We start from the raw sequence: 1040794 nt of genomic DNA, 5'->3' as shown, positions 1-1040794 counted from the left end.
GTTCAAAGTTGATACTCTGCTGGAAGAAAAGATAACCTGCTTTTGCAGATGTGTCAAGAATATGATTCAACAAAACTGTGTAAGGTACCATGTAAATTAAATTGACTCTGGTGAAGTAATATTTGATTATCCATGCACTAGTTTATGCCCAAATACTGTACTTGTATTCTAATATTAAGCTATGGATCTTGCAATGTAGTTGTTCCATCTTTGTTTTTAAAATGTAATAAATAATGTCTCCCAAATTGCCATGGGGATATGGCATTCTATTTCATATCACAGCCCAAAGCTTTCTTCCTGACATAACTTCCTGACAAAATTATTTGATATGTGCAATCACTTTGAGAATGTGCGTGGAGTTCAGTTCATTTGAGTGCATGTGAACACATATACATAGTTTTTTCAGTCCAAATAGGTGTGTTGCTTTATTTTCAAACATTGGAATTATATTTCCTGTTGCTTTTGTTTCTTTTTTGTTTCATATTTCCAAAAGCACATGAAAGGGGGAATATAGATACAGGTGTGTGTGTGTCTGTGTGTGTAATATAGCTTCATCATACAGAAATCATTATATATATTTATAAAGCATTTTGTCAAAATAGAATGTCCTGAATTTCATGGGGAAAGTATTGGTTTAGCATAGTTAAAAATCAAGGCACCCATCTTATAGGGGTAAAAAAAAAGGTGTTGGTAATGGCTCTAATTTGGTTTAAATGAAAGGAGAAAAGAAAAGAAGTAGTACATTTAATCTATACCTTTAAACTGAAATGCTCTAAAGAAGATTTACCTTCAGGTTAGGCTCTTGCAGCTGGAAATCAGGGAAATGGTCCAACCAATACATTGTTCCAAATATACCTGGCATCTTGTCTACTTTGATGACTTAAATGCTGTTTACCCTATAACCCTCACGCAGGTAGATTGCAGTATAGCTCTCCAGAGGAAGGGAGCTGTGGAATTTTTGCATTCTGCACAATGTTATGGGTTGGCAGCCGCTCCTTTGTGCTACACAGATAGACTCCATCCCTTGTGTTTATCCTATAAACAAGAAAGTGCTCCACACTGTTATCCTGAAAAAAATACTGAAACCTGAAGCAGACCAGTCCTGTTCAAACCATCCCAAGACATGCTGCCTACCACGCGCGTTTGTTTTTCATCGTAATTGTTAGTACAAGCTGGCAGCAGATGCTATATCTTCATGGATATCATTCAGCATGAAAGAAAAAGAAGACATTCCATTAATTCACACCCGAATGTTGTTCTTTTTGCTGTTTCCCCATCATATATAACTCTCAAACCAATGAATTTCAAAAAGTAATAAAATAATAGCAACACTTCTTGCAGCATTAAAAAATGTAAGTGGAGCTCTAGGTGCTTGTGCAATATGGAGATTTGTAATTGAGTTTAAACTATCTCACGAAATCCTTAGGGGCTCCTTATATCCTAAGAAATTGAGGTATGGAATATTTTGCCATATTGAAGAAGGATTTGTCATTTCTCCTCTATTTAAACAGGAGAATGTCAAGCAATTGGTTGGTTTTTAATTGATTAAATTTAAATATGTTTCCATATCTCCCAAACCTCTTTTTGAGGTCTTGAAGGAAATGTAAGAGAAATTATACAAAACTAATTTAATAAGGAAAGGCTACAATGTATTGTTAGATTGAAAGACCATGGGGGAAGGGAATTAATCTATTTCATTTTCTAATAGAGTAAAACAGCAGAACCTGACCTCAGGGAAAACAACAACCACCGAGGGCCTTCTCGGTAGTGGCACCTGCACTGTGGAACACCCTCCTATCAGATATCAAGGAAATAAGCAGCTATCCTACTTTTAAAAGACACCTGAAGGCAGCCCTATTTAGGGAAGTTTTTAATGTTTAATGCCATATTGTGTTTTTAATATTTGATTGGGAGCCTCCCAGAGTGGCTGGGGAAACCCAGCCAGATGGGCAGGGTATAAATAAGTTGTTATTTTTATTATTATGATTATTATTCGGTTCCACCACCAGAAAAGCAGCATTAATAGCAGAGTAAATGTGATCCTCAGCTATGGAATGCAGCTAGGTTTATCTAGATTCAGTGACTTAAAGCCGTATTTTGGATCAGGGCAGCCCACCACTGATTCAGATCTATCAGAAGAAGAAGATGGCCCAAGTGCGGTGTCCAAGCACACCAGACTTGTGATAGATGGAGCTGCTAAATGAAAAGACTGAGCAACTAAAGCAGCTGCCCTAAGAACTAGCAACAGAATGCCCCACGGCAATCAAACCATTGCAGAACAAAATATCCAGTGTAACCATGAACTTGACAGATCTCACTGAAACAGCCAACAGAATTCTGGACCTCATTATTAAGCAGAACAAGAAACAGCAAACCCTCTATAAAACTTCACTGGAGAAGCAACCTGAACAGAAGTACCTAGAAAACCGATCCAACTTAGCCAATTCTTGAATTTTAGGGCATTGTGGAGTTGGTAAAAAGACACAACATGGTCACATTTTTTGCTCAGTACTTTGCAAAAAGCTTACCTGATTTATCAGCTACATAATTTTGACACAGTTACAGATAGGTAGCCGTGTTGGTCTGCCATAGTCAAAATAAAAAAATTCCTTCCAGTAGCACCTTAAAGACCAACTAAGTTAGTTCTTGGTATGAGCTTTCGTGTGCATGCACACTTCTTCAGATCTGTGTATCTGTGTATCTGAAGAAGTGTGCATGCACACGAAAGCTCATACCAAGAACTAACTTAGTTGGTCTTTAAGGTGCTACTGGAAGGAATTTTTATAATTTTGACAGTGTGCTCAAGACCCTGTCACCTAAACCTCTCGAGTGCTGCCATACCTCATATTGAAGGTATGTGTTTTTCCCAGTCTCCAGCAAAAAAGGCCACCTGGAAAGGACTATGATAGTTTCCCTCAGTTTCATGTGAAGGGGAGTCTGTCATGATTCTTCCAGACCTGCGTCCAGAGATGATGCAATTAAGGGATAACACACAGAGATATCATTATGCTTTCCAGCTAAGGCAGCTGCTCTCCTTGATGCAAAATGAAGTTTTCAAAGAGTTTTAACAGAGCCCCTGTATGAGAAAATGCCATTTACCCCAGCTGCACTGAGCTATCTTAAGTTGGTATTTCCTTCCTCTGAGTCAGTCCAGAAATGCTGCCTCCAAAACCTTGTGTTTCCATACTTGAAATTAGTAGAATAAAGAATTGTAAGTGTGATTGTTGCATGCTTTTCTCTCTCTTTTTCCCCATGAGCTGAAATGTGTTTGAGCTGCTCCCTACTTTAAATCAACCATGATCGTTTTTCAAGCTTCTTACTCTAATGGTGTTTCTATTGGATCAGGGCTGGGCTGATATTGGAAAGTGTGAAGGGCCCACCTGCTTCTTTGCCTCTCATGCTCCCCTCTCTCTGTTGCTTATTGACTTCAATTGCACAAAACAGGTTTTCTCTAGCAACCAAGGATTTGGCTCTGGCTGGTGTTAACACGACATTGCATGCATTATAATATATTATTTGTGATCGTCAGTTTGTCTTTTTGCTTCCTGTAACTGTGTATGCTTATTGTGTACTGAGTAAAAAAGTTTTTAACAGCTGCACCTGTTAGAACATTGGCATCTTTCCATGCAGTTCGCTCTTTCTCCACGATCGTTTTGTAGGCCCCAAACAAATTATCCATGGTTCACGTTCCAGCAGTGGAGGTGATGAAATACAAGGCTTTCAAAATTAATTTCTTTCATAATCTTTCGGACCTAAGAAAATTGTATTTTGTAAAGCAACCATTTGCCAAGTGTGAAATTATCCTAGCTTCATTTTTCACTTATATCAAATTGTCTTTCACTTAGTGGTCTGACCCTTGTAAAGACATTTCTTTGTAGCACAAAATGCTGCTCACTGCTATGCTATTTGTTACAAATGAAACAGCTTCAAGTTGAGTACAGTAGTACTCAACTTAATTCGTTCCGGAGGTCCATACTTAACCTGAAACTGTTCTTAACCTGAAGCACCACTTTAGCTAATGGGGCCTCCTGCTGCAGCTGTGCCACCACTGTGCAATTTCTGTTCTCATCTTGAAGCAAAGTTCTTAACCTGAAGCAATATTTCTGGGTTAGCGGAGTCTGTAACCTGAAGCATATGTAACCTGAAGCAACTGTAACCCGAGGTACCACTGTATCTACAATATCTTACCACCCTGATAACCCCAGATACATGAAAACACTGAAGTCTAGTATCTTTTTGAAAGTTCGGTGTGGTTGCTTAGAACATTCTTTACCTGTGGGGATTAACCTTCTGCCAGTATCTTTTCTTTTCTTGTGCTTTCCAGAAGCACTATCAAGGTGTAGCTACACTGATGAACCTGGTCTGGCTGTCCATGTACACCATTGTCACTCTAAGCATTTCTGTGCTGTTGCAGCAGGCCTTTCCATGACACCATAAATGGACCAAAGCTGTCTGCTTGTATAAGTTCATTGCTGCTATTAAATAATCAAATCAGGCATATAATTTCTCAGATTTGCAGACACTAAAGCACTGAACACAAACCCTCCCAGAACATTCCTATGCAAGCTCCGTTGAGGCAAAAGGCAGGTGTGTGTGTGCACCTTCATCTGTTGCAAAGCTTCTCTCTATGAGGCTTAACACGGGAGAAATTTCCAACAGGCTATGCTCCTTGACTTTGTGCATGATGACAATCTTCCAGAAAACACTGTAGCATAGTTGCCACAAGAAAGAGGTGACCAACCCATGTCTGGGCTACACCACTTCAGAATTCAGTTGCAGGCTTGTTCCGATGATTCAATTTTCCTCTTATAAATATTTCTTTACCATAGAAGACCAGTCCTATCCCTGGCATCCAGTTTATGTGCAGGTTTTTATTGTTCTGGTTATTTTTTGCAAAAAGGAGCAAGTGGGCAAGTTAGTAGTCTCAAGTGGTAGAGCCCAGACACAGGTTTACCATCTCATTGAGAACAGATTGAGAACTGTAATGTATAGGAAGCCCCCAGATCATGCATTTGCCCTGAACCTAGTAACTTTCTTGATCACAGCTTAGGCAAAACTCAGCCTCTCAGCCTCAGTGCTATTCCCATAACACCCCTATCTGCAATATGAGAATTATATGGAACTAGTGACAGAATTTCTGTAGAGAGTAACATAAATGAAGTTCTTTGAACACCATAAATCACTATATAAATGCTCAGGAATGTTATTTATTAAATATCCAGATGAGGTGCATGAGTTTTTGTGGTGTTTAAAGCACAATATAGATTATTAGTTATGCTAGGATGCCATACATTCAATAACAATTGTTATTCAATAACCTTATTATATAAAGCTTTATTAAATGAGCCTGAAGGATTATAATGACTATGAATATGAACCCCAGAATCATTGCGCAATATTTCCTATGAGTTTCTAAGCATTCGTTTAAAAGACAGGCTATTCTTTTAAATAAACTGTGTGGCAAGACACAAATCTGGACATGCTTTCCTAACAAAATATCGTCTTCTTCACTAAACTCTAGTTCTGAGGAATTATTTATGATTCAATTATCTGAAATGAGGTTGCAATGGGAAGTTGTATTTACATAGGTTTAGGGACAAAGGTAGCTGTCTCATACTTTTCTTTTTTCTTTTTATTGGGTTTTATAAATAGGAATAATGTTGTCTCATACTGAGTGAGTCTATGGCTCTATCTAGCTCAGTATTGTCTTCAGTCACTCTCTGGGATTTCAAAAAAGAGAAATCCCCAGCCTTACTGGTCTGTTCAATGTGGAATGCTTTTACCTGTTTTATCCTTGTTAACATGTTTATAATTGTATATTTTCTTGTTGTAACCCGCCTTAGGACAATGTGGTGAAGGCCATGTAAGATCTCTTATAAATAAATAAAAGCATGGAGATATTGATTATTGAACCTGGAGCCTTAAAAATGGAAATCATGTGGTCTATCACGGAGTTAAAGCCCCTCTCCACTGAGATGATATATGGTGTCAACTCCGAGAGGCTCACGTACCCTTTTGAGCTTGTGGTAGAAGAGATCTGAAAAATATAAACTAATAGGAAAACCATTGGCAACCTGTAAATGTACGAGAACAGATACACCTTTTCAATAATCTCTGAAGTGTTCCTGTTTCAACAAAGAACAGAACCTATTGTACTTAAATGCCAAAACCATACATTATATTGAAAGGCATCTGTCATGGAAGTGCAGCAACAAATGGCTTACTCTTCAACTAATGCAATCTTGAGGAGACAAGCAATGAGGTTTTGGTCTGTCATTTAGTGTTAACTGCAGATAAGAAACAACCTCTATATTTTAAGAAACCTTTGTGCACTCAATATTTAGAATTTCACCTGAAATACTTACTTAAGTTTCATAGTCTCATGAAAGTGAGTCATTTTTATGGATCACTAACTAGTTAAATAACAGGAAGCAGAAGGAATAAATAAATTGGGAGTTTCAGAATGGAGGGACATAAGAAATAGGATCCCCACAAGGGTCTACACTGGGACTAGTGTGTCTTAACTTGTTCATAAATTATCTGGAGTTAAGGTTGATCAGTGAAATTATCAAGTTTGCTGATGCCACCAAATTATTCAAGTGGTAAAAACAAAAAGAGTTAATGAAAAGCTCCAAAAGGATCTCTCAAAAAAATGAGTGAATGGGCTATGAAATGGCAAACCGTTCAATATAGGTAATATGATATGCTTTGGGACAAAGAGAGAGAGAGAGTTAACTTCACATATACACTGATGGCCTGGTATTTAGGGTCCTTCAATGAAAATGTCAAATCAGTGTGCGATAGCTGTGTAAAATGTGACTACCATTCTAGGGGGTCATCTGGAAAGGAAATAAGAGGTCAAGCAACAGGATTGAGAGAAGCTCAAAATTTAAAATTTGTATACCTGAGGGCCCCTTTAAATGTTGCCTTATGTGTGTAATGCTTAAATAACCCATCTAAAAGATCTATAATAACCCTTACTTGGCCTACAACACAATAAGGGCCTATGAATCAGCAACCCTGACCGTGTGGGGCTTATGCAACACATAGTCACTCAACATTCATCATTCTTGAATTAGGATGGGTCACAGCTCAATGAAAGAGCACAAGTTTTGCATGCAGCTGGTCCCAGGTTCAATTCCCAGCATCTCCAGCTGAAAGGATCAGGTAACCAGCCCATAGGAAATGACTTTGCCTGAAACAGACAAAGCTGTTGCCAGTCAGAGTATACAATAATGAGCTAGGAGGACTTGTTATTTGTTGCCCCAGAAAGTGGGATGAGATCAGGTGTGGGGAACCTTTGGCTCTCCAGATATTGCTGAACTGCAACTCCCATCAGCCCTGGCAAGCATGGCTGATGGCTAGGGATGATGGGATTCAGCAACATCTGCAGGGCCACACAGGACTAGATATAATTTGCTAAAGTTGCAGGAAGGTAGATTTCAGTGGAGCTTCTTAGTGGTAAGAACAAAATCTGAGCAACGGAATCAGTTACCCTGGTGTATTTTCCCTCATTTGAGGTCTTCAAGCATAGGCCGAAGAGCCATCTTCTGGAGCTCCAGATTTCCTGCCTCAAGGAAGGGGTTTGGACTAGATGGTCTACAAGGGCCCCTCCAACTCTTTGATTTTGTGACTTTGTAGATGAACCTTCACCTAAATGTTCTTCTGCTAAGCGCATGCAACTATTACATATTTGTGTACTTATGGCTTTAAAGTGCTGAGTCAATCAATCTGCCTTTTATAATAAAATGAACAACCTGTAAAACACCTTGACAGTTTTTTACTGTATAGTGACATGGCTAAACAAACAGCAGACAAAGATCTTACAATTTCATTAAAATAATTTACATCTCACTAGACCAGAATGCTAAGGTGTGAATTGTCCTTTGTGGGTTATTCATTCACAGTCCTGTCATTAATCATAAAGGATGCAGATCTCATGACTACCTCTATTATGTAAGGCTCTATCTCTTATCAATCACCCCCCCAATTCCAGTTACTTTGCTCCACCTGTCTTTCCCTTTGTGTCTTGCTGATGCTAAACTTTTTTTGGCAATAGAAGCCGAAGCTGTGTTTGAGGAAAGAAGGAGGAGCTGAGGCTGCATCTAGTTTAATCCAGTGTTTCCATTTTCTTAAAAAAATAAAATTCCCCGTGCTGCACAAGCAGTTGCATTGTTTAAAATGGGGATGGAGAATCTCTGGCTCCCCAACCCCCAGCAGCCCCAATCAGCATGGCCAGTGGCCAGAGATGTCGGCAGCTGTAGTCCAGCAACACCTGGATTTCCACAGGCTCCCCAACCCTGGTTTAAAGAATGTTAAAGAATTTATTTTGAAATGTAGAGTCAGATTCTTTTATACTTGTTGAACATAAAAGCATTTTAAGTCACAGCTATGAAACCTGGGCAACCATTTAAAAAATTTGCAGGAAATGATTCTACATCATCGTTATATTTGAACTAGGTTTTCACTATTGTCATCCAAATAATAAGATATCAGCTCACTACATGACGTTCCAAGCTCAGCTACTGCTGAGCCAGAATGGAACGGCCTCTTTCATGAAATCTTTGCTTCTATGGAAAAGGGCCCAACATTATTTTGATTAGTTACATGAACAGAGCAAAAATGTTCTTCACAGTGATCAGTTGACTGTTGCACAGTGTGAGTCCTCCTCTCCTCTTCACAAAAGAGGAGGAGGAATTCCATTGGCCATCCTATGGTATATGCACCACTTTTAAAAAATGATGTGATCCATAACATGCCCTGTGGTGAAATCTCAGCGCAGCACAGGGAAGAGAGATCTCAATGCAGACCATGCTGTGGATATTCTTCAACGTAGCAGTTACCACATTGAAGGAGGTGACGCTCCTCACGCTGCAGAGAAGGGCTGAAATCACACCCTTGATCGTGCTCTAGAATAGATTGTGCTCTGCACTGCCTCCTTAAAAATTGCATGCATCAATCACTTTAAAGGAGATGATCTGCTGGACCGCACACACTGTGGCATTGAAGGTACCTGAAGTATGAAAGAGCACATTCCCCCTAAGCTTCCCCTTTAAAGGTAAAGGGACCCCTGACTGTTAGGTCCAGTCATGACCAACTCTGGGGTTACAGCGTTCATCTCGCTTTATTGGCCAAGGAAGCCAGCGTACAGCTTCCAGGTCATGTGGGCAGCATGACTAAGCCGCTTCTGGCGAACCAGAGCAGCACACAGAAACGCCGTTTACCTTCCCGCCGGAGTGGTACCTATTTATCTACTTGCACTTTGACGTGCTTTTGAACTGCTAGGTTGGCAGGAGCAGGGACCGAGCAACGAGAGCTCACCCCGTCGCAGGGATTCGAACCGCCGACCTTCTGATTGGCAAGTCCTAGGCTCTGTGGTTTAACCCACAGCACCACCCGCATCCTCAAGCTTCCCCTTTAAGAGGCATTTTATAATTTGCATGATACAATGGGCATCATATGAGAAGGGAAAAATCATTTAGCCTAGAATTGTGCCCAAAACAAGAGGCAAGTGCCATCACCTCTGTGCGTTTGCTGAATAACAACATGAAATGGGGTTATTCTGGGGAGTCTTTCATGTTACGGAACCAGATTGTGCCTTTAACCAAGCAACAAAACCACACTAAGGCTGTGAATGGCAGTATGTCTCTGAATACCAGCTCATATCTTATTTTTAGGCTTCCTATCTTCATCTGGTCAGTTACTGTAGAACAGAATGCTGGATTAATGGGACTTTAGTCTGGGCCAACAGGGCTCTTATGATATTGTGCAGCTGCAAGTGGCAGAAGCAACAAAATGGCCTTTTTCTGGGGTCTGGCAGACTGATATGAAAAATAGCAGAAATTTTCTCAGAAAAATGTCATCTGAGAAATTTCAGCTCAGTGTTAGTTAGACCACATACAGTGGCAATTTATTATGGTCAGGAGGTTCTTTAAATGCTTTTCTTTCAGATAGAAAAGAAAAATGCGAGCCCAAGAGCAAAATGAATCACTCTTGCTGTTCTGCTAATAACCATGTAGGTTAAAGAAATCTTTGACATAAAGAAACTATGCATTAAGTGCTTGTCTTCAAAAACAGAAGTTGTAATGCATGTGATTCCCCCACCACCACCTCAAAACAGGAGGGGAAAAAAGATTTCTAATATGCCAAAGCCTAGAGCAAACTGAATCATCTCCCCAGTGCTTTATGGCAATTCAATCTTTATGAAACACTCATCATCCAATTTCATGGCTTCTTCATTCCCAACAAAACGTCTCCTCTGAAACCAAAGGCTCAGCAGCCACCAAGTGCTGGGAAATCTGTGATGAGCTCACTAAACTGACTGTAACATTCACTCTATCTAATTAGGTTCTGCTGGCAATGCTCAATATTCTTTTCTTTAAAAGGAGACATGGAAATAGATGAAGACAAGACTATGAAAAAACTTGCATTTGGTGGAACACCCCAGGACTCCCACAGTGGCAATTATTAATGGAAAAAGTTTCGCCTTTGAAGAGAAGATTTGCTGAACGGCTCTGTGAAGAGCACTATCATTAAGGACAGACAAAAGGCCTTTAAATGACAGTCCCTGTCTACCACAATCAACCTTCCATAATGACAACAGCATGTGAAATGGAGGACCATTCCCAAGTCAGGCTACCCTGTTTCCCCATTTCCTGTCGTTCTATCATTACAGTGCTGCTGTTTTGTTGTTCAGCTTGTGATTAAGTATTGGAGCAGGGAGGCAGGGAGAAAGAACATTTTGCTATGAACTTAGCATTTTTACCAAAGCAAAAAAGAAGATTTTAAATAGGTGGCTTAAAAAAACACCCACGCATTTTAACAGTAGTTCAGATAGAAGCTTTTTGTCTAGAACATCAATGTGCTAGTGTGACTTCAATGGACTGTGCTGCTGAATAGTGTAGTGGAAGGGGAGGGCGATACTGGATTTTCTCAGAGCAGGAGCAAGATCACCTTCAAGAGCAGGAGGGAAAATTGATGGACCTTGCATCCTCTGCCAAGTGAAGGCGACGATAATGAGACTTTCAGGCTTGTTTGCAACAGATTAGCATGGAGGAAGGGTAGGAAACCTCAGGTCTGGCAGAGGGGGGAATGAAGTGTAGCCCTCCAGTACTCTCTTTCCAGCTATCAGGACTCTCTGTCCAAGCAGCCCCCTCACCAGTCCTGCTCTGCATGTTCCTCACATGTTTATACCTGATGAGTGTGTCCTTCAACTACAATAATGGCTTTTGCTTGCTTTGATGGGAGATGCAGCCCACTGTACATTTATTGCTGCACCCACTTTTGCCTCTGACCCCACCCATCACTGACATGTGAGTCCCCTCCTTCCAAAGAAGGTTTCTCATGGGGGAGTGTGGACCTCAGACCTTGGCACAGAGGAAGAGAAACAATGAGGAAAACCGTGTCTGGATGCTTCTTTCACTTTCTGTAATGGGTTCCTACTTTGTGCTAGCAGCTTAACTTATAACAGTTCATTGCAATATTGTTTGCATCCCTATTTAAAAGTTAAGGTTGCATTTCAGCTGGTTGGAGGTCTTTTGTAAAATCACACCATGTTTTACAAATTGAAACTTTGCAGTCAGAAGAAAGGACCACCACAGTCAATAGACTTTACTCCCAAGTAATGCTGATCGTAATAAATTAGATATGCCATACACTGCTGGTCTTTGTGTGCTATGTGTATGTGTATTATTACTATTTATTATTTATTTGATTTATATCCCCCCTCCTCCTCCTGAAAATCAATAATGCGGGAGACAGACACACCTCACTAGGGAGGGCATTCCACAAATGGGCAACTGCCACTGAAAAGGCCCTGCCATGGGTCACTGCCAACTGGGCAGCCCCCAGTGTCAGCACTGTTAACAAGGCCTCACCTGCCAATCATAGGGCCAAAGATGGTTGATAGAGGAAGGCATTGTTTTAGGTACTTGAGTCCCAAGTCATTTAGGGCTTTATATGCTACTACTAACACCTTGAGCCCAGTAGCTCACCCTTAAGATGCTAAATTAGGCAAGGATAAAAATTACTGTTGTCACCTAGGAATCAACAAAGCTGTCAGTTTTGGTTTCTCATTTTTTTCAGTCTTAAATTCAGTTCGCCACACTTTCACCTGTTTGTGATTATTTTTATGCATATATGCATTGTTATGCACACTTTATCTAGAATACCCATTTTGTACACATTTTTGTTTTTGGTTGGAGAACTGTGCCACAAAATCTGGATAGGTGTGGATTTCAACAGATAGGACGTGTGAATTAAGTAGGCTCACAATAAAATGTGAAGCAAGCCAAATTCCTCCTCAGCCCTATTATTACTCTGTCCTTGGTTTATAAGTGTCTTGGTAGGCTTTCAGATGCCACAGAATTCCTTGCTGGAAAACACTGTAGCTTGTCAGTGGGCCCAGTAGCTGCTGCCTTCAAGATCAGTCTTTGATATGCAACTGCAAAGACTCCTAGCCTCCTTCAGACTAACAAGAATTTGCCTTTAGAATCCTCTGAAGATCAAAGCCTATGCACGAGGAGGGGCTTATGCCAGTGTTTTGATAGACTACATTATTATCAGTGCATTTGTTCATTAGCATCCTAATCACTGGGCTGAGCAAGTTTAGCATCGTAATCACTGGAGCATGCATCTTCTCTCTGGTTGTCTGCCCTGCACCAGCTGTTGTTGATTTCAAATCTGCCTTGAAGATTACTTGGGTGCATAGTGAAGTCGTTCAAGCATGCAATCACACATGATCTCGCCCCTCCCTATGTAAATACCACATTATGCGTAAATCGGATGTCAGCTAATTCCGTTACAAATTCTATCCAAGGGCATAATGGCATCCATTTTGTGAGTAACTTAACTTTAAATCTCCATAATGCCTTAGGCAATATCATTACCATCACCCCCCCACACCCAACCTTTGAAGAAAACATGTTAAGACTTGATATTAGAAATTTAAATCAGAGAGCTGTCATGATCATACAATATCACATCCAGCTAGTCATTAAACATAGATCTTCCTTTTCTTTCTCTTTTTAGCCAAGTACTTGAACTTGCTAAGTTTTATTCAATTCGCTAATAGAGAGCCTAAGGGGAATTCTGAAGAAATTTCAGAATGACAAAGACATTACGTATAAAGCACTATGCCTGATACTTGCTGTACATGCAGTTAAGAAGAATTCATATACATGGCATGTAATTGTATAAAAGATTTAGGGTTGATTTAGTTGTAATGCAAAACTCTGGTTTGGTTTTATGTGAATGAGCTCTCTGCTCAAATGCTCCATCTTCCACTCTCCCTCAATCCTGACCTTGCATGTTTCAATTTCCTTCCAGTTTAGCAGGGTACCCTAATTTAACCACAACCCAGGACTGCAAACTATGGCTGATTTGCTGCCACTACACTACTTCCTCTGAATTATGGGAAGAACTGGAGGTGCATGTAGTGGGAAGCTCCAGAATGTCAGAAAAAGGATTGGGGAAGGAAAGAGTTTAAAGCAAAGAGGAAGATAAGCTCAGGATCTTAGAGGTTAGAGGGGAGAGGGGAGCAGAAAATAGGTATAAAGAAGGTATAATAAAGCCACCTTCTCTGTTTCCATTCTGGCCACAGGGAGCTGGCAGGGCAAGGGAGGTGGTGTTTGCTCTGCCCTAGATTCTCCCCACCCCTTGCCTCCAGTAAGATGGGTCTGTTAACTACAGACTTGAACCAAAACTCCATATAATTCAACCACAGGAGAATCCCATTTGATCATTCCTCTACTGATAACCAAGCACAATACAGACACCAGCATGCTACACACAGAGAACTGTTGCTCTGCAGAAATGTACCTGCAGAACTAGATGAGTAACAGGACTAATGATTTAAGCACCAAGCTGTCCCCCCACCCAGATAATGACCTTAAACATGTTCCCACAATAAATGCCAATCTTTTCTTCAGCTAATAAACCCTCTTACATTTTCATGGGTAAAACAGGGGTCATTTCTCCATCTACAGTTAGCTCATGGGTGTAACTCTCATCGTGCGTGTTTTGAACTAATTAAATGAAAACTGCTGATTCAGAAGGTGAGGAAGCCCAAGTTCAGGAAATTTGTTTCACATTGTTTTGATCACATTAGAGGGTAAAATTTGTTGTCGGGAAAGAGGTGCAACTATATTGTTGTTGCCATCCATCTGTCTCAAGAGATAATGGAGTGTGCCTCTGGGGATGAAGTCAAACCATGGCATTAGCAGCACTCCTGGGCTGCCCAGATGGCAAGAACCTCCCGCTAGGCCTCACTGATATGGTCCAAAGAAAAGCAGAGCAATAAGTTTGGCACCAGCTTGGCTACAGGAGTTGCTGGAAGGAGGTGTACAAGATGCCATCCCACCATTTTAGCGACTCCACTCTGGATTTCTGTAGGGTTTACTCCTTAGCCTTTTCTTCTACCGAAGATATTCCATATAGCAGTGGAGGTTTAGGATCAGCGTTTTCCTTCTCCTAGATGGGCTACCTTCCCAGGTTGATAAGTCTCATCTGCCCCTCACTTCCCTCTACAGCATGTGCAGAAACTACCTTCTTGACTGTTGGACCAGCTATTGGTCTCATCTGCTCACTGAGGGTTTGAGACCTATCAGTTATCTTCACCTGGCTTATGTGGCCAGTTGAAGCCTTTCCTGGTGTGTGGCTGCTGTCATGCTGACAGCTTCTAGGAGCCACAGGTGAGAGCTGAGTGCAGGATGGGGAACAAAGGTGGATAAACTACCCCAGAAGGAGCATGGTGTGTCCCCCACCAGAGGTACTACCCTCCCCTATACACTCCATACTATGTATACATTCTTAAATGCAGTGGCTTTAAAAAAATGGGAATAAATTCCCAACTTATCTCATAGATGCAATAAAAGATTTAGAATGCTGCCAAGATTTTCATCTGTAATTTTAGCAATAGGGTATTGAATAATGGAAGAGGCAACCAGGTACCACTGCCTAATCTAGGATATTCAGACTTACGGTAGAAGTCTTAAAAGTGTCCATTCAAAAGTGGTCACTGCTCTTTTAGAAGAGCATGCCGAAGGAAACCTGCTGCCAGGAACAAATTAACATAGAAAGTTTGTCTCCTAGGCTATATGTCAGGCAAGCTGTTTTGCCTGCCAAAAGATATACACAATGGGATTTATTCGGGAGGGGTGGGATAAGAACTTGAAATCCAGCCCAAGCGTAAGCCCATGAAAAGAATTGTTTGTAGTCATTTATGTTTGACCGTTAAACTGGTTATACCTGTACTGCTGATACCATTCCTAAACTGGCACCAAAGCTTGTGGGTTTGGAAATGCTGCATTTCTAGCTGAAGCTATCTTTTGGTGTATGTTTTTTTCCTTTTCTTTTAATGATGCTGAGTTATTGCCATATTTAATTTATTGTCCTGTGTTACGTCTCTTCACAAAGACTTGTAAAAGACTTACGGTAATTCTTAAGAACAGGATGTTGCAATCCATGCCTTGCAGGGAACTGCATACCCCTGCAGGAAAATAAGCAGGGTACATTGCCACAATCTTCCAAGGTCCCATTCAGATGGATTTGACATGCACAGCAAGGTCAAATTGTGGTATTCCTGATCTAGGGCTCTCAGATCCTAGAAGGAAAATGGATGCAGTATTGTTTAATAGACAATACTACTATTTAAAATACTAGAAGCAAATTATGGGATAAACCTGGTTTTCAAACTTATGACTCTGAAAATATCAGAATTTCAGGGCTCACCTTTAAAAATATTAAGAGCATAAGAGCATAAGAGCATATTGTTTTGTCCCAATCACTTATTAGATTTTTATCCCAATCTTCGTCAGAGTCAACATGCTTAGGATGATCCTCACAAAATTCTGTGAGAGACAGTAATTAGATGTCATTCATCTGACAATGTGGGCTCCAGCACATAAAAGCTAATGTCACAAGAAACATTTTAGTCTTTAAGGTAACACCAGACTCTCTGTTATTTTTGTCACAACAGAGTTACATGGATACCACCTGAGTGCTGTGATGCTCACATCCTGCTTGTGGGTTTTCCATAGGCACCTGGTTGGCAACTGTGGGAACAGCATGCTGGACTAGGTGGGCCATTGGCCGGTTCCAGCAGGCTCTTATGTTCTTATTCTAGAATATATTAATTAACCATTTCCCTTACTTCATCACCATCAGGCAAGACTGTGGACTATGATCCTGGTCACTTGGTGAGCCACCCTAGCAGGCCATAAAGTAGAAGCCATTAAATAATTTCTACCATTCTTCCGTTATTTCATGTGCTCCAACTTTCGTTAAGAGGTAGCCAAGGACAGTTATGGATGAGCAAGCAATGACCACAACTGTCAATTAAAACCACCAAATATAACCCTCCAACTTTTACCAACTTCCTCCCTCATTGGCAGGTTTTTGCATGTGTGTTTTTGGCCACTGTTTTATCAGATTCCTGAGGCTAAATATTCCTAACCCAGTGGTGTTAATTCATTATGTCATAAACCCAGAAGTGGATAAATGGGAGAGATTAAGAATAGCCTGCCGTTTTAACAGTATGAAGGTTGGCTGTGCTGTAAAGTGAAAGTTCCCTCAGCTTCCAGTCCAAGATGTTGTGTTATCACCTCCATAACACCGTAGGAAAGTCTAGGCACTAATTACAATGTTACACCTTCTCAACATGCTGAAGCCAGGAGAAGCCAAGAGAGTTTTACTGCCATAAAGTGCTACAGAAAAAGGAGATAGTATGACCACAATAAGCGCTAAGGACACCACACCTTCCACTTGCTCCTCCCAATCCCAAACTGACAGAAAAAGCCAGACACCCATGGTCTTTGCATGGGTGAAAGTCAGATCCAGTGGAATGAAAATGTATTTTCCTGAATTTGTGTGATTTTGCACAGGATTTTAAAAAACCAAAAAACATTGTCAAATTAAAACGTACAGTACACTTGTAGGCTGTATAGTAGAAGTTCCAGATCCAGTGCTTGCCAGCTTTACAAAAAAAATAAAATTGCATACATTTGGTGCCTAGTACATTTCTTTTGCAATTATTTTAAAGTTTGAACTTATTCTTACTGGACTATGAGGTCTCCTCTGACTCAAGGAAATGATGGGTCTAAACTAGCTGACTCTATGGGAACTGTTCATCCTTTTTGTGGCACTGGGGGATTTAATAAAAACTGGTCGTTGCTTCCTCCCAGGCCTCTGAGCCCCACACTTCAGAGACATACACTCTTTGGCAGATGAATCAAATAACTTACTAGAGGGCACAAAGTGCCACTTCTGCAGCAAAAGGGAAGAAGCTGTGACTGTCTACCATGACTATTTTGCTTGCTGCATGGGAGGGGATGGAAGAACAGTAGATGCAGGAGCCAGGCACACTGCCAGTGTTTGCAGTAAACACTGGACAGAAGGTGGTCCTGCCTCAGGGAGTGGACTACAAGCAGCAACAGCAGCAGGACAGGCAACAGGTGCTGCTTGCAAACAGAGCAGTAGGCGAGCCAGGGTCAAATGAGGAAGCAGGCAAGATACAGAGTTTCCTAGAGTATACCGCACCCACCTAGCTGCAATGAGTGGTAGCTGGTTGAACATGCACTCAACCCAGCGGTCTCACATTGCAATAACTAGACACCTGATCTTTCAAGAACTAAAGGCTGCAGTCCTAATCTTATACCATACACACTTGGGAGCACAGGGAGCTCCCTTGTGCTTTATAGTAAGTCAAGACATAATTAAGTGGTAGGTAAAAACAATAGAATAAAATATCCAGCACTGACTGTCAGTCACTTTCCGGGGTTTTAGGCAGGGGATATTTCCAGTCCTACCTGGGGATCCACGAATTGAAGCTTCACCTTTTCCGAGTGGAAAATTTATTCTCCACCACTGAGCCATAACCCTTCTCTGCTGGGTGAACATAGAATGTGTTTCTTTTTTCAGGCGTGTAAAATAAAAACAGACTGTTGTTCCGCATATGATACCATGTAAATTAATTTGATCCTGTTGAAGGGATACTTGGTGACCCAGGCACTGGTTTACATATGCTTAGGAACATAGGTAGCTGCCTCAGGCCTTTGATCCATCTAGTCAAGCACCACCTGCACTGACTGGCAGCAGTGCTCCAGGCTTTCAGACATGGAACCTTCCCAGCCAGGTATTGAGATGCCGGGGTTTGAACCTGCCATTTCCAGCACACAAAACAAATAAATGCTCTGTTACTGAGCTACAGTATGTTCCTAACCTATTGAATATAATGACCTACTTCAGTGTAGAAATGTATAGCATTACACAGTAAATACAAGGTGGGGTTTTTTAAGGGCCAGATGGAATAAATAAGAAAGGGTCAGGGATAGAGTTGTGTGTGCAAGAAGAAAAAGTTAAGAGCAACTTAAAGCCATTTTTGTGAGTCCACAGCTATACCTCTCTAGGACCCCAAAACAATCCCTGGCTTCATTTCTAACATCAAGGTAATCCCACTGTGTTATGCTTAATTGTTTGATGAACAACAACAATATATTCTCACACCTTTATTAGGCTAAGACAACATAGTGAACCTTTATGGTCAGAGGCAATCAATCTACATCTAAATCCAAAATGTTAGGAAAGAGATTCATGAACTGCTTGTGAGCTTCCCATCTGGATGGCCCAATCTAGAAACAGCATGGAAGTTACATGGACTCTCATTTGGATGCAAAATGGGTTTTCTTATATTCTTACCATATAATTCTAGAGTTGGAAGGGACCCTGGGGATTATCTAGTCCAACCCCCTGCATGTAAGTGCGTTCCTTGTTACATGGTCATGTCAGAGATTCCAAATCCTTCCCTTTAAAAGACCTGGTACAAAATCTCACCTAGGGGTTAAGAAGGAGAAATAAGACTCATATGCTGATCTTGAGAACTTCATGTTCAGCAATCACATTGTGCCTGAATAATGTTGCAGAGATCTAGATATTCAGAGCTCCGTTTAGTTCAGTAACACATTTATGTACTTGTCCTTCTGAACAATGGTGCAATCATCCTTTAACACTGGAGATGGCTAGAAATGATTGCTTGTTTTATGGTCATTTTATTCTGTGGCATTTCCCCTACATTTTCCTTACCGAGTACATTACCAAATCTCTTGGAAGATGTATGCAACTGTGGAATTTGCCCTTTCAGAATCTTAAAAGAGTTAATAAATCAAAGTGAGGCTGAAATAGCTACTTTAACCTACTGCCCTATAGCTTGCACCCCAGGTGACCTCTGAAATTGAGTGGGATTTAAAACACAGTTTGTTATGAAATGCAGGGGGCAACTCTAAAATCATCAGCTGATGTCCCTTCATTGGCATCAGTAGGACCAAAACAAGTTCTGTGTGGGGTCATTGTATTCTGATCCACATCAGGGTCCTGTCCCTACCTTCTTAACCTGCTATTGAAAAATGCAGTGATATTTTAAGTAGCATGTGTAGTTTGGCCCAGGGTCTCACTTTCAATTAATCCTATGCAAGTAAGACATGTGACCCATGATGTTTGACACCCGAAAGCCATAAGCTCTCTAGTAAATGCCTTGGTGCTCTGAATTTGAGTATAACAATCAGAATAGGCTGGTAGCGTACATATATTTTACTTGCAGAAAATGCTCAGGAATGAGTCAGTTTGTCCAGGGGGAATTTAATTAAAGGTGAACTCTCAAGAAACTGCTGCCTGTCCTTAAGCAATAATTGCTTTGTCAGATGATGACAGGAGTGAGACCTTAAGGTCAGTTTTCACTCTCCCAAAGTAGTCATTACATATGTTAACAGCTGCTGTTATGTTAAAGGCATCGTGGCCACACTGCACAAGGTGGTTATTAATGGTCTAATAAAGGCAGTGCTTAGTTGCAGAATGAATCTGTGTTCTAATGGGAGGAAAGCAGGTTTTTCTGATACAGTAGCCATTATATCCGTCTGCCTATCCTGCAGTGCTTATAGCTCAGACACACTGTGGCATTATTTTAACCTGTGCAAGCAAGGGGCACATTATGCCATCTATTGGGGCTGAAATAACAATTGAAAAAACCATCCAGTGCCATTGGACAAATGTGGTTGTTTACTTATAAACTATCAAGCCCTTTGTCACAGACTCTAGGGAGGTGTTCAAACAACCCACACGTGCACACTTTTATTTAATGTACGAGAGGGGAATGGCATGCCAGTACTTGCGCCAGCCATGCCCTTTACCAGCATGTCTTTGACAGTAGCGTGAAGGGCTCTAAATCTGTACAGATGCACTTTGGCCTCCTCCATCTGCATGGGAGCCCTGATTGTCTCTTCTCATGAGGAGAAGCCCTACATGGATACACCTGTACATGTGAAAGACACCCCCCCACACACACACACTTCTGCTGCATTCCTGGCAGGAGGCATGGTTGGTAGGCATTTGCAGGCATGGTGAATGAGCAAAATCCCAATCTCCCAGTGTGATCCTGGGGAGTATCTTGCAGTTTCTCCTTTGGTACCTCGGGTTAAGAACTTAATTCATTCTGGAGGTCTGTTCTTAACCTGAAACTGTTCTTAACTTGAAGCACCACTTTAGTTAATGGGGCCTCCTGCTGCTGCTGTGCTCCTGCTGCATGATTTCTGTTCTCATTCTGAAGCAAAGTTCTTAACCTGAGGTAATATTTCTGGGTTAGCGGAGTCTGTAACCTGAAGTGTATGTAACCCGAGGTACCACTGTACTGACATCTCATTGCAGTGATTATGCAGTTGACAAAGGCATGGCTCTAAACCTGAAAATAAATGCAGTATGATAGTTTGCAAAGTTTGGCTGTTGTTGTTGTTGTTTAGTCATTTAGTCGTGTCCGACTCTTCGTGACCCCATGGACCAGAGCACGCCTGGCACTCCTGTCTTCCACTGCCTCCCACAGTTTGGTCAGACTCATGTTTGCAGCTTCGAAGACGCTGTGCAACCAACTCGTCCTCTGTCATCCCCTTCTCCTTGTGCCCTCCATCTTTCCCAACATCAGGGTCTTTTCCAGGGAGTCTTCTCTTCTCATGAGGTGGCCAAAGTATTGGAGCCTCAGCTTCACGATCTGTCCTTCCAGTGAGCACTCAGGGCTGATTTCCTTAAGAATGGATATGTTTGATCTTCTTGCAGTCCATGGGACTCTCAAGAGTCTCCTCCAGCACCATAATTCAAAAGCATCAATTCTTCAGCGATCAGCCTTCTTTATGGTCCAGCTCTCACTTCCATACATCACTACTGGGAAAACCATAGCTTTTACTATATGGACCTTTGTTGGGAAGGTGATGTCTCTACTTTTTAAGATGCTGTCTAGGTTTGTCATTGCTTTCCTCCCAAGAAGCAGGCGTCTCTTAATTTCATGGCTGCTGTCACCATCTGCAGTGATCATGGAGCCCAAGAAAGTAAAATCTCTCACTGCCTCCATTTCTTCCCCTTCTATTTGCCAGGAGGCGATGGGACCAGTGGCCATGATCTTTGTTTTTTTGATGTTGAGCTTCAGACCATATTTTGCGCTCTCCTCTTTCACCCTCAATAAAAGGTTCTTTAATTCCTCCTCATTTTCTGCCATCAAGGTTGTGTCATCTGAATATCTGAGGTTGTTGATATTTCTTCCAGCAATCTTAATTCCGGCTTGGGATTCATCCAACCCAAAGCTTAAATATGCGATGAATCAATACTTTATCACACTTAACTCCGGGTGTTGAAAATTGTTACATTTGTTCTGAGAGTACAGACATGGGGATGGGGTAATATATGTGGAGAGTATTTGCAGATTAATTCTATCATCAGGTATGGGCTTCAGATGGTGGTGAGATCATACATTACGTGTGTATGTAGGTGTGTGTGTGTATGAGATCCACCTCTACAAATACCCCAGTAGTCATAACTTGTGAAGGACAGTCTGAAAGTCTGCTTTAAATCTTGCTGTATTAATTTTGTAACTACTAATTGAGTGAATACATGACCATAGTAGAAAATAGTTTTTCATCTCAACATTTAAACAAAAGTCATAACTCTTAAGATGGGCAAGAACAGATGAATTGGATTCCTAAGCTCTGATATCCCTTAGATGACTGAATCTGCTAGACAAACTCAATCTGTATATCTGATTCAAGATATATAAAAAAGTATTTGGCACAGGTACGACACTTACACTCCACAACCTTTAAATTCTCATGCCCGCCTGAAGGGAAATGCCTTGGATGTATGCCCACTTTTAATTGCTAGTGAAAATGAATTGTTAAGCAATCACGAAATGATCAGCAGTTATCCAGCTGCAGTCTAAGGACATGTACACGTGACGACTTCCAGTAGTGGCTCTGAAAGATTTCAGAGAGCTGGTCACAAGGCTTTGGGGAAGTAAATTTATCAGTGTAGAAATCTGGAGTGAACCAGACCCAGCCAGGACAAGCCATATTGTGTGAAATTCCAGCTCTCCACTTTTATAGTAGCTCTAGCTGCCAGATGTTGTTGTTGTTCTTACTGTAGTACTGTAAAGTTGACCACTAATATTCCCAGCTAAAAATGGAGGGGCAGTTTATTTTCTAGCCCCCTCAGTTAGTGGCTGACTGAAAGAGCGACAAGGCCTTAATTTTATTTTATCCTATTTATTGTAGATTATTAGCTCTATAAAATAAGATTATCTTGTCTTTGTGGGCAGACAGGCATCCTATATATTAGTCATTCAATTTTATACTAGACCAAAGTTATTTATAATTCTCATGCCTTACACTAGGCCAGGGGTCAGCAACCTTTTTCAGCAGTGGGCTGGTCCACTGTCCTTCAGACCATGTGGTGGGCCGGACTATATTTTGAAAAATATAATGAATGAATTCCTATGCCCCACAAATAACCCAGAGATGCATTTTAAATAAAAAGACACATTCTACTCATGTAAAAACATGCTGATTCCCAGACCATCCATGGGCCAGATTGAGAAGGCAATTGGGCCGGATCCAGCCCCAGGGCCTTAGATTGCCTACCCCTGCACTAGGCAAAAAGATTTCACGGTAACAATTATGGTAGGAGAATGCATTACTGCTTTGCTTAAAGGAGGATGCAATGATCTAATCTACACATCATTAGAAGTACATTGTGTCACAGGTCTTATATATTATGAATGAGTGATTTGGGGGGAATGATTTTTGGTTTGTTTGGTACAGAAAAACATTATTTCACATAACCCCCCTACCGCTAGTCTGAAGTGGTACAGGAACAGGTTTACCATTTCAGTGACAGCTCAGCAATAGTTTCAGTACAAGTCAGTATGATTTACCTCGTCAGGTCTGACTTGCTAAATGGGCAACCTGTACATTCTCTGTTGCAGCAGGATAACCTCACCCCCTTTGGGGGGATTTGTCTTCCACTACAAATGAAATAGATACAGAATGTACAGGGAAGGGAGTGAGTCCTGCTTGACAGAATGATAAATAATGCAATCTCATTGCAAGTCGCCACAACCCAGAACTTCCACACCCTCCATGGTTCTTTCTTGTCTTTCTTCAACTCTTAGGAGACTCAGCTAGAAAAGCAATCCTAATCATACTTACTTGGAAGTAAATGCCACTGAAACAAATGAGACTTATATTATGTGAAAATGTTTAAAGTCAGGATGAAAGTCATAAATGCACAGTTACCAATAAAATATACAATGTTCTTATGCTCCATTAAAAGTTGAAAGCACATTGTTAAAAGCCTTCTTGCTAACTGGTATCGCAACACCATGAAGTGTATGCATAGCTTTGGAGGGCTGCTTCATTTCATCCTCTGCTCTCAGGATTTACAGTGGTAATATAAATTTAAATATATGTTTCACAATGATTGCTCATACCTGGCAGTAAAGCCATCGTTGTCAGATTACCGCCGCAGAATTTTTTTAAAAGCATATCTGATCATACCACTATTTGTAAAGGAAAAACTGAATTAAATTGACCCCCCCTCCCTTCTGTTACTGGTCATGGAATATAACTAGTTTACATTGGTTATTTTAAAGACTGCACACTGAACAGGACAAATTCCAGAACAACCACAATAACAGACCCCACACTATTTCTAAGGTGACCAGAGATTAATTCAAAGGACAGATGCTTGTGATAAAAAATAGATTTTACAAAGGGGGATTTAAGCTAACAGAATTCAATTGTCCTTCTAGAGTATGACAATCAGGCATATTTCCTAGGTGGACTAGAGATACAGCTATACTTCATGTTTTAAATGTGTAATCTGTTTCAGAGTGATGATCTCCTTCAAAATTCTCTGAAAATTATGGTTTTATTAAGGTGCTGAGAATACCATGTCACTGTCATATTTAATGGTTCCTTCGTACTTCTAATTGTTTGAAACTGATCTAAGTATGCAGTGTAAATTAATGCCCTTGGGGAGGGGAGTGCCTCTTCCTTTCTGTATTTCTTGTTTATAACCATCCTTCTACTCTCACACCAGTAAGAGCCACATGTAAAAAGCTTTGCTGGAAAGATAAAAGGAGATCTTATGAAAATTAGAGCCTAAAGAAAGGACATCATGAGGCAGGTAAAATAAGCAGAAATCTTGAGAGAGCAGCTATTTAAGCTATTGTATATCATAGAGTGTGGAGAAGATTTATGGAAAGGACAATGATGTGATGACTTCACTGCAAATTTGTTAGGTACAAAACAAACTATTCTGCCTGTACGTCAGTTTGTGTTCAGAGTTGCAATAAACACTTGTGCTATGCCAGGGTGGGAATCCTCAGGTCCAGGGGACCAATTGTGACCTTCCAACCTGCTCTGTCCTTCCCACAAACTCTCTCAAGGACCCATTCCTTCAAGCCACATCCTCTCTGCCCAGCACAGCATCCTCACCAACCCTGCTATGTGACCTCCTCAAGTGCTTTTGACCAGCTAGAATGCATTCTTGATCTGTGAGAATGCCTCTTGCTTGCCTGGGTAGATGTGTGTGTCTGTGTGTGTGTGTGCAAACATAGCTGGAAGGCACCTTACTCTACAAAGGGAAGAGCTGTGTCTATTGCCTTGCCCACTTTTCCAAATCACCAAATTAGTATTTGACAACATGGACTGTTTATGCAATTGCTCATAAAACACAAGTCTATTGGGGTTTTTTTTTTACCGTAATTGCTTGTATCGCTATTCTGCTTAGCAAAGCCCTATGGGAACATCGTTTGCTATACACACAAAATTAAGGAGGATAATCTCCAGACAACTCAAATCTGATAAAACAGACAAATATGGAGTTATTAATTAACCTCAAATGGCCACTCCAACTAAAGGCCCCAAGGGCTCCTCTTTTCAGAATAGACAAGACTGGGCTAGGTAAACAAATTGTATAAGTTAATATAAGTTAGTTTTCGTCTATCATATGTATCAGTTATGTTTAGATCCCAAGCCCTATTCCCCATTACTTCTCTGAATCCTGTCCGGTTTGTCAACATCTTCATTCAAATTGGTTCGTGCAAGACTGCACAGAGCTCTTTGGCTTGAGATACTTGGGGGCATACTATATGTTGATAATGAACTCACTCTATATGTTGTTCATGAACTGTAGGCAATAATTCTCTACAAACACGTTTCTCTGACTCTTTTCTCCCCTACTTGATTTATCCTATTCTTGTATAAACAAGAGAAACAACAGCTAGGATTACTTCACTTATAGCAATAGCACTTGCTCGGCAACAGCTGTTCAAACATTTGTTAAATCACTTCACAGCAAATAACATCATAGTGCCGCATGGCTGTTCCTCTCTTAATCTTAACCATAACACTATTATCATAACCCAGGGAACACATATGCTGCACACAAGCTGCAGGGAAGAATGTCTCACCTTTCCTGTGACACCATTATGGAGCTCCTCAAGGTGACTGGCATGCCTGAACCTCTTAAGTGAGCCCCATTTTCAGCCTGCTCCAGACCAAGGGGGACTGGGGGATATGAAATTTGGCTGATCTTCAAAACCAAGGAAGCCATATCTATGAAGCAATCGCAAAGCAAACTGTTTTCCTTCACTCGTGAGAATCATTGCTACTTCGTTCACTGGGAGTAGATTTGTCCTTGTGAGTGTACATCTGGAGACAATTAGGATGGTTTTGCATGGAAAACAGTGATGTGTTAACTGTGATTCCATACTAAAGTAATTTTTGACTTCCATACTGGCATGACAAACCATTGTCTGTTTCTCAGTTAACATAGGTTTTACTTATTTGTGAAATTAACAGAAGGATGTTATCTAAACCACACCATTATAAATCAATTTTCATCAATGAATGATTGCAAGGAATCACATTGTGTGAATGTTGTTTCTTTACCATTGTGGCAATAGAACTATAAAATAATGTTATGAGCATAAAATATCACTTCATGCTAAGGCTCATTTGTTTTCTTGTTTATCCTTTCAAGCTTAGTAACTGAAATAGCCATAGCACCTTTTACAAGGCATTTATCAGTGAGACTAATATCTGGTAACTTGCATAGCTATTTATGGAGGCAGAGACAAAGAAATTGAGCACTCACTGCAGATGCTTACATCTTTCTAGGTCTGTTTTGGTTGCCTGTAGAACAAGGCATTGCTTTTCCCAGCCAGATGGGTGGGATAGAAATAAAATTATTATTATTATTATTATTATTATTATTATTATTATTATTATTATTATTCCATCAGTTCCAGAATTGAAGGCTAGAGGATCCTAACTATTGGATTAACCAAAGTTGGCAAGGACTTGATCTAAATCAGACCTCCTACTGCATGGTAGGAACCTTTGCACCACAGGTAAATCTATTCTACAGATTAAACGTATAGGTAACACCTTTGGCAACAGCAATTAGTTCAGGAGCATGGCTTAGTGTCAAGCATGTGAAACTTCTATAAGTTCACAAATTCAGTTCTTGGCAGAGACTTCTTACCATTTCAGCGGTGGCAGCAGTTGCAGCCCGGCATAGTCATGGGAGAGCCAAGAGAGGAGCCAAAAAGCTTCCAGTGTTACTGGCTGGCATTGTCATTGGCCTCAGCCAGTCAAGGGGAGTATCAAGGGGAGCCAGTGTGGTGTAGTGGTTAAGAGCGGTAGTTTTGTAATCTGGTGAACCGGGTTCGCGTCTCCACTCCTCCACATGCAGCTGCTGGGTGACCTTGGGCTAGTCACACTTCTCTGAAGTCTCTCAGCCTCACTCACCCCACAGAGTGTTAGTTGTGGGGGAGGAAGGGAAAGGAGAATGTTAGCCGCTTTGAGACACCTTAGGGTACTGATAAAGTGGGATATCAAATCCAAACTCTTCTTCTTCAAGATGTTTCTGTCAATCAAATTTGAACCGGCCAGTTGTGGCCAAGCTAAGTGAGGCAGACCTGACTGAAGCCTGGCTTCACTCAGGTCCATCTCCAATGCATTTAAACCAGCTGCAGTTGCTTCTATCAGTGCAGTCAGCACAGACGTCGCAACCCCACACACCTCACATGTTTTGACCCTGCCAGTGGTAAGTGGGCAGTGCATGTGTATGACCTTGCTGCGGAATTACTTGGTCACCATATTTTAAGCCAGGGAAGAATTTGCCTGCAAGCAAATTGGGCTGGTTTGGAGGTTTTGCAAAAGTACTCTTTGTGTACCACATTATATGCAGCAGAAGATCCCATGAAAACTGAGATTCTAGAAGTACACCTGTATTCACAGGTCTCCTCTCCAAGCATACTGTCATCCTTATACATCACCAACGTGTATGTTCATGTCAGACAGCAAAGCACAATACTACATCAATGTCTTTAAAATGTAGCATGGCAGGCAACTCCAGGTGACATCTATGTCTATTCAGGAAAGGTTGCTTTTCCTTTTCCCTTACAGGCTAGCAGTGCTGAACAACCTCAGGCACATTCAAACATAGAATACGGTTATTTTGTTATTTATTAGCTTTAGCCTTCGTCCAAGCAGACCCCAGGTGGTTTACACAACCCATAAAATACAACTCCTCATAAAGTACAACAGTAAATTCTAAAACCAACATTAGAACATTATATACAGCAGACGGCTTCAGCAACTCCACAGCATTCTAGTGTCCAAACATAGCTCCTATTATTAGTTCTGCCCAAAAGCCTGGGTGAATAAAAATGCTTGAAGCTGGCATCAAGAGATCTTCAATGAATGGAAGGCTTAAATTGCTGAAGGGAGGGAATTCCATAGGGTGCCATTGCAGAGAAGGGCCCCTTCTGTACTACCAAGGAACATACCTCACCTAGATAGAGGCAGCACTGAATTCCATTACTGCAGTAGCTGGAGAGGATGCAGCTGCAATCATGAAAATCACTGCTATCTCTAACATATTAGCTTTGTACATGCATGTGTGGGTATAATTGTTTCTTGTCCACTTTTGCCTGTTGGTATGTGGCTCCCCAGAAGGTTACCCAGAAGGGAATGTAGTTCTAAAAAAGGTTCCATATGATAGCTCAGTTGGCAGAGCATGAGACTCTTAATCTCAAGGTCATGGGTTTGAGCTCCATTTTGGGCAAAAGATTCCTGCACTGAAGGGTGCTGGCCTAGATGACCCTCATTCAAATTTATAAAAACCCTGGTATAAAAACCCTGTTTACCTCACAATTACTTAATATCAGAAATATATAAGAATGTGAGTTTAAAGTATTGAGGGATACTGTGTAGTTTGAGAACATTACCAATCAAATCAAATCCACTGTTGGAAGAAATAAACCCTAAGAAATAAACTTAAGAAACATGCAAATTCATTTTCTTTGTCAGCCCAAAGGAGACACAAGACTCTCTGACTGCTGTATTTATTAGTTTTTATCTTGTATTTTAAGATGCCTATCTGGAAAAGGAACATTCTCTTTTGGCTTCTAGTTTGCATGGCTCTGGCAATCGTCATTCAAAACATATGCAAATATGAAATAGGTTACTGTTAGGGTTTTTGAAGAAACATCATCTGAATACATTTACTCAAATGAATCTGTTAAAAGTGAGTTTGAATTATATCTATATTTGAATTAGAGGGGGAGAGAAAGAAGAGAAAGGACACTCCTTGTTCTTTACCTTCAGGGCTAGGGTTCTTCAAGGATGATTTATGTATAATTGCAGCCTACATTTGAATCTTTCTCCCAAGCTTAATTCACAGTCAAAAACAGGATAACGAAGTGCCAACACTTCTCCACCCAGAGTCTCAAAGTTGTTTCAACAAGAATCGCACAAAGAAAAACAATTAAACTTAATGTAAAGCTACCCATCGACCTGATTCCAATCTAAGCCATAGTTTAGCAGCATTATGTGCACAAGTCTGCTGTCTCCTTTTCCTCTTGAGTGAGTGCAGGAGAAGCATAATTTCATAAAATTTCAAAAGTATCTCTCTTATATTTTCAAACCCCTCACATCTGTGAAAGTCCATCTGTTAATTAATACTGCAATATCAAAGACAGAAGTGGTTCCCAGTTGGTATAGTTTCCCTGCTTAGAGGTAGCAGGGACATATGGTTAAATGCGACTTCCGATCCACCTGCCCCCACCCCTACCATGGAAGAACAGAAGCAACCGCATGCGGGTCCATGAAGTCCAGATATGATCATCAGAATGTGGCCATATTTTATAATGTCAGTACAAATACCAACAGGGACGTGGGTGGCACTGTGGTCTAAACCACAGAGCCTAGGGCTTGCCAATCAGAAGGTCAGCAGTTCGAATCCCTGCGACGGGGTGAGCTCCTGTTGCATGGTCCCTGCTCCTGCCAACCTAGCAGTTCAAAAGCACATCAAAGTGCAAGTAGATAAATAGGTACCACTCCGGCGGGAAGTTAAACAGCGTTTCCGTGCGCTGCTGTGGTTCGCCAGAAGTGGCTTAGCCACATGACCTGGAAGCCGTACACCGGCTCCCTTGGCCAATAAAGCGAGATGAGCGCCGCAACCTCAGAGTTGGTCACGACTAGACCTATTGGCCAGGGGTCCCTTTACCTTTACCTTACAAATACCAATGTCATGAACCTACTCTATCAGTAAGGCCAAAATGTTTGATTTATATAAATATGAGTTATGCTTTTTATATTAAGTTCTGAGTTGCTTCTTTTTGCATAGGTCAGCCTGGCAAATAGTCCTGTACAAACATCTCCCTTTGAGGGCAAGTATTCCAGTCTTTATAGACTGGCTACTTTAGCTAAGAAGGTCTCCGTAATGTAGGGTTGCCATATTTTGAAGAGCAAAAAAGAGGAGACATTTGCAGACGTCTGCTTTTAACGATGGATCACTATGATGACTCTACCCATGAAAAAGAGGACACATGGCAACCTTAAAAATGCAGCACTTCATTTGTGACCCTGGATGATGTGATGCATCCATTGATGAGAGTTGCTTTTTTTTTTTTACAAACATAAACTATCTTTATATAGCTGATTGAAAACAAAATTACACAACTAACCCTTGAAACATTCAATTTGGGGAAGTGAACAAAGTCTTTCCACAAAGTATATTGGTCTCAGCAGAGGTTTATTTTTTTTAAAAAAAACTTTAATCAACTTCTTTTTAATAATGTCTTTTGTATTCCAAAGTCTTTGAGAAATGTCAAGAATGCTATTCACCAGGGTGCCCATCCCAGTAATTAAAAGTGGAGCCCAACTCTGAGAGGATTTCAAAGCACTTTAGAGGAAATGACCAAAGTTTGCTTTCAAAAAAATCTCAAGCATTTGTCCCTCATCCTTTCACTGTCTGATTCAAGAGTAGCTGACCTGTTATTTATTTAAATACTGAGGTTGTTTTCTTAGTGATATTTTCTTTCATAACCTGTACACTCCAATTCGGGGTTTTAAAGAGATGATTACAGAGACTTATAAAAACTGTACGCTGCCCACTCATCTTCTTTTGTAAAGTTGGCAGATCTATAAGATATATATATATATATATATATATATGCAGGTTTTGGTGTCTTCGGGTGTCTTCCCGTGTAAGAGTTGGGGTGTCTAGGCGACGTTTCGACGAGGTCTCACTCGTCATCTTCAGGCTGGTGCTTTCGGCTTCTTGTTACTGGAACAGAGCAGGATCTCAGTGTTTGAGTTCCTATAAATACTGTTGAGGGGGTGTGGTGTATAGCCTCCAACGTTCTGGGCAGAGAGGAAGTTCCCAGGTTAGTGTGCCTTTTCTTCTTTTGTTCTTTAATTACTTGAGGGATATCTTAAGGAACAAAAGAAGAAAAGGCACACTAACCTTTTCCCAGGTTAGTGTGCCTTTTCTTCTTTTGTTCCTTAATTACTTGAGGGATATCTTAAGGAACAAAAGAAGAAAAGGCACACTAACCTGGGAACTTCCTCTCTGCCCAGAACGTTGGAGGCTATACACCACACCCCCTCAACAGTATTTATAGGAACTCAAACACTGAGATCCTGCTCTGTTCCAGTAACAAGAAGCCGAAAGCACCAGCCTGAAGATGACGAGTGAGACCTCGTCGAAACGTCGCCTAGACACCCCAACTCTTACATGGGAAGACACCCGAAGACACCAAAACCTGCATTCCTGTACCCGTGAAAATCTACGAAAGCAAATATATATATATATATATATATATGCAGGTTTTGGTGTCTTCGGGTGTCTTCCCGTGTAAAAGTTGGGGTGTCTAGGCGACGTTTCGACGAGGTCTCACTCGTCATCTTCAGGCTGGTGCTTTCGGCTTCTTGTTACTGGAACAGAGCAGGATCTCAGTGTTTGAGTTCCTATAAATACTGTTGAGGGGGTGTGGTGTATAGCCTCCAACGTTCTGGGCAGAGAGGAAGTTCCCAGGTTAGTGTGCCTTTTCTTCTTTTGTTCCTTAATTACTTGAGGGATATCTTGAGTGATTTCTTGAGTGATATTCTGAGTACCACTTAGGTGGGTCATTAGGTGTGGATTAGTTGCTAAAGCTTTCGTGTCTTGACCTCTTGAGCTTGTGAAGAGTTTTTCTGAGAAGATGGCTGTACTGCACTTAGTTGTGCTCTGGCTTGGCTTCGTGTATAGGGGCGAGCTGTGGTTTTGTGCCCTGTGCCAGCCAGATCTGTGTAGGGATTGCAGGGGGGTGCAGCATCCGGAGGTGCCACTATGGTTTGGCTACTGGATGGTGTCTGTAATTTATCTGTGGAGAGGGTCTGGGTTTGGGTCTGGTGTGGTTGATTGGTGATGGCGTTCTGTGTGCCTCTGGTTCTGGTGTCGGTTTTTGTGGGGAGGGCTAATTTCCAGATGTCTGGCAGGCGGGACGTGTCGTCACGCTTGTTCATGTTGTGAGGGTGTTTCTCTATCTCGATGGCTTCCATGATTATTCTCTTGTGGTGATGTTCCATGTTAAAGAGCAATTTGGAATCTGCAAAATTAATTTCGTGTCCTGTTTCTTTCATGTGTTGGAAAAGAGAGGAAGTTTTTTCTTCTTTTTTGACGGCATTCTTGTGTTCTGCGATACGTGCATTTATTCGTCTGTTTGTTTGTCCAATGTACGTGGCTGGGCAGACTTTGCAGGGTATTTCATAGACCCCTTGGTTTTCAAACTGGATTTTATCTTTGGGGTTTCTGAGGATATTGGCTATTCTTTGGTTGGTGCAAAAGGCTGTTTTGATATTGTGTTTATGGAGGATTTTGCTAATTTTATCTGTAGTGCCCTTGATATAAGGAAGGAGGGCCATGCCATTGTTTTCTTCTGTGTCTTGGTTTTTGGGGGGTGTTTCTTTTTGGATTAGCTTCGTAACCCTGTTTTGCTGGTATCCATTGGCGATTAACACATTAGAGAGATTCTGTAACTCAGTTGTCAAGTGGTCTTTGTCAGCCAGGCGTTTGGTTCTGGAGATGAGAGTCTTGGCTACGGAGTTTATTTGTGCAGGGTGGTGGTGTGATTGTGCATGTAAGTAGCGGTTGGTGTGTGTTTTTTTCCGGTAGATAGTGTGTCCTAGTGAGCCATCAGGTTTTTTGTAGATTAGGACGTCAAGGAAGGGAAGTTGGTTGTTGGCTTCTATTTCCATAGTGAATTGTATTTTGGGGTGTAGGCTGTTGAGATGTGTGAGGAAGCTATCTAGTTTTTCTTTCCCGTGTGGCCAAATTACAAAGGTGTCGTCAACATATCTGAGCCAAAGTTTGGGTTTGTGTTCTGACTTGTCTAAAGCATTGGTTTCAAAGTGTTCCATGTACAAATTTGCGATGACCGGTGAGAGGGGTGATCCCATAGGTGCTCCTTCTATCTGTTTGTATCTTTGTCCATTGTGGATGAAGTACGTGTTGGTTAGGCAGTGGTTGGTCAGGTCCAGGATGTATTCGGGGGGATTGTATTTGTTTTGAATGGCTGTCAAGGCTTCATTAATGGGCACTTGTGTGAAGAGAGATACAACATCGAAGCTCACAAGTAGGTCATCGGGATGTAGGTTTTGCTTCTTTATTGTTTCTATGAACTGGAAGGAGTTTGTAACGTGTGAAGCGATGGATTCTGCATAGGGCTGAAGTTGCTTAGCGAGAAATTTAGCGAGATTTTGTAGAGGTGAGCCTATGGAGCTGACTATTGGTCTGAGTGGTGTTCCTTCTTTGTGTATCTTGGGGAGACCGTAGAGTTTGGGGCATCTGGATGATTTTTCTCTGGGGATGATTCTTAGCTGGATTTCTTCACTGATAGGAGAGGCTTTTATTTTGGATTTGGTGGTTTTTTCCAGATAGGTGGTGGGATCTGTTTTTATAGGTTGGTAGGTAGGGTCTTGGAGTAGATTTGATAGTTTTGCTTGGTAGTCCGATGTGTTCATCACAACAGTGGCATTACCTTTGTCTGCTGGGAGAATGATTATGTTGTTGTCTTTCCTCAGGTTGGTGAGTGCTTTCTGTTCTTCTTTGTGTAAATTGCTTCTGGGTGGTTTGCTGGAGCAGAGGATGTTGGTGACTTCAAGTCTGATTTTATTGGCTTCATCTGGGTTGATTTTGGTTAGGCTAGCTTCGACTCCGCATATCATGTTTTCCGTGGGGATGCGTCTCGGGGCGACTGCAAAGTTGAAACCTTTGGAGAGTACTTTGGTTTCAGTTGAGGTGAGGATCCTGTCTGATATGTTATGTACTGTTTGTTTCATGGGTTGTTGTGGAGGGTGGCTGGGCTTCTGGCGTTTCTCTAGTTTGTGGAGTTTGTTGGTGTGTCTGTCTGTTTTATGTGAGGTCTCAGTTTCAGCTCTCCAGACGGCTAGTTGTTTGCATTTGTCCCAAATTGCATTTGACAATTGCATTTTACTTCACATTTCTGCAAAAATACAAAAGATGTCCACACAAAATTGACACAGACACAATTGACATGTTGCCTAAGAATTAATGCTAAATTTTACAAAAACAAGATTCAATGTGAATTTGGAGGTGCTTACTCAGCCAAATGATCTGGGGAATACTGAGGCAAACCAAAAGAATCTTGAGTACTAGTGGCATTACGTGGGAGAGAGGTGCAGAACTGCAGTTTTGCCTATAACCTCCTTTCCACTGCTTTTCATTGTCAATGCCATCAGTATACCTATGCTGCTGCCTCCAGCTATATATTTTATGGTTATCCTATGTCTAGCTGCAGGCATTTCCACTTCAGTCCCAAAGCCTGATTTTATAAGGTTAAAATTCCTTCTGCCAGAATCAAGTGCTTACTGGTAACTAAGGGTTTATTCACACTTACCTTTGCTCCAGTGGCGTAGCGTGGGGGGTGCAGGGGGGGCCGGCCGCACCGGGTGCAACATCTGGGGGTTAGGGTTAGGGGGCGCAAATCCACAGGTGCTGACAACCCACGCTACGCCACTGCTTTGCTCCGCTCTTGCCAGGCACAGTCCGCGATATAAAGCTTCAGGTCTGAGTGCCCCCCCCTTTTTTTTAGCTCTGGAGCTTTCCCCATGGAAATCCTCTCTTTAAAGCTCAATCAGAGCAAATGTCAATCCAAAACCTGTGCCTAGAAATAGTGGAAAGGACTTTAAAAAGGAGTGTCATTCAGATGGATTACATTCTATCTTAGCCTTTACAGTGGTACCTCGGGTTACAGACGCTTCAGGTTACAGACGCTTCAGGTTACAGACTCCACTAACCCAGAAATAGTACCTCGGGTTAAGAACTTTGCTTCAGGATGAGAACAGAAATTGTGCGGCGGCAGCGGAAGGCCCCATTAGCTAAAGTGGTACCTCAGGTTAAGAACAGTTTCAGGTTAAGAACGGACCTCCAGAACGAATTAAGTTCTTAATCCAAGGTACCACTGTATTAATATCTACCAAATACTATTTTCAATAATATTCATGGACATATACAGTACTGACTTTGCTCTGTCTCACACCAGGAAGGAAATCAAAAATAGTACAGATAAAGGTGATTTTCATTTACAGTATCTTTAAAGCCCTAGTCTTAAACTGTATGTCTTCCATGAGCACAGTGCCCACATACAAAGGGATCTCCCCAAACTGTGCCTGAGGCAACACCCCCCAGCCCTCCCCTGCTATATCTCTGGATCCTCATAGGGCCTAACCATATGTGCAATGCATCTTCATGGCAATGCATCTTCCCACATCATCTACCTGCTTCTTGACCAAGCTGAGTGACATGACTGGAAGGGAATACACCCTTCATGCAGCATATCCATGTACCCGAGTGCTGCAGGGAAGGAAGGCTCTGTTATGCCACATGGAGATTGCTCTGTTCATGACCTCTGCTCCCATGGTGGACTGGATTGAGCCTTTTGTAGTTAAAAATAGAGGCGGCTGCGCAAGAGCAATGCTAAATGGATTTGGACTGGAATCTAGGTATTTGCTTCATCTTTTTCTCCCCTTTGTTATTTTTGGAAGCACAAGCGCTCTCAGCTGCCCAAACTGGAAGCTTTTATGCAACAGATGGACAGGTTGCCTGGGAAAAAGCCTTCCTTCATGGGTAAACACTCACCCTCCACAAATGTCACAGGGAGACAGCAGCAGCTTCAGGACATTTCATAACAATTGTGCCAGTGTTTGTACCTTTGGCTATGGAGCCCTCAGAGACTGATGGAACCGGATGTGTTCCTGAATGCTCTGGGGGATTTTCCAATTGAGAAAGCTGGCGATCCCGTCGAAGCCCCAGACTCGCTACAGAATGGCGAAATGAAATGGGCGGTTGGCACAATAGCTTCCGAGCGCCCTGTCTGGCACTTTGGAGCCCAGGTTGTTCCTTGGTTCTCTGAGGAGCTCTGGACTATGAAGCAAGCCAGATGAAGACTGCAGCACAAGTGGCACAAGTCTGTCTCGCTCTGAGAACACGTAATTGTGCTTACCATGTGGCAGTGGGGGCTCGCATTGCATCCTCTAGTAGCTGGCCAGCGGAGTTATCTCGGACAGTCTGGAGGTTACTGACCCCCAGTGTGGGGAAGGGACCTCTGAAGCCTTCAAAGACCTGCTGTGACCAACTGGCTACACATTTTGAGGATAAAGTTGCTCGACTTCACAGTGATCTTAGCTCTTCACTTGTTGCAGCTCCGGTTGAAGTACCAAGGATGCTCTCTGGGATCAATGTCACCTTATGCAATCAGCGGATGTGAACAGGATGCTGGAGGCAATGCATCTTGTGCCCCCTCTATGTGAGGCTTCCCTCGTGCTTTATCCATAAGCTGAAGTTTGTGCAGAATGTTGCGACACGTTTGCTGACAGGAGTGAGGCCTTGTCAGCATACCACACTTGTGCTCAGAGATATGCACTGGTTGCTGATTTGCTGCCAGTCAAAGTTCGAGGCTTTACTATTAGCATATAGAGCCCTTAACAACTTGGGACCATTTTACCTACAAGATTGCCTTGCCCCACATATGCCCACTCAGCCGCTTCAATCAGCAGAATTGTCACCACTACAGGTGCCACATACCCACTCCACATTTTTAAGAACTTGTTTCACATGGCAGCACCTGCACATTGGAACTCCCTGCCTATTGAGATCAAGCAGACTCTTCTACTGTACTCTTTTTGGCTCCTGCTAAAAACATTATTGCTTGGAAACGCCTAGCTACATACATAAAAACCGGAGGCAATTTTAATCTGTTTAAAAAAACAACAACTTTTGTATGTCTTAGGGTTCTGATTTTTTCTTGATTTTAATCTTTCATCTTTTTGTAAATCTCATTGAGGGTTTTTTTCTTTCAAGCAAGCAGTGTATAAATTTTATGAAATAAATAGATACATTTAGAGGGGGGGCAGTACATCTCTCTTCAGCTTTGGCCAAATACACTTTCAAACCCTAATCATTTTTGAGTTCGGAACTGTATGTAAATGAATGAGAGTGTGGACTCAGTAGAAATCTTGTTTAGCCATGGTAAATTTTAAAAACTGGAAGAGAAACCACTGTGGTAACAATGATGGTACCAGGTTCAATCCCTGGTATCTTCAGGTAAGGCTGGAAAAGACGCCTCTCTGAAACCCTGGAGAGACATTGCCTGTCAATGTCAACAACAGTACTGAGCTAGACAGACCAACAATCTGACTTGGTATCAGGCAGTTCCTATGTTCCTGTGTAAGTAATTAATTACACATGCCAACATTTGAAAAGCTGGGGAAGTCTTCACAGCTAAATTCCCATAATGTCGTCTGGTAGAAAAACGGCACCACCTCCTCTACTTGCCTACTCCAGATCACCACTGAGCTCCTAGGAGGATAAATCCTTCTGACAGTCACAATGATACATTACAAAAATTAGTATTGTGATATATATAAAAAAACAAAGGCAGCTATGTTGGTCCATAAGAAAATAAACAAACTCTGAAATCCAGTTGTGCAATAGTTTTATGAGGACTACTGAACATAACGTTCTGGTTTCCAACTTCTCCTGAACACTTTGCCAGCTAAGATTATGCACCAAGTAGGAGGTGGGTGGGTGGCTGGGGATGTGATATTGGTTGGTCCTAATAAAGGTATTAGCAGGGGGCACAGTCTTTCTGGACCTAAATGCCTGTATTTGCTTTTTATGTCTCCATTGTTTATTTATACATTGTTGTATACATTTTCATTGTTCATCTTACAATTCTTAATCACTTCAAGGGAGGTGATAAATAAATGGAATTAAATGATACAATAAATAAATATGCCTTGGAGAATACCGCATCAGCCATTCACAGTAGAATCTTCAACCAAAGGAAAATGATTTTTATACTGCCTGAAGAGAAAGACCTTGTATTCTGAGGCTTACATGTCCCTTGACCAGTACACAATTTACCTTCAATTGACTCTTTCACCAAGTGCACCACTGATAATTTATCCTCAACATTTTTAGTATAAAGGCAGGCATACCTCTCTTTGCAAGACTTTTTTTTTTGGCCAAGTGATAAAGATTTTGTCATATTAAAGATCAGACCATGATGAATATTTTCTTTTTGATCAGCTGATTAAACAGGCAAACCGTATACTGTACTCATTTTTGGTTCCTTATTTTCCTCTGTCACCTTTTTTATTACTTTTATTATGACTAGGGGTCTGAAAAGCTAGAAGTGGGCAGCCTGGGCCTCTCTGGACCCCTGAGTCATTTCCTTAATCTCCATCTTAAGACTGGGTCTAAATGCAAGCTTTGACACTTCAAGATCCTCCCTGTTTCTGCTTTTTAGTTTGGGTTTTCCCCTCCCCAACTCCTGCTTGGTGTAACATTCCATATGGTGAGAGTTCAGGAGAATTCAAAACTGTGTGCACCATTATGTGACAGTTTGGTTGGTTCAAATAAAGGTATTGCCCAACTGTGGATTTTGAATATTTAGTTTTAATCTTAAGATTGGTACCATGATAGCTTCCTGTATACTTGCAAAAAGATAGGGAAACCTGTGGCCTTCCAGGTGCTGTTAGGCTGCAGTTCACAGCCTCTGCATTGCAGGGGGTTGGACAAGATGACCTTTGGGGGTCCCTTGCAACAATTCTATGATTGTATGGTCAGCGGTCAAAGAAGATAGAAACTGAAGCCCAGAAACTTCTGGAAAGCCACATCCCTGACCTGAACCTATGCAGAGTTTTAAATGATGTTTTAAAAAATAAGTTGTCTTAGATAATGACATGGTATCATTGCCAAATGAGCATGTACAGTAAATGCCTTCTCTGTTTCCAAATGTGCTGTGAGTGAACTACATCTATGTTAGAGAGAGAGAAAGAGAACCACAATGAAATTTCCCAGAGATCGCCCACCACTTGTATAAAAAAGGTAAAGGTAAAGGTACCCCTGCCCCTACGGGCCAGTCTTGACAGACTGTAGGGTTGTGCGCTCATCTCACTCTAGAGGCCGGGAGCCAGCGCTGTCCGCAGACACTTCTGGGTCACGTGACCAGCGTGACAAAGCTGCTCTGGCGAGCCAGCGCAGCACACACGGAAACGCCATTTACCTTCCCGCTAGTAAGCGGTCCCTATTTATCTACTTGCACCCGGGAGTGCTTTCGAACTGCTAGGGGTTTCGAACCGCCGACCATGCAATCGGCAAGTCCTAGGCGCTGAGGTTTTACCCACAGCACCACCCGCGTCCCTCACCACTTGTATACTTTACATTAATTCAGGTTGTGCCACATTTGAGGCCAGAGCTCATTGCCATTTCTCATATCCATGAAGAGCCCAAGGGAGATGCAGATGAGGTGAGATATGTAAGGAGCATATGCAGATGAGATGCCGCAAACAGTATCCTAATGATGATGAAATGGTAGCTCCCTGGAATGACCAAGGACACAAGAGTAAGGTGAATAAGATTTATACCTTCTGCTAGGGAAAGGCTTTGTGCAAGATAAATGGAAAGAGCTGAAAGCCAGCAGAAGTTTAATTGTCTTGGCAGCAGGCGAAAGGTGCCAATATATGGCACACATTAGCATGAGATATAAACCAGACATGGTAATGCACTGAAAGAGTGTCATTCTGAATGGAGAATGATGGCCCAGTTGAACTCACCAACGGCAGTAGTTATGATGATGAAGAACGCTGATGTTAAAGAGATTGCAGGCATTCAATATTTGCAAACAAACAAACATACACAGAAGACAAAAGTCTGAAATGACTACATTCTAATATAATAAAAGTCCTTGAGGTCATATAAATATATGAAGTAGCCTGAAATCATTGGCTCATCTAAATATATGAAGTAGCCTGAAATCATTGGCTCATCTAGGCCAGAACTGACTGCTCTGACCAGCAATGACTCCTCAAGGTCTCAAGCAGAGGCCTTTCCCAGTCTTGCTACAGGAGAAGTGTTTAACTGGAGTCTTTGGGACTGAAGCTGAGACCTTCAGTGTGGATGCAATGCATCTGTTCTGCTACTGAGTTACACATTTGACGCCAGGTATAGAACAGGACTGGGAAACATCAAGCCTGGGGGCTAAATGTGGCAAGAAACAATGGTAAAGGGCACCTTCCAATCTCCTTGTGCTGTGCCAAAGGAGCAGAAGGGCTTGTGCTTGCAATGCTCAACTATAATCGAGCATTACTGGCAAGCAGACTATTAAACATGCAATTAAGCCATGCTTCATTAAGCTCTTTCTTATCAAACAGCAGTTGTGGCACAGTTCAATACTGTGGTGCAGGAAAAGTGGGATTTAATGCACATCTTGCATCATTTTCGCTCTGAAAATTGCCCCCAAAGATGCTGTTTCTAGTACCTACCACCTTTGGAAGCACATCAATTTTTGTATGCTGGGAGGGGGGTAGGGGTGGTAATTTTTATTGGGAAAGTTGTACCTGGAGGAAGGTTAACTCCCTGTCTCCTCTGCTGCTGTCCTGTTCCAGCTCCCACTCCCTGCAGCCTTCTTAAAAATGAGATTATGGCAGATTGTAATCGTTTCTTCAAATAGTATGCTTAAAGTAATATGTAGTTTCACCATAAAATCTTCTGCTTAGGTGGCTGTCATGGCATAAATAGCAACCACAAAAGTGATACCTGGACACTGCTAACACACCATTTTACATACATATACATGCACTATATTTAGCATTGCAGTGCTCAACAGTAATCAGGTTTTCTTTAAAAGCAACAATGGATTACACACACACACACACACACACACACACACACACACACACACAGACACACACACAAACCCTAGCATGAATCCATTTTTGTATCAATATTCTTAAGTAGCAGCCTTAGTCTAAGTAACATCAAGAGTTTGTTATGTCTGCATATAGTGGCTACGTGAAATAGTTAGCAGACTGGGAGAATTTCTGTGTTTAATAAACACAGAGCAGCATTGCTGAAGTCGGTAGCTTTCAAAGCATCTCACTCAACCATCTAGGCATAACACACATTTTCTACAAACACAGTTGTTTTACCAGTTGAACTACTTACTTGCAGAGTCTAAATGCTAGCCTGGTCGTGTGGGGATGAAAAGGAAGTAATCAAAATTCACTGACAGAAATCTAAATAATACGAGCCTCCTAACAATGTAGTAGCCAGAGAGCTCCCTAGGTAAGCCACCCAGGTACTATTAACATGAACTCACAGAGCAGTTCTAAGTGGGGTTGAGGAAGAGTGAGTTGGTGGGTCGACCACTGCATTCCAAGCCCCGCTGTGGGGGCAATACTGTAATTGGGCCATACACAAGAGCGGGCTAATACTTTGGGGGCAGGGTTTGGTTTTCTTCTTATTTGTTATACAAGCTCCAGTCTGGCATAGCTTAGGGACTCTAAGATGGGGTTTTTGATCTAGTAGGTGTCCTTTTGGGGTCTTTCTGCCTCCCTGGGCATACCTGGAACCTCCACTGCAAAGGCCAGCAGAGAAGCATCAACACATAATTCTAATCTCCCACCATCAACCTTGCGGGGAGGAATTTTGCTCTCATACCTCTGGTTTTGCCCCATGCAGGACTGTACCAGAACTGTTTTCTTCCACTCTTGTGAGAACAGGAAAGTAAGAAACCAAATGCAGTTTGCAATCTTTTGAATGCCTATGTATAGAAAACCTTGACTGAACACATCTTTTATTCTCTACTAGCATACAGCCATTGAATAACAAAGCCCCTAATCATTTGGTATGACAAGTTTTTATCATGTGCCAAAACTGCATCACCATTGACACCTGCCTTATTTCTGGAAGGAGGCTATTCCAAAGAGTGGTGTCAGGGACTGGGCACTGGAGGAGAAGTGTTGGAGTCTGCCTCCCCATCCTGACCCTTCTAGGCAGAAGGAAAAGGAAGACAGTATCGATTTACAACAGTGGTTTGCTGGAGATCACAGCTCAGAGGCAGATGAGGGGGAAAGTTGGGAAATAATGGGAGAGGAGGAGCAGGCAGAGCTGGAGCAGAAGCTGGCTGACACGTTGTCACTAGAAAGCATTCCAGACCCACCATCTCCCAGAACCCGGCAAGCCTTGAAAGTAGGAGAGCAAAGAGCTCAAAGACAGAGGGCACTTAGTGGCACCTGTAGAGGAGATGAAGATGATGGTGAATAAGGAAGTGGGAGAGAAGGGGGGGTAGAGATTCACTTAGGACAACACCATTATCCAGGAGGCTGGGTTCTATAGCTACTCTCTGTAAAGTATGAAATAAAAAAGGACTGTAATAAACCTTTCCTTGTCTTTATACTTTCCTGGGCAACCAGCCTCTGACAGCACCTTGACAGGTGGACACCACAGCAGAAAAGCCTTTTTTTCCTGGTCACCATAAGATGAGCTTCAGCAGAACCAGGAAGGCCTCAATAGATGACTTCAATAACTGAGCAGGTCTGAACAGGATAAGGTGTTCCCTCATATAACCTGGTCTCACATTGTTTAGGACATTGTATGTCAAATCAAATCCTTAAACTTGGCCCTGTAGCAAATTGGCAGTCCGTGCAGTTCTTTTAATAGTGATGTTATATGCTGTGCCAGGAACTCCACTCAGTTGCTACTAACCTAGGACTGCATTCTGCACTTGCTGCTTTCTGGACCAACCTTCTGGGCAGCCCCATATAAAGTGCATTATAGTAAATGAGTAATGACTGTGGCAAAGTCAACATTTTCCAGAAGGGACATTGCTAGCATTCCAGCTCAGAAGGTAAAATAAGGTGCTGTGGCCACTTAGACCTCCAGTAACAAAGGTGGACCCAAAAGTGGTTTTGAAAAGATTCACCACAGTTGACATGAATTAGCTTTCATCCCCTTTATTGAGTTCTACATTAATAAAAACAATGCTAATGCCAATTAAATGGGAACATTGTAAGAGTTAGGACTCAGCTATACAGCTGCAAATAAAATGTTTTAAGTGTGTTTTAAGTGCAATATACAGTGTGACACGAGCCTTATGGAAAATTCGATGTATTTTTAAAAACACTTTTTTTAAAAAAAGCATTTTCAGAACCTTTTTAAATATGTGTGTAGATTCTACCTTGGTGTGTTAGCATTTAGTAATCACATTGTTAAGTATTTGTTTAGTATGTTAGCATTTGGTCATCATGTGATGATGAAATAAATAAATTAGATGAAATGGATAGACATAGATAAAAGACGATGATCCTGCATTAGAAAAAATAATGTCCTTTACATTGAAAGTTATGAACAAAAATGAATTGAGCATTCATTCAAACAAACTGAGCTAAAAGTAAACACATTTTGTTTAATGAAGAGATACGGTTATTTAAAATGAGTGAACTGTTATTTTAAGAGGCTGGATGAGTGTTGCAAAGGTCTCTACTGTAGGAACCCCATTGGGTTGAATGTGTGAAGCTTTCATGCACTCCCATTAGCAATTACAAACACTTTATTTTCTCCAATGTGTATAAATAACCCCTAGCCAGCAGGGGGTTGCATTCCAAGGACATCTGGGGACGCAAGGTTAGGGAATGCTGCTCTCAAAGTCAGTGGGAGCCAATGGTGGTGCAGTGGTTAGAGTGTTGTACTATGGGCTGGAAGAACAGGATTTGATTCTCTACTTGCCATGAAGCTGATTGGATGACCTTGGGCCAGTCTCTACCTCTCAGCCTAACCTACCTCACAGGGTTGTTGTGTGGATTAAATGAGGAGCAGGGGAAACTACCTTGAGCTCTATGGAGAAAAAGGTGGGATATAAATGCAACATAAATAAATAAATAATCCATAATACACAGGGAGGACACCAAAATCAGTTCTTCAATATTCAAAGGACAGGGCAAAGAGGTACATTTTAAGCAACCAATGGAACCTATAAAGAGAGGGTGCCAGATATTCTCTGCATGCAGAGAGTTCCATATTCTTGAGGCCATCACTGAGAAGGCCATTTTGCAAGCCACCACTATCCCAGAACCCCTGAGAATGGTACAGGACCTCCTTTGTTGATTCTAATCCCCAGGCAGGCCTATAGGAGAACAGGTGCTCTTTCAGACAATCAATCGTAACCACAAAATGTTTAGACTTTTCACCTCATGCTATGAAAAATGCTGGTCATGCATATGAATGTAGAATGTTTGCTATTCTCAAAATAATTCCATTATTATTAACATGGTCCTTGCTTTTAGTTAGTTTGTTTATGTGTGGTTTTGACACCAGTAGGTGCAACAAGGAAGCAATAATAACCGTTGGGAAAACACTACAAAATGCTGCAGGAAAGTTTTCACCTCAGACACATGAGACTGTACGGCAGACCCAAATCAAAAGTTGACCAAACCCTCTTGCACCTTCCACCCCTCACTGTAGGGTGTTCCCTTTTAAGATCGTTATCAGAGCATATTTGTATTTTTTGGTCAGGGAGAGAGACTCCTCTTTGACCTTTTCAGGTTTTCTTTCATTTGTCTTGCATAACCCTCAAAGGCAGCCTTGGGGAGGGTTCCTTTTGGACTTGGCTTTTTCTTAAACAGAGTTTCAGTGAAACCCAACCCTCCCTTTTCTACAGCACAATTACTCACATAAAAAGCTATCAAAATGGCAGTGAACCTTTTGACCAGTGCCTAATTGTAACACTGAGAGCTGAACAGGCTCTTGAGCGCCAAAAATCCAACCCTCAGACCTGGAGGATGTTAGCTTCTGGCCTTATTCCTCAAAATGTGTGTGGGATAATTTTAGTTATTAAGTCAAAAAGAGCTGCTCTGAACACAATTAGTTACTTTCTGCTTCACATGCCCTAGAGTAAGTTATGCTATTGAAAATACATTCTGGCACTGGTCCGTGGCTCAAATAAGCTGGTGACTGGAAAACCTTTTTTCAGCATGAAGACCACAATCTCCTGAAGACAACTTTCTAGGGCCAAATACGCACTGGGTGTTGCCACTCTTGATCGGCAGGAGCTATGAATTGAACACAAGACCTTCTGCATGCAGTACATATGCTTTACCACTGATCTATGGCCCTTCCCTACCCATTCATGGGGATGTTTCAAAGTCTTTCCAGTTGAACTCACTCCTTTGGTGAAACTTTAACAACACTTTGCAAATGCACATTTCACACTGAGGTCTTTGCCTTTATGGGCAATGTTTGACCTTAGGTGCAAGTTTTGTCCCATCTCTTCTCCTATCTTTTGCATTTCTACAGTTTCATTTAAGGTCCAGGTCAAATCTTTGAAATAAAATGTTTATTCTGTTTGTTTGTTTAAATATTCATAAACTGCACTTTCATAAAACACAAGAAAAAAGATAATATTTCAGTACAGTGGTACCTCAGGTTAAGTACTTAATTCGTTCTGGAGGTCTGTTCTTAACCTGAAACTGTTCTTAACCTGAGGTACCACTTTAGCTAATGGGGCCTCCTGCTGCCGCTGCGCCGCCTGAGCACGATTTCTGTTCTCATCCTGAAGCAAAGTTCTTAACCTGAAGCACTATTTCTGGGTTAGCGGAGTCTGTAACCTGAAGAGTATGTAAACTGAAGCGTATGTAACCTGAGGTACCACTGTACTATCAATAAATACTGTTGTTGTTGTCGTCATTATTTCAAAAAGTATCATGTTCCAAAGGCCTGTTTGTAAAAGTTGTCTAAAAGAAGGGGTGACTCCTGCTGGACCTCTACTGGGGAAGAGCTTCATAGGACCGGGCCTGCCATGCTAATAGGTTGGCTTCTGGTAAAGGCTGGCTGAAGCTCAGGAATGTGGACTACCACCAGAAGTTCCCTGTTAGAAGATGTAAGCGACTGAGGTGAAGCATAAGGAACCAGGCAATCCCTAAGGTACTTTGGGCCCAAGTTGCTTAGGGCATTGAGAATTAACACAAGAAACTTGAACCTGGAAAACCAGTAACCAGTTCTGCTCTCTCAGCTGTGGCAGTGCCATATTAAACCCTCTGAAGTCCCCATGGCAGTCAAAATCTCGGGGCCAGCCTTGCAAATCATCTAAGATGTTTTTGTAATTTTCTTTCTCGATCAAATCAATATTGTTTCAATCCGTTGTTGCGTGGAGCCCATAGGTCGGTCAGTGCCTACTCTGCCTTTTTGGTAAACTGGCACTGAGTCGTATAGTAACATGTTGTCAGTAATCAGTTCCAGGATGTTTTAACAGGAATCAAGTCTTGAGGTTACCAATTCATGGACTGCTGTGGTCAAACTATCCTGGTCCAGGAATCCAGGAATCACGACAGTTGGCATACCAGTTGAAACTGAAGGCACTCCTAAGTCACAGTTGTTACCTGGGCCTGAAGTAACAAAGATGGCTCACGGAGTATCCTGAAATTGCAAACTTTCTCTTTCACAGGGAGTGCAGCCCCATCCAGAACATGCAACTGAACACCTCTTGGACATGGGAAACAACCACCCACAAGGTCTCCTGCTTTGCTGGATTCAAGCTCAGCTTATCGACCCTCATCCAGTGCACCATGGTATTCAGGCACCAGGCCAGGGCTTGCACTGCCTCTCCTGACTCAGACATAGCATCTGCCTAGAATCTGGCACTTTGGTATTGGTATATAGGTACCTTAGTTTTAATGGTGTGGTATTAAGTGTGTAGGGACGCGGGGGGCACTGTGGGTTAAAGCCTCAGCGCCTAGGACTTGCCGAAAAGGTCCGTCGCTCGGTCCCAGCGCCTGCCAACCTAGCAGTTCGAAAGCACCCCCGGGTGCAAGTAGATAAATAGGGACCGTTTACCAGCGGGAAGGTAAATGGCATTCCGTGTGCTGCGCTGGCTCGCCAGATGCAGCTTGTCACCCTGGCCATGTGACCCGGAAGTGTCTGTGGACAGCGCTGGCTCCCGGCCTAGAGTGAGATGGGCGCACAATCCTAGAGTCTGGCAAGGCTGGCCTGAACGGGCAGGGATACCTTTACCTTTACCTATTAAGTGTGTATTATGTGAAACTAGTTTTGTTTGAGCACCACAGTATTTGAAAGAAATTGTCACTACCCTTTCCTTCAGTCTATTAATTATATAAAACCAAGTCTGCCAGGTCACATACTGCTAAGACTTATGAAGAACCAATATTGGTGCTTTGAACTTCAGGAGCTTTGAGCATCTGAAAAAGCACATTGTGGTGTGTGTGTGTGTGTGTGTGTGTGTGTGTGTGTGTGTGTGTGTGAGAGAGAGAGAGAGAGAGAGAGAGAGAGAGAGAGAGAGAGTGTCTGTGTCTGTCCCATGTTTAGAAATCCAGGCCGTGTTTTCTTGGCAGTTCTAGTACACTTCAATCTGAAGCAGTTCCAGCCCAGGTTTTATTTAAGATTCAACTTCTCTCAGCCAAACTCTTGCCCCACAAAAGCTAGAAGTAGTGCTAGGCCTTGGTTTGGATACAAGCCCAATACTATTGTAATAAAACCATCTTTTGCAGTGCCCTGCATTTTCCTGGGTCCCTGAAGAAGATCACTGTCTTTTCCTGGATTGGAAAAAGGACTGCATTTTTCTCTTAAAAGGTAAGGATGCAGCATAAGGACAGAGGGCTGTGCTTCTGAAATGGAGAGCAATCAATCCCATATATCCAAGGGAAACACCTGGATTTAACTCTCCTAGTTTCAACCTCAAGACGTGGTGACTCACTCAGGACCATGTTACCACAACACAAAGATCTGCTCAACCTGTAGCTTAGGCAAGCTCACATTTTCTGCTTCCATTGTTCATCCACCCATGTGTCTGTGCCAAGGCAACACCTTAGTCTCCTCAGTATCCTGCACCTTGGCCGGTTCTGCCTAGGCCTTCCTGAACCTGCAGATGGCCAGGACAAATTACCTTTGCCTGAGGTGACTGGTTTCTTCCTAAAACTAACCGCTTCTCCCTTCCACCCTTTATGGCAATTGCCTGAAGGCTGGATTAGGCCACTTGTTTATATGTAAACAGATGGCACGCTCCACCTGTATGAGTGTTTGTTTTCAGTTTAGCTCACAGATAACAAGGCTGTAAATTTTATGGCTAAGTATTGCATGCACAGCGGCACACCATGTTTCACCTGATAGCTAGAGCCCAATTCAGACCTAATCTGAACTGCATGTCACTATTCGGTGCTTAAAATGGTGTCACCCACCCTAGCCCCTTGGCATATGGTGGCATGAAGGTCTGCAGACAATGTGTTGGTTGAACACACACCCTCTGGAGAACAGAGTATAGCTCTGGGTTCTGTCACTGAGGTATTCTGCCTATTTCTCCCCTCTTGCCTCTTGGTAGTCTGCACCGTGGTTCACGGGTTACTGTATATACAATCAGACACCGGCACTATACAAAGGTATGGTTCACACATAACAATAAGCTCTGGTTTAGCACTGTGTGCCTGAGGTAAGGGTCATGTCCCTGCTCTCCCTCACCCTCTCATAAGAATATAAGAGCCCCCTTGGTTCAGACCAAAGGTCTATCTTTATCTAAGTTGGTGGTGATCCCCACATCTTGTTATGGAGGTTTCAAAGGTCAAACTAACTAATGAGAACTTGTTATGAGCCAGGATTCATTGTCTGGTCCCAACAACAGGCTGGCATTTGTGAAAGTTAAGCTAATCTTTGACAAAGTCCTCTTCCTGGCTGGGTGGGAGAAGGAGAGAGTGAGTCCATATGCAGGGGTCAGCAAACTTTTTCAGCAGGGGACCAGTCCACTGTCCCTCAGACCTTGTTGGGGGCCGGACTATATATATATATATTTTGGGGGGGGAATGAACGAATTCCTATGCCCCACAAAATAACCCAGAGATGCATTTTAAATAAAAACATACATTCTATTCATGTAAAAACATGCTGATTCCCGGCCTGTCCGTGGGCTGGATGTAGAAGGCTTCGCTCGCTCGCTTAAGTTCATGCAAGCAGCACTAAACCATGGGTTAGTGTCTATACATATATACCCAAAGATAGACAAAAAAGTGGGAAGGAAGCTCTTCAGTATGCAAAAAGTATTGCATGACATGAATGTTTGTGGTGTGGTGGTGAGAATAGAACTAGGACCCAGGTTCAAATCCCCTTTTAGGCATAAAGTTTGCTTGCTTTCATAAAGCTTTCAGCCTTAAGCTATTTGAGAGAGTTGCTGTGAGAACAAATGGGGGGGGGGACGTGTATACCTTCCTAAGCACCTTGAAAGAAGAGTGGTATAAAAATGAGATAGATTAATGAAGGAAAGAATGATAAGGCAACATACACTGCAAGGGCAAATAACAATTCTACAGTAACACAATCCATAAAAAAGTCTAGTTACAGATAGGTAGCCGTGTTGGTCTGCCATAGTCAAAATAAAAAAATTCCTTCCAGTAGCACCTTAAAGACCAACTAAGTTAGTTCTTGGTGTATCTGAAGAAGTGTGCATGCACACGAAAGTTCATACCAAGAACTAACTTAGTTGGTCTTTAAGGTGCTACTGGAAGGAATTTTTTTATCATAAAAAAGTCTGTTTGTACCATTTTCCTAAGACGTTTTAAAGAATGGTAATGATGAGTTAAAAACTGATAACTTCAGGCTGTAAATCCACAATAAATTGGTTACAGTTGTGGCAGGTAGTTTTAAGAGAGGCAAGCCCATTTACCATTGATATATCAACTAGTCAAGTTCAGTTCCAGTAGTTGAAACAGAGCAGAGAAAAACACCTTCATTCCTGTGATACAATATATTCAGGTTACCCATCTCCTCGATCATTCCAACTCCATGCTCTTCCTCATTAGCTTCTCACAGTTCCACAAGCCTCTAAAAAGAATGAATGAATGAAAGAGGCAGAATTACAACATACGACTGCCATTCTGCCAATGGAAATCTGAGAAATGGCTCTCTTGCTTCATAGATATTTACAAAGTTTAATTAAAATGTACATGACCTTTCAATATAGAGAAACTCAAATATACAAATATGTCATTCATAATGCCAGTTCTCCATAAATGGAGTGCTCTGGTTTATAACACCAGACCTTCAAAAAAGTAGTTTTTGTAAACTTGCTCGAACAAACCTGAATAAAAAAGACCCTTTATTTCATTGAAGCTCCCATTCTCCACACAGTAAAGACTGTCAAAATGCTACACTTACATGGTATCAAACTACTGTAAGTGGCTTAAATGCCGAATCCATATTTAATACTCTCTAATAATATAAAGGATATATTATAAATAATTATAATATAATATAAGGAAATCTTTTATAACCTTTTATGAAACCAAACTTTTATAAGCTTAGTCACGACAATGCCAAGTAATCCTGCTTTGTCATTTTTTTAAAATGCCACTCTCAAAAGTAAAAGTCATAAAGACTACACACCCTTTAGGTCTGCATGTTCAAAGTATAAAGTGGTCTGACAGACAGGAGTGCATGATCCCATTTCCCCTTCTGTGCACATTCATTGTATGCCTAAGTAACATGTATACAGTCCTAATGGTGAATAAGAACATAGGAAGCTTCCTTATACTGAATCAGGCTGCTGGTCCATCTTCTTCAGCTTTTTCCAACGTGACTGAGAGAAGCTGTTGAGGATTTCAGACAGGAGGCTCTTCCTGCCCTATCTGGCGATGTCAGGGATTGAATCTAAGAAACTTTGTGTTAAAAGCACTAGCTATAACATTGAGCTAAAGCCTCCCACCACCCTGTCTCTCAAATACGGTGGTGATGTTTGTGATAGAATGAGGCCCTGTAAATTGTGGAGATTCTGCAGAGAAACACATAGATATTCTCTGCTTTAGACCTAGTCTGAAGTGGGTTTAAAAACTGCATGCTGGTGGATTTTATTAGAATATATTACTGAAGTCCTATCAATGACGGCTGATCATGCACAGGCCTGTTATGCAATCTATCTTACTTAAGGAGAATAATTTCACCAGTGGGAAGGCAGAGAACAGGGATCTCCCAGCTTTGACTTCTGTCAGGATTTTAATCAAATCTTATTCTCTCTTGCCTCCTCACTTCTCTCCCCACCCCATCCTACTTAATGCATGTGGTATTTCTGGAAAGCACAGTACAAGATAATTATACTATAATAAACAATTCTAGGTTAAACATAAAGCATCAAAAAAAGTTAAATAAGCTCGTTACAAACTCCTGGCAGCAAAAGACTACATAATAATCTAATTAGAGCAATCACCACTAGCCACACACACAATCCTCTCGCATCCACACAAAAAGTGCTAATGAGCTTGCAAGGTTGCTACTGCACAGTTAAGAAGCAGATCCTAGTTCTAAAACTGAGACCGTTTGCCCAGTGAACTAGCCCTGAGCCTTTTGAGTAGCTAATTGATTGCTTATGGGTGTTTAAGTAGGGAGAATTCAGCAGAGAAAGAGTGTTGTTTTATGGTTTGTGGAAACTACGGTACAGAAATCTGTGAGGCTGCATTTCATCCAATATGCAAAATGCTGTTGAAATTATGCATCAGATCATATGACATAGCAATTTCCTATTTATAGGATTTTCCTATGAGCGTTGACAAAGACGATAGTCACTTTGGAAGCGCAGCAACAACCAAACTTTGTCCATGATAAAACTAGGGAATTGGCCAACTTTTGAGCAGCACAACACTGAGCAGGCCACAACATGTTGAAGAACATGCGGTACTCCTTTAACATTCCTAACATTCCTACCATAAGCCTTACAGCATAGATAGAAAACAAGCCAGTGTTTGGTCCCTTTCCTTCCTGTTAAGAGGCAAATGGAGTGAATTTGCCCTGAATTTGCATGGCATTTTGCATATTGAGAGCTTGGAATGTGGCAGCAAATGATAAGCTGTTTTAAGTTCAAAGAAAGGCATCAAACACCCTTTTGGTATGTAAGATACTGTGCATCCAAATTACCCTGCAGTACCTCAGGAGGAGGCTTAATCCCATTGCTGTCTTATTTGTGACTGTCCCAATGCATGACATTCTGTTAGGGAGAAGTCTCTCTCAAATGCTTTGAAGAGAAACAGGCAGACACTGTGTTGCTTCCCATTGGGTCTGGGATTAATTGCTAAGTATAGGGCTTCTGCTGTTTCTGCATCAATACAGCAGAAATAGTTATCCACTGAAACTAAGAAACAGGCAGTTCCAAAGGATATATGTCCCTCAAGTACATAAGAAGAGCCCTGCTGGTTCAGACCAAAGGTCCATCTACGGCAGCATCCTGTTTTCCCACAGAAACTAACCAGGTACCTCAAGAATGCAATGAGAGCCCAAGGGCACTAGCCTTCTCACTATAGTAACTGTAATTTAGTGCCCTGCTGCATCTGAACTATTTAGCCACCATGCCTAATGTCCAATGATAGATCTATCCTCCATGTATTTGTCTAATCCCTTTGCAGACCATCTAAGCAAGTGGCTTATCACCACATCTTGTAGCAGCAAGTTCCATAGTTTGTGAGAAATGGACCTCCTGATAAGATGGTACCTGCACGGGGTCCTCAACTACAGAGCATAGCGATTTGATTGGGAATATAATGGGTGTGGTGATATTTGGGGTATCCTAGTCCCAAGCTGTATATACACCAAAACCAGCCCCTTGAGCTAATGGGCAGTCAGTGCATCTTGCACCAGTTGCAGCTTCCAGAGCAAGATCAAGGTTATTAAATGTTTCATGTTTGCCTCTGTGAACAGGAGAGAGCACTGGAGCCCTTACGGGTCCCAATATTCTCAGCAGATAAATGATCATGTATTCTAGTAAATCCTTTGGAGCAATCATAATTTTAAAAGAAACACAAGCTTGAGAGCTAGCAATATACAGCCTATGCCATAATAATTATGTTTAAAATGAAAAAGTTCCAGATTTGTTTAGAAGCATATTAGCAGGCTACCAAGAAGGGCAGACATGAGCTGTAATAGCACACACCTGGGACGGGAAACCTGTGGCCCTCCAGTTGTTGCTGGACTCCAGCTCCCATCAGCCGCAGCTAGCATGGCCAATGAAATGATGGAACTTGAGAGTCCAACAGGGAGATTCACAGCCCTGATTTAAGTCTTCAGGTGTTGTATATCAACCTGAGCATTTCAAAACAATATACCAAACCCAAATGAAAGCTGTCCAAGTCCTAAACTGTTGGCATGGAAATCACTTGTTCTGAATATTCCATGAGAGCTCATTTGAACATGTACCTTCTGTACATTTGCTTGACGTGACAGGTTCTTGCAGGGAGGAGGATATTGTGCCAATTAGTTTGTGCACAGATTCAAGTGGAAAAGATTTCTTCACCTGACAACCTTCCTTGACATAATGCTTCCTGGTGATCTTTCCTACTTGCTTAGAGACATCCTCCTCCTCAGACTAAAAAAGAGAGGTGAAAGGGTACATAGACCTTGACTGCTCAACACCTGCCAATACTCAACACCTGTGTGTGTCGGATTAGTTGAAGCTGGAAGGTCATGACGTACAAGTCAAACAAAAACTAGGGATTAGCACTGGTCTGGGTCAGTAACAAAGTAGGTCTGCATATGCTTTATAACCCTCTAAGTAAGAATTTGTTGAATAAGCACTATCTGAGGCTGCATTCACACAGCAGTTTACAGTGGTACCCCGCAAGACGAATGCCTCGCAAGACGGAAAACCCGCAAGACGAAAGGGTTTTCTGTTTTGGAGGCGCTTCGCAAGACGAATTTCCCTATGGGCTTGCATCGCAAGACGAAAGCCCATAGGGAAATGCTGGCGGTCGGGAACAAAGACTTTCGCCCACAGCCGACCTTCAGAAGAGGACCTCTTCTGAAGGACGGCGGGGGGGGGGCAAAAGTCTTTGCTCCCCCCCGCCTGCCTCCCCCCCCCCGCCTGCCCCGGGTGATCTTAAAATGCTGGCGGGCGGGAGCGAAGCGTTCGCTGCCGACCCCCAGCATTTTAAAATCTCCAAGGGACAGCAGAGAAGTCTCTGTCCCGGGGAGATTTTAAAATGCTGGGGGTCGGGAGCGAAGCGCTGCCGACCCACAGCATTTTAAAACGCTGTTCCGAATCGGGGGGCGGGAACAGCTGCCCCATCCGCCCCACTTCGGAACGATGTTCCGAAGGGGGGAGGGGGGCGGGGACACCTGCCCCAGCCGCCCCACTTCGGAACGATGTTCCGAAGGGGGGAGGTGGGGCGGGAACAGCTGCCCCATCCGCCCCACTTCGGAACGATGTTCCGAAGGGGGGAGGGGGGGCGGGAACAGCTGCCCCAGCCGCCCCACTTCGGAACGATGTTCCGAAGGGGGGAGGGGGGGCGGGGACACCTGCCCCAGCCGCCCCACTTCGGAACGATGTTCCGAAGGGGGGAGGGGGGCGGGAACAGCTGCCCCATCCGCCCCACTTCGGAACGATGTTCCGAAGGGGGGAGGGGGGGCGGGAACAGCTGCCCCATCCGCCCCACTTCAGAACGATGTTCCGAAGGGGGGAGGGGGGGCGGGAACAGCTGCCCCAGCCGCCCCACTTCGGAACGATGTTCCGAAGGGGGGAGGGGGGGCGGGAACAGCTGCCCCAGCCGCCCCACTTCGGAACGATGTTCCGAAGGGGGGAGGGGGGGCGGGAACAGCTGCCCCAGCCGCCCCACTTCGGAACGATGTTCCGAAGTGGGGAGGGGGGGCGGGAACAGCTGCCCCAGCCGCCCCACTTCGGAACGATGTTCCGAAGGGGGGAGGGGGGGCGGGAACAGCTGCCCCAGCCGCCCCACTTCGGAACGATGTTCCGAAGGGGGGAGGGGGGCGGGAACAGCTGCCCCAGCCGCCCCACTTCGGAACGATGTTCCGAAGGGGGGAGGTGGGGCGGGAACAGCTGCCCCAGCCGCCCCCCTTCGGAACGATGTTCCGAAGGGGGGAGGTGGGCGGGAACAGCTGCCCCAGCCGCCCCACTTCGGAACGATGTTCCGAAGGGGGGAGGTGGGGCGGGAACAGCTGCCCCAGCCGCCCCACTTCGGAACGATGTTCCGAAGTGGGGAGGGGGGGCGGGAACAGCTGCCCCATCCGCCCCACTTCGGAACGATGTTCCGAAGTGGGGAGGTGGGGCGGGAACAGCTGCCGCCGCCGCCCCACTTCGGAAAGCTGTTCCGAAGTGGGGCGGGGGGGGCGGGGACACCTGCCGCCGCCGCCCCACTTCGGAACAGCTTTCCGAAGTGGGGCGGGGGGCCGGGGACACCTGCCGCCGCCGCCCCACTTCGGAAAGCTTTTCCGAAGTGGGGCGGGGGGCGGGAACACCTTCTGAAGGCGGGCAGGGGGCGAAAGTCTTTGTCCCCCCTGCCTGCCTTCCCAGGGGCTTTTAAATCGCCCCGGACAGCGGAGAAGTCCTCCGCTGTCCGGGGCGATTTAAAATGCCGCCCGCCAGCATTTTAAGATAGCCCCGCACAGCGGAGAAGTCCTCCGCTGTCCCAGGGTTTTTTAAAATGCTGGGGGTGGGAAGAAAAGCCCTTGTCCCCCCCCCCCAGCCTTCAGAAGAGGTCCGGGGACAGACTGTCCACGGACCTGGCCTGAAGGTGGTTTCCCTAGGAACGCATTAATTGATTTTCAATGCATTCCTATGGGAAACCGTGCATCGCAAGACGAAAAACCCGCAAGACGAAGAGAATTGCGGAACGAATTAATTTCGTCTTGCGAGGCACCACTGTATTCCATTTCCCTTATGTTTCCCTAAATGTTAATTTCCGCATTATATTTCAGGCTTCATATGACGTAAAAGCCAGTTCTCTCTAAGGGCTCACTTCCATGTTATTCAATTCCCTTAACCCAGAAAATTTGCGGCCACGTACAGTTCTTTCCTACTGCTTTCAGAAGGAAAGAAAGGATGGGGTAGTAACAACATCATCCAACAACATTTGTTGTATCATACCATACCCACTGGTGTGAATGAAATTTAGTACAACTTGCTGGTATAGCAATCAAATAGCCACAGTTCCATAATGTCACAGGTACTGTAGTGGGAAACGAACATTAGCAAACAGGAGAGAAGCACTAATATTCTAATCAGGGAAACTAACACAATATTCCCTGTGTCAGAGTGCACCCTGAATCTTTGGCCACACTGCATGAAGGACTGGCATGTTTGTTATGAAGCCTTTGGACTGAGAGCTTGCCTTTCTAAAACTTGTTAGACTTGGGAAAAGAGATGTTTCCCAGTAGATCAAAAGTAGGATTTGCGTTTGAATGAATTCAAGTTCCAGAGCTGCTTTGACAAGTTAGCACTGACGTCTTAGTTCATAAGGTGGCTTGATGAGTCAGTGCATCTGGCTATTAACGTTGGTGGTTTGAGCCCACCTAAGGGTGACTGTGGGCTGGATTCCTGCATTGCAGGGGGTTGGACTAGATGACCCTCAGGATCCCTCCCAGCTGTACAATTCTAAGGCCGAGCAGAATTTGTTTTAAAAATGTAAATTAGAAGTGCTATGTAGAAAGTAAATCTAGAGATTTATACCTTATTCCATTAGCTACAATGTACCTTCACCCTACCCACCTTGGGTTACCCTTTACCATCTATGAATACATGTATCAAAACTCACTCATGCACAATTTGAGCATGTTATTTTGATGGTATGTAAAAAAATGTTTAGGAATACTTGACTGAGGCAATATGAACTATTACCTAGATCATCTTTCTCAGAGGTGCTTCTGTGCCCCTGAGGGCAGCAGAACTGATGCCACCATATTCCTCTCCTTTCCAGAATCATAGAATTATAGAGTTGGAAGTGACCCAGAGGGTTATCTAGTCCAACCCCCTGCAACACAGGAATCTTAACTAAAGCACCCATGACAAATGGCTATCCAACCTCCGCTTAAAATGAAGGGGAGCCCACAGCGTGCTGAGGGAGACTATTCCACTGCCGAACAGCTCTTTCTGTCAGAAAGTTCTTCCTGTTGTTTAGAGCAGTAGTGATGGTTGATTTCATGGACCATTCGGGCACACATTATTTACTGTGCCCCTCAAGGTGGGATTCATGGCAATACTTTTCACATTGCCTAGACGGGCAGCAGGAAAAGGGCACTGCAGATTGGTGAGCTCTCCAGAGCATTTGTTCATCTTCTAGGTTGTTCTCTTTTTTATGCTTCACCCCACTACTCACATCCTTTCACAAGCAGATTGGCAGAGAAAGCAAACTACTGCAGAAGACCATGGAACTCCATGCAGGCCCATTTCACCGCCCCCTGCCCTGGCTTTGGTAGGCCTGGACCACTGGTGGCTTTCTCACTAGGCTCTGAGCTGAGCATGAGCATGAGCATGATCAAGGCCAGCTCCAGCACATGGCTGGGTCAGTTACCCACCAGACCCTCCCAGACCAGCAAAGGCTTGCTGCCAATCTTAATTTCCACAAAGCACGCAGGAAAATCTGAGGCCACATGAGAGAGTTCTCAGCTGGCATTCCCTGTACACCCACTACATTAAAAGCAGATCCCCCTGTCTTCCCAGAGCTACAATTGCCAGCCTCCCTAACAAATTGCAGTTCCCAGGATTCTTTGAGGGGGGAGAATGTGCTTTAAATGTAGATTGCATATGCAGCCTTAAGAGAGACCATTGGAGCTAACACTCAGCAGGATATCAGTGTACCAGTGACATGGGGGTAAAGTGATGCAGGATAGCCATTCTGTCCCCAGATCACTCCATACCCAAACACAGGAGTCATGTAAGTGCTTTGCTTTGGCAGATGGGAATCTTAGGAGGAGATTTCAAGTGGGAAAAGCATTTAGTCTTAAGCAGTACGGCAGGGATTTTTTTTACTGCTTCTGTTGCATAAAACATTCACGTTTCCTTTCTGCATGCTTTCATTTTTCAGACATGTGGATTAATGCACGTTCACACTTTACACTTTATGTAAATAGTCGACTAAAGTTATTGTTCCCCACCCACCCAAGCACTCTCAGGCTGGACTGTAATAAACCCCCAGCTTCTCACACTGTTCAAGGCAACTTACAGTAGACCAACTCATTTACATAATGGACGGGATTCAGACTTTGCTCCCAGTGGCTGAGGGAGTGGAGGCTGTCTTTTGATAATTCCCCTTCCTTCTGTAGCCTCAAGCAACACTCTGCCATTGTTCCAGAGGGCTGAGGAACCTTCTGGACTAGGGGTGGGAGCTTGTGCTTGGGGGCTGCAGGGGGAAGGAGATTGCCAACAGTCTTGTCAGCCTCTCCTTTCTTCTCCAGTGGGATCCCTCTGCTGGATCAAAAAGCTTTCTGTGGCTGGGAAGGAGTCTTTATGTCTGCAGCAAGTTAAGTCAGTATTCCACCAGACAGGCAGTGCTCAGCTAAATAAGTCAGCAAGCAGAATGGCTTCTCCTTGTGCACAAAGTGGAAGTTCCGCTTGTGCAAAACACTCCCAGATGTCTGGGAGAAGACATCTGAAGGCAGCCCTGTTTAGGGAAGCTTGCAATGTTTAATGGACTATTGTATTTTAATATTTTGTTGGAAGCTGCCCAGAGTAGCTGGGGAAACCCAGCCATATGGGCGGGGTATAAATTATTATTATTATTATTATTATTATTATTACTACTACTACTACTACTACTACTACTACTACTACTATATTGCATAAAACACATATATACTCATAAACAGACATGACAACATCCTTCGCCCAGAGACAGATTTTGAGCATGGTGCAGTCAAATCTTACTCCAGTGGAAGGCCATGTGGTTGGCTCTGTTCCATTGTAATCGGGACTAATTTAATTTAGCTGGATCATTATTACGTATTTCCCTCTTTCACTAGTTAGGCAATTTGTGTCACTCTTTTGTATGCAACTTAATACTGCCCTTTTAAGTTTGGGAAGTGGTATGCGATAACTATAGCTGGCCCATTTGACAATTGTGTCCTGCTTTGTAGGTGTTATTTTGTGATCAGGGCATGTAGCTCACTGATATTAAAGAGCTGGCAAGCAAATGTTGCCCTGTTTGCCCCTTTGAATGAGAATTTGTTGTGCTAGTTCCCCACCAGCCTGCAAGTTAAGTACAAGTTAAATCTCCAGATCTTGAGCTGTTGTCAGAAGAACATCACAATAATCCATTTTCATCTTATTTGTTTTGGCACTTACTGTCAACTTCAAGTACAATACATACACAGTTTTTACAAACAAATATTTTATTAAAAAATACTTCCCTGCATGTGCCCTTAATGAAACTGTAACCAAAATATGCAGAATAAAAATATCAAGCGACAGTGTTTTCTTTGTCATCATAATACATAAAGGTCCCCTTGGCAACCTTGCCAGAGAGCATTTGTTAGGGCTGCAATCCTTTACCCACTTATCTCGGAGTAAAGCCCATTGAACTTAATGTGACTTACGTCTGAGTAGACATGTATAGGATTGCACTGCAAAACTGCCCCAAGTTTATGCTTTACAGTATTGTATAAGAAAGGTGTACATAAATTAACCTTCATGTTAAAAAAAAAAAGAAATAAAAGAATGCCCCATTTGTGTTAATACCGTGGACAGAGATTGTTTAAGAACTGTAAAATAAAAAGGCTTCCCCCCTTGGAAAATGCACTAGCAACCAACATGAAAGATTCTTAGGTTCTCATAAAATAGCAGTGTTGAAACTTGGCGAGTACATAGAAATTTTACCTTTCCACCCAAACACCATGCTAACAAAATTAGTGACAACTTCTATGTCAGGTTGGCTACCTGGACTAGCATGACTGCAAACTGAGTTTTAGATTTATTTATTTTTAAATACCAGTAGTAGTAATGGGTTTTGAAACAGACCCAAACTATCAATTCCTGTTCCGAAATCTTTTTACCCTCACATCTGTAAACATAAAAGATTAAAGGCCAGGCTTTTAAATATGGATTTTATTAAGAAGGAACAGAAGTTTCTAGTACTTCCTACCCTTTGTTACACTTTCCCCCGTTAAGTGTTGTTATATCATGTTTCACAGAACCATCAGAATGCACGTGCATATTCTGAAGAAAGTAGCAGATCTCATGGACATGATCCGATCAATGTTATGTTCTTTTAAATCCCATTGGTTTCAGCTGAAGAGAAGAATCAACTCTCCAATTGAAAATCAGTGAGATTTAAAAGTACTTGCCAATGACCAAATCATGCCTTAAGCAAGAAAGCAGAATCAAGACCATTTCATGAAGTTTTAGTCATTCCCGCCCCCCTTTGTATGGTGAGCAAGCAATAGAAGAGTCACTTTTCCAAGGCAGTCTTAGGTGTAAAGTGATGATTCCATTCTGTTTTAATGGCAGAAAGTATTGAAGCAGTGATTACTATGGAGTTAAAAATGATATGCTGTCCTGTACAGATCCTAAGACAAGTGGAAGTTTGCTGTCAGTCATGGCTGTACAGTGCAGCTTGAAGCCTCTGTGGCCTATGAATACCACTACCTGAAAACATTGGCCATGAATACCACTACCTTGGCCATGACAGAGATACCTTTCTGGTGTATCTTAACATAAATTGAAAGAAGTGAGGGGGCTAACGTGAAGCACCTTTCCCGACAATATTTTCTCTCCCTGTATCCTTACACTTTCCCCTCTTTTCACAAGACCTCCCTCTGTTTACACCTCAGTTCCCTCTCTGGAATATAGAGTATTATTTGCAGCGAGGCTGTTGTAAAAGCTGCTGTTGAACTGGTTGAGAACTGAGCTGCCATAGCCAAGATGACCAGAGGACATGGAATTGGACCATGGCTCTCCACTGCCATGGCTGGAGATGTTGGCAAGAGGGGTGTATGAGTTGAAGCCTACCACGTTCTGTCCCATTTTGTCACCAGCATCGGTGCCAAGTCCTAGGGCCACTGAGCGGCTGACTGAATTGGACCCATTCACATAAGCTGTCATGCTTGACAGGAAGTTGTTGAGGCAGGGAGTGGTGGAAGATGGTGGTGGAGATCTCTTTTCAGGGGAGCTCTCTGCTCCAGAAGATGAGTTCTCCAGCAGGTCTTGGTGCTCTGCTGCCACCTTGGGGCTGCCAGTTAGGGCGCTGTCCTCCGATTTGTCAGAAGCAAGAGACGCTGTGCTGGCACTGCAGTCAGACTTCTTCTTCCTCTTCCGCCGAAAGTTTCCATTGTCAAACATCTTCTCACAGTTCGGATCCAGAGTCCAGTAATTGCCCTTCCCTGTTAGAACAAGAGCAGCAGAATGTAAATATAAATCACAGCCAACAAAGAGATGGTTCTCAGGGCTTATTCTGGCTTGGATTCAGAAAAAGCAACACATTGGGAAACACCCTTTAAGAAAGACAGAGACTCTCTGCTTGTATTCAAATCTGTCCAGATCCTTATAGCCAGCCCCTGTTCAGGCTTTAGGTAAACTGAAGCTGAACTTTTACTTCAATGCAACTTGGTATTTCAGTCCTAATAGCCCACTCCACTCCCCGCCCCCACCGCCAAAAACACTTTACAAACCCTTCATTAACATCAGCAGATTTTACTGAGACAAGGCACTATTTGCCCTCCGGCAAGACAGCAAGCAGGCAGAGTGATTGTGTCCCCCAGTAACACCCAACAAGAAATCAGCCCTGAAAGTGAGTTCCTTAAAAAAACAGCTCAAGTGTTTTTATAATCAAGACAAAGGAACTAATGAATTCTAGGCCACCTATGGACCAGACACCCCCACCCCAAAAAACAGCCCTGGTTGCTTGTGTGATCTTTAATCAACAAGGAAAGAATTTCACAGCATGGAAAAGATTATCAATTGCCAATGTCTTTGAATCAACCTACTATTAAAGTCATAGGATCAAGGGTTAATGAAGAAGTTGACAAATTTACTAAGGGTATTCATTTGCTGCTAGGGAGCCTATAGAAAATAGGGATTGTAGAATCTTACAAAAAATATTTTAGACACATCACCAGATTTAAAAAGCAAACAATTTTTCTCCCACACCCTGGCACCCCAATAACTTTATTTCCCTGGTGGTAACCAAACAAACAGGTATTAGGGAGTAATTTAGGAAGGAGAGGACAAATAGCATAGCTACCATTCAAGGTTTCATAGGACTCTGCCTTTACTTTGCTGGAAACTGGATCAGAATCACATTTAGCCTACTAGATACCCTGGGGAACTTATGGGCGATTGTCCTCTTAAGGGAGCCTGAGGGGTGCAATTATTATTAAAAAGTCTTCTTACCTGGGTCATCTTCATCCCGGGGCACCTTCTTGAAGCAGTCATTGAGAGACAAGTTGTGCCGTATGGAATTCTGCCAACCAGCTTTGCTTTTGTTGTAGAATGGGAAGTTGTCAGCGACATACTGGTAGATTTGGCTGAGGGTCAGTCTCTTGTCCGGGGCTCCGTGGATGGCCATTGCAATGAGCGCAGAATAGGAATAAGGTGGTCTGACCAGCTTCATCAGCTCTTCTTGAGAAGGCATTGGGAGCCAGCCCATTTCATTCCCTGCCAAGCCGTGCATGTTAGGCAAGAGCTGCCTTTGCATCCCATAGGCTGGTGGGATGTATGGGCTGCCATTGGTTCCCGGTAGGTAAGGTGGACTGTTAATGGAAGGTCCATTTAACCACAAGTAAGGGTTGGGTGTAGCATTGTAGTCCCCTGTTTCAAAGTTTGTAGGCCTCTGTGGACTAGGAATATTCTGTGGATGAAAGAAATTTTCATAGTAGATGTTCATTTCAGGAGGTTCCTGCCCAATGTTAGGAAATTGCGGGCTGCAGCGGTGTGGTGAGTGTATCTGTGGATCAAATGAGCTCATAATCTAGCTCTGGCAGTTGACCAAGTTTCAACACACCTGTGTTACTCCTTTCCCTGAGACAGGTGCATCATCTGTGCTGGCTAGCTCTGGTACTTATACACCTGTAATGTTTAGGTTTCCCTTCCAAGGCTCAGCCTAGTGCATCCTGATAGGCTGGAGATCAGGGTGATATCCCTTTTTTGGAATGCTGACAGCCCAAGCCAGTAATAGATGTCGCATTAACCAAATTTGAAAGTTACAACTGTTTATCTTTTTAAATGAATGGAGGAATTTTCCACTAGTATGACTGACATGAAGAAACCTGAAAATCATTTGCACGTAAGTTGATGCAATGAGAGAGATAGTCTTCCTCAAATGCAAGTAGAACACAGTAGTGAATGCAGAGACAAGCAAATGTGTATATTCTGTTGTTAATACTCTTAAACCACCAAAGAGATCTGCAGTTTAGGAATATTTGTGATTTCCCTGTTTAGGAATATCCATATTTTAAACTATGAGGGCTTCTGTCCTGCACACACACTATGGACTACATAAGCAAATGCTCTTAGAATCACACTGCAAGCCTTTCACATTTCTTATGGAAACAGTGTATTTGATAAGGAAAATGTATCTTGCTAACAGCACAATCCTGTGTTGCTCAACTCAGAAGTGATTCCCACTGGCTTCAGTGGGGTTTACTCCAAGGTAAGCCAGGGGTTAGAGACAGAAAATATTTTACCAGCGTGCTGCTAATGAGCTGTCTTTAGGCAGAAGGAAATAAAGGATTTTAAAAAATCCATTGCTAAATATCTTGGGAACCCAAGAATAGGCTTTCTACAGTTTTATCTCTCAGACAGGATTCTTGTACCTTTAAAAACTCTGTTAAACAGAAATTCAAGGGGTGAAGTTTTCCCTTTTATTTTGTCTACTCCTGGGTTAGGCATAAGGGATTTGAGGATAGATTTCTGGGTAATTTACAGTAGATAAGCTGTGTATCACACTACTTTATTTAATAAAGTTTTGGATAGCCAGTACTGGATTTTGTGTGTTGAAGGACTGTGGACTCTGTTCATTTCTGGTAATCAAGACAAACTATTGGGCTTGGAATTCTTGACTCCTAAGAATACGTCTTTTGTACCTCACTCCTGGCAGATCTGAAGGTTATAGTAGAAAACAAAGTGGACTCTGAAAGCCTGAAGTCTGCCTACCCCCTGTTCTTTACATGCTGGGGAAAGCACTACCAGTTGAATTTCTGCTTGACATACAAGAACTACCTCACTCCCAAACAGAAGTAACAACCCTTTCACTTTAAAATTAAATTAAATATGTTTGTAAGGAATTATAGAAGCTAGAGGTAAACAAATGGGGTACCAGGGAGTTTGGAGTGTAACTTGACTAATTATGGAAAGAAATTGTACATTGTTCTTTGTTATATTAAAAACCAACCAGAACATTGCGCTCTCTCTCTCTCTCTCTCTCTCTCTCTCTGTGTGTGTGTGTGTGTGTGTATGCACACACATACTTATTTCTGCCTGTAAAATTTCATGCCTCATTTTTGTGATTGTGGTAGAAATTGTTGCCTCAATGTTAAAACTGCATCATTATATTGCAAATAATTTACCACAATGCAAATCATTTATTTAGTATAACCAAGTCTCTTCTTTCCTCATCTGAATCCTGGGGAATTTACAGTCATTGGAACATTGGTTTAAAATACTTCAATAAACCTTGATTTTTAAAAACATATTGCCATGTCATCAGCAACGCCAAAGGTCACCTGCAGCTTCTTCCATGTTTCCCTAGAAAAGTTTGTATGCAGGAACTACATGGGTGGAGCTATGATGCAGTTCCTTCCCACTTGAGGGTTGCCAAGCTTTAAGAAGGTGGGCAAAGTTTCCATCCCAATGCAGAAAATATATAAGTTGTCCTAGAAATTCAACAATACAAGACAAACCAGAGGTGTGAAATGCCCATGATAGAAGCAACCAGATAAGAACAAAACTCTTTCCAGCTAGACTTAATTCTTTCATTACCCATACACATATTTTAAAGCCATCTCATAATTTAATCCAGGAAATAATTCAAGTATCTTAAATGTTACATGCCATATCAGAGCACAAAACAGCACAGGTTCCCCCACAAAGAAAACAGTTGTTTCACAGAAAAGCATACCTGCTGGACTGGAAAACATAGTTTGTACCAATGAACATTATTCTGAATTCAGTAGGTGCTTCCTGATTATGTATGTGGCTATACCTGCTGAGCTTCTCAACGCTATTCAGCTGTTAAAGGTGCAGGAACCTCTGTTAGGAAGGGAGGTGGCAACCTTGAGCGCAGATATTAATAAACTGGCCAGTGGGTATTTTTCTAATAGTCATTTTGGAAATGCCACATAAATATGAACAATGCTCTTCCCAGCTATCATCCTGAAAAGTCCTTGCTCTGCAACTCTCTTCCATAGCAATATACAGATCCAGAGGAATCACTTAGCACAGCTCTCTTGGCACTGCATATGTTTGGAATGCATGTGGCGAGTGCATGATTGAAATCTTCCCCATGGTCAAAGCCAGCATGAGGGAGAAGACCGCATGAAAAGGAAGAGCTATTTCTTCATGTACATATTGATACAGGCGGAACATTCAGCCATGCAGCTCCTCACCTCTGTTCAAAAGTGGTCCAGTCCAGTACTGTGTGAATCTTTTGATTAGGCAGATCAGCTAGTTGCTTAGGATTCTAGCACCTTTTAAAAGGTACTGAGCAAACCTCCAGTTAATCTGGCCATTTGCTTTATTTGCATTTACCATCAGGAATAATATGAATGCAATCCTTTCTCGGCTCAGTGTTTGCATAAAAACTGTTCAGGAGAATCAGATTCACAAGTTACTAATCTTTTCTGTCTATAACAAGAGAAGCCACTATGGTTGGAAGGAAGGGACTTTGCTGATTTGAAAACGCAGCTAGAAAATACCCGGAGAAGGTTGCTAGTTCATTAAAAGTGCACTTGAAATACAGACAGGTGAAAGCCTTTTAAAGTCTCTTTTTCATGTAAGTGAAAGTTCAGCCACAAGTAGGCTTTGATGATTAGCTTCTAAATGGGTTGTTCCCTGGGGCAGCGTGTCCTTATTTATACCTAAAATATACTGACATAGGTGTTTTCCATATGCAGGCTTTGTAAAGAATCCACAGCTGGGGCAAAGGAAGAAAAGAATTGAACTCACCTCCAAGGTATTATTAAACCTACTATTCTAAAGTTTTAGATATCAAAGCAGAGTCCAAGTGGTCTGTGCTGCTGGCAGTTTGTTCAATAATTTAAGGCTACAATGTACAAAGGCAAGCGGCGTGCGCTGCACCAAGGAGAACTTGGGTAGGAATCCTAGATGCATTTATCTGAGAGAAAGTCCCATTGAAGTTAATGGGGCTTACATTCAAGGAGGTGTATATAGGATTGTGATGTTGCAGAAAGATGCTAGGCCTCCTCTACTCCCCAAAATTAGAGGGAAGTCTGCATAGCAGATTTGTATTAAGCAAATAGTAAAGAAGTTGAGCTCATCATGGGCAGCTCAGTATGTGAGCTGTTCATGCTGTTTCAGCCAGACAAGGAGAAAAGAAAGCCTTGCAGAGCAAGCAGAAGCCTGCCTACACAAGCATTTCATTGTGTGTTGTAACTTGCAAATTTCATTGGACTTTATGAGAATTGGATGTATTGGTTTGGCTTCAGCATATTGACAATGCATCTTGATAGAATACCATTTATTTACAAAGCCTTTGCTTTGCTTTAACAAATGAATGGAACGCCTGGATGGAAATCACTGCCCTCCTTCCATAGACAGTACCTTAAACTCAGCAGCAGCAGCAACAACAAATACCATCAGTTAATTTTGCTATCACTTTAATTCTCTATCTCTCTCTCTTTTTCCTGATTTAACGTTTTCAGTCACCAGTAATAGCAATCCATTTAGTTGTCTGATTGCATGCTGGCAATTGTAGACATAGTTCTAGGCCAAATGCTGTCTCTGGACGTATCCAAGGTGCAACCCTATACTCCAGGGGTGGGGGACCCTTTTCAGCCTGAGGGCCGCATTCTGTCACAAGCAAGCTTTGCGGGGCCCACATGCTAAAGGTGGCCAAAGCCAGAGGCGAAAAGTGGGTAGAGCAACAGGTGTGATTCTTTTCTTTGTACAGCAGGCTGCATAACAATTCAAAGATTTCTATACACACACACACACACACACACACACACACACACACACCCTCCATTCAAGCAAGCAAGAGGCATTATCACAGTTCAAAGACACATTCCAGCCAGGCAAAAGCACCTGAGGTGGTTGCAGAACAGGGCCAGTGAAGGGCGTGCCCTGAGGAGAAAGAGTGTCAGCTGGGGAGAGTCCTAAGGGCTGAATAGAGAGACTGCATTTGCCCCCTCAGTGTGGAGGCTCCTCACAAACCTTCTAAGCCTGGAATGAATCCCCATTGAACATTTGAGTTGTGCAGACAGCTGGGCCCCTTCCAACTGCTGATTCAGTGGGACCTTCTGAATAGATGTTCAGGAATGCCCTATGCTTCAACTTTCCTGCTTCTTAAGAGCTGTGTAGAAATATTACACCCAAGTCAAATTTGCTAAGCTCTCCTACAGCATAAGGCTGTAACTGCCTACACAGAATTAGGTCCCTCTGAGTTCAGTTGGGCTTACACATAGGTAAGTGGGTGTAGGGTAGCAGCCCTCATCTCTTTTGCAGCTTGACATTTAATTAAATCTTTGCTGTTTGCATTTAAGAAACACTAAAATATTCTCCAGAGAAGTAACCATCTTAAATTGTCTTGCAAGAAAGTATATTTTGACATGTTAAACACTTCACAAATTTATTGTGCCATAAGCTTTTGTAGACTACAGTCTACTTAGTCAGATTCATACAGTACAACCTTTGTTGCAGGTATATGGTCAGTAGAGGGACTGTAAACAGAAATGAGAGGGAAATAAAATGCAGAAAGTACAGAGAAAGTGACAGTTATGTAGGTAACTGGTAATTCACATAGGTAAAAGGTAAAGGACCCCTGGACGGTTAAGTCCAGTCAAATTCAACTATGGGATGTGGTGCTCATCTCTGCTTTCAGGTCGAGGGAGCTGGTGTTTGTCTACAGACAGCTTTTCCGGTTCATGTGGCCAGCATGACTAAACTGCTTCTGGTGCACGGAACATCATGATGAGTGTCAGAGCGCATGGAAACGCTGTTTACCTTCCCGCTGCAGCAGTGCCTGTTTATCTTCTTGTGCTGGTATGCTTTTGTTGAACTGCAAGGTTGGCAGGGGCTGGAACAAAGCAACAGGAGCTCACCCCGCTGCACGGATTCGAATTACCAACCTTATGATTGGCAAGCCCAAGAGGCTTGGTGGTTTAGACCACAGCGCCACCCGACAAAAACAAAATAATGTTGATAACACAGACATCCTGGCATTGATAAACCAATTAACACACATAGGCTGCAATCCTAGCCCAATTTACCTGAGAGCATTCAGAGAGAGTTCTACTTCTGAGTAAACATGGTTAAGATTGTGGCTGAAGAGTGACTGATAATAATGATTACCACCCATACTTTTCTACATTGTTTTTCCTTCTGCTTACCCACACACCAGCAACGTATATATGTTCCTGCATTTCAGGCTACTTTATGCATCTGATGAAGTGGACTGTAGCCCCCAAAAAGCTTAGGCTTTAATAAATTTGTTAGTGTTTAATGTGCTATAAAGCTCTTTGTTGCTTTTACTCAAATATTTACTTCTAATGAAGTTATAAAATGATTTAAAACAAGGGTGAAAAACAAGGTACTGGTTTTATGTTTTGCCATAGTTTTCAAGTATTTATTTATTCAACTGACTCAGTATGTTTTGACTACTGTAGGTGAGTAGCTCCCTCTTGTGAAAACTGTTAGAACCGCACTGGAAAAAATATGGTTGGTCTATTCAGAGCTGCAAAACCTTGTGCAGGTAAGTACACAAGCCAACTGGCTGCTTCTCCTATTATATGTTTTAGAGTGTGGGAAGGCTCCCACCATGTTTCCACACATTTGCACAAGTACACCAATATCTGTTTCTAAATCAGCACTATATAAAACTTCAAACGCTTTTTTAAGTGATGCTGAAACAAAGCGCATCTCCGTACTAACGTTCAGTGCAAATGGAGTTAAAAGCCATTATGTGCATTCCAGCCAATGCAGGTTTTATTTTTAAATTACAGATATGGGGAACGTGAGAAGCAATTTCAGGATCACTTGTGAAAAGTCTGCAGAATTGCTCCTAAAGCATTGCTGTTGATGATGAGTCCATTAGCAAGTAGATACATGTACTATTCATCCAGACAATTCCCTTGCAAGTAAAAAATGAAATATATGTAAGGTTGCTACATAATGTATGAAAATTGTAACAGCTTTTGAGGCTGAACCTAAAATTGCATTTTGGAGAAAAGAACATACATACCCGTGTCTAAGGCTGTACGGAAATATAATGTCGGAAAAATATCCTCTACGAAAGCTCATACCAGTAACTAACTTAGTTGGTCTCTAAGGTACTACCGGAAGGAATTTTTTAATTATTTTTTATTTTATTTATTTTATTATATTTCATTTGTTCTTTTTTCAAAGCTCTTTGGCCAGAACAACTCTCAGAGTGGCTTATTTTAAAATATTTTTAAAACAGTCCCTGCCCTTAGGCTTACAACTTTAGGAAAGGAAAATCTGACATGGAGGGGAAAGGGGAACAAGTGAACATGTTACAGGGTTCTTATTACGACCAGCTTGGATGGAAATGGGCTGCTCACAGTTCATAAAATAGGCCTTGGCAACCCCTAAGGAATAGCCTAGTAACTCAGACTTCCTTGGAACAAAGACCACTTCAAAACAACAAAAAACAAATTTGTTGGTAAACTGCTTCTTGAGATTCCTGCATTGCAGGGGGTTTAGATGACCTTTGGGAGCCCTTCCAACTCCACAAGTTCTATGATTCTGTGATTCAGTAGCAGCTCATTTACTGGGGCTTCATATAAGAGGAACACTTGTGAATTTTAATCTCTCAGAATATTTGGAAACACAAAAGTTCCCTCCCTTAAAAAAAATGGGGGGTTTTGTGTTACAAAGCAAAAAGCTAAACAGGGAACGGTACATCTATTGTCTCCACTTTCAATTCATAGTCTTTTTCACAGTTCGATTATGTTTGGTGAGAGACATTTTTGTCATAGACACCTTGCAGTTTCTTAATGTGGGGGGGGGGGTTGTGTCAGCATCACACGGGCATCTCCTTTGTGTATTTATTTATTTTTATTGATATTGCGAGAGGTTAGGGGTTCCCGAGCTTGGTTGGTTGTGTTTAGTTGATAGTGGTGTGGCTTATTTGTGTGAGGGAAGCGGGATAAGCTGTTGGGTCAGGTTAGGCATATTGATTTGTATGCTGTTGGGGCGGATAGGTCATTGTCGTGTCGTGCTGAGTATGTAATAAAGGGGAACCACACTGGGGTGAAGGCATCCTCCGTAGCTTTTCCCCATGCTAGTTTGAGTTTGTTGGTTAGCTTTTCTAGTGTTGTGGTTTCCCATATATTTTGGTACCAGTGGTCTATGTTCATTCCTGATAGGTCCTTCCAGTGTCTAGTTATGATATTTCTAGCCGCATGAGAGTAACTGACTTATGAATTTCTTGTAGTGTGAGTGTGTGTTGTTGTCCTGGAAGATATTTAATAGGGCGTGTTCTGGAGTTGCTTCTATTACCTGTTTTGTTATTTTGGAAATTTCCTGCAGCACTGATATCCAGAAGGATTGCCACCACATGTGGAGATTTGTGCCTATTGTGGTGCAGCCTCTCCAACATTTAGATGAAGTTCCTGGGTATATCTGTGCTAGCGTCTGTGGTGTTAGGTACCATCTGTATATATGTTTTAGGGTAACTTCTCGTCTTTTGGCTGAGATAGATTTGAATGGTGGTTTAGACCATAGTCTAGACCATTTGGTATGGTTTAATTCCTGCTCCCATTGGTTTTTAATTGTGGTAAAGGGGTCTGTAGTGTCTTGGAGTAGTATTTTATATATTGTAGAGACCACCCCTTTACTGTGTCCTTCTGTTGTTGGGAGGAGTTTCTCAAAGCTAGTCAGTGGCCTGCTAGCTGCTGTTTTTGTTGCTGGGTTGTTTAGTAAGGCTTGTAGTTGGTGGTGGGTTAGCCACCATTGGAGTGTCCCCTAGTTTATCTTGTGTTTCCTGTATTGTTATGGGCTTGTCATTTCCGTAAAAGTTGGTTGTGTATGTGTGTGTCACGTGGGTTGGACCCAGAGTATCCTTTCTGTGCAAGGAAGGGCTCAATAACTGGAGGACACTCACAATATTTGTCTATTTCTCCTTCATCTCCAACACCATTCCAAAGTGTCACCAATCCTCCAGAACAGGTTTTGAAGGAGCTGCAGTGGGGAAGAGGAATTGGCAAAACTTGCTTCACCCTTCTTCTTCTTCCAGCAGAACTCCACTCATGGGAATTCTGAATCCAAGCCTCTGCCTTTAATTTGATTGTTTAAAACCACCACTCCATGGGTTCACTATTCTTCAACATAGTAAATATAGCTCCCCAATCATGCAGGCCATTCTCTGAAAGGGTAAGGAAAATCTATTACTTTGCCTGGGCTAACAGATCTACATTACAGCTGCATTTAGACAGCACTTTATTCTACCTTGCCAACATTTTCTTACTTGTTGGTATTCACATTTTATGTGATCTTTCAAGTAATGTAAAAATCACTTCTGGAAAGCAAGAGAGAAGCACTAGTATAAGTAAAACTAACACAATAAATGTAGCCATAGGTGCAATCAGATGACAGTTTATTGTTTTCACAGCTTTCCCCTGTAAGTTCCATATTATACAATAACTTATTGTAAAAGCCACTTCTGGAACTATAGTGGATTTTTGTGCAAATATAGTGCTCTTTTCCATTTCATGGAAAGGAAAAGGATAGAAAAATCCAGAAAAAAATCTCTTTGCAAATAATATGGAAAAGTGGCTTTTACATTGTGTGAAAGCTCAAATAAACTGTGGAAATTAACAGATAGGGAAATGGAACAAACCACAATGTAAATGCAGCCTAGGTGATACAGTGCATGCAGTGGACATATTTTCCTATCAGTCTTGTGGAGGGCAAAGCCATACCTTTTGGGTCACCTTAGAATTGACTTTAGAAAGTGAGGCCTTTCTTGTAACATCCTAGCCTACAGGCTAGGAAGGCTAGCAGGCCAGTAAGTTGAAGAAAGGTTGCAATTCAGCTGCATCATGGAGAGACTTTGGGTAATATTCAACAGGCTGTTGATGGAGGTTTCTCTTCCATCTCTGTTCCCCCAGGCCTCAAAGGCATCCCTGTTTCTGTCGTCTCCATTCCCTGGAGAAGAATGCTGTAGGATGTTTATAAGCAAGTTCCTCGCCCTCTGCTGATACACTATTGCTTGTTTGGTGTATCAACTTGTATTCTGCTCCTTTAAAACAAAAACCTACGGTTTCTTGATCTTCAAAAGACACCTTGGAAAACAGGTTAAATTAGCATGCAGGGATAATGGGCAGGGACGAGTACACATGCTCATCTCCCCTCCCCACTTTTACTGCTCTCCACAAGTCAGGATGATGTTACATCCGACAAGTGTACATTTTTTCTTCCTGTGTGCACAAGTAGCTGACCAGTGTACATGCAGTTATTCACATGTAGCGTTGAATGAGTGTGTAGTTTGTAACTGTGTAGACAATACTTGAGCTGTACGAAGAAGTGCACATACACTTGCACAAGCACTTGTATCGTTTTTGCAGAGGCCGCTTGTACCTGTGTTTGGCGGAAGGTGTGAACCACCTCCTGAGCCGACTCTATGGGCCTGTATATTCCCCAGCTCTTTGCCTCTGGTACAACCCATGTTACAGTTCTTTAGGAAGTTGTCAGCTGGGTCACAGAAATGGAATTTAACAAGTTTTGATTAGGATGGAAGGGCAGTTTGATGCCTTAAGCTTATACAAAGATAAAGCTTTATGAGGAGACTGGCGATAAAGCAGAGTTTATTGATATATCAATTTCATTTTTTGGAGTCCTGGATTTGCCTACCACCAGGAGTCTTTTACTTCCCAACTTTAGTGATTCTAACAAATTGGTCAATAATTGCTGGCTTGGTGTTAAGTTTCATATCTCATTTTTAATTTTCATATATTGTGGTCACGGGCAAAGTTTACACTCTAATTAAGTAGGCATAAAAATGTTTCAACTGGAAAACAGATTACATTTTATCATTTGTAACACAACAGTCCTACAAAAAGTAGTCCCTGTAAACATTTAATTCAGCACTGTGTTCTACTGATTTCAGTGGCATTTAGCTGCATCTAACTGAAACTTTTGCTAGCTATTTCTTGTGAGTTTGCACTGGCAGTGCTACTTTACTCTGTCATTTTCACCCATAGGAAGTGTGAGCCCAAGATTTAAAAAAAGCAATACATTCACTGAACGAAGTCCAAACATTTGACAAAACTTCAAAGGTTTTCTCAGGATGGTCTCTGTAATTGAGCATTTTCCGTGCATTAAGCCATTGCTGTTTGGTGATAAAACGTCTATTAAATGTCATGGATACATAATTTAGGATGGGTTTTTGAAAGAAAAAAATCATCCAGACTGACTGTTGGGCCAAACCTAGCTAGGAAACTGGTCTCACAGGGCTCAAGGCACTGTGATCAGTAGAAAAGTCTGGAGGAGAGACTTTTGTTCATCTTTTCCTCAACGCAGGGGGCTGGCTGATAGAACAACCACAATTTCCCAGGTTGAAGGAGTGCTGGCACACTGCACAGTTACTAACTACACTAGTAGCCAAAATTGTGGAAACCTTTCGGATAAAGTGTATTTGTAAGTGTATTTGTATAGTGGCATAGAACCTATCTGCTGCTGTTGCTGCCAATCCTGCTAATGGTGGTTCATGGCGGGCAGCAGCTGTAGAAACTCAGGCTCAGTGACCTGGGTCTGCCCTAAGAGACAACCAAGACAGTGTATAACATTATATTTTAGCTTGTTCAGACACTTGAAAAGCTTGTATATTAAACAATTAAGCAATGACTAGGGCTTACCAAATTTGATTGATGGAAAAGGATTAACTTATTCATTCTCCACTTCATAGTGTTAGAATGATTCACCCTTGGTGTCAAAACTGTCTCTGTGTTATTTTCTGTAACGAACGGTGAGCATGAGATCATAATTCACATGCAAATGAGAAATGTGATGTCAGCAGCAAAGGCTGTAGAACTGTTTTTCTGTATTGATACTTAATGGACACAAATACTTTAATATATTCCAGGATCATTGATTCCTAGTAAGTGTACGGATGCTGTATAAAAATAAGCATCATCATTATTATTATTAATAACTCATAGTTGAGTTTTTATATTGTTGTTTTTAAGACCAGCATTAGAAGAGTTGGGTATGTCAGCACAAATAATTTTGATTTGCTTAGTTCCTCTGGCTTATATATAGCAGCACACACATATATTTCAGAATAGTCACCAGCAGATCAGCCAAGGAATTATTGTTTTTAAAATTGTTTTTATTAAAAAAAATGGATATTTTTTTTTTACAAAAGTACATACATCATCTCTGTTTTCAGATCATACTTTCTACAGATCAGTTATATTCAATGTGAGACATTAACGTTGTAGTTGGTATAAGGTTGGGGGAGAAGAGAGGTGGAGAGGGACAGCGTGGGGAAGAGGGGGGGTAGTAAACTTTCATTCTCTTACATAGTGTCTGTGTAAGGTTTTTGTATCAGCGTTGCATGGGTAGGTTCTATTTCTATTCATTTATTAGTTTTCATTGGCAGTGAGAGGGATTGGAGGCCAAGGGTTGCCTTAAGTTGACTGCAGTGAGTTTTGTTTGCATGTGTGAGGCGGAGGGGTTGTTGGGTCAAGATAGCCCTATCAATTTGTATGCTGACAGTGGTTTCTTGTTAGGCTGTGTGTGTAATAAAGGGGAGCCACACCAGGGTGAAGGTGTCCTCTTTTATTTGTCCCTGTGCTACTTTCAGTTTGTGGGTTAGATTTTCTATCTAGTAGGGCTGTTTCCCATACAGTTTGGTATCAATAGTGCATATTCACTCCTGATGGGTCCCTTCAGTGTCTATATGATGCTCCTGGCTGCTGAAAGTAGGTAGCTTATGAGCTCTTCCTAGTGTGAGTATGTATTATTGTCTTGGAAAATATTCAATATGGCTAGTTCTGGGGTGGCTTCTAATACCCGTTTAGTTATTTTGCATATTTCAGGTAGGGCTGATGTCCAAAAGGGTTGGATCTTGGGCAATCCCACTACACGTGGCGGTATGTGCCTGTAGAGATGCAACCTCTCCAGCATTTTGGTGAGGTTCATGGGTGTATCGTCGCCAGCTTTCGTGGTGTTAGGTACCAGTTCCCTTCTTTTGGCTGTGATGAATTTAAAGGGAGGTTTAGACCACACTTTAGTCCATTGGGTAGGGTACATTTCATAACCTATGTCGTGGACCCACTGTTTTTTGATTGAGATGAGGGGTGTTGTGGGATTCTGGAGTAATATTTTGCATATTGCGGATACCTTCCCCTTGCCATGTCCCTCTCCTGTCGGGAGAAGGTTTTCGAAGATGGTCAAAGGCCTAGTGGCTGCTGCTTTTACTGCTGGGTTGCTTAAGAAGGTGTGCAGCTGGTAGCATGTTAGCCAGGTGTCCCCTAGTTTGTCTTACATTGTGTCAGTATGGGTTTGTTATTTTTGTAGATGTTTGTTAGGCGGTGTAAGCCTTTGGCTTGCCAAGTTTTTATTTAGACGTTTCGGGCTGTGTAATGGCAGGGGGGTTAGTGGGGATAGTTTTCCTACTTTTTCGTTCCATGCTATGGACTTTGTGAACCTGTTTAGTGTTGTGGGGATTTTCCTTTGTTTTGAAGGAATGAGTATGCTGTGGCCGAGGTGTTTTCAATTGTGTCTATCTCTGTGTATTCTCATTGTTTCATTTCGTCTTCTAGTATGTATGGGATTACGGTATGGGGTGCACTTGGCTGACAATGTAGTATACTTATACATTGGGCATTCCTCTTCCTGAGGAGGGGAGGTGCAGGTATTTGGGGCTTATTCTTGGCTTTTTTGTGTGAGAAAATAAACAAGTGTAGTTTTGTCTGTCATTTATAGAGTTGGGTTGAGGGAATCCAAATTGGTAGGGCTTGGAATATGTAGGTTAATTTTTTTTTGGGGGGGGGTGATCATGGCTATTTTGTCTGAGAGGGTGAAGTTGGTATTGTTCCATTTCCTCAGGTCTTATTTTCTCACCACGTGATGTTGTAGTTGTGGAGGTATAGTTTGTTAAGGTTTCCGGTTATTTGTACCCCATAGTATCTGAATTTGGTGCTGCAGAGTTTCATTTTTGTGATTCTTGTCTTTTATAGCAAAATATGAAAGGGAAATACCACAGTCAGCATTTCAGCGAGACAGTACATAATGAGGATGAAACAAGAGCCCAGGGTGGGGAACCTTTGACCTTCCAGCTCCCAGTGGAGGCCTGACAGCATTGCAAATGTGTTGAATTCTTTGGTAGGGTGATTGCTGTGTTTGTGGGGCCTAGTGTTGTGATCATCTGTGATCAGCCAAGGAATTATGAGTGACAATGTGTACAGTAGTAACTCGGGTTACAGACGCTTCAGGTTACAGACTCTTCTAACCCAGAAATAGTACCTCGGGTTAAGAACTTTGCTTCAGGATGAGAACAGAAATTGTGCGGCGGCGGTGCGGTAGCAGCAGGAGGCCCCATTAGCTAAAGTGGCGCCTCAGGTTAAGAACAGTTTCAGGTTAAGAACAGACCTCCAGAACAAATTAAGTTCTTAACCCGAGGTACCACTGTAGTCCAAATGGCAAGTTGGAGTTCCTTTGCTCCAGTGAATTTACTCAAAGGAAGGCCACCAACCATCTACTTAAAATTAATCCATGGGCAGCATACTGGTTTGCCTTTTCTAGTGGTTGGCTTGTTACTTGCAATGCCAGTCAAAACAATATGAAGATCAATGCACAGAATTAGTATTTCATCAATAAAATACAAACTTTCTCAGTTAACTTTTCTGGGGGGAAATGCTCATCAACAGTGCCACTTGGGATGAGTAGACTGTACCAGCTGTTTGGAATATGTCCCATAATATCTCTTGTGAAATCAATCTTTTTGATAAGATTTCAGAAACTTGGGAACAAATCTGACTTTCCTAGAAATGACCTAATTAGCTGATAGCATTCTGCCAGAGGCATATGGCTCAGTTGTTTTAGAAAGCTCTGTAGTTTCTTCCAAATTTCCTTCCCATTATATAATCATGGCATTATTATAGTTGCTGTAGGCTCTAAGCAGGAGACCTTTATCACTGACTGCTGCTGCTTCTGGTGCTGGTCAAATGCTCCAGGGAACAGTGATCGATCCTGAACTCTACCCCATCTCAGTTCCAATTGCAGCAGAATATAATTTACCAGGAGGAAGTGGGCTTTTAGACATTCATATTTTCCAGAACACACAAATCAAACTTTACATTTTCCTGTTATAACAAGCAATTAAAACTTTACCTTGAAGCCCCAAAACTGGGCACAGTTTATTAAATCAGTGCAGTTTTTACACAGTAGCCAGGAGATACATAGGCAAATGAATATGTCGAAATTTCTGAGTAATCCCAAATCAAGATGATACATTTATTGACTTCTTTAAAATAAATGGGTATGTTATGCAATAATAGTACTAAAACCATGTAGCTGTACTTTTGTCTCGGAACAATGAAACAAGCAAAAAGGTATAGCATAAGCATGTCGGAAAGGTGAGAAAATCAATTATATTGGCACAGTAGCAATACAGGATTGTAGAGTTCTCTTGTCAGTAAGACGAGATGAATTATGCAATATACTGAGGAATTTGGAGAAATTCCATGAAGGATGATTCAGAGCAAATGAGAGAACACATATAACATTTGATTACTAAATTGCAGGAAGTATATAGTCTATAGAAAGGGTGTAAGAGGTTCTTTCATACAGAAACTTTTCCTTGCATGTTTGCGGAGTGTGTATGTGAAATTAAAACACAAAAGAGCTATCATTCTTGGGGGTGCGGTAATATATGACAAGACAATTTCATGACAACAGTTCAAGGTTGTAAGTTAAGTGGGGCCTGTACTTTAATAAAAACAGAATTTCAGTCAACCTTTAAACTTCATTGGGAATTTAAAATAGTTAGCTCATTGAACTGGTAATTCCTAACACCTGATTTACAAGATCAGTCTTTTAGGTATCCTATAAGTGCAGTGGAATACAGAAGCCAGCACATACACTTAATAAAAAGTGCAAATAAAATGCAAAAGGACTGCAAAAATCAGGTTAAGTGCATATTATCTGTCACATTATGTCCTGTGCACAGTGGCAGGTGGAGGCTTGTTCTAGTGAGCCACCATGTTCCTAGAATGCTGAGTCTGGGAACTGGCCTAAAGATTACTAAAAATGCCTTGACTTTATAATCTTGTTAGAAATGGAAAAGCAAATATTTTAATTACTATTGTGCATTGATTAAAACAGCAGATGTATAGATTGTGCAAGTGAGTTATACGAGTTAGTAACGTTCTTTTATGCCAGCCTTCCTCTCCGGTTTGAAATCTTGTTTTCCACACTTGCTGGGAAATCTCTTCTCTTTCAAACATGGTAATTTATTCACTGGTCTGGGAAGAAATCAGATTGTCGCTCACTGGTATGCCTCCCATCTTCAAGTTGTTTGGTCCTGTACTGGATACATAAAAAAGAAGGTTGCCTGTCAACATTTTTCTTCCTCTAGTGATCTTGTTGTAAGCCAGGGATGGCCAACGTGGCACTCCTCCAGATGGGTTCCAACTCCCATCAGGCCCAGCTAGCATGGCCAGTGGTCAAGAATGGTGCAAGTCATAACTGAGCAACTTCTGGATGGCACCACATTGGCTGTGAGCACACCAAATAAGGCACTGTCCAACAGCTAACCCAGCAGTTTTTCTTATCACCTGGACTCTCTGTCAGAATGGTCCAGTGCTTTCCGCCCACTTAAATCAGCCTGTAGTGCTTATATGAATGCATGTCATGAAGGAATTCCAATCCACTCCAACTCCAAGCAGTGATGTTTATTTTTATGTTAAATATTTAACTTGCCTTTCTGTATAAAACCCCAAAGTGGCTTAGGTGGCATGGGATTCCTTAAAAAACTAGCTACTAAGGCTTGCTGAGTCCCACTGCGACACCTTCTTCTCTGCTACAACACTAGAGCAGGATGTGTGGCCACAGCCAAGATGATGGTGCTCCTACATCCTTGGAGGTAGGCAGCAGATGTATATATTCAGTATGACAGCTGCAAGGCATGTCTTTGGTTTTTTGCTTTTCATTGAGAGATTCCCTTTCAGGCTTGTCTCAAAGGAGTTTAAACCCGCAAGATTCCACACTCGCATCTAAGCTCTTAGGAGTATCCTTTCTATATTCTCTATCCTGTATTACTGCAAGTGCAAACCTGATACTTAAAACCAGACTTTAAAGTGCAGGGAGATTTCAGAAAACAAACAGTGAATCAAATCTGAAGGTTGTTACAAAGGTTGCTGTCCCTTTGAAGGGGAAAACTTCCTTGTTCTAAGGAACTCTAATGAAGTCAAAATATAGGTTGGCTGACTGATGAATTAAAGCCTAGCTTTTGCTTGGCTCTTATTAGTGAAAGAAGTGGCTTTTAAAAATATGTTCCCTCTTGTCCTGCAAGCTGTTCACTTTTGATGTGATTTGATTTACTACTTCAAGGCTGCAATATTGTGCACACTTAGTTGGAACTATTCCTATTTGCTCAAAAGCAAATCACACTGAGTTTTAAACATGTACATGATCAAAGTGCAAGTAAGATACTCCTGAACTCTACACTTGTGAGGTCAACATAAAAGCTAGATTACCTGTAAGAGCTTTTTTTGTAAAGTATTTTTAAAAAACAGGAGTTAAAGAAAATCTTAGTGGCAGATACTAGGTGTGAGCTGATGCTGGGAACACATGCAAGATAATAAAACCAGTGGCGGCTACTACTGCTGCATTGGGGAACCTATAGCTCTCCAGGTGCTGTTGGACTACAACTCCCTTCATCCCTCACCATCAGTCATGGGCTGACAATACTGATTTACCTTACAGTATTGTAGCAAGAAGTACTGAAATATTCTATATGGCATCCTTTGAATACTTTAATGTTAGTGATCATAGTCAGCTAAAACAAAACACGATGCTTGTCTTTTATAGCAACTTATGAAAGGGAAATACCAGTTAGAAATCTTCCAGCATTTCAGCGAGACAGTACATATAAAATGGCAGAATTTGCTATCCTTTCATGCACCACAAGAAATACTAGCACCCTCTGCATTTCTAGGTTGCATATTTTGTTTTGCTATCGGAATTTAGAAAATAATAACATCTCCAGTCAGGCTTTTGAAAAACCCTGAAACTTATCAACTTTAAATAGATGTCAGCTGTGATCCAACACTTGCCTGAACTGTATGTTGCTTTGCAGGCAAGATGTGATTTCATTGAAAGAAGAAAGTTTTGCCTAGAGTACATGAAATGCAGCATTGTTAACACCTTCTATACAAATGTGTATGGAAGCACCACAGTGTAATGTGTGTACCAAGTTGCCTACTATGATCTAAACAGAAATGTGCTCTGTAGTGCTGCTACTGTGTGGTTGAGTTGTTCAGCTCACATGGCTTTTGTTTTTTTGAAATCTTAACGAAGCATTAAATTTTTGCTGGGTTGGCAAATAAATCAGGCCAGGAGTACAAGTGAAGGTCAAATGAGACTTCTTGTGTTAACCTAATATTAAAATTGCTGTGCTGGAGCATGCTGTGCATACAGAATAGGTAAATATTAAAAATAATGCAATGAGCAGATCAATTTCCTCAGTAGGGCTTTTCGGGTTGTGCGTCTTCAGTTCCTCACATTTTCAATGCAAGTTACAAGATCTGATTTGAAAACTCAGGGAAAAGGTGGAGCTCATCAGCAGCTAGAAGCTGATCAGACACCACTATTCAGTTGAGCCCCAACTTGAAAATTTTCACTTACTATTGTTTTGAAGAGCTGGTTCACTTTCTTCTTTTTTAGAGTTTTCCTGTCTACCTCCAAGATGGGAGGAGGGATGCTTGCCTGGCTCATCCTCTGTGGTGCATTTGGTTCCTCAGGTGGGGGGCAGCACACGGACATAGTTACCCCTTAAAAATAAGCAAACACTGGTACTTAATGAAGTAACAAGAGAGAGCCCAAATTAATTAATTCTTTAAAAATCGGCATGCAGAAAATGTAACTCCCTGTCTTCCCATGGTTGGACAATGGCAACAATTAAACAGCTTGACACAAACTGTGAAAGCAAAAAGACTTTTTGCCTCTTAGGGCTTCCATTCCAACTGCATGCACAAGGATCAAGATGACTGGTAACTGTTGCTACCCAAGGATCTCTGCAGAAGCACCTGTTCCAGAATAAATGACCTGTCTTATAGGATTCGCCCTACTCCAGATCCAGTGCAATGGAAGGGTTTGGCCTTCTCCCCATCTGTCAGGTAGCTCCCAAGATTCCAGCAAGATTAATAATTTCACTCCTTTTCTAATATGCTTGTTTGGATGCTGTGCATCTGGGAATTCACTGACAATTGTCCACAAGAGCTTTAGTTAATCAAATGAAGAGTAAGAACTGCTAATCAAGAAAAGAGCAAGGCAGAGGAGTAGGATACCGGCCTCCATTATTGCATTTATCAGGGGTGGGTTTTTGTCTTGCTAAATATATGTCCAAACACTCTTCCTTCTTTTCTGTGCTGCACAAAATACCTGTCCCGCCACTTCACAAGTTCTTAACTGCAACAGCAATGAAATATTTATGTTCCTTTGATTTTGCTGTTACTCTTTATTACTCTGATGCTGGCACAAAAGTGTCTATACTTGTGAGTTTCTAAATGGCTCTGATGACTGTGAGGACTATCTGAGCACATAGCTTGTGTTTGCGTCTGCGCACTCTATACACACAGTGATAGTTAAAGGACTCGAGTGATAGTAATCTTAACTGATTGTAACTGTTATAATGATTAGGCAACATTGAATAAAATATTAGTTGATGCTTGGCCTGTATCAAAATGTCTGCTTCAGGCACTAAAACATTAATATAATACTTAATATTCAACACATTTTGAATTTTAAAAGATTGAAGTTCTTTTTTAAAACAACAGTGAACTGAAGCAGCCTATTTTATTTTATTTTATTTTATTTTAATTACTAGCAGCCCCAAAGTACAGAGTTCTCATTCTCTAATCCCAATTGCCTTACCTGGAATAGTTGGCATAGAACGGCTGGCAAAGCTCATTTGCTTGAGAACAGATGTTTTGTGAGGTACACCCAGATGTTCAGAAAGATTCGTGTCACTCATAAATGCATGTTTTCTTGACAGCTGTGCAGTAACACACAAATCATTCAGTACTCAGGAGGGGGAATTAACCGATTTTAACAGTTGCATATAGGGTAAAATTATTCGTGCGAGTTTTACTTGTGTTGGCAAACATAATTTTTTTTCAATTATTTGAAGAGACTACTGCTTCCTCACAAGTGAAGCTGCCCCTGGCTAAGCCAGAAGAATGCAAAATGCTTCATTTAATAACTAAAGATCAGTAAAGCCAAGCAGTCATTTTATTGACTCAGGTATGATGCCTAAGACCATTAAAATCAATGGGAGTTTTTTCCTCTGTAATTCAGTAGAATATGAACTGTGCTCTAAAAATACAGTCCACTGGGAGGTTTTGTACAAGTTATCTTGAAGCTAATGAGACTTGCCCAAGGGCACAAAAGAGGTTATAGCATCCTTGAAATCTTACTTAGTCAAGCAAGGGGAGCCACTTCCATTTCTTTACTTATAGACACTGAATGCAGAGGAAAGATCACCCAAGCACACTTCTATTTTCTTACAATGGCCTCATTTGCATGTCACAGTAAACATACTTTCTCTATATGAGCAAAACATACCCACTTCACTCTTTTCCACTGTTGCAAGGAGTGGGGAGGGAATCCACAACTCTTAATATAGCATTAGGTCTTAACCAGGGACTGTAGTTTCACTCCCAACACACAGTTCTGTACACAGAAGCCAAATAGACTGGATCTTTCTACAACACTGGTGAAGTATTGACCACCATACCTGGAGCAGTAGGCTGGTTTGGGGCGGATGGGGGGAGGAAGAGGTTATTTGGCAACAGAGGAGAATGGTTGGGGTCTCAGGGGGAACAGCCAGCAGCTGTTTCGGCTGTCCCTGAGCTTCTGCTTAACTCTAATGGTTTTTACCCTGTCACAAAACTGAAATGAGGCAGAAGCTTTGATCTATAGGATACCACCAACAGAAAGCTAGAAAAATCCCACAGAGTCATAGTAATTAGACATACATGCTCAAGGACACATGCTAAATTTCTGAAGGTTAAATAACTGGTGTCATATTCACTTCTCTACCCCGTCTTTCTTTATTTGGCAAAGGTGTGGCCAACACTCTAAATCTGTTCAGCATCTGCTTGGCAGGCACAAATTAAGTTTTAGTCATTTATGCCATGATAGTCTTTAAAAACTGAATTTTATACTGATCTCAGCAAGCATATGAAACATATTTAGAATTATTGAATTTATATGTTATCTATGTTTACATTTTATGTGATCACAAAAGGGAGTTAATTTACTCCTGGGGTGAACAGTAAATGAAGCGGATGACCATTTAATAAGGTCTTAAACAGATTATATTGGGATAGAACTTTATGTCCTTTGTAACAATTCTTCCAAAGGATTTATGATTCAAAGTGATTTTTAGTTCGCTTTGCTTTGGGATAGTAAACTAAATTAGATGAGGCTTCTTTACTGAACTGTTTCTGATTTTTGCTTTAATGACGTTGCTTTTTTAATACTCAAAAACATTTGGTTCTTAGGGGTGATGTTATAAAATTGTGCAATGCAAGTCAGGCTGATGATATATTAGCGTGATCAAAGTGCTCAAATGATAGATCGCACAAAAAGGTGCCAATGGTGTAGTCTGCAGCTTGGCACTGTTTATAGAGCACAGTTTGCAAACTTGCAATGCCCTAACGATATTTAATTTCCTTAAGAAGACTCAAGAGGGATAGGTGGTCATTATGAAAGTATCCAACAGCAATCAGGACCACAAAAGTGCAGCCAACTTCTTTCTTCTGGATCACTGCTACAACCTCCCACCAAACAAGCCATCTGACTGTCACCAACAGTAAAAAAATGAATAATCTAGTTTAGGTCAGGATATATTCCCAGCCTCCTTGATTGCTAAGCGTACTGTAACTATACAGGTTCACTTATACCAGATGTGGGGAGCCTTTGGCCCTCCAGATGTTGCTGAACTACAACTCCCAACATCCTTGGCCTTGCCTGCTAGGGCTGATGCTAGGAGTTAGCGTTCAGCAACACCTGACATGTTCCATTAAGCAAATGTATCTTCCACCATTTTCCAAGATGAGTGTCACATCTTGCAAGAAAACCACATTTTTTTCTTTCATGGACATTGATACTTTAAGGGACACATACTGTCCAGAAAACATACGTCTAATATGAAATTGACAGTTTGTACTTCAGAATTATAATGAGACTACTCATCTATAACAACGTACACTTTTCATATCAAGAAGTTCAGGTGATGCTTTTTCATCTGCAAAGACCACACTGCTTCTCTTTGCTCTCTTCTTGCACTTTCTCAGCTTAACTTCAGGCAGGGGGCTTGCCAGGCGTACATTCTCATCTGACACTGACTTGGTAGCCTTGGGAGACAGGACTTCCAGTTCAAAGCTGCGGATAGAAATTGAGGCAAAGCACTTTTAATTATTATGCCCATATCACTGCTCCTATACTGAAAGATGATTCTACTCAGCATTGCAGGCCCATTATGCAAGACAGCTCGGGATTTCCTCAGGTGGGTATATGCATGAAGCTGATGGAGGAGAATAGAAGATGAGGGTCAGAGCAGGTTTATTGGGGAAAGTACCTTTATGTAGTCTTTTTTTTGTAGTGGCACAAATGCAGCTGAAAGGAAATGGATGGAACAAGAAGTGACAACAAAGCAATAAACAGCAGATGACCTCAGAAGATTCTCGCAGAGGTAAGGTGCTGGAAGTTGTGGCGAAGAGTTCAGGGCATGGCTAAAATAAGCCTGCTAGGGCAGGCTTCCCCAAACTCGGGCCCCCAGCTGTTTTGGGACTACAACTCCCATCATCCCTAGCTAACAGGACCAGTGGACAGGGATGATGGGAATTGTAGTCCCAAAACAGCTGGAGGGCCGAGTCTAGGGATACCTGTGCTAGGGTGAGAGAGGGGAGCTTGGGACCAGAAACAAAACACTTGAAATGTCTGCTCTAAATACTTCTGTGGTTAAGAAAAACAAACTGCATATAAATAAGTAACAATGGTACAGCAATTCTTTGTTATGATTTGCAATTTATTTATATACTGATTGTATGCCCAAATGGCTTCTAAGCAGTTTACAACTATAAAACCAATCCATGGTTAAAATGCATGCAAAATTAAAATATCCTTAGTTAAAATATCCAAGAAAACAATAAGAATAACAGTTAAAAGAAAATTTGAAATACAGTTAAAACAATAAAATCAATAGTTTTTTTATAATTCTAGGCTTTATTTCTTCACTGTCTATTGGTGATGTAGCAACTCCAGGATAGTTCATTAGCTGACTGTATTAATTAACAGAACATCTTTGGCATCATCATAATTAGAGGACCTTCTTTTGTTACTTTGGAGGACAATGGTGCCCAATTAGAAGTTACCAAATTATCTTAAAATACATGGACAGAATCCAGGAAGGCAACACTCATGTTTTAAAAACGGCGTGTTTTCAAGCTCTCATGTTTTCTCTGTGAATAAAGCACACATATTTTCATTTGCCCAATGCATATTTTTGTGGCTATGACTCCTGAAAACACTGTAAGTAGCAAGTTGTGCTGGAATGAGAATTAGTAAGTCTTCAAAGGTTCACCAATGATCTATGTAGTCAGATTGCCATTGCAAATTTCAAAAGTAGCTTTTAGTATTGAAATGGGTTTCCCTAAGAAATATAAAAGATTAAAAAACCTTTCTCAGCTGAGTCATCACATGCTGTATTTCCTCAGGATTCTTACTGTCTCAGCTAAGCCATTGCATGCTAGTTCAGAATTCAGTGGACGGAATCTTAACAGGGACCAGGCAGTCTGAACATATAAAAGCAACTCTGGTCTGGCTGCACTGGTTTCCACTGTGTTTCTGGGCCCAGTTCAAAGTACCGGTTTTGTTCTGTAATAATAATTTTGTTATTTGTACCCTGCCCATTTGACTGGGTTCCCCAAGCCACTCTGGGCGTCTTCCAGCATATGCAAAATCGTAATACAAAAACATAATATGCAGATTTGGAACCGCAGTGCCTTTCAGAGAATTGCTTCCATTCTCTCTTTACTCCTAAGCATTTGTTTGTTAATTTTGTCTCCTGCTACTTGATTTTTTATTGTTTGCTAGCTTGTTGTTTTAGATCATCATCATTATGCTGATGTACTTGGGGAATGGTTGGGAGCTAGTATATGATTACTATTATGCTCTAGTGTAATTTTTTTTAAATTCTCTGTAGTATTATTAAGTTGCTTTGATAACTTCGTTGTATAACGTGAAATTGTAATAGGAAGATGAAGGAGAAGGGAGGAAGAGGAGAAGGAGAAAACTCCTGCCATATCTGTATGGGATGGTCAGTATAAAACTCACCTTTCTGCAGTAGTCTTGCTTGGTGTACCACAGTCTGAATTCATAGAGGACAGGGAAATAATAGACATCTGACGATACGATCGCAGCATAGATGTTGGCCGACCAACTCGCCTATCATCAAAATCCGGCTGAATAGGAAATATAAGGTAGTTAATCTTCCCTGGTGGAAAGGGAGATCGGTATTTACCATGAGGTAGAACAGATAAAACTCAAATACCTCAGCAAGGCATTTAACCCTTGATTTTGTTTTCCTTTGATTTAATCCCATTTGTAAAGTTTGCAAATTAAGTGGAAAATAAACAGCGTGTTGTTGGAAGATAATAGCGGAAAGCATGTATTGAAGACATAAAGGTAGCTCAACTGGGAGCTCAGCAAGGTTCAGTGATGGCATACTAACCTAACACACCCTTTCCCTGCATCTTGTTTCTACTGTAACTGGTTTTGAGAGTTAATGTTTAGACTTCAGTTGTTCAAGGAGAAACTCTGTATACTGGCACTACACCCTGTTTTTGAAAAATGAACCAGACAGCATGCAAGGGTCTCTATTTTTCTTTTTAACCAACCTTGAAAATGTAAAGGAGGCGGCTACAGTAAACTTGCAAGTTGCTCTTGTTTCACTTAAGCAATCACAACCTTATACAAATGATGATGGAGATAAATTAATAAATGGAGAGCAGAAAAAACCCACCATTCCCTGCTCTCCAAATATTTATTTTTCCTCCCACCTGCACACCCAGTGGGGTTTCCTCGCTTACCAGGCTTTGGGAAGGCAGCACAAGGGCTCTGACAGCATCCTAGAGTCCTTGCTGCACTTTCCCAAAGCCCAGTAAGCATGACTGTGCCTTCCTTACTGGCCTCCATGAAGGAAGTGCAAGGGTTCTGGGAGCATCCCAGAGGCAGGCAAGGAAGATGCAGTCATTCTCACTGGGGCCTGGGAAGCTGCTGGGGCCCTTCCACGACCTTCCCAGACCCCAATAAGCAGCCTTAAAGGGAGGGGGCAGTTCCAGGGGTTCCTGACTTTGCATGCTTTTGCCTTTGTACTTAAATAATTCCTGCTGGCTGAGGACTTTCTTCATTCACCCACAGATCAGCCTGAGAAAGGCTGCCTACAGCAGCTCAGTATGTCCAGGAAAGATCAAGTCTCCGGGGTTAGTGCAATCCATGACTAACTGAGCTGTATTTTGAACTTAGACCACCCCCTTGATTTTCAGCTCACATTATCGAAGAAGCAGAAATTTCTTCAGTTACCTAGCATTAAGGCAGAGAAGCTATTCTCAACATGTACATGGTGTAAAAACCTGCCACCTTCCTGAGTTTAATACTTGAAAGTCAGGGCCTTTAAAAAAAAAAACAGATTTCAGAGATATTATGAAGCCTCTATGGAAATTGGTATGTAATCTCATACTTCAGGCTCCATTCTGACGCTGTCTCATTTCACTCAGAGAGCCACCTCCGGCAAGAAACTCAGGAAAGCCATTTAGAGCTCCCAAGTTTATTTTCAAATACATTTTACATTTTATATGCAGTGGGAATTGCTTCTCATCTGGTGAACCCCAGGTTCAGAGAGAAGACACAATCACACAGCTGCATTTCACAGGTAAAGAGAACATACCAGCCAGCCAAAGAGATGATAAAACCAGAAGGGGTCTGCTCTTTGAATTCATTGGCTTTTATATGTATTGGAATATATATTAAATATTGGCATCCCCCAAGCATATTAATTTATGTGGAACGTATTCAGAAGTGATGAAATACTTCATTTTGCAACATATACTTGAAGGAAATTACTTTTCATTTTTGCATTGATATGCATGTGAAATTTCAGCTCAAGTTGGAACCCAGAATAGGCTGGGAGATGTTCAAATCTAAAGGGAGTGAAGAAACCACACTAGTAGTTTGCTTTACATTTAAAACACTAGAGCCAGGCTGCTATCTTATCCATGTGCTTTATATCAGGTCATGCATGTCAGACTCTGGGAAGTTCCCCATCGTTTGCTAAAGCCCAGGTTAAATTAACTGATCTTGCAATGAGACACAAATCAGCAATCGGGATCTATTTATACCAAGCTCCCAGTGAGAACAGCTTAGGCGAAGTGCAAGTGTAGCCGAGAGAACCTGGATGCATTTTAGCTGACCTGAAAGTGACAAGGACTGTTCAACCAAGCTGACACTGGCTCTAGTCATTCATAATGCAAAAATATGCTTCAGTGCTACTATGTGGACAATAGTGAAAAAGCCTGAGCAATGTGTCAGGTTTGTGCACTCCCCTCTCCTCCCCATTTATGGTTGGGAGGAAGACTTTAGCAGATTGTAATTTTGCTATTACTGAATCCCATCTTACTCTGGCTTTCAAACAGGGGTCCAAAGTTTGTTTAAAGGCAACTATGGATTCTGAAGCTAGTTTATTAAGTTAATATAAGGGAAGTTAATAAACTTCCATTCATGCACACAAAGTAGACAAATAGCCATAATTTGCATTATTTGGGACTTAGGCCATGTAATTTCCCCCAAGGAATAAGCTTAAAAATTCACCACCTAGAAAGCCCTTTCTTCAGTAAAACCAAACCAGATCATTACAACCTGCAAGGGCAGTGTGTTCCAGGCAAGAGCAGAAATTCTCTTCCATATACAACAACCCTCTCATTCCTAATGCTATCAAACATTTCATCTAATTATTCGGCTATTTAGTTGGCTGTGCTCCAAGAGCTGTCAGAAACACATAGTGGCTAATTCTATTGCACAGCCTTTTTATACAACCATTTTAGCCTCAGCTAATGCATTTATGTTTTATTATAGAGCTTGCTTCAGAAGCAGATTCAGCAAACAGCTGGAATCTTCCAAGAACCAGGACCCCTGGATATTCAGTCTGGATCAAAGCTCTAAGCTATTAAGGAAAGGAAGCAGGGGCTCTAGTTCTTGGCTGGAAAACTTTCATAAGGTTTTTAATTCAGCTCCCTAACTACGTGGAATAGCTTTCACATAAACAGAAGGATCTTGGCTTTCCGCTAGGGGAAGCCTAGTGCCCCAGAAGTGGATCTGGCTGCTGGATGAAAGCTGTAGTGCCTTCAGATCACAGGCTGCACCTTACAGTCCAAGGGTCATTGATTCCTTCCCCATCCCCCTTCAAGCAGCTAAAATAAAAGTAAAAATAGAGAAGTAAAAGCAGGGGATCTTACCAGTTCTCTGACACCATATTGTTTCTCCACTTTGACCTTCAAGTGCCTGAAACACTCCTCCATACGCTCATGGAAAGGACGAAGGCTATCTGAAACCCTCCTCTCATGGATCTTAATTCCAGCTCCAAGAAATGGAATCTAGGAAGGAACAGCAGGAAGAAGTTTAGCCAGGTTATCTCCCTGATCTACAGAATGTGTAAAAAAAAAAAATCCTGCCGCAATATAGCCAAGAATTGTAATATATTTGCCGACTGACTTTTCTTTACCTCCTTGGAAACATTTAACAGCAGTTTCGCATCTTATTGTAAACTGAAGACAATTCTAAATAATAAGAGGTAGGTGGTGCAGCAGCACAACAACGGTGAGCACATTAACAAAGCTAAGGAGGATCCAGTATGGTTTCAAATTGGATGTTGTGTGTTGAGATTTTTGTATTGCAGGAGGTTGGACTAGATGACCCTTGGGGTCCTTTCCAACTCTGCAGTTCTATGAGTCTGTGTGTTTCCTGAGGAAGATCACAGACAAGTAGAGGTTTAGATAGAGGGAGGCTTTATTACATTTCATGTAGTTTTAATACACATAATGAGAGCAAGAACTCAAAAGCGTTTAGGCTCTGTCCAGATTAGTAACTGGAAAAATACACTGCAGCAGGCCACCATTTCACTTTATCCTGTGCTGCTGCCTTCTAGTGTACTGGGTTAGTTGAATCCAGCCCTATGCAAACAATGTTTAGACATCTAAATGAAGGAAAGACGCCATTCCTTATGCCTGAGATTAAAAATTTTCTTGTATACACTTACAGCACCCACAGAATAAACACTCTGGGTAACTATCACAGCAAAGAGCATTTTTCTTGTTGATTCACAAAGGAAGGAAGAAACTGACAATTATTGGTGCTTACCCGGGAACAGGCTGGCAGCAATAAACATTTAGCTCATGAAAAGGAAACTTTGCCATCATGCTGCATCCCTCATGTAGTTTTTTTGCAACGTTAAATAATTGACAAGAACATAAAAATGAAAGTCATATTTCCAGGCGATCTGATTGCTCTCGGTTTTCCCATGCCCTCATGCTGTAGCTGCTAATAACAAGGGAACCAATGAGGGCTATTTCTCCCCAAAGTCTGAGCAGAAGCTATGCTTTTTCTATGACATTGCCTAGCACCCCTCTCTAAAGTCCTGCAAGGTAAGTTTTAAATTCAATATTTCTCTTTTTCAAAATAACAAAGCATTTTGAGATAAAGGAGAAATATAAGATATTTAACTTTATGCATGGAGGGCCCTTTGATATATGCACATAACAACTGCTTGCATAGTCCTCTTCCTCTATAACCCCATAAAATCAGTGTGGAACCCACACATGCAAAATCATGCGTATATGGCTTTCCTCAGAGTCCCATGTGCACTGGAAGTTTCTGAATTACCGTATTTTTCGTCCCATAGGACGCTCCGTCCCATAGGACGCACCTAGTTTTTTGGGGGGGAATAAAGGAAAAATGTTCTTCCTTTATTTCCCCCCCAAAAAAACCAGGTCGGGGAACAGCGGGATGGCGGCGCTGCGCCTCCCCGCTGTCCCCCGAGCTTGTGGGGCTGGCCGATGTCTGCCCGAGGCGCGGGGCTCTCTGCTTCAGGGCACCCCGCGCTCCGTGCAGCAGGCTGCTATCCGCAGCCTAGGGAGCCCTGCGGGAACTCCCGCAGGGCTCCCCACGCTGCGGATGTCTTCCCGGCGCATGGGGCGATCTGCTTCAGGGCGCTCCGCGCGCCGGGGGGCAGGCTGCTATCCGCAGCCTAGGGAGCCCTGCGGGAACTCCCGCGGGCTCCCCAGGCTTGCTGATAGCTTCCTGAAGCCTGGAGAGTGAGAGGGTCAGTGCGCACTGACCCCTCTTGCTCTCCAGGCTTCAGCGAAAGCCTGTATTCGCCCCATAGGACGCACACAGATTTCCCCTTCATTTTTGGAGGGGAAAAAGTCCGTCCTATAGGGCGAAAAATACGGTAGTTGATCTTTTTTATGACACAAAACCTTCTTTTCTGTGTTTGCCATTAGCAGCTGGTCTCTTCCCTTTATCTTTTATTTCAAGAATATAGACAAAAGTGTAACATCAGCCGTATTAGAATCTACTTTGCCACCTTGCTGAATCAGAGCTATGCTATTGAAAAGTGAAGGATCACTTCAGAGGTCATTTTTAAAATCCTGCTAACTGACTCATAGGAGGTTTGGGATGATTTTAGCTTTTTACCTGCTCTTCTCTGCAATCTACTCAATTGTTTTTGACAAGGGTCAGTGCACCATTCCACATCCCATAAACAATTATTAGGCAACTCCTCAAAATAAAAATTAGTCTATTTTGTATGTAGGACACAAAATGAGACTCTGCTTCTACAAAAGGAAAAATACAAATGTAAAAAACAGACAATCATCAATCAGCCCAGGACATATTTCTGTTGGAAATCAGAATACAGTGGTACCTTGGTTTAAGAACAGCTTAGTTTTTGAACAACTTGGATTAAGAACACTGCAAACCTGGAAGTAGCTGTTTTGGTTTGTGAACTTTGCCTTGGAAGCAGAACATGTTTCACTTCCTGTTGAGTGTGTTCCATTTGTAAATTGAGTCCCCCGCTGCTATGAGAAAGCACGCCTTGGTTTAAGAATGGTTTGGTTTACTAACTATTGGAATTAGGATGCATGAAGGGGAGGTGCGGGGAAGTCAGAGAATGTGGTTATGAAAGTAAGAATTTGAAATTGTACATGTTTGTCTTTGTCTTTGTGTGTTTGTTATGTCTATATAAAATGTGAAAACTCAATAAAAATTTATTAAAAAAAAAGAATGGTTTGGTTTAAGAACAGATTAAGTTCGTAAACCAAGGTACCACTGTAATTTTTAATGGTTCCCACTGAATACTTGCTATGGAAATAGTACAACTATTTACTGTTGCTCGTTCCTCAGCTATAGTCCATTTTCCTACCCTTGCAGAGTCAGTATGGGATTTATATTTCCTTTCTTCTTGTAGGACGTTAACACTCCACTGAGTTTTCTCAAAAGTGTATAATACGTTAAACAGGCAGTAGAATCTTCCATCAGAACCTTAACAAGACTGGCTGCAACAAAGGTTTACAGAATTGCTGCCAAGGCAGGCCATCATACTAGGCAGCTACATGCACAGGCCATGGAAGCACAACCACACAACTGGACGTATTTTGGAAGTTTGAACTGCGCCTGACCGCTTGGCTAAACTGGCATATTGCTATTAAATGGAAAGAGCATTTTATTTGTTCCATTATTTGTATGTGGTTATAGCAAAAACTTCTGAAAGATCTCAAGCTTGGTGCACTTTGATCTCCTACCCACACCTATACCTAAGATTACAGCCTAGCACTTGATCTGTACACACATATTTTAAAACAATAGGATAGTTTCCTTTCCTGTATGTCATAAGGTAGGAGCAAGTTAATGGAACTTCATGGATCCTGAATCTAGATGTTTAACTCCTAAAATGCTTTGAAATTAGCCAGTAAAAGCTAATCAATCTTTGGATGAAAGTGGTCAGTTTTAACTATTTCCATTTCTCCTTGTTTTGTGAGATATTTCACAGCAATAACATATACTTCAGACCAAAGGGAAAGAAAGTTTAAGTTCTATTGAAATCAATGGAACAAGTTAGCAATGACAAATGTAATTTCCATTGATTTAAATGAGATGTAAACAAGAGTAAGATCCTTTGAATTGGGTCCACTGGTTTTTTCCACAATCGTATTACATTCGATCAGGGGTTAGCATATTTTGGGCAAAGAAAGTCCAGAATATGTCAACTCAACTTCATGATGAGGCTGCTCTTTCATCCCAACTAACACTTTTAAAGAATTTTGTATTATTATTAAAAGCCTTTATGAAAAGCTCCTTCTCAGTAATATTAGTTACTTACTGCAGAGCCAGTCACTTTTATTCCCTACTTTGTTACAAAAATATATTAAGAGAAAACATGTGCATATTATACAAGTAAAAATCACATTATGCTGCTCCACTAGAAACAAGATCAATAAATGAAGAGGCAGGGAGGAAAGAAGAAAAAGCTTCAGAGAATTGTGCCCAGCATTGTATTACCTGCCAAGCAATCAAATCTTTAAGTCTGTTTAGTTTCTCTTGATCCTCAGGGTGGTCCCTGATGTACTCATCAGTGAAGAAAGCCTGCAAGCAGAAAACAGATCATTCCGTCTTTCTTCCTCACATTAGAACAAGCAATGATATCTCCAAGGTTGTGTTGTTGATATAATAAATCAAAGCATTATTTTAATTTTAAAAGCAACTATTCCAAAACCTTACCTTCTCATATTTAGCAAACCCTCCCATGACAGCTGGATCAACAATTCCATTCAGAAGCATGGACAGAGGGTTAATTGGAAGGTTCTCATCACTTTGGTACTGATTAACCATGGCCAGAATCTTCTCATTGGTCATAGACATTGTTTCAATAGCATTTTCCAGCGGGCTAATGGTAGTCTGTGGGGAAATAAATAAAGAATATAATTTGTGTAATCTGAAATTGTACTACTTATCTATTAAATAGATGTGCTTCAAAAAATCTTGAGTGAATTCTGCATTCAAAATGCAGGGTCGACTCCAAAACATATTTTAAAATACATCAGATTTGCCAATATCAAGAAGGAGGGAGGGAACCCAACCCTTGTTAAGTACTAAGAATGAATTTCCTGGTAACATAGTGTGTTGTTGTTGTTGTTTAGATTTATATAATGCCCTTCATCACAAGATCTCAGAGTGGTTCACAGGATAAAAGTACAAGGTAAAAACACAAGGAAATAGTTAAAACAAAAACAACAAAGCAATAACTCTCCTCCCATAAATACATTTAAAAGGCTTTAGAATATTAATCAGCTATATAAAGCAAAAATGAAAAATGAAAATACAAAATAAAAATTAACATATAACACTTAAGAACAATTTAAAACCACTCCCCCCAAAAAAATAAACAACCCCCCGCCAAGTTAAAATCCCATCCCCATTAAAACCATATTTTTAGCACAAGGGGGCTGGCCATGCCCTCGTTCCACCCCCAAAGTGCCATCCCCAAAGGGACAACGCCCTTTGGTGTCTCCCCTTTGGCTTTCCATTGAAATAGTGCTGAGTGTATTTACAGTGGTGCCTCGCAAGACAAAAAGAATCCGTTCTGTGATTCTCTTCGTCTAGCGGTTTTTTGGTCTTGCAAAGCAAGCCCATTGACGGATTAAAGGATTAGCGCTATTAGCGCTTTTAGCGGCTTATCTGCTGATCGGATCAGCTGATAAGCGGCTTAGCGGCTTAGAAAAAGGGGGGGGACCAGCAGGAACTCGCAAGACATTGTTGTCTTGCGAAGCAAGCCCATAGGAAATTCGTTTTGCGAAGCACCTCCAAAACGGAAAACTCTTTCATCTAGTGAGTTTTCCGTCTTGCGAGGCATTCGTCTTGCGGGGCACCACTGTAATTTGTATTTTTGTGAGTTAAAGTGTGTATTAACCCTAATCAGAATTCAAATACACACCTGTGACATAGCGATCACTTCAAACCAACGCAGGATTCCAGGGAGCTTGTAAGCAGTAACAAAGGATGTTCTCTCAATCCACATAGACTGTTAAAAGACACACAGAGGGAATAGGGAGCAGTGAAATAATAATGTTAGGACGTTAAGGGTACTGGAACAAAAATGTAAATAATAGCAGGAAGCTGTTCCCCTCCTTGCCCCACATCAGCATTGTAACAGCAATAAAAATGCAAACATAGAAGAGGCGTCTTTCTAAATCCAATTTTAAACTAGGCCACTGTTATGCAAGCTGTAAACATAAAGGGAGAGTCAAGCACCGAAAAAGAAACGGAGGGTAATGGAGTAAATAACATACTGGATTCTGAACCAAGATTATCTGGAGCAAAAGATTCATTGTATGTCATGACCAGCAAATCATTTATTACTTTATCTGCCCTGGATATTACCAGTATACCCACCAGGAATAGTGGGAATATGTTCTCTTTGGCAGCAGCATTCTATGTAGTCAGGAGGAAATGCCTGTTTGTTTCCTTCTCAGGCCCAATCGTGATTAAATTTATCTCCCCAAATAGGAGGTGAGGCTAAGGCCCAAGGAACCAACCATTTTAGAAGACCAGATACACTTGGCTCTAATGGTGCTATTGAGGCACCCTACTCTTGTCCCATTTGTACGCTGATTCCAATTTTTCTGCTGGTAACACAGCCTGCAGTTCAGCTGGGGCCTTCGCCACACATCGCCTCTGCACAACTAATGTATGCAATCTTGATCATTCTGAAAACATAACTGGGGGAAAAAATACTTACAGCAAATTCATTTTCGGGGTCAACAGACCCTTTTCTGACTGGTCTTGAGTAGTGGAATCTTTGCACATGGTTACACTTGTAAAAGCTGAAAGAAAAGAAGTATTACAAAACTCTTCAATTGCATGTTTGCTTTACGTTCCATTGAATGTGCAAGTAAAATAATTAAATGTATTTTTTTTTTAGTTACAGCACAGTTCACTCACTGCAGGCAGCTCTGGTCCATATTGCAAAGGTAACATTTGAGTGAGGACTCAGAGGCTGGCAGTTTTGGGGTGCAGGGAGGAGAGAAGACAGAAAACTGGGGTGGGAAGGGGACTTGCATTAACTAACAGAGTGATTTGGCACAAAGGGGAAAGTGAATGATGACACTTGTTAAAAGTATTATACGAAAACCAAAAAAATGCCAACATTTTCTAAGGTCAAAAAACAAGTCTATCCAATGATTCTGAATGGCAATTTGCTGAAATCTCACTCTGCAGATGCTGCTGTTTCCTGTTGCCAATCTATCAATCCTCTCTCCACCACCTTTTTTTTATGGACAGACATAAAGCACTATGTTTTATGGTGAGCTGTAAATGACCTGGTGAAGCAGATGATATTTTCCTTGTTGATACATGTGATATTTCAAGCACTTTGCAGACATAACAAGATCACCTCTTGTGACAATTCCACTTACAGTGCGGAAATCTAGACACTCAAAAGCATGAAGCCATAAAACAATTCTGGTTTGCAAAGGGTAGGCAAGCCTTGAAGGAAAAAAATCTTACTGAAAGTGATGCCAGAGCACCAGAATCCATGTTATTTAATGATGCTCCGTGCCCTATATAATCACAATTAAATCCAACTGCTTTAAGGGTCAACAAGGAACAGTCATAGCTACATAAAAATGAACAAAATTGTTCTTGTATCTTTAGAATATTGCCTTACCAAAATTAACTTTTTATTTTCTGTTCTAAAAAAAATTTCATATGTAATAATGCTACTCACAATTGGTTTCTGAAAACCTCCCTCTAAGTGACAGCAAATGTATTAGCGTAGGGATATTCCTATTTTTCCCCCCAAAATAGTTACCCGTATTTTTCGCTCTATAACACGCACCCAACCATAACACGCACATAGTTTTTAGAGGAGGAAAATCCGTAGGCATGCCACCCGTAGGCATTTCATCCATAATACGCACAGACATTTCCCCTTACTTTCTAGGAGGAAAAAAGTGAGTGTTATGGTGCAAAAAATACGGTATATTATCTATTTTTAATATTGTCCAAATGTTTCTCTTTCTTTGTGTGTGTGTGTGTTGTGCCTATTATGATTTTAGAATACCATAGTGACTGTAAAATACATGCAAGTTAATGTAATAGGTGCTGTTTCCTACCATTGGACTTAAAGAACAATACATGCAGCTGTTTTCTATTTCTACTGGATATTTTACAACTATTCTTTGACTCCTTGTTGTGTACCCACGTTTCCATTCAACCCTGTCATCAGCAAAACAAAGAGCAGGGGAGAAATGTAGGCTATGATATCTTTTCTACTTTGATTTTCCACAAAGGTTTTCAGAATTAAACATGGATAACTATTAATAAGAAGTGTATGCTTCTTATTAATTTGTTGCCATTCAGTCAGTCAGCCACATAGAAGACAAAAGTAGGGAAGGCGGACACAGTTAAGCACACATGAACCAAACTGAGTAGATAATTGATGCCCTCCGGCCCAGTACTATCTACTTTGACTGTCTTCATGGCAAATATATCTCCAGGGCTCTTTCCTAATACCTAAGATTGGGTTGAACTAGAGAGTCTAAAATTTGAATCTGAGAACTCATGCTCCTTCACTGAGTGAGGACCTTGGGACTGTAAGCTGGCAAACTAGTCTGCCCAGAAGATGTTGGATTGCATGTATCATTTAACAACAACAACAACAACAACAACAACAACAACAACAACAACAATAATAATCCCTTTATTCCCAATGTGTTTCACTCTTTAATCATGATGGCTGGAAAACTCACCTTCTTAAGCATGTTTCTGAAGTCAGGATAGTGATATCTGTTTCAGATCCAGCTGTCTTAGTTTAATTATAAAAGTCTATCTCTAGAAAATAAGGCAATCCTATATATGTCTGCTCAGAAGTAAGCCCCACCAAGATCAAAGGTAAAAACAACCAACAAGTCATGTGGTGCCTTAAAGACTAACCACTTTATTACGATATAATCTTTTTGTGGACTGCGGTCCACTTCATCAGCTACATGAAGCGTTTCCTTGAGTTCCAGTGGAAAACTCACAGGCCAGTTTCCCAGAACGGCACTATCAGTGTATAAGAGGAAGGCTTGGGGGAACTCCAGGGCTCGCAAAAGTACAAATCTAAGGCAGGAGATTGGCTCAAAACTGCTCAAGGAGGACCAAGCAGGATCAGTGTGCATGGAATACAAACTGACTTGGGGGAGGGCGGAAATGGAAAATTGGGGGCAAAGGCATGGCTGGCTAGCATCCTGAACAAGAGTACTCTACTGTGCAACATTTCGTTGCAGGTCCTGAACGTATAACTCCAAACAGTATGAGATGCTGAATATATAATACTGAATTGCCTGAGTCTTTGGCTAGATATGACACAGTGATACAGTCATTGTTTATGAGCTAAGACAGGAAAAGGTAATGGAGCATCAAGAGGAGTGAAAGACATTTAACTGGCAGCAGGAAGTGCACAAAAGCAACATCCATGCAGTCCTAGCAGCAGAGGGGCTTGAAGAATGGGTAACCAGATGGACCATGTCTGTTCCAGACATCATCACCATCATTTATTATTTGTACCCCAACCATCTGGCTGGGTTTCTCCAGCCGCTCTGGGCGGCTTCCAACAGAGATTAAATATACATTAAAACACCAGTCCTTAAAAACTTCTCTAAACTACAGATGTCTTCTAAATGTCAGGTAGTTGTTTATCTCTTTGACATCTGATGGGAGGGCGTTCCACAGGGCAGGCACCACTACCGAGAAGGCCCTCTGCCTGGTTCCTTGTAACCTCACTTCTCGCAGTGAAGGAACTGGCAGAAGGCCCTCGGCGCTGGATCTTGGTGTCCGTGTAGAACAATGGGGATGGAGACGCTCCTTCAGGTATACTGGGCCGAGAATAGGAAGTCAAAGGGACAGACAGTAGAAGTTTCTGAGCCCAGAGTGTGCAAAAGAGGAGAAAGAAGACAAAGAGGCACCTGGGTAAGTCTAGAAAGTGACTCAAATGGGAGCAGAGAGCAATGATCACCATCAGAGCTATTTTCATAGCTATGGAGAAGGAAGATAATGGAAGGGAAAAGAAGGCATCATTGTCCAGATGTTGTTGCCCATGAGGCGCATGCTCATTTGGGTGACTGCTATGATCATAAACAGCAAACTGCGCCTTCTGCTCCCTCCATTCAAATTGTACACAACAGTTTGACCAGAACTCGGAGGCGTACTTAGGCTCCCTTGTACCCTTGGCATGGAGCTGTATCTGTGTCCCCTTGTGCCTTGTGCCCTTGGCAAGGAGATATATTGGCACCCCACCCCCCAAGTTCCTTGCACCTTTGGCTGGGAGCTGTATTGGCACCTCCGAAGCTACCCATGTTGACAAGTAGGGACAAAGAACATCTGAATAAGGGTAAACATTCAATATGACATGTCAAGTAAAAAAAGGAGAAAGAAGTATTAGTAGGGGGAAGTGTGGCTTGAAAGATAAGGAGTTGCAGCTCCCCCAAAGCAGCCAAGAAATTATCCCAGGGTGCTAGGAGAATGCATTAGGGTGGGCAGAGATGGGAAAGTGGGCAGGGATCCTACACCTTTAATAACTGTAGAAGAGGACATTTTAGCAGGTACATTTTGCCTTTTACATCTGGCCACTCTTGAGCACATTCACTGATGTTGGCTTTATTGTTAGCTAATTTCCCTCCCAAGTTAGCACCGTGATATACTTGCCATCCTCCCATTACAGCACAAATGATCAAAAGAAACAAAAGCTCAAAAGGTTCCATCTCATAGATTATGGCTATTGCATTACATTTGAATTATCATTCTCTTCAATCAGCTGCTTTTGGCAGCATTAGCTAGATTGGTGGTTCAGTGTCAGGTTTCCCGCTTAATGACTAGGGTGGGGGTGGGGAAATAAACTTAGCAGTGGCAACATGACAGATGGAAGGACAGATACAAAGACTTATGCAGTGCATCATTTCAAGGTGTCCCTTATTAGGATAGCAATTTGTGTGTCTCATGGTAGCAAAGTCTTTAAATTAGCTAACAGATACAACTGGGAAGTGCCTTATGCTGCCAATTTTAAAAGTTACTTATATAAGGAGGATCTCTTTGGAGTTAACATTTGATGAACTAAACATGTTATTTATTGACTGGTATTTAAGTCTGTATGTGAAGCAAAAAATAAAATAAAATTGGTTCTCTATATGTTGTTGGGCTCCATGGCTGTGACAGGGTAAGGTTCAGACATTTGACCCAAGGGGGGGAAACCTGGTCCAGTAGTCCATATTGTAAGCACTTGCTTACACACATCCCATTCTGAGTCCACGGTATTTTGCATTTTAATCCTTTTAACCCTTCATGCAAGGGCTATAAAAATTAGAACAAAGTGCATTTTGTAGGTCCTATTGATACTCTCTGCTGAAATGGAAAAGAGAGTGCCTCAGACGTCTATATCCTGACTCTCAGTCTGTTATTAGTCAGGGGAAGAGGCTGAGGGTTTTACACAGCAGCGTTAGCTAGTGTGTGGTTGTGGATCTGTACATAAGTATGTTTACTTCAAAGATCAAAAGAACTATATATAGTAGATAGTGTTTAGATTTGTCGTGTGTCTGGAGACAGTAAACACTTTGTTACTGTGAACTGTATGGGAGAGGAATCTGGAACAGGCTGTTCCATTGGGAGCAGGAAATCTCTGAAGACTCTGCTAGGGCTCCGCATACTCTGCTGATACATCACCCTGGTTGAGGTGTGGTGGACTACCAAATGACACCCACAAGTCACCAACACCGTTGTGTGCTGATAATGGGCCCTACCAGCCCCCTTATGCTGCTCACCACCTTCTAGTTCTGCTTAGTAGGTGTCCTTTGCACTCCTTTTTCTGTCCAGTCCTCTCCCTTGCCAGCACCCTCTGAACCTCTCTTGCCAAGGGCACCCAGAGAAGTGCCCTGGATGATTCTCTTGCTGTATGAGTAGGTTCACATTGGAAGAGGCGTTCCAACAAATACTGGGATCCTGAATGGTATAAAGATTAAAGCTCCTCATGTTATGAAAGGCTACATTCCATCTGAAGTTTGGCTTGGCTTTTAGATTTCTAGCTGGTAGGGAAGCCAGACAGAAGATAACCCACTGACTGTGCCACTCTCAAGCATTTTTATACAATCAGTTTCAACAAATACATAAACTCACGTGATAATCTGATCGGGAACTGGCTTATTTTTGAACTGAGGGTGTTCTTCCAAAACTGGTTGAACTGTGAAGCATTGTACATCTAAGATCACACTGGTTAAGGACAAAAACATCACAGCATATCCTGCTAAGCTTTGTAAGCAGATATGAGTAGCTTGGAAACAAAAAACACGGGGTATTGGGGAGTTGACAGTAGTTGCTGTTTTAATAAATAGTTTTATTAAAATTTAGGTTCAAAAATATTACATGACTTTTAAGGTGTCCAAAATATATTGAGCCAACATGTCCTGCTTAAAGCGATTTAACCAACACTTTCAACTTAGCTTGGTAGCTAATTGGCAGCCATTGAGTTTCTTTCAGCAGTAGTGTAACGTGGTGGTGGCAGTCTGCCCTGGTGAGCAGTTCAGCCTCTGCATTTTGCACTAAATTCAGCCTGTGGGCCAACCTCAAGGAACAGTGGTCAGGCTATCCTGGCTGTAGATGCCTTACAAGTTGAAGCTGGTAAGGTCACTGGGGCCTCTGATGACAAAGATAGAATCAGAAGCCTTTCAAAGGGCATATGACCCCAACCCAAGCAGGTAATCAATTAATTATCAAGACTAGGTCCTCTGTTTTGCCAGGGTTAGACCCAATTTATTGGACCTCATTCTAGTCCACCACTAAGTACAGTGGTGCCCCGCAAGACAAATGCCTCGCAAGACGGAAAACCCGCTAGACGAAAGGGTTTTCCATTTTTGAGCTGCTTTGCAAGACGAATTTCCCTATGGGCTTGCTTCGCAAGACGAAAACGTCTTGCGAGTGTTCCGTTTTTCCCCGCTCCCCCCCTTTTCCTAAGCCGCTAATAGCCTTTTAGCCGCTAAGCCTTTAATAGCCGCTAAACCGCTAATAGCGCTAAGCCGCTAATAGGGTTGCTTCGCAAGACGAAAAAACCGCTAGATGAAGAGACTCGCGGAACAGATTATTTTCGTCTTGCGAGGCACCACTGTACAGGCACTGGTCTAGGCCTTGCATGGTCTCCCCTGAAACAGATGTTACAGAGAAAAAGAGGTGGCATCTCACCCAGATCTCATAATGACTACTCTCAATGGCTTCATATAGCTGTTAAACAGCACTAAGGACCAGATGGCATCCTGTGGTATTGCACAGCAAAAGTAACAAGGGCCCCCAAATAATCACCCAGTGCTATTATTTGAAACTGAACTTGGAGATACAATCAAAAGCATTTTAAAACAGTGCTGTCAAAACGTCTCTCACTGACTCAGTTCATAAAGATGATAATGATGACAATTTGTACCCTGCCCATCTGACTGGGTTGCCCCAGCCACTCTGAGCAGCTCAATAGTATCAAAAACCACAGAGACGTCAAATAAAAACATCAAGGTCACACTCTGCTTAACGGTCTCCTTATCCTTATCTTAAATTTATCCATCAGGGAGACCAAGGTTCATAGTAGAACCAGGACTGAAATGAGTCAAGATAATCAGTTTCATCCAAGACTGCTTGCAAGTGTCCTACCATTCAGTCACTTTATGAATGACTAAAAAGGAAGCTTCCTACATCTTACATCTTTGAGTGGAAAGCACTGCAGCATAATATAGAAATCAAACAAGGAACATTTGTTTGGTTACTAAAATTGAGTTTCAAAATTGCGCCCTACAGGTAGGAAATGTCTCTTTTTAAAAGGTGATTGTGTATGTGTGATAGCTTCCTTTCCCAGAATAGGAAGCCAGAAGAAAGGAAAGGTGAAGGGTGAATGGAAAACAGAAAGAGCTTGGTTCTTAAGTGCTTTTAGCTTGAGTGTTGGGCCTGAGAAATGGAGACACATGATATTTTGACAAGCTGTTATAAAACATTCCTATAAAAGACAGGCTTAAGGCTTTTAAAGCTTTCTAAGCCCTCCTTACAGTATGAACATGGTCTTGTCAAATCATGATCCAAAAATACCACCCTATTGAATAAACAGTGTCATGCTTAGAAATAAAATCACCACAACCTTTCACTTCAAAAGAACAAATACAACTAATGCATTCAATGTTGCAACATGCTGAGAAAATAGCTAAAGTGAGTGTATTGTGTTTAAATTTGTTGGAAGCCACCCAGAGTGGCTGGGCGGCATATTATTATTATTATTATTATTATTATTATTATTATTATTATTATTAGCATTAGCATTAGCATTAAGAAAGCTCTGAACCAGGGTTGGGGAACTTGTGGCCCTCCAGATGTTGGCGTAAGGTTAGGGATGATGGGATTTATAGTTCAACAACCTGTAGAGCAGGCTTCCTCAACCTCGGCCCTCCAGATGTTTTTGAGACTACAATTCCCATCATCCCTGACTACTGGTCCTGCTAGCTAGGGATCATGGGAGTTGTAGGCCAAAAACATCTGGAGGGCCAAGGTTGAGGAAGCCTACTGTAGAGGGTGCTAGGTTACCCATCCCTGCTCTAAATGACTGCTTTTCCTTCAATGGGAGGGTGATGCTTTGCTCTACCTCTTGCTGTTCAGGGCATTCAGACAGGCATTTCTGTGAGGCCATTCAGATACTGCCTGATGTGTCCCAGTGACGCTTTTGATATTCCTTCCTGATAGACTTGATGGCAGCTGTTTTATGGCACTTTTTGTTTTAAATGTTTTATATCTTAGTTTACCAACCACTGTTGGAGTTAAGAGTGCCACTGTGGCAGAGGTTTAAAAATAAACAAAAAGGAATTACTGTGGTGCTAAAACTTGCATTGTCAGTATACAGCTTTGTACCTGAGGGTGATGGTGGTCTAATGAAGAAACAAACCGCTCTCTGACTTTGTGAATGATCCTTAAACATTCTATGGACTTAGGTGTGCCACTGTGGTCAAATTTGTATTATTTCTGTGACATATGCATAGAGCGGGATATACTGCTAACAAGAACTATGTGCAAAATTATTTTAAGTAGTTTCGTTGATGCATTTTGCAGTAGTGGACACAGTATTGACATGACGTACACCACTCTCTGCCTGCACAAAGCACAACTGTGATATGACAGCTGTTCCATATATGCCTTTAAACCATAACTGTTTCTCATCCTGTCAACATCTCTTCCCTCTTAGGCTGGAGATGGACAGTAATTTTTCAGCATATTAAAGTTGTATGTGAAAGACATTGTGGTTTGTGGCATCTATGTATGCTCACCTGTGGTAATTATGTTCAAATGAAGGTTCATAGTTCAGTAGCAGAGGTCCCCAGCATCTCCAACTAAAGCAGGGATTGAGCACATTCAATCCTCTAGCTATTGGGCTCCAACTCCCATCAGCCCCAGCCAGTATGGCTAATGATGAGGGATGATGGGAGTTGGAGTCCAATAACTCAAGGGCCAGAAGTTACCCATCCTGGAGTTTAAAGATCAAGAATACCTTTGCTAATCACAGTCGACAATGTTGAGTTAGATGGACCAACTGTCTAAGTCACCATAAGACAACTTCATTTTTCAGGGTTCTATAGTAGGTTTAAAAAGTGTATGTACACTGAGGAAAATAATAGTGTTATTATAGCACTTTCAACTCTTAAATGTAATTTTTTGTCTTCAGCATTGAACTATGCAATCCGGTATAATATAAAGAAGTGAGAAATGAATGCATCCCACATTGTGTTTCATTGAGGATTCTGATATGCACTTAGCACAAATGGCAGATTTATCTTTATGGAGAAAGACCCTATTTCAATTTTAGAATGTGCAATTTGCTTCCTCCTCTCTCCTATCCTCTCATGCAAATATATTTTCTTCTGCCTCCCTTCCCATAGTTTGCTTATATCTATAGTTATAATTATAGATAAACACAAGTATCTGCAACTGTCTCTCAAGTGATGTTGGTTAACTCAAACATTTTCTAAAAAATAAATACATAATTAAAAAGAAAGGTGAAGATCACTGTGGCCAACTGGAAAAGAGCTGCTGAACCCAATAGATGCGTACTTACAAAAGCAAGGATACTCACGTAGCCTACAAGAGAGTACATTAAATACTTCAGAAAACCTAAAATAAATATAGCATTACACATTTAGTAAATTGTGCCAGTTACCGAGTGCTCATAGAGCCACAAGCAAGCAGAGTTTCTTGGAAAATGTGAATGTCTATTTGTATACTCCATATATTTCCAATGTATATGTAAAACACTTTAGGAGTTTATCTTCAAAAAGCATACCTAAAACACTGAGAATTTCGGTATTGCTTTCTCTAGACTTCCATCTAACACTAGGCATCTCTTTCCCCTTTATTAATAACTATAGATTATTAATAAGGATTATAAGGATACATTGGCCTGTGGAGTTTTTGATGTTCTCTCCAGGGGGTGCAGTAGTAGTCATTTTTTCAGCATTTGGAAAGTGGCTGATCAGCTGCGCTTGAAAATCTTCCCTCCGCTCATATTCTTTGCCACGATAGATGAACACTTTGTTCTGCAAGAAAAGTTTAGATGACTTTTGAGACTACAAACTTGTAGATAATATTGCTATGCATTAGAACATTACTTACTCTTTTCCTCTTAGCACTAGTGAATGCAGGCTGCATATGCAACACTGTCTTCTTAACATCAGCAATATTTCAAGGTCATCATTTGCAACACATTATATGTGAGGGCCAATTAAAAAAGGTGAATAATAATAATAATAATAAAATGTTATTTATATCCTGCCCTCCCCAGCCGAAGCCGGGCTCAGAGCGGCTAACAACAATAGAGCCTTGCCATTCTTTAAAGAAGCAAAAAGTCCATTTATTATGGACCACTGCTCCTTACCCACACAATTCTCCTGTAGGTTGATAGGCTGGGTAGGGACATCTAGTATTCTTCAGTGTATCTCAGGCTATGGCTGCGTTGCTAATCAGTTTTTGAAGGGTGAGGAAGCGGAAATTGTCTTTGTGGATTAGCAGCATTTGAAAGTTTAAGCTATTAACAGCAACAGGAATCATAAAAACTGTAGTAAAGGCACAACTGTTTTATGAGATTTCACCTATACAAATTACAAATATAAATGGAAGCGCACTAGATGTAATAGTCATTAGATTTCCTGTTTCATTCTCTGGGCTATTTGTATTACTGTTATTATTGTTCATTAGGAAGTGTTCCAGCTATAAACCATTCCTTAATTATGATTGTCTTGTAAAAATCCAGAACATTCCCTTATCACCACTATAAGCCTCTTCTAACCTTGAAAGCAGCAGGAAAAAGAACAGAATGCAATAAATCACATTTCTTTCTGAAAATGTGACACTCACTATTGTTACAAATGACACTTCAGATGGCTGCAAGAGAAATCCTGTGCATTGCAGAGTCAAATGAAGATAAATCTCTCCTGCAGTAAATAACTCCATTTTCACTGGCAGAATATTGGTGTTCCTTAGGGCTATGTACAAACAGTTATTAAAGATAAAGTACACAAAGCAGATGCATTTACCCTTAGAAAGGTGGGGAACCCTTGGCCGTAATATCCAACAGCAAAGTAGTCTGGTTTAGGCCTCAGAATTTTCATAATATTTTCATAGAACTTTGCTTGCTGCCTCTGAAAGTAAAGACACAGATAGGTTCCTTTAGCATCACAGTAAAAAGAAACTAGTTAACATCACTTTCATTAAGTATGCAATTATGCTTTACATAGCTTCCTTGAGCATTGGTATATTAGTACATTTGCATATTACTATGAAAAGAAAAACAACTATTCACCCCACCCAGCGAATTATTTAAAAAATTCTAGAAGAGAGAAAAAATCTGATGCCTGAAGTGAATAAAATCTGAAGATTTAGAGGACACTTGACCAGAAAGAAATTCATGTGCCTTCCAGCTTGATGAAGATTTCCTGGCTACATCATAGCTACCCTCCTACAACTTACAGAATGTCATAGCAGGCCCACTCCTCTCTCCAATCAACTTACAATAGGAAAAGAAAGCAAAGATCATTTTTATAAGTGTTCTTGATTTACTTTTATTAAGCAGCTTAATACAGATTGACAAACACCACCTAAGTAAGTTTACACATGCACTTTCATCACTCAGCAAATGCAAAACACACTTCAGGATTTGCATATATGGAGCAGCAACGAGGAATCAAATACCACAGACAGCACTTTTATTTCACTTGACATCACATATTAAACTGCAAGTCTTTGAACATTGAGTATTTCAGCAGTATGTATGAATCAACACGATTAATGCCGGCCATCGGATCTACATAAAGGTTTTAAAAAGAAATACAAAATTACAAGTAACTGGATATTTTTGGAGAGTGGCATTCCTACCAGGTTCTGGCTGAGAAGTTCATAATCAAAAATTTCCATTTCATACTGTTCTGCCAGCTCTTTGCACAAGGATATTGCTTCTTCCCACATCTGCAACACAACAGGACATTCAGAAGCATGGTCACAAGATCACAAAAATAAATAATGCTTTCAATCATCACCAAGTATGGCGATCTTAGTGATGCTTCCAGAGAGTAATACTGGGTGACTGTGCTGTTTGTCCACAATGCTATTTCATATCTATATGAAGCTGCTTGGAGTGATCTTTAGTAGATTTGGGCAAGGTGTCACCAGTATGATTCTTGATTTCTTGATTTCTTTGTGAAATCTGAAATGAGAGTTCCTGCATATTCTAAAATGGTGCCAGGATGAAGTCATGGGTTCAATTAGTGCTAATAAGGTTCAATTAGTGCTAATAAGGTTGGATGGTTTTCAGATATGTTGTTGTATATAAGATCATAATAGGGTTGCATTTTCTCTGAAGGAAGAGGTGCATAGTTAGGGGTGCTGCTCTCACAAGAGCCCCAGCTGATCTCAGTGGCTTGGAGAACACATTACCAACTTTAGCTGGTACACCAACTTTGGACTTCTGTGGACAAGAATAGTCTTGCCAAAGTGATTCATACATTGGTAAACTCACTGTTAGGCTACTGTAATGCACTCGGTTCAGAAGCTGCAGCTCATGCAAAATACAGCTGTTGTGGTGCTTGGTGGGGCATCCAGCTTTCCACATATTACCCCAGTGTTGAAAGATCTGCACGCTGCTCAGCTTTTTGTGGTACAATCACATTTTGTTTTCATCTAGTCCTTACAAAATTCTATTGAATATTGAACTACTTAGAGATTTTTATTACATTAAGTTGAATACATTTTTATGAACAAAATAATATATATATCTAAAACGCCACTAATTAAGGATATGTGTAAAATGAAGTATTAGAGGCAAATGTATCTGAAACACAAAAGACTAATGTGCAAAAATAAAAGTGTAAAATTATTAAAAGAAAGGTGCATGGACCATTAAAAGAAGAGCACAAGTAGGGCAGCTTTTATCTTTGAATACCAGAAGAATGCCACTTCTGCTACTAGAGGCATTTGCTTTGAGCCAATATTTTTAAATGTACCTTTCCAAATGTATTATATTTAAGTGCCATAAAGGGCACCTAAATTAATCTTGCCTACTTTATACCATCTGTCTTTTAAGTTATGCATACCTGCTTGCTAAGATGCACAAAAATATAACGCTAGAAATTCAAGACATAGCTCATTTATTTCTGATAGAAGATGTATGATTTTTGGGGCAACGAGTATCAAACAACTACACACACCTTCTGATAAAAACAGGCTAATGTTAATCTTAACATGTGACATTTCATACATACAAATCTCAAAATTTATTATTTTATTATTGTGGGAAGTCTTCCCTAGGTTCTTGCTGTGTCAGTGCAAACTCAATGCAGTAAACCAGGTCTACGCTAAATTAGATCAGGTTCACCTTTGTGCAAACATGCCCTTATATTAAAATCTTCTTTTTAAGACAAGGACACCAGATATTATCCAGATAACATCTACAAATCTCAACTTTTCCTCCACTGTATAATAGTGACTGTTTATGTACACACACTGGCCTTCTCCACATCTTTGCCACATTTCATGTTGCCATGACAAAAAGTAAATGTTCTGGAGAAGAAACCTTCACAATGCTATCACCAAATTCCAAGACCTTTTGAACTATTGCCACGGCTAAATGGAAGATGTCAGTTGCACAGGGTAGAATTTACTACAGCCTAGTGCCTTCCTAGGAGATAAATACGCCTTCTGAAAGAAAGCCTTTAAGTTCTCCAGTGATTTCAATGCAAACATCTGCTCTTTACAGATAAAAACTGCTTTACTATTGACCTCAAAATATGATAGATCAAAGCCTAGATGGCTTTAGCAGTGTCACATAGACCTTAACGTGTTGGCTTGATCTCAATACATAATCTATGTGTTGCCTCAATCATAGCAACACCTTGCTAATGGAAAGGTCACCTTGCTAATGGAAACTTGTATACACTTGTAAAAAATAAATCTATGCACAAACACTATGTTTGTACCACCAGTAAGACTAAAAGCAATATATTTCATGATGTATGCAAAATGGAAAGAATGTTTACAAGTGGATACGTATATTAGCCCATCACACTATTTAAAAAACAACTGGTGAGCTTTATACAGTATTGTAGAACAAAATTAAAAGCCATTGTCTAAAGCTCTTCAGGAAATAATAGTAATAATAATAATAATAATAATAATAATAATAATAATAATAATAATACCTTTCCCTTGTCAAAGTATTCTATTATCATCTCATACAAGTGTTCTTTCAGGTGCCGATGAGTTTGTGAACTCTGAAATTCTGTTTGCATGACTTGGGGAGTGCACTGTTCATCAGACCACTGAGGAGGAGGAGGAGGAGGAGAGAAAAGAAGAAGAAAATACATAATTGCCATCTGTCTATAATTTAGGAGCTGGAGTGATACAAACAAAGCAGTCTTTTGTACTGTAGTTGAGTACAAAATACATGCACTGAACATGGGCCCAGTCCTTGTCCAATCACTCACTGTGTGCATTTCAATGTAAAACAACACCAGTGATATGCATGTTGATTCTGATGGCAAATTTGCACATGCACATTTATATCTCGGTAGAAAAAGTGTTGTATCTCCTTTGGAAAACTTTTTTTAAAACTAATTTTTATTAAAGATTTTCTTCGGTTACAAAAGTATGTGCATTGTCTCTACTTTTGGGTCGTAGAGTCTTTTCTACAAATCAGTTAAGTTCAATGTGAGACATTAATGCTGTATACCAGGGGTCAGCAAACTTTTCTAGCAGGGGCCTGGTCCACTGTCCCTCAGACCTTGTGGGGGGCTGGACTATATTTTGAAGGAAAAAAATGAACAAATTCCTATGCCCCACAAATAACCCAGAGATGCATTTTAAATAAAAGGACACATTCTATTCATGTAAAAACATGCTGATTCACAGACTGTCCGGATTGAGAAGGCGATTGGGCTGGATCTGGCCCCCGGGCCTTAGTTTGCCTACCCATGCTGTATACAGTATAAGGCCGGGGGAAGATGAAAGAGCGCGGGATTTAAATGTGCTTCAGTGCTCTCCCATTTCAAACTTTGTTAGGGGTGCTAGTGGAAAAGGGCCAATGGTTTACAGTTGTCTTGATAGTCCCCTGTTTGTAGGCCCCATGAAATGTATCAAATGTTAGTCTCAGCCACAGTAGACCAACTGAAATTCATAACATTACTTACTTTCAGAAGTGAAGCATGCAGCAGAAGAGTATAGGCTGCCTCAGTGTAGTTCTCACAGTCTAAATGAAGATCCCGAAGTTTATACAAGTACCTGTTAGTGGATGAAGCGAGTGAGTGAGACAGAACAAAAGAAAAGTTAATGAAGAGTTGGCAAGATGAGCAGGACTGCCACCATTCAAATCTGGGACGTATAATAATAAATTAATGTATTAAAACTGAGTTCAGACTAATAGAACTTTAAAAATGCTTAATGTCTGGCCGGATCAAATGTTATATTTCTGACTGCCTTCATTATGAAGCAAAGCTTGACAATGTGAAGGCACGAAAGCTAACATACAAATGAGAACATAATGAGTGCTTTGAAGACCACTCCCACTGACTTTTGCTGCATTACAAAAAAGAGAAATGAGGGAGCCTCACATCCTTAATTATTCTCCTTTCACCACTTTGCTTCTGTCTATACTGAAAACAGGCTTAAAACCAGAGTTGGTGCTGATGCTTTCTTGTAGTCCATGAAAGGAGCTACATATATCTTCTGTCAGTTGCAGCTGACATTATCCAAATTCACAGAGACACAAAAGGCTTGCTAAATATCCATATCCTTATACTGTATTCATATAAGGGAAGAAGCAACATGCCCTGATAAGAAGATAGGCAAGTTTCATGAAGAAGCTGATGTAACATGTTGGAATTCAAAATTTTAAGAGGCGTGCATATTCAAAAGAAGGGTTATTTTTTGTGGGGCAGGGAGGAAACAGTTCTTGCATTGTATTTTTATTGTTCCAAGAGAAAGAAAATGAACATCAGAACTGAAAGCACAGGTAAACTGCATGCACTGCACATCTCCAAGTTCACATTGCAGGTACGATCCATCTTGACAAACTGCCTGTCCTAATATACTAGTTTGAAAGATGCTTGTTGGCCTGCTTTATAAAATCCTAAGTTTGCCTATGAGTTGAAAATAGGGAGTGAGGAAGGGAGAAACAACTTGCATGTTTCTAGCAGGGTTTAAAATGCTGACTGTTGCCTATGGATTTACAGATGCAATTTAATGGCTTTACAAATCTAATGTGCCTATTTATCATCATCACACACATACTCACAATATACATCGTATAAAAAAGCTGTTTCTGCAAAGATATCTTCGACTTCCGATCTAATTCCAAATGTAGTGCTCCATGTGCAAGACACTACAGCAGCAGCACACCCCACAGAGCAGGTCTTTATTTACAGATTTTTGTCTAATGCAAAACAATCAGGATTGATTCCATCTGCCAACTTGGAATGTGTCATCTACTTTGCTTCAAATTTCAGCTCCCGTTACATAACTTTTAGAGAGAGAAAGCCAGGCACCTGATTGGTTCACTCAAATGAAATACCAGGGTGAGGTGGGGAATTAAAGTTATATGTATGGCATGGCTTAGTTGCAGAAGGCTCAAGCAAAATTTATACAGGACTGGATGAGCCTCAGACATTGCAAAGTTGAGGGGGATGGAGTGCTATCAGTTATGTACCACAATTACATATAACTTCCTGTAGATTATGTGAGGAAAAGCAATAGCAGTATCTCCAATAACAACAAAACCAGCCGAATGATCACCATACCTTATATACATCTCTTCACGGTTAATCTCCTTGTAGAAATTCTAGGGAAGGAAAATGAATGAAATCTGATCACCTTTGCACACAGAAATCATGGTTAGTTTCATTCAGGGAATCACTTTGCCTTTATGTCATATTTCATCACTAAAATTTCAAGGCTTTAATTAGCACTAACATGAATATGCATTACTTATGCACTGCCTCTAATTGAAACCAGAATTCATACAATAATCGGTAATGTACTGTCCCAATCTAGGGTCATAACATATTTCCCCACAACAGTTCTGCTGAAATGATATTTTGAAACCATTAGCGTGAAAATCTTTTGAGATCATGACAGCAATTGTTGATGAAAAGTTTTTGCTTGAGAAAAGTAAGAATCAGGCCTTCTATTTGCCCAGTAATGTAACATGAATTCTAATGTACTGTATATGTTCTTGCTGGCACTGACAGTTTTTCATAGGTAGCCAATGGGACTATTTTTGATCAAATACACAAACTGTGACATACATTCGAAGACAGAAAACAGGGTGGATAAGTTAGGCAGCTCAGAATGGCCAGTACCCTTGCAGGTACAGCAAATGTTGCCTTTCTCTGTAAGATGTGGCTTAGTTAAAGTGCTGAGCATTATGATTGCTCAGTTGGTTAGATTGTGGTGCTGATAATGCCAAGGTTGCAAGTTCGATCCCTGTATGGGGCAGCTGCATATTCCTGCATTGCAGGGGGCTGTACTAGATTATCCTCAGGGTCCCTTCCAACTCTACAATTCTATGATTTCTATGCTCTATAACCATATGTTGTTTTCTATGATGTATACAGCAGTAAGAGACAGTAGTAGTGTAGATAAGCTGTGAATCAGAAAGTACCTGGTTCATTCAAGTTTTACCTCAGGCATGAGTACACTAGGTGTGAATCTACCCTCTACGCCTCAGTGTCCCATCAACAGGATAAAGGGAATTGTATTGACCTACCTTACTGGGCTATTGTAAGAATTACCGGTACTGATCTAATATAGTACCCCAAAGGTACTATATAAATGTTGTTGTTGTTGTTGAGCATATTGGCTTGCTGCTCCCTTAGTTAGCAGCCCAATTTTATTTTTTGGGAATACATGGAGTGTTCTCTTAATGCTTTTTGGATAGAAGTTTCTATCTAACATTATAAAATTTAGACTTGATAACTTATTTTTCCCTTCCAGGTCTATGATAATATGAGGATACAGTATAGCTTACATTTCCTTTCTATGGTTACTCCCTTCAGTCATTACTATGGGCCACCTTCAAAACAGATCAAGCATTTGCAGATTTTGTAGATTGCTCACAACTTCAAAACATTTCCCCACCATGCTAGTGTATGGATTTCTTGATTTACTATCTGAAGAACGTCTTCAAACAACCCTTCAGTACACTACATACCAACAAATTCACAGTGCAGCTCATGCGGTTGTTCTTGCTTTCATCATTCATCACAGCACGGTAATCCAACAGCTTTTCCAAAAGGCCTTTGACTAGGCTTACAAACGTTTCAACTGCCTTGGCAATCTTGGCATAACTTGAGGAACACTCGGTGAGACTGAAAATAAAGAAGACAGTATGAGAACCAGCATGTTGGAGAAGACACACTGGTGGATGTTCCTCTTGGCAATAAGAAGGGAGGGGAGATGGGGAGAGAGGGGAGCAGTGAATAAAATCATTTGACTGCAAGTCTGGGATTATACCTCTATAAATATGATACTCTAGGCACTGTTGTCCAGAACCCTACTATTCTACACACACGTGTACATTGCTCCCAGAATGGGTTTTGCAGGTCTGCTATGTTTTTCCAAAGTAAAGCTTCTGGCTGCTAGTTTAAGTTAAAAGCCCAGGAATAAAAGAAATCAAGCAGTTTAGATTTACCCATCTGGGAAATGTGTGCTCACACCACCTCCACAGCCCAACCTGATGGCTATTTCCCTACTTCTGGTATTTGGTTATATGCCCCCTTGCTACCCAATAAGCAAATCTTATTGATAATTCATTCTGATTTACTAGCACAAAGCTTAAGCAGAGGTTAGATTGCATATGGTCTTTATTGATCATTCATTCTGATTTGTTTGAATGCCCTGCAACCATCTTGATTTGCTTGCAGGTGTTTATACATCTTCCCATTAGTGATTTGTTCATTCCACACTTTCTCTATGCATTTCCCTGTCACTTTCCAAACTGCAAAAAGGCCATTTCTTTTTTTAAGAACCGCTCATAGGTCCTTATAATATCAGTGGAAACAGTTGGTCTTGGCGAGTATTAACCGCTTCCAATTTTAACCTGAAGATTGCCACTTGTCCAATTTTAATTTTAATTGTTTGAATTCATTGCGGGATGTATCTTAATTGATTGATCACTTGTATTATGCATATTGTCTTATTTATATGATGTTAGCCGCCCTGAGCCCAACTTTGGCTGGGGAAGGCGGGATACAAATAAAATTTATTATTATTATTATTATTATTATTATTGGATTTGTTGCACTAGCATAACAGAGCCACTTCAACTGCACAAAACCCAACATTCCAGTATGCACTTAAATCCCTCCAGCAAGATAGTGACAGACTGTTTCTCAGGCATGGCAGAGCTGGTCAAATACTGCCATGTTACCCAACTTGTGCACGTCTGTGATTATGTGCTCGAAATACTGTGTGAACTAGAAGTACATGCATACACTACAGTGAACCCATGGTGGCAGCAGTCAGTTATGCCATGGTCATACAAATTGTTGTAATCCTCTGTGCATAAGTACTTCCAGTTCACAAAAGTACTTGCTGTCCTTGATCAGGTGTGCAGAAGGTCTGCGGCAGTTGCAAATGAATTTAATATGATCATTTGGAGGAAATCTCATGGGGGTGTTTTGCCCATCCTGCCAGTCCTATCCTGCCTTTTCACTACCATTTCAGTGAAAAAATGCACTGAAAAGATAGGATAGCTGCTTCTGTACAGCAGGGTAATTTTCAGTCTTGAGTCATTGAATGTGTGACACTACAGTGCTGCCTGAATGTATTTTCTTCATGTCTTCTGGCTTTGCTTTAATGTGAGGCAGGGGATTCATGGGCTCTGACAAAGTGAGAGGCTGGTGATGTTTCTTTTTGCACCATTATAGTCACATCCTGTTAAAGCATCCTGTCTTCCTACATTCTGATCTAGCTTTTAAGTGACTGCAGCAGCAACTAACCAAGTCCATTAAGGATTTTAAATCTGATAAATTATGGAAATTATGAGGGACACTGCATTGGAAAATAATGACAAGAAATTAGCAAATGCTCAGTTTCATTCTTCACCGTCTTAAAATGCAATTATCCTGCATGTCTTGAATTGTTGCTTTGCTGCAGTATGTACAGTTCTTGATTTCCCTGGGCTTCATTAGCAAATTCATTTAAATGCAAAGCTGTGTTGTAATGCACTAGTATATTTTACATATGCAAATTTATTTTGTAATTCATTGGCATTCTTTAGAAAATGCAATCTTGCATTTTCATTAGATATCGTGGCATGTTTTAATAGGTATTTAATGTTACCTCCAAAGAATAATCTAACTTTCAACCTAATATTTGGGCTTTCCATAAGGAATGCGAGGAGTTACTCTGTACACTGGGAATTTATTTATGCTTCCTTTCATAGTTCACTTGCACCTTGCTCTTCCATCAAAGGCAAAGGTGGGAAACCTGTGGTCTTTCAAATGTTGTTGGACTATAGTTCCCAACATCCTTCACCAGTGGCCATGCTGTCAGACTCCAATGACACAGCTACAGATTCAAACTCACTCCATGGTGACAGTGAAAAACAACCATGGTCAAATCCTAATTACCCTTTTGGCTCAATTTAAATTGATTTCTCCCTCCTAAGCATATTGAGTTTTCTTCTCCTTGAGAAAAGTTCCATAGAGGTGTAAACATATTTTTCCTTGCTCTCTGCAATCTAGCACACCAGGGACAGTGGACTATAGCATCTTTTCACTAAAACACTACATGCAGTGCTTTGATTCCTGTACAAAGGGCATATTTGACATGGAGGAACATTCTTCGTACTATCCTCAGCCTGTGTTCTGAAGTGACCCAGTGCCACATTCTTTTTTCCTAAGGTTATTTGATTGCAGTATTACTGTGTAGTGCAATCTATTAAATTTAAAACAGCATTTAACTTAATTTCTATTGTTTCCATCTTCACTGGTATCTCAGTTGAATAACTTCTGACCTCCAGGACAGAATTCATGGTATGGCATATTCTTCCCATATTGGTCTTAAATAGGCTTTGCAGGAGGGAAGTATTTTGAGAAATGCAATTCTCCACATTTTAACTTTGAGAGTTATGAGGAGGAATGTGTTCTGTATACATCAGACCATCTGAAACCATTACTTTAGGACAGAGTAGCTCAGAATAGAGCTACCTGTCCTGCCTTCTGGAAAAGGGCAAAATACAAGCATCAGGCAACAGAATATGAGCCAAAGCAAATTAAATAAATAGATGTTCCAAATCATTGCTTTTACAAACAAACAAACAACTTATTATCCACAGCATGTGAAGCCTTGACTTCAGGTGGCACAATGTTTCTGGGATACTCCAGAACAAAATAGGGGTCATGTCCCCAATTATTCACTCTGGCTATTCCCAATCTGGCAGAAATAATATAGATGGGAATCTATAACAAGGTGAATTTCATTAGATTCTGTCATCTCATGTAACAATTCAATTGAGCAGCACTGAGAAGTGTCAGGATGAAATACTGCAATGCTTTCTGTGGCATTCTCCAGGAATCTCTATAATTTTGAAAGTGCAGATCATCATCATTTTATACGTTCCAAGCTGATATATTTCCACAGACGTATTTAACCTCTTTCCTGAAATTTCTGCCTCCCAAAAGGACCACTGTTGGGGATGTTTGTCTTCTGATTATTGAGGTATTCTGCTTAAACTTATTTTTGACTTAAAAGACTTAATTTACCTGAAGGTTTGTATGTAGTTTGTAATAAATCAAATGTAAGTACAGGGGAATGGTTCTGCCCTTCAGGAAAGAAGAGATTTGCACATTTCAACATGATTGTCCACACTTCTTCTGTGACCTCTATGCACAGACCTCTAGTTGCATATGTATTAATTCTTTTCTGATTCTTAGGCTGCTCTTTGATAAGTTGATTCACAGTTCAACTGTAAAAGAGCATGTTCAGAGTTAAGCATGAAAATTAAGTATTATTTTGTAAAGCAGGAAGTTGTAGGCCACAGCAACAAAGAAGGCAAAGTCAAGAGATGATGCCGTTCATCATATGTTGCTTCTGTGCTGAAACTGTGCCTTTGAGATCAACAGCTCCCTTAGATAATAAGAATATATCTTTACCTTGGGTAGAATATATCATTTCCTAGTATGGCCAGAATTATGGTGGGTGACAAGTTGAGGTAACAAAGCCACTACTATACTTTTGCTCTTATGCTTGTTCAGTTCCATTCTAGAAACAGAACCCATCCACACATGTTAAGAAAAGGAGGGAAGGATTGCATTTATTAAACAGGGTAGTGTCCAATGACCAAGCCAATTTAATTTCTGTAATGCCTCCAAAAGTGTAAATATGTTAGCCAGTGTTCCCCTATGTATCACTATTTACGTAGGGGATCAATCAGCATCTGGATGCAAAGTACCTTTGCAAAAACAAATTGTTTATATATTATGGACACTTCCTTACAACTGATTTGCATGCCAGTATGTCGGATGGTGCTGTGGGTTAAACCACAGAGCCTAGGGCTTGCTGATCAGAAGGTCGGCGGTTCGAATCCCCGCAACGGGGTGAGCTCCCGTTGTTCGGTCCCAGCTCCTGCCCACCTAGCAGTTCGAAAGCACACCTGTGCAAGTAAATAAATAGGTACCATTCCAGCGGGAAGGTAAACGGTGTTTCCGTGTGCTGCTCTGGTTCGCCAGAAGTGGCTTAGTCATGCTGGCCACATGATCCGGAAGCTGTACACCGGCTCTCTCAGCCAATAAAGCGAGATGAGCACCGCAACCCCAGAGTCGGCCATGACTGGACCTAATGGTCAGGGGTCCCCTTTACCTTTACCTTTTTATGTCAGCCACAGAAGTATGTGGGGTACAGCCATGGATCCATTACTGCTGCTTGCCTGGCTGGTGTGGGGGTGGTGGTAAGGTCAGGGCCATGTAAGTGCCCCAGTGAGACCAATCAGGTACTCCCACAGGTGCACCCACATGCCCTGACCCTGCTGTTGCACTGCCCCAGTCTTGTCCAGGTAAGCAGCAATGACTCTGGAGTCAGGAAGGCTGCTCCACCCCAACATACATGCTGCTACAGGTCAGCCATCTGCAAGGCAAGCGTAGACTGCTAACCTCTATGGTGGTCGATGCTAGATTGAACATACTAGCTCTAACAACAACAAACCCAGTAGCTTAGCTCCAATACCACATTCTAACATGTTCCAATTTTATGATGTACTTTCTGTTTTGCTTCTGAGTCAGGTCTCTAGAGAAGTTTGTGTTTTGAGGCACACTAAATTTGAATGGGAATATTTTATGCCTGAAGCATTTTTCACTCCCTGCCTGTATATATATTTGCATGACAGAGCACAGGTGCCCTGGGGGCACAATTGAGTTACAGACTTATGTTTATTTAAGACACACGCACATACACACACACCCCACATTAAAAAAACGCCCATTTAAAGAGATTTTCCAAGGAATACCCTGAAGCTAAGCAGAGGTGGATCTCGTGGCCATATTCTAGGAGACCACTGGAAGCCCCATGTAAGAACAGGGGAGAAGTACAATAAATAAGTTACTATATGGATCGTACTTAAAACAAATGTTAAACTTTAAAATATAACAACCTTAAAAATTGTGGGAGGCATTCATCATCGTGCTAAAGTGATTGTTCTGTCAGGGCAAGCATTTCAACTTACTGGATGGAACAATCTCCATTCTCCTCCCACTGTGTGCTGTTCTGGAGGTTCTCTCACACAACATTCCCCCTGAACCAATTTTGGGATGTGTGTGGAAAGAAGAGTGGAAAGCCCATTTGTACAAATGGAAGTCCTTGTGCAGGGCTTCCACTGATGGGGCTCATTGGCTGAATCCTACCCCAAAACTAAGGATTTGCCCCTTCTTTGTACTTACATTGATTCAAACAAATGCAGATATTGCTCATCTCCACGGCCTCCTTCCACTTCATGGTCCAATTTTAAAATGATTTCGTTTTCAAACTGTTCAGGGAAAGGAGGTAAAACCTTTAACCACTGTGCACATAAAGGAAAATATGTCACCCACACCAACCATTTAAATATTTAAGAACATTGACGGTTACCAACAGCTTGGTGATTATAGAAATTAAGACAACATTACAGACTGAAAACAATATTCCCCCCCCCATAAAGATGACTGTCCCTATTAAAGTATTATTGAGAAGTCAGGTTTTGATATTATTGCTGGGAATAAAGCAACAACACATGCAATAAGTTCCCTTAATTGGGGGTGGGGGAGAGGCATAGATAGAAAGGCAACCTGTCTGTGCCACTCCCTGATTCCTTCCCTTTCAAGTAACTTTCCTTCCTTCCTGCTTCATCTCCAAGTTAGTCAGTCCAAGCATGAACTAGCATCTACTAGTGTTAAGTTCTGGCTCCATCTGGGCCACATATAAAACCTAGACTTAGAATGGCTTTGTTTGCCATGAATAAACCTTACGTTTTATTTACCTTTTAAAGTATCAGCCTTACCAGACTATTTTTTTCTGCACAATTATAATAACTACTTGTTTAATAAGGGTGAAAAATACAGTGATTTACTATGAGGAAAAAAATGTGGCTAATTCTGAGTTACTCTGAAAATAAAGAACTGAGACAAATTTTGAAGGTAGTAAGACTGAATGATGTGTGGAGAAAAAGGTTTTGCCTTAGACTGCTGAAGCTCTAAATAGTAATATCCAGGTAAGTCTTATCTGAGAAAATTTGACTTTGGTGATGAGCCATTGCTTTTATAGTTTGGGTTCTTAAGGCCTGTAACTTTATTTTTAGGTCACTGCTGGGTAATGGCTATTATACATATGCATTGAAGAATCCTATCTGAACAGAAATTGAATTGCTCCTGGGGTTTTTTACAGTGATAGTGTGTGCACATGCATGTGTACATGCACATGCACCCATCCACTTTCTTTATAAGGTGATTTATACCCTTCAGCCTTGATTCCTCAGAGAACTTAGTTTTGACCAGTAGGCTAGGCTTTCTGGAGGTGACAGAGTTGGAGACCAACAACCACCTGGGAACTCGTGGTTGAAAAACTGATTTACAAGTCTAGTCTATCAAGTTACCTTGCATTATTGGTTACCTTGGAAGCAAATGGTTAAAAAGGAAATGGAATGAACTGTTTACTGCTGAAGATTTGCCCTTTCTTGTCAGTGCCATTTGAGGTGACAACGAACCCATACAAGCTGGTTGTGAAGCTATTTTGGTTCAGGCTTTATCCCCCCCCCCCCAGCTGCATGTGAAATCTCACCAGTGCTTGAGTGTTCAAAGTTTGAGCATCACAGATTGGCAAAGAATCATTTTATTCTATGTTTGAAAAATATGCAGATAATAAATACAAGTTGCATGGAATCACATTTCCCTCCCTCCCAAGTAAAGTACTTAGGTCCAAATAGAAGGAAGAAACGCCATGTACACAGAGGTCTGTCCCCCACCTGATATCTGCCATGGACCTAGTATTACTTCACACTTCAAAAAAAATAACAAAAACCAACCTAAGGGAACCTTGAGAACTTGGCGGGGTGACCTGTGCATACACAAAATAGAAAGTGAGCAATTAAGCGGAATGGATAAATGATAATGTGAAAGACGTAAGACAAACATGGGCACAAGTATTTCTAAATAGTAATGGTTAGTTATGTTGCTAGGAACTAATATTTTTGAAAAGGGACTAGTGCTTAAAAGGGGGAGGGGGAATCCAATAGACATTGTGGGCCAGATTCAGCTAGCTGGTTTCAGTAGCAGAAGCCTGCACAAGGACTTCAGCTAGTGCAGTGGAGCTTTCCCCTCTCCTCCCCTCATGCTCCCCTCAAATTGGCTCAGGGTGGTGGAAGAAACCCTAGAACTGTGTGTGGAGAAGAGGGGATATCATTCTGTCAGACAAGCAGAAATGTTCACAATGATGAAATGTTTGTGGCAGCTTGATGTTGAATTCCTCCAAAATGATAAAAGGGGCTGGAGCAACTCCCCTATGAGTAAAGGTTAAAACACTGGGAACTTTTTAGTTCAAGAAAAAAGAGGGATGGGGGGGAGGGGCAGGACAAGATAGAGGTGCAGGAGAAAGTGGATAGAGAGAACACCAGGATAAAAATGAATATTGGGAGGTTCAGGGCAGATATAATGAAATACTTCTTCAAGAAGCAAATAGTTAAACTGTGGGATTCAGTGTTGAAGGATGTAGCATGGCCACCAAATTGACTTTAAAGGGAGTTTAGAAAAATTCATTGAGGATAAAGCTACCAATGGCTACGAATCGTGATGGCTGTGTACTACCTAAAGTATCAGAGGTGGTATGTCTCTGAATAAAAGTTGCTGGGGAGCACAAGTGTGGAGCATGCTGTTGCACCCAAATTCTGCTCAGGGGTTTCCCATGGGCATCCGGTTCACTATTGTGAGAAGAGGATGCTGGACTGGGCCCATCATCTGTTCTTATGGCAGAGGTGGGGCCAGCATAATTAAAGATGATGAAGCTGCAGGCTTTGCACCTGCCATCCGCAGGCCCAGTCAGCACCTGTTCTCTCTCTCACACACACATCCCTGCCAGCTGTCACTCTGGACGGGTAAGCAGGCTGCTGGCTACAGAGGTCAGTGACTGTGTAAGAACAGCAGGCTGTCCCATGGTGCTGAGCCTGACTGTAGCACCAGTGAACCCTCCCTGTTCCGATATACCATGTTCTGATGTGGGCCCTGGTTCTATTAACACAGTACACATCCAGTACAATTAGTATTTATTGCTGAATGGCATCTTTGTTTCCTTGGTAACCTTGGAGAAACACAATCTAGGGACTGAAAAAAACCCATTTAAGTAACAGTCAACAGCAGCAAAAAGGCATCCTTCATGCAGATCTCTTCACCAGTACAAATATAGAATATTTGTCTACTTCAGTATTCCAAATAACTAAATACGTTGTGCATTTTTGGAACAGAAATCACTTGCAAGGTTATTTAACAAGATGGCAATTTTTATAACCACATACTCAAGAAAAGTCCCTGAGGAACCAGTAGCATAAAGGTTGTAACTCGGAAATATATTTGAAAAGCCCCCCTAGAAATATTTTCACAAAACTAGAGAGCAATACTTTATAGAATCAAGGCTTTAGTCATGCAATCAGCACAAATGTCTTCTAAAGTTTTATGCTGACCAGCAGGCCCCTTTTTGGCAGGAATCTTCTTTTGCAGCTTGGCTTGAGTTCAAGCCAGGCTGCAAAACAAGAAAAGAAAGAATTGGCTGTGAGCTTCCTGTTCTTTCCTTTGAAGGTGGGTCAGCTGGTGTCATGGGTGATGCCAGGCGACTGACGGGTGGGCGGCACTGCTTGCCTGTCAAAGTGGCCCATGGGCATAGCTGTCAACCTTCCCTTTTTGCGGGAAATTCCCTTATTCCAGCGCTGCTTCCCGCTGCTATCCCAGATTGTTAGATATCCCGTAGACTGTCCCCGGGACAGGTGAGGCTGCTGATCCCTTATTTTCAAATCTGAAAGTTGACAGCTATGCCCATGAGGGTGGGAGGAACTGAGGACCCCACCTACAGGCTGGACCCTGTTCTCCATCCCCGTTTTATGTAAATTTTGCAGTGTGCTAATTCATAACAAAAATGTTGAAGATCAGAGTTTGACCTGTGATATGCAACCTGCTGAAAAAGGCAAAACTCCAATGGCCGAAGAGTGTAAGGCAAAGCCATGTGTGCTTCTTTAAAGAAAATAAATGCACCACCTATCCCTTGCCACTCATTGTTACTCTTATAGCTGCCTTTGGCACAGGTGGTATAGTATGATTTGTTACCACACCAATACGTATGTTAGCAAAAACATTTCCATCTTCTGCTATTTCAGGAGTCAATATCTGTCCCAACATTTGGTACCTGGATTAGATTTTAACTCGTGTTATGTTTGTGCTGTTGTTTTAAACTGTTTTTATGTATATAATTAGGGTGCTTTTTTCTGAATGCTTTTAAATGCTAGCATTTAAATTCTTTTTCATATTTGCAAGTATTTTATATGCATTTTTATTATACTGTGATTTGCTGCCATGTGGGGAGAAATGTATAAAACAACAACAACAACAACAATGCTGCAAATAGATATTATGGCAAAGATATCATTAACCCCATCAGTGCACCCCAGTCTCTCCCTATTTTTAGTGTGATTGGATTATAATATCTATTATATACCAGCAGACACCCTACCCCACAGAGCTGTGTTTTACCCTTTTCTGCTTTAGAGATTTTGGTTACAACTGAACTGGCTCTTGGTCACTTTCCACTTAGTCTTAATGCTTGCACTAGCGGTATCTTTCCTTCATTTCCCATAATTCTCTTTGTCTTTCATTTTTGTATGCACAATTCTTCCATCAACCACCTGTGTTTCTTGTGACAGCAACCTTGGCCATACAGGACATCAGCAACACTCACGCCTACTTCGGCCCATTTCCACAAAGTTATCATACTTGACCACTGTAAACCACAAGTCAAACATTTAATACTTCTGGCTATTGCTTAAAGCTGCTTTACAAGTACATGCAAATTTCTGATATTCCTCTGTCCCTTTGTCCTCTCCCTTCATCTTTGTCCTATGCTACCTAGATTGTGCTGTAACTAGACAGGAAACATGTCACTTCTATGCTCCGCTCTGCTCTTCAGATATGCTCAGTGTGATTAATTATCCCACTGAGTCTTTCGTCAACACTGTCTACACTAGAAAACACATCTTTTTCTTTGACCTTCCTTTCTATGTGAGGCTAGCTGGATTTGATTACTGATGACTGAGCCTTCAAAATGCTGCTGCTTAAATGTCTCTGAAAACTAAAATTCAATTCAGACATATCTTGCACAACAATGGTAGAGTGCAATGTCCTAATTTAACCATAGAGAGAGTGCTTGCTTTGCCATTTTCACTTCACAGGACACAAAAACAACCTTTTCCAAATCTGCTGGTCCAACAGTGGCCATATATCTATGCATCTCTTTCTCATCTTATTTGTAATTCTCCCTCTCATCCTTTTTTCTGGCTATAGAAAGACACAGTGCTCAGTGGCAGCACCTACATGTCATAGTAAACCATAGTTAATAGTTTACTGAGAATAAGTGGATGCCTCCTGATCCACTTCTCCCCTACTGCAAGTAATAAAACATCATCCCTGGATTAGTATTACATCCAAGCCAAGGGTAGTGGTTTGTTTTGCTGAACCAAACCACAATTGGTAAACCAAAAACAAACCTGATGCACACTGGATCTAAGTGTGATGGAAGTGTTTAAACATACATTTGGTGTATTCTGAAACATTTGTCATCATGGCAGAGAATGTTTATTTAAACCACTTAATCTATGTTCCATCACATTTAAAATGCCCATCTCCCTTTATCCATTAGGTCTAGAAGACCCATCCCTTTTATCACCCCCTCAAAACACTTAATGTTTATGGTGCCCATAATATTCTAGGTGGCTCCTTATGTAGTTTCTCCCTGATGCTACAAGCTTCTATTTGATCTATAAAGTCTCACATCCAAATACAAATCTAACCTCTACTTTTGGATGAAAATCCAAAATAGGCCAGGAGGAACTAAAAGTAGAAGGAAGGAGGTGGGGAAGGAAAGGAAATAGGTACTAAAAAAAGAGCAATCCTCCTCATTCATCTCTTATACATAACAGGTAACAGATATCCTTTCTCTCTCATTCACATGGGTATTAAGTCTAACTTTGATCAACACCAGCCACCCACTCTCTTTGGCGATAACCATTTCATAGACACAGCTTTCCACCCAGTTGATTTGGCTTGTGTCCTCCTTCCCCCGTCCCCCATTTCTGTAGTTTCTTCCTTTATTTTATTTATTTATTTAAATTAAATTATATGCCACCCTTCATTTGAAGATCACAGGGCAGTTTACAACATAAAAACACAAATACATAACATAACAGCAAAACAACCAGCTATACACCCCATTTCCTCTCTTTCCTTGACTCTGAGGCCCATGTCAGACAGTTCCCATGACATCTAAATAGCATTTTGATAATCTTGGCCTGTTGTTCCTTTGCTGGAGTGGCAGCTAAAGAGGAGGCAGCCAAAGGAAAATGCTTATCTACTGCCAGAGGGTACCAGCACATTGCCAGGCATTCAGGAAATAAAGGCCAAAGAAGATCTGTTCCTATAGACACAGTCCAGCCTGTGTCACCGAATCTTGGCAGCAGTCTGTCTGCCATTTGCAACGCATTCTGCTCATTTCCCCAGGCCCTGCGCTTCTTCTCTTTAGGTGACTATAGAAACAGTGCATGTGGATGATGGCTGTTAACTACCGTATTTTTCGTCCTATAGGGCGCACCAGCCTATAGGACGCACCTCGGTTTTTTTGGGGGGGGGAATGAAAAAAAAAATTATTCATCCCCCCACCGCGGCTGCCGCCCCAAGCCTTGTGCACACCTGCCCGAAGCACGGGGCACCCTCCGGAGGGCTCCCCGTGCTTCGGGTGACAGGCTGCCGCCCCAAGCCTCGTGCGCTCGGCGGGACCTCCTGCCGGGCGCGCAAGGCTTGCGGACACTCGCCGGGGCTGCAGGCTGCTGCCCGCAAGCTTTGTGAGCCCACGGGAACTCCCACCGGGCTTGCAAGACTTGCGGATAGCTCCCTGAAGCCTGGAGAGCGAGAGGGGTCGGTACGCACCATGCCTCTCGCTCTCCAGGCTTCAGCGAAAGCCTGCATTCGCCCCATTGGACGCACACACATTTCCCCTTTATTTTTGGAGGGGGAAAAGTGCGTCCTATGGGGCGAAAAATACGGTATGTTGTTCCACTCCTCATTCCCTGCACATTTGGTTTAAGAGGAGGCAGGGAGTCTCCAGTTCATCCAAGAGGGGTTACCAGATCTCTTCCTCACTGGCTTCTCTGTGTATTTTAGAAACACTATCTCTTCCACGGTTTCTCTTATTGTTTGTTCTGATCCATATATGGAGGTTAACGCAGGCACAGAAAGTATAAAATTTAAATTGATGCGCTTTTGTTGCAACAGTGAGAAAACTGCAAGAACTAGGTGCACCACCTCATTGGAAAAATGTGATTCCTTTCTCCCGCAGAGACTATTGCACGGAATGCAAGAAAATGAAATTAAACCGAGCACCCTCACAATACGAGGCTGTGAAGCATTGTACTGCAGAAAGGCATCCAAGACAGCAAGATGAAGATATCCACCTCCTACGCACAGGGAGGAAAGTGGAAAAGGGAGTTTAAGCCTCTCTCTCTAGATTATCAGTGAAAGCATACAGTACATTAAATGAACCACAGTAAGAGGTAGAAGTAATGTAGGAACATAGGAAGCTGCCTTGTACATAATCAGATTAAGGTTTTGGTAGTGTTGGTGCTGCCTGGCAGTAGCTGTTCAGGGTTATAGGCAGGGGATATTCCCAGCCCTATCTGGATTGAACCACTGAGCTCCCACTGAGCTGTGGCTTGTCCCCTGAGCAACATAGAACTATCTCAACAGTACTAAGTTCTTAAAGGGGAGGGGGGTATACACTGAAAACATCTGTTAAGAACATAAGAATCCTGTTGGATCAATCAATCAATCTTTGTGGTCAAAGACCAGACATATCCTGTTGGATCAGGCCAAAGTTCTGTCTAGCCCAGCCTCCTGTTCTCCCAGTAGCCAAACAGAGGCCTATGGGAAGATCACAAGCAGAACCTGAATGCAGAAGTGCTCTCCGTACTGATACAAGAATGTAAGAACGTAAGAAGTGGCTGCTAGATGAGGACAAAGGCCCATCTTGCTCAGTATCCTGTTCTCACAGTAGCCACTCAAATGTTCAGGGGAAGCCCAAAAGTACTCTCCCCATTTGTGATTCCAAGCAACTGGTATTCAGCCTCCAACAGTGGAGGGAAAACATATCCATCACAGCTAGGAGCCATTCATAGCTTTATCCTCCAGAAATTTATCTAACCTTGTTTCAAAGCCATCTAATAGAGGGCATCACTACATCTTGTGAGAATGAATTCCACAGTTACCTATGTGCAGTGTGAAGAAGTGCTTTCGTCTTTCCTGTACTACCTTTCATATAAAGGTAAAGGGACCCCTGACCATTAGGTCCAGTCGTCACCGACTCTGGGGTTGTGGCGCTCATCTCACTTTACTGGCCAAGGGAGCCGGTGTACAGCTTCCGAGTCATGTGGCCAGCATGACTAAGCCGCTTCTGGCGAACCAGAGCAGCACACGGAAATGCTGTTTACCTTCCCGCCGGAGAAGTACCTATTTATCTACTTGCACTTTGACGTGCTTTCAAACTGCTAGGTTGGCAGGAACCTTTCATATAATATCATATAAAATGATTCTGGAGTTAAATCACTATTCTCATTATTACTGTTGTTCAGCCTGTGATTAGGCAGCCAAACGGCATCATCCATGCACAAGAGGGAGGTATTAGCAGGAACACCAAGGTTTGCAAGATGGGGACTGAAAAAGAGGAATGGCCATGGAGCATTGACTCTTTTGGGGGGGGGGCGGGAACCAGGTGGAAGGGAAGGCTGAAAGAATAATTGCATTTGGTAAGTGAAAGTGTTGCTCATCTGCAATAGACTGTTAAAGTGTTATTAATTGTTCTCTGTCATTCAACATATATGTTGTTATGGTGCTAAGAAGCTGTTTTATTTTAATGTTTGGCAACTGAAAGTGTTGTTTGGCTGCAGTAGGTGTTAAATTGTATTCTCACCTCTATGCTATTATTATCTTTAGATTGTTTTCTTTCACTGCTACTTTTGCATTTATTTTTAGTGAAATGTACAGGGTGTTGTTGTTGGTTTTTTTACCAGACTTGTCATACTGTCTGGTATGCTGGAGGAGGGCGCTGAACAGAAACTGTTGATGCTGCAACATTTTATTGCAAGGGCTCACTTGTTTGATGCGATTTTGTATCTGTCCTAAGACTGTCCTTCTCATCCTGATAACCCAAGGCACCATGACAGATCAAAGCAGAGGGAACGCACACTGTCATCAGCAGAATGATCACAATGAGTGGATTCTTTGCCCACCTAGCGGAGATGGCTGTGTCACATTGCCATGTAATCTTGCCAATTGGTTAAGATTTGCCTCAGGGATCCTCTGTGAGTGCTCACCATTAAGATCAGCTAGGTTGGCAAGCAGCAGAAATAGGGCCCCCAAAATATGGAACTCCCTAGCTATTGACTTCCATCTTGTCTTGTACAGCTGTTTAGGTGAAAACTGAAGACTTTCCTCTTCAATACTGTGTTTAGCATAATTAGTTTAGGCGTTACCGAGTAGCTTCTTAACGTATATCATAGTCTTCCCAGTATGGCTATTATATCTTTAGATCTTGCCTTGCTCCTGTTTGTGTGTCACCTTGTGGGAGCACAGCACAGCCCTCAGAAGCAACTAAAAGGAATACTTTAAATAAATCATATCCTCCTTCCACCTTGCATGATGCCTGGGAACTGAGCCTGATCCATCAGGGTGGTAATGCTGGTGGCAATTCTGACGCACTCCTTGCCTTGCAGGATTAACTTTCCCTCTAACTTCCAAAAGGTTCAGCAGAAACAGGATGAGTTTATGTGCTTGTACTGCCTCAAGGCTGACAGAAGTGATGGGAGCCAGGGGATTAAAGCTAAAGAGCGTAGGCTACTGGGGGAAGATGTGAACATTTTTCTTTCCTTGAGCCAAAAGTATCTATAAAAGGCTTTGAAAAACACAAGGGTAAGGCAAGTGCCTCTTACAGAACACCTTCTGGTTGCTTACTGTCTAAGAACATGCACCTTCCTTTTCAAGCAGACACCTCTATTATGCCTTCCAACATTATATTACAACCTTGAGAGGTGGATTTTCAAGAGACCACCTGTGTCTTTGAAAAGAACACGGGAATTAGAGCTCACAGTGAATACACAACCTATCAATGAATGCTCAAAGTCAGTACTATTTTTGCTGCCGTCTAATAACTGCCAGGCAAGAAAAGTAATTTAAAAACCTGCTCACAGCTGGTTAAAATATGTGATGGAAATGTTGAGTGAAGGATTTAAACAGGGATCTGCAACATGAATACATGTTGCTTACCAGGATCAAAATAGTATTATGCTTAGGAATTAATCTTTGCTAAGCCAAAGACAAATCTTCTTTTTTAACAATAATCTTAACCAGATATTTATTTCAGTGATGTTTTCATTTATGTTGCATATTATCATTTCATCCCTACAAATAGTTTCGAATACAAACCATTTTATTTTGGGGGCAGATGTTTCATCAGCTCAGCACATAAAACCATTGGCTGCTCATTCAGAAAACTATTCTTCCAAATGGAATATTAGGACAAAATTCCATTTAACTCTGTGTGTGGACCTTTGAGCTAGTAACTACAACTGTCTACGCCTTTGGATTTAATGGAAGGAATCTTAGAGTAGTATTTACCTATGCTTTACTCGGAGTAGACCTATTGAAATGAATGAACATGACTGAGTTAGGCATATTAATTTACTCTGGTCTACTGCTCTGAGTAAAACATATTTGAATACCACCCAGAATTCCTTATGCGTGTGTTATTAATTTCTCTCAGTATCTATTAAAATTGTATGTGAGCAAGAGAGAGAGAAAACACAAAAGGACTTTTTTTCATAAGGGATTGAATGGATAGGATTTTTCATTTTCAAAAAACATAATGAGAAGTAAAATATTTAACATCTCTAAAAGCATGATTTACCTCAAAAATGCCCTCTAAAGGGTTGCTTCCTGGGACTTTATATAATAAACTTTCCCCCTCTTGTATATTAAGGGGCATATTTTGGAAATTGAATAATAAAATTGTATAGTTATAGAGTTTGAAGGTGCTCTGAGGATCATCTAGTCCAGGGGTAGGCAACCTAAGGCCCGGGGGCTGGATCCGGCTCAATCGCCTTCTTAATCTGGTCCACGGACGGTCCAGGACTCAGCATGCTTTTACATGAGTAGAATGTGTCCTTTTATTTAAAATGCATCTCTGGGTTATTTGTGGGGCAAAAGAATTTGTTCATTATTATTTTTTCAAAATATAGTCCGGCCCACCACATGGTCTGAGGGACGGTGGACCGGCCCACGGCTGAGAAAGGTTGCTGACCCCTGATCTAGTCCAACCCCTTGCAGTGCAGGATCTGGCCTGTGTGACTCGAACCTGCAACCTTAGCATTATAAGCACCACACTCTAACCAACTCAGCTGCAAGTTAACAATAAGTTTCTGGCTTTTTTTCTTGAAAGAAACATTATCTACAAATGTCTTTGAGTATTGCAGCAGACTGTAGCACTGTCATGCAGTAAAACATTATCCAGCCTGCTGTGTCAAATGGCAGGCTACACAGTGCACCTTACAAACTGATCTCCTTACGAGAGAGCACACCCAGTTTCTCATTGCAAACAATGAAATAAAGTGCTTCCCTGTGTAGGAATCTACCAACAAGGGCACGCTCCAACCTGACATTTCCCCCATTTCCCTTTTCTTTGTTCCTTTCGATTCTTGCACACAGGCTGGCAATGCTCATACTGCAAACAATGAAAGAGCAGCACGGAAAGAACCAGACAAGTGAAAGAAAAGAAATTAAATGGATTAATTATATAAGGCAGCGATGGGAACCTGTGACTCTCCAGATGTTTCTGGCCTACAACTGCCATTGTCTCTGACAGTTGCGTGTGCTGGCTGGGGCTGATGCTAGTCACACAGAATCACAGAATTGTAAACTGGAAGGGACCAGAGGGTCATCTAGTCCAAACCCCTGCAATGCACGAATGCCCACAGCTATCCCTAGGTGGGCTTGAATCGCCAGCCTTCCAGTTAACAGCCAGACACGCTGACCCACTGGGCCACTTGAGAGTCCCGAGTCCAACAAACTATAGAGGGCCACAGGTTCCTCTTCCTAGTTGGTCAATTTCATCCAGTACTGTGTGTCCTTGGATGGTTTCAGAAAAGGATTAGACAAATCCGTGGAGGATAAGGCTATCAGGGTTGCTAACCCTGATGGCCATGTTCTACTTCCACTGTCAGAGGCAGTACACTTCTGAATACCAGTTGCTGGGAATCACAAGTGGGGAGAGTGCTGATGTGCTCAGGTCCTTGTGGGCAGGCTTCCCACAGGCATCTGGTTAGCTGCTGTGAGAACAGGATGCTGGAGTAGGTGGTGTGGCGATCACACAGGGTCCCCGGACGTTTCACCATCTATTGATCCCTGTGCCACCACTTTATTTCTCGCTGCCACCACCCAGGCCCTACCTGGTAAAATGCTGAGTCCAGTCAGGGTTAAATTGGAACATAAACTTCTGTTTATATAAATAAACTTGCAGTTTAACAAGTGTGTGGTTTCATAAACAGTCTCAATCAATTACAATCATGGGGTGCCTATCCAGACCTATAACTTCCGCTACCTGCTCTCACTCACTAAACCACCTCTCAGATATCTACTTGTCTTCCTAGCTCCTAACTGTTCCTGACTCAGCTTATTTCACTACATTAACTCAACCAACCCACAGACTCTATCCCAATTCACTCCCACTCCAACCAACCACCCAACTCCCAACAAACTCCTCCCTTCGCCCCTCCCAGAGCTGGTTTTATAGTCCCTTTGGCTCCACCCCCTGGGTTCTGATTGGGTAACCTGTTTAACTATTTCACCTCCAGCACTCTCATATGTTAACATCACAGGTGGGCCAGTTGGTTGTTATGTTCTCCAGCATCAACTCACCTGGAGCTCAGGCAGTTGTCTTTTCCAAACTTGATACACAATTTATTTTTATTTTTTAAAAATGGAGACACCAGGGATTGAGTCCTCAACCACCCTATAAATGTCCATTGTTGGTTTTTGTGTATTTTAGGTCTTGGGTTTATTTGTCTGATGATAATGCGATTTTATTATTGTATTTTACTGATGCCTTTTAGTGATTGTTCTGAAAGGTTGTTAATAAACATTTTAAGCAAATAAATAAATACCACTGGGGCACAGCTTTAACCATCCTTTGGTGCAGCTTTAACCATGTGTTTTATGTCCTTATTCTGTAACACCAGACTGTCCACCTGAACCTTAGAAATCTATTTAGCAACTAAATTGTGTGTCAACATTGCAACTATAATTTCCTAGACTCTTTAGATGTTATCCTTGTTAAGCTTATATTACCTTTTTTAGTCTGAGATACACATTTCAGGAGCATTATTATTATTATTATTATTTTGGTCCTACTACCTGCTTGTCTGCATTGATCCCCAAGAGAAACAGTTACAAGCCAAAAATAAGAAGCAGTAATTAAAAACGGAAATAGAGGGCTATTAAGTCAAGGGAAGAGCAGATGCAGAGAAACAAAATGGTTTTCAGACCTGGACTCAGGCCAAAAGCTTTGTGCTGTGCTACCAACAACAATAATCCCACCTGCCAGATTGTTCCAGGCTCAGCTGATATAATCATGATGCCTTAAATGCAGTGCACACATGTGCCCCCATCTACAAACCATGTTGAACTCTTCTTTCTTCTGGGAGAGTAAATACTGAGCACTTAATAACAACCTTTCCAAATGAAATCTAGCAATAGATAGAACCATCATTATTAATTTACCACAACCTGCGTCGCGACTGCTCTTTGAACCCCGAACTGTGATTCACTGCACTAATCGCAAGGCAAAAACTGTTGAATGTCTTAAAAGCTAATGCATAAATAACAAATTTGGTTCATTTGTAACCTAAGCTGCCATGATCTTCCTCTAATAGTTCACCAAATACACAGACTTATCTTCTATCTATCTATCTAAAGGTCAGGAGGAGAAATTAAAGTGTGGATCAATTAAATGACCCCTCCAGAGATCCATAGACAGATATTTGGGAGAGAGACAGTGTTAAGGGGCCAGAAGACCATTATAGAACTGTTGTATCTAAATACAGGTAGCCCAATATGTATGCATTTATTTAACTTCATGAGCAATTTTCCATGCTTCGTTATAACTTTCCCAAGTAAATGTGCTAGAGACTTGTTTTTTAAAACAAAAGCTGAAAACTCACAGAAGGTGCATTCCCACACAACACACACACAACTCATCATTGACCACAGAACTTTCCTCCATGAAGTGTTCTAGTTCTAGATTAATTCATTCAACCACATACTTTGCTTCTCACTTTCATTTAGGTATTTCATATCAATGTAATTCATTTCATCCCACATAACAAACTGCTCAGTGTGTGTGTGTGTGTGTCTGTGTGTGTGTGTGTGTGTATGTATATATATATATATCCACCCACCCACCCACCCACGGCATATTTGTGAGTCTGATTCTGTAAGGATGACTTCTTAGGTTACATGTTTCAGATGAATGATATGTTTATGACAGGAAAAGGCCGCATTAAATCACTGATAAACTCAGTCTTCCATATCTATGCCCACAGTGCTGCAGCTCTTTCCCTTCTTTCTATAGCACTCACCTTTCTATAGAAAAGTGTCAAGAATCACAAGCACCTTTCTGGAGTATTCATATAATATTGCTGCTATTTAAGCATAATGGAAGTACTGACAAACACTATGTAAAGCTAACAATACCTTTCTGAATTCTCCAGTGTTTCTATATTCACACAGCATCATATCAAAGAAGATTGGGATAGTGGCTTTCCGTAACTCAGCTTCAGGAATAAGGGTCATCTCTAAGATGGGTCCAACCATTCCAGGAATAAAGCGGATTTTATTCTGCCCTGGATCAAAGTGTGAAAGAGAATATTAAAAATCGGACACAATGCATGCAGACATTCTGTGTAGCTATTCTATTATTATTATTTTTAAAAAATGTTAACCAGCCTTCATCATACGTGAAATCTGCTCAAAAGAGAGATGTACAAAAGTGTGTATAAAAAGCGATTCACACACAACTTGCAATTTAAAACCAGCAAATTACAAAAGGACAAGGGAAACACAAATTAAAACCTCAAAAAACATAAAAACAATCTAAAAGTATCATATATCTTAATGCTTCAGTTTTAAATAACTGTTTTGCATACATATATCATACACATTTAAGAAGTTGTTGGTTCAATTCAGAAAAATCCTTCCAATGGACTAAGAAATGGCCCATCACATAAGTTCTACGGGTCTTCTGCTTCTTGCCCCAATATAGTGGAATGGAAAAGACTATTCCTTCTATGCTAAAAGTCCAGATTCAGTACTTTTTCGACTATACAGACTAGTATCTAATGCCCCTCACCCACATCATAGTTTGATGAGTTCTGAATATCTTGTGCCTCAAGCTTTCCATAAGCTTCCCATTTCCTCTTCCAATTATTAAGAACTGATGTTGTGTAGTGGTTAAGAAGAACATGGATTATGACCTGTGGTTCAGCTCAGCCATAAATTCACTTGCAAGCCACAACCCACTATGTTTAACCACCCCACTAAAGATGTATAATATTATTAGCCTTCTTTGCACAAATAGGCATTCATGAAATTCTTTGAGCACCCCATTAAAAGAATAACACCAAACTATTACAATGAATAGTATAATGAAGATTATAGAAACAATGCTATCATCATTATTGAGAGCAGAATTATTGATCATCATTATTGGTAGTCGTGGAATTGGCACTACTACAGGTGCCATATAATACCTGTTCTGCATTTGTAAGAACTCAATTGTTTAGTGTGGCAGCATGTATACCGGGGAACTCCCTGCTACTGAGATCAAGCTGGCACCTCCACTATACTCTTTTTGGTTCCTACCCAGATTCACAGAAGATTGAGGTAATTTTAATCTGTTTTAGTATTTTAACTTTTGTATGTTTTAAAGTGTGTTTATAAATGTTTCTGGCTGTATCTTTTTGTAAAACATTTTGAGGGATTTTCTTCTTTTTACCGAACCAAGTAGTGTATACATTTTATGAAATAAATAAAATATATTATTGCGGCAGTCTTACACATGGCTTAACTTTGCAAGACCACAAACTTGCACTGCTGCTATAGCAGATTTGCAATTCGAGATGGAATGCCGACTCTAGAAGCACCGCACAATATCCTAGGTAGTGGCCAACTGAATGTACTTGCACATGGAGTCAGTTTCAAACATCTCATTGCTGAGCGTGCTTGGAAAGGAAAATAATTGGAAACAATAGATTTCTTCACCCCTTCCCATCAAAACCCATCTATCAGACAACATTTTACAGGAGCCATTTGACATGTCCTCTTCTCTCCATCACAATGGACAAAACCTATCTGCCTTCATTCTGGATGACTAATGTCAGCCATTAGAAAGCTCAGAATAGAAATAGTGTCCTGCTAACTCTATTATAGATTCGCTGTACAATGGCTTAAAAGCCATATGAAATAGAGAGTCATCGGAGTCTGCCTTAGGAGACATTTGCAATTATGACAGACAATAAAAAAAATGAAGAAATGAGGTTGCAAATGTCATCTCTAACAGGAAAAAACAGCTTTTTAATATTCTTAAAATATGGCTTTTTGCAGGACAAAATCAAATGCAGAAAGACTCAAACCATTTGTTTGTTAGCTTTAATGCTCTTTTCCTAGAAATCCTTAATGATGCCTAATACTTCAGGGAAGGTAGATTAAAAAAACCCCCAAACACGAACAGTTGTGGTCCGATTTAGGACTGATTTGTAGCAGTACCGCCTGACACAAGGCACCTTGTAAAACCACAAAAGAGCAGCAATCCATTCCCACATTGGAGCTCATTCCTCATGGTCTCATTTCACAACCAGAGCTGCTCACACTTGTATAATAGGGAATAATGCAACTGCTTGGATATATTAGACCTGCCCCGTATCCATTATTAAATCTTGGGGCATTTCCCCCCTTTTTTCCTTTGTACAATGTTCATACCACCCAGTAACAAATGTTCTCCTGGCAGTTTACAGTACTAGTAAGTATTTCTTCTGCAGAGCAAATAGCAATATTTAGGGGAGGCAACTTTGGTTGGGACAATGATACAATGAGATATGGCACAGGGTTTTTGTTTTCTAAAATAAAAATAAAAATAAATCCTCCCACAGCATAGAGATCCTGATCCCCCTTCTCTCCTCCAGCTGCTTTTAACCTTAAAAAAAACACTGGTGAAAGAAAAATATTTTAAGTGAATACATTTTTTCCTAGAGATAAGCATGCACATCATGTATTGAATATGGCCTTTCCCCTCAATAATAATAAAGCTGTTTTCAAGATGTGCTTTAGTGGCTTTAAAAACATGTGTGGAACAACAATCCTGTTCTTTTTCATTTCCACTGGATATTAAGCAGCTGTTTTTACAGTTTCTGTTGTTGTTTTTAATCTCAGCAGAAATAGTAATCTGTACCTAAAGCATCTTTTGTTTTAGTACCCTATTAAAAATCAGCTGAAATAAAAGAAGAGACCCATCTGGATGGAAAAATAGTAATAACTATGAGAAACAATAAAAATCCAAAATAATTTTCATTCTCTACATTACATTTTCAAACACACATCTATACCAAAGGAAGAACATTTGAACATTTGATTTCAGTAAGGCTTTTAACAAAGTCCCCCATGATATTATCGAGACAAAGCTAGTAAAATGTGGGTTGAACGAGCTAACTGTTAGGTGGATTTGTAGCTGGTTGACTGACAAAACCCAAAGAGCTCCTCGTCTCCTGGAAAAAGTTGACAAGCAGGGTGCTGCAGGGTTCTGTCCTGGGCCCCTTGTTCAACATCTTTATAAATGACTTGGATAATGGAATTGAGGGGAAGCTCATCAAATTTGCAGATGATGCAAACCTGGGAGGGGTAGCTAATGCCGCAGAAGACAGAATCAGAATTAAAAATGACCTTAACAGATTGGAGAACTGGGTGCAAGCTAACAAAATGAATATAGGATGGGGGACACCTGGCTTACTAGCAGTACATGTGAAAAGGATCTAGGGGTCTTAGTGGACCACAAGCTTAACATGAGTCAACAGTGTGATGAAGCAGCAAAAAAAGCTAATGCTATTCTAGGTTGCATCAACAGAAGCATAGTGTCCAGATCAAGGGAAGCAATAGTCCCACTCTATTCTGCCTTAGTCAGACCACACCTGGAATACTGTGTCCATTTCTGGGCACCACAAGCTGGAATATGTGCAGAGGAGGGCAACCAAGATGATCAGTTTTCTTTTTTCTTGATGATAAATGAGAAGCTGCAGTGCCAGCCTAGGTATTTGCAATCTGCAGACAAAAGATCGAAACACATGCCACTCTCCTTGGACAGGAGTTCTTTTCTTTAATGACAACCAGACATTGGAGTCCGGAATACAGAGTCCACTCATGCAACTGACACCCCAAGTGGACGAGTTCAGTTTGATCTGCCTGAATGTCAGCTTTCTGAAGCTGTCAAAGACACAAAACCTTCCAGGGTCTCCCAGTGTGTTTCACTGCAAATGGAATTTCTTCTGTTACCCATCTTTGCAATACTTTCCCCCTTTTCCTCTGCATATTCCAATCCCACGACACTTGGTACCTTCACACATTTAGAAGTTATTTTATGCCATACACACACCAGCCAACAAACAAACAAACATATAAATTGCAGGATGGAGCCACTTTAAAACACAAAAATAAACCAATGTAACAACTCATCTGATCTTATTAGAAATGTTCACTCAACACCTATTTGAGGAACATCTGTGTTCCTGACTGCACTTACTTACCAAGTTTGTACCACATGTCACGAATAGCAAACCCAATCAAGCGTCTCATGTCTCCATATCTGTAAGAGAAAATAGAATACACTTAGTCATCATCAAAGCTTTGTTGTGAAAATGAGAAGAAAATATAGCTTTCAAGAATACTTACTTGCTGACAATCTTTATGCACTTTGCATGGGAGAATTGTTCCAGCTGCAAAGAATCCTGGGTGATAAAAGCCACAGCAAGATGGAAATAGTTGTTCCACAGCTGTAAATTAAGCAGAAGACAGACCCCTGAATAGTTGTAATGGGTTTCACCTAAAATGGGAGGTGATATTAAGCTGTGTGAAACCTAAATAATTTATGAAGGCAACCAGCCGAAGCAGTGCGAGGTTGGAATATTATGCAAAGTTGGAAGCTCTTATTACCTTGCAATTAGAATAAAGGCAAGAGTGTGATTTTTATACCCGTTGGCCTGCATTCCCTCAGTAGCATCAGGAGATTCATATGGGGTTCATTAGCTAATAACAATAAACCACAATTTACAGCAGTGCCTGTGAAATGCTGCATATCCCAAGTTAATCGCAACTCCCCAGATCCAAACAACCAATATAATTATAGTGTGTTATGGGGGCATATGTTAACCATAGCTTTGTGAAAACTCCCAGTGTTTCTGATGAACTAAATTTTATCGGAAGAAAAGTAAAATATGACCAAGGATAATTTCTATTCATGTCAAACTTCTATTCATTCCCATCCAGTGAAATCTTTCAAAAAGCTCAGAATTCTGAAGAATAAAAATGGGAGATGAAGATGAATAGATGGGAACTTTTGCCCACTATCTTTCATGAATGAAAAGCAGAAGGATATGTTTTCAAGGAGGTGGTGGAAAAGAATTGTCCGCAGAATTGTCCCTAGTTTATTGTGTCAGTACAGAAATGCCAGTATAAGTTGAGTCTTGGGGCAGTGGAAAAGCATTTATTCTTTTCCACAATTGTGGTGATTTTTGCATCCCACTGCAGCCCCCCACCCCACCCCAATGCCTCATCTCAGGATGTTTCAAAGGGAGTGACTTAGGGCTGCAGTGAGGAGGAAGAGCCAGGGAAACTGAGCCAACTTCAGGGAAAAGCAGCAAGACAAAAGGTTGAAAACTCTTCATAAACCGTGTGACGCATTACGAATAAACCAGAACTCTACTGAATCCATTAATGCATAGCTATGACATCGTCTTTCACTGTGGCATTGAACAACTACCCTAAGTTCACTTTCAACCTGGTCTGCTAGCAACACCCCTATGCCAGCACACTTCTTTCGCACATAATGCTGCAGTAATTACCGGAGGCGAAGGGATCACACTGTTTTTGTACTTTTCCAATCTCTAAAATTAGCATATTTACCTCCCTTGCAATAAATCTCATTTATATTCACATCACAGTTCAATCAGACCCTCAAACAGTATAATCTTTGCAAGTGTCACTCTTCCACCACAATTTATCAAACAAACTTGGAAAAGGAACGAAACATAAACCGAATGGTACTATCAAAAAGTAGGGTCACATAATTTACTACTATAATTTGATAGGAGGCAAACTGATGAAAAACTAATCAGGGTCAGCAACCGAAATATTTATTGAAGAGCAAAGTAGAACTGTTCTTTTTTCACACACTGAAAAATTGTTTCACATACACCTCCCAATCTACCAATTTTATTTTCATTGCTGCAGAGCCCAACTGATGCCTAAATTCATTTTTTGCTATTTCGATTCTAGCAACTGCATCCAGAAGGGGGTCAAAACACTTTTGAGGGAATATTTTGCTGCAAGAGACAAACATGGCTGCAGCTTCTGATACAGCTAGAGTTAACTGTGAGGCAACAAGGAGTGTCTGAGTGGCATCAGTGTTATCCTAATTGCTCCCTTTGTGTAAGTGTCAGAAACTGAACAGGCACAGAAAAGGAATTAGCTTCTGTCTCCTCACATAAACCCTGCTGCTGAGTCAGCAGATGGGCGCACTGAAGAAACAAAGTAAAACAAAACCCCTTGCCCCTTTTCAGTTCCCTGTTCTGCCCCTGCCATGTGACTAAGACAGCAAAATGCCCAGCTTCAGAAGTGTCACTTTGCTTTGACATTTCCACAAGCATTAAATTCACTTGAAGATAAACACTTGCTCACAACAGATACAGTACACTTAAAAAGTCCACAAACTGAAAAGGAACAAAGAAAATATATTGTCACAGTCCCACTGAATATAGTGGAATTCAGTGTTCCTCTTGTAGACAAGGAAAAGTAGTATGGCTGATGAAATGGAATGGAATGGAATGAAAATACAAATAAATTCTGTCATACTTCGAGATTGCATTTCTTCTGTAAGCACTGCTGATGCTATCGGTTTGCAAAAACCAATCTCTAAGAGGGGCATGAGCAGTGGAGGCTGGCCCATTAGGGAAAGGGAGGCGCTTTCCCACAAACCTACAACCCACTCCCTTCTCTGCTTCTTACATTTATATTCAGTACATCACTTCACATTTAGAGACACTCAGGACTCATTTCTGCCCATTGCCTGTGCTGGTCAACTATCTCTATTCAGCACAGTCAATCACAATCATTCCTATGGTTCCACCCCAGTGTCTAGAGATTAAAAAAAAGGGTTTTAAATAATAAATTCTAAAAGGAAGGGATTAGGGCTTAGAAGGGGCAGAGGACCAATATGAATCTCCATTTTTTTTTAAATTTTCCACTTTTCCCAATGGAGTAAATACTAGCCAACCAGCAGTCCCTTAGTAAAAGTGATGGGGGGGGGAGTCCACTTTCTGTGTGTATGTAAGCAAAAGGAGATAGAAAACAATTGGAACTGTTTGTGTACACACACAGAGAGAGAGAGGAACAGAAAGCAGCCACATGTGTTTTTTGTATTCCAACTTGCATCAGCCCTAGCTAGCATAGCCGATATTCTAAGATAATGGGAGTTGTAGTCCAACTGTAGCACCCTGCTTGTGGTTAACGCTTAGCTGGAATGAAATATTCAACGCAGCAATAGAGAAATTAAAATAATTATTTATTTGTCAGACAAATAAATGAGAGGCACAGTGGTATATGGTTACCAAGCTCTGGCCTGGGCTCCTGCCATTATGGCCAGCACTTATATTCCCTTAATCCAGCCCCCTTTGCTCCTCCTTGGGCTGCCTCTGTCCAATCAGCCTGGTTGGATTTCCTATTGGCTGATTGCTATATCCAATCCTAAAAGATACACCCACATCCTCCTGTCCTTATAAGGAACACAAACAGCTATATATTGTTACATCTATAAATGACAAATAAGTAGTAATATATCTTACATGTGTCTCAACAAGGAATCTTAATTACCAGCTCACCTCTTGCCCTCCCTGCCCTATTGCCTTCTAAAACAAATGGTTAATCTTAAATTTTTATCTTAAACATATGTCAAGGATCTTGAGTTTCACATCAACATTGAAAGATATCCTTCATTTGAAGGTTTCTAAACAAATGTCTGACAGCTAATATATCAGGACAGCATTTGATGGCGTCTTCTTGTCTGGCAGGGGGCTGGACTGGTGGCTGACTTAATTCCAGGATAAATACAACTCTTCTAGCATTTGTTAAATCCTTTGCATAATTACATTTAAGCCAATATATTTAAGCTAATATATTTCATACATTATCATAGGTAACCTTTTAAAAGGAATAAGGCTTCTCAAAGTAGAAAGGAAGGAACTCAGTTTAAAACAGTTTAAGAAGAAGGCTCTTCAGTTTACATCCCCCCCCTTCAGCAAGCTGCTTTTCCCATTATCTGTTTAAGGAAGAAACAGCTTTAAAAAGACTTCCCAGCTAGATGCTTTAAAAAGACTTCCCAGCTAGATGCTTTAAAAAGACTTCCCAAAAAGCCTCTCTTTCTCTGTCAGCTAGATGTTTTTTCTCCCATTTGCCTCTGGCCTTAGAAAATACAGCTCAAGGTTTAAAAGAGGCCCATGGTATCATTTTACTATTTGCCCATTCCTAATTATATTTATCTCTGCCTTTGTTATCTTCTGTAACATGTAGGGTCAATGTCCTGCTTTTAGTCTGTAATTTCAGCTTTTACGACTTTGAGAATTGCTTTCTGCTATCAATCAAAAGGGGCCCCTTGTCTAGGAAAACAGTGCCAGTGTTTTCTTAAGCAGCTAGCCTTCTTGCCTGGCATGAATACTTTTGAAAATCTACTTTTGAAAATCTAAGCCCTCTTTAATATACAAGTCCTGATCAAACATTAATAAAATGCAGGCTTATGCCTGATGCCTCATTCCCCCCTTTCAAGCTCAAGGACCTTCGTCCCAAGTGTCCTTGATAGCTTGACCTTCATCATATTCCTGAGGTAAAGCTCTGTATAGGGCCATGATATGAGGTAGAGTTTCATTTGAAACCATCTTGCTAATTGTACTTCTAAAACATGAAATGATACATGGCATCATACATAAAACCATTACCACTACTGTCAAGAAAAACAAGCAAGACAATAGTATCCCTTTGAGTCCTGTGACATTAGGTAACCAATTGGTGAGCCATCCCATATCCCATCCTTCCCATGTTTGTACTGGGACATGTGCTATATTCTCCATTTTTGTGGCCAACACACGGATTGCCTCACCATTATCTGAAATGTTAAAGCAACAGGCATTCCCTGTCAAGTTCAAGACTCCACATAGGCCTCCCTGCTTGGCAAGTACATAATCCATTCCCATTTTCAGCTGCAAAATGGCGGCTCTACTTTCATCCAATTGTTGTGCAATAAGTCTCAAACTCCGGGCCGTTGCATTGGTTACAAGTTCCACTACTGCTTGCAATCGAATTATTCTGTTTAGATTATAAATAGGATCCCGTGCCCCTTGTATGAGCTCACCAGGATTCCAGGAGGCAGGATCATAATAGGCTATAATGCGCTCTGGTGGCCAATCATCAGTACCGCTCCAACTTTGGGTACTTCCTCCTGCTATATGAGAAATATCAGCGTTTCTTCGTGTACGCTTGGCCAAATTAGTAGGCATAATCCACATTGGTGGTAATACCCATCCCAGGAAACAAGTCCCACTCCATTTGGAGGGGAGTTTCTTGTATGCCCATTCTCCACATATCCACCACAACCATCGTGTCTGAGGTCTTTGGTACGTGGAGTACAGAAGGCGAAATAGCAAAAGAGGTAGAGAGTTCACAGTGCAGTATGTTAGATTGCCTTTTTCTGTCACAGTTATGTTCCATACCACTTTCCATGCATGAATAAAAGGAGGTGCACAGGGCAAGGCATCCCGAGTTCGATAGGTAGTATCGTGTGCCCAGGTATTCTTAATATTATCCCAAGTATAGTGACAATGAGAAGAGCCTATCATGGTAGAATCAGCTGCATCTGATGATTTATGTACACAGAATTCCCCTTGTACAGGTATAACTCGTAATGGTTTAGTTGAGTTCCATCCGGGAAAATTCTGTACTTCTGTCTGGTGTGGTATTTCGCTTACCATACCAATGGCATCTAATGGTATCGGTAATAAGGGCATACCTCCCTCTGAATCATCTGGCCCGAGAGAGCAAACAAGGCAATTGGTCCTATTTGCAACATTGGCTACCATTTCAGCTAAACCTACCCACATATTGTGGTCATGGTGGAATCCATATTTAGTCAATTTGGCCAGATTCAAGGACCCTTCCCCTTCCCAAGGGATCAGGATTAATAATAGAATCATGTTGATGTCTAGCATATGCATTCCTTCCACAAAAGATTACCTTATAGTGATAGCAAATAAATATTAGTCCCAATATAATTCCCCCAGTGACAGAAATGGGGAACCACCAAGACCAAAACATATATCCCGAGGATCCCCAATGAGTAATATCTCTGATAATTGTTCCACAAGGGGGTGGGCAGTCAATTAATTGTATAAGAGAATCTTTCCTTTCACAATCGCTGGTTCAGATGCTCCTCAAGCTTCAGGCGTGCGCAGGTCAGCCAGCTTCCAGGTTGTGGCTGCAGCAGGCCGGTCGTCTAATGTTGCCCGTGACCTAGCCCGTTCCCGGTAGGGCTAGATACAGGGGTTTTTGGAGAGAGTCAGTTTAAGAGGATTAGAGGGGTCACCTTTGCACGTCCAACTGCCTTCGGACTTCTTCAAACGGGAGTGATGAATCCAGGGGGTCACCTCAGCTACCTTCACCGCTGTTGGAGTAGAGAGCAAGACGGTGTAAGGTCCACGCCACTTAGGTGCAAGTGGATCACGTTTCCACTCTTTCACCCATACGCTATCGCCAGCCTGGAACTGATGAATCGGCTCGGCAATGCTGCACGGCGTGCGCTCGAGGACCCACCTGTTAAGAGAAACAAAAACACGGGAGAGAGATTGCACTTGTCCCTGTGTCACATGGTCTCCTATTTGTTTAAGATCAGCTGGAATATCCTGAACAAAGGAGGGCGGTCTCCCATACAGGAGCTCAAAAGGTGACAACTTAAGTCTTTTTGTGGGTGCACACCGAACACGAAACAGTGTTATGGGTAACACATCTACCCATCCCAATCCCATTTCCTGGGTTAATTTTGCCAATTGGGTTTTCAGAGTCCGATTCATTCTTTCAGTTTTCCCTGAACTCTGAGGCCTATAGGCTGCATGCAGTCTCCATTTCACTTGTAAGACTCGACATACTTCTTGTACTACTTGATCAATGAACGCTGGCCCATTGTCACTTCCAATGCATCTAGGTAATCCAAACCTCGGGATCAATTCAGTGAGGAGTCTCTTAGTTACTTCTCGTGCCTTTTCAGTTCGGGTGGGAAAAGCTTCAACCCATCCGGTAAGAGTGTCTACAAACACAAGGAGATACTTGAATCCCTTAGAAGGGACCAGCTCTGTGAAGTCCACAATTAGGCTTTCCATGGGGACATATCCCACATGTTGGATTCCAGGAGGTTGTACCGGTCCCTGCCTGGGATTGTTTTTAGCACAAAGAACACATTTCTGTGAAATGCAAGTTGCTAATTGTGATAGGTTAATAATATACAACTTCCGACTGAGACTCTCTCTGGTTGCAGTACCGCCAAGGTGAGTAGATTCATGATAATTTCTTACAATTGTGCCTGCTAGATGATGAGGTACATAAATCCTATTGTCTGGCAGGATCATCCAACCGTCCTTCACAACTGCTCCTTCCTGTTCAGCCCACTTCCTCTCTTCTGGGGTATAGTGAGGTTTAACTTCTTCTGGAGCTACCTCTGGTATGAGGGCTGCTATAAATCCTCCCACAGGCTTTTGGGCTGCCTCTCGAGCTGCTTTGTCAGCAGCATGATTTCCTCTGGTTATTGGATCCCTTCCTCGTCCATGACCTTTGCAGTGCATTACAGCAATCTGTTCTGGAGCCCATACTGCTTCTAACAGGATTTCTACTTCAGGTCCATATTTCAAGGCCTTCCCGTGGGCTCCTATTAGACCTCTTTCTTTCCATAGAGCACCATGTGCATGCAGGGTTAAGAAGGCATATTTAGAATCAGTATAGATGTTTGCCTTACATCCGGCTGCCAATTGCAGAGCTCTAGTTAAACCTATAAGTTCAGCTTTTTGTGCTGAGGTGCCAGCAGGCAAAGCTTCAGCTTCCACAACTTCCTCATTGGTGACCACAGCATATCCTGCTCGTCTGGCACCTTCATGCAGGTAACTGCTACCATCAGTATAATACACAACATCTGGATTTTTCAATGGTTCATCTTTCAGATCGGGTCTACTGGAATAAACTTCATCCATTATTTGGAGACAATCATGTGATTCTTCATCATCTACCTCTGGTAGGGGCAGCAAAGTCGCTGGATTGAGCATATTCACTACTCGTAGATGAATCCTGGGATTTTCACACAATAGGCCTTGGTACCTAGCCATCCTTGGGTTCGTTAGCCAATAACTACCCTTATATTCCATGAGTGTCAGAACAGCATGAGGTACATTCACATACATTGTCTGGCCGAAGGTAAATTTATCAGCTTCTTTGACAAGGCTTGCAGTGGCCGCTACTGCCCTTAGGCATGGAGGCCATCCTTTTGCTACTGAGTCCAATTGTTTTGACAAATAAGCTACTGGACGGTTCCAACTTCCTAATCTCTGGGTCAGGACTGCCGCTGCAATCCCATTCTGTTCATGTACATACAGCTGAAAGGGTTTTTCCGAATTAGGCAGTCCAAGGGCTGGGGCCTCCATAAGTCGTTGTTTGATAACTAAAAAGGCTTGTTGCTGCTCAGGTCCCCATACGAATGGGTCCTTTTCTGCACCTCGAGTGCTTTCATGTAAGGGCTTGGCCAGACTGCTGAAATCAGGTATCCATAGTCTACAAAACCCTGCTGTTCCCAGGAATCCTCTGAGTTGTTTCCTTGTGGTAGGTTCCTTGATAAGGCAAATAGCTTCTTTCCTCTCTGGCCTCAATGCTCGTTGTTGGTGTGAGATGTCAAAGCCCAAATATTTGACCTTTTCTAAACATAACTGTGCCTTTTTCTGGGAAACTCGGTAGCCAGCTTGCCAGAGCAAGTGGAGCAGTTCCTCTGTACCTTCTTTACAGGTATCAAAATCCTTTGCTGCTAGTATAAGGTCATCTACATATTGCAGAACCACCTTTTCTCCAGGTATTGAGGGGTAACTTGTTAGATCCTTCGCCAAGGCAGTGCCAAATAAAGTTGGGGAATTTTTGAATCCCTGGGGCAATCTCGTCCAAGTTAGCTGGCCTTTTGTTCCTGTTAAAGGGTCTTCCCACTGGAAGGCAAATATAGGTTGGCTCTGTGGTGCCAGCCGGCAACAGAAGAATGCATCTTTCAAGTCCAATACAGTAAAAAATGTTGCTTCTGGTGGGATCAAACTCAGCAGGGTGTATGGGTTTGGTACATTTGGGTGCAAGGTCTCGATAGCCTGGTTTACGAGCCTCAAGTCCTGCACTGGCCTGTATTCATCTGTCCCAGGTTTTCGAACAGGCAAAAGGGGTGTGTTCCATTCTGATTGGCAGGGCTTAAGCAGACCATATTTTAATAGGCGGTCCAAATGTTTCTGGATGCCCTCTGCTGCTCGCCGGGGTAAAGGATATTGCTTTACAGATACAGGGGTAGCCATAGGTTTTAAGGTTACTACAATTGGAGCTATATTCTTGGCCATTCCTGGTGGGCTATTTTCGGCCCATACTCCTGGTGGCACCTGTAGAGTTCGGAGGAGCTTGTTTAACTCTGTATCCAATGTGGGTTGGACTTGCAGGGCTGACATTAGGCGCCATGATTGTTCCTTAGGTACGGAGAGGGAAATTATTCCTGCTGCCTTTGATGGCAGTTTCATTTCTGGACCTCGAGGAGTGAAGGTGATTTGGGCCTGCAATTTGGACAGCATATCTCTACCTAAGAGAGGTATTGGACACTCAGGTATATACAAAAACTGATGGGTTAAACGATGTCCCCCAATCTGGCATTCCAAAGGTTGGAGGAAAGACCTCTTAGCTGACTGACCAGTGGCACTTTTAATGACTACACTTTTGGATGCCTTTTTCTGCAATAGTTCTGGGAGTACTGAGTATTCAGCCCCAGTATCAATCATAAAGTCTATTAAATGGCTTCCTAATTGGATCGTGACCGTGGGCTCCTGGAAGCCTAACTTTATGGAGTCCGGTCGTTCCTAGTCTTGGGTAAAATCCTCCTCTGCCAGTCCAATGACATTGTCCCTACTCCGTCCTTGTCCAGGTCTCTGATATCTTCCATCTCGGATCATTCCCCGTCCCCGTCCCTGGTTTCTTGGGCCGGAGCCTGGGCCTGGGCCTGGGCCTGGGCGTACTTCTTCCAACCTCAGGGGTTCAGGACACTCCCGCTTCCAATGACCCTCCTTCTTGCAATTTGCACATTGATTCCTTCCCAGTGGTGGATTCCTTCCCCGCCCTCTTCCTCCATTTAAGGGGCGGTAGTCTTGCTTCACTGCTGTGGCTAGCATTACCATCTTTTCCTTCTGCCGCTTCTTCTTCTCTTGTTTCTCAGCCTCATCCCTATTCCGATAAACTCGGCGTGCAATGGCCATAATTTGGCTCATCAGCATCCCTTCCCATCCTTCTGATTTCTGAATTTTCTTACGAATGTCAGAAGCGCACTGGGCCACAAATGTAGCAGTAATCATTCTGCTGTTTTCAGGGGCTTCAGGGTCAAAAGGAGTCCATATACGATAGGCTTCTTGCAGCCTCTCTAAAAAGTCTCCTGGACTCTCATTTGGTTTCTGTTCTACTTCTGAGACTTTAGACATATTAGTGGGCTTCTGGCATGCCCTGCGGATACCTTGCACAAGCGTCTGGCGATAGGTGGTAAGCCTGGCCAGGTGAATTACATTGTTTGGATCCCAATTAGGATCTTCCAAGGGAAAGTTGTCTTGGAGATGACGGTCAATATTAAAAATATTTCCCACTCTGGCCTGCTCACGCAAATATATCTGTGCCTTTTCAATTATGTCTCTCCTTTCCTCAGTGGTGAACAGAGTATTCAGGAGCTGGCGGCAATCTGTCCAAGTAGGACTATGAGTATTTATTATTGAAGTCACCAAGTCCATCATAGCCTGAGGTTTTTCTGCAAAAGATGGGGTGTGTGTTTTCCAATTCATCAGATCTGTAGTCGTGAATGGAATATATTGCAGGGTCGAAGTTCGAGGTGGCCTTGGTCCAGGTAGCCCGTTAACCAGCACAGGCTCCTCAAGTGCATCAAATACTCTTCTGAGAGGGGCTACTACGTGATCTTTCTCTTCGCTTTGCTCTAGGGGCCTTAAATCATAGGGGATGGTATTTGTCCCAAGGCGTTCTTTTAGCAGCTTTATACGCCTGGCTGTATTGCTTGCTGACCGATTAAGGTCTCCCTGTAACTTCTGTAATAATTCTCTAGGACTTGGATGTACAGGAGTTTGGGGTAGGCAATCAGTTGTTCCACTAAAAGAGACTGTAGATGGAGTTCTACTGGGACTCACAGATGGAATAACCACTTCTGCTTGGGCTTTATTATAGGCCTCCAATGCCTCCTGAAGATATTTATCATAATCTATCAAGGAATCAAGTTCTGTGACTCTACCCCCATTATTCATTCCACTTTCTTGCCTTGGGGTTACAACTGGTGGAGGGTTTGGATTAGGCTCCCTTCGATGTGGAGCATAAGGTGGAGGTGGAAGCAGCTCTTCCTCTGGTCCCTCAAAAATGGGTTTGAGTTTATTTGGCAAGATTCCTTTCCTAGCTTCGGCTTTTACAGCCAATAATTTGCATCGTTGGACTTTGCATTCCCTTATCCATGGAGGATTTTTATTTAATGTGCTCAGCCAAGAATCTATATATGAAAATTGTTCTGGGCACCCTCCAATTTCTTTGGCGATGTTGGACCAAAGTTTGCTTACTAAATTTATATCAAAGGTTCCTTGAGATGGCCATTCAGTATTTTGCTTCGGCCACTCTAATTCACATAACGTTCTCAAGCGCTCTGGCGTCATTTTGACTCCATATGCCCCTGAGAAGGCTTTCTTAAAATTATTTAACATACATTCAAGAGGTGTATTTTCCCCTTTTGAACCCCCAACTCCCATTGTATGGCCCTGTGAAGTATCCACTCAGTCACTCACACACACGCTTCGTGGGGTTTCTTGCCCAGATGGAGTCGCCTCACTGGGAACCGAAGTACTACCCACTCCACACTCAGGTCAGCTACAGATTGCTCTGTACTTTCTCACACATACAATGCGCTGGATACTTCACCACACACTACCTCCCAACTTTCCCTTTTCCCCCACCAGACCACCATCTGATGTATCCAACCACCTAGCGTACTCAGTTCCCACTTACTGAGACGCAGAAGTTTGATCAAGACTTCTCTTCCTCCCAATTAATTGGAGGGCCAAAAATCCCTTTGTGCACTTACCCCTGGTTGGTTCCGTTTCCCCCCGGTCCGTCGCCGCCAGTGAGCAGGGTATCAGACAGACGAGACTTCTGCGTTCCCCCTGGAAAAATTTACCAGTGCGCGCTTGGGTAAGCAGTTTAGAGATCCTCTCTCTTGTACCCTGCTCAGTAGAGCGAAGGGGCTGCGTTCCAGCAGACCACTTATCCGAGTCACAGGGCACCATAAAATGTAGCACCCTGCTTGTGGTTAACGCTTAGCTGGAATGAAATATTCAACGCAGCAATAGAGAAATTAAAATAATTATTTATTTGTCAGACAAATAAATGAGAGGCACAGTGGTATATGGTTACCAAGCTCTGGCCTGGGCTCCTGCCATTATGGCCAGCACTTATATTCCCTTAATCCAGCCCCCTTTGCTCCTCCTTGGGCTGCCTCTGTCCAATCAGCCTGGTTGGATTTCCTATTGGCTGATTGCTATATCCAATCCTAAAAGATACACCCACATCCTCCTGTCCTTATAAGGAACACAAACAGCTATATATTGTTACATCTATAAATGACAAATAAGTAGTAATATATCTTACATGTGTCTCAACAAGGAATCTTAATTACCAGCTCACCTCTTGCCCTCCCTGCCCTATTGCCTTCTAAAACAAATGGTTAATCTTAAATTTTTATCTTAAACATATGTCAAGGATCTTGAGTTTCACATCAACATTGAAAGATATCCTTCATTTGAAGGTTTCTAAACAAATGTCTGACAGCTAATATATCAGGACAGCATTTGATGGCGTCTTCTTGTCTGGCAGGGGGCTGGACTGGTGGCTGACTTAATTCCAGGATAAATACAACTCTTCTAGCATTTGTTAAATCCTTTGCATAATTACATTTAAGCCAATATATTTAAGCTAATATATTTCATACATTATCATAGGTAACCTTTTAAAAGGAATAAGGCTTCTCAAAGTAGAAAGGAAGGAACTCAGTTTAAAACAGTTTAAGAAGAAGGCTCTTCAGTTTACATCCCCCCCCTTCAGCAAGCTGCTTTTCCCATTATCTGTTTAAGGAAGAAACAGCTTTAAAAAGACTTCCCAGCTAGATGCTTTAAAAAGACTTCCCAGCTAGATGCTTTAAAAAGACTTCCCAAAAAGCCTCTCTTTCTCTGTCAGCTAGATGTTTTTTCTCCCATTTGCCTCTGGCCTTAGAAAATACAGCTCAAGGTTTAAAAGAGGCCCATGGTATCATTTTACTATTTGCCCATTCCTAATTATATTTATCTCTGCCTTTGTTATCTTCTGTAACATGTAGGGTCAATGTCCTGCTTTTAGTCTGTAATTTCAGCTTTTACGACTTTGAGAATTGCTTTCTGCTATCAATCAAAAGGGGCCCCTTGTCTAGGAAAACAGTGCCAGTGTTTTCTTAAGCAGCTAGCCTTCTTGCCTGGCATGAATACTTTTGAAAATCTACTTTTGAAAATCTAAGCCCTCTTTAATATACAAGTCCTGATCAAACATTAATAAAATGCAGGCTTATGCCTGATGCCTCACAACAACGACATCTGAAGGATCTCAGTTCCCCTCCACATCTTAGAGGTACCTACAGACAGGGAGAGATTCCTTATTTATATACCGGTATTGACTTAAATTTCTGCCTGTATTTAGCATACATCTCAAGCTGAAAGCATGACTAGTGAGTCTTTGGGGTTGGAGCAAGGAGTTAATCATTAAACGTTTCAGTGAGAATTAGGGAAAGTAGGCAGTTTTATTTATTCCACAATCTGAAGCAAAGTTCCCTGATTTGCACCTACTGGGCCAGAGCTTGGATCAGAACCTAGCTAAATAGATTAGGCCACATTCCTATGGACCTTTCTAAAACAGCACTTGCTAGAAAAATGTCTATAGAAATGCCCTGAAAACAGTCATATGATGGGATGCCTCATTCTTGATATGTCTGTAAGGGGGGGGGATGGCTGTTCGCTTGTTATCTTAAGTGACACCCCCACCCCATATAATGCTCCTGTGAAACTAACAGGGACATTGAATAAAAGAAAGATGGCTGCTGCATGGACAGGTGTTGTGCACCTAGGATTCTGCAAAATGAGTCTGACAATTTTGAGAATATACTCATGTATATTGTTACCCTTATACTATTTTTAATGTAATGTACTACTGTTTTTAATGTAATCAGCTATAACCTGTGTGAATGACAGAAGAAGGAGTGGATATTTGGAAAGGTGGCTCCGCAAGGGTGCTAAAGAAGGATGACAGATTCCAGTGGTTGATGGCTATCTCAAATAAACAGGACTTTGCTTATAGCAAAACATCAGATGAAAGGAAAGCAACATTCCTTAGAAGAGGAAATGGCATGTTCCAGGACAGCTGTGCCCACTTGCCCAGAGGCACCTCAATAAGGCTAGATAGGACAACTTTTGGGTCACATCACCAGAAATGCAAGAGAATGTTTGCAGTTAAATCTTCAGTCTACTTGTCACGTACCAAGAGACTGAGCCAAGTAACTTTGGTGTGGTGATAGAAACATTGAAACACCATTTTCAGCAATACCCAAAGGAACTATGAAAACCTTCCCCCATTGCCCTGCTCCATCTATCCCTCAGTGCTACTAGACTGGTCAACTTGTTAGACAAGGCAACTACTTTTGGTTATTAAATACCTGTAGAGCATTCGTGGATGTGCTGTACTACTGAAAGCACTTGAATAGATGCAATTAATAAATCCTTTTTGAAGAGTAGCGCCGTTGCCTTGGTCTCTGTGCTTTACCCCCTCTGATCCAGGTTTAGGGCTGGCCCACCCAGGTGGCAGGATCCACAGGGGCAGCAGTGGTTGCAGCACACTCCTTGCAGGCCAGATCTGCCACCTCCTTGGCAGCTCACCACCCTGCAATGCTGTCTCTGCAGTGGCCTTTAGCCAAATAGGAAGCGCTGCTGGTCTCCTTCCACCACAAGGAAGGAAATGGTTAGGGACTGCACCTTAGGGTCTCCTGGACTCTGCACCCACCTGGGTCCCTTTCTCCTCTGCAATGACCTTTGATTCCCTTTTCAGTGATTGGGTAAGGTTAATTAGATTCTTCCCTTGTTCCCAATGAAGTGCTTCACTCACCCCTTCTTTCCTGGCAGGGGGAGGGGGCGCTTTTTTGTGGTTTGCCTCAGGTGTCAAAATGCCTTGGTCCTGGGTTGCATTCATGACACATACATAGCACATCATAACATATTACTACTTCCAATGCATTTTAGACACATTTCCCTACAAACATGGCAACCACCATGTTTTCTACTTGCCCCAAGTAGCTTGGAGCAAAGAAAGAAGAAAGGAAGGAGCACTTGGACCACCTCATTAGGTATGGGGGCCACATGCCAATGGTGGATGGGGCCAGAAGCCAAAGTGGAAAAACAACAAAAGTGACTGTTTCCTTTGCAAAGCAAACTACATTCCAGCCAAAACTAGCAGGTGTACACACACACACACACACACACACACACACACTCAAAAGCACCTGGAGAGTGTGAAGCAAGGCTTGTGAGGGGTGTGACCTGCATGTGTGTGGTCAGAAGATAATTCCAAGGGTCAAACTGAGGGGCCTGGAGGGCTGCATTTGGCCCTCAAGTCTGAGGTTCCCTATCCTTGCCTTATATGTTTGGAGTGTTCATGATCATAACTTTCAACATATAAGTGTATCAGACTAAGAACATTACAGGAGCCAAAATATCAGTACCGGCTCACAGAGCAATCATTTCCCGCACTGACTTTTATCAGGAGAATATTTGCTACTGAAATAGAGAATATTTGCTACTGAAATAACTAAGTAATGTAAAAACATACGTTCAGTTCTTGGTTTTGTTAAAGGATAGTATAAAAGAAATAAGACAGGTACTTACTTGTTCTTCAAAATTCATGTTTTCCAAAAACTTCTGGTTCATAGTCTCAGAAAATTTGTTGATAGCTCTCAGAAACACCCTAAAGAAATAATTTAGTTGAAATTTACAATGGAATTTTATCATCTTAGCTAGTATTAAAGCACAACTAAAGTATGAATGATACACCCATAGAATACAAATTGCTTGCAACAGCATATAATTAATAGTATATTATACACAGGGAAAGCATTTCTTTGAATTTCTGGTATGCAATATGTTCTAATTAGTACTTGCCACAGAAGAAAAGACCCTGTCTTTTTGGTCTGCTGCACAATTACGGTTTGTTCTTGTGAATACAGCATAGTAGATTTTTCACATTCAAGTTGCTTCTTCAGACTTAGCTGTACACAATTAAAAGAGGGGAAGGGTTTCTAACTGATCAGCCAGGCAGAAATATTAACTTCTTTAATTATTTAGATTGACTCTTAGCTTATTAGAAATAGCCTCCTACATAATGCCCAGCAATGTGAAATATGAAATTACCCTATTTATTTACCACTTTCTGACTGGCTATACATGATGTCATTTAAATCAACACAACCATTTTTTGGTGCAAAAAACTCATGTAACTACTGCTTTTAGTAATTAAACAGAAAGACAGACTAATATGTCTTTCCTGAAAAAATACATGATGGCTTATTAATACAAAATATTTCAACAACCATTCCCTCTTATTACTAGAGAGACTATGGCTTCTGACACCTCCCCGTTTCTGAAAACAGACCCCCACTTAACACTGCTTAATATGTTACTCCTGGAACTTGGGCGAGGATAATTGGGAGGGCTAGAATTTGTAGAAAGAAAACACTTGGGAGGGCTTGTTGCATGCACAAAATTGTTCTTTGGATCTCAGCAACACTTTAAGTAAAGAGAACACGATTTAATTCATTAACATTTGCAGACATTAGTCACTAAATTATCCTCTCTCTGGTGGTTTTTGTAAAATGTATACACACGCACACAGGGATAGCAACTGGTACACTTATTAGCACCCCATGACAAGCATTCCTTGTAATGCATGCTTTTTATTATGATAAAACTGATCAAATAACTGCACAATATTGTTTTGTGTTAATGCATGTGTATTGCCTTGATCATTCTGTTGTGCTATACAAAGTTGTACCAAACCATTTAACAGTTGATAAGGTTGGCTTTACGTGAATTAATTCTGGGTTTCTAACTGCCATTTAGCAGCACAACAGAAACATCCTATGCTCATGCTTTTACTCATGGTTGAACAAACCAAAAGATTAATTGCGGAACAACATAATGCCAAAAATGTGGGAAAGTGAGAGATAATCAAAAATCTGGCTACAAGTGTGCACCATTTGAGTGTGCCTTGGCAATAATATCTGACTTACATTTAAGGAGATACAATAGAGGGGACAAACTTTTTGTACTTGCAGGTATGCCTACAACCTTTCCAAAGTAAAAAGAGAGTTTTGCAAGTTTCCACACACACTTCTTATGTGAGCTACTTAAGGTATTGTCACTAAGGCTTGTAATATAATGTATGAGCAAGGCCTGTTTTACTTCTGGATCTATCAGTGTTCTCTGCTGCTTATAACATTTCCTTGTGCAACTGCAGTCATACATATGGCTAGTTAGATGTTGCAGCTTCCCATGTGTAATGTAAACCACATTTCTTAGCTAGCTCAATCTCTTTTAAAAGTGGGGAATAATTATACTTGAAAATGTACATGTATACCTGGATAAAATGACCAGTTTGTTTAATGAACTTGTCTTTTCAGAGGTTTTCTACTACTTCAGCATCAGTCCAATCAAAATAGCAATAGGTTGACCCAAATATTCACCCACCAAATGTTCTATTAAAATATCTCTGCACCTCAGTAGAAGGGAAGGTATCTAAGATCTATTGGGGGGTGTATAAAAAATATTTCCCTACCCTAATACTTGTGCTATTTTGAGGGGGACATGGGACACCCCTCAGAGCTTAGATCTGGCCTAACTGAAATCCACCCTAATCATCACATATAGAACCTAAAATGACAACAGTTTGGATTCAGAGTATACAAGACCTACTGCTACAGATCATGTAAGTAACCAGTATGACAGGAAAAGGATTGGTGTGGACATTTTCTTGTTCCTCTGTATGCAAAATACAGTGAAGATGAGATACCTTGAAAAGCACAGAGATAATTGCAAGAATGGAAAATGTCAAATTTGCTATGTGAACGACAGACGCAGTTTGACAATAGTGTGACAATCTACCAATTCACAAAGAGAACACGTTGCAAGATGGAATTGAACACAAGATATGACAACCCATTATGAATGTGAAAATTTTCAGAGGCACAGATGTTTGATGTATGAACTTTGGCAAGACTTGTCATGTAGCCATCAGAGTGATGAAGTGATTTAATTTGAATGGACTGTTTTCTGGTAGGGCAAAATGCTTCCTTGCAAAATTCCTAATGTTGTATCTTCTATGGCAAAGTGAATAGGCTCACACTTCAATATTTCTTTTGAAATAACTGCAGCAGTTTGTTTTTTTACTATTCTATTCTAACTGCACTCTAAATCCATTCTGTCCTGCCTCTCCAATAATTTGCTTCTTCCCATCTCATCTTCTAATGTTTTAGGACTGCTGATGGTCTAATTTTATATTTTCCCTTCTACGAACCAGTAATTGTATTTGAATTTAGAGTATTCCTCAAGTGCCTAGTATTTTTTTATTTCACCTGCAGGAAAACTTAATGCAGATGTAAGTTTAGGCTGCAATCCAAAGAAACATATAAGTATTTCCTTTTCAGGCTTGAGGCATCAATGTTTCCAAAGTCCTCTGTAATCTATTCCAAGTTTTTCTTTTAAAGCAACGGGATTTGGGCAAAATATATTTTCAAAAAAGTAAAGCTCAAAACTTAATGAAAATCATACTAGATTTTTTGCTAGTATATAAGATTCTCAAAGATAGGAAGATTTTGAAACAGGTACTTCAAGAGAAATGATCCTCTACCTGAATCCCAAGAAGGAGCAGTCTCTTGAGGATGCTGTACAAGATGCTCTCTCACGAATGCTTAAATTTGCATTCAGACTAGAGTTACAGTCTTTAGTCATACAATTAGAACTTTAAACCACCTGTCAAAACTTTGGCTGAGTACAGTAAATTTAATATATTTACTTTTGCAACGAAGGAAATGCTCCAATGAGAGCAGCAAGCGCTAAGATAAGGCAGAAGAGAAAGGAAGAATTAGGCTGATCCCTGCAATTCCTACATCAAGGCTCATACATTTACATGAGGACATGGCATTGTGATGTATCATGATTAGGTTTGTTTTTGATGTATTAGCTAGTTACCTGGTTAATTCAACCCATACTCAGGCCCATGTTGAAGGAAACTGATACAGTTCATAATCCTAGCATATGTTTGTTGCCTAGCAGTCTGGATATCAGCTGAATTATTCATATGAGCAATACATTTATTTATTTAACCAAAGTTGTTTAGGAAGTATACAAAGGTTGAAAAGCGAACTGAAAAATTGTTGTGCACTTGTGTTCAGTTACTGATTCTGGATAAAAGTACACAGTCTGAGAGTGCTATAGGGTCTGCACTAGCTCTCTTCAGCAATGGTCTTGCAAAAGAAGACCCTTTTTAGAACCCAAAAGCAAGATATAAATATATTCAGTGCAGTAGATTTTTTAACCTCTTTCTTTGAACTGTTCACCCCCATGGCATATCACAAAACTGATTTGAAACTCCCCTCAATATCAAAAGCCATTTACCATGCTACATGGAGGAGCATGCTGTTTCAAGAAATATAAGCCAAAGCTCCCCTGGACTTGCAGAACTTCTTTCATGATTCTTTGGATCCTGGCCCAGATTTTCAGCATGTAACAAATCAAAGAATTCCCTATAGTACTCCTGGGCTTTACATACTACTTTATAAAAGGAGAACATAACTGATTATATATAAAGAGCAGATGACAAATGCTTTCTGTGAATTGTACTATTTGTCCTCCATTCCTCTCCTGAAATATGAAAGTGTATTACATATTTGTTTTCCTTTGGGCAAAGCATCCACTGTGATAAGAGCATAAAGGATTACAAGCCAATACAAATGCGTTTCACTTTCATCTTCCCTGAGCTTTGTTGAGATACAGCAAATGCAAGAGGATGCTGCCTTTACACTTGACTCTACTATTGAAAAAATATTGAAAGAGATAAAGAAAGTGCTGTGCTTGCAGTGCTAACTTTAATTTTTCACCTTGAGGCAGCGAGAGAGAGAGAGAGAGAGAGAGAGAGAGAGAGAGAGAGAGACTGGCCGCATGAGAGTGCATTGTGCATAGGGAGGCAATAAGCTTACTACCTCAAAGCAACTATTAGACTAGTACGAAACGGGTTTATAGTGAATCAGCAAATTCTCCCTCAAAGTCAGATGCATAATAGCTTTAACTATTGTCTTCCTGATGCTGCGTCTTTGAAAATGAAGGTCTCATTCAGAAATGAAACCAGAATATATATATATATATATATATATATATAGAGAGAGAGAGAGAGAGAGAGAACAGTCTTTGGGGTTTACAGATTATCATATTTTTCGCTCTATAAGACGCACCAGACCATAAGACGAACCTAGTTTTTGGAGGAGGAAAACAAGAAAAAAAATATTCTGAATCCCAGAAGCCAGAACAGGAAGAGGGATCACTACGCAGTGAAAGCAGCAATCCCTTTTGCTGTTCTGGCTTCTGGGATAGCTGCGCAGCCTGCATTTGCTCCACAAGACACACACACACTTCCCCTTACTTTTTAGGAGGGAAGAAGTGAGTCTTATAGAGCAAAAAATACAGTACTTCTAAATAATCTAAGGACTGGGTGTGCAGCTCATATACACGACTGCATTGTGCAGATGGAATAAGAAACTTCAGTCACACATTTATATATTGCTTGAGTTAAAAGAGTTGCTTCATACTTCTCATTTTATTAGTTAGTGGTCATCTACATGCAGAAAGTATGATGTAAACAGTCATGTGGAAAATGCATTGCAAGGCCTCTTTGGAATAACTGTAACTGAATGAGCTGGAAAAGTGTTTATTGAGTAGAAGCTCAAAAGACGTCAAAGACTGAAGTTCCTCACTAATCTCATACTTGTTGAGCAGTTTATAGATGAAGTGAACATTCTCTCTGGTGATAGTCTTGGTGACTCAGCTGGTCAGCTGTGACATTCATATCTCCCCTGAGATGTTCTGCTTGCTGTCTGTGATAATGCATGGCTTTCTATCCAGCTAAGGAGAGGTTCTGATTCTGCAGCAGATTATAAACAAGTCTCTTCTTGGCAAGTGATATAAACTTCCATTGTGATACTATGCACTCTGACAAGCACAATAGTTTTTCTCAGCTTGTGATGCAGAAGGATTTAGTGCCATGTTGCCTGCCCAGAGTCCAAGATACTTGATGCCTTGGATAATTGTATATTATTATTATTATTATTAGTAGTAGTAGTAGTAGTAGTAGTAATAAAAATATGTATACCTGTAAATTTCAGGGTGGTTCACAGCATAGAAGCTATCTGCCAAACCTTACTTCTCCTTGGTATTACGAACCAGGCAGACACATGTTTATACTAACTTGTATCCTGATTATTTCATATGAAAGATTAGTCAAGTTGTATAATTGTATCTGTTATGACCCCACATGGTAGAATATTCTGATAAATATTAAGCTCAGGTCACTTCTGTGAGGGAGTTCTATCTGTATTGTATTTGGAGTCTCCCAGCCAGGGAACATAGCCCTGCTACCACTCTTAGATTCAGAGAATGTGTCCCCTGTAGTGGCATACTGAACATGCTTGCATGTTATTTACTTGCATGCACAACCTGGCACTCTATAAATATTGAACAGCAGCTACATCATTTGGGGGGGGGCACTTTACAGATCACTTAACATTAGCATGATCTAAGTGAGCAACTACAAATAGGTAAAGGGACCCCTGACCATTAGGTCCAGTTGTGGCCGACTCTGGGGTTGCGGCGCTCATCTCGCTTTATTGGCCGAGGGAGCCGGCGTACAGCTTCCGGGTCATGTGGCCAGCATGATTAAGCCGCTTCTGGTGAATCAGAGCAGTGCACGGAAACACCGTTTACCTTCCCACCGGAGTGGTACCTATTTATCTACTTGCACTTTGACGTGCTTTCGAACTGCTAGGATGGCAGGAGCAGGGACCGAGCAACGGGAGCTCACCCTGTCACGGGGATTTGAATATGTAGAGGTCTAATAACTCTTTGCCCCTGAAGGAAGCAGCACATCATATAATAATGATTTTGATACAGTGTCTCTGTTTCTTTGGGTTTTCATGAATTTATACAACACATTTTCATGATGAAATAAATCCAACTAACAATAAGTTTTTTAAGGTATGCATTTTGCTTCACACACACACACACACACACACACACACACACACACACACTTAACTATTGTCAACAAAATTAGCCTTCTTGATAAATCAGTTTTATATTATGCTAAACATGCTCCTTTCTCCAAAACAAATTTACCATCCTCATCATGGAAATGCTGTTCTACTATCAATTTTTATTTAACTTTTATACCTACTTCTCTGCACAGTTTCAAGTATTTTATGAGTGATAAAATTCCAACAAGATCTGCATTCTATGTGCCTGTTTTAAAAAACAGCAACAGAAGTTCTGTGAATGCACAACTAGGTCTGAAGCCTTCTCCAGCTAAAAACAGGGTAAAATTAACTGGAGACTAAATGTAGCATGGTAGACAAAAATATAATGTAGTACGAACATTGCTACAACCATCAATTCTACAGAAAAGCATTGCCATTTATTAACTGCAAAAGTACTTTATCACATAACAGCTTTAAAGTTGGGCTCCCAAAGATCCAACTAAAAGGAGCAGCCTATATGTAGGATGTAAAACATTGGACCCTTTGGAACAGATATTAATACCCTTGACTCTGCCAACTTCTGATGAGTGTTGTCACTGCCTCCAGGCTTAATTAGACGATAGCAGGAAAGACTTTGTAGATTTTGTTACCTGAGGCTGAATAAACTGTTTGCCCCTATGAAATAAGTGCACATATGTTCCTGCACATAGATACTACCCTCCCCCGCTAATCAGTTGTCATGATCATCTCCCATGCTGTGAGTACATGATATTTTCTGATGTTACATTTAGACCTGATCAGGCAAAGCTGTTTTAGCTCCTTTGGTTGCATTTAGTTTAAGATTGCTGCCTCTTGGGGTTTTTTTTTTGCCTGCAATATGGGTCTGACTGCTAAAGATACAGAAATGGCTGATTAAGGGAGATGACTGATAAGTAAAGTGTTTTCCTCTCCCCTTGGAGCCCTCTTCTGCCATCTGACCCCAGGCTTGCATTTGCCTGGGTAAGGGACAAAGGGAGCAAATAGGGGGAAAGACTGAGGAAAGTGGCAGATTCCCCCTGCCCTAGTTCCCTTCTACTTGCCTCTTGCCCCATTCATGACGTGTGTTCACTCTTCTCTTCTTGTAAGAAAATCAGTCAGCCCAATCTTTGGATGAGCTGAGTGACAGCAGAGGAGCAAGAAGTGATGGGGGTAAGAAAGCACTGCCCAAACAAATCCATTTCCTTTCCCATCCATGCCTTTCTTTCTCCACTGAGGGTAGACACAGCTTAAGAGCATAAGCCTTGCTGAAAAGACCACAGAGTCCAGAATTCTGTTTGTAACAGTGGTCAATCAGATGCTTCTGGGAACCTTACAAACAAGACATGAAGACAACAGCCTTCACTGTTGGTTGAGCCTAAGGTCTGGTATATGGAGGTGTACCACCTCTTAACGTGTTTAGCTATCAGTTGATATCCCTATTGTCTATAAGTTTATCTAACCAATGGGTTGGTGTCATAGTGCCTGTGGATGCCAACATGACCAAAAACACCTTCTGCTGATGTCCACAGGGTCCCATCCTGCCTGTTGAAATTAGGCTTGAAAGCATTATTCATCAAATAAAATGTTTATTTAAGCTTAACTGCATTCCCTCTAATACTTTGAAGCCCCAAACCAGGACACCATCGTCCCATTATTTTATTATATTTTTTGCAAGAGTACAGCAGCCAATTTGATTGCTCTGATCTCATGCCATGGTCCCCCTCCCCAAAAGTGTATTTTTCCTAGCGGGAAATCACCCTGTGAAATCGTGAGATCATGGCAACCAAAATGGCCACCATGTTCTTGTGATAAGATACGGGATGTCCCAGTTTTTCCGGGACACTTATGGGGTATGTAATCGCAGTGGGAGCAATTTCAGTGGGGCTGCTGCATGGGAGGACAGAGTGGTGCCATGAGCAGTTTTCTGGTTTGCAAACATGCCCACAGACCCAAAAAGGTTGGCAACCTGTCATTTATCCATTTGGAACACAAGGATAACCTTGCTGGATTGGGTGAATTGCTCATCTAGTCCACCATCCTGTCCTGTGAGAATCATGCAAGGTTATTTTTGTAACTATTGTTTCAATGTTTTGTTTCATGTTACTTTATGGCTGAAAAGAGCAAGCTCAAAATATTTAAAATAAATGATTTTTATTTTATTTCATGCTGGTTCAGATTTTCAAGATACCAAACTATGGTTTGATTTTTACATCTCAGCTGGGCCAAAGTGTGTTTAAACCTCTCCCTTGCGGGGGGGGGGCATGGAGGGAGGGAGTGGTGGATTTTATCAAAAACTGACTGCCAACACTGCGCCATCTTGAAACACATAATGCTGCTCTTAGTTACTGGCACTATCAGGCTGTAAATTCAAACTGTTCCCCATTCCCTACTCAATACACTGCATTTTGTTTTTAGATTTGTGTGCGCTGCAGGAAACTCGTAACATAAACTGCTTACTATTGTCCATACAGCACAAAAATAAAAGCACAAAAACCACAAGGGACATATGGTGAAGCCATTATGCTTTTGCAAACAGCCACCGCTACCCACTGCATTAAAGATTGTTATATACATCGGCATATAGTTTAGAAATGGAGTCTTTCAATTAAAGAAATGAAAAAGGAAACATTCTTGTTAGAACGATGCATCCTACAAAACATCTGCTACTTTTTGGGATCCATATGTGCTGAGTTATTATCCTTACAGGAAATATGTTAGACTGCAGCCTACACATACACACGCCCTAGGTAACTTTGTTAGTCTATAAGAAAATAATAATAATCTAGGACTCAGTCAAAAAATTTTAAAAAAAGAATTGCCCAACACACTGTTGAAAATGTTATTTTTTTAAAAGCATCTCTAGGAGAGCTGGATTTATGTCCTCCCCTAGAGATTAGTCTCCCCAGCTTTGCCATCCATGAATTCTGGGCACCACTGTGAACCATGTTTTAATACTGTTAGTCATATTGTAATGTTTCTGAAGGAAGCAGTAGACTTGGCCCCTGGTCCTTCCAGCTCTCCTTTCTTAGCTCATTGCCCGTTTCATCTATTAATATGTAGTAACAATAGATTTTCATTCAACTAAAATTTCTTGGAACTTTCTGAGGAGTGTTGGAGAATTTCAATCTCTCCCCCTGACCCCTGAGCAAGATCTGCCTGCACCATCCCTAAATAATATGGTGAATAATGGGAGGCCATTTTTATTCATACTGTCACCCCTCCCAACCCCCCAACCCCCCGCTGCACAAAGCCATTAAGGCTAGTACCATATTAGGACCAACAAAACAATCACAAATAGTAAGCAAGTTTTTGAAGACTACAGAATTCATCAGGATGGATTTATATATATCTTAAAAATTGGGGGGGGGGAGGAAGGAAAAGAATAAACACTGGGCAAGTTGTTGAAGCCTCAAAGAGTTGTCTCTAATGTAGCTGTTCTGCTAGCACAGATTTCTGCTTATTTATTTAAATTTCTGCTTCTGCAACGGAACTTTCCCCTACTCTTCCATGCACACACACCCCATATTCTCCATAGGCCTGGAAGACCCTTCAGAGCAGATTTTGAGGCTGTGCAGGAAGACAAAAGGAAGGGGAAGCCCAACAGAATCCTGAACGCACAGTGTTGGAGACAACCCATAGTGTATAGTTTGCAAAAGTTTGAAGATGTAATGTGAAAAGTATCAGAAAGATTAACAGTACAGTCATATACATGTTCACTCAGAATTCCGTTTCATTGACTTTCCATTGAGCATAACTCCACACTCAACTACCTTGAACCTGGTGGGACTCATTTTTGAATATACATATATAAGATTACACCATTAACTAGATTAGACAGATTTTGTGTTCTGCTTAGCACTGCAAGGACAAGAAACAATAACTATTCCACCATTTTTGAAAATATAAAACCTAACACTTACTGAGAGTTAATCTTCTTCCTTCCCCAGTAAGTACAAAACAAAATGTCATTTGATGTGGGGTAGTGTCACCTTTTGAGGGTGAGAAGCTCAACTTGGGCCTCCATCGTAGATATTTAAATGCACAGGGTGGATTACAGCTGCTATCCTTGGGCTCACAGAGGGTCTTCTGATTCAACAGAAGCATCTGCTATTGTAAGGGGGAGGGGATTTTTTTTTTGTCAGTTCACCCTCCCTCTGCAATTCCCAGTCCCCCATCCCCAAATCAGCTCCAGAGAGTCGGAAAGGGACCCTCCACAACAGTGCAGAAGGTAGCTTTGGGGGATTACAGAAAAAAGGGAGAAATTATCTGTCAGGGCTGCCTCAGGTCTCAGCTCACAAAAGACCAACGCCAAGTTCTTCTTATATACAAGGATGTTTATTGCAGTTCATTATTGGTTCCACAACTGAGGCGTGCAGCCCCACGTCTTTTGCCTTAGACCGTTGAAGTCCCTTCTGAGTCGGTCCCTCCCCTACACCAGCTTAAGATGCTTGCTTTGCTCCACCTCCTCCTGTCTTTCCTTTTCCGCAGGGTCTTTCTGCCCGCTGGAGTTCCGCCCCCCTGGATTCCTCTGACGCTGAATCTCCCGATGGCTCCCCCTCCCTCCTGCGGGCTTTGGGACCTGGCTCCTCCCCCGGGCTCTCCGTTTCCCCGCGCGCTTGCACATTTGAACTTGGCGCGCGCGCCCAGCCTCCAACCTTTCTCCTGACGGTTACGTCACTCCTCTCACTGCTCCCCTCCCCTTCCGGAAGAGTCGCTTGTTCTGACCTCTCCTCTGTTCCAGCCAACAGAGCTGCTTCTCCTGACACACTGGAACTCCCCCCCCCCCTCGCTACGCTCTGGAGGGGAAGCCGGCTTTGATCTCCAGCTGCTGCTTCGGGATTCCTTGTTGGCTCTTTCCCCCTGATGAGTCCCCCCTGGGGCTCCTCTCCCCCTGGCTACAGGTGCCCCCTCCTGGGAATCCCCTGATTCGCTGGAAAAGCTCATGGAGTCCCTTGGGCCACAGTCCTCCTCCTCCTCGCTGTCCTCGGACTCTGCCCAATGGTCCTCCCTCTCCTGCCTCCCATGTGCCTCTGCCCCTGAACCCCTGACATTATCAAAATGGCCTCCCCTCCTCTTCTGCTATAGCAGAGATCTCCGGATCCAAAGTCCCTCTACATGCAAAACTGTACCAATTGGATTCCACCCATAAGGACAGCAAAGATTCTGGTGTTGTTGTTTTTTGTTTTGCTGCAAACTTTTAGCAATAAAGGACCTTAGGCATATTGCAATAGGGTGGCAATGCGGACAGAAAGTGTAATCTCACACATGAATTGCTAATGTCAGGAACTGATGCAATGTAAATATAAGGCAATCCCATAGGGGAATGATGCAAGCTGAAATCAATGTGTTGTCATTGCTCTGTAGAATTAAAAATACTGTTGTACTCATGAATAATGCAGATGCTGACATGTTCTTGCTGTGCAGAACAATTTAGATGTGAGAAGTCTTCAGATACAAAGGACTGTGAAAGTTGTGCTAGTATTAAAAAGCCATTATTTAGATTAACAACCTGTACAGTCAAATACTCCAAATGGTGACAAGCATCAAAGTGCAGGAGAAATTTCTACACAAAACTCCTCTTGTTACAGCCAAAACCTCTTCTTCTTTTTTGCAGAATGAGACAAGTGGGTAATACTTGCTGCCTACAGAATTTCTCACGCAAAACTAATTGGGGATTGATTTGTAAACAGGAACATAGCCAATATGCATATAGTCCTGCTTGAATCCCTGATGATTAGACCAGCAGCTTTTTTGAACTTCAGAAGAGATGAATCAGGGATGGGGAATGTTTTCGGCCCAACAAGCAAGATACCTAACTGTCCCCACCCCTTCAGGTCAATATTTACAGGTGTGTTTATCTGCTAAAAATGGGCCATAAGTGGATCAGTTTGAGAATTTCCTTTGGGGGGGGGGTACATTCCCCTACTAGCTATTGTTTATGCATGGGGAAATGGAGTTTGTAATCTATTTATAAAGATCCTGGATTAGCTGTCAGTGTCCAGGTGAGCAGGGCAGAAGAATATAATCAATAGTGCAGACAGGGGGAATCATTAATGACATATGAGGAAGCATCCTCCCCCAATCCCTGGGCATGTAAGCTGGCACATTATTACTCCACAGCCAAGAACTTGCTAAAGTGAGCCTTGGGTAAATTATACCCCAGCTTATGTACCTGGGCCCTGCTGTCCAGAATTTTCCATGATGTGCAGGCCAGTCCCCAAGGAAAGCCTAAGCCTCCAGCTCAGAGATGGCTCACAGATGCAGAGACCACTTTGAGTCTATTTCCCACTAGGAAGGGTAGAGAAAACCTGCCCTGACCAAAGGCAGGAACAGGGTTTTCTGGTACCTGCTGTTATGTACTGAAGTTCTCACCCTGGGCCAGCAGGGGGATACTGTAGATAGTTATGCAAATAAGGGATCGAAAGTGACGTTCAGTGATTGGATAGTTTTAGAAAATTGTTACAGTTACATTGTACTGGAGCAGGCTGACTGAACCCTTCAGTTCAGTTCTGTCCTGGCCTGTGAATAAACAAGAGCTGTTTGAAGAATCGCTATGTCGTCTGATATGTTCACCCACAACTTAACACCTGCCCCCAGTAAAGCAGTGTTTTGCTTTTGGGGGAAATGCTGGATGTCTATTAGGTACATCTCTAACAGGGGGCATATGCATTTTGAATCTCTCTGATGAAGAATGCCAGCTACAAGCTACAAACAACTGCAGGTACAAGTGAGCCATACAGCACTACAAGCAACAAATAAATTCTGGTGGGGGAGATGCTTGCTTGCTTTACTTACAGAGCAATTTGCTACTGTGCTACCAGTGGGTTGCCTCATTTTCAAGGATCTGCTGACAATTCAGCAAGGAAAGGTGCTATCAGATCACCTGCAATTGTGCCCATGAGTGTGGCAACTTGTGCTTGTGCCAAAATAGCAATCCTTCAGATATGTGTGGGGCCAGAGGCCACCTTGTTATGAGATGGTGACAATAGTTTCCCAGTAGAATAAAAAAGCTTGGTCCTATCTCAAATTAAGCAAGAACCAGTTTGAACTCCACTAGCACTGCCTAAAAAATGCAGAACACTTCCACTGAGAGGATACACACACACACAGAGAGAGAGATTTAAAATATGAGCCTGTACTCTTGGGAAAATCAGGTTTGAGACTGATGACAGCAGTCACTCAGAATGAACTGCAAATGAAAAAGGGAAAGAATTCTAAATTTTGCACTGAGACATACATCTGGAGGAGATTCAGCCTGCAAGTAGATTTGAAACTCCAGGAAACTTGGGTGAGGACGGATTGACTCAGGGTGAGTCTGCTAGGTCTGATTAGTAGATGCTGGTTGCTAATTAAAAAAAGCATAGCCAATAACCAAACTGTCAAGTTAGTCTCTAATCTGCTATAGCAAACTTACATAATTCCAACAGCGTGCTAATCTAATTTCCTCCTATGTGTTATGATTACAAGCACTTTTATATTTGCACCAGGCGTCCTATTGGGAAGACCCAGTTTTCTGAGTGCATGTTCTGGAAGTTGGGCAATAGGGGCAGTACAGGATTCCTTTTGGTGTACCGACCTCCCCGCTGCGCCAAGGATTCCCTGCCCGAGCTGCTTCAGGTCGTGGCGGATGTTCTCCTGGAGACACCTAGCTTGGTCGTCCTAGGGGATTTTAACATCCATGCCGACACGACCTTACAAGGGGCCGCTCGGGACTTCGTGGAAAGCATGGCCTCCATGGGGCTGTCCCTGAATAAGTATGGCCCAACCCATAGCCGTGGACATGCCTTGGACCTGGTGTTTACCTCTATGGATGTTGGTGATCTGACACTAAGTAAAAGCGAAACGAAAGAAGTGCCATGGTCAGATCACTTCCTGGTGCAACTGGACTTCTCTGCGACCCATCCCCTCTGCAGGGAGGTGGGACCAATTCGGATGGTCCGCCCCCGCCACTTAATGGATCCGAATGGTTTCCAGAGAGTGGTAGGGGATGCTTTATCCCATGTTGATGGCCTTTCAGCTGATTCCCTGGTGGCCCGCTGGAATGTGGAGTTAACCAGGGCTATTGACTGTTTGGCTCCGAAGCGCCCTCTCCGATTGCATGGAGCCCGGACAGCCCCGTGGTTTTCCACGGATCTGAGGGCAATGAAACAATCGTTGAGACGGCTAGAGCGCCGGTGGCGGATAACTCATTCTGAATCTGACCGGACACAGGTTAGAGCTCAACGTCGAGCCTACCAAGTGGCGATAGCGACGGCGAAGAAGAATTTCTTCACCGCCTCTATTGCATCTGCAGAAAACAGCAGCAGGAGACTTTTTCAGGTGGTTCACAATTTAGCGGAACCACCTGCAACATCGGGGCCCAGTACGGGCCACATGTTCTCCTGCAATGATTTTGCAAAGTTTTTTGCAGATAAAATCGCTCAGATTCGGGAAGAAGTAGACTCCACCGTGGGAGCAGGGCCGGGGCGGGAGAGTGCAAGAGTTCTGTCTGGTCAAGTTGAGTGGGATCAATTCCAATATGTTACCTCCGAGGATGTGGACAGGCTGCTTGGACGAGTGAAACCAACCACCTGTCTCCTGGATCCTTGCCCATCCTGGCTAATAAAAGCAAGCCGGGAAGGGCTGGGCGATGGGCTTCGTGGGGTGGTGAATGCTTCCCTCCGTGAGGGAGCCTTCCCAGACCCGCTGAAAGAGGCGGTTATTAAACCGCTTCTTAAAAAACCATCTTTAGATGCGGCCACGATGGCCAACTATCGCCCAGTCTCAAATCTTCCATTCCTGGGCAAGGTGATTGAGCGAGCGGTTGCCGAACAACTCCAGGCACGCCTGGAAGAAGCGGACCATTTGGATCCCTTCCAGTCGGGATTCAGGCCTCATCATGGGACTGAAACTGCCTTGGTCGCACTGGTTGATGATCTCCGGCGGGCTAGGGACAAAGGTGAGAGCTGTTTCCTAGTTCTGCTGGATCTCTCAGCGGCGTTCGATACCATCGACCATAGCATCCTTCTGGACCGTCTTGAGGGGCTGGGAGCTGGGGGCACTGTTATACAGTGGTTCCGCTCCTTCCTCCTGGGCCGTGTTCAGAAAGTGGTGGTGGGGGATGAGTGTTCAGACCCCTGGGCTCTCACTTGTGGGGTGCCTCAGGGTTCTGTCCTCTCCCCCATGCTTTTCAACATCTACATGCGGCCGCTGGGAGAGATCATCAGGAGGTTTGGGCTGGGTGTTCATCAGTATGCGGATGATACCCAGCTCTACCTCTCTTTTAAATCAGAACCAGTGAAGGCGGTGAAGGTCCTGTGTGAGTGTCTGGAGGCGGTTGGAGGATGGATGGCGGCTAACAGATTGAGGTTGAATCCTGACAAGACAGGAACACCCTTCCAGCAGATGTCAAGGCGATAAACAACTACCTGACATTCAGGAGACATCTTAAGGCAGCCCTGTTCAGGGAAGTTTTTAATGTGTGATATTTTATTGTATTTTTGGTTTTTATGGAAGCCGCCCAGAGTGGCTGGGGAGGCCCAGCCAGATGGGCGGGGTATAAATAATAAATTATTATTATTATTATTATTATTATTATTGCATGCATACATACAGTTGATGCTTAATTAGTTATCTAAATGGTCAATTATCAATTATTTATTTGAAACTCCCTAACCACTTGACAACGCTGTCATAAAGATGGGTGCACAAACCATCACATCAGTGTTTTATGCCTAAGTATTAGATACTGTGTGGATATTTTTGTACAAATGTCTTTCACAAGTACATAGCAGTGGTGTTTCTGTTCCAAATACTGGGGATGATTCAGAGTACTAAAATAAGAATCCATAACATTAACTTCCATCCCCCCACCACACCTGACAATAGCTCCACAACCCAGATCCTTCTGAGCTGAATGTTAAGATCAAGGCTGGATGCCCTGATATTTTAGGTGGGTTTGGATCACATTGCTAGCAAAATCTTAGCCTTGTGTTATCTATTCATGCCTTGCTTCATTTAAAACTTTCAAGATTATGTATGTCCAACATCACCAAGAAGCATGGAAATTCCAGGGCTCGGTTTTCTTTGGAAGGAGGGATCACTTAAAGTGTTTTGTGCTATTTGACTTCATTTACAAATAGGCAAGATGAACATAGGTGGAGGGACAGCTGGATTCCTACAAACAGCAAATTTCATTGCATCACATCAGATCCCTTGAGTAGACACATACCGACACAGATTTACTGTTTTTGGTGTTTGCTAAAAACATTTTTGTTTAGGCAAGCCTACTCAGATATATAAAGTGGACATGTATTTTAATATGTAATTTTATTTTATGATGTATATTTTAAAATACTGGTTTTATTTATATTTTGAATTTTTTTAAGGTCAACTTATTTTTAACTTCTGAGTTTTCTCAATGATTTTAATGTACATTTCATATTTAAAATAAAGAGAGTTAGTGCTGTGTCAAACCCCACTGCCCACTTTAGCAAAAGTCTTTGCATCCTATGAAGGAGGCATCACTTATTCTGCCGCTTTTGCAGATATGAGTGAAACTTCCATGAACATTTGGGACAGAGGTGTGAACAATGTGCCAGCACAGGATGAATTTCGTTTTTTGAAGATGTTAGTAAAAAGAGTACTCAGTCACCTTCCACTTTTAGTATGGTAAGTGGACACCACCACCTCACCCTGCAGTGTTTGCTAAAATTATTTCACTCTCACCTCAGCCTCTTTGAAGGCCACTTTAATCTGCTCACCCTCAACCTCCTAAACTTGTGACCACCAAACAGAAAACAACCTGTCATGTGGCCTGGTGGATGACTGGCACCCCCACGCCCATTTCTTCCCCAGCCAGAGGTTCATTCAGTTCTGGTGGGCTGCCAGAGATTGCTAGCTGGCTATGTTTGGCCTAGTATACTGCAAGTCTTCCCTATGGCTTTTGATTACCTGTTCTGCACCATGCTCATGGCCATCCAGTCCAAGGGATAGACATTTTTTCCAATGAGATCTTTGAACATTATGAAGGTTTCCATCAAAAAGTCCTAGGAGGAGGAAAATGTCACTGTGGATTATACCGTTTACACTAAAACAATAACAAACTTCTGAAAAACAGACAGTGATATCTTGCTCCCACATGCTCAAGTTATCATCAGTTATCCCAAAGGCTCTAAAATGAGGTACCTGTCTAGCAATAAAATGCAGCAATGAACAGACATCATAAAACAAAATCAGTGCTAGTATTCTGCTCTTAAGAGACAATTTTCATGACACTAGTATAGAAGTATAAATACAAATGACTAAAACAGAGAATGTCACAGTTGAACATATTCCTCTCAATTTACACCAAGTTCATAAGCAACCAGTTGAAAATATGTAAACCTACGTTAGCTCATAGTGGTCCATCCACATTATTTCCTATACTTCACCTAAAACATACAGACTGAGACCCTGAAGACATCACATTTGTGTAAACTAATATATACTTCATATCCAAAATAAAAAAAATCCTTCCTGTAGCACCTTCCTGCAGCAGATATCTGAAGAAGTGTGCATGCACACGAAAGCTTATACCAAGAACTAACTTAGTTGGTCTTTAAGGTGGTACAGGAAGGATTTTTTTTATTTTTACTATGGCAGACCAACAAGGCTACCTATCTGTATACTTCATATCCGTTACTGTTATAAATTTTTTTAAAAAAAGCCTGGACATCAATATATTTCTGATCTCCCACCCAAAGATTTAAAATACAGCAGAACCCAGCTGATATTTTAAAGATGAATCTAATTAGGATATAGATTCAAAGATATATGTCTAGCAGCAGCTATCTCTGTCTGGTACTAGCATTCAGAGGCTATGGTCAAGGGAATGAGCAAGAACATGGCAAACCTGAGTCAAGACAAGATGGCAGTAAAACTGGAAAGAAATGGCACTGGAAGGAGTAACTGCCAGTGATTGATGAAGTCTTTGTAATCCTATCTGATTAGAAAGTACTTTGCAACAACAACATGGGACTTTTTAAGATGCAGAATTGTTACAAGTGCTATCTTCAGACTCTGGCTAATATGAATGTCCTTCCCTGTCCTAGATGAGTCAGACTTCAATATATTTAACTGTGCTTCTATAACTGGATTACTGGAAAACTCTTTACATGATGCTGCCCTTGAAGCTAACTTGGAAGCTTTGGCTGATACAGAGAATGCTGCTCTACAATTGCTAACAAGTACTGGGATGCTATTCTCTCAGGTGATGTGAAGTGGTAATAGATTCAGACTCTGAATCTATAAGAAGAGCTTTCTGGATCAGGCCAGTGGCCCATCTAGTCCAGCATCCTAACCTCACAGTGGCCAACCAGATGCCCATGGGAAATCTGCAAGCAGGACCTGAGCCCCAGAGCATTCTCCCCTCCTGCTGTTTCCAGCAGCTGGTATTCAGAAGCATTGCTGCATCTGACTACTGATAGCTTTATCTAATTTGGTAGCCATCACTGCCTCTTGTGTGAGCGAATTCCATAGTTTAATTACCCACTGTGTGAAGAAGTACTTCCAAGAAAGACTGGAAAACAGTGCCCATCCCAGTCTGGCTGTCTAGAAGGCTACAATAGTTGATCATAATATGAGAGGTCCAGCAGGAAATATTTATTGATTCGTTATGTATTCTTACCTTTTTAACCCACATTTCCTTTGTCATGGAACCCAAGGCAGTATACATGTGGTTCCTAGCAGTCACTAATCCAGAAGGTCAAGACGTGCTTCAGCAAAGTATGCCTTCTTAGCCTATTTGTCCCGGCACCGATCATCCACTACGGTGACCAAGTCTCAAACAAAACCTGTAGTTGCATCAATGCTACGTGTTCAAGCAGCTTGCCCAATAATAACAAATTGGAGGCTAGCCAGAAACTATCCAATAAGATTGGGTGTCATGACAGCTTTTCAGTAAAGACCTTACAGAACCCTTAATTTATGTTCCAATGCAATATGAACTCCCACTTCCTTTAAATAAAATGAATTCCCCTTTAATTGCAAGTTGTTGTCTTGATTCTTCCCTTGATCTGCTCAGTCATATGATTTTATACTGATAAAAAGATTGTTTTGGTTTTCCTTTCATAAGGAAATGAAGACTTTTCTGGCAGTAAGTGTGGTGACAGCTATTACTATTTTTTCTTCTTCAGTTTTTTACAAAAATGTTTTTGATAGGAAACTGGTGGAGGTACAAGGTTAAAATGTGCAAAGGGGGAAAACTCACTTGCCCTCCTACCCACGATTACTTACCACTAGCTCTGAGCTTGTTCGAAAAGTTTCAATATATGAGGCATAATGTTGGTCATCCATTTGGTTCAAGATTGCTGTCATGCAAGCCACAAAATGACTCTACAAGGGAAAGAGAAAGAGCTTAGCAATACTGATAAGCACATTTAGGTTGAGCTGCATGAAGAAGCAGAAGAATACATTTATATTATGTGGCGCCAAAATGTACTTAAAATGTTTAGGAAGTTAGACATATAAAATCATAGTTGATCATAAATCTGATGGCAGGCAAGGGAAGAAGTGCTTCTGATTATGCTGCATAAGTGGCAATTTACAAAGATCTCTGCCACTTGGAATGAGTTGTCTTCTTGAAAAACTAGGGGTGTTTGACTACAGACACATATCTATCAGCCAAAACCGATAAATTTAACATTGTCTTAAAATCCCTTAAATAGATTAAAATTATTGAGAATTTTGTAGAGCAATAATTATAGGAAGGAAAGACTATTTCCCCAGAGAAAAATCCCTATTTATGTTATTCCTTTAGATGCATTTTCTTTTTGAATTGTCGATTGGGTAACACGGACGCTAAGTTGGCAGGCAAAAAACCCAGGCAACACCAAAAATAAAAGAAAGTAATTTTAAGTTTTGCTGTGCAGAAAACCTGGTGGAAAACCATTGATAGCCATTTTGGAAAATTAAGTCAGATGTAGTGGGGGCGTGGGACTCTGATAGATTCTATGAATTTTCTGTATGTCAACTATTATGGAGGTATTTTCCAAACTCCCAAAGTATATGGCTTGTATTCCTGATACATCCTGTGTGACATCCTTATTACACTAATTATGCCTCATATGTGTATTTTGGCTTTTTAAAAGAATCCTTTGAACTACAGTCCTAAGCACATTTAACTTTCAGGTTAGCCGAACTGAAATCAAGACTTCTTACTTTTCTAATTAATGCGTTTAGAACTGTCCAAAAGCATTATTAGAAACTCCAGGTTTCTTCCAGCTACATGTGGCTATAGGGATGGAGGGGGAAATCAAATCAGTATGCATTTAAGGCCAAATTTATCTAATTTTCTCTTTCTGAAACTATATGTGAACCAAAATACAGCTATCCTTCAAAATTCACAATTATCTGAATTTTTCAATGCAGTTATCCAACCAATATTCAGAAAAGTGCATATATCATTACCATTATATTAGGCGTAAGAGTGCATAAGAATGAAAATAGCTTACAAAAATGCACCACTTTAGGGTAACTTGCCTGCAAAAGAAGGTGCATGTTACTCATAACAACATATAAAAATGTATTTCTCAGGAGAAAATTGCACTAAAATGCTGATGAATTTTAATGAGGATTTAAAAATAAATAAATCACAAATTGCTGCAAAATGTTGGGAACTGAAATTAAGATTGGGAAAATGAGAAACTTGGAGAACTGAAACTGCCAGCGCTTTTCATCCCTATATGGATACAAAATGCTATGAAAGTTTCTTGCTGCCATAATTTTTTTTTATAAAAAAAAACCAGCAGTTTGTTGATAATTCTGAATTGTTGCTAGGAAGCAATGCTTGTGCATGTGCACACACACAACCCAAAGTTGGATGTGTCAATCAATCAGATCGGATTCATATCAAACTTATTAGATCAGTTTGTTCGTGCTTCCAATGATTGTTCAAGCTTCTCGGTCAGAAGTTCATTTCACATACACAGCCACCCTGAGAAATCTGATTTCACTCTGTGATTTGTTTATGGTGACAAATTCAGCAAGGTCACACATCACTGTAAACTATCTGCAGTTTGACATACTCAACCATTTTGTCTACCACTTAAAGCAAGGAAAGAAGCCTCTTTAACTTCAGGTTACAGCCACTAGAGGTCTTTTTTACTTTCATATGGTAGCTTCTGTTCAGTTGGTGCTGCTTTTTTTTATTTATTCCTACGTGAGCAGACCCAGTACACTTCTGGCATATAAACAGTGAAAATTACAACATAAACGATTACTTATCCCTGCTTTTGGAGTAACATTTGTGCTACTCAGAGTTTTGGCTATCTGTAGGAGTCTAAAAGGAGATATTTCCAGCAGGTAATCACAGATCTTTCAGGTAAGGATTCGTGTGGCTTTTGTTACTGATCCTCTTCCTAATAGTAAATGCTTGTGTTTTGTTTTCTGTCTTGATGCTATGGTAGTTTACTTTTACGGGAGCAAATGTTCTGGAGAGCATGTGTATATGAAAAATGTCAGCTGCCTGCCCAGAACATCGTGCTAAAATTATAATTGCATTGAGACAAGCTTTGCTATCCAAATGTCCTGATTTTGATTTTGGGGGTGGAGGGTGGGGGATCAGAGCTAGTAGAAACCAGAAAGTATTCTATATGCAAGGATGCTGTGCAGTTTTGATCTCTTTAATAACATGTAAAATATGTTCTGAATGTCTCTCTTCATTCCCAAATGATTTTCAGTAACCTCTTGTGGCGTAAGCAGCATCACTAATAGCCTTTAGGCAGAGGTACCTTGCAACTGAATCAAAATGATTTTAGAAATGTTAATCTAACTTTTAAAAATGCAGCTAGCTATGGATTGTAGCATTATATGTTCACTGTAGCCCTGCATGTGTGCATAGACTTATCAACTGCAAATGGGAACAGTGTGAACTAACAGATGACATGCTTTGTTTTATGAAAACATTTCTGCTACCAGTGGGCTAAATTTATGGTTCTGCTACTTGAATCAGTCATCAATGGGTACTACAGATGGGACAGATTCTAGTAAGGTTGCTGCTGAAAAGTCTTACTTTATCATGCCATGCCTGTACAGTAACTTTATAATCAACCGACCCTCAATTTGTTTCCCTGTTTGAGAGATTCTTAATATTACAATTAACCATCTCCCATTTAGTTCTGAAATCTACCCCTAATCATCTGAAAAGCATCCAATCAAGGAACTGCATGAGCCCAGATTTCCAGGTATAAAGGCTTGTTTCCAAGTTACCCAGAATCTCTGAAATATATTTTCCAAAACATCAAAACTTGAGCATGCTTCAGGACTGCACAATTCAAACAGCGAAACTAGGAAGTAGATGTAAGCAAATCTACCTTGTGCAAGAACAACAGACTCAAGATTGGGCTCATTGGATGCTTTTGTACACTATAGTAAACTGCCCCCTCCCTTACCAGAGAACCCTTTTCTTTTTGTCATCAATGCTTATAACTGAAGATAAAGGCACTTTGTGCAAACACAGCCAATAACCAATTGTGATGTGCACCATGTTGTGTTTTTAGACAGAGAAATGAGACTGTTGATACCAATAAGCGTAATGAATAAATAACTAGGAGCCAAGGCAATGAAGTTGTTCAAGTGGAATCCTGACATGTCATTTCAGCTACACTTAGCCTTGTTAAAAATGTGTCTAATGATGAATCACTGCGCTGATATGCATGATTGAAACTAGGTCAAACATGTGTAAAAATAAGTGTAATCACAGCAAACACTTGACTGATGAGGGAGCACTTAACAGAATGTTAAGAGGAATAAGTCTGTTTGGAAGACACAATGCTATTTCCAATAGAAGCAATCAATAATGTGCATAAATTTCATGGCTGCGTGCACAGCAATGTCTCACCATCTGACTGTGACCATAAACTCTAAGCAAAACAACATCCATTAAGGAAATTGGCTGACAATATTTGAAAAAATGAAATACAGACACTTTTTAGCCTGGTGAGGAAATAATGACAAGGTGGGTGTTACTGAATTTATATCTATTAGCACAATAAAAAAGATGAAACTAGATGTCAAAGGAAAATGAGATACTCTCCTAGTAAATGTTGAAAGTCCTCTGACAGCAAAGGAATTATGATAAAATGATTCATTAGACTCTGAAAAAATGTAATAAAGAACTGAGTGGCCTTAATGCATAATACTGTGAAGCGTTGGCTACAGAAATGTAATATTGTACTGTGTAGAATTTAAAATAAAATAAATAGAAGTGACAACTTATCCTTATCAGAAGGAGGAACATACCTTGGTAAACTATACAAATAGATGGCTAAATTAATATATCATGATCCCTAAGAGTTTGACATGTAATTTTGATAGATTGGCAGGGGGGCAGGGAGGGAAAATACCACAGGGCTCCACAAAAAGAGATGGCAAACTTCAGCACCTAGCAACCAAAATCTCATCATACTTTACAACACCAGATGGTGACAGGTTGCCGTAGTAACTTCAAACAACATAGGAAAGCCACATAAATAAAAGAAAAGCTCTAAAAGAAGCAGGAGGAGTCAGGACACTATGACTAATAAAGCTATTTGTCAACACTGCTCTACCATGGTTAACCTTTGGTGCCCTTAGCAGACATTTGTGATCATAGTAGTGTGTGGATGGCTTCCCAAACACCCTCAACACATGACACCCTATTAGCAAAAGGGAGGTGTAAGTGTCCTACTTTCCCAACAGTGGAGTAGCTATGGCGGGGGAGGGGCTGAATAAGCAAAGCAGTAGCTTCAGAGATCAGTGAACCGCAAGTAGAACTGCCTGTGCTGACATAGGAAGTTTCATGTCTGGGATCCCCCACCCCCGGGCATGTGTGTAAGAGATTGACTTGTGCAAAATTGGCAGAAAGTGCACACTAGAACACATCACATATATAATATGAACCAGTAATCGTAAAAGCTTCTTTGTTGAGACAGCAGGAGGTCCACAGTCAGCAACTTTTGGCTTTTGCCGTTGTGCTTAATGAAAACTTCCGTGCAGCCATTAATGTTATTTCTATAGTAAAATCAGCATACACAGTGCTTTATAGAGTAACAATCAAAAGACAGATCCCTGATTCCATAATTTAGAATTTATCATGTATGGTCACTGCAGAACTATAAAAAGGCCACTAAGAATGTCAGGGGGTGGTGCTGTGGGTTAAACCACAGAGCCTAGGGCTTGCTGATCAGAAGGTTGGCGGTTTGAATCCCCTTGATGGGGTGAGCTCCTGTTGCTCAGTCCCTGCTCCTGTCAACCTAGCAGTTCAAAAGCACCTCAAAGTGCAAATAGATAAATAGGTACCGCTCTGGCAGGAAGGTAAACGGTGTTTCCATGCGCAGCTCTGGTTCGCCAGAAGCAGCTTAGTCATGCTAGCCACATGACCCAGAAGATGTCTGCAGACAAACGCCGGCTCCCTTGACCAGTAATGCGAGATGAGCGCCGCAACCCCAGAGTCATCCATGACTGGACTTAATGGTCAAGGGTCCCTTTACCTTTTAAGAATGTCAGAGGTTTGGAGTAAAAAATGAAGAAAAGGAGGCAAGCACATTTCCCCCAACTGATCATATACTTATGCATAAAAGCTTATGTTTGTGTCTGCAGGAAAAATGTGAAATGAATCTGGAATAGCAGTTTTGTTAATTAGACAGCATAGTTTTGAAATAAAAATAATAGGCTTTTTCCACAACTGCAGTGTAATCCTATACACGTATATGAAGAAGTAGCCAGATAAGTAGGTACAGGACTGAAGACTAAGTTAGTTGTACTTAATCAATACAATTATGTTAATCAGTTATTTTGACAGGAACTAAATACAGCTTACGGAATCTGGCTCCAATCCATTGAAAACAATATGATCTCTTCCTTCATGCCAAAAAAGCCAATAATATTTGTGTAATACAAATGTTGGCAATCCGCTATTGTACACCAATTTTGATTGTGTTCACTAAATGTAACTAGAATGTGGAAACTCAGCCATCTTCTTCATGTTTGTCACAGCTTACTGGCGTACATTCCACAATAATCAACTCCATCACCTTCGAGATCTTTTCTTTCATGCGCGTATGCTTCATGTCTTATAGTTCACTAGAGCTGTCTTCTTGTCTTTCATAGGTGACTGGAGTGTAGGCCATGCCGCCCCATCTGCACATCTTACTGACAGCTTCATGTTTTAGATTGAAAAAATGAGGTCTGCTGCCTTGGCCCACTATTTGCTTTACATTCTAGGAACATTAGGCTTAGCAGAATTTAAGAGGATAGATAGAAATCTACCTGCTGGACTTATTTATGGGGAAACCTAAGATATATAATTTTGAATGAACATGAGAAGGGAGTCGTAGCAGCTGGTGTTCTGCAGTTTAAAAAGGCTGCTATGGGTTATAAAATTAGGATGCTTTTCTTCCATGCTGTATCACCCTAGTAACCAAAATATTAATGCAAGCAATTCCCCTAATGTTGTTACACTAATCTGAGCCCAAATCACTGTTGGGGGCATTTTCTCCAGTTTTTAATAATAAACTGTATTCCCCATGATCTTTGCATGCTTACTTCTGTCCCCATGTGCTTTCTTAGATGAAAATTTTTCAGTAAAGAAATATGAGTGTAGCTATTCATTCAGCCATGTTCTTAGTTGCACTGTGCTACATGAAGCTGAATAGATAATTCACTTGTTACATGCTATAGTGTAGCTTGATTTTCATGCATTGTGCAGACAACTGCATACTCACAATTTGCGAGCATTCAGAGGAGTCACTGATGTTACAAAATACAGTGGTACCTTGGTTTGCAAACTTAATCCGTTTCGGAATTCCGTTCCAAAACCAAAGCATTCCAAAACCAAGGCATGCTTTCCCATAGAAAGTAATGCAAAATGGATTAATCTGTTCCAGACTTTTAAAAACAACCCCTTAAATAGCAATTTAACATGAATTTTACTATCTAACAAGACCATTGGTCCATAAAATGAAAGCAATAAACAATGTACTGCAGTCACACAATCAAGCAATCAGTAGCTGAACTGGGTTCCACACAGTCACAAAAACAAAATGAAAAAATCCGCAAAAACAAAAACGCAAAATAAATAGCAAAAACAGGCAGACCTCAGCGTAACACTCAAATCGGAAGCAAACACTCAAAGTGGAGCACGTCCAGCTTCCAAAAAAAGTTTGCAAACCAGAATACTTACTTACAAATTTGCAGTGTTTGGATTCCAATTGTTTGAATACCAAGGTGTTTGAGAACCAAAGTACCACTGTAGTGAAATTTAAGAGGTGTTTTCACATGGAGCCAGTCAGCTAGACTTGGACACGGTGATGTGTTGATCTTAGAGTTAGCATGTGTATCTATGGCATTAGTAGACATGCAAATAAACTTTTTTTAACATTATGATTTGATGGATCTGCAAAGGTACAGCTGCTGTTAAAAATGGGAAGCAGCAATTAGATCAGAAAAGGAACATGTGGCCCTCCAGATGTTATTGGACTCTTAATTTCCTTCAACCCCAGCAAGCATGGCCAATGGTCAGGGATGATGGAAGCTGTAGTCCCAAGAAATCTAGAGTGCCACAGATTCTCCTTCCTTGCAGTAGATCCTCTAGTTGGTCCTATTCAACAGAAGGTTGTCACCCGCAATACCGAATTTATTGCTGTAAGCTGCAAGAATCAAGAGGATCAAGGCAGGAAACTAGTTTTGATTTGATAACTTGAAGGAGGGTTGGCAATTTCTTGGCTTCAGCATGACCTGCACCCTATTTAAACAATGATTATTTTATCTTGTGACACATTGTTTCAAGACACCTAAGGCTGACATAAATTCAACATGTGCTGAAATCAGGTTGTTATTGTAGGGTTTTTTTGTGCTTATTGACTGCCACCCTTCCCATGAGGTGAGGTGAAGTAGCTGGCACTGGTGGAAAAATGGTTCTGGCACCAGCACCCCTTAGAACTCGTTTTTACTGCCAATTTGTGTCGCTGCTGCAAAACCTATGTAAGGGATGTGATGGCAAGGCAGGGCAGCACTTCTCATTTCACCTCAAGCAGCAAAATGGGACATGTTGCCCCTGGTCCATCCTGAGTTCAGCAAGGGATGTCTGGTGATTTTAATCTTTGTAAATTCCTGTACTAAACCTGACCGGCACTTCTAGGGGCAGGTCACAAATTAGCTTTACATATCTGTGACACAGGATAATGTTGTGACAGACTTGTATGCATGACTGTATCATTTTTAGAGACAATCGTCATCTAAATGCATATTAGAACACATATTTATAAAATTTATCACAAAATCAATGCATTATGAATTTAAGGTACAACAAAAAAAAAAAATCTGAGTTTTCCACCATGCTATTAAAAATTACTAGTCACATGGATGGTTTATAGAACTACTGGTACAAAGATTCACTGTTTCCCAGAAGTGAAATAGTACTATTAAGTCATATGCTGCCCAATTCTATCCATATTTATTCAAACGCAAGTCCAGGGTTGCCCCCCCCCCTTGCATGAGGTGAGCCCAGGCAGCCGCCTCAGGTGGTGGAAGCTCATGAGACAGCACCCCTGCCCATCCTGCCCCCTCTGCCCCCAGAAGAAAAGTGATGCTGGAAGTAGTGGTGGTTTCTGATCTCACCGAAATCTCATGCCTTCTGCAAGATCTTGCTGCTGCTGTAGATTCGCACACACTGCCACGCAACCCAGGTAAGGGAGGGTGGGGGTGACATGGCAGTGGCAGCAACACTTTACAGTTTTGCCTCAGGGAGTGAAATGGGATACACTGCCCCTGAGCAAGTCAAATCGATTTCAATGGATTTTACTTCCAACCACTTTTGCACATAATTATAGCCTAGCAGCACAATCTTAATCATGTCTACTTAGAAATAAGTCCTATTGAATTGAGTGGGGTTGCTTCTTAAACAACTAAAATATATATTTTTCTTGCTAGATGCTTGTTGTGTTTATAGTACAATATGTAATTAATCCCATCATTCATTTATTTGAAGTTTTGCTTATGAAGGGCTCTTTCCCTGCTGCAAATCTTCCTGTTTTTATTATAAACTTTCATGAGGCTCCAGAAAGAATCTGCTAGGAGTCATAGGAGAAGTGACTGTTAATAATAGTAAATATAACTTGTGTTTCTAATTCTTGTGCTAAGTGTGAAATAACTTGCTTCTTGGCATACTGCAAAACTCTACCCCAAACTAGATAAACTTTGCTAAAATGTAGTAACAAAATGAAACACAACATGAGCCTTTTTCAGGATCAAAGGTCACAAGAAATCCATAAATTTAAACTTCAATTTCCTGAGTTGTATCCACTCAAACTGGAAGTCATAACCTGTGCAAATGTAAAATCCAACTTGCTTTTTTACACACTTATTTTTGTGTTCACTTGCTATACTATCACTGTGAGTGTCAACAGGTGTAGTTCATTTAACAATGAGGATGAGGGGAAAATTTGGAAGGGGAAATGAAAAAAAAGGTAATGGAAAGCAGAATGGCAAACAGAAGCAGCATATATCCAAATGGAGTTACTTTCTCCCATAAAGAATTCCTTGTCATTCTGAGAAATGTTCAGCCATGTGGTGTGCTTTTCTGCAACATTGCCAGAACTACTGCAGAGTAACTGCTTAAGGTTTCAATCCTATAACCACTTACCTGAGAGAAAGCCCTGTTGAGTTCAGTGGGACTTACTTCTGAATAGGGATGTACTATAATGCTACAAAACTATTCACACTTACTTGGGAGTAAACTTTATTTACTTCAGTAGGATTTACTTTTGAGAAAGCATGCATTTCTTATGATTGCCCACCTTCCAGTTCAGATGTCAGCAGTAGTAGTAATAGTACTACTACTACTACTACTAATAGTTTATTATTTATACCCCACGCATCTGGCTGGGTTTCCCCAGCCACTCTGGGCGGCTCCCAACTGAATGTTAAAAACACAGGACAGCATTAAACATTAAAAACTTTAACTTATACTATAATATTATAGGATAGGCTTATTCAAACTGGCATATTGTGTTTTCACTTTTATGCTACTTTGGGTGTTTTTTGGCCAAATGCCTTTTGCTTAATAGTCATGGCTGCACAATGAGTCTACTCTGCTTGTTGTTTATGGCTGAACAAATGCTGAACTGATTGATGCCTGGGAATGGAAACAAAGTGGATGAGGTCCAATAAAATAAATCTCAGTATTGATAAGATGGAGATACTTTTGGCGGTCCTTGAATCAACACTTCCAGAACATTCATACATGAACTTTGTGAATGCTTCTCTGATTCTGTGGGAAAAGCACTACTGAACTGTTCTGAAGACAGTGTTGAAGTGAGGTAGAACCACGTAAAAGAGGCAACCTACAACACAGACAAAAGAGAGGCTGGTATCAAGGACATGGAGCTTGTTATCACTGCAAAGTGCGAGGTTCTTATGAACTACAAGTGTGCAGCCTCCGAGAAAATACTTGCTGCACTGAGAAAAGCAAGGACCAATGCCCAGAGGATTGCCAGACAATATGCCAATGGCTACTGCCTTAAGCTGTGTCAAAGCATTCAACTTGCTGCTGATAGTGGCAATACTCACAAAATGTATGAATGGATGAAGAAAGCCTTCGGACCAACAGTCAGAAAAACTGCACTGCTGAAAACCTTGTTTGGAGAGACCAACACTGATTGCAGTAAGTAGATTAAGCAACAGTCAATGCACTACCAAGAACTGTACTCGTGGAAAAACATGGTCTTTGACACAGCAATTGACAGCATTCAGACTCTACCTGTCTTGGAAGAACTGGATGTTCCTCCCTCCCTTGACAAGCTAAAGAATGCCAGCAACTTTTAGGCATTTGGTAAACCCAAACATAGGACAAAATGCTTAAAACCGGCCTCAACTCCTCCCTCATGATGCATCTCCATGGCCTTCTCTTGCAGTGCTGGGAAACAGGATCCGTGCCACAAGACATGTGCAACTCCAGCACTGCGACCCTTTACAAGAACTGCTGAGTACTGAGGAGAAAGCCTTCACCCATGTAGTTCTCAAGACACTGTGACTCCCGACTTCCTGCTGACAGTGGCAATATTTGCAAAATGCACAAAGGCATGAATAAAGCCTTTGAACCAATGGTGAGAAAAACTGTTCCCCCTTGTCATTGGACCACCACCTGGTAAAGTTTGGACTAGCAGTGACAGTTTCCCACTGTAAGGGTGGTGAGACTGTTTGAATGGCCCAACATCAAAAACTAATGGAAGCTGAGGGGTTCCTGAACATTCTGGTAATCAGCAAAGAAAGCTGATTACCTTGTCAAAACCCTGGTTTTGCTATAGACCAGCAAGATGAAAAAGGTGGTTGACATGATTGCTCCTGAGAGCAGGGCCGTCTTAAGTATATCCGGTGCCGTGGTGCAAAGATCCCTCTGGGGCGCCCCTCCCCCCCCGGTTTCCCAGAGTTGCTGACCTTTTTACGGCACTGCCGGCAGCTTTATGGGGCTGGAGGAGGCGGGCAGCAGCTGGAGGGCAGCTCCTCCGGTGGGAAAGAGGCGGAGGCTCCAAGTGTGGTGCTGCTTCAGTGAGGTGGGCAAGGGCAGCAAGCTGATGCCAGGAGGCACTGAATCCAGCCTCCGCCTCTTCCCTGGCGCCCTCCAGAACTTGGCGCCCTGGTGCCCTGTGCCACTTGCCTCTATGGGCCAGACACCCCTGCCTGAGAGTGTTCTCTGGCACTGTGGAACCTGAGTGGCTCCTTGGTGCTCTGGGGAGCTTCAGACTATGAAGTAAGCCAGATAAAGACTAGTGTTTGAGTGGCACAAGTCTTGCTTCAAAGCTGACTGAACACTGGTTTGTGCACATAATCCTGCTTATCCTGTGGTAGTGTGGGATGAGAAGGTGGTTCATTTCACAGCTTGCATTGCATCCTCTAGTAGCCAATTATTTTGGACGGTCCAGAGGTTACTGACTCTCCCTGTGTGGGAGTGGCCTCTGAAATATTTGAGGTACAGCTGTCACCAACTGGCTACACATTTTGAGGAGAAAGTTGCTCTACTTTGGAGTGACCTTGATTCTGTAATTATTGGTGTTCCAGATGAAGTATCCAATGCCATAGTTGGTGATGTCTTGTAGGATCAGTTTCAGATTATGCACACAGCTGATTTATACAATATGCTTGCAGCTATATATGCCCATCCACATGCCTGTTTGATCTCTGTCCTTCCAGACTTACTAAATCTTGCAAAGAGGGTTTGGCTAGTTGAGTTCAGAGCATAGATAATGCTTCATTGCACATGTGTGTGAGGATATGCGTGCTTCCTTGAAAGAGGAGGTGGTGTGGTCACTCCTAAAAAAACTAAGCCTGGACCTCTTGGATCAGAATAACCATTGCCTAGTCACAAAGACCCCTTTTGGGGGGGAAGTGCTTGAGAGGGTTGTGGTGGTTTAGAACCATTCCAATTCAGACCCAGTATAGGACTGAGCCAACCTTGGTCACTCTGGATGACCTTTACAGAGTATAGGACAAGGGGAGTATGACATTGCTCCTGTTTCTTGTTATCTCTGTGGCTTTTGATATCACTGACCATGGTATGCTCCTGCACCAGCTTCATGGAATGGTAATTGAGAGAGCTGTATTACAGTGGTTCCTGTCCTACCTATGGGACTGAACCCAGACAGCAGCACTGGCAGTTATGCAATGAGGTGTCAGAGGGCATCACTCTCCCCCCAATGCTATTTAATATCTCTGGGAGCAGTGATTAGGAGTTTTGTGCAAGGTGCCATTGGTACACTAGTAATAAAGGTAAAGGACCCCTGACAGTTAAGTCAAGTCGCGAACGACTCTGGGGTTGCGGCGTTCATCTCGCTTTACTGGCCGAGGGAGCTGACGTTTGTCCGCAGACAATTTTTCCAGGTCTTGTGGCCAGCATTACTAAGCCACTTCTGGCGAACCAGAGCAGCGCATGGAAACGCCATTTACCTTCCCGCCATTTATTTTCTTGCACTTTGACGTGGTTTCGAACTGCTAGGTGGGCAGGAACAGGGACCAAGCAATGGGAGCTCACCCTGTTGTGGGGATTCGAATCGCTGACCTTCCGATCCGCAAGCCCTAGGCTCTGTGGTTTAACCCACAGCGCCACTCGCATCCTCAGCTCTATTTCTCCATATCATCTGAATCTGGAGAGACCATGTGAATCCTAAACTGCTGCTTAGATGCAGCGGTGGAAAAGAATGAGGGAGCTTGAATCCTGACAGGATGAAGACACTGTGGGTGAATGGTTCCAATTTCGTGAATTGCCTGCCTTCCCCTGAAGGTATGCAATTTGGGGGTGCTCCTGGATCCAGCTTTGTCGCTGGAGGCCCAGGTAGCCACAGTGACTAGAAGCACCTTTTAATAAGTGCAATTGGTGCAATCTTAGGAACTGGCACTGTTTCAAGTGCCACATAATATTTGTTCCATACTTGTAAGAAATCATTTTTTTGTGTGTGGGCGCACTTACACTTTGGAACTCCCTGCCTATTGTTATCAGGCAGGCTACCTTGTTGTACTCTTTTTGGCACCCGTCTAACACATATTGGTTTAGACAGCCTACCCAAACACACAGATGTTGATGCATTTTAATCTTTTTTAAGCTAATGTTGATTTTAACAATCTTTTGAATTTTCTCAAAGAAATATAAACCAACTTCAATGACAGTAACTACAGATCCAAAGTAGTGAGTTCCTCTATGGAAGCCAGGAACTGTGCTCATAGGTAATGCCAGTGATGGAAGAATTATGGGAGGGGAATAAAGACAGAAAAGACTAATTTAGCATGCAAGGTTGCAGCTATTTCAAGATGCTTCTGACAAACTAGCATCAACACTTACACAATCATATGAGGGATCTATGACCGAGTTTGACCTTCAAGCCTTAAAATAGTTTTTTTGTGTGTGCTGCAGACAGAGATGGAAGGAGCCAGAGGCTGGGAAGCTTTGAATCAAACCAGACAAACAACAGCAGGAGATTCAAGGGTGTACCTGGCTAGAAGGAAAGGGTTTAGCCTCATCATTAATGACTTCTTTTTCCTGACATACAAACAGTCCCTACAGATTTGTACAATAGCTCCTAGATACCAGGACAAGGCAGAAGTTAGCAAGTGAAGGCATATATCACTTAGGCAATTTGTGCTAAGAAAATGTACACCTCTAGCCAAGGAGAAAAAAATACACAATACTCTTAATGCATAGACTGGGTAACTGTGGCACACAAGCTGCAATACAAATGCCATTCCATTGACTTTGAAAATCGTAGTTCACAATTAGATTTCATTAGTCAGCCAAGTAATTTGCGCAATGCGAGTGCTCATCAGTATATTTCTGTTTGCATCGGGGACAGTTCAAATATTGTATTATGTTTAAAGAATAGTATTTTTCCCTTAAAGGATGAGGCCTCTAATGATGCCAGGCAGCTAATAGTATGATTTTTTATTTTTATTTTTTTAATTTCAGGGATTTTCAAACTGGTACATAATACTCAGTAACACATTTTTTGCTCATGTTCTGTAGAACAACGTTTATTGAATTGCTCTTTATATATTAAGATGTGAACTGGGATGCAAAGTGGTTTTTATATCATTTCACTTCAATAAAGTACACACAACAGTATGGCTTCTAGCTCTGCCAGTTCCGGTTGTCAGAGGGCAATTATGGATTGCCACTGGTGGCCAGGAGATTAGCTAATTACAAGCCTATGATATCTTACCGCATGCATAAATGTCTAAGTATATGGTAACAACCATATTATTGTTTATAAAACTCTAGCGGTATTATTATCACTGAGACCAAACAGATTATTGCTTCTAGGGTACTTCAGTTGACATATAGTGAAATAGAAGAATCATATAATTTGACTGAAGAAAATAAATATTAGGCAAGCAAAGAAGAAACAATAATCTTTAAAGACAATAACGTATATTCTGGCATACAGTATGCATTACACAAATGAACTTGGCAGGGCAACCCTCTGCTTTTAATCTTTTCAAAAGAGCCTGGGCTTTGCAATAGCATTATGCAGGGATCTGAATTAAATTTATTGAGTAGAGTGTCTTTACAACTCTACTGTGATTTAGCAGGATGCCCTTCTCAAAAAGATTATCTTGCAGAATGTTTGACAGAAGGTACAATCAGCTTTTATCACTATCGGAAAGGTTTTCATTTCCCATATTACACTGCACAATGGGCACTCATTTTAGGAATTCTTAATATGGAATGTCAATGAACTCTATTGCTTCCATCATTCTTAGAGGCAGCTCGTGACAATTTGTACCCCAGAATCTGTTTCAATGCCATGGAGAATGCTGCAGTCCAGCCAGAATTTCTGCTACAGCTGCCAAAGCTAGCATCCGCTGCAACATTGCACAGGATGCTGGGATGCATTGCTCACATCACACAGCATTTTGGGTTTCCTTGGCAACCTTACTTAGCCCTATTTATTTATTTATTTAGTCACTTTATCTTGCCCAGGGCAACCCAAAGTGACTTACAACCAGACAATAAACCCCACACAGATACATTAAAACCAAGAGGGAAAAGAAATACACTAAAAACATCCTACCAATTTCTAAAAAGCCACAGATAAAGCCAAAGTCCTGGTTATAAAGTTTTTGCCTGGTGCCTAAAGAAATGTAACAAAGGCACAAGGTGAGTCCCTCTGAGGAGAGCATTCCACAAATGGGGAGCCACTGCAGAAACGGCCCATTCTTTTGCTGTGACCCTCCAGACCTCTTGTGAAGGGGCATATGAAGAAGGGCTTCAAATGATGAGTGCAGGCTATGGGTCAGTTCGTATGGGGAGAGGCAGTCCTTGAGGTACTGCAGTCCTGAACCATTTAAGGCTTTATAAGTCAAAACTAGCACTCTGAATTGGGCCCAGAAACTAATTGGCAGTCAGTTCAGTCAGGCCAGGATTTGTGTTATATGCTCAAACTGTTTCACCTAGTGAGCAGCCTGGCCATTGAATTCTGCACCAGCTAAAGATTCTAAACCATCTTCAGGGGCATCCTCATGTATAACACGTTGCAGTAATATAACCAAGAGGTTACCAGAGCATAGACGACAGAAGTTAGTTTGCTGTGGCTCACTCCAGGATAGCCCAATCTGGGCCAGAGTGTACTGCTCCTAAAAATACGTCATCCATATATTCAACAGGAGATTTGTAATCTGCAAGGTTGTGTAAATCCATGTAGAAACTCATCTCAAAGAGCTTTGCCTGGGGTGCATTTTGTAGCAATTGAAGACCAATTCAAACAAGATGCAGAGTTACAAATAGTCTGTCATTGCATTTAAAGAATTATTAACAAATGCATATCTTACACTGGGCAACAATTTTTTGAATGTTGTCTAGATTTCTACAACTGATTTAGGGTATTTTTGCACTGCTGAATCAGGAAATGGCATCCGTTTCTCTCCATCAGGTCAGGTTTACTGTAAACTGAATGGTGGGCATTGATAAAGGTAAGTACACATAAATTGCATGTTGCTTCACCATTTTTCAAACTTCAGGGCTTGAAATTCCGTTTCTTAAAACTCCAGGAATGCTCAGCGGCAGGGAGGTCTCTCTTCAGAGTCCAACAGTAGTCAGCCATCATGACTGCGTCCCAGCGACCCTGATACCTGGTCTCCATCTCTTTCATGTCCTGATGGAATCTCTCCCCCTGCTTGTCACTCATTGAACCCAGGTTCTCAGGAAACTGGTCCATATGTGAAAATAGGTAGTGCATCTTGACGCTCATGTTGCAGCCCAGGTTTCTGAAAGCAGTCAGCATGTTGTTGACAAGTTCTGCGTAGTTTCTGGCCTTATTGTTGCCAAGAAAGTTCTTCACTACCAGAACAAATGCCTTCCACGCTTCCAGTTCCACTTCGTTCATTGAGTTTCCGAACTCTGGATCTCTGATGAGCTGACGGATCTGAGGACCATCAAAGATGCCAGCTTTCAACTTCTCCATGGTCAATCCTGGAAAAGCCTGGCACAAGTAAGTGAAGCAGTCACCATCCTTGTCCAGAGCCTTGGTGAACTGCTTGTTTAAGCCGAGCCTGATGTGCAGCGGTGGGAAGAGTATTCTGTGTCTGTCCACCAGAGGGTCGTTGATAACGTTCCTTTCTTTGCAAGGCACCAATTCCTCCCGCACAGGCCAGTCCTTCTTCGTGTAATGCTGAGCACGGTCCCTACTATCCCACATGCACAGAAAACATGGGTACTTGGTGAAGCCAGACTGTTGTCCCAACAAAAAGTTCACCATCTTCAGGTCAACACAATTAAACCACTTATGCTGATCATAACCAATTTTCTCCAGCACATACTTCACCACTGTCAGAGCACTGTCAGAGAGGAGGTTTTTTTCCTTCAATCTGGATGCCAACAGTTCGGCAGAGTCCTTTGACAAGCTGAGGTCACGAACTAGATTATTCAACTCCTTTTGGGAAAATGGATGTGGAGCATCATCTTCAAGAACCACTTCTTCTTCATGTCCTTCAACACTGGAGGCATCTTCGTCACTAAGTTCTCCGAACGTCAGGAAGTTCTCCGAAGATAGGCACTGGAATTTCATCACAATGAGCAACAGGACGACGTGCTGATTGAAGATCAGGATACTTCGTGGGGCAGCTGCCCCATTAACTTAGTTTTGATCCCCCAACTTTATGCTTTGCCGCACCAATTTATGGAAGATTTCAAGGTTTTATGACTTCAAACTGATCCCTTTTCGACATAATCACCCAGAACTATCGGACCTGAATACTTCTTGTCATTAAAATAATCATTTCCAATCAAAACAATTATTCGACATGGCATTCTACCCCACCAACTTCTTCTAAAATGCTCCACACAAGCGTACATGTGAACAAAAAGGTAAAAAAATGACATGTGGCCATAGCTCAAAAACTTGACCTGATTGAGCAAAACCAATGTGATTTTTGGATTCAGCGCATCAGATTCATCCTAAATCAACTGAAAAAATGCAGACAACTAATTTGTTGTTGACCAATGTTATCTATTAGTGATCCATGGTCCAGAGGGAAACCATAATGGCAAACAAATGCTGTATGCATAGGAGCTACCCCGCATGTTAAGTCCCCTGTAAAGTTATAACCAGTCCATGTGAAATCTAGCATATGCAACTGGTTTATGCAAATTAAGACAGATCAAATCATCACAGTACAAATACTTAAAACTAACATAAATATTAGTTTGTTCCAACTACATGATCCAGTTTACAGTTGGGTCTTTGGGTTTCAATACCATGCAGGTTTACTAGCGGGATAAGTCTGTTTCTTCCACTGGATAAATGATACACTATTAATTGTCTATGCAGGGGCCAAGCCCTTGATGTGATCATGGATTTTAATTTCATTTTTAATGAACATTTAACTTGAGCGGTGTCCTTATCATCCTGGGTACAGCACAAGGTTATAGTATCACCTTTCCCAAGAGCATGACAGAATGCTTATCTTTGCTTTTTGTGATCTCTTTACTAGATTATTTCAACTCCTCTTCTGGATGGTAGCCAGGGGAGGCAACACATAGACTTCCATTTGATTCCTGAGTGCATCCTCTCCAGCCTTTTCGCACAAAGTAAACTATAGACTCATACTTCACTAATTTTATATTGGCTTCCATTTAGTTATCTTATTGATTTTATAATCTTGTTGTATATGCTTAAGGTACTGTAAAGGATTCGGGACCCCTTATTTTATTAAAACGCTACCATCATTTGGGGACGCGGGTGGCGCGGTGGGTAAAAGCCTCAGCGCCTAGGACTTGCCGATCGAAAGGTCGGCAGTTCGAATCCCCGCGGCGGGGTGCACTCCCGTCGCTCGGTCCCAGCGCCTGCCAACCTAGCAGTTCAAAAGCACCCCCGGGTGCAAGTAGATAAATAGGGACCGCTATTGGCGGGAAGGTAAATGGCGTTTCCGTGTGCTGCTCTGGTGCCGGTTCGCCAGAGCAGCTTCGTCACGCTGGCCACGTGACCCGGAAGTATCTGCGGACAGCGCTGGCTCCCGGCCTCTAGAGTGAGATGAGCGCACAACCCTAGAGTCTGTCAAGAGTGGCCCGTATGGGCAGGGGTACCTTTACCTTTACCTTACCATCATTTGACCTTTGGTTAATCTTGTAATCAGAGCGTTAACTTTAAAAAAAAGGCTATAAGTAGTCACTGATTTTGGAATTCAGGCTCATCACATCACTTTTCATTACATATTAAAAATTAACCTAAGCAGATGCCCAAGATACCTGACCATTAAAATATTGGAACCATCCATTTATTTGCACAAAGATTCCCAGAAGCAGTGTGTCTAGTTATTCTCCGGGCAACTATAAAGACACCATTTTCAAGGCAGGAAGATATAAATCAGATGCTAGATTTGTCCCCCGCCCCCCATTTCCACAACCTTTATCTAACTCACCAGAACAGATAAGAGTTCATTTTTTGTTCCTTTAGTGAAAGGGAAATGTAAAGAAACAGTGCACATCATGACCAAATGCTTTTAACATTTGGCAGTGCAATATAGGCTGACATTTCATAACCACGGTTTGCTGTTAGCAAGACCAGAGCTACTGAATGGATGCAGCAGACATCCAAAAGGAACTTGGAAAACATAATGGGGCTTGGGTCAGATGGCCCACTGCATTTCCTTACAGCCAAAGCCAATAGAACTACAGAATTTTAGAGCTGGGAGGGACTCCAAAGGTTATCTAGTCCAACATCCTGCAATGCAGGAATCTCAACTAAAGTATCCATGACAGGTGGCTATCCAGCCTCTGCTTAAAAACATCCAATGAAAGAGAGCCCACAACCTCCCGAGGTAGTCTGTCCGCTGTGAAACAGCTCTTACTTTCAGAAACTTCTTCCTGATATTTAGTTGGAATCTCTTTTCTTGAACTTGAAGCCATTGGTTTGGGCCCAATCCTTTGGAGTATGAGTAAACAAGCTTGTTCAAGCTTCCATGTGACAGCACTTTAGCTATGGCAATCATATCTCCTCTCAGTCTACTCTTTTCCAGGCTAAACATACCCAGCTCCTTCAACCATTCCTCATAAGGCTTGGTTTACAGACCCTTGATCATCTTGGTCGTCCTCCTCTGCACACTTTCCAGCCTGTCAATATCCTTCCTAAATTATGGCACCCAGAACTGTACTCCAGTTTGGTCTGACTGGGACACTGTACTTCTGTTGATGCAGCCTAGAATAGCACTAGATTTTTTTACTGCTGCATCACACTGTTGACTCATGTTAAGCTTGTGGTCCACTAAGACCCCTAGATCCTTTTCACATGTACTACTGGCAAGGCAGGTGTCCCCCATCTTATATTTGTGCAGCTGCTTATTCCTGCCTAAGTGTAGAACCTGACATTTATCCCTATTGAAATTGAAATAATGCTAGAACTGGATAGCTTAATATCCATTCTAGGACAGTAGCCACGTTTATGGCATATATCAATTTTAAGAATGGGAGGAAAACTTACATTTAAATGTAAGAATAAGCGAGACCCAGGGCTGCACCAATTCTCAAGCTCTTGCTCTGCAATCAGACCCAAGACCTTCCCCCTCATCTGCTTATCCAAAATCATTTTATACATATTTGCTATATGAAGCAATTAGCTTATTATAATTCCCCCATAACTTATTTTAAGTCATTTTATTGTAATGCAGTGCTCCAGTTACCATAATTCAGTTCCTTAGCAAAAAAAAAAAAACAACCCCTTTCAGAGTCAGGATGGATATGAAAGCTGGGTATAATCACCATAGCAATGGCAAGCCCAGCATTCACGCAAAAGTAATTCCCTAAGGAAGAACAAATCATCAGGCGTTAGGCTGAATGGGCACATAAGACAGAATCTTGGATCTAGGCTCTTAAAACACTGTCTTCAAGGACAGAACGGCTGACAGAGATTTTCTTTCAGGCTTTTTGCTGGCCTAAGCCTCCTCTTTCATCAAATGTAAGCCAAACTTTCGTTATTATAGTCATGAAAAGAGATGAGCTAAATACATATCTGGAATAGGTGTAAAGTTGAAAAAGATTTCTTTCTTTCTTTCTATCAGGCATTTCACTGTGCACTGGGCAACAAACCTGGTGCCCTTGTGTTGGCTTGATTTGGAGAATATTGAAGACAGGAACCTTCCTCTCCTTGCTAGATAAAAGGAAACACTCGACAGCAAACAATGGATTTTTAAGGGAAAGAGAGGTTTGGGCTTGTTAAAAACCAAGTGAATGCAATCTGCATGGTTTGAACTAAAGGATGCATCTGCGCAAGCCATACATTTTTCAGTTTTGAAAGCCCCAAGCTAAACAAAGATGCCATCTTCCCTTAAGTATCAAGCTAACCTAATACATTTTGAATTAAGATACAACATGATGCCGTTAATTTACAGCTACGCTCTTCCCACAAAATAATCACCCAGAAGATGAGCAAAATACTTCATATTGGTGCAATCTATCTATCTATCTATCTATCTATCTATCTATCTATCTATTATCTATCTATCTATCTATCTATCTATCTATCTATCTATCTATCATCTATCTATCTACATTTCCTTTTTACAAGTTGAGTCAGTACATGTTATGCATGTTTTCATACCGGGAAGTGAAGCATTCATGCAGAGCAACTGCAAAGATGCCAAAAAGTTATCTCTGCTGAGTTTGATGTGCCTTTTCATGCTGCTTTTCTCAGGGCTCCAAATTTCGAAAGTGTTTTGTAGTTGGTATCTTCCTTAGCACATCAACTCAAAATGAATATATAATGTTCATTGTTTCAATAGCCTTTGCTATGTGCAAAAATAATAATTACACATAGATTCTTACAAAACAGAGAATTGAATTATTATAATACATGCATATAGAGGCAAATATATTTCTGGGGCAGGTATATTTTAGTGGCTGTGTGAGGGAGCAATTGCTACTGAGTAGGGAAGATTCAGTTCACTGATAATTAACCTTCGCTAACCTGTCTACCCACAAATTTTATTGGATCATATTCGAGTCAAATGTTACCTTGCATCTTTTAAAAAATTGTAAGCTCTGTTTCATGACTACTGTACATCACATACTAACTTTAAAAGCTTTCCAAAGTGAGTATGATAATGGCAATGTATGAATGCCCTCACAAGGCATGCTATTCACAGGGCAGGATTATCATCATGTTAAATAAACTCTAGAATGAGGCTTATCAGGGAGTGCGTCATTATGAAGCACATCCTCATCCAAAATGCCTCAGAGCCCTGAGCTGCAGGGCATTTCAAAGGCTATATATGAAAATTTAGAACGCCAGCAGCTTGCTTGGCTAGCAAGAGCCACAGAAGCCTTTATGGTGAGGACAGAAAGGGATTAACAGAAACAATGGATACTGTGCTCATGCAGGTGAACCAGCTGTTTCTATGTTGTTCATGCAAGATCCACAAATTATAGGTTTGTCCAGTTCCTTGTGTTCTTCAAACCTGGTTTAGGCTCTTATCTTCTCAAGGTTTATGTATTCTGAGGTTCTGAATCTTTTACCCTCTTCCAGTAACAAGCAGCATCTATACCCAGAGCTATCTACACCAGACAACTGTCCACAGCACCGTAACCGGCAACTCTTTTGAAGAACACAACTACTGTTCTCTCTTAGCTCTCAAATGGAGGATAAGTTTAGATTTCCAATGGTAGGCTTCATTCTGTGATGAATATCATTTCCTCTCCATCATCTTTCATGTTGCAGCACTGCAAAACAATTAAAAAGTGCCCAAAATACACAGAGACTTGTCATAGCTACTCGTTAAGTGGCATTCAAAGATTCTCCCATCAAACAGCACTGAGAGCTGCAGACCTTTGTGACAGACAACTGAAGATTTGTGAGTTTCTCCACAGAATAATTATACTCAGCACAGCCACAATACTGCATCTATCAATATCTGCAATGGAAATGGGGCCAATGCTTATTAAAAACCTTTCTAAAACCCAGTGTCACTTTTCAAAATATTAAACACTGAAGAATAAATTTAGCATTCCTCTTAACAAGCAGACAGTTTCCAAGCACAGATGGGAAGGCAGACTTCAGAGTCCAAAGACAGGTGATTCTGCAATTCAGTATTCAGTGAAGATTTTTAACGTTCAGTTAGCACATGAGCAGAAGTAAGAACAAAATGATTTTGGGCACCATGTATTAATACATTTTATAAAACAAATACAGTCATTGAAACAGCTGCATATTTTAAAACCCTCTACCTTGATACTGAAATTAATTAGTCTACATTAATCTTGCAGAGCTTATTAAATACATTACGATACTTCAAGATACACAGGAAGCTATGCTTTTGGCAACCCCCTGCAACATTCCCTGCTAGATCTGAAGCAGGCAAACAGAAATGCTGAGCTTTTAAAAGTGTGCAAATGCATATCTCCAATTTAAAGTTTTCTCAACTTACCAGTGTTCATCACACTCAGTGCTGCCGTTTATACAAGCTTACGCTTAGCAGTGACCAATAGGGAACACAGCGTCCCAAAATTCTAATACTATGCACCTATCCCATAATCATAAATGACTTTGATTATATGAGAAGTAACAGAATTTTCAGATCTTGTGAAATTAAAATGTGTGGAAGCTTTTGTGGCAGTAGAATACATGAAGGCTTAGCACCCTGACAAAAAGATTTATTATAGAAGTGACTTTTTTCAACTGTAGGCATTTCCTCCATAAATTTAATTTGGTTGACATCAAAAAAGAAATGTAAGTTCAATAAAATAAGAAAAAAGACATTTCTCTCTCAGTTGCTTGCATACATAAAAGGAACTTAGGTGAAACAATGGAAACCTATTATTTACATTCAGATCCTGTGTATCAATTAGCTGTTGCTATAATGTAAGATTTGGGGAAACGCCAAGATTTGTAGTGGTGCAGAGAAAAACTTTAGAAAGCCCCTAAGGGATGGGGAAAACTCATAAAACTCATAAAACCCATAACAACAACAACAAAAAACAGTCCAGCAAGGACTGAGCATGCTCATTGGCTATGGAATGCTGACTATCTGATGAGGGGGGGGGGAATGGAATGGGAGAGTGGGAGTGAATGGAATGGCTAGAAACCTGAACAGGAGGGGAGCGCGCGCGCACACACACACACACACACACACACACGATGGGGCATGACAGCCCAATGGAATAGCACAGAGCTTTCCAAACTGTGTGTTGCAACACATTAGTGTGTTGGCTGCAGTGTGTAGATATGTCGCGTGAACGTTCCCCGTGCTCCTCCCATATTTTTACTATGGCTAATAATTAACTAAAAAGCTAAAACTGGAAACTGATACAATGTAAATCAAAATCTAGCTAAATAAGTAGGACTGGACTATACTTATGTCATTTATTGAGTTGACTGATGGCTTTTAATTAGGTGGGGTTTTATTTATTTATGTTTAATTGTGTTTTGTTTCATGCCATATCTGTTTTACAGTGTTATGCTCATCATGTCTGCTTTATTTTGTGATGGCCTATGGTAACAAGGACTAAAGTTGAACTGAACTATACTTTCTTATACAGCATGTCATTCCATACTGCTGAAAATTGCAGAGCCATTGTATGAAAAAGCCTTGAGATGTAAACATATATTAGCAGCAAGTAATACAAATGTAATCACATTGTAATTTAATCTGAAAAAGAAGCAAGTGGGATATTACTCATATACTAACAGAAAAATAGATTTTGGGAATTTATACTGCAATATATTACAACATCTCTAAAAATTAAAAACAGCATTTCAAGATTATATTCAACTGCTAGGCAACAATGCACTGATCTATAAAAGCAGTCAATCAATTAAAACTATGCAGGCTCAAACTACCGGTACATGATATGTTTAGTGCTTAGTGTGTAGATATATCTCTCGTTTTTCTTTAAATAATTGCAGAGAGCATTGTTACTGGGATCACAGCACTTGGGCAAGAAAGAGATATATAGGGAGTTTGTCCCTTTCTTCCCCTCCTGTGTCCTTCCCCAAGACATCTCCAACGCCTTTGCACCAATGGGAACTTTTCAAAGGAAACTTCCTAGGTGCAAGTTGTGGGGGAAGCTGGTGAAGTTTGTGACTGGCATTCAGCAGTAGTTGTACTCAAAGTAGACCCATCAAAGTTAGTGGGCATGACCAATTTATGTTCATTAAGCATCTATTCTGCACAGGACTTAACTGAATACCACCCCATGGCTGACGGGAAGAGATAAATCTTTCCTCCCTGCAGATAGCAATCCCTATGGCAATCGCCCCCTCTTGCTGTACGTAATGGAAGAAAGACAAGAAATGTAGCTGCATCCCACACATTAAGTGTAACATGTAGTTTCACCCTATAGCTACATCTGATAGAAATATAGATAATACAAGCGGGTATAATTTCAGGAGACATGAAGATTCTAAAATGGAAGTATCCTTTTCAGTCATCTCCACCTACATCCCCATTACACCTGTAGTTGTAGTTACATATTTGGGGACCATATATCTTATTCTAGTCACACAAATCAACTAGCTCAGAGGAAACACAACCATAATTCATTTGGTAGCTAATTCTCTGCAGCCAGAATGAGTGGGTCTTTCGCCCTACCTTATATATATTTTTTTATCAAGAACTGCTTCCCTCACGATATAAGTGCTTTTAAATACTTATCAACTGGGACAATATGCAACTAATACTGAACAATACAAGGAACATTTGAAAGTGGTTCTATGGATGAATGAACTGTCCCTTAAATGCCTCTCCATTCCTCATATCTAACAAAGGCTCTGCTTCTACTCCAGCTCCAGCCATTGGGATTTTCTTTCATAGTTGGTTTTTCTAATAAAAATAAATAAAATGTCACATCGTAAGGCCCATTCTAAATCCATTAACCATTCAAACATGCCTGATCTAGTAAAGCTTTCAATTTCACTGGAAGAGAGCAACATTTTCTCTCTATTCTCTGCCAATTGTATGACAAGTAGTTTAAGACATAGTTTTATGGAAATAGTTTGGTTTTTTTTTTAAAAAAAATCTATCATGTATTGAAATGTCTTAAAGAAAATTCCTGCAGAAAATTGGTGTTATTACAATATGCAGCAAGCCATGTCTGTCTTTTCACCATTTATTAGTTCTGTTTGGAATAACAGACAGGAACTTATAAAAGAAGACGGCAAACAATCTTCAGCTTTTTAGTTTTGCTGAGCAAATGCCATTCCTAATTGCTGTTTATCTGGAGCACTTTTGAATTTTAATAAAAGCTGCGTGGAAATAACTGCCTTTTGATATTTTTAGAAAAATTGTGTGGCTTTTTGCCTTAAAAATATCAGTAGTATTTTAAGCATGATTTGACAGGCTTTCCAACCAAATTCATTAACTAGAAGTGATAGGCAAAATATACATGAAATGTAAAAGCATTTTACTTGTAGCTTGAATTCTAGGTACGATTTCTGCTTTGGGAGACTTAGGGTTGTATCCAGTGCTGTGTCAGTGAGGTTCCTTCAGGCACAAGAGGATTCCCATTTCCTTTGCTTGCAACCATTTTATTAATGGCTGCAAAAATTGTTTGAACCAGAAAATGGAAAGACTGGAATTCACCTTCTGTTTGGGAGTAGTCAGTAAAATGTGTTGAAATGGAGGTCATTGATATATTGACAACATAGTTCAGGAAAGGTATTAGAGGAAATATATATTCAAAGAAATGGAACTGTTTTGTGGGCTTTGGAAATAGGTTATATGGAAATGAAAGATTAGTGCACAAAATGTATAAACTAATTATCTCAAGTAGATGATATAACCACTTTTTTTTACTGCTTTCCATTCATCCCATTCTTTCTTCTGCCTGTGTAACGTGCAACTGAAGAATATATTATCAGTGTTCATTGTGATCCATATCCACATACTGTATCAGGGACTGCATATCAGTGAAACTATCTTTGAAACTGTGGCAATTGTCGAAGCCCAAATAATGCCAAAAAGTAACTGCAACCCTATAATTAGCAACCTGATCCTCAAGAGGCAAAGAAACTAAGAAGTAGGATTAAAGATTAGACAGCAGGAAATGTTCATATCCTGGAACATTAAACACTTAGGAGGTTCGTGGCTCCATCCTTTATGCAAAATGCATAATTGCTTCCTGTGTACACTTATGTTTCCTGCAACAAATATGTAAAAGTGTGGATGATGCACGTGCAACTTTAAAACTTTGTACGTATGTATTTGGGGAGCTTGATTGGACCAAGGTTCTGAGATATGTTTAGATTGCTGTCTAAAGGCACTCATGTGTTATCCATACGTTGTGCTTTTGCTTCAGAAAACACTGGGTTACAAGCAGCGATCATCTGTGCTATGTAAAGGATGGAACTGCACTTTGATCTACTGACATAAATAAATATAGTAAGCACACTTATATGCAGTCTTAGCATAATTTGTGCTTGAGCTTTTTTATGGCTCTTGAATCTCACCTGCAGGTGAGGTCTATGAAATATGAGGTCCCACTTCTGATGTTGCAGCATCCGGGGAACAGAAAACAAACAATTTCTGTGTAATGTGTGCATTTGCCCTTTGGCAGAGACAAAGTACATTGATTGAGTTTCTAGGCAGCCCAACAGTAGAAAGTCTTGGGGCAGCAAATCATCCTCTGTCTTTTATAGCAGCATGTGCTTTTAGAGAGGTTCAAATACTTCAGAATAGCATTACCATTTGTGTCTTCTCTGTAACCATGGAGATTTATGCTTAATTAAGATGCATGCTGCCCAAAGTTAGCCTTAAAGCGAATATTTATGTAAACTTGCAGACAAGATGAAGCTGTACTAAAAAAAAAAAACACATTAGAAAAACTCACTGATGTCATAAACCATTGCAGTAACATCTCTCCCCATGATAGGTAGAATTTCCCAGTTTTATTCCCCTAGAACTCAGTCTCAGTTTAGAATAATTTATTCTTCAAAAAAGCAAAATAAGTAGTGAACTGCAGAAGGACAGTCCTCCTGGTTCAGGTCAAAGGTCTCTTTACTTCAGTTTCCCACAGTGGACAACCAGATGCCTATGGGAAGCCTGCAAACAGGACATGAGTGCAATAATGGTTTCCCACTTGTTATCTGTAGGTCTCTGATACTGCAAGCAGAATCCACTGATAGCGTTGGCATCCGTGTATTTGCCTAATCCCCTTTCAGCTAATTCCATGGTTTGACCATGTGCTACGTGAAGACATGGGAAAATGTAGTGAGGAGATCCTGGAAAAGAAGTATGGGTTGCTAGCTGGATGTTGAGAGCCTTTCAAGGAACAAGCCAGGTCTGAACAAAAGAAAAGGACTCCACTTGAACCAGGATGGAACCAGACCATTGGCACTCAGAACCAAAAAGACTGCAGAGCAGCTTTTAAACTGTTGGGGAGTGGGAGCTGAAGGATTTGAAAAGGGTCTGGATCACAACAAATCTTCTCCTCAGGATGAAGGTGGAAAAATACAATATTTCAAATGGGGTGGAACTAGGTGCCGAATAGCAAATCAAAGAGGGAAAAACCCTGTAAACTAAAATGCCAAAAATACGTGGAGAGAGATGTTCTATACATGAATGCTAGAAGCCTCTGAGCCAAAATGGGCAAGCTGGATGTTTGGCCTTAGATGACAGCATAGATATAGTGGGCATAACAGAAATCTGATGAAAGGGAAACATCTCCCCAAGGACAAAGAACAATAAATGTGCATTTTCTTTAGGGATACTTTATGCACATCAAAGTTCTGTATGTGTATACAAAGAAAAAGGATCATTAACCTTTCTGCTTTTGCTTGGCAAGAGAAAGTAAAGCTAGTGCACAAGTAAAAGCATTTCCAGAAGTGACTGTTAATGTTTAGTACAATCTGAATATGTGAATGTTGTTATTGGTTCAATGAACTCTCAAAATGAATGTGCATTTTGATCAGTATGATTTCCCCCCCAGTTGAACTGCAAATGCAGCAAATAAAATAAAAAAAGACATTTGTGATATAAGGCAAAGTTACTGAGCTATAATTTACAGGCCAGAGTTCTCTCTGTTTTGGAATACAGGAGCTCTGTTAGAAATTATGCTAAAAATGGCATCTTAATTCCTTCAATGACTTAACTGTGCACCACTGATAAGTTTTTTAAAAATCTTGAAGGCATAATCCTGCAGATTTGCTTAGGACCCAAAAATCAGAGTTATTTGTTCTGGTCATACTTCCTTCATCAGTATTTATTTTTTTTTAAATGCAGCTAAAAAGAGAGAGAGGTTTTTTATTCCTGCTGTGCTTTCCCTTATCAGGCTTGGTTCAGTTTAGATAAAAGAATATCAGGTTGAAAATCTGGCATGCTCCACTAAAGGAAATGAGGTTAAAAAATTTACTGAAGGGGCAGAGCTACTAAATAATGGTGCTTTTGTGACAATTCTCTCATTAAGACAAACACGTTGTTTAATTTCCAGGATCTAATTAAATTGGACAGCAACTAGCACTTTAATTCTTCACTGTATGAAAGTATGCTAATGTATGCTAGTCACAAAGTTATAAATGTGCAAGCTCAGAATGGGAGCTCATTTATGCACAATGGAGATGAATTTCAAAAGCCCCAGTGCAGAAAATTCCCATGGTTTTAATAGCAATTTGAAATTGTATATCACCTAAACTGCTGAATATGTAAAGGTGCTGGGAATATGCACATCAGTGCAGAATAGACCTTTGCATTCACTGCACATAGGAAAATGTTGTATTGTTCCTGGGTAGCTTAAGGTTGCTTAAGGCTGGGTGGCTTAAGGCTAACTACCTTTGAGGATGGCTTAATACTGGGAGGAGGCAAGAACAAGGCACAAGTCCTACTAGAGCAGGAGTCACCAGTGTGGTAGCCATGTGAGCACTAACAGAGGCCTTCTATGGTGCAAATAGGGTCCTTTCCTTCTAGCAACTTTCCTTCCCCACCCCCAGCAGAAATTAAACTTGAAAGCAACATTACATTATAGCCCACAGAGAAGACCATGGGGTGTGCTTGGTCCACCCAGGTCAGTATTGTCTACATGACTGGCAGTGGTTGTCCTGGATTTCAGACTGGGGTCTCTCCTAGATCTACCTGTGTCCAGTTCTGGGCACCACAATTTAAGAAGGATATTGACAAGCTGGAATGTGTGCAGAGGAAGGTGACTGAGATGTTCAAGGGTCTGGAAACCAAGCCATATGAGGAACAGTTGAGGGAATTGGGTCTATTTAGACTAGAAAAGAAAAGACATCCCTTTAAATATCTTCAAATCTTTAAAGGGCTGTCACATGGAAGCTGGAACAAGCTTTCCCCCCTCCTGCTCTGGAGGGTAAGATCCAAACCAATGGATTCAAGCTACAAGAAGGAAGATTCTGACTAAATTTCAGGAAAAACTTTATGACAGTAAGACCTGTTTGACAATGGAACAGACTCCCTTGGGAAGTTGTGGACGCTCCTTCATGGGAAGTTTTTAAGCAGAGTTTGGATGCCCATCTGTCATAGATGCTTTAGCTGAGATTTTTGTATTGTAGGGGGTTGGACTAGATGATCTTTTGGACCCCTTTAAACTCTACAATTCTATGGTTCTACCTGGGGATGCCAGAAATTGAACTAGGAACCTACTACTGAGCTATGTCCCTTTCCATATGACACAGAATCATTTTGTTGTGAGAAATACCATAAAAATCACATGTATATCTTCTCATGCAACAGTCTCGCATATGAGTACATGCAGACAATCTCTGCTTTCCAGCTTATTTGACTGTAATTTGACTCTAGTGGAACCTCCTCATATAAATGTTAAACCCCATCCCATGCACTGTTATATTTCAAAGACACTTTCTTGGGAGAAACCCATTATCTCAATTACATAAGATGCCCTTCTTGGTGGTGGCATCCCATTCATGGAACTCCCTGTCCAATGAGGTTTGATTTGGCATTTTCCTACTAGATTTCAGGGATCAGGGATCAATCTGTTTTTTCTCAGAGAGCTTTTAAACTGAGCCAGTTTTTGAATTGGAAGGGTGGATTTTTTTTCTTTTGTTTGTCTTTTAATCATTGTTGTATTTTATTCCACTTATCATGCTCTCTTGATGTTATTGGTTGCTTCATTTCTTCTCTCCCCCCCCCCATTTTATTGTAAGCCACCCAGAGAGGCTTGCTCTGAACTGATAAAATAGTACTTCTGAGAGCAGGAATTGTAGTCAGATTGTCACATGCTCTGAGCTGCTTGTGTGATCCATGTAACTAACTGCATGAAGTAAGTTCCATGTTGGGATGTTGTCAACCAATGCAATGGTGCTAATGCACCACTGTGATTTAAGCCATGGTTTGTGTGTCATTCAAACCTGGGCTCAAAGGTTTGTCTCCCTTTAGAGTAGACAAACCATGAGCTGTAATGTTAACCTAAACAATGGCTTGTCTCACAGCACTATAGCAGCCGAACTGGAAAAGGAGCCAAAAACTAAGAGCCTGCACTTGTGTATGTTTGCAGTAAGCCATAATTCATCTTCGGGCTGGCTACCTTTAAATCAGCTTTGCGTTTTGACAAAGTAAATAGAAGAAAAACTTTTTTTCAAATTGCAGGCTGGTATGAGGAATTTAATGTTAAGGAACTCCTTGGCACAGAGGCTTCTATGGAGGGGCATCTCTTTACATGTGCAATATTAACTGCACACAGGAGCCCACAGCACTGAAACCCCCAAGGATAACTAAATCAGGGCAATATTTATAGTGCCAGTTGTATTTTCACAGAAAAGATAAATCTTGTTTGTAAAATATTGCAACACCAGCAGCACCTGTTCAGCAATCAAAAATGGCACCAGCATCTGTTCTTTCCCTTTTCAAAACATATATTTATGGATTCTTTTAGTACAAGTATCACAGGTATGCAAAATGTAGTAATAGTCATAACATGCCAGGAGTAAAAAGAAAGAAAAAGAAAAAAGAAGCAGCAGCCAAAATAAGGAACAACTCTTGCCTTCCCCACTCCCTCCCCCACTTCACTTGGGGTACCTAGTTTGAGAAAATATAACATGTAACCACAGCTCACACTTTCTTAACTGTAAATGAATTTCTGTAAACTTGGAAGAGGGGTGGAAGAGAGTAATATACATGTTTTTGAGTTAGAAATTATAAATTTTCCTCATGAATTATGCCATTTCCCTGACTTTTCAGGAGCTACTTAAAATAAAGAATTGCACTGACACACAGTATGGATAAATAGTTCCCCTTTCCATGGGAAAGACAGAGAGATTTGATCAGGATAAAGAATAGTATAGATTGAAGAATCAATGGATACTGAAGACCTCCCTAGCATTTATAAGAGCCATCCAGCACAGTGCGGAATGATTCATGATAGATTGTGGGAGAGACAACAGAATAAGCAACTATATATGGGGTTAAATATGCATTTCTATACATAGACTCTCTAGAAATGCAAGGATGTTGGGAATGGAACTTGAGCAGTGAAAATTAGTTCTCCAGTCAGGCCCCTGTAAACTGGATCAGGAGGATCAGGGTTCTGCTTGCTCAGTAATTTGCACTTGCCAGTGCTTGCAAGCTTTTACAGACATATTTCCAAATCTGGCAGTAGTTCTCATGATTGTGATGACTGGAAGAAGTGAGGTCAGGTATGAGAAATGTCGCAAGTCAAAGAGTTAGGCTCAGTTCAGACATCCTGTCAAACCATGGTTTGGTTAAACATGATCTGGAACGAAAAGCAAGGCTTGAGCTTCCAAACTTACAGGCAAAGCATAAAACTGCTTGCCTAAACATGACCTCTCGTTTGTCAACAATAATACAGTGGCTTAAATTCTAAGATAAGCTAAATCAAGGAAATACACTGAAGGAGATTTCTCATCCCCTCTTCTCCTCCCTGTTGCTACCTGCACCCCCGCCCGCCCCCCAAAGCCCCTCTGAATGGTTATGGAGCTCTCCTGAACAATGTGGGATGGGACATGGGGTTGGTGGGGAATTGGTAAATCCCCCCCAAACTGGGCTGGGAACCCGAGACAAACCTATATGCAAATTGCGAGATCACAATATAATCTATCACACTGCCTCCATGTTTTGTAAAGTGGGTATATTCCCTGGGCAGATCTCCCTCTGTCATACAGTTTATGATTAGCAAGGTCCCTCTGCCTTACAACTTGGGTTAAACAAAGCCCTGCATAATTACATCTATGTTCTTTAGACAGAGGGGAGGTACCTCTGACTAAGTAAATATCTGGTTTCAGAGTCTGATTGTAATGGGTGTACAAATTTACATTGTTGGCTCCCGTACATGCATTAAAATCTCCTGCAATGATAAATACTGCAGTAGATTATGGGAATTCCAGGGATTCTGTATAATTATCTAGTTCTGTCCAGATAGTATTTATAGTAGTGGTTTTTTGGGGGGGACAAGGTGGTATGTAGACGTTAATCAGCATTAGACATACTTGCCAAACTATAACCAAGACAGCCATTGCAAACGAGTTATATGGAATCATGGCAGCTGTAGTTGTATTCAACTTTGTGGAGATGAAACATGCTAGACCCTACTAGTGGCCCTACTACCTTTCGTTGAGAGAGCAGCTGTCAGTGAGTGAAATTTGTATCTGTTAAGCATTATAGAAGTCATTGTGCCATGTTTCTTGTAGCAGAACAATATCAAAGTGCTCAAAATAGTTCATCAGCTGTTTAATATTCTGCTTTGAACACCAACCTGCTGTGTTCTATGACATCAGTTTTAGCCCCAATTCCTTTAAGGCTCTGTGCTTGTCACTTCCACTTTGTCCACTTTCTACCCAATTTCGTCTAAAAAAAAGTTTCCATTCCTCTTATCAGTGGGAACCCATTCAACGTTGTCAGTAGGCTGACTTCCAGTAAGGCAGGGGTCCCCTATTTGGAAATATCTGTAGAACAACCTCACATGGTCTCAGTACCAGGTTGATTGAATGAGGATGCCTTCCTATTTCTTTAATTTTTGACAAGTTGTTCATAGGCATGAGTTTGGGCTTACTGTGTGGTATTGTTAAGGAGGGAGAGGTGGAAGTACATTGCAACTTGTAATGTAAATTGTCAAGCTTCTTAGATATGTTTTTCAATTGTTCAAAATATTTTGAACTGTCTGACCAGTCAGCAGGCAGAACTCCACTAGCAGTTCCACCTTTCTATCAATCAGCCTTTGTGCCACAATTAGATGAGTATTAGCTTTATCCTTCTTGTTAAATTCAGGAGAGTGTCTCCTCTGCCGTTTCTATGTGCAAAGAGTTAAAAGGATTTGCTTGGATCCTGAGATATGTTAGCTCAATTAAGTTCATGGAAGGAACATTTCCTGTCCCCTTCTCTTCCTGATCAGCCTGCCTATGCCCCATTTCACATTATTCAAAAACGCCCTTCTGACCATCCAGAGAGGCTTTTGGGGGGACACAGAGGGAAGGAGGAAATGGGAATCTTTCCTTCTGTGAACTTTTAAAAGTTAACTTCTTAGGACCAAATTTTAAATTATTTTCAGGTATTTAAGTAGCTCATTAAAAAGGTAGGAAAACAAACTATAGATGAAAAAAATGATGGGGGGGGAGGTGTAAATTCTTCATTGGTGTAAATTCTCCATTGTCTTGGTCTCTACAAAGGCCAAGCTCAAACATATGAGTATGCATAAGTAGAACTGGTTCAGTGATTTCTTTCACATTTATCTCACCCACTCCCCGTTTTGTCCAATTCTGTCAATTGAAAGACACTTTGGGGGAACCCCCTCTCAAACGCAGCATATACATTCCTAAATAAATTAAATAATCGGGGGGGGGGTCAAGTAAGCCACTGCAACAGCCACATAAAAAGAATACTCAAAATTACTTTCCGAATAAGGCTACAGTAGATTATTTTGATCAAAACTGCCCTTACCCCCCCTTTTTTTAACCATAGCTTCTGGGGAAAGACTGGCTTCTTAAAATACAGAGAGAATTACTATGGGCAAAAATGCAAAGATTGTCCCAGAAGCTGAGAATAGCCATTCGTATGGGGTTTGCTTCTGGCAGCTTCCACTCTGACTCCCTGAAAGTGCCTAGCTGATTAAATCACTGTGTTGTTTCAGTTTAATATTTTACTTTAAGGTGGCCAGAGGGGGGGATGCAACTCATTTTTCTAGTTCAAACTTTAATGCTAAAATTGTTTAGGTTTATTTTAAAAGAAAGATAAAGTGCTTGAACAAAGCCAATCATTTATAGCAGACACATGCTGGACAAGAATGACACTTTGGGGGATTGCTGCAGTGTTTAATAGTAAAATGTACTGCCTTGCATGTGACATCTGATAAATTCCAAACGAGGCCAGGGCTCGTGAAATTGATTTGGAAAAAAAATTGCTAATGTTTTAAAGATAAAAGGAAGCATGCAAACCAAATCTAGAGCTATCATGGCTTGGGAGAGACACACATTATGGAATATTACTAAAAACACAAATATAAACTGAGAAATGAATATGAACTGTGTTCTGCACAAATGAGAGACCACTGTTATTCAAAGAAATGTGTTGTGCTTGTGCATCAAGATGGAGGTTAGTAAAGCCAAAGAGCAAAAACAAGGCAGAACATCAATTCATAAGGCTGCCAGACAAAATGTCACACACTTCAAGGCAGATTCATTTCCATCCATGGAATCTTAACTCTGCCACTTAAAAGCTGCATATAATTAAAATGCCAAAATGTAGAACAGTTGATAGTTTATTGTGTGGTGTGGGTGGATTCAGTATTCTGTCAGGGGATGGCTCAGGGTTAAAGCAAAAGATGAATTCATCAGAAATGAAATTGAACTGTATTTAAATATGAGGAAACACAAGAGGGGAAATGGGTAGCTGGGCTTTAGAAAGACTGCAAAACAACTACTGGATTTCTATTACAGCTTTCAGGGCTCTTAAGGGATCACGGTAATGTAGCACATACATTCCAGGCTCTGTAGTATTTCTGGTGCATAAATTACATAGTTCACTTTTTAAAATCAAACAATGTAGAGCCTGGAGTAACTTAAAAACAACAACAACAACTAGCTCAACGAGCTGCCAGAGAATGTGACATTTGTTTTTTCCTCTGTATTAGGAAAAGTTCACACAGCCATCAAGATATTTTTGAAATAAACTCAGTGTGTGAGGGCTTGAGGGTGGTTATTTTTTGTCAAGGTTGAACTCAGTGAAACAACTTCAGAGAGCAATAACTATCGGTAATCCAAGTTTAGTAATGTAAGTAAATAATTTTCTTAGTCATTTTATAACATCCATTCAATAACAATGTTTTGATATCAATTCCACTTTAGCTAATAATGTGCTTGTTGGTTACAATTTATTTGTATATCAGATCTATAAGCTACCTCCTCTCCTCCATTTATGCAATGATTTGCATTTATGAATATTTAATTCTGTCAGGTTCTATTGCAAACACATGTAAGAGGAAATGTGGAAAACCAATAATATTTCAAGCATACTTTGGTAGTTAGGGAACACTGACTGTATGAATTGAAACCAGACACTGATATAGGGGAAAATGTGTTGTGTTTTTTTAAGTTATAGTCTGAATATTGAGCTTTGTATGATTTGACCATTAAGCAGAATATTTTTTTGAATAGTTTGCATTTTGAAGAAAATTAAGATGTGTATTAGTGCGTTTGGCCTTCAGTGATTCTGTATTACCTGGACACAGCAGTTTGGTTTAGTAAGAGCAAACGTGTTCTGTTAATAAAAATATGGATTTTTTTCTTGGACTTCATCCTATTGCCAAAGCTATCCAGTAAGGAAAGTGGGAAGACTTGAAGCAACTCGTACAGTTGACCTTGTGTGATAATCCTCCATCAGTTTCTGAACATTCTATTAAATATTCACAAGAGCATAACTAATTACTAATTTTAGGTGCTTAAGTTCAGCAGCAGGTTCTCCTAAAGCAACAGGCTTTTGAATCACTACAAACCAGAAACAAATTTAGCACCTTGGACAGTAGGACCCAACTCTGCACAAGTGCCTTAGTCTGGGTCTACATGCCCTGTTCTCTGATCCTTTGTACCACTCTCATGGACTGGACTTGGCTATACTCTTCTACCTGAAGTACAACAGGATTAATGACAGCCCCACTAACCTTCCACTTGGAACTATACCAACACTAGTGACAGTACAACATTGAATTCAATAGGACTTATTTCTGAATATGCATAGTTAGTTTAGGGTAGCACCTGGCTATCCCACTGACACTAAAAGAATAGGGCTGGACAACCTTAGAAGTTTGGTTGTATTTTTGGATGTTTTGAGGGTAATGCAAGCAACTCTTTTACTTGCCTTGCTTATTAGAGCTAAAGCTTAACTTGATTAATCAAATGCTCTTTAAATCCCAGCAAATGAAAACAGCTAGTACAACCAATGATTTGTCTTGTGGTGAGCAATTATGTACAAACTCTTTATCTACTGGAGTTTAAATCTGCAGAAAGAATGCAATCCTAAATTGTTCTGGTTGGGATTATTTTTTTAATGGAAAAGGAGATTTATTTTATTGAAGCGTGGAGTGAAACGCAGGTGTCAAGCAGAGGTTAAATAAATTTATTCGCATGCAGAGATCTTGTGGTTGGCCAGGGCCCAGGGAAAGATGATGAATAAAGAGAGGGCAAAGGTCTTGGGTTCAAATAGGCCACAACTATTTGATTACAGATGCAAATAGGCTTTGGCATAGGCACTGGGTATGTATCATATCAACCAACCAAAATGCAGGTTAATTAATGGTTGGGTCAGCCCTAGCTTGAGGGTTGTCCTATAATGCTCATCAATTCCAGGAAATCACACCATGACAACCATTTGGAGGGGAGCTATGGCCCATCAGCCTCCATCTGAGCTTATAAACAGTAGCAAGCCCTCCCAGACCCCCATTTCTTGTTACAGAAGGGGGCAGGCTCCCAACTTCTGCCAAGACTAAGGATGCAACCCAGTGCCTTATCCATCAACAAGTTATGACCATTGCTATGAGGTAGGTAAAAATTTCAGACGACCCCAACTTGCCTGAAGGAAAATTTCTGCCTGGCCCTGAATACAGCAAGGTCCATAGCAAGGCCTCACACAGGGCTCACCTTTGGACACTAGCACAGACTATTGCATAGGGTGGGAAATCCAACTCTGACTGAGCTGGCTGGGGGTGGGTGTAGGGTCACAGCCTGCTTAAATACCTGGCAAGTGGACTTGAATAAAGACCTTGAGTGAGGTTCAGATTCTCACTCAAGTACGATGCGTAGGCTACACTCCCTTGCCCATCTATGATTGGCTCATTCAAACAGGCAGCCACCCAGCAGTTCGTGCAACTGGTGCAGGAGAAGGGTGTCCTCCAATGGTTGCACAGGGCAGGAGGAGGGACCCAGGCTGGTCCACAGCTGAGCTGCGTGGCAGCTGCCTCCTGTCACCATTCAACAGTAAACAGTCCTTCCTTAAGAAGAACTATGCAGAGAAACCAACAGAAAGAGCTTCAGTGGTATGCAAAACACATATATAACCAGTGCTCAGCTCTTTCTTCTACTTCTAAAAGAAGTAATTCATAAACTATCTGTTTGCAGTAATTGTGACAGTACAGTTTATACAGAGAGAGGGAGATAGCTAACTCTATGTATCCTTTCAAATTCAGAGTAGTTATTTACAGGCCTAAGACAGCACACCCATTAGAATGCATTTGATTCTAAAGTCCAAACCTATGCTTTATTAAAATGAATGTAGGGAACAAGCCAAATTATTCCCTCTAACATCTTTTCCATATTGAAATATGAAGTATGTGGATTTCACATCTGAGCAAGAGATTTTTGACATTTCAAAGATGCATAACTTCCACAATTTGCTGGTGGCTTACTCATCCTTTGAAACCACAAGTTCTTAAAATGTATTATTATTAGAAAGAATCATAACGTCAGGTAAAGCACAGTGTAGGAAATAAGCAAGGTGGAGGTGGTCCTGCTAAAGTAATTCTTTTTTAAAAAATCAATTCTGTCTTAAGAGTTGATGAGTGTGCACTTAAAAGAAGAACACAAAAGTGCTTCTTGGAATGCTGCTACTTTGTTTTAATTAGGATTCCAAGCAGTACTATCAAATCTTATGCCTTAAAATTGCTTCCAAAAGGAAGTTAATTCCATCACTCTTTATTGCAGGCCTACATATGCAGGAAGATTAAAAAAGAACCAGAAAGGAGTCAGTCCACCCTCTCTGGTACATTTTTGCCTTGGTCCTCCCCTTCCCCATACAGTGGTGCCCCGCAAGACGAAATTAATTCGTTCCGCAATTTTTGTCGTCTAACGAATTTTTCGTCTTGCAAAGCACGAAATCCCATAGGAATGCATTGAAAATCAATTAATGCGTTCCTATGGTCAAAAAAAGTCCAAACAAAGCCAAATTTGGTACAACAACAGTTTATTAACTGCTCTTTAAAGTCACACATACTGTAAAGAGCAGTTCGAAAATTTAAGGGAAAATAAATTAACTTTATAAACAAAACATGTCTTTGTTTTTAGTCAAAGAAAAAAAGTCGCGAGACGTTTTCGTCTTGCGAAGCAAGCCCATAAGGGATATTCGTCTTGCGAGGCAAATCGCGAACGGAAAAACCTTTCGTCTAGCGAGTTTTTTTTCTTGCGAGGCATTCGTCTTGCGGGGCACCACTGTATTAACGTAATATTTCGTTTCCGCCTTCCCCCAGGAAGACAATATCTAGATGTTTTCCTTTTGCTTACATTTCCTTAAATCAGTTTTCCCCAACCTGGCATGCTCCAGATGCTCAGGTTCTGCCGCTCCCATTGGCCCCAGCATGCCCACTAGCCAGGGCTGATGGGAGTTGTAGTCCAAAACATATGGAAGGTCCGCTTGGGGAAGGCTGCCTTAACTGTAAGAATGTTTAATATCTCCTGTTATTTTTTTCTGTGTAATTCCTGAAGATTTGTAATATGTTCACCTTTACAATGATATCTGTTGAGTCACTTTGATAGTTTCTTTCTAAATCATCCTTTTTGTGGTTGTTATGGAGTGAGGATAATGCTTACAGTCATTTCCCAAAAGGTTGTTATGACTTTACCCAGGATGACGGCGATCTTTAAAAGGGCAAGGCAGCAAGATAGAGTATGTACTCTTCTTCCCTATGTGGGGTAGCAATGAAGATTCTACTTTTACTCTTCAGCAAATGGAAGAGGATGCTGGTCAAGGGCAGTGGTGCAATATAGTGCCTTAGAACAGAGGTGGGGATCCTCTGGCTCCAACTTATGACTCTCATCAGCCCAAGACAGCATGGTCAGGGATGATGGGAACTGCAGTCCAGGAACTTCTGGAAGATCACAAAGCATAAAGCTAATGCTATTCTAGGTTGTATCAACAGAAGTACGGTGTCCAGATCAAGGGAAGTAATACTACCACTCTATTCTGCCTTGGTCAGACCACATTTGGAGTACTGTGTTTAGTTTGGGCACCACAATTTAAGAAGGATGTTGAGAAGCTGGAAAGTGTGCAGAAGATGACAACCAAGTTGATAAAGGGTATGGAAACCAAGCCTTATGAAGAACAGTTGAAGGAGCTGGGTATGTTTAGCCTGGAAAGAGGAGACTGGGAGGAGATATAATAGCCATCTTCAAATATCTTAAGGGGGGTCACACAGAAGATGGCGCAAGCTTGTTTTCTCCTGCTCTGGAGGATAGGACTTGAATCAATGGCCTCAAGTTACAAGAGAGGAGATTCCAACATCAGGAAGAGCTTTATGACAGTAAGAGCTGTCCAACAGTGGAAAGGACTCCCTTGGAATGTGGTGGGCTCTCCTTCGTTGGAGGTTTTTAAGCAGAGGTTGGATGTTTTAGCTGAAAATTCCTACATTGCAGGGGGTTGAACTAGATTACCCTTGTAGTCCCTTCCAACTCTATAATTCTATGATTCTATGCACCATCTCTAAATGTAAATTTGGGTCTTATGACCCCTGGGCAGCATTATGAAAACAAATTGAAGAAAAATAAATAAAAATGAATGCTTCATTGCCTGATATTGTGTTCAACTGTTTCATCTGAAAGGACAAATTCAAACTTTAAATGCAACCGATTCACCCCTAAATGCCATGGCATAATGGATAATGATAGTCAGTTACTGTTCTCATTCTCATTATTCTGAATAACCTAATGATCCAAGGAACAGAAGCAGGAGCAGTCATTCTTCCCTACAATGTATGTACTTGGGGGAGCTTTCCTGCTTCTTGGTGGTCTCATGGAGTTCACTGATGCTTTAAACAGAGCTGCTCTTTCAATCACTGAGCATTTTTAAAAGTCAAACATGTCCCACTTGGACCTATCACTCCTATACTTGACCTGCCTGGCTCCACAATTCAAGGCACAATAGTATTGCAGAGAAACCTCATTTCACAGTTAAGTCTGGGATGTAGTTAATCTCTGGCTGTATTGACACAGTGACTTCACTTAAGTGACCCTTACTAAAGAAAATAAACTATAATGGGGAGAATTAGGCAACAATCCATAGAAGCTTACAACTCTAATGGAAGTTTTATCTCCCCCCGACCCCTGGCCATAATCAGGCCTTTCACATATAATAAAAACCTGGGTTTTTTTAAGCTTGGGGAGCTTTAGAATTAAACGCAAGGCTAAGAACCTACTTTTACCAAGAAAAATGTTGACAGTTCCATGGACTTTTCAAACCCTTTCACACACCCTTTCAAATTTTTGATAGATTGCAGTTCAGGTTTGCTGATGGGCTGGTTAGGGAAAATGCCTCATAGCACCCACCAATTCACACAGTCAATAATAGCTGCAGGGTAACAATATGCACTCACAGCTGCAGTCTGACTTAATTTAACACTAGCAAGCCACGTGGAATTGCCAAAGCTTTCTCCAACTCAGCTAGGCTTTGAAAGTTATCACACTATAACATGCTTCTAACCTGAAGCCCTTATTAACATTTAGGGATTGGAAGGATTAATGTTTCTGAAAAAATGTTTCAAAACACAAGAGTGAAAGAACAGTAAATATATCATTTCAGCAGAAACAAGGAAATTGGCATCCCAGAAATGAAAACTTGTTTTGATCGTGGATACAAATCAGCAGATGTCGTGCTGGCATAGCGAATGTATGTTTAGATGCAATTGGAACTAGCACAGTGACTGATAAACTATCAAGCAATTGTTTTGACAATAACACAACAACACTACAGTAGCTCCTTTTTAAATTGTTCCAATGAGTCATGCAAATGCATCTCCAATAATATTAGGCAAGCCAATTCATTTACACCAGTGTCCTTACTAAGTAAGATATTACTATTTCATATTGGATGGCGTAGAACCAAGTATATTCTGATACTTCTGGTTATGGAAGTTCTAGGCATAATTACTGATCCTTTAAGTAAATTCTTTGCCATATAAACCAAGAGCCGACCCCAGCACAGGCCAAATAAGGTGGGCTATTGGGTGTCAATGAACAGTGCAAACTTTATTTGTTCGGGCTATATTATTCTGTTCTGCAAAGGAAATACATAGCTTTCTCTTTTTAGTTCCTTGTGTCAGTAGATGGTGAACCATAGGTGTAGCCAGCTTTGGGTGACCTCTTATGGCCCATTGCGGAAGGTACCTGAATTGCATAAACTTGAAAGATGGACACCATATGAATCAGTTTCTGCATATTAAAATTAAGCGGAGAAAAATAAAACACTTGGCACTTTGGAGCTGAATGCCAGAGATTACTAAGTAGGTGCCTGCTGGTTTTTTACATGCATTTATTTAATGATTTATAAACAGCTTTCCAATAAATGCTTCCAAAGTGGTGTTACAACAAAAGAACATATATAGTAAAAAAAAAAAAAGTATACATAGTAATCTAAAAGTTTTACAGGGCATTCTAGTGCTGGATTGATGCTGTTTTAGATGTATGACCTGAATGTATGCCTACTTGCTTTCACATGTTCTATATTTGTAAACAAAGAAGAGTCTACAGCAGGGGTTGCCAAAAGTTCTACCTGCAGAGCCTACTTGAGATATGTGAAAATAACTAAGGCCCACTAAACGGCAGTGCAGGGACAGAGCCAGCCACAAAATGAAGGCAGGTGGAGGCAAAGCTTGGTATAATCAGCTGGGGATCACCAACATCACTTTCTACCAATATCTAGTCCATATTTGGAAATTTCTAAATTCTTTGCCACATTGTTTTCCTTGTAGCAAGGAGTTCCATAGCTTAGTTTTCCATATCCTGAGAACAGACAATTTGCTCCTGAAGTATTGTGACAGCCTCACCATTTTCGGCAGAATTGGCTGATCCAAAGACTCTAAGTGGAAGAGGCTATATCGATATTTCACCTTTCTCATCACTACATGCCTCTCAAAGTATTTTTTACCTGTCTCTTCTCATTGCTTCTTCCATTCTCCTTTCATACTCAACTTGCATCTCATTCCCACCTCCATCCCCCAAACTGCCAGATTCTTTTATCCTTCTTCTCTAGTCTTTTTACACTTACTTCTTCCTCTTATAAGAGCTTTCCTCTCTTATTCTCTTCATTTCTATTCCCAGTCTGTTTATTACAATTATTGTTAATAATAACCTTTTATTTCACTTTCTAATTTCCATCAACAACTTCTCTAGATCTTTCCCCTCAGAGAAGAGAGACTTTCCTTCCTTCCCCATCCACCTCCATGCAATTATCTTTCTCCTGGTCAGTCTGCAAGAGGTGCTGACATTGATCTAATCAAAAGACTATGGCAAGGGTTGGGGGCAGGGCAGGCAAGTGAGTAGGCACTGCACTGTTTCTTGCACTGAGGCCCACCTGAAAATGGTCCAAAGCCCACAGGTGAGTCTTGGCCCACTGGATGAGAAACACTGGCCTACAGCACTTGTGATTAGTGAAGAAACTGGCCTATGATTTACCTTAGAACGTCCTACATTGTTACTAGATGGATGGATGGAAAGATAGAGGCCATATAGATAATGTTTATGGAATTCTAAATTTGAGACCTCTGATACAAACAGATCTGCACCTCCTAAACTAATGTGCAGGTAAGAACTTAGTTGCACACCAGTTCTCATACTTCCCAGATGATTGGATGCAGTTCTCGGCTCAAAAAAAGGACACAATATATTAGAAATCCATATTTTCAGAGGAAAAACAAAGTATGAGAGAAAAAATACATTTAGAGTGTATATTTTAATGTGTGTTAAATGTACATTTTTATGCTGATCTTTTTAAATTGCAGATTAATGCAGAATCAGAACAGAACAGATTTATGGGTGAATACATATGGAAATGACATGGAAATGAAATAAACTTGTTTCACTTATACCTAATTGATGGATAGACTAGGGCAGTGTAGCAAATATTAGTGTGTGTCTGTATAACTTTGTTAAAAACTTGCTTCAAGTTCTGTTTGTCATGTGTCAAACAAGGTTAATTTATGTTAAAAACATGATGTTATTGAAGAGGGGTCTTAGAAAAGAGGTAAGAAGGAGACCGGTTATGTCAAGGGCTATGTGACAGTTGCTATGATACAAAGAGTGTTCTTCTGCCAACACCAGACAAAGCACTAGCAAGCTAGCATGTCACAGCAGAGACGGCCCCAGGCTCCCACATCATAAGAAGACCTCCTTCTCTGAAATACCACATTAAATTCCTTTGCACGTTGATATTCAAACAAGAGGGAGGAATTGAAATCACTATTCTGATGCAAAAATGGTTTGATATAGGGAAAAGAACTGTGGATGAGAATATGAACAAGATAAGATTTGGGTCATCACCATAAGGGACTTATTTCTCAATTAAAAATTCAGCACATCTCTTCAGATGCCAGTCATCACCTCCTTGTGCAGCACTAGGGACTAGCCTTGACATTTTGTCATATGAACCACTGGCTCTCTCATGAAGCAACACTTAAAACAAAGCTCAAATACATTTGCAGCTTTATACCAGTGTAAGCCACACTTTAGTCACTTAAGTGCTAATTAATGCCAAAAACTGATGGGTTGTATCCAACTGGTGTCCCTCTGCTGATGGAAGACTCTCTGATCCAGTGGTACCTTCTTCTAGTGGAACATGGATAGAGAGAATATTCTGCAATTCCCCTTCCTCCTGAAGCCCATCATCCTAACCCTGGGTTTGAGGATCACCTTCACCATTGCCAAAGATTGCCTCAGTCTGCTGGAACAAAGAGTCTGCTGGAACAAAGAGTTCTTGGCTGGAGAAGCATCAATTGGATACAAGTCTGTAAGTATTCTTCTGATGAGGAGCCAAATGATAACACTATGGATGCTGTGGGCAGGTGTTAACAGTTCTGCTTTGGGCAGCTTTGGGCAGCTTTAAGAACAGATAGCAGCATACAGGAATATTAGAATGAATTTTAATATTACAAGACTGAACCCGGGACTTTCAGAGGCCCACAGATATTGGCCTAGCCTACTGCTATCCAGCTGTTACCTGCTTGCAGTCCTGATCATCATAAGGACAGAAGCACACCCCAGCTAGCAGGTACACGGCTGCTTCATATCAAGGTTTCCACTTCCTTCTCCAATAATGTAGTAAAAATCATACTGTGTCCTGACATCACATTGTGCACCAGGCAATGTTGCAACACCAGGTGAGGAAGGCAAGGGATACATATGATGCTATCAGGGCACAAGCTATGGAGAAGGAAGAGGAGAATGTGACACGGGGCTGTTATTTTCTGTGGCGGCCTCCTCTTTTTCATCACATTGTTTTGAGTTTGGTTGTAACTTTCAAGGGCAAGTGGGGCATACCTGGGTCTTCCTTACCATTGGATTAAAGCTACTGAGGCATTAGAAAAGTTTGAGATGAACAGTATACACAGCGTTTGTCAAATGAAAAGTGCCAGGTGCCTCACCTCTTCACAGGATCTGGCCTCCTCTACACTACTGATAGGATTCCTCCCATCCCCACAACTGTTCTAGTTTGTAACAGCAGCAAAAAGGGTATTATAGAACTGGAAGTATGTCTAGAGCTTCTCTATATGGTTCCCTGGGGTCAATGTTACTGATTCATCACTTACAAAAAGTTATATAACAAGTTTCAGAAAATATAACTCTGCAGTAAGTGGCAGAGCAGTGACTGTCCCCCACCTCAGTGAACAATATTTAAGCTTGAAAACTTTAACAAGTTATGAGGGGGTGGGCATAAGAAGATAAAATGAAAAATGCTACAAAATATATATCTTATTCCTTTTTAACTTCTAGGAGTTCCTCGGACATAAAGAAATTATAACTCAGCATCAACATTGCCCCTTTAAGGCAAGCAAAACTAAAGGCAGCATTAACATACTATTAAGCTTCAGTTCTCAAGGCACAGTTGGCACTACTAAAGCCCAAGCAAAATCAAAGGCGGCATGAAGGCACAGATCTCTGAGCGCAACACTTGAAACATTTTTAATACAGAAATGGAGAAACTTGGATGTCTCCACTCTGTGGGTCACTGTCAAGTGAGGAAATTGCAAAGTGAAAAGTCACCTTAGATGTCCATGAAACAAAGTATGCTCTAATAACACAATGAATCAATGTCCTTCACCTTTCACTCATGTGCAAACATATACTAGCTCACATAAAAGCTTCAAATGTCGCAGGGGAAAAAAGATTTAGCCACTGTCTGGTATTTGAAAATATGCCTGAAAATATTTGTTGGGTTTGTTCTATGTAGGGAAGCTCATACTTCTAAAATAGTATTGATGATAGCCAAGACTGACAACATCTAGTCCAGCCTTCTCTGTAAAAAAGCCTTCACAACTTGCCTTGAACCTGAGACCCAAAAGATTTCAAGCAGGGAGTCAGTCTGTGTACCACTAGTCTGTTCTGTCCAAATAAACTAACAAGAGGGATACCAGCAAGGAATCTTCGTAACAAGCCAGAAAGGAGCTTACCTAACCTGTTTAAAACTCTGATGCCCTACTTGCCACTGATCTAAACAACAGTCTCTGTTGATGTATTCTTCCAGTAGACCACACATCCCTCATCTTGCCCTGCTTCCAACTTAACTAAAGTTTATGCTAATACTCCCATGGCCCCCAAAAGCTGACCAACCATTCCTCTTTAAGACCCTAGACTTTATCCTAAGTGGTGCCCACAACCTGATGTTGAGATGTGGTGTTGAAATGACCACAGTCAAATTCAACACATATGTTAAGTTGGAAGTTACCAATGAAGTCCATCACAAATCACATTTGATATATATAAAAAAGAAACTTCTCAAAGATGAGAGGACTAGTTAAAAGAAAGTTTTAAAAGGAGGAGGATCAAATATCTCCAAAAACCTTAGAGGTTATTTTAAACCATAAAAGCTAAAACAACCTAATGGAAGCATCCCATTTGTGCAATAACTCCCACCTGCACAATGGACCACCTGTCCAAATCTGAGGGTGAAGAGAGGTAATGGAAGTCCCACTGCATGGGCATTTGTTAGATACAACCCATAGCTAGAATTTATAAAGACACCAACAAGTCTAAGAGGATGTCAGAGTAGTTAATAAGCAGAATTGAGCTAGAAAAGCTGCAAAAGGCAAGGAAGATTCATTCAAAGAAAGGGGGGGGAGGATATTTATTTAAAATGATTTAAATCACAGCCTTTCTGCTAAAAGAAGGTTGTTGTAAACCGCTGTAATATCTACATGATACAGCAGCAATGTTTTTGGTTTTTTTAAGAAAAAGAGGTGCGTTTTTTTAGAAAACGCACCATGAACATCTCTCTCGTTCTCTTATAATGGCAATGGTGCCCACCTGAGAGGTGCCAGAACTGAATTCTGGCAGCTTCCAGCTGAAAAGAAAGCCCTGTACAGTGATATATAAATATTTTTATGAATAACTTAAAAAAACAAACCACCCCACCTCCAAATACAAAACGCTTGAAAGAAATAAAGAGATAGTGTGACATAACAACTGGAGTTCATATTTTATAAACTTGTCTAAACAAAACTGCCTTGGCCAGAAGGTAGAAAGTCAAAAGGAAGGGAACCTCTCACAGAATAAAATTCTGTAACTGGGGTGCGGCCACTTAAAATACGCTTCCACATATTGCAGACATCAGAGCCTTAAGTCTGTGCTGGGATACAGAAAGGGGCCTTGAATGTCTTACCCAAATGAGAACAAAAGAATGTGTCGAACGTGGCAATATTAAGGCAATCTAAAGAAAGAACAATGTGAAGAGCTTATTACTTTCACCACAGATGAAGCTCATCAGAATTCCACCTCTCAATTCAAACCCAGTTTAATTTACATTCCCCCACCCTCAGTCTCCAGTCTCCAACCCAGGTACAGCCCCTCCACAAACAATTGCCCAAGTGGAGTGTCCTCACCTTCATCTCACCTCAACAGACTGGACCAAAGTGCTAATAATTTTTGGCAAAGTTCAGGATTTACCCACTTTTTAACCTTTACCATACATATTCAAGAGATATGGACAACTTGTGGCACAAGGATAAATGGTGTCAAACCTATATCTGTTTAAAGTGCTGTATATACAAAGAATAAGAAGAAGAGTTTGGATTTGATATCCTGCTTTATCGCTAGCCGAAGGAGTCTCAAAGGAGCTAACATTCTCCTTTCCCTTCCTCCCCCACAACAAACACTCTGTGAGGTGATTGAGGCTGAGAGACTTCAAAGAAGTGTGACTTCTTTGTCACAGCAGCTGCATGTGGAGGAGCGGGGACGCCAACCCGGTTCACCAAATTACGAGTCTACCGCTCTTAACCACTACACCACACTGTCTCTCCAGTGGCTTGACATTACACAGAATCCAGCTACACCTAACTGTTTATCCACTTTAAATTGCTGGAAAGGATAAATATATGTTAAGCAATTTCAAACCCGTAAGAGAGTGGGGGGAAGAATGTGTTTTATTTGTTATATTCATAATAATGCTTTAAAGCTCTTGCAGCAAGCCAAGGAACAGCATGGTCTAAAACAGAGGATCTCATTTAAATATTTGACATAAGCAATTGTCTGGATGGCATACACATTTTTATGAGCAGCACTTTTTATAATGCTAGTGGCTGTAAATAATGGAAAGCCAATTAAAACGAATATCTTATCAAGGACAAATGCCATTAAACTACAAATAAAACGTTTATGCCAAGTCGTGAAAAATCTACCCTATTTAGTTAATGAATTGAGCATGGGATAATTTAGATTGCCAAACTACAATTTTAGAAAGCTGATGGGGGTGTAAACCTGTGGAGAACTGCACTTCTGTGTTAGTGTATTGATTTGACTAGCACTTATTATGTTAGCAGCCTCTTGAATTTTATTGTGAAGTGGAATTGAAATGTTCCTCTTTTTCTGCTTGTCTCCTTAAACTGACTTGTTTTATTTAATGTATGCTTCACATCCCATTTAAGATTAAATTAACAACACAATCCTATGCATATTTACTGAGTGGTAAGTTCCACTGAGTTGAATGGGACTTACTCCCAGGTAAGCATTTATAGGCTTGCAAACTAAGTCTGCACTCTACGGGCAAAGGGCTGAATAACTTCAGAGAGTTCAGTGTCAAAGAATTATGGGCTTCCCCACACTACATATTTATTGAGCATTCATTTGCTTTCCAAATCACACAAAGTACAATTCTTTTTCAAAAAGTGGATTTGTTGCCATTGGGGTAGTATATAACTAATTTTTACTGTTGGGTTTCCCATAGGCATCTAGTTGGCCACTGTGAGAACAAAATGCTGGACTAGATGGACCATTGGCCTGATCCAGCATGCTCTTTTATGTTATGTTCTTACTCTTACTTTATTTTGATTGGTCAACTCTGAGTAAAATTTAGTTGAGTGTCACTCATGCGATCTAATTTAATTGCCTAAACCTGAAATTCTGGTTCCAAAATTAATCCCTTCCATGAAAAACCAACAATCTGGAGGCACCCCATGTCCTTCTTCTGTCGGATAAGTGTTTTAAGGAATGAAGTTGAGACAACTGTCCCCTTTTCTTGCAAAACAGATTTTTTTAAAAAAAACCAAAAGTTTAACCTATAACTATCTCACAAGTTACATTTGGTTTCAAATGTGACCAAACCTTTCCCATCACCTGAAGGAATTCTAACATTATCCAGGTGCAATAAAGTGTGCTTTTAATGCCACTAGAGAGTTGCTTGAGTATTATTGCAGACACAGAACTGGCTGAAGAATCAAGAATCGGATGAAGAAACCAGCTTCTGGATTGACAGATTTGTTATTTAACAGGATCCATGATAGGTTACTAGTCTCAATGCAGGCACTCTCATATAGTGATGACTGACTCTGGGTGAATTGCTGCTGCCTTCAGCCCTGAGTGCCCAGGTGCCCCAACTGTGCATAGACACACTGTGAACAAGCAAGTGCTCCCGCATATAGGTTTATCTGCAGCCATTTTCGCTCAGTGAAGCAGGGATGCATTCTTGGTGGAGGAACTGGCGGAGTGACTCTGCTCCTGTTTCACCATATGAATGTACTTGGAAACTGGTAAGGAAATCTATCACAAAGTGTGCAATGAGCAAATGATTAACATTAAATGAATACGTATAAATGCCCAACGAGCAAATCAGAATGAATACAAAAGGAACGGTCAGTGTTGTATAACTGCCCTGCAAACAAGTTGGAACAAATGCTCAATAAAGACTGGAGATAATCTAATTTGTGCAAGCAAATCAGTATGAATGTTCAATAAGTAGGTCATGTGAGAGAGTCCATAATTTGGCTTTGAACTCTCTGAAGTTATTTAACTCCTTGCCTATAGAGTGAAGATGAAGCCCATAATCCTATAAATGTTTACCTGGAAGTAAGTCCTATTCAACTCAGTAAACGTGCATAGGATTGTGCTCTTAATCTAATAATCTTAAATGATGTGTGAAGTTTATGTTAAACAGAGCAAATTCCAATGAGACAATGTTATGCAAACAGCAAATGGAAACCTTTTTATCCCTCCTCATAAAAAGTAAAGAGGCTAACATAATAAGTGCTAGTCAAATCAATACACTAACACAGAAGTGCAGTTCTCCACAGGTTTACATTCCCAACAGCTTTCTCAAAATGTAGCCTGGCTATCTAAATTATCTCATGCTCAATTCATTAACTAAATAGGATGGGTTTTTCAAAACTTTGCCTGCTTTATTAGTAATTTTGTGGCATTTGCACTTGAGACAATCATTTTAATTGACTCTCCATTATTTGCAGACACTGAATGTATTTATCAGATTTGTTCCCCCAATTTCTGATCTTAAGCAGCTCACATTATTCTGTAAATACAGCAAAATTAAATCCAAATAGATCCCTGAAGAGAGGGGAAGCTGGAGAACAGAACCAAAAAGCAGCAGCAGCAACAAAAACACACAGAGAGACACAAGAATATTTTCCCACACAGATAAAATTCAATTTCTATAGCAAAGGCCAAAGGAACAGAAGCAGAAGCAGCTCTGTTCTGACTTGGGACACACATGTGATGGTGTTTGCCTTCCTTTTCCTTCCTTGCTTGTCCCAAACAGGGCAGCTGTCATAGATGCTGTGTGGAGGAATCCAGGCATGGCCAAACTTGGCCCTCCAGCTCTTTCGGGACTACAATTCCCATCATCCCTAGCTAACAGGGTCAGTGGTCAGGGATGATGGGAATTGTAGTCCCAAAACAGCTGGAGGGCCAAGTTTGGCCATGCCTGGATCAGTACCACCAGTAAATAAAGTCAAGGCATCGGATGGTCTTCACCTGCTTCCCTAATATGGTTTCCTTAACACAGGATAGCTGGTCTTTCAAGACCACTGTGGTTGTAGTGGTGGAACTCCTACTGAGATGCAGCAACTGTATCCTAGTGGCTTGCACATAATTCATAGTAATTATATGCAACATGAAAATAACTACACATCATTCTAAAAATTATATTTTGCAGCCTATACTAACTATGCATAGACTATACAACCAACTCTAACCAAGCAATCCAGATCCCTAACCTGATGTGGTGGTGAAGGTTTAGATGAGATGGAGGCTTGCCTCTGCTGGTCCCTGCCAACAAAGGAGCCCTTCCTCTTGGGAGCACCCAGTGGGCCTGCCCAAATGGCAAGTGAGCAGAAGCTTCCACCAGTGCTATCTCCACTGGCAGCATCCTGTAGAACAGCTCCTGAAACAGAGCATTCAGATCTGACCTGGCCTGGAGCAGGATCTGCTGGATCCAGAATCAGATCTGTTGCCATCGTGCAATGGCAGTAGGCTGGATCCAGGTCTCTTCACTGCCCAAGCCCACAAACTAGAGTAACAAAGAGGCTTTTCCCCTCCCCCCGGTCCCCACCTTCCACCCTGACCAGTGTGAGTGGCAGAACTGCGGATGCAGCAATGGCAACACTGCTCCATTAATACCTGCCACTGCTAGCCATGGGGTTTAGATTCTGCTCTAAGTGTATGTACTTGAGTTTTATGATTTCAGCAAAGACAATTACTTGGCCAAGAGAAAAATAGAGCAGAAAATATGTCATAAATGTTTTGTGAGGCAGCACTGTGAACAAGCATGTCTCTGTGCTGCACGATCAATCTGCTGATTCTTTTAAAAAGTTACAAGAGCAGGCCATAAATCAGAGTTACAATTTATTTGCAGCTTTATAGAGACATCCTGAGTCACAGAGTCTTAAATGACTTTGTCTTGACCTTGTGTGCATTTTTGTTTTAAGAAAAGATAAGACTGTTACATTCCCAATTTTATATTAAACGGTAAAATAGGAATGCTCCTTTTGATTTCTGTTGTTGTTATTACAGTGGTACCCTGGGTTACATACGCTTCAGGTTACAAATGCTTCAGGTTACAGACTCCGCTAACCCAGAAATATTACCTCAGGTTAAGAACTTTGCTTCAGGATGAGAACAGAAATCGTGCTCCGGCGGCGCAGCAGCAGCAGGAGACCCCATTAGCTAATGTGGTGCTTCAGGTTAAGAACAGTTTCAGGTTAAGAACAGACCTCCAGAACGAATAAAGTTCTGAACCTGAGGTACCACTGTACTTGGTTGCTTTCCTGAAAACCCAAGGATTTTGGGGTAATTTTGTTAAATGTCAGAAAAATAAGACAGCCAAATGAAAAATCTATCTTTCATCTATCTATCTATCTATCTATCTATCTATCTATCTATCTATCTATCTATCCATCTAACATTCCACACACAGAAAGCTTCGTGTCTATACATGGGCGTAGCCAGGATTTATTTGGGGGTGAGAGACTTTATGTTGCAGGGGCAGAACCGAGTTATCTGCAAAGCAGTTGGTTCAGTTAGTTATGTATGTATGTATGTATGTATGTTTGTTTGTTTGTTTGATGGGGGCGGGGACAGTTGCCCCTCCCTGCACCCACCTGTCTATGACCATGGTATATAATCTGAACACAAACTTCAAACAAAAGACAAAAATACAGGGCCAAATCCATGCTTATTACTCTACCCCCATCTGTCCCTATTTTTTTCTCTTTTTCTTACATGGTAGATGAACAATTGGTGTAAAAGTACAGCTGCTGACAGGGCACGTACCTGATAAATATTGATTGTCTACCTTCAATGAATCAATAAGGTCAAGATGTGCCCAGCCAAGCAGAGGTTTTGCTGGTGGAATGATTTTGCTTTACTTAAAAAAGAGAGAAAAACCTTACTATAAAAAATAGTAATACATGAAATGAGTGACTATGACTTAGTCCTTCCCCATTTTTTTTACAGAGTCATCTATATTCTCTCTCTCTCTTATTGAACTACAATTTAATATATTATTGGTATTTTGTATTTTAAAAATATTCAATACATTATCATAGTCTTATCCTTGTACTGTACCTTGTACCTTGGAGTATTTGGTCCAGAAAGGTGGCTTATAAATATTTAAATAAATAATATAATATAATGGTCCTAAGTCCGAAAAGAGGTTTAAATAATCTTCTCCACAGTTCATGGGTGTTTTGAGTTAAATGTGAGAGAAAAGGTGTACTAAAAAAAAAAAGAGGGAGGACTTGGAAACAGAACAAAAAACTCATTTGCCTACTTAGAATGGTTAAATATATTGTATTGCACTTCTGGTTAGGAAGGCTCCACATGAATGGTGTGCATGTGTGTCAACCTGGGAGTGTGGTGGAGGGGGAGGCAGGGGAAGAAAGTTTTGGTTGCACAACTGAGAAAAACACAGAAATTACTAGCCAGAGAGATTTGTAACTACATGTCAAATGAGTAGTAGAGGCATATGACAGACAAGAGACATGACAGAAGAGAATGAGTTTGGCGCTTTTGAGAACAGGCATCAGGAGACGTTAGAAATCTGCATAGTGGTGGGATGGGTGGATTCTAAGTTCAACAATTCACTGATTTAATAGTGGAGGCTGAGAACTATATGTACCAGAATTTACCAGCTAAGGTAATAGCTACAGATCTCTTTTGTTGTTGTTGTTGTTGTTTAGTCATTTAGTCATGTCCGACTCTTCATGACCCCATGGACCAGAGCACACCAGGCACTCCTGTCTTCCATTGCCTCCCGCAGATCTCTAATATGTATTATATTTCCTGATGCAATATTGAAGGACTGTTACATAGGACAGGACCTATGGATTCTTAAGGATAGCCAAAAATCATCAAATAACCGACCCACTGAAAACAGGCTAGATCTAGACACATCAAAGAAGCGTTTCAATTAAATGTGTTGTAAATTTAAACAGGGAAAATGGGTAGAGAAAAACAACGCTCCACAGCACCATCTGGTGACACAATGTTATTTCGCATATACAACACATATAAATCACTTTTTCTTTACCAATCTAGCTGAGTCCCAGGTGTACTATAAAAAAAGATTTACTTAAATTAAAGGTGATGCTATTAACATTTGTTCCTGTAGCCCATCAAACTGCAATGAGTCCTTTCTGGCCTTCCTGAACTTACAATTTAGCACAAAAAGGGGCTGTAAACTCTGCTGCGGTTTCTTATGTTATGCAAGTTAATGCTGGCCATTAAAATCTGTCCTAGGATGACTTGCCTTAATAGTTTTGCTGTGGATTTCCTTCAAGAATACTGTAAGAAAAATGTTTCATACATTGCTCCCTTGTACTTGTCACAAGGTATTTAGAAATTTGCTCAGGCATTTTTATGATGTTATATGACCACTAAATTCTTAAGTACCTTTATACTGGGAGCAGGGAGAAGTTAAGCTTTTGCTCAAACAGCAACTTTTTATTATTATTTCACCTCTAAAATGCCTTTTATCTCCTGGGAAAACTTTGACACTCTGTGCTGTGTTAGCATTTTGCTGGCATAAATGTTTCAGTATTATATCCCATAAACAAACAAACAAAAATAGAAAGAAAAAGCACATTGATCAGAGGTGGCCCTTTCTTCTCTCTCTTTTTGTAGTAGGCAATCTCTAGCAAAATTCAAACCAGTATTTTTTAAAAATAAAAAAAACCTTTATCAATCACCTAAACGTTATTAGGAAGGCATGTACTGGGAGAACAAAGCAAATGGGAGAGAAATCGATATAGTTTTAATATTATGCAGAGTTGTCACTTTTTTGGGCTGACACATTTAAATGAATTCCATATTTATGACTGCACTTGGGTATATTTAACTTATCTGATATAACGCATCACAAATTGTGCTATAAAATAAAGAGCCAAGTGAGTAAATACTGCTAGGAAGACTCTCAGTGCTATTCTATCAGTGTTTACTCAAAAAAATGTCCCACTGTGTTCAATGAGGGTTCTTTCCAGGTAAGTGTCAGGTTGCAGCCTAGAGCTAATCATGAAGGATTTTCCAGAGGGAGGACGTTTCTTTTTCCCCTTGTTATCATAGGATTTTTAAAGTTTGAGGATCCTATGATTTTGTGAACGAACATGCTAAAAATAGCTCTAGTTGTTCTTTGCATGACTTTTTATCCAGTTCCAATTTTAAGGATTAAATTCAGAATTGAATTTGTCACCACACTTAGATGAAACCAAATCAAAATCAGGAACACAATTAATTTTTCTCTGGGAGTTGTCCTAAATAAAAAGATACTTCTGATTCATGTGCAAAGCCTTGAGTGGAAATAACACATGCAGGAAAATAATGGTGTGAGTAGAGGTGTGTTTTAAAAATGGAACTTCTACCCTATGCATAAATCAGGTAATAATAAAGTAAAATAGCATGGGCTTATAAATGAAATTCAAGTCTTAGGCACACATTTGATTCAATGCTTCGAAGGTGATCAGAACCAGGCCAGGTTGCTCCACTGGTTGCTGATACCAGATGGAAACAGGTGTGCTTTAGATGGTCGGCAGTCCACAGGGCATTTGTAGAGCCCAGCACTTTCATTTGATATCTTTCTGGTGTAAGGTGAATTCCGTTTTATTCATCCAGGTCTTTCAGGTGTTTTAATTTGTGTAGATATGTGGATTCAAAGTCCTGGTTAGGACCTTACAGTTTAGGCCTAAGTTACCCGAAAGCCTATCTGCACACGTATCCACCTACCTGTAGCCTGAGATCAACACCAGAAAGCTTGCTCAGGTGCCCACCTGTTAAGACTATTAGGTGGGTCACCATCTGTACTAGAGCCTTCTAAGTGGTGGCCCTGCAGTTGTGGAACTCTTTCTTTTTGGGAGTGTGACAGGTGTCACCCCTAACAATGCTTTGAAGAGCCATCTCTTATCAGTTGCTTTTGGTGAGTAATATATATTGGAGATTTTATGCTCTGGGCCCTTGAATTTTAATATTACTTTGCTGATTTATTCATTAGATTAGTTAACTGATCCTTTTTCTTATATTGTTTTTTTGTACTGCAATAACTGCAAAAAAAAAAAAATCCAATATACTGAAAGTCACTTTGTGGAGAAAATTTATCAAAATCTTATTAAATATGAATAAATATTTGTTAAATAAATGTTCATAATTGATTGGGGAATTTTTTTATAGTCCGTTTCTGTTATTTGATCACATCAAAAAATTAGAGGATAAGACAGCAGAATAGTTTAAGAAAGCTACTTTGACTATTAATTGACAACTCTTTTTCTTTTTCCAGAAAAAAATACTTCTTTGTTTTTCTGCAAAGACAGGCTTTTGGAGACCAAAAATATTTCTGGATCTCATCTTTGTCACTCAGTTCGCCAGACATCCTTAACCCCACAGTTCTGTGAACAAGATCAAGGAATATACTTAAATAATTTGCTTCCAGTTAATCCTGTTGGATGCGTTACTTTCATTTGGACACAACTCTCTGGCTTCTGTTCAGCTACTTAAGATTAGTTTCAAGAGTAACAGTGAGAATATGGGACAACAAGAAGAAAAACCCCTAAAGGAAAAGTCTCAGTTTATTATTAAAGGATATGTTCTTCCAGCAAAACTATGCATCAGGGAGGCAAATGCCCTAAACTGCTATTATGCTTGTTATTTATATTCTATGCAAAGACAAAATATCTGGGATCAGATATTTAAGTTGTAAGTTTACTATTTCAGTCATAAAATAATATTTTAATAGAGTAAAAGAGTAATAAAAAAAAACCCTAACACCAGGAATTGCTAACGAAAATATACATGGCAAGTCCATATAAAATGAAGAGTTAGGTTTTCACCTAATAACAATAGAATCTGTGGCCTCAAGCCAAATGTTGCTCAAATGACCAAATGAAATGGGTCGCAAAGAAACACATTATCTGCCTACACTAAATTGCGACTCAATGGCTCAGCAAGGCATCAAAGTGCGCCCTGTGCTGCTGAAGCGGAACAGTCTGGATTCAGTGGATTTTCGGAGGCAGCCCCACCATCGCAGGAGCAAATCTCAACAAGTCCGATTCAAAGACGATGGAACAGACAACCCACCTGTGGCAGAATCGGAACTGGAGACAGGAGCTGCTCAAGACCCGTGTGAACTGGGTAAAACACAAACGCCCCTAGTCAGTGGTTCCCCCTTTCTAACTCCCTCTCACAAAGGATTACAAAACATTGCCATACAGACTTCTCCCAGCCTCAGGAAGCACTTTCCGGTATTTAAAAAGAAAAAAATCACAACAAGCAAGTCCTTAACAGAAATGCCGAATGATTCTGAATATTCCATTCAAGTCAATGGCAATCTTTCTGAGCAGGACATAATCTCTTCCAGTCTCTCTTACCTAAGTATCACGCAGCATTTAGATGATGGACCAAGAACGGCCAATCGGCTGTTTCAGAGGGTGCCTAAAGCACAAAGCAACGGGCCTGTCCATTTGGTTTCGGATAAAATTACAATACTGGAAAAGGCAACTGTTTCTACCCAGGCCCCTGAATACACACATCTGGGTTCTGCACAAGACAATTTTTCCATTTATGGCCCGCACACACAAATGGAAATCAGCAGCCCAGTTCATTCTTCTACAGCTGTCAGACAATCCAATGAGAACTGTTCCGTGCACAAGGGCTCAGAGAAATCTCTCCCCTGCTTAAGTAGTAACTGCAATGAAGCCAGTGCGGATCATAGTTCCTATGAAGAAAAAAACTATACTGAGCTACTCGCATTTAAGGATGACACTAGCACTAAGGAAACCATTCTGTCATCGCCTCAGCTACACCACAGTTCATTATGCTGCTCCCTCCAAGAACATCAGCAGCCAATTCAGCAGAAAACAGACTCTGACCATAAGACATTGACTAATGATATACAAACAACATCATTCACTAACAACAGTGCATCACCGTCTGTTCCCTCATGTCAAACTGTAACAGAGAACGTTTCTACCAATACCGAAGTGCCACAGTATGACAACTGCTTAGAAGGCTTTCACATAAATGCCTATCTTCCAGGGGCTGAAATAAAACCACACAACAAAGAGATTAAAGAAATTAATCAAATTCACTTGGCACACAGCGAGCTGTGTGCCCTGCAAGACAGGCTCCAGTCCGTTGAAGAATCTTTGCAGTCGAACCAGGAGAAGATTAAAGTCCTTTTGAATGTAATTCAAGATATGGAAAAGGCCAGAGCCCTCAATGAAGGGTATGGTGTGTTTTGGTATTTAACACTACTTTGTTTATTAACACTATCTATCATCTATCTATCTATCTTTCTATCTATCTATCTATCTATCTATCTATCTATCATCTATCTATCTATCATCTACCTATACTGTCCTCTGTTTCTCTCTGCTAACAACACTATCCCCTAAACCAAATCTTCCTCTTATTCATTCAGGGTTATATAACCATAAGGAAACTTAGTCCCCATAAGGCCACTTCCTGGATTTTCAGCTTGAACTTTACAACCATCCCTAGTCCAGGCTTCCCAGTCCTTCAGATGTTGTTGGACTTCACCTCCCAACATCTGTAACTACTGGCCATGCTGGCTGGGGCTGGTGGGAGTTGGAGCCCAAAACATCTGAAGGGCACCAGGTTGGGGAAGGCTGCTCTAACTTTTTTGCTTGTGATATATTTTTTAAAGCTGCTTAACTGTTTAAGCTGTAAGAAGCAAAACTGCATCTGCTTTCCAGTGTTCTAGCAAATTAGCAGAAAGGCACTGTGATGACTTACAAGCACAAGTAACTTATTTTCAATTTTTATAAAAATCAAAAAATATATTAGTGTGCAATACAAATAAAACAACCTTAAACATATTAAACCACTGGAATATACCTTCTGGCTGTTCTGTATTGATCTTCTCCTTACAGTGTATTTCTGGCACCCTCAGCTCAAAATGTCTGGCTACAGGCCTATTTCTATAATGTGCAGCAGTGAAAAAGCAGTGCCTAAAGCTAGTTCTAGTACTGAGCTTGCCGTTTCCCATGTTATCATCCAAGACATACCACAATCCTTTTTTTATGAGTGGGGAACCAGTAGCCCTCCAGCCACTGCTGAGCTACAACTCCAGTTGTCCCTATGACCACGATTGTCGCTTATGGTGGCTGGAGACATGGTGGTGGGCTATGGGCTCTCAAATTTCAGCAGTGCCCTGTGCTGTGCTAAAATTTGGTGCACCCCCTCCCTCTCGTGCTCCATTCTACAGCATAGTTTTGGTGCCCCCTGCAGGGCAGTGTCAAGTGTGGCTGCACCACCCTAAAACCACCTCGGCTGGAGCATCAAACATCTGGAGGGCCACAGGTATCCATAGCTTAATTCCACAGAAGTGCCTGAAATATCAACATAGTTCTCAACTCTATAACAAATCAAGCTTTAGGTTTCTAGTGGTTCTTCTGAACTCGTTTTATCACTGTGACATTAAATTTGTAATGTTTGCAATTTTCAAAGAACTTTTATGGTGGCACAACTATCATTCAGTGCTGAAAAGAAGAGTAAAATTAGATCCTAAGAGAGAATTCATGGATTCATTTTGGGCTGAACATGCCCACACCCATAACTCAGTGCAAGCTGTCAGTGAGTAATGGGGTGATTTTGACCCATGGGAATGAAAATCCCACTAAAATGTTACATCCAGGCCATTTCACTGAAAATAGGCTTACGTTATTGCACTCGTCTCTAAATCATTCCTGATAGATGACTGCCAAGCCCAGCCTTGAAGGAAATTTCCAGGAATGGCAGCTTGGATATTTGCTCAAGCAGGTAGCAACTGAAGGAACAAATGCTGCAAATCATGTTATTTAAAATTAAAACATTCTGTAATAGCATGGCTTTGTGGAAGACTTTAAAATAATTCTTATCTCTGTTAAAAACAAAACAGGGGCAGTAAACCATGTGTGTGAAATAGAAAGATGGATAAGTGCGGAAAGAGAAGGGGCCTTTCAGGAACACTAACTTTTAATTAATGCGCCCTGTTTTCCATAACATTTCCCACTCATGTATTTCCATCATTCAGTCTGACACTTATGGCTGCATGTAACTGCATGCAAACAGGCATAGCCTCACTCATATGCTCATGATCACAAGGATAAATTTAAGTGTGAACCAGGCAAAACACAAGCATCTCATTTGCCACTGATGTATACTCTTCAAGGAACAGTAGACAATCCAAGTTGTATGTTGAGTATACCTGTATGAAGCATACCTTAATAGATGGCTACAATTCATACTTTACATTCTTACTTGAAAGATCCCCTTTAAAAATGCAGTATATTAAGTGGCCCACAGATACAATGCACAGTAATTTTAACAGCACTTTCCCCCCAACCATTGCAATGCAAAGCCTTACCACCATGGATTTTGGAATCCTTTTACCACTGGTGCACACCTACATTTTCCCCAATGAGATACATCTGGAATTTTATGTAGTCTGCTTCCATGTAAGTAAGAGAAAGAGATAAGCTATTTTGAGCTCTTTTAAGGATTTACAGTGCACTCATGTTTACTCAGAAGTAAATTCTACTGTAGTCAATGGGGCCAACTTCCCAATAATCTGGGAGTACGACACATTAGATTCAATGAGACTCTCTTCTGAGTATAGACCTGTATGGGATTGTGCTGTAGGATTCTAGTCTAATTCAATCAAAGTAAAACCAAATTCCTAATAATATTCCTTAATATTTAAAGTGTTACACATGGAAATGCCTGCAGAATAAGTGTTGTGACTGAGGACTTAGAAGTAGAACTGCTGGTTTTCTAAATGGTAAATCATAGTACCTATTATTTATTGCAGGCGGAACTTCTACCGCACTGGCCAAGATCTCAACAACTGCAGCACTTGCCAGAACACGGCATGTATCATTTACAGGTAGGTGAAGGTAAAGGATGCCTGGACGGTTAAATCCGGTCAAAGGCGACAATGGGGTGCAGCGCTCATCTTGCTTTTCAGGCTGAGGGAGCCGGCATTTGTTTAAAGACAGCTTTCTGGGTCATTTAGGAATATGTTTCTTATTCTAAGAGATGCAGAACGTGTTGTTTAAAAATTAGCATGTGTTTGTAAAGTACAACTGGTATAGCCAAATATTTATTTCACCTATACGTCTAGGCAGCGGCATAGCTAGCCGTCGGGTGCCTGGTGTGGGGATGTGCCCATGGGGGTGGGGCCAACCTCTCCAGTGCTTGGAGCTTCTGTACTGCCTCCCCCTCAGCTGTAGGGGGGCTGAGAGAGAGACAGTAGGCAGACTAAGTCCCACGCTGCCGTTTCAGGCAGCGCAAAATCTGCAGGCGCCTAAGCCACCATGTCACTCCTAAAAAGTTTCATGAGCCCATTTTTTTTAAAAAAAAAACAAACCTCATTTGTCACCCTCCCCAGTAATGACACCCGAGACGGACAGCACCCCCTGCACCACCCCTTCCTCCACCACTGTGTCTAGGTCTGTTCAGAAATTACACTGAACACAGGCACAGGCTGTACAAGCCTGTGTGAAAGAGTGTTCCTTGTTGATTTCTACAGCTCTTTTACTGTGTACACAGTCTGTACAGTTGTTGAATATTATATCGGGGGACAACGACAATAAAGATATTATTATTATTATTATTATTATTATTATTATTATTATTATTATTATTGAATAAATCTTTGAGTGTCCAGCACAACTAATGTACATGTGGGTATAGATTGTACATTTGTTGAACGTAACATGTGAACACGTTACAGATACAATCCTTCAGCTTTGCAAGTGTTCCATTGGCCTCTTCTTAAGACTCAGATAATGATTTAATATTCCATTCAGCAGATGAAGACAGGATGCTACTATTTTGTTGTCCTCAGTGTCAGGAAATGCACATGTGAAGGCTGCATGCCCAGAAGATTTCCAAAGAGAATTAGCTAGTTTTCAAGCCTTCTCTCTAACATGGGTTTGTCATGTGAAGTCAATTAATCTATAAATGTAGGACTTTGCTACCTCCATTAAACATGACTGAGGCCCACTTGTACATTGTGCCCTCATGTCAGTTCTCTGAGAAATCAAATGAGAAATTGCTGAAATATGTAATGTATTGTTAAAACAAGTTTCCATGCCAGAAGACTGGAAGCTGGCCAACATAATGCCAATATTAAACAAAGCATCCAGGGGAGATCCAGGAAACTGCTTTATAATGCTTGTCTTGGTTAAATTAGTGGAAAGCCTTCCTGAGGCTAGAATAATTCAACATGATGAGGTTTTAAAGCCTAGCGGTGGGAACTGCTGTATTTTTTTATTGTAAAGCTTACCACTATAGAAATAATAAATGGCATGAGGAGATCTACATGGCTTCAGAAAACAGAAGCCTTGCATCCCCTTAATTGCAGTTGTCAACGCAAGCATTTAAACAGATGTTATCTACTAGGTGCTATATATTTGGATTTTATTTTATTATTTTTTTAAAAAAACCTGCACAAAGAAATTTAGCAACCATGGGATAAAAGGACATCCTCTCCTAGATCATTACAGGTTAAAACTTAAAAGAGAGGAAGCAAATATGCAAATACAGTGACAGTTTTCTGGCTTGACACAGTTGGAAGGAGTGCTGGACTCTGCAGAATTTTGGTGTTATCTAGCAAAAGTGCAGCTACACTATTGGTTTAATTTTATGTTTTCTGCTTTGCTTTGGTAATTATCCCCTGCTTCATTTTCAATATCTCCATATTCTAATTTGCATACATCTGTTTTGAATTTTATGAATAAAAAATAAATTAGGAAAGCATGCTTGTAAAGTCCCATACAACACTGGCACCCAGCAGAGACAGGGAAGTGCACAGACGGCTCACCAAGTAAGATTCCAGTCACCAATATCCTCTTCTTAAAAAAAATTTACAATTTTACTAGAACAATTTTACAACAGCTTATTTCTAAACCAGCTTTCCTGATATACACGTTTATGCATGAAAAGCAAGAGCCATCGCTTAAACTGCAGAACTGAGTCACTCATTCACCTCAGCGTATCTGACGATGGAACTGCTTTGAGGTTTTTCCTACAATATATATAAATTTTATGAAATTCAAACATAAACTTTCCCTTTAGCAAAACGACTGATGTTATAGCTCCACAAAGCAGTTCTTGTGGTTGACCTACACTAAGGTGAAATACATAAATGCAGAACAAAAACTGTTGTGATGCCAGCATGGTGGTTGTGCTGCAAAGTGAATCAGAAGCCAAGGTAGAGGCCCCTTGTAATCTAAGTTTCTCCAGAAGCCTCTAACCCCTCCTCATGGAAAAATCTACTTTATTGTAGTTTTTACATAGTTAAATTTATCTCAATCATCTGATACTTAAATTACTTGCAGAAACAAGCTACCTGAACAAATAAATCACTGAAATCCAAAGAAGACCAAATATATAAGCTTATCAATTTTTGGGAGAAAATGTTCTGCATTAGGAAACAGGATAGATCAATAATCTTGCATGTTCACATTCTTTCTGAAGCCTCACATTATTTAATATACACAATAAAGTCAACTGCTTGTCTGCCGGTTTATGGAAGAAGCGTAAGCACCTAAGTACTTTTGTGACATCTACCATGAAAGCTTTAGTTCCTATCTCTTAATATAATATAAAGACAAACTAAAGACAAACTTAGAACAACTCATCCAGTTTATTAGTTTAGACATTCAGTGAATGTCAGCTTCAAAATTATAGGACCAGGTATCCTATAACCAAAGGAACTGTGTTGATTCTCTGAACTTTACCACATACAGGGCATCAAAATCATGGCAGATATATGCACATGTTGAGAGGCATTATGCTTCTAAATACCAGTACAAACTGCTGGAGAGAACTATTTTCTTCATGTCCTGCTTGTGGGCTTCCCAAAGGTATCTAGGACATAGAATCATAAGGTTGGAAGGGACCATGAGGGCCATCTGCTTGGCCACTCTAAAAAACAGTGGTCTAGTTAAAGGCTTCTTTCTCATTCTGTATTCTTGCAGGATTGTTGAAACTTTCTAGGCAACAAGCGCCACCAACTACAACTACAACTACAACTCTCTTGAGTTTTGTTGCTTGCTTCAGATTCTAGGAGTTAAGGCTTAAGGTCCATCTCTTTTGACCAGCTCATGTGACTGCCAACTATCTGCCCCATTGTGCAAATTCTGCTAAAATTCAATAACCTTGATAACCCACACTTTTTCTGTCCTAGCCTTCCTTTCCCTGCTGTGCAGCCACTCCTCATCTGGTTAAATCTCCCCTTGCCTGCAATTTCTATGATAGATAATGCCATATTTTTTGTTGTTTTTATGTCCAACTTATGTATTTATTTCTAACTTGTGTATATGCCACTGTTAAAAATAAATGCCTGCAACATTCATGTAACAACATTCTATATGGAACTCACTATGGCAATGGGAAAGTGATTATTTCACAAGAGATGAAATATTGCTGTCTGAGTACCTGGAAAAGACAGAGAATTGTGCCGCTCACTACTGTAAAATGAACTGGTCATATCCCTGCCATACATCATGTGAAGCATCTACTTCTATCTGCAGTACTGGGGAGATCTGCTCCCCCCTTTGTAACAAGGTGGGATGTCTGGCTACTAATTGAACTCATGGACCTTTTCAGTCCCACTCAACTCTACCTAACAGATCCATTTACTCCTTTCAACTGTGTCAGAATGGTGGGTTGGGAAAGAGGGAGGGATCTGGGTTTTATTTTATTTTAAATTTAAGCTGCATATTGTGCAGTGAGATCTTCAATTATGCTTACTTTTATATATTTTTTATTACTGAAAGTTAGCCTAACATTTTCTTGGTTAATTTTATCTTCTAGTACCATACAAAAATATTCTAGGGCATAAACCAACTTTAATCAAAGTAGTTCCTTCACATCTGAGACTCCCTGTGATTTTAATTATCTTCCCCACCTACCCATCCTGTTTATACTTAGAATTGCTGCTTCTTCTCATTAGGTTACAGGTCACCAAGACAGCATGAGACCATTTAGGTCACTTTTAAATTATACATTGCCATTGAGGGAGGTTTACATGCTACCAAATAACTGTTATCACAATTTCATGTAACTAACCTTAACAGATGAAACTGCTAGCCTCAGTCTACAAACAGTAAGCAAAACATGGATCATTGCCTCTTATATGCTTTGGAAGCAAACATTCTAAAATCAGGGTCAAGCTGGGAGGCGCTTAAAGGCAATGGTCCATAGTGGATGCTGACTAACTGAATGTGTGACTTTACCCTTAATCAATTTGCTTATTAAGTATACAATGAATACACATATCTAATAGGAAATTTGAATAAGTACACTGCAAGTTTGATTAGTCACCTACAGTTAAGCCAAACTAGCTAAAGGAACCCCTTCATGGATCACTGCCTGGCCATGGCGAAGGGGCTTGAATAACTCAGAGAAGCTATGAGCTATGCCATGCAGGGCCACCCAAGATGGACAGGTCATAGTGGAGAGTTTTGACCAAACGTGATTCACCTGGAGCACGAACCGGCAAGCCACTCCAGTATCCCTGCCAAGAAACATATCCATTCTTAAGGAAATCAGCCCTGAGTGCTCACTGGAAGGACAGATCGTGAAGCTGAGGCTCCAATACTTTGGCCACCTCATGAGAAGAGAAGACTCCCTGGAAAAGACCCTGGTGTTGGGAAAGATGGAGGGCACAAGGAGAAGGGGACGACAGAGGACGAGATGGTTGGACAGTGTTCTCGAACCTACCAACATGAGTTTGACCAAACTGCGGGAGGCAGTGGAAGACAGGAGTGCCTGGCGTGCTCTGGTCCATGGGGTCACGAAGAGTCGGACACGACTAAACAACAACAGCTAAAGGAAATTATATACTGAGATTATTTGTTTATGGAAGGTGATGAACATGCTGTGAGGTTCCTTCTCCAACCTTATACTAAGTAGGCACATAAAACCCCCATCCAGTACAAACAACAAAACTAGCTAGAGATGTGATATAGAATCCTTACATTTCGAGAAATCAGGGCATTTGTTCAAATCAGTTACTGAACTACATAGAGAAGGCTTCCTGCTTCAGACCTTCACTGTCTGTGACTTGGAGGTTGATAGTGACAGCCATGGAGTGGGGTGTGGGAAGCTTAACATGCTCATCCCCTGCTCTTCCCACTCTCACGGATGTTTACAGGCAAAACACCTGACTGGGGTGTCAGTGATCATTCCAGGTTCAATCCCAGGTAATTCCATTTAAATAAGTTCTCAGGTAGCAAGGCTGGAAGAGATGCCCTATCTGAGATTCTGAAAGGCTACTGCAAGTCTAAGTAGTCACAACTGAACTAGGTGGGCCAATGATCATAGGTCTTCTTAAAGGAATTAAACAATCTTCATTTAAGGCTTAAGAACTGTCAAGAGTTGTGCTTCATCTTCACAACTTTTCTTTATAAAATCAATAAAAAATATTTTTTAAAGAGCTGTGCTTCAATACATATATTGTAGACTGCAGTGCTATGCACTCTTCACTGAGAGTAAGCAAAACAGAATGAGAATTAGTCTTGAGTAAACATGCACAGGAATGCACTGCAGGTTTAAAAAAAAACAAGAAGCAAAACATTACAAAAATCTTATTACATATCCCTGCATTATTTAACTCCAATTGATACTAACATGCTTCATCCAGCTGAATTCTCTGTGTACCACTTTGAAATTACAAGGGTCAACGTTTCCATAGAAACAAAAATGGAGTATAGTTTTCTCTTGAATCACATTAATGAGAGAGGAAAGAATATACCCTTAAGACTTGCAATTATGCTTACTATAAACATAAGGGAGAATTTGCCATCTAATTATCTCAGCTTCAGAGGGGTAGCAAGTATGAATTGTTAAGGATACTAAATGTAAGATCTGAAGGAAGCTAAAAAAAGTTGGCTTGGGCATATTTTTAATTAAGAAATTTTAATTTTTGTGTATTTAACAGTCAGCTGGGTTCAAACTACATTAACTGAATAAACATACTGATGGAAGAGGTCACTATTTAAGATGAAAGAAAATCCAAACAGAAAAACAGATAGTGTGGTTTCTTCCCCCCCCCCCCCGAGACTAAGAGTAAAATTTTAATTACCTCAAGGTGAAAAACTAGGGCAGTGTTTCCCAAATTTCTGAGAGCTAAGGCACATTTTTGTTCTGAAATGAATTGTGGGCTCACTTTTCTGTTGCACCACAAAAGTGAAATAGTGTAAGTAGTGAAATAGTAAAAATTGTTCACCTTCAAGATAAGAACATAAAAAGAGTCCTGCTGGATCAGACCAAAGGTCAATTCAGCATCCTATTTCTCACTGTGGCCACCGAAAATGTCTATGAGAAACCCACAAGCAGGACATGAGGTTCAATAGGCCCCTGCCATTTTTGTTTCCCCAACAAACTGGCATTCATGGTGCCAGTAGCTTGCCTCAGACAGAATGTCAACTCTTCAATTCAAAGTGAATGAAAAAAGTCCTGTGAACCAAACATCAATTTATCTTGTACCATCTGAAGTGCCTACATCCGGCAGAATCATCAAGATTGCTTCTTCCACTATAGTTTTAGGAGTTCCAGGTTACAAATTTATTATACAGTTGACAATTTGTACTCATTACATCCTTCTATCACATGAGAATGTGCTGTGGTAAGCTGCAGCTGGCCCTGATTTACTTTATTTTATTTTATTTTATTTTATTTTTGAGGGGGTGGGATATTTGTGTTAAAATAAATACATGTGTTTACTTCAGTGAATGCCATGGGTTCCTGTTAAAACAGAGGCAAATCTTAAATGGGAATCTTGTACTATGACGTTACTCTTCACAAGTGCACTGCAGTCTTTAGTCTTCTTGCACAGTCCTGCAAAGTGCAACTTAGGCTGCAATCCTAACTCCACTTACCTGGGAGTAAGCCCCACTGAATTCAATAGGACTTACTTTCGAGCTGACATGGTAGATTGTCATGAATCTGTTCATGCCACATAATGAAGTTGCTGCTATTGAGAGGTGCTGAGGGGGTAAAAATGATACAGGTGGAACAGGTGAACTGCAACTGTCATGTTGCACTATCACATTATCATCTGCTAAATCTGATCAGGAAGGCTGCAATCATGCGTTTGCCTAGCTTCTTACCTGTGCCTAGTGGCATGGTCCATTTCTGTTCTGGTTATAGACTGTTGCTCACATAACAACCTGTGGCTAAATAGCAACTTGAGATCAGAGTACTGGTCTAGTGATTTTTGACAAAAGATTCCTGCATTGCAGGGGGTTGGACTAGATGACCCGTGTGGTCCCTTCCAACTCTACTATTCTATGATTATAAGCAGTTAAGAAAGCAGAAAATGCAAAACAATACCTTTTAACACTGTAAGAAACATTGCTTTGAATGCTAAGTGGTCTGAAAGAGATCTGGGGCACTTAAATATCCCGTCTTATGCTGTGATATAAACCAGTTAGAAATGTTTTCCATGAAAGACAGGTAAGCAACAACACATGCCAGTCAGGAAGCAGGAAAACACTAAGATATTTTGCTTATGTGTATGCATATTTCCCAAAAGATAAGTGGATGGATCATAATGTGTTTTGAAAATGTTGCCTCTTTAGGAGGGGTGCATTTTGTAAAACTTTTTCCTAAGATGATACTGACAGATGGTGTATGTAGCTTGTTCCCATCTGAAGAGCGAGCAACAGTGGAGACCTCTGTAATCTAAATAATCCTTATAAAAATCCTTTTTATCGTGTTATTACTACATTTAGAATTGAACTACTGGAATCAGAATTAAAAGCTTGTTCCTGAACCAAGTATGCTGGTGATCCCACACAACTTATCTCTTTCTGAAGATTACTCGTACTCTTAGCAAGTGATAAATACTTATTATTGATAGCCATCTGGTCAAATATTGATGATCTACTGGGCAATCTAGCACAAAGTTTCTGAATTTCAAATGCAAAGCATGTATGGCATTTAATCGCTTTAACTTTTATCTGTGATCTCTTTTGAGCTGTTGCACTGGGTGAGGGAACTGTTTGTGACACACTCTCACAGAGAGAAGATAGTAAAAATTCATTATTCCAAAAGGCTCTTATATACTATCAACATTTAATATCAATATTACAGGGTCAAGAAAGCTACCATTAATGTGTGAACATGTATCATATTTATTATTCCATAGTAAAATAACCCTGTCCGTGAAAATGCTCATTAAAAGTCTACCTTTCCCACCATTTACCCCATTCTCTGCAATTCATCAGTAGCACACTTTCAGGGATGTCTAACTCACACCCAGGGCGCACCTATAATTTCCCACTTAAATTAAACTGATGGTGAAGGAGGCCTGTACTAGAAATACCAAAATACCTCTGGACCCATTCTGCTCTAGATGGTGTTGCCTCATTGCTCTAGATGGTGTTGCTCTAGATGGTGTTGCCCCCCTGATCCACAGCAATCTCCATCATTTGGGTGACATGCAAGCAAGGTGGTGAAAGCAGGCTCAGGGGACCGCCCAAACCAGCTTGATAGAGCAATTTCAGGACCCTAGACAGCACCAAAGGTTCTTTATACTATACTCAACACTAATGTCTCATAACCAATGTACCGGTAACTGATCTGTAGAAAAGACTGTACAACTTGAAAAGAGAGACAAGACATGTACTTTTGCAGTCCAATCAAATATTTTATAAATAATAACAAACAAAAAACAAAAATAAGAGTTCAAGACCACAAACAGCACCTAAGGGCAGGAAAGAATAGAGTTGCCTCAGGCCTGGCTTGTTGCAGCTGCCAGAGTTCTGTGGTTTGGTCTGGAGAATCCAGACCCTACTAATTAAAGGGCCTTTGGTGCTGCCACTGGCTTCTTCCTAGACAACAGGGTCTTTATCCTTAGAAAAGACAGTGATCTAATCGTCAAAGATCAAACGCGAAGGGATTTTGGGGCTACACACAGAATCTCATGTCAATGTGTTTACTCAGGATGAAATAGTTAATGGGTCCATATCAGCTCAGGAACACTAGGTCTGAGGGCTCCAGGGCCATAGCAGATAGAATTTCCCCCTCCCCCCAAAAAACTGCTCATTTTTTATGAGGTAAGAATAATTAGAAAGACTTGGACTGTTCTACATCTAGCCAGATAGAAAATAACTGAACCACGACTCTCATCAGAACCTTTTTCTAGGAGGGTTGTCAAGCAATTAAAGATCATATGTTTTTCAGCTGATTGCATCTAAATATATTTGCATGTAAACAAAGGCTAACCAGAAGTGCCTTTTGAGATACTGAAGGAAATTCAAGATAACTTAATGAACAACCGCTGCCACATTATTAAAAGGAAAGTCATCTTTCTTATTTTCTGTTTCATTGCCTATTACAGCAAGACACCACAGTCAAATAGCCTTTAAAAAAAATAAACAAATGGGTCTTTAAATCACAGCTCCACTGATTAAATTTGGCCTGACCAATTAAAATTGGCCCTTTTCAATAAATCAGCTAACACTTTAATTGATTAATCTTCCAATTAAAATTTGCACCTCACATTTCTAGGTCTGCAGGTTATTTTAACTTAGTGCCTTGTAAGCAACACAAAGCAGTCACTGGGTGCAGGAAAAATGAACAGCGGAAAGAAGAGCTAGAGAAAAACCGAGTCAAACTAGTGTTAGGATGTACAGGTGCTTTAGTAATAGCAACTCTTTTAAATTAGCAGAAATTGCATAATACCTTTTTATTCACGTGGGTGGCGTATTCTAAGCTCTATTCTCATAGGAATATAGCAGCAGCTCTGTTGGATCTGAAAAAATGTTCAACTAGTCCAGTTTACTGTTCCATACAAGGCCAACCAAATGCGTCTGGGAAGCTCACAAGTAGGACCCAGCAACTGGTTCTTTCTGAAACCTGGAAACTGCCCAGTCATTGTAGTAGCCATCATAGATTTATCCTCCATGATATTTTAAGTCATATTGTTATATTGCATATTATGTGAAATCCGTAATCGAGAAATCAGTTGTGTTTCTCTTCCTTAATATTACAGAGCAGAACCTCAGCATGATATGGTAAAAACAGAAAAACCCCTATCACTTCACTCAGGGATTTTTGATTTCCACCAATTTCTCCCCTCACCCCCACTGCGCCACATCTCCATGATGTGAGAGAGTCGTCCAACCACAAGGGATGACTTCTTGGTAGGTGGGAAAGCCCAATTCCCAATGGAATTCTGACAAAGGCTCTCTGGCTATGCACCATAATGTGGTGGAAACACTAAGCATTTTCCTTTTTTTTGTTGAATGTTTCTATAAGCTAAACATTAGGCCTAAATCCAGAGTTCAACCACCTACAAGTTTACAAATTAAAATGGGTAGAAGATAATGGCAACACACTGGAAAAGGTAATTGGATAACAAGCAGAAAGTCACTCTGTGGCATACTTATCAGCTGTAAGTCAGACCACTCTTCACAGCCTGAGCCCTGCATATCTCAGATCTACCCATTAGTTGGGCTTCAGTGAAGCTTTTTTCCAGTTATATGAGTATAGGACTGATGCCTTAAACAATTAATGAGGCAGCAGGTTTTTATTTTATTTTTTAAACATTTTCAGTATGTTTTCATTTGTTTGGAATATTGATAAATGGCTGAACATTCCAACATACCATAGAAGTATGTAACAACAAAAATGCAACAAGTTGAAATGGATAAAGCAATTCTCAAAAGAGAAATCAGATACAGCCCAAAAAAATTCATCCTTCTGGGAAAGCCTATAAAAAATAAAAAAAAATAAAAAAACCGTTTTTAGCATCCAGTTCACCATCTACAATGCTGCAGCTTGTGTAACTTCAAAGAGCTGTGGGTTCCACAGAGTGCGTGCTAGGCAGGACCTAGTCTGAGCCACCACGTATGTGACAACACAAGGAAAGCTTCACACAGATGACCAAGGTGAATGTGCAGGAATATAGGGGGAGCCTTCAGAAAGTTATTTAAGGGTTTGCACACTAACAGTAAAAACTTAAAATTTAACCCAGTAAGCCTATTGGCTGTTTTAGTATTTGGTACTTATAAAAACCGCAGATGGCAAGTCCCATCTTCAGAAAATAAATAAATTCCAACCCCTTTTATCATATAGAAGTCAAAGTCTTTTCTTAGGGTTAGGCCTGCTACAACACAAATACACCCTTGCTTCTTGCTTCAGAATTATTAAATCTTGATAGATCAACTTAAAATTCACATGATTAATGAATGATCAGAAAAGGGCTGTAACATGATGACAAAGAACTTGTTCTGAATGTAGAAGGCCCCATGTTCATTCCCTGACATTTCCAGGTAGAATTGGAAGAGACTGTTGTGACTCAGTTTAAGGCAGCTTCCTATGTTCTTATGGCTAAATTTTAAATTAAATTGCTTTTATTGATTTATTATTACTATTAATCTGAAATTATTATTACTATTAATCTGAAATCAAGCAATTGGAGGGAGGCCTTTTTAAAAGAAAGAAAGAAAAGAAAGAGACCTAATTAAAAACAACAACACACAAAGTGGTTAAATTTTGACATCCTGTTTGATTACAGTCTGAGCTATCTGGAAACACGTAAAGTATTTAAACATGTAAAGCATTTAAATAATGTACTGCTATCTTAAATACATTTAATTGATTTGTATTTTACCACAACACTCTGACTGCTTCCTTTCCAATTCAATAAAAATATTTTTATTAGATTTTTTACACCATTTAATAAGAATGAATAACGTATGTAGAAGAGAAATTGCAAGATATTTATTTTTACATCCTTCCCATAAGTTTTACTGCATAATTATTTGCCTACTTGAAACTGACAGCTTTGGCCATCTGTCAGATTAACTAAAGCAGTTTTAAGCACACAGGAAAGCAATCAGAAAAGCAAAATCTTTGCCTCGACTGCTATTGGAATGAAATATTTAAAAAGAAAAAGACCTCCAACTGCAATAATTTGAACCGGAACTCTTTTTTAAGGTAATCTCTTCACATACAAATCAGATTTTACACAAACATGCATAGATCCAGAACCTTTGTTACAAATATGGGAAGAAATTTCTATTTCAAATCTACCATGCCAGGTCAATTAGCTCAATAATTCAATTTCTAGACTGACTGACCATATGAATTGCAGCGTTTCAAGCAAAGTGTCAAACGTAATTGTTTCTTGAAATGCATACTTGAAAACTCCCTAACATATTTCTCTCCCTGTTTTCATTATGTAGTGTAGAATATGACTTCAGACAACAGGAAGGCAGGTTTCACCAGGTTCTGAAAACACTGGATGAAGTAGAAGAATGCCCTCCTGTAATGGCTCTACAAAGGCAACCATCTGATCATCCAGTCACTGAGAAACAGGAAATAAGAAGAAAGTCAAAGAAAAAGAAATGCTTCTGGTGGATTTGAAAGCCTTAAGAACTGGGTATGGGTATGGGCTGGTCCAGCTGTATGGACTTCAAATATGAACAACCCTTCCTTCACATACTCTGATTTGTTCCTTCACTCCCTGGTTTGTGTGCCATGATGCTCATTCAGACAAACCATGGTCTGGATGCAACATCTGAACTGGGTCTAAATCACTAAGATCTGAAGGAGGAAGTGGTGCTTGTAAGTCAGGGCTGTGTCTACTTTAATATACATAAAAAGCTCAGTCTCAAAAAAGACCGGAACAAGATAGTTAGAGATCCAGCTAAACTTGGTATTTCATATTAAAATTCTAAAATGAATGGAACATTGGTTTTCTTTCTGAATCTGACACTCTTAGCAATTCCGTCACATGACTATAACTTGGGCATGATAGAATCATTTGGGTCCCCCATTCCTTGTTTTGGTTAGCTTGAATCAGAATTTCTGAATCTGCCAGATTTTGGGTTTCAGATTTTATAGCTTATTTTCCCTGACAAACTCCTTTATAGCAACTCTGTATTAATTGTACCAAAGTGCACCTAACATCCTTCACATTGTAGAAAGGTGTTCCTTCTAAATAAAGCCTAGCAGTCAGCATAAATGCTGATGTAGGAAAGTGTTGAGAACCAGATTTTTCCAGATCTTTCATACAATAAAATATTTAACTATAATTCAGGAAAACACCCTGTGACTGTTATATTCCATTTTAATCACAGCACACAAATAAGATATTTTTTTTTAAGCTCTGCACTACTCAAAGTAACTTTGAACTAGGGGGGAAATTACTTCTTCTGAAACAACAAATGATGGCTTGGATCCTAAAAATAAGTTAAGGAAGTTCAGAGAAGGAAAATTTGCTGTCTCCTCCTCCTCCTCTTCCCTGCACAGTTTCTCTGAATGTTTGGGGAACCCTCCTGAGCAATGGGGGATAGACACAGGGGGCTGCTCAGGAAAAGGAGAAATGTCCAGAATAGGACATGCTCCCTTCCCCTGGGAAACCCTGAGCCCCATACATAGCGGATCTGGAACCCCCTCTCTCTGGGAAGGCTTTTCAGGAGGTACAGCCATCTGCAGGAGGGGAGGCAAGAATGAAGAACTCTTTGTCTATAATCTTCATTACACTGACTGATTGATCAAAGGATCCAGGCCAAAGCACTTCCTGTCCAGGGGACTTGTAGTTTAAACAAATAGATAAGACTTATCTTTATAAGTCATGACAGCACAAAAGGTTAACTTAGGCAGAAATATTTATAACCTAGCCTATCTTAATGGGTTGAGGCACACATAACATTGCACAGTGTTGGGATGTAAATCAGTTCCTGAAAACATAGCTGTGTGGAACACTGATAGAAGAAAAGAAAAACACTAAGGCATGTCCTCCCTTTTCTCCCTGTGTGGTTGCTCCTAGGTGCACATTCCTGGAGGCTGCTGGCACTGGCATGGAGACTCTCCATGTGCTTGGTCCAATCCATGTGGTAAGTGCCAATGTTATAGCTCCTGTCACCAGAGGGAAACATTTTTCAGTGGCTTCTAAAAAGAGCAGGAGTTCCTTGAATGCTGGGAGTCAGGAAAGGAACAGATCACTGGATACCTCTCTGTGAACTGCAGGATAGCTTCACATTGTTGATAACAGATAATGCTGCACATAACCAGCTAAGAGCTGGCAGAGGAGGATTTTTCATTTTCGTGGCTACAGAAGTAAGTTTCTGTGATGCTAAGAGAGACAAATGAGACCCAAATCAAGTTTTCTAAGATGTGTTTCTTAGATCACACCAAGATTTTAAAGCTAAAAGGTTACTTTCCACCATTTGGAATAAACAATTCCGGAAGAATATTGCACCATCATTTAGCATGCCTGAGAGCTACATTTTAAAATGATAATGGACTTACATGAATTGCAAGCACCAAAATATATCAGTTATCTGCAGCCATGAGATCCATGTTACTGATGTGCCTTTAGTTTACCCACCCTTCTGTTGCAGCATCCTTTAAAGATGGACCACAGATGCCAAGTTCAGATGTTAACCTGAGCACGTTTTTCAACATTACCACCACATCTCCCTTTATGGAAACACTGGAATGTGTTCTTCCATCAATTCATCCCACAGCATTACAGCAACATTCTGATATATGGACAACTAGTTGCAGGGACTTCCAGGATCTGCAACAACCTATGTTCAAGGTCACAGTCTGAGCATCCTCACATGTTATTAATGTGAAGACGGGTGTCCTGATCCAGCAGAGATAAGCAACATGCAGAAGAAAGTTCCACATCAGCATTCAATCACAGGCCTGGTCTTAACATTTGTCAGACTGAGACAGATGAGTTTGAGTGTCATGAAATAGCAGGAAATGGTTTGTTTATTCACAATTAATTTATTATTAGTATATTTTTACTTCCAAGTACAGTGGCCAGTTCTTGTGGGGTTTTATGGCTCAGTGCCAAAATAACATGACTGGTTTAGGCACTATGTACCTTGGGGAGGGGGTGCCACTTATAGCAGTTCAACCCCAGCACCTACAGTTATCCATGGGGTGGTACATGCTGAATGAAGTCAATGTACACAGCCTGTTGCAAATGTTTGGTGTCATGGGCTCTGAAATTGTCACCTTTTTCTGGAAGGGAAAGGCTCAGAATTCAGGCTTTACCTTTCTTCTGATATGTGCTGTGTGAGCAGGTATTTCAACCATCTGTTAACAGTACAGACAGCATCATCATACCTTGCTTATGAGTTTCCAAAGGCACCTTGCTGGTCAAGCTGAAAGCAGAAAGATTGCTTTGGTCTGATCCACCAAGACCCTTCTTCAGCTCTTGCTTTGAACATGTGTTATTTGGATTTAGGAGGAAATCTGCATCAGGAAAAGGATGGTGCTCACAAACACAAACACCCCACTTGTTATTTAGATTTTTGATGCAACATTACAAATATTGAGAATTAGATTACATATATTTAAAAGTCTTTATTTAAAAACTATGTTAGAAAGTATTGTGTATGATGACAGTCTACACCTCTGGAATGCCTTCCAGAAGGGTTTCCTTTGTATGTACCTGCAAGCTGGGGATAGCTTTCAGTAACACTAACTGTATACAGAAAATACATGACGTGCTGCCATATTTTTTTTTTAAAAAAGTGAAATGAGGTACTTAAGTGAGAATGTTTGTAAAATACTGTATAGCACATATTACATATTCTTAAACTACTGTACTTGAAATTCCTCTGCTCTGCAGAGGAAAGTGAACTTTTGGAAGAAAAATTTAAGAATACCACAGTCAATCTTCTATGAACAGTATCTTAATTAAAGGTTTATGTACTCCTACAGTATAATAAATACCTATTCCTCCTACCCACAGTGACACCTCTTGGAAAATAAGCAGGCTCCAATACAGATTACTTTCCTGATAAAATGTATTACTCAAATATACTATTTTGTATATTTCTAGATTCTTTTATTGGCATAATATCTTTTGCAATAAATGGACATATTTTTTCTGTCTCCGGATTCTAACTTGATAGCAGAGTTTATGGTGACTGAAGGTAAGGCACTCATTCAAAACCGGCAAAACTCTTGTTTTCCAAATGGTCTTTCCCCCACTTATTTATCAATTTTGCAAGGTCAGTTTTACAACATCTGGTCAGGATTCAGCTCCATGTTGAACATGACACACATTTTTTTTTCTAGGTGTGCCTCGGATGGGTTTTCATACATTTTCAAAGGCAGTAAACATCACTATATCACTGCCATTTGGCCACCTGCCTACAGATATATCTCATGTTTCATGCTTTTCTTTCACAATCAGTTAAATAGCCATCTGGATAGAGCTGTTTTGATGGAGGATTGCTTTAATCATGTTTCCTACAAGTTTCTTGAGTATGCGAAGTAAAGCAAATAGACCTACCAGACTGGCTACTTTCTATGAAAAGAACTCTTTCACAACAAAGAAAAACATGGCAAAAGAAAACACCAAGAGATTCAGTTACCACACAATATGCACTGTAATGAATACAACAGAATATTTTAAATAGAGCTACAAAATATATTCCTAGTCTCACAGCTGATGTTATTAGTCAGCGTTAGAAACTGAACTTCACCTTTCCCGATTATTTTTTTAAAAATTCAAAGCCCTTTACAACCTCCTCCTTCCCCTCCTACTGAACCTGTAAGGTATAACACACAGGGCCACAGCATGAGTAATGGTGCTGTAGTCCAAGACTACAACCTAGTCCAGGAATGGGGGCACCTCTGATCCTCCAAATGTTATTGGACTACAACTTCCATGATCCATGGCCTCCAGCTGGAACAGATGGTAGCTGATGTCCCACCACATTTGGAGGGCCACAGGTTTCCCATCCGTGGTTTAGTCACTGCCCCCCCAGCAACCTCTTTCCAGCACTCACTCGACAGCTACCTAGTTCATTAACATTGTCCTTGCTGTATAAAATTGTGCATTCTCATTTCTTAAAATCAGATTCATCATTTTCTCAAAAACACCAAAGCAACCTACCAAAGTTAATTAAATATATGAGTTAATATAAAGTAAGATAGACAGACAGACAGATACAACATCAAACATGTCAACAGTTCAGTCTCTCAGTGGCTTTCAATCATGCGGTTAAAGGGACGTGTGAGTCACAAATCTGAGTCATCTTTTTTGTAATAAAATAAAAAGTTAAGCCACAAGAAGCAAGAAAAGAGACAAACTCACAAGAAAGTTTCCTATAGCTGACTCCTCATTTTAAGATATGCTTAAAATGTCTGTTCCTGCAATTAATTTGTCTCTTACTCTACCAACTTCAAGTCTCAGAGAGTTATATTAGCAGATTCTTAACTTTGGTTACTTTATAAAATCTGATAAGCAGCAGGGGTATACTTTTCCCCCTAGATACTTTGCAAATTGCTGGGTATCTCATGGCATCTCAATGCATAAAATAAGAAGAATCCTACTGCTCAGCACAGCTTATCTGTCAGCATTTAAAGCACAATTACCATTAGAATAAAGCAACTAAAATTAACACAATAGGGTTCCTTATTAATTTCCTTGCTTATCAAATCCTGTGAGTTTCATTATAATTGTCTCCATATCAAAACAACTTATTTTTGAAAGAGTCGCACCACTTGCAGATTTCTTTTCTGAGGTTTTGCCCTTCCTAGTCATGCCTGTCATCAGAAAGCTATCCGCTTCCCTTTCTCAGGCAGATGCACATCAGCAGTAACTGTTTAACAAAAAGCATATGCAAGAGAAATTATGGGCAGTTCAAACCAAACCAACCCACCCGTTCAGACAGGCTAGTGCTGACCCACTCCTACCCCATGTGTCCACCCTCTGGTGTGCTTGAGAAGGAATACTACACACACTCCAACATAAGCATGTAGAGTGAGGGGGAAAGTATTTGATCCCCTGCTAACTTTACCCATTTGCCCTCTGACGAAGAAATGACTAGTCCATAATTTTAATGGTAGGTTTATTGTAGCTGTGAGAGACAGAATAACAACAGGAAAACACCCAGAAACCCAGAAGACAAAAGTCAGAGATTGATGTGCATTATAATAAATGAAATAAGTATTTGATCCCCTATCAACCAGCCAGATGTCAGGCTACCTGGTATCTTCACTGTATAGAACGAGCTGAGATTAGAAGCACCTGCTATAAGGGAGAGGTCTTACCTGTAATCCCAGTTCATTACAGTACCTGTACAAAAGACACCTGTCAACAGAAGCAATCAATCTAGCAGATTCCAAAGTAGCCACCATGATCAAGACCAAAGACCTGTCAACCTGCACAAGGCTGGACTGGGCTACAAGACTATTGCCAAGCAGTTTGGTGAGAAGGTGACAACAGTTGGTGCAATAATTTGCAAATGGAAGAAACACAAAATAACTGTCAACCTCCCTTGGTCTGGGGCTCCATGCAAGATCTCATCTCGTGGAGTTGCAATGATCATGAGAATGGTGATGAAGCAGCCCAGAACTACATGGAGAACTTGTCAATTATCTCAGGGCAGCTGGGACCATAGTCACCATGAAAACAGTTGGTAACACACTACGCCATGAAGGACTGAGATCTTGCAGAGCCCACAAGGTCCCCTTGCTCAAGACAGCACATGTACAGGCCTGTCTGCAGTTTGCCAATGCACATCTGAATGACCCAGAGGAAAACTGGGTGAAAGTGTTGTGGTCAGAAGAGACCAAAATTGAGCTCTTTGTCATCAACTCAACTCACTGTGTTTGGAGGAGGAGGAATGCTGCCTACGACCCCAAGAATGCTCCTTGCCTGGGGCACCATTTGCCATAGGATGGGACCTGATCCTGGCTTCCTGTATATCATATGGGAATGACTAAACATAATTGAGTTTGCTAGATTATATTTAGGCGAAATGCTTTCTGTGGCAGTGAATTAATGGATGCAGTTTTAACAATTATGAGGACCGTATTGTTGTTTAGCAGTCACCCAAAAACTAAAGACAAATGACCATAAAACACTCACCAAGCCAAAGTTTCATTGCTGGTGAACGGCCTAACACTGAAAGCGATCAGCTGTACATATGTGTACTTGTACAAGGATGATAAGGATAAGAAATCTAGGAGTGTTGCTGAAAAGGTTGCCCAGTGCCACTTTGATTATGTATGGCACCCTTCCTGGCACCAAGAAAGTGCCAAGTAACTTAAGAATGCAAATGAGAGGCAACAGGCCTAAGCCAGGAATATCTGACCTAGAAAAGCAGGCTGCCTGTGTGACACAGCCACTGTAGGAAGCAACCACACCACTGAACACTATATATATGCACTAGATGTGAATGCTGAAACACTTCCAGCCAGAAGCAGGTGAGTCCTGTAAGTGATCTATAAACAAGCCCCCGAAGTCCTTAGTCAGGGAGATGTAATAGCAGAAGCAATGGCTGCTTTGAATGGACTGCAGCAAACCAACACCACAGTCCTCCTGAGTCTTTCCTCTCCACGCCAGAGGCAATATTATCTACTTGTCTTAATTCCAGCTGCAGCTATACCAGTTAAAATATGCTATTGTGGAACTGGAAAAACAGCTCTTTATTATTTATTACAATCATTTTAGTAAGTTGTAGCCCACTTTTTATATAAAACATAACCTCACAGCTGCTTACGTCATAAAGATAATAATGCAAATCTATCCAGTGTGAAATTATAAAGTCTTTCAGACAGGCATTTCTTTTTCCAGCAAGAAGAAATGCATCAGTTTGTGAAGGCATAGGCTCCAAATAAGTGGGGAAACTCATTTGCAGACCATTCCAACAACCATGGGATTGTTTAAGTTGATGTAGCATAGCAGCTAAGAGATGGAACTGAGAATTCGCAAATCCCCAGAGTTTCCTGTTCTCTGCATGAGCTCACTATGTGGTCTTAGGCAAGCCATTCCCTCAGACTCTCATCTGCAAAATTAGCATAAAAATACTCACCTTCCACTGTTGCTTTGGAGTATTTGAAAGTGCTCTAGAAGTATGATTATTAATATAAGACAACCTTCCAAAGAAGTCCACAAAAATGACTCTACCACCAAGTATTTTTGCTTGCCAGGTCTCGTAAAAGGCCTATGCACCAGAGAAGAAGCCAAACTATATCTCACTTAAACAAAGCTGGACCGCTGCCTATTCACCAGGAGAGTATTTTGATTCTCCACAAATGACTAAGCAAGTGGCAGCTTACATGCCTACTTTAGGACATGGTAGCCATTTGGTTCATTTCTCAGTGGGGTATATTGTGTGGTTTGATACTATAAGTACTCCTTCCACATGCCAGTCTAGATAAAACATCGCTCTTTGACAGTCTGTTTTTTTTATACATAGAGCTTCACTTTTTTTCACTTCACAGCTGAGACAGCTTTCACAGCTAAAATTTATGAGGGCAGCATTGTACATCATTCTCTGAAGCAAGTTATTGTGTTTGGAATTTTTTATGGGAAGAAGAATGACACGTTGATTTGACCACCTTATATGCAGAAGCTTAAAAATTGAAAATATATATTTTTTAAATTAATATACCAATATATGAAAACAAAGCTGAGTTTGGACAATCTCATTTTCACACAAAAAACATTTACAGATGATGTTAATAATATATGTTTTCTACTGCTTGAAATCTAACACACAATGAAAAGCAGGCATTAACTCGGTTGGAATCAAGCTGACATCATTATGATGCCACAAGACAAAAGCGATCGTCTGGTAGCCATGGACACAATAGATAACACAAAATAAACACATGGGGTCTGTAAGTGGCATTGTATTATGAACAAATCTGTACACAAGTAGCTTTTAAATGTGAAGAATAATGCACAGGAATCAAAACTGTTTGTAGCACAGCTGTTTTGGAGTATTTACATTTGCAAACAAACTGGCAGCCAGATACCGTACTGTCATTTAAATTGCCAAGCCAATCGTTTTTTGACAGCCAACTATATCAAACGATGCTGCAGGGGGGGGGATAGCACAGTTATTTTGATTTTCTTGATACCTTTTTCTTGCAAAGTATCTTAAGCTCTGTTGAAAAGAACCCTGTTTTCAACAGTGTGGTTACTTCCTGTCTTTATAAAATGCTTAGCTATCAACATTTTATTCAAGTACCTTCTGATCTGCCAAATACATAATACTGTCAGGGTTGATTTCTTCTTTGCTACAGCTAAACTGTTAGCTGTAAAGGAACCAATAACAGATGAGGGTCAGGCAAGTCAGCGCACCTTCCCAAGAGCCTCCTTATGAGGATAAAGAACACTCAACACTGGTTCTAAACCTCTCAATTTTCTCTTACCTTTCTGAAGTAGACGAGGTCACCCAGAAATTGGGAAAGCACTTATTGTTGACAAAATATGCTCCTAGGGATTTTGGTTGTGGTTGTTCATTTGTCCAGGTGCAATTATTTGCCACACAATGTTTAGTATTCATTTTATCCTGCTTTTCTTTTTCAAAACAAGCACCTCAGGCAGTTAGCATTAAAAACTCCAACAGCATAAACAACAAATAAACTCAGGAAACCAGGGAAACATCACCATCCCCTTCTCCACTTTTGCCAGCTGCACCAATGCTGGCCTTAGAGGGGAGAAGCCAAGTGGCAGGTGGCCTGAGCAGGCCAATGGAAGGGGACTGGCTAGTTCCCTCTGCCTGCAGCAGGATGGCTGTGTACTGATGGGCTTTGCTCTGGGAGTTGCAGCCTTCAAACATGCCAGGGTGGCTATTGCCTGCTAGTTCTACATCTTCCACTAATGGTGCTTGTGTGCCCAGAGCTCTAGCAGTGAAATGTATTTACAAAACCGATTACTCACAATTAAGGTGTCATCTCTTCCCATTCTAATGACAGCCCTGTTAATGGTGCGCAGCAGCTGGACCATTATTTCTTGTATGTGCTGATGAGTTGACTTCTGTAAAGCAAATGCAATTATTTTCACAATAATGAAGAATAATCTACATAGAAAATGCAAAGGCACACTTCATTCTGAGGCCTACGAGCACAGTACCTGTCAGAGAGCTAATCACCTAATAACTGCCACCTCAATTGGTAATGCAAATTGGCAGTGTAGCTGAACAGAATCCCTCCACCACAGCAAACCACCAGATTTACCAATGTCATAAGTATAATGGCTGCTTAGAATTAATTAAGCCATTTGGGGCTGTATACAACTGCTTAATGTATTTATTTGGGACTCTGGTTTCTATTCCATCCTTTATCAGTTTACAATCCCAGGGCTGGTTACAACAATAAAATCCACATAAAAACCATTCGAAACATCAAAAAAAAACCCCTACAATATAAAAACATGGCTTTGCAGCAGACAAGGCAACTGACCACTTTTCAGCTGAACACCCCAAGTGTCTTTTAAGTACATACTATAAAAATGCAATTCCTTCTTCTTATGTAGCAATATTATTTCAGTATTATGTGATAAATCACTGGTTTATCCCCACCATCTGATAGCGATATCTGTAGAATGACTAAAAGTGGACTAACTTTTCATTTTCCTCGGATATACTGCTGGGCTGAAAGTTTCCCTGTGCATTGCCTCAATTTTTTTCTAATGTCACCTTGGGTTTCAGTTACTGGCTGAACATGCGCCTTGCAGTGAATTGATTTTTAAAAAAAGGTTACAGTTTTGTCTTTCTCTAAGGGCAACAAAGTAGTTCAAAAAACACTGCATTTCTCATCACTGGATTCTTAAAGGTAACTTAAAGAGTGATCTTATGGCCATAAGCCAATGCTGTACCAGTGTAATGTTGCTGCAATCCTACATACTCCAAGCAGGAAAGTAGATAATAGCATAATTGCAGCAGAAACCAGAAGCAAAATAGTGATACTGATAGATACTCCACATAGACCCCAGCAACTCCAGCATCACTCACTCATCATCATGAAGCTCACTAAGAAATCTCCATAGCATCCACAGACACAAGTGTTACTTATGTACTCTGCTTATATTGATTAGCCATTGCTATTTATGTGTTTAAAATTCTTCCTCTGTGCCCTTCCAATATGCCCTTTTGCCAAAATTCCCCTTTTTTGTGTCCATGGTTCTATAACCATTGGGACGGATTCATTTAGTCTCATGATCCACATTTTGATATATCAGCAGTGTTCCCTTTCCTGTGCTTACTCAGGGATCTGTGCTGGTTTCTGGTCAGAATCCTCTCCTCCAGTATATATGGAGGGGGAGCAGTTTGTATGTGGCTCTCCATTAACTCTAAAGGGAATGTATTTTTCATATGCCACCTCTTTTGCTAGTATAATGTTGCAATGACATTGGGAATTAGAACAACTTGGGCATGAGCATAGGATTCCAATTATGCTGGGCTCCAAATTCCACTAATTTTCCCCATGGTTTTGGCAGTGTCCCCATAGGGTAAGGTTTATGCTGGCACAGTATACTGCCAATGCAATCCCATCACTATGCTGGCATAGATCCACCATGCTGGCATAACATTTTGTTCTGTTAGTCAACGAGGATATAGTTTATCATATCTCAGAATATGAGTACAATGCTAGTGTTTTATATATCCCAGTTGTGTAACTATACATATGCGTATTTTGTTCGGATTGTGCCTCATGATCAATATTTTGAACATAATTTTAACATTAACAGTTTAGGTACATCACCAGAAAAAAGGGGGGGGGATCTGACCTATCAAAGTTTCCATAGGGGAAATCACAGCTTCCTGGGATAACACTTGCTTATATTACTGTGCAAATGCAAAATAGTTTCTCCCAATTTATTAGCATTTAAAAATTCTGCAGGTTCCCCAGTCCTACACTCCTCCGGCTACAACATACATGTATGCTTGACAATATGAGGAGTGATCCACATGTTCCTAGATGTGGGACTGGCAGAAATGCCCATTGCTCAAATTTCCAAATACAGTGGTGCCCCGCAAGACGAAATTAATTCGTTGCGCAATTTTTGTCGTCTAGCGAATTTTTCGTCTTGCGAAGCACGGTTTCCCATAGGAATGCATTGAAAATCAATTAATGCGTTCCTAGGGAAACCGCTTGCCAGGCTGGCGGTGCGGAGAAGGGCTTTTCTCCCCACCGCAAGCCTTCAGCACAGGTACGGGAACAGAGGGGAAGGAGCGCAGCGCTTTCCCTCTGTTCCCGGGGCTTGCGTGGGAGGAGGGTTTTTCCTCCCCACCGCCAACATTCAGAACAGCATTCTGAATGTTGGCGGTGGGAAGGAAAACCCTTCTCCCACCCCAAGTCTTCAGGACAGCCATCCGAAGGCTGGCGCGGGGAGAAGGTCTCTCCGCCCCCCCCCCACGCCAGGCTTCGGTGCATCCTTCAGAGGCTGCTGCCATAGTCACGCGTCACTTCTCCAGCTGGGAGAGGGTCGCGGGGCTATGGTTTCTTTAGCCCCGCGCGCGCTCTCCCGGCTGGAGAGGTGACGGGCGCCTATGGAGGTTCCTGCCATATGCGCGCGTCACAACTCCAGCTGGGAGAGGGTCGCGGGGGGCTGGTTTAGCCCCGCGCGCGCTCTCCTGGCTGGAGAGGTGACGGGCGCCTATGGAGGCTCCTGCCATAGGCGCGCGTCACTTCTCCAGCTGGGAGAGGGTCGCGGGGGGCTGGTTTAGCCCCGCGCGCGCTCTCCCGGCTGGAGAGGTGACGGGTGCCTATGGAGGCTCCTGCCATAGGCGCGCGTCACTTCTCCAGCTGGGAGAGGGTCGCGGGGGGCTGGTTTAGCCCCGCGCGCGCTCTCCTGGCTGGAGAGGTGACGGGCGCCTATGGAGGTTCCTATGGAGCTGTTCCTGGAACAGCTTTCCGAAGTGGGGCGGCTGGGGCAGGTGACCCCGCCCCACTTCGGAACAGCTGCAAAAGACGTCAGGGGGAAGCGGGGAAGCGAAGCGCTTCGCTTCCCCGCTTCCCCCGACGTCTTTTGCAGCAAGGGGCTGCAGGGAGATCGCTATCTCCCCCCATCCCCTTGCTTCAGAAGAGGTCCGGGGGAAGCGGGGAAGCGAAGCGCTTCGCTTCCCCCGACGTCTTTTGCAGCAAGGGGCTGCAGGGAGATCGCTATCTCCCCCCATCCCCTTGCTTCAGAAGAGGTCCGGGGGAAGCGGGGAAGCGAAGCGCTTCGCTTCCCCGCTTCCCCCGGACGTCTTTTGCAGCAAGGGGCTGCAGGGAGATCGCTATCTCCCCGCAGCCCCTTGCTTCAAAAGAGAAGACCCGCTGTCCCCGGGGCAAGCTTCGTTTTGCGAAGCAAGCCCATAGGGGAATTCGTCTTGCGAGGCAAATCGCGGACGAAAAAACCTTTCGTCTAGCGAGTTTTTTGTCTTGCGAGGCGTTCGTCTTGCGGGGCACTACTGTATTTTCTTCTGATATCATACCCAAATTGGGACTCACAAATCTCACTGTGAGTAAGATGTTAGTCTTCACATTGGGCATTACATTAGAGTACAAGTAATTTTTGGCTTCAAGAGTTGACTTCAAGTCTAGCAGAAGTGTACCTCTATGTTCAGGGACATTCCATCTATATCAAAGCCAAATAATATTTATAGTTTTTACATTTTTCCAACCTTTACAAAAGTTACAATATGACAAATGTAAAACATTCTAGAGTGCAGGAGGAGGAACTAAAGGATGCAGAACTGGGGGGAAATATCAGTGACTGCATCATTGAACGTCTGATTCTCTTGCATGCATTGTATTCCTGTTTCGTCTTCCATCAACTGCTTCCTATTGCTCTGTTACAGATTGAATTCATACAGCCTGTGCTGGCTGTATCCAGTTACCTTTCATTCTCATCTGGCTTGGAATTGCTTCAAATGTTCTAAATAAGAAGCTAGCAGGGAAAGATGAATTGTGTATTCTCTCTTATTGCACTTTTGAGGCAACATTTGGAAAGAAATTCATACAAATATTGCATATTTATTCTTTTAAGAGTTTTCACTTACTGTACTCCTTTCTTGCTGCTTACTCGGGCATGTTACACTCGGGGCCAGTTTCAATAGGTGGTACCCTACTAACTCAATCCATCAGTATAAGAATCTCTGCTTGTGCAATGGAACTTTCTCCCCTTTCCTCCCCCCATGCCCCCCAAACCTGTTCTAGAAGTTCCCCCAACCCACCAGAGCACATCTGGGGAGACTGTAGCGTGCATGCAGAGAGGAAAGGGAGGAGTTCCATTACGCAAGCAGAAATCAATGCATGGATTGAGCAAGTTAGTTGGGTACCACCAAATGGGCCAACAAATGGGGGTCTTTTTACATTCAAATAAGTATAGGCTCTCCCCAACTAGAAGCATTCGCTTTTTGCTGCAGTACAGCGCTGCAGTACAGTGGGGAAAACATCAAAATTTGGTTTCATTTGACTTATTCTCCAATTTATTTCAAACCTATTTATGTATTTATCCCTGGCAAAGCCAATGAGGTGCCCTCATTGTAAGACTAACAATTCCCATCAGTCCCAACCAGCAAGGCCAATGGTCAGGGATGCTGGGAATTGTGGCCCAAAAAGCATCTGAAGGGCACCAGGGCAGGCTACCCATGATTTATACTGCCCTTCTCTGCTTCACTGATATCTGATGAAATGAATGCCCATGATGGTTTATGACAAGACTGGTTAATTGCTAACTCCTGTAACAGCTTCTAACTTAATTTGCAGCAATACACCTACAGACACATCCATTAAACTCTCAGTGTTCATAAATCTTCCATGCTGTCTTTAAGCACAGCCTTTACCAAATCAAAATATAGACTATTCCTTAAGCGTGACATCAGCTTAAAATATTGAACAAATGCTTTGCCTGGTCTAATTAAGAATAAACATGGGATGCTACTGGCATTCCCACTTTTCTTGAAGTTGTTAAAACTTAACAGATAACAGCCTTACCCTGCACCTACTTTTATTTCCCTAGCCAGCCTACTAACCCTCATCCTCTTTCTTTGATCAGCAATTACTGTGCCAGATGCCACAGTGGGGTAGGGTTCTTTCCAAAAGCAGCATCTGGTTGTTTGGCAGATTTCCCAGTTCCTTCTGGCAGGTTTGGCATTTTCAGAGGGCCTGTCATACACTGCTGCTGTGATCTGACAGAGTTTTCCTAAGAAGCTATCTCATTCCTCTCTCCCCCTTCACTCCCTCTGCCTTGATAAATGTTACAAGTAACTATAGGTCCAAGTTCTCCTAAGAGTTCTCTAATTAGATACTTTATTCTCCCAAAAGAACACCTCATCTTAGATGTTGAATAATTAGCTTGAAGCTTACATTTTGTTAAAAGGGGCCCAGATTGAAGTTACTTATAGCCCTGCTTTTAAAACAATAATAATTATAATAATACATAAATCAGGCTCAGCCTTTCACTTCTGGAGAGGAGAAAGAGATAAAATAGTGAAACGCTACTCAGTACTTGATAAAATAGAAAATAGTATGGACTGAGCTGGCTCTTTTCCTTTCAGAGAGATAAGTATAGAGGCAAATTAATTGAAAAACTACTTGCCATGTATGCAGAGTCTCAGAGACTATACAGGTATGTGTGTATTTAAAATTGGAGTCGCTAACTTATGGTCTTCCAAATAATGCAGGAGTATAATCCCCAGAATGCTGGTTAGTACTGATGTAAACTGGAGTCGGGGAATATCTGGAGAGCTAGAGTTTACTCACCCTATTTTAACGCATGATTAAATGGTATTCATGTTCCGGAGAAGATTCACCTACTATGAGTGATATACTCTATCAGCTCTACTACATATTCAGAGCTCCCATGAGTAAGTGGTGTCCCATTAATAAAGAGAAAAAATTATGGGCAATTTTGATGACATGTGAACAAAACTTCCACTAACATTCAAGTAAACGTTGCAGTCCACAATTAATCAGATCTCTGTTTGCATAGTAAACCCCAATAGAACCTTGTGTTAAGGTAACCGCGTCACTTTGCACTTTAGAAGATCTGTCAAATATTTATTGCCTTGCCTGGGGCCAATTGCCACTTGATTCCCTTTCCCAGAACTCTCTCCGTGTGTGTTCACCCATTTCAACACCCATTGTACCCAGTTTTCTCTGAGGAAGAGTTTAAATATCAAAGGACCTTCTGTTGTAGGGCTGGGGAACCTTTGGCCCTCCAGATGTTGCTGAACTCCCATCAGCCCCAGCAAGCATGGCCAATGGCCAAGGATGGCGAGAGCTGTAGGTTCAGCAACATTTGGTGGTTCTGTTGGCTCAGTTCTGAGCAATAAGAACTTGTCACTAACAATTCCATATGGCTGCTATCAAAGGGAGAAGCAAGACATTGAGGTCCCTTCCACTGTCCTAGCTGGGTGGGACCAATGGCCATTTGGCCCCTCCCTCCCACAACTACCACAAGGATGGGGGATCTTGGTCAGCCTGTGAACTTCATGGAAAACTTTCAGGAACCACATGGCTATAGAAGGCAGCACCAGTACCAAATGTTGACACAGTAAAAGTGCGCAGAGTCAGAGCCCACTCTCTCTTTCTACCTCACACACACACCTCACTTGTTGGCTCCTTTCCTGTTTTTTTAAAAAGCTTCCATTGGTGCCAACAGAAGCTTTTCTGGGATTTTCCCTAATGTCAGGGATTTGGGGAGGGGGGGGAGAAGTGCCATACTACATGGGTAGGGAGGTACAGGTAAGAAAGGACGAGTTAAACTTCCTCTCCCCAGCTTTACACCCCTGAAAACTACCACCACAGCAATGAGGCTTTAGGAAATACCTCAGATTGGCATCAATGACATTTTTTAAAAGCTTAATTACTGCACAGGGCCAGGGAAACCATAGGCCACTTCTGGTCCAAGGGCTATAGGTTCATTGCCCCCTGATCTACAGCTATTTTGTCTGATCATTCTATGTAATGGCAGGGACCCATTTCGTATAATACTCATGAATATACAAAATTGTTGTTCTTATTGTTGTTGTTGTTGTTATTAAAAATGCAAATGCACATTTGGCTTCAGTTTGCACTTCAAGTTATCAGGTTTGAAAAGGGAACTCAAGCATTTAGCAGTAGAAGAAATGCACAAGTTCACTTTTCAGATGTGACAAGCATGATTCAAAAAGCAGGCACATCTGCTTTATCGTGGTGCATTTGCTTTTTGCTATTTGTGCAATAATACACCCTGCATCTGCAGCCTGCCAGGAATTTAAGGTCACTCTCACACTTGAGATCCCAACATGCAGTCAATTTAATTATAAAACAGTGTTTGGGAGATAACCTTTGAGATTTCATACATGCAATCTGTAACAGCAAGTAGCTCATCTTGGAGGAGACAGCATCTTTTCAAAACAACTGAGGGCAACAGCTAAATATTACTTTTAGAAAGGTGGAGGGAGAGAAGAATAAGATTTTTTTTTCATTTTTCTGCTTTAATATGGCCTTTTCACATTGAAAGCACAACTTTGTCAAACAGTACTAGTCAACTTGGCATTATCACAAACTAGTATTGTCAAGCATGGAAAAGAGAAAATGTATCATTGGCTCCTGAGTGGTAAAAGCTACATAATAGCTATACGGTAATAGATAAGGGACAAAACATGAAAGCTCATTATAATATCTATACTATGTTTACTCTATAATTATCTTAAACAACTATACTTTAAATGTCAAGGGGGCATTGCAACCACACACTTCACATACAGAGTTATCGCCTTGCTCCTATTGTAACAGTTTCATTTACAAACCTCAGTAATGAACCCAATCGCAGAAATTGCTGGAGGGTGGAGGGAATGTAACAAGCTCATGTAAAGTTAAACATTTGTATTGTTGTTCCCAAGGTGGGGCATCATTTGGCTTCACTGCAATGCCCTAAAGAGAAAGTTTTAGGCTACAATTCCATGCTCACTTACTTGGGAGTTAATGTCTTGGAACTCAGTGGGACATATGAGTAAACATCCATAGGATGAGGTTATTAACAGAGTTCTCTCTCTCCTTAGTAGTGGCAGTGAGCATCTACAGAGCGCCTCATCCATCATGTTCCTAAGCTGGATTTTAAACATTTGCCATATGCTTCCAATTTAGTTTAATTGCACTAACCTTCAGGTATGTTAAAACATGGGAAAAGGAAGACACTGCATTATGTTAACATTTAATTTTTAAAGTACATTTGAAACTAAATGTTTGAGAAAGTGAATGTTACTTTGCTAAAACTTCTTAGTCCTATAGAAGGTCCCCTTTCCTTCCATTCAGTTCCTTCTGTACTTAATAATTATGTCTTCCACTGTCATCAAGTACAGGATCAGAAAGTTCAAGGATATGCCTCCTAAGTCAACTCAATAGGCCTTTATGTGCTTCACTAAGATATTTATTTGTTTAAACTACTCATAGGCTAAATTTAAGGGTTATGCCCAGCCTCCAGCAAAATATATGAAAGCCAAAATATTAACACTACAATAATCTACAATAATAAAACCACAATTATCACAACAGAACAAGCCATGAAATTTAAAAACAAAACATCCAGCAAAATACCAAACACCAGTAAATAATTACTGTACAGCAAAAAAACCAATTAAATTTGATTCTTGATCTCTAACTTAAAGCACTTCAGCAACAGTTAGCACGCGTGTGGATCTTCATGCCTACCCCCTCCAATTTACTCTAGAGCAGCGGTTCTCAACCTGTGGATCCCCAGATGTTGGACTACAACTCCCATCATCCCTGAGCTCTGGCCTTGCTAGCTAGGGGTGATGGGAGTTGTAGTTCAACAACATCTGGGGACCCACAGGTTGAGAAAGGCTGCTGTAGAGGGTCCCCAGGCCTCTTGAAATTATTTGGCAGAGAGGCAGTGTGGGATGCAGGAGGGAGGACAGCACAGGGGAAATTCCATTGTGCAAGCAGGACCCCATAAGCAGAAGCCTCTTTTAAGCCAGTTGCTCCTGGAAGCCTGTGATGAACACCTTCCTCAGGTATGTAGGTTGTCCAGACCTAAAGATTTCCTTCTAGTGAGTACACAGTGCACAGAGAGGAAGTCTCAATGTCCTGCTGAGAGATGCATTAACTTTACAACAATTCATCCAATGATCTTTCCATTTTTCAAAAGAAAGAATTTCGCTGCCAAGGAAAGTGAAAGGTAGACTGTCGAAGTGCATCCTAAGGAACAAATGATACCAATTTTCTGAGCCTGGCCATCTCTACAAACTACTTGTGAAATGGAAAGAATACTTTAAAATCACAGAACTGAGAAAGAAAAAAGAACCTGCCACTAAGGCTATGACTATCATTCTTGAGCCCTGTATGACCTCAGCCAAACGGGGTCATCTAAGCCAAAGCTTTTTCTCCTTGAAAATTCAGGTCAAACAAAGTACATTTCTGATAGAATAATAACTATTCTATTAAACTTCTTGCATATTAGCGTTGTCACAATGGAAACTGAAGAGGCTAGTACTTCTACAGTATCTCAGACTCTCCCTAGCAAGAAATACTGCCTAACTAAAATGGATAAAATAAAGGAAATTCAGCTATGCAGCCACCCTCCACATATTTAAAACAGCACAACTTAAGTAACTATACAGTGTCACTTCAAAAACCAGTGGTACAAATTATACTGAGGCCCCTGAAGTGGCCCAAAATTCATCCAGTTTCCACTTTAAGACATTCTAATTGGGAAGAAATGGGAAGAAACTGGGATAATCTCAAAAGAAGTGGCAAATATATTTGTACCTAAAACCACAAATTAAGTGTATATTAGAAATGCAGTAGTGGCAGGCAGGGCGGCTTTCCTGATGACTGCCAGTAACAGAGAGGAGAGTGGCAAGGTTGCAGCAGCAGTGTGTGGCATTGGGAAACCAAGTCAGCTTGTCAGGAAAACCTGTCATATTCACAAGTGAAATTTCAGAGTTCAGCACCCAGAATAGTGTAAGAACTTTCATTACTAATATGATTTTTTTAAATGCAGATTAGTGAAGGTGCATTAATTAAATGATAACTAAGACAGACATTGAGAAATAGAATATAACTCAACTCCTTAAGTCAAATGCAGATTTCTGCTTGTGACCCTGCACAAAGATGACACATTTTTAAACATACCTTTTAGAACTCTCCCATTATAGAAAGGTGTTGCATACGTGCACATGGATCACATATGCAAAATGTGGAAAGCAAGCTTGTACAGCAGCTAATATTAAATAAGCACATGTGATGATGGCAATATGGCTTATGAAACAAGGACCTGGCCACTGCCTTTCAACGCATACTAATATAACTCACCCTTAAAAAGTAACTGTTCCTTTAGTGTTGCAGAACAGTTTTGAATATTTATTAGAAGCAGAAAAGGTATAAAAATGACTCGTTCATTTATTCACTTGGATTTTTTCATACAGCACTATCAGTGATTCAGTGCAGACATAGCTATGGTATGGATATCAGAAACATCCTGTGGAGTTTCCTACCTCATTAACTTCCATTTAACGATGTTAAATATATATATATATCCACACTGGCACTTACTAGGGCACCAAGATTCCTCAAACCCATGACTTAAAGTGGATTTGAAACCACAGTAGGCGACTATGTTCTTTTAGGTACCTGTAAACACTTTTTTAAATTCCATAAGCCCATTTAGAGGTATTTAGTTATGTATACTTGTTTTTAATTTAGTTTAAAAATAATAAAAATTGGTATTGGTATTTTTTTAAATGCTGATTTTAATCTTTGAATTATTGACAGTTATTTTAATTTATTTTATGTACAACACACACACACACACACACACACACACACAGACACACACACACACGGTTTATGCATTTTTATAAACAATGAAATAAATGGTTTGGGGCAACTTGGATGGCCTTAAACACAGTACAGTGGTACCTCAGGTTACATACGCTTCAGGTTACATACTCTTCAGGTTACAGACTCCGCTAACCCAGAAATAGTACCTCAGGTTAAGAACTTTGCTTCAGGTTGAGAACAGAAATCGTGCTCCGGCAGCGTGGCGGCAGCAGGAGGCCCCATTAGCTAAAGTGGTGCTTCAGGTTAAGAACAGTTTCAGGTTAAGTACAGACCTCCGGAATGAATTAAGTACTTAACCCAAGGTACCACTGTATCAAGGAAAGAGTGAGCCAGCAACATATTCCCAAACTCCACGGTTCATGTGTCTAGTGTCAGTGATACAATGTGTACAAAACAGCATGACTCCTTTGGCTTTAATAAAATAAAGCTGATTCAGGATTGATGATGTGTCAAGGCAAATGATCCTGAAAACCAAGAGGGAAAAATTATAACTCTGTTTCCAGTGTAGTACTGAAAACTAAGAGAACTCTTTCAATCTGTCAGGGCCCTGTTATATTTAGAATTTAAATGAGAGTCATCAGCATCAATATTTTACAACTTAATCAGCACCGTCTTACAACCTCCTGGAATCAGCCACATAATCATTCTAATCATCAATACTCACTGGATCTTGACAGCTGAGAACCTCCAGGATGCTGTTGAGTAATTCAACACAATACTTCTTCTCTTGGTTTTGTGCCTCTTCCCTTGGATCCAGTAATTCCTTCAGTTCTTTGGTAATGACAGGAAGCAGGATATCTCTACATTCTGAAAGTAATAATTTGCTACTTAAGATTATCACAGAAATTTTCCTATTTTTCTTCCCAGAAAGCATACAATGCAGCTCCCCCTCCCACAACTATGCTTAATTCCAATCACTTCCCATGTAGAGCCTTCTGGCTTCTATCCCCTTTCATCTTACCAATGTAAACATGAAGAAAGCAATTAGGATCTACAGAATGAATGTCTAAGTAACTAAAGGCAGTTCAGCAAAGAGTAATACCACATTCTACACTTCATGAAGATCTGGCTGGTGAATGAATCAATCATTCTGAATAGAGTACATGTGTATGCTTTAAGGGTAATAAATGTCTTCCTGCAATGCCAATTTCCTATTATTATTATTATTATTATTATTATTATTATTATTATTAAACTTTTCTTGTCGCATTAATAAAAGAGAAAGTGAAAAGCTGACCAAGAGCTAGAAAGGCAGCAAAATATACATTGAAAATGTGAAGCTTGCATACGTTTGACAGCAAATCAGAGCAAATATATCCAAATGGCATGGAAAACTATGCAGAAGACCAATTTGCCAAAACAACAACAACAACCCAAACACATTATCTATGAAGCTGAGCTAAGTTCTGCCCACAACATTTACATTCAAGATTGTTCCTAGAACATCCTTGGAAAAGCAAGAGTGCCTCTTACTCATGAATTGTGCATATGCACACTACTTCAGATATTTGGGGGAAAGGAGAGAAGCAATGTACGTAACAGACACTCAGCATCTAAGCCAGAGATACAACTGTTCATGAAACATAAACATGAATCATCAAAACTCATCTGTAACCCTACTCTTCCTACCAAAATTTCACACCCAACATCCCCAAATGCCACCTTCAGCACCAGAAAGAAAACACTCATTTTCCCCAGCAACTTATTTTATGGTGAAGAAAAAAATATGACATATGAAGAATATAAAATGGTGTGCAAAGCTGGATGATGGTGGTGAAAGAAAAGAGAAGTCTTTCCTCCAAACCCTTTTCACTGCTTAATAATTTTTTTTAGTATTCATGCCTTGCTTCTCACAGTTGCAAATCCCCCAATTAAAAGTGGTTTTATGTTAGAATATTAACTGGCCAATGCTGACACAGTCCCTAGTTATACCTGACAAAGTATTGTTTAGTAGGGTTTGTGCATCTGAATCTAACAAGTCCCAAGGTGGTGAGATGCCTCAGAAGTATTGGGGTTGATTGTCACAGGTGAAAGGGGATCTTTATGAGGTATCACAAGTCAAAGGAAGGACTCCTGAAGCATTGACAATAATGCAGACAAGCATTGGCTGAAAGGGGAGAAAATTATTTTACCCGCATTTTCCAATCCCAGTGCTTTGGTGAAGGAAGCAGCTTTTCAAGAACAAAACTTATGCCTCTGAGATCAAGGAAGGTGCGAAGGTGAGGAGTGGAAACGGGTCAAGATCTCCATTGCAACTGGCAGATCAAGTTTGTATCAGAGGAAATGATTTTTTTCTTGGAAAGTGAATCATTTGGTTCTTTCCACCCCGAAGCCAACTTTAAAGGTACCTGGCACAATTCCACTGAACCTATTTGTTTGTGATTTAACAGGTTTCTTACCCAGTGGCACCTCTTTTATGTTTGCGATTTTCAGAGCAATTGTCCACAAAACACTAAAGGAGATTAAGTGATTCCCACCCAAAACTGCCACAGTTGCTCTTGTATCACAGTAGCTTTGCTTCAGACATTTTGAAGGATTCATGGCTCTCCCATCAGATGTCAAAGAGATAAACAACTACCTGACATTCAGAAGACATCTGAAGGTAGCCCTGTTCAGGGAAGTTTTTAATATTTAACGCTGTATTGTTTTTAACACTTGATTGGGAGCCGCCCAGAGTGGCTGGGGAAACTCAGCCAGATGGGCGGGGTATAAATAAATAAATTATTATTATTATTATTATTATTATTATTATTATTATTATTATTATTATGGCCAGGAATCAGATTTTATTGGTTTCTAGCACAAAATCCCCTATAAGTGTTTGTTTATAAATTGGGAAACCTTTATCCAGCCTGAGATTACATTCACTTCTGCCAGAATGAATAAAGTGAGAGTCATTTCTTGAAAATTCTCAATAGGGAAGGAAGAGGAATGGAGCAGATCCTAAAACTAATGGCTGCCTTTGCAGGAATACCTGCAATTACACTTCTGAAATTTGAGAGAACTTATGCACTCAGAAGGAGTAACAATGCCTTCACATTAATCAAATTTTGCCCCAAATCAACAAGAACTTTGTATGGGAGATACCATATTTTAGAGGTACACAGAAGGCTTTACTCATTTTGGAAGGATTGTGATGCTTGCAAATTTCATCCATTTCTATAAAAAGCAGGGCATTATAGCTGTGTCTACAGTGATTGGGGCAGAAGAATTAGACTGCCTATGTCTGACCAAATCAGGTTGTTATGAAGCACCAAACTGAAGTCCAAAGTGAATCTTGTGGTTGATGCACACCTATTTACACAAAACTATGCTCTTTCCCTATGAAAATATTTATTTACTCTCTTGCTTACTGTTTGAAATTGCTTTGTACTATTAGCTGTAATAACATCCAGTTTTCCCCAGCATACATTACTGAAGGAGGGAGAAGTCAGACTGAATGTCTGCAATACCCTTGCAGCCCCTCAAAATCTGTTTTTGGGGGTTGAGGGCTACTTCCAAAATGGAATATTGGGGCAGCGGCGCATGGAGGTACAACAGAAGGGGGTTTGGCAGAATTTGGGAGGGGGAAATCTTGCCATTTATTTGGATCAAATGTGGAAGAGCTGATAAAGTTTGGGTAATGGTAATCTCTGGCCCAGATGGAGTGGTGGCTGTTTTTAAGCTTCTTAAAAGCAATCCTTTCTATTCGTTGTAAATCCCAGCCACTGTCATTAATAATTGAGGTATACTTAGCAAGCACAATTTAGTACATAACCTGAAGCCTTACTTTTTGCGCAAATTTTAATTTTAAATATACTTTAGCTTGACATCCCTAGTGTATAACCTCAGCTTGTTTGGGTGAATTGATATATATATGGAATATATATATATATATATATATATATATATATATATATATTCAGAATTTATTATGAAGTTACATTCTTGTGGCTGCAAAATATACGAAAATAACATTTACAGTGCTTAGTCAGAACATCTCTGGGGAAGAATATATTTATGGCAGGGGTAAGGTGCATTTGTTCTGTGACCCAATAAATAGAAGTTTTTTGGCAGCTGCCCAAGTCCTCAGCTCTTATCTTTTAAAGCTTGTAACTCTTTATTCAAGGGAGGTAAGATAAGATGAATTGGGTGCAATTACACAAACAGGGTATTAAAAGCTTGCATTATTATTGAACTTAAAAAGCTGAGTGAAGGCAAGGACTGAAACAGGAGGTACAAATTAATGCATACAGGGTATTTATAATACCTACACTCCAAGATGATGGGAAACTGCATAGGCAATAGAATGAGTCAGGAAGACCTGACAATTAGGTCCTCTTGAGATGTACCCACAGCTGGGAGCTGTTTTTCCATGCATGGATCCCACGTTGCTTCATTCACATGGTCTGAATGAGGCAACCATTTAGGCGGGGCATCAAATAGGTCTTTCCCATGGTATATACTGTCCTGAAACCATGAGCGCATTCTGATACTTCTACAAGTGGTACCTCTGGTTAAGAACTTAATTCATTACGGAGGTCCATTCTTAACTTGAAACTGTTCTTAACCTGAGGTACCACTTTAGCTAATGGAGCCTCCCGCTGCCACCACAGGATTTCTGTTCTCATCCTGAGGTAAAGTTCTTAACCCGAGGTACTACTTCTGGGTTAGAGGAGTCTGTAACCTGAAGCATTTGTAACCTGAAGCATTTGTACCCTGAGGTACCACTGTATTACATTTGACTCCAATCAATTCTACCAAGACAGCATTTTTTTCTCACTCTTTCTGAGTGGAAAACATTAGCAGGAACCTTAATAGTTGAACTGGTTGTTTTTTCTCCTAACACATTCTGTACACAAATAGTTTCAAGCATCCATTTTCATACTAGCATTAAAAGTTTCCTTTAACAGTAAAACAAAGCAGTACCCACACATCTAATAGAAAAAAATAATTTGTACTTGTCACTGTTTTTAATATATAATAATAACTTTGACTGTTCTGCCTAAGAGAAAATTGGGCTATGTGGTAAATGTCATAAAGTAGGAGAAAATATGCTAACTAGGCAAGATGGGTTGCCTGTTATTTATGCAGCACTGTAGACCCAATTAATACACATTTTCCATTAATAATGTTCATGAATTAACTAATAGCCAACTTACCATGTTAATCTTTATTATTAAAATAATGTAATCATGATCATTCTAGCCTTTAATTTAGCTATGCAGGCATTTTATTAGAGATAATGGAAATTTATATAGCTATTTATATTCATTCCACTTCAGATTTCTTTAACAATAGCAGACATAATTGAATCTTAATTAATCCTCTCCCCTACACACACACACACACACACACACACGTGATAACCAGTATTGTTTTCACCTATACTGGTGGTTAACTGTTTTGAATACTGTATATTATTGCTTGCATAATAAGATATGCAAAAATTCTCATCTATGCTATATATTGTACAGTCTCAATATCAGTTATTTAAGTTTTTTCCCCTTTCAGATTTAAGTTAGGAAGCATTCTTCTATGAAGAGCAGTCAGGGTACACAAAGGACCTCCCAAAGTAAACCAACCCCAGGTAATTGCTGTGCCCCTGAAACTGCTGGTGACAAGGATAAAAATAGGTATACAAGGAGAATTTGCTGGATGCCAAGATCCAGGTTTGGGGCAGGTACTTTTTGGTGAGAGAACCCCAGCAGAGATTTAAGATAAGAAAATATGCAGCAAAGTGTAGAAAAATAGGCTGTTAGACCTTTAAAACATGCCATTGTGGGTTCCAAAATTGTCCCTTCCTCCCCTAGCATAGAAAAAGACCACATGTTTAGTAAGTGAAAATGGTTTATTATTTACAAGCTCTCCAAAGGCAGAGTCATGTGCTTTTCCATAAAGCATTTAGAAAAAGATGCACAGACAGTATAACGTGGCTAAGTTACAGTGGTGAATGTTCCTAAAATTTTGGTATAGGAACTCAAGTGTGGATTGCGACAGCCATGCGGCCTGAGCTTGGAGTAGCCAGCTGAGACCCCTTTGCATGCTGAGTTTCTCAGGTAGACTGGCGGCAGAGCTGTTGAAGAGGGGGAGGTTTGACAGACCCTCACAAGGTGAGATGAGCCTGGCAAGACAGCTTTATGGTCTTAACCACTTCATGCATTAATTAGAGTTAAGCATGTTGGTCATATGAGGCTGGTTATCTGACAAACTCCTCACCAGTTGAAACAGTAGGGAGCACATAACATATTTTCCCCAGAATTGAACTGCCAGGGATAGATTGAAAGCAAGCTTTTAAGTTTGCATGATGCCACTGCCATCCCCATCACTGCAGCCACCTGAAGCACTTCAAAATGAAATTTAAAACTTGGAGAGATCAACTCAAAAATCCCCCTCATAGCATTTGTTCTGAACCTAAGAAGCAGCAGCAGCAACTACTACTTAGTTGCATTTTGAGCTGGGAACATTTTTCTAGGCCAAAACAAAATTATGCAGCCCAAGAGGTTTCTCTATGGAGTAATTTTGATAAGCAAACAGCATCTAAGGCTATTGCGGTGTATACATCCCCAGTTGCCATGTGCCGCTAATGAAGAATTCATTGTGATTTCCTATTTTTAAAAGTATAAATATTTGTACAATTCTGTAAAATTAATTTTAAGATGAAGAAATTTATAGACTTGCCTATTATAAGGGGTACTGTTTTCACAACAAATCTTTTGTACATTTGTATTCTTGCTCGAGTGGCAGATTTTAAAACAGAAAAGCTTGAAGCTTCCTCCACAGTACAGAAATGTTTACTGGCAGAGGTTTGTAAGTTCTTGTAGTTTATTTATGATTGACTTAATTTTCACATCTGTAAACATTAGTTATGGAAAATACCAATAAGTATCACGTTTTAGCATAATTATTCACTGAGCAATTGAACTCGTTTGAAATTATTATCTTTAAAGACACCAAAAATACTTGCCCTTAACTGCATATTTTACATTCTGATTTAAAAACTGATGTACTTGGATTAAACACACAGGAGCCCTAGGCTAGATGTTATACAACCAAATGATTCAGCTCTTTCCTTACATCATATTTTCCTATAATACAAAAACTGGAGACCAAACTAATCATGAAGGCAGCAAATGCATGTATTGAAATTGGGCTGCCCCCCAATCACTGTAAAGCACTGTAATATAAAACATAGAAGGGGTGGGTGGGAAGAGAGGGTTGAATCCTTACCCTTGCTCATGTTTGCCAATGCCCAATGAAAAGTTCCCTTACTGTTTCTTTCTTGGTGAGTAACCCTCACCTGGATAACAACAGAAGATCTTCCACTGATGATCTTGAACACTGACCCCAGGCTCCCTTACTTGCTTTGCAGGGAGTTGGATAATTTGAATATCTGAAGCTCTCATTTTCACTTAAATATATTTATATCCAGAACTTTAACCTATAATTGGCTAAGCCAAAGGAGGACTTTGGGTACTGATCTGGTTGACATTCTATTTGAAAGTTGCATATCAGTATCAGTAATATGATTCCTCTGTTGAGCATTGGTATGCTGCTATTTAGTACAACTCAACATGTGAAGAATATATGTTGAATATATGTTCAACCCCCACACCTATTTTCAAGGTAGAAGAAATCACAGAACAATGTGCTGAGATAAAGTGAGATAACTTCCCATGCATGCTGTGAGTTCCTGGAATGAGGGTCAGGATACAAATGTAATAGACAGGCTACAAGAAAACATTCCAACATGGGAATTATTTCATATTAGTCCTTGGGCAGAAAATCCACCTAAGAACGTAAGAATCCTGCTGGACTGAGCAAGTCGCACATCTAGTTCAGCATCCTGTTCTCACAGTGGGAAGCCTGAATCTGAGTGGGACAGTACATTCTCCACTTGTGATTCCCAGCATTTGATATTCAGCAACACAGTGCCTACAACAGCAGAGGTAGTTTTACAGCAGAGGTCAAGTTGCTAAAATTTATTGTCTCCAGGAGTCCAGTATCAGCTTGCTATCTTCTGCTTCAGCTTTTCTACTTGAAATATTATCACTAAAAAACTCACCTATTCATAAGAAGTTCGGTAAACATTCAAATTGCAAGAATATTTGCCGCTTTGATATAAGATTTCCATGCCCCTGCTTAGTACAGCAGATTTCAGCTATATAAAATGCAATTTCATGAGCTTCCCTTTGTATGTGTGAGTAGTGCTGACTAATAAAACTCTCGCAATTGCATTTGCATAGGTTTTTAAATGGAAGCTATGATTTCATGACTCTCATTTTGACAATATATGTGACATCATAGGTCCATTTAAAAAAAATGTTATCTTTAATCACTGGTGTATGAGGTAAATTTTTGTTCCAAGTATTTTATTGTTTTTAAAAGGAAGTGTTTTAAAGGTATTAAAAGGAAAATGGAGGGGCTTATCAAAGAAAAAGACTGTTTCTATAAGAGTTAAAGTACACTGTGATGTTAAATGCTTTGAATTTAATTCACAGGTTTTATAAAACTGAGGTGGCATCATTGGAGGAGGTGATAATGACCAGGATTGTTGTAAAGCAGAGAAAGTGAAGCTGACTCTTTCATTTGCAGATGTAGTCCTGAGGAAAATCCCTTTTCTGCAACCAGAATTTGAATTGATAGGAAATTCCCCATTTGTGCTAATGGGGGATTTTCTCCCAATGTGATTACCAGCTTCAGAGGAGATATTTACCTCACCTACTCTCAACACCTAGGAGCATCATAACTAGATCCTGGAGGGACCTGTCAGGAGTAAACATGGACCTCTGGTACCAAACTGTATGGGAAACAGCCATACTAGAAAAGCTAGAAAAGCTAACTAACAAACTGAAAGTAGAATGGTATCTCAGGCCAAATGTAACTGATCTGTAGAAAAGACTCTATGAACTGAAAACAGAGACACTATATATATCTTGGTTATCCATGAAAATCTTTCAATAAAAAAAACATTTTTTAAAAAAATGCAGAGGTAGAAGGGGTTAATTTCTACCTTCCTGCTTGCTGTGATCCGGATAATTATCAGCCCTCACCCTCAGTCGATGCTATTTATATTTTAAATGCCAAGACAGCAAATCTAGTGTGGCCCTAAGTGAAAGTAGTACAGAAGGCAATCTATATAGTTTTATCAATGGAAGTGTTGCTTAGCCTTACCGAAGGCTTTAAAATGCGGTGAGATTTAAATGAAGAAAGCAGAATGGAAGGGAAAGGCGAAATGTGAGGAAAAGGCTACACATCCTTCACCCTAAGCTGTTGCTCTTATCAAAACTCACATTTATCCAGACCTGTGTTAGATGCAGGCTGATTATTCTACAACACATCAGTGAAGGCCTAGCATTTTATAGAAATAAAACGTAATTGCTGAATGCAGTTGGAATCTTTGGTTTCTTCTTCTTTTGCACCTACCTGGTCACCTTCCTTTTGAGCCATTTTTGAGGCAATGTGTGCTGGTTCTGGTATTGCTTGGTCTCATGACTTGAATTATAAATGTTAAAATTAACAACACTTGCTTATTTTTTAATAGTTCCCCAACTACAATTTTAAGATGCGGAAACGATGAGCTTCATAAAATATTTGGCATATGGGAAAGCCCCGTGGTCTTCTAAAACGAGGTTCACTTGGCAAATCTCTCAAGGAGTTGCACAGTCATTTGGAACAAACTATCCATTAAGATAAAGAAGGCTATCCTGCAGAATTTGGGATCTGACTTCCAAAAGATCAAAATACATTAATTTTAGTTATTTTATTCAGCAGTTCTTCAGTGTAAAGCATTATTATCCAAATGAAAAAACTCCCAATGCTCTTAGTGACTGAAATTCCTAAAAGACTTCACTGTGGGCACCTGTGCTTTGCAACTGTGTTGCTTTTTAGCTATGAACACCAAATACAGGGGAGAGAAAAAGGCACATGTCCTCATCTTAATCATAGTTAGACAAAATCAAAATTAATCTCAAACTACAATGTTATTCTCACCTAACATTTCTGTGAAGTAATTAGCATTCTCTTACGTACAAAGGCAGCAAAATATTGTTTTAACCTATTTATTTCGACTTCTGTGGATGTGTTGTTTGAAGTGGGAAACAGAGTCTGACAGTCTGAAGGGAGTATGTTCATTTATTTACTCTCATTAAATTTTGTAAGAGCTCTTGAGCCCATTGTGAAAGCCTCTAGGCACAATTAAAAATGGATTGCCTTTCTTACCAACAATGGAGAAAGGGACCTGACAGTTTTGCAAATAATTTCTCAACCAGAGTTAGAAACACTCCGAATAACACTTCTCTATTGCTACTAGACAAGGGATTTCCTTTTGGCAAGGACTTCTGCCTTCCAGATATCAAAGATTCAGGGGGAAAGCTATCAAGATTTTCTTCCTCTAAAATTTATTTAAAGAGAGAGCTCTCAAGGGAGAGCTAGAAAATTGCAGGTCACATGGTTTAACAACTGTCCTGTGTTATTTCAAAGAATCATAATTGTTGGAAGGGACAATGAGGGTCATCTAGTCCAGCCTCCTGCAAAAAATGAAATATTTTGCCCAGCCTGGGACTTAGACCCACAACCCTGCTGACTGAGCTATTCCAGCAGGATGTGGAAAACACAATTAAAGCTAGATTTGTTATGCATGTAGAAGAATAAGCCTTTGTGAGAAAGCATAAACATAGCTTCTGCAAAGGGAATTCTGCCTCACCCTGAAGAAAAATTACCCTATGTGGATTGGGGTTAGATTGGTTAACATCATATACTTGGACCTCCAAAAAGCTTTTGCCAAAGTTTCTCACCAACAGTTCCCAAATAAATTTGGGGTAATAGAATGGATCCATATGGATGAGTACTGACCAACTGGCAACCTCATATTAAGCTATTAGAGAAGTTAATTCTCCAAGGAAAGTCTAAAGAGTTTTCACAGGGTCCATTTGTGAAGAGCTGAAGGTCTGTGGAATGTTTATAGAGACTTCTAGGCACTCTGCATATCATGGCTGCTGCCAGCCTGAGCCAGGAAAAGAGGTGCACAGGCACAGTCTCTTTCCTCAGCTCAGGCTAGCAGTGGCTCAGGCTGTCCACTTTATCTCTCTTCAAGATAGGGCAATCCAAATTACAATACGAAGAAAAATCTCATGAAAGGAAAAGCTAGTAAATTGGTTTCTTTGCTTTTCCAGAAAACAAATAACTTGCACATTTTCAAGGTGGTGCTGCTTTTACCACTAGCATGCTGTGTTTATTGAATGGTCTGCTTCATAGTAAGGAGCTCCCTAGTTAGAGGAGGCATGTAACCATACTATTTTATACTCCCTTTTGAAGTAACATTTATTGATTCCAGCGAATGTAAAGTCTCTTGCAAGCATTAGAACAAACAGTCTTGTGGCACCTTAAAGACCCACAAACTGATTGTGGCGTAAGCTTTCGTGGAATGGCACAGTGGGCTTTGGTGCACAAAAGCTTAAGTCACAAAAACTTGAAGATGCCATAAGGCACTTGAAACTCATTTAAGCAGATGCACCATGTATTATCTTTTATTCTGATACAAAGTGTTTCAGAACATAATCATCTTAGAAAATAAGGAAGGTTGCACACAGATTCCCGAAGAGTCACAGCTCCTGGGGGGAAATACCAAGGATGATTTGCCAGCCCTAAAGGATAGTTTAGTGTTGATGCTGGAAGTACAATCTGAAATGATCTGAGAAGAAAAAGTGACTAAGCCTCCTGCAGTAGTATCAGTGCTGGAAGCAGTGGAACAATGTTGTGCTGGAGCTATGACGTTGGAGGAGGAGATGGAATTCATGGAAAGAGGATTCTGTGTACAGCTTGGAATCATCTCAGAAGAAAAAGTGGCCGTGCCTCCTGCAATACTATTGTTTGGGCTGTGAATTAATGTCTACATAATTTGTAATCAATTATGGATATTGTCTTATTATATAAACACAGCGAAGAAACTCGTGAGGAATAAAGAATAAGGACCAAATGTCTTTTTAAATCAGGGGGTAAAGTTGTGGTGTTAGACTAGAGAAAGATTAAAGGTTGATTCTTACTTATGAACTTCATGGATGGGAAGGAAAAGGAATGAAATTGAGATGCCTGGATTTAACATCAGCTAGCAGAGGGAAGAATAACGGGACATTACTCTGGACTGAACACTGGATTATTATAAGGAACTTTTGCAGGCACAACTGACAAATAGATAGTTGGAAGTCACTTTTACTTATCTCTTTCTCTTTTCTGTTATTATCTCTGTGTCTGCTTGCTTTTCTCTTTGTTCTCTTTCTTATTTCTTGTTTTGTTTCTTTTTTATTGTATGTTGAAAAGTTTTATTAAAACTTTATTTTTTAAAAATAAAGAAAGGCAGTTTAATCTGAAAGTGAGGTGGTGAAAAGGAATGGACAACAACTGAATTATACTGGTGGTGGGTACGTTTTGCTGAGGTGTGTTTTGCACCAGCACAAATTATTAGGCATTGTTGCTCCTATATCTTATAATGCATGCTTTATCCTGCAAACGGGTGCTTAAGACACTGTTACGATAATTAACTTATAAGCATCAGCAGAACTGAGGAAGCAGGAGATGATAAAGTGTTTTTGAGGCATACTCTGCAGCATTTTTTGCAAACACCGAAGAGGCACAGAAACATCTGGAATTCAAAAAATCTCTCAAACACCTAATGCAAACTGTTAGCCACCAAATAATTGATGTGTGCCATAGCATATCACTAGCATTTCTCAAATGCTTTCAAGGATACAACAATTAAAGAATCAGTAAGCCCTTTGTTTTTAAATAGCAGAGCATATTGAAATGGCTCAGTGAACAATTCAGTCATTAAGTTTGTGATGGATATGCAGCCTGTCTGCAGATGTCATGCAACGTCTGGATATCCCCTGGTAGAAGGGAAGAAATCAGTGGTCTTGTTACATCTTGTTACATGTGGTACCACTCATGTGGTGGAATGCAGTCATGCAGTCCTGGAAACAAAATGAAGGTTGCTAGGTAGGAGGTTGAAAACCAAGACCTTCAATGTAGCTTTCTCTGAAATGCTACCTGATGAAAAGGCAGAGCCAGCTAGACAAGCACAGCTTGGGAGTCTTAATGGGCAGATGAGACAGTTGTATCAGAAGGAGAAGTTTGAATATGTTTAGGGCAACATTATGGAACAAGCCAGGCCTATACGAAAGGGATGGGCTCCACTTGAACCAGAATGGAGCCAGATTGTTGGTACTTAAACTCAAAAAGGCAGAGCAGCTTTTAACCTGATCTTGAGGTAGAGTCTACAGGAGCTCAGAAGCATCTCAGTTCATGGTAAATCATACGTAAGGGATGAGGGTGAACATGTCCAAACAAAAGTGCCGAGGGGCCAAAGCAGTGCAGAAGAAAGAGCATGTGCCTAAGATATTTGGAGAGAGACCTAAACCAACATGGGATAGCAGGGTTGTTGTTTTTTAATCATTGTTCCCAAGTCATTCTGAATTTACCTTGTTTTTTAAAGAGATTGCTGCATACTATATTCTTCATGGAGCGCACTTTATGATTCTGTAGAGATTTTGGTGGAATGCAAGTATAAAATTCATATAAGAGCTGGCTGCAAAAGATAGAAAAATGAAATGATTAGATTAGATTAATATGGTATATTTAAAAAAAGAATCTGATGAAACATATGGAGGTCTTCCAAACAGTTAAACTCGCTAGTGTTTGCCATAGATATTTTAACTGTCACAACAGAGCAATTGTTATTTTCCTGCTTATTCTATATCTGGTAATGAGAAGCCTATGCTTTTTAGACACATTGCTTATGTCAACTTAGGCTGTTTCTGAAATCAGATATGACTTCAGTTCCAGAATAAGAGTTTGCAGCAGCAATGCATCAAGTGTGAATTTACTTAACTAACTAACCCAATACCAGCATAGTCCTGCCAAAGGTATAGTGTCAGCTAGATGACACTGAATTCTGAATGTTAGCTCACCTAAGTAACCTGACATCAAACACTGTTTCTACATCTTGGAGAACAGAAGGAATATACTTCAAGGCAGCCACCTGAAAGAAAGAAATATAAAATACTTGATCATTTTGATGCATGTTTCATAAACACCTGTAAACTAAAGGCCATCATACCCAGGAAAACCCATGTTTTATCGCTAAATGAGAGCAAATGGCAATCCTTGGAAAACCTAATTGCTGCTTGCTCTGATTCAGCTGGAAAACACTAGTATTCCTGAGAAGAGTGCCAGGACCACCACCCCACCCCCCAAAAAATCACTGCTCAAACATGCAGTTTTAAAGCAAGAACCTGTGCCTAGAAATGCAGCACAAAGGGAGTCTGGATGAGTATCATCACAACTTAAGGATACATGAGGATAGCTTAATAATAAATGGGACCCTGAGCTCCTGGTAAGAAGCATTTAGATTGATGGAAAAAACACAAATGGAAATAAAATAATAAACTTGTTTTCTCCTGACTCTCCACTACAAAAGAATTACACACATTACACAACCATACACTCCTACAGAACCAACCTGAAGTAAACCAACTGCATTTGCTTTCGCTCAGTAATACCTAGGCTTATATTTTAGACTGGAAAGGGCTTCTGGACACATTACCCATGCACATGGATGCTGCATATTTATGAGATGAGATACACACACACTATTCCCACCACAGTATTAATATTTTAGCTGATTCCATCACAACAAATTTGTGAATGTGAAAGATACATGATGATAATTATGGCAGATACATTCCGGTTTGTTAATAAGAAAGCAAGTCCCTGCGCTATCCTTACTCTCAGGGGAGCAGTAGACACATCGAGGCTCAAAAAGATGGCCCCAAAGAAATGGAAATAAAAGCTCAGTTCAATTTTTATTCAGGTCTTTATTAAACAAAGCTTCAAACAGAGAAGCATGTGCAAAGTGCTGCTTGTTGTTTCCACGTGCTACCACACACACACATAAATGGTACGTCACATGTCCTAAAGAACACCACACTTCTATGTTTCTCAAGGGCAAACCCATTAAGTATGGCACACTCTGGCAAAGACAATGTTGCTGTTTACAATGTCTGGTACAAAGCTTGCCATTCACGTTCACCATACTCCAACAAACAGAGATACAGTAACAAAAGTGTCACTTTTAATTATTTCACAGTTGACTTCCGGAGGCGGCGCAAAACGGCAATGGCGGTCCTCTTCGCGCAGTGAAGAGGGGCTCCGCGGAAAAGGGTCGTCCGCTACGGCAAAGCGGAGACCCGCCAAGAAAAACCACAGGTAGAGTGAGCCTGTGGTCGTGGGACTCGGCGGGCACCAAGAGCGACCTCGGAAGGGGGGAGGGTAAAAGGGAACAGAATTATTCATTTTATTACATATTTTATCTCATCCCTCTTTCAAGTAACTTAGGGCTGTGTGCGTAGTGTATCCCAACCACCACTTTGTCTTTGTGACAATTCTAGGTCTGAACAGGCAGTAATTCTGGGGGCAGACTGGAGCGAAGCCTGCTCCACTCTTCTCCGCTCCCAAGTCCCACCCCCATGGACTGGCCTGATTGGCCAGAACTCAAAATTGAGATGGGAGGGAAACCCTACCCTCTTCCATGGCCAGCATAGGGATTTTCCAACTTCCGGCCACCCTGTCCAGCATTGTTTCTGGGGGGTCAGGAACAGTCGCAACAGGCTGCAACTGCCGCCCACCACAGGACTGGGTAAGCAGCCATTCTGGGAATAATCAAAGCACACTGGCAGTGGATAGCACTGTGCCTGCTAACCCCACCAACAATCGCAATACATGGATTGACTCTTCTGCACATAGCCTGTTTATGTACAACTTGCGCAAACATAAGCTCTGTCCACAGATTCTGTACTATGAAAAAAATACTGAATGAAGTCCACACAGATTAGACACATTCCCAGGGCTGGATTAACCATGAAGCAAAATAAGTAAGTGCTTAGGGCATCAAGGGAACAGGAACACCACAGAAATTTTCCATTGCCAGATTTTTAACATTAATGGTCACAAATTGCTCCACTGAGTGTTCATTTTCTCACTTGAAGTATGTTAAAAATCCCAACAGAACAATTATGCAACAAGGCAGGCTGGTTACCTTATCTCTACTAAGTATAGAAGTAGATGTGTTGCGTAAGATTAGTTTTGAGGATGTGATCAAAGACTTTGCAATTAGAAAAAGGAGAATTTTTTAAAAGTATAAATAAAGTGGAAGGATACAAAAATAAACATTATTTTCCATCTTACTATCGGTTTTGCAAAATAAAAAATATTTTATGGTTTATTTGTGGGGGGGGGGCACCCAAATCTTTTAAGTGCTTATGACGTCTACAAGTGTTAATGTGGCCCTGCATGTTCCTTCCTCCATGTGGTAATTATCCTCAGAACTCTCTTTCACACTAGGTTCATGTGACATAGGTTAGGCTGTGAGAAATTCAGCCAAGGATACCCAGGGAATCTTATGAATGAGAAGGAATTTGAATTTGGCTGACCAGCACTCTAGCCATTACACTGTACTGGTTCTACTAGAAGGCCAAAACATTTCTATCTATCTAGTTATTTAGTTATTCTATTCCATAAAATTTATATACTGCTTGATTGTAAAAACAAACCTGAAACTGGTTTACCAAAACAATAAAATATATCAGTAAAAGAATAAAAGTATCAGTAAAAACAGCTATTTAAAATATCTCAAAAACAAATCAGCAATAAACTAAAAACAAATCCAAATCAATATTCCACATATCTGAGTAGGCTTGTCTAAACAAACATGTTTTTGGCAGTCACCAAAAAGTACACTGAAGGAGCCTGCCTGATATCAAGAAGCAATGAGTTCCAAAGTGTAGGTGCTGCCACATTAAAATATAGATTTCTTATGAATAGCAAAGTAAATCTAAACAGCAAGAAAATGCCCACAAATAAGTGACATATCTGAAGTTAACAGACATGTACATGGACATTTTCATCATGTGGTCCTAAGCATTAGCTTGCTTAAAAGGAATGAAATGTTCACAGATATTCACTGGGGTTATTTAAACAAAAACATTTTTTTTAATCATTTGTCTCTAGAAGTGAATAGCCCCTTCAATTGCAAGCAGGGAGGCTTAAGAAACTTAAAAAGCAGGCCACCTAAATATGACTGTTCCTTCAGTAAAATCCCTTCCCACTCTCCTCAAACAAAAATTAATTTGAAAGGCATTTCTTGTAGCCTTACTTGATTCTCCAAGATTGATTGTTTTTAAAGTGCCTATTTGTAAGGCAGTTTCTTCAGAGCAAGATAATACAGAAATTTGGAGGTGGGGAAGAATAGTAAGAGAGGGTTATTTTTTTAAAAAATCATTACATTGTCTGGTTTCTATAAGAAAAGTATTCCAAGCAAAGGGGGGGGGGGGAATACTTAGGAAGTTTGAGGGGGAGACTTCTCCACCCAAATTCAAGTGATACAACTAAAAATATTCCTGCAGTTTCGCTCAGGATCGTAAGCTTAGTTTTATGATCAAAGTGCTCAGCTGCTCTCATTTATACTCAGTCCATGTACACACTGCTGTGGCATTTCCATTTTAGTGCCTATCTTTTCCAACATACTTGGCACCTTATCTTTCCCTGCTGCTGAAGTCTGACTTAAAACATGGCATTTCCTTTCCTTGTGGTTTCAACTTCTCTCATGTTGTTACTGAAATATTCATTTGCTGACCATAATTAATGATATTTGGACATGTTTAGGGCACTTCTGCCTCCTGGACAGCTACGTGTTTAAAATCATCTCTGTGTGAGCAATCAGTCATTGCCCTAGACTACAAAGCCCAAATGAAATCAGGTGCTTGAGGAAAACATATTTGCTTTGCTTAACAACCACACCACAAAGCAAAACCAAACAAACAAACAAACAAAACCCAACTTTTATTCTTCTGAGCAGAGGATTAAGAGGATAATTCTATATATATATATATGTATGACACATTTTCATATGCTGACCTTCAACTATCAACAGCAATAGTCCTTAGTTTCCTGGCCCATATTTTTTTAAAAACAACAACAGTAAAATGCCATGCTTAAATTACTTTTAGCAGCCTCAAGTCCACATAATGTAAGCCTCTTCATCCATATTTCGTCTCACTTTCCCAGTTTATCACTACCTATTCCAACCTGCAGATCTTTAGCATTGAAACTAAATAGAGGGATTCAAAGTGCAATTGATTATTTTTTGCTCTAATACTCAGCTGTGCTACTTCGCAGGAAGATTGATCGTCCAGCCCTTAGTAGTGGGATTACATTAGCTATAAGATTTCACAGTGCTATCACAAATCTAAATAACACCCCAGCCTCAAAATAATAAATAAATTTGAATATATCTCCAAGAAAGGCTTCTGCAAATACCAAAATAGAATTTAGATCTTGTGCTAGCCTACTTGGCACCTCGATATTTATTAGTGCTATTCACCAATGCACAGGATTCAGATCAGCTGGGACACAAGACTCTTAATCTCAGGGTTATGGGTTCAAGCCTCCCCTTTGGGCAAAAGATTCCTGCATTGCAGGGGGTTGGACTAGATGACCTTTGTGGTTCCTTCCAACTCTACGATTCCTTTTTGGTGCCTCAGAAAACAACCTACCTGAGTCTAAGGCATATCATACGCTGCCTGATTAAGCTCAGGTTTCCTCTGAGTCCTCTTTATCCCTCCCCACCCCATTCGCTACAACACCAAGTTGTCAAAGGAAGCTATACAGCTACATTCACTTTCTAAAAGAATGAGGGGGGGGCAGAGGTAGTCATGTTGTTGGCAGGGAGGAATAATAAAGAACTTTCTGACAGTAAGAGCTGTTTGACAGTGGAACAGACCCCCATGAGAGGTGGCTGACTCTCCTTGGATAGTTGAGATTCCTGCATTGGAGGGGGTTGGACTAGATGACCCTCAGGATTTCTTCCAACTCTATATTACTCAATATTATTCAAATATTGACTCAATAGTCAATATTTCAGTATTTATTTATTTTTTTAAAAAATCTATTTCTCAGCATTTTTCATGTGGGCAAAGCTAGTCACATAGGCACAAATTCTGTCAGAAAGCCCTAAACATTTGGAATGATTTCATATGATTGTAGGAGTCCCACAGAGTGCTACCCACATAGTTACTGTAACAGTGAAAGGGCACTCTGGGCAGACCAATAACAACGTATTCTACTTCTAAGCACCTGCTTAAGGTAAAGGTACCCCTGCCCGTACGGGCCAGTCTTGACAGACTCTAGGGTTGTGCGCTCATCTCACTCTAGAGGCCAGGAGCCAGCGCTGTCCGCAGACACTTCCGGGTCACGTGGCCAGCGTGACAAGCTGCATCTGGCGAGCCAGCGCAACACACGGAACGCCGTTTACCTTCCTGCTAGTAAGCGGTCCCTATTTATCTACTTGCACCCGGGGGTGCTTTCGAACTGCTAGGTTGGCAGGCGCTGGGACCGAGCGACGGGAGCGCACCCCGTCGCGGGGATTCGAACCGCCGACCTTTCGATCGGCAAGTCCTAGGCGCTGAGGCTTTTACCCACAGCGCCACCCGCGTCAAGCACCTGCTTAGAGTAGATTATTTGGTCCTAAAGAACTTTCAGTGTTAAAATAAGCATACAAACAACACACACACACACACACACACACACACACACACACACACACACACACAAGTTTCTGAGAGCTCTTGAGAAATTCTATACTTCCATTAAAGGGAGGGAGGGAAAGAGAGATTGAGCTCCCCAAAGCTGCCAATCTACATATGTAGATAGAGGCACAAATACAAGATGGGTGACACCTGGCTTGAGAGCAGTACATGTGAAAAGGATCTAGGAGTCTTGGTTGACCACAAACTTGACATGAGCCAACAGTGTGACGCGGCAGCTAAAAAAGCCAATGCAATTCTGGGCTGCATCAATAGGAGTATAGCATCTAGATCAAGGGAAGTAATAGTGCCACTGTATTCTGCTCTGGTCAGACCTCACCTGGAGTACTGTGTCCAGTTCTGCGCACCACAATTCAAGAAGGACACTGACAAACTGGAACGTGTCCAGAGGAGGGCAACCAAAATGGTCAAAGGCCTGGAAACGATGCCTTATGAGGAACGGCTAAGGGAGCTGGGCATGTTTAGCCTGGAGAAGAGGAGGTTAAGGGGTGATATGATAGCCATGTTCAAATATATAAAAGGATGTCACATAGAGGAGGGAGAAAGGTTGTTTTCTGCTGCTCCAGAGAAGCGGACACGGAGCAATGGATGCAAACTACAAGAAAGAAGATTCCACCTAAACATTAGGAAGAACTTCCTGACAGTAAGAGCTGTTCGACAGTGGAATTTGCTGCCAAGGAGTGTGGTGGAGTCTCCTCCTTTGGAGGTCTTTAAGCAGAGGCTTGACAACCATATGTCAGGAGTGCTCTGATGGTGTTTCCTGCTTGGCAGGGGGTTGGACTCGATGGCCCTTGTGGTCTTTTCCAACTCTATAATTCTATGATTCTATGTACTTCCACATGCTCTAATCCAGGGCAAGACAGGTAAAGTAGGCAAACCTGTGGTATAAGGGCTGTTTTTTCTTGACTTCTCATCAGGTTGTTGATTGATTCAAAAAGCCTCCTCATTGCTTCTTCAAATTCTGTCACTTCTTTGCCTTCATACAGCCTGAGAGAAAACATATTATCATTAAGAAATGTAACTCCCTAACAAATAAAAAAATGAAATCACTGGACTGTTATTATCAGACAGATACATGTACCTAAAATGACTAACCTAACGTTATTGTTCTAATTCATGGACACAGAACATAAAAACATACTTATTTATTTCCCTACTCCCACCCCAAGTTAATAGCCTTTACAGAAAAAATACTTGAGGCTGTCTTTGGAAGACAACTTGGACATTTCATGTAGTATGCATTGCAGTAATCCAGTCTGGAAATTGCTAGAGCATGGAGTAACATGGTTGAGTCATCTCCATCCAAAATGGCCTGTAGCTAGTGAACCAGACATAGCTGGAAACAGGCACACCTAGCTACCTGGGCCTCAAATGACAATGTTGGATCCAGGAGTACCCCCAAGCTATGGAGCTGTTCCTTCCAGGGGAGTACAACCCAGTTCAGAACAGGCTGTCTCCCCATGTCCTGCACTTGAGAACTCGGAAAACATATACAGACATCATCCGGACCCATGCAACTACTAAGAACTAAGACGTGATAAAAATCTACTACTAGCACTATTAGCAGGAGCAATCTAGATTAATTCAGGACTATAGTTTTAGGAAATCCCAGACAATGGTAGACCTATATTTTTAAAACACAAACACATCACTGCTACTTAGATTACTAAACTTCTAACTGCCCCAGCATTTGGATGCCACTTATTCTGTTCAGATGAATAATGCTGTAGCCTGTACTATACAAGTCTGTAGCACGAAACCCTCAAATTCCTTCTCATCAGTTTCTTGTAGCACAATTAAAGCACCCAATGCTATTCATAATTGTTTCCTGAGTAACTCCATCACTATCCAATTCTGTGTCAAATCGAGATATTAAGAAAACCAGACAGCAAATGTGAATTAGATTACCAGCCAGCATGAATTAATATCATATCCCAGCAGTATTTATAAAAGGCGAAAGCAGGATTTAGCCATTCATCATCTGGTTGTATTATACCTTTATTAAATCAAATATCAGTTAATACATATTGCCTTTTTCCGAAAAAGGTAAAGCTCAAAGCTTGCTAATTAACAACAAAATTAAGGACTTTTCCCAATTCACATTAGTTAATAACAGTACTGCAGCCTTCATTCTATCAGGTTTATCAGTGGTCGTTAAAGCTGATTTAATCTTCTTTATTAGCAAATTAATCTAACCCGCTACATGAGGTTGAAACAAGAATGGAAATGCATGTTTTATTATGACAAGGGAAGGCTAATACTTGCCTGAAGCTTATATACAAAAGCTAACAGCAATCCAATCTGCAAGTTACAGTTGCTTCCTCTGGCACCATTTACTTCCAACTAAAAGTCAAAGCTTACCCTTGCATGAAGATGCGATGTAGTCAAGCACATTGGACGTGTAAGACTCTCTCATACATTATAGCAGCACAACATGGAAACAGGATTTGTAAACATCACTTTTTACAACATATTTTCTCAGCTGGGAGAAGCCATTTTATGACTGTTTCTACTCACATTTTTTTGCCAGTTATTTCAACTATATTCTGATACACCATACAACTTGGTTACGACAACCAGCATCTATGTTGGTGAAACATTGCTTACCTTTATTAAACATCACTGCTTTGATGTAGCATATTATTCCTTCGTCATACAAAGAGCCCATTGCTGTTGATGCATTTATTTAATAATGAGCATAAGTGCTGGGTTGCTGTTGGTTTCCCACCCCCAACTCCCATATCTGCTACACAGCATCTCAATTTCCTGATTTGACAATGTTTTTGTTTAGTTTATATTATACGGTAGTACTAGTGATCCAGAGATCTATTGGTACCACCCAAAACAATTAAACGGAACTAATTTCAAGTCAGTATTGCTCCTTCAGAACTCATAGCTCTAAAAGTCTAAACGAAAACAAGCATATCTGCAGAAGAGGTAACCTGGGACTTGTAAAACAAATAATAGCCTAAAATATATTTATAGAAATTTTACTCCAAATACAGTATTCATTTTTTAAGAAAAGCTCAACTATTGCCATGGAGATGCAAGACCCCTGCAAACCTTGAGCATACTTTTGTTAAGCACACTAAGAAGGTGAAGTGGGACTGCGCTGCTGAACCCACCTCCAATCTCACATGCACTGCTGACCCTGCCCGTTTAGGTACCTGCAAAGCATTGCCTGTTTGTGCATAGGCACTCCTTTGGGGATTTTTAATGTGGGCAAAACTTACACACAAGGAGGTCAGGGCCAGTGCGGCAGTCTCCCTCTCCCTCTCACATTTTGCGTACATGTGGAGAAGAGCTGAAGTGGGCAACTGAAGCCATTTATCCACCCTGCAACTGTCACAGGCACAAGTTGTGCTGAAAGTGCAATACCATATAGCCTCTCCATCAACACCAGGTATGTACATCATGATGAATCTTCAATAAAAATAATGCCCGGAGGGGTCCTGACATGTAACTATAGACCAGCTTTGAATGAAGCTTGCTCAAGTGCTGGGAAGTGATTTTCCTGTGTTTGCAAGAGGGTAGGAAAATAATATCTAGAATGTGTTTGGGAATGAATATTTCAAAAGACTGAAATACTGAGTGAAGGTCAAAAGTGATTGTCTTTTGACAGATGGCAAACTTGCAGTAATGAAAAAAAGCTTAAAGCTTTTGTCAACAACACTTGAGAAAAAATAAAGCAATCATCTAAAAAGATACTGTTATTATGTCTGACGGTTGCTGCAAGGTTGTAGCTTTTAGTTGATCTAATGGATACATGAAAACCTAGAGAAGTAGAGGTAACTTCAGCTAATGGGATGTATCTTTGGTTTCATTTTAGACCAGTAGTTCTACAAATAAATCAGACTATCAACATATGTATAAGCCATAGGTTTACTCTGATTTCCCTCTCCAGGGTTTCATTTGGATGTATATTGACAACAATTGTGTTGTGACAACAATACAGGCCAGAATTGATTACCTGTGCTTAAATTACTTCAATTTCTTTTGGAGGAGAGATTCCCTGCTATGTCACACACAGAATAGAAACAGACCAAATGTTGGAAGGACAGTATCCAACGCCTCTTGTCCCAATACCAATTACAAGATTTTCAGGTGACTATGAAGATGGACAAGAGGCACTTAAGAGATTGTCTCTTTAGGTCCCATGCAGAAAGGGATCTAACCATGATGGCTTCTACCAAGAGTTCGCCATGGTTCCTACTTATTAAAACCGAGCATACCGGGGCCAATTATCTGTCAAAGCTCCCACTTGCCATGCTTAGAATTGCTTTCACAGAATTTCGATACCCTCAGCGGTGTTGGATGGACGCTACGGCAAAGTACATTATGAAGAAATACTTTGTGTGGGCAACCCTGTGTGGAGGACCTGTACCACTATTTATTGCAATACCCGTTATATATAGACCCAAGAGACCGATTCATAAGACCCCTGTTTCCGAATGGAACTCACTTGAATAGTTGGAAAGGGTGAAATGGCTGCTGAGCGATACTGATGACTTTGTAAGTTATAAAATAGCACTCTATGCGCTGGCAGCTAAGAAGATCAGGAGGAAAGAACTAGATAAAATAGCGGTCAACTGCAAAGGGGATTCGGATATTTAATTTGCCACATTTTACTAGCGAATCTTCTGCTATTCTATTTTATGCAACAAACAATCTTAGTAGTTGTGACTGTGGTTTATATTGTATGTGTGGTGCCTGATGATTTTTATGGTTATTGCTGTTTTTCCTTTTGTTATTTTTCTGAATGATGCCATGGCCTATGGCTAGCGCAATAAATGTCTATGATGATGATGCTGATGGCGACAATGACAGGCAATACAAAGCCTAGTCTAAATACAATACAAATACAATACAAAGCACTAGATAAAATTGTTGCAGTGGGGAGAAGAAGGAATTTCAACCTAAGCATTAAATTAAATTGTAGTAAAATGTTGGTCTCCACGCTAAGCTAAAATTGAGGAGTTTGAGCTGAAGTTTTTGAACAGTCTGGGATTTATGTTTCCAATGTGTCAAGAGAGAGAGAGAGAGAGAGAGAGAGAGAGAGAGAGAGAGAGAGACTGGAACTTCAACAGGACAGGGCAAGAATGTGATAGTAAATCTCATTTTTCGAGATTACATTAAAAAAGAGGGGATAGATGTCCCTAAAATTGTTTGTTTTTACTTTTTGCCAAAGTTGAAAGCACAAACATGACCTCTGTACAAAGAAGATTTCCAATTGTTTTGAAATTGTAATCTGATATGATACACAAGGTTTAATAATGTGAACTGCTGCAGAAGTCAAAATAATTCTTGGAGTATACAGTATAAATCAACAGGTGTGTTTTTTTAGCTTTAGGCCTTGAAGTAACCCATCAAAAATGTAGTTGCTACAAACATGTAGTTAGCACCTTCCTTTGGTGTGCTTTGTAATCTGAAGCTAACTTTGTTTTAAAGTTAATTTTATTTTTAACATTTTAAAATGTATGAAATCCTTCCAGTGAAGCTCTGATGGACCCCTAACAAAGAAATCCCCCCTTTCCCGTAATCAAAGTCACAGCAAGCCTGGCTATGATTTGCTGCTTTAATAGCTAGGTATTTAGCAAGGAAAGCTAGGGATCCTCCAATATTCCACAGCTTGAGTAGAAGAAACTGCTGGGTATGGAATACAAATGTATTTATTTCTTCTTCTTTTAAACATGCAAGATACTTTTGATAAGATGGGGAACTCCTTTTTTGAGAGTTTATGCTAAGCATTCCGCAAAGTATTAAATTATAGACCAGGTTTGATGACTCGCTGGGATCATGACTGTTTCTTTCTTCAAGTTCTTAAATGTTATTCTTATTGTGGCATTTTGCACTGAAAACAATCCCTCTTGTCCAATTACCAGTTTTGTTTCTGTGCTATTCCTCCTAATGCATGGAAGGTAACAATTTGGTTAAGGAGTTGTTTCTATTTTGTGGTTCTGAATAAAAAACGTAAGGGCAGTTTCCTTGCACAATGTAGCTTTATACTCCTTATTTGGGGAGGGGGGATATTCCCTCCTGTGCTCTCAGATCTATCATATAAAGAGCGGGGGTAGGGGGGACTGTTTTTGTATATGGTAAAAGTCAACCGAATTATTTACATAAGAAAGCAAAGTCCTTGTTTAAAGGGCAAGCCTATGTTTCTTTTGGAGCAAATGGAGAACTTTTGCTCTTAAAAATTGTAGATCTTAAGGAAAACACTATTCCAAATTCAAGATTGCTCCTTGAAATTAAATGTACAAGCTTATTACACACTTATTGGTTTCTCAGACTCCCTTCTCCTCTCTGGGCCTATTTGGCAACTGTAATGTGTTGATCCTGAAGAATACAATTAAAGCTACTGGAGACTGCTATGCAAGTTTACATTGTTGTGCTGATTTTGTATCCTGAAACACAAGATGCTATTTTACAAGTGCCATTACTACCTCTAAGGACAGCACAAACAAGGTTGATAACCTCTGCCAATACTGTAAATTGTGCCACTGCATCAGGTGCCATGTATAATATCTGTGTGCAATATCTGCTTTCATTGACCTTGCAAACAAAATTTCATCTGTAATCTTCTCCGGCCCAGAGCATTTCCAGTTCTATTTCTATTATGGCAAAATGTGAGCTCACTGTCACAGTAACTGCAACACCCACCCAATTAATCTATTTGAATAATAGGCAGGTGAACACATGTCCGATCTATCAAGAATATACATTTAATTAAAAAAAATAGATTTCCAACATTATTTAATAGAGTAGGTGAAAAATTCCCTGAAACTCCCAAGAGCCTGGTGAAATTAAGCAGGGGCTGCATCTGGTGGTCAGGCCAGAAGCCCCTCACCCTCAGTGCTATTTCAAAAGTAATCAGACTCTAATACTTACTGTGAAAACAAAGTCCTTGACCGAACTATGAACTTGAACACATATTCCAGAGATTTCAGAGTTCTTAGTATAGGTTCACACTGTTCCCCTCTGCAGGAAATGTCCAAGTAAGTCTTCAAAACTGTCATTAGTTTCCTGAAATTGGAAAAATGTGTTACAAAGGGGGAATAGGGTTAAACTTTATCACATTTCCTTTGTAAAGTGGCAAATATCTATATAGTGCATGATGTAACATGGCAGACTTGGTTTTATTACTTTATAATTCAAATAAAAATATTACACAATTCAATGGGGGGAAAGCACAGTAGCATGACCTTTTATTTCCCATTATTATTTCTATCTATCACACAGGATGGCTTTGGACAGTGGCCACGGTCATTGCACTGAATAATATTGCTAGTACAGTGTAGGGCTGGGAATTCTTGGCGCCAAACAATCTGCAGCAAAGCAGTACTTTGGGTTGCAGTATTTAAACGTTTTTGCAGCATGCAAAGTATTTTGGCAAGGACTGGAATGATGATGAAGATGACAAAGGACTGTACCTGAAAGCCACCGACTCATAGCTATGAGTGGAAAATATATTGGTGGAAATATATATTGTAAATCATACAATATATTCTGTATGCTCCATAGTCTAATACGCTCTTAGAAGAAAGTGTGTGTGCAATCGCACACACAAAACACCTTCCTTTTAAAAAATGGATTGAATCTAGACTAGGTGAGCTCCCCTTTTGTAAACTATGAGACTTAAGTCATGACTGGTTTCAATAGCAGACTGATCCTCCCCTCCCCATGTGCTGTTCTGGGGGTTCTTCCAACTTCCCTGCCTCAGAGCCAATTTCAGGGAGCAGCAGGGTGCACAGCCTCATTGTACAAGTGGAAGCCCTTGTTAGGTGAATCCTGCTCTTAGTATGAAGCAAAACTATTTTATATAATGACTAGAAACAAATCTAAGGACACATTCTGAACCGTATTACATACCATACACACATGTGGATAGTAAAAATTCTCTATGTATCAATGATCTTAAGAAGACTGTAGAATGGTACCAGCAATCCCTTGAACATTTGAGCAGGTGACCTCATTCCAACTCACAGCTTATGAAACTTTAGCGCTAACCAGATTCTGACACTTCCACAGCCTCCCTGGAAGGGCCCATGAAATCACACCCCAAGCACCATGGCAGACTCCTTAGCAGAGCCAGCCCAAGACATTTTTCTGCCCAAGGCAAAGGACAAGATTCCACCCTCCATGGACAGAAGTTGACTGCGCTGGCCGTTGAACTTAAGTGCAACATTGGCAATAGGGTAACATATTCCACAGCACCTGAGGGCAGCAGGGGGTGCATTGTCTCCATGTGCTACCTAAAGAGATTGATTAACTCATTCTACCTAATGGGAAAGCCTTAGACATTGCCCATTTTTTAAAAGAGATTCAAAGCTCCAGAATCCACTGAGGGCAACCATTAGAGAACAGACAGAAGCTGTGCATAAAAGACTGCACCCAGCTTGATGCCCCAACACATGCAGTTTAGGGGAAGTTCCAACCATAAGATCTAACACATTCACATCTCAAGGGACTAAGTTCCCATCTACACATGGAACAACATAACTAATTTTGCAGCTTGTGGATCTGTAGTGTAGTTCACCATATGCCTTGTCCACACAGTGCAGAATCTCCATACCATCATCACCAGACAAGATCTTCCATCAGTGGCATGGAGTTCTGCTACACATAATGCAGGAAATCTATTCGGCAAGTTAAACTTTGCACAGACAAGCCTTGTATACAAAGCATGTAGACCAGCACTCAGAGATCGATGAGGAATCATTTTCTTGAAAATACAGTGAACAAAAACCAACATACGGTAGTAATAGATGGAGTTTACTGCCAACAAACTCATTGGTACTTTTATTCCCTTTTTCCTTCCTGAGCGTATGGTAGATCTGAAGACCCATAGTGTTCTAAAGTCCCTACCAAACTAATAAATAGGGGGCAGGGTTAGGGGTTGCTTTAGTGCACTTGGCTTTGATGTGTAATCAATAAAAAGAGTGCCAAATTGCTGTGAGTGAGCCTGATTTTATGTGACCTTTAGTGAGTCTTATGTTGTGGGCAAGTTTTTCCAACAAGGCAAGATGACACAGCTTGTCGTACCATCTGTCTATGGAAAATTTGTGCACCTCTCTTCAGAAATATGACATTTCCCAAGATGAGTATCTGTTGGTGTTTGTATGTTAATTTGATGACAATATTGATCTGGAGAAGGGAGCATTATCTTTCCCGAAGACTGACAGAAAAATAAAAATAAAATAATAATAATAAATAATAATAATAAACCTTTATTGTCTCTACACCACCTATGTGCAGTGAAATTAAACGAGCCCCCCTCCTCCCCTAAAGTCCAGAGAAGATGTCACTTCCAGCTCTGCCACCGAGTTTTACATGGAGATACCAGGGATGCTATGGATGGTGTGAATGCAAATTATTTGTTTTATATATCACTTTTCTCTGTAATGATTGAAATATTGTCAACTTACTTGTAGGCTAAAGTTGCGCTGAAGTGCTGCTGTATATAAGCCTCCAGTACGGTATTGAAATGCTGGAATTTTCTGTCTGCAATGAGTCCTATTATGTAGATCTGTAACAGGTTAATAGGATTAGTGGCTTTTTTTGTTTTTATTTTGCACACCAAAAGTCATTTGAAAAGTTACAGTTTGCAATGAGCTCCTAAAAAATTTCAATTAGGTATTTTGTGTATTAGCTAAAGCCAAAAGTTTATTATCGAGGGATGCAACATATCTATGTTGGTGATCCTGAAGCCATTTCAGTCACAAGCAGTGCCTTGCTCCTATAGTAAATTGTTTCAAAAAATAGAGCCCATAGTTTGAACTTGAACAGCAGAGGGCAATCCTTACCAGTGCATCAAAGACGAGAATGTCATATTCATCACTATGAGAATGTTCCATCATGATATTAAACAAGGCATCTAAAGTATCTTGGAGGAACTAAAGAAAGAAAGAGAGGGAGAGAGAGAGAGAGAGAGAGAGAGAGAGAGAGAGAGGATGAACAAATATTTTACAAGCTTTGATATCATGATAGGATAAAGATTCTTTGAGAAACATTTTCATGGCTTTAAAAGAAAAATTCCACCTAGCCCCAGGGAAAGCATTTCATGCCTCAAAGGATCCATCTTTCTAGCCTTGTCACCTGGAGCATCACCACATCTTTGAAGACTTATTTTCTTATCATAGCACACATTTGACTCAAACAAGCAAAGCAGTCATTCCCCCCCCCCCCCAATGTAATGCTAAGGATGACCTACAGTTTATACTGGAATGAGCAGAGCATTTCCTATTCCCCACAAGTGGAAAGTTGATTGCTTTATCTGTAAATGTTCACAGGTGTACTGCAAGAGGTTTGTAAGTTGCACAGTCCCTTAAAATGTGGAAAGTAATTGTTTTCAGCAGTGTGTCACTGTGAATTTAGCTGCAGCTGGTGTTAAGTAATATCCCTCAGCCTAAAATGGCTTGATAGTATGCCCAGACCATCAGGATACTTAAAGCACAAATGCAGGGGAAGGAGATAAAGCTAGTATCTCTCCTCCCATTAGCATGCCTGGTCTCAAGTCTTCGGTATCACCCAAATCATTGCCAAGTGGGAATGAAAACATGGTGCGTGCCAACTGGAAGAGGATTCCTCCTTCCATTCATACCAGCTCAGGTCTCTCCCGCCCTTTGTGCTTTGTCAGAAAAATCATATGAGAAAAAGGAAAGGATGGTGAAGAGGTTTGCAGCAGGCCAGGATCAGCCATTATGCTGCCAGTTGCCAACCACAATTCCAGCCTCAGAAACTTGGTGCCCGTGAACCCCAGCTGGAATATTCTACAGAATACCACTAAAGAGGGTGATGAAAACTTTTATTTGGCTTTTCTACCACATGTTGCTTATGATATAGACCAGTGTTTCCCAACCTTTTTTGGGCAAAGGCACACTTGTTTCATGAAAAAAATCTCGAGGCACACCACCATTACAGCCCCGTGACGTCAGCGCGCAGCGTCACGCCGGGAGGGACATGAATTGCTAGCAAATTACATAATCACCTCCTTGAGGGCTGGCTCATCTTCTCCGAAGGCAGAACCCCATTAATTAACAGCACAGACTCACACCATAGCCAAGACGAGGGGGGGAAACCTCAGTCATGCACAGTCATGCACATGTGGGGCTAAATGAGGACGAAGACCGGGCAGAGAGCAGGGTTCAAATCACCCCACCTGGCCAGGACAATCCCTGGGTGCTCCCTTGGGCCACTCGCCTGACCCACCTCGCAGGGCTGTTGTTGCGAGGATAACACGGGGAGAACCACGCACGCCCCCGGGAGCTCCTTGGAGGAGAAAGCGGGCGATGAATGCAATGCACGAAATATATGAGAGGCGACCAGGTTTTGCAGGTGAGGGGCCCCCGCCAGCCTCCGCTTCCAACACCCGGCGCAACGACGCCGAAGTTTCCCCCCAGGCTCGGCTCGGGGAGCAGCGCTGCTCCCCCCCGGCTCCCCTTCGCCCTCCCGGCTCTCTCTGCCACCCACTGGGGACCCCCCTCACCTGCCAAGTCCGGAGCGCCGGTGGAAGTTGCATGCATGCATGCATGCAGGGCGCCGCGTTGCCATTGCATTGCACTGCACTCCATGCAACGCCTGCATGCATGCATTGACTTGCACGCCCGCCAAGGGGTCTCCCCGCGGTCCGATGCGTCCCCTCCGGCGCGGATGCAGCATTGCAAAAATTAAAAACCCCCGACGCAGCCCTACCTGGGGGGCAGCCTCCGCCTCCGCCGCTCCGCCTCCGGGGGGATCCCCGGGTTCCATCCTGCCGCCCGATCTCCGCGGGGGCGCAGGCAGGCTGCGCGGGGTCTGCGCGGAAGAGCCCCTGCCCGCCCGCCCGCCGCCGCTGCGCTCATTCCATGGCCGGGAGAAGAGCGCTTCAAACAAAATGCCCGGCCCGCCAGGCCACGCTGGGAAACGTAGTTCGCGCACCCCGCGCGGGCGCGGGGCCCAAGGGCGAGGGGACTACGGACGGAGGGGACGACGGAGGGGGAGAGGCCGGGTGCAGGGATGGAGGGACGGGTGGGCGAGCAAGTGAGTGAGTGGCAGCTGCCAAGCCTTGGCCGAGAGCCAGGAAGGGCCTCCCCGGAGGAGGAGGAGGAGGGAGGCGCAGAGCGGGAGGGAGGGAGGGAGGGAACCCCAGGGGTCATCTAGTGACGGCGCCCCAATCGAAAATTTGACTTTAAAAAAAAAATCTTTTGAATTTTTTAATTTTTCCTGCGGCACACCAGGCAACATCTCGCGGCACACTAGTGTGCCGCGGAACAGTGGTTGGGAAACACTGATATAGACATCATAAGAACAACATTAAAGCTCCAATATGCGAAATATATGACATTGATCAGGAGATGAACTGATCTTTTACAAAAAGAAGCTACAAGCTAGCACAGGGACAACTCTGAACTTGACCCACATTTCCAAAAAAATCAGTTCTTACAGCAGAAAAAGAAACATCAGTTCAATGCAAAGAAAGATTAATGAACTGCTTATTTACACGGTGCAGAAGGCGGCTTTTCAAGTTTAGAAACAATCTGAATAGATCTTCTAGAATAGCCTGGGTCAACTGAATTCCTTTTCTAAACCCCATTAAAGAGCCGTTTGCATCAAATGAATGAAGGTTTATAATCTCGCCCTCTTCACCAGTGCTTCTAGTGTGACTGCTGTGTGTAACATCTTGCCTGATGGAAAACATGAAAGTTTGTGATATTTTGGTTGGCCCTAATAATGATGTTACCAAGCTGTGGATTTTGTATGTAGGTAAGTAATCCTTGCTACATACAGTGGTGCCTCGCAAGACGAAATTAATCCGTTCCGCGAGTCTCTTCGTCTAGCGGTTTTTTCGTCTTGCAAAGCAACTCTATTAGCGGCTTAGCGGATTAGCGCTATTAGCGGTTTAGCGGCTATTAAAGGCTTAGCGGCTTAGCGGCTAAAAGGCTATTAGCGGCTTAGCGGCTTAGAAAAAGGGGGGAGCGGAAAAAAACGCAAGACTCGCAAGACTTTTTCGTTTTACGAAGCAAGCCCATAGGGAAATTCGTCTTGTGAAGCGCATCGAAAAACGGAAAACCCTTTTGTCTAGCAGGTTTTTCGTCTTGCGAGGCATTCGTCTTGCGGGGCACCACTGTATTTCCATAGTCATAGTCTGAAGTATAGTTCTTCATAGAAAAGGAGCTTGCATCACATAGATAAACCATTACATGTTCACATTTCATCAATAAACACAAATATTTTCCAAAAAAGAGCAACACTCACCTTTTGATCAGAGATTAATTTACTTTATATATATATTAATAGGAAAGGAAAAGATAATGGGTAGCTTTTCTTAGTCTCACAACCCTGTAAGCATATATTTCATTTCATTTGTACAGGCAAAGAGACATTGCCTTTTAGATTTGCCTTGATATTGTGCTTACTTTGAGTTAATCGTGCGTAAAGAGTAAAGACTTGAATCAAAGGATCTATGGTTGTTACAAAACTGCCATGCCCAGAATTTTGATAAGTTTGGGGAGTGCTAAAGAAGCAGCTTGCTGGTTCTACTTTAATCAGTGTGAGTGTCCCCAAAGAATATTTGTGTGAAGCTTCAAGTCAAGGGAAAATGAATTATACCTGCTGTATTTAGCACACATGCAGCCTTAACTTACTTTCAGTATTGAAGCTAATATGGGAGAAAATTGCTCAGCACAATGCAACAGAAGGCAGGTGCGACCCTCCACCCAGGTGCCCCTTTTGATGTAAAAATCAAACCTCATCCTCTATTTGATAAATGAACAGAGCAGACATATGAACAACCAGGACTGCCCCCCGTCACATACAATCAATCAGGAATTTGCAAAGAACCTGCTCCCACCAAATCAGGGGTCACTGGGGCAGAGGGCATATTGGGGGGAGGGACTCTAATACCAAGTCTTTGAAAAACATGCTTTCTTTTGTTTGAAAATATTCTGAACACAATTGTTTCATCATTGTCTTTAAAAAAAAATCATGTTTGCTTTTAAAAAACAAAAAAGCTAACAAAGAGAAGCATATTCCAGGGCAGCATTTAGCACAGCATGGTTAATAAAATAGGAAAACATTAAAATAAAATGGAAATTCTGCCATGTAAGGTATGCCTGAAATCCAGTTCAATTGTTCAGCTGCCATCTGTTTTCTGTGTAAACAAGACTGGTATTGTCCTGAACGGATGTCACTTTGGGGCAGTTATTTCCAGAAAGAAGTGGCTCTCCAGGGTTTCAGGTAGGGAAAATGCCCAGCCGCATCTGAAAATGCTGGGAGTTGAACCTGTGACCCTTTGCATGCAAATAATATGCTCTACCACTGACCCACGGCCTTTCCCCCAATGAAGCCAACAAGACTGATGCCTTGTAAAAAGAAAACACAACTGTATTATTTGAGGACTATGCTCTCAGCCTATGATGGCTGATACAAGTGAAGACAATTTCCTGAGCCATTCTCAAGGGATTAGTTTGCTTCAATGAGCACAAAAGATGTGTTACCACTTGAGATAGAAAAACATGTTGTTGAAATGGCTAAGATTTCCTACATGGATTTTGGAAATAAATTGAGGAATAGCACCAGGATTCCTAATTTGTCTCTCTAGGAAATATTTATCCATTGAGGAACCAAGGACTGCACACTACATCATTTCCCGGGAAAGGGGGATGATTACCTCCCCATAGTATCTGGCTTTTCAGAAAGTCCCTGACCTAAAATTACACTACTGTAAACATTTTAAAAACATACCTTCACAATTTCTTCCCCATCCACAATCTTCAGTTTTTCTAAGTTCTCCTTCAAGAGCTCTGGCTTCATACGCCACTTCAAAAGGCCCAGTAAACCAACTGAAAAGAGGAGCAGAAATATATTCACAGAGAAAGGGGGTCTAGCTTTCAAGTGCAACTTAAAAAGCCTTGTCAGAAGCTTATATTCTTACCATTTTGAGTTAGCTTGGTTGAACAAACAAGCGTTGAAATGGTAAATGTGTCTCTTGAGCTTACTGAGAGCCCTCCAACACTGCTTGAACTCCGACTTAAGGTTGAGCCTTTAGAGTCTATGTTATGACGTGAGGAAGGGAGACTCAGGTAAGCACTGGCATCTTCCATTTTCTTACTATCACCCTTGAAAGCAAGGCATGAAAACAAGGTGAGATTCAGTGGAATGAGCTAAATTCACATATAACCAGGATAACTTTGCTGCACTCTTCCACACCAGTAGCCTTTTAGAAATAAATCTTTTTTTTAAAAAAATATTGGATTGAGAGACTTAACCCAGTGAAGACTGCAAAAGTATATGCAATTTCTCTGCACAAACAAAACTCCTCAACTCACAATCTACTTTTGAAACTAAGCGAGGATACGTAGGTAGGCAAAGAATTTTCTGCTGGTTTATAAAGAGAAGAGGTCACAACATGCACATAAGTCCTTGGACACACAGAAACCATTAAAAAAATCTTCTCAGTGAACAATGGAAATGGAAACAAATTAATTTTATTTAAATCATGTTTACCTTGCTCTTCAATCAAAAGGGTCCCCTGAGCAGCTTACAAATAGATCAAAACTATGGTCCTTAGACCGGTGGGGAATCTGTGACCTTGCAGATTTGGTTGGACTCCATCTCATCAATCCCAGCCAGCATAGCCAAGGGTCAAGGATGGGGGGGGGGGTTGTTCTCTAACAACACCTGCACAGTTCCCCCATCTCTGCCACAGTTCCCCCATTGCAGCGGGTGGGGCAGGAACTAAAAAGCAAACTCAAGGGCCAGTTTTTAAAGCAACAGTTCTTATAGCCACCGGATGGGATTAAACTATGGGATGCGTAAAGGTGAAAAGGAAAGCTTCAAAAAGTAGCAGCTTTGGGTTGAATTGTCCCTCAACTGACGCCAAGGAGCGCTCTCCATGTTATGTTGGATTCTGTTCCTCATTAGCCCAAGCCAGCATTGCTGTTGCCAGAATTGATGGCAGCTGAAGTCCAGAAACATCAGGATTGTACCGCATTGGTTACCCTAGTACAGACACACTTACTTATGCTGCTGTGTAATAATTTTGTGTATTATTGTGTTCCCACACCACACCACTGGCTGGGTATGGAAAGATCACAGTATTAAGTCCATCTAAATTTTATTATCCTTTTGGCAGGGACCAGCTGTATGTGAGAGTTCCCTGCAGGGAATTAGCATCTACAGGCAAACCAAGGATAATTGACCCCCACCTCCCACCAGCTGATATCACCTGCCCATCAGGGTGATGTAACTTGATTTACACGCAGGAGTGGTTTCAGAAAAATGGCCTTTCTGGCCAAATTGCAACTAGGTCAAGATAAGCCTACAGGCCATATTCCCCAGCCCTGGACTAAACACGTCAGGAACAGCTGGGAAAACTTGAACAGGGGCTTCCATTTTCAGCAACAGTCCTACAACTCATTGCTAGTTGTGCCCTAAAACTCCACAAGTGATAGTCTTTTTCATTTTAGCAACACTCAGGGCATTGGCCATGTCCCACAGGGCTTCTAACTCTTAATTACTAAGAGTAGGTTCCTAAATTGTATTGCAGACTGTTTTTCAAACTTGGGGAGCCACACAACTCTGGTGCTAGGGACACCTGCTTCATACAACTGATTTTCCTTATTTATCTTCAAGGAAACATTGCGGATGTTTAGTAATAAACTGCTTTTAAAAATGGAAATCAAAGGGCTAAGTCTGGTATTTAGGCAGCCATTCCCAGTTTAGCATTTAAAACTGACTAAAGGTTTTATCACCAGACTGCAGCTTTTTGTCTGACAGATCTCCAGCATCCTATAAGGACATATTTGGAAAAGCTCCAAACAACCTGAAATATAGTCAGCTCAGTCTTTTCGTCCCTTTCTTTCTGTTTCCCACTAGGCCATTTGCAAGGATTTTGTGTAAAAGCCAGAAACGGGCTAGTTGCCAGATGTGTTGAGTACACCTGAATTTTTTAAGGAAAAGCCAGCTACAGCATTTTCGCTTGCTGTATGTGCTAGAACAGTGTAAGTCAAGAATAGTCAACGTGCTGGCCTCCAAAGTGCAACTCCCACCATCCCTAGCTATTGGGTATGCTGGCTGCGACTGATAGGAATTGTAGTCCACAACAACTGGAAGGTACCACATTAGCTATTCCTGGCATAACTCACACTACACAAAGAAATCACTGAGTTCAGTTCTAGCAATGATGGATGTTCCTATATGAATATGCTTGTCCTTCAGGAACCCTCTTTCAAAGTTTAGGCATATGAATCTGGGCTGGGGAGAAGGGGTTTTTCCCCAGTATTCGCATGCCAGTTACAGAATGCCCTCCCCCTAGTCCTTTCAGGCTAGGAGTTGTTGGTATCTGTCTGTCTCAAGAGACAATGGAGTGTGCCTCTGATGGGAAAGTAAAACCACAGTGTTAGCAGCACCAAAGTGATCCCCCTGGGACTCAATCTGCCCCAGCCTGTCTTCACATGCATGGGAAGTCCCTTATTCACCAAGGGCTTGAGACCTATTGGCTACCTTCACCTGGTTTAGCCAGCCAGTCAAAGTTGTTCCTGGGGTGTGGCCACTGTCACATGCAGACAGCTTCTAGGAACCTCAGGTGAGAGCTGAGTGGAGGGTGGGCACCAAATGTGGGCATACTACACCAAAAGGAGCATGGTGTGTTCCCTACCAGAGGTACTACCCCTCCCCTAACACCCCCCACACACCAGGCTTGGAGCATAACATTTTAAGTAGACCAACAGGAGATTGTTAGTGGATTGTGCAAAGCTGTGTGGAAGTCTATGCAGCAAAACCAACAATACCTTTAGAACGGCGAGATCATGAAAGCCATCAAGCAGAGTTGTCCCATCCTCCTTCATTAACTTCACATAGGCCATTGCAAAGTTCTTTTCTCCTTTGTCTTTAGCTGTGCAAGAAATAATTTTGTATGATTCTTTCCCCCCGCCTATAACATGTCCATTTATCTAATGTTGCATATTGAAAGCAAGTAATCAAGCGGGTTACTTACACTCCTGAGATGACCGATGTCTAAACGTAAAGCGCAAGTGAATTCTTTGCATATCCTCAATGGGCAATGCTACCTATTTAAATACATAAACATCTAAATACATAAACAGTTATTAAAGTAAAAATGATATGATGAATACATGGAGGGAAGCTCCACCAGCAGTTCTAAATTAGTGCTGCCCAAATATCCATCTATGGCTAAAGACCTGCTGTGGCAGCTATTTGTGCACAATGACCTAAAATTATGCTCTGCTGCACTTTTTCAGGACTTTTATTTCATTATTTGCCAAATGAAGCTATACCACCACCAAAAGCCAGATTATATGCCTTTGAAAGAAACTTTGCATTTTAATGCAAATTCATATCATGACTAATGCTACTGTTGAATGAACTTTCTTGCTGAATAAGATAGTATTCCTTAGTCATAGATACATTAAAGGGCTTGCTTTGAAGTCCCTACACTGCAAAAAGTAAATTCTAATGTGCCTCCTTTGTTATTTGATCTTTAAATTGTGTGTGGATAAGATTCACAGTGGTGAAAAGTTGTATAATAAAAGGATCCACCAATGTAGAAATGGGGGCAATTTAGATGTAAATTCCTCCACAAATAGGAGCCTTGCTATTTTAAGAGATAACACCTGATCTGGTGTTGACCCCCACCTCCCACCAGCTGATAGTTGCAGGTAGTTACAGGTAGATGGCCGTGTTGGTCTGAAGAAGTGTACATGCACACGAAAGCTCATACCAATAACAAACTTAGTTGGTCTCTAAGGTGCTACTGGAAGGATTTTTTTTGTTTCTTTGTTTGTTTTGACCTGAGCTGGTGCAACTGCCACTACTTGGGGAGTATGACATCATGTCTCATGCAAATCCTGGAGTGCCAGTATTTGGGAAAGTAACAAGTCAGATGTTTCATCTTCAGTGGAGCTACACACTGGAACCTATGGTCTGAACCCATCTTTATACTACACCAGGTATCTTAAGCTTGTATACAAAGGTCTCCTTTCTATTATTTGCCAATTCCCCTTTTGCACCACAGCTCCCTGTGCTACATCTCATGCTGTTTCAGAGAGCTACCCAGTTTTGAGCGCTTTTTAGGGGACACAAAAGTGGGGAGGAGAGACCATGAACATTCACTCTCTTCTAGATCCAATCCATTATTCTAATTCATTATAGCAGCATCACCTCAGTACGTTTGGACACTACTGATCAAAATCAGAATTAACTTGGAATTAGAAGACTCCAAAGGCTAGTTTTTAAAAGCTCCAAATATTTTATTATAAGCTTAACTTGGATTTCCATTAGTGTGCCATTTTCAGAAGAGACACTGCTTGACACATAAATATTTGAAAGTACATGGAAATAAATACATTTTGTACCCAATAATACCTTTTATTATGCCATTTTTTTCTCCCTGCTGCCCTCTGTCTCTTCTTGCCAAAGCACCTTAATAGAATTAAACTCATTATCTACCTAAGAGCCACATTATGACAGCAATTTTCTATAGTGCTCTCTCTTTAAAAGGAGCAGATTTACAATAAGCTTTTCTAGTAGCCTACAGCCATTTTGTAATTATTTCCATCACAACCTTCCAAGAATTTGCTTATTACAAGTTACATGCAAACCATAAAGATGTCAATTAATTCTTCTCTAACAAGGATATAAATTGTAAAAGGTCTTTTTTCATGAGGTGACAGAAGTTCCCGTATTTTCTAATTTTTCTCAGCTTACTGGACCATACACTCCTACGTTTGCTCTAAGTTTTTTTAAAATGCATTATTATAATACTAGAAGAAAATGGAATGGGATAAAATTTCTATCAAATTCATCTTGGAGATTATGGGCAACTAAGTTAACTGTATACTTTTCAAATGGAAAAATCACGCTTCTTGCTTCTAGACAGCAAAATAATGCAAGCAATTCCTTGGTGGCTTGCATTCTTTCAACTGTATTGTCAGAGCTTCCAGTTTAGCATAAGTAGCAGAGTCCTAGGTTCCTCTTAAGCAAAGATTTTAAATGGGGAGGTGAGGCGTCTCCTCCCCTGTCATACCTTTAATGTCTCCGCCCAGCGGGGCTGTTTAACTTGGTAGTAGACCACTGATTTGTATTCACTTGTAGGCTTGTCTCCAGCTCCTAAACAAATTGCATTCTTACACAAAACAGGGGAAAAGAGGAAAGAGGTGCAGCTTCTTAGTTCTTACGTATATATTTTCAATTCAGAACTATATTAAGTACTATAGTTTTAATACTGCCAGCCATACAGTCTATGCTAACCCCTAGGACTCTTATGTCTTGACTCTCTAGAGAGGGTAAGTGTACCGTCCCAAAGTGGGGCAGAAACCAAAGGAAAACCACGGAAAATATGGTGGAGCCCTGTAAATTACCTGAACAGGCAGGAAAGGGTGAAGTACCTCACAGCAAGAACATAAGTAATTAAGGCCAGCATCAGCACTTAGCATTATGGACCACTGGCAACTCTGATGCACTTTGGAAGGGCCCACCATGTTACTTTGGCCTAAATTGTATTTGTGAACTGTCTGTGTCCCTCAGTACCCCTGATACTGCCATCAAGGCTTTGTGGAAAATGTAAAACAGTGGCCAGCCTGCAGCCACCTGTTGCCACCAGTGCTCTCCACCACCATTGGTGAGCCCCCAGAGAAGGCTACAAAGCATTGGGGGCCCACTAGGCCGCACTTTGCTGAGGATTACAATGGACCCAGATCCGGCATGATATTAACAGACATACTTGCAGAGGCAATGATTGCAGTTAAGCAGAAATTTAGCTTACAACTCAAATGCTGGTGCACAGAAATTCTCACAGAAGCACTTTTAAGGACCACATTATCTGGGAATGTGGCCATGTCTGTACCTGTATCTTCTTTCTGAACAAGAAATGCTGTACTTCTCCCACTTGTAAAGGATAGTAACATCTGTCCTACCAGCTGTAACTCATTAGCAAATTTAACTGCATTTCCACTACCTAGCTCCTAAAATTATTCAGCTACTTCATAAATTTTCCAATATTGGAAATAATGTTCTCAGCATCCAACAAAGCTATATGATGCATGGGAGAGGAGATTAGTCATTGAAGGTTTTCTGGCTACTTCTTCTCTCAGCAGTTTTCCAGAATTTATAGTTATGTAACTCTTTTAGGCTACTTATTTGCATGTTTAGTCTTTCATACATATGCCCTGCCAATTTTTTCTTCCTTTCCAACCAATATCCAACCAATACTCTGATCCCTAAGTAACTCCCAGGAAATTTAACAGTGCAATTATTTTCTCAGCCAAGGATAGCTTGCTGTTCCAATAAATTCTTCCTTCTTTTCACTCTGTATCATTTATTTTTAAAGCTAAGATGTCGAACAGGTTGGTCACATCTACTTAAGCACACCTACACAGCAGACAAAAATGTATATAGAGCTTTTATCTGAATTATTAGTCACAAGGAGCATGAGAAGAGATATTTCATATATATATATTATATATTATAAGGCAGTGGAAGACAGGAGTGCCTGGCGTGCTCTGGTCCATGGAGTCATGACACGACTAAACAACAACAACAACAACAACATATATTATAATATACAGTGGCACCTCAGGTTACAAATACTTCGGGTTACAAAAGCTTCAGGTTACAGACTCCGCTAACCCGGAAGTAGTACCTCAGGTTAAGAACTTTGCCCCAGGATGAGAACAGAAATGGCGCGGCAGGGGAGGCTGTCGCGTATTCCACGCGGCGTTTTCAGCAAAGCATTAAGAGTTCCAGGTTTTTCAGTGTAGTCCTTTTTAATGTGAGCTATATACAGGCATTTATAAAAGAAACAGTCCATACAGAGTACTTACAAACGAATACTCTTCACCACAGCACCACCACACTACAGCACAACCACCACACTACTGTTAAACAGGCCTTCCTTTTTAAAACAGGTGATAGCCAATTACACTAATCACACTCCTGCTGAGTCACTCTGACCCAGCAGAGTATTGCATCATCCTGTTGAAGCCTGCAGACTTATCCAGTATCCTGCGAATCCCAACACTCCTCCTTAAGTCAAAGGCTTGAGACCCAATAATTCTCTTAAGTCTCGAAATTTAGGAGCATCCAAACATTTTGTATACAAATCTGCCACATTACATTTTGTGTTACAGTGCTGTACCTTTAACACATTTCTTTCCAAAGCATTTTTCACATTTCCGTATCTTATCGCAATATGTTTACTCTTGCTCTTAAAGTTCTGTTGGTTAGCAAGCTGTTGTGCAGCCATGTTGTCACTTAGCACAGTGATTGGCATTTCAGAAGGTATTCCAAGCTCTTTTGTTAGGCAAGCAAACCACTCTATTTGTGATACACATTCGCTTATGGCTGAGTACTCTGCTTCACAAGTACTTGTGGCAACAAATGTTTGTTTCTGGGATTTCCACTGAACCAGGGCATTTCCAATATATATGGCATAGCCAGTGGTAGACTTTCCATTTTCTCTGTCTCCCCAGCTGGCGTCAGCGTATGCATACACTTGCTGATCATGTCCTGTATCCAGCACCAGTTTGTAATCTTTTGTGCCTTTCAGATACCTTAGGATTCTTTTAAGTGCTACCCAATCTCTCTGAGCCGGGTCTGCACTTCTTTGGCTTAACATGTGCACTGCCAATGTTATGTCGGGTCTTGTCCAACAACTTAAATATAACAGAGAACCCAACAGAGAATGAAACGCTGTTGCATTCTCACATTTTTGCCCTTCTGGTTCATTTTTGTACTGGGTAGTTATGGGAGTGTCAACCTCATTTGCCCTCTCCATTCCATATGTCTTCAGTAACTTTTCAATTTTTTCCTTCTGACTCAGAGAGTAAACGCCCTCTTCATTTCTCTGAACCTCTACTCCTAAGTAATTCTTAATCTCTCCCAAATACTTCAGTTTGTATTTGTTACCTAGGCTGTTTATAAACCAAGACACTTGCTTTTGTGCAGTTGTTATCAGACAGATATCATCAACATACAAAAGTAAATAACAAACACTTCCTTGCACCATTGCTGAATATAAACAGGAATCAGCCAGGCTTTGTTTGAATCCCATCTTTTTCAAAGTTGTGTCTATGCATTCATGCCATAGACGTGCACTTTGGTGTAAACCGTATAGTGCCCTTTGCAGCTTTAACACCATGCTGTCTTTTTCTAGCTCATAACCTGGTATTTGCTGTAAATATACCTCAGCGTCAATAGGAGCATTTAAATATGCTGAGGCAACATCAAAATGATTAACTTTTAACCCTCTCAGACTTGCCATTGCTAAAACTGATTTTACTGTTTCAGCCTTTGCTGTTGGGGCAAACACTTCATCATAATGTATCATTTTCCTCTGTGTAAAGCCCCGTGCAACCAACCTGGCTTTCCTCTGACAACTACCATCAGCCAGCTTTTTCACTTTAAAAACCCACTTACAGCTTATGGGCTTTTTACCTTTAGGCAATTCTGTAGGTACAAACACATTGTTGTTTAGCAGAGAGTTATACTCTGCCTGCATTGCCTTTAACCACGCCTCTTTCTCTAGAGTAGGTAACTCTTGCACTTCTTCAAAGTTTTCTGGCTCAGTTACACAAACCTGGTTTATGGTGGCTGGGAACCCATAACGGTCTGGAGGTTGACCTTTATTACTTCTTGCAGACCTCCTTGGTTCATTAATCTCACCCCCTGGGCTACCTTCAAGACTGCTTTTGGGGTGGATTGACTCTGGAGATCTACCTCCTCCTGTCCCTGTTGCACTTTCTTCTCTCCCCTGCTCCATGCTAGCAGCTGGAGATAAATGCTCAACCTTTACTTCCTCCCTTTCAGTTTCTCTGGGAGAGCTGCCAATTCTTAGCTTTGTTTCAGCTGCCTTATCAGGTATGCTCGGCAGTAAAACTTTTTCTGGCAGCAGGTTTGCATGTATCTTGGGCCAATTTCTTTGCTCATTAAAGCTGGCTGATCGACTATAACTCAAAAGGTTTTTATCATCTTCAAACCTGTAGGCTTTCGTACCACTTTCATACCCAAGAAATAGCAACTGCTGTGCCCTTTTCCCACCTTTTCTTCGGTTTTTCACAGGTATGTCAACCCATGCCTTTGTCCCAAAGATTCTTAAATGTTGCAAACTGGGACTTTTGTTATAGAGAATTTTATAGGGTATGTCATCTAGTACCTTTGACCACAAGCGATTCCCAATATAATTCGCAGTCTTAATACTTTCAGCCCAGTACTTAATTGGAAGATTTGCATCTGCTAACAATGCTTTCATTTGTGTCTGCAAGACACCTCCCCTACACTCTGCTACTCCGTTCTCCTGAGGCGTGGCCACATTGGTAAGCCTATGTTTAATCCCTTGGGAACGCAACCAGTTTCTTAGGGAGCTTGCCATAAACTCCCCTCCCCTGTCTGATTGAATAGAGGACACCTTTTCACCCAGCTGCCTTTCTACCCTTCTTACCCAGAACTTCAAAGTTTGGGCAACGTCAGACTTTTGCTTTAATGGATAGACCCAGCCAAATCTAGAAAAATCATCCACTAGGATTAAACAGTATTTGTTGTGGGAGACACTTGGTGGAAAAGGACCAGTTACATCAGCATGAATCAACTCCAGTGGTTTTTTGGTTTCTCTCTGGCTTGCTCTTGCTACTGGGCAAGCCCTGCTTTTAACCTCCTTGCAGATATTGCAGTCTAAGTAATTATCACAACTTTTTATGTTTTTCATCCCCCCACACAACTCCAATGTTTTGTTTAGCACCTTATAGCTAGCATGAGCCAGACGCCTGTGCAGGAGATGAATACACATATCATGGGTCGGGACATTTTGCACATTTGCAACCTTAGATTCACACTGCAGTACATACATATTAGTTCTAAGGCTAGCATTTGCCAACACTGCCCCATTTTGCTTTATCTGGCACTGATCTCCCACAAAATTTACTTCAAAGCCTGCTTTTGCCAAGTCAGGAATGCTCAGGAGATTGTTTTGCAGACTAGGCACACACAACACATTCCTGAATGTGTGTCCCAGCTGTGGGAACACAACCTCCCCCTCACAAACCACATTAGCTTTCTGGCCCGTAGCAAGACTTACATGTTTTTTGTTTGAAGCCCTAGCATCAGTTAGGAGTCCTTTTCTTTTACAAAAGGTTTGAGAAGCTCCACTGTCCAGAACCCACAGCTCTTCATTTTCTTGACCATCTGCAGACACCCAAGCGGTAGACTCCCTCTGCTGCCACTTGTGCTTCCGCTGTTTTTGTTGTTTCCTCGGGCAGTCCCGCAGCAGATGTCCAGTGGACTTGCAGCAAAAACACCCTTTTACTTTGTTGACCACCGGCTGGTCTGCAGCAGCTCCTCCTGGCTGTTTCTCCGGCTCCCGACACCTCTGCTCTTCCCGGCTGTTGTTCCCTCTGGGATGCTCCAACAGCTGGGCTGAGGTCATCTTTCGCTCTGCACGTCTGTCCTCCTCTGCATACAACCGTCCGGTCACGTATTCCAGAGTCAGCTTATCAGTCTCTACAGACTCGAGGGAGTTGACCAGCATATCATAGCTGTCATCAAGGGAACTCAGGACTATAAAGACTTTGTCCTCTTCCCCCACAGGCCTCCCTCTTAAGGCTAGCTCCTGGAAACAGCCTGTTAGGAATTTTAGGTGGTTTACCAGGGAGTCCCCCGGTTTCTTCCGACACCGGTACAGTCTCCTGGTCAGTGTTATCAGTGAGCCAGCCGTCTCTCGCACATGGACAGCCTTGAGCGCATTCCACGCCTCACTTGCCGTCACCTTATCAGCTACGTAGACTAGCTGGCTGTCGTCCACTCCAAGGATGATCGTAGCCAACGCTTTCTCATCCTTTTCAAGCTGGGCCTCTGCTAGTGCCAGCTTTTCATCGTCGTCCTCATCCTCCTCCGGGGGCTGCGGTGGCTCTTCCACCACTTTCCACAGGCCCTCACGCTTGAGGAAGTGTTGCATGCGGACCGACCAGGTGCTGTAGTTCGTGGCCGTCAGCTTCTCCAGCAACATGCCAGTTCTGGACTGCTCCATCCCTGCAGCTCACCTCCAGCACCCACGGCTAGATACCTGCCACCTGTACTCTTGCGCAGTGGAAGCATGCTGGGCCCATAACCCTGTCGCGTATTCCACGCGGCGTTTTCAGCAAAGCATTAAGAGTTCCAGGTTTTTCAGTGCAGTCCTTTTTAATGTGAGCTATATACAGGCATTTATAAAAGAAACAGTCCATACAGAGTACTTACAAACGAATACTCTTCACCACAGCACCACCACACTACAGCACAACCACCACACTACTGTTAAACAGGCCTTCCTTTTTAAAACAGGTGATAGCCAATTACACTAATCACACTCCTGCTGAGTCACTCTGACCCAGCAGAGTATTGCATCATCCTGTTGAAGCCTGCAGACTTATCCAGTATCCTGCGAATCCCAACAGAGGCCCCATTAGCTAAAGTGATACCTCAGGTTAAGAACAGTTTCAGGTTAAGAACGGACCTCCAGAACGAAGTAAGTTCTTAACCAGAGGAACCACTGTATATTATATATATTATAACACAAAATATATATAACACAAAAACAAAACACCTATACACACACACGTGTGTGTGTGTGTGTGTGTGTGTGTGTGTGTGTGTGTCATTTAAATATCAAGGTGTTTTGTTTTTGTTTTTACAGGCAATCTCAGCCTTAGATCAGACCAGGAGGAAGACTTGAGACTCTGTGCCACAGACTGTCAATAATCTTTCCGCAGACCTATCTCAGATTTTTCACATTATTCTGGAACCTCCAGAAAAGCCTCGCCTTCCCCAAAGGGAAATTCTTTGTTGTTCACTACTGCTTCATTGGCAGCTGGCATTTCAATTTGCATTGTTGTGAGTACACATAGAACTTGCAGGAACAAGCAACCTTGCATGACTTTTGCATGTTGGAGTGTGGAGCAGAAGCTATGGAATATACCAGCGAATGGGCTTGGGCCCAAAATGGATTACTTTAAAGCGGCATCTATGATTCTATTATTTGTGGACTCTAAAAAACATTATGCTTTGCTCTTAAGGAGTGTTATGGAGGTCAACAAACAATAGTTGCTGAAGTAAACCTATTCTTGTTGCCCTTGATTTATTAGCTAGCTGCTTCACCTGTAAAATTCAAGGGCAGAATGTGTGTGGGGGGGGGAATCTTTCTTATACTAAAAATGCACAATTATATATATAAAAAACCAATGTGCCAATGCTATCAATATATTATACCAGGGTTCTTAGAATTCATCTTACTAAAAGTCCAACAGTTAAAACATATGGCAATCTATTTAGGCCAACTTGCATCTATACGACTTCTTTTTTTACCCCATCATATATCAAGTGCAAACATATCTCTCAGAATATGTCATGGCTGGGGTAAGACGGCTTGCCAATATACACCTATGGTTGAAGAATTCTGTGTGCAGAGTTTCTGAATCAAGCGCTCTTCATCAGCATATAAATGCTAACAGAGCAAAACCAACAGATCTGAACTGCAGCACAAGCTTTAGGAAATGAGGTTACAGAAAGGTTGTGCTTGTTCATCTTCAATATGCACACAAGAGAGCAACACTTACTGGTATCACTTTCCCATCTTCATCACAGACACACATGTTGACTTCTATGTTTCTCTGTGAAGTTTTATTAGACTTATCCAGGTCTCCATTTAGCAAGGTAATGTAGATGTCATTTCTTATATCACCTATGAAAGAAATTCAAAAGGGGTAGATACCGGGACAGAAAGGACTGAAAGCAGCTTAGGCGACAGAATGCATAAGATCCATGCCTTGCCCTACTCAGTGATATACTGAAGTGTGAATGTTCAAGGAAGAAAATGAAATTCGGCTTTGATGTCCATTATCAAACTTTTATAGTCTTGTCAGGAAAGAGCTTTACATTGCTTCTACAGTGATATGTAATTCTCATCCTACAATGACACCTCCTGGTGAAGAACAGCAAATGCACACCAGAAAGAGGGAAGAGTGTCATGCAGATTTGAAAGAACTATGCAATTAGTAACATGTTGCTGTAAATTTAATTTGTGAATCACTTTTTGTGTAAGTTTCAAGGTGGTCTATAATCAAACAGTAAAAATGACAAAATATAGGTTTAAAAACAACACAACTCTGCAAGGCAGAGACCTAAAAGAAATAGTACAAAGCAAAACTCCCCTTCAAATTTTAGGGGAGGGGACGAAAGTTGGGATGGGGAAAAGTCACCGACTGCAAATGGGACCATTTGACCACCAAACTAATTTTGAAACAGAAGAGAAGCACAAGGCAGCTTTTGATACAGGATGACTGTCTGTTGTATTTTTTTTAAGGAATCAAAGATAGGGTTGATTGAAAAGTTGTCAAAACTCTTTTGGCTTGAAATGAAGGAAATACACACAGGCAAAAGGTTTCATGAACCAGCACCCTGACTCACTCTTTTCACCACCACTGCCTGCTTCATGGTCCTGGGGGCAACAGTATTCATACAGTGGCTGCAGTGATTGTGAGGCACCATTTCCCTCTCTCCCCCTCCCCACTACCAGCTGGATCCAGAATGAGGACAGAAAGCTTTGCCTTCACTCTGATGTCACTATGTCATCATGAAGCCAATTGCCTTTTGATCTCACTCGGGGGCCTTTTGTAGCGGGGGATTGGAACCACCAGCCAGTGAGACTCTTAGAAGCATGATGGTGCAAGTCACAACTTCACAGCACACTTTATCACCCACCCCAAATTGCAGAACCACCCCAGGCAATGTCACAGCAGGAAAAATATGGGCGGTGAAGCTGGTCTCAAAGTATTGCAACAGAAGAGGAAGTCAGGGCATGAAGTTCCATAAAGTCCCATTAAGGCATTACCACTAATTTATAGGAAAATTGAGAAATAAAAGTCCCAGTAAAAACATTACTGTTGCTTTCAGCACCTCAGAACAGACTTTCTTTGGGTGGTTTCATTTGTAAAAAGAAAATAGCCAGCTTCTAAGCAGAAGCAAACAACCTCATACCTGGCATGATTATTTCCGGAAAACCAAGCTTCCTAGCAACAACTGTTGTCCTGTCAACAAGATGAGGGTAGTCCTTCCTAATCTGAGTAGTGTCTCCAACAAGCATTTTCATTGTTACCCATAGCCCTGTAGAAGAAAAGAAGACAATATTTATAGTCCAATGCAGACTATCATTTCAAGAAAAGCCTGCTGAGGTACTTTGTGCCATGAGCCAGGACTCAGCTTAACCTGCTAATCAGAAGGCGGAGTGACTCCACCTGCTGCTGATCAGCCTTCAAGGACACAGAGGAGAAGGCACTGATGAGAATCAGCTGGCTTCAGCCTTCTTAAGCAGAGCTTCCAGCAGCATTCAGGTGCTGGTAACAATGCTTGCAGTTTCTGGCCCTACCTTGCTGATTCCTTGACCCTTCACCCCATGATCATCGGATTCCCTGACCCCTGGATCATGTGGATTGCTGTTCATCCACCCCTAGGATTGGACCTGACTTTGGATGCTGGCTCTGCCTCCAGGCAAGTACATGTCAGAGACTGTTCTACTTGGCTGATCTCCCACTCCAGTGAGCTCTGCACATTGTTCCTCAGAAATGAGATCATGACACCTTAGTTCACAAGCCACAAATCTACGGGCATAGTTACATTAACCACATCTTTCCAGCAAGGAACTCATAGGGCCTGTTAGGCCTCCCCATTTGACCAATGAGGGCATTTTGGCTAAGCCATGTCTATCTGCCCCACACAAGATGTTAGGTGTGGAACAGGTAAAGATGTGGCTTGGTGATAGTGGGGTGGCAGGTACCAATCAGATGATCATCAAAGCTAGCACAGCACTGTACACAGAAAACTAGACCTCAGGGCTTCCCTAACGCTGTGCAAAAAAAGGCTGACCTGCTGTTACTGTGCCGTCAGGTGACTGACAGATGGGTGACCTTGCCCACCTGTGAAACCTGGTCCACTGGGAAGGGGAGCCCACTGGCCATCTAGTTCCCCACCTCTTACATCAGATGACAGCACATCTGTCTTAGAAGCTTAAGCTTGCTGCTATTTGTAAGAATCAGCACTTCTATGTGAGCTGCTGTGGTTAAGCAAATCATAATCTAAGTACATATACCTACCCACATAAGAGTGCCTGTCACAGAATTCTTGCCTGCTCCTAAGGCATTCAACTTGGCACCAGGTGAAATGCAAACTGGTCCTAAGGTCTGTCAATAATGCCTTTAGGTTAAAGTGAGTGGGGGTTAAGAGCAGACACCAATATGCTTTACCTTGTCCATCACCTTTGAGTGTTGTGACCTTGCTTAAGAGGTTATGCAAAAAATCATTCTCTGACACTCTAGAGGAAAAAGAAGAAGGAAAATGTATCTATAAAAATAAACCATTAATACAAGCATGCAGTAAGCTGAACAGGAAGAACAATTGGAGGATGTATGTACAAATGTTTGTTCCATTTCCTCCACCCAATACTTGAATTTGCAACAATGGGAGGAATTCAAAATTGTGCTATGCCAGAAGGAGCGATCCCTGGTCTCCCTCCTCCCTGTGCACTGTTCTGGGAATTCTCTTTCTAGCCAATTTGGGGCTGAGGGCTTAGGGGGCATGCTCAAGGAAGGCTTTGCACAGGGCTTCTGTGGTGGGACTCCAGCCCGATACACCTGTAGAACCTAACCTAACCTCCCTCACAGTGTTGTAGTGCAGATAAAAATGTAGAGGAAGACGCATGCATGCCACCTTGAGCGCCTTGGAAGAAGGGTGGAATATACATGCGATAAAAAAATAAAATTAATTAATAAAAAATTCTTACGGGTGAAAAGGAATGAAATGTTGCTTCTCTTCGTCGCTTTCTGCTTTTCCTTTTACGATGTCTGTAATATCCATAACTGGGGGTGGTGAAGAAATAATCCGTCCAAATGTGCATGAAAGAAATGGACAAACAAGTAATTCCTCTTCTTGTTAGGATCAAATACCTCATCAATTTCATAGAGTTGGACTGTAGACAAGTATTATACTGCAGATTATACTCTCAAGCTTATTATGCAAATTCATTCCAAATAGCTTCAAATGTAATTACTTTACCACATATTTTTTAAAAAAATGCAAGTTTCATTTTCTAGTGTAGTCCAAGTCTAATCGTTCTAACAATATCAAACTCTGCAATGTTGTCCAAATCTAACAAAACACATAGTCTTAAGTATGGTCAGTTTGCTGCCAAGGAAGTTCCTCCTACTGTGATGCTGATCTATAACCAGGGAAAACATTTTGTGTGTTCTCAATTATTCAGAACTTACAAAAATAATTAAATTATTTGCCTCTGATTCCTGCCTCATCAATTAATTTAATCATGTAGCAATGAAGAACAGCCAATAAATACCAGAGCCCTAGGTAGATGGTAATTAACTTGACTTCAAGGAAGCTGAGACAGCTAATTCGTTGTGCATTCTTAAATAATACATTAGCATTCAGCTTTTGCTTATGCGCATTACATCCCTACAGTTTCTTTTTGTTACCCTATAAAACTCCAATGTGGCTTCCTATGCTGAGGTATTACCCCCAAAAATTGTTTAGAGCATTTCATCCTGTACACCTTTTCCACACCCGGGAGATTTCATGTACACATCTCCAACAAAAGGCCATGTACAAATTTCCATTTCTCTGCCACAATCCTGCCCACACTACTGCAGTCTTGTGGACTTTTTTGAAGTGAATGTTCACTAAAGAGCTTCAAAGAATACCTTCACCTAACAATACCACCCTGATCAAATTTAGGAAGGAAGAAGAGTGCAAAAGCTCCCAAGGGAGTCTGTTTTACTGTCAAAGGGTTCTCACTGTCAGAAAGTTCCTCCTGATGTTCAGTCGGAATCTCCTTTCTTGCAACTTGAAGCCATTAGTTCTAATCCTACCCTCCGGAGCAGGAGAAAACAAGCATGCTCCCTCCTCCATGTGACAGCTCTTAAGATATTTGAAGATGGCTATCATATCTCCTCTCATTCTTCTCTTTTCCAGGCTAAACATACCCAGTTCCTTCAAGCGCTCCTTATAAGGTTTAGTTTCTAGACCCCTGATCATCTTGGTTGCCCCCCTCTGCACAAGTTCCAGCTTGTTAAATTGTGGTGCCCAGAACTGGACACAGTATTCCAGGTGTGGTATCACCAAGGCAGAATAGAATGGTACTATTACTTCCCTTGATCTGGAGACTAGACTTCTGTTGATGCAGTCTAGAATAGCATTAGGTTTTTTTGCTGCTGCATGACACTGACTCATGTTGACCTACCATCATTAAAGGAAGGGGGCAGAGTCATGATCCAAATACACCTTACACCAGTGGCTGTATGCCTATGACAAACTATGACAAACTTAGAGTAGACCCACTGAAACATTTCAATGGGTGTATGCTGAATATGACAGCCAGTTACAGCCCCACGTATCTTCCCACATACAGGGTGGGGAGGAACAATGTTGCCAATTTTCACACCCATTGGCAGCCCTTTATGCATAATACAAGGCCTCTTTAAAGGATCCGCAACTTTCAGAGGCAGATTTTTAGGGGTCGGGGCTTTAAAAGACAAAAAGTAGTTTAAAAGCCGCAGTGTACCCGAGGAAGACCATGCAACCCTCTTTGGATCCTGTCCACGTATTTTCTTACCTGCCACTCCAAAAGGTCGTCTTATGCCCTGGGTATATTTTCTTGTATTACTGTCTTTAAGATCCATTCTTCCAACCCGTACAATCTGGCAAATCAAATAAATTTTTTCTCTTCCGAGATCCTTGTTTCCAAGATCCTGATATTTGTGAAATCAAAGACCAATTACAAGAGTCACAATGAAATTCCATACCATGTAGAGATTCATAATATATAGGTACTAAGAGTGGTGCAACAATGTTTCAATAATGGAAAGGACATGTTTTCATTTAAAGGAAAACATCAGTTCAGAAAACTGGATTTGACTGACATGAAATCTGGATTCAAAGTATGCATCAACTTCAAAGCAAGAAGCTAAGTGAAGTCAGTGAGAAATAAGTCGCTGCATGATCAATCAATCAGCAGACCTTCACCCAATTTGATCCAACATTTTCAAAATACTTTCAAGTTCACTGAAGCAAATGACGAACTACATTAGAATCAGTTTGACCTTTCTAACAGGGCATGTGGGGTGTGAGAGAGAAGGAACCAAATGTATTGATCTCTCGGAGTTCTGAAAATGAAGGTGAATTTTCAGAAGTCTTTATATACAATTCCTTCACACACTATTTATTAGGGTCGCAACCTAAAAGACTGCAAATACAATCCTCATACTCAACTTTTCATTTGCTCTGAGCTGGAGGTTTTACATGTCACGCTCAACCCCCGCCTCCTTCAAAAAAAACCCTGATTTTTAAACTCATCCAAAGTTAAACTGTAGTTGAGGATTTGTTTCAAGAGTTTGATAAGAAAACTAAGGAGATAAATAGAAATGTCCCTTTCAAAAATTCACAAGCCCAATCCCCCAGCTGCTTTTTAAACTGGGCAGGGTGGTGTGGGGAATTCAAGAAGTAGTCTTGAAATCTTGCAGAGTATCTGGTTCTATGAGAGAAGCTTCCTGGAACAAGAATGTTCACAGGTTTCGCTGACTGGCCTTGAGTTTTCTATGCATTCTGCTTTTTCTAAAATTAAACATGATTAAACTGAACAGCCACAAGTTCATTAAGCTTGTATTGGAGGGGGGGAAATATTATTGGTCCCTTGGTGACAAATAAGGTTTTTTTTTCTTCCCTGGGTGATATGCATAAGCAATAATTTACTGATGTCCTTGAGTAATCAGAATAGGAATTGTATGTCTCAGTGATTTCAATCACCTCTTCTGTTTAGTGTAACATCTGTCTACAAGATTAATAGAGGTATTTTCCCTGTACTACAGTATTAACTTCTGCCAAATATAGCTACGAACAAGCTAATATCATACGGGTCAATTACTGCTGAGTCCTGACCAGCATCTATTCTACTAGGTCATGTATCTAATGTAAGCAAAATACAATGGCATATTATTCATCCTGAAAGAGATGAAGAGTGCAAATGGAGCTGAAAGCAAAGTTGAATTCAAAGCAGTTTAATACAGCATAGACCCCCCCAAGGATTTAGACTTGGAACTAATGTTCCAGATGCGTGGAAATGTTTCCTCTATGCATCCTGGCTAAGAAATGTTACTGTTTATTATTTTAGCATTAGTTTTCTGATAGACACATGACTATGTTTCTGAAAAATTATTCAGTGTATTATCATTGTGCTGATGAGCATACTGACAGTACAATCCTATACATTTTTCATTTTCTTCCAGGTAAATTTGTATAGGGCTGCAGTCTAAAACATCTCTCAACCTGGGCCACATACAGTTCTACATGTATTAGGTATATTAAGTCAGACCACCTATCAGGACTAAACTAGGCACTCTATCCTGTCTCCTGAAAATCTAACAATTTTTAAAATATAGAACAGAACATCCTGGAGATGTGACAAAATTTGAAAAATGCTTGATTCGATAAACTTTCCAGAAAAATGCCACTGGCAGTTAAGTACTATAGTAAAGATACAAACTACTCACAGTGAAAACCACCTTCAGATTGTTGAAATTGTCAATTTCTTTCACAAAACCTTTGCTCCCCCATCTCACCAAGTAATTTTCACTGTTTAAAAAGAACACATTGTGTTATACTCTGTATGACTGGGTCATCTAATAGCTTCACAAAGCATAATTGGCGAATAACATTATATAATACACATTGCTCTGCACAAATCTGAACACCTGACAATGCCACTTCTACAAATTGACTCTTATTCAGAGATATACCCCATTCTTTGCTTTTGACAAGCACATTCTAAAGACAAAATAATGGCATGCCATGAAGGCTGGTGTCTAGATAATTAAGCAAGAAATAAGGTTGGAAAATATATTGTGTCTGCACTTTAAAAAATGCTATAATGGATAAGCAGCTAAGGCCCCATTAATGGTTTTGAGACATAAAAGTACCTTCCTTCTAGTCTTATCCTACACATGGCCGCTGAGACATAAATACCGTTAACTTCAGTGGAGTTTATTTCTAGCTAAGTATTCACAGGATTTTAGACTAAGAAGGGGTTCAAAGGCCACTTTCCTGGAAATACTTCCAAAGTAGAAAGGGTGCAAAAACGAGATCAAATTCAAAGAAGAATGCACAAGGCAGCTCAGACTAGAAGAAAAAAAGCACTCAAATGTGTTTAGTTCTACAATAGCATAAAAGCAAATACTGTATATATTTAAGAGTATAGCTTTCTTCAGTATTGTTGTGAAATTTTATAACTGGATCCTGTGGATGGGTTCAGAGGAAACAATCCTGGTCAGTTCCTGGATTCATAGCCTGGTTTCCCCCAAGCACAGCTCCACTCAGGAGATGCTCCAGTCAGCAGGAGCAAAGTCTGGATCTAAGCAATAAAGAATGGTGGTTTCCAAGAGATCATGCTGTCTTACTGGCTCTATATGTTACTATTTTCATTTGGTATACTACTTATACTAAACCTTCCAAATCTTCTGTCAAAGAATTCACTAGCATGGATAAGTTCAAATGCTGCAAGCCACCAGAGTCATTTGAAGCTTCCCAATGTACTCAGTGTAAATTCACCTAAGCTCCATTGTTCAGTTTATTTTTGCACATTTAAAGGTATGTAATAAATAACTAGGCCCAACATTACCTCGTTCCTTAATATTTTGGAACATGCTTATAATGCAATTGAATTCCATACTAATATAATTTATTTATTGCTTATTTTATATTGTTCTTCCTCCCAGAGCTACTTAAAATGCTTAATTGTAGACATTTTGGTTTTCTTCCTTTTCTGTTCTATCTTTTCCCCTTCTCTTTTATAGTATGAATATTCATTCTGTCTTCGATTCTTTGACTGTTCTGTCCCTTAGGGTTCCAAAACACCTAATGAACACTGAAATTACAATTGCAAAGATTCTCATTGATAGTGTGAAAGTCTATTTAAAGTACCTGACAATTTGCAATCTCTTTAAGCTGTGAAATGTGTGTGTGTTTTCATTTTCAAGGGATCATTCTTAGACCTCACACATTTATCCTAAAAACACTTGTCAGCTTGGCAAGGAAGATTGACACCTCACACCAGCAAAACAGCAGCATACCTTATAACTGTCTGCTTCTGGGGATCATAGAGTGACATGAAAAGTTCTGCATCTTCTCCTATTCTGCAGACAAAATTCCTCACAAAGACATAAAGACTGTGAGTGGGGGATGTAGAGCTTCTGGAGTAGGTTCCATAATCAGATTCATCCTTTGACTGTGTATGAACAAATCATAAGAAGAAAATGTTATCCAAACTACACCTAGAACCTGCTTCCTCCTCTGTGTTAGGTTTCACAATCAAGCATCATTTTGGCCACAGTACACAACTTGAACCACTATATTTATTAGGTGCAGATTTAACCTTTGCTTTCAAATTCAACAATTGATGCACTGATTTTGTGAATATTTTGAGAATCCAGTAGATGGCACCCAATGGGTGTTCCTCCTCCAGTGCAAAACATCCATTAGTGGAACAAGGAGGGTGGCAATTCCCTGCTCCAGAAGGTCCCATCAATCCTCCATAATAGATTTGGAGAGGTTGCCGGGGGGGGGGGCGTGATGAAAAACTGGATATGGTCTCCCTTTCTGTTCCTCTGACAGAGGTCTTCATCAGTGGAAGCAGGTCACCGGGCACCATATCATTTTCCAAGTCCAACATATTTACAGATATAACCAGCAGTGCATTTTCAATAGAACAGATATTTTGTATTGTATGTGCTGGTTATACAATAATTTATGACACGCTATCAGTTTATCAATGTGGCATTTATTGTGCACTTGATTTTTTAAATGATGCTCGGTCTTTGTTACTTATTAATGACATTAAATAACTATGTGAGGGTATTAAGGGTATTTCCACACAAGTTAAGCACTAATTCAAAGGGTGGGCTCAAGCCTTACAGTAGATAACGACTTCTATCCACCCAGCTACAGATAAGCTCACCAAGTTTGCCTTCTCAAGGAGTGTGTGATGCACTGGCAACTTAATCCTGGGTTATAAAGAACAGAAGTAGCACAGCATGTCACTGTGGAACTAGGCTGCAGGAACAGATCTGACATTGTCATTGTTTATTTTATTTCTGCTATTTATATACCGCTTGCTTATCCAGGTGTCAAAGTTTAGATGGTGCAATTGCTGCTTCTGTAATAATGAGCCTGGAAAGCTATTACTTCAAGAGGACTGAAGCTTTTTAACACACCAACAGATGATCAAGTAAGTTCCAAATGTAAAATAAGGCTACTTGGCTGGCTAAAAGGAATGGTCTTGGGGAGCAGGAAGTGAGAGATGAGCACCTAACTTTTTGAAATCTTATTTGTCACCATATCAGACTTGAATTCTCTTTTGTCTCTATAGCAGTGATCTGTGCTAATTGGAGTAGCCTTTGCAGCTGAAAACTTAAATAAAAGATTAACAGTACAGTACATAGTAAAGATACTTTATACAAAACATTCTCAATGTACACAATCTGGTGATGAAAAAGCTTTCACTGGCTAAAATCAGAAAACGATAAGGTTCTCATGTAATAGCCTTCCTACTATGAGAAAGGAGACTTCTACTTGAAAGCACAGAAATGGATGTGTAAACTTCATACCATCTCCTCTTTAATCCGTTCTGTGATTTTGTTAGTAGCTTCAGCATGAGCATGAAAGAGGCTGATGACACTGGTCTTCTCTGGATCCAAGATATTCCCATCTTCATCTCTAACTATCAGATCTAGCTCTAGTATCCTGTAAGCATAAAGAGGAAATAACATCAGTAACCTTATTTGTTTTTTAGAGCTTATATCAACCACCTTATAGAAGCATACCTTTCCAAGTCACTTAGCATTAAATAATCTGAAGCTCATGCTTGTCTTTAGACAGTTAAATATGTTATCCTTTAATATGTATTTAGGAATCACTTTTAAAATGTCTACATCCCCATGAAACAATACATCACATCAGGTGTTCAAATTTATATATACTGGTTGACGGGCCTTGTGAAAAATCTTAAGAATGAAAACACTTTAAAATTAAACACAAACACATCTAAATAAAAAATGCCTGCCTAGAACAATATGACATCACTATGATTTTATGAGTTCATTTCTGAAAGCAATAGTAAACCCAACTCAATCATTGTTAACATTTCTGAAATATCCCAGCTTGCAGCATACACTGACTTGAACTGTATCAGTAGCTGTAAGCCAGAACTAGAGAACTTACTTGTTGCCATAGTCAATTTTGGAAGTGACTTTTTGCTTCAGTTCTTTGAGCTCATCTTTGGGCAGTGTCCCTGAGAGAAGCTGAGACCTCCACTCCATTAACTCGCACATCATAGATTGTACTTGCCGAAACCGGTCCTTCTTGTTTGCCTGAAACATGTAACACATTTCAGATGTCAACTTATCTGAAATTTCAAATACTATTTTCTTTTATTCCAGGGATTAAACAATTATTGGATTGCAGAAAAATAAGGACCTTTCCTCTGGTATTAAAGCAAAACTATCCTACTTTCAAAAGCTACAAACCAACCAGTGCATGTAAAACCAATGTTATCATATTTACAAAGGCTTGGTGGATAGTATTCATGCTACAGGGTGACAGAGAGATGGGATGCAACAGTGAAAATTAGAGGTAACAAGGGCAAACCTGTTTCCCCAGGATTGTGGGTGTAGCCCACAGGGAAGGGTCATAGCTCAGTAGTAGAGCATCTACTTTGCATACACAGGTCTCCAGCTGAATCCCTGGCTTCCCCAGCTGGGGTTCGGAAGGACTCAATGCCTGAAGCCCTGAATGGTCACTACAAGTCCGTGCTGACAAGGCTAAGCTAGATGGGCTCTTGGCCTGACTCACTGTAAGGCCACTTCCTATGTTCCTATTCCTACCCTTACTTTCAGCACAACTAACCACATCATGCCAAGCTTGCCAATCAGAAAAAGGTGGGCTAGGTCACATCTCACCACACCAAGGGAAGAAATACTATTGCATGGCCTAAGAGGAATCTGGGATCCCCTGCAGTACCACACCCACTGCAATGGTTCTTTTTTTTCTAATTTGGTTTTTTGTGTGTGATGGATCTTTTATTTGGTGAAATTCAGCTAGAAGAGGGGGGAAAAGCTTTTAGGTTTCTTATTTGTGCCTTTGACAGAGTGCTATAGCCACTGAGTCACACTGCTTTCACCAGATGTACTGATTGTGGCAACTAAAACACGCAGTATAGAGAGGCTATTTATAATAATGGCACTTCCAGTTAAGGTTTAAATACACTGTGCAGTAGTGCTGTCCTTTGGTACGCAAAATTCCCTTTCTTTGAATTAGGCAGGCTGTCGGAACACATTAAAAATAGACAAGTTGTTTAGAAATATATAATAGCAGCTTTTCCCTATAAGCAAAAAGTAGTAGGTTCTGAATTACAGGTGCCTTCAACCTCCTACTGTGAGCACATTCCTGCATTGCGTATTAAAGGTCAGTCAGAGACTGAAAGAGCATAAAACTCAAAGTGGAATTATACTGGCAGGCTTTTAACTAAAGAGCAAACTCTTCAATGAAGGGATTGATTCTTTATAGTCTCTTACAAAGGAGTGTTCTTTTCATGAAATGAAAGACAAAACACTGTCTTAAACACTTGGCATATCCATAATTAAGCCTACAAAATATGGCTAACATAGCACCTAACCCTGTTAACGTCTTCTTTGCCTGCAATCAATAATTTTATTCATCTGAGGTACTTTTTGTTTAAAATACTTGAAGTAATAGACCTATGGGAGGGATTGCTTACCACATAGAGCTGTTTCCAGATATTGCCCCATTCCCAAAGTGTGCAGGTAACCTCTTGCACCAAAGGAATCTCAGCAGGTATTACATTTTCTGCATTTCTGAACAAAAGGATAAACAGTGGTTTAATGGCGTGATTCCCACCCTGATCAGCAGCCCAGAATCCATCCCAGAGGAGGAACGGTCAGCCAGATCAGAAGGATCAATGGTAAAATACACAGGGGGTGCTAGATGGACACAGATGGACCCAGGCCTAACACCAAGGCTGAGCCAATCAGCTTGGAGCCTCTTAAACCTCACATTCCTGAACTAGAAGCCCCCAAAAACAGCCACACGCAAACACTGGCCAGGCTGATTTCCTCTGTGAGAAAGCCCCTCTGCACCAAGGACCTCACACTTGCCAGAAGAGCACACCAGAGGGAACTGACAGGAAGGAGGTGGAGTATTAGGCTCCAGACCAAAAGACTACCCCTTTAAGGCTCTCCATTCTTCAGGAAGGAGGCAGAAGCAAAGGGGGTTAGTCTGTCTAAGAGACCACAAGTCTCAGAGACATTTTCTTGTATTTTTATGCTGTGAACCACCCTGAGATCTACAAATGAATGGTGGTATACACATTTAATAAATAATAATAATTTTGGCACCTGAAATGAACAACAAAATGGCGTCCCCAACCTTTCAAAGAAGAAGGGGGGAAGGGGGGGAGAGGGTAAAGTTCCACATTGGGATCAAGGGGGTAGTGTAGTGGCAGCAACAGCGGGCATTTCTTGGCGGTTGGATCTGCTGCCCCTGTGGATCCTGCCACTTGAGGCAGTTACTTTACCTTGCCTCATAGGTGGGCCAGCACTGGTTGCATAGAACACTGAATCAAGTTGCTAACTTGGAACCGTCCAGGGTCCTACTATGCCAGACTGTTACCTGACTGACAACACCACCCACAAGCGCCCCTCACCCTCTTTGTCGTTAGGAAAGGGCACCTTACAAATCTTTTGCCTATCAGCTACTGGGTGTGCACATTCTAGCTTTTCCCATCAGACAATAAGGATCACTCTTAGTGAAATACCCTTTCAAGCATTAGTTACAGAAATTATTTCGCCAAGCTGTTCAGCATCAATCACATGGGGAATTTTAGCTATAATACTCCCATCCGCTGACATATACCTCAAAAGAATTATTTCAATGAAATACCTTTTTTTCTCAACCGAAAGTTCTTTGATGTGGATAAAAGATTTTGGAAATATTCCCTAATGGAAGAAGAAGGGGGGAAGCACATTTGTTATATTGTACCGAACATTTCTTCTATGACAAATTAAAAGGACCAAAAGTAGATTGATATATAGAGGTTCTGGAATAAAACTCTGGTGAGTTTTATTCTCATGTAGCTGCAACTACTATGTACGGAGTTAAATTATTAACCATTTGCCGCTTTTCTCAGCCTGGTGCCTTAGAGATGTTTTAGACTACAACTTCCAGCAGCTCCAGCCAGCCAAAACATCTGAAGGGCATCAGATCAAGTTCACACATTACCAGGGTTGCTCATAGAGTCCTGTCCACTGAACTTGTCCACTGCAAATGAACGTCCACCTATTTTCTTCATCCTCAACTATTTCTTGACGCCTGACTCAAGTGTTGGTTCCATACACCAGCTTTTTCTTTGACTGAGTGGTAGAGCACAAGCTTTGCAAGCAGAAGGTCCCAGATTCACATAGCTGTCAATGTTTCCCTTTTTTAAAGGGAAATTCCCTTATTCCCAATAGGATTCCTCGAAAGAAAAGGGAAAAGTTGACAGCTATGCAGATTCAGCCAGGGGCATCTCTTGCTAAATGTTTCAAAAAGCCAGTTATTTGAAAGAGCTCTGCCTGAGGCCTCAAAGCCACTGCTAGATGGAAGAGATAATACTGGAGAAAATGGAGAAATAGTCTCCATATAAAGGAACCATTGACTTCACCAAAGTACAAACATTCAAGGTAGCATCTCCATTCATACAATATTTTATAATACCTACGAGGCTCAAGAGGAGTTTATGTATTAAAGTATCTTTGTCATGGTTCTGTCTACAAGCTGTGGGTCTGGTGGCCTAACAACACATTTGGTTACACAGGAGGATTAGCAGTCACACTCTAGGTTCTTAAAAATTAAATGCCAGTCCAGTGCAGGAGACCACAATTCTGATCAGCACCACAGCCTGAGAGGATAAGTAGCTGAAGCCTTGGTGCCACTGAGCATTTTTTCCTAATGCTTATTACCATGTAGTGGGATAGTTTTGCTGAGATTGCAGCTGGAGAGAGGAGTCTTAAACCTTCTCTCCCAGAGTGTTGCAGTGACCATCATATCCCGCTCCATATTTAATTTTTTTGCTAACCATGTGATTGCTAATCATGTTGATGGAACATGTAGCCTAAGATCCATTTGTGAATCTTCTCTTTAATACAACACATGATACACATATCCTCTTATGATCAGCAGTGAAGCTGAAAAACTGAAATGTCACTCAGATCCTGGATTATCCTGACATTAAACCTGAGCTCACTGTTTCATCTAAACTGAGGGAATTCAAGTTTAAACAAACCAGGACGTTCATGCCAATGCTAGTCAGTGAAGGGAGGGGAAAGGGAAATATTTAAATCGGCACATAAGAGAAGAAGGAAATGGGAAATGAAAAGGGGTGCTCATGTGTTAAATTCAACAAATGTAGTGTCTGTGGACACAATAACTGAGCTGTACAAATCAAGTCTACGCTCTTTCACACAATCATTTGTACTTATAGCTATGTTCAATGTCATGTGGGGATAAGCCTAATGGGCAGAGTCAATGGGGAAAAACCAAAGGGAACAAAGCAACTTAAGAAGTGGTTGTTAAATGTAAAAAACAAAGGCACACAGTCAGATGTCAGCTGGAACTTAGGCACTGCAGGAATAAAGGGATGCCAGTGGGTAATAGGGTAGATTCACAGCTACAGAGCTGCAAAATACCTCTGAAAGAGGCACTGCTAGATCAGAGTCCCTTATGAAAACAGGAAGACCTTCCATTTGCAGAAGGGCATGACTTGATCCAATCCAAGGTACTGGTTCTAATGTACTCCATTTTACGCAGGCATTTTTTTCCTTAGAAGCTGTGGTGTTCTACCTGTGCACTAAGATGTCTTATCACACTGCTGTTGCTCTCCCCCCCCAAAAAAAAAAATTGTTTTTATTGATTTTCCACAATTATAACAAAAATGACATACAAAACACACAACAAATAAAAATGCATTACAAAAACACAAAGAAAAATTATTTCTTCAAATATCTCATTCTCATAACATTGATAACTGACTTCCTCGAAACCCCTCTAACTGAATTTCATTATATCACCTGTTCTCCAAATTCATATTTCAAACAATATTAATATTGCTCTTATGCCTATGTTTTTATTGTCATGGTTGTATTTTTACTTTTGTGATTTATACTCTGGTGTTGTGAGATGCCTCATGGGTGCTTAAATGAAAGTGTGGTTAAAAAAACCTGGTGCAAATAAATAAATAAATAAATAAATGATTTGGCTCAAAGATTTCAGGTATGTCCCTAGGCTTCAGCCAACCTATTAGGATCTTCAACTTTTATCTTGTGCCATATCATAATTTGCTTTTAACAGCTACATCAGTTTCAATTAGCTAAAGGGCACTACAATTTGTGATACACATGATCCCTTCAGTGTATACGACTAGTTGGACGCTGGTCAGTCCATTATTTGTTATTTAATCTACTTTTCTCATAGTACAAAAACATTCATTTCCTTATTGAAATATTGGCCACTGACATAGATTCAGTGACTCTTCTCAGGATTAAACTCCACACACTTAAAAAGAAAGAATAAAATAATAGTCTATTACAAAAAAAAATCAAACAGATAATCAACAACAACAAAAAATAAAGTCAATAAGAACAATCTTACCTCTACCCCTTTATGTCTTACAATGTATCCTTTGTACCAACCTAAAAGTCAAAGCAAAACCATAGTTACTTATTATATGCTTTTCAATGTCCAAATTGAACCAATTCGTTCAATTTCTGCAAAACTAGGGTAACAATCCTATACATGAGGGTAAGTTCCACTGAACACAGTGCAGTTTACTTCCTGGTATGCATAGATTAAATTGTGTTGAAAGAGGATTACTGGTATGTATATATGTATGTATGTATTTGTGTTTGTTTGTTTCTTTGTTCATAATAAAGTATTCATAACTGCCTTTCAGGGCAATTGCCCAAGCAAGGAGGCACACAAAATTTACACAATAAGCATAGCAATATAAAAAGAATAAAGTTAAAATCCACATTACACCCTTTGATAAGCAGCAAATCCTCAGGACACAACATAATGAAGACACACCAAATAACAAAAAGGAAGTGGGTGCAAATTTAAAACAATCTAAAGAGTTCTTCTAAAAATCACCAGTGATGGGTTCATGCCATAAATCCCTTTTATGAACCAAATCTGCCTTTTTAAAGAGTTTAGAAGAGCACTGGAGTTTGATCTTGCCCCTGGAAGTAATATATAGCCATCCAGACTCATAGCCATGGATAACCTTATCCTCCATGAATTTGTCTAATCTCCTCAAAAGGCTGAGTTGGTGCCCATGACTACATCTTATGGAAGCAAAAATCACTGTTTAACTATGTGTCCTGTATGAAATACTTCTGCCCTGAATCTCTCAATACTCAATTTCACTGGACAACCCCAGGGCTCAGTATGATGACAGGGAGAGAAAAAAATACGTGTCTACTTTCTCCACACACTGTGTGCATAATATAATGCAACTCTTTCATGCTCCCCGCTTACCTTTTTCTTAACTAAAATTCCCCCAAATTTTCTCTCCTTCACGTGTAATACATTGTACCGGTGTATATATAGTGAAGGGGAGAGGGCAACATGCCAAAATAATCTGGGTTGGGGGGCAAGCAGCAATGTTACTTCCTTCCTAGCTGATCCCCCCCCCCCCCATGCTCTGATTATAGCTTTCATGTCTTGTTCAGTCCTCCAGTCAGGAGGCACAACAGCATCCTTTTCAGAGGTTGCTTTGCCTTGTAGGCCTGTCGGACTAGACTATAATCTACCAGTGGGAGCCAGAATTGGTTTGACAGTCATTTCCTAGAGGGAAAAGCCACCTGAGCCTAAGCATAACTTCACCGACAGCATCCAGGACACGGCGGAAGCTCTGCTGTACAGTCATGTTGCAGCATAGCCAGATCTTCTCTGCTATGGGAAAAAGCTCGAGCATTTCCCTTAGCAACCAGTATTAATTATTGTGTCAAGGCACACTTAAACCCCCAAAAGGCCATGTTTGTCAGCCTCAAAGTCAGACATTTAACACTATAAGGTTAGGCCACTAAAAGTGCTAATCACTTAGATTGTCAGGCCTGTGCAGAGTGGGGGCAGCCAGATATACTTGCCCCCAAGCCTCAGAGGGCTATAAGCATGCCGGGGAGGCCTCATCCATGGCCTGCTGGATTTACACTGTCACGCCAAGAACAAGACTCCCACCCCAGGCCTCAGACAAGCTCTGCACAGGCCTGGAGAATAGTTGCTAAAAGGCAAAAGTTAGATGTTAACATTCGGTGGCTAGGAACTCTTACTGTTGTGAGACAGTTCAGCATGATCATGTGCCTCACTTCCCCTGTTTGGCATCCTAGCTTGTCCCTCTTTGAACCTGGAAGCTCGCTGCCAAGTGGTCAAAAAAACAAAATAAGGAACCCGGACACTCATCCATCTTTGGTAACTGTCAGAAGTGGAAGCTGAGGCAATTCTGGAAAATGGGGAAGGGCAATACACAAGGGGGAAATATTCGAAGCACACCCTGTGGGATTTCCAGGGCTTCCAAACACACTAGAGCTGCCTTATCAGATTTTGAAGCAAGCAGCGTAATACACATTACCATCTAAAAATGGTCCCCCCACAAGAAAATTAAATCTAGAGTCGAAAGTTTTCTAAGTGCACCACTGAGTACATCCTTCACAGGATGAGGCAGTCAAGGTATGATGTGTGAAGCACAGGACCCAAGGCAAAAAAAAAAGAAAAGAAAAGAAAAGAAAAGACCCTGCAGACATAATGCTGCTTATGGGGTGTCAGTTAAGTCTCCCTGAAATACAGTGGTACCTCGGGTTACAGACACTTCAGGTTACAGACTCCACTAACCCAGAAGTAGTACCTCAGGTTAAGAACTTTACCTCAGGATGAGAACAGAAATCGTGTGGCGGCAGTGGGAGGCCCCATTAGCCACAGTGGTACCTCAGGTTAAGAACGGTTTCAGGTTACGAACGGACCTCTGGAACAAATTAAGTTCTTAACCAGAGGTACCACTGTAACTATATTTTGAAGAAAATGCTTTTTAAGGCTCTCAGGTCAATGTTTGTAGCTCAAGAGAGACCTCTTCTGGTAGGAAATATGTCATAAACACATTGAGTAACTTTTTCATATCTACGCTAATCTCATCTCTGACATAAACCTACAGAACATCTCTCTGGGGCTGTCCACCTTTGTTCAGATTAACTCTGCCATCTCATTTTTTTCCCAGTACTGGCTTTCAGTCCAGCAGTTTTGTGTTTCATTTCTGAGCACACAGCTTTCATATGTTAACGGTGCATTTATGAAATCCAAAAGTTGCATTTTCTCAAGCTTTATAACCCCTGAAAGAATGCCATCCCTTGAGAATGAATAAGAAAAAAAATATCTGAATTAAAAAGGAACAGAGCAAAATCACATTTTTTTGCTTCAAGATAATAAGGGAAACCTACTTTCGCTGCTGCATGGAACTACCACCACAGGTGCTACTTGGTTGAAGAGTGAAGGACAAGGAAGGAGGTCACTCTCCTGCTTCTCATCCATCTTTCAAACAGATGGAGAACATGGCTGTTCCATGGAGATTGATTGTTTGTTTCTCACTATCCTACTACTGAACCCAGATGGTTAAAATTATACAACACTACTAAGAAAAGCCCAGAGCAAATTAAATATTGGTTTGGTTCAGACATATAACTAAGCCTTGTTTAGTTTAGCCTAAATATGATTTGTCCGAACCTAGCCTAGCAGATTAACCATGGTTTCTTTTCTGGCAACAATGATGAGAAGCCATGGTTTCTTGCCAGCATACCAGCCATAGCTTGCTTTACCTATGATTTTGGTGCCATGCCTGAACCCAACAACCTTGCTTAACCATACTTTGTTTGGTCACCCTATCCTAGACTCTTGCTAAGCTACAGAGGCATTGGGCAATATCATTTGGAAAGCAAACTAAGCTTTGGAAAAACAGGCAATGTGAAAGACTCATTAACTAAACAAACATGTGCAATTGAAGTCAAACTAGAGAATCAATTGGAGTAAGTACTGCAGCTCCTCAGCCTCTCAGTCACACTGAATATTTCAGTGTGCACATGCTGCATGGGCACAAGAGCACCAGAAGGTCTCCCTCTGTTTCATAGTTAATATATCGTATTTTTAAAAATCATGTTTATTTGAGTTCATATGTTGGTATCTCTCTCCACAAGCATAGTTGTTTGTAATACTGCCACATTACAAAAAACTACAAAGCCTGTTTTATGGCTACAGCTATGGATAAAACATTTCTGGTTATCATTTAACCAAAACCACTAGCAGAATTAAGGCTGTTTTTATTTATTAAGAAGTGTTGTTCTGCTTATGTTAGTTCTGATGGTTTTACCACAAAACCCACACATAAAACCCACAAGCAGGAAAAAAGAGGCAAGTTAAGCAAGTTTCACCTCCTAATAATTAATATCATTGTATTCATAATACAGACATCACAGTTTCAGTGTAAGGAGGTAAGTCACATCTGGATAAGAGTAAAATCTCATTAATGTCTCATTAATTCACCAAAAATGCACTCAGTGAACAAATATGCTTCTAAATATGCAGGCTTGATGGCTGCATGTTTCAAGACAACAGTAATATAAGCATTGTCTCAGGATTTTTTTCTCTCCAATGAGCTCATAACTCAATGTGATGATGCAAGATACAAACCAAAATTATTTCTCACCTTCACAGTCTTCCAGTATATGGACTACATCACCAATATACAGAGATAGCTGTGGTACTCTTGCAGCACTGAAATTGGATATTGCTGTGAAAAGACAATCACTCAATCAATCTTTATTACGGTTAAACAGACAACAGAAATAGTATCAACAACATGTACTACATCAGCACCAAGGGGTGGACGCAGTAGACAAAATAATTAATTACCTATATACTTATTTACATTAAAAATAACACTCCTTCAACTAAAGCTGTGAAAATACACAATAAGCTGTTATGGATTCAATCAAATTAACATTTTAAACACAAGAGCTGTGTTTCAGACAAGATGCTAAACCACAATTTGGTGCTATGGGGGCAAGCCTTGAACTTGCTTGCTTGCTACCCACTCCCTTTTTCTCCTTTGGTGCAGTGACAAGAAATCTGGAAGCTTGCTAGATCCGAACAAAGAACTGTGGTTAGTGTAAAGTACGCTTTAAAAAGACAAACCAGAATCACCAACTCCAGTTTGAAATTGCCTTGCTTTCCTAAACCATAGTTAAGACTAGCTACAGTCTGTCTGACTTTGGACATAATAAAGTAATGACAGTTGAAAGCGAAAGCAAAATCTTCTGATTTCTTCAAAACAGCCATATCAGAAAGGAAGGCCCAACCTTTAAAGCTCATGCATGTAACACCAAACTATAGCTTAGAGTTGCCATATTTCAAAAAGTAAGATCCAAGACAACCCGAAAGTTGTTGAGTTTTTTTAGTAAATGCTACAAGAATGTCCTGGAAAATCAGGACGTATGGCAGCCCTGCTATATCTTAGCATTGCATGTGATCCAACTTAATATGGGATTATAAAGATTATTTTGAGAGTCAACATTATTTTAAATAGAAGCACAGCAATAAATATTAAATAAACTGAATATGAAGGTTCAGTTCTCTGCCTCACTTGCAAAAGACATCTCCATAAAATGTGGAAATTGGAAATTCACACCTGAAATATCAATCATAAGAAATATATGCAGATCGCAAGCTGAAGTAATATGTCTCCAAAATAAAGCAACTAAAGGGTGTGGCAATCTTTATAGACTGTTTTCTAACCACACACTAAGAGAGACTTGCACCTGAGGAGGAGGGATCAGAGAGCTACCTTTTTAATTTGTTTACTGTTTTATTTCTCAAAACTGCTTTTATTTTTCAAAACATTTTGTTTTGAAAACTCCAGAGCAGTAAACAAAGGGTAATGAAATACTTCATAAACAATTATAAAACAATTATAGGAATAAAACCATATAAACTCCAAATAATACAGCATCCATAGTTATTGGCAGCCTGCCTCAAAGCCGGTATTAACCTTGCACTGGTTGAGCTGATGTGCTTTCTGCTTGTGAAACAGCACTTTTGGATACAAGCCGATGTACTGTCAAGTACGCTTGTCTAAGCCAAAGCATAATACCATTTGTAAAGCAAATCTGCAATTTTTATTAAATCAACTTGGAAGATAGAAGTGAGAATTAGACTTGTTCCAAAGTGAAAATTGGGCCTTCAATCTTAAATAAATTGGCTTGGGCAGAATAGCCTTAAAGCGTCAATTTACTGAAGTCCTGAACACACACTTAATAGCTTCAAATTGTTCTGAGTTCTCCTCTTGTCCCCCTAATTCACTGCCATTCAGAAATCAATCTTGGCATTCTTTCCAGTGCTTTTGGCTAAAATACAGAAAAAGCCACAGAAGGCTGTTTCAAGTTATAGCAGCCACAAAACAGAACAAAAACAGTATATCTCAGCAACAATTAAAAACAAAACTTTAGTGCATTTTGTTCTCACATTTGGCCGCCCCTTTTAGAACTCTAAACATACCCCGTGACCCAGATTCAGATATCCAGAGTATTTGATGTAATTTAGTTCTAATCATGGTACCAGCTCAATACAGTGGTACCTCGGGTTACAGACGCTTCAGGTTACAAACGCTTCAGGTTACAGACTCCCCTAACCCAGAAATATTACCTCGGGTTAAGCACTTTGCTTCAGGATGAGAACAGAAATTGTGCAGCGGCAGCGGGAGGCCCCATTATTTAAAGTGGTACCTCAGGTTAAGAACAGTTTCAGGTTAAGAACGGACCTCCAGAACGAATTAAGTTCTTAACCAGAGGTACCACTGTACAATTTCTATAGCCATGTTTTGTTAAGCTGTTCTTGTGATACATTGTATTCCCTTCTTCTTAAGTTAAAACAGTGACCCTTCCACAAAATGGTCAGTTTCACGAATAACAACCTAAAAGTGTATAATATTTAAGTACTTTAGCTTTTACATCACTTCGCCTTCCATTTTTGTTCTGTTCTTCCTCACCATTCCTTCTCCAACCTGGCAGCTGGCTGTAGCTTTGGCAGCTGAGGAAAGTTTACCTTAAGGTTCTCTTTCTCCCTCTCTCTCAAAAACACTTTTGAACTACTTCTGACTTCAGGATATGGCCTTTTGACCACCCATAAAGGTATACAGATTCTTGCACAGTGCTAGTCCATACCCTCCAACATGTTGCCACGGAAAACCAGAATGCTCCCCTTATGGGGCCATGTTTCCACGTGAGAGCACAGCCCCCATAACACGATTCCCGATTTAATCAGGACAGTTGAGGGATTTGCTAGAATATGCAGATAATGTATTTCCATGATACAATATTTGGGTAGCAATCTAAGACAAATGAGAATCAAACAAATACTGACTTGTCACACTGTACTTAAAAAAAAAAAAAAAGCTATACCTTTATTGTAATCTGTCCTGGATTTGAATGAGAGGGTATAAGAAACAAAACAACAACAATAATAAATACCAACAACTAAACTATTTCCTATGGATTTTGGCATTTAAAATAAGCTTTCAAAAACCAGATGAAGGGGAGGGGGAGTGCATTCTGTCCTTTAAGCCATCACTACTCGTCGTGCTCATTTAAAGAAAAAAACCTAAAAGTTCAGAGCATGGTTGTGTTAACATAATATTGCATTGCTTCCCAGTGGTACCTTTTTTTTTCTTTTTTCTTTTTACAAAGGGTTAGTATGGTGACATCAACCAACTGACAAAGGAAGTGGTTTTGCAAGCTTGATGTTTTCTGAGTAAGTGGAAACTTACAGCTTAAAGTCATTTGAAAGTACAAAGGTCCTGTTTCTTTTCTTTACTTTAAAAAAGGGAAAGGGGGACTAAAGCAGGAACATGCATGTTTTGTTGGAGCCAAGATATACAGAGCACTATAAACAAATTCCTGAATCCCAAAGAGTGGGGTAGGTCCCATTAAAACTCCTATTGGTTAACAATTCCCAGCTGGATGTCTATTGTAGTAAAAAGCAACAGGTCCTGTGGCACCTGGAGGTCAAAGAAATTCATTGTGGCGTAAGCTTCTTCTGCAGACCAGTGCCACTTGTCAAATACTTGGAAGTGTCATCCTGAGTTGGCAGAGGTGCGTGTGTGTATGTCTGCCAGCTGAAAACAACACTTTTCCGGGCCATGAAAGCTCATGGCACGCTGTATTTATTAATCCTTAAAATGCCACAGCTGATTTTACTATTGGTTAGCACAACATGTTGTGGCTATGTGTGTCCCACTTCCCTGAGCAGTGAGAACTGCCTGGGTTTGATTTCATTTGGAAGCAGGGATCGCTGGATACATAAGGTGCTTTGTAACAGAGTTTACTTACAAATTTGTAGAATTCATAGATAGGTAGGTTGAGCAGAGGTGGTCGTGGACAGCTTAAACAGCAACCCTACATCAGATCTGTAGCAAGGAACACTTGCCCACTCACCAGAGCTGCTAGCTTACAGAGCCCCCAAAACTGAGCTCAGACCACTCTGTTTCTCTCACAGTCTGCCTTAGTCTCCTACTCACAACTGCCATTTCTGTTGTTCTTTACACAGAGAAACCTAGTTACAGATAGGTAGCCGTGTTGGTCTGCCATAGTCAAAATAAAAATTTCCTTCCAGTAGCACCTTAAAGACCAACTAAGTTAGTTCTAGGTATGAGCTTTCGTGTGCATGCACACTTCTTCAGATACACTTTAAGGTGCTACTGGAAGGATTTTTTTTATTTTGACAGAGAAACCTAGTTTATGGGAGCTATGGAAGAAGGTATGCCCATGCCCCTTTCTCTGACCATTTTAGAGTAGTCCTGCATCACAAAGCAATCTCCCAACCATTGGCCCCTATTGAGGGCTGTTAAAACTACTTTTGTCAAGTTCAACATTTTGGCAAGGTATTGTCAGTCTTGTTCACAGAAATCTGATAGTAAGCCCATAACATTATCTTCCCGCTCCTTATGCAAAGGTCCCTATCTAGATGTTGCGACTTCGCTGTGCTAGGGTACATTTCTAAACCTTACCACATGTATTTTTATACAAGTTACCGGTAAGTAAGATTTAAGAAGTATTTGAATTGAAGCTTATGCAGATAGCCTATCAAAACTCCCTCCTCTATTTGTAGACAAAATAATGAGGGTGGGCTCCTCCAAATTTATCCAGGGGTGGTGAGATATTATCCAATTTTCTCATGCAGATAATAGATTTCAACACTGTCACGAGTATAGCACCTTTTATTTTTCTGCCTCTCCAAGTGACAACAGCCACAAATGTATTGGCAGCTTGATCCCTATTTTTATGCTCCACAGTGTCCTGGGCCCAGCATCATTACACAGCATCATTCACCGGGGGAGGAAGGGGGGGCAGCTTCCACCATAACAAAAATGGTAGAGAATATTTGTACAAATTTATTCAAAGTGCTCTTCCATTTTGTACGGGGTGTGTGTGGATTCAGACATTTTCTCGGAAAGAAATGGCTTTTCTTTAATTTGCATGTCTGGGGGGAAGCAAATCCAACCCTCGCCCTCTGCATTACAATTCATTAATACTATCTCCCCACCCTACCCACCCCTGAAAAAAAATAGAAGAGGGACAAGAATAGGACCTCTGCAGATGAAACCTGATTCACATTGCTTTTTCAGCGCTGTCCTGGATTGAATATATAAGCCACAGTTGAAGTCTCACAACTTCCTTTTGTGGCACTTGCTTGTGATCCATGCTTGCTTCATTATCACGTTTTTTAAAGCTCCTGGAGGAGAATCAATGATGCAAACAGGGAAAAGAAAAACAACTAAACTTTCAGAGTTCTGGCTTGGTTTCAGTGTGAACTTTTGGAATGTTTCCGTGGACTTAACAAACAAATCAATAATAATAATAATAATAATAATAATAATAAATTTTATTTATATCCCGCCCTCCCCAGCGGAAGCCGGGCTCAGGGCGGCTAACAACAATAAAACAGTACAAAAGTACAGCACAAACAACACTCTAAAATCATTCATTATAAAATTAATTCAAGTATATACAGTCAGGACAGCTGTTTTCTAATTTGGGGGTGACTAACATGTGGCCTTCCAGCTAATTCCCAACTCCCAGTAACAGCTGGAGGATCATAGGTTAACCACCTATATTCCAGTTCAAACTCTTGAAGTCTCCTTAGTTGCTCAGCCCTAAAAAAAAAATCTAACTTTTCCAACACTTGCCTCCACTTAAATGAAAATCATTTTAAAGTGCCATACTTTTTTTATCTAACACCACAGCATTTAGCAAAAAAATACCTATACAATCGTACCTTGGATCCTGAAAGGCTTGTGAGTCTAATGTTTTGGCTCCCGAACGCCACAAACCCGGAAGTGTTCCATTTTGCAAACATTCTTTGGAACCTGAATGTCCGAGGCGGCTTCTGGAGCTTCCTGCAGCCAATCAGAAGCCACGCCTTGGTTTCCAAACATTTTGGAAGTCAAACAGACTTCCAGAACAGATCCCATTCGACTTCTGAGGTATCACTGTAGTGTTAGAAATGTGCTGCTCACTTCCTACTTATTTTTAATTCATTTGTAAAATAATATCTATACCAACATTTTATGAAAGCAGGGTGGTGTACAATTTAAAGCGCCATTAAAAACAAAATAGATAATAATTAAAGTGACTGGCTAGTAAAAATAAATAAAAAAGAAACAGCTAGAAAGGTCTTCAGACGATTCCTGAATGTCAAAAGTGAGGGTGCCTGCCAAATCTCTTTTGGAAGAATGCTCCATTAACATATGTGGTAAAAATGTGAAAAAGTTTTTTTAAAAAAGATTAAAACCCCCAAATCATTGCCATTATAAGCAGAACCATCAATATTCCTTACAGCTAAATCTGAAGTGTGTATTTTAAAATGCAATTCAGCCTGACCATTTAGATCAGGGGTCAGCAAACTTTTTCAGCAGGGGGCCGGTCCACTGTCCCTCAGACCTTGTGGGGGGCCGGACTATAGTTTTTTTGGGGAAAATGAACAAATTCCTATGCCCCACAAATAACCCAGAGGGGCATTTTAAATAAAAGCACACATTCTACTCTGGTAAAAATACCAGGCAGGCCCCACAAATAACCCAGAGATACATTTTAAAGAAAAGGACACATTCTACTCATGTAAAAACACGCTGATTCTTGGACCATCCATGGGCTGGATTTAGAAGGTGATTGGGCCGGATCCAGCCCCCGGGCCTTAGTTTGCCTACCCATGTTTTAGATCCTCTATGGACCGTAACAGCACCAAGAATTGTAATTGGTGCTTGTTGACATTTACCCCTATTGACTACCGAAATTGTGTGGTTTAGCAAATCTTGGCATCTGGTCTTAATGGTGAAACTAGCACAATTTGTGGGTCTACTCTAGGTCTAAAGGAAGACCAAGGGGAAAAACATATGCCATGCAAGTAGAGTTCCAGGTCTTCCGGGGGCTCAGTGGGGAGAAGAGTGAAGTGAAGTCCCCATTTGTGTAAGTAAGACTCAGACATAACTGGATTTTACCTGACAAAAATAAATTTTCTTGTGACTGTTGGCTCTATTTATTTCTCTTGAGCACCATCAATTAAATTATGTATATCAACACATTAAAGGCTCTGCCTTTGTTTTACTGCAATTGTAAAACCTTAAGATGACTAGGATTCATCTTCCATAGTTAGTGCAGGATTGCTCATACATTATATGCTCTTTAGAGGTATGAACTATGTACTAGTAGAATTATAAAATATATTCAGTACATATACAGATAATGGTAGATGCTATGTGGTAGTATTTTGCCAGAGTAATTCAAGCACTGGGCCCAAGAATCTTTTCAGAAGGCAGCAAAAGACTTCTGACCATTCACAAGAGAGAAGTGAGTATCCTGGTTCTTTAGTTTTGCAAAAGGAGCTATCTACCAAGCTTAGTATGAGTTTTGAATAATTTTGCAATGTTACTATAGCATTGCACTGAAACTCAATTGTATTTTGCTTCTGGCATTTCTTCCAGAAATCCAAATAATTTCATACAATATCAAGCAAATCAGAATGTGTAGATTGCCCTGTCGTCACCACAGGAACATACACAGCTGACTTAGACAATCAGACAATCAATCCAGCTAGGTTTAAATTGTCTACAGATTGGCAATGGCTCAAATAGGAGTCTCCTCCAGCCTACCAGAAGATTGAACTTGGGACCTTTTGCATGCACTGAGCTACGGCCTTTCCTAAGTTTCAAAATGGGGTTGAATGTTTAAGTTTTGGCCATGTTCACTCATTTAATGATTTCTCACATGAAAGTCCCCTAACCCAGCACAGTTCATGGTAATTAGTTGGTAGTTTGCTGTGGGTTATAATTATATTACCACTGGAAAATGAATGAACAATCTCAACAAGATTTTAAAAGCAGTGGACTAAACAATCTACACAACACATAAGTGCAACAAGTTCAGTTATTTAGCACATTTATTTCCTGCCTTTTGTTCATCATGCAACTCAATATGGGATTTTCAAGCACTGACAAGACCCAGCGAGGTGACTGCATGATGCGGCCAAAGAGCACACCAAGAACCAGTAAAACAAAAGTCTCAGGAGCACAGTACATATAGTTTGTTTCTGAAAATGTGCTTGCTCCCTTTCCATTTCCTGTTTATAACAGAGCCAATAAGAGGACAACTTGCATAACTGAGTCAATGCCTAAGAAGAACTCGAATGTCTAAGATTCCAGTTTGGTTATCGTAAGACAAAGGGCTGTTTTTATAGTTTACAGCTTCAAATTTAGTTAGTTCCACAGGACTTTCCACAAGAATAGGGAAATAGTACTAAGCAAAGATTGCTTGGAAGCAAGTATCAATGAAACCTTCTTATGTGTGTGTTCAGCATAGACCCATCAGATAAGGCACAAAACAACTATTTTGTTGTTTAAATATTTGGGGTTTTTTGCTGACCAAATTGATTTATCTTCGTGCATTGCAGCACTTCTCCCCACATCCTGCAGAGGAGGAAAACCCCAGAGAGGAGCTTGCATGATACATACCCACTCCAATCTTCTTATCGGTTTTTTGCCAAGGAGGCATAGCCAACAAGTCCAGCAGGCTAGGGTAGCCGTGATTCAGGAGAACAGCTGTTTGGTACCGGATAAAATCCCAGTAATGTTCAAGGATGGAGTCAAGTGAATCGCAAGGCAAGTTTGTCTACTGCTGCAGTTGCAGCAGGGAACTTTGCACTTCTCACAATCCCTCAGCTTCCTTCCTCTTTTTCTGTGCACTGTCCTCAACGAGGCTCTTATGCTAAATGAAAGTGATGCTTCTATGCAGAGGAGGGACAACACCGGGCGCCTTGCTGACAGGGCAATGACAGCAACACAAGCAAATAGGAACGTAAGGGGACTATGGTTACTACCACCACTACATGCTAAGCCAATCACACAGCTTCTAGACACGTGTTCCTCCCAAGATGGTAAGATCAGTTAATGAGGTGCTGCTTCATGTTCCATCCTTTTTAATGGTGACACGTATTACAGCACCGTTTTAGGCGCAACACCTATCCATCCCTGTCTCCACCAGCTGAAAAACGGGTACATATTTCATTATATTGTTGGCCTGCTTTTAAACAAGATTGTTTAGTTGTCCTATTGTTTTTAAACAGCTTGTGGGCTTTGTACTAGCCTTATTTTGCATATCACATGGTTAACTCTACAGTATAAGACTTGAAGATTTTAGGGGAAAGGTTATGTAGAAAAGATGCCTTACTTCTCCTGCTGCAATGCTTTCCCAAAAGTTCATTCTTCAGCCATAAAATACAAAAGTATACTTTTCCTCATGCCTGGCAGAATTTGTATTTTTCCATTTTATACTGAGAAACATGTATTGTTGGGGAAAGGCCATGCAGCAGTTTCGCTGTTATTCCATTAGCCTGACCAGGTCGGAAATGTGGAGGCAGAATAATGGAGGAACATTGAGACACCACTGAGAAAAGGATAAAATGAGGACTGCAGCCATGGTAAAACCAGGACCCTATCAAAGAGAGTGGGAACTACAGGATCTGAACAAGGAGGGTCTGAACAATAGAATGCTTTAGCTTTATTCAGTATTAAAGATACAGCATCATGAACAAACAGTAGTATCTGTGCTTAAGAGAGCCTGGAATTGTTACACAGCAGTCTGTTTCACCCATGCTGCAGGATGGACTACTTCTCTTCAGTTCCAGCTGTACTGCCAGTCTTCCTTCTCCCCTGCTTGCAATGAGCCATTCTGTGCTCACCGAGCAAACTTATATCTGATCTGACCGTTTTGGTCACTACCCCTCTCTTATTTCGGAGGTTTTCACGGTCTGGATACACTTGCTGTCTTAAATTAATTTCAACACTGGAGTAGATGGGCAGCTGCCTTCTGTTTGTCAGGACACATTTAAGTAACGTTTTGGTGAGGACCAGAAAGGGACTTGTTGAAACAATGAGATTGTTTCAACAAGTCCCTTTCTGGTCCACACCAAAACGTTACTTTGGAACGCCCTCCCATCAGATGTCAAAGCGATAAACAACTACCTGACATTCAGAAGACATCTTAAGGCAGCCCTGTTCAGGGAAGTTTTTAATGTGTGACATTTTAGTGTCTTTTCAGTCTCTGTGGAAGCTGCCCACAGTGGCTGGGGAAACCCAGCCAGATGGGCGGGGTACAAATAATAAATTATTATTGTTGTTGTTGTTGTTGTTTCTTCTAGTCATTCTGTCATTCTCCCACACTGTTGCCAAATTTCTTTTTGTCATTCTCTGAATATTCTGGGCAACTAGGTTATTGCACAGCTGTTTTCTCCTCCTGCCCTTTAGAGTTTCCCCCTAAATATTCTTTGTTTTTTGGTAACTCCCTTCTTTATGCATGGCCTGGTATGGCTACATAAGGATAGATGCTAGGAGTGAAATTCAATGTAGCCTTATGTCTCTTCTTCCATCAGCACAAGGATTTCTCTTGCACAGTAAAGGTCTCCACCTCCCATCACAACACTGCTAAATCTGTTGTAGAGTCCCCCAACCGTCTGGAGCAGATTTGAAGATGCAGGGGGAGGAGAGGAGGTAAAGTCCCATTGTACAAGCAGAAATCTTTTTGCTTATAGGATACAATAGTGGTATACTCAAATTAGTATTACTTAGTATTAATTAGGAAGACCGAAACTTGTATCATTGTATATAGCTCACTCTGAAAAGTGTATCCACAGTAAGCATGCGGTTCAATCTGAGATATACAATACAGTATTTTAAAAACTGATCTTTGGCTTGAGCTTGGTTTTAGTATGACAGAACCGTTTGACTGACAGAAGAATCAGAAAGATGGGTTGCATTTCACCTTTAAGCTTTCGTTTAAAAAACCCCACACACCTAAAGGTATAGAATTTATTAATAAAGAATCGAGATTACAAATTGAATACAATAACTCAAACAATTTATTTAAGTCAAACATGGTCAATCTTTCATAACATTAGTACATCTGAAAAGATCAGAAATGTAGTTAAGGAGGCAAGAGAACCACTAGTCTACATTTTGCCTCATAAAAATAAACTTGCCAGCCCAGTGTGCAATTAATGTCACATTTTAACAGGAACCTGAAACTATTACACATTTCTGCTTTGTTAACCAACCAGTTGATGTGCTTATTTTACTTCTTCTAGAGCAACAGCTTTTGAGGTATATCACACAGCTCCTGTAGTAGAATCTGAAGAATTTAGTTTCTGTTTTGCATATCTACTCAGCTAAGGCAACACGATAAATGTTGCCTATATGAAGTCTGAGTTTTTAATAAAAGGCACTGAACAAGATAACCAAATGTTCTAGTAGATTGCTGTACACTTAAATACCTCAGCAACAGAAAAGGCTATTCGATTTATTGTTGAGTACACTGAGTTTCAGGATCTTGTTTGGGAGCCATAAACATTATGGGGTATGTTTTCTTGTGGCTTTTCTTCTCATGTTTTCTTGTCTGTTCAGCTGCAACAGTGTAGTTTTCTTCTGTCTTTATTCCAGGGTCAGATGTCAACCTATAGGTAAAGCAACCACTCTCGTTTCACTCTAAATTTTAATAATGAACACTGAAGTCGACAAACTACTACCCAAAACATGCTAAACATGTTAAATACCATAAAATACCATAAAATTAAGCTATTGTTTCCTTGTTCACAGGCACTATTAGCTTCTGAACACTTTTACATCAAGCCATGCCAAAAATGTAAAAAGCAGACATACAAGAAGCCATGGAGACAACACAAGTTTACTAAAAAGAACAAAATTACATTATGTGTTAGGTACAATCAGAAGTTTAGTGTTAATCTCCTCACCAGGTTTACCAGCTGCTGGAGTAAGCATATTAAGCAGTACTGTTTGTACATTTGGTACACAAGCAAGAAATCTTTTTCTAGCTTGACTAGTGCAAAAATTGGGAATTAAACTGTTTCAAGTCAGAATACCACAGGGACTTCAGGCAGCATAAAGGTTAAAATAGCCATTCATCTTTGAGACACAAGAATTGCTTCTAGGTGAATAGACAAGGAAGCTGTCATAAAGTGGAAGTAAAATGGTGGTCTCATTGTAGGCTAAAAAAAACATTCATAATAGACAGAATATAACACTGTAGTGTTTGCACATCGTGGCAAAATAGAAAACATGTACAATAGCCCCAATTTAGATTGCCAACTGTCAACAGCATGCCCCAAACACCACCTGCAAATGGAACATACCAAGAGTCTTAATTCTAGCACTTTGGGGCCTTTGTATCCTTCGCTTGTCTGTGACAGGAGAACGAATGAAGAAAGAAAAATTCAGTGGCTTACTCTCCCCCCCACATCAGAGTGGTAGGATGAAGTGAGGATCTTGAAATCATCCTATCAAAAGTAGTGCTTGGCAATACAAGAGCACTTGTCCTCAGATCCCCTTGACATGTACAGTCAGCATTGTGGGGACCTCATCCATGTGGTGCGATATGCTGCACATTTAGGGTATTGCATACATCTGGGGTCCCCAGGATGGCAGATGTGGGTGCATGGCACCAACAATCTCCCCCCCCCCCCAAAAAAACCTGGCATTTGCCAATGTCCATTGCCCCTACAGATTTTATTTTATTCTTTAATTGAAGACTTAGAGATATTCTTTTAGCCTTGGTGGGTACTGGGCTGGCTGGAAAGTGAAGAGTGGGAATCCCACCACCCTGCCCTCTTTCTTACAATAATTTAAATGTACTGAGCTTTAGTTAAGCCAATCTACTATTTTTTCACTTGGCAAAATTTATCTATTCATGCTACTGAAGGAACTTTGTATTTAGTGGAAATTGTTAATTTTTAAACTGTTGGTTAACTGTCTTCTTGTTCTTTCCAGTTCTCCAGTAGGATCAACTTCCAAATTCTGAACTATTTGTGCCTTTTGTGCAGATGTCCATCTCCACAATGCACAAACAGCCAAAGAAAAAGCAGTGCAGTGTTGAATCCTTAAATTGCCAATTCAAAAGACAGAGCAGAATAAAACAAAGTTGTACCTGCGTACAACTAAATGAAGTTTTTTGGCCCCACATTTTCAAGAGTTCTACCCCAACCTGACATGCAAGACTTCCATCTCTCAGAAACAACTTCCTGCTTTTCAACACTTTCTCTTTAAAGTTAAATCCCTCCTTTGTAATCTCACTAATTATTCTCTCCTCTGACCAAGTATCCCTTCTATTTAATGTGCCAAACCTTCCACACCCAACTACCTTCTTCACATGACTAATATCCATCAGATTCAACATCTTAAACATATCAAAACATCTTAACCCCAACCCTGTGTCTACATGCTTCATCTTTTTAGCTGATCATTTTGAATATAGAACGCCCTTAAAATTATTATTATTAAATTAGTATTTTTATTATTAATTATTATTATTATTATTATTATTATTATTATTATTATTATTATTATACCACTACCCTATACCTGCAGGTCTCAGGATGGTTCACAACTTAGTCCCATGGCTGGCTGTATAAGCAATCCCTCACATACATCTGCCATTAGTAGGTTTTCATTTTGAAAATACTCGCACATGTATTTCCAGGGCTTTCCCTAGGGTTTTTTTGTTTTGTTTTTGGAGGGGGGGAGGTAGTAATCTGAAAAAAATGCCAACACAACATAACACACCACAAAAAATTCAACAAGGATTATTTTTCTAGTACTACCTGCCCAAGTCAATCAGCTATTTGCACATGTAATTTAAGTCACGGAATTCTTCCTTCTGACTGTATTGCAAGTGCAATAATGCCCCATGTAATGGGACCAAATGTACATTAACCTCAGCACTGCAATTCTTTATTCCACCCCAAGCCTGGCTATATGTCTGACATTTTTTGTCTTATCTGGATTTGTTGGTAATCATTTTCCTTACCCCTGGAAAAGAATTCTAAAGTAGTGTATGCAGTCTCCAGGAGAGCATAATAATTCACAAGTGCACAAGATCAAATAACACATACCATGTCAAATACACAAAACAAAAAGCCTCACCAGTGTCCCCCCCCCTACACCACCACTTACGTAGTAAATGTAATCACCTACAGAGCACCAATGCCCTAATATTCTTCTACTAATCCTATTAGACAGTCTCCATTTCTAGCTCCCACCTAACTACCTCACTTTCTACAAACACACACACTTTTATCAAGTCACTAATATCAAACTGTTTCTTTCCCTTTTCCTAAATTACTATGCTGGACAATATAAGCATGAACTAACTTGGTTTTACAGGATTGCTTGCATTAGATTTGTGCAATACTATTCACACTTACTTAGGGACACGGGTGGCGCTGTGGGTTAAACCACAGAGCCTAGGACTTGCCTTTCAGAAGGTTGGCAGTTCGAATCCCCGCGACGGGGTGAGCTCCCATTGCTCAGTCCCTGCTCCTGCCAACCTAGCAGTTCAAAAGCATGTCAAAGTGCAAGTAGATAAATACCGCTCTGGGAGAAAGGTAAATGGCGTTTCCGTGCGCTGCTCTGGTTCACCAGAAGTGGCTTAGTCATGCTGGCCACATAACCCGGAAGCTATACGCCGGCTCCCTCGGCCAATAAAGCGAGATGAGCGCTGCAACCCCAGAGTCGGTCACGACTGGACCTAACGGTCAGGGGTCCCTTTACCTTTATTCACACTTACTTGGGAATAAGTCCCACTGAAGTCAGTATGACTAACGTCTGAGTAGAAATGCATAGATCATACTGTTAGTCAATTTTTTTTAAAAAAACAAACACTGATTACTACAACCACTGATCACAGCTATCCAAGCAAATTTTACCTAGCAATTAAAAAAATCCTGAAACTGTCTATGCCAGGGATGGCAAAGCTATAGCCTGCAGGCCAGTCCTAGACTGTGAAACCATTTTTATTGGCCTGCCACTATCCTCCAAAATCAGGATCCATCTTTTGACCTTTGAAAAATGTCTCTTCTCCTTCTGGCATGTGCCTGAAGTGATGCGCAAGTAAAGTGGGAAGAGAGCTCCTTCCTGGTTTCCCAGGCTCATAGGACCTTCTTACAATGGCACCAAACCAGAAGGAGAAACGCCACTTTTCAAAAATTAAAAAAGATGCTCCGCTCTGGGCTTTCACCCCCATTGGAGCACTGGGGTAGAAAAGTGCACTGGGTGTGGTGTGTGCATGCTGTATGCACACAAGTGTAAGTGTACATTGGCCAGACCTATCGCTGGCTGACATACAACCCTTGTAGGCTTGGCCAATCCTCAATGCAGCTCTCTGGATATAAAAGGTTTCTCACACCTGGTCTAAGCAATCTTGTACAGTGGTACCTTGGTTGTCGAACTTAATCCGTTCCGGGAGTCTGTTCGACTTCCAGAACCGTTCGAAAACCAAGGCGTGGCTTCCAATTGGCTGCAGCAGCTTCCTGCACTCAGTTGGAAGCCGCGGAAGCCATGTCGGGCGTTCAGCTTCCCAAAAAAGTTTGCAAACCGGAACACTTCTGGGTTTGCTGCGTTCAGGAGCTGATTTGTTCAGGAGCCAAGCCGTTCAACAACCAAGGTACCACTGAACTTGAATGTCTGAGACAAGTTACGTACTGTATCTGGACAAGTCATACCTTCACTGCTAATCCTCCCAAGAGCATAAAAACAGAAATATATATCAATTAGAAAATATAACTTGGGTGTGGGGGTGAAGAAACACCAAAGCAAAATATAATCTGTAATTACATTAACACAAAAAAAAAAAAAACTCCTGGGAGTTTAATAGCCATATAATGGCCTTCCATATAAGGAAAAGCTCACCTAGTTACTTAGTTTCCCCACCCATTTCAACACTAAATTTCTATATCCACTTATTAAAAACCTTGGGGCTTTAAATTTAAAATTTATTCTGAAAGCTAACAATGTTTTTTCAGGCATTTTCATCATGAAGTTAATACTGCAAATTTTTGCAAAGATCGTATGCAAATTGAAAAATAAGCTGGAAAGTACAATAGTGTGAATTACACAACTGCCAATGCAGAGGGAAAATATAGTGCAGGCACGAGATTATTGCAGTGATTTTTCAAAGTGAAAGAACATTTTAGTTTTAAATCAGTCCATGATTTAAGAGTCCTTTTGATTCTCTGTAATTTTGATCTTTTTAAACAGTTTTGAAAATTTCAAACTAGGTAGCTGGAACTGAGGGACGACACTGCATGCAACACTGAGAAAGTAAATGAAGAAATGGATAGCAAAGTTCATGCAGCGGAAAAAAAGTGATGCAGGTCTGTGCTGATTGCCTTGCTCATACATATTAGAAGACACTGACCTGGTAGAGAGGGAGGGTCCAATTTCATTCTTATCTTTCATATTTATAGCTGTCCTATCCAGTTCTTCCTCCTTGATTTTAACCTTCTTCCTTTCAGGTTGATCACTTCTCTGTTCAATTGCAGAAAGGGGAACTTTGTTCACTGATACAGCCTGAAGTGTGGTTTTCAGAGCATCCTCACTTAGTTTTGTCTCTTCCTTTTTCTGAGATAGCATACAAGAGGTTTCACACTCAGAAGACCCTCTGCTACTTAAGTTGTATGAAATCACATCCCCTGGAGCCTTCTTGAGATTGAACGAATCTCTCATTAACTCTAGAGTAAAAAAAATGAAACAAAACACACAATTGTTTTGGTCAAATAGGTTTGATTGACCTCCACCCCTTATCTATATTCATTCCTTTTTCATTAAAAGAAAATGCATTTTGGATCACCATGGCAAAATCTTAACTTTTCACAGTTTAACTACATTTTTGTTCTGTTTACTCTGAGCAACTGCAAGAAATATTTCAACATCCAGATCCAGAAAACATTTTTTGTAACTTTTATGCATCTACAATCCTTAAGTCAATGTTCTGCTTGCAAAAGGAAAGCATAATATTGGATCAGAAAGCAGTTGTGTTAAACATTACCCCAAGGAAACTGGCACTGATTCTGGAGTAATGACATAGGCCTTGTTTTCATTGGTTAATTTTGCTGTGACCAAGGATACGAGTGTTCTGAGCAAAAGTGTTGTCTGAATGTTGGAAGATAGCAAAGCAATGTATTCATAGCAGGCCACAGGAAGCCCTCTTGTCTATAGCCGAGAATCAAATTAAGAATTTACCACACAATGTGGTAACATTTTTTATGGTGGCTGCATGCCAACTCAAAGCAAGCAACCAGAAAGGTAAAAGGAATAATATTTACTTTTTAAAATGGTACAAAAGTGGAATTAAAAGTCAAGAGACAGAATAAATTGGAAGATTATTTCAATGTACATTAATATAACATTTTAGTTATTGATAAACTGGTATTATTCCTCCCCATGCTTGTGGATGGATCTAACTTATAGATGAGGCTGCTGGATTATATTATAAAGGTTAATACAGTGGTACCTCAGGTTAAGTATGTAATTCGTTCCGGAGGTTCGTTCTTAACCTGAAACTGTTCTTAACCTGAAGCACCACTTTAGTTAATGGGGCCTCCTGCTGCTGCCGGAGCACGATTTCTGTTCTCATCCTGAAGCAAAGTTCTTAACCTGAAGCACTATTTCTGGGTTAGCGGAGTGTGTAACCTGAAGCGTATGTAACCCGAGGTACCACTGTAATTGAGTCAAAGGGCTAATATTTCTTGCAGCCATACAAGTATTGAACAGATGTAGTGCATTTATTATTTTATTAGTAAAATACATATTTGATAGGTCGTATTCAACTAAGTTTTATTCTGAGTAGATCCTTTGGAAATAATGAACATAAAACTGTTGAATACCACCCAGCATCTCTAAAATACTATATAACACTGGGGCTGACCATGAAGGTTTCCAATGGTTTCCCAAACTTTGAGCTTCCATCTTTTTAAAAAAGTGTCTCATCTTGTTAGAAAGTTATGGAGCAAAATGTGCAGGTAGCATTTAAGCAATTTCTGTGAAACGAGAGTGGTGTGGCTACATTGTATACTTCTGGTGGTGAGGAATGCTTCCTGTTATTAGATAGCAATAGCATTAGTTTGTCTAATGTCCTTAATAAGGATCAGCAGCACATAGCTGACATCTCATTGTAAGCATAAGGTTATTGGGAGTAGTTGTCTCTCTAATTTTGTATTATGCCAGTCCCAGGGACAGCCATTTTCTATTATGCCATGCTCACTCCACAGCTACCATTTTGTGCTCACTAGCCCAAAAAAGTTGACAACTGCTGACCTCATGTAATAACAAAAAACACCCTGTGATGCATCATGTTACACAAAATAAACTCATTTTCTAAAAAATGTCAAACGCTTCAATCTTTGCAATTAATCAAATTGTAAGTTCTTATTGTTTACATACATTAGAACAGAATAAAAGTCAGACATGTAACTAATTGATGCAGGTCCTTGAAAAACTCTTGGGCAAACACATACAACAGACCTCCTCATGAGCAGAGGGCTTTACTGCATTAATAACACTGCTTTATAACCACTAGACAGCTGATTCACAGCAAGGAAAGAGGATCAGGATGAAGAAAAGCCTTTGAACAGAAGGTAACTGAGCATATGTCAAGGCCAAGAAATGCTATGCTATCTAACCTCTCTGTTTTCCTACCAGCATTGATCAGCTTTATTGGATGGAGGCAAAAATACGTAACTGACACTGGTCACATTATGCCATAATTTATCACACCGGGGATGGGGGCAGGGAAGCTACCCAACACATAATAAACTTATTCCAGTATACAAAGTGCAAATTAAATCATATGGCACTCCCTATTCACATACTGTACATACAAAATAAGGGAATAGAAATTGTTACCTTCAGGTTGATACTTTATTCTCAATTCATCCAGCAGCACACGCAAATTTATGCTCTCACTTTGAGAAGCTTCAAGTTGTCTTTCCTTTGCAAAGAGCTTCCGTTCCATTTCTAAGACGCGTTGACTCTCAAACAGAGCCTTCATCCGCTGTAGCGACAATTCACTTTTCAAATTTTCTATCTCTTTTCTGAAAATAAATTATCTGTATGAATACTGAAATACATAGCTGCATTAACATTAAGTTCCTAGTGTTCTTACCATTCCAGCCTTGAACTCACCACCTTTCAGTACCAGGAAAAAAATCCTCCTATCCCATTTATTCCAATAATGTGTGCATGTTATTAAGATAAACTACAGATTGACTAGCAGCAAACGTTTGTAAAATAGATTACTAGTGGGCCAGAATACAATAGAATTAGCAGATCCATTTAGGAGTTACCTATGGTAAGATAAACAAGAACAGGTTCATGCTGCTGCCCTGTTTGATTTGTGTCTTCCTTGCATTGATGTGGGGACATCAATGTGCAACTTAATATGATGGTTGTGACAGAGTTGGAAAGACACTGTGGAACAGGCTGTCAGTGTTACCATGTTTCTACCATTACTCCTATGTTTTTACTACCTGTCTGGAAGAGAGAATGGGGTTCTGACTAGTAAATTTGTCTCAGATTTATGAAACAATACTTAACTTTAACTAAATAGGTTTTGTTTATTTGTATCTATTATGTATCTCATTTATTTCCCATCTTTCCTCAAAGGACCGCAAGGTCTCGTATATAGTTCTCTTCCTCTACAATTTATTCTCATAATAACCCTGTGAGGGAGGTTAGGCCGACAGACTGACTGACCCAAGATCACCCAGTCAGTTTCAGGGCTAAGAAGAGATTTGAACCCTCGTCTCCTAGTTCCACACTCAAACCACTACACCAGACTCAGAATCAGGTTGTCAGTTTCTATAACCAGCTGTGAGGTTTTAATACTACATTTCTAATTCACATGACTTACTCTGAATTGTCAAGTTTCATCTGAAGCAAATCGGTGTAATATCCATCTTCAGATTCTGCATATTCTGAAGTGCTTGAAAGTTTCAGCGCTTTTGAATTTTCAGACTTCTAGGAAGATAATTTTTTTTTAAAAAAATGAGCTCTTTTCCTTTTGCCATTTCAGTCATCTGGGTTTGAATATTAATGGCAAAGAGGAAACTTTTTCACATAGACAACACTGACAGAAGTGTATCTCATTCAAATGTAATAATAAATTATGCTGCATATCAGCAGAGGAAGTTGCTATACCAAATTCTCATCCCAACTTGGTCTACTTCAGGGCCAAGCCAGACTGGCTTTGTATCGCCTGCTGGAAAGCTGAAGCATACCTTTCTGTTCAGTATTTTCTGGAATAACTACTGAAGGTGTTATCTACCAAGGGCTAAACTAAAGTAACAAATGACAACCATTCAGCAATTCCTCAGCATGTCCCAAAATACGTTTTGGGTGTTAAATAATACCACAGGTGTTAAAATTTACAATGGACAGTTTGATCAATCTCTTCTTGCTCATACAAATAAGGTTGCCTTCTGTTCTCCAGTCAGGAATATGTGACACTGAGCATAATCAAGCATAAAACAATACAATTTTACTCCAGGCAACTGTACTTCATTTAAACCAGGACTCAGTCCTTGTACTTTTCCAGAAAGTGTTCAACCCTGGAGCACAAATAAAAGAGGATGCCAGAGAATATTATACACATCTTTAAACTCTAATTAGAACCTATTGAAATATATCTGAAATGAGAAGGGCTCAGAACTTGGACATGGAAGATGTATCTTGCTAGGAATATACACATACAAGTGGGGTCTCTTTTTACCATCTCTTGTGACTGCAGGCTCCCGAGTGTGCATGGTAAATAGTTGTGAGGCTCCAAATAATGCTCCAAGGAGCTGGATCAACACAAAATCCAGATTATTTCAGTTATATTTAGATACAGTGGTACCTCAGGTTACAAACACTTTGGGTTACAGACTCCGCTAACCCGGAAGTAGTACCTTGGGTTAAGAACTTTACCTCAGGATGAGAAGAGAAATCATGTGCCGGCAGCACGGCAGCGGAAGGAGGCCCCATTAGCTAAAGTGGTACCTCAGGTTAAGAATGGACCTCAGGAATGAATTAAGTTCATAACCAGAGGTACTATTGTAATTCTGTAAATGTAGTTTTTTCCATTTACTTCCTGGCATAAATACTTGTCATACAATTAGTAACATTCTGTTTCAATCAGATGCACAATGCACGCTCATTGTCAAGTCAGCGATCCAGATTACCTGGTTCTGTGCTTTCTGTGCAATGTTTTCCAACACAGTTGTATGTGCTTCCTTACCTAATTACTAATACTTTAAAAAAACAAAACCAGAATTTTATTCTCCATGCATATACCATGGGCTTTTCCAGTTGCTTCACTTTCATTAGAAGTTCTTCTATTTCACCATTCTTTTGTTGAAGCATGCTTTGCAAACGTTCCAGCTGATCATGCTCCCCTTGTGAACCTTTCATCCGTAGAAGAGCAGCCATCTGTAGCTACAAGATAAACCAAATATTGGGTTGGCACTTTTACAAATATTCTGTTACAGTACACATTAATGCAACTCAAGTCCCAGAACAGAATGACCAAGATTCAGAACACCAAGACACTAGTTATCTGAACTCAAAGAAGTTTTGAACTTGGTTTTCCCTCTGTACTCCATACCACATGTCAAATTGCTTTTGAAACTGATGGTTGGCTGAAAAGCTCTGTGTAATACATCATTGGTCTCAGCTGCTTAAAGTTATTGAAAATTCATTCGTGCATTTTTACCAGCCACCATCATCTATTCAACAATAGCCATGCTATGAGCTGCTTGCTAGTAGCTGCTAGCTAATTTACCAGAACACAATGTTATCACTTTAAATTTCCTCTACTGCCCCTCCATTCTGTAGGCTTATTTCACCAAAGTTTATCCCAGAGAGGCATATCAAACTAATACGGAGCTGACTATCGCATTTGGAAGAACCCTACAAGCAGGAGTCTTCTAGTGTACAAACACTGTGATTTGTTTATTGTAAATTTAAGTAAAATGACATTTGATGCATTGTTGTCGGCCACTCTGAGCAAATTTGTAGAAAAGCAGTATGCAAACAGCAACTCAAAAGAACCCTTGTTTACAATCTCAAATTACACAACAACTACTAAAGGTCTTTATTGCTCAGATTCTTAAACAGTGCTCATTTCTCCAAGCTGAATTTTTAGAACATTCCTCACATCTTAAATCACTTTTTAAAAAACCCAATTCTATCATTTACGTATATGAAAAATAAATGTCTCTGAGAGTACAGAACTCTAGCACACATACTTTTAATTCTTATCTTATAGTCTTTCAATTTCTAACAAAGGAAATGATGACTTATCATACCTTCAGTCTTTGCTGCTGTTCTCTAGTGAAAGAATACTGATTTTGTAGCAACTGATATTTTACTTTCATACTGATCAATTGACGCTCCATTTCTGCTCTACGGTCCTCTACCTACAACACATTAAGGAAAAAAAACCTGTAAAGTTGGTTCCGGTATCATTTAAAATTTTATACTTTAGAAACTAATAGTAATGAAACCATAGTAATTTGTCTTTCACACTATCTTGTATGTTAGTGTCATTAGATATCTTTGCTTTATTAACCACCATGTCAACAGAAACATCTGTACCATTTGCATGAAGTACTGGCCAGATTACAGTGGTACCTCGGGTTACAGACACTTCAGGTTACATATGCTTCAGGTTACGGACTCCACTAACCCAGAAATATTACCTCGGGTTAAGAACTTTGCTTCAGGATGAGAACAGAAATCGTGCTCTGGCGGCGTGGCAGCAGCAGGAGGCCCCACTAGATAAAGTGGTGCTTCAGGTTAAGAACCGTTTCAGGTTAAGAACGGACCTCCAGAACGAATTAAGTACTTAACGTGAGGTACCACTGTAGTAGCAAAATAATTAGTTGCCATGAAACCTGGCAGAAACATTTCTACAAGCATTTGAAGGAATACTTTATATGTAATATATGTAAAGTCATTAAGTAGTTATATATTACCACCACCACAAAGATTTCATGCACTCAGGCATCAATTAAGTACCAATATTTGTTAGGGCAATAGACACTGACTCAACCTACAATAATAATAATAATAATAATAATAATAATAATAATAATAATAAAGCATCCATCCATGATGTTCTAATTCTTTCTTTCAGATAGTGGTTCCTGCAGATCCAGCTCTGGGAGTTGGACAGGACACAACTCAAAGAGTTATTTCCTTACTAGGTGTTGTGAATTACTGCTGTTGTGCTACCTGTATTTATGGCCCTGGACTGTTCAGACTAACAGGAATCAGCATGCCCAACCTGCAGGCACTTGGCACACCAATTCAACATGCGGAAACACTTCAACAGAACTACTTCAACCAATCCAGAGGAATTTTGCAATGACATGGTCGTCTTGAAGTATTTCTACTATGAAAAGACATTAAGCTCAATAACTGTAAAGTATAGTGAACTAAAATATTTGTTCCAAGTATTATTCTGACTTTAAATTGAACAAATGATTCAAATACATTGGTCAGCTTTTGAAGTGAGCAAATGCAAGACACCTGTATAACCAGAAACATACTTTCTAAAAAACTTTGACACATATACTTTCCTGACTTAAAAAAAAAAAATCTTATTAGGTTTTCAAGAATAAGTAAATATATAATCAGGGAAAGTTATTACTGTATTGAATAAAGTATGCTGATACAGTTGCATTACACTATTATACTTCCCTCACCCTGCAAACTAACATACACAGAACCACTATAAGAAATAAACTAACTCAAATAAAACTAAATATCCCCTCCCTCATACCCCACAGCAAACAGACCCTTTGGTTCCAAGTGTCATAAGAATGGCCCATACATATACTTTCTGTTAACAAAAATAAGATGAGTACCTCAGCGAATAAGGAATTGCCTTTACTGGAAGGATCCAGGGCTTCTTGCCGTGCATGGTCAAGCTGAAGCTGAAGGTCTCTATTTACTTCATGAGCTTTCTAAAATTGAGTCACGGAAAATCGTTAGATCTCTGTTACATTTTCACAACTAAATTTGTGTTGCAGTGTAACACATGCTCTTATTGATTTGTGGAGTTCACTTTCAGGATCACTGTTGTGTTGTTTAATAGTTAATGCAATAAATCTGTCACCACCACTGCAAAGGCACACCCAAAGAGCCTGCTCTTAATTCACATTAAGGAAAATGAAAGAAAAACCGATGCGACTTCCCCATCTTCATGAGTGCAAAGCTACAAGAGGCTTCTCACCACTGCAAACAGCATTTGAATGTTACTGCACCCATACAATGTCAAATATTCAACCTGGTGTCAGGCAATATTTCAGCTAAAACTATCCACATAGCCTTGGTTAGAAAACAAGCTCGCTGTTTCAGCATTAAATGTGTAGTGTTATTTTCACCATCACTATCAGTAGGAAGCATGATACGTCACCTCTAATGCGTTACAGTATGAAACAATATCTTTTTCTCTGTCTTCTCTCTCCTCTTCGAGACGTGCCAGTCGATTAGTCAGATTGCTGTTTCCAAGTTCTAGTTGCTCCTTGCTGTACTGAAGATCATGTAACCTGTCCTCAAGGTCTGCCTATCACAAAATTTAGATACCATATGAGTATTTGCTAATTGTATATTCTGGAATACAATTTTGCCTTTTCAATTATTTGTGCAAGGCAAGGACTGCAACCTGAAGCAGAGATGAATATTAGTACTAGTGCTTTTAATATTAGACCATGATCAAATTTCTGTAGCAGGAAGGGTGATTTTATCTGTGGATTATTATTATTAAATACTTTATTCACACTAATTTGCTGCATACCTTTGCCTGTTCAAGTGCCACCAGCTCAAGTTGAAGATTGAGCACTTCTGAAGACATGGTTTCATGTACACGCTCTGACATCATGCGCAGTTCTTCTGTTTTAGAAGCAAGGACCTCCTTCAGATGGTCCACTTTGTGTTTCGACTGTTTCTCACTAAGAAGCGTTTCTTCTAGTTCAGATTTCAGTTTTTCCATCTTCAAAACAACACCCAGAGAAAACACCTTTTGAGTTCAGAGTCCTTTAAGCATGTCCCTCTACCCATTTGTGAGCTGATTTTTCCAAATAGCTTAAGAAATTCATTATTTATTACATTTATATCCACTCTCTTCCATCATGGAACTGAAGGCAGCATGCATACGGTTCCCAGGAGGTCTCCCATTCCCATCAATATCCTATCAATATATGATAAGGAAGCCATCCCTTCCTCAGTATTTGCCCAACTCAAGCACCTCTGAACTACATAGGATTTTAAGATTATGATATATGCTGTCATTAGAAAAACATTGTTCAGAATCCCAAACAAAAATACCATAATTCTATCATACACTATGTAATCATACACTTATAAGTGGCTAATTACCACGTTTAATAAGTGGCTCTTTATCACTCATCTATTCAAAACAGCTTTGTCAGCAACTGAATTATGTTTATAACACTTTCAAGATAGGCATTAATAATTGCTTTAAGGTATCACCTGCTGCACATAATACGTATTCTATCACCAACCTTATTCTTAAGTTCATTTGTTTCTTGTCCATGCATTCTTACTAGTTGTTCACGTAGTGTATCTAATTGTATATTTTGGTGTTGCTTAAGTGTTTCACATTCAAGGTTCATACTTTCTAGCATTCTGTTCTTTAGTTCTACTTCTCTCTGGAGAGTATATTTTTCTTGTTCAAAATTCTGAAAAATAAATTTCACATTTACAATGCAGGATAGAAAACTGTTTTTAAAAGGACCTTCCATTAAGTATGTGGTCAAAAGTATAGGCCTTAGCAAGGATGGAAAGGTCCCTGTACACACTTGGGTTTCCCAAGCCTTCTTTTCTATTTCACCCACCAAAAGAGATCACCTGAGGTCCAAGAGTATGCACAAAGCACCACAAACACAGTGCACCCAGATGCAGGCAGATGAGGTACAGTTTTCATCATGTGGCAGGGATTGCTTTTTTAAAAAAATCAGGCTTATTTTATGTGAGACAAGGTATTAAGTTATGAAGAGTTTCATAGGCCCCTGTGATGGCCTATGAGATATGCAAACGTGGAAGACTGGTCTTCCTTCTTGTCCACCCACCCATGCAAACACAGCTACCCCAACCAAACATCAGGAACTAGGCTTATGGGAAGCTTGTGGTCCTTTCTCCCAACAGCAGATAACGAAAGAGGGACTTTGTTGCTGTACACATCTTATGCTGCCTACCTCTTCACAAGCATGCCTCACCACAGGCAGTATGTGCTGCCTTTAGCTTTAGCAGGCAGAAAATTGTCAGAGCATGTCTCATAGCTACTGTGTCATTAACAGATTTGCTTAATCCTATACATGACATTGAGGTAGTGAGTAAAATCCAGGTGAGCAGGAGAGATATTTCCATTACTTGGCTTCCATCTTCCCCCCCCCCCCACCCCAGCAGCACATTTCCCATGCATGTTTACACAGAAGCGAGTCCTATTTACTTCCTCCCAAAGTGCATCGACCTGTAGCCAAACTCTTTTAAGAGCAAGAATATTTTGTAGCAGTTGATAATTTGTACAGTATCTGATTTCATAAACTTCCATGTTTTGTTTAGTACACATAGTGCGTGTCCTGTGAATCCTCTTAAAACAGATTTAGGCAGAGCCAAATGACCTTGTGAACTACCCTGCACATATCACTGGGGGTCCCAAGCAGCTCTCAATAGTACCAGATTGCTAATGCTTCTCATCCAGTACCATATTTTGTCCACTTCATGCTAAATAGCAGGTTAGGGTACAGCTTGTTTTTCTTAAAAAAAAAAAACAACCTGCTTTGGCAAACCTGGAAGTTTTTGCAATAGGCATTCTGTACACATTGATCCAGAAATAGGTCTGAGAAGTCTGGGTTTAATGAGGCTTCCACTCTAGCAACATGTTGGCTGCTCTTTCAATTATCTTATAGGTACAGTAGCACAATGAGAGGATTGGATTTTATGATTCGCTATCAAGCTCTGACACAGTTTGCTAGATACTCTTCTTACATGTTAAATATTTTAAATTTAATGGCTAACAGCTTTGGCATTCATGCTCCCATCAGTAGGTAGAGTGGAATCAATCCAGGGAGAGCAACTTTCTGTTGATTGTTTAAAAGCTCACCTCCGTTATGGTGACTATTTCATTCTGCAATTTATCTAGCTGATTCTGTAACAAGCTCTCGCTCTCCACCAGATCTAAACCATATTGTGCTGCCTTTCTTCTTTCCTCCTCGGCTTCTTTGAGCTGACGTCGGAGACGTGAAATTGTTTCTTGATCGGGCTCCATTTTCATTAAAACTCACACTGTACTGTATGTAAATGAAGGAAACAATTAACAATATTAAGCCTATTTTGTTAATTCAGCTTTTACTGATAAGAGCTCTGATAAACTTGTAGTTTTAAACAAGAAGGCCATGTCATGGAGGCTACACGTGCCTAGCTCTTAAAAGAAGAGACAACAGGCTTCATCAGTTATACATGCTCAGCATTAAAGGGAAACAGTCTCTAGATTTAGGGACACATGCACAGGAGTTTTTAATCCAGAGCCAGAAGTCTTTTAATGATTGGGGGCAGCAGAGAAACAGCCATGTGTTTGGCACTCATAGCTTGACACCAGATCAGATACTGACTAGCCCTTTAACAAAGTGAGAAAATGGGAAGGACATTAATCTACTGTAGTTAAAACATCAATGGACCTTTAATCTCAAAGAGCAGGGGAAAGGCAGTAGAATGACACGATGAGCACAAATACACGATTACCAGGTAGGTGGGCAACTGCCCCTAAGTATTTTTTCAGCAAAACTGCACCTAACTGCATATAAAACAAGACAATGGGGAAAATCTTTGTCCAAGCTAGAAGCACAATACTGTAAAAGGTAAAGGTACCCCTAACCATTAGGTCCAGTCGCAGACGACTCTGGGGTTGTGTGCTCATCTCACTCTATAGGCCGAGGGAGCCGGTGTTTGTCCGCAGACAGATTCTGGGTCATGTGGCCAGCATGACTAAGCCGCTTCTGGCGAACCAGAGCAGCGCATGGAAACGCCGTTTACCTTCCCGCCGGAGTGGTACCTATTTATCTACTTGCACTTTGACGTGCTTTCAAACTGCTGGGTGGGCAGGAGCAGGTACCGAGCAACGGGAGCTCACCCCGTCACAGGGATTAGAACCGCCAACCTTCCAATCGGCAAGCCCTAGGCTCTGTGTTTTAGACCACAGTGCCACCCACGTCTCTGCACCTAACTGCATATAAAGCAAGAAAATATAATGGGGAAAATCTTTGTCCAAGCTAGAAGCACAATGCTGTAGCACTAACTAATTTGCACATTTTAACGCTTTTCATGTGGCACTGTTTGTAACTTTAAAACGGAAGGTTCCTCTCAGGGATGAGTACAACAGAAACTGCAAAGCTAAGTTTCCAGACTCAGGGCCAAACTAGCTGTTACTTTTACTGCATTGTTAGCAACAACAGCTGTCCGTTGCCCCCTCTGCTCACATCTTCCCCATCCCTAGTATTTAGTTTTTAAACTCAACCAGATATAGCTGCTAACCACAAGAGTATCTTTAATAATGGGGCACAGAAAGAATAAAAACAAAAGCTCTTTTTCCAAAATATACTGTCTAAGTAATGTGGTGGTTGGGGGTGGTTCCTGGGCAGACTGGCCTGATCAGGGGCAGAGGGGGTAGGCACTGTGCACAGCCCTGATACACGGCTCTCATTACTAACATATGGTGATGCACACGTAAAGTGCGTCCAGCCTGCAATTTCAGTTTCCATGAATTGTAAAAGATGTTTTCTAATGTTACCTGTTACTTACACAGTCACAGTGAAAATAAATGTCTTTATCCGCTTCAACTTGATTAGGCTAGGTAGCTTCCGTCTGCACTGTAATCTCCATGATAATCTCCATTTTGGGCTTTCAGCAACTCCTGTGCATTTTCAAAGTAGAAACTGAGTGATAATCATGAAGTGTCACTAAAGAAGAAATATAGTATCAATACAAAACCAAGAGCTTTGTGATGGATTTTTAAAACTCAATTAACAGCTGGAATTGCATTTTTTGTTGTTGTTTGGAGGGGGGAGAACTGCAGCAGGAACACAAAATCCCACTTTTAGACATCCACTATACATTAACAACAAACTTAAGAATACAGCCCTGAGAACAAAACAAAAAGAAATGTTTTCAATGTTATTCTATCTTGTAGATAAAAAGACTAGTAACTTACCTTTAAGTGTATTCCATCTTAAGATATTGTAAACTAAAATTCAGTGACTTTTAATTAGCAAATAATCTACTTCTTTCTGCTCCAAAAAATCTTCAGCTTTTTCTATCACACTCACTGTTGCCTCCCAGAATAGGTAAAAATCACATGGTGAGATAATTGAAATGCAAATCCTTTTCAATCTACTTGGAGCAGCTGTTCACTATTTCCATGGCTGCCAAAGCCTACAAGCCTGTCAAAGAACAGTGGCTCTCTGTAACCAAGGCCAACATAGTTCTTGTCTCTCTTTGCATTCCAATACAAGCCAAGCCACAATAATAATTAAGCAAGGGTGCCCCCCCCCATCATTGTTTACTAAGCTTTAATGAACTTTGGAGCTCAGCATATTAGATTCTTGGAAAGTTTACACCCAATTCCATTATGTAAAATTAGCATTAAAAAAATTCTATGCTAACTATGTATAGTATACAATCGGGGCATTTCAACTGGTATCTTACTGTACACACTCTTCTACAGCTGATGACTTGGCAACAAAGCACTCCTGCTATTTTACACTTCGAAGAGGAAACAGGAATAGAGAAAGGCATACGAGATAGATGCTTTTGATTGTTTGTACATAGATGCCTACTCAAAATAAAAGGGTAAAATTAATAGCGATCAAGTTTCATTGGGCTATAGGTTATGACTTCCCTTATTAAGGGAGTGATAAACCGCTCTGGGTAGAAGACTATAAATACTCAACAAATAACATTTACAGAGCAATCCTAACCATGTTTACAGAGAAGTAAGCCCCGTTATGCTCAATTTGCTTTACCCACTGTTTAGGATTGAGGACTTAGTATAATACAGTCTATCACAATAAAACATTCAAAACTCACCTGAACCTGTGGCTACTATCACAACAAGAATGGAAAGGAACTTGGGAAATCTAGGCTGTGACTCATCTTCATTGTACCACTTCAGACTAATGATTTCAGGGCCAGAAGGGAGACACAGCACAACTGTGCAGGGTTTTTTTCTTTATCTCAGATATGTTTCAAGGGGAAGTCTTATATAAAGAGCTCTCTCTACAACTATGCATGGTTTATTATTTTAATAACAAAGCAGAGATACAATCTATCCAGTTGCGCCTTAATTTTCTCAATGTAATTTGGCCAAAAAAGGTGAGCATTAGATCTGAGTAAATACGGTATTACAGCGGATCACTTGCTACTGGGTTGATCCCTTTCTTTCCAACCCAGAACCTCTTATCTACAATTTATATGGAAGAGAAGAGGATGCCACCCTACAATTATATGTAGTTTTTATGGTTCCTCATATAAAACTAGGTGGCAAAATATAATCTAAGTTGCAATTACTCTACAAGTAATAATTAGGACCACATATAAAAACATGGGATAGCTGCCCAGAAAAGCCAATGATGCAACAATTTGGACTGAATTCTGACTTGAGCCATATGCATTATATCCATCCTATTTCCTTGAAGATAGCACAAAGGGCTACCTTAGAATCTGCTAGCAAGCACAAATTCAAGAGCTAAGACATAACACTTAGTAGTTCACAAATTCTGGGCAGCTTTCCTAGTCAGCCAAGTATTGGTGGTTGCCAGAAGCCTGCCCCTCATCCAAAGCCTTATTCCTATTCATGTGCTAAACCTCTGAAATACATGTTCTCAAGTATCATTCCCTGTTCTATTGTTTGAGGTGGGGGTTACAGCATTAAAAACCAAATTAAAAATAATGTAATTGCATTACATATAGCCACAGCCCTCTTTTTCAGCTAGGAGGTTGAGAGGAGGCTGGGAGTCATTCTCAGTTATGACGGATCAGTGTTTGGATGTCCAATGTAATTTGTAGGGATGGCTCCTTCCCATCTCCAGCTAGAGCTAACCATGCTTGCTGAAAGAGGTTGTCTCCTCAATTGCACATTTCAGAAGCTTTCCTTTTCTGACCACTTCCATCAGGAGACCAAGGAGAGCAAATATTCCTTACCAATGCCTGCAAGCATTTAGGAGCTACTACACAGGCTCTCCAACCCACCCTTTGTGACAAAAGGCTGGAGGAGAGGGAATGGGAAGAGGAAAGCTAGCCTGACAGCTAAGCAATGGAGCCAAAGGCCTTCATCAGGCTATTTGGGCTTCAGGATTTCAACAAGCTATTTGTACATACCTTCAGCACAGTAAAAATAAGAGCAGAGCGAGACAGCAAAAAAAGTCTGCCATGATGAAGCGCAGCCTCATCATTTCCCAACTTCATTGAAAGGCAAGTGGCTCAAGGCCGCATGGACTTTACTAGCCCAATACTGGAAAGAAGAAGGTGCCCCATCTAAAGAAGATTGGCAAGTTAAACTAATGGAATATGCTGAAATGGCAAAACTGACTATGAAATTAAGAGGAAGAGAAGATAATGAATTTAAGGAAGAATGGAAAATGTTTATTGTATACAGTGGTACCTCGGGTTACATATGCTTCAGGTTACATATGCTTCAGGTTACATACGCTTCAGGTTACAGACTCCGCTAACCCAGAAATAGTGCTTCAGGTTAAGAACTTTGCTTCAGAATGAGAACAGAAATCGTGCTCCAGCGGTGCAGTGGCAGCGGGAGGCCCCATTAGCTAAAGTAGTGCTTCAGGTTAAGAACAGTTTCAGGTTAAGAACGGACCTCTGGAACGAATTAAGTACTTAACCCGAGGTACCACTGTATATACAGAGGCAATGTACACAGGTCAATACATTAGCAGGGTCTTAAGTTTATTTGTAATGTTATTATGAATCGATAATACATTATTTAAATATGTTATAAACTTAACAATGGACATGCATTATCTTGATAAATTATTGAACTAAGGAAGGGATTAGAGGGAAGTCAATTTGTTTTGTTATTATTTTTTGTTATTTTGGGGGAATTAATAAAATATTATTAAAAAGAAAGGCAAGTGGCTCAGGCGCCACTCAAGAAAGCAAGTTGAGGAAAATCGAGTGGAGGAAAGGATAAGCGAGCAGAGATGTGGAAAAAGACAAGAGGGAAGAGCATCCCTGTGTTTCATTTGCTTTGAAGCAGCCTACGGGAGGAGAAGTGAAGGAAGCCTCTTAGCACTAAATTCAGCAGGTGGATCTCCCCCTCCCCAGAACAGAGATACAATTGGGTCGGGGTGATTCACCTCAACTCGCGCCACTGAAAACTCAAGAGCAGGACCATTTTAAAAAGCAGTTGGCGACCATCGCAAAAGGGTTTCCTAGAGAAAGGCAGAGAGAGGAGGAGGAGCGGGGGTGGTGGGAGAATCCTTCCTCTGATCATCCTTCCACACAGCAGCCCCTCTCTATAACCCCCACACCCGCCAAGCATTTCCCTCAGCAAACAGAGAAACAGGAAAGCCAAACGGAAAGAAAGAGAAAATAAACTCCTCTCGCCCCCTCTCAATTGCCGCTCACCTGCGTCTCCTTGCAAACGTCCCCAGTTCCGGCTGCTGGGGAAGCAACAGAAAGTTCCGCCAGGTCTCCAGTTTAAATTTCGGGGGCCCCCCCCGTCCCCGCGCGAGACGGCCCAAATCTCACGATACTTTATTGCTTTCCCTTTTGTGGGTTGGTCGGACAGGGGGGCGGGGCAGCCCTGCTCCAGATGCGCGCGCAGGTCCGGAAACCTCTCTGCGTTAAGCATCTAGCGAGAGCACGTATGAGGCGCGCGGGCTCCGCAATAGCAAAAGCGACGCGACGAAGGAGCTTCCCTCCCTCTACTCCCCAGCTAAGAGCAGGGAAGTGTCCCGTTGAGCAGGCTCGCCCGTGGCAGCTGCCGGCCCGTAGTTGCAAATGGCTTCCCTATACATTACCTAAAAGACATCTCTCCGTAAAAAAGCAGGCAAGCGCAGGAGATCAATAGGCAGGGCGCAAAAGTAGGTGAAATGTCGGGAATGGAATGGGATAGGGTTACAAATGCTAACTTTACGAGCCGTGTATTAAGGAGCCGTTCTCTCCGGCGTCCTTTTCTTGTGGCAGGTTGAATGCTTTTGCCGTGATAAATAGGCACCGGCGGCAGCTCCGCATCAGACGGAGCGCTCCGTACGGAAGAACAGGAGTTTCCAGAGCCCTGCAAACAGCTAGCTGGCTGGGCGGAGTCGCCATTTTCAAAGTTCTTCATTTTACGACACCCTTTTCCCTGCCTTTCTTACTTCCCGTCATCCCTTTTTCCTTCGTAAATACTGGCGGGAGTAAGCAGCTGGCGATACAGCGCTGCTGCTTTCTTCTATAGGCTGACGACTCCTGCCCTGTCTTGTTTTGTTTTGTTACTAAGTACGTCGCAAGTGTTAGAATCATAAAGGCTCATCAGATCGGATCTCCGTTTCCACTATTTTTATTCTTTCAAGAAGCTCAGTCCCCAACACTTCTTTCTTCACAGAAGACTTCTGTCCGTTTACTTTCTAGCATTCAGCATGCTTCACATCTATGAAGCAAGTAGACCTGAAGTGAAGAAACTCATGCCAAGAAAACAAAATACACTTGCTAACGTACAAAATAATGATACAGTGGTACCTCTGGGTGCGAACGGGATCCGTTCCGGAGCCCCGTTAGCATCCTGAAGGGAACGCAGCCCATGTGTGTGCGGATCGCAATTCGCTGCTTCTGCGCATGTGCGTGATGTCATTTTGAGCACATGCACAAGCGGTGAAACCTGGAAGTAACACGCTCTGTTACTTCCAGGTCACCACGGAGCGCAACCCGAAAATACCTAACCTGAAGCTACTTCAACCCAAGGTGTGACTGTACATTAAACACTTGCCATCAATTACATTTTATGTTTGCTCCTAAAGTAGAGATACCTTTTGCAAGCTTCAGCTACTTCACCACCAGCTGTGCCTGTTCCCCAGGAACCAGCTGTAATACATTATTTTGCAACTGCAGAAAGGACTACTGCAGCACAGTCCTCATGGGACTGCCTTAGAAGACTATTCAGATATTTCAGTTGGTGCAGATCCTAAGAGCCAATGCAGATTTTTTAGTATGGGTGTTACGTGTTGTCTCTAACACTTCCGTCTACTTCCAACAGAACAATGCCCCACATTACCTGTCACTGGAGCCCTATTCCATGTGGTTGACAACTGTATGGGAGAGTAGGCACATGATAAATGATATAATAATAATAATTTTTTATTTATACCCCGCCCTCCCCAGCCAAGGCCGGGCTCAGAGCGGCTTACAAGCAATAATAAAAACAAGATGAATGATTACAACTTAAAAACAAAAATAAAATACAACATTAAAATATTGGAACATTAAAATATTAAAATGTAACCTCATCGCAGGAGGAGAAGGAAAAGAAAAAAGAAAGAGAGGGAGGGAGGGAATCAAACTGGCTCCAAGCCAAAGGCCAGGCGGAACAACTCTGTCTTACAGGTCCTGCGGAAAGAAATCAGATCCTGCAGGGCCCTGGTCTCATGAGGCAGAGTGTTCCACCAGGCCGGAGCCAGAGATGAATAGGCCCTGGCTCTGGTTGAAGCCAATCTAACTTCCTTAGGGCCTGGGACCATTAGGGTGTTGTTATTTATGGACCTTGAGGCTCTCCATGGGGCATACCAGGTGAGGCGGTCCCGTAGGTACGAGGGTCCTAGGCCGTGAAGGGCTTTAAAGGTCAAAAGCAGCACCTTAAATCTGACCCTGTACTCCACCGGGAGCCAGTGCAGCTTGAAAACCACTGGGTGAATATGCTTCCATGGCAGAGACCCCGTGAGGAGCCTCGCTGCAGCATTCTGTACCCGCTGGAGTTTCTGGGACAGCTTCAAGGGCAGCCCCGCGTAGAGCAAATTACAGTAGTCAAGCCTGGAGATGACTGTCGCATGGATCACTGTGGCCAGGTCGGGGCGGGAAAGGTAAGGGACCAACTGCTTGATGCGGTGAAGGTGGAAAAATGTCGCCTTGGCTGTTGCTGTAACTTGCGCCTCCATGGAAAGGGAGGCGTCAAGGATCACACCCAAACTCTTAACGGAAGGCAATGGCACTAATTGGGCCCCTGCAAGAGAAGGGAGTTGGTCCCTCATCCCCATGCCATCCCGACCTAGCCATAGGACCTCTGTCTTCGAAGGATTTAGTTTCAATCAGCTCCCACGAAACCTTCCAGCCACAGCTTCCAAGCATCTGGTCAGTGTGTTCGGGGCCGAGTCGGTGTGGCCATCCATCAGCAGATAGAGCTGAGTGTCATCAGCATATTGGTGACAGCCCAGCCCAAAGCTCCGGATAATGTGGGCAAGGGAGTGCATAAAGATGTTAAAAAGCATCGGGGAGAGAATTGCGCCCTGTGGCACTCCTCCACACACCAAGGAGTGGCGCGACGACATTTCCCTCCCTAGTGCCACCCTCTGTCCCCGACCAGAGATAAAAGGGCACAACCAGTTACGGGCTATGCCCTGTATCCCCACATCTGCGAGGCGGTGGTCCAGAAGATCATGATCGACCATGTCAAAGGCTGCTGACAAATCTTAAAGGATCAGCAGTCCTGACCCGCCTCGATCCAGTTGTCTACGGAGATCATCTGTTAGGGCAACCAGAGCCATCTCTGTCCCAAAACCAGGACGGAAACCGGACTGAAATGGATCTAATGCCGATGTTTCCTCCAGAAACCTACCAAGCTGTTCAGCAACCGCTCTCTCAATTACCCTACCCAGGTATGGAAGATTTGAAACTGGGCGGTAATTGGATAGGTCTAAGGGATCTAATGAAGTTTTCTTTAAGAGTGGACACACCACTGCTTCCTTCAGTTCCCCTGGGAATGTCCCCGTGTCAAGGGACAAATTTATAATTTCAACCAGGGGGGTCCGCGCAACATCTGGACACTCCCTAATCAGCCAAGACGGGCACGGATCAAGGAGGCAGGTGGTGGGCCTACCAACTTGGAGGAATCTATCCACATCAGTAGGGAGTATCCGATCGAAATGGTCCAACACTGGACCTGAAGTCAGTCGAGGGGCCTCCAGTTCAGTCACTGTATCTAAATTGGCAGGGAGGTCACGGCGGAACAACAGGACTTTCTCCGCAAAAAAGCTTGCGAATGCCTCACAGCTGTGGGTCGAATTTGTGCTTAAATTTGGTTGTCCTCTTAAGGACGTTATTGACCTAATTATTCTAAAAAGTTGTGCCGGGCGAGAGCTAGCGGATGCAATGGAAGCTGCAAAGTAAGATTTCTTAGCAGCTTTCATAGCCATCTCATAGGCTTTCATAAGCATCCTATAAGATGTTCTTGAGGCTCCGTCACGAGTCCGTTGCCATACTCGCTCTAGCCCTCTGAGATCCCGCTTCATTTTCCGGAGCTCCTCAGTAAACCAAGGGGCCCAGTTTCGATGGGGTCGCAGACGGCGCTTAGGCGCGATCTCATCGATTGCTGCCAAGAGCCGGTTATTCCAGTCCTCAACAAGGTCATCTAATGAGTCGCCAGGAGGAGCAAGGTTCCGCAAGGCTTGTCGGAATCTATCAGGATCCATCAGTTTTCGCGGACGAGCCCAAATAGGTTCACCACCCGAGCCGGGGAGGAGCGGGAAGTCAATCTTGGCTTTCAGAGCGTAGTGATCAGACCATGGCACTTCCACAGCGGGGAGCATGATCACATTTATTCCAGCCCCAAAGATCAGATCCAGCGTGTGGCCTGCTTGATGAGTGGGGCCCAAAACAAACTGGGAGAGCCCTAGTGTTGCCATGGAAGTCACTAGGTCCAGAGCCTGTGAGGAGGGAGCGGCATCGGCATGGACGTTGAAGTCTCCCAAAACCAGTAGGTTTGGGAACTCCAAGGCCCAGCCCGCCACCACCTCCAGCAGGTCTGACAGGGTGGCTGCCGGTGTGCTTGGTGGTTGGTACACCAGCCAGACAGCCAAGCTGGTATGAGGTAGGCAAAACCCCAGATGAGCCTAATCTGTCTGAAGGTAAATTCCATAGTGACTGAAGACTTCCATAGCAAGATCTTACGCAGCAGTGCCTGCCTGCTCGCCCTTGGGCAGTCCTACACATAAAGCATGGGATGGGTGGGTGAAGAATCCAGGGCTGACTGGGTGAGGCTGAAGGCTGGGTACAGCTGACTTTTATAGCCAGGGACGAGGCCAGAGGAAAGAAGCTTTCCTTCTAGTCCACTCCCTAAACAGCCCCCCAGGCTCACCCACGATTGACTGCAACCAGGCAAGCCCCAGCAGCCAGTGCAGCCGGTGAATGAGGAAATGATGTCCTTCCCTGGCTGCATCAAAGATGGAAGATTACCTCAGTGCCGCAACTACACACAACTGTGGACCACAACTGCTGCTCCCCCCCCCCCACTCAAACTGGCAATAACCTAACCTGCTTTCTGTTATGTTGAGAATGAACTTAGAGTAGGAAATAATAATACAGTACTGGTATGGAATTCACATGTTTCATTTGGCTACACAATGAAAAAGTAGATATGTCACATTTTATTCAGTGGTTAAGGAAGGCTGGTACACCTAGCATTATCTTTTCTCAAAATAAAATCAGGAGTTGAAAAAGGGCAGCAGAAGAAGGAACCAAGTGCTATTTAGGCAGTGATCCAACTTTCTTAACAAACAGACCATTTTTCTAGCATAGAGTTTGCAGTTTAATAACGTGCAGCTGCATTATGATTTAACTACACAAGCCCCTAAGTACTGCTCTAGTGCCCATCCTTATTGCTTCAATCAGAAACTAAACAAACACTGTACGTGTATTAAGAGCCAACTTCTTCAGTCATTCTGTACTTCAGAATAAAAACAGCCTCTTTATAATGTACCATTGTATGTTTTTTTAAAAAAATTGTACCAAGAGCTCATTCAAAATAATTTGAACTTTGCCAATGGAACTGAAAGTTCATGTTTACTTTCATTTTAATGAATGAACCATTATTAATTACTTTTATTTCTACGAGTTTCCTTAAGTATGTGGTCTAGTTTTACAAACTTCAAAAAGGATTCCGTGTTCAAGTGAAAGTTTCCTGTTCCAGAGCATACACTTTGCTTTCTCTCTTTTTTATATTCTGTCTTTTTTTAAAAAAAATATAATAATATTCTGCCTTTCTACCATCATAAACTGAGGCCGATGTAAGTACATTTACCATCCCAAACCTGCTCTACTTCAGCAAAGTTGCTTCATTATGTGTTTTTAAACCATCATCCCTTAAGAACCCAAAGCAATCTTATCTGGCCTCCTGGCTAGAAGGTGTATCAAAAATACAGTAAAAAGTGTGGTCACATTTTCCCTCCTAAGGAAATGGAAGAATATTTTCAGCTTGTAAAAGAAGTCACATTTTGACTGTGTATATATTACCACTTATATGCTCCAGCATGCTTCCGCTGTTGGTGTTTGACGCTGAATATACATGGCATTAGCTGCAATCCATATCTGTCCTGTAGCTTCTTGAGAAATACTGCTTTTGATGTATTTCCCCCAAAATCAGCTTCCAACTGATTAGAAAATAGAAAGCACAGTTAACCTGAGGTGTGTACGTTAGAGACAGCCGTTGAACATGTGCAGATGACAGTTTCAGTGATAAAGAGTTCAGCACTGGGTGATGTGCGTCGACTGAAGAGATCCCCCCCTCTGGTCTGTACAGCAACGTGATGCTACTTGAAATGATGCGGGGAGGGGAGGGGGAGGGGGAAGACAACATCAAACTGTTTTCAGACCCTGATGTGTTCATAGCCTTTAATGCTACATCTTTCCTTGTAGGCCTTGAGGCCTATTATTGTGTCATTTCATGGCAGCCTGCTGTGTTTTTCCTTTTACATTTTAGTTTACATTTTGTTTTGTTTTAATTTCTTCCATCACAGATCTCCAATTGCCACTGCATGCTTAGAGGAATTTTTCTCATTTCTATACATGTCAGAATTGTGAGAACAATCAGTACTGGGTAGCCTAGAGGCATAAAAGGGGTGTCTTCTTTGTTGAGATTTCACATGCTTGCAACTACAGTGGAATGCCTTCAGCATATTATCTGGCAGCACTCTTCAAAACAATATATATTTATATTCCTCAGAACCCGCCTTGTTTGCAAGGAGGCCTGGACTGACATCATGCTCTGGCTTAGAAGACAGAGCCTCAACTTGTCTCATTTTCTCATTTTCCAAAGCCTTCATCACTGGCTATGATAGGAATCTTAATGTTTGTATATTATTATTATTTGCCAGAATTGCAAAATTTGAAGGCATTCCCTTCTGAAATGAACCATGCTAAAAAGAGGCTAATTGATGCAGACACCTTCTTCTTTTGTACAGTACTTGGCAATTTAAAAGTTTGAGGCGTTTTAAAATGGGGAAATGAAGAAATGCATACGGTATTTATTTATTTTATCTGCAGACTATTATATGTTTAAATAATTACATCATATACTTAGGAGCAGCTAGAGATATGAGGGGCCTCCCACCCCCCACATACTTCCCCCTACTCATCCTATCCCTACACATCTCTAGCAAGTAGTAAGAAACAGTTTACAAAAAAGGCAAATAGTGTTTTTTATTTCAAATAATGTTTTATTATTATTTCAAACTAACCCAACAGGCATCCGCTTCCTGACTGTATGATTACTTACTCTTTTCTTATATTCATTTACTGTAAAAACTCACCCTTAAAATAATTTCTATTTTTTGTTATTAATTCAAAAAGTAACAAACTCTTATTCATAAGCAGCCAGGAAAGCTGGGGGGGGGGGTGGCAGAGAAAAGGAGAAATGGGTTACAGTACACTGACTTGCACATCTACAAAATCCCGTCTGAAAGTCCATGGAGTTCTTCTGCACAAATCTGACTTGAATGCTGCATATTCGTTCAATTATTATGCATTAGCTCCCTCTTGTGGCAGTTCTACACATTTCTTCGTTATAATGAATTTTGTGCGTAAAATACTGGGGAGCAAGATTTGAGCTTTGCTGTTCTGTGAGTTTAGGGTTGCTTTTCCCATTCCTCTTTCATTTGTTAAATCTATTTCTTAATGTATTTATTGTGAAGGAAAGGTAGGGCTGCCATATGGCCTGAATTTCCTCCAGTCTGTTTTCTGGTACACCTTGGACACAGTCAGTGCTCAAGTGAAAAACAACAGGGCTTCCTATTTTACACAACTGTTAAATGTGCAAGAACCCTCCCCTCCCCACACTGAGGAGCCAGTGTGGTGTAGTGGTTAAGAGCAGTAGACTTGTAATCTGGGGAACCAGGTTCGCGTCTCCGCTCCTCCACATGCAGCTGCTGGGTGACCTTGGGCCAGTCACAGTTCTCTGAATTCTCTCAGCCTCAATCACCTCACAGAGTGTTTGCTGTGGGGGAGGAAGGGAAAGGAGAATGTTAGCCGCTTTGAGACTCCTTCGGGTAGTGATAAAGCAGGATATCAAATCCAAACTCTTCTTTTCACCAGGCCAATCTAGGTGTATTCCAGTGACAGTAAACTCAGCCAAGACAATCTCTGTTTCAGCCTTTGCAGTTCCTGACACAAGCATTTATGCTGGTTAAATATTGAAGTAATAGTAATACCTTTGATTTAAGTGATGGGAATTAATTAAAGAAAATTTTAGAAAGATCGCCAGGATGAACACTGCAAGACTAGTGTGACTGGTGTGTAGGTCACTTTAAACTGAAAATCCAGTCCCAGCTAGTGGACAGCCAAGGAATATGATTTGGACCCATGGTGGTTGTATAGCAAAAAGAAAAAAGTATCTAAGACAATCATTTGCAACTATGAAATATACTGCAAATAAATATACTATTTCCAGTAACATTTTAAGAAACATTTAATATGAAGTCACAAGCGTTATTTCAAATACTTATTAGTAGCTGTATACTACTAAGTAAGTCAGCAGTTATAACTAAACTAAAGGTTCTGTTAATACTAGGGGTGTGCAGCAGATTTGAATGAATCCTGAATCTTGAAGCAGATGGTTCAGAAGGATTCTGGGCTTGTTCAACCCTACAGAAACCAAGTAGGGACCTCCAAAGCACTTAGTGGCTGCACTTTGGGTTGACAGTGGACATCAGACAATATTTATTTTAAATTTGCCTACAGGCGTGTGAGACAGCGCTGGAGCTGTGACAAACACAAGGCCCACATTCCTAGAACTAGCCAAGTCAGTAAAAGAATGGAAGCTGGAAAGTCCATCAAGACATGAAAGCAATAGATTACTAAAATGTGAGTAGTAACAATGAGCAACTTTCCTATTATTTACAGTGGAAGTAGATCACAGACCAGACGGTGATGAAATGTAAGATTTGTTTATTTTTAATAGATTTTTCCAAGTGTGAAATTTCCTGGTTTTAGATGTATGGTTTGTTTTTTATTCTTAAATTGTATTTGGAGCCATGATTCATGGAAATGGGACTGTATACGATTTGTTTAAGATTTATTGTAATGGCTAGAGACAAATGGCTTGATACGTTTTCTAATGAAAAAAAATGAAAACAGTGCTTTTATAAAATTATTAATTCCCGTAAGGAAATGAGTCGTATGACACTTTAAAGACCAAGTAATTTATTGCAGTATGAGCTTTCATAAAATGAAGATTACTTCCTCAGACAGTGAAGGTGTTGGAAATACATTATATATGCACAGAGGAAAACTCTTTTGCAAGGTGAGATTAAAAGATAAAGGAAGACATTGTGAAAGCTTATATATGCGATGGAATTCAACGTCACACTTTGATGAACATTCTGTCTGCTCAAGCGTTTCAGCCTGCCAGACCGAGTGGTCACTCCCCCCTGCCCCCCCCACCAGCTTGCTGTTCAACACACACCCTGAGCCAATTTTGGGGGTGCACAGGGGTAGGGGGGGAGTCCTGTTATGCAAGCGTAACTCCTTGTGCAGGACTTCTGATAGGGCTCTTTAGGTGAATCATCCCAATAATATTTGGACTCATGCAGATGGCATTCAGCATTCATCCTGATTTGCTTGCACAAAGTTAACACGGTGATTGGACTATGTCTGATCCTTATTGAGCATTTCTCCTGATTTTTTAATGGGGTGCTTATATGAGCATTGATCCAGCACTCATCCTGACTTGCTTACAAGGTGTTTATACATATTCCTGTTAATTATTCGAACGTTCCACTTACATTGCTTACATAGCCAAAAGAGCAACAGCAATGGGCAAAAGCGAAGTATCAGGATATTTTGGTGAATTGTACAACATGTAGAAGTATGGGTGGGGAAAAAACACCTATAGAAGACGAAAATGTAAGAGGAGAGGAGAACCCTCCCCACAAAAACATACCAGTAGGGATTGAGACGCGGACAGGGATAGGACGCGGGTGGCGCTGTGGGTAAAACCTCAGCGCCTAGGACTTGCCGATCGTATGGTCGGCGGTTCGAATCCCCGCGGCGGGGTGCGCTCCCATCGTTCGGTCCCAGCGCCTGCCAACCTAGCAGTTCGAAAGCACCCCCGGGTGCAAGTAGATAAATAGGGACCGCTTACCAGCGGGAAGGTAAACGGCGTTCCGTGTGCTGCGCTGGCTCGCCAGATGCAGCTTGTCACACTGGCCACGTGACCCGGAAGTGTCTGCGGACAGTGCTGGCTCCCGGCCTATAGAGTGAGATGAGCGCACAACCCTAGAGTCTGTCAAGACTGGCCTGTACGGGCAGGGGTACCTTTACCTTTGCCTTTTTAGGGATTGAGAATGCTTAGTGCCCACACAATGCTGAGCAACTGTTGAGTGGTGGAGGGACAGACTGAAACACAGAATGGGAAGAGTGGCTGCAGAAGGATGGCAGAGGAACAAAAGCATAGGCACCCACCCACCCACTCACTTTCCCACCAGCCTGCACCCACCCTGGACTGGAACACTGGACAGCAGCACTGCACACTGCAATGTGTTGCTGCAGATCCCACTTGTCCTGCCTAAAGTTCATTCACCTGCACATCTTCCATTCTGCCTCCAAGGATGATATGGAATGGAGGATATAACAGCCCCTTTCACTTGTTTTCTTCACATATTCTGCATTGCACACGGGGCAGGACCATGGCAGCTGGCCACACCCACAACATGTGTGTGCTCAGCTAGCTAAAGGAAAGGGACATGTATTCACAGATGGTTTGTAACAGGTAGAACCCTTACTTACTAATTCAGCCAAATTTCATTAGCAGGGATTTACTCGGGGATGTCATCAGCAGTTGGAGTGGTTCTGACCCGCTCTGTGCATGCAGCTGAGTGTCTCAGAGGAAGAGCTAATATATGCTAACACTACATTAGGATTGAGTACCACTCAACAGCTCCAACAGAAAAATCTCACTGAAGATTTTAGTGCCAACAGAAGGTAGATAATTACCACCTTGATATGCAACTTCCATCTTAACAGTGTTTAGTCTAATACATCATTTACTTGTATTACTAAGACAGCAGTAGCTATTGCTAACATATGATAATTTAAGGTTGGAATCACTTAGCTCACAGACTGTGAAAAACAAATTACTCTTTGAAGAAATTCTATTCATACATTCCACCCATGAGAAGCCCCCCTCTCTATATTTGAAAGATTATGCCATCTTTAAGCCATCGTGAGATTATTAGCAATAGCAGAGCTAGCTATATGAAAGCACAGTAGTTTATATAAATAGCTGAGGGTGGCCAATGTAGCTTTATTTAGGTTTTTGCAGGAGTCCACAAGCTCAAACTACCACTCCATGTGGCCTCTACATACAGAGCGCAATTATGGCTGGTTTTATGCTAGCCAACATGACCTGAACATTAGTTGTGAAAAATTCAGCAAATACATCCATATATTTATTTCAAATAGGATCATATGGGTCTGTTTCGCCTGTCTTTGAAACCCTTTTGTTTATTCAGTCAGCAACGTTGAAGTTGTCATTTTTGGAAAACATTTAAAAGCAAATAAAGCCCTTCCAATATTTTTCAGGGCAAATGTTTCCTAGGCCTTCTGATTACCAAAGTATTACTCAATGTTGGCAAGCAATTAAAGATACAACCCTATTGTAGGGGCTACGTTCATTATCCTTATAATTCCTTACCGGAGCCATTTAAGAAATGCATAACGTCTAGCAACTACTCCATAAGGGATAGATGCATTTTATGTGGAATCTAACGTAGTGCTGTGTCATGCAGGTGTGCAGGGGATGAGGTCTGCTCAGGCAGTAGTACTTTCCTCCCTCTCCTCCCGCTATGCACCTCCTAAATGTGTGCTATGGGCCCCCCACCTACTCTCCAGAGAAGATTTAAAGGGTGCAGAGGAAAACTCATTACATGAGCGGACCTTGTTCCACATACACAACAACATGTTTGAATCCTGCCCTTTATGCATTTTGCTACCCATTAACTTAGTTTGGAGAGGCCCTTTTGGAGCGCTTTGCAATCCTTTTTGTTTTAATGACCCTCACTGCTCATCCCTAACTCAATATCATTTATGAACCAATTAAAAAAACACAGGTACCAATACCAATCCTTGGGGGAAACTACTTTCTACATGGGAGAACTGTCCTTCCTGTTATGTAGCCAGTTCCTGATCCCTAAGAGGACCTCCCCACTTACCTAGGGAGTATGTCCAACTGAAATGAAAGTGGCTTTACTTCTGAATTCACTTGTCCTGTTAGAAGAGAAAGGACACAATCATTTTCAAGTGTGTGTCAGCATTTGATAGCTGTAGTCTTCAGGATGTTGGATAGATTCACCAAGATAGATTCATCAGCTTTTTTCTTGAATTCTTTTTGCACCAAGTTGCACTGCAGTGGTAAGGCTGAACATTATGACCTTTAATTATGCTTGATATTTTGTGGCTCTTTCGCTTGCGACCAAGCTACTCAGAATCAATGGCTACACTGAGAATTGTACTCATTCTGTTCAGCATGTGGTGTAGGCCTTCACAACCCTAAGCCACAAGAGAGCATTGCAGCTATTTGCATCTTTCCCAGATCATCTTCCCCTCCCCTTTTTTTTAAACTTGGGTATCTTTTCCGTAAATCACTTTCTGATCAAAAGCACAGGATCTTGGAAGACATCCATGCAAGTTATTGGAACAGGATGCTGCAGCACATTCTTATCACTGTGGGTTGCTTCATTGTGCTTTTGAGCCAAAAGCCTGATCCAATTTTTTCACACTTTTATGCAATGCTATGTGAAGCTCTGCCAGCGCAACTTGTATTCTTCTGCAAGCCAGGATTCCTGAACGCTCTCATCTACTTCCCTGATGCTAAGCAGGCTCGTGCATGCACGAGCTAATGGAGCAGACTTCACAGAATTTTAATCTTTAAGCTCATAAGTTCTTTTGACAGCTCTATTCACTTTCGCCTAGTAAATATGAAGGTTGCTTCCATTTTCACATAGCACTTCCATCACTGACCAATTGAGAGGATCATAAGTGAGTTCTGTTCGTTGCTTCAAAAATGGATGAACAGAGTATGGCTACAGGGCTCCTTTGGTTTTTTTGGTTTTTTTGGTTTTTTTGAAAATGATATTTATTACTTTTTCAACATTTTCAACACAACACTACAAACAAAAAAGAAAAGAGAAAAAACAATACAAATACAATACAACGCTACATGGACTAACAAAACAAAGCAAAAACCAACAAAAACAATTTTAAAACACCTCAAACATTTTCAATATCTTATATTTCATTCACTTATTTCCAGCGACCTCCTCACACCTCCCTTTTTGTATTCCACTTCTATTAATTGTTTCAGCAATTCCTTTCCGTCTTATTCTGTTTTCTATCCTATAATTATCTTAACACATTCTTGCCTTATTTTTCCTTTAATTTTCTATTAATCTATTTATACTTAATTCCTTATGACATTTCTTCTAAAGCCATATAACTTCATTCCAACATGTTTCTAACATTCCTTAATTTTACAATATTTCTATAAATAGTCTTTAAACTTTTTCCAATCTTCTTCCACCGACTCTTCTCCCTGGTCTCGGATCTTGCCAGTCAGTTCCGCCAATTCCATATAGTCCATCAACTTCGTCTGCCATTGTCCAACACGTCAGTGTTTTCAAGAAGCAGCCATTCTTTCAACCAGCAAAAAACAGATGGTTCACAACGAAATTTAAAGGTCTGGCAGGGCAGGTCCACCTCCTTCTTTGGCATCCATCAATATCTTAAGTTTTACTCGAGGCTTCCTGCCCTGCCAAACAACTCTAAAAACATCCCTCTGCCACCTCCTGAAACAATCCATCCCATCCAAAGCTTGCAATGTTTGAAACAAATGCAACATCCCCGGCAACACAGCAGCCCTCAGCCCCACAACAGTAACTCGCCCCAACAGTAACAACTTCAGATTTGTCAATATTTCCAAATCCCCCTTCTCTTCAATCCAACATCCTTCAGAGTTATCCTTAAACAGATTCACATTTTTGGTGGTCATACTAACCCCCAAATACCTCTCTTTCTCAACCGATGTTAGTCCTGTCGCCTCCTGAAACTCTGTCAAGCTTTCCTTTTCCAGTTCAGATAGGGCTCTGGTCCTCAAATTCATCTGTTCTTCTTTAAGTTCAATCATAACGAATGTCAGCTTATGTTCATCAGTTTGTATGGATGGGACTCTCCTCTCCAGTTGTATTGCTTTAAATTCAGCAGCAAGGGTTTTTTCCCTGAATTCATCTGCAGTTTGCCGTATCATAGTAGATTCCTGTGTCAGTTTCTGGATGGTTTCTGGATGGTCCCAAGTTATTTAAACTTTCTACGATTAAGTCAATTTCAATATTTGCAGCATCCATTTTCACATTTATCACGTCTGTTTTCTTGTGAAGTTGTTCCAGTGAATCGTTTATTTTCAATAATGCAGCCACTAAGGCCTCTTCTGTCGACATCCCGACTGTTTTTTCCTTTCCGTTTGCCATAACACTTAAGAGATTCAAGGTCAAGTCTCACACTTTTTTATCTTGCAGCTGGAAATTCCCCTAGCCCATCTCCTGTAAAGCAACCAATTTCAAAAGCTTCCACTAGGGGAAAACAGTTTCTATTTGTATCGGTCAGTATGTCCTCTTTTAAACACAGTTTCAATAATCCAAAGTTAGTTTCAATTTTCAGTTACTTTCCTCCTTTTTTTTTGAAAACAACCGGAGACAGTAGAAACAATGTATTCTCTTGTTTAGCTACCTGTCAATGAACGTTCCAAACACTGTCAATGGACGTTCCAAAAAACATCAATCCTGCTAGCAGCCCGTTTCCAGGGTCAGAGCGGCGGTATTTTAACTCTCTTAACTCTCTCCTACAGGCATATTCAGTCCACCACTTCCGCCCCTCTTCTCCTGTCTCCAAAAGGGGGGGGGGTTAGTTCTTTACCGATGGAAATTTAGTTTTTTACAAAAGGCTTTCCAAGACTTTAGCTTGCAGCCTCCTTGCTTCAGTTTATCTACAAAAGGGGGAGGCAGACTTCCTGTATTGAACCTCCCCGTTTCGATGCCAGATTAAACGTTTAAAAATCCAATTCTTCCCAATTCAGCTCTACTCACGGGTAATTACTTTAGAGTCAAATTGTCCACAGGAAAAAGTCAGCGCTCTCCGACAACAGCTATGTGGCTTCGCTCCGTGGAAGAAGCAGACGATTCGAAGCACCACGCCACTCACCCCACATCGCTCCGGATCCCCGAAACTGGGTTTCCCCACGAGTAGGGGAGGTGCAAAAGGTGCCCGCCGAATCCCACGTTCACAGGCTTCTCCCGCCTGTGATTTTTATGGGTCTCCGCCTTCGCCGTGGCGGTACAGACCCAAATTCCCACGGAGCAAATTCCTCCCGATCAGAGGAATTCAGCCATTGCCGGAGGCACCAACCCGGAAGTCCCGGCTACAGGGCTCCTTTGGGACAAAGGATGGGATTAAATTTAATATGTCAATAAATAAAAGTAAGTAATTCTCTTGTCTTCCCAGTTCAGGATTAACAGCAAATTTATAAACACTGCAACTTTCGCTTGGCATCCCATTTGCAAACAGCCCCATCCAAATCTTGGTATTGTTGATTCTGTATATCTGTATTTAGCATGTGCTTTCCATTAAGACTTATATCAAAGTAGTTTCTAGTGCAAATAGCATGGTACCTGTTCTATACAAGCTAGCATCCATTTATAGGCAAAAAGATTTCCCCAGCTCAGTTACCTGTACAAGGTATTGCAGATTATTTTGACATCCTTAAGGAAACAATGCTGAATATGCCTTTGGGCTTTGCCTTTAGCGTGGAGCATGCTGAACTGAGATTTCGACAAACCTATTAGCAGCCCGAGTTTGCATCCATTAAAACAAATGAATCCACAATGGAATAGCACTAAAAAAGGCCTTTCTTGACTCGCACCTGGCTTCCAGTTCCACGTTGCCTTAATGGGGACAGCCCCCACGACAGCAGAAGATAGTTGGCGAAGGAAAAACAATGATGATTGAGGGTAATCATTCTTGCAAATTCCTCCCAAGGGACAGAGGGAATGGGGCTTTACTCAAAGTCCATATCGGTACCTGGCACTCGCTCCAGCATGGAAGGCGGGGGCAGGGAGGCACTGAGTGCAAAAGCACTTTGCCTGGTGAAAACCCTCCAACGTCGCCATTATGAAGCAGAGGTTCTACTGTTAATTAGAGCTTAATTGGAGTAAAGTACAGGCACATGCTAGAAGAGATGAGATCACAAACTGCGTAACAAACCAACTGCAAGGACTTTAAGGTTTGAACTCGAGATAAGACTCCATTTGGTGCAAAAGACGGTGGGGAGGAGGGGAGCCTACTGTTTCTTTATTTAAAGTTTTCTTCTCTACATTTATGATTCAGCAACCCTCTCTGAATGTTAGTTCAAATTATATTTGTACAAGTGAGGATGGAAGAAATTGGATTATAAATATGGAATATAACACCAAACGGAACTGTTTGTGTAGCAAAAATGGGAAAGGGAGGGAAGCTGTATTTTGCAAAAGGTGTATGATGGAAACTTACAGCTGACTCTTCCCCATCCTATATTATTTACAAAGTGAACTTAATAATGCTAAGAGGACTTGGAATTTAATTTAATTGGAAGTATAATTGCTCATATATCTTCAGTTGGAAGGAAGGATGAAAGGAGTCTATGAGCTGCCAAGGAACTGATAAGGTTCTTCACTGAGTCATCTGCAGTTCGACAGACTACTCTCCTTCCCAGGCTGAGAAGAAAAATGGTGACAACAGTTTATTTACTGGGACAGAGCAACTATTGCATCTGTTGTTAAAGTTCTCTGTCCAAAAAACCCCACTATAATAATTGGCCAGAAGGAGCCTGAGTTTCACTTTCTCTTTCTATCTCTTCTTTCTGGTGTGCTGTTCTGTACATAGTATGCTTAGTATTAAGGTTTAGACTTATTATAAGCATTGTAAGTTTAAGTTAAGTCTGCTGCAACTGGATTTCTTATGGACAGTGCCAATCCTGGGTGTATTGGATTTGTGACCATTATGCTCATTTGCCTTCAGTAGCAGTAAAGCTCTGCTGGATTAAATACAATTGCCTCTGGACTATTTTGGGGGATCCTGCAACATGTTTAAGTTTTTACTCTGCTAACTAGGAGCGTCTCCACCCCCATCGTTCAGCCCGGACACTGAGATCCAGCGCTGAGGGCCTTCTGGCGGTTCCCTCATTGCGAGAAGTGAGGCTACAGGGAACCAGACAGAGGGCCTTCTTGGTAGTGGCGCCCGCCCTGTGGAACGCCCTCCCATCAGATGTCAAAGAGATAAACAACTACCTGACATTCAGAAGACATCTGAAGGCAGCTCTGTTCAGGGAAGTTTTTAATATGTAATGCTGTACTGTTTTTAACACTTGATTGGGAGCCGCCCAGAGTGGCTGGGGAAACTCAGCCAGATGGGCGGGGTATAAATAATAAATTATTACTATTATTATTAACTATACATTGGAGTTCTGCTCTGGATCAATATTGAGTAGAATTTCATGACAGTACAGGAGGTAGGAAGGGGGAGGAGAGGAGGGGGGAGTTTTGTTGCCCGAGCGGAAGCCTGTTTTGCAACAGTGTTGGATACAGCCCAGTGTTAGAATGAACCCAGTGGTAAACACACAGTGAGATGGAAGTCATCTCTACTGTGATCAAAGCTGCCAAGGAAAGTGTAGCTGTCATCATGGACATCCCTGTCACTCTCTGCATGTATGCTTCAAATCGTGCTAATGTTGCTTCTCAAGACAATGTACTCACATACATGTTTGTGTGGAGGAATTTGGCAAATACAGAAAATGCCAAAGCCGCAGCCAAATAGTGCACAATATCTGCTTGCACCCATCAGCCAGCCAGGCTTTGCAAATCGCAGTGTGTCGCTGTGTCCACACATTCTCTCCCAGCCCTACCTAGAGATGCTGGTAATTGAGCCTGGGACCTTCTGCACGGAAAGCAGATGGTCTCTCTCACCAAGCTACAGCCCTGTCCTCTATAAATGCACATGCAGCCTGCTTTACGTGTTAGGTGGATTTGTACTTCTGCAAAAGACTTCAGTATCTCATGGAAAGACGTGGTTGCAACTGATGAACATTAGCAACGTGCACAATGGAAGCAGAGGGTGCAGTAAAAAGTGGCTGGATGCCTGTATGCGGAGGGACGTCACTGGGAATTCACATGTTTCTTTTTTTCTTGCACCACTCAAATTTCTCCTTGATCCATGAATCATTGTAATTTCTAAGTAAAGCATAATTAGAAGGAATGTAGACCTCCATGTCGTATAATTGAAAAATATGTTTATGGAATAAATCAATAGCAGCCTGTTTTGCAAAAGTGGCTTTGAACTGGCTAATTGGATTAGCAGCAGATGGTGGCTTTTCAATTGTCTTGGCTTAGAGCAACTGATTGCTTTTAAAAAATAATAATCACAAAAGACTTTTATTTAAGACAGCTATTCCATAATCTGGGAATATCTATCTATTCTCATCTGCCTGTGGCCTATTGTGCAATTTGAGTAATTCATAACTTTAGCGCTCATCTTATTTCACTTGTTTAAAAACAGCACTGTGTTGACAGACACATTTTCCCCTTTAGGACAATGTGTTCCCTTGCAACATTGTTCCTATAAATTAAGCATGTTGCTTTGTTAGGAATTTTAACAGGATCTTCCTATTGTACCAGATTCTTTGGTTTCTGCCTCTGTTTTGCTTCGTTCACATCTATTAATGACAGTATTGGAGTGAAGAGCCAAGCTCTAATTTGAGTTTTATAATTTCTTAACTTAAGCATTTTTTTTTCATGCAGTTCACTTGCTGCAATAAACCTCTGTTTTGCCTTATTTATTCATTTTTAATAGAATTGTATCAGTGTTTTAATGCACTCTGAAAGCTTGGTTTAGAGCCCAATAAGCATTTTCTATTTCCATTGCTGTCTTTTGAAGTTAAAAGCAGTAAAATTCTATATGGAGTTTCCTTTGATACTTCAGAAGCTCCAGCTGGTGTGTAGCAGACAACCTGTCACGTTGTCCTCTCATCCTCATAGGGTAACATCTCACAGCAAAACTTTACAGTAACCAGAGATTAGAAGCCAGGTTTCTCTGTAGCAAACCAGGATAAAAGGATGGCCAGAGACAGTTACAACACAGGGGGCAGTACACTAACAAGGTCAAAGTGGGGACGGGACGGGACACAAATAGATGCTCTGGTCTAGAATATATTTAATAAGGTGAGGGGGGCACGTCAGTCTTGTAGCCTGTTAAAAAGAATTGAAGAAAGGGGTCTTGAAATGGCAGGATATTGATCCTCAAGTGGCAGCCTTGCCATTTCCTTTTGATAGGCCACTATTCTGCATATATGGACAGTGTGTTCATTATTTATCAAACATTCACACCCTTTAAAGCCCCAGGTGTCATGAAGTATTATAATGGGGGAAAGTACAACAAAGGCCTCCTGCACTGGTAGGGCCAGTTCTTTTGATCACCCTTTGTGATGGAACTGTTGTAAAGCTGCTGTATGGAACAGGCCTTTTAAAATAAGAAGGGCAGGTTTAAAAAAAAAAAAAAAGATGGCCAGGTGGCAAATCTCGATCTGCTCTGTCACCTGCTTTTATCAGCTTTGCATAAGTACCTGGCACCAATTCATGTCTTTTTCTAAACTGGAAGGTTTCCAGTTTCACAGTTTATGTTTCCTGGAGTAACTGCAAGCAGGGACAATTATCTTTTCATTGCATTTTGTTTATGTCGTCTGTACTGTGAAGTATCATACTGATCCATGCCTATATATGCTATCTTACTCTTAGTCATTTTTTATTTTATCACTATAATTTATATCCCACGCAAAACCACACCCACACTATAATAGAACAATAGCAAACTTGTTCTTATGTTATTTGACAGCTGACTGTATTCATTATTTGACAATAATTAGCAAGGGGACTGTTAAAAGTTCCGTATTGTTTTTATTACCTTAGGCTTCAACATGTCTGTCTAAATTAAATTCAACAACACCAGATCTTTAGGGTTATCCTTTTAAGGTTAAATGCTAAACTTATTTTTTGTTCAAGAAAATGCATTAGCATTGAGTCTATTGCAACATTTCAGTTTCTAAGTTTTGCACACAGAGATCCAAAGCTTGATCATTGGCATCTCTAGTTCAAAAGGCCAGGTAGTAAGTCAGGCATAGGCAAACTTGGCCCTCCAGATGTTTTGGGACTACAATTCCCATCATCCCTGACCACTAGTCCTGTTAGCTAGGGATCATGGGAGTTGTAGTCCCAAAACATCTGGAGGGCCGAGTTTGCCTATTCCTGTAGTGTTTTAAAACGCCGTGAAGAGCTCAGTCCGCCACAGTGAACAACACTGGGTTAAATGGGGGGAAATAATCTGGTCTTCTATAAGACAAATTCCTAAGTTTGTACCAATTTATCAATTGCTATTTTGTATGGAGCAGGTAGAATACATCAAGTGGTACTGCTAAGATCCCTAGGGCTGCCATTGCATGCATACTTTTTTCAAATAAGCATGCATGAGACTACGTGGTGCTTAAAAAACAGAGAACCGTACATTCTGTTCTGTAAAAAAAAGGGGGGAGAGATACTACTACCAATATAATTTCTGATACAGCAGAAAAAATGGGATTAATTTTGTAAACCTGCATTACTTTAGTTGGGACACATGCACTATTTTTCATGCACACTCCCAATCTTCTGTCTACAGTATTTGTTTTTTACTTGCCAAGATTAAAGCATCTTTACAGTCCATCCATCCTGTTTTTCATCACTTTTCTTTCCATACACGAGTTTTGCAATAGGAAAGGGCATTTCTTCAAAGCGGACTGCTCACTCGCAGCTGTAACGGTATCAATCTATGTGGGCTTGAACTGGTACAGAAATAGCTATGGGAGCTTATTCTCAGCTTGAGAGCAGGAAATGGTTTACCAATTGCCGAAGCAAAACGTTAAGAAACTTTTCATTTAAAAACCCCTATTTTACCCTCCAGTAAACAAAGTGGTTTTGTTTATTTCTTTAAAGTAAACTTATCTAGTCCCCTGCATTGCCAAGTACAGCTGTTCATGCCAATGTGAGCTGCTAGTTTTTGCCTGCAGCTTCCAAGCAGCTTCCACCAGCACTGGGTTTCTTGAAAACAGATCACAATTAAAACTCTTTCCAACCGTCCAAATTCCATGACACGTAGAAAACCTTTAACATGCTTTGTAAATTACCTATCGCAACAACTCCTGAGAAGGGCCTGTGAAATAGTTGATTGTTCGATACAATGTTTATGCAACCATAGAAAGAAACAGGAACAATATTAAAGTCCAGAAGGATGGGCAAACAGGTTTATCAGAAACACAGCTTCAGAAACTTCAGACTAAGGCTGAAGTTGTGCATGCACTGTCAAGAATGTTAATGGTCTCTCAGGAATCTTCCCTTCAGCTTCTCAAGAACATATGGATAGCCCTGTTGGATCAATCCAGGCTCCTATTCTCACAGTGACCAACCAAATGCTCTTGGGAATCTTGTGGTCAGTTTAAAAGCTGCTCTGCCACCTTTTTGTTTTTAGGTGCCAGCAGTTTGTTTCCATCACGGTTCAAATGGAGGAGCCCATTCCTCTTGTAAAGGCCTGGCTTGTCCCATAATGTTCCCCAGGGCCTAACAAATCCAAAACCCTCTTCCCAATACTATTGGGTACCTTGTTGGTCCTGGTTTTCAACACCCAACTAACAGCCTAAAGATCACCAGTAAGATGTGAAAAACTGTTATTACACCGCCCCTCTGCCTGTCTGCCATTTCTCATTGGGAGATCCCTGTCTGAGGTAGTTTGTCCACTTATAATTGCAGTGTATTACTTTCAAAAGCCTGTCTATGATGATCATAGTCTTCTATTCAAAACTGTAATTTGCATTTGTTCAGCTGTTATTTCCATCATTGTTCCAGCGTTGAGTAAACAGACAGTGTCAGCTTTTGGGATATTACATATTCACGTTCTTCTATATTCTGCAAGTTATGTGAGATGTTCTCAGTGGTGGTCACGAGGGCCCTATATTTTAGTATATATTGAAACCACATTGTTGCATACCATGAGTCTTATTTCATGTTCCTTGCTTCACTGCAGCCACTCACATTCTGCTAAAACCTACTATGCTATTTGACATCTATCTTTTATAAACAAGTCCCTCTAATGCATTTTCAGAGAGGGTTACTTACCAGATGAAGCTGTTTTAGCCTGAACATTTTAAACTATTAAACCTAGGCTTTCCGCATTAGCCAAAGCACATATTTTAACCCCTGTGACTATTTCATGCTTAACTCCATAAAGCTAAGACAGAAAAGACGACTAATGTAAAGAGACCTTGCTATTTGCCTTGCTGATGCTGATGCTGTTTATTCTCTTAACAATAAGTTTTGCAGTTCCCAATAAGAAATAAATATTAGTTGATTAGTGAATATTGTTGGTCACTGATGGTCTCTACATGAACATACACCTTCGTTTTAAAATGTGATATATAAGAGATATGTTCCATTTACTTCATTTTTGCCCGTCGTACATATGAGGAAACATTTCTCCTTAAAAGGCCAGAAGGGTCACCACTGCAAAGAAAACTCTGGTCAATGGGATGATCATAAAAAGAAGGTTGTATCCAACTATGTTCTACTCAAAGGAGACCCACTGAAATTAATGGACCTCATTTAGCCATGTCCATTAATTTTAAAGGGTTGACTCTGAATATTACTAGCACTGGATACAACCCATACATTTGTTTTTGTAAATAGCTACCAAACTTTTAAGTTTTTTGTTCTGTTCAGCTAAGAAATTAAGATACTGGTTTAAAAAAACCGAGGATGGCCAGCCCTTGAGCCAGAAGCTGCATCTGTTGCTGTTTGTGACCACAGCATAAGAATGACTGCTGCCGTCATCCATCTTCCTTTCCTTCTGTTCCATGTTCTGTGATACAGAACTGGAGTTTCATTTGTTACCAGAAGAAGGAAAGCAGGAGAAGAGAATGGACTGCCACACTACTGAGAAGCGTATCACCTTTCTGACCGAAAGTTAATGTGCTGGCACTGTTAAACAAGAGAAAAGTGTCTCCTGATCAGGACCTTAAGTGTGTTGATTGCAATCATGTCAAGGATTTAGCTGAAAAGCAGTCGTGTGCTACTGACTGTGTTCTAGTTTTGGACTATTTTAGAGAGTTCCAACTGTTTCTGGTTAAACTAAAATGTGTCTGAAACAACAGTTTGGCTTTTCTTTTCTTTTTTTGCACTGGCAGCATGCATAAGCATGCTTCAACTCAGCCAATTCTCTTTTAGACAGATCTTTCAATGTAAAGCTTTTTTCAGTGCTCTTGAGCAAGTTTTTGATAACATTGTCCTGTGAAAGCAGTATATCCTTCAACATCTCACAGACATAAATATAGGTACATCTGTTGTACACCTTCTCTGACCCTTTATTGGTCATAGTAAATATAGCTATATGATGCACACACGTGCACACACACATCTAAGGGCTGTGCCATTTAAAAGTCTAGTGGGGCCTAACATTCTGTTCCTAATAAACTAGAATTGCTTAAAAATACACTTGAAAAGCTCCACACACAGAACAAGGGGCAAAGTGTCCTGATGGTATAGACTGGGCTGTTCACATGTGAGGGTTTATTTTCAGGCATCCATGTTCAGTGCGCATCAGGGATGGCGCTAGTCCAGCTGCACATCATTGCAGATGAGGTTTATTCTATAAGTTTTAGGATGGCCTGAGCTAGAAGCCAGAAAAGATAGATAGATAGATAGATAGATAGATAGATAGATAGATAGATAGATAGAGAAGTGTAGGTGGGTCCCCACAAAGCAAGACACAGCAATAACAGCAAGAACCTTTATTGAACTAACAGAACTGGATAACAGGAGCAAAGCAACTGCTTATATACATTTCTGAAGGCCTGAGCCACTTCCACTCCCAACGTGATTGGCTGTCTAAACTCCCAAGCTGCAAATCATAACTCAGAGTTTAAGGGCCAATGGCAGCGGCCCAAATCCTGAAATGTTCTGTGACTGGATATCATGTATCAAATCAGAACACAGGGGCTCAGAATCCTTAGTCCAGACTCAAGCTCAGGGAAACACAGACCACTGAATAACAGAGGATAGATAGATAGATGATAGATAGTCAGAGACAGATTTTTTTTGTTTGTTTTCTAATTTAGAACAAATATGCACTTTACATACATAAATACATTCATAAGCCTTTATCTTTTTCTCTTACACAGACTACACATACATGTTTCTCTCTCTCTCATACAGACAAACACCCTGACTGTGTTAATACCCATTGTTCCTTCTTATCCTTACCCACATACTTTAAAAACAAAATAGCCCTTATAGGGAGCTAACCAATTAACTACGGCCGGTTCCACATGGCTGGTGGGCAGGAAATGGCTGAGTGAATAGGGTGATTCCTCTGTCCCCACGCTTTTTGGGAAGAGTTACCACAAAGGGCTAAGCAACTGTTTGCCACCAGCTCCAAGGAACAGACAAGCCAGAAACTGCTGAGGGAATAGAACAATCTATGTCACTCTTTCTCAAAAAGAATAAGAAAAATGGACAACAATAGGGAATGAAGACAGCTTAAGCAAAGGGTGAAAGTGCATTTTTTGGTATCGGGGTGCAAGGGTGGGTCGTCTGTCTGGCAGGTTTCCATACTTGCTGTTCAAGGGGGACTTTCTTTTCTGCTTTATAACCTAATCAGCAGCGTGGGAAGTCATAATCCAGAAGTGTCTATAGTTTCTGTGCCAATTATGCTCTTGCCTTGAGCACAGGAAATCATCTACCAGGTGAGAGTCATGAGATTACTGGTTTGGATAGCAGTACCTTTTGGCTTGAAAAGAGTCTGCAACTTTGACTATGTGGGATGTCTAACTAAGCTGGTTTCATAGTTCAAGGCCTATTACCGTGATGCAAATGAACCAGCCTCTAAAGATGCAAAATACTTTGTTCCTCGTTGTGGCTTGCCCACTGAAAACTTTTAACTTCATTTCTGTGCTTATCCTGAATAAACATCCTCCCACATATCAAAACACCCAGAGGATGCTAGTTCTTTGTACAACAGTTGCAACGAATTACCCAGCCCCTCATTATGGTTGAATGGAATTAGCCTTCTCATGAAGGCTGTGGATGGGGAAAAAATCTCTCATTTCGGCTGGCCACGACCCGCCACAACTTTGGCTGCTTAGCAGAGCCACCAGTCTGCCTGCCAGTGGCCAAATAACCACAACAGGAGTCAGCTTTAGTTCTCAGGCTAATTAGTCCCAGGCATTTTAGAATCAAGGGAAAGTTTGAATGGGGGAAACAGGAACAAATGACATTTGCACATTGTTTTGGAATTAGGCTTCTGTTTATTTACTGTTCACAATAGGTATGCTGCTACAACAGCTGCTCCTCTCCGCACTGTTAAGAGAAATATGATCCCAAACTCTTGGGATCCTGTGTTCTACTTAATTGAATTGGGCTTATTCTCCTATGAGTGTATACAGGATTGCAACCGAAGTCTTTTGGGCCAGCACACCATGGTGGCCAGCTTAAAAACTTCAATCATGTTAATCAGCCAATCTATGAATGATCTTGTTTTATGCCATTATGTGTGGGGAAAACATATATATATATATCCCCTGCTCACAGTGCACATTAACTCCATCTAAGTAATGGAAGACTCTTGACATATACCAGATCTTAGATAGCGTCCATTTCGAGAGCTTGGCATTTTCCCCAAGTAAACAGCCTTATAAGCACAGAAGGGTTTGCCTTGCGAACACACAAAGCGAGAGCAATCAGCCTAAGAGGGAAGGTCTCTTAGATCGGAGTCCAAGAGAAGATTTGCCAAAACAACTTATAGAGAAGGGACATAAATGCTCAAGCATAAATACTTATTGTTTACCTTCAGCTGGTCAAAACTAGTCAAGATTCAAAAGAGATGAGTCCAATGTTATGCCGTGTGTTTATAGCTTTGTGATGCACTGATCTAAGGCAGATCTCACTTAAATAAAAGCGACCAAAAGCAATCACTGAGCTAGTCAGAGCTCAGTATAGCAGATATGATGAAAAGAAGGCTCTGATGATGTGCATTCACAGTAAGATTGACTGTGCCTGAGTTGGACAAATCTTCAGATGCGTAAGAGAGACTGGACAAAAATCTTTGGTTGCTTAAACAGCTCTATTTGCACATCTGGAGAAATCCCAAGCTATAGGTTATAGGGTGTGTTTCGTTTGTTTAATGCCAGGCACCATATGGAGAGCGGAGATTGAAGTACCAGTTCTCTGCTCACAGCATCACCAGATTTTCTGCCCTGCAAATGGGCCCACAGGGATTTTGAGACAGACAGCAGAAACTGTGGGAAGACACATCTTGTGCCAGTCAACCGCACCCTACATCCTTCTTTTCAACCTCCAGGGCTTCCTGCAGTTCATCTACCTGTGCAATTTGCTGCTGAAGGCAATTAAAGCAGCAATGGAGAACCTCCAGCCCGGGGCCAAATACTCCAGGGCTGGATCTAGATACATCAAAGAAGTGTTTCAGTTAAATGTGTTGTAAACGATGTATGAGAAATCGGACTGGCAAAAACAGAACTCCACAGTGCCACCTGGTGTCACAGTGTTATAATGCATATACAACGCATATAAAGTGCTTTTTCTTTGCCAATGTACCATAGCTGAGTCCCAAGACACTTGTCAAGCTGCACCTCTCCCTAGCCAGGCCCCTCACTGGCCCAGCTTCACAGTTTCCTTGCTGGAAAGTTTCCTGGAACTCTAATGCCTCTTGCTTACCTTGAGGATAAAAACCAAGCATGTGAGTGTGTGTTGATACTGTCCTGCTGTACAAAAGTAAAACTTGCATTTGTTGCTTTGCCCACTTTTGCCAATGGTCCTCAGCCTGAAAAACGTTCCCTACCCCTGGGTTGGAGTACAGGTAACTCACAACTTACGCAGATTTAATTTGTACTCATTCAGCTTTACATGCTTGGTAAATAAATAAAAAATAAAAAGGGAGCGGTCCTCCAGGGGAAAAAATACTAGGACTGGAGAGACCTGGGTTTAAATTCCGGTTCAGTCACAAAGATCACTGGGTGATCTTGGACAGGCCAAACTACCTCTTGGCCTAACCTGCCCCAGGGGTTGTCAGGATAAAATAGAGGATGGAAGAGCCATGTACACTGTCATTGTTTGTTTGTTTAATTTGCATCCTGTCTTTATATCAAATTGAAACTTCAGCTCCTTGAGGAAAGGAGACATATACAACTAGTAAGTAAGAAACCCAATAAATAATATTAAAAACAACTTACAATATATCTTACCCATTTTAAAAGGTGTTTGGGATCCTTTCAAGGAGTAACCTGCTCAGCTTCAAAGATATGTTTCTTGCTCTAAGCAACCTATTGTTTTTTGTGGGGTTTTTTGCAGTCTTGTGCTAGTATTTAACTACATAGCATCTGAATTCATTGTCAGTGCCATGATTTATATGTGCTTACCTAGAGAAGGCCATCTAGTGGTTAAATATGGGAAGCTAACATCACTCTGTTGTGCTGTAGATACATGCATATCTTGTAACCTGAACTGCTCGGTATGTTATTTTCTGCAGATAGTTTCCAATTTTATAAGACACATCTTTAGTAAATTACATACTTCCTGTTCTTCCCGATAGACAAAATGTGCAAATAAAAATTGTGAACATTTTGTACACACCAACCAAAGTTAACCAAGATCTGTCTTGTCGCATCAGACCATGGTTTATGTAGTCACGCATTCTGTTTTCAGCGGTGACCAGCAAGGCATGAAAGTGATCAATATCCCCTGGTGTTTGACACTGCTCCCTGGTGTTCAGAGCTATGCCTCTATACATGGGGGTTTCATTCGGCTGCCATGACCAAAGTGCTCTAGTGTGACTTCTTCCCTGCCCAGGATTCTATCACCTCGGTTCCATCTCCCCTCCCTGTTTTCTGCTGTCCTCCCCAACAACCAGGCAGTGTACCATGGCAACTGAGCACACTCCGTCCTCATCAGCTTATTCTTCCCCTCTTTGGGGTTCTTTGCTAAATGTTTTTTTGTACTTCCACAAACTTTGGTGCTCTTCCAAGCTTGCGGATACCTTACTCATGTGTGTGGTGCATCGTGCCATTTTGGCTACATTATTACAGGCTCTGACAGCCTGAACATCGGAAACGGAGAGAATTACAGACCTATCTTAGATGACTCTGTTTAATCCTTTTTAAATGCCATCTGCTGGTTGCCACCGCCACATCTTTGCAGCAATATATTCCATGAGTTAAGAATGTGCTGTCTGAGGAAAGTGCTCTTTCCCCCTAAATCCAGAATCAGCTGCCAATCAATTTAATTGGACAGCCCCAATTCTAGTATCATAGGAAAGAGATTTCTATCCGTCCACTTTCTATCACATCCCCCAGCATGGAAAAGCCTCAGATGCTTTCCACAGAAGAAGGTGCTCCAACTCCTAATCCCATATCCTATAACAGCTACTTTTATCACTTTATTGAGAGGACATGATGGTTTTGTAAAACCAATCTGTGAAACTGATGAAAGAAATTGATGTGGCACCAGGGCATCCAGCCACTACAAACAAATGTAATGGCAGATCATACATACACAGGGATATGGAGCTCTGTGCTAACTATAGAGGAAAATAACTTAGGTGCATTTAAAATCTTAACTTCTTAATGATCTCATAAAAATGGTGTTTGTTATTTTTAGCCCTCTTTCTTTCTTTCTTTCTTTCTTTCTTTCTTTCTTTCTTTCTTTAAAAAAGCTTTTTCATTTTGCCTTTCTTTAAGGAGAAAATCAAGATGCCACAGGGTTCTGTCCTGGGTCTGTTGTTGTTCAATGTCTTTATAAATGACTTGGATGAATGAATTGAGGGGATCCTCAACAAATTTGCAGATGACACCAAACTGGGAGGAGTAGCTAATGCCACAGAAAACAGAATCAGAATTCCAAATGACCTTAACAGATTGGAGAACTAGGCGTAAGCTAACAAAATGACTTTCAATAGGGACAAAGGTAAGGTTCTGGAAGAACCAGGTGCACAAATATAGGATGGGGGACACCTGGCTTACTAGCAGTACATGTGAAAAGAATCATAGAATCATAGAGTTGGAAGAGATCACAAGGGCCATCGAGTCCAACCCCCTGCCAAGCAGGAAACACCATCAGAGCACTCCTGACATATGGTTGTCAAGCCTCTGCTTAAAGACCTCCAAAGAAAGAGACTCCACCACACTCCTTGGCAGCAAATTCCACTGTCGAATTTGCTGCTCTTACTGTCAGGAAGTTCTTCCTAATGTTTAGGTGGAATCTTCTTTCTTGTAGTTTGGATCCATTGCTCCGTGTCCGCTTCTCTGGAGCAGCAGAAAACAACCTTTCTCCCTCCTCTATGTGACATCCTTTTATATATTTGAACATGGCTATCATATTACCCCTTAACCTCCCCTTCTCCAGGCTAAACATGCCCAGCTCCCTTAGCCGTTCCTCATAAGGCATCGTTTCCAGGCCTTTGACCATTTTGGTTGCCCTCCTCTGGACACGTTCCAGTTTGTCAGTGTCCTTCTTGAATTGTGGTGCCCAGAACTGGACACAGTACTCCAGGTGAGGTCTGACCAGAGCAGAATACAGTGGCACTATTACTTCCCTTGATCTAGATGCTATACTCCTAGGGGTCTTAGGAGACCACAAGCTTAAGATGAGTCAACAAGTGTGATGCAGCAGCAAAAAAGAAAGCTAATGCTATTCTAGGCTGCATCAATATAGGTATGTTGTACCAGTCAATGGAAATCATAGTACCACTCTATTCTGCCTTAGTCTGACCACACTTGGAATACTGTGTCCAATTTGGGGCACCACAATTTAAGAAGGATGTTGACAAACTGGAATGTATGCAGAGGAGGGCAACCAAGATGATCAAGGGTCTGGAAACTAAGCCTTATGAGGAGCACTTAAAGGAGCTGGGTATGTTTAGCCTGGAAAAGAGGACACTGAGAGGAGATATGATAGCCATCTTCAAACATCTTAAGGGCTGTCACATGGAGGAGGGAGCATGCTTGTTTTCTCCTGCTCTGGAGGGTAGGATTAGAACCAATGGCTTCAAGTTTCAAGAAAGGAGATTCTGACTAAACATTCGGAAAAAACTTTCTGACAGTAAGAGCTTTTTCAGCTGTGGAACAGACTCCCATGAGAAGTGGTGGACTCTCCTTCCTTAGAGGTTTTTAAACAGAGGTGGGATGGCCATCTCTCATGGATGCTTTAGCTGAGATTCCTGCATTGCAGGGGGTTGGACTAGATGACTCTTGGGGTCCCTTCCAACTCCAACATTTGCTGTCCACTGCCATGTCTTCTCATTCAATAAGTCTTAAGGAAAAGTCCAATAAATGTTACAAAATTGACTCTGTCCAGTGTAGTTCACATGTACCAAAGGCCACTCTGTATCAAGCCTCGTGATGTCATGAGTCCCACAGTTCTGGCGGGATTGGGACTGGGATTGGGTAGGCAGGTTCTGATGCAGGAGGAGAAAAAAGAGGAAGAAGAAACTGAGGGGAAACCATGTGGTGGGAACCTGGTTTGAAGAAGGAGCAATCTCCCCTTTCTACCCGAACTTCAGAATGGTGAGCAGGGATGCCAGCTCCCCCACCCCCACCCGTTCCTGAGGAGCAGAGAGCCTGGAGTGCTGTGAGCAGCCAAGCAGGGTGGCAGAACTGGATGTGGCAGTGACTGAACAGCCTGAACAGGAAGATGAAGCCTTGCCACCTAGAATGAGGCACTGCCTTCACTGCAAACCCACCCACCCACCCACCCACCCACAATTTTGCAATCCTCACATTCCTGCAAAGTGAGCAAGTCTCACGAGCTGAGATTTGCTCTTATGAGCATGCCATGCCTTACCTTGAAAAGCTTGGTGGCCTTATGGAGGCATCTCCATTGCTTCTTCCCACTTGTGAACTTCTTGCCCTGCCTTGGGTCTGCTGCTGAGCCTGTACTGTTATTTGCCTGAATAAATATCTCTTTCTACTTACAAGTAAGAGACTCTGCTTTCATGATTTGGGGTGGCAGAAAGGCCACCTATAGCTTCTTGAATCTGTGTAAAGTCACTGCATGCCTTAGAGCTGTTCTGTAGTATGCCCATATGTGTGATTTTACTTATTGTGTTTATTTTAGAATTTATATTCTACTTTATAATGCTGAAAGATCCTCAGAACAGTGGCAAGTTAAAAACAGTTGACTAAAGCATCCAATCATTAACATGAAAAATAATAAAATGTCAGAGCTTTAACAAAGTCAGATGTTAAAAGCCACAGAAAATCATGCGCTCAGTGCCTAATGTGGCAGGCATCAGTAGTATCATACATAACCACATAATCCAACCTAACCACTTGGGCACAAGTTGCAGATGTTAGGAGAAGTTGCTCGGTAGCAAAGAATAGCAATAAGTAGGTTGCTCTAAGGAAAATATAAACAGGACCTCAGTTTTGTGCACATTACCACTTGAATGCTGTCTTTTTGCAGGTATTTTCATAATACAAATCTGTTTATGAAATCTGGTCTCCTACATAATTTCCCCATGACCTATGACTATGTACCAAACAAGCCAAATTTGTAATGGTGAGGTGATAAAATATATTCAGTTAGAACTTATCTGAAGTGTCCACTGCAAAGATAACTCTATTCTGTGATGAGGTTTTTGTTTTATTTTTGCTGTCCATCCTCCCAGTATAAATCTGAATATTTATATTAAGTTTCTCAAGTTATGACTTGCTGTGCATATGAGTGACTATCACAAAAACAATACCTTCATATCATCATCCACCAGCCCAAACATTACACGTTTCTGTGCTAGCAGTAAGAACTGAAAATCATGATAACATTCCACATTATGAATTTGCGTATGTGAAATAATCCCTGAAATAATCCTAAAAATACTTACCAGGAAGTAAGCACCATTAAAGTCAGTGGGATCTGCTTTTGGGTTAAAGATTAGATTGCCTTGCAAATGCGACTGTACAATGCCCATTATAAGTATTTGTCTACCAACATTACATAAATAGAGTGACATCAGCGTTGCATGAATGAACTTTCTCTTGTGTACATTCTGCCTAAAGCTGATGAACTTCCAACCCTTTTGTTACTGGTAATGACTATGTCCCTGGTACATAAAATTTGAAATAAACTTTACTGCACATATAAAGAAAGGAATAATTTAAAAAGGCAGCACTGTCAAACTTGGCAGGAAAGTAAGATTTATGCATGAAACGTTTAGATGGGAGGGAACCTAGTTATTGGGGATAGGGGCAGAATGGTTGGCCTTCCAGATTGAAAGGCAGATGTCCAATGCTTGAACAAACATTAGAGAAACCTGTTCAGGAAACCTGTTGCATTAAACAGAACCACTGGAGAAAACCATCAAACTAAATGACGTTGATTTCTCTCCCTACCCCCTGCCTCTCTCTCTTAGAAAATATACAATAGCCTGCAGAAAGACATTTAGAATTTAAAGCAACGAGTCCAACACAGCACATCTGTTTTCACTGCAAATGCAGTAATACATACAATGTATTTGCACCACTGCAACTAAAAGCCAAAGCAAGCCAGACCCACCACATAGCACTTAATTTTCCGAAAGTCAGAGACACAGGTGTGCATTGGACTGCAACTCCCTGAGAAGGTTGTGTGGTGAGGCTGGCGATGCTCCACGCCTTCTGTGCCTTGCAGATTTCCCTAAGGCCACAACTTCTGTGACACCAAAGAGCCATGCGCTACCCGTGGCTCGGTCACTGCACTTCTTTGGTAAGAGCACCAGCTGGAATTGAGACTCTCTTAAAATGTAACAAGTAAGAAAACCAGATCTGTCTCAATGAATTGTGTTCTTTATGAGTAGAAAAGAGCAAGCTCACATCCTAATTCCTTTGTTCTTATTATATTATCTTCTTGGTGAAATAAAACAAAAGGTGGCAGGAAACTTTACAAGTATTCACATTCGTGGAACTGTTGCTTGTCAACATAAACAAACAAAATGCCCCCAACTACCTGAAGTTCCTCACAAGAAAACAAGGAAGGGAAGGGAAAGAAAGGCAACTATATTAATGTGAATAACTGCAGCTTTGTGTATTTAGGTGGCAATCATTTATCTACTTACCTGGAAGTACTGTATGCCCCAATGAACACAGCAGGACTTATTTCAGAGCAAACATCTGTACAATTGTACAATAGTACGCATAGATTTGGTCTTCATTGTGGGAGATTGAGGAGATGAAAAAAGACCTTCATGGGAAAGTTAGGGTTTAACATAACAAGTGTTCCGTGGTTGTGTAGCTCATAAACCTAAAAACCACAACTGAACTCACCGACATTCTCTGTGCTTGACGTTGGCCAACATATTTTATGCAAGATGGAGACCACCTAAAAGGTTGCAATCTGATCTAATGGAGGATTGAATTTAGGTCTCGCTCATCTCCAAAAGACAAACATTATGACCTGGCTTCATAGCTATCCTCTAGATGTTATTTGAATTTATTCTTGCATGGATAAACTGCTGGCTGGAGCAAGAATAGAAACTCATCTGTTTCTCTTTAGTCATTGTTTTTAAAATGTCCTAACATACAAAGGAAAGATGCTATTGTGGTTCCTATCCTTATTTGTCCTTCACTGGATGTAATTAATACTGCTGGTGTGTGCGTGTGTGTATCTGTTAATGAAAGTGTGACTTCTTTTTCACATCTCCACAGAACATTTCGGTCCTAAAAGCAAGCTGTCACTTGACATAGGGTTAACATAAAACTCATGTCAAGCATCTGATGTGGCATCTGGGAAGAAAGCCAGCATTTAAGAATCACTAGTTTGCTTCCACCATGAGTGCCTAGAAGAGCTGAACAAATAGGTTTGTAATCCTTATGTACTGAAAGAATATCTTGTGGGTGAAGTAATTCCATTTTGTTAGAAGCAAGGGCTCCTTTCTAATTACATATCTGGTACTGAAATCAGTAGAGTTTAGCTGGCAAATGCAATTCACAATGCAAAGTTCCTGGAAATTTTGAAGACACTGAAAATTGGTTTCTGCGTTTCTCTGGAAATAGCGAATCTTAAAATAAAATAAAAATACATGTGCGAATTGCTGTAGGACTATTTACTGCTTCCAGGATTGGTAAAACAGGGCATTCTACAGCCTCTTTCCATATTACTGGAGTCTTGTGCAAAGGGGAAACCTTCCCCAGCCTAAAGCCCTTCAGATGATTTGGATGACATCTCCCATCAACTTCACCCAGCATAGGCAAATTGGACACCAAGTTGGGCAAAGCTGTTTTGAGCACTCACCCATCAAGTTGGTGTCAGATTGGCACCAGGTTAGCCAACATGGTGCTCTCCAAATATCATTGGTTTATAGACTCCATCATCCCTGACCAACAGCCATGCTGCCTGGAACTGTTGGAAATTGTAGTACAGCAAAACCTGGGTTACTGTTGGGTTGGAGATATGGAAGGCAGAATGTATTTGGAAAAAGAGGGCAAGCACAGAATATTTGATGACTATTACATTAGCCAGATGTCTCACTCTATTCCCATGAGAGTATAGGGGCCAGAGTTAGCATGAGGTGTAACAATAGAAAATAATCTGATAAATTGTGTCCCTACAGTCAGTTTAGTGGACTACATCATATCAATGACCATTTTACATCTGTTTCATGGAAGTCTTTCTGGAGAACTTCCAACTTTCTGTTTTGTCTCCACTCCCTCAGTATTGCATCAAAATTCATAGGTCTTTTAATTAGGTTCTGCGCTATGAACCATTTCCTGTGTCAAACAAATTGGCTATTGATGAGTATGTAACCTTATTAGGAGAGTAGCATAAAACAGCATGGAACACAGTTCCACACAGGGAAGTTAGCTATTCATTGCACAGTAACATTAAGAGAGCAAAAATAATTGCAGCTGTATTTAAGGGGGAGAATGCTGTAGAGCATTCTTGCAGTGCTCTTTAAGGGGAGAGGCCATATCTCAGTGGCTTGCCTGCAAAGGCTCCTATAGCACCTCCAGGGGCAGGGTGGGAAGACGTCCATGAATTTCCCATTTTGTGGGAATTTCCCATTTTCACTTTCCCATTTTGTGCCTTCTCCCCCTCTCTCGACTCCCACACCAACTGCTCTGCTTCCCCTCTCCTCACCACTGCTTCTTCTCATGCTGCTTTCCTGCGTAAATAGACAAATTTGTGGGGTGTTGGGGTTTTTTTTGGAAAATTGGGTTTTAGTCATATAAGTGTGGAATACAATTCAGCCGTAATGTTCAACTATATGTTTTATTTTCACTTCTGTAGTGTTTCTTTGTGCAAAATATTTGGCTCCATTCTGTGATTGATTTTTGCTAGTTTGAGAAAAACAATTATACATTTGTGAAAACAGATCTATAGAAAGCAGCAGTGGTGAACATATTTATGGAAAAGTTGCTATGGAAAAATAAACAAAAATCACAAGGAAGTGGAAATCAACAGATATTAGGAAGCCAAAGTATGTTGAAAATCTGAACATATTTTGAAGATCTCTTCCCGTGCATTTGAAGGATAGAATGTGAACTGATAGAAAAGATAAATGTAGTTAGAGAAGAATGAAATGTAGCACTGCAACACAGCCTTTGCCAACCTGGTGTCTTTCAGATTTTTTGACTACAACTCCCATCAGCCCCTGCTGGCATGACTGTAATATATAGGACTGATGGGAATTATGGCCCAAAACATCTAGAGGGCACCAAGTTGGTGTAAAACAACCACTTTACTTGCCTTCCTCTTGCACTTTATCACCACTGAAAGAAACTGAATGGAGATGTACCCATTACTCTATCTGGAAACAGACTGGCTTCTAGAGAAGGCTTGAGTAGAATATACATTCCAGATCCCACCATCAATAGGGGACAAACCTTACTATGTTAAGACAAACAAAGACCGCATTAATGTGGTCATGTTCAGGTCCAAGATCTTGTGGTGCCAGAGTTTGTTGGTTCAATCTAGTTACATAAGAAATGCTCCCAAGGAGCCAGCGCCATAATATTAACCAGATTATTTAGCAGTCTTGTAGTCTTTAAGTGTGCTTAAAGCAGAATTTTATAACCATCCATTTTTGCATGTCTAAAGCATGACATTAGATGAAAGGAACAAAAAACAAACACCCCCAAAACAGATGGCCATATCACAAAAGAATGATACAGCTACATTAAGATAGCTATTGAGATCTGGCTAGCATCCTGTGTAAAAACAAGGGCACAATACTTTGGGTAAAATATGCAGAATCTGAACAATGAGAAGAGGTTGTTGCTATAAATTCAGAGAAAGGGTACATTTTTAAGCTTGAAACTCAGAAGATCATATTGAGGACATAATTTCTATGTTTTAATAAGAAAGTGAGGAGTCAGAACAGCAGATGATTGGAAGAGTGGGCCATGGATGTGTGGTAATTACAGTGTGCTACTGCAATCTCAGAACTGATGTAAGCATGCAATACAGAGGCATTTGAATACAAGTCACGATGCATCCTCAAAGAGCCCAGAGTGACAGTGCTCAAGGTAACTTGAAAGGTATGTTGGTTTGAGTCCCAGTGTTTTTTTTTGGGGGGGGCTCCTAGATCCATTGCTGTTTACTAGAGAAATCCAGCTGACTCAGAGTGCCCATTGCCAACTCTAGTTGGTGCATCACCTATGGCAATTCCTGGACAGGAGTTACATTGGTAACTCATGATTAGACTACTGTAATGCGTTGTAAGTGGGGCCTCTCTTGCACCTGGTTCAGAAGTGGCAGTTGGTGCAAAATGCAGCTGCCAGGTGGTACACCCAGCTTTATACATTTCACATCAGTGTTGGAAGATCTGCACTGGCTGGCTATTAGCTGCTGAGCCACATTCAAGGTTTCATTGTTGACATTTACTGCCCTAAGCAACTTTGGACCAAGATGCCTAGCAGAGTGTCTGTCCTGGTACAGACCTAGCTGATCTTTGAGATTTTCTAAGGAGACAGCCGGCAGGCTGTCACCAGTGAAAAGTGAAATTCCCCCCTCAAGTGGTTTGCGGAGACAGCAATGACCTTTAAACACCTTTTAAAAACTTATGTTTACCCACTCTTTCCCGAACATTGAAGCTTTATTTTTATATTTGTTTTGTACACTACTCAGTTTTATCTGCGATATACAGTTGTTGTTTTTTAATCTAATTCTTTTTAAGGAAGTTGTATTGAGTGTTTGTGGGCATTTTAGTTTACGTAAACCACTCAGAGATTTTTTTTTATTATATTACAGGGTATACATTTAAAATAAATATACAGATTGGGCAAAGGGAATGTATCCAAAACTGAATTAGATTAAAATATCATTACATAAAGGACCGCCTTCACAGGGAGATAGATTGTGTGTGTAGCTGCATTGATTCTCCTAACCTTTGAGCTGCTGTAATGCAGACTATGGTAGCTTTCTGGTTTGGGTGGCTTATTTGGAGATTGACAGAGATTTTGCTATCCACTCCCAGAAAGGTCTCAGTGGTTATTGCTATACTACTACTACTACTACTACTACTAGTAGTAGTAGTAGTAGTAGCAGTAGTAATTTATTTGTACCCCACCCATCTGACTGGGTGGCTTCCAGCATATATAAAAACATAGTAAACCTTACAGAGCTTCCCTTTCTCGGCTGCCTTCAGATCGTTTCCTAAATGTTATATAATTACTCATCTCCTTAGCATCTGATGGGAGGGCATTCCACAGCATGGGCGCCATTACCAGGAAGGTCTTCTGCCTGGCTCCCTGTGGCTTCACTTCACAGTGTGGGAACCGCCAGAAGGCCCTTGGTGTCTGGGCTGAATGATGGGGATGGAGACGCTCCTTCAGGTATACAGAGCCGAGGCCATTTAGGGCAACTGTGGCTCTATCCCATTGGATTTGTCCTGAATAGAGCATGCAACACCTGTGCTGAAAGGTCTACAGTTACGTTCTTGGCACAATTTGAAGTGCTTAAGGTCAATCTACCTTGAACTAGGCCTCTTCCTGAATGAACTTGCCCATACATTGAGTTCAGCAGTTGGGCCCCTGTTTGAGTGCCCGCATTGTCTGATTTTGGATGGCTGGAATGAAGGGTAAGAACATAAGAGGAGCCCTTCTTGATCTGGCCAAAGGCCCATCTAGTCCAGCATCCTGTTCTCAAGGTGGCCAATCAGATTCCTAGGGGAAGCCCACAAGTGGGACATGCATGAGCTTATCAGCACTTTCCCCACTCATGTTCCCCTGCAACTGGTATTCACTGTCTGCAATACTGGAGCTGGCACACAGCCATTATGACTAGTAGCCACATTGTTAATGGCGGCACCTGCATTGTAGAATGCCCTCTCAAGAGGCTTGTCAGGCTGCAGTTCTGTATTTATTAGAAGTCTGGCAGTCATGAATTTTATCTCAGAATTACCTAACCATTTTTTTAACGAATCACTGCTTATTTACTTGTTATTCTGGTTGCTTATTGTTAAGCAATTTTATTGTACCAATCTGTTTCGAACCATTAAAAAAAAACTCCCTGAAACAGCATTAAAGAATGTGGCAGGATGTAAAATCAAATCTGATGAAGACAGATGTCTCTGTTGACTATCACCAGTGAGTATCACATCTTGAGGAACTCTGCATGAAGCTCTAGGGTATATAGCCCCATAAATAGAAATTAACAATGGCTATATTCCTCTGTTCGGCTCTGCACACTGCAATTCTATTGATATTAATGGGCATCAAGTATAATTCAGTGCAGGACTGAAAGCCAAAGAAAATATTTTCTCAAACCATGGGACCCCGCACAAACAAAGTTGCAAACATCACCACTTGGGGCTCAGAAGTGATTTAAATGGGATCTCTATTTGTTTTGCAGGCATAAAAGCAAACATATCCCGTGTGCCCGAGAGACAAATGTGGTTCTACTAAAAACCAAGGTAAGTTTCCCTTGCCTCAAGTCAGGTCTGTATTTCATTTGAAGTACTTAATGTTCAGGTCCTTGAAATGCTGGATGGTAGAGCTAAATGAGCTTGCTTTGTTTGAGCTAACTTCTCCTTACATATACATTTCTAAAAATGTATTAAGGTTTTTCCTGCAAATGAAACAAAGCAAACCACTTCTACCAGATGGTAATGACATTGGCTACTTCGTAGGCTTACTTCCATTAACAGATGGACTAACTTCCATGCCTTCCAGGTTATAGAGCCTACGTTTCTTTCTCTTCTACTTTAAATGCCCACCACACTGCAGGTCTGAGGACTGTGACTCACTCATGCTTCCTGTACTTCTGTATTTGTACATGAAGTCCATGTCAAAAGCCATCATGAAAGGAGAGACCACATTTCAAATGTTAATATAGTCCTTGGAGCTTCACGGATTCTAGCTAATATACAACAGAGAAGGGTGACTTTTCCCTCTTACAGTCATTCTCATCTCTGTCACAATGCAGGTGGGGTGGAATATTTTCCATATTAATCTAGGAAAGCTAATCCCATCTGTGGTAAAAGAGAAAGCGGTGGGGGAAAGAAAGCTATCCCTGAGGGTTAAAATATACACAATCAGACATGACAAGCAGTGCAAGCAACATGAGGTCCAATAGAGGTTATCAGGGGGGAAAGGAAAGGTACTTATTAGAAGTTGAATTGCCATACATAATTGTGTGAAAGGTTCAACTGGTATCTTGACAGCCAATCTTGAAAAAGCAAGAGTCTTTTGAAAAGGAGTATGTCAAGGGAAAAGTATGAGAAGTGTGTGTCCAAAATATATCCAGTCAATCTTCTTGTTAAGACAGTGAACAAAAGGAAAGCCACACACACACACACACACACACACACAACCCCCAAGCTAATAATGTATGATGTTTCTGCCAGCCCCTAAGACTAGTCTGTCACGCAACAGGGTGAAGTGGTTTTTTTCCAGGCAGCATCATGCATGTGGATGCAGATTGAGAAAGTAACTGGTTCCTTTAATGGTGCAACAAGACTTTTCAAGTGCTGGTCCTATCACGGAGAGGAGGGCATGATCGGAAGTGCCATAGCTCAGGGGTAGAACATCTGTTTTGCATGCAGAAGATCCTAGGTTCAATCCCTGCTATCACTAGGTGGGACTGGGAATGTCCTCTGTCTGAAAACCTGGTCATTGCCAGTCAGTCATACTGATCTAGATAAATCAATGGTCTGACTCAGTATAAGGCAGGTTTTGATGTTCCTATTTGGCTTCTACTTCAGACAGCAAAATTTCATGGGCCAGCACTGCCAATGATTAAGATCCCAAACAGTTCTCTGTCCTCCCCAGTAGGCATATACAAACCCTACTCGCCCTTGCTTTGGCACCAGAATGGCTCTTAACCCTAGGCCCTCTAAACAGGAAGCTGTTCATTTTAGGTCAGCTCCTCACTTTCATTTTTTGGACTCAGTTACAGATACCCAAGTAGAAACTACAATAGTAGTAGTATTTCAGAAATTCCTTGGTACAGAAATAATATGAGAGATATAAAGAGAGAAGAGGAATGAATAATAAATTGTCAAATTTTCAAACTATGACACAGGAACAGAAAAGAATTAAATATGAAAAAGAAGTAAGAAAAGAAAGATGGATCTAGAAGAAAGAGAAAGTTAGATGAAGAGGATTTCATTCCTAAGGAGTATATTCCTTGGGCCAGTTGGCAGTGGAGCATTCCTGTTTTCCTGGCAAGCCCCCGAATGCTTCCCTGTTCCAAGTTGACATATGTTCCACCAACACAGAGATGAGGTTTTAAATGCAAATGTGTCATCTGGAATGACCTGAGGGTATTAGTAGTTGTATTTAAGGATGCATGCCCAAATTCAAGGGAGAGATAATTGCATTTTAAATTTTTTTTTTGTTAAATTTGGATCCTGCCTTTCCACCAAATGTTGTTCGGACATATACACTAGCCCTGTGTCTATTTCTGTATATCAAGCAGTGACCTTTAACATCACCTCAAGAAACCTCATGTTGAATGGTCAGAAATCATTTAGATTCATCAGTCAGTCTGTCTCATTTGGTCATTAGTTATTGTATTATTTATTTATTGCATTTACACCTAAGTGGTCTTACAGTTCAGCATTTTTCTTTCGTCTCATTTACAATCACAAGCAGCCACCACCTCTGCAACGCTACATGACATACACAACTGATGCCCATGATTTAATTTGCCCAAGGCAGCTTCTGCCAACCTGGTACCCTTCAAATGTTTTGGACTACGTCTCCAAACTGCCCCAGGCAGCACAGCTGCGGCGTAAAGGATCACCGGGACTTTATGTCGACACTTGCTTCTCAAACATATGTAGCAATCATGAAGAAGTATGCTGCTTGATGGATAAATAATGTTTTGCTTGCCCACTGAATAATCGCAACCAGACAATGCATTGTGGACCACAGATAAAAGGCGCCAGGCCAGAGGGCATAAGGTGTAGGCAGGTTTTGGCCTTGGCAATTCTTCTTTCAGAAATGAAGCGCCACTTGTGTTTATCACATCCTGATCCTGAAACTTCACATTATTAAGTTACAGGTACTTCACTGCTTCCAACTATGTAAATATCCAGAGTGTGTAGGAAAAGCAAACCTAACCTGAAGACCAGATGAACCCAGGTACATTATCTTTATCCTTAAGTACACAAGTGGAAGCTGACTTAGCTTACATTTAAACAGGAAGATGCGATTAGTCTTTAATATTTTAAGTGTTTGTTTAACTTTAGTTTCCCAGTTCATTACCTCAGCTTTAAAGCTACTGAAATGCAATTAACTGAACAGGCGAAGAAGGGGTGGAAAGAACTAATTGCTGGCCAAGATATGGCCTTGAAGACAATAAGTGATTGAGCAATTCAACAGAACCTGTTGGGTGTGATTTAATTACATGAGAAATTTTTTTGGGTGTTGCACTTAGAGAAATTAAATAAGAATGACTTTTAAGGTGGGTTTAAAAGGCAGCCATATTTAGATGCAAGCAAAAAATACATTTCCTGGCACAGGTCCTTGGCCATCCACAAAACATGTTGTTCAATGCAACTCACGGCCGTCTCACATTAAGGAGATGAGATACGGCTTACTGCCTGTGTGGGACAATAAAATTGCTCTTTTTGAAAGACCATTAGTGGGCAACCACCCTAACCTATTTTTAAAAGCATTTAACTGATTCTCTAATGCTCCTTATTATGGCTGAGGGCACGACCCACTTGGAATAACATCCAAGGCTATTCTCTCTTCAGTTCTAAAGCCAGACTTTCCTGGGAGGGGAAGGGAATAGAGAGGGTCCAAAGGAAGCCCAGTGTTTCAGAGATCATGTATTGTAAGTTAACTGATATGGGCCACTTGCTGGGGGCTCTGCCCTATCCACGCTCCCTTTTGTTTTCAGGTATGTGTCATGTTCACTCAAAAGATTATATGGCCAAAAGAGGACTATAGGTTCCCCATCTCTGGTTTAGATTGGAAGCTCCTTGGGGAAATATTCATTGACAAAGTAGAAGGGGAGGAAATGACTGGATGTTGTGGCACACTGTATGCACAGCACTCCACAAAAATTCAGAAATAAAACAGAACGACAGAGAATTCCTAATGCTCTGGTTCTAATTTTGTTTTGCTGGGTGCATGATGTTTTTACCTTGGATACACCTGGCTGTATCATTTAAAAAACCAAAACCACTTCTCTTTTTACAAGGAACTGTGTCAGTCACTCACGTTGTGCTTCCTAATACCCCATTTGGAAGTCTCCCATACCCCTATCAAGGATTTAATAGCTAGATTGCATTTCTTGAAACATCAGTAGTGTATAAATGTGTCTATTCATATAAAGTTATAGCCACATATTTTGGGATTAGAAAATCTTGATTCACCACCAGGCAAAGGGACAGAAAGAAGTTATAGTCTGGGAGAAGCTGGGAAGCACATTGCTTGCCCTGAGTAGGTGACTAGCTACTGTATTAGAAAAGTTAAGTCTGGTTAAAAAGAGAAAGCATTTCTACCACCAGAGGGTAGTACAAGAGTGAGGAAAAAAGAAGAAAAATGTGATTTCATTGGAAGTTCTGGAACTTGAGAATTTTGAATAAAAGACTAACTTGCTGGGTGGCTTTCCTCTGTGTTGCTGTCTATGTGTGGCTCTGGAAAACTTAGTGGTCTATGAAAAAATATCCACCAAAGCAGGGGGAACATGTACTAAGGACTTTTGCACATCTTCCATAGAAGTCAGGTGGGACATTTAAATCTTATACAGCTTTCCTTATATGTCTACTCAGAAGTAAGCCCCATGGAGTTTGATGGGAGTGTGCATAGGACCGCAGCTTTTGCTCCAAGAAGAGTGATTCTGGAGGTTGCAATGGAATGAGAAATGGTAAATCATAGGTCACCATAAGATTCTTGAAGGAGGAATCTGTCCACTTGTATTCTGCAAAGCCTCATGCATACTAATGGTGTTGTAATGTAGTAGCTATGGAAAGAAGCAATAGAAAGAATGACAAAAGAGCAAGCTAAAATTACTGAGTGATATCCAAGGTTAGTTATAGTAGACCCACTAAAAACAATAGACTTAAGTAATGGAGTCTACTCAGAGTGTGACTTACCATAGTTTGTTTTTAACCACTGTCCTAGAACCAAGTAATGCCCAGAGAGATAAGGATGAAAATATAACTTTTTAAAAGTTATGTAATTCCTTCTGTCCAATGAAACAAACCATGCTAATAAATGTGTCCTCTGTGAAATCAGAAACGGTCTCCATAATATGGCAAACACACAAATGTGCAATTGTCACTTTCTAGTGCCTAGAGGAATGCTTCTAATTTCCTTTGTATTTAATTTATTACCTGTGGCCAACCACAGAGCTCGATCCAACTGCCTAGATTTCTGCTTCCAGTTTCTGTGACCCACTGAGTTTGGATCACCAAGTGGGCAGAGTAAACACAGCAGAGCTTGCCTTTTGAAATCCAACTGCTTTGTCACAGAAATGTATTCTTTTCTGCTTTGGTTCTCAGTGAAAAGCGCCTAAGACTATGGTTCCTCCAAACAAAGATTCAGGAATATAAGACCTTCGCAGGTATTTAAAGGAAATGAAGACAACCTAAAACTGTGTGGTTGCAGTGGTGGAGAGAGTGGAGATCTTATTTCTATAGTAGTAGCCAAAACATTTCAGGTGGCATGTTGTTTCAAGGTAGGGGTTGCTCCTTGGCTCTCCCAGGACCAGGTCACCCACTTTCCAGAAAAATGGGAACAAGGATGAAGAGAACAGGGAATCAGCTTGCTTAGTAATGAACTGTGCTTAATTTATAAGTGTCAGAGGTCAGTCCCGACTGGGGTTGCCTTTTCAGTCCTGCTCCGCATGAGGGCTGCCTATGAGGACTTAAGCAACAAAGACATTTTGATTTATTCATACTGCACTTTTTTTAAAAGAGCAAACAGTGCACATAAGTTACGCCAGTTATCTGTATGCTAACCTTGTAAGGTAGGTCACTATTATTATTTTATGACTTGTAGGTGAAGGGCTGTGGCTGAGACATAGTGGCTTGCCCAGCAACCACTAAGGGTCTTTTCCTCCCCATTGTTTGGCATACCTAACAACAACCACCCCACCCCCCAATAAGTGTACCTAAACTCTGAGAAATTAAGAAGAGACCTGATGTATAAGGCCAAAAGCTGTTCTCACAGTGTCCAACCAGATATACAGTGGTACCTCGGGTTAAGTACTTAATTCGTTCCAGAGGTCTGTACTTAACCTGAAACTGTTCTTAACCTGAAGCACCACTTTAGCTAATGGGGACTCCTGCTGCTGCTGCGCCGCCGGAGCACGATTTCTGTTCTCATCCTGAAGCAAAGTTCTTAACCTGAGGTATTATATTTCTGGGTTAGCGGAGTCTGTAACCTGAAGCGTATGTAACCTGAAGCGTATGTAACCTGAGGTACCACTGTAGATGGGAAGGCAAATGCAGAGCATAGGATCTCTGCACAGTAACAACCCTCGCATTCCTATGTATGCTTACTTGAAATGGAAACACAGCGCACTGAACATAATGGCACATACTTCCCATTGCATATGCTCAGGTGCCTTATTCTCCAGTCCTAGCAGTGTAGTTTCTAACAGAACTGGGTATGGGCGTAGCCAGGATTTTTCATAGGGGGGAGGACTCTTGGGGGGGCAATATCAACGCGATTGGTCAGTTAAGTATTTCTATTGTTTTACTTGATGGGGGGCAGCTGCCTCCCTGCCCCCTCTCGGCCATGCCCATGGAACTGGGTAAAAATGTGCCACCCTTCCTGCACACAGGAAGTCCCCTCCCCCTCTCCATATTTCTGGTGGTGAAAGTAGTCTGGCCAACTAAACCTGGTTGGCAAAATGAGTTACATGGTTCTCATGGCTGTACACTCCTGTGCTTCTGGGGGAAAAAAAATGAAAGCCCTAGAGAGGATCCAGTAAAAAGCTGGAAGTTTATTCTTCGGTGGAAAGTAAATACCTGTACAAATAAATTAATTCTCTAATAATTATAATTCCTCAGGTTTCAGGTCTGAATCCTATCTCAAATAGCTGTGATACCACGGAAATCTTTTTGGGAAGGGGAATAATTTACCGCAGCCTTGACGATACAGCGGGTTCGTGCTAGTTTTTAAAAGGAGAAATGAAAGAGCCGGATAGCCTGGCTGCTGTGTGAGGCGTCACGGCGGAAAAAGGCGCTTTGCTTATGCTCAGAGGCATTCTTTCCCCCTCTGCCGTGTGTGAACCTGGCGTATGGAGCCCAAGCTTCGCGAGGTATCCCGCTACAGCTCCTCTAGCGCCACGCTGAAGAGGACGCCCTGCGCGGAAGGCTCCGCTCTGCCCGCCCCTCCCTCCTTCCAAAACTTTCGCCCGACCTTCCCTGCCAAAGTTCCGAAGTTTGGTGACGTCAGCGGCGCGGCCGCCAATCCGCGCCGAAGGTGTTATTTTGGGGAGGGGAGGGGGCGGCTCCTCCGGCTCCGGCGCCCGCCTGCTTCGCCTTGCCCAGTCCATGGAGAGGCGGCCGGCTGCGAGTGCCCCTGGATCGCTCCCAGCTCCGGAGGCTCTGATCCCGGGACCTGGGCGCTGCTGCTGCTGCCGCCGCCGCGGTCTCCAGGGGACAGGCTGGGCTTCCCGCCAGGCGCTTCCGAGTGCGCTCCTGGGCTGCTGAGCTCCGTTGCTCCTTCTCCCGCAACCGGTTACCTGGACTGCGAGACAGAGCAGGATCGGGCAGGTTGTGGCTTAAACAGCGGACCGGCCCCCTCTCTTCCACCCGCCCGCCCGTTTTGATCCTGCGCACTTTCCGCCTGGGCTTGAAAGGCAACGCGACGATCCGTCCGGGGACTCGGAAAGAGATGCCTCCCGCACCGCCGGGCTTCCCTCGGCTGCTGTGAGATCGCTGCGTGGCGCCCTCGAGGGCTGCTGCTTGGGATCCGAGGCGCTTTTTTGGTGGGGTTCTCTTTTTCTCCCTCCTCCCCCCTTCCCCACTTTTGCCCGGAGGAGAAGGCGAGCATGCTGGGCGCAGGGAGAACGAGCTTTGGGCTGCTCCTCTTGGGGATGTGGAGCGTCGCGCTGTGGCAGCGGACCGAAGGATGCCCGAGTAAATGTACCTGCTCCGGATCCAATGTGGATTGCCACGGACTGGGACTCAGAGCTGTGCCCCGAGGCATTCCCAGGAATGCGGAGAGACTGTGAGTACCAGGCGGAGGAGGGGGAGGCTGCTTTGCCCGCCAGGTTGCCGAGAAGGAGACTGCTCCTGCCGGGCGTAGATTAGACACAGCTGTTAAAATAAGATAGCCTAAGATAGAAACGGGGAGAGTGGTGCTTTCGCCGGGTTGGACCGCTGGCCACTGGCAGCTTCAGGGCACTGGAGTTCCTGGGGATTGTGAGCCACGGGGAGGTGCCGGGCTGCTCCTCTTAACTTCCTGGCAAGCAACAGAGCTCAAAGCACTCCAGGAAGAGAGAGCCTTATAAAGAGCCTTTGTGGGTTTCTTTTCTAATTGCATAGCAGCTTAGCCATTGTGTGTAAATGCTCAGGAAGGAAAAGAGGGAGTGTGTGGTGGGAGAACCACATGCAACAAGTATGCTTGGCATTTTTCCACATGATGCTCACTGGAATGTCTCACCAGACTTTGCGCTGGCTTACTGACATTTGCACATCCACACCGCATTCGCTCAAGGTGCATCTGCTTGGTTGCAATTGGAGGGGGCATCTGACTGCCATAGTCAATATGTAGGGTGCTTTAAGCCTAGGCTGGTTTCTGGTTGCCTGCAAGGCTAACCCGAACAGTCTGTGACTAGTTCAGCCTCTGCCTGTTTCTACAGCTGGTTTTCCACGCGCATTACATAACTGTGTGTGTGTGTGTGTATGTATGTATGTCTGTGTGCCTAGTGGATTTGGGGACAGATGGGCCCAAAAGATCTTCAAATAAAGAAATCCAAACATAAATGGGATGCGTTAAGTGACTGGAACCTTACCTTTCCTGTGTCTTGATAGATTCACTAGAGCAGTTCAGGAAATAGTCATCTCATCCCTGATCTAATGCGTGATTAGTTTTCATTTAACATTTAGTAGGATTATGAAACCAGCCATATAGCCACAAATGAAAAGGCCTACATATTCCTCAGAAGTGAAAGAGCCTTATGGCACCTTAAAGACTTAACAGAGTCATTGTGGCACAAACTTTCATGAACTAATGACACTACATTGGATGCCCAACATGTTATATCCTCTGTTGGCTAAGGATGCGTACAAGAACCCATTCCTATTACACATGGGTACGGTTTTTAAAATGTAAACAGTGAGGCTTAAGAATCATAAAATGCAGGAAGTAGGTCTTTAACACTTGTGTTTACAAAATGGATAAACTGTGTGTGTGTATTAATCATTCATCATCTCTCTCTCTATATATATAATCTATGTATCTATCTACATATATGAAATCTGCCAACACAACACTTCATGCATCAAATGAAGTAGGCACTAGTCTATGCCACAGTGTTTCTTGAAGGTGTCAAAAACTGTATTTCTGCTATGGCAGACTAACACAGATTTTTTATATATTCCTGGTTACTGCTCTATATTACTTTCCAAATACTTAAATGCCTAGTTTGCTTTCCTTTGTGCACCCCATTGCCCTCTTTGTATCTAGTAATTTAATGTCACTAAAACTTTAATCTAAAGTTTTTGGAGTTTTTTTTAAAAAAACAGATAAGCCATTGGTTCATTATAGCAAAATCCCATAGGGTCAGTAATATGCCCTCAAGTATTTAAATACCATCTTTAGGACCAGCTAATGCTCATGCTTGCATGGTGAATATCGGTCCTAATGTAGGCACTGCTTTGCTGACCCTGTGAAATCCTTACAAATAAGTTCCATTGTGAATTAAGTGGATTTAGGTCCAAGTACATGTGTTCAGTATTGAGGTGTCAGTTATGCAGCTAGAAGCGTGCAGAGCTGAACACTTCAGATCACCTTTGTATCGTTTTACTTTCTGGAGCCAGTAATAAATGAACTGAAGTATGGATTAATATGTCTTCTTCACATGGCTAGTGACTGAGATTCTAAAAGCTTAAACTTGATTTATGCACATCTTCAAAGGAAAAAGGCTAGCAGACGGATCTCGACAGAACCTTGCATTTGAAGTTCTCTAATAATTTCACTCTACCCTTACGAAAAAAGAAAACATAACATTGAAAATGAGTGTCAAAATTTTTCTTTTGGAGCTGAATCCTTTTGGTTCCAGATGTTGAGCTTCAATCAACAGTGACATTTGATAGGGTCAAAAAACATTTGAAAATATGGTGTTTTAGAGAGCTTGCTAGTATGGACCTGTGGCCAGAATTAGGCACCTCTCATGCTTTCTGTGCTCATGTGCAAAGTTAATGGAGAAAGTACCTAGTTTTGTGCCAGGACAATACAGCTTTAGCCAAAGTCTTTTTTTCCCTCTTGGAGGCAGGTGTTCCAAGAGCTCCCCAACCCAATTGCAAACTATTCCCCTTCTTGGTGAGAAAAATCCTGACCAAATCTAGGTACATATAAGATTAAATACCTACTTCCCTGGTCCTCCCTGCATCCTGCTTCTTTTCCCATCAGTCGGTTGGGACAGGCACCACTATCACAAGCTGGTGCTTTGGAGAAAGTTCCACATGCTCATTGGTATGACGGGTATTGCTTGTGTCCCTTGGGGATAACAGGTCTGGAAAAGCAAGAATTTTTAGTCCATAGCGAAAACTTGATGCATTTGTGGAACAATGTTGTGAATCAAAATGTAGGAATTGATGTAGCAGAGTAGTATTTAGTTCTGCATGCCTTTTAGTTGTGTGCTGCTAAACCCTCTACTAGTTTGCCATTTTTAATATGCCAGAAGACATGGAATAGAAGCCTGCACACCAGCTGCTTAAATACTCCAGCTTGATTAAAGTAGTTTGCAGTGCATTTCTATACATGTGTACTGAGAAGTAAGTTTTATTGTTTTCAGTGGAGCTTATTTCCAGGAAAGGGTTTATAAGATTGCAACCTTAACTTTCTGTATAGGATTTGAGTCCAGGCAATGCAGTTCACATACAAGGGGGAAAGCCCTGTTGCACTCAGTGGGACTTACTGCGGAGTAAGCATGACTAGGATTAGGCTGTAAATGTCTTAAGAGTAAAATAATACCCTCACATTTTAAATTATCTGTGCGCTCCTCAGTGTGCAAATAGTAAGAGCAATCAAGACTTTGCCAGAGTGAGATATGAGAAAAGCAAAACCTGATAAAGTTTCACGTCAGTGTATCATGTGAAAAGCCCCACATAAGCCAAGAAAGCAAAGAATTCACCAACAAAATGAGAATGACTTTTACTGCGAGGACTTAATATGAGCCAGCTTTTTGCCATTCCTTTTGCTGTTAATACATATGAGCTTGTGTTTTGGAAATCACATTTAAACCCTCAAGTATCATTATGATTCTGTTTTTCCCAAGCTAAAGCAGGAATTATAAATATATTTCAGATTTAGACTTGTCTGAACTTAGTTAAGTGATATATATATATGTGTGTGTGATTGCATCCAGACCTCTTAAACCTACAATTTAGCTTGCTGCTTATGGTCAAATAAATCCATTCTTTCTTAGAAATAAAACCTAAATTAGGTTCCATTCCTATGCATGCTTTACTTTGGAGTATGTCACATTGAACTCGGGTAGGACTTATTTTCCAAGTAAACATGGACAGTCTCTTGACCACATGCAGATATGGGATGGGGGTTATTGGTGTAGGAAATTGTAGAGTGTGATTGGAAAGAACCCTGAGATTATGACCACAGTCGATCTAAAACAAATGTCAATGAGAAATAGCATAGTGCAGAGTAGCTAATATGGTGGTCTCCAAAAATTGTTGGATTACAACTCTCATCAGCCCTGATCATTGGTCATGCTGGCTGGACCTGATGGGAATTGTAGTCTGACAACATTTGTAGTGTGCCGTGTTGGCTACCCCTGGAAAAGTGTAAGGCCTTCGCGCCTGATCATTTGACTTTGGGGTGAGGGGCTGAATCTGAGTTGCAGTGTAAGTGTGTTGAGGGTGAATCAGTGAGCAGAACTAACTAACAGAGACAAACTTCACTACTTTGGGAATCACTACTTTGTCAAAACATTTTTAAAAGATGAAACAGACACTTAAGAAATAACTTGCACTGGCAGTCACATATATTGCAATGCAAACAGTTTTTGCGATTTAGCCCTTGGGTTTGTGTGCTTATGAAATCTGTACTTGCAGCAGAAGTCCTTTCCCTGATGTTTGTGCCTCAAATGCAGGATTTGGGGAGCTTGAAATCAGATGTCACAGCTGAAACTGCTTTCTTTCAACCTTGTTTGTGATCATTGGTAAGCATTTAAAATGAATTTTGTGCCGAAAGTGTTGCTGACTGGGACAAGTCTCGGGCTGTTTCTCTACTTTGCCTTCCAACCAGGAGCAAGAAAAATGAGCTGCTTGTTTTGTCATAATATCTGCAGCAATATATTAAGAAAATGTCTTTGTTAGTGGCAATTAGATCCTCAAGAAATCCAGCCAAAGCCTTTTAATTCTCAGTTAGATAGTTCTGTAATGCACTAACTTGAAGTATAGTTCAGGAAGTTATATTACATAGAAATTGTTTATGAGTACTTCAGATTACTTTATTGAGTCTCCAAGTCCAACAGGGATGGGGAACCTGTGTCCCTCCAGATGTTGTAGGAACAAACACCCATCAGCTGCAGCCAGCATGGCCAATGGGTGATGGGACTTGGAGTCCAACAAAATCTGGAGGGCCACAGGTTCCCTATTCCTTGATCTAGTCTAAACTAGAATCACTAGAAACTAGTCCCTTCATAGTTATCCCAGAAAATTGTCCCTTCAGCAGAAGACTGCAAAGCATTACTAAGGTTACATTTATATTCCACCTTTCCTCCAAGAACCTCAAGGTGGTGCACATGGTTTTCTTCCTCCCCATTTTGTCCTCACAACAACCCTGTGAGGGAGGTTAGGCTGAGAGACTGCAACTAGCCTAGTATTATCCAGTGACTTTCATGGCTGACTAGGGATTTGAACCCTTGGCCCCCAGGGCCTAGTCCAGCACCCTAAACCACTGTTGGTAGGTTGCCACCTTGCAAATGGGACACCAGATGCATCCACATAACTACCCCAGTGCTGAAGAAGGTGGGCTGCCATGGATCCTCCTCAGTTCGCAGTCTCCTCCCCTCCTACCTTCCTCACCACATGTCTGGAGACTGAAGCAGCAGGTGAACAAGGGCCGGGCAACTGTACTCGGGAAAGCTCAAGTAGGAAAATCCACAGAATTTGGATTTAAAGGTATGCACCCCATGTCTGGGTTGCAAGACTGACTCAAGGTGGTTTGTGGGAGTGGAACTCTGCTTCCTAAGTGGAACATTCCCTTCCTGTCCTCTTTATGTGTCCCCTAACCCTCCAAAGCAGATTTAGAGGGTCATGAAGAGAAAAGGGAGGTTCTGCTGCTTGAGAAGAAGCCCATTTTGCTCATACACGGACACAATTGGCTGCAACCCAGAAGTGGAGTAAAACTATTCCCCCCCTGCACCTGGCTGGCTAGAGTTTGCTTCACCATCCAGACACCATTTTCTGCATCCCAAATCATGTTGCTTCCCCTGTTACAGGATAGGGCTTTGGTGAGTTGCACGTTGGCAGGCCTGCTTGGGAGAAAAGACACTTGAGTGTGTATGAAGCTCCGTGACCAATCTTCAGCACAGGTTCGACCTGGTGGAAGCATTGAAAATGGCTTACCTTTTCTATTGATTTGCCAGTTGAAATATTTGCCCGCCTGCACTCTCTGCCCCACACATGGGACTTTCCACTAAGCTACAGCCTACTAATGCTTTTTCGGCTAGCTGGCACAGTTGGATTTTTGAGAAAGTGCCCTGAGAGCTATTCACAAAACGGATGTGTTGGGGTGTGTGGCATATTAGCTGCCGCATCTCTAAGAGAGGACCACAAAATAGTGCTGAGATGCCTCCCACCAGTCACCCTATCATGGGTGGGCACTGCTATGCTATCTCACAGAGAGAAGCTCTTTGCACCTCTTCTCTGTTTAGAACAGATGGCATAGTGGGCTTCCAATACTAGCATACAATCTGTACTTGCGGACAAGTTTAAAAGGATGTGTACACTGCAAGAGAGGCTGAGCCAGATAGCGAGCAGGAAGAGAAAACAGTGAATTATGTATTGTGGGTTTTTACTCAGACTTTTTGGGGGTGCCATGGAGGGTGCTGGTGGGCACACTGGTGCCCGTGGGGACACCACTTGGCAAAGGTGAAACTGTTGATGTGCCTATATTAAGTGGCATGTGGTTCTGCTTGATCAAAAGCTGCTAGCAGTTGTTATAAAGCACAGTAACTGGCAGAGAGCAAGGATTTCTGCGTTTTGCAATACACGGCCTACTTTAGGCTTGCCTCTCAGTGTCTCTTGCAATTCTCACAGAGCTATGGTGATGTTAGCAATGTCACACATAAGCCTAAATAAACAATGCAGAAATTCCTTAGTGATACATCCTTCTAGCATCAGGAAGAATAAATACAGAGGACACAAATGGTGGTTAAAACAAAAAATACTTAGGATGATTCACATAGTAAACACACAAGAGTGCCTACCATCTGCATTGCAAGAACCCACAGAAAACTATTTTCTTCTTAAACCTCAAGAAAGGAAAAAGTCAGATGAAAAAGAATTTAGGTTAACTCTGTGTGTTTTTTAGCCGCTTCCTCCCCACCCCCAAGGATGTTCGCAAATACCTTTCACATGAGCAGGTTCTGCTGTTGCATAGTTAAAGCATGTATGGTCTTCATTTTCTTAGTTGGATTAAGATGTGCTTCTAAAAGCCATAATTCATTATGCACTTCCTGTTCACAGAGTGTGGGAACTTTAAAAAGCACCCCTAATAATGGAGACTTGCTTGCCCTAACAGTCCCTTAAAATAAGTTTAAACAGGTAGTACTGTCCATTAAAAATGTTAAGTGCAGCTTCTCTTAAGGAGGCATACACACAGAGAGAGAGAGACTGTATAGTGTGAGTTACACTGACTGGGAAATAAAGGCTTGGATATATCTAATACCAATATGATGTATCTGACTTTTAATCTTCCTGCGGAAATGTTGATGGGTCACTTTTAAAACAACGCAGACGTGCTGCTTGTAGCCCAGCTGTGGGTTCTTGGTAAAACTGAAACATGCGATCTTTTAAAAAATATTGTTTACTGTCTGCCCTTTGCTGCTGAAGAACAAATAGTCCCGTATCACAGACAGCTCTGAAGGCATTTTGCCAAGTTGCATGTGACCAAGAATTAATAATAATTCTTATGAGCCTTCTTTTGTCTGTCAAATTTAATTTGGGCAGAGCAGTCGGCATCAGAGCTGACTTTCAAATATGCCACCACAGACGCATGCGCACGCACAGAGCCTCAAATGACCTGAGGATGCGCTGAGAGTTTAATTTTATATGCATCTCTTTTATCAACTTAAAATATGTGTCTTCTGCGCTCAAGGTGGCTACTCAGGGATGTTCATTCGGTGCTTACATGCAGAAGTGAGACAAAGTGAATACCTAAGAAAAAGTACAGTAGGTTCCTGTTTTTTGTGAGGCTCTCATTCTGCATGGGCTTCGTTTGTTCTCCCAGGGGAGCAGCATGGAATGAAGTCTGCACTGAGGGGACTGAATATGGATTGGTACCACATTTTCCTCCCCATTTCAGAACTAAGGTGTGGAAGGACAGCTTGTTCAAAGGGTTGATTTCAGTAAACATCTCCCTATTCGTTATGGCTTAAAGCGTCCTTTAATTATTCATTTCCTGATTGCAGTCCACAGTTGGCAACGGTCTCTCCCACCTCATGTGTTTTCCAGTGGCTCCTTCTCCTGGTTACCAACTCTTTAATTCATTTCCTGAACTGAGCTAAATAAAGGGCCACTACCTGGGAGAACCAGGAATTGATTCAAAACACCCCAAATGGAGAGATCTTTGTGGCCTGTAATCCTAAACACAATTTCTAAGTAGTAAGTCCTGAATAGAATTTACTTTAGATTAAATAGGATCTTGTCTGTGAGAAGGAGCACTGTAGGATTGTTATGGGGAACAGAGTGTCATATTGTGGTGTGTGTGCCACAGTTTTAATTCGACTTTCAGCTGATTGCTGAAGACCATCACCTTAGAAACATGCAAGAGCCCTTGGACTCAGTTACACAGCTGCAAATAAAATGCTTTAAGTGCAATATATAATGGGACACTTCAATGTATTTTTTAAAAAAAGGCTTTAAAAAAAGCATTTTCAAAACGGTTTTTATATGTGTGTCGATTTTACCCTTGTGTGGAAAAAGTTCTGAAACAGAGGCTGGAGATGCAGCAGCCATAAGTAACCCCACAGTCCTCCCCACCCCGATCAGGGAAACACAGCAAGACCTGTATCTGTTACCAGTTGGAGCAGGAGTAGGCAACCTAAGGCCTGGGGGCCAGATGTGGCCCAGTCGCCTTCTCAATCTGGCCCGCAGACAGCCTGGGAATCAGTGTGTTTTTACATGAGTAGAATGTGTCCTTTTATTTAAAATGCATCTCTGAGTTATTTGTGGGGCATAGGAATTCGTTCTTTTTTTTCTTTTTCAAAATACAGTCCAGCCCACCACATGGTCTGAGGGACGGTGGACCGGCCCACGCCTGAAAAAGGTTGCTGACCCCTGAGTTGGAGGGTTCTTGTGCTCTGTTAGCCAGTCAGACACTCTTAACAGTCTCTCTCTCTCTTTTACTTTTCTAACATGTAGATGGGGCTGCTTTCCTGTTCTGTTATCCCACACTGCTGATAATTTGTGTGTGAATACAAGAACTACAAGGGTGACCGAGGTGCCTGTGCCTTTGCCACTGTGGCTCTTGATTGGGTAGAAAAGGCATATGTGATTGTCCCCACCTATGTACTTCTGGTATTCATAGATCTCCTGCAGTAGTTTTTGTTGGTTTAGCTTAGTTTATTTAATAACATGCTTTTTAAGTCCCAAGGGACTCTCCCAGTGTGACTTAGAATAGTTAAAACAACAATAAAACAGTAAATAGTGATAAAACAATATAATGGCCAATCTGATTGGGATGTCATTTGATCTACTGGAGGTGCCAACTAAGATGGGGGGGGGGGGTTCACTTAGTTGCCCTCCTATTGCAGACCTCTGTGGAAAATCCATTGTTCAGCTTGGGGAAACCCTCTAAAATAGTGTGAAAGGTGACGTGGGGGTAGGGCTGTAGCAGGAAGAGGGGAACATAGAAAATCACCCCCTTCCTCTTTGCTTAGCAGCGAAGAACATAGGAAGCTGCCTTATACTGAGTCAAATCATTGTCCACTTACCTCGGTATTGTCTACCCTGACTGGCAACAGCACCCCAGGCTTTTAGGGAGGGTTCTCTCCCAGCCCTTCCTGGAGATGCCAGGGATTGGACCTGGGACATTCTGCATGCAAGGCAGATGTTCTGCCACTGAGCTATGGCCCTTCCCTCCATTGGACACCGCCACTGGATCACAATCTGCATGGAATTACAAAGTGGATTTCAACCAATAAATTAAGCCATTTGAGCAGCCAGAAATCTCAGTATAAAAACCAAATAAAATACCAAGGCCGCAATCCTATAGCAATTATTTGAGCATCATTCTGAAGGACTTACTTCTGAGTAGACATGCAGAAGACAGGTTATACAATGTCTAAAAATAAACTCCTCTCCTATCACCCAAAAGAAATCAAAGTCAGTACCAGGAGAGATTTGCACTGTTGGTACACCACAACTGAAAAGGCCCTATTTATGGTCACCCCTCTTCTCTAAAAGCAAGGGCACCCAGAAAGCGGCCTCTGATCTTAATACATGTGGGAGAAGCCCATCTCTAAGGTACCCAGATTACACCATGGGGAATTGGCTGTCATTACAGGGTGGGATTCAACTAACAAGTTCCACCAGCCTACTACAAGGACTAGTGCTATGGGGCTTCCCCTCCTCTGCTTTGCTTACTACCCCACTGGGATACCGTACCTCCCAGAACAGTGCACTAGGGCAGTGTAGAAGAGTGGGCAGATCAGTGTAGAAGAGTGGGCAGAGCAGTGTAGAAGAGTGGGCAGAGCAGTGTAGAAGAGTGGGCAGATCATTATTCCATTAGGCAAGCAGAAATGCTTACACTGATGGAGCGCTCCTATGTTGAATTCCTCCTGCAGCTTGGTGTGACCAAATGGGCCTCCCTTTCTCCCCCTCCATCTTCCTCTGTCTTCTGTTTGGAAAGAAACCTGCAGCCGTAGCACCCTGCTGTAGACAGTGCTCACAATGTGTCTCTTCAAGCGAAGTGGTTCTGAGATAATAAATTAATAATGATTTCACACCACGGGATTTGTGTGTGCTGCGTGTGCCTCTCCAAACAAGGATAAGCTCCTTGCTGAACACAGGTTCTGAGCATGTACAGTTTGAATAGTCGGGCTCAGGCATGCTGACCGTGAAGTTTTTATGAGGTTTGGAGTGTTGTGTTACATAAATGCTTAAATGCATTCTTGGATGGAATGAATAAAGTTCTCCTGACGTCGGGAACATTTTGTGTTTATAGCCTGATTTGTGGAGTTTAGTTAGCTCCAGTATCTCCCCCAAAATGGCTGGATCAGACCTTGGTGGTTGGTTGGTTGGTTGTTTTTGCTGAAAAGTATTTATTAAGATTAACTCTCTACACTAGTTGGTTTCCAGGAGCACAGTAGAAGCAGTGGAGGAATGGAGCGAGACCAAGCAGCATAGACTCACACACGTTAATGTTCTCATTAAACCATAGTCTGTTTTTAACTGTTGTTAAATGGGGCATGCAGACGGGGCTACCTGGAAGCAAGAGGTGCCAATAACTGTGGGTTAGTCCAGCCCATCTCTCATTCTGAATATTCTCAGTTAGAACATGTTGAAATATGGGGAAATTTAAGCCTTGATTCCAAAAGTAGGCCCAGGGTGTTATGGTACTTGTAAGGCTTATGCTGTTATCTACTGCTCAGATTGCTTGAAGTGTTGTCGGTCTGAACACTCTCAAATGTGGAAGCAAGTCAGCAAACAAATAAGTAAATGGATTCACTTTGCAAACTCTGTTGTAAATGGCAGGCCTTTTATCCTATCTATCCCAAAAGTGAGACAGCGGCATGTTTTACTGCTAGCTTGATTAAAAATTAAGTGTTATCACAGGCTGAGGTGCACGTAAAACACTTGTAGGTCTGCTCAGACTGCTGCTGGCAGCCTCTGGTCTCCTAACAGCTACTCAACTGAGAGTTGGTAAAAAACCTGCATTTTGCCTAAGCAGTAGCCTTCAAAGGGGGGGGGGTATCTGCTGTAAATGGCCAATAACAAAACAAACAAAAAAGAGTGAAATGCTTGGTTTGCATTTCAACAGTATAAGCAAGAATCCAGTTGTCTAGTGGCTTGGTAACAATTTTAAAACATGGCAAATATATTAGTTAATCATATGGATGCAATCAATCCTATAGGTATTGCATCTTAATGCAGCTAATGTTTTCTGCACCAGTGCAACAGATACACAGGTGTTTAAGGTGTTATAAGGGCTTTGTTCACCACAAAAGTTCAATTACTACAGTGGCATGTACATGGTACTATTATTATTGTATCTCACCTGTTCTCCCAGGAGCATAGTTCTGCTCCCCACCCCATTTTTATCTCCACAACAACCATGTGAGTAGGTTAGGCTGAAAGCTAGACTTCATTCAGATGCTTGTATCTCAGTTGATTAATCCAAGATATGCGCCATATTTGAATTTCTCCTTCCCTCTTTTCTTCTTTTCATGCTTCAGCTGAAGAATTTCAGGGTTAATTAACCATAGTTTTGTCTGATGTCTAAACTGGGAATACCAGGATTAGAACAAAGGGTGCTTCCAGATGGGTGTTTATTGTGGTGTTGGTTCTCCTCATGCATGTAAGGGGTTGTTTTTTTTTTGTGTGTGTGTGTGTGTGTGTGTGTGTGTGTGTGAAGTCCACATGATGTCATCAACATCAAAATGCCAGTCCATATTTCCCTCCCATTTAATCTTGATTTACCTTTTCCGGGGGAAATCCAATAAGTAAAAAAAGCTGTTCATAATGACTTGTTTGCAAATTAAGCCCCCATCTGGAAACATCCAAAGTAGCATTGTAAACCACAGCTTGAAGTTAGTTTAAGAACCTGGTTTGCTCTGAGCCTGGCAACAATAATTTCCCAGTATGGATGTAACAAGAAACTATAATTAATTAGCTCAGGGAGACGTCAGTTGTGGCACATAAGAAGGGAAGAGGAAAGTGGTAGCTTGGGGAGAGAATGAATAGCGAGCAGAAGACTTGTGCACAACTCAGCTTCAGAGAGCAAAATGTCATTGCAATATGAAGAAGTAAAAGTAAGGAAATCTTTTTTTCTTTTTCTTTTGCCATACTAATGAATGCAAAAACTTTTAAACTAATAAATGGGAGCTGCAACAAACTCTTGTAGTGTGGAGTGTTCCTGTTCAGAGTGCAAGCTAGCCAAGCCCATGGAGAACTGAGCTTGCTATTAATGTGTGTATACACGCACACATACACATGTATGTGGTGAAGGTAACTCATTGTAACAGCACAGCTGAAGTTGCCCATGGATAATCCCAACCAAATTGGCTTTAGATCTTCACACAGAATGGTATCAATTATCTGGGTGTTGTTTCACTTAGAGGAAAAAGAATTTCTTTAGAGAAAAATCTGGTCAGGGCTAGGAATATTGACACAATTGATGCCAAGGGTTACTTCCTTTGTGGGATCTGGGATAGCCTTCCAAGCGAGAGAAAAACCTAAGGATGGGCAGATAATTGCAGGTTTTCGTTTTCATTTTAGCAACTAAAAACCCTAAAGTCATTCCTCCACACATAATGAGCCACCACAGTCTTCTTCTGCATCATCACAGTGGTTGTAGCGTTTTAACTTTTGCTGTGTTGAGCAGCCAAGCTGGCAGGCTGCATCAATGAAGAGATTTTATTTCATCCCTTTTCCTTGCCATGGCTTATGTAATTCCTTTCCATGGCAACTCCTTCCAGAGATGCACCAGCTTTCTGGCTGGTTCCTCCTACTACCGTGGGAATGGTTCGACCTGTTTGCTAGCCATTAGGAATTCAACCTAGGATTGGGGCAGGAGAACACTCAATTCTTGTGTTTTGGCCCCAAAGGGAGCATCACTGGAGCACTGGGAGTTTGTCTCTCCACACAACTGGCAGTGTTAAAATGTCAGCTGTGTGCTAAGTAGGTAGATTAGGAATGAACACCTGCTACTATAGTCATATGTTGTTGCATTCCAGCTCCCATCAGCCCCAGCCAGTGTGTGTAATGGTCAAGGGTGGTGGGAGTTGTCCAGCAACATTTGGAGGGCCTAGGTTAGCCACCCTCGAGTCACAGGATTAAGCTGACACTTGTTAAAAATCATAGCGAGGCAGCATATAGATCTTCAAGAAAATGTAGAGCTACGCAATCATCCTCCGCAGATGGAATAACAAGTATATTACCAGATTCAACTAAAGAGTCCTGCTAGTGGAAGCCTGTGCAAGGACTTCTGGGAGCGTAACAGGGCTTTACCCCTCTCCCCTGCCCTCTGTGCCCCCCATATTTGCTTGGGGGGCATTGGGAGAACCCACATAACAGTGCATCAGGGGGAGAGGAGGGGGTCATTCAATCTAGCAAGCTGAAATATTTGCACTGACCCAACGATTGCCATAGCTTTATGCTGAAGGAAGATGGATTCCCTTACAAAAGAGATCCAGGATGACCTTCAGGAGTGTAGGGAAGTTGAGTTGCAACCTGGAGATTCCCTGCTGGCTTTACATTTGCTGCAGAATTTTAAGATGAGGCAGCTTTGGTTATTTCTGCCGCTTCCCTCCTTTATCACTGTCTGAGCAGCAACATCTAGAGTCCTGGTTCCTTCAGAAGGAAGGGAGAGGGAAACAAACAGAAGATGTGACTACAGCTCCTGGGCAATGACAGCAAAAATAATGCTGGCTTTCTTAATTACAGTGGTACCTCTGGTTATGAACTTAATTAGTTCCGGAGGTCCGTTCTTAACCTGAAACCATTCTTAACCTGAGGCACGCTTTCGCTAATGGGGTCTCCTGCTGCCGCCGTGCGATTTCCGTTCTCATCCTGGGGCAAAGTGTGCAACCCGAGGTACTACTTCTGGGTTAGCAGAGTTTGTAACCCGAAGCGTTTGTAACCCAAGGTACCACTGTAATTTTGTTGGAGGTGGTATTACCAAGATTAGTGAGCAGTGTTGATACCACTGTTTTCACTGCACATGCCAAGCATAAATTTCCTTCAAGGAATTAGGTCTTTTGTCAACTCTTTATGACAGAAACTGTGGCCCTTTGGATGTTGTTGGACTACAAGTTTCAACATCCCTGACCATTTCCCATGCTTGCTGAGGATTGTGGGAGTTGTAGTCTGTCAACATCTGAGGCGCCTTAGGTTCTCTGTGTGGGAATTCGCCAGAATATATTTGCTTCCAGACAGGATTGCCATCTTCCTCAAAAAGCATATATGTATTTATTATTACATTTACACCCCACCTGCAAGAAGCTCAAGGCAGCATACACGATTCTCCCTTTCCTCAGTTTATCCTCTCAACAGCCTTGTGAGGTAGGTTAGGCTGACTGAAGGTAACTGGCCGAGGTCAGTAATGTGACTCGACTTTATTTTAGTAATATCTGGTTTCTATGCTCTCTTGTGGCAGGATATAAAACATTCCACAGTTGGTGTGAAGGTGGTGATGTATTTTGAAATATTTTGTTTCCCAAACCGCTGATTCACTTGCAAAGAAAATATAGATATGCTTAAATATATTTTTCAATCCCGAGTGATGGAAGATAGGCCCACCATGCAAGTTTCAGGAAATAGCTATTATATGATGGGGAAGGCTGGAACAAAAGATATTCTGACACACAGTGCCAAGCCCTTAAGAATAATGGTTGAAAGCAGAACGCTTAATATGGCTTAATGGCACAAATATGTTGAAACACCAATGTAATAAAAACAGTGCAAGTGGGATTTGAAAAGCAAATGGGAAAATATTAACATGAGAATGCATCTGGAAGGATGGGTGGGAGTTTAAAAGTGTCCTCATGTTCTCCTGGCAAACGCAGTGGTGGTTCTGGTTCTTATTAGAACAATTTAGAAGTCAACAAACTGCTGACCTTAATTAAGAATCTTTTCATAATCTATCATCCTCTTCCTACAGCGGTTCCTTGCTTAATAATCTTAGGAACTTGTTTTGAGCTGGGGAAATGTGTGTCTTGAATTCTCAGTTTGTCTGGAACAAAGTAGGGTGTTTTTTAACCATCTTTAAAATGATAGCTATGAGTAATAGGAACCCTGAAAATTATGGGTTATGACTGAATAATAAAATAAAAGAAATAATAGGCAGTACTGGGGTAACGATATTCTGTAACTATAGAAGCAAAAGTATATTTCTAGAGTAGGTTTGTCAGGTAAACATTTTTTTATCAGTCCACCTCCATGCAGAAGATTACTTTCTTTAATCCCTGCCTGATACACAGGCTAAAAGCAGGGATACCTGCTTTTGAGTTGTAGGAAGGAACCTGATAAACTGAAAGGAGAACTTTGTGGTGTGTGGAAAGGACCCTTTTAGAGGGAGGAGGAGAGAAACCACCCAACAAGATGCTGTGGAATAATTCAAGCAGAAATATTCCTGAGATGGCCAAAATCATGATCAGATGCAGGAAGGATCAGGTCCGCTGACGTGCTAGGATTAAAACCACAAGTTCACTGCTAGTATATTCATAGCCTTGCAACAGTTTCCCAATCACAATTCTGGCTCAGGATATAGAACAGTGGTTAATACACAGCTCATTTGATTTTTTTTATTGTTAATTTTATTTTCTACATTTTACTTTTTGTTTGTAAACATCTCTGGAATCTCATATACCCACTCTGGGGTGTTCATTTTGAACCTTTGATATCTTTTATGCCACTCTGTGTGAAAGAAAAGCCTTTGCAGAATTACTGGAATGGTAGCTGGGGAAATAAAACCATCCCACTCGGTTGGGCAGAAGGCTGCTCTACAAGCTTTGCCAGCCGCCTTCTGCTGAAGATGATTGGATTGGGTTCAGTACCGTTCAAGGAAGCTGTGTGATATTTTATGCTTCCTTTCTTACAGGAATAAGGGCTACTGGACATGAGTCCACAGTGTTGTGAAGCAACATTTTCAGTAGCTGTGGCAGTTCAGTTGCCTGGGAGACACTTAATTCATGTAAATTTGGGGCGATGGCTCAACCCTGCTCTCTCCAGAGTACAATGAATGAACAATTGACTTGTCTCCTAAATATTTGCCCAGAAAATATTGACCCTTAGTTGGTGTATTGCTGTCTCAAATCCACCTACGTATTATCCAATGGGCTAATGAAGAGAGGATCTTGATTTACACATAGTAAAGCCCTTGCTTTAAAAAGCTGTTGATGCATTTTAAATTATAATTTAAAATAGTAAAATTTTGAACTGTAACAAAACAGTTGGAGAGAAAGAAATAGTTGTTGTTCCTGTCACCACTGCTGTCCCACAGCAATCCATTGTTATTACCTTTTAAAAACAACATTGTGTCTTTTACCCACAACAGCTACTGCCTATTCTGCATGGAAGATTGGTACTTCCAGAACAGACAATGAAGTAACACTTTGAAAAGATGTCCAAAGCTGCTGAGGAGCATGGGTTTGTGTAGGACAGAAACTTCTGCTTCACTCTCATCCTCCTTCCATTTCTGACCCATGGTATGGTTATTGAACATGAGGCTTCCACCTAGCTGAAGCTAAGCAGGTCTAGGTCTTGGCAGTGCCAGAGACATCCAGGGAACCCTCAGTTTTGTGCCCCCTCAGTGGTTCTATGATGAAAGGACGGTGGGATATAATTGTAAGATCTCTCCCCCCCCCACCGCCCGATCCCAAACCTTCTCTGGCTGCTGTTTGTTCCAGCCAGTGGTTTGATGGGTTTTGAGGTTTTCTAACCAATGGAAGAGCTCTAAGATGTGAATGGAGGTAGAGAGATGTGGCAAAACTTAAATGATTGATCCTGAAATTCATGCTGGTTTACACTGTCCTGTGTCAACTATCCCTGAATTCATTTTTAACTGCTGATCCATTTTTTGTACCTGTTTAGAGAATAATGTAGAGGTTTTGTGAGTTGAAGTGAAGCCAACAATGATAATAATGACTTCCCTGACTCTCAACTCTTTTATCATCGGATAATAATAATTATTATATTTGTTTGTTTGTTTGATCTCCTGTGTTGAATCTAGTGTTGCATATGCAGAGTTCCATTCATGCAATGGGACTTTCCCCTGCCTCTCCTCTCCCTGCTCGCCCTCAAAATCTGCTCCAGAGTCGAGCTGAGTGGAAAGTTCCATTGTACATATGGACATCTGCTGAATAGTAGTGTTGGACAGGACCCACTTGTAGAGAAGGGTGGATACATCAGCATAACAACTGGGAGATAAGAACCTTGGAATCTGGAGCTCTTGGCCACTGGGGAAGGCTGGAGTAACAAGGGAGCTGGCAGTTCATCTGAAAATCAAGTGAAGAGAGAGCTTTTTCTTTTCTTTTCTTTTAAAAAGCATAAATTAATACAATATTTAGATTCAGATGAAATCTGACATCTTTGATATGTGTATTGTTAACAGCAGGAGATAATGAGTGGGATGAAATTGATTTTCAAATTTTGAATTGTTCAGTAACATATGACGGGTGAAAAAAAGTAATTCATTTGTTTGGGAAGGTTATATCCTCCAAATTATGCCACTTTTAAATTTTTATTAAGACCAGTATTGGATTTGGGAGAGCAACAGTGTTCTAAATGACTGGCAGTCGTTAATATAATTACTCTTGCAGAAGGATGGAGTGGTGAAGCAATTCAAACCTGTTTTTGTATCAGGGTTGGCTCACATGCTTCTAACATTCCTGTTTGTAGAAAGTCATACTAAATTAAAACACACACACACACAAGCCCACATTTTACTCAAATATGCTTCACATTAAATGGCTAATGCAGCATGTTTATGGGTAAAGCTTCCTCCAAAGGAGCTAAGCTCTGAACTCACATGATTAGTGTTTATGTTAAGTAGGCATTCCATGCCATTGTAGTCTGTGTTTATGTTTCTATCTGAAATCACTGCATTCCACTGTTGTTGCCTCCTCCCAAAAAAACTGCCTGTTATACCAATGGCTTTGCTTGGCTGCATGTGTTGAATATATCACAAAGAAAAAAAGTTTGCTACCATGCTTGCTCAGGACACAAGTCTCTAAACACATTTGCCCTCTACTTCTCCATGTGTTGGGGAATAAGCCCTTATGCAACACAAAAATGGTGTGCGAGGGGGGAAAGCTCTTCCTAAGGTGACCCTACTCCCTGCCTTTGGAAGCCTTATGCAAATCTGCTGCAGGCGATGGACTGTGGGTAGAAAGGTAAAGGCAAAGGACCCCTGGATGGTTAAGTCCAGTCAAACTTGACTGTGGGGTGCCGCACTCATCTGGGTCATGTGGCCAGCATGACTAAACCGCTTCATGGTGCAATCGGACACCATGGCAAGTGCCAGAGTGCACAAAAACTCTGTTTACTTTGAGTAACCTCAAGGGAGGAGTGTTTCCAGCTACCTCAGCCGCTGTCTTTGGAAGCCTCAGTGGTGCCTGAACTGCTGGTGCCAAAGGCGCAGTGATCCTCTGGGGAAACTGAGGGAAGCCTTGACATTTGGTCAGACTGACTTAATGCTTAGCTAATTTGCAGTGGATATCCAAGCAGTGGCTAGAACATCTAGGACCACGGTGAAATGGTTCATACTCCCTTGTTATTTTTTCCTACTGCAAAGATGTGTAATGCTGCTACATTTATAGTATACAAGTGTTGTTTTTTTGCATGCTGTTGCATTTGCCATTATGTTGCTGTTAGGAAATGGTTCTTGCAAATGCTGTTTTGTGGTATATTGCTGTTGTCCTTGTTGCAAGACACTTTGAGCATAAGTGTATGTGGGGGGGGGGGGATACAAAAATTAAGTGGTGATGAAATGCAGCCTTGGTCCTGTTCCACCCAAGAACAGCCTGATGTCAAGCTGGTGGAGCCTTGTCCTACCCACTAATCAAAATACCAAGGAGCTAGGTGTGGAAGATCAGATTTTTTTAGTCTCGGTGGAGGAGTGTCCTCAAAGTCAGGGCTTTTCTAGAAAATACCTATTTTGATGGAAAGAAAACTAAAACAGCAATCAACGGTTCAGTTATGAGACTTTCCCAGAAGGGAGATTGGGGGCAGAGGGAAGAAGGGGTTGTTGGCAGGAACATCCAGAGAGCCAGTGTGGTGTAGTGGTTAAGAGCGGTAGTCACGTAATCTGGGTAACCGGGTTCGCGTCTCCGCTCCTCCACATGCAGCTGCTGGGTGACCTTGGGCCAGTCACACTTCTGTGAAGTCTCTCAGCCCCACTCACCTCACAGAGTGTTTGTTGTGGGGGAGGAAGGGAAAGGAGAATGTTAGCCGCTTTGAGACTCCTTAAAGGGAGTGAAAGGCGGGATATCAAATCCAAACTCTTCTTCTTCTTCTTCAGTGAGGCGGTGCCACACCATTGCCCTCCTGACAGCAGTGGTGCTGCTGTTTTCCAGCATGAGTGGGGAAGGCAGGTCAGCTTGGTGGGAAAGTTGGGGTTGTGCGGGCCGGAAGTGTTGGATTGGCTCTGTCACTCTGTGAGCATGTCCTTGACCTCACAGCTGCACAGTCTTGCTCCTGGTTGTGGGGGTGAGTTGGTAACACAACTGTGCCGTCTAAATGCAGCTTGAACAAAAGTGGAGGGAGAAGGAGGATAGTTCCAGTATCACAGGGAGGACAATGGGGTTGGAGAGGAGAGGCGCCGCTGTTACCTACCCTTCCACTCTGTCTTACAGATACCTGAAAGGAAAGAAAACTCTGCGGGAAAGGAGACTGGAGAGTATAGAAGTGCAACTCAGATGCACCAAGAGAAGGAAGGGCTGGTGTGTCCAAGCAGTTATAGGCATGGGCATTGACTACTTTATTAAAGAAGGGGTGGTTCTGGGTGGGTTCCCAAGCAAAGGGAAGTGCTCTTTGGCTTGATTTACAAGGGAGGATGGGAGCTGGAGGTAACTGGCTTTTCTACAGCGAGCTTAGCCCTTTCTTCTAGGGCTCCTGGAAGCCAATCAATGGAGTTTCAGTGAGGCTTTGGTTAGACTGCAACAGGGTGGAGGTAGGATGTTTCAGATGTTCCCTAACTCCTGTCTGGGAGCCCATAGTGCTGCCTGACAAATTGGTGAGTTACCAAACTGAAGTGCCTTCTTTCAGTGCATGGAGACTGGTACATTGGTCTGGCTTCTGGGGTGCCTGATTTGATACCCTTGCTAATGTTCAATGTGCAGCTGGTGATGGGAAGCCACAGTAATGCAAAGTCTTCCAATAGGCAGGGGTACTTTGTCCTTTTCCTGTTGCTAAGCTACCACTGTTAAAAGCCAGAATACATCCTGCTAGCCACACAGCTGAAGAAAAATTTAACTGCTCAGTCTCTCCCAAAGGGAGAGTGTAATGCCTGCTTCCTCATCCCCATCACAGAGGGCTACATTACTGCATCATTCATGAACCCTGAAGTACATTTCTACACCCCCCCCGCCAACTCCTCTAACAGTGCCAACATAAATAAGTCTGGTTTGTTGTTTGGGTTGGAAAAAATCGCACCGAAAGCTGTTATGGCCAGAAGGTCATAAGCCAGTTTTTCATTGCCCATAGCTTAGCAATGACAATGTAGCATTTTGTTTACTTCAAAGTTAAACATTAAACACTCCTTTTTTAAAGAAAAAGAAAAGAGTACCATAGATATTTATGATGACAGGATCATTATTTGGATCAGTAACTTGGCTTGGTTTTGGAGTAGGCCAAATTTCTGTGCTCTGGGTAGTGGTTTTGGGTGTGGCCATCTCTTTCCCTTTATGTTGGGCCAATTTCAGACAGTTGACAGGTGTCTCTGCTGTTCTTCAACTTGTGTGTCATATGGCTATTCTCTTAGTTCAGGGGAGGGGAAGGTAAGCTCTCTGTGGTGTCCTAGCAACCAATGACATGCTAAACTATATATAGCTGACAAATGTGCCCTGTGATTACTTGGAAACCACAAAATGCTTGTTCCTCCCTTCTCCACCTTGAAATGGCCAAGATCTAAGTGCCACAATGGTGGTTGTTAGTAGCTGGTGGGAGAAAACCGAGCCTACAGAAATGAACTGGTTTTTGGCTTGTTGAATTGGTGGGCTGGCCCTTGGAGGCTTCTGTCTGGAGACCTCTGGAGAATCACAGCACCTGCTGTGGCTGCAGAGATCGGTAACTTGTAACTGCTGCCTCCTGTGCTGTTTTTGCTGCATTAGCAGCACCAAAGTGACCTCTCCAGGGTGCAAACCAGGGTACTGTGTATGGAGGTCCTGGGGTGCCCAGACGATGCATTTGGCACCAGCTTGGCTACAGGGGGCATAAAAGGATGGACCTTGAGGTTATAAATATAAAGTTTTGGCAGGGTATAGCAATAGTTTTTCCAAAGTTCAAGAATTGTTTATTATTATTATTATTATTATTATTATTATTATTATTATTATTATTATTATATTTTACAATTGAGTTTGAAAAGCTGCATCGAAGTGGGTTCTTTTTTGGGGGAGGTTGTTTGTGTGTATCAGGTTTTGCTTTGAATGTACTCTTGTAGTACTCCAGTGTCTTTAAAAGTCACATTTGAAGTGGAATTTGGCTGCTGCATGTACTTAACATTAATAGCTACTCATAATGAAGAAAAGCTGCTCATCATAAAGGCTAATGGTCAAGAATGTGTATCATCTGCATGTTGCGTTAGACAAAGTGAACTGAATAAACACATCAGTTGTACTCTGGCTGACTGAATCCACTAGTTCTTCTACATTAGCCCCAGGAATCATTTAAAATCCAGCAGCTGAGCTCATATTGTGCCTGTAGGGGTTTTCCCTTTAAAGTGATTGGCTGTAAGCAGTCTCTTTTCTGGTCTGCTTTGCATGGTCCACACACATCCAAATCAGACCCAAGCCTATTGGGCCTCCTGCCAGGGACCTTGGAGGAAATGTAGCCAGGCCTGGCTTGGAAGCTGCTTTTGGCTGCACTGCCCCCACAAAGGTTTTTGTTCCTTCCCCATCCCTATATACAAATGCTTCTAACGCCAACTTTTGCTGGTGGGAGGAACACAAAGGGTGTGACCATAGCTGGGCACAATCTACCATTAGCGTGGAACAGTCTACAGTCTACGCTTCAGGTTATAGACTCCGCTAACCCAGAAATATTACCTAGGGTTAAGAACTTTGCTTCAGGATGAGAACAGAAATCGTGCTCCGGCGGCGCGGCAGCAGCGGGAGGCCCCATTAGCTAAAGTGGTGCTTCAGGTTAAGAACAGTTTCAGGTTAAGAACGGACTTCCGGAACGAATTAAGTACTTAACCCGAGGTACCACTGTAATGTGGTTTGAGCTTCAGTTTGTTGGCTCTCATCCGTCTATTACTGAGGCAAGACAATAGTCCAGCACCACCACTGCTACACCTGCAGATGTAAAGGACAAATAGAACTGTGTGTCATCAGCATATTGCTGAAAACATACTCCAAACCCCTCTGGATGACCCCACTCAGCGGTTTCATGTAGATGTCAAACAGTATAGGTAATGTGAATGTCAGTTTGCCTAATAGGTAATTATTTCAGTATCAACCTACTGAGGTGAAGAAAGAGCTTCTAGTTATTTACAGAACTTTAACTTGGAACTATTCTATTGAAGTCAATTATGAGGATTGGCTGTTGTATTGGGAATGTTCTATTAAGAAATAAGCTCTTGATTGTTTTAGTTAAAAATGATCAAGATTAAACCTTAGTTTGAGTTTATGGAATTTAAAACTATAGGGAGGGAGGTTGCTAGCAGGTACAATGGAAGAACACAACCAATAGTATATGTTGTAGGGAGTAACAACTGTTGCCATATTTGCTGAGAGAGAAGCAGGGCCACAGGTCATGCAGGTTATGAATGTATGAGACTCATTTCATAATCGTTTTTTGGAATGCTAAAACAAATGTTAATGTTTCCTGGCTATTCAAAGCTGCTTTTACTGGAAATAGCTGGCATTCTAAAGATACAGAAATAGCAAATCTAGCACATAAAGTGTTGATAAATTGTTAAACTCATTATTTACAGTTCCATTTAAAAGGGAAAATTTTCTAACCCATGTAATTATTGAGTAATTTGTGCTTCAGCAGTTTGTTGCATACATTTTATCGCAATAATGTGATAAAGTGTACAGTGGTACCTCGGGTTAAGTACTTAATTCGTTCCAGAGGTCCGTTCTTAACCTGAAGCACCACTTTAGCTAATGGGGCCTCCTGCTGCTGCCGCACCACTGGAGCACAATTTCTGTTCTTAACCTGAAGCACTATTTCTGGGTTAGCGGAGTATGTAACCTGAAGCGTATGTAACCTGAGGTACCTGTTATGTACTGAAGTTCTCACCCTGGGCCAGCAGGGGGATACTGTAGATAGTTATGCAAATGAAGGATCGAAAGTGACGTTCAGTGATTGGATAGTTTTAGAAAGTTGTTACAGTAACAAGGTCCTGGAGCTCTATATAAGCAGGCTGACTGAGCCCTTCAGCTCAGTTCAGTTCTGGCCTCAGAATAAAGAAGAGCTGTTTGAAGAATCGCTGTGTCGTCTGATATGTTCGCCCACAACTCAACAGTACCACTGTACTGAGCTTGAAGGAACTGGGCTTGAAGAACTGAGAATGGAAAGAGGTATTTTGATATCTGTCATTGAATCCAGTGATGCTTTTTCACTCAGTCTTTGATATAGCAGAAGATTCTGCTAAGAGAAGAGGAAGGGAGTCAGCTGTTTCCCTCCCCCAATCTCTTCCTTGAGGTAGGGAGGAATCTCCAGAACTGCTCTAGAAGGTGCTGAGAGAAGCTGCAGGGAGAAAGGGGGAAATTGGTGAGAAATCACATTCCCTCTTCTCTTATTAGTGGAGACCCACACTAGGTCAAAGAATATTCCATGAATTGAAGGGCACCACTGGATACAGCCCCAAATGTCTTTCTTAGTAAAAAAATTTCCTTTGAACGATCTGTTCAGAAGCTGATGCCACTATCCTCTCATGTTGTCCCCTGCAACTGTGATGTAAAATGAGGTAAATGAGGATGCAAAACTCAGGTAAATGGAAGTTATATGGTCTGAAGTCCATTGTTAATGATGTAGCATCCTTTAACTGCAGAATATCCCTTCTCAACATGTTCCCTTCTTGCTTCATAACTGCTTCTTCACCTTCTTTTAAAGATGACAACTTACTGATGGCCACCTGTGCATATTTTCCTTAGCGAATACCGGTAAAACTTATTACCATGTGTTTGAAGGATACAGCATTTGAGCAGTAATACCTCAGTAATATCTCTTCTTTTATATACTGAATTAAATACATGATAATACTTTGAAAATGATCTTCTCAGCACACATTTTGTTGAACAACTTGACTAACTTGCACTTCCTCACTGCTTTCTAAAATTCTGCACGTATCTCTAACTTCGCTCCTTCTACTTACTATTACTATGGGTTGTTTGTAACTTTCATTGTGCTTTTGAAATGCCTTCTCTATTCAGTGTGCACCATATATTTATGTTAACATTTTGGTATCATTTTTGGCATCTATAGCTAACAGTGTTTTTACAGCTGCTTTAGTGATAATTGTGTTTTGGTTTAACTTTCTTCTCATTAACAACAATCTGTTTCCCCACAACTGTAATAGTGAAGGGAAACATCAACAATGTAGGCATATACCAGTATGTACTCTTTTGTTGTAACTTGTTCCTGCATCACTACTAATGGAGACACTCAACTTTTTGGCAAGTCAAGGTGTTGATAGTGGTGTACAGAGCCCTAAGTGGCTCAGGGCCTGAGTACCTTCCTCAGTACCTCCTGATCCTTGCTCTGAGATCAGTGAGGAAGGCCTTCTCATGGTCCCACCAGTGGGCATTGTCCAATGTACTGTGACTGAAAACAGAGACTTCTCAGTAGTAGCTGGTAATGGAGCTCACTCCCTGAAGATGGGGGTACTTCCTTTCCAACAGACATTCAGTATCTTCTAACATCTGTCTTGGTGCTAGTTTTTCCAAACTCAGTACTGTGATTGCGACAGCATATTTTACATGTTGATAAAAATGCCATTAAATTTTTTTCATTTTCTTGGCCATTACCAAAAAGTCCACTTTTTCAAATCTGCAATTATAGTAAAACTGGCTATTTCCACGAACTGTCAGTCCTGTAACATTGAAATTAGGATTTAGCACCCTGGCTTCAATGTATAACATAAGGTGGGTCCCACTAATTCACACAAAATATTACTCTAATCTGTTTTCATCTCCCCTTAAATAGCCCAGTAAAAGTTCAGTTAAGTTCCAAGTTGCTGAAAATGTACATGTTGTGTTCTTGAGAGAACTGTAACCAGCAGAGGGCAGTATGAGGCATTCTCTAGTCCAGTGGTTGTCTCAATATGTATGTCTCGAATGTAAGATTAAGGAGGTCCAGATGGATTGTTGTCAGGTGACGTACAGGTCTTCATATTGAGCCCGTTACTTATGTTAAGATAAAGTCAAGAGGGATGTGCCAGGTTGACCAGATACCGCCTCTTGACTTGCATTAGTTCAGCTGAAACATGTGACTCTAATCTACTGCTGAAGCTAAGTGGATCTGGCCTGGGCAGAATACCATCTGGGAGCCATATGTGGCTGTTCATAGCTCTATGAAGGCAAAACTGGTACAAATGTAATAAATAAATAAGGGCATAATTAAAGCAGCTGTGTCCCCATTTGTGGGAATACCCCCCTCACCCGCAAAAGCTCTCAGAGGGTCTTCTTCCTCTCTTAGAACCACAGATTTGAGGCAGGAAACCAAGTACATATGGTGATACCAAGCAACAGAGAAGCATTATTAGAGCTGCGGGGGGTGGGATATACTTTTTATTGATCTGAAAAAATGACCAAGATCCCATCTGTACTATACATTGAAAGCAGTATCATACCACTTTAAACAGTAATGGCCTCCCCAAAACAATGATGGGAACTGTGGTTTAAAAGCCCTGAGAGTTGTTAGGAGATCCTTTTTCTCCTCACCGAGCTAAAATTCACAGAGTAGTTTAGCAATCCATCCCTCCTCCCAGGGAACTCTTGGAATCGTAGCTCTATGAGGAGAATAGGATTCTCCTAACAACTCTTGGTATCCTTCCCAGGATTTTGGGGAGTAAGCCATGACTGTTTTAAGTGGGATGTTACTGCTTTAAATGTATAGTGCAGATGGCAGCTGAATATATTTGAAGGCTTAAGGTTCTGGGAAGATCTGGTAGGGTAGGAGGGTGCGATTAGGAGGAGAGAAGAAGTAAAAGTTAACTGCAGGCTGAGCACAGTAAAGATAACTAGCTTTTAACTCCAGCAGCAGGCCACAAATAGCAAGTTGTGGCACAGTTAATTGGCAAGTTTGTGGGACCCAGGAAAAGTTCAAACTCTTGGTTGGCCAAGATAATTTTTTGTTCAGTGCCATTTTTTTGTATCAAATGTAAGTGTGGGGTGATTCTTTCCTTCTTGAGGCTTTTCCTACCTGTGTCCTCTTTTCCCTGTTCTATACCGGAAAGTGAGTGGTGTGAAGAAAGAGACTTATAGTCCATTCAATTGTGATGAATGAGGAACAATTTACCTCACACCTTGGACTGTTTACCTAACCTATTGAGGTAAAGTGGAGGATTATGATCTCCCCAAAGAATTTTCTAGATTAGGCTGCAGCTCCTGGAATTCTACTATACCAGATACTGTGGTACAGTAACAATACATAGTATAAAAAAGTATACCTGAAAACATTACACTAAAACCCCCAACCATTAACAGTCCATTTGGTATACATCAAAAGGTCACCAATCAAGTTCACCAATATAGCAAGTAAAAATATATTATAATTTCACACCCAAACCCAGTAAAATTAATACATAGTAATCCTCGCCCTGTTATGCTTCAACCCAAAGACAAGAAAATCCCCTCAGAGCTATCACAAAGGCTCCCGGGGCTAGAGAGCAGTACAAGGTACGCAGAAACAACAATTTCCTGATACGCAGGCAATTGTGAGGGAAACGGTAGGAAGCTTTTATGTATTTGCATGTCGAGGTCCCCAGGTCCACCCCAATAACTCACACATCACACAGAATTTTTTTGTTTAAGGTTTTTGGCATAATTTTGGCCACAACTTTATTAAAATACAAATTTGTGAGTGGTTGCTTAGACATTGGTTGCTACTATCTGCCCCCACCATGGGGGACAGACTGACATTCTGCACGATGTGAAAGTCAGAATAGGGGAATACACTTGGGGGTAACGTGGAGCAGGGAACCTGCCCTCACCCCAAATGCAACCAGGAGCTCATTGCTATGGCCCGAGCCCCCTTGACAGAGTGGACAAGCAATAGTTAGCCCCCAATGTGGCAAGTAACAAAGTTGAAAATATGGAGAAGTGTTTAAGGAGGAGAACAGTTGACTACCAGGCTGGAAAAGGAAGAGGCTGCCAAAATACTGTTTTGTTGCTTTCTCTTAAAGCTCAATGAAACATGAGTACTTTGTATACGCAAATTGCTACTGAATGTTTAATAATAGGCCTTTCACTGTGTTGGCCTGTAGGGTTGCCAAGTCTCTCTCTCCTCACAGGGCCAGTGGGCCAGGGAGATGAGCCAGTTAGTTCAAGGATGTTGCCTGTTTGAGCAGGAAGTGGATGTTGGTGGTACATTGTGATTTTTAAAACTTTTTTTAAGTTTACTGCAAACAGATCTCAAGTGGAGGACTGATGGACTCATTTGCATGTGTTTCCAAAGCATATGTTTTATGTCTTTGTTAGCATTTGCTTCTTAGGTTCTTGCTTTCACAGGACAATAAATAAAAATACTTAGATTGAAAGTGTATGCTGGAAAAAGGGAAAAGTTTAAACTCACTTGAGGGTTTAAGTATCCTTGTGGGTGTGGGCAGGAAAGACTGAGGTTGGGCCTTGTATAAAATAGCTTTCTCTCTTGTTCCAGCTCCTTTACATGAAATTGGTCTTCTAGAGACCCTATTGAGCAAGTTAGGCCCTATAATGTAACACCATCCTTATCATTGGCTATGCAGGCTGAACTGAGTTGCAGTCTACAGGTTTCCCACCTGTGTAATAATTTCACGGCACCTGAATACCTGACAATCCAGTTAATGATGGTTTTAAACAAATGAAAATTCACAGGAGAGAAGGGGGCCTAGAATGCCATATCTGTTAAGGATAAAATTCCACTGGAACAATTGACTCCATGTTTGAAAAAAATTAAATATAGCATGTCATGCCAATCAGGCTCATGGATTTGCTAAAATTATTCAAAAGTTGTACATTAAGGCTACAAGTCTGTGGGTGGTTAACTGGGATTAACCTTGAATAGCATACTGGAACTTCTCAATAAACATGTTTAAGATTAAATTCTATCATTTTTTTATTATGTGCCCATTTTATGTTTTAGTATTTACAAGCAACAAGGTAATATGTTTATCTACAGGATGGGATATTAATTAAAAATTACACATAGATTAAAAATCAATTACCATGAGCTTCATGAAGTACTGATTCTACAAGTGGAGATATGACAGACAATTTTTAAACTGAAGCAGAAAATGTGAAGAAAACAAATTGTGCATCAAGGAAATTTAGATTCTGAATAATACAAATCAGTTTAAAATGTGTACATAAAATCATTTTGTATGCATGTTGTCAAGTAGCATCTTTATTCATGATTAGTTTTTATGATGCAGATTTTATAATAATACAGGGACAGGAAAAATGCATTGTTATGTAATAGATAACAGGACTGCAGTGTGTAATATTAGATAGGCAAAGCTAATATTTGAAACTATCACAGCCTGGATTTTGCTTTTTAAAAGCGTACATGAAAATCTCAGTGTTAACACCAAGAGAGTTTTTTTTTTAATGTACTGCCTATACATTAAAATAAATATAAAATGTCAAATTATGCAAAATTCCATGTGTGCCGGTATTTAGAAAAGTATTACTCTTCTCAATAGTATAGGCAGACATGCACTACCAATTTGCTCTGCCCTGGAAACAAGACATGCTTCTCTGCAGAACGGACCAGTACTAGTTCGGTGTGATAGTGACATTTAAATTTGGTTCAGTTCCGGCTCAGTGCTGGGAAAAGTATTATTATTATTATTATTATTATTATTTATTATTATTATTATTATTTTGGCTTGCAACAGTGCCCTGACTTTCATATAGTTAATTAACTTCAGTTGAGTAGCCATCTGTGGTTGTTCTGGAAAAGACTGATAGAGCCAACATTGGAGTTGTGAAAAGGGAAATACAGTAATAGCTCTAGTAGTAGTATTGCCTGCAGCAAACTGCTGAAATTATTCATGTACCAATTGGTCTTGTCTGGCACACCAGTCTTTACAAACTTGCTAAATGCCTTATGACATGAATAAATTAATCTTGTCTTCCTAGGTGCTCTCTCTCCCTCTCAGACAGATAGTTATTTCTTAAATTGTTGAAATGCCTCGCAGGTGCTTTTGTCAAACATGAATTTACTTTTTCTTTTGCAGTGACTTAGACAGAAACAACATTACAAGGATTACAAAGGTGGACTTTGCTGGGCTTAAGAATCTTCGTGTTCTGTGAGTATGGGGGGGGGGGGAGTCTCCCTAAAGAAGTTCCTTTTGTTTTAGTATTCAGCAGCTATCTACCACAAGCAATAAATTTCCCTCTGTGTTGTCAGTCTTCAAGCTGATACACAGCTGTGCTGCATACACTGTATTGCATTTATATGCTAAAAGTACACTTTTCAAAGGTACAGTGTCAGGCACATTGTACTTTCCACACTTGATTTTGATAAGTCTATTGTATCGCTTCGCTTGCTTGTAAATTGACTTTACTAAATTGGTAAGCAAGAAGTTCTGTAGAGGTCTGTAGGATATTGACTTAGACTTAGGCAGTGCAGTCCTAAATAGTAAAAGCCGGCTCAGTTCAGTGAGTTCACACCCAGAAAAAGTGTGAATAGCATTACTGCCTAAGTGAAATTTCATAAGTGACACCAACAGAAAAACAACAACAGGCAATGGTCTGATTTATTGAAGTTATGCTGTGGTAGAAATATCTGTGTGCAAATGCGTTAGCAAACCATTAAATGCTCACTAATAAAATGTGTGATTTTAACAAGCCCCCCCCCCCAAATATGGTTAGTCAAATGTCATGTTGAACTCAGCTGAATTCTGGTATTTAAAATTGCAGCCTGAGGCCAAGTTTGTACATGGCTGTTAGTCAGAGACCGCAGTAATAACTTGCATGCATGAAAGAGACATTACAGATCTAACACAGACAGATATAAATCAGCTGATAGCTCTTATATAGAGTTTTTCAATTGGTATGGTTTTCTGTTAACTTGATAACTATACTTCAAGCCTGATTAACACTTGATGTACATGTCATTCAGTAGCTAAGTAGTGCTGATGATTACTACACCCTGTACCGCATAATCCTATATGTTTACTCATAAGCAAGTTCTACTGTGTTCATTGTCGTCTATTTCTGGGTAATGCATAGGACTGCAACCTTTTCAACCTATTACCGTCTTCTACCAAACATATAAGTTGACCCAAGGAATTCTGTTACCACCCTTCCCCTATGCCACATCTAATTTCTATGCCCTTATTAGTCAGTGGTCATTGTCATATGATAGATAAGAAAAGAAACTAATGAATAAACTCATTTTTAAGCAGGAATTGTTTTCATTTGGGGAGGGGTGAGTTGGTATCTTCTCTGTTTCCCTAGTTAATATGACTGGTTTTTAGCTTGTTTAATAGTTCTGTTTTAATGTGAATGTTTTGCAACATTGTATTTTAGTGGTTTGCTATTCGCTGCCTTGAGATCTCTTTGGGATGAAGGATAACTGAATATAATAAGCATTTGTTTTGGAGAGAGTGGGAAGCTAACCTTTGTGATTTATTTATTTTTTACATAGGCAATTGGAGTAATTTGAAGATTGCTTATACTTTTAACATCAACAAATATCTTTTTTTTCTAAAATAGGCATTTGGAAGAGAATCTAATTAGTGTAATAGAACGTGGAGCATTTCAGGATCTAAAGCAACTTGAACGGCTGTAAGTATTCTCTCTTGCTAAACCATCTAAATTGTACAGTTGAGAGATGGTAAAGCTATCTTGATGTGATGGAGGGTGGGGTAGGGGTGACATATCACATAGTGATACCTTGGTTTACGAACTTAATCCATTCCTGAAGTCCGTTCTTAAACCGAAACCGTTCTTAAACTGAGGTGCGCTTTCCCTAATGTGGCCTCCCACCGCTGGTGCTCTTCCACCGTTCGGATTCCATTCTTAGACCGAGGTAAAGTTCTCAAACCGGGACACTATTTTCGGTTTTGCGGAGTTCGTAAATCGAATCGTTCTTAAACAGGACTGTTCTTAAACCGAGGTACCACTATACATGTTAACATAGCAGCTGTCTCACTCTGGGGGGTGGGGAAATGGTTTGAGCCTGAGGATGGAATATATTCAAGCTGTTAAAACTGTATAAACAAGTTATGATTGCTATTTTGTGATCTATGAAAAGCACTGAATAATAACCATAATAGCACCACCAGTGTGCATGACATTTTACAGAGTACAAAAGAATAGTTTCTTACAAGAATCTTACAATCTAAAATTCAACACAGGGGAATCAACAGTTAGATAATACAGATATTTCAGTTGCACATGCTTTGACTGAGTTGCATGCCAAATTCCTGAAGGGCATAGGCATCCTAGAATTGTAGAGCTGGAAAGATCCCAAAGTGTCATCTAGTCCAACCTACTGCAATGCATGAACCACAGCTAAATAATCCCTGACAGATGGCCATCCAACCCCTGCTTAAAAACCTCCAATGAAGGAGAGTCCACACCTTCTTAGGTAGTTTGTTCCACTGTCAAACAGCTCTTACTTTCATAAAATCATTCCTAATGCTTAGTTGGAATTGCTTTTTGTGTAATTTGAATCCATTGGCTCAGACCATGCCCTCTGGAGCAGCAGAAAAGAAGCTTGTGCCATCTTCTGTGTGACAGCCCTTCAGTTATTTGAAGATGGCTATCATATCACCTTTTCTTCAGGCCAAACATAACCAACTCCATCAGCTGTTCCTTAAGAAGTAGGGAGGTTAATACAAAGGTGGGCTTTAAGGAGAGATGTGAAGTTGTTCTGCCAGACAGTTCTAAGTATACATGGCAGTAAGGGAGAATGGATGGAGATCTTTGGGTAATTGAAGAATCTGGAGAAGGAATTCACAGTGATATATCAGGCTATAAGGGTGGAGAGATGGTCAGGGAAGCTGTGTAGGACTTTGAAAATAAAGGCAAAGCAGGTTGTGCTAGATCCAGGAATCGATTTGAAGCCAGGGCATTGGGATTTAAGGTGATCAGATGGCCAGGGAATGAATGATTTTGGCAGCAGAGTGCTGGATATATGTGAGGGTATAAAGTTGAGAAAACAGAACACCAGAGAGAAGATTGCATAAGCTGAGATAATAGATGAGCAGGGCATGAATGAGAGTTTTTGCTAAGGTGACAGAGAGAAAGGGCTGAATTTCTGCAAAGTTGTAAATAGAGAAGCAGCATGGTTTGGCTGCAACAGAGTAGAGAGAACATTCAGTGGATAAGGAAAGTGTATAGGAAGAAGAAGTTTGAGGAGAAAAGTTGAGAAGTATGGCATTCTCCCCCCCCCCCCAATTCATGCACAATGTATTAAACCTTGCATCTTAATATAGTGAGAAAGCTGGGGGGTATAGTTGTAGTGGTTCTTTTCATCAGAGAAGACAGATAGGTGCCATGTGCTGATATGGTCAGAGTTCAGACTGGCTTATGGTGTTCAATTGCCATTACTGAAAATCTATAGTTGGCAGCTGAATACCAAAAGGCAGTGTAGGCTCAGCTTAGCATGTGGTGAATAACACCATCTGGCCCAACCTCCAGTAGCATAGCCTGACAAAGCCCACAGTTGCCAAAGGCTCAAATGGTTGTGTAAATGAGCTCTAATAAAAAGTGGTCAATCCCTGCAAGTGTTCACATGTCATGGAAAGTGTGACATAATTTGCCGTAGGCTGACTGGGATTGCCTTTTCACTAATGGAGTTTGCAGAGTTCAGTATTGAACATTAGGCCGCATTTTAAAACGGGATTTTATTCATACAATTTCTTTTTTACTCTTGTTGAAAATATTTAATTACACTTGTAGTTTGATCTGTTATATTAGATGAAAAAATATTATTAGCCCTTTTTAATAAAGTAGCTGTTATGACAGCTAGACTCTCTCTGGCCAAATAGTCATTAATATTGCAATAAAATATCACTGGAAATAATACTTGCTTCATTTGTGGTTATTCAAAAGGCATGAAACTCCAATGCCAAATGAATGTTGTTTTAATAGTATTTCACTTGCCGACACATCAAAGTAGAGCTAAAACTACAAACTAAAAATATAGACATTTTTCTTTGAAATTTATTGCTTGTTATGGTTCCTGCATGTAAATTTTGAATATATGAAAAGGTCTATAGATTGTATTCAGGCCAAAAACACACTTGTTGACAGCTTTCAAGTTATGTTGCTTTGAAGATTTACGCTTCCTAAAAACTGTAACTTAGATTAAGCATTTGGATGCATATAAGTTCTCAAACCATAATGCAATGATTTACTTTAATAGACAGCAAAATACTTAGGGTGGTTGAAATTACTAAGTGCAAATAAAATGTGGCCTTGGAAAAGGTTGCACCATAGGAAAACTGCTGTTCAGTCAGAGGTGGCGATGGCTGCTCTGAAATCAGTTATGTCCAGTATACTTGTGTAGGCAAGTATAGTAGAGCTTCACAATTGCAGAGATGTGAATAGCTGAAAACTTGTTATTCTTATTAAAGGAGAAGGGCCAGTTTAAAAGTCTATTATAGGCTGTAAAAAAATCAATATATTATTGGCTCCATGTAGTGTACATAGTGCAGGTTGTTGATTTGGGTGATTAGTTCATTTGTTGGAATGTAGTTTGTACACATGGAAACTAACTTCCACCCCCAGTCTTCCAGAAGCTGTATTCCAGTGTAAGCCAATTCTGTATGTTGGGGAAGATCTAGTTACAGGGATCCCATTTTCTTGTTTCAGATAAGTTATTTTGACTGTTTTGAGCTGCTTTCATGGTGGGCTTTTTAAAAAGGCTTTACTCTGAGTGGAAAGGTGGCCATTGGCAAATTCAGGATGACTGTAAATGGACAGTTCATTTTTTATGCGATATTTACAAGGAGAGGAGGGTGGAAGATAAATTTGGGCTGCGTCAAAGTATATTTTCCTCATTCAAAAGGAATGTTCTGAAATTCTTTGTGAATAGTTTCCTGATTAGTGGATAAAAAGTTGGTGAATTGGGGTAAATAAATGTTTGTTCAGATGTTTCATATTACTTAGGTCATGTTGGATTTATGCTTTAGGATAACAATTCTTTTAAGATTCATATTTTATCCTGTAGCTGATACTGATTAAAACTAAGTGCAGTGGACAAAGTTTGCTTGTGTAACATCCAGTTAACTAAAGACTTGTTCTGATTTAGCCTCTTTCTCTATGAGCTTTTGGGAATATTCTTATGGAAGTATAAATACAAACTGTTAATGCTTTGATTGCATTTGGATCCATGAACAGTATATGAGAAGCCTGGTACCTTTTCCTGTCAGATCACTATGGGGAGGAGAGGTCACCAATTCCCAACATAGGAATAGTTGATATACAATAGTTTGGATACAGTTGGACACCAGTTTGAATCAAGATGGTGGACTGAATCGTTCAAAACTGAACTGATTTTAACTACTGATTTGAAAACTGCAATGTTTGGATGATCAAGGGAACCATAAGTAAGCATTACCTATGAACTAGACCAGTGGTTCATGGCATTGGGAACTGGGTTGGAATGATTCCAAATATATTCAGGATGTAAATAGGCACTTTAACACACACATTTACTTAAGAAATTCTGTACCATTCTGGACAGTGTAGTTATGACTTAATCAAATTAGCATGTTTTATACTATGTGTGGTTAGTGGTTAGATATAAAAGATGTGTTCCTGTTCACAGGAATAAATGTCACACAATGCATGATGAAGTAAAGGAGAAAACCAAGGTTTTTATTTAATTATTTTGTGGGGGGGGGGCATTTGTTTCATTTTTAAAAGGCTTGAAGCGGTTGGTAATTAAACCTCCCTGGCTAGTGACAGCTGCTGCCTTTTAGAAGTAGTTTATTAATATGAACAAGAAAATGTATTGAACTGAACAACTATACAACTTGGGGTAGAAATGCAATGGAACTCCCAGCAGCTATTATATCTTTTTGCACTTTGTTTGTTGGGCTCTGTGATATATGAATTGGAATGAAATCCTTAATCAGTGTTGCCTGTTTAGCATTATTGGTCTGCTAATATGAATGACAGAACAGTAATACTGAGCTCCATTCATGATACAGCATGTCTGTCTTCAGTAAGCAATAACTACACTCTGCAACATGGAACCTTTTTTGATCTCCCTTTACTGATGAGAGTGGACTTTGCTCCTTCCTAAACACTTAAAAATTTGGCGCCTCTTCTACAGAGGAAGCCATTAGCAGCTCTGTCAACAGGCCTTCACAGGAGGAAGCCAAATTCAGGAAAAGGGCAGCTAGAAAGACCACAAGGAACATATTTTGATAAATTATTTTGGTTTGCATGGGTGCATCAGCACAGGCCTGAAAAACACAGAAGCTTATTTTAACTAATAGAATAATAAGCCATCCCGATTTCATCAAAAACATTTGCATAGTAGGTCAGTGACCCATAAGAACTCAAGGAAAAACAAAAAAGGTCATGTTTAAATAGACCAGAAGATTTAAAACCACAATTCCTATGCTTCCAGACCAAGGATTACAGTTGTGAATGAAGAAAGCACAGCATAGAACTAAAGCTTCTGGAGCTATTAATTTAGTTGTTTCTGTATATTCTTTGCTTAAACTATTTTGTAGTTCTGTGACATGTGTGTTAATGTTTGTACTTCTAAATGCATTAGTGGAATGTTAGGTCCTCTTTATTTTAAAATGTTTTAAAGGGGTTTTACTTTTTATTTTGTTGTACCACCAGAAACGGTGGTTTTTTATCCATGTATTTTTATTTTGTTTTGTTTTATTTTGGGTTGGGGTGGGATGGTTTGTTGAGTGGGGTGGGGATTGGTTTTGTTTCGGTGTATTTTTTGTTTGCTTTTATATTCTGTAAATGGAGGCGAGTATGAGGCTTGGGATTCCTACTGTGGAGGGGCGAGGGAGGTATGGCGGTGGGGGCAGATGGCATAGGCGAAGGGGATCGAGATACGGATATGCTCGTACCCCTTCCAATCTGCGCCCCATCCCGAGAGACGAGGGTAGGGTGAGAAAGGATTACTCACCTCCGTCACTGGTGTTGTGCAATGCCAGGTCTATAGGCAATAAAACCGCCACCCTGCGAGATTTCATCATCTCGCAGGGGGTCGACCTGGCTTGTGTGACGGAGACCTGGGTGCGCGAAGGGGTAACTGTTACCTTACGAGAGATGGCGCCCCCGGGTTTCTCCGTCCTCCACCAGTCACGGACTGTGGGCCGGGGGGGAGGGGTGGCATTATTAATCCGGGAAGATTGTTCTTTCAGGGCTCTACCACCGCCATCGATCCCCGGCATTGAATGTGTTGGCCTAGTGTGGGGCTCCGAGGTGAGCTTGGCTGTCTGGCTGGTGTACCGGCCACCTAGCGCACCAGCAGCCACCCTGTCAGGCCTGCTGGAGGCGGTGGCCGGCTGGGCCTTGGAGTTCCCTAACCTATTGGTATTGGGGGACTTCAACATCCATGCCGATGCCACTCCCTCCTCACAGGCTCTGGACCTGGTGTCTTCCATGGCGACACTAGGGCTCTCCCAGTTTGTTTCGGGCCCCACACATCAAGCAGGCCACACGCTGGATCTGATCTTTGGCGTTGGTATAGATGTGATCATGTCTCCTTCGATGAAGGTGCCATGGTCTGATCACTACGCTCTGAAAGCCAGGATTGATGTTCCACCCCCACCCTGCTTAGGTGGTGAGCCGATTTGGGCTCGCCCGCGGAGGCTGATGGACCTTGATAGATTCCGCCAAGCCTTGCGGGACCTTGCTCCCCCTGGCGACTCATTGACTGAGCTTGTTGAGGGCTGGAATACCCAGCTCCTGGCAGCCATCAATGAGATCGCACCTAAGCGCCCTCTGCGACCCCGCAGAAACCGGGCTCCCTGGTTTACTGAGGAGCTCCGGAAAATGAAGCGGGACCTCAGACGGCTAGAGCGAGTATGGCGGGGTGCCCGTGACGGAGCCTCAAGAACATCTTATAGGGTTTTTATGAAAACCTACGAGATGGCAGTGAAGGCCGCTAAGAAGTCCTACTTCTCGGCCTCCATTGCATCCGCTAGCTCTCGCCCGGCACAATTATTTAGTATAATTCGGTCTTTAACGTCCCTCGAAGGACAGCCAAATTTAAATAACAATTCGACACACAGCTGTGAGGCATTTGCGAGCTTTTTTGCGGAGAAGGTCCTGTCGCTCCGCCATGACCTCCCTGCCAATTTGGATACAATAAAGGAACTGGAGGCCCCTCGACTGTCCTCGGGTCCAGTACTGGACCACTTTGACCGGATATCCCCAGCCGATGTGGACAGACTCCTCCGAGCTGGAAAGCCCACCACTTGTCCTCTCGACCCGTGCCCGTCTTGGCTGATTAGAGCATGTCCAGACGAGGTGCGGGCCCCCCTGGGGGATATCATCAATTTGTCCCTTGGCACCGGGACATTCCCAGGGGAATTGAAGGAGGCAGTGGTGCGTCCGCTCTTAAAGAAAACATCATTAGATCCCTTAGATCTATCCAACTACCGCCCAGTTTCGAATCTTCCATTCCTGGGTAAGGTGATTGAGAGAGCGGTTGCTGAACAGCTTGGTAGGTTTCTGGATGAAACATCGGCTCTGGATCCATTCCAGTCCGGCTTCTGCGCTGGTCATGGGACCGAGACGGCTCTGGTCGCCCTAACAGATGATCTTCGTAGACAGCTGGATCGAGGTGGGTCGGGGCTGCTGATTCTTCTAGATCTGTCAGCAGCTTTCGACATGGTCGATCACGAACTTCTGGACCACCGCCTCGCCGACGTGGGGATCCAGGGCACAGTCCTTCAATGGCTGCGCTCGTTTCTCTCTGGTCGGGGACAGAGGGTGGCGCTTGGGGGGGAACTGTCATCCCGCCACTCCTTGGTGTGTGGAGTGCCTCAGGGTGCGATTCTCTCCCCGATGCTTTTTAACATCTTTATGCGCCCCCTCGCCCAGCTTGTCCGGAGTTTTGGGCTGGGCTGCCATCAGTATGCTGATGACACCCAACTCTATCTGTTGATGGATGGCCATCCTGACTCGGCCCCAGACACATTGATCAGATGCTTGGAAGCTGTGGCTGGATGGTTACGTGGGAGCCGGTTGAAGTTAAATCCTTCGAAGACAGAGGTCCTCTGGCTGGGACGGGACGATATGGGATTGAGGGGGCAACTCCCATCTCTTGCGGGGGTGCAATTAGTGCCAGCACCGTCCGTCAAGAGTTTGGGTGTAATCTTCGATACCTCCCTCTCTATGGAGGCGCAGATTACAGCTATAACAAAGGCGGCATTTTTTCATCTCCGCCAAGCTAAGCAGTTGGCCCCTTACCTCTCTCGCCCTGACCTAGCCACTGTGATCCACGCGACGGTCACCTCCAGATTGGATTATTGTAACTCGCTCTACGTGGGGCTGCCCTTGAGACTGACCCAGAAACTCCAGCGGGTGCAGAATGCCGCAGCGAGACTCCTTACGGGGTCCTCGCTGCGAGATCACATTCATCCGGTGCTATACCAGCTGCACTGGCTCCCGGTGGAGTACAGGGTCAGGTTTAAGGTGCTGGTTCTAACCTTCAAAGCCCTATACGGCCTAGGACCCTCGTATCTACGGGACCGCCTCTCCTGGTATGCCCCACAGAGGAACTTACGGTCCTCAAATAAAAACATCTTGAAGGTCCCAGGCCTCAGAGAGGTTAGGTTGGCCTCAACTAGAGCCAGGGCTTTTTCAGCTGCGGCTCCAACCTGGTGGAACGCTCTGTCACAAGAGACAAGGGCCCTGCAGGACTTGACATCTTTCCGCAGGGCCTGCAAGACAGAGCTGTTCCACCAGGCCTTTGGTTGGGGCACAGCCTGACTCCCTCCTTTGGCAATCTTTACAGTACTTTAGTTTATGGTTGCCATCAATTCTGATTTTAATTAATTCTTATGATGTTTTTATAATGTTGCACTATTTTAGTGTTGTCAGCCGCCCTGAGCCCGGCTTCGGCTGGGGAGGGCGGGATATAAATAAAATTTATTATTATTATTATTATTATTTGCACCCTCTTCTGTCTTGACTATCACATAAAAGCACAGGATGGTATCCAGCTGGTATCCAGAGGCATACTTCCTCCAACAGCAGAGGTAAAACATAGCCATGATGGCTAGTAGCCACAGATGGCCTCATCTGCATTAGGATACTTACAAAGGGCTATTTGAAAGCCTTGTGGTTTGCTTCGAAATCTCAGTAACAGAGGGCTTCAAACGAAAGCATCATCTGTTGTTACTATGATGCCAGGTGATTGACAGGTGGATCGCCCTTCCCACTTGCCAACTCTGGCCTGCTAGAAGTGTGGGACATAAAGATCTGACCTCAGACCAGAAAATGTCCCCCACCCCTGATTTAAAGCCATCCAAGTTGGTGGTCATCATTCCCTCTTGTGGGAGCTGATTTCATCTTTAAACTCTGCATTGTGTGAAGAAATAATTTATTATTTTATCTTTCCTGAGTCTTCCAGCATTCAGCTTATTTGGATGTTTCTGAGTTCTAGTGCTTTGAAAGAAGAAAAAGAAGAAATTCTCTATCCACTTTCACTGCACCGTACATATGTTTATACACCTCTATCACTCATGTTTTATCAATACTAGAAAGCTCCAAACATTGGAACCTTTCCTCAAAGGGGAGTTGCTCCATTCCCTTGATCATCTTGGTTGCCGTTTTCAGAGCCTTTCCTACAACATTCTTTTTGAAGTGAGGTGACCAAAATTGTACACAGTATTCCAAGTGTGGTCACACCATAGATTTGTAGAGCCACAGTTCTATTTTCAATTCTTTCCTAATGATCCCTAGGATGGAATTCACTTTTTTCACAGTTGCAATGAATCGGGTATCCACTACAATCCCAAAGCTGTTCCTTATCAGCCACCATCCATTTAGAATCCATAAGCATATATGTGGAATATATATTTTTATGCCCCAGCATGCCCCACTTGACACCTGTTTACATTGAATTGCATCTGCCATTTTACTATCCATTCACCAAGTTCAGAGAGGTAATTTTTGGAGATCTTTACAATCCCATTTTGCTTTAACCGCCCTGTACAATTTGATGTTGTCAGCAAACTTAGCTCCCTCTCTGCTGACCCCTAACTCTAGAATTTGTCTGCAGCACTCTTAAAGAGAGCTTAATGAGAGTTTAGCTGTGTCACCTTTTCTTAGGTATATCTTCAACCCTGTTGTTAACATAGCAAGGACACACCTTTAGGTGTGATCGTAGCTGCATTGCCTGTCATGGTTGAATGACATTTTTTCTTGTTGGGACAGAAAAGATGTCAAGAAAGGTAGATGCCTTTAAAATAGCCTACAGTTTCTCAATAAATCTTCAGAGAAAAATGTTGTTTCCTGGCTAGATGCAAGAGTAAAGGACATTTGTTAGTTTATTTATATTTAAGATTTCTTCTCCATCCTTCACTATAAAGAGTATCATTAGACTTTGATCCTAACTGACAAATGATGGGCAAGTCCATCAATAATGAGCCTATTCAGCTCTCATTGACCAATAGTATTGTCACTCCTCTCTTCTCAGTTTTATTTATGTTCATCTTTGCTTTGTTTACTCTCATTCACTCTCCAGATATTAACTAAAATCTGCAGCAGCTGCTCCTGTTTCACATGAAAATTTGAGTTGGCTGTTATTATGGCATGAGAATGCTGGAATAGTTTATCCAATTACAGCCTTGGCAGCAGTGTGCCACATTGTCTGCGTCTGTGGGGTTGAATTGAATAGTGTCCCCTACAGTTAGTGGGTTCCAAGCTAGTTCAGATGTACAGTATTGTGCAACCAGGTTTACACTATGTAAACAAATTTTTAAGAGCCATTGGGCTCAACCTCTCTGCTCTGATATGCCACGATGCTTATCCCCTTCTGGTTTCTGGCAAACCACAGAAGGAGAGAAAGGCACAAGAACTTACTGGTTCTTAAAAGTATATTCATTGTTGAGAATGAAGCCCCTTGATAAATACCTGGAGCCTGACCTTTAGCCTTTGACTGGACATCAGAGCAGCACCCTCTGCTTTCTGTACTTCAGATTCCTGCATCTCCATCTTCAGGTTCTTCTGACTTCTGGGAAACACATCATAGGAACACAGGAAGCTGCCTTATGCAGTCAAAGCATTGGTCTATCTAGCAGACTGACGGTACTTCTACAGGGTTCCAGACAAGGGACCTTTTCAGCCTTTCTTGGAAATGTCAGTGATCGAACCTGGAACCTCCTGTATGCAAAACAGATGCACTACCACTGAGCTATAGACCTTCCTGGAGACCATATATGCCATTCATTGTGTTTTCTAGTAAAGTTGAAAACATTTATTTCATTAGCCATACATGACTCTGTCTGTCTCTCTGTCTCTGTCTCTCTCTCTGTGTGTGTGTGTGTGTGTAAAGAAAATGGAAAGTTTTATAAAATTTAACAACCCAGCTAATAAAACACTTGGAAGATATAAAAGAATCACAGGGTATAATTAACAGGTTGGCCATTTTTATTACTGTTTTAAGTGATTATCTGTCCTACAGTTGAAAGTAAAAACAGATTTGTGAGGCACACCTAAAAATCTATTTTGCTTGAGGGAGAGATCTAAATGAGGGTGAGGATGTTAGGATTCTTGCTCCGGGTTTGCAGTCATGGGATTGTTGTCTATCACATGACAGTGTATGTTTTCATTCCACATAGTGGGAAGTGATGGAGACAGGATGTTTTTATTACTGTGTTCTGTGATGTGGGACTATTGTCTCCCCTTCCCCCCTTTGCTGTCTGATGAGAAAGAGGGAGCTAAGTCAGAATGCTCTTAGTATATTATATGTAAATAAAGTAGATTAGCCAAAATGCTGAGCTATTGAGTTTGTTACGCAAACCACTAATACTCTGCAGGTTCCGTAAGTGTGCTGATGCCTTTTGGTATCAGTCGCTGTGATGTTTGGGCTGGAGAAAGCTTTTGAAGCTCCCGAATGACTGACCAGGAGGGAGAGAACATGCCAGTCGGGCATGTGTCTCTGCCAGGGTCCTACACACGAGTAGGACGATCCTAACAGAGGACATATACAGTACTAAGAAATTGCATAATTCGCTTTCTAAGTGGATTCTGTTTTAGAAGCGAATAAGAGTTGTCAATTATAACTGCTAAAATACCTTTACAAATAGAGTTTAATTGGCCAAATGATCAAAGCAATCAAGTTCTGAACAAAACATTAGGTACGTTTTTGTTAATGGATTTCCAACATAAGGGGTTAGCAGTAGTATGTCAGTTATTTGAATATATTTGTGTTATTCATATTGTGGTTTTTCTGTTTATATAATGTCTGATATACTTGGCATTTAAAACTTGATTCTTCATGTAGTTGAAAGGAAGGTAAGTCTGACTCTAGCTCTTCCATAGAACTATTTGGTTCAAACCAGCTATGAAGTAGCTAGTGCTGAACAGATTAAAACTTGCCACTGTGTGTTAACAAGCCGTCAGATTTGCAAGCATATAAAATAAAACTGTATTTTAAAAAATCTAGTATGGGGACAGATTTGGGTAGTCACAAGGACCATGATGAAAATAGTAGGGGAATGCTAAAGATAATTCCAAAGCAAATCGGCAAGGAATATCAGAGTAGAGCTCCTGTGCTTCTGTACTCTGATAGCACTCCACTGAGGTCAAAGAAGAAGTGAAGTTAAATGCATTAATACAATTAATGTGCATGCTTTTTTGTTGTTTAAATAGAGGCTGCTGGGAAGTAACTCTAATTATGTGAGCTTCACTTGAAATGTAAATAGCTTTGGATAGGCAACTTATTATCGGCCCCCACTCTCCATGGTCCTGAGATAGCACAGGCTTCCCAGCAGCTACTATTTACAGAACAAAAAAAAGTATGTTAGTTGCATTCACATAATTAATGTCACGTCCAGCTTGACCTTAATGCCATGTCTGGTTTGGGATTGCATAAGGGAAACAGAAAATGTTGCTAAAATGTTCTAGCTCTCCAGTTTAATTTAATTCATGTAGTAGAGTGATCTTGGGGCAGACCACCACAACATAACAGTAAAATACAATCAACACCTGTTACTGACAGATCAATTTGTCATGTATACCCAATATATTCAGAAACCCTATTTAAAAGCCTGGAGAAAGAGAACTTGTCTTCTGGTAGTGCCAGGAAATAGACAGAGGAGGAGCCATCATGAGGAGGGAGGGTGTTCCACAACTGGGGTGCCATTACTGGAATATTCTCTGGCACATCATAGATCTCCTAACCTCAGTTAGTGTTGGCACTGTAAGAAGGAAGTGCTAGCCCAGGCATAGGCAAATTTGGCCCTCCAGATGTTTTGGGACTACAACTTCCATTATCCCTAGCTAACAGGACCAGTGGTCAGGGATGATGGGAATTGTAATCTCAAAACATCTGGAGGGCCAAGTTTGCCTATGGCCGTCCTAGCCCACCACCAAAGTCCAAACAAGGCTTTATGGGTATCTTGATTATTAGTATCATGATTGATACCTACCTCTGCTTTTGGTAGATTTTGGTTGAGTGCATGAGAAACTATGGATATGGGCCTCTGGCTGTCAGGTTCAGTTCAGTGTTGAGGCCTGCATCCAGAACCCTCACAGCTTACACCACTGGTCCTCCTAACCTGGCTGGTCAGACCCTCTCTGTTTCTGAGTCGTGGCAAGTGCTTTTATTTTGGTTCATGATAGTTATCAAGAATACATCATATTTAAATATATGTAAACCATATGAAGATAGTAGTGACACAATGTTTTGATAATGCTTATTGGATATGACACAAGTTATCACTTGACCTGGACTTTCCGAATAAAAGGTTTCTTCAGAAGCAGATTAAATGTCAGAAACAGATTCTAGGGAGGAAGAAAATTTAAGTATATATTTTAAGTATTGTTTTCACATTTCACTCAGGCCATGTATAAGACAATATAACCATTTCTTGTGTATATAGAGAGAAAGATGTCCCAAGGAAAAGGAAGGCAGTATCTTATTACGACCTGTAGTCTACTTTGGGAAGAGGAAGAAAGGGTCAGGTGGATCAGGAATTCACCCATGGTCCCTTAACCATGCAGGACTCTGTCTTGTAGTGGCCAGCCAATGTGATCGGCTCCTTTCTACTTCATCTGGGCCTTGTTTCCACATTCAAACACTTCCTCTCCTATGGTCTCTTATAGAATGGGAGCTGGGTTCACAACTGTTTTTATTCAGGTAGGTAGCCGTGTTGGTCTGATGCAGTTGAATAAAAAAGAAAAATGTCCAGTAGACCAACTAAGGTGCTACTGGACATTTTTTTTATTTATTTCAACTTTTTTTTATGTTTTCCTTCAGTGCCTATGTTCAATAAACCATGTGTTAAATTCAGAGTAGCACTAAACAGATTGCATTCATTGCTTTTCCTTTCAGAACTTAGTGAAATAAAAATTTTCCTTGTTCAGAAAACTTTATTGAAAATGTTGTCTATAAACATATTTTGCATAAAGAATTCAAATATAAACAGATGTAGTCCAGTATATTTTTATTTTGCTCACATTAATAGTACAGTGGTACCTCTGAATACGAACGGGATCCTTTCCGGAGCCCTGTTCGCATCCTGAAGCAAACGCAACCCACATCCATGGGTCGCGATTGGCCACTTCCGCGCATGCGTGTGACATCATTTTGACCGCCTGCGTGAGCGGCGAAACCCGGAAGGAACACGTTCCGTTACTTCCAAGTTGCCGCGGAGCGCAACCTGAAAGCACTCAACCTGAAGCAACTTCAGCCCGAGGTATGACTGTAATCTAGTACTTTTTCTAAGCAATAGCTAGCAATTTATACAAAATAATATACAAAATAACTAGCTAATGTACCAAATGGTTGGAGTTGGATGGTTCATTTTGCACAATAATTATGTTATTAGCTAAATTCACACATTAACTGTAACACATATAGAAAAAAATGCAGCTGTCTCAAATAAACTTGATTAGCTCATATAACTTGAGCAAAACTAAACAATGACAAAGTTACACCCAAATGTTCCCAATAATAAGTCTCAGCTTTACGTCTAAAGAAAGCATTGCTGGCCCAGCTGCTAAATTCCACATCTCTTTTGAAAAACTGGTGGATTAGAAGCTAAGGAACACAAAATATTATAACATTTTTTTGTTGCTGTTAACGATACTAACACAAACATGGGCTGTCCTTCCTCCAACACACTTACTGATACTGTATATTAATGTATTTTGTTTTCTTCTGTTAGAGCCTATTAAGGTTGTGATGTACTTATCTTAGATGAAGTGCCTAGGATAGTGTATAGAATTTATATCTGTGGAATCTTGTTATCAGGGAGAGAACAGTGATGAGGTGATGGTGGTTCCTAGAGCCTCAACTTCCTTAAGGTCTTATGCGTAAAGAGAGAATAACTGTGGCTTTATTCCTGCTGCATCTGTGGGTTTCAGCAGTTATCTAAGGGCTTAGTATGAGTGATTTTCACAAATCTCAAATCAGTCATAAAGTGTAACTGGTGTGTCTAAAGAAGCTCTTGGAGTTTGTACTATATGGCTCACTTCTTCTGCATAGGGTTTTTAAATGAACCATAACATAGGAAATTAAAGGCTGAGAAAGAAATAGTTCGGTAATATAACAAAGGAGCAAGAATATAAATGGTATGCCTATTTCAGAACCTAGATGCTTAGTGGAAAGATAAGTGTCTTTTTATACACTATGTGCTATTCTGCCTGCAACTGAATAAATCCGGACTTGAGCTCTGATGTAACTCCTTGGAAATGGAACAAAAAGGAAAGAAGTGTTGGGAGTAATGGAACAGCACAATGTAATTGTAGAAGGTGAAAACTATATTGCAGATGTGAATACAGTCATAGATACGAACAATGCTGGAATTGGATCCTTCAATATCTCCAATATATCTTAGCACGGCATAAATGAGGGCATCTTTAAAGTTTCAAAAAAGCAGGATTTCCATACTTAGAAACCAGTTGTAATTAGCAGTGTGTGATCCTGGGTTTGCTTCAAAAGCCATGTGGGTTTTCAAATTTTCCTGTTGAATACTCAAAAAACCTGGAGTTTTCAGTTCAACAGGATCCCTCTCTTTGCCATGTGCCCTCTGTCATATTTTCTTGGGATAGGAGTGTGGCAACAGGCAGAGAAAGGCTTCTTAGACACAAGGGTTAAAATGTGAAAAGAAAGCTTGGGTTCAAGGTTCACTGCAATTGTCCCCCCTCCCCCCAAAGATCAGACTCTTAAAAAAAAAACTCTGAAAGATTCTGTGTGTAGAGTATCATTTGTAACCTTAATTGTTCATAACATTTGCTGTCCTGGAAGAGTCTCCAAATAATCTTTGTTAACTTTGGTCATTCTTTATTTAGGCGGCTGAACAGAAATAAACTTCAAGTTCTTCCAGAACTTCTTTTTCAGAACACGCTGAAGCTGACCAGACTGTAAGTATAGTTTTTATTTTTGGCATAGTATAAGTGCTTTGTTTGGTTCTTTAGTCAGCAATTTTGGCTGTGAGGTTTTGGTATGATGCCTTCTTGAAGTGGATTTTGAGATGTATCTTGGTTTATTGTACAAACTCTTTGCTTAAAAACATATTTGAGTAACAAATTCGAGAAACATTTCCTTCTCCTTTTACTGGTGCTGTAGATTTATTTAGAAATTGAAGGTTGCTGATGTTACAACTCCTTTTCAACATATTTTATACAGGAGGAGTCTGAGAAGTTGGCAACCACAAAGAGAGTGGTTTTGGTATATTCACGCTGTGATTACAGCTGTGCTGTAATCACTTATGTTTCTTGATGGAAATATCTCTTATGTCTCTGTGATGATTGTCACTTGTCACGTGTCTTGAAATATTTGCAAGATATGGGTTAACTTGATTTTAAGTGAGAATGGTCAAGCCATTGAATTTGCAGCCTTTCCTAACTTAAATTTACAGTACAGTGATTTATAAGAGAAATGGGAAAAGCAGCCCTAGTGAGGGGCTGGGAAGGAGTGGTGGATTCTTTATCACATGGAAAGCCCTGCTGGCTGCTGCAGGCCAGAGGGAATGGGATGGGGAAGGGACGGAACGGAATGGGACAGGACAGGATGGGATGCACACATTGTTTTCTTCTACAGGAGCTAGGCCAGCTCCAGACGGGGGGAAGGGCACAAAGTCCCCCAGGAAATCCACGGAGTTTCCCAAAGCAACCAGGACCCTACCTCTCAGCCTGCCCAGAAACACTCTTTTTCAGGGTATTTTCACAGGCTACGACTGGTGGTAGCTTACTGTCCGCTTGAGTGGAGCAGAAGTCTCTCCTGTGGCAGAACAGTCCCACTCCCCACAGCACCCTGGTCAGCAGTGATATACTCTTCTGACAGGGGCTAGTGGAGAGGTGATTGTGCACCATCCTCCCCAGTCATTAGCACTAGGTATGGGGTGGTTAGGATAGATGTGTTGGAACATTATCTGCCCTTGACATTCTGAAAGACTTTACTCTGATAGCTCACATACAAAAAGGTTTTTTCTAGGTTTATGAAAAGGTATGTTTGCAAAAGAATCCCATTCACTATAAAAGCTTAAATTAAAAATGCTGTTGATAATCTGGCAGCCACAGCATATGCATGGCTCTTAGAATATTAATAGACCTAGCAATCAGCCAGCATTCAGCATTCACCTTTTTCCTGTCCTCTGTGCCAGTCAATAAGTTGATCTTTTGTTTCTAGCCAAAGTTAACAATAGCAAAGATGATAAAGGTTGTTTGAAAAATGCCAGGTATTTCCTACAAGAAGATAACTTCATTTTCACAAAAAAATGTGAAGTTAAGCTTTGAAAATATTTTTACTGTACAAGAACGAAGCACTAAAAGGTAACAACTCACTTGTCTACTGAGACAAAGTTTCCCTGGATTTTAGTGTCAACTCCTTCAAACATGGGCTTTTCATTACTTATACTTCCAGTAGCTATTTAATTAAGAACTTCAACTTTTCACATGAAGCTGAATGCAAATATGTTGTGCCTTGGTGTTTTGTCCAGCAACTTACATATCTATGAGGAAGGTATGCACCCTCTGAAGGTATAAATGAAACAAATAAACCACTTGGACAGCTCTGTAAAAGCCAAAGTTATAAGGAGGCAATCAAATTATAGTATCTTTCAATACAGAATATGTCTACAACATCTATAATTATTTCTATGGTCCTTTGTAACATCTGTTTGATATTACTGGTAGGAATATACAGGAGAATCAACCTTAAAATGGAATGCAAAGCATCTTGTTAAAGGAGTTTGATGCATGCCTTATTCTATCCTTTCTTGCCAGGAGGAGGAGTCTGGAGTTCATACATTGCATGTTTGCTTTTTCTTCCAAGGTCATTTTATTAAAGTTTTATGATACTTTACTTATACTTTCCTGCCCCCAATATAAAAGGCAAAGCATTTTTAAAAGGCCAGGAAGAAGAGGGAGAGGGGAGGGAGATAGAAATGTCTCAATTGAGGTACTTGTAACTGAATCACTTCTGTTTCAATCTATACCACTTCTAGAAAATGATTCTTGAAATAGACATTCAGATCACTGAATCCACATATAAGTAATAAAGAAGTTAGTGTTAGTTATGTGATCAAAGAAGTTGTTTAGTTATGTGATCAAAACAAAGTTAACATTTATTATTTCCATCTAACAATGGATATCAAGTTTCATTGATATTTGAAAAACCAAAACTTGTACCTTGAGCCCTGCCAACCATACAACTTGCAGGAAGACTAGTAAGCTTTTCTCCTTGCACATACTTCCTCCTTGGGTAATACCCAAATTGTTTTTCTGGTTTTTTGGTGGTGATGGTGAGCCATCAACAAGCATCAGTTTGAACTTAACAGTTCCTTCTGAATGACTGCATCAAGTTTTAATTACTATACGAGGCTAACAGAACATCTGTATATGATGTATTGTTGTTTGTACCAGCACAAGCACAGCAGCAGTGGCAGACTTTGGGCTTTAAAATTCCAGTGGCGCCCTGTACAATGCCAAAGTTCAGTACACACAACTCCTCTCACCTTCCGCTGGTCATCATTTTTGTGACACTCCCTGCAGTGCCCTCTCAGCTTTGTGCCCAGTGCGGGTGAACTGGTTGTGCTCCCCTAAATCTGCCTCTGGAAGCAACAAGAAGCTCAGAGGACTTTTGTGAAAGGAGGCAGGATCCTCTGAGGCCTTTACTTGGTTTCCTTAAGTTTAGCAGCGTAATACCAGAACTAGTGTGTCAACGTCCTTCTTCATCTTGGTTTTGGCCAGGTTAGGGGAATTTGATGGAACCTAAATAGTAAAGGATGGCATGAAATTTCTAATCATGATTTAACATGTCATGGTGTTGATGATCCTCTTTTGGTTTGACTAAGGTAGATATCATTTACCTGGGAGTAACCCGCCTAAAGTAGGTTGGTTTTCCTTTTGGACTAACAAGTCTTCTTTTTTAAGTCACCTGTGCTAGTGACCATTAAGTACATTATTCTGTTATGCCCTCTTACAACCAGCCCAGGAAGTGGTGTTGACTGTCAGCTTCTTCTTCTTCCTCCTCCACTACCTCTTCTTTAGTCTCAGTGTTGTCCTTGTAGAACTCAGCAGGCATGAGGATAGAACAAAACTAAAATTAGTTGGATCTTTCTGTCCTTTGCTCTGGCTCCACCTACTATTTTCCCCACTGACTTCCACCTTACTAGTCCCAGTGAACACCAGCCCCCACTCTTCTGTTGTAAGGAATTCTTTGAATTAATTGAGAAGTGCCAGAGGTACTTTGTTTTATGTGTATGCACAGTTATACAAACAAAAAGCAAGAGTATTATGTCTATCATTGGTGTGGTGCTTCTTTTTGCTCCCATGTGGTTCATCTAACTGCTTTTTAATTGTGTCTAGTTTGACATATTCCTGTTGTTATTGTTGGGTTTTGATAACAGTTCACTAAGATAGCTCACTGATTATTGTGTAATACATTTCCCATAGGTTTAAGAATAATTTGGTAGAATATAGGTGAAGATGGATTAGATTGTAGTTGTGAGATGGGGAAACAAAAGTGAAGTCAAACTTCAACTGGTGAAGTTGACAGTTTAGGGCAGTATTTCCTACACCTTCCATTCTGTTTCAACCTTATGTCTTAAAGTAGGTAGCAATTACTTTAAAACAAACAAAAAACCCCAATAAAACTAGCAAGATAAAATTGGAAAATTATGTTAAAACTGATTAAAAATTACCCCATAAACCTTCCTTTTAGAAAGCTAGCTCCAAAGAAGCCCAAGACCTTCAAACCCAACAAGAGCTAGAAGAGGAATAAATAGACTATGCAGAAAAACAGGAGGTCCTTCCTTTAAATTAGCGGTGAGCTGAAACAATTAATTTAGTTTTGATCTTCTTATTTTTTTAAAGAGCATTTCTAATTTCAAACATGCATTTCCAATCAAGTGCCCCCTTGAAATGATGTCTATTAAACATTGTCCTGGTTATTAGAAAGAACTGCACAAAAGCCGGTCAAGACTATGATTTGTAAAGGCCCCAGAGAACTGTAGGAAAGATCTAGCTTCTAGCACCTTGGGAACAAGAAGCTTGTCTCTCCCATAACTTGTCTCTGGAAAGCTCCTTGGCTCAAATGATGTACAGCTTGCACAGAGGCACTTTTACATACCCTGCTATATCTCTCCCCTTTGTATATACTTTTAACATTACAATAAAGCAAAAAAGAAATTTCTTCTGAAGCCTAGTTGTGTACTTGTTGTGGACGTGGTGGGACAGGGCTGTTCCTAATATCTGTGCTCTAACTCCTTAGGGCTAAATATATAAAAACAGCACCTTGAAGTGTGCCTTGACATTACTTGGGATCTGATGCAGACGAGAGTCTTTTTCGCACTGTGCAGTTATTTAGAGAGAGAAAGCTAACCTTGTGAGGCAAGTGCCTTATGAGAATGTGCCCTTAAATTAAAGGTCCCCTCTCATGTGAGAGCAGGCGCAAGTGGCTCACCTTGTAAACGAGCTCAAATGATTAAGCACTGCCAGGGCAAAATGAACATGACCATATTAAGCAGAGGTTGCTATGGTTTTGGCTCATTCAGGAATTGCGGCTTTACTGTGTACAGATCCCAGCAGGTCTGCTCAGAAGATGGTAAATAATTACAAGGAACACCAGTTCTCCTGGGGGCACTTCAGGTTTGAAAGGATGTTCACTAGGTCAGAGGTGAGAACTACAGACTGCTGAGAGGCTCTTGTACCATTTATCAAGCTGGAGCTATTTTTATTGCTTGCATTGCGTGCTGACTCTAAATGGCATAATTTGAACAAAATCATGTCTGGAAAAGTGACTCTGGTTGCAAATCCTTATGGCACCTTTCGGTTCAGTCTACTCCAAGTGAGGCAGAGGGCTCTGTTTATTTTCTTGAGGTATGAAAGGAACGTTAACAAATGATCTGAAATGAGTAGGAAACAAATGAGGGGATGTCAGAAAGTGAATAATCGAGGTTCCATCCTGGATTTCCAGTCTCCCCTGTGTGAAGTTAGCTACTCAAAACTAATATGTGCAGATGTTTCCCTTTTTTTCTAATGTGGCAAAATGGAAAGAGAAGCAACAGTGAATGTAAAGGGATAATCATGAGTTTCAAATAGACTGGTTGGTTTTGTTTTGTTTTGTGTGTGTTTTTTATAAAAAAAACCAACAACACACCACTGATAACTAGCAAGGATTTTGTTGTATAGGAAATGTCTTCACAATGTTCAGAAAGAGAACTCTTAATTCTCTTAACAGAACAGAACAATTTTTTTTTCTCTTTTTGTCTTCTTCTTCTGCCCAATTAGTGGTTAGAATTTTCTTCTGAAAATCATAGACTTAATGTAGATACCAGATTGTACAATAACTGAAAGCAAGTGTAAACTGTTCATAGACTGTAGCACTGGTACAAGGATACTTGGGTTTAAATCTCCACACAGACGAATTCATAGATTTGTGTAGCATCAAACGTAGCTTTTCCAGTGAACATACACATGTCCATGCACAGCAGCCAATCCTGGTGTTTTGAGACATCTATATGTATTAATACCATTCATTTTTCCATGTGCACTTAAACCAAAAATTAAGTGTGCACTTGTGCATTTGTAATGTGCTCTTCTGTCCTTGGTAGCTAGTCAAAATATGTGTTTGCTATTGACCTAGCCCTTGCTTCTAGGGGCAAGGTAATTCTTTTTTTAAAAATACAGTGGTACCTCGGGTTACATACGCTTCAGGTTACATATGCTTCAGGTTACACACTCCGCTAACCCAGAAATAGTGCTTCAGGTTAAGAACTTTGCTATAGGATAAGAACAGAAATCGGGCTCCGGCGGCACGGCAGCAGCGGGAGGCCCCATTAACTAAAGTGCTGCTTCAGGTTAAGAACAGTTTCAGGTTAAGTACGGACCTCCGGAACTAATTAAGTACTTAACCTGAGGTACCACTGTAAAATAAAATATAAGAAACATGTAATATTCTGAAATATTACATGTAATATTCTGAAATCCCAGGTGCAGGTGAGGAGAAGGATTTCCATTTTCCATTTTTTTACATTCCTGTGACATTTAGTTCAGTTTTAGGACTGTCCTTAAAAGTAGCAGGAACTTAATTTTGAGGCCATGCTGATCTTTGAAGGTGTTTGGGCGCCTTCAAGTAAGTTCCTGTACTGCTCTCTAGTTCTGAGCATCTTCTTTCCCTGGAGGCTGGCATGTGCTGTTTTTTTGTGGGTTTTTTTTTCCTTTTTGACCTAGTGCTGACTTCAGAGAGGCTCAGAAAATAGTTTCATTGCTTCCTGAATCTCTCAGAGGCTCACTGTGAAGTCTGGGACAGTTCTTGTCTATTTCTGGGCTCTTCGAGAAGGGCAGAAGCTCTTGCCAGAATGGTGTTTTTTTTAAAAGGCCTCACCAGTGGTAAGCTGCCCAGAGCATTTATGCACTCAAGGCTAACTACTTATTACCCTAAGAAATATCACGTATTTGTTCTTAGAAAAAAATTGATATTCCCAAATAGTTGCCTTGAATTTGTTTGAGGGAGGGAAGAAGACACAAATGTAATAAATAATTTGCTAATTGGTAACCTGAACACTAGTTTTCGGGGGGGGGGGAGTTATCTTTCTTTAATAGATTGGCATTTAAATATTACCAGGCATCACTTTGGAAAGTCCTGCACACCACCAATACCAAAACCTGAACAAATATTGGTCAGTTTTATACAGTCGTACCTTGGTTCTTGAATGTAATCCATTCTGGAAGTCCGTTTGACTCCCAAAACGTTAAAAAACCAAGGAACGCCTTCTGATTGGCTGCAGGAGCTTCCTGCACTCAAGCGGAAGCAGCCGCTGGATATTTGGCTTCTGAAAAACATTCGAAAACCAGAACACTCACTTCTGGGTTTTCAGAATTTGGGAGCCAAAACATATGAGTACCAAGGCGTTCAAGAACCAAGGTATAACTGTATTTCGAAAGTTTCTACAAATATTGGTCAATGGAACATGTACTAAAAACAGTATATATCCCCAGGGAAAAAACGAAAACAAAACACCATTCTAAGCATGCTGTGAATGGAATGGGGGTGGGGTGTGTACTTCACAAGGGACTTTTCGGAAAAGTGGGGAAACCCATGTGCCACCTAGGCACCTGTTGCTTCATGTGAATTTTACACTGTAGTTTGTAATACCAGTAATTTGTGTGAGGAAAGGATGTAATCACTTATGCTAGGGAACTACTCTAGTTCACACCAGTAATATATATATATATATATATATATATATATATATATATATATATATATATATATATGGCATCATGTTGTTTCCAGGAGGCTCATACTGTGGAATATTTTATTTGAAGTGAATGCAGGGGAATAAATTTAAAATCATTGACACATGAAAAACTCAGACAAATTTCTGCCTGTTTGTTATGATATACATTTGGATGAAAATAGTTGCAAAATACAAATTTAGTACTGAAAATGTAGAAGATGGCCATGCTAGATTCATCTAGATTGCTTTACAGTATATAGCAAGGAATCTGAAGCTGGCTAAGAAAGTTACTAGCATATCCAATTTAGTATGTCTGTACTATTTGCAGAGCTTTGCGTGTAAGATGTGAATGAACTTCATAGCCAGATTCAACATAGGCCACAAGAGAGACATCCATCACTGTGACTAGAACCAGCTGAAAGCACAATCTCAGGCTGTTGCCTGATAATGGATTTCTTCAAACCAAGGACCTGAAAGCAGTTTAGTTTAGAAACATCCAGAAAATAATTTCTGAAGATAGGAAAAAGGCCTATTTGCAGTTGATGGTGAATTTCCATCTTATACTAGCATGTAAAAAAAATCTGTGGAGGAAATATATTTGGTAAGCATTTCCTAAAATGTGTTCATTCTAAAATGCTTTTGTTTCTGTCAACAAGTGGAGCATATATATTGTTACTAACTTCAGAGTAATCAATAGTGGAAGGTGAGATGTTTTTAATTGGCGCTTTCACATATTTTCTCCTTGAACTTTAAATCTGTGCAAAAAAACAGCCCTGTTCAAATTTTGGAACATTTAATTAAGCCCAAAGAAGTTGAATGTTTCACAGTGGTTAGTACTAGCCATGGTCTGTTGCCTAAACCATGGTTAAGATGACAGATGTACAATGAAACCATGTTTTACATACTTACTGCACACCTAATTCCACATCCTGATTTGCAGACTAATCCCCTAACCTTCATTTAGGTGATGTAATACTTAGCAATCTGTCAGGGGACTGCCATCAGAACAAGGAAGGGAGGCAGAGGGGCTGTTGGGATACAGGGAACCTCCGAAAATCTTGCAAAGCAGTTCCTCTTCCTGCGGTGGGGAAAGCCACACCTCCAGTGGGGAAGGGACCAGAGGATGCTGCTGGGAGCCCCAGTGCCACACCTCGTCAGTCTGAGGGTGGGGAAAGCCACACCTCCAGGGTAAAGGAGGGGAAAGGGCTAGAGGATGCTGCTAGGAGCCTCAGCACCGCTCCTTGCCAGGCTGGCCAGGAGGGAAACACGCCTCTTCCGTCACCCACCTTGCACAGAGGGGTAAAACGCAAAGAAGGAAGGAAACGGCTGGGGGTCACTAAGTTCTTATGTTGGGGGAGGACCTGGAAGGGACCACTCCTGGATTCTGCTAGCTATTGAGGCAGGCATGAACTTGTGGTTCTGCACTGTAAATAGTTTTGCACCAAATAAAACCTGTAAAAGACAGGTCGGAGTCCTGCCTAGTTACTCACAAGCAACCACCACTGCCATCTGACACAATGGTTAAAGAAAATAAACCATAGATAACATGTCTGCACAAAACCTTAATTCATTGTATAGCCATTTTATATTGCAAATCAGCTGTTCAGATTCCAGATGAATAGGAAACTGCAAAATCATAAGTCTTCTACTGACATCTAAAGAATAACGTAGGGAAGCTAGCTATGCCATTTTAAACAGTTCAGCTATAGCAAGGATTAAGAAAATTGGGAATTCAAGTTCTCACATAAGCAGGCCTTAGGAATCCTGTATTAATGGAGTTGTGAGCTAATTGTTGATTTTCACATGTCCTTCTTATGTATGAATATTTTTGGGATCAAGAAGTAAACGGTCTACCAACTATTATAAGTTTGATGGATGTGTCCATGTGTACAATTTGTGATTAACAGCATAGCAGGTCTTTTTAGCAGCTGCCTCTTTTCTTATTTATATTAAGCTCCTTATTTGTGGCTTTAAAACACTTCCTAAATCCTCATCCACCCCCATCCTTTTCACAACCCTTGGAGAAAACTGAGTACCAGCAACTGAGTGGATCATTTCTCATAGCTAAATCTAGGAAGCATCAACTCAAGTTGTTCTTGACTTCAGGGAGATTTGTTTTGACAGAATTTGAGAGTACTGTACCTGCGTAGTGTTTGCTTGCTCACTGTAGCCCTCTTGAAAATGATTGAGGAGGTAGAACATGTATCTTAACATGAAGTATATAATTGTTTCCTGTTCCTATTTTATCTGTAAGCTGCCTTGAGTCCTGTGTCTGGGAACAAATGCTGAGGAAGAAGTTTGTGTAGCTGAAGCTGTTACGTCAGTTGCACACTGGTTTATAGGTCAATAAATATACTTGTTGCTACATAGATTGAGTTTGGAATGTATCTGTAATTCTAGAAATGACTGTTCACATAATTTTGTTTAGGAAAATTTTTCCAATAGGGTGCCTGTGGAAGATGCTGGGTTAATAACTGTGTGTGGGTGTGCATGCATGTATGTATGTATGTATGTATGTATAGATGATAGATAGATATGCTGTCTATACCCAAAGAAAGTGCAAATATACCCTGAAGAAACACCAGTGATTGCTTGTTTCCTGAGTAAGTTCACCTTTCTGTGACAGCACATAAAAGGCTATTTCTAATTGTTCATTCCCTCCTACTCTTGTACTTCCATGGAAACTTCTGATGATGGAATTAGTACATGCTGTGGTTTTGTGATTGGCTCTTAGGTAACTGATGGGGGGGAAATTGTGTGAAACACAATTCAAAAGACTTTCTGGTAGTTGATTGATTAAAGGACTTTGTAGTTGGTGAACTAAAAAGGCAAGTTTTCATATTAAATATATATTTGCACTGCAAAAAAATTAAAACAAAAAACTATGGAATGATCCCCACTACAGCACTGATAAACAAGATATTGCCAATAAAATTACCATTGAAAAGTAAAACTATTTAAATGCTTTAGCTAATGTACCCTACCTCTTGACTTTTGGATGTGGTAGGATCAAGTCTCAGTGTCCTTGTGTTATATGCTTTCTCTTTTTGTCCCATAGATGTGTTTTAAGAGTTTCATTTGGGAACCTTCTTAACAATGTGTGAATGAATTGTTAGATAAAACTGCATAAAGAAAGTAGATAGGTAGCTGTGTTGGTCTGCCATAGTCAAAATAAAAAAAATCCTTCCAGTAGCACCTTAAAGACCAACTAAGTTAGTTCTTGGTATGAGCTTTCGTGTGCATGCACACTTCTTCAGATACCAAATACTTATCTGAAGAAGTGTGCATGCACACGAAAGCTCATACCAAGAACTAACTTAGTTGGTCTTTAAGGTGCTACTGGAAGGAATTTTTTTATTCTGCATAAAGAAAATAAATTATGTCAGAAAGTTAAGTGCCATTTCTGGCATGTGATCTGAGTGCTACTTAAATGGAACAGACAGCATTTCTTCCAGAGACACTGATCTGCTAATCCTAATTTGACTAATCCAGAGAAATAAAAGGATGGTGTGTTTTTTGTTGTTGTTTTTAAACTATTGTGAATTGGTTGTCTGCCAGGGCTCAAATTGAACTGTAAAATCATGGATACCTCATTTATATAAGCAATTGAGGGTTTTATAATAAACATGGGGAAGATTTTATAAGCAATTACATTTTATTTTAAATATAAATATTTTTGTTTCAAGAGTGAGTTTTTAAGTGGAACGCCTGTATTTTTATTCATGTTGTGCACTGCTTTGGGGGTTCTGGTTGGAAAGCCCCAAAGAGATCTTAATAAATAAATAACATTTGCATCATAAACAGTGGTAGATTTATAGGTATGCACAGTATGTGCAGAATTAGGGTCCCATGTGGCTGATGGGCACCCAAGTTGTTAGTAAACATTGTTAATTGACAAGCTACTTTTGAAACATGATTACAAATAATGACATGCTATTGTTGATTTATAGTATTTTAGTTTGTTGTATTGTTTCCTCTCCTCATTTCTCCTTCTCCCCATTGAAAGTCAGTGGAGGCTGATCCATCCAGAAAACCAGGATTTAGCCCTACCAAGTGAATTGTGAAGGAATTTGTAAAAAAGTTTCCCTCAAAATCTGAAAGCCACACTATTTTCCTCCCAACACATCCTGCCACAATTCATTTCAATGTAGAGAGAGTCCTAGATACTTTTCTGTCAGTCTCCTATTGTCTGACCAGTCAGTTCTCTGTACTACTCAGTCTTGGTTCAGATGTAATGCCACGTCTGGGAGTTCCCACCTGTTATGTACTGAAGTTCTCACCCTGGGCCAGCAGGGGGATACTGTAGATAGTTATGCAAATAAGGGATAGAAAGTGACATTCAGTGATTGGATAGTTTTAGAATCTTTGATGACCAAATGCTTAATCCAAAGGGTGGGAGCTGTGATCTCTTCTCCATCAAAAACAGGCTGGGTCTCCATGGTGGGTGTTGGAGACCCAGCCATGGACCCACCATGGAGACCCAGCCTGTTTTTGATGGAGAAGAGATCACAGCTCCCACCCTTTGGATTAAGCATTTGGTCATCAAAGATTCCAAACTGAACAGTTCTAGTATGAAAAATTCAGTTTTGGATAGTTTTAGAAAATTGTTACAGTTACGTTGTACTGGAGCTCTATATAAGCAGGCTGACTGAACCCTTCAGTTCTGTTCTGGCCTGTGAATAAACAAGAGCTGTTTGAAGAATCGCTGTGTCGTCTGATATGTTCACCCACAACTTAACACCACCCATCTTTTTCGGGGACGGGATGGGACGGGACATTGCAATATTAAATCTGTATGTTAATGGAGCTCCTGAGTCTTAACCCTGCTTGTGCAGTTTTTCCTTCGCCCCTGTTGTCCTGATGGCAATCCAGCCACATTAGCAGATCTATTCTGGTAGATCCAGGAGCCAATACATCTGTTCTGAACATGCTCAGAGCTGTTTCCTTGAGTTCAGGGTCCAACCATATTGTCTGCTTTTTTTATTAATACTTTCTCTATTGTGTGAGTGAACTCCACTGGACCCACCGTAAGAAGTATATTATGATCTCCTGATTCTCAGACTTCAGGCAAGACATGGCTCAGGTGAAGCTGAGGCAAGAGGTTGGGGGATAACAGAAGCCCATAACCAGTTTTAAGAGAGATCCAGTTTGGTTTGCTCGGAGCAAGAAGTAACTGAGATGTGGGAGCCATTATAGAATGAGAGATTATTGCCCTTCCCACTCTGGCTTGTTGGTTGCAGGTCTGATTTCCCTTTTGGTCACAGCTGGATGTTCACACACCATCTCTCACAATATCCTGGTGCTTGGTATCAGGACTCAGGATTAGACACACCATAACAAATGCATCATGAAGACTATCATATATACTATCAAATGAAACCTAAAGGTGGGTGATTACCTGGGGGGGAAGAGGACCTTCTCAGCTGTGGTATGCTATTTTTGAAAATCTCTCACCCAGGAGGCTCACCTGATGCCTACTTTGCTATCCTTTTGGTGCTTGCAAAGACCTCCTTCAATTCTCTTGGGCCTTTTAAGTGTTAATACTGTGATGATTTGACAGTTGCAGCTTTATGCACAGTTTTAACTTTTTAATCATCATCGTTTTACTGCTGTATTTTATTTTTTAATTGTATAATTTCACACATTGTTTGAAACTGCCCTGCGAGCATATTGAAGGGTGGTGTAGAGATTGACATAAATAAATAAATAAATAAATAAATAAATAAATAAATAAATAAAGGCTTCTCTACATGTTCTTATTGTTGTAGGGGTGTCCCAATGTTAGGTTGGACTTTCCAGCAGTAAATACACCAATGTGGACATCATACCTGTGTATACACACATATCTTCCAGCACTAGGACTTGAGCTTCAGCTGAATTCTCAAATGCTTGCGCTCCTTCCTATTTGTCTGCTTTTGGTGGGATAGTTTCTCTCCTGATCAAAGTCACTTAATGATACTAGGCCGCAGTGGACATGGAGAAATATCTGAGTTGTCCCACAGCATCTCTTAGCAAGGTTGGAGTGTGCAGCACGGGGAGTGTCTAGTGGAAAAGTGCCATGATTGACAATCAGGAATACAGCAAATAGCTTTGGCGTGGCTTGGTAACTGAATCAGACAAGGTAAGCAGCAGGAGAATTTCAGCTATGTCGTGGGAAATGGCCTTGGCTAGTTCTCTGATTAGCAGTGGAGTGCAAATCTCTTGGGTCACTGCCAGGGTTCAGGAGAGCAAAGCACTGCTGGGATGTCAAATTGCTGCCATATTTCATTCATGGGGGGGGGGGCGGAGAGTTGACTGTTTGATTACAGCTTATTGATGTTAGGGGCATGCCATCATTACAGCACTCTTAAAGCATTCACAGAAATTACTGGAGAGCTGTGAGCAAATAAGTACATTTCCATTTGACAGAAGAAGAAAAACAACAACTTTGCCTTATTTTATTCAAATATTGTTTTAATGGGCATTGCTTTAGAATCTTAGAGCAGTGGGAACAATACGAGCATTAGTTTGAAAGACAAAATCTTGGCTAAGAGCTGTGAGGTGCCTTCAGAGGATACAGAATAGTTCTTAACATCCATCTTTTCATTATCATAAATTATCTGTATTGTGGGCATGATAAGAGAAACTGGCAATTAGACTAATGTATTGTAATATTTATTATTACAATTATGAAACCACATTTCGTAAATGAATTCATTACAGTGGAACCTTGGGTTGCGAACGTGATCCATGTGGGAAGCATGTTCGCAACCCACATTGTTCGCAACCCACAGTGCTGCGTCTGCGCACGAGCGGGTCCCGATTTGGCGCTTATGCGCAAAGCGCGATTTAGTACTTATGTGCATGCGCGAGTGCTGAAACCCGGAAGTAAACCGTTCCGAAGTAAACCCCCCCCTTTTCGCAGGCCCAATAGAGGATTGAGAACAGGGACTCTCCCAGCAACCTAAGGACATGAGATGGTCACTCTGTAAGAAAAGATGTATAGGCTTGATTCCACATTGTTTAGAGATCTAAAGGTACCTTGTAATACAGTACCTTGTATTATTCCAGAAGCAAATTGGTGGCACTGCAGAACCAGAAGACTGAAGTTACAGATAGGTAGGATTGGCAGATAGCTGAGATGAGCCTGTTGACGACTCTTAACGACTGTAATAGGTCTTACAGGAAAAGGCAAGGGGTGAAAAGGTGAGAAATGGCTTAGTTATGTATAATGGGATAAGAATCCAATGTCTTTGTTCAAACCAGGTCTCTCCATGGTTTTAAGTTTGGTAATGAGTTGCAATTCAGCAGCTTCTCTTTCCAGTCTATTTCTGAAATTCCTTTGTAGTAAAACAGCTACTTTGAGATCTTGTATAGAATGTCCTGGGAGATTGAAGTGTTCTCCTACTGGTTTCTCTGTTTTGTGATTCTTGATGTCAGATTTGTGTCCATTTATTCTTTGGTGTAAGGTTTGGCCTGTTTGTCCAATATAGAGAGCTGAAGGACACTGTTGGCATTTGATGGCATACACAATGTTAGACGATGAGCAATTGAATAGTCCCGAGATGGTATGTGTGATGTTGTTGGGGCCAGTAATGGTGTTGTCCGGGTGTATGTGGCAGCAAAGTTGGCATCTGGGTTTATTGCAGGCTCTGGTGCCAGTGTCCGTGTTAAGTCTGGTTGTAGTATTATTGTGGGTTAGGAGTTGTTTGAGATTGGGCGGCTGTCTGTAGGCAATGAAAGGTCTTCCTCCCAGAGTTTGAGAAAGAGAACTGTCATTGTCCAGGAGAGGTTGTAGATCTCTGATGATGCGTTGTACTGTTTTAACTTGGGAGCTGTATGTGATGACTAGAGGTGTTCTGTTATTTTCTTTTTTGGGTCTGTCTTGCAGCAAGTTCTCTCTGGGTATAAGTCTGGCTCTGTTGATCTGTTGTCTAACTTCATCTGCTGGGTATTTTAGTTCTGAAAAGGTTTGCTGTAGATCTCTTAGGTGAGAGTCTCTGTCTGTAGAATTGGAACAGATGCGGCTGTAACGTAGTGCCTGGCTATATACAATGGACTGTTTGGTATGTTTGGGATGGTAGCTAGAGGCATGTAGATATGTTTGTCGGTCAGTTGGTTTACGGTATAAGGTGGTGTCTATGCGCCCATCCTGTATTTTTATAGTAGTGTCCAAACTTCAGAAGACTGAAGTTATGCAATCACAATATTTAGTACACATCAAACAGGGTTCTGTATCCATCAAAGCTTTCAGAGGTTCCACAAGGGCAGATTAACAAAGAGGTTACAAAAGCAGCTAATATGGCCACCAAACCCCTCTTTTCCAGATAAGGATTCACCTGATAAATCAGGTAAATTAAGTTCTAGACATTGCTGTTAACTTGCATGTAGAAGTTTTCTAAGCTCTAAGCATGGCTATACCACTGACTAGATATACTAATGGTGGACTCATTTCATCATAAACTATTCCAGCTATTTGTGGATCATAGAAAGTATGTATGATTATGATGCCAGTTCTTTACATAGCCAGTTGAATTTGGCTGCATGACAGCATCACAGAGGGCAAACAAAGCAAACTGAGTGTGAGGGCAATTTTAAAGTGAGTATTTTAGGTTTCGTTCCATTGATCTCAGTTCCAATGTATGATTGAAAACAATGGCCAGATTGTATTTTGCTAAAGCCTTAATTATGGTCATTTTCCCTCTGAAAACCTTGTGCTTTTTCTTCTCTCCATGGTCTTGTAGATCACTGCACAGGTCTTTTCTCATATCCAGCTTGGTGTCATCACTTTAAAGACTGTACCCTTGAGTATTCTTCCTGTACCACCAATTTTTATTTAGAATTCCAACTGCTCTGGGAAAGTGTGAAAATATAGCATCATGCTGCTTTGTCACTCCATCAAGACACTCTTGTGTGAAGAGCTCACACTGAGACGTTGTCAACATACTGTAATGCTGGTAAAATGATGTTTGTTTAGCTTCTGTTGTCCTGATGGCTGTTGTTTGCCTGACAAGGTTTTTTGTAAGTGTGCTGGCAGTAGGCAGACAAAGGAACAAATAGTTTATATAGATTCCCTACTTAAATATAGGACACGTTGGGCTACAAATGCAAACCAGCTCTATCAAGAATTTTCATGATAAATGGCTGCCTGACCAATATAAAATTACTACATAGTACTTGTACAATATTGTATCCCTGTCTACTTCTCTCCAGATGTAGCAGGAATGTATAACAGTGTTTTACTTTCCTTTGTGGTCATTGTCTTTGAAGTATAAAACAGACTTTCAAGTAGGAAAAAGCATTTATACCACATGTACATAATCTCATCTGCATTCATCACATGTGACTGTGTGTATGTAGTATGTATGCTTTTTCCTTCTCTCTCCGGAGAAAAATAGTCTTGTGTAAAGTGGACCTTAGTTGGCACACCAGACTCTGTGGGATGGGTGCCAGAACCAGCATGCTGTTGTCATAGTGTGTATGTGTGTGTGTGTGTGTGTGATCTGTTTCTATTCAAATACTAAACCTTTCTTTCATTTTAGCTACCTTTTCCACAATAGTGGCTACTTTGCACATTGCAATCTGCCTTCTCAGCAGGAGAACTACTGTTTGGTGTACACTTCTAAACTTCATCTTTGCAATCTAATGTTGAGGTCATTCTAAATATTGCATGCATTATCTTACAACATAAGGATTTAAATACACATGGCCTTGCATGCATTATCTTACAACATAAGGATTTAAATACACATGGCCTTCTAATTATGTGAGTTGCTTTTAAAGATCCATTTATATATGCTCAATTTTTTTTAAAAAAAGATATTTCAAATGCTAGAATAAAAAGACTTGAACAGCAAAACAGTAATTGTTCTTTACATTGTTAGCATTTTGGTGTGTCCTACATAAGCTTAAGAAGAAGAGGGTCAAGCAACGCATTCCAAAAATGCCCAGGAACGTTGTTCGGAGATTACTTTGTGGCAGTGTAAATACGGCATGCTAAGCCAACTGGAATGAGGTGTAACATGGCTCTCCATGTATTCAGAGCTTATCTTCATGTTCTTACACCATGATATGATATCTGTATTATATGCTGTTTTATCAATGGCCCTAATTTGTAGAATTAAACCCAATTGGTTTCAAAGTGTCCACATTTGTTTGATTCCCACCCTGTCTCTCTCACACACTAATTCACATTTCTGTTCAGCTGGATTGGGGAAGTTGTGCTGGGTTTATATGTGAACTGTGTGTATTCCTTTTCTCGTCACACAGTTTCCTCACTCTAAATTCCCATGGTGAGTATAGGAAAACATAGTTAACTGTATGTACCTGTGTACTTCCTCCCACTGAGCTTCAGGAGATGTGTGTGGATTTAGATAAGGGAAATCAGACAAGAGGAAAGGTTTAAATAGGTTCCCCCCCCCTCCCCGAGCCATATGAGGCTGCTAGTGAGTATAAGAAAGCAAAACAAAAAGTGATTTTGCATCTCCTACATCATATCTTGTTTGGTCCTAACTTTTCGTATTGATTTTAATGTTTCCCGTGTTATGTACGTATGTTTCTGTGAATAAGAAAGATATTACATGAATCTAGTGTTGCCTTATCTTGAAGAGCAAAAAAGAGGATAGCCCGAGCCAGGGAAAGAGGCGCACGGGTGCTGTCCCTGCACACCTCTTTCCCTGGCTCGAGCTGGCAGCGGCCATGGTGCACAGAGCAGCCTGAGCCGCCCAAGCTACTGCCAGCCTGACTCCTACCTGATCTTCACTGAGACTGCCTCGCTCTGCTGTGGCGCTTCCACTTCTTGGGCACAGCACCCTCCTGAGCATGCATGTACCCCCCCCTCCCAAATTCCCCAAACCCATTGGTTTTTCCATTTCCTTTTTCAGAAATCTGAAAAAGCTATAGTAAAATGTAGAAAATCAAAAGACAAATCAAGGGTTTTCTTGAAATTGATTATTACTAGAAGTTATCTTTTTAACAGTGGTATTTTTACTGATAGGATGTTGTTAATGATTCTGATTTATATGATATTGTTTTAATCAGTTTCACATGATTAATTTAAAAAGTTTATTTCGTGGTGAAAGGTCAAATAAGGCTAATCTTTGCTTAAACGAGATTAAGGCTTTATAGAATTAAGAGTCACATTCTGAACAAAACTATGGAGATGAGCTAACCAAGTATGAGCCTTACTTTGAAGAATCAGTCAAAAGACTGGAGCCATGAGCTTATCAGGAGTTTTTCCTCACGGTAAAGAAATAATTGAGGAAATAAAAACTGTTTGAAGTGAAAGAGTTTGCCCTGCAGATCACTACTTTAACATTTTAAATGATACTTTCCCCCAGTCATCAGTATTTGAGTGTTTTGCAATTAAACAGATTAAGAAATCATATCAAAAGAGATGCTAAATAGGAAAGCCAAGGGCAAATAAAAAAGTTATTTTCAGGTGAACCCTGGTGTACCTTCAGGGTCAGGGAAGTGTCTATGTGTGTTAAAGCTTCCCAAATTATGGCAGAATACTTTCTCCCCAGCAGCAGGACTCAGATGCCTTTTTCTTTACATAACTATGGAGACCTGTCAAAGGAAGGAATGGCTGACCTGCTTTCTGCTGGACTGTGGTACCATCACTGCAGATGCAGCAGCTGACTCAGCAGGGATCTTTTCTTCTTCCTTGGGCTCATCTTTCTGTGACATTTAAAGGTCTGTAGGCAGAATTGATTTCATGAGCTTTCCCCATAGAATTGGGACTCCCAGACAGCCATTTTTTCTGGGAGTTCGCCTTACGAAGATGTTGTAATGGGGTGCAGAATCTGTGGGGAATAATTGTACAAATCAGAGCTTTAAATGTCACAGCAGCCGTATGGTTAATTCATGGAAAAGCAGCACACAATCTTACTATTGTTCTTCAGGGAAACTGAGACTGTTATCTAGTGTGAAATGTAGTGCTTTCAAAGAAATATCTCTGTTGAATATACCAGAAACACAGCAATGAAGAATTTTAGTTCCTTAAGCACTGAGACCGAGGCTGCTGCATGTTGAAGTCTGAACAGCTTGTTGGCTAATTTGGATAGATATTATCTGGTGTTGATCTAATCCTTCATCTAAATGGCAATTGGGCTGTACAAATTATTTTGACATTTAAATTCTGTAATAAGTTTGCATAGTTTTCCTTCTCTAATGACAGGATGGAAGGTAGCCTTTTCTGATTATTCAACTGCTTTCTCTTTTGACAACTTGCCCGGCAAATAATACATACTTCTGTGACTGTTTCCTACCCTCATAAATGCCTTATGAGGTGCAGAAAAACAACAACATAAACAATAGATGTGTCCCTTTGTGTGTGTGTTGTTGTTTAGTCGTTTAGTCGTGTCCGACTCTTCGTGACCCCATGGACCAGAGCACGCCAGGCACTTCTGTCCTCCACTGCCTCCCGCAGTTTGATCAAACTCATGCTAGTAGCTTCAAGAACACCATCCAACCATCTCATTCTCTGTCGTCCCCTTCTCTTTGTGTGTGTACTTCAGTCAATTCTGATCTTTGCATTTGTGTATGTTTGCTTCTCCATAGCAACATGTTTTCTATTGAGACACTAATGCAAGAGCTGCTTTTTGTAGTACAATAAGCCTGCAACTTACATGGTGGTTACATTCCAGAGATAGCGCTTAAAGCCAAAATTGTGTATAGTCAAAACCCATTGGGTTCATTGGTAGGTGGGATTGCCAAATATTATTCCTGGAACTCTACCCCCTTTCTATACTTTTTTTTTTTTTTAATGGCCATGCAACGTAAAGCTGAATGTGCACAGGTTAAATGTGGGGACTTGCTGTATATTGACATGTAAAAAGGTAAAGGGACCCCTGACCATTAGGTCCAGTCGTGACTGACTCTGGGGTTGCAGCGCTCATCTCGCTTTATTGGCCGAGGGAGCCGGTGTACAGCTTCTGGGTCATGTGGCCAGTATGACTAAGCCGCTTCTGGCGAACCAGAGCAGCGCACGGAAACACCGCTTACCTTCCCACAGGAGTGGTTCCTATTTATCTACTTGCACTTTGACGTGCTTTCGAACTGCTAGGTTGGCAAAGGTACTAACATCTTTGAAGCACTGTCCAGCTCATAAACATGGAGAATAGGAGAGAGGGACCTTCCCATCCTACCCAGATTAAGGCTGGATTTTTGTGCATAGATATCAGCACCAATGTTTGAATGTTTTAAATACCTGTATTTAGCAGTTTTTGCCCCCCCACCCCCACCCCGAGCTGCTTTGAGGGTGTGTGGGTTGTTCTTTTTTTAAAAAAAGAAGCAACCAGTATATAAATTTTATGACATAAAATAAATTCTAGGCCTCAGAAGGAAGAAAAGATAGAATACTTGAGGGGCTGGTATGGCCATAAGAAGAGGGGCATCCCTTCCCTTAAAGTATTTAAATAAGCAGGGGAACCAAAAAGTCAGGCAGACTTAACAGAGGGGCCATCAAAATCCTACATAGAGCTGAGAGGCATTAATCTGAGCAGTCCACCATTGGGAAAAGCCAACAGAACTGTGGATTAGCTAAGCAAGGAGATGGTGCAGGACTTGATTTTACCCTAACTTGTAAAATTTAAGAAATATTAGTCTATTCACTTCTATGATTTGCTCGTATATGTGTGGGAGATCGCATGCCTGTTCCTTGGCTTGGTTAATATGGTATTCATCCTACGCATTGCCCCTGGTGAGTTCTTATGTCAAAATCACATTGAAGATGATGAACATCTTGTGCTTCATATGCTTAACCTTCTGCTATAAATAATTACATATTTCTGAAAGCTATAACTCAGATTTGCTTGCTCGTATCATACTAACAAGTATTTCCAAAAAAATATAATTGAGATTTGTTTACTTATTAACATGGTTAGTAGCTGCCTCATTTACCCCCAATAAATCCATTTATGTAATAGAAGACCATTGATATAATTGAAAGAAAGAGTGTTGAAATTGTGCTTCAGTTATGTATTCAGCCATAAGCTCTGCTGTGGTACTGTTTGCAGAGTTTAGATGAGGGTGTCTTTCTGAGTTATCTTGAAATGGTATTAATAATGGAATCAGCAGTTCTTTAACATCAGCACTCTAACAGTCTTCTGACAGGCCATAGGCAAAGACATGATAAATGATAGATATCCAGTCTTGAGTAGATTTATATAATTATGATGCCAAGGCATGTTACATTTATAATTTGATGTACCACCACTATGCACGTGCATTCTCTCTCTGTACTCCTTGTAATTAGAATATATAACTCAGCAATTCTTAAAGTTTGTATTGTTGCCTGTTGTTCTGATTTGCTTGTTCTTGGCAGGTTACCACATTTTTAAGGTTATAGCTACCATATAGAATGCCCCTTGAAAAAAATTCCTAAATTCAAGCTCAGTCAGATTCTTCTTTTCTGCAGTGCAGGTGATCTGAATGTGCAAGGTGAAGGGAAAGGCAATGGGAATGCATTGCTACACACCGACAATATTTGCAGATGTTTCTGCTGCTGTGATGTGTTTGTCAAAAGACTGTTAGCCGGGAACACCCTAGCAGTGTCCATCTCCAATTTTCTGTTTTACGCCATGCGTTTATTACAGCTGCATGGGCATAAGAAGAAGTTGAACTTTAGTTTGCAGGCTGTGATGCTTTGCTTTGGAATAGGCTTTTAGTACCTCTTCACTGTGGTCTATCTTAGAGCTGACTTGTATTTTTGATAGACAGATAAAAGTGGGGAGGGAAATGTGAGACAGTTGTACTTTTTCTGCTTCTTTGAGGCATGCGAATTGGTCCTAAGTGTGCTTCACCCTGTGCAGTTCTGATGAATCTGTTAAAACATTTCAAATAGTCTGTAAGCCTACATCCACTTACCTGGAAATACTTCTGCATAGGCATGCGTAGGTTTGCACTGTTAGAGAATACACGAAGCAACTGGCTAACATTATAGCATCTCAGCCTTAAGTAACTCACCATCGGCATTCCTGCCTTAAGCACCTGGGTATGGTACAACTTTGGGGTGCATGCGAAACCAACACAAAAGCTGATTAGACTGTGGAGTGGATCTCTAAGGGTAAAGTAGAAAAGTCTGTGGGAACATTCTCAGAAAACTGGTGGGCCCAGACAGCCTAAAGAAATCAAGGCACCAGAGACTGGAGCCCTGGGGCAGTGGGTGCGGTGGTGGGGGTAGGGGTAGAGTAGAAAAACTCACTGGTCTGAATTGTCTGGCACAACTTCTCAGGATATTTATCTTTGCAGAGCAACATTTAACTGGAAGTTAGCTGAGTTTGAATGAAGTGACTTTCTTTGCAAGGCAGATGTGGCGTAAGAACATTTTGGGAACTTTTCTTGCACTCAGGAAAGGGTTTGTGCATTACCAGAGCCAGAATGTACTTCTCATTTGACTTCCAAGTAGAGAGTAAAAATTACATCATGCAACTTTCTAGTTTAAGTTTCTGGTTCTTGTTTCTTTTTTTGCATAGTGGTGGTGTTCTGAATGAGCATTTTTTAATTGCCTCAATTATTGAATATATGTTTTGTTTCATAAACTTATTGTTCTGTATACGCAGAATACTGGGTAAACGTGTGAGAAAGAAGAGCATTCAAAAGAGAATTTTGTTTGGTATAATATGTGACAGCAAATTACAGCAGTACAGTGCAAAACTGTAGTTTCTTAATATATCACAAAGAAATTATATCACAGTGAGTTTTACTTTATCTTGAATCAGTTCACAACATAACATATATATACTATTTCAAAAAGTAAAAAATGTCAGAAGCTCAAGAAATATAGAACTGCTGAATCCATTGATAATTACCAGGAAACAACATGGTGTGTTTTTATTACATGTCACAAGCATGCTACTGTTAATGCTTCCCAAATAACAAGATAACAATTCTATATTCTTTATAAGGCTAATCTAAACATATTATTTTCTCATTAAAAATAAAAAAGGAACCTTATATATAAACAGGGAACAGATACCTTACATATGTAAGTTTCAGCTTACAAATAAGCAGTTTCAACCATGAAAACGTGGTAAAGGGACTATCAGTGTTATCAACTAAAACGGGTGCATTTTTGTAAATCAGCAAATTATATTACATTATGCCCTCTTTTTAAAATAAATAAATAAAATGAAGCTAAAGGCCACTGAGTTATAGAACTAAGAATGAACTCGGGAAGTTATCTGCTTTGCCTCTGTTCTGTCTCTAAGAGAGAGTTCCTGCTACTGAAGACTGCAAATAAAAGCTTTCCGTTCTGTAACAAAAGGATTAGTGTGGGCTTACATGACCGTGGTTCTTTGATGCTGTCGTTTGAGATGGTATTACAATTACATTTTCTGAAGCTGCTGTCTTCAGTTCCTGTAGATATTTCATTGTGGGGGAAATTGGTGTAAAACAACCTGAACATGCAGAAACTTGATCCCCATTTCATAGGAGGCAAAGTGGATATTGACGTGTTGCTACCATCAGACTGTCCTCTTCTGTAGAACCTAATATATATGTAAGTAATAAATAGAACTAATTTATTTATAAGGAATAGGTAAAGGGACCTATGACTACTAGGTCCAGTCGCAGATGACTCTGGGGTTGCAGCGCTCATCTTGCTTTACTGGCCAAGGGAGCCAGCGTACAGCTTCCGGGTCATGTGGCCAGCATGACTGAGCCGCTTCTGGCGAACCAGAGCAGCGCACAGAAAAGCCGTTTACCTTCCCGCCAGAGCGGTACCTATTTATCTACTAGCACTTTGATGTGCTTTTGAACTGCTAGGTTGGCAGGAGCAAGGACCGAGCAACGGGAGCTCACCCGTCGCAGGGATTCGAACCGCCGACCTTCTGATCGGCAAGCCCTAGGCTCTGTGGTTTAACCCACAGCGCCACCCTATTCGACTGTAAATAATTAACCCCATGTATGACTTGAGTTATGTTTAACAACAAGCCAGACAGCACTAGTTCAGATTGAGGCAAAGTGGATGAAGTCAAAGGCATCTCTATGGAAAGCTTGAGCTTGTATTATATGCTGGAGCGTGCAACAATAATTTAAAGGGGAATACTAGTACTGTACTGATTCTTCCAAAGCATTTGCAGCTCTGCTGAGGCAATATTTCAAAGAAAAGCTAAAATTATAATAATATATCAAAGTTCTTTAAAAAGCTGCTTTCTAGAGTATAATGTGCATCAGCTGGGGGAAAAGTAAATCAAAGAGTCAAGAAAAAGCTGCAAAATCAGAGTTCTGAATTGTTTCAACTTTCTTATTGAGATTCAGAAAACAGCATATTATGGAAAGTGGGAAAAGAGATTTCCAGAATTTCCAGAAAGCAAGTATTATAGTTCCAAGGTGAGAGCAAGAAAAGAGGCTGAGGTTGTTTTGTTCTGAGATGTGTATACTGTGTTATGAAAAAATATCAACTAGTTAGAATTTATTTTATTCATTTAGAATATATGTTGACTGCTCAGTCAGCAAAGAACAACCCCCCCTGCCACCACTGCCACCCATGGCTTCATCTATTGGCACAGGTAACACATACACTGCAACCGTTTGTTGTAGAATTCTGCTTTCCCCCTCCATTTCCAAAACTCAGGCTATGAATATCATTGCTTATGTAGCCAAAGTGACACCTATGCACAAGAGGAAGTTATCATACTTAGCAAAAATCCTGAGTTTAGAAGACATATAAAAATATTTAGGAAAATAACCCTAGGAAGGGAGTGGATTGGGGGTGATGATACTGAAGTGGAATTGGGGAAATTCTTGATATGAACTCTGTTTTAGATATGCATTTTCTAGGGTGTTTGAGGCAAGTCATTTTTTCTGCTGTAGTTCCTGATGATGATGATGATGATGATGATGATATAATATAACAGTTTGCTGCTGTGAGGAAATTATATTAGTATTATTATTGTGCTTGAAAACAAGGAATTGGAACAGTTTATAAATAATACTTTATTACTAACCTATCTCCATAATATTGTTGTGAGTTTTTTCCCAGTCTACTATTTGCTGCAGCAGTGAATAACAACCAGTCCTGTCTTGCATTCAGTGGGTCACATGCCACAATAATTAAAATCTGGGAGGAATTCAGCATAGTGCTAAGCAGATCACTTCATCAATTCAAACATTTCTGCTTGTCTGTTGGAATGATCTGCCTTCTCCTCCCCCTGTGTGCTGTTCTGGAGGTCTCCTGACCCCCCCCCCAGTCAACTTCAGGAGGGACCAAGGGGGAGAAGCCCTGTTGCACTAGTAGAATTCCTGTTGCACTAGTAGAATAATCCTGCCCTATAAATTTAGCATTTAGAACATGGTGGGTTTTAAAGTCAAACTGAAATTGCTATCTGTAGTCGGATACAGCTAAACGCTGTCTGTACCATTTTGTTAGCTCTGAACTTCCTTTCCATGCTCTTGCATAAAGGCATATCTTAATCCTTAATTTTATCACAAACTTTGTGAATATCATATCCAGTTAACTGTTCCTGATGAGTTAGTCTTCATTTGCCACTTGTGATTTATAGCTACAGATACTGTGTTGAGCTTGGTGTAGATTGTTTCAGGGTTAGAGAAATCTGACTCGATTTGGGTATATGTACAATTTTTTGGTGAGTGGAATTCTTACTCTTTAATGTGTGTATAGAAAAACAACCCTGCAAGCCTGAATTTTAAATGTTGAAATCTGATCAACTGTTGATGTAATATTAATGTCCCATAAAGAGGGAAAGGGTGTTAATTTAAGTTTTTCTTGTGCATATATTAACATACCCAAAAAATTGTCATAGGGTATCGTTCTCCTTTTTTTGCTGGGAAACGGCTTTTTAAAAGCCTTGTGAACATTTATTTCTTGCTGCCATTGATAGATTTTGAGATAATAGAAGCATTGCACTTTAAAAATATTTGGCTAGTTGTTTTCCCTTTAACCTTCCATTAAGGAACAGATAAGCAGACAAATAAGATTGATCCTTACATTTAAGTCATATTAAATTTGAATTCCTGACTTCGCTCAATTGTTCTCTTTCATGATGCTGGACAAGCACCAGTCCAAATTACCCCAATTTTCCAGGCTTCAGTAGGCTTGTGGAATGCACACAAGTCAGATGGTAAATCGCCCTAGAGTGACTTTCCTGTATGCAATTTCAACAGCAGTGTTTAAGGCACCACAAAGCTAAAGACAAGGCCAAGGAGTGGTATATCCCTAATGTTTGATTAAAATGAAAATAACAAAAAAATATTAGTAACTTTTTGTAGAAATTACTTCTCTTAAAGAGAAAAGGCCAGTGTATCAAACACATTCAGAGCTCACAAGATCCTGGCTCAGACTCAGCCAGCAGTGGAAATGCAGAATAGCTGCACTCAGTGTACTTTAGAAACTGGTTTGCAGCTTTAATTTATTCACTTGATTGATTGGTATGGAAAGAATGCACCTGGTAAAAATTCCCAGCCTAGAAACCAAGAGGAAGTCACGTTGTCAATTTGCCTTTTGCAAAGAGGAGGCAGGTAACAGACAGCTTAATCGTCACAAGAGTGTTGCTTTTGAATAGTAGCCCTGGCTTTTTACTCTTAGAAGTGGTTACTGCATCATTAAAGCCAGATGTATGTATAATGGGGTGTTTCAAAAAGGTATGCTGGGGATTAGATTGATAACCATCATCTTGCTTGTGTTTTGTACCGAGGAGCCAAGGCACCTTGATCCTTCTCTATCTTGCATGAATAGACATTTGTTTCCATGGTTTCTTTCCTTCTTTCTCTTTTTTTAAAGCTCACTATGGTGAGTCTAATCAATAAACTATGTTCCATTGTTAGTTAAGATGTAAGTAGAACATGAAAAACCAATCACACAGCTCCACAGAACTGATGTTGGGGGGGGGGAGAAGGAACATCAGATAGGTAATTGTCATTCTAGGTCATTTTTTGTGAGTGCTTTTGAACTTTGATGGGAGAAACATGTTATTTTCGTAACTAGACTTTAAAGTTTACGTATACAATATAGTGTATGCAGATTTCTCTAATTGATAATCAGATGCACTTTTTTATTTTAAAATAAGTATATGTATACACAACTTCTTACAGATGGAAAGCGTAAGACCTCCAAAAATACTCCTTCAGGCTTGTAGTGCCTTGTTTTAATTTCAGTGGTTGAAATAATGATAGCTGAAGGAGCAACAAAATAGGCAGTCTATGTTCAGAATCCAAGATGATGGCTTGAGCCTTCTGTTTTTGTAATTTCAAGCATGTAATACAATCTGAGCACAAAATTATACTACCAACAACATCCATTTTATGTTCTAGCTTTAAAGCAGTCAGTCTGCATAACATGCTGCTTTTTTGTTGTTTAGCTTTGCTATAAAGAATTACATAAATTACATAAAACTTTGTTTGCAAAACAGGATCTGAAATCAGTAACTCCCTGTTTTAGTAAAGAAATTTGCTGGTCTTTAATGTTTGGTTGTATTACAAATCAAACATTTTCATCAACAGTTATTCTTCTGCTCCAGCTCCTCGGAGGTAGTTGTACGAAATGAGCTGCTTTGTAGAACTTCTTTAATGCTAACCCCTTAATTTCTGTTAAACTTTCTCTTGATGGGAAAAATGTGACCGGACAGCCCCAACCAAGCAGACTTTGAGTTGGTTTGGTCTTGTTTCTTGAAAACTTTTTATGTGTTAGTTGCCCCCCTTCTATATATTAAAAAAAAATCCTCTTCTCAAGCTTCTGTATGTTTGAATGTTGGTGGCCAAATTTCCAAGACACTCTTCAGATGTGGCAGTAGTACTGTAGGGTGTGTGCAAGGTAAGTGTAATCAAACTATAATTCCTAGGGGGGATGTGCATGCACAGGGTGTCCCTATTTTCATTGGAGAAATGTTAGATATTATGTTATCCATGCGTATCAACATTTTAAGCTGGGAGAGAACTTTCAGAAAACATTACCTTTTTCCTTTATCAAACCAAGGTGATTTTACCCTATATCTAGATGGTAAGAAGGAAATGGGGCCCAGGAAATGATCTTTGGATGTAGACTGCCTTTTAAGTCCAGATTCTGAAAAGGTGGCTATGAAGGTGAACACAATTACCGCATTCTGGAATTAGCTAGACTATGAAACAAAGACTCACGTATCAGGCCCCCTATGTATGGTCTTGGTTCTTTCAAGGCTTAGTATTAGGTCAAGCTTAGTTAACAAATGGCATGTATTTGAGTTTATTATTTTAAAGTTTATCTTTCACCACGTGCACTCAAGGCAGCAGTTGTTTTTAATTATAATCATGTGCTGAATTCCACCTCCATCTTTTTATAAAAACAATAACAGGCATATCTTAATGACATGTGGCAGAAGCCATGCATAGTAATTGCTGAGAGCTATTCACCAACGCAGGCAGAGGAAGTGACTTCCTGAGGCTCTTTACTGTAGCCTTTTAATTTCCACTTCTTGGGAAGCACTTGTTTTTTAAGGGAAATGCTATCTGTAATTCTTCTGTAAAGAAATCCTGTTTTTGACAGGACTGGCGCCTGTTACAACTGCAGCTTGAGAATTGTTGTTTGCTTATGGCTTGTTGGTTTTATTACACTCCTATTTTGTCAAGGTGTGTGTGAAAGGATATTGTCTGCATTGCTAACTCTGAACGTAGCTTCGTCTAGAATGTCAGCTGCTAACTTCCTTGTGTAAAAGAGACCCAACATAGGTTTTGTATCACCTCAAATACAGTAGTACCTCGGGTTAAGAACTTAATTAGTTCTGGAGGTCTGTTCTTAACCTGAAACTGTTCTTAACCTGAAGCACCACTTTAGCTAATGGGGCCTCCTGCTGCACGATTTCTGTTCTCATCCTGAAGCAAAGTTCTTAACCTGAGGTAATATTTCTGGTTAGTGGAGTCTGTAACCTGAAGTGTATGTAACCTGAAGTGTATGTAACCCTAGGTACCACTATACAATAGAGGAAACGTGCGTGGTCAACTATGAGTCATAGTTGAGTAATAATGACACTAGCTCATAGTATATAGTGAATGAAACTATAGGAGCAAAGCTTCTATTTGAGATAATAATGGGGAATGATCATAGCTCAGTGGTAGAGCATCTGCTTTCCATACAGGAGGTCTCTATCCCTGGCATCTCTAAGTAGGGCTAGGAAACAACCCTGATTGAAACCCTGGAGAGCCACTGCCAGTCCGTGTTGACAATACTGTGATGGAAGGACCAGTGGTCTGACTCAGTATAAGACAGCCTCCCAATAAGCAGGAAAATGACAGCAACTACTGTACTCCTTGCACAGATATTCACACTTAATAACATGCTGTGCTGGACTAAGGAAGAATAAAGATTTCAGCACCTTGTCTGGATTCACCTTTTCCTACAGTGTAGAATCAATCAGTGCTTTGACTTCATATTAAGTTGCTAAATTGGTTTTTTATGTGTGTGGTTGTGTTGTGTTATTATTTCTTACAGATAAAGGCAATCATGCTGAACCGTGCTTGGCATAACTGCAGTAAAACACTAGCTTATTTTTGAGACACCTTTCACTTTCTTTTTCTAAACTTTTGGATGCTTTCTTATTGTGTGTGCTTTCATTAAGTTGGATAAGCAACATTAATTACACCTTTTGCAAATTTACATATGCATATACACATATTTAATAGAGCTAGACCTTCTGCATAGGTCTAGTTTTAAACTTGTGCCCATGAACTTTCATTAAGTTTATTTTAACTTCTGTTCCAGTAATATAGTCTTTAAGTCACACACTTTCAATTTTATGAGAATCACTTTATCAGCATAATTTTCTAGATAGCACACATTTAACAGAGACATGTTTTATTTAATTCTGTATACTAATTCTGCATAAACTTCAGCTTCTCAAATCATTTTACTGCCAAATGATACTACTTGTTCTTTAACACTTCATTATGTTTCTAACATTACATGCTCTTACACTTAAATATCCAAAAGTTAGTTCGGAGCTCATTATGTTTTGACCTTCTTGTCTAGGCACATTTGTTGGCCACAGCTGTATGTAGTAAACTGTCTCTAGAAAGATTGATCTAAGTTTACTGTCTTCTCCATAAAAGTGAATCTTGATGGATAAGCACTATGGTGATTATTCATTTTATACAGCTTTTTTTTAAAGTGCAAAGAAGTTTACAATCTTCATCTTGTTTGCCCTTGAAATCACCCCTCAGTTGGTACTTTTTAAAAAGAAAATACGGAGCTGAGGCTGAGAAAATGTGACTTTCCCAAGACCACCTGCTAATTCTATGCTTTAGGTGACATTAGACCACGAGTCACATTGATCTTTATTCAAATGTTCAGCTAAATGCTTGAGGGCATAAACTGTAGGGCAATGCCAGCCACATCCTTAATATCCCCACATGTCTCCTCAACTCCTGACTATCATGTGATCAGCACAAAAGCCTGAAGGAAGATTCCAGGCATGTTCCACTGAACATGCTTAGAAGCCTCTCCTCAACTGTTTTCTCTGCATTATCACAGGGTGACTTCTAGTTCTTGTGCAGGGCTTCCACTGACTGGACTCATTAGCTGAAGTGAAAACAGTGTTGCACACTTCCTCACAATGGTGCAATTAGACTGCAGGATTGTTCCACCTGTGACTTAACATTTTTGTGGAGTTTTTTCTCTTTGCATCCGAGGTGGTTAGAAGGGTAACCAAATCTTATACTCAGAAATCATGAGAACATTCTCTGCGTTTTAAACCATAATCACTTGTTCCTTGCTTTGTTCAGTCAACAAGTTTAGAAAAGGCAACACCCCCTACTGCCTCTTTCTGGCTTGCTCAGGCTATAATTTCTAGGGTTCAATTGCTGCTCCAAGCTTTTGCTTGCGCTGATGCATAACTAGACATTAAATATAGTACGAGGTTTTAAGTTATGGCACATAATATTGTTCTCATGTCTGCATATCCAACATTGGTATCCTTGTGCTTGGTAACGTTAGTCTCTTATGTCTTTGATTTATGACAAGGTGTATGCTGCTGTATAATGCAATGTGAATTTTGAATTTGAATATTTTTCCTGAATTAATTTTAGCAAGTGAATCTAAAGTAGAAACCAACACTTTAAAAGTATGTTCCATTATTCTAATTAACCAAGACTGTGAAGTTTTGCTCATTTAATATTTTATTGTCATATGCACATCATTTTTATTCACATATATGCATAGCATTCAGCTTGTTTACATACCTTCACCCCTACAAAAAACATCTGAGGCCCTTTTTTGTGTGCCTTTTCCATGACAGGTCTGAAGTATGACTGCAGGCCTTTTCTATGGTGGCTTCTCGCTTGTGGAATTTTCCTCCCAGGGAATGGGAGATATGTTGCCTTTGTTACATACTGTATCTTTAGATGCCAAGCAAAAATATTTCTCTTTTCCCTGGCCTTTATGATGGCATAAAAAATGTCATTGTATCTGATTGAATAAGTACTTTGGAGTAGTTGAACCCTTGGTTCTTAAGCTTATATTGAAATATTCCTAAATTACTAGAAGTAGGCAGTGAAGTTACATTTGCTGTTCTCTTGACCTTGCTTTCGATCCTGAGGGTGCAGTCCACTTAAGCCCCATTGAATTTCTAACAAACTGGTTCTTGGTTTAGCTGCAAACATAATGGCACCAGAAATTATTTGCTGTCTCCCAGTACATTTTTTTCAGCAGTTTGGATACACATGCTCATTCAAATACAGATGGGAATGGAATTTTGCAATATTGCATTTGTGCTTTTTGCTTATGGTGACATTATCATGCCTGTGTTGAGCTTGCCATAGTTATTCTTTTTGATGAAACTGTAGGCAGTGTGTGGGAAGGGAACAGGTGCTGTAGTAATGTCAGAGCGGACAATACTGGGGGAAAGAATGTTACAGTTTGGTAGTACTTCGTGCAGCCCACCACACTCTGCACACTACGGCTGAATTTGAATGTATGCCCTGGGCATTGTCACCAGTTCTGCTCCTGGATCTGATCTGTGTGTCTGTGTGTGAGTGTGAATGTAAGTTCTTCTGGAACAGGGCAAGGCAACCAGCTCTTCTAGAAGGTTCTAATATGCATAGACATAACTATATAACTGCATTGTAAGAATTGTAGCTTGAGTTTGCTCTTCCCTCCTCCTTGCCTTGTATGTCATTTCTTTTTTGAATTGTGAGCCTGAGAGCATGGTTAGTCTTAGTACTGATTTTTTGTAAGCCAACCTGAAAGACATTTTGGTTAAAGAACAGGGTATAAATTCCTTGAATAATTAAATAAACAAATCCAGATGATCCTAACAAAGTAAGAGTAGGACTTGAATCCCGTCCTCCTTGGTCCTAATGTAACTTGGCAATCCTTGAGTTCCCAATGCCAATATGTACATGGGCCTAATTAGTTAATTTGTATGTGTGCTTAATTTAGGCTGCAGTCCTGTATTCACTTACCTGGGAGTAATCCCCAGTGCACTCAAATGAACTTGCATCTGAGTAGATTGTGCTGTTGTTGTTGTTGTTATTATTATTATTTTAGTGAAGTAAAGGTACAGTGGTACCTCGGGTTAAGAACTTAATTCGTTCCGGAGGTCCGTTCTTAACTTGAAACTGTTCTTAACCTGAAGCACCACTTTAGCTAATGGGGCCTCCTGCCGCTGCCGTGCCGCTGCACGATTTCTGTTCTCATCCTGAAGCAAAGTTCTTAACCCAAGGTAATATTTCTGGGTTAGCGGAGGCTGTAACCTGAAGTGTATATAACCTGAAGTGTATGTAACCTGAGGTACCACTGTAGTTCTGAGGATTAGAGGATAAAGATACCAACTAGTGAAACTGAATGGAAAGATGAATCCTAAAAAAAAAAAAGAGTTACACTTTTTCAGGGGCTTCTTCGCTGAGTTTATGGTGGAAATGATAGAGTGACATTATCCAAGGCAGCCATATGTTTTCTGTACAGTGTTGACATAATTGATTATTTGTTAGTAAGGATAATGGTTAACCTCTGTGGAGCTTTTTGTATCCAACCCCTGCTTTGTGGTATTTGCATGCTGCTGAAGTCTCCACTTATGGGGCTGCATCTTTCGTACATAGTATGGTGTATCTGAGCTTAGGCAGCAGAGTGCTAAAGTCTAGTTTTCCTAGCAGAACACAAACAAGAATGAATGGATGGAATGGAAGCTGCAATTCTTACTTATGGGGACTATTTAACGCTAGTTCAAGGAGTTGTTAACTGTCGACATTATGTACAACTCTCAGATAAAGGCTAGATGGGTATTCTGTTGCTGTTTTTAAATGATGCATTAGAGTCTATACAGTGGTACTTCAGGTTACAGACACTTCAGGTTACAGACTCCGCTAACCCAGAAATAGAACCTTGGGTTAAGAACTTTGCTTCAGGATGAGAACAGAAATTGTGTGGTGGTGGCGCAAGGCCCCATTAGCTAAAGTGGTACCTCAGGTTAAGAACAGTTTCAGGTTAAGAACAGACCTCCAGAATGAATTAAGTTCTTAACCCGAGGTACCACTGTAATTGAATAGGCTTGATGTAATAATACGTATTAAAAAAAATAATAAAAAAAACTTACATTGTTATGAGTTTGGGGTCTGTATACCAGATCCCATTAATTCCTGGATCAAGCAAGTATTAAAATTTAATCAAGGCTTCTAAATCTTGGAATAGCCAGGCTAGCCTCATGGGCGATGAACCATTAAGAAGAACAAAGGAAAGGAAATCTATGTAAGATGGCAAATGGGTGGGTGTTGATGCTGACCCCTCCATCACAGGCTTAGGTTGTAACTGAACCATATATCAGTTTCTTAAACTTGGGTCCCCAGCTGTTGTTGAACTATAGTTCCCATCATCCCTGACCACTGGTCCTAGCTAGGGATGATGGGAGTTGTAGTTAAACAGAAACAGCTGGAGACCCAAGTTTGAGAAATGCTACCTTACATAATAAAGCCACGAACCCTAGGTAAGCACCTGGAACCCCTGAAATCTCACATCGCTTGGAGATTGGGTGGCATGCAACAATATTATCATGCTGATTATATTTAAATTTAACTAAATTTCTGTGTTTAATTTTTCCTCTGGTACATAATGTTTTCGTGAGGGAAATGGAAGAGCTTAGAACAATGCATACTCATTGAACTGTATTTCATTAATCATTTGACTATAAGGTGCGCAAAAGGCAAATATGCTGCTGAAATGGTAAAATGCAGGAGGAACAGAATATTTCGTTAGATTCACGCTCTTGGCATCCCTGCCTACCATATCATTAAATGCGACACTAGGATTAGTTAGTCATTCATCTTTTGAAGGCATGGAAAGAATATTCTTCTGAAGTTCAGATTAGCCAGGATTTCCCAGGCTTGTTCTCTTTTCATTGCTTCTTTCTTTTGTTCATTTATATCATACCCTTCCTCGAAAGGTTCAGGGTGGCATACTCAGTGCTCCTTTCTCCACCACCTTTTTTAATCTCACAAAATAACCCTATGAGGTATGTTCAGCTGAGAGTAACTGGCCCAGGGATGAATGATGATTTGAACCTGGGTCTCCCTAGTCTCACATTCTAAACACTTAAACTAAGCTGTCTCTGTTTCTCAACTGAAGATGTTCGTTGGAAGGGCCTAAGATGTTTTAAATGCCAACCATTTTTAAGTTTGGCTTTGCAATATTGTAGTTCTGCCTGAAAGGGAGTCAAATGCTGGGCTTCGATGTCTGCCCATATCAAACTTAATCCATTCTGGGAGTCCATTCGACTCCTGGAACCATTTGAAAACCAAGGTACGGCTTCCGATTGGCTGCAGGAGCTTCCTGCACTCAAGCAGAAGCTGTGTTGGATGTTTGGCTTCCAAAAAAAGTTCGCAAACCGGAACACTCACTTCCAGGTTTGCCGCATTCGGGAGCCAGTTTGTTCAGGAGCCAAGCTGTTCGACAACCAAGGTACCACTGTGTATGGGAATTTTTAAGCTGGTTCTTCAAAGGTTTAAGTTTTATTTAAGACTGAACATGAAATATGCTCTAGTGAGAATTTGGTGTGGAAGCCTGATACAAGTTGGATCAGAGTGATTTTGATACTAGAAAAGGGGTGTGTGTATGCAGGTAGATTTCAGCCTGCTCCAGAAAAATAGTGTGGTAGGTGGCTAGCATGCCTTGGAAATATCCCCCACTATGGATTGCACAGTCCATTGTAGATATTATGGGAAGAGAAATCCAGCTGCTCTAAAATTGATCAAAATTTCTACTGCAGACCTAGGCACTTGCACTTGTTTGTAGCTTAAATGGCTTCACAACTAAGGGTCCCTTGTCTTGGCTAGCGGGTGCCAAAACTTCAGCAAAACAGAGACAGAGCAGCACAAGAAGCCAAACTCATTTTTAGTAATCATTTACACTTTACATTACTGTGATTTAACAGAATTTAGAGCTGGCTGCTTATAGGCTTACATACAATCCCAGAGAATACTGATCTAGGAAAGTAGTTGTCTGGGGAAATGAGCCAACCTCTATAAAGCTAATTGTAAATGTCCACAATTTTTAACTTTTTGATTGGGCCATATATTTAAAAACTCTGCTAGATAACATTTTTAACTGATAATTTGCATACCACATATAAAAAGAGTGATTATTATTTAAGTCAATTTGATGTCCAGAACACACATATATCAGGTTAATTCATGAGGTTTCTTGGTTGCAATATAGATCATTGGGAGGGGGAAAGACTTAGTTAGGTCTAGACTTTTCAGAAATGAGACACTTTTGTTTCTAAGACTATACAATAAAAAGGCTTGTGAGTTTCAGGCTACATGTTTAAAATAAAACCTGCCAGCTCTAAGGATGGAACTTGATGTTACCTTGATAAATTCAGCCCCAGTTTGCCAAGATGGTGGAAACCCAGGAGCATAGCTGCAGCAGCAGACAAGTGGGTGGAAAAGGTAATAATCCCTTCAAAGTTCTCCTACATATATTATTCTTCCTGTTCCTAGAGTGGTTTTGCCCCTGCCGGTTTTCCTTAGTTTTGGAGTACATCTGGGGGCAAAAATTATGTAAACACCCCACTGCTACCTTCTCCCCATACGTTTTCCTAATAACAATCAACATAATGTTTTGTTTTAAGATGAATTTAGAACTGTCCTATGTTTTAGAAATGGATATATTCCCAAATAGTGTTGCATAAAAGTTTGTTACAGAGGATTGTACGTGTGTGCATGAGAGAGAGATTATGTTTGCATTATATAATTTTTGTCTTTACTAGTTTGCAAAAGGTAACTGGTTGCCAGGAGCAATCCTACTGCCACATTTCCTTCCAGGTGATGGTGGTAAAAAGAGGGATTTTATTCACTCCTTCTGCTCTTCCACACACCCCATGGCCCTTGCTCATGGTTAGCTCTCAAAAGCAGTGTTAATGCAGCATGGCCAATGACTTTCAAAAATGTTAGTGAGTCTTCATGCTTTGGGCTTGTCACCAAAGTCATAATTTAATGGTAGCTGATGTATATTATCCAGATTATCTGTCTGAAATATGCATGGAGGCGAAGTGTGGCCATTTATCATACATGAGAGTTAAGTACTAATCCAGATCAGGAACAAATCCAAAAAGTCTATCTGGCTGTCCAGCTTCTCTTCAAGCTGCTGTGGAATGAAGAAAGAATTTGGTAGGGGGAGGAGAGGGTTGCAAACTATTAAATCATTTACTTAGAACTTAAAACTGTGTGCTTTAGCTCACTGTAAAAACATTAGAGGTGCCAAAGGAATTTATGACAGCTGGATTAGATAAGTAGGGTTGACACAAAATAAAATTTATCTATTTCCATAGTGTCTGTGAAACAGTCACAGATTTCTCTTGCTGAAAAAAAGCCATTTCTTTATTATGTTCATATATATCATCATTTGGTTTACTAATCCTTAAGCCTGCTAGGTGGTGAGCAGGTGCAAATTATGCTAGAACATTTTTTACAGGCATTTAGTTTGAAGTTGTGGAGCACAAAGGAAAGGTGTCACAAACAAGATGACTTTCCTAATTTGCATACTATTTGCATAACAATTAGGTAAACTATATGAATGCAGCAAACAGGACCTATTGGCTTTCTTCAGCCATCTGAGGACAATGTGACCCATGGTTTGCAACTAGTACCAAATACTGAAAGTATAAAATAATTAAATGGGTTTGGAAATCAATTCATTTTTCTTACATGAAAGCAATGGCATAAACTCTGCTTGTGTGGTGGTTGGTTGACCACTAGGAAGATTTGCTGTCACTTGTGAATCAAGTCTGAATATAGTGAAGAAAATATGATTTGATGTTCTCTTGTCAGCTGATGCAATTGTCATAATTTTCCTTACTGCACAAAATCAAGAATGAAATAAATAAGCCCCCACCTTAGTAGGATTCTTCCTTCCTTTTAAATCAAAATGGAAATCTAACAAGGTTTCTTTGGCCACACAGATATGCCTTGAAGGCTGCATATGGCACATTGGCGGTAGATCATGCATCTTTGTAAAGCCTACAGATTTGATGAACTATTCCCTGGAAGCATAATGTATCAGTTTTCTTTCTTGCTCTCTTGCCATCCAATATACAGAATGTATTTTATATAAACAAAGCTAGGAAAGTACATAACATATCAGCAGATGTTTAAAAAAGAGTCAGATTGAATTAATAGGCCATGTCAAGAAAGAAGGTATTTTTCCATAGAGCTTCATTATGGCAAGTGGTGTATAGCCACAGGCCTGGTTTGGACATAATGAATCTGATGCTTCAAGCCATAGTTTGGAGGATTGGAACCAGGCTATGGATTTGAGCATTCTGTCCTCCTCACTTGCATGCAATTTATCCACCGCTCCCTGATGACTTCAACCTATAGTTGCCTTCAAAATATTAGTTAAAGCCATGGGTTGAAGTTATGATTTGGAGGCAGTCCTAGCTAGCCCTGTCCACATTTTGCCCAATTCAGATGTCACTTGGATTACTGTGTCCAGTTCTAAATTATGATGTTTCAGATGAACAAACTGGAATGTGGGTGACAAGGATAATGTTGGGACTTGCAACCAAGTCCTCTGAGAAAAAGTTGTAGTCCTGTGTACGTTTAGCCTGATGAGAACACCTTTTAACCATATTCAAGACTAGATGGCCTATGAGATCCCTACCAACTCTATGATCTTATGGTTAAACTAGGAGTGGGAGGAATCAATCAGCACACAAGATTAGAGGGGAAAGGGGGAACAGGTTGTATGCAAGCTTTCATCACAGTTTTTGACCCTGTAAACCATGGTTTGGGGGTTTGGAATGTGATAATTAAACAAAGCTACTGACATATAATGGTATGTATGTATGCATTGTATGCATGTATGTAGCAGGGCTTTGTAGTGCAAAATAGGCCACTTTATAGTGTAAATCAGGCAAGCCCAGCAACTGAATCATTTTCTTATTTGTGCAGGGGCCAAATAAGTATCGTTCCAATTTCGGTATATGAGCTGCCAAAACCAGCACTTGTTTTCTTATTTGTTTTTCTTATTTGTTTTCTTATTTTCTTATTTGTCAGCAATAGGCCACAATGTAATATGTACAATTCATTGTTGTTTTTTAATGATTGGACAGAACATTTGCTGTATGAGCTGTATTATGATTCCCACACCCAGCTTGTTATTATTTAGGACATTAGCCAGTGGTGTCATCTGGCTTGGTGTGTTGAAAATTTATCCTTGAAGGGGAGTGAATTGGAATGGTAGAGGAAAGGAAATAGGGACACAACAAGCTCCACCCATAGCACCAGTTCTGATGTTTGATTCAGTTGGTTGTTAACATCCCTCCCTTTCTCTAATTGGATAACTAAAGCAATCTGCTCCTATTCAAAGCAGTATGGTCAACCTAGACAGATTCCCCAGATGTTTTCAGTGTAGATGATGCAGACCAGGTGTACTTTACATGAGTCACATCCTTACTGACCTATATATAATAAAGCCAATCTCTAGTGTTATCATGCAGTTATGTAGGCTCCAACTCTCCTCCATTATTTTGGTCACTATTAGTGTTACCATTTTATACTACACCATCAGTGAACATGACATCTTAACAGAGATACATTGGAAAAGTTAGACTGATCCTTGCTACCAAGAAATGTAGAGCCTCAAATAAACTGCACAACCGACAACAACACAAGGAGGAGGAGGAGGAGGAGGAGGAGGAGGAGGAGGAGGAGGAGGAAGGGTAGGTAGAGAAATATAGTTACAGGACCAGACAAGATGAATTCTTGAGATCTGAGTTCTGTTCTTTCAACAGTTTATTCCAGCCAAATCAGACATACTGAGAACTAAAGATAGATGACTCTGTCAATTTCAGTTTCTCTGTGTTTCTTAAATTTAATTTCAGTTCACCACATTTCTGCATCAATTTGTGATTTTAAAAAAAATGTTTACCTGCATTTTAATGCAAATTTATCCTAATATACAATTTTTATATGTAATTTTGCCTAATATACACATGTTTGCAAGCAATTTCTCCTAATAAAATAATTGTATGTTATTTTCATTAACATTTGCATTTTTAGTCACATTTTCTGCTAACAAATATGGTTTGGTACACATGTTGTGGTTGAGAACTCAATTGGAAAATAACAAGAAGTGCAAATTTCAAAGGCTAGCTTTGCTTTAATTCATGTATTGTTTTAGGAAGTGCAAATTAGATAAGGTCCCATCGCTACCAAGGAGTTTGAACCAAGATGCACAGAGTAAGCATCAGAATCAGAAAGGTGATTTCATGCAAGTACAGTGCTTTCCCCCCACTTTTTAACAACAACAAAAAGAGGTGCTGTTACTGTGGACCCTTGAGTACCCCCTGAAAAAAAAACACTGGGCAAATCCAAATCAATGAAGTATTATTTGGTTCTGCAAGCAGGACATGTCTTAACCCAGACAGCAACTAGGCCCAGAACAGAGGCATCTTTAGTAAACTAGATTGTAACAGAAGAATTTTTGACAGGTGAACAGCAAGCTTGACATCTGAACAGCAGCAAGCAGTCTTACAGGAGAAGATCTTGAAGCACATAAAGACTGCCAGGCAAGATGTTAAGACATAAATGGACTTCATTAACAGTGCAAGGAATTGAGCAGATAACAGGAGATTGTATACAATATCGCTGCTCATTTGGAGATTTTTATTATATTATGCAGTATAATTTTTTAACAAATAAACTAGGAGCCTGATCTTGTGATTCCTTGTGCTGGCTACCAACTGCATTCACTTTGCTTCATCTGTGCCACACCTCACTCAGCTCCCAGCATGGAACTGTGTCTGACAGTAGTACAGACAAATTAACTTTCTAAAATTACTGCTTGTCAAAGGGATTCTCCTGCCAAAGGGCAAATTCATGTCTCCTCATCTTTGGTTGTAGAAAACCGTAATCCAGACGTTAGGATGATCTGTTAAATTGATTTAAGTGTTGAGAATCCTGTTTGGGCGCAAAGATTAGCTTCTTGCAGTGTTACAAGCCTGTGACTAGTTTCCACTTGTTTAATACAAGTCTTGTTTTCGTTAACCACAAAAGCTGTTGTATGTTGTTGAAAGATTTTATCATAAGTGTAAACACTATTAACTGGAATGTTAAGCAAGACCGACTTTGGTGTTTGAGTCACTGTGGAAACTGATTTGACCTTTTAATCCAAACAAAGCAAATTGAAGGTTTTATCCAAATACACACAATTAACACATTAGTGTATATAGGAAGGCAGCAAATTACAATGCTTGCTGTTAATTCAGGATAGAGATAAGCTTATATTGCCATTATTTTATTTTATACCCCTTAAAGACTATGATTTAACGATTTCACTGTGAACATAAACTATGTAAAAACTGTTAAGTGGGCCAGCTACATTTAGATACAAAGGATTGTGTTTTTAAATTACTTTACACTTCGTAATTTTTTTGTCCAGAAACACTCTCCCCATTGCTACAACGCATGGTTTATAGAAGAAGCAGCTCACTGGGTGGGGTGGAGCCGCTATACTAGTTTCCCAACAGGTGGGTCATTGTTGCTTACTGGGGAGGAGATAAGGACCAGTGAGATGGCTCTTCTTTCTGTGCCAATCTGGCACTCATATCTGCATTTGAACTGTGCCAATCTTACCTCTTTCCCTCCTGGTAAGCAACAGCAGCCTACTTGCTGCGAAGCTAGCATAGGGGCTCTACCCATCTGCCAAGTCGCTTCTGTTTTATAGCCAATAATTAGTTCCAATCCTTCAACTTATAATTCTCCTAAGAGAATCTCCCTGTCTTAGATGAACAGATAAGTGCGGTCTAGTGTGAGAGCCAGAGTTCAAGTACTGCTTCTGTATGCCAGCTTCAACAAATGAAGCTGCCTTCTAGTTAGTGAAAAGCAATGATCCATCTAGCTCAGTATTGTCTGAACTGATTATCAGTGCCTTAGCAGAGTTTCAGGCAGGATATTTCCCAGCCCTACTGGGAATCAAAGACCTCTTACCGTTCTCCATGGTAGCAGCAGTTGCAGTCCAGTGTGGCTGGGGGCAGGGGGACAAAAACCTCCACCATCCTCATCAACCCCAGCCAGCCACAGGGAGTGATGGGACTTCCCTACCTCTTTGAATTTAAATTGGCCAATCAGAAGCCAGACTGTGGGGCAGGAACTTGGAGATGGACCCGAGTAAGCCTGTTTCCACGCAGGTCCATCTCCAAATCATAAAAGCCAACTGCGCCGCCTTCCAGCAATACAGTTGGCATCGGACACAAACCCTCCCACCCTGTAGAAATTTGCCCTCACCTGAAGGTAGGCAGGCAGTGTGTGTGGATGTCCTTGCTGTGTAGTGACACAGTTGCCTTATTCAGGCCCAGGGAGGAATTTTCCAGTAGACCAATTAGGCCACTTTGGGGGTTTTGTCTACCTTGCAGCAATTGTCACAACCTGTTGGTGGAAAAGGGCATTGGGTTGCATCCTTAGTCTAATCAGGGGGTTAGGGGGAACCTTACCTTCCCCTCCAGTTCAAAGTATCAGGGTACCCAGGCTAAGAGGTCCAAAGGAAAGGATTTTTTCTGTATGCCCAGATGGGGGCTAAGGGGTCATGGAACTCCCCAACTGGAATCCTGGAAGGGGTTGCCCTTATTTGATGTGTGTCATATGGGGATCCTTAAGCCAAGATTGACCTTGACAAAGTTATCAGCCAGCAACTGGGTTGGCTGTTCCAGGAGACATAAGTAAAGGGACCCCTGACCATTAGGTCCAGTCGTGGCCAACTCTGGGGTTGCGGTGCTCATCTCGCTTTATTGGCCAAGGGAGCCAGGATCCAGCTTCCGGGTCATGTGGCCAGCATGACTAAGCCACTTCTGGTGAACCAGAGCAGCACACGGAAACACCGTTTACCTTCCTACCTATTTATCTACTTGCACTTTGATGTGCTTTCGAACTGCTAGGTTGGCAGGAGCAGGGCCCGAGCAATGGGAGCTCACCCCGTCGCGGGGATTCGAACCGCCAACCTTCTGATTGGCAAGTCCTAGGCTCTGTGGTTTAACCCACAGCGCCACCCACGCTGGGAGACATACCCAGCACCTAATAATTAAAGTTGTGGCCATTTCAATTCCAAAAGGTTTGATTGCTTCCTATGGCCCTACCCCAGCGACCTCAGGCTTACTGCAACTCGGCCCACAAAGCATGTCCTCTACCACTGAGCCACAGTCTCTCCCAAAAACATCCGTGTGTTTTTCCACTTGTAAAATATGGTCTTGTAATGTGTTTGTGGGAAGGTGGTTATTGGTTTGTTTTCGTTCTTGCTTTCATTATGTATTTTGTGTTCTCATTATTTTTTTTAAAGTTGTGAACCAATCTGTGATCTTCAGATGAAGGGCAAATTTAATAAATAAATAAATAATAATGAAATAAATAATTGTAATACAGCTTATTCAATGTAGACAATTCTCAGGTCATAGTATCTATAGTTGCATGCTTTGAGATTGTCCTCCAAAGTGTTTTTATTATATCTAAAGGTGGTTACTACTGGAATGAATTCTTGTGTCCAGCACCACTTGCCTGTCACAGTACTCCAATAAGCATGCCCTTTGATGCCAGGTAGTAATTTCCTATTAGTTGTGAGTATTGTGTTCAGCGTAAGAAGATCTTATATGTCCTATGAAAGGGCCAAAGTAATTCACACACATGCTATATTCTCGGAGTAGAAATTCTATAGCATGCCCTTCATGTTCATTGTCTTGGAACAAGAAGTGTGTGCAGGCATGTGTGTGCATAATATTCTAGTTATATCACAAAAGCCATATGAAACAGATGGAATGAATGGTGAGGAGAGATTGTCTATCTGGATCAGAAAGACTAATTATCTGTGGTATGCTTCAGGAATGCCAGCTCTGCCAATAAAGATTGGAAGCTGTAAGATGAGCTCTGTGTTTTCCAATAGAGTGTGATCTATTAGACCAACTCTGACAGTGTTTGGTCTTCCCTGCTGTGCACAGATTGAGTCCATATAGATGGCTAATTAAACTTTGAATCAGTAAACAGAGATGAGAAGCCACCACTTTGAAGACAAGAAGATCACAAGAGCAATATCCTGTTGGTTGGTTAGCATCAGTTAAAGCTCAGTATGGCATATCCTCAGCTATGCATTTTATTAATTTAAACCCTCTTCTCACAATCACAGCAAGTTTCTTATGAGCAAATAAGTTATTGTTTCTTGTTTTATATAAACGTATTTGTTTAATATATTGTGAAATCTACTTAGTAGCATGAAATTTACACTGACACAGTGACTAAAGTCTGTTTTATATATTTGACTGTGAAGCAGCTGAATCCAATTCTTTGCATCCTGTCAAACTGTCACATTTAAATAATTATTTATGTTAAAAGAAGTTATAATAGCAATCTGCTTTTTTTGTACATTTTTTGCACTTCATATATCCTAAGAAAAATGAAGGAATCTGAAGGTCTGTTTTTATGGTGGCAGATAGTGGATTTTCTCTCAGTGTAATATGTAAATATAATAAATGGTTTACGAGCAGCAATAGGGGTAGATAAGTATGGAATCAGTATTAATTAAATGGTGCAGTCCTCAACCCCTGATCTGTGCTGCTATGGGCAGGTACCTACTGCTGCCAGCTGTGGAAGCTCCAAAATGGGGTATTTCAGGGCAAGGGTGGAATGCCTGAACCAATCTTCAGTCTCTTCAGCCTGGAGCTGGCATGGCAAAAAGCATGGGATAAATCCTACTATTTTTCACTTTGGCCACAGCAGGTGACAGGACCTCAGGGTGATGGCAGATTCACCATTCTGCTCTGCTGTACTGCTGTCTTTCAGGGCTTAGGTATGCTCTGTAAGATTTGACTCAAGACAATAGTACAGGTACAAGCCTCAGGTATGCATGCCCCTTACTCTACCTTGCAATATGGCAGTAGATTAGAAGCTACTACTTCTAGTAAGTAGCAAATCATAGTTTCCTATTTGTCTGAACATGTGGAACTGTCATTGTTACAGCTGCCACATCATGCCCATTCTGCATTTGTAAGAAATATATCTTTTCATCTGGCAGCACTTATACTTTAGAACTCCTAACCTATTGACATCACACGGGTGCCTTCACTGGACTCTTTTCAGAGCCTGCTAAAAATTGTTTTTTCTTTGTTTAGATAAACCTAAACTTTTGAACTGCTAGGTTGGCAGGAGCAGGGACCAAGGAATGGGAGCTCACGCCATGGCAGGGATTCGAACCGTTGACCTTCTGATCGGGAAGTCCTAGGCTCTGTGGTTTACCCCACAGCGCCACCCACGTCCCATTTAAAAGGGTATAGGATAGTAATTAGCCAAAGGCCTGGTTGAAGAGGAACGTTTTCACCTGGCGTTTAAGGTGTATAATGAAGGTGCTATCTGAGCCTCCCTGGGGAGAGCATTCCACAAACAGGGAGCCACTGCAGAAAAGGCATGTTGTTTTGTTGCCATCCTCTGAACTCTCACATGTAAATTTTATGAAATAAATAAATATGAAATGTCAACCTACTAATAAGAAGTTAGTTTACTGTCAAACCACAATCCCAGACCACAGTTGGATCTGATTCTTAATTGGGAAGAAACTATGGTTTGCAGAAACTGCATTTTCTTATATCTGGCAAAAAATTAGAAATAGATTTGTTGGAAACTACAGCCAGAAGTTCCTTCTTCCTTCGTATGCCTTGTTCTCATAACACAGCTGAACTATGTATTAGGCTTTCTTCAGAAATATGAATGCATGGGAGTAAGTTATGTAGAAATTCAATAGTTTTTATTACTGAGAACTAAGCTACAAGTTATATTAAATGCATTGTTTGTGATACATGCGTAGCATTATTTACCGTATTTTTCGCTCTATTGGACGCACCGGACCACAGGACGCACCTAGTTTTTAGAGGGGGAAATCAAGAAAAAAAATATTATCCCTCCCCCCAGCCCCAAAGAGCAACGGACAGGCTGCGCGCAGCCTGTCTGCTTCTCCCAGAGCTTCTTGGGGCTGCGGGGGAAGCCCAGGTTCCCCCACCAGCCCCAAAGAGCAAAGAAGCCAAGACAGCTCAGGGGATCCATAGCCGCGCAACCTCTCCAGCCAGGAGCTAAACCTCCCCAGCGCGGCTAAAGAAGAAGACAAGGCAGTCCAGGGCAGGCACTCACTGCCCTGGCTTCCTCTTTAGCCTTGCACAGCATCTTTAGTCTTGCACAACGGGATGGATTGCGCCCGCTGTCCACCGGGGCTGGACTAGATGACTCCTGGGGTTCCCTTCCAACCTTGCAATTCTATGACCTCGGAAGGTGTTTGGGGTCTCCACCACTGGAGGCTTTTAAGCAGCAGTTGGGGGACCATCTCTCTGGCGTTCTTTAGCTGTGATTCCTACATTGTGAGGGGGCTGGGCTAGATGACCCTCAGGTGGCTCTCCCAACTCTATACAGTCCTACAGTTCTGCAGCAGGAGATCCACAGCCACTTAGAATCATAGAATCATAGAATTGGAATAGACCACAAGGGCCATAGAGTCCAACCCCCTGCCAAGCAGGAAACACCATCAGGGCATTTCACACAATGCCCACACCATCAGAGCACTTCACACAATGCCCACACCATCAGGGCACTTCACACAATGCCCACTCCCAATTTTCATCTGAGAGACATGTGGCTTCAGTGTCTAGGCAGGTACCCCCCTACTTGCCACACTTCCCCCACCTCACTTAAGCTGAGGGAATTCCTGCCCAGAGAAGCTCCCAGGTGAGGCAAGGGTTAAGATCTACCTCTGGTAGATCTCTTGTGGCTGGAGAGGCACGCAAGGCTAAAGAGGAAGCCAGGGCAGTGGGATGGATTTGCGAAGGAGGCTTTGCGAAGCCTCCCCCCCCCCTGGAGAGGCGCGCAAGTCTAAAGAGGAAGCCAAGGCAGCGAACGGGATGGATCGCGTTCCCTGCTCTGGCTTCCTCTTTAGCCTTGCGAAGTCTCCCCCCCCCCCAGGCGCGCAAGTCTAAAGAGGAAGCCAAGGCAGCGAACGGGATGGATCGCGTTCCCTGCTCTGGCTTCCTCTTTAGCCTTGCGAAGTCTCCCCCCCCCCCCCAGGCGCGCAAGTCTAAAGAGGAAGCCAAGGCAGCGAACGGGATGGATCGCGTTCCCTGCTCTGGCTTCCTCTTTAGCCTTGCGAAGTCTCCTCCCCCCCCCCCAGGCGGCAAGTCTAAAGGGGAAGCCAGGCAGCGAGCGCGATCCATCCCGTTTGCTGCCTGGCTTCCCCTTTAGACTTGCGAAGCCCCCACCCCACCCCCCCACCCCCGGAGAGGCTCGCAAGTCTAAAGGGGAAGCCAGGCAGCAAACGGGATGGATCGCGCTCGCTGCCTGGCTTCCCCTTTAGACTTGCGAAGCCCCCCACCCCCCCACCCCCGGAGAGGCGCGCAAGTCTAAAGGGGAAGCCAGGCAGCGAGCGAGATCCATCCCGTTTGCTGCCTGGCTTCCCCTTTAGACTTGCGAAGCCCCCCACCCCCGGAGAGGCGCGCAAGTCTAAAGGGGAAGCCAGGCAGCGAGCGCGATCCATCCCGTTTGCTGCCTGGCTTCCCCTTTAGACTTGCGAAGCCCCCCACCCCCCCCACCCCCGGAGAGGCGCGCAAGTCTGAAGGGGAAGCCAGGCAGCAAACGGGATGGATCGCGCTTGCTGCCTGGCTTCCCCTTTAGACTTGCGAAGCCCCCCACCCCCCCACCCCCGGAGAGGCGCGCAAGTCTAAAGGGGAAGCCAGGCAGCGAGCGAGATCCATCCCGTTTGCTGCCTGGCTTCCCCTTTAGACTTGCGAAGCCCCCCACCCCCCCCACCCCCGGAGAGGCGCGCAAGTCTAAAGGGGAAGCCAGGCAGCGAACGGGATGGATCGCGCTTGCTGCCTGCCTTCCCCTTTAGACTTGCGAAGCCCCCCCACCCCCGGAGAGGCGCGCAAGTCTAAAGGGGAAGCCAGGCAGCGAACGGGATGGATCGCGCTCGCTGCCCTGGCTTCCTCTTTAGCCTTGCGAAGCCTCCCCCCCGGCTGGAGAGGTTGTGCAAGGTTTTTCTAGAGGAGGGAGAAGGGACTGACTGGCGGCGTCAGTCCCTTCTCCCTCTTGGGGAAAAGCCCGCAAGAGCCGCGCGAAGCTTGTGTGGGGCTCTTGAGGGCTTTTCCTGCCTGCCTCCTCCCTGCATTCGCTCCATAGGACGCACAGACTTTTCCCCTTAGTTTTTAAGACGGGAAAAGTGCGTCCTATGGTGCGAAAAATACGGTAGTATGTTATCTTGAAGGTTGGTATCCTCAACCAATTTACAAGTTAACAAAATGCTGCACTGAACTCTAGGCTCTGCTTTTTCACAAATATTTGCAGAAAGGAGAAAAAAGGAATTTTAGAAGGAGTAGAAAATTGCTTTCTTTTCAAGTGTCACTGGCTTGACCTTAACTTATTTGAATCTAGCCTGAACATTCCTTGCAGTTTCATTGTGGCCTGTGGCTGCTTTTACCTTGCAGCAATTAACAAGTCAACACCAAACTTAAGGTTATTCTTCCAAGCAAGTGAATAAGTGGATAGGCGGTGTGTGTTTTTTCTTCCTTCCTTCCTTCTATTCAAACAGTATTCCTCATTTTTGCTATTGGTAACCAACTAAAAGCAAACATGGAGTCAGCCAGCATAGGAAGACTAAGGCTATCTTGTCAACATCTGTAAAATATAGTGAAAGCTGGATGTCAGCTTGAGTGTTACAAGGTCTAGTTAGTATCTGGATCTGTCAGTTTGCAAGGCTGAAATTAGAAAGGGCAAGTATCCCTGGAATGGTTGCAAGGCTCTCTTTAGGTTTAAAAATTACCTAAAGGGAAATGTTAATTGTCAATTACACATTACATCTCCTATCAACCGTAATTTGGTTTTAATTAACAGCGTTGTGGGTTTGTTTGTTTTTTACCAGTTGCAGCCTCTTGGATTTGTCTTCATTGCATTAACATCAGTTTGGGAAATATGAACACCTTCATTTTTATTGTGTTTCCATATAAGAAAATGGTGTGTGTGTGTGTGTGTGTACGCGCCTGTCTGTCTCTGTATTCCCTCTTAATCAGCAGAAATTAGATCAACAGAAATTAGTTTTTAATATCTGTGATCTAGGTCCAAGGGCAGGTTACTGCTGTGGAAAATATGTCTGGGCGGATGTTTCATTTTAAGTAGGTAACACAATTAAGAGCACTCTATAAAATAAACTTGATTTCTTCTTTCAAGGTATAGCATGCTGCAATCTTTATTACCGTTTCCTGTTTTCAGAATAAGGTCGAACAATGTATTAAGAGTTCTGTGTTCTTTAACTAGTTTCATTCTCAGCTGTATCACAGTAATGTATGGTAGTTAAAATTAGGTGACGTGAGGCTCGTCCACACATGGACCTAAAACTATTTGTGCCCACAACCGATCTTAGGTTTCCTGAACTTATAGTGGTAGGGAAGCATTCATTGCGGGGAGGGTGCAACAGTCCACTCAGTATCCCCACATTTTATTCCACGCTTGGGGAGCAGATGTAGGGAGATATAGAAATAAATAAGCTGGCGGTGGGTATAATCAGTGTAAGGGCATGAAGTAATAATGTCTTTGCAGCCACTGTTGTATTGTCACCTGGATATCAGTCCTATAAACCAGTAGAGACATTCACTTGTACATTGCTCCATGTGGAAAAGCCCTAAGGAGGAACCTCATAACAGATGTAGCGTCTGGCTTGGTTCATCCAGTAAAATTGCTCCCATTGTGAGGCAGCAATTCAGGTGAGGTCAGCGGATCACTGGGCTCATTTGAATTGCCTCTAGTCTGCATCTTAACATGTACCAAGTTAGATATTATTTCTCCCACATTGCTGTGTTCCTGGTACCATTCATGCTGTGCATATAGGAAATGTCTGAACTAGCCCCTACACAAAAGATGGAACGAAGTCAACTCCAGCAAGATCAATGAGTAATTCAGATGTGTCCTTTTGTCTGCTATTTTTTAAACTTTAGGATATATTTTAATGACTTGAACACTTTAAAGGTGTCTAGAGGCAACAATGCTATCTTGTTTCTTTCTGGTTATAAAATATTCTTCAAATAAACTACAGTGGTTTGTGTTGGATGTCCCAGGTCGCTGGATACAATAGGCCCACAGATTTGCAAGCATCAAATGAAAGGACTTCCATTAAAGAAACATAGCATGGGGGAAAGGAACTATACTAGATTTGTTGCACTGAAATAGACTTATGCACTCCATGGCTGAATGAATCTACTAGGGCAATAAGGTAGTTACTTAAAACAAATCATGTTGTTTTTGTAGTAAAAGTCAGAATTTTAAGCAGTGATCCTTTTGGAGCTCTTTGTAACCAAATAAGGACATGGTGCATAAGGATAGAGAGAAATTAAGCCTAAAACAAAAGCAATATCGCAACTGTTAAAATGAAATGCCATTTCTGCTTCCATTTGGAAGGGTTCCTCCTTTATAAACCCCTCCTTTGAGCCCCATCTTGGCATGCAGTCCTGGCTAGCTTACAACTATAAAGTGCTGAAGAGAAGTGAGCAGAGGGTGGGAAAGAAGGCGGAAATATGTAGCACTGGAAATTTTCAAAGAACAGCTTTGAAGAAGGATCATAATAATTCTGATGCTGTGTGGGCTTGAGGAATTTCAATAATGGTGCAGAATTTACAGTATACAACCCATGGAAGACTGGCTTTTAAAGCTGATAAATCTTTCTTATGCCTCACGGTTTTTTTTGCCTGTATTAGGGTCACTAAAACATAAGCTAAATGTGGCATATGCATAGCTTATTGTGAGAAACTGAGATAAAATTCTCCATTGCTTTCCTTTCAGGGAATGAATGGTGCTTATTTATGAACAGTGCAGGAGTGAAATGAAGAAAGTATTCCTTGAAAATGACAAGACTACATACCTTTTGAGTCTTGAAATAAAAATATTAATTCCATGGCTTTTCAAGTGACATGCCGCAGAGATGCAGTTAAAGTGGTTAAAGCTATGCATTTCGCACTTAACTATTTGATGCCACAACCTGCCATAATAAAAGCAAAAAAATTACTGAATGACTGAAAGTTTTGGAAATGGATAATGAAAAAACTGAGGTTGACCCATTTAAGTATTATTTAATGTAGGCTCATGGTGTTTTATAGGGTTTGCAAACAGTTAACTTGGTTCTTTTATTATTCCAAGTGCAATTACTGCACTCTATTAATGAAACTGTGTGCCTTCTGACCGATTCTGGCAAGTGTCTTAAGTCCTTCATTGCTCTGTCAGGTTCCTTCTGTAATTAACCACTACCTCTTGTGGTTTGGTATGTTCCGTATACATGAAATATAATATCCCTTACCCTTGCTGACAAACTGGACCTACTGTTCTCCCTTGTTGGAATAGATGGCAGAACAAGAATTAACAGAAGGGAAAGGGAAAAGGGATGTTAGGCAGTTGGAGTGCCAGTTTCCCTTTTTGTGCAGGCCAGGGCCAGTCAACCCAACTGTCGATACTGAAGAGTCCTTGATGCTAGGTATGTATTATCTGTTAGAGCGGGTGTTGTTTGTCTAGCACAATCTGTAATTGCTGTATTTTGTAATGTAACCATGCCAACTAACAGAGCTTTCTTGGAGGTATGTTAAATACCTCCAAGAACTGGACATACAGTGATCTGGAGCTGTTCACATTAACTTCTCTTTTTTTTTGGTATGTGTATGGAAATAGTTGCAACAAAACATTTTATATGCACTTTCAGCAAAATGTATCCCAAACCTCCTTCCTTGCTGGACTGCTTTGCAGCTAGAAATACTGCATTAGCTCCTTTGACAGAGCTGAAAAGTATAGTAGTGCATCTCACATCTCTCTCTTGTTGAAAAGCAAAACCATACATGCCTGGTGGAGGGCAAAGGCTGCAGCTAATCATTATGCCAGGAAGGTTACAATAAACCTTGCTTTTGAACAAGGGTTTACTCACACACAACACCTTACCCAGCAGTGTCTACACCTGCACATGGATTGTGGATGGTTGCTATATATCATACTGCCACCCCAAACAGTCACCAAATTCAAAAAGTAGATGAAAGTCAGATTTATGAGGCTTTAGCTTTGGATAGTTTTAACCCTTCATAAGAAGAGCAGACTTATCACTCTAATTGCTTTAGCTAACATGACTATAGTTATGCACTATATACTTGCTTTCTGCACAGCATATAGGTGTGCCTAATCATTGTCTGTCCCTAAGATAGTGGAGTGGGTGGGTGGGTTGTGACCTTTTCATGTTTGTGCCAGCCATAGGCTCCATTATTAAGACTTTATCTCTCCAGCAGTACAAAAAGAAAACCTAAGCATTTCAAAATCAAGGAAATCTATTCCGATTTGTATCAGATGTGAGAAATCTGATGATCTCTCTTTCTTAAGTGATATAAAATGGAAAATGTGCTATGACTTTGCAGATGCATTTCTACAGGGATTCTGAAGCATATGAGAACCTAAAACAAATGAATTCCTTTTTACTTTTCATGTTTTGGTTAAATGGTAGCTTTAGAACCAGTGAATTGATAGTTATAGGTATATTCGGGTGCTTGTTTTAGAATTAAGCTAAAATCGTTTGGATAGTGATAATAATATCCTGATCCAGCTTGCAGGCTGGAAAACTCTTGAGCTTTTCAAAGATTTGAACATGGAAGTGGTGTAGAATAGTGACCTGTTTGTTTTTAAAGGGGGGGGGGGACACACACAAAACAAACGGTACTACTAAAAAAAATGCTGTAAATATTTGGAACTTGGATATATTTACAATAGAACCCACAGCAGCTGTTAGGTAGTTTAACCAGTGTGCTATCACCAAGTGCAGGAAATAATAAGGTCATCACACAGGACAGCAAAGCCATCTCCACCCATTTAGAAAATAGAGATATATTCTAAACCTAGATTACCTGGCATCATATGTAAAAACTCAGATACCAATACAATATTTAAACTAACAGTCAAAATCAAAACAACATCAAGAGAATGGAGGTAGAGCAGGTATCATGATATGATCCCTAAAAACCCTGCAATTCAGACTTTTGACCTGAAAAGATAATGGGAATGTGCTGCTATTGTTCTCCTGGTCCTTTCTGAAGACCTGTCTCGCACTGTCCACTTGTCTCTGCTCTGCCTCACTTGTATTTGCTTCACTTTTGCCTCACTGCTTCAAAGACCTTGCCCTCTTTAATCTTTTCTGCAGAGCTATAGTCTTTTCACACCCTGTTCTTGTAGTCCAAATGATAGTTGTTAGTTCTGTTGGTGGTGAAGATGGGATGGAGAATGCCTGAGCAACTCTTAATTATGAAATGTACAATTTTTAGACAGGATTCTGGATTAGTTAAGAGCTAGGGACATAACAAACATAAATGTCTTTGAAGTATCCAAACAAGATCATATGTATGAAAATACATATAACTTACAGGCCACATCAGCATTCGTTTCTGACTTATAACAGTGAATCATGACATACTGTGATGCATGAATGAAGCCATAATCATAATACTAAAATAGATTCAGTTCCTAGAGTATCACACTTGTCCTGTGTGATGCAATTCCCTGTGTGATGTAATTAGTTCCAACAATTACAGATTCCCTCAAAATAGTGGTGATGTCCTGGTTAAAATATCCCATGAAGAAATATCTGTTAAAGACCATCAAGTTTAATTCAAACAAGAGGAAGACAGCACAAAATCACTGGAGACCCATATTTTTTAACAAGTGAAGAATGTCTGTTTCTTTCCTCTGAAGTATCCAGCATAACTGGTGCATCCTGGGAAGCAATGTTTCAAGGATTCCATGGAAGCAGACTGCACAGCAGAAATGTGGGAGCCTAACAATGATTTAAGACTGCTTAGAAGTTTTTCACATATGTAAGAATGAGGAATAGCAGTGAGAGCCTACATTACTCTTCATCCCAAAGGAGAAGGTCAGGAATGTGAGGCTGAGTCAAGGAACACAGAACTCAATTTGCAATGTGTTTGGAGGATCATATGGTGCTTTGAATAAAATAATGACTTACATATCCATTTTGTGAAGCAAGCATGTCTTGGTAACCTCTTGCCATAAATTTTAGGCTACTTTCTTTCAGTATCTCTTTCTAGTCTAACTGAACATATACTAACGTCTGGGGAAATTGGCCAAGGTATTTTAAAAATAAAATACTGTGAAAATCTGCTTAATCAAATACATATATGATGCAAACATTTCTGACTTATCCAGATGCATTGGTTTTATGTACATAAAAAGTATTTTTTCCTTTCTGTTTATGAGAACACAACTTTTTCTTTCTCTTACTGAACTAAGAGTGTGGTACATTCTCTCTTTTTTTGGTGTGCAAAGTGTACAGGCAGACTTTGATTCCGCCCAAAGCAAATTTATCTCATTTTGCACCTGACTTGCCTCCCTTTGAGGAAGCGGGCTGCAAAGTTTAGTCAAGACTGGGTGAAGGGATTCTCCTTTCTCTCATATAGCCTGGCCTTCATGCCTGACTTGCTTCCCCTGCTCAAAATATGTCAACAGCAAAGAGACAGGCCCACCCATGCTAACTAGGGTAGAGTACCTCCGCTCCTTTGTTGGGCAGTCTGGCTTCCCAGATTCCCAATGGAGCTAGGCCTCTCTGGGCATACCTCCTTCTAGGGGGGTGCCTGGGGTCAGATGAGCATTTTGTTAGTTGTACTATAAAGGCAATCCTCGTTTTGGTGGGGGTTCCGTTCTGGACCCCACACACGTAAGCCCACTTCACCCCCCTTGCCACGCCCCTTTTATTACCTCTTTATGATGTTTTGGGCCTGCCCTGTGGAACGCCCTCCCATCAGATGTCAAGGAAATAAGCAACTATCCCACTTTTAAAAGACATCTGAAGGCAGCCTTGTTTAGGGAAGTTTTTAATGTTTAATGCTGTATTGTGTTTTTAATATTTGATTGGGAGCCGCCCAGAGTGGAAACTCAGCCAGATGGGCTGGATATAAATAATAAATTATTATTATTATTATTACTTCTGGATTCTCCACTGTGCATCCATGCTCAATCGCATGTCATTCAGATGTGCCTAAATCAGGATTTGCCTGTAGTACTATTCTTTTGCAGTAGCTTCCAGATGGAATGTAAATTATTTGCTTATATTTTTGTGGAAAGCGTTACTTTAACCATGTTATTAACCTGAAGTTTGTTTTTAGTGCACTGTTTACAAACATACTAATACCTCTTGAGTGGCAGCATATTTTGATTTGAAGGAATTTCAATATATGTTAGAAAATGTCTGAATAGATAGCAGAAAAGCCTGTTTCATGAAGAACTGGACTTTGAATGCATCATGCTGTGTAGACATGATTTTTTTTTGTTCTATTTCATAACATTCAGTACAGAGGCCCTGAGAGAAATGCATGCTTAACACCCTTCAAAAGCTGTTCTGCCTCCCCATCCCCCAGCAAAGCCATTCTGCTGAGACTGTACTTTCAGGAACGGAGTTTTTCACAAGTAACTTTTTTTAAAAAAAGCATCTTAATTCCATATTGCAGACACAATGACTAAAGGAAAATGTATATCAGGCTAGCACTTTTGGGGGAGTTAAATTTCCACTCAATTGTCTGCTTTCCATTTCCATGCTGTCATGGTTAACATATTAGAGTCCACTTCATAGGATGGTTGAAGGTTTACAAAAAGCATAGACTAGTAGTTACATAGAAAATCAAGGCTTATGGGTTTTGAATGAAACATTTGGGGCATCTAGAATATGAAGCTTTTGCTTTGTACAAATTGCCCATCCTGGGATAGGGCTGTCAAATCAGGGCACTGTAATTTGCCTTCATGTAAGTCTGCCCTTTCAGACCTCCTGGTAAAACTGTATGTGGGGCTCCCCTTAAACAGAAATAAGGAAACTTGGTAAGTTTAATCTTTGCAAATTATAATATGAACTATCCCAATCTATACCTGTGTGCAGATTTTGATTTTCAAACATATCCAGCAGTAGCATTTATGGTGAAGCAGATCTGCTCTCCTAGCTGCAGTGTTTGTGGGGATGATTAGGGAGGCAGGAGAGGATATATTATTTAATCATATTCTTCCTAACTTGCACTAGCAAGTTCCATATTCTAGCAGAGTTCCAAATATCCCCCTTTTAAAATTACACAGTAATCAGCTTGTTGCTGACTCATCTGAGTCTTACTATTAAAGATTCCTTCCTGGTAGAATCCCTTCTAATCCCTCCTAAAAAGAATAAACACAAGAATCTGATTAACGTTAATATAAAAGTAGTTTACTCACATATTCATTCAGGTTCACAGACATATCCCTGAAGGCAGGCTTAGGTTACATAACAACTAGAACTATTCCATAAAGAAGTTAGTCCCAAGTGACTGCGACTAAGCAGTCACTTCTCCAAACACACAGCAACATACAAAATGGAGAACACACACTTATCAGAACATGGAGACCGTGTGCTCCTCTATGCTAGTACAACAGACCACACCCTCTTCAAGTCACGTGTAGTGGAAATCTGGCCCAGCTGAGGAGGAAACAGGAAGTCTTCTCCTGAGTGGTACAAAACATCCTCTAACATGTCCACTGTAGGAATGTTGTACTTGACTGCAGTTTTACATCCCACAATGTTGCACCTGGATAGGGCTAGGCTGGAGCAGGGGCAGGTTGATGATGTTAAAAGCACAGTTTGGATCAACAACCAGTGCACTTCCATGGCACCAACCTGCCCTTCCCAGTGTCCCATCAGCATCCAAGTAGGCAGTAGTGACGTGTGTCCGGAGGTTGGTTCCACACTGTCACACTTGCCGCTACGGAACATATCTCTGCAACCATGAAGGGTGAAAACCAGGCCTTATCAGAAGCTAAACTAGGCTCTGCGCTTTGTTTAAATTCAGTCTCAAATTCTGCATTTGTAGAAGTCACGAATCGGCTTGGTTTTAAAAGGTAAGGTGAGAATACATGCTGAGTGTAAGTATATATGCAGCAGAAAAACCACTCCAATGTGTTATTTAAAAAAAATCTAGTTAGAAGGCCTGAGTGTCAATGCAACCTCAAGAGTGAGGAAGTTATTATTATTCCGGTCTCATCACTAGTCATTCATTTTATACAGTTACTTGTATACTATATTAGTATATAAAAAAATTCAGAAGATGCATATGGACAATTACTGCAGCAGCACAATGTCAGTTTGTGGTCTGTATCATTATGGTTAGTCTCCAGGTGGCACCGAACATGGGATCTGAGTGGAGTTGAGTGTTTACTTTGGCTGTCCTGTTCTTGTTTAAGAGAGATAATAAAAGTTACTAGCGTTATAGTGGTGTTGTTCATGGTTTTGGAGCCCAATATACCAGTAAAACATTTAGGATAAAGGCATTAGAAAGCACGTTTGAGAATTGCTACCAACACATGCACATTTGTATTTTTGAGAAGCCTGATTCGAATTCTTCCTGCAAATTGCATTTGCAGTGTTTATAGCACAGTAAGTCATTGTGTTATCTGATAAAAAAATAATCTGGACAAATTTCTGCTTCATTAATCTGTATTTTTATTTTTATTTTTTAGTTTCGTGAACAGTAACCGTTCAGCTTAGAATAATTTTATTTCTGCTGTTAGTTAGTATAAAGCTTTCTTAAATCAGAGGTTCTTAAAATCCATACCAGGTGCATTTGGTAAATATCTTGAAAGCTTGAAACACTGTCCTGATGGTGCTCATGCTATGACAAGAAGTCTTTAATTGCTTTCAGCTTAACCTATTAGTTTTAATTTTCAAGGCTCATGGTTAGTCTTTGGAAAATGAACATTTGTTGAAAGGTCTTGCAAAGGTCCAAATACTCATTATTGCCCTACAATTAGTCACTCAGAGTTGGTTAAAATGTGGAATGTGTCAAGAAGCTTGCTATGGAAGATTGATGAGAGAACTTTTTAAACAGTGGAGTTTTCCGGCTGTTTGCTTATTAATATTAAAGCACAGTTTTTTAAACTTCCAAAAAGATAAGGTTCAAACACTGCATAAATTTGAGGACCTGTTAATGGAATCATGTCTGCTTAATTTGTGGTAACTTTTACTTTAAAATATTCTGTTTTGTTATAAGATCTGGTATGTCTTTTCTGTTTGAGAATTGAGCAAACCAATTCTATTGATATTTACTTAGAAGTAATCCCCACTGATCTCAGTGGAACTTAATCTGAAGTATATGTGCATAGGATTGTAGCCTCAGTTGTTCTATTAAATTGGCCAAGCAAAGTGAGGTTTTTCTTTTAGTAGTAAAGAACAATTTGGCATTATGTTTGCATGAAATGTGATAAGTCTATTAAACGTTGAGGCATTAGGATAAAACATTTATGGTGCAATTCTCTGTTTAAGGTTTCAATACCAGCTAGTTCCACAAACTTCATTGTATTTGTGGATTTGGTGTTTATTATTTATTTGAATGTTTTATTGTGTAAACTGCTCTGGGATTTCTTTAATGGAGTGTTGTTGTTGTTTTTGTTTTTTTGAAGATGGGATACAAATTAAATAAATCTGTTTTCAGATAGCAGGGTGCATGCTAGGCATGCACCAGTTGCTGGGGCACCTCCATAAAGCCTGCCTACCTGCCCTGGGGGCATGACTGCCCTCAGCTGGGCTGCCACTGAAGGGGAGACACCAAAGAGTATTGTCCCTTCAGGGATGGCACTTTGAGGAAGGAACTAGATGGGGTCTAGAATGTGAATCCGTTTCTCCCCAGTCTGCTTTGCGTGAGTTCAGTGCCTTCCACTGACTCACCTATGAACCCTCCATCTCTACTGGAACCTCTGTAAACCTTCTTACTTAGCTGTTGCAGTAGGAGCCACTGAAGCAGGAAATTTCTGTCCCCTCCCTCCAGTTACTTAGCTATGGTGGCTGCAGTTACCACACTTCCCAAGGATCTGCCAGGACAAGAAGCAGCTACTGTCACTACAGCTGCTGGAGCCACAGGATGAGATGAAACACTAAGGCTGATATTCTATGTGAAGACATGATACCACCTGAAGAATGAAGCATCAAGAAGAAAGTTTAATGTGTACATTCAGGTCAGCATTATCTGACCTCAGATATGGAACTTCAGGATAGAAATTTCTGTTTCAAGTGTGAACCATGACTTAACCCTCATATCTACAATGGTACCTCTGGTTATGTACTTAATTCGTTCCGGAGGTCCGTTCTTAACCTGAAGCACCACTTTAGCTAATGGGGCCTCCCGCCACCATTTCTGTTCTCATCCTGAAGCAAAGTTCTTAACCCTAGGTACTATTTCTGGGTTAGCGGAGTGTGTAACCTGAAGCGTATGTAACCTGAGGTACCACTGTATTTTCAAAGGGGCTGGGAACAAGAGAGGTCTCCCGCCCAAAAAACCCAGGTGTTTAAAAACATGGAAATAAATATCTAAAATAACAGAAGTGGGGAAATGCCACCAGTTGAAATACCACCTGCAATGTGAGCTGTGCTAGTCCCAAAGACTTGGCAATTCCCAACAAGTCCAAAAGCAGAGATAGCTAGCTGGTTCTGTGTCTAGATTTGTTGAAGTGAAAAACTGGTTGAGTGTGTTGGTAACTTGATAATAGTTTCATTTTTCTGTGTAAGCTCTCATTCATGCATACTGAAATTTCTGTGGTTTTGGCTGAGGATCTCCATTGCATGCTTGTGCTTTGGCCCCCTCAACGACTCATGCTATTTCTGGAGTCAAATTCATTTCAACATTAGTCCCCTGTGCCTCTGAACAAGGCGCTTCCAGACGGACCTTGATCCTGAAAGGAAATGTGCCTCTTGGCCCCCGCCCCCCAAAAAACAAAAAAGAAAAAAGCAGGGACAGGGAGTATGACCCTGATATTTGGAGTTTCATATTAGGGGGCTAGAAGAGAAAGGTGTTTACCAGATTTCCAGCACCTTGTAACTTTTAAAGGGGAATGAAAGCTTGCCAATGTTTTATAGCCATGTTCCTTTAGTCATATCACTGCTATATAAGAACATGAGAAAAGCCCTTGCTGAACCAGACAGAAAGGCTATCAAATCAAGTATCCTGTCTCCTTCACTGGCCAGATGCTTCCAGGAAGCCCACAAGTGCAGGAAAAAGGCAACAGCTCTCCCTGTTTGACTCCCATCCCGTGATTGCATTTAGCTATCGTAGATCCTGATACAGCCAGCCTCCTGTGAATTTGTTTAATCCCCTTTGTAAACGATCTAAGCCAGAGGGAGCATAATTGTAAGTTTACTCTGCCCATTGATGGCAGTTCTGTGCATCTCTATTGCCTATTTGGATCAGTAACAACAACAGCTTAGCAACTGCAGACCCATGGAAATCAGTAGTAGTCTGGGTATTTTGTTGCACCCTCCACCCCTTTTACTATAATACCATTGTTTTTATCTTAAAATTGGGCGTGGGCTTGGAAACAATTTTCATGGAGGTGGAAGAAAAGGATAGGGCAAAGAGGACAAAGTGATTTCTCACTGTATTCTCATATGCATGTTTCTTTGTCCCAATGCATCTAAGGGCCCACCCACACTTTCTTTTGTGCCACACTTTCAAGGCCCAGGTATGGGATTTCCAGGTACGTCACTTTCCCTGGGGAAACCTGTATTTTACTGCTGAATTGGAGCAATCGTCAGTCCATGGAAAACCTGATTCGATTGCTGTTTGCTCAAATTCAGCGGTAAAATGTGGTTTTCTGGGGAAAGTGGTGGGGCAAAAGCAAAACAAAGCAAAACCCTAAACAGTTTGGACATGGACATGAAAATCCTGGACCTGTGCCTAGAAAAATGTCACAAAAGGAAGTGTGGGTGAGCCGTAAGGAAATCCATGTTGGATCAGGAATTAGGTGTAAAATTGAATATACATTCAGTGCTGTCTATGCACGATCTGCATTTTGATGGAATATGCACCATGATCTGCATCTGTACATGCACTTGGGTCTGTCTCTGAATGTTCACTCCATTAACAACAATGTCATGTTGATGGACAGTGTATGTACTTGGATGTGTACCTGGATGATCCCAGGTTCTGATCCCACAAGCAATGCATGCACAGAAGCCAGCTTGCACGTACACACCCACCAACCCACACTGGTCTCCTTACTTAGCCAAACTATTGACAACGCTTATGTAGGAGCTCGGGAAAATTGCATCCCTGAGGCTCTTGTAGTTTGGCAGAAGTAGATTAAGCTATTGGGAGTGTGTGAGAATGGGAAGATAACTCTTAAAGAATGTGTCAAAATGGACTTCACCTGCTATTCTCAGCTTAAATGCAGGCATGCAGGACATGATCACAGGCTGCCATTTGAAGAGATTGGCTGTAGACTGTGGTTAAGTTGGAAGATGTCCTTTCACTATTCTTAGCTTAAATAGATTTGCTGTTGGGGTTACAATCATAAAGCTCCAAAGCTCTTCCCCAAAGCAAATTTGAGCTGGTACAGTATTGTTCAAAACACAAGACCAAATATATTATTCTGTGAACCACCCTGAGACTTTAGGGTATAGGGCGGTATATAAACTCAATAAAAACAAACAAACAAAAAACAGTTTGTTTGTTTTTATTGAATTTATATATATTAGGGAAACAAACTGTTTCCTCAATGTAGTTGTGGGAACTGGCTGTATATGTTGTAGTTCTTCTCATTTGCCAAGCAATCAATCCTTCCATTAGCTGTCAAAAAGAAGTAAAACTAAGCTCAAGAAATAAACAGCCTTGAGAGCCAAGTTACTTGTCCAAATACAAAGTGTTCCAAATTTGAATTTGTCCCTGGAATCTGATTAAGTACTGATGTCAATGCAAGCACCATTTATATTTAAAACCATGCCAATACTTAACAGAAGCCTCTGGGAAATGTCCAGAAATCCACTGTGTGTGGTTGGTGTTTGGATACTCCTTAGTCTGTTGATGGAGGCTTTCAGTTTTATAACAAAATCTATAAAAACAAATTTTTATAGATTTGTTTCTTCTTCCTCTTTCAGAAGAGGAAGTATACATGTATTTAGCCCTGAGTGTTTACTGTATATCTGAATACAGATTGTTGTTGTTTAATCGTTTAGTCATGTCCGACTCTTCGTGACCCCATGGACCAGAGCATGAATACAGTTTAGCTACTCACAAATACACTTGAATCATATTTTAATCCCAACCATTTTTATATTCAGTTTTGCTGCAATTAAGAAGTCAAATATCATAGAGTGATGCACTGTTGAGGTGAAAATATTTCCCCGCTCAATATTTGCTGCTGTTAACATTCTGCACCAAACAAAATTAGGGCCTTCCACACAGCATGGCATTGCGGAAGCAGATGGATCACCAAAATGATATTCATTGGTATTCCAGCATCTATACTAGTACTCTGCATTGTAATTGTTCAAACCTAATTCAGACTTTTCACCCCTATGTTCTTATTTGGAATGCCTTTCCCCCAGATATGTCACAAAGTCCAAGTCTGAGTATTTTCTGGAAGCAATAAAATGTCCTTTTTCATTTGGCACATTTTGTTTCAAATGAACAAAACTGACCTTGAAGTGCTCTTATAATGTGCTGTGCTTTGTTTCTAAATGCCCTTGATAGTATTTTTGGGAAGATGGTAAACTAAATTAATGTAAAGCAAGCACAGGAGCAGAAGCTACATTTGTCCCATTAAAAATGTATAGTTTTTTTTTTTCAGCCAGTAGGTTCTCTGTTACCAGAACTGAGAAATAGTTCAGATGTATATAATCATTAATCATTGTGTTGACAGTGATTGCTAACCTGTCTCTTTCGGGAGTCCTTTAGCACTATAAGCTATTCACCTGCTAAAGCTGACATTTGGAGGATTTGTCGTGTGGAAAATGTTTGCCAGAGGCATTTTTTAAACAAGCAGATTGACAGGCTTTCCTTAAACCAAAAGAAATAACAGAGGAAAGGGTGGCCACTTAGACGGGGCACAGCAAAGTTACCTGGTTGCTGTCTTAATAGTGATATGTGAGAAAACACTGCAAGCAGAGTTGACACTGCAGGGGAAATCTTCTCTTGATTCAGCACAATCTCATTTAACATCAGTCGTTCTGTGACATGATCATTATTAAGACTGGTGAAGGAGGCATGAAGAAAACAATGCCTCTTAGGCTGGTCTGCTTAGCAATTCTGCAGTGCCTTGTGATTGTTGACAGAGGCCATCTCTCTCCCCCCCCCCCCCCGCACTCCCTCCCCCACCTTGTATATTCTTCTTGTTACTCTTTCTTCATTTTAAGAGCTACTGCCTTGATATTAGCCCTGCTGCAACTTCATTTTGTGGTACTACAAGCAGCTAGAAAATGGGATGCTTTGTTGGTATTGATGAGCTCATAGTATAAGACTTAAAGGGGGAACAATGAGCAGTTTTAATGCTTGTTTAATTGGCCACGATGCATAAAGTGTTGGGGGAGGGGAGTCTGAAAATGTCTGCAACTTTCATATAAATCTGCTGAACACCTCTTGACCCCTGTGTAATAATAAATAAAATGCATTGTGGCTGTCTGAGACAGATCGGCTACAGTGGAAGATATGAAGACATTTCACTAGAACATCTGGCATTCATTGCTTTTCCTCAGGGAGGAAAGGAGGAATCAAAAGTCTTTGGGCCAGAATTTCATTTACTGCTTTTTCATATTGCCATATGGATTTTTATTTATTTATTTATAAAAGCACTGTCCTGAAATAGAATTGTTTGAAGTAGGAGAGCCGCATTTTCTCCTTTCTTAAATTGAGTATAATCTACATATTTAAAAGAGAAAAGAAATTCCTTCCCAGGAAAAAAAGAAGTAGCAGCAAGTAATGTGTTGTTCTTCATATATCACTCAGTCCTTTTCCCTCTTGGCCTGCAGACACATTTGAAACTAAAGTACATAATATATGTTGTAAGAGTGTCTATGAGTAATCTTCATCAGGGATATGTTTCTTTCCCCCAAATCGTCTTTGAAAAAATAACTGGGAATTTTGAGGTTAAAGTACTACACCCCCCCCGCCCCCGAAAACCCAAATCTCTCAAATTCTTGCAAAATTCAGTACACGTATCTTAAATAAAACATCCACTAAAGGGGATTTATTGATTCATCCAAAGATCACAAGGCAGTTCACAACATAAAAATACAAAATGAAAACACAAAATACATAAGAAAACAAAGCAAAAGCAAAAGAAACCAATAACCTCCCTCCCACCAACACATTTTAAAGCTATAGGATGTTAATCAGCTAAATGCCTGGTTGAAGAGAAATGTTTTCACCTGGCACCTAAAGATACGTAATGAAGGCTCCAGGCAAGCCTCTTTGGCTTCTTTTGACCCTGTGTAAGGCTACCTCCAGCTTCAGGTTCTTTCCACCTGCAATTTTCACTTTGCTCTTCACCTCATCTGCCTCAGGCCATATACTTTCTCCACTGCTCTTCTAGACGCACGTTTTTGTCTGCTCCCCACACCCCTGTTTCTGGTCTAGTGCTTTATCTTTCTCTTGCCCTGCAACACAATATGTACAGACCAACCCACTCCTCCTTTAATATACCCCCTTCCAGTCCATCATCTTCTGCATTCCCACTGGTCCCTTCAGATTTCTATGGCATCATAGCAATTCAGCCAACAGTTAGGCAAAGTAGACAGCTACAGTAGCCTCTAATTTCATCCTTTTGCCTGCAAGTATTTTATCCGTGTGCAGCACTTAATACATGTAATGTGGGCGAAGTAATGCAGGTAGTACTTTGTAGTGAACATTCATATCACAGTAATCATACTGCCATGACACGGTTGAGATATGGCTTAATTTAGACACAACCAGGGTTTGCACTAATAATAAATAATGATAATTTAGAACCCAAATCATTTGGAATGCGCAAGCACCTGCTTACCAGACCCTCATTATCAATTGGGCTGCTTGAACAATCCCATTTTCTCTAACCTGGCCTGCTTTCTCTGCTGCCCTTCTTTTCCTGCAAATTCCTCCCTTTGTTTAAAAAAAAGTTATTTTGGAAAGAGGAGGATAATAAAGTGACATAGGACAGGAGAGACCTCTCCTCTTCAGCTATTAACACAATCTGTTCATCATTTCCTGCGGGGTCATAGGACTTGTAGTAAAACAAGTTTATCATTTGCTGCTGACAGTGTTACTGAAGGGAATGCCAAAGGGGCTTCTCCTGACTCACTGTTCTAGCCTCCACCACCCAGCACTCCCTTGCCTTTCCCAAGGTAAGGAGTTCTGCTTGTGGAATTCAGGAAACTGGCAGAGATGGTGGAGGAGCAGGTGCACTGAAGAATGAGACCATTTTCAATGTAACCCAGATTGACTATGAGTGGGAAGGGATATTGTCAACTTAAAAATTTAAACAGGCAGAACATGGTTTAGAACTGCTTTGCTGTTTTCATTTCAGCATGCTGCTTAACCAGTTTACTCCTGTCTCTGTGGTGGAACAGCTTCTGGAGGTGGAGTAATGCCCACAGCTATACTATTGTTTAATCCGGTTAAATGGCAAGCTCAGTTTTAACGTCTTTGGTTTAATATAGCCTGAACTGAACAATTGACCTATTGATTCTGGAAGTCAAATAACAGTTGGAACAATTAATTATACCTTATATTTCACTATAATATTCTTTTGGAAGCCGCCCAGAGTGGCTGGGGAAACCCAGCCAGATGGGCGGGGTATAAATAATAAATTATTATTATTATTATTATTATTATTATTATTATTATTATTATTATTATGATAGAGAAGCATTCTATTCTATGAAAGATTTCATCCTGTTAGGCATTTTTCTTCTGTCTCCGTATATTACGCATTTTGATATAGTTTCTGCAGTTGGATAGGTATCAGGCAGACTGATGGGAAATTATAAACAGGTGGGATTGCTTCAACACTTGAGGTATTAATGGAATGCTAACTGTTTCATGGTGCAGAGCAGTACAGACTCGTCTTGATATTATTTTTTTTTAAAAAAGGTGGTTTGCAAGATAAAAAGTTCTCAATAAATGTGAAAAGTAAATATTTGGGTGTGCTTGGATTTTGAGAGATAATGGAAAAGAAGAACTGCTATAAATGAGAGAGATATTCCCTTCGGTCTCTTGCTTTCAGTCCTTTAGGACTTATCCATTTATGTTTTCCTCATTCATAGTGTTTACTCATAAAATATTCAAAAATGTTCAGTAGGAACTTGTTAGTAGTACTGGGTAGTTGTTGAAGATTTGCTCTAATATCATATGTACTTTTAATTAGTCCTATCACAGCATAGGCAATGGCAAGTTCCGTTCAAATGAGACAGAAGATGTTTGGAATGAAAAAGTTTGGCCTGAATCTGTGAGAGCCATTCTTCAAAATATTCACTGACTATCTCATGCACCCTGCCACCTGCATCCATAAGGTTTATGTCAAGTATAGTTTCCAGGTTGTGACAAAGGCCATGTAATCCCTCAAAACTGTATTCATGAACTTTTAAAACTTATTCAGCAAAGTATCAAAATGGAATAAAGGTTTTTCAGTGTGATTGTTTTTCATCTTAATAAGTGGTTGTTAGTTTTGCACCACCTGTATGACATGATAAGAACTACAGTGGTACCTCGGGTTAAGAACTTAATTCATTCTGGAGGTCCATTCTTAACCTGAAACTATTCTTAACCTGGGGTACCGCTTTAGCTAATGGGGCCTCCCGCTGCCGCCACACGATTTCTGTTCTCATCCTGAGGTAAAGTTCTTAACCCAAGGTATTACTTCCGGGTTAGTGGAGTCTATAACCTGAAGCGTCTGTAACCTGAAGTGTCTGTAACCTGAGGTACCACTGTACTCCTAAAAACATATTCAGATAGAAATTATGTGATATATGTTGTCTTCCTCAGTACTGTATTTCACCACATCCTGGTTGCCACCTTGAATAAACAAATGTATGTTGGAAGGAAGAGGCTGGCACCTGCAAACTGGTGTCAGGCACTGAGGAGGGACCAGGTCAGTGCTGGGGCATTGATGGTAGCCTCTGCAGGGCCCCTGGACTCTGGACCAAGGCCTGCCAAGCTTGATGGTCACTGCTGGCCAGAAAACCAAATAGTATGCATAATGGGAATACAGCTTCAATTAAAAAAATCAACCCATTTGTGGTTATAACTTGCTTTACTTTTATGTTGGAAACCCTAATGTGAAAATAAAGCATGGAATCTAGGCACTATTTAATGTACCAAATAAGCTTCCCAGTTAAGGGTTTGCCTAGACTAGGAAAAGAGGAAACAATTGATTGTGGTCAGATTTGATAGCTCTTTGGAAATGTTTAAATCTAGCACCTTCATCTAAGGCTCAACATGTCAATAATGGAGCCCTGGTGGTATGATGCAGCTGTAATTGAGATGCTGTACCAGCTGCTATCCAGATGAAGAATGCCTTTGAAAATTTAATCACAATCATGCTGTACATTAAATACTTATCTGTCTGGGTTGCTGAAGAGTGGAGGAAATGAAGTTGTCAAAAAAAGTAGGAGTTTACATAGCAGGGGAAACACACACCTACAGTCTTAGAATGTGGTTTATCAGTGAGATCAAGGAGCTATGGAGCATCCTGTTTATTTCAACTTGTGTTTCCCAGAACACTTCCTAAGTAATCAAACCTGGTTTATCATATTAATGGTTAGGAAAATGTTGAGGACGGCTTGAGTGTCACTAGTGCTAATAGCACAACACTGCTGGAAAATAAATACCCCATCACAACATCTGTGTTTATCAACAATTTTTGTTGAACCCAAACACAGAGCTGCTATGGAAGTAAGCTGCAGAGACAGCATAACCTAGTTAGGAGAGCTGACATGCAGTAGTTAAGTTGGAATTTTCTACAATTCATCTTTCTTGGGATACTGATTCATTGTTTGTGTTGGAAACACAAGAACACTCTATCTCCTTCATCACAGAGTCAGTGTAATGCTTCTAATCTCGTGGAGAGACAATTCATATAATTTATTTCCTTGTTCTCCACATCCTTTTTGGAAGAAGAGAAATTGCATAAGTTGCGAGTTTGTTTGACTAGGCATGGTCAACTCATATGACCTTAACATCCAGACAGAGGGCCTTCTTGGTAGTGGCGCCCGCCCTGTGGAACGCCCTCCCATCAGATGTCAAGAAAATAAGCAGCTATCCTATTTTTAAAAGACATCTGAAGGCAGCCCTGTTTAGGGAAGTTTTTAATATTTAATGCTGTATTGTTTTTAATAGTCGATTGGGAGCCGCCCAGAGTGGCTGGGGAAACTCAGCCAGATGGGAGGGGTATATATAATAAATTATTATTATTATTATTATTATTATTATTATTATTATTATTATTATATGCATGATGGAGGGGAGGGAGTATCCTAACTTTTACACTATGTAAAAAGTAGTTCCACTCTGGGTAACAAGTGTATTGTTGAATTTGTGGGTGCCGTAACCCTTTAACCTTTGGATCCAGCAAGCATTAGAATTTAATCAAGGCTTGGGGTATTAAACTGAGTGTTGTAGTTCTAATCCCTGAATCCAGCAAATGTTATAAGCTAATCAGACCAGGATAGCCTCCTGGTGAGGTGTAAGGAGAACAAAGGAAGGGGCTCTGTGGGAGACACAAATGAGTGGGGCTTCTACCTCAACTCACAGATAGTAAGATGGAATAAAGCCAGAGGTGAGAGTTAGGAGTTATGTGAGCTAGAAGGTGGATGCAAATGCAGCAGGCTAGAAAAACAGAGAGAGCTATGCTGGATCTCAGCTTGAATCCAAGGCTGGGTTTACGGGAGAAACAAGACCCTTTTGGGGTGTTAATGCTGTGAAGCCTTCAGGTTGTATAGGTGTGTAAATAAACCATATATCCTGAAGACACCAGTTTCCTCTGTGCCTCATTCCCAAAAGGAAACACAAACCCTGGGTACATGCTTGGACCCCCTGGAATCTCAGCAACAGTATTGTTGTTTTCTCATTGAGGTGGACTGAAATGGCCACAAACACAGAACTCATCCTCTCATTTGCATGCAGTGATTTGGGATAGCTTTGTCAGTGTCATTTGTCAGCATAGGGAAGGCTTCTTCCCTTTTCTTTTATCTTTTAAAGGCTGCTGGCTCTGGGAAAGATGGAAGGTAGCAGCTTTTAAAAGTTAAAGTGAGGCGTGGAAAAATAAGAACCTCCATAGCCTTCATAATAAGTCAGCTCTCCCACTAGAATAGCCTGGATTGCTTTGTGCTGCCTTCCTGCAACTACAAAACGCTAAGAGGAGGAACCATTGGGTTGTTGTTTTTATTTTGGTTATGTATTTTGTGGTTTTATATTTTGATATTATTCTGTGAACCTCCATGTCTATGTAGTGTTTTAATTCATGACTCTTACACCTGTGTGTATCAGTGTGATTCTGCTACTAGAAATCAGTACTGTATATGAATAGTTGGTAATTTTTAAGCAACATAAAACAGCATTTAAGCCATTAAGGAATGGTACAAAAAATAATCATCAGATAAAGGACTTCCAGGTTAAGGTTCTTTATTGGAATTAATTAAATAAATGAAGGAAGTAATTATGGAACATTTAGTTACACCATAATATTTACTTTGTACTTAATAGTAAGCGAACAACATTCCAGGCTGTGATTTAACCTTTAGTGTATTTAATCCATGCTTAACATTTTAATTTGAAAAGACCATGGCTTTATTGGGAAATGGAAAGCCTTTGTGTATTCTTCTGTAACATAAGACAAACAACAAATTAAGTAATCTGTGGTATTTTGTCTTGCTGGAATTACATCTGCTTTCACACCTTTTTCTCAGTAATGAAATGTTAGTGGGGACTTTTCTTTCACATTTTAAGCTAGCACTCCTCTTCGATCTCTTGCCAGCTTTTGCCCCCCCCCCCGCTCTAAATCGCTTTTAAACAAGACATGATAGAGATGTTTGAAATCCTGCCTTTGTAAAATTACCACCATACATGCCGAATGGTAACAGATGTTCCTATGGTGCTCTAATGTTTTGTCCTTAGGAAATTTCAATTAGTTCTAATACTGGGCAAACTTGCAGCAGAAAAGGTTGAGTGTCGTTGTAGTTGTGTGGAGGATTTTTGTAGTAAGTTTCAGAGGAGGATTCAGTGACAACTGGGCAGCAGTGACTTGCACTCTGACTACAATTTCCTGTATCTGTTGCAAATCCAAGAATATCAGTACAGTGGTACCTCAGGTTAAGTACTTAATTCATTCCGGAGGTCCGTTCTTAACCTGAAACTGTTCTTAACCTGAAGCACCACTTTAGCTAATGGGGCCTCCCGCTGCTGCCGTGCCGCCGGAGCACGATTTCTGTTCTCATCCTGAAGCAAAGCTCTTAACCCGAGGTAATATTTCTGGGTTAGCGGAGTCTGTAACCTGAAGCGTATGTAACCTGAAGCGTATGTAACCCAAGGTACCACTGTACAGTCTTAGCTGGGACTCAGGGCATGGAACAGCAGATTCTTCACCACCTTCTCAGCCCTGCTGGTTCCTACAAAAAAGCAGGCAGCTTCACAACCTATTTTGCTGCACCAATGCCAGACTAGCATAGTTTACAGATCTAAATTCGGCTCTCTGCAATAAAGTGACTAGCTTTATGTCCTCCAGAGGTTTTGGCAACTACCATCATCCCTGACCACTGGTCATGCTAGCTGATGAGAGTTGTAGTCCAAAACATTGAGGTCACCAAGACTTCTCTAGTGACAAATATAGATGAGAAGTATACCTCAAACTATGTATATCTAGCTGTAACCACCTGCATGATAGTAATAATAATAATATAATAATAATAATTTATTATTTATACCCCGCCCATCTGGCTGGGCTTCCCCAGCCACTCTGGGCGGCTTCCAAAAGAATATTAAAATACTATAATACATCAAACATTAAAAGCTTCCTGAAACAGGGCTGCCTTCAGATGTCTTCTAAAAGCCTGGTAGTTGTTCTCTTTGACATCTGGTGGGAGGGTGTTCCACAGGGAAGGCGCCACTACCGAGAAGGCCCTCTGCCTGGTTCCCTGTAACTTGGCTTCTCGCAGTGAGGGAACCACCAGAAGGCCCTCGGTGCTGGACCTCAGTGTCCGGGTAGAACGATGGGGGTGGAGACACTCCTTCAGATATACTGGACCAAGGCCATTTAGGACTTTAAAGGTCAGCACCAACACTTTGAATTGTGCTCGGAAACGTACTGGGAGCCAATGTAGGTCTTTCAAGACCGGTGTTATGTGGTCTCTGCGGCTGCTCCCAGTCACCAGTCTAGCTGCCGCGTTCTGGATTACTTGTAGTTTCCGGGTCACCTTCAAAGGTAGCCCCACGTAGAGCACATTGCAGTAATCCAAGCGGGAGATAACCAGAGCATGCACCACTCTGGCAAGGCAGTCCGCAGGCAGATAGGGTCTCAGCCTGCGTACCAGATGGAGCTGGTCAACAGCTGCCCTGGACACAGATTTGACCTGCGCCTCCATGGACAGCTGTGAGTCCAAAATGACTCCCAGGCTGCGCACCTGGTCCTTCAGGGGCACAGTTACCCCATTCAGGACCAGGGAATCCTCCACACCTGCCTGCCTCCTGTCCCCCAAAAACAGTACTTCTGTCTTGTCAGGATTCAACCTCAATCTGTTAGCCGCCATCCAACCTCCAACTGCCTCCAGGCACTCACACAGGAACTTCACTGCCTTCACTGGTTCTGATTTGAAAGAGAGGTAGAGCTGGGTATCATCTGCATACTGATGAACACCCAGCCCAAATCCCCTGATGATCTCTCCCAGCGGCTTCATGTAGATGTTGAAAAGCATGGGGGAGAGGACAGAACCCTGAGGCACCCCACAAGTGAGAGCCCAGGGGTCATAGGTTGAATACCACTCTGCCTTTCTGAGATGATCCTAGTTTATTGTCCCCTCATCCATGTACTAATCAGACTTGCTTAAACTGTAAAGGAAAAAGTCCACAAGCTGCATGCAACATCTTAAAATCATGTTAACAGTGCCATCATTGTTACATTAGGGTGAGATACTTTTCCTGTTGTGTATAGAGGAAACTAAGCCAAACTATTCCTGTGCAGCAACTTGTTATGAAAGGGTAATTATTTTGATGGTTGTAAATTGGCCTTTCCTTCCTAAACACATGACTGGCAATGTCTCTGTTTTTCTAATGCTGATGCAAATGTTTTATTGTGAAACCACAACTTTACATTGGACAAATGTATAACACTCTGAGAATATCCAACCTTCTTTGTTGCTAGCTACTGAAGTAATTTAACTGTGTATGTGTGTCTGAGTAAACAGAACCTTAGAATCTGAGAGCAATATTTGAAGGCATTCAAGACATTGAAGACATTTGAAGACAGCCTAATTGTTGTCAGGGCCGACACTGGTACACATACATAGTGGCATGGAAGCCCACTTCCTCACACTGCAATTCCAAACCAGTGAACTGAATGTGTGAATGAGACAGCCATAGGAACTGACTGTTCCCCAAACTCTTGGTGTATGGCTCAGAGGAGGGCAACAATAATGTGAAGAAGATTTCTGGGCGCATAAGTTTGGATTGCAGTGATGGGAAAATGGCATATGAATAGGACCAGGAGCATATGAATAGGACCAGACTTTTGGGAAGTGGATACTGGGCCTTTTCACACATTATATTCTTGCAGTAGTAAGTCCTGGCAGCAAATAGGAAGGAGTAAAATGTAGTCTATAAAAATATCCATTGTTGTTGTTCATAAAAACTTAGTTATCCTTACTGACCCTTTCCACTAATAGCATGCTGTGGTGAGCTGCTCAGACTCTTAACTCACCCCGCAAAACAACTGGTCACCAGGAGGTGAGAAAAGCGCCTCTCAGTATTCCTTCCCACCATCAGCTACAGCCCAGTATGAGACAGCTAGACGGCCAGATTCGCAGCTGCTAGAACATTTTACTTCTTTAGTATTCTGTCTCTTCCACTTCCCAATTCTTGGTCTCCTGCTTCTTGCTTCTTCCATTGGTCTTATGTGTTCCTGCTCTTTGCCTTCTACCTTTCCCTTCTGGGCTTCTGTGACATCATAGCAGTTTGAATTGGTTTCTCAGAGTTAAGAGCAAATGAACAAGTAGGAAAAGTTGCCTTGGGAGATTTCAAATCTCCTTCTAGAAGTTTTAAAAAGAGAAGTTAGGTAAGATCTGTCAGGAGTTTGTTGAGTATCATAAATATTTTGACATAAAGCTACAGGTTATGGCCTCAGAGATGCTTAGTCAGCATTATGATTCAGTTTTCAGATACCTTAAACAGGATTTGTACAGTGGTGCCTCGCAAGACGAAATTAATCCGTTCCGCGAGTCTCTTTGTCTTGTGGTTTTTTCGTCTTGCGAAGCACGGCTATTAGCGGCTTAGCGGCTATTAGAGGCTTAGCGGCTATTAGCGGCTTAGCAGCTATTAACGGCTTAGCGGCTATTAACAGCTTAGCGGCTTTAAGAAAAAGGAAACAAACTCGCAAGAACTCGCAAGACGTTTCGTCTTGCGAAGCAAGCCCATAGGGAAATTCGTCTTGCGGAACGACTCAAAAAATGGAAAACTCTTTTGTCTTGCACGTTTTTCGTCTTGCGAGGCATTCGTCTTGCGAGGTACCACTGTATTATGAACTCAAGGCCTATCTGTCAGCTTATATCAGCACATTATTCAAATTAAATTTTAAAGAAGACAGTTTTACTGTGAACATGGTACTTAAGTCATGCATGTATGATGGCATGTGTCTATAAACATACCAAAATATAAGGCCTATGCTGAAAGAGTAGTTGTGTTTTGTTAACACTGTGTTATTTTTCAGTGTGAAACTCTATTGGTTTCCATTAACTTGCCTTCCAAAATTGGTTTTGCTAGAACAGGAAAAAGAGCCTTAGAAGCTTACAAAATTATATTATATCAAACCAGTTTAGCAAGAATTCCTAACATTATTCTCATCTTACTATCAAATATTTGAAAACTTGTTCCTGTATTTTGATATTGTGTGAGGGGAAAAAAGCCTATGGTTGCAATCCTATGCAAGCTCAGGTGTAAGTACATCTCAGCTCAGTTGGATTTACTTCTGAGTTAATATGCATATGAGTGACCTGCTGGTCTGTTAAGTTGATTGTTATCAGTACCTATTTGCCCATGTTGAAGTTTTCTTGTGGGTTTTTTTTTTTAATACAAAGCTGTTTGTAACACTTCAAAGCCAAAGGTGACAGTATTGAACTTTTAGCTGAACAGCATAATGTGCTAGTCAGAGTGGTGCTAAGATGGCTTTTTAGTATGCTTTCTTTGGCATAAAAATCAAAGGCAACATTTGCCTCTTTCTTTTTAATTAAGTATCTTTAGGTTAATAAGTGTCAAGTGTTTTGCCATTGGGGATCTCAAAGGACTGGATCCACTTTCCTAAACAGACTGCCTGACTGCTCAGTTCCACTTCTTGTTTTGTTCTTTGTTTTGGTTTTGTTCTGGGTTGTTGTTTTTTTAAAATTAAGCGTCGTGCTCAGTTGTGCAAGTTGGAGAACACAGAAACCAGCCTTGGTTGCAAAGGCGATTGCCTTAGGCTTAAGTGGTTTTTCCCACGCTTTATTCTTAGATTCCCAAATAACTTGGTATCCAGACTTTGAATAAGAACCCCAACATTCAATCCTTGTGCTCAGATTTAGACAGTAATACTATGCATGCTTACTTGGGAGGAGGTTCCATTGAACACATATGACTTGCTTCCTAATAAGCATATGTAGGATTGGACTTTGTAAGGCTTTGGGGTCTATAAGATTACATGCACCTGTGGTTCCGTAGACAGCTTTCATCACAGCTTCACATAAAAGTAGGCTTTAAGCACAACGACTTTGAAGGAACTCATAGGGGACATATACTCGTCCAGCAATTGTGCTGGGGCTAATCCTCTTTGAGTGAGAACAACCTGTGCAAAACATATTGTGTGAATGGTTTGGCCAAAGGAACTGCTTGTACCTCACAGGCTATAAAGCTGCTATTGCTGGGGTCACATAAAGCCTTATTTTAAAAGGATTAGACAATTCCACAGAGGACAGATTTATCAGTGGTTGTTAGCTATGATTACATGAACTATAATTTGGAGGGAAAGGGTTGTTGGCTTTTTGCCCTGATTGTGGGCATCTCATTTGGAAACAGGATAGAACGGGGATGGGGGAGACAGGATCTCTTTTAGCCCAAGAACCGCATTACCTTCTGGGCAACTTTCCAGGGGCCACATGCCAGTGGTGGGCAGGGCAACAAATGTACATTTTACCTCTGTGCAGTAAGCTAGTTTCTACATATACTCACACACCCTTTTCTGTCTTCCATCCAGGCAAGCAAGAGACGTTATCAGAGTTCAGGTATACATTCCAGCCAGGCAAAAACACTCAAGGAAGATGTGAAGTAGAGCTATTGGATGACATGGCCAGGGAAGTGTGGGAGGTGCCCTTGGAAGAGTTCTGAGGATCCAATAGAGAGACCTGGAGGACTGCATTTGATTCCCAGGCCAGAAGATCCCTCACCTTTGCTGTAGGATTATCCATCATGGTGCACTTCATATGCTGCTGGACTCTGGCTTCCATCAGCCCTAACCCTTAGCCATGCTTGCTGATTCTGATGGGATTTGTAGTCCATGGTGCCATCTGAAAGGTACCATGCTACCTGTAGACCACCCTTACCTGACCTGATGCCCTCCAGGTGTTTTGTGCTGCAATTCTCATCAGCACAGCCAGCACAGCCCACTGTCTGAAATGGCAGGACTTGTAGTCCAAAACATTTGGAGGGTACCAGATTAAGTTTAAAGCTCCCATAGATCCTTGTTGTGATTCAGCAAGGCTATCATAAGCTCCTGTTTAAAAAAAAGAAAAAAAACTACCTGTGGAAGCTCTTGTAATCAGGCCTGAAATGCCTCTGTAATCACTTGCATAGCTTTCAGGTGATGACAGACAGATAAGTAGTTTGTCTCAGTCTGTATGTGTAAATTGCAGCTATGCCTTGATCACATGGCTCATCTCAACTGAATAGGCTTCTATCCCACGTCATGCTCAAGATGAGGCATATCTTGGGATGGCTGCATATTGAGACATGGACAATGGTATGGGTGGAGGAGCTGTACATGTGTTCAGCAAATAGTAGGAAAGAAGGAGACTGTTTGTTTATCTTTGCTCACTTTTCAGCCAAAATTTTCAGCTTCTGGCTATTCAGAGTTTGAATTGCTGTTGAATTCCTAATGTTTATCTACACACCAGGCATTCAACCACAGTGGCTGCACTGCCAAAAAGACTTCAGCATTTTTGCGAATAGACCACCCTGCCGGTGGGTGAGGTGTGTAATTCAGTCTCAAAGAAAAGATGCTGTGCAGAGGCTGCTTATTATGTTGAAGTGTGTGTGGTTTTCTGGGAGGCATTACTTGGCAGTTCACAAAAAATATTAAACTTCTTTTGACTTGGAAAGGCCAGGATAACTTAAATTCAAAGGTCTGCAGTTCATCTTTGCTGCTAAGTGTTTGTGTTAAACTGATGTGGCAATGGGAGGTCTTGCCTGCCTCTGAAGTTTATCCTCTGGTCCTGGATGCTACCAAGCAATGACTATTGGGAATGATTGCCACTTATCAATCTCATAAAAGAATATGGTGGGATTTTACTCAGAGTGCATAATACCAACAACATGAGAAGCAGCTTTCAGAGATTTTTTTTTTTTTTTTTTGGTAAACTGCCTCTTGGAATTTTTCATCTTAGAGGCAAACTATATACTAAATGTGTTTTTAGCGACCACATCTGCTGTTCTTTTAAGATAAAATAAAAAGCACACAGGCCATATCACACTTACCGGTATATGCTGTAATCCTGATGGAAGGAGGGAAAACCTGCTATTAACCTTGGGAACAAAGTTTTTATCCAGGCTGCTGGTTGATCATCAGGGTTTTACCAATGCACACTTGCACACCTGAATTCCCAATAAAAATTGGGATTCCCTGCACCTGTTGTTTGTTCAGTTTTAAAAAAACAAACAACTGGCAGGATTCCTAATACAGTGGTACCTTGGGTTAAGAACTTAATTCGTTCTGGAGGTCCATTCTTAACCTGAAACTGTTCTTAACCTGAGGCACCACTTTAGCTAATGGGGCCTCCTGCTGCCGCCACGCTGCTGCTGTGCAATTTCTGTTCTCATCCTGAAGCAAAGTTGTTAACCCGAGGTACTATTTCTGGATTAGAGGAGTCTGTAACCTGAAGCGTCTGTAACCTGAGGTACCACTGTATAGTAATGCGTTTAGCTGCACACTAAACCAATTGCTGGAACAGGGACTCCATCCCAGCAATGGCTCATTAGGTGTTCTGATGACAGCACTGTGCTCATTGGAATTTGAATGAAGCAGGTTGGAAGACAACAGCTTGCAGGTACATTTGCATCTGCAGGGTCAGTGCTGCCAACCTGGAGCTCCTCCAAGCTTGACACTGCTTTGCCCCATTCTCACCTTGATGAGTGGTGCCCAGCACTGGGAGGACACCACTGCCTTTGCCTCCCTGCGCCCCCTCAAGAACCACCAGTGTTCCACCCAGTCCATGCATCCTGTTGGAACTGGAGTGCAGCAAGAAGTGTTGCCCTTCTCCACCTGGACTTTCCTTTCCAATAATGCAAATGAAAGACTTGAATAAATCTATACCAAAAACTTTAATATTGGCCTTTTTTGGAGGATGGGCTGGAAACTGCTCTTGGCACGCAACATTTTGCTTGAAGCTCTTATTTTGTTAAGATAAGAATAGCTTTTAAGAGCATATCTTTAAAGTAACATAAATCAGAAAAAGTCATTTCTAAATCTTGGCTAAGAAATAAGGCAAACTTCAAAAGCTTTTAAAATTTACTTAGAGGAATTAAATTCTTTTACCAGTTTCTTTCAACAAATTACCTAATGTAATTAGCTTGATATTTGGATAGAAGATAGCTGATGGATTTTAAAGGTTTGACTATGCGGTATGAAGGAAAAGAACCCTCAACTATTGGGAATGTGCAGGGGGAAGGGGAAACAGGGAAACAGCTTATGCTTGTATGTATGGAGAAAGAGAGAGAGAGAGAGAGAATTCAAAGGCGCATATTAGACAAACAATCAGAGACAGTGATTAACATCTCTCCCATATTAATGCTGTAGTGCCATCTTTCAAAACTGAACAGTCTTACACAATAAACACATAATTAAGAGACTTGATTGATCTGTTTGTATCAACATCGTTGACTTGGCTTTGTGTATGGAAAAAGGGATTTATCTTTAAATTGCTATCGTATTTAAGCCTCAAAATTCTGCTTTGCTTCTTACTGGATAGTGAAGCCCACCCCCCTCCAATTTTCTGTACAAGTGTGTTGCAGATGTAAGGATTTTTTTATGAGCAAGAGAAGGTCAGGTAGTAAGTTCTTTGTTAGATATTGCAGTCTTTCTGCAAAACAAATCTATAAAAAGCAGAATCTCCAGCTATTGCTGCTTTCATTTTACTAACGGTACAATTCTATGCATGTTTACTTGGAAGACAGTCCCACTGTGCTCAGTAGGATTTACTCCATAGTATGTGTGATCAACTGATGTAAAAACTGCAGTTTCTTTAGTCTTTCGTATAAATTAGCGTGGATGTCTCAACACTGAGGCCAATGATTTTGTTGCCTCGTGGAGTCATACTTGGATTCTAGGCATTTTATGACCTGGTGTCTGCTTATGACGTTAGGCAACCAGTATTTCCAGCTTCTGTTGAGTAAATCTTTAGCTCTTGTCCTTCAAGAGATATGAGTGAAAATGTTCAAGCAATATTTCTCCTAGATGTTTGATAAGACAGTGTTGGGAGGGAGGGTGCTAGCCAGGTTTTTTTTGCCCTGGATGAAGCCACCAGAAGGGGCGCCATTGAGGCAAATGCACATGGGGGGGGGACTAGGTCTTTGAATTGGGTAAAATAAAGCCCAGTTTCACCCCTGGATAAGAAACAAGACAACTTCTACATTCCAGTGTTCTAGTCACCGAGTGAACATTAGTGCATTGATTGACATATAAGGGAAGTAATACTATCTTGGTATATTCTTCTTTCAATTTCACGTACTGACCAACCCACTAAAGAAGACATGAGCAAGATTTGTTCTGCCCTACTTGGTAATGATAGGAAAGTGGGGGGTAAGGGTTGGGTTTCTTAAAGTCTTTTTAGTGTTGTGGATATCTTAGCACAGGCATAGGCAACCTCGGCCTTCCAGATGTTTTGGGACTACAATTCCCATCATCCCTGACCGTTGGTCCTGTTAGCTAGGGATCGTGAGTTGTAGTCCCAAAACACCTGGAGGGCCGAGGTTGCCTATGCCTGTCTTAGCACGATTGAGTTTAGAGGAACATGTGTTGTGTGTGACTAACCTTCCTGCAAGTTGGAATGAATTCCTGTAGATTCATATGTAAAAATGTATTCCTGTAGATCTATACCTTGCATAGGAGCCGGCATTCAGCTTTCTGTGTCATGTGGTCAGCATGACTAAACTGCTTCAGGTGCAACGGAACACCATGACGGAAACCAAAGCACATGGAAACTCCGTTTACCTTCCCACCACATCGGTACCTATTTATATACTTGCACTGCTGTGCTTTCGAACTTCTAGGTTGGCAGGAGCTGGGACAGAGCAACAGAAGCTCACCCCGTTGTGTGGATTCGAACCACCAACCTTCTGATCAGCAAGCCCAAGAGGCTCAGTGGTTTAGACCACAGCGCCACCTGTGTCCCCTTATCTGAGAAGGTACTCTGCAAGTGACTGCAGGGGATTGATACGTATGTATAGAAAGAGTCTGCTTTTTGTTGTTAGAGTTCCAGAATGTGTAGAGCTTTGCAGGTCAAAACCAGCACTTTGAATTGGGCCTGGAAACAAACTGAAAGTCAGTGAAGCTGTAAAAAGACAAGCATGATATATTCACACCATTTAGACCCAGTTTAATGCCCTCATCACTACATTCTGCACCAGCTAAGGATTCAATGTTCAGAGGAAAGCCAACTTATAAATACATTGCAGTAAATAAAATGGGAGGTTATCAAAACATGGATTATTAAAGCCAGTTTATCCTACTAACTTTTAGTTTCTGTCTTCTTTGCCTGCCCTTTTTATCAAGCCTCATTCTCTACATTCCTCCTTGCCAGATCTGCACCCATCTAAATTGTGGCTGCAGAGGCAGTCATTCTGCAATCTGAAACCCTGCAAAATTTCAGTTGCCCTTTTCCATTGAACAGCCCTTCTTGCACATCTCCATAGTACAGTAAGCCAGACCTTGTGTCTCTGCAATGCAGGAAAACTCAGGGAAGACTCCTTGACCACTCTTCAAATCACCATGTGCTGTAAACACTTCAAAATTAAAGTACTTCTAGCTAGAAATGGCAGATTACTTTTACCAGGGTGACCTGGTGTCTACTTATTCTTGAATTTGTCTGAATTATTGTACAGGAAAACAATGAGCTGTGCAACTACTAACATGCCATCACAGATAACACTGCAAATAAGCCTTGGCACTAAAATTAGTTCTGGTGGAAGTTTGAAATTGCAGCCCATTTTGATGGGAAGCACTGTGCAGCATGACTGCACGGGAGAAGCATGATGAAATTCTGCTTCATATGTGTTTAGTTCTTTTGCTCCCGGCCTGTGAGCTCCTTTGCATTCCTCTGTTGCCTCTCAGAGGTGAATGCTTACAGGCTTCGTCTCATGTTTACATTTTCATTTTGATGGAAGATTGCAGAAACCAGCCCCTGTGGTGTCCAAAGCGAACCTTTCCCTCTTGTCTCAGGCGAACAGCTTCAAGTGTAATGAGACATGAAGCTTTTGCAGTGAGCTTCTCCTGTTCTGACCACACGAAATGGGCTGTACATGGTATCTTGTTTTCTTTTAAGAGAAAGATAATTCTCTGTTTCCTGCTTGAAATAAGTTTGTTTGTTTGTTTGTTTCCCTGCTATTCATTATTAGCGGAGCACCTGTGATTCTGGAAAATTGTTGCAAGTAGTGAATAGCATCAATCCTATTCCACTACTGCGGATTTTGTGAGATCTTCAGCACTGATAGAAGTTGAAATGTGGAGTCAGAAATGGAAAAATACTAAAATGAAGCTATGGCCATGGCAAAGCAAGACAGAGTAAATGCAATCATAGGCTGCATCGTGTTTGAGCAGGGAAGTGTCTGAATGATTAGAAACTGGAGCATTTAAATGATTGCATGTATCTTCACAGAAACGTCTTATGTATGTATGCTTTAGAAATAAGTCCCACTGAGTTCCATGGGACTTAATTCCCTGTAACTATCTTCAGATTTGCTGCCTATGTGAATTAAAGAAAATAAGAATTTGGCCTTATGTTCTATTTCTGCTATTCAATCTCGATTATATTTGAGACCCTCTATCTCAACCTTACAATAGGACAAAAGCAATTTAGGTTTTCAGAAGTTCGTCTCACAGATATTTACTTTAGGTCTATTGCTAGGGCTGCAAGCCTATAAATGCGTACTTATTGGGGAGTAAATCTCACTGAACTCAGTGGGACTGAATAAACATGCTTAGGGTTGCTCTGCTTGAAAATGTTTGCACAGCAGGAGTGCAGTGTTTTACACATGACATTATTTCCCTCTATGTGTCTACTGTTATTTTGTGCATAGTTTGGCTTTAATTGTACATAAATCAAGCTTAACCATTATGGATAATTAACAGTTTTAGTGAGTTTGTGGTAGCAGTAACACACTGGGACACACCTGGTGATTAAGCATTCCCAGTTGTTGACGGTACTGCCACTGTCCTCTTGCCTTCTGAATTATGCCATGTTGAGCTCTTTGTCATTTCTGGAGCACTGGATAGATGCCTTCTGAGAACATGAGTGTTCTCTGGTTTGCAGCTAGAGTTGTTGGTTAGTTACAGTGGTGTAGTTTTACTTAACTGTCTTATGTTTAGGGTTACCAGATTGCAACCTGGAGAAAGAGTATTTATGTTAAAGGAATCATTAAAACTGGAGGTTGGCTTCTCCTGCCCATTCTTCCCCCATTCCTATTATTTCACTCCCTCGTCCACCTGCAGTAAGGCTAACTAATATGTAGTCCCGTTTGATTGCTCGGAGAGGATGGAAGGTAGATAAGAATGTAATTAGAACCCTGCTAGATCATACCAAAGGCCTATCTAATCCAGCATTATGTTCTCACAGTGGTGAACCAGATCACTTTGGGAAGCCCATAAGCAAGACATAAACACAATGGTACTTTTGTATTGATGTTCCTCAGCTAACTAATACTCAGATGCATGTTGCCACTGGTACTGAAAGTATTATAGCCATCATGACTATTAGCCACTTATAACCTTATATTTCATGAATTTGTCCAGTCTGCTTTTAGAGCTGTCTTCAGTGGGTGACTATAATACCTGTGGTAGTGAATGTGAGTGCAGGAAGCTGTAGCAACTTAGCCTTCCACTTGAGTAACATCTACAGTGGTACCTCTGGTTGCGCACAGGATCCGTTCCGGAGCTCCGGTCAGATCCCGAGGAATTCTCAATCGGAGGTGCTGCTTCTGCACATGTGCGCATCATGTAGAGCGCTTTTGCGCATGCAGTGAAACCTGAAAAAATACTTCCGGGTTTGCTGCGTTTGCATCCTGAAGGATACGCAACCAGAAGTGTGCTTATCCAGAGGTACCACTGTAGTTGCGTTTTTGGAGATTATTTCTTCTTTTTCAGGGTTGGGACCTGGTCAATCTTCTTTTTGTTTTGATCTTGAGATGGTGAATAGGATCCTGGTTAATCTTTCCATAACCCACCCATTTTTTAGCCTTGGACTATACATACAGCTGTTTCTGGGTTGCCATCAAAATGTAAGGCTTCATTATATATTAATATGAATTGATAAACACGTTTTCACACTACAAGGTGGTTAACCATAATGTTATTTAAGTACTACAGTGGTACCTCTGGTTAAGAACTTAATTCGTTCCGGAGGTCCATTCTTAACCTGAAACTGTTCTTAACCCGAGGTACCACTGTATATAAACAAACATTAAAGCATACATTAAAAAACAAGCACAATTATAATTTAAAGCGACATCCCATAGAAGTAAGAGCTCTTGTACTGTACTGTATATGCACAAGGAGACTTTTGTGATTCTAGCCTTTTAATTACCGTATATGTATAGGCTGCTCTTCTTTTTCTGTGTTCAAGGTGAGACAGGATTGTGCTGTTAATGTGCCTCTTTCTGCTGCTGTTTTCCTCTGTATATTTAAAGACTGGAAACAAAACACCTGAAAGAAGTATTTTTAGGAATACTGTATTTATTATTCTATGCTGATGATCTAACAATACAGTTTAGAGGTGAGAGTTTTTATTGCTATCTCTATAAAGTGTTCTTTCATGGCATGATAATAATTTACTTATAGTGCCCACTAATATTCAGGTATTTTCAAAAATTTATCAGATGCCAGCTGGTGAAGTTCATAAACTGACTAGATTAACCTCAAAATGGGGCAGTCAGTGTCTTTATGCTATTGGCTAAGGCAGGTTCCTTGATGTCTTCCTGATCTCACTGCTGACTTTTGGAGATGTCTGGGAAAAGCACCAAGATTGCTGGAGGCTTCTTATGTATGTTCGTAGCCAAGACTTGGTGGGTGGAGAGGAATTCCCATATGGAAGCTAATTAGATGTTGATGAGTTTATTTAGGCTAAGCACCTTTCCAGGATAGATTAATTCCATTGAGGTAAGGTGAGGTTCTAAAAGAACTGAAAGCTAAAGTTTGGTTCGTTTGTCACGTTCTCCAAAGCTGAATGAAATACAGCAGTTCTGGTATATCCACTCTTAAAATTCGCTTCAGAAATGCGTCTTGTAGATATGTAGAGCTAGTGGTCAATCATTTTGTCAAAACATGCCGAGAAATGGGACAGTGAAATAAGTTTTATTTTTTCTTTGTTTTCTGTAGTTAGAAGTAGACATGGCAAATATTATTTATAATTCTAAAAGCCTTACAATAAAGTATTATTTACTAAGTAGGGCTGCAGTTTCTTTGTTTTTTTGTTTAGCATAGTGGATCTAAACCATATGAGAGAACCATTGCTCAGATGTAATTGTAAATCATTACATTTTGATTTCTTAAAAAAAAAAAAAATTACTTAAGTTAGTTATTTGAAACTAAGATTTGGCTTTATAGTCCCTATAGCTACAGGGAGAAACATTAAAACACAATTCTGACATGACTTAAGGAATCAGAGCCAAAAGACAAATGACTTTTTTAAAAAAGAAGTTTTCTTGATTATGTTCTGATTCATTCATGATTTCAAAGCCTTGTATTAAATGTTATATACTGCTCCTGGAATAAGATGTAAAAAATAAACAATTAACCTTAATGAAATAATAGTAGCAAAAAACACTAGACAGTAGCATACCTGGAAGACACTCAAGGTCTTGCATGCAACCTTTGAACATGCCCTGTCACATTTTTCCAGGTTTCCCATTGCAGCATTGAGAGGGCTGCTTTTAAAGCACTATTAGTCCAGTTCCTCCTGCTGCACCCCTTCTTCTGGCTCCACAGGCACCAATTCCTTCTCATGCACACACATTTATTGCATCTCCTCCTGCACCGCTGGCACACATGGTGTGAAGAGATATATTTTCAGTAGCTCTTCACCTCCATCCTGCAGTTTGTCCTCCATGGAGGCACTTTTCTCCTCCTTTGCTGGCTTTTCCTCCTCCACTCCCTTTTCCATAACAGGCCCCAAGGGAGTGGCGAATTCCATTAGCAGGATCTCCTCAGCGCCAGCAAGCTCATCCTTCTCCAAGGCATTGTCTTCCCCCTTGTCTTCAGCTACCAATTGCATCTCTTCGCAGTCCCAGCCCATCAGCTGCTCATCCACACTCTGAATCTCTTCAACCACCCCTTCCATCTGAGTACATTGAAGCTGGGTTCCTGGGTCACTTTCAACTCATTGTAGCATCTCATCTGGCAGGGCCCTTACCTCATAAGGAGTCACACTATCCTCTCCACGGAAGCTTCCCAACCCCTCTGCCGGTAGCTCTGCTGCTTGATTTGTCACCACTTGACTCTTTCAAGCCAGTCAAGAAACATCACTATTCTTCCCTCCATTTTGACTCTCTTATATAGGCCCTCTCTTATAGGAAACATGAATCCCACTTCTGACAGTGGAATTAGTAGTTGGCTTCTCCTGTCATTGACTTTGGTTCCACCTCCTGTTTTTCACCATACCTTCTATATTACCAATCCCAATGAGCATCAGGTAGCACTGTTTAGAGTTATTCCTGCCATCATGGATCTATACATTAGGTAGGTACTGTGAATATATCAATTTCCTGATTCATGCAGAACTGTTAATCTCTGTAAGCAAAAATAACACTTAGCTTGCATAATTTGGTTTGCTTGGTCAAAGTCTAGGGCTAGTAATGAAATTAGAGCACACTATATTGATATTTTTGTTGGATCGATTAGTCTTTAAAATACTAGGAACAGGTTTTTTATGTTCTTTGCCGGGTTGGATGTCCAAGTTCAGAAGTGAAAAATAGAAGGTGTTACATGACAAGGCTCTAAAACCTGGACAAATCTACTGTCCAATTCAGTTAGAGGTATCATGTTTAAATTAAACTTGTGAGCTCGTCCAGCTGTGTTAGGAAAGAGCCAAAAATATTAGGCTTATAATGAAGTATGATTGAAAGGTGATGCATGTAGAGTAGATTGCCACTTGTTTTTAATGTGCTGACTTTAGTCATCATATAATAGTATGGTGACCTGACAAGACTATTGTGCTTCCATGAATTATTTAGATGACTTGTAAAAAATCTGGTGACTGGAGCGGGGAGGAGGTGGGATTATTTTGTTGTTGTTTTAGTTCTGCTTGTGTTTCATCTTTGTTCCCTTGTTTTGTTGTATGCTATGCTTTTATAGTAGCAGACATCTAACAAATGTGATGATAATAATAGTGATACAATAAAGAGTCATAGGTTGGTCTACTCATAATGCAATACTGCCTTTTGAGGAAGTAGGCTCACATGGAAATTCAGAGAATGAATTAGTAATTATTCATCAAAATCCTTTTTAAATTCAACAACGTGATAGAGTACCAATAGCTGATTATTTTGAGAAACTAATCACAAATTAATAGCATGAAGCATATAAATTCATACTAGTGTTTTGGAAAATAAATATCCACAGTGATTAATATGCTATTCCAGACCTTGTATAAAGTTAGAATTCCAGACATTTTCCCATGTTGGTAACTGGTTCCAACAGAGATTATTCTAATGTAATAGGATAGCTATAGTTGATGGGGGGGGCAGGGGAAAAGAAATGAATTTAAAAGTTGGGTCTTGCTAATAGTCAAGAAAGTACACAGTTGATAGACTGCCCTGATTTACAACATTCTGCTAGTGGGTAAATTAGCTTCAGGGTGTCTAAATTGTATGAATAGGTTGTTTCCCAGACATAGATGTGCCACAACACTACAAAACTTGCCCCCCAAGACTGTGTGCTATGTGAGCTGTCAGGCTTTGGGGTGTTGTGTTATCAGTCAAAATGAAAATATTATTTCATTTTTGGAATGTGAGGCAGCTTCAGTATTTATTCTTGTTATATCTGGCAGAAGGAAAGTTCTCTGTTGGTGCTGCCTGATTTTCCATGTCCAAGTTTTCTTTGATTTTTGGGAGAGCAACTTAAGGCCTGAGGCCAGAACAAGCAATTAATTTTCTAAAGATGACAGCATGAGACAAGAAATGTGTACAGTGAGTTGTCATTGTTCCTTTTCCTTATTTTGGGCACTTGGTCTGTCTCTGCTAAACTGATGAATGTCTGTGAGTTAATTAGTACTTTCTTTTTCAGACATTGTTTGATGGATTTTGATTTGATCGCAACAGAGCTAGTAGAACTCTGCTTACTTTCCAAACAATTTCAAAATACACTGTAGCATTGTTAAATAGATGTATAGACACATTTGCATATGGAATGTATTGATATACCACCTTTTATTATGGCCTAGCAGCATCAAGGGACATGGGTGGCACTGTGGGTTAAACCACAGAGCCTAGGACTTGCCGATCAGAAGGTCAGTGGTTCGAATCCCCGCAATGGGGCGAGCTCCTGTTGCTCGGTCCCAGCTCCTGCCAACCTAGCAGTTCGAAAGCACATCAAAGTGCAAGTAGATAAATAGGTACTGCTCCGGCGGGAAGGTAAACGGCGTTTCCGTGCGCTGCTCTGGTTCGCCAGAAGTGGCTTAGTCATGCTGGCCACATGACCTGGGAGCTGTACCAATAAAGCAAGATGAGCGCTGCAACTCCAGAGCCGGTCACCACTGGACCTAATGGTCAGGGGTTCCTTTACCTTTTTTAGCAGCATCGGAGACAAAAGGTGTGGTCAAAATAGGCTAGTGGTTGAGTTCAATGCACTACAGAAAGAAGATGTAATCCAAATCAAGCTGTTGGGCGGACAGTAGATGAGGGAAGACAAGACTCTCTGTCTTGGCCTCAGTTCTGAGCAGCAGAGGGAAACAGGTCCATACATCTGTCTTCTTTGCATCCCCAGCAGAGCAGTGAAACACACTTCCTGTTCTTGGGCCTGAGACAGCCTTGTAGCTGCCTGTGAAACAGGACCCTAGAAACAACAACTCCTTAGCACAAAATCCATGAGGAATCAAGTACCAGTATAACAAACACCTGCTCAGCAGCTGTATTAGGAATGGCACAGAAAATGCACCAGGAGGGAAGTACAGGAAAGAAGCCATATGACTAGACTTCAGGTCCAAGGTCTGTCCATGTAAGGATACCCATTCTTTAAGCCTCGGGTGGAGCTTGGGAATGGCAGTCGGGGTTTGGAAGAATATACTCATTTGGAGTGACAACTCTGCTCCCTACACCCCATGATCTGTCCATGGTACTGCAATGATTTATCTGGCCCTCCTGCTTCTGCCCCATGGACCTGTATCAGTTGCCTCTCTGTCCCTTTTGCCCTGCAGACACCCTGCACCAAATTCCATGCTGTTCTGGATTCTAGGGGTCATAGGTGGCTGTAGCAAGAAGAGGAATTGGCAAAGATCACCTCTCTTTCTCTAACTCTTCTATAACTCTGTTGATTCTAAGCCATTCTGCAAGTGAAACAGCAGCTCTGAATTTCACACAGCCTGTTTAAATTATTAAATATGTCTAGAAACAGTCGGGAAAAGGTGCTAAGCAAACTCTATTGGGAGGCTATAGTTGGGTGCAATTGGGAGGCTATATTTTGGTGCTACAACTGAAAATAGTAGTACATATCCTGAAAGGGGGAGAGAAGCCTTCATCCCCCTTGGGTATCATTAAGGCATTTAAGATCATAATGGCTTAACTGTCCATCTGCATTATTTTCAGCTATCCCTGGTTGCCTGTTTTAAGTGTTTGTGGTAAGTGGATTTGTGCCAATGTGTTAAATAAAACTGAATAAGCACACACATCACTAAGGCTCCATTAAAGTCATCTTCTCTTAACTGTTGCCAAGAGAGCACCCGCTGAAGGCACTTGTTACAGAAGAGGAATGTAGATTTCAGTAGCAGAGTTTTCAGAATTAGTGTCTGCTTGGGCAAAGTAATTGATTAACTACAGACTTTAAAGGAACATTAAAATTCATTGGATCTTTTTAGCTAATATACGGTAAGGGTGTGTATTTCACAGAACTTAGTGGGAGTCTAACTTGTTCTTTATAGTTTTGCTTAGCCATATATTTATTTCAGATTTGTTTTTCCATTATGAAATAAATGCTTCTGTAATGAAAAAAATAATTTTGCGGAAGGTATTTTGTGGACCAAACTGGGGGGAAAACAAAGAGTCTACTACTCTACTGCTGGAACTATTTGTGGAGTGTAGATGAGGATTCAGCACTAGGGTGGCAAAACTTTAAATGTTTGATATAACTGAAAGAATTTTGAGCATCCCTGATTGATGCAGCCAAATTTTCTATTATGGAAAAACAATTCTGAGTCTGAAAAGGTATAAATTGTGTCAATCTTGAACATCCCTGGAATTGCTGGGGGTGTCACATTCCTAATAAACCCTCTGATTCATCTTGAGTGTACAATGAACTTGTAGGCTCTTTGCTGGGAATTTATATTTCTCCGTCATACTTGTTTGTTTCCATTAAGCTTGAACCCTAAAAAAACTTGGATCCAGAGTTCCATTGCTCACAGGGAGCTTGTGCTAAAGGAACAGGGTGACCCCCCCCCATCCCAATTCCATTCCACTTCCCACAGAGTTCCAGAAGGTACACCAACTCCCTGGAGCAGATTTGCAGATTTTAAAGGAGTGCAGTGGGCCCTTGCTCAAGCATGAGATTCCTGCAAGCAGAATTACGTCCCTGGAACTATAATTCAAGCCAGTATTCCTTTAAGTGTTATTTCTTTGTAAGTTAATAAAGTTTTTCCCAAGGCAGCTTTTGACATGAACATTGACAATATACAAAACAGAGTGTAGCAGCACTAGCAAATTTTTACTTTTTGTGAGAATATATATGCTTTACACACAGAATATGCTAGAAGAATAAGGGATATTGTTGAGCTACAAAGTTGACAGTTCTACTTTACTCTGTTCATCTATCCATCTTTGTTGTACTGCTTCTTATTAAAAGGATTGCTAACAGATTTGCCTAAGACCTAGTGTCTAAATTGCTGTTAATATGAGTGAGAAAAAGAACACTGAAATTGGGATGTGTAATATGGAGCCACCTGCTGGCTATTTGTAAGCTGTTGCTGTGTTTTCCATTTGCCAAAGAATGAAAGTCCAATATGCCATGAAATACTTTTTGCTCAAAGCGAGAAATACAGGAAGACCTTAAAATAAATGCTTAATAAAAGAGTGGATTTCTGTTCGTAAACCCTGAAAAGGACCAGTAAATAAATCAATTTTACAATGTTGGTTGGAAGATCTTGGGCACAGCATACAAAATGAGACAAATGAATAAGCTGCATTAACTGGGCTTAGTTATGTGGCAAAATTTTAGTTTTCAATTAAACTTTTTATTGCACTAACCATAGGCCATGGCATCATTCAGAAGGAGAACAAGAAGAAAAAAACAAGAAAACAAGAACAACAATAACCATAAAAATCATCGGGTACAGGCATATGATAAAACCATGGTCATGGCTACTAATTTTTGGGGGGTATTTTAATGGAATACCCAAGTAAGACAGCTTATAGCAAAAGTGAGAAGGAATTCCTTGCAACCAGGCACATGGAATTCCATATAGATGAGTGAGTCAGCTGACAAAGGGAGAGTTAGCACTTGGACCCTCCTCTTCGCCTAGCACACAAAAATGCAGCGAGCAGGTGACAGTAGTCTTTTTGTGGACTGACTTTCAAAGCTGAAGCAAGTTGCTTGTATGCTGGCAATTTTGCTTCATTAAATAGCAACTAAAGTTTGCTTCTTTTCCTTTGTGTATCATAGGCTCTGTGTTCAGTCCCTACCATCTCCAGTTAAAGAATATTATCCTACAGGGCTAAGATAACATTTGCCTGAGGGCTTGGAGAGCTGGTCATGATAATATGTGTCTGGATAGACCAAAGGCTGCACACAGCTATAAGGCAGCTTCATATCTCCATATGCTTTATATATGGAATAGAGGGGGATAGTAAGGTATAAGTACTCATAATATTACCAGGTAGAATACAATATTGCACTTGCAATAGAGCATATTACAAGGAGTTTGGGTTAAAAGATAGAAAGGCCACATTCAGTTGGTGAAGAATGGTGAGCTGCTGCTGGGGACTTCTGTACATTCTTCTAATTTTTAGGACTGTCACCCAGCTGTAGTTACATATGAGTAAAAGCTATTGCTTATCAAACAAGTAACATATTTGACTTTCTAAATAAAGCACATATGTGCTACAACACACATCATTTTAGAAGAAGCATTATTGCCTTTAAGGCAGTGCTTGCTTGCTATGTGCCGCTTTTATATTAAAAATAATGCTTTTTTAAAAAAATACCCTCCTGATGAATTGGGACACCTTAGTTAATCAAAAGTACTTGTAAGTGATTAATCCGAACAGTTGGTTAAGCACAATTCCGAAGTACTTACCACCTGATGTTCTGCATGAATGGTTCTGAATACACCTTGTGGTTTTTCTCACTCACTTTGATTAAATAAACAGCTCTGATTACATGACCAGTTGCATGCCCAGAGCTATCCATTTAAATGAATAGGGAAGATGTTATAAACAGGATCTGTCTGCTGCATATGTGAATCTGGCAGAGCTCTGGATCCAAGCTGAAAATTGTACGATATTACATGACCAGACAGTATGTGGGCTGGATAAATTATTTGGGCTGTATTTGACTGTAGGATCTCGAAGTTTGGCTAATATCAACATTTGGGTTGTGGTTATTGCATTCTTTATTTGCTACGGGTTACTTTTATTTTAGAAATTTGATTTTAATTGGCAAATTATGTTAGTGATCCGTTTATGTTCCTGAAGACAGGCTATATATATTGCCTTATTAGGCTTTTCCAATAGCCTCATTTTAAACTGTTTGAAATCTCTGCAGAGCATGGGACTGTATAAAATGTACAAAAGAAAACGAAAAACCTAATTAAACTAATCTATAAAGCAGTTCCTTGTTTCCGCTACAAGTTTTTAAATGGAACATTTCCTAATGAGCTCACTGAAGGAAATGCTCTGGAAACAATTTTTATTGGAAGCTGGTCTCATTTTCTCTGAGTTCATATGGTAACAGTACCTATGGAAACTATTTTAAACTTGAAATACATTGACATTTATCTTTTTTTCCAGGTTTTAGGTCACAATGTCATTGGTAACCAGGCTTCTTCTCTTCAGTTTATTTCAGAACTGAAGCATTATTTGATAAAATGCTTTTTTGTGTTCATGTTTGGTTGCTGGCATGTTGAGGACTCTTTTAAGTCAGATTTGTCAACCAGAAAATTTCACTGCAACTTTAAAAATCCATAGGGTTTATTTTTGGGAGGTTTGGATGCCAAAATAGAAAAGCTTGAATGATTATGCAAGTGGTTTGTGTTCCACTAATTAAAAAATGGCAATTACTGTCTAAAAGCAACACAGCTGGCTTCTCTTTCACTGGTCACAAATAAAAGATTTTTAAAAGTTTCACTCTTGATTTTTTAAAATGTTTTATTATTTTGTAAACCACCTTGGTATTTATTTGAAATTAAAAGCAGAATACAAATAATTTTAATAAAAAAGTAAAAGAATTTTGTATAATAATATTTATTAGTTTTCCAACAAATTGAACACAACATTACAAAAAACTACAAAAGACAAAACATACAATAATACAATACAATACAAAAAAGAAAAAACAAAAAAACTGCAAAACATTAACATACAACTAACAAAATACAACAAAAACCATTTAAAACACAGTCCAATTTCAATATCTTATCTTTCTTTCACTAATTTCCACGACCTCCTCACACCTCCCTTTTTGTATTCCACTTCTATTGATTGTTTCAGCAATTCCTTTCCATCTTCCTCTGTTTTCTATCCTGTAATTGTCTTAACACATTCTGACCTTACTTTTCCCTTTAATACTCTAATAATCTATTTATACTTAATTCCTTATAACATTTCTACTAAAGCCATATAACTTCATTCCAACATCTTTCTAACATTCTTTAATTTTACAGTATTTCTGTAAATAGTCTTTAAACTTTTTCCAGTCTTCTTCCACCGACTCTTCTCCCTGGTCTCGGATTCTGCCAGTCATTTTCGCCAATTCCATGTAGTCCATCAACTTCATCTGCCAGTCTTCCCTGGTGGGTAAATCTTATGTCTTCCAATATTTCACGATGAGTATTCTTGCTGCTGTTGTTGCATACATAAAAAAAGTTCTGTCCTTCTTTAACACCAATTGGCCAACCATGCCCAGGAGAAAGGCCTCTGGTTTCTTAAGGAAGGTATATTTAAATACCTTTTTCATTTCATTATAAATCATCTCCCAGAATGCCTTAATCCTTGGGCATGTCCACCAAAGGTGAAAGAATGTACCTTCAGTCTCATTACATTTCCAACATTTATTATCGGGCAAATGATAAATTTTTTGAAGCTTAACTGGTGTCATGTACCACCTGTAAATCATTTTCATTAAATTTTCTCTTAAGGCATTACATGCCATAAATTTCATACCTGTGGTCCATAACAGTTCCCAGTCAGCCATCATTATGTTATGTCCAACATCTTGTGCTCATTTAATCATAGCTGATTTCACCGTTTCATCCTGAGTGTTCCAAAAAAGTAAAAGAATTTTGAAGGGGCTGAGGTAGGGTGCTCTGATTAGAGAACAAGAAGTTAGTTTTCTCAAACCTTACCCCCTTTAGAAAAAATGAATTTCTTAAATATTTGCAAATATATATTCAATTAGTAGGGGGGGGAATCATATGATTCTAAGTTATACTTATGTTTGTCATTCCAAAAATGTCCAAACCCTTTCCTGTTGTCATCTTAGTAGAGCCGAACAGCTGTGAGTACTCCAGTTGTATTATTACTCAAGTGGTCACTTATCTCAGAAAAAATGATGTTATTTAAATAGACATTCCACATAATTTAAGTTATGTTTTCTATGCGTATAAAGGTCCATTCAACCATTTCTCTTCATAGGCCTCTAAAGGATTATAAGAAGTGCTGTACAAAAAATAAGTAGTTCTGCTATGTATTTGCTCACTGTGCTTGCTTTGCCATTTAGTGGTGTAGAAATTGTGAGCAGAAATCACTGGCAGCAGCTGTGTGTGCAACTGAAATATTTTCAAAAATACCCCCAGTTCTTCCTGTTCTTTATTTTTTATATTTGAAGGCTCTTTTCTGTCACTGTAGGGCAACAGAAAAAGCCCCTCCTCCTTAAAAAAAAGTCATATTGTACCAGCGGATGGAAAGGAAGTATTGGGAATATATTTAGAATCAATATCACACTTACTTTAAGTTTGTGTTGTAGGGTTTGTGTCATATATCTGATGTCAGATGATGGACAGGTGGGTGTGGTTTGGTCAAAACTGCACTGTGGGGTGAATGAAGATGTATGGTGGGCCTAAATAGGCCTACAGAACAAAGATTCTGGTATAAAATATAGCTAGAGATTAAGCATATTAACAATCCAATAAATGTATTTCCAGTTTAAGCATTCTTTAGGCAACCAAGTATTAATCAGAGCTAATTGTAAGGAGCACTTATTTCGCTGTTTGATTTTGAAAAATGATTCCCTAGTACCATTGGCAACCTAGGCCAAAGACGACATGATTAATTTTCATGCATTTGCTGGCTAGTATGCACCCTAATTTCTGAGCCACAGAAAGAAAACCAATTCTGTCCAAAAATAGCACAACTTGATCTTTCTTAACTTAGCACATAAACAACAATGTCATAAAATATGACAAGGAGCTTCAATTTAACCTCAGCCACAAAGATGAGATTCATGGATAGTTCATGCCTCTTTCTTGCCAAATTTATTGTGGGCATAGTTGGAAACCATGAAGCTGAAAGAGGCTTTCTTAGTTGGTTCTAGCCAAGTTCAGAGAGAGTTTCCAAGGTCATAAGTGCATTTTTAACTGTTGAAATTTTGTTTTATGCAAAACATTAATAGACCAGATTTCAACACATTAAGTCTTTATTTGTTTTATTTGGGTAACAATGTTCTTTGTAGTCTGTCATGGTACAGACATTAGCCTACATAAGTTACAGGAACATTTCAAGTCTCACAACAGTGAATGTTTTAGCTACATTCAGGTTGTCAGGAAGCATTAATTCAGATAGTTTAAGAACCATAGATGGGTGTTTTCTTAAGGTCTCCTTATATATATTAGACAACAGAATCATTTATCATTAATTTCAGTATCTTTACCTAGCTTCTCAAGAACATGCTTTAGCCAAGGCAGAAACCTAACAACAACAACAATAATATTAATATTTATACCCCACCCATCACCCATTCCTCAGCCACTCTGTGCGGCTCCCAACAGAACACTAATACAACAGAACTTGGGGTTTTAGTAATGATAAACCCGGTTTTTGTGTCTTGGATCTTTCACTTACCAAAGCATTTTGCCTTACATCTGCCCACACTGACTAACCCTGAAAAACCACACAAGTGAAGAGAATTGCAATGACAACAATGAACATTTTGTTTTTTAAAAAATATTTTTTATTAGATTTTACAATTTTACATTCTGTCAATATAATGCAATCACATAATGACAGAAAAGCCTGTTTGTTTGTTTTTTGCAACAATGAACACTTTAAACTAACAAATTTCTTTTGCGGAGTTGTTCCTCTAGGCACAATCATGGCAAATTGCAATAGTCAAAAGCCTGAATATGTAGAAAGCAGTTACTGAAGCAGTGCTTTGTTTTAGAGGCAATAGTGTTATCCTCATTTTGCTGTAAGTAGGAGAGCCAGGAGACCAAGGATAGAGCATATACATTTGTTTTGAACTACCTCCAGGTCTTTGGGGTCTCTGTGACCCCAGACTATTGCTCCATATAATGTTCGTTCATGAATGCTTTTCTATTATTTAAGGTATTTATTTTTGGATATAATGTTTTGGACTTATGGAGCTGGATGTACTTTGGGGTGACTGGGGGGGTGTTTCCACTGACCTTGACAGCTTCTTTGTCAAATAATACGTTGAAAGGCAGGCTGACTTCTGTCATCAACATACTTGTTTTCCCCAAGTATCCTGTCCTACAACTTCATTAGCCCATTTCTCCACCAAGATACCTTAGGAAGAGAGACTAGAGTATGAGTAGCTCACCGCAAAGGCATCTGAATGTGCCTTAACTGAAATATTCTGTGTCAGATATGGTAGCTAATAAGGCTTCTTTCCTTTACTACCATTGTGTCCTAAAAGTGTCATCCAGCAGGGTTGTTTCAGGCGATCAAATATGTTTTATACAATGTTTATGAACCCTTGAGGAGGTGTTGGAAAGAGTTTTTAAAGTAGTAGGAAACCTATGATGATATAGTAGGCACAGACATGACCTGCAGTGTAATAACCTTTCTAAGATGCATAATGGCTACTTCTTGTGTCTTCCGTCTTGCCTCTCCCTTTCCTAAGGGGTCTCAAAATTATACATTGGAAATTCTTATGTGAGGTTAGAAATCATAATGTGCTTGTTGAAGCCAAAAGGTCTTTGGTCTCAGGTTTGAAGCATATTTTCATCCACCTGTTTTGCATTCTTTCCCCAAGAGTGATTTTTCACACCCCTTTGTGGAAGGGTGCAAAACAATTTGCAAGGGGGCTGATGTCATGTTGACGAGAGAACAAAAACTGAAACCATGCTGGTGTTAAGTTAATATGATGACTTGTGCTGAGATGCTTGTCCAAATGCACATCCTATTGAAAATAGTATCATACAGCTAGGTGACATCTGCATTTAGATATGCAATGGAATGAGGGTATGCAACTGTGCTACAGTGCTTCCCATGGAATTAACATCCAACTTAAACCCCAACAAGTCACGTGTAACACTGTTTCAGTAGAGCAGACTTCCAGAAAAGTCAGCACTGCTAATGCAGTGTAGGAAGGTAAGGCGCACTTGCAGGTTGTCTTCAACACTGTAAGTTTTGTAGGTTCATCACCTTCCTCTTGGCTATCTGTTTCTCTTTGCTTCTTGCCAGAAGCAAATTCTCTTTGGGGATCAGCCCAATTTTTAGTTATATCTATAGCCTTTGTCCAGAGATTACCCAATTCCTTGTTAGTATCTGTAATAAACCAGGACTGGATGCTACACCACATACAGTATGAAAACATTTTTTAACTTGGCTTCATAATCTTTAGTGTTAGTTAATGAGTACATTCATCTAAGAAGAGGCAAAAAATAAAATAAGTGAGGAAGGTTGTAATATTACTTGTCACGTCTAATTGTACATGGTTGGTTGGTTTAATCCATTGTCATGAACTGCTGATTTACTGAGTGTTTAGAAAACAGCAACAACTTGTGGTTGCTTACAAATGTGGTTACTAATATTTTCCTTACATTTTATTGTTGTGATTGCTTTAAAATATTTCTAACACTATGTAGTCTCTGGCTTTGCAATTCTTAATAAGTCAGAACAAATATCCTTTTCTGTCTTTGTCTGCTGAATCAGCCAATTTGTTTTTAATGTTATACTCAGCGTAACACTACTTTATGCATTAGATGTTGCATAGTTTCTGCAGAATAATTAGCTATATAATGTTGAACTTTTTATTGTTCTCAGAAGGGTCAGCTTTTAGTTTTTTAGAAAGAAGGGCTTTATTTCTAAATCGAATAGAGTAAAACAGGATAAAAGGGTAGATCTAGTGTTCTGCATCCTGTTCACATATCTGGGATACAATGAGAGTCTCTTGATTAGGGCAAGTAGGAGTATTTCCACAAATTTCAGTTGGACTCAGTTGATCTCCTACTTCATTTTTTCAAAATGTCATGATCTGGAGCTGTATTTTAGTGACAAAGATAACCTTGAATCCGTTTCCTGAAGTGGTATACAAGTGGTTTCTTGCTTTGTGGATTCAGTATGAAGCTCATGACTTGTGTATGATGGACTGGTGAGAGGTTTAAAATTAGTACTTATATATTAGAGAAAAATACAAGCAATACTTTGTCTCAAAGATGTGCCAAACAGCATGCCAACTAACGGTGCAATCCTAACAGTGTCTACTCAGCAGGGCTTACTCAAAGGCAAGTGGAGGTAGCCTAGAAGTTATGTCTGATTAGACTCCAAGGTTAAAAGGAGGTGTGTGTCTTACAATCTGGACAATAGGAATTTTAATTTTGTTTAAACAGATCTATTCGGTTTTTTAATTGTAATTTTTTTATGAAGCACTGATTCATATGATTATTTTGTGTTGTTTTATGCTGTATTACATCATGCACCACCTTGGTATTTTTTGTGAGTAGGCCCAGCAAAAGCACTTCTTTCTAGCAGTATTATATGTGGCAAACCTCTTCCTGTGTGCCTTAGCTACTCATTTAGATGCAACAGTCCTGTGCCAGTGTTACACATCCCTCATGACAATGAAAGACAAAAGCCTCCACCTGCTTCAAAAGAAGACTCAACAAATACAGTGGTACCTCGGGATGCGAACGGGATCCGTTCTGGAGCCCTGTTCGCATCCCGAAGCAAACGTAACCCGTGTCTGCGCGTCTGTGCATGTGCGGGTCACGTTTTGGCGCTTCTGCACATGCACGTGACATTATTTTGACGGTCTTCGTATGCGCGCGCAACGAAACCCGGAAGTAACATGCTTTGCTAACCCGAAGCGTATTCATCCCGAGGTATGACTGTACATTGAACGTCACATCTTTATGTGAATAATCATTGAACTGAAGTAACAGAAAACAGCCTCCAGTTACTGAATAGGAATATGTTCCACTGGGAAGTTGCAGTGGTTAGTTTCTCTGTGTTGTGCAAAGTGTTTTATCATCATGGAGTCTTCACAACCCCCCCCCCTACATTATCCAACAGCTGGTATCCATTTCCCACAACTGATAAGATGGCAAACATACTCCTCATACATTTAGTTTACAAATCAGATTTATTTCGTTCCTTGAGGTTTGCATGTAGCTGATTTGATTTCCTTTTCTAACAAATCCTTAGATAAGTTTGTCAGATACACACATATTAATTCTTTGTGGATTGTGTGTAGTTGTCCAGTTGCCCTTCTCAGGATAGGAACATAACATTGATATATCTGTACAGCATGCTCTGCATAACAGGCTCTTCATAAATAATAGCTTTCTCGTGAAGCTTACATTTTTAGTTGGATTTAAGCCATGTCATCAGAGCAGAGTTATGTTTTGCTAGCCACACCATTTGTTGTCATTAACTTGTTTAGCTTTTTGAGTTTAGAACATTACATAAGAGCCTTGCTAGATTAGACCAATGACACATCCTGTCCAGCAGTCTGGTCTCACAGTGGCCTATGGGAAGTCCACAAGCAGGAATACAAGGGCAACAGCACTCCCTCACTCATGATCCCCAGCAACTGGAATTCAGAGGCTTGCTGCATCTGATGCTGATGTTATTGTTATTGTTACTATAGTTATTATTATTATTATTCATTTGATTTCTATATAACATAATTTAAAGAAAAAAATCTCAATATGTTCTTAAAGGTCAAAGATTGACTAGTTATCTTAAATATTAAACTAATTGTTCTTATTCTATTTATTTGAAAATCTCAGGAATGGGAAATAGGTTGTGACAGTAGGATCTAGGGAGCAATGGTGAGTCAAAAGGAGACAAGGCAACGATTTAGTAGAATGCTGGCAGGCAGGACCACAGCTCAAAGTGGGTGCAAAGGAAGTGATTATGGGTTTTTCTCAGTTTAGCTGATGTAGTTTAGGGAGACTACTGTCAGTGAAAACTGTGTTTGTGTATGGTCATATAAAGGTCAAATTCACATGCTAAATTTTTAGCAGATTGTGCATATATTTCATGTTGTTTGTATGACTGATCAAAGCTAGAGATAAATGGAGTGAACATTAGAAGGGCCATAATTCATTGCTAGACCATATCCATGCAAAACTTCATAGTGGACAATATAGGTCTGCATGGGCCAATGGCTTCTTCCTTCACATGTTTGTTCACCACCACCACTAAATTTTGTGAAATTTTCATTGACTTTCATAAGATACGTGTGAGAGTCAGATTAAGACTGAATTTTTTCTTGACTTTCATAAGATGTGATATAAGATTAAGTCAGATTAAGCTTTCCTGCTTCCTGTTTAGCTACAGTTTCCAAGTGGCCAAATTTGGAATGTGAATCTGAAGTATGACATAGTCCAATAAAACATGATGGAAAAATTGTGCAGGGTTTACGCTGTGAAATTTGTTTTCTATAGCTTACTCTTAGAACTTTGCAATGTGTAGCAAATGAGTATAGGGCACATAGCTGTCAAGTGTCCCTTATTTGAAGGGACAGTCCCTTATTCCAGCGCCATGTCCCGCTGCTGTCCCTTATTGACGGATGTCCCTTAAATGTCCCTTAAATGATGTCCCTTAAATTTCAAAGGAAGCAGCTCCTCTCCCTCCCTCCCTGCCGGCCAGGGAGGAGGGAAGCTCCAACTGTGTTGCTTGGCTGTGTTGCTCACCCAAATAAGAAGTCTAAGAACGACTGGGGGGTGGAGCCTGCATGCCTTGTGTGTGGCTAGTTAATGCAAGCTGAGAGGGTTTTTGAATGCTGGATGCCATTTTGTTGCACGTGCTGCTGCAAACTTTGCAGTGCAAAGCCAGGCCGGGGAGCCATCTTAAGTTGAGGCTGCATAGGCCTTGTGGTGCATGTGATTCAGATTCTATTCAGTTGAACCTCTGGTTACAAAGTTGGTTGGACAGTGTTCTCGAAGCTACCAGCATGAGTTTGACCAGACTGCAGGAGGACAGAAAGACTGGAGTGCCTGGAACAGGTGAGGCTGCAGATCCCTTATTTTGGCTGCTGGTCCCTTATTTTCAAGGCTGCTGGTCCCTTATTTTCAAGGCTGCTGGTCCCTTATTTTCAAATCTGTAAGTTGATAGCTATGATAGGGCATGGTCGACTTAAAAGAACGGCATTTTAGGAGAGAGTTACCTTTTTGTTTTCTCAGTCCAAACAAATCCCTAGTTTGAAAGGTCATTGTTTGTTCTACTTGTAACTTGGACAATATGGCATAGGCAAACTGGGAAACATACTTTTTTTTAAAGTACCAAAAAACCTAAGCTGTTCATGAAGAATGGCTGAGAAGAAACACAATCTTGTTCAAGACCACACAGACCTCCCATAAAAAGAAACTGTCCTGCCCAGCCCTTCTGAACCTGTGAGTTATGTCCTATAAAAGGTCCCGTGGAATCTCAATTGTAGGGAAATTGGAGGTTTCTATTTAAACCTTAAGTTACAAACACTTGCATTAAAAGAGTTCCAGCTGAAGAAACAAGAGACATACCCTTGAGTATTGTTACCCTAAATTTAATATTCACAGTGCACTCCCTTGGTGAAAAGCAAGCCAATTGCAATTACAATTTTCAGAGTATCAGATTAAAAAGTACAAAGCAACTTCAACAAGGAAAATCCTAAGAAGGCACTGCAGAGGTTAAGCACAAAATAAAAGGAGGCCAAGGGCAAAACAAAGCTTTAAATGTAACCTAACAAATGATGTGAGCTGGTCTATGAACTGCTACCTCACCCCTTTAAAGAATTGGTTCTGTGGTGTGTGTTTTTTTGGTTTTTTTAAGGGCTCAGGTGAAGCACTTCTTCATGCTATTTTTGTGTTCATGGACTGTTGTAGTCAACAGGAATTTCCCTGAAAGATGTACTAGTAGATTTTCACTCAGTTGGTTATGGTTACTGGTTTTATTGAGTTACTGGTTATATTGGGTGGCAGTTGTTTTCAGCTGCTAGGTGCTTATGTACAGAATCAGCTTGATCATATATGGAACTTACACAGCTACTTGAGATTGTGCAATTCAAAGAGCTCCACTCATACCAAAGCAAGCAACTTGTATGTCACAGGCTCTGTTGCTTATTCTGGTATAAATTGGCTCTGTGTACTGAAAATGTGTCCCAGAATCCTCTGAGATTCCCAGGATGTCTCCAGTCCAGCAGCAATCAGCTTCCATAGTAGCACAGAACATTCAGCCAACCCTGCTTATATCAGCGAAAAGGCTTGATAGATCGGGAGACCCACTGTATTTGTGGGCCCTGCAGCTATACGTGAGATAATACAGCTTAATGTAAGGTATCACATGACGTCTTCTGATCTTGGTCTGTGACTCTAGGCTCAGAGAAACATTATTTTAAAGGTAGAATATGGTAAAACTGTTGACTCTTAGGATTCTGACTAGATCACTTTGAATAATATAGCAGCTCAACATGATTATTTTGGTTATAAAATGCAACTCTTCCATGTGCTGGATCAGTGCAAAGTATTTGGAGAACTACTTTCATAATTTAAGGCTACCTTCCAGTGATCCTCCTGTTTTAAAAAAAGTTATTTAGGGATCTATACCATTTGCCTCAACAGGTTCTTAGAATTTAAAATTACAAATGAAACAAGTAAAAAGCAAAAACAACAACAACAACTCATTCAAACAATATTGTATAAAAATGCAGTAGGAAAGCAGTCAGTAAAACTGAAAACAAATGCAAAACAGCGTAAAAGCACAGATCAAAGGGGGGGGGAGTCTGGGACAATGAAAACAAATTATTTCCCTGATGCTAAAATTACATCAGAGTAGGTGCTAAGTGATACTTCTTGAGGGAAGAGGACTCCACAGTTGGGGTGCCACCATTGGGTACTGGTCCTTGTAGCACCTCAGATAGTATGTGCATCCAGTGACATTATAGGCAGGTGTGTGTAGAGACAAGCAGTCTTTCAGGTATCCTAGTCTCAAGCAATGAAAGGTGTTAATGTCAAAAGCAGATTTTTGATTTGAGCCTAGATATGAACTGGGAGCCAGAGCAGTTGAGAAAGCCCAAGTTTTATGTGATCATAATGACCAGTCAACGCCATTCCAATTGTATTTTGGACTAATCGCAATTTCTGAATCATCTTCAGAAAGAAGCCCTAGATATTATAAAAAACAATCTTTCCTCAAAATAAGCCTCATGTCAGTTTGATACCCTTAAACTGGTCATCATTGAAGTCAAAGCAATGGTAGTGGGTCCCATGGGTGGAGTGTCACCTTGGAGCTAATGTTGACTGTCCTCTGATGTTGGCTACCGCCATGTGATAGTTCATTCTTATCTGAAATTACACTTCCTATGAAAAATGTCACTAAGCATATTTTGCCAATTTAATGGCTCCTTTAATGTTGCTCAATTAATGTTGTTTGTTGATCTAATCCAACACAGCTGTTTTTAAAATAATGGCTGGTAATACTTCTGTCATTACACGAGGCTGACTACATCCTTACTCTTTCTGTCTGTCCATTTCCCTTAGGAAATTCTATGCATATTGTCTTCATTAGTGGCTAGATTACAGCTGTGGCCCTTCAACTCCCACTTCTGCCCCCTCTTCTTGATTTCCAGTTAGGTTCGTCCTCCATCAGTGCTCTAGTAATGTTTGGCCCAGAAGGCAGTGCTATGTACAGAGTGGATTTAAAGATCATAGAAAAGTCTTGGACAGGACTGCAGGGGAGACAGTTAAAAGATTAGATGGTAAATTTACTTAACAGAAAATAGTCTACTGGGAACAAACTTCATATCCTGTTTTGGGATAATATATTTCCTTCTGTGCTCTGGAATGAATCTGTCATCTGAAGTCTAATAATGAGAGGCAGAGGATTTAAATCTTTGACCCTCTTCTATATAATTTAATAAAGATAAATTTCTCCTTATCTTGTTTAGGACCTGATATTAGATTGCTTGCTTGTATCTACCCTGAGAAATTCAGAACAGGATTTTGTCATGTAAACATAGTGTGGTAAAAACACGATCATTTTTTAAAAAGTGTTCTTATTTTAATACAAAATAAAACAGAGAACCATGAGTGTAAGGCTCCATCTTCAGATTTTCTTTTATGAAATAAGTTTCTGGCTCTTCAGTAAAGCAGGTACTAAAAATGCCTCAAACGTGCAGTCAGGCCATCCTGCATTCTTTGCCTCCATTTGCTTGCAGAGTTCTGCATGGATTACAAGATTTAAGATTTAAGCTTGATTTACAGAAGCACATGAGCTTCAACTCAAAGCATAGTGGGCCTAGCTCTTACTGTGTAATCATGCACTGCTACTTCAAAGGGAAATGATTCTATGCTGTTACACACCTAGGACAATCCACTGTTTCTCATGCAGCTGATTTTGAGCTGTACAGTAAATAAGATGGCAATCAGGAAGAGAAGAATGGGGTGGGTCTGTTAGTGCATTAGTATATGACAGAATATCAGAAAACATCGCTATAGCTTGAATGGTTACATATGAATTAATACAACAAAACAACAACACCACAAGTATAAAACCAAATTTACTAGAATGATAGCTAGAATAGAGACAGGCTTGTAACCATTCAAACAACCAACATTCTAAGGTGCCATGTGCAAAAGAAAAGCCTGGAGATACTGTTATCATGGAGTGGATAAATGTACAACTCTATCTTAACAAGTTACATGTACAGTAAACGTTATACTTTGATTTGCCTTCCCATGATTGAGCCATGTACACGGCTTTGTGTTTCCAACTCAAGACCCATTGGACAACATCTCATCCAGTTCAAGCTTTGAAAAACAGCTTTGAAAAACTTTTTCACATTCTCCGGTGTGCTACCCTTGCCGCTGTGGCAGCACGGGGTTGCCGTTCCGTGATTGGACTTATGCTACTTGTTAAACGGTTCATTTATCCAGTCTATATAAGCCAGTTTGTGGTGGTGTTGTTTTGTTGTATTGTTATCACTGTCACCACATTTGATCCTTGGTGTATGCATATGAATTAAACCTATGTGCCTGGTCCTGTCTTCCATATAACTGTTACAGCATAGTTGGCAGGCCTTTTACTTCTGCCCTACTAGCTATGGTCCTCCAAATGTTCCTGGACAATTCCCATCATTCTCTGACCATGCTAACTGCAGTGGAGGAGAGTTGGAGTCCAACATCTGCAGGGCCACTGCTTTTCCATCTCAATCTTAAGGCCTTCGTGGTAGCAGTGGATACATGTGGCCGATCTACAGCCTCAAGATCTTGTGACATGGTCTATAGGCTATAGGCTGCTAGACAGGGCCAACTTCATAGATATACATGATCCAGGATCTATCTGGGAGGACAACATTCCTATCCTGTTGCAGCCAATGTGAATTGAACCTGTGAGCTCGCTGGCCACTGGTCAGCTAAACAGGACTATCCAGTGCCTCTATGGGTACCTCTGTAGAACAGCAGATGACAGTGTCTGGTAACAGGTGATAATCATTTCAACCAAGGTGAGATTTCAGCTAAAGGTTTTTTGTAAAATAATGAAAATATAGTACTATTATCTGCTGTGGTATTATGTTATCTACATCAAAACTGAACAGTTTTCATGGAAACATAATTATATTAACAAACTATATATATCTTACACCTACCTTATTACAAGACAATGAAAAAATCCAAAATACTTGGCAATAAAAAGTATCACAAACCACTTATCCCAAATTATCAAGTCTACTTTATATAAAACGAGCATTTGCTACTCAAATGCTTAAATAGTTGAGGTAATTTTAATACATTTTAGTATTTTAACTTTTGTATGTTTTTACAACATTATTTTATTATTTTATCTTTTTGTAAACAATTTTGAAGTTTTTTTCACCATCAAACGATGTATATTTTTAATGAAATAAATAAATCTACTTTTGGTGCTCCTCAGTATTGAATATAGTTAAGATTATCCTCAATTATGACCTTACAATTCAGGTTTTGCATGTAGTCATGCTGGACTTGGCTCAAGTTTCGAAGGATCACCTTATGGTCCAACAATATGGGATATGACCAATCTGGAGAATATTACTCACCAGTTAAGCCATGTCATGGGAATGGCCAAATGAACTTTTGGAAATTCTTATTGCCTAGACTCTATTTCTGATTTATGGAAAAACAAAATATGAAATAATGATTAAGCCATATAAGTACAGAACAATACGCTATACTGAACATTCAAAGACACTTGGGAAGGATGTGACACTTAGAAGGGACACTGACAATAGAAAACTAAAAGGGCAGCTAAGTTAGTATTTGAAGCAGTGGCTTTATGTTATTTGTTATCAATGTATTCATAGCATATTGATAAAATACAAATGAGCAAACTGTAAAAATAATGTACATGTCCACCCCATCCCATCACAGGAATAGCACTTATCACTTACTCAGCAAGGTACCTCATATATTCAAGGCCTTCTCTGTGTATTTTTTTAGCCTCCAGCTGTGGCAGATAATATAGTCAGCAGTTGCTGGCTTCCATCATTCACCAGCTTATCCTTAACATTGTTTTGCAGTCCCAGGAAATGGATGCTGCTTGTCAGGAGAGGTCCCTGGTGCTCCTGCTGCACATCCACCATGCACCTTTAGTGGCAACAGCATTGCAAACAGCAATATTTTGCTTTGACAGTACCTGTTCTCCTGCAGCATTATGTTCAGAGAAAAGCCGCAGATATCAGAAGGAACTGTCAATCCTAAGAGTGCATGGCGGCTTGTTGTGTTATCCTAAGAGACCATTAATCTTGCCCTCCTAAGAGAGGAATATGAAAATTGACTCTAGAAAATGGGCGATTCTGGTTGCCTGAATGTGACACAGCTCTGTTTAATTTGGAAGCTATCCTGCTAAAGTTTCTTTGACATAGTCACTTGTAGTCAAATCCAAGCCATAGGTGGATAGAATTCTACTACCACAATTGTTCATCAGATTTTGGGGAAGCAGACAATGCAGTATATGTATCACTAAATAATAGGATTGTATTTCTATTATATCCTGCGCTCTATGCCGTCATCACCAACTTATTAGAAACTGCCATAATTGCAATAATTATGAAAACATTAGTTAATATTTCACAAGGTCAGGTTTGTTTTTCCAAAGATTTATTAACTTTAATTTGTACTGGGTCCTTAATTTAGCAGTGTGGGTGGTAGAAAATATTGTTTTACACTTGAATGACAGTACACTTGGATGCCTGGACCTTAGTTTCTGCCAGTCTCCATAGATACCAAAGACAATACGTTAGAATAGCTGCACTGAAAGAAATATTACAGAAGGAGATCTGGATATATATGTGAATTTGACTCAGAAAAGAATGGCCATGAGGGACACTTTGTAGCAGATGTGCTGAACAATGCAAAACCAGTTCAATATTTTCCATAACATTAGGAGATAAGCTTATGGAAGATCACACTTAAGGTAAGAAATGATGTTGTACGCTAGAAAGATTGTTAGGACATGCTAAAGCAATGGGCCTGTGCTTTGGTGCAACATATACAGCACACCCTAAGCTGTTCTTTATGTAGGACTGTGTAACAGACCTGCCATAGCAATGTCCAAGATGTAATGACATATATTCATTTATATCCCTTCATGTCCACTTGCACCTTTGAGATACCTTGATATTTGTATGTACATTCAAAAGACTTAAGCACCCCACTCCATGAATGGAACACCCTTTTGCAAGCATATAGGGGGAACTGACTTCTAGCTGCATCTCTTGGGCTACGTAAGGAGCTTTTCCTTCGGGTACCCCAATCTCTCAGAGTCAGTGGCGTAGCATGGGTTGTCAGCACCCGGGGCAAGGCAAGTAATTTGCGCCCCCTAACCCGTGGATTTGCGCCCCCTACCCCTAACCCCCAGATGTTGCGCCCGGTGCGGCCGGCCCCCCCTGCACCCCCCACGCTATGCCACTGCTCAGAGTGGGGGGTGAGGAGCTGTAGTTGGGAGGCTGGGTACAGAAGCCCCTTGTGCAAGTGGAGTCCTCAACTACTATGAACCTAATCCTAAGTGGGTTTTTTGGAACCAGAGTAGCTCTTCCTTAGAAGCCTGTAGGGCTCAATACTGCCTGAAACCATAGCAGTCGTATCACAGATGTGACATTGCCTGGAGTAGCTCTTTGGTTTCTGTTCGTAGCTGGTTTGGCTTTAGTCAATCTTGTCTCAGGTGTGTGTAAACTGAGTCTATATATTGCAGCATATCAACTAAAAGATTTCTCTGATGTGACTTCCCAGCTTCATGCCACTTTGAAACTAAGCATTCCACTTTGCACTGTTTTATTCCGAACCCTATCCATTCCTTTCTGGTATTTTATTGTGAATTTTCATTTTGCCATTTTCTCCTCTTGCTTGTGAAACCTATATTCCAACGGCTACATGAATTACAGTTGTCTACATTTGTTCCGTTTTCCTGCAGCCTATGAATGTGAACAACCCTACAGAAGGTGGCTAAAACGAAATACTCATTTAATGCAGTAAGTGCTGAATTTAGTGTGCCAAGCACAAGACTGTCAGAATGCCTTGTGAGCACCAGCAGAGGGCACCATAACCTGTCAGCACATTTTACTGTGATGTGTTTAAAAATCTAAACATTTTCAAACGATGTTACTTAGGTTCTATGCTAGCTGTGAGTGGTCATCAGTGGCATGGCATTTCACCACCACCTATCATTGTTTTGGCCTTGTTGTGTTTTGTTTCTTGCTTAGATGGATTTGCAACCCGTGTTGCAGAGGCCTTTATAGCCTTCAGGAAAAAAATACATTTACAAAACTGGAAACAGGTTCACCAAATGGTGATGCAATGCTTTGGAAGCGAGCAAGCTGACTTGACAGTGGTTTGACATTTCTTTGCATATTTTAAAGTAATTGATGTGTATTTACGCATTTGAATAGTGATATTGGGAAGTATGCAACCTCTTTTAAAAGTATGAAAAATAGTGCTGAAACTATCTCTGCTGTTTCAGTTTTATTACCATTTACCACTGAACATGACCAGTTTTCCTGTTTTTTCTTTGTCCTGATCTTGGACACCTAACACTTTTCACATGGTTGTGAGGAGTGTGAAGATTCATGAGGCTGTGTTGTTTGAGCCCCTAGGGCAAAAGTTTTCAACCTTTTTTTGGTCCACAGCTCCTTTGACCAACTACATTCTTTTTGCAGCACTCCTGTGGGGCTCAGGAGCCCACTTATGTCACTCCTCGCCTGCAGAACTGGCAGCCTCTCACCCTCCCTTGTGGAGTGTTCCCTCAGCCTTCTCTCCTTCGGAGTCCTCTGGGCAGCTACTGCTGCTGCCCCTGGTCTCTGAGCTGCCGCCCACCCCATCCCAAAGAGAGATGCCTCCTCACACTACCACACAGGGGCCTGGGAAGCTTCTCCTGCCCAGCCCCAGAGGCACCATTTGCCTGGGGAGCTTGTAGCAAGGGCTGCTACAACATACAGCTGTGCAAGGCTTTGGGAGGCAGAGACACAACAGGGCATCCAAGGACTAGGGGGAGGACAGAGAGAAAGAGGCCAGTGTTGCCTGCAGCACCCCTGACCATCATTCAAGGCACCCCAGGGTGCCACGGCACACTAGTTGAAAACCACTGCCCTGGGGAACTTTGCAGGACCAAGTGAGTCCACATTTCCAGAGGTGATGGGACATGGACATACCATCAGCATCAGCACTGGGTTGGCCCCAGCTTTACCACCATTCTGGTAAACAGCAACAGTGCAGCATGGCCTGCCCCTCCTGAGCAGAATGTGTTTTTGCAGCAGCTAGGTGACAACTGAACATTGATTGAACAATATAAACTTTGTCTGGAAAGGTTAACCTAGAAAGACTGTACCTGGTGTGGACTCCTTAAGTTATCTGTTAGTTGTTTTCATTTGCCAGTTATTCAGGTGTATTGATGTCCTAATTGATTGCAGTGAAGAAAAGAAATTTCAGCCATGCATGTAGCTTTTTTTTTGTTTTGTTTTAGCAAGTTCCAAAACTTGATGAATGTGATCTAGTTGCCAAAGTAAATAGGGCACTCTGAAGTGTTTTTAAACTCTGGCTTGTGCTGGTAGATTTGTTCCAGGGTGGAGATAAAAAGCAAGAGGGACTGGGGATTGTTCAGTATAAATTCCAAAGCCAGAATTTGCTAGCTGTGTACTTCCAGTGGAATGTGAAAATGTGAAAAGATCAAAGGCGCAATCCACAAGAGTGCTCATTTGTGCTAATAGCCCTAAGCATAGGCAGCAAAGCTCTGGCATACCCTAGGCATGTTGGCATACTTGGGAGTTGGATTCCACATGGCCCACTGGCCAGGGTGGTCAGAAAAGCCTCCAACTGAGTACAATCAATTTTGTTTCAGTAGAAACATATTTGGCATAAAAATGTCATTTAGTGATTTTAAAAAATTATAGAAAATGTGACTTAGGTTGCTACGTGATGTCTTCAGCTTAAACCCCAGTAAGAATGGGACATTTTGAAATAAAATTACTTTCCACAATTCATTGAAGCAAAACTCTCCCTGGCTGAAACCTGATATGTTCTGCTGCAGGAGAACACAAGTTATAGCTCTCTTGTAACATGGGAAAACTAAATCTAAGGGGTTTTTGAGCTCATATGTTGTAAACGTAGATGTAATTCAAACGATAGTGTTAAGACAGTGAGGATGCTGCCAAAAACTTCTTCAGCTACTTGATGAATGAGACACATTTTAATTGTTGGACTTAAAAAATATGGGGAAAGCAGAAAGGGGAAGTTTCACGTGAGTTTTCTTGTGAGTTCTCAACAGCAAAACTGGCTCTCTTTCCCTTCCTCTTAAAAAATTGGCTGATCTGACATGCAGCTTATATTACCTTACTTCAAAACTTACATTAGCTTTATTGGGGGTGAGGTTCCTTGTTTATAATTTATTTCATTATTTGGTCATAATGAGCACACTTTTTGTAAAGATTATATTCTGTAGGAGGGGGCTATCAAACACTATTGTGTGGCACCTTAAAAACTGACAACTACTTCATCAGATGCACAAAGTTAAATCTTAGTTTGCTGGTATACTAAGAATAAAATTATAAGGTGGGAGTTGAATGGCAATGAGATGTAAAAATTACAGTCAATGATAAACAGAGCTTAAATATAGATAGCACAGATATCCCAGCTTTTGTACGCTAATTAACACAGGTAGTGGGTTTCTTAGATTCAGATTCAATGGGCAGGTGAGGCCACATAAAACCGTTTGTTAGGCTTTAAGGTACCAAAATAAGTTCTGAATCTTTCTTTCTTTCTTTCTTTCTTTCTTTCTTTCTTTCTTTCTTTCGCAGACCAATGTGGTTAGAATTATATATTAAATGTGTTACTAAATACTAAAATCCCAAATTGTATGCTCAAGTGTAAACATAATCTTTTTCTCACTTGGTTCCAGTGCTGCATGTTTAGCAGCCAGCATAACTTGACTGGCATAGGTTGCTAACGGATAGCATCAGATCAGTGCCAGATTTACGTATAAGCGAAACATGCTATCGCTTAGGGCCCCACTCTCTTGCTCCCCTCCAAATTTCACTATTAATATACTTCTTCTAAATTGTATTTCAGTTGAACAATTACTTTGATAAAATACATATTTTGTCTTGTGCAAATGGCTTTAGATACCTATTAGGTCCATAAATTACCATATAGCATATATTCAACACAAAAAACAGCGACCATTTGTTGTTGACAAAGGACAGCTGGACATATAAAGGGCCCCATTTCCTTCAGTAGCTTAGGGCCTCATCAAACCTAAATCCAGCCCTGCATCAGATAACACAAAACTGCAGAATGCTTTAGAAGAACCCTGCTGAATTGGACCACAGTGGCAATTTCACATTTGAGTTCTTTGAGAATTCTTTGGTAGATTCCATCTGGATCCAGTGATTTGTTAATTTTAAATTTGTCAACAAGGCCTAGAGCTTCATCATTTGTCACTAGTATTTGCCTCAGTTCTCCCACGCTTCATTCCTATAAATGTCAGTCCAGGCACAGAAAGACAGACACAAATAATCACCACCCTCTGTAGGGACTTTCTGTCCATGGCTGTCAAACCAGCATACCACACTGTAATACAGTATGAGAGAACACTTTCTATCGTGGACCGATAGAAGGAAATCATCAGTTGCTGTCTAACATTGTTCTTTCGCAAGACCCTAAGGAAATGAAGTCTCTGTTGGGCCTTCCTAACCACCTGGGCTGTATTGACCTTCCAAGTAAGGTCTTCACTAAGATGGACTCCCAGGAATTTAAAGGAAAAGACTCTCTCCACACAGCCCCCCCCCCAATATACAACGGGGCTAGCTCTCCTCTCTTCCTCCAAAAGTACAACACCACCTCCTTTTTCTTGCCAATGTTTAGGTGCAGATTATTCTCTGAGCACCATGTGGATACCTTTTGAACCTCCCCCCTGTACGCAGATTCATCTCCGAATGTCTTGAGCAAGACATTCCCTTTCTAGCCTTGTAAGTGGCATACAGTGTGGTAGTCTGAGTAATGTTTGGTCATGCTGTGAAACCTTACCTAGATATCCTCGCATTTCCAAATGAAAGCAATGATGTAATACAGTGGTACCTCGGGTTACATACACTTCAGGTTACATATGCTTCAAGTTACAGACTCCGCTAACCCAGAAATAGTAACTCGGGTTAAGAACTTTGCTTCAAGATAACAGAAATTGTGCTCCGGCAGCAGCAGGAGGCCCCAATAGCTAAAGTGGTGCTTCAGGTTAAGAACAGTTTCAGGTTAAGAACAGACCTACGGAATGAATTAAGTACTTAACCCGAGGTACCACTGTAAAGACAAATCCAGAACAGTGCACTGTCATATAATTCAGTGCAAGTAAAATGAGCTTTTACATAATGGTGTTTCTTCTCAAAATACTGTATCCCGGTATTATATATCTACATATATACAAAATTTGATCTCAGATAGCAAGTTTACCAAGCCCAGTGTAGGATATATAAAGTATGGAACAGTAAAGCAAATATTTTTTTATTTTTAAAAAGAATATGGACTATTTTCAGGAATTGGCACCAGATGCATCATGGCCCTGTCCTACCTTAGTTCCCACACCACGTTAGATCTTCTGATAAATTTTATTTTCTATGCTGACCTGATAAAACATTCATCTCTGGCACTAATATTGTAGCTACAACAGGTGCAATTTATTATTAAACCCCCCCCCCCGCCAAAAACCCTATTTTTCAAGATTTTAAATCAATAAGAGTAAATAACTATTTCCATGCATTGTTTGGGAATTGGAGAGACACTTTGCAGTTAATGAAACCTGCCCCTGCATTTCCTTATTTTTTTGTTTGTTGTGGTTAAATTTTAACAAAAAATGTGTGTTCAGAAATTGCCTTGTTTTCATTGGCTAATTTTCTGGTCTGCTTATAAAAGTTTGTTAGTTTCACCAAGTAAATAGTGGGAAATATGGGTTTTAATGACAAAACCAGTATGGAAAAGTAGGTTGAAACAGATGGAGAAAATTAGTAGTAGATTCTCTTATGCTCTTGAAGTAATTATATTGTGTTGAAAGTGCAGCTGCTACAGAAGTGTCATTTCATTAAAGCTCTGTATTATTTATTTAGCACATTCTAAGCTGATTATGTATACTAAGGTTTAGGCACTTTCTTAGTCATTTGGGAAAACAAGAAAACTTTGACACTCTGTCCAATACATTTGATGCACCACTTTCCTTGCCTTTGTGCAATAATTCTTGTAGCACAAGCATAAATACTCTACCTTTCATTTTGCAAATGATCTCCTCAGTGAAACAGCAACAAATCATCTAATCCAGGCACCCCCAAACTCGGCCCTCTAGCTGTTTTGGGGCTACAACTCCCATCATCCCTAGCTAACAGGACCAGTGGTCGGGGTGATGGGAATTGTAGTCCAAAACATCTGGAGGGCCAAGTTTGGGGGGGTACCTGATCTAATCAGTGGTATGTGCAATTCAGACCTCTGGGGTGCCCATGGTTCAGTTAAAGCCCAGAGGACATTATGAGGTAAATTTTCCCATAGGGCCTTTTCAGATTAGAGAGCACAAGGAGCCGAGGAGGCTGCAGAGTGCTGGATAAGTGTTTAATGTAAAGAAAAACACAAATAGCACCCTTGGGTAGCTTTCAATGTTAAGGTAAGCTCAAACCCCACACCCACCAATATGTTAAATAAATTCTTAAGTGGCCTGAAAGTGAACAGAAAAATGGAAGCCTGCTTTGCAGAGGAAGAAATCAGAGGATTGATCTCAGCACAGCACTGGTTTCTAGATAACTAATACTCATTCATTTTTCATTTTTAGATTGCCCATTGACTAAAGCCCGCCCCGCTTCCTCTCTCACACAGAGGGTATTTCTAGGCTGTCACTATTTTGGGGTGTGATTCAATCACATACTGGAGAATCAAGTTGCACAGTTAAAAATGATTTGTCATTCTTGCTCAACAAACTTGCTTCTCTCCAAAATTGGACTTTTTGAAATAAGGAACATGACAGGAAAGTGCAAAGAAAGTGTGGAATAATAATTGTTTGATGCACTGTTGCATAACCTCACTGTGACCAAATGAGAATGAATGTTTAATAAATAGCCAATGCCACCTAACGTTCCACAAACTTTCTGCAAACAAATCAAGATGAATATTCAATAAATAGGTCCTCTGGAAGCTACTATATATATTTATGGACAAACTAATAGTCAAAGTAACTCTTCAAATTTTTCTGTACAAAGAAAATAAAACCCAAAGCAGGCTGACAAAGTTTTCGTAAAGTTCAAGCATAAAAGACCTTTCCAAGTTTCTTTTTAACAGCTTTTATAGGGCAGCCATAGGCATGAAGTCTCATTTTGATCAGTGAAGCTTGCCCTGTACTGTATGTGCATAGGACTGCATTTTTAGACCCTTGAATTTAAGCTGTAAAGCTTGCTTTGTTCTTCTAGAATGATTCACGGAGACAAGTAAACATCCTAAACTGTGTTAGGAAAGCAATCTGACCCAAATACCACCTTTGTCACCTTTAATGAAAATCTGATAGAAATTACAGAGATAAAAATCAAGGGCTCACCTGTTGCGGCTTGCAAGTGTTTCATTTTCGGAGCACATGTTCACGGTGCTAATCAGGTACCAGTGGGATTAAACTCATCCATCTGACTGACAACACCTTACTTTTATGTTCTCCCCACCACCACAAAGGTAATAAATCCTATCTCATAATCAATATGGCATATATCCAGGCACCTTCTGCATATGATGTTCTGATACATCTCTGATATGAATACATCCTTTGTTAGACAAGATAAATTGTTTTTATATGCGAAAACGGCAGCAAGAGTATTATTGGCACAGAAATGGAAGCATGAAGAACTGGATAAGATGACAGAATTCGAAACTGGCGGGACCAGAAATTCTTGAAAGATTGGAGTAAATATGCAAACTATTTGAAAAACAATTGTAATCAATTGACTACGCTTGTAGGATTACAAGAAGTTTTGTAAGGAGAAATACTGTATTTTTTGCTCTATAAGACGCTCCAGACCACAAGACACACCTAGTTTTTGGAGGAGGAAAACAAGAAAAAAAATATTCTGAAACTCAGAAGCCAGAACAACAAGAGGGATCGCTGTGAAGTGAAAGCAGCGATCCCTCTTGCAGTTCTGGCTTCTGGGATACTTGCGCAGCCTGCATTTGCTCCATAAGACGCATACACATTTCCCCTTACTTTTTAGGAGGGAAAAAGTGAGTCTTATAGAGCAAAAAATACGGTATATGAAATATTGCAGGGGGAATTTATGAGAATGGATTTTAAGTTATAGACTATTAAAAGTAATAGTGAAAATAATGAAATGCAAGGCTAAGTGATGAATGTTGAAAATCATTAGATGTGGTTGATGGAAGTCCTAGGCTTATAGCCAAAATGTTGTATAAGATGAGAGGAGATGTTATGTTTTGTTTGCAAAATATATATAAAAACTAATAAAAATATATTTTAAAAAAAGAATACATACTTTGTTTACCATGTGAAGGTTACTGAATATTTCACAAATGTGCCTGAGTTCTTTTGGTGGGGCAAACTCTGTCAAAAAGACTAGGAATAAATGCCACTCACACTGACGCATACGATTAATATATTAATGAACTCAATAGATACAAAATAGGCAAATGCTATCTTTTGTAGACCATCATCTGTTGGTAGGAGTAGGCAAGCTTTGAAAACTGATATAAGGTATACTGGAGGTATACTGACTTCCTGTAGCATCTGAGGCTGTGCACTTCACATTAGAATTTACAATCTGTCCTCCTTTTCATACCCAGTTACTTGGTACTGCCAGCTCTTGAGCAGCAGTGGCGTAGCGTGGGTTGTCAGCACCCGGGGCAAGGCAAGTAATTTGCGCCCCCTAACCCGTGGATTTGCGCCCCCTAACCCTAACCCCCAGATGTTGCGCCCGGTGCGCCCGGTGCGGCCGGCCCCCCTGCACCCCCCACGCTACGCCACTGTTGAGCAGAAACCTCTTATCCTTTTGTTTCCCACCATTTACCTTATAATTAATGTCTATAGGGAGCAGAGGTTGCTGCAGATTGGTAGGGAAGAAGTCTTCCACAAGAATGGGGCAATTCATAGAGTACTAACCAGATATCTAGTTGGTTATGACTCAGGATGCCATATAGGAAAGGCAGAGCAAACATAGGAATCTACCTTAAACTGAATCAGACCATCGATCCATCTGATTAACTACGAGTGACATTGGCAGCAGCTCTCCTGGCCAGACAGAAGTCTTTCTCAGCCCCGTCTGGCAATACCAGGGATTGAACCTTGGAACTTCTGCCTATGAATGTATGCTGAACCACTGAACTGCAGCATTTCCTCATCCTTCCTCTCTCTTTCTCTGCCCTCACCCCATCTTTCAGATGACGCCGTTATTTCAAATCACTAGGATTGGAAATAATCTATCTGCTGCCTTTTAAAGAGCAAGCAGAAGCTTATCTCAGATCTTAGCCATAGCTTGAATTTTCCCATGCCTGACATCATATGGATAGGTTGATTTTCTGGCCCCTCTGTCAGTCATGGTGTCACTTTGGACTGCCTTGAATGAATGTGAATTGAGGGCACAATATTAGCGTGACTTTGTTCATTCCTGAAAGATAAGCCCTAGAAGTGGTGTAGGGGCACTGCTTTTCTTTGCTGTGGTTGGTATATTTGGTTGGTATATGTCTGTTGGGATTCCACAAGCATCCACCTGTAGATAATATCCAGGCACAAAACATTTTACGCTTTGGGTCTTAGTAAGAAATATCTATTGCAAATATTGCCCTGCTGTTGGTACTTTTAAATTTGTTCCTTCCATCCATGCCACACTAGGATGAAAAGGAGTATCTTAGTTTGAATAAAACTAATAGTACGTATAGCCCACTACCGTCAACAATGACAGAGAGCAGTTTTCCAGAGTCTTGGACAGAGGTCTTTTAGAGCCATGCTATTTGAGAACTTTAAACAGGAGATGCCAGGAAATGAACCTGCAAATCATGTGCTCTGCCATAGAGCTTCATTGGTCCTTGAAACATTAGAAGCAAGCCACCTCTTCTCCCCCCCTTCCTACACTATTCTACCTCATTTCACTTGAAAATGCTTGTGTTTCCTCAAGCTTTCTTGACATCATGACCAAATTATTGGTTTTCAGGAAACACAATAATACTTTTCCTAAACAGATGAGGTAGGCAAACCCATTTTATATCCTTAAGAGAAGTATTTGTTTGGGGAAAATATATTAAGTATCAGAGTTGTCTGCTATGCTGGATGCCTCGTAGAGGTTGGCTGACTTCTTTACAATACCTTTTAAACCCCTTTCCTGATCTCACAATGTGAATGCTACTATAGAAATAAATTGTGTTATGGTTGGTTTATCCCCAGATTTGTTCTTTGTATTAAATTACCTGTTTCCTTTATTTTCTGGCACAGAACCTTGGAATAGTAGGTACTGCAAAGTCATTTAGCTGCTGCTTGTCACATTTTGCAGTAATATTTTCCTCGGCTCTTTCATAGCCCATATGGGTGTCTCAAACAACTTTACATCATTACTTGCATTATTACTTAAGATTAAACTTCATGTCTTTTGTATTTTTTTTATTTGTCGACAAATAATATTTGTTTAAACTATTAATTCAGCATGATAATCATGCTTCCATCTTATCATACCACATGGAGTTTTCCAACAGGATTTGACATGTTCTAGTGTGTTAAAATAATGAAGTTTTAATTGACTTCAGTTGGGGGCAGGAATTGCTATTACAAATATCTCCATTACTTTTTAAAGTCCCATTGTTTCCAATGGGAGGGTAAAACAACATGAAAACATGAAAATGCAAGAAAGCAAGAAAGCAAAATTATATCACACATGGATGAAGGAAACCAAGGGCATTCTTCCACACTTTATATATATATGTTAGGGTAATCACTTTAAGGTTATTGTATATCAAATTTTATTTGAAATGTGAGAACTGGTCACCTAGAGAACTTGAATTTGTGATTTTTGCTTATAGCCTAGGTGAAAACGTAATGATGACCACCCAAAGAACTGAACAGGGTGGATTTATTTTTAGTTGCATCAGTTGATAATGATTACAAAGTATTACTTTATAACTGTCAGACAAAACACTACATGTGGTTTAACTTAGTGTCCTCCTGAAGAAAGATTAGTCCAAAGGGCATATCTCATCATTTATTTCAAGGACCATAAGTCTTCTCTTGTCATGTAAGTCATCACTTTTTGTTCCCAAGGTGAGAAGGGAGTTGTCCAAAGGAATCTTGACTTCTCACACTAACAATGGTCCACTGTGTGCTTTGGGATGATTTGAGATGGGCAGCAGAAGAAAGCATTTGTACTCTGTTTAACACACTTTCCTGAAATGAAGGTTAACTCTTGTCTCACAAATTTAAAACCAATGACACATCTTGTCAATGAATGACAATGTTACTTTTCAGATCAGAAAAAGCAGAAGTGGTGTGGTATTTGGAATACACTGCCAAATGGAATCTGATGAGTGAAAATGGCTTTAACTGGGAGGTTTAAATCACGGTATAACAAAATCTTGATACAAGAAACACCTGGACTGTTTTTCAGGTGGTGTGTGTGCATGTGTGAATCCATTTATACATGAGTTGGTTTCCCAGAGGAATCTAAATTATAGTAAGTGGTGTCAAAGTTGAAAATGAAATCAGATGAACTGCTCATAGCGCCAAAGTGTTAAGAAAGGGAAGATGAATGGCTTCTCAACATGTACAGAAGGGCTTGGAAATGCTTACATCTCACATGGAGGAGGCAGCACTCCAATTCACAAAAAAAGGTCTTTGCTCAACATGACAGAGTACTAGAAAAAGCTTGAGTAGCTACTTTAGTAGTTGCATCTGTTCACTTAGTTTGTATGCCAATTTTTCGATGTTCGTGCAACATGCAAGTGTTTGCTGAAAGAGGATTGTCATTATAATGACTAATTGTGGGTGCTTTGTCTACATTTCTGCACCGGTAAAGTGCTATCTTCAAAACATTTTAGCTATAAAAACGTTTACTGTATCTTCAGTGCGTTTCTTTAATGATCTTAGGGGAAAATAAGTCCAAAGTTAATGGATACTCATTTTGGGGGCTTTCTTAATCATGGTTTTAAATCTTTCTTTAGTTCCTTTACTGAAATTATCAAGATGCTGTAAAGTTTCATGCACCCTGGGTGAGGAATGTAGAAAACGATTACCATATGTTGAACATTTTAAGATGCTTGTGATATCATCCTGTATGAACATGTTTAAAATAGATTCCAGATCCTGTATTATGCTGCACAATCCAACTTTTGCTATGGAACAATATTTGTGTTCATGTGCTGGATACATAGAAGTTATTTAAAATACCCAAACGTAGACAGAAAGGGCATGAACCATCAGGTCAGCCGAGTTCTGGGCATCATTTAAGTCAATAAAATTTTGTTGCCATGCTGTATACTTAAGTCACTTATTTTAACAAGGAGGTTTGTCGTCCATTAAAGTAATCTGCCACAAGGGAAGCCACTAATTCTTAACTTTTTAAATTAAATCTACAAAACTTCCCCCAATTTCCTCTTAAGAGTGAACTGTGGGCCTAGATAAGCAAAGATTAGCATCATACCATCACACAAAATTATCTTCTTCTTTTGCATCTGTGTATGTATGCATCTCTAGTCAAAATATTTGAATATCCACCTTCAGTCAAGGTTTCATTTACTGGTAAGTGAAAAGCTTACATTGTGAGTGTTGGATGGTCCCAGTAGCAGCTTGTGGGGCTATGTTGCTGACCTGGCTTCCCAACACCATGCTGTCAGTTACCTAGAGAAGGAAGGACAAGGCAGTGGGAGAGCCAATCCAACAGCACTGTACCAGCACTGAGGTCCCTACTGCCTTGCCACTTCCCCTCTCCTTCTCAGTAATCAGCAGCAATGCGTGATGTTGGGAAGCCAGGTTAGCAGCACAGCCCTGCTATTGCCCTCATGTCCTGCTTATGGGCTTCCCATAGGTAGTTGGTCGGCCTCTGTAGTAAACAGGTTGCTGGACTGGAAAGGCTCTTAGTCTGTTCCAGAAGGACTTTTCTTCCATACCTGAAGCATCTTGGGTGGCATCTTGCTCAAGATCACCCAATCAGCTACAAGCACTGAGGTAGGTTAAAATTTAAGTTTCAGAGGTTCAAATATACTCCAGTTACTATATCGTTCAGGTTTTTATGTCAGGGTTTAAGCCAGGCTTCCTCAGCCTCGGCCCTCCAGATGTTTTTGAGACTACAGTTCCCATCATCCCTGCCCACTGGTCCTGCTAGCTAGGGATCATGGGAGTTGTAGGCCAAAAACACCTGGAGGGCTGAGGTTGAGGAAGCCTGGTTTAAGCCATTTACACTCTTCTCGTCATCCCACCACTAATCCCCTGGCTTTGAGCTTTCTTCCCCTGGGGATTTCCTTGGGGATTCCCCAGCTGATGCCTCCCATCACTCCTCTGCCAGTCCATAACAGGGAAATACAAAATAAGTAGGACTTATGCTTTATCATCTGGGAAAGAATGTCTCTCTCCACTTCTTTAAATGCTTTGTCTTTCTTAATTTACCTGCCATTGCATTGCTGAGAGACAAGTGAGGCATGGAGTGAGGACTGATGGAGGATATAGGCCCAATTGCACCATGCAATTGTAAAAAATCAAAATGTGTTGCTTTTGTCCTTGCACAGATTGTGAGAGCCCTCTGAACAGCTAGAACACGGAGCATTAAAAATTCTCTCGGTCTTCTGCAATTGCTTCTCTCCCTTTCAACCCACATGCCTTGCTGCTCAGAGGTGGCAAGAGGAGGTGCAGTGAGATATCTTTCTAGAAAAAAAAGACTTTCCTGGTTTCTAGTGACAATGCTACCCCACCTGAAACAAGGAAAATGTTCTATTTTTTTAACCTCTTGGTCAATCCCCTCAATGAAGCCTCCTGTTTAGAAATGATTGCATGCTTCAGGGCAAGCTGATTGGTAGCTGATGGTGACTGGTGACTGCTAATAAATGAATATAACAAGTCTATCTTGTCATGCTGTGCAATAAATGCTAGCCTTAAATTTATCAATCTGCCTAAAACAGGCATAGGCAATCTCGGCCCTCCAGATGTTTTTGGGACTACAGTTCCCATCATCCCTGACCATTGGTCATGTTAGCTAGGGATGATGGGAGTTGTAGTCCAAAAACATCTGGATGGCCAAGTTTGCCTATGCCTGGCCTAAAAGAAACTGAGCGATGTTAAAATGATGTAAAAGATGGTAAAATGGAGCAGCAATTTGGCTAATTGTAACATAAACTGGGCCTCTTAATTGGATCTTTATATTAATGTCACTAAACATAATAATGATCATCATTTCAGTAGCGTACTGTTAGAGCAATGTTAATTGCAATAAAGGGAAGCTGGAAAAATCTTCATTTCTTAGGAAAGACTGTTGATTGTATAAAGGTACCTATAAACATGCTGATGATCAAGGTTAATGAGACAAATTTGGGGTTTGTAGAAGAACAAAATTTATATTTAAAACTTAGAATGGCAAAAATGCAGACTCAGCATCTTTCAGCACAGGGCAAGGGATGGAAGAGGAGAAGTGTAACACAAGGGCCTTTTAGCTGTTTAGTGAAAGGTTACAAAAGTGTGAGACACTTAAAGTTTGGGGGGGGGATTAGGGGGAGAGGAAGCTCCCTGGGCTTTTAGAGATCCTTGAACAGCTTACTAGGGGAGTCTGCTGAAAGGAATAATAAGGCAAGTTAAACAAAATGGTACCAGATGTGGCTGCAGTGCCAACAATTAGCTAGAAATGTAAACATACATAAAGGGTCAGTAATAAAGTTGTTACAGCTGTAATATTTGGAATCATAAGAAAAAATAAGAGTTTTTTTATTTAGCTAGAGATAAATCAAAGTTGGGCTCATATGGTAGCCTGAGCATCCACTACCCACTCTTTGCATGTAATATTCCACGTAAATTAAATAATTTATCATTGCTAAAAGCATTTTTTAAGGCAAGTGAAAGCAATAATTTTCATAGGTTTTCACATGTGATGAATTTGCCTACTTTCAAAGGTGCTGTGTTTCAGGAATGTATGTGAAACATATAAACAAGCATGTCTTCAGTGGCTCGTAAATTCATGATAATTCTGCTATACAGAAGTTACCCCATATAAAGTTTTAATTTTCTGGCTTCCCCTTAATATAGTCCCTAATTTACATTTAATTAGCTATCTATTTTGTGAGCAAGTCTGGCTCTAACAAACATTGCCTCCTGTTAAACTTCTGCCTGTTGAACTAAATCATAGAATTGTAGGAGTAGAATTGCAGAGTTGGAGGGGACCCTGAGGATCATCTAGTCCAACCCACTGCAATTCAGGAATAAGCTGCTGTCCCATGCAGGGATTGAACCTGCAACCTTGATCTAAACCATGATCTAACCAACTGAGTTTAATGAATTAAAATGGAAATTCAAGCAGGTTTAAATTGGGATTTTATTTATATTTCCGAAACACTTTTATACCGACCAAAATAAGGCCTCAAAGCAAGCAGATAAATGAAGGTGGAAGAACAATTTGGGGGAGTGGGTGGAGGCCCAAGGATGAGTTTTCTGTGGCAGCTCTCGATTCTGAATTTTCCTTCCCATAGGTATATCTTATGTGATCTGGTCTCTATTTTAAATTGTATTTATGGAGTTGTATTAAGTCCTGATTTTAAAATATGACATGAGAAATATCTTGCTTCAAGTAATGCCTTGGGGGCAGTCCTGGATCCATACTGTCCCTGAAGGCTCAAGAGGCCTTGGTGGCATGGAATGCCCTCCATCAACTTCATTTGGTGGCTCAACTGCACCCCTATCTGCACAGGGATAGTCTTTACTTCCATTGTCTGTGCTCTGGTAACCTATAGGTAGAACTACTTTCATATGGTATATGTTGGCCATAAACTGCAGATGGTGCAGAATTTGGCAGCCAGATTGTTGTCCAGGGCATGGTGGTCTGAACATATAACACAAATTCTGGCATGACTGCACTGGTTACCCACTAGTTGCTAATTAGTTTCATGGCTCAGTTCATAGTGTAGATTTGGACCTAAAGAGCCTTATATGGCTCAGGACCTCAAGGACTGCTTATTCTCATGTGGACCAACCCAGACCCTGTGGTCATCATCAAAACAGGGCTACAAGTGAATTGTGTGTTCCTGGAGCTCCAACCTGACCTGCAAAGTCCATCCAGACCCCGTAGATAATCACGGACACAAGAGCAAAGCCTGTTTGAAGACACAGAGACAAGGCTTCTGCAATCAAGGCCACTAGATGCATTCACTGCTCAGGAGAATTTGAAATGGCTACAGAGAAACCACAGCCTTGACACAAGTGTTGACATCTAGGTGAGGAAATCATTTGCAAGCTTTTCGTTTTGGAAAAAATGAGAACATTCCTCGACTGATCCCACAGATTCTGTCTTCAGCATAATTCTTTAGGTTACCCCTTCATGGGAGGTTCATAATGTGGCCACATGCGATCAGGCCTTTTCCGTTGTGGCAGTGAAACACACACGCACACCACTTGTGGAATAATCACCCTAGAAAGGCACATCCAGCACCATCTTTTATCTGTCTATAGGTGCCAGGCAAATACTTTTCTCTTTAAGGCTTTTGGACCTTAATATGAAGGGTAGCATTGTGTTCTGTCTTAGTGGGGTAGAATTTGTTAGTCCTGAATTTTAATGGTATATTTGCATTTTTAGGATTTTTTTTTCATTGTTCCTAAGTAAGTCACTTTGGATCACTCTGTGAGAAAAGTAATTAGCAAATATATTTTTAAAATGATAATCATTGCTTTGCTGTACCCAGAACTGTGCTCTAGCTGAGAAATAATGATATATAAAGTTCTCTATCTAGAGGGCACATATAAGCTTACAGTCTATTAGCATACAACTGCCGAAATTGTTCACTTCAAACAAAGGGATAAAAATACCCTGAATCCCCACTTTCAAGTAAATGGGGAGCGTTGAATGTAGCAGGGGGTAAGGGGAGAGTGTGTTTGGCAAATGAACACGTTGTTAAATCTAGTAGAGACACTTCTTTGGTTTTGCCTGCTGTGTTCTCACAAGAGCTATAACTTCATAAAATAAACATTTCTACCAAGCTTGGTATACAACAGAAGAGCTCTTTATGAGGTGAGTAGAGTTGGAGGTTGTATCCCCACAAGTGCAGCGGAAGCATCGCTTTAAATGGTGGCAGCAAGCCCACAGCAGGCTGGATAGGGTGAGGGTTATTAAATAAGGTTACTTCCTTACAGTACCAATTGCGAATGCTGAGCAACCCTTTTTCAGATAACAGGGTAACACCTGCAGGAGTGGTTCCCTCAACCGATGTGCTAAAACTGTTTTTGGATAATTAATGATATATATAGGATTCTTATGAACCTCTGGGTGCAAGCCATAAAAGCTGTGTGCAAGCCTGAGCAATCTCTGGAAGGAGTCTCCCTCTGCCTGATAAAGTAATAGTTTGTTGCTCCATGGGTTTTTATTGTGCATCGTAATAGTTTCCCCTGATATCTCCCTGAGTTATTGGCTTCTGGCGTCCTGAGAAACAAAGCCACACAGGCAGAGGGGCTTTATTTAAAACAACAATTAAGAGGAGTCTATGGGATGTTTGAGGCAGAAGCCCAGAGTTTTATCTCACAGTGCACACTGGACCAAGGGACACAGACGGCAAAGGAGCTGCTGCAGTGACCTGCAACACCTGTGCCATGTTTGTCTTCCTGTCTGAGAGTGTGCAAAACTACATTCTTATGAAGAGGGAAGAGATGTGCAAATCTTTTGTGCTTCCTGTCTCAGTTCTTTGCCATCCACTTTAGTTTTCTTCTTGACATGGGAGTAGTTCGCACATTTCTGTTTAGTAACATGCACATATACAGATTTTCTGTTTTGGACATACGTAATGAAGAAGTATAGAAGGGACATGGGTGGCGCTGTGGGTTAAAACACAGAGCCTAGGACTTGCCGATCAGAAGGTCAGAGGTTCGAATCCCCGCGGCGGGGTGAGCTCCCGTTGCTCGGTCCCAGCTCCTGCCAACCTAGCAGTTCGAAAGCACATCAAAGTGCAAGTAGATAAATAGGTAAACGGGAAGGTAAACGGCGTTTGCGTGCACTGCTCTGGTTCGCCAGAAGCGGTTTAGTCATGCTGGCCACATGACCTAGAAGCTGTACACCGGCTCCCTCGGCCAATAAAGCGAGATGAGCGCCGCAACCCCAGAGTCGGTCACGACTGGACCTAATGGTCAGGGGTCCCTTTACCTTTTTAATGAAGAAGTATAGAAAAAGTATTCTTCTGCCCCATCACACACAAAGTACCGTAACTGAATTTCATTAAATGCGGTATTAGGGTAATTATTATTTTTTTAACAAGGAAACATCAGTGCTGGTATTATATGGCCCAAAGGAAAATTAGCTAGTAATCTGTTATAGTGGGAAGGGGAGAGCTATTTCCTCTCCAGCTGACACTTTGACTATGTACAGAACTTCCTAGTATTGGATTTTAAATAAAAGTTTGCAACCTGGTTTTATTGTCAAGTGTAAAAATGTATTTTACAGTTATTCTGGGGGCGAGCATACAACTTCTTTTAAACTATACCTTTTAATGGTTTTTGTGTACATTTAGTTGCTGTAAAATGGTTTAACTGAAAGCATCGATTTGATCATATAAAAGCAAATGTGGGTTTTTGGGGATGAGTTATATGTCTTCTGTGGCATGAATAAGTTTCCATACCTTAGAACCACAATTCTGAAATCTGTACCTCTTTAGTAACACTAAGAGGATAACTATGTGTGAAATATAATTAGTGGCTCATGCCCTTAGGAGGACCAGAAGGAGGCTAATATGCTGCTATAGAAATGAACAATGCGGTGCCTGATTCTTTGAATCAAAACTTATTTGAATTGAGTCCCCACAACAGAGAACCTAGCCCAGCTGAATCCTGTCATGCTACTAGTGCAGGGGAAGGGGGCAAAGTAGCCTTACTGTGATGCAAGCAAAAACCTGCTCAAATAACTTTTATCCTGAGCTGCCTACTGGGGATGGATATATTACATAACCATACAAAATCTTAGCACAGTTAAGTAATAAAATATGTTTTAATGAAACAGTTCACCTGTGAGCACACTCTTTTTCCCCTGGATGTCACTGTTGCTCCATGTAAATGAAGGGGAAATAACATTCATCTGGCTAGATTCATTCATGTGAATGCTCCCCTCTCTGTGACTCTTTAAATCATGCCCAACATTTAATTCAACTGTTCTTTGCAGTAATTCTTAAGCAATTTTAAGATTGCACAGGAGCACAAATACCTGACTTGACAGAACATTCAAAGTGTTCGTTCTACAGGAACTGAGAACAAGTGCCATGAAATACATAGCATATATTTTAATATTGTTTTTAATCCTGCAACTTTCATAACCTTTGTATGCAGCCCATAGGGGGGAAATAACACGAAAATAAACTTTGGAGATTTCACGATAAGTCTGCTGTAGCTTGCATGGCAGTACTTTTTTACATTGACTTGAATCAGAGGTGGAATTTCAACTGTGAGATCACAGTGACGGTTTTAGGACAATGATTGGGGATGCTAAATCAGATGTATACTTTCAACTGTAAACATTATAAACTGCTGCCAACTGGAAGTGAATGTTAGGGTAGAATATGAGGTTCCCTAATACAAGAGTCTGAAATAAGATTGTGATATTCAGAATAGCAGCTGGAGGCTACAGTACTTGTGTGACTGCGCTTCATTGCAGCATTTTCAAATACTTCCATACTTCAGCTAACAATCCTAGAAAACCATGTGTTGTGTTGATGTTAGCTGGATTACTGACATGTAAAAGCCGAGTTGCAAGCTTGTTTTACTTTGATGCCAGGGGGTAGGCGAACAGCTCTACAGAGAGCCTACTGATATAATGAAATAATTACAAAATCTAAGGCTATTATCCAATTACTTTGACATTTAGCTGTTCTTCGCAGCTAATGGGATTAAGCTCATTATAAAGAGATTAAATGTAGAATAAAAGCTAGGCATAGCAAAGTAAGAATTAAGCATGCAATCTGGGAAAGCTTATAGGAATTTCACCATTGTGGCACTTGGGAGATAATGTAAAATAGCTGGATTTGGTTCTTTAAATTTTTGGAAAAAAATCATGTGCATCATTCATTATTTTAAGAAAGTCAGTATTTCATTCCTTTGGGTTTAGTTTGTAGCAAAGTGCTTTGGCTACTAAATAAGTGATCAGTAAGATACAGAAACAGCTGTTTATTTAAAATGTAATCTTTATTACTCTATTATATTCCATTTTTATATTCCATTTTTAAATTGTCCATCATTTAAGATCACAGGGTGATTAACGCTATATATGTTAAAACAATAAAACTGCAGTTACCAAAGAATAAAACCATTAATAAACAATAATTTAAAAAGTAATAAACCTTAAACAGCGTATGGCTACAGCAGCAACTGCCATTATTTCCTCCAAAGGTCTGGCTGAAAAAGTAGGTAACTGGTTTTGATGTTCAGTTTGTTTCCCTTAGTATGGCAGGTGGGGGAAATTCAATGCCAGGCAACATACCAGTAATGTTTTAATTGCAAAAGAAACAAAACGTATTTGTAAAGGTTTCTAAGGGGTTGCTCGTGCGTAAGCAGGCAACTATCTCCCTGGCTGGGTGCAAACACCTGGCTGGGCTGCCTAAGTAAACTTTATCTGTCTGGACGCCACTCACCCGTGGCTGACTCAGTCACTGGCAGAATCCGTCAGTGGGCGTTTCTTAAACTTCTTCCAGCAAAGAAGCTCCTTGACGCCTAGTCTCCGCCTACCCTCTCTGCGCGAAAGCCTTCTGCGCAGGGAGGGCATGGGCAATGGAGGACCCCTACTCTCCCTGCTGGTCCCAGGCAAGGAGTCATGGGACCGCCTCGCCGCTTCCCCCATCTGCCCCCCTTCTTCACTGGTGCTACGCTGATTCTCTTCCCCAGAAGATGGGCTGCTTCTCCCGATCCCTGGACGCTCTCTGGAATCCCTCTGGCTTCTGCTCTCTCCCTCCAGCACTGATGGCAGTTCCCTGACAGTATTGTTCAACTCACACAAATCCTTTTAAAAAATGAATCAGAACAATTTCTCGTTCTCCACCAGAGTAGGTTTCTTAATTCCTTTTATGTAGGAATTCGTGAGGCTTACTTAGATAAGCAAAATAAAAAAATTCCTCCCAGTAGCACCTTAAAGACCAACTAAGTTAGTTCTTGGTATGAGCTTTCGTGTGCATGCACACTTCTTCAGATACACTGAAACGATAAGCAATATGCTGCATACTGTTCGCTGTGTTGCTTTATTTATATATTTAGCCTTTAGCAGTGTGGTGGAAACATTAGACAAACAAGCCTTTCCCAGCATGGAGATGCAGTTGTATTTATGCCTCATTCTGGTTGTTGAAAGCACAGGAACCCTGTCAAACAGCAAGGCTGCAACCTCCATGGTTGGTTTACATGATCAGTTAATTATATCTGTTGCTACATTGTAATTATACATTTTCTTTTTACTGCCTCTAGACTTATGTAATAAGAGATTTGTCTCACAATGTGGGATGTTTAGCATTTTGTCCATTGGCTCAAATGCTTGGAGCTGTGTTTGAGCTTGGTGCCTTGGAATAGATGAAGCAATTATATAAAGGGCATTTATAGATTGCTTTTCCCTTGTCCCTAAGTAACCACAATTAACCCTCGTACAATTTTGAATTAGGGGTATAGAATTCTAGGTCAGAACACATAGTTTTCAGAAGGGCTTAAGCACTTCATTTTGCAAATGAAGCACTGCAGACACAGGGATGAACTTAAACAGCAGATTGCACACTTGCAGGGACCATAAGGTTGATTCAGCGGCCACAAACTCACAGATATAGGGAGACAGATTTACTTCCTTCTACAGCTGTTTATACAATCCAGAATTGTATCCTTGTATGTTGTACCCAGAAACAGCCAGGGATGCCAATGAGCTGGGGGTCGAAACGGTTGAACCTTACCCTGATCCATTAGCCCTAGTCCATGAGGATATAATTTAGACAGTTATATAACCACTTGACATCAGACCAAGCATATCAGAGAGTGATAATACTGAAGTTGTAGCAGAGACTTCAGAATCCCCAGTTGTGGAATACCTTCATGTTATTAACAGGCCTGCATTAAGGAAATTGGTTGAGGAAAAGGTTTCAATTACAGAGAAGGTACAAATGTTTCTTTCTCATGTTTACCATATGTAAAGTGAGGTGGACTTTGTTTCATGAGTCAGTGCTCTGTGAAAATGTGTAATGATTTGAGGCAGTATAGCAGCTACCTTACCACAGTTTTTCGAATACTAGTAGGTATTTACAAAAAAACCATTGCTGTGTGCAACCACACCATTTTCCTTCCTGTAATATATTTTTTTTTACATTTTTCTTTATTTGTTTCCTAAGACATGTTTATGTTTTTCAAAATATTTCCCCCTGACCCCAGGTTTCTTCAGTTGAAATTTCTCAGGTTTAGATCACACACCTATTCAGATCTCATCCCGAAATAGAATGTGCTGAAAAGCTTTGTGGTTGCACCAATAATATTTAATATGAGATGGCTCACTCGCATGTGAAAATCACCATTAGATGTTGAGGAAGGACTGCAGCTTAGTGGTAGAGTGCACTCCTTGCATGCAAAAGGTATCAGGTTCAATCCACAGCATCTTCAAGTAGGACTTTAAAAAAACCCTGCTTGTAATCTTGGAGAGCTACTATCAGCCAGTATGAGTAGACAACAGTGGTCTAATGGAATTCTAGGTCAGAACATACAGTTTTCAGACAGGCTTAAGCACTTCATTTTACAAATAAAGCACTGCAGCCATGGAATGAACTTGCTTTTGGGGACATTATGTCATGAGAGTATGAGAAACTGAAGCAGTGAAATTTAAACACTGCTCAAACAAGTTCAGAAGCAGAGTTGTACTGGATGTAAGAAAGATTTGTGGGCCTGTGTTTTGTTGTTGCGGTTTTCCTTTCGTAGTCTCCCATTTTCCAGCAGTTTGTAATTGTTTCCAGCTACAAGCTAGATTCCAGTGCAATGCTGCCTTTCGTTTCACAGTACAGTGGTACCTCTAGTTACGAACTTAATTCATTCCAGAGGTCCGTTCTTAACCTGAAACTGTTCTTAACTAGAGGCGTGCTTTCGCTAATGGGGCCTCTTGCTGCCGCTGTGCCGCCAGCATACGATTTCCGTTCTCATCCTGCAGCAAAGTTCTCAACTCAAGGTAACTCTTCCAGGTTAGCGGAGTTTGTAACCTGAAGCGTTTGTAAACTGAGGCGCTTGTAACTTGAGGTACCACTGTACAGTACTTCTTATTTCCTCTGTGACATTGGAGGATATTGCCTTGCCATTTATAGTGAATTCCGAATTATAACCACCAGGGACTGACTATTGTACCTCACAACATGTCTTATTCCATGTGATCATCATGTAATAAGTTAAACCATTACAGGACATGATAATTACCGGTAAATGTTAATAACAATTTTTAAAAATTAGAGCAGAATAATTGCATTAACTAATTTAGGAATAGTACGGGTGAGAATTCAGGTTTTCATTAAGCTGAAAGCTGCAATTTGAGTTCCTGAATTCCTTAAAGGAGAGAAAATATATAAATTTAATTTTAGAAATAAAAACATTTCAGATATACGAGAATCAAATGTTATTACTTGTCTCTCCGTGCTTACACTGTATCTCAAGGGGTACAGGTTTGTTAAAGTACCTTTTTATTTGAATCCCCCCCCAACAAACTTTCTAATCACAACATGTTAAGCAGATAAGCATAATGGTTCATGTGATGGTACCATGTGATTAATATGGATCTGTATTGCCTCAGTGTAATATTACTTCTGTCAAAGAGTGAGAGTTTTATAGCTTTTTTAAAGAGTTATAATTAATTGCCTGCATTAGCACTTCTGTTGTCCTCAATTTTTAAAGCATTTTACTAGGTAAGGCTGAAGTGCAGGAAAGGTAGATGATTTACCTAATATCATAGTGAAAGCCATTTAGATAACTGGGAATAAAAATCGTGTTCTTTTTTTGATATGGTATTCATTTGGCTCCGGCCTTAATTTTCTCACAGTGCACATTTCTTTTGAATATACCCCACTCACATCCCAGATAACATATAGTAGAATGTGGGAAAGTGAGTAGTTTGTTATATAAAAATTGTGGGTAAACATTGCCTCTTATCAGATCATATAAAAAAAGGACATTAAATTTGGTCCCCTCAGCAGGTTGTACCGGAGAATTAAATATTATATTATTTTTGAAGATTTGTAAGTTGTTCACATTATGATATAACAGAATAGTGTATAGTAAATCAAAAATAACTGCAAAATATACACCAAAAATAACACAACACCAGAAGGCAATCAGCAGGTGGCAATTGGAAATTTCATTCAGAAAAAGTTTGGGTTTAAAAAAGAAAAGATTATAAACATGTGACTTAACAATTAGATTGTTAAAACATACCTAATCTCAAGTGGTAATAAATTTCACATTAAAGAGGCCACAATTGCTAATAAGCAACTTGGAATCAATATTTGTTATTTTAATGGATTTTTTAAAAAACATAGTTAGCTCATAGGTTAACAGTATGCTCCTTTCCCTGATGTATGTGCTCCCTCCTGCTTCCCCTAATACCGCTCTTCATGTCCTTCTTCATCCCACCTTATTGCTTTCTTTAAATCAGCTAATTATACGGACAGGTAAGAGAGAGAGTGCCTGGCGTGCTCTGGTCCATGGGGTCACGAAGAGTCGGACACGACTAAACAATGAGAGAGAGAGAGAGAGGAAGGAAGAAAGGAAGGAAAGAAAGAAGGAAAGAAGAATCAAAGAAGGGTTCTAGGACTTGGCATGCCTTTAGAAACAGCTCATGCACTCCCCATGCACATTTGATGGGTTACCCTCCGTGGTTTCGTGTATACATCAGTATGATAAAAGAAACTCCTAAATTGCAGCAAGGTGGAAATTCAAAAGCCTCAGGTATTGGAAGTCAGAAGGAAACTTTTAAAACTGTTAGGACATTTGCTTGCTTTTTCATTGCTTTGGGGTGATTGTGTTCCCTATCTGAATAACACATGGTAGATAGATAGGGAGGTGGGTAGATTAGATAGATAGTTCGATAGATAGATAAAATTCCATTTTAAACTTGAGTTAAAACTGCTGTTGGAAGCAAGCTGAATCAATATGTTAAATATTTTGCATCAAGACGGCTCTATAGTCTGACAGAATTGCTCATTAATTCCTTAGAAATAACATTCAAAATATCAAATTAGAGAAAATTATTTTAAAATGCCATGTGGAATATTTTCCAGGCTCCATGTACATTTGTTGTTGAATTCACTGCTAATTTTGTGTGATTGTGCGAAGTGGCTGTGATCTTTCAGTGTAACTGAGGAGATGATTTACTTAAATCAAAGAAAACAGGTCAGAGTTTAGCAATTCATTTGGTTGGATGTGCTGCTAAGGTTCTGGGTTGATGCCCTTTCTGTGTGCTCAGCTAGCCTTATATTTAATTAACCTGGATGCCTAGATGCATGCTAATGTTTATTTTGTAGTTGATTCTCATCCTACTACTGAAGCACAAAAGTACAAAAATGAAAAGTTTTGTAAATAGCCTTTAAAAAAATGGAGCAAAATAGAACTCCTTAATCCAGCAAAACTTAACCTCTTGTTACAGCTTTTATTCTTTTTCATAGTGTATTTATAGCGTACCGAATTGATTTGCAGGATTTAGACAAATTAGATGCTGGCAGGATGCTACTGGAATTAAAGGCACATACTTTCAAGTAAATGTGTTCTGGGTGATATTGATAGTCACACATGAAAAGAGCTGTCTTTTTACAATAGCTTTGCTAAAAGAACGTTTCTTCTGTGTTCAGAAGCTCAATACAGAAATTTTACTTTTGTTCTTAAATGATTGCACTGTATTAATAACATATTTCTGGTCTTCCAAAGGATAGCCTCTCTTGACAATCATGCCGACAGAAATACTGTTAACTCTTTATATAAAAAGTGCGTGGAAAATCCTGTTTAAAATGATGGTCTGTTAGAGCATGTAGGCATATATAAAAAGTTTTCTCATCCAGAATTTTTCAAACTGTAGCCAGTTTTTGCTATTCTCCTTACATTTAGAGCTCAATTTTAGCTAAAAGAAACTGCTGTATAGAAAATAAATACCTTAGCATAATTACTTTAAAATAATATTTACATGTAAGGGTTCATATTATTTTAGAAGAAACTTTATGCCTTCGGTGGAAGAAGATTGGAAGAAATTTAAAGACTATTTACAGAAATATTGTAAAATTAATGAATGTTAGAATGATATTGGATTGAAGTTAAGGGGTTTCTAGCTGTAATGGTATAAAAGAATATGAAAAAAATTGGATTCTTAACAGGTAACTTTAGGTTACAATATATCAAGATTAAAGATCAGGATAAAATAAGGAGGGAAAGGAATTGCTGAACAAATAAATTGAACTGGAATACAAAAAGAGGAGGTATGAGGAGGTCCAGGAAACAAGTAAATGAAAGATAAGTGATGAAAAGATTGAATTGTTTTTAACTATTTTTATTTTGTATTTTTTCTTTTCTCTCTTTCATTTTGTAACATTGTAAAAACCTTAATAAATATTTATTAAAAAAAAGAAACTTTATGCCTGTTGATCCAAAGAAACAATACACAAGTGTGGGGAGAAACTGTGTATGCATTCACAGTTTGCTTTTTACCCAGTACAGTGGTACCTCTGGTTACGAACTTAATTCGTTCCAGAGGTCTGTTCTTGACCTGAAACCGTTCTTAACCTGAGGTACCACTTTAGCTAATGGGGCTTTCTGCTGCCGCCACGCAGCCGCACAGTTTCTGTTCTCATCCTGAGGTAAAGTTATTAACCCGAGGTACTACTTCCGGGTTAGTGGAGTCTGTAACCCGAAGTGTCTGTAACCCGAGGTGTTTGTAAGCCAAGGTACCACTGTAGAGCTTTTAAACTGAAGCATGTCTCACACTAGCTTGGCAACATAGGAGTTGGCCATTTTTCGGGTAGAATCAGTGCTTTTTTCCTGGGGGTATGCATGCCCCAAACATTTTGTGAATCTAAGTTTGGCCTCATTGAGGGGCAGTATTTCAATATGAGTAGGAAAATGAGAGTACCCCTAAACATTTTTTAAGGAAAAAAAGAACTGGGTAGAATTATAGGGTATCTCACAGCTGAGGACATTAGGTGTAGGGCTGCCATGTGTCTGGGTTTCCCCAGTCACGTCCAGAAATCAGACTTTCAAAATGGCGTCCAGGTGGACATATGGCAACTAGAGCGATTTTTAAAGAAAAATGCTTTAAAAAGCCCAAAGACTCAACAACTTGCCTGGCTGGCTTTGTCTCCCAACCCTGACAGTGATACTAATAACAACTATAATTTACTGCTTTAATGGTTACCAACCACACTTTACCATTTTAGTAACAACATCATATTCTACAGTGCTCTGAACATTGTAGTGGCTTGGTTCCCCCACCCATTGGTCATGTAATCTTCTTAACAAATTCTAATGCTATTCTCCCCCCACCCCTAGTGTGCATAAAAGACAAAAAAGTATTAGAACAACCACTGAAAAAGCTATAATATACTTTGTGCTACCTTGCTTCAGTAGTCATGTGGAACAATAATAATTCAGGGCATTATACATAGGCTTGATAGTCTTCACCTCAACACTGTGTAAATAGGAAATGAGTGTTCAGGCAAATAAAGTGGTTATAGCAAGCAGATAGATTGGAGAGCTGGGAGAAAGCCGATGTACTAAAGTTCCTGTCAGTACATGGTCTCTCTCATGGGGAGAAGAAAATGAAAATTCAGATTATATGCCAGTTGCCTTGTGGTTCTAACTGTGAGGTCTACAGCATTAGCTCTTGATTGCCAAGCCTGTGAACTGAATTAAATCAGAAATACTGAGATAAAACTGAGTATCATTTTGAGCTCAAATATATAAAGAGTTTTAATGGTGTATATGGATAGCAGTGATCATGCTAAAAACATTAAGGCTGCATCTTAATGTTTCAATGTTATATTTTAATCTTGTTTTTTTAAATTGTATTTTAGTCAACTTGTTTTTATTATTGGTTGTTAGCCACCCTGAGCCCAGTCTTGGCTGGGGAGGGTGGGGTATAAATAAAATTTATTATTATTATTGAATAATATTAATACACCAAGAAATCTATTGTTTCTTAATTGTTTTCAGTGCCAGCTAAACTCCTGCAAACTACTGTGTTGTGTTGAATGGAACTGCTATTCTTTCTGAACGTTCCATGTGAGATGCCATGTGACACCCATTTAACTAGCGATTTGCCTTATCCTTGGGTGTTGTTTTCTGACCTTGGATAAGTGACAGACATTTTTTGATTTAGTCAAAATGCTTGAATGCATCCTTGCCCAGAAAGACCTAAATGTTACCTCATTGCTTCAGGAATATTGCTTAGTACTCTGAGGATGGAGAGACCATTTGCTAATACTTAATGGGGAGAAACTATTCCATAAATCACCTCTTCAGTTGCAACCCACTTGAAAACAGCAGGAACTTTAAACATTGCTAATCCTCAAATAGATTTGTATAGCTCAAATTGCTTATGTTACTCCTTATTGGACGTGTTCAAATTATACATAGTTCTTTAAGCAGTAAACGTATTTTCTTAATAAATAACTTTTTAAAAGAATGCAGTCTCAATTTAAAAAAAAAATCAAACCCTGAAACTCTGTCTAGAGAAGATAGAAATACTGTTGGTGGGTGGTTTGTTTGCCTGGGTGGGTGGGGTTTAATCTCTTTTGGGTGGGGTTTCACTCCCTCTATAGCAAGGGTGACTATCCTCTTTTGGCCTGAAACCATATTCACCTTTGGCCAACCCTCTGAAGACTACATTTTAGTGATGAGTGTGACTGCCCATGCAACACAGGCATACACAGGACACACATACATACACACAGAGGCAGGCAGCCCTGCTCCTCAGATGATTCATGAAAGTTACCTGACAAGGGCATGGGTTATAGCACCTGTCCACTCATCAAACAATCAGTCTGATTATTGGAAAGGGGAAGTTTCCCAGCCCTGTGTCTGTTTCCCATCCCCTTTTGCTGCCACAGCCAAATTTGGGATCTTGGCAGCTTCCCCTGCCTTAAAGGATAAATTGTCCAGTTTGGTGGGTGCCCATAGATTCAGCTTTTCCATGGGAGCCTCAGTGGCACATAATGCCTTTTCTACCAAGCTAAGGCTGGTGAAGCAGTTGTGACCCCTATTGGACAGGGGTAGTGTGGCCGTGCTTTGGTGACATCCAGATAAGACTATTCTAATGTGTCATTGACTGCAAATATGTTACTTTGGTATTCTTGGGAAACCAGTAGACTGCTGATTAGGCTAACTGATGAAAACTTCACTCTTAAATGCTTACACAATTATAAAGCTCAAAACAGAATTGCCTGTTCCAATAGGAGTTGGTTATCCGAAAGGTTCTGCTATCTGAAGTGAGGTGGGTAGTAACTGGGAAGGTGGCCTTCTCTGGTGTGGCATCCTGCTTATTTTCATTTTATTTATGCATTACAATTTATATTCCGTTTTATTGTAAGCAAATAACAACAATAGAATAGAATGTTCTCCTCAGGGAGGCTTATTAGGCACCTATTTTATTGACTTTTTCATCCGGGCAAAGGCTCTTTTACTTTCTCAAGCTTTTAATTTGTGGTTTGGATTCCATTGACATCTGTTTTATTCTGTTGTTTGTTTGTTTGTTTGTTTGTTTGTTTGTATTGTTTGTTGTATTATTTTGTATCCTGCCCTGAAAATGAATATTTCACCACCACCACACATCCTTTTAGAATATATGGGCACCTTGAACTTTTATGCATCTTTGATTTTATGGATCATCCTCATTTTGTATACAGTATATTCTCTGTGCTACTATAGTGAGTATTTGAACAATAGTAAGTTTTCCTTGTTGTGGAGCTCGGGACAAGTTAGAAGTAGAGTCAGCCTGCAGCTTTAAGTCATGCTTTCAAACTGCAGTGCCATCATTATATGTCTGAAGTTTATTTAACCTATTTATCTTGCACTCTCTCAACAAGGCTTTACATCTGCTGTGTCGAATGGATCTAAGGCTGCTCTCAAACTGGAAATGAGCTTATATTGGAGAACCCTGTTGACGTCAATATTATTCAACTCCCATGTTAAAATATAAAAGATGTAGGTCATCTTGGATTATGATATTCTGCCCATACTCTGTAAGGTCATCTAATTACACAAAATGGGTTGGATCCAGAGTTGTGCTTTGCAGAGTTTTGCTCATGTTGGAGGAAGGACTGGGGAGGTGATTTGACCTTACCAGCACCTCCAGAAAAGTTGCTATGGAGGGTTGGGACTCTCTCGAACAGCATGAAGAAAAGCACAGTATGCTTTTTGCGAGATGATCCATTGTCAAGCTTCATAGCAGATGATAATACACCAAAACAAAACAAAATCTCCCACCCTAACTTCGTTAGTCAGCACAGGCCTGTTAAATGACACCACAAATATTCTTGTTTTGCTCCCTACAATGAATCAAATAATCAGAATGAATGAATGGAATGTTTGTCCTGTCTGCATTTACGCATTTCTAAATCTGTGTTGAACTGACTCTGAATAAATCACAAGAAAGGGGATGCAAAATCAGCTTTCTTTGTTTTAACAACACCGCTGGTTACATTTCAGTCAAACATAAAGCACAACCCAGTAGCCCTTGTACTTCTGACTAGTGACAACTACCAGAATGCCCTTCCCCTTTGCTATGGCAATGCTAGTCCAACTGGCAATTGGAGCAAAATCTTTTGGCCAGCATTTATGGAAGCAAGATTATTCTTTAGCCATTCTTTGTCCTAAAATGGCTCTGTCCTTGTCATAGTTTTCTTCCTGGCAAAGGATGTAAACCTTTTACCAAGCCTTGTACTTCTGTCTTTTTAACTGAGTGTCCTTCCCCTTACTACTGCAGTGAGAGGACAGCTATAAATTACCAGGTCCCCTTCAGTGTGCTACACCCCTTTCCTATATGTTTTATTTCGGATATGGATGACTTTCCTCACTGGGTCTTATAACTGAGGTATCTAAAATCAACGTAGGCTGCGCTCTGCTTAAATATTGTTATATGTACGTTTATTGTGTGTTATTTGCTTTCGTAGATTTTCACGGGTACAGGAATGCAGGTTTTGGTGTCTTCGGGTGTCTTCCCGTGTAAGAGTTGGGGTGTCTAGGCGACGTTTCGACGAGGTCTCACTCGTCATCTTCAGGCTGGTGCTTTCGGCTTCTTGTTACTGGAACAGCAAACTTATTGTGTGTTACCGTAATTAGAGGCTTAGCCTAGAATAGCTTTAATCAGGGATGCTAGGTTGAGAATAAGTGGAATGATTCAGGTTCTTACCTACCTTGCTTTTTTCAAAGGCTAATCTGAGATATAAAGTAGCTTTTGTATTTGTGTGAATAAAGTGAAGCTTTAGTTTCAAACCGTTCTGTGTTACAAGCCTGTCCATAATGTTATCTGCTGATTGCCACCAGTGTGGAAAGCAAAGCTTGTTGCATAGAGGCATAAACAAAAACTTTCAATATGATTTACATAGCAGTTTGCTTTTGCTAGATTATTTAATTTTTCTACTCTTTAATCATTTTTGCTACTAAAAGCATAGTTAGCACAAATAAAATATCAAGTTCCAGAGCAGTACATACAGGACCACTTCAGTAATTATACTTTGTATTTACTTACCTCACTTCCCTTGGGGAATTTTGGATGCCTCTAAGTATGTCAATTTAACCTTACTAATTACTGAGATTATATAGAACAACGTGTCATTTTGAAGCACTTAGGTTGCTACCCAAGTATTGTGCCAGAATGAAAGCTTGGAAATGAAAAATGAAACCAAATAAGAGTGCGTATCCCTATTTTCCCTTACCACAGTAATTATGGTGAAACGCTCTGTGTTCTGGGCAATGCAGACTATTTTGCTTTTATAATTCAGACAAACCTGTTTTTGTTGGTGATGATAGATAAGGGAGAGTGGATGAGAGGTCTTGATTAATCCCGAATGCTGTCATTCCAGGCTTCTACCATGCTCAGCAGAAAGCTGGGAAGTGATATTTTCCATGGAATTTCTCAGATTGTATGATCTCACCCAGTTTATTTATGAGAGTTGTGTCTTCCTCACTGAAGGTCAAAACATGGCTTAAAGTTAAGGGAAGCCACCCATGAACTTCACAGCTGAGTGGAAATGAATCATATAATTATAGAATTGTAGAGTTGGAAGGCCTCGAGAGTCATCTAGTCCAACTCCTGCAATGCAGAAAACTCAACATGCGGTCTTTCATCCAATTTGAAACCATACTGGACCCGGCTTAGGTTTGCAAATGTGCTAGCATTTCATTACTGCACCAGTAGGAGGGGTTTCAATTTCTCATATTCAAGTCCACCACTCTTGCCACAGCACCCCACGGGCTTTCCCATATGAGATGTGATATCATGGCAATTGCGTCATGTGTGCTTGTTTTTTCTTTCTTTAGTCATGGGGAAGGCAAATACTTTTGTTGGTTTTTTTGTTCTGGGAGGAAATTTGCCTACAGCAGCAGCCATGATCTGGACAACAATCGCAACAACAAAAGCACACCACAAAACTCTCTGACTCAGCCAAGAAAGTGTTATTTCTCACTTTTACTTCATATATATTTCATCACTCAATGAGCATAATTGATACAAAGAAATCAATTAAGATTGCAAAAGCAAGAAGAGAATCATTTGCAGACATTCTGAAATGTTTTATTTATTGCTTATGTTGTGTTGTAGTTATGCATTTTTTTCATGTCGTAAGCTGCCTTGAACATGGTTCAAACTCTGGAAAAGCAGCATCCAAATTAAATTATGTATGTATGGATGCATGAATGAATGAATGAATGAATGAATGAATGAATGTACAGTGGTACCTCGGGTTACAGACGCTTCAGGTTATGCGATTTCAGGTTGCGCACCGTGCCGAACCCGAAAGTACCAGAACGGGTTACTTCTGGGTTTCGGTGCTCGCGCATGCACAAAGCTGCTAAATCCCGCTTTGCATGCGCACAGAAGTGCTGAATCATGATCTGTGCGTGCACTGACGCAGAGCTGCAGGTTGCAAACACTGTGGGTTGCAAACGTGCCTCCCGCATGGATCACGTTCACAACCCAAGTTTCCACTGTATGTACAAATCCACTGGGTGAAAGCTTTCAACAATCTGACCTGACAATGCATCAGATGAATTTGGTTGCCTACATGACAATATAAAATAAAGTAGAAAAAAATAAAATACTGCATCTTCCCAGTAAACTGCTTGTAGTTTGTAGCTGCTTAAAATAATGCACATTTTTATCTGCCATAGATATCTGTTGCACTGTGTTTTGCAAAGTGTCCGTTCCAGACAGCATGATCTGTAATCCATATGTTTCCATCCATTTACAAATTCTCTGTTTGTATTTTGTTTGGCTGTTAATAATGAACTCTATTAATAATACACTGGATTTATGGTTTTTGCTTTTGTTTTTGTTACTGATTCCAATTACAGTTTTTCCAACTTAGAAATAAAAAAAGATAAAATCTGATGCAGTGATGAATAGTTTCAAAAGGTTCAGTGATACAACTTTGGAACTGTTACCATTGGCTTTGTTACACCTTGTAGTTTAGCATACATTTTATGTATGTATGTATGTATGTATGTATGTGCCATGGCTTGTGAGAGATGTGCTGTAGGACGAGAGCTGACAGCTATTTTGGCTTCGCAGACTTATGCAAACATTCTCACGATGCCTACCCATTTCTTTTTAAATTTCAAACTGCTTCTTATATGTGATCTAAGTGGAAATTGCTGCCAATAATTAGTTTCCTGTGGAAGTCTATGACAGGGACAGGACTAATGTGACTGTTGCTGTAAGACTAAAGGATTCCCCCCCGATTAGCAATAAAATGAACTAATTTTCTTTGTTCTTCATTCCTCCCTCCCCCTTTCTCATTTTACCACATTTACCAATGAATTATAGAAGGGTATATCTTTCTCTCTCTTGCCTTGTAACAGATCATGAGCATGTAGTCAAATAATAGCTACTGTAGCCTGTGCTTTGCTAACCAAGGATTTTGTATTCAGACTGCATCCACTATTCCTATTGCAAACTCTAATGTACCTTAGGCTGGTATATCAAGAAAATGCTTATGTTCTTATGTTATGATGGAGCAATGTTGTTGTTGTTTTGTTTTTTAAATTACACTTTGTATATGCTTGATACAGATTTAGACTGCAGACCTTTGCACCCTTACCTGGAAGCAAGCCCCACAGAATACAGTAGAACTTAAGAGTAAATGTTAGGAGGAAGGGAATGTAGCTAGGGAGAGATGGGCTCAGGATGATGGATTGCTGTGGAGCAACCTCCTAGGGCTGGTATAGCTTGGTATGGTCTATCTCAGTGTTTCCCAAACTTTTTTGGGCAACGGCACACCTGTTTACTGAAAAAAAATCTCGCGGCACACCACCATTAAAGCCCCGCCCCGTGACGTCAGCGCGCAGCGTCACGCCGGGAGGGACGCTCGAAAGTGAAAGTTTTTTCCCTCCCCCCTCAGTCCCTCGCTCGGGGGCAAAGCGCCTGCTTTTCACGCAAAAGGTCGCTGGTTCAATCCGCGGAGCTTTGAAGCTAAAGGTTAAAGGGGGGGGGGGCAGAGAGACGTGTAGACCCGTTTGCTTAGAAGTATGTCCCCAGTGTTTCCCCATGGGGTCCCAAGGAAGAGCGGCGCCACCCGATTGGATTTCCTAAACTCCCGCCCTGAGCGCTGGAGTTCCGCGTAACCCAAATTAAACCCGGTTGCTTACACTCTGTCCAGGAGGACGCACAATCCCCGCTTGACGGATGGGTCTGTTCCAAGGCTGGCTCCGCTGGCAAAGCCGGCTTGCTGGACGCCTCTTGGCAGGGAGAGAAGCGGACGGACGAGTTTTAAGAGGCTCTCCGTCGCTCCAGAAGAAGGCAGGGCAAAGATTTCAAGGGGCATCGCTCCGGCTGCTCCCTCTCCCGCCGCGCAGGAGGGATGCCTCTCTCTGGCTCTCCCTCCGCGCAGGCTGAGGGAGGGAGGGAGGGGCGCGTGTGACCCGTCTCTGCTGGGAGACCAAACCCAGCGAGGCAGAGTCGCGCGGAGGCGCCCAGGCAGCGCTGCCGGCTGCGAGGAGGAGCGCCAGGCAGCAGCAGCAGGCGCGGCCTCTCCTCGCCGCTGCCGCCCCGCCTCTCGCCGCCCGACTCGCCCGCCTCCCTCCAGGCATCTCGCGGCACACCAGCCGATGTCTCACGGCACACTCGTGTGCCGCGGAACACCGGTTGGGAAACACTGGTCTATCTGATCCCCTGGGCTTTCCCAGCTGGTCACCTACCTGGGACTTGGGAAGTTAGATATAAGGTGGAAGCTTTAATGCTCACCCCTTCTCATCCTCAACTTTTAGGGTGGGAACTATTACTGATTTAAGCAAGCAGCTTTTGGGTAGTTACTAGGGAGCACGTTGATGTTATTATGTTCATTCAGATTAGTGGCTTATTTGGAGTATGAATAAAGATTCTGGCCTTGGTTCAGTTTAGTTGTCATGGCAAATAAATATTTATGGTGTGCTGCGTATCATGTGAACTCCTTTAGCAATGTACACTTGTTCTGTATCAGGCAAAGCTTGAAGGTTGCCGCTTTGTCAGATCCCTGAAGTACCTTTGTTAAGCAGCAGCTCTCTCAGCAGTAGGCTTGAAAGAAAAGAGAGCTCTGAGCCTTTGACAGTGGAGGTGTGGTTTAATTGTTTGACAGCTTTCTGTGTGTTTGTAAAGTTCCAGCAGGGGTTGCTCAGCTTGTGTCCCCTAGGACTGATCTCTCAGAATTGCAAAAAGCTTCTCTGTAAAAGATGAAACAATAAGCTTGTTTAGAGCAGGGCTGTGCTGCCAAAGGAAGTTGTCAAACATTAGCTCTGCAGCTGCACCTACAGCAGCCAAATTATTGCATTGACATGATGACAGCTCTTCATGGCTGCTTCGTGGAGAAGACACAGAGGGGGATCAGAGGTACGCATATAGCTGGACAGCATGGATCACAGTCAGCAGTCATAAGTTATTGTTAGCACTGTCTTTCCAGCAGGGCGGTAAACAGGTTTATGAACATCCTGCTCTGCTGCATTTAAAGTAGACAAACAAGACCTTAGCATTGTATGCCATACACTATAAAACCAAATTTCAAGAAGAAAGACTGAGAAGATTTGGAAAATCTTAGTACTTACCAGCAGGTGGTCAGGCCCCAGATCCAGGCACCAGATCCAGTATGATAATTCAGTGCTTTTTTTCCCCTAAGAAAATGTTTTTTCCTAAGAAAACTCTCATTTTCCGACTCATATTGACATACTACCCCTCAATAAGGCCAAACTAAGATTCACAAAATATTTAGGGGTATGCGTATGCCACTGTCCCCCCAGAAAAAAGCACTGTGATAACTTATGTGAGAGGGGGGAGAATAAATGTGTCCCTGATAAATTTCAGGAGAATGTTGCAGGGTTGTTGGGTTGGGCTTAGTCTCTGTCTTGATAACAAGGCAGAAGGAAAATTCTTCAGGGATATGATTCACTCCCGATCAGTTTTTCTCTCCTTCCTCTTACAAGCAGCTCACCTTTGCTTTGCTCCTTTTTTCTGTCATGTTTACTTACCTTTATTCACTATATTTACTTTTTTTCTTCAGATATCTTCTTGGCTCCACTGATAGCAGTTTCCCTTAGTCTCCTTTCCTTTTTCTTTTAAATAGAAAAAAGACAAAAAAATTGCCTCAGATTCCCTGTGTTATTTCCCCCTACCCTTTTGGTTTCTCTGTCTGTCTGTCTGTCTGTCTGTCTCTCTCTCTCTCTCTCTCTCTCTCTCTCTCACACACACACACACACACACACACACACACACACAGCTTGGTGGTGGTTGCTTTTTTGCCTGTTCTTTCAGGCAGGAAAGAGAGGAAGAAGCATTTGAAGAGATAACCGTTAAAGCAGGGGTAGGCAACCTAAGGCCCGCAGGCCACATGCGGCCCAATTGCCTTCTCAATCTGGCCCATGGACGGTCTGGGAATCAGCATGTTTTTACATGAGTAGAATGTGTCCTTTTATTTAAAATGCATTTCTGCGTTATTTGTGGGGCTTACCTGCTGTTTTTACATGAGTAGAATGTGTGCTTTTATTTAAAATGCATCTTGGGGTTATTTGTGGGGCATAGAAATTCGTTCATTCCCCCCCCAAAAAAATATATATAATCCAGCCCACCACATGGTCTGAGGGATGGTGGACCAGCCCAAGGCTGAAAAACGTTTCTGACCCCTGCTTTAAAGGAATAGGAAAAGGGAAGCTCCTTCGCCCTGTCTGTGGCCTCACCAGTCAATCCGGCGCTCTATTTTTCCCAGTCCCACAGCCTCGGGATTTGTCACTCCCGTGAGTCTACTCACAGTCTTCTGAGCTCCCTTTTCCCTTCTAATATACATAATTCTATCTGTTGTCTCCCTAGTCTGCATGGTCTAAGCCCCTTACCAGCATGATGGAAGTCCAGCAGGTCCAGTTATTCATGGCCCCCACTGCCCCTGAGAAGCCTTCCATGGCTAAACAGAAGAAGAAAAATGTTGATCAAGTCTTGGAGACAGCAACAGCACACCAGCATGCTAGGAGAAGCCAGACAAAGGGAGGCTGAATCAAGCAGAAGGCATCTGTTAGGGGAAAGGGAAAGACATTGCCAACCCTCCCCTGGCCACTTGCGGCCCTCCTCTTCTCCAGAGGCTTTCCCTTCATTTTCTCCAGCTCAGGCGATGATTTAAATTCACAGGATCCCTCTCAGCTTTTTCTCTCTCTTTCATCCTTGGATGAGGATGTTTTATGGCAGAGATTTTCAGTCTTTTCTGAGTCCACAGCTCCCTTGACCAACATTATTTTTGTGGCACCCCTGTGGCGCTCAGAAACCCAGTTATGTCACCCTTGCCTGCAGCGCTGGCAGCCTCTCACCCTTTTTAGAATACCCTCCCATGTGGAATGTTCCCTCAGCCTCCGCTCCTCTCTTTTCCTCCCCTCTCCTTGGGAATCCTCCAGGCAGCCGCCGCAGCCACCCCTGGTCTCTGAGCTGCTCCCCACCCCCAATACAAGTCCACCCCTCAGCCAGCCCCTGCTCATACCTTGCATGCTCAATTGAATAAAACCGGCTCTCCTGCACCAACTCTCAGCTGAAGTCTTGCCCCGTTTTACAAGCACCTAAAATACACTCCTATCTCAAGGCTCAAGGCAATATTTATTATGCAAAGTCTTAGCTACCATGTAACTAAGGTAGAAACCAAACGGGTGGGGCTTCCCCTGCAGAGCTGTTCCCCCGCTGTTGATGAAGTGGTGGCAGGACTAAAGGAATCACAACCTTACATGTCTAGAGTTCCATTTCCTGCTCCCTTGAAGGTTACCAAGGCTGAATTGGGTTCATCTTTCCAAACTTCTTGCATAAGGACTTTGCCCCTCTGTTGCTTCTTTCAGACAAACTGTCATCCTACAGCAAAAGCTACTGGGGCCATCCAGTCTTTGTAGCCTATAATGGCTCAGACTTAGTGGTTATGCTACGCTGACCCAATGCTGTTAGCATAAGCTTTACTTAGGGGTTTCCAGTTTGGGCACGGTTTTAATAAAGCCTTGAATAAATCTACCTTTTAATCCATCGTGGGTTGTCACCATGCTTTATTCTGTCCCCTTGTCAAACCATTGCAATTTCCTTTGTTTCTCTGGAGATAAGGGCTGGCGATATATAGGTGATTGAGTCAGGCTTGAAAGACTAACTTAGGGGGAGGAAATGTTGCTATTTTTCACTATGTTTGCATGTGTTATGCCCTGGAAATTCTCTGCCAAAAATTTATTCATTTTCCTGATATGAAATGTACATTTGAGGTAAATCAATCTCTGTGTTCAGTCCTCAAATGTATGATAATTTTTAAAAGAGCTAAACCCTTTTCTAGTCTCCCTAGAAACCAGTATAAAAAGGCATTGGACAGGGAACTTCTAATATTTTATTTAAAGTGGACATTTATGACTGGCCATTGACCTTGAGATTCCATTAGAGATAATGAAGGGCAGCATTTGAGGTTTCTTTCACAGCATGCAGCAAATGATGCATACCCCCAGATCATAGGACATTTCCTGTTCCATGCTGTGCAAGAATGGTGCATAACAGCATTTGCATTAGTTGCTTGAACAAAATAAGATGAAACAGCAGTTTTAGTGCAAAAGAACATTTTTTTCTTTTTGAGTGTTGGAAACAACAGTTGATATTAGCAGCTGCTAACTAGTCATCAGTACTGCTTAAATATCTCCAGTCTTTTATAATGGTAGATTTTAGTTGCTGCTAACTAGCTGTTAACTATTGAAACCTCTCCATTTTTTTAAATGTTAGATAATGTAAACATAAGAGCAACATTGTGCCTTTAACTCTGAAAAGAATGGAAAGATGTTTACAAATGCACCACAGAGTAAGTCTCTTGACTTCCAATATATTTTGAACTCCAGCACTTATTCATCAGGGAATATTTTCAAAGAATAAGCAGGTAAACCTGTTTTGTTTCCATACAAGGCTAAGATTGGTGACTCTGAAGCTTATTGTAATCTCAGTGTATTATTTCCTGATGAATTACCAACATAGTCCGAAACGTATTGGACCAGAGAATCTATTCAGAAGCAGCATTGTTTAATTTGTGACCTCGCCCTTGAAGCCCGGCATTTGTCCAACGTTTTCTCAGTTTCTGAATTGGACAGAAATAGGGTCTAAGAACCATCTGTAGCCATTTCTCAGGATGAGGGGCATATGTTGTCAGACAGCAAATCTGGAACCATAAGAGCCAAAGTAAATGTGTGCCCAGGTGCTACCACCCCCTCTGCCTCCCAATCTAGGACAAGAACCAGAGGGGACAGAGTTGTCAGGAGTCCAGGTTCTCAGCTGTCTGCACACCTTCCCTGGGAGCTGGCTCATTCATGACAAGAATGTATAGGTTTGGGGTCAAAAAAGGCCACAACTTTTATTGATTACAGATGCAATGGGTTTGGCAAAACCATTAGCAATCCCTCAGAGGGGGTTGCTCCTGAGGCAAGGAGGACCTATGACATATATCAAGTAGGATTACTTCCTGTGGGAGCCCCACCCTGAGGAGTGCTGTGGCCCTATTCCCCAACTGGGCATCTGAACAGAAGCACCTCCTCCCGGATTCCTTTAACGGGATACCCCTTTTTGTTGGAGAGGCAGGCAGAGGCTTATAACCTCCTCTTCACCGAGTCTAAGGCCAACCCAAAAGCCTAAACTGCCAAAGTTGTGACAATTGAATCGAGGTAGGCAAAAACCCCAGACAGAGCCAATTGGTCTGAAGGACAATTTCCTGCCTGGCCCCAAATACGGTGACCAACGTTTGTCCAGAGCAAGTTCATGAACAAAACAGGAGCAAAAAACATGAAGAAAGTGGGTGGATGACCTGACAAGAAACAGCCTTGGAGGATGTCAGGCCTCTTTAAATGCTCAAGGTGCAGACCCAAGTGGAGCCTAAAGGCCCCCCTGAGGAATGTACGTCCCGGGAGTTGCCTGCCATTGGAAAAATAAGCAGGTGGCTATGATCTAGTTCCCTAGCTGGTTAGGAAGCCCAATAGGGATTCCCACTGGCTGAAGGAAGCCGGTGCTATCCTTGCCAGGGGAGTGTTCTGGGTAGCGACGACCAGCCTGCAACGCTGCTTTCCCTTGAGATAGGTAAGCAGACTTACAGTAAGCATGATATTTAAGTGCACTGCTCTTCTCGCTTTTCTAAACAAAAAACCACAAGTGGGGTTGGATAGAATCCGGATTCCTACCAGGAACACTCCATTTTCCTACCAAAACCACCCGCCAAAATGGCTTTTTGTCTCTGAAATGTGCACAGGGCTGCTGTAAGTAGTGGATTTGTGTAACATTAAGGGTGCTCACCACTTCCCTTAACACCTAGCTTGGCCCTTACTATACTCATGTGAAGAAGTGTCTGCACTACAGGAATTTAGGTCCTCTGTAGATGTCAAGATCCTACCTTCAGAGAATACAGTAATGTCCTTGTTGAATTCTGTGAGGCAATTCCAGCAAGGTGAGTGTTTGACACAGATGCTTTAAGCATTCTCACTATTCTTTTCTTATTGAGCAGGTTTAATTTTGCCGAACAGCAGCATTTCTTTATTTTTTTACTGTAACTCAAATGACAGGTTACTACAGAGCTATTTTTTATTTTGAGTCTGAAAAATCTATACAGTGTGTGTGTATATATAATTCAATAATCCTGCTCCAATTCAATAGAGAAATGGCATACACAATTTCCCTTTGCCAGAGTGTTATGAGAGAACTCGGTCAAATAAGGAAATGAAAACCAGATTTAACTTTGGGGTGGTGGAGGTGGGGGGGACCAAGCAGTTGTATTTGACTTGAAACCCTTCAGAAATATACTAAAACAAGACATTGAAATGACATGTGCAAATGCTTTTATTCTATAGCTCTATCCTTAGTCATAACCTTGGTTTACCTGTGCTACCTTAGCCTGTGTATTTTATATTAACAACATTTCAATAATACAGATGAAAAGCTGCAGAACATGCTTGGAGAAGCAAGGCTACATTATTTTCTACCATATATAAATGCTTACCTGTCATCCTGTGGAAGGTCATTTTTAAAAACATTCCTTAGAGCACGGTTGGCATTGGCAGGACACTGAAATACAGTATTTTATGTGTTTGAAGGAATTCAACTAAAAACAATTCAAATCTTCCAGGGGCTTCTTTGGGAGCATGGAATAGTTTGGTCTAACTCTATAGACATTATTGTAGCATCTTCTAGATTTTGCCACCTTTTTCTTACAAAATGCAACTCCTTCTGAGTAGTGTTTGGAAGCACACACAGAACTATATATGCTATATTTCTTTAAAATGTATTGTTGTTGTTAAATTAATAACCTTTCATATAAATGCCAGTGTGATTTACAAGCATAAAATAAAAAAATTAAATTGGTTAACAATAATAAAAATAAACATAATGCAGAAAACTCCCTCCCTTTCCATTCAGATGAAAATGCTTGTCAAAACGGGAACATATTTAATTGTTTTCAGAAACTACAAGTATTGGGATGCTATTCCACAAAACAAGGCAGTCACACTGAAAGCCCTGTACAAGTTGCTGTGGAGCAGTCTGCTACTATGTTAAGGACTTAAATAAGAGATTCTTTAGCAGCAATGTAACATACTGTGGCAATATAAAAATTACAAGCTGGAAATGGACCCCCCCTCCCCGGATAAAGCAGCTGCATGCTTAATTTGTGGATTTCTCATTAACTCGTTTGTTATACTGGTTATGAGTAATCAGTGTTGTCCTTTTTGGTGACATTAATCATATAAAATCTTTAATTGTGTACTAACACAAAGCTTCTTTTAATGCTGGTTGATACAATTGTTTTGAAGATTTTTTTCAATGCTGGTTCAGCAAGATATCAGATGATCAACTCTGAAAATATTTAACATAGTTCACTAGCAAAGAAACTCAGTTTTCTCAATGGTAGATAAGTAGTTTAATCTGATATGTGGAAAGTGCCCAGTGAGCACTATGGCCAGGATACAAAGAGCAGTGAAAATAGTTCCATACAACTAAAGAGGGTTTTGGAGTTCTCTCCTTAACTGCAGTCCAGAATGCCACAGAGAACCCTGCTTTGGAAACTGGGTGGACTTTCAAAAATCTGTTCGTGATGATCAAGTCTCTAAAGTAGCTCTTTAGTTCTTGGAAAATTCATAAAGCTGAACAAACACTCACTTACCTAATTTCTTTCTCTTACCCATACATTAGTATAGGGTGGGAGGCACGATGTGCCCTTTCTGGGGTAGTTTGTCCACATTTGGTCTCCATCCTGCATTCAGCTCTCACCCATGGCTCCTAGAAGATATAAGCATGTGACAGTGGCCGCACCCCAGGAATGCCTACAACTGACCAGCTAAACTAGGTGAGGACAGCTGATGGGCCTCAAACCCTCGGTGAGTTAGGGACTTCTCCTGGATGCAAAGACAGGCTCCAGAAGATAGAGCGGATGAAACCAATAGTGGATCCAACTAGATTGTTTCTGTTCATGCTGCGGAGGGAAGTGAGGGGAAGATGGGGCTCATCAACCTGGGACTGTAGCCCATCTGGGAGAAGGAAAACTCTGACCCCAAACTTCCGCTTCCTTGCGGCTATACTCATCTATGACAAAGGCTTTAGGAGTAAACCATGAGGGAAAATCCATACCCGCTGCCTTGCGGCATGGCTTTGACAGAAGAAAAGGCTAAGAAGAATAAAGTCCCTAAGGCAGTTGGATGGCACCTTGCAGCCAAGCTGGTGTCAAATGTATTGCTCTGTTTTCCTTTGGACCGTATCAGTGAGGCCAAGAGGCAAGTCTTGTTGTCTGGGTAGCCCAGGACCTCCATAAATACTGCCCAAGCTTGTGCCCCAGGGAGGTCACTTTGGTGCTGCACTTCGGCTTTACCTCCAGAGACGCACTCCATTGTCTGTCGAGACAGACAGATTCCAACAACAACCAACACATTTGTACTGAGATAGGATAGCCTAGAATGGTGTCAAAATTTGCTTCATTTGTAGCTCAGATCTCTCCTTAAGTTTACTACACTTTAGCTTGTGATAAGACCTAGATTGTCCCATCAAACTCAGTGAGATTTACTTCTGAGTAGACATGTAGTTACATGTTTCGGCTGCATGCACATGGCAGCTTATTCCATTTTCATGATGCTTCCCTGTTAATTTTCACATTATATCTTATCACATGATATAAAGGGCACTTCTAGAACCATAGTAGAATTTAGTGGACTATAGCGCAAGTTTAGGGCTTCTTTCCATATTATTAGCAAATGGATAATTTCTGGAAGCAAATAAAACGAAATTGAGCACTAAACTCACACTGTATTCCACTATTGTTCCTAAAGTGGCTTGATTGATTGAATGAATTTATATACTGGCCTATACCTGGAGGTCTCATGATGGTTCACAGAATAAAATCAAAATATAAAACCACAAAATACATAATCAGAATAAAAACAACAACCCAATAACACCCCCCCAAAAGAGCCACATTTTAAAAGGGCATATTGTGTAGACATGCAAATATAATTCAGAACTGCACATTTAGGGGGAAATGTGGGAACTAAATAAACTGCCATGTGAATGCAATCTAAATTAATGATGTTACACATTAAGTGTTGGTATCAGCTTTTGTTCCATAGGATCAGTTGAAATGCTTTTTAAAAAATGAGACTTCTGAGTTGACATGCATCTAATTGTGCTGTTGGTTATTTATAGTAGCAAACTGAGAACCCAAAGAACCCCTAAGAAACCATTTCCTCTTCAGTTACTTGTGTATACAAATTTTATAATTAATACGATTATCGGAGATTTTTTTTAGTGTTAATATGGATATGATTGTTAACATACATACAAGCATACAATGTAAAGTGTGACTGAAATTTACAGTGTATTCCTAAACATAATGACTCAGAAGTAGGTCCCATTATAGTATATTGTATTTTAAAATGGAGTTTCAGAGTTTTTAGGGGTTTTTGAATGTTTTATGTAGATTTCAATTTTCATTGTTCTGTATGGGACAATGACAATAAAGATATCGTATTAATTTTAAAATGTGCATGAAATTGGTATCATATTTCTTGTAGAATTCATATGCTCTCTGTATTCTGTGCACTTATGCACCTGTTGCATGTATAATAAAAATTAGATAGGGAATAACTGTTATGTAAAATATGTCATATTGCCATCCTAAATGCAATAACTTTTCCAGTAAATTTTAAACCCTCTTCCTTCATTGTCAGTTTTTCTTAGGTAGTCACTAATGTGTAATTATATAAATTAGAACGCTGCATAGGTGGGGGAAAATGCAACTAAGTAGTACCTGACAGTTATTAGATGGTTTGTTTAATTCCATGAGAACTCCACTATTTTTTTATTTAAAAAAATCCTGGTAATATTAAATTTTAAAGTATCAAAATATTAAACTATAATATTTTCTTATCCTAATCTTGGATACTAAACAAAGGTCTTCCACTGAGAATAAAGCATTCCTTTTGCATGGTTTACAACAGCAGAATATTTAAGGGGTTTATCATGTACATTGAAATGATAGTCTGCCTAATGTCCACCTTACGATACTCCTCAAACATAAGAAAGGTTTTATGGATGAAAAATAGAATAATGAATATTAACTGAATTAGTCCTTATCTTAAAGTTTTGTTTAAGAGTGACATACATAAGAATAAATTTGTTCTTCTTCATATTGGGGTTTTTATTTGTCCTAGAAATGAGCATGCTATTTTTAGAAAACAGCGACTCATTTTAGGTTGAGATAGTTCAGATTGCTTGCTCTACTTGAAAATAAATTTATCCTGACCAGTTCTGTGCTGCTATAATATCTCAACTATCATTTCATTAATGTACTAATGCAGAAAACTGATTTCATTCATTGCTCACTGTCAGGGGCTAGTGCTGCTGTCAGGTGTTTATTGAAGTAATTAACTTAATGGTCTGACAAAATTAGCAAAAATTAATTTGTGTGATTAGAGCTTTCTTCTGTGATTGACTGCTTTTTCAAGTTGATAATAATAACAGTAGACAGTAGATTAATATTTTACAATTGCAGTCTAATTTTGACCATTATGGTAAAAAACTTACCCAAGCAGTTGAAAAGGTAGCAATTGAAAGAGCCAACAATAATGCAAGATGGTGGGGTTTTTTATTCATGGTTGAAACAATTGCAGTCAAAATAGGTTGTACGCAAATATGGAAGCTGCCTGTGCACTTTCTAGGAAATGTACACATTTCCCCCACAGTGTCTGTGTTCTTAGCATTTTGATTGGACCAGGCTGCCAACTGTGACCCTTCCAAGCAGTACAGCATAGAGGTGTGACTTCTCATATGTTGTGTTGATTGTAAACATGGAGAAAACATTGGCACAGCCCCCTAGATTTTCTTAATTTTGTTGATTGATTCTGTTGGCTCTTTTCCACTTAATATTTTTCTTCCCTCCTGAATATTATCCTGTCCACATGAATGAATTCATCCAGCAGAGGCCACTGTGTGTGTGTGTGTGTGTGTGTCTACACGTACTTCGGACAAGAACAACTACCTGATTTGAAAATAAACATAATCAGCATAGTCAACTTTTTGTCCCATAAGGTTCTGGCATCTTATCATTTTAAAACAAAAAATTGCAAGAGAAAACAATGCAACATTTCTAACACATTATTTTTAAGGAATTAAACATCCAGACAAATTCTGCTTAAAACCGTCTCACATAAATTTCCCTGCACATACATCCCCACTGCTCCAGTCTTAAAGGCAGATGATAACGGTCCCAATTCATTTCTTCATAAACTCTTACATCTTTAACAGACACAATGAAAAAGATAATGAATGATAGCAGTTCATAAGTGAAATATGTATAAAGCAATTGCTTGTTTCAATTAGTTAAAAAAAAAAACCGTTTTCATATTGTTGACAGATAGTGAAGAGCTGGTTGCCATATTTGATAGTGCTCATCAAAAAAGAGAGAAGCGCACTCGGAGAAAAATGACTTTTGATCAAAATGTTAGCAAGAATCAGAAAGATGGGCAAGAAAGAGTGGACTTGGTTGAAATATCAATATGAAATATTGAAACATTAAATATGAAATACATTGAATGAGGGTTCTAAGAACTATATGTGGGATTACTTAGGTAGGTAGGTTAATTGCCTAATTTTTATGGTGAGTGGGCTGAATTACTTGACTTCCTGGTTGCAGTTTATTTGAAGGCAACCAACCATGAGTACTGGTTCATATACAGTGGTGCCTCGCAAGACGAAATTAATCCGTTCCACGAGTCTCTTCGTCTAGCGGTTTTTTCGTCTTGCAAAGCAACCCTATTAGCGGCTTAGCGGATTAGCGCTATTAGCGGTTTAGCGGCTATTAGCGGTTTAGCGGCTATTAAAGGATTAGTGGCTTAGCGGCTTAGCGGCTTAGAAAAAGGGGGGGAGCGGGGAAAAATCGGATTTTCCGTCTTGCGAGGCATTCGTCTTGCGGGGCACCACTGTATAACAGAAAGCCAGGTTCTGGTTTGTTTCCTCCCTGCCCTGGCAGGACAGGAGAATCTTAGAAATGTTTAAACCATGCTTTATTTTTATTTTGTTTAAAGTAATCCATGGTTTAATGTAATGTCCAAACCACCTCAGTGTAAAGATGTGAGAAATATTTTGAGACAACTGAAAAATAAAACATATAGTTCAAAAAGTCTTACGTTTTCCCATACTTTTTATGTAAGTTCTAAATGATGGTGTGGGAGTGGTACAGTTTACTATTCATCAGGAAATAAATCTTCAGAAAGAAAAAGAAGCACAATATAAAGGGGGATGAGCCTAATTATATAGGTTAAAGTATACCTTGTAACAGTGATTCTATTTTCGCAGAGAAACTGATGATAAAGATGAACTGGATAAGATAGTGTTGTTTTTTAAAAAAGCAAAGTTATTACAAGGTTCATTAATTCTCCAAAATCACATGAATGAAGAGAAAGAGTTTAGAAGAATTACTGGCTTTAGTTCAGAATGTCAATTTCTACTTTTTAATCCCAGTTCTCACAATTTATTTGACATCCTGAACAGCAGCCAAAAAAGCTATTATAAGTATAAAACACACTCATTGGTATAAATCTCATTAAGTTGAGCAATTTAATTAAGGTATTGACATGCTTAATTGAAACGTGCAAGGAGAGACTATTTTCATATCTAATTTCCATATGCTTTCCACTTTAAAAGAAAAAAAACCCCTGTAAAAATGTTATAGATTCAGCTAAGCCATGCCATCCCAAAGGAGCACTTGCTCCCATTTACCTTGATTTAGAGCCAACCACTCTCCTAAGTGGAGGTCCATTAAATGGATCTGATGTATGCCTGACTCAAACATGCGTCAGCTTCTCTTATGATCAATAGAGGAATATATATATTAATAAAGCACCAACTTAATTAAATCAAATAGTCTTCTGGGTAAACTTAAGATACTCAGAGATGGGCAGAGAATCAATATATTCTGCCATTTGAACATTAACTATGTGCTTGGAAATTTTATTCTCGCATTTTGAAGATGCTTGCAGTTTTTAAGTGTAGACTTGCAGAAGTTCACTGCATAGAAAGCTGTATTATGCATGAGAGTTAGCTTGTTCGGAAATACCCTTGCTCTGTTCTATATCTTTAACACCTTTCTTAACTATTTATTCTAACACTTTAGTATAGATGCCTGCTGTCTAAAAAGGATTAAAATAAATGTTGCACTGGGGAAAACAGTATGCTGGTGGTCTGTCCCCAGTTCTCATAAGCCCTGTAATAAACTTAACAAACATTTACCTGATAATGGTGTGATGTGTTGTTTCTATTTATGTTGTGAAGGCTGTTGAAAAATTAATGTGTACTTAACTATCAAATTTGACACGTGTTTTAGTTTATAGATATTTCAAAGTTGCTGACATATAGTTAAATTTTTTGTTTGCAAATAGTAACTTCTTATAAAATGAAGTCTCTATCTTGTGCATACACATTTTCATAGCAAACCATCATGTTTTAAAGTACATTTCCCTGCAACAATATTCCTAATAATTTATAGAAGGTATTTGCATTTAATCCTTTCTGGATATGTTACAGGGGAAGAGAGAGAGAGAGAGAGAGAGAGAGAGAGAGAGAGAGAGAGAGAGCGCACTACATGTAGCAGGCTAGAACTCTTGGTGCATTGAAACTAATGGAATAAAATTAACCACCCTGTGATATTCGGATGAAAGGTGGTATAGAAATTTAAATAAAAACAATAATATAATACAGCAAGTATCCTCGTTAAACAGTAATACTTGTTCCTGAAATTGTTGAAGTGTGTACTGAATTGGCAATGTAACTATAGCTTTAAGCACCAGGTCACAAATGGAATCTTATCAGATTCTCTTTTCTGCTAGAAAATTAAAATCTCTTTTTTATGTCTGCATTTTTTAAAGGAATATGCAATCAATTATCCTTATGCATACTTAAGGCATTTAAAATTTATGCCTTTTAAGTTCTGTTTGTGAAGTAGGAGATGATAGTTAAGGCAGGGAATTTTAATGTGCACGTTGTCTTTAAGTAAGTTTGTGAATTTGACTCCAAGAGCTAACCTATTGCTTAAAGTGTCATGAGCCTTTCCACGACATCCATGCACAGTCTTTCAGTCATGCTCTGTATATGCCTTATTTTTTTTAAAAAAAAAATAAGTGTACATGAAAAAGTAGCCATAACAAATCAAAATAATATCAATTAATATATAATTTGCACACAAAAAGTAATACTGCAAATCATGGTATTGATTTTTAAAAGGCCTGTTCTGTGCAGTCCTCAGACCATGGTTTATTATTTTGATTTTCAGTATGATTCCAAACAATGGTTTTCAATTTAAACATCATATCAAAACATAGGTAAGCTTCTGTAACGATAGTTTGGCAAGATACATGAAGTGTGCTTGCCTCCTTCAAAGGACACCAAAAAATTACTTTGCTTCTTTTAAAAACCTTAATAGATTTTAGTAGATAAGTGCTCTGGGATAATGTATTCTTTTATGATCTGAATAAGTTAAATGTATTGCTTTGACATTAGTTGTAGACATTGTAACCTATGACACTGTAGTCCTATGTAGTCTGAAAAATGAGAACATATAATAGCTCTTGTCTGCTTCAATAGTTTGAGACAAGTTTCTTTTCATTGATGTATTTGTTTTGGTCTGTGTTGATAGTTCTCCCATAATGAAGTGCCTTTGAATGCAGGCAGGGAGAGTGGTAGTGTAAAACCTTGCTTAGAAATGTTTACTGAAGTGAACTACTCACTTTAAGCGGCTGCTGGAAACTATATTCCTTCCACAATTAGATTTTTAAGACTTTCTAATGTTGGCAGCAGACCACTTGGCTTTTCATATATCAAGGATTTCAGGCATGTGCTATCTTTAAACAAACACATTAGCTGGAATAGATATTTTTCCAGACTTTTACATGTAGAATAGACTTTAGACAGATCCATTATGGTAGCGCTACAGTTCCTCCCCACTCCACCCCCCCCAGATGTGATAATAGTTAATTGTCTTGGGACCACTTTTTCTCCCTTACATTGTTCCTAGCAGTAAGTAAACAAAAACTGGAAGATGTGAACTTTTATATGAGCCTATTAACCATGTGGTCTCCTCCCGCCCACCCCACCAGCCATCAGCTACTCTTCTATACTTAATTTAATTGTATGAGCTGACATTGTCAATCTGCAATCCAATAACATGTTTGATGGCAACTCAGAAGAGAGTCCAGTTAATTTTTGGGAGTGCTATTATGTAAATAAATATTCTTACAGAGTGCTGAGCCAAGACATTTGCTGATTAATCGGAGTTCTGCCCTTGTCTTCTCCAGGAATAAACCTTGGAATGTCAGAAGACACTTTAATGCTTTTAAATAGCAAGAACACACCCACACTTTTTTATTTTTTTGCCTAGTTGTGTGCTATTAAGTGAGAAGCCTGATAATAATCACACTGTACAATCTTTGTGGTATGCCGTAGGGCCAAGGCTTGTTTCACATATCCATAAGGTATTTCATATATATTTTCTTTAGTATATATTTGTTTTTTCACCGCTGTTGCATAGACCATAATTGCCTATGTATTTCCTGGTGTTGCTCCCCCTCCCACAAAGTTATATGTCAAGAGAGAAAGGTGTTGATATTGAATGCAGAAGATATAACAATCCTGTGAGAGATTTCATTATATTTTAATCAATGCTCTTTAGGGTGAAAGCAGGACATTGTGACACCAGATGTCATAAATAATTATATCCTATTTTAGTGGTTGCTTTGCACAGTCACTATTGTTGCAAAGTTAGCGCTACTAGTACTCACAGAGACCAAGGTGGTGGACAAAAAGGCTATAGATGTTGATAACTGTACGGTGAGTTGGGGGAAATCATTTTGTCTTGCTATTAATGTGTTTAAAGGTTGTGTTAATATTTATTGTTGAAGACTGCAATTAAACAAACCGAAAGAGCAGTTCTATCTCATGCTTGGGCCATATTTGTGACATCTCAGATGCTTCTGGTATACCAGCTGTTTACGCATTTCTTCCAAGCAAAATAAAATGGGCTTGAAAATAGAGTCATACCTATGGAATGGGAGCATTTAAGTATATTAATTAAAGTTATACACAACCTTCACAGTGGTAAGATAAGTAGTCATGGTTGGTAATTTGTTTTTTTGCACTTTGTAAGAGTTGCCTGCCAAGTTAACACTGCAGAGAATCTGACAAGGTGTATCATAGACAGTATTGGGGGAGGGGTAGAAGTTTGCATAATAGGAATAACTTTAAAAAGTTCAAGGACATTTTATTTTATAATGTTTTAAAATTACTTGATCACAATGTTGCATTATTATTATCAACATTTTCCTTATCTTTATAAGACTTCTTCAGTTCAGATAACCTCCTGAATTTTGTTTTAATTAATGTAATTTTTAAAGTGGAGTAGTTTCCAGCAGAGCAGCAAATAAATCACCCAATTTCTAGTTTCGGTCAATTTACTGTATCTCCTGTTGGTAGATATACATATGACTGTAACAAGGCTGAGGATTTTATTGTCCAGAAGTCGCATATGCCAAGTTATAATGCTGTAAGTAAGTCCTGCATTGGCTGGGATCTGTTTCATTGATGTTCTTTCTATTCAGGCCCCAAGGGAATGTTAGTATTGCTGGATTGTGTCCAATACTAGAATTCCATTCACAGAAGGCTCTTTCATCCAGGCTTCTGTAAGCAGAAGAGAAGGGAGGGTATTTTGCAAGTTTGGTCTTTCTGTTTCCCCCCATCCCAGCAATCCCACACAGTTCTAGAGAGTGCCCAAATTATTTGCAGCAAAAGGGAGGCTGCATACAGGGCTGTGGCAAAAATGGTCTCCCTTCCATCCATAGATGCATCCAATGAATCAAAGAGCACTCCATGAATGGAAAAGCACTGTTGTATACAACCTGCTGTTAGTGTTGTATGCAAAAGCAGCATCTAATTACCTGTGTGCCTTAATTGCTGTATATGTTGGGAAATATAGATATTTAGAAAACAAAAATAAATTTAGGAACTAAACTGAAATATGATACTTCTCTTATGACCAAGTAATATCACAACATATTTTAAACTTTCCAGAATTCCTTCTCAGTCTTGGTGTTCAACAAATGAAAGGATAGTGGAAGGGCTGGAGTGGGTGTGTATGTCAAAGTTGTTGATCATATTGCTCTGCCTGCAATATGTTACATTCTTAATACAAACTTAAATATTTTCTTCACCGGCTAATTATACGGAAGGACTGTGCCCATTGTGTACTGGTGCAAAGCAATAATAGCCACTCTTTTTTGAAATTAGAAAAGCAGGCATTTATTTTAGTGCTTCTAGCACTGATTTTGTAGCTAATCAGTGTGAAGACTATTCATACCTAATATGATAACCCTGCTGTTTGTTTTACTGATGTCAAATCTCAGTCTTGTGCATGGATGTAGGATAAGTTCTATCTCTCTGTAAAGAAATAAAAGAATGAAATAGCTGGACTGAAGCTTTATCCTTGGCCTTTATATTACCCCCTTATCAGTATTCTAAGATTTTTTACAGATTAACATTTAACACCTCCACACAAAATCCCTCAATTTCTTTAAAGGACATTCTCATCCTAATGCGTTTTAGGATTATAAATTGAAATAGTAATAGTATCACAAATGTTGAACAGTTGAACAAATAGCTATATATTGTGGTTGGATACTGCTTCCTTAGTGGCCTTAAGAAAAAATATTTAAGAAACTGACAGCATGTTTCAGAAAACGGAAAGCTGTTAATATGGTCAAAGATACTTCTGTGCGTTGGGTGAATCTGATGGCAGCTGACTTGCTCCTAGAAAGTCTTTAAGAGTGATTTGGAATGCTAGTATCAAAAACGAGATCAAAAACTTCAAAACATACACAACAGTGCATACTTGTAATAGTGAATGGGCAGCTACATAAATGCAGCTTGCAGCTGAAACCTCTACATTGCTGCAACAACACCTTGACAATGTCAGGTTGTCAGACTATGAGATTTATTTATGAAATCAGCACACAATCCTGGAGATTTGTAGAGGGTGCCCTGTTAGCCAGAGAATAGTACCTCAATAGAAGATAAAGTGAATGTAAGTTACAAGCAGATTTATTTTTTTCTGAGCGAGATTAATTTCCTGCAATCTCTTGTGTTCTTGGATAACTGTAGAAAAGACAGAGTAGAGGGATAAAAGAGACATCAATAATATAAATTATCTTGGTATGCTAGAATACTAGAAACATTGCTTTAAATCACAAGTTTGCTACCTTTTCACTCTGCTTGCAGTAATAGAAAATGCACATTTTTCAAGGACAAATTTGATTTTCTTGTGTTCTGCTTAGGGTGAATGCTTGCTTCATTTATCTCATTTTGTTATCATTGGTAACTCTCAATTGATGTTTCTATTTTAAACCAGTTGATTTCTTTCTAAGTAGTATGTATCATACCATAGTACTGTATGTTTGTCTTTAAAAAATGACTTCTCCCAGCCCACATTTCCCTTTGTAACACAGAATAAAGATCTTCCACAAAGCATTTAATATTTCAGTACTAAGCACTGAAGAACAGAAGGGAAAAGAATGGAAGAGGAAGATACCTCACTAGTCACTGTTGCATAATTTTGGAAAGTGAAACATGTCTTTTAGAAAACAATATAGTATTCTGCATGGCCATTTGTGTGTCTGTCTGAGAGAACAATTTTGCTACCGAGAGGAATTGGTGTAGACTAGATGACTAGCATAAATTGAATTAGTCTGACAAAGACATTTAGGGTGGGGGTCGAATGGACCATCATCCTGATGGAAAACAGAAGAAAGCCCTGGGTGACACAGCTTGACCTAAGATGTCAGTGTGGGTTTTCTGTGTGGTGCTCTTATTCAGAGTCACAATGCTTGTTTTTCAATAAAATCAATTTGATGGAGGTTCACCTTACAATGCAGCATTTACTTTAAAGGTGGGTGGGGGGTTGCATGGAGTGCATTATAATGAATACTACCCAGTTGAGCAGTCTGGCTTTAGGATGAACAATTTGTACATCCCTTTAAAAAAACAGTTTACTAAGCTTGGTCGGGTATTAGTGTCCTTAAAGTCCATGCTCTATCCCATTTTTTATTTTTCTATACCACCCTTCATCTGAAGATCATAGGCCAGTGTACAATATAAAAGCACAAAATACATAACATAATAACAAACAAAACAATAATACTCTGAGTTTAAAAGGGCATAGATTGTTTAATTAGCCAGAGGCTGTCCAAGTATTTTATTAAAAACAAAGGTTTCCTTTGGATGTTAATAAGAGCAATTTGCTTAATTTTGCAATGCTCTTGGGTAACTGTTTTGTTCTTTTTATGAACTACAGTTTATGCATGTATTAGGCCACAAATATTAAGTAGAGGGGAATGCTGAGATTTTATTAAAGAGGAGATTGAAAGGAGATATGATAGCCATCGTCAGATATCTAAAGGGCTGTCACATGAGGATTTTCTCCTGCTCTGGAGGCTAGGACCAGAACAAATGGATTCAAGTTATAAGAAAGGAGATTCCAACCAAACATCAGAAAGAACTTTCTGACAGTAAGAGCTTTTCATTCGTGGAACATACCCCCCACAAGAAGTGGTGGGCTCTCCTTCCTTGGAGGTTTTTAAGTAGAGGTTGGGTGGCCATCTGTCTTGGATGCTTTAGTTGAGATTCCTGCATTGCAGGGGGTTGGAGTAGATGACCCTCGGGTCCCTTCCAACTCCACAATTCCATGATATTTACTTTTCTCATACTTAATACTTTTCTCTTTCTTCTTGGAACATACTGAAATTCCTAAGACTCTTAATTTGCATTTATTGAAACAGTTTTAATCACTTTGATCCCACTTTGTTCTGTACTCATTGTATCTCAAAGAGTGGTGAGACAAGGGGTTACTGAGAGATTTGTTCTGTAAGGCTACAGTACGCTCTTTTAGTAAGTCCTATGTACATATACCGAGGAACAAATCTAATTGAACTCAGTACGGCTTGCTTCAGAGTAAACATCTATAGGATTGCACTACACATTACTGTTGTATTTGTTGTCTTTCTATGCTACCCCAGGTGTGTTCCCCCTACAGTTCACGTCCTTAATAATGTTAATCTGTAATAATAAAAAAGGGTTGTAAAGGCACAAACAAATTTGAAAAAAATGCTTTTAACATCTGTGAGGGTAAATTTTGTATAATATTTAATCCAAACACATAGGAATAAGAATCTGCAGTTCCATTAGCTATGTCCAGTGGCGTAGCGTGGGGGGTGCAGGGGGGGCCGGCCGCACCGGGCGCAACATCTGGGGGTTAGGGTTAGGGGGAGCAAATCCACGGGTTAGGGGGCGCAAATTACTTGCCTTGCCCCGGGTGCTGACAACCCACGCTACGCCACTGGCTATGTCATCCCATAATAGCCATATACAGTATCCACAGTTCATGGAAATGTTAAAGCCTTCCCAGCAATCACTTCAACACTTAACCTGCTGAAATACAGTAAATGTGCAACTATTTCTATCCATCTCTAAGTTGTCTACAGCTGTGAGCATTTCTCTATGTCATTGTGTGTTTTTTGTTTATTTGTCCCTAATAAGTGTGTATTTTCTTTTCTTTAGGGACTTAAGTGAAAACCAGATTCAAGGCATCCCAAGAAAGGCTTTTCGAGGCATTACCGATGTGAAGAATTTGTAAGTCACATCTACAATAGAACTTGGGCTGAATATGAATTATTATATGCTACTGCTCTTAGGTATTTGAGGACCAGAGGCATACATGGAAATGGTTTCCATGCCTAGAAATCACTGGTCCACTTCCATGCTCTCACATTTGCATTAAACATAAGCACACTCTTCCAAGATTCCATTGTCTTTCACAGGTCAATTGCCTGAGCCAGCAGATGTTTCATCAAAGGGAGCAGGCTGATAATTTGTTTAGCTTAATATTGTATGTTTATTGTAATTAGAACATATAGTATTTTAATGAAACCTTTAGGATTTTCCACCCGAGGTACTATGATGTCTTGGGCTAGCTCATCCTGTGGCTACAGAAAAACAAAGGGCTGCAGTACTACACTCACTTACCTAGTAGTAAGTCCCAGGGAACTCAATAGGACTTACTTCTGAATAGAAATATATAGGATTGCACTATTAATGGAACATCACATCACTTGATGGTATATAAGTGAATAATGTAGTTGACTCATAATTCCATAAGTGCAGAAGTCCTCTGAACTTCAAATTCAGCCTAGTGAACTATATGCTGCCCTCCTCTGTTCAGATAGTAATAGCTGTAATAGTATTTTGTATCTTGTTTTCTAAATTTGCAAAATGATTCAAATACTTTATTTTAGTAGTCTTTACAATAGCCCCATAAAAGTAGGCAAATATTGCTGAGCTAGAGTGACTTGCCTAACACCTTGCAAACAGCTAAATTGTCAACTGGAAAGTTCCATTCCAACTCTTAACTGGTTTACTATGACATATACAGGTAATTCCTGGTGTTGATTCTTTTTATTATTCCATCTCTTAAATGTTCTGTGTGCCTGATGTTAAATTACATGCTAATCTTCTCTCTGTATTTTTAGTTTTAATATATGCACAAATTTAAACTGGAGGGCATTTTTTTTATATCTATAATATGCCTTTCATTTTTTAAAAAAATAATTCAGAGCAGGGATTATTTGTTCCAAAATAGTGCATTTTTCAACTATACTACTTGTTGTTGTTGTTGTTTAGTCGTTTAGTTGTGTCCGACTCTTCGTGACCCCATGGACCAGAGCACGCCAGGCACTCCTGTCTTCACTATACTACTTCGGTTTTATATATGTGTTGCTAAAAATAAATCTAGTGCCGGATACCAATTTGTGAAAATATTTCTTAACGTACTATAGACTGCAAATATACTTTAATAATTTTTTTAATTCCCCAGAATAAATTAGTGTATTATGATGTTGACATTCCTTGAGCATTGTAGTATTCATTATTAATAATGACAGCTTATCTCTGTTAAAGTCAGTTCACAATTTAGAAACAAGACCAATGTAACTACGTTTAAAACAAACAGCAAATTGTTATAACAGCAGTAGTGAAAGCATTGTGATGTGAACAAGTTAGTATTTAACTAAAAGCATGATGGAATTAAATTTTCTTCACTATCCACTGAAAGATAGTCAGAGATGGGGTTAGGCATACCTTGCCTCAGGAGCCAATTGTACAATCTGGGTGCCACAAATGGGTGCCCTTTTTCTTTTGCCAAGTTACTGCAGCTGGGTCTCTGAAGTGCTGTAGAGTTCTCCCTCAGATATTTATGGGAGGAGATCGTTCACAGATTCCAATATACAATAAAACCGTGCTTTATGGAAACATAGGACAGATTTCTGGAAGCTTTAAAAGAAGTCACATATGTCACCTCATATACGTTGCCTAGTTTTAAGCAATACTGTAGGTTAAAGAAGCCTGTTACTCCTTCTAGTGGTATTAAATCAGTTGTAGATCTTAATGAATTCAGGAAATAACCCTTTGCCTGTCACTTTAACTTTCACAGCAATTCAATAGCTAGGCCTATTACTATACTATTAAAATTATGTCACCAAGTTGAAACTTCCTATAAGAAAAATTACTTCTAGCATAAGTTAATTTAATGAATGGATTAATCTCATCCTTCACCATCTGTTCAACACCTAATTATGAATACTAAAAGCACCTATTTCATAATTACATCATTAAAAACTATGATTGATTGAAATACATGTTCCTCATGTTGGTCTGAGGATGACTCCTCTGCATAAAGCAATCTTCTAAATAAGATTTTACTGCAATCTTTTACTTTTAATTTCTTCATCCACTTATAACGTAAAGAGGTTTTCAGGCCTCTAATGTTGGTCTCGAAAGCATATTCTGGAACATAAAACAATCAAAGTAACAGTTTTACAAACTAATAATTGAATGTTTGAAGAAGCTGAGTATGTTTAGTCTCGAAAAGAGGAGACATTATAGCCATCTTCAAATATCTTAAGGGCCGTCACATGGAAGATGGAGTAAACTTGTTTTCTGCTGCTCCGAAGGGTAGTACCTGACCCAATGGCTTCAAGTTACAAAAAAAAGGAGATTCCAACTAAACACCAAAAAGAACTTTCTGACAGTAAGAATTGTTCGACAGTGAAATGGACTCCCTTGGGAGGTTGTGGATTCTCCTTCCTTGGAGGTTTTTAAACAGAGGTTGGATGACCATCTGTCATGGATGCTTCAACTGAGGATTCCTGCATTGCAGGAGGGTGGACTAGATGACCCTAGGGATCCCTTCAAACTCTACGATTTTTCAGCCTTTAATTGCAATGCTTGGGAATCTTGGGGCAGCAGGGAGCTATTGAGATACTCTGGTTAGTCTTTCAAGGGGCGAGACATATGGTTCCCCCCCACAACAGTTTTAAGGGTACTTCCTGTTACTGCAATGAAGTTTTCCCAGAAAGCAAACTGAAGTTTATATCACTAATGAGAGCTACATTTTAGAGAGTGGCTTGTCTGGAGTCAACAGAAACAAGCTTTACATTACTTTCTATATCAATTATTTTGGCACAAGACAGTCAAGAGACTAGCACTTCTGTGTCTGCACTGGGATCTGCTGAAACCTGGCATTCTAATGGGAAGTGGTAGAAACTTCCCCACATGACCCCAAAGCATGAGAAAGGCAATAGTCACAGAGAATGTTACCTAGCTTGGTGAGAACTAGAAAGGCACCTGTTTTCTGGGACAGGAGTTCTGGGACATCAACACCAGATTCTTCCCATATTGAACAAGCAACATTTATTTTGAGATAAGTACTTTTAAAAGAATCAAGGGTTGAGATTCAATAAAGATTTTTTAAGTTTGCAGATTGTCGCAACAAGAAATTGCTTGTTGATAATTGATACACTGAAAGCACATGCTATTCCTTTCAGTGATTGTAAGAGTTCATGCCTATAATAATGGCTGAGGAAACCCAGCCAGATGGGTGGGGTATAAATAAATTATTATTATTATTATCATTATTATTATTATTATTATTATTATACAAATATGGCTGAAAAAACACAACAGTGCACCTGCAGAAATATAAGAACATTCGACAGCAGTTTTTTTATCTTGCAGTTGTCACACACTCAACTTATGTGGAAGTGCGGCTGCTGAATACATACTTGAAGCAATAACCTTTCCCAGAACAATTCAAACTGTTTCCCATCTGTTCAGTTGCAGCCCTAAGTGGTGGGAATTACTACAAAACTGTATTGGTTCTCTTCATGGTATGTCTGAAACTGGATGGGCATATAGTGTTGAATGTGTAAAGACTTTTACAGCTCACTTGCCTGACATTAAATGAGCACTGAAACACCTCCTAGAACTAAATTTGACAGCCCAAACAAGAAATGAAGTCCATGGTGTTTTGTTTTATTTTATGCAATATCTCTTGTCTGTGTTAATGTTAGCCATGTGGTACAAAATATTAGCTGTTATAGATATTTGCAACAGGGTCATCCAAGCTAGGGATACCACACTGGATGTTGAAGTAGCAATCATAGATAAAACTTCAAAACAACTGGAAATGAATGTGGAATGAAGCCAATTTGGTTGTGTCAAACCAAAATATAGAAATAAAACTCTCCTGTAGATGTGATGGAATTAAGGTCAAGGGGTCATGGCTGCGTGACACCTGACAGAGGCTAACTTGGAAGAAATGAATGATGCAGATGATACTTCATAAGTGTGTTCTTCACATTTTAGTAGACAATGTTGTAACAGGATTAACTGTCCACTTCAATGCCGTTAAGCAGTTGGCAGAAATATCTGATTTCTGGTGGAAATATCTTGCCATATCTGAAAGTGATGTGGAGAGAAAAGCTTTATCTTTATCAGAGCAATATCCTGCTGACCTTGGTGGTGATAATTTTGGAAAAGAAATGCAACATTCACCCTCAGTACATAAAGCTAATTTTGTAAATGTACAGTTAAAGCCATTAGATCTGTTGAAATTGTTAACCGAGTACAGACTTGCTTATCCGTTTCCAAATGTTACACAAAAGGTCAGTAAAGCTCTTTTTAAAAAATAAGTAGTAAGTTTATCTACCTTTTTATACTAATATTAATGTCTTCTGATGATCTGATCTGCATTGCAATATAAAAGGATGTTCCAATGTGAATTCTTTCTCCTTCTGTATTGTAGCATAAACAAAGAGGTTCAAATCAAATGTTCTTTCTTATCTCTGATCCTCTTTTAATTTATTGATATTTATTTATATTTATCATGGAGGGAGTATGAGAACATAAGGCCTTTAAATGCAGGAAATCAACAGAACGCTCCACTCAACCCCTCTCTTGTTTTCCGTATCCCTTTTGATTTTATAGGCTGCACCTCATGGCATAAACCTATAGTGGGTAGAAACAGAATGACTAATTGAGAATGGAAGGGGCACAAAAGAAACTTTGTACCCCCTGATAATTCCTCTCAGAGACCCTGTCTATACCTACCAGTGGGAGACACTTCAAGCTGGGACATTCAGTTGTCTCTCACCTGATACTTGACTTTAAAACACTTTTCTTACAAGAATCTTTTGTAAACTGCTTTAAGCCTTCTGCTGCTTGTTTCCAGCATTATGGCGCCCTCTTGCTCGCTCACTCTCCAAATCTTATCCCCATTTTGATTCCTGTTCACAATTTCTGGAATTGTGAAACATCTAGTCAGAAGAAGCGCAAAGGATGATGATACTGTGGTTTTAAACAATGCATCTGCAAGGCCAAGATTCATACCTCAGTGAACCCAGAACAGTGATAATCTGTACACTGAGACTACCTTTTCTGATGCTGCCTTGCTGCTGCTACATCTGAAAATCTTTGTTGGAAATGAAACATCCCCGTTCTCAGCATGTGCAGTAGAAATTTCAGGAATTTGATCATAAACTTCTTGGATGCCGTAATACTCCTAACAAGAAAGCTTTTTAAAAAGGGCAATCTTCACTCAAGCGGCCAGGAAGCTATGTTCTTCCCTTGACAGAGTAACCTTGTCAGTGGTTTACAGCAGCAGCCTATGGGGCAGGAAACCTTGGAGAAGCCACTGGAGATAGTATAAAACTACTCACATAAAGAGAGGCTACAGAGAGTTGAGCAGTTATAGATAGATTATAAAAAGCATGACAGTTGTAACCATGGGCTCAGACTCCACCTCTTCAGGCAGTGAAGCCAGAGAGAGGAAATGGCCCAGCCACAGATGTACATACTGAATCAGAGGCACTGGTTCTAGTGGAGCCTGTTGTGTCAATGCCTCTCCAGTCCAAGGAAGTTGTATTGTCTTTGGCCTCCAACTCAGAAGCCATGGTGAAACCACAGCCCTTGTCCACTGATACATCAGATTCAACAGGCTGGGTCCTTTTAAATGAAGAGGCCTACTGAGAAAGAGCTGTAGTTCATATTGAAGGTTCACTCTGAAAATGCTGAAATGGCACTTGAGCTGTGATTTTATGGAGTCTCCAGCCTGAACCCTGCCCAGAGCTTCAAGGGTACCATTGGAACTTCACCTTAGAACTGCTGAAGCTGTCACTCCAAACTGTGACACCTGGTTCTGGCTATCCAGCAAGAGACATAAAAATGCACCTAACCTTGAGCTGGAATTACAGATAAGTCTACAGCATCTTAGGCACTCCCAGACATACTTGTGGTTGTTGGCTTCTTCTGCCTTACTCCTTCTGAGCACACTCCTTGACTACTTTGGGTTGCTTCAACACAATGGATCATTTTATATTACTTTACTTTCTTTATGATATGTCTCCATGATTTTGTCCTCATTTGGTTCTCTCCCTAGTCCCTACCAATCTAGGCATCCCTTCTATTATTATTATTATTATTATTATTATTATTATTATTATTATTGAAATCTTCCACAACTTTCCCTCTGTTTGGTGTTTTTCAATAACTTGTTATTGGCTTTCTGCAGCTCTCTGCAGCTCTTTGTCTACATGTTATCCCTCAGTGACCTCATCAAATCCCATGACTTTCCAGACAATCTATACATAGATGTCATCCAGTTCTACCTCTCTACTGAGTATTTTCTCCCTCTTTTTGTCCAAACTTTCCAAATGACTTGGTTGGATATTTCCAGTGTAATGCTTCACTGTTCACAAAATCAACATGTCAGACCCTAAAATTATAATATTTTCTCCCAACCCCATTTTGCCTCATATCCACTGAAAATGTCACCAACAGAGACTCCATCTCCTCAGAGTATTGCGGAAGAACGATGTCAATCAACATTTGATGATCTCCTTCTATAGGTTAACAATAGAAAGTGTCCTTTCATACTGCATCACGGTGTGGTACGGTGGTTGGACATCATCTGATAGGAAGTGCCTACAGAGGGTGGTGAATACAGCACAAGATATTATAGGCTGTCCCGTGAATCTGCTGGATGAAATAGCGGAAGAACGTTGCCTCAGGAGAGTGAGGAAAATTCTCAGGGATGATTCACACCCTGGCCGGCACTTTCTTGATCTCCTGCCCTCAGGCAGAAGATATAGAAGCATGATTAGTTGCACCAACAGGGTAAAGAACAGCTTCTATACGTGGGCTGTTAGGCTGCTGAATGAAAAGATAGCAACAGGGCAACTGACTTTCGGGTTTGGTGGGTGTGCATCAGTAAACGAGGGGAATTAAGACTAAGAGAGCTGAGTGGGGAGTGCTCATGTAATCTCACTGTATACAAGTTGTACAAGTGACAATAAAGTATTTCAATACCTTGTTGTACAGGTATAAAGCTGCTGCTGCTGCTGCTGCTGCTGCTGCTGCTTCTTCTTCTTCTTCTTCTTCTTCTTCTTCTTCTTCTTCTTCTTCTTCTTCTTCTTCTTCTTCTTCTTCTCTCCTCCTCCTCCTCCTCCTCCTCCTCCTCCTCCTCCTCTTCCAGTTTCCAAGACTATGGCGTCTCCTTTTGCAGCACTGCAGAAATATGGTGCTTTATCTTTGTCACCCTGGTCATCCCTCACCTTGACCACTACAATATTCTCCTCTCTGCTCTTCCTTTATGTCACCTCAGCTCCCTTGCTTCCATCCAGCATTCTGCTGCCAGGATCATTCAGCACCCTCATCAGTGTGACCACATGTTCCTCAATTCAGCAGAAAGGTCACCATTGCCTTTCTCTGTTTATTTCCCTGCTATTTTATCCCACTGCATCCCTGCCCATGACCATCATTCATCCACTTCTATTACCCTCAGCCTTCTCCTGCTCCCTCAAATGACTCCACCCCTTTCTTCCCCTTATACTTGGATATACTTTTAAAAACACTTGTGTGATGTCACTTCTTCCAAATATCTTCTACTTTTCTGTAAAGCCTTTGCTGCAACCCTTTAGTTCCCATGCCTCACTGTAATAAAGATCCGTGCGTACAACTGCAGTAAAAGCATATTGTTTACATTTACACACCACTATTTTCTTCATCTTTTTCTTTTGTTTCCAGGAAGCTGCATATTATAAGGTTGCAGATAGACTAAGAGCAAAGGGTAGGTGGTGGAAAATGAAGGGGAGCAAGGAGATGATCAAGCCTCTCTATGCACAGGAGTGGAATCAAGACAAGGCATTAGTAGAGTTTGGACCAAGAGCAACTCTGCTTTGCAGCACTTACAGAGCGTCATGACCTTGGTTCAAATTCAGTCACTGCTTCATGGATCTGACACTGATTTGGCTTCATCTGTTAACAAAGGCAGTATAGCTGCTTGATGAAGATCCAGCCTGATTCAGACATGACCCATAACTACAGTTTGGCTCATATTGGCTCCAGATTTTGTGACCTTTGCCCTTTCTGCATATGAGCTCTTATAGGAAGAAATGCATGGGAACTTAATTGACACATAGATTGCGCCCTGCCCATTGTATATGTACTGTATTTTTCACCCTATAGGACGCACTTTTTCCCCTACAAAAATGAAGGGGAAATGTGTGTGCGTCCTATGGGGCGAATGCAGGCTTTCCCGGGCTTCCTGCAGCTCTGCGCCACCCTCCGGATCCCGGCGCGGAGCCGCGCGGGGCTCCGGAGGGTGGCACAGAGCTGCCTGCGCTCCAGGGCTTCCTGCAGCTCTGTGCCACCTTCCCGATCCCGGCGTGAAGCCGCGCGGGGCTCCGGAGGGTGGCGCGGAGCTGCCTGGGCTCCAGGGCTTCTTGCAGCTCCGCGCCACCCTCCCGATCCTGGCGCGAAGCCGCGCGGGGCTCCGGAGGGTGGCGCGGAGCTGCCTGCGCTCCAGGGCTTCTTGCAGCTCCGCGCCACCTTCCGGATCCCGGTGCGAAGCTCCGGAGGGTGGCACAGAGCTGCCTGCGCTCCAGGGCTTCCTGCAGCTCTGCGCCACCCTCCGGATCCCGGCGCGGAGCCGCGCGGGGCTCCGGAGGGTGGCGCAGAGCTGCCTGCGCTCCAGGGCTTCCTGCAGCTCTGTGCCACCTTCCCGATCCCGGCGTGAAGCCGCGCGGGGCTCCGGAGGGTGGCGCGGAGCTGCCTGGGCTTCGCGCACCTCTCCGCAAGCCTGGGGAGACTGGCACGGCTCCCTAGGCTTGCAGATAGAGCTTTTTGATTAGAGCTTTTTGTGCTCAGGACTGATACTCAGCTTTCCTTTGTGTCCTAAGTGCAACTGTATTGACCTCAGTTTTATACTTGGAGAATGGGAAGAGGAGGTTTTGTAAGGTCATTGGCTATTGTTGAGTTGTTGTCATCAGTTATGTTAACCTGCTCAACTATGACCTTGAATGGAACATTCTTTACCTTCCTTGTTTGATGCTGGAGTCAAATGTTTATAATGGAATGGTGCCTGAAAAATGTCACTTTAGCTCAGAGGAATAGTTTCCACAACTAAGTATAATTCATATGACTAAATGTTGCATGACTGTGTTTAATGTTTCATTCAGTTACACCAAAACTGGGCAGCAAAAGAAGTCAAAGGTTGAATAGTAAGGATAGATAAATACAAGAGGTTAAAGCTGACCTTTAGCAAAATTTACTGCCATTGATATTAAACAAAATCTCATTGTCAGGCACTTGATTGGAACATTTAACTAAATTAATTTGGTCTGTGCCGTATGTTGTGTAGCTGTGTAGCTTTACTAAATAGATGGCAGTGCGATTCAAAAATCATGTAAAATCCAACATTCTCAATTTTTTATCCCTTTGACTCAAAAATGTACACTTAGAGGTGATCCTTGACTAATTTATGCTGACTTCATGCCAACTTCGGATATATTTGTTGAAGATTTCCTGTAGCATATATTTGGGGCTGTCAAGGAGGCTTTTATCCTAGGAAAAAAATTGTGCTGGTTTTAATTACAATTTTAAATAGCTCTATAACCATTGTGAACTCTGGGTTTACATCATTTTTATGATAGCCTCATAGTTCCTGGTTTATTGATTTTGTCATTTGTTTCATTACATTTAATGCAAACCTTTTGTACTGAGTTACTCTGTTCTCTGGGGATTGTTGGGAGGGGGGAGGGTCAACATGTAGTGTTGGCCAAAACAGCAGAACACATATAATTTAACCATGGACTGAACCAATCGTGAAAGGCTATTAATACTGTTCAGCAAGATGCTGCAGAATTATGCTAGTGTGACCCCCTTCACTTAAACTCAGTGGGAGAGCAGGATTTTCAGGCAATATTTGTGTCTGCTCAGCACCCCCCTTTTTCAACAAAGTGGAAATGATTCTAGGAATATAGCTCTGTGACATAATTGATAAAGGTGGGGCAAAATGGTTGGGAAATTGTTTTCTACATATGCATATAAGCAATGAACTCATGCAGTCTACCGATGCCGGACATAGAATATTTCTTAGACTTAGAATTGATCTGTATATAGAGTAGAAGTATAAGGGACAGTATGCGGGGAGAGGTCTAGCCTAGAACTGTTTCTCTGACACATTAGCTTTCTAAATGCAAGGCCAGTTGGCAATTAGTAAAGCTAGATGACATTAAACAACAACAACAGCCTCTTGTGGCATCCTCAAAGCTAACAAATTTATTATAGTGTAAAACAGAACAACAGATTAAGTTACAGTTTTATTTTAGGAGATGTTGGATTTGTACATTTATGTGTTCCTGTTGTACTCATTTTGTATATATGCAGACTATATAAGAAAAAGTAAAGCGGGTGGTCTGTATCTCAAATGTCTGACTATCCGTTAGCGGAAATTAAAACAAAAATGAAAAAACCCTCAAGCAATAATTTTTAGGAGGGATGGAGGGGATGAAAAAAATAGGAAGCTTAACTGCTCAGGTTTTATGTCTGTGTTTTAAACATTTAAAAACCTATGCTTCCTGCAATGGCAGGGGTGGGGTATAGCTTGGCTCAGCGGTAGCTCACATGCTTTGCATGCAAAAGGCCCCAGATTTAATTCCTGGCATCTCAAGGTAGGGCTGTAAGAAGAGATCTTTGTTTGGAGAGCTGCTGCCAGTCAGTGGAGGCAGTACTGTGTGTGAGGTGGACCAATGGTTTGATTCAGTACAAGACATACTGGATACTTGACATCCTGATGAGGCAGGGATGCATAATCAAACTTCCCAATGTCTTTTTATTTCCCTAAAAGCTGCTGTGGGAGGGAAGTAGTTTGGGTTGTGGTTAGAGCAGTATGAAAGGTTGGCTTTATCCCTTTCACTAGCCCTAATTCCTGAATGGAAAATCCTGTCCTCTCTATTGCTGCTGTTAGATGTAGAATACCACCATGTTCCCTCCCTCTGTAGTTAATAGCAGCAGCTTCCAGGGAAATGCAGAAACATGAAGGAATCTGAAATTAGGGTTAAAGTCAGTAGTGGGTGGGGTGCTGCTGCTCACCTGCCCCCCCACCAGCCATTCATGTTGCTGCTACTTACCAGGAGGTGAAGAGCAAGATGGCAGTGAATTTAATGTGGTGTGAATCCCCCAGCGGAGCCATTTTGGTGCTGTCGCTGCTGCTTATCAGGATGGGACAGGGTGATGGCAAGGCCAAGCTGACAAGCAGAATGGTAGGAGCATCTGACTGACTCTGCCAGCGCACATGTGCACCTCCATCCTCACCACTGCTCTGCCCCATTCCCATCCAAATGAGCTTCAGTGATGACAGTGTCAGGAGGACTGCTCTGCTGCTCTGTCCCACTGGATGCGCTGCTACTTCAGGTATATGTGTACAGTATAGAATTGCAGCCTTAGGAATCCTTCCCCCCCCCCTCCTGCAAAATGGAAATGCCCAAAAAGTGTTTATTGAATGTGAATTGATAATCATTTGAAACATGTATCAGTTTGGAGCTGAAAACTGAGTAGAGAACCTTAAGTCCTATATCCACCCCACCCACCCCGTTAGGTTTTCTTCCAATAGTTAGAGGAGGTGCAGTTCATTATTATTTATTTGGAAGCTTTGAGAGGTTTCCAAATTGATGGATAGTAAACATCAATTCACATCAGAAACTTTGATTTCTAAAGTACATTGAGATTTTAAAAGTGAATGTAAAGTGCTTTTAAGAGTATTCTAAGTAGAATTCCACTGGCTTTGATCTAAATTTGGTCATACTTTAAATAAATCCTTTGAAATTTATGATATTTCAGTTAGTAATGGCTAATTTAAGTGTCATTGATTTCACTAGGTCTGTTGAAAGTGAAAGTGTTGATCCAGCCCAATCCACATTATGAAAATCCCAATCCGTTTTATTATGAAAGGTTCTGTTACTTAATGTATGGCAGGGATAGGAAAACTGTGGCATTCTAAATGTTGTTGGACTACAGCGCCCCTTCTCTCTGACCATTAGCCAAGCTGTTTGTGGCTGATGAGCATTGGAATCCAACCACAGCTGGAGAGCTATAGGTTCCCATCCCTGAATATGAAATAGGAAAATCAAAGTTTACAAACAGTTTTTCTTCAGTGTCACATTATAATCCATATGCAATATCCTCCTTTGGAAAAGGGTGCAAGAGTTTATTTTTGAAATGTAGAAAAGTGTATTGAATGTGTCTGCCAACTTTAATTCGTTTGTCTGAATCTTCAAGGATGTTGTGACACTAAATTGTGCATTTCATGTTTCCTGCATCCCTTGAAAATGAATTGAGGTTCATATTTGAAATGAAGAAAGTTATCCTGAAAGTCTACACCAGCAATCATTTCAGTGTTATCCAGTAGACATACTGCACTATATTCAAGCCAAGAGGGATAATGCAGTAATTTTCTTCAACTTTAAGACTGTTGGATGCAATTTTCAGAATAAAATTCTATGCTTCATGTTTTAACCTACACGCACACACACACATGTTCTCACATTGAAAATATTATGATGGAGTTTAGCTGGGGTTTTAAGTTGAAGTTTTGCCTTGAATGTGTTTACCAAACTTCATCCTGTTGTCTCAGTGCTCCAAGAGTGTAACTGCATTACAAACAAATGGGGAGGAATTGAACATCACACTAAGGCTGTCAGGGCAAGCATTTCAGTTCGCCGAATGGAACAATCCCTCTTCTCCTTACCTTGTGCACTGTTCTGGCCTCCCGAGCCAATTTCAATAGAGTCAGGGAAGCACTGTTATACAAGCAGAAACCAGTGCAGAGGGCTTCTGCTAATGGGAATCATTAGTTGAATCCCACTGTTGGAATTCAAGCAGGCTAACCCAGGTTAACCCAAAAGACTTGGTCTTCATTTGGTCAATAGGATCATTTTTTAAATGTTGTTTTCTTAGTTACTGAAACAAATCAGAAGTTGAGTTCTCAAGAGGAATGCTTCTTTTAGGAGCCAGTGTATAACTGTGGCAGCATTTATCTAGTGGGAGCAAATCCAAATTATTACCGGTAAATCTGCCTATACAAGCGATAAAATCAGATCAGACTGTCCTGTAGTTTAATTAATGGCTTCAAAAGTCAATTCTCCTCTTCCCAAGCAGCCATCTTCCTCCAATTTAAATTATTATTTTTAGAAGTCAAGATCCAATATCTGATGCAAAGTTGAACATTCACAGTTTTGGTTCTGAGAGGATTATTTAATGATTTTTTAGAGTAGAAAACTCCACACAGCATATGAAAAGGAATTTCAGTTTGAACAATGTTAAACTAACTCCCCTTTTCAAGTGGTTTGGATCTTAACCTAGATAATGTAATATTGTCATCATATACAGCACCATTGAAGTACATGGTGCTTTGCAGTTCCTTAAGCAAAAATCTGTAAGCTCTTGATGCGCTTAGAATTTGAGAGTTGAGAAAATAACAAATGGTAGAAGAGTGAGACATAGTATGAGATGTAGAAGTTGCAGGATTTGCTATCAAAGGCTGAAATGTGGTTGGGACACTTAACATCTCTTTGAGAAAGGCCATAATGACTGCTTCTCCTCCCTTCTCATATTTACTCTTCCCCACTGGGCAGTGGAGAACAACAGATGGTTATCAGTCAAGAGTAACTAGGGAAACCAATAAAACCTTCAGCAATTGCTATGGAGATGGTCTTTTATGTGTTTGGTATGCAGTGTTCATTACATCAGCAATTGAGCAAAATGAAACAAGGATGTTGTAAAAATCCTGAAACTGAAAAGTGGGGAAGGGAATGAGGGAGATTTAAGATTTTAATATGATCATTAAATTCGGATCTGTATTTTTCATAATATTTACTTCCAATATATCTCAAGACCATTCTCAGTCTAAAGAAATAGCAAATTTTCAAGCCATACAAATTAAAATAAATGTGAGTGTGCACATACATACACATATGTGTGCATGCAGGCATTCTTGCAAAGTTGGTAAGAGCCTGTTAGATCTTTGCAGTAGCCTGCAGCTAAGGCATAGTTCTGGTCAATGTAGGTGAGTGTCAAGTGATCCTTCCCAAACTAGGAAGGAGTTGGAAACTTTTGTGATACCTACAGTACTCATTTTATAACATTTATTTCATTAATATAATTTATATTTGGCATTATATTTGGCATCAATTTCTTAGAATGCTTAGTGCATTTAACATATATTTTATTGTTGTAATCATTACAAAAAAAAACCCTCTTTAAGATAGGTTGGTAGTATTATTACCATGTTATAGTTGTGGGGAAAGTGTCAGAGAAAGCTGCCTGCCTAAAGCCATCTAGTGAGTACATGGCAGAATCAAAATTCAAATTCTTATTTCTTTAGTACTATGGTTCATAGTAATCTGCCTTATACTGAGTCAGATGATTGGTTCATCTAGCTCAGTATTATTTACACTCACAGTATTGTTTTCACTCAGCAGGGGTCTCCCCCAACCAGGCCACACACTGAAACGGGCATATTTTATTTACAAAGCATGTGCTCTACCTCTAAGCCAAAGCTCTCCCCTTGAATTTTGTTTGAATTTTGTTTAAATTGCAGGGAAGTAATTAACTTTCATTTTAATAATGTGTAGAATATGCAGGCTGTAAATATGTAATTGCTGCAATTTAAAATTTCTTCACCTTCAGCAATTGAGATCCTTAGCAAGAAAAGCATTTGAAATAAAGTTCAGCACCTAAGAAAGTCTAATTCCATATGATAACTTCAGAAGAAAGAAATTGTGGGTGTTTTGTTTCCATTAACCAGTTTTTGAAAGTGGGAAGAGTCCCATTTAACTGGGGGCCTTAGATATGACCAGTCTTTGGCCTTCTTCTCTCAAAAACAAACACAAAATGTTTTACAATGTAGTTCAAAAAATAAAATTAGCATCACATAAAGTTATATACTTAGATTTGATAATCATATATTTATCATTCTAAAAAGCTGTGAATGTTAAAACCTTTATTGCATATTAGGAATTCTGACTAAACTGATAGAGAACAAGTACCGTATTTTTCCGTGTATAGCAATATTTTTTCCTTAGAAACAATAGGCCAAAATTGTGGGTCATCTTATACATGGATAGCAAAGGGGGGACAGGCGATTGGTGACAGCAGACAGCAAAAGATTGTCAGCGGCGATTGGGCGTGTGATTGGTTGCTGCAGCAAGGTCTGCTGACAATTGGCAAAAAAATCCCAACAACTTTGGGCAATCCCCCCCCCTCCATTTTTTTTGTTGCGGTCTCAAGAAACTGGGGTCATCTTATACATGGGGGCATGTTATACACGGAAAAGTACGGCAATTATTTTCAAGCAACAGTATTTTTTTGTGGGAGGAGGGAGAATCTGCCTTTACTACAATGCCCATGACTGAGACAATGGCTAGTATGTAACTAGTATATGTGGGACCTGCAACACATTTCAGGGTAGAATGGCCCTATTAAGGTTTCCTGCCACCAAGCCATGCTCTCTTTAAGGTGCTCAATTTTATTCTTCCTCCTCCAGTGCAGTTTTCCTGCCACTCTCCCCAGTCAGATTTCTGTGATGACTGAGCATGCTCAGTTTTCAGTGGCTTGCTTTTAGTTATCCCTCTGCCCCTTTTAGCTCCCCCGCAAAAAAGTACCCAAAGCAAATTAGTTTACTTTAGAATTAGCTAACTTTAGAATTCCCCAAGTCTGCAGATTCTGCCCTCTTGTGTTGGCATGATGGTATTTTGATAATGTTCAGTATTCGGATAACTTCACAAAATAGTATATAGTTCACAAAATAGTAATGTAGTAAATATAGTAAAATAGTATATAGTTCACAAAATAGTAATGTAGAGTACTGTAGGGTAGGAAAACAACTAAACTGAATGGGTAGAATTGCAGTCAATATGGAAATCTTACCTGTTCTGCTTTCTATGCTTCTGTTCTTTAAATTCCCCTTGCAGATCAGAATATGGCAGGCATCCCCTAGATTAGAACCATAGCTTTCTCTCCAGCGCTTCTAAATCTGGTTTCAGGATAATATAAGCTTCAAGGTTTTTTGTTTTAAAAGTTACAATATTTAACTTAAAATATATTGTAATGGATTCTTTAAGGTGTATCAATGCAGTTATTGCATCCTTACTAGGAAGAAGGCAAAATCCAACTGCATTCTAATTCACACATTTAATAGTTATGTTGTCATTTATATAAAACTGGGGAAAGTGTGTTTTGAATATTTTGTAAGTTCAGTGAACTTTCCACTGCTGACAAAAATCTGCTACATCATTCTGAATGGATATTGCATTTAGATGAAACAACACAGAAATATAACAGAGAAATAAGAAATATTTGCACTTAACATATTAGTCACATTGGTTATGATAATCTTACTAGCACTACAAGTGCAACAAAGTATAGAAGAAGCAGGAATAAAGTATATTCTGTTCTAGGATCCATAGAATTTATTGAAAGATTACAATTCTAATTACACACAAACAAACATGTTGTATTATGATTGTGTTTGATATGAGGGTTTCCCCCTTTTCATTTATTTTATATGAATAGAATGATTTGAATTGATTTCCTGCAAAGTTTACAATTTCAGAGATTTGTAAATGTTTTTTCATGCAATTTATATGGGAAAAAGCCTGTTGAAAAGTAACACAAGAAATGTCCTGTGGCAAAAGGAATAATGATCTATTGCTTTAGATATTTAAATGAAGCTTATTCAAGGGCTTTTGTTGGCTGCTAAACATTTATAACTTGCTATACAGGGCTCTAGAACATGGGTGGGCAAACTAAGGCCTGGGGCCCGGATCCAGCCCATTCGCCTTCTAAATCCAGCCCGTGGACAGTCCAGTATTTACATGAGTATAATGTGTCCTTTTATTTAAAATGCATCTCTGGGTTATTTGTGGGGCATAGGAATTTGTTCATTCCCCCTCCCCCAAAAAATAATCTGGCCCCCCACGTCTGAGGGACAGTGTACCGGCCCCCTGCTGAAAATGTTTGCTGACCCCTGCTCTAGCACCTCTGACATCCTGTTGCCTGCCTGAATTTTTTTTTGAATTGTTTTTGAGATGATTTTATTGGTTTATCTCTTGCTGTTTTCCTCCCCGGTGCTGTCAGGCAAGAAAGGTCCAGAGGAAGATATTAACTCTTTATTGCCAAAAGTACACCTAGAAGATAGGGGAAGGCATGTCAATCAGCCCTACAAATCTTAGCTACTTCTAAGTGTGCAGCTGATGAGGCAGTTGCAGCAACAGGAAGGCACCACCCCCATTCTCAGCTTATATATCTTCCCCAGCTGAGCTGTGAACAAGCAGTCTAAGACTCGGCCTGCGTTCAACCGGTGTCTGCTCCTCCCTCTTCAGTCCTCTTCTGGTCCTGGGAGACAGCGAAGCAGGAGGTGTGGAGGCAGGAGGAGGAGGAGGAGGAAGTGTGGAAGCCCTAGACTCTACACCAGCCTGACCTCTCTCTCCCTCCTCCAACATCTGTCCTTCACTTTCCAATCCTGCAGCTTAGCCTGCCTCTGACTCTTGCCTCCTGGCTGTTACGGGTTCCTCAGATCATGGATCTCTTCTAAGTCAATCTCCAACCCCACCTTCTCCCAGTGCCCTGTCATCTGTATCCAGCCACCACTCCTCAGTGTCCAGACAGTCCCTGACACTGGGGCTCATTTGGGAAGGAAAGAGAAGATGTGTTAAATAAATACATGAAAGTATGAGAAAAAATTTTTTTAAAGGCTACAATTATAACAAAATAAATGTAATCCATATATAACATTATACTTAGAATATCCATCAAAACTGAATCCCTTGTATGATGTTGATAGCAGTAGGGAATATAAGAAGTCTTCTTTTTTGCTGAAATGTGTCTATTGAATTCTGTCCCACAGTTGTTTGTATAACCTTATTTTGTAAGTCCCAGATTTTCCTCTTCCGTTGGTTGTTGAAGGTATAATTATTTTAATTAAGCAACAGTCCCACCAAATATGGAAAAATGTACCTTTAACTTTTCTAAGCCTCCAGCCGATATCTGATGCTGTTCCTTTAATTAATTAATTTAGAGTATAATACTATTTTGTGTTATTTTTATAAAAAATACTGTTTGAGGTTTACTTTAATTAAGTTTATTACCTTCTGTTTGTATGCACAGCCACATTTTTCATCAGAAATCTCCGCAATGAATTCCTTCTCCCAATTTTTTTTAACCGGTTAGATATGTCTGTGCATTCCTCTTGTCCTTTAAATTCTGAAACATGGGCTTACATAAATCCTGAACTGTTGCAGATTTAGGCTGTATCTAGAACAGTGACTGCTTTCTCTAAAGAAACTTCATAAGAGTCTGGGTTCAGGCAGGCACCAACACAAATGATTTTTGGAAACTATTATAAACATATTTATGCTCCCAGGCCTTTGCTGGTGTTTAATTCCAGTAGATTGTTATGTTTTTAACTGAACCCTGGGATATTAGCTGCAGTGTGTGTGTGTGTGTGATTTTTGTGTTGATGAATTATTCCTAAAATCTGATGTACGCTGAAGACTGATGTGAAAGGAAGTATAAAAATGTTTGAGAAATACTTTAGTGCACAATTTATATATGTGTTATATAAGAGCTTTTCTTGTACCATGTTCAGTAGCAAGAGAGACTTTGTCTGAACATAGGAGCTGTTCTGAAAGTCTGTTGAAAGTGCAGAAGAGCATAGGAGGATACTTTGTACTGAGTCATTCTACTGATCCATCAAGCTTGGCTTTTTGGCACAAACTAGCAGTAACTCTCCAGGGTTTCAGGCAGGATGTTTCACATCATACCTGGAGATGACAGGGGTTGTACTGAACTGGGGACCTTCTGCATGCAAAAGTAGATAACCTTCCACTCTCCATCCCCAAATACCTCAGGTGCAGAGCTTTCCACTTTGGTCGTACTCCTCCCATGCATGTACACAAAGAGATTGTGTAAAAAGTGTTCAAATCTCTCAGCAGTTGCATAATACAGCCTAAGGCTTATAGTTAGTGCTGGCTGCACCTAAGAAAAGCTGGATGGAAAGACTTCAGAATGCGAGTATAGCACTCATATAAAACAAACACAGTTTGTCTAGGTGCATGTTAGGCTAGTACATTAGATTTCTCCTAAAATATTAATAGACTTAAACGGGATCATTTCAAGTGCAGAACCTGAAATGGCAGTGGAGGGCAAAAGGCGGGGGGGGACTACCCAAATCAACCTGCTTTCATCTCCCGCTGTTCCTGGCTCTTCCCTGAGGCTACCTGCAAGTTAAGAATATAAAAATATCTCTACTGTATCAGATGAGGGATCTATCTGGTCCAGCATTGTTTCTAATAGTGTCCCGCTCTTATTATGTCTAACTGATTTTGTAAAAATAATCATAACTTTAAAAAAGCTGAATGAAACCGAATAGTCAGTCACATACCTCTGGGAAGGCTACATAAAAGAAGACAGCCTTTCCCCCTGTTGTTTGTGCTCTCTGTATGTAAAATAGTGGGAGAGCACATAGAGCTTTCTTTTCTCAGAGAACCTTGCAGATGCTAAGTGACTGCTTTAATATATTTTACTTAAAGTGTGTCAAGGGAAGGACGGATTTAGGTTTAACGCTTCATGCCTATTTTATCCCACTCATCAAAAGGTGCACTAGAAGTTGAGGAACTTAATATCTAAGGCTGTTGAATTCCATCCTGTCGTCAGTTACTGCCTAGGGATGGGGCAGAAATTTTATTCCATTCCAATTAAAGGTGAATTTACCTATTTTGTACTTTCTTAAACAATATTCAAACCCATATTATCTTTCAAAATTTGTGCATTTTTGGATTTTGCAACACATTTCTACAGCCAAGTAATGCATATACAAGGGTAGGGGGTGTATAAAATACACGTTATGGAAAATAGCATACAACAGCAATTTAATGGAAAGAATGCATATCTCAGGCAAAACTGCACACAAAGATGTGCATATTAGGAGAAATTCACAATGAAATGCTGCTGAATTTTCATGTAGCCCTTAAATGAAGTGTAAACCGATGTGGAAAACTGAACTTAAGAGCTGAAAAATGAGAAACTTGAGAGAAGCCAAAATTGACAAATTTGCCAATCCCCAGCTGCAAATGCTTCAGCTATCCTTATTTACTAGAAACAGCTCCTGTTTTTTTGAATACATTTTTATTGAAATTCATAGGCGAGGGGAGAATCTGTAGTCTAGTGCCTATTTAAATTATTACTAGCATGCACCCACATGTATTAGAATTCTTCAGATTTACCCAGTGTACCTAAAAAGCTAAATATCTGAAACTGTAAAGCTATACTTGTCTGCTCCAAAGTAAATTCCATTCAGATCAATGAGACTTACTGCTAAGTAAATGTTCATATGACAGTAGCATGAGAGTCAGTGCTTGGAAGAGGCAGATGTGACCCTGTGCAGTTCTGCTTCCTACATACACCTGATTATGTTGCTGAATGTGTTTGAATTGCAACTGTTCGATAAGTTGCATCTAACTCCATTGTGAAATGAAAAAACGCAACATTCCAGTTCACAGTGTGTTTGTTTGTACTTCTAGAATAATTTGCTTTTTTTAAAAAAAAAAAAAGACAAATGTGCCAATAAAAGAGTAAACAGTGTTAAATCTAAAAAGGAAAAGGAAAGTGTTATGGGCAGTGTGCTGATGCACACATCACATCTAAATCCAGAGCAGAATAGGCTGTTTTGTGTTGTATGTTTTTATTATTATGTTCCATAAAATATTTTCTTGATGTTGTACACCACCTTGGGATTTTTTGATAAAGGGGGGCGGTATATAAATAGAATTAACAAGAACAACAATTGCAGAGTACATTAATACAAATATAATCAGCAAGGCAGAGAAGAGCCACCAGCAATGTGTTGTGGGAAGGGGGGAGTGAGAGAGACGGTGGAAGAAGCAGCTCAGGCCTTGACCCTTGAGTCAAAAGTAGAGCTGTGTTATATGTGTGTCTGTATTTTCAATATTTTATAGCAAAGAGAATATATAACAAACACCAACATTCTAAAAATGGTGGAAAGGACTTTAATTTATCATTTTAAAAGTTTACGGATAAAGACCAAGGTTTGTATCTGGCTATGTACCTTCACTTATGAAAGGTTCTTTGCGGGGGGGGGGGGGGCTTCTGTGAGAAGAAAAGAAAAGGAGGGGTTTTGTTTTTTGCCTGTACTCTCATGTGATGCTCCAGAGAGTTCCCCAACCCACTAGACAAGGTTTGGGGTGGGGACACAGGAGGCTGAAGAAGGAAGGAGAAGTGAAAAATGCTTTGCCTTCTTTCCCTTCACAGAAGTGCCCTCTAGATCAAGGATCCTTCCATGATTGAAGATGCACAGTGTGCTACAACCCCAACGATCTACAAAAGGATTTTCAGTTAATTGTTTTGTAGCCATGTACACTATGTTAATGTGTAATGCCGTCTCATGCTACAAAAAGCCAATCTGGCAAGGGTGGAGAAATTGCCTTCTTCCAACAGTTAGCTGATTCATTACTAATTCCAAATCCTTTGTACTGACAATATATGTTTAAGAGTTTGTGTGTGTGTGAGTGTGTATTACTATTATTATTATTATTTTCTGTGGTTGCTATGACCATGGTAGTCAAAACAACAATAAATGAAACATGAGCAATATTGTTTAGGTATCTTAATTAACAATTACAAAAGTTTTGAAGGTGTTTTTATACCTATCCAGTATCCCCTAATATCCCCTTTTTTAAAAAAAGGTCAGCCAAGTATCTGTACATCTCCAACAATCATCAGTATTCAGTCAGTGAATGTGTTTTAGCCTAAAACAGTTTAAGTATAAGTTAGTCTTTGTTTTCTCCTGTGAAATGTTGAGAGATTTCAGTTATGACTTGAGTGGGATTTAAGTATATTCTATTATTTTGCAAACTATGAAGTCAAAGCCTATTTATTAACGTGGTCTAGGTTCCTTAGGAATTCCAACGCTGGCATTGTCGGGACTGGGGGCTTGCTGGAGACATTTCGGGAAGCAGCTTGGATCGGAAGGATTTAAAACCCTTCCAGTCCCATGGCATGACCCCAAGTGGCAGGAAATTTAGACACACTTCTTAGCATGTCTAAATCTTTCCCGCCTCAAAAGCACGAACAACTTATAAAAAACCACACACACAGCAGCAACAAAAATCGGTGAAGGAATGCGAAAACATTCCTTCACACTTTCTTCTGTCCTACCAGCTTCAACCTGGCGGACCATAGAAGTGAATAGAACCAGCCTCATATGTCCAGACATACACAAATGGGCACACATTTTAGGATCGCAAGCTTAAAAACAAATTTCATGTTAGAAAAAATATCCTTACCTAATTCGCTATCTTTGTTAACAAAATCTAATTTGTACTTGATTTTTCTTCTTCTTTGTTTTGAAATCCTGACAAAGTATAAAGGTTTGCTCAGACTCGCTGTAAGTAGCAAAATACACCACAGCTGTGCTGTATGCTACTAGAGAAATAATTCTGGAACGGTGATCTTTATAAAGCCAAAACAACACCACGCATGCATATGAAAGAAGTATCAGCAGGCTTGGAGGAGCAGCAAGATTTGTAGATGTATCCAAAAAAACCTTAGAAAAGTACAAAGCTCAGCATAATAATTTTGTGTGTGTGTGTGTGTGTGTGTAGCCTAGTCCAGAAATATGAACAGATGTAGCTGTGCCTGGGCCAAGTCTATCCTCAACCCCTGTGTGCAAACATTTTTTGTGTCAGTGAACGACATTCTATATTGAATTGGGCAAAGATCTGTATTGAATTGGTAGTGTGGAAACACCTGCTGAGATTTTATAATCAGCGATATAAACTGAGATCTTGAAATCAGCATAATAAGCCATTTTCTTCTTTGCATCTTTCTGTTATTTGATAACCCCTGCATTTACCCAGCATATTCTAAAGTGCCTAAGGAAAAGAATTCACTCCTGGTGTATGTATTTTTACATTTAATTCCTTGATTAGATCTGTCTTGCTTGATATACTTGTAGTGATTCTGTGTTTGGTGGTCAGAAATGTTTCAATAGACAGGCCTACCAGATGGGGCCAGTAACAATGCAGAAAAAACATTGAACCACCACAGACATTTGGTGCTTGGAATAATAAAAAGACTATAAAATTAGATTAGTTGAGTCTAATTTGGAATTGGTATATTCCCCATACACCCTTGAAGCTCTTGGGCAGATAAAGCCTTGAGATTTAGTACTGTCAGGACGGAGGACTACAACTTCCAGTAAAAGGGGGAAAACAGCCTTCTGTGAGGTCACTGGGGGCAGCATGGTGACCTCCAATGATTTACAGGCCTTTAGCTTAATGAAATTGTTTCAGTGACATGACGGTAAAAGCTCATAATGGATTGGATGCCCTAATGTAATGAAATTATTCCCTTCTGCCTTAGAGGGGGGGAGCGCAATTAATATTTACTGAGACCTGACAGGCTTCAGTGTGCTGTAGTATGCAGCTCTTTCAGTCAGTGAGAAGAGACAGAGCAGCGTGGCAGACTACAGGCAAGCTTCCTCCTGGTGACAAGCAAAGACTGCAAGGGGGTGGAGGGACACCTTAGTGACAGGGAAGCTTAGAACATGGTGCTCCAAGGCAGCGTGGTTACCAGGCAAGCCTTCATACTTTTCCTTCCTTCCTGCAGGCAACTGGACAACAATCAGATCAGCTGCATTGAAGATGGAGCCTTCCGAGCCCTGCGTGACTTGGAGATTCTGTGAGTTGACTTTCTGATTTATTTGTGTGTGTGTGTGTGCGTGCGTGTGTGTGTGTGAGAGAGAGAGAGCGAGTGAGAGAGTGTGTGCGTGCATGTGTGCGTGCATGCATGCATGCTGCAGTGCCATTATTTCAGTGTTTGCATCTTTTCTTTTTCTCTCGCTCTCTTTTTACTAAAGTGTGTAGCCAGCCAAGAGAAATTTTCTCACTTGCTGACTTGATGTTACTGTTAATTAAACCATAAAAGAAGGCTTTGGTTCTGTGGTCCCTAGAAGCCACACTGGGTTTTGTACCGAGCAGATTGGGTTTAATAGGTTCTAAAGCACATTGTTTTCTGTATACTAACAGCTAGAACCTGTATTTTTATGGTTAGGAGGGTGGCTAACAGGTCTGAGTGGTGTGGTATTTGGAAGCAGTTTACAATTGACCTAGTCAGAGAGAATAATTGTTAAACATACAGAAAGAGCTTTGGCATGAAAACACAATGGCTGAGAGGAAATCCCATTGTGTGGATTGTGACAATCCCATTGTGAGGAATGTGATTTAGTATATGAGCAATGTGAACACCACTAATTTTAAAGATGCATTTAAAAATATATATAACCTCATCAAACTATTTGTTCTGAAGCAGATTACTGGTATTTCTAATAATTACTTAAATTTATAAATTGGGGCCACCTTACCAAAGTCTTTTGCACTCTGTGATTAAGAGTCTCCTTTGTAATGGTTATAATGTGCTCTTACAACATAGTTGTGCTTTGCAAAGAGAGGCTGATCTCAGCCACACATGCAAGCATCATGGAATGTACCCAACATTAATCATATTAAAAGCAGACCCAATAAAATTAATAAACATGCCTAACGTAGGTCCATTAATTTCAGCGGGCATACTCTGAGTAACATTTTGTTGGATACAATCTTATGTCCTTGTGCTTACTCCTTTTTTAAATTACGCTAAATGATTTCGATGTTAGTCACTTACATAGAAGTTTTCAGATGACGTAGAGAAAGTTATTGTCTTAAGTTTTTACTTTGTACCTCAAACCAAGGATGTTCTGAAGATATGTCACATCATTAGTATATCAATGAATGCGCTCAGAACTTGCAGGCTGTGATGGTAAATGGGATTAGGCCTTATTAAGGCTCAAAAAAATAAGTTGTGGTCACCTAGAGGCCACATAGTTTATTTGCAGGGCAGGTGTGTATCTTTACATGTTGCCCTTTTAATTACATTGTGGTCGCATATATACAAGTATCCTATTAACTAAAGTCTAGAGGTGCTCATGGTGAGACAACGCCCTTTTTGCACATCCAGCGGCCCTGCCCATTTCTTAGTCCTGTCATTTGCTGTGAACTAGAATCCATTAATGTCTTTTGGAAATAAGTTTTGGAAACTTGTTTTCTACATGTGGTTCAGGCATTGGAGCGCTGCTATTTAATGAATGAATTTATTCATTCAAGTTCTGATTAGTGATTGGAGGGATGTGTGCCTGCTCAGTGGCAGTCCTCCCAGTGTCATTTTTTTTTAAAAAAAGGATATATTTGTATCTAGTATTGTTGTGATTGCCAATGTGGACGGTAAATAAGGCATTTTGTATTTATTTTATTAACACCCCCCCCAAAAAAAGTAAAAATATATTTTAAAATGTTTCTATTTTTGTCCAACTGTTTATCAGAAAAGTTACTATGGTTCTGTGGAAATACATTAAATGGTAAGATATATTGCCTTTCCCACAAGATCTTCAGTTCTTTAAATGTCCAGTAAGTTTGATTTTAAACGCTCTTTTTTAATTTTTAGAATAGTTAAAGAATCATGAATTATGGTTTTTGCAAGTGACACCAAATGTCAGTCAGAATTAAAATCATCTTAAACTTTCTAGAAAAACATGTGAAATGGTAACATTCAAAATTGTGAATAATTTATGGAGTACTGAACAATTGCCTATATTTATGAGATAGTTAAGTCCCAATGACACTCAAAGCATTTTATAAACAGAATTGGTACTTATCCGCACAGTGTTTTTCTAGGCATGCAACAACTTCTACTGTGGCTCCTATGACTAGAAAATTGTGCTTTCATATTGTGCGAGTAACTTAAGAGTGCTGAACTGTTTGAGTGATTAGCACAACATATCTGCATTAGAATCGGTTGCATAAAAATGTGTCTCGTGGATATTCTTATGCAATTTGAATTTTTTTTCAATGGAATCTTCATGATTATAATTTTACGCCATTTGATTTACAGTATTCAAATTCGCACTAATAAAAGGAAGAGGTTTCCTTCCAATATTTAGGATTATAGAGCAAACTGATTGTCCAAGAATTTAGGTGTAATCCTATAATTGGCATCATTCCTTCATAGTTGGCAAACATCCATTTTTGTCGATGTGATAGAACATATGTAAGACTCTCATATTATTCTCAACAGAAGATAACGCTTGGGCCAGGACAAAATTAACCACAGTAGTGGGCCTTGCAGTAGCTAGCTAAACAGTGGATCAGACTTCCATGTTATTGCTGATCATCATTATGGCAAATAAGTTGTTGTGTCAGCATTTTATGATATCTAGTAATGGTTGGTGTGTTGCCATTTACTTTCCTTGCCATACACACAATATCGAGTCATAGATAAGACTTTCTTCAGTTGCAGTATACTGTACTGTTACAAGAAGTGAATGAAATTTCCACAAGGAATAAGTTGGCTGCCTAAATTGAGTTACCGTATTTATTCTATTGCAGTATTTTATGCAACATAATAATTGTTCAGAGAGAAATCATAGGAACAATATAGTAATTAAAACTAATTATTGTAGATAGTCATAAAGATGGGGAAATTTTTTTACCAAAATACTTTTCGTTTCTAAATTAAAAAGTTTTAGATTGAAAGACACATCTCTACATGGTCAAATCACTTATATTTCTATACAGAAGGGCAATTTTTACAGAGGGCTTTTACTGGAAGGTGGGATGCCAGTCATAGTACATCTATAAGAGTGACCACGTACCTGTGTATGTGCATGTATACATCTTACAGCGCTTCTCTTGCGTATCCCCGTTTAAAACATTTTATATTTCCACTTTGTTGGAATGCCAGATCCTTAATCCTTAATATCATGAATTAACCACTGGTCAATGATCTGTTGGCTGAAATCTGATGGTATTGCACACATTGTCTTCAGTAGAATCAAGGTAAGCTAATGTAATTGGAATAAAATAGCGAATTTGTGATTTCAATTTATTATGACACTTCAACTACACATAATAGCTCAGTAAGCTTTTCCTCAATCTTTTCCTTATTGAAATAGCATGTTTGTAATATGTTACATGCACCATTCTTGATTTGCGATAACATTGTATCAACAATTATCCTAATATTTTCTATTTAATAGAAAATAGTTGTTCATTAGTTGTACCCTGTTCCTTAAAGTATGTGTATTTTAGCTGCTCTGTTATTTTGTCCCTAAAAGCACTACAATCAGCATATACATTGTAGAAATACGCTGCCTCCATTTTCTTTTCACATCCTTGTTGACATTTGAGGTTTGTATCTCAGATATGCATAGCATATACGAACTAGCGTCTGCTTTCAAATGAAATGACGGGATGAAATGAGTCAGAATTCGACTTGTTGCTCCTTAGAACATGCTACCTGTCTATTTGAGATCTTTGCCAGTGCTGACTAGAAAACAGTACTTTGTAACACACACCAATCTGTCAAATTACCTTTTATCTGTAAAGCGAACCTCAGACATGTGACTAAAAATATATGGTACATGCAGTGGTCAGGTTTTTGTCTTTAAATCTCATTCCTAAAAAGACACTTTAGAGAACATGAATTTAAATTGATTTATTTATCAACTTGCCAGTTTGTTGAGATATATACAGTGGTGCCCCGCAAGAAGAATGCCTCGCAAGACAAAAAACTCGCTAGACGAAAGGTTTTTCCGTTCGCAATTTGCCTCGCAAGACGAATTTCCCCTATGGGCTTGCTTCGCAAGACGAAAACGTCTCGCGACTTTTTTTCTTTGACTAAAAACAAAGACATGTTTTGTTTATAAAGTTAATTTATTTTCCCTTAAATTTTCGAACTGCTCTTTACAGTATGTGTGACTTTAAAGAGCAGTTAATAAACTGTTGTTGTACCAAATTTGGCTTTGTTTGGACTTTTTTTGACCATAGGAACGCATTAATTGATTTTCAATGCATTCCTATGGGATTTTGTGCTTCGCAAGACGAAAAATTCGTTAGACAACAAAAATTGCGGAACGAATTAATTTCGTCTTGCGGGGCACCACTGTATTTATTTATACCTAATTAGATGCAATGTTTAAAATCATGACATAATTCTAAGTAATTGAGATGTCACTGCTTAATGAAAATCTATAAATGGCAAGAGGATATGATTTGTTGTTCTGTTATGCCACCAAGTATAATCAGTTTAGGCAATTAGGATTAATTTGAATTGTGCAAGTTGCTTTCCTAACTATATAAGCACCATATAAGCAGAATATTTAATGAAGACCCTGATTTTCTAGTTAATGTGAAAATTCAACTTCTTCTGTCATACAATACCGACACCAGATCCAGAGGCACACAGAACGCCACCACCAATCAACCACACCAGACCCAAACCCAGACCCTCTCCACAGATAAATTACAGACACCATCCAGTAACCAAACCATAGTGGCACCTCCGGATGCTGCACCCCCCTGCAATCCCTACACAGATCTGGCTGGCACAGGGCACAAAACCACAGCTCGCCCCTATACACGAAGCCAAGCCAAAGCACAACTAAGTGCAGTACAGCCATCTTCCCAGAAAAACTCTTCACAAATTCAAGAGGTCAAGACACGAAGGCTTTAGCAACTAATCCACACCCAATGACCCACCTAAGTGGTACTCAGAATATCACTCAAGTAATCACTCAAGATATCCCTCAAGTAATTAAGGAACAAAAGAAGAAAAGAACACTAGCCTGGGAACTTCCCCTCTGCCCAGAACTTTTGAGGCAATACACCACACCCCTCTACAGTATTTATAGGAACTCAAACACTGAGATCCCGCTCTGTTCCAGTAACAAGAAGCCGAAAGCACCAGCCTGAAGATGACGAGTGAGACCTCGTCGAAACGTCGCCTAGACACCCCAACTTTTACACGGGAAGACACCCGAGGACACCAAAACCTGCATTCCTGTACCCGTGAAAATCTACGAAAACATATATATATATATATATACACACACACACACACACACACACACACACACACACACACACACACACATATCTCCTCAGTTTAGATATAGAGTAGAATGCAGTAGGTGCCTTGCATTTACAAAAGGAGAGGGTTGGTCCAGTGAATGTTCTGCTAATGGAAGAAGCGGATTCAATTTTCACAAATTTTTCCTTGCCCCTGCAGCCTTTCATTCCATCTTCCACCGTTTTGAATAGTCTCCCAAATCTCTGGAGCTGCCTTGGGAGAGGCGATACTCGGGGCTGCAGGGTGGGAAGGAGGAAATTGGTGGAAAATGTCTCACCATATTAGCGGATGCATCCACTGGACAAAAAGCCCTTCCTTTGGTGCAAGGGCACCGTTTAGATCCCACCAATAAAACAATTCCTTGTTTAAATCTGGTATGGTTAGTGTGGAAGATCAGAATGAATTTACATTATAATTATGTCACTAGCAGCGGTAATGTACTGGTTTTTTTTATCCTACAACTGAGAAACCAACAATTTGTTACAGCTATTATTTTTGTAATTTGGTCAGTTAGAGAACTGATATTGTCTCATTTAAAATCAGATGTAATAGGAGAAAAATCAGATTGTCCCTTCCTTGCCTCATTTATTTTGATGTTTGGAAGATCAAAATACACACTGATTGACTGATTATTTTGATCCAACATGCAGAAAGATTTCTAGGGAAATGACTAGTTCCACCTATCTTCACCTCACTAGCAATCTGGATGGACTCCAGCAGAAAGCAGTATTGGAACATCCACTAATTTTCCTTATCAGTTGCTGTCCCATTGTAGGAAAGGAGCAACGTGCTAGAAAAATATAGCACTAGCAGTTTCAATTTCCTTTTTTGGAATCAGATTAGACATATGAGAAGCCATGTTGAAGTCATTTAGATCTGTGCTTTTTAGGACATCATTTCAGGAAAAAGCAACCCCTAATGTGCACTGAATAGAAACCTGTTATGGGAGATTGTCCACCTCTTCCCATGTATCTGCCTACAAGAAACCAGCAATGCTGTCTTGGAGCTAAAAAGAAATGGATTTTAATTGTGTTTAGTAAGATACAGCTCTCTTACAGAGCATATGGAGATACTTGAGACAATCTCCTGACTGTTACGTATGCTGGAAGTATGAGAGTAAAAACAACAGTGGCCAGATGGCATCAAGGTGACAGGTTTTATATCATCTACCAGCAGTAAGAGAACAAGACAACAGAGACTGTATTTAATAGACTAAATTTATTTCCTTGAAAAGTCCCTGATGGCTGTAAAGGTAGTAGGGAAGGGTTTGGATATTTGTGTAAGTATCTTGATTAGTTCTCTGTTAGTGCTGTAATAATGCAGTCATACACTGAGTGTCATTCCAAATTATACTGATGAACATTTCAATAAAACAACACTTTCATCCCAAAACACAATCTGTGGTGAAAAGAATTTAGGTTCTCTAGCACATATACATTCTATGGTATATACTATCCTTCCCCTATCTTGTGCCCTCCAGACTACAAATCCCATCCAACCCAGCCAGCCTGGCCAATGTTCAGGGATGATGTGAGTTGCGGTTCAACATATGAAGGGCACCAGCTTGAAGAAGGCTAGTGTATGCTATTACCGGAAATTGTGCTGGCCCTTCCATGTGGAATTCCACTTTTTGTGCTACAGATAATTATATCTGTTGTTTATTCTTTAAATGCAAAGCATACGTACACACACTTTCATTCCCAAATTGCTTTTAATGGCATGTTTCATGCTGTTATTTTTGCTATCCCCTACCACTCTCTGTATAGGGAAGTTTTTAATGTTTAATGTTTTACTATGGTGATTTATTTTGTTGGAAGTATCCCAGAGTGGCTAGGGCACTATGTTATTTATTTGTAGGGGACACAGGTGGCGCTGTGGTCTAAACCACTGAGCCTCTTGGGCTTGCTGATCGGAAGGTCGGCGGTTCGAATCTCTGCAATGGAGTGAGCTCCCATTGCTCTGTCCCAGCTTCTGCCGACCTAGCAGTTTGAAAGCACGCCAGTGCAAGTAGATAAATAGCTAGTGCTGTGGCAGGAAGGTAAACGGTGTTTCCGTGCGCTCTGGTTTTCGTCACGGTGTTCCGTTGCACCAGAAGCAGTTTAGTCATGCTGGCCACATGACCCGGAAAGCTGTCTGTGGACAAACACTGGCTCCCTCGGCCTGAAAGTAAGATGAGTGCCGCAACCCCATAGTCGCCTTTGACTGGACTTAACCGTCCAGGGGTCCTTTACCTATGTTATTTATTTAGGCAGTTAACAAAATTGATATACATACCACTTGACTGGGAACCCCTCTCCCCCCGTAAACCCTATAGGTGGTTTACAACAATATAAAAGGAAAGTTTAAAAATTGTTAGGTGTTGGTAAAGCACCCAAACCTATTAGGAAAAACTTTGTTTTGTGAGGTAGCTGAATTGTTGAGCTGTAAGGACATTCTCCTCCATTCCTTACATTAACATCATAAAGTATGCCCATACTATACTGGTGCCCATACTATATTGGGAATCAGTGGTTTTGTGATTTATAGATTGTTATGACAGTGACTTGAAATACTGTGATCTTTAGATATGATATTAAGTTCTGACCTGCCAAGGAGCTCTCGTGGTGTCAGTGAAAACTGGAATGAAAAACAATTGACATGCTAGTAGATGCAATTTCAGCACTGTTGAGCAAATAAATGCACATGCATTTTGTTCAGGGATGATAGTTTTAGAAATGTTTCTAAAGATCCTTCACAGGCAGAAAGCAAGATATTTTAGTGCTTTAGAAACAAGACATCTACCATGTTAGAAAATGGAACATAGCAATTTTCTCTCTCTCAGTCTGAAATGTCCTGAAATCAAATAAAAGTGGGAAAGGACATAATTTTGAAATATTTTGGAATGTAGGCATCTTACACAAAAAGGTTCATGATGAAAATATTGCTCTGTATCTTGTCCGTTGTCTGAGAATCTTAAATTAAGTTCATAGAACACTTCTGTTATATGGTGCTCATTTGAGAACATTCTAGAGCTGTTTTAAATTGTTGTATGCTCACAACTGATAGAGTTAAAACAATATAGCTGATGAACATTTAGACAATAGTGCAAACAGACACGCCCACGTATTTTTTCTGCAGGCATGTACTTTTTTGTCGTTAGAAGTTGTCTCCTCATACTTTTTCTTCATTAATCTCTCTTGTACACAAAAAGAGATTTGGTAGAGTTGTTTAAAGGGAAACATCATGTGGTATTTGACCATAGCTTTCTTTTTGGAGTTATTTTGTATAAGATTAACTGCCCACAATTTGAACTATGGGGGTGAGATGATTGAAGAATAGTACAGTGAACCATAATCCGTTCAGGAGGTCCAGTTGTAAACCAAAACAGGTTGTAACCCAAGGCGCACTTTTGCTAATGGGGCCTCCCCCCTCCAAAATGGGTTGTAATCCCCCCCAAAATGGGTTGTAATCCAAAAAAAAGGGACACGCACTTCTGGGTTTGACGAGTTGTAATCCAAAACAGTTGTAATCCATAGCAGTTGCAAACCAAGGTACCACTGTACTTGAAGTCCTGTGGAGGCAGCTTCTGAAAAGGAATTTTCATTCATGCCATACCTGTTTACATCGGAGACAAGACATTTTTTGCTATGGGACAGTGTTTGTGGGTGATAAGAGTTGAAAGAGCTACTTAAAGCTACCTAGCATTCCTACCTGCAGATTTTTCTGCAAATACTTGTATAGCCATATATTGTACTTTGATGTACCTGTTGTAAGAAAAGCAATACTGTAGATTAAAGCAGAAAATTAAAATTCAGTATTTTGAAATAATTCTATTATTCCCAAATCAAAACTATATCATTTACATCAACCATCAATGAGACTGAACTATGGCTATAGTAGGACCTAATTTCCATTCCACTCACCTGCTCTATTCAGCTATATCTCAATACTGATTATGCTGGAATCTAACAAATTTACTTTTGGGGGCAACGGGAGAAAAACCACATTTTGGTGCACAATTTTATTTGTCATACGTGTGTGAGATAGATTAATGAAGCCTAAATAGTTTGGTCCATTTGCTTTATTCAAAAATGAAAAATTGGGATCAAAATTAAGGTAGTCTGTAACTTAGAGTCAATTTAATTAAGACAGAGATAAGGCCATCACTGAAGAGCTGTGCTTTAATGGAGATGACTTGGAGTTCTTGGTTATGAGTATTTCTGCATTCTAGTTTTCTAGGCCCTGAATGGTGTCATCCACCAGACCTCTCATATTTTTTTGGTGAAATACTTGGGCTAATCAGTTTCAGATTTGCATTTGGCCATGCAGTAGTCCACGAACTGCCGCAATGCGGTCCCTATGACACCATCTTTGAAGACCACTCAGATTCTCCCAAAACAAGATGAGGTTGCCTGCCTGCTGGGCGGGGTTAGTAGAAGGGAGCTTATTTTATCTCTTCCCCAACTGCAGAGTCTGCCTATTTGCTTCTGGGTGTAACTCAGGTGGGTTGTGTTATCTTACAGCCATCTCTTACCACTGCTTCTGCAATTGCATTTGAAACGCAGGTGAGACGCTTATCTCAACAGTTTTAGACTTGAACTTGTGGAACAGACTTCTTTTAATGGACTGGTATTCTATTATGCTTATATTAAAATAAAATAAATATTTCTTACCAAATTTAAGACAAATAATATTTAGTTAGTGTCTACTTCTTATTAAGAAATAGGGAACAATTTATTAATTTAATGCTCTTTTGTAACTTTTGTTTGTGGGTGTACACAAGTGAGTATTAAGCATCTATAGTCACAGTAAGTATTAAGCATCTATATTTAAGTTTTTCAACATTTTGGTTATATCTAAATATGTAGAACCAGTATTATTGGAGAAAGGCTTAAGGAAGCATCTCTTGCAGGGTAAATGGGTGCTTCTAATTAACTGCATTTAAAAACAACAACACCAAAACTTTAATATAGATATTTCATCTGTTTGTGAATCTGGCAGTCTTTTGTGCGGATTTTAATGCAGATTATTCACAGGAATTATTTGTTTATGTATATGTGAATGTGTGAGAAAGACAGAGAAGGAGAATAAAGTGATCTGCTTTTGGTAGGTTGACTCAGTTTGGCTCCATGTTCAGTCACCTTAACTGTACCTGATTTCTTCATTTTTGCAATAAACTTATGTAAGTAATAGTGACCAATAAAATTTTCAACTTTTGAAATTGAACCATTTTAAGGCAGTCATATAATATCAGAGTTTTGTGGATAAAGACAAACACTGTGATGATACTTTGAGTGTTGTTACTACCATTAGATAGCTGTTAACATGTGTCATATGCGTTCCTTCCAAGACTCAATGCACTTAAAGCCATGCTATTGATCTTAATATTTTCCCCAGAGACTGAATGTGTGAGTCTCCATTGAGACATGCTATCCTTCTTTCCACCAGTGTTATAGTGTATTTTGCAAACGTTGAGTTTTGATTTATGTTGGCTTTTTCTTCCTTGTTGGATTAATAATTTAACGAATTATTTAACTACATAAAGTAGTGGCATGGAGAGAAAACTGCATGTGTAACATACTTGGTTGAGTCAAAATAGCATATTTCCAATTGCTTCTCCTTGACAGAGTTAAATCTGAACAATTCTCTGGGCTGGAGCTAGAATCGTAGTCATTACAAGTAGGAGCAAACTGTTGAAGAGGGTAGATTTGCTCTGCCTGTCCTCCTATTCTGTTAGCAGAGCTTTTAGTGGGGCTTTTAAAACTTCATTGTTTGCCCTTAAACACCCCTAGCGGTCAAATGGAGAGAATAGACACAACATTAGGACTATGTTGTGTGCCGCAATGCGACATTTGGCTGAAGGGCAGCAGCTGGATCAGTGCCAGTTTTGGAAGAAGATGAATACTTTCACTGATATGGTCATAACTGTTCTGAACAAGTCTTAAAACCACTCTTACTGCCTTTCGCTGCACATAAGAAGGCAACCAGTTTCTTAATGCAGCTATCCTCCAGGATTGGCCTGATAATTGTCTAGAGGTAAATTGGATACGCTTAATAGCTATGAATGATTCTTTGCCTGTGTGTTTTGAAATTTTAAAAATATATATTAACTTACTCTGAATATAAACTGCTAAGATATTCTCTGCACTCGGTATCCTAGCACAATAAGTTTTAAGTATACATTTCAAACATACATCTATCATCATCATCATTATCGCTAATTTTCAGGAAAGCAAGAGGTAAGTCTATTTTCTTAGTTTTCTTCTGGGATAGAGTTTGCTTTCTTCTTGAATACTCCAGCATTTATTTTGTTTTAATACCTTGACCTTGGAGTACTTGCCACAGCATTTTCCCCCTACCATACATAAGCACCATCAGTTTTATATAATTTTTAAAAGGGACTGAAAATTCTCAAGGTTCATCCTGCATTTTGCAGCAATCAGAACAAAGAGCAAGGATGAAATCAGATGCTGCCACTCTGCACATGGAATGTATTTTGATGCAGCAGAGATGTTCACTAACATAAGAAAAGAAAAAGTGATTTTCACTTATTCTTCCTTCTGCTGCAGCTCCCCCTGTGATCTCTGAAAACCTCTTCCAGAGGGTTGAGGGAACCCTCCAGAACAGCATAGAAGGTAGCGCAGAGGTGCAGCAGAGGGGGAAATTGTCAAAAAATACATTTTCTTCTTTTTTTTTACAGTAGCAGATGCTACAACTGGATAAGCATTGGATTCTATCCCATGCCATGCTAATTTGGCTAAAATTTAAGAATTATTTCCATAATCCTTAAATACATTTCAGACAGTGAAATGTAAGCGCTTTATGAAGAAAACATTAATTAATTGAAAAAAGGTATTGTCATAGTGGCTTTCTCACATTTGCTAGAGACAGTGATGCATAGAATATTTGCAGGAGCTAGAATTTTGCACTTCTTGGATGACAAAAGCTTAGTCTAAAAAAATAACACACAAGCATTTTGGTGATTCTTGGCGCTTAGAATTTACCTTCAGCCTTTCTTTTTTCATAACAAAGAAGAAATGAAGCACTGGACAGGCATTTCCAGTACTGTACTTGAATCAGAAATCAGATTTTCCCAAATACAGAAGATGGGATCTAATCATGTTACGCTCATGTAGAGTAATCTGTGAAAAATGGTAACTGTAATGCCAACTTGGTTTTTTGTTACATAGCGGAGAAGAAGTGGGAATATAATATAATTGTTTCTTTTTCCCCAAGAAGGGGTACATATTTCTTTTTCAGAAAACAAAGCAAAACAGAACTATAGACTTAAATTCATGTGAACTCTACATCGCACAGCATTTCACATTAAACTGCTTTAAGTATGCTGAGATAATGGAGTAATATTAGGATAACTACTAATTCATTTATTATTATTAATACGGCACAAAATAATTTTTACTAAATTAGAGCAATTTTATTGGAAGCTGCCAAGATTGGTAATTTAAGTACTTTATAAATCTTACACAATTTCAAAAACTGTTCAGTCACTATTTTACAATGTAGGCTTTTTTGTTCTTTCTAATAATATGCACCAAAAGTGCTGTTCTTGCCGTTTCTGTATCTGTTCAAACCTACTTGTTATTTGACTGCATTTTGTCAATATGATTCCATTTTGATTATAGGTTTCCTCCCACTCTTGGATTAGTCTGGGCTGCCATCTTTTATCCTAATATATGTATTTAATATATGTATTTGTGTTTTTATTGATCTATATTGTGTTTGCTGTTACAAACTACAGGGCATAAGTGATACAAAATGGGTAGCATTGTAATGTTCAAATAAGTAAAACTGATCAATAATCCTGGAGCCTTGAACAACTGTACATGCATTATGATACACAGAGTTCTTGGGAAACCATGGGTGAATAGAGATAACTATTTATTAACTGGGTAACTCAAAGTGATGCACAGGTGATGAGCCACTTTGTGAGCTTGTCATCTCTGAACGTGATGCCACATGGTGAAGAGAATTTTAGCACTATCCCTTTTCTTCAGCTTTCTGGTGGAGTACAGAGATATGGTAACATTTCTCCTTTTTATTTGGCAGCACATTACACTGTAATTATTACAGACTACCAGTCTGCCAAGTGATTGTGTAGACCAGAGCTTTCCAAACTGTGTGTTGCGACACATTAGTGTGCCAGCTGCAGTGTGTAGGTGTGTCACATGAATGCCTCCCGCACTCCTCCCGGGGCTGCAAGGGGTTAGTTTAACCTCCGGTTTGCTAGTAAAACTGAATTACTGTGTTGCAAAATGATGCATGTATAAAAAATCTGTCACCAGCATGAAAAGTTTGGAAAGCTCTGGTGTAGACACAGTGGTAAGTCATCATTTGGTAAGTGGTTGCTGTATAACCTAATGAAACCGGGCATATATAACATCTTGTTTTGGAATCAACATATAATAGTTTAGGATGAAAATAACAGAATTTTTTTCAGTCATGCATTAGAAAGAATGATTAAAGGAATTTATTAACATAAAACAGCCGTTGAAGTGATAAGTGTCCTCCAGTCTTTTGTTCTGGAGATGGGACTGCTCTGTGGTATTGATGTGTACTTACTTTCTCCTGGTCTTGAACTAGAACTGAGATTTGAAGAATGAGTGTGATTAAATTAATCTCATTCTCTGTTCTGAATGAAGACATTTTCAATGCAGCCTTACTGATAGTGATACATTGAGTATTCTACAGGCCACTTGGCTAAATAGAATTGTACTATTGTGCCCTGCACAAGAGTTGTGGACTAATATTGTTAAATTGAATCATGTAAGAGTTTATGTGTTTCTCACACATGCACAAAGCAATCAGGAAACCATCATAAACTTCAAAAGACTTTTCTTATTTCCAATATGCTCTTCTTTATCTTTAAATCTGCTTGTATGAGTCATTTCATGAAAGCAGAGTTGATGAAAAGGCTTCACCCTTCCACCCTACTCTCTTATTTTCCCTGGAAAAATGAAGGCAATGAAATTGGATGGGAAATATATCTGGGATGCTCTTAATGGAGTTTCCATTGCGCTTGAAGGATCAAAGTTCTAAGAGCAACAAGAAGCAATAGCAATTTTGGTGCAGAGTAAGAAAATGTCAGCTTTGAAAATGTTAACTAAAAGAATCAAACATGTTTACATTCCTTTTGCTCTTAATGATCTAAAGAACTCACTGGGGAAGAGATTTTTTTGTCAAACCCCTAATCTCATTAGCATAGCGTTCAAGTAGGGCTGAAGTGCAAGTTAAGTTCAATATGTGGTTTGCCGTTTCTTCTGTTTAAATAGGAACTTATTTTGAAATAGGAACTGTTTTGGTAGTTTATTTAGCTCAGACCACAGGGGTGTTGGAAAAATATTTAACCGTTCCATCACATGCCATGGTCTAGTTAAAAATCCCAATTCAGGAGTTGCTATGTCTATAGGAAGGAGGCTACTGTGTACAGTTAATGTTAGCAATCTAGTTGATCTTTGTAAGCAAGAAAGATGCTTGGAAAGTATTGATCGTGAAATTTTTGAAATATTGTAATCATTGCTGTATAAATTTATACAGCGAACGCCCTGTTTGAAATTTCTGGCTGCAACTGATGAGACTCCAATCTCCTAATAGTGAATGAATACTTTATTGCTCTTTTGCCAGCCCGAGCTAACACATACTCATACACACGCTTACTAATACACATGTCACAAAGCAAAGGTAAGCAACAAAATAAGTGCATGCAGAATACATTAATATTTTTTTAAAAAACCACAACCTGTAAACATTCCCTCTCAAAAACGAAACAATAGATTTATTGTAAACAATGTATTCTTCAGATGAAATTGATAGCTTGTCCATAGCCTTTTAAACAAATTTGGTGGTTCTATGTGACTTGCAATAATCTGTACTCATCAATTCAAATAGAATTTTACTTAAAGGGGAGTCATTACTACAGCCTGCTGTTAGGGGCTGCAAATAATGAATGCTCAGATCTGAATATAGGTGATCCTCTGTTAAGAAACATACCATGGTTGTCCTACTTAAGTCAGCCAGCTAGGCAAAATCTGCCCACCTTGTTCTAAGTCCTATAATGATTGATTGATTGATTGATTGATTGATTATATTTCTATGCCACTTTCCATTCAAATGAATCCCAAAGTGGCTTACAAAGAAGAAATATCAAGAACATAATAGAACACAGGTACAGCATAAATCATATGATATAATTAACAAATAATCAGTAAAGAAATTATAATCTCTAAAACACTATTAACAAAGTAGCAACTAATAAATAAAAGTAAGGCGCCTTCATCTCAATCAGCTGCTGAAAATTTAACCTACATTTTGTCAAAAGAAATCTCAGCTCACATAAATGGATGAGGGGCACATAAGGGGGCACCTTTCAAGAAAGAATATTAAAACCTTTGTACTTCATATTGGATCAGCACACCATAACTAGAGTCATTGTGGTCTGCCTACCAATATCTTGTAATTGTCTGGAAATCTCTGCCCAGACCCCACCATAGCCATTGGTGTGTCTTCTTCCTCTACCTCAAAAGTTAAGGTTTTAGTTTTAGTATCGTTATAACTTAAAAGAGTTCCATTATACAATGTAAACCTACACATTCCCATCTGAGTGTATGACAGAAGAATTGCATCATCTGCATGCAAAGCACTGATATACGCTTGTCTCCTAAATAAGATGGCAGGGTGGGGTAGAATTTCAGACTAGGTGAAAAGGGAACCATGTCACGAGAGGACAGAATAAATAACAAATGTGCTGGTAAGTACACCTTGCAAATTTCCTTTTTACGTGACTGGGTCTAAAGGGTTACCACCTCAGATAACTCACACAACCCCTGGGTTCTTCTGATTAGCCTATGATCTATATTCAGAAGAGCCAGTTTATGTCAAAGGCAAGGCCAGGATATGTAGTCAAAAGTTACTAAAAATCCACAAAAGCAGCCCAAGTGAGTGGTGTATAGGAGATGTACAGTATGCCCCCCCCACAATTTTTTTTTGTACTAAAACACATTGATTAATTGTAGAATTGCCACTACACAATCTTGCTTGCCAAAAGTTCACAAAGAGCACCCAAGTTTCTAACTTACCCAAAAGATGAAAGTTTGTTGCTATGTGTTTTATGTATACCTTTTTGTCCTGATTCAAGAGGCTTCGAGTTTCAGTTTAAATCTGCATTAGTATATTTGTGCCTGAGTCCAGTGCCAGCCCTGTGGCAACATTAGCTGCATTAGGCATGATAAACAGAAAGGTGGGACATTTACTCCCTATTAATGTTTCTGGAGTGCAGACATAAACAAAAAAAATATTTACACAGCCTCATAAAGCAAAGTTGTTTCTTCACACAATAATTTACTTAATTCCCTACTTCAAGGTGTGATGGTGGCTGCTTGCTTGGATAGATGTTTTAAGTGGATTAGACAAATTATGGAAGATAGGTCTATCAAGGGCTATTAGCTGTAATAGCTAAATGTTTAGGGACACCACTGATATACCAGATGCTAGAGACAAACGATAGGGGAATGCCATCACCCTCATGCCTGGCTGGTGAGCTTCCAGGAGCATCTGGCTATTAAAACAGACTGCTATATTAGATGGACCTTGGTCTGACCTAGCAGGCATCTTATATTCTGACAGCCAGATCCTGCATTTTTGACCCATATGTACTGTAAATATTTTTATTTATTTCTTTACACAATAAATTCCCCAGCACGACTTCATTCCTTACCTAGGGCTCGTAAAAGACAATTTACCATTCAATTAACTGTCCTCAAAATGTTAATTGCCTTTCCAGCCCTCATTTTTCTCAGTCATACTAGCTTAGACCAGAGCTTTTGCATTGAACTGTTAATGAGGGGTGACCTATAAGCCCCAATCACATATGCTGACCAATATCCCAGCCCAGATTATTCCTCTGCCAAAAAACTTCACCACATCTCCAAAGAAGTGCAGTTTTAAAAACGAGCAGCTGGTGCCTAGCAGCCAGTCACATTGATAAACCAACATGCCTATATACTTCATCCATGTTGTGCTCCAGCCTTCAGTGTGGGGCTGTTAAGGAGCAGGGGTTGATGGGAGTTGTAGTTCATCACCATCTAGATCCCTACAGCTGTCCTAAGGGAAGAAACCACAGTAAAATCAATGTACATTTATTTTTACTGTGGTGCTTTCGGTCACAAGACATTGGTTCAGTGTGCTGTGTGTACTGAATGAAGAGTCTCTGCTGGCTGTTTGTCAGGTTTGCATATTCCTTTTAGATAAGTCAGCTTTGTTATTTGGGGTATCTGTGAACATATATCAAGTAGAAGTGTTTTACTATCAATACAGCTTGTGTAGAATTCTTCTTCCACTATATTAAACTGAATTTATATTTCGTAGTAAATGACAAGAGGCATGAAAGTTAGTTCCTGCGAGTTGTGGTACACTTCTTTTGCACCCAGATACACAGATAATACTGCTGGAGTCAATTACATAGTGTTCTGTGGACTTACACACACCTCTTCCAGAAATGACACTGAGGTATAGCAGTGATCTAATTGAAGGAGACAGAGGGAAATGTAACACTTGTTAGTACTACCATTGTTGCTGTAACTAATCATTCAGCCTCAAAGGTCTGTGTCATGGTTCCAGAACTACATCCATCTCTCTCTCTCTCTCTCTCTCTCTCTCTCTCTCTCTCTCTCTCTCTCTCTCACACACACACACACACACACACACACACACACTTACCACATATATATTCTTCATTAATTACAGGTCAAAAAACAGGCAAATAGCTAGACTAAAAAGATAAAGGGTGCTGGCTATTAAAATGCTATATATCTTGCTGCAAAATCAAATGCTTGTAGAATCATAGAATTGTGGAGGTGGAAAGGATTCCAAGGGTCATGTAGTCCAACCATATTGGTGTAATTGGTGATTTTTTTTTTTAAAAAAAAGAGCTTAAACATAATGCTAAAGATTATTCTCTGTGGACCTATATGTGCACAAGTGTAAAAGTGTAACAATGGGAGCATTAGCAAATGAGTGGATCATTGTTGATTTTTTTTAATAGGAATGTAAGGGAAAATGCCCCCCCCAAAAAAAAACTTGCATCATTCTTCTAAGAATGACAATAATTTTCTTTGGGCACTTTTCTAAATATGACAGGTAATCCTAGAAAACAGCATATACCTACAGATACAGAGAGATGAATAGTTAGACAAGAAGTAAAAGTGCACAGTCTGTGTATTATCTCTGCACTGCATAGCCCTTGGGCTTGTGTATTTCTTTACCGATTAGAATTAGGCTGAAGGCTGTAGTAAAGCCAAATGCCATACAGAAATAAGCCTGGTGCTTATTATCCAGAGGCTTGAATGGCTAACAGCCCCCTGGTAATTACACTAGATGCTCATTAGTGCTGAATAAGCGCTAATCAAAAATTTAATCTACCATATCATTTGTCAATTTGATTAGTTGTTTGTGGTAATTGGCTTTAGAAATCAGATGTAACAGAAAATCAGAGTCTATATTATATTCACAAACTAAAATGCTTTGGTGAGGAAAGGACATTCTCCAAATGTATATCCATTCAAAACCAGTGTAACAAGAAAACATCATGCATTTTTTATTGATGCAAAGCCATTTCCCTTGAGAATAAGACTTGCAGTGAATCTTTCCTTCGTGCTAAGAGGACACAAACCTATTTCTGTCACAGAAGCTGTAGCACGGGACAGATGTTTAGCTATTATTAATAAAGGTTTATATGATAAAATGGTGCCCATAAATTCATTGTAAACTTATTTTACTCAGCACAAAATTACACATCTATTAATATTGTCACCTGTCACCTTGTTTAATATAGACAATAAAAATAATAATGTTACTTTTATACCATAGTTTTTCTGATGTCATAGCTGTAAAATTTAATTCTAGCCCATTATTGCTGCCTTAGAATAAATCCAATGTCAGGAAGATGTTGTAAAATGTTTATTATTAGAAAGTCATACGGCAGTACTCGTGTATTTTTTTGTGTTACTTAATCCAACTAGGGGCACGGGGGACATTACTGGCATTTGTTAGAAGGTGTATTTAGGATTACAACTTCAGTCTTTCACAATTAAAATTTTATATTCGTTGCTACAGAGACTCTCTGGAGCCTTGCCCATTCGTTTCACAGAAAAGAGGGGACACTTATGCAGGCAGTCTGGGAAATTGCAGGAGAACTGAATCATATGGTGTCTTGTGTCCTCAGCTAACTTTAACCTTTTTGAGTTTGCAGAATCAATCCTCAGCTCTAAAGGGCTTACTTACTTACTTCGCCAAACCCTTATTTGACATTACAAGTATAGGCCGTCATAAAACATCCATATACAAAAATTTAAAACATATATAAATAAACAGCCGTGTAAAATATATAATGACAAGGATTTTCATTGGGATTTCTTCCCACTAAATAGTGCTATCCACCATTCTAAGAGAGCCTATTGACAAAAACTCAGCCATCCTTGTAGTTACCTCTGGGTTAATGTCAGACAGATACTCTGATATTTTCATTGTGCCATGATGTTAGACTACTCAATAAAGGGGGATAGCATGTGTAGCTGGTTGTACAATGGACAGTAGAAAAAGTACAATTCTAAAAAACAATAGAACCATTCCTACAAAGACCAAAACCAATAAAGCCATTTCAACTGATGTACAATTGGTATTCCATAAATGACTGGGTCATACCTCAGGGAACGTCTGCTTAAAAACATCCTCAGTTGTTGCCTAAACTTTATGACACTAGGAATCTATCTAATTTTGATCAGTCATTACTGTTCTTCAGTGTTACTGAGTGATTTACAGCAAGGGAAAAAAATCATTAATGTTTCCAGCTGCTAATATTGGGACTTATTTATGAGTAGATGGTTTACTAAGAGAGGAGAACAGGAATACTATATTACATTTTTATTTTGGCCATAATTTCAGGAATTATGTTTCTTTCTCTTCTCTCTAACTTTATGTTAAAATAGAAATATTCATTGCTAAAGGGACCTTTTCAGTACCTGTCATCTTTCAACATAATATTTGGCATTTGTGGAATTATTATTTTTAAAGTTACTCTGTTATTCCATACATGTTGAAGAACTCTGCCAGATCAGGTTTAATAACCATATACATTTTCCAGGAATTAAGCAGGACCAAAGAGAAATCAGATATTCTGCTCACTGATTCCTCCCCAGAAAAAAAGTGCAACTGATTTGGTTCTATAACTTTTCCCACAAACCCATGTGCAGAATCACTTTGCCAAAAGTCATTTTGTCAGTGTAATCCGATTTATGTCTATTCAGAAGTAAGCCCCATTGAGTTCAATTGGACCTCCTCCCAGGTATAGGATTGCAGCCTTTAAGTGCCAAACCCTGCTTCAGTAGCCAAATTATAAGGATTATACTTTCTCTGAATACTAGGCTGTTGACAATACAGTACTGAACCTTGAACTATAGGTTGCATGTGTAACTTCAAGCTTCAGAGCTTCGGCTTTTGCTATGTACAGGTTTCAGGAATGCATATACAGAGTCATAGCAAAATGCAATTTCCAACAACACTCTGGGAGATAAGTTGTCCCGAAGCTGTTCTGAAACTGGTATATTATCTTCCAACATGCATTACACATATCAAAGAAGCTTTGCTTTATGGGTTATAAGAAGCGCATTTTAAACATCTATTAGTAGCTGCTCTTTCTGCACCTCAGAATAAACATGGTCTCAACTGGTATTCATTATATTTACGCTCAAAAGAGATGATACTTCAGTAAAATTATACATGTTAATTAAGTGAACAATTTGCAGTCATATAGAAAACCAAATAATAGATTTGCATGTACATATGAGCTATAGTGGCTAGGTAGGTAAAACCCATTATGTGGTTAGATTTTCACACCAGACACAGCTGTACAGGTATACATTTGAATAGTGTGGGATACCATAAGCTTGCCAAACAATTTCCCCACACCTTTGTTTATGTTCACCATGCAAAGCTCTCCTACCTTTTCTCTATAAAAAAAACTACCCATCACAGAAGTAGAATTTCATGTGGAAAGTAAAATCTCATTAGTCCTAAACCCATAACAGCTTGACCTAGAAGCAATGAGATGACACTATTCTCCTTGCTATGCCAATACTATGAGCCACCCTTTCTCCACTATGCACCCCTTCTGTATGATAACAATTCAGGCACGCTTTGGTAGGCTGTGCACACTGTATATAGAGTTGCTCCTTCCGGAAACTATATATTTTTCCCATACAATTATTTGTTAAGAAGCCAAATAAGCATTACATCCAACTCCATACTTTCAAACGGTCACAGTGGAGGATATCAACAGAAGGCTTTGATTTCAATCTAAATTAGCGTTGTGCTTTTTTTTTTTTTTACCTTACTAATATGAGTTAGCATTGTGTGTCTATGCGGATGCACTTATTCATATTTGCAATAGAAACACCTTTTTAACTATGTTGAAATTGTTTCTGTGCTATTTTTGCAAACCAATTGTAATTAGTTTTGTAAATAGCATTTTCAAACTAATGTAAATGATTGTGCTTCTTTTCTTTTCTCTATAGTACCCTCAACAACAACAACATCACCCGCATTCCTCTCACCAGCTTCAACCATATGCCAAAGATCAGGACTCTGTAAGTATTCCATTCTGAAATGCACGTCACTTGAATCAGCACACACAGCATTTCAGTATTTTTATTATTTGTTATTTAGCACATATTAAATAAATTAAATATAATGACCTAACCTGAAAAAGATTGCTGTGTTCTTGTTTTTCTTTTATTGAAATATGTGGAAGGAGCCATAATTGGAAGTGGGCTGATGTTGGTGGGGAGACCAGGAGCAGGGCTACAATGATATTTTCATGGCCAGTCTTTATTCAGCATTTCCACTTGCAACAGAAGCAGAGAGTCCAGGCCAAGAAAGTGCAGGCCATAAGCTTGTACTGCTTGATACATAAGGCACCCATTCCTGAAAGTTTGGAGGTCTGGGTTGAGAGTTATTTCTTGGATGAGATTGCTGCAAGAAAGACTGTGCAGAAACCTTGAGCAATCCTAGGGCAGAGTTGTATAGCATAGTACTAATACTAACAACAAAAACAGCATTTAAGGTGTAGTCCTATATAGGCATGCCTGTGACTAAATCAGTTGGGCATACTGATTCCACGGGTATAGAATAGCACTGTTCAAAGAGCTCTTATTTCAATAAACTTCATAACAATGCTATAAGATATTATTATTTATGTGACATAGATGGAGGACTGAAGCAACAAGAGTGGTTTACCTAAAGCTACTACCAATACAGCCTTTGAACCTAGGATTTCCTGGCTCTCAGCGTGCTATCTTAGCTGCTGTGCTGCTTTAGGAGATTGGTGTAGTGCTGAAAACTGCTCCTGAAATATTCTGAAACCTTGGCAAATTAGGTAAAAGCAAAGTGACAGTAGCTTGCTGACATATGTGTATCCTTTCCTTGACATGCTGCAGTTATAATAGAGACTCTACAACCCAATAGGCTATGATATAGAATTCAAGGCACTCTGGCCTTTTCATTGAAGTATCAAATGGCCAAGGACACTGCAGCTGTTCACATCAGGAGCAGAAACTAACATTGTACATGAAAACTTGGGTTACTCAATTTGTTGCAGTGAGGGCAGAGTCATTGCCCAAGGTATCAGTTTGGTGTCAATCTCTACTAAGCCTGAAATGAGTGTGTGCTACAAGACAATGGAGTAAACTGGCTAATGATGTGTCATGAACACTCCTACTTTTTGGTTACTTCATATGTAGGCTTTGCATCTTATGTTAATTAGAATAAATTCTTTTTAAAAAATAAATAAATCTGCAATTACATTGCCTCCCATCTGTGTTGTAAAAGAAAGACTTTTATTGTTTAATTTTAAAAGTGCTAAATTCTCTTTTATGGGTTAGTCAAATATTATCAACAGTCATAGGATTTACCTATTTCCCTCCCGGTGTGTTTCATTATGAAGCCAGCTAATCTAGGCTTGTGAAAGTTGTGACCTTCCAAGTCAAACGCAACCTAAGGGCCACATATGCCAATATACCAAGGGATCAATAGATGTCCAGAATTTATTGTGTATCTCAGACTACAAAAACAAATCAGAATCCAGAAGTGTTGTTGAGCACCTGGCAAGCTGCAGCTCATTGCTGAGGAACTTTTTCGTTTTGTAGATCACAAGCTGTACAAGTCTGATCCATTTGTAGAAGACCTGGTATTATAACCAACAGTGCTTTTTTACTATAAAAAAAAATGTTCAGGAGTACTCTCATTTTCCTACTCATATTGAAATACTGCCCCTCAATGAGGCCAAACTTAGATTCTCAAAATGTTTAGGGGTATGCGTACCCCTGCGTCCCCCCAGAAAAAAAGCACTGATAACCAATATACCAGCAAATTGACTGTTATTTGCCCATACTGGCAGACCGCCAAATTTAACAGTGGATTTTTAGTTGTTTCTATAGTATTTCCTTTTTTAAAGACAAATGCTCACATGAACTAATATTTGCATTAATTAATTAAAAAGTATTTTATATTTTTGAGCATTTTCCTTCTAATACCCTTGTGTCATCTCTTAGTTATTTCAAATCGATCAATCTGTGTGATAAGCAGACCACAGTGTCTGCTGCCATTTTCCTTTTAGTTTAATTTCAGAGATGGCTTTGTATGTAGTTCCCTGGAGACTTATATTGACTAATTCCCTTTTGCTGTAATTAAAGGGAAAGGGGGGGGGGAGGAAGTCATAAATGGAATTTAAAGGAAAGCTTTTATATTGAATTTTGAGATTTAACATTTTATAATGCTAACCCAAAATGATATTCTGGAAATTTAATTTAGGTTGTGACTAAAAGGGCACTTTTTAAAACTAGAATTTGTATTCATTCCCCTTTTGAGTGCTATAAATGTACTTCCATCAATTTTAAGTAGCATGTTTTAGTTCATGTATACTGCCAAATAATTTGCAATAGCCGTCTAGGCAGCCCTGCTCTTTATGAAAAATAGAAGGGCTGGACTATAATAGAAAGGTTAGATCTTTCATTTGATTTGTCATCTGTTTTGTTGCAGGCATCAATGCCATCAGATGAATAAATTTAAGCATGCATGGTGGGGACAGATAGTATTTCCAGGTTCCTTGTATTAGAGTATTATTGAAAGATGATGTCATATTTTTAAAATTGTTAGAAATGTTCTTCAACATGCTAGTTAATATTTCTACCCCTTTTAGCATTCCTTATTAAAAATGTGTTAACCCAAGTGGATATTAATGGTACTCTTGCAACCAATGTGCTTATACAGAAAAGATTGCCTATTTAATAGGACTTGTAAAAGTGTACTGCATGAATCTCCCACATTTCCCATGTTATTAAGCTGTGTGTTATCTGATAGAGGCATTCACTTTAAGAAGACTTTCCTTTTTTTCTGTTTGGTAACACTGGGACAGTAATAAAGAAATGCTCTTTCTGAAGCGGTGAAATTACTTTGCTAGGATGGCCAGGAAGAACTTTCTGCCACTCTGAGACTTCTAAAATTTCAATCATGAGCTTTCCTTGCCCATGTTTGATACAGCACAGTTGATGAAAAATGAAGGGAAGCATATGGGTGTGATTTAGTCCAAATTGGATTGATTATAGGAGTGACCCACTAGTTTCTATCCAGGCCTCTCATTATGGCTGAACCATTCACTGCCTCGTAGTTGCTCAGAGCCATCTATAAACTACATTTAGGGGTATCCATATCGCGGACATATAATTACACTTAGCACATGTGTTAGGAAATACTGTGGGGGGCAAGGCCTATGTGGTAACAGAGCACCTGCTCCTCTCTGCCACATAAATGCATAGAATTTATAGTTGTTTACCATAGCCATTGCATACATTTTTTTTTGCCCCATCTGTTACATACATTACAGATCAAATTAAGTCACAGGTTTATTTTGCCTTTGGACATTTCAATTTTTAATATTTTAAGATCAGGGTGTAAGAAAGATATTTAATTTGAGTTCGACTTCTAAAGAAGAGAAATTGTACAATACACATGTAGCACTTAATTATATTTTTGTGGTTATTAATCTATTAATTCTATGTTATGGGTTGTTGATTTATTCTTTTTCTGTTATCCTGCTTCACTTTATTTTTTAATCCTTGTTCAGATCTGACAAGAATTAATTTGTATTGATCTGTTTCCCTTTTGATGAGACAGCTATATTTATACAAAATATTGCCCTGCATTCATTTGTCTTGTTTTCTTAATGTTGACTTTCTTGCTGTAACCAATGAATGAATGGATATACATATATTTGTGTTTTCATATAGATTAAAGGCAGACTAAAAAGACTTTGCAACAATTCACAGACACTCCACTTGTAATAGAGGCCTCTTAAATTACCTATTTATTTATCAAAGGCACATCGTTAAGGCTTGATAGATTTCCGCCCCCCCCAAGACTTCTCTCCAGAATGCCCACTGTATGTTGCGCAATTTTAGCACAAATAATAATGTATTTGCAGTTCAAAACTTGAGTTACTTTGGTCACTGAAAGGGGGATAAGGGGAGAGGAGTACTTTTATACATCTTTAAGACTGGTCAATCGAAGATGAGGAAGATGGTTATTCCTTTATGATGAATCATTTCAGTCCTGTGTACGTCCCAAAACATTGACTCTCTGAAGCAATTTCTTATAGGATATAATTGTTTAGGGAAGGTATGGCCAAACCTGGCCCTCCAGATGTTGTTGACCTACAACTCCCATCATCCCTAGTTAACAGGACCAGTGGTCAGGGATGATGGGAATTGTAGTCCCAAAACATCTGGAGGGCTGAGTTTGACCATGCCTTGTTTAGGGAATATAGTATTACATCAGTAATATCATATGTCTGAATGACAATAACAGATTATGGTCTTATCAAGTCAGCAGACTTGCAGTGCAACACTGCATGTCTGCCCAGAAGTAAGCCCCATCACATTCAATGGGGCTCACTCCCAGGTAAGTGAGAATACAATTGTGTGTTTGTATCAGTGATGTGGTGGAGCAAAGACAGGCACGGGTGAACTGAAGCCACTGATTTCACTAATGTCAACTCTTGGGGCACTATTAGACCATAATCTGTATCTTAAATAAAGAAGCATTTCTCGGAGATAAGCCCACCAAAGCTAAGTAAAGTAAATTAGGTTATATTAGCATGCATGGCTAAGGGTTGCATTGCTACTTATTTTTTATACATTTCACACAGAAAAATTATGACCAACATATTGCAAAATGTCACAAGATAGTAAGCAAGTTTTGAGCTCATCAGAAAGAACTCTTCCCCAGACTGAATGTTCAGCAAAGCAGGGGTGAGGGGTGGAAAAAAAAGCTGACTTAGTATTCAAACTATAATGTCTGCATTGGTGAAAATTCTAGAAAAGGCATGACTATAGGAGTTGTTACAAAGAGTACTTGCACTTCGGAATTTACCACTACAGCACTGCTTTGTACAGACGCTGAGACAACTTTGTAATAATTAAGCACCACTCTTATTTCTGCTGCCTACACATGAAGTAAAATTGATTAAGTATTCTTACATAGGTAAACAGTTGATTAAACTGTAAATGTAGTGGTACATAACTAACCTTCTCTGGACTGGGACTAACATGTCTTTCAAATCAGAGCTTTACCATGATATTGTTGGAACTCTTTAGCTTTTGATGTTATTTTCATGAGTGCGTTGATTAAATTGTAAGTTATTTTCTATTTAAAAGAATATAATGTTCTTCCATAGTCTTCAAGAAGGTACCTCTGTTGTAGTTTTAGAAATATGCAAATGTATTGGAATATTCTCATTAGTTAAAAACCATATAATTACACTAGTAAACTATTTAACTGGTTAACAGCCATTAAATATTTCTAAAAAGTCACTTCACTATACAAAGACATTTCCTGAATGAAACTAGTCTCTCTCCTTGTGCCACTAAAACAAATAATTATCCAGTCTTTGATGAACAGATATGTGTGCTTTTAATAGTCTGCCCTGCAGGTCAGGCAACTTAAGCTTTACTGGACACAGTAAGTAAGTGAATTCTGGAAATTTCCCAGCCGAAAAAGGAGAAAAAAGCCTTGTAGGCCACTAGCAGACATACAAATCTAGAGACTGTCGGCTTAGGCGCCACCACAAACCCAATTGCAACTGTCTTAACATAAGGCTCTCTCACATTCTTAATTTATTTGAGAGATGGACTAGACTGTGTTTTGCAGCACTTTGTCTTTGTCAGTGCAATATGTAATGTTTGTCTGTCAAAAATGAGTGTTCTGTCCAACCCTGTCCTACTGAAATGACAGTATTGTCATGGGGACTTTGCTTTAATGTCTTCCTGTCATGACTCATTGAATAAAGGATGAAGTATTATTTCCACATTCTGGCTACCTCATTTCTCAAATATAGAACTTTTTGCTAGACAATACAACACAAGGTTGCTTCAGAAGCTAATGAGAAACTACCTAAATTTCAGTGTATCGCTCATCACCTCTCTTGCTAAACTTAAGATGTAGGTATATTGGTAGCATCTCTTTGCATGTAGGAAATTGAAGTTGAGATGACTTTCCCCAACATATTGAATTCTTCTATCCGCTACAAATTTCACAATCTAGTGTAAAAAAAAAAAAAGCTTTGTTACAACATTACTATCTAAAATACATTGTTGGTTGTTTCATTAATCTCTGATATTTGCTTCACTTTTTAAACCATTATTTTAGTTTGTGTGTGTATATATATTTTTAAGCCCTATGGCTTATTTACTCAGAAGTACCATTGCATTCAGTAGGACTTCATCCAGTTAAGTGTGTATAGGATCACACCCTTAAGTTACCAAATGGCAGCATCATTATATCACTGAAAACCTGTGAAATCTCAGTGTATTGAATACACAAACATTATTATATGACAGTGTACCGCAGTTGAGCTTCAAAATCAGTGCTTGCGATAAGACTATGCATATAATAAAATAGAGACTAGATTGTTTTATTATGCCTCCATTTTTGAAGACTGCAGATCTGATGTGAATCTTCTTCTATGCATTCTAGACGGCTTCATTCCAATTATTTATACTGCGACTGTCACTTGGCTTGGCTTTCTGATTGGCTGCGTCAGAGGCGATCAGTTGGGCAGTTCACGTTCTGCATGGCACCTGTTCATCTGAGAGGATTTAATGTTGCTGATGTTCAGAAAAAAGAATACGTCTGCTCAGGTAGTATAAATTTATCATTTTGCTTTTTTCTGTTGTTTTCTACTGATGTTCATATTAAGCACTCAGTAAATGATTCTAATGTTTCTCCTATTTAAATGCCACTCCTTGCTAGTGCCAGTTCAGCCATGCCCCAAGTAAATTACTATGATTTGTTCAGAGTCTTTTCTGAACTGCTGGTCTGTGTTAACAATTCTGTACTTAAATTGTCTTTTTTCAATTGTAGTCTCATATCATATTAATGCGAAAGAGTAATTAACAAATAATGGGATGCCTTTTCTCAGGGGAATGCCTTCTGAGCTCTATATCTGACTAGCATTCAAATGGAATGAATAAGCAAGTGTATATGTAATGCTGGAGTTTAATTTAATACACAGTAAGCTTGTGTGTACATTCTGACTGACTGAAGTCTGCATTTTGTCCCTAAGTATTATGATTATGAAACTTGGGAACATGTAACCTTTCTTCAAGTCTCCCAACTTATCTGTTTTGGTTTCTGGTTAGAAATGATACTTAAACATAGGTAGCATCTGGGAGAAGTTGAACAGACATTTAAACTTGAAATATCAGTTTTTATTGATTGATAGAATAGTAGTTTTTAGGCCACTTTTAGTGTTCTTAGCTCTGGATAACTTTGAACCTCTGTAAGAGAACATTGTCTAAAGTGTTTAGTTATCATAGAAGATGTAACTCACTTGGGTACTTTCTTATTTTTAATGTAAAAGGGTAATAGGTGTGAGTTCCCCTGCTAAGGTTCCCTCCACTCCCTAGTTCGGAAGACTTTGCACAGTCTCCTTGCATTTTTGTTTGTTGAGTAGCATAAAGGATTGGTTTTTTAAAAGGAGAAACAATATTCTACATTTTCAGAACTACACTGTGGTGAAGAAAGTTTACAACTTTTTTTGCCTGCAAGCACACCATACATGTAAAGCAGATTGCTAGGAACTTTAGTTTACTCCCACAGACTACAGTCCCCAGCACTCTTAACAAAGTTTAATTCTCAGGATCCTTTAGGGAAGACACAATAAAGTCAATTGAATGAAGATAGGGTAGGTTCTGAAAACACACATCTCAGGTATTAAAGGCCAGGGCAAAGAGGTACATTTTCAAGTATCTCACCGATGATGATGTTGTTGTTGTTGTCGTCATAATAAACAATGTGGCAAGTAAGCTTTGTTTCACACTGATATAAATGGCAGATTATCACAACACCACATTTTAAAATAATGATACTGATTCCTTTTCTCTCCCAGGTTCACATGCCGAACCTCCATCCTGCAATGCCAATTCCATCAGCTGCCCATCTGCTTGCACTTGTAGCAACAATATTGTGGACTGTCGAGGAAAGGGTTTAACAGAAATCCCAGCCAACCTTCCGGAGAGTATTGTAGAAATGTAAGTGCCACTTTGGCTCTCTCTGCTCTATTCCAGCCAAAGATAGAAAACTCACATGCAGCTTGCTTTTGATTTATTTTATTTTTTACCATCAATTTATGGCAGTTAGAATCATAGAATCATAGAGTTGGAATAGACCACAAGGGCCATCGAGTCCAACTCCCTGCCAAGCAGGAAACACCATCAGAGCACTCCTGACATATGGTTGTCAAGCCTCTGCTTAAAGACCTCCAAAGGAGGAGACTCCACCACACTCCTTGGCAGCAAATTCCACTGTCGAACAGCTCTTACTGTCAGCAAGTTCTTCCTAATGTTTAGGTGGAATCTTCTTTCTTGTAGTTTGGATCCATTGCTCCGTGTCCGCTTCTCTGGAGCAGCAGAAAACAACCTTTCTCCCTCCTCTATATGACATCCTTTTATATATTTGAACATGGCTATCATATCACCCCTTAACCTCCTCTTCTCCAGGCTAAACATGCCCAGCTCCCTTAGCCGTTCCTCATAAGGCATCGCTTCCAGACCTTTGACCATTTTGGTTGCCCTCCTCTGGACACGTTCCAGTTTGTCAGTGTCCTTCTTGAACTGTGGTGCCCAGAACTGGACACAGTACTCCAGGTGAGGTCTGACCAGAGCAGAATACAGTGGCACTATTACTTCCCTTGATCTAGATGCTATACTCCTATTGATGCAGCCCAGAATTGCATTGGCTTTTTTAGCTGCCGCGTCACACTGTTGGCTCATGTCAAGTTTGTGGTCAACCAAGACTCCTAGATCCTTTTCACATGGACTGCTCTCAAGCCAGGTGTCACCCATCTTGTATTTGTGCCTCTCATTTTTTTTGCCCAAGTGCAATACTTTACATTTCTCCCTGTTAAAGTTCATCTTGTTTGTTTTGGCCCAGTTCTCTAATCTGTCAAGGTCGTTTTGAAGTGTGATCCTGTCCTCTGGGGTGTTAGCCACCCCTCCCAGTTTGGTGTCATCTGCAAATTTGATCAGGATGCCCTTGAGTCCATCATCCAAGTCGTTGATAAAGATGTTGAATAAGACCGGGCCCAAGACAGAACCCTGTGGCACCCCACTAGTCACTTTTCTCCAGGATGAAGAGGAACCATTGATGAGCACCCTTTGGGTTCGGTCAGTCAGCCAGTTATAATCCACTGAGTGGTAGCATAGTTACCATTTACCAATGGATATTCCGAAATTTACAGTGCAATCCTATTCAGAAGTCCATTGTGTTAAATGGATGATTAAGTGGGATTAATATTCCAGTCTGAACCTCTATTGTAAACGTTGCTTTTATGCATAATATGTGGTTTTTCAGTATGCACCAGGATGCGTAAGAATATGAGGCCTTTGGAATTTGCAAATTCCAAATCTTTTCACCCTGTAATAATAATGTGACATCAACTGGGAAACAATGATCATTCACACTAGCAATCTCCAATAAACTTACAAAGAACAGGTTCTATTCAATGAAGTTATCCATTAATGCAGAATGTCTGCCTCTGCAACAGAACTTCCTATCCCCATCAGCTCCTCATGTGTCCCTCACACTCTTCTCAGATCTGTTCCAGATGATTGAGGGAACCTCAGAACAGATTTGGAGAGGGCATAGAGGCCATGCAAGGAGAAGTGAAGAAGAGGATGTCATCGTAACAAGACAATATTGTTTGATACAAGTCATTAGTAGTAGTAGTAGTAGTAGTAGTAGTAGTAGTATGCTGCCCTATACCCGCACGTCTCACTGTAAATGAATCCAGCATTGTTCCTCCTTTGAAACTCTTCCCCTTGCCCCTCTGTTATGGAATTTACAGTGAGTGGATATCGGAAATATTTCTGGTTGTGGTGCCTAGAATTTGGAATAGACTCCCAATCACCAGTCTTATTTCGGGATTCAAGATGACCTTAAGAGATTAGAGAACCGGGCCAAAACTAACAAAATGAATTTCAATAGGGACTAATGTAAAGTTTTGTACTTAGTCAGGAAAACCCCGCTGCACAAATATAAGATGGGGGACACCTGACTTGCCAGTAGTACATGTGAAAAGGATCTATTGCAAGTTTAACATGAGTCAACAACTGATGCAGCAGCAAAAAAGCTAATGCTATTCTAGGCTGCATTGATAGAACTATTGTGTCCCAATCAAGGGAAGTCATAGTACTACTCTGTTCTGTCAGACCATACCTGAACTACTGTGTGCCACAATTTAAGCTGGATATTGAGAAGTTATTCAGAGGAGGATGACCAAGATGATCAAGGATCTGGAAACCAAGCCTTATGAGGAATGGCTGAGGGAACAGGGTATGTTTGGATAAGAGGAGACTGAGAGGAGATATGATAACCATTTTCAAATATCGGAAGGGCTGTCACATGGAGGATGGAGCAAGCTTGTTTTCTCCTGCTCAGTGACTAGGACCCAAACCAATGGTTTCAAGTTAACAGAAAGGAGATTCTGACTAAACATCAGGAATAACTTTCTGACCCTAAGAGCTGCTTTGCAGTGGAATGGAAGGTGGTAGACTCTCCTTCCTTGGAAGTTTTTAAGCAGATGTTGAATGGCCACCTGTCATGGATGCTTTAGTTGAGATTCCTGCATAGCAGCGGGTTGGACTAAATGATCCTCAGGGTTCCTTCTAACTCTTCAGTTCTATGATTCTATGACTCTATAGCATGTAGATAGAAGTTTAGAAATATTCATGAATTTGTGCTGCAAATTGAAGAACTTGGCATTCATGGCAATACCCCAAGGTTCCAAAGTTCAATTATTTTACTTTCACAAAAGAGCAAATTTTGGGTTATCATAATGTATGCGAAACCTCTGTTTTTTAAAAACATTACTCAAGTACTCTCTGCCTAAGACTTAGAGAATAGGGGTCTGGGGTTGGATTTTTAGTAACATGTGCCTTACTGTTTCTCCATACGACTAAATGATGGGAACATCGAAAGAACGTTGAGATCTGCCTTACAGATAGAATGATATGCTGCAGCTGTACTACCAAATGCTGAAATTGAATTTCATTGAAATCAAATATGACTATTGTTGCATTTAATGTGGATGCATCTACATTTCATCTGCTGGGAGTATTTTTTGTTGTTGTCATGGGGGGGGGGTCTAATGAATAGCAATAGGGACATTTCATTGTGCAGTAATATGTCCTTTCAAAAAAAACATTTGAACTCACCTTTAGAAATTGCAACTTGATTTTAGAGTGCTGTAGTCTCATGTCGGGACGCTGGTGGCGCTGTGGGTAAAACCTCAGTGCCTAGGACTTGCTGATCGCATGGTCGGAGGTTCGAATCCCCGTGGTGGGGTGAGCTCCCGTCTTTTGATCCCAGCTCCTGCCCACCTAGCAGTTCGAAAGCACCTCTAAGTGCAAGTAGATAAATAGGTACCGCTTTATAGCGGGAAGGTAAACGGTGTTTCCGTGTGCTGCGCTGATGCTGGCTCGCCAGAGCAGCTTCGTCACGCTGGCCACGTGACCCGGAAGTGTCTGTGGACAGCGCTGGCTCCTGGCCTCTTAAGTGAGATGAGCGCACAACCCTAGAGCCGGACACAACTGGCCAGTACGGGCAGGGGTACCTTTACCTTTACCTTTAGTCTCATGCCTTTTGTGGATTGTGTTTTCCTATTTGGACATAATGATGTGATGCCATGATTAACTTACTTGGTTAGTTGGTCTTCTATCCTCCTACATGGCTGGGGAAGGAAATATATTAGTATCTCAATCTGTGCATAGTGATATCGAGGATCAAATATGCTCAAATATATTTCCACCTGCCTGGTCCCATTTTCACAGTTCTGGAAAGACAGCTAGTAACTTGGAGCTTGCCAGAGAGCCCTCAAAGTTAGGACAGGAGCGGATTTACTGTGCCTACATCAAGCTACTAATAGGCTGTACAATTTTACACCTGTGTAACTTGTAATTGATTTCCTGCCTTCAATTTAATAAACATATTTAAAATTATATATTGAAATATGACAGTATTCAAAGGCATGGTAGGTTGCCATGTAGTCATTTACTACTTGATAAATACATCAGTGCAGAACTGGAAGAAAGGCACACTTGGCATGATTCCAGCAATATACCTGACATTGTGGCTCACATAAATCACTTGCCTTGGCAAACTGCAGATTCTCTGGGGCAATGGGATTCTGCAGCAAGCCTGAACACTTTGCTTTATGAAAAGGTACGCAATGACAGCTGTTGTCTCCTGCACATTATATATTTCGCTCACATTGCCTTCATTCAACCCACCACATCCTCCACATTTGTCTCAGTAATCATTTATTTTTAAATTTTCTACTTGTTCTTTGGGATGAGGGGGAATATATGGACATCAGTAACCAATCAATTTTCTTTTCTTCTCAGCAGTGGTAGCCAACTCCTTCTGTACACTTTCCCTCTAACATAATTTATTTATGGTTACCAAAAGTTTTACTTGCTCACTAGTAGCATGGTTGGCTGGATCAGACTCATTTCCTGGCTCTTAATTCTCTCCCCACCATGTTCTCAGTTCTAACTGTTTAATTTTTTTCCTGCCACATTGGGGAAATTACCACCTTTCTCTCTGTTGCCACCAGAAGCGATGCACCAATAGGTGGCAGATATAGTTAATGCATACTAAAATGGGAATGTTTGGTGTCAGAAGGTGAGCCAGCAGGGGTAGAGCAGACATTATAGTGATGGTTCCTGCCTTCTCTCTCTGCACCAGTTCACACTCATGCACATTACTTGATGCCTTATCATATACTGTAATGACTTAAAGGCACATGTGTGGACTCCATTTACCAACATTCTGCTTTAATTGACCACAGGTGATTTGCTATCATTTGAGATCGCAAATTCAAACACAGTGCTTTCCAACGGAAAACTTTTGTTCTTTCCACAGTGGTTGATATATGATAGCCCATTCAGTGATGGAAGTCATTAACATATGCTGCAATCCTCAAGTGTTGACAGTGCATGTCTGAATCACTCCTGGCCCCTGCTGCATGCAAGAGAGTGGATGCTACTCTATACCCACTCAACTATTCAACTTCAGGCTGAAGAGATAATGACCCCTAATACATTCTGGCATTGCACAATGAGCAATTAGGTTTCTGCTCTGGAAATGCTTCAGCAAGGCCAAATACACTGATATCATCACATCAGGCACTGTAGCATGTCCACTTATCCATACATGCACATTTGTGTCTTCTGCTAACTACTTGGAGCAGACTATCCCTTTGATCCTGCTTTGCCTTCCTTGTTGCATCAGTTACAGTACATAATGTACTGAAAACATGTATTTAATTTCATCCCCTATTTTCTCTTAAATGTACTTTTAGAAGCTGTTGTCTTCCAAAAAGAGGCCACAGCTAGCCATGCTAACCAGAAAGGTGCAACCAGAGAACATGACAAGCTTGCTTATTATTTTACCAATCTGGCCTACAGGTTATTCACAGTTTCCTACTATGGAAGGGATGAGCTCTGACACTTCCAAAAGAGAGCACAGCACTGCTTGTTAATAGAGCAAGGCTATCTCATTTGTAGGCTCCACTTACTTGACAGCTAAAAAGTATCAGTACTGATGCCTCATTCTTTTTTCTGTCCGGTTTAATGATTTGTCTGTGTTACAGGCAGTCTTGACAAACGATTAGGCCACAGTAACATAGCTGTTAGCTAAGATGTTGTTCAAACTGGGAAAATGATAGTAAGCTGCTCCCATTAGCAAACATTTCCCCCTTTTTCACCAGTTAAAGGAGATAGCTGGAACCTACATTGATATGAATGTCTTACTTAATCAGCAATCAGTATTACTCTGTATGGTTTTGTTGCTCCCAGTAATGTGATCTGGTTTTAGAAAAGCTGTGTTAGGTACTCTCTTTCTCTCTCTCTCTCTCTACACACACACACACACACACACACACATATATATATATACATGCATTGCGGTCTTACCATGTGTGTGAAGTGCTCAGGTGCCAGCTAAGGAGATGACAAAAAGTGCTGAACCTTGAGATTGATTAGGACAGAATTCCAGGTGGGGTTTTGACCCTAGAAGATCATTTGTCACCTTAAGTGCATCTTTCTTTTTCCTTGCTGTTTTCAGCCGTTTTGTTGAGTGTCTGGTCTAAGCCAGAGCATACACGGACTTGCTCTTAATGTTCAGAGAAATATCTTTGAATCCATCAGGCTTCTCTGCACTCTCTTTAGGCTTTGCTGTTTTATTAGAGAGAGTGAAGGAAATTGCTCTTGTCCTTTGACCTGAACAGTTGTTGAAGCCTTAAAAATAAAGCTCCCAAAGGGCAAAGTAGCTGTTTCTTGGCAGAACAAAACAAATAATTGAATTGTAAGACTGGAAGGTACCTTCAAGGGCATCTCTTCACACAGTTCACTGTACCTAAACTATTTGAAGTAGTTTATAAATGGTTGTAGACTATATTAAAGACACAGGGTGGCTATCTAAAGAACTTTTAACTGAGTTAAGATTAAAAAAGGATGTGTACAAAAAATGGAAAAGGGGGGAAACCACCAAAGAGGAATTCAAACAAATAGCCAGCACATGTAGACACAAAGTCAGAAAAGCTAAAGCACAGAATGAACTCAGGCTTGCTAGAGAGGCTAAAAGCAACAAAAAGGCTTTTATGGGTATGTCCGTAGCAAAAGGAAGAACAAAGAAACAGTGGGGTCACTCAGAGGAGAAGATGGTGAAATGCAAACAGGGGACACAGAAAGGACTGAACTCCTCAATGCCTTCTTTGCCTCAGTCTTCTCTGATAAAGAAAACAATGCCCGACCTGAAGAATTTGGAGCAAATGATTCAGCAGAGGAAACACAGCCCAGAATAACTAAGGAGATAGTACAAGAATTGGCTAGTTTAGATGTATTCAAGTCTCCAGGGCCAGATGAACTGCATCCAAGAGTATTAAAAGAACGAACTGGCAGATGTGATCTCAGAACCACTGGCAGTCATCTTTGAGAATTCCTGGAGGAGGGCAAATGTTATCCCTATTTTCAAAAAGGGGAAAAGAGAGGACCCAAATAATTATCGTCCAGTCAGTCTGACATCAATACCAGGGAAGATTCTGTGGTGCCACTGTATTCTGCTCTGGTCAGACCTCACCTGGAGTACTGTGTCCAGTTCTGGGCACCACAGTTCAAGAAGGACGCTGACAAACTAGAACGTGTCCAGAGGAGGGCAACCAAAATGGTCAAAGGCCTGGAAACGATGCCTTATGAGGAACGGCTAAGGGAGCTGGGCATGTTTAGCCTGGAGAAGAGGAGGTTAAGGGGTGATATGATAGCCATGTTCAAATATATAAAAGGATGTCATATAGAGGAGGGAGAAAGGTTGTTTTCTGCTGCTCCAGAGAAGCGGACACGGAGCAATGGATCCAAACTACAAGAAAGAAGATTCCACCTAAACATTAGGAAGAACTTCCTGACAGTAAGAGCTGTTTGACAGTGGAATTTGCTGCCCAGGATTGTGGTGGAGTCTCCTCCTTTGGAGGTCTTTAAGCAGAGGCTTGACAACCATATGTCAGGAGTGCTCTGATTGTGTTTCCTGCTTGGCAGGGGGTTGGACTCGATGGCCCTTGTGGTCTATTCCAACTCTATGATTCTATGATTCTATGAATTCTTGTTTGTGCTAAAAGCTCAGAGCCATTCTAGACTTTTCCTGGATTTGTTTTTAACATCTGGCTAGACTTCTGTTGGTAATAAGAACAGGGAAGTAATATTGACAATGGACTCATATTATTATTTATAGAAAGCTTATGGGATAGTCTACTCCTCCCACACCCCCATCTTTAGAACACATGATGATGATGATGTCTGCTTTGCTTTTGCCTAGAATCTTGAGAAGTGTTAATAGCATTTAAATATTTGGTTTGTTTTTGTGGTTTTAAGTGTCAGGTATATTTAAAAATAAATACTAAAGATTTACCCTGTGGCTTTGCCTTTTTGGCATTAATGTGTTTAATTCTCTTTGTAGTCGCTTGGAGCAGAATTCTATCAAAAACATTCCTCCTGGAGCTTTCTCGCAGTACAAGAAATTAAAAAGAATGTAAGTATTTTAAGTAGTTTAATACAGTATATAAAATATTTTCAATGCTTGCAGTTGATAAGCTACTTTCCAGTGAGGCAGCCACATGGGCAAGCTGCTATTTATGCAACTGGAAGGACCTCCAGAGCAGCATGTATCATAAGGGCAATAAATATCACCTACACATAGGCTGTTCTTGAATACCATCAATTATTCCAGTTCATGTTCTTCTAGCTTTTACTTCAGGACCATATCTGATCTGAAAGCAACAACAATAACTAAGTTGCTGAAATGAAAGAGGATAGGAAAACATCTCATGAACATGTAGAACTGGATCCAGCTAATGTATTTGTGGCACTATCAGTTTGATACCAATGCATATGGTATAAGGCCCATGTGAATGAAACCAATAATATTTTTAATTAGGACAGTGTGGGCAACAATGCATGATAGTTAAGCCATTAATAACAGCTCTATCTGCTTCTATCACATTACTGTCCTTATCATGAAATGCATTTTCTTGGAGGAAACTGGCTTATGTTTTTCTTCCTATTTCTAGCTTTAAGCAACTGGCTTAGAGCTGAAAAGACAGTTCTTGTAAGAGCAATTTCCAAATACATATAGTAATATTGTGCTTTTTATGTTTGATAGGAAATAGATTTAATCTCCATGGAAGTATAGTGAGGCTGGGGTTCTATGCCAATGTTAGCCTGGGAAACACTCAACAACTTCAGTACAATTACGTACTTTAAATTGATGTTAGTAGTAAAAGAAGGCAAAGCATGGCTAAGTTTATGTTCAAATCTACTAGGAAAATGTCGGAGAAAGTCACTAGCAGGCCTGCTGGTGTTTCATTTGGTTTGAAAGCAATAATACATGCTTGATAGTGAATGGAACAGATTCCAGATTTCTTTTTTTTTAATGTCGGAAAGATATCCCATCTTGGGCACACTTCCTGGGACTTAAGCTCTTGGGCACACTTCCTGGGACTTAAGCCCTGTTGACTATAGTGGGGCTTATTCACTAGAAAATGGCCATAGTATTGTGGTGCACCTGTAGAAAAAGATATGTAGGTGCTGGCTACTTCAGAAGCTTCAGCTTTTCTGAAATTACGAATCTCTGGCTACTTTGCAGCATTATGCTTCAAAGAAACCCTACTGTTTATGAATAAGGCTGCATATGGTACCTCATATTCTATGACTGATAATTCTACTACTGCCAAGAGAATCTTCTGTGGAATTGGTTGCATTCTCTTCCAAGTTCACCTTTTTAGAAGGATGACAGAAGTGATAAAACAAGCACAGCAAAACAAACAGAACTATTCCTCATTTATTGTATTTTCAACATAGGCAATATATTATTAGAAATCAATTCCATAGGAACATTACAGAACAGAAATTTCATGAAATATTTCAGGAAAAGGCTAATCTGTATCTTAAAATAGATAGAAAACTTTTTAATAATTTAAAATCTGTAAACCAAAGTATAAAATATTGAGGTTATTGTAGGTGCAGATTTCAGGCTGTCACAGACACTGGGGTTTGTGTTAATAGTATAGTATGCTTTGCTGCTGCACTATTATAATGGTTTAAAAGCTACAAAATTAAGTGGTGCCAGGTGTATGTCAAAAAATCAGGCCCGCACATATGCTACTCAATATATACAGTATAATTACAGGTTGTGGAGGTTGCTTATTTTGTAAAGAGATTCCAAAGGTTGTCTAAAAAAATTATTCCTTTCAAATTGTTGCAAATATGTAGGGAGCCTATCTCAAAGAGAATAAAAAGTGTGTGTGTTTTACGGTGGTAAAATTGAAAATCAAAGTTACAAAAGGTGGTGGTCTCATTAAATCCCCAAACAAGAGTTTTATTTACAAACTTGTATGGGTCTAAATAAATTGCTTCTGTTCTGTAATAATTCTAAGCTGTTAGTGAAAATTTGAATGGCAGTTAACAACACTGTGTAAAAAATTTTAACCACTGAAGTGAATTTAAACTCACAAGAAGGAGAAAGGGATTGACGATCAATCCTTATTAAGGAACAGCAAATGGGGTGACAGAAATGTAATTATAATGAGGGATGATCTGTTTATTGCAGGGACTCTACTAGGTTGGCCATGTGTCCTACTTTAAAGACAATCCTCTCTTTTGAAGGGTTGTCAGGGTACAATTCTCTGTTTGAGGGTTGTCCAGTTTAAGTCTGGTTTAAAAATAAATATTCATTAAAAAAGAGAACAGGAGCATTGAAGTTGTCTACTAACAGTTAGCAGCAATTGGTCAGTAGACTGAATTACACAAGTCACCTGGTGTCTTCCTTACTATGCTGAGATGTATTGTATTTCTGTTTAAAATATAATAATTATTTCTAAATTTGCATCTGTATACCCCATATGTAAATTTTATGCACATTTGTATCCTTTTGTGTTGATGCAATGCATAACTATCCACCCTATAGCTTCCAGCACACCTGTAAGTTAAAGCCCAATCTCCCAGTACCAGGGAGAGATAATTGGCTTTTCACAGTGCAACACATACTGCTTTACCATACTATTTGTTTCTTTTATTCATGTTTCTTTTGTGAGTTCAAATATGAGATAAAGGAGCTTGGAAACTTAGAGAGTTCATTCCCTTTTTTTGCCTACCTATAAATGGGTTTTCATGCTATGCAATCCTATGCATGTTCACCCAGAGGTAAACCCCACTGAGTTCAATCAGACATACTCCCAGGTAAGTGTGTGCAGGATTGCAGATGTATTCAGTGTTTGCATTTATATAATAGGTTTATAGAAATATAAATGGCATTCCAGTGTAATAATTTAGGCAGGTTTCCTTGTGTTTTATGACCCTCTTAGAAAAAATAGATGTTGTGTTTATAAATATGCAACAGAGAATTTACTAGATGGAGAGTTCTTGCTATCCTTTTAACCACTGCTAGATTTTTTAGTTCAGCCATGTATTGCTCATATAGAAAATATACAACCGTATATGAAGGTCAGTATAGTTGTATGAGCTATAATTAAGATAGTAGTGATGCCACCCTTAAAATGAAGTTCATTGTACCATAGTCACTATGTGTTCAGTGAATTCACATCTCTCTTTCCACAGGATTAAGAACTTTAAGTGGAGCAGAACTGTGTGCTGCTGTTATCTAAAGATAAATCATTTTTAAAAGCTTAGGGCGCATTGGTAAATTGTGTTTTCATGAGTACCTTGTCTTCTTCCCTTGTGTATCCTTACAGTGATATCAGCAAGAATCAAATATCGGATATTGCATCAGATGCTTTTCAGGGCTTGAAATCACTCACCTCGCTGTAAGTAGAGGGTAACCTTGGATAGGAGATTTGGAGAGTCTTAAAAATAAATAGATCAAGTATTGGTTGGTGATGCTTTCCTTTTCCCAGTGCAATTGTCACCTTGTGAGAAGAACCTAATCTTTCTTAAATTGGAAATTGATCAGACAGACTTGAAGGTGCCATTGTTTATGCAACTCGTAGATGCCTTTTATAGATGAATACCCTATGAAGGTTAGAGATTTAGGCCTCTAAAAAACAACCCAGTACACTCTTTGTATATTTATTTTACTTAGTGTCAAAAGCAGTGTTGGTAGTAACAACAGTTAATCTCTATTCCTTGAAACTTGTTGCCAGAGGACCAGCCTTCTAGAGCAGCTTTTCTGCAACCAGAGTTGCAGACTTGGAAGGGGAAAACTTTGCCATGTGAGTTGCACAGTAGGATCTTTGGATTCAAGCCAAAATTATTCCACTATTTAGTTACATTTAAACAGTCCTTGTCCTGTTATTTACTATTGTATGTCTTCTTTTAATTTATGATACATGATGTCCTGATCACTGTAGGTTGTAACCAGACACCCACCCATCACAAAATTGTGAATGATGGTGCAGAACTGTGTTTATTAATCTGATAGGCAAGTCTGAAGCTTGTTCACTACAACTGCTAAATGTGTCTAATGATCCAACACTTAACAGTTCTCTAAAATCTGCTTTGTTCTCATTTTCATGGTTTGAATAGCAGTAATTGATTGTAATATTGAAATTTCCAGGACAGGGTTTTTTCTTTAATAGTACTGACCATTAAAAATTATTCGCTAATCTATGCTGCTTCTTGAACAAGCCCTGTTATAATGAGTTTCTTTATCTTTGAGTTAAGAAATATGTAGGATTAGCTTGCTTTTTTCAAATGTTGATCAAGAGTAGGGGCTAAAGAGACTGTGTTATGTGAATTCTCTCTTAGCCCTGAATGTGCTAACAAAACTAAAATAAATTTCATTTAATTCAGTGGGGTCTTTAGCGAATTAGTATTGGATTTGAAATGAGCATCAGTTTCTTCTTTCTTTCATTATATTTATAGCTCGGGATATGTTACAGCTGTTTCACTGAAATGATATATCACTGTCCCCAAGGTCTCTCAATCTTTTGCACACTGTGTCTAAGACTTCTGGGTGCCAGTAGGCTTTCTGCACATTTAATTTGGCTGTCCCAAAGCATAGAAGGCCTTTTCCAGACTGTCTGGAGACATTTCACATGATGTGTCAAACCAGTTCTCAGATTTGGGCTGACAAGAGAATTTATTTCAGATATGTATAAGATGTTAAATTGTTTCCCCTTCTGATTCAACTCATTTTTAAAAGATAGATTAGCTTGGATCCAAATACATCATGGTGGTTAGCCTTTGGCATGTCATTCACAACTACATTATCACCTAATGAGTGAGGATGTGTTATCATTTTTGTGGGGATGCCAGAGATGAAGGAATATGTTGTTGAATGATTCTGATGATAGAGCATTGCAGTAATCATTTTTACCTCAAATTATTTGACTAGGATTTCTTCAATTATGCTAGAAACATAATGTTTGTTCCTTAAGGTATCTAATATCCAGAGCAGTTGTTAGCTAACATTCCTGCAACTTTTTCTTAGTATAAGCCAATGCATGCCTCTTTATCTTTTACCACTCCTCTTAGCATTTCCTTCTGGAACTTGTAAAGTATTTCAGATCCTTTTTGAAAGCTAAATAGATGACTTTAGATTATGCTAATCTAACACTTAAATAGAATGTTTAAAACTACTCCTGAATAATGAGCCAAAATGTACTAGAAAATGTTGATGGAGCAAAACATTGGGCATCGATACCCAGCAAAACAAAAAGAAAGAAAGGAAAAGGAACATTTGTGAAGCAATCACCATATACTTTTTCTTACCATTTTTCACTGCCCCCAGCGCACAATGAAAAAGGTTATGAGATACGCAAAAATCCATTTTGAAAATCACACTATGGTGTGAGTGGTCTTTTTGCTTCTGGGTTGTGACACTCAGCTGCGTTGACAGCCAATTGTTTGGTGATGGGCATGTGCAATGCTAAATATAGTAGAGCAGTGCTGTCTCCTTTAGGAATTGTCATCTAAATAGGGCAGGCTCTGAGATCCTAATGCAAACATTTCTTCAGGTCTCCAATTTCTTTTCTTGCTTTCCTCAATTTCAAATCCCAAATCTTTTTTCCAGTAACATTCTTATTTGCTCTTCAATACCGGACGTTTATTTGGGAGTCAGCACCATTTAACATAATGTAATTTATTTATGATAGAACATACATAGGATTGCATTGAATATAAGTGAAGTAAGTTGCTGCTGCCTCATAATGCAAATATGAAAAGTTGTCTCCAATTTTGGTTTGTATGTGGGAAGATTGCCTGTGCATTCACTTTAGTCTTGGAGGTAATATCCTCTTTCCTTATCCATCAGTATCCCCAAGCAATTGATGATAACTTTAGATCCCAAAACAGTTATTTAGTTTTATTTGTTCAACTTTTCAAAAATTGATGTCACTTTATTTTCTCATATATGTTTATAGGCTAGAGAGGCTAAGATACATAAATGAAATTTTCACTCCCATTTAACCACCCCACTAATCCTAAATGATAAACCAAAAATTGATGCAGAGCAAACACGATCTTGAAAATGTTTTATGACATAAATAAAGCAGGTAACAATCCTTTATTCAATTTTCAAAAGTTTTTCCAAACATTTAATTTACCTGCAAGTCTTATTTTATTGATAGCTAGCAGTTTAAGTGAATTAACTCTTGATAAAGAGGAGAATGATAGAAAAATTAATGTGGCTAAACATAAGATTTGTTGTAAGTAGTGCACCTTTGCACTATTTAATTTGCCTCTTCATATTTTTCAGAGTGCTCTATGGAAATAAGATCACAGAGATTCCCAAGGGTCTTTTTGATGGGCTCGTGTCTCTACAGTTGCTGTGAGTATTATCCTTACTTCTTTTGTTGTTATAAAACTTCATCGATATTTATTGCTCTAATGTCAGCTAGCAGAAGCAGGCTGGTTACTTTGTGCATTGAAAATTAATTGAAGCCCATTATTCCTATGTGGTAAGACTGGTATGTGAAGCCAGCAGAATTTCAAATGTCACAATTATATTGGCAAAGTAGTCTTAGTTTATTAGTAATTTATGTCTAGCTTGAAGTCCTAGCTTGAAATTCTCTTTTGGGACAAAGCATTAACTACTAGTCAAGTGCAATCAGCAAGAGAACAGAAAATTTGTTTAGCAGTTTTCCCAAGAGCTGTGCGTTAACATCACTAGAACATTCTAGTATAACTAATAGAGAGCTATTTCATAGTAGTATAGCAATATAAGAAGTCAGAAAGTAAAGGGAAAATGCTGGTTTTTTTCTACATAGAAAAGTATGAGGGACATTGCTTTACAATTTCAGGTTTATGATCTTCATAGAAACTCCATGCATCAGGTCCTTTTGTTTCTTTAAAATGTTGAAAAAGAGATAAGTAAAGGTTATTTGAAAGTGTTATTTGAGGCAGGAATTCCATAGTCCAGTGTTTGACAACACTGTTCAATTGATCAGATGCATCTCAACCTCAGTAACTTAATCTGCTTCCTATAACAATTCCAGGTGGCCCAATATCTCAACCCCAATCCTCTCCAAATGCATAAAAAAGAGATGGGTTTTCAGATTGTGGTGAAAGCTGAACAATGGTGTTGTTGGTTGTAAATCAGAGGCAAGAATATTCAATGATGAAGGTACTACTGTTGAGTAGCTATGGCACTTCAGATTTCACTCAGAGATGGAATGACATGAAGAGCTTTCCCAGCATATATCCAAGTCCATGCAGAGCAGTGGACCTCCAGTAACAACTCCATACCTAGGAGTACCCACAAGCTAGTCAATAACCATTTCATATGCCCAATAATCCTGTTTTGTCATATTTTCTTTTTCATTGCAATCTACAAATGCTAGCAAATTGAAGCGGTGGTTCTTATTGAAATGGTGTGCTGTCATTTTGTTTGAAACAGGTGGTAACTGTACAGGTTGCATCTACAACTTCCTTCTTGTTTCCTGTTAGCAAAGTATGGCTAGTAAAGAATGCTATAGAATTGTAGATACCAATTTTTGAAGCAGCTGCAAAGTTTGTTGCTATTCTAAATGTGCTAACATCCCATTTGTTACAGAGATTTATTCTAGGCTTATGACTGGTGTAGATGTCTTGCTAGGATTGTTTTTGCTGGCATGTAAACTCCGTATTCTGGTTGTGATAAGTTAATTATATATGAGTCTCTCTTGCTATTTATGCATCCTGCTGGCTTTTGATAAAAAAGAACACTATCTGTGATAGATGACGGACATGAAGTGCATTTAGCATGAAGTGGAAAATCCTGTCCCTTTGGCTGATAGTTTTTCATTTCTATTTTTATGAAATGGCAATTTTATAAATTGTTATAATGAGACTGAGTGGTGCTAGGGGATAGTGAGATATTGTTATTTTGATAAGATAAGATAAAATAAAATAAATATATATAGCAGAAGTAACATATAAAAATATCATTAGGTATCCTTCTAATTTGATTAATGTGTAGACAAGGTATATATTGTTAATTCTTTGAAGCAACTTTTTTTTTAAATATGGTGAATGGATAAGTCATAAATGCTGACATTCCCACTGCGGAGCCTAGTGCAAATATGACTCATAAAGTCACAAACTATTCTGGCAGGATATAAGGGTAAATATAAATTATTTGAATATTTTCATTTTATATATATATATACAAGTTATTTAAATAATTTGAATTTGACTTTTAAACTGTCTTTAATGTGTTGTCATCATCCCTGGGTGTCTGAACCATAAAAAGCTTGCATTGGCTTGAAACCTGCTGTTGAACAGTTGGGAAAGTGCCCTCTCATTAGATCTAATTTAGCGTTTAGAAGGCTGTAGATTAGATTTTTTTTTCTTATTAGCCTGGAGACAAAAGTCTAATGAGATATCCAAGTAACCAGTATAATTTCTGAGGTTTATCACAAGATTTTGTAGCATATGAAAGTAGTACCGTAATTGTTAAGAAAAGGTGAAGGCTCTTTCAAGTAAGGTTTGAACCAGGAAAGAAAAGGATGTGCAATTCAGTATTGGAATTCGGTTTTTCTTATATCCTGCTAGGTTTCTATAAAGGACTATGCATATTATTTTTTATTGAATTTCAATATGTTTGTATGCTATAGACTTTCCTCCCTGCAAGAGAGGGGAGTGGTTGTGGCCGGGAGCCGGACTCCGCCTCAAGCAGGGGGCGTTTGCCCCCTGCCTCCCACCCACCTGGCTGGCGCCCATGCCCTCGGCCAGGCACCCAACCAGGTGCCTTCAAGGAGGCGTGTACAGCAGCCTAAATTGCTGCGGCGCCAGCCTCCAGTCCTCACTTTTTGTCGTCCTGTCGTAGCAATCGTCACAACTTTCGTGGTATTGGTGGGTAGGTTAGGCATTGGAATAATGTGTTGTGGTGTCGAAGGGCTAGGTGTGGCCATTGCCTGCGCCTTCAATTTTTGGGTATTCCGTTAAAGGAATCCGGCGGTCGTGTATTCTGTCCGATGCCTGCTTGGCGGGAGGCCATGGCACGACCCTCGGTGACATCAGGGGACAGCTTATAGTTGGATTAGCATCAACAGGCTCCACCTACTGGTGAATAAACCCCCTTTTTTTTTAGACTCACCCCTCTCCGAGTGGGTGGAGTCAGCTGACGTAATCCAATGCCTAAGCCAATACCTTTTCACTTGCTGTAATCAATAAAGTTGTGGCCTTTTTCTTGCCCATTAACCTTATATCACGTGTCCTTGTGTTTCATTCCACTGCGCAGGGTTCAGGTCCTCGAACCACAATATTCATTCCTTGAAAAACTACAGTGGAAAACACTGCTAATACTCTCTCTGGAATTTGTCTTCTAAACTATTAAGTATTATAAAAAATAAATCCAGTTGTGGACTGTTGAATTTGTATTTGTGGTAAACATGATTCAGGAGCAGCCAGTGTGGTGGGATGGTGCCATGCCTTTGCCCTTCTGATAGTGCTGTTGCTGCTTACTGTAGGGCAGACTGGCTGGGTGCACTAGTGGGAGCATGGTTGTTCCAGTGCACCCATGCAGGTCCCGTCTCTTTGTCACCCTTCTCCTCCCCACACCATCCTTGTATGTGAGAGTGGCACCGCTACCAGCAGGGTGACAGTGCGACACTGCCTCACTGTGCTGGACTTTCCAACATGATTCAGATAACCCTGTGATGGGTAGGGAACTGTCAGTTTTTAGTATCTATAGCAGGGGTCAGCAACCTTTTTCAGCTGTGGGCCGGTCCACTGTCCCTCAGACCATGTGGTGGGCTGGACTATATTTTGGAAGGAAAAAATGAATCAATTCCTATGCCCCACAAATAACCCAGAGATGCATTTTAAATAAAAGTACACATTCTACTCATGTAAAAACACCAGGCAGGCCCCACAAATAACCCAGAGATGCATTTTAAATAAAAGGACACATTCTACTCATGTAAAAACACGCTGATTCCTGGACCATCCGCAGGCCAGATTGAGAAGGCAGTTGGGCCGCATCTCGTCATGGGCCTTAGGTTGCCTATCCCTGATCTATAGTTTGAAAGAATTAATAGGTACCTGTCAGGAATGGGTGTCAGGAATAAATCACACAGAGTAAGTCTGCTGAGCAGTGCCAGAACTAATTAGCACAACAACTCTTCTCAGTATATCTTGCGTATATCTTGAGGCAGTTGTGGAGACTAAAGGTCCCCTCCTTCCCACAGCTGCCTAAATCTCCTTCATCCTGGGTCCTTCCCAAGCAATCTGTCATGGACTGATTGGATGCAGAGGAGTGGTGAGAGGCACCAGCTGGGAAACCCCAGCTAAACCCCCATGGGAAGAAGTCTCAGAGTCAGGGGATTGGTGGTGGGATGATGGTGAGTGGTCAGAGAGAGAGGACTGGGAGAGGAGGTGTCGGAAGCTGGAAGAGCAACAGGGTTTAGAGTCTGTGACAGAGTGCAGTCCAGACTTTGAGACTGAAGTAGAGGCTGGAAAGGAGGGGAGTCAAGAGGCTGCTGAAGAATCAAGAGAGTCTCTCCCTCCTGCTGCAACCAGCTTCCTTCCCCACTGGTCTCCAAGAACGCACAGAAAAATGAAGAAAGCAGAACAGAAATTAGTTGTTCACAGATGCAGTTTGAGACTGCATGGGAATAGCACTGGAGAGGAGGAGCCTTAGACAGGGGTGGGAAAACAGAGACCTTCAGTCCTCACAACTGTGTCATCAGGGCAAGAACTACCACGCAGGGCTGCTGAGACCACTAGGCCAGAACTGTACTTTAGTTTACTTGAATAAATAGTTCACTGGCATCAATGACTTAATACTTTCGTGCTGACCTGCATCTAACTCTAGCCCTGACACAATCTGAGACAACAAAGACACACTTGTCTCTGCTCATCCCTTATCTGGTCCTGGGGCATCAGGGGGGAGGGGAACTTGGCACAGCAGGAGGGGGAGGTACCCTGGCTTCTTCACCAGCCTGACTCTTGGACTCCCTCCTCTCCTGCTTCCGCCTTGGATTCTGGTCTTCTCTCTGCCACAGGCTCTCCCTGCTCACTAAACCCTGTTACCTCTCCAGCTTCCAGCAGCTACTCTTCCCAGGCTTCTCCCTCTGACCACACATTGCTATCTCACCACCAATCCCCAGGTTCTGAGCCTTGGGGGTTCACAAGCTAGTGCCCACCATTCCTCTGTGTCCAGCCAGTCCATGACATTACCATCTTAATAACATAGGAAGAGCACCTCTGTACCTGACCAAAAACCCATCTAGTCTAGCATCCTGTTCTCACAGTGCCTACACGAAGCGCACAATCAATACATGAGTGTAAAAGCATTCTCCCCACTCACGTTCCCCAGAAACCAGCATTCAGAGGCTTACTGTTTCCAATACTGGAAATGCTCATTGAAACATCTTGTGGTAGTTTAACTATACAGTGTGTGAAGAAGTAATTTCTTTTGACTATTCTTTAAAGGTCTTTCCTCTTTGGCACTGCAATTTATTTACAAAACCCGATTGGCATGTTTCTTTTATTTATTATTTTTTAAAACTCCATTAAAATGCAGAGGGATTAGATTCATACCTTGCTCCCATGAGTGGCATTGCCTGAGTAGACTCTCTCACTGACACAGGAGGCAGAGGCAACTTTTAATCCCCAGTGTCTCCACTTGTTATGGCAGGTTTGGAGTTCTATGGATCAGTGTGGGAGCTGATGCATCACAGGAGAACATATGGGGAATTTAGCTTTGCATGACACACAGTAATAAGATTACCATTTATAATAGACCAACAGTGAGAAACTTATTCACTGTGAATACTTCCTTGCAATGCCTAGTAATATAACACCAGCAGTCCTTCCAAACTATTATTGGTATATCAGAGTCAAGCAATTTATTTCCATGAACTAACATAGCTCCTTAGGTAGAACTTTTTCTGCCTTCATATTCAAGGTGACTTGTTATGTATGTAATTGCTAGTACCTGAATAATATATAAACACTTCCCAGTGCTCTACAGAACCTGTAATTACTGCTAGCAACTGCTGTAGCACTTAGTGGTAGGTGGACTCTCAACTGCTGTTAACTCCTGTGATATACAAATAGTATGACAGCCTTTGTAAAAGAAATAATCTGATATGCAAGACTCCAGTACTAAGAGTACCTTTGTAAACAAGGCACTAGTATAAGATAGTTAAACAAATCGACACCACAGAGGGACACAACAGCCATACGAAGAATAGACTGAGAAATAGTGACTGAGTCAGGTTAGAACCTAGATTTCTCCAGACCCACAGTACCTATATTCTACCCCATAGTGCGTAGTTTGAATTCTGCTACTGCGCTTTTCCCCATTTAGTTTTTTCCATTTTTGTTGTTTGTGTTAATTTTATAAGAATTGTTAATGATGCTATGATAAAAAATGCAGGCAAGAGAAAAGAGGGGTCTCTTTGTCTAAATTTCTTTTCACAATTCTTTCTGGTTATTAGCGTACTGTACTTAAAATGATTTCTAGCTTATCTGATAATGACAGAAACCTGTATTTTCTTTAGTAAGGCTGTGAGGTTGTACTTCTAGTTATTCTCTGATAGTTTGCTTGCTTGTCTTCTCTGATCAGAAAATTAAAATGTTGGTGAGGGCAAATGCTACAGTAATGTCTTTCTTTTCTTCTTCAAACCAATTATTTTCTATCATTCTGTTTTGGAAGCTCAGGTTATTCTTTAAACACTTGAAATTGTATTCATCTTACTACATCAGTTATGAGAATATTAATTGTGCAGAAGGGCTGTTGATAATCTAATCTATTTGCTTGCCACTTCAGTACACATTCTTAAAAAGGGCTTAGTTGAAAAGCGTATCACTTTGGCAAATTATGACTTTTTTCTTTTTCTTTTGAGATGAATTTTAGTATTGTGATATAGTACTGTTATGCATATTCATTGTGAGATGGATAATATTTACGGTATACATAATTCTTTTAATATCAAAAAGTAGCAGGTAGCAGTTGATAGGCATTCTTTTGGAAACAACTGCTTCATAGCACTTCCCTTTTGAGCTATCACTTTGTGAGTTTTTCAGATATGGCAGATAGTGATGGAGGTTCAGGAATAAGCTGTAGCTTAGACAAACACAAGTAGTTTCTCTCTTCTAACCGCTTCTAATCTGTTATACTCCCATAAATTTAAATTCTAGAACACTGGGCATTATATTCCCTCTGTGCAAGCTCATAACTCTGACATTTACTGCTTCAAAGAACACAAGGCTACATAAGGGGTGTGACCACAGCCACAAATTTGCGTATTACACACAATTAACATGGGACTCTCACTCTCTAATAACAGGTGCAGACATTCAGCTCCAAATTCACTTTTTAAAATGTCAGATTAAGCAGCAAGTATACCGTTATAAGTGATGTGTGGAAAGGCCCTCAGTGGGATAGTCCCAGTTCTATGAAATAACTAGACAACTCCAGCAGGTTAAATGAAATATTGTGGTATGTGCCTGTCCCATTAAGAAACTTAATGTAGCATGTTAAACTTGTTAATACACAATTCCTTGCAAGACAGAAAGGTTTGTTGTTTGTTTGTTTGTTTGTTTTTAAGGGATGCTTTTATATGCTACTATTTACAAGTATTCTGTTTTGACTGCAGCCGAGGTAACCTGAGAAACCTATATACCACAGTGCATCACTTCCAATACCATTCTTTTCTATTGCTTGCTTAGAAAAGCTTTGTTTAGTCCTCAATAATTCCAATACCATTCTTTTCTATTGCTTGCTTAGAAAAGCTTTGTTTAGTCCTCAATAATATCTGTATTTTAAAACTGTATTTTGTTTTGTTTACAGGCTTCTAAATGCCAATAAGATCAACTGCCTGAGAGTAAACACCTTTCAAGATTTGCATAATCTCAATTTGCTGTCTCTCTATGATAATAAGCTGCAGACTATCAGTAAAGGACTTTTTGTCCCTCTCCAAACAATTCAAACTCTGTGAGTATCCAAGAATGTTGTTGTTGTTGATGATGATGATGATTATGATGATTATTAAATTGGTTAGTCACTTTATCTTGCCCAAGGAAACCCAAAGTGATTTACAAACAAACAACTACACATAGATACATTAAAACCATCCATCCCAAACACTCAGTGTTTTCAGATATGGAGGACATGGATGATCTTGTGATCCCGTACCATTCCTTAATTCTGAGTAACACTATGCCTGCCAGAGCGCTAGAGGCTCCAACCCGCAGGGTGTGGGCAGTTGAAGTGTTGAGAGGTTGAGAAATAAAGAAGCAGACAAAAAGATGGAAGAAAAGTGTTGTGGACAGAGCAGATAGAAAAGAGAATGGAAGGTACAGAAAAAGGGAAGAAAATAGATAAAAAGCTGGAAGAGGGAAATTGGCAGTATTTTAAAACATTTAATTTTCCAAAATTTTAATTTTTTTAAAGAGCTAAGAATATTATATTGTGCCTTCCTTACTGATTCAAGATAATAAGAAAACATGAGAATAGATATAGCTGCAAGTGGCAGCAGCAGCACCTGCAGCTTCATTGGTAGTAGAGACTTGTGTTACCTCATGGTAGTTGAGATTTGTGCTGCTCAGAGGTATTGGCCTGCTGCAAGAATTAGAATTTTGACACAGTCAGAATTAAGTCATACAACTCACTTAGTACTTTTCGTTGCAACACAGCATAAGAGAGAATATTTGCTTTTCACAGTGGCCCTTATATGCATTGCTAGTGACAGCAGAGACTTCTCCATAGTATTGACTTTGCTGCTGCTGCTGCTGCTGCTGCTGCCATGTCACGGCTGGTTCTCCTGTTGGGCCTTGCCTTTTTCCAGGTTACTACTATACCTGGCAGGTAGATAGCTCAGCTTGTGTTGCTGCTGTACCTCATCCCACCCCATTCACAATAGTATCTCTTCGTATATTGTATGTTTATTGTGTTCATTTTACGCAGTTGCTATTATGAACAGACTCCAAATAAATTGGATATAGTAAGCAGATATTTAGGCTAGAAACCAAAGATGGGATAGGTGCATAGAGTGGGAAATCCACCTAACCAGTGTTTTATGTCCCGATTTCACTACTGCAGTTCCACTGCTAAACATGTTAGTCAATGTCTAATTAAAAAGTGGTTTCAAAATAAGGAACCAAAATTCAGCCTACATACAGTGGTACCTCTGGTTACAGACTTAATTCGTTCTGTAGGTTCATTCTTAACCTGAAACCGTTCTTAACCTGAGGCACCACTTTAGCTAATGGGGCCTACTGCGCTGCCGCCGCGCAATTTCATCCTGAGGTAAAGTTCTTAACCCGAGGTACTGCTTCCGGGTTAGCGGAGTCTGTAACCTGAAGTGTTTGTAACCCAAGGTGTTTGTAACCTGAGGTACCACTGTATTTGATTTTTTGGCACTTGTCTTGGCCTTGTATTACATTCTGTTGGGAACAATTGTTCAATGGCTTTGCACAACTAGAATAATCAGTATCAGTCCCTACTAAAAATCTTTATATTTAAATTGTAGTCCCACTTTTGCCCATTAAACATTACATATTATCCCTTTTTGGTGATTTGGTTGCTGTTAAAATATGGGAGGTTCCCCCCTCAAAAAATATAAATTTGATCTATTTTTGTTTTCTTTCTTATAGTGAATGATGGTATCAAGTTGTAAGGCTTAAGAGAAGTCAAAATTGTTTTAGTTTTATTAGATAAGTTGTATATACAATTTTTGACAGTTTCTTGGATAGCCATTTATCACATGTGTGTGAGAATTCTTTTATTTTGAATAAGCTAAGCTGCTTGGCACCATCAGAAACTTTTTTGGTTTCCTCACCAATTTAAACTCTTGAAATTAATACAGTGTAAGTCTTCAATGACCAAAGCTAGCCAGAGGCCTCTTTACAAAAAATTGATCAGGAAACCTCTTGGACCTTCCGTAAAATGGAAGAAGAGTTTGGATTTGATATCCCGCTTTATCACTACCCTACGGAGTCTCAAAGCAGCTAACATTCTCCTTTCCCTTCCTCCCCCACAACAAACACTCTGTGAGGTGAGTGAAGCTGAGAGACTTCAAGAAGTGTGACTGGCCCAAGGTCACCCAGCAGCTGCATGTGGAGGAGCGGAGACGCGAACCTGGTTCCCCAGATTACAAGTCTATCGCTCTTAACCACTACACCACACTGGCTGCTTTATGCAATGACTCATTTATGTGTACCAGCTTGCCACATTGACTCACGACCTTTTTGCCCTTTGGAATCAGACATACCACACAATACAAGTTAATCCAGGTGAAGATCTGGAGCACATCAATAGGTTGTTTGTTGGATAAATGGCCCATAAAACAGCACTGGGTTGTTTTTTGTTGTTTTTTTAAATGCCTCTTTGATTCTTCCCTAAATCTCAATTCATTTATATCTTGTTATTTTACTGGTTTGCATATACAGTGGTACCTCGGGTTACTTACACTTCAGGTTACACACACTTCAGGTTACAGACTCCGCTAACCCAGAAATAGTACCTCGGGTTAAGAACTTTGCTTCAGGATGAGAACAGAAATCATGCTCTGGCGGTGCTGCAGCAGCAGGAGGCCCCATTAGCTAAAGTGGTGCTTCAGGTTAAGAACAGTTTCAGGTTAAGAATGGACCTCCGGAACAAATTAAGTTATTAACCTGAGATACCACTGTAATAAAAAGATTCAAACATATTGAAAAACAGAAAAAAAATCTAAAATAAGGAAGATTAGTTAGTGTTGGCATACATAATTAGCTGAGGTGACTTTAACCAGTATCAAAAGTGCCTAAGCCAGGCTTCTTTAACCTCGGCCCTCCAGATGTTTTTGGCCTACAACTCCCATGATCCCTAGCTAGCAGGACCAGTGGTCAGGGATGATGGGAATTGTAGTCTCAAAACATCTGGAGGGCCGAAGTTGAGGAAGTCTGGCCTAACCCTTTGAGGAAATTTTAGGTGGGGCAGGGCCACAGGGTCCCTTTCTTTTATTTTTATTCTTTGCTATTTGCTTATTAGAAATAGAATCCAAGTGGCAAGACATGTTTTCCCACTTACTCAATTCAAGTTTCTAATAAATATTGACTTGTTATATTTTACCTACACTTTTGATGTTATATTAGTTGGTTTCTAGTTTCAGGATCAATTTTGTTCAGGATCAATTTTTAATTGATGCTCAGGAATAAATCTATTTTACATAAGGATTTAGCAGCTCTGACCAGCACATTTACATTTTAAGTTCATTTGTAGACTGCTTACTGGCCAAAAATACACTAGTTTACAAACATGCAATTTGTTGTCTGCAATGCTTTAGTTTTGTGATAAGAATTATTTTAATCCTTGTATTTGTAAAAAGATGCATTCAACTGCAGGGTATTGTGGCATGAAAACAGTGCCTTTTGTAGACAGAAGGTCTGTGCCCTTTAAAAGCAAGTTTTGCTATATTAATTTTTGTTTCCTTCTTGAAAAGGCTCGCTGCAGACTTAATGGGCTAAAAAATAAGATGGTTCACAGAATTTCTTCCATTCAAGTGCAGCTCCATGTGGCTTCCGCCAGGCCTGGTGTATTGGAAGCTGATTCAATTACTCTATTCTTCAGTTTTATGTTTGTAAGAAACAATGATGGAGTACAATGTCACAGGTCACTTCTGGTTAAACATCCCATCCCTCTTGCAGGCATTTAGCTCAGAATCCATTTGTGTGCGACTGCCATTTGAAGTGGCTGGCTGATTACCTGCAGGATAATCCAATAGAAACCAGCGGCGCTCGATGCAGCAGCCCACGTCGCCTTGCCAACAAACGAATCAGCCAGATCAAGAGCAAGAAGTTCCGTTGCTCAGGTAATTCATTTATCCAGGCTGTACTGCACTTTCAGTTCAGAAATAAGCAGGTCCAGAGAGCCCACTAATCAAATCTGTAGGACAGTGTTTGCTATAATGGATATTATGTAGCATCTTTCTGAAATTAAATTTGGAGAATTGGATTAGTCCTCCAGAAAACCTATTTACCTTATGCATTAAAAGAGAGGCAACCCTTTAGCTTGCCTTGTGGTTTATATATTTATATAGGTACAAAGATAGGATGTAATTTTAAAAGAATGCAGGGCTGTATACTGCTGTAAAAGAGATAAGGTACAAGTGACCGAATATGTCATATGACTTCTTCTTTAAGAAATGAAAGAATTCAAATATTTCATTCATAAGAAAAGATCTCACTGACTGAATAAAGGGTTTGTCATGAGGACTTATTTTGCCAGTCAATGAAAGCATGCTTTGTTTTAACTATTTTGACAAACCCCCTCAGGTGACTTTTCAGTAACAATGGTGCAGTCAGTATCTCTTTAGAGGTAGTAGATGTGGAGATAGTTGCAGAGGCCTCTTTTAAGTAAGTAAATAAATAAATTGGCTAGAAGTGCTCCTGGGCAGGAGGGGGGAGTGCCCAACATCTGAAGAATAAAGTCAAAGAGATAATACTGATGAGATGATTGGGGGAGGAGAGTGTTTTTTAAAAAATGTCTGGCAAGTTTTATGCTCTATGGATGAACTGTAAAACAGTGGCTTAACATGAATGGAAGGAAGGAAGGAAGGAAGGAAGGAAGGAAGGAAGGAAGGAAGGAAGGAAGGAGGATGCACCACATAGGTCTGTGTAACTTGTGCGACCTACTTGCCAAATTCAACCTACTGGCCATAAATGGCAGTTCACCCTAAATGATCAGTAAACCCTCTCTCTTTTTATCCTGCTTTTAAGACAATTATTGTCTCCCAAAGAGAGTCAAATAAACAAGAGAGTGAGAGGTCCCACCACTAGACTTACAAACTAAAACGATAAGACACACAAGGTAAGGGCAGTAGAGGGAAAAGGTTGGCTAGGGAGATAAGTTCTTCAAGGCCAGAATATAGTAGCGAACTACAAGAATTTATATCCAGTTTGGACCAGGCTAATCTTCCATCTCTGGTGTTCTTGCTTGAATAGTAGTTGGTGGCTCTTGTTCTTTAGGCCAGTGAATGGAGACAGAGAGTCCTTTCTGTTTGCTTCTGTGATCACTGGACAGCTAGCATCTGGAACTGAGAATGGCAAAAAGCATCTCCACTAGTTGCCCATGAGAACTGTGCCACATTGGCATCATAATATAAATAACTAGGCAACCTGAATTGAAAGTATGGTGTTTTAATAGTGTTTCATGTTCAATTGATGTGCCTTTGTGTTGCAAAATAGTGGCTTAATGGAAAGATGAAATATTCAGGAAGAAAATCAACTGTTAACTCTTATGGAAGCCATACAATAAGTGTATATCTATATGACAACCGCTTACGAGACTATTCTGATTGAGCAATATACAAATGATTGTAATAAATTAAATAAATCATTAGTTGAGCTGGCCTTTAAGATTGCAAACATTCAAAAAACAATGTAATTGAAAGAAATATTAAGAATTTATTGTAATGTTTGATAATCATTTTAACACACCTCATGTCTAGAGCTCTGCAGTTGATTCCGAGTATTACAGATTGGGATTTTTTCAAGTCTCAGTCAATGATTACTGTTAGTCTGTGTTTCATCTTTAAGGCATGTGCAGAGGGCCATTTTGTAATATTCTAGTTGCTCACATTGTAAGGATGGTATACAGCTAAGTTTTCCTCAGACCAGACTGATTTAAATTAATGAACCCAACTTAGTGCTGTTCATTAATTCAGTGGGTCTACTCTGAGTAAAAGTTAGTTGTCGGCTTCCTCATGTTCTTTACACATAAATGATTTAAATGTGTAGCAGTGGTATAATATGCCATCTCTTTCAATGTTGAGAGCTTCAAATATAGGTAGATTTTTATGCGGCAGAAAATCGTTAACTAGACTGAGAAGAAAAAATGGCTGTCATTGATGGAATATGTTGCAGTACCTTCACATAAAAATGAGTACTGCTACCTTTTCCTCTTGGAAAAAAGGATTATGATGAATTGCACTTCTGACAACTAAGAGCAGATGGCAGAAGACACTGGTTTCTTTGGGAGGAAAGATGACATCTACCCTTCTTTTCCTCAATAAGCCTTCATTCATAAACTGCCCTTTGTCAATACAATAAAAGTTATGGCATCTAAATCATATTTATGTAGAGAATATTAATTATATAAATAAGTTAGCGTTCTGCTTGCAAAACATTAAATTTACTTGAAGTTTTATGTATCCAATTAATTTTGCTGTTTTTCACCTTCCTTTTAGAGCTTCCTCTACTCCCCCCCCCAAAAAGTGTTCCAATAGGGTTGGGGAAAACAGAAGGAGGGTAGTAGAGGGGGTTGGGGGAAGAAGCAGAAATTTGGGCAAATTTCTCCCCTTGTTCTTCCATTCACTGAAGTTCCTATTGGATCAAAGAATATTCCATTAATGGAAAGACAGCACTTGATACAACCTCATGGTATTTTGACCAAATGTCTTGTTGTAAAACCATATCTGTTCTACAAAAATTAATCAATGTGTACTGATATTTAAAGAAACTGATTGTTAAAACAATACCAGTAAGAGTCAACATGGTGCAGGGGGTGGGCTTGGATATGGGTTCAAGTTTACCTCAGCACTGGATGCATTGGAAAGTTACAGTTAAGTTCAGTCAAATGAAGCAATAATTTATTAATTTATTTTCAATGGATTGGAATACATCATTCTTTTAATCAAAAGAAAAATGCATTTTGGAAAATAACTAGTGAAATTGATTTTCATTGGTGGGAAGGAAAACTGCATACAACTGGAAACAAGTTTTACTCATATTCTATGTCTTTGTGTGCTTAGCTTTTGGTCAGTGGTTATGTACCGTAGGTGTAAACAATACATAAATTCAAAAACTTCAGTCATGTGATATGGCTTAATTATGGAGGTATGGAGTCAGTTGTGTCTGAAAATCATACTTGGGCCTAATTGCATGGAAGCTCTTGTCCATAGTTATACAGAGAATATTTGATGGGATCTTTAGAGAGGAGACAACGGTGCTTTGCATATCTGTAATAAGTGTTTTACAAGTCCTATTATGATGAAGACAGCAATGTTAAAAATTGTAGCCAGACTAAGTCAGTCCTATGCATACTTACCTTAAACTTAATGAAACTTAATTCTGAGTAGACATTCATAGGACTGCACTGTGAATTTTTCCTTTTGATAGAATTCTGCTTGGTATCTTCCATGTGTAGTTCTTAGGATTGCAGCTGATCAAGGATGTATATTGACAATTAAGACTCATTGAATTTGGTGTTTATTCTCTGTAAATTGGATATAGGATTGCAGCCTGCGTTTGCAAGAAATTATAGTAAACAATATATATACAGTACTTCTAAAGTATATATAATCATTGTACATGGTGAGAGCTGGCCATTGCAAGTTTAAACAGTGTATGGTGCATGTGAATGAAAACATATATGTGATGGTGTTTTTAGCATTGCTTTGAGAGGCAATTAATTTTTGAAGATACTTGTTTCATACAGGATATAGTGGAGAAATGTAGGTGATGGGATCTTTGGATTACTTGTTTTGATGGCTTTTTAATTTAAAGGGGATGTAGTAGTTTTGTCTCTCATCCTGTACTGAAGAAACTCAGATTATATTGTGTGAAGAAAAGTTCTCATATTGCCTGATATATCGCAAAGCAAGGTTGATCTGCCTGTATTTGCAAATATTAGATTTAATCGAATGGCTTTTAAATCCTCTGTGCTTGGACCGTTATAAAAATTCAAAGGAGAATATGGATGAGGACATTTTTTCCTAGCTGCTGCCTTGCTATGTATTAAATATGAATTCTCAGAAAAGAGAGGGAATGCTGCCATTTTTGGTAACAGTCATAAAAGCAGTCTTCTCCCTCGGTTGCACCTGCCCAGTGGCAGCCAAGCATCAAGTGAGACATGCCAACTCTATTTCACCAGAGGCTCTCCTTCTCAGCAGGCTTGTTCGCTTGGCATCTTCTGATTAAGATAACTGCTATACAGATTTGTTTTCTAAAGGGAAATCAAAAGGAATCCAGCAGCAGATTGTACTTGTTCAATGGCAGTCCTGCGCCGCTTTAGAATTGGCAGGGCTCCTTGATTAGTGTGCAGCTCTGTGGTGTGCACTGCCAATGGCATGAGAAATATTACTCCGCTCGGAGAAACGTCTCTTTTTGTTTTCTCTTGTAGGTTTCTTTCTGTCCACTCTTTCTGTCGCATTTGACTAGCAGTTGATTGATCTGTTCATGTTCTGCGGTTTCCCTGCTAATGAATGGATATTTAAAGGAAACAGAAAGTCACTAGAGCTTTGCCCTTTCCTGCAATAACAATAAGAGTTTCCCCCCCTCATTTGAAGCTCTGATAACCAAATGTGTTTTCCCAGTATCTGCAGCATTTGATTCTTATTCTATTTAACTGATTTAATTAGCTGCTACAATGCCAGATAGTTGTCATACACACCACTAACACAACTAACAATGAAGGTAGGACAATGAGCCATCTGCCAACAGAAATCTCTCCCTGTCACATGCTTCCTCTCAGTAATTCAATCCAAATTGATGATAGCAGCATTGGTACAAATGTGGAAGACTGAGGCAACATAGGCACCCGCATATTTAGTGACACTTTTTGTAACCTCTATCATTACAGCAGAATTATTTGTGTCAGAGCACGTTGTCCTCCATTTATCAGCATTTGTAGAAGAAAGGTGGTCTTCATGGCATTTTGGATCACGGCCTGAGTTCTCAACAACTGTTTTCATAGTGGTGACGACTGATTTCAAATATAATTGGCCACTGGTCCAAGGCGGTGTCAAGCGCATGTGCTGTTTTGTACACCATGTCACTCCCCTCTCCCTTGGTATGCATTGAATGTTATTGGGCGGGCAAAAAAAAAAAATAAAAGCTAATAGCCCAACTTGCACTAACCTTGCTTCCTAGAGTAGATTATAACATAACACATTTTAAACTGTGGTGTCTGGATTAACAGCAGTTCTAACAGTAGTGGTTCTCTGTTTTCCTACAGGTCTGTTCAAATGACAAAATTCTCATGATCATAAAGAAAATTCAGCTAAACATGAATGCAGCCTATCTTGAGCACAATTAAAGCATAAGTAATAAAATAAAAATATAATGTAATGTAAAATATAAAATAATATGATAAAATAAATAATAATAATAATGTAATAGAAACTGAAAAGGAAAAAGCAAATATAACATTCCGTGCTAGCTTCAGGTCTTGGTTTCCATTTTGATGCAGCATTTTCCCCAAATCTTAGGCCTATATATCTGCACTGCAATTTTTTATCCGTTTTATACCAGTATAATTGTAATGGCTTAACTCCAAAATTCTGAGAGGTCTCTGTTATGGAGTCCTACTTTGCTTACAGAACTTCAGTTACAGGGTTTCCCAGGAAGATGGAATGACTGGTGTAGACATGCCCTTCATCATGCGGACCGTCTTCAGATCAGGAAATTTGTTTAATGATGCGGGAAATGGGATGCTGGACTAGATAAGCCTTTGGATAGATGGGGCTGCTGTTATGGGACTGAGCCCCATTGAACACTGTTGGGTTTACTTCCATTTAGGCATACTTAGAATTGTGCTGTGAGGGTCCTTCTCTTAATTGCGGGCAGTTTCACACATAATAAACTTCCTTCTTAACTATCAGTGGCATATATGAAAATGCTGTACCCTTGCTCTAACATTGGTGGAATTTTAAAGGAAACAAACACTATCAAAATAATCATAAGAAAATAATACATTAGTCTTAAAAGAGGCTGATTGTTTCAGAAATTACTACTGTATTGGCTGGATGTAAGAGTATTACATTACTGTGTTAAATCACTAGATACTGTGGTGTATATATGTTGTTCACAATTTGAGCATGCTCACTTTGTATGATCTGTTGAACATTCATTGAAGGCTGTCAATTGCAGACCTTTAACTGGATTCCTACCATACACCTTCAGAAATTTCTGGTCGTTATTCTCATGCACTAACAATCTGTGCTATAGGGCGGGGGTTTTTTTTGCATTTGTAGCAATAAGTATTGACTTCTTGAACTTCAGCTCCTTTATGCATGGGAGAAGTGGACAGCAGCTCACAATGAAATCTCCAGCTTGTGCTTCTCCATGCTGCTTCCTCTCAACGCTCCTCTCTCTTTGGCGGCTGCCTAACTCTGACTCTGACTTGATGGGATTTTCCTTTGTGCTTGATCTAACCATGTGGTAGAACAATACAAATTGAACATGGTTCTGTCAAGCACCATGGAAGGCTCCATGCTTTCCTGCAGCATGGCATGCTGGGATACTTCTGCTGTTTTCAGAACCGTCAAAAGGTGAGCTATTTTCTTGTTTTGACAGGAAAAGTCATTTTAAAAAGAATCATTATGGTTAAGAAAATCCCATAAAACTAGAAGGCTTACTGCAGATCTCACAAACAAAATCCTCAAATGGATAAAAGCAATCAGAGATCAACTTTGCAAAAATCTTGCATGTGACTTTATTTATTCACTTATGAAAAATTCTAAACTGTGTCTTCAATCAAAGCATGAACTCTAGGTGTTATTCATAAAAATTCCAGATATAAATGCAATATTGAAATAAACAAATATCAAAACATTATGAATGGTATTCAGAGTAGACTCAATAAAATTCGTTAATATGACTGTTAGGTCCATTAATTTTCAATAGGTCCAGTCTGAGTACAACTTAGTTGAATACCGCTCTGTAAAGTATGAGAAGTTATAACTGCAACAAGTTGCATTAATTCCTCTTAAAATGAACAAATTGAACATTTAATTCATTTATTACATTTATTACTTTCAACTTCAGTGATTATTTCATGGCTGGAGAAATTTTGTAAAAGATGTTAACATTGCATCGTTAGCTGAAGATGGTAAGCAGGGCACAGTATTTGGCTATGATCTGCACTTTTGAGTAACACTGGGGATAGAGGTGTGGGTGTTTGGATATCAAAGAAAACATTGGCGTTGAACTAATCAGCATTCAATCATAGAATTGTAGAATTGCAAGGGATCTCGAGGGTCATCTAGTCCATTCTGCTTGAAAGTGTACTTGGTCACACAATTGGTTCAAATCCTTTTCTTGGCCTTATTTAATGTCACAGAACCAACTTTTCCAAATATAGTGAAACTGAGTTTAAAAGTCAGTAAGTACTGTCAAGATAGTTGGGAGAGACACTGCTGAAACCCCCATTTGCAATGCTTAGGCAGTGGTTGCTGAGATGTGTGGACTTTACAGCAACTGATAATCTTACAAAGAGGATGTTTATAGGATAGTGTGGGTTCAGCAGCTTGAAAATATAGCTGACAAATGAACTTACTGCATATTGGATAACAGTTTGTCGTTACATAAGGTTTGAAATAAGTTTATTCCATCAAACTTGTATGTGTGTGTGAATGGATTGTGATGCGGGTGGTGCTGTGGTCTAAACCACTGAGCCCAGGGCTTGCCATTCGGAAGGTTGGCAGTTCGAATCCCTGCAACAGGGTGAGCTCCTCTTCCTCAGTCCCAGCTCCTGCCCACCTAGCAGTTCGAAAGCACGTCAAAGTGCAAGTAGATAAATAGGTACTGCTCTGGCGGGAAGGTAAACAGTGTTTCCGTACACTGCTCTAGTTTCGCCAGAAGCAGCTTAGTCATGCTGGCCACATGACCTGGAAAAACTGTCAGTGAACAAACATCGGCTCCCTCGGCCAGTAAAGTGAGATGAGCGCCGCAACCCCAGAGTCATTTGCACCTAGATTTAACTGACAGGGATCCTTTACCTTTACCTTTTTATGAATGGATTATGTATACGCAGCACATTCTATTTACTTTTCGTGATATGAAAACAACAACAAAAGTACATATGGCTGCAGTGAGTAGGTAGAATACTGGAAATACATAGTTAGAATCCTGATTCTTGTATATGGACCTCCCTTCAATATATTTGCACATTCCATGCTGGCAACTTGGGTAATGTACCACTACAATGTGTATGTAACCACTTGACAAATGTCTGTCTGTGCTGGTGTTTTTTATTGTTGTTTGTACCCTTAGAACAGCCTTTCCCTATTGTCTGCTGAAGAATCCATCCGCATCTGTAATGGGACTGGTGCCTCTTTCAGAGGATTCTGGGGCAGATCCACAGGGCATATAATTCTGTTTACCAATGGCCTTGTGGCCTTCCCCATTGGCCTATATACACTTGGAATGTGCCCTCAATTACACACAGCACTCCCCTTGCAACTGCATCTTATGGGAGAGATTTTGGTGGATGGACAAAATAATTTTCAAGGAAAGCCCCCCCCCCATTGTTGATCATCTTATTGAGGAACTTCTATTAAGTCTCAAATGAAACTGAAGCATAGTTTGAAAACCCCTTGTCTATGTAATCCTGCTAAGTAATGTACATTGTCCATTGCTCTGCTTTCCCTGATTTCTCATACATTTTGAAAGTATGGTAAAATTTTCCCTACCATTAGGCAGGATGATGCAGACATTCAACATATTGCAGACTAAGAGATCAATTTGGTCATCTGATTCCCATGTCTGGCTTTCCAAATAATTGCCACTTGGTAAATGGTCTTCTCACCTCTAGCTAAATCTTGAAGTTACCTTTTCACTCTGCTGTTGCCTTCCACTGAGAGTGCTTCAGTAGGTTGCCTTATTTGCTTAACATGCATTTGAAAAGTAAGTGGATCAGACGGTTTTCTTGAGTTTGCTGCCATCCCCTCCCCAGCCACCAAGAAAAACGGAATAGTCTGGCGTATGGGATTAGAACGAATGGAGCTACATTTTTAGTAGATTTCAAAAATTGGTTTCAGAATTGTCTTTCAAATTAACTGTTTTGACTAGCATAACAATTGAAACTATTACATGTGTAAAGAGAAGTACCGGAAAAGTATTTAAAAGTGATTTCATGGACCAGGTCATTGAAAGCTTTTATTTGAATATTGAAGTTGCAAAAAAAAAAAAAAAGGATTTTCATGTTACGCTGAAGTTTTCAAGGTAATATTATATTCTGAGCCTCCTCTGCAGGGCTCCCCAACCTTGATTTTTATGATTTGCACATAATGCTTAATGTTGTACCTCTTGAATTGCACCATATCCACTTTAAGCCTCATGGGAACCTGCTGATAAAGTAATGTATGTAGAGATGGACGGACACCTATAACTGGTAATGCAACCAGATGGCTGGCTTTCACATTAGTTTCTATAATGGGAATAACATGATAGAGCAGCCACCTGTCCAAGTGATCTCAAGGCTCAAGTTAAGTAGTAAATTTCCTCTCTTTGGCAGTTGATTGCTGCTGCCTTACAGGTTGATGGGAAGCCTGGAGTACTTGATGGTGGCATGTGGTGTTTATCACTTTACACTGCATGGCCTCTAGATAATCCATATTTAAAATTTTAATATACACATATATTTATACATAAGCAGTAACCTTTCTTTTCCCTTACTGTTGCTACATCACCTTTACTAAACAGGAGTGTGCCCTTGCCCTGTCCATAGCATCCCAAATCCTTGGGCATAGGATCCAAAGATTCATTGCTAATGGCCGAAGTATTGCACTGACACACAACGTTTTGGAGTGGGGCACTGGGGGCTTCGAATGTGCTGGATCCTAAGACTTGCAGATCACCTGGGGGTGGATGGGCAAAAAACCAGTGGAAAAACCCTCCCACCTTCTGCCCCATTGATAGGAGCCAGTGGAATTTGGAATGCTATGGAGGGTATGCCACTCCACGCCTCCCTGGCCCTCCCCCCTCCCTAGGCATCTCACAAAATACCAAAAACATAAAAATAACTCATAATGTAATTTCAAACCATAAAACCAAAATCCATAAAACATTTAAGATCCAGGCATTCAGTGGATGAAGAAGTATTCAGTGCAAAGCCGAGTGGTTTACATGCTTCAGTGTGTGACTGTTTGCATGCCTATTTTCAGGGAATAAGCTATATATAAGGGGGTGGGGTGCAGGGTCTGTTTCTTAGATGAAAATACAGCTTTCTCCTTCCCCTGCCTAATCTCACTTTGCTCCATTGTTTGAAGCACTTTTGAACCAACTCAGCTCAGAAAGTGAGACAGGTTGGGAGTATTGGGGGGGGGGGCTGCACAGCAAGGCAGAGGAGGGTTTAGTTTCCCTCACCCATACTCAGCTTTTCATGTAAAAAAACCAGCAGCCTCCATCTGCTGCTTTATACATAAATGGGGAAGACACATGAATAAATACATGTGACTTCCCCTGTCACATCTAGTTTGGCTCCAAGGCATGCATACTAAAAGTGAGAGAAAAGGAGAGGGAATTGTTTCGTTTCATTTTACATACCCAGCGTTCGTGATGGTGGTGTTATGTTACAAGAGGTAATGCGTAGCCCATTTTGCTTTCTGTATCATAGTCTCATATTTAGTGTAATATTTATTAGTTTTCCCTGTAGCAGCACTTATTAGGTGTTACGTGATTTAAAGAAACCAAAGTATTTCTGAAGTAAGTAGGAAGGAAATTATTCCACTCCTATATATAAAAACTAAAGAAATTGAGTTAATTGGCTGAGGCAATTCAGTGCATCCGTGACTTAGCTGTGATTCGAACCCAGTTCTCACCTTCATTTTCAGCAAAAACATTACACTGATTAACCTAGCACATATGAATAGGTGCCTCAGAAGCCTTGTGCATGTGAAGATGATCCTTGATCAAATCTTTAAATCCTGTCCTATGTGTTTGATTTCAGCCTGATGGTGCAAAATTAAGGCTATAAACAAAATATTTAGATGTCATCATTTTGCTGGATACAGTAGAGATGAAAGATGTTGAGAAATGTTGCAGTGTCTCTTGTCCACTAAATACCCTGATCCTGTTCAGGGTTCTAGCCAGTTAGTCATGCCCTTCTCAAGATTGCCAGAAGGTAGCTGTAAGAAGCTCAAGCAGGTAAAACTGTGTGTTTCCCCCTTCCCTTCTGGCTTCAAAAAACTGGTTTATGTGGAGCTTTCTGTGTGGCAATTTTTGAAGATGTGTATATTTTCTGTACAGCTCCATTCTGTTGCCGTTGCAGGTGCTAGTGATGTTCTCCAACTGGATCGTTAAAGCTAAAATTAATCCAAATCTCTGTACACAGATGCCAGCTTAGATTCAGGTTTTTACTGAGGACCAATTTAAACTCTTCTTGCAGTTTCGTTGAACAATCCCTTCCAGGGACTCTGACTTGGGCCCCAGGTTATGAGTGCCCAATGGCACTTGTGACGTAATGTGACGTTGTGACATCATGGCGTCACATTGCATCAGTGACGCAGCAGCTCTTCTAAGGCCTTGTAGCGTCTCAGAGATTATGTACAAGACGTCACAAAACCTCTGAACACAACTTCCTCTTTCTAGCGGAAGTTGCGTTCAGAGGCTTGGCAGGGCCTGGGACATCAGTTCTCAGGCCTTGCAAGGCCTTGCAAGACCTTTGATGTGACTTCCAGTTTCTACCGGAAGTTGCATTGGAGCCCTGCGTTGTGGGTGCCCTGGCACCCAGGGCCCCCTAGATCTGGCGCCCATTATCCCTCCCAATCCTTTCCCTCCCCAAAATTATTCTTATGGAAAGTTATCATTTTCAGATAAATGAATTTGACACTGGGAAATCAGTGTTCCGATTGCAACTGGCTTATAGAGTCCTGGGAAAGTTAAGAATGATTAGGTTTGTTAGGAGGGTTGGACATCACAAATTATTTCAGAGAAATATTTAGTTGTTTCCATAATTAACTATGAAGTGAGTGGGCAAATATTGCATGATTGGATCTGTGCTGCCAACTCTTTGATTGCATATCCATTAATATTTTGGCTGCCATAAGCACAAGGATCACATTTAAACCTCCAAGTAATATTTCAAAAAAGAAAATAAAAGCTGAAAAGATTGATTTGCTGAGACTAAATAAAAAGGCATTTCATTAAAACAAGTCAAAGGGGGTCTGAATTGTAGTACAATATCAGGCTGAAGCAGGCAATTCTTCCTAAATATACACAGTACCAATCATGATTAAAGTAGAAACGTTTGCAAGTCATGTTACTTTCAACTGCAGTGTTGTCTGTTAAAATATTTATCCTTGCAAAGCAAACTAGTTAGTTTTAAACATATATGCTGTTTCTAAGTGGATTGAATGCCCTATATTTCCGTCAGTATTTGTTCTAACATGCTATTTGGTATAGCATGATGGATATTAATACCACAACAAATACTTTCCAAATGGTGAAAAGATACTGGAATAGTCCTCTGAGAGACAAGGTAGTCCCTGATTTCTGGAACTACATTGGAGTGAATTATGCAAACCATTTCAAGCATAGTCTGGACTGATTCTTATGGACTTCCCTAAGTAAATAGAAATTCTCTCTTCTCCAACTCTTACTTCTGACAGTTATTTTATAACTAGCTATTTACCTGGAAATACTTCTATTTTACAGGTTCAGAAGACTACAGGAGTAAGTTTAGTGGGGAGTGCTTCATGGACCTTGTCTGTCCTGAAAAGTGCCGCTGCGAGGGAACAATTGTAGACTGTTCTAATCAAAAGCTCACTCGACTTCCCAGTCACCTTCCAGAATATACCACAGACCTGTAAGTCTGGCACTTTTGTCAAAAAATATATATAATGCTCTATTATGAAAAGATTTCAGTTGTTCGTTCCTGCTTTGCTAGCTAAGCTTATACATTTTCATAGTTATCAAACTCTAATGTGTGGATCTTGTAATGCAATTGCCACATTGTGGCCTGATATTTAGTGGTACTACTTTGGAGGAAATGAAAATCTGTCTAATACAGCTTTATATATTAGAACAGCCATAGGCAAACTCGGCCCTCCAGATGTTTTGGGACTACAACTCCCACTGGTCCTGTTAGCTAGGGATGATGGGAATTGTAGTCCCAGAACATCTGAAGAGCCAAGTTTGCCTATGCCTGCATTAGAACATTTAATGTGTATCAAATACGGCAGTTTATGTTTTAAGTTAAACGTAAGTTAAATTAAGTTAAAGTGTTCAAATACACACTTTATCATGCTTTTGCATTTTTATTTATTTTTGTTATATTTATTTATACAAACTTACTGCACACCATGGGACGTGGGTGGCACTGTGGGTTAAACCACACACCCCCAGGACTTGTCAATCAGAAGGTCGGCGGTCCGAGTACCCGTGATGGGGTGAGCTCCTGTTGCTTGGTCCCTGCTCCTCCCAACCTAGCAGTTCGAAAGCACGTCAAAGTGCAAGCAGATAAATAGGTACCACTCCGGCGGGAAGGTAAACGGCATTTCCATGCCCTGCTCTGGTTCACCAGAAGTGGCTTAGTCATGCTGGCCACATGACCCAGAAGCTTAGCCAATAAAGCGAGATGAGCGCAGCAACCCCAGAGTCGTTCGTGACTGGACCTAATGGTCAGGGGTCTCTTTACCTTTACCTTACTGCACACCATAATTTTCAAAGGCTGTGAAAATGCAGTTTACGGTAGCATTTATATTCTGCCTTTCCTCCAAGAAGCTCAAGGCAGTTTATATGTCCTTTCTACACCATTTTATTCTCACAATAACCCTATGAAGTAACATATACTGAGAGAGAGGACAGAGTTAAGGTTATCCTATGAGCTATGTGGGATTTTGCATCTGGACCTCCCCAGCACTAGTTGAGCATCTTAACCACTACCTCACACTGACGATAGCTCTTTGCAGTTAATATATGTGTGACAAATTTACATAACATGTAGGTTCATCTGAGGCCTAATGTGTTTTATATGCTTTTATTGTTGTTTTTCAAAAGGCGTTTACACGATAATGACATTTCTGTACTGGAAGCTACTGGAATATTCAAGAAACTCCCAAGCCTAAGGAAGATGTAAGTTAATCACTTTTTTATTTTTAATACCAATGTGTTAATACATACAATGATTTAGGCAGGAAGCCTTAACACATTTACTAGGGAGTAAGCCCAGTTGAGCCCAGTGTGCTTTGGTAAGCATATGGGACGCAGGTAGCACTGTGGTGTAAACCGCTGAGCTTTGGGCTTGCCGATCGGAAGGTCAGCAGTTCAAATCCCCGTGACGGGGTGCGCTCCCGTTGCTTGGTCCCAGCTCCTGCCAACCTAGCAGTTCAAAAGCACGTCAAAGTGCAAGTAGATAAATAGGTACCTCCCCGACGGGAAGGTAAACGGCATTTCCGTGCGCTGCTCTGGTTTTGCCAGAAGCGGCTTAGTCATGCTGGCCACATGACCTGGAAAAACTATCTGCAGACAAACGGCGGCTCCCTCGGCCTGTAAAGCAAGATGAGCGCCACAACCCAGAGTCGTCTGTGACTGGACTTAACTGTCAGGGATCCTTTACCTTTACAAAGCCCCGTTAAGCCCAGTGTGCTTTGGTAAGCATACAAAGGAGGATCTGGCTGCTCAAAGTGATGCTACATAAAGAAGGCTTGCTGCTTCAACAGGTATTTTGCTGCTGAACCAGATGGAAGCAAACTGTTGAACTACATAATCATAATAAAAAGCATTGTTCTTTCATTTATTAAAATCATTTCTATCTGGTCTTTCTGTCTCAATGTCATCCCAAAACTGCCTTAAAATGATGGCATATAGTTTTAACAAGGAAGCTTTCGACTTGGCCTGTACATAATTGTCTTAGGTGCAGAACGGCCTAAAATATGGCATATGTTCATTTTGTGGATAGCACACCAATTGGGCAGTTGCTGTTAGTTTCCCACTCAAATTTTCTCATGGCAAAAAGCTTACTTGTACCACCAAGAGTAAAGCATATATTCCAATTACCCCTGTGAAGGAAAGTTTTGATTTGTGATGCAGTCATTATTTTGCATCGTGGGTTGTACAGAATATTTGTATCCTTGAGAAAGGTATTACTCAAATCAAACTTGGTATATGTTTTAAAAGTTATGTTAAATTCCATGGTATAGCAAGTTGGTTCTTGTCTGACCTTGCTATTGCGCTTGCATCTGAAATGAATTAATAATGTGCTAATACTAAATTGCCTGTACCTGATGCCCAGGGTCAAAGTTAAAGGAAACCATAGAGGTTATATTTATGTATCGATGTCTCTTTTTCCCTTTTCCCATGTCCACAAATAGTGAAACATCTGGTGCTCACTATTCATTCCAGGCTATGCAAAGGTTCCAAGTTCCAAGGGTGGCTTGGATCGCTTTTCTCAGTTCTAGTCCAGCTAGTGTGTGTCGGATTGAGCTTTGTAGATCTTGGTTCACAAAAATAATGGAAGAATCTATATAGCTTTGTAAAACTGCCATAAAATCACTCTAATTTATTGAAAATAAAAAAATAAAAAATACACTCTAATTTAGAGCCCAGAAACCTAAAGTAGAAAATATATCAGGATAAACTGACAAACTTTTGAATGTTGTAGTTAGTTTAAAAATATACATATACTTTGATTTTTTTTCTTCACTTAATTTCATGTGAGATTTTATTAATCTGGAACTGCAACTGTCCTTTTTTTGCATTTTGATTTTTAAGGACAGTTGGATAGAACCACATTGCTTTTCAATAAATATGGTGTGGAATAGCCATGTTCCTATTTAGCATTTTATGTTTTATGAAGCAATAAATTATCTGTGTCCTACTCTTGGCAGAGGATAAGAATTGAAGAGTACAGGTGCAGTTCAGATGCCTGTATTCTGGCAGTGAGAGGTAATAGTTCCTTGCAGTTCATCATAAAACAGTCTCATTAAGATACACCATAGATGCCTCCAAGCAGAAAGCTCTCAAGTTTTTTTAATTACATTTTTAAGCTCTCCCTTACCTGTATGCTTTTTTGCCCCATGAGAAATAGGATATATTGTGCTCCATATTGCAGTGTTAAAGACAGACTTAAATTAGAAACCATTTCCTTGTGCACATGACTATTTCCTAAAAATTGTGAATCAGGGTTGCTCTTGCCAGCTCCGGCTCATTGGAATTCTGAAACTAATTCAATTTTGTGAAATAGTGTGAAGCCCAAAATTCCTTCAACAAAGATTTATAATAAATAATTTCATGTTTATCCAAAATGCCTCTAGTGTATCAAACTCCTCTTTCTCTGTGTACTCACCTTTCCAACCAAATTAAATTAACCAAATTAAATGGTTTATTAGTCACACAACTTATTTACTTACTTATTTTTATCCACTTCTCTTTCACCATGGTGCTCAGAGATTATTTCAAAAGCAAACAGAGAAATACCCCACCCATAAAATGGGTAAGAACAATTGTCTTCTCCACATGGGAGTTCGTAAATAATTCACAACAGTAGCTTTTGCTAAGAGTTACTTTTTAAAATTATTATATAGCCATTATATGCATTGCAGCAGCAGTAATCTCTGCGGGAGTCTGCACTTTCATATTATGCCATCATTTAACCACTGTCAGTTAACAGATTGGAATAGGCACCCAGGATCCAATCACCTATTCTCATTCTAGAATTATCCTTGTTAGTTGTACGTATAGTATTACAGAAGGACTATTACTTGCATGCGAAAGTGACAGTAGTGGTAGGCCCAGAACAGATGATGGACTTTTGTATTAAGGTATTACGGTCGTTCCATCAGCACCAGCACTTCTGCTTGTCAGACAGAACAATCTCTCTTCTCCTTCCCCCATGTGTTGTTCTGGGGGCTTCCTGAACCCTCCAGGGCAGATTTTGGGGAGGTATCGGGGAGGCAGGTGAATCCTTGTTGTGCTAGCTGAATCCTTGCACTGGCTTCTGCAAGCGTCCTCAGATAGGAACATAGGAAGCTACCTTATACTGAGTCAGACCATTGGCTCCATCTAGTGCAGTGTTGTCTATAATGACTAGCTGAAGTTCTCCAGAGTTTCAAGCAAGCTTCTCTCCCAGCTGTATCTGGAGATGCTGCTGATTGTACCTGGGACCTTCTGAGTGCAAAGCAGATGCTCTGCCTCTCAGCCACAGCCCTTCCCCATAGTGTGGTAGGAGCAAGAAAAGATTGTGGGAGAGCACCTGGAAATAAGGCACTACTGTTAAGGAAATTTTTCAAGTTTCAGTTCACTTAAATAGATTTACCTACACCAGTCTGAAGATGTCAACTTTTATGCTGAAAATGATATGACAGTCTTCTTGATACCTCTGTATCCATTTTTTGGCACTTATACTGTGCCGGAAGTAATCTCTGTTATACCTTAAAGCTTTAATATGGTAATATCTCTAAACATTAAATCTCTCCAGCTTTCCCCATTTTCTCTCTGTCCACAGTATCAAAGGAGGCAAAGCAATACCTAGATAATAAGACAACTTAAAATGCATTATTGGTATGCAATAACAGTATATATGGGGCAGCATTCACTTGGAGCCTTTGTCTGTTCTGTCAATAAGTCATGTGCTTAAGTGGACCCAAAGGATTCATTGACACAATTGATTTCAGGGTCAACTGTGCCTGCTTTTAAGAAGTCCCTTGGTACAAATTTACATGATAGCTCATCATGAATACTGAAAAGCCATTAGATGCTTGTCTCTAATGAATGTGAACTGCAAGTGCTTAGGAGGAAAAGAATATCTGAATATAATACTAGCATGCTGAGTGCTTGCTTGTGGAAAATATTTTATGAGCTTGGGGGTGGGGTGGGGGAATCTCTCCCGTGTCACTGTTACGTAAAATGTTGGCAGAACTTGGGAGTTTAGTGCCAATTCACAAAATACATTTTGCACATTATTATGTTACCTGCCATGAAATACGTGCATCTGTGTGAAACTATTTATTATAGTTTGGATTAGGCATTTCAAACCTGATCCATAATGTTAATCACCTGAACATGTCTTGCATCAAGTAAGGGTATATCATCTCAGCCTTTGGCAGCTACAAGAAACTTTCATTTGTTTCATGTGGAAGCCATCCACTAAATGCTGAATCCAATATTTAGCAGCTTTTGGCATTCCAGTTCCAGTTCTTACTTGTAGAAAGTCTCTTCCCCATATAGCAGGGTGGCTTCCCATCTTGTGGAAGAGCTTTCCATTTTAAAACACCCCTAATCTAGAGAAGCTCTATTTGTGAAAGTGCTTGCACAATACTTTACACATTTTTTTCCTAAACATGACTCAGTAGAATTCTATGTTGCAACCTGTATCTTCCTTACTCACCTAGTCTCCTGTACAGTGTACACAACCACTGCCACATTTACTGCTTTTGCATGTAACACTAAATAATGATTTAGCACTATGTGCATGAGCCTCCTAATTTCACTTATGCTATACATCACAGCTTACTGTTATGTTCAAACAAGGAATCCTGATTCATAATACTGTGTAATTTAATGAGGCAGTTTCATAAACCCATAGTCTGAAGTTGCCTTAGGAAAGTGACCAAAATTTTTTTAAACCCACATTTTTAGCTTGAAATTAATGATAAGCAGTAAAAGTAAAATTAAGCTCCTTCCTCTTGGCTGCACAGCAGAAGAATGAATGAATGAATCTTTAGTTGCATCAGCCATTGGCCATAGCAATGAAACAACGATACAATATACAAAGAACAGAAATAAAAAGTCAATTATATAAAATACATTTTAGGGTTTTGAATCAATAGTCAAATAGTGGGTCTTATTCTAATTGCCCCAGCTAAAAACCTTGTAGGGTGGAGGGGCAATGCATGCATCCTGACACCTCATTTGGGGTTGTTTTGGCACATCCACGCAGAGCTAAATTATGGTTAGTGTTACATGTTAACCAGGCTATTGCATGGCTGTACTGCTGTTGCTTGTGGAGGAGTCCACAGCATACCACTGACATATGTACTGTACACTTTTCTCTCAAAGTTTTTTGGATCCAGGCCATTATGTGTGTGTATGTTTTTAATTAGAATAAAACAAAAATGAATATTTAAAAGGGTAGATTGGGTTGGAAAAATACTACAGTGGTACCTCGCAAGACGAATGCCTCGCAAGACAAAAAACTCGCTAGACGAAAGGGTTTTTGGTTTTTTGAGCTGCTTCGCAAGACGAATTTCCCTATGGGCTTGCTTCGCAAGAGGGAAACGTCTTGCAAGTTTGTTTCCTTTTTCTTAACACCGTTAATACAGTTGCGACTTGACTTCGAGGAGCAACTCATAGAATGCGGTGTGGTAGCCTTTTTTGAGGTTTTTAAAGACTTTGGTGATTTTTTAAGCTTTTCCAAAACTTTCCCGACACCGTGCTTCGCAAGACGAAAAAAATCGCAAGACGACAAAACTCGCGGAACGAATTAATTTCGTCTTGCGAGGCACCACTGTATCTAGAAATAAAAAACAGTTATCTTAATTAGCCAACTTGAGTCACTGAACCTGAAAGCATGCATAAAGTCAAGGTTGTTCCTCCTCTGAGATTTTACAGGTATGGGCACGTTCTCATTATTCATACTGCTTGTAAAAGCATGGGCAAGTGTGACATGATCATTACTATACACAAATCGGTATCTGAACAAGGTACAGATACCCTGCCAATTTGAGGCTCACTATTTTGCAGCCTCCTCAGAGATACAATTAACCTATGTACTTGGTTTTTTTTACTGTATATTTGCCCATATAAATAAATTTCACAAGCATGTGCCTGTGTCTGTTAAATGTAATGAGAATAGTGGCTCTAAGTGGCACTGATCATTAGACAAGAATACATGATAGCAGCAAACGGAGCCCTTGCATTATCTGAAGATTTAAAAGAGATGCTTAACTAAATTTTTCATCAGACAACAGCTCAGCACCAGATGAAATGCATCTGTCATAATATTGTTTCTAAGCTGTCTCTGACATTAAACATAAACTCTAATCTCTATAGTATGGATAGAAGTAAAAAGGCATGAAGCTGCTTTAAGAGACATGGGGGGGGAGCAGCTCATATTATTGTGGTTATTTTTGTGCTTTATTGTTGCCGCTGCTTCCTTCACTTATTGACTCAGACTGCAAGAGGGGTGATGGGTCACAAGCTGTGCAGCCAGGCTGTCTCTGCTGTTCAGTAGACAGAAACCAGGCTACCAGTTACTCATACAAAGCCTAACCCCAGCCTTCAAAATTACTTTCACCCAATAATAACTATTACAAATTATAGACTTCTCATCACATACAAGCCTGATCTGTGCTGCTGGCATGTTCGCAATGAATTATTTGCAATTGTTGTCTCTTATAAGTAAAACTGAGTTTTATGGCTGGCTGGTGTATGTCCATCTTTAAGCAGCAGCTTAAATACATTTCCTCTCTCATCTATTGTCACATAAGCCCCTCTCCTCCATTTTTGTTTGTTCCTATTTCCATATTTCCTTCTCTACCTCACATTTTTTAAGACTGTAATTCAGTGAACCAGTCCTGTTCTGCATTTTACCATTTTGTGTACAACACTTAGGTTTGGGAATTTTCTGGTTCTTGTTTCTTAGTGTGGCAATGTAAAAATTTTATTACTTGCTTGCAGCTAGTCTATCAGAAAACACTACAAGGTTCTCCCTTAACCTTGATGGCATTATATTTTCTATACCAGGATTTACTAATCAGGAAATGCATGCTGACTTGGTTCAGGGTGAAATGACTGGGAACCTGTCAACTGGAAAAACTTGCAGCTGCTGTGTAAAATGAAAATAAAAATTCTAAGCTTAATTAATGGAAATAGTTGATGAATTTGGGGTTTAATATTGCAGGAGTTCCTGGATTTTCTACCTGCAGTCAAACTTCAGGTGTTCCTGTGCGATAGTATATATATTGAATGTAAAGGCTTATAACCTGCAAAGAAAAACAGATTCTTAGGATGGAAGCAACCTTGCTGCTATGCCAGCACAATGTCACCAATTACAGCTTTACATTGGTGATGCCCTGTAATTAAAGGCAGATATGCTGGTAAACATATCAAGGAACTGTGTGCTAGTCCCTTGATTTCATGTCATGCATACCTTTGAAATAATGGGAGGTGTGATAAAAGTTGAAAATGAGGGCAGCTTTGACAGCAGGAAATACCTCGACTTCTATCCTTTTAATATATGTTATACCGATTGTTTTCTCCTTTCACTGTCCCGTACAAACATGTCTATATTTGTATTATAGAAAGCATGTAGCCTTCTTAAATAATATTGCCCATCTAATTTGTTTCCACTTTCAGAAACCTGAGTAACAACAAGATCAAAGAGATTCGTGAAGGCACTTTTGATGGGGCAGCAGGGGTTCAGGAACTGATGTTGACAGGGAATCAGCTGGAATCTGTGCATGGGCGAATGTTTAGAGGTCTCACAGGGCTCAAGACGCTGTAAGTATAAAACATTGTTTTTTATTTTGGTGGGGAAAGGGGACAGAGGAAAGAAACAATTGTTATCTATTGGCTGATTGATCACTTATACTGTGAATCACTGATGCAGTAAATCAATGCTCCTGGTTTTGACAGCAGCCTTTTTGGGAACAAGACTTAATATTTAATACTTTGCATATGCATAGATCTGTGCTAGATCCCTAATCTAATCTGTTAGTAGTTCCTCTGTAATCTTTGGGTGGGTAATTTAAGTCTCTCTGACAGTACTGAATACAGTAGTACCTGGATTCTCAAATGTAATCTGTTCTGGAAGTCCGTTCAACTTCTGAAATGTTTGCAAACCAAGGCGTGGCTTCCGATTGGTGCAGGTGCCCCAGAAACAATAGCCAACAGCCACATCACACATTCGGCTTCCAAAAAAGTTTGAAAACTGGAACACTCACTTCTGGTTTTTTTGTGTTCAGGAGCCAATTTGTTCATCAGCTAAGCCGTTTGAGAACCAAGGTTCCACTGTAGCTGTCTAACAAACCTGTGCTACTTGTCTTAATAATTCCTTGCCCTATAAGAACAAGACATTTCTAATGTTCTAGAGCAAGCATACCATTTCCTAGTGTCAAAGGGAAGTTATCTTTCAATTGCTTTTAATTTGCAGCACCTTAAATGGGGGTTGTTGTTTTTTATAATATTATATTATTTCATTATCTGCTGCAAATGTTAAAGATGTTTTAAATGTGCTTTTATTGTTTATTTTGTTGTACCACTGTGAATGGTGGTTTTTATTTATGTATTTTTGTTTGTTCCATTTTGTTTTGTTTTTGGGGTTGGGCACTGAGTGGGGCGGGGATTGGTTTTGTTTGGGCATAATTGTTTTGGTTGTTTTGTTTTCTATTTGTAAATGGAGGTTAATATGAGGCTTGGGATTGCCACCGTGGTGGGGCGAGGGAGGTATGGCGGTGGGGGCAGATGTTATAGGCGAAGGGGATCGAGATATGGATATGCTCGTACCCCTTCCAATCTGCGCCCCATCCCGAGAGACGAGGGTAGGGTGAGCAAGGATTACTCACCTCCTTCACTGGTGTTGTGCAATGCCAGGTCTATAGGCAACAAAACCGCTACCCTGCGAGATTTCTTTATCTCGCAGGGAGTTGACCTGGCTTGTGTGACGGAGACCTGGGTGCGCGAAGGGGTAACTGTTACCTTACGAGAGATGGCGCCCCCGGGTTTCTCCGTCCTCCACCAGTCACGGACTGTGGGCCGGGGGGGAGGGGTGGCAGTATTAATCCGGGAAGATTGTTCTTTCAGGGCTCTACCATCGCCATCGATCCCCGGCATTGAATGTGTTGGCCTAGTGTGGGGCTCCGAGGAGAGCTTGGCTGTCTGGCTGGTGTACCGGCCACCTAGCGCACCAGCAGCCACCCTGTCAGGCCTGCTGGAGGCGGTGGCCGGCTGGGCCTTGGAGTTCCCTAACCTATTGGTATTGGGAGACTTCAACTTCCACGCTGATGCCACTCCCTCCTCACAGGCTCTGGACCTGGTGTCTTCCATGGCGACACTAGGGCTCTCCCAGTTTGTTTCGGGCCCCACACATCAAGCAGGCCACACGCTGGATTTGATCTTTGGCGCCGGTATAGATGTGATCATGTCTCCTTCGATGAAGGTGCCATGGTCTGATCACTACGCTCTGAAAGCCAGGATTGACTTTCCACCCCCACCCTGCTTAGGTGGCGAGCCGATTTGGGCTCGCCCGCAGAGGCTGATGGACCCGGATAGATTCCGTCAAGCCTTGCGGGACCTTACTCCCCCTGGCGACTCATTGACTGAGCTTGTTGAGGGCTGGAATACCCAGCTCCTGGCAGCCATCGATGAGATCGCACCTAAGCGCCCTCTGCGACCCCGCAGAAACCGGGCTCCCTGGTTTACCGAGGAGCTTCGGAAAATGAAGCGGGACCTCAGACGGCTAGAGCGAGTATGGCGGGGTGCCCGTGACGGAGCCTCAAGAACATCTTATAGGGTTTTTATGAAAACCTATGAGATGGCAGTGAAGGCTGCTAAGAAGTCTTACTTCTCGGCCTCCATTGCATCCGCTAGCTCTCGCCCGGCACAATTATTTAGTATAATTCGGTCTTTAACGTCCCTTGAAGGACAGCCAAATTTAAATAACAATCTGACACACAGCTGTGAGGCATTTGCGAGCTTTTTTGCGGAGAAGGTCCTGATGCTCCGCCATGACCTCCCTGCCAATTTGGATACAATAAAGGAACTGGAGGCCCCTCGACTGTCCTCGGGTCCAGTATTGGACCACTTTGACCGGATATCTCCAGCCGATGTGGACAGATTCCTCCAAGCTGGAAAGCCCACCACCTGTCCTCTTGACCCGTGCCCGTCATGGCTGATTAGAGCGTGTCCAGACGAGGTGCGGGGCCCCCTGGGGGATATCATCAACTTGTCCCTTGGCACCGGGATATTCCCAGGGGAACTGAAGGAGGCGGTGGTGCGTCCGCTCTTAAAGAAAACATCATTAGATCCCTCAGATCTATCCAATTACCGCCCGGTCTCGAATCTTCCATTCCTGGGTAAGGTGATTGAGAGAGCAGTTGCTGAACAGCTTGGTAGGTTTCTGGATGAAACATCTGCTCTAGACCCATTCCAGTCCGGCTTCCGCGCTGGTCATGGGACCGAGACGGCTCTGGTCGCCCTAACAGATGATCTCCGCAGGCAGCTGGATCGAGGCGGGTCAGGGCTGCTGATTCTTCTAGATCTGTCAGCAGCCTTTGACATGGTCGATCACGAACTCCTGGACCACCGCCTTGCCGACGTGGGGATCCAGGGCACAGTCCTTCAATGGCTGCGCTCGTTTCTCTCTGGTCGGGGACAGAGGGTGGCGCTTGGGGGGGAATTGTCATCACGCCACTCCTTGGTGTGTGGAGTGCCTCAGGGTGCAATTCTCTCCCCGATGCTTTTTAACATCTTTATGCGCCCCCTCGCCCAGCTTGTCCGGAGTTTTGGGCTGGGTTGCCATCAGTATGCTGATGACACCCAACTCTATCTGTTGATGGATGGCCATCCTGACTCGGCCCCAGACACGCTGACCAGATGTCTGGAAGCGGTGGCTGGATGGTTACGTGGGAGCCGGTTGAAGTTAAATCCTTCGAAGACAGAGGTCCTCTGGCTGGGGCGGGACGATATGGGATCGAGGGGGCAACTCCCATCTCTTGCGGGGGTGCAATTAGTGCCAGCACCGTCCGTTAAGAGTTTGGGTGTAATCTTCGATACCTCCCTCTCTATGGAGTCGCAGATTACAGCTATAACAAAGGCGGCATTTTTTCATCTCCGCCAAGCTAAGCAGTTGGCCCCTTATCTCTCTCGTCCTGACCTAGCCACTGTGATCCATGCGACGGTCACCTCCAGACTGGATTATTGTAACTCGCTCTACGTGGGGCTGCCCTTGAGACTGACCCAGAAACTCCAGCGGGTGCAGAATGCCGCGGCGAGACTCCTTATGGGGTCTTCGCTGCGAGAGCACATTCATCCGGTATTATACCAGCTGCACTGGCTCCCGGTGGAGTACAGGATCAGGTTTAAGGTGCTGGTTTTAACCTTTAAAGCCCTATACGGCCTAGGACCCTCGTACCTACGGGACCGCCTCTCCTGGTATGCCCCACAGAGAAACCTACGGTCTGCAAATAATAACATCCTCAAGGTCCCAGGCCTCAGAGAGGTTAGGCTGGCCTCAACTAGAGCCAGGGCCTTCTCGGCTGCGGCTCCAAACTGGTGGAATGCTCTGTCACAAGAGACTAGGGCCCTGCGGGACCTGACATCTTTCCGCAGGGCCTGCAAGACAGAGTTGTTCCGCCAGGCTTTTGGTCAGGGCGCAGCCTGACTCCCTCCTCTGGCAACCTGCACAGAATTTTGTTTAATCGGTTGCCATCAATTTGATTTTAACTAATTTTTATAATGAAATATTTTTAGAATGTGTTATTATTTGATTGTTTATTTGATTGTTGTTAGCCGCCCTGAGCCCGGCTTTGGCTGGGGAGGGCGGGATATAAATAAAAATTATTATTATTATATTATTATCTTGTTTTGAAGACCTATCACAAAGTAAGGGTTGGTGCATATACCACATTTTCCCAGCACTGAAACTGCTCAGAAATCCTTTTCTACTTTGAGCTGCATTTTCCCCCTTCAGCTAGCTGTTGCTGTTTGGTTTGCTGTATGGAATGTGGTTGTAGAAGCATCATAGCCCCCTAATGGATAATGATAAACACTGTTCTGAACTATCTTTCTAGATAAGTATTTTTAAAACAAAACTACATTAGAGGCAGAATGTATATACTATTGTTGTATGCCCTGTGTACCATTGCAATGAAACATATAATTCCTCTAGATCAGAAACAAGTTCAGAATTTGTCTGTAAATCTAAATTGCACAGAGGTGAACCACTACCTGGCAATGTAAAACTCCTGTGTAGTTTCAGATATTTCACTGTAATTCACTTGATGAACACACTGAACCTACAGGCATTGCCATTTTTTTTTACTCACTTATGTTAACTATTTATAGGCTGCCCTATAACAGAAGTCTGAGAACTATTTTTAAACTGTATTAATGATTATTTGTTTGAACTGAAGCTATATTTCTGAGTGGGCAGACTTTGGCTCCTTTAAGGCCTTAATGTATGCTCTCCAGCTTCCCAGTCCCAGTGCCTCAGAGACAAGGCCTTCTTTTGCATCTCTGACACTGGGCTTTAACAGGGGCTATAGTTGACTTTTGTCTTTATAACACCCAATATATAATTTGGCCATGTGTGTACAGAAGCACTCTTCATTAATAGTGGTGGGCAGCTCCACTTTGAAAATATAACAAAAATTCTGAACTTTATTAGAAAAGCTCATAAAAACCAAACACCAGGGGATCACTCCCATTTCTTTCCTTAATCCCCATAACAACCTGCAGCCCCCTAGAAAATAACTGTCACAACTTCCCTTCCCTACCAAACCGCTTCCCTTCATGCTTCACTGCTGAAGCGAACTAAGGAGTGGGAGAGTAGGAGAGAAGTCTTCCTTGCCAACTCTAGCTCCCATAGGAGCCAACTCCAGGGAACCGTGAGTGCTTGGGCACCCACAATGATATACACTGGTACCTCGGGTTAAGAACTTAATTCGTTCCAGAGGTCCGTTCTTAACCTAAAACTGTTCATAACCTGAAGCACCACTTTAGCTAATGGGGCCTCCCTCTGCCACTGCGCTGCCAGAGCACGATTTCTGTTCTCATCCTGAAGCAAAGTTTTTAACCCGAGGTACTATTTCTGGGTTAGCGGAGTCTGTAACCTGAAGCATATGTAACCTGAAGTGTATGTAACCTGAGGTACCACTGCAGTTGGATTGTCAGAGAGAGTTAGAAAGAGACAAATTCTTATCTGTTTTAGTTTTTAATCTGAGCCAGAGAAGAATTAAGGGTTGTAGTGATTATTTCATATTTGAGATAACTGGCTTATGTACAAATTTCAGTAATTTTTTTATATTCTCACTTGAAACAGGAAAATGCCTAACACCGAGTCAGAACATTGGTCCATCTAGCTCAGTACTGTCTACATTGACTGGCAGCAGCATTCTAGGGTTTAAGACAGTCTGTCTAGCTCTGTTTGGAGATGCCAGGCAAAGCATTGCTTTACTACTGAGCTACTAATATTTATCTAGCACATTATGCCTTTTGATTGCCTCGCCTACACATATGGTGTCTCCTTCACCTTCCCTCTTTCAATAAAGGAATTCTAATTCTAGGTTTAAATCATTTCAGGATGCTCAGAAGCAACATAATCAGTTGTGTGAACAATGATACATTCACAGGATTAAGCTCAGTAAGATTACTTTCTCTGTATGACAATCGCATCACTACAATCACACCTGGAGCTTTCAATACACTTGTTTCTTTATCTACAATGTAAGTATTACTGTTTTTATCACTTTAAGTGTTGGATTTGGCTTATAAAACTACTTTAATTTAATCACATGAAAGCAAGAAAGATCAATATATTTTATTTTTAAAATTATCCAACAGCTGTTCAAGTAGATTTATGGTTGTGGTTTATTATTACTATTACTACTACTACTACAACTACTACTATTACCTAGCATTTGTATACTGCATTAGAATGTTTCAGGACTTCAGTTACTTTATCTTTGTGGTCCTTAGAAAAACTCTTTAGTTATTAGGAGGTCAGCATAATTGTTCTATGTTGCAGACAGGGGCCTTGGACCCAGAAGCATCAGCTTACCTAAGAGAGAAAGGTTTTGAAATTTCTGGTTTACCACTTAGTTTCTTAACAAGTACACATGAGCTACTGTACTAGTTGCATAATCCTGAAATCCTGTACCTACTTACCAGAAAGTAAGCCCCATTGAACTCAGTGGGATTTCCTTCTGAGGAGATATGTATAGCAATGCATTGTATATCTCAAAAATAAAAGTAAAAGCTCAAGCAATGGCTTCATATCTGTTCTGGGACCACTTCTGATACATTCCTGTTAACCCTAAACAGGTTATATAAATTGCAAAGGAGATTATTGCTGGCACTGAATGAGTTCAGCATATGTTTATATGGTGGGGGAGCAAGAATACTGCAGTGATAGATTCTTATACAAGGCTAATCCCTTATATGTTGTGCCAAAGATGATGATGATGATGATGAAATTTGTATACCAACTTTCATCCAAATATCATTGGGTGGTTTGTAACATGGAACAAAGTGTTTCCTGCCAAACCTACGCATCAGTAACACTTGTATAACAAATGGTTCTCCTACTAGCATCATGTGAATTTAAATTTAATGACTTAGATCCTTCAGGCTTCTCACTAATCTCTCTTCCACAAATCTTACAAGTTTTTTCTGGTTTGCTTTTTCTGCATCCATTAAGGCCCTTTGAAGTGTTCTATTTGTATGCCTCATCATTCTTTATTTTAATTGCCACTTAAGAATGCTCACATTTCTTTCCAGTTTTTAACTTGGCAGAACATCAGTTTTATTTATTTTTCGCCTCACAGTACTTTTTAAGAATCACAGCACAATCCTAACCATATCTACTCAGAAGTAGGTCCCTATTGAATTCAAATGGGCTTATTCCCAGGTAAGCAGGGCTAGGATTCCAGTCTTACACTTCTCATTTTGGCTATATACAGAGACATCATTAACAAGGAGAATTAAATGCTTACTTCAGGCATGAGGTTAGAGCAGTTAGATACAGTTGGTTCATTTCTGAGGTACTCGTGCTATTTTGTTCATGCCAAGCCATATGCAACCATATTTATGCATAGTTTGTGTGTCATGTGAATTAAAAGGGCACAATACTCACTTTAAAGTGTAGCTTGGACATTGCTCCATATCTGAATCATAAATAGCTTATCTTTCTTAAGTTCATTGGGTGATACACAGCATAGCTGAAGCAAGCATCTGATCGTGGGGCTTCTTCAACCTCTCCTCCCTCTGCAGCCTCATGTGCCCCCAAAATCTGCTCCAGAGGGTTGACCCTCAGCAAAGCAGATTTTTGGGGCTCATGGGAACTAGAAGAGACACCGAAAGCCCCATTGAAAAAGCAGGTTTCATTGCACTGTTAGGTTGGCATCACTGAATCTAACTCTGCTCTAACCCACTGAGTTTTCCCTTAAAATATGGCTAAGTGAGTACCACTTTTTTCCAGAATGGTATGCAGCCTGGATTTCAATAGTTAACCAGTGTTTTTCTTATGTAAGCCATAATAAAATGAAATATTAATCAACTTTCCAGAAGCCTCACTGTCCTACCTCTGTGTGAGTGACTCTGTGACTCTCATGAGAGGAAAATATGATTATCCAATTGTGTAACCTTTTAACTGTCACTGTTTGCCAATTGTAATTCCGTTCTCTAATATCACAGTCAATGCCTTAATAATGCTGCACATTATTGTCCCTTTGATGATTTTCGGTTGTTTTCATTGAAAATAATTTTACGCAGTGAAGCCCTTTTACTGTTCAATACTCTCAGTGACATTGGCCATCATTATCCTGTTATAGACATCCAAATTGTGCTGTGGAAAGGGGTTTAGCTTTGCCAAGATATTAGTAAATCTAGTAATCAATTTATCTAATAAGCTTACACTAATCGGAGAAAGGTACACCGTAACATTAAAGTTGCAAAAGGCATTATCCATGTAACCTTAAATGGATGCATTTTCCCAAAGGCTTAATTTGTGCTAATTTATACTACCCAACATTTTGCAGTCAGTCAAACTGTATTTTATGCAACTCAGTTACTAGTTCTACTTATATCTTTAATTGATTTACAACCTATCGGAGCTAATGGGACTAAATTCAAATATATCAGTTTGATAGTAAAGTTGATGGTAATGTATCATTTAAAGACTACTTCACACATTCCAACGTAACTGGCACACCTCTAACTGTAGCAAGCATGTTTTGTAAACCAACTTCGACACATTTTAATGCAAGTATGATACAGAAATATTTCAAAATAAATACTTGCTGTATTCATAAATAGTTTGTAACTGGAAAGAACTATTGGCCTACCGTAGTTCACAAAACAAGTTAAGCCAAAATGTAGCATACATTTTGTAAATGTGTAACTGTGTAAATGTGTGGGCTCCTGGAAGGGTCCTGTTTACTCCTTTGTCGGCTGAGCAAAGCCAATATTTACCTTAGCAAGTTGTCCAAACCCAGGCTCTCTCCTTGCTCAGCACAAGCTATGACCAAAGTTTGGCTTAGCCCAGTGCAGCACAGAAATAAAAATTAACCAGGGGAGAGCAAAGTGTCTGTGAATGACTCTCTAGGAGCCTGCATGTTTGCATGTTCCCTGTAAGCCACAGTTTGACTTTCATGTTGTTCAAAGAAATCCATTGTAGCCTAGTACAGGGGTAGGCAACATTTTTATACCTACTGGCCACTAATGCATCTTTCTTGATGGTAAAATTTCCTCACGGCCCACCAGTGCTCGATGGAAGGAGGATTTAGCTTGCACCGTAGAACCCCCTACCACCCACCTAGAATCCTGAAACGCCCACTAGTGGGCGGTAGGGACCAGGTTGACAACCCCTGGCCTAGTAGCATAAGAAAGGGTATTGAATGTTCAAAATCATTTTTTCTCAGCTTAACTTGATGGTATAATCATAATAATAGTTATTATTATTTATTGTACCCTGCCTATCTGACTGCATTGCCACAGCCACTCTTGGTGGCTTCCAACATAATATACAGAAAACAACAACAACCCAACAGAACATCACACATTAAAAGTGGCCCAGTATAGGGATTTGAAATCCAGGGACCAGGTTGACATTTATTTTTTAGTTGTGGCTTTTGAGTCTGGCAGTCACATGCCCCCCTTGTGATGTATTTGAGCTTATCTTCACATAACCATTAGAATCCCAGGATCTTAGTATGGCTGTATGCTGATCCCTTCCTTCCCAACCATTGGCAATAAAAATGTCACTGAAGTTTTATGCATTAATGCATTGCATAGTGCCGGGCTTGAACTCTAGTAGTGGAATTACACCTGTGAGGGGTTTTTTTGGTTTTTTTAAAAATGTCTCTTACTCACTGCTCTTAACCTTACTTGATGGCACATTTCCGTTATGCTTTTGATATATGATGTGTACAACCAATTTTACTAATAAAAAACCCTGTGTTAGCCAAAAAGGATTTGGAAGACTTTTGTACACCATCAGTCAATATATTTTTTAACATGATTTGTTAGCTTGAATTCCTGTTAGCGTATAACAGCTGGATTGAAACTATATTGAAGTATTCTTTAACACACATATTAAAGGTTACCTGTATTTTATCACCATGAGGCAAATAGAAGCTTTGGGGGTGTTTTAAATTGGGAAAATACATAGGAAAGGGTTGAATGTCTCCTTTCCCCAGCATTACAGTACTGATCCAGTACTGTAGCTGTTGTTTTGTTTTAATTAACTAAAAACAAATTGATAAGAGATCGTGTTCACAGATCTTCTATGTCATTTTTAGTTTGGCCCTTAGTACAAGCCAGGTAAGTGGCATGTTGAAACATATTACAGATTGACTACTTTCCTGCAGGCTGTGATTTGTCAGTGTCTGATCAGGAGAACAGTGGTAGAGCATAGACAAAAGCGCATTGAGTGATGAACAGTTGCTTCCTGCTCAAGTGTCTCATTTTTGAAAAGAAAATGCAGCCATTGGACATACAGCTTCCTTTGTAAGATAGTTAACAGACTTCATTTGCCTGACTGCCAATTTGCTTTTGAAAAATCCATCCCTTGATTTCTGCAATGACTGTCACTACATTTTACCTCATTTCCTATCCAGTAATTTGCTGTCTAATCCATTTAACTGCAACTGCCACTTGGCATGGTTGGGGAAATGGTTAAGGAAGAGGAGGATCGTCAGTGGAAATCCACGTTGCCAGAAACCATTTTTCTTGAAGGAAATTCCAATTCAGGATGTGGCTACACAGGACTTTACATGTGATGGTAAGAACAGTTTCTGGAAACAGAATAACGAGGCCCCAGCGCAGTTTGTGGTGAAATCTGTACTATTAGCTATATCTTAAGTAGCTTGAAAGACCTGACCTGTCAACATTGCTATCTCAGTGCCTAACGCATCCAGAAATTTGGTTTTGGCAATATAATTCAAAATCCTTCCATCTTAGGCACCTCATTTTTTTTCACATTAATAGATAAACATGCTCTTACCTTTCCCCTTCAAATGTATTGTTTGGTGGAATTTTTCTTGAACTTACATCCTCGTATGGACTAGTTTTCTCTAGTCTATTTGATAGTAAAGGAAATAACTGCTTTTGAACTGGACACCTGTATGAATTTTAAGTAATGTTTCATGACACTACATATCTGCACTTTAAAACTGAGCATCTAGAAATAATAATAATAATAATAATAATAATAATAATAATAATGCCCCACCCATCTGTCTGGGTTTCCCCAGCCACTCTGGGTGGCTTACTGCATATGTAAAACATAATGAAACATCAATCATTAAAAACTTCCTGATACAGAAATAACCAAATTAGAACTTCTAGGTTTTGGAACTCCTAATGTTCAAGTTGTGTTTTTGGGGGGGAGGGGGGTGTTTTAAAAATGCTTAAAAATCAGACCAATTCTCATGAAGCTTAATAAGGGTAAATTTAGATCCTGTTGCATAGGGGAGAGGCTTAGGGCCCTCCCAATGGATTATCTGGAACCAACATTTACAACTCCTCATTTGTCTGCATTAATGTTACTTTATCAATGGAAATTATCAGTTTTACAGTCATAATGTAAGCTATTTCTTGTACCTGATCCTATCAAGTGTTGAAATTTATGTTCAAATAGAAGGTACTTCTGTACTAGTAGTGTTGAGAGGACAGGAAAAATCTGATGAATTTGGTCTCCCATGTGCATGCCTAAAAGCAGTTAAAACAGTTAAAATCTAGTATGTGAATAATCACCAGAGGCTATATTCTTTGTTACAATGTTCAATACAACCTTGTTTGAATTACAGAACATTCCAGTTTTTATAGACCCAATTGAATATATACTCTACAAAATATTTCTAGACATGTGTTTGGATACCACAGTTTGTTTTTTCCCTGATCTTTGTGAAGCCACATACTAGTTTGAGTAGAAGTCCATGCTTTATTGTTCTTCACTTCAAAGGCTTAATTCTGTAACACTAGCCTCCTGCTCTCTAGTTGTGAGGTTTAATCTGTTTTATAAACTCTGTCTTATAGAAATCATCACCCATGTTGGAAATACTAGATATTTTTATACATGCGCAGATGGATCTCTAATTATTGTGGATGCTTAGCTCATTTTGTTCCTTTATTTTTCATTGCACTTGTCAAAAACAAAAATCCTTATAATTTTTTTTTAAAGGAATGTGACATATTCAGAGTCTTTTCTTTAACAAATAAATATAATCCATATCAAGCTGCACGTGATATTGTAAAGCACTTAGTTTTCACCAAAATAATAGACAGGAAAGACTGATATTTCAGATTGATTCATAACTGCATATTCATCAATATATTGTATCATCAAATAGTCCACCACAAATAGAATTTTCATATTATCTTGTCGCCTAGCACCGGAGGAGGAAAAAACTTAAACATGTAGCAGAGTTTCTAAAAAAACAGACCAGAGGCAATTGTACTCCATTCAGCAGAGCTTTACTGGTACTGAAGGCAAATGAGCATAAATGGTCACAAATCCAGTACATTCAGGATTGGCACAGTCCATAAAAATCCAGTTGCAGCAAAAAACAATAAAACTTACAGACTTATAAGACTTAACCATATCACTACAGCATACGGATACAGAACACTAAAACAGACAGAAAACAGAAAGTGAGTGATACCCGAACTCCTCCTGGTCTTAGTATTATAGTCAACCTGACCTTGACAGAAAGGATAACAAAACCAGTTTAATCCAGCTGTATGCATCTTCCCAGAGAAATAACCCAAACATCAGAAACCTTCTTGCTGTTTCTCTCACATAGAAATAAAGCTTCTTTCACAAAGAGAAAAAACCTTCTAGAACCCTTTTGAACTAATCAGAATAGGAAAGATCTCTACACATCAGATCAATACTTTCTGTACTAAGAAATGAAAACTGACATATTTCACATCACATTAAATGCTTTTTTCAAAGACACACATTTAGCTGCCAATCACGAAGAATACAGTAATTAGATAGACAAATACAGTGACAAAAATGCATGTGTGAACCAGGCCTCAGCAATATAGCTAAGGGTGAATCCAACTTGTGCCCTTATAGGCACAGAAGGACTTTTGATCCAGCATAGGCATCTGCTTATGGAAGAAGAAAGATAGAAAACTGCAATTGGCATGAAATGTTGCCTGAGCAACCTTGCATTTCTTCCCCATATAGTGTTCAGAAGACACTTAAAAATTTACTCAGTTATTTATGATTACTAGGGGGATATCCAGGGACATCTTAGCCATAGAGGCTAGTGGCAGGGGTGCCATGGCACCAAGTTCTGGAGGGCGCCAGGGAAGAGGCGGAGGCTGGATGCGGCGCCTCCTGGCATCAGTTCGCCACCCTTGCCCGCCTCCGCCATGCCATGCTATGCCTGGAGCCTCCTCCCTGCCGGAGGAGCCGCCCTCTAGCTGCTGCCCACCCGAAGGGAAACGTGGGGGTGGGAGGCTCCAGAGGGATCCTTGCACCACGGTGCCAGATATGCTTAAGACTGCCCTGGAGATATCACAGTTTTATAAGAGGTGAGCTGTTATTTTAGAAGTGAATGATCTCAGGTTCCTCTCATCTCTTTCTGACCTTACCTTTTTGCACTTTTCTCTCTCTCTTCATAGGTAATACTGAAAGCAGCTGTCATTTTTCTCCCCGTTGTCCAGAACAATGCACTTGTGTGGATTCAGTAGTTCGCTGCAGTAACAAAGGGTTGCGTTTCCTGCCTAAAGGTGTCCCCAAAGATGTGACAGAACTGTAAGCCATATTTTCATTTACAATAAAGAGTTGGCAATATAAATTAAATTGCTTGGGATGGGCAGCCTTCAGAAGGGCAGTTTTTTAAAATACTAAAACATTGAGGCCCACCAACCAGTGCCAGATTCAAAATAGTGGCTCAGAGTATAGGTATAAATTTCAATATGAGCTACTGAAGTTCAAGTATTTGGGTAGAAAATTATCAAAGTTTGGGATTCGGACTGTTGTTTTGCCTTTCAGTCTCCTCTCCCAAGTTCTTTATAGCATAGTTTTGCATTTTATTTTAAGTGTGGTGGTTACAGATTTTTTTTTATGCCTCATTAGGAATGAAAGACATCTAGAATGGTGTAATTTTGACAGCTAGGTCTTTTGCTACCTTCTTGTTCTTTCTGAATATATCAGGTGAAATTAACAAGTTAAATATTGAATGTTCTGTGCTGCTTTTCCAGCAGGAAGGGAGCATGTTCACAATTGCCCACTTGAATGAGCTATTGAAAATGTATTCCCAACATAATAATTTGTAGGCTAATTATCCCTGCTGGTTGACATTTTTTTAAAAAGAAGAAGAAAAAGAGAAACATTTGAAAGTAAAATTGGATTATTTACTCTGATGCTAACAAAATAGCTAAAATAATAGGCAATTAGATTAAATTATAAAGTAGATTTGCAGGAGGTAAAGGCAGCTTCTTGTTTGTATCTCATTTTAGAATGTGGTTTTCTGTGGAAAGGCACTAAAAAGGGGAAATTGGCAGCCAAGTAGTAGAGGTTTTCCCTGTTAGTTTCTCCATGTGAACATGTTTAGAATTCAAAATGGCTTGAAATATGTGATTTATTGGTTCTGTGGTATGTGAGGTGAGTTAGTGTCTGCAGAATATAGCACTGAAATGTGAGGAATACCTTTTCAACATGTGAACTGCATGAAGTGTCATCTTCACTGCATTGGTGGAAGGCAGAAAATATCAGAGGCTCTGTTGTTTTACTCCTAAGGCTGCCAAGACTAGCTTAGATCACATGGGTGCAACTCAGTTTCGGATTTATGTATAGGCTACGTAGGCTGAAGCATAGGGCCTCTAAATCTAGGGGGCCTCACCAGCCTGCCCACTCTGCAGTGCCGCAGTCTCCCCTCTCCCAAAATTGCAAACCCAATACTTCATGTGAGGGGAGGACAACTTGGGCCTCTAAATCTAGGGGGCCTCCCCAGCCTTCCCTCTCCCCAGTGCCTCAGTCTCTCCTCTTCCAAAATTTCAAACCCAAGACTTCATGCAAGGGCAGGGCAACTCAGGCCCAGCAACTATGAGACTCAGGGCTAGCCAGTGGGGCCCAGTTTGAAGAAGTGGGGCCCAACTTTAGTTGTTTTTGTTTCTTGTGGGGCCCCAGTTCACAGCCAAAGTCTGCAAAATCTTATAGATATAAATAAAATCCATATAGATTGCCCTGGTGCAGGGGCCCCCGTAGGAGCAGCCCGGGGGCCCAATTTGGCCCAATTGCTCCAATTGCCTTAAGGTCAGCCCTGATGAGACTGTGCAGGAGTTGGACTGACAAGCTCTGTACCTTTTAGGTCCCTGGTGTCACTATTCAGAGTACAGACTCAAAACTTGTTATGGAAATGAAGGGGGGTCCACTTATTAGAAATCAGTTTTGTTACCTCTCACCCCCCCCAAACCCCGAGACAATGAGCCCAGCCACCTTTTATTCACAGTGGCATAAGCACTACATTACAGCATGGCCATAAACCTGTATGTTCAACCACTGAAATATACACCAAATATTTAGCAGTGGAGATTTATGTTACTGCTTTATGAATGAACACTGTGTTTTATGAATAGACTCTGTATTTTGTGAATTACCTAAGAGCCACCAATAGGGAGCTCAAGAATCTGACCACTAACCAATTGGGTGCTACCAAACAGCGACCCCTATTGCTGAAAGCAGGTAACCAGCAGGGAACGCTTCAGCTCAGCCTTTGCACTGTTGATTGAACACCCCCTGCTGTGCAGATATTGAGATATTGGAGAAAGCTCATAAATTGTATCCCTTCTGGCATCCTGGCCAACTCTATTACGCTGGTGTAAACCCCGGTGCACCAAAAGCCCAGAAAAGCAGGAAATAAAATCTGCTCATACGTCAGCAACTGATAAGACTTTTCAACCAGTTCTTCCAAAGTCTTCCTAAATTATAAAGCTCCAAAATATAGGCCAAAAGAGAACAGGTCTGGGAAGAGCGAAGTATACAATGGGCACCACCAGTGAAAAGGCCCTGCTCTGGGTAGCTCTTGCCCTGTCATTTGATAGGGTGCCCACTTGCCCTCCTTCTTGACATGGAATGCTCTCTATTGGAGTCTTCAGGTCCAGTACAAAGACCATAAGAAGGGAGAACAGGGACCTTGAAGTTCCCAACAGCTGTTAAGCAAGCAAGCAAGCAAGCACACAGGTCACCTTTGTCACAGTTAGGATGCCTATGACCTGGCCAGGCTTGCACTCAATCTTGTTTTTGTACAAGCTTGTTTGTTCTCAAATTATATTATCAACATATACAAGCAGAAAAGTTGTTTTCCTTCATTTGCAAGGAATCATACTAAACAAAGTGGCACTAATAAAGAAAAGTTCCAGGGTGGCAACAGAAAGCAAACTAAAATACTTTTGCAGTTCATCAAAACTATCCAGCAATATCAAGTTATGATGTGTGATGCTAATTATTTTCCCCAAGAGTTAAATTATAACTAATCAGAGGCAGTTACAGATAGGTAGCCGTGTTGGTCTGCCATAGTCAAACTAAAAAAATTCCTTCCAGTAGCACCTTAAAGACCAACTAACTTAGTTGGTCTTTAAGGTGCTACTGGAAGGAATTTTTTTAGTTTAATCAGAGGCAGCTACAGTTGCAAATGGCAACAAAATATCTGTGAAAGGAAGAGGAGCAAGTTTGCTCAAGTGTGTTGCAGGTAGAAATACTGTTTGTAATAAAGTGAGAGCAGTAGTTTACTTGCTCGAATTTACAAATAATAAAGTTTTGAGAATTTAAATTCTAAATTAAAATTGATTACTTAATTGAGAAGGGGATTGTAACAAAAACACTGGTATCTGGTGGGCAATCTCATCCTTTATTTCCACACTGTGTCTGCAGACCAAATCACCTGTCAGGAGAGTTATGAAATTCAGGTGAGGGTCAGATTCCTTGTCAATCCCAGCAGGTATATAAGAGGACAACCGCCCTGGCCAGGCCTTCGCCCAAATTTTAAATTCATGTCATCATCCTTGGCTTCACTCCATTTTCTTCTAGCCGTGAGGGTGGGGGATGGGGAAGGGCCTCACACGTGGAGTAGCCTAGAGCCTCTCTTCATCTAAAACCAGCCCTGGTGCAATTGCTACCAGTGGAATATCAAAACAACTTATTCTTATTCCAGTTAAACCTAAGTGAAATTTTATTGATTGAATTTCCCATATTATATAAGTTGGGAAGCTGTAGTTTTGGGACAAAGTAATCCAACATGTGGCCCGTTGGCTGCATGCGGCCCTTGAGGACTTTTTTGGTGGCCCTAGGCAGGGAAGAAGAAGCAGCTCCTGGGGCAGTGGCCCTGGGAAGGAGGTGTGAGGGCTGTCATGGAGAGATCAATGAAGATGTTGACCCTAGTGCATGGCAACTGTGAAAAAGATGGATTCCATGGTAAGGATCATTAGGAAAGGGACTGAAATGAAACTGTCAACATCACAATGCAGTTATATAAATGAAGCTAAGTGTTTGAAGATTCGAGACAAACTAAAGAAAGTATTCCTTCACATAGCACATAGTTAAACTATGCAATTCAATCCCACAAGATGTAGGAATGGCCACCAGCTTGGATGGCTTTAAAAGAGGATTAGACAAACTGATGAAGGATATCAGCGGCTGTAGGCCATGATACCTGTGCTCTGCCTCCACCAGTTGCTAGGAATGGGCTTGGCGGGGGGTGCTGCTTGCAGGCTTGTCATGAGCACCTGGTTGGCCACTGGCAGAGCTCTCCTTATGCTCTTAGAAGTCCTTAAAAGTCATTTGGGTTTTTGAGTCCTAGGGATCAGTACTGTGTGGGGAGGTGGGGGAGTTTGCACACTTTTACTATCATAGAGACCAGTGAATCTAATTTCATTTTCATATTTTTATTTTCTATATTAGAAAATTGTGCTCAGGAAGTCACTTTTAAATTTAGTTAGTTTATACCCACTTCCTGCATAGAGTCATAGTTGTGTTTTAAGATGTCAGAAGGTAATACATGCGTTGACCAGTGAAAGATTCACAAACTCCAAATATGCCTTTGGATGCTTTCCATTTCTGTCCAAAATAATGCACCAACATTCCATTTTCATTTTTTGAGAGAGACATGTGTGACTTCCATGATATGTCTCATGAAAGCAATGCTGGAAGTAGTTTTGCTAGCAGCATTTGTCACAAAATAAGAAAGGACTGAGCTTCATACTTCATTCTGCAAATGGTAACTTCATTCTGCAAATGGTACTTGTGCATCTGCTTTCTTATACAGGGTCTGTATCTAATATTCTAGCTCTCTCTCCTCCATCTTAAACTTCAGAGTAGTAACTAATATTGATGTGTGGATAGCATGCTTTTGCCGATAGCTGATGCAGTGTTTGAGAGAGTTTCTCTGGCATCCCATCTGTCTTTCTCTCTGACTGGCTTGATCTGGCATTCTGACATAGTTCCAATAATAAAGGGGAGGATTTATTTAGTAGCATATTAATGAATGCTGTGGAGCCTTGCATTTATAAACTTCCATTTGCCAAGAGAAAATCGCATCCGCTGTGTGACAAACATGTTCAGCTGAAATGCTTTTTATTAAAATGTAATCATGCATGTTTATACATTACATTTTAATAAAAAGCCTGCCATACATCTAACAAGACCTAGTAAATTAGAGCTGTATATAAAGTTCCAGAATATCCATACAACAGGAAATCTTTTACTGCAACAGGTCCTAAATAATGTTACACTGAAATGGATACACAGACAGATGGAAAATTTCATTCTGCAGCAGGTAGAGTTTCACCATAGCAAAATGCTAAAGTAATACTTAAAATAGTACTCTTTCTCCAGCAGTAGTGAACTGAGGGCAGATCTACACCATACATTTAAAGCACAGGCAAAGCACATTTAAAGCACGTTGCTTCCCCCCAAACTGGGGAATGTAGTTTCACCCTCTCAGAGCAGTTGCAAGATGCAGTTCCCATGATTCTTTGGGAGAATTTCAAATTTATGCTGAATATGCTTTAAATGAATGTTGTGGATCAGCTGCCTACCCCCCCCCAATGAATTTGTGTACCCAGGGCAATGTAGAAACACATCACATTTTTCCCTATAGATTCACATGCTGAAATTCTGTATCCTAGAGCATACTTCTAGGTCTAGTTGAATTCCCAGAGGAAAAATATGTTATTGTTCAGCTAGATTTGCTTTCAAGTTTGGTATCAAGGAATCTAGAAATGTAGGTTGTTTAAAACTTTGTAAATTAATAACAAAACTGTAAACTTGGCCCAGTGCAGTTCTTTTAATAGAGATGTTGCATGCTGGTGGAAAGTTGCACCACTCACCAGCCTAGCTGTTGTATGCTACACCTGCTGCAGTTTCTGGTCAACCTTAAGGGCAACTTCACATAAAGTGCATTGTAGTTGTCCATTCTTGCAGTTCTCAATGCCCGAGTCAGGGTTGTCAGTGCCTGAACAGGCCACTGAGTGATATCCCAGACCCGGAAACCACTTGCCCACAAGGCTTCTAATTTGCTGGGGTTCATCCTAAATACTGTCCTAGGACTTGCACAACCACATATGACTTAGATGTTGAACAGAAATAGCATTGGGTGGTAGCATAGTGGCGACACCATTCTCCAAATACCCTAAAGCAGCCTTTCTCGACCTTAGGCATCAAGATGTTGTTGGACTACAACTCCCATCATCCCTAACTAGCAGGACCAGTGGTTAGGGATTATGGGAATTGTAGCCGAACATCATCTGTGGAGCCCAAGATTAAGATTAAGAAACGACTTTACTTTACATAGATGTTCAACCAGTTCACATATATGTTAAACAGCATTGGGTACAACCCACAACATAACTGCCAGGGGCCTTGGAAATGCCACTCTCTGAAAATGCCACTCTCTGAAATTGGTCCCAGAGATAGGGGTGGCAGCACTGAGGCACATTGCCTCCAACACCCAATCTACCAAGTTGGTCTAGAAGGATACCATGTCCAATGGTATAACATGTAAAGGAGTGAGTAGTCGCAACAGGGTCAGGCTTCTCCTGTCCTCTTCTCAATAAAAGTAATCCAAAAAGGTGTTCTTGTGAGATGCAGCATAGCTTCAGCAATGGATGGCAGGAGAAAGATGGGCATGACTGGGGATGACAACAATGCCTTTGACTACTGTAAACTTAGCTGTACTGTCACAGTCTTATATGCTGTGTAGTAATTTGTAAGCATGTAACAGTTTCCCCCCTTTTCATCCAAATCTTTTCTTGAAATGTTTTATCTCTTTATTCATAGCGACTTAATTCAAGCCACAAGCCAAAAGTACTTAAATGTGTTAAGAATAGATATCTAATGTGTTAAAAATCCAAATCCAAATTTGTATATTCCTATCTTAATCATGAACTGAAACTGCTACCCTCACTCCTGAGTTTAGAACATTGATCAGTTTGGGAGAGGATGGTTGGCCCACATATCATATGACTTGATGCACAGTTAAATGTGTTATTTGTAAGTCACCCTGAGAACTTTATGTCATCAGGCAGCATTCAAAAGTCCTGAACAAATTAAACAAAAAATAAAATGAATTGTCACCATTGTAAAATACTGTATTGGAATTGACAGTTGGCAATGTCAAAGATGTGCAGTGTACCTCGGGTTATATACGCTTCAGGTTACAGACTCCGCTAACACAGAAATATTACCTCGGGTTAAGAACTTTGCTTCAGGATGAGAACAGAAATCGTGCTCCGGTGCTGCCGCGGCAGCGGGAGGCCCCATTAGCTAAAGTGGTGCTTCAGGTTAAGAACAGTTTCAGGTTAAGAACAGACCTCCGGAACGAATTAAGTACTTAACCCGAGGTACCATTGTATTGGTTGGGTAGGTACATGAGTCAAAGTCATATTGGAATCACTTTTTTGCATTTGTCTGCCAAGCAATTTCTATTAATATCACCATTTTATTAATAACACTTCATAGTAGACATCCCATAGTGCACTTTTCTATCTCCAGTTCTCCAACTTCACCACATCTCTCAGTTACTCTCCTTTATTTCACTGCTGCCTAATTACACATCTCTTTACCTTCATCTCTTAGCTACTCTCTTTTTCACACTTAGCATGTTTCCCTGAACCCAATCTGAACAACAGAATGGATCAAACCCATCTAGTCTAGCATATCATTTCATGCAGTGGCTATCCAGAAGCATCTAGGGAGCTTACGGGGCATAAAGCCACATTGTTTATCCCCGGTATTTAGTATTCATAATATATTATTCTGAGCATGGATCTTGCTATTAGATATCCTGGCTGATAGCAGCTCTAAAAATACATCTAACTCTTTAAAAATATATACTCTAGCAGCCATCAACATTTCTTATGATAGTTAAATCCCATACGTCATGTATTTATTGTGTTATGAAATGCTTTCTGGGTTTTTGTTGTTGTTGTTGCTAAGACTCAAAGTTCTGGTATTATGAAAAGAGTAAAAAAATTCTCTTTTCCCACTTTGTAATTTTATGTACCGGGGTTGACATTTTTTTGTCCATCACAGAGGTGGGAAAGCTGTGGCCTTCAATACATTACTGGACTCCAACTCCCATCAGCCCCCTAGTTGGCATGGCCAACAGTCAGGAATGATGGAATTGTAGTCCAACAAGATCTGGAGGGCAATAGATCCCCTATTCCTGTCCATAGCAGTAGTCTAAGCTAAGTCTGTAATCACCATATTAACTATTGTTCTGGGAAAGACTGTAGACACTGTAGACATTATTACTTTTCCATGACTGTACAATATACTGTGTTATATGGGATGGACCCCATGTAATCTTATAGGATGCTTCACCAATGCCTGATACAGAATTCAGGCAGTTTGCTTCAGCAGTGTTTTCTATATAGTGATAACTTCCAGAAAGTAATAATAATAATAATAATAATGATGATGATGATGATGGCTGCTTTGCTTGTCTGCCTGTTGTGGGGAAAACCATGATTTGTTCTTTTGTGCTCATAGTTTTCTCAACAACCAAATGCATATGCTACTAGGGATGCAGGAATGTGCTTTAACAAAGGGTGGGGGCGGGACTCTGTTTTGCTGCAGTTCACAATAATGAAGAATAACTCTCTCTTTTTGCCACTGCATTTCTTTTGAATCCTTTTTGCATCCATATAGTTAGGTCTGGCACATTCAGAAGAGAAAACTGAGCAGCTTACATCATTACTATAAACTGAGTGCTGACTGATGCTGCAGTATTCTGTCATTACTGCTGATGAAAATCATAAGTGTGAAGCTGAATGGATGCTAGAGAAATCAGTTTGTAGATTTAGAGACCTGTACTGTCTGGATAATAGCTGCTATTTATATACTACCTGTTAATTTGAAATAGAGAGAATTTCCCCTTTAACATCAATGGCAACCAAACAATTCAACAGAAACCTTGCATGGCCCTGTACTGGTTTCCATTAAAATAAAACTGCACCTCACATAGCACACTGTGGTTGAAAAACTTTTTCATTATGGTGTTTTCATTATTCTCTCAAATGATTATCTATTTCAGGGGTGAGCAACCTTTTTCAACCTTGGGCCAGTCCACTGTCCCTCAGACCTTGTGGGGGCCAAACTATATTTTTTGGGGGAGGGGGGAACGAACGAATTTCTATACCCCACAAATAACCCAGAGATGCATGTTAAATAAAAGGACACATTCTACTCATGTAAAAACATGCTGATCCCCGGACCATCCGCGGGCCAGATTGAGAAGGCAATTGGGCCGCATCCGGCCCCCAGGCCTTTGGTTGCCTACCCCTGATCTATTTTAATGGTCACTGCATTAAAATATGTAAGCTGCATTTCAAATCCCGAACAGCAATATCAAATGGTCAGCTCTATGAAGCAATGCACAGAGTAATGAAATTCTCACAGGTTTCAGAAAATTGGCTTCACAATAAGCAACCATGATGAAAATTGGCACTGGAATCCTTGTTTCTCCTGAGATTGCTGTACACTTGCTGTGTGCAATTATTTCAAAAATAGCAAATTAATTTAGATTGATGAAATTGCAACTTTTACCCAAATGCGTGTAAATTTCAGCGGCTCACTTTGCATGTCACAGTAAGCAAGATAAATTATTATTTAGGCAATATACTGTACAATCTAAAGGTGAGCTGAACTGGGTCAGGAAAGAGTTTCATTTTTGTTCTTCTCAAAAAAGCACCTCTCTAATTTGCAATTACTTTTTAAGGGCACTCAGAAGGACATTTTCAGCTGGTAAAAAGAGGACAAGTCACCTTTGCCTTGGCAACTAAACCAGTGCTCCCTGTTTTTCTGTGCTGCACTTTGGCAATGAAACCTTCTCAGTGCCATGTGGCAAATTAGGAACTGTTGGAATGCACACCTGACTGCAGATCTGCATTATACTGCTCTCAATGGGAAGCATGATTTAATGCACTTTCCAGTGTGCATTCTGGCATAACTAAGAGCTATATCATAGCTTCAGAGTAAGGCAATGCCCTCAGTGATGCCAACACATAGCCGTATCTGATTGGCTCTGAGACATCGTTACTCATTGAATGGTCCTAATTTGCTGTGGTCATGAAGGGAAAAGAAACCCTATTAAAATTTTAAAGTGCTGCTGAAGGTGCAGTAGATCAGCTATGAACAAGCTTGAAAAGAGCAAAGTGAAAAGGCTTGGGGCATCATTCTTACACCCTTCAAAAACATAAAATTCCCTTAAATGTGTTGGAGGGTAAAAATTTGGCACTGCCAGATCATGTGTATAATCACATGAAAAATGTAATTGCCTGTTCCTACTTATGTTTTCGAGGCACCCATTTACAATAATTTATTTTGTAAAATTTAAATACAGATGTAATAATATCTGACTTTGCATTTAAATCTTAAATATTGCTGCCTCAGTTATTATCAGTCATTGTGTATTCATTTTACAGTTTTACTAAGCAGTTAAAGTAAATGGTTGTATGGATTAACACAGCTAGACTGAGTCAGCTTCTGATGTGTTATTGAAATATTGCCTGCATGAGCAGTTTGCAGTCAGAGGGCAGAAATAATTCTAATGAGGTCAATTTGCATTTGGAGTTCTTTTTAGTAGCTTTAATTAAGCACAACCTTATAGCAAGGACATAAGTGATCCTCCCCCTTCTTTGTTAATGTGCTCTCTAGAAGAGGTAAATGAGTTTATTTAAGGTTTCTGGAAAAGATTATTTTTGTATTCACTAATTTTCTTTTTTTAAAAAGCAAACAGTAGTATTTTCCTGTAAGCTCACTGATTTATGAAAGAAGAAAAGGGATATTCAAGCAAGCCACTCCATCAATACATCTAATATTTACTTACTCCAGTATTTACTTACTCCAGTATTACTCCTAGTACCCTTTCTTTTAGAGATGCACTCTTTTACTTTACTTTCAAATCCTTTTACAAACTAAACGAGGGCAAAAAAAAAACACCTAGCAAACTGCGACTTTTAACACATATAAACTGGTGGGGTTTCTGTGTAACTAACTCCACCACTGCCTATTAGGGATTCCCAAACTGTGGTCCACTGACCACCAGTCATCCACAAGCTTCATTCAATGTCTGTGACATGTCTATGGCTTTCCATTGCATTGGAAGTTAGTGCTGATTTTAAAATATGTACGGTATTTATTGCTTCTTTTATTTCTTATATTGTATTTTATTGTATTACGATTTAAATTCTATAGAATCACAATTGCTACACTAGACAGAAAAATAATTTGGTCTTCCAAGACCCTCAGCAAATTTCAGGTGGTCCGTGGTAGCAAAGATTTGAGGCTACTGCATTAGAGGATTTGGTTACAAGGAACTACAGTGGTACCTCTACTTAGGTTCACCTCCGGTTATGTACCCTTCGGGATATGTACGTGGCTAACCCGGAAGTATTTTTCCGGGCTTTGCTGTGCTCACATGTGCAGAAGTGCTCTACGTGCCACGCACATGCACAGAAGCAGCACCTCCAGATACACACACCTCGGGATCTGACCGGAGCTCCGAAATGGATCCTGTGCACAAACGGAGGTACCACTGTACTTCCATTACTTACTATAATCTCAGCTTTGAACCTAGGCATTTTAGATTTCTCCTTTTCTCCTGGGCTTTCTGGTAGCCCAGTAAGAATTGCCTAATTTTTGGGTTGTATCTTTCCCCAAATTACATGTCACAAGTTTGTTTCCCCTAACAAAACATATACTGGCACTGCTCTCTATATGTGCTTTTATGTTCTAAAAAATAAAGTTAATGTTGTGGAGTCTGGTGCATCCCAATAGCTTTTATTTTTACATTGCTTTTAAAAAACCTAATTTTTATGTTAAACTAGACTAATTTTGATGTCACATTATATCTTTATTACCAGCCAGGATTTTGAAGGGGTCCATAGGACACAAACTGCAAATTGATGCTGTCAAAACAAATAATGTGTGTTTGGCAGAGGTAGTACAAAACTGATTTAACTTGACATGTTCCAGAAAGACCCTGGAAGAAGAAGTTTTAAAAGAACCCAAATGGTCTTATATAGATACAAGCCACCCGCCCCAATCACTGCAATCTAACAATAGAATTTTGGCTTTGCTTTCACATACACTGACATAGACATCTGATTTGATGATGGCTATCACTATGCAGAAATACGCTTTTGGATAAGCAGTGGTTGAAATCGTGCAACTGGATGCATATTTGTATCAGTATACACATTCTGACCCTATTGAACTGGCTGGAAACATATTTTGGTGTAGTTGGGAATTTACAACCATCATTTACAATTAAACCTGCTTAAAGTATTTAACATCACAATTATGATGGTTTCTGGTTGGACATTCGCAGATGTAGCCTATAACTATTTTCAATATATATTGCTTTCAGATATCTGGAAGGAAACCATTTACCTGCTGTGCCAAAGGAACTCTCCCTGTTCAGACACTTGACACTAATGTAAGTATCTCAGAATTTGGTGCCAGCCCTTCCTTTCCAGTGCTTTTTGCTAGGAAAAAATGGTGCTGGTGCTGCGTACCGTTGAGTAGTGCCATAAAAAAGCACTGTTCCTTTCTATCATGTTGGGGCATCTTATGTGTTGCTGTACAGCAATATATTACCATAATGACTTATGGTACCAAGAGTTGCCAGACATTATTTATTAAATTTCTATACCGTCCTTGATCTGAAGATCTCAGGGCGGTTCACAGCAGAAATACATGTGAACAGCATAGCATCCATGATGGCTTTCACTGGTGCCCCTGGGCAGTTGCTTTGGACTTCCATTTAAAAATAAAGTCAGTCTCTAGGTGTTATGTACTGAGTTGAATAGGATCCAAAATGTAGCAGTCTGGTCGTAGAACAATAGGATCCATAATGCCGTAGTCTCATTGGTCCACAGGAGCCACCCAATCCAGCTCCAGGTGGAAGTGAATCCGCAACCTGATTGGCCTACAGGAGAATCCCAGAATTAGCCAATCACGTGGGGCCCATTGTGTAAATAATGTATATAAGGCAGACATTCTGGGGGAACTTCCATTCCTCCTCACCACTATGAGCTGAATAAAGAGCGTGAAATCCACTCTCGACTCCAAGTATATTTCACTAGTCATCTTAGAAACTTATGTGGCTACCTTGTATATTTTCCCTGGTGCTAAGGAATGCTCCCTGTTGCTATTAGGCAGCAGAAGTATTGGTAAGTGCATGTAAAATCAATATTGTATGATCTCCACATTCAAGACCAGTAGAACTCCCCATGGTAGGCTGACTTCCCAAGATAAACAAAAAAATTTCAGGGGTCTCTATTTTTTTGTTATGCCACACTTCCCGTTACAACCTCAATACAACTTGCTCTAAATTCAAAGCATTCTCACTGGTCAAAAAAAGTTGGCAATCTCTGCACCAGGCACATGGAGGAGTTGCCAGCGTAACTTTGTTTGAAATTTCAATAATAAAATTTTCTACTTTTTACAGTATTTGGTTTGGTTTTCTTACAGCATTACATTCTCAGATAATTGGTCCTTGTTGATTTATTTGCTTTGAAACAACTTGAACTTTGAGCTAACTTTAAGAAAAGACTTATTTTCATTGCATCAATGACCTTTATTTTGTGTATTTTTCTTCAGTGACTTAAGCAACAACAGCATCAGCATGCTGGCCAATTACACCTTCAGTAATATGACACAGCTATCAACACTGTAAGTACTTAGTAGTTCTGGCATACACTGTAATTGCTGTTCAGTGTGAGATCAGTTGCATTAACTAAGCATTTAATGTTTCTAAGTTAATGAATTCTGATTTCTGTTCTGCTTTTGCTTCAGTGAATCAATGATGAAGTAATGCAACCTGTGTTCTTTTATTATCCCAGGATCCTGAGCTACAATAAGCTGAAGTGTATCCCAGTCCATGCGTTCAACGGGCTTAAGTCTCTCAGGGTGTTGTAAGTATTGCTTGTTCACTGTGGCTGGGTTATAGTTTAAGAGGCTGCAGGTAACAGCAAGATTTTTAACGAGCAGATGGCTTTCACTTGAGTCACCACATCACGCTCATTTCCAGACAATTAGTTTCAATGTACTTGCACTGAGATATAAAATAGCCTGTAACCACTGTTCAAGGGGGATATTGGATTTTTGTGTAGAGAGCGAGATCCTTTTGAGCTTTAAGATGATTATTAATTTTAAAGATGCTTGAAATGCAGACTGGCCCAATGCTCAGGGATAATGAGAGCTGAGGTCTGGCAACATCTGAATAGCCACAGGTCCCCAACCCCTGTATTAAAACATACATGTTCTTATGCGGTATGGCAGAGGCTGATATCTAGCATTGCCAGAAGTCCCGTCTAGGATCAGGTGCAAGGATTTTGAACCTATAAGTTTCTCTTTCCCTTCTTGGCTGGCTCCAGTACAGTTCTGTATGTGCCTGTTCTAGGAATAGAGAAGGGACTATAGGAAATAGATCATTCATATTTGCAGTAGCTGCTCTTATTTTCTGCAAGGAGGTTCATCACTTCCAAGTAATAAATGGAGCATAAACTTCCAGAAGCACATGGGATGCACTTCCTACATGTTTCTAAAAGCTTCCTTTCTCCTTCTTTCTGGCACACCAGGCAATGTGCCACTCTGAGATATTCATAGGCATTGTTGGGGACATGTGAAAGGAGACAAGGGTGAGTTGCAGGTCAGTTGAAGATTGCGTACAGCAGGATGAAACCAGTAATCTGCCTGCTGATGAGGCAGTATGTTAGTCTTTTATGCTGAGGGCAAACTTCACACACAGTGAATTTCTGTACATTAGCTAGTGACTCTTTTTCTCATCATTTGAGAAATGCTATGAAGTCTTGACTAGTATATTATTTGTATATCAAGGTTCTCAATTCTAGGATATAGTAGCATATGATAACCTTTTTTATATGCAATTGTGCAAATGTTAAGTTATGAGCAAATCAAAATTACCTATATTTTTCAGGACATGGCAGAAAAATGGTACAAACTCAGGCCCAGTTTTATAAATGCAGATACTGTCTTGCTTAGAAGACTTGCTTCATCATATCTTGGAACAGGCATTTGCTCTAAGAGAAACAGGAGTGGGAAGAGGCTTTTGCTCTAAGAAAAATAGGAGTGAGAAAAAGGGTGGGAGCTCTTCCACATCTGTGCAAAAGTGAAATGACGCATGAATGAGTGTCTCTCTTTCTGAGTTCTGTGCATTTGGAAGCCTCCAGATTGATTTGATTTATTATAGTCTACAAAACTCTGGTGTCAGCAACAACCCTCGCCACATGTCATCTACATTGTTATTAAAAATCAATTCTCCTGGGGGCGGGGAAGTGCTTCTGAGCGACAGTGTGCAATCTGTTAGTGTCATTTATTTATTATCAGGATTCCCAAGAGAACCTCAGTGAGAAATAATCAGCAAAAGCATTTCCAAGTTTCTTTCTAGAAAGGATACATAGCTCATTGTCTGTCTGGGTTTGATGTGCAGGTAAAGAGTCCCTTTCAAGCATGAGCCACTCCTTTCCTAATTTTTTTGTTTGCCAGAAATTTGCTCTATCAATATTAAAAAGGGAAACTATTTTATCAATCAAAATACATGCCTAATTCTAAATTTAGTTATAGGTATGGCAGTGGGAGCCTTGTCCTGTAGCTCAGAGGCTGGGTTCCTCTTAACACATTTTCGTATGTTAGTGTTTTAGGAGTATGCTTAAATTTCTAAAAAAACTTAATAGTGTGAGTGTACAAAGAGATGTTAGATAAGACTTGTTATGCAGGTACAATCATAACAATGTATCTCCTTATTGTGTGTACACTTTGGACACATTCACATGTAATGTGGATTTTGCGCTGTGTGATCAAGCTGGAATAGATTCAACTTAGCCCAAGCCATTTAAGCTTTATGGGATCAAAACCAGCTATTTGAATTGGGCCCAGAAACTAATTGGCAGCCAGTGCGATCAGGCCAGGACTGGTTTTATAAGCTTAAACCGTCTTACCCAAGAGAGCAACTTGGCTGTTGAATTTTGCACTAGCTGAAGTTTCCAAACCATCTTCAGAGGCAGCCCCACATATAATGCAATGCAGTAATTGTTGTATTTATTTGAACTGTTTGGAATACTGTCACAGTACAGTGCCTGTTTCAAACATTATTGAGCTAGGGTGTACCAATAATTATAATATTGATTGTGTTAAAATGGTATTAATACAGCTCTTTACTCCTGACAGAATGCCCCACAGTTAAAAACAGAAACACAGAATCACTGGATAATATATTTATTTCTTGCTCTTCTTGTTAAGAATAAAGTCCAAAATGTTAAACTAATATCTGCTTAAAACAGTCCACAAGAGAAAGCAAAAAAAAAAAAATGTATGTAAATTCTGTGAATCAGCACAGAGATCATGTCACAGGATCATGTGGTTAAAGCTAATGTGTTCACACTTAACCACGTTTCAAGACAGTTTCAGATCCTGAGTTAAGTGGTTATCCCAGTTAACTCTAAGTTTGGTAGATGCAAATGATTAATTGCTGTTGCACCTAACAGCTGGAATTTGTGCTGCAGAATGGAAGGTCAGAGAGACAGTCTGTGATATCCTGTATCTTGGTTTGATATAATATTGACAATTGTTTTTACAATCCAATTGTCCATATTGTATCTGCAACAGATTTGTTGATTAGAAATTAGAAATGGTAAGTTTTCCTGATGATACAAAGGTCTTGAAATAATTCCCCAGTTGGACAAAATCTCAGATATTTTTATATTATGGAATGGGTGGATGTCACCACAGACCTTAACTTCCTCTCTGAAAGTACGTGTTTATAGTTTGCCCCATAACTCCTCCTTTAGGATTCACTTTTATATGAAATTGTATCCCTTTGCCCTCTTATGCAAGGCTTGATGAAAGAGTTTACAATCTATGAGTGATTTTTCCCTTGGTTTAAATAAAAAAGCATCTTCCTCAAACCACCTTATCTTTAATTTGTGAAGGCAGCACAATATGTAGTTTCCTAAGTTATGTATTGAATATGCCTCGAAAAGTGGTTAAAAACACCTGCACTTCTTAACATAATATTTGGTCGAGCTGCATTCTAACATTGTATTATTCCCTTCTCTCTTAGGACTCTTCATGGCAATGATATTTCCAGCGTTCCTGAAGGGTCTTTTAATGATCTTGTGTCACTTTCCCATCTGTAAGTACTGTTACCCTCAATAGACTAGTGACACTGTACAAATCATTTTGCTAAGTAGGATTTGTACAGCTATTTCACATTGCAGTTGCATTTATTCTTACCAGCACTGAGCAAATTTCACATTCAGAGCAAATCTGAAAATTAGCTACATTTGAAACATTAAGCAGTGACTGAGGCTAAACAAAATTTTCGCCAAGTTTTTAATACTTTAAAATACTGTGCACATTTTTGATGCAAGATTTTAATGCCAAAATGTCAGCAGAATATGAAAGGGATGAATTTGTCTAAACTGATAGCGTAGGCAAATTTACATTGTTCTAAAATTTCTGGCTCAAGTAAATTAGATCGTCGGAATCACTACCATGATCATAGGGTTTGGGTCTTTGGAATAGACTTTTTAATGCAGTATTTAGGAGGTTTCTGTAATATCAGCTCTTAATTAGCTCCTTCATCCAACCTCTACTGCAAATAATGAGTGTAAAGCTTGAAAGCCTTATTTTGGAATAATATATTCAAGGTCATTTCATTATTTTAGTTTAGCAGAACCATGTTTTATTAGTAGGAGTATATATTACCACACATAGGCTCTTATCATAAATATGTTTGGGTTTGTTATAATGTATTTTAACTGTAAATATTATGCTGGAATTCCACCTCATGCTGGAATTGTCCAACTTGGAAAACTGCACTTGCCTTTTGAAATGATTAGAAGCATTTGAATCTACCAGATCATAATTGTAGGCAGCCAAATGTAAAGCATGTACACTGCAATTTTTTATTATTGTTTGGTTTGATTTGAAACCCACCTCATCCAAAATGCTTCGGGCAGCTCACAATATATTAAATAATAAAACATTTTATTGTCATTCTAACTACCCTCATCCCACCTAGTCCCTGGTCAGTAAAAGCCAACTGAACGCAGCAAAACATCAGACATTAAAAGCTTTGCTATACAGGGCTGCCTTCAGATGTCTACAGAAACTTGTATAATTGACATCTGATGAGAGCTTTCCAAAGGGCGGGCGCCACTGCCTGGTTCTCTATATCTTCACTTGTTACAATGATGGAACTGCCAAAAGGCCTCAGAGCTGAACCTCAGGATCTGGACTTCAGGGTCTGTGGGAGGAGATGCTCATTTGGCTATACAGGACCGAAGCCATTTAGGACTTTAAAGGTATTGTTCTGGGGGAGTCATTTAGAAATTTTGCCTCTTTTTCTTGACCGGAACACACATTTACAGTATCTTAAGCCACCCCTTACTACAGCTCTTCTTCCTGTAGATGTCTCTTTGATCTCATTCTCCATCTCAAGATCTTCCTGAGCATTTGGGCAATTCATAAGTGTATGTTTGTGGAACTCCAGATACATGCTTGTTCAACAGCTCATATATAGTATGCAAAATTATTTTTCTTATGTGAGAATTTATAAATGGGGTACATTTGTCCCCTTTCAGGAAAGATTGCTGTTCCATTTACTTAACGTTGATGGATGAACCCCTGCCGGTAGTTCAACTCATGAACTCTCAGCATGAATTTGTCTAGGGCAGAATTGTTTAATCAGTCATGTCTCTGGAATTACATTAACAACATTAGTGGAATTTCATCTCTCAGTATTCCATCCGCTTTCCCCCAAAAAACATTTTTTGAGCATGAACTCCATTTTAAGAAATTATTTTTGTTATCTCTAATGGAAAAAGTATACATGTAGGCTTAATTTTGATCACTTTTGTATGTGTAAATAATTTCTTAACTTTCTCTCTAGGGGATGAACCCATCATAATGTTTTTCCTCTGCAGGAACTATAGCTAAGCACTCCTGTGGAGTAAAAACTTGGTTAGAACCAGCATAATGCCACTGGGATCATACCCCTTAACCTTTAGATCGTTCTCCCAAAACATTCCACTTGAACTGCAAGAGTTTATTCAGAGTTTCTGAGTCTGGTCAATTCAGAGTTTCAATAAAGTCAAATCTTAAGTGGTCTTACAATGAAGTTTTTGGTAGAAGGCATAGAAAAGTATTGTAAAGTATTGGTTAAGGCTAATATGTCCCCTACAGAGAGATGAAAGCCGTGGTGCTTTACAGGATAAGTTGCCTGACTAGTGGGAGGGTGAGAAACAAAATAGAGAGAGCTTGTGAAGAATGAACATGTTTTCTCCCCCTACGGTCCTGTGCTTCTGGGACTTAGTCAGTATCTTCAGATCCTCTGAGAGATATTCATGATTGGACCATGCAGTGAAAGAGTTAATTACCACCTCTCTTTCCTGAATAACACCATGGTCTTACTTCTCCTAAACCAGAATAGGTTCCTAATCCAGAATTAGGGAGGGAGGTTTTATGATTCCCACACATTGCTGTAAATGGACATGGTTCTGCTTCATCTGCATTCAAATTAGCAGTGACTCTGAGTAAGGTGGGCCTCTTTCTATCAAACTGAATGTGGTCAAGGCTGCCTTTAAGGCAGGCTTGGTTGAGTATCACCTGAGCGGAAAACTTTATCTCCTTACTTCTGATCTCCAAGTGTGAGCTGTTAATTCTCAAGGATGATGCCTGCTACGTTTAGGATATTATTAGTTATTCAGTCTCCTCCATAGCAGAAAGATGGGAATTTGTGTTGAAGCTGTGGAGCAGTAGTATACATGAGGAACGGTGGAAGAAAGAGAATTGATGCTTTTAATGCTGAAACTGGCCAAATAACATATCAAGAGCCAGCATCAAGGACACAGATTAATGGCTGACCATCAGAAAGTTTTCTTTTAATCATATGTCCATAAAATGAGACAAATAGTTTTAGGGATTCTCTGAACAACTGTTGGTTATATATGCACCTGTATTTTAACCCACCTTAGGGCACTTGGTACCAACCCTTTGCATTGTGACTGCAACCTGCGCTGGCTTTCTGAATGGGTGAAGGCAGGCTACAAAGAGCCAGGAATCGCACGATGCAGCAGTCCAGATGACATGACAGACAGGCTGTTGCTTACAACACCAACCCACCACTTTCAATGCAAAGGTGGGTACAAGTCCTTAGTGTGCAGTGTCCTTTGTTATATACCGGGATTCTTACTACATCATAGGAAGCTGCCTTACCCGGCTTTGGGAAGTTAGGATGAAGGCTCTAGGATGCTGATGACCCCTCACACCACTTTCTGAAAGTCTGTGTAGTATGGATGCAAAGAATAAATAAATTGAGAGTGGGTTTCATCTGCTTTTCATCTATTTCTTTCTTTCCCCCACACCAAACAAAGCTGCAGTCACTAAGTTCATTATGTATAAGTGCAAGTTACCTGTATTGTCTTTAGTTTAAATGCCGAAGGAAAATGGCAAAAAAAATCCCTTCTAGATAAAACTTCTTCACCATGTTTTAACACAAAGAATTTGACTGCAAGCATTTGGCTTTGGTTAAACATTTTCATCTCTCATACGAAGGATTTCACAAAGTTTTTGCTTTCTAAATTTTACTGATTAAACATTTTAATGCAAAATAAATTATCACTCATTATTGTTTGGCACTGTATGACAAAGATATTACTGGCATTTTCGTTACTCATTAATGTAAAGCTCCTGAGCCCTTCAGTCTTTGAAATCCTATTGTTTCCATATTGGCAAACATGCATAGCTATAGGCTGCCTCCATATCAGTCACTTTTGTAGATAGACACAGAAGCTTCCTGCCTTTCAAACAGTTTGCTAAGATAAAAGTGTCACATGTATTTTCATAATTGCACAGTTCTCTATGTAATAAACTATGAAGCTTCCTTCTATATGTGGAAAATGTGTGAGGTCTGTGTGTGTGTGTTTTAATGTATTTTTATGCTTTTAATTACTGTTTACATTTGTAGCCTTTTTCAACTACCATGGGGAGTTAAAGAAACAAGAAGGTTTCAAGTTGAAAGGGAACCACTTACTATCTGCAAATAGAAAACATGACATTCAACTATTTTGCTTCAGAATTGAAAAATAGATGTCAGACTTAATAACAAGATATGCTATACACCGTTGTAGCTTTTCTGCCCATCTTACTTTGCTGCCACTCATGCCATACTATTGCTAAGCTGTAAGAACCATAGAAGGTCTCTTACTCTTCCTATGCTGCAGAGAAAGGCATACAGTAATCTATATTCCATTTCGAGAGTGGTGGCTCAGATCTTTAAATAAGCAATATATTTGATTGCAGTTGTGGTAACCCACATTCAGCTGAAGGGGCAGAACTCTAAACACCTTAAAGGATCTTAGATTTCAGATCAGGAGATAAGTTTCTGTTGCGGCAGCTTCCAAGTCTAATTTCCCTAAACTATAAGCTCTGGGCTGAAGGGAAGCAAGTAGCAAACCAAATACTTCCTATCAGTGTAAGAGACATCAGGCCCACTGAAAGCTTGTACCTCTGCATTGCTATCATGCTAGGAGAGTTCCATGGCAGCAGCAAAGAGGACAAAACACATACAAGTTTTGGTCTTTCAATTTTTGGTTTCACCACCACTACCTTTTAATTGTGTTTAAACTAATAATTATCAGCACACCTAAGTTAAGGAGTTCCTCCCTTATCTGGTGGTCCATTTTTCTACCCTACAGACTGGACCACCCACTATTGTTAAAGAGGTTGGTGTTAAAGATCTAGCTGATCCGTAAGAACAGGCCCTTCTCTACTGTCCTTTGCTTTTTCTTCCTTACTGTAAAAAATTATGTCAATAAAAATCAATGTTCATTACATAAATTGTACACACACATTTTTCAGTTGTGCTTTTGTTTCTTTTTAGGAGCTGTTGATACCAGTATTCTATCCAAGTGTAACCCTTGCCTATCCAATCCATGCAAAAATAATGGGACTTGCAGCAATGACCCACTGGATTTTTATCGATGTACTTGCCCATTCGGCTACAAGGTATGATAACAGCTGGGCCACACCTCTCAGTGGAAATTTAATTTGCCTTTTGACTACTTAAATAATGCAATGCAGCAGTGGGGATGGTGTTTATGATGAACAACCTCTGCTAGCGATGCATAGGGGGCAGAAATTAGTATGGGATATGAATTTGGAGCACCTGATTTTTGGGGACGAGTATAAAGATGTTTCAAGGAAGAAAGGACATTTCCTGGGCTCCCTTTTAAATGCTATAGTTCCCAGCTGGGGAAACTGCTGTCCAGATGTTGAGTAATGTTAACACATTTCATAACTTTTCCATTTCATACCGTCTTGAGATTTTGAAGACATTATGTGTGTGTACATACTAATCTAAAAATACTGTTGCATCTGTATGGGCCGTATTCAGATAGTATGGAGTAAAAGAGCAACTAGTACCAGAGACATGGGAGAAAGAGAGTAGAAGCCCTTCTACAACCCTCAAGAAAACCCCTACATTGTTGCCACATATATTTTTTACTGGAGTGACATTTGACAAATTCAAATGTGAACCATATGAAAAGATAATTCTTTTTGTACCAAGCTGTTCTTCTAGAGTGTCATGCTAATTCAGTAACAATACCTTGCTTCCTTCTCACCAACCAGCACCAAACACGTTTGTCCATCTGGAAGCTATTTCCTTTACCTTGATAAATTGTATTGAGTCTGCCCTTTCAGCATTTGTTATTCCTTGTTTGATGTCGATGTGAAGAAAATCTTGTGTGGAGGAGTGCGTTGCTACATCAGTTAGATGGCAGGACCCCTAATCCAAGAATGGTTGTGCAAGAGAGCTGAAAGAGTTTAATTGATTATTAAGCCAGGCAACTCAAAAAGTATTTCCTTATCTGGAGCACAGAAGATGTAGCAAGTCTTCAGCTGCATGTGTTGCTTCAGATGAAAGTAGTCACAAATGAAGCTGGAATGTTGAATTAAATGAGTAGAATTCATTGGATAAAGTCTTAGACATGGAACTTGGGGACCAATTATAGCTAAATTAGGGTAGCTTTCCCCAGTCTGGTGCCATCCAGAAGCTTTGAACTTTAACTCTGATCATCCCTCACCTTTGGCCATGCTGGCTGGAGCTGAAGGGAGTTGGAGTCCAAAACATCAGGAAGTCACTGGGTTGGTGGAAGCAGCATTATACTGGAACAGACAATTGGTCCATCTAGCTCAGTATTGTTTACTCTGGCTGGCAAGTGGCTCTCCAAGGCCTTAAGCAGGGGGTTTTCCCAGCCCTGCCACGTGAGATTTAGAGATGGCAGGAAATTGACCCTAGGACATTTATGCATGCAAGATGTGTGCTTAATCTCTTCTGAAGTTTGATACCCTTCTCCATGTACTCTAAAACACTTTATGCATCACAGACATAGTCCTCCATTCAAACACATCTCCGGGGGTGGGGATCCAAAGAACCCCTTGGGCATGTCCATGTTGTTCTGTACACTCACTAAGTTTTTCCCTATTTACTTTTCTTCAATTTCAGCTCCTTTTGTCAGAGGCCACTCTTGAACTTAATCTGGTTTTCAGGAGTGGCTTTTCAGATGGTATAAGAGGGCTGTTTATGAAAGGGGGGTTCAAAAATACCTCCATGAGGCCATTTTCATATTTACCAAAATATTGATATGTTTTGGAAACTACCCTAATAAAAGCCATTTATGCTGTGGTATTGAGAGAAATTCAAAGTAAAATGGATATAGTTGTGTTCAAACAGGAAGTCAGATGCATTTGAATTATGTTAGTCATGTTAAGTAGTGGTGTAGAATGCTGATTGTACCACTTCTTCCTTCCATGTTAGCAATGCAGCCACTGGGCAACAAGTGGCTATTGTAAGATCCCCAGGTATTATTTATTATTACAAATTATACTTCATCTTTGTGTGACTCAAGATGCCAATCAATGACTTTATGCTTTCTTTATATCTGGAACTGAATTTGTTTGCAAGTGAGAAATTCCTAGTTCAAGGGGAACTACTCCCAATTATGGGTGAGACAGAGAAGTCCTGTGAGAGCTCTCATGTCTCCCTTGTGAGATGTACTCTAGCTCCACACCTTTCTTAGGTGGTTGAGATTGCATACAAAGCACATTCCCGAAACATCAGATTCAAAGCACTGCTGCTCTTATAAGCAATGCAGCCATTTAACAATGAACTCAGTTTCCCTGATGCACTCTGTCACATTCTTGCATTTGCCCAGCAAAGGTTTCAGAATGTTATCTTTAGCAAGAAAGATCTTATCAAATCCAAGCTGCTTTTTGTCCTCAGTAGATTGGTGATGAAATGTGTGAAAATGTGGCAGCATAAACTGGATGAAATGCTTGCCCTGATAGAACAATCACCTTAGTATGATGTCAGTTTCCTCCCATCGTTTTATTCCAATAAGCATTAGTGAAGCAAAATCTATATATTTATGTACAGTGGTACCTCAGGTTACATACGCTTCAGGTTACAGACTCCGCTAACCCAGAAATAGTACCTCAAGTTAAGAACTTTGTTTCAGGTTGAGAACAGAAATCATGCTCCGGCGGCGCAGCGGCAGGAGGAGGCCCCATTAGCTAAAGTGGTGCTTCAGGTTAAGCACTTTGGTGCAAAGTTTAACACTGCTCAATGCTGTAGAAATCAAATAAAATATTTCTAGCTAAGATATAATCAGCCTTTTATATTCTTTTGAAGTTATGCTTTAAAGATACAACATTGAAAGTATCTGAAGAGCAAAGAAATTTAAGCTTTACCTGGTGTTGTATGCAAAATGCAGTCTCCTTGACTTGCTTTTAAAATTTATTTATTCATTAATTTAGTGTAGCTTGTTGCAGGTGTCCTTTTGTGTGTATTAGTGGGCATAAATGACACATTTGATTACACAGGCAAACATGCCAATCTGACAACAGTTTAATAAGCTTTGATTCTACAAGGATAGTTAGGTGACCACTAAGCAAAGCAGCTTGACAAAGGTGTTTGTCAACTGAAAGTTTGCTTTTAGGTATAAACCAGGTGTCAGCAAACTTTTTCAGCAGGGGGCCAGTCCACTGTCCCTCAGACCTTGTGGGGGGCCGTACTGTATTGTGGGGGGCCGTACTGTATTTATGCCCCACAAATAACCCAGAGATGCATTTTAAATAAAAGCACACATTCTACTCGTGTAAAAACACCAGGCAGGCCCCACAAATAACACAGAGATGCATTTTAAATAAAAGCACACATTCTACTCATGTAAAAACACACTGATTCCTGGACCATCCACAGGCCAGATTTAGAAGGTGATTGGGCCGGATCCGGCCCCTGGGCCTTAGTTTGCCTACCCATGGTATAAACACTAACTTGCTTGGTATCTTTAATGAATTAACTCTGCTACAAAGATAAAAGTCAATAGTACATAATGCGGCTTTGCTGAGATGTTGTTTAAGTTACAAACATTATGTATCTTGCCTTATGTCTCATATATATTCATTTCTTATTGCTTATGTTTGATATTTTACAAGTGCATTACTACATAGGAAGCAACTATCTCTAGGTGATAAAATAACTATATTTTCGATTCCCACTTGACTATTTCTTCTTCTCTTCTCAAAACCCTGCTTTAAGGGAAATGCTTTCAGTGAATAGGACTGGATGATCTCTTTCTGAAGTTTGTGTCCTTTGTGTCTCTCAATGAGAAAATGCAGGCAAGGGAGATGAGAATCAGCGTCTGCATCAAAGATAAAATAGGACTAACCATTTTACATGGACTTTTTGTTGTTGTTAGGGTCGAGACTGCAGTACTCCTATTAATGCCTGTATTCAGAATCCCTGCCAGAATGGAGGCACTTGCCATCTTACAGACAATGGATTCAGGTAACTGAAAGCAAATTGTGTTAAAACAAAGATAGTGGATAATGCAACTTAGCTGTCATTATTGTGAAACAGAAAAGGCTATCATACAAAAACGTCCCATAAGATAAAATTGTGTTAGGTCATTGTGGCGATCACACAGGGCCCCCGGACGTTTGACGGTCTATTGACCCTGTGCCACCACTGTGATTGCTTTATTCGCTGCCACCACCCCGTTTCTCACAGGGACACACGGAGTCCAGACAGTTGTTAACATTAACAAATAATCAAGTTTATTTTTAAATGCAGGAACAAGCGTATAGTTTCAGTTAATTTTTCTCTTGTCAGTTTCTTAATCTTAGTTCCTAACAACTCCAAACTGATTATCCCAACTATCTATCTGACTCAACCTAACAATTCCTCTCACTCTCTCACAATGCAACTCGACCAACCCACTGCCTATTCTTCCCTCTTCCTTCTCCAACTCCCAAACCTCAACTAACTTTCAAAACCTCCCACTCTAACTTTTACTCCCCCCTTGCATTCTCACTGGCCAATCACATCACACTCATTTTAACCCTTTCCTTATGACCCATCTAGGAGGCAAACGCCACGGTCATGAACCAAGTAAACCTAAGCATTTTGTTCCATTGTTTTGAATGGGTGTGTTAAGCACATACTTAACTCTCCCATTCAAAACAGTTGGAATCACAATACTTAACTTTCAGCTGGATCATCACCTCAGTTTGATTTTACTGTGACATATTTTCCTTTAAAATGGGCTACCTTGTTATGACAGACTATGTTAGGTTCTTGTTATGGAAAGTGTTTGAACTGGAGATGCTGGTGAAACTCATTTGTCAAAGTTTTTGATAAAAGTTATGGGGACTCAGAATATGTGATTTAAAGAAAAGGGAGACATTAGGCACCACAACCTCATCACAATGTGGATTAAAATCTGATGCAGCTGACACCAGTGGTGCTCTAGAGCAGTGTTTCCCAACCTTTTTTGGGCAAAGGCACACTTGTTTGATGAAAAAAATCTCGCGGCACACCACCATTACAGCCCCGTGACGTCAGCGCGCAGCATCACGCAGGGAGGGACGCACGAAAGTGAAAGTTTTCAATTTTTTTTCCTCCCCCTTGCCGGGGAACCTCCAAGCTTTGGGGGGGGGGGAGGAGGCAGCAAAGCGAGGGACTGAGGGACGGCGGCAGCTGAGGCGGCGGCGGCTGTTGTGGTGGCGGCGGAGGCGGCGGCGGGTGGAGCAGGAGGGCGGCCGAGGCCGGTGAGGGAGTAGGGTTGCCCGGGGCTTGAGGAGCCGTCGCCGGGAGTTGCTGCTGCTGTTGTTGCTGCTGCTGCCCGGACATGCCGGCCTCCTCCTCGTCCGCTGTCTCGCGCTCCTCCCTTTTGCATGCGCTGCCCCGCCGCCGCCCCATTGGCTGGGTCCTGTCAGCTGATCCTGTGTTATTTCCTGTGTGTGTGTGTGAGGGGAGAATGGAGAGAGAAACCTCGGCACCACCACCGCGGAGCCGCCCCCGGCTCGACGCGAATCCTCGCCGCCGCCGCCTCTCACCGCCCGCCTCGCCCGCCTCCCTCCCACGGCACACCAGCCAACGTCTCACGGCACACTAGTGTGCCGCGGAACACCGGTTGGGAAACACTGCACTAGTGTGCCGCGGAACACCGGTTGGGAAACACTGCTCTAGAGTGGGGGGTGTTCTCCCTTTGGAGCCTAGCACATTGCACTGCAGTGTACAAGACAAAAGGATGCCATTGCCCTTTTGGGCAAGCTGTTTCCCCCCAAGAACTATTTAAAGAGAAAGGGTTTGGAAATAGGGGGACAGGTGGGTTGGAGCTCCGAGGGCCTTCTGGCGGTTCCCTCACTGCGAGAAGTGAAATTACAGGGAACCAGGGAGAGGGCCTTCTCGGTAGTGGCGCCCAGCCTGTGGAACGCCCTCCCATCAGATGTCAAAGGAATAAACAACTCTGACGTTTAGAAGACATCTGAAGGCAGCCCTATATCGGGAAATGTTTAATGTCCGATGTTTTACAAATTTTTATATGTGCTGTAAGCCACCTAGAGGGGAATTTGACATCACTAAATTCTGAACTTACTGGCACTGATTTTTTCTGTTTTATTTCAATTCACTGTGTAGATTCTGCTGGCAGAAGCAGAATTGCCTTCCTAAAACCCTTGTGTGTCAAGATGAGAGACTATTATCTCTCCCGTGCAAAAGAGAAGGCCCCCTTGGAACTTTCTGCTGTGTGGCCTGTGAAAGAGATTATATATTCTATTCACTCCCCCTCTCACCTCCCAGAGAAACATATAAATATATAAGCTCAGCTGCCAAACTTGTCAAATCTTTGCTCTTGTAGAGGGGATTTTAAGCCAAAGTGTTTCTCCATATGAAATGCCAAGTGATTTAACTCCCAAGTTCCTGTAGTCACAGACAAGAAAATTATCTTTTGAGTAATGGGAAGGTGGTGACATAAGCCAGGAAATTCACCCTGTTATGACTGAAACTCCATCCTCACACCCTTCCTTATCCTGCTGTTTGTAGGTAACATAAGGGGCCTAAACAGCAGGTGATCCCACTACTCCTATCTACTGTTATAACATGCTGCCACAAGAGTGTCAGCAAAGGGCATGGGATAAAATGAAACACTGAATCAAAATCAAATTCAGGTTTTTAGCAGTAAACAGTTTATTCTAAAGTTGTATTTTTCTTCATGTAAATTCCTGGTTTAAGGAACAGCAAACAAAGCTAGATGTACCCATTTCACAGTTTTTATTTGCTTCCTCCAGGAGCAACGGTCTATATTTCTGATATTGTTCCGATCCCACTGGTACATATTTTAACAGTTACATTTTTAGAATGTGTTTTTGTCTTCAGGGCTGTAGGGGTTTATCCCAGCATTGCATTCTGAGATACAGGTGACAATAATATCTAAAATTAATTGACATTAATAAATAGATCAGAATAAATACTGATTTCCAGCTAATATCCACTTATACACTTCTGTGTCAAAAGTTGCCCAGTGAGAAATATGTGGCACAGATATCAGGAAGGTGCTATATTAGTACCATGCTGTTTTTACTAAGAATGAATACAAACCTACCTTCATACCAGCCTTTCATCATTGCTGAAGCCTTAAGAGTATCAGATAAAATCAAACTGCAGAAAAGCATTTTTATGTACTGTTGATATGAATGGGAAAGGTTTAAGCATGTGTTTAACTAATCCATTGAGATATATGTTACTCACAAATATTTAATTTTAGTTGGAACTTGCCTACTGTGATGAAGTCTATATAGCTGCTGTGCTGAGTGTATATGTTCAGCTGAAGTGCACCAATGTGCTTTGCATTATTCCAATAATACAAAGTTCACTTAAGTTTTTTTTAACTTAACTGATAGATTTTGCAGTGTTAATGTTCCGCAGTTGATGGATGAGTTCGGTGTTTATGGGCTATTGAGTCTGTCCAGTTGATATGCAGGTGTGTGTAGTTCTTTAGCCAAAGGGCTCTAAAACATTTGCTGTTTTGAACACAACAGCTGATTTGTAAACTGCAGTACATCTGGCCAGCATTCATCTCATTCAAATACTAAATCACTTGATAGAGCATGCTAATATAGTACATTTAATATAGCCAGCCATCTCAAGTTCTGTTAAGATAAAAATATTTTAAAATTTATGTTAAAATAAAAATTCTACTAAGATAAAAATATTTTAAAAGTTTATCATTAAGTTCTGTGCTGTTCTGTGCTAGACTGAGATGCATGTTTCTTAGTGAAAATACAACATTCCTCTGCACCTCAAAGGGTTTAGAGTTTGGCCCAATGAATATGTTTGAAAAGTGCATGGCTACTACAACTTAAACAAAGAGATTGTGTGGTTCCCATTCAGTAGGGAAAATGTGTAAAGAATCTTCAGCCAATTACACTATGGTAACAGAAATACCCTTTCTGAGAAGGAATATGCAGCCATAGTAATTGGTCCTTATTGTGGCTTATGTAGTCAGCAGCTTCCTGAAACCTCCCACTCTAAAGCCTTGTACACACAACTCATTTTTGCCACTATAATTTATGTTATAAATTTCCATAACAAAAAAAAAACTACCTGCATCTTTCAAAAATGTCAGACCCCACCAACATGGTGATTGGTAGCCCTCTTCAATAAAATATAGGACTGCATGATCCAGCTGCTATAACTTTGTAGAACATATAATCACATCCAGGAATGGGGGGAGAGAATATTTCTTCCTTAATTTGAGTTGTTAATACAGTGGTACCTCGGGTTACAGGCGCTTCAGGGTACATACGCTTCAGGTTACAGACTCCGCTTACCCAGAAATAGTACCTCAGGTTAAGAACTCTACTTCAGGATGAGAACAGAAATCGCATGGCAGCGGTGCAGTGGCAGCAGGAGGCCCCATTAGCTAAAGTGGTACCTCAGGTTAAGAACAGTTTCAGGTTAAGAACGGACCTCCAGAATGAATTAAGTTCTTAACCTGAGGTACTACTGTATCGCATATGTACAGGCCTCCAATCTCTTAATTCAGGCATGGGCAAACTTGGCCGTCCAGCTGTTTTGGGACTACAACTTCCATCATCCCTAGCTAACAGGACCAGTGGTCAGGGATGATGAGAATTGTAGTCCCAAAACAGCTGGAGGACCAAGTTTGGCCATGCCTGTCTTAATTCCTAACCTCTGCTCTAATCAAGTTTCCAACCTCTCTGACTACACATTCAGATTTGATTAATCTTTATGTTTTCTCTGGCAGTTATTTTTCCGTAGCTTATGCTTGCATATGAAATGAAATGTGTCCCTGAGTCTTTTCAGTTCACCAGAAGAACTAGTTTAAGACTAATCCCTGAAGTCTTAGTGTGGCACACAGAAGGAAATGAGTGGCTTGTGTTTAATGCAGTGTAGTCCTCTTGCTTGAGATGCCAGTCAGAACAGACATAATTTTTGCAGTAGCTCTCCCAGCTACATCATTTATTTATTTGATTATTGACACAGACATAATGAAGGAGCTAGACACATTTAAGTGGCAAAGAAATTCCACAGGCATGGGGCCACAACTGAAAAGGCCCTTTCCCAAAGCCTTGTGCTGTGTATTTCAGGCTGTATTGGGACCACCAGGAAAGCCTCATCTGTACATCTCAAGGCATGGGCAGGTATATATGGGAGCAGGACTTTTAGCACCAAGCCAACCAGATTAACTTTTAAAATGGGGATTGCCGGTAAATGCATTCAATCCACTGCACCATTACCCCCATGGCCACTACATTTTGCATCAATTGCCATTTTCAAAAGCACATTACAATACTACATCTGGAACAAAAAATTGTCTAGATTAATGGCTGTCTTTAAGGAATAATTTATACTATACTTAGGTCCTACTATCCGCATGCTCGCTATCCAAAAATTCACTTATCCTCACATTAACAATTATGCCCAAACCTTGCTATATGCTCTGCAGATTCACTTATCCAAACAAATGGCTTTCTTACTTCCTTGCTTTGCTGGCCGTCAGCAACCATTTCTGGGCAGAAACAATAGAAGGAGGGGGGAACTAGACTGAATGAATCAGAGAGTAGGAGTGTTGAGACAAATCAGTTTTTTATTTTGTCTTTCTTTTGCTAATTGGCTGCAGCCATTGAAAAAGCAGGGAGAGAGATTCAAAAAATCCTAGATTAGAAATATATCCATAGGAAATAATGGTAACCATGGACTCGTTATGTGAACAGTTTCCATGGAACATACTGTGTTCAGAAAGCAGGACCTGCTTGTATTATATTTAAACTGCTTAGTGCTTATTTACAGTGGTACCTCGGGTTACAAACTTAATTCATTCAGGAGGTCCGTTCTTAACCCGAAACTGTTCTTAACCTGAGGCACACTTTAGCTAATGGGGCCTCCCGCTGCTGCTGCCAGCATGCGATTTCCGTTCTCATCCTGGGGCAAAGTTCTCAACCCGAGTTACTACTTCCGGGTTAGCAGAGTTTGTAACCCGAAGTGTTTGTAACCCGATGCATTTGTAACCCGAGGTACCAGTGTATTTATTTAGCAGTTAATCAGTCTGGATTAAATAAATAAATAGGCGCTCATTACATATGCCAATAAATAATACTTCTAGTTTCAAAAGTTCTCTCTTCCTTTTCTGTCTTTTTTTAAACAAAGATAACGGTTCCTGAGTTTATAACTATAGCTTGAATGTTGTATGTTAGTGATAGAAATGCATATTGTTTGAACAGCGTTGTGTTATTGCCAGTCCTTATTAGTAGTATACTGTTTATTGTAAACATCACCTGTTCTAGTCAGAATGTGGCATACAGAAATAGACAATAAAAGAAGCTAGTACAGGCTTCTCATTTTTCTTTTCTTTTCAAATGAAAGAATGAATCTGTGCTCCCAAACTGAGACCTTGTGTGCCAAGTTGCAGCCTAGAGCACATTTTTATGGCTGAGTTATAAAGCCCTGAAAAATGGGGTTTTGTAATGGAAACGGGAGACATGATGAATGGATCACTTTATTTAATTAGAGTTCTTTTATCCTACTCCCCCCATCCCCTTTCTTGGCTACAAAAGATGCTGTGCCAGCTCTTCCTGTCTTCCCTTATCTGCCTCATGTGATCCTGAGTATCACCAAAGGGTCAGAAAGAGGACGTTTTTTATTGGTACTAATGAGGTAAAAGACAGGCAAAGAAAATATTTCATACTGATTTAGTGTGCTTTAAGTAGAATTGATTCAAGCAGTTTGTTTTCAGTCATCCCTTCTAAAGATATATCCCTGTCCCTTCCAGCTATTATGACCTATGAGTGGTGAGTGTGGGATGAGAAGTGTCAGGAGCTGTTCTGCACAATCAGTTCAAATTGCTTTTATGGTTCTTTTATTATTTTGGGGGCATATGGTCTGCAAGTATCCAAGTTTTGTGTTGTCATGCTGTATAGTTGTGTACTACTTTGTCCTTATACTTTAAAAAGAAAAGTTGCTCCTTTTGCTCAGGAGAGACCACTTGCCCCTTTTTCGTTGTTCATGAATATGAAATAAGCAGATACTTTTGACTCAGCAATGTTGACTTCTACAAAATTGCCTGCCTCTGCTTTTTATTCTTTGTTTGTTCCTTTATCCAGCTACATATTTTATTTAGTGTTTTCCCACCTCAGGCTTTTTGCATAGGAAGCACACAGACTCCAGTGTACACAACACATACTGTAGCTTTCAAGATCAGGGATTACTAAATTTGGCCTCAGATCTTGCTGAATTAAAGCTCCCATCGTTACCGGCCATTGACCATTCTGGCTGGGAGTGATGGGAGGAACGTTTGAAAGTTACCCTCTCCTGTCCTAGAATATACTCAAGTGATGGGCTGCATTTTTTTAATGCTTCCGCATCATAAGAAGGGGTAGTTCTCACACATTTGAGGGCAAAGGAGGGCAACTTACCGGTACTTGTTACTTTTCTACATATTGCGTGAGGGGGGGGGGTTTTCTGTGAATCTACCCTCTTAATTACATTTTTATTTTTAAAAAAAAATTAAAAAATTTAAATTGTGGTATGTATAATTACAAACAAATTTCATGCTTCTTATAGTGAAACTGTGGTATGTGGATATTTTTATATATAAAAAAGTGAACTGCTTAAAATGTTCCAGAAATCACATCTTCAAAACATTGCTAAGTCTTTTTTTGTTGTGTTGCCTGTTGCTGGTGAGCTGCTATAGACTTGAGTTAGAAAATAAATAAAACATAATTCAGTATTATTCCTGTTCTCAGTTATTACACAAACATGCATTCACAGTCACATGTAAAAAGGTGTAATTAATGGTGGCTACTAATCATACAATTTTTATTGTTTTTTAAAGTATTTTTACCTCACTTTTAACTCACTTTTCAGCCTGAATAGGCTCCCCAACCAAGCAGATTACTAAAACAGCTCTCTCTAGTATTGTTACACACCACCACAATCTCTGAGCTGTGCAACATTCCAAGGGTACCAGGCACACTCACCAGAGTCTGTGTTTTCTTTTGTACAATAAGGGACAGCAGAGACTTTGGTTTATGATTTATGGTTTATTTACACATATATACAAGCTGAGCCTAGATAGAGTGCAGAGCATTCCATTCCAAAGGGGTCCTGTTTCTTCCATTGCTGCAGCCTCTGATTCAAAGAGGGTCCAAACACTGACTCTCTCTGCCTGCCTCCTGCTCTTCCCTCCTACAATTCAGCTTGCAAAACAGACACCTTTTTCCCTGTTCACTTACCTCATCACCCACTGCAATTCTGCCCCTCCCTCCTGAATCTCTGGCCTTTTATATCTGCTTTACCCATTTCTGTCCGGTCCAGAGAGTCTCTCTTATTGGCTTTCCAACATATGGCCAGCAAATAATTTTGAAGCCTGGCTTATAGCCAGGTTTTCAAATGTGGTTATTAGGAACCTTCAGTGCTGGATATTGCTGGATTCTGTCAATAGTTGATATTGGGGACCTTTCATGGGTGCCAACCCTCTTCGTTCAATACTGATGACCTTTAGTGGTCAACACGTGCAAAACTAGTTTGTGCTGTTTATGCTACCAACTTATTTCGGTCTGAAATGTAAATTAGTCTTCCGGTCTTGTTTACTCTTCTATTAAAAGTTGTTCCTGCCCTATTGGATTTGAGGGTGAAAAATGTGAAAGTAATCCAGATGACTGTGAAGATAATGATTGTGAGAACAACTCAACTTGTATGGATGGAGTAAACAATTATGCCTGCCTCTGCCTCCCTAATTATACAGGTAAGCAAATATATAAGGTATTTGCCCAAGGATCTAAGAATACAAGCCAGCAAATCATAACTGCTTATATTCACTGTGCAGTGGTAAGAAAATATCTACGCTCTTATAAACCATGAAAATGTGAACTGGTCTTGCTACTCTCTGAGCATCAGACACTTAGTGAAAGGCTCCTTGTAAGCTGGAGTGTATTACATATCATGGGATTTAATAAGTATCAGGTTTGAGCGGCTTGGTAAGTAAATCTAAAATTTCCCAAACTCTTAAAATGTTGTTTGGGGCCCTTTTGGGATGCTTTTGTAAATGGTTGGCTGGGAAAAAAACCTTACACTTGAATGAAAACTAATTGCGGCTTTTAACCATCTTTCTGCCAGAAGCTTGCTGGAGCTCCAAGAGGAGAAGTTAGTAACTGATGCTTTGAGTCAGTAGTTCTTTTTGTGTTATATCTAATTTTTATCCATTTATTTTTACTTTATAGTTTTGCTTTCTATATATAAAGGATAAAAATTGACACAAACAAAACAGCATCTTTCCTCTCAACTTGAAATAAGCAAAACGGTGTTTTCAAGCATTTGATGTGGGATGGGGATACTGCATCTCAACAGACCCGCTGGAAATAATTTTGAACAGGGGCTTAGGATGGGATTTCAGCGTTGATAGTGGCTTTCATTGAGTTACTTCTGTCTCTGCTCAGAATAGCTCAAATCTAAAGCTCTTGGCACAAAAAGTCAGTCTGCGGGGAAGATTTTCAGTCATCTTCCACTTAAGTCTATAACAAAGCTCACTGGGGTTTGTTTACCTGCTTGCATGTTTGTCTTCATTATTTCAAGTGTGCTGCTCAGAAATGAATGGATATTTAGGTTCAGAGATTATTGCTTTGTATTTCAAGAAAATCTATTTTGATCATACTAGGGAAACAGAATTTTATTACTGCCTTGTGACTTGTGTGCAGCTTAGAGCTATTTCCTGTACTGACTCTCAAAAGAGTTTTGAATTCATTTGTATATTCTTTGTATAGTTGTATATTTGATTTTTTTTTTCCAAAAGAGAGTGATTGTAAAAGTGTCTTGGAATTTAGATGAAACACACTAAAGGTTGGATAATTTAGCTTGGAAAAGAGAAGTATCAGAGAAAGTAAGGTATAATTCAGTGAAATGTGAAACCTACATTGTCTAAAAGCAGTATGTAGGTTAATTTTGCACATAATCTAGGAAGACTTGCCCCCTTTACAGCTGAGCATGATTCCACAGCTGAATAAAAATAGGGTCAAATACTGTTTCAACCTTATTTAAAAATATTACAGCTGAACAATTTTACCACCAGTAATATCTGAAGTGGTACCAATTCACTTCTCAGGGAATTATGTCATCCTTACAAGGAACAAGCATGGCTGGTTTCTCATGCCTAAAAGTTAAGAATGGTCTGGCAGTTTGTAGGTTTCTTCTGGAGTATATTGCCATTTGATAGACAGATGCTAAAATTACTGCAAAATTCCACTGGAAGAATCTCTTTTTGGCTTAAACATGGTCAAGATTTTATCCCTAGTGACTAAATATGAAACCAATAAAAATGCCTTTGACATAAAAAACCTCTTCTGTTACTTAATCTTTTAGTCTGTGTTGAGTTCTTGTTTTGTTACTTTTTGTGACCTTGTTTGATTATGAAAATACCTTGGAAAGATTATGTGCCTAGAAGTGGCACACACTTTACTTTGCAGTGTAACCTCCACATGCAGCTGCTGGGTGACCTTGGGCCAGTCACACTTCTCTGAAGTCTCTCAGCCTCACTCACCTCACAGAGTGTTTGTTGTGGGGGAGGAAGGGAAAGGAGATTGTTAGCCGCTTTGAGACTCCATACTGTAGTGATAAAGCGGGATATCAAATCCAAACTCTTCTTCTATATCAAATCCAAATTATAATATAGTAGTAATGTACCCTAAATAATGATTTTTGGCTTCATAGCCCAGTAGTGGGTTTCCCTGAAGCATTTTGCTTGCTTTAGGCTCAGGACTACATGAACTCTGGGTCTGATGTAGCAGAGCTGCTTTAATGCTTTTATGTGGCAACATTGCCCACTGCATATACATTGCTAAAGGAAAAAAACCTTGCCAAAGATTGTTTCCAGAAGTCCTAGTAAATATATGAACGTGGTGCCTACTGTTTTGCAACTTTATGCTATTTTTTTCTTTAGGTGGTTGCAAATGTTAGCCAATTGTATAATGCTCATTTTATTCCTGCCTTTTTGGGGAGGGGAGTTGCCTTTCAATATTTCCCCCCCCCCCCTAGCTTTGGGCTCTGCACAAGATGTTTCTGAATAAAGCTGAAAATATTTTCCATGTCCCATTTCTTATTATAATTAATATTAAAAACAAATGTAAGGAGTGTCCTATATTCAGGCAATGGAAATACAGAACACATGGTATTTGGCTTTACCTTAACCAATCAGCTATTAAAATTGGAAGAAAATTTGGTTTTTTAAAAAAGTTGTTGGTACACCCAGTAGTTCCCCCTTCCACTGAACAAGTTAACAATATGATTCAGATTATGGGTTTAAAACATTGAATGTGGCATGAAACAAATGGCATGTATTCTGATGTGGTAATTCCATTGTGGTAAATTGGCAAAATAATTAAATGAAACCAGCTCCATGGAGATTGTTTCTATGTTAGCTTGTTGTTTAGCTGCCTTAGTTCTGGAGTCATAGGAGGTCAGGATGAGTCAGTACAGTGGTACCTTGGGTTACATACGCTTCAGGTTACATACTCCGCTAACCCAGAAATAGTACCTCGGGTTAAGAACTTTGCTTCAGGATGAGAACAGAAATCGTGCTCCGGTGGCGCGGCAGCAGCAGGAGGTACCATTAGCTAAAGTGGTGCTTCAGGTTAAGAACAGTTTCAGGTTAAGAACGGACCTCCGGAACGAATTAAGTACTTAACCCGAGGTACCACTGTATTAACATATTGTTACATGTCACCCCAATCTCTGAACAGCACGAGATTCCAGGGGTTGCAGGCTCGCTTTAACCCAGAGTCTATGTTTCTGAACAATGAGGCACAACAGAGCTTCTGGTGTCTTCATGATATATGGCTTATTTACACATATATGCAACTGGAGTCTACTGGGAAAGGTTCTCCAGCTTTACATTCCAAGAGTTCTCCCATAGTCATAGCACTGGATTCAAAGCAGACCTCAGCATCCTGCTTTTTTGACCTTTGTGCTTTCAGTTCCAACATCCACCTTGTACCACCATCCCAGCTTACAGGGATTTGGTGGCAACCAGATTCTGACATACGGGTGGAGAGTCTCCCATAAAAAAAAAAGACAAGGAAAAGTTCCACATGAACTTAGAACATTTCATCTGCTATACCGAACAACGAAAATCCTGCTAGTATGTAAGATGCTCTGTTTCAGTCTACATATCTCTTATTTACGTTATCAGTGCATTGTTTTGAAGAAATTTGCAGAATTTACAACATGGATTGCTTCCAGCACATTAGCCATTTCATTTAGAATCATCATAATTTGGTTGTTTTTACTGGAAATGTAACTGACATCACCAGTCCATTGTATTCTACTATTTTTGTGTGTGTGTTGTAGTGTTTTGTCTTGCAAATGTAATTGCAGGATGAGCCAATCCAGTATATTTAATAGTGCCAGAACCAGGCAGTAGCACAGAGTTGAGAACTAGGCTTCTACTGGTGTCTGCCTGAGCCTAACTACCAATTACTGAGCAAATAACAGAAATGAAACTGAAACTAAAGTGATTTGCCCTTAAGGAACATTGTCAAAATTACTAAACTGTGTAGCTATGGAACAACCCCAAATTCTCGAATGCCAGCCAGAAACATATATAACAGTATAACAGTATGGATTTACAAATTGCTGTTGAGGCTTTTCAGGGCTGCTGTTTCTTTCATTAGAAACTTCCTCCTTGCTGCTTTTTAAATTTAAGTAAATAAGTAGTTTCTTCCTGTTCGTTCCTTATGACTTTGGCAGTCCTGAGTTGTCTCTTGATTAGGCAGTTCCTGTTCTTGTTGCTTTGATTTCCCCTTAGTAACCAATTGCTCATTTATTATATTTTATGAGTTAAATTGTACAAATAAAAAAATAAGACAAAGCAGCACTAAAGGATCCTAGTGTGCAACTAGGAATGTCATTCACACATTAATCCAGTGCATGATAACGTTTGTTACATATATTATTTTAAATTTAAGCTACTTTAAACTGTTTTAATGTTGTAACCTGCTCTGGAACATTAGGGTGAAGAGTGGTTGTTGTTGCATTAAAAAATGCAAAATATGAAAATATTAGTACATTAGGGGATGCTAGCACATGCCAAAATATAATTTTGTATGTCAAGTAAATTACATTTTAGGTTTCTTGTTCAGTTTGGTATGGTTTAGGTTTCTTGTTCAGTTTGGTATCTGAAAAAGATACTTTTTATTTCAAGCAATGCAATTAAAAAAACTTTTATGACACATGGCATCTATACCTAGAGGCAAAGAATTAGCCCAGAGGCAGAGAATTCTGTTTTTAAAAATGTATTACACAGTATTTTTTAATTTTCAAAGCTTTACAAATAAAATATAATGATGAAAAAAGATGAAAAAATAGAGGTGATAATAATAAATTAAAAAATCCTAGCTTATATGTTTTAGTTTACATGCAAAAGTTGAGATGAGGAAATGTGATGTCATTGAGAAGTGATTCAGGAACAAGAATTAAGCTTCATGCTGTGAATCTGTAGGTTTAATATTCATGTGCCAAAATTACCCCACAGTTCCATGTGGATAAGCACATTGGAGACGATGTGGTAAGCAGCTCAGTTACTGTGGAAATGATAGAAGTAAGGTTAGATTTCTTGCTTATTGCATAATTAAAATGGCAGATTTAGGTCTTGTAGTTCGGCAGAGCAAGGAACTAGATGGTAGCTCATATCTTTTATATATCAGGAAGAAGCTTTCTTGTAGAGGCATAGGGATGACATATGGTCTGGGAAAATACAAAATTCTTAAGATTTTCTTTCAGAAATTACTTTTGGGCTTGACAAATTTGAGGAGTACGTAGCACTGCTTCAATTTGCTAAAAGTCATTTTTCTAAAAGTGTATTAGTTGGCTACTAAATATGACTAAATACAATCTTCTACCTACTTGGAAGGAAGCTTCATTGAATCAATGGGTATAGAATTGTGTTCTTAATTACACTTGAATTTATTATAGTGATTTCCAGCCTGGTGTGGGCTCAGGGAATAAATGATATCAGTGGAGAAAAATGATGGCATATAATTTAATTATTTATCTGACCCTGCCTCTTTATTCTTTAAATGAAAATTTCAAATGTAGGAGAGATTGGTCATGGCCCAGTAGTTCAGGCAGTAGTTCTGTCTGTTAGTGAAAGATGACTTGTTGAATAAAATTAAGCTTCATATGTTTGGCCAACAGACAAAATATAAGATATTTACTACAACTCATTGGTACTAGAAAAATTCAATTTCCGTTTTAGCAAAGTTCTCAGTTTCATAATAAGTTGTGAGATCCTTAAAACTATTAGAAGGCCTGGGCCATTATTGTTGTTGTTGTTTAGTCGTTTAGTCGTGTCCGACTCTTCGTGACCCCATGGACCAGAGCACGCCAGGCACTTCTGTCCTCCACTGCCTCCCGCAGTTTGATCAAGCTCATGCTAGTAGCTTCAAGAACACCATCCAACCATCTCATTCTCTGTCGTCCCCTTCTCCTTGTGCCCTCCATCTTTCCCAACATCAGGGTCTTTTCCAGGGAGTCTTCTCTTCTCATGAGGTGGCCAAAGTATTGGAGCCTCAGCTTCACGATCTGTCCTTCCAGTGAGCACTCAGGGATGATTTCCTTCAGAATGGAGAGGTTTGATCTTCTTGCAGTCCATGGGACTCTCAAGAGTCTCCTCCAGCACCATAATTCAAAAGCATCAATTCTTCGGTGATCAGCCTTCTTTATGGTCCAGCTCTCACTTCCATACATCACTACTGGGAAAACCATGGCTTTTACTATACGGACCTTTGTTGGCAAGGTGATGTCTCTGCTTTTTAAGATGTTGTCTAGGTTTGCCATCGCCTTTCTCCCAAGGAGCAGGCGTCTTTTAATTTCGTGACTGCTGTCACCATCTGCACTGATCATGGAGCCCAAGAAAGTAAAATCTCTCACTGCCTCCATTTCTTCCCCATCTATTTGCCAGGAGGTGATGGGCCCAGTGGCCATGATCTTCGTTTTTTTGATGTTGAGCTTCAGACCATATTTTGCGCTCTCCTCTTTCACCCTCATTAAAAGGTTCTTTAATTCCTCTTCACTTTCTGCCATCAAGGTTGTGTCATCTGCATATCTGAGGTTGTTGATATTTCTTCCGGCAATCTTAATTCCGGCTTGGGATTCATCCAGCCCAGCCTTTCGCATGATGAATTCTGCATATAAGTTAAATAAGCAGGGAGACAATATACAGCCTTGCCGTACTCCTTTCCCAATTTGGAACCAATCAGTTGTTCCATATCCAGTTCTAACTGTAGCTTCTTGTCCCACATAGAGATTTCGCAGGAGACAGATGAGGTGATCAGGCACTCCCATTTCTTTAAGAACTTGCCATAGTTTGCTGTGGTCAACACAGTCAAAGGCTTTTGCATAGTCAATGAAGCAGAAGTAGATGTCTTTCTGGAACTCTCTAGCTTTCTCCATAATCCAGCGCATGTTTGCAATTTGGTCTCTGGTTCCTCTGCCTCTTCTAAATCCAGCTTGCACTTCTGGGAGTTCTCGGTCCACATACTGCTTGAGCCTTCCTTGTAGAATTTTAAGCATAACCTTGCTAGCATGTGAAATGAGTGAAATTGTGCGGTAGTTGGAGCATTCTTTGGCACTGCCTTTCTTTGGGATTGGAATGTAGACTGATCTTCTCCAATCCTCTGGCCACTGCTGAGTTTTCCAAACTTGCTGGCATATTGAGTGTAGCACCTTAACAGCATCATCTTTTAAAATTTTAAACAGTTCAGCTGGAATACCATCACTTCCACTGGCCTTGTTATTTGCAGTGCTTTCTAAGGCCCATTTGACTTCACTCTCCAGGATGTCTGGCTCAAGGTCAGCAACCACACTACCTGGGGTGTACGAGACATCCATATCTTTCTGGTATAATTCCTCTGTGTATTCTTGCCACCTCTTCTTGATGTCTTCTGCTTCAGTTAGATCTTTACCACTTTTGTCCTTTATTATGGTAATCTTTGTACGAAATGTTCCTTTCATATTTCCGATTTTCTTGAACAGATCTCTGGTTCTTCCCATTCTGTTGCTTTCCTCTATTTCTTTGCATTGCTCGTTTAAGAAGGCCTTCTTGTCTCTCCTTGCTGTTCTTTGGAAATCTGCATTCAGTTTCCTGTATCTTTCACTATCTCCCTCGCATTTTGCTTGCCTTCTCTCCCCCGCTATTTGTAAGGCCTCGTTGGACAGCCACTTTGCTTTCTTGCATTTCTTTTTCATTGGGATGGTTTTAGTTGCTGCCTCCTGTATAATGTTGCGAGCCTCCATCCATAGTTCTTCAGGCACTCTGTCCAGCAAATCTAAATCCTTAAACCTGTTCCTCACTTCCACTGTGTATTCATAAGGGATTTGGTTTAGATTGTATCTTACCTGTCCAGTGGTTTTTCCTACTTTCTTCAGTTTAAGCTTGAATTTTGCTATAAGAAGCTGATGATCTGAGCCACAGTCAGCTCCAGGTCTTGTTTTTGCTGACTGTATAGAGCTTCTCCATCTTTGGCTGCAGAGAATATAATCAATCTGATTTCGATGTTGCCCATCTGGGGATGTCCATGTGTAGAGTCGTCTCTTGTGTTGTTGGAAAAGCGTGTTTGTGATGACCAGCTTGTTCTCTTGACAGAACTCTATTAGCCTTTGCCCTGCTTCGTTTTGATCTCCAAGGCCAAACTTGCCAGTTGTTCCTTTTATCTCTTGATTCCCTACTTTAGCATTCCAATCCCCTATAATGAGCAGAACATCCTTCTTTGGTGTCACTTCGATAAGGTCTTGTAAGTCTTCATAGAACTGGTCAATTTCAGTTTCTTCAGCACTAGTAGTTGGTGCATAAACTTGGATTACTGTGATGTTAAAAGGTCTGCCTTGGATTCGTATCGAGATCATTCTATCATTTTTGAGACTGCATCCCAGTACAGCTTTCGCCACTCTTTTGTTGACTATGAGGGCCACTCCATTTCTCTTACGGGTTTCTTGCCCACAGTAGTAGATATGATAGTCATCCGAACTGAATTCGCCCATTCCCGTCCATTTTAGCTCACTGATGCCCAGGATGTCAATATTTATTCTTGCCATCTCATTTTTGACCACATCCAACTTACCCAGGTTCATGGTTCTTACATTCCAGGTTCCTATGCAATATTTTTCTTTACAGCATTGGACTTTCCTTTCGCTTCCATGCATATCCTTTCGGCTTTGGCCCAGCCGCTTCATCAGCTCTGGATCTACTTGTACTTGTCCTCCGCTCTTCCCCAGTAGCATGTTGGACACCTTCCGACCTGAGGGGCTCATCTTCCAGTGTCATAACTTTTATATGCCTGTTGTCTTTGTCCATGGAGTTTTCTTGGCAGGGATACTGGAGTGGCTTGCCAGTTCCTACTCCAGGTGGATCACGTTTGGTCAAAACTCTCCACTATGACCTGTTCATCTTGGGTGCCCTGCTCGGCGTAGTTCATAGCTTCTCTGAGTTCTTCAAGCCCCTTCGCCACGGCAAGGCAGTGATCCATGAAGGGGTGGGCCATTATTGACATTTGCCAATTCTTGGTAAAATGGTTCTACCACTTTGTAGCTGTGATGCTCTGAAAATTGCCTGGATTCCCCAGTCTCCAAACATTTGTTTTAGTATTTGAATGCAGTTCCATTATAACAAATCTGCAATGCCAGCATAAATTCATGCTTTGTGGTCCCCCCCCCCCATGTGCTTAGACAATATAAATAATTATTATTGCCGAAGCATCCAACATAACTAGGTGCTGTACACAAGATAATATGCACTGTCCTGATTTAGAAAAGAAAACTCTCTGGTTTGGCATTCTCTGCAGAACTGAACAGGTGTCAGCTGGATTTATAACTGTTCCAGTATACCCCAAACTGATTTCCCCTCTTTTGTAAGAAAATCCCAGGTTGATACGCAATAGGCCTAGCACTTTGGAGTGTCTGCTGGGAACAGCAGCAAGTTATGAAAGTGGTTGAGTTGTGCTGTAACTATACACAACCATATACTTTTTGAATACTCATTTGGTCATTCCCCTGAATCTGACTTGAGTTAACACTGCTCCCCTCCCTTCAAGCAAGGTGAGTGCCATAAATTATTTATAGTTAGGGGAACCCCATGTGGTTCTGACTTTGTTCAATTCCTTTTGGCATCATTTACAACAGACACTTAGCACAGGCTTGTGAGTGTACAGTGCTTTAGCCATAAGCACTAGTAATACTGTAGGATGTTATTGTTTGGTTTTTCCCTCCAGTAATGAGTTTTGTCATTAAGCTGAATATATAGCAAAATATGGAATTGACTCTGATCTGTTTGCATATTTACAGCTTCATTTTTGCCAGTGGAAGCTTTTGTTGTGGCGATTTAGAGACAGTTATGTGTTTGAAATGCATGTTGGGCTATCTACATATATAGGACTTATCTGTGCAATTTTACATTGTGGCTCAGTAGACTTCTGGAACAAATATGTTATAAGGGTTTAATAAACCAGATATTACATATACAAAAAGGGTTTTGCGTCCTCCAGGGGCAATATCTCAAGTCTAAGTTACAGAAGTGCAACCAAATAGGGCTGGATTTGAACATTGTGGATCTGTTCATTATTAGAAGTTAAAAATACAAAACTAGACCTTAGACTGAACAGGTAATAACGAAAACCAGCTGAACTATTACTTGCCCTTGAGGCCATATTACCTAGAAGACAGCATATTCTTTGGGTTCATGAGGTTCTGTGCTCTTTTAGTAGATGTTTATTAATCATATGAAGTCTTCAATCTGTTTAGCATTACCAAATAGACTATTTTTACCATTTTGAATAAACCAACAATATTCTTGCAGGAAAAATAAAACATTGGCTCTAAATGAAAGTTAGTGCTTTGTTCAAAACATTTTTGCAGCAATAATGTTACTCCACATGTTAATAAATGAGTCACTAGTTCTCTTTGCTGCTGGATCCAGGGACCTTGTCATGTGGTCAAGTACCGGTTAAAGCTTAATGTTGTGCCAAAGCAAGGAACAGTGTATGTCATATTACTCTCTATCCTGTTGTAAAACCTGTTCACTGAAATGGATATAATTATTGGTGTAAGGTAGTGAGCTGCTCCAAATCCCGAGGGCAGCTGTGGCAGTGTGTTGCAACAAAAACAACTTACTTTTGTGGCACCTTGGGCAAACAGGTTTATTGTGGCCTGATAACACTTCATCAGATGCCTCTTCATCTTGTCCAGAAAGGCTTAGGCCACAATAAAGGCTCATCCATGCTTACCGTTGCTCTGACTTCCATGCATGTCTGGACTTTCCAGGTTCATGTTTGACAGCTTATTGTTTTGCCCCAGCTTCCCCCCCCCCCCACAAAAACCCACTCTTTACTGCTGCATTGGAGCAAACCCAATCCACCGAAACCCCAAATTGCTGTTTGCTCCAATTCAGCGATAAAGATTGGGTTTTCACAAGGAAAGCATTGAAGAAGAAGAAAAGATCACTCTGACATAGAGCTTTAGAGAGCGAACTGCGCCTTGAAAGCACAGAGGAACAGTAAGTGTGGATAAGCCCTTAATCTGTGCCTCAAGATTCAGCTTGTTCAACAGTTTGTGGGTTCACTTTTCTTTAGTCCGCACACCATCAGACCTTTGCATTAATCTGTTATTCTTCAATGGCCATTTGTCCCTAAACCTTTTTTCCATGATAGTTCAAGAAAATCAACCAATGTCTCACATCAGAGTTGTTTTTAAAGCCCTCTTAATTTGTTTCCACCCCAGGGGAGCTATGTGATGAGGTGATCAACCACTGTGTCCCAGAGCTAAATCCTTGCAAACATGACTCCAAATGTATCTCTTTTGACAAAGAATACAGGTAAGCAAACACATATTGATAGTTTCAGAATGGGCCATTGTAAACTACATGGGGGAGCATGTATCCTAATTAACAAAATTCCCTTGAGTGTTGTTTTCGAGAAATGCCTATGGAATTCCACATGTGAGGATGAAGTGAAAAGAGGAGTCTGCTCTTTGATCCTGCTTTTTCCAATCTGACACTTTAATTTGACACGGAATCCCCTTTACAGTCATTCTCATCTCACCACTCTTGGTGCTGCCAATGTTGCCTTTTATATCATTGTAGCCACCGAATCTCTCAGTCTCTGGACTTATTCACACTTAACTTTTGTCCACATTTTCCACGCCCAGTCAGCACTTTCAAGCTCTGTGTCAGAGCACTCTTGTTTGTTTTCTCCGGACAGAATGCATCTGAAGAACAGCATCAGGAAATGGAACTGTTCTCACCTGAAAGGTGTTTCTCAGAGGTGTTAAACACATGGTGTGGTGGGTAATGCCTCCCATCTTGTTTCAGAAGTCAGATAACACATATGTTTGTCCATTCCTTGTTTCCCTCCTCCTTTTGACCAGTCCATTTTATGACAAGCTATACAAACCTGAGGAGGAGTAGAAGAATTCGGAGTGCACACACATTCCTGCTCTGAGTCAAGACAAGAAATGGATCCAGAGGAGGAGGAGGAGGAGGAGGAGGAGAGCAAGTAACAGACAAAGATCTGTGTTTCCTGTCTTTGAGCATTAGAGGGCAGCATGCATAACCTACCATGCCATGTACTCACTGCTGTTGGAGAACAATGGTGGCTGGGGAAATAGCAAATTCAGTATTCTTAGTTTTGGAACAAGATGCATTTGAGCATAGCAGGCATCGAATCAAAGGCAAACTGAAGGTAATCTAGATTGAAATATAGTTGGAGAGATGGAAATAAATTTCCAAAAATAAAGGCACAACTCTAAAGCGAGGTCCACAAAAACTAGCTTTGGAATTCCACAGTAGCACTTAACAGAGAATCTTGAACTATAATCCTCTTCAAAGCGAAGAAAGAATGGTAAGTTAAATATTACTGTTTCAATTATCCCTGCATAGCATGATGTCACCATTTATGGAGATAAAGGAAATCTGGTAATTTGTTTCTACTGTAATTAGTAGTTACTTGGGGGAGGGGAATACTTACTCAGCAGTAACAAAACAAATGCAGTAATACAAGGTGGGGGAAATCAGCACCTAGGGAAGTGAAAGCAATAATTTGAAGTATTTTGCTGCACTAACATATTTTGGATCACTTTTAGTATTTTGGCCTCCATGGCTGTGATTATTGAAAGGGGGCATTTAAATATATAGAATTGCCCCCTCTACATAATTAATTGCAATTTGTTCATTTTTATTTTAAGAATTTCTGTGTCATTCTCCGCAAAAATGTCCAGAGCAGTATATACAGTTAACTAACTGAATTCATCTCTCACAGAAATAAACCTGTTGTTCCAATTGCCCAGAATGTACGTATTAGAGTATTGTTATAAATAATTTTTATTATTCTGGAGCTTGGAATTACTACCTGACAGAATAAAGCACTGATTTAATACAGCTCTTCCAATAAAAGTGGTGGTTCTATCATTACTGTGATAGCCAATACACATCATAAAAGTGATCCATAGCAGCTTTGAATAGGGACCTGCACATCGTTCATTATTACATCACTTTATACTAGGACAAGAGGGATCGATAAAGCAACAGGATTAAATGCTGCTATTTCCTCCCATAGCATCTTATGATGGATACCGTTTGCATGCCAGTGTGCCTGAAGCATTGCTGAGCTGTTTTGCTATATATTTGCTACATTTTTGAGAAAGAATAGTCCCAGATCTCCAACTTGCTTTTTTTTCTGTTCCAGAGATGATTAATTACAGAATTATTGTTCTGAACGGCAATAGAATTCTGAATTAGTGCCTTCAGACAATTGTTCCTGATTTCTAATGTTTTGTAGATGTTTATGTGATGTGAATGAGTGCAGGATCAGGTATATAGGCTGTGGATGGAGATTATAATGGAGAGCTGATGGTGTACAAACTTGTCAAAAGAGCATGAAATCATTAGATTGTGAGGTAAGCCAAAAGAAAGAGAAAAGAGATACACTTTTCATAGGAAAATGGTGAATAATGATAAGTGCTCTCAGACATGCTGAAAAGGCAGGTCCTTAGGGAGGATTTAGCAGAAGGTTTTAGTGTTCCACCAAATAGTTCCAGGTAGCACCTTCACAAAGGCTGCTGAGTTCAGAAAATGCAGAGGGAGAATTGCATGCTGTTGAAAACCTATAGGTTACCTGATTTTTTAACACATGTTCCCTAGGTATTCATTTCATTTTTATTTATTCTTTCATTATTTAAAATTATAAGCCACATTTCCAGTTTAAAAATTCCAAGGTGACTTGCAATAACATTAAAATTTTAAAAATTGAAATTACGGGAAATAAAACAGCAATAGAGGTGGTAGAAGATATGGTTTGGTTGACCTAAAATTCCTGTAATTTTCTCCTCTAGTCAGATACCTCAGAAGTGTAGGGAATAAGGAAGATGCCAGCTCTCAAGGTCCAGGATTTGAAAGCTAAAACATTTCATTTATCCTTCGGTTATATTAAAAGCCGTTCCCAGTTGCTGTTCTTCTGCAGCTACTTGGTTGTAAAATAGATCCAACTGTGCCAATTTAGAATTTTTGGAATTAAATCAGAGCTTTTGCACCTGTTCTAATGTTACCTGGCTGCTGGCATTCTACCTAAGGGAGCGATTGATTTAGTCGTTGAGTGTCATGTTCCTTCTTCTCTTCCTCTATGCCTCTCCCCTGCCCCTCTCACCAGACACGGTTTAGGATAGTGCAAAGGTTTGGCCACACCCGACAGGGGGTGCCACAACAATGCTGTAGAACAGAGTGTAAGAGGCAGGGGCACTGAATTTTAGCATCACACAGGGTGCCACCGAAATTTGAGTGCTCCAAGTCTGCCACTGGTCTCACTTTGGGTAAAGGGTATAGGGACCCCTGACCATAAGATCCAGTTGTGGCCGACTCTGGGGTTGCGGCACTCATCTCGCTTTACTGGCCGAGGGAGCTGGCGTACAGCTTCCAGGTCATGTGGCCAGCATGACTAAGCCGCTTCTGGCGAACCAGAGCAGTGCATGGAAACGCCGTTTACCTTCCTGCCAGAGCGGTACCTATTTATCTACTTGCACTTTGAAGTGCTTTTGAACTGCTAGGTTTGGAAGGAGCAGGGACTGAGCAACGGGAGCTCACCCTGTCACAGGGATTCAAACTGCCAACCTTCTGATCGGCAAGCCCTAGGCTCTGTGCCACAGTGCCACCCACGTCCCACAAATAAGCTGTGATTAACTAAATGAGAGATCTTCCAGTAACAACTTACCTGCAATGAGGGGAGTAGAAGAGCTAATATCTGAGCCAGTCTTATGCTTCCCTGTTGATCAAATCAAGCAAGTGCTCATGCTCTGTAATAATAGTTAATATTTTGTAATAGCAATTAATAACTTGTAACTGGAGTAGTGCGTTTCCTTGCACATTCAAAAAGGAGAAGACCAACTACTTTTGTTGCTGGTCACTTTAAAGACCATGTCTCTGGTTTAAGTGGTTACTTAAACATAGAAAAGGCATATTCAAAGAGAAGAACAGACTAGGCCATCAATTTGCATAAAATTAGCTCATACTGATTTTTATTATTTGTATGTATAGATGCAAATTTAGAAATAATTATGATAATCAGAAATATATTACATCTCACCATAGTAGGGGAAACTGTGACCTGTGTTATCTCTCAGGCTGCTGCTGTCCAGGTTCTAACTGTTGAGAGGCAACTTCAAGCCCTTGCTCTTCCTTCAAGTGGTCCTTTATCTTTAAACCAGACTTTGACCCAATGGTCCTTCAAATAGGGAACAGGACCACCCTACCTTGATTACAACCTATCTTGTTAAAGTGAGCACAATTCATACAGCTTCAAATGCTTACGGTATCTGCATATAAAACAAGCCTGATTCTGAAATATGTAGGGCCTTAACTTGCTTTGGGCTACAGGAATGGAAGTGTATAAAACTACCTTCGTGTATCATTATATAACATACAGATGCAACTGTAACAATAACAACTACAAATTTAGAAATTAGTAATCCAGATACATTGAAAGACTAGAAATCTGTTTCCCCTGGGTACTATTTAAACACCCATGAAACATAAGATGAATCAGTTTCCATATCTATAGATTGTCTAGTCTCTGTCTCTTTTATGCCCTTACTTCCTGTGGCCACTATATACAACCACATAGTGAGGTGACATGAAGTTAGCCCACATATTTCCTCTTAATCTTAATACACCTTTATTTCCAGCTTTCTGCACCAGTCTATTTTGCAGTGCAGGAGGAAATCTAGAAGTAAAGAGGCTAGCATTAGAATTAAATAAGCTGTTGACATCCAGAGTTCAGAGGTATACGAAAGTACAATCTCCAAAATATGTAACATATGCTAAACTGGGGAAGTAATGGATGTTTCTCTTTTGTTCTGGTTTGAATGATATGCTTATTATTTTCCAGCTGTACAGCAACATCCAGCTGGGAGGTTTGAAATGTGGTTTATAGGCTGAAATACATTCAAGCCAGTCCAAAGCATAGTGTCTAAGATTTTGAGAGACTGCCTAGATTTCCAGAGAGATTTGCTCCCCCTGGCCTGAGACCTTGAATGCCAAGTTTCAGCCTAGAGCACATTTTTTATGGTTGAGTAATAAACCTCGGAAAATAGGGTATATAATGGAAATGCTGACACAACTTTAATACAAGCAACTTAACAACAGTAATAAATATATAATAGCTTATGTTTGTTGTTACTTTGGATCCTCCAATCTGCTTTCTAGAAATGAGTTGCCATCTGAAGGTGGTGGAATGGCATCAACTTGTTCTTTTATCTTCATATTAAGATCTGAGAAACAAATATTTATTGCTTCTTTTCATTATAATTACAGTTCAAATGAAGGCTTATTAAGTGATTGTCATTTCCATAAGATACAATGCTTCACTATACACTACCTTGAGGGAATTATGAAGTTTATCTAAATGTTTTCACGATTTGAGAGACCTGCTTTAAACGACCAAGAACTTGCTTTAAATGGTTATTACTATAAACAGTGATGTTAGTATGTATGGTTACTTATTAAAGAATACGGTTTAACTTCAGATAGTTACAATGGCTTTAACAAAGAATCTTTACACTATTTTGTTACTGGCACGTTAAAATAGAAATTGGGGGATCTTTTTGGCTCCACAGGCCAGATCCTTATTAGGATCTACCTTAAAGAGCAAAATTTGACAGGCAGGTGGGAGTGCCCACCTGTCAGTCACCTGATGTCATAGTGATGCCTTGTGATTGGGTACTTTGAAGTCAGCTGACGGACAGTAGAGCCAAATCTAGCTTTCTGTAGGCATTGGGTGTGTCTGCAAGTTCCCCATGGAAAACTTGCTTGCACACCTGATCTGGCAGGTTTCAGATTTACCTTCCATCCGCTGATGGGTGGTAGAGCCAAAGACTTGTTTTCCATTGCCAATGCACATCTCTACCTGCCCCATACCTAACATCACATATGATGTCAGGTGTCGAGCAAGTGGGTGTGGTTTGGTGAAATCAGCCATGCTGCTCAAGTTTGAACATCTAGCGGGCAATGTTTTGCCTGCAGGCAGAGATTCCCCATCATACTTTAAATTATATATATGCAATGCAATATAGGATTCCTGTCACTTTAATATGAATAGCACCGGCAGAAAGGATGCGGACCTTTCTGCCTCTTTCTCCTCTGCAGCCCCTGAAAAGCCTCCCCTGAGATATGGAGGACCCTCCTGGATATAGTGGGCTGTGATGCAATTCCCCGTCAACCTGCAGTGACACAGTCCACCCAGTTTCAGAAGGTTCCCTGACCTTCAGGAGCAGCTTTGGGGAGATTAAGGGCTGTTGTGACAGTCATCTTTCTGAGATCCCCCTTCCATTGGCACTTCTCAGGATTCAAGTCAATATTTGTACTCACCCAGCCTCCTATTATGGGCTGCAAAAACAAATACTATACTAACACTCTTTATTTCTCATCAGATATATTGAGGTATGCTGTGGCCTTTATGCTTTGGTTTCTATAGCACTTTCACCTTCACATCACAAACACTTTTGTTGATATAATTGAACACTGATTTATGCTTATGGATTCACTGATTGATCTTGTTACAGATGTGAATGCTTGCCTGGCTACAGTGGAAAACATTGTGAAATTGATGAAGATGACTGTGCAGGACACAAATGCCGCCATGGTGCATTGTGTGTAGATGCTGTCAATGGGTACACCTGCATTTGTCCTCAAGGATTCAGGTAAGCAAAGTGGCATGGGCTCCCTCCAGATAATACTCTGACATTGGAATGTACAGGCTCATGGAACTATTTTTGATGGTTCAGAAGCTAATTGCACAACATCTAGCAATCCACTTGTATGACAAAGCCATTTTTGGCATGCACGCTGTTACTTCCAGTCATTGCCCCCTGCATACCCAGTTGATCACTGTGTTCTGCAGGATAGAGCTTCCTGCAGATACCATCCTATCAGGAGATTTGTTCTGCCTGATGTTGAAATGGGGTCTTTAGTGTGTCAGCACTTCCATTTGGAACGACCTTCCATTGCATATCAGCATAATAATAATTTATTCCCGTTTTCTGAGGCCTCGTAGGGCAGACACTTTTTTATGCATAAATACCCTGATTAGTTTATTAAACCATGAACTTATCTTTGATTTCGTCTTCACTCTGTTGTACTTTTTTTCAAAAGAGTATCAAAGCAACTTAGAGTAATAAAATTCATAGACTTGTCGTTAACTAAGGTTTACTCAGAGTAGACCCATTGAAATTAATGGACCTAAGTTAGTCATGACATTAATTTCAAAGGATCTGCTCTAAATGACTTGGTTGATACACCCCATGGAAATGCAGCTTTATCAATAATTCACCCTGCATCTTTACTTCAGGCAGGTTCTCTACCCTCCTATCCCAGCATCTTGCATGCCTGTCTGATTTAAACATTTGTTTGGTGCTTTGTTTTTTTGTAAAATCCCCCTCAATGTTAATTTTAAAAACTGTTCAAAGCAGTAGCAGGTTAAGGGCCTGCTAATCGTGCAGTGTACAGCCCAGTTTAGCCATTCATTTTGAATGTACAAAGAGTCATGTGCAGAAGGCTTCTCCCCAACATTTCTATCCCCATCAGAGACCACTGTGTATTAAGCAGAAAGTTGTGAAGGAAGCACGTTCTGTTGCTCCACCATTAAACTACATTCACAAGAAATGTAAGGCAACAACACGCCCAGAGGCTGATTGGGAATGTTCAAGTTACGCTTTATGTTACATAGAATTCCTACCATCATCACACTAAGTGTTCGGATTCTGATTGTCATAAAAGTGCTTTGCATTTGGTGTACAGGATTTCTGTAGCTCTCTCTTGACAATTTCCAGGTTTAGTTCTGTCAGCTGTCAATAGGCCACTCTTCTGAAAATTTCACTGTATGTCAAAGATAAGGACACTTCACCAAATGAGTTCAGTAATCATCGCCTGGAGGGTTAGATATTGCTTCCTTCCAGTCAAATATTTTCTGTATTTGAGAACACATCCGCAGCGAGAGAGCAGTCACACCTGGAAAAAAAGAGCTATGATAAAATAGAAATGCAGGAGCATTTGTGAACCTTTTTTCTGGTCATTGAACCTACAGCAATTTACTGTTTTCCCGATTTCATTGCTTCTTTCCTTTTGTTCTTACCATGTACTTCTGTTGCATTACTCTGCTTTTAGCATTCTGAAGAGCAGGTATTGATTCTTAAAGTGATGTAAGGCCATGCTTTCAAAAGCTCAGTGCTTACAAAAGATAAGATAAGGAAATGAATTTCTTTGTTCACCATTCCTGTTCTATTCTCTCCTTAAATCTTTGACTTTATGCTGGTTGTACAGAAAAAGGCTAATGGATAGATTTGTCTAAGTTCCTAAATCGCCTGTGTTCCTAAAAGTGTCCATTTGTTGGTGGCACATTATTTTAAAGTATGTTGCTCGAAACGTACCATGCTTAAAAGTAACATGCCACCAAAAAAAAACATGTTACAAAAAAAAAGTAACAATGCCACCAATGGGGGACATTGTTTTTAGGAACCAATGTAGTGGGAGCACAGTGCCTGTGAAAGTCTAGAGACTTCAGCACGATAAATGTTTTGTATGTTTGTTTTCAGAATTTATATCCTGCCTTTCTGGTAAAGATTCAAAGCCACTTGCAATCAAAACCAGAATTTTCCAAAAATATAAATAAGTTAGTCAAATAGAAAGGAAGTGTGGCACTCTCTAAAAACATCAGGAACAAAAGCAGTAAAAGAACGTCATCATTTGACATTCATATGGAATTTATATAGAACATAGATGCATTATAATAAAACCATACTTTTAATAGCTTGAGTATTGTATGCTGTCCTAGGTGCTCATGCTTTTGCCTTATATAAGAAGATTTGCAGTTGTCCATTTTCCATTTTTATCCCTTTCTGTCACTCCTAGTTCATCTGTGGTGTTCCTCACCTTGCCAAACAAAAAAGACAATGAAATGAGCATTGCAAAGATGTATTTATGAGAGGGTAAACCAGTCAACTGCCCAGGGCAGCAAATTGGAGGCGGAGTCACCTCCCACAAAAGCTCAGCCCAGGCCCTGGAGCCAATGGCCACCATGGTGGACTCATGGGCCAGCAGTGGGAAGGGAGAAGCAAATTTATCACACCAGCCAAGGACAGCGCCCCTGTTGTGAAAGGGGAGGTGACACAACTTCACAACAGTTTCTCCTGAGAGAAAGTGAGATGGGAGGGTAGCACTCGTGTATAGTTTATTGTTGAAAGGGACGGCAGCAAATCTCTTCTGCAGACACTATAAATAAAACATTGTATGTATACTTCCTCTTCAATGCTCCTTTGGCATGACTGTCAGAAGGCATTTGGAAGCTTTCACTTCCGCTTTCATTTTATTTATTTTCATTTTATTTGTTTCATTTTCATTTTATTTATTTATTTCCGCTTTCATTTTCATTTATTTTGTTTCAACAAATCATAAGATTAATCACAGATTAGGGCACAGATGTAATGCTAAACTGTGGTTAACTGAAATCAGAAGTGAAATCTTTCCATCTCCTCATGGCCATACCGGAGGAGGAAAGAGGAGCAGTGGAGGAGAATGCCAGCCCAAAGGGCTTGTTCTCATAATGACAAACCAGTTTATTGTTCTTTGGAGCTGTATCTTACATTTAGAGCAATGGAGACTGAACTCTTCTGTAGTGAACTCTTTACACTTTAGGCATGGGAGTTTAAAATGAAGTTTAAAATTCTGGTAACAAAATACTTCTACTTATTATTCTTTACACGAACTTTGCCTTCTGTATTTTCCTGGCAGGCTGCTCTGCTGGGGATTTGGAATCCCTTTTTTATTATTTTAAAGACAGCAATGGCAAACACTGTGAGCACCACAAAGTTGAGTTCTCTGATGTGCGTGCATGTAAAATCAATTTCAATTCATTTACAAAAGAGAGCAGTGGTACATGCCTTGGGCATTAGCTGTGTAGTTATCTGAAAGTCTTAAGTGCCAATGAAAAAGAAGGATTGCTTATGGTGGCCTATGGGAATGGAAATTAGGATGAATGTAATAAACTGCAGCCAATTTAGCTAAAACACTGAATGATCTTGTCATGTATGTACCAGGCTACTTCCAGCTAGGCATTTTGTGTGAAATCACCATTCATGATTCACGCACCCTGATGTTCTCATCTATTTGAAACAGACAGTTTCACTTTTTTTTGAGAAGGATGAGTAAGTATCAGTATTAAGAGATTCAATTTTGACATGGGCAGTGGCATATCAGGCAGGGGGATGTATCACAGCTCAACACACATTTGCTATAACCTTTGTGGTGAGCACCATTTTATTGCCCTGTTAATTTTGTTTAAGCAAGTTTAAACAAACTAAACACTTTCTCATCTAAAGTGGGGGGGGGTTGGGGTCTTTTTAATGTTTGTGAAATACTAGCTTAATGAAAGTGTAACTACAATGCAGTGGGAAGATGCCAGAGTCCTGCCCTTCCAACAGCAGCTTTGTTGCCACTTATCAGAATAGGGTAAGGTAGAGTAGTGGTGAAGTTGGAGCTGGGAGGATACACTGTTGGAATACACTTGGCATATTTGCTGGTGCACCCACATAACCCACACAACCTCAGTTCAACACTTCCAATCTTTTTTTTTAAGCAAAATGTTGTTTAAATTGAGTGTTTTAGCAGTATACCCCTGTGACCCTAAATTTAAAAATGAATAAAGGGAGAACCCTTTCCAATTCTTTCACCATATTTCTCTCCATAAAACTTCCAATATACCGTATACGTCCAATCCAATCGTTTTGACATTTCATGGGTAGCAGTGGGCAATCATACATAAACCCTTATTGATTATATTTTGACTCAATTACTTCTTCAAATAACAGCCTATGTGATTTGTAGCTTTGTAGCACCCACTGGTGTGGACATAACATGGCATGAGGAGCATACAGGCACTCACAGCCCAGAATGATGATGTTGTTGGCATCCACCTGTCTTGAGAGACAATGGATTGTGCCTCCAGCAGTGAAGTCAAACTGATAGGTTAGCAGCACTGAAGTGACCTCCCTGGGGCGCAAGCCTGGGCAAGTTTGACCTAGCTTCATGTGTTGGGGTGTGTTATTTATTTATTTTTGTTATTATCTTGTGTACTCTCTGGTTTTTTGCTTTAAACCACCCTGTGATCTTTGGATGAAGGGTGATATATAAACTTAATAAATCATCATCATCATGATACAGGAAGGTTTTGAGCAACCTTTTCTGCTCATTTTTTACACACCACAAAAATTCATCCTGACCTCATTATACATGTTATTTGTAAACCTACATACGAAATATATAAATATAATTTATTAAGACTGTTCCCCCAGGAAACACTGTTGGATGTCAGTCGGCATGAGTATATTTTTGATTTTGCTAATTTCAACGTGGCCCACTCCCAAGTAAGTGTGTTTAGGGCTGTGGCCTAAATTTTGATGAAGTAGCCCAAACAAAGTGCTGTTAAAAAAAAAAAAAAGCTAACAGACTGCAGTTTGCTGAAGACTTAGTGGCATCATAACAACGTGAAGATGCTGTGAAACTGCAGTCTCACCACCCTTGTAGACGGGCTTTGAGGCTGTTGCAGCTGTTGCCAATGTCACAATTCTTTTTCAGGGCACTTTTGTGAACCTGACATCTGGTTCCAACTTGAATGAAGTGCCTGTGGTTGCAGACTTAGGTTGTACAGTTTGGTATGATCCCTGCTTACTTAAAGGATTTCTGCAGAAACTCCTTGCTGCAAAATGTCACAGCGGGAGAACTTCTGAAATAGCTATGTAACAAAGAAATAAAACAACATGCATTATACAAAGCTCAGCAGTTGTAATGTATGTTTCCCCTCCATAGTGACATCTATCAGAAAAATAGGTGGACTGCTAAAGGGAAGGTTTAATAAGTCAGACTCTACTTACCAGGGGTTCATGAATTCTAAAGAGAGTTCATACAAAAGTTAAGGGAAAAAATAACACAGAGTCAATATCTGGGAGAAAGTGGCCATATTATTTATTTCAGAAGCGCTCACACTAATAAGCTATTTCATAGTTTTATAGAGTTGCAGTCAAGAAAGATTGGCAAAACCTGTGCTTGCTACTGATTCATATATACTAGAATGTGACTTAAGCAACAAGAAAGCAATATCTTTGCATGTAAGTTTTAAAAGCCCAGCTCCTCCTTCACATCACTTTAAGCCGAGGAGAGTCAACCAGTGGCGTAGCGTGGGTTGTCAGCACCCGGGGCAAGGCAAGTAATTTGCGCCCCCTAACCTGTGGATTTGCGCCACCTAACCCGTGGATTTGCGCCCCCTAACCCTAACCCCCAGGTGTTGCGCCCGGTGCGGCCGGCCCCCCCTGCACCCCCCACGCTACGCCACTGGAGTCAACTGTCATTTTTCACAATAAGAAATTGCTAGATGAGAAGGTACATTAGACACAGTTCCATCTATCTTTCCTTCTCAACTTTCAAGAAAACAAGAGACACGGGGCCAGACAAGTTGTGAGGTTAAATGCAGTTTTTGGATTTAATGTGTGGTCCTCTGTCCCCCTGAAATGCATAACATTACCTGGAAGATAGATCACCAGGGTTGCATCATGCACAGAGGGGAAATGCAACCCTTTCCTCTCCTGCTTTGGTGCTGAGGAAAATCCTTCCTCTGAAGATGCTATTTGTATTGTGAGGAAATCCTCCATTGAAGCCATTGAGGGATTCCAGCCCTTCAAGCTAACGCTCTTTGAAAAAACCTGCACATTCAGTGCAAAACATAGTGCACAGTCTCTGTTGCTACCTTTGTCTGGATATTGTCTGCATATTTTAGGATGTATTGTTCCATTCAATGTCTTTTTTTTTAAAAAAAAGAATTCTTAATTATTCATTTATATTAAGCAAAGCTGCAGCCCTATGCATGCTATCTGGGAGTCAGCTCCATTAAATAGTGTGGTCTTAGTTCTGAGAAACATGCATAGATTTGCCGTGGGCTTTTTGTTTTTGTTTTTTGCTCTCCTTTGCTTAGTTCAGAGAAGTTGTGGTATTATCTTCACACACATTTTCAGTTCTTAAACTGTGTGGGTTTTATTAATATTGTACATTTGCTTGTAGCTTCTTGCTTTTACTCTAAATCCATCAAAGGGGCTTTTCTGCAACAATGACAGAATAAACCTCTTAATTGGAAAGTCTATAGAATGTCTTTGGAAAGAGGGCATGCACCATAGTCTGCTTTACATTTTCTGTGTGCTATGGTGTGACTTTCATGTTAATGATACGCTCATTATGTTATACAAATAGTTTGTTTAGTTTTGGAAAGTTGTTATAAAGAAGAACTTTGGGACAATCAGCAGAAAAATAAAGAAATAAATCTTCCTCTCTGTCTCAGCTTAGCCACATTGCCTGGTCAGAGGCATACCTAAGGGTTGGTGAAACTGGCCCCCACCAGGAGTGCAGGCCCAGGGGGAGGTCCGGAAATCACCTATCAGGTGTTGGTTTCCTCCCGCAACACCTGGAACACGCCCTGGCTCAGCATTTCAGCTCCTGCTTTGCCTGTAGAAGGAATCTGCTAGGATCTCCAACAGGAAAATCTGCTGCTGCTGCTACTGCTGCTGCTGATAATGATGATGGTGATGATGATGGCAGAAGGGGGTCCTCAGAGTGGCTTCCCTGTTAAGAGCAGCACATGCAGCCTGTCCAGTCTTGAGGAGGCATGATCCTCCTGTCCTGGCAACCTCGCTTGCTTCTCAGTTTTTTTTCAGGAAGATGCTTATACAGTTCATTGCCAGGGGTCAATGATACAGCTCCTTGCCACCTCTGTGCCTGCCTAATGTGCCAGTCTGGCAGCATTTGAGAACTATGGGTGAGCACAGCTGTCTTCATGGGCATGCAGTATCAGCATTCTGATCAGAGTCAGACAATGAAGTAGTCTGTTGTTGGAAGGTCACAGTAGCTCTTCGCACGTCTTCCCCCCTGGTGATTTTTCAGTGAAGTGTCTTGTCATTGGCCCTATCCCACAAGGGAAAGCAAATTGCATTGGGTGGGGGGATTTAAAAAAAATGAGAATACTTGGAGGCACTACAGGGAAAGACAAAACAATGCAAATATTGCTCAAAAGTAATCTAGAACCACTACTTCACATTCTGACCCAGTCTTACGTTGTGGCTGACATCTGAAAACTATTTCTCACATAACAGTTTTCTTAGATGTGCCTCACTTTCATTTAGGACCAACCATGAACATCACTACTGGTCTGTTTCACTGCTAGTGATAGGAAGCAGCCCCACATAGCTACCTTGTAAGCAGCATGACTGTGGCTCAATAAAACTAGACACTAGCTGTAAGTGTGACCTAAGAGAGAATACATTTTTCTTATTAGTAAAACCACTCCTGAAAAGAGGAGCAGATGTCACTGAAAAGACTTGAATTCTAGTCGGTTTCTATTTTAGCCAAAATGTGGACAGAATGGACACACACAGGAATAACAAATTAAAAACAAGTTGAAACTTCATTAGAAACGGAAGGCTGGTAATTGCAAAGAACATGATTACAAATATTTATTTTCAAACCTCTTATAAGAGATTACAGTGTGCCTTGCTTTCAAAACCACCTTGCTGCAATTTTACAAGTGCCTGATATATTGTTTCATTTAAAAAAAACTTAATGAAGTGAATGGTATAGTTTTGAAAGGTTGGTGGTGTTTTCCTTTCCAAATGTCACATGAATATCTATCTGCATATTTAGCAGTCAAATAATTCAGTCACACATTTTGATTTAAATATGAATTTAAATGAGTGTTTTCTAGCCTGATTTCCACCCCACCCCCATCGGCCATGTACCACTGGTGATTTTCCACTCAGGGTGTAGGATTGAAGTACCGGTAATTGATATGTAATGTTTCCTGCTCATATGGTTTTATAAAGTGCTCTCGTGAACATATATACTAATATATATATAGTCCATTATGTACTCACAGGATTACCTAAAAAACCAAAACAAGAGCTGGAAATGTTTCTTTGGTTTTGGCCCAGTATTTGTCACTTTTGTACACCCTAGAGCAGCAGGAGTTGACAACGGCACATTTAGATTTGAACTTCATATCTTTAAACTTCTGGTGGGTTTAGAATAACATTCTTACTTTCTTATTTTTTAAGTGGGCTTTTCTGTGAAAATCCTCCGCCGATGGTTCTGCTCCAGACAAGCCCTTGTGACTACTATGAATGCCAAAACGGAGCGCAGTGCATTGTCGTGCACCAGGAACCCGTCTGTCGTTGCCTGGCTGGTTTTGCTGGCCAGAAGTGTGAGAAACTAATTACCGTCAATTTTGTTGGAAAGGATTCCTACGTTGAACTTCCACAAGCCAAAATCCGCCCTCAAGCAAACATCTCCCTTCAAGTAAGTCAACCCAGTTCTGTTCCCATATAATGTGGCAAAGAACTTATACAAAGGCCAGCACACACATTACATTCACTACCAGCGAAAACAGTCTTACTGTGATAAGCAATACCCACTTAAACCATCATTGGAAGGAACACCTGATGACTTTAAAAGCTGATTAAATTAATCTGCATGCTTTCACACGCTCCTGATGCAGTTTAAGCATCTTGTACTGGGAGAGAGCCATAATTTCTTTCCTCACTCAATACGATGGAACAAAAAAATGAAGAAACAATTTTGTTTATTTTTTTGACGTTGCTCAACCCCTCTTCATTCTCTCTGGTTTTGCTTGCATAAAAAAGCAAAATGCGCCATGATCTAGGAGCTGAGGCACATTCAGTCATATAGGCCACATCTTGGGCTTCATGTTGAAAACAGGTTTATGACAAAAGTAGATTTTGAATGATAATATAAAAGCCAGACTTGTTTACTACATGGATCTCTCACAGATGGTGTTCTCAAAGCTTATTTTGCAGTTAAAATATTGCTTCTCCATCTGGTAGCTAATGCCACACAAGTAAAAAATTAGCTTTAATGAAGCATCTCTTAAAACAGGATTAAGGGGTGCTTCCAAATAAAAAGAAATGAAATAAATAAAAAGTCACTTTCAACTTACCAGTCTGAGCAAATACTTTGATTTTTTTTTTAAAAAAGTGAATATTTCAGTTTCAGATATTGCCATTTGTCTTCCAATTTAAAAATCACTCTGGCACATTTACTGCAGAAATAATTGGAACTAATACTTGTTTCTGAGAACCTCAAAGGCCTTTTTTTAAGCATGTAGCTACATAAGAAGGTTGGGAGAAGACGTATAGATAAAACTTCGGGAGCAGTGGCTAAATGCTTGAAAACTTGTGTGGAACTAAACTAATCACGATACAGGGAAAGCTGAAATAATGCAGGGGGGAAGCTGCAGAAGCTAGTCATGCCTACTGCCACTGCTACCTGCAGTGAAAGTGTTTTCAGTAGAAACGCTTCCCTGTGATCTGTATGCATGGACAACATATTAGAGGACTCACAGAGCATTTCCACATGAGAGGAGACCTTGCAGAATCCCTGCTAAATATGACATTTGGAATTCCTCCCCAACCCACACAAGCATTCAACAAGCATTCGTCAGTATGTGCATACAACCACTTTACACAACTGCTGAATGCATGGGTGGTGGTTTAATCTTAATTCTGAAATGGTCCATTGTGTATCAGCTGTTACTACTGAAGGATGCAGACAGGAGACTTGGCGTGGTGTAGCCTACCACTTGACTTGCCTGTCCTGGCAGGGCACTGCACCATTTTCTGAAGTCATTGTAAGTGGTTTACTTATTTTAAAGCCTTCAGTTCATGGCTGCTGTTTTCATAAGCAGTCAGCAGTTGAATAATATTTTTAGAAGTTTGTTGTGTTACATTCTGTCATTTTATTTCTCAAGCACTTTGAGCTATGTGAGATTTTGGGTAAAAAGTTATCAAAAAAGTAAAAAAAAATGAGAGAAGATGCATGCCATTATGAGTGCTTCTTAAGCAGAAAGAATTAACTATAAATTATATAAACAAGTAAACTCAGGATTTCCTAACTGGGGGGACAGGTATTGCTTTTGTTTACTGTATTATGTCTTTGTGATCCTTGGAGGGGCGGTATAGAAATTTAATAAATTTAGTACTTGGCTTCAATGTGCATTTAAAGTTTCATATTTTCACAAGCTTCCCTCTTCAAAACTGACCTGAGGGATGTTTGACATGAGTAATTCTTAGTGTACATTTTACCTGGTTGTGTTTCTGGTGGTACAGAAACTGTATGTATCCCGTTTATTAACTTTCAGTGAACATTTGTCCTAGCAAAGCTCCTTTTATAGAATAAGCACAGTAACTGTGATCTGATTCCTAATGCCCACTGCACACAGAGATGCTTACTGAAACATCTAGAGATGCCACACTTAAAATGGTACATGCGAAGGAAAGAGCAACTTTCAATCATTTTGAGTTTAGGTTTCAGTTGTAAAACTTGGGTTGTAAAATGGTTTTTTACTTCAAAGGCTCTCCAGCACAGGGGGGCAAAAGTTCACAGTAAAGTTAAAAGCACAAATGGATGTTTTGTTCGGGAAGTTGCTCATAGGAAGTTTAAAAGGGGATGTTTTGATCAGGATATTTTGCATACAAGGGCCTGAGGTTCAGCCTAGGAAGCAGACAATTAAGGGGAAATAAAAACTTTACCAGAAAGCTACTCTCCTGATTGGTAAAAGTTTGGAAAGGCAATGGAAAAAAGGGTAGTTAGAAAGCTGTGGAATCAGAGATTTGAAGAGTTGCAGTTGACAAAGCTGGAAGAGATGGAGGGAACTGAAACACTGGGAAGTATAAGAGCATAGTTGGGCACTGCAACAGGAGGAATGTGGAAGAGACCACAAAGAGACCCGGAAGTTGAACAGAGGGATGCCAAAATTGCTGAATACTGACTTGGTTAGGGGAAAAGTCTAGACTAGGTATAGAATGCATTTATCTCTATTTATGGATAACTTTCTTGCCTTACTAAAGGTTCCTAAAACCTTAAGTAAAAGCATATAGTAATTTGTGGGAGGAGGGGGCGGAATTAGTCTGAGGACCTGTTATTTATGCCATGCCTAATTGCTTTATCACTCTCTGCAGAGGAGGGAGTAGGTTAGGCCGGATAATATCTGAAAGGCTAACAGGCTGTTCACTGAAAGCAGCCAGAGAAAAATCAAGATATGCACTGGGTGGCAGTAGCGAGAAGATAAAGGATTGTTGTGTTGGCTGGTCTGCTTGCCACCTTTCCTTTTAATGGTGCAGGCTACAACCAGTGCCATCACACTGTAAAAAAGTAACCATTTTCTTTACCAAAGAGCACAGTGCAATGGCTTTGAGATAAATGTTTTGGTATTTACTAACTATACATGAGGTAATAGTTGTTGTGACAATACATAAATATTATGTATATGCCTTTGCTTTTTATTTATATATTGCCATTAATCACTTTTACTTTGACATTTAAAGGTAGCAACAGATAAAGACAATGGCATCTTATTATACAAAGGAGACAACGATCCCCTGGCTTTAGAGTTGTATCAAGGTCACGTGAGACTTATCTATGACACGCTGAGTGCCCCACCCACAACTATATACAGGTAAGTACACTGGCTACAGAATTAGAAAGTGAAGATTTCCTTTTAAAAGTAAAATTGCATTCTCTCTCTCTGCTTACAATTTCACATTTTCCTTATCAGGCTATAAGAAAAGATGCTGTTGGGAATTTTTTTTAAAAAAAAACAACCCCTAAATAAAACCAGTATATTTACAGACCCACATTTCATTACTGTATGGACTTCCTGCTATAAGTTTATATCTGTCCAAACAATCTATTCTAATCCTCATTCTGACACCACACATATAGAATAGGTCACAATCTGCTTGCCTTCAGTTGAATCACAATTGGGCCAGAAGGCATTTTGAAACTGGAAGAAATTATGAAGTTTCAACTGTGAACCACCTAGACCAGTCCCTTCATGTGAGTTAAAGCCAATTACCCAGAGTAACTGTTAATGAATAAAGCACCCAGCATCGTCACAGTTCAGCTGTTGCTACTGTCACAGAGAACACACACAGTGCAAAAAGGATCTTACAGACAAAACAGCAATAGATGCCTTGCACAAGGAAAGCAAACCATGTATGGATTGAAAGCAGGGGAAATTTAGCCAGTCTGACCTGGGAAGGGCAAAGGGGGGAAATGCTTTTCTGGCTGCACATATATGGTCATCAAATACCAAGAGCACGTCCTTACTTTGCACAACCATTGTCTTTGTCACAAGTGCAAAAATATTTCACACAATAAGCATGGAAAGTGTGGATGATACGCATGTGTAATGTGCATGGTAGAATTAAACCCAGTTAGGGCTCCTGGGTGTGTATGAGTGTTTAATGATTCATGTCTATTGTTCACACATTGTTTGTTCTCAGCACATAACCTCCTTTCTCTAATTCTGAGAGTTTCTAGTGCCCCAGAGGATCCAAATATGGTATCTTTCTGTTTTAAAGAAATCCTATCACCCTGCACACTAAACATCAAAAAGACCAATTTGATGTACAGAGGAACAGGAAACTGCTTACAGAGGCTTCAGTTCTTTGTGTGAATTTTTTAACACTCCGGAAACAAGACAGGATGGGTAATTAGCTCAGTTTGGTGCCGTCTGCTCTTTTTAGGGGACTGTGTTGTATGCAACAGAGTGGAATCAAGCTCAGTGGGCTTCCTTCTTTGCTGGCGGTGTATCGACTAATTAGGCAGTGCATTGGCCTCAGCTAGCTCTGTACTGGAACAGAAAGGCTAATCATTAGGTCTGAGCTAGCCTGTCTACCCATCGGAAGGGGTTTTGTTGGTTACTTTCACCAGTGATTATAGTCTGGTGGGATAGCCATGAAAACAGACTCTTTATTCTGTAGCTAATCCTAATTAATTCCATGTTATAGCAAAGGCAGAGTTGTTACAGCAGTTTTATGCCACTAATTAGAACATAGGGGAAGGCTCATTAGTTGCAGACAACACATGAGGTGGCAGATCAGAGCGGGTGCCTGCTCCCTATTGTTGATAGCAGAATGCTGTAGTGACAAGGGGCTGCTTCTGATATCTCAGCATTTCATGGATCCTCTCCTTCCTGGCAAAGTTACCCGTGGCGTGAAGCATCAGTGTCCTCATTATTCCCGTGCCCTTCATATTGATCAAGGAGGAGGTCTCCATTCAGAATGACACCTCATTACCATAAGATTAATGGCCTGCTCGCTGGCTGTGTTTTGCACTGTGTGATCTGTTGAGATGGTGAAAGCTGCTGCTTAATGTGATGCCCTTTCTGAAATGTCACTCTAATCTTTTATTAGTTTAAGGAGTATAGCAGAATGGGGATTAGCATCAAGCTCGATAGGAAAAGATTGGGCTGAGGGAGAAAAAGCTACAGCTGAAGAATGTCAAAAGGCAGGGGAAGGTGGGAGGAGCTTCTAAGTGAATTAGATTCCCACCCCCACCCCCACGAAGGAGGGGGGTCCAGAAGGGGAAATTTCCGGCTCCTTGTGCTTCCTATTATGTAAATGGCCATGTTTGCAGAGAAGTAGATCTTGGGTACTATTAAGAAAAATGTGTATTGTTGTGACTCTGCTGATAGGACACACCTCTATAATTCTATTATTCTATGGCTTCAAAAACTGGGGAGATCCTGCCTGTGCCAAGCCATCTGTGATGGGATGATGAGCTGCTTGTGCGTAAAATCGTAGTCCCTCAGAGTTTGTGCAACTCCACAAACCTCTGTGTGTGACAGAGCTCCTCAGACATGTCTGCTCTAATCACTTGCAGATTCCGACAGTGGTTGTTTTCGGAAGCGCTTCCAGCATAACAGCTCCTTAACGGAAACACGTCTTCGTGACTTGCAGCGTGACAGCTTCCTGCGAGGCATGGGTCTCCCTATGGGAGCTTCTGACACCTCCCCACTGTTCTCGCTGGACGTGTCCCTGAGCCCTCCCTCTTGCTCGTTTTCCCTCAGAGATCCTCCCCTTTCCCTGCTAGTTCCTGCTTTAGCTGCTGCGTCTCTCTCAGCCTTCGTGAGACTTTCCTCCAGAGACCCATCTCTCCCCCTGCTGGTTCCTGCTTCAGCTGTTGAGTCCCTCCCAGCCTCCGTGAGCCCTCTCCCCACCTGTTCCTCCGATGGCAGTTCCCTGACACCATCCAACCAGTGATGGGATCTTTGTGTGTCATGAGACAGAAGGCACAGGCAATACTCTGTTCATTTAAGGTGTACAGTTATTGAATATGCATGCAAGTCAGCAGTATCACCCACAGCACAATATCAAGCCAATCCAGACTACAATTGTACCACAGTAAGAGAGAAAGAAAATCTGCACACAAAGCAGATATCCCAAGAAGTTTAGCCAGGACCCTAAGCGTATATCACTGATGATAAGATATTTTACAATAAAGAAATTAAGTATGCAGAAGATTTTCTAGAAAATTATTTACCCATTTTAAAGTTTAGAGAGCATAATACCAGAGTGGGGGATGAGGAAAGTAGCACACATTGGCCATGTTTGGATCCAGTGCTAAATCAGGGCTTCCTTCTTTGTAAACAAGCTGCATCAAGTCTTGCTATCCCCTGCCACCCACCCAAACTCCCACACAGCCAAGAGTAGGACTTTAACAGTGTTTACTTTAAATTTTTTTTAAAAAATTCTTTATTGAAATATAAAAAGTAATGTGTATATAATTTAGGGTTGCCAAAAACTTTATTATTTTGGAGAAAAGAAAAGCAGCTCAACAATTTTCCCAGTTTGTGTCCAGATTTTCGCTTTTTGAAATATGACAACCCTAATATAATTGTAAGTTTCTCTGCCTCTCAGCTTGTTACTGCATCTCAACTGGGGATTGTAGTTTACACTAATTATGATTGGTTTAAACAAGCCAGCTTCATAATGCATGGTTTGAAGTTGGCTTGTGAAACTAATCAAAGTTACTGATATATCACTGTCCCTACTTCAGGCGCAAGGACAAGCTGAGATTCAGGGATTCCCAGACATGCAGCAGTAGGTAGGTAGATTGTGAACGCAAGGCTCGCTATGGCTTGTTCAAGAATCAATTTATTTCCTGCTTTGCCAGTTCTGTCCTTTCTTTTTGGTGCCTCTTGCTTAAAGGGAAAGGACTTTCTAAAGATGTGAGCAGAATGGCAGCTCCTGTCCAGTCAGTGCCTTGCCTGGAATTTGCTCCACCACCACCACCTACCCTCCATCTTGGTAAAGCAGAGCCATTTGGAATTAGTTACTGCTCTATGGGGGCAGAGAAGTACATCCATGCCAGCATACTGGCACCAGCTACAAAGAGAACCTGAATTTAAAAAGAAAAGGGGGGAAGTGAGAAAATGTTTTTATAGCCTGCCCAATGTGCACTGATTTAAAATATGTTGTAGGGTTTGTGGAAGGTTCTTTTCAAGATTGCTGGTGTTGCAAGAACTTCATAACTAGCCGTCACTGCTTAAACTTCTTTTAGCCAATTTCCCCTCTACACAGTTTCCAGAAAGAAACCAATCCCAGAATCTGATTTATGTCATTGTTTACTTTAGAACATGTTGAACAGGGTGAAGCTACAGATCATTCTAGCACATTTTTTTCAGGTATTGCTTCTTTCACTGTTTGGCCTACATGTTAGTCTCCACCAGTGGAACATGCCATATATGGAAACTAGCTTTTATATGACCAGATCACTTTCACAGCTGTAACTAGTGTTTTAACTGAGCTCCTTGGCACTGGGCATTTAGGATCAGTTTCAGAAATCAATATTAGGGCCTTGGAACAAGTGTGCCCTCAACATGCTTCATTAGCTGGGGCTATTTCTTTCTACTTTCATAAACAGGTTGGCCAAGGAAAAGGGTATCTTCAAATATTTGATTTGTGCTTTTCCATAGCCAGCATCTAGGGTTAGAGGAGTGTGTCTTGAACCCAGCACCTCTGTATCACAGATACAATTATATAGTTCTTCTTTACTTAATACCAGGAAGAACTATGTTCATTCATATAGCTCTGCTATATTCACAGCAGTTCGATCTGATGGTTTTCTACTTTAAGCATACAGAGTGATGTCAAATGAGAATGAATTGTGATTGTTCAGTATGTGCACTAGGTGTTCAGCAGCTGCCTTGTATAATGTGCACAATAGAAAGAATCCATCTTTGGATTTTGCTGATTCATGTTTGCTCAGAAGCAATGTGGAATATCTGAGATTCTTTGGGGATTCATTTCAGATTTCCTCAGCCTTATAACTTGGAGTGGAAATGTCAAAGTTTGCATTAATGTTTTCCTGGGCACTCAACATAATGTCAGGTAGAAGTCAGTAAATATATTTTAGTGGAGATTACATAAAGTATATTGCCATTTATCGCTAACTTTGAAAGAGAAGGAAATTAACTAAAGAAAACATTTCAATCAAACCTGAGCTGTTTTATCAGAAAAAAACATCCTAGGGATATGGGGTAGTTGGTAGAAATTTTAAAGCTAGGATTTTTAAAACATGCAAATATTTTATTACAAACATTTTCAAAAGACACTGCCTGTGTTGATATTTTCCCAATTTATATATAAGGCTTTTTTTAAAAGGGGGCTCTTATTCCTTCATTTAAAAATAAATAAATTTGCATTTGTAGACCAGATTCTTTTTCCTTAGCACTCTGCTTATTGCTTTATGTTTTGTAAGAATTTTAGTTAGGATAACAATTGTGATTCCATCTGACATTTGCAGGACAGAATTTCATATTCATTTATTTTTCTCCACTAGACAGTTTTGTTCTGTACTGTAACTGGAATGCTAAGCGTCTTAAAATGGAACTTTACAGCCTATATCTTTTAGGAAAATATCCATTGTCAATTTAAAGTAATGTAATTCAGCTGACAAATGACTCCATTTACCATTCCCCATGAGAGTTTGTTTATGGCAAGTATTAAAAAGCTTTAGTGATAGTTTTAAATTTTCAGCCACTGCATTTTCTGCAGTTAAAATTAGAGCAGAATGATGCACTGTTCAACCAAGGTCAGAAGCAGGCTACTAATCTGATCATTTTCACATAACTGGTTTTCCTACTATATGCAGAGGAGACAGTTGCATGGAACAGGGCTATCATTCTTTCTTTTTTCCTAGCATGGCTCATGTGCCCTACATCATGACCAGAAATTCAGCAGGTTTGACTTTTCCTACTATACAGGTGCAGTCATAAGAAACCATCATATTTCTCTCTGTCATATCACACTTACATTGTTTGTTTGTAGGCTCTCCATACTGATTCTTGCCAAATGGCCTTAAGGCAGCACTAAAATACAATAAAAACAACAAGAAGAAACTGGAAACAAAAGCAGCAGATAAAATAGAGCTGAACTCCTTTGGGAAGAAGGGCAGGATATAATTTTAATAAATAAATAAGGAGCCCAAATGAAAATGGTATAAAAGGACCTTCAGTGCCATTGAAGTTCATTTAAGGGATAAAGGAAGAGGATATGTTTTTTACTTGTGCATAAAAGACAGTAAAAAAAGCACCAAGTGAACACGTCTAGGGGAGAAAGAGTTCTGTAATTTGAGCATCACCACTGAAAAAAGTCTTCTCTGTGGTAGCAACCCAGTTTACCCACAAGAGTAGACAAACCTCAAGAAGAATCTCTGAAACAAATAGATGGGCAGGTCCATGTGGGAAGGCAGTCCTTCGGATAACCCTCTACCAATATCTTTTGTGGGTTTAAACACCAAAACCTGCACTTTGAATTGACCCTGGAAATAGAGAAGCAGTGAAAATGTTTTACATTGGAGTGATTTGTTCACAATAGTGTGGTCCACTTAATAGTCTGGCTGCTGCATTCTGCACTGGCTGAAACTGAAAGCCAGCAGCCCTTCCAGGGAAAAGCTGGTGGCTCTAACATTTATATAAATCACCCACCACCCACAATGTAAAGTATCAGAGCAGTGTACAAAAATATATGGATATTTGGTTGGGGATTAATTTTAGTATAATTGTTCTGTTCCTTTTTGTTGTTGTTGTTTTATTGGTTCTGTATAGTTTGTGTTTTGTTTTTAAGATCCGCTGAAAGAGGCGGTCATTAAACCGCTTCTTAAAAAAACATATTTAGACCCGGCCAATATGGGCAACTATCGCCCAGTCTCAAATCTTCCATTCTTGGGCAAGGTGATTGAGCGAGTGGTTGCCGAACAACTCCAGGCACGCCTGGAGGATGCGGACCATTTGGATCCCTTCCAATCGGGATTCAGGCCTCATCATGGGACTGAAACTGCCTTGGTCGCGCTGGTTGATGATCTCTGGCAAGCTAGGGACAAAGGTGAGAGTTGTTTCCTAGTTCTGCTGGATCTCTCAGCGGCCTTTGATACAATCGACCATAACATCCTTCTGGACCGTCTAGAGGGGCTGGGAGCTGGGGGCACTGTTATACAGTGGTTTCGCTCCTTCCTCCTGGGCCGTGTTCAGAAAGTGGGGGGGGTGAGTGTTCAGATCCCTGGGCCCTCACTTGTGGGGTGCCTCAGGGTTCCGTCCTCTCCCCCATGCTTTTTAACATCTATATGAAGCCGCTGGGAGAGATCATCAGGGGGTTTGGACTGGGTCTCCATCAATATGCAGATGATACCCAGCTCTACCTCTCTTTCAAATCAGAACCAGTGAAAGCGGTGAAGGTCCTGTGTGAGTGCCTGGAGGCGGTTGGAGGATGGATGGCGGCAAATGGATTGAAGTTGAATCCTGACAAGACAGAAGTACTGTTTTTGGGGGAGGCGGGCTGGCGTGGAGGACTCCCTGGTTCTGAATAGGGTAACTGTGTCCCTGAAGGACCAGGTGCGCAGCCTGGGAGTCATTTTGGACTCACAGCTGTCCATGGAGGCGCAGGTCAATTCTGTATCCAGGGCAGCTGTCTACCAACTCCACCTGGTACGCAGGCTGAGACCCTACCTGCCTGCGGACTGTCTCGCCAGAGTGGTGCATGCTCTAGTTATCTCCCGCTTGGACTACTGCAATGAGCTCTACGTGGGGCTACCTTTGAAGGTGACTCAGAAACTACAACTAATCCAGAATGCGGCAGCTAGACTGGTGACTGGGGGCAGCCGCCGAGGCCACATAACACCGGTCTTGAAAGACCTACATTGGCTCCCAGTACGTTTCCGAGCACAATTCAAAGTGCTGGTGCTGACCTTTAAAGCCCTAATCAGCCTCGGTCCAGTATATCTGAAGGAGCGTCTCCTCCCCCATCGTTCTGCCCGGACGCTGAGGTCCAGCTCCGAGGGCCTTCTGGCGGTTCCCTCACTGCGAGAGGCCAAATTACAGGGAACCAGGCAGAGGGCCTTCTCGGTAGTGGCGCCCGCCCTGCGGAACGCCCTCCCATCAGATGTCAAAGCGATAAATAACTACCTGACATTCAGAAGACATCTTAAGGCAGCCCTGTTCAGGGAAGTTTTTAATCTGTGATATTTTAATGTATTTTTGGTTTCTATGGAAGCCGCCCAGAGTGGCTGGGGAAACCCAGCCAGATGGGCGGGGTACAAATAAATTATTATTATTATTATTATTATTATTATTATTATTATTATTATTATTATATTCTTAACATAGGGCTGGGAACCCTGCAACCTGCAGGATGGATCAGACCTACCCCCCCCCCCGAAAAAAAAACCCCACCATTTGAAGTAACCTGTCAAGAACCCTCTCTCTGGCCGTTCACTTTCAGAGCAGGTGAAATGGGAGAGGTGCTGGATGTGCATGCATGCTGGGTGTATGTGTATGTAAGGTGGGGGGGATACGGTCTGTATGTGTGGTGAATGCAGTGAGCATGTGCAAGAAGAAGAAGTTGTGTTCAGTGGCTACTTTGGCTATGTTCACTGCTGGCATGTGAATATCAGAGGACTGAACAAACTTGAATGTGACTCTCTGGCCAAAAAGGTAGTAGCTTCTTGGTTAAGGCAATTGTTAAGTTGCATTTTATGCAGTAAGCAACAAATAAATGTAATCAATAATAAAATAAAATGCAAAAACAAATACTTTAATAAAAGACCAGTTGGCAGCCTGTGAAGGTTATTTGCTTGCTGCTACTCCACTGGGAGCTCAAAATGTTTTATGGGTGTGCAGAATGATAACCTGTTTCTAGATCTCTCATCTCATTTCATCTCATATGAAACATAGAGCGGGTACTGAAAATTCACTGGAACAAATCTGGGGATTCCTCCTTGGATGAAAGACCTGAGGGAAAGTGTTTTCATTTGAGATATGCAAATTAGATGAAACATACACTCAGGTACAAGAAATAACAAATCAGTTAAACTATCAACAAAGCAAATCATATGCATTTCAAGCTGCACTCTTCAGGAATACTTAAATAGATGTATAAATAAATGCAGTGCTTGCTCCGCTGATTCTGTTAATGAATGCTACTTTTAATGTATTGATTTGGGGTTTATATTATATTTCTCTTTCCTTTCTAAGTAGCTTGATTATTTATTTGAATTGGAGAAAGGGATGGAAGTATTAAAATGATAACTACACATTATATTAAGCACATGATTTAACTGGACATTCTGTTTGTTTAACAAAAGCAGCTGTGATCTGGTTTAGGACTGTAGTAAACAGGGAGATGAGATTTAACCCCTTTCATCCCTGCAGCATTATCCTGCAAAAATATAACCACATAACAGATTAGAATGGGTATCCCTCCAGATTATATTATTCTGTACAGATATTGTGTAATACATTATTTAAGGTATGCTTAAACAGACATGCATGCTGCTAAAATGTGAGCGTTCTTGCATATAATTTTTTGGGATGCATTAGCTTTTTGAGACATACATTGCCCTCTAGATCTCCATGCAAGTAACTGAGAAATCCTTTTTATTTGCTTGATTTCTTTTAGCTCTACTGGAAATGTTGAACCTTGGGCAGCATGTTGCCACCCAACTAATAAAGGGAAAGCAATTTCATTTCCTGGCTAGCTATCTGGTTTCTAAAGAGACAGCAGAGTGATTTTTTTTCCAGCTTCCAGTTTCAGCTAAATATCTTCATTTTTCTGCTTTCCATTCAAAGCTGGGAACATTTTTAATTATATCCGGCACTAATCACTGTCAACAGAGTATCTCCAAGTGAATAAAGCAGGTGCATGTCTTTTCAGAAGAAGAAAAAGTTATTATAAACCACTTCTGGATTAAAAACTTCCTTTTGAATACATTTACATTTTCCCCCTTTAGTCTTAATCATTATTTCTGTATTGATCTGTACTATGCAAACAAATTTAAGTCCTAGCCACTTACGCCTATTTCAATCCTGAATGTAAAAATGCTGGAAATAGTTTCTTGCAAATATTATATAGGAATGTCATTCTTGCCTTGAGGTTTATGGTTCTTTGCTGAAGTCTATGTCAGACATTCAAATGGGAAGGAGGAGTGCTTATCTCTCTCGCTTTTTCTTCTCAAAAATTTCCCCACTCCTTTTTTTGCCTGGGGTGGGGAGCAATACCATATGAAAAACTGACTAAGCATCGTATATAATTTGAGGGGTTTTCTTTCTTTTTTTTAACCGAGTAACTGACCACTGCATCAATTGAAGAGTATAGACTGGTGACTGGGGGTGGCTGCCGAGACCATATAACACCGGTCTTGAAAGACCTACATTGGCTCCCAGTACGTTTCCAAGCACGATTCAGAGTGTTGGTGTTGACCTTTAAAGCCCTAAACAGCCTCGGCCCAGTATACCTGAAGGAGCGTCTCCACCCTATCGTTCTGCCCGGACGCTGAGGTCCAGCACAGAGAGCCTTCTCAGTAGTGGCGCCCGCCCTGTGGAACGCCCTCCCATCAGATGTCAAAGAGATAAACAACTACCTGACATTCAGACGACATCTGAAGGCAGCCCTGTTCAGGGAAGTTTTTAATGTGTGACATCTTAGTTTATTTTTGGTCTTTGTGGAAGCCGCCCACAGTGGCTGGGGAAACCCAGCCAGATGGGCGGGGTACAAATAATAAATTATTATTATTATTATTAAGCATTATAGTTATTTATTGCAAGTTAGCTCAGACTAAGAATCCTAGCAACCTCTAGTCAGGAAATAATTGCTGGGTATAGGAGACAACAGAGGGAAACTAATGTTTATGTTTGTAAGGGAGACAAGAGTATGTTCATTGCATGTTGACGTCATGTTGTTCCAGACCATGTTTATTGCTTGTCTGGTGCACTTTATTGAAAGATACTAACAAGGATGGGGAACCTTTTTCAGCCTGAAGGCCACATTGCCTACTGGGTATTGTTCTGGGGGATACATGAGAATACACCAACAAACCTGACCTTGAGCATAGATTTATTCCATTCAGCTTTCAGTTCTCAACTTGGGTTCCAGGGAGCAGAGTCTCTGCTTCTTTCTGAATACTGTATCTGTTTTAAGAAATTCCTGTTGTGGATATCAGTCCACAACAAAGGAAGGGTGAAATATGTGTGCGAATATAACAATAATAAATAATTCCACCCTCATTCTATCATAGTCCTGGTTACCCAGTTCTGTTCTTCCATGAAAATGTCGATGAATCACAAATTTGTTTTGACACATCAGTTTAATACAATACCTCCCTGAAAACTGGAATAGGGTCGCTGGATGTGATAACTGCTGATGTCAGCTACTTTCCATACATTTTGTGTGTGTGTGTGTGTGTTGGAGGGGGGTCATTTTATAAGCAGATAGAACAACATCCTTTAAAAAGGCAAATCTAATGCAACTATTTTGAAGTGTGTTTATATTTCAATGAGGTTTTTTTAAGCATATATTGTGAATTCCAGAAGAATGGTTTCAAACAAGGCAGATTCCACTTATTGTACAGCATTTTAATAGTTTTACTGGAACTTAGCCCAAAGTAAAAACTTGAGGACTGTTTCTAATTGGTTGGCAGAAAGTTGCTAAGACAAGCTTTGGCTTTATGAATCCAAACACAAAGTTGGTGCTGATCCAATTCCTATTTTAAATTCCCCCTCTTTCTCTCTCTCACACGCACATACACACATTGCTATTTCTTATTTAATTTCTTATCAAAATAATCCTTGAAAAAGTGCTATATGTGTTTGCAATCCTAGATCATTTACAGATGTTCGGATCTTATTACATTTTCCCTTTGACAATTGCACAGCTCAGTTTCATTCTTCTCAGTTCCTAGAAAGCTTTAAGTTTCGTGGTACTTCATCCTGCCCCAGCTCAATTTTTCTGCCAAGCTGTTTACATTTTGATTTGAGATGATCGGGTAGTTCACTGTGTAAATATGAAAGTCACCATCACCCTTTGCCTGAAATTGCCTTTCAGTAATGCTCTACTGCCACCTAGAAGTCAAATGTTAGACTGCACCTTAATTGCATACTATGCAACTTCATTTCCCAAGACTGTGTACTTGACAAAATCACCTATGTCAACAATAGTTTTCACTGACTGTATCTGTCTGTAGACAATGCATACACTAGCATTGACAGTATTCTGATTTATGTTAGATATTGACTTCATCAGTTTGGTAGCTAATTCAACAAATTATTTGCCTTATTCGGGTTGTTGCATAACTGAAGAGGAAGAGCAATGTAGTGCAAATAAATCCTTGACATAATGCACTGTTTTGAGAGAATGGTCTGAAAACCACCTGGTTGACAACTGACCTCCCATTTTCACAAAACCCTGTCACCATAGGCAATAGCCCTCTTCACCCTTCAAGGCACAGTCAGTGTGCACTGTTGGCCCAACTGTGATGCACTGTTCAGTGTCTGTGGCTTTCTTCCCTTCATCTCTCGCCAAGCCACTGTCTCCAACTGTCTCAGACGATTGTTGACTCCCCTATAGCAGCAGCAAGCCAGGCTCTCTAGGAAGAAACATTCACATAAGCACTTATCATCTTGAAGGGGAATCCTTTCTTGGAATCCAGAGTTGTCTTTTTGAGGGTACAGCAATTGTATTTAACAAAATGCAATTTTTCAAGTGCTCCTTGGAGCATTAGTAGGATGGTCTTTAATTATACATTATCAGCTTTAAAACTCTGGGGCACAATCCAACCAGAGTCCCATTTATATGTCCCATTGGTTTATATCACATAGGCTTGATCATACATTTAGCTTTCCCATTGAATGCAATGGAGATTACATGCTTAACTTGGACTGGATCATGCCCTTATCGTCCACTCTTTTTCAATAAAGTTTAAGTAAATGCTATTTCACATTGAATGGCAGACCACCACAATGCTTCATCACAAATTGCTTTTGAATCTCACTTTCTCAGTTTAAAAGAAACCGTTTTCCATGTGGCAGGCAAGTGCTACTGCCTGGTAATGTTAAAGCTATGGACAGAGGCCATGATTGCAGCTATGATACATTCACACTAATAGTTTCCTGCATGTTTGTAATGGTCAGTGTCTCTCTGGTGGATAGGCATCATCCATCACTTGTGGTGGCTGAATGTTTTGTTACCTCTACAATATCAAAAATCATTTATAGAATGATTTGGCAATAGTGGCAATAGCAGTAAAAGCTATGCACTTCAGAATAGCTACTGCTGACGCTTGAGTCAGAAATAGCTGATCATTTCCTTTTTAAATGCAGCATATTTCTTTATTTGATGAAGTGTGTACTTCAGAATAGTGGTAAACAGTAAAATGAGGAGCAGTCCGTTGTTTAATCCACACTGAAGGATGATGAGAAGTAAAATGCTTTGCCGAGAGTGTTTGCCTTCAAATACATGTTATGTATTACCACATTTTCAGCAATAATAATAATAATAATAATAATAATAATAATAATAATAATTTGTACCCCACCCATCTGACTGGGTTACCCCAACAGCTTAATTTGTGTAAATGGTAACGGTAAAGGACCACTGAACGGTCCAGTCAAAGGTGACTTTGGGGTGCGGCACTGATCTCTGCTTTCAGGCCGAGGGACCTGGCGTTTGTCTACAGACAGCTTTCTGGGTCATGTGGCCAGCATGGCTAAATCACTTCTGGTGCAATGGAGTACCGTGTCAAAAGCCAAAGCACATGGAAAGGCCGTTTACCTTCCAGGTGCAGTGGTACCTATTTATCTACTTGCACTGGTATGCTTTGGATGAGGTGGGGATGAGGTGGGACAGAGCAACAGGAGTTTAGCCTGTTGTGCAGATTCAAACTGTCAACCTTGCGATCAGGATGCCCAAGAGGCTGTGGCCACAGCACCACCCGTGTCCCCATTTCTGTAGTTTTTATAGTCAGGGCATCCAAGTCAGTTTGGACTTCTAGACCGGGTCCTAAATTTCTGATTGTTACAAGTTTTGGGTGAAAACATTTTTATTATTGGTTATGATGTCCTCATCCATTAAATTGCTAGACAGACATTACAAATATTTTTTTTTTAAAAAAAAAAAAGACTGGCTATGACGACAGACTTAAAGTCTAATTAAAGACAGGACACACTGGAGGCAAATGAAACAAGGGAAAGGGACTTTTCATCTTGTCAGAATTCTGTTACTAAAATTTAGAAATATGAGCCCAATCAGGGCTAAAAAGATTTTTGAAATGGAAAACTATTTAAAAATTAGAATTTTTAATAATGTTGAAATATTCTTCCATTTTATTCAAGTAAAATTCAAACTTTCTTATGTGCTCTACCAAGACATATGGGCCTCTATATAATCCTGTTAATCAGAGCATTTAAAACTTAATCTCAAAAGGCCATATGCTGCAGAGGACCCAGTGATTTATGTCTGTGCACTCTGGCCAGAAATAAAAACCAGCAGTGCTAAATACTGTAGTGTTATCTTCTGACAAATGACTGTGGTTTTGACTTCTTCAGATAAGAGGGCTGAGTTGGGAGAAGGGAGACTGTTGCTGTATACATCGATTCTACCTCAAAAGTTCAAAGGTCATTAATTATGCTGCCTCAGCTCAAAGAAGCAGCTCTTCCCATCACAAGAATTTGAGTGGCTGTGTTTATACCACCACATGGAAGTCCCAGTTCACACACCTGACAATACCAGCTGGTTCATATGCTTATGCAATAGTTGTGCGTGTGAAGCCCAACATGTTTTGAGAGTCAACGGGTATTCTCCTGACCTGGCCTATGTAATAGCCCCAGTGAGAAGAATCAAATGTTATTTTTCACCCTATCACATCAGAACTATCAGCACATCCTGCTGAGGTTTCAGCTGGAGTCCATTTCTCTCTGGCAAGCTTTACAGTAAGCTTTCATAAGTGCTGCTATTACCATCACCACATGGCTTAGATCAGGCATAGGCAAACTCAGCCCTCCAGGTGTTTTGTGACTACAACTCCCATCATCCCTTGCTAACAGGACCAGTGGTCAGGGATGATGGGAGTTGTAGTCCCAAAACATCTGGAGGGCTGAGTCTGCCTATGCATGGCTTAGACTATTCTCCCAAATCCAGTCAGCTCCAGTGCTGCTGACTCTTACTCCAGACCAAGTAGCTAGTTCCTGGTTACTCTACACACGTAATCAGGAATCAGTACCATTAAGATAATTGTGTGTTCATAGGATAATTGTGTTCATATGTTAGCTTAGGTTTCTAATCCTGGCTACAGAATAGAACCTGAAAAACATGGTCACCATGATTCTCAATAACAAAGGGTGTAAGTCGGGATAAGAACTTCTCACAGTTTTTAAACAAGATATTAGTAGTGGGGTAGGGATTGGATTGGCCCATTGTAATGGTTTAGCCCTCCCCATGTCATTTTCCTGATACTGTATTTTTGCTCTATAAGACGCACTTTTCCCGTCCAAAAAAGTAAGGGGAAATATGTGTGTGCGTCTTATGGAGCGAATGCAGGCTCCATGGCTTCAGGGATAGCCACCCAAAGCCTCCGGAGCGCAGTGGGAGATTGTTAGAGGATCACTGTGCCTCAGTTTGCATATTGTTTTGGAAAGTGCAAATTTGATAGATTCAGCTTTAAATGTGTACTGAATCATATTTCTTCTCCGACTATAGTAGAAGCCTGAATATTATAGTTAAACACCTTCCTAATTTCTGCTTTTTTTCCTCTTCCCCCCCACCCCTCACTCTTTCAGTGTGGAAACAGTAAATGATGGGCAGTTTCACAGTGTGGAGTTGGTAATGTTGAACCAAACACTGAATTTGGTTGTGGATAAAGGAGCTCCCAAGAGTCTTGGCAAAATGCAGAAACAGCCTATAGTTGACGAAGATACTCCACTCTACATTGGAGGTAAGTTCAGTTTTTGACTGTTACTGAGAATCAAACCAGATATAACAGTGGAAGAGCCACAATTGCATATTGTCAGGGGTTTAGGAGCAGAGGCACGGGCAAGGGAGGAAACAGAGAGCGAAGGGGAGGAGGCAGAAGAAAAGATGAGTGATGACGATGACCCGAGATCTCCTAGTCTTTCCAGTGAATCAGAGGATTCACAGAAAGGAGCACCAGTGGCCAGGGCAAGGGGGGAGTCTAGGGGGGCACCCAAGGAAGATAGAGCCAGAGGGGACTCAGGGGGGAGCAGTTGGAAATCGGGACCAGCGTCACCGCCAGGGAGCAGGGAAGAGGAAGGGAGCCAGGGGGGAAGCGCTGGCAGCTCACCACAGGAGGGAGGGCATGAGTCAGGAGTGGCCACACCTCCATCGGGGAGCGAAGAAACGGTTAAGAGGAAAGTGGAAGGTTGGGCGCGCGCGCCAAGTTCAAATGCAGAGGAAGGCGGCGCAGTAAGCAGCCCCGAAAGGGAGCCAGGTCCTAAAGCCCGGCGCAAGGAGGCAGGAGGGTCCGGGTCAGCGTCAGAAGAATCCCGGAAGGAAGAAACCCCGGGGGGTAGAGGGACCCAGAGGAGGACAGTCAGGCGGAAAAGGTGGAGCAAGGCTAGGATATTAAGTTGGTGCACACGGGGCGGAGACTCAGACGGAGCTTCGCCGATCTAGCTACTAGACGTAGAGTTGCGCGCAGCAGCGTGAGAATGGAAACTGTAATTCAATAAAGACTTTTACTTAATGATCGCTGGCTAGCGTGATCCTCTGTGAGCTAGGATCTTCAAGCAGCTCTGACACATATATATTTTTATAAATGATAGATGCAACTGTAGGGCTGAAGTGCTGGGGGAAATTATTTTTCCAGTTCAAATTACCTTGCCAGAACAGGTATTTTTCCCATAAGGAAAAGTATAGTTCCAGGGGGACAATTCAGATTTGGAAAATGGCAGAGGCAAAAGGGTTAAAACTCCTTTTTTGTGCCACAGTCCCTATCCCAATCAATCTTTCACCCCAACTGGCAGCTTCATTTACCTTTTTTTTTTAAAAAAAAGAAACAAATAAATGCAAAAATCTGTTCCTGGGGGTATTTGTCTAATATCTCTTGGGAGGGAGCTCCACAATCTGAGCTGAGCACTGTTTTGAACCTGGGCCACAGTGTCCAAACCTATTCGTTTAACCATTGTAATTTGTTTTGTTTGTACATAAGGCATTTATGTATATTTGAAAATCCAGTATGACTTACACTTTGGAATAAGATACCAAACAATCATGCTTAAGAAATGATGGAACAGGAGGGGTGTAAAGCGGAATATAATGTACATTGCGAACTACTACTATTCACTTACCTAATTCCCCAGTGTGACCATCCCATTTCATTGACACATATTTCTTAGAATACCTTGAAGATGCTGAAGTATTCCCTAAAGTGTTTTGCTATGTTCCTTGCAGGCATCCCTACATCCACGGGGCTGTCTTCGCTGCGGCAGGGCACAGAGAGGACAACCAGCGGTTTCCATGGGTGCATTCATGATGTCCGCATTAATAATGAACTGCAAGATTTCAAAGATCTACCACATCAGTCAGTAGGGGTCCTTCCTGGTTGCAAGTCCTGTAACATTTGCAAACATGGCATCTGTCGCTCTATTGAGAAGACAAGTGTTGTCTGCGAGTGTCATCCAGGCTGGACTGGATCACTCTGTGACCAAGAAGTTAAAGATCCCTGCCACAACAGCAAGTAAGGGTGCTTCCAGACTGTTGCTATTTTCAGGTGGGATTCAATCACATACAAGCAAATCAAGTTTGCTTAATTAAAGTTGATTTAGCACTATTTCACAACAAACCTCCTACCTAAAATAGGATTTTTTGCAATAAGGAAAGGAACAGGGAGATGCACTAAGAAAACATTTTCCTCTCATGTAAAAATCAGAATGAATGCTGAATAAATATCTGACATTGTCTGGTCTCTAGACAATGCATACAAACTAGGGAAAATGGTTGATAAATAGGTTGCCTGGAAGTAACCTAAGTTTCCCTCTGTGATGAATGGAAAACAGGGCAGGGGAATGGGATATTTATGCACCAGTCAACAAACATGCTGAGAAAATGTGTGGGAGCCTGCACCTGTCTCCCCCTCCCACCCCACAATGGTATGTTTTATGGAGAGAGAGTTAAATTTCAGATTATTTCTCATCTGTATATTTAGAACTGTGGATTTAAAATATGAGTCACAAAAACAACTACCGTTCTTTCTGGTTTCTAAATCTCCATAGAATCTCCTTGTGCTTGCTGTGGACTAAGTGCTACTCATACATGCATGTTTTTCACAACCAGCTCACAATGCCAGCTCACATTTCCCCCATTTAATCTGGATTAATCCTTTCCATGAAAAATCCAATAAATAAATAAAAAAAGAATGCCAACGACTCATTTGTGATATCAAGCCTCATCTGTAAGCCACAGTATCTACACTTTGGGGGTGTTGACATTTATTGTACAGCATTTATCTGAGGCTTTTATGCACCACTTTTCACCATCTGATCCCAAAGCAGTTTCTATATCGCAGAATAAAACATCAAAACTTACAATTAAACCGTTCATAAAAATCAACCTACAATTTCATTCCATTTCTGGAAGCTCTTTGTTCAGCTTGTGGTAGACACAAATTAGCTTTCTCTCTTTTTCTTCTTTCCTCCAAGATGCCTCCATGGTAAATGCATAGCCACCACCTCTGCTTACACATGTAAGTGTGTAGAAGGTTACATGGGCATGTATTGCGACAGAAAGAACGATTCCTCCAACTCCTGTAGAGGTCTGAAATGTATCCATGGGCAGTGTAAGATCTCAGCACATGGGGAGCCCTCTTGTGAATGTGATCCAAATTACAGTGGAGAGCGCTGTGACAGAGGTTGGTATAATTGCAACTTGTGTGCTGTGTGCTTTGCCCTTACCTGTTTTGTTCATTAACAGATGAGTATAAGTGAAAAGAGTTCTGCAGATTTTTCCAGAGTCGATTACCATGTTAATACTGTATTTCACATAGTGAGATGGCAAACTTTAAAAAGAGATGAAACACATCTTGGGTGGTTCGACTGATAGCAACTTGCCTTCTAGGGTCCACTTAGCACCAACACTAGGATCCGTTTCTTTCACACATTTAAATGTATGAACATATGATCAAATGGCAGGCGCATGAAGAATCTGTGGGAGGGTTCTCGTCTCTCCCAGCCAACCTATGCCACTCAGTGCATGCAGTTATCTCCAAGCTATCACTCTCTTGAAAGCTCTGGAGGGCCAGAGGTTATCTGCTCCTGGTCGACACTGACTGCCAGCACCTCTCCATGGTTTCAGATAGGGGCCTTTCCCAGGCCTACCTGGAGAAGGGATGCTAGGAATTAAATCTGGGAACTTTTGCATGGAAAGTATGTGGACTACCATTGATCTATGACTCCTCCCTAAACATGTGTCCAATCACTGTGAAGAAAACATATTATCAACTCATGACTAGGATGGGCGGTCTGCAAAGTTCATCAGCAAATTCTTTTTCTCAGTTTGTTGCAATTTGGTAAAGATTTTAATGAAGAAAATAATTTACTGTAGCCAGGAAATAAACAGGAAGAACCTCCAGCATGCAACTAGTAGTAGCTTTCTACCTAAAAGATAGCAACATAGCTCTCCTACATGCCTTCTGTCCCAAAGAACTAGTTGGATAAGTCCCAGTAAGGCCAATAAGTACACATGGTTCAGTGCATGATTAATCCAAATAAAATAGTCATCTGGTCTCTTAAATTATAGGAGCTAAAGTTAAGATAGTCCCGCACAGAAAAAGGGAAGAGGCACTGATACAAAACCCACCCACTGATGGGATATGAGATGGGGTATGATTCTGGTTCTTCCGTGCTAGCAGCTTCTATGCTGGGCCGGAAATGGGTGGTATGTTCAGAAGACCTCCCACCCCCCAAGTACCGTTGCTTACCTGTATGAGATACTTGGTTCTTATGTCCCGCGTCACAGCAATGGACCTGAGATTTCTGTTGGGGACTTTTATTTAGACCCACAGTTCACTGGTGGATAATGTACACATGGACACGAGTATTTAGGTTTATGGGTTCAAATAGGCCACAACTTGATCCGGCGAAGGACGAGAGAGGAGCGCTCCCTGGCCACGCTGCGGTTTAAATTACCTGTGGCTACGCCTCCCGCCAGTGCTGATTGGTCAGCAGGGCCACCCCTGGGTGGGGCCCTGCCCAGCGATGCAGCCCAGATGGCAGCAAGTGGGGCGTCAATCTCCACCCCCCGCCGGATCACTGCAGGGGCCCCAATGGCTGCAATGCTACCCACCAGAAAAGGCTAATGGACTTGCTGCATATTGGGCTGTGATTTGATGCAGAATCCCATCTTCTACTGTGACAATGTGTGGAATACAAAGTAGTGTTGTGGAAACTGCCATAGATATATAGAACCAGCATATCTTCAAAATATTCTGGTATTAAGTGCACTTTGTAGCAATCTGATCTCGGCATAAGCCAAGGATAGGGTTGTGGTTTGGATTCATGTTCTGGATGTTCAAACAAATGATAAGATTTCTGAAAGCATGTGTTTGTTTGTTCTAGCAGAGAATCAGTGCCAAGGAGAGATTATCCGCGAATTCATTCGGAAGCAACAAGGTTCGATTGCATGTGTCTCCCTGGTCAAAGTGCCTCGTGTGGAATGTCATGGCAGTTGTGGGAATGATCAGTGCTGCATTGCCCTCAGGAGCAAAAGGCGGAAATACGGCTTCCAGTGTGTGGATGGCTCCTCCTTCACAGAAGAGCTAGAGAGGCATGTGGAATGTGGCTGTGCAAAGTGTTTATAAACAGCTGATCCACCTCTTTGCCCCTTTGTATCGACTCAGATGTGCTATCAAAAACAGGACCTATTTACTTTTAAGTGAAGAAGAGAATATTAAGTATATTGTAAAATAAGCAAAAAAATAGAAGTTATTTTTATTATGAAAAGTGACTATTTTCATCTTTTATTATATAAAGTATCTGACCGTTTTGGGTATATGTATCATATAGTGAGTTATTTTTACTATGGATTTTTTTTTACAGTTGTAAAAAAGAAAATTGGGGAAAAATTATTCTGAACCTAAACACAGGGAATAATAACAGAGTATAGTTGATAAGCTTTGCACGATGGCCAGACGTGAAGGTAATAAAGAGATTGCCACAGAAATCACAAAACAAGTCTTTGAAAGGTTCTGGATAGATACACATCTAGGAGCTATAGCTCTCAGGCCCCCTTCCTATCCAGGCATGCTCAGTTAATAGCCCTTTCGGTCGACCATGGAAATGTTGGTTGTGTTTATCACTATTGTGGATCTGCTTGACTCCATTGCCAAAAAAGAAAAAGAAAAAAAAAGAAGCAGCACACCACAATGTTGCCGTGGCTTGAGCCTTACGCACAGATATTATGCACATATTAATGCAATGGTGATAGTAACATGGTGTTTTGTCTTCTGTGTATGATTAATTCCCACACTGTTGTTTTTGTAATTTGTAGCATGGCCACTCTTGCAAAAGCAAAATGAAATGAAGGTTTTTTTTAAAAAAAGTAACAGATGAAAAGTAAGCACTGTGTAACACCTCATCAACAGTAGACGAGATAATCCTGGTACCTGGCACAGCCTTCCCTGGCCATCCAGTACACGGAACAGCAATACCTTGACTCCCATTCTGCATGCGCAGACTGTTGCGCATTCTTACGCAAGGGAAGGGCCATAAGGAAATCTCCTGTGGAGGTGACACCCTCTACCTCCAGATGACTTTATGTTTTAGTTTGCAATGCAAAGGATGCACTGAATGATGCCTTACCAGACTATGACAATCCTTTTTTTTTCATCCCCACATCCTTACTATAGGAGTATTTCACTTACTCCAAGGGTTCTGCCACAGTGCCAATTAAGTAAACACAAATCTATTGTTCATGGCAGTTGGTTTCTGTACACGCTGAATATAAAACTACAAAGTAATGCAGATGACAAATCCTTCTTTAGATTCGAGTCTATCCTACGTAGCCTGAAACATCCTCATGGCAGCTGATTCATACAGCAGTGTGTGGAATGTCTCAACATATAGATTGCATCCATACCACTGCCAGACGTTTTAATGGGCTAGCAGTGGCCCACATGGTAAGTCACTCTACATGTTACAGCTGCCATGTGGAGCAGTCACTGTAAGGAGGCTCGTTTACACAGTTTTCACAAGGCAGTCATAACACAGAGACCCGTCTTTGTAAAGGGAAATGTTAACAGAACAAGACAAAGTCCTATTTGTTGACCACCTTAAATGCCTTTGACATTTTGTATACCCACGTCTGGCTTATTTTCTCAAGTCCTTGCCCCCCTTCCTTGCTTGGATGTGTAGTAAGAACAGCCTGTAATTCCAAGGAATCATTGATGAGACAAAGTGGAATATTCAAAAGTGCCTGAGAGAGCTTGTACTCCATGTTCAAGTTTGATCTTGAAATCCTAGCAAGATCCCCTGAACTTGGGATCAAGTCTCTTCACAGCAAAGGATAGCCATATTTATCGGGAACAATGTTTGTCTTTAAAAACAACCATGGGAGTGAATCCCACTAATGACCAGTGCAGCCTCTCCAAACAGAACAGATTTGTATCATGCTACAAGCATTTTACTCCTTTTTCAGATTTCAGGAGTCTGAAAATGCTTAAGAGTCTTTATTATAATTACAGTCTTCTGAAAGCCACAATAGTTTGTTCAGATTTCCTTATGGATTCTCAGGATAATTTCAGACAGGAGGGAAATGACTGATACAATAGTTGCCTTTCAGAATAAATAGTAGTGCATGGAGCCTGCAATCAGTGAAACGTAAAACAATCACTAGTTACTTTGCCAAGAACTGATTGAAATAATACAGTTCAGGAGCTGGTGGGGGAGAAAAGGCCGCTATGGAGGGTGGGGGTTGTGATTTTGAGCACAATATGTGATGCTAGAAGCAGCTGGAATTTATAATGTAGAAATGTACCACAATCTGCAGAGACCAAAAGTTTGCAAAAGCAAATGCAACAACACTCTCTTGTGTGAACAAGACTTTGGCACAAGTATCCTTTTCTTAATGATTTATTCTTTTTCATGGCATCTGTTATCCAAGAAGCTATTGCCTCTCTGTTGCTGAGAATGAAAATCCAGCCAGAATAGCCCATTCACAGAGTTGTAATGCTACCAAAGGCTATACACTGCTAAGAAGAAAGTGGGGAAATAATTGTATTAAGATTTAACAAAGTAAAGAAAGGAGGTACGATTTTCATAAGTGTCTTCTTTAAGTACACAAGGTAAAAAAGTCATCAATGTTTTGTGAAATAATTTCAAGAATGTTTCCAAAATTGACAGGCTGAAGAAGAACTAGCCACAGTAGAGTAAGGCTGGCAGTGTTCCATCAGTACATATTTGGACTCTGTGGTGATTTAGAAGAAAGGACACTTTATTTGTTTTCTACCAGTGGGCAGTTTATACTGTGCTGTGTTTCAGCTGATATGATATGGAATCTTTTGTTTTGTTTCTAAGTGCCAAAAGGTCTATGAAGTTAGTTTTAAAAGTGTTAATTAGATCTCTTTAAACTGCCTAAATGACGGTACGTTTTGGCTATTGTAAATGGAACACAGTAGCTTACTTTAAAAAAAATTAATATAAAGAAAGATGCTAACCCTATAAAAATTGTACATTGGCAATGTGGGTTGCTATGAATTTTGTGTATTTTACTAGATTGTCCTATTGTGATGTATTAAATTTAAGTAAATTGTTGGGTTATGGACAAATGTACCTTGTTCTGTGTTGCTATGCAAGTTATTTTTCTATCCACTAGGTGCACATTTTCACCAGTATTATACTTGCTTTAATTGAGTGAGCGCCTCTGGTAGCTGCCCATCTAGCTACACAGTTCACGGAATTCATTGTAGCACGTCCAATAGAGGACAAAGCATATGTGGATGAACGTATGGAAGAAGGTGTTGCTTTATACAGGTCCCAAGCCATTTAGAGCAGGGGTAGGCAACCTAAGGCCCATGGGCCACAAGCGGCCCACAGGGGTTGTTTAACCGGCCCCCGAACCGAGCCACCTGCTCAGCGAGTCCCCGCCTGCTGCACTAAACCGGCACAGCACAGTGTGGGGACTCGCTTCTGCGGCGCTGAAAATCGCGTCTGCACAGACACTGGAAATCATGGACACATGAGCAGTCTGACCCACGGAGGGATCTCTGCTGGAGTGAACCAGCCCAGGCAAGGTAAACCTTGCTGGCCCCTGATTTAGAGCTTTAAGGGTAACACAAGCATCTTGGGTTGAACCTGGAAACAACCTGGCAGCCAGTGCAATTTTAACAAGGCAGGCATGATTTGATCACTTAAATCAATATGAAGAAAATAAATAGGTAGAAATAAGACTCCAGCTACAAAACGGAGTGCACAAAGATGACTTGAAGCCCCTTGCATCACGCTTGAAAGAAAGCATATAAAACTGAGTCAGCCTTGGACATCTGCCCCAACCCAAACAAAGCCTCTCCCTGCCAAAATAATCAAAATGAGTGTTTCAAGTTTGCTTCTGAGTTACTAGCTTACCGTACTTAAAAACAACAAGAAGCTGAAACTTCCTTACATACAAAGGGTGCCTACCAGTCATGGCTATTGTATTTCCTGTACGCATTCTCCCTCTATCTGTTGTTAAATAAATAGGCAAGAGAGACAGATGCATACTAAATAGTCTCTTTATGCATTGAAACAAAAAGGCTTTCACCTAATGCTTCTCTTCCTTCCACCTCTAAATATCACATTAAAATGTTAGGGGCCAAAACTGATTCTATGAAGGTTGTAAACCATTGGTATGGCCTCAAACTGGAGGGAGTGGTGATATATGGTGATGGCTGAAGACCAATAATGTTTTCCTCCAAATTGACCAGAAAAGCAGGCATATGACATTCAGTTACAGAGTCCAGACTCAGAGACCTATGTCACAGTGCATGAGACAGGCTGAGTGACAATGTATCTAGTTTTGCTAACCCAGAAGTACCTCAGGTTACAGTACAGTGGTACCTCAGGTTACATACGCTTCAGGTTACATATGCTTCAGGTTACAGACTCCGCTAACCCAGAAATAGTACCTCGGGTTAAGAACTTTGCTTCAGGATGAGAACAAAAATCAGGCTCCAGCGGCGCGGCAGCAGCAGGAGGCCCCATTAGCTAAAGTGGTGCTTCAGGTTAAGAACAGTTTCAGGTTAAGAGCGGATCTCTGGAACGAATTAAGTACGTAACCAGAGGTACCACTGTAAACACAATTTTTTCTTTCTTTTTTGGGAATGGGAATGACACATTGGGGCTGGTTAATTTTTTAGGTTGGAACTACTTTTATTGAATTACTTCTAGCTCATGCTAGCTTTAGGTCTCCTTTTTGACAGCCCAGTGGAGTTTCTGACGTACATACAACACTATGTCATATGAGACATCCAATAGTCCAGGGTGACTGTAGGTGTTTTTCAGGGTTGAAGTAATAATGTAGCAGGAGCCACATTGATTTGTTAATACCTGCTATGTTCACATACATTTGCATCCCTACCCATCACTTTGTAACTCCAATACCAAAAGCTGTGCATGGGAAAGTGAACCCTACTCTGTTCCCTCTCGCCCCCCAACTTCCCTGTGGTCAAGTGCCCTAGCGTGCGTACACACACGTTACCCAAGAACAGCAGAAATTAGCTATGCTGGTAGAAAAGTACCTGGGATAAAGGAATGCCATGAGGGGGAAAGGTTCCCTAAGTGCCTTTTTTCGTTAAAGTTTTATTTTGGTCCTTCAAAACCCAGTGTCCACTCATGACTCAACCAAGTTCTTTGCACATTATGAATGAAGCATTTTTCTGGAATATCCAGTGTGATTCAAGACTGGAATGATTAACACCAAAAAGGGTGGGTATGGGAGTAATCAGCACAACTGACAGACCAGGAACAGTAAATTCCTGTTTGCCCATTCGAGAGAAGCAGAACACATGATCAGACCTAACAACTTTACATTCCAGAACAACACAGCATTGCTGCAAATCCAACTGGTGGTCTAATGTTTTTAGGGTCTTATTACTGCACCTTGGGAATATTTCCCATTCTGACATATGATGACATCCTATTGATGTCAGTTTGCTTTTCAGATATTAGGCTGGCTACAAGGCTTTCCATGCAGTGCATTCATATGTAAATTTACTCAGAACCAAGTTCCATTGAGGGCTGGACTACAATCTGAGGTGAAACTGCTTGCTCATTCATTATATTTTGATTAACAAATGCCTTTTATTTTGGATACTTATCTTGGCTTGCTGTTACTCAGCTTTAATATGAGGATTAGTTTATGGATTTCTAGGAAATAAAAACTTTTAAAAAATAAAAGTCAAAATATATGCATAATGTTCCATGCAGTCAGCATTTTTTCAAAGAGGTTCATGGTGCTGAAAAAGAATTATAGTAAGGCAATCCAGACGTAGATGAAGTCACTGCTGAAACAGTGCTAGTTTTAAATAATACCAGGAGAAATCTGGAAAGCTTTGCAGGGAGCCAATTTTAAAAGACATATATTCAGATTTCTTTGCATTTACATCATAGGTATCACCATCTTTAACTTTAACATTTATGATGCAATTCAACCATCCCTCTTTAAGAACTAGAGCCTATAAGCCTTCAACTGAAGTTTAATTCTAATAGTCTTGGCTTGCCAAAGCTTCCCATGGCAGGGAGCTCTGCCACCATCACTCCTGCTATCCGTTTTGATGGCTGTGCAGATGAGGTAGCATTATTGTGGGGTACAAATGTTTCCCCCCACCCTGCAAGATCGTTAAATCTATTTATTTATTTAGTAGCTGTTTAAAGCCATTGTTATCTGCAAATGAACTACCTGTATGCTTTCTGTCACTGTTTCAGCATGACGTTAAAAGTAGTCAGTAGGAGGGTGCCCGTGGCTTTATTAAGCCAATCAGATTTAGTCATGCTGTGATGTCATGGTGGGGGAATTAAGTCAATTCAGAATGGTGATACAGTGTTCCTGCTTTGTATTGTCCTCATTTTGAATTGCTTTGTTTGATCTGAGTGACATCACATGGTCAAATCTGATTAGTTACGCAGTGTTGTGACTGATTAGGTTAACACTTTTGCCCTCTTGGTCCAAAGTCCTGCAAAATCAGCTTTGTACCAGTTGCAAAAATATGTGAAAAATGCAGCTGCCCCCAGCCCTTTTCAGATCATCTTCAGCCCAGAGTAGCAACCCAACTCTTACTAGGGGCTGTCTGCCATTCTCAACCTGACATTGTAGCTATCCAGAGAAGACAAGGAAGGTACTTAGAGAAAGGTGATTAGCCTTGCACATAAATACACCTTGTAAGCAAATGCATAACCTGCAATTGAAATACAGTTGAACAGTGGTTTCACAATACAGTTTTAATGACAATTAGGCTGCAGTCCAGTTTGCACACTTACTTGGAAATAAGCCCACCAAGTTTAATGGCCCTTGCTTCTGAGTAGATATTAAAGAATTGCATTGTTAAAATTTCATAAAATCCCCACCAAAGGGATTACTTCATTGTAAGAAATACTGTGCAGCTTAGGTGTACATCATCCTATGAAAGCTAATTTCAGCGTGCATTAGAATCTAAGAGGCAATACACCACATAATGTATGTGTTATTTTACAGTGAAACTATGGGACCTAAGCCAAAAGGAATTTATATAATAAAATAATAATAATAAAAACTTTTACTTAAAAAAAAAAATGAACTGCTTCCTCAGGCAGCTCTTTCCTCTTAAATGCTACTGTAAAGGGTCCTAATTTGCCTCATTATCACAGAGGACTTTTCTGCGTGATCAATTTAAATGTTCTTCATGGCATTTGGTTTCAAACCACTCTACTGTCTTGTTCTGTTTTAATCCTAAATCTTCAAACAAGTGTTATCACACTATACTATTTTCTTTGTCCCAGTTCACTTTCATGTTATTCAAAAGAGGTGTTTCTGCTCTCCTTCCTCCTGGCAATTACAAACTATACCGACTCGCTGCTCAGTAATGCCAGCTTCTACAAGTAATGCCTGCGTTTATTTTTTTAATTCATTTATTTAATATACAAATTTTCTGTGTCTTGGTGACTGTGCACTCGGATGTACAAGATCTGTGTACCATAACTAGCATGTTAACAGGCTGAAATCCAAACTGGTGCAAGCTGACTTCTGCTAGTACTTCTTTCCTTCCCCTACATCCTGTGTGTGCCCCGCCCCCTCCAGTCTTCTACAGAAAGTTTCCCAATCCTTCGGAGCACAGTTCTAGGGATGCACAAAGTATTATGTTTTGAGGACGTGGGTGGGTGAACATCCGGCTTCATCTCACAGTCTATTATTTAATGTGTGAGATCATAAAATAAAGGAACCAATAAGCTGCCCTGAGCTCCTAGGAAGAATGGTGAGACAGAAATGTAATAAAGTAGGAGGACAAAGAGAGGTTGTAATGTATGTTCTATCCATTAAATATCTGCCATGTGGTCCCTTTAAAATAAAAGCTATATGACCCAGGAGGCCAGCTCTTGGAGAGTTGACTCAAGAGGTGTGGCCTGGCTGGAGAAGCTGGTTTTCTACTCTATGCAGTCAAGTCTTCTGGGCCTCATCAAGAATAAAGCTTAATTTACCATTAGCTCTGCTTGTAATTTGTTCATAGTTAAGCATAAGACAACAAGACAGAAGCGTGACCTTCAGAATGTTGTTGTAATTGATACACAAGCTCAGAAGAATTAACAATAGGTTTGAGCCACAGCATTAATTCCATACAGTGTAGAGATTGCTTTGCTTCATTCATACAGGGCTGGCACCAGACTTCTGGCAGCCATTGGCACACTGCTGTTGATACCACCACCCCATGGCCAAAACCACAGAGAATTTTTTCCCCTCATCTGCTGCCTCCATAGCAGCATGACCACCCTCCCAGCCCTCTGGACAGCATTTTAGCAGTGGTCAGCTAATTATGCCATACTTTTTAATAGTCTTAATTTATCCACGCTGCCTATAGATCTATGAACCTTAGCCTTTACATCTACTAAATTTACAGAGTTCATAGATCTATAGGCTGAAGCATTGCATTTTGGGTAAATGCGGCCTGCACAGGTGGGAGCCAAGTGTGGCTCCCATTTCAAAAGCGGCATGACTGCCTGCCTTCCAGTTAAAACAACAACAACAAAACCCATTGAAATAACTAGGAATTAAAGTAATGCTGTTGAAGAGGCTCAGACCCCCGTATGTACTAAAATGGAGTAGAAGGAGCTAGGGAAGAAACATGGGCAGGCCGTTTCTTCAGCTGCGATCAGGTAAGTCAGGAGCAGCTAGTGCAAGCCTTTCATTCAGGTACTGGGTTATTTGCATGCTACCATGTCATTTATTACAAGGCAACTTGCATGTAAAATTGTTTGCATCTGTGACAACTTGGATGCCACCATTAAAGCAGGGTCAGTACAGGGGGAATTTCTATCAGCGCCTTGTTTACTTTCTTGCCTCAATATCCTCCTCGTTTATCTTTGTGGCCTACACAATCCCAGGCATTTTAGAGTCATGTCCATCTTGGCCAGAGATATCCAGTCAGGAGGGGCTGATTTCTATGCCAGAAATGGTCACATTTCCTTATTAGAATAGTGCATTGGTCTAATGTTTTCTTAATGGATTTAGGCAACAATCTTAACCCAATTTACCTGGGAGTAAGCCCCTCTGAATTCAGTGGGGTTTACTTCTGAGTAGACATAGTTAGGCTTGTGGTGTTAATTATTGAAAGCATTTATATGTATCTCTCAAAAAAGTTGGAAGTCGTTTATAAATTGAGTTCCCCACTGCTATGGGAAAGCACGCCTTGGTTTAAGAAGGCCTTGGTTTAAGAACGGACTTCCAGAACGGATTAAGTTCGTAAACCAAGGTACCACTGTATACAAATTAAACCAATTGTGTGAAATCATGAGCAAAGCAAGCCAGCAGAGGGTGCACAGAGAAAGACTCCCACCCCCCAAAAAAAGATTTTATGCACGTTGCTTGAAGTTCCATCACAGAAGGTGGGACAGCAGGATTAAAAAATAAAACCGAGAAAACATGCGGGAAGACATGAACTAAGTACGCCAGTAGAGGGAGTACAGAGATCACTGTTTTCTGATCCTCCAGCGAAAGCACATGTAATAATTTTTCCTCTTGTAAGTATCCATGTCTTATTCTCACCCATGTAGAAGGGGCATGCAAACAACTACTTAAACAAGTTGTATCAGATGCATCCTGGTTAATGAAATTTGCACTATAGGAGCTGTGTACATGGTTTAAGTTATCTTCCTTTCCTTGGAAAAGCAGGGTGCATGAGTACCATAAGAATATTGGATTTATGTCAGTGTACTGTATAAACCTTGACATAAATCTCTGGCTACTATTATTTGTATGCCTTTTGCCCCTAGGCTTCAAGAGTGGGTTGCAACAATAAATACAAAACCATCAAATATGAAAATAAATTCAGTTATCTACATTCTGTGGTCCTAGCATATTGACTATCAAAGGCCTGTTGAATAATACACATTTGAAACAAGGCAGGGTTTCTGCCAGCTGTATACCAAGGGGAGTGGTGTGCCCTAGTTGAGAAGACCCACTGTCAGGTTACTGCTTCTTGAGCTTTGCTTACAGATGGCACTACTAGCAAGACCTTTCCAGCAGCTTTCAAATCACAGGTTGGCTGATACAGGGAGTTTCTTTCTCTAAAAGTTATCTCCAGTAAATCCACCTGTTTCTTCTGCCTACTGGTTCACATTCTAATTCTTCACTGGAGTTGTTGTTGCCAGCTACTTGGATCATCCACAGAGAGACCAGTTTGGGTCTCAGAGGGTGGGAGCAAAGATTCACAATAAGAGCCAGAGGCCCACTCTTTTGCATTCTGGGAACAAGCACTAATCACGACTACGTATCTTGCCAATTCAAACAATGCCATGATGCCAAAAGAAGTGTGAAAAATTAGTTAAACAATACAGAATGTTTGGAAACTCTTGTTTGGCACATGGGTAGTGTCACATACTACATTTTTCAGTTTGTTCGTGCTTGGACAGTGTACACAATAACAGTTTTAATGTTAGATGATACAGAAATGACTAACTGCATTTAATCTTCAACCTCATTCTTAGCCGTTCAGTAACCAAATCAGATTCCTATCTGTGTTTAACTCCCTTCACCCAAGACTCCTCCTCATTCCTTTCTGGAACAGTTGTAGCAAAGAGGGTCATTGCTTGTAAACCCATCTGTTCATCTCCTCTTACTGAATATTTAAAATCTAGAAAGGAATTCCTGGTTAATCCCAATTGCGCAAACACAAAAACTAAGGAACGTTGTTGTTGGAGAAAGGCACTTGGAAGTGCATTTTACTGCTAAATAATCTTGGGGATCTTTTTTTGGACTGTGTTTATGCAGATTGGTAGGCAAAAGACTGCCCCTGCCCCATGATATCAGCCTGCCTGATCTCTGGAGAGATCCTCCCCAATGCCCTGCCTTTATCTGAGGTGCATTTGATACAAAAGAGGCTGCTCTTCAGGTCAGCACCTAGGTTGATGAATTCCATCCCCCAGAATATTTTTATAGCTTTCTAATACCTTTTTGTTTAGGCAGCCATTTCATCTGAGTCGACTGATTACTTTTCTGCATTGTTGGGTTGCTTTCTATCACCTCTAAATTCATTTTATTTTAAATCAGTTGTTTTATGGCCTTGTCTTGGGCAGTATCCAAATAACACTTCCTTGTCAGTGCAAGGATTTAAAGTTATGCAAGAGAATTTTCTCCTTGCACCCCCTAAATCTATTCTAGGGGTTCCCCCAACCCTCCAGAATAGATCTGGGGAGAATGTGTGGTTCATGAGGGGAGTGTTCAGTTGCACAATTGTAAATCCTTGCATGGATAGGATGCATTCGTTGAATACCACCTTTCTTTAATGGAATCCCTTATTTTATTGTGAGCCACCTAAAGTGCTGTGTGTGCTAAAAGGTGAGCTAGACACCTCCACACCATACTTTTAAAGCACATGTAGAGCACTTTAACAGTTAAAGAATCCTGGGAGCTGTAGCTTAACCCCAAGAGAGCTGCAATTCTTAGCACACATAACTCCAGTTCCCAGCTTCTTCGGTGGAAGCCATGTGCTTTAAATGTATGGTGTGTGTGTATTTATTTATAAATCTTATAAATAAAAATGAATGATACCTCATAAGTAATAGCAGCATAGCTTCTAAGTCTCATCTTAGTTATGGAATTTAAAACATATTTTGTTGCATTGTGCAAAATATGAGCAAGCCAGGGCTGAACTGATACTACCCTTGCTGGTACCTTTCCCGGGAAAATCAGAGGTTCACTATGTCAGGTTCCTACTGGAAGACCGGACAAATGCTAGAACATTAGCAGTGGCAAAGTTTTTATCGGTGGTTGCAAGAACAAATGATCCCTATATTCTAAACAAAATGCTTGTTTAACTTGGAGGTAGGCTGTATGAATTGTGTACTGCTTTGTAATGATTTGTTGGGTCTCTGGACCGTAATAAAGGTTGATGAGTTATGGAATTATTATTATATGAAGTGCTCTGTATCAGAAAGCCACAGTAAAACTGTGTAGCTCTCCTGTAATTATTTGGGACCTGCTCTCTTGTTTTGCAGAGATGGTCTTTGTACCTCTATTGTTACTTGCATATGAAAGCAATAATTACAGAACTGAGGCACTTTGGGTGTGTGGGGATGAGAGAGGATTAATTTCTGCCCAGCTATGCCCATAAAATGAGAAAGGATAGTTGTGGGTTAGAGGTTTAGGGCCTTAGAATAAGGTTCCCTACAGAGGCCACATGTCCTTTGCATTTGGTCCTTGTGGTCTTCCCTAAAACTGCTGCAGATAAGTCATTTTTCCCCTTTTGAAGCTGAGCTAGCAGTAGTGCTGCCAAGAGCTCCAGCTGAAGAGCAAAAGGTCTTGGAACTGTAGCTTGCGGAAAATCTATGTCTTCTCTCCGTTCATTCTGGAATAGTGCCAAGGGTGAACTAAAGCCAAATGTATGAGATGTCTTATTCAAGAAATCAACATTTGTTGTGCAACACACACACACCCTTATCACAGCACTGATGTAGGAAACTTCCTGTAACCACGGCAACATGTTAGATTTTACTTTCATTTGAAAGTGTTATCTTGTACTTAAAGTGTTGGCTGTGAAAACTGGGGGATCAGTTTGTTCTGCAGTCAAAACTTCCTGGATTTGAGAGAGGCTTCCCATGGAAAAGAAAACCCCAGCATTTCTGTTAAATCTCTCCACCAAACTCAGAAAAGTCTTACTTGTTTATTTAAAAGATACCATTTCAAATGTAACCGTGTGTGTTTTAATTAATTTTTCTTCCTCCATTTGCCTCTTACTGCCAAATGAATTGTAAAGAGTGCAAGTCTATGTACTCAGAAGTAAGTCCCGTTGAATTCAGTGGGGCTTACTCTCACATGCCTAGTATTCAAGTTGAAATGGATTGCCTGGGTTTCCCCATTACTGAAAACATTTCATGTTTTAATTTCATTGATTAATTTCAGCATGTGTGCAGAGTGCCTAGAGAATGGTCAGAATGTATAGGACACTTCATTAAATATAAAAAATATTTCTACTATAATCATAATAATTTTATTGAAGTTTTTCATGGTGTTCAGAAGCCAAGAAAGCATCCAGAAAGTCTCTAGGTCAGGGGTCTGCAACCCGCGGCTCCGGAGCTGCATGTGGCTCTTTTACATCTTTGCTGCGGCTCCGGGGTGGATACTAGCGAGGGGAGGAGGCGCATTGTGCGCCCCGACACTCCTCACTGTGGCGGGCGCTGTACTGGCTGTGACATCGCATGGGGGCGGTGCGTGTGTTAGTCACGCACCGTCCCGACGTCACCTTCCCGCCCACTGTCAAATCGTGGCTCCAGAGATATGTTTGTTTTAAATGTCGCAATGGTTTTGCGGCTCCCAGTTGTTGTTTTTTCTTCGGAAACGGGTCCAAGTGGCTCTTTTTGTCTTAAAGGTTGCAGACCCCTGCTCTAGGTAATATCAGTCTCAGCATTCCTCCATGTCCCATGACAATAGACTTGATCCAAAGTGATGCAGTTTTCCATCCCACTGGTTTAAATGGGAAAGGAGTAAGTATGTCGGAACATAGGAAGCAGAATCAGACCACTGGCCCATCAAGTTTAGTATTGGCTACACTGACTAGCAGCAGCTCTCCAGGGTTTCAGACCAGAGACTTTTCCCAGTCCTACTTGGAGAATGAACCTGAGGTCTTCTGCATAGAAAGCAGATATTCTATCCCTGACTTGTAGCCCTTCCCCCAATAGAAGGTCCTATTGACTTTTAATTAAGAATGCTAATAGGGTTACCTTTACCTGAATCACATCCATAAGCAGCAAGACAAGTTTGTTATGCAATTATAACAAAAATCTTCCCTTCAGGTGCCTGGGAGCTTTTCTCCATCAAGCTAATAGGGGTGTTTTTTTGTTGAGATCAGGACCAGGAAAGGAATTGTGAAAGCTCTCCTCCTTGCATGCTGCACTTCCAAAAAAAGTTACATGCAGTTAGCGTTTTTAAGCATAGTTTCAAATGATGATGTGCTTAGCATCTCTTCCAGTTTGGTTCTTCGACTGTAACGTTCCTCAGGACAGGAACCTGCCCTTTGTGCTTTATAGTGTGTCATGAGCATTGATATTAGTATCAGTGGACTTAAACGTTTGTGGATGCCTTTTTCCTTCTAGCCATGAGCTGATCCAATGTATAGAATACACATTTGGATAGCCCATACTTGATGTACAACTTGGTATTTAGGTTATCTGAAGCAACTAATGCATTTTTTAAAGATGCATTTTTTACACGCACAATCACTTAAGAAGGACAGTTAAGGCTGAAAGCCCGTGCAATCCTGAAATAAGCAGGGCTTACTTCTGAGCAATCATGCATTCAGCTGAGCTCTAAGTGGTATTCTTTGTAATGTTCTGGAGAATATGCTTTCAATCCCCACCTAACAATTACATTAATATCAGGGGTGCAGTGAAAATTAGCATATAAATCGGATTCAGAATTTCATCTGAAACACCTCTCTCTTCACCAATAGGGTTGCTAGCCACTAAAGTTGAGATTGTGCCTGCTACTTTAAAAGCGCATAAAGACCCTAACTGTTATGTTCCTCTTTCACGTGATGTAAAAGCCATTACTGGAACAACAGTGGAATACACTGCAAGTTTAGTGCTCATTTCTGTGCTCTTTGCTTCCGTTAATAATCTATTTGCAGATAATATGGAAATGAGTGCTAAACTTGTGCTATATTCCCATATAGTTCTGGAAGTGGCTTTTACATTGTGTGAAAGCTCAAATAGAATGTAGAAATTAACAGGGAAATGTGAAAATGGAATAAACTGTCATGTGAATGCAGTGCTTGATTTCTTTTTTGTTTATTTATAATTTTCATTTATGTGTATTACAATTATTCAATCATAGTTTTAGCATTTCAAACTCCGACTTCTTCCCCTTCTTTCTGTGATTCTTTACATTTCTTTTCATCTTCCTGCATATTCCAAATTATCTCAACATATTCTTTTATATATTCCCGTATATATCCATATATATTTTGAAACTGCAGGTTTTTACATTAATCCTGATTCCTGCCAATGTCTTAATCTGTTTGTTTGTTTGTAAATAATAAACTATTTCCATTCCTTTCTTTAAAAAATGTTATCTTGATTTCTTATTCTCCCGGTAAGTTTCACCATTTCTGCGTAGTCCATTAACTTCTGTATCCATTCTTCTTTCTTCAGGACCTCATCTTCCTTCTATTTTGGGGCAAATAACATTCTTACAGCTGTGGTTTCGTATATAAATGCATTTCTATAATGTTTAGGTAGTTCTGATCCCATGATTCCCAAAAGAAAAGCTTCTGGGTTTTTTTAAAATAAATGTTATCTTAAACATATTTTTCAATTCATTCTATATCATTTCTCAGTAAGCTTTAACCTTATTACAAGACCACCACATATGAAAAAATACCTTCTTTCTCTCTACATTTCCAGTATATATTCAATTTGGATTTGTATATTTTTGCCAATCTACTAGGTGTTAGGTACCATCTATATAACATTTTCATAAAGTTTTCTCTTAAACTATAACATGCTGTAAATTTTATATCCGTGTACCATAAACGTTCCCATGCATCCATTTCTATATTATGACCAATATCTATTGCCCCGCGCAGTGCTTGACTTCTGCTTGTTCTGTTGTACAGGACAGAAGGATGAGCAGCAGGTTAGAAGGTGGTGCTTATCTGAGCTCTTTAAAGAGACAGGTAGAGCATCTTAGTTATGGTAGTTTCAGGCAGCCTTAACCTCTGGGAGCTCTTTAAGAAACACATTTCTAAATACCCCAGAGACTGCCATTTTAAACACCACCTGTTTAATTAGGTTACACAACTAATCACCCAGATCTCTTGGAATATTGTCTCTGTTTGAATTGGCTTCCAGAGCCATTTTCTCAATTTGCTTTGGGCTTCTTTCCTATGAGGCTGTGAGATGAAGACCTTCCATACTATTACATCTTAGAAGTAGAAGGTGAGTACTCTCTGTATTGCCTCTTTTCACTTTCTGCATTCCCAGTTATCATCTCTCTCTGCTGGTGGTGGTGGAGGAAAAGTGGAACAGAATTGGACAGAGCAGAATGGATCTCTGCTGTTTCAAAACTGGATTACACCAGTGGAAACAACTGAGATGAAGATTTGTTAATCCGCCAAAGTGAGTCATATTCTAGAGAAAATGCTTTGGGAAAGAAACTAATTAATGTTTTGGTCGTTGTGTGATTACAATATCTAGGATGGGAACGCATGTCCAATACTACCAATAATTAGCTTATTCTGAGGAAATGTATTTAAGATTTAACATAATGCTGAGATTTCCACACCTGAATGGCAGCTATGTGGTTTGCTAAATGGAGAGGCATTCTATCACACAGGTGGAACTTGTTAAAAATCAGGTACTGCAGCTGAGGAAAGAAAACAGAAAAAGGGGAGGCTCCTTTGCCTGATATTTTGGTGAAGTCATCCAAAAATGTTTAGAAGTTGCTTTGAGTGAATTTTTGAATGGTGCGATTTGAAGAGAGAATAGATGTAAGTCTAAAGGGAGGGAGGGAGGGTTTTTGGTCTGTGGTGTTAATTGTGCTTCTTCAAGGCATGGAATGCTGAATAATTTTAACAAACACAAAAATTCTCAACCATTGATGTCTATGCTATTTGATCTGAGAGTGTCCCACACTTGGTAGACCACACTGGAAATTCTAACAATCAAGTTAATTAACTTGTAGCACCTCACTGCAATGCTTCTGTTAAGGCTTAATGTTTCTTTAACACCTGGTTTTCCTTGAGCTAATTCTTGGGTAGCTTTCTGCCTGCATTGGCCTCATTAATTCATCTGGTACTTTACAGATATAGTAGGAGAAGAAGGTGAAGCTAAAGAATGGGAGAGAAGAGCGGTGCAGAACCCAGGGCTGGGCTAGGAAATGTTCAAAGTTGGTAATTTCTGGCAGTTACATAGTATAAACATATGTAATCAGTATAAAATACTCTCTAAAACACAGTAACCCTGGGTGGTGGGATTTTTTTCCTCATTCAATAACTCTCAACTCTAAGCATTTCCTGATGATAAAACAACAGGGGCTGATCTTATTCCCAGTGGGTGGGGTGTTCTGATCCTGAGATGTGGGAGGCAGGAAGGAGGGAGTTAAATGAAAACCATATGTTGTCTGACTTTGCCTCTGTTAGATTTCTGAAGTTTTATAGTAGAAAGAGACAGATACTAGATTTAGTTATTGGTTAGCATGAACGGCTCCTGGAAATCTGTCTCAAATGCTCAGATAGATAGATAGATGCAAGACCAAATGTGTCTCCTTTTGCCATAGGTGCAGGAATTTTAGTGGTTTGTCAATGCTGCTAAATCACAATAAGGCTGCATTCAGACGTGGGGCTTACTGCAATAGTTTTCCTGGGTATAATGCTAGCACTTCTATCCCAATTTCTCACATTCCTTTTCCACTGCAGTACCTTGTTGTGTTATGCAACTGTGGCTTTTGGATCAGTATACAGTACAGTGGTACCTCGGGTTACAGATGCTTCGGGTTACAAACTCTACTAACCAAGAAGTGGTTGCTCCAGGTTAAGAACTTTGCCCTAGGATAAGAACGGAAATTGCGCGCCAGCAGCACAGTGGCAGCAGGAGGCCCCATTAGCGAAAGCACGCCTCAGGTTAAGAACCATTTCAGGTTAAGAACGGACCTCCGGAACGAATTAAGTTCTTAATCCGAGGTACCACTGTACTGCCTTGTCCGGTTAAATTTGAAATGGTGGGAAAGAGCTGTCTGAACAGGGATGCCAACAGGATTTCCTAGGCCTGGTACAGTGTATGTGGTTTGGGGCCCCTGCAGTCTATAAGAGCTGTTGCTTATATTCACTTAGGCTATACGAGTTCTTGGTGCTTGAAACCAAAGGAGGGAGGCTGTGGCTGTTATGCCACAGCCATGAGGTTTTGGGTGTTAATTTCCATTTCTTGAATCAGTTGATGACATGGGTTCGTAGGTTTACAAAAAAGGAATGCCATATTGTATTTTTGAAATAATATGCTTACTTTAAATCCCAATGACTTCAGCTATGCGATTTTGTGCTGGGTTACAGCCTTTATTTTTACTTCCTGCTTCAGTAGTAGTCCTCAAAGTGGCATCCGTAAAACTGTTCTTGATACTGGCCAATGCTTGCTCTTTTTACTGCCTGATGACAGTAAAAAGTGTCAAGTGCCTTGGACTCAGTATAATATTGAGGCAGGCCATGGTATCTTGGCACGTGTACATGTGTATTCTTACTTTCTTTAGCTATATCAAATTAATCCCACCCCAGTCCTCAGGATCATTGAGTGGAGACAACGTTATTATTGACCCAGAAAAGAGTTTGTTTTGTTATCTCTTCTGTCGACTGAGAATTCTTGGACAGATCTGCGAGACAACAGGAAATGTGCTAAAAATTAAGTGAACAATCAGTTCTTGTTCTCATGCTTGAAATGGCTTGATGCAACTCTATATTAGAAATGCTTGCTTTTAGATTCAGGAAACCAAGATAGCAGAGCAAGGTTACGTTTTCCTCATATTGCATGCCTAACTGGCAAGTTCAAACTGTACATGCTGCAAAATAGAATGACTTGCAGTGCGACCCTTTCCCCCATGCTCAGCGCTGCTGGATTAGGGTTAGGATTAGGAGATGTAACCCTCTGTCGGGCTCCACCAGTAGGAGGCTTTGTCACTGTGGAGGGTCCCTGCTGCAGCTGCTGAAAGAACATAAAGTGGGGAAGCGCCTACCAGCAGCAGTGTTCTTGCTGACAGTAGCTTGCTTAGATCCTGAAACAGGATGTTACTGGGGTGAGGAGGGAGCAGAGCCAGCCATGGATTCACCACATCCATAGCTTCATTATCCATCTGAGAGGGAGCCAGTTTGGATCCCATTACTATCCCAGCCTGAAAAGACCTACCTACAGTGTATGTAACCCAGGCAGTTTCATGGAAAGAACTTGATGGTATTAGACCTCGATGTTTACCCTCTGATTTCCTCCATAGGAACAAACAGGAACATAGGAAGCTGCTTTACGTCATGCCATACATGATCTAGCCCAGCACTCGCTGGCAGCGGCTCTTCAGGGCCTTGGGCAAGATCTTGCTCCTCACCTACACTTGTTCCTTTTAAACAGAGATGACCTCAAGACCTTCTGCTTGCAAAGCAAGTGTTCTGCTACTGAGCTGTGGTCACCCCTGCCCCTTTGTTGTAGATGTTTCTCCCTATCTCTAGCTTTAAGTCTGTTCTGTATTTTGGAATGTAGATATTTTATCTCTAACTGTTGAAACAGTTGCTGTTTTGGCCCTCAGAGACATTGGCACACCAAATGAGTTAAACCAGCCCTAAGATTTGTAGCATATCTGCTAAGGGCTTGATGGGTTATAAATGCAATCAGTTGCCATGATAGAAACTGCAAAACAAAGAGCTTTCTAGTTACAAGGGAAGGTAAAATTAAAAGAAGGAATCTCCATTTTATAATGAAAATTAATGAATGATCGTGCGGCTGAAATCACATGTTCCTTACCTCAGTTTTCCTATTGCAGCACATGAGACAGAGAGCGCGCCATCTTTTTTGGCAATCCAATGGCGCTATTCTTGCTAATCATTGCAAGGCAAATGGTCTCTTGTGACAAATCAAACACTCCTCGATGTGAAGTCCAGGAAATAGTATCTTTCGCACAAGGATGTATCCCCTCTGAACCACACAGGGTTATCTAGGAATGGATATCAAGCATATGATGATTAAATGGCAAAATGCACATATTCTAAGTCAGTGTTTCCCAACCGGTGTTCCCCGGCACACTAGTGTGCCGTGAGACGTTGGCTGGTGTGCCGTGGGAGGGAGGCGGGCGAGTCGGGCGGTGAGAGGCGGTGGCGGCGAGGATCCGCGTCGAGCCGGGGGCAGCTCCGCGGTGCTGGTGCCGAGCGGCGGGGCAGCGCGTGCAAAAGGGAGGAGCGCGAGACAGCGGAGGAGGAGGAGGAGGCCGGCATGTCCGGGCAGCAGCAGCAACAGCAGCAGCAGCAACAACTCCCGGTGACGGCTCCTCAAGCCCCGCCGCCGCCCCCTCCTCCGCCCGCTATCGCCGCCACCACCACAACAGCCGCCGCCGCCTCAGTTGCCGCCGTCGCTCAGTCCCTCGCTCTGCTGCCTCCTCCCACCCCCAAAGCTTGGAGGTTCCCCGGCAAGGGGGAGGGAAAAAACTTTCACTTTCGTGCGTCCCTCCCGGTGTGACGCTGCGCGCTGACGTCACAGGGCTGTAATGGTGGTGTGCCGCGAGATTTTTTTCATTAAACAGGTGTGCCGTTGCCCAAAAAAGGTTGGGAAACACTGTTCTAAGTGATAAGCCTACCAGTCATAGGAAGGTTTGAAAGGGAATTCCAGCTGCAGCTACAAAGGAAAAAGCTGGAGCATGCTCCTGAGCCTTCCTCTGCAGCCATGGCTTGTATTTTCAATCACCTGGTGTCATGTGATGTTGGATAATTGACAGGAGGGTGACTTCATCTACCTGTCCAAGGGGCCCACAGAGCCCTCAGGCCAGATCAACACCTCTCTGGATCAAATGGTACTGTAAAAAGCAGAATATTTGTTTTTTGTTTTGTAGCTTCACTGCTCTGACTAATTGATCTAGCACTATACTGGCGATTCACTAAAGAACTGGGAGGATCTGAACCATGTCCGTAGCCGGGGGGGGCAGGGAGGGGTAACTGCCCCCCCCCCAATATTTTTTTAAATAAAAATACATAGCAAACTGAGGTTCTGCCCCTGCTAACAAAAGGCCTCCTCCCCCAACAAAAACCCTGGCTGCACCCATGATCTGAACAGAATATGTGTGTGCTTTTGTTCTTTGTGCCCCACAGTAAAACATGTTCCCCGCTGCTGGAGATATCAAGCTAAAACACCTTTCAAACACAGGAATAGCTTGATATTGACTAGGATACCTTGGGGGCCCTTTAACGTAAATCCTTTCGCTCTCCCACATTCACTACGGTTGATGCTATTTTTTCTTTTGAATCTGCTTTCCTTCAGTTCTGTCTGATGATAATTCCATTCCTTCTAAGGAAGGATCTCCCTTAACTTGTATGTGTGTGAGAGAGCGTGAGCGTGAATGCACTACTGCCGAGCTGACACATGGTGGCTACAATTTGCCCCAATTCCAGTATCATCCAAATATCTCTATACTCCCATAAGTTCACCCCCCATAAATTTATTTATTTATTTATTACTGAGTTTTTAAGGTAGATTACAAAGAGGAGAATAATGGTAAGGCAATATTATATGGTCAGTTAAAGTACAGAATAATACTTATTTTCAAATAGCTTAATTAGATTGATAGACATTGGTTTAATAAAGATAATATACAAAAGTATAAATATTATGCAGTTCTAGCTTTTTTAAAATGACACAACCAAGTGCTTAAGCTGTAATAAAATAGTATAGCTGTAGCGTATCTGAAATACAAATTTGTTTGTTCATGCACTTCGTTCTTGCACACCCATTCCCTTCAAACACTATCACTTGATCAAGATGAGGACTTAATTTAAGCCTGTGCTGGGTAGTGTTAGTTCAAGACTGGCCAAGAACAGTTCCCTAACCCAAGCGACTATACAATGGCAATCCAAGATACACAACCCAGGATCCCTTGAAATGTTGTGGAGGTAATTTTTGGCGTACACAAGGTGAGGGTTGTGTCCTGGCCTGACTGGCAAGTTGCAATGGATTATAGGGTGCATGTCTCAGATCTCATGCTGCTTCATTGGCATCCATGAAAAACCTGTTGCCTCCAGCAACGATTTGAGTTGCTTGTGCTGCTGACACCAGCTCTGTTCATTCAGCAGAAGGAACTGAGAAGAATGGAAGGAATCTGCCACCTTTCATCCTCTCCTGGCCTCCCTGCAGTGTATACTCAGCAGGATGTAAATTTCTGTTGGCTGGCTAGTCCTCCTGAACTACAAATTGTGGACTGTGTCCTTCTATTCAGTGTCTTGGCCCTTGCTGCATCAGTGCCTCCCTAACTCATCAAGTTGTGCTTCTGCTTGGCTGTGATTGGGTCCAACTCTCTGCAGGAGTAGCACAATTCATGTGGTAGGCAAGGGAACAGATTTGAGCTGGCCTGAGCACTTTTTGAAAGCTTGCTTCTGTTTTTCCCCCTCCACCCTTGCAGCATGAACAGCCAGGATATTTGGAGAGCTGTGAATAGTTCGGAAGGGCACAAAATCCTTATTGAGGCAACAGGGACTTGAGGCAACGAACCGTGTACTTCAAACTGTGTGTCTGTGTATTTTGAGAGAAGGTGCAGTGGGAACCTAGAGAAGTAGGTTACCTTCCTTGGTAGCGTGGAATTCGGTCCTGCTTGTATTGCTCTTTTGCAAAACTTGTTGCAGCTTTGCTTGCTGCAGCGCTCCGAGAAGCTGTGTGTGTGTGTGGCTTTCCAGTCAGCAAAAACTCACTTCAAACTCGAGGATCTTTTCCCTCTCGCTCTCTTTCTCCATGCTGCCAAACTGAGCCAGGTCCTCTGAAGAGCAGCTCATTCCTGTCCAAGCAGTTGGCCTCCTCGAGGGGCCCTGACCTTATTAGCAGTAAGGGGATGCTTCTCTGCCACTTCCAGGGAGGGAGGGTCATGAGAAGCAGCCATGAACGTGATGAGAATGTAAACAAAGGGCCAGATGCACCTTCCCAGACCTACATGGGGGACAGTTTCCTGAGGTGATACAGAATTCGACTTTACAGAACTGTGCTTCGTGTTGTGTAGGGTCTCCCTTTCCCATTTGATTTGCTTGCCCAAAAGGTAAGACTATAACAGTGTTTGAGTCTTGCTGACATAGCTCATTCCCTTTTACTGAATAATTAAACATAACTGTAGCCTGTTTTTTGCTTTGATTTATCCTTAGAATGCTAATGCCACTTTTGAAGGGGGTCTGTGGGGACCCACCAGAGGGCATTTTGATCAGGGTCCTCTTAGACCTTAACCCGATGCTGCCTGGATGTGACATAAGAGGGGTGTGTGATTCATTATATTTAAGAGCTGCATTGGTCTCTCCAATTTATTCTGTACCAACCTGAAGGCTGTGTAACTTGTCAATTAAGTTGCTTGCCTCCCATTTTAACACTGATCAGTCTGCCCACTGCTAGAAGAGGTGGGGGGTGGGGTGGGGTAATAAATGAGTGTTGTGTCTTTTAGCAATAAACTAAAGTGAAGCGCAGGATATTCCTATTAAGCTTTTGGTATCTTTTATTCGCAGGATCAGCTGAGCTCATTAAAGCTAATCTCCTAATATCTTATACAGAAGCCTATTGACACATGAATTGCTATGAGTTTAGAGGGGTAGGCTTTTGCCTGAACCCCCCTGGATCCAGACCAGATTCAAGTTCTGGAATAGCCAGGCTACCTTCCTGGTGTGGTAACTGCCCTCCAAGTATAGGCCATTAAGGTAACAAAGGAAGCGGTTCTGTGCCAGACAACAAATGGGCGGTTAGATAGAAATACAAAAGGCCTGAGTTGGGAGTTGACTTATGTGAACTAGAAGCTAGAAGTAAGGCTGAAGGCTGGACAGCTGGGACACAGAATGATGCCTAATATGTGCTAGTCTTGCTGACTATCTTGGGGTGTTAATGCTGTGAGCCCGTCCATCGTAGGCTCAGATTATATATATGCGTACATAAACCAAATATCATAAAGACATCACAGTCTCCGCTGACTCTCATTTCGAAGAGAAAAACAAGCCCTGGGGAAGTGCCTGGAACCCCTGGAATCTCGCACCGCTCAGTGACTGGGGTGGCGTAAAACAGTATTATAGTTACAAATTGGCCACTTGACAGCAGGTGGAGTCTAGCCCATGTCCTCCCTTTATTTAGGTTTGCTTAGAAAGTAAAGTCAGCCTGATTCTAAGTATGGAGACTAACCTTTTCTCTTCTCATATGTGCATACATGAAATTGAATAAATAAGCAGACTCTCCACTATGTTGAAGGAATTTAGTACAAAGGGGCCCACTTGGGAAAGATGTCTCTTGGCACAATCAGGGGAAGTGGTGATAAAATCCCTTTTTAAAATATACTTGCAAACAAATGCCAGAAAACTGGAGCTACATTAAAAGAGATTTCTGAAGAAATAAAATGGAAAGACTGCTGGGTGGCAGTGGTTTATAAGTCCTGCTTAATCTGCATGCTAAAGTTCTTCAGGAAAAAGGAGCTTAATGAAAAATGCTAATTACTGAAATCATGTATTCATTAGTACTGTAGATGCAGCATGAGACGCTTGAAGGAAGAATTTCTAAAGTATTTTTGGTGGTATTCTTAACTGAGAAAGCCAGTTTAGCTGTTTGACTGCTGCTTCTTTCCCAGGTCTCAACTGCTGTTGTACCACATATGAGAATCAAATCCTGAACTGGTTGCTGTAAAATTCTGCAGATCAATGTCCAAGAATTATTACAACAGACTTCAAGAAGCAATGTATTAGGATGGCACTGTGCCATTTACAGAGGGCATTTCCTATGGCCCTCTTAATCAGATGCTCAGTAGTGAGCCACAAAAGAGAGCCTTTCAGTGGTGGGCCCCTGTTGTTGTTGTTTAGTCGTTTAGTCATGTCCGACTCTTCGTGACCCCATGGACCAGAGCACGCCAGGCACTTCTGTCCTTCACTGCCTCCCACAGTTTGGTCAAACTCATGCTGGTAGCTTCGAGAACACCATCCAACCATCTCATCCTCTGTCGTCCCCTTCTCCTTGTGCCCTCAATCTTTCCCAACATCAGGGTCTTTTCCAGGGAGTCTTCTCTTCTCATGAGGTAGCCAAAGTATTGGAGCCTCAGCTTCACGATCTGTCCTTCCAGTGACCACTCAGGGCTGATTTCCTTCAGAATGGATAGGTTTGATCTTATTGCAGTCCATGGGACTCTCAAGAGTCTCCTCCAGCACCATAATTCAAAAGCATCAATTCTTTGACGATTAGCCTTCTTTATGGTCCAGCTCTCACTTCCATACATCACTACTGGGAAAACCATAGCTTTTACTATACGGACCTTTGTTGGCAAGGTGATGTCTCTACTTTTCAAGATGCTGTCTAGGTTTGTCATTGCTTTTCTCCCAAGAAGCAGGCGTCTTTTAATTTCGTGACTGCTGTCACCATCTGCAGTGATCATGGAGCCCAAGAAAGTAAAATCTCTTACTGCCTCCATTTCTTCCCCTTCTATTTGCCAGGAGGTGGTGGGACCAGTGGGCCCCTAGATAGGGATTTTTTTCCTAGTACTGATTTGGTATTAGGTCAAGACTTCTCTGTTCCAATACCTGGTTTTAAGGTCTTGTAGTACAGTTGGTGGTTTAAATGGCAACATTAAATGGCTGTTTTTGTTCTGTGGTGTGTCTATAGTCTTGAATTCTGATGGCTGGTTGCATCTCAAGTTTATTTTACAGCATGGTTTTATTGTAATTTTTATTCTCTTTTCTTTAGTACAATGTCTTGAGAATTTATGAGGTGTCTCATAAATATAATTGTGATACATCCTTTGTAGATGTGAGTTGAACAGTGAGTCCTCTGCCTTGCAATATTAATTCCTTTGTCCTCTTTCCTCCCTGCCTTACTTCCTCCACAGTCCTTTTTGCAAGCTTAGGTGGGTGATGGGGTGATGGATCATGACTTATACAGTGGTACCTTGGTACCTGAAAGGCTTGGCTCCCAAAAGTCACAAACCTGAAAGTAAGTGTTCCGGTTTGCGAATCTCTTTCAGAAGCCAAACATCCGAAGCGGCTTCCACTTGAGTGCAGCAAGCTCCTGCAACCAATCGGAAGCAGTGCCTTGGTTTGCGAACAGTTTCAGGAGTTGAATGGACTCCCAGAACAGATTAAGTTCGAGAACCAAGGTACCACTGTATTGAATTTGTTGGTCACCTTTCTACAGGGAAAAACAAAACTGTACCAAAGATAGAAGAATAAAAATGAAGCATTCCATTTTTAAAGTTTCATACTGTAAAAATATGAAACCCAGTCTCAATATGGCAATCATGTCATAGTTGTGTACATATTGCATCTTTTAAAGCACATTCTCCCCCCTCCCCAATATTTCTGGCATTGTAGTTTGTTAAGGATTGCTGAGAATTGTAATTTGATGAGAGGTAAACTACAGTGGCCAGAATTCTTTGAGGAGGAAAACGGGCTTCACATGTGCTTTAAGGATAAGAGTGTGTTCACAACCTTTGGTGTTTGACCTTGTGAACTAGCCTTTAGGCCAGCAGGTAGGTAATTGACTAATACTTGTCTGTGAAGTGAGTGCAAAATCACTGTGTGAACAACATGGATTCTGAGCTGGCATGTGACTGAAAGCTTTATTAGAGAAAACTACAAGTTTTATTATACAGTGGTACCTCTGGTTGCGAACAGGTTCCGTTCCAGAGCCCTGTTCTCAACCTGAAAGGAACGCAACCCACGTCTGCGCACTCACGGGTCGTGATTCGCCGCTTCTGCGCATGCGCGTGATGTCATTTTGCGCGTCTGCGCATGCACGAGTGGTGAAACCCGGAAGTACCAGAAAGTAACCCTTTCCGGTACTTCTGGGTCGCCATGGGACGCAACCTGAAAAAACGTTATCACGAAGCAAACGTAACAAGAGGTATGGCTGTATATGCAAGTGGATGGGAATTGGTCAACCTATTTTATTCTGTTACTAAATTACAATGTTCCCAAATTAAGAAACATATTAGAGCCAAATGAAGTGGCAGATTTAACATTTCTTCTTCCCTTGCTGTGTTCACATGCGGTGGTCTCTTCTTGTGGAGCTTAGAGGCCTTTTTTAGCTCAGAGTCTCCAACAAATTGGGTAAGAATACCCTTGTAAATGGCTTGCCCATTTGCAGCTCTTTCCTAGTAGCTGAACCCTGGGGAAGAAGCCATGTTCGTATAAATCCTGAAGTCCGCAATAAGAGAACAAGATAGTTGTTGGAGACTTTTAAAAGCAAAAGTTTTTGTTTTGTAGTTCTTGACTAGAACCACTTCCTCTTTCATAGGAATAGTGTCTGCTAATGCAGCACAGAGCCACTTCTCACTATTTTTAGTTGAAAAGCTTTGTGGTCTGCCTTGTGACCAGCTTCTGTTTTGACTCTGTTCAGACATCATGTGCTGATCATCCAGACATCCATGCTCCATTCTTCTCTTTTTCATGTCAATTCCCTCTTCCAAGTTCACTCTAATTACAATTCAAACATCACAGCAAGCTATGGTTAGAGGAAACTTGGCCCTGGAGGACAGGAGAAAGAAACTAGGTAATGCATGAGGCCAGTCTTCTGAACCTGTGTCTGAATCATCCATATCTAGGAACATTGACTATTTATTTTTATTTATATTGCACATTAAACACATCTTAAGAGCTGCCTTACATCCCAAATACTTGTGTATGTAAACCAGTGAAGATGTATCTGTAGTCTTTGCATCAGCTATGAAAGTTTTTTCAATTTCCCCCCCCCCTAAAAAGTAACATAATGACAAGCCTTGCCAGACAATAACCTAAAACAGTTTACTTTAATAAATGGATATCAATGAAAGATAAAGAGCTTACTTTCCTGAATGTGGTTTCAAGTATAAATGGAATGTAGGTGAAATTATTAAATTTGTATTTATATAGAATAGTTCATCTTAGTGATTGTGATGTGATTATTTTTTATTAGTGTGAAGGTGAAAATAAATGTGGACTTGTTGTCATGTTGCATAATATCTCTTACCCTGCAAAATCACACTGACCTGAGTTCTCTCGCATGCGAGAGAAAGTAAAACCCAAAGATGCTTGATTCTTGGTCTCACAAGAGCATGAGACCCAACCACTAGGAGACTGTATGTTTGGAATGAAGGGGGGGTGGAGGAAAAAACATTTTTTTTCTTTGCACGATGTGATATTAATAACCCTTCACCCCAGATAGAAATAAGATTGTTGCGTTTTTACTTATCACAAGCAGGAAATCAAGAACTGTGTGGGATGGATTATAACAGGAGAGAGGATTGGTGAACGGTGAGAAAGAGGAAATTTTTTATGACGCAGTTAAAAAATGGCGTCTCGCCAAGACAGGCTTGCCGGAGAAAGAAGGACAGGGGGAGGAGAATCAGGATCATTCGAAAGAGAAGGAATGTTGGAACGCAAGCTTGACCTGACAGAGCCTCCTGATTCATTTGATTTATTTGGCAAGCCTGAGAAAAGTAAAGGACAGACCGAAGATTTTTTTTTTTAATGGAAGCGTTGAACAGAGGCTGTCCCTGAGCGATATGATCTTTGGAGAGTACAAAACCCACACAGAGGATGCCTGTTTTCAATCTGCTTGTGAAAATTATCAGAGATCGCAAAGAAAGGAATATACGATAACAACAAGAATAGAAAGAAAGTAATAAAGGACTATCTGGATTGAACTGGATAGAACTGTCTAATTAAAGCAGTAATATAAGTGATGTTTGGACTCGTTCGGAGTTTTGGACTCGTGCGGAGCTTGATGTATGGGCACCCCCAACAAATTTAAAATTTGGCTGTATAATTTGGAACTAATGTGATTTGGATAATGTGATGTGATTGGCCTGTTAATAAAAAATATTTTAATAAAAAGAGCATTAACCCAAAAAATGAGTGTCTTTTGGTCAGACGCTCTGGAATAAGGTAGCTGATTTGTGCCAGAGCGCCGGACCAAAAATGGGACATCCCAGGGATCTAATCAGAAGCTGGAATTTGCTTCTGTTATTCCGGGATATCCTGCTGAAATCCCGCTGAGGATTAGGGCTGGGCAATATCAGCTTTCCAACATCACGGTGCATCACCAGCCAAACATTGCAGTTTGGTGATATACAGTGATGTTGAAAAAACGAAATGCATTAGCCTTTGCCTGTGAGGCTTGAGAGCTGAGGTGGCTTCACCCAGGCACCTGCGGGTACAACAGTGCAGCTTGTTTGCACAGCTCAATAGGGGATTGGGAAGGTTCCCTTTCTACACCTGAGACAGCCCTGATGCTCTCCCTGCTTGTGCACGAGTGGCAGAAGCCTCAGGGCCACTCACCTGGGGAGAGAAAGGCTCCCCCTCCCTAGCTGTGATAGCCCCAATGCCCTGTGCACAAGTGAGCAGAGCATCGGGGCTCCTTTAACTACTTGCAGCAACTGTGCTTACTAGCTGCATTTTGCTCTGGCAGGGATGGAGCCTAGTCAGGTTGAAACAGGACAGAGTTTAATTTCCTTGCCAAATCATGAGGCTCTGCAGACTTCAGAATACAATGGAGACTGGAATTAAACAAATGGAAGATAAATTGCTACTAAAAAGTAAACAGGTAGATCTTGCTTTCCACTGTATTGCTGACTGCATCTTGTTAAAGATCACTTTGCTGAATAGCTTATGCCTTATGGGATTTGGACATAGATTTTGCAAATTCAAGATGATATTTGAAATGACAGATATTGGCAATTTGTGTTCCTTTTTTGGTGTATGGGAAGCTAAACAAAGTGCAAAGTTGAGAGCATGATTGTGTCTATGGTGATGCAGTTCCAGTGAACTTGAGAAGACAAAAACAGAAAAGGCTGCAGGAGGGTGCAATGAAAAGATAAAGGTTTAGATTTATATTATATTTATTATAGGTACAGTAGTATCAAGGCTTTGTAGCAAAACCCAGTGCTATCCAACCAACTGTGTCAACTTCCACAGGATTATTTTTTAATCAAGCTTGATGGGCTTCATCTCATTTTGATCTGTACAGATCTCACTTCCTTAAAGAACTTCCTGTTTGAAACAGTGACAAATGTTGTGTGCTTTATGTAACTCTCACTAAGATCTGGCTGATGAAGAACTGGTTAGGCTCAGGCAATAAGTTTGCAGTACACTTGTGAGTTTGCCTCTTCCCTTTTTTAGCAGTTAACCCCTACTAAAGCTGATCACTAAAGCTGCCTTCTGTTTTCAAAGCCGCTTCCTATTATTCCAAGTAAAAAAGTCTAAAGTCTGCACTGATACATACATCCAAGAATTGAAATATGTAAGCCAAGGTGTTGCAAATTCGTATGGTGAAAATGTTACTCTCATAATAATCTTGGATATTATATGACATCAGCATAGCACTTTATGAGAAATTAGGTTAACAATGGTTTTGGCAAACTACTTCTATTTCTATATTTTTCTACTTGGAAATTGAAAAACTTTATTTCATTCACTTCAGATATACTAAAGATCCCACTGCAGAACTGGTAGCTTTATTTTGCTCCTGGCATGTGTAATTATTATGTGATTTGTCTCAGTAACTCATTGGGCTTATATTACTATGCAAATTACTTGATAGATTCCAATGACAAACTCTAGCAATCATTTAGTGCAGCCACTCTGCTGAACCCTCTACTCTTCCTGCCCCTTCACCATACATGACAACCCATAATATTGCAAAGAGCTGCAAATATGGTTGTAAATATACAGTAAAATTAAAAAGAAACAAAAAAATGTGGCTAATACATTGTTTATTGATAAGTGATAACCAATAAAGTTGTCAAGAAACTATTTGCATACATGCATTCTTTTGGGATAATTAAAGCACACTAGCATATGTTTAAAATCAAAACTATTTACAGCAGCTTAAAATTTAGGTTAACAGGCATAGCAGGATTTTGCCCAAATCCACAGGCTAGTAGGGTAGAGTTGTCTCTTGCTTGCATAACTTCCTGTAAAAAAGCTTCAAATGTGTCTTGGAATATCTTTTTGTTTTTAAAAGATTTACTCGCTATTTGAATTCCTGAAATGAAGGTAGAATAGTTTTTAAATAAGCTTCCTAAATGCAGTTCCTTAGCTTTATAACCTTGTACTATGGAAAGGTGAACATAAGGATTAATGTTCAGAGAATGTAATATCAATAGAAATACTACATTGCTACAGGCAAACCTGCAGTAAGTTATTCCTTGCGGAGGAGGGAGGTATGTTTCTATCCAGCTTTTATCACATCTCTTCTCCTCATGTCTCCAGTAGATCCCAAACAGATCCATGCCCTCCAGATGTTTTACGCTATAATTCCCAGAACCCTCTGCAGTAGTATTTTATTGCAGGTGTATTCTGCAATATGTTCTTAAGACAAAAACAGAGCTTAGTGGTAAATTTATTCAGCTTTAATTTGTTCTGTGATGCTTCCCCAATGTCACCATATTATATTGCTCTCTAGAGTGGCTCTAATGCAACAAAAATGCGACAAAAATAAACCAGAACATATGGAATAGTTGATTTCTGTTAATTTCTGATTGTGAAACATTTGTAATGTGAATGAGCATTCTGGCCAATATAGTTTTGCATTCACATTGAAAAGTGGTTTAAAAGAAGAAACACTTTATGGACTTTATCCACTTGAGGCATCATGTTGTTCAATAAAACAAATACCGTATTTTTCACTTCACAAGGCGCACCGGACCATAAGGCACACCTAGTTTTTAAGGGGGAAATCAAGAAAAAAAATCTTATTTCCCGCTTGCTGTCTTGGCTTCATTTTTAGCCACGGGGCCCAGAACAGCGGCAAGGTTGCAAAGCCTTTGCAGCACAGTGCAAGTTCCTGCTGCACTCCAAAGGCTTCAGGCGGCTATCCCTGAAGCCTGGAGACTGAGAGGGGTCGGTGCTCACCGACCCCTCTCGCTCTCCAGGCTTCAGCGAAAGCAACACGTAGCCTCCGGAGCGCGGAGGGAGCGCTCCCTCTGCGCTTTGGAGGCTTCGCGTTGCTATCGCTGAAGCCAAGGAGCCTGCATTGGCTCCATAGGACGCACACACATTTCCCCTTAATTTTTGGAGGGGAAAAAGTGTGTCCTATAGAGCGAAAAATACGGTAATAGCAACTGATACGTACACCTATCCTTTGCAAAACCATCACAGATTATATGATATTTGCTTGTTGGCATATTGAACAGAGCTTGGCAATTTGAATATTATGTCCTTTTGTCTAAAGCAGGGATAGGGAACCTGTGGCCCTGTGGATGTTGTTGGACTTCTGTTGCCATTGTCGAGAGCTCCACGGGTTCTCCATCCCAGCTCTAAAGCAAATAGACAAAGAGGGGGGAAGGTGAGGAAGTTGAACAGCCAGATTCTGGATAATGCTGGGGGAATATGGATAGTATTCAACAAAGTTTTACTCAGAATAAACCCACTGAAAGTAATGAACACAACTTAGTTAAAACCATCAATTTCAGTGGATCTGCTCTGAGTAAAACCTAGTTAAATACCACCTTGTTTATTTTCTGACATAACAGCCAACTATTCAAACTGCAGAATCCATTCAGGCTTAAGTGATACACTTGAACATAGTCTGCAAATGAAATATATCTGTAAGGTGACACCACATGTGGCACACTCTAGCAGTTTGAGGGAAGAGGTCCTGGCACTGCTGTCTTTTCAGTATGCTCTCTCATCCTAGGATGGGAATAGTTAAAAACCTACCACTGAAGGAAATGTCAGTGTCAAAGCAGTGTTTTCCACAGAACATCTATTTGAATATTAAATACTCTGGAGTAGTTGCACTTTCATTCCAACGGCCATTGTGGATATGACTGCCAAGGTTCCACAACTTTTGTTTGAACTATTCATTTATCATAATGAAATGACAAACACGATTTATCTGGTATTGGGAAATATTGGGCAGGGTGCAGCGCTTCCTGCGCACGCAGTCTGAAATCTGTACTGTATTAACCTTAAAGTCAAGCTATGGAGATGGGAATAGGATGGAAGGGAGAGTGGGCTTTTATCTGTTGAGCACTTAGCATTTGTTAAGCAGTGGGGAGAATATATGATTTTAGCATGACACATAATTACTGTGGAGCATTTCCTGTCACAGGATGAAGTAATGGCCCCTGGCTTAGATGTGGGGTTCGGGGGGGGGATGAGACAGGCAGAAGGTAGCTCAGGATCTATGGATAGAGTTTCAGAGTGATTTGAGTTAGATCAGCAAGGATTTTTGACTCCCAATTTAGCAGAAATAAAATGGCTCCTTCCTGCCGTCCTAATTTTGCTGCTGAAATTAAGGCATCTTGGGATATTTTTTATGTGCAGGATTGTGAGCTCCTGTACTTGTAGCCCTGGGCTCAGAATTATTTCATTCTAAGTGTATAAGAATCTTGAGGATCTAGGAAAAGCAAACTCGAACCTGCAAACCTAATTTCTGCCTGCCTTTGGCTTGCTTTTAATAGGAATCTGTCAAATTCAAAGATAGCTCTGTGCAGTGAGTATGACCTGTAATACTTAAATGAGACTTCCAGGTTGAGACGCATTTGCAGCAGGAGGAGGAGGCGGCAGCAAACTGAAGGGAAAATCTGTTGTCTTAATTCCTTGCTTTGGGGTTCCCAGACACATCTGGCTGGCCATGGTGAGAAACAGGATGCTGGACCCTTGGTCTGATCCAGCAGGGCTGCTATTCCCACACATAAGAGAAGAACGGAGCAGTAAGAAAACTGGGAAACAAGGAAGTTTGTTATACACACTGTTGAGCTGGAGGAGCTTGGAAGTAGTACAGAGAACTGCCTGCCTGGCAATGTTATTCTGTGGTTGCCTAACTCTTTTATTTGCACTGCAGAGCAATCAGCATGTTTTTAGTTTTTTATAAAATGTGGCAGCTGAGATGCAGATCTGCTCTGAGTCAGGGGGACTCCGTCAGGCTGCTATTTCCTTTTCAGCCTGACCCCAGATTGTTTGGAAGGAGTTTCTCACTCTTCCTCCACCCAATTCCTCCCCCCCCCTTCCATCCTGGCCTCTGAGGGGTGTTAACAAATTACATGCATGCTCTTTATACAGCAACCTTCTCTCCCCACACACCCCCATCTGATCTAAAAGGAGAAAACTGCCTGGGAGAACTGCATTGTCAACGATGGTAAATTTTTGCTCAGCTCATTGGATCTTAATGGGCTAGCTGTGCCTCTGTGGGTTGCACAGCAAAGGATGGCATACCCAGGGAGGTCTCGTTTGAGGAGGTCTTTCAGTGAGCATATCAGGGTCTCCACCAACAAAGCATGGGATGTCTTCTGGAAGAGCGCACGAGAAAAACGCTTGTCAGGTCAGTTGTCTGAGTTCTTTCACTACTAATCTTCACAATTTACTTGCCTTTATTGACTGTGTGCACTTCCCATACCAAAAATGGAGAGGAAGTCTCTTAGGGAGCTATCAATGTTGTATTGGCATAAGTATATATGTTATCCCACCTGAGATCGTGGATCGGGGTCATACCTTGGTAGTTCAGAACGGGAAATGCAGGATATTGACTCATTGCTTTCTTAGTTGTTGATGCAAACCAGCCTCAGTACATCACTTTCCCGGTTAAATATGTCAAGTGAATATGTAATAAACTAGACATTGGAATTTGGAATCGTGTGAAATCCTGGATTGTGAAATGTCAGATTAGTCCTGTTCTTTCTTAGTGCATGCAACTCTCAAGTGTGGTGACCACAAACAGCTGTTATGAAAAGCCGTAGAAGAAATCTAAAACACTTGGAATGAAATGGTTGTATATACGTTCAGTTTGCTGCAGTATGCAATGTTTTGATGTTCTAATGCCAAATGGAGCATATATAACTATTGAACCTTAAATCTATGTGATAGCGTGCAGACTGACATGTTGATACCCTGACACTCAGTGGGGAAATCTGGTAATACCAAGCGAAACATTTTAGAAATGTGTTCTAAATACAGCACTTTTCAAATAGTGCAGCTGTGGTCAGAGGACACCTCTTTTTTGGCAACAAAGTTTTGACTTTTTAGCTTAACCCCAGAGTCCTCCGCGACTGGACCTAATGGTCAGGGGTACCTTTACCTTTTTAATACTGCTTAGCAATTAACCAGATCTGTTGTTAGGAGAATATTGTTTCCTGTTAGCCCCAAGTTCAACCAGGTGAGTAGGGACTGGGGGGGGGAGGCACTGCACCTGTACCAGGATGGGACAAGTGTGGTTCTGTGTGGCTGCCTGTCTGTCAGCATGTCTGCTAGCAGTGGGGTGGGAGAGGGGGCAGAGCCTGAAGCTATCAAAGTCTACTCTGCTCTTGGCTGTGGTCCTCTATCTGGTCTTTGCATTCTCACTCACTTGCCCTGGTGTAATATAGGTATTTGTTTATTTCTATATTACATTTATATCCCGTCTTTTTTTCTGAAAGGAGTTCAAGTAGCATGCATGGTATTAATTGCCAGCCTTGTTTAACTAGGTTAGTTATATTAGTAGGGTTTGTACCAAAGGAAAAGCATTGGTTAGCATTTTGAAGTACACCTTTATAGTAAAAGAAGGACTCTTAGACTAAAGACTGTAGGACCCTAGAGTGGGGAAAGGGCATCCTTTGAGACTTGCTTGAACTCCACACTCAAAATATTTAAGGTTGGGAGGGCCTGGGGGATGTGAGTCGGCTAGGCCTTGGTCAACCAAGAGATCCCTACTGCTTCTATTTGGGACAGCTTTCTTTGCTTACTATGAATGACATCCACCCAGGTATTCAAGCTTAATTATTACATGTTCAGGTGGACAAGTAGTGCCTTCAAGGAAATGGTTAACTATGTCTGAAAACATGAGTATTAACCAATAGTGGAGGTGCTCGGGGCACCATTCTGATTGGTTCTGTTTCATAAATTTTGAACGCCTAGAGATTTTGGAATTGATTAAAGCAAATGAGAGGCCTATGGCCCTCCAAATGTAGTTGGAGTCCAGCTCCCATCAGTCTCATCCAGCATGGCCTTTTGTTAGGCATGGTGGGTGTTCTGGTCCAAAAACATCTGGAGGACCACAGGTCCCCATACATGCATTAAAGGAACCTTAATTCGAACATTGTGATACTAAAGGTTTACTTATACGGCTCGGTCTGCTTATTGCCGTCTGTCCTGGTAATGTCCAGTAGGCCTGCTGTTTATGTTCTTTGCTGAGTGGGCTCATAAAAATGTTAAGAGTCATAGGCAGGCAGAGCAAAGTGTCATAGACATGGACACAGGTGCAAAGATATGCTAGCAGTGGGGAATCTGGAGATCAGTCTTTGCCAGGAACATCTGTATGTGGCTTTGGGTAGGCCAGTCACACTAAGTTTTGGTTCCCCATATGTGAAGTATGATATATTGCCATATGTCCTCTTTTTCCAATACACGTCCTCTTTTTCATGGGTAGAGTTGTCATAGCAATCCATAGAAGAAGTCGGCAAATTTGTCCTTTTTTTTTTGCTCTTCAAAACATGGCAACCCTGAAAAACTACAATCTGTAATACAGATTGTGGTGTAAAAGACGTAGGATAAAAAAATAATAATCATAGGACAAGATTTAGAACATGAGACATTAATTAATTGCTCTTGTAAGTTAAACAGAAAAGTTAGTGCATCTGGGAGATAATGTTAGGAATCTCCTTTGCCTGGCAAAGAATAATCCAGAGTAGTCTAAAAATCTTATGTATTTGAAAAGGTTTCAAGCACTTGTAGATACTGATGCTTGCCAGGGTTAAATCTAGTGAATGGAAAAGCTATTTTCCAGGATCCTCTTCCATAATCCCCTCTCTTCCCTTTGCAATATTGATCATTTATTGGTTGGTTGGTTGGTTGGTTGGTTGGTTGATTGATTGATTGTACTTTAATCTATTTGGGGTAGGGTGGTAGGCACATATTCTTTGCATGCCCAAGATCCCACGTTCAATCTGTGTCATCCCCAGGTTGAGCTGAGCAAGACACCCACCTGGAGAGCTGCTGTTAGTCTGTCTGCAATGCAATGCTGAGCTAGGTGGACCAGTGGTCTGATTCTGTATAAATCAGCTTCCTATTTATTCTGTTATCCCACACCAGAGGCTTGCTTTTTACAGAATTAAAAGCTGGGAACCTGGGGGTTGTGGATCATCCTGGTGAACATTCATGGACTTACATCTAGGGAATGGTGGCATATCGCCAGCTCCACTTTCCTTAAGGTGAACGTACATTATTAATAACTAGCAAGATGTCTCCCCCAATGATAGAAGGATGCAAATATAAATGACGAGAATGTATGGCTGTCAGGATGGGCTGCAGCCAGGGCCCATTAGCCTCACTGAGGCAGTTGCCTCAAGCAGCAGACTGATGACGGCTGGGAGGGGCAGTGGGTCAGAAAGAGAGGGACCTCCTCATGTGCTTTTGCCACTCTTTCTTTGGCTGTGGATTCAGCGCTGTGAGGATCTTTCCGCTGTCCACCTGGGCAGGGCTCTGGGCCTGACGGTACCCCAGGCTGCCTCCAGTTGCCTCAGGACACAACGTCCCCATGGAGGCCGCCACAGGGCAGAGGAGGCAGTGAGGGGTGTGGACCACAGACACTGCCCTGTCTGCCACCCTGGTCCCCAGCATTGCCACCACTGGGAATTTCCTGATGCCAGTGACAGTGCTCTTGCTGCTGCTTGTTGAATCAACCTTAACAAACTATGATTCCTGCAGAGGAGCACCAGTTTATTTTTTGCCTTGGGTGGCAAAATTTCTTGGGCCAGCCCTGGCTGCAAGAAAGTGTGGTATTGAGTACCAGTTCCTACTTCCAGTTTCACACATTTTTTGAATGTGTTATTTCCATTGTTCCTCACTTTCTGCATTCATTTGGAATCTCATCTGTCCCTTTATTCACCTTCAGTTTTGACACTGCAAGAGTGACAGATGGAAAAGGTCATGTTGCTTGCTCTATTCCTCCAGCCACTAAATTGGAATCTCTGCTTACTAGATTTGATTAGCAGAGATAAGAAAACTGATAAAAGTATTATGCAGAGTGGTTCTCTGGGCATCCTCTATCTCCACACAATTTGAATTTGAGCTAATCATCAAACACATTTAAAAACCTTGCTATCACCTCATTCACTCACCAGAGCAGGAGAGGGAGGATCTCTTGCCATAATTCCACTGCAAGAAGCCTGCTCTTTTGACTGTGTTCAGGATTCTCCCAATAGCAGATTGATGAGATGGCTGTGGGAGACTGGATGCTAAGAACATAATGTGAATGTTTTTTCTTCAGGCACCCGTTGGAAAATTTGAACAAAGTATTAAATAAAAAAACCTTTTTAAAAAGGTTAAGCTGAATTGATGATGAGAGACATTACTTTTTGTCTACCATTCCACCTCTCACTATAGACACCAGTATATAATGAGCCAAAAATGGTTGCGTTTGCATCACCTAGTCTGCAATCCTAACCCCACTTACGTAGGAGCAACACCTATTGAATTCAGTAGGACTGTCTTCTAAGTAGACATGGTTAAGATTGCACTGTTAATGGGCCTTTTTCTGCCCCTGCTTGATTCCTGCTTGTTGCTGTCATTGAGGATTCTCTGTTCTTTCTCATCTCCCCTACCAACCAACTCCTCCAGTACACTCTAAAACTTCAAATGCCATAGATTTATATAAAAGCCAGTTTGCAATGTTCTGTTGTAATCTAGGCCTGGCAGATAAGAATGACCTCAAACCTCTTAGTGGCTGAGGTCACCAAGGCCCGGTCTCAGCAGCACTATCCCAGCCATCTTATAAGCAATGTGGTTGGTTTTTTATAAGGAAGTTTTAGAAAAATTTGGGGGAGAGCATGAGATCTGGGGCCTGCATCAAAAAATTGTACTTCAGCCACAGACACGCCCAGTGACCCCCTAACTATGCCTCTCTCTGGTTTTCCCCAGTAGAATGCAGGCTTGGAATGAAGAAGGCAAACAGAAAACAAAAAATGTTCCTCTTCAACCAGGCCTTTGGCTGATTAATATTCTACAGCCTTTAAATGTGTCTGTGGGAAGGGGGGTATTGTTTTGTTGTTTTTGTTTTAATTACTTATTTGTATTTTTATATTGTATTCTGTGAGCCACCTTGAGATGTTGTGATAAAGGGTGGTATATAAAATTTAACAACCACCACCACCACTACATGCCACTTTTTTACAGCGGTAAGAAAATGCTCCCCCCAATATATAATAACATAATAACAACATAATAATGAATTAATATAATTATATAATAATGAATCAACATTTAGGTAAAACATTAAATACTTTGGCACAGGAGGACTCCTGTGACCAAAATGAAATAATAGATTTATTTCAGTCACTGACCAGAGTGCAACATAAATTATATAAGTGAAAACCTTAATCGCTAATTTAAAACATATTAAGACATTGGCCGTTAGATTCATTCAAAGCTTGTCTCCTTAATTTGTGACCAAAATGGATTTGGAGCTTTGAGTAAGCACAGCAGTGTGTTGGCACACTGCTTCAGATTCCAGGAAGTAATCTCTAGCCCCCTAAAGGGGGAGGGAGCAGAAATACCTGACTCTTCTATGTATGTAGGTAGCCTCTTCCCCAACAGCTACAATTAATCTTTGATGAAATAACCATTTTTCTTCAGCTGTTGGGAGATGTGAGAGTATTTTGGAGCTAAAATAAAGCATTCCACACATAAGATAAATAAAAGCTTTAATGGCAATGACAGTAACAAATGGCCAAGTTACTTGAACTGGCTTTATAAATATTTTTCTTTTAAGGAGCTTTATGGTTTGTTCATTTGAATCATCTAGTCCTCTAGTACAATCATCTTGTGTTAATCTCAGTTAGGAAGGAAGAGAGATTCATACAGCTGTCCTACAGCTGGTATTTATCCTGCTTTGAACATGTAAGAGTTCCTATAAGTGGGATCAGTCTCCTTCCTGAAAAAGTGATATAAAGAAACATAAAAGTTATTTCTTTGTTTCTTTCTTAAAGCAAGGGTGAAGCCGCTGTCAGAGCTACCCTGGATATGCTCTTTTGCCTTTGATTTATTTATTTTTTGTGGTTAACTCATTGGTTCAACCTGGGGGTGGGGAGTAACATATAGCTAATTAAAGAAGGACCCCTGTATGGTTAAGTCCAGTCAAAAGCGACTATGGGGTTACGGCGCTCATCTCGCTTTCAAGCCGAGGGAGCTGGCGTTTGTCCACAAACAGTTTTCTGAGTCATGTGGCCAGCATGACTAAACCGCTACTGGTGCACGGAGGACTGTGACGAGTGCCAGAGCGCACGGAAACGCCGTTTACCTTCCCACTACAGCAGTACCTAGTTATCTACTTGCACTGGCATGCTTTCGAATTGCTAGGTTGGCAGGAGCTGGGACAGAGCAATGGGAGCTCACCGTGTTGCGGGGATTCGAACCGCCAACCTTCTGATCAGCAAGCCCAAGAGGCTCAGTGGTTTAGACCACAGCGCCACCCGTGTCCCTTAGATAATTACTGAGAACTGGCTTGTGTCTTTCTTAGTTCCAGCAAAGTTGGATGAGAAATCTGGAGAGTGTTGCCATTCACATGTAACACAGATAAATGCTGTGAAATTCTGAACACTTGGAGCTGCATCTGAGTGGCCTGCTTAACAGTTATGGAGCACATGATGCTGCAGAGCTGCTTAAACTAAGCTGGTGCAAATCTGATTAGTAACCTAGCACCAAGGAGTTGCCTACATCATTAGACGACTGTAAGGGAAATGAAGGCACATCTCTCATGTATTGTTAAAATAAAGGCGAATGTAAGTATCTGCAGTATAAGACTGAGGTGCTTTTAGTACAGTTCCTTGCCAGAAGCAAAGGGACAAGAAGCTGGGCAGGTAAATGAAAGCCCAGGAGGATGGCAAACGGAACATGCTTGTTTGGGCTTCTGATTATTCCTAGAAGGATTTCGTGACTGATATAAAAATGGTGTTTACCTTTTTTTTTAAGGAACCAATATAAAACTGTTAAATCTCCAGAACATTCTTGGAGCTATCACTTGGAAATCATGGTCAATGAGAGGACCATTCTCCTTCTGGTGAAAGGCTGCAAAGCTTGCGCAGACAGATGAGACATCAGGTGGAATCCTTTGGTCTAACATCTGTTAGGGGGTGAAGTTGTGCTTCACCCCCATCTCCAAATAGCTCAATCACAGGGGTACCCTATTAGAGGGCATCTAGTTGGAAGTATGTGTCCAAAAGCCAAGGCATGCAGCAGATGGGCATAGAGCTTCCTGCAATGACTTGGGAGGGCCACTTGTGTAGACCTGTGTCTTGCAGTGGACCCATCTGTGACGTTAACATAAGAGAGAGTGCTGGAGGTGAGATAGTTAAACAGGTTGCCCAGTCAGGACCCACGGGGGTGGAGTCAGTGGGACTATAAAACCAGTTCTGGGAGGAGTTCCGGGAGGAGTTCGTTGGGAGTTGTTGGTGGGTAGTTGGTGGGTTTTAGTGGGTTGGCTGGTTGGGAAAGGCGGTTGGTAATAGAGAGACAGGGCAGTGGGTTCTTGAGTGTGGGGAGGTAGAAGAGATAGAGAGAGGAAAATAAGACTAAGACAGTAAAGAGCAACAACGTTTGGAATGCCGTAAAAGTTTGGTTGTGTCTGAAATAAAATACACTCTTCTTTATTAACTGAGAACCTGACTGAGACTGAAGTGATTTTACCAGGGAGGACCTGGTTGGTGGCAGCGGATTAGTGGTGTACAGGTCAATAGTCTGTGAGACGACCAGGGGCTCCGTACGAACACCACACCATCAACCCCAGGATTGACCTGTCATGCCTCAGTCCTCCTCCAAGTAGCTGAGAGGGGTACACACCCAGTGTCTATTCCAAATCCTACCTACATCTGGAATCAATAACATTATGGCCAAATTTAAACTCCCAAAACGTTGTCCAGTTTGTTCACTTTCATAGGGTAGGCCTTGCTCCAGTAGGAGGGATCTCTATAAGTGAGCCCAGAATGACAGCCCTGTGTCACCATCGGTTGGAGAAAAGCCTTTTTTTTTTTTAGTTGGAGTGAATGAGCAATAGCAGATACTAGGCTTTGAGATGGAATTCCATGGGAATATCAACTAGGTGACAAGCAATGTTTCTACAGCAGGGTGACAGTGAATTTTTACATATACAGCTGTGTTTTATTATCCTCTGTAAACATAGAAGCACGGGGAAGTTTTAAAAATTCTTCCATATTTTTCCATTCCTAATGTTTGTTACTATTTTGGTTCTTAATACAAATTGCACACACATTTTTTGTCTAGCATTCCCCACGTCCTGCACACACACCAAAAGCCTGCTGCAGTAATGATCAGAATGTCCTCTACCAAACATACAATTGTTCTGCAAGAGTAGACATTAAGTAGGCCTTTAATGTGGAACTGTTCAGGGTTCTTTCTTTTCCAATATGTCAATTATATCTTGGTTGATCTAAGCATCTGTTGCAGCAGGCAAATCTCTATATTTGTGCTGGTTCCCAGTTTTCTGTCAGGCTCATTCACTGCATTGTAGAAGTATCCAAGCTTAATAAAAGAATGTTATATTCAGTAGTGTGTAGGTGTGAAATTCCTGTCTTTAATTCCACTTCCATCTGATTTGTGAAAAACTGAAGCTGTAGAAAGGCTAAGAAACTTTAGGGTGGAGTTGAAATGGGGATTCCATGCAGGAGGGAGGGAGAGAATTGTCTGAAACTGTGGAGGAGCAGTAGTGTCTGAAGATGCACTCTCCAAGGTGGCTTTGTACAACCTAGTGGGGAAATTAATTTCTAACTAATTTCATCAGCCACTGCAAAGAATCCAGCTGTAGCAGTGTTTGGATGAAGACCAATCCTGGAACTATCACTTAGCTTCCCTGCTGTGCAGTAAAAGTTGAATTGAGCAATCCCTGTCACTTGCCTTGGCTGCTGGAAGGAGAGGATATGTTGCAAAAGTGAAGAAGGGGCAGGGAGATCTGATGCTCCAGTGTTGTACAGTATTCTTTCAGTTTATTTTCTTTGAATGCTACGCACGTGGAAGCCACAAATGCAATGTTGTTCCTTAAAAGCTGTTTAATACTTCTCTAGTACTAGAGACAACTTTCTGGCAAAGTAGTTTCCCCACAAACCATCAAGGGAGTTTGTTTCATAGAATCATAGAGTTGGAAGGGGCCCTGAGGATCATCTAGTCCAGCCCCTTGCAAGTTTAATATCACCACTGCTTGTATCTTATATGCTACTATTCATAAAAAAATTTCAGAGCCATTTACAACAGTCAGTGCAGATGGAGCATTTGAGCAGTGGTGAGTCATTTCTGAAAAGCCCCATCTCCAACCCATAAGCGATTTAGGATGTTCATTCTTTGTGCATCTTCACCAGTTGTTGCTCGTAACTTCCGGCATGGTGCAAAAACTTATGGCAGCCATCACAACTCTCTCACCAGACCCTAGCCTCAATGCAAGCAGAAAGAATTGTGTCCCTTCATCACCATATAGTCACGTGGATGGCACGCAAAGAAGTATGGCAATATAGACAGTTAATGCATGGCTAAACCTAGATCTGAATGAGATTGGTGCAGCCTCTTACAGTCCCTGGCCTGCTGTCACCTACTTTCAACCAGTCACAGGAGACAGCTCTGTTCCAGAGTGGGATTTTGTTAAAAATATTTTGGGTTTCTTCACATTTTTAGTTTCATTTTAAATTCAAAGTTTATTTAAATTGCAGCCATTTACTGTTAAAATGCACACTTCATGACATTTGTTTATTTAAATAATTGTTTTGTGTACTTATTTAAAAGGAAGACTAAAAATGCCCTTTTACGTGATTTTAAAGTGTCCTTTTGAGTTTGTGTCTCCTCCACCTTGCAAAATTCCAGCTTACTGCAAAAAAAGCATCTCCAATACTTCCCCTTCTATGTGCATAAATGAACAGTGTCTTGCCTGCTGCCTCCTTTTAATGAAGTGTCAGTATGACTGTGTGAAGCTATTGTAAAAATGAGTTAAAGCCTAAGGGGAAGATCTGCAGGGCTGTGTACCGTTGGGAGATTGGGAGTCTGTCCAGGAGAAGATTAATGGAGCCAGAGGCATAACTTTGACCAGTGACAACATCTAGTTGTTTCTGTGAGTGAGAAGAAACAATGAAAAAATGCAGACTGATGGGGGGAGCTGAGTTTTGTGCTAATGGTATTTTGTTGGGTTGACTGTTTCAAGGGCTGTCTGGTCCAAGTTTAGTTTGGAAATAAAGAACCATAAGAAGGAAGAGCAAGGGGCCTTGAAGTTGCCCTTCAACAGTGAACACCTGAACTGCAGAGTAAGCAGGTACACAGGCAATCTGGGCAGAGTCTTCCCTGCTATGATGAGATGTATTGTATTACTACTTCAATTATAGTAATCCTATCTGAATGTGCATCTGCACACATAAATTAGCATATGTGAATCTTCACCTTCCTTTTTCATTCCCCCCCCCCCCCGACAATCCATTCCCTCCTATTTTGGTGATTTGTATCTGGCCACCTTACAGATATATAACAACATGATTTAATTTAATTTAATCAAACACATAATTTAAAAGTAAGATGGTAACACTAAAAGTAACAGGCAAATATCTCTAAGCAATGATCAAGCCCAGTGGAGCATTTAAAATTATAATACAACCACAATAAAAGAGCGTGACAGGTTTCAGGTCCAATTAATATCATTACAAAAAAAGCTAAAGTAATACAGTAAACAAAGGTTTTCAGGGCCTGAAGTGATAGGTGCTTGTCTAATAATGCTTGGAGCATTAAATAAAGTGTCAGATTACTACAAGTGAAAATCTCGGTCAGAAATTCAAAACTATCTAGTAGTAGGAAGGTCTACTGAGTTTTCAGTGGCTAAACTTAATATCATTTTTAATACAGTACACGTAAATGTCTGCCCGATATTGTTTTCTTAGTGCTTATATGCTGAGAGACAGCTTTTAGAGTTCCTGGATTTCAAACAGGAAGCATAAGTCTTTGAATGGAATTATAAGATATGGGATAGCAACAGAACTTGTACCTGTCGTCCTGTAGAATGTGAGGATCTTCCAGATTTTCTTTTAAATGCTATGTACAACTTGGCCAATGAAGCTGTACTGGCATTGGTTCTTACTGGGCCACCGTTTTGGATTTCTGCGCAAAGGTTTGTTTTCTGTTAAAAGGTGACAGTGAGAGGGTTGGAAAGGTGCTGTGCTTACCCCAGAAGGGGGCAGCAAAGTAGCAGCATCTACTGCAATTCACTACTGAAATACAAGAGCTGAGATTAGAAACTCCAAATAACAATCTTCTTGCCTTCACATGGCAATGCTTTTATTTAAAAAAACCTGGAATGCTGAACTAAAAGGAGAATAGACAATGTGGACAACTTTTTTAAAAAAAAATTCTTGAAACCACCATTGCTGCATTTTCACTAGCACTGATTCTTGCAGTCCTCCTTTCTTATCAGGCTTTAAGTTTCATACTATTAACTCACAGTAATTTATCAAGGTACCCAGTTCTGCTAATAAAATAACTAGTTCTTTAAACCCTCAGATTTAGCAGATATTCTGCTTACTGCTTACTGTAGTTTTAAAACATGTAATACAAAATTGGTAAGAATAAACCTTTGTGCATTCCGTAAAGATCTTCTTAGGTGTTGAGATCGGCCCTTTTGGTAGTTCCACCATTATCTTCAGAAGTTTGGGGGGGGGGTCCAGGAAAGGGCATTATCTGGGCTTTGGTGTAACCTACTTGATTACTTCATTATTTCTAGATAACTGAGGGTGAGTATCTCTAAAAATGGGAATCATTGTTGGTTGGGATAAATGGGTATACATAGGATGCAGCTGAATGGGTGTAAGGAGCTCCAGATGGCTGCATTTCAGTTTGGGGTTTGTTGACTTTTGAAAGCAGATTGCTGGTATGGAGGGTAGTTTTGCCATAAAACAAGCTGCTAGTAGCTATCCTGTTAAAAAAAATCCACTCTGAATTAGTGTCATAATGTTTCACACATAGCCATAGGCTCTGTTTGAAATGAAGGCTTCTGTAAGGAGTCTGTCTGCATGTGAATAAGGCTGAGAGGCTGACTGTTCCTCAATGGGAGCTAATGATTAGGATATCTTTCCTTAAAGATAAACCTACTTGTATGGTGGGGTCTGAATTTTGTGACTAGCAAAAATGAAACAACGCTGTGGTTTTGAATGCTGGATGAGAGGAGAGAGATTCTAACCCATTGACCCCCCCTCCCCGCATGTCAGTTTTCTGCTTGCTGGATTTAATAATGTGATTCCCCTCCCTGCAAATCAGAAATGACAGTACAGAACAGAGACAGAAGAATAGCTCATCTGATTCCTACCTCATTTTGCTTTATGTGGAGAGTATGTTGCTGACTGGCTAGGAGGAGGAAGGTGTGTTCTCTGGGGGAGAGATGCAGTTATTGCACCTGCTTTACAAGTATGCTTTCTTCCACTATCTTGGGTTTCTATTTTTGTAATTAATACTACAAAGTATCTCTCCTACAAAGGAAAAAGGTAAAGGACCCCTGTGAACGACTCTGGGGTTGTGGCTCTCATCTCTCTTTACTGGCCAAGGGAGCTGATGTTTGTCCGCAGACAGTTTTTCCAGGTCATGTGGGCAGCATGACTAAGCCGCTTCTGGTGAAAGTAGAGCAGCACACAGAAACGCTGTTTACCTTCCCGCTGGAGTGGTACCTGTTTATCTACTTGCACTTTTTTTGGCATGCTTTCAAACTGCTAGATTGGCAGGAGCTGGGACTGAGCAATGGGAGCTCACCCCGTCGTGGGGATTTGAACCGCGACCTTCCGATTAGCAAGCCCCTAGGTTCAGTGGTGTAACACAGTGCTAAATGCTGTAGTACTTCACTGCTTGAGATGGGAAGCATATAGTACACCAATGGATGAAGAAGCAAAGGGAGGACTGAGAGGCCACATGTTATTACTTGGTAGGTGGAAGTGTTGTAATCTGAGCTCTCCCAATTTTTCCCTGTTAACTTCAGAGTGCTCCAAAAGTATGATATAACGGTGAAGAAGTACAACTGGCATAAGAGACTCTGTTGTGGTTTCAGTTCTAATGGAAGAAACAGTTGCTTGAAAATAGAAATAGGAACAGAAACCAGTGTGTTGTTCTAACTCAATTACCGAGCTTGACGTAAACTACAACAATGATTTAACCAAAGAAACCATCATCCTGCCAGCTGACTGTCCACTCAGCACTATGCTGTGAGCTGTGGGAACAACCAGATGAATGGCTTCTTCACCCCCTCCCCCCCCCAAAAAATCAGCTGCAGATGGCAGGATAAACTTTTTTTCTGACTTCATGCATACACACAATTTTGTAGCAAGACAGCCCCAGTCCAGCCTGTAGTAAAAATTACACCATTTGAAGTTTGCAATTGTTGTCATCCATCTGTTTCAGCGGGCAGTGGAAGAGTGTGCCTTCAGGGCTGAAGTCAAACCATTGGAGAGTCACATTACTGCTACAGGACAGACATATTTTGTTGAAACTTGGGCCAATGAAGGCATCTGGTTGTGCTGCTTGATTTGTTGCCACAAAGGCTTGTAATTGTGGAGGTATAGTTTGTTGAGGTTTCTGGTTATTTGAACCCCTAGGTACCAGAATTTGGTGCGACAGAGTTTTATCTTTGTGATGTTGTTGAATTTCTTTTGGGTATGCGGGGGGGGGGGGTTGAAGCACATAGCCTCAGATTTTGCAAAGTTTACTTGTAGGCCCAACATCATTGCGAATGTGTTGAGTCCTTTAGTTAGGGTGGTTGCTGTGTTTATACCAGTGTAAAGTTGCGTGAGGATTTAAGTATGCAGTTGAGGTATCTCTTTTGAATGTTAAAAGATGTTTCTAATACATTTTGAGTTCTGTACTGGCAGGTGTCCAGAAGCAATACCTTTATTGGGATTTCTGCATTTCTAAAGATTCGACATAGACTTTCTATACAATGGGGAGCAACAAAACAACACAACTACATAAAAAGCAAACAGTGAAAGATGCTTCCTTCCTTGTTACCACTATAAATACAGGATGGCTTCAAATGACAGCAGGAACCAAATACCAGCCAGGAGCTGGATTTACTTCCCAGTGTCTTTGAAAGGCTAGATCCTTCCTTCCTTCCTTCCTTCCTTCCTTCCTTCCTTCCTTCCTTCCTTCCTTCCATTACTTACTGCTTTAAATTTTCAAGAGAAAAAAATCTCAAAGTGGTTTACTGCATATTAAAGCATCAAATAAAACATTACTGAAGAAAGTCAAATATAAAGAAGATTGTTGTTGTTGTTTAGTCTTGTCCGACTCTTCGTGACCACATGGACCAGAGCATGCCAGGCACTCCTGTCTTCCACTGCCTCCTGCAGTTTGGTCAAACTCAAGTTGTTAGCTTCAAGAACACTGTCCAGCCATCTCTTCCTCTGCCATCCCCTTCTCCTTGTGCCCTCAATCTTTCCCAACATCAGGGTCTTTCCCAGGGAGTCATCTCTTCTCATAAGGTGGCCAAAGGTGGAGCCTCAGCTTCAGGATCTGTCCTTCCAGTGAGCACTCATTTCCTTCAGAATGGATAGGGTTGATCTTCTTGCAGTCCATGGGACTCTCAAGAGTCTCCTCCAGCACCATAATTCAAAAGCATAGTTTTCTAAAAGAAGATAGCTTCTGCAAATGAGGACCTACATAATTTCCAAGGTTGGAATAGCAGGAAATCCTAGGTGTTGGTTGCAACCAATTTATCATTGAGAGTGCACATGTAAGTGTGACTTGGAATACTCTTGAGGGATATTTTATCAGCGATGTTGATTGATGTTTAATGGGCCAATGAACATTTCAACACAAATTGCAGATAATAAGCGGGGCATACAAAGTACATACTGTGCGAAACCCTGATGGCTTCCAAACACAACATAATCATGCATCTATATTGTAAGAGGGTATAATGCACAAAATATTCATCTTTTGGCATCTCCTGGATTTACTGCTGAAGCTGGCACCTAAATAAGGATCAGCTGCCAGGTGGAGGAGCACAGAATGTTCAGGGAGGACAAGTCAAGTTTTTACTTGTTTTGAAACATCCAAACAATATTGAAAAGTCCATGGAAACGTGATTAAAATAACTCTTTGCACTAGAAAACAGGAAACCTTTGGTCTAAATATTACTTTAAAATATTGGAAGGCGGAGCAGGGGGAGAGAGTTATAGAAATATGTGATTCACATATTATACTTTTGTAAATTTGATGTAGTTTTCTAAAATGACCAGTTTTACATGGAAATGTCTCCTCTTCTGTGGTTTTATAATAAGATTTGGCCATGACCCCTGGCATCCCTACTTGGATAAAACAAACAATATTCATGTATGTTCCTTCAACTTGATCCTTAAGGAAATGAGCTTTTAAAAACCAGATAAGCGCTGACAATATTTTGGAACGGTACATCCAGGAGCTTTTCCTTTATAAATATGACAGGTTCAAATGACTTTGGGGAGGGGAACAGAGTGAGCTAAATGGAATGTCTTTGTGCCTGTTAATGTTCAACATGTTCGAATGTGACCTTTCAGGTTACACAGAACTCTTCAGCAGAAGTTACCTGTTAAATTCAAAATTCCATAAAACTGCCTCACTGTTTCAGACCAGAGGTCAACTTATTTAATACTTGGGTTTTAGCAACAGTTAAACAAAATCTCTGGGAAACTAAAAGAAGGACATAATATCAATAGCCTTTCCCTATTCTTTGTCCCCAACATTTGGTAATCAGAGGTATAGTGTCTCTGAGCTTAAGGTTCCATTTTGAGCTATTATAATTGATAGTTGCGGGACGCGGGTGGCGCTGTGGGTAAAACCTCAGCGCCTAGGACTTGCCGATCGTATGGTCGGCAGTTCGAATCCCCGCAGCGGGGTGCGCTCCCGTCGTTCGGTGCCAGCGCCTGCCAACCTAGCAGTTCAAAAGCCCCCTCGGGTGCAAGTAGATCAATAGGGACCGCTTACCAGCGGGAAGGTAAACGGCGTTCCGTGTGCTGCGCTGGCTCGCCAGATGCAGCTTGTCACGCTGGCCACGTGACCCGGAAGTGTCTGCGGACAGCGCTGGCTCCCGGCCTCTAGAGTGAGATGAGCGCACAACCCTAGAGTCTGTCAAGACTGGCCTGTACGGGCAGGGGCACCTTTACCTTAATTGATAGTTGGGTCTATCATTCATTTCAATTGCCTAATTATTTCTGAAAGCCACCTCATCTAGTAAGAACCATTGCATTGTTCAATTATTGTCTTAAGCATGAACTTCCTAGGTGACCAAACTGCTATTAGTTCAGTCTGAGCCCCATTCATGCAATAATGGGGTGACTGTGGCCAACATAAGGTGACTGCTTATAAGGGTCATTGAGATAATTAGGGTTTTGCATCCATTGTTAATAATTTTTCAACTACCTAAAAGGACAGTTCTGATATAGCACGATTGTTCTGAATATAGCAGTTTTACCAAAGTTGCTTCTAATTTCTAGTTAGAGATGTTCCTGAAGTGTTCACTTGAATTATTTTTAAAGGATTTCATAAAGCTTTTCCAATGTGACTGACTATTGCATTTTATCTGTTACATTGTTGCCTGTGTGCACAGCTTTAAGCTCCTCTTGGGACCTCTTCAATCTGCTTTGGCTTCACTTTCCTGAAAGATTTTGCGTCTGCTGTTGTTCGTCTTAATTGTAAAAACTGCATTTATTCCTACGCTCTATTTCCTGTGCTTTGAGCAGTTATGAATCTATATTAATGAGTCATGTTCTATTATCTGTTAATTTCTTTGAAGCTTTGGTAAGGAACTTTATGAAAAAACTGAAGTACAAGTACATTAAGTCTACAGAATCATCCCTACTAATATGTTGATACCCTCAAAGAATTTTAAAGGAAGAAAAAGCCACAGTATCTCTTTGTGGAAGCCATCCTGATTCTGTGTGAGCAAGGTGGTTTGTTCAATATGCTTAATAATTCAAGCAAAAATGATGTTTACCACTTTACCTGGTGCAGACATTAGACTGCTAATTTCCTGGGCGTCCCGTCTGTCCGTCCATCCGCCCCCGCCCCCACTCTAGAGCCTTTCTGTTATTTTATTTTTTTAAATTGCTTCCTCCAAGTGTTCCTCCAGATTGTAAAACAGCTGGTTTTAGAAATGTGGTGAATAATTTTAACTGTAGAGTTGTTGGTTTTTGAGCTCATGCTATTTGGCATGCGTGACTTGTTTGCAAGTACTATAGTTCCCTATATTGATAGGCACATGTTGAATGTAAATCTGAAGGTTTTGTTTGATACTCCCATAGAATAATTGAATAGCATTTCTGAACATTATTTTGGCATGCAAAAAGTACAACTCTCTGTAACTGCCTCATGCAGCAATAGATTGTAACATGATTTGTATTTTTAACATTAACACGCACACCCTGCAACTTCAAAAGAAGTAAGTGACTTGAATAATCTGCTTTGTATAATAACTGTTCATTCATCTACCCTTCGCATGGTACCTACAGCCTACTTAACTAAGGTCATAATTATTCATAACTGCTTACCTTCGGTAAAAGCTTGCGGCAACCCCGCATTCCTATCTGACTAAAAGCCTTTAGCATTTCTTCCCAATGTGGTGTTATCTAGATTGGTTCAGTACCACTAAAGCCGCTGCTCTTATGATTCAGTTTGACATTAGCCAATTCTTCAGGTATGAAGAGAACACACCAAAAAGGGGAGCCTTATCATAGTATGAATGATTTATATTCTATTGGCTGGGAAAGGGAGAATGCCAAAAATGTGTTTGGAAGAAGAATGGCTTAGCTTAGACTGGTGGCAGGGTAGAGAATGTAATTTATTTATGGCACCACTTTGAACCTGGCCTATGTGGGAAGTGGCTGGATTTATCTTGTATAATCATTTGTGCCTGTTGATATGGAACAACCATTGTTTCTAGGAAGGCGGGATCAACATCTCTTTCCAAATGACACCAAATACTGGAGCCAAAATGTGGAAATTGGTATTATTGGTATCAATGGCATGAGATAGAAGTGTGTCTTATTATTAATTTTTTTGGACCAGGCATATTATTTTGCTATCACATAGCTATAAAATTATTCTGTAACGCAGTGATGGATAAGATAGAGTATTTAAAACCACTATGGGAATCACATTTGAACTGTAATATTGAGCCAACTAAATGGCATAAACTTTGGGAGAAATGGCCATTTAAGCCTGTATCAACAAGATAAAAGAAAATACGGTGGTACCTCGGGTTAAGTACTTAATTCGTTCTGGAGGTCTGTTCTTAACCTGAAACTGTTCTTAACCTGAAACACCACTTTAGCTAATGGGGCCTTCTGCTGCCGCCGCGCCGCTGGAGCACGATTTCTGTTCTTATCCTGAAGCAAAGTTCTTAACCTGAAGCACTATTTCTGGGTTAGCAGAGTCTGTAACCTGAAGCGTATGTAACCTGAAGTGTATGTAACCCGAGGTACCACTGTATTAAGATTGGTGGCATCTTTCACCTCTCAGAGGCTACAAAATAAACCGTCAATCCAACCCATTATATTGGAGGAGTCTTATTAGCACATGTAGTGGAGCTGTGAGAATGTTCAAGGTTTTTGGAGTTTAGTAATAGATAAAGGTATTAGTTTTACAGTTCAAATGTAAATCCCTTTTTAATGATGGCAAATTTTAGCTCAAAATTGGAAGGTAGCTGCTGATTTGACCCTTGAGGAATGATAAAATAAGATCTAGAACACTGCACTCATGGAAAAACTATCCAAGCAACTTAAGGCTCTAAAAAAAATATACACCAAACAAAGACTATTTTGAGGAAACATGGTATATTTTTATTCAGCATATCAGAAACAACAGGATGAGGACACCGCCTTCAGCACTTGGCAATTTCTGGCATAATCTGTGGAAACAATTAACATGATATTATATAATACCTACAGTTGGTCTTAATATATACACATGATTTGTGAAATAACTTACCTCTGTGTGAATGATATACAGGTACACATTGAATGAATGGTAAGGGAGCAAGAATAGGGGTTCCTTTGAGTTGGTTTATCTGTGTTTACTGTTCAAAATGCATAAATAAAGACTACATAAAAAGAGAACTGGAACAGCAAGAATCAATTAACCCTTCATTAAGATAATTGAAGTAAATATTTAAATGCAGAAGTACAAAGTGCAGAATGGGCATGAATCTTTAGCAAGAGACCATCTAACTTGATCAGTGTGAACTTAAAAGGATTTTGCTTTCAAAAAGGTGTACAAGTGGTGCATTAAGATTAAGTAGGGTATATCCCAGCTCCTCTGCTGTACTTGGCTGGTGCCAATCCCTACAACTTGACTTGATTTACATTTTCTGATCATGCTTTCATATTGGACAGCTCTGGAGAGACTTAAAATTCAACAGATGACAGGTTGCTACTTTTTGATCTCAATCTGACCATATTCAGTCACTGGTGTATATTGGAATAAAGTGCACTGATCTTCCAGAAAACAGTGGCATGTGATGAGTGTTGAAAGTCCACTACAGTTTTGCCCCCCCAAAAAAACCCCATTCAAACAATAAGTGACTATAGCACTATAAACATCTCATTTGGAAGGGTCCTTGGTAGAGTCTGAGAGGTTCTGACTTCTGAGAAGTAACGGTAGCTGGTATTCTTCATGCTGCTTTACCATCTAAAAGAAGGTAGTCAGGAACGACAACAGTCTTTGTTTCTGGGTAGACCTTGCTGTTAGCCTGCTATGTCAGTCCAAAAGTGTGTGTGTGTGTTGCTCTTGCTACCTTGTGAGGGACAAAGCCTGTGCCACTTAAGAATCTAGTTCAAAGGCTGGAAGGGTTTATGTATACATTCTATCTACCAGTCTTTGTCTCATGGCTACTTCATTTGCTAATTTTTACACTCAGGACAATTCAGGAAGACACAGCCACAATTTTGGGGGTTTGCTGTAAAGATGCATGCAAATAGTGGACCAATGTGAACTGATATTTCCAGGACTGACTGACACTTGAATATGTGGAGATGATAATAGCGAATGCAACAGCTATGCTGCTTCATAAATGAGTGGCACAATCAACTTTTCCTCTGTCGTAGCTTTGACTGCCTTTTCTCTCTGGGGTCAATGCTGAATTCAGGTAAAATCAGGAATTTCCGAAGTAAGGTGTTCCTTCAGAGTTTTTAATGGCTCTGTTCTGTGACTGTATTTGTGGTAGTCCAGATTTCCTCTGCTTTGGACAAAGGAACTTGTAACCTCAGAAGGCAGGCCTCGCTTTCATGGTTGCTGCAGCCCTAGAGTATAAACAAAGATGGGTTCTTCTATACTTAAGGAAATCTTCCAACAGCTTGCAGGAAGTTACAGGGTTTAGGAGTGTTTACACAGTTTCATTAAATAAAAATAAAAGTATATTTGTCTTCCTTGGAATGTGTTAGAGAGAGCAGTTTCTTAGTAGTTAAGAAAAGCAAGATCAGAGCCCATCTGATACAAAGAAAATTTGCCACTTGTAAATTAGCTATAAAGCTGTAAGCTTGATCGTTTTGGTAGCTGTCTGGGCATTCCTTTGTTAGAGAAAGTGCTTGTTATTTTTATAACCTGCCCTGGGATTTTATGGTGAAGGTCGGGTATGAAATCTTACAAATACATTGGAGAACTAATAGCTCTCCTGTTCAAAATGCTCAAGTGAGAACTTTGAAGATGACAAACCTTCCTCCTACCCCAGCTAGGAGGAGCGCAATTGTATGAAGTGGTGTGGGTGTGGGTGTGGGTGTGGAGTGGGTATGAGGACAAAAAAAGGAGTTTTGGAAACAGAAATCGCCAAGAGTTTGCTGGAGGCTGGCAGCATCTTGGGTGTTGAGTGTCTCTTTGGTGTGTAGGAGTGCACATGTTGCTTGCTGGCTTCCACTTACACTCTTTTTGTCAACAAACTAAGCATTTTAAAAATGTCCTAAGTCTTGAGTGCCGCCTTCAAAGAAAGCCAACCTAAGCAGTGCTGCCCCAGAAACTTCTCACCATCAGCAGTGGGGTGTGTGTGTATGTGTGTGTGCATAATCACGTTTTCTAAGCATCTGTTTTTAATGCAGCAGTTTTCTGCTTCTTTCTACTACAGCTACTGCTACTAAGGCTTAGAAACATAGAATTGTAGAGTTGGAAGGGACCACAAACATCATCTAGTAGTTCAACCCCCTGCAATGCAGGGATCTTTCGCCCAATCTGGGGCTCGAACCCACAACCTTGAAATTAAGAGTCTTATGCTCTGCCAACTGAGCTATCACACAATTGTTGCTTTTCCATTTCTATACTAAAGTCACAAATAAAGTTCACTGCTTCAGGAGTAGGAAACTCTTATGTGGTATGTGAAACATGCTTTAAAAGACATGGGAAATGTAAATAACACATCCGGTCAAGTTTGTGCTGCTTTAAAAAACTAACAGGAAAGCAAATGCTTAAATCAACAGAACACGTTAGCATTTATATGTTTACAGAAAGTCTTCAAATAAATCAGTTGTTGAAATAGCTTTCCAAATCTGAGAACTCATTTATTGTGCATCTAATTATCACTTTCTAATAAAATGCTATCAGTTTTTGCATTTTTTTTAATGAATAGGTTTCTTTTAAAAAGTTATGAAGATATTTCACATAGCTGTGAATGATAAAATCATTCACTTTTGCTCTCTCCCTGATGTTAGCCAGACAACTCAAGGGAAGCTGTGTCCTCTTTCACAATCTTAGATACTGCCTTAAAATATTTTTATGGCAAAGCAGTAAGAGTGCTTTGTACCTCCATAGTAATCATCACCCCATTCAAAAATAACTGTGGGAAAGTTATACAAATTACATAAACACTTTTGATAGATCTCTATTGTTGAGCACTTGAGCCAAGATGGATTATCATAACTTACCGTTAAGTGGCCACTCAGAACAGGGGAAGGGTTTAGTTCTTACGAGCTTTAATGGTGGCAAGGTTCTCTGAGATAGTGACTAGGTGTGCTTTTTGCTTAGTTTGTCAGCCCTAAAGACCAAAAAATGGTTACTATACCAATTTTGTATAATCAGGAAAGTGGGTGTTTCATAGTGTGTTTTTTCTATAAGATTACAAATGAGTCTGTCTCTTGAATCATATGTTTATTTAAGAAATAAATGCAGTTATATCAGTCCATATCCACTATCTTCAAGTAAGGCACAGATCAGTCTGTTTACTGTGAATTCTGAAATTCAACGGGCTCTCGTACAGCAAAGGTGCTGACTGTATTTCAACAGGGTGTTATCCTTAGAGTGCCATCAGGCTTGAGGCATAATCCTGAAATCTGACTGGAACCTATTGGACTGGAGCTACTACTAATGGATTATCCAGGCAATTGTTTCAAAGAATGACCCTACCACATGTTAGACTTGGGAGGAAAGTTATGCATAGTTTGATTCAGAGGTGTAGCTAGGAAGGGGTGGGGCACACTGGGAGCCACACCGCGGGGGCAGCACTTACCACAGGGCCTGCAGCATGCCTGAGCCACGCAGCTCTCCTGGGAGTGACGTGGTGGCTCAGACTGCCTGTTGCTTGAAAAAGCGGTTTGGGCACTGGGATTCCAGCACACCTTGCCCTGTCCCATGGGCACATTTCCCATCCCTGTGCGTGGCACATGTTCACAGGCCACGCATACCACCCTGGGCGCCCAAGCAGCTAGCTATGCCACTGGCCTGATTAAGATACAATAGTGTGATCTTCTCTATTTCACATGCAATGAATGGAGAGGATACTTTTCATGCAGGTAGTGAATGGAAAAGGTAGTTTTTCTGTAGAAGAGGAACTGTGTTGCAGCTGTTTGCTCCCCTTCCTTTAAAGTCTGTTTGCGTTCTAGCAAATAAGGTGATCATTCTTAGCTGTCCTTAGGGACAGAAAAGGAGGAGCAGAAATTGATGAGAGAGTCCCAAGAAAATGGCTCCATGGAGAAAAGTTGTGCTATCTAAAGGAATGTCTTCTCCAACATGAACCTACCTCCCAGGAAATACCTTTTCCAGGTGCTCCAGCCTAGGGGTGTGGTTACTGGCCTTTTCCCTGGTGGTATTCAGATTATGGAACTCTCCTCCCTTGCCTGTTTAACTAGTGAGGCACCAGGGCAAAGTCTGTAGAATTCTCTCAGACCTTTAGTAACTGTCCCCTTTTAATGGCCTGAGCTGCTATCTTCTTTTGCGTGGAAGTTGTCTGTTAGCTGCTTTTTGTGGTATTTTTTGTTGTGTTACTGTAAGCCTGAGGCTTTTGCAATGAGTGAGCGAGAAATGGGGAAACTGCTTCAGACATCCCCTGGAGCTATTCATTTTCAGTTGTTGTGGATGATGGTCACTGCAATAAGGCACAAATAGGGGAGCTTTGCAATTTGACACTGTTTAAAACCATATTTACTATCAGGAGCCTATGTATGCAGAGTGGCATTTCTGATAAAACTCCAATCCTAAATGGTTTTATCTAGTGCTGCACCAGCTGCATTCCATTCTGTCAGTGGGATTTGCTCTTTCTCTCTGTGCACCCAGAATCTGCTCTGGATGGTGCCCCAACACTATTTGCATAAACCCTACCCAAATCTGGAGTGGCTAAGATGGTTGGATGGTACCTTGTACACCTCTTTCCGGCAACCCCTGCAGCCAAGCTGGTGCCAAATGCTGGTGTTTTCCATCGGATCACATCAGTGAGGCCAAGAGGGGGGCGAGTCTTGTCATCTGGGCTACCTAAGATTTCCATACACACCACCTAGGCTTTAGCCCCAGGGCGGTCACTTTGGTGCCTCTAATGCAGGGGTTTGCCTTCACCCCTGGAGGCACACTCCACTGTCCCTTGAGATGGACAGATGTCAACCACAATTGCCTGCATAGACGTTACACTTCTGGTGAAAGATGTGTGGTTTCTGTGCAACAACTGAGTAATTTACAAATGGTATGCATAAAAAAATAGAGTTCCACCTTCTGGAAAAGCCTAACGCCTGTGTATGGATTGTAAAAATTTATCAACTGAAACATTATGAGGTACGCTAAAATCCAGCCTCTTTATCTGCATAATCTGTTCAGTGTTGAAGCTATTTCTTAGACCTCCTTCATCAAGATTTTCTGGAGTTGCTGAAAACCATTAAAATACTACAGGCCTCCTATTAAGGCTACCATTAGCCTTTAAATATCTTAGAAATCATCTGTTGCTTTAACAAAGATGCTTAGTTTCCTTCCTGCATTGTAACTCTATGACTGAATGAGAAAGCGTATTTCACATTCTTTGTGCAGTGATAAGTACAACCTTCTTTATCATAGCTGTACTGCACCTTCTAGGTGGTGCCAGAACATTTTCTGCTGATTTTTCATGGCTATGACACTTGAAGAAATGTAGTAGAAAGGATGATTGGAACTGTAGACTGCTAATTAGTAGAAATCCACTGTTTCAAAATTGGTGAATGAATATGGAGACAGGCAAAGTAAGTAGGAATGTCTTTAATCATCGCATTAATGAGTAGGTGGAAATGCCAAGAAAGTCAGCATTCACACAGAGCACATTCACTCACACGCAGATACGCAAAAAGGAAAGGCTAGATTAAGCTAGGCTGGGTGTTCCTTTTTAGTGTATCAAAAAAGAGGCAAATAGGGCAATTACTTGGACTTTCAAAAAGCTGTTGACAATTTCTGTCATCAAAGACTCCTGAGTAAGCTTAGCAGTCATGGAATAGGAGAAGGGGTGCTCTTGTGGATGAGGAATTGGAAAAGTAGAAGTAGGAGAGAATAGGAATCACTACATAGTTCGCCAAATGGAGGGATGTTTGTTTGATTTATTTATTTATTTATTTATTTATTTATTTATTTATTTATTTATTTATTTATTTATTTATTTATTATTAGACTCCCATACCACCCTTCATTACAAGATCTCAGGTGAGTTCACAGGATAAAATACCAAGGGGTGTTGTTTATTATTTTATTCTTCTTTTATATTTTGCCTTACTTCCATCATGGAACTCAAGTCTGTGTGTACATGGGGTTTCCAGGCAGTTACATGCCCAGGTGCTGAACAGACTCCTAGAACATGTCTGTAGTTCATAGCTTAGTTGATGTAGGTAGGAGTATTATTGTGAAATGAAGTGGCAAGGGGATCACTAATGAAAGTTAAGTGTGTGTGTGTGCCAAGGAAACAAAAGTATTACTCAAATACATAACTTGCATGCATATTTTACCAACAGCTCATCACCAGTTGTATTTCATAACACAAGATCAGTTGGCTTTTGCATGTGAGGAGAGGGAAAGATAAGGTGCTTGAAAAATGTGTCTGCAAGCCAGGGCAAATTTGAAAATGCAGTCTTCGTGTAGAACAGCATCCATTGAGGCCTTCTAGCCCCTGGCTGCCCCTTGTCTTTTTTATTTAAAAAAAATAGTGAATTTGTTGTCAAATATTTCCCATTTTTGCTACATTTTTATGTGATTTTTCAGCTGGTTCATCATTATTTTCCCCACTGCCTTCTCCCAGCAGCTGTCTGGTCTCACAAGGCTGAAAATTAAATCCTTCTCCTCATTGTTTTCTATTTTCAGGACAAGTAGGTGATTTTGCTTCCTAACCCAGAAAAGAAAAGCATTTTTAAAAAATCCATTTAAAACACATTTTTGAACTTTGGTGGACCTCCTGATTCAAAGCTAACACTTCTTTTCTAGCCAACAATATGAGCTCATTCCAGATCTGGAAAAACAAAGAAAAATAAATACAGGGCACTTAGCGTTCTTATGTAACATCCGTGGATTTTTGGCACAGACCGTGTGGAAAGCTGCATGGAACTTATTAATACGGCTTGAAAACTGGGTGGACTTCCTTTTCTGTGTTTAACCTTCCCTAGCAGCAGCAGTGAAAGCTATATAACTAAAACAGTGCAGTGTGGTAATAAGGAGTTATCTTGCCAGAGTATTTCCTCCTCTTGTTTGAGCTCTTCAAAAGAGTTTCCTTTGGCTAGGATTCACTGTTTGCTTGGTGGTACAGAACTGGAGGGAACTTTTGCCACTGTTTAGCTATAATGAGGATCTATGGTGGCTGATCTAGATATGTATGGGTGCCACATATATCCTCACCCTGCCAATCTGCTCATAAGGACATGAGAACAGTACTGCTGGAACAGAATAAAAGTCTATCAGGTCCAGCATCCTGTTTTCCCACAGTGCTTTGCTTGTTCTCTAATCACTGGTTATCAAGCAGCCTTTTTTACACAGTTGTTGTCACGTGCAAAAAGGAACTCTTCCTCCATGCTTAAGCTAATTGTAAATATCAGATACCTGGTCTTTGGTTACCACCATACCACCTGTGTTTTTCAGGAGAGTTTCAAGCACATACTGGAAATTTCAGTTTGTGCAGTTTAAGTGGTTTAAATGCCTCTGTCTCTAGCACAACAAATCCACTTTAGAATAATAATAATAATGAACAAACAAACAGATGTTTTGTGGTTCAGAAAACATTGAAGAAATGCATTGAAAAGTGTGGTGTGAACAAATGATTAACAAGACATCTAAACATAGCAGAAGAAATCAAGATGAGAGCTCATTGTTGTATAACAAACAAATCAGAAGAAATTCTCATTGAAGACCACACATAGTCTAACCCAGGCTTCCTCAACCTCGGCCCTCCAGATGTTTTGAGACTACAATTCCCATCATCCCTGACCACTGGTCCTGCTAGCTAGGGATCATGGAAGTTGTAGGCCAAAAACATCTGGAGGGCCAAGGTTGAGGAAGCCTCCTGGTCTAACCTCTGCAAAAGCTTTATGCAAGCAAATGTGGATGAATGCTCCAAAACATTATTTGGAGGAGCCTATCAACTCTCCTCCCTTTCCCCACCATTATAGCAGCTTGAAATCTTTCATTTGTGAATTAACATCAACATGAGCCAGGCACTGCTGGCCATCTTTTGCCAAAGCTTTCCATTACCTTGTGGGAATGCTGCATGGGCAGAGGGACTTGGCTTGGCTGAGCGACCTTTGGCAGACAGTGCAGCTGGGGTCGCAATCCAGTTTTAGCCTTTCCCTTTGCTCATGGAGCTCTCTCTTCTCTGTTTACAACAGTAAAAAGGTCCGCTGGCAACTGTGTTAATTGCTCACATGGAAAAATAACATTAGTGTGTGTATTTTTAGCTGCATTTTTCTCCTATATCTCAACTGAAAACTAGGAGAAGGTTGTGGTTGCTCATCTCTTCACAGAAATCAAGTTGTGAACCTCTCTCTCAGATACTGGAGATCAACTTCAGTTGACCCAAGGGTCTTTTCGCAGAAGACTCTTTTCAGGTCAGAACAGCTTAACCAGCCTATAAGACTGAAAAAGTACAAAACTTAATTTCTTCTGTGAGGTAGCTTACCTCAGTTGTCCTGCAGCTTACAGCTGTGAACCAGATAAAGGTAAGACTACTGATGTTCTCCATTAAAGTTGGTAGGACCATTATTGAGGAGGAAGGGCAGCAACAGTACTAACAAATATCATCTTACAGTTGCGTTCTGTGTGGGTGGCTGTGTGTCAGATACAATATATTAGTAATGTGATCATATCAATTTTGCTGGTTTTGGGATCTTTCTTACAGTGGTACCTCAGGATGCGAACGGGATCCGTTCCGGAGCCCTGTTCGCATCCCAAATGGAACGTAAGGTGCAATGGTGCGTGTGCGCGGGTCGCGTTTTGCCGCTTCTGTGCATGCATGTGATGTCATTTTGAGCATCTGCGCATGCGCTCCGCAGCAACCCGGAAGTAATGGAGCGCGTTACTTCCGGGTTGCTGTGGAGCGCAACCCAAAAGCGCTCAACCTGAAGCACATTCAACCCGAGGTATGACTGTAATAGTTTACTTGTGAGACCACAGAGTACATGCAAAGAATACTGCTGGATTATTTTGAAATGCTGCAGTTAGGATTGTCTGACTCTTTGCACAGATGTCTTGTTAGAATGACACTTCTTTTGTGCTTGGATGACTTGGCTACATTCAAAGCTGTTGTCATGTGATAGCAGCCAAAAGCAGCTGTCTTTGTATTGATGGCTGAAACCTTAAAGTGAACTTTCTTTAGAAGTGGGCTGTGATTGTGGTGTTAACTCCTTGTATACTTAGTTGTTATGTGTGTGTGGAGAGGGGGGTAGCTTCTAAAAGCTTCCTGAATTGCAATGATGCTTTTACTATAGTATTCCTTTAAGTGTAGAATATCTTTTTTTATATATATTACAAATAGCTGATGCAACCCCCTCCATTACCACCAAGCTGGATTGAGACAGTGAAGTGGGTGGACAGGGGCTTTGCTCCCTGCTGTGGTCCTCACCCCTGCACCTACAATTTTAAGGGGAGCACTCCCAGTATCCTTTACAGCAGACAATCTGCTCTTTATCAGGTAACTCTGGCCTCTGGCCCCTGGCCCCTAACATAGGAATCAGTTAAATTGAGCTAAGTGGGTCTTCCAGGTCTCATCTTTCACATCTGTCAAGCAAAAGCAACAGGACTAAAACCTCTGTCAGAACTGTTATATAAATAAAAAACATTTTCTGAAAGCTCACATACAAACACAGATGGTGTATCCAAAACAGATGATGAATCACTATTGCTCATCTTTGCCCCCACCTCCCCAAGGCTTTTTCACCACCCCGTAATTTTAATGTGTGTGCTTATGCTAATATAGCATCCACACCTGTTTGGGGGAATTGTGTGGGAAGCTAAGTTGCTGGATAGGTATTGGTTACTATTTCATTTAGGAATTTGTTACAATCTTACAGCATTTGCCTACACAAAACTTAAATTAGCAAGGAATTAATTACCTGTGATATGATGGAAGCAACTATCAAAACCTTTCTTAAATTAAACCAATTGTAAACAGTTTTGTTTCTAACCTCTGTGTACTCCAAGTTTTTATTTCAATTTATTGATCATAAGGCCCCCACCTTTTACTCTTGTCAAATTCCAGTAGGAATAGGCTTAAGGCAGGTGTGGAGAACCTTTGACGCTTCAGATGCTGCTGAACTGCAGCTCCCATCAGCTCCAGTAAGCATGGCCAATGGCCAGGGATTATGGGAATTTTGGTTCAGAAACGCCAGGAATGCCAAAGGTTCCCAACACCTGACTTTAGGCTATATTGCTTACCAGAATTACATATGTGTGCTATGGGCAAAGAAGGAAGCACATTTTGTATTTATCTCAAATCTCAAGGTAACATGCAATCAATGTGTGTTCCTCCTCTTGCTGCTGCTTTTGCTAACGTAAAACAATCCTGTTCCCCCACCCTTTTCCTTTATTCTTCTTCAGTAAGTACATCCTTACATTGTTAGCTACATCACACAGTCCCTGTAGCTGTTACTTGGTTAGACTGGCATGTTTGCACGTATCTGACTCTTGCTTTTGTTTTCTCAGTAGTATTCCTGTTTGCTGGCACATCCTAGCCATTTTATTCTATGGAATGGAGAAGGCACATACAGACATACTTGTGCTTTGTGATATGGCCCCAGGAGCCAGCTTTTGTATTAACTGCTGAAACAAAAGACCGATTCATATGCAGTGTAAAAGCTGTCAAAACCCTTAAGATTTCACAATGTGAAACAGAGGGTTTACTTTGCTCTGCTTAAAGGGGGTATTTCATCCAAAGCAAATACACCTCTTACTTGGGGATGCAGGGAATAAGGTTAGTCAGTTGCAAAAGAATCTATCAGAAGATGCATCTGACTCTTGTTCTTTAAGCCCTGACTGGAATGTACTTTATCAAGTTGAGTGCTGCCCAGCCATATTCTTTCTCAAAGTGCAGTCTATTGTGCTAATAGTGTGATACTCAAGTCCATGTGTTGCTTTTGGAGGGGGTAGAAAGGATAGCATTGCTGCAGGGGAGCAGCTGTGCTGCTTTTCACTCTGCACAAGCCTCTTAATTCTTTTTTTAAAAAAAGAAGGGCTGCCATCAGAACATTGGAGGAAGCTGAAGGAGGTTAAATTCAAAAACCAAAGAAGTCACATGTCGGGTGCTTAGGAGATTTTGCAAGAACATCCCAGAACTGGAGCACTGAGTGCCCCCCAAGCAAGGGGGAAAGCTTAAAAGCTCTTTGTGCACCAGGTAACCCAAAGTGGACCCAGCACAAAATGAGCTTTTTAGTTCTCTACTTTGCTTGGATTTAACTGCACAATTTCAACCAGCCTGCCTTCAACTGGGTTTGGTTGAGATTGCACAAGTTAAATGTGCATAAGATGTGATCATACTGCATGTCACCCTGTTCTCACAGTGGCCGAACAGATGCCTGTGGGAAGCTGGGAAGCAGTGCAACAGCTCTCTCCTCGCAACTGCCATTCAGCTGCATACCTCTAACAGTGGATGTAGAATATAGCTGCATAAATGCTTTTGGGGTGCAAATAGGCCTTTATTTTGTCATCTCTACCTAGTATGTTATTTTACCTATCCATGTATCTATTGCAGCTTCTTTCTTTAGTGTAACTTTCAGTTCTGCCAAGAATAATTTTCTTGTTTGTTCCCTTATGTAGATTAAATGTCCAAAAACTGTTGAAGATTTTTAAAAGGTGTGGTGGACTTGCATAGCTTCTAAGTGTCTCCTACTGTAATGTAATGGAGAAGTTATCACAGCCTAGATCAGGCTCTCCCTAGGTTGGCATGTTCCATAGGATGCTGAGAATGCCCCTTAGGCGCTGATGTGGGTGGGAGAGAGACTATATTGTGTTCTTGCATAATTTCTGTTCTGTTAGGATACATAATGAGGCAAAGACCAAAGTGCTTATGAGTCCTAGCTATTTTGTTACTGGATTTCTGTAGTTGCTCATCAACACATGCTCCCTACAAGCTTGCCAGACAAAACAAAAAACAATATGATACAGATGCCTTGTTGAGAGGTGAACAGCGTGAAGTAGATGCATCTAATGCTAAACTGGGAATTACAGTCAAACCTCTTCTTACATCCGCCTCCGCTCGTGTCCATTTCACCCAATGTCCGCAGCAAACCCGGAAGTAACTGGCAGGTTTGCCACTGTTCACGCATGCACAGGAGCGGTGATCGCCGTTCGCACATGCGCAGAAGCGGGCAATCACCACCTGCGCCTGCGCACAACAGCGCCTCTCCCAGCGACCCATTTCGACTTCTGGACTGCCTCCAGAACAGATTGTGGTCATGAGTAGAGGTTCCACTGTATGTATTTACAATGGAGTTCACTGAATAGATAAGAGCCCAGAACATAAAGCTAGGCACACTTTAAAAAATGTTGCTACCTAGACTGTGCGCCACCCCCAATCTCTACCAAGCAGTAGCAAGATCCCAGGGGGTCCAGGTGCTCACCCAGAGTTGTGTTTCCATTGGGAAATCAGGACAAAGTGGAGACTAGTATCTTTAAGAAATAAGGTTTATTGTACACATATTTGCACCTGGTCTACTTTGGAGTTTGGAGCATTGCATGTTAATAGGGTCTTGTTTTCCACAGCAGTGCAACATTAGAGTCCAAGGCATCCTGCATACCCTCTCTATGCATCTGTCCCAGCCTGCGCAAGAGGATTCTGCCCTTCACAGCAGCTTATGGAGTTCTGCCCACTTCCTTTCTTCTTCCTAAGTACTCCTGCTCCAAGCAGCAGCTCCCCATCTGTCTGCTTGCCCACCTTATCCAGACCTCTGATTTTAAAAGGACAGTATTTTTCTAATGTGACATCACATCCTCCCCATCACCTTGGCAGCTTCCTGTCCTCACCAGCAGAGCTTCCTACCTGGTTGATGGATTCAATCAACCAGGTTATTGTGCTTCTGTCCCAGCTGTCCCAGTTTGGTTAATGACTTGTTTCCAGCACCTTTTTTCATTCTTCAGGACTTCTATCTCAGGTGAGGCCCTGGCCTGGCATCTTCCCTTTAGTACTCCAAATATTATCTAAATTCTATCATTTATTAATTTCTACAATTCACCAACTCTAGCAGTTATAAACTTTGCTTTGCGTCCACAATTATAGCCCAAGCAGTTCCTTTGAATATTCATGGTAAGGGAGAGCAAGCAGGGTTTCTGGTGGCGGCATGATTACATAGGGAATAGTCTAGTGATATCAGAGTTCAAATATGTAGAGGGTGGGAGGGGGTTGGCTCCAAATGACTCCAGTTGTTGGAACAGTGCCGGTCTTGCATTGCTAGTGTAGTTTTCTGGAATGTGTGTACTCTACAAGTTGCTTTCCTCTGAAGTATAGGATATTAGAGTTCGGGGCAGTTATCTTAAAAAAAAGAGGGGGGGGATTAAAGGAAGAAAATACCTGAAAGGAAGAATAATTGATCCCAGGGATATACCTGTGCCATTTTGGAAAAGAAGAGGGACCCAGTTTTCTGAAACATTAGTGATCCAATATTATTTTAAAATGTGTACCCTGACAAACATGGCTCATGGAGTCCTTGATGCACCCAGTGCACAATTATTACACCCACCTGACTTCTCTGAATGTTGAAAAGTTTACAGGCTGCAACAGAGTTAGTGTCCTTTTGGAAGGAGGTCACTGGAGGCTTATAGCAATTGGCACTATCTGAGTTGATTTACTAAATATTCAGGTTGGACTACATATGGGGAATCTGTGGCCCTCCAGCCCCCAGCCAGCATGACCAATGGTCAGGTACAATAGGAGTTGTAGTCCAAGAATATATGGAGGGCTACTGGTTCCCCATTAAATACTTCAGTAGCCAAAGTCTACTGTCCCACATATTATCCCCATAAAGTGATGGGCCCCGAAATGTTTACAGAACACAAAGCTCAGTTCTCCATTTGCAATTTGTCCGCAAGCACATATGCTGCTACTTGAAAAGGAGAAAAAGCAGGTTTTAGTTTCAAGAAGAACCCAGCTGCCTACTCTGAACAATTGTGTCTGAAGTGGCTGGGTAGGGATTTCTAGGGCTTATGCATGTCCATCAGTTAACGGCTGCATCAGTATTGGGATTTTTTACAGTCTGCACCTGCACTGAGGGTGTTTTTAAAGATGTTTTTAATTGCCCTTTTATTGGTTTATTGCTTGTTTGCCACCTTGGGATCCTTTGGGACAGGCATCTCCAAACTTGACCCTCAAAATATTTTGGGACTACTATTCCCATCATCCCTTACCACTGGTCTTGTTAGCTAGGGATGGTGGGAGTTGTAGTCCCAACAAGTTTGGCCCTGCCTGCTTTGGGAGAAGGGTCAGGATAAAAGCATAAAAACATGATAGATAAAAAATAAAATTGCATTTTAATTCTACCTAGCCCTTAGTCTGATCTTCTTTTTAAATTGGACATGAAGCAAGCTAGGCAACCCAGCTTTGTCCCTTGGAGAAGACACAGTAAGCCAAAATCTGGCTTGGGAAAAGGAATGCATATTCTTCTTCAAAAAATAGTCTGGAGGTGGAGTCCAGGCTTGATTGTGTCAGCTGTAACATATCTGGCAGTTAGGATTGTCCCCATCTGCCCTACTTAGGACCTAAGAGATTATGTTATAATCTTTAAATAGTTTGGGAATTTTGTTTAAAGTGAGCTGCTTTGAGATGACTTGCAGGATAATTCATAACCAAATAAGGGTATATTTGTCCCCAAGATTGCTTCAATTTCGTAGATACTCCATGTATTGTGGAGAATCCCTAAACTAGACTGCATTTCGAGATCCCAGGTGTATATGATTACATCTGTATTACTTCAGTTTAGCAAATAACTAGAATTGGCAGTTTAAAAGCTAGGTTGAAATTAGTCCCACCTTTGTCACTAAACTGTACAGAATCTGAAATACTAAGCAGTTGAGAAAAAGTTTTGGAGACGCCAGTCGTTTATACGAAACAATTATACAAACAAAAAGCAACAATGTTAACATATTTTGTCTTCTGTTTCAAGTCAGCTTAGCAAATATTTGAGAAATGAGCAAACTCATAATTATTAACTAATTAACTATTAACTAATTATTAAAATCTTAACTAATAACTATAACCTTTCAGTTTTCCCTGTGTTCCTCTGCCTTTTCTTAGCAAGATCTCGAGGTGTGTTTCAAATTCTACTCGAGGAAATTACAATTTAGCTAATACCTTATCGCTCTCCTTTTCTGTGACTGGCTAATCACTTTGACATAGCTGGTCCTTTTAAAGACTATTCTGGTGTGCATAACTTCAGGTAGCATTGTGCTATATGAATCATGGGGCTTGGAAAGCAAAGCAAGTAAAGGGAAAACTTGAAGCAAGTCTAATCTGGTTGCTGAATGGATCAGATAAATACGGGGCTGTTGTTTGTTGAGGCTTTGCCATCTGTGCTGCGAGCAAACGCTTGAAAAACTTGCACCTTGTAGCATCTGTGTGGGTAGGTGCATTGCCAGTCCTATTTTGGTAGGTAGGAATCTCTCTACGGGACAGTTTATATATTTGACAAATCCCACTTTATGTTAAATATAATCTAAAAGAGAATAAACATTTGGTATAAATACAGTGGTACCTCAGGTTAAATACTTAATTCGTTCTGGAGGTCCGTTCTTAACCTGAAACTGTTCTTAACCTGAAGCACTACTTTAGTTATAGGGTCTCCTGCTGTCGCCGCACCACTGGAGCATGATTTCTGTTCTCATCCTGAAGCAAAGTTCTTAACCCGAGGTAATATTTCTGGGTTAGCGGAGTCTGTAACCTGAAGCGTATGTAACCTGAAGCGTATGTAACCCGAGGTACCACTGTATACAGTGTGTGCTTAAATCACATTTGTGCTCTTTTCCTCAAATCTGAAGGGAGCTAGGCAACATGCTGTTCACCAAATACTATAGACTACAACTCCCATCAGCCCCAGTCAGCATGAGAAGTGGGCTGGGATGATGGGAACCGTAGTTCACAACCTCTGGAGGGCCCCCATGTTGGCTTCCCTTGGGACAACTACTGTCATTTTAAAATAGACTTAAATGCATAGCATTAAAAATGCTTCATAAAAGCGAGTGACTTCCAGCACAACAGTTCTGCATCCCTCAGCCTAATTTTATAGGAATTCCGCTGGTAAGAGATCATCTGAATTAGGGCTGTCATACGTCTGGATCTTCCCAGAAATTACCGTGATTTCAAAGGTGGAATTGATTTAGGGGGGGAATTTCCAAAAGGTGGTGCTTTGTCCTTGATTTTAGGCAAGTCAAGTCAACAGTTTCAGTGGTTTCTCCCTAAAACATAACAACAACTCAACAACTTTCAGGGTGTCCTGGTTTTTACTTTTTTAAATATGGCAACCCTATCTGAATATATGTTTTTGGATTCTAGTTGTGAACATCCCGCACCCACCCACAACTCCTCTTACAGCAATGAATGATAGGAAATCCTTGAAATGCATCCTGACAGTTGAGCAATCCTAAATGCTGAAGTTTGCTGCTGATGAAACCACAAACTATTTTTGTCTAGACTAAATCCATATAAAAAATATAAAAAAAATATTATTAATCCCAGCTAGCCAGTTAAATTAGGACACCTGATTACAACACAATGGGGACTTGAAGTAATGCTGGTAATCTTTATGTTTCTTTCCCCACCCCTTAACTCTGTATTTAGGCATCTTCCTTTTAAAAGTGAGAGAGCCTTGGACCTGTACAGAGATACCATATATGCTCTTAAGAGATCACACTCTTTGAACTATTGAGTGCCTGTGAACATTTTGTTGATTTATTTATCCCACAATTTATAAGCTTCCTTTGAAACTAGTGCACTCAAAGCAGATTACAAAGTAAACTAAAATTAAAACAACCTCCACAGTATGATCTTACAAATTCCAGTGTGATCATACAAATAAAACAAATGGCATAACAACAGTAATTTAAAATGTAGTAATACTAATAATAATAATAATAATAGGCACTAATTAAGTACATAAGAAGTGTCTTGTTGGATCAGACCAAAGGCCTACCAGGCTCAGCAACCTTTTCTCCCAGTAGCCAACCAGATGCCTTTAGGAAACCCGTCAGGAAGACCTGAGTGCAATCCTTTCCTGGCAACTGGTATTTGGAGGGTAGAACATAACCAAAATGGCTAGTACCCACCCATAGCCTTATTGTCCATGAATTTGTCTAATTCCTTTTATAAAACCACCCAAAATTTGTGTTGTTATTTATTCCTGTATCTGCCTATGAAAAGGCTGTCATGTCTGAGCATGTTAAGGCAGCACTGGGAAAACACATTACTTCTCACTCCCAGCCATTTTGTAATTGGGAACCAGCAGATTGTCTGATTCTTCCTGTCCCCACCCTTGACCCCAAGGTGTTGCAATCCCTTAGTGAATGTGCAGTCTTGTTTGCAGAGTGTTTTATGTAAATGCATCTAAATGAAGTGTGAATAGGATATGCATATCTATCACACAGGTACAATTGCTTGGGATCTGGCCTTTCTGACTCTTTGAAGTTTACATTCAGTGGCAAACTTGAGATTATTATAGATAATATGTGAAAGCTATGAGGGTTTTACTTGGTGAGCCAGATAAGAAATCCACACATTTCTCTAAAGACATATTTTTAATAGAAAAAGGGTGACCTGTAGGTGGATTTTTATGATTAGAGTTAAGCATAGGACATTCATAGGAACAGATAATGGTTTTCACACACACACACACACACACACCTCAATTTTCCACATGTAGCTCCTGGCAAAACATAGATGCAAAATAACACGCTAACCTTACATAATGTAGAATAAGATACTTGATCATATCCCGGAATTGTGTCTGTATTTTTGTAAGTCAGCTCACTGATACAGGAAGTTGAAGTTTTTCAAACACAGCTGAGATCATATGGAAGCTAATTGCATTATGCAAAACAGCCTCTGACAATTAATTTTCAGTGGGTGTAAATAGAATCATTTGGAGAACTGCCAAACAGCTAGTGCATGCAAGCCCTTAACGGCAGGCTGAAATAAGTGAAATTTAATTTGTAAGTAAATTCCATTACGCTTAAGTGGCTAAACAACTGTCTAAAAAGCTATACACCATTATGCAGTTTGTTTGCATACAAACTGGTATTTACAGGCAATCATGGCAATATCTCACTCTTAAAAAAGGGTTGTATGACGGAAGATTTGGTGTAACATTGGCTTGTGTTCTCATAGGGACGGCTTGCATGCTGGGTGGGTTTATGTTTTGAACATTATGTTGAACTACCCACAGAGTATCTTTTACAACTTTAGATAAGCAGTGATTCTTTGAAGATGTGGGTGTTGTGGTATAAATGCTCACAAGTTTACACACCCACCCACACACATTTTTTTAATTTCTGTTTTTAATTTTCCTTTCATGTGTCATTTCATGCCCATCTTACTACTTGGGTGGAAGACTAACTAAACAATCCACTAGTCCAATGCAAGTGAATATTGTACTGTAGCCTTACTTTTAAATGTGGAATCTTAAAAGTGCTTCCTCTTGACTAGAGTCATCCAGAGCTTTAGCTATGAGGTTAAGATACCTCACCATTTCTGTGGTGTGTGTGTGTGTGTGTTTGTGTGTGTGTGTGTGTGTGTGTGTGTAAACTGCATTTAATTTCCTCTGCCCTACCTACTTAAGAAGAGTACATCTAGAATGTATGTAAAATAAGCACAGAGATAAGAAGTGCAATTTGTCTCTGGTCATATCTAAATGAATAGAATTTAATTACTTGATGAATTCAGCAATTTTATATTGGAGCCTTCCATTGAAATTCCTTTGTTCATGTAGCAGAGTGTTAAGACTGAAAACTTCTACTGATTTTTGAATACTCCCATTTCTGATATCATTTATGCCTATTGATTCTTTCCCATAAGGACTGGCCTTTTTTTACTTATTATGTAGAATGCAGAAGGAGATTTCTAACACATGACATATATCACATTGGAAGATAAGCAGGTGATGTTGTGGCTCTCATTATGATGTCCTGTAATAGTTTTGCCTGACGACATATGGATTTGTTGCAGGTACTGGTTCCTCTGTATGTGTTTGTTTTGTGGTCTTTTATTGCTGGTAAATAGCTATTTTGGATTAGTGGGCTGCAGTGACGTAGCGTGGGGGGTGCAGGTGGGGCCGGCCGCACCGGGCGCAACATCTGGGGGTTAGGGTTAGGGGGCGCAAATCCACGGGTTAGGGGGCGCAAATCCACGTGTTGGGGGCGCAAATTACTTGCCTTGCCCCGGGTGCTGACGCCACTGGTGGGCTGTAAGTGACCTATCACCTACAGCTTGTGAAAAGGAAGTGTCATTGTCCAGGTTAGACTGTAGGTCCTTAATGGTATGTTTGGCTAGTTTTAGCTGGGACCTATAGATGACAGGTGGTCATTTTTTTCTTCTGTACTAGACTGTTCCTAAGTATCAATGTTTCTTTGTTAATCTGTTGGTTTTTACTTAATTAGAAGGTTTTGTAACCTTAAGCTGCATACATACACCATACATTTAAAGCACATGGCTCCCCCCCCCCCCCAGCCTGGGAATTGTAGTTTGTTGCAGGTGTTAGAACTTGTACATCTGTGAGGGGTAAACTACAGTTCCCAGGATTCTTTGAGGAAAGTCATGTGTTTTAAATACATGTTTTATATGCAGCCTTAAGAAATGTACCTTCTGCCTCTGATGAATTAGACTCTGGGCCACAAAATATTAGTCTATAATCAACATGTTAGCCTTTAAGGTGCCATAAGACTCTTGTTGTTCTTGTGAATTCAGTTTCTTAACTGAAGCATAGGATAAATAAATGCTTGACCTGACAAACTGGTTTTAGGAAGCTTATTGAGTGAAAGGCTCTCTTGAGTAATAAAAAGAGCTTTGGAACTGTGGTGACCCAATACTTGATAAATTCCTAATCTAAATTCAATTCGTGTGCCGATAAGGAAACAAATTTCCAAACTTACATATGCCATTTTATGCAATTTTAGTCAAGCTGCTAACTAGGGATATCTCTGCAAATAGCTAAAAGACAGGCCATGGAATCTTACTCTTTAGAGGTTTTCAGAAAAGAACAGGGAAAGAACTTCCTCCCAACTGGCTACTGAAGGTCATAGGCAGAAGTCTTTCCAAGGCACAACAGCCCTGTTACCTGGAGGCAACAAGGTGAGAGGATGGGCTATGTGATTAAATCAGTGCTAAGAGTGTCCCTGTCCTCAGGCTCACAATCTAAAAATACACAATACACAGGAAGGAGGTATATGTATTATTATGGGTATGGTTGCAGGGAGCTGACGTTGCTAGTGGCACAGTTCACACCCAGTGGCTACCTTGCTGATGCAAAATTACTATGCCAAAATCTTTGCTTCAGGTAGCACAGCACCTTTTCTCTATTCAGGAATGGTACTGGTTGCTTAATGTAAGGCTGGGTTTCCCTTTGTTGTGGAAAGCTACTCCCATCCTCCCTGAGCTGGCTGAGGTGGTTGAGAGTTCTGTATCCCTGCTGCCCATCCTGGCTGCCCTGACCTCCCTCCCTGTGTTAGTGGCTGGGTCCCCCACCAAACTCAAAAATAGAACAGGGCAGTCAGCTATTCATTGACAAGGGGAAGAGGTTTCTGGTTGGCCACCCTGAGACTGCTGGACTAGGTGGGTCATGGGCCTCATCCAGCAAGCTGTTGTGGAAGCTTCTTATTGCCCAAAGATGGAACAGAAAGGGGGCATCCTTATGTCTTTTCACACCCACCCACCCTGTATTTTCATGCAGAAAATTAAATCCTGGTGTTCCTCACACACCTCGAGGCACTGATATAGATAAGCTCCTCAGGCCCTCCTGGCACGTCGCTGTCAGTCACGTCCACAACAGCGACTGTGCCTACTTATTGTCCGCCCAGCCCAGCCCAGCCCCTCGCTCGAGGAGAGGAAGTCGCCAGGTGCCTGCGAGGCTGAGGCAGCCGCCTCCTTCCCTCAGCGCTTCGCCGGCCGCCCAGAGAAGTTGGCGGGGTGGGTGGAGCCGGGGTGGAGGCAGCAGCTCCTGGCTCCATTCGCCTCAGTAGTGCCGGCGGGCGCGTCGTCTCTCTTGCGCAGCGGCGGGGCGGGATCTGTGCCTTCGGCGAGCCCTTCACAGCCTCTGTCACGCTCCCGGCTCCCGCTCTGGTTTCCTTCGGCGGCGATGAATTGAGCTGGAGACTGAAGCTGCTTCATTTTCGCTCAGCGCTCAGGACCGAGGCGGGATGATCCTCACGCGTAAGTGGCTTCGCCTGGGGGAAGTTCTGGCGGCGAGCGAGGCGCCTTCAAACGGAGAGCGGGAGCTTGGGGAGACACAGGAGCCGCAAGCGCCACGCAACAGGGAGGGGGTTGTTTCTCGGGAAGGGGCTGCGGGTTTTGCCCGCGAAGGACGAGAGGTTTTCCCAGACTCGATGAGGATTTTGTGCCTGGGTCGGGTAGTTGCCGAGCTTGGCTTTTCGCTTGGGGTTGGCTGGGTTATTTGAAGGGGTTGAACGAACAGGTTTGTTTGCGCGCATGTTGAACACAAACGCGACCCCTTTTTTGCAGCGGGGCGGGGTAAGATACTAGTTTCAGTAAATATAACGCACATTGACTGCAGAACGTGTACTAGGAAAGATGTATGCCGTTAATAGTGTTGCGAAATACGAACTTACTCGAGGAAGGGCATGGTGATGCGGCAGAGATTGTGCCTCGCCATAAAACAAATCCATCGTCTGCGCCCCGTTTTGTCACGTGTGGAAGCTGGCAGAAGCTAGCTAGCTATCTTTCCTGGAGCGAAGCTTTTTGAGTGGGTGAGAGCGTTTTCTACTTAAGAACAATAATACTAATCTGCCACTGTTGGGCTTCTAAACAGCCCTAACTCAGCTCTGAAGAATGTAGGTCAGCAGTGGTGGAACATTTAAGGTTAGTTCTCTTTTTTGCAATCCAGACAGTTGGCAAAGGATCCATGGAACTGATTTAAATCTGAATCTTCACTCTCACATAACTATCTCATAAAACCTACGTGAGGGATGTTCCCACTCCATAGAGACAGAAGTGATGCTAACAAGTTCCCAGTCAGCACCTTTGATATTAGCAGAATGAAGTGCTGCAAACTGCAATTTTGTACATGGAGGGTGAGACTGAAGAGAAGACCTCCTATTCTAGACCATATAGTCTGGTACCCTCTATCTCAGTGGTTCCCAGTTAGGTGTCCAGGGACCCCTGGGAGTCTGCAGAATACACTTAGGGGGTCTGTGGCCCCATCCCTTGCCTCCCCCAACTATTTTTTTGCCATTTTTGCATGGTAATATCACAAGTTTTATGGTATGTTTTAGCACTGTGCGTTTTTTAAATATATTGGCCAAAATTGGTTTCAAAATCACACCGCAATAATGATTTTGACCCAGCAATACATCACTCATTGCGTGAGGAAGAGCAGGGGCAGCCAATTTCAAGGCACTGATTGCCACCACTTCGTCTCCTCCCCCCACCCATCCAATCTCCACGGCTGTTCCTTCCCTCATCCCCATGCCTGATCTCCAATTTCAGACATTGCGATATATCAGAATATCACAATGTTTAGCTGCTGATATATCATGATGTTGAAAACCAGATATCGCTCAGCCGTAGTCTGATTTTTAGCATACCTAAAATCTTTTGCTTATTAGGGGCAACCCAACATTTTGTTAAAAAAATTGCTTCGCAGAAGTAGCTACCATAGTTATCAAAATTTTCAAAAGTAGAGGGTCCGTGGCTTGGCTTTTGAACAATAGGGGGTCCTCAGTAATTAGCAAATTGGGAACCACTGCTCTATCTGAACAGATGACTTCTTAGTTGTGCAGTACTTGCAAAATACTTTTCAATTTTACCTTACTATTCTGATACGGTAGGCACCTTGTGAATTGGAGCTCACCAACACCACTAATGACAATGGTGGATGGGAAAGTGACTTGTACTTAACAGTATGGTCATGTGTATGCCAGATTTTGAGCCATACCTTTTTCTCGACACTTTTGTGGAACAGCATAAATGCTCAAGCATGTCCAGGAGGAAACTTGCTGCTGCTTCTCTCCTCCCGGCCACTGCTGTGTATCCAGAGCTAAGCCATGGTTTGGGTAAGTGAACCTGAGCTTGTGTTTTGCCTCACCCAAACAAACCTCAAGTGAGAAACCAAGCACAAACCTTGATTACAACTTATGGTTTGCTATGGCTTCCATGAGACTGGGTCTGAACAGAACACTAAGACAAACCATAACTATCTTATGGGTAGCAACAAGGCCAGGGGAGGAGCAGAGTGGCAGCAATTTTCTCCCTTAGTACCCACACACTTGCCCCTTCTAAGTCCTAGTTTGGCTTAGCATTAAATTTGAACCAGACCATTCTATGATAGTCTGAGCATAGATTTAAATGAAGAAATTCTTCATTAAGGCATGATGTGGCATCCAAAGGATAGTTGGTTTAGGTTCATTCAACTTTATTATGATTTTCATAGAGACATATATGCAATAAAATAAAAGAAGCTTATCTGTCTGAGAACAGTATGTGAAAACATTTATTTTTGGGAATAGGTGCTTTATTGGAAGTACTAATAAAATTAATATGCAGCATTTCCTTGCATTACTGTTAACTCCCCAGCTGCAGACACAGCCAAGAACAAGAATGATACAACAGAAGGCTGCACAAAGGGTCTTGTTAGAACAGTTGCTGATGGGATAGACTCTGGTTCTATAGGTAATGTGCATTTCAATGTGTGACATCTGGCTGCTGCAGCTGTCAGGCAGATAGATCCCATGCATATTGACTGGTTCTGGAGCAGATGGAGGGCGTTGGAAGAAGAACAATAGAGTTAAGTTTCCAAGAGCAGGAGGAGTAGGAGGCAAAACATTAGTTTAGTTCTGGGGCAGTTTGCTTTTTATTCTTCAGAACTAGCAAACACAATGTTTTGTTTCGTTTTTAATTGTGTTAGGCTTTTCGTTTGCACAATGACATTAGTATGCAAAAGCGAACACCTACAAGTATTGGTACAAATAGCAATCGGAGCAAAACTATCTTAATGTATTTTTTTCAAAGCTGGGAATCTTATTCCAATGGTAAAACATAGGATTTTAGTGCCAGTTCTATATAAAATGTTTAGATTATTGAAATGTGGTGTTGTACATGCAGCTACCTGTAAAACTCTATGGAAGATTCAGTTAGTCCAAAATAGGGCTGCAAGGTTGTTAACTGGGATTGGACTTCTACCTTTGGTTATTGCTTTTAGCCAGGTTACTTCCCATATGTTCCTTCCTGGACCTTGAGGTGATTATTAGTAACCTTCTCCCAGGTGTCACTGCCAAGTGAGGTCCCTTAAGTGACTATGAGTCAGAAGGGCCTTCTCTGTGACCACCCTGGTTGTGAAATGCTTATCCCCAATGAGGCTTCTCTGAGGCCCGCTTTGTATTTATTTTGGCACTAGGCAAAAACATTTATTTCCCAAGCTTTTAATGGGTAGTTTAGGACCTTTTTAAAGTTTTGAGGTCATGACTAATTTGCCATGATCTGTGGTGTGTTTGTATTTTTATTGTAATTGTATTTTAATTTAGCTAGATCTAGACTTTGAATGGAAAGGCTTATGATCTAGTAGAAGAAGCCTGCTGATGGAATGGAGAGTGAAACAACATTTGTTTACTCCCCCCCCCCTTTACAGCCTTTATGCCCCACTGAAAATATGCTCTGTAGGGGTTGGGGGATTCTATGCAATAGCATGAGAGGTGGCACTGGGGCTAATAGGAGGAAGTGGGATTCAATGAAAATACTCCCATCACTGTTTTCTCCTGGCAGGAGCATCCTGAGCAGAACTCCACCAGGTGATGCTGCTACCAGTGCCCACAAACTTTGGAGCCAAACCCTTTTGCTTACATATTGTGTTAACAGTTTTTATGCACACCAGACACAGAGGAGCATAGAAATACCACAAGCAAATTCTATACTTTGGATTGGAATTAACATTCAGTTGAGATGCCAGTATCATTTTCATGTAAATGCAATAATCAAGACGTAAAGCAACAAAGAACAGTAGAAGAGAAACATTCTGCTTTTGGGACATGTATGGGCATTTTGAAATCTTAATATGCAACTAAATGTTTGAGATTTACTCAGCTCTTTCAGGTCTCCACTACCCCACGACATGGGAAGCTGGAAATGGTGGTTGTGCATCAGATATGATTGTTGTTAAATTCAAACATAGTTTATGCATATAATTGGTTCTCATTTGCATCTAAGCTTAAAAACTGTGTATAAGATATAAAGCTGAAAGAGGTGGCCAGGTGATGAACTTAAATCAGATGTCAGTATAATGGCATTTCCTTCTCTAACCACCAAAGATAGTTAAAAATGAATTACTTAGTGTTTGTATATATGTTTACTGTCAACTAGACATTTTTATATTCTGTAGCTTTAAACAAGGGTCTTTTAGAAGTAAGTACCAGTTTAGATTGTTGAAATGAAATACTTGGAATATTAGTTTTTATGTTTTTATTTTTAAAAAAGTTTTCAATAATAGAGCATTGTAACAAAGCACAAATATCAAAAGTAACCAATGCTCAAATATGTTAGACAATGGTAAAGGACAGGCATTATTCCTACTTGCATTTCTGTAAAATAAAGTTTGATTTTCATTCTTCTGGCTTCTACGTGATTACTTTCTGCTTGTGTGTTTAATGTATTTTCACAGTAATCATAATGATGCATGCAATTAGAAGTGGATATGCTATTGAAATAACTGGAATGGGAGCATGCTAGATTATGTTAATCAGTTTTGCATTAGTTTGCTTCATACCTAAGGGGAAGCTGGCTTAATTTTCTTCAGTGATAGTTGTAAATGTTGCTTAAGGAAGATTTGGTATCTTTGCCTCAGCACAGAAGAAAATTAATAGCACATTCTTCCTGTTTTCTCAGGCACAGACTGATCTGACCTGGTAGCATCCTTTTTAAAGTATTTGTCCTGTATAGCACTCAGAATGAAAAATTAACCAGAATTCATGTTTGTATGATTTCTCAAAAGGATCTAGCAGTGATAGTTTTATTAAGGAAGAACAATTCATTTTGAACTTCTGCTTGTTCTTTAATCTTTGAGTAATGAGGCCTGCAGGAAGTGGAAACATTCAACTGTTCAAATGTTTAGAAAGCCAGGAAATGTGTTACATACAAAGAGTAGGGGGTCATGTCAGAGCTGGCTCTGGAATCTTGCACTGTATGCCAGTGGTTCCATAAAATATATTTAAAGCCCTGTCATCTTTTTTTCCTTTAGCAAATGCCACTCAATGGAAACTAGAAAATAAAAAGACTGATACTGGAGCATTCTTTGAAAAGGCAGCCCTGGAATGAGATACACAAAAGAAGTTGCCCAATTCTTTTAAGTAGCTTTTCACAAAAAACAAACAAACCTAGGGCTTGCCACATATTTTTTTCTCTGTTGGTGGCATGTATGGGAAATATGACAGTCAACATGTCAATTTTTTTTATGAAAACAGACTCTGCTGACTGGCTGATTTAGGGTGTTCATGCCAAGTGAAATATCCCTGGTTCTTTATAAATTTCAGTATGTGTGGCATAGTGGTGCTCCATGTGGCTGGTCTCAAGCCTTCAGCCCCATGTTGATGTCCTGGAAGCGCAAAATTTTGAGCAGGGAAGCTTGTTCATTGAATACTTGGTACTCAGCTAGTCCCACGTAAAGCTCTTGCTTCTACATTCCACACATCTAAGGCTCCTGCCTTAGACTTAAAATCATTTTTGTAAAGGAAAGTTGTTCTCCATAATATTGTTTTGGAATTGCATATACCAATAAAAGTTGGTTAATCATCAATGTGAAACTAGGACATTATTATTATTATTATTATTATTATTATTATTACTGAAAATTTGTTTGACAAGAAACACAGCAAAACTTGTGAGACTCTGGAAATATTTTTTGATACTCTTTTCTCTAATACTTTGATACTCTGGAAATATTTTTTGATACTCTTTTCTCTAAGCTGATAACTTAATGATGACTATTTTGAGGAAAGGTACACTATAAATTAGTAATAATGCATTCCATCAGGAAAGCTTTGCCAGCTGGTGTGTGTGTGTGTAGGGATGCTTTTCAGCCAGCAGTGGACATATGAGGGCTGTAACATGAACTGGACTAAAGGGGAGAACAGCCTGCGGCCTTCCTAAACAAGAGACACAGTAACTTGCAATATTGGTTCACGTTGGAGACTGATGGCTTATGCTCTTCCAGAAGTATATTAAATATGTTTACATTTTTAAGGCATCTGGTGAATGTTCTGTAGTTCTGCAAAGTTGTGTTTTTCCTTTTTCCTGTGGGAATGTTATACTGTTAGCCACAGGATTTTTATTAATTGCCACAAAATAAGTCATTAGTTTTTAGTTCCTGACATCTGTTTTTGTGAACTAGATGCCAGGTGTTATAGATAGTGAGCTGTAAAACAAATAGTAAAATACTTTAGGAAATAGGTGGGCCATATGGAGCATGGTTGTTTCCTCAAAGCACCACAGAACACCTTCCAAGCCACCAGAGCGCCTAGTTGTACACTCTAAAGCAACAAGCATTTCTCGCCACACTGGAGGCATTAGCCTCATTAGTCTTGTTTTCAAACCATCATCATTTCTCAAATGCAGAAAGTGTGCCTCACAAATAATTTCTCAGTGTTTAGACAAAAGAATTGTTCTGACTATACAAAAGATGCATCTGAGCAGGAAAATCACTAGGGGCACTGAGTAAGTAAAGCTATTATACTCAATGCCACCAGCTTAGACACAACTGCATGTCAAAAGCATCTGTTGTATGCTTGGATACTCAGAATGAGATATGTGTATGAAGAGTACGCCGATCAGAAGGTCGGCGGTTTGAATCCCCGTGACGGGGTGAGCTCGGTCCCTGCTTCTGCCAACCTAGCAGTTCGAAAGCACGTCAAAGTGCAAATAGATAAATAGGTACCACTCTGGCAGGAAGGTAAACGGCATTTCCGTGAGCTGCTCTGGTTCTCCAGAAGTGGCTTAGTCATGCTGGCCACATGACCCGGAAGCTGTACGCCGGCTTCCTCGGCCAATAAAGCGAGATGAGCGCCGCAACCCCAGAGTCAGTCACGACTGGACCTAATGGTCAGGGGGGGTCCCTTTACCTTACTATTAAGAGTACAGGCAACCCCTGGTTTAGGCGAGTCCAAATGATGTATGTCAAACCCAGAAGTATCCCCAAAATGTCATAAAAACGGCATGAAAAGGGGCAGAGTAGACTCATGCACTCTGCCGACGCACCTGGGGATCTGGAACACAAAACAAGGATTGCCTGTAATATATTAAAAGGTAGGGAGGAAAGAAAACGGGTTGCTTTAAAGATAGTAGCATAGCTTAACAATGGTTTGTTGTTGTTTTTGCTCAGTATTGGAAAACAAAACTTAATTTGTGTTCTTTTTTGTTTTGTTTTTAATTGCAGAAATTGAGGCCAAAGAAGCCTGTGATTGGCTGAAAGCTGCTGGCTTCCCCCAATATGCTCAGATGTTTGAAGGTACTACTTCACCCATGGCGTTCTGAAATGCAGAATAATTGAAAAGTATTGGCAATATGTTCCTTCCCTTTATAAACAGACCCTCTTGTGGTCCAATATGCAGTCAGTTATAGGGAAACATCTAACCAATTCATGGCTGACAAGGCCATCAGTGGCTACTAGCCATGGTGGCTGTGTTCTACCCTCCATTGTCAGAGGCATTATGCCTCTGAATACCAGTTGCTGGGAATTGCAAGTGGGTTAAGGGCTGCTGTGCTGATGTCCAACTTGCAGGCTTCCCACAAGCAAACTGGTTGGCTTCTGAGAGAAGAAGATGCTGGGCCATTGGCTTGATCCAGCAGGCTTGTCTTATGCAAGCTTATTCAAGTTTATTTGTGTGCAGTGGGCAATTGGAACATAAAACATTTTATTATCTGCTAATTATGCTGTTTTAAATGTGCATTTTACATTTGACTTTCTTCTGTAATGTTTCCTTCTGGACTGTTTTATTTGATTTTTTAATGTAGGTTGTGAGATTTTTAAAAATCAAAATATAAAATGATCTAGAAATGAACTTAGTGATAGACTCTTGACAACGTTATGAGTCTGTTTTGCATTATCTGTTTGTTCCTATCTCTGAGTAGACAATGGAGATAGAGACTGAGCATCTAATAATCAGTGGCTATGTTTGTAGGTAACGCTAAGCATAATCACAGATTAGCATGAATGCTGGGGAGGAGATTGCACCTACTTTGCACCTCTCTGGTCACTTTAGCTCAGTGATGACTTAGCATGTTGTCTGAATCCAGGCATGTGGTTAAGCTCTCTCCTCCTTAACCACAAGCTGCAGCTGAGGTTGCTTCTTGTCTTAACAGCCATGTCTAGCTGAAAGGACAAGGTAGGCACAAAGTGTGTGCAAGGTCCTCTCTGGGAGCTAGTGCATTTCTGCTGTCTTGGTAAGCCATAGTTTGCTAGGCCGGTATTTATTTCCTTCATAGAAGATTTTGAACCTTTTTTGGTTAAAAATGAATCCTATCAGCTGGCAAGCTGATAGTGTGTTCATTTATAAATCTATGCTTTCTTCCTTGCAGAGATTGAGACCATTTTGAGTCTGGCAGCTGTCACTATAAAAAACCACTACTTGGGGAGTTTGTTTGTTGTTGTTGTTTTGTATTTTTATTAGAGATTTTCTTGATTTACAGAAGTGGGGGGTTTGTTTTCGAGCTGATTTAAGAACTTGTGAAATTAATCCTCCTCTCAAAAAAAATAATCATTTACCATTGTGAACTCTGTTTTGCAGATATGCAGTTTCCTATTGACATCAAAACTGTCAGAAAAGATCATGAGTTTTTAGACCAAGATGCAATAGAATCCCTATACAGGTAAACTTTGCTCTGAATTAAATGGATGTGTATTTAGATTGACAACCTGAGGCTTTAACTAAGTCAGTGGCTGTATCTTACTAGTTTCCTGTTTGGCTGTCTGAAGACAGGCACATTACTATATAATTATTAGAATATTTGTAAGTAGTAAGAACTGCTATATGGCTGTACAAGTCTTCGAAGGGCTTTTTCTTTTGAAAGCTAGGACAATTCCACACATACAGTGTTGCTGTCATGCTGTTGATTGCCTCCAAATCAACCTGGGTTTGCTCATGCATTATCCTCTAGACTGCCTAGGAATAGTCTTGTATCTTGTATGAACTGAAATAACAATTATTAATATTAATTTTATATACTACCTTTCATCTGAGTATCACAAGGCAGTTTACCATATAAAAACACAAAAATGCATAACATAGTAACAAATAGAAACAACAGCCCTCCACAGTGTAAAAGGCCATAGATGGTTTAATTAGCTTGGGGAAAGAAGAATGTTTTTGTTTTGTGACTAAAGATACTTCTGTTTTTGGATTGTTGGCTTTCTGAGAAAGTTAGTAGGTTATTTTAGAACGCTATTTTATATGTTATATTGCAATGGACCAACACTGACTCCACCTCACATCCCTTATCTACTGACTTCCTTTATTTTACCTACACTAAGGAAGATCCCTCTCCCCCTGAATTCTAACTTTTCAGGGTGCCTAATGTTTAGGAATAATCTGACCCAAACTACAGTGAATAAAAGTAGCAACATTTGCAAAATTATGAACCCTGGAATTATTCTCAGAAAGAGCTTTGGTAAGATGCTGCAGGCACAGAAGTGATGCTGACATTTTGCCAAAGCAGCTGTAGTAATATAGGTGCACTTTATAATTTATTTTTCTTTTTTTAAGGCAACAGTAGCTTTGCTAAATATATGACTCTTACCCACTCCAGGGGAGTACCGGAGTAATTGCTTAATTGCAAACAAATTGCACAACAATCTTTTTAAAAGCTGCTTAATTTCTCAACAGATTGCTTAAAGGCTTCATGTAACCCACACTAACACAATTTGGGCCTCCCTTTTAAATAGCTTCTCAAGATAAAAAGAACAAGTCTCTCTTCATAGAGTCAGGTCTGAACTGGCAAATTTTTATTCATTGATCTATTGTTGAGGCTTTTATCAACTTGTGCAAAAGTGGAAAGATAAGAAGGTGCCAGATGTTCGTAATTGGACTGCAAGAATTTGAGATTTATGAGTTACAGAAAAATAAAACTTTCTTGGAATTGAAACGAACCCCTGTATTTTTATTTTTTGGACTTCCGTTTATTCACTGCATAGAACAAAAGCACATCAGGAAATTTATATTATACCAGGCAATATGTATATATTAATAGTTTGCTTATATGTGCTCCCTAGAATTCAGCATGGAATAAATGATGTTGCCCACATTAACTTTTTTAGCCATTACTTGCTGAAAGAGGGACTTGTTTACCATTCTTTAACGTTTTCTACCTGCATCTCAAGAAGGTTCTCATGCACTTTTATCACTGTTGACATTTTGACCATTTTTGTGTTATCAAGGCATGATTTTATACCTGTTTCCATTTGTATGTGTTTAAGAGCATTAATAGGGAATTGTGGGGTTTTATCCAATATTAGTTATACTCAATGTAGACCTACTAAAATCAGTGGCCTTACGTATATTAGATCCATTGATTTCAGTGGGTCTACTCTGAGTATGGATTAGCTTCCCACATAATGAGGTGATAGCCAACTATTATTAGTGGAATACTGGAGCGAAATGAAGATGGCTTAATGAAAATACATGTTAATTTCCTTTAAGAACTTTAGTGGATTGAGAGCCGTTTAGTACAAGAGCCATTTAGTACAAGATTATAAGTAACCTCCGGTTAAACGTCATAATGTGTTCCCCCCCCTTCCAGGCGTTTGAATACACTGAACAAGTGCACAGCAATGAAGGTGGAAATAAGTCGGCAAAGAAAGAGGGTACGTTTCCAAATTATGCAATTGTTTTTATAAAAGAAACTCCTTGATATAAATTCAAAGGTGTTGACATAGAAGACTATAAATCACAGAGAGATTTAATTTTTTTTACAATTTCTGTTTAATAATCAGCAAGCACCAGTTATTTATGACTGGGAACTGTTTGTGAGTTTTGTTGTGCTGAAGCTCTTCCTCAGTTACAAATATGTTTGAACCATTCTCAGTTCTCACCAGGAAGTCATGCCAATGGAATAATGTGTGAACCCAACCCTGAAGCTGAGCTCTGAATTGCCCACTTTGATTTTAGAGTTTTAGTCAGATAACTAGAAGCAGATGCAAAGTAAAAAAAAAAAGCAGAACAACTCACCTAAGCTAGCATTAAGCAGAAATAGTTTTCAAGTGGTTTAAAAATCACTTTAGATTGAATCACTAAAATGTTGAGCATAAGTGCAGCTGATTGACCAAAGCATCCTTTTACATTACATGATGTCTTGGCTGCAATCCTTTGCATTTTCAAGGCAAGCTTTAGGCTGAAAATATTAGGTTGAATACTTTGAAAAGCACTGAATGCTTTGAAAAGCATTCTCACACACGTAAAATATCGCAGGCCTAAAATCCACCAGTCATAAGTATCTCCTACTGAAATCAATTGGACTTGCTTAAGTATCTTGGCTTCAGAGATGAGATCCATGAGTCTAGGCATAGTATTCCCATATGTAGGGTAGGTGTCACACTTCTTTTACTCATGGAATATGTGTCTGGAATCAGAAGAGTTCTCTGCATTTTTGGAGTGGCTTTCTTGGCGTGTGGGAGAGCTGGCAATAGCAGGCAGGGACTGAACCATAATGCATTGTAGTAAAATGTAAGAATGAATATTAAATCAAAATTTTGATCACATGTCTCATCTTTTTTTATCCTCTTTTCTTGTCTTAAGAGTGATGAATCTGAAGAGGATGAACCTTGTGCAATAAGCACCAAATGGACTTATGAGAAATGTAGTCGGAGATGGTCTCGATTAGAATGCTCGGAAGGTTCTGGTACACCAGCCTTTGACGGTCTCAGACTTAAATGCTCTGGCAGTGGGGATATAGCCTTTTCTGATCAAGGGGAGCGAAATGATGAGTCTTCAGTTCACAGTTCTAGTAGCGGGGATAGTGATTTAATCAGCTTTCCAAAGACGTTTGAGGAGGTTGAGATGAGCAGGAGTTCTTCAACATGCTCCTCAAATATATTGGTATCTCCTGACTCTACCTTCAGTTGCTCTTCTTCACCTAGTGAAACCTTGAACATAATTAGTGAGGACAAGCTCTTGGATAAGCCATTGCACAGAAAGGGAAGGAGTTTCTTAAAGAGAATGGAGAAGCTGCGCCTGCGAAGCAGCAGTTTGAAGAGAGAAGCACATTCAAAGGCCAAGCCCATTATTAGCGAGCCTATTCTTATAGAGGGACTAAATGAAGAAAAGCTGAAAAATTTCAATTGCGTAAGTATTTCTGACGTGTCTGAGAGTCAGCCGATGCAGCAGTCTTATTCTTCACAGACCTGCAGCAGTAGCAGCCAATCTGAAAACAGCAGCACTGTGAGCACGCCAAGCCCTATTATCAAAATGAGGAGACACAGTAAAAGAGAAGGAATGTATGGAGAAGAATTTGATTCCAGCAAGTTTTCCTTGTGGAATTATATTTCGGAGCATAACGAGATACATTTGCACAAAAACAAAGTGTTTCAAGTACCACAAGGCCATAAACCTGGGACTTTCCCCAAAGCCCTTACATACAGCCTCTTGTCTCCAATGGACAACACTTCTGTGAACTGGAGAACTGGGAGTTTTCATGGGTGTAGGAGGAACAGGGTTCAAATGGGTTCTCAGGAGCCTGAAACGCCACCTGGCTCCCTTTCATTGATAGATAACAGACTGAGCATATATGACAATGTGCCAGGCAATCATCTAAACAAAATGGATACACCAGAGGTTGGTGATGATGATGTTTTTACAGAGCTAGACAGTGTTATGGAGCATGTCAATGGACTCAGGAAGTTGGTCAGTCAGTGGACAGAGAAATTCTCTGATGATGGGGACTCCGACTCTGCCAGTCCTTCCAACCAGTCCATCTCTCCGTGTCCATCATCCCCTAAAGAGATCCGTCTTGAGACTGAAAAGCATTCAGAAGGGAAATTGCCAGAATTGTCAGTTACTGACAGTGAAGGGAACTGCAATGAACGTGGCCTCACAGAACTGGCATATGTAACAGAATCAAGTATGAGACGGACATTGGCGCATTCTATCAGGTCAGCTATATACTGGTTGAAGTGGCAAAAAATAAAAAATGAAATTTGGCTGGGGTTGTCATTGTAAGGGGTTAATCAGCTGGGCTTAAAGCAGTGTAGCATAAACTTAAACTGAAGTAATGATTTAATAGTGAAGATAATCTGGCTGAATAACTTGAGGTTTTGATGCTTGAACGCCGCAGAACTTGGTCTCTAAAGTACAGTGTTCTACCTTTCACAAGGTATTTTGAAATTCATAGTGATTTTCTGTGGGTGTGCAGCTTTAGAGAGAGGGCGGGTATGGACAATAGTAATACTGAAGAGCACTGAAACAAATGTGTTTGTTTTTTTCTTTAGACATGTGAGGAGACAATGGTCTACTGAGGAAGGCACAAATTTGGAAAGTCTTTCTCAGCAAATTGACTGCCAGTCAGCTGCCCACCTAAATCGATTGCAGAAGCTTGCTTTGTTAAAATTGACTACTTTAATGGACAAATACTCTCCTTCCAGCAAGCAAGGATGGAACTGGTAAGTTAGAATGAAGTGGAAGTTGTTTCTGAAGTGAAAGAACTACCTTAGTCTTGAATTGGAAATTGATCCTGTCCCTATATGCTGATTTTCAGAGCAAATCCCTCCAAAGGAAACTTACAAAAGACAATTAGCTTCATATACATAAGCAGGAACATGGTGCTTTCAATTGATTTACAGTACCAGTCCACTTGCAATGCTTCTAATACAGGACACCAATGATTTCCCTTTTACTCATCCCATCTGTGACCCTTACTGCTGAACCTATCCACCAACCAGAGCTGTTCTCAAGCTGTATACCTCCTCCGCCCACCCACTTCATTTCATGCTCTAGATGGTTCAGTTCCTCAGGTCTGTGAAACTTCTGCTGTAATTGCAGAAATATTTTAGACTTTTAGCAGCACTTCCTTTCATGTAATGATTAGACAGACTTGTCTTGACTTTCTGTCTTGTGCAATGGGCAGTAATTCATCAGGTCATGGAGCTAGTTCTAAACATATATCTTCTCCTTCTGATGGTCTCAGCTGGTCTCAGAACTGCATGCAGGTATGATGGAGGTGTGACCAAATGCTTCTCTGTCTCCTTCTGGTAACCTCCGATTGCATTAGCAATCAAAACTCAGTGGCATAAATTTTACAAAATGTATTCTGATCCTCAAGGCATCTGTAGGAAGTTGCCTGTATGTAATTCTCTCATCATAGTGTCCCTGTTTCGCTGGCTAACCAGGTAGAACTCTCTACTGAATCTTCAGTATGTTTATGCTGATGTTTTTGCTTACAAACAAGTATATTGGGGTTTGCAAAATTTGGGGGAATAAATTGGCTGAGGATTGCAATAGAAGAAGGGCAGCAGGAGATAAAGAGCAGGAAACTGGAGGGCGGATAGCTATGCAGTAAGTAGTTGTACTTCAGCTTAAAGAAACTGGTATTTCATATTTGAACAGTATCTTGTTTGGTATAACAAATACTAAAGTAAAACTTCTGTTGGGATGCCACATGGCTAGCATTGGCAGATGCAGCAGCTCCAATGGTATGTTTCTTTTTCCATTGCTTTGGTAAATACTGCTTTCCTTTCAAACTAATAAGGGTTAGAATTGTTAATTGTGTCCTCCTGATACTTTTTGTATTCTGTAAATGAATTCAGTGTATCTACCCCACCTGCCTGATATGCATAGCCAGCTCAGAGCATAAATCTGCATAAACAAATGAATTCTGTATTTTCAGGACTGTTCCAAAGTTCATCAGAAAAACAAAAGCACCAGACTATAAGGACAAAAATGTATTTGGAGTACCGTTGCTGTTAAATGTGCAGAGAACAAGTCATCCTATTCCAAAGAGCATACTCCAAGCCATGGACTACTTAAGAGACCATTTTCTTGATCAGGTATCAGTATGAAAGCTTATACTGTATTAAATAGGAAAAAGCTTTTTTGTTACTAATATGAGCAAATGTCTTATAATATTTCCCCTCGTGATGATTCTTCCACCCCTTCAAAACTTAAGCAGTTTTCTTTAAATGTCGTAAAGCTTTATTTTACTCACAAAACACGCATTATCTCCATATACTTGCAACAATTTCTTATGCTGAATTTATGAAGCTTTGCTCATAATTTTTCATAGCCCTGGCTGGCTCTCAACCCTCTCTTTATTAGAGCCTCTTATTCTGATTTTGTGTACATACATACACCAATAACATTCGATGTGTTTGGCTTGGTATAGCTGCAAATTCCTTGTTTTGGTGGGGTTGGGGGACCCCTGAGTTTACTGTTCTAATGGTCTGAAATGCTTATGTGCTGGAAACAAAAACAAAAAAGGGATACAAGGCGAGGGGTTGGGGGCAGAGTAACACTGGGACTGCTGAGGCAGACATTTTCATCACTCAGAGCCTGCATTATCAAGCAACAACTTGCTTGTAGGTGGCTGCCATCATAGTCCAGACACCATAAACAGGACTCTCTTTAGCACTTTACATCACCTCCAACCTGCTGAGTGACAATATAGTGTGTACAATACTGCAGATGAAAGGGTCTGTACATGTAACAAGGAGAGATTAAAGATGCATTATCAACATTCTTTTTACATTTTCAAACGAAATAATCTCTCCCCCCCCTCCGTTTCTTTTATTGCGCATATATCAAAGTGCCTTTGAACATAGTACAATCAAAAGTGCCTAGAAAGCTTGTGGATATGTAACCACATTAAGAGTTCCATGCCACAGCCAGAGTCAAAGGACATTATTCTGCAGATTGAATGTTTACTCTTTTTTTTTTTGTTCTTTTTCATAGGTTGGCCTTTTCAGAAAATCTGGTGTGAAATCCAGGATCCTTTCCTTAAGGGAAATGAATGAAAATGACCCAAACAATGTAACTTATGAGGGGCAGTCAGCATTTGATGTGGCAGACATGGTGAAGCAGTATTTCCGAGACCTTCCGGAACCTATATTCACCAGCAAGCTCTGCGAATCCTTCCTCCATATCTACCAATGTTTGTACCTGCTGTTGTTTTAATTCTGGTTGGCCATTTTAGACATTGATTTTATAAGTGGAATGTAATTTTGCTTTGTTAGTTTAAGTGTGCCTGATGCTACTTAGTTCTGATTATCAATTAATTCAGTTTCTTAAGTCAGAGGTCAAGGGACAAATGATGTACAAATATATTTTTCTTTCTTTAAACTAGTCTCTAAGATGAGCCTTATTATTATTATTAAAATTTGGATACTGCCATGTACATGTAGATCTCATGGCAATTCACAACATAAAATTGCAATATAAAAACACAGAATACATAATAAAAATACAAAGACAACTCAATAATCCCCTCTACTGCAACACATTTAAAGGGCACCATATGTCAGCTCAAAGCCTGGTTATAGAGGAATGTTTGTGCCTGATGCCTAAAGATGTGTAATGTAGGCATCAGCCAAACCTCCCTGGAGATAGCACTCCACAAACACGGAGCTGTTCAGAAAAAGCCCGTTTGGTATGTGTGTTTAAGTTTCTACCCTACTGCATTAAAAGTAAATGGAAACTACATTGTACTCAAATAATAAATGTCAACTCTTTTTGTAAGAAGATACCCTAGTTCCTGATCTTGGCTTCCATCTTTTTTCCCTCTCTAGATCTGCCAAAAGATCAGCAGTTTTGTGCTGTCCAAGCTGCTGTTCTTCTGCTTCCAGATGAAAACCGAGAAGCTTTGAAAACACTGCTATTCTTTCTCAGAGATGTAGTGGCTTTTGTGGAGGAAAACCAGATGACTCCAACCAACATTGCTGTTTGTCTAGCACCATCCTTGTTTCACCTTAATACCCTGAGGAGAGAGAGTTCCTCATCGTCTAGGTATTTTTGCGTGAACAATACTTGCTTGCTGATGAGCAGTGAAGGAAAATACATTGTACAAATGTAAAGGTGCTTCAAGTCAAGTCACCTTTTTATATGGCATAAGCACAGTATTGCCTTTTTACTTGCGTACAATGGTCATTTCTTTCAAGTGTAGGTTTCTTTTAGCCGATTTGTGCTGCTTTAGCTGAGTTCAGGTACAAATCATAGGTCTGTGAGGGTTGGAATGCACCTTATTTCAGATGTTAACAACTGTTAATGGCTGTTAATTGAATATGGCTGTCCTTTTTAATCATGGTGCTATTAAAAAAAAAAGAGTTAGCACTGCCAGAATGGACAGTAGATAGGGAAAATACCCCCTGTACTGTTTGGATATTTGGTGAGTAGCTGCCTAAGGATAGCTAAAGGATTCTATATCAGCCTGTTAATATTTAAAAATCATAGTAGTGCTGATTGTTAGGGAACAAAAATAAGTAGATCAAGAATGGGAAACCTGTGGTCCTCGAGGTGTTGGTGGAATTCAACTCCCATCAGCCCCAGACAGCCTGGTTAATGGCCAGGAATGATGGGAACTTCAGTTGCCTCAACATTTGGAGGACCACAGGTTTCCCCACCCCACCCCCCAACAGTACTTTGAAAGCTTTTTCTCTGAGAAAAAAATCATTTCCTGACAATAGTTAGTGTATGTTGACTTGCTCCATTTAAACGTTAGTTTCTTGTGGAGGGGTGAGTGAGTGGGGTTTTGCTTATGGCTATTCCAGACACTCTTACTCTGGAGGACCTTTTAGCTTTATTATACTCATCAAGTTAACCAGCGATAAGCACTATACTGTCCTTTTCTGAATGTATGTACTTTCCTAAGATGCTGTTATTATATTACCTCATAAGTATAGCAGCGCTTCAGTGTAGCTTCATGCCATACATGGCTTGATAACGCAATAACACAATGGTCCTGGGCTGATTACTTCCTGGGCCAGTATGCTCCCACCTTTTAAAAGAGGTAGCGCAGGGGTGGGAAGTAGCGACATAACTGGCTGCTCCCACAAGAGATTTGTGACCAGAGTAGTGGGGGAAGCAACCCCATGGTGAATTAACAGCACAAAACTGGATATTGGACTGCATCCCTCAGGGCTATACTTCCAACGTAACATTTCTGTAGAGCCAACCAGAAAAAGGTGGCAGACATTTTTTTAAAAAAATATGGGGGTAGCTTTGGATCAGCCTGAAAAGACCAGGGTGGTTTAGCAGAGACATACATCTCAAAGAGGCTTTCAAGAAGTGAATGAATCTCAGTTTACTGATCCCCATATATACCTAAAGTGTGACTTTTTCATCTCTGCTACAGTGAGATGTAGACGTCTCTGCATTTGCGGAGCTTGCCTATCTCCACATGCAGCAATCCCCACAGTCATTTAGAAAGTTGACTGGGAGTCAGGTTTAAAATTGTAGAAAAATAGTACTGTGGGTACAGAAAGTTGCATCAGTACCATCACTGTACCAGAGGCCTGTTAATGATGAAATGCATGTGCAGTCATACCTTGGGTTAAAGTCACTTCAGGTTAAATCTTTTCAGGTTGCGTCCCGCGGTGACCTGGAAGTAATGGAATGGGTTACATCTGGGTTTTGCTGCTTGCGCATGCGCAGACGCTCAAAATGATGTCACGTGCATGCGCAGAAGCAGCGAATCGCGACGCGCAGACGCAGGTTGTGTTCTGCTCAGGATGTGAACAGGGCTCCGGAACAGATCCCGTTCGCATCTAGAGGTACCACTGTACTAACTAATAGGAAAAACTGTACTTGAGCAAGAAGCATTCTTTAGATTGTGTGAGTTGAATGTCTGTGGCAGGTTAATGCCATTAAGGGTGCGAATTCTATTTCATGAGTGGGGGTGGGAAGCTTGAAAAAGTATCTGCATGTTTTAGGATGATAGCTCAATCTTTGAGAGAGGTGAAGAGAGGTAAAGCATGTGAAGAATGTGCTTTTAAGAAGAGTACGCATCCCAGATGCGTATCAGGCTATAAAACAAGTCCTGTGATGCTCAGCATTCCCCAGAGAGAGAGAGAGGAATCCAGAACTGGGATGATGACAGCATTGTCAGTCATAAGAGAGTGAACACATAATCACAGCCAAGAATGTGTCAGAAGAATTGATTGCAAAATAAAATGCTAAATTCTTAATTCCAGGTGAAGAAACTTATATTTTGGAAGTTTAGAACTTTTAGAGGAGGAGGCCTCTACCATCAGACTTTGCTTTGAGCTCTGTACTACAGCAGGAGCAGCTATCTTAAGAAAAGAGGGAGTGCTTGTCTTTTCTCCCTCTCCCCACCCCACCTCATTGTTTTAACAGCAAGGTTGCTTTGAACGGGAAATTTGGATAATAAATTTGCTAATATTTTACTTTCAGTGTTGGGACTTCAAAAGGACCTAATCTAACAGCTTTGGCTTCAAGGATTAAAGTCAAGCATCTTTATCTAACAACTCTTTTAAAAAACCATTCACAAAGAATTTTCCAAGATAAAGCTATTAGAGATGAATGCCAGGCTCTTGGCAATCCTAATCTTGGCATGATGCCACAAATAAGCTTAAAATATGAATTAATGCTCTTTGGCAAAGCATTTGGAGCTCTTAAATAATGTGATTGGCTTTCCCTTAGACTTTCTGGGCCAGCCTTTAATTAAACACGTCTAATGATAATAGGCAAATCAATGAGAGCTTTGTGTGCGCCTTTGAATGAAATGTACCTGACCAGGATTGGTTAAAGCATACTCACTTAATAGGACTCATTACAACTAAAAAGTCTATTTTTAAAATATATTTTATTAACTTTTCCAACACGAGTAATAAGCACAGAACAGAGAGTAAACTGTAGCTCATGCATTTCAAAAGAAATAATCACATCCAGTAACAAGAAAATATGATATAGTAACAGAGATAATAGTGGTTACAATTGAATAAGAAGTCCAACTGGCTACCAAGAGAGTCTGTCCAAAACAATGTCTGTAAATTTGGTGGTGAAGGTTTCTTGCTCATAATTATGACTGGAACTACAGATTTGAACGTTGGACAGAACACTCCCTTGGGAAGTACTTTATATCCTATGCTGTATTTCTCAATGACCTACTTCTCAATGAGGTAGTATCCCTTGTGTCTGAACTACAAGAAGGGGCTTATGAGATTAACAGTCTTCCTGTCTCTTGTGATGCTTGGGAAAATTAGTGTTGTGCAACAAATGTCAAAAATATGGCAGGCAAGTACACAGGACACTAACCTGCTCCACACATAATGCTAAGGTACGGTTTGTGTTTTTACCACACTGTGTGTAAAAATCGCTTAGTGTCATGTGGTAGAACAACCTGCAGTTAACATTCACCATAGGTAATAAACCATAGTTGAAGCTGAAATATCTGACAGATAATCACTTAATCCATGGTTCATTATGTCACAGAATAATTAAAAGCACCAAAAAAAGCAACAGAGCCATTTGAGTTACAGTGGTACCTCGGGTTAAGAACTTAATTTGTTCTGGAGGTCTGTTCTTAACCTGAAACTGTTCTTAACCTGAGGTACCACTTTAGCTAATGGGGCCTCCCTCTGCCACCGCTGCGCGATTTCTGTTCTCATCCTGAAGCAAAGTTCTTAACCCAAAGTACTATTTCTGGGTTAGCGGAGTCTGTAACCTGAAGCGTCTGTAACCTGAGGTACCACTGTATTTGAATTTTTGGTTATTCTTCACTTGTGGCTGTGCAGCTCATTGGGCAGTGACAGCTCCATGACCATAGTTGAGGGAGTTCAGGTTAACCTTTGGTTAACATTAAAAATGAACCACAAACCTTAGATATTGAGAGACCGTTTACCATACTTCATAAACCATAGTAAGCTATGGGGCTTGGTTCACATACAGTGCCAAGCCATGGTTTAATAAAACATGTACCATTGTTTTCTTACTTGGAAGAAATTCAGTGTTGTGCTTTGGCAATAATTTCATCAGCACAAGCTGTTCGACTTGCTGGATAGGATGATCCTCCCTCTCTTCTTCTCACACGCTCTTCTGGGGGTATTTTAAGGACCCACCCTGAGCCAGTCTTGCGAGGGCCCTGGAGGAGGAGAGGGGGAACCTTTGTGTGGGCTTCTGATAGCAGGACTAGTTGGTTGAACTCTGTCCTCTGAAGTATGTTTTGTTTTCCATTGCTCTTGCCTCCATGCATTTGTAGTTTGGTGAGCTTTTGGTGTGAAGTTGTTAAACAAACTATGGTTAAGAAAGTATACTGTGTTCATATATGACACCAAGCCATACGTAAAACAAACCAAAGTTTGTAAGCCAACAGCAAACCATGGCTTCAGTTCATGGTTTATTGGACTGCACATAAGCTGCTGGGCAGGGTTAAACATACTAACGTTGTTTAATAAACCATGGTTTAGCATTATGTGCAAACTATCTTTTGACATGTAGCCTTCAGGGGGCCTGCCCAACCTATTATCTGTTAAATTTTTAGAATGTTGGTAAAGACTACCTTATACTAGAGGGTTGTCACTGTTTAGATTGACAACAAAACATGCCACAGAACCAGGAGCAGTTATTTTACATTTCTATCCCTCCCTTTCACCTGCAGTCTGAAGTGATAGTGCCCTTACCAGCTACATTGTGTGATTTGAATAAGCAGCCCTTTGTATTCTTCTCCTTAGGTCCAGCCAGAGGAAGCACAGTACAGGAAAACCTGACCAGAGAGACCTGAGTGAGAACCTGGCTGCAACTCAAGGCCTGGCCCATATGATAATGGAGTGCAACAGACTCTTTCAGGTAAGTTGCTTTCTTCAGGAAGAACCACTGCTTTAAATTCCATTGGCATCCTCCATCCCTCATGCTGCTTAGAAACTTGTGTAGTGGATGCTTTGTTGGTTTGAAATCAGAACAGCAGCCCTTTTCATTGTTGGCAATAATGAAAAGCAGATGTTGGACCAACTCTTAATTGGTATTCATTAGTACCAGACACCAATGGTCTTTTGCTCCAGGAAGTATACCTCTCTAAACAAGCAAAATTTACTTTCTCTTAGTTCCTTGAAAGCAAGGAAACAGTTTGCATTTTTATTTTGAGCTAGCTAGCTCAATATAAGGGTTGATTCATAGGACTATGAAGCATATAATTAATGCTATATATATATATATATATATATATATATATATATATATATATATATCAAATCACTATATTCCAAAAAGCTGAACCTTGAGCTTCATGCATCTCTGCTAGTGGTGATTTGGATATGTGTAAATGCCACCCAGGGTAGAGTTGGGCTTTGGGTTGAGGAACCCATGGCCAGATGATGCAGGACTCTATGTGCCCTGACTGTAAGCCACGTTGGTTTAACCTGAAGAGAGTTAGATTTCAACAAGAGTTGGAGATTCCACATCTGTACGCTAGTAACTTTCGGTGGCAGGAAAAATGGGGAATGAACATGCACAACATCCAGTTTGGTTGGCTGTGTAAATAAGCCTTCAAGATAGTAGTCCTCCTATTAGTAGTTATTCATTCAATTTATATACTGCTCAGTATTAAAATAAATAAACCTCTAAGCAGTTTACAACTATATTGGCAGGATTACTGAGGACATAAGGCAGTGTCACTACAACGGCTCAATTATAGGCCATCACTTGGAGCTGAACAGATAACTGTTCCAGGCTCAACAGGTAACTGTTCCAGGAGCACTTGTCTTTGTACTTTATAGAGTAGGATCAGCTCACCTTCCTGGGGTTTGATGCTTTCCAACATTTCCTCCCAAATCTCAAAATCCAGTGACTCATTGAAGTTCATGATGGCTAGAAACACTGGTACCACACTAGTTTCATCTCCAGAATCCTCTTGCTCCTCTTCATCTTCATGTTCACTACTTTCATCCTGTTCTTCATCAGACTCCTAATCTTCTCATTTGTACTGTCACCATCACCTTCCTCCTCCTTTACATGGTCTTTGATTCATTGTATGAGAGTTCAGAGCCAGAACATGTTTAATTTAGTAAGTCATAAATTTCTAAGCACAGTTGAAAGCAAGTGCCTGGCTATTTTGATTCTTTGATTTGCTACTTTCCGCCACCCTTGGTTTCTTCTTGACTTATGCTAAATATGGGCTCAGAAATAGTGTGGACATGACTCCTCAGCATGTCCTTTTTTGAGGGGCAGCACCCATGTTAAGCATGAAACCAACAGTATACCACTTTCTACATTGATCTAAAAAGTTGTTAATGATGAGGGGAAAGTGTGAGTTTTCCAGTCTCTTGTTTGAGCACAGCATGACCTTGGTTATGCCCATTTAGTCCTGACTTGTAGACCCGCTGGAATCTCTTCTTCCTGCATTACGTTGTTTGCATCTTGTGTGTGGGAGTTTGACCTGCTTAGCGTGAGGCCAGAGCTGGGAAGGGTGAAGAATGTGTGGCATTTGGGCCTTCTGACCACTCCTCTTGGCAGCACTTGAGCAGATATGAACTAGTGCCAAGATGCCCTTCCACTCTGGCATTGAAATTACTTGTTGGAAAGGCCTGGTGAACAGGGCTTTCGTGCATGAGGCGGGAGAGTGGCTTTTAATCAATTGAGATGTTCCAGTCATTCTTGCTTCCTCCCTTGTCTTTGACCTTGTTTTGTGGCATGAAGTGTGTGGGAAAGGGATAAAAAAAACAACAGAAAAGCAAGAAGGGGAGGGTGGGGAGGAAACTGCAGAGAAAAGAGGATGGGAGGGAGAGGGCACTGACTATTTGTGCAGCCTGCTGGGCCAAAATTAGACTCAATAGTTCAGGCTAAACGTTAGCACGAACTTTTTCTGCTTTGGCACAGGGAGCTGGCAGTGACTTTGTTAAGAGCTAGGAGCAAAGCCCCAGAGTGCAAAGGTTGATATACTATTTGTTCAGCCTCACTTTTTGGAGAACAGCAGCTTAGGTTCCTTCAAATAAGTGTTTTATATGTATCTGTGTGGTTCCCACACACTGAGTACTCAAAAATCCTTTCCTCCCTTTTTGTCTTAAGTCATGTGTTTGATTCATACATAACTGTAGAAGTGCTATACTGTAGCATTCAGCATCAAAAAACCACATTCCCACTCTGCTTGCGCCTTGATGGGTGACTGTGTGACAATTGTGTGTATACTGTTCTTGAGTTCCTTTACAGGAAGCCTGGGATACAAATGTAATAAATACCGTGAAATATATTGGGATATCCATTTCTTATGACCTATGTGTCCTAGCAACTAATTTTTAGTATTTTTCTGCAGATTCCTGACTACTGTTTGGATCACAGTTATGAAAATTTACATGATCAAACTATCTCCAGTGAAGTAGATCCACACCAAACCTCCTTAGCAAAGCACTGTAACACAGTGGTCTCCCTGGAGCGCTCCATGCAGGACTTGCTCCGAGATGCCAAGGAAAAATTCAAGAACTGGGTTACTTGCTCCACCTTAGAAGGAGTGGATTCTGCATATAAAAAGGTAATTTTGGTATGAGAACGTTAACGAGGCTCAGAGTAAATGAGTTTTAAAATGACATTAATACATGTGTATTCTGTGAAAATAGCCAGTTAACAGTATCTTGTCCCATTTGCAAATAACCTCCCTCTGAGAAATAAGTCACACATTAATTAGAAAAGGTATGGCATGGAGTACAAAAGTACTGAAATGCCACCATAGTGCTGTTTCCCAAACTGGAAAATTTATTATTATTTTGAATATGTGGATAGTCACTTTAGGTGCTGTGATATGACATCCATAGCTAGCAGGACCGGAGGTCAGAGGTGATGGGAGTTGTAGTCCCCAAACAGCTGCAGACCCAAGTTTGGGAAATCATGTCTTAATGGATTGAGGGACCATGTTGACTCTAGTTCCAGGGGTTCAACAGCCATTGGATCCCAGGCTGCTTTTGGCAGACTCAAATCATTTCCTAATGGATTAACTGTCTTCTAAGGTGGATGATAACTACTTGGTCCGGGTATGGAAAGCGTCAGCTGAAATTGATGCTGCCCCTAAAGTGGTTCTATATCGGATACTGATGGAACAGCACCTATGGAACCCAAGCCTTCAACAAACAAGAGTCCTAGAAATCTTAGATGATGAAACAGACATTTACCACTATGCAACGGAGAGCATGTCTCCACTTCCTCCACGAGAATATGTGGTTCTAAGGTAAGGAATCTACAATATTCCCGTCTATGCCAACTGCTGTTAATTATTAGATGAGCTGCAGCAGAGGTAATGACCCTTAGTTGAATATTATTTTTATACATACAGCTGAACACCTTGATCATGTGCAGAGCCTGGAAGTTGATGTAAATGAGCTATTACAGTTGATAGCATGGTTTCAGTTCATAAGATTTGACCTTTTGTTTCCAGGACTTGGCGGACTGATCCTCAAAGCAGCACATGCATATTAGCAGCTACCTCAATAGACTGTGAAGGTGTTACCATGACGGGGATCTTGGGTCAGGTCCTACTTTGTCAGTATCTTATAGAAGTAGTCGGCACTCAGAAATCCAAAGTCACACATGTCTGTCGAACAGATACCAGGTATCTATATTTCTTTTATTTTTCTTTAGAGTGGCTTGACATAATAGATGAGGTTTCAAATGCAATGAAGGTCAAGGGCTTGCTAGAGGAATAAGATTCGAGTATGAAAAACTGGCATTCTGTTTGTGAATTGGCTGGCCACTTGTTATCCGTCACTGCACTGCTACAGCTGTTTGTTCAGATGTAGAGAAATGTGGTAGAAGCTTTGATTGCAGTCTTTTTAGTTAATAATGATTAAGTGCTTCTTTCATGGCCACATGTGATTTAGAAAAGTAATTTCAGGCAACCTCCTCATAAATCTGCATAAACATTGAACAATTTTCAGAAGCAATGCTTCGTGTGTGTTGCTGGATGCAAAGAGGATCCGTTCCGGAGCCCCGTTCGCATCCTGAGTAGAGCCCGCAACTGTGCGGGTCGTGATTTGCCGCTTCCACGCATGCATGTGACGTCATTTTGAGCGCATGCGGAAGTGGTGAAACCTGGAAGTAATGCGCTCCGTTACTTCCAGGTCGTCGCAAAGCGCAACCTGAAAATACTTAACCTGAAGCTACTTCAACCCGAGGTGTGACTGTAGTTTTATAGCATTGGTGGTGGAGGAGGAATGCCTAAAATGAAGGGTGGGTTTAAGTGTTGCACGTTTGCCAGATGGAACAATCTGCACTCTCCTCCCCCTGTGCACTGTTGTGGGTTCCCCAGAGAGATTTTGGGGGAGAGATGGGGTGGAAAGCCTTGTTGGAAAGCACTTTGCTGGAAAGCACAGTTAGTTCAACCTGGCCCAATAGTCGGGAAGAGAAATCGTTTAAGACTTTAGTTTTTTTTAACAGGCTGTTTCATTTATTGGCAGGGGCCGCACAACTGAATGGTACAACAGGGCTTTTGGTCACATGTGTGCTGCAGAACTGGTAAGGATTAGAGAGTCCTTTAAAACTTCATCATACTGAGAGCAAGCCAAAGATGACATGGTGCTTTTGGAAGTTAAATCAAATGTGTGGTGCCCAAAGCTGAAGTTTACCAGACTTCATTATCGTAATTGAAGCATTCTAGAACTGTTAAGACATTTTTATGCATTTTATAATGTTACTGCTTTTTTATTAAAAAAAATCTACTGAGAAAATTAAATTGTTCAATATTACCTATCAAAATAAGTTATTGAAAAATGAACATCTTGATGTTCTAATAATGTGTAAATGTGAAATTTTATTTCCCCCCAGATGCTTTATAAACTAAAAATGTGAGAACAAATGTGTAATACTTTAGCAGTGCTATCTGCCTAAAGAGAACTCCGCACCTGTAATGTCTTTTTCTGTTTTTAGCATTCTAAACTATTAGGAATATGATGATCGTATAGGAAGCTATGCTCTAATTTATTGGTTACAGACATTTGTACTTTTTACAGTGAAGAAACAATCAGAAAAAGGGCTTCTTTTTTCAGTGGAACTGTGTGTTCCAGCACCTCTGAGCTGCGCCCCGGAAGTGGGTGGGGGTGAGAAACTTTACCTGCACCTTTTATGGGCTCCAGAAAATTGCAGGAGGCCTTTGCGGAGGGTCTTCAGCCTAACAGCTGGCATGGGGAAGCCACTTGTATGAGATGGGGGCCTTGTTAAACTGCTCCACTGAAGGTGCACGCAGCTGCGCCCCTCAGCACAACAGTTTAAAGAAGGCGCTCATCTGTGCCTCAGCTGCCTTTGCACAGGCAGGCAGTTGGGACACCTATTGCTCCTGGGAGGAAGAGGTGGCCTGCCCATCACCTGTGTGAAAGCAGTTGAGGCAGCCCCGCCAACAGAGGAGCCTCTGGATTGTGAAGAGACATATTTTGAACTTCAATTTGCAGTACACCACTGTTTTGGAAATGGAAAAAAGGGTTGTGGGGTTGGGAGGGAAAAGATAATATATTGATACTACTGGTACTTCCAGAATATATATGATACTTTTAAGTCTGTACATTCATTGCATTTCCTAAAACACTGTAATTTAGTGTCAATTGTGTTTATAAGCTCAGACAATATACCTTCAATAAAAAGGTTAAGCACTCAATGACTGCTTTGTTCACTAAGGGTTATTAACCATTGTGACATTTGTGGACTACAGCAGTGGGAGAAATCACATTACCTCCTGCTTCTTGTGGCTCTAGACTTTGCAGGCAAGGGTTTGTTTTACCAAAAACTGACATAACACCTGTATACACAGTGAGATCTAAGGAGTTAAAATAAATACTGCCCTACAACATGGAGTAGATACAATGAAACTTAAACATTTTTATTTTTCAAATAGGCCATAATAGTCAACTAAATAGTTCATTTTTGTGTGTAGAAAAGTTATCTGAAAAGTCAACATAGTTACATTTTCTGCACTGGTTTGATTCCCAAGATGTCAAAACCTTTGGCCATAACAGCAGCTGTTGCTTCGCACAAGAGCATTCGCCACATGTTCACTTTCACTATTTTGCCTACACAAGAGACACAAAAAACCAAGTGAGATATGTTGCTCTCCAGATTACTAGTCAGCAGAGCCAGCTGTCTCTCTCTCTCTGGTCCCTTCACATTTCTGTGCAATAATACTCCACAGTACTCTGCTACATCCCAAGGGGGCACGGTGGAAGCCCACTGCTTCAAAACAGTCCAATCGCACCCCAGGCTTGCAAATTAGCATGGGGGCTACACTCACACTCCAGAGCCCAATGGAGAGGGGAAGCAATGCTGCTCTTATCTGCCTCTGCTCTAGGACTGTTTTGAAGGCTTCACCCAGCAGCACTTCAGCCGCTTTTGAGTCCCTCAGCCACCGTACCACAGAGGGACCAAGTGGGCAAGCAGCTTTTTAAAACTGCTCTGCTGAGGGACACACAGCCACCCGCAGAGCAATTTAACAAAGCCCCCACTCTGGCTCATGCAAGCAGGGCACTTGATCAGCTGAGAAGCAGGCTTTCTTAAACCCGCCCACTTCCTAAACCACACCCTCTTCCTCCCTCCTGGAGGGCGGCAGCAGTCTCCCCTTTTGTGGAGGGGAAACCTGGTTGCGCCCCCCCCCAAAAAAAAAACGTGCCTGGGACCACCCACCCACCAGCTATGCCACTGTGCTGCTCAATTAAGAAAATGGTACCACTGCCCCATGCCTTGGGAATTTCAATGATTGAATCAATGGACCACTTAGTTCCAAAAAGGGAAAAGAGTAGATTCCTCTAAAATGTTTTATTCTACTCATAGAAAAACTCCCTGAATAACCTTTACTCATACTCAAAATTCAAGTTAACCTGCCCCTCTGCCACAACATTTACATAAAGTGGATGTTTCTACCCTTTTAGTTTACAAAGAACCTTGAAGATATATGACTGGGGTACCTCCCCTTACATCCATTACTCTCTCTGGCCCCCTGCAACCCTCTATATTTGTCCCTTCTCACCTTTAAAATGAACTTAACTCACCAGTTTGTCTGTCTTTTCCCACACAGTAGCAGTTGTCATAGAATTCAGTAAATGTAGTAGCCAGTTCATAGAGGTAGTCACAAAGGGTGTGCAGTAAAAGATCATCTAAAATCTTTTGCAAAATCTCAGGGAACCTCAAAATGCATTTGCCTAGTTTCCATTCCTTCTCATGGTCCAATATTATCTCTGTTTGTGTAGCTGCCTTCTGCAGTGTCTCTTCTCCAATATTGGCCAGCCTTGCTATAGATCTGCCACAAAAACAAGTCTCATATTAGACCCAATAGGAATGCAGCTGAGTCGATCTTCCAACATCGAAGTTGGAAATGCAGCAGTATCAGGTTGTAATTGTCCAATACATGTATTTAAACCTCACAAAGTCTTAAATTTAAAAGCTAGAAATTTCTTTACCTGATTCGCGTGAAGGCATACAGCAAATAAGCAGCAGTATTTCCTCTGTCGTCAAGCATTTTGTCAAAAGAGAAGATATAATCATTTATTCTATTATGGGAAAGATCTGCATACTTGATGCAGCCAAAGGCAACTGAGGTCTGGGCTGCCTTCAGTTCTTCAGGAGTAAGAACCTGTGAGAGAAATAAAACACATATTGTGACAAGGCTGCACCACAAAACCAGGGGACAGAACTGGGGAAACCTAGACTGAACAGCAACTGAAGTGAACCCAAGGCAAACATATTCTGAACAGCTGAAATCATTTGGGCAGAAGCTTGATACATTCACAGAGTATGAGACCAGCCATGGAAGTGGTAGCAATTACACAGCCCCTGGCAAGGTGACCAGTGCTTTGTACAGCTTTGGGACAATTTTACTCTGAGCAAATGAAGCTGATGCCCCATGCAAAAGCCACACACAAGCTGATCTACTAACCTGTCATTTTATCCTCTGCTGCCATCTACTGGAATGCAAATAAGATTTACTTTGTAGACCAGATAAAAAGTTCCAAGCAACAGAGTTTGGGGGCGGGCAGGGCTTTTATTTTCATGTTTTAAATTCAATATTCTTAGAAAGTGAAGCTTGAAAAAGTCCAAGGCAGATATAGAGAACTTGTGGCCCTTGTGGTTAAGACTGTAGTGCCCTCTAATATTTCTAAACTTTGGCCACTGCTCCTAAAGCTGATGGGAGCTGTAATTCAATCACATATTGAAGGCCACAGACTCCCCACCCCTGGTCAAGAGCTCATGTAATCTACCTAATCCTCTGGAAGATTCCCCTAGAAAACTCTCAAATAAGCATAATGTAATGTTTTGTACACTGGTTCTGATGAGCAGAATTGACCTATTTCCCCCCCCCCCAAATTATATTTGGTGTTTTGCAGCACAATTGTGAATGCTGCAAGTTAGACAAATAACGTGGATTCATTACTTTAACCTATTTCCATGAGAAAAATCCAAAGCTAACCTAATTCAAAAAGAAATTATCAAGATCAGACCCCATCTTTCTCTTCTTTGCTTTTAAGTAACAACACTGGCACTGTGAAGTAAAATGTCATATCCATCTGAATGGAAAGTTCTGCACACACACACACACACGCACTAGTTTTGCGAGTCAGCTGCATTCTTTCAATTCTGTTACTTCTCATCTATCCTGTACAGTGGTACCTCGCAAGACAAATGCCTCGCAAGACGAAAAACGCGCAAGACGAAAGAGTTTTCTGTTTTTTGAGTCGTTCCGCAAGATGAATTTCCCTATGGGCTTGCTTCGCAAGACGAAACGTCTTGCGAGTTCTTGCGAGTTTCTTTCCTTTTTCTTAAAGCCGTTAAGCCGTTAATAGCCACTAAGCCGCTAATAGCCACTAAGCCGCTAATAGCGGTGCTTCGCAAGACAAAAAAACCGCAAGATGAAGAGACTCGCGGAACGGATTAATTTTGTCTTGCGAGACACCACTGTAATCCTAACAGGATCCAGACATCCACAGAAGACAGTGTCTGCAGTCAATACCACTGAAAGCAAATCTTTCTGCTCATTTTCCCACATACTTACTTTTCATATACATTTTCAAATGTGCTTGAGTGCACATGCTTTTGGGGATCTGTAGTTAAGTACAGAATATATCACATGAATTTGTAGGAATGAGAATGAGCACCAACTGTCTATGCTACCATATTTCACTTCGGAGAGATTTGAACAGCTTTCTCCTAACACTAAGCAGTGAAGTCAACTCCCCGGACAAAGTCAGGGAAAAGTACTATTGGCAACACAGCAAATTCACTGCCATCATATGATGAGGCTAGACAAATATGTGGACTAGCAGAGTAATCATAGCTTTCGAAAGCTGGTGACGTAACATGCCTATTCCAAACTTCCCCAGAAGAATTTCACTTACACTACCCTTTTTGCTGACTAAATTGCAGTGGGTTGCTAAGTAACATGATCCAATTGAGTAATTATCTCCTTGTTCTGCCCTACTGTCTTAAATTCTGCCAGATGAGCTCAGGTGAAGGACTTAAGCTGGCATAACTGGGAAAGGACAAGATCAGCTGAACTCTTAACCGCGGCAGGTCTTGGGTTTGGTTTGTGCTACAAGCCAGCAACATGCTCCCTTACAAGAACCAGATAGTAGAAGAATAAAGTCTACTTTCTAGACACTGGAAAAAGGAAGCCCATTGTTACCTTATCTCTTTCCTTTTCCTTCAGTTTGTCCATTGAACGCTTAAGTCCCTCTTGAAGAAGGTCAATCAGGCGTACCGTATCTCCAGAACGGGTTTTAAATTTTTTTCTGGCAACAAAAGATGGAAATTGTGGCTTTTCTAAGTAGACAACTCTTTTCAAGTAGAAAGTTTTACTCCAGATGGAAACAGTGAAACAGTGAAACTATTGCTGGTCTTTTCACCAACATAGATACATTATCCCAGACACACACCTTGTTTCATGAAAGCTACAATAAATATTTTGTTTCAGCTCCAGCACTGAACTACATAGATTTTAAATTTGTGGCCACACTCATACCATTACAATTCAGCAGAATTATAATCCAAATAATATAGGGATACAGAATGTATTTAGATAAGGAAAAAGAGAGAGGAAAGATCACCACAGCCCCAGGAAGGAATGGGGACAGTCAGTTATAAAAAGGGGAAGACAGAAGTAGCAAGTGTTTCCACAGCAAAACAGTACACTGCTACCTGCTCTTGAGTACTACCTAACTTGTGATTGCTACCAAAACAGATAATAATACCCATAAAAAGTGCATAATGTGTAATGGGCAGATATAGTTGCACAAATTTCCAATTTCCAGCACAGACAGCAGAATCCTGACATGCATATCAAGAAAGAGATCGCACAGCTGTTCTTCCATTATAATCATTAGGAACAAGGGAACAGATGTAAACCAATATAAGGTGTTGTAACATAACAGTGAAGCTTCCGAATGTATATTTGCAATGGGCCACTAGGTTGCAGTGAGGATGCAGTGCAATACACCTAACGAGAAAAGTGCAAAATGAAGGTCACACTGGAATAGTAATGGCTATTCTCTAAATGTGAAATGTGCCGACAAATAAGAAAAACTCAACAAACTAATTTGGTAGATGATTTCAAGCTCAAAAGACAGAAAAAGAGTTAGGCCCAGAGAGGCACTCACAATGAAAGGTTTGGGAACCAGTAATGCAACAGATGAGTCCAGTTATTCAATAGCACAAAACATCACCCTGTTAAGTCCTATACTAAAATTTCTGATTTCAGGAACACATTTGCACCTACAAGTTATCTATATGATGACTTGAAGTGAACAACCAATACAATGCATTACATTATTCCTACATGATTATGTTAGCATTTGAGACTCGCATTCACTGAAGGATTTATCTATTCTTAACATTGCATTTTTCAATAACTATAGCAATGCACAACAATCAGAATCTACAAGAGCTGCAAGGGTTGCTGAAGTCTGTGTACGGAACCTAAAGAGGCACACTTTCTACCATAACTACCATGTTCCTTGCACACACACACACACACACACACACACACACACAGAAGACACTTTAGACGGGAAATGCTCTGGAATTGTTTCTGAAGCAGCACAAGGAGCTGCAGCTGGAAGGCGGGAAGCCTGGAATTTCTAATGTGCAGCCTATGGGGTGCTCCTACATAAACACAAGGATAGAAGATTTGAAGTACAAAGCCAATGCACATAAGGAGTTCCTTGGTGATCACATGACACATCTTCAACAGAAAAGAATCCTGAGCTTTCCAGTCTGTGAATAACAACACAATTCAGTCTACTGTATACTGAAGAAATTATCTGCAAACTTACTTGTCTTCTCCCAACACCACTCCAAAAGCAGCATGAGTTACTCTGGTCACTTTGGGGTCATACCAGCCGATCATCTGACCCGCTGCAAATATGGTTTGTAAGTGCACAGCCTGCAAAGCAACACGTCATTAAAACAACTAATGGTAAAGCACCAGCACTAACATAATCATAGAAATGCCAAACTGGAAGGGACAACCAGGGTCATCGAGCCCAGCCCCCTGTAATGCAGAAACCATAACTAAAGACTCCCTGGCAGATGACATTCCAATCTCTACATGTGCTAACTTTGCTACATTAAATGTGCATTCTGTAGCCGACCTCCTATGTAGTGTTTTCTTTTGAAATATTTAAGATAGTATTTTAGTTACTGGTTAATTCTGTAACTCTGGATGCATACTTTGTATTTGACTTTCTTCAGTAATATTGTATTCTGGATAGTGTTGTTTTTAATGTTTTAATGTGCTGTAAACTACTTTGAGTTTTTTTCTTTAAATATATATATAAATACAGTGGTAACAACACCTTAAAACCCTCCAATGAAGGCATATCTACCACCTTGCAAGGTAGCCTATTCCACTTTCGAACAGCTGCTACTATCAGAAAGTTCTTCCTAATGTTTTATCAGGTTCTCTTTTCTTGTAATTTGAATCCACTGGTTCAAGTGATACCCTCGGGAGCAGCAGAAAACAAGCCTGCTCCATCTTCCATGTGACAGCTCTTCAGACATCTGAAGATAACTACCATATAATCTCTTGGTCTTCACTTCTTCAAGCTAAACATACCCAAACTCTTAACCATTCCTCTTAAGGCTTCTGCTAAACGGGGGGGGGGGGCCTATATAATTTGGTGACTCCTTTTTAGCAAGCAACATGATTGCTTCTGCCCTTTACAGTACTGTGAATAAGGTGGTTTGATCTGTAGGCTTAAAATATGGGGTGGATGTAATTTATTATGGTTCAGAATCCTGCTTTAAGACAAAGGAGAAGCAACTAGAAAGAGAAGAATACACTAGTGTGTAGTTTTACACTCAAAAAGCTAAAAACCTAAAAAAAGGACTACAAAATAAAGGTCAGTGAAACTCACCTGTCCACTGTCTACTACATAAATTATATAATCAGCTTTTTCTTCAAACAGTCTCTGCTTCAATGCTGCCAAGTCTGAGGTGTCATATGTGAACCCCCCATCAGATTTCACAATTGTCAAGGGAACGGAAAACCCTGGAACAAATACAATCTTCCGACCATCATCCACTTGCACAAATCCTAAGGGTAGAAATAAATAAATGAGAAATGAGGTTTGGAAAGCAAAGAATTTTTACACAGTAATGTACAAATAAAAACACAAATACAAAACCTTTCAATGAAGAACACTTAACAACCAACCTATTTTGTCATGCTACAAAATGCCATGACAGCAGGTATACAGAGTTAGAACCTACACATTATCCTAGGATGTGCTTTTTTCCATACCTAGATTTGCCAAGATAACAGAAATGTGGGTGCTGAGGGGAACCTGCTAGTGAGAACTGGCAGGAGGGATGAGTGTTTAAAAAGATTTTGCACCTGTCAGTTCTCTCCAGCAGAGCTCATCCACCTCTGGGTCATTTCCTCATAGCTGGTTTCAGAGGCTGGTTAAGCAAAAGAAAACAGTAAACACAGCCTGGAGGGTGGTGGTTGTGAGGAGGGCAAGTAGTAGACTTTAGGATCTTTCCTCCTGCTGAGAGGTTCTTTCCATAAGTGCCCCTCCTGCAGCATTTGCATGTAGTTCAGTGCTCGAACATTATCTTTTGAATAACCTTTCGTTCCAGCTTTGCAGCACTTCCATCTGGTCCCTGGGGCCTCTACTCTCAGCTTTCATGCTGGCTGCAGAATGAGGGGCTTTTCTTCCTTCCTAGCTAGAATGGAAACTGGGGGAGCAGAAGCCAGTGTTGATTCCTGATCTGGAAGCTTTAACCTTTTGCTGCCTCCTGAGGGCCTGCCTAATCTGGATCAGCCACCTGTAATTTGCATTTGGAAGAACTTCAACTTGCTTCAGTGCGAGTTTTTTTCCTTAAAGCTAACAGCAGCTGCAGGGCCATTATCTACTTTTGGACTACAGCAGAAAGCAAAGTGTTAAAGCCTCTCTGACTCAGGATCCCTAACCAGATCCAGAGCCCTGCCATTGGAGCAAATGAGAAGTTTTCTCTCAAGGCAAATTGTAGGGAAGAGAGAGTCTGCGTGTGTGTGCATGCACAAGCAAGAATGGATTCATGGGATATGCATGAATGGATGGGACTGTTTTACTGCCATGCGACCACCCTCCCCCAGCACACTATCTCTAAAGGACTGTGGTTCTTGGGTGGTAGTGGTAAGGATTCCCCACTTCTTCTATAGTAAAATACAAGCTTATCAAAGAGCTTTAGAAACCCATTGTACTATGGTGAAAAATAGTCTTGAGGAATTTAATTCCCCATTCTGCAGATAGTTGTGTTACCTCCTTCTTCAAACTCCTTCACGATATCATTCATCTTATCTTGATAGTAAGATTCTCCTCGCTCTATTATGGTAACGTCCAAGCAATCGTAGATTTTTTGGAACTCTGACCAAGAAAGAGTGAAACGAGGAATTTTGAGCCCTTTCATTTACTTCATATAATGCATCATCAACATCATAGTAAAATAAGGAAATTGAGGTACTGGCTTTAGACCAGCCTTGCTAGGTCATGTTTGTTCACTACTACTAAAATGCTGCTCTAAAGAATCAGTCTGAACACACCTAAACTCTAACTGTACTTTTTGCATTGCCATTCAGCTACAACTTTTAAATTTGTTTTCCTTCACATATATGTATATGTGTGTGCACATACAGAAACACACACGCGCACATACACACATAAAAGCACCTGAGGTTCTCACTCCATGCATCTAGTTTAGAAAATATTTTGTCAAAATAAAGGTGCCACAAGACTCTTTGTTGTGACTCCTGAAACTATCACCCTCAAATCCCAGTCTTTTTACAGGGCTTCAACAAGAACACTAATAATAATCCTCATCATCCAAAACTGCCCAAAGTGGTCCACTTGAAAAAGAGGTGGATCCTTAAAAGATAGAGGTAGCATAATTCCTAGTCACCTTTCCGGGACACATCACATATAAGTTTCCAAGCTTTAATGAAATCTGGATTTTTGCTCTGTAATAGCACCACACATCGGTATGCGTGCTTCTTAAACTCCTCTTCTGTGTCAAATCTTCTCTTAGATTCCTAGGTTAAGAAGAATACACAGACACCATGAAACAATATCCTCCACAGTATACTAAAACAAAGCAAACAAAAGCACAGGTAATAAATAGTAAAGAGAAATACTTTTAATAGTCGAAACAGATCAAATAGACAATAGTGTGTCACCTAATGCTTGTCATTAATATCCCAGGGGAACATCCACCAACAGCAGCCTGAACTTCTCCATGTATTAGCACATATAAATTGTTGTGCAGCACAACAACGCGGGTGGCGCTGTGGGTAAAACTTCAGCGCCTAGGACTTGCCGATTGTATGGTCGGCGGTTCGAATCCCCGCGGCGGGGTGAGCTCCCGTCGTTCGGTCCCAGCTCCTGCCCACCTAGCAGTTCGAAAGCACCTCTAAGTGCAAGTAGATAAATAGGTACCGCTTTATAGCGGGAAGGTAAATGGCATTTCCGTGCGCTGGTGCTGGCTCGCCAGAGCAGCTTCGTCACGCTGGCCACATGACCCGGAAGTGTCTGTGGACAGCGCTGACTCCTAGCCTCTTAAGTGAGATGAGCGCACAACCCTAGAGCCGGACACGACTGGCCCGTACGGGCAGGGGTACCTTTACCTTTTTATCTGGAGAGGATTCTCCAAGTTTCCAATGAGAACTAACTGAAGAATTAGTCATTACCAAAGAGCCCTGCATCCCAGCAACTCTCATTTTATAAATTATCAAGATAAATTGATAATCAAGAATTATGCTTAATGCTGTCAACAATTTGATCAAGAGCAGAATTTGATCCAATATTGTTGCCCTCTTACCCCCCTCTAGAAATAGGTGATGAACAGTATCAAATCCATGTGGATTTGTGCATGCAGATCCTGGATTGGGCTTTTTAAGCCATCAGAAATGAGTACACAGAATCTGTTTGTATATTTATTTTACCCTTTCCAAAAAGGTGACTCAGTAATTAGTCCAATCTTTATATAAACTGCCTTTGTTTCAATGAGGAGGGTTACAGTGCATGGATGTTTCAGAAGATTAAAACATTTGCAATAGTAGTTGACATCAAACTGTTCACCCAGTGGAACTACTTTTCCCTCTTCTATCTGCTGCAGACTCCACAATCTGCTCTGGATGGCTAGGGGAACTTTCAGAGCAGACCTGGGAGAGCACAGAAGCTGCAGGGGGTGGGGGGATAGGAGAGGAAGGAGGTAGTGCTGTTACTTCAGCTTGTACAACATTTGATTTCGCCCACTGTTTGTTACTAAACTTATTCCCATGATAAAGTCACTCCCTCATCCTAAGTCTCTGCACTGACTCAGTTCAATCATTATGAAAGTCTTACGGCAAAATACATTTTTGTACACGTTTACAAGACAGCTAAGCATAGATTGAAACCATCGTTCATGCAGACCTCCTTCAAATTTCTCCATGGAAATGGCTGCCGTTTGATTTTTGATTTTGTTAAGTGCTCTAAACCTTCCCTCAAGCTTCACCAAGAGTACTTCCTTCTGGTATTACCAAGAGCAAAACCCTCAGGCAGGATGTATACATTTTCAAGTGCTATTAGTATCCTCTCATCCAGGGGTGGCTAACTTGCGGTTCTCCAGAGGTAGTTGCACCACAGCCCCATCAGCAGCATGGTCAGGGGTAGGGCAACATCTGGAGGGCCACAAGTTAGCCAACCCAGCTCTGAGCAATGTTAAGCAGCAGCAACAACAGGAGGGGTAACCATATATCTGAAATAAAACATACCTTATAAAAAGCTTGGAGATCTCCAATGGGAGGAGAAACAGTCAGATAGTCTGGGAATTTATCTTGCAGGTGAGCAATAAGCATGCCAAACTGGGTACCCCAATCTCCTAAATGGTTTAATCTAGACAGTAAAGATCACAAAACAAGTGAGACTGTAAGCACAACTGAAATATCTTCTGAATAGAGCTGTGGATAAGATACAAGGCTTGTTCTGAAGTGCTCCTGTGAAGGAAATGGACTGCTAAAAAATATTTAAAAATCCTATACAGTATGTGGTTTGTCTGGGGATTATGGACATAATTTATGGCGCAACTCATACACTATCCTTTCCAGAAAAACAAGTTGGAAGGTGATTAAATTTTCTAAATTAATTAGGCAAATTTGTTGCGGTAAAGTTATATCTACTACAGGATAGAGACAGTTGTTCTCCTTTGAAGCTTTAAGATGTTTGTGGAGTGAAATGCAGAAGATAGGTGACTCCAGGCTATAATTAGGAAGCAACTTGCATTGACATTCAAATCAAGTTAGATCTCAATGTCGTATTGCATGGTGTATGTCAAATGTCAATGACAGTAGGTAAAGGGCAAGTTGGATGCATTCAAGCCAAAGGTGGGGAACGGGGGGGGGGCAGATCTTTATCTGGCCCCACCCCACATGCCAAATTTGACAGGTGGGTGGACAACCCTGTCAAAATCCCTTGTGCAGGGTTCCCAGATGCCTTGCAGCTATACCACAAGGGGTGTGGCCAGCCTTGCTTGGCACGCTGAGAGGCTCTGAGAAAAGAGAGGGGGGAAAGTGTTTCTGAAAGAGTTCTAGAAGGAAAAGTAAGGTTAAATAAAGGATGGTGGATGTGTGCAGGGTTCAAAACATAGGGTTTTGCAGTGATTTTCATAAAGGAATAGCACTTCCATGGCACGTAGCAACACCGCTGTATGGGCAATTACTGAGAATCCACATTGACAAGAGAAATGAAAGTGTGTGCCCATATACATTTTGAGCATTTGTGCAATTCTACCATGGCTGGACTTACCTTAGTACATCGAACCCCACAAACTCAAAGAGGCGGCACATGCTCTCCCCAATTATAGTTGATCTCAAGTGACCTACATGCATCTCTTTTGCAATATTAGGGGAGGAGAAGTCAATCACCACCTTTATGTAGGACAAGAAATGAAAAACATGTGAATTATAAACAATGCAAAGTATTTTTTTTAAAGAAGCATCATTTATATATATCTGCAATTAGGAAATGCACATAAACACTGGCTGCTGTACACATTCACTGGTTATTGTGGGAAGCATGAACAGAGAATTGTGCATATTATGCATTCGTTAAACATAATCTCCAAGTGATGTTGAATGACTTCCTGCACTGAGTACTGCATATGCACAGGGCCTAAGAGAGCCAAATAGTGAATATTTTGTTCACGCTGTTCAGCTATGGACACCTTCAGATACTATCTACAGTGACAAGACAATATATAAAATCCTGTTCTGGTGCTTACGCACACTGTGCACCCAACTGACCTGGCTCACACATAACCCCAAGCCAAACCATGGCTTAGCATGAGTGGGGAAACATGCAGGCTTCTGGAGGGAAGATTACAACTGCTTCACTCCTCCCTTAATTCTGCTGCTCTCATGCTATCTGGACCCTATCCAAACCCAGGCTTGCGACTTGTCATGCTCCAGACAAATCATGAGCTGTAACCAAAGTTTGCTCTTGGTTTACAACTCATGATTTATCTGAGAGGCAAAAAACACAAATCTTGGCTTGGATGTATTGATATGTCAAACCATAGCTTAGCGCTGGGTAGCACAGCAACACCATCAGGGGAGAGCATAGTGGTTGCAATTCTTTCTCCGGGAGCCTGCATGTGCACACTTAGCATTATCTGCAAACTGGGCCACTGACCCTTTCACAAGGTGTCAAACAAAGAAAAAAACAAAAAGTTGATTCACAGAGCTTGTTCAATAATTTTTTTTTAAAGAAGGAAGGCAATTCAACTAAATATTAGGACTAAGCAATCGAACTTTCTGCCTCTCCTGTAGTAGGTGTGCAGGGGAGAACATTCAATGAGAATCCTTAGCACTCTACAGAACACAACTCAAAATGTCCCCTTTTACATCTGCTAAACATTAGACAACCCAAGACTCCCATTCACATAAAACACTTCAATGCTAACAAAATAGGGGGGCAGGTAGGGAATGGCTGCAAACAGCCACCTCTGACCTTAGGAGGAACTTCTCTGAGGGCTGCCAGAAGAAGGGCACAGAACATGCCATGTGGGGCTCTGGAACCCTGCTCTTGCGTGTCTGCAGACTGAGTGCATATTAAACAACTGAAATAGTTTATCTGCAAATGCACACTTTGCCTTGAACATTAAGCAGCAGTACCTAAGAAAAGACCTAGTTAACCATTTACTGTCATACCTTCTTCCTTTCACCAAGAGCAGGCAGCTGAACTCCATTCACCAGCATACTGCTTAGTTGTTTAGATACAAAATCCTTTTTCAAGTGCACATTAATGAAACCTTCAGAAAAGCATAAAAAGTGAAAATGATTTCTGAGACTATATACATATTAAGACCTTGATTTCTTTTGCACAGAGCACATATTTTGTTAAAAACACAGTATTGCAGAATTACCCATAACAGGGCAACTCATTTGCAGTGACAGGGGAAAAATCAATTTGATAATGATACAAGGACAAAGTGCCATTGGTTTTAATCAACAGATAACAGAAGTCAATAGTCCAGACAACACATGCTGCCCTGTAAGCAGCCTTGGTCAGCAATTAGTTTGCTAGGAGGATCACTTTCACTGAGGGGCACTGGGTTTCAATAAAATTTCTCCTTTATTTTGCAAGCACTCAGGTAATGTATATGATTCAGTAGAATAATAATATTTATAGGGAACATTATTTTAATTTCTCTCCAAAACTTCTGCTAAGCACTCTGAAAGAGCCACATTCATTTTTAACTGCAGAGCTAAATAAAATGCTTCCCAACTGTCACAAATACCAAGCTGAAACTCACAGAGAATTATCACATGGTACAACCTTCCTAAGAAATGCCCAACTGAGTACAGTCGTACCTTGGCTCCCGAACGCCTTGGGAATTGAACATTCCGGCTCCCAAACGATAGAAAACTGGAAGTGAGTGTTCCGGTTTTCGAAGGTTCTTTTGGAAGCCGAACGCTTGACAGGGATTCCGCAGCTTCCGGTTGGCCACAGGAGCGTCCTGCAGCCAATCAGAGGCTGCACTTTGGTTTTCAAACATCTCGGAAGTCGAATGGACTTCCGGATCGGATTCTGTTCGACTTCCAAGGTACTACTCCTCTGCCTTAAAAGCTGTCTGCCTATGGAAGCCAGAATGTCACAGGGATACACGTCAGAATTCCTGGTAGGGTGAATAGGCATCAAGCTTAAGGAGCTTATCCTCCTATAGTTCATCTCTAAAGGACTCAGAATTCTACTAGTCATTTCATCATAATACTTCATAACATTAGATTGAGATGTCCCAGAAAAGTAAAAACAGAGTAACTGTACCAGGACCGGCGATTTCAATCTTTGCTATGCATTCATTGTCAGGAATGTTTCTGGCAATCTTATCAGCTATTTCTCTCGGGCTCACTTTTTGCTCCTTGGTCTTGAGCAGTATCTGAAAAACACAGCAAGAGGTCTCAGCGCAATCCCTGACTGAGGAGAACGCAGAGAACCTGAGGCAAACCTCAACAGGCTCATATCATTTGAGCAGCTGTGATGAAAATGGAATTCCCTTTTCACAGGAATCTGTCAAGAAACCAGCCTGCCTGGAAAATCCCACCGGGTAAATATAGCAGAGGCAATCACAAACTGAATAAATACCCTAGGACCCTACTGTTATTCAAGCATATGTGTGGTCCTTTGTTGCCATTTCCTGTCAGAGGAAATGGGAGCAGCAGTTAGTTGCCAATTCCACATCTGCCACATGTAAGCCAGAGCAATTCAAATGATTCTTCTGAGTATGCATCTTTTGAGATGCATAACTCATTACAGATGACTTTTACACTGGCCTTTCCCAACCTGGTGTCCTACAGATTTTGGCTGGGCTGGTGGGAGTTGCATTCCAAAACATCCTAGAGGGCAGCAGACTGCAAAAGCTGTTCTACACATTCAAAAGGGAGGAACCCACTGATCTTTCTGAAAAGAATTGGTACTGGAGAAGGACAACAGCCAGATGGTCTCCCACGGCAAAATATAGGTGGTTCTAGGTTTCCTTTCTAATAAGTAGTCTTTCTATGGCAAGTACTCTCTCTCCGATGTATTGCTTGGCTTCAGAAACCAATCCTCAAAAAATGACAAGAGTGTACGTGCCAGGCGACAGTCTCTCCATGTGCCCTGCCAATGTGGAAAACAGTCACAAATGTGTTTTGTCTTTGTACATGCTCATTAGCATATTGTGCTTGTACTCTCAGCTGGAGGGGCTAGGCGGCTATTAGTTTTAGAGATAACTCCTTTGCTTTCCCTCCCTCCCGCCTGCATACACACACACACAGCTCTCTCCCTTCACCTTTTAGAATTCTGCTTCCAAATGTTTGCTGTTTGTCAAGTGTTGAGCATTCTGAAAAATGTTGCACGATACATCAAGAAACTGCTCATTCACGTGGAGCAGGAGCTAAAGATAAAAGCAGGAGTTTCCAAATGGCTGGTGTCCAGAGTGATTGATACAGAACAAAAATTTCATTGCTTCACTTGGGATGAAAAACATTTTTTGATGGCTGGAAAGTGTGGGGAGGTGGGTGCATGGGTGTGTGGGAGATTCCTTTTTTTTAAAGGAACAGATACTATTTCAAAACAAATTTAGTGTCTGGGAAATGGCCAGGGCGGGGGTATGTTTACTGAAATCAATTTCAATGAAAGTAACGATCAGCCAAGCAAACATCTAGCACTTGCAAAACTGTGCAAAGTAAGCAGCGACATGTCTTGGGTGTCAACGCTGGCAGAGAGAGAGCTCAAAAAGTGCATCAGGGTAGAGACATTCCATAAAGCAGCTTGTGTCCATGCCCATCTCTGGAGGGGCTGTCAAAAGTTGTGGGGAGGGAGGGGAGGCCTTATGATATCAAGGAATACAAACAATACAGACATTGAGAAACCTGCACCAGACCAGACTCCTAACAGTGACTTAATTGGGGTAAAGCAGCGGTCAAAAATATTTTAAAAAGGCACTGCAAGCTTGTGTTGGGCTGGCTGACACCCAAGTGCATATGCTAATGAGCTCTATGAAGAAGAGAACACACATTTGTGGAGCTGTTTCTCCAAAAGAAGTTCATGCCGAGAGGCTGCCGGCTGGCACGTAACAGTACTGTTTGGAAAGAGATCTCTGCCAGGCTTAGTAACTTCACCATCCTCCAAGGGATGTGACAGGAAGTCCAACTTCCACTGCAAACTTACACTGATTTTTAAATCAAAGGGGGAAACTATACTGGTAAGGATTTTAGAGGTGGTTTTTTAAAAAGGTAGCTGTTCTGTAGTTCAGGATTTACTGTTGTTTTATTTGTTTATATGGAAATACAGGTCTTGACATTCTAGCATGTACATTATTCAGGACAGTTTACAAAAATGAAAATCACTGCTTCATATTAATACAAATGAGTAACATTCTGGAAAGTGTTAAGCCAAAATTAAACCATTTTTTAAAAAAACATGTATTTTTTCCCTAAGTCAAAATGGGGAGGGAAACCAAGTTAGTATGGCCAGCAGCAATGATGCAAGCTGCAGTCCAGCAACATCTGGAGGGCCCCACATTCGCCACCCCTGCTTCAGAGGCAGAATTATATTGGCTTTTCCATAATTGATATGTAATCCTCCCAGGGTAGAGCCAATGCTGCAGCTTTGCTTGAATAATGGAGCTTCCTGTTTCCTCCAGCCTGTTCTCAAGATCAGCTCCCAAAGATTGGGGGACCCTCTGGAGCAGATTTTTGGGATACATGGATGAATGGAAATCCTGTTGCACCAGCAGAACCCCATTGGTGCAGCACTGAAAACCCATAGTTTTCATGATGTTTCATGTTTGCATGTGACTAGATTCTCTTCATTTTAAATGCTTTAAGACTTGTCTGTTGTGTACTGTGTTCATTCAAATGTGGCAATGTAAACAATAGAAGAGTGAAGGAAAAGATTCCTCAATTGTAGGCTAGATTTCTCTGAGAAATGGAGAGACTGATATAGAGTGGTTGGTTTTCGCTGTTCCACTCAAACTACAACATTAGCACAAAGCTGAGCAATGTATATTTACATCTGGGAGACTTTGTGCTGTTTGGATACAGCACTAGAGAACAACTACAAATTCTCACATTATGAATTACCTGGGTTATGCTCATAGCACTGTTGCACTGATAGTCGCCAAACTTGGACTGCTGACTTGGTGTCACCAACAGTGGAGGATTTTCTAGATCTGGATACGCAGCTTTAATAGCCACTCCAAAAATGTCTTGAAGGCGACTATTGATGTTAATCATGCCTTTTGATGGCTTGCTTCTACTCCTTTCTTCCTGAAGGCTCTAAATGAAAACACAAATCTAATTATCCATCCATCAGATTGAGGAGCCCATTGGAACAGTGCATCTCAATTCAAGGACCCTAAACATAGCACATGATTAAAATGAAATGTGTGTGTAAACACAAACACACATGAATCCTAATCTGCTTTCTGCAGAAACACAACTTCTTCCAGCTGACAGGCAAAAGAAAGCTTTGCACTGCTTACAAAATGTATCAGACTTCAGGCAAACAAAGATTAACAAACCCTGATGGCTGTGTCAGGTTCCATCTATTTTTACCTAGAATAAAGGGAGGCATGCTCTCTTTACGTGCTCAGAGTACAACGATAAAATAGCTGCACACACAGAAATTATTTGTAAATAAAATACCCTGCTAAAGAGAATGAAGACTGTCACAGCTTCAAAAGCCTGCTGTGTGAGAAAGCAGCAGGCAGAAGGTTTTCATGTTCAAGAAATATTCTTGCAAACAGTCATTTGTTTACAAGTAGACTTGCTGGTGGTGTAAAGAAAACCTGCCACTTTAAAAAGCAGGTTGCAACCCTCTTTTTCACTGAGCAGAATTGCTAGATTTGGGGGAGAGAATGTTCCTTGACTACCCCCAGCCAGATGTATGCAAAAGTATTTGAGAGGACTGCCTTGTTAAACGAAGCAGCAATTTACTTGCATCCTCTCAAAGCACCAAAAGTACAGCCCTCATTGACAGCACCAAGTGCAGCCTCTCACTCTTAGAATCAAAAAATTGTAGAGTTGGAAGGGATCCTGAGGATCATGTAGTCCAACCATAGCTGTCAACCTTTTCTTGTGAGGAATCCTATTCGGAATAAGGGAAATTCCCTAAAAAAAAGGGAAATGTTGGCAGCTATGAGTCCATCCCCCTGCAATGCAGGAATATGCAGCTGTCCCATATGGAGACTGAAGCTGCAACCTTGGTATTATCAGCATCATGCTCTAGCCAACTGACCTATCCAGGCATTCTTGTTCCTTGGATGTATGCTGGGGGAAACAGCTGGTGTAGATGCATCCCAGGTCAAAGAACAAGAATACTGACAATTAGGGCTGGGCGATATATTGTTCAAAACTGGTCTGAAGTCCATATTGTGGTATCAGTTTCATATTTTTTGACGTGGCAGAGTGTGTGTGTATGTTGTGGGGAAATCACAATGTGAGGAAAACCGTGAAGCCAGCTAATGCCTCTACATAGCTTCACCCTTATTTCAGATGAAATAAGTTGTGATATATCACAATGTTTAGCTAGTGATATACTGCGATGTTTAAAACCAGGTTATCGGCCAACCCTAGACAACATAATCAAACAGAGAAATGCATTTCTGTGTAATTAACTATTTTAGGTTCTTCATAACATTTTAAAAAGAACTTCTTAAGGGTTAACATATCAGTAAAACAGAACAATACTGCACAAATTTCAAAGGAAGAATAATTTCAACCGTAAGGGGTGGGTGGGAAATCTCTCCTGCGTTAATCACATTTTCTCATTCTCTTCACAATGACAAATGATAATTTTGAGAATCACAACAGTCATGACCATTCGTTTACTTTTCCCACACTTCGCACTATTCAGAAAGGGAACATACCTTTTGTAGAACATTTAAGCGATATTTAAGTTTTGCGTTCTCTTCCCGCAACCCTTCCAAATTTGGGGAAACTCCCAAACATCCATAGTTTTTCAAACGATCAACTTCTGCAGTCAGAAACTTGATTTCCTTTTCCTAGGATGCAAAATAGAACCAGTAGTATATAACCTACTCTTTCTTACCCTATGGTAATATATAATAGCGATTGCATCAAAATTTAATCTTTAGTATTTATTATCCATAACTAACTACACTGTTAAAAATTAGTAGCAACAAATTCACCAACCAATCCCTAAGGAAAGACTGGTGGAGCATAATGACATTAGCTGTTCATTAAAAATCTGATATTATAGGACTTTATCTAGCAATATGTACAGTAGATAAACATTGCTGATTGTGATATTCATATAACCACCATATCATCTAAGATTTCCATTAAATGTAGGCTTGTTCTGTGTAGTGCAAGCAGAACTGATTGAATGGAGCAAAGATAATCCATTATGAGTTTCACCACCACCTGAGTGAGTGATGAGAACCTATTGTTACGCATCAGTATGATTTTATTCAAAAGGTCCTACCATGCTTCCTCTTTTATGGGGAAAAGTAAGAAACCAGAACTGAATGCAAAGTACCCCAACATCAGAGACAGTTTGCCTGCTTTGGCTGATTACTGAATATGTTTACCTTCACCCCTTATCAAATTTGGATACAAATCAAAGGCAGCATCAAAAATATTTTGTCTATCATCCTAGGAATACAACTGCCTGAGAAATGAAAGTGCCACACAAAACTACGTTGTGGAAGAAACAGAAGCCATCAGTCCCTTTCTCTCAACAAGCCTGCTCTGTTGTTTTCTTTTGCAGTCTAGACCTTCTAGGACCTCCCAATATATTGTATGTGTATAAATACTTTATCATATAAAGTTTATCCTGAGTGCTGAAGTAATGAAAATCAGAAAGAACAGTTCCCACCACTAAAATTATTATGAAGTGTAGCTCTAAAAATGTTGCAGGTTATCTACTCTTTCAGTTTGCCTCTCTCAAACACCTGGCAGAAATTATTTTAGAAGCACAAACAAAACAACATGCCCTGCATTGTTCAAAAAAGAACAAGTCTCCACATGGCTTACCCATCATGTTCCCCAGCTCAAAAACTAGTTCACAAACAATTTCATTAAATTGCTAACCACACCTAAACTTGTGACTGAAGAGTGTCTCATGTGGCAAAATTATAGTTATTAGAAATTTATTATGAAATAAAATTACTATTAGCAGATTCAGATTTATTTATTTAGCTACCTAAAAGTTAGGCTAGTAATGAGCAGCACCCTACTGTAAATGAAATTTCCTCTAAGAAATGCCCACATATGCTAGAAATTAAATGTAACTATGTGCCTCTTAACTTTGGAATATGGTATAAAAAAGCACGGAAGAATTTTTTTTAAAAATCCATTCACCTTCTGCCAAGAGTTGTTGCATGTATCCGGTTTACAAAGAGAATTGTTACATGTCTTGGAATGCTTACTTTCCAGATATTTTATTTTCTACTAGTACATTTACAAATTTACAGCGTCTCCATCCAAGCGTGCCCAAGGCAATCGATGCATTCCGGTTTTTTGAGATTCATTTTGGTTTAACAAGAACGTAGCAGTTGTTACCTTCAATTATACTGCACTGTTGTGCGAAAATAATGATCGATGGGTGAAGGCAGGGGAATTTTCTTATTGTTAAAAAAAAAAATAAGGACGGGTCAGGGGCCCTTAGGAAACCTAGCTTTGCCAATTCCAACACAGGTGGGCTTCCCAACGTATCGCCCATGAGAGCTAATATGTACTCGCGACCTCTCTCTCTCGTTCTCTGCAGGGGCCCTGCCCACTTCAGACGCTGACCCGAGAGAAGCGTCCAGGGGGCGGGGAGGGGCAACTGAGCTGGCGAAAAGGGCAGGCGGGCAGCCCTGGTTTTAATCATTTCTGCTGGCGTCAAGGTTTCACCCAACGACCCCGCCCCCTAAGGAGCCAGGAAGAAGCGAGAACCCCTCACACGCCTTGCAGAGAGAACCGCTCGCACGGAGGGGGGAAGAAGCGGGGTCTGCGCTGACGTAAGAGCCTCGAAAGGGAAAGAAGCGCCGCGCTGGCGGCAGAATAAGCAACGCCTCCCGCCGCCGCCCGGCCTCCTCCGAGCAGCCACGCGCTGCCTCCCCCCCCCCCCCGTTTTGCCTCTGCCGCCCCGAGCCCTCCACTCCCCTTCGCCTTCCAGCCGCGCCCCATAAAACAGAAGGACGCACGCGCCTCTGACCTGCCGCTGAAGCCGCTCCGCGCACTGAGCCACCTGCACCTCCATCCTCGCGGGTCAGACAAAAGGGAAACCAGGACCGGAAGCGGAACTCCTATTCTCTATGGTGAGTTCCTGGCAAGAGCGGCAGCGGGAGAAAAAGCCCTCTTGCTTCCGTGCTGGTGCTCCGTGCTCTTGCGCCCCCTCTACCGGTCCCTTTGCGCGCTCCGCTCTTCCAAGGCAAAGGTGTCTTTTCGTCCAGCCCCCCTGAGCGAAATCCGCGTAAAAGCCAAGCAGAGCGAGGAGAAAACGGAAAACTTCCCGCCCACAACGGGCCAAATTTCCAAATGATTATTGTTTTTAATTCAAGGGATCGTTCCTCCTCGCTAGCCAAAAGAATAATAATAAAAAAGAGGGCCATCCCGTCTCTTGAATTGCGAGTGTGTATCGCAGCGACCCTCAGCAATGCCACGGAGCGGGAGAAGACGCCGACCCCGAGATTGTTTCGGAAGGATAAACACAGCGGCACTTGCTGGGGAACTGATTCGGACTATAAATGATTCTCACTATAAACAGCATGGCAAGCGTGCTATATATATTGCTGGCTCAGATTAGTGTCTAAAGAAGCAATGTGGTGTAGTGGTTATAGTGTGTTGGGACCTGGAATACCAGGATTCAAACCCACAACCCCAGTTTTTTGTTAATGGTAACTAGTTCCTTTTCAAATTCGAGGACATAACTTCACTTCCCGGTCTATATTTTAAAGTGCCCCTTTATATACAAAATATGCTGTGGTATAGCTTCACACACAGAAGCATTTTCCGATTAGCGACTCCATGAACTGCAAGGATCTCGTAGTCACTACTAGAATCTATAGAGTTGAACACATAAAAATATTTTCTTCATCGAGACAAAGCCACATCCAGTACTATCCCCTCTGGTAAGATGTACCCATAAGCCCATTTGCCTTTCTATTATTATCCAGCTGTGAAGCTCTACTGAGATGATGGTCCAGTTCCCTTTTCAGAGTGAATACTTGACCCAATGAGGTAACAGCATGCAATGTAATTACCAGATATTGTTGCCCTCTTTCTTTACAGTGATGGAATTCTAAATTGACTCTTCATGGCCTTTAAGCTCAATAAAACGTCAAAAACAAATCAGCATGCAATTTGAAAAATATTTTGGCATGCTCTGGGAACTATTATAGCAATGGAAAAAAATCTCCAGGATGACGTGCTTAAAGGAAATAAGTACAGTCATGCCTCGGGTTCAATGTGCTTCGGGTTGAGTGCGTTTGAATTGCGCTCCACGGCAACCCAGAAGTAACGGAGCGCGTTACTTCCTGGTTTCGCCGCTCGCGCATGCACAGACGCTAAAAATGACATCATGCGCATGCGTGGAAGTGGCAAAACGCGACCTGCGCAAGTGCAGACGCGCCGTCGCTTGTTACGTTTGCTTCAGGATGCGAACGGGGCTTCGGAACGGATCCTGTTCGCATCCCAAGGTACCACTGTATATCCATTTCTAGCAAGCATCCAATGAAAACAAAGTTGATAAAGAAAAATAATCCACAAATTGTATTTTAAAATTTTATACACAACAAAGGCCTACACAGCTTCTTGGTCCCTGAGAAGCATCTTTCTCCCCCAACTCAAAGTGTGGCTTGAAACATGTCTTAAAGATCTATACCTTCGGCAGCAGGCACTGATACAGTTCAGAAACATCATTTACACAGTCAGAAACAGAGACAGAGATTAGGTATATAAATTTCTATAGCAATTTTAATCTGTTAATCCTGACAAAAATTTAAAATAGATATAAAGTCAATCATTTAGTGCTTGCCTATTAAAGTGTTTTTATACATGAAAAAGAACTATGTACATCTCAAGAGACTTCCAGTTTTAAACCACTCATCAACTTTACTCATGAAGGCGCATCTTGGCTTGTGGACCTTTAAGGCCTTTGTATTCCTATCCCCATTGTTCTCATTCTTGTGTTGGCAGCAGGTAGAGAAATGGGAGGGGGAGTGGTGCTGGTGGAGGATGGAGAAAGTGTGTGAACCTGTTCTGGTATTACATTCCAAATAATTCAACATGGTTTGAGTTTAAAGCTCTCACACACACCTCCTTCTCGTTTATTCACACATGGTATCCTGAAATAATTTATGTCTGTGATTTTTGAAAGTTGAGTGTTCATCAATATACTAATGTTCAAAAACAGTATACGTACCACAATTTGTTCCCACACCTCACAGTGACAGGGAGCAGAATAAGGCCTGGATATAGGACTCACACTAGGCTGGAAGCTTTCTCCAAAATATACTGCCTGAATGGTCTGTGCATACGTGCATATATGCCCCCCCCGTGTGTGTGTGTGTGTGTGTGTGTGTGTGTGTGTGTGTGTATACACACAGGCAAAGGTGAGAGTGTAAGCAAGAGAATGCTTGTGTGTGCACGCAAGTCAAGATAAACACATTACCAACCAAAGTGAACAAGCTGGGAAAAATATATACACAAATACTAACAACAATATGGTAAACTATGGCTTTTAGACATGGTTACAGTATTTCTAGACAAGGCTTCATTGTATTTTGTTTAGTAGCTGTTTTCAAAAGTAGCAAGAGGCAACCCACTCCAAATCAGTTATTCCAATCAATAAAATAAGGGAGATTAGATTTAAAAAAAAAACCTACAAAAGACTGCTTAGAAAATTTTGGTAGAAATTTTGTTTGTAAAAGCTCTTTATCAGATGTTAGGATTTCATGAGCATTTCTTTGCTTGCTTAAACCAAATTGAAATATAAAATAAAATAAAAAACCAAGTGTCATTTTCCTTAAAAGATGGAATTATTTTTGACTGCTAGTTGGTCATGATTCTATTTTCTTTGTTCAGCAAAACGCTGAGCCATCAAAGTCTCACAGGGGCATATGTTCCATGTAGCTCTCTCCCTATACAGAAATGGGTTCACTGAGCTTTGGAACTTTTTCTAGGTCAAGTACATAATGAGCTGAAGTAACAATCTCCAAATTAAAGTGCAGTAGATATCTTGAACTCCACACCCATTTTTATGACTTGGAAAGAAATTGAAGTGTTTCATAGCTCACAGAGCACTCATTTACAGCTCTTTTTTAAAAAACTTATCTCCTCTTCTGTTGGGTACAAAAATATTTAAATTAGCAAAAGCTATAAGAACTGGGGTATATTTAAGAATCAAAGAATTCTTGCTGTCTCAGATTCAAATTTATTGTGGTAAAACCTCTTTTAAAAAAAGTAGAGCTGTACAAAACATCTAAATGGAATTTATTAAAACAAAAATGTTGAGCTGAATTTGTTCGTATTTAAAAAATCTTTCCCAAAAATACATTGCTAAATATACAAACTATATAATCAAGTCATTTTAATGGTGGGGTTTGCAATGACAAAGAGAAAGCTAAAAATCTGGACATGGAGCTGCAACATACAAATGACTTGGTACCTTTGTAATACCACATAAATAAACTTCAGTGAAACAAAAATTATACTTTTCTGAAGTGGTTTGAAAAGAAATACTTAAATAGACATTAAACATCATCCACAGAGAGAGCAGGAATGTTTATCCTCGGCCGTGTGAAAAATGCCATTTTCTCTCTACAAAACACAAACATCAATTGTTAATGAAAGTTAAAAATAAGACTTCACTATTCAACAGTCAGAAAATAAAAAATCTATGTATGCCTTGTCTTGTACAACTTCACAGAAGCCCTACAGTAAGACTTCCAAAACACTTTTGAAATAGTCATTCAGTGTGAACAAAGCCAAAAGATTTCAATACAATAAATCTTACTGAACTATAGCCACCACAAAAGGCATTTTATCAAATCCCACACTGTTTTCTATTTGATAAGCATTCTACAGAATGTTATAGGTAGGTCATTCATTTAAAAACAAAGGGATCTGACAAGTAAGACAGTATTGTGTCACTGCCAGATAAGGACATCATAATAGGAGTCTGTTTTCAGAAAACACCATACAAGGTTGTGACTCATTATCAGAAGAGGACCATGATATGAGCATGACTACTTTGTTTCTACAGCCAAAGGTTTTTACGGTGCTGGTTAGTGAAGCTACATGAAAGGGGTAATCCATGCATTTGAGCAAAATCTGCAATGCATTTTCCTACCTGAATGACTGCACCTCTAAAGGCTCCTTTCGACTCTGGCCTCGTAGCCTATGCACATCTTTAGCAGCTGCTCTCATCATTTTATTAGCTTTGAGCTCGCACTTACATTCGACTTTTTCCACCTAAGTGATGAGGAATGAAGCCATTAATTTAAATAAAGGCACAATAGGTTCTTTTCTAATCTGGCATCCTCTGTGTAAAACAAAACACTTCATTTCCATGTCCAACATAGGGCATTCAGGTGGGACTGATTTATTTTGAGCCATAAACCACCAAAGCTGTAAAAGAATCGAGAATGGGAGAGTGATTTCATGGGCACTATTGTTCCTACCAATGTGCCTAGAAAAAGCCTCCTTACCTCTGGCCACTTGCACCTGCTGCACACGGTCCTGTGAGTTAACATCAATCCTACAATTCCATTCATATGAACAAATACAGAGGTAGATAAGAGGGAAAGTATGTGTCTCCTCATATACTTTTTTGATCTGGTTTTGCAAACAGATATTTTTTAAAGATGTTTTAGCTGGAATTTAAAAGCTTTTTGATGTTTTGAGTCACTGACTTGCCAATTATGCTTGTAATGAACCTACTGTCCCAAATTACTGAAGCCTGACTAGCATCCTCCAGAAGTTAGGCATTTAGTGTTGCAAGTCCCATGCTGTCAACAATATCTGAGCAGAGATTTGGCAGGAATCCTCACATTTGACTTTCAGGTGCCTCTTAAAAACCCTTTTATGACAACAGGGGTTGTTGTTTTTTTAAAAAAGAGTAGCCAGTCACTTTAATGATAGTTCTATTTTTAAAAATGTCTTTGTATTGCTATAAACCGCCCAGATAATTCATGATAGAGCAGTACAGAAATTCTTGAATAAATGCATGCAGGTCCCACTATGCAAATGTAATCCATTCCAGAGAAATGGTTCATAAAGCAAGCCAATGATTTCCATTGTTTCCAATGGGGAAAATCCCACTGCGTACTCAAGCAAAAAAAAAAAAGAGAGAGAGAGAGAGAGAGAGAAATCCATGGCTCCACCCTTGCTTCCACCCTACCAATTGTATGCCCAGCAGAGTGTTGGATGAGCTCGCTTAACCATATTCAGGTCTTCCTCCCTATTACCTTTGAATTACAACCTTATGCCTTCAGACAAAGAACCTCATCAGAGGCTGCGTACATCTTTGGTTCCAGGGGTTCCCTGGTGCCCTTGGCAAGGAGCTGTATCAGCACTTCCCCCGTTCCTTAAACCCTTGGCAAGGATGGCCTCCACTCCAAGTCAGAATAGAGAGGTGTGATTCTTGCCCCGCCCCCTGGGCCTGCACCCTTGGTGCAGTATATCTCTGTTTGGTTCATATACACTCCCAGAGACAGAGATTTTGGACAATCAGGTGCAGATGATATCATGGTATTTCACCATGCCATACATTTCTTTGAGATGGGGCTGAAGAGGGCAAGACAAGACAATTCTGACTAGACCCACTGAAACAGAACCTGTTTTAAATCCCACTAAAATGACAAGTACTGAAAAAGTACCTCAAAGATTCCAGCAGGTTTCACTACCAAAAGGAGAACTTTTTAAAACACATCAAGGGTGGTATTCAGCTACAGTTTAGTCAGAGTGGGCCCATTGTAATCAACGGACCTAACTTTGTCATGTTCATTAATCACAATGGGCCTACGCTGAGTAAAACATAATTGAAGCCTATTCCCTTTTGAAAATTTAATTGATAATGAAAAAGCATTTTGTAGTCGAAGAATAACTTGCCTGTTTCTCTACTAGTCTCATCAACATCTGAAATTGTTCATCTTTGTCTATGCACCGGGGTAGTTCCTTTTCCCCCTGACTTTGAGCTTGCTCTAGCTGTTCCTTCAGCTGCTTGAGGACAGAGATCTCTTGAACCAGCTGGTTGTGCCAGGTCTTTGAAGCCTGCAAGTCCAATTCCAGGTCCAGTGAGGTACGGATTAGACGCTCACCTCCAGTGGATCTAACAGAAGACTGAACAACAACGACAAAATATTTATTATAATGCTGAATTGTGATATCCTTTGATACACTTTGTCATGCTTAGAGACTTGAAATACTAATGGTTGCTGACACCTAACTGAAAATAATGGTTTGCATCCAGTGCAACAGGAATTCCATCTGCTCCTTCCAAATGCTCCTCCAAAATATGCTCCAGAAGGCCTCCCAGTTCCTCAGAGCTGATTCTGAGAGTGCAAAGAGGGCTGGAGGGGGGAAGTGAGGAAGTGGAAGTTCTGTTGCATGCACAGAAGTCTCCTGCACCAGGGCAGTTGCAGCATTGGGATGCATCCCGATATCTTTATGAGAAATGCTTCAGACATTCTGAAACTATGACAGCTTCAAAAATTATTCAGAACTACATGCCAAATGCTCCACAATATAATTTCTCTTTGACACATTAATGGAAACCGCAAAACACAAACCTTCAATAACATCAAGAGCCGTTGATGTTAATATGCAAAACTGGAACAGGGCACACAAAGAACAGTTTAACTAATCGTTATTTTAAAAGAAACTAGGCTAGCTTGTGAAAAATGTATACAGCTCAACAACTCAATAAAAGAAAACAGCATGTAAGATTTATATATTTTTACCCTTTTCATCCTGACACTTCGCCTCTCCACAGCATTTCGAACAAAGGGTGGTTTCTTGGATAGTGTTGAACTATCACTATCACTACGATTAAGCTGAAAAAGAGAAATGAACAAAGGCACTGAGATAGGAAAGTTGTTCATCTAAGGAGAGGTGGCTACACAGGAAGTGGATACAGCAGAGAAGGACAGAACATACTTTCTATAGAGAAAGTCCTAGCCTCAATCCCTGGCATCTCCAGGCAGGGCTGTAGAAAGACTCCTGTCTGAAACCTGCTTCCAGTCAGAATAGACAATACTGAATTAGATGGACCAATGGCCAGACAATATAAAGTAGTTTTTATGTTGCCAAGATACGGTTGTGTTGAGGTGGGATTAGAATCTTAAAACAGCGGAGCCTCTAAGACTTGCATTGGGAAATAATTTGTTAAGGAGGGTTTATACCAACTGCTACTCTTCTTGAATGCAATAGAAGATGAAAAGTGAGTTCTGCAATGGGTTCTGCAGCCAAACATGTTGACACAAGATATTTAGGATCAAAAGACCTACTTATCCGTATTACTGAAATAAAATCTGCCTCACAACAAAAAATAATATTTGAATGTCCGCAGTTTGTTTAGAGCAGCAGAAGCGTGACAGGATTATATTCCTAGAGTTGAAGTTCTTTGCCTTTGTGTTGTTTCAGGATGCAAGGGAAAGCCTTTATCTGTGTGACTTTTTATCCTGAACTCAGACAATGTTCCTTTGCTCTTGGGATACTCCTTCCAATTGCATATTCAAGGCACTCACTACATGCAGTGATCTGGCAACAAAGGAAGCAGCTTTATACTCCTTCTCCCTCCTTGAGGCATCTACTATCACACAAACAGTACTTTAATTTTTTTTAAAAAAAGTGTTGTTATATTTTTGGAAGCCCCAATACATTCCATTCAGGGTAAGTAAATGGAGCAAAATCTGGAAAACCCTTTAGTGCATCTCCTGTTCACTGCACTGAGCCATCCATCTATCTTGCCATGCCTGAATGCCCCCTGTCATGTGCTATTTGTTCCATGGCCTGTTGCCCAAAGGCCTGTCTTAAAAAACAAGATGATGCAATTTAGAGGTTTAGCCTAGTGCCGAGAGTTCAACTTGCAGCTAAATCAAAAGGAAAATTGATAGCTGGTGAGCCTAACAGTGTCTGAATTGGGAAGCAATAAGTGTATCAGACCCTGTTGTGCTTCATCACAGCAATAGGCAGCCTTGATGTGCAGAAGGAACACCTCGTTCCTCAGCAGAGTGAGCCCATGCGTCAATGAAAGGACCTTCCTGACAGTGTTTTCCTTGTTTGCTTCACAGACTGAAGTTAAAGAGAGAGGTTATTTATAGTCCCGTCTGATCCTGTCTTCTGGAACTAATTAATTATGAATAAACATTTAATCAAAGAGGTGAACTTGGAGCATACGTAACAGATGGACTGGACATATTCAGCCATATCATACCTAGTTGAAGTCACAATAGTTTTCATTTTCAAATTTACATTCTCCCTCTCACCTCCACCCTTCTCTATGCAAAGGTCACACTGTTTGAAAACACTTTATTCATTATTATGCCAGGATAAAATTGGCAGAGGTCTCTCCCATGAGGTCTGTTCTTAAGTACCGTATTTTTCGCTCTATAGGACGCACTTTTTCCCCTTCAAAAATGAAGGGGAAATGTGTGTGCGTCCTATGGAGCGAAGAAGCCATAGCCCCGTGACCCTCTCCCGGCTGGAGAGGTGGCGCGCGGCTATGGCAGGAGCCTCTTTAGCCGCGCACCACCTCTCCAGCCGGGAGAGCGCGCGCGCGGCTAAAGCAGCCCCCCGCGACCCTCTCCCAGCTGGAGAGGTGACGCGCAGCTATGGCAGGAGCCTCTATAGCTGCGTGTCACCTCTCCAGCCGGGAGAGCGCGCGCACGGCTAAACAAGCCCCCCGGGACCCTCTCCCGGCTGGAGAGGTGACGCGCGACTACGGGAGTAGCCTCTATAGCTGCGTGTCACCTCTCCAGCCGTGAGAGCGCACGCGCGGCTAAACAAGCCCCCCGGGACCCTCTCCCGGCTGGAGAGGTGACGCACGACTATGGCAGGAGCCTCTATAGCTGCGTGTCACCTCTCCAGCCTGGAGAGCGCGCGGGGGGCTATGGCAGGAGCCTCTCCACTGCACGCCACCTCTCCAGCCGGGAGAGCGAGCGCGGGGCTAAAGAGACTTCTGCCATAGTCGCGCGTCACCTCTCCAGCTGGGAGAGGGTCGCGGGGGGCTGCTTTAGTCGCGCGCGCGCTCTCCCAGCTGGAGAGGTGATGCGCGACTATGGCAGAAGTCTCTTTAGCCGCGCACCACCTCTCCAGCCGGGAGAGCGTGCGCGCGGCTAAAGCAGCCCCCCGCGATCCTCTCCCAGCTGGAGAGGTGACGTGCGACTATGGCAGAAGTCTCTTTAGCCGCGCGCCACCTCTCCAGCCGGGAGAGCGCGCGCGCGTCTAAAGCAGCCCCCCGCGACCCTCTCCCAGCTGGAGAGGTGACGCGCGACTACGGCAGGAGCCTCTATAGCTGTGTGTCACCTCTCCAGCCTGGAGAGCGCGCGGGGGGCTATGGCAGTAGCCTCTCCGCTGCGCGCCTTTCCCCGCTCCCCGACCTGCTCTTTGGGGCTGGTGGTGGACTTCCCCCTGCCAGCCCCAAAGAGCAGGTTGAAAGGAACCTGAAGCCTGGAGAGCGAGAGGGGTTGGTGGGCACCGACCCCTTTCGCTCTCCAGGCTTCCAAGGTAGCCGCCTGAAGGCGACTGAACGCACCTTAAACAGCACCTTGTTTTAGAGGGGGAAAACAAGAGGGGGAAAATTCTCCCCCTCTCTGTGCAGCGCCTCCTGCCGCTTCGCTGAAGGGGTGCTGGGCAGAGAGGGGGAGATTTCCCCCCCCCTTGTTTCCCCCCCTCTAAAACAAGGTGCGTCCTATAGAGCGAAAAATATGGTATATTGGCCAGTGAGTCTATATGCTAAGTTTTTAAGAAACAGCAGCACAGTAATAAAGAATCTAATTCAGGGTCAAGTGATTTAAAATAAAATAAAAAACACTTAAGGATATTTGTCCCCTAGCTTCTTTTCCAGTTCTAGAGAGACAGGGAAGAATATAGGAAGCAAGCTTTGGGGGTGAGATTATAGTTCAGCCTATGTGTCGTAACACAGGTAACTCTTGAGAAATTCTATGGTAAGTATAATTGAGTCAACTGCTATCTTTTGATGGACAGCCATCACATGCAATGAACTATTTATATAATTAAGTAAATTTATATCCCACCCATACTCTCAAAGGAGCCCTACACCTACTGAGATAAAAACTACAGAAAATGGACATGGTTCAAAACTCTGGGGAGACTCCTGTGAAAGAAGACAAAATCCCATGGGACTCAGAACTGGAAAATGACTTGAAATTGTGATCTCTTCGCTGATGTAAACATTTTCCAGCTCATTGAAGAGAACAAAACAATCCTTGCATATTTGAACCTCTATGAGTGCACACATTGCTACTGCTGGATGTACACAAACTATTCTTCTGTTAATGTTTAGATGAAAAGCTGCTCTGCTGTCAAAAAGTGACAAACCAAACAGGTATGACTACAAAATTGAACTGATCTAACTCCTGCTGAAAGAAGAGCCAATAGTATACATGCAAGTTTCCCTTAGTTTGGAAGGGTGATCAGACATAAGATATACACATAACTTATTTACTATAATCCATATAGTCACTTTAGGCAGATACTGACCTAACAGAAATAGTTATATACTACCAGTTTTATTGCTTGGTAGTATATGTAGTTCTATATGTTTTTCAGATCTTATTAAATGTTCTATCATGTTGTGAATCACTTCACTATTTGTTGTAATTAAAGGGCACCATATAAATAAGTCAAATAAATAAATACAAGTAGGAGACAGTTTTATGATGTATTTCTTTAAATCTGAGTAAGCGAAATGAACAAACTAAATGATGTGCTTATGAATCTATTTCCTTGACTGCCTATATTGGTAATTCTTTAATGAAAACATGTATTTTAAAATGCATTAATATAGGATGAAATCCAGATAGATGAAACAACCACTAAGTGTTAAGGGATTTCTGAAGCTCCCTAAGAGAACACACCACTGTTGTTTAAATTCTCCCACATTCAAAAAGTGGGGGATCTGAATAAGAAAGCAGGAGAGGCACATGTTCACTATTTTTTCTTACAGATTTCACCTTTAAACAGTGGTTGCGCCAAATCCTCACACTTTTTTTTTTTGCATTTGAGAGAATTGAAAGCACAACTGGAGTTTCTATGGATGTGCCTTCCAACAATTCCATATGTACCTGTGGGTAGGGCGGCTGGGTGTCCTCTGAATCATGGCTTGCAGTTTGCAACTTTTGCTTTAATTACCGTACTTGTAGGCCATGGCATTTAATATTAGATTTCAGGTGTCAATTTATCTGAGCGCCTTAGTGACATTTTCATCTACCTTTTACAGAAAGAGGGTATATGCTACCTATGAGTATTCTGTTCACAGACAGACGACAGAGAGAAATGCTGTTTTCCTTACCCGACACACATACTGGCTCTGTGGTCCTGGAGAAAAGGTTTTGGAACGGATAATAGTGCTGCCTCTAACAAAAGGAGTTCGTAGAGGGTTAGAAGTTCTTTTATCTTTTGGACGAACTACTGCAGAAGATTGTGCAAGACTCTCTGTGTTGGTCTCTTTATCCACCTACAATATATATAGGGCAGAATAATATTATAGTGCATTTCAGACATGAATCACTACCATCAAGTTTTAATTTAGAATCAGCACTTCTAAAAACACCACAGTACAGACACATACCATAACAAGAGAGAGAAAACATGAAAGTTAAAATCCAGCACAGAGTTAAACATATTTAAGGCTAAGCTCATTCATTTCAGTGTCTCAAGTGCCCTGGGTTCTGTGTTGGAATTATGGACTATAAAATTTGTAAATACAATTTTATGTAAGAAATTAGTACTGGCTGGAAGCTGAGGGGGCAGGGTGCCAAAAGGAAATGACAGGAGAAACAGAATCCAGGAGCTCTCCTTGTAAAACTGCTAACATAGAAATATAAGCCTGTTCAACAACTTCCTAGATTTGCTTGAGAAAACAGATAACTGTGCATGGAAGCATGAACGTAACCTGGTTTGCCTATGCAAATATTTGTTTGTGCTGCCAAGGTCATACAGGTATACTGCATTCTTTGACAGCAATATATTTGGGCAGAGTTTGCTGGCCTGATTCACCATATCTCATTACTGAAGACGTACATGATTCTCTTCTAACAACAAATCAGGGACTTTCAACTAGTTCGTAATGTGAAGTTTCACCCTACAGTAAGAGTGCTACAGAAGCTACTTAACTCACTTGGCAATAATGTTTGCAGGCTACAGTGAAAAACAAAACAAAATAAAATAAACATCAGACCCAATACTGAATGTCTCTCGCTTCCTCCCTTCTTACCTTCTGTATGCCAAATGCTTGTATTCTACTATTTCCCTGATGCGTTCACAACTAAGCATGTGCTGTGTGAAGCCTAGCAAACAATTCACAAGCAAATGGAAAACAAAAAAGCTCAATTCCATCATGTTAGAGGTGAAACAAGGGCACTGCAGCAATAACATAGTGCTTAAGTCAGCTTGTCCTTCTAATCACCTGCTTACATAGGACTCTGCGTTCCTTGTGCTTTCTTTACCTTGATGGCTGCTGACTCAGCCAGTGACAAGGATGTGGTCTCTTCTGTTTCCCATATTGCCCTTCCACTATAAAACTCTCCTCCTCCTCCTTCTTCTTCTTCATTTTCACTGTTGCCATCTTGCTCAGCATCTTCTTCATCTTGCCTGTTACATAACAAAACTTCACTGTGAATAGGTAAAGCACCCTTGGAACACCAACCGTAAGAGCTTTGGCAAAGCTAACAGTATTCTCAGACAAAGTGAGCATAATTTCTACAGCACTATGAGATGCACCGCAATGCTATATAATACAGTGGCATGAGCACGCTACTAGTTAAAGGGAGAATAAATTTGGACTTATCAGTGCGATACACCACATTCCACACCATACCTCATTCATCCTTTGTGAGGTCCTAAAAACAACAACTCAGAACTACTACCCAGGAAGAGAAACCCCAAACAATCCTTCCACATGGTGTCACTGCATGCAGCAAGCTGTACTGTTTGTACTAGGACTTATCACATTAGTCATCTAGGTTGCATAGAATCAGGGATATGAGTCACCAACTGTGAATACACTTCACTATACTAGGTTGATTCACACAGTTTAATACAAATGTTGTGCACTTCAATATGCAACAAAGGTCTCCAAAAGGTACGTATAAGATGAGTTGGGCTTAGCCCAAGCCCAAGAGGTTATAAACAGAACATTTAGAATGAGTATTTCACTTGCCTTATACGTATGAATAAAGTGATCATCAGACACAATCTGGCTCAAAAGGGCAATCACAGAGATTCTTTTTTGAACTTACTAAAAGCACAGCTTCAGCATTTCTGGGAACACCTTAGCAGTTGTTTTATCTAACTAATTTAAACAAATTAAACTGATTAGGCTACACTCTGTTGTGACACACTAATAATGGAATAAACTAGAGCCTATGCATTCAATTTAGGTAAAAATATAAAATACAGTTTCTTCAAAAATTAGAAGTGTAAAGGTTGACTTCTAAAAGTTAAGAATTTAACTTTTAACCTTGTTATCTCCTTCATTTCTGAAAAATGGTTAGAGAGAAATATGGGGAATTCTGGGAAGGGTATGGGCAAAATTGCCACCACAATAGTGACAAAACCTTTTGACTACATGTTGTCTCCTTAAATTTAACTCATTCCTTTTTACTATTATCATAAAAGCCCACAGAAACTACAGCACTGCAGTGTTGTAATACAACAGCTTCATATCACTTACCAGTTCTCACTAGTAAGTAAAGTGCTCCTGCTTTCTTCTAGCTTTTTCTCTACAGCTTCGAGTTCAACAGCGGTCTGTTCCAGCAGTGCAGATACAGAGTCCTGTGGGGAATGAGTTAATGACATTGTTATTTCTTAATGTCCATTTAGTTTCAACAGAAGCTATCATTACTGAAACCCAGAGAATAGTATTCTGCCAGCTAAGTACACAGTTTAGCGAAAAACAAAAGCTTCACATTTTTTGAGAGGAGTTACCATATTTTTCTGTGTGTAAGACGCCCTAGTGTATAAGATGATCCCTATTTTTTTGAACCCAAAATTAAGAAAAGAAAACCCTAAAACAGAAGTGAAAATCTGGACGATCGGCAGTGGCGGCAGAAAGTTGTTGATACGGTTTTTGGCTGAGTGTCCTCAAAATTTCCAGCGTGAGGTACATGCAGTGGTGCAGAAGTAAAGGCAGCGGCTCCCCTTCGGTGGTTGTGGAGAAGTGATGGGCAAGAAGCTCCCAAGCAGGATGCCAAGGCCCACTCTGTGCCAGGCCATGCAGTCAAGCAAACCAAGCCGAGGAAGGCGGGGAGCGTCCCGAGGGCGGGGTGGGGGTTTGAGGGAGAGAGAGAAAAGGAAAGAAGGGTGAGGAGAGGTAGCCGAGGCAGCTCTTGGCAGTGGCTGCTCTCCCTCTGGTGGTAGAGCTAAGAGTGGCTGGAGGAGGTGAGATAACTGCCAGTGCGCAGCCAGCAGGGAAAGGAGAAGGAGGGGACAGTGGCAGGAGGGACTGCCTCAGCCTGCCCAAGACAAAGTCCCAGACATTTGCTTAAATATTTTAAAAATCCCCCCCAGATGCCCATGTTCTGTGTATAAGATGACCTCCAATTTTTAAACTATTTTTTTGAAAACAAAACCCGTTATACATGGGAAAATGTAGTATATTTCAGACCCACAAATCTGAGGTTTTGTCTTCTATCCTAGTGTGGCTTCTGCAAAACATCTTCATTCATAAGTTATTACCATTTTTTCAGTGCAGGGTAGTTTGGAACAGACATCATCTTGCTTATTTTTACTTTGCGCCTGCAGGTATTTATAGCTAAGGAGGTTATACCAACGCGTTGACCTCTCTCCAGATTTGCAAGTCTCAGCGAGGCTAATTTGTGCACCTCCCTGCAGGGAAAAAAAAGCAGCAATGGACATCTTCATAACATTCAAATAGCAATGAAAACAAATGTTGAGAGAAATGCATGACCTTGAGGTACGTATATAATTTTCCTTCCCTTGCAATTTCTGCATTACACAGATAACGATTTCCATAATTGCAGCAGCACCTTTTTCAGCTGCCAGCCCCACAGTGGGGAAGTCACACCGGCAGTAGCTACAAGCATGCCTGGCAAGACCAGTTTGCAGAAATAGCACTTTGGCGTGAGTGCAACCCCTGCTTCAAGCGCCATGGGCACTCCCAGGATATTTGTGTTGGGATCCACTTTTGAATATCAACTGACCCATGCAGACACACAAATAAGTCGCTTCAGTAAGCACTGCCTGCTGCAACTGCCGGCAGTCCCATATGCTCCCAAGGTGCTTGTGAGTGTACCATCATTAAGAGAGAACCAACTGCAAGTGTGCAACCTTATGGCAAGAACTTTAAGTCATGCATTCATAAATTCATTGTGACAGGAGAAGACCAGTGCTAAAAATAACAATAGATACATAAATATGTAATTTTTGTTCTGCTTAGGTTTTATTAACAGTTTTATGCTGGCTTCATGTTTATAGTCGCTACTATTATAACAATCTACAAAAATGCAAATACAACACGCTGGCTAATAACTGTTAGTGAATATATAATCGGTTATGATATCATTCAAAATATACGAATAAGCCACTTCAATATGATGTATATATCATAGAACACACCTCACAAAATATAGGGATGCGGGTTGTTATAGGGATGCGGGTGGCGCTGTGAGTTAAACCACAGAGCCTAGGACTTGCCGATCAGAAGGTCGGCGGTTCAAATCCCTGTGTTGGAGTGAGCTCCCGTTGCTCGGTCCCTGCTCCTGCCAACCTAGCAGTTTGAAAGCACATCAAAGTGCAAGTAGATAAATAGGTACCGCTCCGGCGGGAAGGTAAATGGCGTTTCCATGCACTGCTCTGGTTCACCAGAAGCAGCTTATTCATGCTGGCCACATGACCTGGAAGCTCCCTCGGCCAATAAATCGAGATGAGCGCCGTAACCCCAGAGTCGGTCACGACTGGAACTAATGGTCAGGGGTCCCTTTACCGTTACATTTATATGTATCAGAGTCAAACAAAGAATCAAACAAATCAATGAACAGCGAGGAACGCCAAGCCGTCTCTCAAAGTAAGACGTCTCTCTTATAACAGATGTCTCTATTATAACGGGCTGCAGTCCTAAGCCCATATACCTAGGAACAAGCACCATGGGACTAAATGGGACTTGCTTTTGAGTAGACATGGTTAGGATTACAGCTCTAGTTGTTTAATATATGAGCTTGTTTTCATTGGTTTGCAGTTTGTATTATCCTTGTATCAATAAACACTGATACAAATACCTTAAAAGGAGGGATATAACGGCATTAAATAAATAAATAAATAAATAAATAAATAAATAAAATTATTACTTTCCAGAAAATAGTTACAAATTTCTGTCTGATAATGTAATAGTTATACAGGGAACCCTAACTATCAGTCAAATGATAGTTTAAACACTAAAAGCATTAAGCCAACAGCATAAACAAACACTAACCAAGCATTCTTCAAGGTGGTACTTATTCAAAGCGCAGACATCAATCCTTAATGTCTTCTGTCGTAATACAGAATAAGGGATTGCAACGCAAAATAATTCATTGTAAATTAGATTGTCTGATGCTTCCATTAGGCTTGTGCGGAACAAACAGCTTGTGCTTTCAGAAGAAGGAAGAATAGCCACACGAACACTCCTGTTGAAAAATAGCTATAATCAGCATTATTTACTTTACAAGCATATGTGGAGAATATTACAGTTCAGCACAGCGTCCCCACACAAGAACTTAGCATAAGCAACAGGATCAATCCCAAATATAATAATGAGCACTATACTGCTGTATACTTGCCCTGAAACAGTAGCCATATTGTATACCTGCTATTTTACAACGTCTAATTATTTCAGCAGGGTTTCTGTTGGATAGCTATCATACAGAGCTGGCAAGATGAAATATATGAAAGTTCATTTATTAGCATAATTTAGTCAGAAATTAAAGACAGGAAGATTGTGTACGAGCTACAGGCATGTGAAAATATCTGGGAAAGACTGTCTAAAAACCTCTGTTTCTGTCTTGGATTATTTTCTCCCATCTTTTGTACACAGACAGAAGAGAGACAGAAAACTGTGATGAGCCACATGATCTACATAAAGCAAACAACAGCTTGCTGAAATTCCCTTATGGGAAGACATTAGGACAGATAATTATCCAGTTTCCCAGAACTATTCATTACTGTTCTTTTGCAGAGAAAAACATTTACAAATAGACTATAATCAGATAATGCATGCATTAATCCATTAAACCATTTATTAACTCCAGTTTATGCTTAATCTTGACTCGGAACTACTATAGTTAATTTCCTCTGCTTCCGAGAAAATATTTTCAAGACGAGTACTCTTTAAAAGCAAACCAAGCTGGGTCAGTTAATGCTTTTAACATTTGCGGCTTTGCTTGTATGTGCTCCATGGAAGTTTCCTTCTAACTTTTGTATTTTACAGAGGCTTCTTTTGTACCAGCTGAGCTATTCAATGAGGACAGATAGAAGGACAATCTGTGATTGTTACAGCTACTAAACCCCATGCTCCTCTAAGTCCTGTACCAGCCAAGGCAGAAAAGGCAGAGTAGCTGGAGGAAAAGAGGTTTCCCAGCATTACAGCGGTGTACTCCCCTCTTCTACCCCACTCCTTAAACTGGGTGTGTGTCAGGTGAATGGGAATGCTTTGGATCCAGCACTACTGAAATTATGATTCAGCAGAGCATCCAATTATACCAATATATACCACTGCATTGTGAAATTTACCATCCTATTTCCTGTGTATGGGTTGTATCCAATGCTAGTGAAAGAACTTCGAAGAAAAAAGCACACCAAGAACTCAGGCCAATGTAAGTTTCAATGGTGCGAGTGGTCCCTACTCACAAATCAATAGTGCCAAAAACTAATCCATTCAAAAGTACCGTATTTTTCACTCTATAAGACGCACCAGACCACAAGACGCACCTAGTTTTTGGAGGAGGAAAGCAAGGAAAAAAATATTCTGAATCTCAGAAGCCAGAACAGCAAGAGGGATCGCTGTGCAGTGAAAGCAGCAATCCCTCTTGCTGTTCTGGCTTCTGTGATAGCTGCGCAGCCTGCATTCACTCCATAAGACGCACACACATTTCCCCTTACTTTTTAGGAGGGAAAAAGTGAGTCTTATAGAGCAAAAAATACGGTATGTATTCTGACAAGAATTACAAATTCAAATAGAGATTGAAACTTACATTGGCCTGAGTTCTTGGTATGCTTTTTTCTTGGTATATTTAATAACAAGAACTCCAACTTATTTTAAGTGAAAGAACTTCTGCATCTGCAATAGGACTTCCTCTCCTCCATCCTGAACACTCAACCCAACTTGCTTTGGGTTTCCCACTATCCCTCCAGAGTGAATTTTTTTTTGGGAGGAGGTTAGGGGTGTGCAGGAAGTGGGGTGGAAGTCCCATTGCACAAGCAGAAGTCCTTTATGCTAGATAGAGTAGTTTGCTGTTTCGTTCCTCACACTAGAGGATAATGAGTAGCCATAATGTTCAGTTATGGAGATTATACCCCAAAAGAGTGATGTAGTGTGGAAACTCTTATTTCATACATTTGGAAGCACTGTTCTTTTCATTTCAAGTTAAATTGTGAATGCATTCTAGGAGTGGGGACTTTAATTGAATATAATTTTTGTACCTATAAAGCACTATAGCTGACTTAACAAGCGCAATCCTATACAGTGGAACCTTGGTTCTTGAACGCTTTGGTATTCGAACATTTTGGCTCCCGAATGCCGAAAACCTTGAAGTAAGTGTTCTGGTTTTTAAACGTTTTTCGGAAGCCAAACATCTGACGCAACTGTCGGTTATTGTTTCTGGGGCGCCTTGTTTTTCAAACGTTTCAGAAGTTGAACAGACTTCCAGAATGGATTACGTTTGACAACCAAGGTACCACTGTATATGTCTATTCAGAACCAAGTCCCTCCCCATGTTCAGTGGTGCTTACTCCCATGTAAATGTGTATAGGATTGCAGCCCAACAAGACTCCTTAACTAAAGTTTAGGGTAACAACAACATAAACAACAACAAACAGTTTTACTTCACAACTGAAGTAAACATATTTGGGAAATCACACTTGCAAGCAATAAAATGGATCCTTTATGAGCTGGTCAATTGCCTTCATAACAAATTAGCCCAAAGACAATGAATCTGCAAAAGCACACAGGAATGAAACAAATTTTAGAAAATAATTCCAATTTCCTATGCCATATGCTAAAGTTGGCACTTATCTATCTTTTGATTGTCAGCTTATTCAATACTGATTTCTCTGTCTCCCTCTCCCCCTCTCCTTCCCACAATCTTATACAGGCATGTCCAGCATGTCATTCCACTTACTTACACTTTCTGGTCTTGCTGTGGCAGGAGAACAGGCACATTATTCATCTGGGCAACTAATATTGCAAACTGCTTATTTTTCTCATCATACCTAAATTGGAAAATAAAGAGAAAATATAACTGTAGGCAGTGTTAGAAATGACCCTAATCACAAAAGAGGTTGTTGATATTCTAAGACACTTTCTGATTTTCAGAGCTGTGTACTCTTAGACTAGCCGAAAACAGTAGAACTCACTTCTGAATGCACACACATAGGATTGGACTACAGGTCTACAACCACAATAATATTTACCACCAAACACAGTAGGATTTAATTTAAGTAATTAAGTTTAGGATTAGGGAGAGACAAAATTGCTAGATGGAGTGACAAAACTTTTTGGCAAATCAGAATTAATTTACTCAGGGGTCCATTAAAATGCAAAATAGGACTGGGAAATTCACTTTCTGCCTATAATAGTGAATACAAATGTTTAACATTGTTAACAATATGGTGGAGGGAAATGTATTCAAAGCAGGCAGCCCATCATGCAGTTAGATTTCCCCCACGACTTACACTATGCTGAAATAAGCAAGGGATACTGTATTAAGAAGTACCAGAGGCCTGTACTCTGAGGCCCTGTCATCAAGTCAGCAATATTCCCCCATCAACACCACAGATACGCAAATCCAAAAAATATTTTTATGCCATTTATTTAACTAAAGATTACATGAAATGTTGAACACTGAAAGTTATTTGCACAATATAAAAGACTCCAGAGTGGGAGAAGTATTGGAAATGAATTAAGATATTAGTTCAAAACACTGGAGAAATAACTCAGCTTACTTCATTGAAATTTGAACTTTAGCAGTCTTAGTTGCATCTTCGTTGTCAAACACAATAGCTTCTGGCACACAAGGCCTGGAAAAAAGAGAACATTTAGATGGCATAAAGTCTGCAATACTGGGGTTGAGTTGGGTGAATCATTCCACACACACAAAAAATACTGTATTCTTCCAGTTATTAGATGAGGATTCTGACTCAAAAATCATGTCAAAAAACTGAGGTCGTCCTATACATAGATAGTGGATTGAGTGGGGGGAGAAGCAGTGCGCCTGCCAGCCAGTTGGCAGGAGCGCAACTTCCCCTGATGCCACTATGCATCAGGGAGTGTTTCCTGCCTGCAGCTGCGTGGGGGAGAGAAACTCAACAACTCTGGGTCATCTCCCCTCATTTTCTTAAAATTGAGTCCGCAAAAATAGGGGGAGGTCTTATACATGGGGGTGTCTTATAGATGGAAAAATACAGTAAATCCTGGAAGCTCCCTTGTCGCACTGTCTGATCTGGTTAGGATGTATACCATGTAATACATAAGAGTACCTTTGCACCGATGCTTCGTACACTCCACTGTCTCCAGCCACAGACTCATCTGACACTGCAGCTGATACACAGGCTGTCTTCAGTGCAGCTCCTTCAACCATACTTACACCTACAAAAACAGAGGGAGGAAAGGAGTTTTGATCATTTTTATCATGAGTTGGATGCATCAGCAAGTGAAAGACTAATCCTTAATTTGTATGTTGTTATCCCCTTAAAAAGAACCCTTTATTTAGACAATATACAGAAGTTTAAAAATGTTTACAACCAAGTCTGTTATACTGGGAATTAAAAAACAAAAAACTTTGCCTAAGGCAGGGGTAGCCAACGTGGAGCCCACCAGATGTTGGATTAAAATTCCAATCTTCTCTGACCACTGGCCAGAGTAGCAGATACTGATGGCAGCTATGAGTCTACCAACATCTGAAGGGCAGCGTGTTGACTACTCTGACAAAGTCTTGGAAAAGTGCTGCAGATAGACGGTACTGAGCTAGAGGAACCAAGGGGCTGACTCAGTATACACCACTTTCATATGCTAAGATCAAGAATGTTTTTTAAAAATAGATGTCAGTTGTGCAGATGTTCTGGAGAACAGACAAAGAGATGATCAGATAAATAAGACAAGGCCAACACAGCAAGTCAAATGCAGCCTGCCAATTACAGTAGTTCTGTACACTGATTGTCAAGACAGTATGTGAGCCCACCGTAAATTAATTCTTGGCCTCAGTTGTTCTACTATCCTAAAGACAATAGCATGTTCTACAACTCACCTTCATGACTCTTACCTTAAGCTGCTCACTATTGGTAATACTTCTCTACATGGGACCTACAGATTTGCAGTCTTTTAAGAATGCAACCTTTGTGGCTTCTCAGGAAAATCCAGTAAGTGTGACAGAAATTATTCTAATTAAATATTTTCCCAATACAGGTTCATTCTATCTCCTGCCCCCCCTTTAAAGCCCTACTTCATTATTATTTTTAAAAATCTGGATGATAGTTTTTAATTGCACATAAGCAAAGGCAAATTCCATTGTTCAAGTTAATTAAACTAGATAAAAGATACTGAAATTGGGGAGCAGAAAAAGCTTTGGGGAAAAACACGATTTCACTAAAGAAGGGGTGTTGGAGATTTGGGGAATATGCTATTTAGTTCTACTTACAAGAACATGTGAGGACACATGATCCCAGGAGGCCAGGCTGTAACTCAATCATGCAGCTTTTGCGCTACTCTAAGCTGTGTGAGCAGAACCCAGGGAGTGGATGCTTTCCTCATTACTGCCCTGAAATAAACTACCTGTGGTGATTATTATGTCTGCTGACTGAATAACAACCCCAAATCACTTAATCTGCTTAGCGCCTTATAGCTTTCACTTTAACAGCCACAGCCATTCTCAAGGAGCCAAGAAAGGTTAAGACTAATTACTAGCAAGATCTAATGGGAATAATAACCATTTCATACTACAAACGTGGCCATTGCTCAAAAGAGAAGGGAAAAGCTCAGGGCACCATGTTAAAGGCAAACACTATTCCAGTATCTTTCCTTGATCAGGGTTATGTGACCCATTAATATGTTGCTTACTTAACACAACAAAACCTTAGAGATACTAACTGAAATTCTACTTGGTGCTCTTTCACAGATTAGCAAGTAAGTCTATAGGGTAGGTGGACTGTGCAATACCTAAAGAGTTCCAACATGCCAGTCCTTCAGCAAGCTCACAAAATAAAAGCTCTGTGGCCATCTTGTTGTGGACTCTTTGTCACCATTTTGTGAGTCATTTTGGACTCAAAGCTGTAACTACCTGCCAGCAGACTGACTCACCAGAGTGGTGCATGCTCTGGTTATCTCTTGCTTGGACTGCATGGGGCTACCTTTGAAGGTGACCCAGAAACTACAACTAATCCAGAATGCAGCAGCTAGACTGGTGACTGGGAGTGGCCACTGGGACCATATAACACCAGTCCTAAAGGATCTTCATTGGCTCTCAGTGTGTTTCTGAGCAAAATTCAATGTGTTGGTGCTGACATTTAAAGCCCTAAACGGCCTCGGCCCAGTATACCTGAAGGAGCATCTTCACCCCCATCATTCAGCCCAGACACTGGACTTCTGCTGCAAGAAGCAAGGTTACAGGAAACCAGGCAGAGGGCCTTCTTGGTTGTGGCACTCTCCCTGTGAAACACCCTCCCTTCAGATGTCAAGGAAATAAACAACTGACTTTTAGAAGACATCTAAAGGCAGCCCTGTATCGAGAAGTTTTTAATGTTTGATATTTTAGTATGTTCTGATATGTGCTGTGAGCCACCCAGAGAGGCTGGAGAAACCCAGCCAGATGGGTGAGGAATAATAATAATAATAATAATAATAATAATAATAATAATTGTTGTTGTTGTTATATAAGCAGCAATCCTAATGCCACACTACTTTAAAAAGAGTCACTGACAACAGGATGGTTGTCTGAATCCACCTAGAGTGTGCCGTCTACATACAGATTTGATGCTGCTGCTTGATTAAGATTTTAGAATCCTTTGCACTCATAAACTGTGTACCGTTTTGTTGTGCTAAATGGAAAGCAGTATATAAAACATTTCCATAAAAGAAAGAAATAACTAAGTTGCAGTGTCAACTATTTCTCTTTCAATTGGAAACAGGTGTGCCAGAAGCAGCCTGTTTGCATCTAAGTTGTTGCTTTTATGTTTGACCAACTCCTCTCCCACTTTCAAGAACATATTGTAGCTTATGGATACCAAATACATTAAATGTATCTTCTTTTTGGACACACATTAATAACAAAATTTCACCTACACTAATGTCTCCACCTATAATGGTTAGTATATCTAAAAAGGTTTTTTTATTTTTACATTTGTTCCTTGCTTTATAGGCTGTTTTATTTTAAAAGTATTGTTAAATAAAATCAGTTTTGAAAGGGGGGAAATAATTTGGCCGAATGTGAGGAAGTGGGCAATAGTCACTCTACCTTGGTCTAGATGTTTGACACCAGTCTTAGATTCTTCCAGTTTGTACTTCCTGCCACTTGCAGTGTTTAGACTAAGTTCAGAAAGACCACTGTTTATGTCAGTATCTTCAAAATCCATTTGACCCGTGAAGGTATCGCCTGTGAAGAATGGGTCCATCACTAGTGGTGAACAAGGTGGAGAGGGAGAAGAGAGAGATGACCTTGGAGACAAAGAAGTCAATGATTTTGGTGTCCCAGATAAGGATCTCAGGGCCTGAAAACGGTTAGCAACATCAGTTTTCTGAGTTTTCACCACCTCATTCTCATGGATAGTAGTGATGCAGCCTGAAGGCCGAAAACCAGTGGCTTTCTCCAGAAGCAACATGTCCATTTTGCTCTGGTAGTCAGAGTCCAGCTGCTCAAACTGTTCATTGTACAGATCAGTAAAGCTGGCTGAGGTTGAAGAATCCTGGCTTGAGGTGACCAGAGATCCCCTGCTGGATGCGAGAGAGCCAGGACTGCTGCCAGAAGACAGGGAAAGCATGCTAGATGACAGGCTGCAAAAAAGAGAGAACAATATAACTGAGATGAAAGATGCAACGAAGAGTGTGGTATAGCAGCTGGAGTGTCCTAACTAGTACCAGGGAGACCTAGGTTCAAATTCCCACCCAGCCACAGTTTGTAAGTCTAAGCCATTAATGGGGTTGTTGTGCAGGATAAGGAGAGACATTACCTTGAGCAGGACATAAATTGAGTGAAGAGACAACAAACTCTTAAGTCTTAATTAAACAGACTCTGGAACTTTGTGTGCTGGGAAATCCATCAGATTCCCACTTCTTGATGACCTTCCATTGTCATGCAAAAACCCATCTTGTTCCTATGAATATATATGATATCCCAAACTCTCTCTCTCTCTCTGTGTGTGTGTTGATGCTTCATTTTGTTTGAATAATATTTAAGACGAGGAAAAAATTATTTAAAAGCAATTATCAACTGCTTCCTATTTTTAAAAAAACAGCCTAAATGCAATCAAAAAGCAAGATAGAATAGCAAGTAAATGAAATAAATACAGATGCATTTTGTATAACAGTACCTGCTAGGTGCATGCAATAAGATCCTAGCCCCATATTGTGTTGATATCTAAATTGTACAGGAGGAGACATGTTGCTGTATTGTGCCCCACAGCCACACATCAGCTCCCTGCATCTCCAGTTGCATCTCCTTATAGTAGTTACTGGGTTGTCATGGGGTTGAGACATATATTGCAAACCAAATGCTGCTTTTCTGCACCAAAGCAAAAAGCATCTGCTCATGCTAATGTTCAGGGGGTTATAATTTTGGGCGGGTTCAAAACACTGGGGAAACCGGATGAAGTTTTTTCTCCTTTTCCTAATACTGCAGTGCAAGGTCACTTAAGGAAGATCAAACAGATAAAGGATTTTTCCACACAATACACAAATAATCTATGGAACTGACAGTTCAGGGTATAGTGATCACTACTTTCAATAGCTTTAAAAGGGGGTCAGACAGATTAATGGAACTATCGATGGCTATTAGTAATGATGGGTTAATGGAACGCCTATGGTAAAAGTCTATATGCCGCTGAATACCAGTCACTAAGGGTTTAAAAAAATAAGAGGTCTGTTTCATTCATGCCCTGCTTGTGAGATTCGCAAGCCCAGCAGTGGGCCATTGATGGGAAAAGGACACTGAGCTAGGTGAATCACAATATCCAATTCATCAGGACTCTTCTTTATGTTATTACTTGTATTTCAAGTAAAGAGCAATGTTTGAAAACACCATTTTGCAACACTATTTCAATCCCAAAGTTAACACAGCAGCAGATGGTACAAAGAAGTGGTGCTGTTTCATGATTGGCAGCAAGTCCGTTTTCAAACCAGTTTTGGAAACATGTTTCCCATAAGACAGAATTGTAGGAGTATACAGCCGATATTCATGTGAAGTATGTGTAAGGAGCCTGTGGGAAACTTACTTTTTCAGCTGGATGTGCAACATTGCCATTAATCGTGTTGTTTCCTCTAGTTCTCGGACCAACTGGTTTCTTTTACTATTTAATTTCAATCTGCAAACAGGAAAAAAACAGCTTAAAATGCAACTCAAAGCATTATCCTATTAAGGGGCCATAGTAAGCCCTTCCAATGCAATGTCCTGAAGACGGGCAGGGTGTCATCTCCAAATCCCTGTCTATAGCAGCATTTTGTTAAAGCAGCATTTTGTTCTTAATATTCACGTTCAACTTCACATCAAAAGCTTCTTGCTACATAACATTTTAAAAGCAATTATAGTGTAACTCAATAAATGTTACGTCAAATAGATCAGAATAAGAATAATGGGTGTCACCCGAAGAAACTTCCTATCTATATAACTATTCCTTTATTACTATTTTTAATTTCTGAAATTCACAATTCTTCGGCATCTTGCACTTCAGACGCATCTTGCACTTCTGGCTTCACACTTTCAGGTGCAGTTTAAGATTTGTTGGTTGTAGAGAACTTTAAGGCAGTTTTGAAAACTAAAAAGTATCACCAGCCATGTTAGCTTTGCGTACAGAAGGCACCTGACCTTCTCTACATTATTCGTCTTTGCAAAAGGTATGCAAACTATTCAGGAAGAAAAAAAAGATCTGTTACATAAGCAAGATTAGTGTTTCCTGGCAGGGACCCAAAAATATGTAAGGTGTTTCAGGAGGATTGTCTCTCACTTCCTTATGTGAACAGACTGAATACAAGAGTTGTTTTAAAGAGAACACTTAATAATATTTCTTGGAGATGAGAGAATAGGTCAGACAATTTCAAAAAGCTAAGAAAAAATAAGTTTTTTCCATTGTGAATGAACGTTCAAACCTGTCACATCTAAGGTACATTAAAGCCACGCTGTATTATTATACGACAGAAAGGAGAACAAGGGTCACCTTGAGATTTGAGCTTGCCAGAGGCAGGGGTGGGGAGCAGAGAATGCTCCAGTGTTAAATGAGTGTAAAAATGTAGAACCTTGCTGTTGCACACTCAGTTCTTAGAAGGACCTGTTCATGCTAAAAACATTAAAAGAACCCAGACTTGAGGTCTTGTTTCACAATGGCAAGCACCCCACAATGACATGCACTTGTTTCACAATGACAAGACTGTTCCTCAGAACTCCGCACGACTTTTAGAGGATTCAAGGGGCATACATTTACTGGTAGTTCACATGGGAAAACAGCCAAACTACAAGCAGTGCAGGACCATAAGTGCATCTGAAACTCTTTATAATATACCCCACCACTATTTGTATAGAACATATCCCTTTTTTGGCTGTTAGGAGCTGCCATAATGGTGTGGGTTGAGGAGATTAAGTCAGAGGTGGAACAAATTCTTACAAGAGTGGAAAGACTGAAGAGAGAACAAAGGAGTGAGAGACTCAGGAGATTATCGAGATGAAGGGAGAAGCAACCAGGAACACCGGAAGCTGCTTTATATAGAGTCCAGCTAGCTCAGTAGAGTACTGGTTGTCAGGAGCTCGTCCTACTTTCGAGTAGGACCCTGGCAGAGACACATGCCCAACTGGCATGTTCCCTCCCTCCTGGTCGATCGTTCGGGAGCCTCAAAAGCTTTCTTCTGCCCGAACATCACAGCGACCAATGCCAACAGACATCGGCACACTTAGGGATCCGCGGAGTCTTCGCAGCTTCTGTAACAGACCTCAGCAACTCAGCATTTTGGCTAATCTACTTTATTTACATATAAACACACACGGAGCACTGCAACATGACTCCCTCTCTCTCTAGCATCAGACAGCAAAGAGAAAAAACAAAGGACAATAGTCCCACTTCATGGAACACAGCAACACAAACATGCTGTCTCCGTCACTTCCCACTCTGTGGAGTCAAAACATACACCATCATGTGATAGACAAAAATCCCATGACTGCAATCATGGAGCAGGAATTCTAACACTGTCTGCACTGACTGGCAGCAGCTATCCAAGGTTTCAGTCAGGGGACATTCACTGCCCTACTTGCAGATGGCTCAGGATTAACCCTGGACCTCTTGCATGCAAAGCATAGGTGTACATCAATGAGCCATGACCTTTCCCCACTGAGAGAAGACTGAGAACAGAAAGCAGGAGCTTAATATGTTCCTTACACGCTGACTAAAATTGTACACCTATCTGAGTTCCTTCCCTTTCCCATCCACCTATTTAAACACATTCTACTTTATATTCTACTGTATCCAGTTGCCCATTAGTTGGTCCTTTCCCCTACCTCTTTTCAAGAAACATGGGGACTGTAAGGCTGGAGGCACCACATGTTTTTTTTAGGACTCTAGCCTTCTTCACCCTCACAGTTCCCTCCACAACAAGGGGCTACTACACTGTTGGGATAGCAATAAATCCCACTAAAGAGTTGCAGCAGAGACTGGTCGTACAGTGTAGCTCTATAGCATCTAGAAGAAACTACCCTATTGCTTCTATGACAGTTTCTATTGTTGATGCTGAACCAGAGGAAAGCCTATCACCACACAAATACCTTGGAACAGCCTTCCCCTCCCTTGAAAGGAAGCATGAAGCTTGCTAGAAAACCTTAATTTCTGGATACTGCTTAATTTTAAATAAAACCATTAAGCAGGATGAGCCTGCTATAGGAGTTTGTTGGTCCCTAGAAGATAACTCAGAATCCACTCAATGCCTTTAGTGGTCTCTTCAATTTTGGGATGTAACTGTGATGCTGTACCACCCACACAACATTCTACTAATATGAGAACAGTTGTTGGAAATTGTTTTCTTAAAAGTTTGACTTTTAAAAAGGCCCTGAGATCTGTAGAACTATTCAGGATAGATTCAATCAGAGATTTCTCATGTTCTTTTTGAACGCTATCTATTAAAGCAGCCTGAGTGGGAACAAAGTTCCCCAACCATCAATCAATTCAGCAGTTGCCCTATAAGAATAGGTACATTGGAAGGAAGAATAATAGGAAAAACATTAATGATTTTAAAAAAATTAAGGGGAGTAAAACATGGAGCACAGTACACACCTCACCCAAATGTATTAAATAGTCCCAGTGGAAGATGCGTGTAGCAGAATGTTTGAGAAAATGGCCGTCTGTAACTAAGCAGCACCACCTCAATAAGCATCAAGTGGTATTTTTAGAAAAAGAGTTGTGTGTGTCCCTCTTTCTCATCTAGACAGCATTCAAATAGCTAGAGGGCAGCAGGAGATGAATAAATATCACATGCACTTAGGATTCTTGAATTTTTCAGATGTCAGGAGGTTTTAAACCCCACAAACACGTTTTTAGTTCATTTGTGTGGGATGGCTGTTAGTTATGCACAAAAAGAAGCCTATAAAATCATGCACAAAAAATAAAATAAGATAAAGGACAGCATGTTCAAGTCATTTTTAGCGAGAAAAGCCTGACTGTCAGAAACATCATTGCAGACTCAAAGTACTATCCACCCACACACCAAGTCTAAAGAATGGCAATTACAGAGAGGCTTTTCACCTTGTTACTACTGCACCTTCCCATGGGGCTTAATCTACAGCTGAAATGGTGATGCAGTCTCACAAGATCCAGTCACCAAATATAATTCTTTTACTAACCAAATGATTTACAGGAGACAGAGTGTGAAAAGCGGCAGCTTTTACGTGCTTGATAGTCTTGTTGTCAAACTGCATCCCTCCCAAAACTTTAGTTCCTATGGGGATAACATTTAAAAGAAACATTTGAGTTTAAATATAGCTACAATTCTAATGTTTCTTTGGAGATGTGAGCCTTGCTTCTGCCTAAATCCAAGTAAGACAGCACAAGAAAGCCCCATTTCCATATCAATTTCCGTGTTTATTGGGGACACTGATGTTGAATGCAGCAGCTGAACACATCAACTTTATAGAGATTCACACCATTAGATGACACTTTTTGCCATCTCATGCCTGTTCATTGCAAGGTTGAAACAAATGTCAGGAAGAATGTCACTTATGTCAACAGATATCTTAAGTGACTAGAGACCAGAACCAAGATTGTGGCTGGTAAACCCCAGGTTTTAGTATTCTCACTCTCTTGTAATATTAGAACTTGGGATCATACGAAGTCAAATACAAGAAAACATGGAACAGACAAATAGAACTTATTCACACCACACATAATTAAACTGTGGAATTTGCTGTCAAATGATACTGTATTGGCCACCAACTTAAGCAACTTTAAAAAGGAGGTTAAGACAAACTCATGAAAGAGAAGGCTATCACTGGATACTAGTCATTATGGAAGTACTTCCACTGCCAGAGGCTTTTGAATACCAGTTGTTGGGAACCAGCACTCAAGTCCTGCACTCAGGTCCTGCCTGAAGGTTCACATAGGCCAGGGGTGGAGACCTCTAGCTCACAACCAAGTGAGATGAATAGTCAACCCAACAAGAAAAACGCCACAGAAGGGAGACCAAAAGTGGCAGTTAATTGATGCAGGTGAGTCACAGAGGAAGCCTTCATTCTCGTTAGACCTTCTCCTGTGAAGCGGCAAGGCGGCAGCAAAGAGCCTAGGCCAAGTCATGAAGGAAGAGTCATGAGAGGCCAGGACACCTTCTCAGCAACAGTCCCACTCATGGAAGAAGGCTTAAAGGGTGTCTTCAGCAAGGTGGTCAGTGGCAACAGCAGCAGCAGAGAAGGACGACTGTTGAGGAGTTGCCCCAGCCTTTCATGACTCATCCTCTGCAGCTTGCCTGCATCATCCCCTCTGAAGCTGCTTCAATGGTCCAGCAGCTCACTCAGGGCTGTTAACACACTGTAGTTTGCAACATCACCTGCCTGTGGCTAAGTGAATTGCAGTGCGATGACATTCTTACATTTTTATTATAGGTATAGATAAAGTAAACAAAACAAAAGACTGTAACAAATGCAATTAAATTACACTCAGATGCAAGCACCTGTAACAGTTTTATTAGATGCAAGTGGCTGTAATGAGTTTTCTAGTCCACAAGAACAGAAGAAAATAATCAATTTTTACTATTTAAACAAAGTAAATATGTTAAATGTACCTTTCTGTTAAAGCTTTACTTTGCGTATCTCTTGCAGTTTGAAGATCTTCTTCTAGACGTTTTCTTTCCATCTCCAGTCTTTCCACTTCACCCTGAGTCCACTTCCTAGGGCTAATGAACCTCATTTCCTTTAGAAGTTCCTCCTTCTCATTGATTAACATTAATCGGTCTCGTTCAGAATCCAGCACACCAGGCCAGGCCTCACTATCCAATTTAGCCAACTGTATTTTCAAATTTGCTATTCTATAGGACGAAGGAAAACAATTAAGTTTGCACATGGCACATATTTTCCAGCAATCTCAGAAAAACCTTTCTGTTGGGCTCCCTTGCTTATTCAACTAGAGCAGTACTGAACACCACAATTTATCAGATCTCACCAATCATATATAAATTGTGTCCTAATCTAGTGACATAAGATGGCATGTCAAAGCACAGAACCCATTATTTCAGGACACTTATTTTTTTAAAGAAGAAATGATTGAGCTTGTTCCCATAGCAGGGAAGTTGCTGCTTAATTAATTTAAATTCTATAATTAATAGAAATCCATTCAAGCTGCACTGAAGCCTTCTTTGCAGCCATTTTAATGTTCAGCTGCCTGGTTAAGCCCAACATTGTGCTCCACTGATGAATTAGCATTGGCATTAGTTCCTAATCTGTGAATTCCACTGTGAATTTATAAAGAGTGTGTTCTAAGAGGATTGCTCAACTGTAATTTGATAACTTCTGTCAACTATCAGCATGGATATGGTAAGAGGTCAGATTTGTTCTTAAGGTGGAATGCTTTCCACCTTCAAAAATAAAACAGCATTCTATGCATCCTGCACAGTAGGGGAGGAAGGGAAAGGAGAATGTTAGCTGCTTTGAGACTCCTTCGGGTAGTGATAAAGCGGGGTAGCAAATCCAAACTCTTCTTCTTCTTCTTATGAAAGTAAACAAGCCATCTTATAAATCTGGCATCATTCTCTCCCTCTAATTTTCACTTTGCAATTTTCACTTGAAAGAAAGCCATGATTCCACCTGTTCAGGATTCACTGATAGGGAATTTTAGCTTAATCAATAATAGCTTGTAACACTCATATCAGCATTACCAGGAAGTTTTGTCAATGGGGATTTTGTCAATGGGGATTGTAGGATGTCAGGCACCAAATCAATTTTTGTTCCTATAGCTTATAACAAATGAAGGAAAAGACAGTTCAGTCTTTTACTTAAGTTTGCTTAAATAAAAATCACACTGCACACTTTCATATGCAAGGTTCTTTATCATTTGCATTATGCCAGTCCTTGCTATTTTCATTCTTATTCTTATTACATTGTTACTACAATTTAAAGGATTGGGAATTGAAGCTCAGAGAGAGCGATAGGCAGAGTCTGATTTCCTAGATTTAGACCAATGACTTGCAGCTGAACAATATTGGTTCTCAACCATTTTTACTCTAATTAATGAAATATGGGAATCTGACATCATCAGAAAAGGAAAGCAAACAGCTTAACCCAACATTTCAGTGGGACCAAACCTTATCTGAATCCACTACAGATGTAACATGACATTTCATAAATAAATAAATAAAATTTAAAAATGGATGCACATCTCAGGAGTCTTAACCTGAATTCATACTCTTAAAATAAATTTCTTATTCATTACTAAAGTAACTGGGATTTAATTGATACTCTTAAAATAAATTTCTTATTCATTACTAAAGTAACTGGGATTTAACTGAAGAGGCACATGGTATCTGAATCAGGAGTACGTTTTTTGTGGAAACAAGACTCAGAAAATGCCCTCACAAAGTCCCTTGTTTTAAAATAGTGTTAAGCATGTCCTGTTGGCTTGGTTTTTTTTTTATGCTCTGTGGTTCTATACCTTTGTTTAATTTTAATAATACAAGCCAACTTTGAGACTTAAAACTAGTGATCAGTCTTTGACAACCAAACACTATATAAAAACTTTGCAACAACTGTAATACAAGTTTATAGAATCGTCACTTATTCTGATCCAAAAGCACATTAGTTCCACATGAAAAGAAAAAGTCCTCCAAGAAATATTTGACAGAAGTCTGTCTGTAAAGAAAAAAATTCATCCTCATGTTATGTTCTAAATGTGCACCCTTTAAACATACTTGTCCTCTTTAAAAACAGCTGTTTGTCTGCACTATGGATTTAAGTGCTTATTGTCAATAGTAGTAGGGGAAGGTCCACTTACTTTCGCTTAGCATCTTCATAATGGAGGCGCAGTCTCACCTTCTCAGCCAATTGATTATTCGTGTTCACAATAAACTAAAGAAGCAAATAGTAAAGTTAAAGGGTGTTGACACATCTTCCCCTTTGTAGATTAAACATGTTGACATGAGTCAGAGCCAAAGCCAAAGCTAAACATATGCATCCAAAGATTAAGAAATAACATATATGCTATAAATCTTTTCCATAAAATGTTACAAAGCAGTGGTTCAAACACTAGGTCCCCACAAAACATTATTTAACAGCTAAGATGGGATGGTGGGACGTGGGTGGTGCTGTGGGTTAAACCACAGAGCCTAGGACTTGCAGATCAGAAGGTCAGCGGTTCAAATCCCCATGATGGGGTGAGCTCCCGTTGCTCAGTCCCAGCTCCTGCCCACCTAGCAGTTCGAAAGCACGTCAAAGTGCAAGTAGATAAATAGGTACCGCTCCGGCAGGAAGGTAAACGGCGTTTCCGTGCGCTGCTCTGGTTTGCCATAAACGGCTTAGTCCTGCTAGCCACATGACCCGGAAGCTGTACGCCGGCTCCCTCAGCCAATAAAGCGAGATGAGCGCCACAACCCCAGAGTCGGTCACGACTGGACCTAATGGTCAGGGGTCCCTTTACCTTTACCTTAAGATGGGATACAAGACTAAGGGAAGCTCGCACAGTATTTTAGATTTTACATACATTTCCAGAAACATCAGTTTGGGAACCAGCATCAAGATACTGCTTAGACAATGGGAAACTGGAGTCTTCCAAGGATATATTGCTGGCCCACAAGTCTGAATGTGATCCTCTGTCTGTCACAAAATTAGCTGTCAACCTGGCAAGGTTCTGGAACAAGAAAAAATCAAAGTCATCTTATTGTTGCCTCATTCCTGCTTTGAAGGAGAAATTTAAGACTGAATAGACTGTGAGGGGGATATCAGTCACTTATCAACTGATGGTCTGGTTCACCAATAACTCTATCTCAGTGTTTCCCAACCTTGGGCCTCCAGCTGTTTTTGAACTACAATTCCCATCATCCCTGACCACTGGTCTTGCTAGCTAGGGATGATGGGAGTTGTAGTCCAAAAACAGCTGGAGGCCCAAGGTTGGGAAACACTGCTCTATCTAAACCATGGTTAACATTAACTATTAATGAACTGAAGCGTCTGGTAGAAGACTACCTGGTTTATTATGTCACAGAGTAGCTAAAAGCACCAGCAAAAGTTGCTGAGCCTTGACAACAGTTTGAATATTTTGGCGCTCTTCACTCATGGTTCTTTAGCTTTTGGGTGATGATGGCTCCTTAACAATGGTTAAGGAGGAGGTTTGGATTCACACACAACACAAAGCAATAGTTAAGGTTCTCTAAGGTTTATAGACTAACTACAAATCTTGTTGAATGAGCAACATTTTGAATATAGTTAATAAAGCACAAGTAAGCTACTGAATTGGGTTCACATGTAATGCTAACTCAGTGTTTAATACATCATATATTAATAAACAATTATTAGGATTATGTGCAAATTAGGACAATGTGAAAAGGCATAGGCCCAGTTACATGTCACATTAAATCAGGGGTCCACTGTCCCTCAGACCTTGTGGGGGGCTGGACTATATTTTCAAAAAATAACAATGAACGAATTCCTATGCCTCAGAAATAACCCAGAGATGCATTTTAAATAAAAGCACACATTCTACTCATGTAAAAATATGCTGATTCCTGGACCGTCCGCGAGCCGGATTTAGAAGGCGATTGGGCCAGATCTGGCCCCCGGGCCTTAGTTTGCCTACCCATGCATTAAATCATAGTTACAAAGGTGGGGGTATGAGAGACAGAAAGTCTAGTGTAAAGATATTGCCTTGATTTTTAAACAATGATCTTGTACTGATAATTTAAGTTGATGTGTCAGTAGCATACAAGCATTTCTGTTTTTGTAGTTATGGAAACAGAGTCGCTGTAATGGTAGTTTGAGATCTGCCTAGCAGAGGAGTTCACCCAGCCAATTTCATACCATAATGAGATCTTGTTTTTCTTTCTCTCCTGAAGTGATGGCCTTCTTAATAGCTTTCATTTCACTTAAGATAGCTTGTGCCTCATCAAGTTTATATCCACCTTGGGTATCAGCCATTTTCATATCAATTCTTCAAGATGATGTAAAAAATAGAAGAGAAACAGTTATTAACAGGAAAAACAAGACTAGTTAGCTCTAAAGACAAGGGACTTTGCTTTATGAATCTTGTTTCAGGGGGTGGGGGTCAAAAGAGTGATTTTTTAGCTACTGGTGCTGTACCCCGCTCAAAATCCACACCAATGGGATTTATTATCTGTCTCCAACTTAATGAAAAAATTGAATTTAAGATTTCAGAAATGGCAGCGACTGTGTTATTACTGATATTTGTAAACCGCTCTGGAAGCCTCTTGGCTGAAGAATAAGTTAATGTTTATTATTTATTTATTCAACTTTCAACTTATACACAGCCCTATACCCGGAGGTCTCAGGGTGGTTCACAACAAGACCACAACATGTAAAATCAATCCAAAAGCAATAACCCAATAACGCCCCCCCCCCGAAAAGCCACATTCTAAAAGGGTGTTGGATATCAATAAGATCAACCAAAGGCCTGGTTAAAAAGGAACATTTTTGCCTGGAGCCTAAAGGTGTGTAATGAAGGCTCCAGGGGAACTTCCCTGGGGAAGTTAACTTATGTCTGTTTTCATAAAGGAAGAAAAGGGGAAGTATCAAATTAAACCATGAACGGCAAACTATAGGAAAAATCTTGGTTACAAGCTCGTGGGGAGTCTGGCGAGAGCAAAAATCACAAGCCCAGGATCAGACTAAGTCAAATCATTACATTACCCAACTAGATATAAATTAAAAATGGTAGCAGGTGAAGATAATTAACTTACTTCTTCAACGTTTGGAAACCAATTTCCTTATACTGTAGTTCCTGTCTCATATGGGCAACTTCTCTCTTCAGTTTATTAACCTGTTGAAATGTAAACAGAGCAAAGTATTTTGTTACTTTAACAAATATTTTCCACTACTTTATTCAGAACTTTACTTTAAAACCCCTAAAACATTTCTCGACTTTCACAGAAAATGAGTTTGATTTACTACCAAGTGAGGTAAACCAAGTAAGTGCTGCAAACCTTTGGAAAACGTTAAATTAATAAATAGCGTATATGGAACAATCTCTCTACTATCAATTGTTATGGTTTTACCATCTTTTAAGGTTGGAAGAAAACAATTATTAATGTTTTTGTAAATGCAATTATAAATTGAGAAAAACTAAATTGTAGGATTATGGCCATGAAGCAAAGGTCTTTGTTTTGCACTTTACCTTCCTTTCATTCACTTCTTGTTTTGATTTGGTTCAAATTTGTTTCTATTTTGCTGACTCTTCTCTTGGATGCATGTATGTGATATATCAATAATCAATAAAAATAAAAATGTTGTTGTTGTTGTTGTTGTTTTGTAATGGACACTGTGCATTAGCCTGGTTCATACATCACCAAACCATGGCTTAGCCCTGCACAGTAAGTAGCATAACCACCAGCACATTCTCACTAAGCCATGCTTTGGAGCAGGGGTCCTCAAACTACAGCCCATGGGCTGCATCCGGCCCACCAGGGTCCTGAATCTGGCCCACTCAGGCTTGTGAGAGTAAGATGCCCGGAGTTGCTGTAGGACAGAAACCTGGAGGGAAGCTCGCTGGCATCAGCTACAGGTTTGGCTCGCCATCCGTCGCGCTTCCCCCTCCCCTTCCTCCCAGAGGAAGAGCTGCCCCTTCCTGTCTCTCCAGGTCCCTCCTTCTCTCCCAGCCGGTCTGAAACCTGCTTGGAGGGGCATGTGGCTTGCCCAAGGAAGGCGAGCAGGAGCCACGCGGGAGACTTAGGACCTTGTGGTGAGCGGGCTTGGCGGACAGAGACCCAGGACCTTGCTGGTGAGTGGGAATGCCGGGCACAGCTGCTGAAGGGGCTGCACAGCGGCCTAGTTGGCAAAGTGTGCACAGGATCGCTCGCCAGCCGCATCCTTCTGGGTAACTTTGCTCTCCCAATTGCCACCCCTCAGGTGCGTGCTCCTCGTCTCCCACTGCCCTTCAGGTCGGTGCAGGTCAGGGGCCGTGGTTGTCCCAAGAAAGTGCACGAGGAGAGGTTACTTTTGCAAAAGGCCGCAGTGAGTCGTGGGGATGGGAGACACGCAGGCAGGCTGTGGGGACTGGGAGTAGGGAGACGCAGGCAGGCTGGCGCATGGGGATTTGGGGTTGAAGAACAGGCATGCAAGCTGGGGGGTATGTGGATGGGGGTTAGGGAGACACGCGGCAAGTTGGGTCGTGAGGATGGGGCTAAAGGAGACACAGGTGCAGGCTGGGTCATTGGGTTCTGAGTTAGGGAAGCACATGCATAGGCTGGGTTGTGGGGAAGGGGGTTAGGGAGACGTGTATAAGCTGGGTTTTGGGGATTAGGGCGTGTACAGGCAGACGCATGTATAGGCTGGGTTGTGGGGATGGGGGCATGGAAGGCCTGCATGTAGACTGGGCCATGGGAGTGAGGGAGATTCATGTGTAGGCTGGGTTGTAGGGACGAGCATTAGCGATACTGACCATCTCATTACCCAAAAGCAGGCCCATACTTCCCATTGAAATACTTTGTGTTGATTAAAATCGTTCTTCATTTTAAATATTGTATTTTTTTCCCTGTTTTTGTGCACCACAAATAAAATATGTGCAGTGTGCATAGGAATTTGTTCATATTTTTAAAAAACTATAGTCAGGCCCCCAACAGTGTCTGAGGGACAGGGAACTGGCCCTCTGTTTAAAAAGTTTGAGGACCCTTGCTTTGGAGCATTGGAAATTTCAGGTTGTTATATTACAAGGAATTAAAAGCACCACTTTCCCCTCTTACCCTAGATTTTGTGGTAGCAATTTCCGCTTTAAGAATTTCTGGATCATATTTTGAGCTAGATGAGGAACTGGAAACTACTACAATAAAAGGAAACAAACAAACAAAACAGATATTAAAAGCACACCAAAGAAGGAACAGAAAAGTATACGAACAAATCACAATATTTCCCTTGTAAGCATTTGAGTTAATAATAATAATAATAATAATAATAATAATAATAATAATAATAATAGTAATAGTAATAATGATGATGATGATGATAAATGGCAAATAAACACAAAATTTTGGGTTGGCTATCTAGCAGTTTCCGGAAAAAGAGGGACACAAAGTATTAGAAAATGGAAACAAGGGAATCTGCAGTGATTTCAATTGAAAGCTTGTCTCAAAATGTAACGTCAAGATTTGAGAAGTAACAGCTTGCTCTTCCAATCCTAACTTTCCATTTTAAAGGTGTTTTCTGTTTTTAGAATTTCAGCATTTAAAGTAAAACCTTTCCTACTGACAAAAGTCACTGTGACAGATTCTACTAATCAAAGTTATTTGTATACATTAATGTCATATAGTATTTATGTGGAACAGCAGTGACACGAGTAGTGAGTCTACATGCATGTAGACACTATGTGTGGTAGTTTATGCGTATTACCTAATGTTATTTGCTCTTGAATAAGGGAAATAATGCACAACTGATTCTTTTGAAATTTGTCTCCACTATCCAGCACTTTCAAAAGTCACTTTTAAAAACAGAACAGCAGCTCAATTCTTGGCAGTGGGAGCTGCTGCAAGGAAAACCTCCAGGTTTTTATGAAGTTCTTTTTCTCATGGATAGTTATTGTGGATTGTAGGCCATATCTTCAGGCAGTTCCAAATCTTAACCTTCAAAAGGCAAGACGGAAAATTCCAAAATATAGCTCAGCTATGCAAAAAATTTAAAAGGCTACAGGCACCAATGATCATGAAATGTTTTTAGTGTATAGCTTAAAGGAGATAGGTTTGTTTTCAACAGACTGATCCTATGGTGTAAGGGACAGGAGGTTGTAAGACAGGATTACAGTGGTACCTTGGGGTTACGAACTTAATTTGTTCTGGAGGTCCATTCTTAACCTGAAACCGTTCTTAACCTGAGGTACCACTTTAGCTAATGGGGCCTCCCGCTGCCACCACACAATTTCTGTTCTCATCCTGGGGCAAAGTTCTTAAACTGAGGTACTACTTCTGGGTTAGCGGAGTCTGTAACCCGAAGTGTTTGTAACACGAAGTGTTTGTAATCCGAGGTACCACTGTACCAAGCTTCATGACATACTAGCAGAACTAGGATAAAGAACAAAAATCTAACCAAGAACTCACAACTAGTCTGAGATCCCAGCTTGTGCTCCCAGACATCATGAAGTTGTTGGTATTCTTGCTGTGCTAGTTCAAGCCTTTGTTGCTTGACCTGGTAGATCTCCTTCTGAGCAGTCAGTGCTTCTTGTGCCAGTACCAGGTAGTCCTTCAGCATGTGTTCCTGCTCCCGCCGCCATTGCACTCGAGGATCCTCTATCTGGGTAGTTTCTTTGAAACAAGTGAACATCTTTACTAAAAAGGGTAGAGATAACTTAAAACAAATAAACACAGCCAAATCTAGCTTAGAACATAATTTTCCACCCTTTCTCATTTCTGGCACAGCCAACTTGCCCACTAAAGGCATGCAATTGTTTATATACCATGTTGTTGTTGTTTAGTCGTTTAGTCGTGTCCGACTCTTCGTGACCCCATGGACCAGAGCACACCAGGCACTTCTGTCTTCCACTGCCTCCCGCAGTTTGAACAAACTCATGCTGGTAGCTTCGAGACTCATGTTTGTAGCTTATATACCATATACCTTCCTTAAAAACAGAGGTCTGTTTCCCTCTCTCTAGAAGCTTGTTTATCCCTGTCAGGAGACCAGGGCAGTTTAGCATAAATGAAGCACCTCCTTTCAGATTTGTTTCTGTTAACACAGTATTGTTACTCCCATGGAAACTGGTAACAATCTTGAATATACCAGTGGGGAAACTAAACAGCCAAGACAGATATTGTGCACTGTACGTAACACATCTTGCATTTGACCAGTTAAATTTACTGTTTGCTTCTTTCTTTGATCACTCCCTATGCAATTTGTTCTCAAGATTTTTCAGATTACTGATACTAAGCTTTTCAGGGACCTTCCCTCCCATCACTCATATATGAAGTATGTTAGTGATTCCCAAATCTCAATTTAGGATTTACTAAAATGACACAAAGGAAGTTTGGATTTCCCTGTTCCTTCAGTACAGATACATAAGGTGGTATTCAACTAAATTTCACTCAGAATAGACCCATTGAAAGTCACGTGCCTAGGTTTTGATGTATCTACCCTCTCAGACCCTCCAAGTGTCCCTATTTTCCAGGGACAGTCCTGAATTTACAGAAGCTTTCTCGGTTTCTAATTTGATCCTGGAATGTCCCGCTTTTTCTTAGGAAATCCTATTTTCATCAGAGAAATGTTGGAGGATATGGAGTTATGAGACCCCCGAGCCAAGGAGGTAAGTAAATTACAACCGTTAGAAGACATATGAAGGCAGTCCTGTACAGGGAAGCTTGTTAATGTTTAATGTTTAATTATGTTTTTTTATATGTTGGAAGCCCAAGAGTGGCTGGGCAGGGCATAAATAATAAATAATAAAATTGTTGTTAAACAGGACATCCCTATTTTCATTGGAGAAACGTTGGTGGGTATGCCCTATGTAAAACTTAGTTGAATACCACCCAGCATATGCCAACTCTTTTTAGGCCTACTCATGCTTTTACTTGGCAGGAAACAGACAAAGGCAGGGAAACAAGAACAACCTTTACATAATGCAGCCAAGATTGTGGTAAGTAATTGAATTGGCTTGTAATGTTAGTTATTCCCCATGTGAGATTCACAGAAGCTCCTGGGTGTCATGTAAGCAAAGTGCCCCATGCCACCAATATATGAGAGACTGCAAATAATTTGAATTTGTGTTACTGATCAAGTGTTGAGAAAAAGAAAAGTCTTGTGTTTTGTTCTGTTCTGGTGCAGGTTTTTGTTTGGAAACCAGGAACAGGCGTTTCAGTTCTTCAGCGAGCGTTAAACGCTTCAGGCTGTCTGAACTAATCATGCTTGAGTGAGGATGCCTAGTTACCACATAATGAATAATTAATATGGAGGGGCTGCAGGATACCAAAGGAATCTAATCTGCATAATTTAGGCGTTCCTTTAAATATTTAGTAAAAACTGTTGTGGCAACGCAGCCATTAAAAAGATCCAAGCAAACCAGAAGGTTTTCTTTAGTGCTTAATGATCTATGATCCAGAAAGTCACCTGCCACTGACACAAGCCAAAACATTTAATTTTATCAGCATCTGGAGGCTGCTGGTATGATGACTATAAGCAGGCACAACTCATTTTGACTGGAATACACTGTGTACATGCCAGCAGGTTAATGCTATTAAACACAGAAATGCAATGGTGTGAACAACACGTCAACAAATGAGCCCAATCCCCATCTTCCGGCTTTACACACTTAAACTTGAGTTTGTAGCTTCTAATCTAGTCCTTTTCAAGGACCTCTTACTTGACGTCTTCCAGAGCTTCTCAACCTTATTTGGTAGATAATCAAGTATAAACTTCTGGCAATCTGTACCCCAGGTTGTCTCACATTTCTAACATTAATGATTTTGCTATGGACAAGTTTGGGGAAGGGGATGGGGACGAGGAAAGAGAACACTGAAGAGAAAGACAGAAGCAAAGAATCCCTGGCTGACTTGTCTCAAGGCTTTGGGGGGGGGGGAGGATTCAAGGGAAAAAAATTATTTAAAGGGAGCGCTGAGCAGAGCCTGTATGCATCCCAGGCTCCGCTCAGCGCTTCCTTTCACGAGCCGTGTGGAGTGTGTGTGTGGCTCTTGGGGGCTTTTCCCCCATGAGGCAGAAGGGCAGCCCATCACTGACATTAAAGAACACTCTGCATGGTTCTTTAAAGGGAGCGTGACTCTTGGGGGCTTTTGCAGAAGGTGGGGGAAGTGAGAGACCCTCGCTCTGTCCCTTCCCCCACCTCCTTGATTACCTTGATTTCAGCAAGGCATTTGACAAGGTGCCCCATGATATTCTTGTAAAGAAGCTGGTAAAATGTGGTCTTGACTATGCTACCACTCAGTGGATTTGTAACTGGCTGACTGACCGAACCCAAAGGGTGCTCATCAATGGTTCCTCTTCATCCTGGAGAAGAGTGACTAGTGGGGTGCCACAGGGTTCTGTCTTGGGCCCGGTCTTATTCAACATCTTTATCAACGACTTGGATGATGGACTCAAGGGCATCCCGATCAAATTTGCAGATGACATCAAACTGGGAGGGGTGGCTAACACCCCAGAGGACAGGATCACACTTCAAAACAACCTTGACAGATTAGAGAACTGGGCCAAAACAAACAAGATGAACTTTAACAGGGAGAAATGTAAAGTATTGCACTTGGGCAAAAAAAATGAGAGGCACAAATACAAGATGGGTGACACCTGGCTTGAGAGCAGTACATGTGAAAAGGATCTAGGAGTCTTGGTTGACCACAAACTTGACATGAGCCAACAGTGTGACACGGCAGCTAAAAAAGCCAATGCAATTCTGGGCTGCATCAATAGGAGTATAGCATCTAGATCAAGGGAAGTAATAGTGCCACTGTATTCTGATCTGATCAGACCTCACCTGGAGTACTGTGTTCAGTTCTGGGCACCACAGTTCAAGAAGGACACTGACAAACTGGAACGTGTCCAGAGGAGGGCAACCAAAATGGTCAAAGGCCTGGAAACGATGCCTTATGAGGAACGGCTAAGGGAGCTGGGCATGTTTAGCCTGGAGAAGAGGAGGTTAAGGGGTGATATGATAGCCATGTTCAAATATATAAAAGGATGTCATATAGAGGAGGGAGAAAGGTTGTTTTCTGCTGCTCCAGAGAAGCGGACACGGAGCAATGGATCCAAACTACAAGAAAGAAGATTCCACCTAAACATTAGGAAGAACTTCCTGACAGTAAGAGCTGTTCGACAGTGGAATTTGCTGCCAAGGAGTGTGGTGGAGTCTCCTTCTTTGGAGGTCTTTAAGCAGAGGCTTGACAACCATATATCAGGAGTGCTCTGATGGTGTTTCCTGCTTGGCAGGGGGTTGGACTCGATGGCCCTTGTGGTCTATTCCAATTCTATGATTCTATGATTCCTGCAAGAGCCGCACGCTCTTTAAAGGGAGTGCAGCTATCCCTGGCTTTTGCAAAAAGCCAGGGATAGCCGTGCGAAGCCTCCACAGGGTAGCGGGATGAAGACTCCCCGCTGCCCTGCGGAGGCGCAACGCAGCGTTCTCTCTAGCTATTTTAGCTTCTGCCTTAGCGGTGCAAAGCCTCCTCAAGGCAGAAGGGAGCCTTCATCCCGCTGCCCTGCAGAGGCTTCACTGGCTACCCCAGAGCTGCTCAGGAGCTTGTTGGGGCTGGAGGGGGAAGCCCGGGTTCCCCCCTCCAGCCCCAAAGAGCAGCCCAGGGTGCAGCAGACAGGATGCGCAGAGCCTTCCCGCTGCTCCCAGAGCTTGTGGGGCTGGCGGGGGGAGCCCTGGTTTCCCCTCCCCCCAGCCCCAGGGACCACACATTCGCTCCATAAGACGCACAGACATTTCCCCTTAGATTTTAAGAGGAAAAAAGTGTGTCTTATGGAGCGAAAAATACGGTAGTTCTTACTGACAAAATGGTTGCCACACCGAGGCACGTACTTATGGAATCACAGAGTGTGTGCCACAGAGTTGGAAGGAACCATGAGGGTCATCTAGTCTAACTCCCTGCAATGCAGGACTCTTTTGTCCAATGTGGGGACTCAAACGCATGACCCTGATGTCAGGGAGAGGCAAACGGGAGAAGATTTAAGAACAGAAACCAGCACTTATAGAGAGCTGAAAGAGATCATTAGAAGCCTGTCGTCTGGCAGCGAGTCAGAGGCAGGGAGGGAGGAGGATGAGCGTGGAACAATTCATTCTGTACACAGAGGAAGTCAGGGGCGGGGTTTCCGCAGACTTGCATGCTGGGTAAAAAAAGGAAAAAGAAATCAGACGCGGCAACTGTGCCAAAGGGGTCGGACGTTGATTGAAACACTGGAGATGTACTTTTGAACTTTGTCAATCAATCGACTAGATTGGAAATGGCTGTGAGCCCGGAGTTTTATCTATGCCGGCTTGACAGCATTAACCCTCTGACACCTGAGATTAAGAGTCTCATGCTCTACTGGCTGGTCCTAAATGATGGAAAACACACTACTGATTTTTCTCCACAAACATGGATGCTGTCGTTGTCCAAGGAGCATTTGCAAGGTGGCTGCTCCACTTCCTCTCCCACACAAGCGCTTACCACCCATAAATACATCTCTCTCACACATATGCACACAAAGCGAAGGAATGCATTTCTCCATCTTTCTCAGCAGAAATCTATTTTTCTGTGGCACACTTGCGAGTGCAAACACATGGTGTAATAAGTGGAACACACATATGGAAAAAGCCCCTTCCTGGGACAAAGCAAGTGCTCACAAACAGAAAATGGACCTATCCCGCTGTCCCTCATTTCCTGCACACCCAGAAAGACAGAAAGATTTCTTTATTGGGGTGCGGGGAAGGAACTAACAAAGGGATTTCTCTAACAGGATGATTGTGGTGCCTCTTCCTTTCTCCCACCCCAGACAACCAGGAAAGCTTCCTTGATGGGGGGAAGGAAGGAGTAATGGGATTGGGATAATCTGTGGTTCCTTTCTTTTCCCTATCCCCGTTTCCTTGATGGGGTGGGTGAGGAAGGAGCAACAGGATAGCTCCAATGGGGAAATTTTGTTCCTTGTTTTCCTGCACCTCTGACAATCAGGAAAGCTTTCTTTTTTTAAAAAATAAATAAATTTTTATTGCATTTTTTCCAGATAAAGATAACCAGTCAGATATACAAAGAAACAAGAACAGCAAGAAAGAAAAAGAAAAAAAAGAATTGTTTCCAAGCTTATTTCAGTCTTCTATCGGACTTCCCCACATCTCCCACACAATGCATTCTCAACAATAAATTTATCAGCAAATTATAGCCTTGTTTCATGTGTTTCTTTTGTACTTTCAAATCATTATGTTTTAAGTTTAAATTACTTATTATCCAACCTAATTTCATATATCATCCACTCTCGTTGCTGGGGCTAACCATTCCAAATCGTGCGAATTTTTATAGTTCATATAATTTATACAATTTTTGCAAATAGTCCTTAAATTTTTTCCAGTCCTCCTCAATTGTTTCTTCTCCCAAATCTCGGATTCTGGCAGTCATCTCGGCCAATTCCATGTAGTCCATCAATTGCGTTTGCCACTCTTCCAGTGTGGGCAAATCTTGAGTCTTCCAATGTTTAGCAATAAGAATTCTTGCTGCTGTGGTTGCATACATAAAAAACGTTCTATCCTTCTTTAACACCTTTTGGCCGACAATGCCCAAGAGGAAGGCCTCTGGTTTCTTAGGAAAGGTGTACTTAAGCACCTTTTTTAACTCATTGTAGATCATTTCCCAGAAGGCCTTCACTCTTGGACAGGTCCACCAAAGGTGAAAGAATGTCCCTTCAGCCTCCTTACACTTCCAGCATTTGTTATTAGACAAATGGTATATCTTAGCAAGCTTGACTGGGGTCATGTACCACCTGTATATCATTTTCATAATGTTTTCTTTCAGGGCATTGCATGCCGTAAATTTCATACCGGTGGTCCATAACCTTTCCCAGTCTTCAAACATAATGTTGTACCCAATGTCTTGAGCCCATTTTATCATGGCTGATTTGACTGTCTCATCCTGAGTGTTCCATTTAAGCAGCAAGTTATACATTCTTGATAGTAACTTAGTCTTTGGTTCTAACAGTTCTGTCTCAAGTTTCGATTTTTCCACCTGGAATCCTGTTTTTTTATCCAACTTAAAAACCTCATGAATTTGGGCATAATAAAACCAATCCTGCACCTTATTCTTTAATTTTTCATAACTCTGCAGTCTCCAATTATCTCCAATTTTTTCTACTATTTCCCAATATTTCGGCCAACCGACCTCCATATTGGTTTTTTTCCGAGCCTTGGCCTCCACTGGTGATAACCACCTCGGAGTCTTACTTTCTAGTAAGTCTTTGTATTTTGTCCAGACCATAAATATTGCTTTTCTGACAATATGGTTTTTAAACATTTTATGTGTTTTTACCTTGTCGTACCACAAATATGCATGCCATCCTAACGAGTTGTTAAAACCTTCCAGATCTAGGACATCAGTGTTCTCTAGCAGAAACCAATCTTTCATCCAGCAGAAGGCTGCAGCCTCGTAGTATAGCCTTAAGTCTGGCAGGGCAAACCCCCCTCTTTCTTTTGCATCAGTTAATATTTTAAACTTTATTCGGGGCTTTTTGCCCTGCCAAACAAACTTTGAGATATCCTTCTGCCACTTTCCAAAACATTCCACTCTGTCCACGATCTGCAAGGCTTGAAACAAAAACAGCATCTTTGGCAATACATTCATCTTTAACATTCATCAAGCTTTCTTGATGTTTTTTGGAGGGGGTTGCGGAGGAAAAAGCCATAAGATTCCACCATTCACTGTCAAATTTTCCAAGTGTAGTAAGAAGGGACTGAGGCTAAGAGAAAACTGGGCAACAAAATATAGGATAAAAACTAATTTCAAAATAAGCAAGTGTAAAAAATAATTGCAAACTCAGCAAGTGTAAATTCAAAATGAACTCAAATACTCAGGCTGATAACTACCTGCTAAAATAACAAATGAAAATTTCACAATGTAATTATTGTAGTTTGGTGAGGAGAAAAGAGAGTAAAAAAAACCAAAAACCCTCTTCCCAGAGACCAGAGAGTATATATTGCCTTAAAGAAAAATAAAATGCTCCCAACTGAAGAGACAACCCCTGTAACGGAAACAGTCACGGTAAAGACCGCAGAAGCAGCCAAAAAACCAAATAGGAGTAGGTGGGTGGGTGTGGGTGTGGGTGTGGTAGCTCTCAGCCTGAAACCACTAAATCTTAACCCCAAAACTTCAAAGAAGTGGAGTTACAGCTAGCCCATACCACACCAGGCAATAAGCAGAAAAAACATGTCAGGCAGCCTAATGTTTACTCGTTGCTGTGGGTGCTGCAGAGGATAAAGGAGGAAGGAGGAGTTTCCTTTCATGGGAGACAGTCATTCTCCAAAGCTCTCTCTTAGCCAGAGGAAGCCACTGAGCCTTCCTTTCTTCTGAAAGAGGGGGTTAGGGGAGCACACCCCTCCATAAAGAGCAGTGGAGGAAGAGGAGCAGCAGCAGCAGCAAAAAAAAAAAGAGCTGTCAGTTCCATCCGAAAAAACAACGACTTATAGTATTCCTTAAACTTCAAAAAAACAAATAAATTATCATCTTCGGCAAGTACTCAAGGCACTGGCTTTTATTCAGTCCAGCAGCTATAGAAGAATGGCCCACTGGGGCACTCACAAGTCTTTTAAACCAAAATGCCAAATATGTGCAGTATTTAAGAAAGCTCAGAATATTTTGAGTCTGAAGAACAATCCAGTTGCTTGCGTCAGAGACAAATGCCAAGAGATAGTAATTTTTGCTTCTTCCCATTTCCTCAAAATGAAGCCCTGGGAAAAATACTTTGTGAGAATGTTCATTAATAATGTAGTCAGGAGGCGAATATTCTAGGTTCTTAGTTCCATTTTATTATCTTTGCTTTAGATAGCACCATATAAACCACAATTTTCTGCCAGTGAAAGGTCTGTCTAATAGAATGAAAGGAATCTGTGCCAGAAAAACATTTTTAAAACCAGGCTTCCTATTTATAATATGCATGTATTATGTTCACTTAACTAAATTTAAAACTTTAAAATTTTCAATGTATCAGTAATAAAATTTCAATTTATCACTTCCATAACATGACATAAAGTAGATCTTAGCAGCAAAATGGATTACAGATACATTTTGGGGTGGGGGCAAGATGAACTTTCCCCCCCTTTCAATTGAAATCTGATTCTGGTTTTCCAACTGTTTAATTTTTCTGTCTAAGCCTTACAGATTTATATTTAACTAGCAGCAGCTAGCATTTTCACAGTGGTTTTGACTGTAATCGTATGGCCATTTAACTGAGACTTAACATCTACTGAACTCAGTGGGACTTGAGTAGACAGCTAACGAACTGAGCTTTCGACCAGTCTAAAGTGCTTCAAACACCATATACTACAGATACAGAACTGAGGTTAAACAAAAAGTAGCTTTTCTAAGACCACCTTTTCACAGCTGAAACAAGACTTGAACCAGGGATTTATGGTTCATAGTTCAGAATCTAAGCCACTCTACTGCAGCAGGTATCTAACTGAGCAATGACAAGGCACCTGTTGAGATGTACTCCAGAATGAAACAGAGCATTTTTTCAACCCCTAGACAGGTGCAATGTGAGTTTTCATGTTGGCCCATTTATGTGAAGGATGGCTGTCCAATCAGCTGAAACAGTCAAAAGCTTTTATGTGGAGACCATCAAAGGAAATTGAAAGTAGTGGGATAGTTAATCAATAAAGCATCTGATGCTGCAGAAGCCACTCAGGAGGGTGTGCACAAACTTTTCACAAGGACCAGTGGGGAGAGCTGGGATGTTACAAATAATAAACCAAAACATGGATTCATCAGACAAGGATAGTGTCTATTGAAGCCTCCATTTAGACCCTCTGATTCTATAATTTATTTCTGTTTTATTTATATTATTGGTTTATCTTTGCATTTATCTTTGCATCCTGGGACAAGATATAAATAAAATAATGATACCAGTAAGTACATGCATGCATGTTATTGGTAGTAACAAACATAGCGGCATAGCATGTTTTCATCACACCCAGGGTGCACGCATGTATACCAGAAGAGGCAGGTAATGGAGGGGAAATGGAGCCCACCATATACCAGTCCATCCCTCACTGCCAACAGAGTGACTCCAGCCCCAAACTGCTTTGATCATATCCCAAACTTGCAAAGCGGTGCACGGCAGGCTTGTGGAGTTGATACCCTGGAGTTTGGATTTGATATCCTGCTTTATCACTGCCCGAAGGAGTCTCAAAGCGGCTCACATTCTCCTTTCCCTTCCTCCCCCACAACAAACACTCTTTGAGGTGAGTGAGGCTGAGAGACTTCAGAGAAGTGTGACTAGCCCAAGGTGACCCAGCAGCTGCATGTGGAGGAGCAGAGACACGAACCCGGTTCCCCAGATTACGAGTCTACCACTCTTAACCACTACACCACATTGGCTCTGGGGAGGGCGGTGTGCCCCCCAGAAAAATGCACCAGGGGGCAATCACCCTGGCAGCACTTCCCCGCCCTACTTTATGCCCCTGGTAACAAGGTATTGTTATATGCATTTGGATCCAGTGCTGCTCGGGAATTCTAACAAGCAAAAAAATGTCATTGCAGTTTATAAATCTGTGGTTAAAATCAATGCACTTTTAAAAGGTTCAGTCCACCATCTTGATTCAAAATGGTGCCCAACTGTATCAAAACATAGACAAAACCCTAATCTCTGATCTCAGGAACCATCATGCAAAATTTGATTATGATATCTTAACAGGCGCCCACATACATAGCAAACAACTTTCCAAAGTAGATACCGTACTTCTAATCAGTATTAGAACTAATAGGGCTTTCTATCTAGCTCAGCTCCCAGGTAACATTCACTGACTCTACCGTGCACTATGTATGATGAGTTTACATTTCATTAACTGACAGTCTTAAATCATTTACACCTTGCTCAACACTACTGCACTAACCACTAACAGCCAAGCAGTAGGTTTACAACAAGAAAAGTTTCTCTATAGCAATTTATGTTATGAGGTAACCATACAAATGTCATAAATAAATAAGAAATTGTATGAATAAAGAGAATGTCTTCAATCCAAAGATCCTGTGAGCAGAGTTCCACTCATGGGATGCTCTGGCTTGATCCCTTGCCACCCCCTTTAGTTAGCCCCTCCCCAATGTGCTCTGGAGGGGAGCACCTCCTGCCCCCACCAGCACCAGGTGCCACAGGATCAAAGACCTCTCTATGAACAGAAGGAACAACTCTATATGCAAGCCAATAACAACTTAACCTATGTGTATTCTGACACACACAATATGTTTAAATATATCAGCAAACTCTGAGAAAAAAATTGAATTTTTTTGGGGGGGGGTGTCACTAAAATTATGCCTGTATTCAAGAAACACGTGTATCCTCAGAATTCCAAATCAAAAGGAAAAATGAAACAATGAAAGAAATGGATCAGGTGGGATGTTTATAATATGTAATACTTGAAAGTATTTTCTTATCTAATTCTCATTAGTAATAATGAAAAACCCTCTGCCATATACCTGCAAGAGAGGATTCCTGTTCCTTGTATCAATCACCAGGTGCATCAGGAATGTACAAGGACAGAATATGAACAAGCATAGCAATTCTGTTTTTATTAATATATATATGCTTTGATTCGTCAACAAAAAGTTACATGCTTTAGCTAAATAAGAATCAGACCAGCCAGGCATTTGGAAGCAGAAGATCAGTGTATGGTAGAGTTAGGGATATCAAGCAAATTCAAGGTGCGGATGTATCTCAACATGAGACGCCTAGATGGATTTTATTAGATGGATATAATATGTGTGAATTATTATTACATACAGAATCATTTAACACTTACGGGTGTTGTGGTCGATATAATAGACTCCAACCTGGGGGTCATATGCTTCTTCCCATCCCAAGGGTAATTCATCACTTATGCAGTCAGCAAAGGTTAGTGGTTTAGTATACCTGAAATGGAAAGCATGTCAGTATTTAGATCACACCAAATTGTCCCAAAAGTAGGGCAGACTTTCATTAAAATGTATTAAGGGAAGAGTGGTACATCAAAGGTTTAATTTTTAGCAACACACCTACAAATTCATTCACTTTCCCCACTTACTCAAGACAGAAAGTTGATTTCAATATTCTTCCTAGAAAAAGGTTCCTAGACCTAGCTCTGGCTCAGGAAGTACTCGTTCAGAAAGAGAACGTGGAGAACTCCTATAAACAAATTCTGCCCCCACAACTGAACAAGCTTGCCTGTGGGGGAGTCTTATTTCAAAAATATGTAGGCATGTAGGAGCAAGTTATGTTTGATTTATGGTGTGTGAATTATTAACACTGTGCAATTCAGGACAAGGAGATGAGGAATATTAACTGTGTCGTGTGACTTTTTTCATTCCTGTGTATGGTATTACACCCAGAATTGTAATTGACAAACTAAATGCATGTTCTTAAAGTTTTAGACCACTGCAAAGTACAAGCCTAAACATTGGGTATCTCAATCAAATCACCTTTCTTCAATTATTCACGCACATGTGAGATTTTTCAATCTGTAAAGACTCAGACTAATTCACTTTTCTGAAAACTAAACTAATTGTATAATTGTCAAGCCTCCACTTTTTGGCTTAGTTCTGCAATTAAACTAGGAGAGGAAGGAGCGCCCAACAACATTTATGACCAAGAATATATATGAAAAAATCCAGCCAAGTTACTTTTAAATCCTATAGATTTCACTGAAAGTTCAAGGACTGCTAGAATTCTACTAGATAACAGCAATTACAAACTGCTTTAATAGCTCCACAGTGGCACCTTATATTCCTGTCACAAATCCTGCTGATTCATAATGAGGACCTAAGATTACACTAAAATGCCTTTGAGTTCTCTCAGAGAGTTTATGACCAAGTATCAAAGTTTGAGAGCCACATGGGACATTTAAAGCACATCCAACGCACATTTAAAGCCTATGACTTCTACCCAAGAATCTCTAAAGGGTAGGACCCAAACCAATGGCTTCATGTTACAAGAAAGGAGATTCCAACTACAGTAAATGTCAGGAAGAACTTGTCAATCCTTCTTAAACTGTGGTGCCAAGAACTAGACACAGTATTCATTCTTATTGAAGATTGTCCTCCAAGATTGTCCCAGCTTCCAGAAATGCCTGTTTAAATAGCACTAATCTCAGAGCCTAGAGGTAGAGCAGGGCTCTGCCAATCTGGGCCAACCTGTGCAATTTGATTTATGGCAAGCATGCATGTGAATTAACCCTAGGCAGTGGAGAGAAGCCTCCTTGTTCTCTTGTTTAAGCCTGAAGGAAATGAATAATTAAACTGGTAGTTTTTTAATATTTTAAAACGCCACTTTAAAATGAACCCTTTTGCCCTCTTTCTTTTCTCATACAGTATTTTATTGGAGAAATAACTAAAGAGAAACACAGGTAGAGGGAAAATAGGCATGCTGTCTGTGCTAACAAGTGCTTTAGTAGATGTTGGCAAATCCAAGAAGCAAATCAGTTACTGCTGGGTAGAAGGAAGCATGTCAGGTTTAAGTCTGTGGCTGGTGGATGGCTGAAGAAACAGCAAGGAAAACAGATTATTATATAGCTTCTCTTACTATCAAGGGAAGCAACAGTTTGACCTGGGTATGGAGGGAGCTAGATTATGGAAGGCAATAAAATATGATATCTGAAAATAATGGTTTCCCCCACAACTCTTTCAAATCTAGCAAAGGAATACAATTAAGACAGGGTCTATTTTGGAGTTGAGAGAAGTGGGAACTGTGGTCCAATTCCATGGGGAACAGAGTGGAAGGGAGGAAGCCTTGGTGCACAAGTGAAAGTCCTTGCCTCATTCATGGGGCTCTTCTAAAGCTGCTTCCCTCCCCTCCCAGTACCTCCACCCAGGCAAGCAGGATACATTATCCCAGTTCAATGACATATTCCAGCCAGGTAAAAACACTTGAGAATGAGAACAGGCCTGTTGGGGCGTATTTCCTGGGGAGAGTCTGAAGCACTAGATAAAGAGGTCTGGAGGGCTGCATTAGGCCCTGTGCCTGAGGTGCATTGCTCCAGGCTACTTGATTAAGATGTGCATAATAACGAGCCATGCTAACGCATTCAGCATGCCTTAAGGAGAATATGCACATCATTTGTCTATGAAGATGGAATTGTACACATGTCTCCGGCAGGCCTTGGGGCATTTGCACATATGTGCATAGCTTAGTTGGCAGAACATGGGACTCTTAATCTCAGGGTCATGGGTTTGAGCCCCACGTTGGGCAAAAAGATTCATGTATTGCAGAGGGTTGGACTAGATGACTCTCATAGTCCCTTGCAACTCTAGAATTCCATGTGTCTATGGCTGAATTTTGTACATTCTCTGAGCACATTGCACAAACCATCGGTAGAAGCCAAACTTCTTCATCCAGAAAGAGAAGGGCTCTTTCCATCTGCAGAAGGGCTTTTGATTCCCCAGAGGGACTCTGTTGGTTCAAGGGGACAGCTTACTTTTGCCGATTCCTCTTCCCGTCTGCAGCCTCTGTGCCACTTTTCACATTGCTCAGTTTGTTGGGAGGACCTCCCACTTGCCTTCAGTCTAGGTCTTGAAATGTTACAGGTCCAAATGAAAGGACTACCTTACCAACTTCCCTAGGGAGCCATGTCAGTGTCACAGAATTGTAGAGATGGAAGGGCCCGGAAGAGTCATCTAGTACAATCCCCTGCAATGTAGGAATCTCAACTAGATCATCCATGATTAGCAGGTGGTGGGGTGTCATAAGGGGGTGCAAACAAACCTGACCCTACCACAGCAAAAGCTACAGCTAACAATTTTTGTCAATACAGGAGAAACAGGAAGCTTGTCATTGCTGATGCTGAAATGAATGAATGCAAGCAAAATGCATTTGATCTTCAAAGGGATGGACATGTTGCTGATTTATTGGTACCCTTTGCCTTCTGCACCAATATAGAGCTGCCGGTTTACAAAACGAAAACCTTTCTGTACTTTTTTTTTTAATGCATTTGGTGATCATGTGTATCAAAAGAGGTTTTATTTAAAAGTTATCAATATGAAATTAAATGAGATTTGTCAAGAACGATTTCCCATCACCAAACCTATCCTAATTCTAATTTTTATTGAAATAAGAAACATGATCTTGAAAAAGAATTTTTAAGGTGTGGCTCTTTCCACACCATCAGTCATGATTACTTTAATCACAGTATGTATTCATTTGTAAGCACAAAACAAACAAAAAACTACAGAATTCTTTGAGCTTTATTTGCATACCGCATGCAAATTCATATCCTTAGAAATCCCCTAAATTCTCCAACACATTCACATTTATCTGTAAGCTCTCTTGTAACAGGGAACAAAACATCTCTGAAATGCTTCCTTCCCCTTTTCTACATCTGTACACATGTTAAAAAATCTTTTGTTTTGTATGCTTTATTCAAGTTTGACTAACAATGGCTTTCCTGTGAACATTTTGCCAGATTTACCTTGCATATCTCCATGCTTATCTCTATAAATATTTTAAGATTCAAAAGTTTGGTACACCCGCATATGCACATGAGCGGCCTACAAAATCCATCCATTCCTTTTTTTGTTGGACACAGGTCATATACACAGATATACACACTAACACCTTGCATCACATCTAGAATTCTTGTATTCAACTGTGAGAAGAAGCAACTTTCAGCAAAGATGGGTAAGTAGTTTATTTTAATTTTCTGTTAACTACCACACCTGAAGAATAGCTTATTGAATACAAAAGTTTGCACCAAAGAAAAAAACTGGTCAAACAAAAAACATAACTTTACTATTTGACAGAACTTGAAAATTGCTGAGGATTGTGTCTATCAATCAACTACCATAAAATGGAATTTAAATTTATTCAACCTTTACTGTCTGACATTTTAATGTATTTTTAATCTTTGTTGGAAGCTGCCCAGATGGGCGGGGTACAAATAAATCATCATCATCATCATCATCATCACATTTCAATAAATAAATCTGCACAACCAAAGCCTCTATAGTCTTTTGTTATATACTGAAGGAAGGATGCTTTCGTTTACGCAACTCACACCATCTTTAATCTGCCACTTCAGTAGTAATCACAACAAAAATAGAACCAAAAACAAACAGCATGCTCTCCAATTAAGTAGCTGAAAACCAATTAATCAACTAAATCTTTAATGGATTGCCGTCTAAACTGATTAAAGCTTGCAGTGCCATTAATAATACAGAAAAGGCTAGCCATTGTACTTTTCAGTTTAAATAAAAACCCTTATCATTTCTTTGCAAAAAGTTTATCTTAACCAGTTTCATCATAGATCACTGGTGTCTTCTATAATCATAGGTTGCACTGACATTATTAGCAATAATGTAGCAAAACAAGTTATTTTCTCTTTTTAGCTGACACACAAATATTTCTGAATTACTGTTAGAGAGGTGAGAAGGATTTAGGCTTTTCTATGTCCAGTTCTGATCCATATTTGTTCCACAAACTTTGACCAAATTATTAAACCAATGAAGTGGAACATCACTCATATAATATGGAAATTACTGGCAAACTAGCAAGAGACTAGCAGACTCCCAATGACTGGTTAATAATAATAATAATAATAATAATAATAATAATAATAATAATAATAATACCCAGCCAATCTGGCTGGGTTTCCCCAGCCACTCCGGGCGGCTTACAGCATATCTAAAAACATAAAACACTAAGCATTAAAAACCTCCCATTAAAAGGGCTGCCTATTCCAGGGCAGTCCAACTTTTAATGCTAAGTGGGCTGCAAGAGTACTGTATTTTTCGCCATATAGGATGCACTTTTCCCCCTCCAAAAATGAAGGGGAAATGTGTGTGCGTCCTATGGGGCAAATGCAGGCTTTCGCTGAAGCCTGGAGAGCGAGAGGCGTCGGTGCGCACGGACCCCTCTCGCTCTCCAGGCTTCAGGAAGCTACCTGGTTTGGAGGCTGGCGGTGTGAAGAAGAGCGCTTCTCCCCACCGCCAGCCCCACAAGCTCGGGGGACAGCGTGGAGGCGGAGCGCCGCCATCCCGCTATTCCCCGACCTGGTTTGGAGGCTGGCGGTGGGGGGGGATTTCCCCCCCTTTATTTCCCCCCCCCAAAAAAAACTAGGTGCGCCCTATGGGCCAGTGCGCCCTATGGGGTGAAAAATACGGTACTTTCAGGCAGGAGACTTTTCCAGCCCTATCTGGAATTGCTGAGGATTAAACCTAGGACTAACTGCAGAGCCAATGCTCCATCACTGAGTCGTGGACCTTCCCCAAATACGTTAGTGAGAGAACACACCATATAAGGCTTCATCTGAGTTGCGCTGATCCTGAAAAACACAATTCAGTGTGTGTGGGGGGGGTGAGCAGTAAAGGTACTTTTCTAATAAACATAAGGGTTTCATTTTCTGGCTGGCAGGTTGTGGCAAATGAAGTCAGCAAGGGCTGCCTCACACATGTTTTATACATAATTTTATTTCTAATTACCTAGAAGTGATATGTGAGATACTGAAAAGCTCTGTTTTAGGCAAAACAAAAACTGCATCTGTGGTGCCTGATCAGCAATAAAGGATGCACAGAAATAATGATTTAATGCTACAGTCACTGAATGATTAACACGCATGTGTGAACCAGCTAGTAGTGAACAGTAGATGATTCTCTACATACTTTCTAGTTTACTCGCAGTTCTAAAATAGTAAACAACAGAGAAAAGGGCCCCCAAATTCTTCTCCAATGCAACAAAATGTTTCTTTTGTTTACATATTTCTAGGCTCCAGAGAGAGTTTCCGAACAAGAAGCATGCTTTCTGACTTTAGAGAAGACATTGGAGTGCTTCCAGCTGGAACCTATCTCCTCCTCTGGAGAAACAAAAAATTGGGTCAGTACACATTTTTAAAGGCCCAACAGAGATAGCTTCCGATGAAGAAAAATGTTTCTCCTGAACACTCTGACAAAATCAGGATAATGGAAAACTTGAAGAATATGGAATATGGAAAACTAGAATGCAAAGCTAAGGTAACAGCCCAACTATACGCATGTTCTCTTAGAAACAAGACCTGCCCCCAATCTAGTGGCATATACATCCTAGTATGTGTGTGCATAGGTTTGCAGGCTAGACATCTACCGTATTTTTTGCTCTATAAGACTCACTTTTTCCCTCCTAAAAAGTAAGGGGAAATGTGTGTGCGTCTTATGGAGCGAATGCAGGCTGCACAGCTATCCCAGAAGCCAGAACAGCAAGAGGGATTTCACTGCGCAGCAATCCCTGTTGCTGTTCTGGCTTCTGAGATTCAGAAAATTTTTTTTTCTTGTTTTCCTCCTCCAAAAACTAGGTGCGTCTTGTGGTCCGCTGCGTCTTATAGAGCAAAAAATACGGTACTAAAAAATTAATCCACCAAAGAAAGAAATACTTTCTATCCCTACAACAGTTCTGTTAGACTGAAGACAACAATGTCCACATTCAGAAGTAATGCTAAACCATGATTTAGCCTCCTGTTAATTTACATAAAAATGTGTATAAATAACTGATGTGCACAGAATTACAGCCCTGTAGATTGCTGTTTTGTCAAAAACATCTATCTCAGAGTATTGGCTTGCAAATCCAAGCTACAATGTAAAACAATGACAGAAACTTGTTTAGTTTTTTTACATTTAATTTGTATGCTGCTTAGAGCAATGTTAGTTACAAAAACCAACAACAGACTACAACTATTTAGAATACCGCAGAATTTTCATTAGTAAGAGGGTTGTTTTTTTGCAAATAGTACAGGTCAAGCTTCTTTGTTACAGATATAGCTAAATAATGGATCTTCTGAATAGATATACTTAGCCCCATTAAATACACAACTGTTATTTGACTGGTCAAGTAACAAATGTATTTCCTGATGTGAAGTAGTCTATATTAATTGATAATTATGACAATATGAAATTATGAAGTCCTTCTTAAAATTCTTCCAGGGTGAAGGAGTAGATACCAATAGTACAAATTATTGACAAATAATGAGCAGTACAATTGAGGCCTTTTTTGCAGTTATATCTGCCAGCAAGTGACCCATGGTCTGGAAGATCTTACAGAGAGAATGAGATGCGTACTGAGATGCATACTGTAGTCCAGCAGATTAAGTTTGCATCTTAGAAGAATTGTGTTCAAATTCTTGCTCAGCAATGAGCTACTCCTGGGTCTGACACAATGGGCAAGCCTACTCTCATTCATCCACTCATTAAGAGGTAAACCGTATTAAAATAACATCTTTAATAGGCAGTTCAAATGGGGTTCATGTTTTGTTTTCTATTAACATACAAAACTATAAAAACACGAAGGAGGAAAGAGGGGTGGGGTGGGCATTTCTGCTTGTACCGTAGAGGAACAGAATGAACTCATGAACATGAACACACAAACACACATGGAGAGAGAGAGAGAGAGAGAGAGAGAGAGAGAGAGAGAATGCAATGAATATAGATGTGACATTAGGATTGCTATGGAGCAGAACAACATTATCCTCAAAGTGTCTTGGCAAACAAGCCACAATGGGCTTCTGAAGAGTCTAACATGTTTTTGTCTGGAGTAGATGTTAGCAGACCCTGGACAATACAGAAAAGCTCTGCTGGATGCAGTGGAGACGGAGAAGTGGGCCTTCTTGCCAACTTCATTGCCATGCAGAATGCATGATTACGCACTGTCACTGACAATGTATACAGTGATACCTCGGGTTACATAGGCTTCAGGTTACAGACGCTTCAGGTTACAGACTCCGCTAACCCAGAAATATTACCTCGGGTTAAGAACTTTGCTTCAGGATGAGAACAGAAATTGCGTGGTGGCAGTGTGGCGGCAGCGGGAGGCCCCATTAGCTAAAGTGGTGCTTCGGGTTAAGAACAGTTTCAGGTTATGAACAGACCTCCAGAATGAATTAAGTTCTTAACCCGAGGTACCACTAGGCATTGCTGTTTCCAGTATGCTGGTGTTCATAAAATCTGAGAAGCCTTCTGTCCAGCTATGGATTAATGAGACAGGTTTTTAAGGTTCATTGTTGGTGGACTAACTTCTCTGGCATCAATGCAGCTAAATATACATTTTCTCTGTCCACCCAGTAAGTTTCATATTGTTAGTACACAATTAAGCAGTCTGTGGACTACAGTAAATTTAAGGAAGACTGAAAGAATGAAATTGATGCAAATACAAATTTGCTCCGCAAAAGGAGGCTACACCTGACAACAACAAAAATTAGTTCAGTGGGCCTGCAAGCCATTATTTCAGTCTTAGTGTTCACCTTCATTGTTATCTACCATATCGAACAATGGCAGATTATTCCATAGCCAAACCAAAAATGTTCCGCTGCCTCTATGGGGCCTAATTCAAAGACAGCTAAAGGGAAGCTTGAAGCAGGTATGAAGCCTTTCTCAATATATATAAAGCACTGCTTGAGTGTTCACATCTCCTTCACCCACAGGGTATCTACAGCTAAATGTGCATAATTTCATTATTATAGTGGGATGGATGGGAAATTATGAGTAAGACTTGCACAGGCATGCTCTTAATACAATGGATTGTGAAATATCCTTGGTTTTAACAGAATCATTACGGCAGTATATAACACTATGGCAATAGCTTATAGGGAACAGCTTATAGAACTATTTGCAGCTGAATATATCTGCACAGATTCAATCATAATGTCTTATTGTAACACGTAATCACATAATGCTAGGACACAAATAAGAATTCATACTCTCCAATTCCTACTCTTTTATTTATAATAGTAGGCACTTAAAAGATTTTTTTTTTACTCGTTTCCTTGTTACAAACACAGTGAGAAATAATTAAAACATAGCTGCTGAACCTAGAAAGTTTATATACCAATATGCCGTATACCCTGAGACAACAGGCCAGGTCCTTAAGGCAAGTACACTCCACTCCAGTGAAGAATCCAGATTAAAAGCCAATGTTATTAAATGGTTGCCATCTGCACAAATATCTGCTCACACAAGAGGGGAAGCTTACTCACTGAAGTCAGTGGCAGCTCCCATGCTTAGGGATTCTTGCATCCCAACCTCGACCTACTCACAATAAAATGCCTGGTGTCAGACATAACACTAAATCATAGCGTTGCTCTCAGGGTGGATTTGATTTAAATCAAGATTTCAATCACTAGTCAGTAAGGCGTGGTTTAAATCACTAGTCAGTAAGACTTGATTTAAATCATTTTTTTACAGAAAGACTGTAAAAAAATGATTATACTTCTGGTATAATCTTAATATTTACAACCAGATGAAGAATTCATTTTTGGAATAATAAATTTTCAGAGCAGTTTTTACAGTTATATCAAAAATTACTGATTTGGTTATACTATTAGAAATACAAAGACAGGTAATTATGAAATTATTGTTTATTTTTGGACAATTTTTCTGCTGTACTTTATTAGAAGGAGAAAAATAAACATTTCCTTAGTAACAATTTAAACAATTTATTTAACTAAAACAATATACATTCTAGCATATGTATCCATGTTTGTTAACTGATGTGGTTAAATGATTTTTTTAAAAAACAACACCACCAGACTTAGTTTTAGCACACATGAAAAGCTTAAAACAAATCCTTATTTCCTGATGAATAGCCTTTGGACTATAATGTAACTTAAATAGAACACTATCTTTTCCTCCAGAAGCATTTTATTTTAAAAATCCAATTTAATTTTTTTAAAAAATCTGATTATTATTTTTTAAAAATCATTTATTTTTATCCACCTTGGCTGCTCTACAGAAGTGAGCCTGGGTGAGTGTTGGGTTCACAAACACCTCCCTCCCATGCTATGGATGCAAGGAAGGGATCAGAAGCTTTCACTTCTGCTTTCAACTAGCTACAGTGACTAATTTTGTCCAAACAAAGAACTGTGATTAGCATTAACTATAGTTTAGGAAAACAACCCAGGGTTGTAAACCAAGTTTGAAGTGGACTTGTTGCTCTAAATTCTTCTTAAAGGCTAACCACAGTTTGCCAGGTTCAGCTGTAAAAAAGTGCAGCGGAGCGCACCCCGGGCTTCGGGCAGCTCTCCGCAAGCCGGGGGAGACTGGCGTGACTTCCCGCCGGGCTCCCTAGGCTTGCGGACAGCAGCCTGTTCTGGGGGCTGGGGTCGGGGAAGGTCGGGCTTCCCCCGCCCCAGCCCCGTGCCTGGGGGGGGGGAATAATTTTTTTCCTTTATTTCCCCCCCAAAAAAACTAGGTGCACCCTATGGGCCGGTGCGCCCTATGGGGAGAAAAAAACAGTAAACATAGTGAGTTGCTAACAAAATTGAAAGCTTCTAGTCTCCTCACTGAGGCCATGCAAGAGGTTTTTTGCTCAAAGAAGGGGAAGAACTTGTATCTCCCATATCAAAGGCCTTATCAAAGCAGCCAGTTTTCCTTGCTGCAAAGGAAGCACTAGTACTATGTTTGTGTGCTATAAAACCATTTCAGTCACATTGAATGCATGTTGTGACTTTGGCCTGCTTCATACACCACAAGAAAACTATGAATGCAAGCTGGAATGTTCATCCAATTCTGTATACCATACCTTTGTGTACCCATTTTCCCTGTAAGGAGTTAAGCACCTTTAATAAAGTGCCAAGTGGAGTATGCTTAAAAGCTGTTTTTCCAGATCAGTGCATCTATGGCACCACAAATGCCTGCCAAGTTTAGTGCAAAAAACAACTTAGATGAGCAAATTAATCTTTAATACATAAAAGTAAGCTTGGATCATGAACAAAAATGCAGATATTTTACACCAAACCTATGGCTACCATGTTCCTATATCACTTCCATAAGCAGCAAAAATTTCAAACTTACCCAACAACATGATATTGGGACGTTAGCTTAGCTACAACAATCTGACAGATTGCATGGTGCTCCATGGCGGCAAGAGGCAATTGTCAGGGTGAGCTGCAGCTGGTGCCACCAGGGAGACCGGTGGCTCCCCAAAGCTCCGTGCTTGCATGCATGGTACTATATGGCACCCTGTCTGATGCACTCACCAGGTCTTGTCAGGAAGCGGCAGAAGCTGTGCATGGTGGTGCTGATCATCTGTGTAGCCAGCTACCAAGGGAAGGGGCAACTGCTGTCTTCCTCCCCACCTTCTTTCCTCCCTTCTGACATCATAATAGATCAGGATATTGCAAGGTTTGGCTGGTGATATATTACGATGTTGAAAAGCAGATATAACCCAGCCCTACTGATTAAGAATAACTCTTGTCCATGCTCCTGGCTGCTTTCAATGTCATCTTCAGTTAACTTACTGCTCCCCTCACTCCCAGCTGTACCCTGTTTTCCAATGGTAAACAACAATTTATAAGCTAAAAGAGGTTCTGTGTCTGTCAGTGAAAATTCAAATTTGGTGAATCTGCTACTTTCTGGGTTTAAGAAGGGAAGAAAGCTTCACCCCAAATTTTGGATCCCCTCCGAACTGATACTAAAGTTATGTGCTTGTTTTGTGCCGCAAACCCAGTGTTTTGTGCCGCCTCCAAACTGAGTAATTTATACCCAAACCACAGTTACAAGTTAACACCCAAAAATCCAACATTGTGCAAACCCTCACTCAGTAAGGGGGAGGCAATTTTTGCTGATTTCTGCTTTCATCCCCTCCGAGCGGGAAGCCCCTTCCGCTTCTGCTCACAGAGAGTTCTCTGAGCAGAGGGAGGTACACAACTGGATACAATCCATACATACCAAGCTTCACTGTAATCTCTCAACCATCAATGGGGACATCAAACAGGTGAGCTAAGCCAAGAACTCACATTATCTGGCCAACAATGGAATTTGGTACGTATGCAATATTAATTCTTCTGAAATTCTAAACACATGTCCCATTTCTCCATTTATAATTATCCATTTGAAGTTCAAACCAAAGGTCAAGTTACAAAACAAATTTATAATGTGCTATCTCAAACACTGCCGAACTATCTAGCAACCATACCAGAGGTTTTCCCATGACACTTTTAACCCAAAAGGGCTTTCTTTTCTAAAGCAAAGGTAGCTTTAGAGGGGTGTATAGGGTAGTATCTCTGGTGGGGTACCTTCTGGGGTAGTTTGTCCACCTTTGGTCCCCATCCTGCACCCAGCTCTTGCCTGTGGCTCCTAGAAGCTGTCTGCATGTGACAGCAGCCATACCCTGGGAAATGGCTGGCTAAACCAGGTGAGAGTAGTCAATGGGTCTCAGTGAGGTGGATTTGAGCAGACAAGAACAATAGTGGGTTAAACAGTCAAGAAAGCAATTCCTGCACATGCTGTAGAGAGAAGGGCCAGATGAGTCTCATCAACCTGGGAAGGTAGCCCATCTAGAAGGAAAACTCTGGTCCTAAACCTGTGCTGCCTTGCAGAAGATCTTCAGAGAAGAAAAGATGAGGAGATAACCCTACACAAATCTGGAGTGGAGTCTCTAACACAGTTGGATGATACCTTATACATCATCTTCTGGCAACTTCTGCAGTCAAGCTGGAGCCAAACATATTTCTCTGCTTTCCTTTGGACCACATCAGTGAGACCAAGAATGAGGTCTTGTTGTCTAGGCAGCCCGGTACCTCTATACAGTGCCTCCAGGGGCACACTCAATTATCTTTCAAGACAGATGGATGCCAACAACAAGAGATAGCAGAAGACAGATTACACTGCATTAGGGCCTACTGGTCAATTTCTGGTAGTTACTAGCCTTCTTGCAAATAATGCTGATGAAATGCTCAGTCCCAAAAGGGTACTTCTTACATTCTTAACACCTGCAATTACTTATGCCTTGCCTATTAAGGGGTCTTGCTGTTAATTAAGTGCCTATTTTCTAAATCAACACTCTCCTGGATCTACAATATCGAAGGCTGCTGAACTCTTTAAAAAGACATTAAAAGAACATTTTATATTTTGCTTGATAACTATTTAGAGCAGAAATACTTTGTCATGTGCTATTCCTATGAGACTGCCTTTCAAAAAGCCTTACAGTTTCTGTGGGCGGCAGCAGTTGCGGCTTGGCACAGCCGTGGGTGATCTGGGGGTGCCCCAAACCTCCCACAGAGCTGGATGACGGCATCATCAGTTGTAGCCGGCCACGGGAAGTGATGTGATTCTTTGCTAATTTTTATTCAAACTGGCCAGACTTCAGGGCAGAGCTTTGAAGACAGCACCACAGTCAGCATAAGACATCCCACCCTCCAACACTGTATAAATTTGGCCCCACTTGAAGGTAAGCAGACAATGCATATGGATGACCTTGCTGTAGAGTAACTCAGTTGCCATATTTGAGGCCAGGGAGGAATTTTCCTGCAGGCCAATTAGGCCAGTTTGGGGGGTTTGCCTATGTTGCAGCAACTGCCATAACTTGTTTGCAGAAAAAGGCATTGGGTTGGATCCTCGGACTAATCAGCGGTGGGTAGGAAGAAGCCTTACCCTCTCTCTTCCAGTTCAAAGTATCAGGGGACCCTGATAAAGGGGTCCAAGAGGAAGGATTTTGTCCATATGCTCAGACAGGGGCTAAAAGGCCATAGAACTCCCCAACTGGCATCCTGGAGGGGTTGTCCTTATTTGATGTGTGTCATATGGGGATCTTAACCCCAGGATTAATTAACCCTGAGGAAGTAATCAGTCAGCAACCAAGTTAGCTGACCTGGAATACATACCCAATGCCTAAGTCTAAGCCTTCTTACATCTGTAATCAATAAAGTTATGGCCATTTCAACCCCCAAAAGCTGTCATGCCATTATTGCTTCCTATGCCCCTGTCCCAGCAACCCCAAGGCTTTCTGTGACTAGGCCAGCAAAGAATCACCATGCCTTGAAAAATAGCACAAATTAATTCTAGCAGTTTATTTTTCTCCCAGTGAGTTTTCTCAATTAGTTAGTACTAAATACTTCCAGAGGGGTAGCCATTTTAATCTATTGCACTGAAACACAACACACTTGCTTAGCACTTAAAGATGAACAAATCTGTTAACAGCATCATAAGCTTTCAGTGAGAGCTAATTGGCAAAATTGTTTTATAACGAAATTGTTTGTTTTTAGGTGCTACAACTTTCATTAGTCTTAAATGAAAACTTGGTTAATAGCTGGTGTGGAAGGGAAAATGAGTATTAAAAACATTTCTCTCTCTCAAGGCTGGGTGCAAAATGTTCCCTGTAACTGTTATTGGGTGTCAAATTCAATGCAATGAGTCTTAGGGGCCTGTCTCCCCTCCTCTGGTGTTAATTGTTTTCCTTTTCTCACGCTGCGCTACATCTTATCAATCTCGCCTAGTGGTGAAAGTGGTGAAACTATGTATCATATTTACAAATCAAGTCATTAATATGAAAGTATAATCCTTATTAATATAACACTAGAAAAACATTTTTGCATGTCTGTTGAATACCTTACATGTGATCCCACAGAGATGGCATTTAGGAGATGGTCGATACTCTTAAATACTTCACTGTTGGTTTTGAAGTGGTACAGTAAAATTTAGTACTATGAAGCTTGGTCTATTTATACCAGAACACTGTGAATAGCAGATATTACCCACTGCATTAAAAAACACACACACACAAACCAGCAGCCCCCAATTTATTGAACTGAGATTAGTGAGCCAAATGTTTTTATTGATTACAGAAAAATGTATGCCTGCATGCACACATGCAAGCCAAAAACAGATTTTATGGCTCAAGTTCTGTTTCCCAGTCATTTACATACATTGTTAATAGTTTCTGCAATATATTCAATACATCTGTGGCTTAAAACCTTTTGTGGTATACAGGGTTAATTTGATTTGGGCTCATCTCCAGAAGTTATTGGATATGCTAAAATAGCAACGTTAAAGTGATTTTTTCTTACTGTGGGGAAGGAACAGCATCAACCTTACACAATTGACATTAGGAAGGGCAGGGCTGGTAAGCCACTGAGCACAAATAACTATGATTTTTAGAAATTAAGCACAGAAAACAAATCACCATAATTCCAGTGCTACCCATAGGTGAACAGAAACCTATAGGCGATGGGGTTGTACCCAATCGTAGTCCTACATAGAGTAGACACACTAAAATTAATGGACAGGACTAACTTCAGCTCATTAATTTTAATGGGTATGTTCTTAGTACAATTTAGCTGGATACAAACTCACTGGATGTTCTCACTGGAGATGGGGGAGGTAATTTTCATGGATGGTATTCAATGCAGAATAGACCTGCTCAGAATAGACCCATTGAAGCTAGTGAGCATGACTAGCTTAGGTGCATTAATTTCAACGGGTCTACTCTGAGTAGGACTTAGCTGAATATAACCCACCAATCCCTCCTTTCCTCTGCAGTCCCCTGTGCCCCATGAAAGCCTTCCATGATCTTTTGCAACAGTGTGGAAAGTGGTGGAGAGGAAAACGAATCAGCAAAAATCATCTTCCACAAGCACCCTCCCTCCCTCCCTCCCTCCCTCCAGAAGCCGCCTCTGCTGGATCACAGTCTCCTCTTCAACTACAAGGTCAATGTTGGATCCAACCCAATGCCTTGCCTGAGGCCACCTTCTGAGCACATATGGCTCAGATGCAATTTGAAGCCACGTTGACACAATAAGACACACACTCACCTACTTCAGTCCACAGTGTGTGTTCAGAACTCATTGTGCAATAGTATAATGCACCAATTGTTTGACTCTTCTGAGGTGGAGATACCTGCTTTTCTAGCATTCTGATCTTGCTGTGAAACATACCACCTTCTTCCACATTTTGCCATGTTATCAGATTACTGCACTTCAACTGAAGAGACCCTTATTAAAATCACTTCCCCTGAGAAATCCCATTTTCAAAGAGGACATTTCACAGCAGCGACCACAGTGAGTTTTATTTTATCTTATCTGAGTTACCTACTTAAGTGCCACTATCAAACACAAGCTACTCTAAAGCAAAACTTATTAAGTAACTGCTTCCTCACAAATACAAAGTTGGGTGGGGGAGGGCTTTTTCCCATGGAAATGCAGTACCTCTTGGCAGTAGCAACTCACCTGTGTCACAGTAACGAACGTGACACTGAGGTTTTGCCCCCAGCATAACTCCAGGTTGTTGTTTTTTAAAAATGTATGTGTTCAGTATTAACACCTTTTATCTTGATCCGAACTCTCAAGTACTTGAGATCAGTTTCATTTCCCTCCTTCTCTCAACTGAAGTGAAATCCCAGGAATGTGGCCATGGGCTCTTGTTTACATTCCCACCCTCCATGTATCCTGGATACCGGATCAAGCTGTCACATTCCACTGAGCCAATACTATATAAACCAAGAGTCCTTCTGGTGCATGTACATAGCTACCTGATTATCAAGCCCCCACCCCCGCCACCGCCACCCTAAGGAATCCAAATTACACTGCTTCTGAAACTTATGAAAAAGCAAATTGCCTGTAGGAACAGGAAACATAGGGGAGAGAAATCTTTAAACATTCTACAAAGAGTTCTGGGTAATTTTAAATACTAGCATTTTAATTGAGACATGGACCACAATCCACTTCATCGGAGTCCTAGACCACAAACAAACCTGTTAAGATTTAAGGTTCTGTAAGACTCTCTGTTGTAGTAATATAGGGCTGCTAAGACCAAGCACTATACTACAGAGAACTAAGGGGACAGTCTGCACACAACTTATTCATGTAAGCACTCCACTGCTGGACTGTATCACTATATACTGCAAGATGGGATGGGGGATTTGTGATTTTAAAAAATACAGGGAAACAGTTTATCTAGGCATAAAGAAAATTACATTTCAAGGAGCTTTAAGCCAAGATTTCCCCCCAACATGCTATTTTTCTATGTCCAATGATTTGTTATTATTATTTAAACAAGGAGGAACATTCAAATTGTTTGTGTTTGAAGTATACCTTCCAGGAACAGTTTTGGTATGTGATGTATGTAAACCAAGACCTGCTCTCAATCTCACCACATACAGAGAGGAAAGTAATGTCCTCCAAACAAGGCCACTGGTTCCCAAAAGTGTCAAAGGAGAGGAAATTTCACCTGTCCTTTGGTGAGGTGAGAGAGCAGTCCATTGCAGTTCATTCACAGCTAGTGATTAGGTCAGGACCGGCCCCTCCAGACTCCAACTCCCATCAGCCCCAACTAGTGAGACCAATGGTCGGAATTTATAGATTCCAACAATATCTGGAGGGCCACAGGTTTCCCACTCCTGCTATAGGTGAACATACATTGAAAATCTGACAAGCATTATAGGAAGTAAAAGAAAGTAAAATGCTTGTGCAGACTTCATTTTTGTATATTTGCAGAAAGCTGTATGCTGAATTTTCAAGGAGCTATGTTGCAGGAAACGCAGCAGAGGCTTGTGGAAATTTCAGCATAAGCTTGTATGCACTGCAGTCTACTTCATCAGATGCATTTAGCCTTATCCTGACTTGATAGTACACATGAGTACCTGGGAGGTTGTAAACAGTGTAGGTCAGAGCGAAATAAGATGTATGACGTTCATACAGAGACAGTGACAATTACACCATTAAGCAGTAGTCAACAGGTCCATGTGGTGTGCTCAGGTCGTATGGTGCATGCCTTGTTATAAAGAGTTGAGGAAATGCATATCTGATTGAAAATTAAGTCAAACTGATCATAAGGAGTCACGTATTTATTATAAGGCATCAAAAACATACAGGGGGGGAAACAAAGTTAAAATAGAAGTAACTTAACTCGTGTGGTTGGCTATTTTTCTCCCACAATCACATATACAGAGCTTAACTAAATACCCCTCAAAACATTCTTCTCTCAATGTCCAGGAGTGGAGGGGGGGGGGGACAAGCAGCAGACATATTGAGACTATAGTGGGGAAAAGGCACCATTTTAAAAGCACCACAACATACATTCCCGACAGCGGTGGTACAGCTTGCAGCAATATAAAAACAAAACCCACTTGCCACCAAATTCATAGTTGCTTCTGGATCTCAGACTAAATTGTGACCATCTTGAATGAAACCAAGATTACAGCAGCAGGGACTCCCATCCAGTCTTGCTCCCATTCAGGCAATTTATCACAAAGCACATAATCCAATCTAAAGTCCCTGGAGATTCTGCACTTGCTCAGAGGGAAGCCTCTTGTCACTATGGCAGCAGCAGTAACCAGCAGGCAGCTCAGAGGAGCATCCCCATCTGGCACTCTCTTGGCGTATTTACCAGACCATCTAATAATGCGTTAGAAAGCCAACCTTCAGAAACACAGTTTTCATTTTGGACTCTCCACCCCCACTGGCTTCACACTTTAGTTGTCCTCGTTTTAAATGTCTGATTCCTACACCTCTGAAGAGCAACAGGAGTGCAGTGGAGCCCTTTGTGGAGTCTGCACGTTGTTCTTCAGCACAATGAAATCAATGTGCTGTGGTATCCTTTGGCATCTAACAATGCATTGGGTGCTACTTTACATATCCTCCCACATATCACTCAAATGTCCAGGTAATCACAGAAGCCAGGGAGTTCAGAAATACAACAGAGTCCATCTGCACCTAAGGGACTTGGGTGGCACTGTGGGTTAAACCACAGAGCCTAGGGCTTGCCGATCAGAAGGTTGGAGGTTCAAATCCCCGCGATGGGGTGAGCTCCTATTGCTCGGTCCCTGCTCCTGCCAACCTAGCAGTTCGAAAGCATGAAGTGCAAGTAGATAAATAGGTACCGCTCCAGCGGGAAGGTAAACAGCATTTCCATACGTTCCTCTGGTTTGCCAGAAGCAGCTTAGTCATGCTGGCCACATGACCCGGAAGCTGTACGCCAGCTCTCTCGGCCAATAAAGTGAGATGAGCGCCGCAGCCCCAGAGTTGTCAGCGACTGGACCTAACGATCAGGGGTCCCTTTACCTTTACCATCTGCACCTAGTGATGTTTTCAAACTGAGTAGAAAATGCTGCTTTCAACAGATCAAATGCAGGTCATTTTTTTAAAAAATCTATTGGAAACAATTTTTTCTCAGCAGTGACTTTAACATGTTTTTTAGCATAGCAACATTCTTTTTCTTTTTTTTTAGAAAAGTGGGGTTCTTGTTAGAAAATATGCTTTGAAGTTAAAGATTTAAAGCATCGTGTCTGTTTTATAAACACTTATTGAAGGAGCAATCACTGGACATCTTTTTTGAAATGCCACTTCAAATGATAGAAATGCACCAGAAAGGGGAAGCATTGGATAACTATCTAGTTTTGTGCTTGAAGTAAAAAAAGATATATGAAGAACTTATGAACGGACCCAAGACACTAAATAATTTCTGTAAGTTTTATTTATAGCAGCAGTGTTGTTATTTACATGTACCATAAGCAAGAATTGCTATTTCTGGCATAGTAAATGACTTATTAATACACACAGGGCTGTGACCAACCATGAAATAACTCCGCAGGGTTCAGTCTGAATTAGGACAATGTGAACCAGAAAACCACTTAATTGATTTCTAAGCCTTTGGTGCAGCTTGATCACAAGTAGATTAAGTGATGTCATATTTAAGGGGCTTAACTACCAGCATAGGAAGTATAGAAGTCACATATGGACAAGCCAGGTCACATCCCAAGGCCACATGCAAAACTCCTGGTCTCTTCTATGCAGCCTCCAAGCCCCTCTTCACTCCCCTGCCAATTAGCACAGGAAGCAGCTGAGGAACATAAAATCAGAGTGCCAATCAGATGAAGAGCAGGGAGAGGTGCATGATGGTAGAATCATCCACATTCCACAACACTAAGCTTCAATTTAGAGCAAGGGGAAAGGGAGAGATAATCCAGTTGGTGTATTTTATGCATATAGCATATCTAATGGGAAATGTTATCATATTATTTTTTTACTGATATTTTAAAATTGCATTTTGCTACCTTTCTATTGAGTTGCTTTTGGGTATATTTTATAGAAAACAGGTTTAATGTAGCCAGGATCCCAAGAGCTGCCTAGAGTCAGACATAGATCATCTACGTGTGTGTGTGTGTGTGTGTGTGTGTGTGTGTGTGTTAAAAAGCAGGTGTCATGTGAAATGGAAGCTGGGGCCACTTCTTAAGAAACAAAAGGTCCTCTTAGCTCAAAAATTTCCACCAACAGCAACAAGCCATGACTGTTGCTGTGTGAATGGTTGATTACAACGTTCCAGCTCAATTTAGGTCACAGTCAGTCATCAGGCTAGTATCTTCTAAATGTAAGATGCTATGTACACAGATTTGGAAGACAGAATTACCATTCTGGAGTAAAAATGGTAAGGCCACTAGTTCATCAATACCGAACGCAATGTAATGTCTCCAGTAGTTAAGGGTCAAAGAACAATAGCATACCAGTTGCCAAACAGAAACACATACATTTTTTGCATTCCTTAGTTACTTGTAGTCATAAATAACTAATATTTAACCATGTAGAATGTCACTTTGACCTCCCACATAATGGCTTCATAGATTCTTTTAGGCAGAGTCCAGGGTCATTCATGCATGTTCATTTTCTCTAGTATTCTTTCACACTCTTGTCTTAACTTTAAGTTCTATCTCACTAATCACTATCAGAGCACACCTTGTGCAAGAATAAGTAGAATTGTTTCCTTATACATCTTCCATATTTATTCTGACAAGTCTCACCTCCCTACTCTCTAAAAGCAAGGATGTTCTTCACTTTCCATTCTCTATACCAATTTAGGCAAAATATCAGTTCCAAATGTAATATGATCCTGTTTTCAGCCAGTCCCAGATGGGACTGGAGCTCTTGTGCTTGACGTACCCCACTTCTGGACCACTGCAAGTCCTGTTTATCCCTCATTCTGCATTTTCACAAGGTACTGGCCACACATAATGACAACTAATTCTGTATCCTAAAGCTAGGAATCCACTTTTTAACAACAATGAAAGTAAAGGTAAAGGGACCCCTGACCTTAGATCCAGTTGCAAACGACTCTGGGGTTGCGGCGCTCATCTCACTTTATTGGCCAAGGGAGCCAGCGTACAGCTTCCAGGTCATGTGGCCAGCATGACTAAGCCACTTCTGGCGAACCAGAGAAGTGCATGGAAACACTGTTTACTTTCCCACTGGAGCGGTACCTATTTATCTACTTGCACTTTGACATGCTTTCAAACTGCTAGGTTGGCAGGAGCAGGGACCGAGCAACGGGAGCTCACCCCGTCATGGGGATTCGAACTGCCAACCTTCTGATCTGCAAGCCCTAGGCTCTGTGGTTTAGACCACAGCGCCACCCGCATCCCTTTGACAATGAAAGTAGAGGTTCTCATATTACCAGCTCTTTCATCAAACATATTATTTAAGCACTCAGCACTGACACAGAGTATGTTCAGCTTTTGCTTGAACCTAGTCCAGCGAAGAAACCTTTCATTAACCCCATGCCTGGAAAATCTGCCATTCCTTCCCTATTGGCATCTATACTGGTAACTTTTGAAGCTGCTTGGGTACATTCGTTGGAGGCCTGATATCATCCGTCAACGGTTTCTGTCATTGTTAGTAACTGTTAGCGTCAGAGTTTTGGCCTTGACTGAAGCAGCCTTGCAGTTTCTCCACTTCCTGCTGGTAAGGTCACTGCCCAGGCAGAGGCAGGTCACGGGCTGTGCTTGCTGCAAGAATCCCTATCCATCTGCACAGCCCAAGCCACCTGCTCCCTCTTTCTTTACAAATCTTCTGGAAGACGTTCCCTGCCACCAATCACTATGGTGTTCACACAATACACACAGAGATGTGGTAGTACTTGGACAGTAGTTTATGTATGCAAATAAAAATTCCATGAAGCCTGTTTCAGAGGTTGAAAATTTTGCAGATTTCTGACTCACTATTATTTTCTAAATACATATAACTGAAAGGCAGTATGTGAGGAACCCAAGTGTCAGAAGCTGAAATGCTTGTAGACAACACAGCTCACAAAGGCAGTGGGTTAAAAAGCAAAGCCTTATTGGGCCATCTGGCTAACCCTCAGACATAAAGGAATTAAGACTCTGAAGTGAACTCTACAACAAGGAACAGTTAGCAAAACAAAAACAAACAAAAAATCAGATAGAAATGTTCAAAGGATTTAGAAATTTGTAAATACAATTAAATTTTGGCATTTCATCATTGCAGTATTTTACCTGACTAAGCAGCCCTGGCATATAATAATTTACTGATTATTATTATTATTAAATGGTAAGCAATCCTGTTTTGCTCTGTTAGTTGACTTCCTTCTAATTAGTGTACACACAGATGAGCTAAAACCTGTGGAAAATCCAAGAGCCAGCTTAATAAACAGTATTATGAATGCTTTTGAGGCTGGGTATACAGTTAGACAACAACAAAATATTCTGTCTCGTTTTATGAGGAAGACCTATTTACTTATATATATATAAAAATTACAGACCGCTCCCATACAAAATCCCAATAAAGTATAGAAGATTTATAAAAATGAGAGGGTGATTGCACCCAAGTAGATGCAACATGAGAATGTAGAACTAGAATCACCCTAGGCTACAAGAACACATGCCATCAGAAAGAGAAGGAGTATTAGAATAGGACTGTGCTTTAGGAGTTCTGTAAATATGGTTGATCTCATAAATCAGTGACACTGTTATTTCAAAGGAGCTGATTTTTACTCATACAAAACAAACAACAATTGTGGAACTAATATGATGCAAGTAGAAGAGCACATGCTTTGTGTGCAAAAGATGCAATGCCTGGCATCTCCCTGCCTCAAACCCTCGAAAGCCACGACAAGTCAGTGTGAACAGTATGAAGCTAGATGGACCAATGGCTTGAATAACACAACTTCCTATGTTCACAAGTAATAGCTTTGCAACCTAAATGAGCTAGTTTTAGAAACTGTCTATGGGAAATCTTGATACCTCTTGAACATGAAGATTTTAACAACAATATCCAAATTCAGAAGGTGCACCCAACCTTCTGTATATACATTCCAGAATACAGCACTGGAAAATGCCATTGCAGTTTTATGTCAGTTTCCTTAAGTATATTCTTTAAAGGTACATAATATTTATAAAGGCATTTAATATTGTTTCTTATTTATAAAAATCTGTATATACCAATTTGTCATAAATAGATATCAAAACCACAGAATAAAACCATAAAAAGTTAAAAACAGACATCAATTAACCTTTGTGGAAGGATGTTTTCTTAGCTGCCTGTATAGCCTGGTGGAATAGAAAAGTTTTCAGCAGGCATTTAAAAGTTGGCAAAGAAGGCACCTGCTGAATCTCTGTTGGCAGAATATTCTACAGAACTGGGCCAATGACCCTACACACACAGTTTCTTATTGTCAAATGAGCCTCAGCAAATTGAGGAATGGCCAATAAGGCTCCCACAGATTATTTCAATGATCAAGCTGGGATATAAGGGTTCAGGCGATCCCTGAGGTACCCTGGACCAGAGTTGTTTGGGGCTTTGTAAATTAAAACAAGAATCTTGAACTTGGTAGTAGATGGGCAGCCAGTGCAGGTGTTTTAACAATGGTGTCACATGAGCCAGCTTAGCCCAGCGGTTTGATTGACCAATGCACTGCTTAAATGTCAGGCCCAGAGGCCAAATGTGGCCCTCGAGGAATCTCCATCTGGCCCTTGAGAGTGTCATTGGACTGTGATAATGGCTCTTGCCATTATATTTGACTTTGTCAAGCCTATTGTACAAAAGCTAAGACTTAGTTGCGCTACCCACTTTTGTCTCTGGCATGCAGCCCTGCAAGGCTGCCCACAAGAGAATGTGGTCCTCAGGCTGAAAGAGGTCTCTGCATCCCTACTTCAAAGGGCCTGCTAAGATCCCTGGGGCATCGGCTTAGCAATCCTGCTCTATGAAGAAGAGCCAAATCCAATAAGACAATTGCAGTTAATTGGTACATGCATTGTTTAAAGAAATAGATAAACAATGTAATACTATCCTATTCTAGTCATTAACATTCAGCGGGTGCAACTCTACAAGCCAATACAGTATAAGCCAATACAATACTGTACAATAGTCTCTGATTCAAGCAGCCTGGACTTCCTCCTTCACACTGCCTATGTACACTTTCCCACTTACTCTGCCCCCGGTTCAATCCCACTGCTGATTTGGGAAGCCATGTACACACATTAGCCACCATCCACATCTATCCTGGGTTTTCTGTATGGGCTTTTCCTGAACCAGCTTCAAACCAGCAGAAAGAAAGAACTACCGTACCTCATTGTGTTTTAAGCTAGTAACCATGTGCACAGCCACTGACTACCACAGGCTACCCCTAATTAAGCCATCACTCTTGCTTGCTGTAGAGCCATGTAAGATGAAGAAATGAGGCATGTGCCAAATTACCAAACACGGCATTTTCCGCAAGACTTCAAATGTTAAATTCCCAGAGCAGAAACAACATCTCTATTACTAAATCCTGACTTTTCTCAAAACTCTTGAAAAACCCACATTAAAATGACACAAACCACATTTATAGCCTCTCGGGGGGGGGGAATATAGCCCACATACACAAAAGTCTCACAGTTTGATATTCTTCTTTGTTATCTGTATTTTAGTACCAAAAAAATTACTTTGTATTAAACATAGTCATTGTAAAATATGTTTTTGAATGGAAAACACACAGTATTCAAATATTTTATTCCAATTGCTACAGCTAGGATAAGATTTTAAACATGGGCCTACAGAGAGATATACAATCAGTTATGATTATTGCAAAGTACCTTCATGAGTTTATAGGTGTAAAGTACTTTGATCTTCACTTGTATTATCTGTTACATAAATGCTAAACAGTTATATATAGGTAAATCATTTATTTTTTAAGGTAGAAAATCTCAGTTATAAACATAGTTCAGAAATTCACTTTAGGTTTGTAATTAGCAGTTAAAAGATGCCTCAGTGAAATGCAATTCAATTTAGTTAAACAAAATAAGAGTTCTCAAAGAAAGTGATTTGAGAAGAAGAAGAAAGTGTAGTGAGAAGCACAAACAACAAATACCACAGGGCCAATTTGCAAATGAAAACCCAGTGTGTAAAGAAAAAAATCTCAGAGATGTGGGGCATCTCTCAGCTGCTTTTGTTCCTTTTCTTGACTGCTCTCATTATTCTTTTTGGCAGAACTGCAGCTTATGCAGCTGCAGACTTTCCCAATCCAATGCCTGCTGTTGCCCTTTCTTGACTGGGTAGCAAAGCAAAATCACCCAACTGCACTCATGACAGACCCTAGCCAAAGTTGGCTACTTATCCAGCCTTCTCTGGAGGATGAATTCAGTTACAGTACCAACAGAACACATTTCACATCAGCCGATCAACAGAAACAGAACAGAACATCACTAAACTGCAATACTGCAAGGTGGTTCCAATCTGAAAGTCTATTGGGGGAAGGGGAGGGGAATTGAAAAGGACAATGAAGAGAAAGAGTGCTTTCATTCTCCACCCCCACCAGAGTATTGTAACTTTTCCAGAAGACTGAGAAGTATATTTGACAGTTAGAGAGAGAGAGAAAGAGAGAGGGAGAGAGTGCACCTCAAACCTAAGAACTATTAAAACTGTATTAAGAAAGCATGTTTCCAAGACGAGCAACTTAAGTGCACCTTAAATCCTTCTGGTGGGGTTCAAGTGAACATACTTAGCACAATGTAAACCAAATACAACAATTTTCAAAAAGTGAGTTTTTTAAACAGCACTTACCGTATTTTTTGCACCATAACACTCACTTTTTTCCTCCTAGAAAGTAAGGGGAAATGTCTGTGCGTGTTATGGAGGAAATGCCTACGGGTGGCATGCCTACGGATTTTCCTCCTCTAAAAACTATGTGCGTGTTATGGTCGGGTGCGTGTTATAGAGCGAAAAATACGGTATAAAGCAGTATAGCAGAGGAAGCATTCACATTGAAGGCTTGCTGAGAAATGTGTTTATTTTGTCACAGGCATTGCCCACATTACTCCAGCGGTCTTTCTAACTTGGAAGCCAGGCTGGAATAAGCTCATCTTCAGAATGCCAATGTTAACACACTTTAAGCACTCAACAGCTTTTTCTTTTTTTAAATTGACGCTGGCTTGACTGGCATTGGGAACAAGTATCAGCAATATTTGCCTTCACATACACATACCGTATTTTTTGCTCTATAAGACTCACTTTTCCCCTCCTAAAAAGTAAGGGGAAATGTGTGTGCATCTTATGGAGCGAATGCAGGCTGCTCAGCTATCCCAGAAGCCAGAACAACAAGAGGGATTGCTGCTTTCACTGCGCAGCAATCCCTCTTGCTGTTCTGGCTTCTGAGATTCAGAATATTTTTTTCTTGTTTTCCTCCTCCAAAAACTAGTTGCGTCTTGTGGTCTGGTGCGTCTTATAGAGCGAAAAATACGGTATTCAAATTTCTCTCCAGAACCTTAGGGCAGAAAGCTTTAAAGCTTGGGTTTCATGTTTTTTTGGGAAGCCAAATCAAAATTAGATGCATTATTTGTCTCCACTCCTTGCAGTTCCTCACAATTAATATTTATCAGTTAATCAAAACTTGTAAAACAAAAATTGAATACCTGCTAGAAAAACAATATACTGGTGCCAGGACTCAACTGGTGATCAAAGACTGCCTGCAATACAAACTTTGGCATAATCCTACAGAGCTGCATGACTGAGTGCTGTGTGTGTGCAAGAGAGAGACAGAAACAGAGAAGTCCTTGTAAGCTGCATCCCCTTTGTGGGAGACCGTGCAGGGGCCACATGCCTGCAGCAAGGCAGTGTCAGAAACAAAGTGAGTGCATCTAGAAACAAAAGTAGGCGGAGCAGTGGATGTGACTCCTACCTTTGTGCAGTAGGCTACAATCCAGCCACGCAAGTCAGAGGTATGTAGACACACACACACAATCTCTCTACATTCAGGCAAGCAAGAGACATTGCAATTCAAGGACACTGTTCAGCCAGGTGAAAGCATTCAGGAGGGGGAGGGAAAAGACCTGTGAAGAATGTGCTCTGAAGAAAGGGGGTGTGGCCTTTGGAGAGTCGGGAGGGCCCAACAGAGAGGATTATGGGTCAGCATTTGGCCCTAGGGGCTGAGGCTCCCCCATTCCCGGTTTATGCTCTAAGGAAAGCGTATAGTTAGGCAGTGTTGCCACAGAAGAATTACACAGTCACTAGTTGGCAAGACTCTGACTGCCTTAAATTAAAGCTGGATGGTTTATTGCTAATAATAGTTAAATTAAAACCTCTGCTTCACCACAGATGCTGCCTCGATAGCAAGGTCAGAAAACGATGAGGAGCAATTTCCATATAGATTGAACAACACTGCAAGATCAGGTAGAATGTAGATGAGTCAATTCAAAAATGCAGAGGGAAATAAACAGTGTTTAAGAAACAAAGGAATTGTCGGAGAACATTAGTTTTGTGAAAGGTAATATGTGGCGACATGGATTCATTCCATTATCTGGGTTCAAAGGAGTAAAGAGGAAGTGGCAATCGCCTCCCAGCCTCTTTCTGCCAACCTTCCACTTGCAGGAAGTTGGGATCTATGCCCACATATAAATGCACACTCTGGTTTAATGACTATCACTAGTACTATACCGGAGAGTGCTTTGGCTTTAGCATTTACTAGTGTACCGTAATTTACTGCACCAGCGCTAAGTAAGCATAATGCTTCATGAACCTTGTAAATAATGTTTTAAAGGGTATATAAACTCTTGAAAATGTCCATGTATGAATGTTTCAAGATCAGCAGTGATCTAGCATTTTAATTGTTCAAGATTAAAATTCTCAGCCATCATTTCCCTTTGTTTCTGCTCATGGCAACGTTTTGTGTGCACAGGCGTTTGTTTTTTAATAAACCTTTCATACAAACACGCATATGGAACCCTAATTTCTACTCCTTAAACTAATCTCGGTAACAGAAGAAAAGCACAGAAAAGATATACTGTATATTAACCTGCAAATATTTAAGTTACCTAGGCAACTGCAATAAAGTACAGTGGTACCTCAGGTTACAAACACTTTGGGTTATAGGCTCTGTTAACCCGGAAGTAGTACCTCAGGTTAAGAACTTTACCTCAGGATGAGAACAGAAATCACATGGCGGCGGCGCAGTGGCAGCGGAAAGCCCCATTAGCTAAAGTGGTACCTCAGGTTAAGAACTGTTTCAGGTTAAGAACGGACCTCCGGACCTACCACTGTACTTGACAATGAAAGGAGGGGGGACACAGAAAGCAATATAGAATTTACATCAAGGAGGCAGATCCCCCTACCAATCTAGGTATTTAATTTTATTATATATGTATCCCCCCAACTCCTTTCCCTTCATTGAGTTCAGAATGATGTACATGAGATCATTCCCATTTTATCCTCACAACCACTCTATATTAGACAGCTTGAGGCAAGACTCAAGGTTACCAGATGAGCCTCTTATGGTCAGAGCAGGGCTTTGAACCTAGGTCTTCAAAACCCACACCCAGCTTTCACTAGAAGCTACACCTAGGTTACTCTCCCCCACCCAAGTTAGAGTCCTTTATTGCTCACAATATATTTCTGTGCATTTTCTCTACAAGCATACTTCAAAACCATGTTCTGCTATGTTCTCACGAACATAACAGGAAATGTGAAGTGGCATCCTAGATGTGCAGATAAAATGAAGACTACTAAAAGGACCCATGACCATTAAGTCCAGTCGTGACCAACTCTGGGGTTGCGGTGCTCATCTCGCTTTATTGGCCGAGGGAGCCGGCGTACAGCTTCCGGGTCATGTGGCCAGCATGACTAAGCCGCTTCTGGCGAACCAGAGTAGCGCACGGAAACACCGTTTACCTTCCTGCCAGAGCGGTACCTATTTATCTACTTGCACTTTGACGTGCTTTCGAACTGCTAGGTGGGCAGGAGCAGGGACCGAGCAACGGGAGCTCACCCCATCATGGGGATTCGAACCGCCGACCTTCTGATCGGCAAGTCCTAGGCTCTGTGGTTTAACCCACAGCGCCACCTGCGTCCCTGCATTGTGGATTTATGAGATATATTATATATATTATTAGGATTCCGGGATGCACTATAGTTTACATAACTAAGTGTTGCTAGATTGACCCAACCACTTTGAGAACAAAGAAAACAATCATTTTAACTATTGTTATATCATCACATTTGTGCATAAGACATATTTTTTGTGGAAAGCAACATGGTCCTTAAAAGCCTATGTGGACCGAAACCATTCACCCTCAAGACTGAAGCTATACAAGTTCTTAGATCACCTTAAAACTACAAGAACAGAGAAACTGGTGCACTGCCACCCTGTGCAATCAAATACACTGCAGTGTTCCTAAAAGGTATTTGTTATAGAACAAAATATTGACAACAGGATTTCTGAAGCCACACCACATATGCACAAGTCTTTAGGTTGTTTACATTATTTCAGTACCATTTGAAAACTAATTGTTCATTAAGCTGAAACTGCACAAGATTAAAAATTCTTCTGGGTTCAAAGCAAGATCAGTTAGACATGTGAGCTGACAAGGCACAAAGTCTGAAATTTCTTGCCCATGCATGATTAGTATTTTTAATGGAAAAACAAAGCTATATTTGGATCAACCTTTCTTTTTGAGGCACATTTTTTATATAAATAAATAAATAAAATAAAATAAAATAAAAAATGCCTGGTTACAATATTTGCCTAACTTTGCTGGAAGGAGGATAGAAGCAATCTTTTGCAAAAGGAGTTAAATGTTATTATCTAAAATTTCATATACACTACACTGTATCATATGCACTGTATACCTTTTCACAGAAGTACCATGAACTTTAAAACTTACAGAGAAACGGTCAAAAGAGAGAGAGAGAGAGAGAAATAAAGCAATAAGTGACTCAGCAATAAATAAATAAATAGATAAAAATTATTTAGAGCACTCTTTCCCAACATGGAGCCCTCCAGATGTTCAGGACTGTTCATCCTGCACAGCTGCTCCAAATCCAGCACCCACATTAATGTTCTAATTGCTTAACTTTAGAAGCAAATGCTATGATATTTTGTACATCTCAACAAAATCAACGTTTGTCTGCATATATAGAATCAAAATGCAGTTGATTGCTAAGATAGCAAAACTGGTGTAATAGGGTTTTTGAAGGTTTTCTGAATTAAACTGGTATTGAAGAAAGAGTAGCAAGGCACAACAAAATACACTTTTTTTAGTTCTGCACTTGAATATGTTAAAGTGCTATTAAAATCTTAATTTCCAACACTTTTAATTAAAACACAAAGTGAACCTTTGCCAAATTTCAGGTTTTCAGCCTTCAAAGACGTTATGCTGTTGCAACTAAAAACAATGAGGCAACCAAATTACCTGCATTCTGTTCTTACAATCTGGGAGTGGCAACTTGTGATATTTGGGCTTTGCCCAAATGTGTACAGCAGCATTACATTTCCAAGAATACATACTTGTTTTTACTCACACCCAAACAGCTCCCCAGAAAGGAAAAAAATAAATAAATCTCCAAATACTAAACACTTAAAAGTTTGTCAGCCATGAATGTGACCAAAGAGCAGTGTGAATACTGTGTCCACGACAGAAATTCTACAAAGCTTCTCCACTCTCAAACTCTCTGGCCAGACTATCATCTGCAAAAGTAAAAGCCCAATAAAGTGAGGTCCAACACAAAATAGAATAGGATCTTATACTGGTCACAAAAAACAGTCAATTTACAGAGTTTTTGCTCTACACTTCCTACCATTCATCTTGCTCTGGAACAAATTCCAGTATTCCAGCCATATTCTAAATGTTAAAGTATTTTCTTTTCATCTCAAACAGAACCTTGACCCATATATGCATACTTAAGGCCAGTACGCTTTTTCTGGGGGGAGGCAGGGGTACGCATACCCCTAAAACATTTTGTGAATCTAAGTTTGGCCTCATTGAGGGGCAGTATTTCAATAGGAGTAGGAAAATGAGAGTACCCCTAAACATTTTTTTTAGAAAAAAAGCACTGCTTAAGACTATCATACTTAGGTATTTTATACTGATTTGACAGTTGGTGCCTTCAGAATAGAGATAGGCAGGGATGTCCTAAAGTGTTTTCATCTGAAGAAAGTGTTTCAGAAGTGGGGCAAGTGAGGAACCAACATGTACACCTCACAAAACTTCTACATAATGCAATCTGCAAGATAGCCAAGTAATTTTAGGTAGTTGCACAGAGATTATCGTTGCTTTTGGCAACAGTCTCCTATAAGCAATAGATCATTGTGTTCCTGGTGGCAAATTTTGATGTAGATGTTCCTAAAAAAAATAAACTAAATTGGCTTAGCATGTAGCAACCAAGGAGTCTGACAGGTTCTATGCACCTGTTTGATTTCTCCAGTTTCCTGAGACACACCTTCAGTTGAGCAGGTGCAATTGTGTTCTGACAAGTCTTAAAAAATGGAGGAAGGAGCTAGTCCTGACTAGCATCATTCCAGGTAACATTCAATTTACATAAATATCTGGGAACCCATTCAAATGTCAGGATTCACTGTACAAAATGCAAAAAGGTAAGGGTAACTATTAGCAAGCAGTCGCTACAACCACCAGCAGGAGAGCAAAATGGAGCCCTTGGGGTAGGGACTGGTATGCTGCATTTCAAAGTTTCATGCCGAAGCTGAGCTTTAGAACTTGTGCTGTAATAATATAGAATGAAGCGTCCCTGATGTGATTTGGGAGTGGATTTCCCAAGCAGATTTCCCTGGGCACCAGGTAACCACAGCACTGGCTACACCATATTTCTGGAATTAGAGGACAAGACTCTTCTTGATTCTCATAACTTCCCCACCCCTTGCCTTTTTACAACTTAAAGCTAAAATAGAAAGGTGTCAGGCTCCTGTTGTGAAATGGGAAAGGCAAAGAGAACTGTGGCAAGTCTGTAGCAGCCTTTTCACCTGTACAGTTCAGTTTAGGACTGAGACAAACTTGATATAGGCCACAAGTAAAGTGCTTACCCATGTAAACATTTCACACATGCCTATCTCATATACATGCATCTACCAAATGGAGAAGCACCTAGAATGACAGGTTCTGGGACAACTTTGTTCACTACGATGCTCAGGAATGAAACTCACCAGGTGGTTTGGGGGCACACACTGTAAACCTAATCTACCTCACAGGGTGGTTGGGGAATAAAATGTGGGCGGGATAAAGAAAATAATGCACACTACCAGAAAAGAGTGTGCAGAGGTCTAAGAAAAATGTAGTAAATACTTACAATTAGCTTGAGGTTACCAGCAATGTACCCTCCCAGGCCTCTGAAAGCTTATGAGTACTAAACGCTACATGTGAGTGGTTTGTTCCATATGGCAAGTTGATGTGAATAAGGCAGGCAGCTTCTAGAGTAGGTCTCCTTCAGCCATTTACAACTACACAGGTGCCAGGGGCTAACGCTTCCCACTGTCTGTGTGCGCGGGCGTCAAATCTAGAGTAATTTAAGGGCCGAGGGAAAGGCGCTTTGCACATGCTCAGAAACCCCTTTCTGAACTGTACTACAACTTCGCATCTTCCAGAGTAGAGACCAAGCATTGAAAACAGTCGAACCCACCTTCCCCCCGGCCGGCCCCAATCCTCGCGCCCCTCTTGCTCTCAAGTCACCCCTCCCGCTGACTAGCTTCGCGCGGAGCTGGAGGAGGGGCGAGATGGAGGCGTGTGGAAGCGCACGCTTCGCCCCCAAGTCGCTCCCCTCCTGGCCCGGGAGAGCTCAGGCACCTGCTGCCCTCGCCTGGCAAGCCAAGCTCCTCCCAGCCGGCTCTCTTGCTCGCTCGCTCGCTCTCGTCCTCCCTCACCTGTCCCGCGGGTCCACCCAGCTGGTGGTCTTGGTGGCGTGGTCGATGTAGTAGACTTTGCCGTCGTAGTCGCGAGCTTCCTCCCAGCCCTCGGGCAAAGGCAGCTCCTGCCTGGGCATCTCCTCCTCCTCCTTCTCCGCCGCCGCCGCCGGCAGCAGCAGCAGACAGACAGAACGAGCGAGCCCGGCAGCGGCCCCATGCAAAGAGCTCAGCAACCCCCCGCCCAGCCCAGCAGCTGGCACGGCGGGCCGGGGCGAGGGGCCGCGGCGGGCCGCGGGGCGAGAGCGAGGCAGCCGGCGGGGCGGGAGCCTCGCATCCTCAGCCGGGCGGCGCTAGGGGCGGGGGGTGGGGCGGGGGGCGAGTTGGAGTCCTCCAGGTGTTGCAAGCGGCGCCGGAGAGCCCCGTCGAGCCTCGCTCTGCCCGTCCCCGCCAGGAGCAGACCCGGCTCCAACTCTTTCCCCTTCGCCGGGCAAGTTCCCGTGAGCTGCAAGGCCGGCGCTAGTCCTTCGACGGGGCCAAGCCCACCACGCTCCCCGCCAGGCTTTCTCTTGTGCCGCCAGCCGAGCTCCCTCTCCGTCGAATGGCTCCGGCTAGAGACGCGCACAATGCTCAGCCTGCCTCCCAGGTTCCTTCTGTCCCCTCCTCCTCCTCCTCCTCCTCCCCTTCTCACGCCGGTGCTACTGTAATGCAGGTAGTAGAGCCGCCTCAACCTTACATGGCGCGCGCGCACACTCGCACGCAGAGGGGAATGTGTCGGAGGCGGCTATTAGCGCAAAGACGGCCAGCCCTCTGGAGACAAACGCCGCCGCCGCCTCCTACTGCTCCTGCCTGGAGCGGGGAGCTGATAATTCACGGGGAGCCTTAGATACTCCCCAGCCTCTGGCCAGGTTGGGAGCGGCCGAACCTGGAAGGAACCTGGATGCGCGCGGGGGGGGGGTGGATTCGCACGCAGCCCTCCCTCTCTGCGGCTAATGGGAAAGTTGCCCAGAGGCAACTGGGGAGGACGCTCTTCCCCACTGCCAGTATCTGCGGACAGCGGGCGGGGAGTTCTCAGGCTGCTTGGGAGTCACTGAGGAGGGGGGAGGCGGTTCCCCCCCCCCAGCATCTCCCTCTGTGCGAAGTCTCTGAACTGAGGAGACCTGAGGAGTCCCCTCCTTAACGTGGCTGCCTCGTTGGCTCCGAGACAGGTTGTCGTCGAGGAAGCAGGCGGCACCAAGGCAACGGGGAAAAGGGAAGACGCACTCGAGAGACGTCGGGACGGACGGCCCCTGTTGTCAGTCGAAGAGGGGGAAGGAGCCCCGGAGGTCCTGCCGGGTTTACCCCGGGAAAAACATCGAAGAGCCTTGTGGCAACTTAAAATAACAACAACAACAACAACAACAACAACAACAATTTTACCTTGAGCTTTGGGGCGCCACTCTCCACTTCAGCAAAGGACTGCAGCTTACCCCTACGCCTTAAAAAGTTCAAGGTGCCACAGGACTTTGTTTTCGCTGCAGCTATCCTCCAGGGAATTTTCCATAAACCTTTCTGCAGACATACCTCGGAAATAAATTTATTTCATCAAAAATATCCATGTGATCAAAACTGTTAGTCTTGAAGACACTACATGGAATTTTTCCCAGCGAGCACCCCCTCATTTCCAGATGTACAACTGAACACACACACACACACCCTACGCACAGGAGCGCCAGCCTTGTGTATCACCACAAGGATGTGCCAAAAGATGGGGGGGGGGAGAGATTCTGTATATCCTGAAAAATGACACTGATTTATAATTTAACACTGTTTATAATTCCTTTCAATTTCACAGATCTTCAGGCTGAACAAACATTTTTTAAGCTGCCCATTTCATGGGAAACTGCAAATGAAGTGGAAAAACTGAACACACTCAAGGATAGCATTTGCATTACCTATGCTCAGCTGACGGTGTCACACAAATGCAGCAAACTTTAAAATAAAACATAGGTAGGTAATGTAAACCATTATGCCAGCCACAGATGCCATGGCAAGTGCACGACTCCTCCACCAATCACAACGATGCATCAGAAGAAAGCGCCTCTGCATATAGAGGAAGAGCACCAATAATGACCACGTATTTTGTTAGGATGTAGAATGGTTGCCCTTCACCTTGTCACTGCAGTTATTGTCTCATAATAAAGCTGAACAATCTGATTTAGAACAGCTGTTAAGGTCCCTGTTGCCATTTGCCAACACCATTATTTTTTTATAATAAATGTATTTTTCAACTCTGGTAATAAAAATTGATTCCTCCACTCTGACCTTGTAGTTCTTTTGGGTTTTTTTAAAATATTCAAGACGTTTTAATTTATTGCCTCCCCCACCCCCATGTTTTAAAATTCTGATAAGGCCCATCCATTTAAGTCAGTGGTTTCCAACCAGTGTGCCATCCTTGAATGATGGTCAGGGGTGCTGTGGGCAACAGTGGCCTCCCCCCCCCCATGTCCTCTTGCGTCTCTGCCTCTCAAAGGCTTTTGCGGCTGTTCGTTGCAGCAGCCCTGGCTACAAGCTCCACAGGTGAATGGTGCTGGCCAGGGGGTGCTGGTTGCCAGGTGCTGAGGCGGCCTTGGAGTAAGCAAGCAAGTGGCAAGGAAGCCCAGCCAGCCCTTGCTGTTGGGAATGGACAGACAAGTCCCAGCATAGCTGTCAACTTTCCCCTTTTTTTAAGGGAGAACCTATTCGGAATAAGGGAATTTCCCTTTAAAAAAAGGAGAATGTTGACAGCTATGAGTCCCAGGCACCTGTGGGGTAGTGTGAAGAGGCACCTCTCTACAGGGCAGCTCAGAGACCAGGGGCGGCGGCAGCTGCCCAGAGGGCTCCCAAGGCTGAGGGAACACTCCACAAGGAAGGGTGTTCAAAAAAGAGTGAGAGCCTGCCAGCTCTGGAGGCAAAGGGTGACATAACAGGGCTCCTGAGCCCCACAGGGGTGCCGCAGAAAGAATGTAGTTGCTCATGGGAGCTGTGGACTCAAAAAGGTTGAAAACCTCTGATTTAAGTGTATCTGATAGAATTAGTTGTGTTTTACAGGGATAGAATCCTATGCATGTTTACCCAGATGTAAGACCTGTCATGTCACTACACAGGAGCACAGTCTTAATTGTTCATCTTATCACTGACAGTCACAACAAAAGAATTTGACATTTTCAAAATATGTTTGAATTATGAAGTAATGGGTGACTCTTGGCTCATGCACAAATAAGGCAGAGGGTGGATGATTCAGTGGTATAATAGTTTTTACCTATGTAAAAGGGAGTGTTGTTTACTATACAGAACAGGGAACTTGCTGTGAATTCCTAGCAACCTGCCACTGTGTGTAATGCTAAGTAGTTTACCATGCTGTGAATGCAAATACCAACCTAAGTATACAACCGACAACCTAGACTCAATTAACTGTAGTTGTCATTTCTTGATTTCTATGTTTTCCTACAATAACTTAATTGTAATTGCTGTTTCTGATTTCTGTATTTTCCACCAATTGATAAAGATATTATTGCTGCTCTTCCCTAGGCCAGTATGTTTTGTTTCTTCCCAAATTCTTTGTCTTTAAAACACTCCCAGGGAAACACACACCTCACCCCATTGAGGTGCTGTGGCAGAATGGAACAAAAGGATCATCCTTCAGCAGTGGACAGGAAAAGGCATGCTCTGCTTACGTCAAGCCATAATGTTATGTGATTTGAAAACAAAATATCTATTTATTTAATACCAAATCTTCAAGGGCCAACATAGCATAATCTAAACAATCTCAATAAGTTTTAATGCAGTGTTGTGGTTGTTTTTAACACAGGGGCAGCTCCCTGCTAGCTACCCCTACAAGGCCTGCCAGATCTAGGTGAGTATGAGCTCTGTGTAATGCTTTTGTCTCCTTAGTGCTTGAAAAGCCATGCAGATAAGAATGCCTAATACCAGTACTTTGTTTGCTGTTCTCTTTGTTGTACAGAATGAAGGGAGATTCTCCCTCTGTAGACTCCTCAGCTATTCCTGTTTTGTGGTACCTCTCCCTAATTGGTTTTGCTTTGGGGTACTTTTTTTGGGTGGGGCTACTCTGGTTCACCAGAAGCTGCTTAGTCATGCTGGCCACATGACCCAGAAGCTGTCTGAGGACAAACGCCGGCTCCCTCGGCCAGTAAAGTGAGATGAGCACCGCAACCCCAGAGTCGTCCACGACTGGACCTAACAGTCAGGGGTACCTTTACCTTTACATAGAGCATGGCTGGCCATCTTACGTGCTGAAAGTGGATGAGGTTCATTTTGAATGATTAAATATGATAATATTGTTATGAGTTTGTGGGTGTTGGATGCCTAATCCCTAGGTCCAGCAAGTGTTAACAGCTAATCAGGCCAGGCTAGCCTCCTGGTGAGGTGTAGGGAGAACAAAGGAAGAGGCTTTGTGGGAGATGCAAATGGCTGGGCGCCCTCCCTCAACACCCAGATAGTGAGAACAAATAAAGCCTGGATTGTAGGGAATTTTAGGGTTTGCTGTGATATGACCTAGAGGGAAAAGTTGCAGGCTGGAAAGACAGAGAGCCATGGCTGATTTCTGTTTGAATCCAAGGCTGTGGCTATAGGAGAAAGAAAGCCATTTAGGGTGTCCATGCTGTGAACCCCTCCATTGTAGGCTGAGGTTGTATGGTATATGTATGTGTAACTAAACCATGTATCATAAAGACACACCACAGTCTCCACTGTGTCTCATTTCTAAAAAGAAGCACGAACTCTGGGTAAGCTCCTGGAACTCCTGGAATCTTGCACCGCTCAGAGATTGGTGTATCATGCAACAATATATTAGCAGACAGGCCATTGCAGAGCAAACTAATGCACCATGAAGCAGGTGGATGAGAATCTAACAGTACGTAATAGTATGTGCGGAATGAGTGATCATTTGTATGAGAAGAGTTTGTTACATGTGCCCAAGACTAGAGTCCTTTCTTCCATCCTGGTTCTGTATCTATGAAGCCTCAAATCTCATCCCCACCTATTTAATCTTGCTCTGATGTGAAGTTATCTCAACTCTGCGTGTCTCCTGAGTGCATTAGAAGCAATCCTTCCTGGCAGACTACTCTGTGGGGGTGTAGGGGGTTCTTACAATCTTTAATCTCTCAACATTTAAAAATCTATTGGTACAAATTCTATCCCTACCCGCAAATGCATGCAGTAACTGTGACAATTAATATTCTGACTGGCTAGTCTTTAAATCCTTCCCCTTTTTTATTAATCCTGATTTGGTAAATTCTCAACTCTCATAGCAAATCCAGGTGTATGCATGTGATTCTCTTTTGGAGAAATTGTAGCCTTGCATGACCAGGCATAGAACACAGTTCCTGCTTCTCCTTTTTTTCAACAAACAACATATATCAGTCTCTGTTTTGAAAAAGTACTTGTGGATCACTACGTAAGTTATTGGAGAACCTTGCTAGCCATAACTTCTAAACCAGCAATCCAGTATTTTCTACTTTTTAATTGTTTTGCTGCTTTTTATAAGCATTGTTTTAAATACTGTGCAAATTCTAATGTCTGTAAATACCGTAAATAAACTCTTGCTCTTCAACTGCATTCTGTGCCTTGTGAAATTCCCTTCTGCCTTCCCAGGTTGCTACTGAGTCTTATTACCAGGCTTGCTTCCCAGATAATAATGAAGGATTTTAGTAAAGTGCCTCTGGAGACCTGATGAATGTCCAGAATGGTTACAATGTACTGAACTTTTAAAGTAAGTTTTGGTCCTTTGGGAAACTATTAAACAGGCTGGGAGTAGACAGGAAGTTTAAAGAGAAACTCTGCGTCCCCTATTTTTGTCACAAGCAGGAAGTATTGGATATATTACTCCCCGGCCCCAGCAACATCTTGTATGCCCTCCTGCTGTCGAATGCGATTGCAGTAGAAGTTGATGGATGGATGTTTAGAAAGATATAGCATCACTTCATTCTACCTACCCTGAAGGATGGGAAATGGAGGAAGCATTCTGCCAAGGGTTATTCCCCTGAAGTTGGTTGTCCTGGCCCAGAGATGACCTCGCTGTCAATCCATGGACTTGAGTTTTGTTTACTAAACAGAGAAACAGGATATGCTAAAGAAACCTATGCTTAAGAGATCGGTTTCATGACACAGTGTATCACTTCTACTTGCCTAACGCATAATCTAGGGGAATCCCAGTAATCATTGCAGAGTGTGTGTGTGTGTGTGTGTGTGTGTGTGTGTGTGTGTATGAGAGTGCTTTTTCTGGGGGGATGCAGGGGTACACATACCCCCAAACATTTTGTGAATCTAAGTTTGGCTTCATTGAGGGGCAGTATTTCAATGAGTAGGAAATGAGAGTACCCCTAAACATTTTTTAGAAAAAAGGACTCTCTCTCTCGTGTGTGTGTGTGTGTGTGTGTGTGTGTGTGTGTTCTCATTGTTGGCCTGGAAACAAGTAGGCCCAATATTAGTTTTCAGATCTGTGTGTTCATTGTTGTGGTCCTCAAATCCACTTTCACTGCTTGAAGTCAAAAACTTCGGGTTGTGATGACTTCCTGTCAGACATCCCCTCTTATTACATTTTACTTGGAGAGAAAAGCAGAGGAGATGCAGGCTACTGTTTTGGACGGGTGCAATATCTCTCCCATAATGTGCAGTTCTGTGCTCAGTGCTGCTCCAATAAAAAGAAATTGGGGGAGGGGGAGAGCACAGAGGTGCTATGAAGCCCAGTGGCAACATAGTCAATAGCTTTTTAAAGAACAAAAATTGAAAAAATACACCTCCACCTTTAATGGAAAGGAGTAGGCCTTGGGATGTCATAACCTGTTAAGTACAGAGCAAACATCACTCAGTGAAGCACACTCTTCCTATGGAATGTGTGTCAGGCATGCACCTGCTCTGGAGGCATGAGTCATGTGGAATTTAAGTGACAGGGCTTGGCTGGTGATTGTTAAGTAACTCAGCAGCCTGTTTGTTCTGCATCACCTTTGTAATCATTAGTACTTTGTACACCTGCAGTAGAAATTCCAATCACTCTACAATTAGGTCTGTAGCAAGAGAAATACTTAATTCCTTACCACTAAAACCTACAGATGCTAGAAGGGCAACCAGTTGTTTCTACTGTTGGTGTAAGACTCTGTCAGCAATGTGGATAAAAAAGACTATGGACTCAAGTATCTTGTGTTGGCCCCAAGCTCTCACTTATAATCATTTCATTAGGGGAAATATGGGAGGGGGACTTGCAAAGTGAGGACCTTAAGGCTTCCCAGGTGCTGATATCCTATTCAGGCACACATTGTATGTATGAATGGTTTAGTGAGCTTACTTTCTGTTTTGCAGTCTATCAGTAATGGGTGTTGGTGGTGTAATTTGGAAAGAGATAGAATTCATATTTGAGAATAAAGTTATCTGCTTTATCCTCTTTCCTGTTAACTTGCTGTCTCTGTTTTTAAAAAAGCTTCCCCCACCAGGCACAGAGAGAGCAAGAGAGCATTACCAAGTAGGTCTATCCTCTGACATAATGATCCAAAAGTGAAACATTTTTACGGAGTACAGGTTTCAAGTTCATGGTGGCAGCAACATGAGGCCATTTGCTTTGGATACGGAGGACACTGAATGTAGGATAGTGTGGTCAATTGATCAGGAAAACAACTGTCCCAGCTATTCATTGTGTCAACAGGTAAAGCTTTTCCTGGAACAGAAAACATTTTTGCTCCCAAACGCTGCAAACCTGGAAGTGAATGTCCCGGTTTGTGAACATTATTTGGAAGCTGAATGTCCGATGCAGCTTCCACAGCTTCCAGCAGCCAATTAGAAGCTGCACCTTGGTTATCAAAGTCAAACAGAGTTCGGAAATGGATTCCGTTCGACTTCTGAGGTACAACTGAATTTGCTTCTGTGCCACATAATGCCTTTTGTAGTCTTGAAGATAGATAGATGAATGAATGTGTTTTGTCTTTGGTACTTATCGCCTCCCAATTAAAACTTGTCCTATGAAAACAACTCAGGCTGCAATCCTAGAGATACTAACTAGGGAGTAAACCCCACTGGATACAGGAGGACATAAGTCCAACTACATATTGAGAGGGTTGCACTAAGTTTTGTGGCACCTTTAAGGCTAATGCTTAATTGCCTGATTGTGGCATAATATTTCTGCCACAGGACATTTCTGTCTTTAAGCCACCACAATACTTCACCCCTCTCTCTCCTCCTGCCTCCCCCTCCCTTATACTGAAGCAGCTTAATGTGGCTACTTCACTGGAATTTGTTCTGTGAAATCTCCTTACACTATGCCACTCAGGAATGGGGGAATGAAGAGAAGGAGTAAATACATTTTCAGCTGAAAGCTATTTATTTGTGTTGCTGGGCCAGATGGTGCATTGCCTGCTTGGTGGTTCATTATTGTGCTCTAGCCTGTCATACCAGGGCTCAGTTGGAGAGAATCATATTTAAATTAGTTTTTTTTTTTTTAAAAAAAAAAAGCTTGGTGGGTCAGCACTATGGGCACAGATACTGTTGGAATGTCCTTTGATTTGGCTTTATTTGTATTGCCTGCTGGTTCATTGTATTTGCTCAGAAGTTAATGAGGAAACTTGGCCAGTCAGAAGTATCTTTCTTGATTGCTAGGACACTTTTTAAATAACTGCTGGGTGCGGGGGACTTCACTACTTCTTTTACACACACACACACACACACACACACACACACACACACACAAAGTCCCAACACTCTCTTTGGGTTCATCTGCTTGCTTTTAAATCTAGCTGTGTGTTTTCTTAATGATACATTTCACAGCCTTTCATAAAATCTCTTGTGCACACAAAATATTTGTCAATTATTATTAAAGGAATAACAAGCAAACAGTTACAATCAATTAATGGTTCCTTACTGAAAGTTAATTGGGCAGCATATACTTTTGGAAATATATGAGCCTACTCAGAAGTAAACCCCATTTAATTCAATGAGATTTAATCCCAAAGTAAGCGGACTCAGGATTGCAGTCAATGAGTCAGTGCTTGCATATAATGGAAACTACCGTATGCATGCCAGTCTTTTGGTTATATGGGGAAACATAAGCTACACAAATCAGAACTGTGGATATTAAAAAGCATAAACAAACATACTTCAAATAACTCATTCATTTGTTGACAAAACCAGTTGCAGCAGGACACTGTGAGCAATGCTAGAAATTGAGCTCTGGGCGGATGGTTCATAGCAACCAGTGTTGCTTAGCAGACATGTGGCAATGTTTTAAACTAGGCGTGTAGGTGAAAGCAATGTTGTTTTCTTCATTCTGTGCAAGATCTTCCCCAGTTTGGACTTGGCCCCTTTCAGAGATGTGCTAGTGTGGCAACTGCTGGGCAAACACAAATAATGTGAACAAATGAAGGATGCTCCAAGGTACTTGCATTCCTGAGCCCTACTAGTTATAGGACTACAGTTGTGGCCCTATGTCAGGGGTCAGCAAACTTACTTTGCCTCGGGCCGGTGTCTCCAGCACCGATTGTGCGGCGGGCCAGAGGGTGGGAGAGCGTGTGCCCATATGTGTGCGCACACACTATTTCTGGTGCACTTCCGGGTCGGAGCACCGGAAATAGTTTGTGCGCATGTGCATGGGCCTCCTCCGACCCGGATGTGCACCAGAAATAATGCTTGTGCATGCGCAAATAATGCTTGCGCATGCACACAAGCCATTTCTGGTGTTCCTCTGACCCAGAAGTGGGCAGCTGTGCAGCACAACGCCGGTAGTAGCGGGCGGCAGCAGCAGGTGGCGTGAGTCGCCGCGGGCAGGATAAATGAGTCCCTCGGGTCTTATCTGGCCCACGGGCCTTAGTTTGGGGACCCCTGACCTATGCTAAGGGTGAACTGGCTGAATAACATTCTGCCTTTATAATGAGAAATGGCAGGGGCAGTAGGTTCTATGGATTAAAGTGAGGAAATTGTTTGTCTGCCTAATATGTAACAAGTCTGCATAGAAGAAGAAATTCCAAGGGTGATTGTGCCAAATTTGGGAAGAGGGGATAAAAAATGGCTTGTTTTGAATTAGTTAAACATTTGATGAGAGACTTCATGAATTCACCCTCCTACAAGACCTTGCTGGGGTGGTTTTTCCAGAAACGTTTATCTGTTTTCAGTGCATGTTTTGGGAAACTTTTAGATCAAGGTGAAAATCTACTGCATGCTTTTGTCTAATAGTAGTGGAATATGACTGTAACATGTATTATTTTGTGGCCAATAATCATCAGCTGGAATTCAGAAGGGTGTCCAAGGCACTTGCTTCATACCAACCTGAAAGTTGAGAGAAGATGAAGAAAAAGAAGGGGAGGGTTGAACAGAATTCCCTGGCTGAGCAGTAGTTTTTCAGTTGGAGCTGAAACCAGCATCAGCAATTCCCTGCATGGCGACTAAAGGTGGATGAGAGTCAGAAAGGATGGGGCAGGGAAAAGAGCTCTCCCTCTTCTGATGGAAAAGGGTCAGAATCAACAGTGTCATCTCTCAGGTTCTACAAAAGTTAGAATATGGGGATTATGGTCCATCCAGGGAGTCAGCTGTCCCACTTGCCTTTTTTGAATACATACTGGTCTGTGCTGAGTTTGGGAAGTGGCAGCACAATTCACTGTGTCCAAAAGGTTTCTCCTGCAGCTGCCAAGTGCTGCAGATGGACTATGTTATATACTACTGTGCAGGCAGTACACATTTTCAGCTTTAGTGATGTGGGACTCCCCTGAAGACTCAATATAGGGCTGCCTTCGAAAAGAGCTCAGAAACTTCAACTGTCTCAAAGAGCTGCAGCCAGACTATTGCTGAGTCTGGTTATGGGAAACATACGACTATCTTGTTCCAACAGTTCCACGGCTACCACCCTATTTCTGGATGCAAGTGAAAGTGCTGGTTGTGACCTCTAAAGCCCCAATGCAACTTAGATCTAGGCCATCTGAAAAATTGAATTCCCTCATACAATGCAGTAGACTTCTGGGTCAGCGCCATCGGTGAATGGCGGAGTTCCTCCGTTTGGAGGAACGGGCTCCGTGAAAACAGGGTCTTCCTGCTGCGGCGAAGGTGGGGACCCGCTAGAAATCCCAGGCGGAGGAAGCCTGGGAACGTGGGGTTCGGCAGGGCACCAGGAGCGCCCCCCTACTCGCAGGGAATCCCATTTAGGGGCTCCGGAGCGAAGTGGGGTGAGAAGCACGGTGCTGCGATCTGACTGCTACTTTCACAGAGTGAAGCCGCACAGCCATTGCCGGAGAGCGCTGACTTTTTCCTGTGGACAATTGGATTTAAAACAAGTACCCGTGAGGAGAAACGGAAAATTGGATCAAGAAATTTCTTAATTTGGTAACGAAGCAGGAAGGTTCAAAACAGGAAGTCTGCCTTCCGCTTTTTGTATATAGACTAAAGCAAAAACTTTGTAAGCTAAAGCCTGGAAAGCTGTCAAAAAAGTCTAAATTTCCTTCATTTAGAATTACTGAAACCCCCTTGGAAGCAGTAGAAAGGGGGGGGGGGACTTTGTTCAACCCTAGCAGGAGAGGGAGTGAAGAAGGATAAGTTTCCACCGTCTCTAACCTGGGAACGGGGTGTCAGAGACAGAAATTGTTGGAGAGGTTCATTGACTGTCATGGAATATTTTGACAGATAGCTAAAGAAGAGAAACAAGCTGATTTCAATGTTCCCTTTTGCATCTTAAAGAAACAAAATATCTGAAAAACGAAAGTAATTTTCCTTTGTTGGACTTGCCTAAAAGAAATGGATACAAATAGAAATTGCCTCCTCTAGAGGGAGCTTGTCAAATTGTTGCTGCAGTACATTTGAGGGCTCAACAGATGTGAGATTAAGACCGTGGGAACAGGCTTTTCTGACCTTGACTAAAGATGAGTTGGAAAGAAGAATGGGTGCTTGCCTTATGCAAGACAAGTGCCCTGCTGGAACAGATGCATGAGAAGATGGACTTGATGAATGAAAAAATGGATTTGACTGTTGCAGTTAATAACTGTGGGCAAATAGGGAATATTGATACAGAAATTATCCAGGGACCAACTCATGAATCTGTACTGACTGGGCAAGTGCAGAAGATAATGGAGGAGGATGCGGTTGCACCCCAAATAATACAAATGGAGAGTCCCGAGGCTCTACAGGAGTATGAGCCGTTGTCATTGAAGATTGAAGTTGGAGTGGGCCAAGGGGCGTCTGGAGTTGAGGAGGTTCCCAACATTGGAGAGACCTTGGAATATGCTTTTAAATACTTTTTTGGACTATATTGAGGATTATGGGGAGTGGGACTGTGGGGAATAGGCGGGTTTGATGAAGGGAGATGGAGACAATTTTGGCTTGGAATCCCCCAGAGGCCTACCCCTCAATGAGAAAGGAAAGAAACTTCAAGCCCATGAGTCTTTCAAGGTTCTCAAAATAGCAGAACATTGTACAGTGGTACCTCGGGTTAAGTACTTAATTCGTTCTGGAGGTGTGTTCTTAACCTGAAACTGTTCTTAACCTGAAGCACCACTTTAGCTAATAGGGCCTCCCACTGCCGCCGCACCGCTGGAGCATGATTTCTGTTCTCATCCTGAAGCAAAGTTCTTAACCCGAGGTACTATTTCTGGGTTAGCAGAGTCTGTAACCTGAAGCGTATGTAACCTGAAGCGTATGTAACCCGAGGTACCACTGTACTGTTCTGACTGTGGCAGAAGCAACATAGGCTGAGAAAGTTAGCATCATAAAAAATAGTCATTTGTCCTGTGGAATGATTACACAAAATCAGAGGCTTACAGAAGACAGAGTTAACATTTCCACATTTGCCAATACAAAATCCAGAGTTTCCATGAAGTGTACTAAATGTCATGAAGCAAAGTACTTTTATAAAAATGAGGAAATGCTCATTGTTGGGACTTAAAGAAAATATGCTCTGCATTTGTAAATACATGCTTCTTGTCACAAGACATCTGGAATATATTAGTTGCTTCATTTAGTGACCCTCCAGTCATGCCGACATCCAGTTCTGTCCGTTTCCCATGGCTGAGCAGAATGCTTATCTTAAGACTTTTCTTTATAACTTTTAAACAACAAAACTCCCTAGTTGCATTATTAAACATTACAGACATGTTTTCCTACATCAAGGTAAATTTTTATGTCAGTCTTCATGGAAGCATGCAGTGGGACTTCTCAATAATAATAATAATAATAATAATAATAATAATAATAATAATTTATTATTTGTACCCCGCCCATCTGGCTGGGTTTCCCCAGCCACTCTGGGCGGCTTCCACAAAGACCAAAAATACACTAAGATGTCACACATTAAAAACTTCCCTGAACAGGGCTGCCTTCAGATGTCTTCTGAATGTCAGGTAGTTGTTTATCGCTTTGACATCTGATGGGAGGGCGTTTCACAGGGCGGGTGCCACTACCGAGAAGGCCCTCTGCCTGGTTCCCTGTAGCTT

General features: G+C 40.7%; 8 protein-coding genes and 5 long non-coding RNA genes across 43 annotated transcripts; 5 read left to right on the top strand and 8 right to left on the bottom strand.

Moving 5' to 3' along the window:
- Positions 1–47482: 47482 nt before the first annotated feature.
- LOC310696935 lies at positions 47483–89883 on the top strand. Of its 9 annotated transcripts, none has more exons than XR_014520794.1 (7): positions 47483–47586; positions 65812–65870; positions 68542–68627; positions 84732–84821; positions 86385–86447; positions 87991–88061; positions 89684–89883. It is a non-coding gene; the product is annotated as an uncharacterized lncRNA (long non-coding RNA). The 9 variants fall into 9 exon arrangements; XR_014520795.1 differs by lacking the exon at positions 87991–88061 and adding an exon at positions 87551–87612; XR_014520797.1 differs by having other exon boundaries at positions 84732–84835; positions 86395–86447.
- On the bottom strand, positions 59115–62721 carry FOXI1 (forkhead box I1). Its single transcript, XM_083489657.1, has 2 exons — positions 62093–62721; positions 59115–61083 (listed from the first exon to the last, which is right to left on the bottom strand). Exons 1-2 carry the CDS (start codon positions 62664–62666, stop codon positions 60524–60526), a joined length of 1134 nt encoding a protein of 377 aa, XP_083345783.1. The 5' UTR covers positions 62667–62721; the 3' UTR covers positions 59115–60523.
- DOCK2 (dedicator of cytokinesis 2) lies at positions 77229–343917 on the bottom strand. Of its 5 annotated transcripts, XM_083481684.1 has the most exons (52): positions 343660–343917; positions 335308–335391; positions 331212–331252; positions 328467–328522; positions 327286–327382; positions 325731–325879; positions 325118–325253; positions 323585–323739; positions 322010–322091; positions 320077–320212; positions 318238–318313; positions 317702–317769; positions 316440–316565; positions 315020–315144; positions 307465–307563; positions 305416–305488; positions 305210–305313; positions 302353–302536; positions 302163–302260; positions 297245–297334; positions 296867–296967; positions 294330–294464; positions 288320–288428; positions 281751–281821; positions 281262–281368; positions 268472–268614; positions 256913–257008; positions 173876–173974; positions 171554–171648; positions 154194–154272; positions 138571–138671; positions 138426–138484; positions 134329–134477; positions 119695–119780; positions 113970–114126; positions 112558–112598; positions 110953–111043; positions 109966–110085; positions 107648–107737; positions 106810–106914; positions 105672–105813; positions 101384–101465; positions 95976–96060; positions 95172–95258; positions 93959–94135; positions 93740–93823; positions 89641–89778; positions 86465–86592; positions 84337–84511; positions 81998–82118; positions 80750–80895; positions 77229–78430 (listed from the first exon to the last, which is right to left on the bottom strand). In XM_083481684.1, the coding sequence occupies exons 1-52, from the start codon at positions 343697–343699 to the stop codon at positions 78359–78361; spliced, it is 5490 nt and encodes a 1829-aa protein (XP_083337810.1). In that variant the 5' UTR covers positions 343700–343917; the 3' UTR covers positions 77229–78358. The 5 variants fall into 5 exon arrangements, with proteins under 5 accessions (XP_083337810.1, XP_083337811.1, XP_083337813.1 ...); XM_083481685.1 differs by lacking the exons at positions 335308–335391; positions 343660–343917 and adding an exon at positions 334049–334154; XM_083481687.1 differs by lacking the exons at positions 335308–335391; positions 343660–343917 and adding an exon at positions 333482–333656.
- On the top strand, positions 175733–250743 carry INSYN2B (inhibitory synaptic factor family member 2B). 4 transcript variants are annotated; one of them, XR_014520633.1, is made up of 6 exons: positions 175733–175961; positions 230516–232459; positions 235046–235120; positions 247443–247639; positions 249032–249098; positions 249606–250557. XR_014520633.1 is itself a non-coding variant. In XM_083482284.1 (6 exons), exons 3-6 carry the CDS (start codon positions 231123–231125, stop codon positions 249222–249224), a joined length of 1776 nt encoding a protein of 591 aa, XP_083338410.1. In that variant the 5' UTR covers positions 175733–175961; positions 211451–211535; positions 230516–231122; the 3' UTR covers positions 249225–250557. The 4 variants fall into 4 exon arrangements, 2 of the variants coding, with proteins under 2 accessions (XP_083338410.1, XP_083338411.1); XM_083482284.1 differs by adding an exon at positions 211451–211535 and having other exon boundaries at positions 247443–247613; positions 249032–250557; XR_014520634.1 differs by having other exon boundaries at positions 247443–249098.
- Positions 343918–346043: 2126 nt separating the features above from the next.
- SPDL1 (spindle apparatus coiled-coil protein 1) lies at positions 346044–368379 on the bottom strand. 8 transcript variants are annotated; one of them, XM_083482156.1, is made up of 13 exons: positions 367687–368379; positions 363850–363961; positions 362156–362342; positions 360555–360731; positions 359828–360022; positions 359447–359596; positions 358896–358994; positions 357333–357443; positions 356320–356460; positions 354899–355002; positions 353893–354080; positions 351407–351719; positions 346044–346652 (listed from the first exon to the last, which is right to left on the bottom strand). In XM_083482156.1, the coding sequence occupies exons 3-13, from the start codon at positions 362324–362326 to the stop codon at positions 346499–346501; spliced, it is 1803 nt and encodes a 600-aa protein (XP_083338282.1). In that variant the 5' UTR covers positions 362327–362342; positions 363850–363961; positions 367687–368379; the 3' UTR covers positions 346044–346498. The 8 variants fall into 8 exon arrangements, with proteins under 8 accessions (XP_083338282.1, XP_083338280.1, XP_083338281.1 ...); XM_083482154.1 differs by having other exon boundaries at positions 354899–355005; positions 367687–367828; XM_083482155.1 differs by lacking the exon at positions 367687–368379 and adding an exon at positions 366424–366730 and having other exon boundaries at positions 354899–355005.
- On the top strand, positions 368024–384647 carry LOC310696994. 3 transcript variants are annotated; one of them, XR_014520828.1, is made up of 4 exons: positions 368024–368144; positions 374249–374373; positions 376261–380594; positions 382982–384647. It is a non-coding gene; the product is annotated as an uncharacterized lncRNA (long non-coding RNA). The 3 variants fall into 3 exon arrangements; XR_014520829.1 differs by lacking the exon at positions 374249–374373 and having other exon boundaries at positions 368045–368144; XR_014520830.1 differs by lacking the exons at positions 368024–368144; positions 374249–374373 and adding an exon at positions 375062–375705.
- Positions 384648–413582: 28935 nt separating this feature from the next.
- On the top strand, positions 413583–825102 carry SLIT3 (slit guidance ligand 3). Of its 2 annotated transcripts, none has more exons than XM_083481735.1 (36): positions 413583–414292; positions 443804–443875; positions 445287–445358; positions 461034–461105; positions 623612–623683; positions 647408–647479; positions 669301–669372; positions 675812–675975; positions 677226–677367; positions 685346–685417; positions 688635–688706; positions 691598–691669; positions 699122–699265; positions 702958–703121; positions 715687–715837; positions 717031–717105; positions 724327–724470; positions 730270–730413; positions 734805–734968; positions 737824–737956; positions 750072–750140; positions 751307–751378; positions 751549–751620; positions 754788–754859; positions 757705–757868; positions 759612–759736; positions 763492–763580; positions 772202–772341; positions 783354–783447; positions 789678–789815; positions 798258–798498; positions 801543–801673; positions 817106–817260; positions 818736–819021; positions 819983–820191; positions 821900–825102. In XM_083481735.1, exons 1-36 carry the CDS (start codon positions 414114–414116, stop codon positions 822136–822138), a joined length of 4548 nt encoding a protein of 1515 aa, XP_083337861.1. In that variant the 5' UTR covers positions 413583–414113; the 3' UTR covers positions 822139–825102. The 2 variants fall into 2 exon arrangements, with proteins under 2 accessions (XP_083337861.1, XP_083337860.1); XM_083481734.1 differs by having other exon boundaries at positions 821897–825102.
- On the bottom strand, positions 500560–517781 carry LOC310697077. Its single transcript, XR_014520920.1, has 3 exons — positions 517106–517781; positions 511743–511859; positions 500560–501755 (listed from the first exon to the last, which is right to left on the bottom strand). It is a non-coding gene; the product is annotated as an uncharacterized lncRNA (long non-coding RNA).
- Positions 599382–605004, bottom strand: LOC310697065. The gene is made up of 3 exons (XR_014520913.1): positions 604486–605004; positions 603145–603687; positions 599382–602228 (listed from the first exon to the last, which is right to left on the bottom strand). It is a non-coding gene; the product is annotated as an uncharacterized lncRNA (long non-coding RNA).
- Positions 783700–786918, bottom strand: LOC310696982. The gene is made up of 3 exons (XR_014520820.1): positions 786833–786918; positions 784598–784647; positions 783700–784317 (listed from the first exon to the last, which is right to left on the bottom strand). It is a non-coding gene; the product is annotated as an uncharacterized lncRNA (long non-coding RNA).
- A 5331-nt stretch (positions 825103–830433) lies between the features above and the next one.
- Positions 830434–923017, top strand: LOC310696377 (rho GTPase-activating protein 7-like). Of its 4 annotated transcripts, none has more exons than XM_083481844.1 (14): positions 830434–830653; positions 902895–902966; positions 904246–904327; positions 906254–906317; positions 907249–908600; positions 908937–909107; positions 910331–910490; positions 911392–911590; positions 912225–912441; positions 917124–917238; positions 919697–919912; positions 920385–920602; positions 920810–920983; positions 921828–923017. In XM_083481844.1, exons 1-14 carry the CDS (start codon positions 830623–830625, stop codon positions 921922–921924), a joined length of 3168 nt encoding a protein of 1055 aa, XP_083337970.1. In that variant the 5' UTR covers positions 830434–830622; the 3' UTR covers positions 921925–923017. The 4 variants fall into 4 exon arrangements, with proteins under 4 accessions (XP_083337970.1, XP_083337968.1, XP_083337969.1 ...); XM_083481842.1 differs by lacking the exon at positions 830434–830653 and adding an exon at positions 855502–855961; XM_083481843.1 differs by lacking the exon at positions 830434–830653 and adding an exon at positions 868489–868552.
- A 197-nt stretch (positions 923018–923214) lies between these two features.
- RARS1 (arginyl-tRNA synthetase 1) lies at positions 923215–944382 on the bottom strand. The gene is made up of 15 exons (XM_083482148.1): positions 944064–944382; positions 941770–941904; positions 939983–940177; positions 937185–937296; positions 936068–936168; positions 934665–934786; positions 933635–933755; positions 931783–931912; positions 931146–931250; positions 929757–929935; positions 928674–928783; positions 927029–927134; positions 924810–924982; positions 924402–924649; positions 923215–923429 (listed from the first exon to the last, which is right to left on the bottom strand). The coding sequence occupies exons 1-15, from the start codon at positions 944106–944108 to the stop codon at positions 923320–923322; spliced, it is 1992 nt and encodes a 663-aa protein (XP_083338274.1). The 5' UTR covers positions 944109–944382; the 3' UTR covers positions 923215–923319.
- Positions 944383–945805: 1423 nt separating this feature from the next.
- WWC1 (WW and C2 domain containing 1) lies at positions 945806–1028581 on the bottom strand. 3 transcript variants are annotated; one of them, XM_083481814.1, is made up of 23 exons: positions 1027386–1028581; positions 994586–994695; positions 983214–983417; positions 981870–981946; positions 979872–979951; positions 978976–979105; positions 977663–977809; positions 976958–977031; positions 974757–974999; positions 969725–969814; positions 967753–968288; positions 964784–964892; positions 964250–964324; positions 963431–963517; positions 960525–960717; positions 958772–958921; positions 957768–957868; positions 956542–956686; positions 955386–955550; positions 950812–950904; positions 949961–950191; positions 948201–948322; positions 945806–947668 (listed from the first exon to the last, which is right to left on the bottom strand). In XM_083481814.1, exons 1-23 carry the CDS (start codon positions 1027502–1027504, stop codon positions 947602–947604), a joined length of 3348 nt encoding a protein of 1115 aa, XP_083337940.1. In that variant the 5' UTR covers positions 1027505–1028581; the 3' UTR covers positions 945806–947601. The 3 variants fall into 3 exon arrangements, 2 of the variants coding, with proteins under 2 accessions (XP_083337940.1, XP_083337941.1); XM_083481815.1 differs by lacking the exon at positions 994586–994695 and having other exon boundaries at positions 1027386–1028035; XR_014520558.1 differs by lacking the exons at positions 945806–947668; positions 948201–948322; positions 949961–950191; positions 950812–950904 and adding an exon at positions 950959–952459 and having other exon boundaries at positions 953792–955550.
- Between the last annotated feature and the right edge of the window lie 12213 nt (positions 1028582–1040794).

The sequence above is a fragment of the Podarcis liolepis genome (assembly GCF_965112155.1).
Source record: "Podarcis liolepis genome assembly, chromosome: 2".
Taxonomy (NCBI): Eukaryota; Metazoa; Chordata; class Lepidosauria; order Squamata; family Lacertidae; genus Podarcis; species Podarcis liolepis.
The sequence above is the reverse complement of the archived record's forward strand: the minus strand, read 5'-3'. Positions and strand labels throughout refer to the sequence as shown.

Coding starts and splice junctions, on each gene's coding strand:
- LOC310696377 (XM_083481842.1), top strand. CDS start 855,847: ATGGCATACCCAGGGAGGTCTCGTTTGAGGAGGTCTTTCAGTGAGCAT. Junction 904,328..906,253: donor GCAATAGAATCCCTATACAG/GTAAACTTTGCT, acceptor CCCCCCTTCCAG/GCGTTTGAATACACTGAACA. Junction 908,601..908,936: donor ACATTGGCGCATTCTATCAG/GTCAGCTATATA, acceptor TTTTTTCTTTAG/ACATGTGAGGAGACAATGGT.
- SLIT3 (XM_083481734.1), top strand. CDS start 414,114: ATGCTGGGCGCAGGGAGAACGAGCTTTGGGCTGCTCCTCTTGGGGATG. Junction 669,373..675,811: donor ATGCCAAAGATCAGGACTCT/GTAAGTATTCCA, acceptor TATGCATTCTAG/ACGGCTTCATTCCAATTATT. Junction 751,379..751,548: donor ATGACACAGCTATCAACACT/GTAAGTACTTAG, acceptor TTATTATCCCAG/GATCCTGAGCTACAATAAGC.
- DOCK2 (XM_083481683.1), bottom strand. CDS start 333,020: ATGAGTGTCCGGGTTCCTTATTTTGTTTTTTTGACCACTTGGCAGCGA. Junction 325,254..325,730: donor AAAATTGACTATGGCAACAA/GTAAGTTCTCTA, acceptor TTATGCTTACAG/GATACTAGAGCTAGATCTGA. Junction 86,593..89,640: donor AATATGGTGTCAGAGAACTG/GTAAGATCCCCT, acceptor TTTCCTATTCAG/CCGGATTTTGATGATAGGCG.
- SPDL1 (XM_083482149.1), bottom strand. CDS start 362,326: ATGAAAATGGAGCCCGATCAAGAAACAATTTCACGTCTCCGACGTCAG. Junction 357,444..358,895: donor GCAATTCCTTATTCGCTGAG/GTACTCATCTTA, acceptor AATGTGTTGTAG/GTAGAGGACCGTAGAGCAGA. Junction 351,720..353,892: donor AATAAAGTATCAACCTGAAG/GTAACAATTTCT, acceptor TTTTTACTCTAG/AGTTAATGAGAGATTCGTTC.
- INSYN2B (XM_083482284.1), top strand. CDS start 231,123: ATGGGTCGCAAAGAAACACATTATCTGCCTACACTAAATTGCGACTCA. Junction 232,460..235,045: donor GCCAGAGCCCTCAATGAAGG/GTATGGTGTGTT, acceptor TATTTATTGCAG/GCGGAACTTCTACCGCACTG. Junction 235,121..247,442: donor ACGGCATGTATCATTTACAG/GTAGGTGAAGGT, acceptor TTCATTATGTAG/TGTAGAATATGACTTCAGAC.
- FOXI1 (XM_083489657.1), bottom strand. CDS start 62,666: ATGAGCTCATTTGATCCACAGATACACTCACCACACCGCTGCAGCCCG. Junction 61,084..62,092: donor CCGGGATGAAGATGACCCAG/GTAAGAAGACTT, acceptor TTGTTCTAACAG/GGAAGGGCAATTACTGGACT.
- WWC1 (XM_083481814.1), bottom strand. CDS start 1,027,504: ATGCCCAGGCAGGAGCTGCCTTTGCCCGAGGGCTGGGAGGAAGCTCGC. Junction 994,696..1,027,385: donor TGGGTGGACCCGCGGGACAG/GTGAGGGAGGAC, acceptor TTTCCATTTCAG/GTATACTAAACCACTAACCT. Junction 948,323..949,960: donor TGAGACTAGTAGAGAAACAG/GCAAGTTATTCT, acceptor CTCATCACTTAG/GTGGAAAAAGTCGAATGTAA.
- RARS1 (XM_083482148.1), bottom strand. CDS start 944,108: ATGGAGGTGCAGGTGGCTCAGTGCGCGGAGCGGCTTCAGCGGCAG. Junction 929,936..931,145: donor GAAGGAGTTTGAAGAAGGAG/GTAACACAACTA, acceptor TTCTACCCTTAG/GATTTGTGCAAGTGGATGAT. Junction 928,784..929,756: donor ATGTAGTAGACAGTGGACAG/GTGAGTTTCACT, acceptor GTTGCTTTGCAG/GCTGTGCACTTACAAACCAT.